The sequence below is a fragment of the Zootoca vivipara genome, chromosome 2 (assembly GCF_965207765.1).
Source record: "Zootoca vivipara chromosome 2, rZooViv2.hap1.1, whole genome shotgun sequence".
NCBI lineage: Eukaryota > Metazoa > Chordata > Lepidosauria > Squamata > Lacertidae > Zootoca > Zootoca vivipara.
In genome coordinates this window covers 45,865,050-46,934,856 of record NC_142584.1, presented here as the reverse complement: position 1 = coordinate 46,934,856, position 1,069,807 = coordinate 45,865,050, and the positions used below count along the sequence as shown (strand labels likewise).

The window sequence follows — 1,069,807 nt, the reverse complement described above, 5'->3', positions numbered from 1 at the left end:
CAGCCACTCTGGGCGGCTTCCAACAGAAATATTAAAATACACTAATTTCTTAAAGATTAAAAGCTTCCCTAAACAGGGCTGCCTTCAGATGTCCTCTAAAAGTCTGGTAGTTATTTTTCTTTTTGACATCTGGTGGGAGGGCATTCCACAGGGTGGGTGCCACTACCGAGAAGGCCCTCTGCCTGGTTCCCTGTAACCTGGCTTCTCGCAGCAAGGGAACCGCCAGAAGGCCCTTGGCACTGGACCTCAGTGTCTGGGCAGAACGATGGGGGTGGAGACACTCCTTCAGGTATACTGGACTGAGGCCGTTTAGGGCTTTAAAGGTCAGCACCAACACTTTGAATTATACTCGGAAACGTACTGGGAGCCAATTCAGGTCTTTCAAGACCAGTGTTATGTGGTCTCGGCGGCTGCTCCCAGTCACCAGTCTAGCTGCCGCATTCTGGATTAATTGTAGTTTCCGGGTCACCTTCAAAGGTAGCCCCACGTAGAGCGCATTGCAATAGTGCAAGCGAGAGATAACTAGAGCATGCACCACTCTGGCGAGACAGTCCGCGGGCAGGTAGGGTCTCAGCCTGCGTACCAGATGGAGCTGATAAACAGCTGCCCTGGATACAGAATTAACCTGCGCCTCCATGGACAGCTGTGAGTCCAAAATGACTCCCCGGCTGCCCACCTGGTCCTTCAGGGGCACAGTTACCACATTCAGGACCAGGGAGTCCACCACACCTGCCCGCCTCCTGTCCCCCACAAACAGTACTTCTGTCTTGTCAGGATTCAACCTCAATCTGTTAGCCGCCATCCAACCTCCAACCGCCTCCAGACACTCACACAAGACCTTCACCGCCTTCACTGGTTCTGATTTGAAAGAGAGGTAGAGCTGGGTATCATCCGCATACTGATGAACACCCAGCCCAAACCCCCTGGTGATCTCTCCCAGCGGCTGCATATAGATGTTAAAAAGCATGGGGGAGTGGACAGAACCCTGAGGCACCCCACAAGTGAGAGCCCAGGGGTCTGAGCACTCCTCCCCCCCCCACCACTTTCTGATCACGGCCCAGGAGGAAGGAGCGGAACCACTGTATGACAGTGCCCCCTGCTCCCAACCCCGGTCCAGAAGGATGTTACGGCCGATGGTGTCAAAAGCCGCTGAGAGATCCAGCAGAACTAGGAAACAGCTCTCACCTTTGTCCCTAGCCCGCCGGAGATCATTGACCAGTGCGACCAAAGCAGTTTCAGTCCCATGATAAGGCCTGAATCCTGACTGGAAGGGATCCAAATGGTCCGCTTCTTCCAGGCGTGGTTGTTCAGCAACCACTCGCTCAATCACCTTGCCCAAGAATGGAAGGTTTGAGACTGGGCGATAGTTGGCCTTATTGGCCGCATCTAAAGATGGTTTTTTAAGAAGCGGTTTAATAACCGCCTCTTTCAGCAGGTGTGGGAAGGCTCCCTCACAGAGAGAAGCATTCACCACCTCGTGAAACCCATCGTCCAGCCCTTCCCAGCTAGCTTTTATAAGCCAGGATGGGCAAGGATCAAGGAGACAGGTGGTTGGTTTCACTCGTCCAAACAGCCTGTCCACATCCTCGGAGGTAACAGATTGAAATTGATCCCACACAATTTGACTGGACAGGACTCTAGACTAGACAGGAATGCCTGTCCATTGGCCAATAGCTGGCAGCTGGGCGATCCAGCCTGCTATTTGTTGAATCACTTGTAGTTCCGGGGCCTGGGCACAACACCACCCACCAATGACACTCAAGGTTATGTACATTATCCTCTCTCCCCTCCCTCCCTCCCTCCCTCCCTCCCTCCCTCCCTCCCTCCCTCCCTCCCTCCCATCTTATCTTTGTAATTGTGGTGCAGGCTAAGCTAAGTTAATATATCTACAAAAGCAGCAGCTCATCAATAGATTACAGGAGTGTGTGTGCAAGGACCCCAATCCCCCCACAGTGTACTGAGCCCAGGAAATATTGTTGCTACCCCTTATATTTCAGAAAGCTCTACTGGATATCTCATTTTCTACCTTTCCATACCGTACATTGATTAATACAAATGTAGCTAAAGGTAAATGCCGTGGAGGGATGTGGGTGGCGCTGTGGTCTAAACCACTGAGCCTCTTGGGCTTGCTGATCAGAAGGTTGGCGGTTCCAATCCCAACGATGGGGCAAGCTCCCATTGCTCTGCCCCAGCTCTTGCCAACGTAGCAGTTCAAAAGCATGCCAGTGCAAGTAGATAAATAGGTACCCCTGTGGCAGGAAGGTAAATGGCAATACAAATGTACTCACCTTTTGGCCTTACAGAATAGACATAAATTGATATATGTCACACCATTACTGCCACAGATAGGGTTTTCTATCATTGTGCAATCATCGTATGGAAAGTCACTGCACACATCCTATGAAACAAAGTATATAATATTTCCAAATACGATCCCTTCGTTTCCATGGAGAAATCAGTGATGAAATACGTAAGTTTGCAAGTACTGTACTAGAGGCAGCTGCCCTGGCTTGCTTCTCTTGGGTGTGGCTGAGACCGCAGAGTTCTTGAGATGAGAAGAGGAGACCTAACTCTTGGACAGACAGGAGGAGAGAGAGAATAGCTACCACCTCTGTGTTGGCCACCCCAGGGTCGTGGATCTCTCACCATTGGTAATGGGTTTTCCCCATTCCTTTTAAAGATATCTCTTACTGAGTTTTAATTTACTGTACCAACATAAAAAGACAAACTATATATATATAAAATACCAGCTATCCAGAGAATTAACCTGTGGTAACAGGAGCAGTTGGCACAGAAGTTTTAACATAAGCATAATAGTCAAGAGAAGATTTGACGTCATAACAAGATTTACCTTTGGTTTACATTTACCCTCATGAACAATAGTTAGGTCACCTCCACTTTTCCTGTAAAAAGAAATGCAATAAAGTTGCAATGCAATAAAGAGGAAGTGTTTTCCTCAATAGGCATGCAAAAGGCAGCATTGTACAGAACATGGACACACAAATAAGACAATACAGACAGAAGATGTATTAAGGAACCGTCTTGATTCCATTGGTTTAAACTGTGCATATGTACGGCCTATATCCATGTCCTACCCCTACCACACTTATGACATGGCAGAAAATGAACATATATTCTTTTGTTTGTTTTTGGTTGTTTGTTGAACTTCTTATTTGCCCTTTACAATCAGATACCTGGTATAAAATGTGGTATAAAAATGGGTTAAACAGCTTAGAATTAGAAAAGTAGGATGAGTCCTTAAAAAAATACCTCAGGAATAAGAAGCTAGAGCCAGGAGGTGTACCTTCAATATTCAGCAAAAACTGTGCATCTGGCACCTCTGTGGGGGAAAAGTTTCACAGCTAAGAGAAGGACCCCACAGCATTTAAGTGTAGAGCCGTGGTTCCCAACATGGGGCACATGCCCCACGGGGGGGGGATTTGATTTTTAAGGGGGGCAATTTCGAACCTTGTTTAGACCAAGTTAGTGGTCTTTTAGGCTTCCTCCACATGAATAGGAGTTCACTTTTTTGAATAATAAGAATTTCATGTCACAGGAGGGGGGCACCTGGATTTTATAGATGCTTAGGGGGGGCATGGCCAAAAAAAAAATTGGGGAACCACTGGTGTAGAGTCAGCTTGAACTAGATGGATGATATAGCCTCACATCAGATACTTTCCATTCTTGTGGCTGTTGCATTGAACTAAACCCACTAACCTCCATGCTACACAGAAGAGGCATTTGTTAGTATATGTCACTCCTGTGTTGCAGCAGACAGGACTGTCCTCATCATCACACTTCACTGTTTCTGGGTATCTACTGCAGACATGTGGCTAAAAGAAAAGCATTGGGGAAAATATTAACCTAACTATTATTTGAAATAGAATGTAAATGTGCTTTATAAGTGCCTTTTTATTAGTACAGTGGTACCTCCAGTTACAAACTTAATTCATTCTGGAGGTTTGCTGTTAACCTGAAACAGTTCTTAACTTGAGGCACGCTTTTGCTAATAATAATAATAATAATAATAATAATAATAATAATAATAAATTATTTATACCCTGCCCATCTGGCTGGGTTTCTCCAGCCACTCTGGGTGGCTTCCAACAAAATATTAAAATACAATGGTCTGTTAAACATTAAAAGTTTCCCTAAACATGGCCCCATAAGGGGGCCTCCCGCTGCCACCACGCTGCCACCGCACAACTTCTGCTCGCATCCCAGGGCAAAGTTTGCTACCAGGAGACCTACTTCTGGGTTAGCAGAGCTCATTACCCAAAGCATTTGTAAGGAGGATGGTACGTAACCCGAGGTTACTTTTTAATTGATAAATAAAATTACAGCAGGGTATCTGCTCCTTCTCCTCCTTTTATTTCATGAGTTGTCCCTTGTTAAATCCTTACGTTGATTGGAATGATATAAAGCACCATTCTGGTACTGGGCAGGATTTCCGTAGAATAGTGACCAGCTCCATCTTTTCTTAAGCTCTGACTTGTTTCCTTCCTCTGTTGTTAACAACCTGTTTTCAGGTATGGGACAATGCTCAGTGTTCAAGCAGGCTGCCTCTCCCAAGGGAGGGATGAGGGATTCCTACACAACTGGGTGGTGAGATGAAGTTGACCAACTTTGGATCCAGCTAGTTTTAATCACAGCATTTGTATATTACTCCAGAAAATCAGAGAAATGGTATAGTCTTCACTCCACTGAATAGGGAGAGGATGAGTCAATGGACCAATGAGCTAGATAGACTCCCAAATATTGTTTACTTGGTTCTGATAAATTGCCTATAAAATGGGGATTACCTTTCAGATCCCATGGCCTTTTTCTTTCTTTCTTTCTTTCTCTTTCTTTCTTATAAACTTTGTGAAAATTCTGGAATATCAGGATTTATATATATGTATACATACCAATATGAAAATAACTTTTAAAAAAACAAAGAGAATCACAACAAATGTTCCATGTAATCAAAATTGCCTTGCCTGTTTTTGGCATTCTCCGAGATATTTTATCTCCAGAGGACATCCACATTTCCTATAAACAAATCAAAACATGCTAATAAATAATACTGTGCCATTCCTTCTCAGAATAAAACAACATCTCCATAAAAAGGAAAAACCCATGGTGTCCCATTCAGGAGGATCTACGATTTTGGTATCTTGAGATTTAAAAAAAATTAAAAATGACCAAAGTCATTGATTTCCTGGCATCACAGAATATATATGTTTTTGTGTATATTTCTCAAGCAGCACCTAAGGCAGGACTCAACTTCGTGCTGCAGAACTGCCCTCCCAGGTACCCCGGGGATCACTTTTATTTACACAAGGACTTTTATGTTAACAACTCACTTTTTGGCAACACAAAAAGAGCACTTGTTTGGGTACGTCACAGCATCACTGCCACAGACAGACCCATGAACTGCTGTGCACTTGGGAGGGTGGCCCTTTGTTGGTTCTAGAAACCCGCTGCATTCATCCTGTGAAACCAAGCAGAGAATGTTTCCTAATGCATCTTGTTCATTAGCAGGACATTTTGCTGCAATTATACATGTAAGTTGTATGCATATAAAGCATTAAATTATTAAATAATAATAATTTATTATTTATACCCCCGCCCATCTGGCTGGGTTTCCCCAGCCACGCTGGGCTGCTCCAGCAGAATAATAATAATAATAACAACAACAACAAAACAATATAACATCAAACATTAAAAACTTTCCTAAACAGGGCTGCCTTCAGATGTCTTCTACAAGTCAAGAGACTTGCAAAGAGATAGCAGATAGCAGAAATCAAACAATTGATCAATCCATTAATTAAACTGTGGATCAAATCTGCATTATCAGGGCTACACGCATGTATAGATCTGAGGTGCAATGTATTTAAAATAAGAATGTATTTGCACCCTGCATTCAGCTGTTATTGGAATAAAGTGTCACATGTAAGAGTACGACTAGAAATATTAGGTTCACTTTCAAATAAATGATTTGGTTTCAAGTGAATGAACAATGATATTTACACATTTTCCTTCATGTGCCAGATCTACAAGTTTTCCACACCTAGAAAGAGAGAGCTTGGAATTAGTAGATAGTTTTAATATACAGTGGATATTTAAGATCATACCTCCCCCCCCCATTGATTCATTGGTTCTCTTTCATTGATGGGGTAACATAAAGATGATGAATGGAGGTACATAATTTCACATTTTGGAAGTCTGCCACTACAACACATGCTAACATTATTGTGACATAATGATGGATTGCAATCACTATTTTTAGCTGAAGTGGAAGAGCAGCATCCTGAAAACTAACCAGAAGCACTGAGGACATAATGGAATAATGGGGCAGTGGCAGGCAGAGTCTATTCCCCTGCCCCCGAAAAGAAATTCACCTGTTACTATTACAAACCACTCTCCCAGTTTATGTGGGGGACAGATTACGTGGATATTCACCTGATAATGGCACACAGCATACATTCGCTGCCATAAGTAAGACCATCAGTTCCACAAACCGGTGCATACTTTGTATCACAGCTTATCTGGGCGTGTTTACCTCTTAGGTATTTTCTGCAGTCGAGCTGAAAAACAAAGGTAAAATAAGTTTGCAAAGGGAAATGGACAGGAAGCTTTTCTCCAGCTGTGACTTCTCTAACTGGACGCAGTGTTGTAAGAGGTGGTAGAGGATTTGGGTTATTACTCACTTTTAGAGTCTATTTACTCAGAAAAGTCTGCATAGCCTTCAAGTCTGCCCTCTTCACATGGCTGAATGGGTATTCCGTTCAGATCCATTCTTGTCCCAGTTCCATTTGTTACACAAAATATGTATATACACAATTTTAATCAGTTGCTAAGTCACCTAATGTGTCAAAATCTATAATGTTGAATTCACAAGCAGGAAATGAATGGGTGTAATGCCAACTTTTCATTCCAGCTGCACATGTAGTTAAAAGGAGGCAGAACTGTACTGTATTCTAAAGAGCAGCTATATTCTCTGGGTGCAATCTGTTTCCATTATTCGTTTCTGAGACAAATTTCTTTCATTACAGAATGATATGCAGAATGAGAGCACAATGTGATTCCAAAACAAAAACAAATATGACATTCACAAACATGTTAGCTGACCTTTTCTGCAGTTCCAGTACCTGTAAAATGATTTGAGAATGTATTAAGAACAACCGATCATCACCTATGCACAGGCAATCGTCTCCTGTATTTTATTACATTCTTGAGTTTTCAACAAGAAAGGCTAATTTCCAGAAGTTGAAAATTAGCTGTGGCATTTAACATTTCTGACCCTTTTTAAAAATGCTGAATACTCTATGGTCTTATATGGTCAGTTGCTCTAAAAGATTGACTTGTATTTGGCTGCATCAGAGGCTGCATACACACTATAAATTTAAAGCAACTACTCCAAATCCTGGGAACTGTAATTTACCCCCTCATAGAACTACAGTTCCCAGCACCCTTACCAAACTACAGTTCCCAGGATTCTTTGGTGGGGCGCTTTAAATGTATGGTATGTACACAATCAAAGGCCCTTGAAACCAGATGCTCTTAGGCTCCTGCTAACCCAACTGCCTCCATCAGCAGCCACCTCAGAGGTGAGCTGGTGAGACCTTCCTCTCATCCCAGAATGTTCCCTGTTCTGGCCATTATGTAACTTTATTACATAATGCTATAAAAGAGATGACACTTGAATTTCTTCCCCCTACTCTCCCATGCTTTGCCTTTTACACAAACACGATATTCAAATGTGGTAAATGCATGATTAAATCATATTTCACAGAATTTAAAAATGATATCTCTGGCAAAGAAAATGTTCTGCTGATGAATTTGAAGTGAAAATTTAGACTTTAAGCTCCTTGTGACAGGGAATTGTTGTTGTTTTTTGCTATGTCACTCTGTAAAGTGACATGTGATTTGATGCTGTGGGGGGTAATATTGCTGCTGCTACTACTACTACTACAGCTACAACTACACATTTGTTTTTTAAAAAAAGTAGGCCCGATAATATTTGTACAATATTGGATTCAAAGTTCATTGATAAGGATCTTGGAGCAATTAACTGCAATCTGAACTTGTATTTGCTCCAGCGAATTCCCACAATGGGGATGACATCACAGCACAATACATAGTGGGAACTGCAATACAAGACTACAATACAATTTTGTAAGGTGACACATGCATGCAATGGGTTTCTCCCTTTATCTAATATAGCATTTTTAAATGCATCAATTGTTCCTTTGGGTCCAGTTTGTATATTACTTTTTTCCTTTACCCACCTCCCCCAAATCTGAAGATTAGTGTACATATTTCTCCACCCCCCATTTTCCTAATAATGGATCCAGGCACCAGGCAGAGAGAATGTATCAGCTACCAAATCCATCCCCAACCTGGTGCTGCCCAGACTCTTTGGACTACATCCCATCAGCCCCAGCCAGCACAGCTATGAGTGGTATGGTTGAGCAAAGTCCAAACATCTGGAGAAATCCAGGTTGTTGAAGGCTTTGCCCAAAGTGGCAAAAGGAGATATTTTTAAATCCATTGCAAAACACCCATTTTCCTGTACTGTGGCTTTCTTTGCCTCATCTAGATAAAAAGAAATGTTTAAAGTGGTCCTTGATTACAGAGAGTTGGAGAGTATACTTACCCAAAAGGAAGCAACAGTTTGCTAGGGAAAGAATCACAGATATTTTTATCTTCATGGTAAATGAAGACAGTCCTTTTCTCTCAAGATTCAGCTAGCCGTTTGCTCAGCCCAAGAACCTATTGACAGCAATCATGGGCACACTTATAGTGCTTGATATCTAGAGAAGCAATCACATTCCTTTACCTAAATCAAAAGATGGTTTATCTCAATGCTCTATAACAATGAACATTCTTACGTTATTTCACCTGTGGCAGACGTAAGGCAGCAAGAAGACTACTGCTTTTCAAAGACAATAGCTTTATATAATGGGATTTTGAACATCCCCCCCCCTCCCCACACAGACACATCAAAGCTCTGGTGTCTTGTCAACAGTCATGGTATATCAGTTTTGAGACAACCGTGTTAATGCCACAAAAGATTGCTATGTTTATATATAAGAACTGGAAGTTATAATAAAGAATTTGCAGTAATTCTCATTACAACAGTGAGAAACAAAAGGACCACTTTGTGTAGTGAGGGTACATATGCCTCTTTCCAGCACACAATAAGGTATCCCATGTGTAGGTTATACACAAATTGGACCTTTTTGTGATTCTTCTCCCACCCACCCCACAAACCCTCACCCCCTAAAAGGCGTAGACAGGGGAGTGTGACTGGTTTCATCACACTAACTGCGGAGCCTGTCGCAGGAGTGTCACAACTATGATGTAGAATGGAAGGTGAGAGGCGGCGGTAACCAAATTTTGGCTTTGCACAGGGCACCTCTGAAATTTGAGACCCCAAGGTCTGTCACTGGTATAGAAAAGGCAGGGGATTGCATGAATCACACCTATGTAAGTATGGACCTAAGCATGGAATGGAGGGAATGTGTTCCTGCCTTTCCTTCCTGTTCCAGAAAGGATACTTAGTCGGGTAAGTAAGATGGTCCCAATTCACTGAATGGTAAGATAATGCACTTGATTGATTAGTGGCTTATAGGTGGTACTGGAAGACAAGAAATTATGCTAGGAGAGCTGCCTTGGAATATTAACCTTCAGAGTTGCCAACATTCTCTCTTGGAAAGTGGTACCCTTTCGTGTCTCATTACCCACTCAATAAAGCTGGAAGTGATTTACTATGGGTTTTTTTTTCCCCTCTTGCACTTTTGCAGTACAGAATTTGTGACAAAAAGTTCAAATTTCAAAGAAGGATGTCTCTTCCCCCCCCCTGTTTTTGTTTAAATAAACAGCTACAAGGAAATTTGTAGGGTTGCATTGTTAACCTCTTAACAGAACTGTTTCAGGTCATGAAATCATGAAAATTCTCTGGGTCAATTAAAATAACAAAAAAGAAAAAGTGGGAAAGAAGAAACTTTTCGCCATCAGGCAGAAGTGGCAGAAGGAGGGGCATAGCAACAGGAACATGAGACCTCTAGAGAGGCCTTTTCAATTGACATCCTCCTAATGGTTCTGTTAGTACAGTGCATGTGAGTTATCAAAGAGCTTTAAGGACCAGCAGCCCCAAGTCCTTCCTTTTGGACTTTGATTTTTTTTTCCAGTGAAGGGTTATTTCACCCAAACGTATCAGGGATGGGAGATTAGTGCTGGCAGATAGTGTGTTTGGAAATTGGATGAAGGCCAACCCTTTATGGTTGTTTGACCCTTCCTGCCAATCAGAGTGGGATTCACAGAGGATAGGATGCATCCATTCTGAAATTCCTCCCTTTTTTTTAGTTGTGACCTCATGGTGAGAGCATGGTGAAATGGTAGGTACAATTCTATGAGTTCTTTTGCCTTCCCCTTCCAAGAGTTAAGTGGCTGTATTATTTTTACATTGAGTGAGTGGCAGTTCTTTGTTGCTCTCGGCTGAAGGAGTCTCAACTTGCTCTAGCTACTGTTGCCATTAATTGTTTGTTTAGCTGTAACTTGTATTTTGGGAATTGATGGCACTCTAGTGCTGCTCTGAACAGGATAATATTGATATTGTTAGATATATATTGTTAAGTTAATGAGACTTTAAAATCATTTTGAAGGAGTCTTTGAACAGTGCCCAATGTGTCTCTTGGTTGACTCTTATTCTAATAGACATATCATGTTGTTCCCATTCTAATAGACATATTGAAGGGGTACTCTTGTAAGTATGTATTTGATTCTGATTTCAAGTCAATGGATAATGCTAATGGAAGACAGGTGCTGCTGTTTTGCTATATTTTATACTATTTTTTTTTTAAGTTAGAACCAAGAATTTTTGAACAAAACTTGTAAATGGTGAATGCGTAAAAATGACAACTTCATGGAATGATTCATTCTCAGGGTAGTGTTGATAACAAAACAAAGACAGAGAATTCAGTTGCTTTGTGTTTATTCTATTAGCAGATCAGGAAAAAACTTTTCTTTAAACTGAAAAGATATTTGCACAGAGTGTCTTTCTTCAGTTTAAGAGTAATTCTTGCTGCTTTCCACTAAGTCTTCTTTCATTTGCCCTGGGAAAATAAAATAAAATAAAATGTTAGCATTATTATATCAGAGAGGTCAGGCCAGACATAAACCCATCCAATCCTCCAGTTCTAAGTTAAGAGATTTCAGATACATAGGAGTGTAGTTGGGAAAACGGAGATTGAGCCTTCAGCTCATTTATTTCCTCTTCCTTTCACCCTCCCTTTCTTCTCTCACACTCTGAGGGCTCCTTCACACTTCTTTTTTTGGTCTGAGATTTCCTCAGTTTGTCCCATGACTTCTCGACATGGGACTGAGCAGGGTGATATTTATTCCAATTCAGTGTTAAACCACAGGTTTCCCCAGAGAAAACAGCAGGACCAAAATAACAACAACCCCTGCTCAGACCCGTGCCTAGAAGTCATGGGACAAACAGAGGAAATCGAAGACCAAAAGAAGTGCAGATGTGTCCTGGCTTTTCAGCTGTAGTTAGCTATTTTATAATGAACAATAATATTAGTTTGGAGTGTTTGTGGGACCATGTAATGACTAGGCTTGCTCCTCCCCTCAAAAAAGAAAAAGGAGGGAAAATATGCTTCATGACCACAGCCCTCATCGCCTGGATGTTTAACCACCATGAGGCAGATTCTATATGCAATTGCTTACCAAAGTGCATGTGTTATGTTGGTAGAAAAACTGGAGAAACTGGAGGATTCCTCCAAGGGAGAAATCTGCAAATGTGTAAGTGTTTTGTAAGTGGCAACACCTGTGTGAGCTTTTGACACAGCGAAAAGAGCTGTGTTTTCATTTCAGTCCTAAGGATTCAGATAACAAAATATCTTTTTCTTAAAAAAAAGGAATAGAATGTGACATAACCCTTGAGGCTTATCTATATATATATAAAAATGTAGGCATTGCGCATGCAGAGGTCACAGCCTTTCTCCGTAACTGCTGAACCGTAATGTAACAAATTTGGCCACAGCGTTCCATGCCCATCAGGGAGGGATCTGGCATAATTTTTCCCCCAGAAAACCACACCTTTCACACCTAAAATAATGATTAAACACAAAAAAGTGGTGCCCAAATTACACGTCACCACCGGAAGCTCTAAGGACTCCAGCAGCATCCAGTAGAGAGGCAGATCGCATGCTGCTGCCTCCAAAGCTGCGCCGCCAGATGACATCACAAAATTCCACAGCAACCAACTGAAAACAGTCCTTTTGAAGCTACAAGGCCCAGCTTTTTCAATAGGCCGCAGCATTGCCAAGCAGAGAAAAACAAACATAATAGGGGGGCACAGGGATGAGGCACAACAAAGGGAGGGGGAAAACACATAGCCATGGGGAGTAGGGAGGACCCTGAGTCAGCCAAAGCAGTGGGGGGTGGGTTGGGACAGGGAAAACTGAGTAGGCCACAGGCAAAAACAAACAGAATATGGGGCTTTCACAATGGGGGGAGGTGTCACAGGGGTGAGGCACAACAAAGGGGGGACACATAGCCATTGGGGGGGAGAACCCTGAGCCAGCCAAAGCAGTGGGGGGTGGGTTGGGACAGGGAAAACTGAGTAGCCCACAACATTGCCCAGAAAGCCACAGGCAATAACAAACAGAATATGGGCCTTTCACAGGGTGGGGGAATCACAAGGGTGAGGCAAAACAACTGGAGAGGGGACTCACAGGGATGAGGCACAACAAAGGGAGGGGGAAACACATAGCCATGGAGGGGAGGTAGGACCCTGAGTCAGCCAAAGCAGTGGAGGGTGAGGACATTTTCAGGAACACGCGTGGGTGGGGGAGTCTTATTTTTGAAACTTACAGTAGGGGAGTCAGGGTTGGGACAGGGCAGGTGAGGGGACTCTAAAGGGAGACTCTGAAGGTCCATTTAACAGGAAAAGGTCCATTTAACACAAAACCCGCAGCAACACATGACTGGGCCAGCTAGTTATTCAAAATAAGTGAATGTTTTGAGACCCTCTTTGGAGGGGAAGTTTTTATTTCTTGAATGCCTAGGAGGTTACATTTGGAAGGGGACTGAGGACCATAGCTGCCAAGTTATCCCTTTTTTTAAGGGGTTTTCCATTATGCTGAATAGGCTTCCTCGCGAGAAAAGGGAAAACTTGGCAGCTATGCTGAGGACATTATCCCACATCAGGAAATTATGTTACCAAGTGGATTCACCTTTTGCTCCTGTTGCTCACAGGGCCCTTCATGCTTTATTGTTAGTTTGCCGCCACTTTTCCTGAAAAAGAAAGCGATAATTTTATGGCATGGAGACTACACAGTCCTGTTAGTAATGCTGACAAGAGATTTTTGCAGTGTATTGTTTCCATATGTACCAAGGACTTGTATTCCAACAGTTTCCCTTTTGATGCTTCTCTAGGAAATGTCTAAAAAATTAAGAGGAAAAATAGGCCCTATTTACTGAAAGACTGTCCCCCCTCCTTTCCCAAGGGCCTTTACACTACATGCTTATTTTCACTAGAGCAGGGGTCCCCAAACTTACCCAGCTTTGGGCCGGTTCCCCCGGTGCCAATCACACGGCACGCTGGAGGGCGGGGGAACGCGCTTCCATACGCACGCGAACTCGCTTTTTCTGGCGTGGGGCAGCATTGGAAATGGTTTCTGCGCATGCGCAGACGTCATTTCCAGTGCACTTCCGGGGTGGCGCGGCACCGAAAATATTTCTGGCGCCACGCCGACCTGGAGATGGGCAACCGCACCGCACCGGTAAGAGCGGGCAGCATCAGGGGTCGTCGGGGGCCGCACAATTGGCTCACGTGGGCTGCATCCGGCCCACGGGCCTTAGTTAGGGGACCCTGCACTAGAGCATCCTTAGATCCACCAAGGACTTCCCCCTAAGTAATTTCCAGTGATTTAGCTTGCATTAATCTGAGTCTTTCTTTTTTTCTCCAGGAAAAACAGCATATTCATGTACTGAATTCATAGCAAGGCATTTTGAAATGTATAAATTATATGCTTTCTTTCCAACAACAGCTTTATTATTCTCCTGTTGTTGTTTTTATTATTGTTGTTTGTTAGATGGTGGGTTTTTTTTTTACCAAAGTGACCTACATTAAAATATTTTCATACACTGTGACTTACTTTAAAATATTTTCATACACTGGTTAACAGAAATATACCCACCTTTTGGCATCACAAAATAAACACTTGTTTGGATATGTCACACCATTACTGCCACAGACTGGCTTTAATTCTTTTGTGCATAAAGCAGGCTTGCCCTTGGGCGGGACTGGGAATTTACTGCACTCGTCCTATGGAACCAAATATAGAATATTTCTTCAAACATCTGTTATTACCACGAAAAGGTTCATGATGTGCAACACAAGATTTGTGAATTCTACATTTTAATATAAAACCCTTGTGAGGAAGCAAGTAAGTTCCATGAGGAAGCAAAAAGACTTGTCTTTTCAAAGCCATGACAGAGCATCTTAAAGACATCCATCCCTTCACAACAAAACGTTTCCATATCATAAACCTGATACACTGAATTGCATTGGCCAAAGATGAAGATAAAGAAGATTTACTCATCTAGATGGCCAGCATTGTATTTGGAAATGATAGGAAATTCTTTTGCTAAAATGCGAATAGATTAATGAGATACTTATTTACTTTATCTACAGAGCCACACTTGCAAAATCATGCACATCTGTGTGATCTCTCACTACTATTTTCGTTTTGGAAAAGGTTGTACTTCCATTGAATTCTCCTGTACTAATTCAGACTCTTGCATACAGTGTTTAGTAAGAAAAGCATAAGTTGCCACAGAGAATTATAAAGTCAGTTGATTTACCTTTTCCTTACATGGACCCTTGTGGCTTATTATGATACCTTTGGGCGGCATTCAACACTGCACTATTATGAATGTTCTGTCTGTGCAAGTCTGCCAAATGGAATCACCCCCCTTTGTTTCTCCCACATGCTATTCTTGGGGTTCTCCCAACCCTCTGTGGAGCCAATTTAAGGGGGCACAAGGGGAGGGGGGAGGAAATACTGTTGCACAAGCTGACAAGGTTCATTAAGTGATTCCTGCCCAATGATATGTAAATCCAGAACATACCTTTACCTTACATTCTCCTTCATGCTTTATGTCAAGAGGGACGTCACTGTCCCTAAAACAAACAAACAAACAAACAAACAAACAAAAACACAAATAAACAAATGCTTAGAGTCACCAGCCCATAATAAAAACCCTCGTAATGTTCATGCATGGAAGCAGCTTGCAGCACTGTATGCCTAGCGCACAATGAGAGATCTGCCATGAGAGCTCCATTGATTGAAAAATTTACTGGCCTCATCGCTGCACAGAAAACCCACTTGTTTGGACAGGTAACTCCACAGATAGGATGGTAATTACCTCATGTGCTCAGAATATTTGTGCATGGAATGAGGCTGTGGCATTATGCCTATAATACATGCTCCACATTGGAGGATCTGTCAAAAAGTTGGGAAAGTCACTGACCTCTTTGCTGCACAGAAGAGACAAAAGTTATGATAAGTTTTGCCATCGGTACCACAGACAGGCTCGTAAATCCTGGGGCACACTGCTGGTTTGCCCTTCTCTTGTTGTGGGTACTTACTGCAGACATCCGGCTAAGGAAATTGGGGGGTGGGGGGAGAGAAGAAACAGTAACAAAGCACTTAGTGATTGAATGCAATCTTTACAAATAACAAATCTTTGTTCCTCAGCCAAAGGCCATTGTCAATCATCCAGTAGTACAATAACAAAGCAGCATGCCATTCAAAATACTATTAACAAACCCAAATATTAATTCAGTATACAAATATCAACAGTACATGTAAAAAAAGAAAATTGTACACGCACTACTGATATTAGTACGGTATATTGCTTCGAAGGAAGAACAACATATGCACTGACTGCTATTATGCATAGCTGCCAAGTCTCCCGTATTCCCCGGGAAACCCCCGTTTTTCCTGCCGTTTCCTGCTGGCAGCCCAGATTTTAAAAAACCCTGTAAATCCCCTGGATTCTTACCGGCCCAGGGAGGCTCCTTCTGTGCATGTCTGGAGTCTCTGGACATGCGCAGAAGCAATTTCTGGCGCTGCACCCATTTTGGAAATGGGCAGAGCATGTGTAGAAGCAACTTCCGGTGCTGCTCTGCCCAGTTCCAAAATGGCCGCAGCGTGACTTCTGGTGCCGATCCCTGATTTTTCAGTCTGGGAGTTGGCACCTATGCTATTATGGAAAGTGCCAGATACTTTCCTCATCCTTTTCTTTATCTCATATTTAGTTGGTTGGAACTTGAAAAACCCTTGGACTCCCCCCCCCCAATTACTGCTATTTAAATGAAGCTCATGATGGTGTTCCATAAGAAAAACAGAAAATATTCTGAAAAGATCCATTCATTGCCAGAAGTTTCTACTGTGGTGCGCTATACAAGTTATATCAATACAAGAGGACATACCTATTTTTGGAAGCAAAGCAGCACATGGAATTAAGTCATAAAATCCTGGAATCATAGATCTGAAAGTGAGCTCTAAGGTTATATAGTTCAAGTTGCTGCTGATACAAGAAATCTACTATGAAAGTGGTAGGTAGCAACAGAAAACCTATACTTCTAGTACAGGGGTACAGAAGACCTGAAGAACCCCCAATCTTTTACGGGGGTGGGGTGCACCCACATGCAACTCCAGTTGTCCCCTTCATCCAATCAGATTTATCCACCCACAGTTACCTCCAATTTAACTGGAGTAAGCCTCAACTTCTTTTCCTTTCTCCATCCCAAAGCAGCCTGCTGACACCTGCTCAGGATTTCTGCAGACTCGCTAGGACTCAGTGGAGGAAATGTTGTGTGTTGGCATGTAGGCTAGGAGGTATGTCTTAGACTGTCTTGGCATCAAAAATAAGGGTACCTATCTTGGCTCATAAGAACACTGCCAAAGCACAAGTTAAGGCAACACCAAAATGCCACCAAAAAAATGTGCAAGCTTTCAAGTTGTCCAGAACTTTTCACTGGGCTGGATGGTAAACAGAGCCAGGGAAGGGCGTAGGGGGGAAAGTTGGATACTGGAGTAGCTATGCAGTCTGCATCTGGTTACAGTCCCAAGATGGCGAGGAGGCAGCCCACCCCAACCCCAAGCTTCCAAGAACATTTCCCAAGGTTCTGTCATTCGAAAGCGGGCTGTGTTTCAGGTTCCTTTAACAAGCACTTCTTGGTGCAGAAATGGCCATTTTCTAAGCTGTGTGCATCCTCCCTACTTCTGAATTTGCAAGATGTGACGGAAACCGGAACAACAATCTGCTACTTTTCCTTATCACACACAAATATCTGGAACTAACAGTACAGACTATGATGAAGCTCGGTCCTTGCCAAAGTAATTTACGCAACCATCAAAGGAATTAAACACAATACGTATTCCTCTTTCAGTTATTCTGTCGCTTAACTTGGAACATTTAATTTGTTGCTGCAGAATGAATGCAGTGAGTTTCCCAAGCCCATTAAATTCTGCACAGTTCAGCACGATCCTGTCTTTGGCATCAAAGGTGTGAGGTATGGAATATCTCTTTCTCAAACGTATAGCTGAAATGATGCACGTACATGGAACACAATGAAGATGCAGCTATTATTTGGAAGCTGTGAAGGGAGAAGCACCATATTGTGTCCTTCACCTCCATGGAAACAGTAAGGAACAGGAGAAAAGGGGGTTCAGAAAGAAAAGGCACCCAATGGCTGGAATATAGAGCAGAGGGGAGCATTTGCCTAAAAATTGCTGACCATGTGGGAACAGATAAAATGTGATGGAAGGGTGGGATATTTTTTTTTAAAAAAAGCACATGACTAATATGGGATTCCAGTTCTCCACAGATTGCAGAGTTTTGCACACAAGTTGGAGAAATATACAGTCCTGTGTTCTTTATTGCAACAGTATCACTGCTGTTAAAAAGTAACCTATTAGTAGTGATTACCTTTCCTTTACATTCTCCATCATGTTTTATATGAACGTGAACTCCCGCTGCCCTAAAAATAAATTGACACTGTTATATAATTTTTTTAAAAAATGAATGAATCAAATGACATGTTTCACCAAGGAAATGGTAGAAACAGCTGTGTGAATATTTACTCACTGTTCTGCACAGAGTGCGCATTTGTTAGAGTAGGTCACACCATTAGTGCCACAGACAGGTCTATAATCAGCTGTGCAGGGAGCCTGGCCACCTTTCTCTGGTTTGGGAAACTCGCTGCATTCATCCTGCCCAAGGCATTGTAAGTATTATTTCACATTGATAAAAAATGTTCAATCAATCTATATTTCAGTATTTCTATGCCTCCACTGTGAAAACCTTCCCGCAAACCGGCACAGCCTGTTGTTGTACACATCTGCACATTCCTCTTTAAAATATTGCGCAACCTCTCCTTTTTGAGCATGGAAAGATGGTTCATCGCTGTCAAAAAAGTAAGCATAAAAGAGCAAGCAATAGTGAGAGTGCAAACGAGCAAGGCCCCCTGGAGTGTTTCAGAAGTGGTCTAAAGTTGCTGACCCTGATGCGGACCCCAATTTATTTAGGGTAAATCATCTACTGAGCCAGGAATGAGGAAAAATGGAGACAAATAGGCAGAGAACAGACAGATAGACATAGCAAAGAACAGCTCAGAGAGGCAGAGCAAAGCAAAGCAAATGGCTGAAAGTACAAAGAGGTTAAAGAAACAGCCACAGAATGGTAAGCAGAGCTGGTGTCTAGCCTATCAGTAACCTCTTCTGCTCCCTGAGGAAAAGAAAGAAGTGGAGCACAAAATGCTCAGGTGAGCTGTCATCCAGGACACTGTGCAGAAGTATTACTGCCAGTAACTCAGACCAAATAATTGGCCTAAGCCTTCAGAGGGGTTTTTTTTGGGGGGGGGGAGGTGCCAGAATGAATCTAGCTTTCCTGTTCCTTTCTTTTACTTTTCCAAAATAATTTTTAATCATTGGTGTCATCACCAACAGTCTGATTAGGACTAGAATATGCAAAGCAGCCCATTGTTAGATGGGATCAGGATCTGTGTGCATATGAAAGAACAGAAGAGGAGGGGTCAGAGTCTCCAAGGGCTTCCTAAATGAGCTTTATGAATATGAACCTTAATAAAAAAAATGGTTGGCACTAACCTTCTGTCCGTGATCACCAGAAATCCCTAGAATGGAAATACAGTTCATGTAACATATCTCTATATAAAATGGAGTTATAGGCATTATCTCAAGAAACTGAATACATAGATTCAAAGGTACATTTGCTGCAGTACAAAGGGGCTGTGTGGGATTCATTTTTGTGTTCTCTCTCTCTCTCTCCTTATTTTATAGCCCCTGCTGTCAACAAACATGTTATGTAAGGGAATCTCACACATTTTATTCATTCAGTGATTGACAATGGGGAAGTGCAAACTGAGCTTGTGCTCATTGCTGCTTGCTGCTAGTCCCATTGTGTATGGTGGGAAATGATACACAGAATGTAAGTTAAAACTGCAGAGAGGCTTTGTAGGACCCAGCCTTGTCCCATTTCCCTACCATTCATCTGGGGTTACCCCTACAGCTTCCCTATGGTTTGGAGATAACAAATTGTGTGGCATTTCCCACTAGACATCATGGGATTTGTAGTCCCCCCAAAGGAGAACTGGCATATACCACTTGTTATCGCCTTTCTCGATGAGAGGCTTTTCCTTCTTCTTGCGGAACCTAGCAAGGAAGACAGCCCTGTATGTGAAGGGCTGCCATAGCCCTGTGTTAGAAACAACCTTTTATTGAAAGTGTTGTCTGGTTCAGGACTGATTTGATGATAAAGAAGGGAGAGTAAGGGCCTTGGCTTTGCCCATCAATGCTTAACAGCTGGGGAGCGAACTGAGCAGGCACACATATCACCTGGTCACACAGCCTTCCCTGAAATGACAAGGTGCATTGTATTCCCACTGAAATAAGCACATTAAGTTCTTATTGCTAAGTGTGCATCTATATAAACCAGCAAATGCAAATCAACATCCTATTCCTGTCCATTTCATTCCCTCTTGGGGGTGGAGGGGGCGGGCAGGCGAATGATAGAAATTAATGGGCTCAGAGAAGGTGGAATGGAAGGGAGCTTCTTCAAACGGAACCTGCAAAATGTCTAAATAACTTTTCTTGAACACCTGCCCACATGTCACAGTACCTGAGCTCAGAGGAACTCCTTTAATTGCCCCTCTCCTCCCACAGATTGTTCAAAGTGTCAGGAGCACCCATCCATTAACAAACCACATTTGTAGCTGCAGGTGCTCTTGGCCTCTCAAGGGCCATGCCCCCAAACCTGCAACTTGTGCCCAGAGTTCTAAAAGCCTTGAGGGTCCTGGTGGGTCACCTCTTGGTCTAAAGCTACACAGAAACGTATCTAATGGAATCCATGGCCCTGAGCTAATAAAAAGAGGCCAGAAGGTACTAGAATTAAAGGCTACTCACCTGAGAAGAAGAAGCAAAATGCAAGGAAGCTGAAGAGGGTGAAGGTGTATGTCATCTTCACGGTGGTATGTACACTGTCGGTTAGTACTAAACCCAGACAATGGACACATGGAACTCTGCAAAGTTCTGGCATATATATACTCTTCTGGGCACATCCTTCATCATGATAAGAGTATGATTTCCAAAGACCACATTTCATGTCAGATACTAAGAATGGATAAGGGAAAATCCCTCCCAGTGAGAACGGAAATGCTAATTACATTTTTTGAATAACATTTAGTCTTTTTTTAAACAAACAAGCCTTTTCACATCAATCACACTGGCAGCTGGATAATCACTTCTGACTCTCATCACTTTAATAGGTTTCTGACAATGATTTTTTTTTATCATGGTTTAATAATAGCAATCTGTAATGCTTCTATTCTCAGGAGCTGGGCACTCACAGATTTTCTCACATCGGGGCTGAGATCTGGCTGCAAAGGTTTATAGAAATCCACTATATTTTTCAGATTGGGGCACCTGTTTTCACCTAATCTATTCCAAACTGACTTTTTTTGTGTGAGGAATCTCCTTTATGATACATGCACCCCCACCCCCTACAAATGTAGCTAAGGCTTAAATCCTATGAGACACACTGAATTCAACCAGTCTGAACTTCTGAATAGCCATGAATAGGGTTGTACTGTAACTTCCGAAAAAACTTAGAAGGGTTTTTATTTTGCTTGCAAGTTAGCATCTTAGTGCTCTTAAAAGTTACTGGGCATGAGCCAACCAATAAACTTTTAATCCCTGTTTATTTCAGGGGACAGATTGAGCATGTACAGTTGAAGAATTAAGGAAGCTGAGTGGAAGGTTGGGGAAGCCTGTGCCAGAGGCAGATTTAGGGGAGATTTGCACCAACCTCAGGGGTTCTGGTGTGCGTATCGTGACAACTATGATGGAGAATGGAAGGCGGGGGGTGTGCCACTAAAATTTGAGACCCGAAGGTCCACCACTGCCTGTGCTAGAGAGTTATGCAATAAAAATATATAATGAAAGCAAGCATGTCTTCCTGCTTGCAGAAGAGGTTGTGACTCATGAACTGCAATAGCTTTTATAGCTCTGGGCAAACTTTTGTGCAAATGAGCTTGCAGAACAGGAGTAGTGGCTATTTCCCTTCATCTCACAGCCCTTTCAATTCAACGGCAGGAATATGTAGTTATCATCAATTGCCCCCATTTGATTGATATTGCATCCAGTGTAGTACTGTTGTGCCTAAATCTGGCTTTAAACTCAAATTTTAGACTATATTCTCAACTTATGCTTAAGAGCTCTCAGAGGGCAGCTGTCTCAAGATCAAGAATGATCAGGAACAGGGGTCAGCAAACTTTTTCAGCAGGGGGCTGGTCCACTGTCCCTCAGACCATGTGGGGGGCAGGACTATATTTTTTGGGGGAAATAATGAACAAATTCCTAAGCCCCACAGATAACCCAGAGATGTATTTTAAATAAAAGCACACCTTCTACTCATGTAAAAACACTAGGCAGGCCCCACAAATAACCCAGATGCATTTTAAATAAAAGGGCACATTCTACGCATGTAAAACCACGCTGATTCCTGGATCGTCCGCGGGCTGGATTTAGAAGGCGATTGGGCCGGATCCAGCCCCCGGGCCTTAGTTTGCCTACCCATGATCAGGAAGCTGGAACAAGTTCCCTATGAGGAAAGATTACAACATTTGGGGCTTTTTAGTTTTGAGAAAAGGCAAGCAAGAGGCAAAGAAGGTGTGTATAAAATTATTCATTCTGTAGAGAAAGCTGACAGAGAAAGTTTTTCTTTCTTATAAAACTGGAATGTTGGAAGATAGAGGACAGACGAAAGGCACTATGGCTTCACACCATGCATAGTTCAGCTAAATTCACTTCCCCAAGAGGTAGTGGTGGCCAACAATATGGGTGACTTTAAGAGGATGAAACAAATTCATGGAGGATAAGGTTATCAATGGTTATTAGCTATGATGGTTAAGTTCTACCTCCACTATAAAGGCAGCATGCCCCTGAAAACGGGTTGCCAAGAACCACAAGTGGGGAGAATTCTGTTGCATGTAGGTCCTGCTTGCATAGGCATCTGGTTGGCCACTTTGGGAATAGAATGCTGGGCTAGATGGGCACATGGCCTGATCCAGTAGAATCTTCTGATGTTCTTCTGTTGGCTTCCTTTCATCCTCTACAAAGTGACTGAAGGTTCACCTCCTTTGATAGTCCCCTGATGCAGCTTCTCCCCCTGTCCCCAAACCTCAAGAGATATTAACCATACGGTATATCTCTAATGCTGCTTGTTTTGTACTGGAATGCTGAATTAGAATGTGCCTGGCATCTTTCTTTCCACCACCCCATCCCCACCAAATAGCTGTGCTTTCAGTAAGCGCCATGGATCCAGTGCACGTAACAATACAAAGGTCAGATTCTCAGCATTTTGAAACCACCTTCCCATGCTTCACTGACATTATAAACCAGAAATGGTATGCTCGGGTTTACTTCTTTCCCAACCAGGTTACAAGGTTACTTCTTTCCCAACCAGCTCCACTAAAAAACAGGGCAAGTTGGCGTCATAGGCCATATTTTGTATGTTATAGGGATTTACAACAGTTGCAGTTCAGTCTTGGCAATGCAGTGTTCTTTTTATTGTGCTGGCCCTGAAGAGATGGAATGATTGGACAATTGTTATCAAGATCAGTGATGATCAAGTGATGGCCTTCAGGCTTATTTTAAGAATAAAGTCCCAGAAAATACAGAAATTAACCTGATCTAAACATTAGTAAATATTAGCAGCTTATCAGCTCATTTCAGAAGAGATTTCCTTTGAAATATGCAGCAGTATAATTAATTAATTAATTAATTAATTAGCTAGCATTGTTAATATATTGGGGCTGTGGGGGGTGGGGCTATGCTGACTAGCCCAGACATCTCTGCATTGGTGTGAATATCTGCAAAGGTGAAGTGTTGGTGTGTATAGCTGCACAAATTGGCAGCTTTTCTAGTGGAAAGGTGAGACAGTAACTTTTATAAGTAAACATACCATTAAGAAACTAATGTGTCCAGAGGCTTCTGTTTGATTGGGAACTCTGAGAACTAGCAGTTCCTGATGGCATGGAAGACTTTGTGCATACATAGAAGCAACAATTTCCTCTTGAGCAAATGTCTGTGAGGGGCTGGGCAAATGGGGCACTTACCCCACTGTAGGGCTAGCTGATGCACATACATATTCATTCATCTTCCCATTCACCCATTCACTCAACTCACGAGTCCCAACTAGTGAAAAAGACCAGTGCCTTTCTTCATAATTGCTAAGGCTGAGATGAATTTCAAATGTACCCAAACCAGCAATTCAACAGCCTATGTATCTCCTCCACACATTACGCTGTCACATCTTGCAGAGAACACATCTGACACCTACCCAAGGGAAGCACTAACCATTATGTATCAGGCCTTAGAGAAATCCAGGAGGTGCAGTGTTAGTATATATGTTTGCAACATGTTTTTTGAGCTAGAGCCCAGGATTGAATCCTTGCTAGAGACAGAGACAGTGACAGAGACTTGAATGATGGCAGCTGAATAGAAGAGGCAATACAGCTTTGATCAAGTCTTCAAATGTTGCTTCTACTGGAAATCAGAGGACCCTTCTTTCTAATTCAAAACCCTATTTCCTTTTATGTATTGCTCTGCTCTACAAACTGGATTTTCTGGATCACCCAGTTCCTTCAACATTTCTCCCCAGTTTACATTCAAAGAGGGGGTCAGGTTATTTTCTTTATTAAGCTATGGAGCAATAGCCAGCTTTATGAGAGATTCTTCATTTGAGCCCTGTGGTCATGATCTTCTCCTTTGGCAATCACTCGTAGCCGAGTAAGATTGTCTTCCACAAACACAGTCTTAATAGTGTACTGTATCCATAGCTGCCAAGTTATCCCTTTTTTAAAGGGATTTTCCCTTATGCTGAATAGGCTTCCTCGCAAGAAAAGGGAAAACTTGGCAGCTATGACTGTATCTGTATGTGACTGTGGAGGCCAATTCTGGATCCACACGTCCTTCCACAGTGGGATCATAGGCGTCTGGGTGGAAGTTGATCACAGTGAGGGTTTACTAAACCTGTCTTCCTCTTAGCTCATTTCTCCTTTTCGCCCTTCTTCAAAGTCCATTGCACCTTTGGTAATGCTGTTTTCGAGCCCTGCTGTCTAGTCATGATAGGATGGTATCAATACTGCACTTGGATTGTATTGATCTTCTTCATGCAGGATAAAAAGAAGTTTTCAACATGTTTTTCTCCCAGGGTTTTTTCTGTATGTTCTCAGTTTGGGATCCTATGTAGTACACTAGGACAAAACTTAATGGCTTACTTCTTTTAAACCCTTGCTGCTCTCTGTGTCAGTTTGGTTTTGTTAGAGACATTACACTGTATATTTAACCAAACATTTGTCCATCCATTGCCTGTACAAATCCAAGTCAGCAATCACCTGCATTTGTTCTAACTTCATTTCTTCTAACATCTCCAAATGTTGCTGAACTACATCATCTCTGACCATTGATGGGAGTTAGAGTCCAACATCTGGAGGGACACAACTTCTCTATCTGTGTTCCATTTGTCATATGTTTTGCTTCTGACCTGTTCATAACAATTTGAGTGAGGTTCATTCTTTCCCCTAAAACAAAGGTAGCTCCAGGGGCAGCTAGCTGAGAGAACCCCTCTCTTCAGGCCTATGTCCTTCTCTCCAGGAGTTGGTCTTCAGAAACTCTTGCCGATGTTATTGTGGTAGCAATGGCTCAGTAGCTTGACCCTTGTGGAGAACTTTTGGAGAACATCAGAGGGCAACACAGAATCTTCAATCATGGCCTAACTATTTAAGACAGAGTTGGTGAATCTGCTGCACCCATCTGTCACTGACCATTGACCATGCTGGTTTGAGCTGATGGACTTTGTAGTCTGGTGTGGGAAACAGGTTCTATTGTTTCAATAGAACAATATTTGCTATCCAGGCCATTTTTCTTTCCATTAGTGGCCAGATGGCCTGTGAGGTAGACCTCTTAAGTTTTGCTCCTTCTATCTAGTTGTGTTCCCTTTCCATCTGTTCTCCCATTGTTACCCACAGGTGGTATCAGCTAATAGTAAGGAGCTCATAGTTATTCCTTACCTCTACCTTGTATTCCTTACCCCTACCTTGGGCTTAGAGTGAGGAGGGTAGGTTTCCCCTCCACATCTTAATTTGCTACTTCCTTCCTGACAATGCCCTACAAACCTTCTTTGTCCAAATCTAGTTTTAGATTATTCAGCCTCCTTCTCCTGTCCTTTTCTGAAATGTCACTTTGCTAACAAAACTTCTGTTTTCCAGGATTTTGTAGGACCATACAAATGTTCTGTGCTTGTTCTAACTCAAGGGCTCTTAAACCCAGGGCCCACTTGGGGAGGCTAAAAAATGGAGCTCTCCAGTCACAAAATGGCAGTGCAGGTGGCTGAAGGCAGAATTTAACATAATTGGCTGGCAATTAGTGACAATTTTCAGTTTTCTCTCTTTGGAAATTGCTGGATTCTTTGCCACAGTTATTTCTTTGCAGCAAGGAACCCCAAAGTTCAGCTTTCTTCAAGCTAAGTAGAGACATTGGCTTTGGGATAATGTGACAACCTCATATTTTAGGGAAACAATTGCTGATCCGTCCCTTGGCATGTGTCGATGTGAACACCTGAACAGGACTGAAGTAAAATCTGAATGCTGCGGCAAGTAACCGCTCACCAGAAAGGAACTTCCTAAATCCCTTTGCAGGAAAATGTATAACTGAAATATTAATGTACAACTGGCCTACATATTTATTTGTACATATGTTTGGTTATTTCCCTAAAATCTGGACAGATGTGATCTATAGACACCACATTCTTTCCCTGTTTCTGATATGCAATGAGAATCAATAGCTCCTGGGTAGTACAATCCAGACACAGTTATGATTGTCAATATTCCATTGAAATCAATGGCACTGGAAAGTGTGGGATAATACTTGCTTTGATGCAACACCATCAAACCTTGATGCAAGCAAAGCAGAATGAACGCTCAATTTCTTACAAATTCTGAACAAGTATTATGTGGCACCTGTAAAAGTGCCAGTTCCACTGATCAAAGCAGTCTAGGGGTCATATATTTGGTAGGGCGATCTTGTAGGTAAACTAGTCCCAAGCTATTAAAGACTTTATATACTAACCGTAACACCGTGAACTTAGCCCAGTAGCAAGTTGGCAAGCAGTGGTTGTCTCACTCCTGTCAGCAATCATGCTGCAGAATTCTGTACTAACCACAGCTTCTGGATAAAGATCAAAGGAAGCCCCACATACACTGACATTCGGCGAGGGTTAGAACCTTGATGTACTGCCCACAATTTCATTGTGTGAATAAATATGAAAGCCCACAATATTAACAACTTCAAATATTGTGTCCAAAAATGTCACATCAGTAAATTATAGAATGGGGATTTGATTTCACAAGTCTAGTTTTTCTAAAGCAAGATGAAACATTAATTTAACGCATTTCTTATATTTTATCTTCTTTTCTTTTGAGGATTATTATTATTTTCTAATTCTAGGTTCCACTGCTAAAGAGATAAGAGTGAGTTCATTTTACTCTTTGTCTTATTTGAGGAGAAACTGTTGAAATCCCATTTAGTTAGGAGCAAATTGCCTAATCTCTCATGCTCCAAACTTTACTGGACCAACATTGCATTCTTCACTTGCTAATTTTCACATGGACTTTTAAAGAACAATCCTAAGCGTGTTTATGCAGCAGCAAATACCACTGAGTTCAACGGAATTTACCGCCTAGTAATTCTGTTCAGGATTGAAGCATTAAAATGCACCCTCCAAAAACCACACACATTAAAATTTCATTTTTTTGGTCAGTTCTTGCATATGATCCACATTTTTACTGAGTGAAATATTGCAATCCAAAATGTATTTCAAACATTTGGTTTGGCTGTTCATCAGTTTAAAGTACAAGGTGAATATTTCTTATGACAGCACCCCATCATGTGGCAAGAGGTGGTACTTACGATACCAGCCGTTAAAGTACTTTGTGGTTTTTCCTCTCTTCCTGGTGTGGTAAATTCCAGAAATCACCAGCTGAGGGCATGTTCGTTTTTTTAAAAAAATATTTTAAATCTATATCCCCACCTCCTGATGGATTTTTCATTTATTTGTAATATTTGTGCCATCCTCTTTTTAGGAGTTCAGAGTGCCACTATAGCTGTGTTGGTACAATGAGGTGAAGTTAAGTTAGGCTAAGGAAGGAGCAGATAACTCTTTCAGCCCAAAGGCCTTGGAAACCTTCCAAGGACTACATGCCTGTGGTGCTGGGAGCAATAATACATATTTTACAGGCTAGTTTCTACAACACTGAAACATACCTCTATGGAGGCGTCTCCATCTCCATCGTTCTGCCCGGACACTGAGGTCCAGCACCGAGGGCCTTCTGGCGGTTCCCTCATTGCGAGAAGCCAAGTTGCAGGGAACTAGACAGAGGGCCTTCTTGGTAGTGGCGCCCGCCCTGTGGAACGCCCTCCCAACAGATGTCAAAAAGGAAAACAACTACCAGACTTTTAGAAGACATCTGAAGGCAGCCCTGTTCAGGGAGGCTTTTAATGTTTAATAGATTATTGTGTTTTATTTTTCTGTTGGAAGCCACCCAGAGTGGCTGGGAAAACCCAGCCAGATGGGCGGGGTATAAATTATTATTATTATTATTATTATTATTATTATTATTATTATTCCAAAGCTAAATATTTTTATGAACACTGAAAACACATGGCCCTTCTGTTTCAAGAGAATGGTGTGCAAGTTCTGTTATGCACAATAGAATATCGCAGAAAACACAGCTGAAGTCACTCTGAAAGAAGATATTGGAGGCACTCCAAATCATTTGCCCATGGACCTGCACAGAAAATGGCAGATCTAGCTGAAAGGGAACACACGGAGATCTGCATCAAGCATTGCCATGAATCCCTAATTATTATTATTGTGTGATTGTAATGTTCTTGTATAATCTTAGTAGGTTGCATAATCTTAGAAGTTGTGTGGCTCTGAGGGGGGCATGGCTGTGACAAGTGCTTTTTTCCAGCTGGAACTCAACTTTCCAGCACCTCTCAGCTGGGCCCTGGAAGTGGGGGCAGAGACCTGACCAGCCCCTCTGTGCCTTCAGCTCATGAGGAGACCCTCCCCAGAGAGGCTCTCTTCACGAGCTGAAGGCACAGAGGGGCTTTGCTGAGTCTCTTCGACCTTCCAGCTGTTGCACCTCAGCTGAGCAACCACAAGTCGAAGCGGCACAGGGGAGGGAGCTTGGTAAACTGCTTACCTGAGATGTGGAAGCCTCTCTGTGCCTCAGCTAAGCAAGCCCCCCACACCACTGATCTGGCTCACACAAGCTGGAGAGGTGCAGTGGGGGCTCATTAAACTCCTCAACTGAGGCATGGAAGGCTCCCCTCCCCTCATCTGAGCACCCTCAACAGATCTTCTTTGGGCTCTGAGGTGTGTGGCTATCATGAAGATACCTTGAACTTCTGAATTTGTCACTATACAGTGGTACCTCCGTTTAAGTACAGAGTTGGTTCCGGAAGTCTGTACTTAACCTGAAGCGTACCTGAAGCCCTGTCCCTACCCCATATCACTCACCACCAATGAAAACTGATAAATGAATAGAAAGAGAGCCTACCCACATGATGCTGACACAAAAACCTCACACATACACTATGTAAAATAATGAAAGTTTACCACCACCCCTTCTCTCCCTGCCCCACTGTCTCACATTGAATAGAACTTATCTGTAGGAAGCAGAGATGCTGTATGTACTTATGTAACCCAAGAAAATCTTTAATAAAAACAATGTAAAAACATAAATGATAATAATAATAATAATAATTTTATTAATAATAAATAAATTAATAATAAAAATTATATTAATAATATTAATTGGATTCCACAACCAATAATAAATAGTACTTCATTAAACACATTTCTTCTGCCAATTTCTGCTTCAGTTCTTCTTACACTCACATTGCCTAATTTTAACTCCATCTTCATTGTGTATGTCCTGCTTGCCAGATTGCTTTCTGAAAAGTAAAATGAAACATTAAAGACAAATACCAATGTAAAAGCAGCATTCCTGCTACATGCAAATTTGATCATTCTGTGTTTTCTCTGCTCATCTTATGTTCTTTCTCTTCCCTGGCTTTTAATCTGATACCTTGCAGAGGTCGTGAGAATGTTATGACAGAACTTTCTTAACTGTGCAATCATATATACATTTGCTTATAAGCAGTGTAAGTCATGGGGAGCATGAATAACCTCCCTACTATAAAAAGAGAAAGCACATCCAGGTTGGAAAGACACGTATATGTTGGAAAGATATTATGACACATTCATTTCTTTCAGAAGCACCCCAATAACTTGCAGAACCAGTTTGACCAACAGATGCATTAGTGGGATTGAGTACACACAGTCATTGTGCAATGATGGCTGAATTATACCACCTTCAATGTTCAGAGCAGAAGTGGAGGTCGAGAGAAACTGAAAGTTGAACCATATCCAAAACTCAGAGAATCTGCATTGGGATAAGGCTCTCCCAGTACTTCCTTTCCAGAAACAGAAAGATGGCTGCCACCTCCTACTCTGCCTTCCCCTAATTTGAAGGGAGAAGACCACAAACAAAGGAAGGGTATTCTCTGCCAATGCTCCAAAAAAGGGGGAACTTCAGGTTCAGGGGCTGAATGAAGTCTTCCAAATCTCTCTTTCTGGCTGTTCTCTGCAACTTAACAGAAGTGATTTTGCCTAATTGGAATGTGTCCTTGAATTGTGAAAATGGCTCATGCTTCCTGCCTGAACGATGGAGGCATATGTGTGTATAGAAACCTCTGGCTTTTGTGTGATGCAGCCTACTCTCCAAAGGTAGGAATCACATCCATTGCTCGTCCCACTTTTCCTTATGGCCAAGCCCACCACTTGCATGTGGCCCCAGGAAGGGTCTGTAAAAGTTCCTTACTTCTGGTCTAGGATAATAGGGCACTTAGGGAAACTTTAGCCATTTAGAAAGCTTTGAAACAGGAGGTCATGGGATAATGATAATGCAGGTATGGATGCCTAAACCAATATCCGTCTAACACAAACACCCATACATATCAAAAATAGCAAGCCCAAACATGGCCTCAGTGTGACTCTGTATGTGTTCCCATCATAAATCAGGAGGAACTATCTGCCTTGTTGAAAGCGGCAACATTAAGAGACATTAAGTGTGGCTTCCATGGACCAGACAAGGTTTTGTTACAAGGTTAACTGGACTAAACTTTTGTACACAGCTTAGCTTCTCCATGCCTCATATAAGTTCAGATTTCCTTATCAATAAAAAGTATATACCACAAGCTTTGAATTAAGTGCAGATAGAGCACCAAAAATACATCCTTATAACCACCAAAACAACTTCAGTCACTGAAATCAATTGTGCATTTAACCAGATACCTGCAAGGCTCAGACCAGTCACTCCAAGCTGATTTTTTGTTATAGTGATCCCTGGAACGGATATAAATTGTTCCACGACGATACAATCTGCAGCTTATGGAGTTTCCACCTTGAAGCAGCATAGCATTGTCAACCTCACAAATCTGAGAATAAAAACACAGCACACTTTAGTGAACTAGAAAGGATCCCCAAAGGAGCAGGCAAGCATGCGTGCATATAGTTTGCAGGCAGGAACTGAACATGGATAGTCAGTGATACAATGTACCACCATATTCCTATCCTCCTCCATGCAAACACATATTTTGTCTACCTGTTGATGGACTACAGATTTTGATGGACTACAACTTCCATCATCTGTGAATATTGACCATGCTGATATGACTGATGGGAGGACCACAGATTCTCCATCCCTGCTATAAACTGAGAATGAGGATAGGTGGTGAGGTTCAGCAGTGTAGCATCCCCAATCGCTGCCGGGGAAGGGCTGACAAGCGCTGGGGGTGCACACCCATGTGGGGGGGATGTGGGATGTGTGCCAGGGGGAGCACACACCGGGGGGGGGTGCATTCACCTACTGGAGTCCGCCGCTTCTGCATTGCAGCGGGCTCGCAGTGTTGGACCACCGTTGCCAGGTCCCAGTGTTGGAGAAATCAGCAATAAGGGAGGGTGAAATATCTTTAGACTGTGCGCTGTGCTGTGATACAATGTTATCCACAGCTGTGGATAAACAAAAAAGAAGGAAGATTAACTTCCTTGTTTGTGAGCATCCTAATTGCATTTGGATGAACAGTGCTGGAAGGCAAATAAAAAGTAAGACGAAATGGATCTGGGTGCCTAATACAGCAAGAATGTAAATATGTCTGCTATAGCTTATAAGACCACCAAGTTCATTTATATCCTCATTCTCTCAGTCCCTCAGTTTATAGCTTCAGTTGTTTCGTTCCATGATAGAATGTGGGTTGAACATTAAAGTTTGATGGGGGGGGTATTGGGTTGTTTTTATTTCGAATATAAATTTTGTGTTTTTATATTTTGATTTTGTTCTGTGAACTGCCCTAAGACCTCCAGGTATAGGGCAGTATATAAATTTCAAAAATAATAATAATAAAAGGAAAAACACCAATTACCCGGTCTCTCAGTTGATGCTGAACAATCTTGATTTGGTATGTCAGCCTATAGTAACTAGCTGGAGTGCTCCAGGTTTTGGGTGGTGTCCAAGTCAATAGGCTGTTCTCCATGTGGCACTCAACAGCATCAGGCTTTACTGAAAGAGGTAATGAGATCAGCATAATTTTTAACTTTATAATACTGCTAAAATGATGGCTTTATGCACCTACCAGTATCTTTATCATTTGTTATTTGGATGAGTTCTGAGGCTCCCGATATGTTAAGGCTGGAGTGTGTGTGCGTGTGCGTGTACTGTATATGTGTTATCTGTTTGCTACCCTGGCCACCAAAGAAGAAGCAACTGAGAAACTCTCAAAATCTGTAAGTGCAAGTATAACCCCTAACAATGCTGTAAAATGGGCAAATGAAATGAAGTCTTGCCCATTAAAGCCTAGAAATGTATTGCTTTGCAGAAGGGCCTGCTATCCAGGGAAAGCTATCTGACTACACCTTGTCCCTTCATTTAAGGTAGCAGTATCATTGATTGGCCACCATGCCATCATCCAAAAGCTTCCTTTGCTTTTAAGGACTGCAAGACAAGTGGGGAAATCTATTTATTTATTTGTCACATTGATATTGTAATAGATCTATGGTGCTAAATGACCATGCTGTGAGATCTGGACTCCCTCCATGCAGACTGAGTGTGCAAATACAGTATGTGAATAAATCACATTTCTTAAAGGTACAAAAGTATCTGCCACGTCTTCAGTTCTCCAAAGGAATGCAAACCCTGGATGAATGCCTGGAAGCCCCTGGAATCTTGCTACCACTCGGAGAGTGGGGGTGACACCCAACTTTTTTTTGTCTCAGGTGACCACTGGTGACTAATGGCAGTGGCTAATAGCAGTCTAGCCTTCCTCATATAGATATTAAATTTGATTTTGACAGTACTGTGAAGTCAAGTGAAAACACATGGGGAATGTGTTCATCTACATCCGTCAATGTTCATTCAGGTGCCAGACTTTTTCCAGCTATGGAATAGGACTATGCAGTAGTGACTGTTTTTAGTTGGCATAGGTGGAAGACAAGGCTTTTGAGCTGAGGTCTAGATTTAGTGCATAAATACAAATGTTTCAAAAGGTAATTATAGGAATCAGAAAAACACACCACTATTTTGTTTTTCTAACTGCAGTGATTAAAGACTGTAGCTGGAGAAATGGCCCCTAACTGCTTTAATGAGGAAGACTAACCTACTGGTTTTTTTCTTCTCCTTTCTTATGCTAGGCACTATCATAGGAAGAGAAGTATAGAAATGGAAATAGGGGACCATTATGAGATCACATTCTCATTGAAAAACTAGTCTAGTGAATGGACCTAAATTCATTCCAATACTCTATCACTACTCAATAATCTCTACTGAAATTGTTTCAGGATACTTTAGTTGAAATTTTTAAAGTCAAATTTCAAAGTACTTAATTTTACTTAATGATGGCTTCTGAGTCTTTTATCAGTTTTATGTGTTTAATACGTCTGGATTACCAATGTTTTATGGATGTTTTCTTTTCCTTTAAAAAAATGTTTTTTATTGTCTAAATTATGCCAATAAAGGCTGAATGAATGAATGTTGGATGCAAACTATATGCATATGCTTGAGGAATTCTCTAACCACACTGTGCACCACTAACTGTCTTACAATTAGCTTACAACAATGTAACTATTAGAACAGTATACTAATTAGCAGTAATAATACGGAAGCTATGAATAGCCTACATGACAGGTTGGCAAACCTGTCTTTAGTGATTCATCTATTCCTTTCAGAAGCTCAAGCGGCAGTGCAGATTAAAAACTACAAATAGGTTACTGAGGTCAAGGATTATTTGGTTTTGCATTTCCTTGTTTCTTTTATTGGATTTGGGTGTGCCTTACTCCGTGGCATCTAACAGAGGTGGGGTTTGGCCTCATTAGAAAAGATCAGAATCGCCACACCAAATGACTTAAGGACGTTGTAGAGCAAGTGATGTGCCTGACATTTTATACCCTTTTAACAACTATTACTGTATGAGCAAAAGTGATGGTGAAAGTTTTATAAGGAATCAATTAATGGATTCAGTATGTGAATAAAGGTATGTTAGTAAGCCCTTCTGGATGTAGAAACGATTGCTCAAACGAGGTTGTTTAGCACTCTTTATGTGGAATCACTAAATATGGATATCTAATTATTTATTCCCATGTCATTATTTATGGTGGATATTTTCTTATTTCAAAATACCACTAAACCCCCGACCTTGTTTTTTTAATTGATTTGGAGATGAGAGTCCTTTTATCAGGATGCAATTCAATGATGGTTCATGGAAGAACCCATGCTGCCTTCTAGCGCCAAAACACCATGTGCTACACATAAAGGATTATATATTACTGTGGGCTGGTTGCAGAGTAATTTAATTGAACTTAGGTCCCATTGAAATCAATACAGCAAGTTAATCATGACAGTGAAGTTCTAATAATTTCAGTGGGACCTAAGTTCAAATAAGTTGCTCTGGATCCAGCCCAATTTCTTTGATGGTGATTTATTCATTGCCCGCCCCACCCCCCATTACAAACCTTTTTGCAAAACTTACAAATGTCTTTGATGAAGAAGTTGTGAGTATGTTCTTCATATTCAAATCCATGGAAAACCTCTAGAGCAATCCCAGTTTCTTCGAACTCCTCAGTGGATGGGCAGTGAATTCCTTTTCTACAGGAAGCAGTGTACATTCCTGCCTCTGGTCTAATGGGTTCATCACAGACTGCATTCTCTGATGTGACTCTGAATTCAAAACAGAGATAGAATTGAATGGGTAGTTTTCCCCAAATTTAGAAAAATGACTTTGTAACTCCATTTTTCAACCTTAGCAATAGCATGTTAAATGCAGGGCAGGTATTCAGAAAATACTTCCAAAGACAGATAGCCAATTTAGTATACGTCAAGAAAGAGTATTTTGGCATTTTAAAAACGAATAGGTCAGATTTATTGCGTCATCAGTTTTCATGGACTATTTGTATAAAGTATGTCATCATTTAGAAGGAACTACACTGTGCCAGAAACCAAGATGCTGACTCTGTCCTCATATGATTTCAAGGAACACAACTGACAACATCAGCCATATCACCATTAGTTCATTTACCTTCTCATCCTTTAAAAGGAGATATACTGGCAAGAGGAAGTTATTTGTGGGTGGTCACATCTATCATCTACCATCTGCTAACAATTTCAATCTTCAATTCAGTGTATCTACACCACAAATGGGAAGCCTTTGGCCCTCTAAACATTGCTAAACTCCCATTGGTTCTGACAAGCATGACCATCAGCTCTGACAAGCATGAACAGTCTGGGGATGATGCGAGTCGTAGCTCAGTGACATCTGGAGGACCAAAGGTACCCCACCTCTACGCCCTAAAGCAACATCTGGAGATCTAGAAGTTTCCCGTTCTTGCTGTAAAGAATACATAACTGCATATTTGACATCAGAAATGGCAACAGAAGCCGGCAAGGAAACACTTCAATTTCCCAGTACACTCTGAGAGTCTCACTGCTATTCAGCAACAGAAGAGCGATGGCATAGAAATTCATGATATCTGGTTTGCCATGTCAATTTCTTTGACTCAAAATGTACTAATAATCTATTTTAGGGTGAGCTCCCTTGCTGGTGAAAATGGTCTTCCGTTTGCAGTTTAAATCAAAGTTATTATGAGCTCATTTTGCACCTGTGTCCTCTGCATTCCTTTGACCATAAAGGCGGCTGCTGTGAACATGAACATGAATTCATAACATGAATGAATTGGGAGAAGAATACTCTCACCTACATCAGAACAGGAATGGGTAAACTATATAAATGGCACCTGTATAAAAGTAAATCATGCTTAGTGTATTTGGTGGAATTTTAGTGTCTTGGAATTGCTTGCTCACATTTTCAGCAGGTTTGATTCTATTAAGTTGGGACTTAATTGGAACCGGGGATTTATCTCTGATTACAGTTGTTAACACAACAAAGCTAGGAAGATACTAGGTTCTGAATAGCAACTGTACATAGTTGAGCTTTGAACTGATATCCCATAGAGATGGTACACCTTGTGTTTTGTAGTCTTTTCATCCCACTAGTCACAATTCCCCATATCCCAGTTAGTATACTTACTAAGGCTAGGACATTGTGTATATGATAGCAGCCTCTAACTCACAAATGTAAATGCTTATTACACAATAAACTTTAAGGTTAGTCTTTAAGGTGCCACAAGGAACACTGTTTCAGAAAATCCTTGCTATTGCAAAATGATTTTAGCTTATTATCTTCCAATCAAATTTAGCCCCCCCCCAAAAAAAATACTTCCTCTAAAGCAATTAGCCATTTGCGATCATTAACAGGATTTCTCACTGTCATTGAAATATCTAGGAGAAGAGATTTGGAAATAAAAAGAAGCCCTGTGAGGTTCTAAGCACAACTTCCTAACTCAGATGTTATTGTAAAATAATATCCCAAGAAGCACCAATAGCCAGACACTGAAAATGGTATTTTCTCCAACCTATAGATCTATGGTATTTAATTAATGGGTGAGTAATTTCACTGCTTTGTCACTCTCTGCCACAAAAGCTTCATCCTAACCCTCAATAGAACAATAATTTCTTGGGCCTATTCTCTATGAAATGTTGCTTGAAACAATATTGGGGCGGGGGGACACAGTATCTTACTTAATTCCAAATTTCAAATTTGAATTCTGCTCGAGTGGTTTCCAAAAGCACTTGAAGTTCCCAGAGTAATTGTTTGCTGTACATTTGAAGTAGGGTCTGTTGCTTTCTTCTAGAATGAAACAAAGAATTAACACATCTAAGAGCAGCCCTGTGTAGTCTGTAGCAGCAAAAAAACACATTTTAGAGCAGGCATCCCCAAACTCGGCCCTCCAGCTGTTTTGGGACTACAACTCCCATCATCCCTAGCTAACAGGACCAGTGGTCAGGGATGGTGGGAATTGTAGTCCCAAAACAGCTGGCGGGCTGAGTTTGGGGGTGCCTGTTTTAGAGCATGCCATACATACAAGTTTCAAAAGCAGCATTCATTTTAGCATTCATTTAAGTGAGACGGGGATGGAGATGATGGAAAAACAGGTCCTGGTACTCATGGCTACTAAATTCATAACCAGTTTTTACTGATAAACTGACAGAACCAAAATAAATTTTAAAAGGTACTTTACACAAAAAACCTGAGCCTATCTATCTGTAATTTAGCAAGTTTTTTTATCTATTGGTATTTCTTTCATATGTGTTCTTTTAATACAAATTGGCCATGAGACAAACAGGAAGATTAAATGATTGTTTAGCTCCCTCAAAACTGTAGATTATCCACCTGAATTTTTGCAGGCTTCAGCCCCTAAAAAGGGATTACCACAGCTGTCAATTTAATTTAATTCTGCCCCCGATTTTTTTAAAAGTTATATAAATTTCCTTAAAATTAAATGTATATGTCAAAATCCAAAGGTGCCCAGCACACACACACACACACACACACACAGAGAGAGAGAGAGAGAGAGAGAGAGAGAGAGAGAGAGAGAATCTATTTGCGTGTAATCTAGGGTTGCCATATTTCAGAAAGTGAAAAATCTATACTTCCAACAAGGGCGTCCCAAGTGCTCTGAATCAAAGCATGTTGCCTTTTGAAGCACCAAATCAGGATCCAAACGATCTTGTGGTTGGCAGGCATACCTAGTATCATGCTGCTGAGCTGCCTGTTTAATGATATACGATTGTCAACAATGACAGAATCATTTTTCTTCTTCTTTTTGCACCTTGCTTCTTATGCAGCAGTACTGGTGGGCATTCTGTGTATAACTAAAATAGATTGCACACAGGCTTACCTTTAAAAGGACTGAGAATTGACTCAGCTACTTCGCCTTTGTCATTTGTCTTCTTAATATACACGGTACTGTAACTTAAAATAGCATCTGTGGTGTTGCTCCTACAAACGTATTCACCAGCATCTGGGTATCCCCGGATGGTTTTTTCCAAACTCTTGCCATTTCCTTCCAATTTCATATTTTTCACCCAATAAACCAATGCACTTTGCTCCTTAGATGTATTGCAGGTGAGCATTATTTTCTGAGGTAGTGCTGTGGCGTCAACAAAGTGCACTGAACATTGCAAAAAGGAAAAGTGGAAAGGAAAGAATGGTGAGCCCAACAGAAAGGTACCGTCCTCCTAGAAAATACTAATAAATCAACTTCATTTTTAGATTTACTGATATAATTGAAAGACTTAAATGGAAACTTAGACCAAAAGAAGCACATACATATGAAAAGGTGGTTTTCCTTTAAGCCAGTGATGGCCAAACTTGGCCCGCCAGCTGTTTTGGGACTACAATCCCCATCATCCCTGACCACTGATCCTTTTAGCTAGGGATGATGGGGGTTGTACTCCAAAAAAAGATGGAGGGCCAAGTTTGGCCATCACTGCTTTAAGCGGTCCATCTGAATCAGTGGATGGAAGGAAGCTGCTTCAGAGGAATTTCATGAGGTTGTGCTGATGGGTGTCTAGTTGGATTAGCATATTTCTGGTCAAAGAGAATACTTTGCATGGATGTCAACCACCATTTTTAGCCCACATTGCTTTTAGGATTTTTTTAAAAAAAAACATTTGGCAAGGTGTTACGGACAACCAGCTTACTAAGTACTGAGGTGCAAAATGTGTTAAATTACAACTTGGAAAATACCCATCTGTATACCCACCCCCTTTGTGGCATACAATTAAAATTCCATGGTTTCTTTGCACATGTTGTCTTTACAAAACACAAGTACTGTAAACTACTTTCACAGACACTTTAGCTGTAGAATCCTCCACTGCAATGGTGTTCATTCCGTGTGAGGAAACTACTGCTGTATGTCTGGAGAATAAAACAGGATGTGTTTCCACTCTTCCTTGCCACTATACACCTCCTGGGAAAAGGCAGCCAGGGTACCTTGATGCTGTGTACATTCCCAAGTTGCAACCCAGAAATTCCCTCTTGCCTATTCAAATTTGTCTCCCAGTCTGGAGAGGAGACAGCCACTACTTTTCTTCGTTTATTTCATCAATCCTCTTCCTGCTGTAGCGAGCAAGAAGTCAAGGTGCACTTCACAGGCAGACCACAGTTTCCCCCCCCCCCATCCATTCTGCTACACCGTATTGCTACAGATTGCAAGCTGATGTGTGGTAAAAATCGTCTTACAGTGGAACCTCAGTTTATGAACACCTTGGTTTACGAATTTTCGGTTTACAAATGCCGCGGACCCATCTGGAACGGATTAATTCACTTTCCATTACTTTCAATGGGAAAGTTCGCTTCAGTTTATGAACGCTTCAGTTTATGAACAGACTTCCGGAACCAATTACACCCATGCTTCGGGTTAAGTACGCTTCAGGTTGAGTACTCCGCGGACCCGTCTGGAACAGATTAATCCACTTTCCATTACTTTCTTTTTTTTAAAACATACTTTTTATTAATTTTACAGAATACAAAAAAAAAAAAACAAAAAAAAACGGTACATACATAAACACCTTTTCCACCTCCTTCCTACCCACCCACATGGGTCCTCCCCTGCCACAGAAGTATCCCATGTATGTGAACAGTCAGAGATGGTCCATTTTATGCTTGGATTTCTGTCCTCCTCCCCCTCCCCTGACCCCAAAGCCCCCCCCCTGCCACCAGGGAGCTCCAGCAAACCAGGGCAGTACGCAGGAGGCCATCCATCCAACCATCTATTGTCATACCAAAAAAAGAGAAAAATAGAAATAGGAAAAAAGAAAAAAAAGAAGGGGCAAAAAAAAGAGGAAAAAAAAATACAAAACAGAAAAAAATTTCTTACATTCATGATTGTAAAACCATATTTTGTGGGCTTCCCCTCCCCCCCCTTCCCCGGTTTTCATCCCTTTTTTATCATCTGCAACAGTTTCTTACTTTATAAAAATACACCTTTATATCTTATACAACTTATAAACCAATTGTTAACATTTTCATCTAATATTCAAATCACTGAAAAATCAAACTCCCATTTTATCTTCCCGTGCCTAATTTTTTCTCCCTCTATAAGCCTCCATATTTTCACATTTTCCAAAATCCATTCCCTTTTAAAACTATAACTATTCTCAATTTAACCTTACATCCCCGATTTCCGGCTCCACCCCCCCAATCCAGCAAATTCCATAATCAGCAGACCAGTTATAAACCTGTTAATCCATCCATATAATCACAACATCACTTTCCCTTCACCCCACCCCCTGTTTACAGTCTTTTGCCATCCAGGCCACCATACAGGACCCCTGAATTTCTTCTCTTCTCTGCATATTTTTTCCTTCTTCCCTGTGGGCGTTCTGGAGTTCCAATAATACCAATCGTGCCCCCCTCAAAAGCAGGGCACTCCATCCAACTTTTTGTAGAGTAAAGTCATCATTTTTTTCGTGGTGTGCTTCATTTTGTGTTGAATCATCACAGTCCTCATCTTCATCTTTTCCTTCCAAATCACAGTCATCATCATTGTCATTCTCACATTCATCTTTTTCAGTGTCAAAAGCTTCATCTCCTAAAAAATCATATTCTGCCATCACCATCTGAAATTTTTGCTGTAACTCTTGCCGTCGTGTCTCCTCTTGACATAGCTCTATTCTTGTTTCCCACATTAAGGTCAAAACAGACCGCTGGAACTCAGGGGAACACTTTTTTGTTGACATAATTCAATCCTGCCAAGGTCAAAACTTGTCACATGGGGTGGAATATGATCACAGTTTATTTTCTCGACTCCATTTTAACAAGCTGGCTGCATTCTTCAAGTCTTATAATAATAATAATAATAATAATTTTTTATTTGTACCCCGCCCATCTGGCTGAGTCTCCCCAGCCACTCTGGGCGGCTTCCAGTCGAATATCAAAACAATACAGCAATAGCACAATTACAAAAGTCACAAACAATACATAAACCACATCAAAAAATACACAACCGAATAGAAAACAATTTCAACATAAATCAATATCTAAAACTAAGAATACATCCTTAATACAGTTTAAATAACATAGGTAAAAAATAACAGGAATTTAAACAAACAAAACAAAACAAAACAAAATGGAGCCCTCTCTGCTCAGCAGCAGCGGCGGCAACAGTCCTTTATAAAGCCCATCAGGCCCTGCCCTGGGCCAGGTGGTGAGTGGCAGGACTGGGGCCTTCAGGTGCTGAGCAGGGGAGTCCTCCTGGCTGGCAGCAGCAGCAGCAGCAGTTCTTATAGGCCTCAGGCCCCGCCCAGGCCAGGTGGTGAGTGGCAGGACTGGGGCCTTCAGGTGCTGAGCAGGGGAGTCCTCCTGGCTGGCAGCAGCAGCAGCAGCAGTTCTTATAGGCCTCAGGCCCCGCCCAGGCCAGGTGGTGAGTGGCAGGACTGGGGCCTTCAGGTGCTGAGCAGGGGAGTCCTCCTGGCTGGCAGCAGCAGCAGCAGCAGTTCTTATAGGCCTCAGGCCCCGCCCAGGCCAGGTGGTGAGTGGCAGGACTGGGGCCTTCAGGCGCTGAGCAGGGGAGTCCTCCTGGCTGGCAGCAGCAGCAGCAGCAGTTCTTATAAGGCCTCTATAGGTCTTATTAACAATAAAGTTCGAACTCACATTTCACAAACATTTAAACCAAAAAAAAAATTCCACCAAGTCCAGAAATACAAAGTGAAATAAAAATTGACTCATAAATCCTGATCAACTCACTGGGTTGTCTGGGCTGCCGGCTCCCGAGGAAAAGAAAGATTTTTCTCAGTCTTTACCTCTTGCTGCAGGGCAGTCATAAACCACAGTCTCTCTCCCCTTCTCACCCTGCATCAAAGGGGAGATTCTCTTTGATGCCTTTGAGGGATCCTTTTGAATTGCAAATCTTCTGTTTATGGCTTCGGGTTTCTATTTACTGTCTCTTTTGTTGCCGTGGGGGGGGGGGGTGGCTTCCTCTTTTCTCCCCTCTCTCCCAGATCCAAATTGTTTTATAATCCAAATCGTGAGGTTACTTACAGTCTTTTCCAATCGTTTTATTTTCGGAAGAATCCAGCGCTCTCCGCCTTCGGCTTGAAGCTTCTCCCTGCTAGGATAACGTTGCCGCTCAAAATGGCCCCCGCGACTTCTACCCTCCTCACTCCGGAGCTCTTATTAGAGCTAACCGAAGAGTTGGGGAGTCCGGATTGGGGCTGTGCCGAGCAAATTGCCCCCGGGACGCCCTTCCCGAGGTTCTAAGGGGCGCAGCGTCGCTCTCGCTGCCCTCCCCACTCCTAGCAGGGACGGGCCGTCTCGGAGACGAGACGAAACCCCGCCGATCGGCGCTGGCGCTGAACCCGGAAGCCTCCACTTTCCATTACTTTCAATGGGAAAGTTCACTTCAGTTTATGAACGCTTCAGTTTATGAACAGACTTCCGGAACCAATTGTGTTCATAAACCGAGGTACGGTACCACTGTACTACTTGGTGCAGATCAGAACTATATGTTACTTGAGCAAATATGGGTTCTCAACACTGATCCTGCCTAATTGTGGGAATTCATACAGTATTACCTTAGAAGATGAGTATCAGGAAATATAGACATTACAGTGAATGGCATTTTAGGTTTCATTTCTCTGGGAAACAATATGGGATGGGTGATTCAAACATGCTGCATTGCAATGCACAAGACTTTTTACGATTATGATAAACGCTTAAAATTATTCTGCTCTTCACTGGCAAACTTTTCAAAAGCTTCTCGAAACTACTTCTTCTTCTTCTTCTTCTTCTTCTTCTTCTTCTTCTTCTTCTGCGATCACTTGTAGCCGAGTAAGATTATCTTCCATAAACACAGTTTTAAAAATGAGTCCGTAAGTGACTGTGGAGGCCAATTCTGGATCCACACGTCTTTCCACAGTGGGGACATTGGTTTCCGGGCGGAAGTTGATCACGGTACTGGCCTTTCAAAACTGGCCTTTCATTTGTATACTGCCCTGAGTTCTACAGGTATAGGGCACATAGCTGCCAAGTCTCCCGTTTTCCCTGGGAAAACCCCATTTTTAAAGCCGTTTCCCGCTGTCATCCCAAATGGTGAAATATCCCATAATTCCCCCCTGATTTCTTCCAGTGCCACTCTGCCCATGTCTGGACACCGGAAATCAGGCAGCACCAGCACCGGAAGTTGCTTCTATGCATGTTGACTTCTACGCTTCCAAGCTGAGCCTGTATTTTTCTAACCAGGACTTGGCAGCTATGATAGGGCAGTATACAAATTTAATAAATGATAAAAATAATGAATAATACTTCTAGAAGCCAATTTGTCTATTTTTCAGGATGAATAAGCATGAACAAATGTTTATTATGCCCTTGATATCTTGTTCAGGTTTCCCCCTCCTTTCATTTTGTGTGTGAACTGGCTACTCAGACTCTCTGAGGTTTGCTGCTTGTATAGATTCTAGTATGAGCCTTTCTGTTCTCTGATTGAAATGGACTGACACTTCTGGTTTCACAGAGAACTGTGAATAGAGAATTGAGTAGTTTTGATGTCAGCTCTTGCATGATGCTTGCATAAATTTCCAGGGCTGTCTCAAATAGTTTTGTAGAAGATCAGCAACTGTACTCTTAGTATTTAGGTAATAAGTACTTATGGTTAGGGTTAGTATATGTATGGAGAGAAGGGTCAGTCTATTTCATTTCCATGTCATAGACCAGTTTTGCTCCACTTTTATGCGGACTAAAAAATGCATGTAAATTGTATGCGTTCTGTACAAATTTTACATAGATTCTCCCCCTAAAACATTTTCTCCTGTGCTTTTCAGTGTAGTTCTCCATGAAATATGCTTTCTGAACACATTTCCCCCATATTTTTTGCACATATTTTTGAACTAAAATGGCATGATAAAATCTGGAGAAGTGAGTTATCAGATGGACAGCTGTTTTGTGGTCTGGGGCTGATGAATCAGCTTGTTTTACACTTCCCAAGGGCAATCTCTGAAGCCTCTTTCCAGAGGTCTTCCTTTAATCTTTAATCACTGGCTGCTACTGCTCCTGATAAACCACTGTGTATATGCAGAACATGCCACAGTACCTTGGATTCTGGTTATACAGTTTGAAAATGCTACTTCAGCTTGCTGATATAGATTACTCACTATTGTTTATTTCTTCTGTTTTTCCTTCTGAATGAATTATCAGGCCCAGGACAGAAATTAGAATGAACAAAATGCATGCCATCTGTGAATGAAAGGAACATAAAAAGTTATATAAGGAAAGGATTAAAGAATGACTGGTTATTGCACTTGTACAGGACGCGACCTAAGTGGCCTAGATATTTGTAAACTATGGCTTGTGGAAATTCACGGCTTTATTTATTTGAGGCATTCCCTCAACTTCATTGGCTGACTCAACTGAGCAGAATACCGTTTTTGAATATAATGCCGAAAGACTGAAGAGCCTACTTACATTGAAACACAAGTGTAAATGAATTTATGCACAAAAATGCACTAGACGCAGGTTAAAATTCAGTCTAAAACAAGTGTCTGGGTGATCTGCATAGTGTAAATGAATTTACGCACAAAAATGCACAAGATGTAGAATTAGGATAAAATGCATTCTAAAACGGGATGATCTGCATAAAATACACTGATGTGCTAAATAATATTTTATCCAATTTTTCATTATAAATTACTTCTTCTTCGGTTCTGCAGTACTTTGAATAAGTGTTTTAAAATAAAGCTTTTAAAAAGTTGCATTGTAAGCAGCATCTGAAAATAAAAAAAATTATTGATTAATGAAGATGTGTTTTAAAAGACTATTTAGGGAATTTCCAAGACAATGGATAAACCAATTCCATTTAGGATGCTGCTGGATTAGGGTGCCCATCATTCAAGGGTTTATAGACTGCACATAGAGACTTCTCTATTAGCCAGACACATAGCATGAAATTCACAATCACACTAATATGATCATTTCATCAGTGTAAGCATTTATACTTATTACCAGATGGAACAATCTCCCCTCTCCTCTCCCTGCACACTTTGCTCTTTTTATATAACAAAGTTTAATAATACATAAAACAAACCATTATATTTTTTACTAGTTACTTAGCCGGGAGAGTGTATGTAGCATAAGTGAAAGCATCTCTAATGAAATCATAGAATCATAGAGTTGGAAGAGACCACAAGGGCCATCCAGCCCAACCCCCTGCCAAGCAGGAAACACCATCAAAGCATTCCTGACAGATGGCTGTCAAGCCTCCGCTTAAAGACCTCCAAAGAAGGAGACTCCACCACACTCCTTGTTAGCAAATTCCACTGCCGAACAGCTCTTACTGTCAGGAAGTTCTTCCTAATGTTTAGGTGGAATCTTCTTTCTTGTAGTTTGAATCCATTGCTCCGTGTCCGCTTCTCTGGAGCAGCAGAAAACAACCTTTCTCCCTCCTCTATATGGCATCCTTTTATATATTTGGACATGGCTATCATATCACCCCTTAACCTTCTCTTCTCCAGGCTAAACATACCCAGCTCCCTAAGCCGTTCCTCATAAGGCATCGTTTCCAGGCCTTTGACCATTTTGGTTGCCCTCTTCTGGACATGTTCCAGCTTGTCAGTATCCTTCTTGAACTGTGGTGCCCAGAACTGGACACATAATAATATTATGTAATATTAAGCTTTTATCTGTTTTGTCAGCCACTTATTTACATAGATAAATAGCCTGTCAGATTACTTGAGAGTGCCTCCTTGAAATGACAAAATGTTAAGGAACGTGAGCCACAAACAGCTTCTCTAATGTGCTTCACTGTAACAGTGCAACAGACCTGAAGTGATTCTGGATCACTTCTATACTTCCCTGATGTATTTAAATCATAAGACTATCACTGACAGTTTTATTAGATACACAGAGAAAAATGTATTAGTTTTAAACATTTTGGATACCTCCTGGACCAATCTCCTTAGGGTTGTCCTATTACTTTTGCAATATTTTATACTACCAGCATCACCTTGGATGTACCTGTTAATACAGAGTCATAAAGTGCAAGAAAAACGAAATGCATCTTACCTTTCAACTGTAACCAGCTGTCACAAAGTGGTGTGTGGCTACTGTGAATCCAAATCTATGAATGAAGCCAAGAATTGCTTGCCTTTTATATGTTTAAATCCTGAAACCAGATACCTTGCTTAACCACAGTGTCACATAAAAACAAACACGTGGACTCACTTCCCATTTTACAAGCAATACAATTTAATTGCTGAAGAAACCACAGAGTAAAAGTTCTGACTCACAAGTAATCACTGAAGAGGAAATTGGATTATTTGATGGACATTTATGCTGTGCACAGGAAATTCCTTTCCTACTTCATTCTCTTGCAGACTTCAAAAACACAATCAGAAGAAACATTAGCGTGACCTCACTGGAAATCCAGAATATATTATGAATAAGAGAAATAGTGAATATACTACTATGCAATAGATAAGGAATTTTCTGGCTCAGGATAAAAGCAAGAGGAAATAAAACTCAAATATAGAATGCATGATGTCATTTGCAAAGATTTTTTTCCCCTTTTGCAATCAGAAATTATCTATTGGATCCAGGCTAATGTGAAAACATATTTAAAGTGTGTAACATGTTAATTTCTGAAGAACAATGCAAATGACTAAATGTTGATGTGGCACTATATTTAGCACTGATAATTTGAATACAACTTGTATAAGCACAGAAGGCAAAGCCTTTTCGTGGGGAAAGCATAGCTTGAACTTTCTTGGCCGTATCTGACTTACAGGGATAGGAGTCTTTCCCAGCCTTACCTGCAAATGCCAGGGATTGAAAACACCACCCACCTCCCTACATATTGGCATTGCCCTTGAGGTAAGTGGGCAGTGCATATGGAAGACCTTGCTGTGAAGATAACTGCTCACCATATTTGGGGCCAGAAGGGAATCTGCTTGCAAACAGTTAGGGCATGTTGCCTTCCTCATAACAAGTGTAAAAACTTTTCTGGGTTGAATCCTTAGTGTATTCTTAGGGGGCAGCAGAGTGGGGAAATGGGACATCACACCCCTTGATCAGGTACAATACGGGTGTCCTACCACTTACGTGGGGGTTATGTTCAGGGGCCCCGTGTACATAAATGAAATTGTGTAAAGTGGGGAGCACCCTTGAAAAAGCCTCCAAACACCCATTTTTTCCTGCTCTCCAGCTCTCTTCACACAACTCTGCCTTCAACTAGGGTTGAAGCTCTGCAACTGGCTAGAGGCAGGAGGACATGTGGAAATGCGGCTGCGGCTGCTAAACTACTCATGTGTCAGCTGTTTGGCGGGGAGGCTGAGCAGTCTAAACAAAGCCCTGCAGTGCCTCCAGTCTCTTTAGGGCTTTCTCTGCCCTCACTGACGTCCTCTTCAAGCTCCGAGGAGGGCCTTCTCATGAGCCATGAGGACTCTCCAGCTCTCTCCTGCCATTTACTTACTTACTTACTTACTTACTTACTTACTTACTTACTTACTTACTTACCGGTACTTCCTGGCACCGCACATACGGTATATGCTATCACATGAAAGTAGAATGTGCATAACTGCAGGGATGCTTGTATCTCAGGGTACCCTGGTAAAGGGATCTGGATGGAAGATTCTGCCCAGAAGCCCAGATGAGGTGCAGATGGGCCATAGAACTTCCAAATGGCAGCCTGTGGGAATCAACTTGGTTGACCTGTAACTTGAGGTAACCCTTAACCCAGGCACGACCCTGTTCAACACCAGCCTTCAGGCAGGAGGCTGATTTGGGATCCAACTCAATGCCTAAGCAAAGCCTGCTGGCATCTGTAATCAATAAAGTTGTAGCCATTTTCAATTCCAGAACGTTGTTGTGTCTGTTTATTTTCCTTTATCACAACTCCTTTCCCAGCTTCCCAAGGCACACTGCCCATGGACTCAAATTATAGCTCAGACAATCCCAATAACCCCAGCAATAGCCATAATTAATTTATATGGCCCAATTAGGAAGTAAGGAATTAATAGCACATTTATTAACAGTGGCTGGAATGGTAATAGCCAGAACTTACAAAAACCTTTCACTTAATGAATATTGATCAGTGGCATAATATAGTGTGCCAAACAGTCATAAGGGAAAAGCTGTCACAAAAACTGAAGCTGGCAAGGGGAGAGGAGAAACAATTTGCCTCAGGTGGCAAGCAGACCTGACCCCCACCCCATCACCACAGTTGTGCTGCATCCCAACCTCAGCTTCATTTGCACCACCAATGCTGCCACCCCAGCGCCCTTGCCCTCACTGCTGCGTCCACATCCCTAAACATATTTTTTAGAAAAAAAGCACTGGCCACAACTTTATTAACTACAGGTGTAGATCGGATTTTGCATAGGCATTGGGCATCTATCCAGTCAACCTGGTTGCTGGCTGATATCTCCATCAGGGTCGATCCTGGTGAGAGTATGCCCCCATTGATGCAGATCTGATGGGGAAATCCCATCAGGACACCATTCAGGGATGTTCCATGGCCTGGCAGCCCCTGTCTTTGTGTGGAAGGGAAAATGAATGGATGTTTGGGTCTGAAGATTGGGAAAATACTGCTTAGCACACGGGTGTCAAACACAAGGCCCGGGGGCCAAATCCGGCCTGCCAGACCTCGCCATGTGGCCCGCCAAGCGCCCCAGCCAGCGGGACCTAGCAGCGGGACCTTGCTGCTCAAGCGCCGCGCCGACAAAGCGCCGACAAACAGCTGGGGCCGGGGGGGTAGAAAGGCGGCCGGAGCAGCGCCGCACGGAGAGTCCCGAGCCTCTGGGACGCAGCAGTGCTCTGTAGCACTTTGAATCCTCCTCCTCCTGCCACGGCTCGGCGCCTGGAAATGGCTGCTGCTGCTGAAGCACAGACAAAGCACCCAGCAATGCCCCGTGGAGGAGGAGGAGGATTCAAAGTGCTACAGAGCACTGCTGCGTCCCAGAGGCTCGGTACTCTCCGCACGGCGCTGCCGGGCACCGACCTGGCAAGCCGCCTCCTCCTCCTCCTCTTGCCTCACCTCCTCCTCCTCCTGCCACGGCTCAGCCTCATGAACGTGAGCTCAGCAGCGGCTCAGCCTCACGAATGTGCAACTCTGAGGCTTTACGCACTTCTCCTAAAATGGACACTCACTGCCTCACGCTGCACGGGAAATGCTTTTTGCCCCTGGGTCCCTTCGTGCTCTTTTCTGGCGCTGAATCAAGGCGGTGACCCCCCCTTCCCTTTCTTTCTTCCTCTCTCTCGTTCTTATTCTTTCTTTCCCTCTCCTTCCTTCCATCTTTATCTCTGTCTTCTCTCCCTCTTTCTTTTTCTTTCCTTCTTTATTCCTTCTTTCCTACTCTTCTTTCTCTCACCTCTTTCCTTCCTCTCTCCCTCCTGCTCCCTCTTTTCTTTCTTTCTTTCTTCCTTACTACCTTCCTTTCTTCCTTCTGTCCTTCCCATCTTTCTTCCTCTCCCTCATTCTTATTCTTTCTTTCCCTCTACTTCCTTCCTTCTTTCTCCCTTTCCGTCTTCTCTCCCTCTTTCTTTTTCTTTCCTTCTTTATTCCCTTCCTTATTTCCTACTCTTCTTTCTCTCCCCTCTTTCCTTCCTTCCTCTCTCCCTCCCACTCCCTCTTTCCTTCCTTCCTTCTTTCCTTCCTTCCTTCCTCCCTCCCTCCCCTCCCCCTCCCTCTCCTCAGAAACATAGGATGCTGCTTTATACTTCTGGCCCTTAAACCCTGGAACCAGGAGAGCAGCTCCAGCGAGTCAACCTCAGCCAGTCCCTTTGGTGAAGGGTGGTGGCTCACTGGCAGAACATCTGTCCTGCATGCAGAAGGACCCCAGCATCTCCAGGTACTAGTAGCTCTGCAAAGCTCCTGCATGAAACCCTAGCGAGCCTCCACCACCCAGTGCAGTTAATAAAAATCATTTTTCAATAAATTGTACAATAATTGTACATTTGAATATCTACTTGCCATTATTCTGACTATGTTTCTGCTTTCAGAGCTAGTTATTACTTACATTATTACAAAAAGCAGTAATAATTGAATGCAGTGACAATAATTTATGATAATAAAGAGTGGACACATAGTCCTACAGATACAACCGGCCCTTTGAGGGTGACCAAACTGCTGATGCGGCCCCCGATGAATTTGAGTTTGGCACCCCTGGCTTAGCAGAAGGAGGAACAGTTGGATGTCATCCTGGAATGAATACTTTGAATATATATTTTTTGTATGCAGCTGACTGACAGAGAATTGGAAGGCCTTTTATTTCTCTCTCTTCTTTTTCGTTTTTCTTCTCTCATGCATTCATTATTTTCATCCTCCTCTTTCTTCTTCTTTCTTTTCTTTTCTTTTCGTCATTTTTAGTGTCCTCTACTCTAAGTCCCCGCGATGGGGTGAGCTCCCATTGCTCAGTCCCAGCTCCTGCCAACCTAGCAGTTCGAAAGCACGTCAAAGTGCAAGTAGATAAATACAGCAGGAAGGTAAACGGTGTTTCCGTGTGCTGCTCTGGTTCGCCAGAAGCGGCTTTGTCATGCTGGCCACATGACCTGGAAGCTGTATACCGGCTCCCTCAGCCAATAACACGAGATGAGCGCCGCAACCCCAGAGTCAGTCACGACTGGACCTAATGGTCAGGGGTCCCTTTACCTTTTTACTCTAAGTCACTATTGGTATTATACACATGTGAAGGTAATGGTTGGTTGGTGGAGGACCCTAAGTGAGAGGCAGGGAAGAGCAGATCTCCCGGGGTGGTAGGCTGGGAGAATAAAAGAAAACTCCCAGGTGAGAGTTGGGAGGGTCCCCGCTTTCTGTGTGAGACAAGAGTTAAGAGCTACTTTTGAGAGGGGACTTGGCATTTTCATTTTCATTTTTCTCTTTCTATTTCCATTTAGATTGGTTTGCTTTTTATTGTAATGTATTATGAAAAAGCTCCAATAAAAAAAATAAGACTGAGGGGAAGCTTACGCAATTTGTGGATTATGACCTCATATATACATATATAGGCTTTGTTCTGGTTGTTATTACAGCACATAACAATGCATTTCCTACTTATAGATGAATTCTCAGAGTCAGCCTCATATATCCTTTGGCTTCTTTGTGAGAGTAGAACTTCCTGCATTCTTAGAAAGTTTGTTGTGATCCATAGGGTGGATTTTCCACCCATATATGAAAGCATAGGTCTTATTAACATCTCCATGTGAGAGGCTAGTTTTCCACTGTGACATCACAAATTTTTACAGGGAAATTTTGAGGAGAGCAAATGAAACCTCAATTTTATCCTGCTTCCTTATGACATTGGCAAACCTAGTCAAAGCGTAACTGGCTTTGCATTTCAATAGCATTAAGAACTGTTTTATAAACCATGCAAGCTTTGTTACATCAGCCTCCCACAATCAGAAAAAATTGTCAGCTGTCCCCTTTTTGACGCTCATTGGGAAATTATATTAGCTCTCCTGGAGTTCTGAACTGTGTTAATAATAGTAATATTGGATAAAGAGATAGAAAGAGAAGTTTCTGGCTGAAGGAGGAAATGGAACTATTTCATAGTTAAGCAAAGTTAATAATAATAATCCAACATTATTAGCTGCGACAACTACTGTATATGGAACAAGAGAAGCATACTTATGTTTTTATATTGTAATTTTATCTTGTGAACCGCCCTGAGACCTGCGGGTATAGGGCGCTGTATAAATAAAAAAAAGAGTCTCTGTTTAGCAGTTTTACAAGGATGTTATTATATATACATGGTGAAAGCACCTTCACAACATGGATCAAGACCTAAGTGTGAGGCAGGAGTATATTGGGGGGAGGGGTGTTGATTCAGAAGCTTCCCATATTCACAGGAGTACATGAAACTGAAGAAACTGTTTACAGTGGTACCTCTAGTTACGAACTTAATTCGTTCCGGAGGTCCGTTCTTAACCTGAAACTGTTCTTAGCTAGAGACGTGCTTTCACTAATGGGGCCTCTTGCTGCCACTGCACCACCGGCAAACAATTTCCATTCTCATCCTGGGGCAAAGTTCTCAACTCGAGGTAACTCTTCCAGGTTAGCAGAGTTTGTAACCTGAAGCGTTTGTAACCTGAGCTGTTTATAACTCAAGGTACCACTGTATAGGATATCCTGCCCACTCTTTACCACAAAGTCCCTGAATGGGTTACCACAATATCATATAAAACAAGAAAAAACCACTATAAAACCACTATAAAACAAGCAAAACTGGTCCAAATGGAACAGGACAGTGTCTGACTTTTAGGAAACCTCTGAAGGCATCCCTGTATAGGGAAGTTTTTAATGTTTGATGTTTTACTGTGGTTTTATAAATTGTTGGCAGCTGGCCAGAGTGGCTGGAGCAACCTATTAAGATGGGTGACATATAAATAATAAATGATGATGCTGCAAGTTTTTGAGTGTCAATGACAACAACTGGATGTCTGATTTTAACTAATATCTGATTTTAACCAAGGTGGGGGAAAGAAGTATGGCATGTATATGTGTGTGTATGTAATAAATTCTACCACTAACAGGAAGCATTTTTAGTAATCCACCATACAATAAAGTTTCTCCAGAAAATGGTCTGACTGTAACTTGGGATTCTCTATCTACGCAACCTGAATTCTACTACACTGTTAGCATCTTTGAAAACAGCTGGAGGAGTGATGATAAAAGGACCCTCTCTATAATAAATAATATAGTTTCAGAGGAAATTAGAATTGAAAAGGGTACCAGGCAAGGGTGCCCACTTTCCCCTCTACTTTTTATAACAGTCCTGGAAGTTTTACTGAATATGATCAGGGAAAATGAGGAAGTGAAAGGAATTGTAGTAGGTACAAAGCAATATAAATTAAAAGCCTTTGCTGATGATCTAGTATTGACTTTGCAAGATCCAGAGACAAGTATAATTAGAGCCTTGGAAGTGATTCAGGAGTTCGGACAGTTGGCAGGATTTAAATTAAATAAAATAAAGACTAAAGTCTTAGGTAAAAATTTATCAATAGAGGAAATTAATAGATTACAGAATATTACAGGGTTGACATTTGTGAAGAAGGTGAAGTACCTGGGGGTGAATATGACTGTAAAGAATATCAATCTGTTTAAAAACAATTATGAAAAATTATGGAAAGAGATAAAATATGACTTAGAAGGATGGTCAAATTTGAAGTTATCTATTATGGGCCGCATTTCTGTTATAAAAATGAATGTATTGCCAAAGATGTTATTTTTATTTCAAGCATTACCTATTGTTGATAACGTTGGATGTTTTAAAGAATGGCAAAAGGTATTATCAAAATTTATCTGGCAAGGGAAAAAACCAAGAATTAAGTACAAACTTTTAACAGATGTTAAGGAAAGAGGAGGCTTTTCCCTGCCAGATCTGAAGTTGTATTTTGAAGCAGCAGCCTTTTGCTGGTTAAGAGAATGGTTTGTACTAGATAATGATGATGTACTTGACTTGGAAGGACACGATAATGCGTTTGGTTGGCATGCATATTTATGGTATGATAAAGGTAAGGTCCATAAAGGCTTTAAAAGTCATATTATTAGAAAATCCTTGTATAACATATGGAATAGGTATAAAGATTTGCTAGAACCCAAAACACCCAGGTGGATTTCACCGGCAGAAGCTAAGACGCAGAAAAGATTGAATATGTCAACAAAATGGTTGAAATACAGTGATATTCTAATGGAGGAAGGTGATCAAATGAAGTCAAAACCTTATGAGGTGTTGAAGAGTAGAGTAAATGATTGGTTACAACATCATCAAATTAATGAAATGGATAAAATGGATAAAAAGTTGGTTTTCAAATGAAAAAGTCTAAATTGGAAACAGAATTGTTAGATTCAAAAAGTAAGAATTTATCAAAAATGTATAATTTATTATTAGAATGGCATACAAAAGATGAGCAAACAAAATGTGTGATTATTAAATGGGCAAATGACGTAGGACATAACATCATGGTGGAAGATTGGGAAAGGCTTTGGAAGCATAATATGAGATTTACCGTGTGCACAGTATTAAAAGAAAATTTGATGAAAATGATGTATAGATGGTACCTGACTCCAGTAAAGTTAGCAAAGATTTATCATAAACAAGATAATAAATGTTCGAAATGCAAGAAGCAGAAGGAACCTTCTTCCACATGTGGTGGACGTGTCCCCAAATGAGAGACTTCTGGGAAAAGATTTATAATGAACTGAAAAAAGTGTTGAAAAACACCTTTCCTAAAAAACCAGAGGACTTCTTACTGGGGATAACGGGGGATGAAATACCTAGGAAGGATGTTACTTTCTTTCTGTATGCCACAACAGTCGCAAGAATTCTACTTGCAAAGAATTGGAAGAATGAAGAATTACCAACAGTGGATGAATGGCAGAAGAAGCTGATAGAATTCATGGAACTGTCTGAGTTGACCGGGAGACTCTGGGATCGGAGTGAAGCAGCAGTGGAAGAAGATTGGAAGCAATTTAAAATTTATTTAAAGAGTAAGCATATAATTGATTAGAATTTGTTAGAAGTGAGGGAGATAAAATAGAGGTTGTAGTTAATACAATGGTGTGAAATAGGTATTATTAGAAGTTAATGATAATTTAATTAAGAAGTAAGATATAGATAGAATATAAAAGGATAAGATGTAAAAGATAGAGAAATAAGGTAATATTAAGTTAATAATTAGAAATTATATAAGATTTAGAGTTTACTACAGATGATATGTAAAGAATCGCAGAAGGAGGAGGAATGAGGAAGCCAATAGATTAGAAATAAGGGTTATAAGTTAGAATTTTTGTTTTGATATTTTTTGTATTTTGCATTTTTTGTGTTTTGTATTTTCTTTTTGTGTTTTGTATTTTTGTATGTTTTTGTTGTTTGAAAATCTTTAATAAATACATTTTTTTAAAAAAAGATAAAAGGACCCTCTCATCTTTGGGGGGGACGAACGTTCTTGCCCCTCACCAGGTGATTTTTCCTCTCAGGGAACAGGGTAGCAAATGGTGGAGGATGGAAGTGTGATCAGCATTGAATCAAGCACAGCTGCACATAGTAGGCTTGCTTTCCACCTTGCTGAGAAGGAGTATTTGCTTGGCTCAGATTCTGGTGACACCTCTAGTTTCTTGCCCTGCAGAGGGGATTGGTGTGTGGCAGGCTTCCACTCCCTCATCAAAAGCAAACCTCCAGCTTATCCTGCCCATTCTTGACCCGAAATCTGTACACCAAGAGTGAGGAAAGTGGTTGTGGTGTCTCAACAATCTGCTGTTGTTCACCCACAGATTCAACATGCAGAAGTATTCATGTTAAAGACCTTAGGCATTCCAAACCTTCCATTCCATTCCCTTCCCCTCCACAAACGGGGTTTAATGGAGCAGCATTGCCTCCAGGTCATTGTGCTAGTAAGTCCACTTTGCTGTGACACGATGGCAGTGAGATCATAGCTGCCAAGTTATCCCTTTTTTAAAGGGAAATTCCATTATGCTGAATAGGCTTCCTCGGGAGAAAAGGGAAAACTTGGCAGCTATGAGTGAGATTGGTTTGGGATCCAACAGATCCTGGACTGGCTCACTCCCTCTGTACCGGTACCTACATAATGCCCCATTTCAGGGCCTTCTGCTGGCTACCACTGGCAGACATCCCACCGGAAGCATTCCTGCACTTCCTAAATCATTGGGTTTGGCATCTCATGCTCTTACTTTGTCTCTCACCTCTGATCTACTCTAAAGAAGGCCAAAATATTGTCATAAAGAGTATCTTACCAGCTGTTTTGTTTTACCAGGAATTTGATATATTACGAAAGATACTCAGGGTTTCTTATTGTCCCAGAATTTTCATAGGAACTGAAAATGGTATGTTCTGCAAGAATATTCATAGTTGCCTCTCTCCATTACATAAGTTTCTTAGTAATGGCCTAGTGTTCTTCCTAGATGAACAATTTGGAGCTTTTGAGAGAGTGAAAAAGATGGCTTCATGGAACAGCTCTGGCAGAAGGCAGTGAGTCCCCTCTCAGATAATTGCCTGTGGGTTTGGCCCCTCTTTTGCCTCCTAGTAACTTTTAAGGTCTGAGCTCTACAGAGAACTTACTCTGATCCTTTCCTGCTTGGAAAACTTTTTCTCTAATCCAAGTTGAGATCTGGATTATTTAGTGTTCTAATGAAGGTTGTCCTCACATGTTCTCTTAACTACTCTTTGTTATTTAGTTCACCGTGCTAACTAAATAGTTCAAAAGTACCTTTATGATTAGGGTTGCCAGACTCAATAGAGTCTGGAAACCTTACAGAGAAACCAGCAGACCCTTTGTTTAATTTCCAAGCAAAGGGTCTGCTGGTTTCTCTTTAAAGTTTCTAGACTCAAAAGAGAGCGGGGCAATTAAAGGCACAGAAGTCCTGTCCACTATTGAGTCTGGCAACCCTATTTATGATTGTTAAATTAGTTTACTTGAAATGCTGATTCATTTCAAAATAGGGTAGAGATTCTTATGAAATCTTCCTTTGCCTACTGTTTTTCTGTCTTCTGATTTTTCATTTCTCCAAAAATGTATTACCATTGCTTATAATGTTGAAATCTTTGATACATTCACATCTGTATTTCTGAATGCATGTTTGGATTAAAGATTAAAACAAATAAATAACATTTGTTCATTGCATTGGTGCCAAAGTTCATACTTCCAAAGTCACACAAATGGGACACATTTTCTTGCCCTCAAACTATAGGCCCTTATGCAATTTAGCATATTTGCAAATAAAAACTTAAAAAGCACCAGACCACCACCAACTTATGCAGTGCTTTTTTCTTAAAAAAAATAATGTTTAGGGGTACTCTCATTTTGACTCAAGAAAATCACTGGGAAAAGAAATGAAGTTGCCATTGGAGGTAGTAACAACGAAACTGACCAATTACCGTGCTAGATTCCAACTCCTACTTCACACATTAAATGCTTGCTTCCGTCTGAGACTCAGGAAACACCGTGACAGGAAATGAGGCCGCCATCGGGACTAGCAATGGAACTGACAATTCACCATGCTACAAAAAATTGTTTCCTCTCCTGTTAGATTCACAAACTGTTTAGGGGTACCTCTGCATACTCCCCAGAAAAAAGCACTGAACTTATGTATTTATTTCATTACATTTATATACCACTTGATTGTGTGAAACTTTGAAGTGTTTTGCAAAAAGATAAAACAAGAAAATCATGAAAAAATCACAACCATACTTTGAACCATACAAAAGTTAAAATGCTGAAACAGATTAAAATATCCTCCTTGGTTGTCTAAACCAAGATGTTTTTATCAGGCACCAAAAAGTGTACTGTGAAGGATCCTGCTTGATCTCAATAGATGGCAGCAGTGGTATTGGTGCAAGTTCAGAAAACTTACACTCCCTGACAGGGCTGTCTTAAGCATATGCGGCGCCGGGGTGCAAAGATCCACCCGGTGCCGCCGCCCCCCCCCCCCAGGTTGCCCAGTCCCAGGCACGCAGAAGTGCAGAGCCAGCCGACCACCTCAGCGTCTTGCTGGCTCGGTCACCCCCGAACTTGCGGCGTACAGCCGCCTTGGTGGTTTCAGTTGCTTGGTTGATGATGTCATTATTTGGTTTGTGGGTGTGGTGTAGATTTCACAGGAAGGGAGGGGGTGTACTGTGGGAGGAATTCCACTTGAGGGCGCTGTTTTACTTTGTGGAAAAGCAGGTTTCTACCTGCCCAGGTGTGAAACTTGAGGGATTTTCTTTCCTAACAACGCTCGGGGAGTGGCCTGGATCATTGTGTCAAAATTTCAGGACGATTGGTCAAGCGGTTACGGAGAAAAGTAGAACACGCACTTTCACAATTTTTACATATATATATATATATATATATATATATATATATATATATATAATTTGATTTCCACCTCTGGCATGCTGAGGCTAGGGTGCTATTGTCTCAAGAATAGCTTTAGGATCCTTGTTACGGTCAATGAGAGACGCAGTTGAGGGCAAAATTGTTGTTTCATGTTGTTAGGCTACAATCCTAACCCCACTGACTAGAAAATAAGCCTTGTTTGGTTCAGTAGGACCTACCTCTGAGCAAAGAAACAAAGGAAACTGCCTTGCACTGAGTCAGACCAAAGGCAAGAACAACAGTCAGAGCAACACTGCAAGTCTGTGTGTTTGTGGTACAGTTCACTTCTCCTTTTCATTTCATGCAGACATTTACTTCTGTCCCTCCTTGAAAGTGAACTTTACCTCTCATCTGAAACATAACACAGATTTGATGTTTAGGGAGCCCTGTTGTTATTTGCAGAGCATGTAAAGACCATGGGCTGAGAGTCCCGACTGCAAATTCCCCATTCTTCCTTATGACTCAGCCTGCCCTGAAGTCGAGACAGCACAAATGGATGACAGAGACATTAAGTCTCATTACCCTTTGGGGCCTTGACTTATACTGAGACTACCCAGTAACAGGAGTGTGGTCACTTGTTTCCCATTGGATGCTCGCTTAGAAGTGTTAGGTGGCTGGTTCATTTCTCGCTAGGCTTTGTCCATGAAGTTTACAACCTGGTTTTTTAAAACTTTTTAAAGGACCTGATATTCTTCTGAGGTTTGTCACTTTCTCAATACCAGGGCTGGGGAATTTGCCCTCCAGATGTTGCTGGACTACAGCTCCCAGCATTTGAGTATTGAGGATGATGGGAGTTCAACCACATGAAGGGCTGTAGGTTCCCCACCCCTGGCATGGTCCCAGTGTTAGGTGTGCTGCTTTGGCCCAGAGAGCACCAGTGTACCACTGGTTTTATTTCCATCTTCTGAAATGCCAAGGACCATCAAGGTTTAGTACCTTGAGAACAGTGTTGGGAAACCTCTGGCCCTTCTGATGTTCTTGGATTTCAACTCTTGCCCCCATCAGCATTACCAGTCAGCAGAATTGATAGTTCAAGAACATCTGGAGGGCAGTAGGTTCCCAATCCCTGCTCTAGGGGGGCTTGGTTCCATTTTGCCTGTTGTGAAGCATGGGAAGGAATTCAATTTAGTTCTATAGTAAGTGTTCTGTCAGTGCAGGTTTTTCAGTTTGTCAGATGCTATGATTCCCCCCTCTTTTCTACCTGTGCACTGTTCTGCGCAGAGGCGTAGCAAGCCCAGGTGGTACCCGGTGCATATTTTATTTTATTTTTTGTCACACCCACACCCACGCCACTTTGCAGGAGTGCTGTGCCCTCTTGGGAGCCATGACTCCCATCCGTTTGTTTGTTGTAAAGCGGCAAAGTGGGAGCCACTTACAGCAAGTCAGGTTGGGAGGGAAGCCAGGAGGGGTCCCCCGGCTCAACGTAAGCGGCTCCCACTTTGCTGCTTTACAACAAACCGGGGAGGGAGGGAGGGGGAGCCGTGGCTCCCGTTCGTCCCTCCCTGGCTTGCTGTAAAGTGGCAAAGCAGGAGCCACTTACGGCGAGTCAGGGAGGGAGGGAGGCGGCGGGATACTCTGCTTGCAGCTGCAGCCACAAACGGAGGATCCTCTACAAGCGGCCGCGGCAACCCAATGGCTGCTCGCGCCGCCGTGGCGGGGTGCCGCCTTGTCACCCCGGGAGATGTGCCACTGGGAGTGCACCGCCCCCACCGCCCCCACTGTTGTGACGCCACTGGTTCTGGGGAGTTCTCCCAACCCCCAAGAGCCAATTTAAGGGAGAAAGCCCCATTGCGCCGGCAGAAGTCTTTGCATGGGCTTATGCTAGTGGGACTAGTTAGTGGAATCCCATGCATGATAATTAATACTGGGAAAGTTGCCCAGACAAACAAAACACACCTACTGATGTGGATGGCATGAAGAAGAGTAGCAACCAATATCCATGACTGAAAAAACAGGAAGGTGTGAGAGATACAGTGCCAAAAACTCACAGGAAAAGAAATCAGATATTTATGACCTATTTGCCACGTAAGGTCCCCATCTAGAGCCACCTTCCATAACAGAGTCATATTTTCGTATGCTCTTTTGCCTTACTTATCATTTTAGTTTCTTCTCTCATCCTTCATTCTGACTTAAAACAGCTATTACTAGTCAGCAAAACTTTTCAATTAGCGCAGACAATAAATAATGAAAACAAAAAGTTACATATGTTATAATCTGAAGGACTTCTTTAAAGATTTCTCAGATAAACACTGTCCGCATATTTCAGTGAAATTTCAAAAAGATGATAGCCATCACTTATCAAGTTAAGATCAGTGAGTTGTATACAGCGATTCCAGACCCTCCAAGTATCCCTATTTTCCTTTAAATATGTATAATTTTTATTAAACTTTACTTCAGATTAAACATCTTTTATTATATGAAACATTCATTGACTCCCCTCCCTCCCCTTCCAAGGTTTGTTTGACTTGCTGCATATTTTAATATATCCATCTAATTTAATTTACCTTTCTTACACTTCAAAATATGTTATACTGTTGAATTACTTTAATACTGCTAGCGTTTATCTGTGCACAGTTATTTTCAATACAGTATCCCGGGGCATCCCTGATTCTGATTCTATCCCGGAATGTCCCGCTTTTCCTTAGGACAACCCCATTTTCATCAGAGGACCGTTGGAGGGTATGGTAGGATGTCCCTATTTTCATGGGAGAAATGTTGGGGGGTCTGGAGTTATCTGACCCTGGAGCCATCTGAAGGCAATCCTGTAAAGGGAAGGTTTTATTTAACGTTTAATGTTATATGTTGAAAGCTGCCCAAAGTGGCTGGGGCAACCCAGTAAGATGTGTAGGGTATAAATACTAAAATTATCATTATGGAATGGGATGTCCATATTTTCATCAGGGAAATGTTGGAGGTTATGCAATTTAAGGAAGACCCACTAAAATAAATGGACATAACTTAGAACCATTACTTTCAATAGGTCTCCCCTGAGCATAACTTAGTTCAGGCATCCCCAAACTCAGCCCTCCAGATGTTTTGAGACTACAACCTCCCATCATCCCTAGCTAACAGGACCAGTGGTCAGGGATGATGGGAATTGTAGTCCCAAAACATCTGGAGGGCCGAGTTTGGGGATGCCTGAGTTAGATACAACACAGTGTTATAGATGATAGGCATAGAACCCCTAGCACAACTTGTTTTTGTGCAACACTGAGCAGGCAGGTTTGTGCTTTGTGATTCTGTGGTCAGAGTATTGAAACTTGTAAATGCCTCCAGAGGAAGTATTACAATGTGTATGAGATTTTGTGTCTTGTTCTATGGTGTTCCTGTTTTGTTCTGTATAAGGAGAGCTTCCTTTTTTGCTACTTGCATTTCCCCCCACTAATTATGCAAATTTAACAATGGAGGTGTTTTTGACGGAAGGAACCGTTCTAGATAACCAGATGTCCCGTCTCAAGCAGTGAAACTTGGTCTTGACTGGAAGTTCCACAATATTACTTTTCCTACGATCATTTTAAGGCAATTATGGACAGAGAGAAGCCAAAAACCCAATTAGGGCTCCTCATCTATATGTGACTGTTATGTACTGAGCTGAATCCTAGAACAATAGGATTCAGAATCAGCGGGAGCTACCCAATCCAACTCCAGGTGGAAGTGAATCCGCAACCTGATTGGCCTGCTGGAGCAGCCAATCAGGCGGCTGGCAGAAGTGAATCTGCTACCTGATTGGCCTGTAGGAGCAGCCAATCAGGCTGCAGGCAGAAGTCAATCCACAATATAATTGGCCCACAGGTGTAGCCCTGAAGTAGCCAATCACGCAAGGCCCATTGTGTAAATAATGTATATAAGCAGATGGTTTTGGGAAAAGAGCCATTCGTCTTCTCTTCTTCTCCTTGATGAATATGAGCTGAATAAAGAGCATGAAATTCACCCTCGACTCCGAGTATATTTCACTGGCGACGAGGATGGGATCCTGCTGAGCTGACCGCCACCACGCACTGCACCGCAGCACCGCCACCTGCTGCACCGCTGCATCGCACCGTGCATCCAGGCTTCAGCTCCAGGACCCAAGGAACCCAGAATGGCAACCGACAGCAGCTTCTTGCCATTCAAACCAGCATCAGGAGACTGGGAAGGGTACGCCGCCCGTTTCAACTTCCTCCTGCAAGCGAAAGAAGTCACCAACGATGCCATGAAGAGGGCGACATTCTTCAGCGTCTGTGGAGAGGAGACGTTTGAAATCGCCCGGGCTCTCCTTGCACCTAGAGATGTCGCTACCGTCTCTTACAAAACAATAATGGAACGGCTGAAGGAGCACTTTTCACCACAGCCCTCGGTGGTAGCTTGCCGAAATGCCTTCTACGCAAAGCGGCAAGCCCCAGGGGAAACCATAACTGGGTTTGTGACCTCCCTCCGCCAAGCCGCCCGGTTATGCAACTTCTCAGAGTTGGAGAACATGCTTCGTGACCGCCTCGTCGGTGGCCTGAGGGACGAGATGTTGCAACGACGCCTCTACGCCAAAAAAGACCTCACGTTCCAGATTGCTCTGGAGGAAGCCCTGGCAACCGAAGCCGCCGAGAGGTCAACGCAAGAGGCACGACCGGCCCCGCCATCCCAACCAAGGGTCTACCACGAAGACCTCACCGACGAATCCGAATCTGACAGGGAGGAAGTACACCGAGTACAGCGGCGCACTCAAGCAGCACACACACCACAGCAGCCTCGACGAGAAGGAGGGAACTGTGCAAGCTGCGGGGAGAACCACGAGAGGAGGACCTGTCGTTTCCGCAACGCAGAGTGCAGGCAGTGCAGAAAATTGGGACACATCGCCCGGGTGTGTCGGGCTCGACTCACCCGTCGACAAGCATCAGATGACCGACCCAGGAGCCCCAGGTCACACGGCACCATGCACCAAGGCAACTCGACGGAGATCACGGACTACCAGGTATTCCAGTTGCCCCATCCCAGCACAGAGAAAATTTATATAGAGGTACAGATAGAGGGAGCCCCATGCCGCATGGAGCTGGACACGGGTTCAACTCTATCCATAATCTCGGCCCGAACATTAAGGGAACTGTGCCCTAATGGGGGTCCCAAACTAAGGCCGGCCCCATTCACCCTCCGGGACTTCCAGAAACGTAAGGTCCCTACAATGGGGGTGGGGACCTTCAGGGTGCAATATCGAGGGCGAAAGCAACAATTGGACTTGCTGGTAGTTAAGGGCCCCTACGTTAGCTTACTGGGACTGGCATGGTTTGGACCTCTGGGGCTAGCCGTTACCGGGGTGAACCGCACTAGCTTACAAGTGGACGTGGACGCCATATGCAAAGAGTTTCCAGGGGTTTTCGATGGGGCATTGGGACGATATACAGGACCCCCCATTGCCCTACAGCTAGACCCCGCTGTACGACCCATCAGGCACAAGGCCCGCCGGGTCCCGTTCGCCCTGAAACCCCGCATAGACGAGGAATTGGACCGGCTCGTGGAGCAAGGAGTGCTGGAGCCGGTGCCCAACGCCCCCTGGGAAACTCCAATTGTCACACCCGTCAAGCCTAACGGTTCGGTCCGCATCTGTGCAGACTACAAATGCACCATAAACAAGGCTCTCACGGCCCATGCATACCCAGTGCCAGTGGTCAGCCATGTCCTCGCCACCCTGGCTGGGTCAAAAATCTTTGGCAAACTGGACTTGGCCCAAGCGTATCAACAGTTGCCTGTGGACGAAGCCACAGCAGAGGCTCAGACGATTGTGACGCACAGAGGGGCATTCAGAGTAAAGCGGCTGCAATTTGGCGTTAGCGTGGCACCAGGCATATTCCAGAATCTAATGGACTCTCTCCTTAAAGGGATTCCTGGCGTCACCCCCTTCTTCGATGATGTACTGATCGCCGGGCCCACACCAGAGGAATTTGAGGACCGCCTCCGCTCCGTCCTGCACCGTTTCCAGACGGCGGGCCTCAAGGTGAAGCGGGAAAAGTGTTTACTGGGAGTGCCACAGGTGGACTTTCTGGGATTTAAGGTGGACGCAGAAGGGGTCCATCCAACCGGTGACAAGGTACGGGCCATTTGTGAGGCCCCAGCGCCCAAGAGCAAGCCCGAACTTCAGTCATTCTTGGGACTATTGAACTTTTACCATGCCTTCCTTCCCCATAAGGCAGCGGTAGCGGAGCCCCTACACAGACTCCTAGATAAAAGGGCCCCTTGGGTGTGGGGCCAGCGACAAAGGGCCGCATTCCAGGCAGTCAAGGACTTGCTCGTCTCGAACTCGGTCTTGGCACACTTCGACGAGAGGCTGCCAGTGGTGCTGGCATGCGACGCCTCTCCCTATGGCATCGGCGCTGTCCTGGGACACCAACTCCCGGATGGAAGAGAGGTGCCGGTGGCATACTTCTCCCAGACGCTTGCTGCAGCCGAACGAAACTACTCACAGATTGACAAGGAGGGTCTGGCAATCGTGAAGGGCGTAAAAAAATTCCATGATTTCTTGTACGGGCGGCCCTTTACCATAGTGACTGACCACAAGCCGTTGCTTGGCCTGTTTGCCCCCGAGAAGCAGACCCCCCAAGTGTTGTCTCCACGTGTCCTCAGGTGGTCAATTTTCCTTGCCGGCTACCAGTATGCACTAATCCACCGCCCTGGGAAGGCGATGGGCCACGCAGACGCACTCAGCAGGCTACCACTACCAGAAACAGGCCCCGACCCAGCGCCTGCGCAAGAGGTTATGACCCTGGAGCTGCTTCCCGACCGACCCATTCAGGCACAAGAAGTTGCGCACCATTCCACAAAAGATAGGGTCATCTCCCGGGTCCTGGACTGGGTGTGGCGAGGATGGCCCAGCAGCAGCCCCGGGCCAGAATTCGCTGGCTACACAAACCGCAAACATGAACTGTCGGCCCACAAGGGGTGCCTGTTATGGGGAAGCAGGGTTGTTGTTCCCCAGCCCCTCCGCAAAAGGGTCCTCACAGCTCTACACGAGACACACCCAGGGGTAGTGAGGATGAAGGCCCTTGCCAGGAGTTATGTGTGGTGGCCGGGGATTGACAGAGAGATAGAGGCCTGGGTCCAACACTGCCAGACCTGCCAAGAATCCCGCCCGGATCCCCCAAGGGCCCCAGTCCAGCCCTGGGAGTCCGCCCGACATCCATGGTCACGCTTGCACGTGGACTTCGCTGGCCCCTTCCAGGGAAAAACATTCTTCATAGTGGTGGATTCCTACACCAAATGGCTGGAGGTCGCACTGGTACCGTCCACTTCTACGGCGGCAGCCATCCGGGTACTACGTAAGCTGTTTGTGACCCACGGGCTCCCTGACACCCTCGTCTCGGACAATGGAACCGCATTCACGTCAGAGGAGTTCCAGACCTTCACAGCGCAGAACGCCATCCGCCACATCCGCTCAGCACCATTCCACCCTGCCACCAATGGCCAAGCGGAGCGCATGGTGCGGACCACCAAGGACAGCCTCCGCCGCATAACACAAGGGGACTGGGAATACCGCCTTGCCGCATTTCTTCTAGCACAGCACAGCACCCCAAGCACAACGACGGGCCGGAGCCCAGCTGAACTACTCATGGGCCGGCGCCTTGCAACTAGACTGGACCGACTTCACCCCGACAGAGCTCAGGATGAGGTAGTGGTGGGGAAAGGCAGGAACCCCCGGACATTTGTGGCCCAGGACCCAGTGTATGCAAAGAATTTTGGGGCAGGCCCAGCATGGGTACCCGCCACAGTCACCAAGGTGACCGGTCCCGTGTCGTACGAGGTACTAACGGAAGGGGGGCAATGTTGGCGCCGCCACTGCGACCAGCTACGGCGACGATTCCCAGGAGGAACCCGGGAGGAGAGCGGGACAGAGGGGTCCCAAGGGGACAGCAGGGCAGTGAGGCCTGTAGAGCGAGAGGGGTGGGCAGGGGAAGCAGAAGCAGTAGGCACAGAGGGGCGCCCCGAGGCTGGAAGGACACCGGAACCAGAGTCACAACCTAGTGGTTCAGTGGCGCCAGACCAGACAGCCCCGGCACAGCCAGCAGCCTCGGAACACGAGCCAGAACCAGAACCCCTGACCAAGGAACACCCCAGGCCACAACGCACACGGAGGCGGCCAGCAGACCTTGGGGACTACGAATGCAACTTCCCGGGCAGGACTGGAACTTAGAGGGGAGGGGTGTTATGTACTGAGCTGAATCCTAGAACAATAGGATTCAGAATCAGCGGGAGCTACCCAATCCAACTCCAGGTGGAAGTGAATCCGCAACCTGATTGGCCTGCTGGAGCAGCCAATCAGGCGGCTGGCAGAAGTGAATCTGCTACCTGATTGGCCTGTAGGAGCAGCCAATCAGGCTGCAGGCAGAAGTCAATCCACAATATAATTGGCCCACAGGTGTAGCCCTGAAGTAGCCAATCACGCAAGGCCCATTGTGTAAATAATGTATATAAGCAGATGGTTTTGGGAAAAGAGCCATTCGTCTTCTCTTCTTCTCCTTGATGAATATGAGCTGAATAAAGAGCATGAAATTCACCCTCGACTCCGAGTATATTTCAGTGACAATAGTTGCTTGTCAACCAGCTTTAAGAATATTACCTCAGATTAATTCATCCATATCATGACAGTCACTTTAAAACTGGCTGTACAAACCTGAAACATATATTCTTGCATAAAATACACATTTCTGCCACACTCTGCAGGGCCATTGAATTAAATCAGCAAGTACGTATTTAATAAAATAAAATAAAAGCTATGTCAGCTTCTTTATTAAAGAAATCAGTCCAGCTGTACAATGGACTTCTGCCCATGAAATGGGAATTCCCTTTCTTCTCCTCCCCTTTGCGGTCACCTGCACACACACCCAAATTTCTTCTAAAGCGTTGGGGGCCTCATGTAAGGAAATATAAATCTGATAATTTATGGGATTGTCATCATTCTACCATCACAAGCTCCCACCAGCTCTTTCTTATTGGGCTGTGGGAGGTGGGGTTCACAGGAGAAAACAACCAATATGGTATGTGGATGGTACAGTGGCTAAAGAAACTCACGGTCAAATCTCTGTACAAACATGAAGTTCACTCTTTCACCCTAACCTTCCTCACAGGCATGCTATAACCTGTACTGACTGCATTGAGCATGCTGGAAAACACATCAATACAAATATATTGTTTGTTGTTTAGTCATTTAGTCGTGTCTGACTCTTCGTGACCCCATGGACCGCAGCACGCCAGGCACTCCTGTCTTCCACTGCCTCCTGCAGTTAATTTAACTTTAATTTAATTTAACTTTACTTCATTTTACTTTACTTTAATATTTAGCATTCAGTTGCAAGGGATACTTAATTAGTAAAGTAAGGTAGAAAGCAAGGGATACTTAATTAGTAAAGTAAGGTAGAAGATTTCTGTTACCTTCCAAAGATTTTATGCCTTTAACACTTTTGCCATGCAAAGGCAATTTCTGCTCCCTTGCATACTAACACTTCTCCAAGCAGGGATGTCATACCCTCCAACATTTCTCCATTGAAAATAGGGATTTCTCATTCCATAATGATCATTTTACTATTTATACCCCACATATCTTACTGGGTTGCCCCAGCCACTGTGGGCAGCTTCCAATATATATAAAAATCATAATAAAACTTCAAACATTAAAAAAACTTCCTTTCATTGCCTTCAGACGGCTCGGGGGTCGGATACCTCTGGAACCCTCCAACTTTTCTCCAATGAAAATCGGGACATCCTATAGAAAAGTTGGACATTCCAGGATCAAATCAGAAACTGGGATGGCTTCTCTAAATCAGGGACATCCCTGGAAAATAGGGACACTTGGGGGGTCTGGGATGTTCAACTGGACACGTGTGGCAAGGGTGGTGGTAGTAGGCCCAAACCTTCAACCTATATGCATTCATTCTAAAAGTAGGTAGATAAATGCAATTCTTCATGCTATAATGCACATTTATTTAACCATCTCTATAGGGGCTCCTGCTGCTTGAACATGTGGACCAGCCATATGTAGGGCTGCCAGGTAAGGAGCATCCCAGACCCCAAGATTTCAGGGCCCAAGCCTGAGACCTAGGGACAGCCCCTGTGATGTCATGGGGGCAGGTCTCAGTGAGGTCATTAAGCCCAGCACATTAAACATTAATCACAGTCAAATACAAAGCACAAAGTCTAAAAAAAATGAATGAATATATCACTGGTTGGAAATTAAAATAGAAGCCTTAGCTAAAATGGGTGTTCTCAAGTCTAGCTGGAGTGAGGGGATCATTCCTTCTCAACAGCTTAGGGACATTTGGTAGGGAAGATGCTCTTGTCTACCTGGAGCAGGCATCCCCAAACTTTGGCCTTCCAGATGTTTTGGACTATAATTCCCATCTTCCCTGACCACTGGTCCTGTTAGCTAGGGATCATGGGAGTTGAAGGCCAAAACATCTGGAGGGCCGCAGTTTGGGGATGCCTGACCTGGAGAGTCAAACCCTCTTTGTGCCTTGTGGGGGACAGACAAACCTGGAGAATTTAGGTTGGCCCTGGGGGTCTGGCCTACCTAGCCATCAGGGCTGGCCTGCCCATGAGGCAGATTGAAGCAGCTGCCTTAGCAATCCCACTAGCTGTGTGGCGGCAGCTTCCAACCATACCTAGTGGAACTTAATTTCTGGGGTCCTTTTCTTATGTAAGAGTTTCGGAGGTTTGCTGCTTTATCTTCCTTACCTTAGAAATCCATATTATTTGGGAAGTTGCCCTCCTTTCCTCATTGCATTGGAAAAATGTGCATGGAGCAGTTAATTTGAGTTAGATGAGCATCTTCCTTTCTAAACCAGAGGGGGAATACATGCCTGAGTTTGATGTTATGTGTTGGTATGTCGAGAGCTTTTTACTAGCTATACTCATGTTTGGGGACATATCATGTGTTGTCACTGCTGATGTAAGGATCTCGTTTTTCTAATGTGAAGGAAACTGTGAAGCTGAAAAAACTCCAATCTGACCTCATCAGGGCAATACACTATAAAAATTTGGATTTAGTATGGCATGGAAATACGGCATATGAGAGTTTTAAGAAGCTAAATAAGAAGTCTGTATTTTACAGTTCCCTGAACCAGCAAACTAAACACTTTCAGATTCCATTTTCTGCCACTAAAATGTCAGCACAGGGTTACCAAATTTTCCTTTTTTACCAGACTGTGCAACAGTGTGATTTACAGATGTTCATGGATGTCTGTGCTATGAAAAGCTTCACTTGATGATTTCTGCTTATCAAACTGTTTTCCATAGCAGCAGTTAATTTACTTACACAGAATCCTATTGCTTTAGTAGTCATCCAAAAAATTTGAATTAGGCTTCAGAGGCAGCAACTTTTAAATGCCAGGTGGTTAAGGATATGAAAAATGAAATGGAATTCAGTAACAGAAAGTTATCTATTAATTTGTAATTAAGTTGAAAGTTTTGAAATGCTGTAAATCCAGGGAAACAATGAAGTAAGTAATCATAATGATTACAGGCTGGGAATATACCCTTTAGCTCTGCCACGAGGTATGCAAAATTCCTACTAATATATCAAACGAATGAAAAATGTTCACCCCAGTACTAAACACATTATATGGATTCATTGATTTGAATGTGGCAAGCCAAATAAACGCTGACCATATTTAGAACTGAGTTCTGGTGATTTCAAGGAGATTCAAATATGGTTAAAGAGCAGTCTATATGTATTGATCTCTAAATGTACTATTGTCTAAAGTGGTGTTAAGACTTGCAGATACAAGAGAAACATTGTGCATATTTCAAGGCACAGCCCTTTTTTCTAAACATAGCATAGGGTGGCTTCTTCCAAGATTGTGCAACTTTTTTCAGAAAACTGTGAGGTAAGGCTTGCTCTCTGGCTTGCCTCACTGCACCTGTGCTAAGAGGGTTGGCATGGCAACCAGAGCAGCTGCAGTCTATGTGGCTTGAGGCCTCTTCACAGTCCCACTCAAGGTTAATGCAAGGCTGCTGCTACTGCACTTAACTCACATCTTCTCCTGCTTGTTTCCTTGGGACTGCTGCACTGAACTGGATTTACTTTATGCCCCTGAATAGACAATTTGGACTGGCTAAGTTTAGGGAATTTGACCTCTGGCCTGTCTCCTGTCTCATTCATAATCGGTTATGGGACTCATTCCTGAAGAGTGTAGGATCCAGCTTTCTTCTTGGCAATATGTGGTGGTGCAGTAAGGACTGGAAGAACTCTGAATGTGAAGAAGGCATGTTGCTTCCAGCTGGGCAGTTAAATCTAATACATTATCAGTCATTCTAAATATCATCCCTGGAAATGTTTAAAAATAGGAATGCCATGCTGGCAGCGGTGAGGCCCATTTCACAGATGAGTCCTTCCTATAAGTTGCTAGTTTCTTCATAACTCAAAGAACACCACTGTAGCCTGCATGCAAAAATACAGCAGAGGTGTGTGGCTGAGCTGGAATTCGCCACTTCAAGAGGAAGCTTGAAAGAACTGGCCTGCGGTGACAAGGTTACAACAGGTAAGAGATTTGATTGTTATCGCCAGCAGTTTAGGGTACCATTTTTGGCACAGGGAGAAAGGGGTACCAAGAGATTCCAGAAACATGGAGTGAGGAGCTGACAGACATGGCAGGTTAAAAAAAGAAAACAAAAAACCTCAGAATATTTTGGAAACATTTACTGTGGTTAGCTTTTAGTACCTCGTGATAACTAGGGATGCAGGTCCTGCCAAGGAATAAACACGTATGGTTTAAACAGACAGACAATGATACTTTCTCTCCTCTCCACCATAATGTTCTTAAGAGACAGGGCTGCTCGTGACATCTTACTGAGGTAAAGGACAAGGTGGGACCTCCTCATATTCCGTGTAGTACAGTGGTACCTCGGTTTACAAACACAATTGGTTCCGGAAGTCTCTACTTAACCTGAAGCGTACTTAATCTGAAGCGAACTTTCCCACTGAAAGTAATGGGAAGTGGATTAATCCGTTCCAGACAAGTCCGTGGAGTACTTAAACTGAAAATACTCAAACCGAGGCGGACTTAAACTGAGGTATGACTGTAAAGCTTACTGGACCAGCAGTTGACTCTTACTTCAATCTAACATGTAGCATTTTTAAAACATGTTTCATGGCATGTTTATAAATTGCCTTGAGACGTATGTAAAATGTGAGTGAATGATTAATTAATTGATTGATAATACCCCTCTGCCCTCTAACAGAGGGCGATAGTGGGGGGCTCTTGAGCAATATCTGGGGGGCTGCCACTGCTAATGGAGGTAGGGCAGGCCTGTGCTTTGGTCAGAATGAGATCTGTGTACAATGGTACCTCGTGTTACAGACGCTTCAGGTTACAAACTTCGTTAACCAGGAAGTGGTTGCTCCAGGTTAAGAACTTTGCCCCAGGATAAGAACGGAAATCGCGTGCCAGCGGCAGCAGGAGGCCCCATTAGCGAAAGCACACCTTAGGTTAAGAACCGTTTCAGGTTAAGAACAAACCTCTGGAATGAATTAAGTTCTTAACCCAAGATACCGCTATATAGTAGCAGGCAAAGTAAGTCATTTCCAAGGGCGTACCCACCATTCGGCAAGTTAGGGCAGCTGCCCTACTCTAGAAGCAGGGCTGGTGGGCAGAGGCGGAGCACAGCCCGGCGGAGCGCGAGTTCGCCATTCCCGCCGCACCGCGCCGCACCCTCCCTCCAGCTCCCCGGCGCGCCCTCAGGCAAGGCCAAGCGCGGCGGGGAACCAGGGAGCGCGGCGCGGCGGGCGGGAACGCTGAACTCGCGCTCAGCTGGGCTGGGCTCCGCCTCCGCCCACCAGCCCTGCTTCTAGGGAGGGGCACAGCCCGGCGGAGCGCGAGTTCGCTGTTCCCGCCCACTTTGTGGCCCCTCCCCTTCCGTGCCTTGGCCCCTCCCCTTGCCCCCCCCTAGTTTTGATCCTGGGTACGCCCATGGTCATTTCATCAACAGTCTAAAGGTCAGTCTTTTGAACCCTTGTCAACATGCAGGGGCTGATTTTTGCCAGCTTTGTCAAAGGATTGTGTGAAATGGATCTTGATGGTGGCTGGTAGGTGTGTGCTGAACTCAGGATGGATTGGTTTTTTGGGACTGATTACAGCTGCTCCTATGAGCTGCAATCACCCTTGCTTGCAAATAATAGACCCTCTTGGCTAAGGTCAGGTTGTGTGTGCCTTCCAGCAGTGGTAGTCGCACTGCTTCATCTCTGCTGTAACATAACTCACTGCATTCATTCACTCTGCAACTGTTTTCTCTGAAGCAGTAGCCACATTTGGATGCTCTGCTTGTGTGTGAAACCTACAGATGAACTCTTCCACAAGAGGTCTGGAGGATGGCAACTTGAGAACAGGCCTTTTCTGTGTTTGTTTCCCCATTTGTGAAATGCTGGTGCCATCATTATACACCAGGCATCCCCAAACTGCGGCCCTCCAGATGTTTTGGCCTACAACTCCCATGATCCCTAGCTAACAGGACCAGTGGTCGGGGAAGATGGGAATTGTAGTCCAAAACATCTGGAGGGACGAAGTTTGGGGGTGCCTGTTATACACCTTTAGCTACTAGGCAAAAACGTTCCTCTTCAACTGGGTCTGTGGCTGATTATAATCTAATAGCCTTTTAAATGTGTTATGGGGGGTATTGGTTCATTTTTGTTCTTGTTTTTAATATGCATTTTGTTTTTATTTTGAGAATCACCCTGAGCTGCTTGGATGAAGGGTAGTATACAAATTTAATAATAAAATAAAATAATTGAACATACAGGTAGTGGAGCAGCTGAAGGCACATCTGGATTGTCTGCAGTAGTAGAGTTCTGACCTCAGAAATGTTCACTTGGTACCACTTTTGTGAACTCAATCCTGCCCTGTTCACTTACACTTTTTAATGGCACATCCTACTCTTTTGTTTATGTTTTACTGCATTTGATGTTCGATTTTTTTTTTTTTTGCAACACTGTGTTTCACTGTTCTGCTACTTTAGCTGTGCTGTTGCCTGTGGCTTTATTTTATTAAGTGATATTTTTGTTGATGTTGTTGTTTAGTTGTTTAGTCGTGTCCGACTCTTCGTGACCCCATGGACCATAGCACGCTGGGCATGCCAAGTGATGTTTTAGGTTAAATGAATCTGTAAATAGCCGTAAGGGCTCTTCGAGTGCAAACATGTAAATAAACATATTGGTTCTTAGCTGAGCTCATTTCAGTTGAGTTTCTGACTTAGCTGTGGGATTCGGATGTCTCTAACAAGGAATGAAGAGCCTTTGTAGTTCTGTTACTGAACTCCAAGTTGCATTAGCCCCAGACAAGCATGGTCATAGGTCAGGAATGATGAATGTTGTAATCAAGCAACCTCTGGAGGACCACAGGTTCTCCATTCACACTGTAGCAGTTTTATAATGCAATCCTGTACATGTCTACTCAGAAGTAAGTCCCACTGAGGTCAATGAGGGTTATACTTGGGTATGCAGGCTTAAGATTTCAGATTTAGTTTCTTGCCCCTCGATGGGCCTTTCTTCTAGCAACTCAGATCACATGTCCTCCTGAAAATAAGGAATTATATTTGTTGAGGGTAGAATCCAGATTTTCCTCTTGCTCCCCACCAATAATGTCTCAAAGCTGCCCTCTGTAGGTTTTATTCTAGTTCTACCTTGCACATTCACAAATATACCAGGGGCTCTCACTGGGAGGTTGAAGTGAATCCTTACTTCCCCTCTTTTCTTTATCCAGAATGTGAAAAAAATAGCTATTCCTAATCTATTCTATTACATAAAATGTGCTTAGACAGACCTGGGCATTGTTGTCAACATGCCATAAGCAAAAAGGATTGTCATTGAAGGAAGTTTAATAAAGATCAATGGAATTAAGCATCATTCAAGGAGATTGCATGTAGTTCCAGTAGTGCAAAAATGTTCCTGCAGTGGAGATGACAGGTTCCATTTCCTGTGGCAGGAAAGTGGAAACATTTGAACACATAACTTGGGGTTGGCCAAGAAAACTCCCCATTGATCCATTACAACATCCTGCATATTGCAATAAGTGAAATCACATTCTCCATATAAATCTGTTATGTCATGCAGAGAGAAGAGGGCCCAAGGCTTTCCCACATGACCCATTACAATAATTACCCTCATTTGTTTGATTGGATTGGAGTCAGATGTTTTCCTGCAAGGAAGCACTTTTATTTCAGGGAAATTTAATCCACTGTGCCCAATTCACAATATATATGGTTGCACAGAAATGCCCCTCCAAAACCTAATGACATTCTTCACAGGATGTGAAACTGAGGTGGTGGAATGAAGCTCATCAGCGGTGGGGCAATTGTTTTCCTTTTCTTTAAGTGCAAGATGCCAGCATGGAGGCAGGAAGTATTTCTTATTCCTGTCCTCAAATTTAATTGACTTTGTGGTGTCAATCATTAAGCTAAATCAGAGTGAGGGCAATACTTCCTGCCATCACTTTGGCATCTTGTGAGTGAAATAAAAATGTACCTAGCAGCAGTAGGGAGTGTAATCTCTCCAGTGACAGGTAAATGAAGAGGATGGGGAAGTGAAAGATGTGAAGAAGATTAGCGAGTTCATGAAACCACCTATCCCCAATTTCTCCTTTGAGCTAAAAAAAATTGGGGGAAAATTGGAGGAGGCATTCCTTCAGATATCATTGTGGTCCCTGGTCATAGAATCATAGAATCATAGAGTTGGAAGAGACCACAAGGGTCATCCAGCCCAACCCCCTGCCAAGCAGGAAACACCATCAAAGCATTCCTGACAGATGCCTGTCAAGCCTCTGCTTAAAGACCTCCAAAGAAGGAGACTCCACCACACTCCTTGTTAGCAAATCCCACTGCCGAACAGCTCTTACTGTCAGGAAGTTCTTCCTAATGTTTAGGTGGAATCTTCTTTCTTGTAGTTTGAATCCATTGCTCCGTGTCCGCTTCTCTGGAGCAGCAGAAAACAACCTTTCTCCCTCCTCTATATGGCATCCTTTTATATATTTGGACATGGCTATCATATCACCCCTTAACCTTCTCTTCTCCAGGCTAAACATACCCAGCTCCCTAAGCCGTTCCTCATAAGGCATTATTTCCAGGCCTTTGACCATTTTGGTTGCCCTCCTCTGGACACGTTCCAGTTTGTCAGTATCCTTCTTGAACTGTGGTGCCCAGAACTGGACACAGTACTCCAGGTGAGGTCTGACCAGAGCAGAATATAGTGGTACTATTACTTCCCTTGATCTAGATGCTATACTCCTATTGATGCAGCCCATAATTGCATTGGCTTTTTTAGCTGCTGCATCACACTGCTGACTCATGTCAAGTTTGTGGTCTACCAAGACTCCTAGATCCTTTTCACATGTACTGCTCTCAAGCCAGGTGTCACCCATCCTGTATTTGTGCCTTTCATTTTTTCTGCCCAAGTGTAGTACCTTACATTTCTCCTTGTTAAAATTCATCTTGTTTGCTTTGGCCCAGTTGTCTAATCTGTTAAGGTCATTTTGAAGTGTGATCCTGTCCTCTGGGGTATTAGCCACCGCTCCCAATTTGGTGTCGTCTGCAAACTTGCTCAGGATGCCCTCAAGCCCATCACCCAAGTCATTGATAAAGATGTTGAATAAGACTGGGCCCAAGACAGAACCCTGTGGCACCCCACTAGTCACTACTCTCCAGGATGAGGAGGAGCCATTGATGAGCACCCTTTGGGTTCGGTCAGTAAGCCAGTTACAAATCCACTGAATGGTAGCATTGTCTAGCCCGCATTTTACCAGCTTCTTTACAAGAATATCATGGGGCACCTTGTCAAAGGCCTTGCTGAAATCAAGATAGGCTACATCCACAGCGTTCCCTTCATCTACCAGGCTTGTAATTCTGTCAAAAAATGAGATCAGATTAGTCTGAACATGACCTATTTTTCATAAACCCATGCTGACTTTTAGTGATCACAGAGTTTCTTTCTAGGTGCTCACAGACTGTTTGCTTAATGATCTGCTCTAGAATCTTTCCAGGTATTGATGTCAGGCTGACTGGGCGGTAATTGTTTGGGTCCTCTCTTTTCCTCTTTTTGAAAATAGGGACAACATTTGCCCTCCTCCAGTCTGCTGGAACTTCGCCTGTTCTCCAGGAATTTTCAAATATTATTGCCAGTGGTTCTGAAATCACCTCTGCCAGTTCTTTTAATACTCTTGGATGTAGTTCATCTGGCCCTGGAGACTTGAATACATCTAAACTAGCCAAGTATTCTTGTACTACCTCCTTACTTATTCTGGGCTGTGTGTTCCCCTGCTGAATCATCTGCTCCATATTCTTCAGGTCGGGCATTGTTTTCTTTTTTGGAGAAGACTGAGGCAAAGAAGGCATTGAGGAGTTCTGCCCTTTCTCTGTCCCCTGTTTGCATTTCACCATCTTCTCCTCTAAGTGACCCCACTGTTTCCTTGTTCTTCCTTTTGCTACGGACATACCCATAAAAGCCATTTTTGTTGCTTTTAACCTCTCTGGCGAGCCTGAGTTCATTCTGTGCTTTAGCTTTTCTGACTTTGTCTCTACATGTGCTGGCTATATGTTTGAATTCCTCTCTGGTGATTTCCCCCCTTTTCCATTTTTTGTACATGTCCCTTTTAAATCTTAACTCAGTTAAAAGTTCTTTAGATAGCCACCCTGGCTTCTTTAGTTTAGGCACCTTCCATGTTTCCGCCTCATTGGTATTGCCTGAAGTTGTGCTTTTAATATCTCCCTTTTAACAAACTCCCAACCATCATGAACTCCCTTCCCTTTTAGTATTTCTGTCCATGGGATCTCACCCAGCGTTTCCCTAAGTTTTCTGAAGTCGGCTTTCTTAAAGTCTAGGATTTGAATCTTAGTATGCTTGGTTGCTCCTTTCCGCTGAACAATAAACTCCAGAAGAGCATGATCACTCCCACCTAATGATCCTGCCACTTCTACCCCACTAACCAGGTCATCACTATTGGTTAGGACCAGATCTAAAATGGCTGATCCTCTTGTTGCTTCTCCCACTTTCTGGACAATGAAATTGTCTGCAAGGCCAGTGAGGAATCTGTTCGACCAGTTAGGTCAAGATCACCACCACTCTGAACTGGCTCTTGAAGCAAACTGGAAGGTGAAATTTGCAAAATACAGATGATATATGTTCCTTGCAGTTCCACTTAAAACTCTCAGCATGGTGTTTTGTACAATTTGAAGCTCCTGAATACTTCTTAAAGCAGCCCCCATGAAGAATGCTTTACAGCAATCTAACCTGGATGTTCTAAAGACATGGATGACAGTGATCAGATCAGCTCTTGTAAAAAAGAAAAGAAGAAGAAGAAAGGACTCAAGTGGTTAACTACCCAAGCTGATAAAGGGCACTCTTGACCACCTCTGTGACCTGAGCCTCCAGAAGTACCGTAGCTCAAAACTGTGAGCCTGTGCTTTTGGGGGAAATGCAGCCTCTTTAAAGGCAAGTTAAACCCCTAAGCCTGGATCAATTCCAGCCAGCAGTACTTGTCTGGGGTGTGTGTTTCTGTTTTACATGAATAGATGTGGCACCCAGCTATAGAAAATGCTTTCTCTTGGCAAGAGGCAAGCACTAATGTTGACTCATTTCTGGCACAGCTAAAAACCTTCACCTTCCAGGTCTTTGGGGATATAGAGGATGAAATGTGTAGCATCTGAAGCTACCTTGTTTGTCTTGGGAAGGGACAGATGAAGTGAATTGTATATTGTTGTACTGGTTTTAAGGTTGACCTGCCCAAGGATTGCTTGCCAATAAAGGTTGGGATAGCCATTTTAGAAAGAAAAATAAATAAATGGCTGTATTATATTCAGTTATACCATTGGTGTAGTGGTTACAGGTAGGTAGCGGTGTTGGTCTGACGTAATCAAAACAAAATAAAACAAAAAATTCCTTCCAGTAGCACCTTAGAGACCAACTAAGTTTGTCATAGGTATGAGCTTTCGTGTGCATGCACACTTCTTCGGATACACTGAAACAGAAGTCACCAGACCCTTATGTATAGTCAGAGGGTGGGGAGGGGTATTACTCAGAAGGGTGGTGGGAATGGGTGATTGGCTGATAGGAGTGATAAACCTGTTGACGACTGTTAATGACTGCAATTGGTCTTGCAGGAAAAAGCAAGGGGTGAGATGGCTAAAGAAAGCTTTAGCATGTGTAATGAGATAAGAATCCAATGTCCTTATTCAGACCAGGCCTCTCCATGGTTTTAAGCTTGGTTGTTGTTGTTTAGTCGTTTAGTCGTGTTCGACTCTTCGTGACCCCATGGACCATAGCACGCCAGGCACTCCTGTCTTGCACTGCCTCCTGTAGTTTGGTCAAACTCATGTTCGTAGCTTCGAGAACACTGTCCAACCATCTTGTCCTCTGACGTCCCCTTCTCCTAGTGCCCTCAATCTTTCCCAACATCAGGGTCTTTTCCAAGGATTCTTCTCTTCTCATGAGGTGGCCAAAGTATTGGAGCCTCAGCTTCACGATCTGTCCTTCCAGGGAGCACTCAGGGCTGATTTCCTTAAGAATGGATAGGTTTGATCTTGGTACTGGATAGGTTTAAGCTTGGATAGGTTTAAGCTTGGTAATGAGTTGCAATTCAGCAACTTCTCTTTCCAATCTGTTTCTGAAATTTTTCTGTAATAAGACAGCTACTTTAAGATCTTGTATAGAATGTCCTGGGGTATTGAAGTGTTCTCCTACTGGTTTCTCTGTCTTGTGATTCCTGGTGTCAGATTTATGTCCATTTATCCTTTGGCGTAGGGTTTGGCCTGTTTGTCCAATATAGAGCGCTTAAGGGCACTGTTTGCATTTGAAGGCATACACAGTGTTAGAAGATGAGCAACTAAATAGTCCTGAGATGATATGTTTGATGTTGTTGGGGCCAGTAATGGTGTTGTCCGGGTGTATGTGGCAGCAAAGTTGGCATCTGGGTTTATTGCAGGCTCTGGTGCTAGTGTCCATGTTAAGTCTGGTGGTGGTATTATTGTGGGTGAGGAGTTGTTTAAGATTGGGTGGCTGTCTGTAAGCAATGAAAGGTCTTCCTCCCAGAGCTTGAGAAATAGAACTGTCATTGTCTAGGAGAGGTTGTAGATCTCTGATGATGTGCTGTACTGTTTTAACTTGGGAGCTGTATGTGATTACTTTTTATTTTCTTTTTGGGGTCTGTCTTGCAGCAAGTTCTCTCTGGGTATCAGTCTGGCTCTGTTGATCTGTTGTTTAACTTCATCGGGTGGATATTTTAGTTCTAAAAAGGTTTGCTGTAGATCTCTTAGGTGAGAGTCTCTGTCTGTAGAGTTGGAACAGATGCGGCTGTAACGTAGGGCCTGGATGTATACAAAGGACTGTTTGGTATGTTTGGGATGGTAGCTAGAAGCACATAGATATGTTTGTCGGTCAGTTGGTTTTCGGTATAGGGTGGTGTCTATACGCCCATCCTGTATTTTTATAGTAGTGTCCAAAAATGTATTTCTTGCATAGATTGGTTCATTGTTAGGTTGATGGTGGCGTGAAATTCATTGAATGTCTGGTGGAAGGTGTCCAGGGTCTGTTGGCCATGTGTCCAGATAATAAAAATATTGTCAATGTATCGGAGGTACAAGAGAGGTTTGACTGGGTAGGAGTTTAGGAAACGTTGTTCTAAATCTGCCATGAAGATATTGGCATACTGCGGGCCATGCAGGTGCCCATTGCTGTGCCACTGATCTGGAGGAACAGGTCATCACCAAATTTGAAGTGGTTGTGGGTAAGGACAAAATGGCAGAGTTTGGTAGCAAAGTCCGCTGTGATTTTATCTGAAATGGTGTTCCTTTTGGCTTGTAAACCATCGTTGTGTGGGATGTTGGTAGACAGAGATTCCACATCCATTGGTGTAGTGGTTAGGGTCTTGGACTAGGACATGGGAGACCTGGGTTCAAACCCCCAGTGGGAAATCTTGGGTGAGTCATTGTATCTCAGCCTAATCCTCACCAGAATGTTGTGAAGATACGGTGGGGAGGAGGAGAACCATGTAAATCACTTTGAGCTCCTTGGAGGAAAGGTGAGCTAGGAATGCAGTACCAAATAAAATCTGGACTCAGGGCCGTCTTAAGCACCTTTGGTGCCGTGGTGCGACGGATCCCTCCGCCGCCCTCTGCCGCCCCCCGCCACCCCCGTTTTCCAGCGTGACGGGTGTGTGGGCGGCTGGGCTCAGCGCGCAGCGCGGTCGCCGAGGGCGCTGCTGCGCGGCGGGCGGGCGCATGGGCTTGCGGAGCGGCGGAGCGGCCGACGGGCGGGCAGGCGCGGCTGTGTGGCGCCCCCCCTGGCGGGCCGGCGCCATGGTGCCCTGCGCCACCCAGCCTGGCCGTAGAGCCGGCACTGTCTGGACTAGTTTTGTTCACTCAGAGTGGTAGTAGTTTTCCATTATTTCAGAGGAGATGCCAGCATTTGAATCTGAGACCTTCTGCAAGTAGGTTGTGATGCAGTGAGCTATGCTTGCACACCCCAAAAACTTGGGGTTATTGCCTAATAACCCCAAGTTTTTGGGGTGTTCAAGCATAGTTCACTGCAAAGGAGAGAGCCTCTTCAGCAGTGGCCCAGCATTTATGAAAGTCCAAATAAATAAAAGCTTCAAACGATAGTCCACATCCTGTCTTCCTCTGCTCACAGCCATTGGTTTGGGACTACTTCTGGCACCAGGAGTGCTCACTTGGCCCCATGACTGTGGGTTCCTGGGGCTGGGGGTGCCATGCAGTGTGCAGGGCTCTGGCCCAGAAATTTGTGGGTGACCAGCCCCTTCGTGGGGAATTTTGTGGGTGCTTTGGCACCCAGGGTCCCAATATCTGCACCTATATCTGCCACCCAGGAATCACCTACCCAAGAGCAGAAGATTTGAGACTGGTTGATGGTTACTCAGGTTTCTGAGGTCCAAGGATAAGTTATTCAATAGTAAATCTGAAATAATAACACTATTAAGGCTGTAGGGAATCATTCCTCTCTAAGGGAGGCAACTCTTGTCAAACACTGGTCCAGTTCCCCACGACCTTACCTAATGAAGATGTTCATGGATCCAAGGAGCAAGTCTGAGCCCCCCTCCAAATATTTTGTCCTTATTGTCAGGCTGAACAAACTGAAAAGTATCCATGCAAATCTGATGAGTAGATGTAAGTGATGTTGTTAAGGTGCTTTCATACCTGCTCCTTTCTTGCAGACTAGGTATACTAGTTCCTCTCTCATCTACTCTTGGAGGATGGCCTGATGTACATTCCAGGTATTCTGACAAGGAGAATCCTAGTTTCCCATCAGAGCTCATTATCAATGGCTCTGATGTATCTGGAATGTAGTTGTTTGAGTGTTGCAAAACTAATGAGACACAATGCCAAGCAACTGTTCCATTATGTGGCTAACAAAATGGGGAATCACTCATTTACCTGGACTTTAGAATGACTGCTTACTTCTGGTTTGTGTGTGTAACTGACAATGGGTTAGCCTTTTTTAAAAAACAAAAAGAAGGGTGAAGCAGCAGCATCACAACTACCCTCCTTGTGCAGCAATTCTATTCCTTTAGCAGGAAGGCTTCAAGTTTTTTAGCACCCAGTGATGAACTGAAAACATGTCATTTCCTTCAAACTATAATTTGCTGGAATATTCAAAATGCAATTGGAGCACACTTTGTTTGGTACACTCTTTACTCTCTGCATGGTAATGCCTTGAAATATATCAAAAACAATATGTGCAGTGCTCCGCATTTCTTTTAAGACTGTATAGCTGCTGCGAGCACTATTAACAGCAGAAGCAAAACTCTGAACCAGTAAGTGATTCATGCACAACCATCATTTTGAAAATGTAAAAAGTGTAACATCTTCATATGGCAAAACTGAACTGATAGCAGGCAACACTGACTGATATAGAGTGATCTGGTGTTGAATTCCCCCCCCCTCAAATAACCAAGGTGATAGTTTTGGATTTTATTTTTGTTTCTGCAGTGTATATAGTGCGGAAATGTGACGATGATAAGATGTGCTTGGGAACACATTATGAACCTTCCCTTAGATAAATTTCTTTCTAGTGCAACATAGCAAGTAGAAACCACCATCGCCTCCCAACCAGCAATTGTATGCATGCCTAGACAGTATCAGGGAGGTGGGAGGGGTGTTGAAAAATAAGGAGGTAGGAACAAGAAGATACATGATGGCTCTCAATGACAAAATGAGGTCAGTGAGGTCACACAGGCAATGAGGACACGCAGGAACTGATTCAAGCTGTTCTGCAACATCCAATATGCAGATGTGTTCAGGTGCAGTACAGGTCCACGTCCGAAAAAGGAAACTATGCATTTGCATGAGATAGGAGAATGAGGATGAGCTCAGTGTCTGGTGACTGAATTCCCAATTTCCCATTGAACTCCAAAGGCAAACACCTGGCTTTTCTACTATCATTTGTTTGGGGAGGGGACAGCTATGCTGAAGTCCCATATTTCTCCATTGTTTTATATAGACAGCTCTCGATTCCAGTATGGCAGTGATGGATTTAGGGTGGTGCTGGCAGGTTCTCCACACTGGGCACCAAGTTGAAGGGGCACCCTGAAACCTACCTACGGATGAGGCATTACTGTGGTCATAGCTGGTGCAGCTCCAGTCATTATTTCGTCCCCTTCCCCTTCTCTTGGGGTTGCTGCTGCATGCAGGACACTCACTTTCCCAGACCAGACGCAAGTAGTGCTCAGGAAGGACCAAAGGAAGTTGAAGGAATTGGAGTTGTGACTTACTACCTCTATAAATCCTATAGACATTGCTTGCTCTGGCTCTATCAGCTTGATGCGGGGATTGGGGTTGAGAGAACCTTCTCTCCTTGCTACAAAGTACCTCCCAATAAATCAAGGCTTGAACAGTGAGAAAACAATACTATTTTAGGCTAGTGTAAGTAAAAAAAGTGAGGGTGCCTGCTGACTCTGGTGGAAGTGTGTTCCACAGCATGATACCAATGACACTAAGTGCCTAACTTCTGGTTGACATGTGGGACAACTAACAGCACTCCTCCCCGTGATCTCAGAGATTGAGCTGGGATATAAGGACTCAACAGCAGAACCCTGAATTTGGTCCAGTAGCCTATGGGCGGCCAGTGCATATATTTTAGCAGAGGTGTTGCATGCTGTTGGCACTCTGCGCTCACCAGCTGGAGCTTCTGGGCCAGCCGCAAAGGCAGCTTATATAACAGTAATTCCAAAACAGGATTCAGACTTAATGCAGGTAAAAAAATTACAGACCTATTTCCCTATTAAACAATGATTATAAACTATTTGCAAACATTTTAGCAAATAGATTGAAGAAAAATTTAGGAGAGTATATACATCAAGAGCAAGCAGGATATAAATTTGTATAAAGATAATTATGAAAAAGTGTGGTTGGAGATAAAAAGGAATTTGGAAAGGTGGAGCAGAATGAACCTTTCCCTACTAGGAAGAATAGCGGTGATAAAAATGAATGAGCTACCAAAAATGCTCTTTCTCTTTCAGTCAGTCCCAGTAATGATTAAAGATGACGGTCTCAAAAGATGGCAAAGAGAGATTTCCAAGTTTGTCTGGGAGAGCAAAAGACCAAGGATTAAACATAAAATACTTACAGATATAAAAGAAAGAGGAGGCTTTGCTCCCCTGGATCTAACATTGTACTACGATGCTACATGTTTGGTATGGATTAGGGACTGGATAAAACTGGAAAAGGAAGAAGCTTTAGATTTGGATGGTCACGATAACAGATATGGGTGGCATGCATATCTTTGGTACAGGAAAGGGAAAGTGCATAAAGGAGTTTATAATCATATAATTAGGAGATCATTAATGAGAGTTTGGGAAAGGTATAGAGATCTTATAGAGCAAAAAAACACCCTGGTTATCACCAATTGATGCTTCATTGCTCAAACCGCTTGGCAAAAAGGAAAAATGGCCTACATATAGAGCGTTATTGAGAGAACAAGAAGGTAAATGGAAATTGAAGGAATATGATGAAATAAAAAGCTATGTTCAGAGTTGGTTACATTATAGACAATTGAATGAGATGTATAAGGAAGACAACAAAAAGGATTTAGCTATACAATCTCCAGATTTCAAAAAAGAGGTTATAGAAGAAGATGGCAAGCTGTTGAAGAAGGCATATAGTATTCTCTTAGAGTGGGAAACAAAAGATGAAGAGGTTAAATCAGTTATGATTAAATGGGCACAAGATTTTGGACATAATATACAATTTGAAGATTGGGAAAAGTTATGGAAAGTAAATCTGAAATTTACAGACTGTTCCTCGCTGAAAGAAAATCATATGAAAATGATGTACAGATGGTATATTACACCAGTTAAAATGGTAAAAATGTTTAAAACTGGGTCAAATATATGTTGGAAATGCAAAGAAAAAGAAGGGACCTTTTATCATATGTGGTGGGAATGTAGAGAAGTTAAAAAATATTGGGAAGTGATTTATAATGAATTGGGGGGAAAAACATTTAAAAAGACATTTGTTAAAAAACCAGAATCATTTTTATTAGGAATTTTAGGGCAAGACATACTGAAAAAAATGAAGAATTTATTTATGTATGCCACCACTGCGGCAAGAGTATTGTTAGCACAAGGATGGAAGAAGGAAGCAATACTAACGAAAGAACAATGGCAAGAAAAGTTGATGAATTATACAGAACTTGCAAAATTAACTTATAAATTACGTGAAAAGGACAATCGCGAATCCAAGGAAGAATGGGAATTATTTACAAATTATTTGAAAAACAACAGAGTGATTTACATTCATTGTCAGGATTTGAATAAACATGCACAATTATCTATTAGAACAATGGGAATAATCAGGGAAGGAATATGTACAATTTTATAACATGCAGAAACAATATCCTATATAATAAAGTCCAAGTGTCTCTGCGTCCAGTCCCTGTGTCCCTGGGTTTGCGCTACTGTGCATGTGCCACACGGGGAGTCGTTGGGACTTGGAACGCAGAGACACTTGGAGCGCACGAGAGCAAGAGAGAGACAGACAAGATGGTGGCGGCAGCCAAATGAAGTGTCAGGCGGCGGCAGCCGGATCCGCTCGAGCTTCTCCCTCCCTTCCCAGCCCTCAGGGCTACCTTTCCTGAGAGGGCAGAGAGAGCGCTGACAGCCACGGAAGCGTGTGGAGGGGGACGTCCGCTTCCTACAAAGGGGCCTGGTTGCAAACGGAGCCTCGGGGACCGGAGTCCTCCCTCCCTCCCCCCATCCTCCATACTTCCCCCGTCCTCTTCTTCTTCCTCCTCCCACCGACAGACCCCTCGAAATCCTGGCTGTTTCGTAGCGGGAGCTCCATCTTGGTCCGCCGCCGCCTTCTGCGCCTCCTCCTCACAACCCTCCCTGGCCCGTGAGAGGAGCGGCGGGGCCGCGGTGTTCCCTCCCTCTCTGCGCTCGGCTGCGGGGCACGACAGGAGAGCAAGTTTGTTTACTTGCGTTTCCAGCACGCCCCGCGGCCGAGCGCAGAGAGGGAGGGAAGGCCGCGGCCTCGCTGCTCCTCTCACATATGTTCTAGCGCCCATTTATTTAACGGGCTCAATGACACTAGTGAAAAAATAAATTAGATAAAGGAGCTGAGGGAAGTCCGGAGCAAAGGGGGAGGGAGGGAAAGGGGGGAGGGAAAAATGTAGATGATTGTAGTATTGATGAATTGTATTGGTTTCATATTGTTAACAACAACACAACAACAACATTGATGATACCAATGCATGGACTACTATAACCAAGTTATCCTGATGCAGTTATTGCAGTAGCTGGCATAGCAAAAGAAACTGGCAAAAGACACTCCTAGCAACAGAGGCCTCTAATGACAAAGGTACATCCAGGAGCTTGGGAGGAGGAAGCTTAGAACAAGCTCTGCTTTGATCCCAGTCTACCCAAAGGAAGAGGGCAAGATGAACAGAGGTTTCTGCTCATTCCCCTGTAGCTGCTCACTTGCTTAGAGGGGATCAGGAGCCTCTAGGGGTTGGAAGGCCACCCCCCCCTTTGCTGGGGCAAGTGCTAAATACAGTATAGCTAACCCCTGATGGTGGATGTACTTAAATATCCCTCCTCCCCAGCACAACTTTCCTGGTTTTTTTAGAGCAGCCCCCTGGGCATATTAGGTGATTAAACAAAAGCTTCACATTTAGGTTGCCCCCTTCCAGGGCTGTGTACAAAATTGCATCATATTAGGGAACATTGGTGGCAAAAATGGTTACACACCTCAAAATGCCTCCCCGTCTCTTTTCCTCAGTGCCAAACAGAATAACATAGCTACAACTACAAACGGCTCATTCATTTTGTGGGGTCAAGAAAGAAAAAGACCATTTGAAAACCATAAGCAGACAGTGTCTTGTCCTCCCCCTTCCTTCCTGGCTGTTGTAAGGGTTTTCAAGCTTCTTAAAAATCATTCAAATACCTTCAAAGACCAAAGCCAGTCCTTTCGGCAGCTGATTGAGTGCAGCCTGTTATCATGTGCCGTTTCAGGGGCACCTCATAATTAACGCCAATATTGAGGAATGAATGAGGAACTGATCAGAAATCATGCCAGAGACGGAGGTTCGTCCATGGCAGGGACACACTTTCTGCACCCATTCTGCCTTTCAAGGTGGCAGATACGGGCAGGCACCTGGAGTTATTTGGCAGAGCGAGACTTCTGTTATCCATTACTGTAGGCACAGAAGGCTTAATGGAAAAAGCAAGTTACTGTAGTAAACCCAGAGATGACGATGGGAAAACAAGGAATGCTGAAGTTCAGTAGCTTTTATTCATCTTTTCCTCCCACCGTTCTCTCCTCTCTGGGCTCTTTAAAGTACTTTTGTGTAGCAGTTCTGGAAGCCAGCTGTTCTGTGCAGAGTCAAACTTCAGAAAGTGTTTTCCATCATTGTGGGATGCCTTCATAGAGCAGAGTCAAGGGAAGCAAGTTTGGACTACTTCCTTTTGGCATGCTGTCCAGCACCATTTTTCTTTCCCCTCCTGGCTGGAGTTGTGAAACATTGTTTATTGTCATTTGTCTCCCAGTCCTTATCTGGGAGGATGATTTAAACTTTGTGGACCGCAGAACCCTTGCTCATAGTGCCTCTGCCCCTGGTGATCCTAATTCTAGCTGTGTGATTGCTTTCATGTGGTAGCACAGCAGCTGTTGGCGAGGGTGTGTGTGTGTTAGCACTTTTTGTTGGTGCAGGAAGGAAAAAACTTGGATTTTCCACAGCTCATCGTAAGTGTAAAGCTTTTGATTTGTTTTTGAGTTGGAGCTTCAAGTGGCATTTAAATCAAGGTCTTAATCTAATGAATTAAGTAGAAGGAGTAGAAGCAAGACGAATATGTCTTCCTTCCTTTAATACCTTTGTTGAGCCACAAACAAAATTATATCTGCCAATGGAGAATGCTGCTGCAGCAAGCACGCCACATGAGAAAGGGACTCCTGAAAAACCAGTGAAAAACCGGTTCTTCTGTCTTTAGAAAGAACCTGAACAAAGTCCACAAGATTAACATTGGCCCTCTTCCCATACCCAAAATGCACTTACTTGAAAGATCCCTTGCAACAGAGGATTCGTCACAACTTATAATTCAGACACTACTGCTTAAATTATAGATTTAACCGTTGATACGTAAGAATGAAAGCTTTAATCTCCTAGCTTCCAGTTACCCACAACTGCACCGCAAACCACATACCTGAGAGCACAGCAATTCCAGTGGTGTTGGCAGAGAAGGAGAAAAGGGGACTGAAGCTATGGCGCTGGTGAAAAATGTGGAATGTGTACTCTGGCTGAGCAATTTCTCCCTCTTTTGTATCTGAAAGGCCTTTTCCATCATAGGTGGTGATTCATTCACTCTTTCCCGCCCATATCCGGAGGAAGAGGTTGGGTCTGCTTTTGGCTGGCATTCAGGGAATGTTGCTCCAGCCATTGATGAACATTTTTTTAATTCATATGATATATTGAGAATTTTCTTTATGGGTGCACTGGCAAAGAATCTGGTGACCAATTCTGATCACGTATATGTTTTGTCATTTGTATTTATGTAAATCTCCAAAATATACTTTGTATAGTTAACTATTTAGCTCTGTCCCCAGTATATTTTATCTTACTGCTATGGCTAGTGGCTAATGCAAATGTAGTTTCCACCTATCTGTCTATGTACTGATTAGATTTACTCTTGGGTGCAAGAAAGACAGTCCAAAACACTCTCAATCAGGACACTACCCCATATTGCAGATAGTGCCCCCAAGGCCTCTTGGCTCATAATTGGCAATGCAAAATTTGGAGAAGTGTAACTTTCAAAGCATGGATTTGTTTCAGTTCATGTATTGTTTTGGAAGGTGCAGATTAGGTAGGTTCTAAATGCAAATCAGAATACAGTACTTACCTATCCCTACTCATAATAACAAGCTATGCTGACATAAATGGAAGGCATAAATGGAAGAAGTGATGCTTGGAAGTTGTTCTCTCTAGTTTTGGGTAACACTGGATCAAGGAGGCTGCCCTTCCAAACTGAATATTGTCATCAGGAGGCTGGTAGTAAGGAATATATTCTGTGAGAAAATATACCAGAACAGAGCTTCATTTTTTTTAATAGCAGAAATGCCAGAAGTAGCCACACTGTGGTGCCCAAAGCAAAGCAAATCCTGGGATCTTCGTAAATCCAGAAGTGAAAACCTGAAACTCTCTAAGACTTGGATACAGAATAGAGCTGCGTCCTGGCCAGTTTAAAACTGTATTGACATTTCCCCTGCTAGGTGGCCTTTTGGGTAGGTGCTCAGTTCCAGTGCTAAGAAGTGGGCTGTGTTGAATGTACATGTGCACATTACAAATTTCTGGTGTGTGTCCCCCACTGCAACCCTGGACTAGATGACCCTTAGGGTCCCTTCCAGCTCTACAATTCTATGATTCATTAAGACAAAGCATGGTATCCTTCTAAGCTGCCTTGCAGGGATCAGGATGCTGGGTACTATACATAAGTGGACTCGGTTGTGCTTCAAGGGCAGGTCCCAGAAGATACTGCAGGAGGCTTGTTGTGCTTCTCTACACTCTCTAGTTTATGATGTGTGGTGCCACAGGGTCTCAACCCATACTTTTTAACATCTATTTGAAACCTCTAGCTGAATTGGATTGGATGCAAATGAGGTGCCGCGGAGCATTGTGGGGCAGTGCTGTCTGTGCTCGCTGTGACTTGAAGGAGTGTGGGCGGGCATGCACATGAGGTGCCACGGAGCATTGTGGGGTAGCGCTGTCTGTGCTCGCTGTGACCTGAAGGAGTGTGGGCAGGCGCTGCCCCACAATGCATCAGACACTGAAGAAGTGTGCATGCACACGAAAGCTCATACCTATGACAAACTTAGTTGGTCTCTAAGGTGCTACTGGAAGGAATTTTTTATTTTTTTATTTTTTTATTTTTTTATTTTTATTTTTTGTTTTGATCCCGACAGACCAACACGGCTACCTACCTGTAACTAACTACTTCTGTCGGGGTGGCAGCTAGGGCTCCCTGGACTGCAGCGCCGCTCTGTCGCTTTGGCCGAGCAGGCGAAGGTGGAGGCGGAGGCCATCTGGCAGCGTCCCTGCCTGTCGTGCCATGCCCTCCGGCTGCCCGCTGTGCCTGGCCCTGCCCAGCAGAGCACGAGGGGCGCCGGAGGGATCGTCGCGCCACGGCACCCGATACACTTAAGACGGCCCTGGGTGGAGCTGTGTGTGCTAATCCCTCCTTCCCCTATTTGCATATAGGTTTTATTATTGGGAATGCTGGCATAGAGCTAGTAAGGCAGAAGACACCCTGAACTGTTATCATAAGTGGTGAGGGACAGAATGCAGGTAGGGAAGACAACAACTAATTCAGCTAAGACTGAAGTAATGAGTTTTTTGGAGGGATAACAAAGGATTAAGCATACAGCCTGGATTGGGTAGGGCTGCACTCCCTCTTTAGATGCAGGATGTGCAATTTTGGGTGCTTCATCTGTCATTACCTGCACTTGCTTAGGTGGCAGATGTGGCTAAAGCTGTGTCCACACTCCCATTTACTGTGCACTCATTGAATTTCCAGTGTTGGGTATAATCCATGTTTATATGAGGTAATCCAAAGTGCATAGGAATCCCATATTTTTTTTATAAAATAGTACTGTTCAATGCATTGTTTCTTAAAATAACTTCACATCAACCAGAGTCCTTGTCATTTCTAATTCACACCTCCCCTGCCCCCCATAGCTGTTCACATCAGCAGGGGTTCATTAGTGTCAGATTTGTTTTGGTTTGTGTACACACCGAGGGGGCACTGATGGGGTGGGGATGTCTTTACCATATGCAAAGGCGTTCTCACGTTGGATAGAGATAAATTAGAAATATCTGGTGTCCTTCCATCTCATTGGCAATAAAGGTGAGCCCACTTCCAATAGAAGAAAATCAGTATACTATTGATCATTTTCTCTGCTGTATGTGGAAGACTCTGGAAGACGCTGGAAGATGAGCCCCTCAGGTCGGAAGATGTCCAACATGCTACTGAGAAAGAGTGGAGGACAAGTACAAGTAGATTCAGAGCTGATGAAGCAGCTGGGCCAAAGCCGAAAGGACGCTCAGTTGCGGATATGCCTGGAAGCAAAAGGAAAGTCCAATGCTGTAAAGAAAAAATATTGCATAGGAACCTGGAATGTAAGAACCATGGACCTTGGTAAGCTGGATGTGGTCAAAAATGAGATGGCAAGAATAAATATTGACATCCTGGGCATCAGTGAACTAAAATGGACGGGAATGGGCGGATTCAGTTCGGATGACCATCATATCTACTATTGTGGGCAAGAATCCCATAAAAGAAATGGAGTGGCCCTCATAGTCAACAAAAGAGTGGCAAAAGCTGTACTAGGATGCAATCTCAAAAATGATAGAATGATCTCGATACAAATCCAAGGCAGACCTTTTAACATCACAGTAATCCAAGTTTATGCACCAACTACTGGTGCTGAAGAAAGTGAAATTGACCAATTCTACGAAGACTTACAACACCTTCTAGAAATGACACCAAAGAAGGATATTCTTCTCATTATAGGGGATTGGAATGCTAAAGTAGGGAATCAAGAGATAAAAGGAATAACTAGCAAGTTTGGCCCTGGAGTTCAAAACGATGCGGGGCAAGGGCTAATAGAGTTCTGTCAAGAGAACAAGCTGGTCATCACAAACACTCTTTTCCAAAAACTCAAGAGACAACTCTACACATGGACATCACCAGATGGGCAACATCGAAATCAGATTGATTATATTCTCTGCAGCCAAAGATGGAGAAGCTAAAACAAGACCTGGAGCTGACTGTGGCTCAAATCATCAGCTTCTTATAGCAAAATTCCAGCTTAAACTGAAGAAAGTAGGAAAAACCACTGGGCCAGTAAGATACAATCTAAATCAAATCCCTTATGAATACACAGTGGAAGTGAGGAACAGGTTTAAGGATTTAGATTTGGTGGACAGAGTGGCTGAAGAACTATGGATGGAGGCTCGTAACATTATACAGGATGCAGCAACAAAAACCATCCCAATGAAAAGAAAATGCAAGAAAGCAAAGTGGCTGTCCAATGAGGCCTTACAAATAGCGGGGGAGAGAAGGCAGGCAAAATGTGAGGGAGATAGTGAAAGATACAGGAAATTGAATGCAGATTTACAAAAAATAGCAAGGAGAGACAAGAAGGCCTTCTTAAATGAGCAATGCAAAGAAATAGAGGAAAACAACAGAATGGGAAAAACCAGAGATCTGTTCAAGAAAATTGGAGATATGAAAGGAACATTTTGTACAAAGATTACCATAATAAAGGACAAAAGTGGAAAGGACCTAACAGAAGTAGAAGACATCAAGAAGAGGTGGCAAGAATACATAGAGGAATTATACCAGAAAGATATGGAGGTCTCGTACACCCCAGGTAGTGTGGTTGCTGACCTTGAGCCAGACATCCTGGAGAGTGAAGTCAAATGGGCCTTAGAAACCACTGCTAATAACAAGGCCAGCAGAAGTGATGATGTTCCAGCTGAACTATTAAATTTTTTAAAGATGATGCTGTTAAGGTGCTACACTCAATATGCCAGCAAGTTTGGAAAACTCAGCAGTGGCCAGAGGATTGGAGAAGATCAGTCTACATCCCAATCCCAAAGAAGGGCAGTGCCAAAGAATGCTCCAACTACTGCACAATTGCGCTCATTTCACATGCTAGCAAGGTTATGCTTAAAATTCTACAAGGCAGGCTTAAGCAGTATGTGGACCGAGAACTCCCAGAAGTGCAAGCTGGATTTCGAGGGGCAGAGAAACCAGAGACCAAATTGCAAACATGTGCTGGATTATGGAGAAAGCTAGAGAGTTCCAGAAAAACATCTACTTCTGCTTCATTGACTACACAAAAGCTTTTGACTGTGTCGACCACAGCAAACTATGGCAAGTTCTTAAAGAAATGGGAGTGCCTGATCATCTCATCTGTCTCCTTAGAAATCTGTATGTGGGACAAGAAGCTACAGTTAGAACTGGATATGGAACAACTGATTGGTTCAAAATTGGGAAAGGAATACAACATGGTTGTATATTGTCTCCCTGCTTATTTAACTTATATGCAGAATTCATCATGTTAAAGGCTGGACTGGATGAATCCCAAGCCGGAATTAAGATTGCCGGAAGAAATATCAACAACCTCAGATATGCTGATGACACAACCTTGATGGCAGAAAGTGAAGAGGAATTAAAGAACCTTTTAATAAGGGTGAAAGAGGAGAGCGCAAAATATGGTCTGAAGCTCAACATCAAAAAAAACTAAGATCATGGCCACTGGTCCCATCACCTCCTGGCAAATAGAAAGGGAAGAAATGGAGGCAGTGAGAGATTTTACTTTCCTGGGTTCCATGATCACTGCAGATGGTGACAGCAGTCATGAAATTAAAAGACGCCTGCTTCTTGGGAGAAAAGCAATGACAAACCTAGACAGCATCTTAAAAAGCAGAGACATTACCTTGCTGACAAAGGTCCGTATAGTTAAAGCTATGGTTTTCCCAGTAGTGATGTATGGAAGTGAGAGCTGGACCATAAAGAATGCTGATCGCAAAAGAATGGATGCTTTTGAATTATGGTGCTGGAGGAGACTCTTGAGACTGCAAGAAGATCAAACCTATCCATTCTTAAGGAAATCAGCCCTGAGTGCTCACTGGAAGGACAGATCGTGAAGCTGAGGCTCCAATACTTTGGCCACCTCATGAGAAGAGAAGACTCCCTGGAAAAGACCCTGATGTTGGGAAAGATTGAGGGCACAAGGAGAAGGGGACGACAGAGGATGAGATGGTTGGACAGTGTTCTCGAAGCCACCAACATGAGTCTGACCAGACTGTGGGAGGCAGTGGAAGACAGGAGTGCCTGGCATGCTCTGGTCCATGGGGTCACAAAGAGTCGGACACAACTAAACAACAAACAACAACAAATGTGGAAGACTCTTGCTTTTATACAGCCGCCTAAAGAGTGAAGCTTTGGGAGTCAAGATACTAAAGAGTATTATTCAGGATAACAAAAGAGGCTGGGTGCTTCAGTAACAGCAACACCACAAAAGGTGGAATGAAATTTCTCAGAGATGTAGTGAGCACATAGGTTCCTGAAGAGGATAATAAGACAGCAATTCAAAAGTAAGGATGGGACCGAGCAGCAGGTACCCCACCAAATCTGTAGCCCCATCAGCTGCTCTTGGCCAGGGCAGAAGGTTTGTAGGCAGTTAATTCTTATTATTTGCTGTACCAGCTCTCAACTAGCATAGCAGAGGGGTCTGGAATGGGCCCCTCCCCAGGAAATGAACTGGTGTTAGATCTGGCAGATCCATTGCTGATCCTACTCCAGCCTTGCGCTTGCTGGCTGCCACTGGCGGGAATGCTGCCATGGTAGTGTGTACCCTGTTGCACTTTCAGTAGGTGTAGTGGAAGGCTCCATGGTGCTGGATTCCCCCTTCTTCCCACCACGACCAGCAGATAAGATTCCTCTGCCTGGAAGCAGTCATGAGCACATTTAACCATGAAATAATTCCTGCTGAACACTTTGACACTTGCTTTGGAGTAAACATGCATAGGGTTGAGCCAAAAGAGGACTACCTGTCAGGGTTGAGACAGATGAGGGGGAAGAGTGGTGGCACAGCCCCCCTGACGAAGTGGCACCCACAGAGGAATGTGAGGAATTCATGCCGGGGGAAGACTGGTGGAGGCACTCCTCAGAAGAGGGAGAAGTTGAGTCAGAAGCAGGCCCCAGTCAGGGAGGGGACCAGCCAGCCCCCTCACCCCCCCATTCACAGCTCTACAACGCCAGCGGAAAAACAAAAGATGCAATTAGAAACAGCTGCAGCTCGGGTGGGAGTGAGTCAGATACTTAAGAGAAGGCAAGATAAGAGTCAATCAGTGTCTGCAACTGCTGCGTTTGAAGGCATAAGTTGAAACACTCACAGTGTGTGTATTCCTGTATTCTGACTCCTGACTAACCCTGTTCATGGCTTCCTGATTTCGGCATTTTGACTCCTGGCTCCCCTGACCTCGGCTTCCTGACTGACCTGGACTGTGTACTTCAGCTTTATCTGAACCTGACTGCGGGCTTTGACCTGGACTGTGTACTTTGGCTTTATCTGACCCTGACTACTGGCTTTGACCTGGATTGCGTACCTCGGCTGCATCTGGCCCTGACTGCTGCTCTTCAGCGCACTGACTTGTCGGCGTCCTAACACTACCCATGTCTAGATTTCTAGTAGTACTACTCCTCTCTCATGGAATCATGTAGTCAGACACCAGCCTACTTGGCCTCACAGGCTTTCCACTGCATTAAATTCTGTGGTTCATCCCTGCAGTGTCATCCTTGCCCAGTGAGCATCTGAGTAGCTCCAGTTTCCCAGAAGAGATTGCTATGGTCTTGCCCCCATTTTTCAAGTGAAGTCAGGCCTGATTATCCACAAAAATAGACATGTGCATCACCTTATGTACATATTATATTTTTATTATTAAAACCAAAATCTTTGAAAATGTTCAACAAAATATTATACAAATTGCTGTTTGATCATAATATTTGTGAAAGTGAAGCTATGCATTGCTGCTTCAACAGAATGGCTTTACTTACCATGAAATTTTGTTAATTTTCTGATGTGCTTAAAAGCTATGGAAGGAAAAAGCTGTAACACCACTGCACTCTTATGAATCACATTTCTTATGTCAACAAGTTAGAGATGGTTTTTGTTTGTTTGTTTATAGCATGACAAACTTTCAGGGATGCCATTAATCTGTTATTCCAATGGAACATTTAGTAAATTACCTGTGAAATCTTACAATCAGCATTATTCAGGGTTACTCATAGGATTGCCATGAGTAACAGGAAAACTAACATCAACAGATACATTGATTTATTTTATTTTTTGCATCATCATCATCATCATCATCATTGTCCTTTCTGGTTTTTTTTAATGAACTGCTGCCTTAAATGCATATAAACAACATTTGGAAAATTGACACAATTGTAATAACTCTTAACTATTGGTCAGACAAACATTTTGGACATTGCTGAAACAACTACAGTTATGAGTAGATTTGTACAGTGGAGAACATTGACATTTTAAAACTTAGAAACCCAGCCCAATAACTACATTCGACAGAATGCTGGTAAAATTCAGGATGATGCAAAACCAATTTATCACAGTATTTTCTCTTATTATCAAGTCTTTGCCATGAATATTGCAATTATGAAAAATGATCAGGCTATTGAGCTCCAGAATGTTTGCAAAGATAGGGATGATCCAGACCAAGTTAAGCTTTTTTAAAGCACTTTTGAACATGGAGTTCAGTAATAGTTTTAAGCCGATGCCTGGCTTTTTCCTCCTCTGATGTACTGCATACTTTTGGCTGAATTGCACTCATTCCCATGAGCCTATTTCCTGATAATAAATGGCATTACCATGAATGATACTTTTTTCTGTTTTCTTTACTTAATAGTCAGGCTGCATGCTCTATTCACAGGTTCAGTCCATGGGTGAGACCTTCTTCAACACAATAAAAGGGTTCAGATGAAAAACAAGCTAACAAACAAGACTGGGTTATTAAGGACCCTGGCATCATCACAGTTAAGCAATAGTAACAAGGGAGAGAATGGCTTCAGTCTCTTTTTACAGTATACCTTTAAAAAAAGAAAAAATGCAACATGGTAAGTTCCTGCTACCATGGCCACTAGTAACCTTAATTGCAGATGTAGTGTAAATTGCATTTACTCCATTTGAACCATCAATTTTGTCCCACAAAGGTCTACTGGAGTCACTGAGTTTTTACCACTGATGTCAAGAGGAGAAGGAGCAGAACCACTGTGCTATTGGGTGGCTATGCCTCATGTAACCTCTATCCATGGCAGCTCCCTTTGACTTGCAAGAGCTTCCTTGTGGCATAACATGTTGAACAGGCTAACAAAACTGAACAAATTAACTTAATTGGCAAAATACTGTATTTGGGGTTGGATTGGGTTAATTTTTAGCCAGGAGAAACACTGTGGTAGTGCTAATAGACTGATTACAGCAGGGAAGGGAAAGGAAAGGACACCACAGCCTCATTCCTAGTGCTTCTGTCAAAGTTCAACATTGTCCTCATTTTTGCTGGATACACACATTAACTTGCATTTTATAGCATTAGTTCCAGTGCATGAAAAAGCATATGCGCTAACGACTGCAATCCTGTGCACACTCATCCCAGAGAATGTCCCACTGAACACAATGGGACTTAATTCTGAGAAGGGCCTGCTTACCCATAGGTGCTAAGGGTGTGGGGCACCCGGGTGCCGGGCTCTCAGGGGCGCCAGGCCGAGAGTCCATGGCTGAGATTTGGAGTCTGGGATTGAAGAGCCAGGCCAGCTGACAGCCGAGCAGAGCAGAGCCCATCGGGGTGCTGCAGGCTTTTCTGCTGTGCGCACTGAGACCTACTGCCTGCCTGGGATTGGTGGGCCGTTGATAGGCCCACCCAGCATGCGCACACTGCTCACACAAGGTGCGCAGCTTCCCTCCCAAGCCTCTGTGGGGATTGCTCTCCTCCCGCAGCGGCATGGGAGAGAGTTGTGTGCCTCCTCAAAAGCTCAACAACTTTAGCCTGTCTCCCCCCCCCCGTTTTTTTCACCCCGGCACCACATATGCTAAAGACAGCTCTGATTCTGAGGAAACATGCATAGCATTGTGCTTCAAGTAGCCTAATAATGTCTTGAGCTTCCACAAACCTTAGTCTACTTTATCAAATGCTTAAAGTGAACTCAGAAGGTGGCAAGCACAAATAACACAAGGTTTAATTTATATTGTGTGTGTGTGTGTGTGTGTGTGTGTGTGTGTGTGTGTGTGGTGGGTGTAGACTTAGCTGAACTACTATTGTTTACAGATTTAGACTTTATCATTCAATCAGTATAATTTTCAAATTTGGGGGATTGCAGTAGCCCTAATTTGGGTGGCAAGTGAGGATCCATGGAGGGAGGTGCTGAAGTAGGTAGAATCAGTCTCCCAGAAGCAGTTTTAAGAGGAAAACTAAGATGCCCGCTTAGTTCTTTTAAAAATGTCACAGTTGAATTAGTGCCTCAATCCTCAGACTTTTACACACACAAAGAGAGAGAGCTGTGCAAGCTGGTGCTGTGCATTTATCGGCTTGTGAAATGGCTGCCAGCTTAGCTGGGATGCTTCATAGGTACAGTAAGTTTTGAAGTTGGTCTTGGGGCAAAAGTGGATTTGACATCTTCTGCATTTTTGCATGTAACACACAAGTTTATTGAAATGCAAATAGCACCAGCTGGGAGAAGCAGAGAACTATTGAGGTTGTAGCAGGTAATGGGGGGGGGGGAGTTAAACTCTTTCCTCCTCTACCATGGTCCTAAGGAAAGCCCTTTTTCTGAAGCTGAAATTGTCTTTGCGAGAAAATTCCCCATTCAAAACATCTGAGGAAAACCTGCTATAAAAAGATGTTATATGATATTTTGGTCATTCGTACACCCCATTTTAGAATAGGGAACTAGGGAACTGGACTAGAGAAGGGATGGAAACACGTGGTTCTCCAGATACTGTTGGATTCCAGCTTCTATCAGTCCTGGCCAGGATGGCTAATGGTCAGGAATTATGGGAGCTGCAGTCCAACAACATCTGGGATGACCACATGGTATCCATCCTGGGAAAAGAGGATCAGGAGATTTACTTTATCCTGCAACAATAATAAATAATAATTAAAGCGGAAGTTCAGAAGATGTAACTTGAGTTTTCCCCATATTCCAAAACCTACATTCTCTTCCACAACACTATGTGGAAAACACTATGAGTTACTCCCATCTAGTGGAGAGTGGGCAAATCAGTCAGTGTTTCATGCATAGATCCTTTTTAAAAATGATTGGGGGGGGGGGAGTTTGGTTGACAAGGAAGATAAAGCAAGGGGACTGGTTGCCAGGATTTTAGCTTGTAAAAAAGGCCCTGGCTTTTTTGAGGGGAACCAGCACCACATTGCACACAAAGCTCCCCATCAAACTAGGGATGCACATTTACAGGGATCAGGATTTAGAATACAAACCACTGGATCTTTTAAGGAATGGAGAGCAAGGACTTAAAAGCAACAGAGGCTTTAGAAGGAACAATCAGGTAATGAAGAGTCAGTGGAGGCTGGGTTTTCCATAAAGGACAGTATCTTATTGTGAACAAACCTGTACATCACAAATCCAGTTACACTAGCTATATTGATTTCTATATAAGTTTCGGCGTTACGGTTAATGTGTTTTATAAAATATAAAACTATGGGTGTCATATTTAAAATATATTCCATTGCCAACAACATGTAATCTGTTTCTAAAATATATCTGTAACACTTTCCTGGAAATCTGATGGTCAGAGTGTGCAGTGTAACCCAATACATTCCTGCCCTTCCTTATTTCTTCTGTCCACAGCCAGTCATTTGTCTAGGCTATGAACTTTTCTAGGCAAATCAGAACATGTGGCACTTGCAGACAGCCAAACAAGGTCCTGGCACTAATCTCTAAATTTACTAATTTAGTAATTAGTTAAAACATGCATCTTATTTTTCTAAAATGGGGACTTAAATTAAGAACTAGCTCTTGTGTAACTACGGAGATTAATTTTCTGTTATTTCTTTCAGTACTGATTACCCAGCTAGGGTTATACATGATACCAAACAGTTGGATCCTATCCCAAGCAAAATATCCTCATGTTCTGGAGTGTATTCCTCTTGTACTAAATGTACTGGCAGGAGCTCTTTGGGCTTGTAGAAGGCACAGGCAGTGACTGCAACTTCCTACCAAACCAAATGTTTACAGTTGTGTGGAGAAACTGTTCTTACCCCAGTCCAGGTAAAGTTAGCCATGACTAAGTGATACTGAAGGCAGTGGGGCTTAAATCTTAACCAGGTTTACTTGGGAGTAAGGTCCAATGGTCTCAGCATAATTTATTTCCAAGCAAGTTGTTCAGGATTGTCACCTTAGGCTGCAATCCTAAACACGTTATATCAGACTCAACTCCACTGGAACTTAATGGGCTTACTCCCATGAAAAAATACATATGATTGTGCCTTACATCACACAGATAACTTTAGCTGGATTTGGGACATATAATATGAATGGTGTGTATAATTGGAAATACTGTAAAATCTTGAAATAGTCACCATAAAATTTTACTTTACAACTATTGTCGTTTTCTTCCAATAGATATTTCAGATTCCACCCCCCCCCAAAAAACTCCCCACCCCCACTAAAAATGTATGCTTTGACCCAAACCATTAAAGTGGTTTAAAATACTTCAAAATCCTCCTGCTCTTTATCTTGCTCTTAAACAACCTCATTGTTTTGCAAGCTGGTGCTCCCAGCCTCAGTGAAATCAATGTGTGCTTCATATTGGCTCAGGACTCCAGCCTTGTGGTTTTCAATTATTTTATACTGGAAAATAATTTACTTCAAAGCTGCTTTAAATGATCAAATGGTGTATGTTTTAGTGCATACAGAGCATCGTGCTTGCTTTTGTGCTTGAAAACTCTAGGCACAACACACAGGGAAATGGTGCATTTTCTCAGTTCATTTCAGTGGGGCTTTGCCTGAGTGGTGGGTAGGGACTACTTGGTAGGCTGCTAGCACTCCATATTAAATCAATACAGTACAAAACAATATCCAGCACTGTCTGTTCATCCCACATTTCACTGCAGTATGCACTAGGGAGAATGAATGGGAAAAAACTTATGACTTTTAATATTCCAGCCCTTTGAAACGCCATTGAAGCTTTGGCCTTGGACTGTGCACCTTTCAAACTGATGAAAGCAAGGGGAAAATTTATCAAAGCTTAGACTATTTTGTAGATTATGCTTCAGATTTTGCCTGCAAAAGTAAACTCTGCTTTTATCTGATTCTCTCGACTCAAATGAACTATGAGGAATTTCATTCACTTGTATGCACAATGAGAAACTTCACTGGAGTCAGTCAAAGCGACAGCAGGGGACTCAAGTATGAGTTTTTAAGAACAGAAGGGAAGTAAGTTATGTGTTGGGCATGTCAAGACAATCAGCTGCAAGCACACCCCAACTGCATTCTTGGCATAGTGAAATAATCCTTCAAATCTCAGTCCAGAGGCAGTAGAGCACAAAACAATCCATATATATTACAGTAATGGGAGTGGGCAGTTGTAGAAGTGGCATTGCTGGTACTGTTCCCATGCTGGATAATTTGTGTCCTATTGCGTGGAAGAGAGAACACAGCCTGAAGGAGGAGGGGGCTCACATAACAACTGGCAGTTCCAAGGCAAATACGTGTCCATGCACACGCCCTTGCCTTTTGCCTTCTTCCCACATCAGCAAGTTCATCCGAAGCAGCTTTCCCTAACCTGGTGCCCACCAGATATTTTAGACTACAACACTCATCAGCCTCCTCCAGCATAGCTGATTTGGAGTCCTACCTTGTGGCAAAGTGGGAAGACTTGCTATGGAGGTGTTGGTGGTAAAACCTGACAAGAGGCTTCCCCAAGCTTTGTCTTAGGAAGTTTCAGTTCCAGCTCTCAGCGAGTCCCCTCTTTGCAGGCAGAGCATTGGTGTTAGAGTTGCAGTATCAAATGGCTATGTGGTGAGGATGGAGTTGCATCACTTGTTATTATTATTAATACCATGGACACTAGGAAACAGCCAACTGCTGAAAGCCCTCCAGCTTACAACAGTTTTGCCAGTGGGGGAAATAAATCATTTCCCTAGCAGCAATCTGTTGCCTTTTTAAGTTCTGGGGAAATGCAGTATGTGTCTCTGAACAGGAAACATTTCCTTTGCTTCTGTTGACCACAAACTGATCATCTAGACAGGACCTAAATTAATCTTGCTGGCCATTTACCATGTTAGATTTGTGCCCATTTGTAAAACTAGCATCAGTTTTTCTAGCGCATATCTCACTGTCAAAGCAAAATATAAGCACAACTGTTTGTCCTGTGATGATACAAAAAGAGTTTCTGCTTACAACAGATGTTTAGCAAGCTATTGATGCTGTGGTACCATATGCAATCCAGCTTGCTAGAGCAAAAGCAGCAGAACTTTTGTGATTAGCTAACAGAAACTTGAATATTGTTTTAATCATTTAGACTTCAATAATTCATTAAACTTTAAGCAGCAGGTCTCTCTGGTCAGGTTTTATTAGCATGCTTCCAAATGAAATAAATTCTAATCAGTGTCTCTTGAGGGAGGCGAGATGGAGTTTGTTGCATTCAGAGACACAGCTCAGTTTGCGATGGCATATAAAATCCTTGCACGCTGAGTATGTCCAAGTAGTAAAAAGCTTTCATCAAAAAAGGTGGCAGGGAGAAAAATCTTGACTCATTTTCTTCAGGGTCTCATTACATATAAAGTCTCAGATTCCTATGCTGTTCTTCAGCTGCTGTTACATGACATTTTCAAAAAGCTGTAAGGATCTCATGATATTGTCATCCTGGAAGCAATGAGAAAATAAACCATGTATATTTATATTGCACACACAAACAGTTCTGCCAGGCCTGGAGGACTGGTAGAGATGGATTTTTTTTTCAAGATCCACAAATAAACCTTAAGTTGACTGGACGAGTCCATGTTGTGGCCTGCAAGCAGCAATGGAACAAGGCAGTAAGCCTTGAGGTTGCACAACTATCCCAAATTTGCATAGAATCTAAAGTGTCAACTGGATCCTAGTCATGTAAATCATCATTTGCAATTAATCAAGTTCATTTCATCAAACTATAAGCTAAATGCCATTTCCCATTTCATATACACACCACTGCATTTCTTTGGCTTGGATGGAATGTTCCTTTGAACTGTAATAAAGCCCCTTGCTTGCCTGGGTGGAGAGAAATGGGACTGTGGAATACCATTCTGGTAACTTGGGAATGCCTCCCCACCCCAAGGATTCAACTGAAGTTTAGGTCAGAGAGAGGGGAGAGAGAGAGAGAGAGAGAGAGAGAGAGAGAGAGAGAGAGAGAGAGAGAGAGAGAGGTAACAAAAATGGAAATGGCCTTGTACTGTAAATGCATTGTTAAGTCCCTGGAAAATAATAAAAACATGTTTAAATGTACCAATGTCTATGGCCAAACCAATTACAATATGAAATAGCTCTGAATGCTATGCATTTTCTCCTATTTTATACATGTTTCTATGTAAACTTGCATATTGTCCAGTGCTATATACTGCCAGCCATCTGTTTTATTAATTCAAGGACCTGCTTCTGGACTGTGATAGACTGTAAACAACTTGGGCTGCAATGCAGATGCAAATGCCAGCAAGAGAACTTTGCTTTGACCTGTGAGAGACTTCATTAGTACACAAGGCATCAATTAAGATTGACTGCTCTCATTCCCTTTCCAAGATGAGGTACCTTCTCTCCTACGGAAGACTTCTTAATTAATAAGCATATTATTATGCTGTATTATTCCAAATGATATTAACCTACTGTGACCATAATTTTGATTATGGTGATCCAAATATGCATATCCAATCAATATAGTAATATAAAATAGAATCCACAAGGAAACTAAGTGCAGAGTATGGAGTTGGTCTCAGTGGCTCTCTAGAGTTTTAGGCAGCAGACATTCCCTGGTCTACCTGGAAATGCCGTGGATTGAACCAGGGACCGTTTGCATGCAAAGCAGATGCTCTGCCACTGAGATATGGCCCCCCTATAGTTTACCTTCCCTGTGGCGCTTCCCATTACATCTATGTGTAATGTTGATTTAAAGAACAGGGGAGCAGGGGAGCAATCAATATTCCACCAAAGTCAATTAGTTTCAGTGGAGCTGGATGATATTCCAGATGTCTAATTTTAATCCTCTTTCTTAAAGCTATGTGTTCATTTATTTCACGTTTATCTTGAGCTTACAAAAATACTTATATTTTTAAAATTTCAGAGACATAAGAACCACATAAGCTACTTTTTCTAGTTCATCCCCCAGTTTGCACAAATACAATCTTCAATACAGAAGATATCTAGGCAGCTGCCACTACTTTCAACTTATATCCATTTTAAAACCATTTTGGGGTCAAATACTGGGGTTCCAATTGATTTGCTGTACTTTGCATGAGTAGCTTCCGTACAGAACTGTTCAAAATCCATAGCAACATCTTTACTAGCACTAATCAAAATGTCACAAAGTGTGTGAACAAGCCTTCAGGTTCTCCAGAATTCTTCACTGAGCAAAAAATTCAGTGAAGTGCAGGGTGGGTAAAGCCTGGTCTCAAAAGCCATAAATGCCTGAGATAGATTGTTGAAAGGAAACAGTTGCAGACTCAGTTAGATTAGGATCTCATGAGTGTTGTGCAGGTTTCAGGAGTTTACACTTAGGGTTTTCTAGGTGTGGGACAAGCTAATTGTGGATGAGCCCTTAGGAATGCTGAGGCAATTCCACTCACATCATTTCCATCTTTGAGAATATAAGGTATCATGCACTGTTTTGCATTGGAACCTTCCACCAACTTTTAGTTTTGCCATGGCTGCAGTCACTTCTTCATATAGAAGCTAAAATGCAGCAGCTACTGGAAATTGTGATTTCAGATGAGAAGAGATGGAAATTGGGGTAGCTGTTTCTAGGTTAGTAAAGATATAGCTATAGCTATCTCAGTCACTACCTGTATTTCATCATAACACATAGAGAATCTGTGCAATAAGTCTACAGAATGAGTAAGAGAGCCTTGCTACTCTTAGTGTGAAATAATACACCCACAAGGGAATAAATGACTAGACCTTTTTCTTAGTATGCATAAGATTGTGCTCTCAGTTGCACAGACAGTTCAGAACATGACTAGGCCATGTCCGGATAATACAGATATATGGTGTTCTCTGTGCACATGTACACAATCCCTTTACCTCCAAACTGCAACTGTATGTGCAGCCCCATTGTATGCAATATGTGCACTGTGCCTTCCCTGTTCTTTCTACCAGTGGTGAAGTGCAGCAAAGAATCCTGAACTTTATAAGGAAGTTCAGCCATAGTGGCCCAATCGAAACCCGATGTCCTGGAGCTCTCAGCTTTTGGGTAAAGTGAAATCTCAGCTTTCTAGCATGAGACAATCTCTTGGCTAGCTTTACTGTGGAAGGAAGACTTACCTCCTGACATGACTCAATAAACTCATCCAGAGTAACGACACCATCCTTATTTTTATCCATTTTCTGCAATACAGAAAAATACAAACTCTTTGAGTTCATAGCACTACTGCATTTACAAAGTGCAGCATAATATAACACTGATAGGATTCATATACATCTAAGTGGTTTTGCAGATTTAAACATATTCCACTGCCCAGACACAAAATGACTGAAAATTACCTAGGTATGAGTTCAGACATAAGGGAGATATATGTGCACTAACAAATAGAAATTTACCTGGAAAAAAACTTCTACGTGCTGCCTTGGAGCATCGTCTTTCAGCACTGGGTAGGTGTATTTGCCCATCATATCATAAATTGCCTTTACTATATCCATCATTTCCTGGAATTGTGACAATCAAAGCACAAGGGAGACATCAAACAGGGCTCTGGCAATGAGTTCTCACTAACATTTCTAGTATTAACCTTCAACAAAGAGAATACAGCTAGTTTGTGGGCCAACACCCTTATTCTGTGTTTTTTTTAAAGCCCACACACAAAGGAATAGTGTTGCTGTGCTTTAGATCTAAATACCTATGAATATAACATATGCTGAAATCTAAAATACACATTTTCCACATTTACTCCTTAATCACCCTCAAGGAAAAAATTATGCTTGGTAGCTATGCATTCTATGGATTATTATTATTATTAACCTGGGAGCAAATTTGCTCTGCAAATGCCGTCTGGTTCTACATCAAGGTAGACCTGGTGAATACATCTGAGAGTTTCAATAGCTTTAAAAAAGTAGTTTCTATTTGTGGACCTTTGTATAAAGTGAAATTAGGCTAAGGAACACCCCCTCCCTGACTGCTTATCTATCTATCTATCTATCTATCTATCTATCTATCTATCTATCTATCTATATCTATCATCTATCTATCTCTATCATCTATCTATCATCATCTGTCATCTCTGCAGTTTCTTGAATACACACATTACTTTTTATTGACTGTAAAGTGTGCTTCTCTACCAGTCTTTGCTAATGTAATACTAAAGACAAGCTGGTTTAATTTACCAAATTATCTTCACACATTTTACCGTTGGCTACTGTGGTGGCCATGACGGTGCACCTACTTGAATCTGATTGTAATTGAAATAAAAAAATAAAAACTTGTCCAGTAGCACCTTATAGACCAACTATAAGGTGATACTGGACAATTTTTTATTTTTTATTTATTTTTTATTTTGACTACATCAGACCAACACGGCTACCTACCTGAATCTGATTGTAATTGTTTGTTTCTATTGTTTAAATAGAGATAATCTCTTGAATAGTTCAATTTGCATGCAATATATTACATGTATAATGCAAGAATCTACATTAGCATTTGAGTAGAGGGGTCTGGCTTTGACTGATTTTGTAAAGGAAACAATTTTCTAGGCTGCTCTTGCAGATTGCTGATATCTCATTCACCACCATGATCAAATTCAACTAAGGTATCTGGCTTCTTTGATGTATGTAGCAAGCCTTATGAACCTTAGACTGTTCCATTTCAAAGAAACACAAACATTTCCTGGTGCAGCTTGTGGCTCAAAAGAGATAATTAGTTCATGTAATTTGTTGAACATATTGAGGGAGGTTGTTGCCATGAAATTGGCGAAGTCGTTAAGGACTAAAATGGCCAAGTTGGCATATGGTGTTCCATGTGCTGTTAATTTATCTGTGAGACTCATTATTACTGTGGCCACAAATGTGTTGTGAACTTGTTCCCTGCTTTCATCTTCTTCCAAGGAAACTGGTTGGCGAGATCTAAGTCAGACATTTTGTTCTCTCAAAGTCTTGTCTCTGGCACGGTATGTCCAACAATTGCATTACTTCCTGTTTTCTTATTCCTCCTGTTAGTTTGCTAATGTCATATAGATGGGTCCTCTTTGAGACCCAACCAAAATTAAAGTGCTTCAGTTTTAACTAAAGAGTTATATATTATAATTATAATTTGTTGTAACTCCTGGGGTCTAGGGTGAGGATCCAGGTAGATTTTTTTAAAAAAAATAAAACCATAATAAATACCTATTATTTAACATGTATCAAAAGCCAACTTTAATAATAATAATAATAATAATAATAATAATTTATTACAGTCAGAGAACAGCTTGTGAAACAAAAATGGGACTCATAATTATTTTTTCCTTTAAATAAGATGTATTAGTGTGAGTTGGCTTTGGCTCAGAGCCAGCAATAGTTGAATAGGCAGTGCATGCTGACCTGGGCTGGGGTATTTTCAGTCTGTCGTGCCAAGGTTGAATTAAGTTTTAAGATGAGCAGCTGGACAGCATTTTCCAACCCTCCATTTTCATTTCCTTTAAAAAGCTGAATTGGTGCCACTGACTCACCTCTTTGTTTATATAGCCATCTTTATTTATGTCATACAGATTAAATGTCCATCGTAGCTTTTCGTGAACTGTTCCTCTCAACAGAATGGATAGTGCCGTCACAAAATCCTTTTGACAGAAGAATACAAATATATTTTTATTGGGACAGAAAGTTTTCTCCAAGTCTCTGTAGAGAAGTGTGTGCCTTATAATATGTTGCTTTATTATAACATTCCCTTCTCTGCAATAACATTCATTTACACCATTAACCATCCCTTCATTAATCCTAAGGATACACCAATGTGACTTGATGATTCTGCCTACCAGCCAAGTCTCAGTGCCTAGTTCCATACCTCCCTCACATACATTTTAATCATTTTTCTTCATCTTCATGTTCCAAAGTGGACTCTTCTCAGCTCCTGTCTGCTTTCCCCCCACAATCTGTTTTAAAGCTGTCCTGCTACCTTTTTATTTTAAGCACCGACAGTCTGGTTTCATTCTGGTTCAAGTGGAGCCTGTCCTTTTTGCATAGGCCCAGTTTATCACAGATTTTCCCCAGTGTCTAACAAATCCAGAACCTGCTCCCTGACACTGTCTCATCAACACATCAAAACTACAAATTTGTGTCAGAGAAAGCTACCTTCTAGGTCCTGGCTTTCAACATGACACCTAGCAAACTAAGTTTTCCTTACAGGATCTTTTAACCATATTACCCCATATCTTTGGTGCCAACCTTTTCATTTCCATGGGGCTTGCATGGGAATGGGCTGTATCAAGAATGAGAAGACAACATGTATTGGATCAATTTCTGTTGGTTACATTAAGTACAAGCTGCCAGGCCTACAACACTTTTCGTCAGAGACATGGAAAGGAAAAGGTTTAGAAACTATGATGTTCAGTAAGATGATATACATACAATAATAATCAGAACAAACGATTATTCCGTTACCTCAAATTTCACAGATCCAGTCTGTGCTGTATCAAATGCATTAAAGAGATAATGGGCATACATACTAGCATCTGAAATAAAACACAGTAAGATGATGTATTGTTAAAGAAATTTAAATAAGCATTTGTACAGCTGAGCTGAATGTCCTGGTTAATTTTTCAAATTGAAAGTAGTGATTCGAGAGGGGACACACCCAACCTCTTAAATTCTTAAAGTTCACAGCCTTTTCTCCCTTTGCTGCTGCTTCTGTTACCTTTCCCCACACGCTATTCCATGCTTTCCCAAGTACCGTATGTTCCGGTGTATTCCGGTGTATAAGGCGACTGGGCGTATAAGACGACCCCCTACTTTTCCAGTCAAATTATAGAGTTTGGGATATACTCACCTTAATGAGTATATCCCAAAATTCCAACACACACCAATTAAAAATTTTCTGTATCTCTTCCTCTCTCCGCTTTTTAAACACCAGTAAATGAAGCCAAAAGAGAGACATCAGTGCTTAAATGCACAGGTGTTTAAATGCACTTACTTGCAGGCATGCTAAGAACTACTTGAACTACCGTAGATTTCATTCGGAGGGAGGGGAGGAGAGGTGGGGAGAGGGAGAAGGAGAGGGAGCCTGCTCCACTGGCACTGTGTTGTTCCAGGCACCGAGGTGAGGGGGGGGGAGAGAAAGAAAGAGGCTGCCGTGCACGCTTTCTTTCTGTGCTTTTCTTTCCCCTCTTCCTGCAGGAAAAGAAAGCGGCAGTTGCTTACACACGCGTAATTGGGTGACGCTTTCTTTCCCTGCAGGGAGGAGGGAGGAGGGAGGAAAGCTTTGTGCGTCCCCTCTGCTGCACGGGAAAAAAGCGGCGGCTGCTTACATGCGAGTAAGCGGCTGCTGCTTTCTTTTCCTGCAGGGAGGAAAGCCCCACGCATCCCCTCTTCCTGCACGGAAAGAAAGCGGCAGCCGCTTACACGGTCACTGCATATGGCGGGGATGCGCTTGCGGGCCGTTTTTTAGCTCCCCCCACCGTATGCGTATAAGACGATCCTCCAACTTCTGAAAAGATTTTCCTGGGTTCAAAAGTTGTCTTATATGCCAGAATATACGGTAATCCCAGACAGTTAGAGATCAGATATCTGGCCAGATTTGGCTCTTTATGTTGCAGTCACGAAACAGAATATGAAGCCAATTTTGAGAGAGAGGACAATGTTTCCAATGCATATGGCTGACCATAGCCAACCAAGGCTCATAAAACTATTCACAAACCCTTTACAACTATCCTCTCCAAAAATCATTGAGATAGACACTTCTAATTCTAATTAAATTATTTTTATGAGCATATGCAAACTTCAGTCATACATGCAATGCTCACAATTATTCTGATATTATCCAAAATGATATTCAGAATTATACAACAACCATATCATGAGCATTTTTAAATCACATGTGGAGTCAATTTTGGTTTCATACTTTAATGTACTGGAGGTGCCCGCCAGCCCTGCATTCCAACCCCTCTATAGGGAGATCAGTTTTCTTAAAATGATGTGTGTCATTTTTGTGTGACTCATGACTTCTGAAATTTGAGCTATACTTCATATATGGAATGCTCTCCACTCACCCCCATGTGGGAAAAACTGTGCATAAATCTGTTTGAACGTCTCTTCATTAACAGCTCCACTAGGACATTCCTGTTGGAGAAAAAAATGAGTAAAAAACACTTGAGATTTCCTTTGCAATACTGCCTGTTCCCAGACACAGCATTCCTGTCCTTATACCTCTGTCCTCTGAGCACGTTCTGTACAGGATGTATGCTAGCACCCAAGGCAATCTCTTGTGGTACTTTCAATCAGTCCCATCCCCAGCCTTCTATCAATAAGCAATGACTTTTGTGGTTACCAGACAGTAAAAAATTAAGTGGAAGGGGGTTCATTGCATATTTCACTATATTGCCCCTATGTGGAGAAGATGAAAAAATCTGGAGATTTTCATCTGAAGAAGATGAAAAAAATTAATTTGTCCATGAAACACAAGATTGCAAAGACTGCTGTGCGTTTGACCCCACCGCCACCACCACCTCAGGCAACAAACTTCCATTTGATTCCCATTAAATGAAAACTACAAGAATCAAGGCAAGTTGGGCTGTCTGACTATACCAGGGGTAGCCAACACAGTTCTCTCCAGCTATTGTCAGACAACTCTGAGAACAGGACTCTGGACTAGATTAGTTTTTTTACATTCTTATGTTAACTCCCGTCAACTCATTTCAGCACGGCAAATGGTCAAGGATGATGGGAGTTGCAGTTCAACAACATCTGGAGGGCATTACATTGGCTACTAATGGAGACACTTTGATGTCTCCCAAATTACCTCCATGCCTCTGTTAACAGGATTCTGGGTACAGTCAACAGGTGATTACTGTTACCTTCATGCTCTTCTACTGGCTGCTAGAACAAAAATGCTGAATTAGGTGGGACTTTGTCTGATTTAGCAAAGAGACTTGCTTTTTCTTCTCTTATTGACATGCCAGTATTACATAGCTGCCAAGTTATCCCTTTTTTACAGGGATTTCCCCTTATGCTGAATAGGCTTCCTCGCGAGAAAAGCGAAAACTTGGCAGCTATGCAGTATTAACTACGGCCCAGTTTATTCAGTTCTCTAGCTGGAATGCTAGGGAGAATGCTGTATGGCTGGGTTTTCAGTGCAACAATGCACCACATATATGTGCCAGAATTGACCACTGATTCAATTTTATTGTTAGGTCATTTTAGATGTGGATTTAATGGTCTTACAAGGATCCACCACATTAGATGGTAATGCATAGTACAGTACTGCACTTTAAACTGAGGTAAGCCAGCCCTGCTTGCACTTCTGCTTGTTCCGCTGAGTGGGCCTGGGCTTCTGCCCCAAAGTCCTGCCCTAACAAACAGTACCACCAATGAAACCAGAATATTTCCATTTACCATTTCTCTTTGCATTTCTTTTGTTGTTTAGTCGTGTCCGACTCTTCGTGACCCCATGGACCAGAGCACGCCAGGCACTCCTGTCTTGCACTGCCTCCCGCAGTTTGGTCAAACTCATGTTCGTAGCTTCGAGAACACTGTCCAACCATCTTGTCCTCTGTCGTCCCCTTCTCCTAGTGCCCTCAATCTTTCCCAACATCAGGGTCTTTTCCAAGGATTCTTCTCTTCTCATGAGGTGGCCAAAGTATTGGAGCCTCAGCTTCACGATCTGTCCTTCCAGGGAGCACTCAGGGCTGATTTCCTTAAGAATGGATAGGTTTGATCTTCTTGCAGTCCATGGGACTCTCAAGAGTCTCCTCCAGCACCATAATTCAAAAGCATCAATTCTTCGGCGATCAGCCTTCTTTATGGTCCAACTCTCACTTCCATACATCACTACTGGGAAAACCATAGCTTTAACTATACGGACCTTTGTCGGCAAGGTGATGTCTCTGCTTTTTAAGATGCTGTCTAGGTTTGTCATTGCTTTTCTCCCAAGAAGCAGGCGTCTTTTAATTTCGTGACTGCTGTCACCATCTGCAGTGATCAAGGAGCCCAAGAAAGTAAAATCTCTCACTGCCTCCATTTCTTCCCCTTCTATTTGCCAGGAGGTGATGGGACCAGTGGCCATGATCTTGGTTTTTTTGATGTTGAGCTTCAGACCATATTTTGCGCTCTCCTCTTTCACCCTCATTAAAAGGTTCTTTAATTCCTCCTCGCTTTCTGCCATCAAGGTTGTGTCATCTGCATATCTGAGGTTGTTGATATTTCTTCCAGCAATCTTAATTCCGGCTTGGGATTCATCTAGTCCAGCCTTTCGCATGATGAATTCTGCATATAAGTTAAATAAGCAGGGAGACAATATACAACCTTGTCGTACTCCTTTCCCAATTTTGAACCAATCAGTTGTTCCATATCCAGTTCTAACTGTAGCTTCTTGTCCCACATAGAGATTTCTCAGGAGACAGATGAGGTGATCAGGCACTCCCATTTCTTTAAGAACTTGCCATAGTTTGCTGTGGTCGACACAGTCAAAGGCTTTTGCATAGTCAATGAAGCAGAAGTAGACGTTTTTCTGGAACTCTCTAGCTTTCTCCATAATCCAGCGCATGTTTGCTATTTGGTCTCTGGTTCCTCTGCCCTTTCGAAATCCAGCTTGCACTTCTGGGAGTTCTCGGTCCACATACTGCCTAAGCCTGCCTTGTAGAATTTTAAGCATAACCTTGCTAGCGTGTGAAATGAGCGCAATTGTGCGGTAGTTGCAGCATTCTTTGGCACTGCCCTTCTTTGGAATTGGGATGTAGACTGATCTTCTCCAATCCTCTGGCCATTGCTGAGTTTTCCAAACTTGCTGGCATATTGGGTGTAGCACCTTAACAGCATCATCTTTTAAAATTTTAAACAGTTCAGCTGGAATATCATCACTTCCACTGGCCTTGTTATTAGCAATGCTTTCTAAGGCCCATTTGACTTCACTCTCCAAGATGTCTGGCTCAAGGTCAGCAACCACACTACCTGAGGTGTACGAGACCTCCATATCTTTCTGGTATAATTCCTCTGTGTATTCTTGCCACCTCTTCTTGATGTCTTCTGCTTCTGTTAGGTCCTTACCACTTTTGTCCTTGATTATGGTAATCTTTGTACGAAATGTTCCTTTCATATCTCCAATTTTCTTGAACAGATCTCTGGTTTTCCCCATTCTATTGTTTTCCTCTATTTCTTTGCATTGCTCATTTAAGAAGACCCTCTTGTCTCTCCTTGCTGTTTTTTGGAAATCTGCATTCAGTTTCCTGTATCTTTCCCTATCTCCCTTGCATTTTGCTTGCCTCCTCTCCTCCGCTATTTGTAAGGCCTCGTTGGACAGCCATTTTGCTTTCTTGCATTTCCTTTTCCTTGGGATGGTTTTCATTGCTGCCTCCTGTATAATGTTACGAGCCTCCATCCATAGTTCTTCAGGCACTCTGTCCACCAAATCTAAATCCTTAAACCTGTTCCTCACTTCCACTGTGTATTCATAAGGGATTTGATTCAGATTGTATCTTACTGGCCCAGTGGTTTTTCCTACTTTCTTCAGTTTAAGCTGGAATTTTGCTATAAGAAGCTGATGATCTGAGTTACAGTCAGCTCCAGGTCTTGTTTTTGCTGACTGTATAGAGCTTCTCCATCTTTGGCTGCAGAGAATATAATCAATCTGATTTCGATGCTGTCCATTTGGTGATATCCATGTGTAGAGTCGTCTCTTGTGTTGTTGGAATAGAGTGTTTGTGATGACCAGCTTGTTCTCTTGACAGAACTCTATTAGCCTTTGCCCTGCTTCATTTTGAACTCCAAGGCCAAACTTGCCAGTTGTTCCTTTTATCTCTTGATTCCCTACTTTAGCATTCCAGTCCCCTGTAATGAGAAGAACATCCTTCTTTGGTGTCATTTCTAGAAGGTGTTGTAGGTCTTCATAGAATTGGTCAATTTCACTTTCTTCAGCACCGGTAGTTGGTGCATAAACTTGGATTACTGTGATGTTAAAAGGTCTGCCTTGGATTCGTATCGAGATCATTCTGTCATTTTTGAGATTGCATCCCATTACAGCTTTTGCCACTCTTTTGTTGACTATGAGGGCCACTCCATTTCTGCTACAGGATTCTTGCCCACAGTAGTAGATATGATAGTCATCCGAACTGAATTCGCCCATTCCCTTCCATTTTAGTTCACTGATGCCCAGGATGTCGATATTTATTCTTGTCATCTCATTTTTGACCACATCCAGCTTACCTCCACTCATGGTTCTTACATTCCAGGTTCCTATGCAATATTTTTCTTTACAGCATCGGACTTTCCTTTCGCTTCCAGGCATATCCGCAACTGAGCGTCCTTTCGGCTTTGGCCCAGCCGCTTCATCAGCTCTGAATCTACTTGTACTTGTCCTCCGCTCTTCCTCAGTAGCATGTTGGATGCCTTCCGACCTGAGGGGCTCATCTTCCAGCGTCATAACTTTTATATGCCTGTTGTCTTTGTCCATGGAGTTTTCTTGGCAGGGATACTGGAGTGGCTTGCCAGTTCCTTCTCCAGGTGGATCACGTTTAGTCAAAACTCTCCACTATGACCTGTCCATCTTGGGTGGCCCTGCATGGCATAGCTCATAGCTTCTCTGAGTTATTCAAGCCCCTTCGCCACGACAAGGCATTGATCCATGAAGGGGCATTTCTTTTACGCTATCCTTATTCCACTGCTACTACATCCAGGTGGATGAGCTCTAATTCAATCAAAGAAAACTTTTATTATTATTATAAGCCTGAATGTCTAGGGAACATTTGAAAGCCTGAATGTCTAAGGGAGCAGCATTCAAAAGCAGCATTTTATCTTTCAGATATTTAAATATCTTTAGGGCAAAAGATGCTTAAATAGAAGGGAATGAAAAGAATGAATGAGAATTAAAGTTAATCCCTCACTTGCAGGCACCACAAGTGCTGACAATAACAATAGTAAAAACTGAAGGGCTGAGGAGTGAAAGAGAGGCTTTTGAACAAGCAGACAATGAGCCCAATCCCACTAAAGCTAAGCACCATTAAGTCCCATTGGTTTTCCTGGGAGACTTAAGGACACACTTAACCAGAATAAATCAACAAATACTTTTCAGAACAGAAACAGGAGCGAATATTTATTTTGTGACATCACTGGTTCATCATCTGCTGAAAAGGCTTCCTATGGTTTTTCGGCCAATATCCTCCATATCAAGAAAGACTGAACCAACATATAAAAATAAAGGAACTTAGCCATTCAGAATCTGGGGTGAAATTAAAACCCGATATTAGTCATATAGATCCACCCATATATGCAGAGTTGGAGGGAGAGGTTTGACAGACAGACAACACAGGGGCCGATCCTGATCTAGCATGATGGAGAGGGAGACAATATTTGCCTCAATTGCAGGCTTGATAAGAATCGGGTCACTTACACCTCCCCCACCCACAAGGATAGAGGCTTCCACACTGGCAACCCCCCCCCAAAAAAACCTTTCAGTTAATTATGGAACTCGGTTCCATGTGTATTGCATAGCTGCCAAGTCTCCCGCTGAAAAATGCGGGATCAGCAGCGGCCCGGCACCGGAAGTCACTTCTACACATTAAAATCCGGAGGTTTCCCGCGAAAAACGGGAGACTTGGCAGCTATGGTGTATTGATAGCAAAATCAGAAGTAATTCAGTCAGACTCAGCCCTAGATAAGTGAGTATAGGACTGCAGATTAAGTGACTCACTCAACTTTCCTTTGTATTGATAGCCCAGAAACCATGCGTGTATGTGCCATTATGGAACAAAGATACTGTAGATGCTGATCTGTTACCTTGTCACAGTTTGCAGTTTGAAGTTGTTCTACCAAGTTCTAATTGATATTCTCACTTGTTATGAGAATATTACGTAATTAGATTCGGTTAATTGATTAATTAAATTAATGAGATCTGACTCCTCCCAGATTTTGCTGGTTCAGCAGACTTTATAGGAATATTTGCCACTAGAGGCCAACTGCAGGGGTAGCCAATGTGGCACCCTCCACACGTTTTGGACTTGAACTCCCATCATCCCCAGGCCACCTGGACAATGACTAGGGATGTTGGAAATGTAGGACAGGTTTCAACTAACTAACTTCACAAGCAGAAGTCCATGAACTTCTGCTAGTGCAACATGGCTTTCTTCTATCTGCTCCCAGCAGCAGCCACCACCACTGAAATTGACTTGGGGTGTGTGTGATGGTGTCAGGAGATTCCCCAGTAAGAGGAGAGGTGGTATTGTTCCATATGGCAAGCTAAAAATTGCCATAGCACTACGTTGAATTTATCCCATAGTCCAGAACATTCCTGATATGATAGTATCACTGTCATGCATGCACAACTAAAACGTTTGATGTTCTCCCTGCATCATTTTAAAAATCATTTTTTATAGTTCACTATGATCTCTGGCAATATTTTGAACAAAACCTTCTGGAACAGTATAAAAAGGCAATCTGGCCATTGATCATCTAGTTTCAGCTTTCTGTGACTGGACTGCTTTCAGATGCATCTGCTAGTTCCAATTCATTTGTACCTAAAATGATCACAATTTTGTTTCATAAGACCCAATAATGCTCAAGAGACCTCATTAGTAAGGCAGAATATATGGCTGACTTGCCAGGCTTATTTCGTGTGAAACGAAGCTGGTATGCCCCTTAGTTTGATTTATACTGGAGGCTGCATAGCTATTTAAGACTTGCTTATGAAGACTTTGATGAATCTTCTGTCTGGTTAACACACAATGCATTAATATAACTTTTTTTAAAAGTGTATGCACAAAAAATAATTAGGGTGTTCCAGTACTCTTCCATCATTCCATAGTTTAAGCATTCACAGAATTGGGATTTCAAAGCTTATAATGAAAACATGCCTCTCTTTATTTTGCCTTTTATTGTGAAATAACTAATGGCCACTGGATACTTCCCATTTATTTCAATGGACTCAACAACTTGAAGCCAGTTCCTCTTACCAATTCACTCTACCTATGCCTGCTTCAAATGCAGTAGTATTTACTTGGAAATTGCCATTACTGTATTTGTTGTTCATGCACTTTGTACAAGGGATCGACATGAGAAGTGGCCTGGTTTGCACACAATGCAAAATTATGGTTTATTAAACTAAGGTTTATTAAACCATAGATTAGCACTATGTGTGAGCCCTGTCTAGAACGTAACTATGGTTTATTTCCTACCAACCATGACCAAAACCTATGGTTTGTTATTTGCTCACAAGCCTTAGTTTTTTTTAAAAACTATGTATTGGCATTTTTTGAAAACCCAGACCAAGGGTTTGTTTTGTCTTAGTCACAATTTGTTTGACACCCTGTCCCAGACGCTAATAAGCCTGTGTGTAACCCTTTGTCAAGAAATTATAGAATCAGCAGCATGGGCTCTAGGGGTGACTAGTACTGGAGAAATGATTTTACTTTGGGCATATGCTTCACATAAAATTAGCCTTGCTTGGTGCTGTTAGACCTACAGTAAGAGTGACCAACATACCTTGTGTGTAGCGCCACAGTTGTGTGTACCCTCACAAAAATCTGTTTAGCTCAAATTCTGGCATCTGGCCTTTGCAAGAGAATAAAAAAGAGAGACTTGCATACTCTTCTCTTAACTTGCTTATTCTCTCTTTTACCAGTTTTGATTTTTGGAGCCGTGTGTTCTCTGGCCTCAACAATCCTTGAATGAACAGTTTTTGACTATGTGGCCCTTGGCTGGTCCCACATAGACCATGAATTTTAAAACAAAGCAAAACACAATTACACTTCATGGCTTTCTTGGCTAGTCTGCAGATCTCCATTAAAGTGCACACCAATTTTTTTTAGCAGCGTTCTGCTACATGATAAGAAGTCAAACTAGGTACCGTGGTACCTCTACTTACGAATGACTCGACTTACGAATGTTTCTACTTACGAATGGAGCTCCATCCGCCATCTTGGATGCTGTTTAGATAGGATTTTTTCTACTTACGAATTTTTAGATAGGGTTGCTTCGACTTACGTTTTTTTCTCCCAATGCATTCCTATGGGATTCGACTTAGAGTTTTTTTCAACTTACAAATGTGCGTTTGGAACGCATTAAATTCGTAAGTAGAGGTACCACTGTATAGTCATACCTCGGTTTAAGTATGCTTCGGTTTGAGTCAGTTTAAGTACTCCGTGGACCCGTCTGGAACGGATTAATCCACTTTCCATTACTTTCAATGGGAAAGTTCGCTTCAGGTTAAGTACGCTTCCGGTTAAGTACAGACTTCCGGAACCAATTGTGTTCTTAAACCGAGGTACCACTGTATATACGGTATCTACCCCTTCACATCTTATTACAATTTTCTCTCTCTTTCCTTTCCTGCCAAAGCTAAGACCATGAGCTACTTGAAGCACCACCTACACATGTCTTGATTTGCTTATTTTACTTTGCCATATATATATCCCACCTTATTCCCAATGAGCTCAAGGGGGCATACATGATGCCTCATCACCTTCTCGTTTTTTATTCACAACAGTAGTTTGTGAGACAAGAGGTCAGTCACTAAGCTTTATGGCTAGGAGGGGTATTGAGTGCTGAATAAATGGCAGATACTGTGAAATTTTTGTGATCTTTCTTTTTAATTAAAGGAAGTATAGGTTTTAGTTTTTCTTTGCTTGTATGCTTTGTGTCCCTCCAGCCCCATGTCAGATGACTTAGTTTATCCAAAGTTAGAGGCATTGCACAGTGCATGTATCATTTAAGTCCCATAACCTTGAATTCAATTTAGCAATTCTATAGTGGAAAGGCACACAATAGGGCATTTTAAAGAGACTTCCATCTCTCAAAGAGATATCTATTAATGTACTCTGATCTTTCCATACATGAATGCTGTTGACCTATTAAAGATAACAGGCCCAGTAATAATTCCTGCAGTACATTCACCCTTTCAATCAGCTTGTTAATTTTGCAGCAAGATGCAAAGAGAAAAGGCACTGTATGCGACTTAAAAACTAGAGAGAAATGCATTCTCAAAAAATATCAATTTTATCGGTGCCCATTTTTGTCCCAGTAATCAAATCAATTTGGTAACAAATTTGAGGAGGGTATAAAAGCAATCCTCTATTTGCACAGGGGTTGCATTCCAGAATTCCGTGCCTGTCTATGTGGGCCCGCAGAAAGTGTTCTGTCTTGTATCTGTTCTGCCCTTTTAGTGACATAAAAAACAACAACTTCTAGATTTGGTGCTGTGCCCGCATGGGAGATTTTATGTAAATCAGTCGTTCTGGGGGGTGGGTGCTCATGGTCCCACTGTTGCTGCAATTGCTCTGTAGGGCCCAGACCTGTGGACAGCTGCCTAGAGGCTAGAAGCATGTGTGTATCCAGAGCACCGTGAGAGTTGCTGTAAGTGCTTATTTTGTCAATAGTTAACTATCAGACGTGTGCCTTCCTTGGATGGGGCAAGCCAGGACAAGTCATACTCAGAATAGATCCAGTGAAAATAATGGGCTTAATTACCTTAAGTCCATGTTTTCATTTATTTCCTCTGAGAATGTCTTCGGGCTCATTCACACTTCACTTGTTTGTCCCCTGCCTAGAAAGCATGGGTCCAAGAGGCTTTCCTTTTGCCCTGCCACTTTCCCCTGGGGGAAACCTGATTGATGTTTGCTGAGATTCAGTGGTAAAGAGCAGGTTTTCCCAGAAGATATTGGTGGGACCAAGTGGAAATGTGGACAAGCAGTTTGTTGGATGATATCCCTTTTCACGCAGATTTTTTTAATTTACATTTTACATTGACAAATGCAGCAGATTTTGAAATGAGACCAAAATTTGAAGCTTTACATTCCAATCCGATACACGGTTACTAAGAAGTATGTCTCATTGTGGTCATTGGAGGCTAGCCCCCTAGAAGGTATATTTAGGACTGTTGCCTAAATGAGGTTTTATTTGTACTTACGAAGTTACAAAGAGTGCTACTAAATCAGGCCAAATGCTCAACTGATCCAATACACTGTTCTCAGAAGGAGGACATGAGGCCAATGGCACCTTCCCCACTTGTGATTCTAAGCAACTAGTATTTGCAGGCATTCTGCCTCTGACAGAGGAGGTAGCACAGTCTTTATAATTCTTTATAAGTACAAATAAAGGGTTTAAAAAGTAAACTCTTTAGTTTCCACAAACCTCTTCTAGAAACTTGAATCCACTGCCATTTTGAAAATATTAAAAGAGTACAAGTTTTCTCTCTGCATGCATTTTTAAAGTTTGGTCTTAGGTGATTCTATGATTCTATTATGTCAAGAATGCTTTGATGGTGTTTCCTGCTCGGCAGGGGGTTGGACTGGATGGCCCTTGTGGTCTCTTCCAACTCTACGATTCTATGATTCTATTAATGATGTTAGCTGCATGAAAGTAACTGATATGCACTTTAAAATGATAAGCAATCACTGTGTGGGGAACAGGATTTGGGCAGCAGTATTGCGGGATAGAGGTTTAATCCTTTTCTTCTCTGGTCCCAGTGAAAATTGCCTCTACCCCCAAACTGCTATTACTCCTGCACCCAATACAAATAGCAGCTTGGAAGAGGTGGTTCTTTGGCTGGTTGTTGTAAACCCACAACCCATCTAGCAAAACTCTCAGTGCTTTTAAAGGTTGGGCATAGACCTAAACAATCTGTATAGAATACTGTATGCAGCTCCTACTTCTTCAGTCACCAGGGGGGGGGAGGGAATTACCTAGATGTCAAATCCATTGACAAAGATTTTAATTAGTCACAATTAACTGTGAGAACATTAAGAAATAAAAGAAGTTTGGAACTATAAATAGTTCTGAGCCATTAGGAAAGTGAAGCCACAGACAAAATTTGCTAAGTAATTTGTGAGTAATTATGTATTTTGTGTTTTTTATACTGTAAACTGCGCTGTGATTCTTGGATAAAGGGTGGTATAATGATAATGATAATAATAATAATAATAATAATAATAATAATAATAATAATAATAATAATACGGTAATAATAATAATGTCATGAAAAACATTAGAAAATTATTCCTCCTGCTCTAAAGCACATTAATGTATGCAGTATTCATGTAACCAAGACAAAAAAAAAATCTCAAGTGCTGATCATTTCACTATCAGTGCTTTTGCATTCTTACATTTTTGAATCCTCTGTAAAGCACTTGAAGCTCCTTCTTTGTGAAATTGGTTTGTGCCTCAAGTTGTTCTAGTCCTTCTGGCCGATAACATACTGTGGTCATTTCCAATTCATCTTCAACTTTATCTAAAACAAAGACAGAAAGCTTTATTTCAGGCACTACTCTTGGATTTCAATAAGTGATGGAAGGAGTTAAATGCAATACTAATTAATCTTGAAAAGAATCTTAAACACTAATAATAAAATATAGCATTGTATTCATCCAGTTTCATCAGAAATGAAATCAAAACTAACAGAAGCCATACCTCACATTTCTTTTTAAGTTCACCTGTATTTTTACAACTTATTACTGTACTGTACTCAAAAGTTAAAAACCTTAAGTCGTTACAATCCAATACATTTAAGATATTTCTAAATACCTTAAGATGCTTCCAATTTGTCGACAAAATAGTTTCCCTCAATTAATAAACACTGAGTTGAAAATATTCCACAGCATGCAGTAATATTTTAGAACAATCGTGATATCACAGAGTGCAATAGGTGTAACATGAAACCAGACATGCTTAAACATAGTAGACAAAAGCTGTGATCCCAAGCATACCTTCATGGCAGTATATACCACTGAAACTGATGAAACTTGCTTCTAAGTAATATGTTTAGGATCAGGGTGAACAATGCCTACACCGAGCAAGAATGGAAATTACTGTTTTTCTTTTGTTGTGCAACAAAAGAATTTAAAGGGTTGAAGACACAGCCAACATGATGCCATTGGAAGATCAGTGGAGATTCACCCGAGTTCCTGTCTAAAGTACATACCGTACACATTTTTCAGTTTACAGAAGCAGCAAGGAAGTAATGGAGTGGGGAAGTGTACGCTGTGCAAAATATATTTTCACTGTATGATGGGTACATGAAACACAAGAACACTGCTAAACCGAAAAGTCTGCCTTCCAAGCACTATTTGCCAACTTTTTATTATTATAATGACCAGTGGTCATTGTACTTGGGTTTATTACTAAATATTTGTGTATGTGTGTGTGTAGTTTTGAATGGTGATTCTGACCTTGCACCCTCTGCCGGCTCAGTGACATACAAATTGTTTGTTTCTATCAATTCCAGCCAGTTAATAACCTGGCTTGGGTTGATAATCAATAATCATGGATGATGTAATCCAGCAACATCTGAGGGGGGCACAGGTTCTTGACTCTTGCTTTGACCATGCACATTTAATTCTCCAAGCCTATTTTCATTGTAAAACCCCAGATCTCCCTCTCTCCCACGAGCACACACACACCCTGAATTACTTCACCCTGCTTGTCTTGCCACCTACAGTAGTTCTTGCAGCCAAGATAAATTGGTGTGTAGGTATTCCTCAGAGCTTGAACAGTTGTTTTTAATCATTCAATTTGCTCTCCTTCTAGCGTTTTCATATTTAATAGTGTCCCACTAGAAATATTGGCTATGAAGAAGAGGAAGGAAAGGAATAACACAGGGAAAAATTGCATGTGCACCCCTGGGGGTTTTGACATAGCCTGCTGTGCCATTAGAAGAAAGTGAGCCAAACAAATTTAGAGGATTCCTTTCTGTTCTTGGTGAAAATGGAGGGAGATAAATGCAACAGGCAAAAAGCAAGCTGTTCTTTAAAACTGACAAATCATTGCTGAAAAATGACCATTTGTCCCAAGTCACCATTAAGTCCCTATCAAATTCCCAGCCCATTTCCCTTTGTCCTGTCCCGAAACAAAATCATATCATGTTGGCTGGGGGCAGAAGAGGTTCCCTCCCTACGATTCTTTAGCGAAAAAGAAACAGCACATATCAAAAACCCATTGCCTTTATTTAACTGTGTCTGGATGCAGGAAATTCCAGAAGGGGAAAGACACAAGTGCGGGGTTTACAGGCTTAAGGAGTGGTTCAGCAGTTAGCAAAAATGTTCCACAGGTGAAATGTCCCTCGTGGCTCCAACTCAAAGTTAGGAACATCGTCACCTCTTGCCTAGCAGTATGGAAGTTCAGTTGTCAAGGGTGCAGGAACCTGCCTGGAAAAGTAGCTTACGACCCCAAAGAGGAACAGCAGCAAACATCCTGGTTACTGCTACCAGTCATGAGGTTGGATTTACCTCATGTGGATAAGTAACCTGTGGAGACCGAGGCAGTTGGAGCTCATAAAGAATAATGAACAATTGTCACCAGTGGGAACAGTTTTCCTGAACCTATATACACAACAGCGGGTTGTGAGAGGGAGGAAAGGAAGATAGAGTAGGCCTACTAGAGTGCTGTGCTAGTGCTTATGCCTTGGTTCCTGCCCTCCACTGCCTAAGCAGAATGTAGCAGAATGTTCCCCTTTGAAACTGTAACAAAACACAGTGAGTGCAGTGGCTGTTTGTTCTGCTCCATATATTGGAGCTGTGCTCATGAGCGTTTTACCAGCACTGGCAATGGTTAGAATGCATAAATGTGTTGGGGAGACACTGCTCCTGCAGTTGGGGTGGGTGTGTTACAGTAACATAATTCTAACAAGACACAGCGTAACTTTCCAACTAAGTCACAGCGTAACTTTCCCTCCCTCTCCTCCCCTTGTAACCCCCCCCCCAATCCGTTCTATGTTCTGGGGGGTTATCCAAACCCTTCGGAGCAGATTTGTGGGTAGTGTAAGGGACATTCTGTTGCTGGTGCGGAAGTTGTTCCACCCATAAATGTGGACAAGCCCTTAGTTGGAGTCCACCCACAAGCTACCTGACAGTTTGCCAGCTACCAAATGTTAACAAGCTTACTTTTCCAGTAGAGAAAGTAGCAAAACTAATGAAATAAAACAAACACAAAGGTTTGATGGCTTTGTTTTCCCTGTTGATTTCATTGGAATTAGATCTTGGCTGAAATTCTGCAGAAGGGAACTGTGCATAGGTCAATTCTGATTTCCTATGAAGCATGGAGCCAGAGGTCCAAGAGGAGTGAGAAAGAGGGTGCAATGTTCATCTGCTACCATATTCAGAACACATTTTCCATTATACTCAGCCCTTTAATTCACAGGAGTCACACAAGTAGTGCACAAGAGATGATAATGCTGGTGACTTAGGCTACAGGATATATAACACCATGTAGGTGGCATAACACACAGCAGCAGTTGTTGGTACCTAGCTGCTATGTTGTTCCAGCTCATTCTAGGTGTGGCTGTATAGATGCTACATGGCCCATAAATTCATAGTCCTTTATCAGCACAGGCATTGCAGCTTTAGGCCTGAGCACAATGCAGTGGACATTTGTGAAGCCTGAGTCACTGTCATTCATTATAAACTGCACTCTCAGCGACTTGCCTGTAGAGTCAGTGCTGCTTTCTCTACAGAGGGTTTGCCGAGCACCCTTGGCCCTGCATCCTTGGTGGGGGCCAACCCTACCACTCCCTAGTTGCCCCCCTGCTTGCACAGAGACATGTGAGACATTATATGGTTACCTTATCTTTTGGTGACGATAATGCACCCCTACTTTTATGTTTAGGCTGGGATTACATTATAGTTATAAGGTAGAACTATGGCAGGGGCTATTACTGAAAATACATTAGGAGATATCCACCCTTTATTTGCTGATTTATTCACACTTATAGCATGTCCACACCTTCCGTAACTCATCAGCAAAACCATCAAAGCTTTTGTCTCCTTCTAATTGCACTTAGATCTTTTACAAGTATGTAGTTCAGATATTTCACACTCTCAAGTGTCTCTCATTTAATACTTGCTTGCTCTCTCCTGAGAAGCCGTTAAAGCCTTTCTTGTTCCCTTTAGTGGCTTTCATTAACACTAGCTTCCCTGCCCTTTAATCCCTCCTGCACCCAATCAAGTCTTAATTGACTCTACATAATTTTATCTGGTTACTTCCAGCTATTCTAATTCGCAATAAAATATCTTCTGTGGGCATCCAGGCCTTCTCTTGAAACAGTTATCAGATGACACCATAGCCATTCAGTCAATGCCTCTCTCCTTTTAAATTACACAATAGAATAAGAAAACATTCTGGCTTGGATCCAAAGAAACACCAGCATAAGGGGAGGGTGGAAGGTGACTCTCCCATACTCTCTCCTCCCCTGGGTAACCCTCTAAACCAGGCATCCCCAAACTCGGCCCTCCAGATGTTTTGGGACTACAACTCCCATCATCCCTAGCTAACAGGACCAGTGGTCAGGGATGATGGGAATTGTAGTCCCAAAATATCTGGAGGGCAGAGTTTGGGGGTGCCTGCTCTAAACCCTCTGAAAAAAACAACTCCTGAGGGTTGGGCGATCCTGATGAATGTGGTAATTGCCAAAAATTTCCCTCAGCCCTTTGTGTCCACCTCATTTAGAGCAATTCTGCAAACCTTGGAAGAGTGGGGGTTGCTGGAGAAGGGTGTGTGGGAAAGCCACCTACTGGCAACCCCCTTCTTCCAGCAGTTCTCCAGATCCAAGCCACAATCAATAGCCTTCATATTACGGGGTAGTGGGGTGGAGGGAAACAGGTAAACAGAATGTTGAAAATTGTTATTCAGGACTGCAACAAACCAAATGCATTTCTCCATTCAAGTATCAGTACAGTGGTACCTCTGGTTACGAACTTAATTCGTTCCAAAGGTCTGTTCTTAAGCTGAAACCATTCTTATCCTGAGGCGCGCTTTTGCTAATGGGGCCTCCTGCTGTGCATGTGCTTCTGGCGCACAATTTCTGCTCATATCCCGGGGCCAAATTCGCAACTAGGAGAAGCTACTTCTGGGTTAGCTCGTAATCTGAAGCGTCCATAACCAGAAGCATTCGTAACCAGAGGTACCACTGTATCTGCATCATTATAATTCCTTAAATGGAATATGGTGATTTTGACATAACAATAATGTGCCTCAATTAGAAATACCAATGAAAGGGGAAAGTATCAGTCTTTTTCTAACTACTCGAACTACAAATCTTTGCTGCTGTAAAGAAGTTACTTACCACTTCCAGATCAGTCTTCAAAACTAGTTCCTAATAAAAGAAATTCATTTCACTGATGTGGTCTGGCACAGGCATATTGGAATACAGACAAGAGAGGAGAGCAAAAGTCATCTAGTTCTCCTGTGTTCAGCCAACCTGTAGTTTGGATATTGCCAGCTTCAACTGCTGTGATGATGGGTGAAAAGGCGGTTTCTCATTCCTACCCTACACTGATCCTCAGCTGGTCCTCTAGTGAGAGTTGCAGTTTTCCTTAGGGATGCAATGCAATCTTGGCTTTGGAGAGAAGGGGCTAGTAATGGTTATGTGTTATCTCATAATAGAAATTGTGGAAAGTTGGCTTCTCTTTGAAGGTCCTCTTTGTAACCTAAGTAGATTTGGCAGTAGTTGCATCTGAGGTGGTGGGAAGAGAGAGAGAGAGACCTATGTTGATAAAGGGGGTTAGTTAGCTACTGGTCTAGCAAGGAGAACAGGGTGAAAACAATTAAAGATTATCTCCTGACCCAGGCCCTCTCTAGTCAAAGTAACGTGGGGTGTGTTTCATCAACTACCTATCATCTTGTAAAAGTGTTACTGTTAATGCTTATTTTTTGTTTTTATTGATTCGATACTTAATATTGAATTAAAATCCACAAAACCACTCTATAATGGTTTGTGGTAACCTGGTTCAATGTTGCAATGTCGCATGATACTCTCTTTCAATTATCAAGATATAGCCAGACGAGGTTGATTGGATGTGACCTTGTCCCAGTTATGTCTGACCAGTTTCCTGGCACAGCATTATTGGAAAAAACTGATGGGCAACAGGGTGAATGGAGTCACTTGGCTACCCCGGTTTCCCATCCACCAAATCACATTGTTTGCTGGATTCTAGGTTAGGGGATTTTGCTTTCATAGTGCCCTCCTTGTTTCCTGGTAGAATATCACTGGCCTGTAGGTGGTCTCTGATCCAGTATTGAGATTATCCAAAACCCTGGTCTCAGATAACTTCAAAATCCATACTGAGGCCACTCTTGCCACTGATGCTCAGGTTTTTGGAACTGCCCAACTCCCAGCACATTGCTGAACTGTCATGTGCTGCACACTCTCATCTGCAAATATATTTGAATTTTGATATAATTTGCCTAGGAGCAGAGGAGATTAATGCAACTGCTGTGTCATGAACTGATGGTGACTTGGTTCACCAGCAATGGCATCATTGGTAATAATTCCTGTAAAAATCTTGTAAATGAGGATGTAAATGAAATTTCAACAGCTTCCAGTCCATAGTAGAAGAAGTATTTGAAATGTTTGTCCCCAGTGGCTGATGAGTCCACTTGGTTTTGGGATTTTTGTTCATGTTGTTGAAGTCTAGGTTTAGGTGGCAAGTAGTAGCTTGACTGGGTGATATAACTCTGAGATGCCCTCTCCAACTGAGAATAGACGACACTGCTCCATGGTATAAAAGGTAGCGCCAGGCAATAAACCAGCAGAAGTACAATATTTATAACATAAGTAGTGGAAAGTTTTGGACAAATCCAAATAAGCATCAGTCTGTGCTTATTTTAGAGACTGATGCATGGTGGCTATAGTGGTCATACTGCTGTGGTCATTTTGAGCAGAATAATCAATGGTCCATTGTAACATGTTTGCAGAACACTTTGTGAATAAAATCACTCTGATTTTCATTGACTTAGATACCAGGTTGTCTTCAGGGCTGTGCTATGAGACCTTGTATTGCAGTTGTTTGGATGCTTTTCACTTATTGTAGCCTGAAGATGTGGGCAAGGTTCTTGAACCTATCTGCATCATGGCCTTGTCCAAACTGACAGGATATTGTGACAATACAGAAATATACAAAACTGTTAAACTCGAGGATGGCAGGGGGTTGGACTAGGTGACCCTTGGGTCCCTTCCAACTCTAAGATTCTATGAGGATGCAGAATAACCAAGGAATCAAGCAATTCAAACCACTGTGAAAACCACATACTGTACTAGGAATTTACCCATTACTCCTATAACGATTGCCCCACTGACTCCATCTAGCCAAAAATAAATAAATTAAAATTTATGTCTATAATTTTGTTCTTTTAATCTGATGTAATTAATTTCCATAAGCAAAAATGTGTTTTTCTACTTTAGGTAATGATAGAAAAAGATTCCCTAATGATTAATACAGTATCAGTGTAAAGTTTAATTTTTCCTTCTTCTTTGTTAATTCTTATGTCATGAATATCCTTACAATGTCTTATTACAATTGCTAGGGGTTCTGTTGCCAGATAGGTGCCAGATAATGAAGCAGATAGTTGGCAATCCTGTTTTTGATAAAATCTCATTTTTAGATGCCATACCATTTATACATTGGCTTGCCCTATGATTCAAATGAATTGCTTCTACCCATGTCTGAAATTCACTAGTATACCTGTGAAGATATTGTAATCTATGTTCAAAAGAGATACAGGTTGATAGGCTGAAACTAAAAGAGGGTTCTACGAATCAGGTACTGCTTTCCTCTAAATTATTTCATTTATTGCAGTTGTCAGAGTTTTCACTAAGTTGGACAAAAATATGGTAAACTGCCTTGTGATCTTTGGATGAAGGGCAGTATAGAAATTGAATGAATGAATGAATGACGTATATACAGTATAGTGGAAAATCCACTTGGGTTTGGAGGTTTACAAAGTTTTTATTTGCATCAGTGCTTTGTTTTTTAAAGGTGTGTTGTTCTAAACTTGCTTATTATCTCTGATAATCTACAATATTTTTTAATATTGCAGACTAATTTAGCTACCATCAACTCTTGTGGTTTATTTGTTGATATCTTTGAATAAAAAATCATGAATTCCTGTAAAATCTCCTCTTCAGAGGACAAAGTAAGTTATGCCACTGACTTTATCTGGAAAAGGAACAAAATCCCTCTGTTTCTTTTTCAATTGGTAAACAATAATTTTCCCAGTTTTGTTACCCCATTCAAAGGTTTTGTTCTGTAAAATTAATCTTTTGATAAGTTCTAATTTCCAACATGCATTGAGCCTATTGGGTTTTATTATGTCCCTATGACAACACACCAGCAACCCTGGGTCTCATGCCATAATGAAGAAGGATATCCAGCCTAACAGAATGTCCCTTTGTGATTCACCCACTCATCCCCATTTAAGAACTTGCTGCCACCTGCTAAAAGGGAAATTTTAGGTTGTCCTTTTACCAATCACCCCAAAACTTTCCTTGTGGCTTCCCAAAAACACCTCAAAGTAGCATGGGCTTTGGATGAAGACATGGGCGAATTAGAAATGAAGTCAACACAGTTTAAAGGAATCAAGACAGAAAACATTTACTGAAAGACAAAAATAAAGATTCTTAGCATATATGAATAACAATGAGAGGTTGCTAGCATGTAAGTAGCTTCTAATTGGAGCAAATGTATAATGGAAATCCTTTATAACTTCTGGGGTAAAACCTTCCCTGCTTACCCATGGCTATTCTCTGCACAATCCCAGTATGGCTTTCTTGCCACCTCTCTCTCTACTGTACAAACTCTTGTTTGCCCCTGAGATCATGCTATGATCTGATCTCTGAACACCAGCTACACTCAGAAATAGCTTCTGGATACATGACCACTAAAATATACCAAAGAAACCACCCAAGAAGATAGAGGCTTTCTATCCTCAATGTAATCTATCATCACCCATTTTGTTTTCTGGTGAGAGATTAACAAATTAACAATTAACCCCATTAACAAATTAACCCCAAACCAACAGATAATATTTGTATTTCCATATAATATAAAAGAGTCTATAAAAGCAGAGTCCATACAAACAGTCTACAGTTCATTTGCTTCGCAGTTCTGTTTCCAAATTATCAATCTGCTTCAGTAAATCTTTCCTATTCTGTTCACACACACTGTTCACACACACACACACACACACACACACACACACACACACACACACTCATATACACAGACACAAACAAACAAACACACACACAACAAATACACACACACACACACATATATATCCTCTAATGAATGTTTTACTATTATCCCAATCAGTAACTATAGAAATACCTTCTGATTGATGAGTTCTTCCTGGCACATCTAATTATTACAGCAGATATGTAATAATATTTTCCTTACCTATATTTATCACTAGCATTTATAATCTGCATGGATACTTGTCCTACTGTTGTGTTACATATCTTTGTAATTATGAGTGATCAGAATCATATCTCCACTTGAATAAGTTGTGTGGGAAATAGAATAAAAAGTATAATCTCTTGGATATGTAAGTATTGATATAGTATCTCCATGACTCAGTTAGCATAAAAGCCCTCATGTTTGCTCATACATTAGCTGGTAATTTACTAGCCTGTTTCATTTACCGGTAGTTGCACAGCCATGGCTTCTATAAAACATTTCCTTTTTTTCTCTTCCCCACCCCTACCCAATTTTCTTCTATTCCCTCTTTTTGAATAAACTAATGAACTGGTATAATTGTAATCTAATGATAGAAATAATAATATTGGTTGGGATCCTTCTATATAAATTTGCTGTTCTTGGGATATCTGACCAAAACAGTAATGATTATTTGAGAGATATAAGTACTAAGAAATATTGTTTTTTATTTTCTTTAAAGAAATTATTGCTGATTATAGTAATGAAAATATTTGAATGGACTTTTAAAATGAATTAAAATACTTGTTGATTAGATTAAGAATTTCCTTAAGAGAGGATGGTATAGAAAGAGCTAAAGAAGTGGAAAGAATAGGATGGAAAGAAGGGAATCAAAGGAAAAATCTGTGATTTTTTATGATGGGGAAGAAAAACAAGAAAGTCAGATAGAGGAAAAGATGAAATCATGTAGGTAACAGCAGAAGAAAAGGGAATTTTCCAATGAATTATACAAATATGAAGAAAGGGCGGGAAAGGAATTACAAGATCAGAAAGTAGAACAATTAATACAGTGGTACCTTGGTTTGTGGACCCAATCCATTCCGGGGTGCCGTTCGCACCCCGAAAAGTCTGTAATCCAAGAGGCGCTTTTGCGCATGCGCGAAAGCACGATAGAAGCACATGCGCGCGAAAGCACGATAGAACGCTTCTGGCGCATGCGCGCGGGGCAAAACCCGGAAGTAAACACTTCCGGGTCTGCCACCTTTGTAACCTGGAAAAACGCAAGCTGCAGCGGACACAACATGAGGTATGACTGTATAGGAAAACTAGAGCAAGAAAAGGATAACTTAAAGCAATTGCTTCAAGAGAGAGATAAAAAAATTTATGGGACAGATTAATGAATTGTCAGGAATGGTTTTTATGATTAAAAAATTCAAGATATGCATAGCCAAGTGCGGATGCAAGAGCAAATGGGTAAGAAAATAAAGGAAGCAAATGTGTTATAGAAAGAAGAGAAATTACTACTGAACACAGTTTATACAAACAAGAGGTCAATAAATTTCCAATAAAGGTTGAACAATTAGTTTCAGAATTGAGACAATTAAAGCTGAGATGTCTTCCAGAATAAATTGAAGGTGACAATATGGCTGGCTATTATTTAAAGTTTTCTTAGAATTAGATCAAATGTGTGAAACGATCATTGAGTAGGCATACAGAATTATTTCATGTTATGCATAATGGAATAAACTTGGTTGTGACACTTTTGTAAAATATGTTAGCTTCTGAGTTAAATATGCTATTTTAAAGAAAATGAGGCCAAGAAAAGAATGAAAAATTGATAAACATAATATTGAGGTTTTGACAGATGTGAGTTTGGACATATTGTAAAAGAAAAGATACTTAAAATGATTGACCATATATTTGAGAGAAAGAGACATCCAATATGGTACCCTTTTAGTCTTAATGTTCAAATGGACAAATAATGGGTGGTTGTCTGGAATGTGGAAGAGGCGACTCCGGTAATAGAAATTATAGAAGAAACAAATCCCAAGAAAAGAATCTTATGATAATTTATAAAATATAGGAAACAGTTGAATGCAATAAGGCTTCCAAGTTGGGTTGCCAGTCAACTTTCTTTTTGTTACTATTTACTGGACATTTTTTCATGGTAGATAAAATAAATATTTTTCCTATTAATGCTTGGGAGATTAATGATGTTATAAAATGGAAAAAGTCTTTTCGAAATTAAAAAAGACAAAACTGATGTTTGTTTCCAAGAAACACATATATAGAAAGGTTATGAAAGCTTACTTAAAAACAGATTCCTTGGGATAGTATATGCTGCATGTGGAGAGAGAGAAAAACAAAAGGAGCAGTAATATATATAAAGAATCAGGATTGGCAGTTAAAAAGATCAGTATTCGGACCCAGATGATAGGCTTAATTTACTGAATTTAAGTGGACCACTGGGTAAGTATATTTACCTAATGTGGGTTTTTTAAAATATATTTTTTTCAAATCTGAATGGACTTTGCTGGAAACAAAATTATATTAGTAGGAGACATGAATAGTTGATTTGATAACGTCTGTAGCTAATGCTTCCTAAAGGAGGGCATGGTGAGATCTGTTTTAAAAATAAACCCTCATTGGCCCATGTGTTCCAGGAATTCTAGGCTAATTTTGAATATTTCACTTACAGACAAGGTAATTGGGTAGATTATGGTAGATCAGCTAGAAGTTCTTAATGGACTGCCCCTCAACTTTTAATAATGCATACATTCATTATATATTTGTATGCTGCCTTTCCACAGTTCATACCAGGTTCAAGGCAGTTTACAACATGGAAAAAATACATACTGTAGCTACAACATAACAAAAGTAGTCATAAAAATAAATAGAACATTTAAAAGGACACAAACAAACTGAACAATTTCCACATAAATAACAAGATCTAAAAGAAAGATACAAACAACAGCAACAACCACCCTGAGATCTTCGGATGAAGGGCAGTATATAAATTTAATAAATATATATTAAAAATATATATTTTAAATATAAAATACTCTTGACCCCAGCCCAAGAGTCTGATCAGCACCCTCAGCTTTTTGTAACTGTGCCAATCAGGGCCCCACCTTCCCAGTCCAGGTGGAAAAGGCCTTTAAGGCAGGATGTAGGTCTTCCAGGACTGACAGCCAAGATGGTCTCTGGCGGGCCTCACCCTCCCATGCCAAGAGGGCAGGGGAGCAGATCTTCCAGGACTCACAACAATGATGTGCCATGTAAATAGTCTTCATGATACATCATCTCAGATAATGCTGGCTCCTGCCAGTAGCATCAATATACTCTGTTTCAATGCAAGCATTACTTACATGCCATTATTGGGAACCTCATTTGTGCCCACTTAATTAAGACTGGGTGAACTAATCCCTCTCTAGATTTACCGCAATCATTAGAAGCCATTTTCCTCAAATTATTTAGGGGAAATTCAGGTCTATCAAAAACAAGTATTTTTTTCATGGGGCACATTTAGATTCCTTGCTCAATTGCATTATCAATAATATTTTTCAGCTCATCCCTAGATTGTACAGGAATGCAGGGTCCTTACCAATTGTGAGGATAAATGAATTTTACATTGCCTGTATGATAAATTTCTTTTCATCATGTAAAAGCAATTATGCAAAGAATGTTCTTGAAATGACCACCATTAGTTGTAAAACTGCCATGAACTGTATGGATTGCAGATTTATCACAAGAGGAGAAAGGTCTAATATAATAGGTAAAATTCATTAGAAAGCAGCTTTCTTATTAGCTACAGGTTCCTTCCCACTTGCCTGCAACTTTTATTCAGAGGGTTTTTTAAAAGTCTCAAGTAAACCGCCAGTGCTGTCTGCATTTCTCCAAAGCATGCTATAGCTTTGCTGAATTGTAACAAAGTCTCTAATTTATTCTAGTATTTAATCAACTGCAACCACAGAAATGGCTCTCCCTGGCTTGCTTCAGATTTATATTTCTTTTACAAAGTCACGTACCTCATTCATGACAGTACGGATGAATTTAGTAGTGAGAACCAGCCCCAAACATAATGATCTCAACAGGATCTGTTTGACTTGCATTGTAAAATCTTGATTTTCCAGAGTTCCTCATCACAGAGGGAGCCTACACAAGTTGAAGCAGGGTTCCGTCTTCATACGGTCACCTTTCAATTCACAGAGGGTTATGGGATGAAGGGCTGAGCTTCAATACATTAGTATTGTAGACAGCTGCTGGAACATCTGAAGAGGGCAATAATCTCTCTTGGATGGTCACATACACATTTTGAATATTTACTATACAGCTTGTTTAGTGGTTGCACATGTTCTCTTAAGAGTTGCTTCCTAATGATATGCTAAGAAATCTCACAAATTGTGACTAAGATTTAATAATGGGGTAGAGGAAAATGGTGGGAGATCTGAATTGATTTACCCCACAACTCTAGCTGCTTGTCTTTGTTCCAGCATTTTGAAACAGTTTACCACAGGTAGAATCACACAATATATTCTGTGGCAACTAACACATCAAAAGAGTTCATTCTGTATTAAATTCTGAGCATGGTAGAATGCCAGAGGTCAGCAGCTGTCACCTCAAAGTACTGGCCTACTTTTCCCAGGTTTAAACAAAACCTTAGAGGTAGGAAAGCAGCAATAACAATTTATATCATTGTTAAATTCATAATGGGGGAAACTTCTTCTTTTGAAAGTTAGTCAAATTGATTTAAATTTTACCTCTCTGAGACAGGTAATACCACCGGGTGAAGTCTAGGAAAAAGTAAGAAAACAATTTAACAAAAAAAGACTACATACACTTTTTTCTTTTCGTTTCAATGTAAAGCTGGATGGGATCTATTCTTGATGTGAAGAGGACCCTATTTTCTATATGATATGTTTGATTCTTGCTCATTGGATGTGTGACATTTCTCATTGCATGGCCCTGCCGTCTTCCCCAGATGGTAGTATCAAATGCAAGGCATCCCTCTCCCTCATATGAAACCCTATGACGATGAATGACAGTACATAAACAGGAACGCATCATGCTTTTAGTCATGCAACCATGCAATCAGCAGGAAAGGCTCACAAAGAAAGAGGACAGAGCAGAAGAGTTTTGAGGAACGGTGATCCCAGACACTGTGCTAATAAAAATCTTTCGGAGACATAAGATACGTGTTGTGCAATTTGAAACATCTGTTAAAGAAACTGGAAAGGTTCCCCTTTTCAAGAATAGAAAGCGTTAATCTTCTGTTTTCTGGTCAGCACTTTTAAGCAGCTATAGGAAGGAAGAGTGATTTATCCAAAGAAAGCAACCCCAGGTAGATTTCAGCTTTACTAACCAAAGTCATCAGAATAATTACATTTTTATAGCAATAGCTCAGTGCAATTCAGATGTTTTTTTTTTGGGGAGGGTAAAACTATTAGTAATTAAATAGAAAAGATAAGACCATTTCCCCCCCATTGGAGGTAATTCACACCCATCATTCCATGTCTCAGTTCAAAATCCTGTAAATTAGATTGGAGTCAACTCCCATGGGAAAAGTACAATGAATTAGCAGTAACTTTCACAATATACTAAGAGCCCACTCCTTTTCATTCTTGCATTCATGGAACAGAGGTCCACTTCTGTGGAGATCCAGCTTCATTGCCATTGCTTTGCTCCCTTTCACTTTATGTTAGGTGAGACCCTTAACATATGAAGTACCTTCTCAGTTCCTACTTTCATCACATTCTCCAGACCACAACAACCAGTTTCCCGCCATCCCTTGAAAGCCACTAAATAAGTCTCCCGTGGATTGCTTATATACATCATTTGTCCAAGTGCAACCTGTGGTGTCACATGAATGTGTTGCAATTTACAGCCCCCTTGGAATTGGACAAAAATTCTATTAACACTCTCAGTAGGGGCATACACAATTTAATCAACCACAAAGAACAAACTCTGTCTTAACCTAGGGTGGAAGAAACTCCAGGCATAGTCAAAAGTTAGGGGATGTGTGAAGAAAGCTTGTATTCTTAACTGTCTGCTGTGCTATTTCCAAGGTCACTTTGTATCAGCACTGCAGTTTGCAAAATCCTAGATATATTGTTCATGTGAATTCCATTTTAAGAATGCGAGAAGCATGAATTGGGTGATGGTACTGCAGTATTATTTCTGTTTCCTCCAGCACACACACACACACACACACACACGAACACACACATGTAACAAAGAGAAAATCAGATTAATTCTAGCTTAATTGAGCTATAACTACATTCATGCTGCAGCCCATTTCTTATGCTTTTTGACAAATAGGTAAATAAAAATGTGATCTGCTGTATTAACACCCTGTATAAAACATATTACATTCTGAATTCCCACTGATAATGCACACAGTGAGTGACATTCTACTTAACATGTGCATTTCCTGGTTTGTTCTTGTTTTTGCAGCCGCTGTTTTTGCAGATTATAAGGACAAAGACTAAAACAAAAAGAGAGAGAAATACTACAGTAAGCTGAAGGTAAAAAGCCCACATGACATTTGGAGTTTTGGGAAGCAGAATAGATACACAGAATTCTGATGTTGTCAGTCAAGTTACTTTGCCTTTAATAGGAAAAGTTAGCTAGGAGTATGAATAAAAAACACCGCAATGAAGGTTCCAAAGGGGAAATACAGAAATCCTATTAGTGTGGGTTTTTACAGAAATAGGTTTGTGACTATTATAAACTTCTTCACAAATCTCTGCCTCCCTCATCTCATTTTGGTACCAATACCAAGTAGGGATTTTTCTCTAGCTCCCTGTAGGCTAGAAACAGTCAGGAAATATTTTGAAAAACAATTCAGTGAGAGGTACAATATATTGGAAATGGTTAGGGATATGCTTTTAAAAATGTTTGTTTCTTTGTTTTCAGGTTATTCGTAAGAATAGGTACTGATTGTTAGAGGGAATTCAGAACCCCCTAGCATGGTTCAGTGTTCAGTTCAGAGATTAATTTGAGTTAGGTCTTATTGCTAGAGTTCACGTAAAACATTAGAACTAAGATCTGCTAAGGAATCCCTGCTGGAAACTAGATACTTTATCATAGTCTCAATTATCTCTGTGGAAGCTACAAGGTGTGGATTGGCCTACTGTAATGTGTTCTGCTTGAATATAATTCAGAAACGAGACTGGTGAAGAATGTATCTGCCCAATGTGTGAGAATTAGCCTAGTCATTTTACACCTGTGCTATAAAGTTGCATAGGTTACCAGTTTTACTTAGCCCAAGGCAATACGGTGCCTTGAACCTATAAAACTCAACATGGATTATTTCAGGGAAAGACCCAATACATATGGATTTCCCCAAAGTTTAAGATCAGACAATGAAGCCCCAGGTTTCAATGTATTTGGAAGCAAGACTGGAAATTGGCAATTTGACACCACTCTTCATCAAAACTGACACCAGGAGGTTTCAGAAGGTTAAAAATACCTTACAAATTATGAAAACCACATATACTAATGCATAAAACCTAAATTGTGATCCCTCATTTACTGGATTCATTCAATGAAGGGGAAAGAACACCCAATGGAAGAAGTGTAATAATGTCTGAAAATGAGGGACAAAGGTTAATCTGGATGGGATGACAGGCCTCTTCCTTTTTCAGAAAAGTTTGCTGAAAGAAGAGGCTTTTGCTTTGGGAGTGCTGGTCCAATTGATCCTTGATGGCTTCATGTTACAGGCCTGTTCAGACATGATTCCCTAAATCAGAAATGGTAATATTTTCATCTTGTGAAGATTTACATAATAAAAAAAAATCAAAATATTAATAAACAAGATGTACATAATAGGTTAACAGTAAGTACTCAGGATTCTTCAATTCAATTTCACATGCACTATCTATATCTATATATCTATAAATACTTGGCAAAGTTGGCAATTAGTTGAAGTCCACAGTTCCTATATTGGAAGACCTATTGGTTCATTGAGCTCAAACAGTGGCAACAAATAGAAATTCAGCTCACTGCTTCTCCTACTTCCCAGCCTTGTCCTTGGGCTTGCCCACACTTCTGCTCATCCTCTGCCTAGAAAGTACAGGTCTGAGGGGTTTTGTGTTTGCCCCACAGCTTCCCCTGGAAAACTCGCTTTTTACCACTGAATCAGAACAAATAACAATGGTCCGATTCAGCAATAAACTGTGGGTTTTTCTGGAGGAAAGCAGGGAGGCAAACGGATGTGTGGATGAGCCCATTAATCACCCATGTACATAGGCATTCCAATTTGCATTAGACATTGTTTCTTTAACATTCAGCTCACATGTATGTTTGTGTGTGTCTATATGTGGACTAGAAGTGTCTTGACCTCATCTGCATTTGCCCTAATTTTCATGTATTTAGTTGGTCTGGTTCTTTTACATGAACCTTCCTTTGAAGGAAGCAAATAGAGAAATTGGTTTGCTGGTAATTTAGTATTCTGACACACTCCCTTGTATTTTATAAGAGATATTTTTCTCTTCTATTCTTCATGGCCACTTTTTGTAAGATGCACATTTTCATTCTGCCAAATAGTTTCTGCCATCCAATCCCGCAAAATGAGCATCTGTGGCCTCTGCTCTCTTGCAGGAGAAAGGTGGCTGTGCATGAAAGAGCTGTTTCAAATCCTTCTGTTCTATATTTTTTTTTTTATCTTGAATGAATTAAAATCTCAATTACTCTGCTTTCCCCCTCCATTTAAATATGCTTGAATTTTCCTGGTGGAGTCACAACAGTATAATTTGTGGCACTAATAAACCCTCATTTTTAGGGGCTGCCAGTGATAATATGAACAATATGTTCACTTGGCTATGCCTCTGAATCTAAGGAAGTAACTCTTTACATTTCACATACTGAAAGAAAATGACAAAGTGGCAAGTTGGGGATGTTGTTGTTTAGTCGTTTAGTCGTGTCCGACTCTTTGTGACCCCATGGACCAGAGCACGGCCCAGGGACTCCTGTCTTCAGTTGGGCATCTACCAATCACTAAAGCAAAAATGAAATGAAAAGCATGTTTTGCATGTATTATTGGCCTCCAGAACCACACCCCTCCCTCTTCCCCTTCAGCTCTACAGGACATCCCCTCTTCAAGTACTTCCCCTTCACCCAGGAACTATGCACATAGGAGGGGAAATGGTTAAGCAGTCCTGTGCTATAATTGGCAGCCTCCTGTGACTATTTTTCAATTTAATAATAATAATATTTTATACAGTACTACCTACATATTGTCAAAGTAGCTTAAAACAAAAATCAAAATATCAGAGGATTGGAGATGTGCCTCATACATATCTAGTTTGGTCCCCGTATTGCAAGTCAAAAGCTTGGAACCTAGGAGAAACTACCCTATCTATTCTGTATCTATTCTGTATCTATTCTGTATCTATTCTATTCTATTCTATTCTATTCTATTCTATTGAACAGGTTACACTGTTTATGTTGCTGTGAATGAGATCAGAAATCATCATTCAGTATACAATGCTAAACTAGCTTTGGCTCTTAAAAGTGTACATATAGACTGAACTCTCAGAGGTTAACAACACTCTCTTATTACTCAGACAGCCCAACAAAGAGACTGAATAAATCCAGTAATTCAGTGGCCCTGTTAGCTAATACATTTCTTTTATGGCCTGGGTGGGTGATATGATCCTTTTTAAAAGGCGGGATTGCAATGCAGAACACACAGTGACTAAAGCAAATATAAATGAAGAGATATAAGTCGTGCATGAGGGATTTTCTGTTCTATTGAAATTGCTTTTCCTACTTAACCCCAGAAACATGAAAATTATCCACCTATATAAAAGCAAGGGATTGTTATAATGTGTAATGCTTGCCTCTCTCACTGAATATAACTTCTCTAATTTTGCACTGCCTGAAGAATAACCCCCTACCACCTCTGACCAGTTTGGTAATGCAGAGCAATTTGTTTGCACAGCTTAAAGGTAAAGGTAAATGGACCCCTGACCATTAGGTCCAGTCGTGGACGACTCTGGGGTTGTGGTGCTCATCTCGCTTTATTGGCCGAGGGAGCCGGCGTACAACTTCCGGGTCATGTGGCCAGCATGACTAAGCTGCTTCTGGCGAGCCAGAGCAGTGCATGGAAATGCCGTTTATCTTCCCGCCAGAGCGGTACCTATTTATCTACTTGCACTTGGACGTGCTTTTGAACTACTAGGTTGGCAAGAGCAGGGACTAAGGAACGGGAGCTCACCCTGTCGTGGGGATTCGAACTGCCGACCTTCTGATCAGCAAGCCCCTAGGCCCTGTGGTTTAGACCACAGCCCCACCCGGTGTTAAACCCATAGTGCAATCCTGTGGGAACTGCCAAGAATACAAAATGCATTAGCAAGCATTTACTCCCTGTGCTACTCCCTGAACGGTAGCTGCACAATATGATTAGAATACTCTTCTCTTTCCAAAATACATTTGTTAATGACTCCACAGGAAAAACCCACAAGCAAACCAGTTTCTCCCAGTCACAGAATCCCCACATTTTTCAAGCTCTCAGTATCAAGCTCTCAATATATCAAGTAGAGTATAATTTCAAAACATTATTATTATTATTATTATTATTATTATTAATACTACTACTACTACTAAAAGAACCTTTTAATGAGGGCGAAAGAGAAGAGCACAAAATATGGTCTGAAGCTCAACATCAAAAAAGCCAAGATCATGGCCACTGGTCCCATCACTTCCTGGTATATAGAAGGGGAAGAAATGGAGGCAGTGAGAGATTTTACTTGCTTGGGTTCCATGATCACTGCAGATGGTGACAGCAGTCATCAAATTAAAAGACGCCTGCTTCTTGGAAGAAAAGCAATGGCAAACCTAGACAGCATCTTAAGAAGCAGAGACATCACCTTGCCGACAAAGGTCTGTATAGTTAAAGCTATGATTTTCCCAGTATGATATATGGAAGCGAGAGCTGGACCATAAAGAAGGCTGATCGCCAAAGAATTGATGCTTTTGAATTATAGTGCTGGAGGAGACTCTTGAGAGTCCCATGGAATGCAAGAAGATCAAAAGACCCTGATGTTGGGAAAGATGGAGGGCACAAGGAGGAGGGGACGACAGAAGATGAGATTGTTGGACAGTGTTCTCGAAGCTACGAGCATGAGTTTGACCAAACTGCGGGAGGCAGTGGAAGACAGGAGTGCCTGGTGTGCTGTGGTCCATGGGGTCACGAAGAGTCGGACACGACTAAACGACTAAACAACAACAACTACTACTACTACATTCTTATTTGGTTTGTATACTATCGCAGAAACATGGCAGAAGGGTGGTTTAAAAATACTTAAACAAATATGCAAACATAGACAAACCATGGAGGAATATCATATTCATCTTCTGTGTACTACATCAATGCTCCTCACTTTTCCAATACATTTTGGTTTGGCCTTTGATCTGTGGATTTACTTTCAATACACTTCATTTCCAATAAAGGGAACTTCAGTTTCATTATTTGATTGCTACAAATGACCTGTTGAAATATACGAGAATGAATATTTTTCAAATTACTCCCTATTGGCTCATTAATTGAATTAGCTAAGTAAGTGAATAATAAATTATCATCAAAATAAGACGATAGCAAGTGACCCTGCTGCTCTTTCTCATATTTACTCAGCAGGACTCATTGATCTCTGCACTTCATTAGTAAAGAATAAAATATACTTGATCACAAAAAAATGTGAAATTTCATCATGATAGGACAAACAAATGCAGAGTGCAATAAAATTTGATAGCGTCATGGGTACTTCCTCTCACAGTATCAGCCTTGGTAGGCCAAGGAAAGTCATCCTGCACAACTGTCCCATTTTAAGTGGGACATCCCAGATTGACAGAAGCTGCCCCGACTTCTGATCCCAATCCCTGATGTCCCGTTATGGCTTCATGTTCTGGCCATGCCAAAGCACAGAACCAAAAGGGTAGGGTTTTTTGTGTCCCGCCCTATGGCGTGGGTCAGTCGGCTCACACCATAATGTGGGACCAAAAAACAGAAGGACAACTTACAGTACCTTGGTCTCAAAGGTCACCACTCTTTGGCACACCTTTGGCTGAGGCTGCGGAGGATGACGAAGGTGTAGGGGGGCACATAATGGAGATTTATTTATTCATAGTTTGATGGGCTTCAAATTATTCCAACGTGCCCGGTGGATGATTGCTCTTGACATTCCTCTGAATGTAAGACATTCAGTAGTCTCTCAGCAGCAGTATTGCTGCTGCATACCAGAAGAGGGAGGGGTGCAGTGGTAGCCAGTCAGGACTTTACAGACACACCAAGAGGAACACCAAATTGGCTGGGAGGCAATTGCTGCCACTCTCCACTCTATTTTACTTGGTGAGCCACTCACATCTAAATTATACGAGTCCCACCACCCAACATTTTGTGCCCACAATTTCTTGCAGGTCGCCCTAATACATAGCCCAGCATTCATAGTGTGCCTTTAAGTCTTCAAAACATTTCAAATGCACAATCTCAGTAACTTTTCTAACAAAAAATATTTTATTTGCATTTTTAAACCACCTTATAACATGAGTTTCTAGGCAGCATACACAATTAGAGGGAGCGGGTGGTGCTGTGGTCAAAACCATTGAGCCTCTTGGGCTTGCTGATTGGAAGGTCAGCAGTTTGAATCTGTGCAATGGGGTAAGCTCCCATTGCTCTGTCACAGCTTCTGCCAACCTAGCTGTTTGAAAGCATACCAGTGCAAGTAGATAAATAGGTATTGCTGCGGTGGGAAGGTAAATGGTGTTTCTGTGCGCTCTGGCTTCCGTCACGGTGTTCTGGTGCGCCAGAAATGATTTAGTCATGCTGGCCACCTGACCCGGAAAGTTGTCTGTGGACAAATGCTAGCCCCCTTGGCCTGAAAAGCGAGATGGGTGCCACACCCAATAGTTGCCTTTGACTGAACTTAACTGTCCAGGAATCTTTTACCTTTACCTTACCTTACACAATTAGGTTTAAACAGAATGGTGGGGGAAGAAGTACTACCAAAAAGGATCTCTCAGTTGTAGCCACCCTCCATCCCTCATTCAGGGGGACTCAGAGGTTGGTTATTATTCTCAAGGACAGGAATGCCTGCTTGGCCCCGCAACTGTGGGTGCCCGGGGCCATGGGTGCGATACAACATGCATTGCCCTGGCACCAAAATTGTAAGTGCCTGGCCCCTTCATGGGGAATTTTGTGGGTGCTCGGGCACCCAAGGCTCCAGGGAGTGGGCACCTATGGTCAAGGACAACCTACAGGTCCCTTTGGGCACTTCTGCCTGTTGGCTAGAGATTCCTTAAGTATTAATGATGCTGTTAATTCATCTTACCAAAGCACAGACACTTGCATTTCTTATTGAAACAATGTGCTATTTACATCTACCCATTTGTCACACTGTGACTAGATATTCTCTACATGCAGATGACTCACTCACATGGTGGTTCCAAGGGATACCCCTTGGAACATAATTTCAGCTTTATGCGCCATCTGTGGAACGTAACCCTTGTGTAAGATGTGAGTTCAGCGGCATTGGTGAAACAAGACACTATCATAACTCAAAATTATCTCAAAGTACAGAGTGAAATATTAAAACGCTTGGAAGGGGACCTGTATTATTCATTGTCCAGAGGTGTATTGCTGATGGTACATAATCTCTGAAGGATAATCACTGCTTATGGAAATCAGGCCTAGCAGTTTGAGAAGTCTGTCTTCTGAATCTACCATAGGAGAGCCTCAATTCAGAAGCGAGCTGTTCTTTAACAGCCACTGAGCGCCCCACAGATGACTCATTTGCTAACACTGGAATTGCTTTCCACAGGAGTGCTATCCCAAGGTAATGATTATATGGGTACAAGGGTTATACAGAGCTCCTTTGAGATGTTTGGAAATTGCTGAGCTCATTTTTCAAATCTGCTGTGGGATCACACAGTCACTGAAGCACACTTCAGCAATTCATGAGCCACTAACAAAAGGCACTGCACACCTAATAACTAATATAATGTAATAAAGGCCAAAGGCTTTTTAAAGGGACAATTTAGACCTACCAGTGCCACAGTATGCAATCAGAATTTGTGTGCAAAGTGTGCACCATTAATGCACACCTGTGCGTTTTCCTTGTGTTCATGCTTCCTTGCTTAGATTCACATATTAAAGAAGCTTATATAGATTGGGAGAAAATCCTCAGAACTAATGCAGACTAGTGTTATAGTGAAGCCACACAGGTCAGGCATCATAAAAGCTTTGTTTGGAGTGAAGGATATAAAAAAAGAACACAAGACAGAATACCGGACAAGAGATGGTACAAGTATACTTCAAAGGAGTCTGAAGTGTTATCTAAATGGAAGCATCAAGAGTCTACGAAGAGATATACACACCAAAACAATAAGTTTTAGTCCTTATAATGGAGGCTGTTTGTAATTCCATGTGCATTAAATGTTAATATAAAATTCGTAGAGTTTTTGTTGAATGGGATGTTGTTTCGTAAAGGAAAAATGAGTTTGGATTTTTAAAGGTTTAAAAAAAATAAAGGAGAAATCATTGGAGGTGAAGTCTTGGACATAGCTGACAAAAGTCTGGTAAGAAGAGGTTGCTTTCATCTGTAACAGAGGAATCTTGGAGGAGCTGAGAACCCATATTTCTTAAGTTCCTCTTCCAGGTTAATATGTGGCTTACTCCCATTACAGTGAAAAATCCTGATGTAAGATCTTTCTTTCTAAAATATTTTTATTGGGTTTTATAAACAAGAATAATGTTATGCAAATAAGTATACCAAGTTTTCTCATGTCATTTGTATATCACAAACGTAGCATAATAAATGTGGAAAAATATCTACAACATATGTTTCATTATTAGTGGTCAGTGTATTCGTTCTTGGTTCATGAATTGGTTCAAACAATTAGGAAGAAGAGAAGGAAAAAACCGGGAAAGCTTTGCCCCAATAAGGTACCTGTTAAGAATGTAATATTGGATATTTCTGTGTTGCCACTCTTATAACGACACTAACAACTTCATGTGACATGTCAGGAGAAAGGGTCTGCATGTTTTGGAATTATTTCCTTCATATTAGAAACATTAGTTGATACTCTGTGGAGAGTAGCAATTGAGTCTGTGGGGAGAGTCTTTGGTAGTAGTAGAAGAAATGGATATGCTCAATCTGTGTCCAGGGTTCTAGGGGAGCCTGGACTACTTAATTTATTTTTCACTCTGGTATTAGTGTTTGTTTAAAAATCACCTTTGGCATGCCTTTTCTGTTTTGTGTGCAGCCACAAGTAGTATTTTACTACTTGTACTTTACTATGGCTGCATTCCTAAACACCAGGGATGGGGAACTTGGTGCCCTCCAGATGTTGTTGGACTACCATCATCCCTGAGATGAGGCTGATGGGAGTTGGAGTCCAACAACCTTGGGAAGGCACCAGGTTCCCCACCACTGCTATACAGTTACCTGGGAGAGGGTCCCATTGCACTCTTTGGAACTTACTCATGAGTAGACAGATAGAACTGCACTGCATATCCCATTAATGTTACCACTATATTGGCTGATGGTGAGGGCAGTCACGAAATTAAAAGACGCCTGCTTCCTGGGAGAAAAGCAATGACAAACCTAGACAGCATCTTAAAAAGCAGAGACATCACCTTGCCGACAAAGGTCCGTATAGTTAAAGCTATGGTTTTCCCAGTAGTGATGTATGGAAGTGAGAGCTGGACCATAAAGAAGGCTGATCGCACAAGAATTGATGCTTTTGAATTATGGTGCTGGAGGAGACTCTTGAGAGTCCCATGGACTGCAAGAAGATCAAACCTATCCATTCTTAAGGAAATCAGCCCTGAGTGCTCCCTGGAAGGACAGATCGTGAAGCTGAGGCTCCAATACTTTGGCCACCTCATGAGAAGAGAAGACTCCATGGAAAAGACCCTGATGCTGGGAAAGATTGAGGGCACTAGGAGAAGGGGACAACAGAGGATGAGATGGTTGGACAGTGTTCTCGAAGCTACGAACATGAGTTTGACCAAACTGCGAGAGGCAGTGGAAGACAGGAGTGCCTGGCGTGCTATGGTCCATGGGGTCATGAAGAGTCGGACACGACTAAACGACTAAACAACAACAACATATTGGCTGGTAAGTTAGTAAAAACAAGAACAGCATTATTATTATTATTATTATTATTATTATTATTATTATTATTATTATTATTGATATATTCCTAGCATTATCCTACCAGATTGGCTGATATGATCTGAGCACAGAATCATAGAATTGTAGAGATTGAAAGAACCCCAAGGGTCACCTAATCCAAAACCCTAATTGATCTTCACGTTTCTATTGATATACATGAATGATAAAATACATTTATTTAAGTAATTTCCTCTTAGTGGCTGGCTCATTCCACCATTTGAAGAAGCACTGGAAGGAAGAGATGAGGAACAGCTAATAGAGATACTAAACTCTGCCCCTGAGCAGAAAGATCTTCAGAGACAGAGAACCAGCTAATGAAAATGTTCACCTCTCCTCAGTACTAACTACTGAAGAAAATAAAGCTGCTGGGCCCATAAAATCCATTATGTAGCTCTGACAGGTTTTTGGAGACATTATTTTTGTTAGGTATTGCACTTTAACACTGAAGCTAGGCCGTGTACAAGAAACAGCAAAATAAAAAAATTCCTTCAGTAGCACCTTAAAGACCAACTAAGTTTATATTTTGGTATGAGCTTTCGTGTGCATGCACACTTCTTCAGATACACTAGAAACAGAAGTGTCAGACCCTATATATATATACAGAGGGTGGTGGGGGTGGGTGGGAATGGGAGATGGGCTGATAGGAGTGGTAAACCTGTAGATGGGTGTTAATGGCTGCTGATGGCTCAGCCCAGGACTAATTGCAGCCATCAGCAGCCATTAACACCCATCTACAGGTTTACCACTCCCATCAGCCCATCTCCCATTCCCACCCACCCCCACCACCCTCTGTATATATATATAGGGTCTGACACTTCTGTTTCTAGTGTATCTGAAGAAGTGTGCATGCACACGAAAGCTCATACCAAAATATAAACTTAGTTGGTCTTTAAGGTGCTACTGAAGGAATTTTTTTATTTTGCTTCGACTCAGACCAACACGGCTACCTACCTGTAACAAGAAACAGCAAGTAATTGATTCAAAACAATTACTAACTAAAGGTTATACTATCAAAAATTTGCTACCACCTAAATGTACAGACTTGGGTTGAGGGTTATACTCATTCTGTACTGAGATATATACATTCTGTATATTTAAGAATATAGATATTTCCTAAATCAGACCAGAGATCCATCTAGCTCAGCCTTTGGTAACCTGGTGCCCTCCCAAAGCTGTCTTGCTCCAACTCCCATCATCTCTGACCATGTTTCTTGCTGGTTAGAGATGATGGTAGCTGTAGTTTAAAACATCAGCTTGGGGAAGGCTGGTCTAGCATGGTTCCAGATATTCTCTGGAAGCCCACTGCCAAGCTGCAATGTTGTCTCTAGCATACTGTCCCTGAACATGGATGTTTTATTCTTAGTATTTATGTTTAACGGTTATTGATTGAAAAAGTAATTCAATAAATTCTAAGGCTACTGTCCATGTCAATATTCAGTTTCCTTACACATAATTGAACAATGTGGAACCTGGACACTGGAAATAGTAACCCACCAACACCTCTGTTTGTTTGCTTGATTTGATGGTGGGGAACATATAACCTGCCAGGGGATGTTACACTCCATAGTTACCGTAGTACTCCCATCTGTCCCAGCCATGATGGCCAATGGTCTAGACAGATGGGAACTGAAGTCCAACATCATCTGAAGGGCCACAACTTTCCCATCTGTGGTTTAGATTAGGATTAGGTCCCATCTCCTTCTGGAACAGATGCATTAATTTGGGGGAATCCAGATTACAGTGTTGTAGTCCTGTATGAATGGAGTTGGGAACTAGCTATCAGGTGCTACACAGTTTCTGTTTTAGTAGAGACCTCAGGGCACCTCTTCTTACTTCAGGCTGTGCTAGAGCTGTAGGAGTAGAAATTGAAAAGCGCTTGGAAGCCTGAAAAGAGTATGCAGTAGCATCAGCCAAGGGCTGGTCACAGGTCTCAAACTGTGATCCATTTTTATAAGTAGATCTGAGAGACTCTCCACAATGTCCTTAATAAATGAAGCCCTCACCCAAGCACTCTGAATTATGAATGAAGTAATTCAGCTTTAATTGTTTTTCACTTTCTTGGAAAGGTTAGGGTGAACTACCTATGACGAGCCCAGATAATGCATTGCAAACGAATGGCTTATTCCCTGCAGAACTCTTGTAGTTAATAAGGGTTTGACCTCATTGAAAAGCACCTTAGACATGTAGAGTTTCTTGATTTATTAATGCCTTGGATTTCTTTGCGTCAGCATGTTTTAAGCATCTGGGCAGAAAAATGAAGGAAGCATCCGGGTGATGGCAAATGGTAAATATATTGAACTGAGGCATCAGAAGTGATTGCCTAAATGAAAAGCAGGCAAGCTTTGTGATAACAGAGCTCTTGTGAATGAAGCAATTTTGGGGACGGGGACAGAATGATGAACACCTTTCTACTTGCATTTCAAAGACAAAGTCAATTTCTGACCCAGGATCAGGCATCTGTATTTTATCTCACTGTGCGACAAATGGAACAAAGATGGATGTAATGACAACTTGCCTGCTATGGATGAAGCTCCCAGTGGTGCATTTCAATTCAGCACATGTGGATTAAGGTCTAACTCACTCAAATGAGGGTATTTTGTTCTCCAGCAGCAGCTCTGCATTTTCTTCACACTGATGTAAATTAACTGCAGAACATTCAAGACAATGCAACAATGATAAAAGACAAGAAAACTAAGAATTGGAAGATGGACTTTTCAGTCAGGAGGGTCTCCTACCGTGTTTCTCCTAAAATAAGACACCGTCTTATATTTATTTTTCCTCCAAAAACCACACCACGGCTTATTTTCAGGGGATGTCTTATTTTTTAATTAAGTATGCTACCCGCTGCAGCTCTTGCTGGGTCCGGCTGGGTCGTGGCGCGGCGCGCGCTGCGCTGCTGCCCTTGCCGGCTCCCGCTCAGTTGGGGCTCCGTGCAGCGTGCGCTGCGGCTCTCACCGGGTCCCGCTGCAGCTTTTGCCGGCTCCTTACGGAAGCGCCATCCAGACCTGCTCCCACCACTACCCCGGTACGGCTTATTTTTGGGGGTATGTCTTATATTTTGTTGCCTCAAGAAAATCATGCCATGGGTTATTTTATAGGCACGTCTTATTTTATGAGAAACACATGGAGAAAGGAGAAACATGAGGGTGAAAGCAGCAGCAAAGGACCTACCTAGATATGGTCTGAACCTAGGCCCTAGGGGGTATCTACATCAATACTGGAACTGGTTATGATGTTTTCCATTGTTTTAGCACTTGTTATTTGTTGCCCTGTTGACAGAGCAGGATATAAATTTACTAAATTAAATACTGTAAAACTGTTTCTCAACCGCTGTTCCGCGGCACAGTAGTGTGCCGCGAGACACCGGCTGGTGTGCCGCGGCGTGCCAGGCTGCCAGGGGCGCCGAGCTGCTGCGCCCGCGGCAGTCGCCCGGGGCCCGCGGCAGTTGCGCCCGACTCCCGAGCCGTGCGGCGCCTGAGGCGCCCGTCATCACAGCCGCGCTGTGGGGGAGGGGGCAGGGGCTGATGCTGACGCTCCCGACGTTCGGGAGTCCTTTGCGCATGCGCAAAGCGCAGCTGTGGACTCCAGCGGTTTCTCCCGAACGTCGGGAGTTGTCCGGTGCTCTCCAGACGGCCGCGAGGCGCCCGCCGGAGTCCGCACTGTGTGGGAGGGGGCAGGGCTGACGCTCTCATGGTCTCCCGACTCTGCCAGCCAGGTCTCCTTCTCCCGACGTTGGCAGCCCGGCGCAGCTCACGGGGCGCCCAGGGGCCGTCAAGGCAGGTGCTCGGCTCCCGCCGGCGGCCCTTCTCCCGCCATGGCTGCCGCCGTGCACCCGGCTGGGATCCAAGCAGGCGGCCGCGGGGCGGGTGTGTCGCTGGGTCCGCTCCTCCTCCTCCTCCCTCGGCGGGGATATGAACTCCGTGTAGGTGTGTTTAAACTTTTATTGATGAAAAGTAAACTCTTCAGCATAAGTCTGTCATGATATTAACACGTATTTTCATTTTAGGCAGGCTAAATCATTTCGATTAATGACACAGCACTTCCTGTCAAGAATCCCAGCAAAACAATTTTGCATAGGTGTACGCCACACATTTCATTAAAGTGCGCATCCAGGGAATCCCCCCCAAAAAACCCCCCATTTATTGAGTACATAATCATAAAAGGACATCATTTTTATTCATCAAACTAATGAAACAAAAGTTTCGCTATTTCTTTTAAATTAACAACCAAACTTTAAAAATACAATCTTAAGTGAGACACAAATTACTATCTTTTTGGCAAGTGTTTCTTACAGTCATAATTATATAGTCAATATAGGGCGGCACAGAGTTAAATTTTTTAACTTTTTTAATGGTGGTGTGCCTCGAGATTTTTTTCATGGAACAAGTGTGCCTTGGCCCAAAAAAGGTTGAGAAACACTGCTGTAAAATACTACTGCATCTACTCTGGTCTTTCCAACACAACTGACACTGTGTGTTTCCTTATCATTAAAGAATTCATAATAAAAAATTGAATTAGCTAAGTTTACTTAATTTAACATTTGAACATAAAGCATGGATGGAAGTAAATGTCACACTATTGTAAATGTTCAGCCTATGCAAGCATTTCAGCTTGACAGATGGAACAATTCTCCAGTGGGGGCGGCACACGGGGAGGAGAGAGGGGAAAGCCCTGTTGCACAAGTGGAAACTCCTGTACGCTGATGAGGTTTGTTAGGTGAATACTGCCTAATAAGAAGTCATCTTTGGGAGAACAGAATGAAAAAAGAAGGTGCAACATGGAAACTGGTCTCAAGCTTATTTGTGTCTGTGCAAAAATGTCAGCTAGCTTGATGTAGGGGAGATGAGACCTGTGCTTTGGAAGTGCATTTAAGAAATGAAGATTATTTTGTGAGCAGTATAAAACAAGATTGGAGAATACAGAAACTAAATGTGATGTAGAAAAGTTACTGAGTTTGATGACTTGATATGCCAGTGTACTGATTACTTGTTGCTGAAAGATGGTGTAGCACAGAATAATGGCTAAAAGTGGGAGCTGTGAGCTGGGAAGACCCTGACTCATTTCAACCACAAGTGTATTACAGCAGCCTAAACAACCCACTGGGGTTTTTCAGCCTTAAACACCCTCCTTCCAATTCAGATATGATATCAGTAGCCAGCTCAATAGGAAAGAGTAGCAAGATAATGTACGGTATGTGAAATCCTTTGAACACTTTTAGCCTACGTGAGTGCTAAGTAGCATCATAGTCATTATTATCCTTGGAATAATATGATCATAAAAGAAAGGTAGCCTTTGCTGGTGAAAGACAAAATAAGCTTAAAGAGCAGTTTGGTAGAACTCGGGAAAATATGTGGTGGGGTGGGGTGGGGAGCTGCAGCTGCAAGGAAGGAAATAAGTTCATTCCAATAAAATACAGGAAGAATTAACAGAAGGACTCAGGAACTAAAGCATGTGGGGGAGAGACTGGATGACAAAAAGGGTTTATCTGTAGCATAAAAAGCAGATGGGAAGGGACCCAACATTTGCATCAAGAACAAGTGATTGCAGGCATTACCCAGGAACTTCTCAGAGGGAATGTTATCTGCTCACTGATACGACCAACTGACTGTACACCAATCCTGTCACAGCAATGCCTCTCTAAAATATCCAACTTCTCTAGTCCTCCATCTTGTCAGGGTGGGGAGACTCAACCAAGTCTGACACACAAACTGAGCAAATCCTGCTGTCTAGCAGAGAAACGGAAGAACTCAACTACCGTGTTTCCCCTTTTTTAATACGTAGTCAAAAAGTAAGCCATGGCAGGGTTTTTAATCATTTGAGAAATGTAAGACATACCCCGAAAATAAGCCATACTTCCGCGATGTGCGGAGCAAGACCACTGAGCGCCCCAACCAGCTAGCGGGACCCAGCACGCTGGCTGTAAGAGGAGGAGGAAGCCTGCCGGGTCGGGTCGGTGCCCGGAAGCGGCGGCGGCCCGGAAGCGGCGGCAGCAATGCCGATAAAGCGTGCAGCAGTGCCGCACGGAGCACCGAGGGCACAAGCTAGCAGAACCCAGCTCCTGCAATGCCGGCCGCGGCAGGAGGAAGAAGCCTGCCAGGTCGGGTCAGCGTCCGGAAGCGGCGGCGGCTGCAGCGCTGACAAAGCGCGAAGCAGCGCCGCACGGAGCACCAAGGGCACGAGCGTCAGGAGGAAAGAGAGAGGGGCTCGTTGCTTGCGGAGAGAAAAGTGTGGGCTCGTTGCAGGTTTACCTCACAGCTGAGGGGGCAGCAGGGGCCAAGCACCTTCCCACCCCTCCCCAGAGCCCAGCCCGCAGGCTGCTCCCCTCAGGAAATGCGGCTCTTCCCGTCCCCGAGGAGAGCCGCCGGCCCTGGAGCGCCTCTCTGCCGCCCAAGTGAGGCTCTCGAAAGGCCGTCTCAGAAGCGGGCAGCTCCCTTACGCCATCTCCGTATCCCGCCGGCGGGGTTACTCAACCCGTTCGGCAGGACTGCCCCCGCCCCCGCCTCTTTGCAGAGTTTGTGCAGCTTGTGCGGCTCTGCCTAACTTCTTGCGCGGCAGGCAGGCGGGCGTCCTCCCATCGGCGCGGCGAGCTTTGCAGAATCAGGTGCTGCAACTCGGAAGCCGGCCAGGCGAAGCTTAGCTGCCAATCAAAAGGACAGGGGTGTATGCAAGACGTTCTCCTTAGTTGCTTGGACCAGTTTGGTGATGGTGATGATTATGCCCTTTGTTGAGTCGGTAGAATTGTAGAGTTAGAAGGGACCCTCGGGGGTCATCTAGTCCAACCCCCTACAATGCAAAAATCTCAGCTAGGTCATACATGGCAGGTGGCCATCCAGCCTCTGCTTAAAAGCCTCCAAGGAAGGAGAGCCCTTGACTCAGGATGGGTAGGAGGGGAAAGGGAGAGAATGCATAAGGATCCCAGGTTTAACCGCCAGGTACCCCCAAGTTTGAAATCCTGGAGAGCTGCTGCCAGCCTGGTTGACAGCAATAATGGTAGAGGACACACGTAGCATGACAAAAGAATATTTTTTTTTAAAAAAAAATCCCAGTTTCAATTGCTGCCATTGCTTGCTGTGTATTATGTATTGTATTTAAATAATCACCTTATTTTCTTGTTTCATTTAATGGATGTTATGTACATCATGTTGTGCATTATGTTACAGGATTATGTTGTAAAACCTGGATAGCTCAGTTGGCTAGAGTGTGGTGCTGATAATGCACATGGAAGAGAGCGCCGAGCATCCTGAGCCAGTGGGACCCAGTTGTACCGGCACTTTAAAAAAAAGAAAGAAAAAAAGACACCCCTGAAAATAAGCCACCGTGTGGTTTTTTGAGGGGAAAAAGTTATAAGACGGTGTCTTAAAAAAGGGGAAACACGGTAGTAGTTAGCACTGTGACAGGTTAACAAAAGCTGTTAAACTAATTTCCCTAGGTAGGTGCAACTCTTTTGATTGACTGTACCCAAGGACCTGGAAACAGAACGTCATAAATATCAATATGGTCCCTGTATTCCAGAGGTGCAGAAACTTTCCCCATTCAAATGCCATATTCCCTGTAGGTAACTTTCAAAGGGCTGTATCCCAGTGGCAAAGGCAAAAGTGGGCAGAACAACCAATGCAAATCTTACCTTTCTACAGTTAGCTACATTCCAGACCTGTATCAAAGGTTTCTACATATGCATACACAGCACAAAGAAAGTGAGGAAAGCAAGCTGCCTTGCTTCCTGGAGAGGAAAGGGTGTGAGGTGGCTCTTCCTTCATCTCTGTAACTACAGGTGAAACTCAGAAAATTAGAATATCGTCGAAAAGTGCATTCATTTCAGTAACGCAACTTAAAAGGTGAAACCAATATATGAGATAGATGCATGACATGCAAAGCAAGATATGTCAAGCCTTTATTTGTTGTAATTGTAATTATTTGCCGTTAGGCGAGTCAATTATAAATGGTATGTAATTAATGAAGTGTAATAGCAATGTTCATTTTTGTATTATTGTAACTATTTGTTTTATTACTGTAGAATTTCCAAAAGAAAGCATTTGTAAAAATTAAAAGAAAAAATACAGTAAAAAATAATAAGTTGCATTACTGAAATAAATGCACTTTACGATGATATTCTAATTTTCCGAGTTTCACCTGTAAAATAACTCCTAGTCTTGGGGGAGGGGGGGACACACCTACTCCTGAGGTGTGAGGGATGAACAGGATAGGGGCAGTAGTAGCTGGTGGTCAGAGCCAGGAAAGGATACTTCTTTGTCATCTGTGAAAGGGATTTTGCTCAGGAACCCATATTTCTATTGGTCAGGCAAAATAACTGATGAAAGGCATGGTACTAGAGAGCAAAGCAGGTACCAGAGATGTCAGCAGCAGAAAGTAGAAAGAGAGAGACCCAATGGCTCTAGTGAGAGACTAAAGACTCACCCACACTTCCACTTGCCCGCTGCCTAGAACACATGGGTCCAAGCGGTTTTGCCCTTTGTCCCACTGCTTTTCCCTGAAGAAAACCCATCTACCACCAATGCAGGTTTCCCTGGGGGAATTTGGCATGGCAAACAGAGGAGCCCTAACAACAATATATGGGCTTGTGGTTAATTGAACTAATAGGAAGTATTGGTCCAGGATGTTAATACAGAATGGAGCTGGAATTTCTTTAATAGCACAACTTTGGAATTTCCTCACAGGTAAGCAGGCACAGAGGGAAAGTGGGATAGTAGAACCAAAGTGACCATGCAGGTTCTGAAAAATAATGTTTGGGGGAAATTCAGCCAAAGTTAACCACTTTTAAGTCTGATTGAGTTCAGTGGGGGAGTTAAGCTTGTGCTTGAATCTCCCCAGCAAAAATCAATGTAAAAGTACTTGACTTTGGCTGGATTGTGCCCATTGACATTTGTAGCATTTCTCTTTGTTTCTGCTACATTGGTCTCACTTTACAATGAAAAGAAGAAAGATTAGTCAGATTAAACAAATCTTTAAGGTAACAGGGACCCTTGCTGTCAGTTCAGGGCTCAAATGTTTAGTTTTAAAGCCCTTGCAAGGTATGTAATGATGTTTGATTTAAATTGACCACATAATTGTTGTGAGCCTAGTCAAATTTCCTCAACAAAACTGGATTTATCTGTTTGCCATGCAGTTCCTGCAGCCAGAGGGCAAGACTGTTGATGGAATTGAAACAATTAATGGATACATTTATTTGGCACTAAACTGCACAGGAGTAGGGCTAAGCCAAAAGTAGACATTTGGTCACACACATCTCTGCAGTACCTAGAACACAAACAGCTTGGCCTGAGCATTTATAATGAGAGTATAAAACACAACTATGGGATTGCACAATTTACCTACTAACAGCACTGAAAGTAGTGGAAATTACTCACTTGTAGGAGAGGAAAGAGGAAAAAAGATGTTGAAAGCTATGTTAGTCCATGTTGACCAAATGCTACACTATGTCTCTTGTGGCACCTTGAAAACTGACACATTTATTATGGTACTGGAGTATATTATGGACTGGAGTATATTTCATCAGATGCAAAAAGTGTTATACTCAGTTGGCAGGTGGCATGTATAGACCCAGGGAATGTAAGTAGTGAGGTCAAAGGGAAATGAAAATTTAAAAGTAGAGTTAGCTATTGGAGGATGGTGTTGGAAATAATTAATGGAACATTTCAACTTAAAATAGAACCACTGGTATGCCTCTTAAATTTAGTTCAAGACTGTGCATCATTAGAAAAGGAAACAGCAGCCTTAAACATACTGGGTTGTAACCAAGAAAGTTCTGCTTAAGAGTAATTGTTACAGGTAGGTAGCCGTGTTGGTCTGACGTAGTCGAAACAAACAAACAAACAAACAAAAATATCCTTCCAGTAGCACCTTAGAGACCAACTAAGTTTGTCATAGGTATGACCTTTTGTGTGCATGCACACTTCTTCAGATACACTGAAACACTCCTCCCCACCCTCTGACTATACATAAGGGTCTGGTGACTTCTGTTTCAGTGTATCATAAGAAGTGTGCATGCACACGAAAGCTCATACCTATGAAAAACTTAGTTGGTCTCTAAGGTGCTACTGGAAGGAATTTTTTTTATTTTTTGTTTCGACTGCTCAGAGTAAAACCACTGCAATCAATAGAACCTAAGTAACTTAGTCATCTCTAGTAATTTCAATGGGGCTATTTTGAGGATGACTAAAACTGGATACAGCCCACTTACAATAGCAGGAATAGCGCTTGCAAAAGCATCAAAAAGTAAACAATGCCTCAACAAGATGGAATTATTGTGAAATACAGGCCATCGAATTGAGATAATTTCGTCAGCTTTTAAAATAAACTTTATGAATTACAGAGGTCCATTTCTCCAGCCTCCATGACTACCTAGTCATAACAAGGCAGTGACAGCAAATTCCTGAGTCAGAAGAAGTTTGTGCATGTAAGTTTAAATTTGGGGATAAATCACACAAATCATAAACATACCACCAAAACCAACAACTCTTAGAAGGCTCAAAGGCCAGCTGAGTTCAGTAAGTTTAATTCCAAATAATCTGTCTAGGGTCGTAGTTTCACAATACGACACACTGACTCTTGGTGCTTTCCCTTCCCTCCAATCCCATTCTCTTAAGCACCCTGTAATCTTGGCAGTGCCAACCCTCTGTCCCAACATTCAGTGCTATATCAACACAAAAACAAAAGATTGTAATCATACATTTTTGCAGTGGTTGTTCCAATCCTGTGGAGGCTTCTCAGAATATACCCCTAGCTTGATGAGGAACTGCATGCACAAATAGGGGCTGTGCCTGAGTATCCTCTCCTGCTCCACACATATACCTCACTCCCACCCTGGTAATGAAGCTAATTTGGGCTGTGCTCACTCCTCCCCTGCCCCAAGCAGGTCTTTGACACTATTGCAGACAATCTGATGGGGGGGTATAACAATTGCAACTCTGGCTACTGCATGCTGGATCTGTGTGTGCATCTGTGTGTGTGTGTGTGTGTGTGTGTGTGCGTGTGTGTGTGTGCGCGCATTCATGAATACAAAAGTATCCACTGATTGTTCTGAGTATGCATTACCCTGGGAAAATAAAAGCAGCATGTATAAATTTGCCTTTTACAACCACTTCCAAGAGGATTCCTGAACATTACTTCCATTTAAATTAAACCTGCGCACCCATTGCTGGTTTGGGAAGAAGCGTGCAGACATTAGTCACAATCCATATGTATCCTGTTGTTTCTGATGAAATACTGTGTTTTAATGGATTTTCCCCCAAACCAATTCAACGTGAATTGAGAAAAAGAGTGACCTTGCTGTGCTTAAGTAGTGTGTTAAAGATACTGTAGTAATTTGGCAGCTTTGATTCCCAAGCCAGAAATCATAGTTCCACTGGTATGGCCCATTCTCCCCCAAAACCACCTTCTGTTCAATCCAATTTAGTTTAGTTTCCTTTGGGGGGGGGGAGGAGTAAGGGGATTGGATGCACAAACCTTTGTGCAAGGTATCTGGCTGTTAAAAAATGGGAATTCACATCTATCTTATTGAATACAAAAGGCAACATCTAATTTGAATGCTTATCCAATTTAACTGCACAGTTCCTAAAAGCAAGTTTATCCAATACATTCCATGGAATTCCTACAGATACCCAAGATTGTATGGCAGAAAAGTAGAAAGCTCCAGAGAAATAAAGGAACACATTTCATGCATCTCTAGCTGTTAGCAAGATGTTTGTTTTGTCATTATGGTGCATCTAGAGTACATCCCACAACCCCCATAGTATATCTCCATTTTTCATATAAGTTAGTCTTAACAAAAATGTTTATTGCACTGAAATTCATAAAGAAGAAGAGAAAAACCAGTTTAGCATTTTGCAATTACTGTGTAACGCAAAATTCATCAGGCCAGAATTTAAGCTGTTTGGTCTCAAATATCTTACAGACTGCAGACTGCACATAACTAGGTCTTCCACTGTATCTAAGAAGAGCCTGTTAGTCTTCGTTTGCATTTAGAATTTATTTTGTTCATGCCTTTCATTTTTCATCTGTATAAATTTTGATTAAATGTATCAGTCAAGTAGAGCTGCACAGAATATTCAGTCTCCCAAGGGAACAAAAAGGTAAAAGCCAGAGAGGGGAAATGTGCTGTTTTGCCTTAATGCCAGAAAATTACACAAGCTGCAAAACTATTTGGAAAAAAAATGTCTTGGTTTATTGCAGGGTATTTATTTTTTAATCATTATAATCATGTGTGCATTTGGTTTTACCCTTGGGGTGCATAATTCTTGCTTCTCATTCTACTCCAACCCTCAAGACTTCTGATGCAAACCTGGGCTAAAACAGATGTACAGGTGGCTCCCCACTTGTGTGCAATCAACATGTGCACCATTTTTGGTGCTGAAATGGGGTGGGGACAGAACTGGGCAGGGGTGGAACAGGGGAATCCCTACTTGCACGTGTCCTGGTACAGAATCTCCATGAAAGTGGGGATTCCCCTGTAATCAATAGCCCAAGCAGCTTGGTTTACTTACAGTTCTGTAGTATACTTGCTTGAAATAGTGGTTTTATTGCAAAGAGGGCATGATCAGAAAGTTTAAACAAATCATTCAATCGTACCTTATAACTGACTTTGTAGCATTCTTGAATTTGAAACACAGTAGCCTCTGTTTATAGTTTTTGGCAAAATCTATGCAGTACTGCACAATAAAGTGCATTATAAAGTCTCCTCTAGTATTATGGTTTGATCAATGGCTTGTTAAGTGTTTGCTCCAAACCAGCTGTGCTTTTGGGCACTTCTCATCCTGGTTCATCAAGTTCCAGACACGTCCCCTTATTCTATTTACAAAACATGCTGTTCCTCCTGTTGGCAAAGACTGAAAGGGATGGTGCCATGGGTAGTCATTAAATCAGTTAGCAAAGCTGATCAGTGCTCAGAGTGGTTACTCTTGACATGACTGTTCCTAAGAAAAAAAGACACTGCCAGTTGGATTGTTAATTGTAACTGCATAAAAGTCCATATATTTCCCCTGAATTAAGTTATGCAAACTCATTCGCTGGAGTAATACAACTCTAAATGGATAAAGGCTTGGGGGAGGACTACAGTTGTACAGAATAAGCTAGCATTTCACAAAACTTGAGGTTTATGGATTAAGCTAGTAAAAAATGCAGACTACTTAATTGTTTTACAACCTCCTGGCCTAACCGTACATATCAAAGTAATCCCCAAGAAAGCAGTAAACTGCACTCTCACTCTTTGACACTAATTTGTCAAAGCATTCGAATTTCGAAAAGTGGTTCATGGTTTCACCACCTCAGTCAGTACTTCAGCTCTTTGTTAAATACACTCAAAGTAAATGCCTTCATATTCCTGCCCAGCACCTATGAAAACCTATATACTGTAGCATGCCACCTCAATCTCTGAGCAGCGCAAGATTCCAGGGGTTCCAGGCACTTACTCAGGATTCATGTTTCCTTTTGGAAAAAGGCACAGCGGAGTCTGTGGTGTCTTTAGGACATATGACTTATACATATGTCCTAAACCCCTCCTAAACCCCTATGACTTATACATATGTCCAACCCCTCCTATGATGGAGGGGTTCACAGCATTAACACCCCAAACGGGCATTGTTTCTCTCATGGCAGCAGCCTTGGGTTCAAAAGACCTCTATGATTGCTCTCTGACCAGCTTGCTGCTTCCTTAATTCTACACATCATTACAAACTCTCAGCTCAGGCTTTGTCCTTCTCACTAACCTTGAGTTGACAGAGGGCCCTCACCCATCTGTCACCTTGCACAGAACACATTTTGCAGCCCCCTTTCCTTTGTTCTCTTAATGGCTCATCACCCAGGCAATCACCTTAACACAGGAAGCTAGCTTGGCTTATATCTTATCCCTTGCTTGATCCAGAGGTGAGAAAGATCTCAAATACTCCCCCCCCAACTTATAACAATACTGTTAAAAGTGGAATTGATAGAGCTTTGTGTAAGCACGATTAGAGGTCTCATGATACTAATATTTCTTTTAAAAAAATATTTCCAATTAAAGATTTTTTTCCATAGGTACTTAGAATCTGTGCAAACTATTCATGTAAGACCAACTGTGGCTTCAGTCAAGAAATAATTGTGGAGTTTCATGTCCCATGGTATTTTTGCTGAAGGTGGTGGGAGGAAGGGCTTGAGGAAATGCAGAACGATTGGTCATGGCCTTGAGTTTGGAAGGAAAATCCTTCAATCACAAGAATGATTGCAGTGTCTCCCTCACCCCAAGGAATTTATTGCTAAAGAGAACTCAATGTTTCAGCCCAATAAATATCCCTGTGGAGACATTGGTGCCAAACTGCTGGGTTCCCCCCCACCGCTGTGCCTATTTTTCATACTATATTTCCTCTGGTGCTAAGGTACCAACTAGGGTGCAAATGAGCCCACCACTCAAGGCCTAAAAAGAGTTCCTGTAAGGTCAACATATGCATGACAAAGGAAGGGATTTGTGAGGGTCAAATTACATGTTACACACTTAATGCACAGCATGCAGCTACATCTCTCTCTCTCTCTTAAATGAATTACACCTGTGGAGAGACTGCTTTCAGGATTGCGGGGGGGGGGGGGGAGGTTTATCCCACCCTCCACAACCACTGCCCCTATGCAGCTACAAGGTTACTATTGATGGAGGAGGTTTCTTTCTTTTCTTTTCTTTTTGCGGGGGTCATAGCATGGGGAGGTAGCCTTTCCCTTCCTACATGTTGCACAGCTGTAATTAATTTAAGAAAAACATGAGGTGTATCTGCATGTGAAGCATTAAGCATAAAATGTAGCCAGACCCACAGTTACTGATTCTCTTACGACGTTGCCACAGGGTATAGAGAACGTTGCACCCATTCTACACCTTCCACACAAACTGCTCTTAAGAAATACAGTGGTACCTCTGGTTGCGAACAGGGCCGGTGCTAGGGTTTTTTGTGCCCTAGGCGAGATCACCTTCTGGCGCCCCCCCCCCCCCGGCCAATCATATTTCAAACACAGATGTATTATAGGAAGAAAGAAAAGCACAGAATTTGAAATTGTTAATTTATTTTTTTAAAATTGTGAAAACAAGTCATAAAACAACTTCTGATTTATTTTCTCAAACAGAACACAGTTTTAGCACAAAAATCACTTTGGAAAATGTTAAATGTGATGCTGAAATTTAAGTCTCTTTAATGTTTCAATTTCAAGCAAATCAACATCTTATTTTACGTGTCTTTTTCTTTGCAAATTTTGTTAACAGTTCCTTCAGGTCAAGTGCTGATGCTTCAGCAAGTTTGATTGATATAGTTGCCAAACCAACTAGTCTCTTTTGGAGCATAGTTGAGCGTAAGTGTGTCTTTATAAGTCTGAGTTTTGAAAAACTGCATTCACCACTTGCCACTGGAAGTGTAAGAAGGATCCTAAGAGAAACAAAAACGTTGTTGTTGTTTAGTCGTTTAGTCGTGTCCGACTCTTCGTGACCCCATGGACGCCAGGCACTCCTATCTTCCATTGCCTCCCGCAGCTTGGTCAAACGCATGTTCGTAGCTTCGAGAACACTGTCCAACCATCTCGTCCTCTGTCGTCCCCTTCTCCTAGTGCCCTCAATCTTTCCCAACATCAGGGTCTTTTCCAGGGAGTCTTCTCTTCTCATGAGGTGGCCAAAGTATTGGAGCCTCAGCTTCAGGATCTGTCCTTCCAGTGAGCACTCAGGGCTGGTTTCCTTCAGAATGGATAGGTTTGATCATCTTGCAGTCCATGGGACTCTCAAGAGTCTTCTCCAGAACCATAATTCAAAAGCATTCATTCTTTGGCGATCAGCCTTCTTTATGGTCCAGCTCTCACTTTCATACATCACTACTGGGAAAACCATAGCTTTAAATATACGGACCTTTGTCGGCAAGGTGATGTCTCTGCTTTTTAAGATGTTGTCTAGGTTTGTCATTGCTTTTCTCCCAAGAAGCAGGCGTCTTTTAATTTTGTGATTGCTGTCACCATCTGCAGTGATCAAGGAGCCCAGGAAAGTAAAATCTCTCACTGCCTCCATTTCTTCCCCTTCTATTTGCCAGGAGGTGATGGGACCAGTGAGCATAGCCAGAATTATGCCAGACCAGCGAGCATAACCAGTGAGCATAACCAGCATGAGCATAGCCAGAATTTATTGGGGGGGGGGCAGGATGGATGTAGCCAGGATTTATTATTTGGAGGGGCAGCATGGATGGGCCAGGAGTTATTGGTGGTAGCATGGGTGTAGCCAGGATTTATTTTGGGGGGCAGCATGGGCGTAGCCAGGACTTTAATGGGGGGGCAGAACTTCAGGTTTGTATTGATTTTGTTTGGTTTGGGGGGCCCATGGGGAGTGGGGAGGGACACAGAACCGAGTTATCTGGGGCAGAATTGGCCAATTAGTTAATGATTTATTTCTGTATTAAATGAAAGAAAGGGCTGCTTGCAGCAGGACAGATCCCAGGATCCGTTCTCTTTCTCGTCCGAGTCCCGGCAGTAAATCACGCTGCTCTGCGAGACGTGGATGCTGGGAGCGCAGCCCATCCCTCCGCTGCTGCCTCGCCGCCCCTTGCGCCAAGCAAGCCGGCGGGGCCCGCGAAGCTCCCCAGGAGGAGCTGCCGAGGCAGCCGAGAGAGGCCCCCTCAGAGCTTCCAGCACTGCTCAGCCCAGTCTAGGGAGCCGCCGGCGGCGGCCTGGTGCTGCTGAACATCGCTTTACTTCTCACTCAGCACAAGCCAGGGCGCCAAGGTGTGTTTGCTTCGTGGTCTCTCTACGGTGCCCCATCGGCTCCCTGCGCCAACGCTGCTGCCTGCTTGGCGAAGCAGGAGCCCCCGGGTAGCCACCTTCTGCCGCCGGCCACAGAGGGGCAGCTGGAGCCCACCGCTGCGCTCCATCAGGGCATCCTTTCATACCCCACTCCGGGAAGCGGGAGAGGAACCCGGAAGGCTGCCCTCCAGAGAGAACTTTGCGCGCTGCTGCCCGGAGCAGAGTCTGCCTACAGCTGCGCCGTCGCCTCGCTCACCTTTTGCGGCTGCTGCAATCCCTTCCAAGCGCAGGAGGAGGAGTGGGGTGTGGACGGGCGGGCAGCGGATTGGGGGGCTCCGAGCAAGGGGCGCTGCCGCCGCAGGGACAAAGGGGAGCAGCAGCAGCCGAGGCTCACTTGGAACTGCACGGCCGAAGAAGTGCTGCCTCCTTCGGCGTCCCTCGCTCCCCTTCCACGATCCATTGGAGCCCTCCCCGGGCGGCGGCGGGCGGGGGGCAGGCTGGCCAGCGCCCCCTCCATTTCAGTGCTCTAGGCAATGGCCTAGCTTGCCTAAATGGAGGCGCTGCCCCTGGTTGCGAACGGGTTCCGTTCCAGAGGCCCGCTCGCAACGTGGAAAGCCTGCAACTTGATGTGCCGTATCTGCGCAGGTGCACGGCGTGATTGTGCATGCGCGAGCGGCAAAACCCAGAAGTAACCCTTTCTGGTACTTCTGGGTCGCCATGGGACGCAACCTGAAAAATGTAACATGAAGCAAACGTAACATGAGGTATGACTGTACATAAGAGCTCTTTAGATCAGGAATTGGTAATCATTAATACGTTAACAAAATAAACTCTAAATTGCCTTCATGCTGTTCTACACTAAAGTAATAGTCCCTCAATGAGTACAAAAATAGTCCACAATACATACTTATTGCTTGACTCCTCATCATTTGATATATTTTTCCCTTCTGCATATTCTATTTTTGTTTGATGTCATTCAATTGAGGATTGCCTATATACGAAGCAGCCCTGAGTGTGCAAGGCATGATGAATCACTACTCCAAACATGATAATTGGAGATCATATCTGTCTGGCTAGGATGCTATAGCTTCATGGGTACCAGTTACATGGTTGATCAAGAGAGCTGGGAAGATCACATGAAAGTACGGTGGAAGTTCATTGATGTCCTATTAGACAGCAAGAGGTTGCTGCATGTGGAAATGAATGGATACCCTCATGCTGCAATACTATTGGGTTAAGTTCCATTAAACACAGCAGGGCTTATTTCTGAGTAGATATTTGCAAGATCACACTGTCAACATAGGGCAACAACTGTCAGGTTCAATGTGATTTAGCTTAGAGAGGAATTGCTTGTCTATGATACGAGACTTTCATCTCACTATCTGTCACATTCACACTGCCAGACAGAGAAGACAGCATTAAGGTTTATGGGAATGTAGAGGCAAAGGCAGAAAAGCAAGTGACCTGACCTCTTCTCCAGACTCTCAACTCAGTGGGTTTTGTTCAGCTAATATTTTCCTGCTCTCGAGACTAGCTGGGCTGCAGTATTTAGAAAATCCCACTGCAATATTGATAGCGATATTGGGATTCATTCCCCATTGTTCAAGAGCTCCTGAACAGAGTGATGTGCAGGGAGCAGTAATTGGCACGCTGTGGCCAGGGGTTTGTGAAATTTCTTTGCCTGCAGGTGGTAAGAGTAATGGTTCCAAATACATATAAACGAAACAAGAGACTGGCTTTTAGGTTCCACAAGTTAAATTTTGATTTCAGTTGACAAATATACAGTAGTGTGCTCTCATATCATCCAAAAGGGCAACAGAATGACTGGCTAACCTCCCTATTCCCCCTCTTTCTCAGTCCCTGGGACAATTTCTCTCTCTCTCTCTCTCTCTCTCTCTCTCTCTCTCTCTCATAAAACATCAGCCTGAAACCAGTGCTCGAAAGTATAAGCACCCCCAAAATATTAGCAGTTGAGGAATAGATTCCTAACTACAACACCTTTGCTAGATGCCACTTGATGAAACCTGGCCTTACATGTCACTTGCAATTTTGCCTACGGTACAATCAGCCCCCTGATACACTTCTCCTGTAGAGAGGATTGTAGTTCAGTGGCAGAGCCCCTGCTTTGCATGCAGAAGGTCCTGTATAGGACTTGGGTCTGAAACCCTGGGAGAGCTGCTGAGCTAGATGGTCTGACTTGGTACATATCAGCTCTTGTGTTCCTGTGATGCACATGAAAATTTAGAGGACATGGGATTTTAAAGCAGCAGCAGTGCTTGACCTCAGCAATGAGAGAGCATGAGCAACACTGACTTATTACTTCCTTTGGCAGTAAGGTTGGTGATCTCTATGAAGTGGTATCAGAGCTCCTCCTTGGCTGCTTTCTTTCCATATGAACTGAAGAAAAGCCCTTCTGGATCACAGGACCATCCAGTCCAGCATTCTGCTCTCACAGTGGCCAAACAGATGCCTATGGGAATCCCAGGAGGACACCAGCAAGCTCCTCACTTGTGAATTCCAGCAACTGGTATTTAAAGGCATATCACATCCAACAGTGGAGGTAGAGGTAGCCATTGTTACTTTTTGCCATTGATAGTCTTATCCTCTACAAATTTATCTAATCCTCTTTTAAAGCCGTGTAAATTGGTGGTTATCACATCATCTTGTGGGAGAAAAATTCAGTAATTATCAACATTTCATTTATCTTTTAGCCTACACGCACTGAGGATATGTCAGAAACTCACTTCAATTTGAGGGTAGAGCCTAGAAGCAGTATCTGTTGCCTACAGTGGTGAGTTGCAGCAAATCCTCTAGCTTTGCCAGTTCCTACCCTGGAGGGTAATAGAGACTGCATTCACATGGCAGTTTATTCTGTTTTCCTGACATTTCCCTAACTTCTGATTTTTGCATTATATCTGAACTTTCACTCAATGTGAAGGCCATTTCCAGAAATCTAGCAGAATATAGTGCAGGTTTAGTGATCATTTCTGTGTTATTTGCTTGCAGAAATTAAAAAAAACTCTGTGTAAATGCACTCACAGTGTCAGCTATTGGTTGTGCATCGGCCAGGTGTGAGAGGTGATAAGCTCTGGTTGTGTGGTTTGTCCCTCACATGGGTACATCAGTTCAAAGTAGGTTTCCCTTGTTGCCAATTATCAATCTCTATAGCTATATCTGCAACGCACATAGACATACACACAAGCACACAAAATCCTTGGCAGGAGAATATATCCACAGCTGGGGATTATAAAGTGAATGCAAAACCAACCACCAGGCAGGGGCACTTGATCTGCAAAGCAATGTGTATATTTTAAAAGTTTAATACAGGCAGGAAATTATTATAGTTATACCATGCAGCAATGAAGTAATTCTAACTACTAATACCTTGAGTGTAATGGTAAGAAAGTGCTTATCCCTCAGAGATTAAGAGATCAAGAATATGGCCTTCATATATGTGCCGTGGAAATCAATAGGCTATTAAAGCCTGCGGCTATTGGAATGTGAAATAAAGCCAGCCTGAGAAGTTAAAACAGCATGAGATATCAGATTACTGTCTCCGTATACTAGTTTGCACAGTTCTGGCCAAGGGGAAGAATCTGGTGTAGTGGAGTCACAATCCTCCAACTGTTCATTCCAAACTAACCTCTCACTGGCCTCAGTGGGAGGTCTTTGAAGCAAATGACTTGAGGACTGTAGCAACAGTGGGAAAATCAGAACCGCAATGGAAGATATAATACAAACGAGAACGTGTTTATTTACTTTGAAGATTCCATTTTGCAGCCCCAGTAAGCCCTCAAAGCAGCTTATAAGAGTGTCTCCAAACAAAACCACACTCAAAACTAGTACAGGAACCAACTGCATTCATATTGAACCAGGATTATCCATATAGCATTCCCTCACCCTTATCGTCTGCTGACCCAGGAGCAGTTCCCAGGGAAAATAATCCGCCATGGATGGGAGCCATAGCTGCCAAGTTTTCCCTTTTCTCGCGAGGAAGCCTATTCAGCATAAGGGAATTTCCCTTAAAAAAAAGGGAGAACTTGGCAGCTATGATGGGAGCCCATGGCCCACCAAATGTTGCTGAGCTCCCATCAGCTTGCCCTGAAGCTGACCACAAGTCGGCAGGATCTCCATCCCTGCTCTAAAGCAAGAGAGTGACACTGAACACTTAGATAAGGGGGACCTGTGGATCTTCAGACATTGTAGGACTTCAACTTCTATCAGCCTCAGTTAACAGGCCAACAGACAGGGATAATAGGAGTTGCAGTCCAAGAACTCGGGGGGGGGGGAGGTTCTCATCCCTTAATGAAAGCAGTCTTCACGTGCTGGTAGCTGTCAGGCATCAGCTCTGACTGAGATTCTTGAAACAAGGGCGGGGAGATAGGCCAAGTGAATTCCAACTGTTCAATCTCATTCCTATTCAAAATGAAGCCATGAGATTTTTACAGGAAGTGAAGTTTTTCCTAGTAGAAGTTCAGATGTATATATTCTTGACAGAGAGAATAGGTAAAGAGCAAGAGTGGTGTGTGTATGTGTATACACACACACACACACACACACACACACACACACAATCTATAGAGACTCATATTCCATTTCAGCAGGCCCAAAGCTAATCAATGAGAGCACATAGCTGGATAGCCCCTTATGATGACAGGCATTCATTGTTAAGAGAGCTATGGGATCATGATATCCTTGGAGGACAGGAAAGAGCATAAAAGCAGCTTTGGATTTACAAGCCTGAATAAATTATTACCAGAAGCAGCTCTTTTTTATTTAATGAGAAACCAATTAGACTACTTCAACTAATTGGCTTGCGGGAACTGGATTAAAGAACTTGTAATGAAATATTGTGTCAAAAATTGTTTGACATATCACAAAAAAGGAGAAAAGAAAAAGATGGGTGGGAAAAAGAATCTTAGGCCAGAAACACTGGCATGAGATGAAAAGTTTTTAGAAGCATAAGGGGAGAAATGATTTCCCAGCATGAGTTGGCCTACATGGTTTTTTTATTCACTTAGCTCTCCCTCCAGCTCAGGTGCATGTTGGGGCCAGTCAGGAGTTTGAAAGCAGTTCCAGGGAAGAGGTTTATTAAAACCCCTAGGGAGATTGCAACACTTGTGGGGGCTTTATTTAGCCGGCTGGGTCACATCCCTAACCACTGCCTTCCGTCCCAGATGGTTGAGAATTAGGGTACACCACAGGTTCCCCATACATGGCCTAGGCATGCTTCAGTGAATTGGGCACAAGGAAGTAGCCTTTGTGTTGGACCTGGCTGTTAGCAATGCTGCTCTAGTGTGTCGTCCATGCCCTTGCATAGCAGACTTGGAACATGCAAACTTGCTTACTTTACCCTGTTGTGCAGCACATGTCTAAAGCCATGGTGTCCTAGAAGGAGGTTCTGAGGGAGCTGCAGTGGTAAGTGGCTTCATGAGGATTTGTGGCTCTACTACAAGAAGGACGCCACTGGAAATGCAGCAGTAACACATGTGCTAGGCTCCCTTAATCTCAGGTCCATTTGTATAGATTCTGCACAAATTGGTGCTGCCAGAGAAGCCCATTGCTGCATTAGGGGGACCCCAGCTCGGTGGGACTCACTGTCTGCATCAATTAGCAGATTGGCACTGTCAGCAAGACCCATTTACAGAGGAACAATTGGGACCTCACTTTAAGCTCCCAGATGTTCCTTTGTAGCTATGTCCTTACTTGACCCACACCTGATATCACATGTGTCAGTTGTGCGCAGGTGGCTGTGGTTTAGGGGAAATGGCCTTACACAACTATTTGGGATCCGTACTGGGCTATCACTGGAGGTTCTCCTTCCTTGGTAGAGATCACTCTGGGACCTCATGGGGAAGAAATTTAATAAATTGTCATCATTATCATGCTACCACACCAAAACCAAGACTGAAAGTAGACAGGAACCATACCACCTCAATGTTCTCTAATATACTAGGACTAGCAGTGATGCAATATTTTTTCCTCTCCCTTAAGAAAATGCTAGTTACTTAACTGACCACGACTGTCTCAAATATATATTGAAACAGACAACACAGCAAGGTAAGTAACTGGTAGAAACTGCAGGGGTATATCTTTTGCATTTTGTCTGCCGTTAACATAGCATTTCTTAATAGCCACTTTAACAGCAGTGTGCTTTGGAACCACATAAAAGCATAACACAAAGCTACCATTTTCTGTGCAGCATGTTCATAACTAGACGTTAATGACTCCAAAGCCAGCTGTTAAGACTTTCAATAAACTGAACACCAGAGGACAGCATTTCAGAAGTGGACATAAACAGACCAAGATAATACCAATATGGAATATGTGAATAATACCAATGTGCAATAAGTGCCCCTCAAAAGGTTTCTTTAAATTAACCGAAAAATAAATACTAGAAATGACCAAATCACATCCCAGGGCGGCTTGGGATTCTGCAACTAATCCACACCATCATCCGGTAGCTCACCTTATTATAGCTAATGCAGAAAGGAAAGCCTGTCTATGCCATCAGGAGCTGCCAGCAGCTAATCTGAATTGATGGTTTGAGCACCAGGGGAAGTGAATAGGCTAGGAAAATCAAAAAGAGCATGCAAAATGCAAAACTACTGAATGGGAAGCAGCAAATCCCCAAGTGTGTGCAGAAGCCTGCCAGTTTTTCACAGGCACTTACTGAACACTGTCTGTTCACATTTGTTTACTAGACTTATTCCCTGCTTTTCCCACAAGGAGCTCAGAGCAGCTTTTACAGGCAATTGCTCATACAGTCAGTTTACATGGCCAAATGTGCTTGGTTAAATCAGTAGAAATGTGCCAGGGGCCTTTAGACTATTCTCTGTTAATCTGTGTTCGAAATCTGAAAGATATAATCAGTAAGAAAAACCTCTGGATAATTAAAAAATGAGAGGATGATTGAAAACAAACATATTGCAAGGCTGGCCCTACCATGAGGCAGAGTGAGGCAGCTGCCTCAGGCAGAAATGGTAGCAAAATGTTAGTTATTTAATTTATCATTGTTGTATATAGATGTTTTTAGGATGTTCTGCCTCAGAGGTCAAAATTAATTGGACAACCTTGAACAACATGCACCTTCCCTTTTTGCGGGGTGGGGAGGGAAGGGGAGATGGCATTTGCTGTTCTGCCTCAGGCAGCAAAATGTCTTGAGCCAGCCCTGTTTCTGGGCAAAGAAGTGTCTTGGCAATGAACAAAAGCAGGGAATCCTGGCTGCTGATCAATAACCATCTCCACAAATGAATCAGCAAACTTGACTCCTGGAAGGGGGAAAAGTTCAGTGATCTACTGTTCAATAGCCCAGAGTTTAAACTAAGTTACAACTTACTTGCACTATATTATAACTAAAGTATTAAGTTTCATTAATATTGGAGAAATATCTAGTTTAATTTAAAATGTTTGCATTGAAAATGAAATCCTAAAAATAAGAATTCTGAAAATGAATTTAACCTGGACAAACTATAACATCTGTTGTAAACTGTCAGTACATTTGTGAGATTCATTCAAACACAATAAAATTGTTGTTTGCTTCTATCCTTAATGTCTAAATGAGCTGTGTTGAGATATACAATTAAACTAAAGCCCCATCCAGAATCCCTTTCTCATAAAGCCAGCTGTGGGTGGACAACTTGTGGTGACTTGACACAAATACATATTAAATTTTCTCTACATATAGTTCTATTCTATATGCAGTATATATTCATAACTTGAATCTAAAGGTTCCTGTGCAAAAGCTTAGTGGTGTGTGCCTGTGTCAGTGATTTCCCCCTGGAACACACCTACCACATTCTTCTCTGGAGAGTCACTCCAAATGTCCAGGAGAAAGTTGGCAGGGAAGGTTCAACAGAGTTGCAGAAGGAACTGGAACCTGAAAAGCTCTGGTGCACCCACAGATGGACTCTGTTTGCACACAGGGATCTTGGGATCGTAGACAATGTGTACATGTAGTTTCAAATTAATGTGCCCCATCAGTGCAAGGATTTCCACTCATACGGTGGGACTAGCCATTCAAATGATCTCGGACTCAAATTGATTGGGGGAAGACTACAACTCAGTGGTAGAGCATATAATTTGCATGCAAGAGATCCCAGGTCCGATCCTTGGCATCTTCAGATAGAGCTGGAAAAGAACCCCTTTGTCTGAAAGGACAGAGAGCTGCTGCCAGTATATGGAGACAACACTGAGCTAGATGCACCAAGGGGTTTGAGTCAGTGAAATGCAGACTCCCATGTAGACATGGATGGGTCAGCATCAGCTTATTTCCAATCCATGTCAGTTCTGCATGCATTTAATCATGTTGGCTCAATTTCCTTTTTATTTATTTATTTAAAAATCTCTAGTATGTACACTGTCCCCTAAAATAGCCATTTCCCCTTCAAAAATTCACGTTTAGGAGACTTCTACACATTTCCCCTAAAATGTGTCTTTCATCATGGAATACACATTTTGTACACTTTTGTACACATTAACCAAGACTATATCACACAAACAAAGCAACACAAAATCAGAGAAAAATGCAACCCAATGGTGTTCCATGAACTGTGGATTAGGCTGATTCGCTTTAAAAAGCCAACTGAATAAAATTCTCCTCTATTCCCATTCCTATGTACCTAAGCCTCCTAAGCTCGCTTTCTTTCTTTCTCTCTCTCTCTCGCTCTCTCTCTCTCTCTCTCTCTCTCTCTCTTAACATGGAAAATCCAGACCTCCTAAAAAATATCTAGTGATCTCTGTATTATTGTTTCTTTTTTCTGGAGAACAGGTCCTTTACCTTGGAGATAAAAAGTGAATGTTTGAATCTCTTACTTTTCAAAAAGTAAAACTAGAAGACATCCATATAAGAATATGAGACCTTTGTTGTTGTGGCATTATTTAATCAATGCTGACAACTATCCAAGAATGCACATCATATTTGAACCAGATCACTCTATATTTAGGAGAAATGAAATGCATCAGCACTGTAAAGCTATCCCAGTGATTGATGGGGGCTCTAGTAAGAAAGCAGAACAAGAGCCAAGCTCATAAAGCAGATCTAGCAGATCATAAAGCAGATCTAGCAGATCCTTGATAGATGAAAGGGGCTCATGCACCTTTCCCCAGGTACAGAGCTCTGAATGATTCACTCAACATTTTCCTAGATGCCAGTTTAAGAAGAGAGAGCCCCTATAAGAGGATCTTTGCTCTCACAAAGGCTGAAATCCTAAAGTGGGGAGAAGAACCAAAAGCAATTCATCAACCGCCAGAGCCAAAGCCCTGCTGAGCTTGAGTAATGGGTACTGTGTTGCTCCATCTGCTTTTGTAGTTTGGTTTTTTTTGTGTAAAAAAAAGTTTTCAATGAAAGGAAGCAATTTGGACACGCTGAGAAGCATGTTGAGAAGTGTAAATTCCTCCTCCCCAGCTTGGGGATTTGTCAAGGTACCAGGATGGCTCTGGATCCTTCAGTTCCAAGCTGTTTTCTGGTTCATGAACTTCACCTGACACACATCTTTTTTGGCCCTACTGGTGTTGGGCCAGGGCATCAGAGCCCTTGATGGTGGCAGGGTAGGAAAATCTGACATTGAATCCCCCTCTCCAACATCCGAGCTTTGTCTGAGATTTGAAAGAGATATCCAATCTGTCCTGTGACTCCTGGAATGCCCTCTTGGGAGCTAAATAATTGTACACTAAGAGGTTCATGAACCTCCTTCATTCATTTTGACTGAAATGGGGCAGGGATTGTAGATGTGGTTGTCAGAAATGTAAGAAGATGATGTCTTTGATGGAAAAACCATTATGCTAGAGAAGTGCAAATACATACACAGGTGTGGATAAAACTACAGCTCGGCAGAGACCATTTTGGAATTTAATCCTCATTTTCTGCAGAAATCTCATGGCTTAAAAGTGCGGTCTATTTTATCTTGTCTGCTGACAAAAATATTTTATGGCTTCATATGAACCAACAAGAAAAAAATTATATCCCACTTATGAAAGAGGGGAAGATTATGGAAGAAGAGATGCAATAGATTTTAAGAGACTTGAATGCTCACCTTTTTTCAATCCTTTGTTTTCATGTTCCTTGATCTGATCTTGGTTTGGTACTATTTTTTCATTACAATTATTAGGTCTTCTTTTCCTGGGAACAGTCACATAAACAATCCCATCCAATAAGAGATCCCATAGTGAAGACAATTATGTCTTTATGCTACTTAACCAATCAAATTTGGCTTTCTTTGGTGTTCACCTAATACTTCTACCATGCTATTATCACCTTTGGTCAAACAGACTTTAAAAGTGTTTGAGTTTCTGGGTTATCTTCTACTACAAATGGTTTCAAAGGGCAGATATTCAGAAGAGGGAGTCTCTGTTCATGTATGTTAGATCTTCAAATCCAGGAAGTTCATAGACTTCTTCAGTGGGGACTGGGTAGGACAGACAGGGATAGAATGAAAAAGTAAATTATTCTTGATTCTATAAGTCTTCACCATTACATTAATGGTCACCGCTATTCCATTTTAGCTCAATAGGGTGGTATATAGAATGCTATAAAATGTTATATTTGATTAGAGATCATTTATATTTCTTTAGAATTGCAGGCTTTTCAATCTCAACAGGAGGGCCTTCATCAGGCAGAACTGTTCAGAGGAACAATAAAATAAAATGGATTGTCTAATTATGCATTTTTTGGTCTGAATGTCTCTGTCTGTCAGTTTGCTATTTTTAACCACTAGCAGCCCAATCTACAATTCAGTAAAACTGAATTTCTTGTGTCAGCAGGACAGAGGCACAATTCTCATATTGATTTTGAAGCCCCCACAAGGTGACTTCTCCTTACCTTTTCATTTTGCATAATCAACATTTCTTCTGAACACACTCCCACATGCACTTACCACACCCAGAAAGTCCTTTGAAATATCACATCAAAAGGGAACATGTTCAGAAATAAAGTTCATTAGATCAATCATTAATTAAGATTGGGGAAGAGAAGCTCTCCGTGTGATGCCTTTTAGCAGAAAAAGCACACTCATTTTGTTCAGGGATCCAGTCATCTTTACTCAACTCAAGCTAGAACTTGTATTGCTGATATATTTCAGCTTCTCAGCAAAGTGCAGTATTCTTTTCCTCAGTAATATGTATGTTGTGATTGTGAGTACTGTGTGATTGTGAATGTGAGTGCTATGGATCTTATTGCACAGGGTCTGTGACCACACAAGCAGAGTATAAAGGTGAAGATCATTCCTTGTTTATCTTCAGCATCTTGCAAATCTCTTGTTTTCCGCCTTTGAAAGATGGGAGTTCATTTAGTTATCATTCTCTGTAAGAGCAAACTCTGGTGGTTTAGTGCCTAGCATTCTGGAATGAAATGGTACCACACCAAAAATAAGCTAGTTGCTTCTGTATACTCAGGAAATGCCCTATATATGCAAAATATGTAAGTTGGAGAATTAAAAGAAACGTGGGAACATAGGAGCCTGCTTTATACCAAGTCAAACCATTGGTCCATCTAGCTCAGTATTGCCTACACTGATTGGCTGTGATTGTCCAGGGTTTTAGACAATGAGTCTCTCCTATCCCTACCTTGAGATGCCAGGCATTGAAGCTTATGCAAGCAATGCAGATTCTTTACCACTGAGCTACGGCTGTTCAGAAAACCTACATAAAAACTGAAAAGCTACCTCACAGGAAACAGTGAGTTTACAGAATGTTGATGGCAGTTGAAATTCCAGTGAGCCAGGGGAGCAAAGAATCTAGAAGTCAGGTGGACTGTGTGCTTCTGTCAATCAAGTCTATGACTGAGAGCAATTGGAGACACTGGATGTTTGGAATCTACCTGTGCCAATTTAAAACGGAAAAAAAAACAAGAAAAAAAAGGAGGGCAGAGGAGGAGGGGGATTTAAGTTGCTTCTAGTAAGTATCTTGGTGGGGGTGGGGAAAATTAGGGGTGGGGTTTTATTTCCATTCCAGAAAATCACCTTGCAAGAGGCCTGAACAGCACTGTAAAGCTCCTGTTTCAGGTTTTCTGAAGATAGAAGCACTTACCCTAGCGGGTGAAGATACACAGCAACACTTCATTGCAGATCCTGCTTGTCATTACTAACAACTATTGCAATTTGCAAGATATTATTATTATTATTATTAATCACCTTCTCTGTGATTGCCTCCAGGTGATGTACATTATAAGCAGCAAAATGCAGCAAAAAAACACCAAAACCAGAAGATTCATTTAAAACAAAACAAAAATTTATAACAGAAAGTCAACTAAGCCAATATGTAAAAGAATGAAAGTTTACTATCCCCCCTTCTATTTTCCCTGCTCTCTCTCACCACCTCTTTTCTCCCCCAACCTTATACTGTCTATAACAGTGTCTCACATCAAACGTAACTGATCTGTAGAAAGGATCCAAGAATTGAAAGCAGAAATGCTGCATGTACTTTTGTAACCCAATAAAATGTTTAATAAAAACAATAGAAAACTAAGCCAATACGCCTAAGGAATTTCTTTAAAGGTTGGCAAGACAGTGTAGAAGCCACACGTATCCTTTCTCAGGTTGGTTTTTCTATAGCAGGGATGGGGAACCTAGTGTCTTCCAGATATTGTTGAAATGCAACTCCCATTATCCACATAACGTATATCTAAAATTGCTTTACAATGATACCCTTTCTAATACAAGGTTGATTTTAGCATTATCAGTCTTAGTTTTTAAATGTTGTACAAACGGTCTGGTGAATCTAGAACACTTGATGTGTACTATTTTCCTGCTAGTCTCAGCTTATTGCTACATTACAAGGAACATTATGCATATTATTGGATTATTTGGATTTTGTAGGGCCACACTTACTCTACAGGGAGCTGGCTTCAGGCACCAGACCCATTAGCAGAAGAACTTTGCCTTGCAATGATTTCTTTGAATGTGACATGAAGGCTGGCAACATCAACCCCGCCATATGGGAATCCCTTGCAGATGACCACAGTGCCTGGAGACAGTCAGGTCTTCCATAACAGTGAGTAGAAACACAAAGTGCATCTGCAGTAGCACAACCAGACTCCTTCATCTGTCCCAGCTGCAATAAAACACGTATCTTCCATATTGGTCTCTACAGCCACAGCAGGCGCTGTAACCTTCCAAAAGTTCGACTTTAGCCCCAAAGGTGCCTTCCTCCATTGTCTCCTGAGACAGACAGATGCCAACAACTATCCAACACCACTAAGTTGCACACAAGTCACACAAACAGGAATTGCATGAGTGGGTTTTAAAGTGTAAGTAGCAACTGCATCCCACCTCCCCAATCTAGATTGAGGTTGTGGGTGGGAAGGAGAGGGGCTTTAATGCTTTACGGTTCCAATCCAGAACCTGGGGAGCCTGCATCTGCTATTAGTACTGGAAGGGAAGCTTCCATCAGTTTAACTTACAACTTTCTTTTTCAGTGAAAATAGCAGAGGTGTGGGTCTTATCCTGGAGCAGTAAAGCCCCTCCGTCCTCCACCAAGGTGCCAATTGGGTCGCTCATTGACACTAGATTTACTGCTGTTTACACTTGCAAAATATTTTATGCCACTGCTGATTTTATGTATGGTGTTGCTTTTAACTTGGTCCTTCAGAATTAGTCATATCCACAAGGAAAACATATGAGATTGGCATTCCTCTTTATGATTAAGCCCACAGTAACCAAACAGAACCAACATTATTTTTTGTACAGTTTGCCACCTGTTCCCCATCATAATCACCCCACCCCCAGGAGGTCAAAGAAAGAGCTGGTGGTCATACCTAGAAGACTCTCAAAGCCTAGAGGGTTAATTCCCTTTCTCATGTGACATCATAGCAAGCAAGGTTATTTCAGGAGATGGTAAGTGCTGTTTTGAGTAATTGACATGGATCTGAGTTCCTTCAGTTGGGATTTTTGATGGGCCCAAGAGAAAATAAATTCAGAACTTTTAAGCTTTTTAGCAGCATTTTACACAACAGGCTGCCATGTCCTAGGAGGGTAGTTTTACAGCCCAAAAGGCACCAGCAATTAACAACCAAAGAGATGCAGTCCATTAGCACAGAGAGAAGCTGGATTAGTGTGCACTGCTTACTGCAAAGATTTAATACAGATAACACTGCAGTGCTTGAATGAAGTTGAATGGTGCCACTGCATGATAGGTTAGCTAAAACAAAACAAAACAAAAACTTGTGCCAAATGTTCATCTCATCCAGGATTTTATAACGGCAGCAGCCCAATAAATGGTTTTAAAACACTATTATACTCTTGAGCACACTTTATAAAGGTCTGATATTGTACTATGCTAGAGCTTCCACTATAAACTGATTATAGCAATTTGATTTTTCTAGGACCGTGGTGCTCATACAAAACAGGTGATTTATCTTCTTGAAAACAGCAGAAGTTCAGTCGGAATTACAGCGAAGAGCAAGCAGAACAGAATTCTTGCACTCACATGGATGGCACTGCAAATGCAAGCTGCTGCAGAATTTCATACTGCTTTCCTTTCCTTCATAGTATACTGAGGTGAGTCCCTTTCTTGATACCATCTACCTTGATGGTTACTCGATGGTGCAGGGGTGCTTTTTTGGGGAAGACATCTCATTGGATTTCATCTCATATCAGGGTAAATTGATCTATTATCATGCTTAAAATGGGAAGACTCGGATGATATGTAATCAGCAATATAGCTATGTAATAACTGTAAAGAAAATATCTATAGAACATTGGTTGACATTTTAATTTCTTGTCACCAATGGCAACTTTTTACCTGCAAGGAGTCCAATATCAGAATAGATTTAATATAGGTGCTACTGTCAGTGTTCTTCTAGAGGGACAAAAGGGACAAAACTTGAAACAGTGCATGAATACTCAGAAGTGAGTCCCAGGCAGTTCACTGGGGTTACTCCCAAGTAAGCATGTGTAGGATTGCAGCCTCAGCCAATATGTTTGTGTATATGTCAAACATTCATTTCCTATTTGATTCTTGCTTTATACATTATTAGTAAACCTCACAGTGATGAAAGCACTGCCTTTAGTGCAGACTTCATTTCAAACAGGTTCTGGCTAAGATAAAATGACCATATTTATTCATCAATATGTCAAAAAGGACTTTGTAAACTCTGGAAGGGATAGCTTACTCACTTTTACATTTTACACGTCAAGCAATTAATTCAAGAAATTATCAGCTTTTTAATGAATTTTATGACAACGTCCTGAAATTCAAAGTCTTGGCTGCTAAACTTCCTTTAAATATGTAGAATAGAACTATTTTCCTATTGCCAGATAATATCAAACCAAACTCTAATCCTTTTCAAACAAAAGGAAAGAAATATTAGTTTATGGAGTATAGTTTCTATTTTTCCATTTATCACTTGCTTTTTAAAGCTTCTAAAATTCAGTTTGTATCTAAATACACTAATAAGGATTTCACTTGTGCACTTTAATAGGACACTGTTGCACTGACTGGGGCTTACTTACGAGTAAATGTGGTTAGGCTCAAGCAGTTACGCAGGAACTACTTCCGTCCAGCAAGCATTGTGTATATCCAACAGTTTTAAGAATGAGGCTATTTCCAGTTATCCCAAGAGAGGCATATTCTACCAAACAGGAACTACATTTATGGCAAAACAATATTTACAGGAGGAGACTAGCTTTGTAATTAAAGAACAAAATGTAAAAATACCCCTCAACTGGAATTCCGGAAGCTAGCAGCAAAACAAAGCAAAATTTCCACACTGCTGAATTAAGCAGGGGGGAAAAAGCAGTACGTAGTTACAAAGGAGAAAAAGTGCTTTAAATTATTATTTCTTTCAGATTGCTACCATAGTTGTTTTTTAAAAAATATACATAAAAGTATACAAGCTGGTAGAACTTTGCAGGGTCTCTTACCATCTGACAAGTCAATTAGTCCAAGGTAGTGCAAAAGTTTCAGAGAGGAGCAAATCACCACCACAATTCCTAAAGTCTGGAGCCCTTCAGACTCGCCTTTGCTCCACATCCTTTAAGATAACACACAGATAGTAGCCTCCGGCGTGCTAGCAAAACAGCAGGCAGGGATTGAAAGCAGGGGGAAATTCAGCTGTTTGAAGCTTTTCTTCCTGCTGCTGGGTAAGTGCATGGCTCATTTTCTCTCTTTCGTTCTCTCCGTCTCTCCTTGTGCGTGAGTGTGATTCTCACTCTTTTCCTTTTCCTGTGTTTCCTGCTCCTCCGCCTTTCCCCACCCCACACTCTTGCAGTCCTGCTCTTTTCTACATTTTAACAGTAATGTATGATTTATTTTCTCCACCTCCCCCCCCACCTCTCTCTCTCTCTCTCTCTCTCTCTCTCTCTCTCTCTCTCTCTCTCTCTCTCGGGCAATTGTCTCTACAGTTTATCCCTCTCATTTACAACTTAACACCATGTTGCTAACCTCAGCAGCAGCATCTGTGGGTCACTTATCTTGCACTTGGAATCATTTGATCAACTCCAGCCAAATGATGCTTCTTCCTGTTGCTTTTGTTGGTTTGTACAATGGTGGTGGTGGGGGGAGAGATACTGAAGGAAATGATAGAGGATCTTAATTTCGCTCTTTCCCCACATTAAGATCTTTTTTTCTAATCATTTAGGCTTCCTCCAAGAATTGCTCAGCATGTCCAATCTGTAAGTGGGCCTAAATGTCCTCTTACCTAATGTATTCAAAAGGAAACACTCTATTTACTTTTTGTGGTTAGTCTTCTGGTTGTCTTCTGTATAAGAGAATGGGCTAGCAGCCCTACAGTAAATGACTGATTTAGACTATGTGTATCCATGAAATTTCAAGGCCAGGAAGAGCTAAAGTTCCATATACTGTGGTACCTCGGGTTACAAACGCTTCGGGTTACAAACTCCGCTAACCCGGAAGTAGTTGCTCTGAGTTGCAAACTTTGCCCCAGGATGAGAACGGAAATCGCACGGCGGCAGCGGGAGGCCCCATTAGCGAAAGTGCGCCTCATGTTAAGAATGGTTTCGGGTTAAAAACGGACCTCCAGAACGAATTAAGTTCGTAACCCAAGATACCACTGTAGCCACCACTGCATACAGTGATAACATCTTGTACTTAAGATGCGAGACCCAAATTCAAATGTTCAGTCCTGAAACCTAGGTTCAAACTAGATGCAACACACACTCCTGTTTCTCTTTCTCCTGACTTCTTAAAAGTGGCCTTAAGGGGCTAACAGTTTGAGAGGAAGAAAGTTTGGTTTTCTCTAGCTGTTTTTCTGCTCAAAATTGCTGCCAGGCTGCATTTCTCCTGATACAGGGGAAATCTGGTTATTGCTTTCTTGCCCTGCCCCAGCATGCTTAGATATGAAAGTAGCTAGCAGGCCCGTCTTTGCCACTGGGTTTACTGGTGCAATGCGACAGGGCGCTGGGCGCTCAAGCATGTGGGGGAGCTGCGTGGCAGTCTCCCCTTTCCCTCCTGCACGCCTGCCAGTTGCGTTGCTCAGGGGAGAGCAGGGAGGTAAGCGAGGCAGAGCAGGGGCACTAGGACCCTGTTCCGCTCTGCAGTGCCTGGGTCATCCCTCATCCCGGTGCTGCATTTCATTGGTAGAGGCAGGACTTCTGGCAAGGCAAGATGGCGATGGGAACGCTGCCGTGGAGCTCTTGAGAGCAGCCGGCGTGCTCACGCTGCCTGAGCGGCTCCAGAGAGCCGAGACCGCTGCTGCCATGGCGCGGGTGCCGGGGAACCCGGTGGACCGGCCGGGGAGCTGCTCCCCCCCCCCAGTGATCGCACCAGGCGATCGACCGGGCGGAGCTCTGAGGCCTGGGGGGGCCTAGGCAGGCCTGGGGCCTGGGTGGGGCCTGGATGGGGAGATGGGGAGAGGGACCCTTTGAGGCGAGGAGCCTCAGTCTTGCCGCCCCTGCCGCCGCCCCTATCGCCACCTTTTTATCATTGTTGTTGTTACTTTTATTTTTACTTTCATTTATTTTTTAAAAATAAATGTTTATTTAAAATAAATAAATAAATGCCCGCCGCCCACCCTTCCTCGTTGCGGCCAGGGTACAGCAGGTGATCCTTCCCGGAGGTGAGTTCAGGCTGGGGGGAAACGGGGGGGGGGGGCAGAGGGATTTTTACACCACGGTGCTGGATACCATTAAGACATCCCTGGTAGCTAGAGCTGTATAAGCAGGTGGAGGGAAATGGGTTAAGCTGGTGATCTTCCATCTCACTGCTTTACTTAAACTTGCATTGTCCTCTAGGGATGCTTCAGGTTTGTTTGTTTGTTTTTTTTAAAAAAAATGCAACCATTTGTCAGATGTACTTTGGTCCTTAGGTCCATTTCATAGTTTACCAGGCAGACAGTCTTTTTTTAACTTTAATTTTTAAAAGATGCTCCCTGAATATCATATGGAAGAGACTAGTAATTTCTGAAGGGAATATGTACTTCTGTAAACATACAGGACACACTATAGAGCCACAACTGGTGGTGACATTCTTCCCCCACCCCTCTTTTAGGGGCATGCTCACTTTAACCAGCCTTCACCAACCTGGTTCCCTCCAGATGTCTTGGACTAGAACCATAGCTGTCAAGTTTTCCCTTTTCTCGCACGGACGCCTATTCAGCATAAAGGAGGTAAAGGGACTCCTGACCATTAGGTCCAGTCGTGACCGACTCTGGGGTTGCAGCGCTCATCTCACGTTATTGGCCAAGGGAGCCGCCGTACAGCTTCCGGGTCATGTGGCCAGCATGACTAAGCCGCTTCTGGCGAACCAGAGCAGCACATGGAAACGCTGTTTACCTTCCCGCTGTAGCGGTTCCTATTTATCTACTTGCACTTTGACGTGCTTTCGAACTGCTAGGTTGGCAGGAGCTGGGACCGAGCAACAGGAGCTCACCCCATTGCGGGGATTCGAACCACTGACCTTCTGATTGGCAAGCCCTAGGCTCTGTGGTTTAACCCACAGTGCCACCCGCGTCCCTTAAAAGTTCCCTTAAAAAAAGGGAGAACTTGACAGCTATGACTAGAACTACCATCAACCCTGGTCAGCATGACCAACAGCAAGGGATTATGAAAGCTGCCATCCAAAACTTCTGGAAGGCATCAGGTTGGTGAAGGCTGCTTTACTCAAACTATGTCCATGTGCAGAAAACTAGTAACTACTTCACAGTGTTACTGCAGTGATAAATGAGGTATGAATTACAAATGACCTTGTACACTGAAAAAAGACTTTTGGTGGTGAATAATAAACAGTACTGTGAAGAGAAAATTATTTCTAAGATGATAAAGTGACACCATTTCACACAACTAAGCTCTCATGTAATGTGGCTTTCTGTAACTTGGTGCTCTCCTGAAATTTTGAGTTACAACTCCCATCATTCCTGAACTCTGGCAATGCTGACTAGGGCTGATGGGTATTAGAATGAAAAATAGCTGGAGGGCATCAGGTCTCTTTACACATGTAAGAGATGGCCATGTGGAATTCTGAAATCACGTGTGTCACGCACACACACACACACACAATTGCATAACTTTTTTATTGAATATATACACAACTTTTTCCTATTGTATTTTTATTTTTATTATTTATTAAATTTGGTGGTTCACAGCACTTGGCACATTTGTTAGATTCCTCATCCCAAAACATCAGCCACCACAGGCACAGTCCAACAACACCTGGAGGACACAGGTTTCTATCCTTGAACATGAGGGTGGTAATGGGAATTTTAATTTCAGAGTAAGCTTTCTCCTGCTTTCACAGTATTGCTGTTGTCTGTTGAATCCCTAAATTTCACATGGGAGGGTTCAGTGCTTCTTTTTTTTGGGGGGGTACTCAAGGGTCTAAAAGGGACGTGGGTGGAGCTGTGGGTTAAAACCACAGAGCCTAGGGCTTGCCGATCAGAAGGTCGGGGGTTCAAATCCCCGCGACAGGGTGAGCTCCCATTGCTCAGTCCCAGCTCCTGCCAACCTAGCAGTTTGAAAGCACGTCAAAGTGCAAGTAGATAAAGAGGTACCACTACAGCAGGAAGGTAAACAGCATTTCCGTGCGCTGCTCTGGTTTGCCAGAAGCGGCTTTTTCATGCTGGCCACATGACCTGGAAGCTGTACGCCGGCTCCCTCGGCTAGTAAAGCAAGATGAGCGCCGCAACCCCAGAGTCGTCCCTTTACCTTTACTCAAGGGTATACAATAACGGCACTCCCCCTCCCCCAAGTGTGGCACTTACTGAAACAACTTCATGGTGAGTACTGGCACCTTTTTTTCTATAAAAAAGCACTGTGAGGATTCATATTCTATGAAAACAAATATAGAAGATAGCTGTGTAACAAAATTCATATTGTATAGCAGGGTGGGGTTTCACTGCCACTGAATATCATTCTGAAGCAACCTCTTGGGCTTCCTAAAAAAGGGGGGGGGCTTTATCCCAGATGGAGGCAGCAAGATTGCTAGAACACCAAGTGCCACCTAATGCAGTAACATACTCAAGCCACAATGAACCTGGTTGCTCAAGAGCAGCCCTAAAGCAGATCCATTGATTTCAGTAAGATTTTTGAGTATGTTGGCTTGCAACTTCAGTCACTCAGATGCCTCACATAAGAAATAAATAGGCACAGTCATTTTCATTGCATTGGCATAAAGATATATCTGGCACTGTGTAGCATACAGATTTTTAAAAGCTTAGTTCCTTCCAGACAGAGGAAGGGAGTAAGAAATGAATCAGATTTGTCAGCTGTGTGGTAGATTTTGCATTCTGTTTTCTACCATTATTACTCCCACCTAGTAACTTGTATACAGTTGTAAAGATAGGCCCTTTCCCCAGCATATGTCTGGAGACAGACATGGGTTTTTTAGAACCTGGGAGGTGGCATGGTAGACCCATCATTGCTCGTATTAGCCCACTGGGATTAGAAGGATCTGTCAATTTCGTTTCTTTCAGGTTTTTGGTTTTCCAATCTTAAATTCAGTTATTCACATTTCTGCAGCAATTTTAAAAGGTTCTTACAAAAATTCTTCAGCATTTTAGTGATAATTTAATGAACACATTTTTATCTGCAGTTTTGAATGTACACATTTTTGTAAGCAATTCTTCTATTTCTGTATTCCCCCCCCCCAATATGTTTGTTTTTATACAGAGTTTCCCTTAACATATGCATTTCTGTAAACACTGTTTGGCTGGAGAACTGCATTGCAATATTCAGATAAAGTGTGGGTTTCAAAGGATGGCCATGTTCCGGTTGTATTGTTTCAGAAAGTGTGAATTTGGTAGATTAGGCTTTAATTGTCATCTGACTTGAAATTCTTTCCCATACCTAATAGCCACTCGGTTTTTCTTAACCACCACTGAAGGGAAGGTGTTGTGCCTTCCAGATGTTGGACTCCAACTTCCAGTATCCCTGCTGGTGAGGGCTGATGGGAGCTGGAGTCCAATAACCCACAGGGCCACACATTTATTTCCTTTGCACTACTATCTCTAGTTAAAAAGGTTTCTGCAACGTTTCAAAAACCTGACCAGCGACTGTCATGGGACAAAAGAAATTAGCATGTTCATCATGGAAGCAATGCAGACCACCTTCCAATTTCTTGAAATGTGTCTGCCCACAGTTTATATTTTCTATGGGGAATCAAGCTCTGTTTTTTGAAAAAAGGAATAAAATCGCCCTGCTGGTTTTCTAATAGGATTATTTAGCTTCCTCCTAGTAGAAGTAACAACTGAGGAGTTACAGAAATGAGTAATTTATTTGATATTTCAACTTCAGTAATCAAATCCTCTGTGGCTGCTGCCCGTGTTTCCTCCAGCAGTGTTGGTTCATGTTTCCAAGAGTCACTCTAGTTATACAGTGCTCTGATTTGATCGCTCTTGGTAGGAGCAATCAATATGGATGGACTTCCTGCACTGGTTGATGTTCTTAAGCTTTTAACTACCAACAAATATACTTCTTTATCTATACTCAAAACTATATATTATTAAATTTGATTTCTGTTTTGACATGTTAGGAAGCTGTCTAAACAAACAAACAAAGAAGCAAATAGTAGCAATTTGCATGTTAGTGCAGATTCTAGTGTGCATTGTTTCACATTCACTTGAAAACACAGAGATATGCTAATTTTATATAACACATCTGTTCCCATATATAAATGAAAATAAATATTTGCAAATCTACTTAAAATACACACACTATATTAATATCTGAATGTTTTTGAAGGGGAAGAAAAAAGTATCTTAACTAGGAATGTCGGTCTGGCTTTCTAGTTTTCACTGGCTTCCTCAGTCAAAGCTCTCTTCAACTTGAGTCATATATTCACTACACTGCTCAGAAAGACATATAGTGTTGCTGAACAGGGAACAATATGCCCAGTAGTGATGTTAATCTACAATATATATTTTTAAAAGGACATGCTTAACTTTTCATATCTGCCCCAGTCTATCTGCTGAGACCTAGCACTGGGAGCCTGGGTTGAAATAATAAAGAGTGTTTCTGAACATGTGCAGAGTTAAATTCTCATCTTTAGGAATAAGTATGGAGAAGGTGTTTCAGCCTGAGTCCCAGCAGTTATCTTCAAAAATGAGACAAGGAAACTGCTTAATGTTCAGAAGGAGAAAAATATGTTTGGCCGTTCTACACATATCCACCTCATAGATAAAGTTTTGAGGTATTCAGATGAATGGGAAACAATGTACACTAGGATCTTCATGACTATTCTGTCCCAGGAACATGGAAAGAGCAGCTGAGTCCAATGAAGCTTTTACTGTTGCTGTTCAAAAAAGAAAAAGAGGCAATGCAAGAAATGTTGCCAACCCCCAACCCCCATTAACCCAATCATCAGGGGCATTTGCACCCCACACCAAGAAATTATCAAAATTCCTTATAATTTTACAAATACTTCAGGCAAGCGCTAATTGTTTCATCAGACTTTAGTTTACATCTTGGCTATATATTCAGACATGATGCTTAGCCAGTGTTCCCCCCCCCCCGAAAAATAGGTGCTGGTACTCACAATGAAATTGTTACAGTAAGTGTCACACTTTTTAACAACAAAAAGGTGCCAGTACTGCGTACCTTTGAGTACCACCTAGAGGGGAAAGCACTGTGCTTAACTATGATTAAGACAAACAAAGCAGTCATGTGCATGTCTACTCAGATGTAAGCACTACTGCCTTCAACGGAACTTACTGTCGAGTAAGTGTGCATGGGATTGTACCCCATGCTAGAATGTTGTGTTCAGCCAGTATGGCATGTGCTGCAACTTAAGCAGCCTGAAGTCTCATCATACTCCCTTAACTTCCTCTTGTTGGATTAAGTGCTTATTGAAATGGAATACCTTTGTCTGGATCAGGCCCAATATTTTCACATCCTCAATGATTCAGAATGAAATGCAGCCGTATGAGCTGCCAGCCAAGAATTATTCATAAACAATATGCAGTGACTATTTTTGAATAACTACCAACCTCTTCATAGCGAAAAGCAGAGTTTCACTGCATAAATTATTCTGAATAACACTGTTTTCTATTCAGTTTCCCGGTCTTGGGGCCATCATCGCTTTCCTTCTTGTTCTCCTATGTATGCATCTGTTCAGAAAATTGACCAAAAATGGGATGGGGAAAAATTTGATGGGATCCCACAATGGTTTTCTCTGAAGAGTTCTTTACTTCACAGGTATCTCCAATAGATTGGTCTGATAATAAAAGGTAAAAGGCACCCCCTGTTGTTGTGTCATCCTTCTTCCCCTTTGTCTCCTTCCAGGTATTTGATCCCCTGCTAAGTTTGCCCGTTTGCCCTCTGACAAAGAAATGACCAGTCCATAATTTTAATGGTAGGTTTATTATAGCTGTGAGACAAAATAACAACAGGAAAACCTCCAGAAACCCAGAAGACAAAAGTCAGAGATTGATGTGCATTATAATGAGTGAAATAAGTATTTGATCCCTTTGCAAAAGATGACTTAGTACTTGGTGGCAAAACCCTTGTTGGCAATTACAGAGGTCAGACATTTCTTGTAGGTGGCCACCAGGTTTGCACACATCTCAGGAGGTATTTTGTCCCACTCCTCTTCGCAGATCCTCTCCAAGTCAGTAAGATTTCGAGGCTGATGTGTAGCTACTCGAACCTTCAGCTCCCTCCACAGATTTTCAATGGGATTGAGGTCTGGAGACTGGCTAGGCCACTCCAGGACCTTAATGTGCTTTTTCCTGAGCCACTCATTTGTTGTCTTGGCCGTGTGTTTTGGGTCATTGTCATGCTGGAATATCCACCCTCGACCCATTTTCAATGCCCTGGCTGAGGGAAGGAGGTGCTCACCCAAGTTTTGATGATACATGGTCCCGTCCATCGTCCCTTCGATGTGGTGAAGGTGTCCTGTCCCCTTAGCAGAAAAACACCCCCAAAGCATAATATGCCCCCCCTCCATGTTTTACGGTGGGGATGGTGTTCTTGGGGTCGTAGGCAGCATTCCTCCTCCTCCAAACACGGTGAGTTGAGTTGATGCCAAAGAGCTTGATTTGGGTCTCATCTGACAACAACACTTTCACCCAGTTCTCCTCTGGTTCATTCAGATGTGCATTGGCAAACTGCAGACGGGCCTGCACATGTGCTGTCTTGAGCAAGGGGACCTTGCGGGCTCTGCAAGATCTCAGTCCTTCACGGCGTAGTGTGTGTTCCCAACTGTTTTCATGGTGACTATGGTCTCAGCTGCCCTGAGATCATTGACAAGTTTTCCCCATGTAGTTCTGGGCTGCTTTATCATCGTTCTCCTGATCATTGCAACTCCACGAGATGAGATCTTGCATGGAGCCTCAGACCAAGGGAGGTTGACAGTTATTTTCTGTTTCTTCCATTTGCGAATTATTGCACCAACTGTTGTCACCTTCTCACCAAGCTGCTTGGCAATAGTCTTGTAGCCCAGTCCAGCCTTGTGCAGGTCTACAATCTTGTCCCTGACATCCTTGGACAGCTCTTTGGTCTTGGCCATGGTGGCTAGTTTGGAATCTGCTGGATTGATTGCTTCTGTTGATAGTTGTCTTTTGTACAGGTACTGTAATGAGCTGGGATTACAGGTAAGACCTCTCCCTTACAGCAGGTGTTTCTAATCTCAGCTCATTACATACAGTTAAGATACTAGGTAACCTGACATCTGGCTGGTTGATAGGGGATCAAATACTTATTTCACTCATTATAATGCACATCAATCTCTGACTTTTGTATTCTGGGTTTCTGGGGGTTTTCCTGTTGTTATTCTGTCTCTCCCAGCTGCAATAAACCTACCATTAAAATTATGGACTAGTCATTTCTTCGTCAGAGGGCAAATGGGCAAATTTAGCAGGGGATCAAATACTTTTCCCCCTCACTGTAGCATCTTTCTAAAGCACACTAGGGAATTTTAAATGGTGACTTGCTCATGCCTGAAAATGACTGGCACCAGGGGTGCCAGCCTGAATAAAATATCGCTTGGGGGGGCGGGCGGCTCAGATAAGCCCCACCCCACTTAATCAATCACATGATGCAATGCACGCACACTATTTGAATGACAATGCCCATCAACTTTTGGGTGGCCCAGCCCACTCAAATATTTTTTTGGGGGGGGGGGCAAAGCGCCCTTGTCTCCTATGACTGGCACTCTATAAACAGGGCCGTTGCCTTTGCTTTTCTAAGGTGGAGCATTCAGCCCAACATTTCAATGTAGACTTTTTTCTGGGACTGCTAACATTAGACACAGGGAAAGTTGCCTTATACCACATCAATAATCACATAATTGTGAACTAGCCCAGTATTATTCACTCTGCCTGGCAAATGCTAAGGTCTTAGGCAGATGCTGTTGAAATCATTCATTATCTGTTCTGGACATGCCAGAGATTGCACCTGGGGCCTTCTGCATACAAATAACACACTCTTCCATTGAGCTACGGTCCCCTTCCCCATGAATGCAAACATTCATCAAATTTTGGACATCCATTGTAACCAGGGTTGGGCAAATCTGTCAATTTGAGTTTCTTCTTAGTTTCTCATTTTTAAAGTCTTAAATTCTCCACAATTCTGCATCTGTTTGTGATTTAAAATAAAATGTTCTCAGGAAAATTCATCAGCACTTGGATGCAATTTTGTTTGCATTCACACAGCCCCCTAATAGAATGCATTTTTGTATGTTCTTTTCATTAATATATACACTTTTAAGTGTAAAGGTAAAGGGACCCCTGGCCATTAGGTCCAGTTGTGACCGACTCTGGGATTGCGGTGCTCATCTCGCATTATTGGCCAAGGGAGCTGGCGTACAGCTTCCAGGACATGTGGCCAGCATGACTAAGCTGTTTCTGACGAATCAGAGCAGCGCACGGAAACGCCGTTTATCTTCCCGCCGGAGCGGTACCTATTTATCTACTTGCACTTTGACATGTTTTCGAACTGCTAGGTTGGCAGGAGCTGGGACTGAGCAACAGCAGCTCACCCCGTCACAGGGATTTGAACCGCCAACCTTCTGATCGGCAAGCCCTAGGCTCTACCCACAGCGCCACCCATGTCCCTACATTTAAGTGTGCGTTCCTCTAATTTACACCGTTTTTGGGACACTGGTTATTTGGAGAACAGCATTGTGAAATTGGAAGGGTAAGCATTTTGAATTATAGCTGTGTTTCAGTTTGCATATTGTTTCAGAAATTGCACAACTAGAGAGCTTTGCATTAAAATGTGAACTGAATTGAATTTTCTCCCCCCACCCGCCGCCCCCATCCCTAAGTGTAACAAAGCATTGCCCTATTGAATTGCTTCATTGGTAGATGGGTCTTATGTGAAAGACACTGATATACAAACTACAACTACTATTTCTGAGCAGCAATGGTTAAATTATTAGCAATAGTTGAGAGCTAACTCAGAAGCAGAGTTCTTTATTCATGTAACGTTTGCACAAAGTCTCAAGTGAGAATTCTGTTTGCAGCTATTCTGCTTCCTTGTGGTCTCATGTTCCCTTGCACTGAATATGGAGGATGCTGTCTTTGAAAAAGTTGCTGTACCCAACTGCATATGCCTTAAAAGGTCAGAAGTAGTTAGTTTACTCCACAGCCATCCATACTGCTTCTTTCAAACAGCATTAAACCGTGACTGGATTTTCCAGAAATGATTTAAGACCTGACTATTACTAGTTGCATTTTCATCAGTGGCTCCAGCAGTAAACTGCTGTTTATCATGCATTCCAAATGCCACCAGTACAAAAGGAACAGCTCTGGCGTCTTTCTTTCTCTGTTGCTTTATGTATATGCTTACAGAGTTGTACAATGTAACTAGTATAATGCATAATAGCAATTATAAGTAATAAGTGATATTCAAGGGGGAAATACTCAAAACTGATACTAATAGTGAGAACTCTTTCTTGCTGGACTGCTGCCTAATTAACCACTTCCACTATCATCTCTATTCCATCATTGTCTTCATCAACCACAATGAAAGCCGTTTTGAATTATAGTGCTGTTTTTTGAGACAGGTACAAAACCTGACTTTCAAGCTCAATGAAAGGCAAGCAGCAGTGAGGACAGACAAGCATCACTTTAAAGCATATGCCACAATTTATGTGCTACAATTGAAAAGGGATTCATCTGGTGCTAGAAGTGACATGGTGCAAGCCTCAAGTTTTTATCTGAGTGCATGGCCGTTCATATATCCAGGCCATTTAGGACAATGGTAGACATTTCTCCCCCATGTTGAGGGCTTATTTCCCTCAGGGGCAAACTTCCAGGAACTGCACGCCAGCAGTGGGCAGAGCCAGGCCTGAAAATGAAGGGAACCAGAGATAAACGTCTTCTAGGCTAACTAACTTGGAATAAAGACTGCCCTGCCTCACTTTCACTATGGCTACCTCAGATTTGAACTCCTAGTATAGTATAGTATAGTATTGTATAGTATACATTTATTACAACAAATCAATATAGCTACTACTCAGGAAAGCAAGAGGAAGCAATTCCCTTTTTTTTTTACTTTAATGTGATACAAACCCAACAAAGCCAAGAAAAATAAGGAGGGAATGAACAAGAAGGAAGGAATTATGATAGGAGGTAAGAATCGGGTGGCTTTAGGGGGGGGCACATAAAATAAGATTGCAGGTTCTGCAGTTATGGATTAGGGGTTTCAATGCTTACCATCAGCACTTCAAAACCAGTCAAGAAATGAATTATTTATTTTTTTATGCCACTTAACATAATAAAAAAATCTCGAAGCAATTAATGTCAATGGAACAGCATGGGGATTATATCTTCCCCGTGCGGCATACCAGTTATTACTCAATTTTGAATCGTTTCCAGACCCTTTTTGAAAGCAGTCCCATATAGAGAACATTACAATCATCTAATCTGGAAGCTACAGAAACAGGGCTGACCACAGGCCAGTTTTCTCCAGGAAAGGAGTCAGCTGGTACACCAGCTGAACTTGATGAAAATTGCTCCTGGCTACTAATACCATCTGGGCACTCAAGTAGTGACAGATCCAGGAGCACTACTGTGAATTGCACTTGTAAGGAGAAATGCAGCCCCCATGCAAAATAGGCTGTGTACTTAACAAAAGAAATCCCAGCCAATAGTCTTGTTGTCTTGTCTTGTCTTGATTAAGCTCCGCTTTGTTCAACCACATCATGTCCATCACTGAATTCATGCACTGATTCATTATTCAATACTACTAAATATATCATTTTTGTAGAATTATCTTTCCCTTTTACATTATTGTTTCCTAAAGTTTGTGGCTTTGGAATATGCTGTAAGCACAGATTTTCCACTGAGTTTTCCATGGCAATACCAACAGCATTTTGTTGATTAGCAACATAGCAACATGCAGGAATCATTTAAATGATCCCATACAAAACACTTCATCTTCTATTTGTCAGCACTTGAATTTCATTAGCCATCAAGCTGCCAATTTATCAAATGTTGCTAGCTCCCTTTGGATCTTCTTCATTCAATGTAGCCTTGACATTCTGAAAGAAAATTATGCCACATGCACAGCATAGCTGTCAAGTTCTCCCTTTTTAAAAGGGAAATTCCCTTATGCTGAATAGGCTTCTTCGCGAGAAAAGGGAAAACTTGACAGCTATGATGCACAGTCTGTGGATAAAATGCACCTCATGGGCAGCAAGTATATTACTGTAAAATATAATATAAATATGCTTGTAGAAATTGTACAAATGTTCATTTTGCTAGAATATTTATTTCAGGTAACCTCTCCCAACATGGTGCCCCCAGATGTTTTAGAACAACAATTTCCATTATCCCTGGCCATTGAACATGCTAACCAGGACTGGTGGGAGTTATAAGAAACATCTGGAGGCACCAGGTTGGGGAAGGATGATAGCTGGAAAATATCCAATATTTGTGACAAAATGTCACCTCTGCTAATGCAGCAAAGGTATACATTATAGAAATAAACAACAAAGATTAGTCTGGCAGACCTAAGGTTAGGTGCCTGAAGCGTTAACAGGTAGCACGAATCACTATGTGTGCTTCAAAGTTTGCAGCAGCCTTTGCTCTCCAGGTATTTTGGACCACAACTCTTAAGAGTGAGCCAAAATACCTGGAGGGCATCAGGCTGGGGAAGGCTGTTCTACAGAACAGGGCTCTAGCCCAACAAAAACCTCTGTTATGCTATGTTAATTCCAAACTTATCTGTACCTTAGACAACACAATATAAGTCTTGAGGGTACAAGGATGTAGGCCTCATGAATGCAATGCAGAATAACCTGCATTGAGCTTCACAGAAGGAAGAAAGGAGAACATGCAATTTGGGGAAGAAATAACTTCTAATAAAGATATTCTGGTGCAAATGAACAGCAGACAAAATGTGTGCACAACACTTTGGATCCCAGCTGAAATATTCTCCCTGAGTGATTTTGAAAGACCAGGCTTGTAGGCAATGCTAGCCCTACTGAGAGTAGTCCCATTGGGTATGATTCAACTAAGTACTACTCAGAGCAGACATACTGAGATTAATGAACCTAAGTAAGTTATGGCCATTAACGTCAATGGGTCTCCTCTCAGTAGGATTAGCATTGAATACAACCCACTGAAGCTAACACACATGGCCAACTTAGGCACGTTATTTTCAATGGGTTTACTGTAAGTAGAACTTAGTTGGATACAACCCACTGCATTCACACTCACTCTTTTCCCACATTAAATGAACATGGGGCAGGAGAAGTGGGATCACAACCCCTGACAAACACACCTCACCAAGGAGGGCATTCCACAAACTGCCACCCTGTACAGTAGGTTACATTTCAGCCATGAAAAAAACAACCAAGAGTTTTCTTTCCACACAAACATCTCCATGTTCCCTCCAGGCAAGCAAGAGGCATTATCACAGTTCAAGAACACATTCTAGTCTGGCAAAAACACTCAAGGAAAGCATGGAACAGGGTTGCCAAGGGGTGTTGCCTCAGAAAGGGAGAATACCAAGGGCCAGACAGCCCCAGAGCCTGAGGTTCTCCACTCCAACTACAATGTGTGGCCATGTATATATGATGCACATGCCTGTCAATCCACCACAGGGGTACACATGCACACAAATGTATTTCAGAAACATAAATCTTTACATAAGAAGACTGAAGTCAAGAAAGTAGGAAGCGCAATAAAGTATGAAGGTGGTAAGCTGAATTTGCCAGCAAAAATAAGTAATTTCATTGACTGCTCAGTGAAAAGGGAAAAATATAATTTGTCTACATAATCCTGTTTACTGTAGTAGTAAATTTTTCAGTAGGCAACTCTTCCCCATTGGCCATGAAATGATAACCGCATCATGTGTAGATAAGATAATGATTTAAACTGGCAGACATTCCTCATCCTTGATCAGAATGTGCTGCATAGCTCCATATGTAAAGGGAGTTTCAAAATTACGATCTGCAAAACCAATAACGAAGAAGAGATTTGTGAAATCCCCTGGCGCAATTCCTTATTGGCATCCAAACATTAGTATTGCTGATTACTACCTCTAATCCATCTATGCACTGAATTTTAGGTTTTCTAACTTGAAATACCAAACTTCTCATATTTACAATGCCCACGGCACTTTTGCACATTCTCATTGCATCATTGCATGGCATCATGAGTTCCTTACTGTTACTAAATAACGTGTATGCTACTTTAACAGTATAAAAACACATGATGCCGTGTGATGACAGATTCATAAGGGGACATGAGAACTATTCTGTTGAAACAGTAGTAACTGTTTGCCTGGTAACTGTGGAATTTGACAGTAGACCTATAGACTGCAATTTGCGGAAGCAATAAGTAAAGAAAAATGGTGTGTGGAGAAGAAGTAGAATTTCCTGGTTCAGAAAAAGGATTCTAATTTAGCATTAGAATGAAAGCATTAAGCATTTGAATAATTTCAAAGCTATCAGTTGCTGATATATTCACCTCTCTCTCTCTCTCTCTCTCTCACCACACACACAATGTGTACAGTTTTTCAATATCTGATTATCATTGCCAGTTTGAATGCCAGAGTACCTGGGAAATCATATTTCAAAGTCATTAACTTATCTTTATTCTGTAATAGGAAAAAGGAGAGGAAAAAGAAAATCACCAATGCTTTTCTAGCCACCAACAGTACATGCAGCCTCCCAAACACTTTGAAATATTTCCCTCCCTCCCAGAGCTAAAATGAGGGGAAAGGATTTCTTAACAGTCCTCACACATATACACACATTCAAAAGTTGAAAACAACCTCCAAAGGGGACAGTCTTTTTCATTTCTACTCTGTTACTTTACTTCTAGAACTCAGATAAGGGTAACATCCCACCCAATCATTATGTTGTCCTACGCCATTCATATGTGGTGAAGCAGGAGCAGGACTGTGCTGGTGGTCCCACTCCTGATGCCCCATCTTGGGCTAGCCCTGACCCCAACATTCACACACTGAGCAAAAACATCTGCACCCAGGACACAGAGTTGCCCAGGCATCCCTATTGCTTGAGCAGCAGCTCACAGGTAGGAGTTCCTTTGCAGATGTTTGCAATTTGGGACTAGCCAGGTCAGAGCCCTATGCATCAATAATGTGTGAACAGGACTCTAGAAGACACATTATCTGACCACCAAAATTATAATGACCACCAAAATTAGCTACCAACAAGGAAGCAAAATGAGGCACACCTGCAGGCCACTTTGGATGCCACTTGTTCCTATGCAGCTTTTGAAGTCCCATGTGTCACACTTCTGTCTGGCAAAACATTAAAAAGAAAACACTCCTAAGCAAGTTCTCCCAGAATTAAATATGTTTGGGACTGTACCCAAAAAGGTGTTGGGTTTGGAATTCTTTCTTTTCCTCTTCTAGCAATTTTTAAACGCATGAGTAAAATAATCTCTGAAAACTACTTTAGATAAAGGCCCAAAAAGTTTACATATGCCCTAAGTGACTAATCATATTCAACACATTATGGATTGATCCATCTATGAATCTATGGGAGTTATTTTTTCATGCAAGGGCGTAGCCAGGATCAAAACTAGGGGGGGGGCAAGCCATGATCATTCAGGGGCGGGGCCACAAAGTGGGAACGTGGGCGGGGCTACAGGGCCAGCTGGCCTGGCGACATCGTGGTGGCGGCAGCGGCGGCAGCGGCCACCTTGTGCTTCTGGGGCTGGCAACGGCGGCAGCTACCCTGCTTGGCTGGAGAGGACGGGAGGGTCGGGCAGGCAAGAGGGGGTGACAGGGTGGGCGAGGGCAAGGCACGGCCGCAGTCACGACGGCTCCGAGGCGTTGCTGCATATCAGCATAATATTTCAACCATGTTGTGGGTTCAAGCCCCACCTTAGGAAAAAATTCCTGCATTGCAGGGGGTTGGACTAGATGACCCTTGTGGTCCCTTCCGACTACAATTCTATGATTCTATTGATATATTGCCATAGCATATGCATCATTCTGCTTTCTTGAATTGTCCTACTCCTAGGCATAGCAGCCAACTCCTAGAGGCCTAGGTGCCTCCCCCCCCAATTACTAGTAAATACCGTATGTGAAAGAGTCATCCCCCCCATGTTGATGGGCTTTCTATGTGGGGCTTATCTGCCCCCCCCCCATATTTTATTAAGAATGGAAGAGGGAGGGAAGGAAGGAAGAAATAGAGAGAGGGATAACTCATATTTGTGGGTGCCTCTGGGTGACGCTGTGATGCTGGAACTCTGCAGCAAGAGGACGGGAGGGTCGGGCAGGCAAGAGGGGGTGGCAGGGCGGGTGAGGGCGAGGGAAGGCACGGCCGCAGTCACGACAGCTCCGAGGCGTTGCTGCATATCAGCATATTTCAACCATGTTGTGGGTTCAAGCCCCACCTTGGGGGGAAAATCCTGCATTGCAGGGGGTTGGACTAGATGACCCTTGTGGTCCCTTCCGACTACAATTCTATGATTCCATTGATATATTACCATAGCATATGCATCATTCTGCTTTCTTGAATTGTCCTACTCCTAGGCATAGCAGCCAAATCCTAGAGGCCTAGGTGCCTCACCCCCCCCCCCAATTACTGGTAAATACCGTATTTGAAAGAGTCACACACCCCCCATTTTGATGGGCTTTCTATGTGGGGCTTATCTGCCCCCCCCAGTATTTTATTAAGGATGGAAGAGGGAGGGAAGGAAGGAATAATAGAGAGAGGGATACCTCATATTTGTGGGTGCCTCTGGGTGATGCTGTGAAGCTGGAACTCTGCAGCAAGAGGATGGGAGGGTCGGGCAGGGGAGAGGGGGTGGCAGGGCAGGCGAGGGCGAGGCAAGACAGGGCCGCAGTCTCGATGGCTCCGAGGCGTTGCTGCATATCAGCATAATATTTCAACCATGTTGTGGGTTCAAGCCCCACATTGGGGAAAAATTCCTGCATTGCAGGGGGTTGGACTAGATGACCCTTGTGGTCCCTTCCGACTACAATTCCATGATTCTATTGATATATTACCATAGCATATGCATGATTCTGCTTTCTTGAATTGTCCTAGGCATAGCAGCCAACTCCTAGAGGCCTAGGTGCCTCCCCCCCAAAAAGAAATTACTGGTAAATACTGTATTTTAAAGAGTCCTCCCCCCCCATGTTGATGGGCTTTCTATGTGGGGCTTATCTGCCCCCCCCCCCAGTATTTTATTGAGGATGGAAGAGGGAGGGAAGGAAGGAAGGAATAGAGAGAGGGATAACTCACATTTGTGGGTGCCTCTGGGTGACGCTGTGATGCTAGAACTCTGCAGCAAGAGGAAGATACCGGTACACCTGTACAGGAGCCTTGTAAGCAGCTTTCTCTCTGCTTGATTTACAGCAGGCACGTCCAACAGGTAGATTGTGATCTACCAGTAGATCACTGGATGTCTGTGGTAGATCACTGCTAGATCACTGGCACCCCTAAAAAAAGCTCACCCAAATTTTTCCTCCTCCCTAAAAAAAGCTGAACTATGACCTGAAGCCCTAAACAAAAATGGGCCTCCCTCCCTCCTAAAAGAAGCTCAACAAGTTTGACCTAAACCCCCCAAAACAGGGCTTCCCTTCCTTAAAAAACTCAACAGCTTTGACCTGAACCCCCCAAAAGGGGGTAGATCACTCCCAGTTTTTAACTCTGTGAGTAGATCAGAGTCTCTTGGGAGGTGGCCACCCCTGATTTACAGTATACAGATGCAGGAGGAGGGGCAGACTGGAACACCAATGCTTTTTATAAACATCACTGTGTCTATCAAAGCTACAGCCCCCCCCCTTCTTATTAACTTCCTTTTAGCCTTGCAGGGCCACCTTAGTCGAATTGAATCCTCTGCACCCTCATTAAATCGCCAATAGAACTGTTAATGCGATCCCTGAATGCCCATTAACAACTCCCACTGAATAACAATAGGGTGAATAGGGTGAACCTTGCCTGAAGGGATATTCTGCTCCATTGTCTTAACTGCTTAAGTACTGGTAGCCACTTTGCTTTATTTATTTGATGTGTTTTTGTTACAGCTGTGTTCCCGCCCCCAGCAAGTGGAGAGCTGCTCTTGCTAAAGCAAAGCCCTTTCCACTTCAGTTTTTGGAGGGGCAAAGTATTGGTTATGGTCTGTAAAATACAATAATTTTTTGCTTCTAGGGGGGGGGGCAGCTGCCCCCTCCTGCCCCCCCTGTCTACACCCATGTTTTCATGTAATATGTTTAAACTGAATCAAATAATATGTGGTTCTTTCATTACATATAAGCCCATGCATACTGGGTTGTATCCAACTAAGTTTTACTCCAAGCAGAAATTAGAAATTAATATACTCAAGTTACTCATGCCCATTAATTTAATGGGTCTACTCTGAGTAGGACTAACATTTGATATAGCCCACTATGACAATTTAACATTTCTTAAGTCAAACACTGGTGAGCACATAACATTTATTTTTCCTCTCTGTTGTCAATGATTCAGTAGATTTCTTGTAACACCAGGTGATTTAAGCAATGACTAAAATTATATTTAAAGCTGCCAGGAGGTCTAGGGAAATGTCATCTATTTAAAGAAAGAGCCATGTTAAGAAATATTTTGCTTTTACTTAGTTGATCAAAGAGCAGCCATTAATTGAAAAGGTACAGTCCTTCTAGAAAGGAAGGCAATGTCATTATCACCCAAATAAAAGTTTCACTGCTATGAAGACATCACAGAGCTGGCCTTAGGGAGTATGTTTTGATGTACAAGAAGGATAGTTGAGTGGGTGATGTTGGTATAATTGTGAGTGCTACAAGGCAAAGACAAAGAAAAATAAAATATAGAAATCTCAGTTCTGGTGCTGCCCACATAAACCCAGAGGTATCAGAAATGTTTATTTATTTCATATAAAATACTCCACAGCCTACTGAAAAGTTCTTCCTGAGGACAACCCTAATCCTTTAGAATCTCACATTCACATTGAGGAGCTTATTTATTAGTCATTAATAAATGCTACATTTGACACAATCCACTGCTCTATATCTCCCTGCACCAGTCAGGATTGCTCTCTCACTGGAGTCAACAGGGTTTTGCTAGAAAGTCATTTCACAATTGTAAACCTTGTGCTACACACGTGGTGCCTTTTTTTGCCCTTGAACTGGCAAAAATGTGTCCCCAATTTAAGGCTTCATATTCTGAAAAAAAGACGAGGAACAACATAGGACTATCATCTAGTTTTTGATGGTTCATCAATATCTTACTGGATATTTTGCTCTAGTAGCAAGTCGAATTTTTTAATAAGCACCTTATATTCACTGAACCTATCTGCAGTAAAACCCCAGGTTTCAATTATTGTGAGAAAGCACCAGTGAATCCCAACCAGTCTTTTAACCCCCTAAAAATAGTATACTAAAGAGCGTTCTGGAAAAGAATGTTGGAAAAGTATGTAGGTTACAGCCCTATTTGGCTGCAAATACTTATTTCAAGTAACAAGGAACAGATAGGAAAATCTATCCTTTTTGCATATGGACAAACTGAGAAAGAGTCTACAAAGAGAATTACATAATACTTTGTATGAAATTCACTACCAAAAATAAGGTGTTTTTAACTGACATCCATGGCTCTCCAAACAGCTATCCGGGAGATTATATCTGTAAAATCACGAAGGTCTAACTCACTTTGTAGACCCACTCATAGTGACTACCACATCAGGGAGTGAAAGCCTAGACAAGCATAGGTGTAACAAACTGGACAATACAACATTCTAGGATTAAAAATTGGCCAAAACGTTATCAATTACAGATGTAGGTAGGCTTTGGCTCAGGCACTGGGAATATACCCATTATCAGCCTCCAGATGGAGGGCTGATGCTAGAGCAGGGTCTGTGTGGCTTTATGGGACCTTTATGGGACCTCCTCAAAGTGAAGTGGTCCTCCCAGGCTGCAGCCGGAAGCTCTATGGCCATCTGCCCCATTCCAACCCAATATTAGACTAAAAGGATTCTACACAATGCCTTAGGCTTATCCGGCAAAAGTTGTGACTATTGCAATGAGGAAGGCAAAACCACCAAACAGGCCCAATCTGTTTGTAGGCAAATTCCTCCCAGGCTCTGAAAATGGCAACCATTACTAAAACATAGCAAGAGATTTCCCTCCTTTCAATTGATCTGTATGCAAAATCAGGCTCACAACCAGTGAGAGAGCTACTATTGTTTCTCTGCTGATTGATTCAAACATACACTAGTCTAATTCTAGAGAATGACATAACTGAAGTGGGTAATTTTCCTATTTGAAAGAACCAACCCACTTTCTCCCAATCTGCTGTGCACCTGGTTTTTCAGCAGCATCCTGAAATGCATCCCGAAATGCAACTGCAGCTGGTGTGCACAACTGAACTCAGCATGGATTGGCTTTTAGGATGCTGCTGCAACTGGTCCTAATTGAGCAAGTGCAGCAGTGTGCTAAAAGTCAATCTCAGATTCTGCCTATTACTATTGCTAGCTTGAAGATCTGAAGGCTGGAGGAATTGGAAGGTGGCTTTGTTGATGGATCTTAACCATAACTCTTGCTACCAGCTGCCAAGTCAGTGAATTCGAGAACGACGACCAGGAACAAAACTTGCTGACTAGTAACTTGATTTTTGATTAGTTTTATTATATTCAGCAGAATAAAGCACAGCTTTGTACAAGTTACTATATACACAGACAAGATTCAAACTCCTATTCCAAACTCTACACTCTAACACCAAATTGTGGTGTCATACTGCTTATAAGGAAGAACTTAGCCAATCACCACCTGTTGCTATGCTTCCCTGTCTCCAAGCAGACTTTCTCACGTACTCTGTTTAACTTGGCTTGTTGCCAACTCACTAATTGTCTACTCCAAAAGCTGCACGTACTCACATGTCTCAACAGGCTTCTCCCTGCTACTGCCACCCCAGCTTTTCCGGCAAAGCTCCGCTGCAGGTCTGAGGTAGTCTGCTACTGAATGTCCCACTGACACCTGAAGAGGCAAACTCCTACACACTTCTTTCTGGGCTAAGCACCAAAGAAGAGATGAATGGCCTGCCATCTCGCCATTCAGTTGGCAGTACACAATTTCCTACTTTCGACACAAAGTGGTGTCTGGGGGGGACTAAGTGGCTTTGTGCCAACAGGTGCTGCATGGTGAGCTGGTCACAATAGTAATACATTGCTTATCTCAAATCCTATCTTAATTTCAAGTAATACTTTGACTTCGGCTAATACTACAAACTAAGCCTGTCTGGATGTCTAGCTGTAGAGAATGAGTTTGGAGTAGGAAGGAACAAAACATCCAGCGGGCTCCATTCCACCTGTCATCCAAATTTGGAGGGCGTTTCACTAGTATATTCACATATGGCAGTATCCAATGCTGCTGTTATGCAAGCAGAACAGACTTCCATTTCACAACAGGACTTTTCCTACCTCTCCTCCCTGCTTGCAGGCCTCCATTCACCCTCTAAGTATGCGCTCCAGGGGGGAGGCAAGGAAGTGTTATTAATTATAGGCATTTGAAAACTACACATCAGCAATGTTCCCAGGATAGTTTACGTGAAAAAATACAACAAAGCAATTAAAATATAAATACAAACAAGCAAAATAAACTATAGAGGTTGAAAAATAAACTTAAGACCATTCCACAGGATCCAAGTATTTGCCATATTCTTGTCGAACACAAAGCTGATTCTTTCAAGCCAGATACAACATGATAGACTTTCCCACTGCAGAGCTTCTTGAACAATCTAAAATTAAATCTATAATTTGTTTGCAGTTATTGTGTTAGTGGAAACCTTTCACAATCAGTCCTCCTATTCCCTATGCTTTAGCTGGAAAGAAAGAAGCCCCCCCACCCCCCATTTTAAGTCTAATTCTTGATCTGAAATTTAGATGAGCCCAGGTTTTGTGTCTGCTGTCTGAACGCATTAAGAATAATCATTTAATTCTCCCTGTATTATTGGTCCTAAGCTTCAGGATATGGTAGATAAATCATTTGCAGTCCTTGCCATTTTTCCCTGTGCATATTTGCAAACTAAACCTTTGCCTGATATAAATTGCTAAGTATGTGTAAAATATGCTAATTCAGTAACTTCTCTCTTTTCCAGTTTCTACACTGACTAAGAAACATGGCCTTCTACATACTGTAAATTATGGAAATCAATCTACAAGTGCTGCAATGCAACACTAGTCTGACATCCAGGCAGCACTTTGTGAGCCTCTGGGCTGTATGTTTATGGCTTGAAGCGGGTGGCATGCAGGCATGATAATGGCTACAGAAGCAATCAAGGAGAACCTTGAAAATACATAGGAAGTGATGGAATAATCTACGACTGTAACACCAGCATTTATATGAGGTTCTCTTCAGTAGCATCAATCAGCTGCCCTAGCAGAAAATCCTTACTATTATCACCATCAACTGCTTGGTTTTCCAAGTGACAACAACAAAATCAGCCTAGACTTCTTGAAATCAGCAGGTGGAACTTTTCACAACTTGGGAGGTAAACATTAGCTCTATTCATGTGATACTGCATTGCAGGGAGAATGGGATCACACCTGCCTCCCACCCCAAAGTTCATGTTTCATCAGAAGCTCTGAACAGAACCAACATGTGTGCAAGTAGTACAAGTCTGGAGGACCAGGCTGCATTTTGTGTCCCCCCCCTTCCATATCTTCAACAGAATAGGTTTCTGTTAAAGGCATAGGAGCGGTGACTGATAAATGACATGGCATTCCTATGGGCTGTCTTTCATTAAATGCTTTTGAGAAAGCACAGGTGGTTAAACTAACATATTGGAGGCATGTTTGCCACACTGCATAAACCCACCTGCTCTGATCTGAAATTAACAAATGGCATTTTATGAGGGTCCTAAGTGGTACCTATCCAGTACGTCCCATCTAACCTCATGCTCGTGCTTTTGAATGCATCATTTTCCTCCCTTCCTAACTTTATTTCATCACTTTTTGCTTGTAAATTAATAACTTAGATATCCAGATTAGCCTCTGCTTATTAAGCAATGCAAACATTCAATAGAGGCATTCAAAACAATTATGATTTTGCCCAAGTCAAAAGATTATTTCTTAAGAAGTGATGCTGACACAAAGCTCCTCATTCTGTAGCTCTAGTGAACTGAAAAATAGAATACAAAGAATGCTGGCCTTTTCTAATGCTAAAGCTGGGGCACACCTCCTTTCTGCAATACAATAGAATATAATTTATATCCTAACTAGGTTTCTGAGGGTGGGATTGTTCTTTAAGCAGAGTTCCTGCCAGTGGAAGTGAGATGACTGACATACACTTTCTGCCTCTTCCCACAAGGAAGCCTTGTGCCTCCCTGGAAAAAAAAAATGCATTGGTGGGGCCCTCTAGGAGCATGAAAGGCAGCACTCAGCATTGCAGTGGGAAGGGGGATATCTGTGAACATTGTTCCCCTCTATTGTTTGGGATCCTCCACTGGATCTGGGTTCATCTTGAAATGGAAGAAGCCTTTCAGTTCATAGATGCCTAGTTAGGATTCAAGCCTGTGTTTTCAGCAAAAGAGTATGATGGAAAATAGCAAAAAGTCAAGAAAAGGGTAAGTCAAATAATGAACTAATAGAAAAGACAAGGGGAACCCCTACAATAAATTGCAGACGATCTGATATATTACAAGTACACACTTCCATACAAAATTGAAAATAGATAAATAGACTTTCATAAAACTTTATGAATGAATGGCTTTATTGACTAGCTAACATTGCGATTGTGATAAACAGCAGCAAGCATGGGCTTTGCACACCACACTTATACTCTTTGTTAATTAAAACTGCACAATAAAAAAGGAATCAAACAAGGCGATCCTATGCACAATCAATAAAATTTGGGTTTATGTTGCTTCTTCTTTGCAGCTTAGAAACATGTCTTGTAATTTTTTTTGTTTGTCTTTTTAGAAAAATGCTAATCAAAATGCCAATAGGTTTATCAATAGTCAGCTGAAAATTTAACAAAGCTTCACTGTGAACTTCATATAATTCACAAACAGTAAATAATGGAGCAAAAATATTCCACTTCTTCTGCTTTAGAAATACATCAAAAAATTCCTTATTATTATTTATTATTTATACCCCGCCCATCTGGCTGTGTTTCCCCCGCCACTCTGGGCGGCTTCCAGCAAATACCAAAATACATTAAAATATCACAGATTAAAAACTTCCCTAAACAGGGCTGCCTTTAGGTGTTTTCTAAATGTCAGGTAGTTGTTTATCTCCTTGACCTCCGATGGGAGGGCATTCCACAGGGCGGGCGCCACTACCGAAAAGGCCCTCTGCCTGGTTCCCTGTAGCTTTGCTTCTCACAGTGAGGGAACATTATCTAATGTTATTTAGCTAATATAAAACACCCAAATAGTTGTGGGCTGTAAAATCATATTTCAGCCTATGATCACAGAGTGATATGAAATAATAAGGCCTATGCCTCCTCCACTCATGGAGTTTTGCAAATGTGAAGTTGTTTACTGTGTCGTTATCCTCTTATCAAGCAGTAGTTAATGAGGTAGTTTTCAAAAAAGGTTATCAGACTCAGCTGGACATTTGTTCAAGGCTGCTAATAAGCTGCACTCCCTCATGTAACTGTTATCAAGATGCTAGTTAAGCTTGTATCAAGCATTTTATTTAGCAAAACAATGGTCTAAATGGCTTTGAAGCCATAAAGGAAACATATCTAGAAAACAGCCAGAGGATCTGAGGGGGTGGGGAGATGAGCATTTGAGGTATTTCAAAGTTTTGTGTATTTGCCAGGTTAAATCAGCACTCTTAAACTAAATCTGAAATTAGTGGACCTTACTTCTAAGTGGGGTGTGGGTGGCTCTGTGGTCTCTAAACCACGGAGCCTAGGGCTTGCGAATTGGTGGTTCAAATCCCTGCGACGGGGTGAGCTCCCATTTCTCGGTCCCTGCAAGTGTAAGTAGAAAAATAGGTATTGCTCCGGCGGGAAGGTAAACGGCATTTCTGTGCGCTGCTCTGGTTTGCCAGAAGCGGCTTAGTCATGCTGGCCACATGGCTATACGCCAGCCCCCTTGGCCAGTAAAGCGAGATGAGTTCCATAACCCCAGAGTCATCCACGACTGGAGCTAACAGTCAGGGGTCCCTTTACCTTTACTTCTAAGTGGACATACAAAGGAACCACTGCATGTTTGACTTTAGGGCTGTTACTCTAATGTGAGGGGCATATCTGTACACCATATTGATGTGGAGTGTTATTTTAGACTACCTGTGCATTCTACAGCAACCTTTCTCAACCTGGTGTTGTGGACTGCAACATTCTATCAACCCCAGCAGGGCCCTGTCCTAGGCTATTTAAGGGTGACTCTGACACATGCCAACCTAGCAGTTAGAAAGCACATCAAAGTGCAAGTAGATAAATAGGTACCGCTACAGCAGGAAGGTAAATGGCGTTTCCGTGTGCTGCTCTGGTTCGCCAGAAGCGGCTTTGTCATGCTGGCCACATGACCTAGAAGCTGTACACCGGCTCCCTCGGCCAATAATGCGAGATGAACGCTGCAACTACAGTCGGTCACGACTGGACCTAATGGTCAGGGGTCCCTTTACCTGACACTTGCATATCTACAGAGTGCACATTTTAAAAATATGCATAAAGGTTTCATGCATTGTGGAATATATACAGTACACAGATGTATATTCTCAAATTTCCACAACATTTGAAGCACATTTTAGAATTCAACTTTAATGCAGGTTACCTACAGCCAAGACCTCAGGCACAATTATCCCCAGTGCCATTGTCTGTGCCTGGAAAATGAGGGTATATTTGCAAGTGTACTTGACCAATAGTTTCGCCATGCAATGTAGGAAGAATTACTGTGTAAGAGTAAAGACAAAACAAACATTTTAACATGGCAGAGGTAGACTGATAGTACCTTCACTTTTCTGTAAATAAATCATCATATTTCCCCCCCCATCTTGGATGAGCTGCTCTTCTTTCTTTCTTTTTAAAGAACATTTATGCCACTTTGAGAGTGGATCACCAGAGTGTGCAAAACCAGCCTTGGACTATTAAGATGAAAGGCGGATACTAATGCTGACTAAGGAGTACACCTATTAGCTGCTTCCTGTGATTTCACAGAACTCTTACCTCTAATCTACATATCAGTTTTGCAACTGTCTTTTATAAGTTTGTCAATTTTAGTTTTGAAAAGTTGAATACATGGATATACAGTGGTACCTCGGTTCTCGAACATAATCCATTCCAGAAGACCGTTCGACTTCCGAAACTTTTGGAAACTGAGGCACAAAGGGCTGGCTGCAAGTTCAATTGGAAAAATTTAAAAACACACAGCAAAAGCCGTTCAACCTCTGAGGGCCGTTTGAAAACGGAAGCAATTACTTCTGGGTTTTCGGCATTCGAAAACGAAACGTTCGGCTTCCGAGATGCTTGAAAACCAAGGTACGACTGTACAAATAAAGATACAGTGTGTCATTAAGAGAGAGGCAGCTCACCTGATGCACAATAAGAGGAGCAACTCAGAAGCTAGTCTAGTGTTCATTTTACTGGTATGCCATCTGTCACGCAAATTGTGATGCTGGGCTGACACGATGGCTTTTTGTGACTGTACTAGGTCTGTCTTTAGCCAACTTATCCTAAGGCAGCCTTAGAGACATCCCTCAAACCTACAGAACCTTCTTTAGGTCCCACTCCTTTGCATTTTCTCATCGTGTCCAGGGCTATGATTCCAGATATGGAATCATTGCCCACAATTTTTAGCAGTTGCATGCTCAACAGGTTGTCTGTCCACAAAACCTCCAGCCGGCACCAAGGAGTTGATGGTAACACTCTAATCTGATTTCTCAATCTCAGTTTGTGTGATTTTTGGGTTCACTCATCCTCAAATAAATGAGACACCTTAGATCTTAAATTAACTCTGGCTTTACTAGTACCTTTCTTCCTCTTTGAACAGGACCTTGCAAACCCTAAGGATAGCCCTGTTTCCACAGTTTATTTTGATAAATGCATATTTTCCTTCAGCCAGGAAAAAACATAGTTGTATTTAAATGTCACTGGAAAAGGCCCAATACTGTGTAAAATTGGCTGCTTAACCCCTCTTCAGACAGCTGCTCAAATATTAAAGCATTATCTAAAGCACTTTTACAAAGCTCTTATCTACATAGAACCACATTCTGATCTCATTTGCCCTGGTTTAAATCCCGAGTAACTGCATTAAGCTGGAAGTGCTAATTCTGCTGACATAATGACCATTTATATTGATATTGAAATCAGATTCTCACTCTAGTGGCATAAAACTAACCCTCCATGTATCCATGTCAATCCGATTTCCAGTTCTTAAGAGTAAAGATCCTCTGTTGGGTTTGGACTCTACTTTAACCACAAACTAGTAGTTGGTTGAAACTTACGGACTGATCCAGACAAATAGTGCAAACAATGTAAAAATAATAATCTGACACTGAAGATTACTCAGGAATAATAGCATAAAGTAATGGCAAAAAAGAGAGGTTCTTCCTTCAGTTTTAAGATTCACTTTGTTTAGCTAAAAAAACATTGTACAAATATCACTGAAAACAATGAAAGGCAGTTGAATTGTGCAAGCAGCCAGCAAGCACCCCAGTTTTTCTGAAAGGTTCTCCCATACTTTCTTTTTAACAGTGGGGAAAATATGAGATAACCAACAAAATTTGCATGCAGTTGTAAAGGCAATTCAGTGCCAAGTGAATATTGGAAAGAATGTGCCAACTGGAAAGCAAATGAATTTCACATTAGGGCTCATATCTGCAGTCAGGCAAACACTGCTGCACCATTAAACTGCCTGCAGAAGCAGCTCTGCTTGGGGCTGTAGCAGTGCCACCAATTGCTACTTTGGGAGCATTTTTGGTACAGTCAATGACCATTTCACAAGGGGGTTCTATTTCTGGCACCCGTACGCATCAGTGGAGCACATATAAGCGCACCCTGCCCCATTATACCCTTTTAGCGATGTGTTCTTTGACATTTTCAGCCACTTCTGGGTTCGGCACTGTGTGCAATTGCGTATCTTTCAGATGTGTGTTAATCGGTCATTGCCTATACTGCCGGAAGCTGGCATAAACACTGGTTACAGCACTGCAACCTTGCAAGCCAGCAGGTCCCTGCTTCAAATCTCACCACAGCCACAAACCAAGTGGCTATGTCAGGCAAGCCACTCTTCTTCCCAGCCTTGGTTCCACATCTACAAAATGGAAATCCAAATTATCAGGCTACTGCAGATATAATCATATCATATGTGTGAAGTACTTTTTAAATGATCTGTGTGAAGGCCAGCTACACATTACAACATTATAGCTAAAATGTCCCATGTCCTGATTTCTTTTTCTTTACCTGTATTAGGGCTGTGGTGTGGACGAAGGGTTTTGTTTTTTGTTTGTTTGCTTTTTAATTCTTTAATTCAGGGGTTCCCAACAAAATTTTCTCGAGGACCCCTCATCGAGCCACTATTGTGACAAGGACCCCCATTAATTCCTAATCCTAAAATTAAAAAGTGAGAGCCAAATTAAGAGTCTTTTTATATTTTATATTTATACGTTTTTTACAGTTACAACAGAGTACTCCATCAGTATACAGTGGTACCTCGGTTTATGAACACAATTGGTTCCGGAAGTCTGTTCATAAACTGAAGCGTTCATAAACTGAAGCGAACTTTCCCATTGAAAGTAATGGAAAGTGGATTAATCCGTTCCAGACAGTCCGCGGAGTACTTAAACTGAAGCGTTCATAAACTGAAGCGAACTTTCCCATTGAAAGTAATGGAAAGTGGATTAATCCGTTCCAGACGGGTCCGCGGAGTACTTAAACTGAAGCGTTCATAAACTGAAGCATGGGTGTAATTGGTTCCGGAAGTCTGTTCATAAACTGAAGCGTTCATAAACTGAAGTGAACTTTCCCATTGAAAGTAATGGAAAATGAATTAATCCGTTCCAGATGGGTCTGCGGCGTTCATAAACCGAAAATTCATAAACCGAGGTGTTCACAAACCGAGGTTCCACTGTAGTTAGTTTTAATTTTCAGTTCTTAATGAGATGAGTTAAATCTGTCCTTTGAGTCCATTATTTCTGAAATATTAGGTTCCAAACTTGAAACTTTCACTCTGAAATCCGACCGCATGTCGAGCCGATTCCTATACTGTATTTGTTTTTCATGAAACACATGGAAGAAAATGCTTGCTCACACCGATATGTGGTTGCAAATGGAAGGATCTTTTTCATTGCCTTATCTCCAAGTTTCTTGTAGTCCTTGCGGCATACAGCAGAACTACTGCCTCTATCTAATTCTAGTTTTGCGCTAGACTCTGCTCATGCAGGAAGCGACCAAAACAAAAAATATGTTATCATATGAAATATATTTAATATATTTTTTATTCTAATAGGATCTTGAGGACCCCTCTGGCATAGCTCACGGACCCCTGGGGGTCCCCGGACCACCTGTTGGGAACCACTGCTTTAATTCTTTCCCACAGTGCCAATCCACCTCCTACCCTGTCCTGAAGCTGATGTTATCCATGGAGGGGGGGGAAACAAAAAGCTGCAATACAAGAACCACTTTATTTTCACTTCTGCAGTTTGGCAATTTGTCTCTGGAAATTATGCAGTCCTGCTGTCCCTGTATATTGACTATACACTGACATAATCTGTGCATAGTTCTTTAAAAAATATACATTTTACAAAAGCAACACTTTTTCTTACGCTTCAAAATATCAGCCTTTTACAAATTGCCTCATAAACCTGCCCTTTTTCTTCCTTTTTAAAAAATTGTGGTAGTGAAGTTTATAGACTCTAAAAACTCTCCTCTATAAAAACAGATTAACAAAATCTATAGATAAGCAAATCTCTCCAGAAGTGAATATCTTGGCAGCATGGCGTCAGCCAAAAGCTGTTCTTTTCATTGGTGAAGCTCGGAAAATTAGAATATCGTCGAAAAGTGCATTTATTTCAGTAATGCAACTTAAAAGGTGAAACCAATATATGAGATAGATGCATGACATGCAAAGCAAGATATGTCAAGCCTTTATTTGTTGTAATTGTAATTATTTGTCATTAGGTGGGTCAATTATAAATGGAATGTAAATATGTAATTAATGAAATGTCATGGCGATGTTTATTTTTGTATTATTGTAACTATTTGTTCTATTACTGTGGAATTTCAAAAAGAAAGCATTTGTAAAAATTAAAATTAAAATAAAAAATAATAAGTTGCAATATTGAAATAAATGCACTTTTCGACAATATTCTAATTTTCTGAGTTTCACCTGTACATTGTTCCAGATTTTCTTGTCCCCAGGCTGATTGATGCAATCTGGAACTGATCCATTGCCTTCACTCAAACTGTATGCTTTAACTGCAAAATCACAACAACATATTCAAAAAATAGTAAGAAATGGTATTCAGTACACAGACACTCAGCCAAAGCTCCTTCATTTCCCCCCTCACAAAATTTGAACACAAAATTCCTTTTTCCTAATACTCTCTGCCCCAGGAATTCCTAACCATTATGCCAGAAATACTGCCAACACAATCTGTCTTCTAATACTACAATCCTCTTTATATAACTTCTGTGTTGAATTCAGTCTGCATTACTCCACCATTAGCTACTTTCCAGGAAACCTCTGCTCAGAACAGTGCACTAGGATGCTTCTTTCATTCCATTTTAGATTCCAATGTCATATTGTGGTACATTCCAATTGTTGTGTAACTGTCTGTTGTTCATAGCATCTAAAATGTATATGCATCTATGAAACACAGAACTGACCCCCAGTCTTTTTGTAGTGCTTCCATGCCACTGGAAGGAAAAGCAAGGCTTCTTCTCAGGCTCAAATCATGACATATTATGGATAAAGCCATTTCTATAATCAAGCCTGCAATTTATTTACTGTTACCAGTTTTCTATATTTTAGTACACCTTCTTTTTCTCCATCATGGAACTGAAAATGACAAATGTAGGACTTCCAGGCAGACTCACATTCAGGGCCAGGCTGCACATTACACTCACCATGTTGAAAATAGTCATGTGTGAGACTAATGCTCTGGCTATTCAGAAACTCCTTCAGAAGCCCAGAGCAAACAAGCATCACTACCTGCCTCCTCTAATGTTTATCTCTGATTATTAGTAGATAAGCTTAACTGAGAGAGGGAGGAACAGGGGCAATGAGCCACTACAGGGGAGAAAAGGCTGTTATTAAAAACAACCCCAAAGCCTTCATTAAATCATTCATTCAGGGATTTTGAAATCGCCTAAGGGACCTATTTGCCATGTATTAATCTGAAAATTAAGCATAAGAGTAATTTATAGTTGGCTGAAATCTATTAGTCACACTCATTATTAGAGCTCTAATCATAAATACCTGCATTTGTGTTTCTGCCCATAATGTCCCTGCAGAGGCTAGTGCAAGTGAAACCCCCCTGTATGTTACTGAAAATTTCTCAGGGTGGGCAGTAACTACATATGTAGGTGCTTTGTGATCTGACTGACTCAGATCATTGGTCCGCCTAGCTCAGAACTGCCTAACTAGCAGTGAGTCCAGGATTTCAGACAGGGTTCTCTCATAGCGCTACCTGAGGATGCTGGGGATCATTATTATTGTTATTAAAATAAGTTTCACAAGCTGCTTTCCATGGGCAACCATTGGATACAACCAATGAAAATAACTGAATAGTATTTCTTGGATTATTTTTTGACACTAAACTCTCAGTACAACAGGTTTGGTTTTAAGCAGTGCATTCAGAAGAAAAGTTCATCTTGGGAAATAGCAGGGAAATATCCATCTTTATCCTTTATGTATAATAATATGCAAACTGCATGTGAGCCTCGGAAAAATAAACACACATTACCAGATTTTGTTTCTAAGATGCCTTGTAGCAAATGAACAGAAGGAAGCACAACTGAGTAGATAAAGGACTGACTCACAGAACAAGCATCTGTGGCTTTTGTCTCTCAGTAAGTGCGACTCTCAAAGCACAAACTATGACATGTGAGAATGTTTCTCAGTAAAAATGTCCTGTAGAATTGGCTTGCAAGATAAAGCAAACGGTTATTGATCAATATATTTCCTGTTAGACATAGAAACCTGGTTCTTGTTTTCTGGGTATTGCTGTTTTCGTCTAAGTGAAACCAACCAACCACATGCAACATGGTGCAAAGCGGGCTTGGCTTGCTCTCCTGGTCAATTCACAGTTGAGGAGAGACTTGAAGAGGGGGTCAGAATGGGGTTTGTGTTGTTCTTCTTCCTAATTTTGAACTTCATTTTATCCTCTCTCTCTCTCTCTCTCTCTCTCTCTCTCCCCCCCCACTTTTAAAACAATTGATGGCAAGGATAAACATGGTTCTGAACACTGAGTATAACAAACCCAACAGTCCTGCTTTTCGCAAGTGGAATTTCTGTGATAACACAGACAAATGAGATGAATAGCAACGTAATGTTGCTTACATATGGAAACATCTCTGTACTGTACTGGTATGAAAAATAATATCATGCCCTATGCATTACCGGAGCCTCTTGCATGTTTCTGTATGTATGTATGTATGTATCTATGTATGTATGTATGTATGTATGTATGTATTTCATAAAATTTGTATACTACTTGGTTGCAAAACACCTCAAAGTGATTTACAAAAAAGTTATATGCTAGGCTTGCCATGTTGCAAAAAGTGAAAGTCCAGACAGAAAAGCTGTTGAGCTATTTTTTGCTCTGAGTTGTTGGGGTTCTTTTGCAAAATCGCAAAAAAATGGACATTTTTGGAGCTATTTCTGAGGGAAATTTGCAAAAACCACACTGCTGCCATGGGCTGCCATACGTCCGGATTTTCCCAGACATTTCGCCAATTTTCAGCCCAGACACTGCTTGCAGCTACAGCATTCCAGCTATGTCCTGGAAATTCCGGATGTATGGCGACCCTATTTATGCAGACCAGAGGAGCCACTTGTTCTGGCATCACACTCTAGCATGGGTGTACCAATACTGTGTTGCTTTTCCTCATAAAAAGTAATCAATCTATTTCTGACGAAAGACCTCTCTTAGACTGTTGCCTAAAAATACATTCCTTTTGACTTAGATCATACTTTAAAGTAGTAATTAGATAACTATTAGGAATTAATAGGTATAGAAGCAAACATGCTGAACACCAAAATACCAGTTTTCCATCTTTTAAAATAATGGCACTGTTTATCCCCTCTCCCTGTTCACAGGGCAGGCGAATTAGTTCTTCTGAGAATACTGCCAGAAAGGGGAATAATAAGTGACAAAAGCATACAATGAGAAATGTGCAACATGTCTGTTTTTTGTTAATTAGAAACTAGAGATCTCTTATAACTAATAACGCTTGAGGTTTCTGTTCTTTGAAGAGGCAATTTTCTAATCAGCTGTAATTACTGAGGGGGGAAAAGGGTTCTATCCATTAAGAGTCTTCAAAAAAAATATTTCCTCATGTCTTAGCCCATAGACAGTAAAAAAGACAAGGAAAAAAGTGGCAAGATGCCAATGATTACCTGAATAGGAGACATTTAATAGTTTTATAATGTGCTTGAGTGGAAGTTATTAAATTTGCTATACAGTATTGGTCTTTCCAACTCATTGCTATTTCAGAAAATAAAAATAAAAACCCAATTCCAAATTGTTTGACTGGGAAATAATTGCTTGACAAATACTTTGCTAATTAACTATGAATTTATCACAATGTTGGACATCAATTATAAAACAATCTTACAGAACTTTTGCCCTTGTTCTGATCTATGAATTAGAAAATGAGAGTCAGACTAAGCATAATGTTAGGACGCAAAAGTTGTTGAGCTTTTTTTGAAAAATCACATAGAAATTAAACATTTTTGACCTATTACTGTTAAGTGCTTTTTTGCATTTAATGTGCACATTTTTTTAAAAAAGTCAATTTGCAGCTGCTGAGTGTGGCAGCTGCTAACTACCATTATAAGAGCAGATGGGAGGAGGGCAAACCTTTCCTCCCTTAACTGCCATCCTAACCAAAAAGCATTCCTCTGAAACTGCTAATTGGATTAGGAGGAAATCCCCCCATTAGCACCTGCTGCCATCCCAATAATTATCAGTCCACACCCCAGTGACTGCTATTTGCATTTTTAACATTGATGCTTTGTTGTTGTTTGTTGTTGTTGTTGTTTAGTCGTGTCCGACTCTTCGTGACCCCATGGACCATAGCACGCCAGGCACTCCTGTCTTGCACTGCCTCCCGTAGTTTGGTCAAACTCATGTTCGTAGCTTCGAGAACACTGTCCAACCATCTTGTCCTCTGTCGTCCCCTTCTCCTAGTGCCCTCAATCTTTCCCAACATCAGGGTCTTTTCCAAGGATTCTTCTCTTCTCATGAGGTGGCCAAAGTATTGGAGCCTCAGCTTCACGATCTGTCCTTCCAGGGAGCACTCAGGGCTGATTTCCTTAAGAATTGATAGGTTTGATCTTCTAGCAGTCCATTGGACTCTCAAGAGTCTCCTCCAGCACCATAATTCAAAAGCATCAATTCTTCGGCGATCAGCCTTCTTTATGGTCCAGCTCTCACTTCCATACATCACTACTGGGAAAACCATAGCTTTAACTATACGGACCTTTGTCGGCAAGGTGATGTCTCTGCTTTTTAAGATGCTGTCTAGGTTTGTCATTGCTTTTCTCCCAAGAAGCAGGCGTCTTTTAATTTCGTGACTGCTGTCACCATCTGCAGTGATCAAGGAGCCCAAGAAAGTAAAATCTCTCACTGCCTCCATTTCTTCCCCTTCTATTTGCCAGGAGGTAATGGGACCAGTGGCCATGATCTTGGTTTTTTTGATGTTGAGCTTCAGACCATATTTTGCGCTCTCCTCTTTCACCCTCATTAAAAGGTTCTTTAATTCCTCCTCGCTTTCTGCCATCAAGGTTGTGTCATCTGCATATCTGAGGTTGTTGATATTTCTTCCGGCAATCTTAATTCCTGCTTGGGATTCATCTAGTCCAGCCTTTCGCATGATGAATTCTGCATATAAGTTAAATAAGCAGGGAGACAATATACAACCTTGTCGTACTCCTTTCCCAATTTTGAACCAATCAGTTGTTCCATATCCAGTTCTAACTGTAGCTTCTTGTCCCACATAGAGATTTCTCAGGAGACAGATGAGGTGATCAGGCACTCCCATTTCTTTAAGAACTTGCCATAGTTTGCTGTGGTCGACACAGTCAAAGGCTTTTGCATAGTCAATGAAGCAGAAGTAGACGTTTTTCTGGAACTCTCTAGCTTTCTCCATAATCCAGCGCATGTTTGCTATTTGGTCTCTGGTTCCTCTGCCCTTTTGAAATCCAGCTTGCACTTCTGGGAGTTCTCGGTCCACATACTGCCTAAGCCTGCCTTGTAGAATTTTAAGCATAACCTTGCTAGCGTGTGAAATGAGCGCAATTGTGCGGTAGTTGGAGCATTCTTTGGCACTGCCCTTCTTTGGAATTGGGATGTAGACTGATCTTCTCCAATCCTCTGGCCATTGCTGAGTTTTCCAAACTTGCTGGCATATTGGGTGTAGCACCTTAACAGCATCATCTTTTAAAATTTTAAATAGTTCAGCTGGAATATCATCACTTCCACTGGCTTTGTTATTAGCAGTGCTTTCTAAGGCCCATTTGACTTCACTCTCCAAGATGTCTGGCTCAAGGTCAGCAACCACACTACCTGGGGTGTACGAGACCTCCATATCTTTCTGGTATAATTCCTCTGTGTATTCTTGCCACCTCTTCTTGATGTCTTCTGCTTCTGTTAGGTCCTTACCACTTTTGTCCTTGATTATGGTAATCTTTGTACGAAATGTTCCTTTCATATCTCCAATTTTCTTGAACAGATCTCTGGTTTTCCCCATTCTATTGTTTTCCTCTATTTCTTTGCATTGCTCATTTAAGAAGACCCTCTTATCTCTCCTTGCTGTTTTTTGGAAATCTGCATTCAGTTTCCTGTATCTTTCCCTATCTCCCTTGCATTTTGCTTGCCTCCTCTCCTCCGCTATTCGTAAGGCCTCGTTGGACAGCCATTTTGCCTTCTTGCATTTCCTTTTCCTTGGGATGGTTTTCGTTGCTGCCTCCTGTATAATGTTACGAGCCTCCATCCATAGTTCTTCAGGCACTCTGTCCACCAAATCTAAATCCTTAAACCTGTTCCTTACTTCCACTGTGTATTCATAAGGGATTTGATTCAGATTGTATCTTACTGGCCCAGTGGTTTTTCCTACTTTCTTCAGTTTAAGCTGGAATTTTGCTATAAGAAGCTGATGATCTGAGTTACAGTCAGCTCCAGGTCTTGTTTTTGCTGACTGTATAGAGCTTCTCCATCTTTGGCTGCAGAGAATATAATCAATCTGATTTCGATGCTGCCCATTTGGTGATATCCATGTATAGAGTCGTCTCTTGTGTTGTTGGAAAAGAGTGTTTGTGATGACCAGCTTGTTCTCTTGACAGAACTCTATTAGCCTTTGCCCTGCTTCGTTTTGAACTCCAAGGCCAAACTTGCCAGTTGTTCCTTTTATCTCTTGATTCCCTACTTTAGCATTCCAATCCCCTGTAATGAGAAGAACATCCTTCTTTGGTGTCATTTCTAGAAGGTGTTGTAGGTCTTCATAGAATTGGTCAATTTCACTTTCTTCAGCACCGGTAGTTGGTGCATAAACTTGGATTACTGTGATGTTAAAAGGTCTGCCTTGGATTCGTATCGAGATCATTCTGTCATTTTTGAGATTGCATCCCATTACAGCTTTTGCCACTCTTTTGTTGACTATGAGGGCCACTCCATTTCTTCTACAGGATTCTTGCCCACAGTAGTAGATATGATAGTCACCCGAACTGAATTCACCCATTCCCTTCCATTTTAGTTCACTGATGCCCAGGATGTCGATATTTATTCTTGTCATCTCATTTTTGACCACATCCAGCTTACCTCTATTCATGGTTCTTACATTCCAGGTTCCTATGCAATATTTTTCTTTACAGCATCGGACTTTCCTTTCGCTTCCAGGCATATCCGCAACTGAGCGTCCTTTTGGCTTTGGCCCAGCCGCTTCATCAGCTCTGAATCTACTTGTACTTGTCCTCCGCTCTTCCTCAGTAGCATGTTGGACGCCTTCCGACCTGAGGGGCTCATCTTCCAGCGTCATAACTTTTATATGCCTGTTGTCTTTGTCCATGGAGTTTTCTTGGCAGGGATACTGGAGTGGCTTGCCAGTTCCTTCTCCAGGTGGATCACGTTTAGTCAAAACTCTCCACTATGACCTGTCCATCTTGGGTGGCCCTGCATGGCATAGCTCATAGCTTCTCTGAGTTATTCAAGCCCCTTCGCCACGACTGTGGTTAATTTAAAATGGAAGTTTTCAGTCTCCTTCTCACTAGAGGAAGGGGGGGAGGGCACTCCTGAGACTCACTGCCAGCTTGTAAAATTAAACCAAGGTTTATCATTCTGTGTGAGCAGGGCCGTCTTAAGCATATCAGGAGCCCTGGCGCCGTGGTGCGACGATTCCCCCCCCCCCGTTTCTCAGTGTGGCGGGCGGGCGGGCGCAGCAGTGCGGCGCCCCCCTGGCGGCCCAATGGCCTGGCGCATTGCGCCACCCAGCCTTGCCTTAGGGCCAGCCCTGTGTGTGAGTTATTTCTATCCACCAGTTCTTAGGCTTTTGACCTTCCAAGACCTCACCATTCTTCAACAGTTAAAGGCTAATGTTAATTCCAGGCATACCTAATAATGTGCAAACAATCAAGCTTCATGACCCATGATTTTATGTGCCTTCAGAACATCCATTTCATATATTTCACTTAGTAACCTGTAATGGATGGGATGCAGGTGGCGCTGTGGGTTGAACCACAGAGCCTAGGGCTTGCCAATCAGAAGGTCGGAAGTTCAAATCCCTTCAACAGGGTGAGCTCCTGTTGCTTGGTCCCAGCTCCTGCCAACCTAGCAGTTCGAAAGCACGTCAAACTGCAAATAGATAAATAGGGACCGCTCCGGCGGGAAGGTAAACAGCGTTTCCGTGTGCTGCTCTGGTTCACCAGAAGCAGCTTTGTCATGCTGGCCACATGACCTGGAAGCTGTACGCCGGCTCCCTCAGCCAATAATGTGAGTTTAGCGCCGCAACCCCAGAGTCGGTCACGACTGGACCTAATGGTCAGGGGTCCCTTTACCTTTACCTAAACTGTAATTGAGGGGGGAGGGGGACTCAAAATGCATATTACTACAGCAATATTCATTTTCATGCACTGCTTTTTCCATTTTACATAAGCTGAAATATTAAATGTTTAAATAAAGTATTATTCCAACTGTTCAATAATAAAATATTTACTTATAAGTTACTTGCTAAGGGGATTCAAGTACATCTTTAATGCAAGCATGCCTTGTTTCTATCCTGCTAAAGAACAGCAAATGTTACAAACAATGATTAAGCTGTCAAACATAAGAACAACCATGAAAAGAAGTTACAATAGACTTCTGATAAAAAGTTTTGTTATTAGAACTTGTTGCAGGGAAATAAAGGGTTTTGTTGATAAACCACAGTTATGCAAGGAACAACTGACTTTTCTGTGATGCTGGTTCAAGATCTATTTAATGATTTGCCCCAAGGCATGCTTTTTTATCTGCTAAATAAACATGATTTTCATTTTTCATTTAGGCAACTCAGTATGTCTGTCCAACATGTGAAATTTGGGGGGGGGGAGCTTGAGAACTATGGTGTTCTGCCTGGCTTGCTTTCTTCTCTTGTTCATATATCAAAAAATGATCAAATACAATGCCTGGTAACAGAGATGAATCTACCATCCCTAGACTATTGCATCCTCGCATCATCAGGAACATTGGATTTGGAAAACAGTTGGTAATTTGACAAAATATCTGAACAGGAAAATTTTCTCAAAGCGGACACTTACTCTGATTATTATGAGCAACCCACCTTACACAAACCCATTTTCTAGTGTGGAAAGACAAGTGATCCTATTGCAGAACGCCAGCCCAATAAGTTAACTATACAGTGAATTATTTAGCTTCTGCACAGCACTAGACGTGCCTAAGCCTCTTAAACAAGGTTTTCACATTTTGCATTTGCCATGGGGGTGTGGTTCTTTAAAATCTACCTTCACTTACTGTGTAGGACTATTTGCAGAAAATAACTTCCAGGGAGTATCTGATCTCAGATGAATCCACCACAGAAAAAGATAAATCCTTGTTGCTAGGGGGGGGGGGGGAAGCAAGGGCACATTATGGTTCCAAGGACAAAATTATAAGGCAGAAGTAGGAAACATACTAAAAGGGGGGAAGGGCAACTGTTCAGGACTCCAGGTTTCCTATTGCCCAGTGTCCAAACAACTGTCTCATCAGTCACAGCTCTGACTTCCATTGGCTAAAAACAATTAAAAGCAGAAGCAGCCAGTCTGGCTCACCTCACAAAAAGAAGGGAACCTGTACATATTGATTAATAGCTTTAATTCTAATAGGCTACAGAGTCCAGAGTTTGGGGGCCCTGCTAGTTGTGGGCCTGATATACCCATCTCTGGGAGGACCTAGAGTTGGAGGAATAACATTTGTCCCCAGAAATCTTTTCTACTCATGTAGACTTCCATGCTAATTTCCCAGGTTCTCCAGATGCTGTTCTACATGAGTAGAACAGGCTAATTGCATCAGATGTTGTCCCTCCAAATCATGATGGAGGAGGCGGACAGTAAGAAGGGGCAGAGTTTGGCTTACTAATACATATTTGCTCTCTCTGGTTGAATGAGGGATTTGGAATGTCTGAATATGGCTTGTGTCTGCCTTAATTCCCTGCTCCACTATTACATTGGCTAACACCCATTAGTAAGCAAATATTGTAAAATACCTAAATAAAATAGCTACTTAAGAGTGTGTTGACACATCAATTAACACTTCATAACCAATCTCTTCTGATTAAGATAGCAGACTTAATGCTCACAAGATGGAGTTAGGAACTAACTGAAACATACAGAATCTTTCAGCAAACTCAGTTACTGCAGTTTATTAAATCATTCTGTTCAAATGAAGAAAAAACCACCAGAGAATATAAGAGTCTGCTTGCCTTTAACAGCACTGATTGCTACTTTGATGCATTTTTCTCCATGTAAACATTTACAATAAATGTACCCAGACCATAAACCATTTTCTTTTAATGATGTTTCTCAGCATGTTCCATTTAATTACTTCATGACCAGTCAAAGTTTTTTTTGGTTTTTTAAGTACCCTTGTCAAAATATAATTAAAAGTCTACATGACAACAATGCTCTGGGATTTGTACTTTTTAATAGGACTAATCTTTATTAGAACTGATGAGAAATCTAAAACTTAGCTTGAATGTACATGTCAGTGGTGAGCATGACCCACCCAGTACAAAGAGGCCACATTGGAGAATATCACAAATATACGGGGTTCGCTTAATCGGTCACAGAAAGCTCACATGCCAAGAGAGGAAAGAGCGTCAGTGGGACCTATCACCATGCTACGGTATCTAACGCTGCTATATAAAGCCCACAGCCTATTCGCCAGAGTCTCACAGATCCAGAGTCACACCCTGACAGGAAACAGGACAGGAAACGGTGATCACGTAATGAAGACAATGCCCTAGAGACGATGGGAGCGTGAATGACTCAGTAAGCCACACACTCAACCTCGCTGGTGTTGCTATGGTAACTCAATGCACCTGGCACCATTATATCAGAACATCCAGACGTGGGGCGGTGTGTGTGTGTGTGTGCGCGCGCTCTACTCAAGACATGAGACCAAGCATTGTGTAATTTAACCCTCTGTTCACATTATACCAACAGGGGGCCCACCCATTTGCTGTCTGGCACAGAGCCACTTCCTTTGATATCTTAACAGCTCATACTTAGAGGGCCATTACCAAGAAATGTGGCAGGCCATTCCAGCAATTTGAATCCTTGCTGGATCCAGGAAACCGAAAGGACTCAGGAATATTCCTGTATTGCAAGGGATTGGACTAGATGATCCTCAGGTTACCTTCCACCTCTACAACTCTATTATTTTATATAGCCTATCACTCCGCCCCCCAACTCACAACAAGACTGTGAATAAATGCTGCGGACATACAGTCACTTTTTGGCAAAGCAGAAGCATGGATGGAAAGAACAGCTACAGTTTTTTAAACAGCCTCATTTGGATGGAAAACTGCCTTCCTTTTCTTTCCATTGAATTATATGGTGCCTGCTACGTGTGTATTTATTTATTAGTTTTGCAAGGTTTGTATTCCCTTTTCCAGCCCAGTGCTCTTCATCCTCTCCTTTGCTCTGATGTGCTTTTCATCTTGTTTTTCAGAAGGAGGGGGATACTTTTTCCAATTAAATCACCATTTCACTTAAAGAAACTTCAAGGATGATTCAACCCTTCATCACTCCTTCTTAGCCTTTCCAGCTCTTTCCTTTTTATTATTTATACTGCAGTTCTTTCAGTCCGTGAAGAAAGTGGTTTCCTTTAAAAGGCTGTTTCCCTATGCAGTGCCGATAAGAACAGGCAAAGGGAAAGGAAAACATGATATATATTTGTTTTCTAAATTTATTTTAGATGCACTATCAGCCTGCCTCACCCCAAGAGTGGGTTTGAACAAAGTGGTAACAGTTTGAAGGACAACATTCAGGAAAACCACTAAATAAATAGCCTATCAACATGCTGAAATTTGAATTAGCCCTGATCAATTCTGCACTAAAGACCAGTCATTACTGGATGGTTATCCACTTTAGAAATGATCCGGAACACCAAGATGAAAGAATTGAATCAAAACTAATCCAGGAAATTGCGAAATGGATGGGGCTACAGGAGGATGACCTGATAATGGATATCAACAAGATTTTCCGCATAAATACAGACACTACGAAATCTTTCAAGGGGCCAGGTAACTGGTCTTTTTAAACTCTAGGCTCTTAAAAGATAAATTTATTATTATTATTATTATTATTATTATTATTATTATTATTATTATTAACCATCAGATGGCATACAAGCTTTATTCACACATCAGGTTAATTTCCTTACATAGACAGGGGTTCACTATCAGCAGGACAATCACTCGGAGTCAGCCGTCTGGTACATCCAGCGACACACATCTGATGGACCTGTGTGCACGCTATAGCAGAGCTAGCGAGAAGCCAGACTGTCCAGATATGTGGCATCAGAATAGTTTATTATTCACAGCAAATAAAGTAAAAAAACCCGCTAAACATACATTCTGGAAATCAATGGAGCCAAGGCGCATGTTACAGCAATGACTCATTGTCTGTTTTTCAGATGGGAAGTAAGGGACAAACGAGATGTGATATCCATGTCTATAATCCTTTATTATTTATTCATTTATTTATTCATTTATATTTGAATTGCTGGTGTTTGTAGGATGGGGGGGGGGTTTGTCAGATCCATGCTATATATGGTATATATATGAGCATGGAAGGTTCCATCCTTTCTGCCCCTCCATGGCTGTCCCAACCCAAATCAGGGCCCTCTGCACTACCTGCAAGATTAAAACACAGTATTCAACACAGTTTAAAACAACTTAGGCTGGATCTAGACACATCAAAGAAGCATTTCAGTTAACCATGTCTTAAACTTCATATGAGAAATTGGGTTAGCAAAAATGAAACTCCACAGCGCCATCTGTTGTCATAGTGTTAGAATGCATAAACAACACATTGCTTTTTCTTTGCCAATGTAGCTGAGTCCTTAAGAGTCACAGAATATGGTGGATCCAAAAATTGTGCTGTTAAGTAACAAGCCTGTACAATGCATACACCATTATGATACATGGGAATAGCAGGGAAGCTTGGTAAATTCCCTTCACAACAATCCAGAGCTCAAAATTACTGAAGTGCCCAAGTCAGCAACATTTTCCATGCATCCCCAAGGGCTAAACAGTGAATATCACTGACCTGTGTGATGAGTGAATAATAATTAAATGCCAATTTCTCTTCTTAACTTGAATTGGGGATTCATGGCTAATTTTTACTCTAAGATAACATCTAGCCTGGAATACTCTACAACATTATTAGAAATAACTAAGCAGATGGCACTGGCAGTTTCTCAGAATGATTGTACAGCATTAAAAACAAAAAACAAATTCTGGATAATACTAGCAGTAGTAGATATAAACACTGTGGCTAATGCAAGGGTAACAAGCCCTAAGCACAGGAAAGTAGATCCAAGTGATGGCCAGACATTGCCCCATGGGCCACATCAACAGACAAAATGCAGGATATAGAAGAACTAAACATGAGAAAGAGAACCATTTTGTTTGCAAATGAATTGTAATCTATGGAATACTGCAAAACATGGCAAACACATTTTCAAGTCACTCTTTCTAGATTAACCCTTTTGGGCTGCTCAAGTTTAGCATGTGTGTAGAATAATAAAAAGAAAAACCCATGAAAACCAGGCTTGGACTAATTTCCTCTGCTCACTAACATCCTGCTAATGTCTTTAAACCAGTGCAAAGAACATGGCTTGCTTGCTCCGTTTCAAGCCGTAGGCAAGCAATCCCTACCACTACCTTGGTTTTAACTGGATTGTTAAAAATGAACATTTCTTTTACAGGGCAAGGCATAATGAGACCGTCAAGTATGCCCAAATATTTTGAAAATACTATTTGCATAAACCAGTTAAGTTAATTGCAATGCAACTAGAGCTGCCATTTGTACTGACCTTGCTAGTATTTGAGCTAATTGGAGCAATTAAGGCCTGTCTAACAACGATTAAACCCAATAAAACGTTGGTAAGCAAAGTTGCACTTTAAAAACAACAGCTATCTTCTTCACATGAAGAGTAGCTGTTGTCTGAGGTATGCCTAACAAGTATATAGACAGCATTTTATACTACGGTAATAAAATTCTTGTGCACTGGAGTCAGTTGTATGTCTGATGCCAGACTTTTTGTAAAAAGCTTCAGGGTTTTTTCTACAATAAAGCAGTATATACATTTTATGAAATAAATAAAACTTATATCCTACAGACTGCCCCACTTTGAAACTGGTGATGCACTTAGGGCAGCACTTTGGGCCAGAAATCCAAGCCCCTGCTTAGCAGAATGAGCAGCCCCCCCCCTGCCACACACAACACAATATAGCTGGCTCAACACATTTTAAAGTAGGTGAAAAAATGAACATTATCATCTAAAGGGGGGGAATAAGACCATTTGAGATAGTTAAATAATACATATTACCACCTAAAGGGGGAGCTCCAAGATCATTTAAGCCCAGAGTTTAAATGTTTCTAAATACACCATTGCTTGGAACAGGTAGGTAGCCGTGTTGGTCTGACGTAGTCGAAACAATTTTTTTTAAAAAAATTCCTTCCAGTAGCACCTTAGAAACCAACTAAGTTTGTCATTGGTGTGAGCTTTCATGTGCATGCACACTGTATCTGAAGAAGTGTGCATGCACACGAAAGCTCATACCAATGACAAACTTAGTTGGTCTCTAAGGTGCTACTGGAAGGAATTTTCATTACTTGGAAAGCAGGCTAAGAATGTAAGATGAGCCTGCTGGATCAAGCCAATGGCCCATCTAGCCCAGCATCCTGTTCTCACACTGGCCAACCAGATACCCATGGGAAGCCTGAAAGCAGGGTCTGAATACAACACCACTCTCTCCTCCTGCAGTTCCCTGCAACTGTTATCCAGAGGCATACTGCCTTTGATAATGGAGGTAGCATTCGAGACTAGGAGTTACTGATAGCTTCATCCTCCATGAATCTGTCTAATCCTCTTATAAAAGCATCCGTGTTGGCGGCCATCACCGCCTCCTTTAACATTACACTGTGTAAACAGGTACAGAACTTCCTTTTGTTTGTCTTGAATCTTCCAGCATTCAGTCCCCGAGTTCTAGTGTTATGGGAGAAGGAAGGGGTGAATTCTCTATCCGGTTCCCTCGCTACGAGAAGCCAAGTTACAGGGAACCAGGCAGAGGGCCTTCTCAGTAGTGGCACCCACCCTGTGGAATGCCCTCCCACCAGAGGTCAAAGAGAATTACAATTACCAGACCTTTAGAAGGCATCTTAAGGCAGCCCTGTTTAGGGACGCTTTTAATGTTTGATGGATTTCTGTATTTTAATATTTTGTTGGAAGCAGCCCAGAGTGGCTGGGGGAACCCGGCCAGATGGGTGGGGTATAAATAATAAATTATTATTATTATTATTATTATTATTATTATTATTATCATCATTAACCTCCCATGGGTAATAGAGGGCTGCCCACAGGAAGCAATGGAGAAGCCCAGGAAGGAGTTCAACATCATGCTGTTACAAACATTCAGGAAGTACAAGTATTTCTGTTTGCTTGATGGAAGAATCCCCCCCAATGCACTGTTCTGGGGATTCTCCTGACACTCCCTCCCTGTCGTCAATTTTGTGGGGACACAGGGGGGGGGAGCCCCATTGTACTAGCAAAAGTCCTTGTGTAGGCTTCTGCTAGTCGGACCAGTTACTAGGAACAGGACATTAGCACAGTTGTGACTGGGCAGCAGCATACACACCAAAAAGTGAAAGCTGATTTCTCATTTGAAAGTGCAAAATGAAACTGGCAAGTCAACTCAAAAGTTAGGCTCTGATTGCTTGACATTGCTTAGTGGCTTTTTGCTGCATATAACTTGTCAAAGGCAACAGAAAAACATGGGGGTAATTTTGTTTTATTATTACCGCACTGTTAACACTAATGAAAATTACCCTGTGCAGAAAAAGTACAATCACTTCACTTAATCAAGCTCTCAAGTCCCAGATAAATCTTAAGCTTCTCTCTTTCTCTATGCCACATTCTCCCCCCAGTAAAGTTGTAAATTATGTTGTTGACCTTAGATAATAGCTGGCAGAGAAACAGTTCCAGAGGAGAAGCATTTTGTCTTGGAAAGGGATTATTTATCAAAAGCTTCCAAGTGCTCAAGTACTGTATTTCGCTATCTGGAAGATGCTTTCAAAATTCAACTGGCTACATTTCTTAGTCAATTGCAGGTGGAGAGCCCAGATCAGGAGTTCATAACCTGCATATAACTTAGAGGCAGCATACTTCTGAAAATTGCATGTTGAAGACAAACAAGAGAAGATCTGTTGTCCTCGTGCCCTCTTTTTAAGCATTAAAAAAAATGCTGAACTTGCCCCAAAGCACAAAACTGAGTGCAAGGCAAGCATTGCCTGAACCCCAACACCAAACCACTCCTTTGATCCAAACTTTGATCATGTTGACAAGTAACTTGGCCACACGAGAATGAAACCACTCCTTTGATCCCACATTTTGCTGCTGAACAATGACAGCCAATTTACAGAAGACAAAGTAATGAAAGACAAAAATAAACTAAGCTTAGTACATAAACTAAGTGCAAGTAAGAGGTAGAGTGCAGGCCCCAAATACAAAACACTTACCCAATAATTTCCCTTTCAGTTAAATCATCCTCAAACTTCCCAGACTCCACCCCACATTGCCACCAAGATCCCTCTCAAAATCAATTAGCCCTCAAATAAATGCATCCCAATCACCTTGCTGACAAAGCTCCGTATAGTTAAAGCTCTGGTTTTCCCAGTAGTGATGTATGGAAGTGAGAGCTGGACCATAAAGAAGGCTGATAGCCAAAGAATTGATGCTTTTGAATTATGGTGCTGGAGGAGACTCTTGAGTAGGCACCCCCAAACTGCAGCCCTCCAGATGTTTTGGCCTACAACTCCCATGATCCCTAGCTAACAGGACCAGTGGTCAGGGAAGATGGGAATTGTAGTCCAAAACATCTGGAGGGCTGAAGTTTGGGGATGCCTGCTCTCAAGAGTCCCATGAACTGCAATAAGATCAAACCTATCCATTCTGAAGGAAATCAGCCCTGAGTGCTCACTGGAAGGACAGATCCTAAAGCTGAGGCTCCATTACTTTGGCCACCTCGTGAGAAGAGAAGACTCCCTGGGAAAGACCCTGATGCTGAGAAAGATTGAGAGCACAAGGAGAAGGGGACAACAGAGGGCGAGATGGTTGAACAGTGTTCTCGAAGTCACCAACATAAGTTTGAACAAACTGTGGGAGGCAGTGGAAGACAGAAGTGCCTGGAGTGCTATGGTCCATAGGGTCACAAAGAGTTGGGCACGACTAAACAACTAAACAACAACAAAATATTAAAATCCCACTCAGACCCCAGGATCTTGATTTTTCCCTCTTGTGTCTGGGGTATCACTGCTTTCAATCCAAGAGCCACAGTGAGGGTTGGCTACCCCACTAAGGGCCACAAAGCTGTGGTGAGTGTGACCAATGCACAAGCATGTACACACACACACACACACACACACACACCCTACACATGTGGCACAAGCACACATACTACATCCAGATAGGCAGATAAAAACACATTCACACATTTAAGTGAGCAAGCGGCAGGCAGACACATACACAGTCAGCACAGGGTGGTGACAGACTGGCAGAGAGACAAATGGAAAAGACTGTTCCAGGTTTGTTTGGTTTTAAAAAATTAAAACACACATGAAATGCAAACTTTGTGAACACCTTCACTCTGTAGGAATTTGTCTCTTCCCCTATCCCATTAATTTATCACTAAAAGCAGCATTACACTATCATGGCGTCAAGCCTTGATTTATTTGGGAATCACATTCTCTTCCCTGAGGAGCACCATACATTTCAGGGTGAGCACTTACATTAACGCTGAAATAGCATTTCTTAGATATGGCCACTGGCAGGTTTTTGTGCTGTCACAGCAGACAGACCCTTGACAGCCCATGTTAAGCATTATTAAGCTTTTCTTTTTTGTAATATAAAGCATGATAATGATCTGGCAGCTGTCATCTTATACAGGTTGCAAAATATAAAGCTTCTTACTTTGCAATCAATGCATAACCCATTGACATCTTAAAACATCTTCAGTGAGTCTGACTTTAATATGTCTTACCTATTGTCAGAGAAGTAAATCGCTCTGGTTCACCACCTGTTGTTGCTTTTATCGTTTGCGTTTAAACTAAGCTTCAAACATCCACCTCCCCAGCAAATCAAACATCTTTGGTTTTCAATATACATGGCGCTGTACACCACATATTAAAAGTCCCTTTCTAAATCACCAGGTTTTGGTAATGGGCTTAAATGTAACTGGAACTACTGTACTGTATTGCATATTCTTTCTTTTTATTAAACCCGCCTCCTTTTCCCACCTTCTGTTCTGTTGTTTCCCCTGTGTTGAATGTTACACTGTAAGCTCCTCAGGACAATGACCTGCCTTCTTCCTGTTGTCTGGAAACATTTCTCAGTGCTACCCTAATTACATCCTCCACCGCCAGTTATAGGAAGGAATTTGACTGCTCCATAGCTTGCTGAGTCCTTTCCTCACTAAATGGATTAATGGATGATACTCTGAGTCAAAAGATGAATTCCAAGACTGAGAAAACTGAGGTGCAGCATGTGGCTGAGATAGAAAAACCCCTTTAAAGTGTACCTAGGTCACTGCCCTTCCCAATGGTTTCCTGACTAAATTCAGAAAATGGGATGTATGGAACTACAGAAACTATAACCAGAGTGATTCATTCCTGAACTGTACACTGTGAGATCATTAAGTTAATACCCGTTAGTAAGGGTGTACATTCATTACGATGTGAATGAAAAATTGAACACAAGTCAATTTGGTTCAATTTTCATTTGTTCCTATACTAATGTGTAATATCTAACAGTTTTATTTTGTTCTTCATTTCTTAAGAGACGCCATTTGTTACCAACCAAATCACAGTAGTCAATATGATAAAATACTGGACAGCAGTCTTTAGACAGCAGTCTGCTCATGGAATGACTTGCTTGGATTCAAGCCATGCTTTCCTGGTTATGGCTATGTCACTTCCTGAAAATTCCAAAGTAATTTTGGCTCAACCGGTGTTACTCTTAAAATTCTAACACCCACGCAAGCGCCTTTGCTGTACTCTTTTCCGTGTGTGCTTAAAACATGTTTGCTTAGGCTGGCCTATCCAGACACATATATGTTGACAAGTTTTAATCTTTTATTGCTACTTTTAATTATCTTCTGAATGTTTTTATTACTTGTTTTTACATGTTTTTAATAGTAAGTTTATTGCAATCCATAAGTATATAAGTTTTGTTAAATAAATAACATAAAACTCAAAACAAAGTATTAGAATCAGCTATGTGAGAAACACAAAAGACAAACAATTGAAAATAAGGGCTGTGAACAGAGCACGTAAATCAGCTAGTCCGACAGCCCATCCAGATGTATGAAAGCTTTTTCCCAGTTCTCTTAGCAATTAATTATAAAATGTAATTAGAGACATTGGGTTGAAATGGATTCTTTAAAAAAAATCAATTCAATAGTTTTTGAGTTGTAATGAAGTGACTGCAAATAAATAAAAAGTCATGAAGAATCTGGTTTTCTGATTGGCAACTCATTCTTAAACATATTATGTGGAAATCTGTTCCATTGATCCCATTTGTAAAAGCTCTAGGGTGGGAAACAGGCAGGGAATAATTGAATAGGTCCACAATATTTCTCACTTGATCAAATTAAAATATTCTCATACTCAACAGATAATGACAATGGGGTCGTCCCAGACAAACATTTTTAGAGGAATAAAAATGCAGTCACAATTCATTTCTAACAGACACTTGACACTTACTGCTTCAAGGCAATGTTTCTCATGTGGGCATCACACATTCTCCTCAGGGTCAGACCAGAATATTTTGCAAGTTAATTTTCCTCCCTCCATCTATTGACAATGTGACGGCTGCATGAAATATAGTTATAAAAGTACCATGTGTGGCATTCATCTAAGATTTACTCAGAGTAGACCCACTGAAGTCAATGAACATGAAGTTAGGTCCATTAATTTCAATAGGTTGACTCTGATACAAATTAGTTGAATACTATCCCATTATTGTAAGGGACGTGGGTGGCGCTGTGGTCTAAACCACTGAGCCTAGGGCTTGCCGATCGAAAGGTCGGCGGTTCGAATCACCATGACGGGGTGAGCTCCTGTTGCTCGGTCCCAGCCCCTGCCCACCTAGCAGTTCGAAAGCACGTCAAAATGCAAGTCGATAAATAGGTACCGCTCTGGCGGGAAGGTAAGCGGCGTTTGTGTGTGCTGCTGTGGTTCGCCAGAAGTGGCTTAGTCATGCTGGCCACATGGCCCAGAAGATTTCTGCAGACAAACGCCGGCTCCTCGGCCTATAGAGCGAGATGAGTGTGCAACCCCAGAATCGTCCGCGACTGGACCTTACGGTCATCCCATTATTACCTCCTGGATATCACTATGGTATCAAAAGTGATAAGTATAATAACGTCCCCACTAGTTATTTTTGTAATTTTATTCCTCACCCCCCCCATTTATACTTGGGAAGCAGAATACTTTACTGCTGTACTAATAAAGCATAGCAGCACATATATATCCCCTTTCATTTTAACTGCAGACAACACCAACACTTCTGCTGCAGTAGTGTTTCAGTCTCAGCATGGCCAATAGGCAGGGATCATGGAGCCATAGCACAGGAACATCTGGAGGGCCTCGGGTTCCTCATCCCTGAATTATGATCTATTATAGGACTTCTTAAATTATCAGCCCCAACATGTTCCTGGTGGGTTTCACGATGAGATTTTCTCTCCCTCCCTCCAGGGTTATCCATTTTTCTGCCACTGGGCAGGCAGCATACAATTAATGTTTGTGGTTTCCCTCTTTTCCTCCCTCTGTGCCAGGGATAAAGAATCGTGACCGTCCAGATGTTGATGGACTCTAACTCCTATCATTTCCTAACTATTAGTACTGCTGGATGAGGCCGATGGGAGTTGGAGTCTGTGTATCAGACTGTGTATCATTGCTACTGTGTATCATCTTAAAATTCTACTTAGATATATACTGCCTAGAAACACTTACATTAGCATTAAATATGAAATATAAAATATAAACTGGTTCTGCATTAAGTAGTGGTATTTAAGAATTCTCAGTTGCGGAGGGAGAAAGTACAGCTTGGAAGTTTTACAAGTATGTCCTGCATGACTGAGGAAGCTTACTGGTGGGTTGCACTTTGAAACAATTGAGAAGGGCTATTTTATACTAAAAATCTAAAACATAATGAAGGAAGGGAAGGAGTAGGTTTTCTTTTCTTTTCCCTCTGTCACTTAGTGTAAACATTCATTTTTTTAAAAAAGCACCAAACCTTTTCAGAAAAAAGCAGCTGGAGTGGCAAAACAACCTAAGGAAAACACATTTTAAAATATTGGCCATTCATCATTTCTCACGGAATGTAATTTATATACAGGAAATGCAATGCAAGTGCCTTGTGTACTTTTTATGTACCAAAATGCTAGAGCAAAATGGAGATTTAGATCGCACTAATCATCAAAAAGGGTTTTGAAAGGGCACATGAAGCAGAGCGGGGTGTGTTAAAAGGTAGACCTGATCTCATCCCAGAGACAAGAATATAAAAGAGGGCTGTAAATGTGAAGCCAGGTGTGTTAAAAGGTAGACCTGATCTCATCCCAGAGACAAGAATATAAAAGAGGGCTGTAAATGTGAAGCCAGGAGCTGCAACTTCAAACACTTAGCCAAGGTTTGGGTGGCTCACATTTTCATTTCTTCTACTTATTTCATGTGTAGTCGGCCTTTTCTTCCAGTGGTTCAGCGTACATTGCCCCCACCCCATTTTATCCTCATAACAACTCTACAAGGTAAATTAGGCTGAAACGCAGTGACTGGCCCAAGGCTACCCTGTGGCTGAGTGGGGGCTGGGTCACAACAGTCCTAGTCTGACACTTCACAACTACACCACACTGGCTCATAATGCACTTGTATCTAAATTAAGCTGAAGGAATAAGATGGTGGAATTGTCTTAAGCAGCAGCATTTGCCACAGATAAAATTACTAATAACTCTTAATTTCTCCCCTGTTCTCACTCACACACCTTCGCTTGCTCTCTGGTGAAACAGGAAGCATTCAAGTGCGAGAAACTCTGCTCGGAGTGACAGCAACTGCATTTTCTAAGGTGTCCTGTCCAAATAATTGGCTGTACTGTGAATTCTCAGAAAAGGCATTTACAAATTGTTATTATTCAGTCTGGATCTAATAAGCAGCACCTGTGCTTTCCGAATTACAAACACTCACACTATATTGCCTAAACTATTTCTCAGAAGTGAAGAACACATACTGGAAATCAATCAGATCTTGTTGTTTTTCAAAGATACCCTAGCTTTGCCTGCTTTGTCAATATTTTCAAAAGTGTTACAAATAGCACTTAGCCTTTCTCATGGCTAAATTGGATGCAAGTCCTACTGTGTTCAGTGAGGTTTACTACCTAGTAAGTACATTTAAGAGTGCAGCCTCAGTGTCTTTGAAAATGGCCATGACCTGATAAATATTAGCCTCATATACACTGTGATCTTTTCACACAGCCAGAGCAAGGAATGGAGCAGAAATTCACAATACCTGAAACAACATGTGACCCAAAACCCAGTGTGAACTTTGCACTTTTCCAACCCACCTACCGGTACCCCCCAAAATAAGCTCAAAAGATGCATATATTAGAGAAGCGTACAGAAAAATGCATTTATAAGTGGAAATAGCAATAAAAACACATTATATTACAAGAAATGTCTTGCAAAACTTGCCACATCATCCCTGCCTGACATGGAAAAAAAGACCTGTAACTTTATTCTAGCCTCCATGAATTTGCCTAATCTTCTGTCACAGCCATACAGGTTGGTGGCAATCACTTCATCTGGTGGGATTGAATTCCATAGTTCAACTATGTGCTGCATGAAATATTTTCTTTTCCCTGTCTAGAATATTCCAACCTTCAAAATACCAACTAGCCATGTAAGAACATGAGCAAGGAAGCAAGGTATCAAGTTATACAGAAGCCAAGAGAGATTGTGATATCTTCATTTGACACAACAAAAAAGCATCTCCGTAACATTGCTCAAGCTATTCCTTCTATTTATTTTCCAGCCACCAAATTAGAGGGTTGTCTGTAGTCTGGTCTGCTTGCTTTCATATAAACTGCACACAACTAACATTTGTGCACTTTTCTAAGTCTTTGCCACACGACAGAAACATAAGCAGTGAAAGTCTCAGACCAAAAGAGACCAAAATTTACAATAGTAGGCTGCATCACATTAACCTTTTAAAATGTTGGCTTTTAATGAGCTGGCTATATGCACTCACTTGTAAGATGGGGGGAGGGAAAAATGCCAGCCAATCAAATCAAATAACATTAAAAAGGTTAACGCTGCTACAGCTTGTAAAAAAGCTGGAGAGACAATGGGGAATGGCACCGGCTAGAACTATTTTGCTGATACATAATGGAGCAAAATGATCAGATGATTAGAACATAAACTCTGAACTCTGAATAGGGGTCCCCACGTTCCTTTCCTCTTGCTTCACCCTGCTGCTGAGAAAAGATGCCACCAGGCTACTTTGAGGTGCGCAGACCAAAATCAACCAATATATTATTTCAACATTGGACATTCCATCTGGACCCTCACAGCATATGGGGCTTAGAGCACATTACCCCTCATATGAGTATATGCATGCGTATATTCACGCGCAAACGCTCAGCTTCATTCTCTTAGTTGCACAGTAAAATTGAGAATCATTTCAGGTAGTGATAAGGCTCAGATCCACTCACTTGTTTGTCCCCATTTCAGAAGACTATAGAAATGTGGTCAAAGAAATGCAGAGCCCTCCTCAGTGTATACAAGGCTCTCCCCACTGTCCCTGAATCTCAGGTATTCTTGAAATACTGTTTGGTACAGAAAGACCTGGAACATTGCAATATAAAGGGGCAGTCAGGGAGTTTGGGGGATCAGGGAATCTATTTACTTCTTCCCATGATGCCCAACCAGCCAATATCGAAGGCCTGCCTATCTCCAGTGCTCTTCCCAGCAGGACATTATTGGGACTGTGATAGGGCATAAAGCCTCACCAATGCGGAATCAGTTTTAATAATAGACACCCAGTGGTTGGCCTCCAAGTTAATCCATTTTAATGGATTAATTTCAAATAGGCAATCATTAGTTTCACAACAAACTCAACAAATTAACATTGGGAGGGAAATCAACTTATCTACATTCTCTAGCACCCTCTGAACTACCAGAGTAAGGGGCAGGAAGAGTGAGTTTTAGTCAGCATGCTTTGACTTCTGCAGATACTTCACAAGTGCATACCAGCAAACATAGGACCATGCTTTCTGGTACACAAACTCTCAACATTGAGTTGTATTTCTTTATACAAACATCATGCTCTGCATGATCTTGAGTCCCTTCCCTTCTCACAGAAATCACACTTCTGGCTGTGACTGCTTTGTCTGTGTTGCTTGTCTGCTCTCTAAATGGAATTTTGATATTTCTCCTGTTTCGTAATGTAAAGTGAGGAGCCAAGGTGTCCTAAAGGCCTTGTGAGTGAATCTAAACTCAGATATGTCATTATAGGGTTTTCCATCACATGCTATCACATTATCCATTTGCTCTTTAGGATCAATACTTTTCTTTTTTACTTTTGGATACGAAGAATTGCATCCTAACTTCTAGATTTAGACTTCTTGAGCTGCTTGTCATCATGATCAGAAGGACCTTAAAAGAAAAGTGCAGTAGGGGAGCTAAAAGTTCTAAAGCTTAAATGGTAACATGGAAAGGAATTGGGTTACCCATAAGTTTTAGAAAACCTATGTGTGCATGTGCACACTTAACTCTAGCATATGCATTTCTGTACATATAACTTGGCTGGTGAACTGCACTGCAAAATTCAGAGAAGTGCAAATTTCAAACAATGGCTGTGTTTGGGTTTGTGACTTGCTTTGGAAAGTGCGGCTTTTCAAAACTTTAAGTGCAAACTTAATCAAATTTCTCCCCCATCCTTAAATGAAACACACACAGTTTCTACTCACTGGAGGTCACAAACAGACATAACTAAGCACTCCCAGTACTGACCAAGCAGTGCCTTTGGTTCTATCACATGCATTTCAGCAGAACACAAAAGCAGCCTGAAACATTTTCAAATATTATGATGTGTTATGGATGAAAGCATAATGTGGATCTTTATCTCCCTCTGGTGATTGATCTACAAACTTCTTTAAACCTGCTACAGATTGCACAATATACTCCTTTAGGGCACACCACCGTTAGTATTTAATTGAATCCAGGGAATTTAGCATGCTTAGCACACATGTTAGTCATTTTTAGGTATAGTAAGGAGCAGAAATCCTAATAGCAGATCACTACACATAAGAGGAAGGGAGGTACAATTAGAGGGGCAGACACACAATCTGATAGTAATTAGAAAAATAACATGAATGTGTACAATATCACATCTCAATAGCTGCCAAGTGAAATTAGTCTTAATGTAAAGAAATAGTTTGCTACAACACACTACTGAAGTATCTATAATGTCCAGGGTTTTTCAACTTTTTTGTCTGTACTTCACTTCCAATATCTTTAGTGGCTTAGTACACATATGAGTAAGCAGCAAGCCCTTTGCATAATTTCCCAAGAATTCGGTTTTATTGATACTTGCATGAGAAAATGGATATGGGATTGAGTTGCAAGATAATAAAATTAGTAGCAATGGTAAACTACAGAAGCACTATCCCCCCATTGCCTTCCCAGTTGTAAAGTCCAGAGGTTGTGGTACATCTGTGGCTACTGGCTGTGCATATGGAACAATTCCCTTACCACTAGTGGTATATGAGAACCTTTGGTAAGGAAAACATTCTCCCATTCATTACAGAAATCATCAACTCCAATAAAGGCTGCTCTCCTAATTGTGCTTGGCACAACCTGAAAATGACGTAGACCACCATAATATTTTCTTGTGAGTTAGCAGTTTATAAATACTCTATTAAATATATAAAATAAAAAAATCTATTTTGCACCTAGCAGGCTAATCTAATTCAGTGTGCCTTACATTTCCTGTATTCATGGCTGCTACAAGCAGCAAACTTTGGGGTTCCAACATCAGGCCATCTCCCTGGTGATGCTTAACAGCTCTGGAAACTCACTACTGTCTGACATTTTGCTTTGTTCAAATAAAATTCTTACCATACCATACCGTTTTGGATTTTTTTCTAATGGATCAGTAACAAATATAAAATGAACATTAAATGAACAGAAAAATAACAAAGTGAATGAATGAACTTAAGTCTCAAGATGAGAAATATGTGACATTGCATCAACTTGGAAGTTCATGTGAAAAGCCAAATATTAATCAGCATGTATTTTATTATATCCAAGCATCAAGCACATCAGAAAATGCACCACCACCACAACAACAACATAATAAGCAACTAGCTGGGAGGTATGCCATTTCTCTCTGCAACAATAGCGACAGCTAAGCCTTATCCAAATATATTTCAGATTTTTTAAAAAAGCATATCATTGTTGTTAAAGATATAAATAATAACAAAAAAAATATTCTCGGAAATAACGTTGAACTTCCACATGCAAAGGGGTGGTAGGCAGTGGTAGTCTCTCTTGCTGCTCTGGAAGACACCCCAAACTGAGAGTGCTTTTAGGGGATAAGAAGGAACTGACATGCAGGAGCCAAATGCCACATGTGGTGGTCCAGATCCTAACCAGAGACTAAAAAGTAATATAAGACCCCAATAAGACATGGGATGCAAAACCCATAGTTGCATAAAAAAAGGCAAGATGAGAGAGAGCACAGATGAACTGTATGCAGTACCCCAAATGTGGTCACACCACTGACTTGTACAATTGGCAATATCATACTGCCAGTTTTATTTTCAATGAACCCTAGCATGGCATTCACCTGTTTCACAGCTGCCACACACGCTGTGTTGGACATCTTCATTGAGCTATCTACTATGATCCCAAGGTATTGTTCCTGGTCAGTCAATCCCAGAGCTCAGGTACGGTGTTCATTGTGATGTGTGAATCAGATCATAGACATATTTGTAAGCTCACCACTGACAATTGCTCAAGATGCTGCTTATATCTCCTTTCATCTCATTTTTAAAAGCCAAAACAAGGGTACCAGTGATATAATGTTATAACAATGAACAGTACAAGAAACACAACAAAACCCACAGAAATCACTAACCTTATCCCAGGGGAATGGCAAGGACATTTCTGAAGCTGGAAGTTAGAAAGATTTCTATGAGCATAATCTTCCTTTGTATGAAATGTAGTGATATTATGCTTATAGAAATGTTTCTAATTTGACAGTGGGTGCCTCAACTGTTGCAAAAGAGAGAGGAGTGTCATATGTGTATGTGTGTGTGTGCTGATTTTTGAGACTATAGCTGAAAAAGATAATAAGGTGTACAATTGATTCAAAAGAAAATAGAAAACCTTAACTGTAACCTTAACTGTGATTGTCTTTTCTATACTGTACTCTATAATAGGTATGTATAGGGAGCTGATGGCTTTCCAGGTATTGTTGCACTACAGTTCCCATCTTCACTGACCATTGGTTATGCTAGCCTGCAGGCCAGAAGTCCCCCAGTCCTGCAATATATATATACTTTGAGTTCAACACACTACCTTTTGTCCTTCAGTATCAGACCTTGAAGTGAATTTCCTTTGACTCTGATAAATTTTCGTAGAGTCTCTTCATCTTCATAAGGCTTACCAGAATGTTACATTAATTAATTAATGGAATCAATTATAACGATGGAAGGGTAGTAAACACTGAAATTATTTGTCTCACTAATCATTATGGTGTCTGCAATTCAATGTCAAACAATTCAGATTGATAACTGGATAGTTTGAAACTGAATAATTGTTTTTAGCCTGGCAAGATACTCCACTCTAAGAAGCACCATTAAACTTCTATTTTCCTTTTCTTACTTACGGTATTTAAAAACAGAAGGGGAAAGGCATAAGACACACACACACACACACACACACACACACACACACACGTGATCAGTCACACAGAGAAGCATCTGCTCTGACATGGTGCTTCTAAGCAGACCTGGACTTAGAAAGCATGGGGCAAAAGGTACGGTATGAATCCTCTATTGATACTCATAAGAAAAGCTCTCAAGAGACAAAACCCTTTAGCAGGTTCTGAGCATGGGTTTTACGCCATGCAAAAGAATTTCTCTTCCATAAATATTCAGTAATCATTCATAAGCTTTATTGGTGCCTTTGGGCAACCTAGTATCTGGTGAGTGAAATGACGGATTGGCTGTAGCAAGACCTCAAGCTTGAAAATAGTGTGTTCTTCTGTGATTAGAAAAGAACAAGGTAATTACAGTTTGATATAGCTGGGAAAACAAATTATCCCTAGGGCAGAAGGCCTATTTTCAGGATGCAATGTAAACAAAACGACAACAGCATAAGAATGATGGCAGAAAACCACAAAGATCTAAATCATAGGAGGTGCTGTTCTTGCTTATATGAGCTTTTTAAGGCACAATATTAAATAACCAAGCCCTGTCAACTGATACATATCTCTCATACTCTTTCTCCAACAGACCTTGGAAGTAGTAGTAGTAGTAATAATAATAATAATAATAACAACAATAATAATTTCTAGTCTGCTCTTTATCAAATTAATGGTGATGAATATAAGGAGGTTGTGTTACACTACGGTATAAGCAGAGCAGCAATAAGGTAATACAGCACATTAAAGAAAAAAAATGAATCCACAGTTTAAAAAACACAGCTAATTGTCAAAGCAGGTAGACAGGGATTCAGCTACATTTTACTCAGAGTAGAACTATTGAAATTAATGGCCCTTAGTCATGTTCATTATTTTCAATAGGTCTACTCTGAGTAATACTTGGGTTGCATGTACACCATGCATTGAAGCACCTTATTTCCTCCAAAGTACCCTGGAAACTGTAGTTTCTCTCTCACAGAGCGACAATCCCCAGCATTCTAACAAGCTACCTTCCCTAGGATTCTGTAGGGGCAATAATGTGGTTTCAAATTGCTTTAAATGTATCGTGCCTGTGTAGCCTTAGTTGAACCTGCCCAGTGAACCTATTTGTAACTGGTCTTGCTTACATCTATCTGCCAAAAAGACTTGAGTAAAGAAGTGTGTCTTCAACTAGCCCAAACTTCCAAAAAGTAAACAGTTGCTAGCTGGAATTAACAGAGGAGGGCATTATTATGATTATTGCTATTATTAGTAGATCCCGATATAATACCAACAAATTAATGAATTAAAAGTAAATTGGGAAAGCCTGATAAATTGGGAGCTAGCAATGTGGTATCTCAGCAAGGATAATTCATTATGCAATGTTAATAGAACACTGTGTCTGTCGTGATCTTTGAGTCCAGAAGTAATTAACATACAGTGGTGCCTCACTTAACGAATGCCCTGCTTAACGAAATTTCCGTTTAACGAAAGGATTTTTCGAGCGGAGGTTACCTCGCTAGACAAATGTGTTTTACGAAAAATTCGTCTAGTGAATCACGGTTTCCCATAGGAATGCATTGAAATTCGATTAATGCGTTCCTATGGGCAAAAAAAAAATCCAAAAAAATTCAATGCGTTCCTATGGGATTCGCTAGACGAATTTTTCGCTATTAAGAAAAGACCCGTGGAACGAATTTATTTCGTCTAGCGAGGCACCACTGTACTGAGTCAGAGACTACAAATTCAATAGCTAAGGAGTCAAACTCTAAGTCTGACTCTGGTGATTAGGGATCCACTAAATATGAGTCTGATAGGCAGGAGCCCCCTAGATCATATCCCACATCACCAGGGCCCATAGAGCCAAAGGGGAACCCTTCGCACACCTACTTTAGAGCCTGAGGAACTTAGTGCTTTCCATTGTACCTCACTAGTGCAGGAGCCCAGGAACTGCAGAGGCCAGAGAGTTAACTCTTTGAGTACTGCAGGGTTCCGCCCCCCCACACACACACCAAGGGGTTAGAGCCTAGGAAGGGTGGACTTAAGGCAAATGCTCAAAAGGACTCGAGTACACCTCTAGCCTTCATTGGAGCAAGCTGGTCACTCAGCAGTCTTTGTTTTGCTCTGTCTGGACAAGGGCACATCCATCATTAGTATTTTATTCTTATGGGTACAGTGGTGCCTCGCTTAACGAATGCCCCGCTTAATTCGAGCAGAGGTTACCTCGCTAGACGAATGCGTTTTACAAAAAAATCGTCTAGCGAATCGCGGTTTCCCATAGGAATGCATTGAAATTCAATTAATGCGTTCCTATGGGATTCGTTAGATGAATTTTTCGCTATAAGAAAAGACCTGTGGAACGAATTAATTTCGTCTAGCGAGGCACCACTGTATAGTATCACCAATGGACTTTATTTTAAGTCCATATACAGTCAATATTTAACATATACAGTGTATTTTATGTTAGTATTACAGCAAAATGGCAAATATAATTGAATTATGACTCATTTCTCTCTTTCATGCATTTTCATCGTCCGCATTTACGGTATTGAGTTAGCCAGTTGACAGATTTGTTCACTTTCTACCAGGACTGCCTTGCAGTCTGTGCACACAGAGAGTGTGTGTATCTGGGTAGTACCACACTGTGAGGTTCAAAGAAAATGTTGTGCTTTCAAAGATGGTAGGTTTGGCATATAAATTGTCCTCCCTCTGATATGCAAAGGGACTGTGTTGTTGACTGAACCCTATTCCTTTTAAAGCTTCAACTATTTTTGAAGTGGTGTATAATTTAATACATTGATGTCAGGTATTCTTGTACCACTTTCTTTATTGTTCACTGAAACATTTTATTTTCCTCAGTAATTGGCTTTGTTGCATCTGTGTTTACTTTTGTGATATGCACTAAACACAACATTTTGCAGTTTGGACTGCCAGGCAATATGGTCAGCTCCTCTGCAAACAATACCTGGTTTTGTCACCGTGAACTTTAAAGAACTGGGCTACAATTATGCATTGAGATGAAAACAGCAACTGCAATTAGATGGTCTTGAATACATGGACAGATTTCAAACACTCCAGTGAATGTTATTTAACCCTTGGCCAAAGGTAACAACATATTCTTTGAGACACGGCCCAGTTTATAAGTATTGTGACTAAGAAAAGCAAGTATTACGTAAATCTCCATTGAATGTGGGCCTACATGAAGATGACTGAGGAAAAGAGAGCAGGCATATCAGGACAAATGAAGGAAGGAGTTCAACTCTGCCTTCCCACAAGACTGCCAGAGCCATCAAGGTCAACATGTACCACTTTTGCCTCTTGGGACTGGAAATGAAAGGGTGTGGGAAGTTGGCATCTATCAAAGGGCCAGATATAGGCCTGGGGCCTCTAGTTGCTGATTTCTACTCCTAGAAATATTCCAAAGAATCCTGTGGAACTGCAGGTTTAAAAACAACAGCAGCAACAACAAAAACCCTGAAATTGAAAAGGGGCCCCTACGTGGGAATTAAATAAAATAGGATTATGTGGAGGCAGATGTGGAGGAACCAAAAGCATGATGGATTTATGTTTCATTCTAAGAATGCTACTGATGTGTCCCTCTGTTATATTTGTTTTATTTGTATTATAGTTTGATTCTGTGCTTTTTTCAGGGGGTACTCAAGGGTAAGCAGTACTAGCACCTCTTTTGTTGCTGTTAAAAAGTGTGGCACTTTCTGTAACAACTTCATGGTGAGTACCTTCACCTATTTTTCTAGAAAAAAGCACTGATTTGATTACTTTTAAACTATTATCTATTAGCTTTCTAGCTTTTTGTATTTTATCTGTATTGTTTTAGCTTGTGTAAGCCTCCTTGAGTCCCAGTCTAGGAGAAGGGTGGTATATAAATAAAGATAGTTGTAGTAGTAGCAGCAGCAATACGGTAGATCATAACTCCTTCCTGAGTTCATTTCTTTACAATGTTAGGATTTTGCTTTGCTTTCTTTTGTACATAAACATTGGGCAGTTGGTAGCTCTTGTTCAGCAGGCACTTTCAGCCTTTTAATTTCGTGTTTTAAAGGCCCAGTTGGGAGTTCTAAACAGCTGATCCCCGAATGAAGCTTTTTTAAAACATTAAAATAAAAAGTACAAGAGCAAGCAGCTGCATGCAGCCCCTCCTGAAACGGCAGGAGGAAATATATAAAATAAATCGTTTCAGCTGAAGCTGCTCTCTTCCCACACTATTTTCTCAGGGAAGATTGCAAGTCTGTCATCAGCAGTGCCCTTTCTAATCCAAAGTTCAGGCCACCAAAGAAACTACTTCAGTTCAACTACTTTAGAAGCTGTCTTTTCTTTCCCCACTGTTGCCCCTTTTCCTGCTGCGTATTCTTCTAATCATGTCAAGGCAAGGGGCTGTGAAGCCACAATCACCTCCTTTGTACTGAGAGCTGGAAAAGAGCATGGTCATCATTAAACAGCCTCTGTGCTCCTGTCAAAAAATTAGAGCATCATAACCACCACCACCCCTTTTAAAAGCTCCTATACACAAAGGTGACTAGCACACTATGTGGCAAACAAACTCTACATTTCTATGCCAGATTTCACAAAAAGTAGCCACATTCTTCCAGATCCTCTAGCTCAGAAGTGGGGGGGACCTCCTTCATCCCAAGGGATGCATTCGGTCTTGGGCAACCTGGGGTGGGGAGGGCACATGCCAGTGGTGGGTGGGGCTAGAGGCAAAAGTGGGCCAAGCAATGAGAGTGATTCTTTACCTTTGTACAGTATGCTAGTTTCTGCACATACTCTCAAGGCATTATCAAAGGTACACATTCCAACCGGACACAAAACAGTCAAGAATGCTATGAATTAAAGTTGGTGAGATGTGGGGCAAGACTTAATTGTGTGGTCTGGGGAAGAACCCAAGGGCCAGGCAGTCATGCTTGGAGGGCCACATTTGGTAAGGCTGCAAGTGCAGATATAGCCCCTTGGATTGGTCACAACCTTCAATCTGTGATAGCAGAAGAAAGAGGCCCAATTGTGTGCTGTGATTTCTAGATAGGGCTTCCATCTCCTGGTGTCTGTGAAGTTGCAAGTCATAAAGAAGGTTGCAAAGGAAGGCAAGACTTAGGTGTGTGGCCTGGGGAAGAACCCAAGGGCCAGGCAGTCATGCTTGGAGGGCCACATTTGGTAAGGCTGCAAGTGCAGATATAGCCCCTTGGATTGGTCACAACCTTCAATCTGTGATAGCAGAAGAAAGAGGCCCAATTGTGTGCTGTGATTTCTAGATAGGGCTTCCATCTCCTGGTGTCTGTGAAGTTGCAAGTCATAAAGAAGGTTGCAAAGGAAGGCAAGATTAGGAGGTTCTTAACCACAATGTCTTCTAGGTGACCATTCTCATAAACAAACACCATCTCATATCAGTTTTATAAGTTTATGGGGGTAGTGTATAGGCGTAATATGACTGCTAATCCTAAGGGTTTAGGGATGCAGGTGGCGCTGTGGGTTAAACCACAGAGCCTAGGGCTTGCCGATCGGAAGGTCGGCGGTTCGAATCCCCGTGACGGGGTGAGCTCCCGTTGCTCGGTCCCAGCTCCTGCCAACCTAGCAGTTTGAAAGCACCTCAAAGTGCAAGTAGATAAATAGGTACCACTACAGCGGGAAGGTAAACGGCATTTCCATGCGCTGCTCTGGTTCGCCAGAAGCAGCTTTATCATGCTGGCCACATGACCTGGAAGCTGTACGCTGGCTTCCTCGGCCAATAACGTGAGATGAGCGCCACAACCCCAGACTCGGTCACGACTGGACCTCATGGTCAGGAATCCCTTTACCTTTAATCCTAATGGGAAGGTGCAAAGTTACCCATTTTTGCTTTGAAATGTCTGGCACATCAGGCTGAGCTTGTGCAGAGTCTCTTTATTCCAAATAGAACAAAATTTAAATGGAACAAAGGAAAAACATCACCCTTGATTATGCATAGATTACCTTTCCTTAGCAAAGAAAACAATGGCTCATCTGTAGAAACTCTCTGGACATGCAGTGAAATTTTGCCTTCCAAGCCTGCCTAGGTTGGCTATTGCTGGCTGAGAGGTACACACTGGGATGAAAATAGCAAATAAGCATTTGTCTGAGGGTAAGAGTATTAGGCGGTCCAGTACTCTGAGTAGACTACGTTTACAGTAGTGGCTGTCAGGACAATATATGCACATGAAGTCTGGCACTGCCTCTCTATCTTATTTACCTCATTTGGTTCTTATGCAGATAAAATGGACGGTAGGAACCTATTTACTATGCTTGGAGCTCCTGAGAGGCAAGGTGTGATATAAATGTAAGAAATAAACCAACACATGCCATCTTATTTCATGAACCTTGCAAAATGTTGCCAGCTATTCCAATACACCTCTAATGGTATTGGAGGTGTATTAAGTCGTATACACATGCAGGCATTTGCATAGCATATAGAAATAGTACACTATACTCCTGTGCGATGCTTGTGTATTATAGTAGATCTCATGAATTTGCACTAAATTTAAAAAAAATTAAAAGCCTGGCTGAGTTTTCTTTTTCTTGCCTGTTGGATCCTCAAATTCTGGCAGCTAGCCAGAAGGGTAAAATTCTAGCTAGGCCCTTAAAATGCTGTTGCAGGTTGGCATGTTTATGTTGGTGAGAGAGTAGCCCCAGTAGGTCATGTGTGAATCAACACATCTCTACAGGGCTGGCTTTGCTATCCATAGTGGGGAAAACAATGTATTATCATGAAAAGGAGTACAGCGGTACCTCGGTTTTTGAACGTAATCTGTTCTGGAAAACTTCAATTACCGAAACGTTTGAAAACAGAGGCGCAAAGGGCGGTCTGAAAATTCAATAGAGAAAATGAAAAAAAAAAGCTCAGTAGAAAGGAAAAAATACACTAGATGTCACTAAATTCAGCAATGGTCTGGTTTGGAAGCTGAATTTTTTGTACTTGTAAGGTGAGCTGGACCATTCCCAGAAGATGTGAGAGAGGATGGATCAGTGGAGGAGGGGGGGAGAGAGAAATGGAATGGAAAGAATCCTCCCTCCCTCCTTCTGAGCTGCTAATGCCACCACAGCAGCCAAGCAGGAGTATGGAGGCTTACTGGGGAGAGAAAGGCAGACCCAACCTACTTCCGAGGCTGACATCAGAAATTAATAGAGATCTGAACTGGTAATAGCTAATTTCATTTTAAAAAGAGAATTGCTTTATTTTCCAAGCCCAGTTCAAATTGAAACGTTGGGGTATAAACATTACCAGCTTAAAACACAGCTAGGTCATTCTTTATCTCAATTCATATTGAAGCTAGTTTGGAGGAAAATGCACCAGCATACAGTTCTTCACAAGAAATTACAGAGAAGGTACAGGATAGATGTGGATTGTGGCTAATGCCATGTGCCAAACCAACAATGGGAGACCTCTAGATGGAAGTGTATACACAGCCTCTGTATGCGTGTGTGAGTTCACCATGGCCATCTTCTGCTCTGACTCTGAATTTACTGATCTCCATGATACCACCTATGTTTCTTCTACATATGCCACACAGATAAGCAGCATCAAACAGTTTACAGCCAAGTATTGAACTGGCTTCCAGCTATATCTCTTCATTATATAGTCAATCACTTTTGTTACACAGGGTCATTTTGCCCAGTGATCTTCTCCACATAGGTTACCCCTGTGATGAACCATATGCCTTTGCAGAATGGATGAATAAATAAACAACTACAGCAGATTCATCTTTTAAATACATCAGGCTTTCCAATTGTGCCCCCCCTTTAAATACCTTCATATAGAATTAGAATTAAATAGCTGAAAAATATATACTGTTCCATATGTATAATAACCCACTTAGGAAGATCCTATTTAAGGATAGTCATAGTTTTGATACATTCTAATTTCTTTCTGCAGTTCTTATTTTAAAAGCTACCTTGGTGAAAAGGCAGTGATGTGTCCAATCACAGCTTGATTAAGGAGGGAAAGATATGGAGGCCTTGGATGAAATCTAAAAACCCCACCCCCCTCAACTCTCTCTAATGTTAGTCAAATCATGGTCCGCTTCCTAAAAGTTGCTTTTGATTCCTGTAAGTTGGTTTTAATTGTTGTGGTACACAGGCACTAGATACAAGGGTCAGCTAACTTTTTCAGCAGGGGGCCGGTCCACTGTCCCTCAGACACTGGACTATATTGGGGAGGGGGAGAAAAATTCAACCCAGAGATGCATTTTAAATAAAAGCACACATTCTACTCTTGTAAAAACACCAGGCAGGCCCCACAAATAACCCAGAGATGCATTTTAAATAAAAGGACACATTCTACTCATATAAAAGCACGCTGATTCCCAGACCTTCTGCAGGCCGGATTTAGAAGGCGATTGGGCTGGATCCGGCCCCCAGGCCTTAGTTTGCCTCCCCATGCATTAGAACAAGGCATAATGACATCAGGGCCTTGCAAATTCAAGTAGTATTGTCAAGGCTAAACATATTAACAGTCAACCTCATATCTACTACAGTATTCTGACTAGGGTTGCCGGACTCAATAGTGGATAGGACTTCTGTGCCTTTAATTGTCCTGCTCTCTTTTGAGTCTGGAAACGATGTTTAATTTCCAAGCAAAGGGTCTGCTGGTTTCTCTTTAAGGCTTCCACACTCAAAAGAGAGCAGGGCAATTAAAGGCACAGAGGTCCTGTCCACTATTGAGTCTGGCAACCCTAATTCTGACTCTAGCCCTTGATCCACTGTTGTTTCCTTACATGTGTTTTAATCTGCACTGAGAGACGTCCTTGTAATTTGGGGAAGGTCACATACAATGAAGACATAAATATCTTGGGCAAGTAGGTACTGCAAAGTCTTGCTTCAGACTTGCCGCTATCTACAATAACTCAAGTTTAACTTTAAACCCATTTCCCAGGAGTATAGAGATTTGGTAGGTAAAGGTAAAGGGACCCCTGACCATTAGGTCCAGTCGCAGACGACTCTGGGGTTGTGGTGCTCATCTCGCTTTACTGGCTGAGGGAGCTGGCATACAGCTACCGGGTCATGTGGCCAGCATGACTAAGCCGCTTCTGGCGAACCAGAGCAGCACACGGAAACGCCGTTTACCTTCCCACCAGAGCGGTACCTATTTATCTACTTGCACTTTGAAGTATGTAAATGAGCAGTATAATGCGTTTACTATCATTACAAATAGGCACAAATCCATGAGTTGACTGAATATGATTGTGCAGCCAGGAAATTAGTTGCAGCAATTGTGGCTGCCTCTGCCTGCCCCCTCCTCATTAAGGGTAACCCATTAAAGGGATCCAGGGGTGTGGCTCCTGTCCGAAGCCTGGGCATGGGCTAGGGCCATGCCACAACCCCACCAGTGATCCTGAGGGTGCTCTTAATTTATGTATATCATAGGGCTCCCCCTATCAGCAGTTGACCCTTTAGAGACTTCCTGCAGATGGGCAGGAGTCAGGATATAGTCAGCTTCACCCAAATGCCTAAGCCAAACCGCTCACATCCTGTAACCAATAAAGTTGTGGCCTAATCTATCCCATTAACCCAACATATTCTTGTCTGTGTGTTTATTTCTGAGGGGAACTGCGCCACACAATAGCAATTGTGGTGGTGCTACATCAGAAACAACTACTTCTTTGTTAGTGCCACTTATATGCTAAACACTGCAGTGAATGTCAAAGTGATTCAGTCCTGCCCTGAGGGCTCCCAATCAGTTTTCGACTGGCGGAAAAAGGGAATGACAAATGTTTAACAAAGACTCAGGAAAAGTCAGGTAGACATAGGAGGTTGAACTGAACATTCTCAGTTTTCTCAACTTTGGCTCCAAAAGGGTGGTGGTATATTTTAGGACTCTGAAAAAAAAAGTGTTGATTGATTTCAGAATGGGAGGGGGGAAAACTGCAAAGCATCCTCAACCACACAAGTAAAATAGTCTGAACGGTAACAAATCTCTCTCACAGATACATCCTGCATTTGAGGCTAAAAATTTAGTATGTTCTTTATAGTCTTGTTAAGCATTCTGAGTGTTAGGAAATGCATATGATTTTATAAAATTTCCATTCATGAACTATCCAATGATTGTTTCATAAGAGGTTATGAATCTAACTACAGTGGTACCTTAACCTGAAACTGTTCTTAACCTAAGGTACCACTTTAGCTAATGGGGCCTCCCACTGCCACCGCACCGCCACCGCGCAATTTCTGTTCTCATCCTCATTGTATTTCATTATACAATTTAACCCCCCAAAATTGTACAAAAATGTATTAGGAGATTGTGCATAGCAGTGCATTTACCAATGAAAATAGCATGCAAAATGCAACGTATTAGGGCAAATTTCTTGCAAAAAATGTATATATAAGGCAAATTTGCTGCAAAAATGTGTGTATCAGAAGAAATGCACATTAAAATGCTGATCAATTTTCATGAGGACTTTTAAAATGCCCACAAACTGATGCAGAGATGCTAAGAACTTAAGATTGGAAAATGTAAAGAAACAGAATCGACAGGCTTTTCCATCTCCACCCATGCCTTCAGCCTTACTTTTCTTCTTTCCCTTTTCCATCTCTCTCTCTCCCCCCCCCTCTCTCCAATGATTTGTGGCTTTAGCACTCAGTCATACCAATGAAACAGCATAAAACCAGAGTAAAAGTTATACAAAAAAACACTTCAGGTGCAAAAATGTTCTTTCTCCATATTGGGAGATGTGTGAGTTCCTATTCACATTGCAAAGCTAGAAAGCGAGTCACAGTTCCTCTGTAATGTGTGAAAGTGCGCTCTCACTGCCTCTCAGACATCACATGCAGACAAGACCCATACCTCTCACTTTACTATTTAGGAAACATTACATGTTTCTAATTCTGTCCTCATTTCAATATATTTTGGAACTGGGAGGTTTGGTTTTAATACAGGTAAAATAAAACACCCAGTTTCAAGGAAAACGAAATAGCTGAATCATTGCTAATTTGGTAAAACCCCTCTAGTGCCAGCCTTAGAGGTTTTCATACCAGAACAAGAAGTATGACTTTTATTATATCTTTACTTTTGTTTTCTGTTAGTTAGTACGGCTGACCCCTAAAGCAGCAATACACTGAATAGAATGCTTGAAATAAAACTGGAGAGGGCACCGTTTTCCGGATTTCTCTCTCACAGAGAGGAGCAGGAGGCAGCAACGTGTTTCTTCATGTGACAAAGACAACCTTGTGGACATGCTCTGGTTGAGTCAGTGAGCTAGATGGGGTCAGGTCCCTCAATGGACCCCACTGCAGACTTATTCCCACACACAAGACTGCCAAACTTTGAAGGGAATCAGAAAGCAAGGTCAAACCAAGCAGAGGTATTAGAGATAGAATCTGAGCCCAAACATAATGCAAAGGCAGACTCAATAAAGGAAGGTCTGAGGTCTGCAGCTGAAGGGGTCAAGAAAAAGGCATGGCAGAGGAGTGCCAACTTGGCCCCATGACTGTGGGTACCCACGGCTGTGGGTGTCATGCAGCATGCATGGCCCTGGCACCAAAATTTGTGGTTGCCAGGTCCCTTCATGGGAAATTTGTGGGAGCTTGGGTACCCAGGGCCCCAGGGAGTTGGCACCTATGGTACAGCATCAGGTTCAGCATAAGAAACTGAATGACATGCATTGTTTTCAGCAACTAACAGAGTCCCAAGTGAAGCATGATATACCCTGACCCCAACATCAGCTGTCAGTGTGTGAGTTCTTGAGGAATGGCCTCATTCACAAGGAACCCTTTACTCAGGAGACATGTAGTGACACTGGCTTCTCTGTCATGTAGTTCATCCATGGCCAGCTGCTGGGGCTTGGACCTTCTGGTGCTGACACTGTCAAGAGCTAGGGGATGACTGTGACAGGGCCAAGGATTCCTCTGCAAGAGGTGAGTTTGGAACCCAACCCAAGCATCCTTCAAAGGCATCCCTTTGGAGGAGCCTTGGGAGGTCCCACCTGGTATACCAGGGAACTCAGTGCTGGGGTCAGGGGGCTAGGCCTGCTCACCTGAACTGTAAGTCATCAGGAGCTCTAGGTTCTCATCATCTGAGGTTACCAGGGCCTGGCATAATACCTACTCGTTTTTTATGTGAGAAAGGCAGCACGTTGAACATTCCCAATGTGATCATTGCTGTCCATGTGAAAACCAAGAGACTAGCTTAGTGGGTGAATATTCTGTCAAAGCTCTCAGAGTTCAGCATTCAAGAGAGATAAAGACAAACACTATGTTCATCACAATCCCATATCCGTTTTTTTTTTTTTGTGTGCAATGTTTTAGTCAACAAAAAATTACAAAAGTTATTGTTTGTGTGCCACAGCATTTGCCTGTCAGATACCACAGCTGAAAGTGTTTTGGTTTAACTGTCTGGATGTCTTTTCAAAAGAGCACTGGGATTTCTCTGACTATTTTACATAGTACATTTTCTCCTGCCAGCCAAACATGGTTCTTACCTACAGATCTGCCCAGCGAGATCCCAAAGCACTTCAGCCCTATTTATATTGTACTGCTTTTGTGTGCCAGGAACTGTCACTCTCTGCATGGAAAGTGTCCAGCCTCTGCATGTGAAGCCAGGCCTTTATCTCCAGCTTGAAATGCAAGGAATCAATCATGTTCCTATCAGTTTATCTGATTCTCCTGCTCTCCTTTCTAATGTCCTGGACCTACAGAGCTTATGCTTATATTGGCTGTTATTTTTGTTTAATAGGCAGCCTGCCAGAAGGACGAGTGCCCTTCTGCTTCATCTGAAGAAAGAATAAAATGATCCGGCACAGCCTGGAAGCCAAATCAATTCTATTCAGACCTTGAAAAATGGGAATATTGAAAACAGCATCAGAGAAGAGGAGGGATCTGAATACAGATGCCTTTATCGTTTCTTTCATGTACTTGGATTTATGTCACACTGAGTGACTAGAGTGATGGTCTAAAATAAGAACAAAAACAACTTCCTTGTCTGCACCAGCATCTGCAAAAGCTGTCACCTCAGAAATACCAGCAAAGTACATCAATAAGCATCATTTCACTACACAAGGTTAGACTACTATAGGAAGCCCAAATAAACAATGCCTGGCTCTCAAGTGTACAGCACTTGAAGTCCTGGAAAAGGATGCAAGACAAATTCCAGGTCACATGAAGAAATATATTATTGCATATGTTATTTAGTCTGGTTTTTAATAGGTTATCAGCTACCCAGAGCTCAATGAATGAATGAATGAATTTGCAAAGTGAGACAATTCTTAAAATAGAAAAGACAGAAGTCGCTGAATGATTTCCTAAACAAAAGCAGTGTTATTTTGTATCCTCGAGATAATCTTAGGTGGACTGGAGAGAGGAAAGTTTCAGAAAGTCACCTTCTCTCTAACCAATTCTGACAGTGCTTTTCTGGATCCAAGCCATCACATTTAAATAAATGGCTTGAAAATGGCTGCTCTAAAGATCTACAATGACCATTATATCCAAGGGTAGACCAAGGAGACCCAGGTTCAAATCCTTCTACAGCTGTGCAGTTTACTGGATGAAGTATATCTCAGACTAACCTACTTGATTTCATTGTTAGAAGTGAACACAAAATGGAGGAAAACCACAAAGCTCTTTGGAGAAAGGTCCGCTTATAAATGTGCAAAACAAACAAACAAACAAACATATATGCAATGATTTCATTAGAAATTATAGACCTTCCTTTCCTCCTCTGCAAGCTATAGTATGGTTCACCTGTGATGGCTTGATAATGTTCAGAGTAACTTTTGGAGGGCCCACCCTTTAGCCACTCTTGCCAAATATGCTTCTGTTGCATGTTTTGCTGGCTGCCATGCTGGCAGCGTGGTGTTTAAATTGTCAGAACTTTTGTTACAACGGGACAATACATTCCAGTTCCTCTTAAACGGACTCCTAGGGAGGTCGATGCTACATTGCTACACGGCAGGTAAAATGTGGCCCTCCCCACAACCAAAAGGAAAACCAGTTAGGGGAATACTGAAAGCCAAGGAAAAAATGCCTTGGAGGTGTTAGGAGGCACACAGAAAGAGGAGAGCGGGGAACCCCACTGAGCTAGTGGGAGTCTTTGCACTGGCTTCTACTGGCAGAACAGGGTAGTTGAATTAGGTGCCAGGACTTCCCTGAAGGCCACTAAATGCTTGCAGTGCTGAATAATCATTTGTATTGCTTGCTGTGCATCATTTCTGAAAGTGCAGCAATGAGAATTAGCAAGCTGTAAGAAATGCTTAAATCAAATATATATTAAATTATATTAACATAAAATAAAGTTATATAATTAGGAAGTCTCATTCCTGAAATCACAAATAAAACCAAGTACTGTACAAATTAAATTTCATGTATTTAAGTTTTTCCAGTAAGAGCAATTATATTTTATAATCTGTTTGAAAGCTCGGGAGGGGAAGGAATCTAGAGAGAGAGATGGACATTAAGGAATTCCGTGGTTCTTTTTTTTTTTGAAATGCTTCTTCATTAAAATATTTTAATTTCTTATTTGAAATAGAGCAGAATGCTGTATTTTGTATGTTGGGATTATTCAGAAATATCTGCACAGGATGAGAGGTATCTCATCTCTGCAGGATAACTTTGACTTGAAGGCCAAAGCAACAGGGCTGGCGAATTGAGGGAACACTCATTAATGGTTCTGCTCTCTTGACTAAAACTGTAAATTGTTGCACTAATGGAATGAGGTCATTGGATACTCTCTTATGTCTGTCTGCTTCACCTAGGCAGATATTCATGCTTAATGTGTAGACTTCAGTGGGTAGGGTTGAGGACCTGTGTGATCTTGCAGGTAGGACTGGCCACAGAGACCTACCATTGCCTCTTTGGACACAAGAGGTAACTTCACATTATTAACACATGAAACGGGCTCTAGTGTGCTGACCATTTGTTACGCCAAGGTCCTTAAAACCTCAGGATCTGAGCTTAAAACCTAACACTAGTACTTTTTAACTATTAATTTATTTACCCAGACAGATACAATCTGCATTTTTTTAAAAAAACAAACAAACCTACAGTGTCAAAAATAATTTTAAAATAGCCCAAAGTAAAATGTGTGCTCAGTCTCTTATATTAGAGAAAGTGAGAGGAAGGTAGAAAAGCATTTCACATATCTACATATACCAGGCATTGGCAATGTTTTCCGGCCGTGGGACGGAGCATTCCCACGGACTATCGTCCGTGGGCCGGACCTGCGCAGAAGCGATTTCTGGCGCCACGCTTCCCATGTCCAGGGGGCCGGAAATGGCTTCTGTGCATGTCCACAGCGTCGGAAATCACTTTTGCGGCTACACAGACGCGATTTCCAGCATCTGCTCAGGCACCATTTCAGGTGCCGCTCAGCGAGTCCCCGCACCGCGCCAGTTTAGCACAGCGCACGGGGGACATGCCGAGCGGGTGGCTCGGTGACCGGGTGGCTCATGGGCCGCATCAACAGCCTCCGTGGGCCGTATCCAGCCCATGGGCCAGAGGTTGCCGATGTATGACATATACTCACAAAGGATACATTCCTGGAAGGAAGGAAGAAAACCTGGAAGGAAGGAAGTGAGGCTTGGTTGAAAGGGTCAGCCTCTTTTCTTTGGCCTGCTGTCCATTGTCTATCCTGGCAGGTCAAAGGCCAACCCAAGCAGGTGGGAGGCACCCGTCCAGGTGAGCCCCCACTCGGTGCCGCAAACCCTGCCCACCTGTAGGGAAGGGAGGGCGGAAAATATGGTGCTAGCATGTATCCCCCCTGAAATCCCTATCTTGCTCTCATTCCTTCAGTTACTTGAAGGGATGCTAAAATACCTTTGTAATTTTATTCACAAAGCATCCATTTTTGTCAAAACAAAAGCAAAAAAGTTTTTTTTTTTAGCAAAACAATTTATCCTACCTCTGATGGGAGCTGCAACTGGAATTTGCTGTTCTCACAGTACATTTACAACCTCCTGTGATAAGTATGTGTGTGCTAACATTCTTTTGGAAATGGATGGAAGTCAAATTAAAGTATTTCTCTTATTACAGTTAAAGCTTGTTTTCAGACTTGATTTCATTTGATCTGAATTGTAATCTGAACACAGATAAACTGTGTTTATAAATTCTAACAAGGGCAAATAAAGCAGCATTATAATGTATGTTAATTATATGGCTTCAAAACCCCTTCTTCTCCTTTTTTAAGCTTTCAAATCATCTAATAGGGTAAGAGTAAGTCAAAAGCAAGATACATATGTTTACTCATTAATACAGTAATTAAAGTATGCCAAAACTCTGTCAAACTTTGTAAGTTATATTGTTTTTAAAGTATTTGAAACCGGATTTACACTGTTAAATTAATTCAGCTACATCTCTTGTAATTTATGGAATGTACTATGAAGCAAAAAGAAAGTTGTTTTGATGTGTGTACAGTCTAGCTGGGAACCAACATTCCCCTTAACAACTGTTAAAATAATCACACGTCATTTCCCTTGTATATTCTACATAGACTTGGCCTCACCAGCTTTCTATTATACATTCACTTTTATGTCATCTATTTCTCTTTTCCTGTCTGTGCAAATCATACAAACCTCTTGCAAATACAGCAAAGGCAACAACAGCCTGAGTTTCTTTATCAGCAAAACCTTACATATATTCCAACACCAGATATTTATGTTTTAGCCAGTACAATAATGTGCTATCAAATGAAAGGTTAGGAAAGGCTGTTGATTATAGATGTACCAAATAAAAAAGTGAAGATGTAGAAAAGCAAAGTATTTGAGGGACAAAATCCACTTATAAAACCTAAATATCATTGGAGCAGGAAAATGCATGGATTTTGTAACGAATACTTACAGCAATTATATTTGAAATTGCTTGTTGTAATAAAGTTGTGAGACTGGATCAAGATATAGTGTTCACAGTTCATGCACAAAATGCAGTTCTGCAATGAAGTTATTGAAAAACATCTAATTATACTAAAGGCTCTCTGTAAATTCTTTCTTAAAAAGCTGATCCACATTTTGCAGAAAAAAAATTAAACTATACATATTTCAAGATTTATGTCTGTTTCAGGAATTTTTTTCATCGTGACTTCTGCAGTTCGGTTCTGTGTCACCCCCCCCCCCCCTTCACTGCATGTACAAATACTGAAAGTGAACATTCTTAGCAACAAAACCTTTCCCAAAACCCAAAGTGCTTAAAGATCCTACCTTCATCAGTGTCTTCCAGCAGTCCCATATGCTCAAGAGCTTTCACAAATGCCACAATTATCACCAGAACAACAATCATTTCAAGTCCCTCCAAGTTCATCTTGAAAAAAAATTATTTGTGTGACAGCATCTTTTCGTAGGAGAGCATCCTGACTAAGGACTTAAGACCTTTTTAATTAAGCTCTCCCAGACCATGAGATGCTACTCAACCAGATACAATACAATGCAAAAGAAGTTCAGCATATTGCCACCATAAAACATTACTATTGACAGCAAGATGAAGAGAGGAACGCAAGGAAGTCATATCTTACCATGTCTGCATCACTTTGCCTGCACGGATACAGATGTTTCTCGGTCTCTAAGGCAACAGAATATACAGGAGCTACTTTGTTTAGCGTTCCCTACAGTAGCTGTTTCAGACAAAGTTTACAAAATATTGGCTTAGCTGAATCTGATGGTATTTCCCAACATTAAACTGAAAACAAGGCTTTACTTCTGAATTCTTTGATTTCAGTCTAAACCAAGTGCCTTTAAAGCAACTGTATTAAGTTATTCATTTGTTTGTGTGTGATGCAAACACACACATGCATGCCTGCAGATGTACACACACACTGCATTTCTGCTACTTTACAACGTAAGTGGGTGAAGGATTAAGTAAGAGATTGTGGAAGGGGATGCTTAATTTCCCCTCTGCTGTTCTATTTTGGAATATACCTATTTGGAAAACATTAACAGCGGGAATAAATGACTAGTAGAATATTTGAGTTGTGCAAGTGACACAAGTGCTGCATGATGGAGACTGGGTAGGCACATAGTAAGATAAAAGCCTTTGGATCTACTTCTTATGTTGTACCCATTTCATAATGGCAAGGGAGGAGTAGCACTGGTGGCTCGCCCCATTTCAGGAGCTTGGCCTGGCTTATTGCTGACTTGGGAGGATCTGTTTGTTTTATTTGGAACAAAATGCTACATTTGAGACATAAAACATTTTCAGGGGCAACTTTCAATTACAAATGAACCAAATGTTCACCTTCACTGTGGCATTTGACAAATCGTTCACATATGATACAGTCTACTACAAGCCTCCCACATCATGAAAAGTTCTGATGTGGAAACTGAAGAAAGTAAAGAAAATGAAGCAAAACAAACAAGAAACTACTGTAGTTAGAATCTTAGAATCTTAAAATTGTAGCGTTGGAAGGCATCCCAAGGGTCATCTAGTCCAACCCCCTGCAATTCAGGAATCTCAAATAAAGCATCCATGACAGATGGCCATCCAACCTCTGCTTTAATTTTTGCTTATAATATTTGATTTTGTGAGACTTCATTTTCCCCCCTGTTTAGCTCTTTATTAAAATAATTTAATTTTTATTCCAGTTTTTAATTCCTCTCCATTTAGTTTCATCTGTGAATGTCATGTTTACTGCATTCTGCCAACCCAGTTATTAATGAACATACTGAGCAGCAACAGGCATGGCACAGATCCTTTCAGGACACCTGGATACATCCACTAATTGCCTGTCACCTGTTTTGCAGTTGCTTTTACTACTTCTCCTGTTCTCCTGTAATGGGATTACATGAATCTAGTTTTTTGTTTCTTTCTTCTTCTTTTAAATTCCTCTCATCATTTATTAAGTTAAAAAACACCAACTTATTAAGTTAAAAAACACCAAACGCAGCTAGGCTGTGAAGGAAGTGGTATTTGTTGGCCGTCTCGTAGAGCTCTTTTAAGTACATCTCAGTCATCTCAGTCACTCCAACGGAAACCATGAGCCCCGTAGGTGGCCGCCCCAACTGCTGCAACCACGCTCAGCGCTCTGAGCCGTCGGAAAAACACCCCGGCGCCCGCGACCATTCTTATCCCCAGGGCCGTCACATCCATTAAGACAAACTAGGCAGCTGCCTGGGGCCGCCTCCACTGCGCCTGTCAGCTGTTGAGTGGCTTCAGGCTGCTATCCCGAGGCGCGCCTCTCTGCTGTTCAGCGGAGGCAGCCCCAGGCTCCCGCTCCCCACGCGAAGCTCCAGAGGCGCGTGGGGAGCATGAGCCTGGGGCTGCCTCCTCCGTGCCTGTCACTGTTGAGCGGCTTCAGGCCGCTATCTTGAGGCACGCGCGTGCTCTGGAGGCGCATGGGGACCACGAGCCTGGGGCCACCTCACCGCGCCTCTCAGCTGTTTTTTATTTTATTTTTATTTTTTATTTTTTCTATTTTCTATTTTTTTCTATTTTTTTCTATTTTCTATTTTTCTATTTATTTTCTATTTTTATTCATTTTTTATTTCATTTTTTATTCCACTTTTATTTTTTCTTAAAAAGGTCAACAACTCTGGGAAATGGCGGTTGGGGGGGGCGCCAGAAGGTGATCTCGCCTAGGGCGCAAAAAACCCTAGCATCGGCCCTGATCCCTGACATGAAAATGTATCAACCCGCTTCCGACTCCCAGTGTGTCCTATCCAATCAGCGCCCTTGACAGCTCGTTAGTATGCAGCCCCCGCCCTCGCAGAATGCCGCATCTTAGCCAATCGGTGTTTCCCCGCCGCCGCAGGCCTCCCTTCCTTTCACATCAGCCCAGTTTGGAAAGCTAGGTTTTTGTTTCTTACATGGGTTAAGAAACCTTTTTCAGCCTGAGGGAAACCTTCTAAAGGCTCCAGGAGTTCATGGGAGCAGAGTCAAAAGTGGGTGGAGCAATTAATGCAAATTTTATATGTGCTTTAATTTTTGTGAACCACTTTGTGTCCCAGCTCTGTGAAGAAGCCAGGATATAAATAAATAAATTTTACCATAATAAATAAATAAATGTTACCTTTCTACAAGCATACACTCACACCACTCTCCATCCTTCATCCAGGAAAGCAAGGGGTATTATCTGTGCTAAAGGATGTATTCCAGTGAGGCAAGCACACGCAAGGAGGGTACTTAGCAGGGCCAGCAGGTGGTGTGGCAGGGGTGTGGCCTGGGGATACTCCCAAGGGCCAGACAGACAAGTTTTGAGACCCACATTTGGCCCCCAGACATGAAGTTCCCTATCTGTAATATAAAATGCAAATGTTGGCTTGTTATGCATTTGCTCTAAAAAGCTATTTATAAATAAATGAATGAATGCCTGAACCCGCTCTTAGTGGCTGCTCCACGTGTGTCAACATTCACTGTACCATCACGTCCCTATTCGTGGCAAGCCATTGAAAAGAGATGGGCCATGGAAAAATCTATAGACGGAAAAACAAAGCAAACAAAAAACCCTTTCATCTGCATTTAGATGAGTATTGTATTGTCCTCCTGTGATGATTGGAATTGGAATCGTTATGTTGAGGCTTTAATTGCAACCCAACAGACTCTCTGTTTGCAGCTGTCATGGATGTTTAATGTCAATAAAAACTCCCAGGATGCCACCATTACCATTATCACAGGCCAAGGGTTTTCAAGGGAGCCTGAGAGTTTAGGGAAGATCTTCTTGTGGAGGTAAATAAGGGATGAATTATGATAAGGGATGCTCAAGGTTCCCGCCACTGAAGGCAATTCATATTTTGCCATTGACAGAAGGGAGTGTCATAACCAAGGCCAAGGCCCCTCAGTGGCTGCTCTTCATCTGATTTAGCTTGCAAGGTATGCATGCCGGGAGGGAGACACCAGCTCTTTGGCCATTCAGATTTTAATGGACTGTTCATACAGTTACCCTGATATACTAAATCATGTTATGTTTTGAAAGCACTGCTGTGCTTATCAAAGAAGCTCCTATCATCTTTCTGCATCAGGCCTCAGTGGGGGGGGGGGGGTAACCTTCCCTATTAATGTTCACACTCATCATTTAAGCACTAAGTTCCAGCTGAGCCCCCAGGAGCCTCTCTAAGAGTGATATGTAATTATACCTTTCAATAGGGAAGGACCATATATCAGTGGCAGAGCACAAGACTTGCATGCAGAGAACATTATTCAGGGAAGAAGCAATGGAAAGATGCTTCAGATCTATGTATAAGTCACATCTCATTCCCAGGGCGCTCTCCGACCACTAACTCTGGTGGTATTTTTCCTTTATATATGATATGATTTTAAATGTGTTTCTTTATGTTGTGAATCAGTTCAGTGGAAGAGAATTATTTCCACATAAAGACATAAATAGACTAAAACCCCTTGCATCTCCAGTTAAAACCTTATACAGGAAGGCTGTAATGGGTGAGGACTGAGGTTCCCTGGAAAGGTATTCTGTCTGTTTAGACCAGGCATGTCAAACCTGCGGCCCTCCAGATGTTTTGGACTACAATTCCCATCTTCCCCAACCACTGGTCCTGCTAGCTAGGGATCATGGGAGTTGTAGGCCAAAACATCTGGAGGGCCGCAGGTTTCACATGCCTGGTTTAGACAGAAGAGGGCTAAATGGAACCAGTCTGGGGCTCAATGTATAGCAGCTACACATATTGTGTCTGCATGGGATTCTATACCATACTTTGAAAAGTGACTAGCAGAACTGCATAGTCAGTTTGCCATGTTATTTTACAGGTAAAGGTAAAGTTAGAGGGACCCCTGACCATTAGGTCCAGTCATGACAGACTCTGGGGTTGTGGCGCTCATCTCGCATTATTGGCCAAGGGAGCCGGCATACAGCTTCCAGGTCATGCGGCCAGCATGACAAAGCCGCTTCTGGCGAACCAGAGCAGCACACGAAAACTTTGAGCTGCTATCGAACTGCTAGGTTGGCAGGAGCTGGGCCCGAGCAATGGGAACTCACCCTGTCACGGGGATTCGAACCGCCAACCTTCTGATCAGCAAGCCCTAGGCACTGTGGTTTAACCCACAGTGCCACCTGTAAGGGTAGCCAAAACCCAGAAGGGGGCCAGAGCTCGGTGGGAGAGCAGAAGGATCTAGGCTGAATCTCTGGTATCTCCAGGTAGGGCTATTGCCAAAGGGCTGCTGCTGGTCAGTATAGATGGAGGGATCTGCCTTTCTCAGTTATCTTAGTTTCTCATTTTTCCAATCTTAAATCCCATTGTCCTCATTTCTGTAGCAATATGTGGCATGTGCGTGTTTTTAAATCCTCATGAAAATTCAACATTTTAGTGTGAATTTCTCCTTATCAACACATTTTTGTGTGCTGTTTTGGCTAACATACATATTTTTGCAATGAACTCCCCCTAATTCATGCATTAGGTGAGAACTGAATTGCAAAACTTAGCTACGGTATGTACAAATTCTTAAGGCTAGCTGTGTTTTGGTTTGTGTATTGTTTCGGGAAGTGTAAATCTGGTAGGTTCCCTTTTAAATACAAACTGAACTGAATTTCTTCCCCTTCCCTATCGGTCAGTATTGTGCTAGATGGATTACTGACCCAGCTTAGTATGAGGCAGCTTCCTATATTCTTAATTTTATGAATTCGGAAATTTCAGTGGAATTTCCAGAAGCCTATCCAATTCTCCTCAAGTCAGAGTGTTCCACAACACTTGGAAGCCTCCTTAGACTTTTGCAGGAGAACTCTAAACACAGCATGCACAGAACAGAAAAGCTTCTTCAAATACCTCAATCTGCTTGGTCCAGAAGAAGAAGAAGAGTTTGGATTTGATATCCCGCTTTATCACTACCCGAAGGAGTCTCAAAGCGGCTAACAATCTCCTTTCCCCTCCTCCCCCACAACAGACACCCTGTGAGGTGGGTGGGGCTGAGAGACTTCAAAGAAGTGTGACTAGCCCAAGGTCACCCAGCAGCTGCATGTGGAGGAGCGGAGATGCGAACCCGGTTCCCCAGATTACATGTCTACTGCTCTTAACCACTACACCACACTGGCTCTCAGGTAAAGGAATAGGTCCTGGGATGTACCAACATTATACTCTTGCATTGCTTTGTCTCTTATATCACATTCACACCATGCATTTAACACCCATTGCTTCCTGCAAAGAATCCCAGGAATTGCTTGTAACCGAGCTACAATCCAAGCACCCTTGACAAACTACATTTCCCAATACTATTTGTGAGACGCCACAGCTGTTAAAGTGATACAAAGTGTTTTAATTATACAGTGTGGGTGTGATCTTAATGTACCATATTTGTTCAAATTTGTTTCTGTACCATTTATTTATTTATTTATTTATTTATTTATTTATTTATTGGGAGGGGGGCACAAGCAGAAACATAAGCAAAAGAATAAACAGGAATGTTTATTCATTTGGTGATGGATACTCTTAAAGAAAGTGCTCCAGCCTGCTTCTTTGCATGTTCACAGGAAGACTTGAGGAGTTCTGACCTTCCAAATTATATCCTATTTCTTCCTTGAGGGTTCCACTCACGCCCTACCTACACGACTCCTCCCAAAAGATGTGCCCCCTATCTTATTACAATATCCGCATTTCATTCTGCATTAACTGCATTTTGTCTTCTCCTCATGTGTATATATTGAAAAGCAAGCAAATAAATAAAACATGACATTGTTGAAGTTACTTAGGAAGAAATGTGCCAATTTCAGTGCTTCAACGTTTCCTCTAATGCCATTCATATTTACTGAGATGCTAATACGGTAAGTATTACATTCAAGGAGAATTTCTCTGGTGCACAAAATCGACACCCAATGATTATCTCCTGCTTATGCCTTACAGTGGCACATTCTGATGCACTGAGAATGTAATGCAAATGCAAATTAAGCCTGAGAAAACATGAATTGCTGCCTTTTCCAATTGTTATGCAGTGCCAAACGAAGGTTCAGAAGAATAATGGCTAAGAGTCCAGGACCATTATTAGTTTTCTATGCTTTATAATAAATAGGAGGAAGCCGCATTACATTCTACTGTAGATTTCAAATCCCCATTTATTTATTATAACACATCAATGGAGATCAGATCAGCAGCGACTGATGTACTTTTTCAAAGTTTTCTAACTCAAGAACAAAGGAGTAAATAAACAGGCTGTGTACAAATAAGGGATGTAACTGTGCAGCAGCACCTGTCACATTAAAGGGAGCTTATTTTTATCTTCACTTCTGTTTATGTAACTCAAGCAGTTTATTATTGTGAGGGAAAATACCAACACTTTCATATTATGGAACTTGAGAAACACTGGGTTAAATCTTCAAATTACATTTTGAAAGCATTTGCTCATATTCTGTATCTAGGAATCTAAAATGCCGCTGGGGTTTTATTTATTGTTCATAACGGACCACTGAATTCCATTCAAATCAGTGGGTCTTTTGCAGTTGCCTTTGGAAAGCTGTGGACTGCAGTCTTAAATACTTTCTGAAGCAAACTAAAATATTCTGATTTTTGTTTTAAGTTTTAAGTTTTTGTTTCCACCCTTACCTTTCCACCTTTACTTTTTAAAGAAGGGCTTCTGGTTGAGTCTCTAAAACGTTTGATATCACATAATCGCAATAGGTAACCTGTGAGACTGGTCAATAAATCTATACAGTTTTTGAAAAACACTAAAAGTAGACAATGGGGGGCTTGGGGGCACAAAAACAATTAACACCACAGCGGGGTGCCTATGGCAGTTGTTGTTTAGTCGTTTTCGTGACCCCATGGATCAGAGCATGCCATGTACAGTCAGTTTAAAAAAAGCAAAATGAATTTTAATTTGTTGGAGGGCAGCAAAATAATTTTAAACATTTTGAAAATGGAAAAATGGGAAGGGGGGGATTTGAGAAACAAATTTATATTCTGTAGGGCGCAGTGCCATGAGAAGAATTTCACCAGATGATCAAAGTCACTGGTCCTAAGACCCACTAGTGGATTGCTGCCTGACCCAAGGTTACAACAGGAGCACTACCACCATGGGTTCCCAAATCCATACTTGGGTTAAAAATGGGACCTGGGTCTGAAAAGGTAGAATTTACCCGATTGAAGTGATCTTACAGTTCTACACAATGGCAAGTGGTCTTACAGTTGCAGCCCAATAAATTTTGGGGGTCACAGATGCCTCATCTCTGCATTAAGTATATATCACTGCAATCCTATATGTGTCTACTTAGAAGGTAGTTACATTGACTTCAGCATGACTTTACTCTCAGATAAGTGTGTATAGGATTGCATTTACTTCTATTTTAAAGATTGGTGCTTTTTGATTTTAAAGTGTGTCAACAACTCTCTAATAACTAGCAGTAAGTCTTAGGATCCTTCAGAATTATCAGATATTCAGGATGTTTGTTTATAATAGAAAGCTCAGCCATGGTAGAAAGCAGATATTAACTTCATTTCTGTTCTCATCCAATGATGCAGCAGCTCTCTAGCTTGAAAGAGAAAATGTGACCAAGTATATTTAGAGTCATGTTCCTTTTAACCAAGCTCGAAAAAAGACATAGTGCTGAACAAATAAATGAAGATGCAGCCGGGCTGACAAGCCAAAGATGACAGGAGGTTAATAGTCTGTCTGGTGGGCCTAAAAGCTCATTTTTCTAGTACCAGTCTACACCGAACCTAACCAAAGGCATACCTTTTCAAGGTTATGAAGTGGGAATTTTCTTTTTTGGGTGTTTGTGAGGCGTTGCTTTGGAAAATTAAAGCAAGCAGCAAATCCAAGCCCCAGATGTCATATGTAATGTATGCCTCTCTCTGTCAAACTAGGTGACAATCCAAGCTCATAACCTGCTGAACTAAACCACCAACACTGCACAGACAACTCTAACTATTAAAGGACAGAAGTCAGCTGAGCTGCTGTCTGACTTGGTACCTGCAGTCACAACATAATCATGCCTGGAAGGTTGAGAGAAATGATTGACAAAAAAAGAAATTAAAAAGTCGTGCCTATTTATAAGGTCAGTGAATATGAAGATGTGATAGGCATCTACCCACTTCTGAAGTGGGGAAGATCAAGATAGTAAAGGAAACATGGTGTGTGGCTTAAAGAGTTATGGGATTAAACCACAGCCAAAAGAGCCACCCGGGCCACTCCTTTGGCTTGCCAAAAGCAAGCTCCTTCAAAGTCATTGCCTGTCACTTGAGGCAAGCTTCTTCAACATTTGCATAAGGCTGTGCATGCTGAGCCAATCTCTACCCAGCAATTTAGGAACAAGTATCCAAAGCGTTGAAGTTGCTCAAAAACAATACATGGCTTGTATAAACTGTTATCTAATGAACCAAAGTTAGTTAACAACTGCAGGAAATTTTGCAGGTTTTCAATATATATTGATGCTTCTAGGATTCTTGGGACTTAAAAGCTAAATGTGGTGCATCCTTGCCAAATGAAATCCATTTTAAATGTTTTCAAAAGAAACTGAACTTTTTTTTTTAAAGCACCCTGTTCTTGATGGAGATCAACCTGTTAGAAACCTTGTTTTCCTCAATGATAAAAGTAGGGAGTACGTATTTTGACTAGCACAGTAGTTACTAACTGATGGTTGGGGAACACTGTCATGTGAAAGACAAGGAAATGGTGACCAATCCTTCAGTAAGAAGAATGGATGCAAATACTATGAGGAACAAAGCAAAGAACCTAGAAATATACCTCTTATGCTGAGATCAGATTAATGCAAGATCCAGACACTGGGTTCCCCCTTCTCCAAATAGGTGCAGGGGATTTGCTGGGACATTTTGTTCCATAGAGGCAAAGGAAAACATCTTTGTTTGAGACTGCTGGGACATCACATCATGCTGTCCCTCTCGACATTTTGACCTGGCATTTTGAGATACATGCATATTAACTCCCTCCATGGCCCCCACCATTCCAGCATGGCCGGAATGGAAAGGAACCAGCATCGCTCTCAGAAATGGTGGCAAGGCAGAGGGTCCTTGATACTCCCTGCAGAACCAGCACCCTTGTTACGAGACCCCCTTGCCGCATCAGAAAACTTCTCTCATTTTTAAAAAAAGAAAAAATGGCCAGATGCCAAATGAACAATTCAGTAGCATAAAGTCTCCTCTCTCAAGAAGCAACCAGTTGGTGATCCTAACAGCTTGACTGGCATGCATAAATGTACATTTCTTCTCAACATCGTCTGTCTCACACAAGCAACACTGTAACTGAAATGTAAATCAGATGAGTGGGATCGCAACCCAATTTCCCAATGCCACTGATAAATATCTGCTGTTATGTGAGGTTTTTAGCCATTACGTTGGCACAGAAGCGATATGTACACAAAAACAACTTGTCACTCCACACTAAATATTTTTTCCCCTTCCCATGTCACTGATAATTCCATCCAATTTTCAGGATGAAAAGATGAATGCACCAGCCACAGTTCTGAAATGAATTCATAACCCTGTATTAAGATAAACAGAACTGGCATTACTTAAAGCTCAAAATGCTTCCTTGACAGCTGTATTAGATATCGGTGAATTTTATCTAGTGCTAGAATGACCCTTCGTACTGTTGTTTTCTACCAAAATGGAATAAAAATTGCTATTTGCAGTCTCAGTACAGGATTTTTTTAAAATGGCATTTTGTTGAACAACAAATGCAGATTGTTGTGAAGTGAGATGGAGTATTTCACACACACCTTAAGGCTCTCCTTCTGAATGGTCCAGCCAGCTCTACAAGCATTCAGTAGGATGGGAGAGGGTTGCTTGTCACCAATATTCCTTCCCCCAATTCCAGGCTTCCTCTGGCTCTGAGACTACCTTCCCAGAATCCTTCCTCCACAGCATCTCTCATCTCTTATAGGTGGCTCTTCAAACTGCACCCATTTATTGGTCCCCCAACTTCATTTCCTGCAAATTAAACTCTTGCTCACAAACAGACCATGGTCTTGGCTTCTAACTGGATGAGTATTTTGGACCATAGCACCCCTTTCTCAACACACACATCCTTTTCTATCCCCCATCCATGTGAGTAAGAGGCATGATTGACTGAATCAAAAGCAGCCTTAAGATCTAAAAAGGCCACATAAAGGCCTTCTTTATGGTACCGTGTGTACTTGGCAGCTGGATGGGATAACACTATACAGTTAAGTAAGGTGGATTTCCCTGGCCTAAACCCTGCCTGCTCTGGACCTATGATGTTATTCACGTCAAGCCACATGGTTAATTTGGATAATAGATGTTTTGCATACAATTTCCTAATATTTGATAATAGACTTATTGGTTGATAGTTAGACGGCAGCTTTTTGTCCCCCTTTTTGAAGCTTAGAATAATTATGGATTTCTGCCATGAGTTAGGCATAATTCCAGTATTATCCACCACAGCGAATAGTTCCACTAGAATCAGGGCCCACCAGTCTGGCTTGGCTTTGATTACTTCAGACGGGATGGCATCGGGGCGTGCGACTTTGCCTATTTTCATCTGAGAAATTATTTTTTTTACTTCAGTAATGGAGACAGGGGGCCACTCAACCAGGGCTGAAGAGGGGGAAACATCTTGGCTGTCTGGTGGAACACAATCATTGTAGAAGATCACCTTAAAATGTTCTACCCATAACATAGATGGAATCAATGTCAGTCGATGACCTTGGGTCTGTGGGGAGTCTGCAATAACTTCCCAAAATTTCTTATGATCATTGGTAAGGATGGCTGAAAGCAACAAATCCCAGCAAGCCTGGCTGTATCTTATCTGGCTAAGCTGGATAGTTTCCCTAAGTTGCCTGATTCTAGCAAAATATATATTAGGCAATCGGGAGCTGCCTGCCTCTCTAAACTATCTGTAGATTCTCCTAACCTCCACTTTAATGCCTTTGATTTCATTATCAGTCCACTAACCAGACCCTGGTTTCTTGTGTGGCCTGTGTGGATGTGAATGGGGCAATTCAGTTTTAAGGTGTCCATGAGTTCCTCAAACCAAGTGACTCTGGTTACTGGGGAGAGTTCACCACTCCCTACCGAGATCAAATGAGTCACATGATCAGAATACACCAAGGTTTGAAAAAACGATAGTGTATGCTTGTTAATTTGGATCCTTGTGTACTGAGGACGCAGTTCCTGGGGTGGCAGCTTGATTATATATTCTTGCACTCTCGATGGGAACACAAGTTTACATTGAAGGGGGAGATGGTCACTTAGCATAGGATCACCTATGTGGAACTCAGCCACGTGGGGCAGCAATTTAGTGGGGACCAGAATATAGTCCACCACACCATTTCCTTGTGGGGAGAGAAAGGTAAAGTTCCCAGAGCCTTCCCAATCTACGCACACCAAAAGCCCTGGTGGTAGTTAGCTTGGTGAGCCTTAAGCCCTCCAGGTTGATTTCTAAGTCCTGTGATTCTCATTCCCATGAGCAGAAGTCCAAACAGTAGAGTCCAAAATCTCCCAAGCTTTTGTATATACTTCCCGCCCTTGGCCTAGGTGGGCATTAAAATCCCCTGTCAAGACGATGGGTAAATCGGGCCAGATAGTGTCCAGATTCTTGAGCACATGTGCGAGGAGATCCCATCGATGGTTCTTGGCTGTGACAGTGGAGGTGGGAGGAATATACACACTGACCAGTAACATGTTCTGGCTCTCCAGCTCTATCTTTGTCACATGATAGAGGTCTATAAAAGTATGTATGGTGTGAAGAAATCAAACAGAGAAAAGTTTTTCTTCTACTACCATAACACTACGACTCAGGGACATTCAATGAAACTGAATGCTGGAAGATTCAGGACAGACAGAAGAAAGTACTGGTTACAGGTAGGTAGCCGTGTTGGTCTGGATCGAAGTAAAATAAAAAAAATTCCTTCAGTAGCACCTTAAAGACCAACTAAGTTTTTATTTTGGTATGAGCTTTCGTGTGCATGCACACTTCTTCAGATACAGTGAAATGGAAGTTTCCAGGCACTTATGTAGAGAAGGGGTGGGGAGGGGTGGGGATGGGGAGGGGGGATCACTCAGAAGGGTGGTGGAAATGGGTGATTGACTGACTGATAGCTGTTGATGACCGCAAACGACTGCAAATGGTTTTGCATGAAAAAGCAAGGGTTGAGATGGCTGAAGATCGCTTATCATGTATAATGAGATAAGAATCCGATATCTCTGTTCAAAGTACTTGTGGGAGAAAGTACTTCTCCCACAAGCAGGCAGTATGGTGAACTTGGATGGCTTTAAAAGAGGGTTAGGCAAATGCATGGAAGATAAGGCTATTAACAGCTGCTAACCATGATAACTGTTTGTTCACCCTCCACCATTAGAGGCAGTATGCCTTTGGATACCAGTAGCTGGGAATTCCAGCTGGGCAGAGTGCTGTTGCACTCAGGTTTCCTGTTTGATTGGCCATAGTAAGCAGGACCGTCTTAAGCACCCCTGGCGCCGTGGAGCGACGGATCCCTCCGGTGCCCCCCCGCCCCGTTTCCCAGCGTGGTGGGAGGGCGGGCGGGCACAGTGCGGCTGCCACAGGCGCTGCTGTGCGGTGGGCAGACAGGCACAGCGCGGTTGCTGTGGGCGCAGCCGTAGGGCTGGCCCTGACAGTAATAACAGAGTGCTGGATTAGATGGGCCTTTAGCCAGATCTAGCAGGCTCTTCTTACGTTCTAGATCCAGCCAATAGCTGAAACCTGCCTTATATCCAAAAAGATCTCGGTTACCCTCTAGAGTTACCATGTTCTAAAAAAAAAATTCCACATATCCCGTGAATGGTCTGGGAAGATATGATTCAGTTCCTTGAATGTGAAACTGTGGAGAGGGCCCTGTAATGGAAGCATCAGTATAACAAATCATTTTCAAAACATAAAGAAGATCCCAGAAAGCCTTTTGCCAGGGTAATGCCTTGCAACTAGCTACAGACAGTTCTCATTTTTCATTCTTATCTGGGTATCTGGAAAGCTTACAAACATTTCAATAAATGTGCATAAACCAGAGCTGTTACTTTACCAAAGAAGTTTAAAAGATGATAAAGAAATCACCCAAATAGTTAGGCACAGCTAATTGGAGATGATAACATTTAACATGACTGGTCACAAACTGCACAATTCCAGCATGACATGTCTATTGTTTCTTCTCATGCTCAGCTGTATGCCCTTTGCCTTCTCCTCTTTAATTACTCAGAGGTACAACATATTCACCCAAGCTATCTCTCTGAGTTAGACATTGCTACATGGCAAGTCTTGCTTCAGTGCTACCTATTCCCTGCAGTATGTCAGACACATTATTCTTGATCTTGGGTGACAATAAACTCCATCAAACACTCTCCAGGGAAAGGCCGATTTTCTGCCTTTGTATGGAGATGACTTCACAATCACAAGCCAGTGATCATGATGTTCTACACTTCGAGATGAAGATGCTGTTCATATTTGTTGTTCATATAAAAAGTCTGAATGACCACTGAACCTCTCTTATGCTATTTATCAAAAAGTTTGAGGAAGAAAAATATGAAGGGAAGCATTTGTGACCTGAATGAGTATTCAAGCTAATGCAGGTTATAGATTTGTACATTGTCTGAAGAAAGGATTGATTTAAGCTTCATGCGTGAAAACAAATTTGACTGGTCCAGGGGTTCTTTACTTTTTACCTTTACCTACATTGTTTATGGGCTGTGTTTTACTGATCCAAAACCTCACCGCCACCTCAAATCCCACCTTGTTATCATCAGATGGACTATTTTAGTGGCCAACCAACAATGCACATAAGGATTTAACCAATAAATCTGCAGATTATTAATAAGTCAAGATATAAGTGGAGCACCCAGCTGATTTAACAGGGACAGTAGCAGAATCAAGAGCCAAATCCTATGTAGCAGAAGGATCTCAGAAGATGTGCACATCACTTGCTCCTAGCAGCATTGAGGAGGAGGAAGGGATACGGTGAATGGAATAAAAGTTAAGAGACGTTCAGGATCTGGAAGCTCATGGCTGTTTTTATAAGATCTTAGAAAAAGAAGAGTGTTAAAGAGATCAGAGTCCCTCAGATTGTAGAGAATATTTAGGAAGACCTTTGGAATCTTGGGTAAGGTAAGATGGTTAAGGACAGATGAATCTGTCAGTTTCAGCTTGTCTGTGCTCCTCATGCTTCCAGTTTTAAGTTTAGTTCACTACATTTCTTCATCAGCAGTATTTTAATAAGTGGCTTGCAAATTTGTATACCATTTTGTGCATGTTCCTCCTCATGCATTGCATACCCTCTAACATTTCTCTGATGAAAATACAGACGTCCTATTTAATAATAATAATAATAATAATAATAATAATAATAGTACTCCAGCCATTAAACATTAAAAAAACATCCCTATACAGGGCTACCTTCAGATGTATTCTAAAGGTTGTATAGTTACTTATTCCTTGGCTCGGGGTCATATAACTCCCTACCCTCCAATATTTCTCCAGTGAAAAGAAGTACATCCTAAGGAAAAGCGGGACATTCTGGCATCAAATAAAAAACTGGGACAGCTTCTGTAAATCCGGGACTGTCCCTGGAAAATAGGGACACTTGGAGGGTCTGGCATTGCTTTGGTGTACAACTTAACACAATATAATGCTTTTTACAAGAAATGTTCCATAATACAATGTATTTTTGTACATCACTTTCACGAGCTTGTCTGGTTTTGTGTGCAGTTTCCCGTAATATAACATTCTTGTTAGCATTTTTCTGCTTGGTGAACTGCAAAGGCCCCAGGTTCAATTCCAGCATCTCCAGATAGGGCCTTGGCCTCTAGCTTAAATACTGAGAGGAGGAGGATGCGTCTGAGACTAGGAGCTGTTATACCAAAGGCTCAGAAATCATACTGAATTCCTAATATAGACTCTAAGGCTACTGGCCATAAGCCCAAAGAAACTAAGCCAGGTTCTTCATTGATGCTTTCCCCCAAGCCCAGTTCACCCGAAAAATCAGCTATCTCCTACTCTGCTGCATCTGCCCAAAGAAGAGAGACCAAAGAACAGAAGAAAAACAGGCCAGGATGTTGGCTATTTAGAGCCACACTGCACAGGGGTGTGTGTGTGTGTGTTTGTGGGTGTGTGGAGAGGGGGCAACGGAGCTTAGGAGGGATAGACTAGATGGAAATATTTCAAGTCTCCATCTACCTATAGCCTTTGTCAGAGTGAATTTTGCACCCAGAGCTTTCCACTGTGCTGCGACCACTGGCCTGCTTTGTTGTTGGTTCAGCAGACCTTAGGGAAAATAAATGTCAGTAAGCAGCATAGTCCAACTTGGAGCTCGCGTTTGTCAAGCAGAGCTCTTTAGAATTCTTCAGCCTTAGGAAAACCTGAGATCTACATTGTGCTTTCATAACATCTTCCTTGCCCCAGGAATAACATGTGGGGCTCATAAATCGATGCTTGAGACTAATGATTGCAGTGCTAAAGAAAGAGAACTACCTGCAAAGACACCAATGAGTCATCTTTTATTGCCAATATAAAGTTATATGAATTCTTATTTTATTTTATTTGTTGTAGCTGAGGCTTTTTATCTGACACCAGAGAAGCCTTGTTGGTAGAAGCAGAAAAATAAAATATGGATGTAGTTTAAAACTTGCAAGCTTGGTTTTTTTCTCCCCTTATTGGGTTCTTGAATAAAAAAATGAAGTAAAGCAGATGCTTTTCAGGCAAAATGTTACTATTGGTTCTTTAAACCTGAGGGCGGCCTGACCTTTTTGCTAAATTAACAGATGTTTTGGATATGGGTTTCCAGGAAGTTACTAGAAGCTGGTGAGCCAAATATTGATATGGAATTCTACTTCTACTGGGATATGTGGTCTCATATAGGTTTAGGATAGGTTTCCCATGGTTGTGCCCACAATGACTCTAAGAAGAGTCTGCTGGATCAGGCCAATGGTTTATCTAGTCTTCTCTGTGGGGCCAACCAGATGCCTGTGGGAAAACCAGCAAACAAGGGAGCACTCTCTCCTCCTATGGTTTCCAGCAATTGGTATTCAGCAGCATTAATAATATGGGAGGAGGGAGAGAGGGCCACAGCTCAGTGCTCTGCATGCAAAAGGTCCCACATTCAATCTCTGGTATATCCAAGGCGGGGGGGGGGGGAATCCCTGCCTGAAATTCCTGGACAGCTGCTGCCAGTCAGTGTTAAGAACACTGAGCTAGATGGAACCAATGGTCTGACTCAGCATAAGGCAGCTTCCTATGTTTCATGCCGAATTATCAGTAATTAAGGCAAGAAAGTAACTACCAGAATGTCTATGAGAACAGCAGCTGAGCATCAAACAAAATGCAACGCGAGGATTTGAGGTGGGGATGGGAATAATATCTGCACTGATAGATCGTAAAAATGCAAACAGGGAGAGAATTAAACAAGAGAGACTAGAAACAATGATTTCCACTGTTTGCCACGAAGATTTTAAATGCAAAGCTTTTAGTTCTTTATTTTCATTTATCCATTCATTCATTCAATAAATATCCCGCCCTTCATCCAAAGATCACAGGATGGCTTACAGTATTAAAAGCTACACTGTAGACTCACAATACAGCAATGCTGTTTTCTATAACATTTTAATTAGTTTCTTGAATAAGTTGGATGTACTGTAGATTCCTTTTACCCCCCCCCCCCCCCCCCGGTACTACCATCATATCCCGAGTACAAAATAATTCCAGCTAAAACCTTTTATTCATTTTTCATATGGTCTAGTGCTCATCTGAAGACTGCAAAAACAAGCTGTGTTTCCCCTGCCTGTCCCCTTAATATTCTTCTGTGGGCCCCTTCTCCAGTTTTCAGAGAATGACTGGAAGTGGGGAGGCAGAAAAAGATCCTCCTTTCCTTCCACTCTGCAGACAAGTTCTAGATTTTCCCTACATACCCTTTCCTTCATACTACATACTGTATATCATTTCTGGCACCACCTTAACTGCAGAGAATGCAAACAGCAGCAGCCCACACAGCAGTCAGGCAGTAGCAGATCTGGGCCACATCCACAGCATACATTTAAAGCACTATTATGTCACTTTAAGCAGTCACGGCTTCCCATCCCAGCATACTTAACAAACTACAGCTCCCAGAATTCTTTTATCCTTGGAGCAGTAGTTTAAGTGTGGTGAGAGCTAATAATGTCACAGAGTGACAATTCTCAAGAGTGATTTAATAGTCAATCCCTCTTCTCAGGGAATTGTAGCTGTGCGAGGGGGTTCCTAACAATTCCCAGCACCCATAACAAATTACAGTTCCCAGAAGCCATGCCTGCTTAAAGTGGCATCATGGCACTTTAAAATGTAATGCAGGCATCCCCAAACTGCAGCCCTCCAGATGTTTTGGCCTACAACTCCCATGATCCCTAGCTAACAGGACCAGTGGTCAGGGAAGATGGGAATTGTAGTCCAAAACATCTGGGTGGCTGAAGTTTGGGGGTTCCTGATGTATTGTGTTGATGTGGCCTTGCTTTGGGGTTTGATTTTCTTCTTGGATTTTCCCAGGATTGGGAAATGGAGCGATTGAGATTGCTCAAAAAAGGGAGGTGGTTGGGATGGGTTCTAGTTGAGGGTAATGTCATATGAACAATGCCCAGAAATCTTGATTCAGCTTCAGACTCACAGTCAAACCCAGTATGGACCAGCTTTCTGTTCTACACATACCAAGTGCCATACCTGAGAAAGCCCTTTAAAATAACTTCCGCTGACGTAGTAAGTTTTCATTTTTGCTAGATAAGTGCCATTTAACCACAAATGGTTCCCCATTTTTGAGCTAGCACAGTCCCTAGGTGAGGACTATTCCACAAAAATGGATCACATCACAATATTCTTTTTGCCCTTTGTGGGCTCCCCCTGAGGAACAAGTCTAGGGACAAATACTGGAAGCAACAGCAAAATGCAAAATCACATTTTTCTATAAAGGCGGAAGCAGAAGGATGTGGGGATTCTTGAGGACAATGCATCAGATGAAAGATATTGATGATGCAACTGAACATTCAGCCAAAATGGAAAGTTTGAATATTTCCCTCATACACCCCCACCCCCAAATCATTTTTTGTGATTTTTCAGGGGGAATAGAAATGGAACAAATGTGTCCATCTATTGGTGCAGGGCAGGTATCAGAGAGAAGAGGGAGCAAGTCTATATTGTCATGATAAGAGGGATGTATTCCCCCTCACTCCAGCCAGAGGAAGGGGAATGACAGTTGTTTGTCCTCACCGGCATCGCCACAGAGCCAATCAAGTTTTGAAACATCACACTGTCACCAAGGTCAACCCTATCGTTACCCTGACTTTGAAGAGGGGAGATATGAGACTGTTGTTTAGTGAACCAGGCAAACACTCTGTTTTGCACTGCTGTCTATCAGACCACCTGCCAACAGAAGACAGGAGGTGTCAGTCCAGTTGTCTTTGCAGTGGAGAAATGTTCCATTGCCAGTGTGATGTTTCAAAACTTGATTGGCTCTGTGGCGATGCAGAGATTTTGCTGGGTGAAGGAGAGACCAAACAGATTTCTCCCTGCCCATGTGGTGCTACCCTATGGCCAATGCTTTAAGAAGACTTTCTGCATGATTCAGAAATCAAATCCTTGCCTTCATCAATCACTCCCCATTGTGCTACCTGAAGCAGGTCACTTGGCTCATGATGGGGTCACATTGTGAAGAAACCTTTTTATAAATGCATCCAAGGAGGGAGGGGAAACACAATGCCTCTGAACAACCACAAATAAACATGAAATGAACCCGTTTTTCACCCTGAAAAAGTTCACTTGCAAAATCTGGCACAATTTGAGTACTACCATAGTAAGGGCAACAAGTCTAATTAAAAATATCATAATGCAAGTCAATGACAGACTTTCCTCCTGCCTTATCATATTTGCAAGGATATGCAATTTTAAAAGAATAATGATACAGTAATTAATAATGATAATAATCATGCACTTACCAGTCTTGAGCAGAGTAGGGCTGTCTTCCTGGAGGCAGATGAGCAACAGTAGGAGCAGAAGTGGCTTCCTTCTGTCTGGGTCTAACCAGTGTTCACACACTAGAGAATGCTTTTCTTCAAAACTTCCAACTATCTATTATTATTATTATTATTATTATTATTATTATTATTATTATTCAGTGGTAATGATTGCTCTGCTTTACCTGTGAGGTTTTTACATGACTGTGCTGGTCCAAGAGCATACTGAATGAAACAGGGAGATGGTGGCAGGTGAACTATGCCTATACAGGAGACTGGGCACATTTAAGTCAAGTCAAGAGTAGCACTGTGGAATTCAAACTGGCAGCACCCATTAGTCAAGGACCTCTGTCTGTATCAGGACTGCTGGCTGGAAGAGAGAACTGCATACAGTTCAAGCTACATGCACACAACAGCACATAATCCTTATGGCTCAGGAAATCGGGTGACACCACAGGGCCTATCTCACCCCATTGTCCCATATAAAGTTCCCAAAGACCTTTAGTCTGGATTCACTTGTCTGCCATTAAGCCTCAGTGCCACTGGTGGCAATGATCTTGTAAAGAATCTCAAAGTATCTTGTAAAGAGTCTCAAAGTATCTATTGTGTAAGTCAAGGAATGACTTTAGACGTTTGCTGCTTTTTGGTAACCATCAAGTCTAAATGGACTCCCAGGGACTTAAGTGTAATGACATTTACAGAGGGTTGCAATTTAGAAACCCTACAGTGAGGCTATGTTGGATAGTTGAAATTGTGGGATTCCTATGGCGTGTTGCTTTTTTCATCCCATTGTGTTGAATGCTAAGAACCCTGGGAAAGTTAGACTTAGGATGTTTCTCAGAGATACAGACATTAGAAATTGTCCTCATATCTTTAAACAGGAGAATGGGCCTGGCTTGTCTGCATTATTATTATATTTGTGGGGTACATTTTTTCATCAATCTGCATGTGACCACACCAAACCAGAGATTTCACACAGTATACACTGAAAAAGGAGATGCAAAGTAGTCATACTCAAGTAGTCATACTCAGTTTGCAATACACAAGATAAATTTCTACAACTGGAAATCTCAGGATGCAATACTTTGTGTGCATATTGGGCAATAAGACCCACTGAAATCAGTAGGGATTGATCCCAAATACCCACGCATAGGATTGCGCTGCCATTGTTTTTAAAAAAGCACACCAAACCTGAAATAAAGTAGTAACATCTCCCTTGTGCAAATTGCAAACAACCCATTCAATATGACCTTGATGTATAAAAGCAATCCACACCCAGATGCAGGGAAGAACAAGCCAGACCAAACCATGTCAAGACCATCTCCCTTTAGGGAGAAATGTTCCCTTAAACTGGACAAAAGTGCTAACTGATTCCTGGATACAAAATGTTTTGTCATTAAGTAGAAACAAAGAACAGTCACATTTTGAGGGTGGGGGAACCAGAGGAGATGCTTCCTGTAGGAACCCTGGGCAGTTCCTGCTGCCCCCTGCAGAAGAGATCCAGTTTTCTATACTGTGTTAAATGTGAATTCTTTCCACCATCCCTGACCATGCTAGAGAGAGAGGAGCAAAAAGGAGATGAACCCTGAAACAAAAGAAGTTTAAAATTCATGGTGGTAGAAAGGTATGACAGCTGGCTCAATGAACTGATTTCGATGCCAAGATGAATGACAAGCTGCTCATTGCTAGCAGGTGTTCAGAGCAGCGAGGTTCATGTAGGAAGCAAGGCATGCCTATTCCACAGCAGTCATATATAATGGTTGACAGGAGCAACAATGTTCTTGGCATAATGGTTAGTGGAAGGCAACCACTTCTTTAACCGGTTCACAAAGTAAGCTTTTCCGTGTATGACCTGTTAACTTGCCACTCACTAAAGCAAAGGGCCATAAGGAACTCTTAGAAAGAACTGATCTTAGAGGGATGGGTCTTACAGGAAAGCCGGAAACAGAGCCACCAGGATTATATAGACATATGATGTATAGATGTGCACTATAGCTGCACACTAGAAAAGTAACTTGGAATTAGGGTCTCTGTGCCACATGGCATTTGATCCTGACTTTCCAGATAAACACCTAAAGAATATGGAAAACAAGCACTATTCAAATGAATAATAGAAAAGCCGCCACTGAACTCAGCGTGGCTTAGATTGTGTTGATACAGTCTTTACTCTGAATTTGATGATAGCATCATTGGCATTTCAGTGGCATAGGGAGCCCGGGGCAGTGCAAACTTTGAAGATGACAGTCTAACCTTGTTAACAGGCTGCGACAGCTTGAAGAAGGCTTACTTTGGTTCCTTATATCCCCAAATTGCACATTTCACCAAATAGACCAATCCTGACTTACCTGCAAAAAGAGAAAAAGAAAACACCAAGTTGTTTGATTGGATTATAGCTCACATGCTTCAGCAGAAATGTGTGTTGGCAAGGACTAAAAAATAAATAATGATTCTTGAGAAAAACAAAATCACAGCAGCATGAGCTAAGACAACTTCAATGTGTCTGATGATTTATTTATTTAGAGGGGTTTCCCCCTCCCTCTCTCTCCATTTGAATAACTGCAATAACCTTTTCATCCTGGTAATTTCATTTTAAAAGGATGTGCTGTTAAAGGGTAATCTATAATGCGTGTCTACTTTTCCCCTCCAGATTTTCTCTCTGCCAATATGTTCTGGTGGTCTGTTTTGAAACAGTCCATTTAATTTCTTTCTCTACTGAGTCAATGTGGTTTGCAAAATGTTCATTGAAAAATGACTCTGTAGGGATAAACATCTCTAACAGCATGTGGCTGTCCCCTTTGTCCAATTTTAATTTCTTTTTTTGAGGGGCAGACAAGACAATCTGTCTGCCACCATGAAGCTGATATCCTTAAACAGGAAATGAATTCTTGATCATGTTCCACAAACATAACAAGAGGAGTAAGTTTGGCTTTAATATTACATCTCTATAAAATCAATCTCAAAAGTGTTGACATTCGACCATAAAAGTGGAGTAGAGGGACAGAGAGAGAGAGAGAGAGAGAGAGAATATTAAAGAGATGCATCTCTTGTGCTCTAACCAAATCGAAGTATATTTATTACAACCAATTTAATAAAACAAGCACTGGGTGTTATCACAGCATGTATGAACCCAAAAATCATGGTCCTCCATGTTTCCATGTTGCCACTTGTAACTAAACACACTGGACGAGACAATGCAGAGTGTCTGTTTTGCCTGAAAAGGTGCCAGCTTGAATCCCAAATGATATTTCCCAGTAGGGCTGGGAGAGACTACAGGCAACTCCCCATTTACATGTACGTTATGTTCCAAGGCACTGCACGTATCAGTGAAATCACGTATATTTGAAACACCACTAGAAAAGCCTGCGCGCCACCCCACCCCCTTTCTGTGACATTTCTGTGATGTTTTTTGGTCACTTCCGGGTTTGGATTGATGTGTGTGTGCACAGTCACACTCATTTGAATGTGTGTAAATGGGGGAGGGGGTTGCCTGTACTTGCCAAAATCCTGGAGAGACACTGTCAGTCACTGTTGCCAGTACTGAGCTAGGTGGACCAATAGTCTGACTCCATATATGGCAGCATCCCACTGTCCCAACAGATTGCATTTTCAAAATCATTCTGGGGAATCGACTACCAGTATGTAGAGCAGAAAAGGGGGACAACTTAAATTAGAAAAGTGCAGCTTTTTAAATAAAGTGGAAATCATTTCATATATGGGTAAATGAAAGATGAACAACCCTTATTTGCAAATATTGCAACCAAATTAAGCAACAATGCAGACTCAACACTGATCATTAGTGAAAACTCAGATTGCCCTTTTTAAAAAGGCCTGGTGATAACCAGATAGATTTTACAAGGACTATCCACCAACTGGCAATCCTGGTGCTCCAAGGATATCACTGAGAAAGCAACGCCTCTGGCAATGGTAAGTGTGGGACAGAATAATGATCCACCACTAGTTCTGTTTGGAGGCTTGTGGTTTGTTTATTCTGCTTAAGAACAACTAAGAATCACAGCTGGAGAAAAGAGGAGAAGATGCTAGACATTATTACTTGTTTTGATTGCTACCTGTTGGCACTAAGTGCCAAATTTCCTTTGGTCACTTTGAAAAGCTCAGTCACAGCTAGGAGTTAAGCACTCACACAGCCATTGAGCGGCCCCAAATATACACCACCTGAACACACCTTTTCTATGAAACCTTTGGCAATTCCTAGTATAAGTAGGTGTGACTGAAAGGTGTCAGAGCACATTTTCCACATATACAGAAAAAGCAATATACAGTTGTTACGTATTGGATCAATTTTTAAAATAGTGAATGAAACTTTTAACTAAAACAGGAAAATCTTAGACCTGGATGGTTTTAGCTGTCCATTTAAGAATGTGAATCACATTCCTCCAGAGGTTCATCTCCTGCAATGGATGATCTTCCTCCTTCCTTAGGGCTCCCCCCATGTTGCTGTTCCAGGGCAGCCCACTCTGCCCTAGTAAGAAATTCCTCATCTTAACTCCTAGCTGTGACTGAGCTTTTCAAAGTGACCAAAGGAATAATAATAATAATAATAATAATAATAATAATAATAATAATAATAATAATATATTTATACCCCGCCCATCTGGCCGGGTTCCCCCAGCCACTCTGGGCGGCTTCCAAAAAAACAGAAATTCTAAAATACAAAAATCCATCAAACATTAAAAACTTCCCTAAACAGGGCTGCCTTGAGATGCCTTCTAAAGGTCTGGTAATTGTTCTCTTTGACCTCTAGTGGGAGGGCATTCCACAGGGTGGGTGCCACTACCGAGAAGGCCCTCTGCCTGGTTCCCTGTAACTTGGCTTCTCGTAATGAGGGAACCGCCAGAAGGCCCTCGGAGCTGGACCTCAGTGTCCGGGCAGAACGATGGGGGTGGAGACGCTCCTTCAGGTATACCGGACCGAGGCCATTTAGGGCTTTAAAGGTCAACACCAACACTTTGAATTGTGCTCGGAAACGTACTGGGAGCCAATGTAGGTCTTTTAGGACCGGTGTTATGTGATCTCGGCGGCCGCTCCCAGTCACCAGTCTAGCTGCCGCATTCTGGATTAGTTGTAGTTTCCGGGTCGCCTTCAAACATTTCATAGTGTGGATAGATGGGCCTCAAGTTGCTATACCTTCTCTTCCAGCAAGGCTTCCAGTTTGCAATTGCTGCAGATATAGTTTTGCACATTCTCAGGCAGGAAGATAAACATGGCACAAGTGTTGCAGGTCACTGCAGCAGGACCCTTGTCATCCAAGTCCCTTGGTCCTATGTACATTGTGGGACAGCATGTCGGGCCTCCCCTTCAAACTCCCCCACTAAATGCCACCACAAACACTCCTGTTTACAAGTCCTGATCATGACCTCACAGAAGCTGCAATCAGCTAAGTATGACTGCTGCTGGCCGCTAATTCCTCCCTCAACTCACTTCCTCGCTTAGTCTGGCTGCCTCTCAGCAGCAGACCCTCCACTTAACACCCATGCATAGAACACCTCTCTTTACATAGGTGGGCATGCGTTTGTGCCAACTGCCACACATGACTTCCAGAGTGAGACAAGTGGCACAACCCCACTCACCTTTGTTCAATTAAACCCTTATACTGATAAAACACATCATTACAGCTCCTATGTCTAGATCAGGCATCCCCAAACTACGGCCCTCCAAATGTTTTGGCCTACAACTCCCATGATCCCTAGCTAAGTGGACCAGTGGTCAGGGATGATGGGAATTGTAGTCCAAAACATCTGGAGGGCCGAAGTTTGGGGATGTCTGGTCTAAATGGATGCCCTCGCATCAGCACCACCTAAGTTTCCATGGATAACTGACTCTTACTCTTCTCTCCCATCTTTTTTCTTCCATCTCAGAACTGTCCAGAATTTCAGAACTGTACTCGCATTGGTGCTGATGCCCTGTTATACTGATTAGAGTGGTGTTTCACTATAATAAAAGAAAATGAATTAATGAGAAGCCAGTAATTAAAGCCCATTCCATGGGGAACAGGAACTAACTAATTAAGGCTCATTTAAAGGACAATTCATCAGCAATGACCCCTGCTGAAATGGAAGCAATTAAAAGCAGAACCTACAAGGAGGGAGCTTCTAATTAAAGTTGTAAAAGGCTCTTTGCTGAATATGACTTGCTTCTGAATCACCTTAAAGAAGGATATTGGTCATTGGGTCATACTCCAGTCTCGGTAGTGCTACACAATGTACCACATGGAACTATAGTTTTAGTCGTCTTTCAGCTGACTATCCAAAAGCAATGCTAGAGGCTCATGATGTAAAAGCCATCTTAGGCTCAGTGTGACAGTCACTTGAATGTATTTTCAATGTGACAACCACTAGAAATACAACTGTCTGACAAAGACATGTCTAAATGGCATACTGTCTGGGTAAGCAGGTCTCAAAATGGTTTTGTCGAGGTTCGGCATGCTAACACAAACCAGGGTGAAAAAAGGTCGCATTCTTGTTTTGAAAACCGTAAGAGATGTTGTGGGTGAGACACTCCAAGCAATTCACTTGCCATACATTTCCAAGTGGCTACCATATCCCAGCACACACGTGTGTGAATTGCGCTGTTCCCCCTCTTTGAAATATTCAACATGCATTCCAGAGTAATAAGGTTTTACCACTCCAGAGTAATAAAATTCTGCAGCAGAAACTTATTACAGCATGAATATTTTATTAACAGTCAAACTTATTTATAAGTTTCACTAACTTAATAGCTCAAACAGGTGCAGGAGATATAAACCACATTCAATCCAGCCGCATAGTCCTTTTGACATGAGATGGTAAGCGTAATGCTGCCCTCTGCTGTCTATTCTGTTTCAATAAATGATCAAATAGTTTAACATTCCTCTATAAACTTTCCTGCTGCATATATCACATATATATGCTTGGATAGAATTGCTAATCCTGTCTCATTGGTAGATTATTTCATACTGTTGTTTTTATGACATTATAATTTTAAGGCTATAAGCTGCCCTGAGTGTTGCATATAAATGCTTTAATAAATACCAAAAATATTCCTGACTTTCGATATGACCCTGCACCATTCCTTTAATGCTTTATGTGGGCTAGCATTGATTCAGCACAAGCAAGGAAACACTCTGCCCCCTTCTAATTGAAGGTTCACAGCCTTCCTCTGGGTAGGACCATCTTGTTCTTAGCCTGTGTGAAATGAGGGAGAAACAGAAAGGAGGCAGCCAGACTCCTGGTTGTTGTTGTTGCTGCTGCTGCTGTTACCATATGTTTTTTTAAAAAATCATGCTCCAGCCTTAGAAAGGACGAGTAGACAGCCTTGAAAGAACTAAATACATAAAATTAAAATATGCACTAAATTGGAGGTTCTCTTCTTCTTCTTCTTCTTCTTCTTCTTCTTCTTCTTCTTCTTCTTCTTCTTCTTCTTCTTCTTCTTCTTCTTCTTCTTCTTCTTCATGGACCACTTGATAATTGCTGGGGATCTGGGTGGGCCACTAATGCTTTTTCTGTTCTACAAATCACAGGGTGGGTTCAACACACAAACCCTACTTCTGCTTGTGCAATGGGGCTTTCCCTCCTCCTCTCCCTGCCCCTGGGATTTGGAACTCCCCCAGAACAGTGGGGTGGGTGGGTGGGTGGGTGAGTGAGTGAGTGAGAAAGGGTGATTGTTGCATCCAGCAAACTGAAATGCTTGTGCATTTGTAACAACGGTGTTGAATTCCACCCGAAGTACATAACTTGCACATTCATTATCACAGTCTTGCCTTTCTAATGCAATGGATAAATATAAATAAAAATAACAACCTCCTTCTCCAAACCAGTGCTGGGGTATGAGAAACACAGGTCTTGGGTTGAGAAAGAGCCCTTTAACCAGTACAATTTTAAGGAATAATTAGTAGACTGCACCAGTGCAGTGAGATTTTAAGGAATCTCAGGTCCTAGGCCAGGGCTTTGTTACCCTGTTTGAAAACCCGGTCCTATCCAAAATGGCCTCAATCTCCCTTGTCAGACAAAAATAAATCAAGCACAGGGCCATGTAGATAATTGTTTGATGCTTCTACAACCTTTCCACTGACCATGTGAATACAGCCCGTAGACCACTATTGGCGTGCATAGTCTTCCCTCCAGCCTTCCTCACAGAATATGTAATGTCCTTATACCCCAACAACTTTTCGTACAGTATGTTTAAAACTTGTGCTGGACTCAACACTTCTTTATGGCATATCCATAACAATATATAATGATTCATATGAAACTTCCAAAGGCTGCCTAATGGCATCTGAGAAAGAGCGTTGAGTAGAGCTTTGCTCTGCAGACTTTTAAATACTCTGGTGTTTTAGGTGCTGTAAGTAAATGCTGCTTCTCTAAGCTGGGAGTAGCAGCACTGTGAAAACTCTTATATATCCATCTTGTTCCAAAGGGTCCCTCCAAACCTTTAGGCTTTTTCTGAGGGGTAGTGGCTGCAGAGAGGGAGGAGGGGAAGAATAATATCCATTGCAATGTGTTGCCTTTTGCTCACATAACCATTAAATGCAACCTATGAAAATGTTTTCTTACCATTTAAAAGCATTCTCTTTTTCTTTATAAGTGTATCTCCAGAAGACCTGCTCACTGAGCATATATACTGATTTGTTTGCACAAAACTCATGCAGAGGTTAGACCAGGCATCCTCAAACTGCGGCCCTCCAGATGTTTTGGCCTACAACCCCCATGATCCCTAGCTAACAGGACCAGTGGTCGGGGAAGATGGGAATGGTAGTCCAAAACTGGAGGGCCGAAGGTTTGGGGATGCCTGGGTCCAGTCTTCACAGAGCATTCATTTTGATTTTATTTGCAATTGTTCATACATCATCCGGTCAACCTTTTGTTTGCCTCACACTTTTCAGCACATTTCCCCATCACTTCCCTAACTGCAAAAGCCCTTTTTGAAGAGGATTTGTTGTGATAGGTCAACATAACACTTTAATTGCACCAACCTGCATTTCTAGTGTGCACTTGAATCCCTTCACCCAAAAAGTGACTGTCTGGAGGCACCCAAATGAAACTGCAATGTTACAATGCCATTAAAATTGGATAGGGCCACTAGGGTGCCACATAAAGCTCTTCTACTAGGGAGTCACATAAAACTCCACCTAGTTGCCTTCATTTTGCAGGCTGCTAGGTTGTCAGTCTTGCAATAAAGGATGCACTTGCTTAATGACTGTCATTGTCTGGAGTTTTCACAACTGTTTCCTAATTAGGGAAAACATCAGTCGTTTCCTTGCTGTGCCCAGAGCCCTCATATTTACCCTGACAGTTATGCCAATTACATCCCACTTTGTTAAGGCCTAATGTAAACAGATGCACTTACTGGCATCTGTTGTCTCATCAACCAAACCTCCACATTCCCTTTTTATTTTTATTTTAACCACGATTGGTGTTTAGATTTTGCCATTGCAGTTTTCTTTTCATTTGTGAAATGGCAAACTGTCACTGAAGAGGCACACACAATTTTTCTCTCTCGACGGCTTCTAACCTGACAAACTTGTCTGAATCACGTCTGAACACTAGGTGGCAGCCAAAACTTACAAACTTCCTTTAAACGTCTCCTGGCAAAATAGCTGGTGAAGCTACTTGATGTGAAATGTTGCTTGTATGGGTTAAATCTAGAAATAAAATATCTCCTGGATGAACGCACGATAAATGATCTCACAACAGCTAGAATACATCGGTCAACAGAAATAAGGAGATATGGTCAGAGTAGCTGTTAATGACAGAACCCCCCTGGAATCCAAAATCTGGTGGGTTTGAAATAAAGTGGGGTGAGTGAAACTGTTGGCTCTAATCTAGGAACATATTGTAAGCACTGCCCAAGAGCAAAACCTATGCTATATACAGCCGCGGGGGGTGGGGAGTTCCAGGCAACTGGGAGTGGGCAATTTAATTCTGCTGAAATGACAAGTTGCTCAGCTAAGGAGTCAGAGGCAGAGTTTGTTAAACCAGGTAGAACTCTATTGGACTCTTGGGTCACATGATCCATGCAGAATTGGAAACTTCAGTATTCTGCAGTGGTAGCTCTGCAGTGCAGTAAAGAGCAGGCTAAGAGCTCTTCCTTATTCCGCTATGCTGTCATGGTGGCCCAACGAGTAAAAGCATCTGAATTTACAGCTAGATTCTCCATTTTTATTTATTTTACTATTTATTTGCCAGATTTGTATGGATGCCTCTCCCCATATGCTCTCTGGGAAGCTTATAGGACAAATAATGCAGTGTTAAGGTGCAATGCAATGATTAAACAGCTGGAATAACAACAGCCTTAGAATTTTCTAGCAGCGGGGGCAGGGGGCACTAATCAGCAGCCAAGATTATAAACCAAAACATAACTTGGACCATGAAAGCTTTCTTTAAAGAAAAATAATATGTTCAAAAGGCCAAGGTGAATGTTAGCAAAGGTCTTCACTTGGCCCTGAAATGGCTATAAAGATGACATCAGAAAAAGTTGCACTGCCAGACTATTGCATAGCCAGGGTGCCACCACCTAGAAGGTCCTCACCACCTGCTTCTCTTCATTTGGTGGAATTAGGACCTCTGGAAAGGAGCTTAAAGACTGTGAAAGATGCATGGAAGAAGGCAGTCTTCCAGCTAGTGAGAGAGTGGACATTCAATTCAGTCTGCATTTAAATACTAACCTACCTAATCTGCATTTTCCAAAACAGTATGCAAAATGAAACACAGCCATCCTTCAAAATTTGCACTTTTCTGAATTTTCCAGTACGGTTCTCTAGCCACATAAGGAGTTCAAAAATGCATATATTAATGAAACTAACGTACAAAAATGCATTAAATTTGGGGGGGAATTGGTTTGCAAAATATTTGGCAAATTTGCATACAAAAATGTGTCCACAGAATAAATTTACTTTTAAATGTTGATGAATTTTCACGAGAAGTTTATATGTAAATGTGGAGAAGTGAACTTAGAGGGGGGAAATGAGAAATGGAGAAAAACCAAAATTGACAGATTTGTCCATATCTACTTCCAGGTAAGGGACCTGTGTGGCACTGTGGTCTAAACTACTGAGCCCAGGGCTTGCCGATCGGAAGGTCAGCAGTTCGAATCCCTGCGACGGGATGAGCTCCTGTTGCTCAGTCCCAGCTCCTGCCCACCTAGCAGTTCGAAAGCACATCAACGTGCAAGTAGATAAATAGGTACCGCTCCAGCGGGAAGGTAAACGGCATTTTCGTGCGCTGCTCTGATTTCGGTAGAAGCGGCTTAGTCATGCTGGCTACATTTCCCGGAAAAACTGTCTGCGGACAAATGTTGGCTCCCTCGGTAAAGCGAGATGAGCGCCACAACCCCAGAGTTATTTGCGACTGGACTTAACTGTCAAGGGTCCTTTACCTTTTTTTACTTCCAGGAAGGCCAGTAACAAGCCAGTTTCAAATCAGTCCATTTGAGATCTCTTTTCTCCCTCTCTCAAAATTCTAGGACTTTGGGCCATCCCATGAAACTGAATGTTTGGAAGATTCAGGACAGATTGAAAAATACTTCTCCACAGACCACACAGTTAAACTCTGGAATTTGTTCCCACAGGATATAGGAGCTTAGAAAGCTTTAAGAGGACATCACTAGACAAATTCATCACTAGACTGCAACTGGCGACAGTGGCGAAGTTCTACTTCCACTGTCAAAGCCAGGATCCCCCTGAATACCAATTGCTAGGAATCACAAGTGGAGAGACTGCTACCTTCTGCTGTGGGCTTCCCCCTAGGTTAGCTATTGTGAGAACAGGATGCTGGAATAGATGGGCCTATTTCTTGATCCAGCTGGGCTCTTATTGTGTTCTTATGTACAGTACCTTACAAAGCAGAGTTAAGTGGAAGTGGATGGCAGTATCTCCTTACTCAAGAGTTCAGTCTGTATTCCGAATAAAGTATTTGTACAGATCTGCTCAACTGTGTACAGAAAAGCTTGTGCAAGTGCAATATATGAGAAGATTAAAGGACATAAGCTGAAGTAAACAGGAAAGAAAATTCTAAAGGTGGATTTTTGCTCCAAAATTGCACATTTTACTCCTTAGTTACTACACTGCTTATTATACTACTGCAATAGTAATAAACAGTGTACTGAAAATTGTGTAATTCAGCACTGTCCAGGCTACATTCTAGGCCCCAAAAAGTGGGATACAGAATATATCTAATATGTGCTGTTCAGACCACTATAATTTATGCATATGTAACTAAGTACTAGAATATAGTCACAGATTGCAATCCAGCTAGATACGAAACTATTCATGCAGAGGGACTTTGTTTTTTCTTCTTTTCCTTAACACAGGGGTCCCAAAATTTACCCGGCTTTGGGCCGGTGCACACAGCAGTGATCCGGAGGGCGGGGGAGCATGCGGGAGCGCACACCCGTGCTCATGCGCACATGCTATTTCCGGCTCACTTCCCGGTCGGAAAAGCAACGGAAATAGCTTGTGTGCATGCACACGGGCCTCCTCCGACCTGGAAGTGCACTGGAAATAGCTTGTGCACATCCGGAACTGGGCAGCCATGCCACGCCAGTAAGAGCAGGCGGCAGTAGGGGTTGTCACGGGCCGCATAAATGAGCCTTAGTTTGAGGAAGCCTGCCTCAACAGCTACCCTATTGTCATATTGTGAGCAGCTCTTGAACCTTCCCTCCTCACCTTCACCAGAGTAGCCTGAAATGTTGTGTCTGTGCCGTGTGGGTGGGTGGGGGGTCTGCATTTCTGAAAAAGCTCTACTTTGTGCCTTCAAGACTGTGCCCATAAATAAATAAAAATGAAGAACAGCTCATGAGTCCCATTGTTCCCACTTTGGAGACCAGCAAACCCCCATAAATATATATTGCTTTCCTTGCTTGCTCTACAATTCATGCCCTGTTCAAACGACACTCCCCAGGCTCTTAATGTGTATGTAATACATGTCTATAACTACAGTAAAAAAAAAAGGCAACATCTATTAAATTCCAGAGAGTACAGAATAGCAGTGACAGAAAGATAAATGTCTCCTGTGACACTTAGTAATGAAGGAGAGGAAGAATCATGGTACTGTACTTCTAAACCTCCCTCTTTATATCACCATGGGCTGAGTCTTCCCTCTATACAGTATATCAGTAATTCAAGTTAAATGCAGTGAATTACAAGCAGCGCCTAAATTATGCTGCAGGGCTCAATGTGGATAATACTTTCCCCATTTATATGTAATTTAAAAACAAACCAGACAACCGGGCTAACAGATGACAACTTCCCATGTCTTCAGCTTCCAGCCAACAGTGTGGCTTAATTACAATCCTTAATTGCAAACATAAAATAACCACATGGTTTTCATCTTGAGGAGGGAATAGACACCTCCAACAGCAAACCATGAGAGTGCATGGACCATGGTAATCACTCATTGCATATGCACCAGATTTTCATGAGCTTCTTCAGATTCAGTTGCAACCTCAAAGTTCTCCCGCTACAGAAGGGGGAAATCAACTCTTGCACATTGCTAAGGCAAGTCTAGTGGAAAAGCTCAATGTACTTCTGGCATAGCTAAAAACAATGAAGCAGAGTGCTTGGCACAAAGCATATTGGTAGTTCTCATTGGAGAATCTCAGGGTTACTGTAAACAGACTCGGGGGGGGGGGAGATGTGGACAATTCTAGTGGGAAAATGAAAATGACCTCTGATATTAATGGCTGATCATGGGGTGGTATGTCTTATCAACAAGGATGAGCCATAATGGTTTAAATGGAATCTCCATATTAAGAGTTTATATATACCTATAAATACAAGTGCTGGGAACAATAAAAAAGGAAAGTCTTTTGCCTTCATGCCCTCCTTACCATAAGCATCTTGAAAAGGATACCGTTGGAAATTCCTACCCATTACATAACTGAGGAGCACTAGGCACAATCCATACAATCCATTTATTGCAGTGGAAAGAAGAGTCACTCAAATTTACGCATTTTCTTTACTTGCACAGGATGCCATGATGAGTATAGATTTTGTTGTATATATCTGGAGAGCCTTTTGATTTTAAACTTCAGCATCAATAGTCTGGCCTTATACATCCTGCAACTGACTTCTTAGTGCATAATTTCCCAAGCGTATATGCTAGTGAACTACCAGCTGCTTTCCATAAAAAAGAACATTTTAACAACTGCATCTGCCAGTCTACCTGTGGAGAGTAAGCATACTGACTACTTCTAAACTTTGCTACAGCCCCGAGGAATTTTATTTATTATGCTGTAATTCGAGAATTCTCTGGGTTATATTCTTTTAATCTGAATGCATTTCTCCCTTATGTCTTACTTCGTGCTGTCAGAGATCTGGAGTTTGGTACAGAAACTTTCCCATCTGGAACTAGTAACCTTTTTCTCAACAGTGACTGATATTTTATAGAAACTAGTATAGCATGTATTTTCTGCTCCATCCAAACTCCATCCAAATATAATTGCAACACTCAAGTATTGCTATTGCTATTGTTCAGTTAGTTGGTACATATTTATTATTATTATTCAGGAGCATATATCTTCTGCAGCGGGAAAGGGGGAAAGGGGAAAGGGGGGGGCATGCTGTTTCCTTGCACAGTTATTGTATTTTTAGAGTCTTAAAAGACTCTAAAGGTTCCATCATCTGAGTTTGAATTTAGAAACCCAAAAGATGGAAACAAAGGCAGGCAACCAGGCTGCCCTTTGTTCCTCTACTCTTGTATCAAGCATAGCCAGGTGAAAAAGAGGACAGGGTTCCCAGAGCTTTCAAATGGGAAGTCTAGGTTCTAAGAACAATGAAGCAGCAATTGCTCACACAGTTCTTAACATGCACATTAGATGCAAGTGTGGGCCACCTGGACGATGCTCATGAACCACTGGTGATCTGAGGACCACACTTAGAGAATTCCTGTTCCAGATTGGAAAAGCTCATACCAATGACAAACTTAGTTGGTCTCTAAGGTGCTACTGGAAGGAATTTTTTTTATTTTGTTTTGATCATCATCAAGCAACACTTTCATTTCCTAAAAGTCTTCTCTGTGCACACCTTTGCAAATAAATACTAGATCTCAGCAACTGGGATCCAGTCTGATATTGGATAACATGAAGAAATGTACCATGAACCAGCACGATGTAAGCACACTTTGAAGCAATTTCAATATTACAATGGCTTCCTACAGTCCTGGAAATGGCTTCACAGAGTAACTGTACACCACCAATTCAACTGAAATTCCCCAGCATGACTGCAGGCATTTTCATGCCCAAGAACAACCACAAAAATGACTGTGTGAAGTAACCATCTACAAGATTTCACAATATATTATGTGTTTGGTATATTTGCACTGCCTCCAGTAACTCTTCAGCTCCTAATGCTCCAGAATACACAATCCATTATGTGAGCCAATGCGTTATTCAGACCATGAGTTTTGTGCCCCAGTGGATTCTCTCAGTATGGTGAAATTATTGACATTTTTCTACTGGACAGGAAATCATAATTCTGTTAATAGCTAAGTGGCCTGCAATTCCTGAATTATAGTCCCTGCTCTCTCTTTAATAAGAAAACTATTGATTCTCACTCTTTGCGTGGAAAAGCTTGCCAATAAACACAGCCCAAGTCTCTTTGCTTGCTATATAGCATATCAATTACACGTATATGGAACACAGAGTGTTTGTATTCATGCTACATTGCTCAAAGTAAATGTGGTCAAAGTATGTTTCTTAATTATATATGTGTGTGTGTAGACACAAACACACACGGTTGTAAAACAGTTATTTTTTTAAAGGACACATTGCTCAACACAAAGCTCAACAACTTTCCTTTAAAAAGCTCAACAACTTTTTGTGTCCGTCCGGATTTTTACTTCTTGAAATATGACAACCCTATATATATCCCATGCTTCATCCTTGAACGCCAGGGCAGGCTAAAAGTCAGACAGTCAACAAAATTGACTCTTAAAAAAGAATCCATGTAGTCTATACCAAACTTACTCTATGTTCCTACTCTATATTCCTTCTAACACATCTATAGTCCTACAATCCTAAACTCTAAATAGAGACCAGTGTGGGAATGCACCATATTTTTCCATCTATAAGACGCCCCCATGTATAAGACGCCCCTTATTTTGGGGGACTCGGATTTAAGAAAATGGCCTCGGCACTATTCGTGTGTAAAATGCTCCCTAATTTATTAGGGGGAAAACCTAGTCTTATACACAGAAAAATGTGGTATATAGGATTGCCCTACCTAATGGGAAGTAAATGCCTTTGAATTCAAACTGCATTTAATCCTTGGCAATCTTTCTTTAAATTGCACTGTTAATCATCTTTCCCTACACCTCAGTTTTTTATGCATGCAACTTTAGAGCCACCACCTTCCAATGATACATTTCAAGTAGTCCGATATGATTAGGATTACTGTCATCTTAGTACTTTAGTTTATATCAACTGGCAGTATGATTATCTGGCGATGTCTGCACCAGAAGAACACACCTCAACTACCTCCCCCCCCCCGACTTGGTTGACAAAAGGACATTAATCTTTATGAAAAGAGAGGCTCTTAAAAACTAGGCTACGCTACCTTTGCATATAGACACTTTTGATATAAAAAGAAAAGAAGCTTTGCTCTTAATAAAAAGAAAGCAGCTCCTACACGTAAATGTGTGTTTTTCCATCCTGTCCTACTTGTTAATTCCTTATGCTGTAGTCAGGGCACTCATCAAGTAATTTATCAGATCACAAATCATTTTGGGAAAACACACTGCTCAACTACTAGGTTTTCATAAACCACACCACACAACCCTTAACACATAAAATTTGCAGAACAATTTTAAGCAAATGTCACATTGGAGATGATTGTCCTTCCAAACAGCAACTACATCAATACAAGATTATAATGTCAAGAGGTCTGATCAGCTGGTCGATGCAAGACCTGAGCGCTATGCTAAAATTCTGACCAATATTGGCCATGTCTGATAAGTGATGAGTGTCTGGGGATGTTATGCTTCTGACTACTAATGCTGTGCCCTGACAAAGGTATGGTATTTGTGAGTTGGTTCAAGGTCCTCAAGTGGCAGATAGATTGGCACTATCAGACTTGCCAATAATAGATTATTCAAATGAAAAACAAATGTGTTCAGATTTGTGACTTTTTCTTCTACATAAACCAGAAGCCTCCAGGATCTGGCCCATGCCCCAAACCAAGCTAATTTGTTTCCCAGGAATTCATGAAATGTGTGAGTAGATTGAGACTGATAATTAGCTTGACTCCATTTAGAAACAGATTCCTTTACACAAAGACAATGAAAGACCCAAACTAACAAAACAGGGAGCTAAAATGGCATTTCTACAGATTTATATGCCAAATGATGTTTGAGTGTGACTGATTTTTCAATCAGAAATGACTGAGTAGTTCACATGATGACCCTGAGCTACTGCGAGGCTTTCCAAAATGCAAAAGGCAATACAAAATTGTCTAAAGCAAAGGGCACAATGCAAAGACCAGAAATGTTAACAAATGTGTTTCAGTCTTAGGTATCTACTTTGAAAACCACAGCCTTGTATTTAACTCTCTCCTCCTACTCTGCCATGTCTAGCAGTGCTTATCCACATCATAAATGCACAGTATATTTCCCAAGCAATACCCCACAATATTGGCTGATGACAATGAAGGCTGCTGTGTCATCAGAACACAAGTAAGAACAGAGTAGGAATGGTGAGCTAGATCAGTAACTGCTGTTATTGGCAGTAAACCTATCTTATTTGGGCCTCAGTAAAGTTGAATTTAAAAATATAAAAATTGCTTAGTTTGATCAGATCCTGTCCTCCTAAAATGCCCTATCATTTTAGTTTCATTTCTGTACTCTTTAAAGTTCTTTGGTATCCTGTTCAGGGGCATAGGAAGGGGGGTGCAGGGAGTGCAGCCCGCCCCGGTTGTCATCCTTGAGGGGGGTGATAAAATGGCACACTGCGGGGGGTGGCAATTACCGCAGGGCCTGGCCTGCAGCGTACCCGAGCCATGCATCTCTCCTGGGAGTGATGTGGTGGCTTGGGCCCCAGGCTGCCCTGTGTCCACCAGGCGGACTCTGTGAGTGGATCGCTGTGGCACCGGAGCAGCTAGGTACGCCCCTGATCCTGTTGCTTTTTGAGAATGGATGCCTAGAACTGTACACTGCATTCAAAACATGTCTTTACCACATATTAATCTAATGATATTCTATGTTATTTGTTACAGTGGTACCTCGAGTTACAAATGCCTCAGGTTACAAACTCAGCCAAGTGAATTTGGAGGGTTTTGCGGCAGGGCGGTGGGGGGAAATCAGAGGAAATCTGACAGAAGCAAAATGCATTTCTATAAGGCTAGCAAAATCTCTCAGAGGAGTTCTACACTTCCAGTGCACACCCATCTAGATTACATCCAGTAGTTATTATCTTTTAAATCACTTTTACTACAGGCAGTATCTTCTATGTGGGTTTTTTCTAGGTCAATTTCATTCAAACTGAGATACAAAGCACATATATTTAAATAATAAAAAAAAGCACTGAGGAAATAGATCAGCCCCAATTCCACAGAAATATTCCCCTAAGCTCCACTGATGTCACATTTGCTGTATTCTAATATTCTCCACTGAACTCCAAAGGAATAAACTGCCAAGCAAAACTTGATACCCTGGGAACACTCACTTGCCTATGTTGCAAAAAGAAGCATACATAAAATCTGGCCATTTCAGGCCTTGAATAATTTACAGAGTAATCCTACCTTCCTGGGTGGGCAGAGCCAATTGCTGCATCCGTGGAAGGTGAGTGAAGACTTTTCCTGGGGATTTTCCATCCTTTCCTTTCCTTTTAAGAGTCTATCTCATTGATCACAATGGGAAGGAATTAACCCCACCATCTTCAGGGCCTCTAGGGGGCAGGAAATGAGGACGGTTTGGGGCTTATAGATCCACAGCCTTTCCCCCACATACTCCCAGCATGCCCCTGGAATGCCCTGTTTCTGGCTCTGCAACACACGGGGAAGTGCTAGCATGTCAGCGAGAGTTACGGCTCCATTCTGCTGCCACACTGGGGAGGCTGCTCTCTTCAAAGAGAGAGATCTACAGTATCCTTTGAGTGTAGGCTTGTTCCCTTAACCACAGATATGAATCTGGGGTCTATTTAGCTAAGTACCTTATACCTTTCTGTTATCAATCGGTTCCTAACAAAATGTGTGGAGAAGGAATGTTTAGCAGACCACTGGAGAGCAACTCTCTAGGGTTCATCACTCTGATGTTTTTCTTCTAGACATTCCCCAAAGCCCAAATCATCAATTTTTGGGGTTTACAGTTGCTGACTTTGAGCTACAAACATGAGTACTTTAATGTAAGAGATTAAGTGGCTGGATGTTTAGTAACCACTTAATGTATAATTCTTTGTATAAGGCAAACATATACTATTAGTTTTATAAAAGATATGGATACCAGCCAGGAGCTGGTGTGAGGAATTCTGCTACAAAAGCCATTGAACAGCTGTCATGTAATCACATTCCATCAGTCTGTACTTCGTTTTGCCAGATTTAACTCGCAGTGTACCAAACTCCTAGAAATTATCTTTCCAAACAGTAAACAGATTGGTACTGTGTTTGGTTACTGCAGAGCAGCAGTCTGCTCAAAAACCTCTCTTCTAGCTGAAATCAAAACAGTAGGAGTTTGGAACAGAACACTGCAATGATTTGAAAGGCCACAACATGTGAATGTTTGAAAGCCCATTTTGTGTGGCTCGTCTGTTGTGATATTAACAAGTCAATGCTGCAACTCGTGTTCATGGTGGGTGGTATTCTAGGGAATATCGATTGTACATGCTATTCAAGGTAACACAAGGATTTCACGCTTTTCTCCCGTCAAATTATACAATGTGTGAAACACAATATGTGTAGTAGCAACAAAAATAAATAAATAAATAAATACACTTTAAAAATCCTAATCTGCATCAGTTTATCCTGTGCTTGCTACCAAGAAAGCGTACATTTGGAGATCAGAAATGTGTAAATTAAGTATTCCTGCTGTGCAAAATTGATTCTGCTTCCCTTAAGGTGGACTATAACTCAGGTCCCAAGTTCAACCACCAGTAGCTTCAATTTAAAGGTTGTAGGTAATAAGGGGAGGACCTCTCTTTAAGACACTGGAGACCCACTGCCAGTCAGAATTAAAAATGCTGGACTAGATAATTTTCAGTTTGTCACAACATCAAGTGCTACTGCATCCAACACTACAATAAATACAAATTGCCATTAGTTCCTGGCACATAGCTGCAGGGAGAAAAAGTTTTAAATTGTGCTACCTTCTTTGAGCTAAGCAAGGTTTCAGAGGCCAAAGATGTGCAGCTCAATAAGTTGCATTCCAGTTTGTTTCCTGAGGTTGCCTCTACTACCCACCTTCTGACCACTGAGTCACTTCTTACTAGGAAAGAGAGGGGGAGTGGCCAGGTGGTGGGGAAGTTAGTATAGTAGTACAATGGCGTCAGCAGGAGTGCCAGATTAGCTCGCTCAGTACTTTTGCACCAACCCACCTCCCTGCTGCCTCGCCATTCCTCTCCTTCCCAGTATACAGCAATAACTCAGCTGTCAGGAGGTCATTTGAGTGTCATTTCTACCATGCCATCCACTATTGCAAATCACAAGCAAAACACTAAATTTAAAATAAACTAAGGAGTTAATGAAAAACTCACAACACAGAAACCTAGGAAGACCACAGCCATTTCAAGTTTCTGTGGATAAAGTCACCACAGCTTTTAATGAGCTGAGTATGTAGTCTATTTAATCCAAAGCCACCATGCCCATGAGCTCCAGGGCAGACAACTGTTTCTAGGGGAAAGGGTTCATATTTACCTATCTATTTTTTTATTCCCATGGTAAGTGGGTAAAGATTATAACTGAGAGCAGGTGTGGTTTTTCCTGAAGATGTGAAAGAAAAATAGAAGCAATGTGCAGTGTGGTGCTACAGAAATGACAGAAAGTCTTCTGTCTGCCCTTGAAATTCTCTGAAGGTGCTCAAGCAGCTGTAAGCAGAAACAGAGGAAGAACTGGCCCCCCAAAAGAAAATCCTTAAGCTGGGAGATAGGGATAGTTATTATACCAATGTATTAATCACCCTCTGTTTTTAATTTTCTAAACAGGACCCAGGGGCAGCTCTGCTCTTCCCCTCTGGAGAGAGTTATCTGCTGTAAATTTGCATATTATAACCATTGTTAAATATGGATAATCTATAAAACAAGGCAATGTTGCAAAATGCAAAAGGCCTGCTAGGGAGGAAAATAAGTCATATTAGTATTCATTACAGATCCCATAATCACCATTTGGAGATGAATTAATCGCTAATAGCTCCATAGGCATATTTGAGGCTGTTGATAGCAAAGAAAAGTTTAAGAAGAAAGGGCTGCTGCCAGAGACGGAATCAGTTTATGGGATCCAACTGATCAGCATTCTATGCAAGGAAGAGGAAAACATAAAAGACTGCAGTTGGGTGTTCTAGTAGTGGAGGAGTGATTAGTACATCAGCCCCAACATTGGGTGGCCGGTCTCTACAGACAGTGGCTCTATGGGAGATATTGTGCCCCTAACTGCAGTAGAGGCAACCCTGTACTTTTCAAATACATCTCAGAATGAGTGCCATTCATGCCAATGAGAAAAAGTAGAATGCTACACCTGGAGATACTGTTGGAGTGAGAGCAAACATTTGTCTCTTGACAAACACTGATTGTCTACCTGGCCTCCAAGGACAGTGGTGTGACAGGGATCCAAGTGTCCCTGCTGCCACAGTTGGTGGAAAGGGGGGAAAGGGGGGGCAGGAGGAGTGGCCAGCCACAGGTGCCACAGAGCTGCATAGTGAGGGGGGAGCTGTTGGGCTGCACTGCTTCCTTCCCCCCCCTCCATCGCCTTCCTTCTATCGGTGGGAGAGCATGTGCCCGTGCCACCGCCCCTTGAACCCACTCAGGCATCGCCCTTACAGGAGGCAGAGGCAGGTGACAGACGAGAGCGAGCAGCCTCACCGGCTCTTGGGAGCTGCGCAAAGCAGCTTCTCTCTTGGATGCAGTGCACTCAGTAGCCCTTAACCACCTATACACCAGGTAAGTATGCCCAGAATTGCACATAACAATTCCTTATGTGTTCAAGTCAAGCGTGCACAAAAGTTGATATTCTTTGCTCTGTGAATCTGTGACTGAAATATATCAGATATTAGTCCCAGATAGTGAATCCTCCATAAAACCTATTATAGTGGGATATTCAGGAAGCAAAGCAGCTGCTGTTGATCATAGGCATCAGGGAAAAGAAGCTGGGGGAACTGGTGTTCATCAAAATGATTCAGAACAATTAATGGGATTTGTAGAGGTGGGAGGAAGGATGGTGCCTGGTTCTGGGCATGTGCTGGGTGGAGAATGTGGCCCTTCAGGTCATGTGAGGAGAGTTGTTTTCAAACAGACTTCTGGCTTAGTATTTCACTTGAGACAGAAGTAACAATTGAATGAGTTCAGATAGCTCCCACACATTGAGGCTCCTATAGGGCAATACTTTCAGAAAGTTGAAAATGGGAACAGCAGCATACGTTGTACATTTCAGGCAGAGGGCAAGGAGAAAAGGTGACCTTCAATGCACAGATTATGGAAATAAATAAGTAAAAGCCAGAGGTTTTTTCCTGAGCTGCATGCCAGCTAAGATCCCTCCTCATCACTTTAGCAATTCCCTTCAAGCGCTCCCTCCACAGAGATGCTCTAGCAATCCCCCTCGCTGCTCCAAGGCAACATGCACACCAAGAGGCTTTGTTTAAAATTGCCACCAGAGGTGGCTGTTAGGGTTGGTTGCGGTGCTGCAGGATTTGGACGGAGCGTCATGCAAGCCCTCCTCTCCTCCTCCTTCTCCCCACCCCATCCCCGCAGAACAGCTGATCGCAGGGAGGCAGAGCCGCAGGCTTGACAGAGCAGTGGGAGCCTTCCTCTACTCCTTGCCCCCTCCGGCTGAAGGGGCCAGGAGCTGCTGGGGTGATGGCACATGCCGTCACCGAGAGGGCTCTGAGTGCCCTCTCTGGCACGTGTGCCATAGGTTCGCCACCACTGAGCTAGAGAAACAAAAGAACATGAGGAGGCATTAAGTAAAGCAAAGAAGAGGTGGAGTCTAAGATGACAGCAACTGAATTCCTTCCCACCCCTTGGGAAGTGGGGGAGGGAGAGAGAAGGGAAGGACAGTCGGAGCAGAGGGTAGGACCATAGCAAGTTGGCAAGACTCCCAGATGAGAAACAGCGAGAGGGGCGGCAAACTCAGTTACCTCCCTGGGTGGTAAAAGCCCTAGCTATGCCACTGCCTGCTGCACAAAATTCACAGACACATAAACACACAGCGACATACACAGATTTCCAGCAGTCTACATCAAGTTATCCTTATTCACCCCAAGCCCACTTGTCATAATGATTGGCATTTCATAAGTATAATTATAAATTGTATGACAGCTTAGCCTTCAACTCTTCTTCAGTGGCTATAATAATTCACATTTTTATCGAATGTCACAGCAAGTGTCAGAATTCCAGATATCTGCAAATCATTTTCAAGGTTTTCTAAAAGGCTTTGGCAGGGTTTTACTTGCTAGAGCACTGGCAGGATACGAATATGTCCAAGATGCACACATGGGTGTTTTTGCCTTTATTACTAACTATACTGTGTTGCCAAGGCCACCTCACATAATAATATTGTTTTTGCACCGGCTAGCCTGTGGTCTGAATGTATTTTGATTAATTTAGCATCTACCCATGAATCCTCTGGTATCTTTCAAATGAAAGCCGGATGAGTAAGAGATCCCATACAGAAAAGAACTCCACACTCTCACAAGGAATGGCGGTAATGAGGCTCTTCATAAAGAGATTTTATACAACTGCCCTCAAAATTGGCAGAATTAAGTGGGAAACTGTTTCCCTCCCTAATTCAAATTCCTAATTTTCCCCATCCAACTGAATACAAAACTATGTCATGCTGTTGAACAGAGAAGATTGCCTTAAAAATCTCATAGAAAGGTTATTGCTGCCTCTTAAATTCTATAGGATTTTAAAGGTTAAGATTTGAATATCTAAGCTCTCCAACTCTCACTCAGCAGCCTCAATCTTCACTGTGCAGTTTGAAGCAGCATTAATCAGCCTGAAATAACAAGACTCTTGCAGGCAAAATGATTTCTTTATTTCACTTTAATTATAACATACAAGCTTAATGCTGAGAATTTGACAAATGGGCAAGCAGGAGGAATGATTGCTTTAAGGGCAATTATGGCCAGATAGAGCGATATATTATACCTCAATGAAACACAAGCCCTTCTTGATCAGCTATAACAGAAGATGTGTGCTGTCATTAACCAGATTTCATGTTGTTTGAAAAGAAATATGCAGGTGTTTGAATGAACCATGCATTGACCATATTCTGGAAGCGGAGTTTGCTTTGTAGCACCACTGTTCACAAGTACCACAATACATACATAGCATAGCCTTTTTTCTTCACCTTCACCCTTAGTATTCCAGATGAAATAAAAATGTCTGTCTTTTCAAGATGCTATTCATAGGGCAGAACTACACACTGTGCAGAAAATAGGCTACTGCCCAAAATGGACCCCTGGGTTGAGTTTTCCACCTCTGCCTCTAACATCACAAAGCCTGTGTCCATATACGTATTACTGTGGCAAGGGCTGCTGCTCAGTAGTAGAGCTAAAGCTTTGCAGGCAGAAGGTATCTGGTTCAACCCCTGGCATCTCCAGGCAGGGCTGGAGAAGACTTCTGTCCCAAACCCTTTAGAGCCACTGCCCATCAGTATAATAATAATTTATTATTTATACCCTGCCCATCTGGCTGGGTTTCCCCAGCCATTCTGGACGGCTTCCAACAAAATATTAAAATACAATAGTCCTTCAGATATTAAAAAAAACCAGTTGGAGAACACTTCAATCTCCCAGGATATTCTATACAAGATCTCAAAGTAGCTGTCTTATTACAAAAGAATTTCAGAAATAGACTGGAAAGAGAAGTTGCTGAACTGCAACTTATTACCAAGCTTAAAACCACAGAGAGACCTGGATTGAATAAAGACACTGGATTCTTATCTCATTATACATGTTAAAGCTGGAAGGAACTCTCACCCCTTGCTTTCTCCTCTAGACCATTTGCAGTCGTTAACAGTCATCAACAGCTATCAGTCTGTCAATCACCCACTCCCTCCACCCTTCTGAGTAATACCTGCCCCCCCACCATCTGACTATATATAAGCGTCTGGGGACTTCTGCTTCAGTGTATCTGAAGAAGTGTGCATGCACACGAAAGCTCATACCTAAGACAAACTTAGTTGGTCTCTAAGGTGCTGCTGGAATTTTTTTTTTTTTGTTTCGACTACGTCAGACCAACACGGCTACCTACCTGTAACAAGTAAATAGGGACAGACATTAACTGGCCAGTAATGACTGATGTGTAAGTTTTCAAAACCATGGTGCTTACTCATTCCTAGCTTTGCACAAGCAATTCATTATTTTTGAAACAGCAGATAGCTCCAGTCAATCTATGTATATGAGAGGTTAGTTTTTGTTATGACTGAAACAGATGCAATGCAAAAGATATATGATCCAATATTTGAGGGCTCCAAATTTGACCAGAGCATCGGCTAGGAGTTTAACCCTTTCTCCCTTGCCATTTTACTGATATTAATCCACTCCAAACCTGCTGTTAGTCCCTGGGGGGAAATACAAGCATGAAGCAAGTCCACCCACCCACCTGGGCTAGCAACAGATGTGGAGGGGAAAAGTAAATTAGGCAAGCAGGTCGGACAGATAAACTATCCCCATCACTGCTACTCTGATAAAAATTGGAGCCTCCTGTATCTAAGGTTTTTTTATTTAAAAAATTGTTTTTTAAAATGTTAAGAGGCCCAGTCACAGATGTCTCACATAAGGGACTAAATTCTGTCACTGAGAGTGGCATAAAAACAATACTTATGGAGCATATTTCAGAATTTGAGGTGAAGGAGACAGTAAACACCATGAGGGTACATCTGATAACTGGATTCTAAAATGCTTCTTGCTAAGGCATTAACCCATTACATGAGTAAATGTGGCAGTGTGCATGCATGTGCATTGATTGGAATGAATATGCATTTACCATTCATTGTTGCTGAAATACTGTCCTCCCATAGGAACACCTGCGTAATTGTTAAGCAACACCCCCCAAGTGGTTATGGCCTTTCATGCAACTTGCAAATGAAGGGAACAGAGCTCATATGGGAAGACATCACTGGTAAATGTTTGAAAGCAGGAGGAGGCATATCATTCCTTCCATTGTGCTCATGGTGGTGATTGATGTTTCTATTGTTTCTCCAATAAGTCAAATTGGCTTGTTACTGCCTGGCAAGGACATTTATTTAAAAGATGCTTAACACAAAATGTTCTACCTCAATGAATTATTATCTTCAGGAGATAAATGAGGAGGGTTTTTTCCCCTCCTGTAATAGAAATTAAACTGGCTTCTTCTGGCTTCTATAATCTATGCAGTTCCTTGTATTTTTGTCTGTATAGCAGAATGTTTAAACAGCCCTTTTTAAGAATGGGTTGTAGGGAAATGATTTTATTCAGCAAGCATTTGCTATATGTTCAAAATTAAATGGTCTTAATTATGAGTTCAATAAGAGGGTAGGTGCCACTGCATTCCTGACAATGTCATTAGGAGCACAAAGTGAGCCGCCATGCTGTCTACAAGACTTCCTCTCTTTCCTTGTTCACTAGCTGTACAGTGGTACCTCAGGTTGAGTACACAATTCGTTCCGGGGTGCGGTGCCGTTCGCACCCCGAAAAATACTCAACCCGAGCGGCGCTTTAGTGCATGCGCGAAATGTCGATAGAGCACTTCTGCGCATGCGCGCACAGTGAAACCTGGAAGTAAACACTTCCGGGTCCGCCAAGTACTTAACCTGAAAATACACAACCCGCAGCGAACACAACCAGAGGTATGACTGTACTGGCTAAACAAAGGGCACCAGAGTATATTAACAAAATCCCAAATGATCAGATGTTTTAGAAATCAGTACAAATATGTATGAGGTAACTGAATGTAAGTTACCTCAAAGTTCATTTTGGTTATACTGCAATGATGTCAAACAGAAGATGCTCATTGAATGGAGTCACAATGACTAATTTCTGTAAAATAAAAAAAATCCTTCAGTAGCACCTTAAAGACCAACTAAGTTTTTATTTTGGTATGAGCTTTCGTGTGCATGCACACTTTTATTTTACTTCGACCCAGACCAACACGGCTACCTACCTGTAACCAGAACTAATTTCTGTAATTTATCTTTAGACCTTTTATACTGTCACTGACTGAATGAATGGGTAATTGAACCCAAGTTCCCTGGATATGCATCCAACTCCTTATATAACTATTTCCATTGCATATAAATGAATTAGACATACAGAATATGACTTGTCTTAAAGATTCACATTTGTTATTCTCACTTCCCCCTTTTTGTACTGTATTTGTGTAAAGTGAAATCCTGTACATGAGGGATCCCCAATCTCTTTGGGCCCAAGAGCACATCTGGAAATCTAAGGAACTACCATGGACACCACAAAGTAGGTACCCATTTCACAAAACAAAAGGCAAAAACCTACCCACACACCCAAAATAAAGCATAAACAACAAAACTATTCCTTCCTAAATAAAAAGGCCCCCAACAACCAAAAATGTTAACAACCCCCATTTCATTTAACTATTTAAAAAATAGGAGTGGCAGGGTGCCTTAGTAGGCAACAAGGGGGATGTCTGAGGGTGATGCTGTGCCAATGGGCAGCATGTTGGGAACCCCAGCTGTGCATGTTTATTCAGAAATAAGTCCCATCACGAGACTTATTTCCAGGTGATCTCCCATCCAGGCTCCAGACAGAGTCAAGTCATGCTTAGCTTAGCTTTGCAAAGGTTTGCATCACCATGTGACTTCCAAGACAATGCCAGGAACCATGCCATTATTGGGGGATAAAGATATCAAATTAATACCTTCCAACAGGAATTTAATGTATGGAGGATATCATTCTCTTCTTTAACAATTCATCAAAGTTACAACTTGTGAGGCAATTTCTCCCCTAATCAGATTCAAAGATGGTTTCTGCTCACTTGGCTATGTACTGTATCATAGGCAGAGATGAATAAAGGACAAGCAATTCCTTTCAGTATCAGAAGGAAGAAAAAAAGTTGATCTATTTACTCCATGGCAGCCTGGGCAATACATCACTTTGATCTAAATCAAATTCATATTGATGTTTTACTCAAACCATATTAAAATGAATCTCAGTTGCTAGAGATACATGAAATATTTAGAGAACACAAAGGATATTTCCTTCCCAGTAAATATGCTTCACTTTGCAGAACAGTAGAAATTGGCTCTTTTAAAAAAAAAGGGGAAATGAAAGCTGGATTGAATATGCTTTTAATTCCATGTTTGGACCACTCTGAGTTGGTGGATTCTACCATATGAGACAGGAGTGCCTGGCATGCTCTGGTCACGAAGAGTCAGACACGACTAAACGACTAAACAACAACAACCATATAAGTGTTTACACCAATAAGCAGGGTTAACGTTAATCAAGCTGCACACACAAGTACAGAGAAGGCTGCCAGTTACTGTATGCAGCTGTTTCACACACTGTGATTTGTCAATGTGGCATGCAAAAGTAGCCAATAACTGGCATTAAAAGTAACCAATAACCACGGCCGTCTTAAGTGTACCAGGTGCTGTGGCGCGATGATCCCTCCGGCGCCCCTCGTGCTCCGCCAGGCAGCACCAGGCACAGCGGGCAGCCGGAGGGCACAGAGCTGCCCCGCGCCTCCACCTCGCCCGCTCCGCTCCTTTCCTGGGAGCGGTGGCTGAAGCGAGGCGGCAGCTGCCTCCGTCGAGGGAAACCTGGACCTGGACCTGGGCTACCTTCCGCCCACACTCCTTCAAGTCACAGCAAGCACAGACAGCGCCGCCCCACAATGCTCCGGGGACGGCACCCCATCCCTACATACAGCTGTCATTAACACCATTGGAAAATGCACAGGGTCAGATCAAGAGACATCTTGTGCATACAGAAGGATCTTGTGCAATTTCCCTATCCAGTTCTAGATGCCCTATAAGGAGTGGCTTTTCAAGGTGCAAATGTCTGTAATGAGGGAGGAGCCAGGAAAGCCCTGTTGCATTCACAGAGTTTTGCTCATCTGCCTATGGATCCATTCCATGGATTTGGGGAATAGGAATATGTATGTTAGATTAGTGTTGCTTCAGAAACACTGGGAGTGACAGCTTGCTTCTCTTAAAGCCTTACTCAAGTTCATGAATTTTCAGCTTGAATTTTATGTTTCAATAACTTTCCTGCATGCTTTTAGAAAGCTCCAGGTTCCCCACCTGCTGTTCATCCTTTTAACAAGCCTTCAGGTAGTGCTGTTTCATTACAAAATGACTTGGGACACATCACAGCATGGCTTGTCTTAGAAATTGTAACCTTAGCTGTCACTGAAAAGTGTGATGAAACAAACTTTTTTCTTTGAAAAATGTTGATGTTAAACCTGGCACTTCAGCATTCTTATCCACTGTATTACTGCCTCTCTCAATTACATCCAATGTGATTTTCTAATTGTTTAAGCTTCAAAGGCCATAACAGCTTAAGAAAAACAAAATGCACCCATATCAGTTCACATTATTAGTCTGCTACTAGATATAAAAATATACAGCAATATGTGCTATTTGGCCAAGTTGCCTCTTTATAACATATAACATAAGTGGGCAGAATCGTGGCAGCATCCAAAGCCACAAGCCAGGACTCCTTACACTGCAGCATTTCCTGAGAGTCCCCCCAATGCTTTGTCTTCACCATCTTTACCAGAATGAAACATGCCATTGTGGAAATATCCTAAAAAGTGCAAAAAAATATGGTCTCAGTGATTAGACACACATATCCGCCCTCCACCTCAGGCATGCAGCCCACTGCTTCAGTCTTCAGGCATGTAGCATAAAGCCCAATACTGCCTCAGGTATTATACCAGTAAGTCTGGAAAAGGAGTTGTTGTGGGAAGGTTTCTCTGGAAACTCTCCCTCAATTCTGTAAGTTTAGGAAGGTAGGGCAGCTCTAGAGTAACCTGGTTAGTTGAAACATCCTTTTTTATTTAATGGTTCTCCAATGGGAATCTGGATCTGATCCAAGAGGAAAGCAGTCATCGACTTCATTCCAGCTCCATCCTTATTTTCAGATTCTGCTCCACCATTAAAAGTGTATCCAGGAAATACTTTGACTGTTGTGCAATCAAGAATCCCAATGCAAAAGTGGATTATTCATGAAATTCATCTATACCATTTCATCACTCCCATTTACGCTGTACTCTTTATCACTCTTAGGATGCAATACTCATTCAAAGCCACCTAGAATCATAGAATCATAGAGTTGGAAGAGACCACAAGGGCCATCCAGTCCAACCCCCTGCCAAGCAGGAAACACCATCAAAACATTCTTGACATATGCCTGTCAAGCCTCTGCTTAAAGACCTCCAAAGAAGGAGACTCCACCAGAGTCCTTGGTAGCAAATTCCACAGTTCTTACTGTCAGGAAGTTCTTCCTAATGTTTAGGTGGAATCTTCTTTCTAGTAGTTTGAATCCATTGCTCCGTGTCCGCTTCTCTGGAGCAGCAGAAAACAACCTTTCTCCCTCCTCTATATGACATCCTTTTATATATTTGAACATGGCTATCATATCACCCCTTAACCTTTTCTTCTCCAGGCTAAACATACCCAGCTCCCTAAGCCGTTCCTCATAAGGCAAAGCCTTGTGTTCAAAGCCTTTAAACATTTAAAATTTCAAAGCACGTTGTCTATGCAGATTTCTCCAGTGAATGGTACCTGTACTGCAGCATATTTGGAAGGTCAAAATTCATGTTCAAAATCCTAACTAAAACTAATGTTCCATGTCCTCTAGCATAGTTTTAAGCATTTTGCCAGTCTGCAGGATAATATTTCTTTCCTACAGGAGGGAGGGACTTTATTCATACAACATGGGAAGGGGAGACAGCATATGTCTGAAAGGATATTATGATCAAATGTGGAATGCCAAATTGCTGCTAGCACTGGAAATGAAAATCCAGCTTTTGAATATTAATTGGGTACGTTAATAGCCTACAGGATAGAATCACAGAATTGTAGAGTTGGAAGGGACCACAAGGGTCATTTAGTTCAACCCTCTGCAATGCAGGAATCTTTTGTCCAATGTGGAGCTTGAATCCACAACCCTGAGATTAAAAGTTTCATGCTCTACTGACTGAGGATTTTCATTTCATTTCACTTCACTTCACTTTTACCGGTAATTTGTATACCACTTTTCAATATTACTAAACATCAGTCGGTTTACAAAGAATACCTTACAATAATCTGATCCAATACAAAAAGTCATAATAAAACCTAACTTTAAAATGAAACAACTTGTATCAAATAAAACTAATATTCAATGATCTATTAGAATAGTACACAATAAAATTAACTCAGAACATCAGTAAATAATAATTAAACAGAAATTCACAATATATAATTACTAAACTATGATAAAGAAAAATAACTGCAACTCACAATTTATAAAATACCACAAAACATACAAAACTATGTAAGAGGATCAAATTGAGAAACAAACACAAAACTCACAAAATAATCATTTAAATCCCAGAACTCCTCTTCTCCCTTCTCAGCTGCTTCCTGCTGTTCTTAAATTCAGTGCTAGTTTTCTAGAAAAAGAGGGGCTGGAACATACCATGAACACCTCCCTTGTTTTGTTATAATGGCGCCCACCTGATGGGTGCTGGAACTGAGTTCTAGTGAGTTCCAGCTGAAAAAAGCCCTCCTCGAAGTCATGGCCTGGTAGAGGCTAATTGCTCAGCTGGACTTGATTGAGGGTGGGGGAGGGGAGGCTCTTTCCCTTCTTTGCACTTCCTCACTGGGGAAGCTGACTTCTGCTGAATTATTTTAGAGTCTTTATCCAGTTCTCCCGCAAATGGGACTGTGACATCCATTGAGTAGAAAGTTAAAACTACTGATCCTCAAGAGTTGGATTGCCATAGATTAATAAAGAAATCCATGATAATTCAGGTATTCTGGAAGTTCATACAGAATAACACATTTAATAAGAATAGTATGTTGAGTTCTGCAGAAGCCACTCTGAAAGTTTAGGTGGACAGTTGTGTTCCCATTAATAGGCCCTTTTGCACAAGGTTACATTCCAAGTAGTTTGATGTAAAATTGCCTGGAGAAGTTGAAAAGACTGCCTGCTGGAACTATTTGCTCTCTTCAGAGACTGCCTGGCTCAATCTGCTGAGAAGAAAAGCATTTTGGAGTCTGTGCAACTAATTCTTCATGACTCAGGGAGCGAGCACCTAATTTGTGCAGGAAGCAAACTAGATCATTGGATGCAGCAAGACCCAGCCACCCTGACCATTTGGAATGTATTTACTTCACATCTATTCTTTCAGCTGCTGCTTCCCCAGTATTACTCATTATCCACACTGCAAATCACTGGTTTGCAAATACTGTACAAATATATGAAATTCAAAAACCATGATTGTTTTGTTTATGATCCAAATTTTATACATTGTTGTTATCATACTAACAGGGCAATCCTCTATATATGTCTTCTCAGAAATAAGCACTGTTTTCAACTGCAAGCACAAGCAACTCAGCTGTTGGGAGTTGCTGGTAAGTGTCAGGTAGCTGCTGCTGTTGCACCAGAGTCAGAAAAACAATATATTTAAGTTCTGCAGATGCACAGTGATTTTTGCTGCTATCCCACACCTCCCACTTAAAAAATGGCAATGGGGCAAGCTCTGCATGTTGACCTGCAAGAGTTCACCAGGAATGTTATATGCTACAACCAGTTGTTGTGGGAGAACTAAAGCTCCTTCAATACAATCCTTTGCATGTCTACTCAGAACTGGACTCATTTAAGTTCAGTGAGACTTATTCCTAGGTAAGTGACTATAGGACTGCAGCCTCCTGTAGATTAGTCCTATTAAACCCAGATTTTGAGAAATCCCTTGATCTGTATGAGTGGAAATCATAAAGTTTGGATGTTGTTAACCACTGGAAATCAGGGCCTGGAGCTATAAAGTCGAGTTTAAAACAGCCAAAAATTGAGGAGAAAATCAGGTGAAGTGTATGCCAATTACCAATTCACCTCAGGCCTTGAAATGACAGTCTATGTTTATTACCTGGGATCCACAGGAAGCAGCCTTGTACCAAGTCACAGACAATTGGTCCATGTAGCTCAGTATGTCTGCATTAATGGCAGTGGCTTTGCAAGACTTCCGACAGGAATCTTTCTCCAGCCTCCCTCGAGATGTCAGGGATTGAATCTGGGACTCTGCATGCTAAGCATGGGCTCTACAGCTAAGCTACCGGTACATTCCGTTGCAATGCACACACTGTGTATACAGTCTGAGCAGCAGGTGGGGGTTCAGTTGGCTGGTATTCATCCAGTCCATTAGTCTGTGAACCACAACAAATACTAAAAGCATCACTTTCCAGGAAAGCAATAATGGCTCCTTCTGTAATGCAGCTTTTCAAGCTCACTTCAACTATATCCCTGATCCTTGCCATTTCCCATAAGGATGGCTGTCACTATCTCCACAGGTCAGAAGCCATGAAAAAAGAAACAAGAATCACTTTGCTGTGAGTAAAAGGTAAAGGTAAAGGGACCCCTGACCATTAAGGTCCAGTGGCGAACGACTCTGGGATTGCGGTGCTCATCTTGCTTTATTGGCCGAGGGAGCCGGTATACAGTCATGTGGCCAGCATGACCAGAGCAGCGCACGGAAATGCCGTTTACCTTCCCGCCAGAGCGGTATCTATTTATCTACTTGCACTTTGACGTGCTAACGAACTGCTAGGTTGGCAGGAGCAGGGACCGAACAACCAGAGCTCACCTCATCTCAGGGATTCGAACCCCCGACCTTCTGAACGGCAAGCCCTAGGCTCTGGTTTAACCCACAGCACCACCCATGTCGCCCTTGCTGTGAGTACGTGCCGCAAATGTCTCTGGACTTGCATTCAGTTTTTTTAGACCAAGCTACCATAATGTTTGGTAGATGTCTGAATTGTGAATTGCCGTATTTTCCGGCGTATAAGACGACCCCCAACTTTTCCAGTTAAAATATAGAGTTTGGGATATACTCGCCGTATAAGACTACCCCTCTTCCTACGATCATCCATGGGCCGGACATGCCCACATTGCCCATATCCAAAATGTCTGCAGCGCCAGAAATCGCTTCTGCACATGTCCGGAAGCTGAAAATCACGTCTGGACATGCACAGAAGCGATTTCCGGCGCTGCACTGCCCATTTCCAAAATGTCTGCAGCACCAGAAATCACACCTGCAGCTACGTATAAGACGACGCGGCATATAAGACGACCCCCGACTTTTGAGAAGATTTTCCTGGGTTAAAAAGTAGTGTTATACGCAGGAAAAACAGTACTTATATTGCCAACCCATCAATCATCTTAATGACAAAATAATCAAAACAATGCATGGTCAGAAGGCATTGTTGAGTTAAGCTGGTCTGGGTCTCAGTGCCTGGACTGCCTTTAGTTTCATGACATAGATTACAATATCTAAAACAGGGGTCAGCAACCTAAGGCCCATGAGCTGGAAGCGGCCCATGAAGGTCATTTGACCAGCCCCCAAGCTTCCCCCAAACCGAGTTGCCCACTTGCACGCTGTGCTAAACTGGCACAGCGCAGCGTGGGGACTCGCTTCTGTGGCGCCGGAAATTGTATCTGCACATGCACAGACGCCAAAAATCACATCTGCACATGCACAGATGTAAAAAATCACGGGTGCACGCGCTCCAGCCCATAGGGGGGTCTCCACGGAACCGATCCAGTCCAGGCAAGATAAACCTTGCTGACCTCTGATCTAAAATAAAGATATAAAAAACCAACAGCAGCAACACCCCCCAACAACAACACCAGAGTCTGTTCAGCAGCCTTAGCTGGAGTCTGTCAAAACCCTGCCCTCCTTCCAGAGGGAGAGAGCAATATGAGCAGAGGCTCCTTGCTCCTGCATAGCTGATTGGTTAGAGCAAACCAGTGAACAGGCAATTATAGCAAGGAGGGAAGAAGGCAGGGTTGGGCTCCAGCAGTGGGCCCCTTATTGTGAACCTTGGCAGGTACTCCAGGGTGCAGCTCCTCATGTTTGCTCTGGCTGGCAGATGCACAGATGACACTCCTCTATTATTGCTTGGATGGAAAAGGACACAATAGTATTGTAGATGCTCCCTTTGCATACTCCTTTAGCTTAAGAGGTGAGTCAAAGCAGTTTGCAGACAACAAGGAGGGTTTCTCCTTCCATGCCACAGCACAAGAATGCTCCTTGCTTTACCTTAAGCTGTTTGGTAAAGAAGGGGTGAAAGGAAAGGAAAGGAAAGAGGAAAGGAAAGAGGAAAGGAAAGGAAAGGAAAGTGGGGGGTAGACTTGTTAGCTGTTCTTTTTTGTGGGAGGGAAGCTATCCACATTTGAATAAGTTTTCTGGTCTAAATTAGCTGCCAAATACATCTAAATGCCCGAGATAGGGATAGAAGGCTTGTGTTAAGAAGGCAGAGTTTTGTTGTGTTTGTGGGTAAGGATAGGCAGATTTGTAATTTTCAGTTTCTCATTTTTCCCCCGAAGAGAAGAAGAGCCTCTGAAATGTGCAGGTCAAACCTTCAAATCCATCTGTGGTATTCCACCAGGCTGTGAGACTTGGCAGTCACCTTGCAGCAGAGCACTTATTCCACTGCCTTGGAACCTAAAGCTAAACTTCCAAGGATCCCTCCAGATGGTGCAGGGACATCAGTTGTTACAAAGGACATAGAAAAAAACAGCTTTTGGCAGCAGAATGAAAATCTTGCCCAGCCCAAAGAAAGAATTAAGAGAAGGCAGGCAGCATCCAGACTAGCAATTCCACACAGTAAGGAGCTGTTTTAAGAGGCAGTTTTAAAGAACTTAACTCAGCGGGCAACAGGATGTGTTAGGCACAGATACCCTTTACAAAGCATGCATTAGTGTTTCAGAAGCTGTACTACAGGACAAGGGCGTACCCACCATGCGGCAAGTTAGGGCAGCTGCCCTACTCTAGAAGCAGGGCTGGTGGGCAGAGGCGGAGCACAGCCCGGCGGAGCGCGAGTTCGCCATTCCCACCGCACCGCGCCGCACCCTCCCTCCAGCTCCCCGGCGCGCCCTCTGGCAAGGCCAAGCGCGGCGGGGAACCAGAGAGCGCGGCGCGGCGGGCAGGAACGCTGAACTCGTGCTCCGCCTCCGCCCACCAGCCCTGCTGCTAGGGAGGGGCACAGCCCGGCGGAGCGCGAGTTCGCCGTTCCCGCCCGCCGCGCTGCGCCCTCCCTCCAGCTCCCCGTCGCGCCCTCTGGCAAGGCCAAGCGCGGCGGGGAACCAGAGAGCGCGGCGCGGCGGGCAGGAACGCTGAACTCGCGCTCCGCTGGGCTGGGCTCCGCCTCCGCCCACCAGCCCTGCTTCTAGGGAGGGGCACAGCCCGGCGGAGCGCGAGTTCGCTGTTCCCGCCCACTTTGTGGTCCCTCCCCTTCCGTGCCTTGGCCCCTCCCCTTGCCCCCCCCTAGTTTTGATCCTGGGTACGCCCATGCTACAGGAGGTTCCCAAAACAATTCTGATAAGTCTCCACAGTCACCTGTTTGGCTCAACTTTCAAGGAAGGTCATGCACTGTTTAGTCATAAAGTATCAGCACTCCATAATATCCACTTGCCCCCTCCCTTGGGCAGGCGGGGTTTGCGACACCGCGCAGGTTCCTGGGACAGGTGAGCCACCCACCTTTGTTCCAGGGAGGCCAGCACCCTGCCCCCATCTTGGCAAGCCTATGGGCAGTCGGCTGGGAGTGGGGCGGGGGTCAGCTTGTGTGCTGGTTTCCGTGGGGGAAAAGAGACACTGCTGGTCTGTGGGTTCCTTTTCAACCCCCCTTGGACTGTGGCCATTTTTTCTCTGCTACCTTATCCTTTTACTCTGCTACCTTATCCTTTACTTTTACTGGCTAGTTCTAACCGGGTAGCTCTGGGTGTCTGTGTTGGGGCAGCAATTAGTGAGGTTAGAGAGGCTGGTTTCCTCCCTCGTAACCTTCTTAAAATGCTTCTCCGGTGGCCAATCGTTTGCCTGATTGTGCTTGTGCACAATGTGTGGTTGGTTTTGATTGTGGGTGTGTTTGTTATGCTGGTGCTTGTTTGTTTGTTTGTTGCTGTGCTGTTGCTGGGTTTGGGAGGGAATCCCTGCCTGTATCCTCCATTTGGGAAAGGAGCACGTGTTCGGTGGTGACGTCCATCTTAAGTTTAACCACGTGGCCCCGTCACCAGGGACATTAGCGTCCGAGGCAACTGAATCCTTTACTCGGCTAGGACAGTCGCTGTTGCTGCTTTCAGTCTCAGCAGTCACAGCACATGTTGTGAGGGAATAATTTAGAGCATATCAATATAACATTTATAACAGGGTGTGTGTGGGTGTGTGGATACTGAATATTACCTGTGACACTGTGAAGGCGTAGATATTATCAGTGCATTTTGTAAAAAAGAATTGCACCCCCACCCCCACCCCTCGGTGTTGATGGTTCCTGCCTGGTTCATTTACTGTTAATTTTCCTCCATTGTGTGTGTTATTGGTTCTCATGGGCTGCCTGGAGGGTTTTTCCGCAGTCTGGGGTGGTTAGTCTTTTGGTTCATTGTTTAAGGCCTGCAGATACTCATAAGTATTGGTATTGGTTTAAATTAATTCATTTGCTTTAGCTTTTCATTTTGGTTTGTTTTCATTAAAGTTGCATCTGCATGAATTTATTATAGAGGTACTCTTGGCAATCATTAAATGATAAATAGTGGTGATGGCCTTGTGGATTCATTTTAATTAAGTTTATACCCCTTGTTCCTCCCTGGCTGCTTTGTGCAGTTGGGGGTTTAAGCATTGGGGGGGGGGTTCTTGCATTTCATTCGGTTTTTCAATTGGTTTAATTTTATACAGGACCGCTAGATAGCTCAGTTGGTTAGTGTAGTGCTGATAATATCAAGTCACATGTCCAGTCCTCACTTGGGACAGTGGCGTGTTCCTGCATTACAGGGGGTTGGAGTAGATGATCCTCAAGGTCCCTTCGAACTCCATAATTGTGTGTTTCAAATATGGCTGCTGTTACTCGCTTTCCAATTTAATTAAAGTTATTGCCAGCAGCTTGAAAGCAGTCAATTACTAGCGGCCGCCTGTTTTCAGCCCTCCTCAGGGTGTGTTGTGCAGGTGCATCCTGGTTCAAGCGTGATGTGCCTGGATGTAATCTAACATATTATTTTGCTTGCGAGTTTGCTTTTGGCTTTGGGGGTACAATTCTTGTGGGTAACATATTGCATGGGTTGCCTCATGGTAGCTTACAGTTTTGGTTACCAGCACACGCCTTGCGTGATGCAGTTCCGGCCTCAAGGGCACGATTGCGGGAATCTAATGTATTATTTTGCTTGCCTTTCAGTATTTCCTTTAGCGGTGCGTGTGCAGTAAGGTTGCTGGTGCTGTCTGTTAGACCTTAGTTTAGCAATCCAACTGTTAGATTTCAGCTTCCTCCCACAGTGTTACATCGTCAAGCACCTGGTTATTCCTTGTTTGTTCTTCAGTTCTGACTTGGCTCTTTGGCTCTGCTGTGCTCATCAGTTCTGATAACCTGTGTCATAGCTCTTGACTCACTTCAGACTGCTGTTCATGACCTGCATACTCCTGCCACTTCAGGTGGAGGAACTCTATAGGCATATGTTGGTAGGTGCTAGAGCCCCTTCTAGGACAACATGGCCGGGCGATGTACAATATGTAGCCAGAAGGAGTGAGCCACTTCCTGCTCAATGTATGACTATCTATGGAGCCACAGATAAAATAATATGCAGATGGTTCTGCCACCAAAACTAAGTGTACTGTTTCTGCTACAGCTAGGATCAAAATTTGGCAAACTTGACAAACCACCAACCTCAATGGAATTCCTGCATATCATTTCAAATATTCCTAAAGAAGACAGGAACAGGGAGTGGTAACCAGTGTGGTTCAGTTGCTGAGTCCTGGTCAAAGTAGACCAGGCTCACTATTGCACATTATCTATCACGCTGGAATCGCCACCACACAACCATGACTCCCAACCTAAAAACATGAGGGGAATAGTGTATATTTGTCCTTAAAATTGCTTTTTTATTTTGACCACTGTAGACTAGTCCAAAGTTTGGTCCTGAGCAGGGCTTCTATTTCCTATAGTATACTGAAAATGTTCTTTTAGCAGGTCTCCTCAGAAAATTTGAGACTGATGCTTGTCAAAAAATATATGTCAGAGATGGGGAAGAGGGAGAACTACATTTAATTTCAAAATGGAAATGTTGTTTTCCAAAAACAAGTTTGCAGAAATTCTCCCTGCAGTCATGAATTTTCTACAGAGCTTTCAGTGTTTCATTATGCATTACCAGTGTTATTTAGTGACAGCACTGGAATGTCCAAAATGTCAAAATCTTTTTTCTTTCTTTTTTTACTTACCTTTTCCAGTAAGTGCCACAGAAAATTAAATTAAGAGTTTGTAAGGGGGACTCCCTACAGGGAGCCAGCCCCCATCATCCTAACATCCACCTCATCAAGTACAGAGAGCACCAGTGGTTCTGAAGCAGCCAGAGCGGGAGGAAGAGACTCGGAGGGGGAGAGAAATCAGAGTGAGGAACAATGGGAAAGCTCGGAGGCAGAGGGATGCAGGCAGACGCTTGGGGATACTGCTGAGGGAGGAAACTGAAAGGGCATCGCTCCTTCCGGCGCCAGAAATGAGGAGAGCACTGCAACGCAGGTCAAGGCGGCAGCGTTTTGGGGTGCCCAGACTACTTTGCTGGCATAGGAACAGACGTACGCCATTGCCGGATTCTGATTCGGGATGAGAGGTCATGTTTTAAGCTGTCTCTACACTGTAAATAGATAGCACAATAAACTTCTTTGAAGACAAACTGGACTCAGGCGGAGTTACTCTAGAGTAGCCACGACGACCCTCTGACAGAGTTCCTTCTTGGAATCTCAATTTTTACATCATTGCCAGTTTTGTTCATGAGCTACTTGCCTAAGTTTCCCTCCCTTCTACTTGGTTGGCGTTGGTTTATCACCACATCAGTCAAATGATATGCAGAAACCACCAACATTCTCAAGGACTAGAATGGGAAATTGGTTTGTGTAAATAAATAACAGCAGGCGGACATACATTTTGCTCTCCTTAGATCTAGAGCAATGGTTTCCAAATGTATTGTGAGGGACAGGGGATATCGCGAAGTCCCTCCCCTCCTGAGTTCAAGCCCGTCCCCGAGCAAAGGGGAAAGCAGGGAGAGTTCCGATTCCAGTGGGGAAGCAGGAAGTCGTGTCCGAGGCTCAGGCAAGGTAGAGGAGCCAGGGTCCCAGGTGGGACAGGAAGGGGCAAGTAAGGGGGGAAGACCCATCCCCCCAACTCCAGAATTACGCAGGAAGAGGAGGGGCAAGAGGATGGGTCTGCCAAAGCTTTTGTGTTGGAGAAAGACGCGCCAAAAGCCATTAGGAGGTTCTGAAACCGACTGACAACATCGCTCCGTGTAAATAGCAATGACTTGAGCACTGTAAATACGCAGCACCAATAAAAGAATAAAATGCAGAGCTGCGTAGCGTCGTTACTCTGAAGTAGTCCACTCCGGCCACTGTGACAGCAACCTCCTAATCATTTTTGGGCTACTTTGGAGTTGCCGGGATGAGCGTGTCAGAGGCGGAGAAGTGGCGGCAGATCGCTGAGCAAGCCCAGCTAGAACTGCAACAGCTGTCGCTGCAGGCGCAGGGAGAATTGAAGGCAGCTAAAGAGGAGACTAAGAAGGTCCAGGACGACCGGCTACAACTTGCGGAACAGGTGAGAGAGCTCCAGGAAAAAGAGCAGCATTTAAGGGCGGTGGCGGTAGACCTCCAAAACAAGCTGGATGCAGAGAAAAACAAGGCGGGAGGGGCACCCCAAGTCCAAGTGCTGCCAGGAAGGAGAGCCGGGACCCTAGTAAGCAAGTTCAATGGAGACCCGAAGGAGTTTCAGGGCTTTGAGACTGAGATTGTGTATGCTCTTGAGCTGCACCACGATGAGTTCCCTGATGATGAGCACAGAGTAGCGTTTATTGTGGAGCACCTTACAGGGGCGGCCAGGGAGTGGCTAAGACCGTTAATTGCAACAAGGAATCCTTGCATGAAGAATGTTAAACTATTTCTAGAAGGTTTAAAAACGATGTATTTGTCCGATAGTCATATGGACCAGACTAAGGAGGAACTTCATAATTTACGCCAAGGAAATATGACAGTGCGCGCGTATTGGGCGAAATTCACCATGCTGGTGCACAGATTGGGGTGGGATCTGCAGTCTGCCCCAATGCAAGCGGCGTTTTACTTGGGGTTGCATGAGGAGGTGAAGGATGAGCTCTCGAGAGGTCCAAAGCCCAGTAATATGGATCAACTGAGCAAAGCGGCTCTAGCGGTGGGGGTGAGGCAGGAATCCAGATGGAGCGACAAGCAAGCAACGCGCGCAAAGCGGGCTTGGTTCCCACGGTCGCAGGAGAAGCCACTCCCTCAACAACCCTTTCAAGCCACGCCTGGGGCCAGTCAGGACCAGGAACCCATGCAGATTGATAGCGCGCGCGCGCGGGCTTTTCAAACCCCAGCGGCGCCAAGACGCAAGGAGGGAAGGGGTGGGAATTGCTTTCTCTGCAACTCCCCCCAGCATCTCGTCAGAGACTGCCCACATCGCAGGGAGTGGCAAGGAAAGGCGGGAACGGTTGTGCCCTCCCCCACTGACGCAGCACCACAGCAGGGAAACGGGAAAGCCTGGCTGCAGGAGACAAGGGGCGGCAGCCAGGCACAGTCAGCAGACAACAGCCCCAGCCCACCCACCCGCACAGAGAGGAGCAGAGCCAGCCCACCCCTCCCAGAGCAGGAGTGGTTCTAGAAGTGACGCTCACGCTCCCTAATGGCTATCCCCTGACAGTCCTCGCCTTAATTGACAGTGGGGCGTCGGCGAACTTCTTCTCGAGGAACTTTGCAGAAGAGCACCAGATCCAGCTTCTGCAGCTGGATTTTCCTCTGCACGTGGCAACCATTGACGGCAGAGAGCTGCTGGGAGGGGCCATCACTCATCAAACTCCCCCCATGAGAATGACGGTTGGAAGGCACTCAGAGACACTGGCATTCAACGTCACCACCATCTCAGACCCCCCAATCGTTTTGGGCATGAGCTGGCTGGCGCGCCACGACCCCTCCATAAGTTGGCATCAGAGATGCATCACTTTTGGATCGGACTTTTGCCTGGAACATTGCATGCAGCACCAACCAGGGGAGGGGCCTCCGATAGCCACGGTGGCCACCATGCACGTCAAAGGGGGTGAGGCGATACCCAAACCATACTGGGACCTGCAGGAGGTCTTCAGTGAAGCGGAGTCCGACCACCTGCCCCCACACAGGCCTTTTGACTGCCAGATCAACCTGGTGCCTGGGGCAACTATACCCCCAGCCAAGCTGTACGCCATGTCAGACCAGGAACTGGAGGATCTGCGCGCTTTTATCGACAAGAACCTCAAGCGGGGGTTCATCAGAGAAAGCAAGGCAGCAGGGGGCAGCCCGGTCTTCTGGGTGGACAAGAAAGACACGCAACAGCGCCGTCTTGTGGTGGATTTTAGACGGCTGAATTCGGTGACAGAGCCAGTGGCTTTCCCCATGCCCAGAGTGGATGATCTCCTGACAGCGGCACGCAGGGGCAAGATTTTCACCAAGCTAGACCTGAGGGGGGCGTACAACTTGATCAGGATCCGGGAAGGCGATGAGTGGAAAACCACGATGTTCACGCCTCTGGGCTCTTTTGAATATCTGGTGATGCCCTTCGGGTTGCAAGGGGGCTCAGCATGCTTCCAGGCCTTCATGCACCACGTCCTGGGGTCCCTACTCTTCAGGAAATGCTTGGTCTTTCTGGATGACATCCTTATTTACTCCAACGACCCAGTGCAGCACGTGAAGGACGTCAGGGAGGTGTTACAGCGCCTGAAGGAGAACCACCTGTATGTGAAGCTGGAGAAGTGCAAGTTTCACACCAAGGAGGTGGACTTCCTGGGCTACAAGCTGTCAGACAAGGGGCTGGCAATGGACAAGGACAAGGTGCAGACCATCCTGGACTGGCACAGCCCCAGGACGCGCAAAGATGCCCAACGCCTACTAGGCTTTGCCAACTTCTACAGGAAGTTCATCAAGAACTTCTCTCGAGTTACGGCTCCCATCACTGACTGCCTGAGAGGCAAGCAGAAGTTCAGGTGGACACCAGAGGCGCAAGCAGCGTTCGAAAGCCTCAAGAGGGTGTTCGCCTCAGACCAGAACCTGTTCCACGTGGTTCAGGACGCGCCCCTACGCATTGAAACAGATGCTTCTGATAAGGCTGTGGGCGCCATTTTGTTGCAACTGGACGCCAACAGAGAATGGAGACCCTGTGCCTTCTTCTCCAGGAAGTTGACCCAGCCCGAGCGAAACTACACAGTTTTTGATCGGGAACTTCTTGCGATCCACGCGGCGTTCCAGCACTGGAGACACTTCCTGGTGGGCGCCAAGCACCCCATCCAGGTGTGCACAGACCACAAGAACCTGGAGTTCTGGAGAACTGCCAGGGTGCTCAACCAGCGGCAGATACGGTGGGCGGAGTTCTTCTCGAACTTCAACTTCTCCATACACTACATCCCAGGAGAGCAGAATGTCAGGGCGGATGCCCTCTCCCGCAAGCCAGAGTACATGGAGGAGGAGGCGCCACCAGCCCCAAGGCACATTTTCCCCCCGTCGGCATGGTCCTGCGGAGCAGCAGTGGTGAGCGAGGCAGAACTCACAGCACTGACGGCAGCGGATGAATTTGCCAACCGCATCTTCAGAGAACTGAGAGGGGGGAGGGAGCAGGCAAAAGACTTTGCAGAACGCAGAGGGCTGCTTTTCTACAAGGGGGCGCTGTACCTACCCACCACCCAGCTTCGACGTACGGTCCTCAAGCAGATGCACGACAACCCTACAGCGGGGCATTTTGGAAGGGACAAGACCACTCACCTAGTCATGAGACACTTCTGGTGGCCAGGGGTGAGGGAAGATGTTCGAGACTATGTAAGGGGCTGTACCACCTGCCAGCGGGCGAAGGTGGTCAGAGCAGCGCCACCAGGGTTGCTGGAGCCCTTAGCCACACCACACAGGCCGTGGGAAGTGGTGTCCATGGACTTCATCACAGATCTGCCTTCGTCCAGGGGTAAGACTGCAGTGTTGGTGGTGGTGGACCTCATGTCCAAAATGTGTCACTTTATACCGTGTGCCAGGGCAGTCTCGGCAGAAGAGACAGCCAAACTGTTTGTTGATCACGTTTTCAGACTGCATGGATTACCTTTAAGGGTTATTTCGGATCGTGGCCGCCAATTTGTTTCCAGGTTCTGGCGGCGGCTCATGAACCTCCTGCAGGTGGAGGTCAGCTTGTCGACGGCTAGACACCCGCAGACCAACGGACAAGCGGAGAGGGTCAACGCCATTCTGCAGCAGTACCTGAGATGCTACGTCAGCCAGCGGCAAACGGACTGGGTGGATCGCTTGCCACTAGCAGAATTTGCCTACAACAATGCAGTGCACGTCTCCACAGGGGTGTCGCCCTTTAAGGCCAATTACGGGCGCGACCTCAGATCTTTCCCAGAGAGGGAGAGGGAGGAGGAAGAGGAGGGCCCACAGGCTGAGGATTGGGCAGAGGAACTGGAGACGGTGCACCAGCAGCTCAGAGAACACTTGGAGAGAGCCAAGGAAGCGTACAAGAAGGGGGCAGATCGCCACAGGCGACAAGGGGAGGTCATCAGGGTGGGGGACAAGGTTTGGTTGTCCTCGGAGGGCCTTCCCACCAGAGGGAGGTGCAAAAAGCTGGCACCCAAATGGCTGGGCCCCTTCACGGTCACGCAGCAGGTCAACCCGGTGGCATACAGGCTGGCACTGCCAGAGGACATGAGGGTGCATCCAGTGTTTCATAGATCGCTGCTGTCGCCGTACAGGGAAAGCAGCAGGCTCCGAGACAGCGAACAAACCCCCGAGGGAGGGGGGGAGAGGGAAAGCAGGGAGCAACTCAATGAGGCCACGGCCATCCTGGATTCAAGGTGGGGGGTGGGGGGCCTGGAGTACCTCATGGCATGGGAGGATGCTCCACCGTCCCAGAATGAATGGGTTCCCGCCACTCAGATACAGGAGGAATTCTTGGTGGAAGAATTTCACGCCCTCTTTCCCCACAGACCCAAGCCCTGGCACATGGAAAGGGAGGGGGAGGAGGAGGAGGCACGGGAGAACAGCTCACCATGGCGCTGGGAAGCGGAGTTTGAGGAACCAGAGGATGAGGTATGGGTGTCGCCAAGATCCACCCAGTCAGAGGAAGGAGCAGATTGGCAAAACATTTTTACCCCCACCAGCTCTGACGCCACGGACTTTTTGGGATTCCCGTCCTCCCAGGCGGAAGGGGGGGGCTCGCAGGACTGGGGGGAGGTGTTCACACCAACGGGCTCGGAGAGCACCGAGTTTTTAGGCTTCCAGTCGTCACCGACACATGGGGGGGGCCTGGGGAGGGGTGAAGGAGAGCTTGGGAGGGGGGTGGATGTGAGGGACAGGGGATATCGCGAAGTCCCTCCCCTCCTGAGTTCAAGCCCGTCCCCGAGCAAAGGGGAAAGCAGGGAGAGTTCCGATTCCAGTGGGGAAGCAGGAAGTCGTGTCCGAGGCTCAGGCAAGGTAGAGGAGCCAGGGTCCCAGGTGGGACAGGAAGGGGCAAGTAAGGGGGGAAGACCCATCCCCCCAACTCCAGAATTACGCAGGAAGAGGAGGGGCAAGAGGATGGGTCTGCCAAAGCTTTTGTGTTGGAGAAAGACGCGCCAAAAGCCATTAGGAGGTTCTGAAACCGACTGACAACATCGCTCCGTGTAAATAGCAATGACTTGAGCACTGTAAATACGCAGCACCAATAAAAGAATAAAATGCAGAGCTGCGTAGCGTCGTTACTCTGAAGTAGTCCACTCCGGCCACTGTGACATGTATTTTCACCACAGAACACTTGAAAATTGTTGAGGGTCTTTGTGGACCACTTCATGATTTTTTTGCCTATTGTACCAATAGTAATTTGCTGTGCTAGATGCTGTATGGTTGTTAAATCTATTTTTACATGCATGTTGTGGATCATCTGAATGAAGCTCATTAATCACCAGTGGTCTGCAGACCAGATTGGGAACCCCTGGTGTAGAGCACTCTCTTACCTAGTTACTCTTAGTATTAGGCTTGGATATGTTTAGATATTTGTTGGCTTGCTTGCTGATACCCTACTTTATCTCTTGCTAGTACTTCTGAAACTAATGGAAACTGCTGCTGAAGGACATGGCATCATCATACAACTGCAGCTTATCTAAGTTACTGTAAATGAAATGGCATCTATCACAAACTGATATATTCATCCACCAACATTAAAAACATAATCACCCATTTTCAATCTCATATTCTCTTTTCAGAGTCAGCAGAGATCAAATTCACAAAGTATAGCATAACAATGTATTAAAAATATCATCTGTCTAGAGAAAATTTAGTAGGGCATTTGTGCATCCCATTTTCTGAGTCTACATATACAAGAAACAGAAAACATTTCACCAATAAATCATCCTGCATAGCAGCTGTAATTTGCCCAGATATAGCTTGTTCCTTATAAGCAATCCCCATACTTTGTCAAGCTAACCCATAACGGGGGCATTTCCACATAAGAAATGTATGTAGAAGAAATGTACCGTATATTCCGGCGTATAAGACGACTTTTTAACCCTGGAAAATGGTCTCAAAAATTGGGGGTTGTCTTATACACCGGGTACTGCCTGCTCGGCAAGTCCCCCCAGCGCTGCGCTAAACCAGGGACTTGCCGAGCAGTGCGGGGACTCACCGAGCAGCGCCAGAAATCGCTTCTGAGCATGTCCGCACATGCTCAGAAGTGATTTCTGGCACTGCAGACATTTTGGATATGGGCAGCGTGGCAGGAGAAATCGCTGCAGACATTTTTGAGTTAAAATATAGAGTATATCTCAAATTCTATATTTTAACTTGAAAATATGGGGGTCTTATACGCCCAGTAAATATGAGTTACTGCTACTTCCCAGAAAATCATCTTTGTGGGTAGAAAAGAAAAGCCAAATGCAAATGACCCAGTTGCAACGGGTGGCTGCGAAAACTATAAACACCTGCTTTGCATTTGTTTTTAATAGCACTTTTTTAAATTCTCCAAGAAAACTCACAGTAAAATTCCCATGTGAGTGTGTATAGGAGTGTATTACAGAAGATGTCCCATTGAAGGGGGGGGGACTTATACCTAAGTAGATAGGGCTGCACTGCACAACTATTGCAAAATTGAAGAGGCAGCAACATCTACTCACATTATACATTTGAATCCAAATACTAGTCTGGAATAAATCAGCATGTTTGCTAGATAGATTTGTGTATTAAAACACTTTAATAATTAATGTACAATAGCTTACAAGCCAGCAACACTGACATATTTAATAAAGTGAAGATTACATAAATATTAAGGTAAAATAATGAAAAGCTTTGTTTTGGAAAAGGGGTAAAATTAAATTTCCTAGAATTAATGGATAATAATTTTCTACTTATATGCTGTCATGGGTGCATGGAGAAGAGTATCTGTAGTGACAAAGAGTTTCATTCATGTCACAACAGCAGTTTAATGCTCACTGCAGCATGGAGTTACAGTATCTCTAACAGATTTTTAAGAATGCCACCCCTCTTGTGCTGAACAAAAATCTCTCTTTTATCTGTTTGGGAATGACATTCAAGTTAACTTGATCCTGATGAAGAAACATTTGATTCCCCATGCAGTGGCTTATACACACTTAATAGTCCATCTACACTGTATTGCACATAGGGATCACTGGGGCTAAATATCTGGCTGCTAGGAAGGGATGTGGTGAGATCATGGCAAAATCCTTCTCCCCTTCTCAACACATTCCAAAAATCAGAGCACCCTGAAAATCAGACATAATCAAGAATAGCCACCAACCAATGTTTTGTACAGAATTATCTCACTAGTAATGCAACTCTACATTATAAAGTACTGGAAATAAACATTGATCCATTTGCAAATATTTAACCTAATTGTAAGACCACATGGCAACCTGGAGGTTCCCCCCCCCTCTTGGGACAGACAGTAGGGTTCATTGAGGCAGGGAGTGTCTACCAGGAAAACTCATTCCCTGCATGCTATTGTCATAGTCCAAATTTGTTTATTAAAATTTGCATTCCATATGCTTATTTGTGAGCCTTTATTTTTGTAATTGCTATTGGAGAACAGGGCACAATCATTGAGAATATTCAGGTGGCATTTGGGAATTATCTTGCTTATATTAATATCTCAAAACCACCCTGTTTTGTCATTTGCCTTTCTTCCATGTTTGATAGCTTAGGACAACAGGAGGGACAAAGAAAAAAGAAGAACGGCTTAGCTAGTTGAATTTAGATACTGTAGAATGCAGATAAAAAATACTGTTTGTTAGAAAACATTGTGTAATCTGTGGTTGTGTAAACAAAAAGGTCTATTAAGTGTGACACTAATACATACCAACAAAAATACAGAGCCCAAATGTTTATATATGTATTGAAAACAAGGGCAAGTTAAACAAGATAACCCAAATACAGTCTTGGGCATATTTATTTATTCATTCAGTGTGTTTGACAGGTGAAAGGTCCCCCAAAGACGATAAGAAGTACTATTACATAATGAAAACTAAAAATTCACCAAAAGCACAATCCAACAAAAAGGGTAGATAAAGTGTCAGCACTGAAACAGATAAATGAATAAATCTGAAAGGCTAAGGTGAATCAAAGGGGTAATAAAAAGAGATCAGACTCAGTGGCAGAAGGAGTGTCTCCCTGGAGGGGGAATTCCATTGTCAGGGCACCACAATCAAACGACCTGTCTTTAGGCAGTACTTGCCTCACCTATACAAGTGAGAGACCCCAGAGAATGACATCAGAGGAGGAACTTAATTTGGGGAAAAACTCATGTGGGAGAAGCTGGTCCTTCTAGATACCCAACCATTTGAGGCATTAGAGATTACACAAGCATGAGTTAGAAACCAGTGTAGCTCATTTGAAATTAGTGAGATATGTCCTCTTCACCCAACCCCAGTGAACAAGCTTGCCACAAGTGTTTGCTTGTTTTAACCAAATGCCATTTCCAGTCTTCAAATGCAGCCTCACATATAATGCACTGCAGTAGCCCAAATGAAATGTATGGGCGGATAACCGGCCAGGCTATTTTGAGGCAGAAAGGGACTATCAGTAGTGAAAGCCTTTTTGTAATATACTTGGGCCACCGCCTATAGGACCAGATCCAATAGCACCCAATTCCTACCTAGAACAGATTGGCCACCCACTTAACAGTACCTAGGCCTTATCTGCATTGAACAACAATTTATCAGTCTTCACCCACTCATTTGCCAATCTCAGGCAGCAGTTCAACACTTCATAACATCACCTGAATGTGATAAAAAAATGTGAATAAAAACAGAAGAGGGGTGAGGAGTGTGGTATCATAAGCATATTGAGGATGCTTCACTATAATTCCACAGAAAATTTCACTCAGTAGTTTCATGTTGATTAGGGGTGGAGAACAGGATTTGGCCATTGAACCAGATCAATATCTCCTCCACCTCCTTCAGGCTAAATTTGACATACTGTACTGTAATCTGTAGTCTCCTAGGACCTTCTGGAAATGGCTATTCCAATAGAAACAGTGTAGCAGAACAACAGGAGCACAATGTGCCCATCTCCAGGCTGTAATAATATAATGAATGGTAGCCCTGAAAGCTGCTGAGATGTCCAAGAGAATTAACCACGTAATATTCCCTTTGTCTTTCATCCACCAGAATGACCAAAGCTATCTTAGTGCCGAACCTCAGCCTGAAAGCAGGTTGAAATTAATCCAGATAACTGACGTTATCCAAGAGCATGGGATACCCAACATGCTATACCCAACAGAATAGCTAATGTTGTGGGGTGATGGGAGTTGTTGGACTACAACTCCCATCACCCCACAACATTAGCTATTATGTCTGAAGAGTATGGGAGTTATAGTCTAACAATCTTTGGAGGGCACCACAGTGGTTACCCCTGTCCAAAAGCATTAAGAGTTGTTGGGCCACCACAGTCATGAACACATCTGCCCCAAGTATAGAAACACACATGAGTTTGGAAGCAGTCAGACAGCTGTGAGAAGTTCCCCTCCGCCTCTGCCTGACACAGAATGGAATGCAGATAAGGTGTCAGGAGAGAGTGGGAAGGAGAGAAGTCACCCCGCTCAAAGAACACAGGCAGCTTCAGAAAGCAGGAGGGGCAGTTTTTCCTCAACGGAAGAGGAAGCAATAAATCCCCATAGCCCAAGGAATAGAGGTACTCTATGGGAAAGGTATTAAACAGGAAACATAACAAGAAACACAAGGTCATAGGTTCAGGATATTCTGCAGAACCAGGAAGCACTCCTTAGAAGGGTCAACTGACTCATAAGGCACGGGCGCTCAGTTAGACATCCAAGGCTAATTGTTTGCATTTCAATAAATCTTCAAACTAATTACAACTTGTGTGCTGTGTTATCAAGACGGCAGCCTGGGTTCCTGACAACCACCTTCTTAAGTCTCTTCCCAAGAAGGATATATTTTAAACGAGCTATTAATTACAACAGTCCCCAGGACAGAAAGGAGGGTCCCCCCCTCCCAGTCAACTTGAGATGAAATCCATGTAGAACCCTATATTGTGCAAAGGGGTGATATGTATTCAGTTTGCAACAAAACAAGTGCATGAGCCAGACAAGCAGTGGAACCATTCCAAGCATTCCAAGTCAATCTTCTGTGTCATGCTGTATTATGGTTCCAGCTAAGGAATACTGTTTTGGAGCTGACATTGGAATTAGCTCACATTTCCTCCCTTATAGAAAGAAATATTGTGTTGTACACATAAGCAGAATCCTTGGCCAAGAGAAAATGTGAAACTCAAGGAGAATAAGCATGCAGTACTTTATTGATTTCCCCCAGCTCTTAATACATATAAGCAAGTGCTGCCTCTGAAGAGGAGCTGAATTCTTTTTAATTACACTGAGAAAATACTCCAGCATTTCAGCCCAGATGCAGAAGTTCAGCTTGTGTGGTAATTAAATGGGCTCTATGCCAATTCAGCTAACACCTACACAGAGAATGCTGCAGGAGGGAATTGCTGATAATCTAGCCAGGTTCTGTGCATCATACAAGCTTTTTTAAAAAAAAACACACAAAACTAAGCACATTAAAATAGGCTTGTATAGATTGTTTATCAATCTGATCATCAGTGGCAGCAAACTAGTTCTATCATGGGGGTCATCTGAACATTTGCTCTTACTTTAGTACTGGTTTAGAAGGAAGAACTGAAAGGAATTCCCCTCAGCTATTGTTTTAAGCAAATGGTATGTTTCCATGTAGCCAAAGATAGAAATGGCAGCTTACTTCTGTGTTTTTTGCTCAGTGAATCACTCCACTGCCAGCACAAATGTGAAAAGTTTTGTGCAGCTTATAATGTACTTACCATGTTTCTCCGAAAATAAGACACCGTCTTATATTTATTTTTCCTCAAAAAACACACTATGGCTTATTTTCAGGGGATGTCTTGTTTTCTTCCTCCTCCTCCTCCTGCTGTGGCCGGCATTGCTGCTGCGCCTTTCACTATGTCTTATTTTCGGGATATGGCTTATATTCCTTGAATGCTTAAAAATCCTGCTATGGCTTATTTTATGGCTATGTCTTATTTTTGGAGAAACAGGGTACCTGACTCCCCAACAGACCTGGATATCTAAATTCCATTTACAAATGTTGCTATGGCAAGTCTCACAGGGAACAGAGTGTTTTACTTATTTCTAATTAACACAATGTTTTGTCACTTAAAAACAAACAAACAAACAAACAAACCAGAAACACATAAACTGTGGATAATTTCTTCCAACTTGCTATGTCTAACATGCTTTCCATAGCTCAAGCACAATGGGTGGAATTCAATGTGGCACTAAGGATATTGTTCCATTGTCCGACAGAGTAATGTCCCCTCTCCTTCTCCACCCCAGTGTATACTGTTCTGGCACTTCTCCGGACTCTCCCGACCAGATTTCGGGAGTGGGAGTTTTTGTGCTGGCTTCCATTAGTGGAAAGGGGTAGTTGAATCTAACCCATGGTGTGAGATGTTTCTGGGCTGCTTCTTTCCAACTGATTAATGAATTGATTTGAGAGAAAACATTCCCTAGGCTGTGTATTATTATTTTTCAAAGAGGCTTTGAACTGGTCAAGTTACTGCGGTATAGTACAAAGTGTTAGATTTTAGCTGGTAAGAAATGAGTTCAAATTCCTGCTCAAGGATGAAGGTTAAGGAATCAAGTTTGCTGTAGTGACATAATAGGATACGTCCTGAGTGACAATTGAAAGAGGATGAGATGTACTTGTGCAAATAAATAAAGGCCAGTCACATTGTAACTTCAGGCTGCACTTTTCTAATATTTGTTACCATGAGGAGGGTAGTAATACCACTACTACTAACACATTAACATGACTAAGCACTGTACAAAAATGATTAACTAGGGGCACCCCTTGCTCGCTCCACTCACCAACTCCATCTTCCCTGCATCAGTTTCCTTCCCCAAAGCATTCCTCTCCACAACATCTCCCCTCTCATGTCTGTTTTCTTCCCAGAGACCACAATGTGTTTTTCTTCTTCAGCTTCCCTGAATGAGAATATTCAAGAAGGCTGGATGTAATAACCTTGTGATATGCAAATACTAATTGTTTTAGGCATTCTATGGTGCTCTAATGCCCCTTGGAGCAAGCTCTTAGTAAATCCATTGACTTTGTCTCCATGAAATAACAGGTACTCCCTTTTGAAGGAAATACATTCATACATACTTCTTCATCTTGTATTTAAACATTAGAAAACTAGTTGCTTTTCTTAAAAGTAAGCAGTGTGCAATGATTGCAAATTTAATGTTATGTGATTTTGTGAATGGATATTTGCAAGTATAAATGAATTGTATATTCTGCATCAATCCTAAATTAGATCAAATTTATGTTTATGAATATTCTAGTCATGTTTTGTTATTATGGTCACATTTCCCTACTGATAACTAAATCAGTGTATCTCATTTCATCATGAACAACTAAATGTCTGGGGATAGTTGGCAGCCATGAGTAGTTCTAATTCGCTGGTCCAGTAATTAGATCCTAATGTTGTGTTCAGGAACCCATAGGCTTTTTGATATGCCCTTAACTCAAGAGCTATTTTCTACACTTGGTCTATGCTCTAAATGTCAGGAATTTTAATATTTAAATGACAGGAAGATTGGAACAAACTGTCCTCTGAATTACTCCAATAAATCCTTTCAGCTGTGCCTTACTTGTCTATTTCAGTAGAATGTTTCCCAAGGGACCTTCGACATGGACGAAGAACAATTAAATGTTGAACAATTAAATGCAGACTTGATATTGAATTTTCCCAGCCCTTCAACTATAATGTGATTAAACTAGGGTGTGTCATGTACCACACACACACACACACACACACCGTTGGTAGGTCATACACAGAGGACTCTGATGAGGATACAGTTGAGGCTGCTTTCTCAGGGTTGAGGAGTGAGGAGCACCAACAATATGTTATATGGGGCCTTGCAGACAGAAGACACAGCTCTGTCACCATCCTCTCTGACTTAGAGGGCAAGTCCCCAAAGTACTTTGTCTCCCCAATCTCATAGAAGTCAATGGCTACAACATAATGCAAGAGCCCTTAAACAGCCAGCCAGCTCCTCCAAGGAAATAGAGTGTACCACACTCTTGTAGACTTATATAAAGCTTCAGATGGCACTATCTGTCCTAGCAGGGCCCTTGGAGCTATCCAAGGTCCTATCCCTGTCTCCTTTGACTGGGCACTGTTGGCCTCCTCTGTGGCCCTCAAGTTCCCATGGAACTGGATATAGGCCTCTGGAATATGAGTCTGCATGTGTCATGGACATCTGCTGAACATAGTATCCTTACAATTTGCCAGTGATAAGTGGCACAATTCCCTTCCCATCTGCATGTCCTAAATATGATCATCAATACTTATTCTTAAAGGAGTGGAGACTGATCAGTGACTAGCTACCACTTTGTCACCATATGATTATATTGCCATTTTAAGTACCTTTTCAGTTAATAGCACTGGTTCCTAGTTTCTCACCTGAATTTCTCCCCAGCCTCACAGAAGTCAAAGACTACAACATAATGCAAGGGTGCTTTAATCAACTAGCCAGCACTGAATACTCTTGTCAAGTCATGAAAACCTCAAGAGATTTTTGCAGCATTTGCTAGGAATGCTCAAAAGCATTGGGCAAAACATTCCCCTTCCATATATGGATTGAAAAAGCTTTACACTGAGAAGAGTTTAATAGGTTTCCTTACCTATGAGAAATGGTATTGCACAAACTCTCCTAAGCTGAAATGGCACCCAGAGCATGTACCACCAAGGCCTCTCCTGAGTGGAAGTGAGCCCGTGCTCCCTGCCTGTTCCTTGGATCCCTCTTCCCTTTTAACGTGTAAGGCTCTCCCTGCCCCCATTTTTCTGCTTTAGACTCATGGATAATTTGCATGATGAGATGGATACTTGCAGAGGTTGGTTGTGGATCTTATTTCCAGTCATATTCAGCCCAAAGTGGGGTGGACTTAACATAAAATGGAGCCAGATATTTTGAGCAGTGGCACTTTGCATTTCCAAATCCTCCCCATTCTATTGGATGACTTTGTTTCCCACAGTTCCTTTGGGCTTTCCCCATCCTCCTTTTTCCAGTGCGCAAATATCACCACCATATAGTGAACTGAAAACATAACTCATGAAAATGCTATCTGTTTAGTTAATTCTATCAAATCTTCTTTGAGAGGCACATCTATCCTGCAATTATTCACTCTACAGCAAAGCACTTTCATCCCCATTTCCTTTGCACAACTGTTTAACCTTGCCTTTTGGATTAATAGATTTCATGCTTTTGCAGCATGCAACTTCTAAACTGCTCCTATGTGCTTTCCAATAAGCAATTTTTCCAAGTGGCTGAATACAACATCAATGAACATCCAAAGCCAAGCATTATTTCAGTAATCTAGCTGATGTAGCTCATGGGCATGATGGTCTATAGGAAACATTCCATATATACTTGTCCATAAATAGATTTCAGCTGAGATTGTTAACTGTGCACACTGGTCAGTGGTGTGTGGTCAGTGGACTAGGGGGACTAGGCTAGTCCCCTAAATGTCCCCTTGTGCTTTCTTCCCAAAGCCTAGGAAGCTTCTGCCTGGCTTAGGGAGGGAGGTGTGCTGCTCCAGTGAGTCCAAGGGCCAGCCTATCACCTTTCCAAAACCCACCTGGCTTTGGGAAGGAGGCAGGAGGGCTCCAGCATCCTGTCCGAGTCCTGGTGCCTCCTCCCCAAAGCCTGGGAAGCCTCTGCTCAGCTTAGGGAAAGGTGGAATGATCACACACACAAAATTGCCCTCATAAGCTGGTGTTCCTGGCCCTAACTGTTACCCTACAAAAAATTCACCCAATGCCACTGACATTGATGATTCCACTGGAAAAACTGGCATGCCTGAGCTGTTGCATAAATGTGCTATTAATTCCAAGACTCATATATAGCTGTGTAAGCTAGGCTATTAAAGATCAGTATAGAATATTATAATGCATGCCCAGTCAAGGACCTTGTGAATGAAGCAGCAGTTGGATTCTGTATGTAGAATCAGAGGCTTTTGAGCATGTCTTTTGTACGCAGAGTGACAGCTTACTAAAGCAGAGTTGGATGTGACTTTATTAAACCCCATGTAAGGCCCCAAATGCTTTGACCCTCAGAAACTTGAGAATAATACTGGAATCACTGGAAAGTGGTATAAATCACTGCTGAATAGACTGCAGATCGCCTAAAAGCTGTGATTTGTTAGGCAGTAAGACTCCCATCAGTTAAGTATGCACTACAGCAGCTCCTTAGTGAAAGACTTTGCCGTTCTAAATTTTAGTAAATTTCCCAGGGCCAGTAACTGCAAGAAAGAAAGATACTGGAGATACAATGTATCCTGCTATCTTTGTGTTTCCAAATACAGGTACGCTGTTGGAAATTGCAATTCCTCCCAGACAGTGATTTTTTCAATTATGCCTCCTGAGTCAATTTGGGGGGAAAACAAATTGAAGACTCTGTCCTGCAGATGTGAGTAAAAAGTATTCCCCCCCATTTGTGTTCTATCTGTCCACCACTTTGCTGAATGCCTTAAAAGTCACCTTTATTGGGCAGGCTTTGCAAGGTGGCTGCTCAGCTTCCTCAGCCCCATCGTTATTATTCATAGGCTTATAAAATTCCATTAAGAGTCTGGCTGCAATTTGAATTTTATGTGCAAGCATCTTTAGAAATGCACCTAGTTGCATATGCAGCCTCAAAATGAAGAGGATAAAAATGCTGGAGAAGTATCAAGATGGGATTTCTAGAAATACATTCCCTGTCTCCACATTTGAAATCAGTGTCTTCTCTTTCAAACCTTGCCAATATTGATTGCCTCGTCAACATTAATGAAATGAGAAAGAAACATCAACAACTTCATGACTTAACAAGCAAGCTAGGTAAAAAGGTGAAACATGCCCAAGGCAGCAGGTTTGATAATCATCACGAAATCGTGATTACTAAGTTTATAGTTGTGAGTTTAATGGTTTATTAAATCTATTAGAAAGACTTCAAGCTGGGAGACTAGCTTTATGGATGTCTTATATTAAGAAACAGAACAAGCTGAGGCTGGAATTCTAGCATAGGAGAAAGTCTCATTGAGGCTTACTTCTGAGTAGACAGAAGTCTTAAATATAAACTTACTAGAAAATCTATATCCCATTGATAAAAGTAAAGATAAACTATATCTCTGATAAAGGTATAGAGAAAATTGAGCAGGATTTTGCCTCCCTGATTTCTCTGCTAGCTTCTTTCACATCTCATCTCATATGTTATTTGATCTCAAATTAATACAGGAGTATTGGAGTGTGGGTAGGTGTAAAGCATAGGAATGCAAAGTTATTTGAGTGCCATGGCCATGTTGGATTACAATGAAATAGAAGTACGAATGAGATGCGAAGAAACTTGATTACTAAGACTTAAACACGATCACTAGGGCAAGATACAGCAACTAATTAAACAAATAATAAATTCTTATTAAATAATAGTAATATTGTTTTAAATATCACCATCTTTATATTTTACATGAGTTTGAGGTATATAAATACATATACAGTGGTACCTCTGGTTACAAACTTAATTCATTCTGGAGGTCCATTGTTAAGCTGAAACCGTTCTTATCATATCTGCCAAGTCTCCCATTGAAAAATGCAGGATCATCATTTTTCAGTTGTGTAGAAGCAACTTCCGGGGCCGCTCTGCCCTATTTCCGGTGCCCACACACGGGCAGAGCAGCACCAGAAGTCACTTCTATGCGTGGCCATCTTGGTGGTGGCTGCATGGCGGTGGCCATCTTGGTGACAGCCGCCGTCATGCGGCCACCACCAAGATGGACACCGGGCATGCGTAGAAGCGACTTCCAGTGCCGCTCTGCCCTATTTCCAGTGCCCACACATGGGCAGAGCAGCACCCAAAATGGAGGCTCCCTGGCAGCTAGGAAATCCAGGGGATTTCCGGGATTTTTCTCTATTCGGGAGAACAGTGGGAAACGGATTAAAATCCGGGGGTTTCCCCATGAAAAACGGGATACTTGGCAGCCAAGGTTCTTATCCTGAGGCGCGCTTTCACTAATGGGGCCTCCCGCTGTGCGTGCGCCTCTGGTGTGCGACTTCCATTCGCATCCTGGGGCAAAGTTCGCAACCAGGAGCAGCTACTTCTGGGTTAGCGGAGCTCGTAACCTGAAGCGTTCGTAACCAGAGGTACCACTGTATAAACAAATTTCAGTTATGGGGAAACAGACCACAAGCATTATTTACCTTAACATTTTATATGCTATGCAGAGTCTAGAGAAGAAGGATGGATAAATTCCTTGCTGGATTGGAGACCTTCAGTCATGGATCTACTTTGGCTGAAGGTATCTGATCCTGTGAGCAGGGCAGTCTCAAGCAGGTCGCGCGCCCTGGTGCTGAGGGGCAGAGATCGCTCCGGCGCCCTCGCAGGGCGCAGCATGGCTTCTGCACGGCTTTACCGCGCAGCGCCCTGCCTACCACCCTGGCGCCCCGCACCACCGGGACTCTACCTAGAGCCGGCCCTGCCTGTGAGGGGAAGGCATTTGCTATGGTCAAGAGCCACTTGACAGTAAGGTCTCATTCTCTCAGCAATCTCAGATCATTTGAGAGGAGAGTGTTTCATCTCCTGCCTCCCAACATCAGAGACTTTCAGTACCTGCAGTGAGCTGCAGAAGCCATTCTGCCTTCCAAGGCCCACACCAAAGCTGTATCAGAGCAAAAAGATATTCTATACTGTAGTAAAAATTCACAGTGAAAATTAACCATTTTTACTTAACCCATGTGGTTACATCTTATCAAAATAAACAGGACTACACTGCATATTCATGCACTTGCATATTGTTAATAATTTTGATTTGCAGGATTAATCTTTTGAAGATATTGTACAGGTTTTCATTAGGGCAAGGATCAAGATGTCAAAGAGGGGAGTGAAGTTAAGGAGAAAATACAGGCACTTAAATGCTTCTAAGACATTGAACACAGCATGACTATGTCAAAATGCAGAATTGCTTAAAATTGCACTCTTTTCTGTTGTAGTCTAATTCATACCTAAAAATCCTTAAGATAAAAGATCTGCAGGTGTGAAAGTATGATGTTAATTTTCCTTGCTTGCTGCTTACAGTAAACCAACTGCATTTATCTGGACCTTACAATTACCTCTCTATTATATGAGCCTGGCTTACACAGTAGGGATTCTGTAGGCCAGCCTGCATGAAGATAATGGCAATAATTTAGCGCTTCCTTCTGACATCAAGAACACAGATTTTGAGAGAGTATTCTCAGCCCACAACCATGGACTTTGTACTATCTTGACACAGTAATTCAGTGGGGCACATTAAGCTTGAACTAATCTTGGTTAAAAACATATATTCAGTTCAGAAGATGTAGATCCCTAAGTTAGCATTTCATAGACCTCTTTTGTTTATGCCACCAGGGATGTCCCCCCCCCCACTACTTGTACTGGAAACCAAAGACAGAAATGGAAAGAAATATAATATAATGACACTAATGGACCAGACAAAAGGCCCATCTAGCCTAGCATCCTGTTTCCCACAATGGCCAGCCAGAAGCTTCTCACAACACATTCTTAGTTTGATCGTTAGTTTAATAGCTCAATAATGACTTATCTTTGAAGTAATTAAGAAATCTGTGGAACAGGGTAAGATTACATACATTTGAATAGTCTTGCATAGTCTGCTTTTTGAGGCTCCCATGTAATAAACATATTACTTTTATACTGATTTAAATGGGCTGCAGTGTTTGCCTGAGGGCTAAACCACACTAGTGGAGCAGGGGAGCTTTAAAAAGTTTCACATCTGGCAAGCAATGTGCCCCTTTGATTTCAGATAGTACATGGGTAAAGGTAAAGGGACCCCTGACCATTAGGTCCAGTCGTGACCGACTCTGGGGTTGCGGCGCTCATCTCACTTTATTGGCCAAGGGAGCCGGCATACAGTTTCCAGGTCATGTGGCCAGCCTGACTAAGCCGCTTCTGGCAAACCAGAGCAGTGCACGGAAATGCCGTTTACCTTCCCACTGAAGCGGTACCTATTTATCTACTTGCACTTTGATGTGTTTTCAAACTGCTAGGTTGGCAGGAGCAGGGATCGAACAAAAGGAGCTCACCCCATCATGGGGATTTGAACCGCCGACCTTCTGATTGGCAAGTTCTACACTCTGTGGTTTAACCCACAGCACCACCCACGTCCCATGGTAGGTACATGGGTAGGCAAGTCTAAAAAGCCTGAGACACAAATTTTCATACCCCACTAGCAGCTAGGGTGGCTCATTTACCAGAAGTAAATGAGCAAAATATACATCAGGAGGCTTAGTTTGGTCAGAATGAAGTACAGTGATACCTCTGGTTATGAACTCAATTTGTTCTGGACGTCCATTCTTAAGCTGAAACCGTTCTTTTCCTGAGGTGCGCTTTCGCTAATGGGGTCCCCTACTGCGCGCGAGCCTCTGGCGCGTGATTTCCATTTGCATTCTGGGGCAAAGTTCGCAAGCAGGAGCAGCTACTTCTGGGTTAGCAGAGCTCGTAACCTGAAGCATTCATAACCAGAAGCGTTTGTAACCAGAGGTACCCCTGTATATACTTCCGGAGTTAACAGTAAATACTTCTGATAAATGAGCCACCATAGCCACTAGAGGGCTGAGAAAATTTGTGTCCCAGACTTTTTAAGCATGTACTATCTGAAACCAAAGGGGCATATTGCTTGAGATGTGAAATATATTGGCATTTTTCAGCTCTCCTATCCTGCTACACACTTTTTTTATCTAGCTGGCACAGCTCCAAAACTAGTTCAGCACAATGCCTTAACTGATTAATATTGCTTTACAAGTCAGGAGATGTTGGAACTGACCAGAGCATGGGCAATGTTAGGAAGAGGAGGGGAAAGGGGGGGCGTGCCTTAATACTAGGTCATAGCCAATCATCTCATTTCATCCACCCTAGATCTTCATCTCACTTCATCTACCCTGGATCTAAGACCAGTTATAAACATTAGCTCTGATCAAGATAATCAAATTTCATAGATGTCTTTTTAAATTTCCGCTTTGACTTTTTTATTTCTTTGCTCAGCTTCATGTTTAAAGCATGAGTCTGAGCTTGATTAAACTTTTTGCATGTCATTCAGCTGGAACACCTAAACCATGTCTCCCCTGGTCCACCTGAATAATTTTATCTGACTGTAAAGAGTGTGTCCAGTCTTCTGCATTCACCAAATGCCTCAATTCACCCTGCAGCTCAGAACACAGTGTCTGCTCACTCCTTCCTTGATGTGGGAGCAACAGCTATGTTACTGACCATAGATGGACTTACAAAACACAGTCCAGTCAAGATGAGCATTTTCTTTATGGAAGTTGATGAAATATAGGTTATGTGAGTGTGTGTAAGAATACGCTTGGGGTCATCAGTCTCCTGCTGTAGAATCCACCTTACCTGCCCCTTTAAGGGAGCCATGTGCTGCTGCTACTCAGCTGGGAACCAGGTTGGGAGGCAGACAGAAGTCTGCCCACCCCACCAAAAGAGCCTCAGGAAAGGCAGAGCTTAGCAGCATTGGGGGTGAGGCAGGAACCACCTGCAGTCACTGAGACACAATGAAGGGCTCCTGGAGCCCAGAGGCCTAAATAAACTTTAACAGAAATGAAACAAAGGAGAACAAAGGAGTGGTAGAAGAAGTTAAAATGGAAGCCTGGGGAAAGTTTGTCCTACCCAGCCTCTCAAGAAGCTGCTTCTCGGATAGGTATTCAAATGGATAACCTAAAACCCATGCTATGGTCCATGGGGTCACGAAGAGTCAGATACGACTAAACGACTAAACAACAACACAAAGCCCATCCTAGGAGTCAGGAGGCTTGATCCACCTCCAGCACCTTACAGGCCAGGGCTTTGCTAGCCCCAAACCAAGATTAAGACCCTTGGTCTTTTACAGTTGAAGATTAGTCCATACTCTCAAATTTAACTTTACCATGTTTCCTGAGGATTCAAATTTTTCTCAGCAAAATATCAAGTTTGCTGTTACAAAGCTACTCTATGGGTTGTCCTCCTGCCCCTGTAATATTTACTTTGACTGTCTTGGCCAGGCATCCCCAAACTTCGGCCCCCCAGATGTTTTGGACTACAATTCCCATCATCCCTGACCACTGGTCCTGTTAGCTAGGGATCATGGGAGTTGTAGGCCAAAACATCTGCAGGGCCACAGTTTGGGGGTGCCTGGTCTTGACCCTACCCCGGAAGAATAATAGAATAGTAGAGTTGGAAGGGACCCTGAGGGACATCTAGTCCAACTTCCTGCAATGCAGGAATCTCAAGTATCGTATCCATGGCAGATGGCCATCCAACCTTTGCTTAAAAACCTCCAAGGAAGAAACATTCCACTGTCAAATCATACCATCAGAAAGTTCTTCCTGTAGTTTTGTCGGAATCTTCTTTCTTGAAACTTGAAGCCATTGGTTCGACAAGCTTACTCCATCTTCCATGTGCCAGCCCTTAAGATATTTGAAGATAGCTATCACATCTCCTCTCAGTCTCCTCTCTTCTAGGCTAAACATACCCAACTCCCTTAACTATTCCTCATAAGGCTTCATTTCCAGACCTTTGATCATTTTGGTGGCCCTCTGCACACATTCCAGCTTGTCAATATCCTTCTTACCGGTAGATTGTGGCACCCAGAACTAGACACAGTACTCCAGGCGTAGTCTGGCCATGGCAGAATAGAGTGGTACTATTACTTCCCTTGATTAGAATTGGACAAAATCTATAGAGAGAGGGTGGGGGGGCTTGAAGTAGCTGAAAATTACATGGTCTGTTACTGAATTTGACAGGCATTATAGACTTTACTCCTGCAATCCGCTGAAAAAGAATCCTAAAGACCAGGGTGGAGAGTGCTCAGGGAATAAAACTGAAGTCTGTTTTTAACACTATAGAGCCCATGCTGCATTATTATTAACATTATTATCATTATTATTCTTATTTATATCCCTCCTTATCCCTAGTTCAGATCTCCAGGTGGCTTAAACAGATAAAATAGATCAAGCTAAAATATAGAAAATACAATAATTAAAATGTCATTAAACACTAATAGAAATAATATAATCTATTAAAAACACAGAAAATAACAATAAAATCATCACAGTACCAGCCCCTTTTCTCAAAAACAGTTGCCCATTGTCCAATATAGCTGCCAACCACTCCTCTAGGGCCATCCAAGTCATTTTGGTTGTGTACATGTCAGTTTTCAGATTTTCCTACACCTGGGTGTTTGAACATACACTCATAATTCATGGGCTCATATATACTTCAACCTGAGTGGAAAAATAACAGTTTACATCAATATTATTTAAATATATCCTCCCAAAGACTGGTTGTTAAGTAACAGCTTCCCAGACTATATAAGACATCTCAGTGTTTACAGAATAACATTTTGACTGGGCATAACCCAAACCCCAGAACTATATACTTTAGTTACCTTGCTGCAATTACAACCTTGTCACATTTTGCTGGCTATAAAGGATTTACACATATCCCATATTAAAAAGTAAAATCAAAAAGCTTCCTATTACTTCTATCTCAAGGTTCTTCCTTATATGTCATATTGCTGTTCTGAGGGTTGAAATTGAGTGTTAGCATTACATTTTCTCTTCCCAGATGATTTCCCAGATGAGTAGCTTTGAAGTGATATCCTTCCTTTTTTTAAAAAAAAGATTTTTTAATTTATTTTTGCATAAAAGACAATAACAGTGAAGGCATCAAGAGCTTTAATTCATCTGGGCTTTCTTCGTGCTTTGATATGCTTTACTTTTTCAACAGATTCCCAACAGAGTATGAGGAAGACTACAGTGATACATTTATTAAATGGAACTTTAGCTTGTCTGCTGTAAAGGGGGGAGGGTGCACTATGTCACTCTATAGACTTTTTGGCAACAGGATTTATTTATTTTATTAGATTTTCTACCTGTACTTCATTTTCAGGTCTCAGGGCAGGTTACAACAGTATAAAATGCAACAGTATAAAATAATCAAACCAGATAAAACAATTTAGGATTAGGTCTGCGCTAGTTATTCACCTGAGCACAAAAATAAAACTGAACTCTCCATCAACCTGTGCTAGCCATCATTCAACTAGAAGGCTTGTCAGGTGGCTGAGGGTTTTCCACCATAATACCAAACTATCAGTTCTAGCTCTGCACATCATTTCAGAAACACCAGAAAGGAAGCAATAAAATAATCTCAATAGCAAGCTGGTGTTTGCTTCACACATGCAAATAAATGCCTGAGTAAATGAGGCAGTGTCTGCTACCGCTCTCTGCAGCATATATAAACAGAAAACTCCTGCAGTGCTGAAGTCTCTGCCTTCTCCTTGTTAAGCACCCTGTGTGACATTCCTGCTATAGCATTGCCAAACAATAAATAATTATGATAATCATAGCTCCAGGTGTAAGCACTCCAAATGAGTTTGTTTTCTGATTCATATTCCATTGTGCAAATAGTTTTTTATGAGCTACATCAAGTCTTAACATATTCTTATAGTCTGTAATGAGAGGAAGGCGGGGGAAATTGCAATTTATTGTATATCCTATGCAGTGGCCAGCAACTGGCAGGCCCTGTGCCAAATCTGACCCAGGGAATGTAAATTTTATGTAAGAAGAATATACTTACATGCTGATATGCTACCTAAGAAGGGTACAAAAGTATAAAAGAATGATAAGCCAGACATATGCTCTAAGGGTGGTATTCAATCAGTGATAGACTTTGAGCTTTAAAATTTAAGCAGCACCCTGTGTGATGCCAAAATTTGTGCTCCCTTGCCTCTCACCATCCATTGTTTGTAATTGTTCAGTCGCCCACTGCAGCACCCTATCAATTCAGCACCCAGTGCAGGCAAATTGGTCGTGCTTCCCTAAATCCTCCTCTACTGAAGTTAATGGACACAGCTAACTTAGTTATTTTCAAGGCGTCTACTCTGGGTAGGACTAGCATTTAATATCAACCTTAACTAGCAGCCTCATACCAGACATTGCTCAGGAATTCTAAGAAACAAAAAATTCAGTGCAGTTTTGACCAGTTCAGTCTGCCATTCTGATTCAAATTTGTATCCAACTGTATCCAAACAGATATGAAAACCAGCTCAACAAAATTTAGCTATGGTAGCATAAGAAGTGTCCAAATACCTAGCTCAGTTGGTAGAGACACTTAATAACAAGGTCGCGGGTTTGAGCCCCATGTTGGGCAAAAGATTCCTGCATTGCATGGGGTTGGACTAGATGACCCTCGTGGCCCCTTCCAACTCTACAATTCAATGATTCTATGAACTTTCCAAAATATATAGTAGAGACACTGTGCTGCAACTTGCACAGGTCTTACCAGCAATGTAACTTCACACCAAAGCATACTTCACACACTTTTCCTTGAAACTAAGTCTAATTCAGTTCAATATACAATTACTGATACATTGAAGCACAGGGACTGAAGAACAAACTTCTGCTAATTTTAAATGTGGCAACAAACTTCCCTCTGTGTTCTGTTTTCATTCAGCAACATGGCTCAACTTTGATCTGCTCATATTCTCATGTATATTGGAAAAATACCTTTAGGAATTTTATTTTTAGAGTCACTGGATAGTGGTTGTCAAGCTCCTGTGCAGCAAAACTCAGCAATACTCCAGTTTATCTGTCATGCAATAAATAAATAATATAAGTTTATGAACTTTTTGCCTTTTTAAAATTCTACTTTATTCTATTTACTATAGAATTATAAAGCAGATTATATCTCTGTCACACTGCATGAGGAGCTACCCTTGGTAGAATATATTATTATTATTATTATTATTATTATTATTATTATTATTATTATTATATTTATACCCCCATCTTAATAGAATTAAAACTATCTATTTGTCTGTCTGCCTATCTATGATCTATTAAAAACATACAGACAACACCCCTTCCCCCTCCCCCCAAAAACCCAGCACAGCACCAGCCCCTTCATTAAAAGCAGTCAGTTCCCAAGAGCCTGTTGGAACAAGAAGGACTTCACTTGGTGGCAGAATAGCTCATTGTAGTCAATTGCTAGCTTTATAACTGGATCATTAAAAATATGACTCTGTCAATATAGTACAGTCATACCTCGGGTTGCGAACGCTGTGGGTTACATGTTTTCGGGTTGCACTCCGCGCCAAACCCAGAAGTACCAGAATGGGTTACTTCCAGGTTACTTCTAGGTTTTGGTGCAAACACAAAATGGCATCATGCACATGCGCAGAAGTGCCGAAACGTGTCACACATGTGCGCAGACATGGCGCTGCGGGTTGTGAACACGCCCTCCGCACGGATCACATTCACAACCCAAGGTATGACTGTATCCCCGTGAGTTTGGAGAAGGAAGGAAGGTTAAAACTAGTATCTACTACAGAGTGATCCTAAAACATAACTATATCCTGTTGACTAATTGTGTTTTATTTCCCAATACACAGTCTTAGAATTGTAGCCTTAGTATATTTTGTGGAGTCTTAATTAAAACTTCATAATTATCTATAAAGTCTGGTTGAGTACTGAATTGCACAGGGGCTTCAACTGAAACAGTGTTTCTCACTGTATAGATAAGCACTAAACGAAAAGTCAGAATACATGTGAAATAATATGCAGCCTGATACCAAAACTCTCTCCACCTAACTGCTATGGTGAACTAAGAACATAAGAAAGGCTTGGATCACGTCAAAAGGCCCATGTAGCCCAGCATCCTGTTCTCACAGTGGCTAATCAGATGCCTGTGCAAAGCATGAAAGCAGGACCTGAGTATAACACCACTTTCTCCACCTGCAGTTCCTAGCAGTTGGTATTGAAAAGCATATTGCCTCTGACAGTGGAAGTAGAACACAGACCATTTCAGAGCATAGGTCTACTAGTCATGATGGCTGAGTCTTTTAAAACCATCCAAGTTAATGGCCATCACTATATCTTGTAACAGAAGCATTTTGTCAACTACTCTTGTTGCTGCTGTTGTTTACCCCTGACAGGACTCAAGATTGCTTACAGATAAAAACAAAAAGTGCTAAAAACAGGGCCGGCTCTAGGTAGACCCCCGGTGGTGTGGTGCGCCGGGCCACACAGAAACCATGCTGCACCCTGCAAGGGCAGGGGCGCCGGAGCGATCTCCGCCCCTCAGCACCAGGGCGTGCGACCTGCTCAAGACTGCCCTGGCTAAAAACAAAGAAATATGGGCTAGGATGTCTGGCAGTAAACATATTTATCTAATTTCTCTATTATTAATCCATTTCCTAGCAACCAGACCAAATATTGATGTAGCTGCATCACAGCATTAAAAAAAGATAAATCCCATCTCTTTCTTATAAATAACTAAATAGACACAGGCTGTGATCATTCCTGTCCCTTCACTGTCATGTAATACATTATGAAGGTTTTTATAAAGTCATCCTTTAATGTTTTTGTTATCCTACATTCTGTAAGCACTAATAAACTAATGTAGGAGCCTTGAGCTGTTGTGTCTTCATAAACTACCTCAATATCTAAGATATTTATTCTGTCCAGATAACCTCACAGTATGACATCTCAAACTCAGATAAAAGGGATATCAGCCTCTGATGATGCCACACAGCAACAGCTTTGTTACTTGTTTGGCTGTTCCAAGAAACCAAGCTCTGCATGCAAACTCATGCTTCAAACATGGTCTGAGGGAGAGAGTAGGATGAGAAAATGAACCCAAACTCTGCCAGTTTTATGGCAGAGGTTTATCCCTACTGCTCAATGGCAGTCTGTTTTTCTTGTGATCTCCATAAAGTCATTTTTAGTTTACTCTCTGAAAGGAAAAAGTCAGTTCCATTGGGAAATTAGCAAGCAACAGGCCACCTAAGGTGGAGTCTGCCAAGTAGGTACAGAGAGCTATATTAGTGGGGAAACCATCCATACAACTGCCTCTTCCAGACCCACTCTAAACTTTGTCTATACCAGGGTGAGCGAATGTTATGCCTTCCAGATGTTGTATGCCCTCCAGACTTCAACTCTTATCAGCCCCAGACAGCATTGCCAATAGTTGGGGATGATGGCAACTCTAGTCCAGACCATGTTGGCCAACAAGGACACCATGTTAGCTATCCCAGTCTACAGCTTTTCAACTCCCCCCCCCATGCCATATTAACCCACTCTAAATATAGATTGCAAGAGCTGAAAACTGCTGGAAAATATTTATAAATGTGTGTGAGCACAGGATAACAATAAAGTCAGTTAGCCATTGTGGCAGTAAGGTTATTTGCTGGTGGAGTGATACTGTGATCCCAGTTAGTTCAGGGCGATTATGTAAATTAAAAATTAAGAAAAGACACTTTTCTATTGATGTAGCCATTTTTATCCCACCCTTTTACAATGTTTTTATTTACTGATTTGGGTATGACTACATGATATCTTGCCCATCTTTTTAGACTTTATTTTGAGCCAATAATTCAGGATGGAGAAACTTCTTTCTGATGCTCACTCAACATGAATGGGTCCCCAACATGGTCAGCTAAATATTTTATCTAGCATATCATGGGAAACAAAAAAATATTCAGGGAACTAATATGGACTAAGATATCTGGCTTTAAATCTCTCTCCCTGTATTTTGTCTGGTCAAGAAAATGCCCAGCAACTTGACAATATACTGATGCAACAGAGCATATCTATCTATCTATCTATCTATCTATCTATCTATCTATCTATCTATCTATCATCTCTACAAGGATGTGTTTCAAGGGGGAAGTATAAAAGACATTGGTCTATCACCAATGTCGAGTCTCTTTTACCTATAGGTCTGCAACTCGTAGTACAACTTATTTCATGTCATGACATTATCATTATCATCTGTATGTCCCTCTTCCCACTGCATAACATTGGCTGATGCTGGTGGAGATAGTGAAGTGCTTGCCAGAATGGTGTCAGAACAGTAAAAGTTGTAATATTTGCTATTAATTAATTTTTGTATGTTTTAATTAGCTGTGTTTACTGGTAATTTAATTATTTTATTCTTTTTGTAAATGGCTTTGAGTTTGTTTGTTTGTTTACAATGAAACAGTATATGACATTTATAAAATAAAGGAATAAATAATCGCATGGCTATGCATATTCTCCATTTCTCCAAACAACACAAGGATCTGGGGAAAATTATTTTCTTTTGGATTAGATTCGTGATGTGTTTATAATATCTGTTTATTTGCAATATATAAAAGCAGAGCAAAGTAGAATCAAATAGACCTACACAGCAAAAAAACAAAACCCATCATTATTTCTCTTCCTGATTCTAAGCAGAGTGATGCCTGCAGCTGCCTGACAGATTTCTCAAAGCCTGGGTTGGTGAACCTGTGGTCCTTCTGATATTGTTGGACTCCAGTTCCCATCAGCTCCAGGCAACATAGCCAATTGTCAGAAAATTTGGCAGTTGTAGTCCAACAACATATGGAGAGTCACACTCTACCCTACAGGTTCATTTCCCAGCATCTTCAGATAGGGCTGGGAGAGACCCCTGCCTGAAACCATGGAGAATCACTGCCAATCAGCATGAACAACACTAAGATAGATTGATAGATTGGTCAGTATAAGGCACTTTCCCATGCTCCCATGTGTTTCTAAACTGTTTCTCTACCTTTCCTACATGCCATTGTGCATCACTTTACCAAGGCATGGTAGAGAGAGATAAATCCAGCCATCAAGGAATATGGATGTTCTTTAGTTTTATTCATGACAGGGCTGGCCCTTGGTATTTTGCTGCCAGAAGCAGAGCAGGAAATGGCTTTCCCCAGTCAAGGTGCATTAGGCAGTATATTGGACCCAGAGAAAGAAAATATCACATGCACCTCTCCCTAGTAGTATAAATACAATACTGTACATTAAGTAACTAATGATGTCCTTTTCTCCAATGACACCCAAAATAATCTGCACTGGGTAGCTGCCTTACTCCTTGCCAAGCAAAGCCACAGCCACAGCTCAATTTATTTTAATAATGAGATGTTATTCAAATTCATTACATTGTCTTTTTATGTAACAGACATGATTGTACTAAAGGGAAGAAACATTCCCTCCAAATGTTTAGTGACATTATATGGGTGTATCAGGCCAGTCAAATTGAAATTGTTTCCTGCTAACCAAAATCATGGGGGACATGATTAAGGGATACATATTTCTGCAGGGCACTGTACACTTTTATAAGTGCCTATAGTGATGCCCACTAGCTATCATGCATGCAGCCACATTTGACTTCCAAAGATCCAGGTATCAAATTATTCATAACTAAAATGGCTACCATCTAATATGACCTGGGTTGAAACTTTGGGGATATAGGCAAAACATTTCCTTAGTGAGTACAATACTTTGTTAGATCATAGAGGCAGCCACCGGAAATATTCATCAGATGCTTTCATTCCAAATTTGCTAGAGAATTTAAAAGTTAGGAAAAGTGAGGTTACTCAATAGGTGTTTCAACTCTACAGAAGAATCTAAGAGGGTACAGAATCCTGTATACTAAGCATATTATTGAACAACCTTCACAGTTAGGAGCCCTTTGATTTAACTTCATGCCCTCAAAATGAGATATCTGAAGAAGCCTGTCATCTTAAACATCAGTTGAGATTTTGTCCTTAAAGGACAAAGCTGGAATGAAGACAAACAAGCTAAGAAGAGCTCTGACATTTGCCGTCAGCATACAAATAAATGGATTTTCCCCATCCAATCCAACTTTTGACTCAATGTATCCAGGCAACAGAAGCCTTTTAATTCAATAACAGATGTTCAGACCTTACCCTATCCACAGACGCAAACACAACATTCCGTCAGCCACAGCAAGCATTGTTGGCTTTATATTATTATTGGGGTAGGGTGTTGTTCTTTCATACTATTACTGAAAGGTTCATTGATTCATTTGGCATTCTGCTGAGCTCGGTATATTTAAGTTCATTTAGCATGAAAAATCTGTTCCATATTTACAACTTTCTGCACAGCATATGATCTTAAATTGCAATAATAGACTGAGGCACTTGTCAAAATAACAGAGAATGATGATTATGCCTGTCCTGTTAGCTTCCTGGGAGGCAGATGGTGCAAGTTCAAGCTAGACATAACAGCTATTGATTGCAACTGCCTGCAGCCCTTGGTGAAATTTTGTAACTTCAGAGGACTCTAAACAAATAGTGGTTCACCCTAGCCAGCTGTAAAGCAAAAGCACATGCCCTACCTTAGATATCAGAACCTGGCCTAGGTTGCATGCAATATATTTGAGGAACTGACATTTCTGGTAAAAATAATACTGGTATATGTCATACCCTAGTTTGCTTGGCTACCATGGATGCATCCCTTCTTCAAGCTAGTTTATAATGTCCAATGGTACACATAGTAGCTACTTGTTGTGACTTGTTAATTCATAACTATGTGCATAGCCTTAGTGTAGTTTTAAAATAATAATAAGCAACACTTAGAGAAAAGTATTTTCTGCCAGAAAACATGGTACCAATTCTTTAGGTGTGTTCGCTATGACAGATTAGACGCTGTATAGAAGAACATGGTTTTGTTATTAATGCTACAGACACATTGCTTGTTTTCAAAAAATGAAAAAAAAAATGAATGAGCAGTATATGCTGTGCCAAGCGTGTTCTTCAAGAGTGAAGCTACTGTTGTTTTACAGTATTAAAGCATGTCTCCTCTTACCTTGTCATGGAGGAAGAAATTGGAATATCACTGGTGCAAATCAATACATGTGCTTTGATGAATTGATTACAGATGCAGAATGGAAATGTCAGAAAATAGGGAAGAAGCAACATAAGCAGAGCCTGAGATAAAATTTAAAAAGCACTTTGGGGGCTAGAAAGCAATATTTTTACAAGATAATATGAATTATTTCAGTTTCCCCAAATACAGCTTCTTTCAATTTTCTTTTCCCCCCAGGATCAGTAGCATCAGTACTGTAGTTTTTATTAGCATTGCCTCCAGTCTGATGAAATGATATAATTAGTAACCTACAGGAGTGATGACTCCAACAACAACAAAACAACAGCAGCAGCAACAACTAGTTTTAGTACCAATTTCACTTCCTGAAACTCCCTTGATAATGTGTTACTTAGGGCAAATTCTGAAGGCAATGCTCATAAAAACTACAGTACTGATGGTGATTCTATCATATGAATGTTGACTTTCACCATTTTTTGTGTGTATTTACTATAGCAAACTTATTTTAACTATTTTCCCTGGTGATGATTTGTTACCCTCTTCCGGGTGTGATCCATAATTGAAGCTCTTTTCTTCTCTGTCACCAAGGCTAGATAATGGTGGTTAGGGGCCCTGGTGCAATTCTAAAAATAACACACACACACACACACACACACACACACACACACACACACACACCGGAATAATGAAGTCAGATACCACAAAATAAGTCATGAGGTATCTTAAAGACTAAACATTTTATTACAACATAATCTTTTATTGACTACAAAAATTGTCCAGTGCCTGTAGAGCAGGCATCCCCAAACTTCAGCCCTCCAGATGTTTTGAACTACAATTCCCATCATCCCTGACCACTGATCTTGTTAGCTAGCGATCATGGGAGTTGTAGGCCAAAACATCCGGAGGGCCGCAGTTTGGGGATGCCTGTTGTAGAGTTTCACAACTTGCAACAAAGCACAAACAAAATACAATTTGCCAACCTTAACAAACAAAAATGAAAATACTCCCAAGTATGCGTGGTTTCACATTTAAACTGACTTTCACCTAGCTAATCCTTGTTTTTATTCACTTTCTCCCTTTGGGCCAGTCAACAACTCTCAGCTTAGTCTACTTCACATAGCTGTTGTGAAGGTATTTAAGGAAGGTATTCTAGCCTTCTCTTGCCAACCTAGCAGTTCGAAAGCACCTCAAAGTACAAGTAGATGTGAATAATTTATTGCGGTCAGAGACCAGCTTTTAGAACCCATTTGAGGGAACGCTCCCAAAGGACAGAACATACATATAAAACTTTATACAATGATTTAAAAAAATGTTTTAAAATACAGTGAACGTAAAGGTACTAAAACTTTAAAATAAGCTGCCACAGAGAACTAGCCCTGGGTCACTTGGGGAGCCGGGTTTAAGGACTTTCAAACGAACTAGTTTGGCTCAGGAGAAGGTCTATGTCTGCAGATCTGAACACAGAACGTGGCAACCGTCCGGGTTGCATTCTGATCTTTGCCTAACAGGAGCAGGATGTATATTTGCTTCTCGGTGAGGTCAGCTAGCCGAACCAGCGTGGAATCAAGGATCTCCCTACAGGCCTCTTCAAAAAAGGGACATCTAAAAAATAGATGCTATGGGCTTCCTATTTCCCCCAATGAACAGGCACAGAGTCTTTGGGTGTATGGAACTTTTTTGTAGGATCCTTCCAGGACCGGTGAGGGCAGGGCAGAGCTTCTGGTGAGTGTACAAGTAGATAAATAAGTACCACTACAGCGGGAAGGTAAACGGCGTTTCTGTGCGCTGCTCTGGTTTGCCAGAAGCAGCTTGGTCATGCTGGCCACATGACCTGGAAGCTGTACACTGGCTCCCTCGGCCAATAATGCGAGATGAGCGCCGCAACCCCAGAGTCAGTCATGACTGGGCCTAATGGTCAGGGGTCCCTTTACCTTTACCTTTATTCTAGTTTTCATCCAGCTTTTATATGAATAATCCATACATTTGTGGCTTAATAGAGGCCACTGAACAAAAATACTTCTTAGTCTAGATGAGCTTTAAGATGTTGTTAACTACAGGTCTCATCACCCCTCATCATTGACCATACTGGCTGGGGCTGGTGGGAATGGGAGACCAGCAACATCTAGAAAGTGACAGGTTAGTGTCTGCTATCTTAGGGACAGTATTTTAATAAAGGGAATTTCCACCAAACTGAAACATTAAGAGAACTATTCCACTTTGAAAAGCCTTCCATTTTCATCTGCTCCTTTTTTCTAGAAGCTCTTGCCACAACTCAGCTCAGTAAAAGTAACTTTCTCTTCCGTCTACTTCTAGTAACTATGCTGATTGGCTGCGCTGAAGCTCTGAAAAATGTTCAGCCGCAATCAACTCAACAGGGAGCCTGCTTGCAGCATACATTTTAGTAAATTAGTGCTATAACTTATCAATTTTAGTATAATTATAAGCGTCCAATCTACTTATGCAGGTGCCAATGGGGGAGGAGGAAGAGGAGGAGGAGGAGGAGGAGGAGGAGGAGGAGGAGGAGGAGGAGGAGGAGGAGAGTTTAGCTTTGATATCCCTCTTTATCACTACCCTAAGGAGTTTCAAAGCAGCTCACAAGCTCCTTTCCCTTCCTCCCCCACAACAAACACTCTGTGATGTGAGTGAGGCTGAGAGACTTCAGAGAAGTGTAACTAGCCCAAGGCCACCCAACAGCTGCATGTGGAGGAGCAGGGAAGCGAACCTGGTTCACCAGATTACAAGTCCACTGCTCTTAACCACCACATCACACTGGCTCTCGAAAGAGGAGGAGGAAGAGCTGAGTGCAGATCCCAAAGAAAGAGAGAGCAATGGTGCATCATTGTGGAACTCTGTCCTACATTTGTATGCCTTGTGACCCACTGAGTGTATCTGCGAGAATGTGAGTGGGGTCACAAGTCTAAGACCTCTCTTGCCACCACTTGAGGAAGGCTAAATCCTTGTTAAACACAAACTGGCATGTATCTTGGCAAGAAGATGCAATGTGTCGCAGCATCTCTAGGTAGAAGGCACACGGTCTCTACAGATAATGCTACACTAGGATAAGGATCTTCATAATTTGAACCGCACAAATGATTGGTTTTCAGAGTCCAGCTTGTAAGTTAAGAATAGCAAAGAGCTTTGGGAACCTGTCATAAATAATGGACAGGTTTGAACAAGAACTACTTGTGCTATCCTATTTTACATTCTGCAAACAATTGACAGCAACTTATAGCCACTTCACAGAGCACAGACACACCAAAAGTGACATGATGTACTAGCATCTTCACCTGGAAGATGCAGAGATGGATGGCATTCTCTCTCTCTAGGTTATGGAAAATGATAGCAAAAAAACCTCTTTTAAAATGTGCCTTTCTCAAACAAGTTTCAGACACTCAGTCAGTGTACCTGTAATCCTCTTGGTTAAGCAATTCTGCTTCCATACCATTCAAAGCCTTCTTTTCATTCCACTTAAAAAAATAAAAATAGTAGCAGGCAGCATCACTGTTGGTAAATGTTAAATGATTTCCTTGAGATGCCAACCATTGTACAAACAGCAATTTATGACCCTGAGCACTAACTCATTTTAATCATCTTGATTTGATGATGAGTCTTCCAGATCTCTGTAAGCCAAAAGAAGTATGTGTCATGCAATTTGCAAAGGCTGTGAGTTTTGATTAGGGAGAACTGGTGTTTGTTTAAGCTTCTTTTTGCAGAAACCCTTCACTGATGTGCATTTTTGAACTTCAGTGCCACCATCTGCTGCTGAATTCAGTCCCTTGGGCATGGACTTGAATTTTCCTCTCATTTCCACTACTAAGAAGAAAGCCATCGGGCTTTTGTTAGCTTCAGAATTTGCCCAGCTCTGGAAAGTCATTTCCTTCCAGCAATTATATCATGCCTTTATACTTACAAAAATAATCAAGCCAGCTTACAGCCACTAAACAAAGAACAAAATAAACATTTAATAATCCAGAGACTGATTTAAACTGAGTTATAGATATTATATAAGCAGCAGCTAGGCCTTATGAAAGTATCTGTGAAAAAGCAACTGGAAGAAATAAAATGATCTCTCATGCTTTTTGAAAAGTATACAGAGGTGTAGCTAGATTTGTGCACCACATCTCTATCTGGTACCCATGCAATATCCCTCCAACCACAAGGGGAACTAGAGAAAGGACTTGGTAGTGGAGGAAATGCATGCTGGAATTTGAGGATTAGTTTATATAGCCTCTTAACAGAAAGAATGAAGTTTTATACATGCATTCTTCTACTCCAAAATTGCTCAAGGGCTTCATACACTGAAAGTGTAGATGCACCTCCTCCTGGGGGAAATTACAGCAAACTGAAAAGCCAATTCTGTAAAGAGAAATTCCTGATACCGCATCAGATACAATTTGCTTAATGAGTAATATTTTGAAATCGCAGTTTATTCATCTTAAACATCATTGCCTTTTGCCTAAAGAAATCTCACTTGGCGTTGTATGACATGTTGTTTATTCTTCCAGGAAGAAAATCCCTCAGCCTCACTTCACACAGTCTGGGTGACAAGTTTCTTTTAAAGTTTTTCTGCAGGTGTTATAGGCTACATATAGCCTCCAAAGAGCTATGCCTGCTGCAGCAGACTAACTTGGGTACTTTTCTAGAATTTATGCCTGGCAAAATTACTGAAGTGGTACACTAAGTGAGGGAATTCAGAACAGAGAAATCTTTGAGAGTTAATAGACCCCATTTTTTATTTAAACAAATAATAAAAAGAAGATAGGTATTAATGTGCATAAGCTTTTTTGCTGCTACAATAGATAACATTATGCCTTTATGGCATGGAAATTATTATGAATCTTTTCCTTCATAAAAACAGACACACAAAGAAGATTGTTATTGGATAGAATTATTATCAATGCTTTGTAGAGGGATGTATTTTCATATTTCCTATACTTTAACCAGTTTGTAAGTTTCTAATTTTTTTAAAACAAAAAACAAAATGCCCTTTCATTCATGACCCTCTCATCCACTGAATTCAAAAACGTCTTTGTGTACATTCAGTTACTTTAGTTCACACAGGGATCCATCTAATGAGAATCCGAAATCCAAGGTACAGATAAGGCAATCCTCAATATTATGCAATGCACCATTATAAGAATGCATCTATATGTGCTTTACATATAATGGTTACAGCTAGTATTGTAATATGGTACTGGTTACAATCTTGTTTTCTACATTCTGTTCACAAATCTAATGCTTTGAATCAAAGAGTGCAAAAACCTGCAGCAGTAAGAAAATGTAACGGAGATAAAGCTTTTTCAAATGCCTGTTAGGGATCCACAGCCAGTCTGACATACTTTACTGCCTGAGGCAAAGGAGAAGAGGTACAAAAGCTGACCAGCCTAGCAATTGAATCTTACTTCTGCACTGGCAATTGAATAATGTCTCCACCCCACCTTAGAACAACAGACTAGGTCAGGGAGTGGAGGGCAGACCATGTGGCACACACAATACTGCCCACTTCTCACGACCACCTGAGATGCCTTCCTCATTCTGCCTCATGGCAGGGTTGGCTCTTTAGCTGTCATTGAGGTTTAAGAAAAGTTATTCCAAGAATGCACTCCTCACACAACTAACATGCTGATACCATTTCATATAACTTTCTGCTAAAGTTAAGTCTAATAACAAACACATTCAGCTTTATTGTTAGGTCAACACACGGAGAATGAGTCAACAACTTAAATAACTATGCACTTACTTAGAGCCACTCAAAAGCTAAATGGCTGTCATGAAGTTTAACTCAAGAATATGACTTACATTATGAATTCTACAGCAATCTCTTCTACAGACATTTTGGAAGTCCCAAGACCAGGTCCTATCTGAGCTAAATAATAAGAGTATTGCCATTTTCATGATAATTTGATTTTAAAATATAGACATGAAATGGAAGACTGCAACCAGCAAATGTTCTAAAGTTTGAGAAGGTTTTGTCTGAAGGTACATCAGGCCACCACCTTTGCTGTTAAATGCAAACTTTGTCACTGTTCTTCTGCATCCCTAAACTGCTCCCAGGTATCTGCAGCATAAACAGCATAAATATGATTAAAGCCAGAAGCACAAGCCATATGCCACATGGAAAACACACATGTTCGGAAATCTAGTTTGAACCTGAAGTTCCTCCACTCTTCTTTTTAAAAAAAGTTGGGTTCATTTTAGCTTCTAAAAATAGTAGACATGTAAGAGCATATTTATTAGAAAAACTATATCCCTATATAGTTGTATAGATGACCCTCTGAGAAAATAAACACTTCCCACAATAATCAAGAGATTAAAGAAAAATTCACTCCTACCAAAAGCCTTCCAGTGGTCTAGTGGGAATGACTGGTGCATAATCCCAGATTGTGACTAATTTGCTATCTAACCTTGCATATCAAAAAATAATTAACAATGTGTCACCAACTCTGCAAAAGCTAAAAATAAACAAACATGTAAGCCTGATTGCATATGTATGCTACTGTAAAAATGGATAATGTAGTTTTAATTATAAAACTCAGTGGATTTTGTATTATAAACTTTTGAGACATCTACCATATGACTTGTAGTTTTTAAAAGGTGGCTTTCCATTTAAGAATTTCTCAAGCCTGATTACAATGTTGTTGTTGTTTAGTCGTTTAGTTGTGTCCAACTCTTCGTGACCCCATGGACCATAGCACGCCAGGCACTCCTGTCTTGCACCGCCTCCCGCAGTTTGGTCAGACTCAGTACAGAAAATAATCTCTTGTTATTTGTTTTAAATGTAAAGGCCAGCAAATATACCCAAGTCAGTCCATCCATCCATTAGCAATAATTATTATGAACTGTAAAGAGAATACTGTAGGTCTCTCAATGTGAAAATAAGTGATTTCCAGAAAATACATCCTCATGTATAGCAATAGTTTGTCCATGCTGCCTTGCACAATAACCTCCCTATTTGGAGAGGAAAGGATTATTGACACTGGCAAATGTATTATATTATGGGGTTTACGGCACAACTACCCCCCCAATGGTGTACACAATTCATAAAAATACAATAGTATCCAAAACCATCATATTTAAAAACACTTTGCCACCCTCTTAAGATTGAACACTATTGATTTGATTATAGTAATTAATGAAAAGCAATTTGAAATTAAAATGCTTTGAGACTTTTCCTAAAACTTAGCAAATTAGAATATATACTCATTGGAGGAGTGAATTCCACAGCCATAGGCCCAAAGAGGCCCTGTTCCTAGTACCCATCAACCTAACACCTCTTAGCAACAGGATAAAGAGCCAGCTTCAGTGGTTGATTGTAAAACCTGGGCATGCAATTGTAAGAGGTCCTGATGTCTGGTCCTATTGAGTTATCCATGACCATTGGCCCTGCTGACTGGGGCTGAGAGGAGTTGAAGGGCACCACATTGACTAGCCATGGTTTAGAGCTTTATTTTTTAAAAATATATATATATTTATTGGATTTTCAAAAAAAAAAACACGCCAAAATGGCAAAAGATTAAAAAAGAGAAAAAAAAGAAAAAAGAGAAAAATTACAAAAACAGGTACAGCAAGACAATAAAAAAGAGACAAAAAAAGAACAATCATTATATAACCTCATTTCATAACATAATTTCGACTTCCCCGTCCCTCCCTTCCGAGCCTTTATAATATCCCAATTTGCGCAGCTTTCAAATTATAATCATATTACATAATCATTGTCTAATTACACATAATCATTGTCCCATTACAATTCATTACAATTCCTTTGTATTACTCACTTATTAAAACCCTATTCTTAATATTTCATTATTCCATTTCATAATTCTCTACTAACTTCCTTTAGCCTATTTTTTTTCTTTAAAATACTCTAATCAATCAATTTCAATCAACAACTTATTTCTAACCTATTTCAATTCCCGCTACCCCCCTCTATCCCCTGGTTAGCAATTCTCTGGTTAACAGTCCTTCATACAGTCTGAATTCAAATCCATATATTCCATCCCAATCGGTATGCCACTTCCCTTTCAACCCACACCTTCCCTAAACCACTTCAGCCCACCCTCCTCTCCCCATCCCTTCTTCTGTTGTTGCAGTTTCTTAGCTCCCTTCCACCTCCATCTTTCCCTTTTCTTGTCCACCCAAGTATCTGAACTGTTGTCTGGAGTCCGCCTCCCTCCTCTCACTAGGGGGGCTCGATCCCAGGACAAGTCTTTGTGTTGTGCCACTGCTTGGTTGGTTTTACCAGGAGCCCGATCCCTCTCTCTCACTGGGGGGTCGGCATCCTGGATTTCTTCTTCTTTTTGAGCCTCCTGTTTGTAATCCAGATATTGTGCAGCTTCTCTCACAAGCTGCACTATTTTCACTTGTTGTTGCTCTTCTTGTACATCCTCTATTAAGTCTTTAGTATCTTTAAATTCCAGAATTTTAGCATGTGGCTCCTGATTGTCCTTGGGGGTAACTTGTTGTAATTTTCCGATGAGAGTCGCTGTGTTGCTTCTGTATATTTTCACTTTTTCCAGCACTTCTTGGGTTTGTTCCCAGATATGTTGTAGCCAGTTATTTTCCATCTTGTGACTTATTGTTTTGACTGGCCAGTTCCTTTATCTCCTCATATTTCAATATGGAGTCTGGGCTGCTGTGCAGGTCAATGCTTTGTTCTTTTTATCCACCAATCCAATTTTAAAAGTTCCAATTTCAAACTTTATTTCCAATTTAAAGAAGAGTTGCAAAATTATAAAGAACCAAGTTCAAAAGATCATTTAGAAAGTTTCTCCAAGTTCAATAAATCGTTGGTGAGAAATTCCTCAGCTTGTGGCATCCCAATGGCAAATGGTCATTTTCCAGATAACTAGCAGTTTCCAGATTCCTGCCCCCCAGGGTCTCAGAGGGGTCGTTAAAGAAAGACAAATCTAGATGCTTTGCGGATACTCAGTAAAACATAAATTCTCCTTCCCTTGGCTCTGCTACCTCAGGGAAGGGGTTCAGCTTGGCTTTTAAAGAAAGACAGAGTCCTTTCCAGCTCTATGGCTGCAGGCTCGGGATCAGCACTTCCGGTTTACCGCCATTGCCGATCGGCGGGGGATTTTTCGGGCTCTGAAGTCCCCAGCGCCACAGAGGGGGGGGAAGGCTGTTGGAGCGCCGCAGCCACCCTGAGAACCCCCGGATTGGGCTTTCCGGGGACGTGGGATACCCAGCCGAGCTCCCCAAAGTCCCGGCTCGTGGCCCGGCGGCTCTCTTTGTGGAGCGCCGTGAGCGCAAGAGCGGGACGGAGCCTTGGGTCCATTTGCTACCCCTGAGGCACACAGCTCCGTGCCAGCAGCAGATGAGCGGTGGATACCTCCAAGATATAAAAACGGACTTGTGAGTAACCAATTTTTTGAATTCGGACTTTGTAAAGATTTGGCCCTGGGAGGGAATTAAAAGAGGAAACGGAGGTCGTTCCCCCCCCCACTCCGAGGAAACAGCCATGGTTTAGAGCTTTAAAGGCCAAAATCAGCACTTTAAATTGGGTCCAGAAACCCACTGTTGGCTAGTGGAAACAGCATAAAAGCAATGTAGTATGTTCCCAATGCCCTTGGGCTTTTGCATTCTGCACCAACTGGTGCTTGTAAACATTACAGTAATACAGCCTAGATGTAACCAGTGCATGTGTCATTGAAGCAAGATGCCTATTGCAAAGAACAGCCGTCTTATTCGTGTTCTCTGCCAATCAGGATTTCTGCAATGAAATTTTACAAAAACCTGCAGTTTGCTACTGAGTTTCTTTGGGAGGAAAGATATGTCAAATGTTATCAGAATCAACAACAGTCCAGTGGATCATCACCCCCCCCCCAAAAAAATGTATTTCCTGGTTGCCCTAGTAAGAATTATGCTACCAGATATTACCATATCCATCTTTAATTAGGGCTGCTATGCACTATAATCGGAGCTAGAGTAATCATGTGCCATTCAAACAGGAGTAAGCAAACCCTTAACATCATTAGTGCTAAGCATCAGCTCTGTGACATGATTGTGACTAGATTATCACATAACAAATGGAAATACAGATGCACTTGATAGCCATAAAAGCAGTATGATAGTCATAAAAGCAGTTAAGTGTTGTCACCTCTAACAAATGGTTTTAAATGATAAAGCACTTGAATGTCAATACAGTGTTCAGTTATAGCCATTTCACTTATTAGCCTAAGAGACACATAAACACATCAAAAAGATATTTAATAACCGGGACTTCCAGTACACTGCAGAGGCAATGGCGACCAAAGCCACATGCCGTCACTGTAAGCAGCGGATTTTCCAATTAGAGGTAAAGACCAAATAAAGCTTTAAAGAAAAAACTAGACTTAAATTAATTGATTTGGAAAAACGGAAGGCTCTGCAAGGGGACTTTTTGTGAATGGGAGCAGAGCACAGTAGTAGCAGCTAATGGAGACTATTTAGCATTTTTGGAATACAAGAGATTTGCCTTCTTTTGGATACATATTGGATGCAATTATGTCTGGTTGCTCTTCAATACAGCAACTTTGAGATACAAGCTGACAGCTGGGTAGAGATACAATTTGACAGACTGAGTGATATCTGGCAGAGCAGCAAAAACTCCTGTTTAAAGAGAGGCTTAGAACGTGGAGGCACAAACTGAAGCTAGCAGGACAATTCTCTACCTATTTTGGGGGAGGAATCTCCCAGGAAGGGAAGAGAACCTGGAACAGCTGGAGTTGGGTTGGATTAAAAGTGCTTACTGAAGACCAGGGATTTTATTGCAGTATTATCTGCCAGTAAGTAACTCTTCAACATTCTCTGACGCCTTTGGAAGCATATCTCTTGAAATTTCCAATTTGGAACTTCAGACTATCTCTCATTCGCAGCCATTGTCTGAGAAAAGAAAGGAACTGCTGATGAGAAGTATACTTTTATATGATGTATTTGGGTGGATTTTGCCCATCTTTTGATCTTATTTAATTGGTGAATTGTTTTGTGTAATATATGGTCTAAGGGACGCGGGTGGCGCTGTGGTCTAAACCACAGAGCCTAGGGCTTGCCAATCAGAAGATTGGCGGTTCAAATCCCCACGACAGGGTGAGCTCCCGTTGTTCGGTCCCAGTTCCTGCCACCCTAGCAGTTCGAAAACACGTCAAAGTGCAAGTAGATACAAAGGTACCACTCTGGCGGGAAGGTAAACAGCATTTCCGTGTGCTGCTCTGTTTTCGCCAGAAGCGGCTTAGTCATGCTGGCTACATGACCCAGAAAAACTGTTTGCAAAAGCGGACACACGCCAGCTCCCTTGGCCTTTAAAGTGAGATGAGCACCGCAACCCCAGAGTCGTTCACGACTGGACTTAATTGTCAGGGGTCCCTTTACCTTTAACTTTTACAATTCCAATTGCATGTGCTGCAATGTTCAAGCAGGCAGCACTGACCCATTCTCTCACCCCGGATTCTTCATTCAGACAATAAATATGGTACTATTACATAGGGCAGGAGTGCCCAAATGGTGGTCCATAGACCATCAGTGATCTGTGAGCTTCATTCAGGTGGTTCACAATATGTCTATGAGGAACACATCATTTGAATTCTATAGAATCTTTGGAATTCAAAATGTAATACAAATACGATGTAAGAAATGAAAGAAGTGATTAAATTATAGTAAGCCCACTACTTATACGGAGGTTACCTTCTGGAGATTGTGCCTAAAGCCAAAATTCCCTATACTCAAAACACATTGGATGCAATGGCAGGTGGGAATGCCAAAGGCAGCCCGGGGGGGGGGGGACATATTGATGTCCACACCCTTGCTGCCTCCTTTTTTTTAAAGTGCCAAGCGCATAAAGCTGAATGTGCACGAGTTAAATGTGCTTAAGTTGTGGGCTTACTATATTATTAAAAATCATACAGCATCTAGCACAGAGTATTACAATTGCTACAACAGGCAGAAAAAATCATGAAGACGTCTGCCAAGGCCCTCAGCAATTTTCAACCACTGATAAAGAGTCAAGGCAGCAGATATGGAGACATATTCATTGGCTATCGTGGCTAAAAACATCTATTTTAAAGCTGAATGTTTTGTTGCATGGAACAGGTTTGCCTTATAGTCAAAGGACTCCTTAACTACTTTGTACAGTATTTATAGGTTGTCAGTCAGGGAGCACATGCACTTGTTTTTGTTATCGACTTTCATTTAGCGAAAGATGATAGCAAAAGTCATATAGGCACTATTAATTAATCAAAATACTAATGCTAGCCTACTATAACTTCCTGCTACTAAGACAGCCATTTCTTCCAGTTTATCCCACCTCTATGTACCTCCATTTCTGCTGTTGTTTGGCTTGTGCCAAATCTTAGATGGTAAGCCACTCTGAGCAGGGGCCTCTCTTCTTATAAGGAATGTTCTACGCAGATTGAAGGCACTAACTTCAGGCATGAATAATTCACGAAGGAAATAGAATTACCAGAAAATTACAGCAGGAGCCCCAGAGTCGGTCATGACTGGATCTAATGGTCAGGGGTCCCTTTACCTTTACCTTTACAACATCAATAGCATATAATCAATATGATGTTGTAGCATCATAGCAGCACAGGGAACAAGGCATAGCTCAGTGGTGCAGCATCTGCTTTACATGCAGAAGGTCCCAGGTTCAATCCCTGACATCTCCATGTAGGGTGTAAACAACACGGCGCTTGATGGATCAAGGGATTGGCTTAATTTAAAGCACCTTCCGATGTTCCTACATCTGTGGCAGCTTACTGAGTTAACTGTCAGAGTGTGCATTCCATATTGCTTCCTCTACTGAATTTCAAAATCATTTAAATATAATTTTGCATTGTTAAGGTATACATAAAATACAAAATCAAAGCACCTCCAACTATTGCAGCTAACCAAGCCACATGCTTTCCTCATCCTCTGGCACTAAGCAACACAATTCCAAAACAAAATATACTAGATTCATACTTCAAAACATTTATGCCATTATTTCTGCTCCTAAGAGTGCTGAACCTCAGGGAAAAACAACAACATCCCTCTGTACACTTCACTGGCCTCCTGCATTAAAGTAATTGAAAGCACTGTGTGAAATGAGCAGAAAGATTTTACTCTGAGTCTTGAGAGCTTGACCTTTTCCTGTGTTAACTGGCTTGCTGGTCAAGGAAGGAACGATACAGTTGCTGCCTGTTAACTTTTTCTCTGAATATTATTCATCATTTTTTTTTCCCATAGCAGCTACCCTGTGTTCTACACCACTGCACGCACACACACCCTGAAACAATGCTAGGTCTATGGCATTGTGGAAGATGCAAAATGGTAGCCAGGTGGCCAGACTCCCGGATTCGGGTGGCATGTGATATAATTTAAAAAAACCAAAAAACCCTGCTCCTTTTCCCTTATGGGGTACCCCAGAGCCCATATAAAGTCCTTGTAGGTTCTCTATCAGTAGGAGAAAATAACAGAGACCAACCAGAGAATATTGAGAAGCAAAGCAGATAGTAAGCCTGATGTTTATTAACTGTTGCAACAGGGTGCTCCCCCACACGCAGGAGAGAGGAGGAGGACCCAGAGCCATGTGTGCAAGCCCTTATATAGACATTTTAAATTGCCCGCCCTGGAGTCCAAGACCATCCCCAGAAACATCATACATGTATCACAGAAGGGGTGTAGCCCAAGACACACACCCCCAGATACATCATACCTACATCACAAAAAGGCGGTCTACAACAGAAATCTGAGTGTGTTGTTTATCTCCTGTCTGGCAAGTTACCTGATTGCATTATCTGGGTTTTGGCCACTCTTTTGTTATTATAGGGAATGCAAGTGGCGCTGTGGGTTAAACCACAGAGCCTAGGGCTTGCTGATCAGAAGGTTGGCGGTTCGAATCCCTATGATGGGGTGAGCTCCCATTGCTCGGTCCCAACTCCTGTCAACCTAGCAGTTCGAAAGCATGTCAAAGTGCAAGTAGATAAATAGGTACCACTCCAGCGGGAAGGTAAACGGCATTTCCATGTGCTGCTCTGGTTCGCCAGAAGCGGCTTAGTCATGCTGGCCACATGACCTGGAAGCTGTATGCCGGCTCCCTCGGCCAATAACGCAAGATGAGCGCCGCAACCCCAGAGTTGGTCACGACTGGACCGAATGGTCAGGGGTCCCTTTACCTTATTATTATAACTACTTAATTCCTGAATCTAGGTCACAGGCTCACACCCTATTCATATCTTGAATGTGCCCTTAAGACAGGATTTGTGAGGAAAGAGACAATGGTTTCCCACTTTGACCTTGCAGAGAAAAATTTGAGGTCAATTTGTTCAGGACCTAATCTGTAGGGTTTCAAACATGTGGTTTATATATACAGTTATGTACATTTAATTTTTTATATATATGACCTTAAAATTCTTATAACACATGCAATAATATTCCTGTTGTATTCCTGTTAACCATGGCTTATGCAGCATAAGGAAAGGCAACAGCAGAGTTGGGATGGGCAAATTTGTCAATTTTGGTTCCTCTCAATTTCTTATTTTTCCAAACTTAACTTTTCAACATAACCTTGTCATTTAAAAAAGTCCTCATGAAAATTCAGTAGCATTTTAATGAGAATTTCTCCTAACATGTTTGTATGCAACTTTACCAACTGTATACATTTTTGCAAAAAACAAACAAACACTAAAATAATGCATCTTTGTATGTTGGTCTCACTAATCGTTGCATTTTATGCACACTGAGACATATACATTTTGTGCCTGAATAGCTGCACTGAACAATTTGGAAAAGTGAATATTTCAATTTTGAATTAGGTAGCTTTGCTTATTCCTGAGAGGTCCCCTGTTGCTGGGCCAGAGCTGTGGGCAAATGTCTTGTTCTCACATAGAGGAGACTGTTCCAGTCTGCTTCCATGGTAACCCAAGCCAGGAATTCTTATGCCAACACAGCTCCTATTTAACACCCCAGAAGCTTTCTACCTCCCCTGAGGGCAAGTTCAAAACTATAACTATGCACTTCTTTCATGGAATCTGCTTTTGGCTAACCCAAGCCTAAAAGGGAATAAGGAAAGTCATTCTATTTTATGTTAAACGTTTGTTATGCAGACTTAACTCTCGCTCCTATCCTGATCGGATGTGAGACAACACAAAAGAAACATTGCTGTCTCTTGCACATGCACAAAGCAAGTATTTCCAAAATAGATAAAAATACAGAACAACTTCCAGAAATACACACCTTCCTAAGAATTCCTATTGGGAAGAGTGAGGAGGATGCATACATTCCTTGTCAAATTTACTAGGCTAGCGTGAAGGCAGAAGGCGGGTGCTGATAGAAAACTTGATTGATTTCTTAGTTTTATACAGTAATTATTAAGCAACAAGCTCTTATGTACACAAAGTACAATGATGGCACTCTAATAAGCTGTAACAATTTTTTAATAAGCTCTTCAGCCCAAGCCACCCACATGTATGGCACAACTGTCTGCCAAAATCTGCTACGCATTTATTCTGCCTGAGGAATGACTCTTACTAACCTCTCCCAGCAACATTTTTCAAACTGAATAGCTCCGATCAACACTGGGGAAGTATGTGCTTTCTGGATGAGGACTCCAACTTGATTTTTGAAGTGGCCCTAATCAAGCCAAGTGCTCTATTTATTGCAGAGCAAATGGTTTTGAACCAAGTGTCCTCTGCAGTGCTACAGCATGAGAGGAGCCATGCAGCCCCTGCACAGCTACCTCCCATAAAAGCAAAAATGTTCAAATAAAACTTTTTTCAAATTATTCCGCCCTGCGCCCCCCCCAACTCTTTCCTAGACCTGCCATCTGACGCTGGATATGTCACTCTGTGCCGAAATGTCCCTTCTCAGCCTTTGCCTATTACATTTCTAGGCAAAGCCCTGCCATTCATCACCAGCAAAACAACGACTGACTGACATGGCTGACAACTGAAGTAATAAATCTCTGGAGTGTCTAAACCTCCTCTTCCCTTCTGCAACCTCTTTGAGAACTTAATTCTGAAATCAATTATCTCTCCCCCCCCCCCAAGGTGGCATTTACTTTTCTTCATCCCAAGGCAGCTCTCAGGGACTCAGACTGATATAATGCTTTCATCCACAGCAGTACTTTCAGCACAATTCCCACAGAAAGAAGGTGGGGGAATAGGTAGGAAATATTGTGTCAGAAGTGACAATCTATGTTCTTTCCTCTTTCTTGAAATATATCTGAATCTCACTAGCTGCTCCCCAAGTAACTTTTCTAATACATCTGTACTGTTACTAAGGTTGGATGCCCCCCCCCACTCTCTGCCAAGTGGTAGCAAGATTCTAGGGGGTTCCAGGCACTCACTTTGGGTTCATGTTTCTGTTGAGAATCTAGACACAGCAGAGGCTGTTGTAGCTTTAAGAAATATGATCTATTCACAAATTTTCATCTGAAGTTAAACGGAGAGATCTTACAGTGTGGTCATCTCAAGAGAGGCTTGTTCCCCACAGCAGTGCAACACTGGAGTCTGAGGCATCTCTCCCAGCCTGCCCTCAACCAGCCTGCTAAAAATGGTTCTTAGTTCTCCTCCTTCCCAGCATACCTCTTGCCCAAGCAACTCCTCCCCAACCTTCCCCTATCCCAAGTCTAGCTTTTTAGACGCAGTCCCCCCCCCTGAATACAGCCTGCTCCCTATCACCTTGGCAACCTCTGTCTTTCACAAACCTGAGACCCTTTCTTTGATGTGCTAATGACCTGCAATCAGCACCTTTATCTGTTAATGGTTTTGCTCTTAACTAGCCAGCCAGGCTGCTTTGCATAAGCCAGCCCAGGGATTTCTTTTCTGCCACAGTTTTGAAGCTTGCATTTTTTCATTCATATTCCAAATATTAGCTAGATTCTGACATTCATAAATTTCTTGGGTTTGAGGGGTTCCTCCCAATTTATAACATGGTATTTTTCCACATAGAAATGTCCAAAATTGCCAAGAATGCCCCCCCCTAAAATGCATTTACCTTTTTCAGAATTACCAGTTCTCACAGAACCTCTAGCTTCTATCTTCTCCCCTTTGTGCTGCTGTCTCTTCCTATCTTTATCATACCTCACCCTGGATATTCTCATACTTACTTATTGCACTCATCGTAGTCGTTCTGCACCATGGCTTATGTGGTGCACTTTCAGCAGTAGATCTCACAATCCAGAATGATAGTACATGTATGAGAACATCAGGGTTCTGACTACCACCTGAACTGATGGTTTACTGTGGTTTTGATAGAATGTAGTTGCAATCCTATTATTCAGTTCTGATGAAATACTTCCCAATGAATTACTCAACCAAACCATTCCACAAACAGTTCATAGAGGAAAACATTTGTATAAGCCAGATGAGTTAATAGACACCTTATTCCTCCACTTTATGGGGGAAAGCTGTGTGTATGTGTTTACCTAATGTCATATTTGCTTATGAAATATAATTGGGAAGAACATCAGTCATCCATGACAACATCAGAGTTCCAGTACAAACGATGCATCCTAAGGAACACTCTCCCTTTTCTTTACAATTATCGGTAGGTTACAGTGGTCTTTGGGTTTTCGTTATCTTCTGCAAAATAAGTCTCACTGAAACAGCAGCAATAAGCTTTTTTTAAAATTTTGCCCTCAGTCAAAAAAAATATCTCTGCATCAAAGAAGAGAGCACCTCAGAGCATGAAGATTCCTCTGTGTCTTCTGTGTGGATTTCCTTTGCTCTAAACGAGCTGCAGCCTCTTTCAATCCTTTTGCAAAAATGAAGTGTGCTGTGTGTTTGATCAGCTGCAGCTAAACTTCTCTTACCAAGACAATGAAACACAGGAGACTAAAGTACTATGGGGATTCCTAATTACCATAAGTTGTTGTTGTTGTTTTGCAATAACTTGGGCCTTTGAGTTACTTTGGCTAGATGGGATTCCATATGTTGGAATTTAGTAAGTTACAATCAAATGATGGTACTAGAACAGAGGACTATGTTAAGCCTTTCCTACTTGAAATAAGGGACACGGGTGGCACTGTGGTCTAAACCACTGGGCCTCTTGGGCTTGCCGATCAGAAGATTGGCAGTCTGAATCCCCGCGACGGGGTGAGCTCCCATTGTTCGGTCCCAGCTCCTGCCCACCTAGCAGTTCGAAAGCACGTCAAAGTGCAAGTAGATAAATAGGTACTGTTCCAGCGGGAAGGTAAAGTGTTTCTGTGTGCTGCTGAGGTTTCAGTGTTCCATTGCGCCAGAAGCGGCTTAGTCATGCTGGTCACATGACCCGGAAAAACTGTCTGCGGAGCGGACAAACGTCGGCTCCCTCGGCCTGTAAAGCGAGATTAGCGCTGCAACCCCAGAGTCGTTCACAACTGGACTTAACTGTCAGGGGTCCTTTACCTTTTTTAAAAAAAAACTTGAAATAAGGCCGAGGCACAGTAGACTTTTAGAGGCCTCCGACAATTCAGGAGTCCTTCCCCAGACCATGCAAATCTGCTGCAAGACCTCCTAAGCAATGAGTGAGTGGCAGCATTCCCATCCTCAGTGAACTGCTATAACAGGCTGACCTTTCTGCTCCCAACATATTCATGAAACAGGCACTTAATAGCCCAGAAAACAATAACAAATCCTCAATTCTGTTTGCTTGAATCTTTAGATGGCTTGGGACTTTTAAAAATAAAAATAAAAACCACAGTACTATTGGTTGCCAAATCCTCATTTCTCCACTTTGCCCCTCAAATACTGTTAAATAACTGAGAACAGCAGGGATTATAACGGCCTCTCTTCAATCAAATTAATATTAAAGATAAAGCTAATTCTGTGGCAGGCAGTGAGCATAGGAGGCTGCTTCCTTATCTAATTTGCTGTTGCAGAAGTCATCTCTGCTATTAATATTACTGAGCAGAACATGCCAAAAAAAATTAAATTCATAGCTTCACAGTGGACATTCTAAAAAGGCATACTTGAGGGAATTAGTATATCCTTTCTTTTCAAGTGTCTCTACTGAATACAGAAGCCTTGACTGAAGCACAGTCGACAGGATTGGATGGCAGACCCTCCCAAACACACATACACATCGTGTGGTATGTCTGCTGCCAACACTGTATACCTTTCAATATCACTAAAAGACCTACTTCTTTGCCCAGGTCTATGGTGGGTGTTGAATTATTGTGTTAGTGTCATTGATTTTATCATCAGCTGTTTGTTTATTGCAGAGGTCAGCAAACCTTTTCAGCAGGGGGGCGGTCCACTGTCCCTCAGACCTTGTGGGGGACCAGACTATATTTTGAAAAAAATAATGAATGAATTCCTATGCCCCACAAATAACCCAGAGATGCATTTTAAATAAAAGCACACATTCTACTCATGTAAAAACATGCTGATTCCTGGACCGTCCGCGGGCCGGATTTAGAAGGCGATTGGGCCACATCTGGCCCCCGGGCCTTAGTTTGGGGACCCTGGTTTGTTGTTTTATGCAGAACTTGATGGCAATACTTTTCAGCCAATGACTTTATTTATAATTCAGGGTGGGTGGAAGCTTCATAACTACACAAGTGATTTTCACCAAACCACTTGATATGATTGCATATTTGATACAATGGTCCTGCTCACATGTAACTATGACTTAGCATTAAAAGCAAACATGCAGGCTCCTGGAGAAGATATTGTGGCTGCTTTGCTCCTGGCTCCTGTCAATCTGCTGATGCATGGCACTGAGCTAAGCTATAGTCAGGACAAACTTTGGTTACAGCTCATGGTTTCTCTGGAGACAACTAAATTGTTGGCCTAGATTAGGATAACACATTAAACCAAACCACTGCTTGGTTCAGTGCAGTGCAGCAGCAGAATGACCAGAGAAAGAGCAAGTGTCTGTAACCTCTTCTCTCGGAGCTTCCCCATTTGCTTGCTCATGTTAAACCATGGTCTGGCCTAACATTACATGCAAACCAAATTATTGTAAGTCAGAGAACAAAACCTTTAAATAAATATAATGCAGCCATTCATAATCAGAATTCTATGATAGATGCCCAAATTATACCATTTAGGGAAACTTTGTTTTGTTGTATGACAAACAGAAAGGGGTGTTGTAATATTCTATTAAGACAAAGAGACTTCTCAAATAGACTAAACCTTAAGGTGACCAAGTTTTAGGGCAAATGCGGTACTAAAAAATATAGTTCTGATATTTTTGAATTATGCTATCCACCAGAATTTATGATGCTTTGCAAAGGCTCATCTGACACAATTAACTTTACATGCATGAAGAACTGAATTCATTTCAAAATGCTATGAATATGTAGATGTCATAAATTCTGGGTTGTGAGAAAAGCTGATGAAGACACTATTCAAATTATTTATTGCTTCTGACAAATCTCCCAGAAAAAATATGGTCATATTTACTGAACTGTCTGTGCAAGAAACTGTATAAATATTGGTCCTTCGTACTATTTGCACCTAAACCATAGAGAGCCAAGTGTCTTCATTTCAAATTCATTCCCCCCACTCTGCACTTTATCTAATCAGTGCACAATAGGAGCCTCCAGGGTAATCCTGATAGTGATCTTTTATTCCACAACAGAGCAAATGTCATGTCACGCACAATGGCGTGACAGGATATTGCCATGAGTTAAATGAAACTTGGGTGGGGGGGAAGCATTTCAAAGGCAAAGAATATGACTGTTTCAGAACTATCTCTCAAGTGCAAATGCAGATAAAAAGCTAATTGAAGAGAGTATCTCTCAGACACCCCAAAGCGTAAACAGAAATGTTTCAACAGATACCTTTTCCAAGGGTGCTTCCAGATGACCTGCTTATTGAGCATTCACCCTGATTTGATTGCAGGAAGATCAGATGATATGAGACAATTTGATGAACCTTCACTCTGATTTGTTTGCAAGGAGCCTAGAGAATGCAGTGTCAAAGCAAAAGTTATCCCATACTTTCCACTGCATTGTCATTTTGCTTTCCTCATCTAAAATATGTCCAGACTTTTGGGAAAGTGGGTTTGCTGCTCAAGCTCTCCCAATCATCTACAATTGCGCAACCTGAACTTTCTGCAACGTGGTTGAATCCCACCTGAAGATAGTGACAGTCTGGATATACTCTTGAGTATAAATGTATTTTACCAATTTAGGGTACGTTCCTTATCCCTTATATTGTACCAATGTGGTATTAATTGGTAGTAAGGGGGTGGCAAAAGTGTGAGATAAAAACATTAAGAAGGCATTGTTCATTCATTTATGAGCTTGTAAATAGGCCTGTCATTTCTCCAAACAGACAAGAGAAAACAACTTGTAGAGTGGTCATTGCTATGATCCCAAGATTGCAGGGGACAGACTTGTTACTGTTAAAAGTGAGCTGTACCATCTGCTCTGTCCCACCTCCTTAGTTGGAAGACCTTATAAGAAGCCTTGGGCTTCATTTTTGTTGCTGGCTTTCCACTTGCTTCCCTGTTATCATTTTGGGCATTTGGAATTTGTTAGCTCAGAAAATCTGGAAAGGCTCATTATCTGTCAATGAATTTGTACAAGCTGCCCAACTCACTTGTTACCCCAATGCTTTGTCCCTGGACTGATTCATATGGGCAATATTTTATTTCTTCTTGCATAGATGTGGGTGGGTGGGGTGGGGTAGTCAGAATACTTGTTACAGTTAATTGCAAACTCAGCAATAAATGGCATCCCAAAACTGCCTTTGAACCTGCTAATACTTTATGGCTGTTAGCCATAGTCCGTGATCTAGTGTGTGGTACATTATAGCTTCTGTGGATATGATATGAGACAATTTGATGAACCTAAAACACCACAGTTATGTGTCAGTGAAATCACCTGGATCCACTGCATGGAAGTGAGGAAGCCAGGATTGCCCCTAGCCTCCACATGTTCATCCAACCCTATACATGGAGTTATAGAAATCTATCTTTTGAGACAATTTAATATCTATGGAAATAAGAGGTGTCTGTGCAACTGTCCATGATATATAACAATTGGAGCCTGACCTCTGGAGATTTCATCAGACTGCCAATGTTTCCACCAATATCTTGCTCATTACTAAATTCTTTGGTGACTTTTACTCCTGTTCTTTTGAATAAAAAAAGGCTGTTGAGCTAACTGAATTCAAATCCTGGTATTCATGTCAATGATAACTAGCAAGATGCTGATTCTCAGGAATATCTCAGGAATATCAGGAATGGACAGTGGAGTGGGGTAGTACTGCACTGCTGCCTTCTGAAAGTATCTGCCACTTACTGGGGCAGGGCAGAGTGGCAGTGAGGTCAGAGTTGTGAGATTGCACTGGTAGAGCCAGGCCAGTATCCCCAATGGTGTACCTACACAGTCCTTACCTCATCACTGCCCTGTCCTGGTCAGCAGCAGAGCTGCAGCTGTCAAGAGGCAGGGGCGCAGTCCAGATCCACCACACTGGCCGCTGCTGTACAGTGCACCAATAGTGATTAAGATAAACAGTGAAACCCTTAATGGCAGGCAGCAGAGAAAATAATGCACATACACCTTCTCTCTGTGCTCCAAGCAAACCTGCATACTTGTCTCCCTGCACTGCTCATTGCATGCTACACAAACACATTTATGCAGCCACATGCCACATACTGTATGTGCAGGCTGACCTAGAACCATAAGAGCAACCTCAACCAGCAAGTGAAGAGAACTTCAGAAAATGGATTTGAAGGCACATGAGATATTTCGGTTACTGATGCCACCACTGAAGTTAAATAGGTATAGATCTTCCTGCTTGGGAGGGTGCCTGGGAAACAAATGTAAGACTCTCTGAGCTTCTTGGAGGAACAGTGAAAAAGAAAGGCCTCTCTAGGGGAGTGGCAGTTGCAGCATGGCCACAAGAGCCAGTGAGGGTGGCACCTTTGTCCTTTGGGGCCAGTGAACTATTTTCAGCCTCAGTTGGCTGCAAGGGGGGACAATGGGATAGTCTGCCAAATTCAAACTGGCCAATCATGGCTTGGGGGGGGGGGCTTCAGTGGCAGACAGAGACCACTCCAGTCCCTGCTGCTGCATTTAAGCCAGCTGTAATTTGAGCCAGGCCACAGTAGGCAATAAATCAGGCATCCCAAAACTTCGGCCCTCCAGATGTTTTGGACTACAATTCCCATCTTCCCTGACCACTGGTCCTGTTAGCTAGGGATCATGGGAGTTGTAGGCCAAAACATCTGGAGGGCCGCAGTTTGGGGATGCCTGCAATAAATTGTCCCACCTATCCTCCCTCCCTGTAAATTTGGCTCTGCATGTGTATGGACCAACTGTGGAGTTCAATCAGTGGCCATATTCAGGACCCAACAGGAAACTGCCTGCAGACATAGTAGGCCCATTTGGGGGGGATTGCCTTCCTCATAGCAAGTGTCACAACTTTGGCAGAAAAAAGGCACTAGGTTGGATCCTTAGCCTAACCCAACCAGTGAGTGAACCTCTCCCCTTGGGCATGTAAAAATCTCAGGGTACCCCGGTAAAGGGGTCTGGGTTGAAAATTCTGTCTGAAGATCCAGATGGGGGCGGATAGGCCATAGCAGCCTAGAGAGGGTCACTTTTGTTGAGCTGCATCTTGACCCTTAACCCAGGACCAAATCTTCTGAACAATCATCATCCAGCAGTTGGGTTGAATTATTCAGGATAATACCCAATGCCTATGCCAAAGCCTACTGGCATGTGTAATCAATAAAGTTGTGGTCAATTTAATTCCAAGAGTTTGCCATGTTGTTTTGTTGCTCCTAAATTACTACTACCTACTTCTTGGCTCCCAGGGTATACTGCACACAGGCCCGCAAAGATTATTTTAAAACTGGGGAGACGAAGGGGAAGAACTGTAGTGGAATGAAGTATGCTGGAATTTAGTTACTCTATAAAAGGAAGGAGTGGTGTTTCTTGTAGAAATGAGGCAAACTTAATGGGAAGGGCTGAAAGGCATTGCTTTAGTTTCCAGAATCATGTCATATTATGCTCTGTCATGCACGTTGTTCTAGTTTTATAATTGCACATGAATACTGTATTCAGCCATAGTCAGTCAGCTTTGTATTGTTTGTAACCAATAACCATTACAATATAAATCCCTAAATCCCAAACATAGACAGCCATTTAAACAACACTGTATGTTTCTACTATGGCATCCAACCATCAGTTCTTCATCCAATAAGGCAATCCCATTTTTCAAACTCACACCAAAATCCTACCCTGGCATGCGCTAGATTATATGGGACAGTGTGCAATGTATTTCCCACCAGCTATGACACTGATTCATTTCTACAATTGAATTCATTTATTGTAATAAATTATGCCTTCCCTAAAGGCCCAGAGTTTCTCTCACACATACACTGATCAATGGCTTTGTTTTGTTTTTGTTGGTTTTCTTATTCTTCCAACAATTAACTTACTGTGAAGAAAAGCAACTAATATTTCAAATCTCCTCTGCTCAATATCTAGGGAAACAATTAGAATTCTTGAAATGATCTTCATTCATCCAGAACAAAGCCTATGCAGAAAATGCAACTCTGGTTGCTAAAACAACTTGTCTAAAAAAAGGACAGCTGCACTCAGTCAGTCATTGCTGAGTTATCTGGTTAAAGCCTCCTTCATATTAAATGATTGCCAAACAGCTTTTAAATCTGCTAAACCTTTGCTTATGTGAATCTAGAGTGCTGGCTCACACATGACCACAGTATAGTAAAGGTAAAGGTAAAGGGCCCCTGGACGGTTAAGTCCAGTTAAACTTGACTATGGGGTGCAGCGCTCATTTCGCTTCAGGCCAAGGGAGCTGGTGTTTGTCCACAAACAGCTTTCTGGCTCATGTGGCCAGCAGGACTCAGAGGCATGGCTAGAGGGAGGGCAGGGGGCACTGCTGCATGCCCGAGCCACGCTTCTCTTCTGGGAGTGACCCAGTGGCTCTGGCACCTGCAAGCTCCGCGCTGCTCGAAATGCTTGAAATAGAGCGGCTGAAGGGGAGGCAGTGGGCCACAGGCAGACTGCATGCAAGCTTTTTTGAGCATCTGTCCACCGCCTCCCCCTCAGCTGTAGACTGGCAGGGCTCTGTGGCGTGGAAGAGGTAGTGAGGGCAGGACTTGATCTAGAGGAAGGAGGTAGCATTTTATGGGGTGTTGTGCCTCCTGGAAGGCAGGAGCCAGAGCTGGAGGATGGGGTGGGGTCTGAGCAGTTGGATATGGGAAAGGAAGGACAGGATGTGCTAGGAGTGGAGGGAGAGACAGTGCCTGAAGGGAGGGGGTGACAGAATTCCCTCCATCCCCTTCCCCACTGCCCCCCAGGGCTAGGAAGCTTGCAGCATAAGCCTGGAGAGGGGCACCAGAATTTCATGTGTGTGTGTTTAGTGCACCTCCAGAGCTGCTGTAAACTACCAGCCGTTTGTTCTCCTTGGGTTGGGTGCAAACAGGATAGTAACATCTACTTCATGCTGAAAGTTCAACACATGGTGTGGGAGGACATGTGAGAATAAGGCTCACTTCTGTAGATACCATGTGCAAATTCTATACTCTGATGTATCTGTGAAAAGTACCAATTTCCCCCCAACACCATTTCCCATCTGTTATTCTAAGTTAAAGGACAAATGGTTAAATGAACCCCTCATCAAGAGGATGCACACACAGTACCCACAAATGCTTAAGTTTTTCTGAGACACTCCCTGACAAGAGTTGCCCTCAAATAGCCAACTCCTTCAGTTCTTTTTCTAACAATCTTTTTGTAGCTATGGTATGAAAGTCCTTTTTTGTTTTATTTAGCACATTTATATCTTATTTCTCGTTCCATCAGAAAACTCAGTCTCACAATTTTCAATTCAAGAGCACTGAGGTCAAGTTTCCAGGGGAGCATAAGAACCCATTCACAGTCACGAGGCTTGATCTCTTCTTCCACACTTACAGGGAAGCATTATGGAATTTTCAGACAAAGAGGCCAAGTCAAAATTTGTGATTAGGCTCTTGCTAATCATAAATTTCTGACCAGAAGCTTATCATGATGTTACATGCTTCCAACTTCATGATTGTTACATTTTGTTTATTTAAGTGATGTTGTTTTCAACTGTTATTTTATGAAATCTTTATTAATTATCCAGTTTTTGATTATGGATGGCAGTCAACTAAGTCACACTGAAAGCAGACACATTGAAATTAATGGAAAGTTTTAAATGTCATTTATTTCAGTGGGTCTATGCCCATATGCTGACTATGATTAATGTTATATAAAATATGAGAATGTAGGACATTGGGCAACTACTTAATTAATAAGAAATGTCTGGCTATACCTGAAATAGCTAAACTGCTTTGGGGATCTCCTTCCTGTATTGGTGAATAGAATAGAATAGGATAGCAATCCAAGAAGTAGCCCTCAGCACACAGAATCAGTTAAAGACTTGTATGGATTTTTAAAATCATATACCAGTCACCCAATTTTAGCCAGGTTTGTGTTTTTTGGGTGGGGCATGGGTGCGAGATTATTATGATGCTTGAAGGTTCTCACAATTTTCTCATAATTGAATAGCATAATGCTGATGCCACTATGTGCTTATCCTAACAATTTCCTGTCTGTCCACCCATGGAATGCTCTTTACCCCAGCAGAGGTTCCCATGAATGGAAAGGGAGGGGGAGAAATGTGATTTTAGCATATTCCCCCTTTCTCTTGCAGCCTTATGAGCTACTACCCATGTTGCTTCCATAGGTTTTTTGGGGGTGGAGCGGTTCAGAGAGCATCTGAAGAGATGGGGAATTAAAAGAAAACCCACCCCCACTTCCATTCAGTATCCTGGAATGAAGAGCCTTCCATGAGCAGAAGGACGCAGTTGGATACAATCTTTTGTGCATATTGTTTATGGAGTTGCATATATACTTCTTGTAAATTCTGTTCTTCTCCAAACACAAAATCCATATAATGCACTAATTTGACAACCTCCTATTTGTTATTTATTTAAAAGCTATCTGAAAATGAATATTGCCAAATCTGACTCCATTGTGTAAGGAAGCTGTTTAAAAACTTTTAACATGATAATTATGTCTTCTTTTCCACACTGATTGCAGGTTAGGAAATAGCAGCTTGTGTCTAGCTACTTTTTTCAAATGTGATTAACTTCTGAAAACACAAGGTTTATCAAGGAGTAAAAAGAGAAAACAACTGTGCCTAGTACAAGGTTACTGTGCAACTCTTCCAAATTTCTCTCAAATATTTGCATATTAAATAACTGATGTCATTTAATGACTCCAATACATTTGAGATCTGTTATGGTAATTGCATAATACATTTTTGGAGCAGCAGTTGTAGTAATGAAGAATGAAAGGTCCTAATATTAATACTGATGTCTTTAGGAAACCAAAAGGTTCTCATTTATTAGTTTGTTTATTTATTTTGCTTATGACAGCTTTAATCCAAGACACATATAGAAAAAAATTGCCATATTCTCAAAAGATAGAACTTTGGAGAGATTACAATAATGTGTCTGATTTTTGCAAAAATTATTGATGAGATGATTTCAGGTTCCTATTCAGTACTATTCACATTTGGTTCAGTACCTGATAAGGGCTTATTTAATAAAACCGCAGATGGTTTTCCTCCCACCTATTGCACCATATGTATTAACTGTTGAATTAAAGGAATTTGATAATTCTGTAGTAGATAAAGGAAGTATTACATGGCTTTTAAACTCATCCATCGAAATGGCTTTTAAAAAAGGACTAGATAAATTCATGGAGAAGGCTTTCAATGGCTGCTAGCATAATGGTTGTCCTCTACCTCTACAGTAGGAGGCAGTAATGCATCTGAATATCAGTTGCTGGAAACCGCAAGGAAGGGAGAGTGCTTAGGTGCTGCTTGTGAGTTTCCCACCAGGATCTAGTTGGCCACTGAGAGAACAGGATGCTAGTCTAGATGGCCCATTAGCCCACTAGAGTTGCTTCCAGACAACAGTTTATTGTTTCTTACTTTTTCTCCTCTCTCTCTTTTAAGCTTTCGGACAATGTAATAGCCAGTCCCAGAATTTGAGTGCAAATTTTTACTACCATTTCTGTGCTTTCTGCTGTGTGTGTGTGTGTTTTCAGCTTCAGGAAGTGCAACTTTTGCGTGAGTTTTCTGATGAAGTAAGCCAAGGTGTCAAACATTCCTCTGTTCTCTCATCTCTTAAAACATGCACTTTTTTGTATATAAAAGTGGGTGCAGAGAGACTTTTCTGAGGGGATGGGAAAGGCTACAGCTCAAATCTTGTACATGTTCTGGCTCTCACACACAGTTTGAACAAAAATAAGTGGAAATCGTTCAGACAGTGTAAAAGGATAATTAAAAACCCGATAGCAATAAAAGCAGGAAAATCTGAGCACTAAGCATCTCACCTAGAAGCACCCTAGAAGAAAAGTAAAAATAAGAACATGTGAACATAAAGGCAGGTACAGTAAGACTGCAAGTACGGCTGTGGGAAACAGGGTGTCTATTTTCAGTTGAAACATTTCTGTGAATTCATCACATCTCATTCCATTTTATTTAGAGAATTCCTTCCTGTTTTGCTAGTTCTACTGGGGTGTGGGGAGACTACCTGAAAAGTGCTTCCCTGAGGAGATTAGCTAATAAGCTAAGGAGGTATGTGAGAGTTAGCACCTTGCTTTGTCTGACAACATAGGATGAGTTACAGGTAGGTAGCCGTGTTGGTCTGATATAGTCAAAACAAAATAAAAAAATCCTTCTAGTAGCACCTTAGAGACCAACTAAGTTTGTCATTGGTATGAGCTTTCGTGTGCATGCTAAGGTGTTACTGGAAGGATTTTTTAAAATTTTGTTTCAACATAGGATGAGTTTGCTTTCTTTGATCTACATTCACTACAACTGCTTCAGTCTGCAAACTACAGTAGAGAAAAAGTGCTGAAAACGTCTGTATCAGCAAGCCTATCCAGACACGTTTTTTGATTATAATTTGTTCCTAAATTTGCTTCAGTTGTTTTACTGCTTTTAGGGTTTCTTAAAAGTTTTTAAATATTTTTGATTGTATTTTCATTACTAAAGTATTTGCCACACTTGGCTTCCTTAGGAAGAAAGTTGGGATATCAATATATATAACCCGCCCAGAGTGGCTGGGGAAAGAAACCCAGCCAGATGAGTAGGTATAAATAAAATTGTTGTTCTTGTTAATTAATTAATTGTCACTTAAGTTTGTCCACACCTAGAGGTTAAAAAGCACAAGTGACTTCAGGTAGATGTTATGGTAATTTTAATTAATGGTTATCAAAAACTGTCAGCATATATAGCACAGTTGTTTATAATGGAGATTTGGAGTAATCATTTTGCCTTCCTCCTCTAAAGTAAACGCCGGGTTTGCCACAATTCGCACATTCACGGAAGCAGCTTCTGCCACCTCTATGTATGCGCAGAAGTGCGCTGCCGCCGAATGCGCACACACACAACGGCGCCTCTACTAGCGTCAGGTTTCACCCAGCGGACAGACCTCTGGAACAGATTATGATCGTACGTAGAGGTTGTACTGTACAGAATTTGGCTTATTAAGAATTTATTACTGGGGTGTTTGCATATATAATAATTATACTGGATTTTAAATATATATTTTTTAAGAATTTTTTTATGTGCACATGTGTTAAGGATAATTTGAATATTAAGAATGACAATTACTGGTTAAGAAATTAAGAGGTGGCAATCTCCTCATTCCATTTCCATGTGGGCATGCAATATGCCTGGTTTTGGCTGAAGTAATCAACAGGAAACATGTAACAACAAAGTAATAATTTTCTTCTATGACCTTTATTTTTAAAAAATATTACTGTGTCTGATATTTAGAAATGAAACAAATCAGTAAGTAGCATGCTTCCCCCCCCCCCTCCTGCTTGATTTGATTCGAGAATGCATTCTCTCGGCCTGCAATGATTGTCTTGACATTTACTTTTGTATTCAATTCAGCACTGACGTTTTGAAGTGTTATTTCATGTTGAAATAGCATTCTCAACTAATCTAAGTCAGAATGTTCTATTTGAGGATTAATTAATACTTGTGGCATGTTGTTAAAATAAATAAAACTGCTTTGTGGCTGCACTGGTTACTTTTGGGGAAATAATCATAGCCCCAGAGCTTGGGTAGACCATTAGAAACTGACATTTTTAGCTTGGTAAGTTAAAACAGTGTGCTGGCCAGGTGACTCTATTCCTCAAAAATGCTGGCTTTTATTGTATGGAGTAGAGGTGCAAATGCCCTGCCATATCTGCAACCAAATGCAGTAATTCCATCACCACTGGTCTTGCATGTTCAAGTTGAAATATGTTGAAATATGACCTACTTATGTTGGGATCCAATGCTCCCGTGCCAAATTGCACAATCAATCCTCTTTCCTTTGGGCTGCTCTCAGCTGCAGGAACACTGTCTGTGGTCCTGAATCTATTGCTGTTGAATTCCAGCCCAGCACCCTTGTCCCTGTTCAGGGTCCTTACTGCACTGAAGCACAAAAGCAACTGAGGCACTCCTGGACCTGCCTCCCAGCATCTCACTCAGACTCTTGCTTTTTCTTAGTGATTGAGGTAACTATGGACCAGGACAGTAAGCTACTTACTACTCTTCTGCTTCCTTACATATAAGCTCAGATGTGGGAAGATTCCCTTTTCCACTGGGTAAGACAGTATAAAATTTCCATTGGCCACATACAGAACATGGTTAGCTTCCACTTGACAAACAGTAACCTAACCTGTGTTTACCATGGATGTGTTAAGGCATGATACATTGGTGTGTTTGCTTCTTTTCAATATTTCAAACCCACCCTTCACCAGCTGGTCCCAAAGCAGGAGTACAAGAATAAAACAACAGAAAATAACCAGATATAAATAACTAAAACATTATAAAACACCCTCATATTATGCCACTTTTTAAAAGCCTTACTAATTATATGCAATATATTTCTTATATGCAAAATCCATATAAAATAGTTAACCCCATGCTGTACTGTATTTTTGCAACATTATATTAATGTATACATATTTTTATACAATTGTTCATTGTTGTATGTATTTGTTTATGTGCTGGTTACCTCAGGAAACCTGGAGTGAATGTCATGTATCATTGTATGCATAACAATGCAAATAGTGTTGTGAATTAGGAAAGAATAAATCCATGTGGAGAAACTCAACATTGAGATTTTCAGAAAATTCCATCCATAGCTGTGCTGAACGACTTAGATACTGCTCACAGCCCTTTAACAATACCCTAGAGAAAGCTGAGAAACAGCTCTCTCACTGAGGTCCATTCATGGTTTAACAAATAAAGAACAATTGTTTGAGATTTCTAAAGCCAACAGGAGAAATGGATGCCTAATTCATTTAAGATTAAGAGCAGCCAGATTTTCAAGATTTCATTGAGGTAGATGAATATCTCTATTTCAGTGCCCAATAATCACTTTGTTAATATTCTTTCATGGCTGTCAAATATCACATTCTGTTGCCTGCCACTTTGCACTGCAGTCTCTCTGGAAGGCTGACATGCCTTTTCAAATGGGATGATTGCATTCTGCTTTGTAATGAACCTTCCTTCACACAGCGCCTTGGAATGAATATGGAGGTATCGTCATTGCCTCAATAGAAATGGATTGCATGGTTCCTTCAATCAAAATGGGAGGTTATTCCAAAATATCTGATACGAACGATTCACCAGGTGCTGGTAATTAGACTATTAGTGAATTTTACACAATAGAATGCCTTCTGGCTTCAATACCCCCAAACGACTTTCAGACACAATTTGAAGCTTTCTATTGTGGCATATCTAATGATCTGGTGCAATAAATGTGCCTATGTTAAATTCATTTCTTCAGTGAAGTCTAATTCTGAACATTTTTCATGTATCCTACTTGTTGCTACGAAGATATTAATCGCGTTTGGGAATCCAGTTTTCTTGCCAAGTAAGTAAGTAATAAAATCTGATGATTTCACTTGCATCTATTATGAAGTAGTAGCTCAATACATGTATTCACATTATTAACTGGCAGAGAGTTGTCTTCATGATGAGCTAACTGAAAACTCATAAGACAATCAATTTTCCTAGGGTAAAAGTCTGCTTCAAGTTACAAGAATAACCCTTTGATTCACCAAGTTACTGCCAGGTTGGGAAACAAGTTCTTGAGAACAAATAAGGCTGGCTGGAGTGAAGCAAGAGCAAGGCAGGGGAAAAGCAAGGCAGATCAAGGATAGTGGATGCAGCTACTTCCAGTTCATTGCTGTGAACATGAACCTTTTTGCATTAACATGTTGGTGTCTTGCAGCCACTTGAGTCTGCTGTTGAATCAAATGGCATCTAAAGATGACCTGGCCTGAACATAGCTGCCAAGTTTTCCCTTTTCTCGCGAGGAAGCCTATTCAGCATAAGGGAATATCCCTGAAAAAAAGGGATAACTTGGCAGCTATGGGCCTGAATTTACAAAAATCTAAGCAATCTTGAAACACAATCCATTATTTGTAGAGTAATCAGAAGATGCAGAACAGTTTGAAATTATGTCAAGGCTTTGAATTCTGCTTTGTAGAAGTAAGAGGCAAAGCATATTTGAACAAGGCTGAAGGCCCCAAAAGACACAAGGGATAGGAAGAGGGAGAAAGAAAACAACCACCTCAAGCAACAAGAGCTGCAACAGAAACTGGATCAGTTTTCTGGGAGGGGATGGGGTTATTATTTTGTTATTGTTTTTATTATGTATTTTGTGTTTTTGGTTGGTTTTTTATGGTGTGAACCGCCCTGAGATCTATTTGTATGGTCTTGTGCTGTATTTTAATATTCCTAATGTACACAAACCAGAGATCTTTGGTTATGGGACAGCATGGAAATATCACAAGCGAAACAGCATGACAGAGGTTGTGACAAGGCCACCCATGCATTGGGCAGGATGAAGTTCACCTTAGGTGACAGACTGCGAAGTACTGGGAAATGGAAAACAACTGTAAATTTATTCATTTATTAATTTTACCACTTTGAGTTTTCCATCTCTGACATCAGACAGCCTTGGGGCTTCATTGGAATGAAATAATAGTGAGGCAGGTTGTTGACAAATTCTTGCTCAGACATTAGATCACAGAGATAACATGACACTGATATTTTTAAAGTGGTGGAGCCTTATAGTGTCATTTGCTTCTTCTAGCTGATTATCCTACAAGTTCCTGTTAGCAATTTCACTCCTCTGATGCTGCAGATGAGATTGTTGTAAATCACATGCCTGTCTGAGAAGAGTGTGGGAAACGGAAGACAGTCTTATTTCCTTCGCTGTAATGTACTTTCACTTTTGCTTGTGCCTCTTTGTTCCCTCGGAGCTGGAGAGAATGGACGCCATTATGCTTTTGTCTGTACATAGTGTGTAAATAAATAGTAGATTAGATCTACGATGTCTCACTCTTCTTGCTGTGTTAAGACAGATTAGTGTGCATATATCATTATGATATATGTCGCTATGAAGCGCACCGGAAGAGAAGGGCAGCCTTTTCCAGAGCTGCGCATACTGGAGGACACTCGGCTTGCAGGCACCCCCAGGACATTTTCCCAACAGTTCCTGCATTGGCCAGAGCTTCATTGTGCTGAATTCTCACATATCATCCTACAAACAGATTTTACAAACAGATCCTACAAAAATAACATCCTACAAACAGATTACACACACACACACACACACACACACACACACACACACACACACACACATACAGACTGTCCAATATGAGTGTTTGCTCCAACTGTTCATGGCTCTTCCAAATAAAATGCAAGAGACTTGTGATTTCTGTGTTTCAATTATTATTATTATTATTTAAAAATAAATTTTTTTATTCATTTTATAAACACAAAAGAGAAGAGAGAATTATGTTTCAATTATTAAGGCAACTTTATTTTGTCAAATGTCCTTGAATTATTATTTAAATGAATCAGCTATGCACATTTGCATTTATCTAAAAGGAACATATAACATATTCAGAAGTTCAGTTAAATATATGCTCTCTACAGAGAGTGATGTTATTTTCAAAGCTTTTTAACAGCATGTGATTATGGAAGATTTGCAATGAATCGGAATAACATATCATTATGGCCTGAATAAAGGGGGTTGTATCATTTTGAATATGGTGGAACAACTGCACATAAGAGGAGGGAATCTAGGCTGCAGAAAGAATTATGTCTAAAAGCATACAAAGGACATTTAAGAAATAACTCCCCCCCTCCTTAAATTTCTAGTTGTGAGCCATAACAATGGAAAACAGATTTGGTTTTTTAATTGCAATGGATGTGTGTGGGTTGCTGGCATTGGTGCCACTCCATTCCTGTGTCATATGAGCCTCATCAGCACTTGCACATCGGCACAATGATTGATAGCTCAGTTTTTAGGTCAATTTTGTGTGCTGAGTTTTGCCATCTTCTTTATGATATGACCCTAAATATGTACACAGCTTGCAAAATCACTTGTGATAATGTGTTTATCCACTGTTTGCATAATTTCGTTATACAGCCATCAATCTGACTGCCCCCCGCCACAAGATGTTCAATGTGCAATGCCTATTAGAGGACATTAAAGCATTAAAAACAGGGACTTGTGGCTCTCATAACCCAGCCATTATAATACAGTACTACTTTTTAAATGTATTGCTTTACTACATCATTTTTTGCCACCCTGAGCTTCTTTGTAGCCCAGCTGACATTTTGATGAAATAGATTATTTTTAAACAAAGATTGATAACCCCTCCACCACATTTGTTACATTTATTTTCTCCTATCATGTTTGCCTATTGCAACCCTGACAAAAATCACTGGAAAATATTTAGCTCTGTGTTTTTGCTCTGTGTTAAAAAGAGGAAGACTAATCTACAATCATGCCAGATTTGTTTGGCTGTCAAACACCTATATGTGCTTAGCACACCTTCATCATTTTATGGTAATTTACTGAAAGAATAAAAATACAAAGTAACCCATTTCCCCCTGTTGACATAACAATCTAACTGCATAAACTCTTTAATAGACCATGACCTCATTCTCACTGCAGCTTGCTAACAGGAAAAAGAAAGATACTATCAAGGAAGATGCTGCTTAATGGCAAATCAAGGTAGAGTTGAACATTATTATTACCAACTATTGTAGATAGGAGATAAATGAGATCAAGCAAGGAAATGATAAAAACATCATATATAACAGGCCAACAGTATTCAGCAAATTTCCCTATTACTATATTTTGAATGTCAAATCTACCTAATAATTCAAAATATTGGTACTTTAAACAATTTTAATTCTATGGAATCTGTTAGTCTGTCGTATGACAAATGCAAAATACTATTCCACATCAGCTATCAAATCCTGCAAAATGGTAAATATTGCTACATGTCAGTTATCAAATATTCTGAAATATCAACAGTTGCATGTCAAACACTAAAACAAAACATCATTGGATGACAAATATTGGTATAAAATATTTGATGAACATTTGACAGAACATTCGCTATAAAAATGCAGTGGAGATTTATGAGGAAAAGGACTAGGAGAAAGATAGGAATAGAGGGACCTGCCATATGCTGAATGAGACCATTGATCCATCTAGCTCAGTATTGTCTACACCAGGCATAGGCAACCTTGGCTCTCCAGATGTTTTGGAACTACAACTCCCATGATCCCTAGCTAACAGGGCCAGTGGTCAGGGATCATGGAAGTTGTAGTTCCAAAACATCTGGAGAGCCAGGGTTGCCTATGCCTGGTCTACACAGACTGGAAGTTGCTCTCCTGGATTTCAAATAGGGCTGTCTTCCATAACATGGCTAATAGATGCAAACCCACTCCTCACTTGCATGCTCACTCACCACCATAAGGTCCCAAAGCAGGTTGCAAAACAAAAACATTACAGCTTACAACAAAAGTAAATCAACCAGCCACACATAATAATTATCACCCACCATGAAGTCATTTTAAAAGTGGCCATCATAGTTAAGTGTCCATGTGGTTCCAAACATGGAGAATGGATGAAAGCAATTATTTAGTCTCTACGGGACTTGAGCAGAAATCATGAATCTACTCTGTGTATTGGAGACTTTGTAATGCAGGTTTACATGTCCCATTCTACCACAACTTTGGACACAAGCCAAATTATCTGTACATATTAGAGGTACTGAGGGTGTCTCATTACTTGAGATTGCTGTAAAGCTGTAATGGCTGTTAAACTGATTTTACCCAATCTAGCTAGAATGCACTGATTGCTTTTAGAAGTGATATGAAATTTTCCTTAGAGCCAGGAAAAGCCCTGATGTTAAAGTATATCATATTCTAGTTACAGGTAGGTAGCCGTGTTGGTCTGAGTCGAAGCAACATAAAAAAATTCCTTCAGTAGCACCTTAAAGACCAACTAAGTTTATATTTTGGTATGAGCTTTCGTGTGCATGCACACTTCTTCAGATATCTGAGGAATCTTATATCATATTCTGTATTATTAAGATCAGGAAAATTAGTATTATTTAAATAATATGATTGGCTGTTCTATTTGAATATCTTGTTAGCTTGTTTCAGATATGATGCATACTCTGTCCACCTTAATATGGTGGGCAATCTTTGAACAGCAACCCAAATCCTAACTGTCTCAAAGTGGTGCACTGAAAAGGAATGGTTGACTAAGGATTGACTTGAAACTGAGGGAGGGAACACAGAAAAAATGTAAAAAAAATTTTTTTGAAGCTATTTGAAATATTGCCTCTTCCTGCATATGCCTTTTCATAATGAAATTGGGTATGTATGCTTCCTTTTGCAAGGAGTACATACTGTCCACATTTCAAAGAAATTATGTAAAAGCCAATGTATACAAGATTAAACTGACCACTGCCCTATGTGGTGAACATCATAACTGTAGTCTCTCAGGGAAGAAACTTCCTGGCCATTAGCTCCTCCTGGGCACAAAGGGGTAAAAAGGACTTAATTTTCTAGTTGACACTTACTCAGGCAACAAGGTGTACCTAAGCTCCAGCGTGTCTTGCAATTGTTGTTGTTGTTGTTGTTGTTGTTGTTGTTGTTGTTGTTGTTGTTGCTGCTGCTGCTGTTGTTGTTATTTATCTGTAGTAGTAGTAGTAGTAGTAGTAGTAGTAGTAGTAGTATGCTGCTCATCTGACTGGGTTGCCCCAGCCACTCTGGGTGGCTCCTGGCTTGTCCTGACCCTGCCTTTTGGTCGGCACTCTGCTTGCTCTTCAGTCCTGGATCCTGGCTTGTCTGGTTTGCCCTGCTACCCAGGTTCCCCTTCAATACTGGCTCTGTTTCCAGTTTTTGACATTCTCCAGAAACCCATTTTAAAGCCAGCTCTTCATGAAAGTCCCAGCAATAGTTCTAAGCAAATAAATGTAAAAGGCAGCATGCTCCGACCCTCTTGTAAAAAATTAAGGGGGGGGGGGTTAAGGGATTTTTTTTCTTAGAAGATTTCACCTTCATGCAGAAGCAGAATAAAAAAGAATGGGGTAGCAGGGGTGGGGTGAACACATCAGGATGGAAAACAGAGTGGTACCACAGTGATTCTCCGTTCTAAATACCAGTATAATACAATTCTGTGATTGCCTATTCTAGCACTTTGTTTTAAATAAGCCACTTAAGGGTTGCAACAAGTGATTGGACAACTTTGTGATACTTAATATGGTTTTCAATTGTCAGAGTGAAGGAAGGTTTTATGTGCAGAGCCAGGTTTCCAGCAGTGACACGAAGGACAAAAATAAATAAATTGGCAAGTGGGCCTTCAACAAAGTCAAACTTTCCTTGGCAATCTACCATAATAATTCATTTTCAAGTTACTTTGTGATTATGGTGAGTTACGCTTGTCTTCTGCCTAATTGCCGTTCACACATCACAGCAGATTTTAAAATCAAACTCAAGTCTTGGACTGAGTTGAATAGTTACTTGAAGGTAGAGCTATATACAGTCAATACTCTTAATTCCCTGAGCGTTGTGTGGGAGGTGATGTCCTCTGCATGCCCCCTGTTAGGTCTCACACATCCATAACTTATGTTCACCAGCAGCAGTACATGAGATTAGGCTGTATTATTTATTTTGCCACAAGACACAGTAAAAAAGTTTTTTAAAAAATTATGCATAGCTTGTTCCTTGGTATTCATAGTTCCTTGATTCTTTACTGATTTTCTTCCCAAGCTTCAGGATTTATTTATTTAAGTTTCTGCTAGAGTTAGTAGAAGCTGTTTATGCCATCTACGATGGAGTGTGAGGCTTGGAGGCAGCAAGATGTGAATTTTGAACCTCTCTGTTCTTGTGCATTCATGGCGGATGCAAAAGGACTGGGCAGGAAAAAATCTTGAAAGCCCGAAGAGGTGAATAAAGTAGGATTGCTCCTACTATTCATGCTCCTGACCTGCACACATTCAGTTTCATGTCTGTTGCTAGGACTCTATCCATGTGACTGAGAACTCTGACAAATAGCTCTACAAATAAACAGTTGCATCTACTTCAGCTTTATGCATACAGGAAACTGACTGCATGAAGACCAATATGTATGATCCTAGTCATACACATCTTGGTCTCTTATATCTACCCTCATATGAAGGTCCCTTATATTGAGTTAGACCATTGGTGATCATGCCCTGGAGTGCCTATGCCTGGCAACAGCTCTCTAACATTTCGGACAACACTACCTGAAAATGCCGGGCTTTGAACCTGAGTCCTTCCTGCATGTAAAGCATGTGTTCTACTATTAAGCTGCAACCATGCCCCACTTCCACTAACTGTAAACTCTGAAGACACCTTCAGATATCCAAAGTCTGCTGGAAGACATTTCAATTGTATCCTTATAGTTGTAGTCCCTCCCCACTTTGTTTTTCAGATGTTTGTCCCTAAAAGAGGACCTCTGTAGAGTGGTAAAACAAAAATAAATTAGTTTTTAAAAAGCTACACATCACTATCCCCTCCATAGAGAGTTGCTCAAAGTGGCTTACAAAAAGCAGATATAAAACTAGTTTATCCAACTACTAAAATACAAATGGACAGATTAATAGTAGCAGTAAAAGCATAGAGGAGGGATTCCAAATGTAGACCTCGAAGCAGAAGGAAAATAATCTATTAAACTGTACAATTTCACTATTATTAAATAAATATTATACAAAAAGTGATCCAATGTAGTAAGTTTAGACTAAAGCACGACAACAGGAAGGCTCAAAAATACTCCACCCACTTCCAACCAAAGAGCAGAAACTAATGAAAAAATGCTGTCTGCCATCTTCAAACTCAGAACCTTCCTTGAAATCCTTAATTACCATTTCTGAACATGGGACATCTGTATTTGCTTCTTCCTGGAGTGACATGTCATTTTCATACAATAATTTTTGGGAAAGGTGGAAATTGGAAAGTGTGAAGTTCTCCTGCCAGCTGAATCCTCCAACTAAATCAAAAGCCTCAGTACTGCTAGCTGACAGCATTCAAACACCGGGAGTCTGACCTCCCAAAATTGAGATTGGTTTCCAGTTGTTGCACTGTGAATCCAGGATTTCTTTTTTCTTTTTTAAGAAGGCACCTACTCAGAGCTGCTTTCCTTGTAGCATATATACCCTTGAAAACCACGATCACACATGACAATCTACATACAGTAAAACAAATACTCATTTCATTTATTATTAAAATGTTTATATACTGTGTTTCCCTTATAGAGTGTGAAACTACATAAATACACAATAAAACACTCACGAGATTGTACACATGATAATCCAAGTCAACACTTTCCCCTTCCTGGCAGAATGAAGGAGGTACTTTCTTACATGGCTATGCTCCCTTTCCTATGAAATGATGGAGGCATTTTTAAAAAATGACTTAGGGTTTACCTCTTTTTCTCCATCTGCAACTATTTTCAATAACAAGGAGGAGAGCAAGTACTCTAGGTACTCAAACTATAATACTATGGTTGAAGGCAGGGGTACGGAATATTTTTTCAGCCTAAGCGACAGATTTCTAGCCATCCAGGCGTCATATGCCAGCAGTACCGGTAGGTGTTCTGAGAGGGGAAAACAGACATTTTTCTTAGCATGAATTTCAGTTTAGAGATTGGGGGAGGGACACATGACATTATTGATAGGGATGACTCTCCCTACTGGAGACAGGCAGGATCTTCAACTTGCAACATCCTCTCCAGAGGGGAGAAGTCACCCCACCTCTCCAGACTGAGTAGCAGAGCAGCATAACACCTCAAGCAGGTGCAATCTTAGTCCATTTTGGTGTCAAGGCAGGGCCATCCAGAAAGGATTCCTGGGCTTCTGGGTGTGAGGGGGGAAAAGGGAGAGTATCCAGCTTTATCTGAGGAATAGCCCCTCTTTCCCCTATGCCTGCATGTGGATCGTTTGTGCTTGTGTTTACTCTTATGGTGATGAAGCTGGTCCGGGTGCAACCCCCCCCCCCAGGGAATCATTAATCTCTGAACAGATAAACCCCTTCATCCAAGAAAGCAATTTTGGGAAATTTTCTGAACTAAGGAGGGTCTCAAAACCAGAGGGGGGGGGTGTTTCCTCATACTCACCCCCGCCTGTTCTGGTGAAGAACCTGGAGACTCACCAAAGGCTGCTTGCCTGGGATCTCCAAATGTACAGGCCTCCTCCACTGTGCCAACATCTCGAGGAGAGAGGCTGCCCTGCTGAGGCAAATTCATCCTGCATGCAGATGCAGTGAAAGGGCAGGAATGCGACTGAGGACACTGCAGCCACTGCTCAAATCTCCCAATTAGTGCTGGGACCCAAAGGCGCAGTGATAATTCAGCCACTCAGAGCCAGGAGAGAGCACAGAGAACGTGAAAGCCACTAGAACAACAGGTGCAGCGATCATGTCTCTAGGAGCTGTTGGGGCCTCCTGAAGAAATGCCGAGTTGTGGAAACCAAATTGTGTTCCCGCCTTTTTCAGAAAAGGGTGGGAAACACAAGCTCCTAGCCCTGTCGCCTCATGGGCTCCTTCTGTGGCTGCCTGGCCATCAGGTCAGATTTCAGCTGCCCCCTATACTCTTCCCTTCCCCAGACAACAGGGGAGAGAACATGAAGAGAATGAAGGAGAAATGAAAAAGCGGGGGGGGGGGCAGTCAGCAGGAAAATCCAGTGAAAAAACTCACTCAGAAAGATGATCTAGCAAACAGGATGAAGGAGAGGACTAGACAAAGGGAAACCCCACAGAAAACAAGCACTCAAGCATGTGTTTCTCTCTCACACAGAGAGACACAAAGACCAAACCTTCCCCTGCTGCAGGCAGGGTTGGTCTGGACTGGAGAGACAGGATGACTCCTCCTCTCTGGAGAGGATGTTGCAGGTTGAAGACCCTGCCTGTCTCTAGTAGGGGGATGCCATCTATCAGGAATGCCACCGCCCTCCATCTAGTAAAACTGGGCAGAGCAATGGTTGTACCAAGCTAGAGGCATTGTCGTGGTTCAAAGACACATTCCATCCAGGCAAAATACTTGGGATGTGAAGAAGGGTTTGTGAGACATATGGTGTGGGGAGAATTCCAAGGGTCAGATAGAAATAGCTCAGGGGCCACATCTGTCCCATGGGCTTGAGATTCCCCACTCCTCATTTTAGTGGCCTTTATGAAAGCAATGTGCAAAACACATTTGGGGAGCCCACCTGACAATTTTGGTTACAGTTCATTGAAATTGTTCCCTTCCATGAATCTGTTACTGTCAAAGCTTTCAAACTTCTGATTCAAAACAAAATGTATTCACAGTAGGCTACAGGAAAAGAAATATCAATTTCACCATTGTGCTAATAAAACTAATCTGATGGGAAATTCCAGCATTGAAATTACTAAAATAAAATTATAGAAGATGTAGCATAAATCCTTTTCTTTTAGTTTAGAGAGATTATGCTGCAAAGGTTATATTGAATGTGTGAATGAATTCAACTGATTTCAAAGGTGGAAGCTTACTAGTCATGGCCTAGTAGTGTGATTATAGTGAGAATGAATTTTATTTTGAGAAGTTGAAAGTCCCAAATTTATATGGGAATCCCTCAACTGAAACAGCTAGCTGCTCACCTCAGTTACAAGATAAAATATTTTGACTGTGCTTGAAGGATGAACAGAGAAAGGTATTTTTAAACAACAATTCAGCAGAAAAAAGAGCATTATAAACACAGAAGTAAAGCATATATTTGTACACAAATGATCGTACATGCAAGCAAATGGATTCCTTTGAACTCAGAAATTTCAGACAGACAGCACTTATACACCTGGCTTCCTCCTTCTCCCTCCCCATCTCTGAGACACACACCTAGCAGACTTAACTAGCAAATTCTAAAAACAGAGTCTGTATTCTTCTGACATCCCATTCCACTCTGCTGGCATCATCATCAGTCATAGCTGTCATCCCCTTACAGACTCATTATAAATCAAGCAACTGGCAACATACCAACTGCATTCATTTTCTCTCAATGCTGCTATACAATTAACAGCACAATCCTATACATGTTTTAGGTATCGGCATGATCACTGTACATAGGACTGCAGCCTTAGCTCAACATGTTGTTGTGGACTAACTTGGCACAAACTAACAACTTTCACACTAATGTGTGCAAAAGGAATAAAGAGATTGGTCAATATTCAATTGTACTGAATATCACCTCTTTATTTTGCAAGTCCGAGACAGCAATGGCACAATGCCACATTAGCCAAGTAGTCCAAATGATGCTTGCTACTGGTATTTCTTAATGAAATGAAAGGCAGAATGTAAATTATTTTAAAAATAATTTAATAAAAGTAAGTACTGTATTATTCTGTACAGGAGTATGCTGCCTACTGAGATGCTTTTCAACAGCATTAGTTTGCCACGTTGTGGATCCTTGGAAACTTATCACACTATTATTATCATTACTGCTGTTAATATACTGCTTTTTGGTGCAAATGCCCCTTAAGCGGTGAACAGCACAATGAAACCCTCAAATTGAGAGTGCCATCTCACCCTCAGGATTATGGGTGCCTGCCACCATAAAAAAGATGTTCGACATCACACACACATGCCTTCATGTAGTGCATGTGACATCACACACACTAAGTGCAGGGGTGTGCTTGTGACGGCGCATGTCTGCAATGTGGTGGCTGGTGGTGGCAGAAGTTCCTCTTTCCCCTCCTCTCCGCAGCCAGCGAGGCACCCTTTTCTGTGGAAAGGGACTCTGCCTCCATGTCCAAGCCAAGCCCTTCCCCCCAGAAATGGGTGTCACACCTGTTGGGTGCAGCGGGTGGAGCTGCCTCTCAGGGGCAGCACCACACACAGACTGGCTGCCTGCCTCTCTCTCAGAGGAAGCGCTGCTGCCGCCTGCTGGTTTTGCTCATTGACTTTGTGGGGGCCTGGCCCGCACCCATGGCCCCCTGGAGTTGGCTTCTATGCCTCAAATATATAGTAGAGCACAATAAAATGCCGTAAATCAATCAAAACAATATGGAACAGCAAAATCACAACAAAGGAGCACCAGAAGAAAGCATTTGCAAGCTAGAGGACTGAATAATACTCTTTGGTAAGAAACATAGACAATGTGATGTGGAAAGGGTTCACTAAAGGCAGAACTTCCACTAAATCACAGAGATCCACCATTGTATATATATACAAACAAAGACCCTGGATAGCATGGACTTACACATTCACTTCATTTGCGATAGTAGCTGTGAACTCACACTATGTCTTCATACGCACAATTCCAACTCTTGCTGCAAACAGGGAAAGTCTAGAGAAGATGTTCATTCTGAATATGCATTAGAGCTCCAGTGCAGCCAAAGAATTTTCAACAGCCAGCCATTCTGGAAACATCAGTGATCATTCAGTATACTCTGTTCCCTACTGTTCGCTCCCAATTTCTTATAGTTCATGGTTTTGGTAAGTATATTAAAATGCATCTTAACAAATTAGTAGTCATTATTATTTCAACTGGTAAAGGCTAGTCTTACATTTTCAATCCAGTTATAATAGCTGTTGTCAAATCCAAATGCTGCCCCCCTTTAATAAAATTATACCTAACTTGAATTTAGGGACTTCCGGTCTGCTGCGCTGGCGTGAGGGCGCAGAAGCCTCGAGCTCCGAGGCTTCTGGCTTTCGAGGAGGGGGGATTCCCGCGGGGGGGCGCGGACCCCCACAAACCCCGGGTTGTGCTTCCCGGGGGCTTTTTGGCCCGGCGGAGCTCCGAAACGCAACTCCTCCGCTGCCCGAGAAGCCGCAGAGCTCTCAAGAGTCAGCGGGGTGGTAGTTGCGGGAGCCATCTTGGGCACCTTCATCACCTCCAGAAACGAAGCCCTGATCCTTCAGCCAGTAAGCAGTGGATGCCTTCTGTAATTTAAAGAATTGGAAAAAGAATTCCACATGAGTAAAAACCTTGAGCGGCAAAATTTTGATTAAAGATGGACATGTTGGGAGATTTTAAAAAATGGAAGTCGGTCTCCCACATTGAGTACTTTAAGATACAGTAATTCGATCCCTGACGGGGGAAGGGAGAGGACCAACCAATTCATCAAAAATAAGACTTTTAAACCCTCCAGAAGGTTGGACCTTGGTCCCTGGAGAGACCAGTGAATGGACATAAAATTTTGTTAATAATATGACGGGTTGATGTGTTTTATTTGGATTAATGGAATAGCCAGGACTGGACTTAAAATGGATTCCACTATGTAATTTGATTCCTGCCACATCCGGCTTCACTATCTGCTGTTTTCCCACGGGACTTAAGAGTAATGACAATGGAAGTTCCAACACCAATACAGGATTTCTATTACCAAAAGATCTACCTAGAACTTTTGTGCATGAAAGATGAGCTGGGCAAGAATAATACCCAATTGAGACAAATTAATAAAAGACTTGAGGAACCAAGGGACAACATGGAAAAAGATAAGGAAAGAGAACAGACCAGCTCTGAGACAATAGAGGAAGAACTACAAAAGATAGACAACAACGACACTCGTGAAGAATTTCAAAGATACAAAGAAGAGGAGGAAAAAGGATGAGAGATGCGGGTCAGACTTGGGACTTGATTAAAGAACCCCTCAACTGTGAACCAGAAAGGATCCTTGCACTCCCAGTGAGAGAGGGAGTGCTGGGAAACCACTGGGAAACTGGGATGGGAGGAGGGTGCTGGGAAGCAGCAAGAAAAATGGGGAAACAACAGGCTGGGTTCACAATATATTGTGGGAAGTTTGTGGAAAGGGTGGGGGTGGGTTAAAAAGTTTATTTACGTGATTTAAGGCTGGATTGATTGGAAAGTCTGACACTGGTATGAATTATGGAGTTTACTGGCTTTTCTGGGGTACTGGGGTCCGGGGGAAGGAGGGAAGAATGAAGTGTTAAAAGGGAATTCTTTTTTGATGAAAACTTTAAGTTGGGGAATTTTTTAATTGGAAATGTATGTATATAAAAAATGAGTTAATAGATAAAATTGAAAGGAGATAATTATAGAGGAAATTGTAATTAATTGGAAAATAATTGGTAGTATGTGAAAACTGTTTTATAAAGATTTCGAAATGGGGAATCAATGGGAGGGGAACCGGGGAAGTCTAAATGATTTGATGTTAATATAAGATCATTAGATAATTTTGTCTTTTTTCCTTTTTGCTTTTTTCACTGTGTGCTTGTTTTGTTTTGTTTTTTTCCTCTTTTTTCTTACTTTTTGTATTTTTGTATGGTTTTTTCTTTATGTGAAAATGAATAAAGATGATTTAAAAAACAAAAACAAATGCTGCACCCCTTTAATAAAATTATACCTAACTTGATTTACAGTGATATTGCTTCTGGTTCCACAGTTTGGTAATATAATGTTGAGCCAGTAAAAGTTAGCTAATTTAGCAGTCATTGTCAAAGGTAATGAATCAAGGCTGAACATTTGTATATTAGGGGGTCCTTGAATTAACCAGTGCCAGCTTCATCTTGTTTTATGACTTTAGAATAATTTTACATTGTGATTGCTAATTTAATATGTATCATTTAAGCTGCAATACAATTTTAGTGATATCAGCACTCATCATCTTTGCAGCTGCTAACACTGTACATAATGTCTAAATCCAGGAAAAGTAAGGCCTGCTAAAGGGCATTCAGTTCAATGGGATCTGAGTCTTCTTTCAATTATGTTGATATGGGTGCATCAGTACCATTACCTGTAACCATGGCTCATCTAAGATTCAGATTCATACATTAGGAAAGAGATTTATCTCTCTTTCCCATGAGCTGCCATGCAGAAAAACTGGAAACTGATTTTGACTAGGTGGCTCAAACACCAGCAACTGCACATTTACTTCAACACAATACACAAAAGAAAGGAGCATTAGAATAATAAGGGGAAACTCCTTTCACCCCAGGCCAGGGGCTGATAGGTTTCCCACAAGTGAGGAACACAAACAATCCAGGTGGTACCTCAGCATCTTCTTAACTTCCAAGAAATATAACAGGAAGTGTGGAACATGCTTGAGAGTGAAGCCCAGCTTCCAGACTGGGACTTTAAAATCACTGCAGGCTCAGGATTTCAGTGGGTTGTTTTTTTGTTTTGTTTTTTTGTTTGGTCATTTGGCAAAGAGACAGTTCTACTTTAGTCTCATCTCCCCACCCCACCCCACACCCCACACCCTGGTAGTTTACTTGGAAGACTGACTGAATGCAATGCTTAGGAACACTATCTAAAAATGGATGCTCAACGACTCCAAATTATAATAGGTTGCCTCTGCACTAGTATATTATCCATTCATTTTGCTAGCAAATGAGAACCCAAAGTTGCACAACCAGATGAAATTTTGGTTTTCCATTTCTGCAAAGTAAGAAATCGAAACAACTGGATGTAAACCAAGCCTATTGGTCTTAGAGAAAAGGGCTTAAAAGCATATCCATCTTTGGGGGAGGAGGGGAAAAATATGTAACTCCTACTTATTTCTTCCCTAAAATAGAAAAGCCTCATAGGCAGAGTATGTGGTTTGCATGCAAAATGTCCCCAGTCAATTTCCAGATAGGAGGTGGTGAGGAAGATTTCTGCCTGAAACCACTGGTGGAGGAAAGGGGGGAGTGGGAGTGACAGGCATTTGGTTAAAGGGCTAGAGGTGGGGAAGGGGGGTGTCATGTTGGCTGGCAGGAAAGGAGGTGGGGAGGGAGAGCGAGGAGGTGGAAAGGCTCTCCCAAAGGAACTCGTGCATGAGCAGCCAGAGACCTTTTGTGCTTCGGGGTCTGCTGCTCAGTTCATTACTTACCTAGACTCATGAAAGTTTAAGATGGCAGCCCTTATCTGACCATACCATCCATAGGCACCAACTCCCTATGGCTGAGGGGACATCAGCTCCCCCCACCAAAATGAGATGAGGCTGAGCCCCTCCCCCAGAGGGACCAGGCCTCACTGCAGCAAGAGAGTGGGAAAGAAGCGAAGGATAGTCAGAGGGGAGGAGAGGAAAATGGCAAACTAGCGGGGCTCCCAGAATAAAGCAGTTTCCTTTTCTCTCTTTCTAATAATGAGCCTCTATACTAAATTTCCTTGATAGTACCCATCTCACCAATGGTATCCAACATATTTGCAGTATTTTGTGTGTGACAATTATGAAGTTCAATAAGAATAAAATACTCTTTGAAAATTTACAATGAAGCTGGAGTATATGGTAGAAGAGATGTTAACCAGAGGAGATTTTCATTGATTAGGACAGACAATGATATATCACTCTCTGCTACGAGACAATTTCATGGCCATGTTCTAAATCAACAAAATGTTATTTGTTTAAGCAACTGAACTTTACAAATAAGGGCAAGAAATCCACAACCGAAAGGATCTGGGGAGCAACAGAAACAGTTTTCAGATTGATTTTTTTAAAAAAATTACAAAATAGATTCTGACAAAAGAAAATCATCAAGTTAATATTTCAAATTAAAGAAAGCAACCAATCGTTCCAAATAACTCATTGAACAATTGAAGATACTGTTGTCCCGTGCTGTCCAGTCTGTACGGCAAGATCAAACCACAGTAAAGCATGCTGCTTTCCTACTATGTTCCTACAAAGGATCTAACCTATCAATTTTCGCACTTCCTAGGAAGAGTTCCATACGATAACAATTAGCATGGTTTATATTATTGATTTAGAACATCTAAACTGAGTACAAGGGCACACTGTTCAAGATTATTTTTCAAGTTCTCTCTGTCTAAAGGACCTGAACAAGATCAGTCATAGGCCAACTGGAAGTGTGATAGGATTTTCCTTTCCATGCAGCTTTATCTTCACTCTGTTTTTCCTATCACTACTAGTATCCACCAGCAATTCAGATATTACTCTATAAGTATGTTTAATATATCCTCCATTGCATGGAGAGCCATTAGTTGCCATCTGACCTCTTTGCCTGCCCAGTGTACCTGTACTGTCCTCACTGCCTTTACTGGGATGGAACTTCAAGTATATCCTGTGAACATAAAAGCTAATGCACATGGCCAAAAGTATGCAGTCCATTACCAGATTTTTTTTTCCTGGGGGGTTGAACATGTGATTATTTTTGCTTACATACACCCTGGAGTTTACATAAAAGGGCCACACATAGTGCATAGATATGGAATTCATTCCCACAAGAGGTAGGGGCCGCTATAAACCTGGGTGGGTTTAAAAGAGGATTAGATAAATTGATGGAAGTAAAGGCTATCACTTAGAGCAGGCATCCCCAGATTCAGCCCTCCAGATGTTTTGAGACTACAACTCCCATCATCCCTAGGTAACAGGACCAGTGGTCAGGGATGATGGGAATTGTAGTCCCAAAACATCTGGAGGGCTGAATCTGGGGATGCCTGACTTAGAGGAAAAGTAAGTAGTGACCTTCAGAGAATATTTAAGACTTTTGGGGACTACATTACAATGCTATTTTGCATTATCTGTTAGTCTCCCTGTGCCTCACTTTGCCATTAAGAGAATGATATCCAAGTATGCAATTGAATATCTTCAGCACTACTATGGTATTCTTTCAGACTGCAACTGATTTCCAGTGCTTTATTCTGCAGAAAAGGGGAATGAGGGCTATGTCACCTGTTGGGTTGCTATTCTAAGTTGGCAAATCACATAGTGTGCTGTGCCTTGAATTTTCCAGTTGTAAAATATATGTAAGCACTGTTTCAGCTGAATTATGTGTAGATATAAACATGGTGATGCTCTTCAGAACAGCCATTGAAAATAATGAATGAATGTTAAACATATACCACAATGGTGTTCTATGGCTCTATTTTCACTTTTAAGAAAGGTGGCTGTAGATATATAAAAAATGGTGTTCCTTATACCCAATTTAATAACTGAATTTGGTACTCTAAAATGAGGCAATGCATGGTGGTTGAACTCAACTTGGTAAACAAATAACAACAAAATCCTAACCACTGAATTTCCATCTTGCCCTACAACTGTTGAATTCTGAGATATTGGCGGAGGGGGGGGGGAGAAAACAAAAATATATCTTCCATTCTTCATCCGCTAGTCAGTGGCCATTTCAGTAGTGTGAGAATATTTCCTGATTCAAAATGCCTACTAGTTTCCAGGGAAGGCAAATAAAAGATGCTTATTATGATCTTCATTTTTAATTGTCCATATTTCTCAGTGTTATATTATAATGAATCTTTCTTTCTTTTTAATTCCTATGCTCGTTAGTTTTCCACTTTCCATTGCTCTAGAAGAAATTATAATTACAATGGAATACCCAAGGCTATAAAATAACCAAATTAGCATGAGCACTGTTTGGTAGCTGTAACAGATACAAACTCCCATGTTCACTTCAGCAGTACGCTCTAAAGTGGAAAATGCAGCATTTTGTAATGTGAGGTCCATTTGTACAATATACATTTCCCAAGTCAAGCTCATTTGATAAAATTACATAATGATGATTTTACTAAGTCCAAAAGAAACATATTGAACAAAATTTTTAGAATTTTTGTCTTCTGACAAGTAAGAAAGATCTATGGCAAGACCACCCATCCCAATATTCAGATTACTACTAGAACAGTGTAACTCTGAAAATGAATTACAGTCATACCTGTAGACTGGAAATGTTGCTAACAGGGTGTTGTTTTTTTAAGCAGTAAAGACTGAATGCAAATCTGATACTTATGTGATTTGTTTTGCCTGAAGTTCAATTATAACTGAGTTCCTATTAATGTTACTCTTCCACTTCATTTGAAAGGCTTTTTGCATTATAATGAGATGCTAAAATATCCCAACACTGAATGGAAGGTGGAAGATTGTTATCACCCTCATTGTACTGCTGCCAATGTTGACAATTCAAATGCTGTTCATGGAACAACCAGATCTCCCATTTGCACTCTGGCAGGTGGGGAAAATTTAAACAAGTTTAAATTACAATAACGAATCTGAATTATAGCAGGAGTGAGCAATATTAATTGAGGCAATGTAGTGACAAACAGTACCTATCTCTCAAAAATCAGAGGAAACAAAAGAGCTTGAAAACTATAAAAAAATCAGTGCTGCCAAAATAAAACATATAAATAAGCATATATATTTTTTAAAAAAGCTTGTACCTTTCACAAAAAAAATTCCCAGCAAAATAGTTCTAGTGTGATCATCCTGTCCTCAAAGAAACTTTCAAAAGTAAAAATGTCAAGAAAGCCATAAGAGGACAGGAAGCCCATCTGCTGATAGAATTCTCTGATAAAAAGAATGGGTCAAGTTTAAAATGCACCTGAAAACTTGGGGAGTAGGGGTATTCAATTTATCAGTCACCATATCGGAGTTACCAAGTGACTTAACAAAATTTTAAGATGGTACAGCGTAGCATAAAATCAGAAAAAATATCAATGCATTGCAATAAAGGTTATGCCAACAATAGACAGCAAAATCATCATAAATGCCTGATCACTTTGATGCCCGATAGCAGAAATAAGTTTTTACCCAGCACTGAAAGAATGCTAATTATGGCACCAGGCAGCATAGCTGCCAAGTTTTCCCTTTTCTTGCGAGGAAGCCTATTCAGCATAAGGGAAAATCCCTTTAAAAAAAGGGATAACTTGGCAGCTATGCCAGGCAGGTGTCACTGGGCAGAATGGGCTGGCACAACTGAAAAGGCCTTCTCCCTTGGTACCACCCTCCCTCAAAGCGGACACCTGCAAGAAAACCTCAGATGAAGATCTAAGGTTCCAGTTAGTTTCATATCAGGAAAGGCACTCTGAAAGACACTGAGATCATCAGCCAAATAGGCTTTTAATTAAAGGCATTTATATTGATCTTCCTCTTAATCTTATGCAGTAGAGGTGAGCACGTTTTCTCCTCCTGTAAAAATAGGGTTTTGCTATCTAAAGTAGAAAAACATATTAACTCTCTTTGTCAGGTTAGGTGTGGTGGAGCATGGTCATTCTTAAACCTGATTAGAAGGGAACAAGCTGAAGCTGGAACAGCTCGTCTTCTCTGGATGATCAGCCATCTGGAAAGGGTAGCATTTTCCTGTGAGCCATATATTTCTTGAGTGAATGTTTGTGTGAATTTGGGGTAGGGAGTACTAATGGTGATGTTAAGTGCTAGGTTTTCCTAATTAAGAGAGAGGAGAGGAGAGAGATCCAGCTTTGTGTTTCCTGAGCTAAGAGCCAGTTGGAAAGGACTTTGCCCTGAGACTATTACCAAGTAAAATAGAACAATTAGTCTGTATCCATCTCAGTCCTTAAAACATTAAAAGTGGTTTGCTGGTGGCAATGGCAAGAATTTTCCCATTTCAGTTTGTAAGATTTTATGATACAAGGATCAATTGGTAATTAATTGACAAGGACATATCAACATATCTGGATCATGATTTATTCCAGTTCATCTGGCCTTCCATTTTATGATTTCGCATGAACAAAGCTTCCACTTGCGAAGCATACAAGTCTATTTAAACCCTATTCCAGTGTTCAGGTTCCTCCTGTGAAAAAAAAATCTTAGGAATATAGAAGGCTACCTTATATGAAGCCAGACCAATGGTCCATCTAACTCGGTAATGTGTAGACTGGCTGGCAGCAGATCTCCAGGGTTTCAGATGAGGGGATCTCCCAGGTCTCCTGGAGATACTAGGGACTGAACTGGCAGTCTTCTGCATGCAAAGCTGATGCTCTGCCACTGTGCTACAGCCTTTCTTCTGTTCTATTATGTGCAAACAAGGTCTCTTGTGCACACAAATACGTGAGAATAAGCAGGATTGCACTGCCAAGCCCTTCCCTTCCAGTGTACCATTGTGCACAGTTTAGAACCCCCAGTCTCAAAACCATGAGTGTGTATTAATACACTTCTAGCTTGCAAACGGACAGCATCGGAATCTGTCCTTGCTCTATTTGAGGTGAGTGAAACCAAGGCTGTGGCCAAGTTGGTCTATCGCAATGGTTCTCAATTGGTGATCCAGGGGGTCTTTGCAACCCACCCAGGATGTCTGTGGCACCATTCACATAACAAAAGCTTCCATAGAGATATAAAAAACTTAGGTCCAGTTGTGACCGACTCTGGGGTTGCAACGCTCATCTCACGTTATTGGCCGAGGGAGCCGGTGTACAGCTTCCAGGCCAGCATGACAAAACTGCTTCTGGCGAACCAGAGCAGCACACAGAAATGCCGTTTACCTTCCCACTTGGAGCGGTACCTATTTATCTACTTGCACTTTGAGGTGCTTTCGAACTGCTAGGTTGGCAGGAGCTGGGACCAAGCAGCGGGAGCTCACCCCGTTGCAGGGATCCGAACCGCCAACCTTCTGATCAGCAAGCCCTAGGCTCTGTGGTTTAACTCGCAGCACGACCTGCACAGGGTGTCTGTAGTACTTAGCTAATTGGGAACCACTGGTCTATCACATGGTGCAGTTGCTGGAGCCATGTTGCATGAATAAGGGGCAAGGATTCTTGAGACAACAGCTAATAACTATGGCTTATTACTATTAATAGGCTAGTTTTTCTGTAGTTTTCTCCTCTGGGCAGAGTTTGGTGTTTTGACTATAGGCTGAATCCACAAGTCCAAAGAGTGACAAGATTCTTCTACCTTTAGCAGTCACTTCAAAGGAAAAGTCTTAGAAGAAAACCTTCAGCTACTGCAATCCCAAATTCTACATAGCTATTGGATACACAAGCCCTGTTTGAATCTGAGGCAAGCTGCAGGCTTAAGTCCTTAAAAGGCAAGTCAGTATTTTATCAGTCAAAGGTTTCTGCGGAGGAAGAGGAGGAGGAAGAGACCATGTTATTTTAAGACAAAAGGCCTATCCAATCCAGCATTCTTTTCCCCATGGTGGCCAACCAAATGCCTCTCGGAAGCCCAGAAGCAAGCCATGAATGCAGTTGCACTCTCTTGACTGTTGTTCCTCAGCACTTGATCTTCAGAGGCACACTGGCTCTGATTCTGAAAGCCATCACAACAGGCGGTCATTTGTTTTAGGTCTTTACAGAACAAGTAACAAACTATTGCTCCAAGTTGATTTCATCTGAATACCACATAAATCAACCGTCTTCCAAGATCTGACAAACACGGAAAACATCACAACAAAATAATTCCCATTTTTATTTATTAATTTTTTTACTGTATTTATAAAAAGAAGAGAAAGGTGAAAAGAGGATTCTGTGACGAAAAACTCAGTTTTCAATGTAGTTCTATTTTCATATGTTTAGCAGTAGGCACATGGAGTTTATTATCTCCTAAGCAGGATGAAAAGTTAAAGAAATGTCCACTTACAGTTAAGGGGTGAGAATGTGAAATATTCAGATATGATATCAGTTTTTACTATTGCAGACTCATCTATATACATACAGAAATTTTCGTTTTTCCATTACTGCAATAGTACTACAGGAACACTGTTGGAAAGTGGTTACATTGGCAGTTGCTGGGTTAATCTGAGGATGCTTTCAGCAGCATTCTTTCAAGAAGCAATTGCAGAAATGTCATGTCAAGATGACATGGCAGAGCTCTTTAGCAGACAATCTGCTGTTCTCTAGGAGGCCGTAGGATTCGGATCCATTCACAAGCAACTACAGTTGGAAGCATAAAAGCCTCAAATGTGCACAAGGCATTTGCCTGAACATGGGACTCTGTATTTGTAATGGCAGCCTCTCATGCTATGCTAGAAATGGTCTTTTCCAAGCTTTTAAAAGCAGCATGTCTGTGAGATTGCTGGGTGGGAGTAATGACCACAAAGCTCAATGCATGTGCAGAGTTTCCTGTGCGGAGTTTTATGGTGTTAGATTGGTATAGTGTAGTCTTCCCCTCTGTGATGCCCTCCAAACACTTTAGGTTACAGTCACCATCAACCTTCGTTAGCATGGTCAATATTTGGGGATAATGGAAGTTGTACAGTGATATCTCAGGTTACAGATGCTTCGGGTTTCATGTTTTCAGGTTGCATACCACAGGAAACCCAGAAGTACTGGAAAGGGTTACTTCCAGGTTTTGCCACTTGCACATGCACAGAAGCGATAAATTGTGTCACGTGTGTGCACAGGTGTGGCGCTGCAGGATACGAATCCGTCACGGATTACGTCCGCAACCCAAGGTTCCACTGTAGTCCAGTTTGGAGGGCAGCACACTGAGCAAGGCTTGTACAGTGGCTACAGTCTTGGGGTTGCTTTGACCATTGTTTAGATCCTTAATTATCCATGAGACTCATTGACTGACCATGAGTCTCTCTCACTTGCAGGCGTGCTGGGTTCCACCCAACACTGGGGTGGGGGGTGCGATGCTTGCATGTGATAAGGCCTGACAGGGCCCAGTGCACCCTTCAAAAGGCCCGAGTATGCTTACTCAGAAGTAAATTCAGCTGTGTTCAATGGCTCTTGCTCTCTTGAGTATGTGTGCACAGGACTGCAGCTGCAAATTAGTATTTTAAAAGACAATTCTGAGATATTACATGTTCCACAAATACACTTGCAGCTTTTAACATGTACATGTACATGTAAACATTTAACATGCAACATGTACTTTGGTCCTTCCTTCCTTTCTTTAATCACTCTTGGCCAGGATTTAAATTCTGAAAGAGATCATCTGCTTAGGTGTTCTTAAAAAGTAACTGGTTGTTTCATCTATTTTCTAACAATTTTGTCACATCATGCCCTCTAGCATACAACATTGAAATTCGAAAGATTAAATCATGAATGTAATTATAAAAGATTCGGAAGAGCTGAATGAATCATAAGGGTCAGCCTATGATCTCCACCACTTAACAAGCTTTGACTACATTGATTTTTTTCTGAGTAACTTGTTAATATGATGCTTGGGAAAGAACATAGCATTTTTATCCAAATAAAATAACTGCATCTAATGCTCTAACAATAGGCATTATGAAGTTTAATTTTCAACTCTATTATATAACAAAAGTGTATCACTCCTACTTGACTGTGAATACATACATTAGAATTAGCTAGAGTGTTCCCAGTGCTGTTTTTATTCATTGGTTGCTCGCTCATATATTTGAATCCCTACACTAGAGCTTTCCAAACTTTTCTTGTTGGTGACATACTTTTTAGACATGCACCATTTCATGACACAGTAATTCAGTTTTACTAGCAAACTGGAGGTTAAACTAACCCCTTTCCAGCCCCAGGAGGAGTGTGGCGAGCATTCTTGTTTGGAAAGCTCTGCCCTACACTCGTATATGTGCAATCTGAGGGAATAGAAAAATATACTGAAAAGGACATCTGAGATCCCTGCTGCTGTGAACAGAGAGCAAGTCTGGTTTAGGAACTTGGGCTTTATGCGCAACTGTCAACCAAACCTGCTGAGCAGCCTGCTGGGTGTCAAGTAAAGCCTGATCTACACATGCAAGAGAATGCAGCAGTAGAATGAACAGAATCACTTCATATTGTAGGTGGGGAAGACATGCTTTAATGCTCCATGCAAGCGGGGGGTGGGGCAATTAGGAGAAGCATTTTGTACACTCCATTTGTTGCTAACCTAGTTTTCTAGGTAACATTAAAATAGCCTTTCCTATGCATCAGAACAAGTACAGTCTGTTTTACAAACTCATTCTAGTGTGACTGAAGACCAGACTTCAGTGGTTGGGGTAGGGGACACCTGTGAGAACCAAGATTCATCCATAGCTGCCAAGTTTTCCCTTTTCTCGCGAGGAAGCCTATTCAGCATAAGGGAAAATCCCTTAAAAAAAGGGATAACTTGGCAGCTATGTTCATCCTTTCTATGTTTTATAACAAGTAACTAAATGTATACACCTGATGCAGGTATAAAGTGCTTAACAGGCCTTGGAACTGAGCATCTACGGTAGTAATTTCTCAGTGAAGATAAAGAACCTCAGTAATAACCTATGGCAGTCAAAATGGAAATATAAATTGAATTACGAATAAATAATGAAGGATTGACTCTGACCTGCTATTATCACTGCTGCTCTATCAGATGCACTCTATCAATGTTGCAAAGAAACATGATGAGAACATTTTTGTGTGTGGAATCAATATAACTATCATTATGCCAACAATGAACGCTCCAGTTCCCTATTTGCAACCTATTGTTCAGAGCTATGTCTTATAGCCAATGTCCAACTAACTCTTATTTCCATTTACTTTCTACAGCTGTGAGACTATGGTTCAAATCCCTCTGCAATGGTGAAAGTCACTGGGTAATTTTGAACTAGTCACTATCTCTCAGCCTAGCCCACCTCACAGGGATGTTGTGAGGATAAAATGAGTAAATGGAGAATCACCTATGCCACTTTGAGTTCCTTGGAGGAAAGGTGGACTATAAATGTAATAATAATAATAATAATAATAATAATAATAATAATAATAATAAATTTCAATATTTATATTTTCACTTTTTCTATATTATTTGTTTGGTTTTTATTGAGATTTTTCAAGGAAACAAAAATTACATAATAATATGTAGAGAAGAGACATCTGGGAACCACCCTGAGATCTACAGGTATACAGCAGAATAACAAATAAACAAACAAACCTTGAAATACATGCTCAGCAGTAGCACAGAATAAGTGTGCAGTGCATGGTAACTGATGTTTGAGGTTATTATTGGAAGAACCCAGAACTTGATTTGTAACTATGTTTTGCAGCAATCTCCTATGCTAGCAGGGAGAGACCTATCCTGATAACCACTCCTTTTGTTTGGGGGAAAGCCTTTTGAAGTGTCACCTCATTAGTCCCATGCAGACATCATCCATTCTAAATTTTAAGGATAGGTGGGTGCAGAGAACACACACAACCTCTTGTGCCTGCTACTTTAGAATTCCTCTAATTAGCTCCTACATTCAAGTTGCCCATGCCAGAAACCTTCCATGGGAATTCAATTTTTTTTACCTCTCTTTCTTAGGAGAGGTAGGCTTAACTGTCACTCTTGACCCACCAGATCTGAGAGCATTTATAACATGGGAATATTTCCCCCTGTTAGTTGTCACTTCCTTTGACCAAGGATAATGTACACTGACTCTAAATGGGTAGCCTCTACATGTGCATGATGTGGATAATCTTCCAAGTGTCTTAGTGTAGGATAGCAAGATTTTTAATATTTAAAAAAATCCTTCTAATAGTACCTTAGAGACCAATTATATCTGAAGAAGTGTGCATGCACATGAAAGCTCATACCAATGACCAATGACAAACTTAGTTGGTCTCTAAGATGCTACTGGAAGGAATTTTTTAATTTTGTTTCGACTACGGTAGACCAACACGGCTACCTACCTGTAACTTTTAATATTTTGTTTTCTTAAAAGTCTCTGTCTGCTTTCCCTTCGACCCTTATTGCTTAGTAAATATTCCCCGCCCCCATAAAAACAGCAACAGCAAAGCTACTTGAAGTTACACTCCTTATTTTTCCCTAAAAGAAGGTAAGAGGAACACAGGCTGCCCTTGCTCCCAGTGATGGGAGGGTTCTAGATTTTTGCTACCACTTCTGGATGGCTCAGAGCTCTGGACTCCCTCGAAGTGGTAGAAGAAAAAAAACCTAAAAGAAGTATGTACAGCTGGTCTACCTCACAAGGCAGCTGTAAGCATGGCTTACATTGGGCTAAAGCTATGCATAATAAAACTAAATATGGAAGCATCTGTATGCATGTGTTTATTTGTTTTCAGAATGAATAAAGGTATTTTGTTCTGCACAACAACCTCATATAGGTATTGGGAGGAATCAGCTGCACAAAACATATTGGAAAGAGGGAACTGATAATTCTTTTTTAAGTCATCAAAATACAAAAGTCCTGTCCTCCACATGTGCAAAATGTGCCTCACATGTTTTTCAAGGATAAATCTAGACAGGATGATTTTGTGCACTTGAATTACAATGTGATGCCCCAAATTCAAAGTGTGAAACTGCCATTTCATATTCTTTTCTTTTAGGAAATCAACTGTGTCCTTTGATGAAGAGCATGCATAACTTTGTAAAAGAAGTAAGTTTTAATAAGAACACAGAGCATAGGTATAACATTCCTATGAGAAAAGGCTCCTGCAGGTGAGAACCAATCAAAGAAAAGATGGTGGTAGAAGAGAGCTTCAGGTATCAGGTGCAGTGAAAAAGCACCAAAGAAACATGCATGTTGGAAAGAATTCAATGACAAGCAAAAGACCACAGTAATAATATAGCAAGCAGCAACAAAAGGTAGAAACCACATTTAAGCATTTGAAAGTCACACTGAATTTGGAAATTGCTTTCCATGTTCCATGCTTCAGTGAAAAACAGGAGAAATAGTTGCTGCAACTTAGTAACACTTTATAGATAGACGGTTGCTTGAGTTGTGAAGCAAATGAGATAAATCAAAGTTTAGGGTAGTGATGGCAAGAGGGTTTTTTCTGCTCTTTGTGGCTTTAGCCATTATATAATAATTAGAGATCCCAGGTGTATATTTTTATTATTTTAAAAGTTTCAATGTTTCACTTTAATTGCATTTAACCTTTCAGAATGTATCAGGCTTGATTTTTGTGTGTTCTGCATTTGTGAGTCTCCCCCTCTTACGCTGCATTCCATCTCTCCTTATCTACCTCTGAAAGTGGTACAAATGGCAGGATGTTTTAGCACCAGAGTGTAAATAAGCTATCCTTGAAGCTACCCAAGACCCAGGAAAAGGGTTTTATGATGCTCTTCCCTCATTGAAGGCTCGGTTGCCAGGGTAACACCAGACATCCGAAAATGGCCAAATGGTCTTGGTGCATCGGGGCCACTCCAAGGTGATTGCGGGGGTGAAGATACCAGTATGGAGCCATGCATGTTTTACTTCTCGTGACCTGTAGCCTTTCCTGAAGTATGTGAAGATGTTTTATGATTCTTTGTTTGCTGTGTTTGAACTACTATATAAGCTTTTGTTCTGAAGTGCCTCAGGGCAGACCTTCTCAACGGGCACGTTGAGTTGAGTGAGCTCTGTCCTACTGCAATAGCTATAATAAACACTGGGTCCCTAAATCTGGATACTGGACTTGAAAAAAGTTTCATTGGTTCTGTGGTTTATTCAAAAGGCCGTTGTTCCTCACCTGGGTAACGAACAAGTTAGTGTAGAGGTGAATTCTTACCACAGCCACTCATCAACATTTGTAAAAAGAAGCATGAAGTGGTTTGTGACAAGCTGCTCAAAGGTTCCATTTAGAGTGCCTTGGAAAGCACCTTAAGAAAAAACACTGCACCTGCTTCTTTGTGCTTCTATTTGCTTTACTTTGTCTCTAACTCAGCCCTGAATCCTTGCCTCACCTAGCTATATATTTCCTGTCTGACTGCCTTTAGCTTTCCTGGGCCTGCAGATACCTAAACCTTCCACCCCAGGATGCTTCCTACCATAATGCCTTCATTTTTGTTTACCACACTGGAAGGCTGCAGGGAAGATAGCAGGGTACAAATAACTAAGTAACCGACCAATCAACCTGGCTTGACCCTCTATGGGCAGCTGATGTAGTAGTTCTAGTATTGTTTTATCAAACCAAAGTTGAGCAGGTGAACTCTGATGACCAGTTTCCTATCAGATTTAAGCAGAAGGGGGAAAGGCGGAGTACAGTGGTACCTCGGTTTGCGACCGCAATCCGTTCCGCAGAGGCGGTTGCTCCCCGAAGCGGTCACTCTCCGAAGGCATGCTTCTGCGCATGCGTGAAGCACTGATACTGGTAGAGCGCTTCAGCGCATGCACACTGCATGCGCAAGCTGCACAGATCGCGTCTGTGCATCCGACGCCACGGAACCCGGATGTAAACACTTCCAGCTCTGTGGTGGTCGCTCACCGAAGTGGTCGCAAACAGAGGTAGACGTAAACTGAGGTTTGACTGTATAAATAAATAAATAAATAAATAAATATAATAATAATAAATGATACTGTAAAAGTAGGTAACAATAAGAATTGATTGTGGCTGGTGGGCGTGATGCATATGAAGGAGTAGAGGGATCAGCTGAAAGGACATACCTGTGCAACAATTGGAATAAGAACTGTTGAAAGCAATTGTTCTAAATCAAATATTCAAAGCAAACACCAAGTCATCAAATATGCTATCTTCAAATGTTTGGATTTAAATAATATTTGAAAGTGCACATCTGCTAATTCTATACTCAGCAGTTTATTTGTTCTTTTCAATATTCATGCTCCTCATTTCTTATAGCTCTCTTTGAAATTCTGGAAGTTGGCAGCACATGCCATGTGATCAGGGCAAAAGGAGACAATTATTCTGATGAAGGAAAGGGCACTAGAAAAGCTAACTGAAGATGCGACTGATGTGGTGGGGTAGAAGCACCCTCGCAGTAGTCTAGCTTACTTAGATGGGAGAAAGGTCAGGCAGGGTGGTGACATGGTCAGGGCTGTGCAGAAGCACTGACAGGAGTAGCAGATTGGCTGGACTGATGCATCTGCACAGTCCCAACCTTGTTACTGCCCTGGTAAGCTGTAGTGATACCATTGTCCATCGCTCCACCTCATCACACTGGCCACTACTCCAGCATTGTTTATGGTTTTCTGCTTCTGAAGAATACAGACACAACACAGAGACCTGTTGTGAATGCCTCAAATTAGGAAGGAAGTAAAAAATTAGGAATGGGTAAGAAGTTGGCCGGCAAGTAAGCCAATTATCAATAATAATAAACATATAGGATGTGCAACAATTACTCATACAGTATCTGCAATATACTGAAAAGAGATGGGGGAAGGGAACACTGTGATTTTGAATGGACAACATAGAATCATAGAACTGTAGAGCTGAAAGGGACCACGAAGGTCATCTTTAGCCCAGTGGAGGGCTCAGACCCACAGCCCTGAGAAAAATAGTCTCATACTCTTATCAACTGAGCATGGTGTGCAATTAGGGACATTATGGATAATAAAAGTCATGGAATGCAAAACAATTTCATGGCTGTGTGTTTTGAATACCGTCTTTGCTTTTGAAGGTATGTAAGTATTCTGAACTTCTGAAAGCAAAAGTATTCAGGGAATCACTAAACTTCAGAGCTGGAAAAGATGATGGAAATTATCTAATCCCCCTGCTCCAGTGCAGGAATCTGCAGCTACCTCAGCCCTGAGAGATGGCCCATCTATCCTCTGCTTAAAGAGAAAAAGCTTTCTACCTCCCCAGGCAGCCTGTTACATAGCCAAACAGCTCTTCCCATTAGAAAGCTTATCCTAATTGTTATCCAAAATCTGCTTCCTTGCCATTTCCACCCATTAGTGGAACAACAGAAAGCAAATCTTCTTCATCTTCCTACATGACAGTCATTCAGATATTTGGTGGCCACTATCATGTCTCCCATTCAGCTTTTCTCTTGGCCAAATAAAGGAACAGGTTTTACATAATTCTAAGGAAAAATAAAACCACAAAAGCTAACAATAACAAACAAAAGTACCCCGAAATAATGAAGAAGCCAAACTGCCAAGGAACAAATTTTCCTGGAAGCAAATATGAGAAGTAATGAATTCAGCTCAACGTTTACATGAACTGAAATACAGGTTATTCACTGATGCAGAGAAAATACCCAATTTCATTTCATGAATATCAAGAGGCAAATTCATTTTGGCTGCAGTGAAAGTACAAAGCAAAAGACATAGGATGGTAGAAAAAAAATCAGAAAGAGGGCTAAAGTGTAAAACCAATTAATATACTGAGCCATCTGATTGGGATTTGGGATTTTGTCACAGGACAGCATTCTGGTGCAGGAGAAAATCCTTTCGAAGCATCTGGTTAGAGATACATCAAAAAAGTAGCTGGAGCTGACTCCCAAGGGACCTGCCCCTGACTAATCATTAATGCTTTGACATGCCTCAAGTGGATTAGCCTGTTATACTAAACTGTCTCACCTACCCTTTGTGAATTGGAGCCCTGGGCATTTGTTAACAGGAAAAGGTCAACTTGTTCAAAGCAGTCACTTCAGTCCCACAGCAACACCCCCGCTATTCCTATCTTGGGGAAGCTCCTCCAGGCAGTGGCATGACTCTCCCCCCACCCCCACACAATTTACATGGGGAGAAAAAACTATCACCCCGGGTTATTTTAGAGTCATAAAAGAAGCATGTTGGCTTTTAAATATTCAAACATTTGCCAAGTTTGATAAATAATGGGGAGGCTTTGCTGGGCTGGTGTAGGAGAAAGGGAGCAGAGATGCAGCAAGGGAGCCTTTGCTGTCAGCCACACAGATATGACACAAGGCAACTGGCCAGTTTTCACAAAAGATGACAAGACAGGAGCATACACAAGTAGGTTGTGAGATCAAGCTGATCAATGGATAATCAGAGCAATAAGGAATAGCAAATATATACACATACTGCTCTTTCTAACTACAACTCTGTGCTGGGTCCTGCAGGAGGATGCTGAAATGATGTGATTGACCCTGCTATACATAATTGAAATGCTAGTTTTACATGGGGATGGGGTAGTTGAAATGCAAGTGAGAAGAAAATACAGTACTTTGTCTTAGAACAGAGTCCACCTGCATTTCTCACAGAGCTATCTCTGAACTACAATTAAAGAATCTTATTAAATAATCTTACACCTAGAATACTATACCCAATTCTGGACACTACGATTTAAGAAGCATGTTGACAAGCTGGAATGTGTGCAGAGGAGGGCAACCAAGATGATTACGGGTCTGGAAACTAAGCCTTACAAGGAGCGCTTGAAGGAGCTGGGTATGTTTAGCCCTGAAAAAAAGAGACTGAGAGGAAATATGATAGCCATCTTCAAATATCTTAAGGGCTGTCACATGGAAGAGGGAGCATGCTTGTTTTCACTTGCTCTGGAGGGCAGGACTCAAACCAATGGCTTCAAGTTACAAGAAAGGAAATTCTGACTAAACATTCAGGGAAAAAAATTCTGACAGTAAGAGCTATTCAAGAGATGGTGGACTCTCCTTCCTTGGAGGTTTTTTAGCAGAGGTTGGATCGCCACCTGTCATGGATGCTTTAGCTGAGATTCCTGCATGGCAGGGGGTTGGACTAGATGACCCTTGCATTCCTTCCAACTCTAGCATTCTATGGTTTTGGTCTTTTGGGTATTGCATCAAGCTGAACCAAAAGCAATCTCCAAATTTCTCAGCCCTATCAAAAAGCTGAGAAGAAAAACTGCTGGTGGTATCTGGGTTCCTCCTCACTTCCCCAGCACCCAGGCAGGCTGATTGGTTCATAGGCTGTGCTATAAACACAGATTTTTACACAGGGAGGGACACACACACCACTCTTCCTACCTCCACCTCTGTGCTGGGTCATGCAGGAGCACACTGATAGGACTGTGTATGAACACAGATTTTACACAGGCTGGTTGAAAGGATACCATGCAGTGCACTTGAGAAACAGATGAGAAAGAGAAAAGACTCTTTCTAACAGGTTCCACCTGTAATCCACATCAAGTATTAAGGTAACACTGAGGCTAGGCATTCTCCAAATATTCCGAGATTCACTCTGTTCATAAGTTGACATAAGGGTTAAATACAGGGGGGGGGGCTATCTGGGATCTGTCACACATGTCTCAAATAATTTATGGAAGGTGTGGAAAACCTTCAGCCTGGGCCCATGCCTAATTTTATATGACCCTCAGCCTAATTACAGCAGAGTTGTAAGGAGTGAAAAAAGCAGAAGGAGAGGTAGAGAGAACAAGGTGGCCTGCTCACTTTTTACTCTGGTACCATACACCTTTGATTCTGGTCCTGCGGCTGCCTACCATTTGCTTCTGACCCACCCCACATTGCCATGCGATCCTCAACAGATTACCCCTCAACAGGTTCTCCACCTAGGTTTGGAGTTTTATATAGAAGCAGCACCTTGGAAATGAACCAGTAGTTAGTGAAGCTGTTGCAACATAGAGCTCACAGGTTTCCTACAATTGGTCCCAGTCATCAGTCTGGCTGCAGCATTCTGAACCAGCAGCAGTTTCTGAACCCTATTCAGAAGCACCACCATGTTTTGCATGTTATAATAGTCTCAACTAGATGTAACTAAGGCTTGTGTCACCGGGACGAGACCTGACATCTCCAGGAATGAGCAGATTTAGGGCACCAGTTTTCAGCTGTGCAAAGGTGTTCCTGGTCGCTGCTAAAACTTGAGCTTCAGACTCATACCCACATCCAGGAAAACACTGAGTTGCAAGAAAGGTTGAAAACCTTATTCCTTTTCTGCCATTTTACTCAGGAGGAGCACCATTGTCATGTTTACTTTAAGCGTCAGTTTGTTTATCCTCACTCTGCCTAATATCAGTGCCAGATACCACATATCCTTTCCAAAAAACCTCACTGCCCCCCTTTTTTAACACTTGAGTCAAATCTGCACAGATGTTACAGACCATCTGCTCAAAACATTATCATCAAATGATCACATGTTTCTGCTATACATATGCCCAGTATTTAATTCCATTTCCAAGCCTTCACCAGTTTAACAGATATATTGTAATGTATCCAGGAATAAACACTTGTACAATTCTGAAATCAAATCTACTGCTTTGTGTGGGTGTTAATAGAATCTCTGAACTTGAGTAATTCCCAAGGCCTTCGAGACTCTTTGATGAATTCTCTTTGCATACCCTGGTCCAGTAATCTTGAACTTCACTCACGTTTTAACACGTAAGAGCTGCAATATGTAAACCATACCAAAGAGTTTCTTGCTTCACCCCTCAAATATAATAAAGTCCCATTAGTCTTGTTTATATATTGTCATTAAAACAAATTAGCATCACATGATATCTTGCCTCCCCACCCACCCACCCACCCAAGGCATGGAACTTTACAATATAAACAACCAGGCCCATCATTAGGCAGAGTGAGGCAACTGGTTTTCGGTGTTGTGAAAGGGCACATGGGCGTACCCACCATGGGGCAGGGGTAGGCAGCTGCCCCCCCTAGAAGCAGGGCAGCTGGAGAGGGCAGGCAGGGACGCTGCCTGCTGTGCTCTGCCTCAGCCTGCTTCGCTGAAACAAAACAGCAGCAATGGCAGCAAAGCTGGATCCAATCTCTATAGCAATGTTATCTGGCCCCTGTCAGGTAATGGTGATTTAAAAAATATGCACTCACAAGAAAAGGAAAAACTATGAAACAGAGTTATACTACACTTCAGTGTTCTTTCTCATTGGGTAGCAATATCTCATACCCAAGCTAGTTATTGCTTGTTTGCCCTATAACTAAAAATATGCCAGCTTTATAAACCCCAATCCCCTCATGAAGAGTTTGGTTGGTGTCTCAAGGAAAGACACTGCTATCTGAGATGACAAATAGCGGCCCTCCACGATATAGAGGGTTATTTTCTGCCATGAAAATGAGGCTTAAGAAATGAAAGGTAGGGTAGCTGTGGCAGCATAATCATTTTAAAGCCTTCTAGAAAGGTGATGTGAGCTTTAGAGTTTAAATGATTTTTTGATACCAAACACCTTCAAATATCTAAAGGGCTGCAGCATGGAAGACAGAGCAAGCTTGTTTTCCCCTGTTCCGAATGGTAGAACTTAAACCAATGGCTTCAAGGAAAAGAAAGGAAATTCTGACTAAACACCAGGAAGAACTTTCTGACAGTAAGAGATGCTTGAGCTTGCTGCTCGGTCAGTAGTTCAAATCTGTGTGACGGGGTGAGCTCCTGTTGCTTTGTCCCAACTGTCGCCAACTTTGCAGTTCAAAAGCATACCAGAGCAAGTAGAGAAATAGATACCACTGTGGCGGGGAGGTAAACAGCGTTTCCATGTGCTCTGGCTTCCATCTTGGTGTTCTGTTGCGGCAGAAGTGGTTTAGTCATGCTGGCTACATGACCCGAAAAGCTGTCTGTAGACAAATGCCAGCTCCCTCAGCCTGAAGTGAGATGAGCACCGCACCCCATAGTCACATTCAACCGGACCTAACCGTCCAGGGGTCCTTTATCTTTACTTTTATTAAGCTAACAAAGAGTGGCTCTGTGCCAGATGACAAATGGGTGGGTCTCCCTCCCTCAACTCACTGGTAGTTTGAGGTATGTGAGCTAGAAACTAGAAGCTGGCAGACTGGGCAGGTGGGAGACAGAACAATGCTTGATTTCTGTTGTACTCGAAGGCTGTGGCTATGGGAGAAACAAGAACCTTTTTTTTTTTAATGATAAATTTTTATTGATTTTCCAACAAACAAACATACAAGAAAAAAACATTATATACATCAAGATTGACAGCGCGACTTCCTTCCTTCCAGTAGATGGTAAGTTATTTCAATCTCATATCGTATTATTTAATTCATTATATATGTATCATTGTGGGAGTTATGTTATTACCACTAACGTTTTCATACCTTTATAATTAATTTTTGCATATTCAACAAATTTACTCCATTGCAATTTGAGTTTTCCTTCATCCTGTTCCCGGATTCTGTTGGTGAGTACGGCCATTTCCATATATTCCAGAAGTTTCGACTGCCACTCATTAATTGATGGCATTTCGTTAATTTTCCATTTCTGGGCTATTAGAATTCTCGCCGCCGTAGTGGCGTACAAAAAGAAATTTTTGTCAGTTTTTGCTATTTCTTTGTCTAAAAGTCCCAACAAAAAAATCTCCGGCTTTTTGGGAAAGGTGTATCTCAGAATTTTCTTTAATTCATTGTAAACCAAATCCCAAAACTTTTTAACCTTTTTGCACTCCCACCACATGTGGTAGAATTCTCCCACCGATGTTTCGCATTTCCAACACCATTTATTTTGATTTCTATACATTTTGGATAATTTTACTGGTGTTAGGTACCAACGGTGTGCTAACTTCATTATATTTTCTTTAAGAGTAGTACATGCCGTAAAGTTTAGATGTTCTCTCCATAATTTGGTCCAGCTATCGGTGGGTATATTGTGCCCGAAATCTCTCGCCCATTTGATCATACAATCCTTTGTCAACTCATCCAACGTGTACCAATCCAGTAGTAAATTGTACATTTTTGATAATAATTTTTGACTATTTTCCAATAATTCGATTTGAAATTTTGACTTTTTTGCTTCAAAACCAATTTCTCTCCTGTCCTTATTAAATAAATCATTAACTTGATAATATTGTAGCCAACCGGCGAATTTATCCTTAATCTGGTCATAAATTTTTAATTTAAAATCATCTTTCGTTTTTACAACAATATCCTCATACATAATTCCTTTCCTATCCATGTTCACTTTTCGTATAGCTAAGACATTTAAGGGAGCAACCCACCATGGTGTTTTCCTTTCTAATAGAGCTTTATTACGGTTCCATACTTCCAAAATTGGACCCCTAAATACATGACTTTTAAAGCCAGTATGGATTTTGTTATAGCACAGATAGGCATGCCAGCCGAATCTATTTGTATATCCCTCAAGGTCTAACAAATCCGTATTTTGTAACGTAATCCAATCCTTGATCCATACGAGGCAAGAAACAAGAACCTTTTGGGGTGTTGATCACTGTGAGCCCTTCCTTCGCAGGCTCAGGTCGCATAAATGTGTAAATAAACCATATATCTTAAAGACACCACAGTCACTGGTGCATCTCATTCCAAAGGAAAAACGAACCCTGGGTAAGCACCTGGAACCCCTGGAATCTTGCACCACTCGGAGAAAGGTGTGGCATGCAACAACATGAAGATCATAAATTAAAAGTAAAATAAATGTTGGAGGGAAAGAACAAATGGCCCAGCAAGGTCATGTACTCCACTCCCCGCCTTTTCTGCAATTATTCATGTTCAGGTGTATGAGTGTTAGATCTCCTGGGTTCTCAAACACAACTTTCCATCCCAGATTTTCTGGTTTGGGATTGAGACAATTATAACTGAGAGATTATAGAGCCTAGACACGCTGACCTTCACTGCTGCTGATTATGACTGAAAAAAGAATTGCAATACTAATAACAGAACAAGGCTAGAAAACAAAGCAGTCAACCATTCATACGAGTTTTAACCATGTAGGTACTGTGGGTTTGTTGCATTCATCATCACGGAAGATAACAAGACTTGAAGAGGCAGGATTGGCTAATGAAAAGATGCAAATGAAGCAAAGTCAAGTATTGTTGCCTCAGGAATCGCCTGGATACTGTTCCTTTCAGAAAAATGCCCTATGCTTGCCAGCATTTTAGCTTGGAGGGCTAGGGTAAGCCATATGCATGCATTGATCCATGTTGAAGATGATTAGAAATGATAGCACAACCGCTCAGATATAATTTCTGCAGTCATCTCACACAGAAAGCTCAAAACTACCAGTATTTAACCCTTCTTGAGAAACAGCTTCTCAAATGCTGTACTGTAGTAGTATCCTTTGAAGAAATGAACATCCGTTGAAAGAAATAGTGTTTCTGTTTAAGCTCATGATGAACTAATGACATTGCTAAGCAGAGTGACTGATTTCCCCCCAAGGCACACTTGTTTTTTCAAACATGGCACACAAAGAGTCGTTCACCAACAATATATTAGTTGATACGTATCTGGTCAGCAAATTCCATTTGCATGCACATATAACTGCCTGCACACTCTGACTAGACATGTTTTTACTTTTCAGACACTTCAATAATAGTGGCCATAGCTGCAAACTGGAAAGGTTGCTCTGCAATATACAGCATGCATCAATCAAATTTGAAACTCTTTTAAAATCAACCAAGCAACCAAACACACACACAAAAGTGTAGGACCTCATTTTGATGTACTCAAGTCACTTTTACAGTTTTCTGTGTAGCCACAGTGACTACCACATAGATTTACACTTATGGCATTGATGAACATAGAAGAGTGTTGACTGAAAAGCTCCAACTTTCAATGGCACCAAATAACAATTGTTATTGTTATTACCCTACCCTGGCTAGTTTTCCCCAGCCACTCTTAGCGAACATATTTAGGATGCTTACTTACTTAATTTTGCGATGTGGTAGTTGTAGATCTACTGTTGTGGAAGTGAGATTCCACCAATAGAGACACAATTCTTAAATCAAAATTTCAACACTATTTTTTGTCATTATTTTAAAGCTCAAATGAATGTATGAAATGGCCCTCAAGTCAGGGTCAACATTGGATAACCTGCTTCCCTAAGGCTACTAATACCAGCTGTCAGTATTATCCAAAGGTCAGATGGCTGATAAGGAAAAGAGTACATAAAAAGCAAAGGTAGAGATGATTGGCCATATGCAAAAGCTCAAAATCCACAGTTGGGTAATATGTGGTTTGCACATAACTTGCTTGTGCCTTGAAGCCTTGAAGAAGCGTAAGTGTGTCTGGCTGTTAACCAGAAGGTTGGTAGTCATGCTTAGACCTAGGGGAGGGTTAAAAGGAAAACAGATGGAACTCACCCAGTTAACTGGTGAGATAGCAGGCTGTTGACCCCTGACAGATTGAAAATTGAGCCATAACTCTTGGGAATTCCTCTTGCTCAACAGTTAGGTTGAACTGAGAGGTGGTGGCAGCAGGATGGTCTTGGCTTCAATGCAGCTTGGACAATCTCCAAAGCACCCACCCTTGAAGGTGCATATAGAAGACAAAGGACTACTGTTTCAAACAAAAAAGAGAAGTCCTGCTAAGCATATATGGACACTTTGGTGAAGTTTAAAAAAGGAATGTGGTCATAGAAATTAAAAGGAGCATTATTAACTTTCAGTCTTTTCCTACTCATTCTACACATCTGCCTGCACATTTACCCAGATGAGTGATAACATCAGACATCTAGGATGTACAGTTGACACACCACAACATTCATTGATACACTAACTTCAACTACGGCAACATAAACGGAATTGGCATATACACAAGAAGCCTGGTTACTCTGACAGTTCATTACATTAGGCAGCATGTGATGACACTCATGAAGACATAATTGTATTGCTTTTTTAAATAAAAAATATAATTTAATTTCAATTCTTTTTAGCACGCCACTTAACACAATGGTTCTAATCAACATGTGCAAAACTATAAAATCAATATTTTCTAGATCAGTCCATTGTAGAAAAATGAAACATTTAACAAAAATATTATGTAAATCTAAACCTGTGCCATCTGTTGAGGTTGGGATTTATCCATTTTCCAACAGTATTTGTTCATGTGGAGATTAACACAGTAGGACCTGCCTCACCATTATGAGGTTGTCATTATCTACCATAGAAGGTAGAATAACTTCCTCTCTAGAAAGCAGAGCGGTGCTGTCATTCTAGAAGCTTTGAGGGAGGGGAAAATAGCAATACTGGTAGCAGTTTTATACAGTTAAAAGCAATAATAATAAAGCTGCTTTTTTAATACAGTAAAAGAGGGGGTACAAGAGGGAACTACACATAACAAGCATCTCTTCTTTACTACTACTACTACTACTACTACTCTCAGAATATTACTACTCCACCATGAATATGAGTGGCAAACAGAGGCCATTTCAATCCTGCACAGTTTGCATAGAGTTGTCAAATTGCCCCCCTCCCAGAGCTGGCCGTAAAGACTCCTTGATCCCCATTCCACTCCATGCATTCAGAATACATGCAAAAGGGAAGTGTGGAAGAGACTACAGTGGCTACACTACAATCTGGAGCAATCCTTCCCATAGCTCAAGGAGTGTATCATCAACCTATCAGGACATACAAGCATGAGAACATATGACATTAATATTTCTTGCCCAATAATTTAGAACTCATGTGTAAACTATTCAAACATGGTTGACAATAATAGCTCATAATAAAGTATCAGTTCTGAAGACTACATTTTAACAACAAACATACCGGTATCTGCCAACAGACACCCAAATTGTATTAGATTATGTTAATGCTCAAAGTTTTATTTATGAGGTTCATAAATGTTGATGGTCAGAGAGGTTGCAGAAATTACATTTCTTGCACTTTTCAGGCATTATAAGTGTTAAGTTACCGACCAAAAGTGGTCAATGGAGATAAGTGCACTAGCACTCACTCCCCACAACTCCCTCCACCAACTCATGAAAGGTAAACTTCTCAGGAACAAAGCCTACTGGACTTGCAGAGGCTCACCACCTGTTTTGGAACCCTAGAAAGTCAGGGTTCTAAAATGCAGGGGAAGCTTCCAAAGTACAGAAGACATTGTGCTTCATGAGTTGGAAGGTGATGACAACTGTGATAGGGATAGGCATAACTAGTGCACTCGTCATGTGGTAACAACACTAGGTGAAATATTGGACAGGTTTGGGAAGCATTTTGAAGGTGCTTCCTTGAAGAAGATCTCCTGTAGGATTATGAATTAACGGTGTGTCATATTAGTGCAAAGGGACACGGGTGGCTCTGTGGTCTAAACCACTGAGCCTCTTGGACTTGCTGATTGGAAGGTTGGCAATTTGAATCCATGCAGTGGGGTGAGCTCCCATTGCCCTGTCCCAGCTTCTGCAAGCCTAGCAGTTCAAAAGCATACCAGAGAGAGTAGAGAAATAGGTACTGCTGTGTCAGGAAGGTAAACTGTGTTTCCATGTGCTCTGGCTTCCATCACAGTGTCCCATTGTGCCAGAAGCAGTTTAGTCATGCTGGCCACATGACCTGGAAAGCTGTCCATGGACAAACACCAGCTTCAAGTGAGATGAGCACTGCACCCCATAGTCGCCTTTGACTGGACTTAACCATCCAGGGGTCCTTTGCCTTTACCTACCTTACCATATTACTTCAAATCAAACACATGTGCAAAAGAGGTAAAGGGGTTGTGCTGGAAAGATTGTGAGGAGAGAGGTTAGTTTAAGCATACATGATGATCTTATGTCAGTATATTGACTAATCAGGAAAGAGATGTTCATAGCTCAATGAAACTGTTGACAGTGTATGGCACCTGTGAAATAGGTGAATTCCATGCTAAAGATCATTAGGAAAGGAATTGAATATAAAAATGTCTATATGGCAGTCTATATACAAATCTATATATAGTTCAACCACACTTCAAATATTGTGTATCAAAAAAGCTACTGAAGCGCTCAAAGGGGCACAACAAAACTCCAGACTTATCCGGAAGAGTGGTGCAACTTCTCTGTGGTGAAAGTTTACAGCGTTTGCAGTTATTTAGTTTAAGGGGTGTGGGACATGTTATATAAAATTATGGATGGCATGAAGAAAGTGGATAGAGAGAATATTTTCCTCCTCTCTTTTAGGATCAGCACTCAGAGTTATCCAAATGAAGCTGAGTAGGGGAGCATTTGCTCCCTCAACTTAGCCGGCCACAAACTTTAAAGGAGATTTACCTAAAACCTTTATAGAAAGGGAATTACACAAATTCATGGAGTCACAACTAACCACAATGGCTATATACTACCTGCAGCATAAGAGGCAGCATACCTCTGAATATCAGTTGCTGAAGAACACAAGTAGGATGAGTGTGCTGTGCTCATTTCCTACTTGTGGCCTTTACATAGCCATCCATTAACCAGTGTGGGAAATAGAATGGCAACAAGGCTCTTCTTATGTTTTGGAACCTTGAGAGAACATAATATTCTACTTAATACCTGATTGATCTTGTTAAAAGGAGAATGGGATAATGTGCTTTATTAGCTGCCAAGAGATAATTAATCTGTGAATGGCAAAACTGTGTGTTGTTGAATCCTGGAGATCCTAGTTAAAGGGAACCCTGACCGTAAGGTCCAGTCACGGATGACTCTGGGGTTGTGGCGCTCATCTCACTTTACTGGCCGAGGGAGCTGGTGTTTGTCTACAGACAGCTTCCGGGCCATGTGGCCATCATGACTAAGCTGCTTCTGGTGAACCAGAGTGCACGGAAACACCATTTACCTTCCCGCCGGAGTGGTACCTATTTATCTACTTGCATTTGACGTGCTTTCGAACTGCTAGGTTGGCAGGAGCTGGGACCGAGCAACGGGAGCTCACTCCATCGCGGGGATTCAAACCGCCGACCTTCTGATAGGCAAGCCTATCAGACCATAGCGCCACCCGTGTCCCCAATGGATAGTTAGTTAGACACCTTCTATTTCTCAGTGGAGGTAAAAATGAAGGGACAATACAGAAAACTGATTGAGTACACATTGCATGTGGATTTTATCAGAAGGGTGACAAAATTATTGGAAAACTAGAATCCTTTTTTCTGTTTATGGGCTGTGTACACACCGTGTGCACACAGATTCAATGCATCCCATGTGTGCATGGTTTTTTGCATCATCCACATGACATTGTTCCCATCCAAGTGACAGTCTGCACTTTCCCCCCATTTAATTTAAATATTCCCAATCCATGGATAAAGTCATAGGGAGGGGGTGGAATCCAACAGAAAATTGCATGTTACCTGACTGTGGACACACTGAAGTGCATCATGGGTGGAAATTTTTTTATGTGTGTGGTGAGGTTTTGCTGTGTCATCCATCACCATACCCCCTGCTTCCACTGGGAAGGTACTCCTTGGTGAACTGCTGGTGGAACTGGGTAGGACACAGATTTTTAACATTATTTTTAACCCATCATTTTGTGAAAATCTGGCATATCAGAAAACTTGTATCTTAGAAGAAACATGGCAGTGACAAATATCTGCATGCATGCCCACCATGGACCTCAGTTTTCTGGAATTCATGTGTGTGTGTGTGTGTGTGTGTGTGTGTGTGTGTAAGTACTAACTGAGGGGAGGGGACAACAACACAAAGTGGGAAGGGTGACAACTCAGTGGAAGAGCATCTGCTTTGCATACAAGAGGTCCCAAGTTTAATTCCTTGCATTTACAGGTAGGAGACACGCCAGCCAGAAACTTTGGACAGCTGCTGCCAGTCAGTGTAGATAATACTGAACTAGATGGATCAATGGCCTGACTTGGTATAAGGCAGCTTCCCATGTTCAAATGCATCCCATCAAACACTACCAACTATTGTGGACTTGAAACAGTGAGATACAGAGCAATTAAAAGTGCTCATGTGTAGACAAAAACGCAGACAGAAAAAATGGATCTGTGTAACCCATTAATTCCCTGGTGTGTACACAGACACTGATAGCCATCAATTAGAGTGGATCAGATTGACACATAAATACAATCAAATCATAACATTAGCGGCAAGTTACAGGGTTTGTATGAATGTGAAAGGACTTAAATGTCATGCTTGGGAGTAGGGGTGTTTGTTGAAATTTGTATCCATGTAGCTTTTTGTAAATCCAAAATAAACAAATCCAAATAAACTGAATGTTACCCAAAAGAAAGGCTACGTAAGTAATAAAAGAATATGTTTTTCAGTTGGCCAGAAGCATAGTAATCTGTATTCATAAATGGTTCAACACTCTGTGTGCTGCCCAGAACTTGGCTATTTTTATAGATATAAGGATTGCCAAGAAAACAAAAAATGGGGGGGGGAACATTGACAGGGGATAAGCATTTAAACTTGGATGAGCAATAATAATAATTTTGGTCTTTAAAATGAAAGCAAAAACTGAAAGTGGCAGAGAGAATCAACATATTCAAGAAGTACCTATGTAATCTTCAGTTAAATGTTTGATGGAGATACTGTACCTAAATCCACTCTAGAATTAGTATGGGCTGAACCAACTGATTCCACCCCACTAGAGCTTTCTGTTCCAGCACTCTTACTCTTCAGCACTCATAAACCCCTTTCATGTATGCCTTCCAGGAATGAACACACGTCTGCAAAAAAGCCATCCTGGCTGCAGGCTCTGCCCCCAGTCTATACATGTTTATTAGAATTTCTAAAGAGTCCCCATTCAAGCAGCTGTACACATGAGAGACTCTCCAGATGTTCTAATCAATATGCATGGTTCAGGAGTGGAATCTGCTGTGCTTTTCCCTCATATGAATTTAATTTATTAGCCTCAGAATCTGCTCCTAAAAATAGTGTGACTTTCCAGTCTTTGAGGCAGGAGTGGGGAACCTGTGGTCTTCCAGATGGTGCTGGACTACAGTTCCCATCATCCCTGATCATTAGCTATGGTGGCTGGGGTTGATGGCCACTCAAGTCCCACAACATCTATAATGCCATGGGTTTCCCATCCTTGATCTGTTCTAGACCATTATTTGATCACAATGTGCTATCAAAGAATAGGAAGCTTAGAGTTGTATTTTTCCTTGTGCAGTGGAACAACCTCCCCCTCTCCTTCCCCCATGTGGCTGCTGAATCTGTTCTGGAAGTTCCCCCAACCTCCTAAGTTTTGCACTAGCACAAAAGTGCCATTGAATACCACACACAGGATTATAGAATAGTGGAAAAGAGCAATGCTTAGTCATTTCAACCAGACTCTTGCCTTGAGGTGATGATAAGTTCAAGAGTAGTACTGTCAGTGTCCTCTTTTCTGGTTCAGTTTCTCAATGCTGATCCAGTTTTGATGGCTGCTCCCAGAACCTGTCCTTGCTTTTTAATAGTAATATTAGGGTTTTATTATCACTGCTGTGAGTGATAATAGGTGGGTGTGATCTGCTTTTTAATATTATATGGTGTTTCCTGCCTTGTGTCTGCCATTCCTTTTTAAACAATAGAGGGATTCAAATGTTAAGAAATAAATAGTTTCAGGCACTAAAATATTGACCCATTTCTTCAGTTCAATAATGCAGTTCAATGATGCATGTATTAGAACAGACTATTATTAAATTTACTAGACTAGTTCAAGCCCAAGTTACAATCCTGAAAAGGGGAAGACAAGTAGCACTGCTACCTTTGATAACAATTCAGATATAAGTAAATGAGTGCACCAATATTTCTTTTACAAGGGACATGCACTTTGTGTAGACACCTTACTGGCTAGCTAGATCGACCCAGATTGCTAGTCTAACGATATGAACAGATATTAACAAAATAGAATTGCAACAAGTCAGAAAACCTGCTAAAGAGCTGCTAAAAATACAGAAATATTTGCAGCACCCAAAGAAAAGGTAACAGTAATGATGCCAAAAGAACATGAAGCAATGACTCCATTTCTCAGAGTATAATGAGGAAGAGCAGAAGTCCCTATTGTTGCTATAGAAAATACAGTGGTACCTCGGTTTATGAACACAGTTGGTTCCGGAAGTCTGTTCATAAACTGAAGCGTTCATAAACTGAAGCGAACTTTCCCATTGAAAGTAATGGAAAGTGGATTAATCCGTTCCAGACGGTCCGCAGAGTAACTGTTCATAAACTGAAGCGAACTTTCCCATTGAAAGTAATGGAAAGTGGATTAATCCGTTCCGGACGGGTCCGCGGACTACTCAACCTGAAGCGTTCATAAACTGAAACATGGGTGTAATTGGTTCCGGAAGTCTGTTCATAAACTGAAGCGTTCATAAACTGAAGCGAACTTTCCCATTAAAAGTAATGGAAAGTGAATTAATCCGTTCCAGATGGGTCTGCGGAGTTCATAAACCGAAAATTCATAAACCGAGGTGTTCATAAACCGAGGTTCCACTGTAACCAATACCTGGTCCAAACAACTACTTGAGGTTGGCTACATCTAGAGGAGTTTTTGACTCCATGCTTTTGAACACTTGATCTCTACTAGGCAACATTGTGAACTGCTATTGAACCTCCCCCACAGTGTCAAAAGAGCTTTACTATGTAGCATGGTGGAGCTGCTATTGAGAAAAAGCAAAGGCCAAATCTCCCTTGAGCATTCTGTTCTTTGGACCCAGGCCTTGGTGTATGACTTTCTCCACAAATATACTTGCAATGGTTGTACACCAAATAAATGTATTGTGTTATTTGGCCACAAATCTAAACTGATACTCCTGCATAGACCAGTGGGTATGATCTGAATCAGCAGCAGCCACACAGCTAAGTGTGACTGATATTGGTTCATCATCATCATCACCACCATCATCTTATTTGTATCCCGCCTTTCTACTAAAACCATGCTCAAAGCAGCTTACAACATGAAAATTACAATTTACAATTACAAACATAACAAAAGTAGTCATAAACAAGATATACAACACATCAAAAAGTACACAACCATGTACTGAACAATCTCCATATAAATCAAAATTTCTAAAAAATAAGGATACAAAAAAATTAACATCAACAACAGCAAGGAAAAACCCCATACAATACCCCATCCCAAGACTGTTCAGCAGGTTCACCTTTCATAGCTGGAGTCAGTCAGCCAGCCAGCCAGCCAGCCAGCCAGTGCCTTGCCCACCCAGGCCAAGTGGGAAAAGGTCCAGAAGGCAAGGAACATGTCTTCCAGGACTCACAGTCAAGAAGGTATCTGGACTTTTCAACGGCCTCCTCTTTTGTATCTGGAGTCAGTTAGGGCGCTGCCCTCTCAGGCCAGGTAGAAAGAGGCTAGCAATTCAGGGAGCAGGTCTTCTAGGACTCACAGCCAAAATGGTTACAGTCATACCTCGTGTTGCATTCCGCTCTTGTTACGGACTTTCAGCTTCTGAACGCAGCAAACCCGGAAGTGTTTACTTCTGGGTTCGCCGCCCGCACATGCAAAGCGATCTGTGCGCTTCACACACACACAGAAGTGCTCAATCACACTGCGCACATGCGCAGAAGAGGCACTCTAGTTGTTGACTTTTCGGGGTGCGAACGGCACCCTGAAACGGATTAAGTCTGTAACTAGAGGTACCACTTATTACTATTACTAATTAAACAAGTGATTACTATATTGGTTATGTCTTTTTTATGACAGAATTATATTAGTAGTTTGCCAAGTAGTTTATGTGAGAAGCATCAATCATTCATACTTAACCAGAGTGTGAGTGGCTACAGTTTGTAGGCAATAAGATGAGACTACAGTACTTACTTGGACAGCTTACAGAAACTGGTTTCATTTATTGGGTTATAAATTCTACTAATTGACATTATCAAAAGATAATGTGTTCCTCTATTCACAGGAGGGACTAACCAATTCTTTCCAGTCCTAGCTGTAAATATATATATATATATATATCAGAGAAGCTCAAATATGCTTCCAACCTGCTTTAGAATCAATTGCATCATGATCAGTAGAACAAAGTGACCACCTCCATTAGCACTGTTCAAGCACTGCTCTTGGAAAACTATTTTTGACACTTGCAGTTGAAAGATCACCACCCACAGACATCCACAGGACACTTAACTACCACAAGTCACTTTAAAAAATAATAGTTAGTGACCACAAGCAATGTCAAATTGCTTCCCGAAGTACAGCAAACTGATGGACCAAACTAAGTTGCAAACTAAGGGGGAATATATTGTAAATAATAGCTAGAGCCTGGAACTTGAAGTCAATCTGAATATTACAGAGGATGATTTCAGAGCAAATCAGAACTGCATTCTAGCAGGTTTTTAACTAGGCTTTTTGGAAAGCCTCATAGTCATACAACAAGCACAATTATTTCAATAAACCTTCAGAGTGCTCCCCTATGCAATGGATTGCTTCTACTTTCACCAAAGACTGAATATGTGGTTTGGTGTGTCTAACCCATAACTATAGCCCTCAAATAAATAACTTTCATGGAGGGGAGATAGTCATTCTGCACACAGATAAGCCGCTGAAATCCCATTGACAGCTACAGGATTTAGGTAACCTGAGAACAATATTGCAGTCACAATCTACAAAAAGACTTTTGTGGGAAGATGTTTGGGCTGGATACAGCCATTGCATTTGACCGATGAAAGGACTTGGATAATTGAATGGTATCCAAGTATCATATCAGTATATACATACATAAATTGCCTTATAAATCATCCAATTGTTTGCATTTAGGATCTGATTTCCCCACTTCTCCTTTATTGATATTTGAAAGGCAGAATGAGTTGGCTTGCAGAGAAAACAAGGAAAAAAAGTTATTTTTAAAAAAAAATCTGCCAAAAACTATTGGAAGGAGATCCTGTTCAAAGGCTGTGATCCAGTACGTGTAGTTTTTACATTATAAATGCTGGTTCTGGTTCCAGAAAGGAAGAAAACCCTAGAGTTTTAACACAGAGAGGCGCGCGCACACGCACAAACACCGACTCATCCTCTCCAACTCCACGTACAAGCGCTGTACTTCAGCCCCACCCCCCTAGTGTGCCTCCAACTTTCGGCTTTCCTTCCTGTGATGCTGAGTTAACCCTACTGAGAAAACAGAGCAAACAAACCACCCACTTTCGACGCTGGAGACTTCCTGGAATATTAGCATGCTAGATGGCAAGTCTTGCCGACTTAAGGATTGAAGACGAAGATGAAAGATCTTTGAAATTCTGCTTGCTAGCTTCCCTCTCTTCTCTCACTTCCGCTCTTTAGGGAAATATATACGTATATCCCCCTCTCGTCTTCCTTTCCAAATGATGAACATTAGACATGCACTGGCTGCATGGCTTACACACGATTAAGGGAATTAACGTGCGTACGTCTCTCTCTCTCTCTCTCTTTCAGCAACCCCAAAAGGCAGCTGGAAAATATTTTGCCACCTTGCTAGCCCCCCCCCCCCGGCAAACGAATAAATTAAGAACACAGCATGGGACCGAGAGTAAACAGGTTTTCCTCCGCGAGTGTACTGCACACAGCAGGTTGCCGAGTTCTCCTCCTCACACACGTCTGCGTGAAAGGTTTACAACATTTCAAAAAGCAGCTTCCAACACAACCCCTGAAGCCACCCACTTTCCCCTCTTCTACAACCGCTAACACACAACGACGAGCTCACACACATGCACACCCTTCGCTGTCATTTCCCCCCTTAGCGCGAATTTGCCTCTAACCATCAGTGTGTAGCTCTGTTAGTTGCAAGTGGCACATGCTTCGCTTTGCTTTTTTAAAAATGCCCAGTGCAAAAATCCAGTCTTTGCAAACACACATGAGAAAGGGGGGAAAGGGGAAAGATTATCCTTACCTCTCGAGGGTCTTCTTTGTTTGGTTTGCAGAGAAGAGAACGTGCCCATTACAGCACCCATCGTAACTGCTACTTGGGTGAGGGGTTACAGAAAATATGCTTCCCCTCCCTCCTCCCAGTGAAACACCACCACCCCAAAAAAATCTGTTTGGAATATCTACTCGGAGAAAAAGGAGGAGGGAAAAGCAAAGCACTGCAGCTGAGCGTTCAGCAAGCGTTAAGCTTTGAGATTTTTTTCTCCCCCTTTCAGTCAACACACACATGCACTGACTCACAGCCGGCTGCACTCTTATTATTCAAAACAGCTCCCCATCAAAATTTAAATGCTAGGTAGATTCCCTCAGACCAGAGCTGGCAGCAGATGCATCAAAATATTTACTGGAGCACAGCCACACAAACACACAGGCTAATTTTTTCTCTCGTTTCCTTATGGCTCCAACCAGAAGCCTGTAGGTCTACAGGGAAAACATCAATGCATCTCTTCCATTGTATACTAAACTACCATTCTGCAGGCATGGCGAAGGTCTCAAGGGATGCCAAGGGACTCGGGCTGAGTACCAATCATGAATGAATGAATGAGAACTTGCTGAATGGAAAATAATAGTGAACCAGCTGTCAAAGTTGTGGTTCTGCAGAAAGCTAATTCCTGCTGATTAATGGTCTTGCTAAAAAGGCAGGAAAGAGCAGTCACTTAAAACTCTTCCCAGCCAGAGGACTGGGGAAAGCAATTGCTTTCCTCACAAAAAATAAACAAATAATAACCAACAGCTAGTAAACTACACCATGTCCATTGTCCCTATGCTTCTCTTACATGTCATGTACAGAAATGGCATGTGTATTTTAAAAATGTGAATCACAGCTATGTTAACTTGTGCAAAATACTAGCTGACAGCAGTGCACCACTCTCTTTCCCCTAGAAAATATACTATGTGACAGGCATCATCATTATCTGAATTCCGATCAATTCCCTTTACTATTCACATTCACATTCCTGCTCCAACCATATAACACTATCTAAATGTCACTCTTCAACTGAGGCCTTTGTACTTCTAAGATTTCAGGGAAATCCAGATTACACTATGTGTTGGTATTGACCATTTTGGTCAGAATATGATGTAGATTGTCTATTTCACACTAAGAATGAAAAATGTACAAAGGGTAGAGGGAAGTCAGCCTAATTAAGCAAGCAAGTCAGAGCACAGGAGTCAGTTTGCTGATCACACATCCTTTTAAGAGAGCAGCATTTGTGATAATATTTCAATGTATTGTGGAAATACCCTGTTCTACAGCAGAAAAATGTATTCTATCTTAGTTCTATAAGTCATTTTTATATTATAAGTATTATTAAAACAAACATTAACCAAATTTGATACACCAAACAACTTTGATGGACATTAAAAACTATAGATTTCAGATCAATAATAGGGTGAAAATGATTCCCAAATAAAATTTAGAGTGGGTTGTGTGTTTTTTCTGGAATAAGGAACACTTTGCATATATTGTTAGAAATATATATATATCATTTTACTGCCTCAAGACCTCCCTCCCAAAGGATGTAAGGCTAAGTTGTGCCCCCAAATATATTTGGATTTTATATGATTTAAACTGATGCTTTGTACTGTGGAGGTTTTTTCTTCTTCTTATGGACTATCACACCCACCCTTGCTTTTCATCTGAAATTACGGCACGGGACTTAAAATAATGCAAATCCATGCAAACTACACCTCACATAGCCTTATTGAATATACCTTCTTACATATCAAAATACCAAAGTCACAGTAATACCTTTATTAGACTCAACCAAAAAATCACAAACGATGCAATATTTAGTCTGAGCAGGGCATGAATGACAGAAGCTACTCTACCAGCTTGATTACAGCTAGAGATGGTTGAAATCTCCCTAAGAAATAACATCTTTCGTCTTCCCTTGAAATTCCTGCACATGTTTCTCCTGGTGCTTCACCTGAACTGCTGTGACAATTAAAGATGTGGCCAACATTCTTAAATATCTCTTGCAGTAATATTTGAACCCAATATTGGAACAACATTGCTTTACCATCTCTCAAAATTCCTAAAGTGGCTTTGCCTAAGCAAAACCTTCCAAATTCCCCTCAACTATCTATTTATTCAAAACTCAGTGGGTACTGACAATGATACAAAGGATGAAATTCACAACCTCGGTATTGCACAGAGCACCTAATTCGGCCTCCTTTCAGTCTCACTGCCATTCAATGAGAGATCCTTTGTGTGACATTGCATCCTGTTACTCACATTTTGCATGCATCTTTCAAGCGAAATTTGTATTTTTGTGTACACTTTTTGCATACATACACACACACACACACACACACACACACACAAACATTCAGAAGTACAGAGAAATCCCACACACGATCCCACACAACTTTCCACATCATGACTCACGCATTTTGGGTGACAGCACTGCAATGCTAAAACATGAACATGTGAAATGAATTGCCATACGTAGTTAATTACACAGAAGAAATGCCACAGGGAAAAACAAGTGGAAATTAACTCCTTTCATAATGCTTTTTGGCATTTGTTGGACTGCACCCAAAAATAAAAGCATTTGATTGGCATAGGCCAATTCAGCCGACCACCTACGTGGAGAATGGTGGGAAATACACTGCCAGCTTTTGTGAGGAAATCATGAAGGGTACTAGCAGAGTGGAGCTGAACCCGTTTCCAAGATGTCTGTCATTCTTGTAGCTTCAGTGCTAGAGTCTGAGTATGGCAGCTGCTGTTCTCACAGAGCACCATGCTTTTCTGGGTGGATGAGAGCCTTAACAGTTGGTTTTAATTTTTCTTGTATTTTTCATTAAAATCTGGCTTTAGCATAATTTTACCATAGAAAGGTAGTTTTGTATTGCCCAAAGAAAAAATAAAAATAAACTGGGAGTACATCTGCCACTGACAACCTGACCCCACTTGCATCCCCAGTGCCTGCTCACCAATGTACATAGCAGCCTCATTTACAACCTACCAACTCTTATCTCCATGTTCCATCCAAACCTCCCCCTCCTCTGCCTCTCAAGCAGACCCATGAGAGCTTTTTCTGAGCCCAGGGCAGGAGTCTTGTTAAAACAAAATTACTGAACTCAAACAAAAAAGCAGCCAGTCCCTAGTGGGGCCACACAGCAGGCTTAGCCCTCCAAGGCCAGGGACAGAGGCAGATTTAGGGGACTGCAATTGGTTCAGTTGCACTGGGTTCAGAGCCTCGGGGAAGCAGCAACTATGTTGTAGACAGGAAGAGGCAAGGAGGCATTGAATTTGGGTACCTCAAGGTCCACCACTGCCCAGGCCAAGTATACCCAGCTACCTCCTCCTCTGAACGGGGCCTGCTCTCAAGCTTGGTGCAATCTGCTCTGACCCAATCTATTGCTCTTGAGGTTGCTTGTGGATCAGAACACAACACTTAATTGGATTGCACATTGGATTATGGGTTGCAGTCTATTTTATATTAAAATATATGTACAGAATGTGTATTTTATGGATGAATGCACTGAAAAACATTTGAAAATGTGGCTGCTTTGTTTAAAAAATGCTTATCCTACATTGAAAGTATAAACAAAAAGCCTACAATTCAAATGTAGACTTATTGTGTGTCATTTCAAGAAATCCACAGAAAATGGGATGGAATGGACCAGTGATGGAGTGTTGGAACAACTGAAACATGATGGAATTGGTTGCTCATCCCTAACCTCAGTTCTCTGCTTGGGTCAAATAAGAGAGTTATTTTTTTAAAAAAGTTTCTCAATATGAAATGCCGGGGGGGGGGGGGGACTAAAATCACCATCACCCATGAAAACTAAAATCACCATCACCCATTCTAAGGCAAAGCAACACTGCACATGCTTGAGATCATGTAGAGTAAAAAATGAAGGACGAAGGAGTGACCTCACATATACCCACAGCAAGGCAGGGTTGTCACTGCATAGCCATATACCGTTTCCCCAAAAATAAGACATACCCATAAAATAAGCCGTATCAGGATTTCTAAGCATTTGCGCAATATAAGCCATACCCCAAAAATAAGACATAGTGATAGGCACAGTTCTGGAGGGCGCCAAGGAAGAGGCGAGGCTGGACACATAATTAAAAATAAGACATCCCCTGAAAATAAGCCATAGTGTGTCTTCTTGAGGAAAAATAAATATAATACAGTGTCTTATTTTCGGGGAAACACAGTATATGGCTGTGGCGGCAACAGCATTTTAAAAAGCAAAGGAATGAAGCCCCAAAGCCAACCCACCCATGTGGCTAGGTGAGGCAACTGCCTCAGGCGAAATGATCCACAGGGGCAGTAGATCCAGTGTCCAAGGAATGCATCACCCATTGCTGCTGCTGCTGCAACAGCTGCAGTGTGTTTCTTGGAGGCCAGATCTATCGCCTCCTCAACAGCCCCCCCACGCCACCTGTACAGTGGACTCTTGGTGAATATGAGGCTCCTATCCATGTCCCTGATATAGCTCTTCACTCACCCATTCTTCCCTCTCAGGGGGAACATATTGTGGTTCCTGAGGCACCAAAAGGACTTGGGCTGGCCCTGCCTAAAGCCTTACAGGGCCAAAACATGACACAGGAATGAGGGAGGTAGAATGGAAGCTGATGAGTGAGGAGATATCAAGCAACATACACACACAAATTGGAGATGCAGGGCACAAATACACACACAAAACAGTAGTGGGATAGTGAATTTATGGCTCAAAACAAAGGGGGAGGGTGTCAGCAGTGGCAGCCACAGTGAGTGCAATCGACAGGTGTCACCAGGGAGAGTTTTCAAAAGAGTGTGTTGGCAATCTAGCCTCCTGGTAAGCATGTGAGCAGATACTTTATCAGCAAGGGAATAACCTGGTGTTTTCTTCAGGTTGGGGCTAAATGTAGATCTCAACACTAAGGTGTTAAGAATTGCTAGTAGCCAGTTCCTGCACAGGTCTACTTGATTCATGTTTCTTCCTCCCAGGTAAATGTGTTCTGAAGTGAAATTCTGTGAATTTCCTCTCTAACTTTTACTTAACAATTTCATGTAGTGTTTAACTTGAATGACTCCTTTAATACTTCCAGATTTACCTCCCAACACAACACTCACTCTGCCCTCCATCACCACAATCAAATGAGCACAATAATGAGCAGAATAAAACACACACCCTCAGTGATCATTGTCATCAACATCATCCTGCACCCAAAGAATGGGGTAACACCAACCCACCCCTGCAGTGGGGATATGCTGCAATGTGTTTCTTGCTGGTCCCTCTTGTCCCTCTATAACTACATTTAATTTCAAGTCCCAACCCTATTGGTATCAGTAACAGAAAAAAATAATTTTGGAGTTGCACAAGGGATGTGTACTGTGCTCAGGTCCTGTTTGGGTTTCCCATAGGCATGCGGTTTGCCACTGTGAGAATAGAATGCTGGACAGACAGGGCTCTTTTTATGCTCATATGTGTGCAAAAATGATTTTGAGATGTATAGGAGCTACCAGGGGATGAGGAAATAATACAGGTGTAGGATGGGAGTACTGAGCGTGTGAAGAAAGCACAGGGGATTTAGGAGCTAATCATATATAATTAGATTCCTAGGATACAGGTATTTGGAAGACTTTTGAAGTTTAGACTTCAAAAAAATGTAGAGGGTTCTAAGCATTTGAATAAATATGGGATTTAAACAGAGTCTTGGGGAAAGTAATATATAAACAGCAGTTTTGGAAACTGATACAAATTTTCCATTGGAAACATCATAGACAGCCATTTTGTCATTCTTTTCCTCTGAGTACCCTTCATTGAGCGGCATAATAAATTCTTTTTTCATAATTTTCTCAGAGCAAAATTTCCTACTTCCTTTCTACAAGCATTTTAAATGGCTGTTGAACCCCCCCCCCACCTTACTTACATCTCCTAGCTAGCTGCATAGCAAAGATGATCATCTTAAGCAAGAGACAAATAACAGTAACAGTAAACTTCTGTCTGGAGCAGAGCCCATCCATCATTGGAACATCAGGGCATAGCACAAATTTATCTGGCAGCACAAAATGTACTGACAGGATACAGCTGGCAAATCTGTCCACTGCAAGGATGCAAGTTATTGCTGGACACACATCAACAGTTAGATAATTAGATTAGTTTACTAGGCATAACTAGGTGGTTTCCTGTTATCACTATTTATTTTGACAAATGACAGCTTTCATTTGCCCCAACTCCTGGCTAACAAATAATGTCCACTAAGCAATGTGCATTGCACTATCCAGTACAGACACTTAGTGATGCACCCACATAGTTCCTCAATCTGTCATTTCAGAATCTTCAGGCAACCTTCTCTCACTTAGGAAAGCAGCAAAACAATGCCTGTGTGGTGTAGTGGTTAGTAGCGGTAGACTCCTAATCTGGGGAACCGGGTTTGCGTCTCCGCTCCTCCACATGCAGTTGCTGGGTGACCTTGGGCTAGTCACACTTCTCTGAATTCTCTCAGCCCCACCTACCTCACAGGGTGTCTGTTGTGGGGGAGGAAGGGAAAGGAGAATGTTAGCCGCTTTGAGACTCCTTCGGGTAGTGATAAAGTGGGATATCAAATCCAAACTCTTCTTCTGCTGCTGCTGTAGCTCAGATCTGTGGTTTTTTTATATCATCACATAAAGATTCTTAATCCCATAGATCACATTATATGGATTATTAAGCAGTATTTTATAGAGGTATTATGTTGCATGGTTAGCCCATAATGATCCCCACAAACATGAAAACCACGTATGCATCTCATGGTGTAGCTGTCCTCCCCCTGGTAATCGCCTATGAGATTGAACTAATTGTTTAAACAAAACAAGTGGGATGAAGAACATGAAGCTTCATCACTTAGTTGTAGACTGTTCAATGCACTTCTTTGCCCTGACCTTTGATTTTGTATCTTACTTACCCATTAAATAAAGTTGTTGTTGCTGTTGTTGTTTTATTTGTGCCCCAGTTACAAACTTATTCTAAACATGTCCTGGGACATTATGGTGAAGGGTGGGGGTAAGAAAAGTAATAAGTAACAGCAGGGGCGTACCCAGGATCAAAACTAGGGGGGGCAAGGGGCGGGGCCAAGGCACGGGGGGCACAAAGTGGGAACGTGGGCGGGGCTACAGAATCCAGGTGAATCTGACTCCGGTCTCACCTAGGCGCTGCGAAGCTTTTTGCAGTCGGAGGCTCCGGGGCTCCGCTGACAGCATGCAGCCAGGGCGCTCGCTCTGGCCCGCCGGGCTGCCCCCAGTGCACTATGGCCAGGACCCCAGCGGAGTGCGCAGCCGTGGGCAAGAGTGGCACCACCGGCAGGGCTGGTGGGCGGACACGGAGCACAGCGGAGCATGAGTTTTGCATGCCCGCCCGCCCCGCCGTGCCCTCCAGCTTCCCGTCGCACTCTCTGGTTCCCCGCCGCCCTTGGCCTTGCCGGAGGGCGCAATGGGGAGCTGGAGGGAGGGTGTGGCGCGGTGGGCAGGAACGCCTTTGCCTCTGCCCACCAGCTCCGCCGGCAGCGCCACTCTCGCCCACGGCTGCGCCGGCCCTGCTTCTAAGGGGGACAGCTGCCCCCTCTGCCCCATGCTGGGTACACCCATAAGTAACAGCAGCATCAAAGAATAGGTGCTTTGCTGGTCTTCCCCTCTCAATCTAGATCTATGGCACCACATATAAGTACGGTAGGTGTGTGTGTTTGAGGGGTGGGGCTGGAGGGTTAAATTAAACTCTATATTAAAAAGGGACCAAAATATATATTTCATAGATATTATACAATGGACTAAAGTCATTGTAAGTTAACTATCTAGCGCATGGCTTCTGTGCACAATTTCTCTTTCATCTCACCATTCATTAGCTCTCAGCTGCTTCCTCCATTACCAAGACATAGAAACACTATGCAATTCTAGTGCAAGTAGCTCCTTATATTGCACCTATGAGCTGGGAGATGTTAGGCAAAAAGGTGCAACTATTAACCAGTGCTTTAAGGAGATTTAAGAGTGGGATTAATTTAACCAGCCATGTCAACAAAAGCCCTACACAAAGACTTCCACTTGTGCAATGGGGCTTTCCCCCTCTCCACTCCCTGAAATTGGCTCTGAAGGTGTTGAAAGAACCTTCAGAACAGGAAGGAAAGAATAGAGGGGGATTGTTCCCTCTGGTTTGTACAGACAGAATGAGTGGAAGAGTGTTACACTGAATTTCACCCAATCTGTTCATATAAACTTCAAACCGCAGAGATGATATCATCCAGAATGTTTTTTTCTCTCCACAAAAACAATTATGACAATAAAATTGAATTTTTTAAAAAAAAAAACAAAAAAAACCAAATTGATTATTTAGAAGTCTGATCCTGCCACACTTACGTACTCACGTAGAGCAGCAGTATCATAGAAAATAATAGGCAAGACAGTTTGGGAAGATCTATTGAAAAGGTAATAAAACACTTTATTAGTATAGCTGTACAGGCCCAAAAGGGACGCGGGTGGTGCTGTGGTCTAAACCACAGAGCCTAGGCTTGCCGATCGGAAGGTCGGCAGTTCAAATCCCCATTATGGGGTAAGCTCCCGTTGTTCGGTCCCAGCTCCTGCCCATCTAGCACTTCAAAAGCACATCATGTGCAAGTAGATAAATAGGTACCGCTCTGGTGGGAAAATAAACAGCGTTTCCGTGCACTGCTCTGGTTCACCAGAGCTTAGTCATGCTTACTCATGCTGGCCACATGACCTGGAAGCTGTCTGCAGACAAACACCAGCTCCCTCGGCCTATAGAGCTAGATGAGCACATAACCCCAGAGTCGTCTGCGACTGGACCTAATGGTCAGGGGTACCTTTACCTTTACAGGCCCAAAGCAACAACTCTCTCTGGATCTTGAAAGCTGCCCCAAATAATCTTCGACATTTCTTTCATGATTTTGAAAGTGGAAATAAAAATGCTGAAGAGTGCACGAAAAAATGAGCCCAGTAGCAATGGGGTCATTTGAAGCTGAATATAAAAAATGGGTAATATGACCAGGAATGTGGAAGCTCCTTTGCTTTGTCTATACATAATAAATATTCTGGGAACTAACATAAAACCACATCATTTACATTTAATAGCTGAATAGGACAAAGCATTTTGAATGTTCAGCAAAAGGAAGAACAATGCATCATACGCAAGTAAGAATTGATGAGGTTTTTTTCCTTGGCAAAAAAATGAAAAAAAAATGATAAACAACTCTTAAATCCAGGCATTTCAGTATCACTAGCCAGTTCTCAAGTCTGGCATGTGTGCCCAGTAATGAGTGCAGTCATGGGATAGGTTTACACCACCAGTTCACATATAATGATAAATGCAATAAGCTTACAAGCAGGAGAGTCCTCTTCAGTGATGGAACAAAGCAGGGATGTCCAAATACATTTTGCAGCCTGAAGTGAAATACAAGGTGGCACCACTCTCATTCCATACACAGAAGCTGACCCAGACTTGTATTTTGGCACCGGTGATGGCCCAACAATTCCCCCCCCCCCACTCAAGGGCAGTAAGTTAGCACGAGTGAGTGCATGAATAAGGGCTCAAGGCAAGCTACACTGCACCCACAGCTCTATCATCCAATATCTGGTCCTCACACCTTGCCCCACACTCCAGCGTCTGCCATCTGAAATGATGTTTCATTCTACCTAATGAAATCTATATAGGGTTGAACAGACAGATCTTTCCCATGATCCAGTTTCATATGACCTTCTTCACATTGTAAATGAAAGCAAGCAAAGAAACAAAAATCACCAAGTGAAGAAGATAGTCATGCTTTTTAAAACTTTCTTTTGAGTTATAATGGCTAGCAGGCACTAAAATAAGACATCAGACTGAGGCTAAAGGCCCAGTGTTTGCTCATTCATAAGCATGGAGCAAGCCAGAAGAGCAGTGGCATAGTCACTTGTTAATTTCTGAATATATTCTCATTTCTTGGTCCGTAGTGGAGTATTTCCATTTTACAAAAGAAATACCGAAACAGCAGATATTACATTTACTTGTTCAAGGTGGAATGACATTTGTAGCACAATAAAGTAGGGGATATGTTAAATTAATTCAGAATCCTCTGTTTGTACATATGCACCCTGACTCCCACAAAATAGTCTTCAGCTCAACACTGTTTGAACTTTCATATAAATCTGTAAATGACTGACAGGTGAAAATCCTTTGGGTTTTTATTCTCAGCAGTCAGCCAAAGATACTGTACTGTGAAGTTCTTAAGAGGAAAGTGCTACATCAAAACTACATATGGAATATTTGGGGAGCGGGGAAACCACCCACAAATGTCAGTCAAATGTTACTTCCTGCTTCAGTTCAAGGCCAAAAGGCCAAGCTAGAATGGTAAGAAAAAAAATTCTGCTATCAGGGATGACAAGACAGGGATAAAAGAAGAAATTTAAAAAGAACATTTTTTTTTAAAAAAAAGCTTATTTGGCTGCATCTCCTAGCATCTATTTGTGCTTTAAAAGCACTCAGATGAGAAGTGCCAAATCACCAACTGGTAATTCAGGTCACTGAGCAGATCTGCACCGATTTGTTGACACAGTGGTCATCCGGCAGACTATTTTTGCTTCCTAGCAGTATTCTACCTTTTGCCACAGAACTGTGGTCAGGAACATAATGGCTGTTACAAAGCCTAAGGTATGTACCTTCTCCTCCTGTCAGGTTAAATTACATCAGGCAAAGAAAGAAAGCAGAACAAAAAATGATTTTGTTTATGCAGATCTTAACTTGTTTTGTTTTTTTTTAATATCAAAATGGATCTGAAAAAATAATACCTGCACTGGTTACCAGTAGTGGTTTATAAAGCATATATGCCTCATTGTGTGTAATGCTTATTTAACTTGGCTTTAAATTATAGCAAATGCATTAAGTAGAAGTACCATACTATAAGAGAGCTGAAACTAGGAGGGGAATACACAGATACAGATACACTCACAGAGTGACAAGGATCTGTCTCCTTTGAAATCTCAGTCTGGTACAGAATGCACAAAGGAGAGATGGTTGAAGAGGATGCTTTCTTCAGGGCTAAATTGCAGCTTAATGTTTTGCCACTGTTACAAATCTGGCCAACATATTAGACACTTGTACTCATCTTAGATTTAAAAACAAACAAAGAAAGAAAAGCAGCACATGTTGATGGCACTACAGAAACAGCAGCTTGAAGCAAACATTCAAGATTTCGTACTACCAGCATTCTAAACTCTGGCAGAAATCCCACACACAGGCAGGCTGCTTAAAAATATCATAGGTTTCAATACAATTTTACTCTGTGCAAGATTGCAGTCTAAATCTCTAACAAGGGCATCCACCCAAACAGCTTTAAGCTCCGATGGCAATAATGGTTCAGTATGTGTCACTGTCTATCCCTCCCCTGGGTGCAGAGTATATATTGGGGATGCACTTCACTGATTACATAAAGCAAAAGAACCAGGAAGTTTCTTCTGTCCATGCCTGTCTGTCTAGCACGTGCCTCACACTCTGAATAGAAATGTGTCATACTTTAATCAGGCTCCATTTCCAAAGATGTGGAAATTGCAGTGGGTTAGAAAGGGTCATTAAGCAGCTGAACTGGCCAGATGAGGCTGCAATCCTTTCTTTCAAGAGGATGAGTGGACTGCAAAGAAAGACAGGGCTCCTTTACCTTTCAAGTGCTGTGTGGAAGAAGGCAGTTTCAGGTGGGTTTTTCTTGCCCCAACATAACAAGCCATAACTGCTTCTACATGACTAGTCAAGGAACAGGGGCTTTGCCTTCATTTAAAACTTACTGTAGAAATTGGAGTTCTTGGTGAAGTCCAGAAATAAACAGTAAATTTGCAAGAACTCGGGCCAGAACTTGGCATCCTACACAATGAACCCATCACGTGAATCAGTCCTCACAGGGATAGGAAATGTTCCTCTGATGTTGTGAGCCTCTGAATACATGATTATCCACCAATTATCAAGGCTAATTGCTAGTGCATCAGTGCTGCTTGCTCTCAAGGGCACATTCCACCTGACCCTAATTGATCTTCAATTATGTTATTCAATATTATATTTTTACACCCATTGTGTTGCTTTCTCCCCCTCCACCCGCACCCTGTCCTTGATCATCTTAAATTTGCTAAGCCTTCACTTGTAATTTGCATTTATTCTGAAGATTGCATCAAGCAAGCATGCTCTCCACCCACACTCCCCATATCCTGCTACTTGGATTTGTCTGCTGGCTATAGGAATTATTTTTAGCAATAATTCAAACGGATTATTTTTAATTTCATTGGAGTGAACCCTGGTTTGTTTTATACTCTTAAGTAATCTTAACAGCTCTCTGAGAACAGGAAAGAGACATAGTTGCCAGCGCCAGCTGAGGAACAAAAACAATGAGCCCAATTTGCATAAATAGATGGATCCAAATTAGAGAGATGCTGAAAACCCTGCATTGCAGGTCTCCCTTATTGGTGAAGATACACAACTGCTGGGGTACATCCCTTGCTGCTACCCATTTCCGTGGAGACCTAAGAACTCAAAAGAGAGAATGAAAGGAAGATTCTACACCCTTGTTATGAGTGCTAACTGCTTATTCATATTTATGCAAACACACTGCTGCTGCTTCTCCCAGTGAGAAGGAGGAACTCTTTAATGCATTCCTCATTTTTGAGCCCTATTTATACCCACATTTATTATGATAAACATAACTTTCTCTATGTGGGATTCTGGTAATTCTAAGAGGTTATCCAGATGGTTTCCTTTGGAGACAGAGAAAGATATAATTGAAACCATTACTCCCTTGAGGCATTTGTTCTTCATAGTCAAGAAATGCATGGAATACAGCTGTGCTGATCTCACCCCAAGCATTGCTGTTACTCCTCACTGCCTCTGCCTTCCCAACTTCCACATACTGGAGAGGACTTCTGAAGGGGGAGTCTGTGCACATATTCAGCTAACAAACATAGGCTCCCCCAAGCCCATGTGATCATGGCTCCTGATCATATGGAGGACCCTACACTGTAGAGCTGAGAGTGTAGGCTACCCATTCAGGTCTTATCTTTAATGTGCTGAGGTCAGTAGGGCAGACACAAGTGGGTCAGCAATGATGGAGGCAGAGCTGGTACATGCAGCCCTGATTCCCCTCTAGGCATTACTGGGTAGCAAATATTTCAGGGGGCTAACATTAAAATAGAAGCCAAGAGAAACAAAACACAAAAAGAGAAGGCTGTCAACAATTGTACCAAAATCTAACCAAAGGACCAGAAATACTGCAAAGAGACTGTTTGATTTTGCAGCAAGCAAGTAAGTAACAAATAAGCAAGTCAGGCCTAAATCCATGTACAGTGGTACCTCGGGTTACAGGCGCTTCAGGTTACAGATTGCATTAACCCAGAAATAGTACCTCGTTAAGAACTTTGCTTCAGGATGAGAACAGAAATCCTGCAGTGGCACAGTAGCAGCAGCGGGAGGCCCCATTACTAGCTAAAGTGGTACCTCAGGTTAAGAACAGTTTCAGGTTAAGAACGGACCTCCAGAACGAATCAAGTTCTTAACCCGTGGTACCACTGTGGTGTGGGAAAGCTGTAATTAAATATTCTTATTAAAAAACAAAACAGAAACTTTAAAGCAGTGTGCACATGCACACTTTAGCCTCCTTTGGATCTCTGCAGGGGTGTGCAGTAATTTGCTGTTTTGCAGAACCATGCGGGTCCCCCCCCCCCCCCGGTGAATATGGTTGTGGGCTGTGTGGGGAGTAAGATATAAATCTGCTTGGATAAATGAAACAAACCATTTTCCTCCTTGCCTGTAGGCTGCCCTAGTATGGTGGTGTTCTCTCCATCCAGTACATTTCTGACATACCCAATTTACTATCATAAGCTGTGGTATGCAATAGGGAAAATAAGATGAGCACTGAGAGAACAAGTCAAAGGCTACACACACGGCCTCCTTAGTCATGAAGTGGTGAGGGTGGCTGCATAATACATACAGCTGAAGAAGGAAGTTGGAATAGTGATACTCTTACTCTTTATCACTTCTTCTTTCTGCACCAGATTAAGTTTGTTTGATGTGACTTTACCCAGAACCCATGTGGGCACATGCACTGGCGGAGCTTCATTCTCCGGCACCAGAGGCGGAGAGCGGGCGGGGGTGGGGCTTGCACGCGTTCTGGGGGCATGGCGCTCCGCCCGTAGGGGCATGCCGTACATTCTGGGGGCGTTGTGCGCTGCCCGTAGGGGCAGGGTGCACGTTCTGGGGGCGGGGCGTCCAGCGTGGGTGGGGGGAGCTTCCGCCATGGCGCCCTCGGGATTGCACTGTATGGGGCGGAGCGCCCCATCGCCCCTCCCTTCCTACGCTCCTGGGCACATGCTCTCTAATTTTCCTGTCTCTCGGCAAGGGGCCAAACCAGGATTGAACAGTGATTAGAGGAGTAGTGCCCATAGCACTTGACTAAAAATACAAATGCACACATAGGTCTAAAAAAGATTGACCACCAATGTATATATATGGCAGCATTTTGCTGAATTAGTTATGCAGCTCTCCTAGAGCCATTTATCTGCTATCCTGCAATACCAGCCCAAATAGGAACTCCATAACTAGGATAGACTCTAGTGTGCCACATACAATTTTCAATGCAGTGTGAAGTTCTGCACAGATCAAACCAACTTCAGTCTAGCATTCTTCTCAAATTAACATTCAGCTAGACCAGACTATTTTAAATTGCTTTTCCTATGCTTTGGTCCTGATTATGCCCTGTTAAGTGTTTCTGATTATTCATATAAGAGAGTTTTTCAGTGAAGTATTAAGCTACATAATGTATATTGTCTGCCTTACTATGATATCCTTTTGGGGGTCCTATTCAATTAGTCGCACCACCCTAATACCATATCAACATGCATGAGTGAGATCTCATGCCCTTCATTCTTAAGTACTGATATGGAACATTGGTGGTACCAATGGTCACGAAGAGTCGGATACAACTAAACGACTAAACAACAACAACAACAAATATATATATATATATATATATATATATATATATATATATATATATATATAGCAAAACTCATTAATGTAACCCGGATATGTCCTGGCTTCATTTTGTCACCACAAAGTTTTTTTTAAAAAATCAGCAAGGTTAAATCAAATTTGGCTGCACAGATTTAAAAAACAAATGACAAATGAGCCAGTAATATCAGAAAGACTACAAAATGTTCTATAGCATAAATTTTCAGTGGGCCAAAGTCCATTTCATCAGATGCAGTCTCTGAGATCACAAAGAAGTAACGTCTCTTGTCAGAACAGATTAACATGATTATGTTTCTGGAATTACTTTATTCAGGATACTTTTAAACAATCCTGGAATATCAAGCCATTTTAGCATGGATATTGCCTGACACTGTTGCTTTCTCCATTTGAAATGGCATATAGATTGTGGCTTTGGCCTTAAAGTGATCATTTTTCACTATCCTACGGTGATTTAGCAGCATAGGTTGGGGTGGAGATAGCATACTGAGCAACATTCCCAATGCTTCCTTTTTCAAAAAATTGCTAGTAAATCTGAAAAGCCTCCCTGCTGGAAATGTGAAATACACGCTGTCTTGAGAAGTGACATATTGCAAGAGTAAAATTCAGTTAGTGCTCATGTTTTGTTTGTTATGATGCTATTCAAAAGCAATTTCCCCCCCATCTTGAGCATTGATCACGAACATTTGTCAGATTCATTTCCTCTGAGGGGGGGGAGGGGGAAGAGGGAGGGAGGGAGGGTGAGGAGCTCTCTCAATAAGCATTACAGTAATTCAAGAATCTGGCATATGATCCATGTTTACTTTCATGAGAATTAATAAGGCTTCTGTTTGCATAAGTAGTCATACATGCATAAACAGATCGGCACCATCCAACACATGCATCTGTAATCATCCTCACAGTTCAGTCTGTCCAACATAAGTGATGATGATTAGGAAATTGATTTGAGAAGCAGGAAGTGGTGAAGCCCACAAATTCAACACAGCTGACAGAAGACCGTAGCGCTGTGTGGGAAAACAACCATTTCATCTTGTTACTAGATGTTTATGCAATAATTCATATTGCATCTAAATGTGTGGCAAGAAGATACAGATTCCTTTAGCAACACCAAAGCTGGCATACAGAGATAAATGTGAATAGCTTCTTTTCATTCTAGGAAGCATCTCCAGCATTACACAATAATAAACACATTTGTAGATCCACTTTATAGAGAGAGCATTGTTAGATTATTGGAGATCTAGAAATAGTTTTGAACTGCGCAGCTTGTATAACATTAGCTCCATATTTAACTATTTCCATATTTCCATATTTGCTTTCCTATGGTGGCAAAGAAGTCCACAGAAGCCATGATGTGTTTCAAACAAACTTCTTCCACAAATTTAGCCAGCTATGGTGCAGCCCCGACCAAGAGTAACTGGGCATTTAGTGTGGTATCCAAATAAGGGCACCTGCACAGATACAGATGCATGTGCACAGACTCTCCATGCAGGGCATCAATTGGGTAGCATGAAGCTGGATATACAGTTGCATACACAATAGTCTACCCATTCAGGTGTCACTGAACATGCAGATGTTGTAGGAGGGGGCTAGGAGCTGCATGGGCAGTGAGGGCAGCTGAGCCTGGGGTTGCTGCTCCCTATACACATTTAATGTTAGAAGTCTGTGACAAGAAGGTTTATTTGAACACTCCTACTGCTATGCAAGACAGGATGAATTACAGGGTTTTCGGGTGACTGGGAATTCTGTTTTTTTCAGATAAACATCCCTTGAAACTATTAAAAAGAATCAGTGTGACACAAATCACTGAGTCATGCTTTATATGCAGACCTTGGCTGCAGCGACAACAACATGCAACATGTGTTTGGGATTGTCCAAGTTTCTGACTAATGCATTAGTCATGAATATAGCTTGGTTTAAATAAGAAGGCTGTTCTGTGTTATGGAGTCATAACATTGTAGAATTGGAAGGAACCCTGTGGGTCATCTAGTCCAATGCCTTGCAATGCAGGGATAGACCATACATGGCAGAAGGTCATCCAAGCACTGCTTAAAAACCTCTATATTATGTTATCATGAGAGAATAAAATGTGAAATATATGATGAGGAATGAGTACAGATGGTTAAGGTGTGCGAAATTCATGAGCTTTCAGGCTTTCCCAAAATACATTGCTTGCAATGTCTTCAAGGGTCAGTCTGACTTGACAGGGAGTTTATGAGGATTATGGGCCTCATTTCTTTCATAGCTGCCATTGGTGCATTATCTTTCAGTCTGCCTACTATCTGTTTACAAAATTCTTAGTAAGGAGATAGGTTAAGAGTGCATCATTAAAACCTCAATAAAATGCTGCTGGTGAAATCTTTGACCTTTTTTTTTTTACACTAACATAAAAATTACCAGTGGTTTTTCTTCAACTTGCATGCCATGGTTTTTTCCATACTTCCACACAAGACTTGCTTAGCTTTTTGGCTTTCCAGGGACTTCTAGGGGAGGAAGTGGAACATGGAGGACTGACCATCTTCTGACTGTAGGCAGCTTTCCAAGATAATTAAGTGGTGACTGACAATAGCCAGGCATAAATCTCGGCTATCAAAATCACTCTAGAGATAAGAGTGAGCAGGAGATGCTCTGAAAAAGCCACTTCCTATGTCGGGAGATTGAGAAGCTGTTGGCTCCTGGAAACCCAGTGGAGGTGATCAACTTAAGAGCAGAGGAATCAACATCTTGCCTAAAAGGCACGTCAGAGCCCTAATGGGCATAGGGTCCCTTTCTATAACTATCTCTGAGGTTTTTGTAATTCATGACTGAGAGAGGTTTCTCTGTCTGCCAGTGGAAATTTACATCTGATGTATGAGTTACTCTCTGTCTTTAAGAAGAGTCAATCATTAAAGGGCTGAAGGCAGAACAAAAAATGATCTAATTAATTGAACCAATAAAGTTTTAAACAATCAAGGGAGTTCTGAGTGCTAATAATTTTTAATTTTATTATTTTTAATTCTTTGTTTTCACAGCAGAAGTGTTACCTTGAAATCAAAAGTAATTTTGTCACCCCAAGCCTCCTATGTGGGAAAGGAAGGTGTTTTGATAAGCGATAATGCTGTGAAGATCCTGTGGAGACAGGAATTGTAATGAGACTGAGTTGTTAATAAGATCAAGAGCATTCAGTGTGGCAAATATATAACTGGACATTCCAGGGACTGTTGGCATCCTTCAGTAAATGTTTGATGAGCAAACAGAAGTGATTAGAGCCGCGTTTGATGAAATGATGAATGAAAGCAGACTAGAAGATGAAATGGAAAGTGGAATCAAAGAGGACACAGAAGGTGAAATGGTAGAGTTGGAGGCAACAGTGGTACTGGAATGAGGAATGAGACAATCAAATGGTGGAGTTGCGATGTTGGAGGAGTGGGAAGAAGTCATGGATGGAGAAATGAAAAGATGTCTTGAGCTGGCAGAGATAGAGTTGAGAAAGAAAGGACTCTGTGTACAACTTGGAGTGAATTTAGAGGGGAAAGCTATCAAACTCCTGACACTTTAAAAAAAAGTATGGAAGAAGCATAAATGGAAATGATAATTTTTAAAAATCACAATGGAAAACTGTGGCAAATACAACAGGAAATGAGAATGGAAGATATGATCAACAGGCACACTTTAGGCATGAGGCTAAATTTGCACCTCTTTTAGTGACTTAATTTTTGCATAGGGGGGTTAGTGTTTGCAAGCTTGCAAAATAACTGAATGGAAACCATTGAAAAGTGAACTGGTCATATGTGCCTGGCTTCATACCAACCTCTGCAGATCTATGGTTCCTTTTTGAGATATGATATAAAAGAACACTATGGAACTCTGGGAACTAGCTTTTATTTTGACTGCACAGCAGGTGGTATATTGATAGGTACTATAATACCTTCCAACACCCTGTCCTATCCAAATTAAGCCTTTCTTAAGTATAATTAACTTTAGTTAATTCCCCAAAGTCTCCAAGAGTCAATGCATGCAGTAACCAAATTCAACTGACTGTAGGCCAAATGGTGATAATCCAAAGTCTCTCCTAATGAAAAACTGAAAACAAACTCATAATGGCCAATTAGCATAGCTAAATGCTACCACCAACATGCCTCTGAATACCAGTAACTGTGAAACAACAGTAAAAAGACTACTGCCCTCATCATTTCCTGATTGTGGGATTCCCATGGAGCTGTGACGATGAAAACAGACTTCTGGTCTGGATAGGCCTTTGCTCTGATCTAGAAGGCCTGTTATGATCTTGCTCTTGTGGAGCAACACTTTGCTTAGGAAATTGCAATGGTAAAGAAGTTTTGTGTTCTCACAACACCGTCTTCATATGTTTGGAGGTAACAAATTCTTATTACAGACAGCATATGTGGAATTCCTACAAATCAGGAAGAGACTATGTATTAGTGATAGGTTAATTGTCACCCCTCTTCTCATTGAGAATGCAATGAGGTTTGTTGGTGTTATCATATTCTTGAGCTAAAGCAGCTGTCAAAGCAACAAGACATGAGATGCATGTTAGCAAGTAGATGTCAGACATTTCCTGATTAAGGCAACAGAACAAGAGAAGGCAAATAGCAATGTGTAAATGAAACTGCTTAAAACTTGTGGACAAAATGCCGAGAGTCAGGCAGAAAGATGACAAGAGTAGGTATGTGAAGATGCAGTGGGAACAGGAAGGGAAAATCTAACTGAAATTAAATCAAGCAAGTAAAGGAAGCTCAAAGGACGTACTACAAAGGACAAGGTGTTGAACAAGGAGTGAACAAATGCATGTTTGCTGGAGGAATTAGAAATAGATTCAAATAATGAAATTAATTCAGCATAAAATCCTTGGCTATCAAGGGTTGGGGGAGAGATCCATTAAATCCATGGATTTAGAATGGTGAAGAAAACTTGCTGTTAATGGAGAAGAAACAATGAAATATCTAGTGGTAATGGACTAAAATTTGCAAGGACCTGGGTTCATGAAGGATACAAGAAGATGCTATTAAATATCTAGAAACACTGATAAATATCTTTCTGAAGATTGGGCCAAAAACAAAGAACTGAAAACTGGCAGGGTTCCATGGGCAAAATTTCACTGATGGATGTTTACCAAGCCTCATTTGAAAATGTTCCAGACAAAGGGATGTCAAATTTCTCTCGGCAGCTTGCCCAGATTTTAGGTCAGGTCTCAAATGGATGGGGCCATTACACTCACACCAATAAGAAATCCCCCCCTTTTTAAATAGCTCACCAGATGCAATTGCTTCTAGCTATAAACTGCCTTACATTTAATATGTAGCCTGCTGCCACATTTGTACCTTTCCCTTACTCAAAAGTAAGCATTAGGCCCTGATCCAGATCTGGACTGCAGCCCATAGAGAGGTGCAAATGAATACTTCCCATCCCAGCGATGCCTCCTCCCACTTGCCAGGCATGCAACAACCAGGACCAACTAAATTCCTTCCAATAGGATTCAGTCCAGGAGAGTAGAAGGAGCAGTAATTGATGTCATCCTGTGGGTCAAGCATTGATTCTCTATTTCCTATGCCACTGGGATTGCTGATTGAAGGAAAGAAAAAGTTGGGATTCCAACACCACAAACCAGAATCCCCCTGGTGTCAGGAATCAGGGGGTCATTGGTACCGAATACTGTGCCAGTGCTCTCGATAAAGTTGTACTGCACTACCTGAGTCTGGGCACTTTGTCACTGAGAGAGGACACTAGACTACAGTATTTTAGGCTATTGTCTGCATTGGGCTGCTTGCTCTGTTACAGCTTTGTGACAGTTATCCAGTGATGATAACTCACTTATCGGTTATTCAAGTTCCTGGTGGGAGAATTTAACCTTACCTTCACTCACTGGGTGCCTTACAAGGAGGAACAACACAGATTCCCATAAGCACCATTACATCACACACTAAGAACATTTCATCCTGCTGATCTTTCTGTTGTGGTGCACACCACTTGTATCCATCTTTATTCATTATAGTATGCCCCATTAAGTGGAAGAATTAGGCTGTGACCATGCGCATGTGGTTTATCATTATGCCCTGCTGCAGCAACATACGCAGAATGCTGACTGCTGACACATACGCAGAATGCTACTGCTGCGAGGAGGTATTAGGTACCTTGTTAAGGAGCTACCCTTGACTTTAAACTCTATGTTTATTCCTAGAGGACTTATTAGAAAATTAAAGAACTTGAAAACAAAAATACACAATTTAATTAAGGCACCAATGAAAAATGGCCACCCAACTTGCAATAAATCACCCAAATACCAGAACAGGAATCAAACTATGCATTGTAATTAGGACCCTCATAATCAAAGCAGATGTTCATCACATACATTAGCAAAACAAAATCACACAACTCAATGTACATTTATATGTGGGGCAATGATTTCATACTTCAAAATACAAAAAAGTCCATAATACAAAAAAGTCCATAATAGACGAGTTCATACATGAAGTCAAGAATAAATATGATGATAAGATGGATGCTATCCACTTCCTAGCATGCCATCACACAATACCCCTAAATTGCTGGGGTGAGTGTGGTGGAATGAAGCTGCTTGCAATATGATGGCTGTCCACAATGAGGCAAGAGCTACTTGATCAGGGGTCAGCAAACTTTTTCAGCAGGTCCACTTTCCCTCAGACCTTGTGGCGGGCCAGACTATATTTTTTTGGGGGGGGGAGGATGAACAAATTCCTATGCCCCACAAATAACCCAGAGATGTATTTTAATTAAAAGCACACATTCTACTCATGTAAAAACACGCTGATTCCCGCACCTTCCGTGGGCCGGATTTAGAAGGTGATTGGGCCGGCTCAGCCCCCCAGGCCTTAGTATGCCTACCCATATACTATATATTACAGTGGGAGGGGCGAGGGATGTAAAGGACTCTCTATAGGGAAGTTGTGGGTTAAAATATTTTAAAATAAGGTATTTTAATGCAGTTTATTACAATTTTGAGGCAAGAAGTGTACAATAAAATTCAGGCAAGTGTGAAATGAGAACGGTCATTATGTTCTGATACAGGCTAGGGGTGTAAATTAGACTAGTTCACTTTAAAATTTAGACTGAACAAAATTCTCATTCCTGTCTGAGAATAAGTCTAATAGCACATACTTCATACCTCAGACAGTAGAGAATGAGACTCTTAAACTCAGGGTTGTGAGTTTGTGCCCCACATTGGGCGAAAGATTCTTGCATTGCAGGAGGTCGGACCAGATGACCCTCTATGGTCCTATGACCTCTGAATAGACATAAACATTTGAAAAGGCCTGATGGAACTGGCCAAAAGACCATCTACTCCAGCATCCTGTTCTCACAGTGGCCAACCAGATACCTACAGGATGCTTCACGCAGGGCCTGAGAGCAACAACTCTCACTCCATTTGTGATTCACAGCAATGAGCATTCTGCCTCTGACACTGGAAGGTATTACATAGCCATCGTGGCATAAAAACATATGAAAGCTTATGCTGCAAAATGTAACATACCTGGAGGTATGGAGAAAGAATACCTTACAGGGACTCTTTATATTATATTAGAAATAACAATTAAAGCAAATGTTCACCAGCTTGGAAAGCAGAGGTACATAAATACAAATAAATCAAGTTCATTTTATAGGCTATCTGCAGCTGTAGTACCAAAATATATCATTTCTATTGCAACCACAGGAAATCAATGAAGGAGAAAGGCTTATGAAATGTCATATCTGTGCACATCCCAGACTTAACACCTGTCAAGGCCAAGACATACTGAAGCTTCTTATATAATTGCAGACCTCTTAAAATATGTCTTCTGTCTTAAGTAATGCTTGCAGATTGAAATATTTTTGAAACCCAATTAATATATTTTATTGGAGATTTCTTGTTTACAAAAAAGAAAAAGAAATAAGGCAGTACAGTGGTACCTTGGGTTACAGACACTTCAGGTTACAGACCCAGAAATAGTACCTCGGGTTAAGAACTTTTCTTCAGGATGAGAACAGAAATCGTGTGGCGGCGGCACAGCAGCAGCGGGAGGCCCCATTAGCTAAAGTGGTACCTCAGGTTAAGAACGGTTTCAGGTTAGGAACGGACCTCCAGAACGAATTAAGTTCTTAACCTGAGGTACCATTGTATCTCACATTTCTGAAGAATTTTATTGGTGTTCTCCAAGATGCATTAGACAAACCTGAATGCTTTATTAGGCATATGTCTTCCTTTCCGCATTTACAACAGCATTCCTAACAATTCAGCAAGGATTAATATTTCGGCTAAAATAGAGGTGGATCTGGTTTCAGAGGCACCACTAACCACACATTAACATTTAATGCATTTTTCATTGTTTGATAAAACAATGGAAACAAAGGAAACAAAAACAAATTATACATTGGCCAAATCAGATTCACAAACAAAATCTGGAACTGGAAGACTAGGGAGCCATTAAGCATTTTCCCCTTCATCAACCACTTTATATATTTAGAGAAACAATCTAATACCCATCATAGCTTTTCATCCATAACACAGTTAATTGCAGCCCCAGCGTTCCGTCCATTCCAGTGATTCAAGAAATGCTACCACTTATCACATGTGATAGTTGAACAGGGATGCATTCTGTCAAGCTAAAGAAAAGCAAGCTAGCAGTTTAGTCAATACATATTTCCACAGCAGAGGGGGGGCAGCTATACTATAAAAAGAGCTGCTTTTATAGTGACTTCTGCATCTGATCTCACGCTTCCAACACCATTAAGCAGACTAAGGACTTTTAACCTAATCCCTCATGATGGACGTATCTCTTTTCTCACCATTCACTTAGCAGACATGATTAATGCAGTATCCTCATTTCATGAGCATAAGGATTTATGTTTATATAACATAACTTTTTATCCTATCCTTCCCTCACTAATGCTCCATGCCCTCCCCAGATCTACTCTTGAGGGTTGGGGAAAACCCCAGAACAGATTTAGGTAGTGCTGCCATATCTTGAACAGCAAAAAAGGGGTCAGCCCGAGTCACTGCCAGCCCGAGCTGGGGAAAGAGGTGAGCGTGCATGCCAAAAAGTGTGCATGCGTAAATAAATAAATAAATAAATAAATAAATAAATACCTCCCAAACCCTGACATTTCCTTTAAAATGTAAAAAATTCCCCTGGATGTGCATGTTGGGCCCCCAAAAGAGGACATATCTGGGATTTGCCAGAGTACAGCAACTCTAATTTAGGGGGTATTCAGAGAAAGGATAGGGGAAAGTTCCATTGCCAAAATGCAAAGCCTTTTGTGAATGGAAGGAATGAGTTACCTGGTTACTAGGGTTGCCAGACTCCATAAAGGACAGGACTTCTGTGCCTTTAATTGCCCTGCTCTCTGTTGAGTCTGGAAACCTTAGAGAGAAACCAGCAGACCCTTTGCTTGGAAATTAAACAAAGGGCCTGCTGGTTTCTCTTTAAGGTTTCCAGACTCAAAAGAGAGCAGGGCAATGAAAGGCACAGAAGTCCTGTCCTCTATTGAGTCTGGCAACCCTACTGGTTACAACTCTTCCAGTACAACTGAAACCATGTCTACTCAGAAGCAAGTTTCTTTGTATTCAATGGGGCTTACTCCCCAGTAAATGGGGTTAGGATTGCAGCCTGAATCTTTCTGGGTCCAAGGTACAAAGGGAGTTTGTTAATTCCCAGTATTATTAGCAACATACACTCCCCGTTCTCTTAACTCTCTCACAAAGATTAAATATGTTAATATAAGTGAACTGTACAATCATAAACACATTAGTGTTAACCTGTGGCTCAACACCTGTTATTCTACATGCTGCTTAGAACAAATCTTTCACATAATGGGAAAACTGATGTAACTCTCAATGTAATTACAAAGCTCCAGGCATCACAATGTTACACCTACCTATTATGTATAGGTCAACCTTTTCATTTTTTAAAATATTGTTACTTTTAAATGCTCCTTAATACACATTCTGATTTGGATTTTTGCAAATGCATTTATTTTGTTGGAGAGCATTATTTCTGGATGAAAGATAAAGCTATCATCACAGTATAGAGACATCTGCACATTCCTTCTTGCACTAAACAATTTAAGATGTGAACTGTCAGCAGCGTAGCCTACTTTTTAATATATAACTGACATATGTTTACTTAACATCTGACTAATGCTTTCTTGTGGCTCAAGAAAACAAGACTATTTAAAATGAAATATTAAATCACTTTTGACTGGACCAAGCTGACCTAATAATTACAAACTCCATTTCAATTAACACTCGGAAGTTTTCCTGACGTATCCTGCCTTGGGGTTCTTAATAGAAAATGGAAAATTAGTATGTAAAAGGAAATATTGGCTTTAAATTGTTGCTGCTCTAGTGCAAAAACGATGCTATTAGCTGAGTTGTCATGCTGTGTAAGTCAGATGAATGTCAACCATCAGCTTGGGCTATGAAAGTTCAAAGGTTCACTAGAATGAAGAATGAAGGTGAGTACAGAAGTGTATCTTGACACAATTAGCAGTCTACCATGCATGCACTCCTAACAGTCTCCATGTAGTGCATCATGTTTGTAGAAATCACTACTAGGAAGATGCAGAAGTGTCCAAAATTGCAGGAAATGAACTGGTCATGAGAGAAAGTGGCATCAAGGTAGGGTAGGTAGGGTAGGGTAAATAGAGAAAGTAAGAGCAGCAGATTATTCCTAACCAACCAACAAGTGCTAATATAGATTCCTCACCAATCTTTCAAATCTCTCACAAAGCTCATACAGGGATAAGTAAGGGATAAGTAAAGAACCCTGTTTGCAGAAGACATATGCAACAGCTTCTGCTTGTGCAACAGGGCTATCCCACTCTCCTCCCACTTGTGCCCCCCAAAATTGGCTCAGGTGGGGTGGGAGAGTCTCCAGAACAGTGGAGAGTGGTGTGGAAGATAATATGCTTATGCAGTCAGAGTATTCAACATAATGTGATGCTGAAGTCCACCTTTAGTCATTTCTAATCATTGGTAACTTTATGTAGAAATCTACTTCCCCGCTTCCCGTTCTTGGTTATTGCTTCTATCTACCTTAGCTAAACAACGCTAATCTGTTGGTGAAGCTCCTATCAACTTGTCTTGACTCTTGGCTTTCATTTGGTGTTTTTTTTTTTTTTTTACATTGACAGAAGAGGAACTAACTGGTGATTTGTAAAAGCTTTCCTTCTGAACAACTCAACGGGTAGTCATGAATGGAAGTTGGGATCCTGTTGTACTCCTCTGTTTAGATTGGTAGATTATCTGTGTATCCTGTTTATAGGAGCAAGGAAGACTTTCAAAAGGAACTACAACTTCTGAACAGACACAATTCTTATTCTGCACATTGCAGCACGACACATGTTCTGAATGTTTGCTCCTCTTTAACATCATGCCTGTATTTGCTAGTGAAGCACTGGCATTTTATATTCTGCTGCAGAAGCTTTATTACAGGATAATCTGACTTTTGAATTTGTCAAAATGTACTGAAAAATATGTGATGTCTTCCTTGTCTGGGTGTATTAAAGAAGCAACATTCCAGTATTTTCTAACAGCTGACCCACCAAGAGATACAGAAAAGGACTTCAACAATTGTATTGTTGACCATAATGCTAAGAACCTAGTGCTTTTGCTCTATTACACCCACTAGGAATTCTGCTGCTTGTTTTATTAGGAGTAGCATCAGCCTCTAAGTGGAGAGTTTGATGCATTGACATTGCAAGCTCTCTTGGAGCACAGTCAAATAACAGATTAAAAGTTGTCTTGATAAGTAAATGCTTTTGAGCTAGCAACTATGTGGTCTAGTGCTTACAGGTATAAATCAGGAATTACATATTGTTGGCTCACATTCATTCTTGTCACTGAGTTAGCCCTTATAGACTTTACACACAGAGATTGTAATTAACGTAAAAGACAGTTGGGAGAACAAGCCTCCAAAATCCTTTCCAGAACCATGAAATGTCTTAAATGAGTAATGCTTTTTATTTTGTGGGTAGCATTCCCAAGTATCTAAGGAGGGCAGCTGTCTGTCAGTAAACATGGCAGTCATTCTAATAATAATTGCTTCTCTCTATTCTAGACAGTGAAACAGAAAATTCAAGCACAGGCTTCTGACATATTCAACTTTTCTTCTCCAATTACTGATGAAGAAAAATGAGAGAAAAGAAATTTAGTTTATTGGAGAAGTGGAGGTAAAAAGAAAAAGCAAAATAGATTTTTCTGTAAGGGCAACAACATTTCAACTAGTGGACATGAATACTAAAAAGCATAGCGGCCAGAAAGTCTTCCTAGAATTCAGGATGGATATACTAATTGTTTGTAATTTCTATTTTCTTAAGTTTGCTGTTGACATTGCCTAGTGTACATAATACAGAAGCACATAAGCATGAGCAAGAAAAGCCCAGGGATATGACAATTCCACTGCAAAGGGGCATGCAACTATTCAGGTCAGGGGCAAAGATCTGCCTGAAAATATGTAAGGTTTTCTCCCACTTCCCATTTCTATCACTGCTGCCATAGACAAGGGGTATATTGAGGAGCATAATCTAAGAAAATACTGTTGAATTTCAAGCATCTGACCAAGCTACCAAGTGTTTCTTAGCCCTAGAATATAAACCAGACTGGATGGGGTCAAAAAAGTATCAGCCAGCAGTGATATTGGGATGTGTCACCTTCTCTTTCATCTTGCCCAGAATGGCAGATGGAATGCTGACCTGCATGAATGGAAGGATCATGTTCTCTGAATAAGTGACAGAGAGGGAAAGAGAGGGGGGAGGGACCAGAAATACAGAGAGGGGAGAGAGAGAGAGAGAGCTGGATAGGCTCCACTTATAGTAAAGAAAACACATCACCTCCCTAGAATGATACATTATAATTTCAATTAGTTGTGACCTCAGTTACTCTTTGCTAGCTTTCGACAATGAGTTAAGACAGGAAATGAAAGTGCACACACCACTCTGTAAGCAACAATATCTTGATTCACTGCAGGGTTTTTAAATATATATATATATATATGCAAAACTTACTGTTTTAATAATAATTTCAAACATTTGATAGATTGAAACAGATAAGTTATTACTTTCTAAAGCTTTGAAATGAAATCATATTTCAGTTACATACAAGAAATATTTTAAAAAGCATTTAGAAAGTCTCTTGCAGGTTTGCATTAGCTGAAGAAATTGTTGGATATACTAACCTAGAATGAGAGTTAGCACTTGAGGGAGTCCAAAGATCATTGCTGAACTAATGATTCATTATAATTCAAACTGACAGAGTTTTGTGCAGCCTTAGGTGGAATTTAAAGTTAACCTCAGGTAGTATCCACTGTGAAGGGCAAGCAATGGTATCGCTTGAAAGCATCTCCCTTTGGGGATTAAGTGCTCAAACTGCTGCAAAGGTGAGCATTTTTTATCTCTCTGTCAGAGTGTCTAAGGACTGACCTAGTGACCTTTTTATCCCTTGGTTTGCAGCTTTGCTGACTAATTTGACATAGATGGTGATATGCTGCAGCAACCACCTCCCAGGATAACCAGGCCACTTAAGGCTTAAGCAAAGAGAAAGCATAGCACCTGTAGAAGGCAAGAAGGTATTTATCAACGCTATTGCACTCTGGTCCCCTCTGCAAGAATCTACTGTTGCCTGAACTGAGGCCTCCATTTCTCCCCCTGTCCAATGTAAGAGTAAATTGGATAGCAAATTGGTAAATTGGGATTAAATTGGGATGTAGAGCATGGGGAGAGTCCTGTTCAACTCATCTAGCCAACTACTGTAGTACTATTGTTCCCGTGACAATTTTGTATCAAGAGCCACAAGTCAATCTGAACAGTGTATTATTAACTGACAGGCTGTCCTCATTACTGCAGATAAATCTGAAAGCAGAGCAACAGATATGAAAAACCTAAAGGTCATTCCATGTTCAGGGAACATACAGTTCAGTCTTCAAACATTTAAAATAAATCCTTGACTACTACTCCCTCATAGTGGTTAAGTGAGAGATCATTGGCGAAGGAAAAACAAGAATGATTGAGGGTAATTATCCTTACAAGTTCACTTGCAGTTCATCCCGGTACCTGGTTCTCACTCCAGCATAGAATGGGGGGGGGAGAGGAGGCGCTGAGTGCAAAAGCACATCACCTGCTGAAAACCCTCCTACACCATTAGGAAGCAGAGGTTCTCCCCATGTTCATTTTCATTTCTTGAAAGCTTGAACCAGGCACTTTCTCTATTTTTTTTAGGAGCCAGAAGAACAATATCAGGCAGAGTCAATCCCCACTGCAAGTCTTTAGGAAACCATTTGGAGATGGATCATCTTAATAGATCCCCCATTCTTACAAGGAGTGTAGCTAGACTTTGAAATAATGGTTGGCAGGTCTTCAAAAATATCAGTGCACAATATATAAGTGGGATGGAAAAGAAAGGAAAGGAAAAATAAAACTTGTTAAGTCTGAGAGTACTGAAAACATTAAATACGGTTACATCAAGTACAGTAGACAATTTCCTCTTTTTGTTATTTCTTTTAAAAAAGAGCCTATTCCAACCATGCTGAAGGCAGGTCTAGACATGAAAAGCAGAGTGGTAGAGGAAAGTTGTCTATTTGAAAGTAAGCTTCATCCTGAATTCAAGGAAATGTTACATCTAATAAGGAAAAAACCTCGACATGTTTGTTTCTTATGTTTTCCAACTCTTTTCATTATTTTTTCTTTTGCCTATTTCATAATCACCACACACACCCTACATGTAACTTCAAAACAATCCTGAAATCTTATTTTCCTGTTGCAGTCATGCCATCTTAAACCCTGTAGCTAAAAGAAGTTTCAAATTTCTTCAAATGTTTACTAACAAACATTCAGGGACTGGCTCCAAATATTCACCTGCTTATACACTCTGTACACCAGTCCCATTTTCTGCAACATCAGATATGATTTTTATTTCCATTTCCATTCCCAGCTACCAAATATTTGTTTCTCCAGTTCCACACAAATGCTTATACAAAAGAGGGACACACACACACATTGTAAAAGAAAACAAAAAGCTGCAAACTTTCCTGAGAGATACCAACATAATTTGATACAATATGATACATACATATTTTAAGATGTGACAAACTTCCGAATGAATGTATTTAGAAGATAAAAATATATCTCATTATTTAAACACATACACACACACACACACACCTTGCAAGATCCTTCAAAACAAACCTATATTGGTGACAATTTCCTGTTTGGCTCTTGACTATACCGTATTTGAAACAGTAAACAAGGCTCACCTATAGACTATGAACTTGTTTCTCCCATAAAAGATGATGAATGTATCCTCAGGTTGGATAATTCAGTGACTGCAGGGAATAACCAATGGAAAGCTCCTGAGGCATGAATGGCAAGAGATTTTCTCTAAGAATGCATCTCTTCCCAAAGCTACACAGTAGCCTAAGAGAATGGGAAAAGTCATAATGAAACACAAAATCATCTTCTCTGGAGGATAAAGAAATACACACATCTCTACTTCATAAAGATGAGTACTGTATCCAGAAACAGGGGGTCTAAGACGCAAATATGCAGTTAATCACCAAGCTACAAAGCACAGAGAGGATAAAAAAAAACCTAGTGCTGAACTCATCTCCAGATGGATGCTGCCCATTTAATGCAGTTCTCAGTGTACAATTCATCAAGACTGTGGCTGCATCTGACCTCAATTACTATGTTCCCTTCACAAGTTATTTTTGAAACAGACTATTCTACACTTCAGATGAAGCCATGCACAAAAGGCTCATAATAATGGCTAGGATTTATATAATCCAGAAAGTATCTAAAGTGACTTTTCAAAGTCGGGAAAATCTTTTCCCAACTCTGAATGTACAAATGAAGATACTCTGAAGATTTGAATCCACTAATTTATTTGGCATAAATACCTGTTACAAGATTTACCTGTTTCCAAGATTTACCTGGAAATGCCACATACAAATTACTTGTGTGCATCAAATATGCAGAGTCCTCTGACATATTCTCAGTCATTTTCACATTATGAACAACATCCCTCCCAGCATATGCAGTTTCACGTACTATCCAAGATTTGGAACTGATCTTCATATAACAACATAGTCATTGCTGCTGTCTTTGTAACTTTATAATCTTGATTATGAGAAAGGGCAACACCACTGAAAGCCCTAAACAACCATCTTGTTCTGACAAAGTTTGGAGGTGAACTGAGTCCCTCTGTTTAGTCTCTCATCCTAAGCTTCTCTTGAAAGGGCCAACCAACTGGCCTGGAGGTAAATACTTCTCCTTTCTGTGGCAGTCTGCTCTCTTGCGCTGTTGATTAAGTGCAGTGGAGGTACTTGCTTGTGCAGGTAGAGTGGACTTGGGGGAGGCATTCATGAGGGCCCTGGCTTAGATTGTGCAAGCTCTTGAACATTAACCTCAGGATCAATGTCAGGATCTTGGTCCAATTCCTCAACTGGTGGTACACAGAAGCCCTGGACTCGGCAAACTCATCCTCCTCCTACTTTGAGCTTAAGGCTGAGACCATGACAATTATCAATTCAGTTCATGAAACAGGAAGTGGATAGTCACCAGACTTACAAGCTTCCAGATAGCTTCAGTATGGCAGAAGACTTGAATTACCCAGGGGAAAAAATGGGAAACTCAGCCCTGGACCTGGCAGTGAAACGTCCTTTCACTGCCAAATCAGTCTGATCCCAACTGAATATAAAGCTATATTCTGATCAACTAAATGGTCAAACTCATCGGGATGTCAGTTTCTGGAGAAACCTACCATTAAATCCTTTATATTAATTACATGCATCATTCTCAGCAGCATGACCTATATAAAATTCTTTCAATTTGAATGTGCACTTCAGCATCAAAAAGAGGTACCAAGGAAGTGTCTTACCAGTATCCAGTCCTTTTATCTAGAATAGGTGCCAGTATTCGCCATGAAGTTGTTACAGTGTCATACTTTTTAACAACAAAAAAGAGTATGCAGTCCTGCATACCCCTGAGTACTCCCTGAAAAAAGACTGCCAGTACCTAAGAACCCTCCCTCTGACTGGATCAGTTCAGAGGTCCAGCTCACTATTCCCAGCAGCAGGGATCTCAGATGTCCTTTTCAGTACTGTATATTTTTCTATTCCCTCAGATTGCACATATAATAGTGTAGGGCATATAAAAGTGTCATAAACTGCAAATCCCATTATCCCTAGCAATTGTCAACGATGGATGACACCATGTTGGCTACATGTGGACTAGTCAAATCAACCATCCTCTTCACTAGTTATACATTAACAAAATGCCCTACCCTTCAGGAAAACACAGAAATGTAGAAATGAACCCATCTCCATTCAACTTTCCACCTCTCTCTAAAAAACAAAACAAAAAACATGGCAGGCAAGAGTTGTCACATGCATGCTTCTTTCTGTTGGCAGGGAACACCTTGGTTGCAATCCTTGAGCTACAATACGAGGGGAGAATTGTGTTGTTAGGAGGAAATGAGTTGAATCGTAACTTTGGAGAAGAGGAATTCTGGTGCTTTCTCCTTCTCTGAAGCAACCTCAGTGGGAGGAGAAATTTGCTCAGACACATGATTTCCTTTGGCAGGGCTGCTACTGAGTTCAAAACATTTTCCAACAACCATTTGTGGAGCAAGGATAATAAGCTACCTCTTCCCATCTGAAGCAATTGGGAATCCAAAAAATTAGTCTTAGTGGCAGTTCAGTCTTTGATATACATCCCCTGCAATGGCTGTCTGCAGGGTGAAGGAAGGCTCAACCTTCTCTTCCCCTCCAGAGCACTCACAAGGGCAAAAAAAATATCCCTCACAAATGCTACGATGTAGATACATTTGTCCTGATAGAATGCCCCCTCGTGCTGATTTTGAAATAGGAATGCACACTGATATATAAAATTAAAGGCAGACAGCAACCGAACTCATTCTGCAGCAACTGGAGTAAGCGGCAGGCATGGTATTCTTGTTGCTAAGCATTTAGGCTCTTTTCTGGCATCCAGTATTCCTTGATTTACTTGGTTTCTTTTGCAACAAGGGCTTTATTTCAAGTACACTTCCTGCTCTCATAAATAAATTGCTAGCTGCCCGAATGTAATGAAGAGCTGGAAGAAAGCATTTTGTGCCATTAAAAAAGAAAAGAAAAAAAGAAATAAGGCTGGTATTTTCATCCATCCAAAAGGACAGCCTGGCTCATTGGAACATCTGCCTGCACTATTTCCGTTCAGACACAGTCTATTCTTTATCCAATAAAGTGCACTGTCAGTGGCCAGTACCATCACATCTTAATTTTGTGGTTTGCTCTCTGATTCTTCCTCATGCTGTTAGCTGACACCCTATTACCTTTATGCTTACCAGCATGGCAATTTACAATAGACTTTGGCAAGATCTTTCAGGCCTCCTCTACACCCTGGCCCCACTCTATACTAGTTATCCAAAGGACACCAACGCAGAGAAACTGAGAAGAGACTTTTTTTGCAGGAGTCCCCATGGCAATGCTATCGATTGAAGAAGTGTGATTTTTCTCCCCTCTATGAAATATAACAATGTCTCAACAGCACAGCTCAGAGAAATCACCCATTATAGGCAGCTGCACAAGAAAAAGCTGAGTAGGTCAGGTAATGAAGGATAATGATAGGTAGTAAGTTCAGTGTCTAGACAAGCGAGTAGCCCAAGTAATGTTGTTCTTAAAGATTTCTTTTTTAAAAAGGCAATAGCTATACACCAAGAAAATTGACTAGGCAGCAGAATACACAAAAGAGGGGAAAACTTTATTGTATTATTATTTTCACTCTGCATCCTAAAAAGTACTGTATGTCACAGAACCTTACAATGTACCAAGTACTCAAACAAGACTTACTAAATCATGTACAAATGCAATGCATGACCATCCTGATAGATTGACATTTCCCCTGAACAGTTAAATGGGAGTGTTTTTATGTTCAGTTAGTTATTAGGGGCATTGAAAATGAACTTCCCCTCCCTCTCACACAGGATCATGCTCAACCCTCTTCCCTTTTGTGATGTTTCCCTCCCCACCCACATACTTTTATTTTTTTAAAGGCGTGCAGGGGTGATTTGAGCAAAAATGGGGGGAGTCACGATGATAAGAAATGGATACTGAAACTGTGGGTGATATCCCAACATCAGCTGACATAAATCCAGCCCCAAAACAGATAGAAGTTCAGTGCTTATGATTAATTTCTTCAATTTGCATCATACTGCAGAATATGCTACGGCTTTTTAAATGAGTCAGGTGTGGGACTACTCAAACAAAGCTTGTCTTAGAGGTAGAAAAGAGTCGTGCTTTCACCTTTTCTCCTTAGAAATAATTTTTATGCAAGTATAATTTATAAATGAATTTAAAAAGAGATATAAGCATGTAACAGCTCCAGGAATGCTGAAACATGGTGCAATCATAACCTAAGCTTGATAAATAAACCATGTTCGGCGGCGGGGGGGGGGGGATGTTACCAATGAGCAGCACGGTTGCTAGTTTACCTAAATTGCGTTTTTGCTTTGGTGTGCGAGTTATTTATTAGCAAATCCTCCTTTCTTCATGCCCTAGCCTGTTATTTAAAATGTACTAGTTACAGGTAGGTAGCCATGTTGGTCTGACGTAGTCAAAACAAGAATAAAAAAAATCCTTCCAGTAGCACCTTAGAGACCAACTTTAAAATGTAGATTTTATTTAAGAGCTGGGAAATCCTGTAAGTTCAGAATGACACTGCATGTATAGAAGTTCACTGGTGAGGATAAATTACATGACAATTTCAAGAAGAAATCTCTCAGGCACTTGGGAATTGGCTGTTGCTGTCTAACCAATGTAACAAAAAATGTGTCAGTTCTCTGAAATGAGAAAAATTAATACCTTTTTCTAGCTTATGTTTTCAGTGAAATTTTCCATTTAGTCTCATTAAAGAGGCAGCACAATATAAGTCGTCCAGTTTTATACAACATGAGGCTGAACATGAGCAGTTTCCTACCATACAGACGTTGCCCATTTTGTTCATGGCATGGAGCACACACAGGGGGAGTTATGTTGTGTAAGCAGATGTTCTGCTCACACAGCTGAATGCCACCCTCGTTCGCTAGACTGCAGTCATAAGCATACTGATGTGGCAAGAAGTCTCTGTGAAATTAGTGGGAGTTTCTTCAGTTCTCCTGAGCAAACACGGAAAGAAACAGCCTGTCACTGCAGTAAAATAGTGATAGCAACCTCAAGGGTCTTAATCAAAATTAACAATTACATTGTCTGTATTCAGGGCTGTTTAAGAACACATACTACTTACTGCCATCTACTGCAAGGACTGCTTTTCATGTTCTCCTAATGTTTGAGCTCCACTTCTAGGCTCACTTCATAACATGTCGCGGAAGGAGTTAAAAGTCATTTTCACAGATACACTTCCTCACAAGCTTCTGTGGATAACTTCCAATTTGAAAAAAAAACCAAAAACCTTTTACTGGATACTGCAAGGCAAGAGGATATCAGCAAACCCAAGCTACAAGGCAAAAGGATATCTATCAGCTTAGCTAGAAGATATCAGCAAACCTCTATTCCCCTTCAAGTTTGACATTATTCAGTGGAGGCCCTAGCTGAGACAAATCTTTATGTGAAGGATTCAGCCTTTCTAACATCAGGCAATCACATTTGGGGATTAAAATGCCCCCAGGGTTTCTCTATTTCCATCTAAGTCAGCAGTTGAGCAGAGATCTGCACATTTTAGTCCCCTATATATAACCTATTACTACACATTTATTACATCAAGGATGTGCCAGGTGTTGTACCAAACAAGAATATTCCATGGTGCCTCCCACAGGGCTTATAATCTACACACATTTAAAGGTCAAGAAGGTGATTTGAGTCTACGAAAGCCAATTCAGAAAACCAATAGCCTCTACTGCAGCCATAGGCTGAAGAAAGAGTTATATAAAAACATCAGGTTTGCTAGGATTGCCTGGGCGCTCTCTCTCTCTCTCTCTCTCTCTATATATATATATATAAGAAAAGCCCCAAAATGATTTTTTTTTGCAATTTTGGGAATATGGCATCCATAGATCCAATTCACTGCAGGTGCAGCACCACATTATATTATACTATAGTGTATAATAGAATCACATTTCCTTCCTGAACCACACACATATTAGCATATTTGCAGGTAGTGCACATGGTCATTAAAAGAAATGGGGGGGGGTGTCTGTAAAAACCTCTCACATCCTCCTTTAGTGCTATTCCACAGCTTAATCAAGGACTCATATTCCTTTACCAACTGGAAGAGGTGGACCGATCCCCCAGTCCCTTTAGTGATCTTATGCACTATCTGCATGAATGTGTATGTATGTGATCTAGATCAAACTCATTATATCAACTGAATTTAGCAATTGGGTCAATGGTAGAGGAAAGATCTAGTGTAGGGGTAGCCGATGTGGTCCCTCCAGACTCTATTGGACTGCCACTCCCATCAGCCCAGGCCAGCATCGCCAACTGTCAGAGATGATGGGAGTTTCAGTACAACAGCATCTGAAGGGGGCTACATTGGTTTCCCTTGTCTTCTTACTTTCCTACCTTCCTTTTTAAAATTTGATTTTTTAAAATTCATTTTCAATTACAGTCCAATAGCCTCATTATAACAATATCAATTTATAATACAGTTATGAATGCCAATCATTCAAATGCTGAATTATATAATTTAGTTAAAATGGGGGCTGCCTCCATTAAGGCAGAGCAGAACCAGAAGCCTACTTTCCTACCTCCCTAATGCCCCAAGAAGTCCCCATAAAGTTTCTTTACTACAGTGGCTCCACATTCATTTGACTACCAGATAGTCAAAATCATCTAAAATGTTTTAATTGCCCACAGATCTATAGTTAAGATTTTTAGTGCCAACACAGTGATAGGATTTTATATCATTATTTCCAGAGTCAGCATTTCATAGGAGCTGGGGAATTGTGAATCATGAAGAAAAGCTCTTACATTTGTATTTTGCCTATTCACACTTTACCTCAACACAGATGTCTATTGCAAGCTGTGAAATGCCCTCTTTTCAAATAGCAGCCCACATAACACTTAAGGTCTCCTGCTGGATCTGCAGGTGACCAGATCTAGAATTTTAGAAAAGTCAAAATTTTAGGGTCATGGGGAGTTCTAAGTGAGCAACTTGCTGTCATAGACAGAGCCATTCAAATATGTCAGTCTCTCAAACATTTACCGTTTGCAGTCAATGGTGTCATTCAAATATAAAGAGAAGATTTTCATTTCATTTCAGCATATGCACCCATCAACATAATTAGCTCTCTTCAGTTGTTCTGACCCTCATGCAATAGGGGAGGGCAGGAACAAATGTTCTAGCTCTGATGTTCCATTTAGCCTTTACGAGTTGGAGGGATAGCTTCTGTAGCAGAGATCCTTTTATACTTACAGTACGGTATTTAGGATCCACACATGATTTAGGGAACCCAGAACTTCCAAGCTTCTAAATCACACAGCAAACCTACACATGTAGAACAGACTCTGTCCTACAGAATTCCAGCCTCCAGCACATGGAAGACTGTGGGAGCAGTAATAGTGATGTAAGCAGAGGAAAGGGGCTAGTCAAGTGATAATAACTGCAAGTGGGAGAATGCCTGAAAAGTGTCATTGTCTGAATATGCAGGTGAGCTTCTGGAATTGTGGTTATTCATAAGACAGGTCCTGTATTGTTGGATAATGAACATGTTTAAAAGAAGCTATCCTTTAGAGATTGAGGTAATTTGGCATTCCAAATGAATCAAAACAAATACCTCAATGCATATTGCATTATAACTAACATTCAGGTTACCTTAAGCAATTCCTTCACAAACCTTGTTAGTGAGCTTTTACTGATAGCTTAAGCAGACTTAGCTTATATATATATATATATATATATATTAAAAATCTACATAATGGCTATGTAGTCATCAAGAAACTGACTTCCAGCACATGTGTTAAATGTTTAAAAACTCCAGATGTTAAATTAATGGTGCAAATATAATTTAACTAGCAATATTCCTTTTGTTTATGAAGTCTAATTTGTATTCTTGCCTTTCCTATTTCCGCCTCCATTTTTGGAAATATATAGCTAACTGACTCAGTCTAGAAGGTATCCAGTGAGGAAGCTATTCCCATAATGATGTACAAAGAATGAATCATCATTCTTTAGTCACTTCTTCCCTTTATTTGAAACCTCATTTGAATTCATGGTTATTTTTTATTTATTTAAATAATTATATTTGCGAGTTCATCACAAAGTCACGCAGTTAAATAACCGACAGTATAATGGCCCTTCTATCCCAACAGACAAAGCATACTAAAATTAAGAAATGAAATTTTCTCCACAGTGTATTTTGCCCTAAGGCTTCCCAATGTCGTCTCCACAGGAAAAGTATGCCTGGACCAAACTGTGGATTTTTTTACTTTAGTTTAACTCTAGCTTGTTTTTACATCTTAGCCAAACCAGGCTTAACAAACTATCTCTGGGTCCAACAAACCAACATCTGAAACCATGAGTATTATGTTCCTGATGTTATCCCACCAGAACATAAAATAGCCACTCTAAAAATGGGCTGCATCCAAGCAGTGTATCCAAGTCTCAGTGACTGGCAGGGAGATGGGAGGTGATGAGCAGAAGTTAGAAGTCTGTGCTGTCGGAATTGACAAGGAGCAAGGCAAACTTTGCTTTCTGAGGACTGGGCAGGGGGAACATTACAGTACTAGGAGTCAGATTTCTTGAGCTGGTAAATGGACATATTGAAAGGGATTGAAAAGATGCTGAGTAGGAAAAGGATTTTTTCACACATGGATGCAAGTTGTGGATCTCAGCTTCTGCATACTGTAGTTTGTTATTATGTCCAAACTTGATGTCATGGCTTAATTCTAAATTGTTGCATCACTCTATCCCTGCTCCCCCACCTAGCTACAAAAATGTATGGAAAGCCCATTCCTCCCCCACAAAAAAAAAAGAAAACGACTCACAATGCTAGGGCTCTCCTGGTCATCTCTTGCCCCACTTACTCTGCCTGGCAATAGGCTCCTTTCATAGTCCACTGAGAAGTTATCCCTTTCCAGGTAAGCTGCCTGGGGGAAATATTTTTAAAGGACCATGGGTGCTTCTACCCATATCTAATAAGGGATGTATGTTCAATGTAAGCATTTTAACAATTTAACCTAATTGTCTCCCTCTCAATAACCACTTACTTTCCACTAAAATATTTCTGCATCACTCAATTCTCCCCCTTTTTCCTTTATCAATTACAGTTTATTGAAAGTTCTAGTTACAGGTAGGTAGCCATGTTGGTCTGGCGAAGAACACTTGAAGAACACTTCAGTCTCCCAGGACATTCTATACAAGATCTCAAAGTAGCTGTCTTATTACAAAAGAATTTCAGAAATAGACTGCAAAGAGAAGTTGCTGAACTGCAACTCATTACCAAACTTAAAACCATGGAGAGACCTGTTCTGAATAAAGACATTGGATTCTTATCTCATTATACATGATAAAGCTATCTTTAGCCATCTCACCCCTTGCTTTTTCCTGCAAGACCAATTGCAGTCGTTAACAGTCATCGAGTTTCCACACCTATCAGTCAAACACCCATTCCCACCACCCTTCTGAGTAATACCCCTCCCCATCCCCTCACTATATATAAGGGTCTAGAGACTTCTGTTTCAGTGTATTTGAAGAAGTGTGCATGCACACGAAAGCTCATACCAATGACGAAGTTAGTTGGTCTCTAAGGTGCTATTGGAAGGAATTTTTTTAGTTTATTGAAAAGTAATCATAATTTCATACAAGAGAAACTTGCACAAAAATATAAAATTATGTATTAGCTCTTCAAACAAGCTATACAAAAGAGAAAAGGGGGGTAAATCCACTTATTTACAAGAATAGTGATATAATGTGAGATACACACACACACATCTTATTAACATTCATGTCTTAAATATATTCTGCTATAGTACCACATAATCACCCCCCCCACCAGTTAACTCTTTTTACTGAATTGCACCACTGGTCCTCATTTATGTAGAGCTCATTTATATACTCCTTGCTTTCTTAACATTATGGTTAGCTTGATAACCTTTAGCTGTTACCACAATTTCCTAATTAATTCTATTTTATTCGGCATGCTATCCACCTTTCAACATTTGACGTGCTTGCTAGAGCAAGTTTATAGAAAAAATGTTCTTGAGTTGCTGTCCAGTCAGATGTGCTGAAATGTGTATTCCAGTGAACTTTGCTTTATTGATGTGATGTTGGCAGCCATTAACAATCATTGTTATGTACTAGTACTAGCACTAGGTGTGGCAGGCAACACTGCTGAGTTTCAGAAACCTTTTAGAAACATTGTTTCTGTGAGAGGATGTCTTTGGGGGAAAACTCTTTAAGCTCTGGCACAGACGTGACTTTAACTGAACTGACCTCAGAGGCCTCAGAAATAGTACAAGTTTCCATCATCTCAGGAGGGAGGGGGTGTGGCAGTCAAAAGAAAAGCCCAAACACCTTCCTGATTCCACTGAGCTGCTTGCTCAGAATCAGTTTACACTAAAATGACTTGGAAATTAACACTCGGCCTTCCATCTTCAGGCTCTCCTAACTGAAACTCAACCCCTCTGGGCAGTGTTTTATTCCCCCTTACCTCACCTTCACCCTTTGGGGCATTCCCATGCACACTCACTTCTCCTCTCACTCTGGCTTTCAGTCTGCTCTATTAGTACTCACCACCAATATTACAATATGTCATTCGGACACCAGCAGCAACACCCTCCATCATCTCCCATGGGGAACAGGGATAAGAAGGGAAGAAACAACATAAAAAAATTCCTTCCAGTAGCACCTTAGAGACCAACTAAGTTTGTCATTGGTATGAGCTTTCGTGTGCATGCACACTTCTTCAGATACACTTCTTCTATCTAATGTGTGCATGCACACAAAAGCTCATACCAATGACAAACTTAGTTAGTCTCTAAGGTGCTGCTGGAAGGAATTTTTTTATTTACTACTTATCAAACCTTTATTAGGCATTTTACAAATAAAACCATAAAATAGAAAATCACATATAAGAGCCTATATATATATATATATATATATATATATATATATATATATATATATATAGACAGCAGTTGGCTACATAGACTGATATATATATATATATATATATATATATATATATATATATATATATATATATATATATATAAAATCTGGGGTTTTCCCTGTTAACCTGCTCCTTGGAGGACTGCTACCAAAAACTCAGCTACCCTCGCCCTAACCCTTTGTCAGATAGGCATAATCCCACACTTTCACCTTGCTGGGGATCCAGACCACCCAAAAGAGGGGACAACACACATTGACGGAGCGTACTGTACAATGGACAATGAAAGAAAAACATTCAGATGGGCCAACATAAAAGCCCTATGTTGGGCTGGGATTATTTTTTAAAAAAAAATTAAGTTTCAACTACGTCAGACCAACCTGTAACAAGAAGGGAAGATTTAGGGAGGGGTTGGCTAACTGGTAGGCATCTCAATGTTGTGGTACTCGAGGTCTCTTCAGCCCCAGCTAGCATGGCCAATGGTCAGGGATGACAGGAGATGTTGTAGACCAGCAATGTATGGAGGACCACAGGTTCCCCACCCCTTCCTTCAGACTTTTTGTTGTTGCTGCATGCTGAGAATGGTTGAAGATTTGAAGAGGAATGTTCATGTTCCCCATCCCATTTTTGCATTAGTAGTGTGGTGGTGTTTTGCCAGTGCTTTGGCACTGCAAAGGACTTTGGTATTGCCGTAAGTTATTCACCCAGGAGTTTCAGAGAACAACAAACCACCATTAGATAATAAATAACTGTGGTTTATTTGAATATCTGTGGGCCAGTTCCTGGCATGTTTAACAAACTATGGTGAAAACAAAGCTTGGTATGGCCAAGTGAAGCCAAGTGCATTGATTTGCCTTTGCAATGCAAATTTAATATTTTTAGTAGATAGGGGGCCAAAAATAGAGGTAGAATGATAATGTAGAACGTGGAAATCTAGGTAAGAAAGATGATCTTGTGAAAATAAGGTTGCTTTTGGGGGCGGGCTGAAGAAACAGATGGTATTGAAAGCATAGTAAGATAAACAGAAAAAAATGACATTCTGCAACCATTCAGCTTTTGTAGATGAACTCCATTACAGTGGTAACTTGGGTTAAGAACTTAATTCATTCCGGAGGTCCATTCTTAACCTGAAACTGTTCTTAACCTGAGGTACCACTTTAGCTAATGGGGCCTTCCGCTGCTGCTGCACGATTTCTGTTCTCATCCTGAAGCAGAGTTCTCAACCCAAGGTACTATTTCTGGGTTAGCGGAGTCTATAACCTGAAGTGTCTGTAACCTGAGGTACCACTGTAAACTGAGATGCTTCAGTGGTTTTGTTCCTTTGGCAAGCCTTCCTGACAGTTAGAAAAGACCCAAAGTCTCTTGCCAGCCATCTAACAGGTGTGGAGAGCTTGAAAATACAAGATCTTGCCTCACTTGCACCGAGGCCTGGATAAAAGCAGAAGAATCCTGCTGTCTCTTTCTAATCTCCTGTTGTGTGAGGAGTAGACAGTCATAGGGCGCTACAGTTTCTCTTCAGGAGGCAAGAGGCCCTCACACCTGGCAAGCTAATGGCTGCCTGGAGATACCTTTCTTTGCATCATTTTTTTATTATTATTCCTGAAGTTGGGGGTACTGTACTTCCATTCCCAGTGTCTTCTATCAAATTTATTTACTTCTTTAAAATCATTCCACTCCATATAGTAACTTCAAGTGTTCAAGGAATGTCACACACATTATTGCAGTAATCTTTACAGAAACATTATGGCACAATTCTATCATACAGTCACCGCTCCACATCAAACCCCTATCACTCAAAACTGAAGTGTCTCTATGACAACACCTCCTGTCAGAGAAGCTTTAAACTTTTCTGGTAGCTAGAAAGGGCAGCCCTTGCCCTCAGAGAAATTGTTCCCTGAAGATGAAGGCTAAAGGTATTTGGAGATACCATGTGAATGCTTTAAATAGATGCCTGGATCATCCACTGGCTTATGGACTTCATCCTTTCAGAATTTTCTGCAGCCGTGCTCTAAAACAACATAGCTTATAGTATAGTGACATGATCAGTAACTCCTGGCCTAAGCAACAAGCCCTCTGGGAAAACTGAAATGGCACAAATGATATAGGCAAAAGAAATAATAGAAAGGGTAAGGGTAGATAAGAATAAACTGTACAGTTGGAAGGAACCCCAAGGGTCATCCAGTCCAACCCCCTGTGATGCAGAAATCACAACTATGGGGATCTCTTCAAAAAATGAATCTGGAAATACCCCAAAATAAATATATTTGAGCTATTTTTGAGTGAATGGGAGTGTACTGAGGGAGTGGAATCCCTACTTTATGGATTTTGGTGTTTTTGCACATTGCTCTGATTCGCCAGAAGCAGTTTAGTCATGCTGGCCACATGACCCAGAAGCTGTCTGTGGACAAACACCAGCTCCCTCGGCCTATAGAGCGAGATGAGTGCCGCAACCCCAGAGTCATCCGCGACTGGACCTAATGGTCAGGCGTACCTTTGCCGTTACCTAGTGTATTATTTAACTTTGCTGTCAAATTTCCTTTGCAAACCACTGTGGTGGGAAAAATAACATAAAAATAGTAAAGCTCCCTTGGCTGCTCCTGGTAATCCTTGCCAGTGGCCTCTCTATGCATGTCAGGAGTAGATTCTGCAATATGTTCTCCAATTCACTTGAGTATGGAAAGAGCTGAATGGATCCATTCGTTACTGTTCATCTTAATCTCTGTCAGAGGCAACAGTACTATTCCCTGTCCCTGTGGATATTGTGCCCTCAATGTCAGTATACTCACAGAAAGACAACATGATTTCCTGGCAGGTAGCCAATGGTCAACGTCACCACTTCGGATGAATGGGTGATATTCAACTAAGACATGCTTAGAATTAATTCAATGAAATCAAGCTACTTAAGTTATTTGAATAGTACTACTCTGAGTTAGACTAACTTTGGCTATCACCTAATACAGAGATAGGGAGCCTATGGCCCTCCAGATGGGACTCCAATCCTCATCAGCCCAAGTCACCAGGGCCAATGGCCAGCAATGATGGCAGCAACATCTGGAGGACCACAGTTCTCAGCTCTTTGCCCTAATATTAATGTTTACTGCCAGTTCTCACAATAAGGAAACCATAATTATCTGACACTACATTATTCATTCAGTGCTTATTTGGCAAGCATAGTTTTCTGAATATATCAGTGTATACATCAGTGTTCTCCTGTTATTACTTCAACAAATCATTTATTGTGTGGCACATGACATTTAACTAAAGGGTCAAGGTAAAATTATGAAAAAAACTAATCACAGAAGAATCCCTGTGACCCAGAACTGTGTGATATTTGGTTGGGCTCATTAAAAAGTTGCGCAAAAAAAGCCCTTCAACAGCTGAAATGATTGCAAGAGGATTCTGTAGTTCAAACTGCATTGGTTAATATTGTAAAGGAGATTTTCAAATAATAAAAACCAACTATTCTGCCGGCTCAGACCAACACACGATTCTCTTAGCAAAGGGTGGCTAGATCTGAATGCTTCTGGAAGTTTGCATTTTGTGATACTTAATATATTTGCAGTCAATCATCTGAAAGAGACAAACTAATTTGTTTGCCAGCAGGAAAGCTCACATTACAGTTTATCAGAGAGTGATGGGGAATCAAAGAGAACAACAGGAATATGCCAGTGATAGATCACATCAGATAAAGCTCTTCCCAGGAATAAAGTGCCCTAGTCAGAGGGAAAATATATGTATATTTCACACAGAGAGTACCTGCCATGTGGCAACAATACATTTCTCCTTCTAGTGTTGTCATTTATGTCTCTGGGTCTGAAAAACAATTTAAACACATGTATTTTTATATTTATTGGAAGCCGCCCAGAGTGGCCGGGGAAACCCAGCCAGATGGGCGGGGTATAAATAAATAATAAAAATAATAATAATAATATTTGGCAGACATCATTTACATTGCAATTGAGCAGCTTCACACTTTATGTGGCACAGATGACTGCTATGTGTACACAGCAAAATTTACACCAAGCACATAAAATGAAGACGACTGTCGCGGTCACTCTGACCTGCACATCACCCCCGGACGTTTGACGGTCTATTGGTGATGTGCCAACGACAAAATAAATACCTCCTCAAAACTCCACAGACCAGGATAAGGTGAAATAAAACGAAGTTGCTTTATTGAGTGTTCACAAGCTTAATGGTTGCAGTACAAATCTTAGGTTGTTCCAAATTTCAGATGGTTCCTATACCGGCCCATTACCTCTAATTATAAATTACCGGCCTATTACCGCTAAAGTCAACTAAGTAAATATTTTTAAATAATCTCTCAACTCTGTATCCTGTCTGACTAAAATCACCACCTATTCTCCACCTCAATATATTAAACCAGCTCTCTCTCTACAAAATCCACCAACTCCTCTCATCTTACTCTCATCTCATCTCTCTCCCTCCTGCCTGCCTGCTTCTCCCTATATACACCCTGCTTCTGGCTGGAGAGCTCCCATTGGCTGTTTCCCTCCCTGGCAACTTAACCCCTTCTAGGCCCTCTAGAGGTGAAACGCCACAACGACATACACATATCTTGAAAAAACTGTACACCCATCTGGATGCCCTAAGGCCTAGGCCAACCAGCACCCTGGCTGGGGACAGCATAATTTTTTGGGCAGCTATACCATAACTCAAAGTAATTTCCGTGTCAAGGTTTCTTTGAACTGGAGAATATATATATATATATATATATATATATATATATATATATATATATATATATGCACTAAATTATTACTACAGGGTGTGGTGACATCCACTAGTTGGCTCTTTCAAAATCTTCAACAATTAAACCATATATAACCAGAATAAATAGAAACGGGGTGGAACATTTGAATGTGATCATTCCTCTTCTGTGAAAGCATTGGGATGTAGCTGCTTATCTGAACCATGCATGTCATTTAAATTATTTCTAGCCTGCAATCACAAACCATTTTCTCTGGAGCCCTGAATAATACAAGCTCAAACACTTGTTTTAAAAGAATGCATATTTCATATGTTAATCCAGCTATAAGTAAAACTGTATTTGCACAAATAATGAAGTATATCCATTTCACGATCATTCAGTCAGGAAGCACAATTTCCTCTAACTGTGTATGTATTTAACATTTGATAGCAAGACCATGCAGACTTCACATGCCAATCAGACAACAAAGTCTTCTAATACAGGCAAATATTCGAAGGAAAAGCCCTGAAGTATAAATTTTAAAGAAAAAAACAACTTAGCAAAAAGTTAATAATAATAATAATTAATAATAATAATTTATTATTTCTACCTAACCCATATGGGCTGCTTTCAACAGAACATTAAAAACAGAATAAAATTTCAAACATTAAAAACTTCCCTAAACAGGCCTGCCTTCAGATGTCTTCTAAAAGTCGGATAGTTGTTTATTTCCTTGACATCTGATGGGATGGCATTCCACAGGGCAGGCAGCACTACCAAAAAGGCCCTCTGCCTGGTTCCCTGTAACCTCACTTCTTGCAGTGAGGGAACCACCAGAAGGCACTCAGTGCTGGACCTCAGTGTCTGGGCTGAATGATGGGGGTGGAGACGCTCCTTCAGGTATACTGGTCTGAGGCCATTTAGGGCTTTAAAGGTCAGCATCAACACTTTGAAATGTGCTCGGAAACTACTGGGAGCCAATGTAGGTCTTTCAGGACCGGTGTTAAATGGTCTTGGTGGCCACTCTCAGTCACTAGTTTAGCTGCCACATTCTGGATTAGTTGTAGTTTCCGGGTCACCTTCAAAGGTAGCCCCACGTAGAGCGCATTGCAGTAGTCCAAGCAGGAGATAACCAGAGCATGTACCACTCTAGTGAGACAGTCTGCAGGCAGGAAGGGTCTCAGCCTGCGTACCAGATGGAGCTGTTAGACAGCTGCCCTGGACACAGAATTGACCTGTGCCTCCATGGACATCTGTGAGTCCAAAATTACTCACAGGCTGCACACCTGTTCCTTCAGGGGCACAGTTGCCCCATTCAAGACTAAGGAGTCCCCCACACCCACCTGCCCCCTGTCCCCCAAGAACATACTTCTGTCTTGTCGGGATTCAACCGCAATCTGTTAGCTGCCATCCATCCTCCAACCATATCCAGGCATCATGTAAACAGAATATAAATATGGTACCACAGAAATCTAAAGTACCAGGAGTGGTTAACTGGCTTTATTTCCCAGCACAGCAAATTAAAAATCTCTCTCAAAGAAAAGCAAGGCAGTTTTATGCAAACTTTTATTGAGAGCAGACTGCCTATTAAAATGTGCTCAAAGCTGGTGCAGCAAGGTCATTCATTTCTGTGGGTTTCCACACTACCTCTACCTGCAGGCTCTTCTTGCTTCTCTTTTTATCTTTAAAGCTCATATCCATCCAGTGATTTGACGTCCCCAAGGACATAGTTATAGAGATTGTTACATGTTCTAAGAAACCTGGAGTGAAGCTGTTAAATGAGCTTTGTGTAAGTTAGCATATCAAAAAAGGGGGAAAATATGAAGTACCAGTATTCATGCACACCATCTAAGAATTAAGACTGGAGCCACCTCCTACTTAGGGTCAACAAATCACTCCTTTCGGGGAATAAGAATCATATAACTGACAATTTAATACATTTTATCCTTAAAATAGGCAGCAATTACTGGATAAAATGTATTATGTAGGTGGAAAGGGTAAAGTAAGATAGTGAAGACTTGTGAGGAAGGACTACAGGGGCAAAATAGCACATGTGCTGATTACAAAACAAGCCTCATATTACAAGATGTTTATTCTACTTGATTGGTTACCTATGCATTTTGCTGTGCAGCTGTTAATTAGGCTTCTGAGAATGCTTACAAGTCAACCATATCTGCTGGTTTTCAGTAACGCTTTCCTCTGTGAAGCCTCAAGTTAAGGGCATAAATTGAAATGTGTCTGAAAAGACTTTCTTCTTTACTGTGACTATTAAATAAGTAAGCAAACTGAGAAGCTGAAAAAGAAAAATATTAATTTAGAAGTGGAATGGAAGATATGATTCATGTACATGCGTAGTATCTTCCTTGCAACCCCTTCATTAATTTCAACAGAAGAAGAAATATGAGTGATGAAAAATGCCAACATATGAGGTGGCCATGCACAGCATTCAAATTGAAAGTATATCAGATCATCTCTTCCTACCAAAAGACACCATCCATAGTAAAACTATGGAAACTATGATCCCTGTTCACACGAGCAACTGGGTGTCCTAAATGGAGGTGGGTGTGCACAGACTTTGTCCACTGAGCCATGATTCAGATTTTTTCAAGGTTCCTATGTACATGGATGAGGCAATGACTGCACTGAGGTTAGGGTTGGAGCCCACCATCATGATCCTGCCTCCCTTCTCCTTCTATAGTGTCATAGATTGAGGGTTCCAGAGTCTGGTAGAAATTAATAAACACAAGTATTTAGAAAATATTTTGGATATGAGGGGAAAATACAAGCTACAGAACTGTGCCAGACAAGAAATTCTGGGGTTGGCTTATGCAAGCCAGCTAGATGTTGTTTAGTCGCTTAGTCGTGTCCAACTCTTCGTGACCCCATGGACCAGAGCACGCCAGGCACTCCTGTCTTCCACTGCCTCCCGCAGTTTGGTCAAACTCATGTTGGTAGCTTCAAGAACACAGTCCAACCATCTTATCCTCTGTCGTCCCCTTCTCCTTGTGCCTTCAATCTTTCCCAACATCAGGGTGTTTTCCAGGGAGTCTTCTCTTCTTATGAGGTGGCCAAAGTATTGGAGCCTCAGCTTCAGGATCTGCCCTTCCAGTGAGCACTCAGGGCTGGTTTCTTTAAGAATGGATAGGTTTGGTCTTCTTGCAGTCTATGGGACTCTCAAGAGTCACCTCCAGCACCAGAGTTCAAAAGCATCAATCCTTCAGCAATCAGCCTTCTTTATGGTCCAGCTCTCACTCCCATACATCACTACTGGGAAAACCATAGCTTTAACTATGCAGACCTTTGTTGGCAAGGTGATGTCTGCTTTTTAAGATGCTGTCTAGGTTTGTCATTGCTTTTCTCCCAAGAAGCAGGAAAAGTTGTCCTTTTTGAACTCTAAAGGTGTTCTGGGAACAAGAAAGAGGAAGAAGGGAGAACTTGCACTTTGACATGCTTTCGAACTGCTAGGTTGGCAGGAGCTGGGACCAAGCAACGGGAGCTCACCCCATCACAGGGATTCGAACCGCCAACCTTCTGATCAGCAAGCCCTAGGCTCAGTGGTTTAGCCCACAGCGCCACCTGGGTCCTATGATCTGTTGTAGAACAACCCAATTGAAGAAGATAACAGTGGCTACCTAAAGCTTGTTAGGGCCCCAAAAATGTACGGAGGGTCCACCACTAGCCACATATCACATGTATACTGCAGTTCCCTGAGAAATACTGCTGTTTTCCCGCAAACAAGCTTCCATATTATTTGAAAACATAAGCTGTAGTTGAGCTAAGATGTGGACATTTGAGACAGCTGTTGCACATGCAGATGACAGCTTCACTGAATAGGAGTTTGACACGGGGAAATACTGTCCCCCTTTAGAGATCATTTGGAGCCTCTTTCTCTCTTTCTAATGGCCTCACACTCAGTTTCACCCTGTCCAAAGTTTCCAACTCCTGCCTCGCAGATGTGACCCATATCTAGCACACATAAGATAGGGGGGGGGGTTTGCTGGAAAAAATGTGTAGCCATGAGTCTGTGTGTATGTATGTGTGCCTGTGTGCTCTCACACACACAATTGCCAGAAGTTAGGTATTTTGAGGATCAGTTGTCTCCACAATATTTTGGGCAAGTCTTTGGGTTCTAGATTGCCCTGCCCAACCTCTGAAATAGCAATCTCACCCATTCAAATGTGATCACCTAATAATAGACAGATTCTGATATTGCATTGCTTATACTTTTTTGAGTAGCCAATTCTTCTTTTCCTCATTCTTTTGGTCATCTTGGTGTGCTTATTCTTGGATTCATAAGAGCTGCCAACAATTTTTATCTAGTGGAAATGATCCATGTCTTTGGTATGTGTTCACAGATCAACTAACCTCATTCACTGTACTTCTTCAAAAAGAAAAAGGGAAATATATTTAATTATGCAGAAATCAGACCAGCTCAAGAAAGCAATTCAGCATGTTTACTGGTCATTATTATGCCCTAACAGCAATCAAATGTTTTTTAAAAAAAAAACCAATACTGTATAAAATCAGGGTTTAAAATGTATCCTGGCTCTTGTTTAACTCTGTTAATGTTAAGGCTGCTTAAAATACATCTTCTGCTTACAGCAATATTTAGCGTTTTCTTTGAAGAGTTTCATTTGTACTGCAGGGAAAGGAAACCTAAATCCAGATTGTGTATTCAGAGGCATATGAGGCTTCCTAACAGAAATAAATAAAAGGCAAACATTAAAACTGCCAGAGACTGAGAGGAACACCCAGAGTTTCAAAGCCAAATGGAACCTTAGTCACACAATAGACTTTTAAATAGGCATTAAACAGTAAAACCACAAGGAATCATTCAAGCGCAAAACTTCTATTAACTATTTCCCCAGATCTTGCCTGTCCAAAAAGTCTTATTTCCTATAAAAGATACTGGGTTTCCAGTTCTCCTCTCATAAAAGCTATTGATATTTGCTTCAGGCCATATAAACTCATCTTCCTTTTGGTTTAAATAGAAATTAAATTAGTGGGGAACCGAATCATATGCAGGAGGAATTTAGGTGGAAAAAGAAAGTGAAAGAATGTCCTTGAAAAGATATTTTCAAATAATCACCATGTTCCTGGATTCAACTAGACTGTTCCAACTATTTCAGCTGACACTGCATACATGGATCAATTGCTGGGCTATTTCAATTATTCATTGAATATTGGTTGAATGTATTTGTTATAGGGTTGGCAGGGGAGATGAGTCTGGTTGATACCTGTTGATCCCTTCTAAACCTGTGATCCTGCACACGTGAGGCTAGACTCTATGAGGAAACTTGCTAAACATGTCAAACCAGCCCCTTTGTCAAGACAATTGGATAAGCTAAGTTCCCATCATCTGCATCTTAAAGAGTGAGCTCTGTTGCCATAGGGACAAATGGATGCCACATCATCCTAGGATAGGGAAAAATAGATCAAGCAGAGGGCAAGGTAAGTTTGGCTGATGCTGGAAGCTGTCTTTTTCTGTGCTAGGCCCTTGTAAACGGTAATGAATAAGCTTTACTCTTTTTTACACACATATATGCTATAAATCAATTTATTATATATTTGGAATGATTAACCTGCCCTATCTTAAGGGAACATTAAAATAAACTTTAAAAAATATATAGGCATCCAATATTAACAGTATGCCCTACCTGGTCCCAAAATCATTAACATTCCCCAACACCATTTTAATCCTGACCATGAAAATCAAAGTACACACATTAAAGGAAAGAATAGCACTGCTAAAATCCTGTGTGCCTTGCTAATTACAAAGATATAACATGAAGGTCAAAATGTTAATCTATTGCTATAATTTATGCAACTTAATTCTACAAGGAAGAGGAGTGTGAACAGAGCTTTGCCTTATTATTATTTTTAATGGCTTTTCTTTCTTATATGGTAAGCAACCTTTCTTGGAGGTTCATTACTTTCTCCTAACCACTTGGTCACTTCTCCACTTTCTCTGGTCCAAGTATCCCTCTCCTTATGTTGGTCTGTAGTGGGAGGAGACAGTGTTGGAAAAGAGAAGTGGTGAAGAGCTGCTATGCACGGCAATGTAAGAAGCACTATGTGAAAATAAAGTGCTCCCTCAGAGTCATCTGTGTCATTATAGTAGATCAGAGTGTACACATTCATTTTCTGTGGGGAGAAGCACACCAGACACCTGCAAACTGTTTCCAACTCAGCCAACTGCCCCACACAAGGGAAACCCCAGTGTGATGACACGAAGCAGACTTTGGGCTATATTTCCACTGTGCACACAATGTCTTCCAAGGAGCTGGATTGCATCCCTTGGAGGTCCAAGACATAACAAGCCCTCTAACTTTTGCAATTTCAACTACACTTTTGGCAGTTCTTTTAAATGGCTCTAACAGTGGTATTTTACTTTGAAGCAAATCTATCGGATTCCACTCTCCCTGTTCACTACTTGTTCTGTCTACAATATGGGGGTAGGGCGGAATATTTGTTCCAGCCTTCACTTGATAGATTCAATGCCGTTTCACCAATCATATCAAAGGCTTTTCAGATTTCCAGTGTTTTTGTCTTCTGGGAAATCAAGCTGATATTCTGTCTTCTTCCTCTGAATTGTTACCTCTAGCACAGCCTTTCTGTTTCAAGAAATCTTCTCTCCCCCTGAGCAATACTCTGTTCCCTCAGGCATGGGATCAGAAACAGCCAGCAAGTGGTTGCACAAAATACTGATGAGCCTTTGAAGGAATCTTGGCTTTATCCTTCAGGAAAACTACATTTCATGAAACCAACCCTAATCATTAAGATTTTTCTCTGAGAAAGCCGTAAATGGGAGATGCATAAAGGTATGATCAGGAATATATATATATCAAAACAAAACAGTATAAAATACAATAACATATAACATTAATACAACAGCGAGACAAGCAAGTTTTCTGGAGCATCTGACAACTGATTGGGGAAGTAGGCTCTCTTATGTTATCTTGCATGAAGACTCTTCAGTGATTTCCCTGTTATATTTGGCTTGCTACTTAATAAAATCACTGAACTTCTCTCTACCAGTGTGGTTATCTGTCTATGCATCCAAAACAACCCCTGACTTTGGCAAGACAACAATATATAAAAATTAAAGAGCAACCATTAAAATCAAGAGCAGGCATAGTCAAACTCGGCCCTCCAGGTGTTTTGGGACTACAACTCCCATCATCCCTAGCTAACAGGACCAGTGGTCAGGGATGATGGGAGTTGTAGTCCCAAAACACCTGCAGGGCTGAGTTTGTCTATGCCCAATGAAGAGGATACATTAAAATACTAAATGCCAACAAAATATATCAATCAAAGTAAAGGAACTACCCAACAATCTCTGCTGTGACCAAAACAATTCTCAGAACAGAAAAAGTGCTGATCCATCTTTCTGAAGACTTGACAGATAAAGCTATAAATCATTTCACTTTCCTATTTGTTTTACAATCTGAACAGGAGGTTGCTTTGGTGCATATCTAATATAAATGTTGTATTGCTTATCCTGTTCAGGTGTATCTGCCAAGCTTTGCTATTCAAAATGCCATTACCCATTTATTAATATTTACTGAAAAGTAACTCCATATCCCTGCACACAGCTTTATCTTAAGTGGTGTGAGGCTGATGTTTTTTACTGTCTGTTTAACAGATACACAAGATTGATCTCTTCCCACTAGCTCACCAAAAGTATAAATTAATACTCCCTTTCAACACTCCCATTAAGGCCTGCTTTTCATTAATTGGAAATTCCATATTGGCAAATGATTTTCTTGATGTAGCTGCTGTTGTTGGCAGTATCCTGTTTCCCTCCCTTCATGCGCCCACTTTCATGCACCCGGTGAAATCCTAAAATATTTATAGTTGTACCCAACATATACAATTTATATCATGTCCCCTTCTGACTATCTCTATTTCAACAGAGCACACAAACGTGCATATATATTTCAGTTCTGAAATACAATTACTATATGACTAGAAAGCCAATACATTTCACCATAGCAGGGAAGATTGTGCAAAACAACCTTTCGCTTTCTCCATCTGTTTCAGGTGCTCAGTGTGGATGCCAAAAAGGAAAATCTTGCAGCAAGAAAACCCAATGACTCCACACTCTCTTCTTAAGGATCCCTACATTTAAACTGGACTTGGATCAGATAGCCAAGTAAATAGAGGACAACTTCAAACAGATGGCAGCTTTTTACAGCTGTCTTCTGCAAAGTAGGACACAGTCTTTGACAATGTTCCCATCGTACTGTATTAAGGTCAGCAGAAGAACATTTAACTCAACTCAAGAAGCACTGAGAACAACTCAATACCAGTAATTGATTTTGGACAAATCATTTTTCACAAACCAGCTAGTTGCAAGGTCTGGTACTGAAAGGCAACCAAAGGGCCTTTTCAAATTCTAATTCCTAAAGTAACTAATTCTGAGGTCTCTTCACCACACCACACCACACCACACCACATGCTTTTTAAAATAAAAAATCTTAGGAACACCTTAGATTAACATACTGCAGGCACATTCAGGTGTTTCCACATATTTCCCAATGTCTTCACTTCAAAAGAAAATTAAAAACCATCTGACTAGAGATATCTCTGAGAAATGAAGTCATTAATATCAGGAAAAATTCAAAGGCCTAGTATTCCACCAAGTATAGTCACATTTTATGTTAATTGTAGCATTTAATTTTACAGCGATCCCAGCCAACGGGCGAGACAGCTAAACTCACTAGCAAACTCAAGCAAAAGAAATACAGCGGTACCTCGGGTAACAGACACTTCAGGTTACAGATGCTTCAGGTTACAGACTCCGCTAACCCAGAAATAGTACCTCAGGTTAAGAACTTTGCTTCAGGATGAGAACAGAAGTCGTGTGGCAGCGCAGCAGCAGCAGGAGGCCCCATTAGCTAAAGTAGTACCACAGGTTAAGAACAGTTTCAGGTTAAGAACAGACCTCCAGAATGAATTAAGTTCTTAACCTGAGGTACCACTGTATATTTTGCACCACCTCCAATTGGGTTGCCTTTCCTTCAAATTTTCATTCTGTACCATTTTGAGACAAAAATTAAAACTCAAAGGATATGAAAATTCAAATTGCTAGCATGCCATTTCATTTATTTCAAATTTATTAATATTCCATAAACCTTCAAATCCCCCCCCCAAAAAAATACAGTCCAATGAAGGGAAAATAATATCCACTGGAAACATTGGTCTATCTAGCTCAGAAATGGCTAAACTGATTGGTAACATTCAGAATTATTTTTCACTCCTACCTGGAGAAACCAGGGATTGAAAATTGAGTCTTATGCATGTTTCCAAATAAAAACCTTACAGGTAAATTACACCTTATGTGAGGTAACGTTCCTGGCTATCGTGTGTATAAGCAAAATTGTGCAAAGGCAGAGCAGGCCCTGGAATGGCACCACACAACCATCCCTACCTGTCTGAAGCCGACACTGAGTAGGCATTGCTCCCTGCACCAAGGCAGAGAGCTTTTTAAGCCACCTGTCTTATTTACGGGCTTTGGGAAGATCATGCAAGACCTCTGCAAGATTCCATGACCTTCCCAGAGCATGGAAAGCAAGGCAGGGGCCTAAAATATCTTTCTAATACTGCTTTCCCACTGCAGAAAGAGCTTTTTAAGCCCTCACCTTGCTTTCCACATCCTGAGGAGGTCACACAAGGGCTCCTGCAAGATCTCAGACAGCCATTCTAGAGTTTATTCCTGCTCTCCCACCTCTTTTCTACAATCACATATTGAAATCAATCTGTACTTCTTAAATGTTCAGTAGAAGTTGTTTACAGATCTTTACAGCTTTGAATACCTATTTTGCAACTGATTTAGTTCCATGGGATTGTGTATATGTGAGATTGTGTATCCATGACCAGGATAGCTGTACAGTATACTAATTTAAAGACCTTCCTGGGAAGGAAAAAGTCAAGGGACAAAGAACTCTGGTAATTTCACGGGTAAAACAGTTTCTAACACTTCACTATCACATGGGCATACACAGTTTTTATAGGAATGTCACTACATTTTATTTCCAAAAGAGTAAAAGGAAAGCAAATTAGTGTGAATGCTTTCCTATATCTGGGACAAATAAAAACCTCCAGTACTTAGAATAGACTTCTCCTGGATCCACAGCAGCCTCAAATGTAATGGAGAATAACTCTGTAAGGTAGCTCCATCCAGTTCAGCATTGGTGGACTGGTGGACTTTCTCCTAGGTTTCAAAAGTGGAGATAAATGTTTTAAATAAATAAAAATTCCCAGCCCTACTTGGAGAAGTCAGGGATTGAACCTGGTTCATTTAGCAAAGCATGCCTAAAGCAACTGAACTACTGCCCCCCACTAGTCCCCCCACCTGCAAATCTGCAAATAGGATGACAGATTTCTAAACTACAGGTCATAAAATCTAGTTATTTTTCAGCCCTTCAGTTTCCATTTAAGAAATTAAGTACAGATGACTGGTGAAGCAGCATCTTCCCTCCCCTGAAGCAGTTAATTTGGCATTTTACTGCAGTGGTCTTTCAACACTGTGAAACAAAGAAACAAATGCTAGTTTTGAATTTTTAATAGTTTGGGCTGTAATGCTGCATGCAAGTAAAATGCAGACTGAGAACATTAATATCGTTTATCTAAAAGCAATTGCAGCATTTTGCTCTATTTGCTTTTAGTACATTCTTTCCAGAAATTCTGCAGGTGATTTAACTACTGTGCTGCAAATTCTAGGAAAGGACCATGAAAGCATCATGTTCTACATATAGACTGTACTGCACTCTGCTGTATGCTGGTGGTATTGGTCAGCTCAGATATACAAAGCAATTTACCAGAAATTGTGAACTACATACTACCGGTGGCATAGCTCTCTTTCTTTCTTTTTTAGTAAGCATGCTCTTTTTATAGACTCGTCTTTTGTTTAGGGTTCTAAAAAAAAAAGCTATGAGTAAAAGGCCTTTGAAGAAAAAAATATGCAAAGGCCAAATATTCTAGGGAGCCTTGACATTAGAAGATGCTTCCCTGCATTTGACTGATCTATGCAGAACTTTCCCCAGTGGAAAATGAAACACCAATCAATGGAGTGGACCTGAAACCATCTCCCACTATACAGTGGTACTTTGGTTCTCAAACTTAATCCATTCCAGAAGTCCATTCCAAAACCAAGGTGCGCATTCCCATAGAAAGTAATGTAAAATGGATTAACCCCTAAAACAGCAATTAACATGAATTTTACTATCTAACAAGACTATCAATCCATAAAATGAGAGCACTATACAATGTACTGCAGTTACACAATCAATCAGTAGCTGAACTGGGTTCTACATAGTCACAAAAACAAAACAAAACAAAAGAGCCACAAAAACACAAAATAAGTAGCATAAACAGACCGCAGCGTAACACTCAAAACAGAAGCGTGGCACTCAAAATGGAGCATGTTCGCAGTGGCGGAGGAACCCTCTTCAGCACCCGGGGTGGGAGGCATGCGTGACATCCGAAGTGCGCATGCGCAGCAGCCCGTACAGTCGCCGTGCAAGAGGCAGCCCATACGGACGCCCGTATGGACGGCGCGCAAGAGCAGCAGCCCATACCAACGTGGCGCGAGTGGCACCCATACTGACTGCGCGTGCCCTTGGCCGCTCTACAGCTGGGGGGAGCAGGGGCCATCTTGTCACACACACCCAGAGTGGCACCCAGGGTGGACCATCCCTCCACCCCTCACTTTGTACACCCCTGCATGTTCGGCTTCCGAAGAAACTTCACAAACTGGAACACTTACTTCCTGGTTTGCAGTGTTTGGGTTCCAAGTTGTTTGAGTACCAAGGTGTTTGAGAACCAAGGTACCACTGTATCAGGTTTGGCTTCTATTTTATGCTGGATTTTGGACAACAGTTATTTCGTAATGCAAACAAGCCCCACCGGTCCAGCAGCTGTGCATAAATCCAAAAGGAATGTGACCCAGAGGCACTTAACCTGCCATGCAGTCCCAAAACAGCTAAGAAACGTGGCTGAACTGCAGTCCCAAAGCTAGAACAATATGACACCACCACCACCCCAAAAAGCCCCCAAACTGGGCTCCTGCCCTTTCTTCACCAAGCCTCCCTGCAGACAGCATAAGCATTTCCTTTGTCCGAACAAAAATTACCTCTAGACAAATGTTAAAGGGAAATAATATGTTTTTTGGCACCAAGGCCCAAAATAAACACACGAAAATAAATAATCACACTTCACTAACCAAGCAGATCTGCTCCTCCTCCTGGTATGTTTCTTGATCTGCTGTGTATGACTGTTGGACCTTCCAAAAGCAAGCAATCAGGCATTCAACACTGAAAATCCCCTAAGGGTCCTGCACAAATGGATGAGAGCCTAATGAAAGCCCAAACCCTATCCCAGTGATGGCGAACCTATGGCACGTGTGTCAGACGTGACACACAGAGCCCTCACTGCTGGCACACGCCCCATCAACCCATTAAAGACATGGGAGCCAGTGCAGGTCTGTATATACTCTGTGCCTTTGGAAGGTTGGGCAGAGAAAAGCCACATTCCTGTGGCTATAATGGCAGACTATAAGGCAGGGCCTAATAAAGGGTTTGCACCTATAGCTCTAAAAGGGTCCTCACCCTGATATATTGTGAGTATTAAGCATACATGAGTGCCTGGCGTGCTCTGGTCCATGGGGTCAGGAAGAGTCGGACACGACTAAACAACTAAACAACAACAATTAAGCATATATTTCTGATAGTATTTATATTTGTGTTTTTGTAGTTTAATGTGGAACTTATTTTTTGCACTGCATTCAACTTCTAACTCAAACCAGACATTTATAGGAATAAACAGTCATAAAGCTTTTCAAGGAATGCAGAAAAAAAATTGTTTCCAAATTTAATTACTTTTGCTGCAGTGAAATTCAGTCCTCAGTCCCTAAAATACACTGTACAGTACTGTACATACATTAAAAAAAAAATAATTAAAGATTTTCTTGGGTTACAAAGAATACAGTATGTGCAATGTCTCTTGTAACATCTTTACAAATCAGTTTCATTTGTTGAGACATTGGGAAGAAAAAGGGGAAAAGAGGTAGATGGGGGAGGGTGGGTGGGGTTGGGTGACAATGTTTCTATTTTGCTTAGTGTGTGGGGGCTTTTTGTTTCATCAGCGTCGCTTGTGTAGGTTCTCTGCTGTTCTCTTGCGTTCCTTTGGTGGTACAGTACATACATTTTAAGAGCACATGCATCAAATAGGTCCCCCCCCCCAAATGCACACTATTTTCATAACTGAGCAAATTAAAGTTTATTCCTATTCATGTGCAATGATTTCCTTTTAATTCTGCCCTTGGAATATTGGTTGCTTACTTCAGTGCAATATGTGGACAGCAGAGAGCAGTGTTATCTGGTTATTTCAACAGGGACTTTCAAAACTGCTGTTTGAGCTGTCCAAAATAAGGAAGAAATTCCCATTTATCACAGAATGGGATTCCCATTCATCACAGAATGGGATTTCAAACAAAGTACTTCCATTCCCTGCACTTAAGTCCTAACTAGTTCCTACCTGTGTTTCATATCCTGTCCAATTTAGAATGGCTATTAAAGTCAGAACAAAAAAAAGCAATATGTAGAAAAATACACAAATTGCAAATTGCAAAAATACACAAATTGCAAAGTCAGTACTGTTGAGCTCCACTCAGATCTTTATCATCTGTTAATAAAATGCATGTTTTAGTGCTTAGTGTAGTAGAGGAGAGATAATGGAATTAATTATGAATTTAATAGAAAATAAATATTTTCTCTGAGTGGAGTGCATGCAAATTTCTCTATTATCTGATTCTGATAAAGTTTGGTGTTGCTGAGTTTAGGGAGGAGGAGACAGTAGAAAATTGGTTGCATATGAGGTCTACTTGTGGTTAGAAGAGTTGAGAAGCCACCTTTTCACATTTTAGTTATTGGGGGGGGGGAACTGCCTTAAATCAGGTAAGATTAGTCTCCCCCATTATTGTCTACTCTACTCCATTATTATTATTGTTTAGAAGAAATCTGAAGGCAGTCCTGTATCAAAGAGTTTTAAATATTTGATGTTTTATTATGTTTTTAAATGTGTTGGAAGCCGCCCAGAGTGGGTGGGGTATTATTATTATTATTATTATTATTATTATTATTATTATTAGATCGATTATTATTATTACTTCAGCCTTTCTGTTGGCTAGAACTAATAGCAACATCTGGAAGGCACCAAGTTGGGAAAAGTTAATTTGTTATGACAAGCTGCAGCTCTCAAGATCTCTTTCCCCTTTCCTGCTACCTGACTCTTTTAATTGGAAATGTCAGGCATTGAATCAGGCACCTTCTGTATGCAAGACATATGACACACATCAGCATAGGTACTGTTTATTATTATTATTATTATTATTATTATTATTATTATTATTACTATTATTATTATTTAAATATACCAGCCTTTGTTAGAAGGAAAGGTACATGCTACATTGGTAACATCAAGTTTCTGTTGATTATCTCTAGGAAGCAGCTATGTTTGCAGAATAATGTTCATTTGTTATTGTTGTTTAGTCGTTTAGTCGTGTCCGACTGTAATTTATTCAGAAGAATGCTGCATGAATTTGTTTTGGACTGAGCTGTTAATAACCAGGCATCAAGTTCACTGCATCCCATAGGTTAGCTTATTGGCAAGTGACAATTGTGGAACCCCCCCCCCCTTTTGCTTGCATCTATTAGTTCAAAAGAAGCCAAAGTGGCGTCAGTGTGTCCAATGATCAGGGCTGATGGGATTTATAGTACAGCAACATCTAGAGGACACCAGGTTGGCTATGCCTTTATTAGATTGTAATTCTGTGGGCAGTCTAGTTCTGTCTAGACCTTTTGGCTTGTGGCTGTCTTAAATCACCTATGATTTTCTCTCAATTCTTAAACCAGGCACACTGTAAATTAGGTTAGTAGACAAAGAGAAGGAAGTTCTCATAACCATGCAGTACTTGTCCATTTAAAGTAAAAAAAAAAGGCATCTGAACTTGCACAAAATAGTATAGCATCAACAATGCAATTCCATATGCACAGCTTGACCTCCCCCCTCCTCCAAAAAATGTGTCGGCAAAGTTTTCTACAGCTTTTAGATAATCAGCACAATTACTTTTTCCCACCACATTTTACTGAAAACAAAATCCAGATTTGTTATGAAGGAGTCTGCTAATGAGCTCTATGATGGGCTTCCCAGAAGCAGCATCATGAATGCCAGTGCTTGGTGCTCTGGTCTTTTATGAAGGCTAATAACAGGGGTCAGCAAACTTTTTCAGCAGGGGGCCAGTCCACTGTCCCTCAGACCTTGGGGGGGGCAGACTATATTTTTTGGGGGGGAAATGAACGAATTCCTATGCCCCACAAATAACTCAGAGATGCATTTTAAATAAAAGGACACATTCTACTCATGTAAAAACATGCTGATTCCTGGACCGTCCGCGGACCGGATTGAGAAGGCGTTTGGGCCGCATCCGGTCCCCGGGCCTTCGTTTGGTGACCCCTGGCTAATAACATCCTTCAAATATTGTTATTCCTTATTTCCTCTTAAAATTCATTAATCTTTTATTTGGGAGCTTTTTTAGGGAAAATGATAAAGCAAGACCAATGAAGATGAATTTACAGCTATACTAACTGCTCAGCTTCCTAAGGTAAAATAAAAGAAACAAAAAAGACCACAATTATCTGGGTCTCCTAGAAGGAATAAAACAGTGATTGCTTTAAAATGCATTGGAGGGAATATATATTGGGAAGGATAGCAACAGGAATCAGCTACCAAAGCTTGGCTTTAGTGAATACTGAAAAATATCACAGATTAAGCATAGGGATTAGATGGCAACGAAGCAAGCAAAGCCTACACTTGAGTGCATGATTAAGTGCATAAGTGCATAGAGATGAAATATCAAAAGCTTAGAAATTCTAAGTAGGGGTACACTAAGTAGAAGTACACTAGGGGGCATATTATTGCCATTTAGAGGCTATCTACAGGCTTATTAGAAGCCTAATACTCTTTAACAAGGAAAATACTGTGTTAGGAGGGAACAAGTGAGCAGAGAAGCAGTAGGAAGAAGGTGCTTAAGCTCTTTCCCACCCATCATTTCCCCACTTTAATTTCCCCCCAGCAGCTTTTCTCTCCTCTTTCAATCACCCTCTCTTGAATCTTCTCTATATTGGAAAATAAGCACCAGACATTAATAAGTTTGTTTGCCTCTTAGGCGCAATTAGCCCTTTATTGCAATCATAATTGGGAGAGAGGTTGTTTCATTTTTGCATTGCAAGTGTCCTGAAGCACAAACACTCCTCCATTAGTTATTATTACTCTTCATATCCCATCTTCTTTGCTACTGTGCCAAGAAGCAACAGCAATACAACTAAACACAATGCCAATGTTCTTCCTCCATGGTCAGAGGCAGTAATTCTGAAACAGGAGGAGGGGCTGCTGCTATCATTCTCAGGTCCTGCTTGCCAGTTTTCCACAGCATCTGGATGGCCACTGTCAGAGCAAGACGTGGGACTAGATGTGCCCTTGGTCTGATCCAGCAGAGTTATTAATAATGCAAAATTGTGCAATAGAAACTTACCCAGTCCCATTGCACCCTTAACTCCCCCAATATGACGTTACATTTACCAGCTCTCTCCTAATGCCATCTCTCTGTGGATGGAATTAGACATCAACATTTTGTTGGGAAATTAACCAAGTGCCCATTTGCCCAGTCTTAACTGCACTTCCTCTCATTTCCCCTCGAAACAAGTGCTTATTGACTAACAAACAAGGTAAAATAAGAATGGGAAAGGAAAAAATTCAATGCAATTCACTCTTGGAAACTGCTTAGTGACTAACAATCCCAACACAGAGAAAAATACTCCTGTCCAATTATGATAGTTCTGTTATCTTGTGTAAGCAGCTTTATATAAATACTTGGGGGAAGGAATCATAGGATGGTGCAGCATTTCTTGAATAAACGGCATTTCAAAAATACTATTAGACAGTCTGCTAACAATTAACAGGCTGGTGCTGCAATCAGCATATCAAATTATTACCCTACTTTAGGACAATAGTGAAATGATTGCAGTTTGAAAAGTGAGGCGTATCTAGTTCATGGAAAGTTATTGCCACCATGTCTCCTGGGATGGAATATACCCACAACAGTAGTCTTTTTTCCCCAAATGAGAATAACAATACAGTGGTACCTCGAGTTACAAACACCTCAGGTTACAAATGCTTCAGGTTACAAACTCCGCTAACCTGGAAGAGTTACCTCGAGTTGAGAACTTTGCCCCAGGATGAGAACAGAAATCGTGTGCCAGCCGTGCAGCGGCAGCAAGAGGCCCCATTAGCGAAAGCACGTCTCTAGTTAAGAACAGTTTCAGGTTAAGAACCGACCTCCGGAATGAATTAAGTTCATAACTAGAGGTACCACTGTAGTAGTTATTTATAGTATTTAGACAGCATTTCCCACTATCTGTTCAAAATTAAGGAGTGCCTAGAATCGTCTCAAAAGAAAATGGAACCTTCTAAATGACAATATTCTTCACATATCCTACACTGCAGTGCACATCAGCCTACAAGTACTTTGTGATGTGTTCACTACCAAGTTTTTTATTTTATGCTCCGGGGGATTAAGATACCCATTGCCTAAAAATAATCCCTACGTATAAAATTATGTCATCAGAGGAAAAGCTAGGCCTTAACCCTCTCTTGGCATGGAGTGTGTGTGTGTATCATATAGGCATGCAATAACATTCTCTCAGAAAGCGGTGTACCCTCATTCATTGGAGTATTTTAAACAGAGGTTGGGTGGTCAGCTGTCAGGGATTCTTTAGCTGTGATTTCTGCATTGCAGACAGTTGGGATCTCGTCCAACTCTTACACTTATATGATGCCAACATTTCATATCCCACATGATGTCTGAAATGGTGCAGCCTCAGCAACAGATACATCCAGTGGGATTTCTGGTTGTTGTTGTTAAAATTTATATACTGTCCTTCACCTGAAGATCCCAGAAAAATACAAAATGATAATACAAAATACAAAACAAAACAAAAACAAACCAATAACGCGCCCCCTGACAAACACATTTAAAAAGGCATAGAATGTTAATCAGTCAATGTTAATCAGCCAAATGTCTTTTTGAAGAGCAACGTTTTTGCCTGCTGCCTAAAGATATATAATGAAGGCCCAAGTGAGCCTCTCTGGAGTGAACATTCCACAAACAGGGAACCACCACAGAAAACAACCACCTCTGAGACCTGTTCCATCAGATCAGGCAGGGAGACTGCTGGGTAGCAAGGCTGGTGATAAACCAGCAAAATCATTAATTTGTCTCAATTGCACAGTGCCAGGAACACACACTTGAGATCCCCTGCTCAACTGGACAGAGAGCCTAGAGAAGAGGTGGAATCCCTATAGACTACAGCAGGCATCCCCAAACTGCGGCCCTCCAGATGTTTTGGCCTACAACTCCCATGACCCCTAGCTAGCAGGACCAGTGGTCAGGGAAGATGGGAATTGTAGTCCAAAACATCTGGAGGGCCAAAGTTTGGGGATGCCTGGATTACAGCAACTTCTCCTCCCCAACCCTCAAGTCTGTCCTGATACTGCACTGAGTATCCAGGTGGGCACAGCTGGGTGAGACCAAACCCACCCAGGTCTCAATGATGCAGACCAGACTGGCCTCCTCATCCATAATCAAATCTTACTCAGAATCAAATTCAGGCATTCAACAACAGCAGCTGCAGACCTGAGGGTTGGCTCATAGGACCACTGCAACCCTGCAGATTGGAGAAAGGGCAGGCACACAGCACAGACACTAGCTGTCTGTGCTATGTGCCCCTACCCTACCTGCCCCAGCATATCTTCCTCTACCCTGAACCACTGTGATTGCTCCCCTCTGCTCTCCCTGGGGTCCTCTCTTCCCAGGCAACTCCCACATATTTACATTAAAAACAACTATACTGAACACAATGTGCAACAGTCTGTTCAAATTTCTTCATTAAGAAAAACAACAACCCAGAATCAACCAAATCAGCTGAACCCTGGAATGCCTATGAGTTTCCGCATCCCACACATCTGGAGCTCTTTAAAGACATTGGTTTTGGTGGAGCAGCAGTCGTCTCTCTTTAAAATACAGCAGGGAAATGCAGGAATAAATGTTTTGTCTTGGTGGCCCCAAATGCCATAAATTCTTTATTATCTGTGCCACGTTTACATAAGCAGCTGTTCCATTTTCAAAGCATCAAGCGGGCAACATAAAACATTTAGCTAAATGGCTGCATACCACACAGACTGTGTGTTAATCAGCCTCATTTGAATCAAGACTAGCAGATGAGGAGGCAGAACCTTTCTAACCATTAAAGCACATTGGGAGGATTATAAAAAGTATTTTCCCTGTTCTGAATGTGTACAGCATGGGCCAACATGTGGTATTTATTGGTTTGTGCAAAGGCAAAGAAAGGTTTCACACCACAGAGTAAAAGCAGGTAGCCTCACAACAGATTATAATTCCACCCAGTCAATGAAATGGCTAAAGGAAGAGTGATGTACTCTTTGCAAGAATGCAACTATTACTCTCCAGCTGCCAATCAATGTAGGATTAATGTGCGTGTTTGCATGTGCACTAGGTGGTATTAGACAGATGGGAAAAGCAGCAATTACAGAGGCAAATGGTGCAATAAAGCATTTCTGTTTAGCTGTTGTTATTATTTTGTAAATAAGTAACCATCACTTTTGGACAGCCTTCTTTCTTGTTGAGCAGACAGATTGTAACACCAACAGTGTGCCCTTATAAAATGTTGCCCTGCATGCACCTATTGAAAATCCATTACTTTATTTCTATGGAGTTCTCCAGTATGCTCTTGGATACCAGTAGAAAGGCTTTGGAATGTGTCAGACATCCTTATTTTACTTTTCAAATGATATATGTGCATGTGGGATTCTTTGATCCCTGAAAAAGATGATGCTCAAACTTACAGACATCACAGAATCATAGAACTGTACAGTTAGAAGGGACTCTGGGGATCATCTACTCCAACCCTCTGCAATGCAGAAATATGCACCAAGGATCAAACTTGTAACCTTGGCATTATCAGCACCATGCTCTAACCTGCTGAGCTATGCCCCAACAAAGAGTAGTGGACTTCTGCATTTGTATTGACATTTGACGCAGGCAAATGCATGAGATATACTGCTCATAGCACCACAATTCCAACACTATTTTGCTGCCTTGCAAAACATTTATAATTTGTGATGGGGAGGAGAACCTAGATGGATTTGCAGGAACATGCAATGTAGATCATTCTAACTACAAAAAATATTTTGCTTATGTAGCACCCTGACCAAGGTTTTGCTGCAGTTGTTGAGGATGAGTATGTGAAGAGACTGAAATAAATTGTTTAATTAAGTTGTTTTGCAGATAAACTGCTAGATGTAAAGAAAATAGGCCATATTTCACATGGTTGAAATGGAGTGAGCAAACTATGTTACCATGGCACCCCTAACTCTTGAACACAAGGCAGATTAGTAGGCAATCCTATCCACATTTACCAGGGAGTAAGTCCCATTGAATTCACTGGAATTTACTTCAGAATCAGCCAAGTTACTTAAAGCATCATCTGTGCTCATATGAACCAGCCAGAGCATTGTTCCCACCATGAAGGGAGGTTAGACTGGTGGGCACAATATATGGGAACTTTTCAGTGGTAGCCTCACAACTGTTAAACTCCCTCCTTCAGGAATTTTATTGCCCCCCACCATTTAGGTGGGTCTATAAAAAGTTTTTCCCCTTTCATATTGCTATTAATGGAGGTGGTATGCTAGGCGTTATTTTTGATTTAAAAATGAAGCTACCTAATTCACTTTCTGAGACAATATATGTACCCCAAACAGTGCTATGCCTCTGAATTTGCACTTCTCTGAATTTTGCAATGCAATTCTCCAACCAAGTAATGTGAACAAAAAGGTACACACTATGGTAAAGTGTGAATTCAAATGCATATAATGAAAGTAACATACAAAAATCATAGAACTGTAGAGGTGGAAGGTACCCCATGGGTCATCTAGTTCAAATTCCAGCAATGCAGGAATCTCAACTAAAAAATCCATGACAAATTACCATCCAGTCATGAATTGCCAGATTCCCACTTTCTTATAAGTCTGCATGTGAAACAGTCTAAGGGCTGTCTCACGTCTTTAAAAAGTACTTTCACTAGAGCATGAGACTCCTGCCCCCACTCATGATGAAATCAAAGGAGCAGGTTCCACTTGTAGTGATGGGTCTTATGAACATGCTGCCACTCTCAGGGCATCTCTCAGGGCTCTCTATGTATTTTGTGCACATTGTATGTTCAGGGGAAATTGAACGTAAGATGTGTAAAATATAGCTAAAATTCCAAAACTAAGAAAAAATGTGCAAAACTTTCTATTAGAGTGATAACACATTATCAAGACCCATTGCTTCCAGCAGGACATGCTCAATACAACACCATTCAGCCATGGAAACAATAGTTGTGACAACATAGCAAATAATCCAGGAACAAAGGAAGAGAAATTTGGCCTCTTCTTGCTCATTTGGCAATATCTTAGTTAATTAAAACAGAAAGCAGTGACAGTGCAGGAAGAGCCTATTTACTTTTATTGTAGTCCTTCTCTTTACAAGTCTCTGGTGTTTCCCCCATTTTTTTTATCCAAGAGAATAGATGGAGTAAGCTCATGCTGACTTAAGCACTTTTAAAAACTACCATTCCAAAACACAGAGTCAAGGGCAAGGCTGAATACTGCTAAAAATTGACTCAGCTCAGTTGAAATCACTAGGGTTATGCTAATCAAGATCAGATTATGATCATGTTGAGACAGCCAAACTTTTAGGAGGCTGACAATACAGAACATTATTTGGAGGTCAGCAAAAGGCAGCTATACAGGACAAGTTTTGAAAACTCTAATTGCCTAAATTTATCCCCTCAGCTCTTATAGCCTTTAGTTTTAATTTAGGAAAATATGTGAACACAGTCTGGAGACTTCATCCGGCAGGTAACTAAGCATGGATTGGGAAAATGCTGAATAACCAATATCCTCTGGATAATTAGGTGTCTAAACACAATTCTGAGCTTGAGTGTCTTGATCACTTGGTCTATTCTGGTGTGGTTTTGCCAAAAGTGTTGGATGATTTTGGGTAAGATCAGGTATTTAAAACCATGGATAATGTTCACTGATAAGGTGCAACCTTGTGGGGCCCAGAGAGCAGTCAGATTTGCATATACTGTAAAAGAGAATAAAATTGTATTTTAATTGTGTTCTGGTTCTTTTTATTTCTTAATTTTACAATACATTTTAATACTGACTGTTTAGTTTTGTCCATATGCAGTTAACAAAAAATAAAAATAAAAGGAAACCATGGTTCCCACTATGAGAATGAGATGCAGTAAGCCTCAGGCTTGTGCCTTCTCCCTTCTCATCATGCATACCAGAAGAGGCTGTCTTTAAGGTACCTGAACTTGGAGAACTGTGGTTTGGTTAAACTGTGGTTTGAGAACCAGTCAGAATTTGAACCAAGATCTGATCTTGACTTGTTCTTAAAAACTATACTTTAAACACCTCACACTTGCCTGAGTTACTAACCACCGGCTTGGTCAAAATAAAGAATCCTAATATTAACATATGATTAATTTTAAATTAGATATTATAATTAGATATTATAATGCTTAGGATTTAAGCAGCACAGTCCTCCACATTATCAGAAGTAAGCCTTATGATGTTCAACAGAGCTTATACTCTGTGAGTTTACTCAGGAGAAAGGACTGTTTACTAAGCAGTGAGTCCAATTCTATCCAATGAAGCTTACTCTAAAGTAGGGATGTAAAAAGGCCATAATCTCAACTCCAACCTGTCTCCATCATAATCAGTGCTGTTTCCAGTCTGCTGCAGGTCATTTTCTACCAAATGCTATGTTATCTTGCTCTCTGCTATTTAACGTAATTATTTATGTAATTTACATCATTATGAATTTAATATAATTAATGACACAATTATCTCAGGACACAAGGGAGAAATGTGCTAAGAGGAAAGCACGCTTGGCAAATCCACACCGTGATCAACTCCCGCCTGAAAACCAATGTCCCCACTGTGGAAGGACGTGTGGATCCAGAATTGGCCTCCACAGTCACTTAAGGACCCATTGTAAAACCGTGTTTATGGAAGACAATCTTACCCAGCTACGAGTGATTGCCAAAGAATAATTTCCACACCATAAATTTCAAAGTAAAGGAAATGTCAGAACAGTGCAAAAATTTAGTTAGATGTGGGCTTTAAAAAACTTGTGATCGTATTCAACCAATCATATTGGCTGGATTGATTTCTGTTCCAGGCCTGGGATGGAAATGCAAACAGTGGCAATTTCCATTTCCAGTGGAGTTCTCTGATGTCCCTACTCCCAGGTAAGTTCTCTGATGTCCCTACTCCCAGGTAAGGTTGCCGTTTTATGTCCTAAGTTCTCTACAAAGGGCGGGGAACAGAGACACAGTTTCCTCCATAAGCTTCAATCATAAAAGAATGGACACAAGGAAGGGGAGGGAGCACAGTTTGAATTATGGCAGAGTTCAGAGAACCAGAGAATTAACCAATACTTCAATGCACAGCGAAGAGAAACCTAAAGGCAAATGGGTTCCCACTCAGTAAATGAAAGCTGCAGTGTTAAGCTGCAATGTTGGGTTTAAGCAGAACACCAAAGCAAGAGCTTGAAGAGAAAACGGGGAGAGAAAACAGAAGGATGTGTGCATTAGGAAGTCAGTAAACATTTAAAGAGAATGCAAGAAAAGAGAAACAAGTGTAAAGGATGAAAAAACGTATTACAGTCATAAGAAGTGGGATAGATTACAATCACAATTCTGTGAACTGCTCACAGTTCATTATTGCTACATTTTAAGGCTGAGAACACTGAAGCTGTGATAACAGAATCACCAGCCAGTGAATCCCTGAGTGTGTCGGAATATGAGATTATGGGATTTGATGATGATGAAATGGGTAACATCCAGGAGTAAGAAGCCCAGAGGTGAGCATACATTTTCATAAGCAAGCCAGCCTTTGATGGCTCCTCTGCTGTCGCTGTTATTTGTTTTCCCCAGAGCCTTAAAGTGTGCACAAAATTAAGCCATCATCATCTTATCCCCCCTCCCCCTCTGCTTCTTTTTAGTGCTTTGTGCATATAGGCTGTACATAATGCAAGCACAGCTGAAAGAACTCCAGCCCTGGCCCCAGGGAGCATGCAATTTGTTTCCAAGATAAAAGTTAGCAAGCTATTTGCTGTCAATGATGCTGTCGCTGACTTAATGAGAGTGCCTTCTTATCTTTATGTCCTCGTTTGCAATAGCAGTCTAGATGCTGTGCAATAAAACACTGCAGCTCAAATGCTATCTTGCAGTACACGTCAGGAAAGGGAGGGAATGGAAATATTTGTTTTGTGATAAAAACTCTTCCATTATCTTAACAGTATTCTGGATGAAACATACTTCCATGCATCCAAATGCTGTTTTTAATCATCTTACCACTGGTAGAGCTTCTCGGACCATAGTATAACCTGACCTGGACAAGAGGAAATGAGGCCTGACAATGCCAGCCATCACAGACCAATGATATCCTCATGAATGCAGAGAGCTAGAAGCCTTCAGGTGGTGTGAGCTTCCCACAAAGTGAGAGTGAGGGCCCTGCTCCAGGCAGAGCAGCCAATTTAATTCACCTGCTTGGTTATTTATACCTAGAGGATGTTTTACAGAAGAATGAAAAGGGATTATAGTAAAACTGCATAATAATATCAAAGTCAAATCAGTGAACAGTATGACTCTTGTAATATTATAAACAAAAAAAGAGTGTTTTTTTTCAAATGTGTTCCTTAACATCTAGATTCATTCAGGGGGCTGTGTGTGTGTGTGTGTGTGTGTGTGTGTGTGTGTGTGTGTGTAGTACCACTTACAAGTTACTGTGTGATATTATTCCAAGGGGTGGGAATTGTAGGGGGGGGGAAGGGTCCACTACTGAGCTGCCAATTGCACACTTGTACCTGTGGGGCAAATTATGTTTAAGAAAGAAAGGGGGAAAGCAGCCATCACTTTTCCAACTATGTGCCATCGTCAAATGAATACATTTCTTCCTCTTGAAAATTATGGGATTATTCTTCTCACTCTTTCAGCCACTCTCAGCTAAGGATGAGGGGAGAGATTCAATTCAGTTCACATTTAATGGCAAAGTTAGCTACCGGTAATCTGCACTTTCCAAAACAAGACATGAACCAAAACATAGCCATCCTTTGAAATCTGCACTTCTATGAATTTTGCAATGTAGTTCTCCAGGCAGTGTGTACAAAAACACACAGGTTAGGGTAAATGTGTTATATTATTGAATGCATTATATTAGGAGAAATTGCTTTGCAAACAATGTTCACAATGGCAGAATTGCATTCAAAGATCTGCATATTAGGAAAAATTCACATTAAAATGCTGGCAAACTTTCATGAAGATTTTTTATATTAAAAAATGCAAACTGATGCGGAAATATAGAGAATCAAAGATAAGAATGGAAAAAGGATAAATTGAGAGAAACTCAGAATGCCTATCCCTACTCTCAACCCAATTTTCTTTGCTGAGAAAATTGCTGAGAAAACTCAAGGCTATCCAGAGCCCTAATTATTCAACTATTTGAGACAAAGACATAGCAGCAGTCCCAGACAACAAATCCAAAACTGCATTGTCTGTATAGAGGATGCAATGCAGACAAAATTTGTGCTGCCTCAGCACTTTCCCCCTTGTTTTCCAGAGCCAATATTTAAGCTCCCTTATGAAATCTCCAGAGAGCAAGTGCAGTTCATAAAAAATATTTCCTTTTCCCCCTGATGTATTATTCACATTATTGTAGTATTTGGAAAATACCAAGAAAAAAGAAGAAGCATCAAAGCTGCTCCAGAGTTTAAAATCCATTTTTCCCAACAGTTGGCTCTTATTGGCTTAAGAGAGTATGATGATGTGGTATTCTTTAGAACACAAAATGCTCCCCCTTCTCTTTTTCCATGATTGCTTTGAGTTTTGTTAAAGTCCATCCTGAGACATTCTTTCAAGCCTTCTCAAATCCCCATGGAGGCCATTTTCATCCTTTACAAAGTTAGCTCTTAATGAAAACATACCACTTAGTTACTAGGTGATTGAGCGAGTGGTTGCGGAACAACTCCAGGCACGCCTGGAAGAAGCGGACCATTTGGATCCCTTCCAGTCAGGATTCAGGCCTCATCATGGGACTGAAACTGCCTTGGTCGCACTGGTCGATGATCTCCGGCGGGCTAGGGACAAAGGTAAGAGCTGTTTCCTTGTTCTGCTGGATCTCTCAGCGGCTTTTGACACCATCGACCATAACATCCTTCTGGACCGTCTAGAGGGCTTGGGAGCTGGGGGCACTGTCATGCAGTGGTTCCGCTCCTTCCTCCTGGGCCGTGTTCAGAAAGTGGTGGTGGGGGATGAGTGTTCAGACCCCTGGGCGCTCACTTGTGGGGTGCCTCAGGGTTCTGTCCTCTCCCCCATGCTTTTTAACATCTATATGCAGCCACTGGGAGAGATCATCAGGGGGTTTGGGCTGGGTGTCCATCAGTATGCTGATGATACCCAGCTCTACCTCTCTTTTAAATCAGAACCAGTGAAGGCGGTGAAGGTCCTGTGTGAGTGCTTGGAGGCGGTTGGAGGATGGATGGCGGCTAACAGATTGAGATTGAATCCTGACAAGACAGAAGTACTGTTTGTGGGGGACAGGAGGCGGGCGGGTGTGGAGGACTCCCTGGTCCTGAATGGGGTAACTGTGCCCTTGAAAGACCAGGTGCGCAGCCTGGGAGTCATTTTAGACTCACAGCTGTCCATGGAGGCACAGGTCAACTCCGTGTCCAGGGCAGCTGTTTATCAGCTCCATCTGGTACGCAGGCTGAGTCCCTACCTGCCCACTGACTGTCTCTCCAGAGTGGTGCATGCTCTAGTTATCTCTCGCTTGGACGTGGGGCTACCTTTGAAGGTGACCCGGAAACTACAACTAATCCAGAATGCGGCAGCTAGACTGGTGACTGGGAGCGGCCGCCGAGATCACATAACACCGGTCCTAAAAGACCTACATTGGCTCCCAGTACGTTTCCGAGCACAATTCAAAGTGTTGGTGTTGACCTTTAAAGCCCTAAACGGCCTCGGTCCGGTATACCTGAAGGAGCGTCTCCACCCCCATCGTTCTGCCCGGACACTGAGGTCCAGCTCCGAGGGCCTTCTGGCGGTTCCCTCATTACGAGAAGCCAAGTTACAGGGAACCAGGCAGAGGGCCTTCTCGGTAGTGGCACCCACCCTGTGGAATGCCCTCCCACTAGAGGTCAAAGAGAACAATTACCAGACCTTTAGAAGGCATCTCAAGGCAGCCCTGTTTAGGGAAGCTTTTAATGTTTGATGGATTTCTGTATTTTAGAATTTCTGTTTTTTTGGAAGCCGCCCAGAGTGGCTGGGGGAACCCGGCCAGATGGGCGGGGTATAAATAATAAATTATTATTATTATTATTATTATTATTAGCTGATGGGGAAGACTCCTGGGGTTTGTAGAGTAGCTACTGTAAGCACTGAAAGGAATGATTTCCATAATCTTGCTCCACATGTGTTCTTTAAATGGATGAAGGACTTTCCCCCATTCTTCAGCAAAATGTACAGGGAAGTCCTCTCTCAGCTTCATAGGCAATCAACACCAAAGCTCAAAGGCCCATATCTACGGTTATGGAATGGGTATGCTATTAACACTAGTGATTTTGTGATTAGGGCTTCTACAATTTACTTCTAAATTAGTACATTCACCCTGTACAGCTAGACAAAAAACACCCTCCCCCAATTGCCCATCACACCAAATGTTGTTTTGAGCCCATATGCTTCTCAGCATCAGTTTTCTCCCCTGCCCCCCTTTTCTTCACAACTTCCACCCTTCAATTTAGGAAATATTTGTATATCCACACTCCACAAATGTGTGATGGTTGCTGCTGCTGCTCTCCCTCTTGCTGCCTTGAGTGGCTCAATCACAGCATACAAAGCACTGGAATTTGAGAAATAGGATTGCTTAAATGTACCCCGTTTCTCTGAAAATAAGACATAGCCATAATATAAGCCGTAGCAGCATTTTTAAGCATTCAAGGAATATAAGCCATATCCCGAAAATAAGACATGGTGATAGGTACAGCAGCAATGCCGGCCATGGCAGGAGGAGGGGGAAAAAAGACATCCCCTGAAAATAAGCCATAGTGTGTTTTTTGAGGAAAAATAAATATAAGACGGTGTCTTATTTTCGGAGAAACACGGTATTGGCTGGGGGCAAGCTTAGCCAAGGGCTTGTGATCATTGAAAAGCTCCATTGTGATTAGCTTATCAGTCACTATGAAAGGGGATTAATTAAGGATTTTGAGTCCTAATGAAAACAGCCCCCCCTTTCAGTGACAAGATGGGCATGGGGCAGGCACATCATCATGATTTGACAGAAGAATATGGAAGTTGGGTGTGCAGCTCTTAACTGTCTGTAGAATGGTAGTGCTGTGAAGCTAGTAAGCGACTATAAGTGTTGTGTGTAGGATGGGACAGAGTTTGGGCTCTGCCATTCTCTCCATCAATAACTATCCTTCCTTGAATAGTAGTCACATTAAAAACTCAGCTTGAGAGTGAGGCTAGGATAGAAACCCACACAGATATGGGATTTACTGTGTTTGCCTCCAAATAATATTTCCCGTAAAGACATAAAAATACACTGCAATGGGTCAATCACATTGACCCCCCCCCCGGAAAGTTTTACTATCAGAAGGGATTGCAATAGCCTGATCATGAATACCTCCTGAAAATTCAATGTAAATGACATTTTAAAAAACCTGTGTAATATAATAATCATTCCCAAAGCCCCACGTCTCACATAGGCAATCATTCACTGGGAACTAGCAGGTAGAAACACAGTTTTCTTCCTCCATGCCTAATATGAAGTCTTCTGGGATTAAAACAAAAAAAATCTTGTTGTGAACAAGTGGAATCAATTACATTATGTCTGAATAAACGAATTAGCTACTCAGTACACAGGAGGGAATTCTAGCAGCCAGTGTCATCTACGGCAAAGTAAGTCACATCCTCCAAAGGGCATGCTGCCTGACACATGATCAGGTTTAAATGCTGTTTGCAATCCAAATACCAACCCACACAGAATGTAATATTGGGAACATTTAAAAGGCAAAATCATTCATTTCTGATCAGTCACTGAGGTCTTTCAGTCCAAGTCTACTTAGCCAAATACTTGGAGAGGGGCGGGGGGAAGCCAAGCAGGCAGGCAATGGGTTGCTCTGCAGCTGTGGAATTGTTTCCCATGAACTGTTTTCCCCTTCAATATAACCTTATAGTGTTTCCAAATAAGCAAACAATGTCCCAAAGAATTTTGTTTATATACACACACATGCAGTTTACTAAGGATTACAACAATAAACTACAGTCGTACCTCGGGTTACGAACACCTCGGTTTGCGAACAGTTCGGGTTACGAACTGCGCAACCCCGGAAGTGTTTTCGTCGTGTGTGTGTGCGCAGAAGCGGCGCACGCGGTCTGCGCATGCATGAAAATTGCGAAGATCACGCTTTGCGCATGCGCAAAATGGCGCTTTGCGCAGCGTTCGGCTTACGAACTTTTCGGGTTATGAACTGCGATCCGGAACGGATCACGTTCGTAACCCGAGGTATTACTGTATGTAAAAGAGCAGAGTTCATATTCCTATAAAAGAGCATCACAAGAATAAGCACGGCACAATTTCAAAGACTTGAGAGTTGCATTTCTCAATGCCTTAATTTCAAGAAGTTAAGTAAGGCTTTTCTGAATGGAGGCACTAGTAGGAGGTGGGACTCATGGGAAATAAATTTCCCTGGTGTCCTGAAGCTTACTGTAACTCGATAAAAGCAAAGGGGAAGCAAGAACATGACTATTACCGAGGAGGGTTGCAAGAAACATGCAACTTTGTTACATGATACTCGGTCCTTCTACATATTGATCCTGGCTTGACAGTGTCTACACTAGTTTAATAACCTGCAGTGTCAATTCACACTACCTATCTGCCCACCCCCTGATCGTCTCCAAGCATTTGACTTGGTAGATATGTAACTTTGATCATACATCTAATCCTGCTTATTTCAGTTCAATTTACTATGCTCAGTAAATCTTTGATAGTAAAATCCATTGCTGTTAATTATTTGGGAAAGTTTGATATACAGTATACATATCACAGATCAACCAACATTGGTTAAAAGGGAAGTTAGCAATCATATGGCATGATTTCAATTTAAAAAATAATAATTACTGAGGAACTTACTTGTAAGTTGTTGTTGTTGTTTAGTCGTTTAGTCGTGTCCGACTCTTCGTGACCCCATGGACCAGAGCACGCCAGGCACTCCTGTCTTGCACTGCCTCCCGCAGTTTCGTCAAACTCATGTTCGTAGCTTCGAGAACACTGTCCAACCATCTTGTCCTCTGACGTCCCCTTCTCCTAGTGCCCTCAATCCTTCCCAACATCAGGGTCTTTTCCAAGGATTCTTCTCTTCTCATGAGGTGGCCAAAGTATTGGAGCCTCAGCTTCACGATCTGTCCTTCCAGGGAGCACTCAGGGCTGATTTCCTTAAGAATGGATAGGTTTGATCTTCTTGCAGTCCATGGGACTCTCAAGAGTCTCCTCCAGCACCATAATTCAAAAGCATCAATTCTTCGGCGATCAGCCTTCTTTATGGTCCAGCTCTCACTTCCATACATCACTACTGGGAAAACCATAGCTTTAACTATACGGACCTTTGTCGGCAAGATGATGTCTCTGCTTTTTAAGATGCTGTCTAGGTTTGTCATTGCTTTTTTCCCAAGAAGCAGGCGTCTTTTAATTTCGTGACTGCTGTCACCATCTGCAGTGATCAAGGAGCCCAAGAAGGTAAAATCTCTCACTGCCTCCATTTCTTCCCCTTCTATTTGCCAGGAGGTGATGGGACCAGTGGCCATGATCTTGGTTTTTTTGATGTTGAGCTTCAGACCATATTTTGCGCTCTCCTCTTTCACCCTCATTAAAAGGTTCTTTAATTCCTCCTCGCTTTCTGCCATCAAGGTTGTGTCATCTGCATATCTGAGGTTGTTGATATTTCTTCCGGCAATCTTAATTCCGGCTTGGGATTCATCTAGTCCAGCCTTTCGCATGATGAATTCTGCATATAAGTTAAATAAGCAGGGAGACAATATACAACCTTGTCGTACTCCTTTCCCAATTTTGAACCACTCAGTTGTTCCATATCCAGTTCTAACTGTAGCTTCTTGTCCCACATAGAGATTTCTCAGGAGACAGATGAGGTGATCAGGCACTCCCATTTCTTTAAGAACTTGCCATAGTTTGCTGTGGTCGACACAGTCAAAGGCTTTTGCATAGTCAATGAAGCAGAAGTAGACGTTTTTCTGGAACTCTCTAGCTTTCTCCATAATCCAGCGCATGTTTGCTATTTGGTCTCTGGTTCCTCTGCCCTTTCGAAATCCAGCTTGCACTTCTGGGAGTTCTCGGTCCACATACTGCCTAAGCCTGCCTTGTAGAATTTTAAGCATAACCTTGCTAGCGTGTGAAATGAGCGCAATTGTGCGGTAGTTGGAGCATTCTTTGGCACTGCCCTTCTTTGGAATTGGGATGTAGACTGATCTTCTCCAATCCTCTGGCCATTGCTGAGTTTTCCAAACTTGCTGGCATATTGGGTGTAGCACCTTAACAGCATCATCTTTTAAAATTTTAAATAGTTCAGCTGGAATATCATCACTTCCACTGGCCTTGTTATTAGCAGTGCTTTCTAAGGCCCATTTGACTTCACTCTCCAAGATGTCTGGCTCAAGGTCAGCAACCACACTACCTGGGGTGTACGAAACCTCCATGTCTTTCTGGTATAATTCCTCTGTGTATTCTTGCCACCTCTTCTTGATGTCTTCTGCTTCTGTTAGGTCCTTACCACTTTTGTCCTTGATTATGGTAATCTTTGTACGAAATGTTCCTTTCATATCTCCAATTTTCTTGAACAGATCTCTGGTTTTCCCCATTCTATTGTTTTCCTCTATTTCTTTGCATTGCTCATTTAAGAAGACCCTCTTGTCTCTCCTTGCTGTTTTTTGGAAATCTGCATTCAGTTTCCTGTATCTTTCCCTATCTCCCTTGCATTTTGCTTGCCTCCTCTCCTCCGCTATTTGTAAGGCCTCGTTGGACAGCCATTTTGCTTTCTTGCATTTCCTTTTCCTTGGGATGGTTTTTGTTGCTGCCTCCTGTATAATGTTACGAGCCTCCATCCATAGTTCTTCAGGCACTCTGTCCACCAAATCTAAATCCTTAAACCTGTTCCTCACTTCCACTGTGTATTCATAAGGTATTTGATTCAGATTGTATCTTACTGGCCCAGTGGTTTTTCCTACTTTCTTCAGTTTAAGCTGGAATTTTGCTATAAGAAGCTGATGATCTGAGTTACAGTCAGCTCCAGGTCTTGTTTTTGCTGATTGTATAGAGCTTCTCCATCTTTGGCTGCAGAGAATATAATCAATCTGATTTCGATGCTGCCCATTTGGTGATATCCATGTGTAGAGTCGTCTCTTGTGTTGTTGGAAGAGAGTGTTTGTGATGACCAGCTTGTTCTCTTGACAGAACTCTATTAGCCTTTGCCCTGCTTCATTTTGAACTCCAAGGCCAAACTTGCCAGTTGTTCCTTTTATCTCTTGATTCCCTACTTTAGCATTCCAATCCCCTGTAATGAGAAGAACATCCTTCTTTGGTGTCATTTCTAGAAGGTGTTGTAGGTCTTCATAGAATTGGTCAATTTCACTTTCTTCAGCTCCGGTAGTTGGTGCATAAACTTGGATTACTGTGATGTTAAAAGGTCTGCCTTGGATTCGTATTGAGATCATTCTGTCATTTTTGAGATTGCATCCCATTACAGCTTTTGCCACTCTTTTGTTGACTATGAGGGCCACTCCATTTCTACTACGGGATTCTTGCCCACAGTAGTAGATATGATAGTCATCCAAACTGAATTCGCCCATTCCCTTCCATTTTAGTTCACTGATGCCCAGGATGTCGATATTTATTCTTGTCATCTCATTTTTGACCATATCCAGCTTACCTCCATTCATGGTTCTTACATTCCAGGTTCCTATGCAATATTTTTCTTTACAGCATCGGACTTTCCTTTCGCTTCCAGGCATATCCGCAACTGAGCGTCCTTTCGGCTTTGGCCCAGCCGCTTCATCAGCTCTGAATCTACTTGTACTTGTCCTCCGCTCTTCCTCAGTAGCATGTTGGACGCCTTCCGACCTGAGGGGCTCATCTTCCAGCGTCATAACTTTTATATGCCTGTTGTCTTTGTTCATGGAGTTTTCTTGGCAGGGATACTGGAGTGGCTTGCCAGTTCCTTCTCCAGGTGGATCACGTTTAGTCAAAACTCTCCACTATGACCTGTCCATCTTGGGTGGCCCTGCATGGCATAGCTCATAGCTTCTCTGAGTTATTCAAGCCCCTTCGCCACGACAAGGCATTGATCCATGAAGGGGTACTTGTAAGTAAGGCATGCTTAAGAAGTGTGCAACACTTAATTGCATTTGGGTTTAGCGCATACATACTAATGAATGCATACTAAAGAGAAATCTGTTTTATATAAAAAGATATAACAATGCCCCTTTTTCTTGAATAGTCTGACAAAGTAAGCAGTGGGTAGCAGACATAGGAGATGCTATGGAGAAAGGTATGGAAAACCCATGACAACTTCTAAGGAAGAGCATTAGTGCATGAAATTAAGTGAGAAAACTACATTTAGAGTTGGTTCCACTTGAAGTATTTTGCATATGAACTATTTCTTTTCCTATCAGTGTAGAAAATTTGAATGCCCTGAGGTTACAAAGATATTGGTCATGGACAAACAGCCTCCAATTATTTTATCAGTTTCTTGCATCAATTTACACAAAACCTCATTGAATTCTTGTATCAATGAATAGCACTTAATTCTGATGTGCTGAGAAATGACAATAGCAATGTAAGTTAAAAGCCTATTTATGTACTGTGATGAAAATTATGGGATCAGGTTGTACAAATCAGCCGGATTCTATCCTTGCTAATCAAATGAAGGTAGTTTATACCACAAGGGGGAGATGTAACTTCTTTCCATTAAGGTGTAGAATGCTTTAACAAAAAAACAATGCCTTTAAATAAAACATTTGCAGACAGAAAAGGTCTACATCGTTGTTTACAGTGTCAATATGCAGATCACTTAGCACCTGATGTATGTTGCCTGCACTGAAAATGTCTGCAAATTGCAGTGTTGTACCTTGTCCAAGAGTAACAGATTCCCCAGTTTAAGAACAAAAAATCCACAAAATCAGCTGTGCAGCCATTACCTGTGGAATAAAGCTAACATTACAATTTCCCCTGTTTCATGTGCTTTTCTTTCTTTGTCTTTTGTCTTTTGTGAGAATCAAGAGCTTAAGTTGAGGCTGCTTAAGTTGAGATACCTCCATTGCAGGGGGTTGGCCTAGATGCCCGTTAGAGGTCCTTTCCAAATCTGTGATTCTGTGATCATCCCACAGTCGTATTCTCAAACTCTGCTTCCAACTCCCCCCCCCCAGGTTTCTCTCCTCCTCTGGACTTCTCAAGACAGCAAAACAGCTGATGTATAGATGTAATTAGGGATAATAAAGGAGAGAGAGAGAGAGAGAGAGAGAGAGAGAGAGAGAGAGAGAGAGAGAGAGAGAGAGTTTCCAGATTCATGGGGGGGGGGAATCTGGTAACCACAGGCTAATGCCTATCTCTGCACATTATTTCCACACTGGCAGTACAAATGTGTGCTTTCGTTTGGTCATTAATTAGCCTCACAAGAAGAAAAGCACCTTTTCCAGTAAGCAGCATCCCTGCAGGTATATTGAAAGCTGTTTACATTTCTTAAGGTAAGGATCTCCCCTACAGAACTCTCTTTACACCCTTGACTATTTCACTCAGCTCCCAAGGCCATGAACACTCTAGATGTAAGAATCTTATTGGATTTTGCACACAACACTTGTGTTTGCTCCACAAGGAACCCACCCCTGGTTGTTCTGTGGTGGAAATGTTATCAGTAAACTACCTCCAGTCAATTAAAGTTATCAGCCTTTTGTCCACTCTGTAGCATGCTTGCAATGTTGGCTTTGGGGAAAATTTGTTACTATGTTATGCCACAGACAAAAGTTTTCTAAAAATTGTATAGGTAAATGAATACCTGTTCACACAATGGACCTCAGGTCTCCAGAACTTCCAGAAGATAGGCGAGTACTAACTGATTGACATGAACAATGACAGTGGTGGTTGGTGCTCACTGGGACTGGAAGGGTACAAGGCAGGGACATCAACAGTAGGTGGCGGCAAAGCTAACTAAATCTAGTTTTGTCCTCCTCTTCCCTGCTGAGTTCCACAAGGGATCACTAAAACTGAGGAAGAGGAAGCTGACAGGCAGTGCCACTCCCTGGACTTGTATGCAGGAAATCAGGCAAATGAGGGCTGGATGAGGTTGGTGGCCCAGTCTCCACTAGACAACACAACATAGTGTAAATACATCCCATCAAGCACTGTGCACTACTGTGTATGGGTTACATTAAGAGAGATTTAGATTGAAAGTGCTCGTGTGTAGATAGAAGTGCACAAAAACACATACACAGCCTATGGACTTGAAATAACATGCTTCCATGGCAACATGTGTACCATGTGATCAGGCATACATGTAGACTAATAGCATACATTTTTGTGAAGTAAACCAACAGCTCTTGTTCATGATCTAAAAATAATGAGTTTATGTTCCCCAGAAAGCACACCAGAAAGAGATAAATACTGTTGCTCCCCCCTATATATAATCCTCCACATGGACCATTTATTCATTCTATTTAAAAGTATCAAAAGTGTTGCAGCCATAATCAGCATGGATATTTCAGCTATTACTGTATATTTATCTCCTGGATTTAGCACTTTTCAGCCCACAAAACCGTATAATACATACAGCTTGCCTCTTTTAATTACTACTTCTGCTTGAACATATTTCACCATAGGAGGGGCAGACTAACTCTCATAATTCACAAAAATTGAAGTGCCCATTTATTTCCTCCTAATCTGCCTCCTGTGGCTCAAGTTTATTTGAGTGCAAAATCACCTTGCCTTGGCTCGCTGGGAAGATAAAAACATAGCAAATGGCTCTTCAAGTAATCTGAAGTGGAAAGTGAAGATGTCAACTCCTCAGAATGGAACATGTCATCTCTCTGGGGAGACAAATTCAATTTATACAGGACAAATATCTTTTCTGTGTATGTGTGGTGGGGACACAAGGCTTCAAGCACTATGAACATTGTATGCATTCTGTACTATATTGTTGCATGCCACCCCAATCTCTGAGTGGTGTGAGACTCCAGGGGTTCCAGTCACTTACCCAAGGTTTGTGTTTCCTTTGAGGTACAGCAGACACTGTAAACAAATAAACTATACGTCTTTATGACATATGTCTTATTTACATATACATACAACCTGAGCCTATGAGGGAGGGGTTCACAACATTAGCACGCCAAGAGGGTCTTGCTTCTCCAGTAGCCAGAAATCCATCAAATTCCATCAGAAATCAAGCATAGTTCTCTTTGCCAGCTTCCAGCTTCTAGCTTGCACACACAACTTCCAATTCTTTGTCTTTCTAACTGACAGACAGTTGACAGGACCCACACATTTGTTCTCTGGCACAGAGCCACTTCCTTTGTTATCTGAATGACCCGTCCTGGCTATTCCAGGAATTGAATTCATGCTGGATCCAGGAATTAGAAGGGGGCTCTGGCATAAAGCCTACCCCCCCCCAATTCATTACACTACAATAATAATAAAAATTGTTATTTATACACCATCCATCTGGCTAGGTTGCCCCAGTCACTCTGGGCAGCTTTTTCCAGGATGAAGATATGCAAGCTAGCCTTCCTTGTTACCCTTCCTTCCCAGAAAATACCAGTCACTTTCACACATTACTCACATTAAGGAGCAAAGGGCTGCACCTTTGACCCCACTCATGACAACACTCAGCTCTCTATCCCTGCTTTTCACATGTTTGCATATATGTCTGGAGAAGCCTTGAGGCACTTAGACATCAACAGGCTTTTTCACATGAGTAACACATGAAGGGAGTTCCTGTTACCACTCTTTGCGGGTTCAGGGTTTGTATCTGCAAAAAGTAGTAGTAGAATCCTCAAGGTGATGCACTGCTACCTGATGAGCTCCAAGGTCTTTCTCAGGAAGTATTCTATTTTAAGTGGCAGAAGGGAGTGGACTTTGTTGAAATGGAGCTCTCTGCCAGAAGATTTTCAAATTCATTGTGAGAGCCATATATTCAGACAATACACAGAACATTACAGGTAAAGGTTGTTGGGGGTTTTTTTTGGGGGGGGGGGAGTATAGGGAATCTGGTGTCTTTATTGCTTTCCTTCTTTCTTTTTTACAGAAAACAAAAAACAGCCACAATTGATTAACTGATTTGATAACAACCAATGCAACCAAAGATCTGATGTTAAATGGAACCAGCTGCTCTCAATAGACACCCCAGGAAACAAGTTGAAGTAATTATTCCAGTAGTTATATACACCAGGGAGTTGGGAATGTGTGATGCTCCAGATCAGGCATCCCCAAACTGCGGCCCTCCAGATGTTTTGGCCTACAGCTCCCATGATCCCTAGCTAACAGGACCAGTGGTCGGGGGAGATGGGAACTGTAGTCCAAAACATCTGGAGGGCCGAAGTTTGGGGATGCCTGCTCTAGATGCTGTTGGACTCCAACTCCCATCAGCCTCGGCCAACATAGATTCATAGAATCACAGAGTTGGAAGGTATCTTGAGGATTATCTAGTACAGTGTTTCCCAAACTTGGGTCTCCAGCTGTTTTTAGACTACAAGCTAGATAGCTGGACCAGTGGTCAGGAATGATGGAGACCAAAGTTTGGGAAACAGTGATCTAGTCCAACTGGAATATGCAGCTGTCCCATACAGGGATCAAACCTGGAACCTTGGCATTATTAGCACCACACTCTAACCAACTGAGCTATCCAGGCTGAGCATGGTCAAGGGGTGATGGAGCTATAGTCCAACAACATCTGGAGGGCCATAGGTTCCTACTTCTAGTTTATATAGGCAAGGAAGTAGTTTATCCACAGATGTGCCCCCCCATTTACTCATTGCTAAAGGGGGAACTATAGGCAGGCCAAAAGATAGCCCTCTTATTTTACCTACAGAAAGTGAAGAGATATTAAGACCAGTAATGGATGGAGAGATAGGAGTACACAAATGAAAACAAGATGAAGTCTGTTGGGACCTGCACTAAATTAATGTCTACAAATTTTAAAAGAAAAAGCAAAGCTGGATGAAGAATTACCAGCCACAACCTGAAAAACAATGGTTTGTTCGTCTCAAATACTTTGACAGTACAAGCATATCTAATTAAAAAGAAGCAGAAACACCGTCATATAAACAAAAAGAACATCAGCTTGCTCGTATACTGCTCTACATTTCTAAGAGCTGCTGAACAAGAATTATACCAAACTGTAAATTCTGACAGATTTACATTCCTTTAAACCCTTTACTGACTTGGATCATAGCCCTGAAGCCAAAGCATGCATGTAAAATTGATGAAGAGAAGAGAGATGAAAAGCATTACACAGTAGGTTGAATCCCAGAAAAAGGCTAAAAGGCTGGGAAAGCCACCAAAAAAGCATTTTAAATGTTTATATACCACAATAGTCTTGACACAGAACAGGGATTTCCCAATAGTAGTTTAATAATAATAATAATAGGTAAACATACTTTGGCACAGAAATGAATGCCGTTTACTTCCAAGAAAATAGGTTTAGGACCAGGCTGGAAGATGACTAACATGCACTATGGAAGAACTGGGAAATAATATTGGAAAAGTGGACACAAGGGAGATATTGTCCCTTGGACATTTTATGTTTACAATAAAATGTAGTCAATACAGAGACTAATAGCATATCAGGATATTCCAACAGATGCGCTAATATATCCTTAGAATGTTAGCATTTGATTCAGCACATCACATTCCAAAATCAATAGAAACATCCTTTTTGCATTGGGCTGTGCTTTGCTGTTTTTGGTTAAGAGAACACAATGCTCTTGGCCCTACAGCAATACAAATCCAATCTTGGATATAAAATACTCTTTAATTTTCTATTGATTGTTCTTAAGATTTTTGTCTCCAAAACCTAGTTCAGAGAACATATGCCTTAGTAAAATCTTTGCAAGAATATTGATCTAGAGACAGGACACAAAAATCATGATGTCTCAAGTAAATATGTGCTACAATTATAAAGACTTCGTCTGTTCTATGTTGTACTCTCAAAATGGCACTTGATTTTGATACTGTTTGCCAGCTTTCCCCAACATGGAGCTCTCCAGATTTTTTTGGACTACAATTCCCATCAGCCCCAGCCAGCTTGGCCAATGGAAAAGGATGATAGGAGTTGTAGTCCAAAACATCAGAGGGCAGCACAGCAGTGTGGAGTCCATTACCTTGATTCACCATCTTCTAACCAGCAGCACAAAGGCTGTTACAATAGGGCAATAATAATGGTTGAGTAATATGAAATCTAGCACAACTGTTGTGCAGCAGAAGCTGGCTTTGCAACAGGAAGTATCAGGGTTACAGCAATCTGTTGCACAACCAACCAAGAGATCCATGCTACCTTCCTGCACAAGCCATTCTGTTAGCACAAGTAGTACACTACTAAGGGATTTCAACTCAGCACTACAACTAATTCATCCTCATGAAGTCCAATACCCTGTTTCCTGCAGTGGCCAACCAGAAGCTTCCAGGAAATCTCTAAGTAGGGCTTGAAGACAATGTCCTTTCCACTGTTGCTTCTCAGTGGTATCAGTAGCATTCCACATAGCTGTCATGCCTAATGAGGATCAAGAGAGCACGTGGCTGGATGCATCTCTGCAAGCACCCCGTCCAAATCATTAGGCTGCATCAGCTAAAATTGGTTAAATGTGGCATTGGACCGCTAAACAGAGGCCAATGACTGGCAGCAAGGTCCTCCCAGATTTGAGTAACTTTGCTCTCAAAGCGAAGTTTGGTCATAGAGCAAAGCAAAATGGTAATAGAGGAGCTCAATGGGCACTAGAGGTCCATCTACTACAGCAGGTGAGATTTATCTCTGGGCCACTTGGAAAGATTCTGCTAGGAAATTCCCCAGAACATTGAGAAATCCCTTGGATTTAAAAAGAGGTGGTCTGACCATGAGAAAGGAGTACTGTGGACTGCTCCTACTTTCAGACAGCCCCTCTCATCACTTGGAGCAAAACTAATGGGTGTGCTTTGCTCTGTGTGTTAGGCCAGCTATCTCTGGTGACAGCCATATCATAGCCATGGAGGCCAGGAAATCTTGAGCTGAACTGACTGCAGTTTCAGCTGAACTGAGATCACCCTGAGCAATTGTCCTGTTGATCCCCCGACACCCAATGACAATCTTCCCTTGACCTTCTGGCCCAGCTCAGAACCATTTCTAGTACACAGGGGGGCAAAGGTGAATCAGGTCTGGACCACCCAGCTTGCCCATCCAAGTCTCTGAGTAACGTGTGACAAGTCAGCTCCCTGATTCATGATTAAATCATGAAAGAGTGTTTCATTATTACAGTTGGCTTTTAATTTATAACATGGCATTTAACACCTTGGCCCACATCATGACCCAAACAAATAAGTGATCCTTCAGGGCAGCATTGTTTTGTAGCTCTATGGGACAGAGGTAGCAAATTGGTCACAAGTGTCCAGGTGCTGCTCATTAAACTAACCCTCATTAAAGTAACAAAAAAAAAATCATATATTCTTAATACTGCACTATGTTAGTGCCTAGCTCCCTTCATACATTCTGTATCAACATTAAGCCAGAGAGACTGACTGTGGGAAGGGCATGTATGCTCCCAGCCCCCTACAACCCTTATGCCCTTGTATATTCAGGCTGAACACTTGAAAAGGGCTCCTTTATCCACTGACCACTTTAGCATTCATTTGCATGACTTTCATACTGGCACTGAGCCTACCCACCAGATCATTAGGTACCAGCCAACATGGTTATAAAAATTAACACACAATAAAATAAATGGAGATAAAATGTGTAATGGCTAACACAGCATGTCCTCAGCTCAAGCACATCAGTCAATGATGCATTTTGCAATTAAAGCCTTACAAGAAAGAATTAAAGAGATATTAATTATTTATTGCTGTTTGGTTTTTGCAATTACTCTCCACTGAATTTCCCCTTCATTGCATCACAAATAAACTTCATTTGTAAGGCACTTCAACCTCTGTTTCTCCAGCAAAATCTTGCTGTTTTGTCTCAGAATACATTTAAGTATAATTGATATAGAAGAGCTGTACTTCAGCAATAAAAAGTATGTGCATATATGGTACCTATAATGTACCTTTTCCAACATGCCTATGAACTCACAAAACCAGATGCAAATCATTATAATGCTGGGACACAATTATTATCAACCTATTCCCTTCAAAAGAAGGAACATTGCTGGTATAAAAGGTCTTGAAAAGGGGGGGACCAGCTGTAAATGGAAGTGATCCTAAAGAAAACAGTTTCACTGGGAGGCCAATCAAGCAGTCCAGGTTTGAAAAGTATCTGGTTTTTCACAAATACATGTTGATTGCCCTCCAGTATGAGAAGCTAGGACTTCAGCTCCTGAGTGAGACCTGACCAAAAGAATAGCATCCTTACCTCGACCAGCCTTACATCAAGCTGATGTACCAAAGGAGGCAGCACAAGTGGCAAAAGATAGCAGAGAAGCAGCAGAATCCCAGACAGTAAGGCAGAGGCTGCCCATTTAAGGATCTTCATAATCAAGTAAGAGGGTGGGGGCCTGGAAGGGGTAGCCAGTTTCCAGGATATATAAATATTCAGTTAGCATGCAGCACTCATTGAAATATGCCATTCCTTCCATCCTTTGGGCCTGTCTAGGCTTCTGAGGCAGCCTGTTTCTGACCATTCTTGATTTCACCTTCTACTACATAATTTTCAAGATGTTATTAACTTATCATCACCCTGCTCTGGTTAGCTGGTTCAGGGCACCGTGTGACTGGCTTCCTCCCAACTGCTGTTGAAGCTTCCTGGCCTGGATACCTATAGAACAAATGGAAAAATTGAGCAATCTGCTCCATATAATTAAATTAAGGCATAACTGAGTAAATATACAGGTGGCATTGGCCATCAACTGGTTACATCAGAAGAATGAAACCAGTTAATGAGATTTTTTTTTCTCATTGAAAACAGTAAAGATGCATTACAACAGGAAGAAAAAGTGCACTCTTTTTTCTTGAATTTTGCAAATCAACATTTCACCATAAGGTGTGCGTTTAAATATAACTGAACTGTCTCCTACTGCGGTTTCATAAATTAACATGTCAGCATTCACATTTGTGAAATCAGTTTATTAACTTGGCATTTGGCATCTCTGTACACCAATAAAGATCAAAGAGTACATAAGAGAAGACAAAATGTAAACTGCTATAAGAAATGGATCAAGTGACCACCATAAATCCAGGGTGCATGTAAGCTGTGGGTTGATCCTGTTGCAGCAATGCCATCTCTCCCTGAGAGACACATGCTCATTAACCCCAGACTGAAAGGGGCTTATGCCACAGCTATGTATATGTAAATAATGACCCACATCTGACAGTATTCCATAGTTTTTCAATAGAGGCAATCTAATGTACTTTCAAATGTGAAAGGGTGTGGGGGGGGGAAGATATGTATGCGAATTACAAATGTGAAGGGGAAAGCAGTCTCAACTTTCAGGTGTGCCATTGTAAACAATGGCTGAGTCTTAGTCAGCCTACCCTCATATGCATATGAATTTCACTACTCCGCAGAATTAATATTGTGCAGTCTGTTTTGTTCCTGGTAAAGTTCACAATCAGCTGGAAGTCCAGCCCAACAGGGGTTCTAGCATGGAATCTAGTTCAAGTCAAGAGTTTTCAGGTTGTGCTTTGTACCCTGGAGAGTCACAAGAACATAATCAAATATAGCTTTGGCAGTAGACAACCATAGATTGGCTCTTACACAGGGCTGTAGCTCATTCTAGGTGGTTTGTTCAACGTCTGATGGGAGAAGCCTCTTGTAACTAATGAGCCTTGCCTGAGAGCAAACATAAGCTCTTAACAAGTGTTTGGGGTGTGTGAGGACTATGGCTCCACCAAGGTTTCCACGCTGGAATCCTTAGAATACAATATGATAGCACAACATCAGCTAGGATGTCAGCTAGGACTTTTAAGGAAGCAGGGTCACATGGGGTTGCTGCTACCTCCTTGCTTACCTCCTCTATTTCATCACTTCCTTAAGAGTCCATGATCCAATCCATCACACACAGGGATTCTAACCTTAGCACCATGGCATAGAAGGGTTGCACAAAGAACATGACCCATTTAACTTCATATTGTCAGAGGGAAGGAACACAGAGACTGAAATCCGAAGCATATCGGTACTTCAATGAGACATCAAATGCAATCCCATTACATTATTAAGAAGTAAATCCCACTGGGTTCAGTTTACTCCCTAGTAAGCACACTTCAGATTGCAATATTACTTTCCAGTAGCTCAGTGGATCTTATGCCTAATACACAAACCTGTATATAACATTGGACCATATGTTTCAAACTGATAGTTGCATATTGACATTGTAATGTGCATTCCAGGCATCCCCAAATTGCGGCCCTCCAGGTGTTTTGGCCTACAACTCTCCTGATCCCTAGCTAACAGGACCAGTGGTCGGGGAAGATGGGAATTGTAGTCGAAAACATCTGGAGGGCTGAAGTTTGGGGGTGCCTGGTGTATTCAAAACCAAGAAAGATAATGGATAAAAAGTAACAGTTTGGAGCTACAATTTGTAGTGCATTGAAACTGGCAGATATTTTGTATTAATGCCATGAACTTCTCATTGCAAAGGGAGTGCAAAAAGGACTATCATCTCTTTCCATATGGTTAACAGTAGGAGGGAGGCAGTCTCTCGTTTGTTCACTGTGCACTTGATACTGTCAGGCTGTTCAAGAATTGTGTGTCTGCAGTTTTTGCATCACTGGCAAAATGTTACGCTAGCAAGGTGATTTTTAAAAGGGGGGCATATACTCTTGCAGAACTAGACAAAATATATGTAGTGTGAATTCTAATTTCCCCATTATACAGTAATTTTTGTTACAGTTAGCAAAATCCAGCATGCTGTGGTAGTCAAAGGGCTAATGAGACTCAGTTCAAATTCACACTCTGCCATGAAGTTCACTAAACTGGGGCAATAGGAATCTCACAGCTTAACATACCTTACAGGGTTGTGGTGAAGATAACAAACCTCACCCACAGTACAACGAGGGCTATGAACCTTGGGGTAAGGTGGAAACAGGAGTTAGGAAAAAGAGGTCCAGAGGATTCTGAGGAGAATGGCAGCTCAGCCTCCACTCACCATTTGGCAGAAATCAGGATGTACAGAGGAGAAGTGAGATTGCACTTAAGTTCCTGGCAGGATATTGAGCTTTGCTTCTTGTTTGCTTACTGAGCCTGCACTGCTGAGAAACTGCATGTAAAAGCCATGGTAAAGCATATACACCTTGGAGCTGTTTCCTCCATACTTCCCAGGTTTATTTAAATCTCTTTCTCTCTCCTTAGTCAGTTAACAAAAACAAACACTGAAGAGGGAGGTTTGAGCTTTCTATTTAAAAGAGAGAGAGAGTTCTGAAGTACAGGAGGCTATTCATCTTTTCCTTTGAAACTGCCTGGTTAAGTACAAACAGTTCCAGTAATAAAGAAATGGTTCTAATTCAGCTACAAGGAAAATCTGTCTCCCTCTCAAGCACCCCTGTGGCTAAGGAATTAATTAGGAAATGCTTTTCAATTAGATTAATTGTTTCACTGCTTACTCCTCAGGTCAAAAGAGTGCATAAAAATTACAGACTGAGGCAGTCATGTTAGATGCAGCTAAAGGTAAAGGTAAAGGGACCCCTGACCATTAGGTCCAGTCGTGACCGACTCTGGGGTTGTGTCGCTCATCTCGCGTTATTGGTTGAGGGAGCCAGCGTACAGCTTCCAGGTCTGGCAAACCAGAGCAGCACATGGAAACACCATTTACCTTCCCGCTGTAGCGGTACCTATTTATCTACTTGCACTTTGACATGCTTTCAAACTGCTAGGTTGGCAGGAGCTGAGACCAAGCAATCAGAGCTCACCCCATTGTGGGGATTCGAACCACCGACCTTCTGATTAGCAAGCCCTAGGCTCTGTGGTTTAACCCACAATGCCTCCCATGTCCCTTAGGTGCAGCTGGGGGTGTACAAAACCAGTGTATTTCCTATCCATGCCACTTTCAGATGTATTTCCCCTAAGTATGTTCTGTCCCAATGAAAACTTTAAGCTGCATTTTCTCACTGCAAGGAATTTGCAAATATGTATTTCTAAACATTTTCTCTTTTTAAAATACGCCCATGCTTAAAAATGTATTTTGATAGGTTTGAGCTGAGGACTACACTAGAACATTCAGACAATGAGAAAACAAGTAGATAACTGAGTTCCAATCTGCATGTTGGAAGGTGTCAATCAGGTAAGTGCTCCCTGAAACTTGCAGAAACTGAATTCTAGAAGCATCGCTAGATGCTATTCTCAACAGTTGGCATGTCTCCATATGAGGCACACAGCATGACTGCCCTCCCAGTGGAACAAAATATTCCACTGAAGTGTGTGGACCAGCACAATTTGTACAGTTGAACTGAGGAAAAGAGAAATTCTTACAGGCTCTCCAGGGTAGCGGCACTGAGTATGCTATTTTTCACTCCCCAGGGAATCTGGAGGGCAGCAGCAGTTAATAGAGACAAAGGTCACCAAGCAATGAAAAAGAGCACAGTGGATGCAGTAGTGCCTGTGGGGAACAGAGAACACAGCTGTATCTCTAGCTGCACATATAAACCTTTAATGAACTGCCAGCTTTAAGCGCTTCAGTTTCATCCTGTGCCATCCTCATGCATCATCATCATCATCATCATGCTTCTATTAAAAGGGGGGGGGGAGTAATAAGCAGGTAGATGTGGAAGAAGCACCTCAGCTTAGCTTGAACAACCAACAGATGAAAAGAAGATTAGCCTAATGGAAAGAGTCATATTAAGTTACTTAAGGCCTGCCATAACAGTCAATTTACCTTGTGCTCCAGGTGGGTTCTGGAATACAAAGCTTAGTGACATGGAGGACACTGTCACATAGCTCCTTGTTTGAAGAATATAGGAGAAACCCACACTGTGGAATCTTCCCAAGCTCCAGTTCCCACATTCCTAAAGGAAGGGGCTTCAAACTGTGGGGATAAGCCTTGGAAAGTCTGAGGAATTTTGTCCTAGATCATACCTGATGCAAATCAAGGAAACCATTCCACTATAAGTCCTATCTGAAATTTGGGGCTCAGATAGCCTGCACAAATGAAATTCTCTAGATTCATTTGTATTGCATCCAGCATGTCAGGACTGATATGAGTGCTGAACGAAATAAACAAAATCAGTGTATAACCTTGCCCTAAAATATGATCCAAATTGCTTAACAGAAAAACAAAAAGCAACATAGATTTCCTTTATTATATCTAGTCAGCACAATATGTTTTGCACAACTATTCACTATGGGCATACCAAGACCAGATCTCATGAGGGCATAAGATTAAAGGGTTGTATTCAACATAGTGCTAAATAGCTTCATCACTGTAAGGATATCTGCTTGTGCAATGGAATTTCCTCTGCCTCTTCTCCCAACCATGCCCTGCCACACAAATATTTTCTAAGAGTTTTCCCCAGACATGCCAACTCTAGGGGGCAGAGGTGTTGTCAGCCACCTCAATATTCCTTAGCAAATGGCTCAGCCACCCTGAATATTGAGGGGTCGTGAGGCCAAACTTCCGAGCCGAGCATGGTGCAGCATCAAAGGCAGGCTTCTCCTGAACGCGAGAGAGGAGGAGCTGCAATAATTGAAGCTGCGTGGTGCTGGGCAAGGCCTCCTCCCAACGACGAACCTCCTCCCAACGATGCATGTGCATCACGTGTCACACATTACATGTCATGCATATGATGTCACAGATGCCCGTCAGGTATGTAATGCGTCGCTGTCCACCCCCCACCCCCAATCTTTGGCTCAAGGTGGCACCTTTGGTTTCTCCAATCCTCCAGAGCAGGAAATTTGGGTCCAGTTTGGAACACACTTGGGATTATTACACACAAGCCAGAAATCTCAGGAATCCAAGATCCCTAGATCCAAAGAAAAAATCAGCCTGAGGTGAATACCAGGCCTTACAGACATATTACAGAACCCAAGAGGGACCATCCAGACATTTTATCTTGGTCATCCTTTTGCCCATTACAGTGCAACACTAAATAAATTTCAGATTTCAAAAATTCTAATACCTGGGTGAGGCCAGGAGCAACTATAGCACAGCTAAAGAAGGTGCAAGAGTAATTCCCACAACTGGCACATTGTTCTGCCTCCACCCACAGCATACTCTTTTATGGAGGAACCACATGAGCACACAAATGCATATCCTGAAGTGCATGTCACAAGCTATAGTACAGGATCTCAGCTAAACAATCTTAGACCTTAATAGGCATGCCTTAGCTACATTGTTTAAATATGTAGATTAAGCTAAACCTACTGAAAGCTAGATGAAAATTATGCTGTTGATTTTTAGAAAGAATACCTGTGAAAAAGCAACATACATCCACATCTGATCTAACTCTAGCTTCACTCACAGCAATCAAAGGACAACAAAGGGATCAAACACCTCTCAGTTTGGATTCTGACATTAGAATTTTCATCTAAGAGCCTGGCACCTTAATTTAAGGGCCTAAACTTGACATCAATGTTTAAAATCCAGGCATTTTGATTGTATGAATTCTCTTCCTTTTCAATAAAGTTGACTGAGTTTTGCTGAAAAAAGTCATAACAGATCCTGCTAAATATTGATAACTGGGGGAAAAGTTGGGATGTTACATGCTGGTGCTGAATATCAAATATTTCTAGGTTTAAAGTTTCACAAAGCAGAATTGTGAAGGGATGTTGGGTTTTTGTGCATGTTCATTTCAATGGTGTATCAAACTAGCATAAGTGAGACCATGTTGAGAAAAATAGACAGAAAGGTTGGCTTTGAAAAAAGCCTAATGCTTGTGTTAGCTTGAGATATCTCAATAAATAATTCAGATATGAACTGTCCTAGGGGTACACACATTTCAGCATCATTTTTAAAGAAAATGAAACAGCAGCTCTTCATCTGATGAGCAAATGTTACAACAAAATAAGCTCTTTGCTTTAATAGCTTACTGAAAATATTTGGTTTTTGCTTAATTTTGGTTGTGTACCAAATATCCATTTGAATGTCCTCTTGGTCTAGCCGAGCAGCATCTAGCTTAATTATAGTTCTGATGCATGAGATTTACAAATAGTTTAAAGATATCAAATTTATAGTAGATTCCAGTTTTCTGTCCCTTGTACTTTATTTATTACAGGAGTGTAAGCAGTGCAATAAAAAAAGGAAGGAAAAGCCACTTTTTGCTGCAATGCAGGTGTGGACATAGAGTTTATGCTGTACAAAATGAACTGCAGCAAAGTTTCCTGGAAATGTAATTTAACACTCCAGAGTCATTTCCCGTTCTCTCTGATATAATGTTTAATGCCATATCTTTCAAGTTTCTGAACCAGACCAACTACATTAATCATCTTACTGCTGCTGTTGTTTTTCTTTTCTTTCTTTTTTTGGAGGGGGTGGGGGAGAAAGGCTACTCAAACTGTGTTTGTAATTGTGTCTGTTTCATTTAGAATACTTTAGCAACCCAGCTCCAGATCAGTTCCGTATCAAAAAGGAAAGCACAAACATGATATATGTGCTTATAAAAAAATGGGACATCTTCTTAAAAAGGAGCTGTGGGGACACTTTCTCAAAGTTCATTCTGTATGTATTCAGTATGTATTCAGTATGTATATTCAGTATGTATTTTTAAAGGAAACAAATGCATTGACAAATGCATTCACCCCCTCAGCCTGTATTATATAGTTTGCCATAACATTAGTTATAATGGCCTGTTTTTGTTAACTGGATTCAGGGACCCCTTTTGGGGGGCTGACGAGGGCATATTAAATCATATAAATACTTTCAGTTAACAAAAATCCACTTGCTGCAACTTTCCTTGTGGGATTGAGACACCTTTCGGTTAACACCTTTCAGTTGAACTAACACCATCAGATTTGCTCTCCTAAACCTGAACATGTGGGTGTCCAGAATCACAGTATTTTAAAGGGGGAAAAACCATGCCTAACCTAGGTCTACTCTCCTCCAATAACCAAGTACTGTTTTGGGCAGGACAGGCAGATGAGACAGTGAACAAATAACCAACTCCAGATTCTTTCAATCACCTCCAGGTTTGTACTTCAAGAGAATGCATTAAAGGAATCAAGATAAAGGAGCTAGAGATATCAGAAACATCATAAAAAGAAAATAAATGTTTTATTTTCACTCCATTCATTCAGTGACTAGCATGAAGCACCACCATCCTCATGTAAGGAGATTCCTAGGACCCATAGAGACTGCATGAGCCAGCAGAAGTCCTTTGAGCAGTGGCCACAAGCACTTGCTCAAGCTATCTACTCTGTGCTTCAGAGCGCTTAGTGCAGAAGGATTATGATTTCATGAGGAGAAAACCAGTACCAAATCAAACAGGACCTGGGTCTTACCAGTTCCAACATGTAGCTGGATGAAAATATTTAGCATCGTCCTTAGTTTATGCTTTAGAACAGGCATCCCCAAACTTCGGCCCTCCAGATGTTTTGGACTACAATTCCCATCTTCCCCGACCACTGGTCCTGCTAGCTAGGGATCATGGGAGTTGTAGGCCAAAACATCTGGAGGGCCACAGTTTGGGGATGCCTGCTTTAGAAGGTGTAAATTGGGAAGTCTTTTCCTTTGATTCTTGTCAGACAGGTTAAACACAGAGTAAAAACATCCTTGGCTGTATTGAAGCAAAGGAAAGTGTATATTTCCTTGTTTGCCCTCATGAAAGGAAAGCTTTTAGTAGATAAATTATTCTTTAAAAGACAGAAGGTTGGACCTCTGGGTTTTTGTCACATCAGGGCATGTGTAGCAGTTAACAACTATTCTCTTCAGAAAAGGCTTACTATTGTCTGAAGATTTCTCTACCCCTTGGCCAGACCTACTTTAAATTATTGCTAATATGCTAAGGACAGTAGAAATACTCATCTAGAATCATTAGACATGTCCAATAGGACATGTACCATCCCTAAATGTCTGAAAGAGATTGCACGTCAGTCCAAGTGTTTCCACTTGATCATTTGCAATACGTGTGATTCCTAGACAAGGAACTGGTCCCAAAGTTCTAATTTCATCTAATCAAGCTCCTACCCCACTCAAGGTCAATGCCATTTTCTGAACCATAATTCCAGCTTTTTCTTTTAAGGTACACAGTTACTGTGCATGCACACATACCCCCAAATTTGCTAAGTAAAATACCTGATGATGAAGCAAAATTGGTGCCGCCCTAAAAGAATGGAAGGGTAGCATCTATTTTGCTTCATTTCTCATTTTTACAATTACATAAATCATCATCATCATATATTTTAATATTTTATTATGATAACTTATGTACATTTTGCAATGCATTCAAAATTTGAGACCAACAGAATGTCCTTTTGAAGATGAGGAAATAAATCAATACTCCAGAAAGCGGTCAGTTGGATACAAATGTACAACTGGATTGCCAATTGTAGAAAACCCTTGACTGAGCAGAATCTTGATTCTTTTCCTTAGTAAGGATTGTAATATTATCCATTTTATAATACTCTTTGGGGGGGGGTTGATACCATCTTTGCCCCACATTGCATTTACTATTCTTGCTGCACACAGTGATCATGTAACTTTGTCCGCATGTTCTTTTTAATGGTTTGGATCACTTTACACGACCCTCTCAAATGGGACCTACATTAAACATTAGATCTAAGTTCTAATCAGAATAGATAATTACAATTAATCATCCTAAATTAGTTATGTGCATTAACATCAATGGATTTACTCTGAGTTGGACTACAACTCACAATTGGCTGCAACTCACACTCTAAATTCACAAAAATATATGATGTAACTGATTAAATAGTCTACACAGGCTCAAGATAGAACCCAGGAATTTAGGAACAGCGACCACCAGAAGCAGGAAGACACCCTGCATGTACATTTGGCACAGGGTTTGGTTTTGCTCTCTGCATTTTTCTTGAAGCTGTGGGAAAATAATATTCACTGTCCCCCTAGAAGGTCAAAAACCATTTTGGGATTCAGGAAGGGTATCTGGAGATAGCTAGACCAACCCCTGTATATGTCGTTTATTGGCCTAAGGCCTTCAACACTGTAAACCGTACTGCCCTGTGAACTGTCCTTCTGAAAATTGGCTACCCAGATAAATTTATGAACATCTGGCTCCTCCACGATAATATGATGGCAACAATTACAGATAACATTGGCTCTCAAAGTGAACCATTCACAGTGGGATCAGGCGTTAAACAGGGATGTGTTATCACCCGAACTCTATTAATTTTTTTCATCATCACCATGATCCTACACAACGTCAAAGGGAAACTTCCCACCGGGATAGAAATCATATATTGAACAGATGGAAAGTTCTTCAATTTGAGTAGGCTGAAAGCAAAAAATAAGGTTACCATAACTTCCATCATAGAGCTTCAATATGCTGATGACAATGTAGTGTGTGCACACTCAGAGGATGACCTCCAAACCATCCTAAATATCTTTGCAGTAGCTTAGGGAAACCTTGACCTATTGCTCAATATATATTAAAAAAAACCCAAAGTGCTGCACCAACAAGCACAAAACAACCTCTCTGTAATGCCACAAATCCAACTTAACATTGGAAAATGTTTATCATTTTTCCTACTTAGGCAGTTATCTTTCCACCAGGGCCGACACTGATGCCGAAATCCAGCATCACCTGAACTGTGCAAATGCAGCTTTCTCCCAATTGAAGCATATAGAGTGTTTGAGGATCAGGACATTCACAGAGAAACCAAAATGTTTATTTGCAAAGCTATTGTACTACCAACTTTACTGTACGCTTGTGAAACATGGACCACGCCATCTCCAACTCCTCTAAAGATTCCATAAATGGTGTCTCTGAAAATTTTTACATATCACTTGGAAAAATATGCAAATTAATGTCAGTGTACTGGAAAAAGCAAAGATCACTGGTGTCAAAGCAATGATTCCTCAACATCAACTTTGTTGGCTGGTCATGTTGTCCAGATGCCTGATTATCATCTTCCAAAGCAACTACTCTATTTCCAACTTAAGAATGGTAAGTGTAATGCCAGTGGACAACAAAAGAGGTTTAAAGTCACTCTCAAGGCAAATCTTTAAAAATGTAGTATAATTTTTTTAGTATAAACGACAACTGGGAAACACTGAGCTACGAGTGCTCCAATTGGACAACAGCCTTCACCAAAGGTGCCATGGACTTTGAAGACGCACAAACTTAGGCCAAAAGGAGAAACGAGCTAAGAGGAAGGCACATTTGGCAAACGTTCACCATGATCAACTCCCACCCGAAACCTATGTCTCCACTGTGGAAGGATATGCAGATCCAGAATTGGCCTCCATAGTCATTTATAGACACACTAGACACACTGTTAAGACATTCATGGAAGACAGTCTTACTCAGCTACCGTGTTTCTCATATTATAAGACACGTCTTATATTTATTTTTTCCTCAAAAAAAACCCACTATAGCTTATTTTCAAGGGATGTCTTATTTTTTTCCTCCTCCAGCCGCGGCCGGCATTGCTGCTGCGCCTATCACTATGTCTTATTTTCGGGGTATGGCTTATATTCCTTGAATGCTTAAAAATCCTGCTATGGCTTATTTTATGGGTATGTCTTAAAATATGAGAAACAGGGTATGAGTGATCACCAAAGAAGAAGACATTTAGCACAACTCCTGGCAGATGTAACTTTGCAGAGTAAACTTTGTGTTGAAATCAAGTATTCTGAAGAGCACTTTTAACAGGAAACACATGACATCTTTATTAATGAGACAAAACCAATGTGGGTAGCGATGGTGCCAGATCCAACAAACATAGATCACAGTCCTGACCTTTGAAAACCACAGTCTGATTTTCAGTTATTTCAGGTGCAGCATTATTCTGTGTCCAAAACAAGTTTTATAAGGATCATAATTATGCCTTTTGCAGGACTGCTGAGACATCCTGCTTAGAAAGTGCATGGAATGCAGGCAGCTAGTTCCCTACTTTTAAACACAGACAATAGCTGTGGTACAAATAGCATTTCCATGCGCTGCTGTGGTTCACCAGAAGCGGCCTAGTCATGCTGGCCACATGCCCCGGAAGCTGTCTGCGGACAAATGCTGGCTCCCTTGGCCAGTAAAGCGAGATGAGCGCCGCAACCCCACAGTTGTCCGTGACTGGACCTAACAGTCAGGGGTCCCTTTACCTGGAGAAGTCTACCTGACTTATGCACTGAAGCTTTGATATCTTTCTGTTGATTTGGTGATATGATTTACATCACTGATAAGGCAATTAAATTTATTTTATGCATTAGCAGATGGTGAAGTAAGAACTTTCTTTTGTTCTCTCTGTGAAGTTATTTGTATTTACTACCTGTATCAGCCTGCCCAGGTCCTTAGATCAGAATGGGCACCCAACCTCTTGCCATTTCACCACCATGTGAAGTTAACTGGGTGGCAATACAGGAAATGATTTTCTCTGTGGTGCTGCCCCAATTATGGAATGGCCTGGAAAAGCAACTGGCACTAACATTCTGACATTTCAGTGCCAGGTTTAACACCTGCCTGTTTGCCCAGGCAATCATGGGATGCAAGTCTGCTGCTGCAATTGGTATGCTGGCTTTTTAAATTTTATATTTAGTTTTATATTTAGACCTTGTCTTCTTTTGTGTGGATTGTTGTAACCCACCCTGGAATCAATTTATGAAGAGCAGGTAATAAATAAATGCAATAAACACAATTATGTTTGTATCATAATTGTATTGGTTTGTGACCATACAGATTAATTCATTCATCCAAATGGGTATAAAATCTGATTTCAGAAGATAGCTCAGTTGGTTAGAGCATGGTGCTGATAATGCCAAGGTTGCAGGTTTGATTTCCATATGGGGCAGCTGCATATTTCTGCATTGCAAGGGAGTTGGAGTAGATGATCCTCAACGTTCCTTCCATCTCTACAGTTATATGATTCTATAGTCCACACTATGAATCATTAACACACTTAAGAGTAGAGGCTATACATTACAGCCATCAATTCCCATGTATAATTTTCAATCTCAGCCCCAATTGTTGTTGGGGCGAAAACACAGTGAATTCCCCAGTCCATTCTGATAGCCATGAATGATACAGAATATGGGGCATGGGTACATGCACTATGCAAATGCCCCCAATGTACATAATGATTGGTGCTGTTATTGTCAAGAAGTTTATGAATGGAAAATTCATTATTCTAGCCTCATTTGGGTGACTGCAATGTAAAGCAATCTGAATTGGGAGAAACTTAACAATGAATATACTACATCGCCTTACAGGATTCCTTTGATTTGGCTATATTTATCAGACCCAAATACTGTTCATTTTGCTATCATTGCATTTGCAAATGAACAGTCATCACATTTATTTCTGACTCACAAACACAGTGTTTCCAGCAATACTGCTACAAGCGACGCATAAGGGGATGTGTTAGCATAATGCCAGCTATATCTGACAATCTGTTCAAGCAGCTGGAGCTCTTGTTTTCAATACTGTGGCATAACCAGATCATGGTGCCATTCCACATTATCCCAGCTCTGCACATTGCTGACTAAAGTGCAGAGATGACACTGCAAACTTTATAACATGACAGAAAATAACAATTACACACAGAGAGACACCCTTACTTTTGTGTGCTGTGAAAAGTTCATATATTCACATCCAAACTAACTCTCTCCAGTATTATTATCATCTATATAGCAGGAAGGATGCCCTAAACCACTGCACGCTTAATAAACTCTATCACTGTACATCAATGTCCATAAGGACTACCATTCTGGCATTTGAAAAACAACTGCAAGACAAAACCATTTTCAGCATCAATCTCTGTAGTGAAGAGACTACAGAGACTATATTTAAAGGATTTTGATAAGCTAATCTCTATTTTATGACCAATATTCACATAGTTAATTTCAAGTGCTTACTTTAGAAACCTGGAGCAAAAGGATGCTTGGGGAATTGCCCAAGTATTTAGTACTTGGGCAATTCCACAACAATTTAGTATACATTTTTCTCACATCTGATCTAATGAGGTAGGCATGCAGGAAGACACCTTTGCTATGTGTCATCTAATTCCTGAGTCTCTGTAGGACAGGAAACCCAAAGGAAGTGGTGGCCATCTCCCTCTTCTGGCCTGGTGTGGCAGGATTCCCTGGGAGCCTCTGTGGTAACACAAGACCTCCAGGGAAGGCAGGGCTTCTTGGATATAAAAGGGAGCCCCAAACATGAGATGAGGCTTGTTCACATCAAGGTTTTTCCACTCACCACCCCTCCTTCAGCCTCTCACTGGGAGCATTGCTGGTCATTAGTTGACAGGGCCAGAATGTTATTTTGCTCATACATGATTGGCCATCAGAAGGGCTGAACAAGTGGTAATGACTTTGGAAAGTATACATGCATTACTGGGGTGGTTTGTCCATCTTTGGTCCCCCCACAGAACTCAGCTCCTAGAAACTGTTGATATGTGACTGGCTGGCTAAACTAGGTGAGGGTAGCCAGTGGGACTCAAACCCTCAATGGGGTAGCCGATGAAACTTAAACCCTGCATGCAAAGACAGGTTCTAGCAGATTGAGCAAATGAGACCAATAGTGGGTCCAATGGTCAAGAAAGCAGTTTCTGCATGTGCTATAGAGGGAAGTGAGGGGCAGATGGGAGGTAGCTCATCTAGGGGAAGGAAAACTCTGGTGCTATACCTCTGCTGGCTTATGGGATATCTCCGAGAGAATAAAAGGCAAAGGAGGTAGCCCTAAACAAATCTGGAGTGCAGTCCCTAAGACAGTTGGATAGCAACTTGTACGCCTTCTTATGGCAACTCCTGCAACCAAGCTGGTGCCCAATGTATTGCTCTGCTGTTCTTTGGACCACATCAGCAAGGCCAAGAGTGGGGTCTTGTCCCAGGACCTGCATAAACACTACCGAGGCTTGCACTGCAGGGAGGTCACTGTGGTGGTGCTAACATAGTGGTTTTACTTCACCCCCAGAAGTGCACTCTATTGTATCTCGAGACAGATAGATACCAACAACAACCTGTGTTCCATCCAGGGGCTCTTTACTTTAGGTTGCAGCCTAAAACACAGTTGGGGGATCTGTCAACAACAACAACTGAAAATAACATACAGAAATGCATCTTAATCAGGAAAATGCTTTGCAAAAAAAAGTATTTTAGGCAAAATAGCATTTAAATTTGTAAATTAGGATAAATCCATACTAAAATGGTGATGAATTTTCAAGATGATTACACACACTCACACTGATATGTAAATGTGGAGAACTGGACTTAAAAGTGAAAAAAATGAGAAACAGAGAGAAACAGAAATTAAGACAGATTCACCCATCCCTAGCAACATAACAAGAGCATAGTTAACATTCCTGACAATGTTAGCATTGTAGTGGATTAAAATCCCCTGCGGTAAAGGCAGGGCTTGCAATAATCCTGTTAACTATGTGAGGCGTGTGCAATGAAGCAAATAAAAAGTCTATATAATGGGGTCTTGTATTGAAGGCAAATTTATAGCTCCAGGGAAAGCAATATAAATCTTATTATATAAGGATGACAATCATAAATGCTCATTAGCTTGGGTGACAAAAGAAATGTTAGTGGTGGGGGGAGGATTTCCTTTTAATTTCTTACTCCAGGGAGAAACATGCTGATAGATAAAGGATCAAAATGTTCTGATTTTCAAGTGGGAGAAGAAGGCATCCTTCATTTGCTTCTGGAAGGTTATTGGACCAGATTTCATAAAATGCTGGCATTGAAATAAATGAGAAAGCCATGGATTACACATTACTTGTGGGGAACTGGTTGTTTTCTGTTTTGTGAAAGAGATAAGGACACAGCTATTAACTCTGAAAACAAATGAAACATGTTGGTACACAATCAAGATTTCAGCTGGAGAAACACAGAAGGTTGTAATCGGAGTCCTGGACCAAGTTAAAACATCCCTTTTCTCAGACATCACCTTTTTTCTCTTGTTGACATTCTTTCTGGTGCCTGTTTGCACTAACCACTTTTTGTAGGGAACAGCATGATTTGGCAGCAAGACAATAGTCCTCTTCAACTGTTCATATCCCATATAATGTAAAAAGGCAAGGGGGGACCTGGCTGTGATGAGTGCGCAAGTTCTGCCATCTGCCACCATTCCACTTGCCTTTCACAAGCTGGAGGGCAACTGTCTGAAACAGACAGCCAACTATATTCATGGAGGCTCCCCACACATTTTAGAACCTTGTAAAATCAGGTGAAACTGGCCACACGGTTGGTTGTGCAAAGAGAAGCAGTTTTGGAACCAGCAGAATGCCCTCACCTTATGAAATCTCATCCGATGACTGCATTGACCATCATAAAGAAACAACATCCAGCCTACCCCTTATATTGGCAAAAATGTCAAAAGCAACCTAGGTAGCTATCACCTCTTTGGGTAATGGAAAATGAGCCCCATAAGGTACCGTAGTTATTCTCCAGGTGGTCCAAGAATGAGTGGAGGAGAGAGGCAGCAATGTCTGCTGGCCCCACCTTCAAAATCCTAATGCTTATAGGCTCTCCCCACAGATCTCCATGTGTTGGGTAGTAGGTCTCAAGAGAAAGGTTGAGGCTAGCATGTATGGCCCTGTTCTCCATGCCATGCCACACATTCTTGGAACACATGGAGAATAGCTTCTGCATACAGCTAAAGTTCGAATACAAATGATCATGAAGGAACAGCTTTTCTCCTCCACAGGCTCACTCTTTCCTCCAGTGTGGATTCCAGTCTCCAAAATTTAGAGGCCTAGTTTGTTACATCCAAGGAAGGTATAGTGAGCATTTTATAGCATGCTGGGGAAAGTCCTGCTCCCTTAACAAAAGGTTATACTCTTCAAGAGGCTACTAAAGTAGGCATTGTTAATACAAACACAATTTTGTTAACTGACCCTTTGAGAAACTCACCACTGCTGTTATTATACAGAAGTACATATTATACTAGACTTGTTATGTTATGCTGAATTCCCAAAGAACTAACATTCATCATGGGGTGATTGCTCACTAATGCACAGTAAAGTTTTATAACTAAAACAATAATGATCCAACACCTTAAATCTATATCTGCTCCTCTGTGAAAAGAGTGTCATACACGTTTTAATGTTCTGCCCTGCATTCTATCCACTAGGGAGTATGCTAAAGGCATTTTTATCCTTGCCAGGCAATTATGTGCAGAAAGTCTGAATTCTCTTTGGTCAGCTTCCATAGATTTTTCCCTTTACCAGCATTAAAATGACAATTTAGTTTGCTATTAATATACTTCAATTAGAAGCAGAGAGGCTAATAACCTCGTTGGGTTTTACCAGGATCAGAAATATTCTCATTTCACAGCCCACTGGTTCTTTAGAGGCAGCTGAGGATTCCCCACAAGTGAAGCTAAAACACTTATTGAGCTAGCTTTGCATACTAGACGCCACAATCTCCTGCACTTGAATACAACAGCTATGCTGCTTACACTAAATTTATGGATCAGCCAATACACAGAGGCTCAAACTGCACATGACATTAATCAAGTGGTGTTTCCCTTCTGACAGTTTTCTAAAAAATATGTATTAATATACCTTGGGCCTTTGACAATTAAGGTACGTATGTACAGTACCTATTTAGTTTTGTGGACCCACTTCTTACTTAATTTACGGTATATCGTTTTGTTCTGTTTGGAATAGATTTATGGCATCCTGGGACCTTATAGTGAAGACAGGGTAAGAAATATTATAAATAAATAGTGAAACAGCTACCTAGGCTGCTATCTGTAACAGGAGACTGGCATGGAGGAGAGCAGGAGAGTATTTCCTCCTCCTTCTTTTCCCTCTCCAGTCCTGCCCCCCCTTGCAGCTGTTTTTAGCAACTTGCAAGAAAACATGGATGAACAGCTATTCATTTTCCCACATACAACTAAAAACAGTTCAGTTATGCCAACCTTTCCTTCCCCAGGTCAGCCATTGGAGATTTAGATTTTTTATTTTTATTTTAGGGAGGGCTGTTGTCAGGGAGCAACATTCCACCAGTTTTTTTTTTTAATTTATTCCTTAGCACCCTGGTTCCAAAATGTAGCAGTTTATCTAGAAAGATAAACTCAGCTTATGTCAGGAGTATGGGCAGGGGTCAGGCTCTGGGGCCTGTAGTGCTCTGCAGGACTGGGGCCTGCCTCAGCTTGTGCTGGAGAAGCAAGGCGTGGCCACACAGGTGAAGAACTCAGCTTGTGCTGGAGAGGCAAGGAGTGGTCACTCAGGTGAGGCCACTTGATACCTCACTGCACCTGGTGGCAAGAGTTGGGAGGGATAAAAGCCCAGCCTTGCCCTTCAGCTCTTTGCCACAGCAACGCTATCCCTGCCTTGTTGCAGCTGGCCTCCTGCTCCTTGATCCTTCGCCTTGCCCCTTGGACCTTCGCCTTGCCGATGCCTTGCTCCTCGACCCTTGGACCTTCGCCTTGCTTCTGCCTTGCTCCTCGACCCTTGGACCTTCGCCTTGCCTCCGCCTTGCTCCTTGACTCCCTGACCTTCGCCTCCGCCTTGCTCCTTGACCCTGTGACTGCCTGCTGCTGGACCCTCAGCCCTGCACCTGTTCTTGCCTCTGGTCCTGACGTCCTCAGCCAGGGCTTCAACCGCCCGCCGACCGGACCGTGAAAGCTTAGAACCGGCTGTGCAGGATAAACTAAGTTGCAGTTTCCCAAATTCTCCTTTGATACAGAGAAGCCAGTGGCTTCCACCCACTATTGCTATTCATAGGGTGACCAGTTATGCATTGCCAAAAAGAGGTCAAAATAGGAACCCCAATTTGCATGAAATTTGCATATGGCAATTTGGATGTATAGGTGCAAATTTAGAAATGACTGCTACAATTTATATGGAAATAGAATACAGTGGTACCTTGGGGTAAGAACTGAATTCGTTCTGGAGGTTCATTCTTAACCTGAAACTGTTCTTAACTTGAGGTACCACTTTAGCTAATGGGGCCTCCTGCTGCCGCCACGCCACCACCATGCGATTTCTGTTCTCATCCTGAAGGGAAGTTCTTAACGCGAGTACTATTTCTGGGTTAGCGGAGTCTGTAACCTGAAGCGTTTGTAACCTGAAGCGTCTGTAACCCGAGGTACCACTGTACATCTTGCCATAGTGGGGAAGACACCAGGTGACTGGTGACCAACTGCTGCTAACTGTTGATGGGCAAGTTCAAGGCTTCTGTTACCCCTTTTGCTCCATTTACCCCTGCCACTGCTTCCCTGATCCCCCCCCCAATGTCATATTTTATATTGCAAGACTTACTGGGGTAGGAACCATTGGTGAAGTGTCATGCTGGTGCAGCATAAATATAAACAATTCAAGACAAACATATTTCACTCAGCAGAGGCTACTGAACAATTATAATTCTTTATAATTATTTACAGCTATTACCGATTCAGAAGCCAGGCAAGAAAAGAGTCATATTCTCACTTGACAACCATAACAGAATTGGTAACATTCTGTGACCTGAACCCCTGTGTGGAGCTCAGCAGCACCTATTGGGAGTCTCTGTGGCCAACAAAATTGTGGCAGGATTGCACCAATACTCATCTATGCAACCACATTTGCAATACTATTTGGATTTCAACAAGCAATGCACGTGTTATAGCAAACAGCTAGGAACATATGGAGTACTTAGTATAGCTTTAATCAATAAACTACAGCGTTTTTAAAAAACCAACAATGGCGGTCACCAGTGGTCCCACTTTCTTTTCTTTTTTAAAAATTTTTTAAAATTAAAATAATCTTTAATTCATTAAAATACAATACAAAGAAAATAAGTCACTTATGTAGATCTTAATATACAACTAATTCATATACCATTAAAAAAATAACTTCCCAATCACCACACATCACTTAACTTTCAATTTCTTTTTAACTTGCGTTACTTTCATTTACAAATACAACTCTAATTAACAATTCTTAATTTTCCCCTCTTTTCTTCAATTTCCCTCATGACAGCCTTATTTAAACAGATCATCAGCTCAGTTTTTATATCCTTTTTCTTAAAATACTCTTCCACAAACCCCCATTCCATTTTGGACTTTTGTTTAGAGGTATTTCTAATTGCCGCCGTCATTCTCTCCAAGTTGATAAATTCTATTAACTTTATTTGCCAATCTTGAATTGTGGGCAATTCCTTTTTTCTCCACTTCTGGGCGATCAACAGTCTTGCTGCTGCACACGCATACAGAAAGATGTTTTTCCTATTATCTGGCATATTATCTGGCATTATGCTTAGTAAGAAATATTCCGGGTTTTTTTTTCCAAAGGTGACCCTCAGCATCTTTTTCATTTCTTCATATATTTCTCCCCAAAATTTATAAATTTTCCTACAACCCCACCAACAATGGAAATAATTGCCCCCTTTTTCATCACACTTCCAACAATTATCTGGCTCTTTTTATATATATTTTCGCTAATTTATCAGGAGTCAAATGCCATCTATAAACAAGTTTCAAAATATTCTCTTTTATTCCCATGCTGGCCGTAAATCTCATTGATACTTTCCACAAATTTTCCCATTGTGTCATATAAATTGGCCTTCCTAAATCTTGGGCCCATTTTGTCATCACCCCTTTTATCTCTTCATCTTTTAATTCCCACTCTAGTAGGAACTTATGTAATTTTGATAATGGTTTCACATTCATAGCTGCCAAGTTATCCCTTTTTTAAAGGGATTTTCCCTTATGCTGAATAGGCTTCCTCGCGAGAAAAGGGAAAACTTGGCAGCTATGGATTCACATTATTTTCAATTAATATTTCTTGTAATTTTGACTTCCCATTTACAAATCCTATTTTTTAAATGATATTTAAAAAGACTTTGTACCTGCAGATATTGCAGCCAACTGTTACAATATGGTTTAATTTCTTCATATGTTTTTAACCTCCATTGTCCATTTTCTCTATCTTTGGAAAGCTAACGGTTTAAAGGTACAAAGCCAATTACTTTTAAGGTGTGAGTGTCTCCCCATAGTTGAAGAGGTTTTTATCACCTCTTGCCGGACATCTGGATCTGTTTTCTCATTAGAAAGATTTTGCAATAACTAGATATTTCCCCTAACTGGAAAATAGTACCGGTATATAAGAGCTAATACTGAATTTGGGCAAACATTTGACCCAGCCTTGAAGGAACATCTTAATTATCCAAATCTCTTTCTAAAGTTCCTCTTTTTGCCATTTGCTTAATTTTTAGTCTCTCCCCCTGTTCAGGGTGTGGAGCAGAAAGTAATTCCGGACACAGCAATGAAAGTAAAACTTTCTCTGGATCTAACAATTTCATCTTCTGATCTTTATTCTATCTTTATTACTCAGATTAATAGCAATGCATAATTAAACACAATTCTCATTACAATGATGCAAAATTATAACGTGGCTGTGTTTCTGCAGAGATATTTATTTTATACAAACACCACACAAGATCTAGCTTAAAATTCATGTTTGAAACTATATTTTCATTTAATGGAGAAAACCAATATATAATAATTTGACACAGGTACTCCCAAACAGGCATCTTTTCTAGATCTACTGCATTTGGTACAAATGAAAATAGGGCCTTAAGTTGGAGTTGTTCATAACATTGTGGGTCAGCTTAGAGTCTGTAGCAATTAATCTTTAAAAGACTGCACACTTCCATACCTTACCATTTATGGTAACAGAAATCTCATAATAAGTGAGCTAAGCTAAAAGTCCAGTCACAGCAATCAGGGCAAGGAAGTTTTGTGCAATGTATTTTTTTCAGCTGTGGATTTGCTGCTCCTTGATTGCTAATATGGAACAGACTCAGGATATGTCAAAAACATTATGAACACAAGACCTTCTGGGCAAAGACTACCAATTCCCAGCAATTGTAAGTAATATTTCAGAGAAGTTTGTTTACCTATTTGCAATCCTTTGCAGTAGTGTGGGTGTGTGGGTGTTTTAACAGAAAAATTCTAAATTTCCTGAAGCATCTCCCACCCCATCTAGATAGCAAACACATTTCAGAAATATTGCAAAATATTCAAAAATATCAATTTTTGAGTAATGGACAAAAAAAAGTCACAGGCGGAAATGTTTCATTGAATCCTTTGCTTATATAAATCATACAGGGACCAGAAAAAATAAAGTGAATAATATATGCTAAGATCTTGTGAACAGCACAGTGTGAAAGCATCATTGTAAGGGTCAATGCTCTAGATTCCTCTAAATGAATATATTTTGCTTCAGCAACGAATTTTTCTAAAGGAACACAGTGAATTTGATATTCCCATTCCTAGTTTATTTTTTCTGTGGATTTGTAGTTATTAATTTTTGGTTAAGAATACTAAATGTAAAAAGCCCTTTCGTGGCTGGGAATGAACCAAGAGCCACTTTAGAAGTCTGTTTGGGTTGTTTTGCTTTTCATTAAAAGGCACATTTTTATTAAATGTATCTTAGAGCTTTTGTGATAGAATGGTTTAAGAGATTAAATAAAGAAACCCAAAATGTCACATGTGAATAATCCTGATAACATTTATTGCAGAAAATTATATCAAATTATAAAACAAAACAAAATAAAGCACTCAGTGGGAAAAGTATGCAATACCAACCCAAAACAAACACAAAGAAAAGCCAAACCAGGATTTATGAATCTTCTTATTAAACAAAGTTTAAAAAAGCAGAACTGAAGTTTGCTGTCCTACTTCAAAGTGTCTGAAAATTACAAACACAACTTCATGGCACCATGCTATTTTGTCTACAAAAGTAGTTGTGTCTGTTACAGAGGCCCTGTGTTATTCTTCCCATCTTGTGTCACTTAAGATTTATTTCTAGGACAGCATCACCAGACAGCACCTACAAGGTAACAATTCACATAACAAATTTATTGAGGAGAACTCAAGGGAGCCTGTACTGAGCTTTGATTCAAATAGGTTACAGAAATAAATTCCCCTTTATCCCTCACGTTATGACTGTAGGTCATGTATAAGTTTGCTGACTTGGAGATTGATATGGCTTGTGATGGCCCCACACCCCCAACAATCCACACCCCTATGAGGCTGACTTGCAGAAATTCAAGTAGTTCTTGCCCTACACAGGAAATGGGTTTCCTCTGGAAAAAAACAGAACACTGCATCTAAAAATTAAAATCCACCATAGAAGCTGAACACCCAGGTCAAGCGTAATATGAAAATTATCACGAGTAGCAGCAGAGTTCCATGATTACATACAACATGCACAAACAATAATTCCCGAACCCAACAACATTCAGCAAGGCCACAAAAAGTTTAGGATTCAAAGTCTCTAGATGTAGCTTTGGAGATTGCTTCTTTTAACATTGCTTCATCTGATTTACTATCATACAGGCTTGTCTCTAAGTCAGAACTGAAATTACCCCAATGTACATTTAGGGTTTTCATCACAGACATTATTCCACATTGTATTTATGTGCACAAGCAAAAAAAGCTTGGGAATGAGGTTCTATTTAAACTCTCTGTTGACATTTTAAATTCAATCAATTTATATAATTTCAAGAACAAAAAGGACCCCCCCAACAGCTGAGCAGGAAGTTAATTTGTAGGATTGCTAAACCATTTGTGTACGTGCACTAAACTTAGACACAGGAATGAGCAGACCATGAATTGTTTTGTCAGTATAAACTAGCAAAGTTAACAGAATGTATGCATACAAGGAAGAGCATGCAAACATGCTGTTTGGGTCTGGCTGCATGTTGCACGCATTACAAAACCAGTCTTTCATTTTGTTTTGTTTTGTTCACGAGCAGCTGTATTTGGAGGGGTGTTTGAAAGAGAACAGCAGTGTATCTTGGCGGGGAGGGGAAAGTGCTCCATAAGCACCCCAAGCCACTTTTCTGTCTGCAGGGTCCTAAGGCTTGATGGGAGCATCAGGGGCGTAGGAAGAGGGGGGCGATGAGAGCGTGCCGCCCCCAGCAGCGCTATCCCGGTAGGGTGCCATCGTGGCTGTCCCCGCCCCCTTTGATTCACATCCAATGCCCTTTTGAAATGGGGGTTATTGGTTTGTTTCTGTTTTGTGGTTTTATATTGTGATTTTATCCTGAAACCACCCTGAGACCTGTGGGTATAGGGCGGTATCCAAATTCAAGAAATGATGAGGAGGAGGAGGAGGAGGATGAAGAATGTAGCACCATAGGTATTATTCCCACACACTATGTGGACATCCTGATATGGTGATCCCAAAGTCAGGCTTGTGTGGCTGTGGCTTCCAGGTTCCGGTGAGATCACACAGAAGCATCCCTTGGTTTCTGCCAACTGATGTGGCTGCCTCATTCTGCCTCCTGGACAGGATGGCCCTGTCCATAACTATGCATATTAACGCCACATGACCCCATGCACCCTCTAAACCTGTTGGGGGGGTCCCCAAACTTTCTGAGTAGATTGAGGGGGCACCAGGGGGCACAGGAAGAAGAAATGAATATAGAATCTATGATTTCCTCTTCTTATTTCATCTCCTCTTTATTCCCCTCCTCACAGGCCCAACAGAGAACATCTGCCTTACAATGTCATTCTAAAGGACTTGCATCTACATGGTTATAGGAATGTCCATCACTGCTCAAAACCTTAGTAATCAGGTATGGCAGCTCAAGGTGTTTTTTTCAAGATGATGACTGGTTCTTGAAAATACTGAGGGACTGTGTCTGAATTGCAATGAATTCCTTCCCTTCAAACTTGCTCTTCTGCTAGGTCAACTTTGTAAAACTCAACAATTCACAGTTATTGAGGCTGCTGAATGCTGCGTTTAAAAATATTTTGCTTCTAGATAAAACTAACCCAATCCCTAGAAAGATGGAAAGTTTTGCTACCCTGAGAACAGTCAACATTATCTCAACATTTCTAGCTTTTTCTGCTAACCTAGAAGTACAATGCATCAGAAAAAGAAAGTGTTACTACGTATCTCTTCGAGTAACAAAACTCATGTGAGCTTTAGAGAGATTTTAACAATCTTGTTAAGGCATTGTATACTAATTTCTAAACAATATTGAAATGATGGAATAATACCACATGAGACAAAAATATATCACTGAACCATTTCAAAGATCTATGATATTTAAACCCAAATGCATGGGATCTTCCTAGGACTGCTTTCATAACTCCCCCCCCTCTCTCCCTCTCTCCCTCCCTCCCTCTCTCTCTCTCTCTCTCACACACACACACACAAAATCTAAAACTTGAGAACAATAAAAAGCATATTGTGGCAGATACAGCAATGGTAGCAATAAGGAAATACCCAATTTTAACAACTAAAAGCATAGTAAAGCATTTTAAAGGCCTTGGCCTGGTACCAGCAGTGTTACGTCATTTGCCCGCACATGTGTGCCGGGCGGGGGGTGGTGGAGGTATGAACAGAACCCACTGCCCCAGCCCAGCCCTCACGGCTGATGCCACCAGGTGGGCGCGCATAGGGTGCAGGGGGGTTCATGGAGCCTGTGTGCCAGCCCAGCCCTCACCACTCGAGCCATGCAGGACCATGGTGTACCTCCTGCCCGCTCATGCAGGGAGGAGCCTGGCCTGCTCATGCGGCTCTTAGCAGGCAAATCTGCAAGGGGGTTGGGGATGTGGCAATGAGACCAGGCTGGGCTCTGGAGCCCAGAGATCATTGACAGCAGGCAGGGTGAGATGGGGATCCCTGCGTGGGGGCACCTGGGTCATGCCCCCTTAAAATGGTGCACCCAGGGCCACAGACCCCCCCACACCCATGCTACACCCCTGCCTGGCACCAAAAATATATCAGTGTTCATGTTAGGTGAGCCTCACAGGGAAAAGAAATCCATAAATAAGTCACCAGCACAGAGTGACTGACGATAATCTCTGTATATGAGCAGGTTTCCCTTCCAGGACTTTTGTTCCTATGTATACTAGAGTTTTAAGAAGGTAGCACCACCAACACTTTGAGAGAAGCTCAGAAACAGTCTGGTCACCAATGTGGTGGTGGTGGTGGTTAATATTTCAGGCATAGGCAAAGTCTGGCCCTCCAGACGTTTGGGACTACAATTCCCATCATCCCTGACCACTGGTCCTGTTAGCTAGGGATGATGGGAACTGTAGTCCCAAACAGCTGGAGGGCCAGAGTTTGCCTATGCCTGCCTTAATCCCTGTAAAAAAAACAAAAACCCTGAAGCTGCATTTTGAACTAGCTGAAGTTTTCGAAAGAATGTTCAAAGGCAGCCCCATTTGCAGAAAAGCACTAAAGGCTGCTCCATGCAGCAACAGGCTGGAGTTGAAAGCTTCCCCCCATTTCCTCAAATCAACTCATTTGACAGAGAGAGCAGCTGCACAAGACACAAGTGGCTGTCCTCCCTCATAAAACAATAGGGGAGAGAGGCCACATCTCTCTCTCCTTATCCCTTACTGCTTTAGAGGAAAGACCATAACTTTCCTTTTATGCCACCTCCTTCCTTTGCCAAAGTGGAGGAGGCGATGACTACAGAGACACCGGGAATCATTTCAGGTAGAAGTATTAATGCAGAACTTACTTTCCCCACATCCAAATCCAAAAGTAGAGCACTGAGTTACTGTGCCTGGAACTGGCACAAGCAAGATATAACCCAAAGAGAGGTGCCAGTATGTATTATTCCTATGGCTGCAATGGAAATTATACAACTGCTTCTGTTGGCTGGATGTATTTTGTCTAACTCTGTTCACAGCAGGTTTAAATGACACGGTAGTTAATGCATTAGAGGCTGCTGACAGATTCTCTGCACAAGTACGGTATACCAATCATAGCTATACATAGCTTTAGTATTTAGATGACACTGAGACACTGAAAAGGCTTAGTTCAAGTGAAAAAATCAAGCCTTAGGTGAATCACATTGAACCATGTCACCCCAATCAACACCACATGTATCAAGTAAATAAGAATAGATATCCCTTTATTCATAGGGACAGCCTAGAAAACAAATGTGTGAATACAGTTAACATACCTGGGTTTTTTGTGGGGCGGTGGTGGTTATGTTAGGAGACGCTTGAGGAGCTGCATGACAATGGGAGTGGAAAGCAAATAAGTTGACTCTTTTACACCGTGCTGAAGTCCCAACAAAAATCACAGAAGCTGCAACTTGCATTTCAAGGGAGGGTTGTTTAGATATATTTATTGGCACTGATGGGAACTTCCCTTGAAATGCTTTAAAAAGCAATTAATATCACATCCATTTTGGCCCACTGGTGCAGGTGAACACTGAAAATGAGTCATATTCACCTGCACTTTCTAATTCTAGCAGTGCTGAATCAAGCACGCTAAAGTGTAAAAGTATACAAGCCCCATGAAGCAGCCAGTTAATGAGATGTGAACCACTGACCACTACAACAAATAAAAAGACAGCATGCATCTGTCCCTGATATGCCTGCTGCATTCACAAATGAAGCATTCCAGACCAGCTTTGTATGTGTATGTGCAGCAAAACTCCAAATAACCAGAGTATGTGACAGGCAATTAAGTCACACACAAACATACCGTAGATATATATTAGTCTGAGTATCTGAAATTTAGTTTTTAATCTTATCCCTGAATAAGCAATTCATTGAATTCCACATGCTACTGGGTTTATTTTGGAGTTTTGCTTCTCAGAAAAATAAGTATGCATAGATTTTTTAAAAAACCCCAGAAATGATCTAAGTTTTGAAAGATGAGGATGAGTTCTTGAGTATGTTGAACCACCACAATGGTAAAACTGATTGCTTCTGTTATTTATTTTATTTTTACACAGAGATAAAGGCCACAGAATCCATCACCATAAATCATGTTGGGGAAAAAGCTGGTGACAGCACAGAAACGAGGGGAGACCAGAGCATTCTGCCTGGGCTTGGGAATGGTAGCATGCTCAGTGATAATGTATTTCTTTATCGGAATCACCATTGTACCCTTATACAATAAAAGGTAACTGGGCTTGTTGAGCAGGCATGCATGTGGTTTTCTCCTTCAGCATTCGGGACTATCCCAACATGCAGAATGCATTCTGGGTCTCAGTGCCATAGCCTCGTCCAGTCCATTTGGAATCTTAAATTCTGTGATCTAGGCCTGATTTCAACATTGACAGTGATAAAATTTGCAATCTTGAAGATTGAGCCAATGCTTCTCGCCATGTGAAACAATGTATGTTGTGTGTGCCACACAAAGACTAGCACTCTGCAAATTTCATTATTCTTTCCTCTCAAATTGAGGAAGAGAAACCACACAAAAATGTTTCCAAATGTCCATATCACACACTTCTTATTTTGGAAGTGAACAATGTGTTCCCCACAACTGCATGGCTGGCTGAATTAAGTATATCAGCCTAACCATAGATAATTCTGGACATTAATGTGTTCTAAGAACTGAAATTCTATTTCACTTAGGAAGCACTTAAGGCAGGATGTTCATTAACTATCCATTCATAACAGATCTTCATTGCTAAATATGCCTAATCAAATTTCTGTCTACAGAGAAGTTAACTTGGAATTGCTTAAATGGAAGGCGCTTTAGCTTCTGGAGCAAGGAAATGTGCTTATCCTTGCTGTCATGGTTCAGATCAGAACCGTCATGGTGTTCCCCATTGTGGCAGTGAAAACGTTTCAAGCTGACCAGTTAACTAATAAATATTGGGCACAGCCAGTGAACTGAACTGTGCATATTTTGAGAAAGGAATTAGCTTATCTGAAATTTATCCTGGCACTGTCATTTCATATACCATGCACACCCACCCTCTTTTTCAAACAGTAAAGCTATTTGTGCAAATTCCACCAGAACTTAGGAAATTCCATCAGAACTTAGAGTAGCATCTGTTTTTGGGTGGTAAGGGAATACTGCTATAATAAAAAACAAGAGCCAGATTTAATAACGAACCAGATTTCAGGAGGGGAGGGGAGACTAATACCAGAAACCAAACAATCAGGGATGAATGTATGTATATTAGATTTTTCCAACTCTGCTAGTAACATATGGTTATAAAAAGGCAAGTTGGGATGCGAGTGATGCTGTGGTCTAAACTGAGCCTCTTGGGCTTGCCGATCGGAAGGTTGGCAGTTTGAATCCACGTGATTGAGTGAGCTCCCATTGCTCGGTCCTAGCTTCTGCCAACCTAGCAGTTCAAAAGCACACCAGTGCAAGTAGATAAATAGGTACCGCTGTAACAGGAAGGTAAATGGTGTTTCTGTGCACTCTGGCAATCATCACGGTGTCCAGAAGCTGTTTAGTTATGCTGACCACATGACCTGGAAACTGTGGCCCAGAGAAAAAAAGCTTGAGAACCACTGAGAAAAATGTTTAAATTACATACTTTGCCATAGAATTAATCAACATAATTCATTAAACTTCAGTTTCTTAACAATACTGCTTCTTGCTGCATAATTTGCAAAAAGTGACATTTTAAAATATTTGCTAGAGTTCAGCCTGAAATGCTATGGAAATGAATGAAGTAGCTGAATATTTAAGTAGTACTGGGCTGAAGTACATGGCTATAACTCTGGAAAGCAGTAATATGTGGTACTGCATTTAAAAGCAGGAAGGGGGGGGTCTTATTTGTTTTTGCAGTGTCTGGACCAATAAAGGTGTATGCGAACTGGAAAATGCCAGCATCAAGGAACAGCAGCAGTGTGACAGCTCCAGTGATGAAAATAAGTTTCAATATCCTTGTCTGGACATCATGGTCAATTTGACACCTGTTGGGCAGGTGGTAAAGCTTTATCACCAGGAGGAGACTGTGTTCAGAAACCCCAAGGTTTGAGTTATATTCATAAGAAATCTTGATACTAAATCTACATACCAATGTCAAAACCCAGATATTCTTCAATGTACATATAGATAACATAAGCATAATGCCACTGCTCCTGGTCACACACAAGTACTGTAAAACAGTGTTTCTCAACCTTTTTTGGGCCACGGCACACTTGTTCCGTGAAAAAAATCACGAGGCACACCACCATTAAAAAAGTTAAAAAAATTAACTCTGTGCCGCCCTATATTGACTATAATTATGACTGTAAGAAACACTTGCCAATTGCTGTGTTGGTTGCAATCTCCTGTAATAAGGCTTCACAAGCCGTCCGGCGGGTTAGTGTCGTGTATTGGCGGCCGCCAGGCTCATTTGCACTGAGCTTTGGGAAAGAGGAGGAGAAATATTGCTTTCCGGCGGGTCAGTGCTGATTATTGGCGGCCGCCAGGCACGTGACAATGCAAATCGCCCTTCTCGTCGCCGCACGTCGCGGCACACCAGCCAGCAAATGGACACAAGTACAAAGATTCACAAAATGTTTATGGGTATGTGTACCCTTGCTTCCTCTCCAGAAAAAAGCACTGTATGTGGCCAATACATGGGCCCAGAGGCTTTTAAACATTGCACTGGCTGCATGGATTGCCTGCATGCTTCTGACCATAGCACTATTATAGGGATAATAGTGCAGTTCACATTCGATGCAGTTCACATTTAATTTGCACTTTAAGAAATATAAGATAATCCAAAAAACAGCCAACTTTAAAAATTTGTACTTTTCCAGAATTCACAGTGCATTTCTCCAGCCAAGTACTGTACACAAAATACTGGCTTGTAGTGACCATAAAATGCATATATTATTGAAAGTAACTTACAAAAAATGCATTATTATAGGGGAAATTGCATACAATTTTTTTAATTGTACTGTAAATTCTTTGAGATATCTCATAGCACACAATTCATAAAATAGTGCAAACGTATATCTTAACAAAAATTCTCATTAAAGGACTGCTAAATTGTCATGAGGACTTAAATTGCAAACTGATGCTGAGAAGCATAGAAATGATCTTAAGACTGCAAAGATGAGAAACAGATAAATGGAAATTGATAGATTTGCTCATTCTGACCCCTGGGTCAGATTTGTCTCCAGCTTTGGAAGTTTCACATTCCTGAATACTTTCACTTGGAATGGAAATCAAATATCAGAATCAATCTGCGGTTCTTGCAGAGGTATTGGCCTAAAATTCAACAAGACATTCAAAAAATACTAAACAACAACCACCATTTAAAAACATTTTGGCTTTTTGTAATTCCTGCTCAGCCCATCTGCAGCCCATCTGCAAGGTTCTCACAGTGTCAGAATAGCAAAGCAAAACTGAAAATGATTGCTCATTCCTACAATATATCCAAACAACTTCAGTTTTAGTGATATAAGAGAAATCAAAAAACCTTTTCCAAATAGGGAATTACTATTTTAAACAGAATTATTTTGCACTTTCACTTGTTTGTTTTTAGCTGCATTTGTTATTATTTTCAGTGTCTTACAGTAATTCATCGTCTAGCAGGAAATAATCCTATTTACATTGCATATCGAAAATTCCCTAGACAAATTAACAATACGGGAAATTTCCCTAATGGAAAGCTCAACTTGTGCTTCAAGGCCATCAATAGTTGTTCATGTATTCTGTCTCAGGCACACAAGGACATTTAGAAAGAAATATGATTGCACAGGAATACTTGCTCATATTAGAATTACATCTTTGAAATAGTGATTTATAGTTCTCCATTACATACATTGTTGTATTACATACATACATTACATACATTACATACATTTACTTTTCAGTAAAACATACAGGAGAGAGCTCTCTCTTTTTACATACAGAAAATAAAATGCTACAGTGAGCAGCTCATTGATCTTAAATTGTGGGGCAAAAGTGTTATATATTTCTCAATTTCTAATATATAATCAAGTAAAATTAGATAAATTGTAAATTTCTTACTATAATAAAATTTCTGATTGTCTTACGCAAGGAAACAGGTTTGCTCCAATTGTCAAAAGTTTCATATATATAATTCTGGACATCCTTTCTCCCCTTCTATGTGACTGAGCTCTGTTAGTAGGGGTGGGTAACATAGAAGGGTGGTGCCACAGAGCTACTGCCCCAACAGCAGGGCAATGGTGAGGTTAGGGCTATGGGAGCACTGAATTAGCTCTGCTGGTACACCTGGACAACACCAAGCTCTCCTTCCCTCTGCCCTATGCTGTACTATCCAGGTAAGCAGCAGTGATGCCACTCTCAGTAGCGTAACCTATGCCAGCACCCACCCATACTGGTTACTCTTGCCTAATAGTCATTTATTTTGTATCCCCCCCAAGTCCTCAAAACATTTCACAAGCATTTAATAATCCTTACAATAACCCTGAAATGTAGGCCATTGTTATGACTCCCAGCAGATCATTCTGTTCTCAGATACTCTGTACTAGACATCAATAAAGGGGTAGATCTATGTGCATTGAACTATGGTGAAATACTGACAGTGCAATCCAGGGGGTACTTGATACACTTTTGCACTACAAAATGTGGTGGTTATGATTCTCAATGACACCTTCTTTCACACACCTATCCAAAAGGCAGCACTTGCTGCCTTTGCTGCCAAGCAGAGTTAAGTTTTTGTTGCTACCTTATAAGGCACTGAACAGTTTAGGGCCAGAGCAGCTCCTTCCACAGAATCCAGCCCATTGCCTGAGATCAGGGGACACCAACCCTACTGTACTGTGCCTGGTAGTGATTTGTCTGGTGGTGACTCAGGGGAAGGTCTTCTCCACACTAGCACCTTCCTATAGTAGGTGCTCTGCTGGCTGGGTAAAACATACCTATTGGCAAATTCCATCCCCACAGCTATTCCTGCCTGCCCAATTGCCATAGAAACCAATAATCCAGTTGGGAGTGACTCCTGAAATTAGTCCTCAGATTGCTTGAGTTCTTCCACTTCGTTTCAAAAGAACTTATGTAAAATTCTGAGGGAAGCTTTTGGAAGTTCACCTCTCTCTATACAAAAGTAATGATAATATGTATATTAATGATCTAGTGCACAGCTGGCACTTAATGCCAGAAAGCAATATGGTAAGCTTTTCCTGTTACTGAGTAATTATGATTAACTGGTTTCCTGGGGTTTGTTTGTTTCTGCAGTGCTCCTACATTCCCCCGACTCTGAAGAATTATACTGCAGTGCAAGAGAATGTAGAAAAAGTAAGACAAAATTTCACAGAAGCCCAGCTGTTTTATTGTTATTATGACCCATCAAGACAAGAAGCCACTGTCCTTTTAAACAGAGAATATCTTCCAGAGCGTCTTTTCTTCACTTTTGTCTGGCCAAGTCTGATGTTGATTGGTGGAGTCCTGATTATTGTCCTGGTGAAAATAAGTCAGTATTTTTCTATATTCTTAGCTCCACAGACCAGAACAGGTATATAGAATGTCCCAATGTTTGCCTGTATCTTACATTCACATCTGTATCCAAGACAAGCTGTGAACAATTTCTGAAGTTTAATCACTGTGAAGTAACAAGGTAGGAAGCATAAAGGAGACATGGATAAGATTAAGAGCTGGAGGCCATCCAAATGAGACACATTATTACTGTACTGCTTTTGATCAGATAAGAGTTGCAGAGTCAGCTTTTGTTCATAATTCAAGTTCTGAATTGTTCCATGATCAGAAACCTGGGCAAGGAAATTGGCTATATTCTCACATACACTACTGTTGAAACTGTGGGTACTCAGAACATTTTACAGATTGAAAACACCAGTTATTTTGGGCCACTCAGCACAGGCTTCCATGTAAGCATAGGCATGGGTCCTTCATTGTACACTATGAGGGCTAGATTTTAAAATTAATTAATATGACAAAAAGAAAGAAATACCCTGTAAGCTATTCAACATAATGTGGAAAATGGAAGAACATTCATGTCCTGCCATCTGCCCCTCCTACCCAAAGAAATCCAAATGAATGTTATATTGTTAGGATGCGACATTTGCAACTGAAATTATTCAACACCTATTGCAAATCAGGTTTATTATCAAAATTTACAGATTTTCAGCAAAACAATTCAGCAATGAAGATTTTTGCAATGATCAAATCAAACAAGTCATTGAAATAGCGCAACACAATGGATGCTTTCTGCAAATTCAACTGAAATTGCAACTTAACCAGCTTTGAAAGCAAGCACTACAAGCAACTCAATGTACTGGTAAATTACTACAATGCACTGTTGCAGCTGTTGTCATTACCTGTGCATTAAGCTAATGTTTAAAGCTTCATTGCTCACTGAAGAACAGTTGTGTGTTCATGTGCTACCTAAATCCCTAACAAGCATATACATGGAGCCCTCTTAATAGCAGAGTCTGAGTACCAGGCCAAAGGCAACCTTGGCAAAGACATAATAATGGAGAGCAAGGCTATCAATGGCTATTAGTGGGGGACTCTTCTAGCATTACTGGGAAATCCTTATTTTTCCATGGTTTCAGATCATACAGTCATGGATGGTTGATTGGTTGACAGGCATCCATCTGTCTCAGAAGACAGTGGAAGAGAGCACCTTTGGAGGTGAAGTCAAATTTTTGGAGACTTACAGCACCTGCTATGACTGTACAGACTGAAATGGAAGATACCCATTTTGTGCAGCTGGGGAAGATGAAGGCCTCTGGTTTGCCGCTGCAGATGCACCATGGTGTTTCTTCTTTCTGTGCTTCTTCCAGCAGTCATTCCTCCTCTGGTCACTGCTGTGGATACATGACTTGACTGTCTCCTGGCACTGCAGCCATATGCAAGGGATTCCCACACAGGAGGGTTAATGTTGCAAGCCTTCATGTCATATTTGTAGACAACTTTGTAGCACAGAGAGCTGGTCTGCCAAAGGTCCAGGTGCCTGAAACCAGTTCTCCATAGTACACGCCCTTGAAGATCTTCCATTCTGTGAACATGACCAAGCGCGCGCAGATGTTGCTGATACAGGAGTACAAACATGCTGGGAATGTGGGCTTGGAAAAGCACATCTTTGTTTGAGATTCTGTCCTGCCATGTAATGCCCCAAATCTTCCTGACACAGTGCACATGGAAGGCATTGAGGTGTTATTCCTGGTGGGTGTAAGTTATCCACGTCTCGGTTCCGTAAAGCATTGTGTTCAACACACAGGTCTTGTAGCCCTTTATCTTGGTATGGGTTGTTAGCATTGCATTCTCCCATAAGCTTTTGAGGAGGCTGATTCATATACACAAATATTCAACACAGCCAGAGAGCCATTTAATTCAATGTTCATAGATTGGGGACAGGACCTGCAACCACACTGTGCAGGAGTGGAGTGAAGAATTTTTTTAAATTGTAAATGTAAAAATGTGGAGAGCTGGACTTAATATAGGAAGAATGAAAAACCGAGAGAAACAAAAACATTTACCCATCCTTCACCGTGCCACAGTGATAGAGCACATGAGGTGGTTGGTGGTTAGAGTCATTCAGATCTCATTTTTAATTCTATAAGAAGGGTTTTGTAAAGCAGCAAATACAGTACAAAACCCACACATGGATCCCCCATTACAAAAGGATTTCAAGTTTTCTAGCTCCAACATATTATAATTAAGTGAATAAAATTAAAGAACAAAATCACAATACACAAGGTGTGTCAAATACTTCTAGATTCACAGTTGCTGAATCAACCAGCTGTTCTTTAAGCAGTTGTGGGGGTTCTTCATAACCCTGGGCTCAGGTATTTGATCTTCTTTTTGCTTGGCCCCACGCGGTGCCAAGAAAATTGCCTGGCCTCTGCAGATGGAATTCTCTCTCTGTTTATTACTGCCTATTGAGCAATGCAAATCAAAACAGCACACCATTCATGTTTAGTTACACTCATAATGCTTATGCAATTAGCATTTGGAAAGAAAGCTATAGCCTCAAAGGAGTTGCTGTTTTCCCCAAATATGATCAGAGCAACACCATCACCTCCCTGTTCCTCTAAGCAACTTACACTTCTGTGGTTTTATTTTGGTGTTTCACAGTTGAGTGCAAAAGGTGTCAAGGTGTCAAGAAGTTGAAGAAATTATTTCACAGCTCCCATAAGTGGGGGAAAAAATCTGTATATTTAATGGTTAAAACCAAACAAGGGGTCTGCTTCAAAAAGTGTCAAATTTCACACCATTTCCTGAATGCAAGAGCTTCTCATGTAGAGAAAATACATGCATAGATTTATTGTATGCAACCACCATATATTATTTTAGTAATGTATGCAGTCAACTAAATAAACCCGTGTGATCATTACATATAGCAAGGCACACACAGGTTCCACACCAATTCCTACATTTGTATGTATTTAATTTTTTAAAATGTCACTCATCCAAATAGATACGGACGGAAATACAGCTAGGTATTGAGACAGAAGTCTAAAATTGCTCCCCTATCTCTTCACTCCAATCTCCTCTGGGCGGTCAGTGAAACCAAGGGACGAAGTGCCAAGGTGGCATATGATTTTATTTTAAATTATGAATGAAATTTATACCTTAAAAACAACCATGAAAACAGATTGAACATCAATAGATACATTGCAAATCACTAAATATATCTGCCTAATATAGAACTAGCATACCTCCCACCATTTATTAGATGGAAATTGGGACATGCTCACAGTGTCATACCAAGGTTCACAGCCCAAGCTGCCCTTCTACAATTGCATATTGGTCAAGACTAAGCTCTGTCCACTGTATTCATCAATCCTGCAAGAACTTGTTCTGTACTCTTTTCCAAACCAGTGTGTTTTTCTGTTTTATTAAATATAACCATTTTTAAAATATAGCTGTCCTATAATCTGCTTTAAACAGTTGGAAATGAACTTCATCAGAATGTGAAGTGGCAAGCAGTGAACTAGGTATATGGGCAGGCTGTTTGGACCAGTGAAACCAACTATGTGTCTCCTTGATCCTTGCCCATCCTGGCCCCTAAAAGCGAGCTGGGAAGGGTTGGGCGATGAGCTCCGCGGGGTGGTGAATGCCTCCCTCTGTGAGGGAGTCTTTCTAGACCGGCTTAAAAAAGTGGTTATTAATCTGCTTCTTTAAAAAAATGTATTCATTCCCATCATTCCCAAAGCATATTCATTCCCATCATTCAGTCCAGACAATGCGATCCTCCTCAGAGGGACTTCTGCTGATTCTTTCATTGAAAGAAACGAGGTTACATGGATTCAGGCAGAGGGCCTTCCTGGTAGTGGCGCCCTCCCTGTGGAACACCTTCTCTTCAGATGTCAAGGAAATAAACAACTATCTGACTTTTAGTTAACATCTGAAGGCAGCCCTGTATTGGGATGGTTTTAATGTTTGATTTTTAGTAGAATCATAGAATCAAAGAGTTGGAGGAGACCACAAGGGCCATCTAGTCCAACCCCCTGCCGAGCAGGAAACACCAACAAAGCATTCTTGACATATGGCTGTCAAGCCTCTGCTTAAAGACCTCCAAAGAAGGAGACTCCACCACACTCCTTGGTAGCAAATTCCACTGCCGAACAGCTCTTACTGTCAGGAAGTTCTTCCTAATGTTTAGGTGGAATCTTCTTTCTTGTAGTTTGAATCCATTGCTCCGTGTCCGCTTCTCTGGAGCAGCAGAAAACAACATTTCTCCCTCCTCTATATGACATCCTTTTATATATTTGAACATGGCTATCATATCACCCCTTAACCTTCTCTTCTCCAGGCTAAACATACCCAGCTCCCTAAGCCATTCCTCATAAGGCATCGTTTCCAGGCCTTTGACCATTTTGGTTGCCCTCTTCTGGACACATTCCAGCTTGTCAGTATCCTTCTTGAACTGTGGTGCCCAGAACTGGGCACAGTACTCCATGTGAGGTGTGACCAGAGCAGAATACAGTGGTACTATTACTTCCCTTGATCTAGATGCTATACTTCTATTGATGCAGCCCGGAATTGCATTGGCTTTTTTATCTGCTGCATCACACTGTTGACTCATGTCAAGTTTGTGGTCTACCAAGACTCCTAGATCCTTTTCACATGTACTGCTCTCAAGCCAGGTGTCACCCATCATGTATTTGTGCCTTTCATTTTTTTTGCCCAAGTGTAGTACTTTACATTTCTCCTTGTTAAAATTCATCTTGTTTGCTTTGGCCCAGTTGTCTAATCTGTTAAGGTCATTTTGAAGTGTGATCCTGTCCTCTGGTGTATTAGCCACACCTCCCAATTTGGTGTCATCTGCAGACTTGCTCAGGATGCCCTCAAGTATGTTCTGATATATGCTGTGAGCCCCTCAAAGTGGCTGGTGAAACCCAGCCAGATGGGTGGGGTATAAATAATAAAAGTATTAATTGTTGTTGCGTTAATCTCCCTACAGCAACACTGAATATAAGATGCATCCTCATTATTGGAGACTGTGGGTTGGAAGCTGAATCCTGAATAATGATAAACCTAGCAACTCATATTAATAACATTTTAATCATTACAATCTCCACAAGGGCACACCTTTATTAGGGCAACCAAAATGTCACAAAACAGTAAACAAGCTTGGCATGAACGCCATAAAGTAAGGGAGTGGGAATGATTGATGGCACCTGAGACCATGCACCAAGTTTTTTCTGCCCCTCGCTTCATCCTTGCCAGAGGCTGGAGTAGAGAGGATGGCATTGGCAAGAGATAGGCAAGGTAATAGATTCGGATCTCCTAGATGCTATGCAGGTTTCAGATGACACTTGGGGATTCTGGGTTGAAGAAATACAGGGAATTTACAGGGAACAAGACAGAGGGCTTTATCAATAGTGGCACCCTTTCTGTGGAGATGCAGGTAAGCATGTATGTTGCTCTAGGCTCCTTATAAAGGAAAGGCAGCATATAAAATGTAACTCATAGCTATAATAAAACTTGCTTCAAAATCCACCCTTCACCATGATGGTCTTAGGCAGGTCACTCACTTTCAGCCCAATAATCATGTATAAAATAACCATAAGAAGCCAGGTCTTTAGTATCACAGACAGTATCTAAAGTTTAACATCCATCGGGCTGGGCCTAGAGCTAGGAAATGTTTACCCATAGTCTGAAAAGAGAAAAACCATAAACAAATTAAAAAAATATGCTCACTCCTATTGCAATGAAGCAGATTATTTTCAAATTAAATTAAATTGCAAACAAAATGCATGTCTTTGGCTGTATTCAAAGTACAAAAAGTAATAAAGTAATGGAGGCCCCAAACCAAAAATGTTCAAAGGCATGAAAGAAAAATTCAATTAAAAATAGTAGATAGAACCTCCAGGAAGCAGATGAGAAGAAAATGAGTTTTTATAATGCCGCTTTCCTCTCCTTCCCACTCCCTCAATCCTACAAAAGGTAGGAGGGCTATAGGATTTACACACACACACACACACACTTCTGAGTTGCGTTGTTCACTGTGCAAAGTGTCATTTATTTACTGCTTTCTGTCCTACCCTCTCTTCAAGGAGATCAGAATAATGTACATGGTTCATCTCTCTTCCTAGGCTGCCTGTTTTATTTTTGTTGTTGTTGTTTAGTCGTTTAGTCGTGTTTGACTCTTTGTGACCCCATGGACCAGAGCACGCCAAGCACTCCTGTCTTCCACTGCCTCCCGCAGCTTGGTCAGTCCTGTCTTCCACTGCCTCCAGCAGTTTGGTCAGACTCATGATGGTAGCTTCAAGAACACGGTCCAACATTCTCGTCCTCTGTCGCCCCCTTCTCCTTGTGCCCTCAATCTTTCCCAACATCAGGGTTTTTCCAGGGAGTCTTCTCTTCTCATGAGGTGGCCAAAGTATTGGAGCCTCAGCTTCACGATCTGTCCTTCCAGTGAGCACTCAGGGCCGATTTCCCTCAGAATGGATAGGTTTGATCTTCTTGCAGTCCATGGGACTCTCAAGAGTCTCCTCCAGCACCATAATTCAAAAGCATCAATTCTTCGGCGATCAGCCTTCTTTATGGTCCAGCTCTCACTTCCATACATCACTACTGGGAAAACCATAGCTTTAACTATACAGACCTTTTTCAGCAAGGTGATGTCTGCTTTTTAAGATGCTGTCTAGGTTTGTCATTGCTTTTCTCCCAAGAAGCAGGCGCCTTTTAATTTCATGACTACTATCACCATCTGCAGTGATCATGGAACCCCAAGAAAGTAAAATCTCTCACTGCCTCCATTTCTTCCCCTTCTATTTGCCAGGAGGTGACGGGACCAGTGACCATGATCTTGGTTTTTTGATGTTGAGCTTCAGACCATATTTTGCACTCTCCTCTTTCACCCTCATTAAAAGGTTCTTTAATTCCTCCTCACTTTCTGCCATCAAGGTTGTGTAATCAGCATATCTGAGGTTGTTGATATTTCTTTCGGCAATCTTAATTCCAGTTTGGGATTTGTCCAGTCCAGCCTTTCGCATGATGAATTCTGCATATAAGTTTTTACACCCATTTTTATTTTTACACCCATTTAATTATTTTATTCTTTCAACTAGGGTGGGGATAGGGAATCTGTGGACTTCAGCTGCCATCAGCTCCAGCCAACATTGACAGACATCAAGGGATGATGGGAACTGGAGTCTGACAACATCTGGAGGCCCATGAATTCTCCTTCTTGAAACAGAATTGGACTGAAATATAGTTCTAGGTCATTTGAGGCCAGCCTTAACATATACTATATCGCAATGCAAAGTCGTCCAGTTGTTGGACCTCTATTTCTGATTTGCAACAAAATCTGTGGAGATGAACTACCTACTCCAAATTAAGTGGGAATGGAGAAGATGCACATGTTTAGCTTGGCTTTCAGTTCTGCTGCTTGCCCCAAAGTGCCCCCATCCTACCAGTGCAGCATGACACAACTACGTAAGTGAGAATGTTTTACTGCCAGACACTGTCAGATCCTCTTGAGGCCCCTGAAGATCCCATGATAACTTGACAGCTGGCAAGATGCAGGAGAGTGCTGCTGTCTCAGGTGTTCTTTTGTGGCTCTTCACAGCCACATTGCATGAAAGGATGGAATTGGAAATGCCTCTTCCATCTTTTTTACTGCTTGCCTTAAATCAATGGATAAAAGCTGAAGTGAATTTTAGAGGGAAATGAAGGTCTTCATTAAGTAATTAAGGCCATAAACAAAATGATTCAAGTGGATGCATGCCCACTTTGAATTTATGTGCTACTGATTATCACTTTAAATGCATTACTTCTAAATCCTCACAAGCAACAGGCTATGGAAGGCGGCCATATTTTGCAGTCATTGTTTAAAGCAACTCTAGTAAGTTAAACAGAAGACCTGTTTGCAACACACTGTTTCGTTAATAAAAGTGCTTCTAGGAATATTCCAGAGGTGACTACAAGCCTTTAAAATCAGCCAAACATACAGTTATTTCTACATAATTTTTCAAGAGAAGCTAATCCAACAAAGTTGTAAAAACTTTAAACAAGGCCTCTGCATGTTTCCTGTGTAACTTTACCTTTCATATGTTAGTCCTGTGCCATCAGGCAAACCTAGAACAAAGTTAGTGTGACTATGCCTCCTACAGTAGAGAGGACAGCCCTTCAGGAACAATCCACCCATGGGGCAAGGTAAAGCGACTGCCTTGGGTGGCAGAATTCACAGAGGCAGCAGATCCGGCCTCAAAGGAATGCATCTCCCAACACTGCTGTCACTGCCACAGTTGCAGCCTGCCGGATCTGCCTCCTCCTTGGCAGCCCCTCCCCCAGTGCCACCTCTGCAGTGGCCTCTTGGTGAATAGGAGATGCTGCTGGTCTCCTGCCAGCTTTGATCCCAATGTAGATCTTTACTCTCCCCACCTTTTTCCTAGTGGGGGGGCACCATTTTGTGGTTCACCTCAGGTGTCAAATGGTCTTGTGCAAACCCTGCAACCCTCAGGTGAAGGGCTGTTTAGCCCAAATCTAGTTTAAAGAACTATAAGAAGAGAGAGGAGGAGGCTTGAAATTTGTTGTTGTTGTTGTTGTTGTTGTTGTTGTTGTTATTTTCAACAATTCATATACTACTTGATTACAGTTATGATTAAGTGGTGCAAAGGAGACTCAATATAATGAAAGTAAGTTAAAACTATTAATCAGAATTTAATTAGAAGCCTGCAGGAATAATAATAAAAAGTAGGTACTAGAGGTTCGACAGGTCTGATCTCAGCTGGAAGGGAGTTCCATAAAATTGGGCCCACAATACTGAACAACAGCTCCAATGGATAAGAGCCAGGAATCCAAGCCATGCGGACCACTAGCACTGACTCCTCCCAGGAATCAAGTGCTCCCTATAGAATCTTGGACCTGATTTTGCAAATTAATACAAAAACCTTGAATCTGGTCCGGTAGTGTATGGGCAGCCAGTGCAAGCTTTTGAGCACTAGAGCTGTGTCCTGGCATACAATATGTAACTGGTAAAAGACACTCATAGCCAATGAGGCTAGCTGAGCCTCCAGTTACAAAGATGGACCCAGGAGTACCACCAAAGTACAAATCTATTCTTTAATATGGAATGCAATCACTTCTAGAACAGGCAACTGGCCAATCTTATGGGCCATGGGAACAACCAACTCACAGTACTTCTGTCTTCCTAGGGCTCAAGCTCAATTTACTAGTCTTCATCCACTTTATCACTGAGACCGGATAATGTTCGAGATCATGCACAGCCTCTCCTGACTCAGAAGTTATGAGGAAGTAGAGCTGCATGTCACATCAGTGTACTGATGACACTTTGCCCCCAAACTCTGTATGGCCCTACCCAGTATAGCTGCTAAACAACATTGGGAACAAGATTGTACCCTATGATACACCATAGTACAAAGCTAATGGAGCCAAAACACATTCTCCCTATGCTGCACTATGGACACGATCCTGTAGGTAGGAACAGAACCACATTAGAACAGTGTCCCCAATACCCATTCAACAGAACTGGTTAATGAGGTTACCAAACACATAAAAGACTAAGCAGGACACAGGTCACTCACTCCACTATGGTTAAATATATTAGATTGTAAAAACATTTCTCAGCGGACCAAGTCTGGGAAACATGTAAGTTTTTATCTAGTGTTGAAAAAGATGTCAGTGAAGGTGCCAGATTGACCTCATGTGGGAAAGCATTCCACTAATGGGGGGCCACAACTTAAAAGACCCTTGTCACAATCCTCTGAGCCTCTCTCAAAGAAGGGACCCAGAGGAAGCCTCGGATTCAGATCCAAGGGGCTGGATAAGTTCATATCAAAGTTAGCCATCTCTCTGTAGTGGCAAGGTTTGGCATGAGGGTGCTTTCAAACAAAAGATCACATTCATGAGAAAAGTATATCACCTTTTGAATTTTTTTTACCCTGAATTAATTCTAAAGTCAGCTGTCTTCAAAAGACTTCAGCAATATCTTTGAATCCTAAACTAAAAGTAATGTATTATTATTTTTCTTTTCAGCAGCCACTCTAAGTAATCCAATGTTGTCTGTATTACTGAATTACTGCACATTCCAAAATATATTAGCAGGTTTCCATACCTAGTACCTATTTTATCATATGATTTCTAAAATATAGATTTCTACTCACATTTGGAACTTGTCATTTCAGTCTCAAAACACAATGCAGCAAAAAGGAGAAAAGATTGAATCTGCTGCTCATTACTGAATAGAACTTGAAATGTACTCGGAGTCGAGAGTGAATTTCATGCTCTTTATTCAGCTCATAGTCATCAAGGAGAAGAGGAGAAGAAGAATGGCTCTTTTCCCAAAACCATCTGCTTATATACATTATTTACACAATGGGCCTTGCGTGATTGGCTACTTCAGGGCTACACCTGTGGGCCAATTATATTGTGGATTGACTTCTGCCTGCAGCCTGATTGGCTGCTCCTACAGGCCAATCAGGTAGCAGATTCACTTCTGCCAGCCGCCTGATTGGCTGCTCCAGCAGGCCAATCAGGTTGCGGATTCACTTCCACCTGGAGTTGGATTGGGTAGCTCCCGCTGATTCTGAATCCTATTGTTCTAGGATTCAGCTCAGTACATAACACCCCTCCCCTCTAAGTTCCAGTCCTGCCCGGGAAGTTGCATTCGTAGTCCCCAAGGTCTGCTGGCCGCCTCCGTGTGCGTTGTGGCCTGGGGTGTTCCTTGGTCAGGGGTTCTGGTTCTGGCTCGTGTTCCGAGGCTGCTGGCTGTGCCGGGGCTGTCTGGTCTGGCGCCACTGAACCACTAGGTTGTGGCTCTGGTTCCGGTGTCCTTCCAGCCTCGGGGCGCCCCTCTGTGCCTACTGCTTCTGCTTCCCCTGTCCACCCCTCTCGCTCTACAGGCCTCACTGCCCTGCTGTCCCCTTGGGACCCCTCTGTCCCGCTCTCCTCCCGGGTTCCTCCTGGGAATCGTCGCCGTAGCTGGTCGCAGTGGCGGCGCCAACATTGCCCCCCTTCCGTTAGTACCTCGTACGACACGGGACCGGTCACCTTGGTGACTGTGGCGGGTACCCATGCTGGGCCTGCCCCAAAATTCTTTGCGTACACTGCGTCCTGGGCCACAAATGTCCGGGGGTTCCTGCCTTTCCCCACCACTACCTCATCCTGAGCTCTGTCGGGGTGAAGTCGGTCCAGTCTAGTTGCAAGGCGCCGGCCCATTAGTAGTTCAGCTGGGCTCCGGCCCGTCGTTGTGCTTGGGGTGCTGTGCTGTGCTAGAAGAAATGCGGCAAGGCGGTATTCCCAGTCCCCTTGTGTCATGCGGCGGAGGCTGTCCTTGGTGGTCCGCACCATGCGCTCCGCTTGGCCATTGGTGGCAGGGTGGAATGGTGCTGAGCGGATGTGGCGGATGGCGTTCTGCGCTGTGAAGGTCTGGAACTCCTCTGACGTGAATGCGGTTCCATTGTCCGAGACGAGGGTGTCAGGGAGCCCGTGGGTTGCAAAAAGCTTGCGTAGTACCCGGATGGCTGCCGCCGTAGAAGTGGACGGTACCAGTGCGACCTCCAGCCATTTGGTGTAGGAATCCACCACTATGAAGAATGTTTTTCCCTGGAAGGGGCCAGCGAAGTCCACGTGCAAGCGTGACCATGGATGTCGGGCGGACTCCCAGGGCTGGACTGGGGCCCTTGGGGGATCCGGGCGGGATTCTTGGCAGGTCTGGCAGTGTTGGACCCAGGCCTCTATCTCTCTGTCAATCCCCGGCCACCACACATAACTCCTGGCAAGGGCCTTCATCCTCACTACCCCTGGGTGTGTCTCGTGTAGGGCTGTGAGGACCCTTTTGCGGAGGGGCTGGGGAACAACAACCCTGCTTCCCCATAACAGGCACCCCTTGTGGGCCGACAGTTCATGTTTGCGGTTTGTGTAGCCAGCGAATTCTGGCCCGGGGCTGCTGCTGGGCCATCCTCGCCACACCCAGTCCAGGACCCGGGAGATGACCCTATCTTTTGTGGAATGGTGCGCAACTTCTTGTGCCTGAATGGGTCGGTCGGGAAGCAGCTCCAGGGTCATAACCTCTTGCGCAGGCGCTGGGTCGGGGCCTGTTTCTGGTAGTGGTAGCCTGCTGAGGGCGTCTGCATGGCCCATCGCCTTCCCAGGGCGGTGGATTAGTGCATACTGGTAGCCGGCAAGGAAAATTGACCACCTGAGGACACGTGGAGACAACACTTGGGGGGTCTGCTTCTCGGGGGCAAACAGGCCAAGCAACGGCTTGTGGTCAGTCACTATGGTAAAGGGCCGCCCGTACAAGAAATCATGGAATTTTTTTACGCCCTTCACGATTGCCAGACCCTCCTTGTCAATCTGTGAGTAGTTTCGTTCGGCTGCAGCAAGCGTCTGGGAGAAGTATGCCACCGGCACCTCTCTTCCATCCGGGAGTTGGTGTCCCAGGACAGCGCCGATGCCATAGGGAGAGGCGTCGCATGCCAGCACCACTGGCAGCCTCTCGTCGAAGTGTGCCAAGACCGAGTTCGAGACGAGCAAGTCCTTGACTGCCTGGAATGCGGCCCTTTGTCGCTGGCCCCACACCCAAGGGGCCCTTTTATCTAGGAGTCTGTGTAGGGGCTCCGCTACCGCTGCCTTATGGGGAAGGAAGGCATGGTAAAAGTTCAATAGTCCCAAGAATGACTGAAGTTCGGGCTTGCTCTTGGGCGCTGGGGCCTCACAAATGGCCCGTACCTTGTCACCGGTTGGATGGACCCCTTCTGCGTCCACCTTAAATCCCAGAAAGTCCACCTGCGGCACTCCCAGTAAACACTTTTCCCGCTTCACCTTGAGGCCCGCCGTCTGGAAACGGTGCAGGACGGAGCGGAGGCGGTCCTCAAATTCCTCTGGTGTGGGCCCGGCGATCAGTACATCATCGAAGAAGGGGGTGACGCCAGGAATCCCTTTAAGGAGAGAGTCCATTAGATTCTGGAATATGCCTGGTGCCACGCTAACGCCAAATTGCAGCCGCTTTACTCTGAATGCCCCTCTGTGCGTCACAATCATCTGAGCCTCTGCTGTGGCTTCGTCCACAGACAACTGTTGATACGCTTGGGCCAAGTCCAGTTTGCCAAAGATTTTTGACCCAGCCAGGGTGGCGAGGACATGGCTGACCACTGGCACTGGGTATGCATGGGCCGTGAGAGCCTTGTTTATGGTGCATTTGTAGTCTGCACAGATGCGGACCGAACCGTTAGGCTTGACGGGTGTGACAATTGGAGTTTCCCAGGGGGCGTTGGGCACCGGCTCCAGCACTCCTTGCTCCACAAGCCGGTCCAATTCCTCGTCTATGCGGGGTTTCAGGGCGAACGGGACCCGGCGGGCCTTGTGCCTGATGGGTCGTACAGCGGGGTCTAGCTGTAGGGCAATGGGGGGTCCTGTATATCGTCCCAATGCCCCATCGAAAACCCCTGGAAACTCTTTGCATATGGCGTCCACGTCCACTTGTAAGCTAGTGCGGTTCACCCCGGTAACGGCTAGCCCCAGAGGTCCAAACCATGCCAGTCCCAGTAAGCTAACGTAGGGGCCCTTAACTACCAGCAAGTCCAATTGTTGCTTTCGCCCTCGATATTGCACCCTGAAGGTCCCCACCCCCATTGTAGGGACCTTACGTTTCTGGAAGTCCCGGAGGGTGAATGGGGCCGGCCTTAGTTTGGGACCCCCATTAGGGCACAGTTCCCTTAATGTTCGGGCCGAGATTATGGATAGAGTTGAACCCGTGTCCAGCTCCATGCGGCATGGGGCTCCCTCTATCTGTACCTCTATATAAATTTTCTCTGTGCTGGGATGGGGCAACTGGAATACCTGGTAGTCCGTGATCTCCGTCGAGTTGCCTTGGTGCATGGTGCCGTGTGACCTGGGGCTCCTGGGTCGGTCATCTGATGCTTGTCGACGGGTGAGTCGAGCCCGACACACCCGGGCGATGTGTCCCAATTTTCGGCACTGCCTGCACTCTGCGTTGCGGAATCGACAGGTCCTCCTCTCGTGGTTCTCCCCGCAGCTTGCACAGTTCCCTCCTTCTCGTCGAGGCTGCTGTGGTGTGTGTGCTGCTTGAGTGCGCCGCTGTACTCGGTGTACTTCCTCCCTGTCAGATTCGGATTCGTCGGTGAGGTCTTCGTGGTAGACCCTCGGTTGGGATGGCGGGGCCGGTCGTGCCTCTTGCGTTGACCTCTCGGCGGCTTCGGTTGCCAGGGCTTCCTCCAGAGCAATCTGGAACGTGAGGTCTTTTTTTGCGTAGAGGCGTCGTTGCAACATCTCGTCCCTCAGGCCACCGACGAGGCGGTCACGAAGCATGTTCTCCAACTCTGAGAAGTTGCATAGCCGGGCGGCTTGGCGGAGGGAGGTCACAAACCCAGTTATGGTTTCCCCCGGGGCTTGCCGCTTTGCGTAGAAGGCATTTCGGCAAGCTACCACCGAGGGCTGTGGTGAGAAGTGCTCCTTCAGCCGTTCCATTATTGTTTTGTAAGAGACGGTAGCGACATCTCTAGGTGCAAGGAGAGCCCGGGCGATTTCAAACGTCTCCTCTCCACAGACGCTGAAGAATGTCGCCCTCTTCATGGCATCGTTGGTGACTTCTTTCGCTTGCAGGAGGAAGTTGAAACGGGCGGCGTACCCTTCCCAGTCTCCTGATGCTGGTTTGAATGGCGAGAAGCTGCTGTCGGTTGCCATTCTGGGTTCCTTGGGTCCTGGAGCTGAAGCCTGGATGCACGGTGCGATGCAGCGGTGCAGCAGGTGGTGGTGCTGCGGTGCAGTGCGTGGTGGCGGTCAGCTCAGCAGGATCCCATCCTCGTCGCCAGTGAAATGTACTCGGAGTCGAGAGTGAATTTCATGCTCTTTATTCAGCTCATAGTCATCAAGGAGAAGAGGAGAAGAAGAATGGCTCTTTTCCCAAAACCATCTGCTTATATACATTATTTACACAATGGGCCTTGCGTGATTGGCTACTTCAGGGCTACACCTGTGGGCCAATTATATTGTGGATTGACTTCTGCCTGCAGCCTGATTGGCTGCTCCTACAGGCCAATCAGGTAGCAGATTCACTTCTGCCAGCCGCCTGATTGGCTGCTCCAGCAGGCCAATCAGGTTGCGGATTCACTTCCACCTGGAGTTGGATTGGGTAGCTCCCGCTGATTCTGAATCCTATTGTTCTAGGATTCAGCTCAGTACATAACAGAACTGAAAGGCTTTTAAATATGCTTTCAAGACACATATGGGAGAGATGTATTCCTTTACATTCTAGTAGGCAATTAGTTTTAGATTAGCTGAAATGGGCTACCTTCCCCTCTCAGTGAGCTTTTGAAATGCTAAACATCATCTTACTAACATCCCAATTTGCAGCTATAATCTCTGAACAGGAACATTTAAGAAACTTATTGGCTAGGTAAAAATGACAGAAACCTTACAAAGTTTTGTTTTCATAGAAAAAGATCAATCACAAAACAACAATTTTGTGCTTTATATGCCATTTAATAGCCAATGTAAGGCCATGGACACAGTTTAGAAGTGGAACATACAAAGGAGCATATCACATTGTTCAGAGACAATTCTACAATCTTTTTCCTCCTCAGCACAGACCCATCCCCAAGATGGCTTGTACACCATTGGCAAGTATGGGGAAGTTGAGGAGAAAAACTGTGGCTTTGCAATGTTGTGTAGCTTTTGCAGGGTACCCTGTAGGAAACAGGAATTGGATAACTAGTTAAAGGTTGCTGATCCACCTTCCTGGGCTGTTTTCAGCTTGCTGGCATCTACCCAACCTACGCAGTTGTGGAGTTGCTGGTGACTTACCAAAACCAGAATAGGGTCCTCCACACACACAAAAAACCCCTCAAAGTGGCCAGGAGAATGAGTGCTTCTTTTCAGCTGTTCTACACTGCATTGTTGGGGGCAGGGGAGCTGTACTGGGTTATGCTTTAATTTGGTTACATGTAGATGGATAAGCCAATATATCAGGTTTGTGCCATGTTTGCATGCCGCTTTTGCAAGTCTTTTCCATCACATTTCCAGAATACACACAGTTTATTTTTTAATTCATGTAGGAAATGCAGATTTTTGAATGTTGTTTCCCTATTAATACACAGCTGTAAACATATTTTATCTCAAAGAGACATTACTAGTGTTTTGTCATCCAACAACTGTGTGGCACAAGTGCAACTCAACAAGGGGCCATTGTAGTCACTGTGGGCTTCCCTTCTATTGCAAATAGCACCTGCAGAAGGTTCCACTCCAGATCTGGAATGCAGGGGACAAATAGTTAAGAGCCCATTACACATACAATCCTGACTGAGAGGTCCTGCAACAGTTTTTTAAAATAATAATAATAATAATAATAATTTTAAAACATTCGTGCACTACCAGTTCTATGAATGTCATGTTTTTGTCCTTAAATGAACTCTTACTACAACAGTGCAAACATATATAGGAGCAAAATTGTGATTCTTAGTAAAATTCCCAGGCTTATCTATATGAATCCTACATTAAAATCATGTCTGTTTTTATGAAGGGTGCACAATGAAGGGGGGAGGGGGACACATCACAATATTTAAGAACAATAGTCATTATATATATGCAGAGCTCAGAAGTCTGCACAAGGCATTTGAGTGATGTTTTCCGATACTGTTGCAATAATGAGTGATTAAGTTAAAAAAACCCAACCATCCACATTCCTACTGTCAGAGGGTCATCGTGGCTACTCTAGAGTAACTCCGCTTGAGTCCAGTTTGTCTTCAAAGACGTTTATTGTGCTAATTATTTACAGTGTAGAGACAGCTTAAAACATGACCTCTCATCCCGAATCAGAATCCGGCAATGGTGTATGTCTGTTCCTACACCAGCAAAGTAGTCGGGGCACCCCAAAACGCCTCCCCCTTGACCTGCGTCACGGCGCTATCCTTACTTCTTGTGCCGGAAGGAGCGATGCCCTTTCAGTTTCCTCCCTGAGCTCTCCAACTGTGACATGGCTCTCCAACATCCCTGAGCCCCTGTCTGCATCTCTCCGCCCGCCCCCGCCCCCGAGCTTTCCCATTGTTCCTCACTCTGATTTCTCCCCCCCCCTCCAAGTCTCTTCCTCCCCCTCTGGCTGCTTCAGAACCACTGGTGCTCTCTGTACTTGACGAGGTGGACATCAGGATGATGAGGGCTGGCACCCTGTAGGGAGTCACCCTTACACCTACCAATAGAACAAATGTTCAAATTGGACCTTCTGTTTTAAGCAAAGTCAAAACATACACTTCCCTGTTTCACTCACATTTGTGATGAGGTGGCAGAAGAGAACTTGTTCCAGTGGTCTATTTAAGCAGACAGGCAAGCATTCCATTAATCTGATGTGCTATGCTTCCCGCTCAACAGAAACCACCTGGTGATACTTTTTTTTATCACCACCAAGTATTGCTGTAGCAACTACCTTATGGAGTTTCCTCCCTTTCTGTCAGGGACAGTCAAGAATCTGAAGGGTGGGCAGAGTGGGCATGGGGCATGGGGAAGGGAGGATGATCCAGGGAAAGGGGCCAGTGATTTGTGGGGTTCTGTGCCACCTGTGAGGCAGAGGGAAGACAAAGAAGCTGGCCAGTCATAGACAGAAGTGGTGGAGGTGGAGGAAGTGTTGTGGGAAAGCACAGAAGTAGAAGAGAGAGTTGGGTTGTTAGAATCTCCTTCGTCGGCTTCCGATTCGTCGCACTGGTGAAGTTGGACGCAGGGACTTTGTGCTCCGAAGTCCCTGGCTTCGTGGAGGGGGGGGAAGTCCGCAGAGCGAGCGGACTCCCCGAAAAAACACCGGGTAGAGAGTCCCGGTGACATAGTGCCCAGCTGTTTGCTCCGGACGCGAATCCTCTGCTGCCCGAGAGCTCAGTAGAGCAATCGAGAGCCAGCGGAGTGGAGTCGCGGGAGCCATTTTTGGGTTTCATCTTACCTCCTTGAAGTGAAGCTCCGAGTCCTCAGCCTGCAAGCGGCGGATTCTTCCAAGGAAATAAAAGACTTCTTCAAAGTAAGTCAAATCTCCATTCGGATCTTAAAAATTTTAAATTTGAAGATAGGAAGAGATTCTAAAGTAACGGAAGCTGATCTCTTCCAAATGGACAATCGGGAGGCGCATTAAATATTCCCAAGCCGAAAAGGGAAAACTTCTTTCAAGATTGCGGACCCGAGAGAAAGAAAGACTTTTCCAAACCTCCCCAGCCCCCGGTGTCGTTGCCCCTTGAGGTTCAGCAGCAACAAGGGGGAGGACGCTTTGACAGCTGTCAAAAGCTGTCAAATTGTTAAAGGACTAAGAAAGACGATTTTATTCCTGTGAATTGGAAAAATTGATTCAAAAGGTTTTAAAAGGATTTAAGTGGACTGTAAATTTGAAATCTGATGAGGTTAAAGACAAAGGATAAGAACAGCCAAGATGGAGCCGACAACGTGGTAGAGAGGAATTTTCCAGTACCCTTCTGCCCTTATCTCTGGTCTGCCTGTGGTCAAGTGAACTATGAAAACAAAATTCTCTCGAGCTTTCCAGGAGGCTGTGCTGGGCTATCTACAAACATGGGAAGATATCTACAAGGAAAGGCAATGCTTCAATCCAACAGAAAAGGAGAATGAGGTGCAAGAGCAAGATTTAGAGGACAATTTTGATTATGAGATTGTGTGTGAGGAGCAACAATTTGAGGACAATTTGGAGACTGATTCAGACCATAAAAAATATGTGTTGGATGATGAAAAACAAAGATCAGAACAAAGAGATGAGGCCGACAAGGAGAAGCAAAGTGAAGAGAAGATTGATGGAAGTGAAAATCCTGGAGAGACTGAAAGGTTGAATGGTGTTAGTGAAGGGAGGGAAAGGCAGAAAGAGGGAGGAGCAGAGGTCTGGAAGTGGATGTAGGAAAGAATTGGTGTGGGGTAAAAATTTTAGTTTAAGGTACTTTTTTTGGTTTATGAACAACGGTGTCGGAATCTTGGCCTGTTAAAGGATATGCTGATCCAATTGGGAGGAGGGACATTGGGGGGGGGAAGGAGAGATTTTTATAGTTTAAGGTTAAGAGCTTTCTGGAGGGAGTAAAAAGAATGGCTGAGGAAATATGCTTAGAGTTTGTTTTTGAATAATTTTGGTGATCAGGAGGTGTTTGGGTGGAAAACTGCCTGTCTCCCCCTTCTTACTCTTGGTACCCAGTGGCAGGGGGTGCCTTGAGGGGAGAGGGAAGGGTGGAGGGAAACCCAGACACAAAAATGGAACCTTTTGACTGCTGGACTCCTCGGGCTACCCCAGTGGCAGGGGCGGGCTCAGAGGGGGACAGCATGAAGAAGGAGGAGGATTGTGTTAATATTATAAGAATAAGATTCTGAATTGGATTAGAAAACCCGCCATAACTATGTAAAGAGGTTGGGAAATCCAGGAGGAGGAGAGTCGTGGAAGCCATTAATATTTTTCCTTTTTCCTTTTTTTTCCTTTCCTTTTTTCCCCCTTTTTATATTTTTGCCTTTTTTCCCCTTTTTTCCTTGTTTTTCTTTTTTCCAGTACAGTGAAGAAATAGCTGGGGGATAAGCCAATCCCCAGAGATCCTCCGCCTTTGTCCTCTCAGTGGCAGGGGGGGGGATGAGGGGGGAGGAAGGAGGGGGGAGGTCAAACCCAGCTTAAAATGGACCCCTTTGTTCCCCAATACCTATGGGTCTCACTGGTGGCAGAGGTGGGCTTGTGGGTGGAGGGAAAATGAAGGGACAGAGTTTATGTTGTATACTTTGTATGTGTTTTCTTTTTCTAAAAATTAATAAAAATTATTTTTTTAAAAAAAAATAGAATCTCCTTCGTCCCCTAGTTCCAAGGATGAGGAGGGACTTAAAGTGACTGGAGAAGCTGGAGCTCCTATGCAGGAGAAATCACTGTTGCTTGCACATACCACTTCAGAAGAGGGAATTTAAACCTGCTGCCGGAGGCATGTTCATGCTGTTGCTCCAACTATCCAGGTTGAAGCACAGGTCTGAAGAAGAAGATGCCTAGCTGGCTATTTAACAGCAGTGGTATATTTGATTCTTGCACCTTAGGAGCTGCTATAATTGAGAGCTTTGCCAAAAAGTAACTAAACTTTCAATTGCGTGTCCTCATTGGGGGGTTGGGTGTTGTTGGACACTTTTAGTATTGCAGGCACCTACTGAAGACCACCATCCTCTGTCAACAAACCTTTGTTGTGATCTTTCCCGGTCTGCATCAGTATGGAAATTGTTTTTTTAAGATGACTTAAACATTTTTTTTTAATTTTATTACTTAATGTTTGCCACCCTAGGCTCCATTGGGAGGAAGGGTGGGATTTACATTAAATTTTATAAGAAAAAGCCGCTGGCCATCAGAGTAGGTGACACTGAGCTAAGTGTCCTAATGGTCTCATTCAGTACAATATCAGTTTGTATTTTCAATACTTTATACTAGGGTTGCAATTAATTTAGTTTCACTTATAGGTTTCCATTATATTTTGACAGCCAACATATGAAAAATCATGTGATCAATTAAGTCTGTTGAAAGTTTCCTCTTTAAAAGTGGGGGGGGGCAGGTGGTGTTATTTGTTAGCAAACTGCAGGATAATAGCGAAGATCAAAAAAGTCTGAGACATTTCGAAATCACACATGACTGGTACACATAAAAAAAGAAAAGCTGTCTGATGCTGAATTCATCCTGATCCAGCCATGACTGCAGTGCTACAGCAATATAACAGACTGCTAGCACACAACCTCCTCTGCAAATTTGTAACCCATGTCAATTCCTTCCTGGTGATTCTACCTTAACTTTCCTTTTATAGTGAATTGCCATCTGTTTAAACTGCTTCAGCTGGAACTTCCAACTCAGCCTTCTCTCTGCTTAAAATTGATTAGGATAAATTTCTAGGCTGCTTCACGCATGAAAACAAATGCTGGTTGATCAAAGAACATCCGGAAACCATAGCAAAAAAGATGCACCTTATCATCTCATACCACACCTAGAACCCCAAAAGGGAACAAATTAGTTTTCTCTCAAAATATGGGAAGAAAATAAGCAGAGAAATCAGTTAATAAATGCATATCCCGTTTGCCAATAATGAAAGGAAGCTATGGAGCTAATTGGCTCCACATTATATATAACAGAATGAAGAGCTTTCTGCTTCTCTTATGTGAGAAGAAAAGTAAATTTAGAATAACTTGGCTTTTTAGATCAAGAATTAGTAATCTGTGGCCCTACATATGTTGTTGGACTACAGTTTCCATTCTCCTGACCATTGAAAGGCCACAGGTTCTCCCTGCCTGCATTAGACAAATGGTGTCATGATAATGAGAAGTCTGTCATTTCCTCATCAAACACCAAATTGCAGCAATCTTGATGTTTAAAACAGTCACTAGGACACAACACAAGAAAATAAACGATAAATCCAACCTACAAAGTTAAACTAAAAAAAGTAAGTTGGATAAGAATAAAAGATGTAGAATACTTCAAAATAAATTGATTTGTCTATTCAGGTTAAAGCTTGATCAAAAAGAAAAATGGTGGGCAGCTGACAATTGGATACCCAAGCTTTGGAATATGTCCAAAAAGTGTAGTTCACGGCACACAATTATTGGAAAATAAAACCTACTACACTTAACTCATATACCATTGCGATTGGTACCACCAACAATTCCATGGTTATGAGTGTATGGGGTGTTAGAGGAGGGGTAGTACTTCTGGTGGAGGACATGTCAGGCTCCTTCTGGTTGTCCACTTTTGGTCCCCACTCTGCACTGAGCTCTCACCTGTGGCTCCTAGAAGCTGTCAGCATGTGACAGCGACCACACCCCAGGAATAGTTTCAACTGGCTGGCTAAACCAGGTAAAGGTAGCCAATGGGTCTCAAATCCTCAGTGAGTTAGGGACTTCAACTGTATATGAAGACATGTTCTGGTGGATTGAGTAGACGAGACCAAAAGTGGATCCAATGGTCAAGAAGGCAGTTTCTGCATGCACTGTAGAGGAAATTGAGGGACAGATGGGACTCATCAACCTGGGAAAGTAGCACATCTAGGAAAAGGAAAACTTTTGTAGTGTCTCTATTCTCAACAAAGGATCACTTCCTGAGATGACCTGCTCTAAGTGAACATTCCAGATTGCTCAAAACTTTTAGCTGACTGCTGTATGTGGCAGGTATTTATTTTGCAGCAGCCTACCCTACTACTGTACATAGATTTTAAAAGCAAAGCTAGCATTTTTTTCTTCCAGTTGAAAGCATTCTTGACAATTTGTCCTATAATGTGTTACCAATGTTCAAAATGAAACCCATTACAGTGGTACCTCTACTTACGAATAACTCTACTTACGAATGTTTCTACTTACGAATGGAGCTCCATCCGCCATCTTGGATGCAGTTTAGATAGGATTTTTTCTACTTACGAATTTTTAGATAGGGTTGCTTCGACTTACGAATTTTTTCTCCCAATGCATTCCTATGGTATTCGACTTTCAAATTTTTTCTACTTACAAATGTGCGTTCGGAACGCATTAAATTCGTAAGTAGAGGTACCACTGTAATTGTAAGGTGCAAAATCGCTGGTTGGGCCCACTGGAGGCTGCATACACACCATACATTTAAAGCATATTATTTTCCCAAAGAAACCTGGGAACTGTAGTTTGTTAAGGGTGCTGAGAATTATAGCTCTGTAAGGGTTCCTGGGATTCTTTGCCTTAAATGCATGGTGTGTACAAAACGTTGTTTATGCACATGCATAGGCATGCATGCACATTCAGAAAATTACATATCACTTAGAGATTTATCTTAGATCAGGCATCCCCAAACTTCGGCCCTCCAGATGTTTTGGACTACAGTTCCCATCTTCCCTGGCCACTGGTCCTGTTAGCTAGGGATCATGGGAGTTGTAGGCCAAAACATCTGGAGGGCCACAGTTTGGGGATGCCTGTCTTAGATCATCTTGGTAGTTGGTTCAAAGCTGAAAAATGGGATCTATAACAACCCAAGCTAAAAAAAAACCCAACAATATAAAACAATTCCACAAATCCTCCCCCCACCCCGCCATGCAAGAAAAGGATGAAATAGGAAAAGCTTTCAAACAAGAACCATCTCTGCTTTGCATAACCAGATTATGCAAAACACTTGCAAGTCAGGCTCCATTTCTCCCATGCTAGCATTTGTCACGGTCTTTAAGGTCATTTCTTGGGGCGGAGATGGGAGAGATAAAATCACAGCCAGCTATCCCCAGTTGTATCCCATAAGGTTCTCCACATCAGAAGCACCTACCACATTTTATTAGATGCCTCATCTAGGTCAAACTAAACTGCTCATTAAAATAGCAACTGGTGAGAAGAGGTATTCATGGTTTAAAACTTAATTCACAGCAATGCTGCAGATACATCCTGCAACTGATATTAATGTATAACACCCTTTCTTCCAGCTTTTCTCCACTGGATTTTGTTTTAGAAGCACTCATACCCTCAATACAAAAAAAGAAACACACACACACCATTTTCAGCAATGGCTGTTCTACATATTTTGATTTCTGTAGGGAATATCTGTGTTCACCGATGCTTCAGCCACAAACACATGAATGTGGTCATACATTTATATATTACATCCATATTTTATCTTTGCTGTGGGAAACACTAGTGCTTTCCTGAAATAAAGCTGGTCAAATCTTGGGAAGGTGTTGCAGTGTTGCTGGTTTGCCTGCTATGTGAAATACCCATCCCCCTTCCCCTGCAGTGCCCTGTGAGCATGATTTTTAATCAGAATGTTATAGGCTAGTAGTAGCAGTGTTGCTTAGGCAGTCAAGGATGGGAGCAGCAGAGTTCAGAGTTGGACATCAGATTTGGACACTTGCTGATTATACGATTATACGAAGCTTCATAGCTTGTTCTTCGCTGGGTAAAGTCTGGCACCGTGATTCATTTAAGGACTTTCAGAGCCTTTCAGAGACTTCAGTTTTTAGTTTTGATGTTTGGAAGCATTCCATAAAGTTTTTCACATTGTAATTGTTTCTGGCCCATCGTGTTGCTTTTGATATTGCTCCCTTTCTAAAATGAACAGATACACAAAGCTCTGGCATTCTTGAGTAGTTAAGCTGTATCATTTTGGGTCATCTTTGAAATGAATAACAGAAAGTCTAGCACTCATAGCATATGTGTTTATGACATTCCAACGGTCTTTGTAAGCCCTAAATTGAGTTATGGATTCAATAGGAGGTGACAAACAAAGCAATTGTATTATTGTGAGATAAGAACTTGCAACATATTTCATGATATGTGGGGGGGGGCAACAAATCCTTTATTTTTATTTCATCAATCAGAAAAGGTAAAGATAAGAAGTGCTCGGCTTAAATGCTCTGACATAGCTATTCAAAAAGAAAAGACTGAATACAAAACTTGAAATGTTGCTTCTTTTCTGTCAAATACCTATCTTGAACCTTCACATGATCAGGTCTAAATTGACATTAATACATACAAACAAGGCAGCAATTGAAATAAATATCACACACACAACACACACACACACACACACACGTTGCAACAAAGACCCCACTGAGGTGGTATTCTGCATCTATACCATAGGAACACACACACATATATAGGAACCAAGCCAGGCTCTAACTCCAACTAGCTAAGTATTGTCCTCACCAACCAGCAGTGACTTTCCTGAATATCAGACAGGCATCTTTCTCATCCTTATCGGCAGATGACAGGGATTGAATCAGGGACCTTCTACATGCAAAGCAAACATTCTGCTGCTGACCCAAGACTTTATCACTCCAGAAAAGGGATCAAATAATTGAATGGTCCTCCATATTACATAATCACTATATCCTGAGATCCTAAAAAGAATCCAAACAGGGTGCAAAATAAACAAAATGTTCTCTGCAGACTGACAAGCTCAATCAACAGGTGAATGAGGAGAGAAAAAGTAAATAATGGTGAGTATAAAAGAGTAGGGAGGAAGAGAAACACAAAACTAAAACCTCTAAGCAAACTGGAGAAGATCATGGAAAATAGAAGTGTATCAAGATATTTCTTTAAAAAGAGAAATGGGAAGTTGGCCAACCAAGTCTGTGATAACTAATTTTCTACATGCAGAGTTTATTTTTATGTGGAGGAACAGTCAGTGATGCAAGTTGTACCTGTACCTGAAGCGATATTGCCCAGAAACAAGCATAAGAGAACTAAGCCATCATCAGGCATCTTAAAAGACTCTCACTTTCTAGATCACTGATCAGGAACCTGTTGCCTTTCAGAAGTTGAGGGCCTCCAAATTCCATCAGCCCCAGACAGCATTCCCAATAGTCAGGGATGATGAGTACTGTAATCCAGAAACATATTGATTGCCACAGGTTCCCCATCCTGGTTTCAGACCAAAAATGTGCCGTCACATTTCACACAGAACTAGAAAAAAGCTAAATATAATCATTGTATTTTTAACATATACCACTAAGAGGGCATGGAAAAAATAGCTTAGTCTTAAAATAAGAATCAGCCTTATTTACCCTTCAACATGCCCTCCCAGATGGATTCAAAGTCATTATATCCATGACCAGAGCTTAAGAGTACTGGGGCATGCAACTGCTCGATTTTCAGTCTGAAATTGGCTCTGACACACTTCTGATTATGTTGTACAGACTTGGTTCCTTAGGCAATTTTCGAAACCATTTATTTTTATTTATTCAGCTGCACTATGCAATACAATAGACTAGAAAATCAAGTAAAATGTAGGGCAGGATGATGGGGTTGGAGAGTGGAATTGCTGAGAATTTTCTAAAGATCTTCCCCCTCCACAAAGGCAGACAAGGTGGCAAGCAGGTTTGTCAAAAGGCAAGAACTAATAATTTATTTGACATTTTTTGGCAGGATACAGATTGGTTAGAAATTTCTTCAAAGCCTTTATTCCACTTTACTGTGCAGTACTGGGCCTGTGCGTAGACGTGTGAATATATTAAAGTTAAATTAAGAGATAATCTTGCTGTTATTTTCACTGCTGACAATGTGGCAAATGTCCCAGCCCTAGCCCAATCATTACATAGTGTGATCCAGGCCCATCAGGTGATGAATTTTCCCACTGGTGTGCATTGGGAAGTTCCAATGTATCACTCCCAATTTATGCAGCAAGTTCTCCCATTTAAGAGGGTTGGGGATAGGCATAGCCCTCATGCATAGTTTTTATGTATATTCTGTTCCAAAGGTCTGATGAGTGCATGAACTGTGGGCAGAGTATACCCAAACCTTTATATTCATTGATTGTGCACACCATGAGCTTCTGAAAAAATCATGATGAGAGGGAAATCAACAGAGACTTTGGTGGCAACTTGAACAAATCTATAGCATTAGCTTTCTTGGGCTAGTCCCATTGCAAAGGCATTATTGACCTAGGAGCACAGTCGTATAATAAGTTCCTAGGTATAGTTACTCAGTGCAATGGGACTTACTCATTGAAAAGTGAGTTCAGGACTGCAGCTTTCTCTTCTGGTCACCGATATAACTGAAATATGAATCAAACAAGTCTTCAAAATACAGGTACAGAATCAGCTATGCTATTTTAAACCAGTCTTGGAAAACAAGCTCATGGAATCTTCAATGTCATCTCAAAGCCTAGCCCTGAAATCCTTTCATGATGTGATCAAAGTCCAAGCAAGGGAAGAACTGTTGGCTTCCTAATTTTACATTTCCCCCCCTACTGAACATAATGGAGCCACATTTCATTTGCCCCTTACCACCTTCTACCTACTGCCCATACATACTAACAGAGCATTGAGAGGCCCTCTTTCTTCTTAACAATCAAAACCTTATTAACAGCAAGTCTGCAACTTGAGTGCATTTGTACTTAATTACTTTTTAGAAAGTGGCCAGGAGATCCATTGCAAGACATATAACAGCAACACAAAAATGGCTGAGCAAGTAATGCATGAAATTTAAAAGAAAAAGAAAATGCAAATGCAAAAGAAAATGCCAGAATTGCAATGGATCTTGTCTAGATGTTCTCATAAGCAAATAAATGAGAATACTGGAGAAAATGGTTATTGTGGAAGCAGCCTGGCATTACATGCCCAACAGGGTGACCAAAAAATGGACTCAGATTTGCAGGTGCTAATTTATATATAGGTTTAGAAATAATTACTATAATTTAACAGGGCTAGGGAACCTGTGGCCCTCCAGATGTTGTTGGACTCCAATTTCCATCAGCCCCATTAGCACTGTCAATGGTCATGGATGATGGGAATAGCAGTACAACAACATCTGAAGGACTACAGATTTCCCATCCCTGAAATAGAAATACAATCCATCTCACCATAGGAAGGAAGACTGTGGCCAGATGTATTTATAGTCTGCTGTCCAAGTGCAAAATGTTAGTGGGAACTTCAAGTAAGATGCATAACGAACTTACTGCAGCATTATACCATGACCAGGGACTCCAGGCTATCACTATCATATGTCAGGCAAACAGACTCACCTATACAGATTTCATTCTAAAATCACAAGGTAAAATACCAAAGTTATTGTGAGCAAGAGTCCATTAAGGTCACAATCATATGCATGTTTAGTGGAATTTGAGTCAATGTGCATACAACTGAGCAACGTGAGTTTTTAGCAGTGCTGAAAACAGATTGGACAATGAGCATTAGTAAGCTAGTGAATACAATCCATTTAGGCAACAAATGCAAGGTACAAACAAGAAATATGTGCATATTTGGATTGCTTCAGTTCATAAGCTTATTATTGTAGACAATGGTCATGACAAACTTGTAGCAATAGTATTAATAAAGTAATACAAAACATAAATCCATAATATAACCCAATATCCCTGATGTAAGTGAGAGAAGTTACCAGAGTCATCAACAATCCCAATTCATCTTGATTACAGATTAAACCTCTGAATCACTACAGCATTTTATAGTGATTTTATCTAACTCCTTTACCCTGAATTTTTTGTATCAATTCCAAAACCCTTTTCTGAAACTGTGATCTTACAACAAGAAGCTCCAAAATTGAATAAAGCTAGGTGAGAACAAATTTTTAAAAAGATAAAAACTGATGAATTTGAGGAAAGGAAACATGAAAATAGGTTGATAGAAGACAGCAGTGCAAGTTTAAAAAGTGGGGAAATGCATTTCAACCCCAAGGATGGAAGAATATTTGCAAAGTTAAATTATTGTAATTCTTGTTTTAAGATAGGTGTGTGTGTGAAAACCTGGATAGACTGAGACACTAAATTTGCATTAAAATAGAGCTAGGATGGAGAAATAAATTGAAGGACCTAACAGGACCATTCTTCTGTTAAATCAGTTTTGTCCCTCATTAAAACACAGATTGGAGCATTAAAAATTGTTGACCCCCCCCCAATTCCCTGAAATTAAATTCCCTGCTCAGCAATGACAGCACCCTAAGGAGCTCTGTCACAATAGCAATAAACTAACACATAAATATAGGTATATATTTAAGTTTCAAATGCTGTATGAACCAATGCATTCTCAGGGTACTAATTCAATAGTGATCAGTTACAGACAATTGTATCCATGTGGTCTAAACCACTGAGCCTAGGGCTTTCCAATTGGAGGGTCAGCAGTTCAAATCCCCGTGACGGGGTGAGCTCCCATTGTTCGGTCCCAGCTCCTGCCCCACTAGCAGTCTGAAAGCACGTCAAGTGCAAGTAGATAAATAGGTACCGCTCCAGCGGGAAGGTAAATGGCGTTTCCATGTGCTGCTCTGGTTCGTCCAAAGCAGCTTAGTCATGCTGGCCACATGACCCGGAAGCTGTCTGCAGACAAACGCCGGCTCCCTCAGCCAGTAAAGCAAGATGAGTGCTGCAACCCCAGAGCCGTCCGCAACTGGACCTAACAGTCCAGAACTAAGTCCAGAACTAAGGTGTAGACAAACACATTTGCAGAAGATCAAGATAAAGGCCAAAGACGGATCAGTGAACTTAAGGGACACCTTCTTGCTGTAATTGATTGCAACAGCCAGGCAGCTTCCATCATGTCTAGAGAAAACCTCCTCCATCAAAGTTGTTGTTGTTTAGTCGTGTCCGACTCTTCGTGACCCCATGGACCATAGCACGCCAGGCACTCCTGTCTTGCACCGCCTCCCGCAGTTTGGTCAAACTCATGTTCGTAGCTTCGAGAACACTGTCCAACCATCTCGTCCTCTGTCGTCCCCTTCTCCTAGTGCCCTCAATCTTTCCCAACATCAGGGTCTTTTCCAAGGATTCTTCTCTTCTCATGAGGTGGCCAAAGTTTTGGAGCCTCAGCTTCACGATCTGAAGTTAAATGTCAACTAACATCAAAGTTAGTTGTCATCAAAGTTAGATGTCAACTAACAAAGAACAAGGCATCCAATTTGTGCTATCTTTCCATCAAGTATCTCCTATCTCCCAGCCACCAGAAAAAGCTACCTACTGTTAGCAAACTCTGAATAGCTTGCTAATACTATCAACAAGACCCCTGTTAAGATATTTTCCAGCCTCCAAATCTACACAAACTGCTAGTAAGAGCTCTACATAATCTACCTATCAGCAATCCTGAATCTCATCTTTGTAATTCCAAATGCTTCATTATTTGTTTCTCATGTGGACAGCTACCTTCAAAAGCAGCAGGTTGGGTAGAACATTCTACATCAAACTGGTCATCACCACCTGCAGGTCCTGCAATATGATTTATATCATCAAATGCAAAAGGAGGGATATAATATCCAACACATACATAAAACAACAACCAACCTATGTGTACATTTTAGAAACCATATATTTTGACCAAAAAATGTGTGAAGCACTTTACACTTTAACTCTGAGAACCACGGGCTGTCTGACTTACCAATAATTGCTAAAAAAAAATGCCAACAGAGTCAGCACCGTTAGCAAAAAGAGAAAACTTAGCAATGTACATTCTGGTCACATTAACACTACATGGCTTCAGCCTAGAGGACAGTGCCAGCATCACTTAAAGGTAAAGGGGCCCCTGACCATCAGGTCCAGTCGTGTCTGACTCTGGGGTTGCGGCGCTCAGGTCTTCTGAGAGTTCCATCCTCAAAGAATCATTTTGATCAGAACAACTAATGAATGCAGAAGTTGAAATGTTTTCCTACAGGAATCTAACATTTATTTTTTGTTAGTCAATGTAATAAATATTACATTAGCTACATCACACCAGGATCTAGAACAAACTTGCGTTGTTTGATGCTTGTACAGTGGTACCTCAGTTTAAGAACAGTCCTGTTTACAAATGATTTGATTTATGAACTCCGCAAAACTGGAAGTAGTGTCCCGGTTTGAGAACTTTACCTCTGTCTAAGAATGGAATCTGAATGGTGGAAGGGCACTGGCAGTGGGAGGCCTCATTAGGGAAAACGCACCTCAGTTTAAGAACGGTTTTGGTTTAAGAACGGACTTCTGGAAAGGATTAAGTTCATAAACTGAGGTACCACTGTATTACTATCTGTCTTAAATTAAGGGTAGAATATTAATTCTTTAAATATATAATAATAATTTAGTACCTTTATGTAACTTGCTCTTTCTGTTGCTCACAACATTTGTTCCCAAGTAAAGAAAGGTATTGTTTTTATTTTATTTTTAATGGAAAGACAAATCTCATTTGTGCAAACTCCAGCAGAATACACTCACCACATATCAGCATAATACTGCATAAGCAATTCATTTAATGTGTGTTTTAAAAACAAAACTGAATCATTTTAGATTCCCATTGTCTTAGTTGGGGCTTAGATGCAAAATAAACAGAACACCTCTCAGCAGCAAAAATGCTAAGATGAAGCAGCAGAACTAAATCCAGGACTAGAAGCAGGCAAGCACACAAGGATGGAGTAGAGTGCATGATGATCAATGGAACTCAGTGCTGCCAATAGTTCAAACAAATTCAGGCTGGCACAAATGTGAGGCCAATTAAGGAAGCCAGAAGAGTGTTTGCATCATTGAAAAGAAGCAAGGCTCTTTTCAAGGAGAGAGAAAAATTCAAGAACAGCATGAAAAGAAAGTGTTGGACCTCACAGCTCCATGGAGCCTATTTGCAGCTCCGTTTCAAAGTGGTCAGTCATCTGAAATAAGGCCTGTGGGGGGACAGGAGAAATTAAAGCTGAGCATATGCCAATATAGTTTGAATTGTCTGCATCAAATTGTTTGGTGAATAACTGCATTTGCCATTTCTTCAGTCATTCATTCAAAACAAGGGGGAAAGCAGCCTAAAAAGCTACAGTATGTTTTAACAGTGATACATAGACACTGTTCATCACTGTAATACAAATGTAACAACAGCAGCAAAGACCAACAGCGGGAAAAGCCCAATCTTCTTTCAATTGTTCTGCTAACATGGCAGCCTTCCTATAAGGATCCTAGTGTTTGTCATATGTGTTTATCCCTTTTCATAATAAGGATACCAGACAGTATAAGAGTGCACACTATAAATTTCAGCGCCTTGAAATTTAGCTACTCCCAGTTCAAGCAGAAACTATAATTTGTGATCTGAGCAATCAAGAACAGCAGAATACAACTCCTTAACCAGGACAAGATAAAGAACTACCCTCCTAAACTGCAACCACAATCACCTAGTTTTATTTTCCAGCATGCAGCAAACATCTGAGAATGGTGGGAGCTGATCACATCAAAAACCAGCACAATGTAGTGCTCAGGTTTCAGGAGACTTGAGTTTCATTCCCTACCTGTCAGAGTTGTTGTGATTATAAAGAGGAGATATAACCATGAGCAGTGCCATGAGCTTCTTACAGTGTGAATGTAATGTTGTGTCACTTAGTCCAGAGGAAACATCTTACTCAGAATAATAATTATTCAGAGGCAACATCTTATTCAGAATAATCCAAGTGCAAAGCTACTTTAATGACAAACGCTGATTATAAAGTATCAACTTTTGAAATGCAATTGTATAACATGGCACTATTTGCAGTATTTCAGCTATTTTGGGCAATATGTATTAGCACCTCGGCAATGCTTGGCTGCATCAGTCTTTTCACCACACTTCTGAAAAGCTACTGTACCGTGCCTCTCATTTAGAGAGTTTCCATTAATCATTCTTACTTTAAATCTTATAACTACTTAAGTTATCAGCAGTCGATGTAGTCCATCCTCTTTCCTTGGAAAGGAAAATATTAGAAAACTGGTAACGCAACAAAATTAGAAGCTCACTGGAAAATGAGAGGAAGTGTGAATTTAAACATCCCAAGTGGAAACACTCAATGAATATTCATTTCAAGGAGAACATGGACTTACAATCCTGATGCGTTTTCTGCCTGCATTTAAAAAATCTGGAACTGCGCTAACAGCTGTATACCGACATTTAATGTGACTGTATCAACCAAACCTGGCCCTTCCACAGTAGAATATCTAATATAAACCAGCCCATTCAGGAAACAGCCATACCGTACTACCATTGCCATTCTCCATGACATAAGAGAGTTGAAAAAAGATAAACACAGGATGAATATCGATAAGGTAAGAGAAGAGGATGGAGTTGTATCACATTCTTTACACCAGGGATAAGAAACAAACAGGCCTCCAGATGTTCTAGGCCGGGCACCTCCAACTCCCTAGAGACCGTGATCTACTCTCAGTATAAAGCAACTGGCAGTGATCTACCCATTGTCATTGGGGGGGGGGAGGCCAAGGTTATTTAGCTTTTTTGGTAAGGGAGGCTTCAGTTGTGGAGCTTTTCTTACGGGAGGCAAAAATTTCAGAGCTTCTTAGCGGAGGGACAATAAACGCTCAATAGCAATGGCACTATTAACAAGCGGACGCAGCAAAATACACGAAAGCTTAGTACCGTAGTGCTAACAACTGCCCAATTCACATAGCAGACGGACAGAGCGAGGGCGGCAGGGGGAGGAGACTTTCAACACAATGCTATCTGCTACCAGAGATCGGAAGGGAGCCCGCGATTGACCACGATCACTCAGGGATCGACCAGTCGATCATGATCGACCTGTTGGAAATCACTGCTCCAGGCCTACAATTTCCACCATTCCTGTACATTGGTCCTGCCAGCTGGGGCTGCTGGTAGTTGCGAGTCCAACATAACCCAGAGGGTTGTTCTCTTTCCATGGACAAATATCCTCTTTATTTAAAAGGTTATATTCATAGCATCTCCACTTCAAGCAAATCAGGTGGCAAACTTATAAAAGATTTTTGCCCAAGAGACCGACTATCATCAGAATTAACACAGCATAAGGCAGCTCATAAACCATGCTGAAAGCCATCTAGTCTGTGGGAAGAACTGCATCAGGATCTTTTTTGTCCTCATGGCATGGGCATTGCCACCAGCTCTGCACTTGGATGTTGACGAGGGGATTGAGGTGTGAGAGAGAAAAGAGTGCTTCCATAGATTAACTGCTGTTTATGTCAAGGACAATGTTGTATTTTGACAACTGTAACTTGAATACCATATGCTTGAACTTGCTTTCTCCTCATGTGTGATGATTTAATTTTTTGAGATTTCAAGCCAGAGGTCAGGGACCATCTTCTTGCTGATTTTGGGGGATTCTTTTTGGCTAAAGGGGGGATATTAATTCAATAAATAAATAAATACACTTCATCACAATAGCAATACAGGAATGTTAAAAGCTCCCTGAATGCAGTTGATCATACCCACCTGTTTGTCAAACAGTATTGCCTTTCATAGAAGGAGGAGTCTCAGATTGTGCCAATAAAGTTCCAAATTCTATATTGGATCACTGTCCTGACTGAGAAAAAGCAAAAATATCTTTCCACTATCACTGATGTTCTCATCACATCTGTAGTTACTTCCTTTGGCTGACTAGGAACAGCAGTTACATACTTGCACAGACTGGATATTTTATAGGAATACATTGGCCATACAGATTACATATAACAGTTCCTCTGTTATAATTAGTAGAGATCAATTGTATTTGTTACACAAGCCCAAATAACATCCCTGATCACCACAAACATGAAGGCAGCAAACATTATAAAATTAATCCAAACATTATATGATGTTAATTATAGTATTACGTTTGTAAATATTACACAGTCCGTCTGTTCACCGGTTAGGGGGGGGAGCAGATGAAAAGACTGGGAAGGCTTTATTTCACTGAAGCAGATAATTAGGCAATTAAAATGAAAAGTAGGCAAAAATTACCAGCTGCCAGAAACTTAGAATGCTTAATAGAAACTAAACATACACACAAAAAATCCCATGCATTGATCCTGGCGTGGTAGCTTTAAAAAGGACTTTCAGGAGCAAAGAAAGAGTGCAGGTCACTTAAGGTACAGCAATTTCTCCAACTTTGAGAAAGAAGATCCCAGATGAGTCACCAACTAAATAGTTCTCTGCTCTTATTACATTATACAAACAATCTCTTTTGAATTATCAACCTTGGCTACTTTTATGGACCTTTTCTAACAATAATAAATAAATACTGTAATAGCCAGAATATCCTAAACCTTGGCCCATGTACTGGTACATGTTTCAATTATTGGTTATGCATTTATGGGAAGTGGGCTCTACACACATCTTCTGAGGACTTCCAAGAGGTGGTGGCTCATGCACAGGCCTGTTGCATTTGCATACAGGGCCCTGACGAGTTACAAATTCCAGAAACCCTTCCTAGTGCAAAGAATGCACACTTCTCCCCCACTTTTATGAGCCACAATGCAGGAGTCAGAAACAGGACTGCCTGTTTTCTGTAGCAGTATTGGTTCAAGGGAGAGATCCTTGGAAGGATTATTCACTTCTAGATTGATGGGTGTCCTCCACTTGCAACCCAAAACCCTGAGCAAACCCCCCCCTCCTTATCACTGCTGTTAATGCTGCTGCTTGTTCACTTGTCCTGAAGCAAGTTTCCCCCCACTCTCTTCACTTGAACATGACAGTGAACAGACAGCTGGGAGGAGAGGCAGAGCAGCCAAGCAGCTTTTGGAGTTCCCTTCAGCGCATACCTAAAAATACTGATCCCTGATGGTAGATGACATTTGCCTTCCAGCTGTAGCGCTTTGTTGTTGTTGTTGTTTAGTTGTTTAGTCGTGTCCGACTCTTCGTGACCCCATGGACCATAGCACGCCAGGCACTCCTGTCTTCCACTGCCTCCCGCAGTTTGGTCAAACTCATGTTCGTAGCTTCGAGAACACTGTTCAACCATCTTGTCCTCTGTCGTCCCCTTCTCCTTGTGCCCTCCATCTTTCCCAACATCAGGGTCTTTTCCAGGGAGTCTTCTCTTCTCATGAGGTGGCCAAAGTATTGGAGCCTCAGCTTCACGATCTGTCCTTCCAGTGAGCACTCAGGGCCGATTTCCCTCAGAATGGATAGGTTTGATCTTCTTGCAGTCCATGGGACTCTCAAGAGTCTCCTCCAGCACCATAATTCAAAAGCATCAATTCTTCGGCGATCAGCCTTCTTTATGGTCCAGCTCTCACTTCCATACATCACTACTGGGAAAACCATAGCTTTAACTATACGGACCTTTGTCGGCAAGGTGATGTCTCTGCTTTTTAAGATGCTGTCTAGGTTTGTCATTGCTTTTCTCCCAAGAAGCAGGCGCCTTTTAATTTCGTGACTGCTGTCACCATCTGCAGTGATCAAGGAGCCCAAGAAAGTAAAATCTCTCACTGCCTCCATTTCTTCCCCTTCAATTTGCCAGGAGGTGATGGTACCAGTGGCCATGATCTTGGTTTTTTTGATGTTGAGCTTCAGACCATATTTTGCGCTCTCCTCTTTTACCCTCATTAAAAGGTTCTTTAATTCCTCCTCGCTTTCTGCCATCAAGGTTGTGTCATCTGCATATCTGAGGTTGTTGATATTTCTTCCGGCAATCTTAATTCCCGCTTGGGATTCATCTAGTCCAGCCTTTCGCATGATGAATTCTGCATATAAGTTAAATAAGCAGGGAGACAATATACAACCTTGTCGTACTCCTTTCCCAATTTTGAACCAATCAGTTGTTCCATATCCAGTTCTAACTGTAGCTTCTTGTCCCACATAGAGATTTCTCAGGAGACAGATGAGGTGACCAGGCACTCCCATTTCTTTAAGAACTCGTCATAGTTTGCTGTGGTCGACACAGTCAAAGGCTTTTGCATAGTCAATGAAGCAGAAGTAGACGTTTTTCTGGAACTCTCTAGCTTTCTCCATAATCCAGCATATGTTTGCTATTTGGTCTCTGGTTCCTCTGCCCTTTCGAAATCCAGCTTGCACTTCTGGGAGTTCTCGGTCCACATACTGCCTAAGCCTGCCTTGTAGAATTTTAAGCATAACCTTGCTAGCGTGTGAAATGAGCGCAATTGTGCGGTAGTTGGAGCATTCTTTGGCACTCCCCTTCTTTGGAATTGGGATGTAGACTGATCTTCTCCAATCCTCTGGCCATTGCTGAGTCTTCCAAACTTGCTGGCATATTGGGTGTAGCACCTTAACAGCATCATCTTTTAAAATTTTAAATAGTTCAGCTGGAATATCATCACTTCCACTGGCCTTGTTATTAGCAGTGCTTTCTAAGGCCCATTTGACTTCACTCTCCAAGATGTCTGGCTCAAGGTCAGCAACCACACTACCTGGGGTGTACAAGACCTCCGTATCTTTCTGGTATAATTCCTCTGTGTATTCTTGCCACCTCTTCTTGATGTCTTCTGCTTCTGTTAGGTCCTTACCACTTTTGTCCTTTATTATGGTAATCTTTGTACGAAATGTTCCTTTCATATCTCCAATTTTCTTGAACAGATCTCTGGTTTTCCCCATTCTACGGTATTGTTTTCCTCTATTTCTTTGCATTGCTCATTTAAGAAGACCCTCTTGTCTCTCCTTGCTGTTTTTTGGAAATCTGCATTCAGTTTCCTGTATCTTTCCCTATCTCCCTTGCATTTTGCTTGCCTCCTCTCCTCCGCTATTTGTAAGGCCTCGTTGGACAGCCATTTTGCTTTCTTGCATTTCCTTTTCGTTGGGATGGTTTCCGTTGCTGCCTCCTGTATAATGTTACGAGCCTCCATCCATAGTTCTTCAGGCACTCTGTCCACCAAATCTAAATCCTTAAACCTGTTCCTCACTTCCACTGTGTATTCATAAGGTATTTGATTCAGATTGTATCTTACTGGCCCAGTGGTTTTTCCTACTTTCTTCAGTTTAAGCTGGAATTTTGCTATAAGAAGCGCTTTATATTGCATCAAATGCCACTTCCCAAAGAGACTGCAGTAGGAATCGGGGCTCCAATGAGCATTGGCGTACAGCATGCACACCAACTAGGATTGCCAGATGCAATAGAGGACAGGACTTCTGTGCCTTTAATTACCCTGCTCTCTGTTGAGTCTGGAAACCTTAAAGAGAAACCAGCAGACCCTTTGTTTAAATTCCAAGCAAAGGGTCTGCTGGTTTCTCTTTAAGGTTTCCAGACTCAACAGAGAGCAGGGCAATTAAAGGCACAGAAGTCCTGTCCTCTATGGAGTCTGGCAACCCTAACACCAACACATGCAGTCATGGACTGCAAGTAATCTGTATAAGAACAGCAGTCCATTTACTTGGGCTCTAGGATTTGCAGCTCTTAACCTCAACTTTTACAAGCCATAGCATGTAAACCAGCATTGATCTCATAGAATGTTGACTGAAAGTATGGTATATCATACTGTGATTTGAGCGATTTTTATTATTTTTGTACAATTTGTGCTTGAAAGAGGCAAGGTGGAAAACATGTCTGTACCACTGGGCTGAAGGGGATGGTACAGATATCTCTGGATCTGCATTATATCCAGGAGCAATCAATTTAGTGTAAATAAACAGAATATCCTAAGTGTCTGAAGAAGAAACATTTTCTGGAACATACAGGTAATCACAATTAGTTAATTGTAATGCCATTGTTTACCCAGGACTGCTTTTGTCTTCAAGATGTTTAATCCATTAAATGTTTGTTTGACTTTTTAGTTTCCTAACTTATTGTATGAGAATGTTCAATTTTAATTACATCAGATACTTGACAGACATTTTAAAATCAACTTGTTCCTGCTGTTTATGCCTTCTTAAGTCTGCATCTTCCAGTCAGAAAGTCATGCTGCAGAAGAAAAGACATGATTAAAGTTTCAAAAGTTTGATTCCTTGGAGACCACAAACATCTAATGTTTGCAGCTTTGAAGTTGGATGTCGCCAGAAAAAAGAAGTGACTAAGTCGGAGCACACATCATCATTTCAAACAAGAGATGAGCAATAGGACCATGATTCCAGTGTTATAAAGCAACATACATTTTCTAGTCATTTGTACTGGTTAGAGGGTCTCACACTCATGCATGTCCAATGTGAAGCATAATATATAAATTCATTACAAGAACTCACGTGCAGAAGCCCAGCAGGTTTGGAGCTTCAACAGGGGTGTTTAATTCAGAAGCAAGACCATTCTTATACCCTTTATTTGTGCTAGTCTAATAGTCATTTCCTCTTCCCAGATCAGATATCTGTGGGAACTGTGGTTCTCTGTGTCAGTGTGTGTACAGGCATCCATCTATCTCCCTCTGTCTGTCTCTCTCTCTGTATACACACTTAATTATCTCTCTCACACACACAACCAGGGCTGGTCCCAAACATTCTGACACCTGAGGCAATTGACAAAATGATACTCTCACTCCCCATCAGGGAAGAAGGGGTGAGTGAAGATCTATTATCAGAAACAAGGAGGGAATAAAGGACTACATTGGGATTAGCTGCTCCTATGGATCCTGCCACCTAAGGCAGTTGCTTTACCTTGCCTCATTTGGGGGTGGGAGATAGGGCTGCGCACACACACACACATACACACGCTACCAATATTGTTTTCAGGGGAACCATAATCATTAGATGGCACAAACCCCATTGTAGTCTCAATACACCAATATCCCAAAATCAATCTGAATTAGTTCTGCATCCTCCACATCCCTTTACACGCTTCTAAGATACATTGTAGTTATCAGTACATTTACTAGGCAGCACACATCATTTAACTCATGGGAACTTCTCAGTAAACATCTTAGGCTCAGGCCACACACACACACACACACACACACGTACTCTGTCTGCTTGAGTTTATTGCATAATCCACATACTGTATAATAAATTGACCTTTGCACTCCATTGCCACCTATGCTTCTCCTTCACCTTTTTTCCTCAGGGATATTAAATTTATCTTAATTTTCTTAGTGTTGAATGACAAATTTCCTCATTTTTTTGAAGATATCAAAGGTGAGCATGGAGGTTTCTGGTCTAATGAGGGATCAATCTGCTAAAATGGTGTAAAATCAATTGTTTGGAACCATAATGCAGTGAGGATTCTTGGGTGTTCTTGCCCAAGGCATCATCTGGCACTTTAAAAGATCCATATCTCTGCAAGGAGTTCACTGAGAATTCCTGAACCTTGTGGTTATGCCTACCCTCTCTAAGCACCCCAACAGTGATGTATGTAAGAAGATGAAGCAGCATCCTGCCTGTGCCTTCTGTTCTCCCTCAGGGCAGTTGTGCTTAGAGGGGAGGACTATCATGCAGTTTGAGGGGGGCCTCAAGGAAAAGGGGGGCCAATGAGAGCGTCTTGTCCAAGTGCCTCCCAAAACCTTTCCCCTAGGTAGCTGGCACACCTGACATTCAGAAAGAGACCAGCTTCACTGAAGGACAAAAAAGGGGGGGGGGATCACCAAGTTCAAAGTTTTAAGAACACACACAACTTCTTTCCACCATAGAAGTAGGAATTAGTACACTGGTGTGCTGGAAGCCTGAATCCAGGGGGGAAGAATGCCACCACTTCTTTCTCAGCACTGACATGCAATTGTCCAACATGGTATTTCTCCTGCAAACTTTTTACCAGTGCTTCTGCATGAAAAGGCATATTGGTGATAATAAAGAACTGCCACCGCCTGATAGTTATAATAACAGGTTTTTAACTGCTGGCCTTATGCTCAACAGTCTTCATACAAAGGAAGGAAGGAAACAGCAAGAGAATAAGTAGAGAAACAAAATTATAGCAACTGCATGAAAATCATAATGTTTTGTATAAACTGACTTGGAAATCAGCAGAGGAACCTGCCATTATTGGATTTTTGAATCTGTTCATTACAAATACAAAGGAATCAAATGAATCAATTCCCCAATCTGTACTAGAAGAGGATGTGCTAATACATTATATCTTAGTATTTGTCACCAGCTGTTAACACACATCCCCAGGTACACATTAAGTTCTTTCTGTCGGAAAATAATATCCAAAACAAACACACATTTTCCCCACAACCACTAACACCAAAATAGCATATATGAGGTTTCAAACTTCTCAAACATTCCTTCATTTTTCTGATAATGTACCTAATGTGTTTTTAAATCTTTATGTTCTTTTATTGAAATAAACTCAGCAGGTAACCATAATGAGACTCAACAGCTGCATTAAACACACATGTGATCCTGTTTTTTAAAATGGGCTCAAGCCAATAAACTTCTCTAAAGACTTCTATAAAGTCTCAACTAGATATTTTAAGCAGTTAAGGTCTGAATGCACAGGACACTTCAGAAAATTAAAGCACTTTCCCTGTTCCTAAAGTTCAGACAAACAACAGCCAATGAAAATTTCACTCTTTAAAATGATTTTTTTTAAAAGGCATCAATTTCAATACATTTAGGGACCACCCCCAAACAGGAAAGAGAAGGCTTTGACCCATCTAAAAATAAACAGATTGAGTGAACTGATTCACACTTCACTCTAGATACTGCAAGCGTGCAAGAAGAAGAATAGCTTTTGAAGCAATGCCTGTAATAACTAATGTCCCAGATTTAGAACTAAAGGTTTTTAGAGACACACACTACCACTTGCAACGAGATGAATTCTCTATCAAGTACACTATTAAGATACTAATCTGACACTAGAGCAGAACACTTTGCCAAACCTTTTCATTTTGTGTACACTAGCAAGCAGTGACTTCCTACAACTGCACAAAAACCTGCTTGTAGAACCAACACCCCCCCAAAAAAAAACATGAATGAAAACACTGCAGCCTGAATGTCTCAGAGCCCACAACTACCTCTCTGAAGTTACAAACAGTTATGTAAGGCTAACCAGCATCACTTCCATCCTTCACTGCACATGACTTCACTCTAGGCAACAACGTCCCTAAAGGGACCTGGCTAATTTCAGCCGTAATAAAAACCCCAATTGGCAACAGCAGTTCCCCATTCCCCAGTTTACAGAAGACAGAATTCCTTGCATTACCTTTGTTGAGTGTCCCTGTGATGAGTTTAAAGATGGTTTGGGCAAATTTAACAATTCCATGTTTACATCTCTTCGAACAGTCACTCATGGTTGACCGAAGAGGAGGGAAGCTCTTCTCTCCCCCTCCCTCTCTCTCCTCCAGTCCAGAGACAGGAAAGTCCCTTTCCAACTTAGATGGTACAGAAGTCTGATCTGAGGTTTCAGTGGCAGCAGCAGCAGTAGCAGCACCACCTCTGTGCTGAAATGGATTTCGCTAAAGCTTTCACGGAAAGGTTGCAGTAGAGGCTTGTTTGTATAGTCTGTGTTAAAGGTACAGCTCACCCCAGCAAGATTTTAACCATGCAGCCTACATTTATGCCGTAAGATGCCCTGTGGCTTTACCAATCCGGGTGGTACTTGGTGCACAGGGAGCCTCTGTAGAAAGCAGCAGGGAGGAGGAGTTTGCTCATATACCAAGCTTTGCTGACTATCTTACAGGACAGTGGTAATGCAGCAATTAATACCAAAGTCAGAAGGGGGGCAGCTACTGCACTGAAATGCTGCTGTTTAAAGTGCATCTTTCCTCTTCACATCACATCTCTTCCCTGTAACTCTCATTCATGATTTCTGACTTAGTTCTCAGAGACGGGGAAAGTGATTTATCATGAATGAAAAAGGTATTTAAAAAAACAAACATGCAGAAGAATTTGTGCCCAGCACAGAGTGACAAGCAGTAAAAGCAAGTGAAATTTATCTCACTGAGATTACCGTGTATACAAACAATAGTAGGGTTGGCTGCCTCTGGCAGCAGGAGTTAACTAACTACCCAAGACTAAGAAGTCAGAGACTGTATCTCAGAAAAATATTGCCTACTTTTGAGTTCCATTTCCACACCAAACATTCAAGTTGCCACTTACTGTCCTTCTCAGTAGCCCAACTCAATTGTGGCACATGTGTGCCCAACCACAGAGTCTCTGTCCGCTGGGGAGCCTGACTAACTAGGGTATATGAATAAATGGACATCACAACTGTCTGCAATTATAAAGGCTACAACTTTATAGATTTCAGAGGTAGGCAAATCTTTGGCATAGGCATTGGGTATGTATCCCTCTCAGCCCCCTAGTGGGGTGTCTGGGGCACAACAGGATCTGCTTGGGGAAGAGAAGGGGCCATCGCAAAATGCAGGTTTACATGGATGGCCTGACCCGAAGTGCTGAAGAAGCTCCATGGCCCAGTCCCCACCCACTTCAGGCTCTATGGTCTTCCTTCAAGACCCCTCTAATGTGCTATCCTGTAATCTCTGCCACTGGAATGGGGGTGAGTCACCACTTCACCCCCCCCCCCCCGAGGTTAGGAGATAGCCTAAGAATTCTGCCCGAGGTCTAAACCACCAAAGTTGTTAGTAATGCTATGGGGAAGGCAAAACCTGCAGTGCCGGGGAAATTCCTTCCCAGCTCCAAATATGGCAACCATCCAAAGACCATAGCAAACCCCGCTAAGATGGAAAGAAAAGGGGCTTAAAAGAAACAACAGAAATGTCTAAAGGGAGGGTTGTGCAGGTGACACTCCTGGACTACTGCGCTACAGCCTTGGCTTGCTTTTATGCCTGGGAAGTGGACCTGAGGGAAGACTGTGTCCCTCAGGTCTACTCCCCAAACCCTCCAGGCCGCCATGGATAGGCCAATTTGAATACTGGGCTTGGTGGGTTGCCATGTGGGTCTGCAGCAGCCAGGGGGGGAGCAGCAACGGCCACTGTAAAAACAGCGAGGTGAGGTTCCATGGGGAGAGGAGGCACTGAGGCGGGCCGCAACCGCCATCGTGGAGAGAGGTAAGTGGCCATTTCTATCTCATGTTTCCTCTGGAAGAAGCTCATAAATTAAGCAGGTTAAGTTGCTCTTATAATTTCAAGAAAAGCTTCACCTGCTTTTTCTGATTACTGTCAAAGACAAACGGGCAGGAAAAAGAAACTTTACAATCTAGTCGGGTTTTGGCAAAATGCATTACAAAGTAGTTTTGGCTTGGCATGTCACAGAAGAAGGCTTCTCACATCCCAACAACTATGATATTTCCCTAGTTGTTTTGTTAGATACATAACATAACACACCCCCACACCCCAAAAATCATACAGGTTTCCTGGAAAAACTGTCTGTGGGCAGCATAATATCTCCAGCTCAATAATAGGTCTAACTTTTTGGATTCAATAAAGGTTGCAACTTAAATTGCTATTTAGAAGTTTGGTGCTTTTAACAAATGTGTGCCAGATATTTCAGAAGTGATATTCTCATGCATCTGCTGTAGAAACCACAACTGTTGGATTTCTACTTGCCATTTAGTTATTAAACAAGGTAATAACTCTCTTTATGCGAGTATTAGAAAAAGTAGCTTTATGAGATCCTGAATGACCATTAAAAAATTCCTTCAGTAGCACCTTAAAGACCAACTAAGTTTTTATTTTGGTATGAGCTTTCGTGTACATGCACATACACTGAAATTAACCAGACCCTTATGTATATTCAGGGGGGGGGGTGTTGATGGGAATGGGTGATGGGCTGATAGGAGTGGTAACCTGCTGATGACTGTTAATGACTGTTAATGACTGCAATTGGTCTTGCAGGAAAAAGCAAGGGCTGAGGTGCTAAAGAAAGCTTGATCATGTATAATGAGATAAGAATCCTATGTCTCTGTTCATACCAGGTGTCTCCATGGTTTTAAGCTTGGTAATGAGTTGCAATTCAGCAACTTCTCTTTCCAGTCTGTTTCTGAAATTTTTCTGTAATAAAACAGCTGCTTTGAGATCTTGTATAGAATGTCCTGGGAGATTGATAGGGCTAGAAAGATGACTGTATGTACAGGGCTGGTCATACCCATAGGCAGGCTTCCTCTACTTTGGCCCTCCAGATGTTTTGAGACTACAATTCCCATCATCCCTGACCACTGGTCCTGCTAGCTAGGGATCATGGGAGTTGTAGGCCAAAAACATCTGCAGGGCCGAGGCTGAGCCTGCCCTTAGGCAAGTGATCTGGGATGTCACGAAACTGCAGCGGATGATTTAATGTGTTGTTATTTTGCTATGTTTATTACTGTCAGGGAGGAGTTGCACAAATCTCTGCTTGTGGTATTTTATTTTATTTTATTTTATGCCCCAGGTGGGCAAACTTGGCTGGTCTAAACTAAACTTGGCTCCCTGAGCTAAAGTAGAAAATTGAAACAAATTAGGATAGAGTTAAAGACTCCTTTGTGTTGCATTCATTGTACCGTGTTGTGCCACCCCTTCCCTTGCCAAAAATTGGGGTGAGGGGCAAGAGAGGCTAACACTTCCCCCTATTTCAAATCTTAATTCCTCTTGTGTAGAACAAATCTTTATAACTTAGCTGCTCTCATCTAGCAGCTCCCTGCAGCACACTCTAAGCTGTTGCATTAGATTACCCCCTACAGAAAGCAAAGACTATCTGCTTTATTATGTACATGCACAAAAGCTGCTTGCTTTTCGTTTTTAGTTTGCTGTCATAGAATCTGAGGGCATAAAGTGACTTGGATAGTGCTAGAGAGATTTTTGTTTTAATTGCCTTGTAAGTTTGCAAATGCTTTCCAGCTTTTGAAAGGAAATATAAAGTGTTATTGTGTTTAATTTGGTCACCAGTGTGTTCTTAAAAGAGCACATGTTTGGGTAATGTATGTGTGTGTTCTGTAGCCTGATACTAAGAATGTTTACTTAGACGTCACAGGACTGGGCTCCAAATAAAGATGCAGCTTCACCATCTCTCACCTTTGCTTGGTAGCTTCTCTTCTATATCCAGTTTTTGTCCTAAGGAGCCTATCTGTTGACTTAATAATAGTTAATAATCCAGTTATTTAAATGAAAGTTTCATATGACGCAAAGATACTCTAATGTGAATTTACAGATATACTTACCACTTGGATTACCAACTGACCTGGTAAAATGGTCTGGCTTGTCCCTGTGCCTGGAATATAGGTCTGATATACAGAAATAAGCAGGTGAAACTTTCATTGGTTTGAAACTAAATATTGCCACCTTCTAATTGAAGAAAGGCAAACTATTTTTAAAGAGGCAGCTAGTTCAAAAGCTGTCAAACTTTACTGATGCTTCATACAATGTTTACTAGTTTGATAAAATTGCTAATGAGTAGAGAGAAAACGTCATAGAAACAGGATATGAATGTGGACAGTAGGGCTGGCTTTCATAACACAGATGGACACATTAACCCCTTTTCCCCACACAGTGGTTGCAATGCCAATCACCCCTTTGGGGCTATGGAAAGGGGAGCAGCTCACTTGGCTAGAGTATGTTAGAAGTCTGGAAGCAGAAGATATTCCCAGTTGAAAGCAGAAAAGCTGTGATTTGGTGGTGGGCTGTATGTGTGAGAGAGTGAGTGGGTGAACCTCTGTCTGTGAGGCCATTTACCCCTATCTATAGCTGCCTCACCCCTGACATCAGATGTAGGACAAGTAGAGATAGGCACAACACACAACTGGGACTCTTAAAGTGTTCTGTCAATTGTGCATTGGCACGAGTGGCTTGCTGTCACTGATAATCAGTTGACTGACAATAAGAGGTACCACACAGCTGATCCCAACCCAAAACAAGGCATGGGGAACTCCAGCAGGCATGAAGGCACTACCTATTAGCTAATAGATGGTGACTCCAATCCCGCTAGACCAGCTGCACAACTAAGCTCACTAGAGGTTGCTCAGCTGACAGGCTTGAGGTCACTGCATATCAGCTGATAGGTGTTTTCAAGCCTCAGCTGATCAGTGCCCTTTCAGAGCACTTCACAGAGTTTTTTGCAATCCCTGCATTGGTGCCTTGAATGCCCAATGATCACCACGAGATGTCATTATGTCAGATAATTACTTTTATTTTTTTTCTTTTGGGGGGTGCCTCCAGATTGTCACTATTTTGCAGAGGGTAATTAAAGCGCAAGCTGGAAATGTACATTTGTGCAACTGAAGTGGATTAAAGCATTTAAGCTTTCTGTAAGCTAATCAAGAAGAGTGCTGAATAGACAGGTTGTCTGAAGGAAACATCACATCTCTGCTAGAATTTTGGGAACATGCAAAAAGTGAATAGTCTTGATCACGGGATACCCCTGAAGCTGTATAAGTGCTCTTTGCTTGGCAGACTTTGAGTGCTCATTTAACCTACAACATTCCAAAACTTCCCTACAGAAAGATTAATGGATTCCACATGGCCACAGGATTCCTACACATTCCCCCCTGTATGAATCTGTAGATTACTGGATTCCTCAAGATACCACAGGATTCCTACACATTCCCCCCTGTATGAATCTGTAGATTACTGGATTCCTCAAGAGATTTACAGCTGAAAGTCAAAAGATTTCAGGGCAATTGAGGTCATTCTTTCTCTTGAAGGTAATTTCAATAGAAAGGAGTATAGGTTGGCAATGGGCTATACTGCTTTCAATTTAAGAAAAATGCATAGCTCAACACTTTTTAAAATTTTTGATAGTGATGGTGTGAGCTCATGAGATCATTATGATTATACAGAAGTGACACAAAATACTGTTTGTTTGAATTTCTGTAGTGAAACAATTTCAGAGAATAGTCTATGCCTCACCTTCCTTCTGTAAGAATTCAGATGAGGCTTTTAAGTTGCTGTAAAAATCAAGGTTATATTCTTGCTGGGCCCTGTTATCAATGACTTGCATATTTGTTTTTATTGTCTGGTTTTATAATTATGTATTTCAATGTGACCTTCCTTGGTGATGTTTAATATTTTGATTTGTTAGCCACCCAAAGGAACCTTCAGTGCTCATTGAATAAATAAATGAGCATACTCCGAAATAGGATTTAAATGCTTCTGCACATATTTAAGGGCTTGACATATTTTTTCTACTTTTAGAGTTTCCAGACTGTTGCTGTTTCAAGTGGCATTTGATGACATACCAGCAGATGCTGGCTGTGTAATTACAATTGGTCAGGAGGTCCTCCACACCAAACTCTCTTCCCCCAAAGTTCTTTTTATTTTCTTTTTTCTTTTTGTATAAGGAAAGTGACAGGGAAAATGAACTGGAAACTGTAGGATAATATTTATTATTTACTTGTTTATTTACTGAATTTCTACCCCACTTTTCATTCAAGGAGCTCAAGGTTCTCCTCCACCCCATTTTATCCTCACAAAAAACCCTGTGAGGTAGGTTGGGCTGAGAGCCAGTGACTGAACCAAGGTCACCCAGTGAGCTTCATGGCTGAATGGACTTCGAACCCAGATCTCCCAGGTCCTAGTCATAGTCCAACACCATAACCACTACTTGCTTGACTATTTAACCAATTGTTAAATAGTTCAGCTGGTTAGCATGAGCCTCTTAATCTCAGGGTCATAGGTTTGAGCCCCATGTTAGGCAAAAGATGCCTGCATAGCAGGAGGTTGGATTAATTAACCTCGTGGTCCCTTCCAACTCTACAATTCTATAATTCTATGATGCAACATCATCTAACCTGCCTGCAAAACAAATTCGGGTGAACGCTCAATGGACAGGTCACCTGGAAGCATCCATAATCAGAATATGCTTCCAAATTTCCTAAAGTTTGGAACCAACATACTAGTCAGTGGAAAGAGGTGGGACTTGATCTGCTTTTAAAAGTGGAGGACTCAAATATTTTGGCCCATGCACATAGAACCCTTTAACTAATTATGCTGTTTTAAATGTGCATTTTATATTTGACTTCCTTTAGTAGCATTTTCTTCTGAAATGTTTAAGATATTGTTTGTTTTGTTAACTTTGCTTCATTAAAAGTGCATTCTGTAGTTGACCTCCTTTGTAATGTTTTATTCTGAAATCTTTAAGGCAATCTTTCAATTTCCTGTTAATTATGTTGCTTTGAATATATACTTTATATATGACTTTCTTCAGTAATGTTTTATTCTGGATTGTTTTATTTGATGTTTCAAGGTTGGCTGTAAATCATTTGAGATTTTTTTCTTAAAAATAAAAATCAGTACAGTATAGAAATGAAGTGAATACTAATAACGTCTGGCCCAACATTGCAGTCCAGTAGACACTTACCTGCAAGAAAGCCCTACTTAGCTCAGTGGGACTTGCTTCCAAGTAATCAAAAGAAGGACTGAGTGGCACAATGTATACAACAGAAAGTATGTGTGAAATAAATCTTGTAATAGTTACATTTTTCAAGTTGGGCTTAACCATAGGGACTGATGAACCTTCTGACATTTTAGAGTCTTCATTATTTTTATGGCACCTGGATAGCCTTTGTGAAACTCGTCGTCTAGCCTGCTTCAGAATTCTCTGCTAAAGCAACCCCGATTTACTTCATGCTTGGGATTTGTGCCAGGGGAGTGCTTAAGTATTGAGCTGTTTGGGTATTAAGTAGCATGCAGGTGAATAAATGTCTTGTTGGCAATTGAGGACTCCATGTACTGCACTGCCAAGTAGCCTAACAGTCCTGCCATTACACTTAATCAACAGAATTGACACCTGCAAAATCATTTCTTTTATAACACTTCTTTCCAGAATAAGTACCTTGAAAAGGAAGGCTTAACATAAACTAATGGTGGTTGAGAGAAATAGACTACTAACTCCCTGAAGGTAATAACAATGCTGACACTTAAACAGAGATGAGTAATCCCAAAGGGCTTTGCATACTTTGAAAGCTCTTACCCTGAAGCTTGCTAGTTAGGATTATTTTATCCTTTGGCATATGTAAGATTGTTTGCTTGGGGATATATTGGCTCTATTCCAGCCTCAATAATTAGTTTCATCATTTTCAAGTTTTACTGAAGGTTCAGTTAGAGATTTCTCTCCCCCCCCCCAATTTCCCTTCTGGGCTGGCTGTGGCTGTTCTGTTCTGTCCGTGTGCATGAGAAAGAGAATATGTGCACAGTATCTTTACCATTAGCAAAAGGTAATCATAGACAGTCAAAAAAATTATTCTTGGAGGAAAAATGAATACGGTAAAATGAATAAAAGTGCTACAGAAATTTATCAGAAGCAGAATCCGAGTCATATTGCGGATCTGGAAATATATATTGTAGATGGATAGTTCAGTTGGTTAGAGTGTTGTGCTGATAAAACCAAGGTTGCAGGTTCAGTCCCCGTAAGGGACAGATGCATATTCCTGCTTTGTTGGGGGTTGGACTAGATCAGGCATCCCCAAACTTCGGCCCTCCAGATGTTTTGGAATACAATTCCCATCTTCCCCGACCACTGGTCCTGTTAGCTAGGGATCATGGGAGTTGTAGGCCAAAACATCTGGAGGGCCGCAGTTTGGGGATGCCTGGACTAGGTGATTCACAGGATCCCTCCCAACTCTATGATTCCATTATTAAAAAGGTTCTGGGTATCTAGGTATCTAGCTAGACTCTACCTTGGTTCCTTCAGATCTATGGCACATTCATCAATAAATCAATAGATCAATTATAGATCATGTCAATTAAGGGGGGGTTCAGATCTGGGGTACAAGTTCTACCTTGTGGTTAGGAAGACAGTACTTTATACTGTTCTCTAATAACTTAGATATGAGAAGCAGACATTTTCAGGGCAGGATCCCCCCCCCCAATGCAAGAGAGAGAGAGAGAGAGAGAGAGAGAGAGAGAGAGAGAGAGAAACATACAGCCAACAGCTCTCCATTTATGCAAGAATATCCATAAGGATCTCTTAATGAAGTTGGACTTCACACATATTTTATGTGCTTAACTCAATAGTCATGGAATATATCCTTACTGGTAGCAATAGTTTAATAATTCAAATTTGAAATAGAGAAACTTTCACAGACAAAGGTAGTTATTTGATTATGATGGATTTATTTATTTATTTTGAACAATAACTTCGTCTTTATCTGTATTGTATTTCTTTGAATTTTCATCCCTGTAAGTTGCTATGAGCTTCTCTTTTGTAAAAATAGCAAATAAATAACTAATACAGCAAGGGTTTTATTTTATTTTTCAATAGCATTGAGGCAATAGCCTGCATTGCAACAGAGAAAATAAATCCTTAACCACTTTTGCATTGATTTTTTTTTTAAATGAGCTTAGTACTAATGCAGGAGAATAGACATGCTTCACAGTTTGTCTGGGTGTAACTGTTTAGCGCACCATCATTGCTACAGCGTACTTTTCTGGAAATAATATCCAGGAGCCAGGTCCCCTGTATGTCCTGTCAATAAACAAGGCATGACACACACACACACACCCAAGCTATTTAAGAATCCTCTTTTCGTTATTCCTCAGTTTTCCATAACAGAGCTCTGTGGATACTGCCTTCTCCCTGTAAAAATATCAGATAGGACTCCAGTAACAGCTGATAAGAGATGCATTCACCACCACCCCTTTTTAATCCTGCAATTTTTCATATGTATCAATGTGTATCTCATGTGTCAAATAGATTACTTTTGCCGGTATCTCTTATAGATGGTACATAGTGGTGTACTTTATATTATTCTCCAGTTCCCAACACTCAAGATTTTCAGTCAGAACTGTCTACATACTGGGAAGAAACCTATTGCTGAAAGAATATCCGGTGATGACAATGAAATTGCATGTGGAATGTGTAAATGGCTGATTTTTGGCATTGTCTGCAGGTAACACTGTGGTGTTATTCTGTTCAGCATGAAAAGCATGAATCTTTATTCTGAGAGGCCAACATAGTTTGTAACTGATGGTACAATGGGAAAATAAAGGACACATGCCAATAGGCCAATGAATGTAATCAAATCTGAGTATTCTTCTAGGGTAGGGGTAGCCAACCTGGTGCCCTCTAGAAGTTGTGGACTACAAATTCCATCATATTTCAATACTAATTAGCCATACTGTCTGGTGCTAATGGGAGTTGTACTCAAAGACCTCTGGAAGGCACCAGGCTAGCTACCCCAACTCTGGTGATGGTGGTGGGGATTGGGGCCAGATTCAATTAACTGCTCTTGCTAGCAAAAGCCAGTGCCAGGACTTCAGTTAATGCAATGTGGCTTCCTCACTCTTCTCCCTCTACACATGCCCTGCACCCCTACAAATTGGCTGGGTTGGGGTTTGGGAGAACTTGCAAAACAGCTCACAGGGGAAGGAGAGGGGAGCAATCTCCTTAGCTCTGTGTTGAATTTTGCTCCATATTTGTGTTATAAAAAAACTTTTGTTTTTAATTCTACCTCGCTAAAAAGAAAACTCTCAAATTGGCTAGCTACCAATAAGAAACTGCATAAATATGTATTAATTCTATATTTTGGGTCAAGGTGAAACAGGGAATTCAATAAGGACATAGCACATTAATATATTCTTAAGCGGATGAGGAATCAGAACCCGTCTTAATGCCAGCAGTCCATGCCCCATTCCTAAAATACCATGCTTTCTAGTATAAGTGCATGTCACTTCAATGTTCAGAGCTGTCCCGTGTTGATCCATATCTTCCTTCACTGAAGTAATCAAGTAGCAAGGGCCCCCACTCATAATCCAGGTCATAGCTGCCAAGTTTTCGCTTTTCTCGCGAGGAAGCCTATTCAGCATGAGGGAAAATCCCTGTAAAAAAGGGATAACTTGGCAGTTATGATCCAGGTACAGAGCAATTATTGGATATTTGCACCAAATTCAGCTAACTAAATACAGTCTGTTTTCTTTGCAAGCTTCTTGCCTGCATGCTTTGGCTGGTGTCTATCCATAAAATACCCAGAAGGGGGGAAAGCCCCACTCCCAGCTAACCCAAACTGTAGGCAACAATTTTGTGATTCAGTTCAGGAGGATATCACCACATTCATGCATATTTTTGACCTCAAAACATAATTATATATAATGTAGTTCTGAAGGAGATAGCCTAGTCTGCTGCCCTCCTAGCCCAAAAATGGGAAAAATCATGTCTCAAAGAATGAAAACCTACACACAGACACCAGCCTGAGTTTTACAGCTCTTGTCTGTAGGAGCCTGAGTAATGCCCGAGTGGTGTGCCTTGACTCCCATTATGTCGATCCTAATCACACACACATTTGTCAGTGGGAGATTAAAAGCAGCAGCAGAAGCTGAGCAGCATGTAAGCTCTCAAGAAAGAGTCAGGAGGGAAACAAAATATATTCAGAAGGTAGCAGAACTCTACAATCTGCCCGTTAAATTCAGCCCTAACTAAAATGCTTGCGGTGATGAATCACTGCCAATATTTTAACAACATCTCAGAGTAGCTTTTCTCCTTAGCTCCCTGATAAACTCTGTATCCTCAGGCTGTGCATGCTTCTGATAGAATGGAGACTATGCCTTTTAATTTCCACACACCCACACACCCTCTCTGCATACACTTCAGCCAAAGATATACTGTATTAGTACCTCCACAAGTGCAGGGCTGGAGAGAGACAAAATTGGATTGCAAACAGCACAACTAATTCTGTCATGTTTCAGACTCACTTGCACTCAATCATAAGTCATCAGAACCAATCTGTGCTGATTGGTTCAAAGAACATGCAAATGTCTACATCAAAATGTTCTATATTGTGTGTATGTTTTCATAAAATACACAGGAATGCATCCAACAAAGTTGCCCTGTTAGCACAGGGACATCCACCTTCTCCTCTCCCTCTCCCCTTCTTGCACTTTGCACACAGGGCTGGTGCTAGGGTTTTTTGCGCCCTAGGCGAAATCACCTTCTGGCGACCCCCCCCCCCCCGGGCCAATCATATTTCAAACACAGATGTATTTCACATCCAACCTGTTCCTTGTAACCATGATCTCTGCTACATGTTCCAAAACAATGAAAATTTAGTCTATAATTGAACTAATTTATTATAAAATATACATATAAGTTAGCCTAACAGGTTAAAATGGGTATTTTTGTAGTATCTTGGAACAAGAAGATCAGTGATAATGTCCAAAGTTATGGTGCTTTCAACCAGCTATAACAGTATTTCTTTATGTTCTTTATCTTTCATTTATTTTGTTTATTAATACAATAAAATGTATTTAAAAGAAAAATGGGGGCGGGGAGAACATGGGAAGCACCCTTCTGAAACAGGCCAATGGCCCATCTTGTCCACCATCCTGTTCTCATAGTGGCCAGCCAGATTCCTATGGGAAGCCTGCAAGCAGGACACATGGACCACAGACACAGAAATATCCCACTCACAATCCCTCAACAGCTGGTATTCAAAGGCACACCACCTCTGATATTCGCCTTCCATAAATTTGTCTAATCCCCTTTTGAAGTTGTCCAGTTTGGTGGTTACTGCTACATCTGGGTAACTGTTTGAAGAAGTCCTTAATTCTGTCAGTCGTGATTCTCTCACCATTCTTTGGGGTTTATACAATGTGCATTGTGCATTTTATATCCCTCTGTCTCACCCTTGACTGATCTAAAAAAAACCTCAAACATTGCCACCTTATACTGGTAATTATTGAGTCCTCACAACCACAGGGCAAAACCAAGACATTCTCACCTTAATCTATTCAGAACAATTTCATCAATTAAGAAGGTGCCTCCAGTCATACAGGCAGCAGGTTGGTTTTTTATATATATACTCAATGTATTGATGTTTGTAGTACGAGTACTTGTCAAATCATTGTAGAGGAGGATTCTTCTCTCAGATAATTTTTATGTTGCTAGTTGTGATGCCCACATGTACTTTAGAAATCATGCTTCCCTCCCCTATCAGAACTGTAGGAGTTTTTTTTTCCATATACAGTTTAATTCATATTAAACCAAGTCATTAGGTTTTTTTAAAAAAATCTCACACACAATTCATTAAATACATGTGTTCTGTGAAAGTGGGTCATTCCCCTGTTTTGCTTAACCTCTTCTCCCCCATCTTGTCTTTCTTCACTGTAGAAATTAAAATTGTAAACTCCCTGGGGCAGGGACCTGCCTGTTTGGGGTGAGGTTGTTTATGATACTTTGCAAAGTGCTTTGTTTACTGTTTGCGCAAGCAGTGCATTAAATGTGCCAGCCAGCCAAGGATGTTCTCTTGGGCAAATCCAAATGATGCCTGCTTTATTACTCCCTTGCAGAAAGAAACCCCTTGATTGAACCTCATCCCTGTTGTGCAACAGGGAGGGAAATGCACTCTGCACATGTTTTGGGAGCATGGATCTATTCTCATTAAATGCATGGGGCCGTTGTCAGTCTGCACTGAACATGCCTCACATTGGCTGGGCATCAACAATGAATTTATTCCCACTAGATGCGTCGGAGGGTGGAGAACCCGGCACACCCTGCACTGGTTCCAGAACCATTCACATGATCGATTCTTACATTTAAGGAGTCGAAGGGCTGACAGAGCCAGCACCCGGGGGTCATTTTAGATCCTGTAATCTTATGGGGAAAGGGAGTGGGGCTCTTCTCTTCCTCCGGCACTTGAGGGCCTCCTCTCTCAATCTACTTTCATGAAGCTCTGGCCGTCTTCTGCCCCCAAACCCTGCTGGCCCCACTGCACTCTGCACATGCTCGGCATTCGGTGCTCTCCTTTTGCAAGTCTGAAAAAACCCGATCAGTGACGAGCAGCGAACATGCGCGGGGATCGAGTGCCCCCGGAGGATTCTAATTGCATTCAGCTGGACACAGAATCTCCCTGCAGACCTCTGTGCTCAATGCACAAAGTGTCAGGAGAGGGCAGGAACACTGCACATGGGGACACTGGGGGTGGTGCTCCCCTACAGGCATTATTCTGAATGCCTGAAGAGGACTTTGGTGCCTCTGGGTGGGAAGGGAATTCCAGTATTGAGGAACAGACACTTAGAATATCTCCCTCGCCTTCCTTGCTGCCCTGACTTCATTAGGCTGAAAAGAGGCAATTAGATAAACAGAGCGTGTAAAGGCCATTGCTGAACCTCTGTACCTCACACAGAGAAGGGAACTTTTTTGGATTAGCAAATATATCAGAAGTCCCAACAATACCCAAGCAAGATAAAGTGTCCTTTGGGTTAGCATTTTAGCAACAAGCAAGCAGAAGATGAGAAACAGAGAGTGAGCTGTTCTTGGTCCTGAATCCTGGCTTCTATGCATTCTCATAAAGTAATACTGTCCAACCCTACCTCCCACCAAATCAAGATAGTCACCTCTGTCAAGTATATCCTATGATTCTATTTCACTATAACTATTCTGAAGCTAGAGAGAGGCATCAGAGGCCACCACAACTTAGGTTCTCTTACAACCCAATGATTTCAAATGCATTTGTGTACATATTTATGCAGAGGATTATGGTCAGGAAGAGGGGAAGAAAATAATAGGAATGAATGCCTACAGTATTGAAAAGTTCCTGAAATGGTATCTAAAATCCTAAGGAAGCAATAAGCAGAAATTATTGCAAATCACAATATTCAGACGGTGAAGTTACTTACTCTCCTTAATCTGCACAATAAAAGGTGGAGGTGCTAATAGCTTCTATATTCTGATCTACCACCTCCATGGGGCATTACTGGTGAGAGGAAACCCTCTCTGGGCTTCAGGCCAGGATTGGTGCACGTGACCTTTCAGCATTGTTATCTTCTTAGATTAGTAAGAGTCATTTCAAATATTTTAATAATAATGTAATATGAAGGGAGCTTCTACCATTTTTGTTCTTAGTGTACCATGTCCAGTGAAAAATTAACCTTGGGGACATTCATAGATTTGGCTTCCTATGTTACATGAGGGTTTATCACCTGTCTTTTTGAAACATTTTTTACCTAAGCAGAATTTCTACACTGAGTTGGAAAGTTATAGACTTCAAATATTGCACATTGCAGATCCTGTTAATGATACAGATAACCCTGTTTCACGTCTCCTATCTTATTGAGTCCAGCAGCAAGCACTTCACTGAATTTCAGATAAGCTAGATCTACTTCAGTCTTCCTTGTTCAGAAATTCAATTATTCCCCCCCCCCAAAAAAAAGGATATCAGATTTGTCTGATATGAGTGAAGCCATGCTAACTTTATATCCTGGTTGATGTTTTATTTCTACTTGATCCAGCTGATCAAACTAATCATATTCAAGATTATGCTCTTTACTTTTTTAAAAAGAAGATTAGCAATATGTTATCTATCAGAGAAAGCCACAGACAATAAGAATGAGAGAGACTTAAAGAGCTATAAACAATTGCGCTGACAATTCCTAGTGTTTGTCTCAGCACTGCAAAAATACTGCATAGTGCTGCTATTAGACTTTCACTTGCAAATCTACATAGTCAATTACTTTAATGGCTTTACAGATACAGTGTTTAGATACATGCAGATAATAATGATAATTCTACTTAACAGGAATGGGAAGAAAACTATAGACCAAAGTTACATCCCAATGCACCCAAAGCAGCCATTAGTTAAGAGATAAAATGCACCTTCTTGTATCTCAAAATTCTGTTAATGGGATCTTTGAGTCTATCCATACAATAATAGAGAAAGACATAATAATAATAATAATAATAATAATAATAATAATAATAATAATAATTTATTTATACCCCGCCCATCTGGCATAATGAATGCCTTTTTCTTTTGATTGATCCTTTCAGCTAAATATACTTGGCAGCCACAGTTGTTAACTACCCAATACTTCTCCTCCTTAGCCTACAGGTGTCAGGAGTGTGCGCAGGAGCCAGGCCCTGTGACTGGTAGGGCCTCGCAGGACTGGGGCCTTCCTGAGTTTGCCCTGGAAGAGCAAGGCACGGCTGCACAGGTGAGGCTTGACAGAAGACTCGGAGCACCTGGTGGCAAGGGCTAGGAGGTGTATATAAGACCAGTATTTTCCTCTGGCTCTTTGCCACAGCAACATGCTACCCACCTAGCTGTGCTTCAGCTTCCTGACTCCTAGTATCCTGACTCTTGGCTTCCTGACTCCTGGTTTCCTGACCCTCGGACTCTTAGCTTCCTGATTCCTGGTTTCCTGATTCGGGGACTCTTGGCTTCCTGACCCCTGGACTGCTGACCCTGGACTGCTGATTCCTGCTTCCCGACCTCTATCCCGGTCCCAACATACCAAGCCGGGACTCTGACTGCCCGTAACCCGGACCGTGGCAACAGGTCTCTATCAAATGCAAAATGTGTTAGTCTTTCTGTACTTGTACAAGCCAAAATTAATGATGGGGGAAAGTATATTGAGGCAACTCATGAATGCATACACACACTCATCCAGAGAATGAGAGAAACATTATTACTGCTTTACTGGTCCTGAGAACAAAAATGGACCTTGGACACAATTTGGAGATTTCACCAGTGTAAAGACTAGGGGCAGAATCTAGCCAAAGTTATATTCATTTTAATCCCATTGTTTTTATCAAAAAAGATGAAGCACATTCCTATTTAAATCAATGGAATTTAATGGTGCTTAACATTTGCAGGATTGTAATCCAAGAATTCCATGGCTTCTCAGTAATGTGCAATGCCTCTTCCGTTGAATAAGTGTGCACAGACTCAAGCTGTATAGGACTCAAGCAAGCAAACAAGATTATGCACTACAGTAGAAGATATTCTCACTTAAACCCAAGAATAATGATTTTACTTTTCAGGAAATGTTTCCCCCATATGACAGTCAATCAGATAATATAGCCAACCCACTGAATCTTTTATGAAGAGGTGAAATGGGCATAGGGTTTTTCAGCATCTCATTGTGCTCATCACTGATGCCCAGAAGGACAAAAAACACTGCTTGGATAGATGCCCATTTTTGTTTTGGTTTTTTCTTAGATCAGAAACTCCTGTTGAGACCCTTCATTTTATAACAGCTGTGAAAGAATAATTTATTTCCTTCATTTGGGTTTCTAATGATACCAAACAAGTACCAAATGAGTCTATTTTCGGTTCCAGCTTTTGCATTGTATTTAAAATCGTTTCTAAAGATGTATCCACAGCTGGCCCCAAGGACCTTTTTCCTCGCTGCTACTGCAAGTTACTCTTGGGATATTATCTAGTTTGCAATCTCAGCAACAAACTAAAATTAACCAAAAAATCTCTCTTCCAGCTGCTTCCTTTTTCATAGAATCAGAAAAGAACAGTGGTAGCCAGTTGGACATCCTCTGCTCTTGTTGTCTGTGTGCCAGAGCCTTCTGGTTCATCTGGTTTAACCATGTGTCTCTTTGTCTCTGCATCTTTGTGGTAGGACATGTTGTTGTTGTTGTTGTTTAGTCATTTAGTCATGTCCGACCCTTCGTGACCCCATGGACCAGAGCACGCCAGGCACTCCTCTCTTCCATTGCCTCCCGCAGTTTGGTCAAACTCATGTTAGTAGCGGTAGGACATACATCTGTTTAATAATTTTAAAACATGGGAGAAATGAAAGAATATCTCCTTTCTTCCTTCATGCATTCAACAGAAACAGGATAATCTGTTCCCAGTGTTGTGCTGCTTTAGCAGCAAGAATAAGAAAACTAGTTTTTCATTCTTTCTAGAAAGGTTATTCTACAAGGTCTCCTTCCTGTAGGTTCATGCAAATTTCCTCTTTACTCAGAAATAAAAGCACATCAGTGCCAAGCAAAAAGCACAGAAAGGAGTCTCGAGAAAAAGAGCAATGATTTGGCTTGAAAGATTTATAGTTCCTGCTGGCCGATGAAGAAACACAAATTTAAATGTGCCCATAGAGGATATGTTTATCAGTATCTCCAAATGTCTTTGCTTGTTATCCAATCAAACAGTATGGAAAGCATAACTGAGTATCAGTTGTTTGGTGGTAAAATAAAATTGAGAATCTGATTACCAGATTCCCTGAGGGGTTACTACTCACAGCTGGAGGTGAAACAAGAACCCCCAACCATTTCTGAGCAAAGAATGTAGCAAATTACTCTTGATGTGTAAAAAATAATCATTCATGAGAAGAGATTTGAACGTCTTTAGCACCTTAGATAATCTATTTTTAAACAGGGTATCTGCTTTTACTCCTGGCTAGGGTCCAAAGCCTTTAACAGGATGGCCATCTGTCAAGTTTGCTTTAGTTGAGATCCCTGCATTTTTATTAAAGTTTAATAAAAAAACCAAAACAGCTCCAAAAAGCACAAAAAATAAGCAAAATAGAGTCCTCTCTTAAAGGTAGTTCTTAACCCTTACCACCCACAGAAGATAGTAGGATCTTTCCTTTCCCCTCCAACCCTTTCACCCTGGGTGGGAGACCAACATTTGCCTGCATCGTACTCAGGGTCCTTCATTAACCACCTCCAACCCCTTGAGTATACAATCGCGGCGTGGGACTAGGCATTTGCTTTGCAACTGATGGTTGGCTGGGGATTAGCTGTGTGTTATGGGTGTGGTTGGTGGAAGTACAGCATGATTTGAATGTGATTTTATATATGTGTGTGTGTGTGTGTAATTTAAAGCAGCTTCACATTGCAAAGTATAGTGGTACGGCAGCCAATATCCTTCCTTCTGAATGTAAGTGGGTGATGACATTCAGTGGCCTTACTTTGTTCTTGTGTCTAACTGTGATGCAATATAGTGGTCTGCACTGTCTTTGGGAGAGCTTTAAAATAATTACGTTTTCTTCTCTAATATAATTTGACCTTTCTGCTCCCTTAATCAATTTACTAATCATCTTTGCTTTCTGAACATTTGTCAGATTTTGATTCATTTATAGAAGGCATCTGGTAGATAAAAGGTTGGTTCCACCAAATACATGTTTCATGAGATCTATTTCATCCTGCTCTGGCTAATCTGCTTAGCTTGTGCTGTGATCAATAAAGACTTTTAAATTGTATCAGTAAAAATTATTATGGGTGAATAAATGCTATAAAACAAAACTCTCTCTCTAAATATCAAGGAAATAATTATTTTTCTGCCTAAGTGTCAAAAAAATTTTTTTTCTCTTGTAGAATTCTGAATGCAAAGAAGAAGCAAAAAGACACCAGATTAATTTCCCAGTGTTGAAAGGATAATAAGGTATTTGGGTGGTTTTGGTATCATAGGGAGAATCTCAAAAGGATATCCTTCCATAAAATGAACCAATATGAATAATCAAAGTTGCAAGAGATACTTGCTCTTCATTCCCTGAGTTTTAACATTCTTACTTTACTGGAGCGGCACACCCAATTCAAATCAACCCTTCTGAAATCTAGTCCTGCTGCCCAATACTCTCTTCAGGTTATCTGTGTATGAGTAAAGAGGATTTTTACAAGATGGTCCAATTTGGTATTTGTAACACCTAGCCTTTGGTTTATTTAAGGAAACACTCACACTGTGGGGCAAATGTATGGCAACATTTGGGCTTTCTTTTACAACCATGATTGCTGCATTCAGTGGGGAGTTGCGATTCTTTGTCCCAATATTCCATAAACCACTGTTTGTAGCTGGACTGCATACCAAGAAGGGACAATACCATACTACCTGTTAATAAAATGTTACAGAATTTCAGGCAGGTACTTGATTTATTCTGTACAGAGTATGAAACTGATAAAGCACACCAGAGTTTTAAAAGTAATTTCATTCCAAATATTGAAAGCATCCATGATGAGGATAATATGCTTGATTTGAACTGGATTTAGGCCCACTTCTGACCAGCTGAGTCTCAACTATTGATTCTTTAATAATGATACAGCAAGCTCACATATATTACTATTATGCTTCAGAACTGTTTATATGCCTCTGTGAAATGCCAGGAAGCAACAGAGAGAATATTTTAGTATACAAGACAGCCACCTAAATCAACAGGTATACTTGTTAGAAAGGCAGTTTATTAAATTTTTAATAACTTTCCTGATTATATGACATAAGGACATAAAGCAAATTTTATAGCCATTACTAATCATGTTGCTTAACTGAACAATACTGGGATCAGTTTGAGGCCAGAGCTTTAGCAGTGCTTACACAAATTTCAAAATATTAAATTTGCCAACAAACGTACCATCCATAAAACACCCCAGTACAAACACTCAGCCTAGTGAAAGATTTCCAACACATACTCCTAGGGGGGAAATTTTACAAGGCTAAGGCCTCAGAAGAGAATGAGCACTAGCTGACATACATGAATTGTTAAGAGTAAAGAAAAAGAGGCTCTTAAAACAGTGATTGTTTACACTGGTTCTTCAAGTAGTCAGCTTTGCAGACATGCATGGCTTCTGCCCCTGCACTGGGCCTCATATTGAACTTTCTAGAGATACACAAGCACTTTGGCAGGTAGCATGCTCCCACTCTTAGTACACACACTGAAGAGCCAAAGCTCCCATGTAGTTACTGTTACTTTTGATCAGCACCACGGCATTATCAGTAGGGAGTTTCACTCATCTTCTGAGCTCAAGCTACATTGTGTAAAAATGGGGTTCAATCCAATGGTGTCACTCAGCTGGTGGTAAGGCTTCCTTCAGTATAATGGGGAGGGAAGCAATTGTCATTATTCCAGCTGTCTGAAGCAGAGTTCAAGAGGTGGGTGCTGCAGGGAGGATGAAGAATCACTTAAAATCGCAGTGCATTATGTACGTGTCAAGCTTTCGTCTGAAAAATGTATGGGCTCAAAAGCAGCCATTACATTTGTAATAAAAAAACCTACCGGGGTATATCATGTAGCTTACATGGACATGAAAGCAGAATCATGTTTATCCAACCATTGCGTCTTGTGATTTTTTTGGAAATGCAGAGTAGAAATATTTAAGTAAATAATGAAGGTGGTGCATAATGAATGAAAAACATGGCCCCAATATGTTTTGGGTTCATGAAATTTGTGGCACTAGGAAGCCTGTGTGTATGTTCTGGGTGCTAAATGCATGTTCAGTGGTGTTAAGGAGCAAGAGGTGCACAAAACGGATGGATTTCATTTTGCATTGTGGGTTTTGCAGTCATTCTTGTGCATGAATATTTCACCAACTCAAAAATGAACTTTGCCCATTCTATACCCACCAAAAATAATTTTCTGCCCAAGTCCACACACACACACACACACACACACACACACACACCACAAACAACAATTTTGTAAGAGATAGTTGGTTGTATAAACCATATAAGCATTTTAGAAATTCAACATTGTGTGTGTGTCAAAATCTGAATGTTGAATTATGGAAATTTTATTTTCCAAGCATTTAATTCAGGTGTTTCTCATCACTGGACAATTTCATTATAATGACTTCCGAAAGATAAGCCAGATAACATTTATCATTTTATACTTTTATTATTTTATTTTGAGAGGAATGTGGGATAGCAAAGTCATCAGCAGCTTTGTGGATACTACCTGCTGTGCCTAACTTTTTACTCTCTTGCTGGGATTGTAATTAGAGTTTAGGAAATTTGACCATAAAACTCATTAGTATTGGCACACTTGAATTTTGTGCGTGTTTAGCTAACTTCATTTTGTGGCCTGCAATTGCTTATTCTTTATTTTCCTTCCCAAAAAGGATGCCAGAGGGGCTGGAGCAGATGCTACTGCCACACAGATTATCACTTTTTCCTTCAAGCTCCTGCTGTGAAGAATCCTTGGCATCAGTGCCCAAACCCTATCAATTTGTACAAAATATTGGACTGAATCCTCTGCTACACATCCAATCTATAAAAGCAGAGGCTTTAAATAGCCAACAGCAATCAGTGACCATGCACACATAAATAAACACAGTGTTCAATCCCATATAATTGTAATAATAATAAATAGATAAAATAGGAAATTAAGGCAATGCAAAATATGATCGGGGAGCACGAACAATATAATAGCTTTAAAGGCTAATATACAGTGATGTCTGAGAAGCAATCCCTCAAAGAGGAATGTAATGCGACATGGTTGAATTGGCATCTGAAACAGATCACTGGAGTGGGGCAAATGAATAAGAAGTCCTACACTGATTGCTCAGCATAAATATTGTTTACAAACACCCATTAATAATTAATTAATGGCAGTCTAATTAAAACACCACATTTTTAAATTCTGTAATCACTTTAGTTAATTAAGAGTGGCTTTTGTCCCTCCCAATGTGAATATTGCCTGCTGTCATTTACCAAAATTCTCCTACTTAGCAGAGCCATCTTCCAAGAACTCAGAATAGAACTATGCTTCTCACTGGAAAGCACCTTAGGAGCTGAGCTGAGAATGTATTATTTATGCCTTCTGAGGTTACGTCACAGAGTCAAACTGTGTTGCAAGCAGGAATGAGACAAATGAAGAGCAGTAGAGAATCAGCAATGAAAACTGAAGCAGCACTTTCAAGTAATTTGTTTAATAATGTGTCCCGGGGAGAAAGACAAGGGCAGAGGCAAAAGCATGACTGGCATCAGAACTGCACGTTCAGGTCACAATAGTTGATTTATAGGAATGCAGTTGTGATTCTGAAACAGAAAGGAACTGATTCAGCATGAACACTGTACAGTTGGGTTCTCACTGCTTTCGGTGAACAAGAGAAGATTGCTGATAAGTGCCATGAGTAGCAGTGACGGTGATATGAATTAAGGGCCCTGTATGACGTAATATAATGGTTTTCTAATAGTAAAAAACTGAACAGAGAAATGCTTCAGGAAGGAACAAGAAAGTATTTCAATGAATTTTTTTTTCTAATTTTGGGTTTTTTTTAAATACTTTTTCCTCTGGCCAAAACTTCTACTATAAGTGAAGAACTGTGATGAGTGGATTCTACCTGCTGTGCCTAATTTGTTAACTCTCTTGCTGGGATTGTAATTAACTGGCTAAGAAACTGGCTAAGAAAAATTATTGAAGGGGGCATTAAGAAACCTCAGTTGTCATTCTGATTTGGTAGCTTGACTTTTATGTCATGCAAGGAAAGTAAGTTCATTAGGAACATAGGATGCTGTCTTATATGGAGGCAGGTTAGTCAACCTGGCTCAGTATTGTCATCAATACTAGCAGCTCTCTTGAATTTCAGACTACACCCAGGCCAACAATGCCTAGCCCATATCTATACATCAGAAAGAATATCTGCACAGTACTTCAAATAGAATTCTCAGTATACCAGAAAAAGGCAATGCATAAAATAGCCCTAAGTATGTGCTGTGCTTAAGAACCCAGTCACGGCTTTTGCTTCAAATACCGGTACATTTTTCTTTCTTTCTATGACTGGACCACCAGCTGAAAAACAGTCTCCTAAAGGTTGCCAATTACATCCAGGAATTTTCCAAAATGTGCTGATTTTGGAAGTCCTGAGCAGCAGTAACTTCCATATACTTCAGAATGCAATGAGAATTGTCCTGCAGCAATAACCTGGCTAACAGCACAGTCTTTGCATGTCTACTCAGATATATATAAACAAGAAATCTATTTTCTTAAATTGAAAAAGTGCAGGCAGCCTGAGGGTGAAGAAAAAAATCAGTGTGCTTCCTACGGTGCACATGGATCTCTAGTTTGGTGTTTTTATTTTATTTTTTGAACAGTAGATGATCTTTGTTTGCATTAAACAATCAAGCCACTGACACTTGATCAAATGGTAAGCAAATGTCAACAACAAATCTTTGAAATACAGTGGTTTTCCCCCAAAGTCTCAACAAATGAAACTGATTTGTAAAAATGTTACGAGAGACATTGCATATATTTCTGTAAATCAAGAAAATATTTAATAAAAAAATACAGTGGTACCACAGGTTACAGACGCTCCAGGTTACAGACTCTGCTAACCCAGAAATAGTACCTCGGGTTAAGAACTTTGCTTCAGGATGAGAACAGAAATTGTGCTCTGGCGGCGCGACGGCAGCAGGAGGCCCCATTAGCTAAAGTGGTACCTCAGGTTAAGGACAGTTTCAGGTTAAGAACAGACCTCCAGAACAAATTACCGTAAGTTCTTAACCCAAGGTACCACTGTACTGGGTTTTTCTGAAACAGTGTTGCTTTGGGGCATAACTTTATCTTTAAGGAGAGAACTGAAATGAATCACCCTGTCTGAGAAAATGCTGCTTTACTGCTTACTACCTGTATATTCAAGGGGCATCAAGACACCTCAGTTCTCAGGCAGTAACTTCTAAAATATTCAAATTCATCTATTTCCAAAATTACATGGAATTGATTGATGCAAAAAAAATTATTTATGAACATTAATAACTATTTCAAGATCTATTTAAAACATAATTATACGAAACTGTAAAAGATGCTAACTTTTATTGATCTACAGTTCTTTATAGCTTTCTTTAATATGCTTTACCGCTACCAGCAGCATATCTTTATAAGTTTATATAAACAGAAACTTCTATCACAATCCTATGCATGTTTACTTGGAAGTAAGTCCTATTGTGACCAATGTAACTTTCTCCCTAGTAAGCTCATGTAGTACTGCAGCCTTAGTATAGCACATAAACAATGGCAACACATATGCAAAACAATAAGTGCATTCATGAACCTATCCATACCAAACTACAGGGCAAAGCAAGTCTGGGTATGTGACTGAGGCCTCTGCTGCTGCCTGTACCAGTTTCTGGAAGAAGCAACCTTGCTGCCTTCTTTTGGAAACCAATAGAGACAATGGGAGGTTTGGTTATAAATCTTACTCATTAAGACAATGATGTGTGAACTAGACTAATGTCCCTCTCTTACCTAGTTAGCGAATCTAAATAGGCTTAACCTTTCCCTAAAAGAAAGTACATTATTATTGATGTTTCCAAAGTCGCCATGTTTTATACTAGTAAGAATAGTATGCCAACAGCAGAGAAGAAACTTCTTCCCTTGAGAGTTTGCCATTAAGGTTTAATATTTGCACTATGCTTTCCTTGAAATACCTATCATCTGCTCACATCACATAACATCGCCTCACAAAATCATTTGGGCATTTATTCTTCTTTAATGTCAAGGTCTTGTTAACATCACACTATGCTCCTCATTATCAGGACTTGGAGTATATTAGACTACTGTTGCATGTTTAGACCTTTAAACCTCCCCCTATAAATAAAAGGTCCAGTTTCCCCAGTTAAAGCTATGGTTTTCCCAGTAGTGATGTATGAAAGTGAGAGCTGGACCATAAAAAAGGCTGATCGCCAAAGAATTGATGCTTTTGAATTATGGTGCTGGAGGAGACTCTTGAGAGTCCTATGGACTGCAAGAAGATCAAACCTATCCATTCTGAAGGAAATCAGCCCTGAGTGCTCACTGGAAGGACAGATCGTGAAGTTGAGGCTCCAATACTTTGGCCACCTCATGAGAAGAGAAGACTCCCTGGAAAAGACCCTGATGTTGAGAAAGACTGAGGGCACAAGGAGAAGAGGACGACAGAGGAAGAGATGGCTGGACAGTGTTCTTGAAGCCACCAACATGAGTCTGACCAAACGGTGGGAGGCAGTGGAAGACAGGAGTGCCTGGTGTGCTCTGGTCATGAAGAGTCGGATATGACTATAACGACTAAACAACATAAATAAATAAATAAATTCAGACAAGACTCAAATTTTGGTTGGTTTGTTTTTGGCAGAATTTAGGCCACAACTTTATTGCTTATATCAGGTGAGTGGTTGCATAGGCTCTGGTTCGACTAGCTCCCTGCACTGTTGCAGGTAGCGCTGACCCAGGGCACCAGCATAGGTCAAACTAGGGTGAACACCTGGAATGGCGGAAAGCTGGAGACATGCTATGTCCACCACCCAGATGTCCCCCTGGACTCACACAAGGGCACAACCCCTCTCAGGGTTGGCCAAACCATTGAGTCCCTGGATTCCTTTAAAGGAATAACCTTCACATAGGGATGGCGAGAGCGTCATGTCTACTCTGAAGTACATCTCACTCCCAGGTAAGTGTGCAGCCTAGGCATGCTTCCAATATATTGTTAAACATTCCTCCTTTCCCCAACACAATGAGAAATCCAAGGGCAACACTACTGCCTTTTGTTTGCTTTGATGACTGAGGCTTAGGGACTCTTTATAATATTGTTTTATAATGTTGTGAAGCCCCACCCCCAGCCCCTCTCGTTTCAGCTAAATCCAACAAAAAAAAACCTCTGAGCTCCTAATTCAAAATACAAGTTGTTGTTTTTCTGATGCTACATACTTCTGCAAAAATCTCAGACCCCAGCTTCTACAGGTAGAGTGGACTGCACCACAAAAGTCTATACAAGTAGAAAACTGGAACAGAGGCAAGTGGCTTATGACAGATCCTCCCCTGAACAACAGACATTCTCGTGTTTAAAAGAAGACCTGATATACTACTGCTTCGGTTACTAAAATATAAAGGCCATTGGCAGAAGACACAGCAGTTTCAGTCAGAAAGCAAAGCCATTACTGCCTAATGATGCATTTAAGCCTTGAGTGAGGCCACTGCAATTATGTTACAAACTGGATGCAAATAAAAACAAGCAGTCACTGGTCTGTTGGTCTCTCTCCCTCTCTCTCCCTCTCTCTGGACTCAGCTATACAGCTGCAAATAAAAAGTTTTGAATGTGTTGTAAAGTGCAATATACAATTGTGACACTAGATGGCAACTGTGTGCTATAGCAAATTCAATGCCTTTTTCAAAACCATTTTAAAAACATTTTCACAATGTTTTTATCATGCATATAGATTCCAACTGTGTGTGTGTGTCACATATGAAAATAAAAAGCTAGAATTTTAATGGTTTAGTTGTTGGCATGAAAGCTGCTTGCAACTGCAGGTAGGTGATAGTCCCACCAAAAAGCAGGCTGCCCTTTTAATATTTTTTAACACTGAAATGAAGTGATCCTTTCAGCATCTAAAAAAAGGGAAAGGTGAATGTTGATGATGTTTTATTTAATACATTTATACATTGCTTAATATTTAAAATAGCCTCATAGAGGCTTACAAAAATGAGTGTGTTTGTGGTTTGTGTGTGTGTGTGTATGGAAATAAAACCAACAATGAAACTGAAAAACTACAATATAATGCAATGCAATATTATGTAAAACTATAATACAATGCAATCAAACAACAACCACTCCCCAATTGATGTACTGCAGATCTCTTTAACAAAGTGGCAGCTCTAAATCTGCAGCACAATAACATCCTTCCCCCGCTCATGTTTAAGCACTTTGCCAACTTAGGAGGGATGTGGGCCACCTCCTTTAAAGCACCATACAGATGCCTTCAGGCATTGCATTTCGTGTACCGACCATCTGAGCCATGTTAACACAAGCATCTTTTCAAGTGACATGGTCTTCCATGAATAATTCCATAAAATTGGATGTTATAGTGGAGAGTAGGGGCTGTTTAAGTTTGACTTTTCTGCTCTATATGACTAAGAGAGTGGCAAACATAATCAAACTTTAAAAAAAAAATCAAGGTAATTAATTATTCATTAAACAATCTGCAGACAACTAAAAGGTGCATTTATGTTAATGCTATTAAAAATGTATAGTTGGTAATGAATGGAGAGTGCCCAGACACCTTCTCTTGGAGTTTGGGTGATCGTGTGTTATCGACCCCAGCTAACGGATAATGCTAATGGGTAATAGAATTTCTTGTTCTTAAAGGGAAAATCCTTTGGTAACCAGGTATGAAAAACCCTCCTGCCATTTTATCACTGAAGAGAATGCAAGATGGGGATGGTATGTTAGAATGCTTCCACATGGTTTTTATTTGGCCTTAAAAATATACAAATATACAGTAAAAAAAACCTGCATGTAAAAATAACTTTCATGTCAGGGAGAATGCTAGGCTAGAATCAGACACATGCTAGATTTCTAAGGGCAGGCAATGTGTTTCCAACTGAGAATACTGAAACAAGCAGTACCCCCTCCCCCTGCTGCATTCTGAAGTACCACAGTCTCATTGGATTGTACCACATGCTTTTTCTGAGCATTTAGTTCTGCACACATTCTTTTTTAAAATGAACCCAACCCATTTTCTGTACTGCTGTTTTAATATTCCAATCATACCTACATTTGTTAAATTAAAGGACTGTCAAAACAAATCAATTATATACTGTACGTATCAGACATGTTCTTTAAGTTTGAGGCTTGTTATCTCTCTACACACACACACTTTTATCAATTGGGAAATCATACTTTCTTGCCAAGTGTACCCAGATTGTTAGACTTTGATAAGACCCCTATCCAACATCCCATCAACCATAGCTTTTTCTTTTCTCTACTCAACTTCAGCTGAGCTTTAATGGGAGCTGCTTCTGTCAGTTCTAATATTCAAGGAAACACATAAGGAGATGTGGTTTATGTGGGCTGGTGGGAAAGATGTTGGATGCAGAGCTGAGTTAAAATTCTTACTCAGACGTCAACTACTCTATTAAATTGGGGAAGTCTCTGGCCCTCTTCAGGAATGCTCTAAATGGGTTTAAACAGGCTTGTAGAGGTTTTTCATGTGTTTTAGAACCATGGAAAGTCTAGGCTTTAAAATGGGTGGGAGCTTCCACATGAACAGGAGCCCCAACTTCAATCAGTCACCTTCTTGCATGACTTCCAATATGACAGGGATTGAAAACACACTTGTCCCCATGGCCCACCTGTCTCATGTGTTCACAGAACTTGGTTAGAGAATGTTTAAAGAGGGTTGCTAGTTCTCAGCTTCAGTTACCCCATTGTAAACTGAATTATAAAACTGAACGAAATCATTGTTCACGACAGTAAAGTCTGGCATCACATATTGTAATGTCACAAAAAATATTCACAGAATGATACTGACCCTTTAAAACAAAAACAAAATCATGTTTTTACACACCCACATATATACATACATACATACATACATACATACATACATACATACATACATACATACATACACACGTAATTTTTAAAGACAGTGATACCTATAAAATAAATAAATAATAATTCCCTTACAGCAGATGCTTTGAAAGTGCAGTATGAAGGAAGGAAATCCTTCTGGTCACTTGGTTCTTGCTGCCTCTTTTAGCTTTGTCAGAATATGAACTGAATTACAGCCATTTAAACTTTATTGGAAGATTATTGGAACCTCTTGCTGTTTGCTTCTAATGTCTTGAATTGCTATTTTCATATTATAAAGGATCTGCCTCAGCAGAAAAGCAATCATTTACTGAGTCTTTGGCAAAAGACAATATGCTAGGTCCTAAATTCAGCACCTAAGTGCAACCTAAGTCAACCTCTCCTCTGTAGATCAAGATAGAAGATATTTGCAGTTACCATTTCACTCTTCTGAGTCTGGCAGGTAAAAGTCCAAGGGCGGTCAATTTGCAGTTTATTCATAATTTGTCATGTTAACCAATTAAATGCAAATACAATTGAATACTATCAAAACTCCAGTATAAATACTTTTCTGAAATGTTGAAAGACATGTGAAATGGCTTGCACAGGTTTTTTAATCACTTTTGATCAGAAGAAATGTCCATATTTTATACCTTTTATTCAATGTTAATTGAAGTAACACAATATAACTAAAATAGCTGCCAAAATAAGCAAGTGGGTCCATAGTTCCAGCCCCCTAATTAAACTTTACCCACACCAATTAATCAACTAAAATGTCAATTTGATTAATATACCTATTAAAATGAAAAGTTTGCAGCCCAAAACAAATTCATGTGTAACTACGAAGCTGTGCCTTGATGTGCGAAAGGCCAGTATCGTCCTTCGTTTTGACTGTCTGGCTGAAAGAGCATCCATCTGCCCAAAGTGCTCTTGCATGTATGTGTTTTCTGCTTCACTGAGCAAATAAAATACTTGCTGATGTTAGTTCAGTTGTAGAACCTCTCAGCATGCAACATCATCACCCCATAATATTTATGGAGAAAAGGTGTCAGCATGCATGACACTTTCCCAAAGTTATAGATATTTTTTTCAATCTCATCTATGCCTCTTTTATAGAATTTAACACCAGAGAATGCCATTGCTGCAGCCATACAGCACAGAATCTAATCCAGTGCGCACTGTGCCCATGCTGCATGTTTCATAAGTCTTTAGGTTATTGCCTTGCCAGAAAATGGCTTGCATTGGCACAGCTGCAGCAGCAGCATATGCTGAGTAAAGCAAGCATGGCAAGACCTCCAGCTATGCTGTGAGTCAAGTTCATTGCTAATGTAACAGCTTACCTCTCTGTGTCAGGCAGCTGGTAATACTAAATAATTTTGTAGACCACCTTTCACCAATATAGAAAAAATAAAGCAATCATAAAACAATTAAAAATGATTCAAATGAAGTCAAGAAAAAGCAGGAAAAATTAACACCACAAACCAACAGCAACAATGTAAGCTAACAGCTGAAAATGGGTTGAAAGAAAAGTGCTACTTGCACACACAGGCACAGTTAAGCCCCTTGCCAAGAAGCCGGTGGCAGGGGGATGCAGAAGCAGAATAATCATAGTACAACGTTCTTGGATCAAAACAGGCCACAACTTTTATTTATTACAAATGTAAGTAGGCTTTGGCTAAGGCATTGGGTATTCTGAATGATCCAGCCTGCTTGCTGGATGATGACCACTGGGGGTTGATCATGAGATAGGGTTGCCCTATGACATATAGAATAGAAGCAACCCATCAGGACCGCCACCTTGGGTGTAGGGACAGAAGCACCTCCTCGAGGATCCTATTAATGAGACACCCTGTTTCCTTGGAGGGGGAAGGCAGAGAAACTCCCCCTCCCTCCACCACTGATGAAGGATCCAACCCATTGCCCATTGCCCAATTTGTCTGGAGGAGAAATTCCTCCCTGGTCCTAAATCCAGTGACCTAAACTTTCATAGGAAAGTCATACAGTAAGCCGTGCTAAAAAGGTGAGTGCGGAGAGAGACTAACTGGCAACAGAATGTGGAGGTGGGCCTGAATATATCCCCAGGGGGGAACAGAGTCCCGGTCAGTTCTGCCCCCTGAAGTGTCGCCTCTGGGCCTGCTTGTGATTGATCAGTGGGTGGGAAATTCAAATCCCAATTGCCGGTGGGAGAAGACATGACATTCCCTGCCAGCTGTTGAGATAGGAAGGAAGATTGCATGGCGATGAGGGGTGGGGGGTAGTGTGGAGCCACAATTGCTGCTTCATATTGCATGCTGAGCGGAACATGCCCACAGCACACTAGAACAGCAGGTGCTAAACTCACAGCCTATGGAAACACAAGCTCTGTGGCAGTGACTGAGAAGGGTTTGTTTCTTATGAAGACAAATCTAATCACACACTCCAGGGAGGTTCGTTTGGGGCACTCACTACAATTCCTGGATTGTTTTAGGGATCAATAGATCAAAGTCAGTACCTAAAGAAAGGTTGGAAAATGCAATAGGTACAGAAAATGCAATAGGTGCAGTCATAATGCTTTAGTCCTTAAACAGCTACACTGGTTACTAGAATATTCTGAGGTCCATTTGAGTACTAAAGCAATATGACTGGAGTTCTATACCTATTGTATTTTCTAACTTTTCTTCATGGGTAGTCCCTGATAGAGCACATTGCAACAGTCAAATCTCAAGATTATTAAAGCATGGGTGACAATGGTCATGCCTCTGTCTTCCAGCAGAGGGTGCTGTTATAATACTGTCAAATACCGTAATGGTTAAAAGCACCCTGAGGCTATTTAATTATTCAAGAAAAGGTCTGTATACAGAAGTACTCTCTTCTAGAAAGGCACTTTCCCCTTCCAAGCAGTCCACTAAGTCCCTCACTACTATCACATCCACTTTCTCTGGAGTGGACTGATCTTAAGTTTGTCTAGCTCAGGGGTGGTGAAGCCAAAGCTTACCCCACCAAACCACTATAACAGCCCTTAGCCAGGTGCCTCTTCAGCACTGTGATTTCTTAATTCTGACCTTGGCTCAACCCACCACTGTGCTGGGACTATCTGAATCTGGATAGTGTTCTTCAGAGTTTACTTCCAAAGTCTTTCTCACAAATTAGTATAGCTGCAAGGCAGCAGAGGTTTAAGGTAAGTTTTCCTTCTCCTAGATGGGCTACCTTCCTAGCTTAATGAGCCCCAGCTGCCCCTCATTTCCCAGTACAACACATGCAGAAATAACAACAACAACAACAACAACAACAATTTATTATTTATACCCCGCCCATCTGGCTGGGTTTCCCTAGCCACTCTGGGCGGCTTCCAACAGAAAAATAAAATAAAATAAAATAATCAATTAAACATTAAAAGCATCCCTAAACCATAGCTGCCAAGTTCTCCCTTTTTTAAAGGGAAATTCCCTTATGCTGAATAGGCTTCCTCGCGAGAAAAGGGAAAACTTGGCAGGGCTGCCTTCAGATGTCTTCTATTTATTGACTGTTTGACTCACTATCAATCTGCCAGAGCCTGTCTTCACATGCAGGGGGTAAACAAGTCCATAACTCATTGAGGGGTTAAGACCCATTGGCTACCCTCATCTGGCTAAGCCAGACAGTAAAAGCTGTTTCCCAGGATGTGGCTGCTGTCAGATGCTGACAGCTTCTAGGAGCTGCATGTGAGAATTGAGTGCTGAATGCCATTATGCTTTGGTCATCTTTGAGACATTTTTGGAAAAAGAAACAACTAAGGAGTAAATCCCACACACATCCAGACTGCAGTCCCTAAGACAGTTGGACAGTGCCTTGTATGCCTTCTGCCAATTCCTGCCAAATATATTGCTCTCCTTTCCTTTGGACCACATCAGCAAGGCCAAGAGGGGGTCTTGTCGTATGAGCAGCTCAGGACCTCCATACACACTGCCCAGGCTTGTGACCCAAGGAGGTCACTTCATTTTTACTTCATCCCTGGAGGCACATTCCATTTTCCCTCAAGAGAAATGGATGGCAGCAACTTGGCTAGAGTACTGCATTGCAAAATTGGAGAAGTGCAAATTTCAAAGGCTGGCTGGGTTTTGGTTCATGTATTGTTTCAGAAAGCATAAATTTAGCCTTTAAATGTAAACTGAATTGAATTTCTCCACCATCCCAACCTTCCAGAAAGTGTGGATGGAATCGCTAGCCTAGTGTGCTAAATGCTATGGCTATCATTGTTCACTGGCTTGACCAGCAAATGATTTCCCACCGAAATTATGGTCTGAGGCACAAGCTATATGTAACTCTTCAAATGTGAGTTATTCTGTTCCCAATCACAAGCAGGGGTAGAGCTACGGTACCTGCCCCGGCACCCAGAGCAGCGCAGGTGTCCCTAGTCACCTGCTGCCTGCACAGTGAGCGTGGGGAGCGCCTCAAACCACTCGCGCGGCGAGCGTCCCTAGCTGCCTGCTGCCCGCATGGGAAGCGCCACTAACCACTTGCGTGGCGAGCGTCCCTAGTGGCCTGCCACCCATGCAGCGAGCGGGGGTGGTGGTGCAGCAATGTCACCTGCCCTGATGGCTAACACCCAGTGCACACTGCCCCCGCCCCTGCCTTCCTCCTCCAGTGATCATAAGGAGTGAGATTGCTGTAATTGTATGCATTCTTACATAGAACTAAGCCCCAGTGTGTCTCCCTCGCATGTGTTTTTCAGACTGCAATGTTTAAAAAGCCTAAGGGGTGCATGGGTTAGGAATTCTGAACTACTATCCTCATACTCTAATTTCCCCTCACTCCGCACTTTGGCTCTAACACCAGGAATAAGGCCTTTTAACATCAAACATATCTATCCTACTCATAGTTCAAGTTATGAACAAATTCCATATGTGCATGCAAATAATTGAACTTTGCTGCCTTCTTGTGGTAATACAGAGAATTTGCTGTCATTTCTTTCTTTATAGAACTGAATAAGCCTTACCTTCATCATTTCGGAGATAATGACATAGCTGAGGCGTGGTCTAAAGAAAAAGCAGAATGAGATGATAGAATCTTGATTTGGTAGAGTGGGCTGTACCATTTCAGTCTGCATGGATGCATCTCACATAATGTTCCCCCATATTAATATCCCCCCACATGAAAACTCTCTGCAGAAAATAAAAACGAAAAATATGGCCGGGGGGGGGGGGGAGATTTGGGTTAGTGTTCTCTCTACTGTGTTATTTTCTCTTTGCTGTGACTATGTTTCTAAGTAGAGCATTCAAAAATATAATCCCTGCTTGTCATGTGGTGGGTATTACCACTACCAGCTCAGAACTTTGCCATCTCATTCTTTTTAATGTGTAGACCCAGACATCAGTGACCACTAGCTTTGGTTCACATTGGACAGGGAAAAAAGTTTCCTGGGTAATATCATTTCTTCCTTGTCACTGTAAACCCTTCTTTTGCAATGGTAGGATTAAGCCCCATGGTTCCTTGTTTACGTATTTAGATTCAGAAAAAGGAAGTGGTGGAGTTGACTAACTAGCTGACGGGTTTTCTGAGAAAGAAAAGAAACCGTTTGGTTCACACCGGAAGCTGCTGCTCTGAGCAGTTTATTTGTAGCACAGTTTTGAAGAAAGCCAAAAACTTGGGAATTTACCAGTCACTGTGTGGGATGAGTCCTGCTCTTGGATCACTCGCAAGATAACAGGCTTGTAACTGGCTAGGCAAGAAGAAGAGAAATGGATTCACGAAACACTCCCTATCGCTCAGAAGTGGCCCGCTGGTCCCCAGATGAGTTAGCAAACTACTTCAAGAGGGTAAGTTTGATTTCAGTTCTGCTGCTCTAACTTTATGCTACAAAAATGATTTTTCTTACATGTATGAGATGATCACTTTATATGAATCCTTGAGGAGCCATTTCTGATAGACCTTATGCCTCCTTCTGATTGTGATGGAACTTGTTAGAAACTTCCTAATTCACTTTTATGAAATGAAAGGCTCCTGTCTCAACCCTTCCCCATCCTTTCTCTTCACTGAACTGGGATCCTAACATCTGTTCTGTGATTAAAACAGAGTTCCATTTATAGAATGGGCCTCCCCTCCCCTTGCAACCCAAAAGTCCACTTCTGATGGTTGGAGGACCCTTCAAAACAGCATGAGATGTAGCACAAGGAGGGGAGGAATCACAGAAAACCAGGAGATCCCCCTTGTGTGAGCAAAAGTGTTGTCTGCACATGTAACCATACCTTTTGAGCCAGGCTATTGTCAATCCCTAACTTGTCACACCTTCTCTGCTTTGTGTATCCAATATGGATTTGCAAGCTTCCTGATAAAGCACTGTGGCCCTTCAGAACTCTGTATAAAACCTAGCATGTAGTTGGAGAGAAATGAATGTTGTTTAAATAATTAGGAACACTAGTGATTCATTGGGCACTCTGGTCCAATATATGAGCACATCAGTCGCAGGTTGTCCACCCATTCCAGTGGCAAGATACTACCAATGAAACAACACAAAGGCCTGTCTTGCATCATTTGTCAAAGAAGGTTTCACCCTGATTTTACTTTAAGTGAGAGAGAAGCTGCACATCAGGGCATGAGGAGCCCAGAGGGCAAGTGAGCTGTCTCCATGATGTTTGCTGTCTGGGGGTGAGGCTAAAATGCTGGGGAACCTTTGCTGTGAAGGTGTATTTCCAAAGAACCTAGAAAATACATTTTTATTTACCTCATAAATCCTCATATTTATTTTCATACAACTTAGCTCCAAAGTTCAGAGAATTTCAAAACTCTGAATGTATTTGTAAATGGCTACAATCCGTTATTTTCACTCCAGTTGGCTATGAAGTTCTGTGTATTTCCATAGGCAAATTGCATACTTCTCAGCCAAGCTTAAATCACAGGGTGCTGCAACAATAAATAAACCCAAATGCATGCCATGGGGGAAATGGGATAAAATATTAAATTTACATAAGCAATCTAGGAACTTGTAACTTTCTTTGCAAAGTATAAGGTTTGTTTTCCTTTGAATCCTTTCACTGTAGTTCACATTTTGGCAGTGTTTAAATTGCAGGGGGAGAAGTCTATGGCTTAATTATTGCTTTAGAAAGCTGTAGGGAGTTCTGCCTTGCTTTGCTTACTCAGGCTGCCGAATATCCAGCAGGGTCTACCTACCTACCTGTTGGCACGGTCCCCCCACCCCCAATACATTTGTTTTGATCAGACACTCCCTCCAGTCAATCCACCCCACTGCTACCTTCCAGGCCCCCATCTGCCTTGAAGTCTATGTATACTGCCTGGAAGAAGTTTCCAGCTAAGTAGAACAGCCTTTTTAATTTTCCTTAAACTTAGGTCCTTTCCACAACAGTCACTGCTATTTTGCAATTAACCGAGAATGAAATTAAAATAGTGGTTCTATATGGCACTTAACACTATGCTATAATCACATTAGCACCCAGCAATACCCATTCCCAAGAGTGAGGCTTACATGACCCAGGAGTTTTCCAAAAGGAATCTTGTAGAATCCACTCCATGTATCAGATATTTGTCTCACACTCCATTAACATTGATGCTGGGCAAAACTTAGTATTTGTCCCACAATAAATGGTTTCCTTTCTCCAAGTTTTAGCCATTCATGAGCAACACACCCTACTCTGCCAAGTATGAAAAGTGATCATCTGGCTCCAGAGACAATTCTATTTTGCCTTGAAATCTCCTCTGAGCTCCAGTTTTGATACAGGAGTTGCCAAAAAAGGAGTTAGAGCAAGGATTCCTACTGTTTCCCTGCACTGGCCCTAGAATCACCTTCCTGCCTTGCATCTCTCCCTCTCCCCTTTGCCTTTCACTGCTTCTTCTCCCTATTGGACTCCACAAAATAATAATAATAATAATAATAATAATAATAATAATAATAATAATAATAAATAGCCCGCCCTGGCTAAAATCGAAACAAGTTTATTTATCCGATAGCCCGGCAAAATATCCTGGAATACTATTGAATGGAAGGGAGTCAAACTAAAACGAGGCATCAGGAATCTCTTAGTATCATGTCTGTGTGGGTGCATGAATTATGTCTCTTTGAGCTGCTGCAGATTCTGTTGGCGAAGGGCAGAACATCTGCCACAAAATAAATGCTTAGTGTTTGCTGGCCCTTTTGCAATTTGACTACCCAGAATGGAGGGCATGAAAACAAAGAACAAATTCTTGAAAATCCCTTTCTGGAATTAAAAAAGAGTCAGAAATACAGGTTCCAGCCTTGGTGTACTCACGTAAATTATCTTAATCACAGTGTGTAGAGACAGACTATAGCAGTGTTTTTGCTGTTCAAAAGGGAATTGGGTTGATTAGTGAAGAAAGTCATCCACTGTTAATCGTTGCTGTTCTGTACCATCCAAACTGTATTCCATGCATTTGCTTTGGCTTGGGGAGTTTCTATTGGATGAGGCCAGAATTTCCTTTTTGAGACTCAATCTCACAAGCACAAACAATAAGACAGTTGCTTACTGCTGCCAAGGTTACTGAAGTGGGAAATTATTTAATACCAAATTCTATGTGAAAGTAATGATATGATTAGCAACCAAATAATGTTTAAAAGAACAAATACCAGGCATGGGGGTGGGGGGTGGGGTAATCAATATTAAAGCACATAGGGAGAGCTAGTTTTAAGCCTTCCCCTTACCAGTGGCAATCTCTGGATTTTATGGGGAGGAATAACATTTCGATTGGCACCAGTGAAGATATTGTTATACTTTCTCCCCTTCCTCCATCTTTTCTGCTCTTAATTGCCCCTGCTGGGAGCCATTTTCTCAAATATGATGTCAGGCTATCATTACTTTGGGTGCAAAATATAAGATGTTCTTAAGATTCTCTAGTATGTTCTTAGGCCCAAATTGCTAATTTGCACAGGATTACAGTCTATATGAAGTGTCCAGTAGTTTATGAACAGGGTAAACTAATTTATTTTTCTGAGTTAAAACAGATTCTGAAATCAAAGCTTAAGCTTCAAAAGTCACTAGTTCTTCAGCTAATAATAAAAGTGAAAGACAAGATAAACTTCCCAAACCATTCTCACAAATGATCCTGTAAACTGATTGTCTTACACCAGTCTCTCAAATACAACATTGCACTCTCTACACAAAATGGCTGCCTGCCTCTCTAACTCTGTTGAAATTATAGAAAATGAGAAAAGTCTAAAAAAACTGTGGCTGCTGCCTTATCCATAACCGTAAGTGAACTGTGACAAATTCTAAAATGAATTCTAAAACTACATTCATTTTGAGAAGGAACTGAGTAGATTCTTTGCTCTGTTGTATCTTTCGGACAAACCTATTGTCTTAGGAAGGAAATGCAATTTACTAGATTTCGTTTGTGAATTACTACCGCATGGCAACAGTGCACTGGTATGCAGGCTGAGACTCTACCTGCCCGCAGACTGTCTCGCCAGAGTGGTGCATGCTCTAGTTATCTCTCGCTTGGACTACTGCAATGGACTCTATGTGGGGCTACCTTTGAAGGTGACCCAGAAACTACAACTAATCCAGAATGCGACAGCTAGACTGGTGACTGGGAGCGGCCGCCGAGACCACATAACACTGGTCTTGAAAGACCTACATTAGCGCCCAGTACATTTCCGAGCACAATTCAAAGTGTTGGTGCTGACCTTTAAAGCCCTAAACGGTCTCGGTCCAATATACCTGAAGGAGCATCTCCACCCCCATCGTTCTGCCCGGACACTGAGGTCCAGTGGCGAGGGCCTTCTGGCGGGTCTCTCGCTGTGAGAAGCCAAGTTACAGGGAACCAGGCAGAGAGCCTTCTTGATAGTGGCAGCCGCCCTGTGGAACGCCCTCCCACCAGATGTCAAAGACAAAAACAACTACCAGACTTTTAGAAGACATCTGAAGGCAGCCCTGTTTAGGGAAGCTTTTTTCATACACCACTGTTATTGTGAATTGTTTTACTTGAACCCTTAAAATGATAGGAAAAGCTCTCTTTAATTTAAATCACTCATAGCTGCTGAATATGTTAATAGAAGATAAGTAAACACTGTCCTCTAAAGTTTCAGGAAGATAGGATTAGATGGGAGGGATTTTTGTTGATTTGTAATTTGTGGTGATTTTTATATCAGTGTACATGTCAATCTGCATTTTATTGAATTAACCTATTACACAAGGGACAGAACTCGGGGGAAATATTTTTGTTAATATACTTTTATCTCTGTGCCTTTTATGATCTCAACACCTCTAGTAACATTATTTCTGTTGAAATTAAATTTTTTTCCATTCTAATTTTAGCAGGCTGGGTCAGAACTGAAAAGCTCTGACAAATTGGGCCCTTATAAACCATATCCTAGCTCTGCTAAAGTAAGTCCAGCTGAAATAAATGAGTTTACTGATTAAGTTGTCTAAAGATGGAATCCTATGCACACTTTAGAGGAAGTAATTCCATGCATAATAGTCAGCTATGGTTATTCAGAGACCTATTGGATATAAATGTATTCTTTATTAAAATGATCAAGTTTTTCTGAATGTGTGTCTTTTAATCAGCAGTTAAACTTCAAGGACTGTGAGAAAGTTGCAAGGAAATACAACATAACTGGACAAAGATTTCTGGTAAGTTTTTCTATAAAATTACACTTTCAAAATGGTCATTCCTTTGGATTAAAAGGAGAAGATTACTAGCAAAGTGGAAACGGTGTGGTTGCATAGGAAGAGAGATATGGATGAATGATTAAGAAAAGTGGTTAAAAGGTGTGGAAATGTTGGTCACTCTGTGGTGCATTGTATCTGTCACATTTAAGCAGATTGTCAAGTTTTAAATACCTCTTCTGTGTAACTACAGCACTTTTAGTTTTATTTTATAATAAAACTAGTGACCAAAACGTGTTGTACAGGCACCATGATAACATACTGCATGTGTTTCTGTTTCAGAATATGTCTGAAAATGATATTCAGAAGTTTCCAAAGCTAAGAATGCCGTAAGTAAATCAGATGATATACCATCAAATTCTAAGGTTGATGTGGAAAATGGGTACAAAGTTACTGTATGATGGAGAAGACAGATAAAATCTGTTCACCTCGGCTTTCATCAAATGCATTTTCTTGGGGCCAATCCTGTTTATGCAACAGGGTGAAACAACTAAAGGGTGGTGGGTTTGGATGAACTGGTGTCTGAAGCAGGGCAGTAAGGTTTTTAAAAGTGTCCTCCCTAGTGTGAGTGCCTCATTTTGACTGCTTCAGGCAGCAAAATATATTGAACTAGTACTGCCTTTTCTAAAAGAAATATTAAAGACACTGGTCTGGATCCAGACTTAGTTGCAGTTAGCTCCCACTGAGACCAAAGTTTGTGAGGTCTGTGCAAATGATGCCAGAAGTGCCACATAGATGCTGCAAACAAATTGCATTCATTTTTTTAAAAAAACAATCTTTATTTCCATTTCTTAAAATGATACATCAAAACAAAACAGCCACAACAAAAAATAAATAAACCAAACTAATTATATCGAACTGATCAAACAAAAAAGCATAAACCGTACAAATCATAGTATAATACAAATCATAATATAATACAAATAATGCATTTTAAGCACAAAGAAGAAAGAAAAAAAGAGAGGAAAAGGGAACAAAAGAGAAAACAGAAAAACAAAAACAAAGTGAAAAACAAAAAACAAAAATAATGATAATATTAATAATTGCTTCCTATTGCTTGTGCACCACTTTCCTTTACTAAATTTCTTTCTCTTTGCTTACCTAATATCCTATCTACACATATTTCCTATATTCCCCTTCATATCTTTCAATCTAAGCAGATCACCAAATCAATATTCATTCCTTCTTTTTTCAAATAATCCTCAACATATTTCCATTCCTTTTTACAACTCTGTTTGGGCTTATTTCTAATTGCTGCTGTCATTTTGGAGAGATTCATGAATTCTACTAATTTCTTCTGCCATTCCAATACTGTCGGGACTTTTTCCCCTTTCCAATTCTGGGCTATCAGGAGTCTGGCTGCCGCGCCCGCATAGAGGAGGATATTTTCTCTATCTTTGGGAAGTTTTCAGGTATCATACTAGTAAAAATATCTCTGTTTTTTTTCAAATGTTGTTTTTAACATTTTCTTTAACTTTTCATATATCAGATTCCAAAATTCTTTAATTTTACTACCCTGCCACCAACAATGATAATAATTTCCAATCTCTTCTTGGCATTTCCAGCATTTGTTTGAATTTCTATTGTAAATTATTGCAATTTTTCTGGGGTAATATGCCACCTGTACATTAACTTTAACATATTTTCTTTTATTCCCATACATGCCGTGAAATTCATCCCTTCTTTCCACAATCTTTCCCACTGGCTACTATAGATGGGTCTCCCAATGTCTTGTGCCCACTTTATCATAGTTGTCTTTACCAATTCATATTTCAATTCCCATTACAAGAGATAATTATATATTTTGGCTAATGATTTTTCTTTATCTACTATCAGAAACTCCTCCAATTTCGAATTCCCTTCTTGAAACCCAATCTCTTTATGTTTCTGGAATAGGCTTTGCACCTGACAATATTGTAACCAGCTTGTGCAATGTTCTTTTAGTTGTTGGTATGGTTTTAATTTTAATTGTTCATTCTCCTTTATTAGGAGCTCCTGATACGTTATCCATTTCCCTTCTTTGTTTTTGCTAAATAAAGATGTCATCTCAAGGGGGGAGGCCCTCTTAGGTGTTTTTGGTTCTAAAATTTCTTTATGTTCCTTCCAGATCTTTAATAAGGATTTTTTTAATGACGTGGTCCGTAAACTCCTTGTATCCCCCCTTTTTCTCCTCCAGCAAATAAGCGTGCCATCCCTGATTGTTCCTAAAACCTTCCACATTTAGCAATTCTTTATTATCCAATTCAATCCATTCACTAATCCAACACATTCCCGCTGCCGCATGATATAATTTAAGATCCGGCATTCCCCAGCCTCCTCTCTCTTTTGTGTCAGTTAGTAATTTAAATTGTATCCTTGCATTTTTTCCTGCCCATATAAATTTGCTCAAATCTTTCTTCCACAAACCTGTTGGAGGGGATGTACATTTTGGGGTAGGGGAATCACATCCGCACGTGTGATAGACCAGTACAAAGGTGAACACGTTTTGGTGTTCAGAGAAATCAAAGCAATAAAAGGATAGGCTGTTATTAAACAATCCAAGCTGGCATTATTCAACCTTAATTCAAGAGATAATATGGACCTGCATTATAAACACACTGGACAGTTATTGCTTGCAGCAATACTAACGATAGCCAGTTATTGGAAACTTTTGGAGGGTGCCATGCTGACTTCATGACAAGAAAATCTGGCAACTAGTGTTAACAGAGTAGCTAACCAATAAAACAAAAATACCAAAGGGAATAAAAACAAGACATACCTTTTCAGGTACCCATTTCATACATACACAGCTGCAGGAAAGAGGGCAGGACACACACATACCCTCACACTATAGAATTTTGGGGCTGATATGATTGTATACTGTAACCAATGTTACCACACAACTGGAAGCATGAGGCTGTGAGATTCGAGTCTCTAGGGGTGAGATCCTATTTTTCGTATTTTTATATGGTTTGGTAATTGTAAAATTTAAAGAATTGTATGCATAAGGAGCACACATGACATCCTACAATAAACAACCATCTGGAAACACCCTTACATACTTTATGGAAGTAGTCTGCAGAATACATATTTGCTGTATTTCAAGAAATTTGCTTTCAGAACAGAGAATGTGTCATCAAATCCCTTTCATCATTTAGAAGTGTCTTGATACCTCAATACATCAGACGTTCTCAAACACAGCAGTCCTAAATCTATCAGTCGTTTATTACATATGTGCTGAATCTGTCCATCCTTTAAGATCAGCTGTTATGGCCCTCTTGTGTAAGCTATTCTGAGGCAAGGCTGGTGGTAAGTTTCCTGGTGGAATTCCCTGACCCAAGAAGCTAGGTTATCTTCCTCTTTATTTCAGTTTCAACAGAAGCTGAAAATGTTAATTTTTAAACATGCATTTGATTCAGTTGGTTAACGTATTGGTTGTAAGAGCTGCTCGTTGTGTTCATGTATTTTGCTGCTGTTTTTAGGTTGATCATTTGTATTTTAATCATTTGATCACTGGTTTTTATATTTGTAAGCCACGAGCAACTCCTTTGTGGAAAGGAAAATGAGATATACATGTTTTAAATGCATAATAAATGATATAAATGTATCAGAACTACTATGTAAAATGAAGACATATCCTCCCCACCCAACCCAGCCTTTCATCCAATGTGATTCTGTGTTGCTTCCTCACACGTAGATTTAGGGTTTGCATCTGTGTATGTTTTCATTTAGTTTGCATAGTCTACATAACATTATCCCCAAGCCACACCAAACTCAATATTCCCCCCCCCCTGTAAATTTAGATTTTCCTGGTGCAGGGATAATCTGATAAATTGGGGAAAATCAGGCTCTAAACCCTTCCACTCATGGTTACAGACCATCTGTTTTTGAGTTTTAGGGTGGGTAGGTGAATTGTCACTTGCTGCTTTATGTGGTCACTACTTCCTTGATGTTTTCATTTATTTTCTGGTTGCCTTACTTACTTTATGCTTTTGCCTATTGACTACCCTGGTCTTTTTCAATGTGGGGTGAGGGGAGTAGATTAACAGTTAAAAATGCTTAAATGTGGACAAGCCCTTACTCTCAGGAAAGCTATCTGATCTGCTGCAGTTGGATTAGCTTGGAAGATTTTTCATGAGCAGATCCAGTTGTAAGAAAGGAATCCAAAACCCTAAAATGTCTCCAGCCTGAAAGTTGTGTTGTATCTGGTACCTTCTTCAGTGCAAGCTGTACTTCTGTTTTCAGTGAAACTGAGAATACTCAGTTTGTTCTACAAATGTGGCCTGATGTCTGGCAAATGTTGCCAGTAGGCACTGGGAAACAAGTACTGTACTTAAGAACATAATCAGGGTAATGACCCATCTAGTCCAGCATCCTGTTTTCACAGTGGCCAACCAGAGAGGAGGAGAATTAGAGAGTGGTGGGAAGGACCTTCAGTCCTTGAGACAGTTTCATTCAGTCCTTGAGACAGTTTCATTTGAGCAAGACCTACTGGGCCTGCACTGCTTTGGTTTCTTTGAATTTAACTTCATCGACACCATGTTTTTTTATTGCTGACCTACGCTTGACTCTGGCTACTACCAAACAGAAATCACACAACATTTGTCATTATAAAGCATATCAGGTTTTAAAATAAAGTTAATAGCAGCTGCTTAAATTTATATGGTTGCACATATTTGATAAGGGGGCTGGCTTGTTGACATTGCCAAACACAATCCAGTCCAACCAGCATTCCCCACAGCTTTAAGAGTCTTCTCATGTAAATTTACCATTTACCATTATTCCTTACTTCCCCGAGGGCTAGTAAGATAGTGGAAGCAGCTCGAGAGACAGTGGGGTTCTTGGTTCACTTGGAGGTATTTGAGCAGAGGCTGGGTGGTCCTTTTGTCAGGGTTGCTGTAGTTGCATCCTGTAGATTCTGCACTGAGCAGGAATTGATTTTCAAGATCCCTTCCAACTCTGTAATTCTGTTACCCAGACTCTCTAAGACTCTTGGTTCCCACTGAGCTCTGCCCTTTTAATATCACTGAAGCCCAGAGAGTGACTTCTGGCTGGGAGCTAATGGGCAAAGGAGCATGAGTTTCATGTATTTTTGGTGTAAATGCCAAAACACATTGGTTAATTATTTATTCATACTGGCCAGTGCTTGTTTGGTATATGGTTGATATCTGGCTTTCTGTCAAGCAAGAGCTGATACTGGCCAGATTTCCACCCTTGTGGAAGCAGGATGGAGTGGGTGCTTAGATTTTTCCCCTTTCCTATTTGTGGTTTCTGGGGTTTGGTGGGAGTGGTGTTAGCAACTTAGCCTTTAAAGTTCATCCATCCTCTGGCTTGTTCTTTCTCATGCTAGTAGGTGTCTGTTTTGTTTGCAATGGATCTATTGTGCCATGGAGGGGGAAATATAACACGTGATGTCTAGGACTTTTTCCATTGTCACCTTCAATGTAACGAACATCCATCTCTACTAGCTCTCAGAAAGCATTGCAAAGCTCACTTATCTCAGGCACCGTTGCTGTTGATGTTGCCATTTATGTCTGAGGTTGTTCTCTTTTTTTCATTTTAGTTAAAACAAAATAAAAAAATCCTTCCAGTAGCACCTTAGAGACCAACTAAGTTCATTTTAGTTGTTTCATTTTAGTTGTTTCATTTTAGTTTCATTTTAGTTGTTTTAGATAGCAATTTAATCTGTACTTTCCACATCCCAAATAAAGTTGTGTGTGTGTGTGTGTGTGTGTGTGTGTGTGTGTGTGTATCCCACCATCATACACTAATGCTAATGCCTGATCATTACCCATGCTGGCTGGAGCTGATGTGATATGTTCACTTATGCATCCCATGTCTAGAACAGAAATCAATCCAGTGAACATGATTGGTGTTTGCTGTTGCTGTTGCTGTTGCTGCTGCTGCTGCTGCTGCTGCTGCTATTTTCAGTCCTTAAACAATACACAGCTGATATTTTGATCCATTTGCATTGTGTTTCCTTTGCATTAAAATGAATGGTCTTTGTGCTGAGATGAATGGTGTGGAACAACGTAGTCATAATGCAGTCAGTTACATAATTAATTAAATAACATTCCACCACAGTGGGCAGTGTGATGAATAACACAATTTGTTAGAAGCCAAACTACAGTTTAATGGGAACAGCGCTGCCTGAAACAAACATAGCTTGGAATGGAAGCCAATGCCTTCTTCCATCCCCGTACCAGACAGATTTGACCCTATTGATTTCCCCATTCAACTTCCTTTTATCTACTCATTCTTGAGAAGTTTCCTCTTTTGAAATCAAGAAGACAGGAGTGCCTGGTCCATGGGGTCATGAAGAGTCAGACATAACTAAACAACAACGGGGAATGATTTAGAGGGTCATTCCATGAAATTTCAAATTGGGCAACAAATGCAGGGAAAGGGAATTTGATCTTGCTGGCCGGCCAGATCACTACCTTCCCCACATCTCATGAGCCAACTCTGACAGGTGTCAGTCACCCAAAGTTACGATGGTGTCACAATAATATAAAGCGACCCATTTCCCTTTGCCTACATCAGTCATCCCCAGACTTCGGCCCTCCAGATGTTTTGGACTACAATTCCCATCTTCCCCGACCACTGGTCCTGTTAGTTAGGGATCATGGGAGTTGTAGGCCAAAACATCTGGAGGGCCGCAATTTGGGGATGCCTGGCCTACATGGTTAAAAATAAAGCTACATGGGTAAAGGTACAGAGCTTTGCAAGCACCATTGATTGGCAACCCTTACAAAACCACAACTTTGTCTTTGTAAGCACTGCTGATTGACTGAGTGTTTGTGCTTGGAAAGCTTGTTTCAAAGCTATGTTGGTGCTTACAAAAGCACTGGCACAAGGACGTGGCTTAGTCAAAACACCCTCATAGGCCTAATGGGGAGGCCTGGCAAGTCTAATTAGGTTGGCAGACCAGAGGTTTCCCACTGCTGCTGGAGATACAAGCTTTGTTTTTGTCTTCAACCTTTAGAGAAATTAAGCTAGCCACTTCCTACTATTTGGAATTATGAATGAGAGAAAATTTAAAATGTTCCAAAAACTTTGACCTGTCCATGTGGGAGGGAGACAGGAGACAAGAGACAGGAGTATGAGTAATATTTTCTGCAAGTCTGCTGTCTGCTCTTATCCTTAATCAAATGCAACCCCCACTCCCTTATAACTAAGTAGTGTGGTTTTTATACTTCCTTCCTTAGCTGCAGATTCACAGGCCTCGTGCTTGAAATAGTCAAGAAAGAAATGATGCAGAGGCACTGCCATTCCTTGTAACATTTCATAAAGGAATGCATTAAAACTCTTTACTTGAGCTACAGGTGCACATTGGATAGATTGTGCACATGTAGCGCTGATCAAATAACTGCTGCAGCATTACCAGCTGTTTAGGGATAGGGGAGGAAGGGGCAAAGGGACACAATTCAACACAGGACCTGTAAAAGCTTGATGTGTGGTGTGTTCACAGCAGGCCCTTTACATGTAGCAAGGACATGTTCTTTGCATGCAAAAGACCCTAGGTTCAGTCACAGGCCTCTCCAGATAAAACTGAGTGGGGGTGCTGTCTGAAAACCCAGAGATGTGTAACCAGGCACTGTAGACAATATTGAGCTAGACAGACTCTGTAGAAGGCACCTGCCTATGTTAAAATTTCATTCAAAAAACAACTTTTGTTCAGTCATGAAAAATAATGATAAATAGAAGATATCTGTAGTATAGGCTGCAGATGGTTAAAAGTATTATTTTAATAACATAAGAAGGGTCCTGCTGGATCAGGCACAAGGGCCATTTGGTCCATCAACCTGTTCTCATAGTGGCCAACCAGGTGCCTTGTGGAAACCTACAAACAGGACCCAAGCACAACAATACTCTCCACTTGTGATTCCCAGCAGCTGGAAATCTGAGACATATTGTCTCCAACACTGGAAGTAGAACAAATATATCATGATTTGTAGCCATTGATAGGTTAATCCTCTATTAAAGCTAACCACGTTGGTGGCTACTAGAACTTATGGGAGCAAATTCCTTAGTTTACCTATGCACTCTGTAAAAAAACTGCCTCTTTTGCTTACATTGAATTGTATTTGCCATTTTACTGCACATTTGCCCAGCTTGGAGCTCCTAACAATCTGGTTGTGTTTTAACTACAGTAGTACCTCAGGTTACCAATGCTTCAGGTTACAGACTCCGCTAACCCAGAAATAGTACCTAGGGTTAAGAACGTTTCTTCAGGATGAGAACAGAAATTGTGCTCTGGTTGTGTGGCAGCAGCAGGAGGCCCCATTAGCTAAAGTGGTGCCTCAGGTTAAGAACAGTTTCAGGTTAAGAACAGACCTCCGGAACAAATTAAGTTATTAACCTGAGGTACCACTGTACTTTGAACAATTTGGTATCAGCAAACTCAGCTACATTACTGCACACCTCTAACTCTAGATCATTAATGCACAAGCTAAAGTCGCAGATTCCAATATCAATCTTTGGTGGGCTTCACTTTCTGGTGCACAACCTGGTGATAACAGAATAAACGAAGTAAGGAGGGAGCTATAGCCCAAGATAGGAAAAGAGGTGTTAAGGGAACACCTAGCTGCTTCAAATGAATTCAAACTTGCAAGGCCTGATAAGCTGCACCCAAGGGTACTAAGGGAGCTTGCAGATGTAGTCTCAGAGCCTCTTATATATAATCTTTGAGAATTCTTAGAGGAGTTGAGTACATTTTGCATGGATAAGAGGAGATAGAGAGGAGATATGATAGATATCTTCAAATATCTAAAGGGCTGTTACATGGAAGATGGACCAAGCTTGTTTTCTCCAGCTCTGGAGTATAGGAGTGTAGTTACAAGAAAGGAGATTCCAACTAAACATCAGAAAGAACTTTCCACCTGCAAGGACTGTTCAGCAGTGGAATGGACTTCCTCAGAAGGATTCCCCCTGGGAGGTTTTTTAAGCAGAGGTTAGATGGCCATCTGTCATAGATGCTTTAGTTGAGATTCCTGCATTGCAGGGGGTTGGACTAGATGACCCTCAGAATCCTTTCCAACTCTACAATCTATTATTCTACATATCAATAACAATTACATTCAGATTGTGCCCAAATTTGAACCAGTATCTATTGAATGTGTTTTTAACAGTGTTAACATATTTGCTATATGTTGCTACTGCAACAGTTTGGTTACAGTATTCTGAATCAGCTAAAGTTTACAAATACTTTTCAAATGCAAACCCACAGAAAACATGTTACAGTAATCTGAACAAGGTGTTACCATGGCTAGATTTGACATCTCTAAGAACAAACATCACTGGCACACCAGACTCAGGTACCAAAGGTATTTTTTGTTACCAATGACATATTGATATATAGAATCAAGGATTAATCCAAGAGAACACTCAATTGTACATCTGAGTCTTCAATGGGAGTGTAAACCAATCTGAAATACGTAGGTTAACTTTTGTTCCTTGATCCATTTGAGGTAGGTTAGGTTAGGGTGACAGATGGGGTCTTTCAATGGTGGGCGATTGAGAACATAAAAAAGGAAGAATTACTGCACACAGCACAATAAACAATGGAATTTGCTTCCACAAGATGTAGTGACCAACACCAACTTAAAAGGTTTTAAAAGGGGAACAGACAAATTAATGACAATAAGGTCATTAGCATATTCTAATTACAATGGCTTTATTTTACCTGCAGTAGCAGAGTAAGTCTCTGAATACCAGTTGCTGGAGTGCAGAAGAAAGAGAGTCAATAGTGTATCACCCCTCCTTGTTGGCCTCGTATGCAAGTACAGGCTCTTCTTATGTTTTATTATTGTTACTTATAACATGATCTTTATTTTTCATAATTCTAGTCCTTAAATAACAAAAAATAACATGTTTTCAAATCCTGATGTTTATAACAATGATACACACACACACACACACACTGATGTAATTGCAAGTTCAAAACAATTAAAATAACATTTAACAATATAATTACTTGTTAGTGTAATAATCAGTAAAAAGATTTGATAGTAATCAGTAAAAAAAATCTAGTTCACTTCAAAACTACTCCACTCCTGTTTTTTTCCCTTGCTTCTTATGCAATGAGTTAATGTCCATATAGGCCAACACCCACATTTTGTCCAGCCACTCTTTTAATGAAGATAAATTTGAGACTTCCAACATGAATTAACCTTGCATTTATATGACTTACTAATTCTTTACCTGTCTAGTCTCACCCCCCCCCCAAAAAAAATTTAGCCGGTGTGCATTCCTTGCATGAATCATAATATGCATAGAAGGGTAAATGTAATTAAATAAATATAAAGATTTTAAGTTGGGTTTCAGGTAATATTATAATTGCACAACACTACTAAAATGATGTTATTGCATTCATGAGCTTGCAGAAATTATTCTAACATGGAAACAAAGCCATCAACGGTTTCAGTAAAAGGAGGTAGCATGTTTTGACACTACTTCAAGATCAGAATCATTAAATGCTTCAAGCATTCAAGGGATTTCCCTCAGACTGCCTGTTTACAGCAGCAAGTGTATGTCTACATCACTTCTCATGACTCACTTCATAGCAGCTCTGTTTAAAGCCTCATTCCCAGTTATGAAGGAACACAAAGATCAGGAATTAATGGGGTTTTACGCAAACAGCTCTCAGTTGTCTTTCTATGATTTCTAGCTGTTTCTTGGAGTAGGAATTGGTGAATGAGAACATGTGCACAAATCCAACTGTGGGGGTTGATAGGACATGGAGGCAAATCAAAATGGTTAGGATGAGGAACGCTATGAAATGTTCCTATAAGAGAACATGAGGGACATCACTATAAGGCTAGTAGCATCTGATGTATGAGATACATAGTTCTAAGAAGGGAAAGAAGTGCAGGATAAACTGTGGACAGCATAGCAGGGCTTACAGGTGGTTACCTATGATGAGGAATTCACCGGGGGGGGTGGGGAGAGAAATAACCAAACATTAAGTGAAGGCAAGCAACTTTCCATTTGCACAAGCTGCCTGCACATGGTTACTGGCAATTCCCACTGCAGATCCCACACCTCAGGCCTTTATGGGGGTCCTCAAACCCTCACATGAGACTTTGAGGGAAGCCACAGGGATCTGCAGTGAGGAGGAAGGATGTGAAAAAAAACCTTGCACAGGACTGAGTACAAGTGTGTGTGTGTGTGTGTGTGTGTGTGTGTGTGTGTGTGTGTGTGTGTGTCCAGCATGACTAAACTGTTTCTGGTGCATGGAACACTGTGACGAGTGCCAGAGCGCATGGAAACACCATTTACCTTCCTGCCACAGCAGTACAGTACCTATTTATCTACTTGCACTGGTATGCTTTCGAACTGCTAGGTTGGCAGGAGCTGAGACAAAGCATGGGAGCTCACCCTGTTGCACGGATTCAAACTGCCAACCTTATGATCAGCAATACCAAGAGGCTCAGTGGTTTAGACCGCAGCACCACCTGTGTCCCATTTGCACACCACACAATGTGTGTCCTGCAAAGGCAGGAATAAGCTGCAACAAGCCTGCAACTTGCACATTACACACTCCCCCCTCCTTCCACATGGCTGAAGAGAGAACTTCAGAAGCTTCTATATTTAGTTAAGCACAGTTTCACCCTTATACACAATTGTGGTTAATACCTAGCTTGGTAAGTTTTAACAAGCCACCTTAAGAAACCAGTTTGAAGCTGTGTTTTTGAAATAAACTACAGATCTAATCTTAGTTTTTTATTCCAAATTATACAACAAACCATGGTTAAATGATCCCAGCTGTGCAAGAGGAAGAGATGGGGTGAAAGCATGACTGAGACTCTCTATGGCTCATTCCTGCTCATGCATGTTACACCAATCCATGGTTTAGCATAACTTGAGAAAGAAGACAATGTGTTGTTTGTCTATGACAGGGATGGCCAAACTTGGCCCTCAAGCTGTTTTGGGACTACAACTCCCATCATCCTAGCTAACAGGACCAGTGGTCAGGGGTGATGGGAATACAACATATATTTAATGCATGGGGTTTATACCTCATTATTTGTTTTATTTCCTCTTTTAGTAGCAATGTGTCAAAGCTGCCATGCTATGCACTGAGTACACTAATTGCTTCATGTTAAAATTATTCTTATCTTATGTCATAGCTCCACTTAACAGCAGATTTATCTGTTTGCATGAAGTTGAGAAAAACATATATTTTGTTGTCTCTGTCTTTCATTCCTCTGCTAAAAATGAAATCATTCTTATATTCAACAGTTTGAATTTACCACTTTAAAACAAATAAGAAAAGCTAGGACAAAATGCAGCAAGTGAGAACTTTTTATTCTCATTATTTTTAACCATGGACCTGAGCATGTGCTTAACTTTTTCCCATTGACATTAATAAAAATGCTTAACTTTGGCTGAATTATATACAATACAACTGAGATTCTCCTTCCAACACATTGACTTGCTCTAATAACACATTTTTTTACCTTAGAATTCTAAGCAAGTTAAGTCAGGAAATAAACCGACATGAAGAAAGAAAAAGTTTTTTCCCAAAAAGGTACGGAAATTGTTCAGTTTTTCTTTTCTTGTTACAACAGTAAATGAGTTCTCTTTTGAATTTCTTGGAGTAGAAATTGGTGAATGAGAACATAATCAAATTTAACCATGGGATAGAGGGAAAAAAGGCCACTATATTTAAATGAGATGTGAAGAAGGAGCAAACAGGTGACCATGTACACCTTTGAAAATGAATTGTATAACTTAATTTGAATACATTAAATATGGTTTTCATACTCCGTGAATGAATAGAAAAAACAAGTCCAAAATTTCAGAGGACCCGATCTAACCTGAGCATGAACCCAGATTCTAGAATCCCAAATGAGTGTGATTGAGATGCTTTCTGTTTAAATGGTTTGTAGCGCATTAGTGCATGGAATGCCTTTTACCTGCTGTGCCATTCTTGGACAGGGATAGTCTAAGCATGACGGGCCATGCACTGGAAACCTCAGGAATTGATTATTGGAATGAACTCTACGTGGGGCTACCCTTGGACCTGATCCAGGGGCTCCAGATGATGCAAAAAGCTGTGTCTAGACTGCTGCCAAACTGTTGCCAGCACATAACTCAGGTGCTCAGAAATTTGCATTAGCTGCCCATACACCACCAAGCCAGGTTCAAGGTCCTTGTTTTAAATTACAAGGGCCTTAACAATTTGGGTTGAAAACTGCCTAATCCTGATCACTGACAACTTTAGAGGAGTCACTGTTCTTATGCACCAGGAGCTGTGTGTTTAGCATTGTAGGCTGAATTTTCTGGAACTCCCTTCTAGTTGAAGTCAGACCCTTCATACTGAACTTCCATTGTCTATGGAAGACATTATTATTATTATTATTATTATTATTATTATTATTATTATTTGCTTTTTAACTGAAGCAGGCTTTTTAACTGATTTTGTTGTTTTAAATATATATTTCCTTTCTGTATTGTATCCTTGTAAACCACTTCAGAGGTTATTGTGGTTTCTATATATCCCAGAGGAGCACATTGGGCTACTTAAACTGAGACTGGTTTGCTGGGGCAGTCAGTAGCTCTTGCTTTAAAATGCTACTTCTGAAGTTTAACCTTTTTAAAAAGATAAACTTATTTCCCCCTCAATGTTCATAGGAGGAGCACTGGCCTCAACCAGCTTGTTGTTCAAAACTGCAAAACAAGTTACTCATTTGTGAATATTTGCTCAAAGGAAGTATCTGATGCAGCAACAAGAAGCTGTAGGATACCTCTGATTGTTGCTAAAAACATCAGTTCTCTATTTATTTATTTATTTATTTATTTATTTATTTATTTATTTATTTATTCCTTGCTTTCCTCCCTGGCAACAAAGTAATGCCAAACACATCATGTCAGTGTGCTGCAAAGTTTTTTTGCCTCAGAAAACTACAGGCAGCAAAGAGGAGCAGAGTTGGGCAATCTTACAGGACAGTGGCAAAATGGCATCTGTTTAACCACACAACCTTATTCTTCCAGGTGTTATGTTATAGATCTTCTGCACTTTGCCAGAATTTTACATTTTATCATTTTAGGCACTGTCTTTTGGCACATTTTGCCTAAATGATGTTGGTTAAAATGCACATTTATTTGGATACATGATGGCTAGGTATTATAATGCTCAACTCAAATATATTCAATTTATAATTGAAATATGAAATATTAACTTTCACATTTTCCTCCCCAACCTGCTACAGGTCACAAACACAGAAGGTACCTGAAAATCTAGGTAAATACATTGCCAATTTATATCTGTGTCCACTTTCCAGATATTTAGAAGCCACCCTCTTCAAATTCAGTTTTGTTCTGTAGTGCTCTGTCTATGGATTTGATCCAGACTAACAGCAATCCAAACTATAGGAAGACATTGTAATTTACACCATGGTAGACTGTGCTGCTGCATACTTTTTTAAGGAGAAGTCCAAAACTAGCGGAGGAGAAACTAAATTTTTAAAATTGAGTTTGACTTTCACCACCCTTTTTGCCACTTAATTTCCACTTGGTTGCTAGGTCACATGACCTGAGAGGGGTTTGGAATAAGAGTCTGAACATGCACTGTGTTGGTTTTCCATTCAGCAGAAGCAGCTGAGCCAGAATGGAAGACTCACACAGTGTATGTCCAGTTGAGCCAGGATGCATAGCTGCCAAGTTATCCCTTTTTTAAAGGGATTTTCCCTTATGCTGAATAGGCTTCCTCGCGAGAAAAGGGAAAACTTGGCAGCTATGCCAGGATGGCAGACTTTAGCCGGCATACATAGCCCCAGCTGAGCCCAGGCTCAGCCAGAAATCCACCTTTTCCAAACCCTCTCTTCCCAACAAATCTTTGGTTTTGATTGTTTCCTAATTGCATTTAGTTCCTATTAAAATCAATGGCACTTAAGTAATGTCTAAATTTTCCCATTTATTTCAGTGGAGCCTAAATGCAAGTTTTAAATGGATCAAACCTTTTCTTTTTCAGTGATTTTTTTAAACAGTGGAAGCTAAAGTGGGGAAATATATAACATGGCAGTGTTTATAAACAAAATGTAGCACAAGAAAAACTGAACCATAGTAATGTAGCTTCGTAGAATTTCTAATTCTCCTTATGCTAATTCTGATATATTTTCAAAGAAGCAATTGTACACTCATGTAAAGGAACAAGGATCATGCATACCACAGCTTTATAAGCCAAGGTATGTACCTCAGATCTGGGCCTGGGCCATACAGTGAAAGTGCTTCTTTTGAAATCTCATATAGCCAAACAATCCTTTTACAGAGCACATGGTCAGATTTTAATGTGATTTTATGACACTAGAATTTACTGTTAAGGTTTTATCTTAACATATATGCCAATTGATGATTGGTGCCAGAGCTGCAGAATTGAATGCTTTATTAAATTCCATAGTGGAAATTGGATCATGTGCGCACAATAGTAATTCTTGACCTAATAAATCATGTTTTATTTGATAGAGATCATTATAGATTAATCACACATATGTTGATTATCTAAAATTCACTGAGTTGTGCATCTGGAACTGTCCTTTTTCCTATTCATATGGCTATATGTGTGAAATGAACATCATATCACTTTATACAATGTTTCTCAATTGAGGCCATACATCAGAGACCTATTGACTGGTGACTCACCAGGTAATATGTATGCATGTGTGAATCAGCCTTGGCTGTTTCATTAATGTCTGCCAGAACTATTCTTGTAGTTCTTTAATTGTTAATTGTGAGATTTATAGCTGCTGTGTGATTTTTGTTCCCTTTCCATAGAATATAGACAAGATGAAGGTGATGGTTGGTCTTCCTTTGTAAGTATTTTTTATCAACACTACAAATGTATTCAGCTTAAAAGAATGACATGGCAAGTATCACTGCACTCATATGTCCCTCTTTACAGGCATCTAATGTAGGTTGTTTGGGGGCTGGAAGCTGCTATTGAAACTTGACAAAATAAAAAATTGACAAAATAAAATAAAAGATTTCTTCAACTTTTTAAGATATATGGAGTAAACATCCTTGATTATAAAATAAAAAATTTCCTTCAGTAGCACCTTAAAGACCAACTAAGTTTTTATTTTGGTATGAGCTTTCGTGTGCATGCACACTTCTTCAGATACACTTGTATCTGAAGTGTGCATGCACACGAAAGCTCATACCAAAATAAAAACTTAGTTGGTCTTTAAGGTGCTACTGAAGGAAAGTTTTTATTTTGCTTCGACTCAGACCAACACGGCTACCTACCTGATCCTTGATTATCTCATTCTCTGGGCCAACTGCTTGCCTCTTCTACAGGTTCAAGGAAATAGAGGCATGTTTGGAGGGAGCACATATAAAAATACTGTAATATATTTCCAATTGACAGGTTGGCCAATGTTTCACTGGAGGGCCAGTCTGAGAAATCTTATTCGATTGGCTCAATTAAATGCTTGAGGCAGATATAACTGAATCCTAGAGCTCAAAAGACAAGTGCCATAGGAGTTCACCTATGAGGGTTTTTTTTCTCTTCTCTTCTTCTCTGATACCCTGATGTTGCATCTGAGTATATGAAGGCACAAGAGCGCATGTTCGTGTGAACACTCTTGTTCATACACAAGCCCCACCCACTACCCCAGTGTCCCTGTGTGCATTGCTCTGTGTGCTCAGTCCATGACAGGGAAGATCTGCAGGGGCATTTAGTCACATTTCCTTGAATGTGAATAGAGTGTCTAACAAAGAATTCAGAGGGGTCAAAGTCAAGAAGCGTTCATGTTTCAAGGCAGCATCCATTAAAAAAAAGTAGGAGCTAGGCAAAGGATATTATTCAACAAAGTGTTGCTCAGAGTAGACCCACTGAAATTAATGAACATAATATATTAATTATAATAGGTCTCTTTACAGTATGACATAGTTGAATACCGCCCAAAGTTTCCATACCAGAAACAAGTTGCTCAGGTTGATCAAACTTTTGGGCCTTAACTTTATACAGCCTGGTCTTCTGAGATTGGATACTCAGACTGACTGGATGTGCAGGCTGACTGGATGCTCAGGCAGGCTAGCATTGTTGCCTAAATAGCACTATTAATCCCCAAGCTAAGTGTACCAGATTCACATAGGAACAAGAGCATTGGTGTGGCTGCTGGGAGCTCTGGGTTGAGACCCGTTCCCTAGCTCTCTGCAGACATTTGCACTACAACTCAAACTTATTCTAATATACAGGCTAAAATGATACCCAATAGCCAATCTGCTAGTACCTGGTATATAAAGCTCCCAGATAGCTACAGTCCTGCAGTATCGGATGCAGTATTGTTGCTGATGGAAGTGATTAGGTATTCCTTCTGCACAAACAGCTGGCCTTCAGCCTGTCTGCTGTGTATCCAAGTGATATGCCCACCCTCCAGCTTAAGCCTTCTTGCCAGCCTCATAGGCAGTAGACCACGTTTCTTGATTCAGTAGAATGCTAGAATACTAAATTGAACAAAATGTATTTTCCCTCCTCTGCAACACTAACACTGTTCTAATGTAATGTTATACAGCAGTTGTAGCCAACATGGTGCCATCTAGATGTTTTGGAGTGCAATTCCCATAAGCACCAGCCAGTGTAGCCAGTGGTCAGAGATGATGGGAGTTGTAGTCCACATCTGAAGGGCCCTAGGTTGGCTATCCCTGCTGTACACAGGAGTAGGATGTCTCCAAGAAGACACTACTCTTCTCTGCTGTAGCACCATCATAACATAATCACTTGTAAACAATTCCCATTTATTCAAACCTGTGAATTTTTAATGTATCATTCTCCCCCAATTTAAATGAATAAGGCTTTATTGCAATTTCTCATGAACTCTAGAATTCACTTTCATTCAGCAATGGAAAGCACAGGGATGTAACAATACAATCTTGCTACATTAAGATATTTTTGACAGTGTGATACTTCTGTTTTGACAGGATGAAAGTGATGATGATTATGAAAGCCCAGATGACCAGGAGCATGAAGATGGTGTGGACTATGAAACACCCAATGATCAAGATGGTGCTGAAGATGAAGCCGATTATGAACCTCCTCCATCAAATGATGATGACACACACCGAAACACCTTGTTTCCTCCCACTTTAATACCAGCTACCTCAGAATACATAGGTAGCCATGTTAAATGTTCTTTCATACTTTTCATTTATGAAATGGATTAGAGAGAAATGTCTAGTTTTGGGAAAGAGACACAGAAAACATTTTTTGTTTTCTAAATACCAACTCTTATTGGCAATTTTAAAATAATTCATTTTAAAACTTCAGTTTACTTAAACTTTCATAACTTTTTTGTGCCCCCTTCTGGGTAAACCAACTAAAAGCTTAAAAATGTGCTTTATTTCCTGAATGGATTAATTTAGTTCTCTCAAATGACATCTCAAAGTGTATAAAGATGTGTCTTTTTAATGAGATCAAGCAAGAAGGATTCCCTCTCCCCCCCCCATATATTCTGTTATTTTGTTACTGTTATTCCTTTCTTCAGATCGACATCCGGCAGAAAGATCTAAAATATCTACTCAGCCTCCCATTCCACCAAAAAGGCCTGAATCTTCCCCTGTACCACCAAGTGGAGGCAGAAGTCCTGGGGTAGGTTCCATTGGTGCAAAAAGAATGTACTGTTTAGTTTTGCATTTATTTTTTCCTGGGGATTAAGTGCATAGCAAACCACAGTCAATTAGTGAGGAACTGCTACACAACAGTGTATCAGCTTTGGAAAAGCCTTTTTGATACCTTACCAGAATAATTCACTAGCCCTACGGTACTTCTGAAAATGTCACCAGTTGTTTGCATATACAGTATGGCCAGATTACACTGCACATGTCAATCAGCGCTGGACTAGTAAAACAAAAACAAAAAATTCAGCATGTTTCAAAATTCACAACCCTAGTTTAACTGGAAAAAGATCCAGACATGGGGGGTGGAGGAAGAAAAACAGGAAAGCAACAGGTCTGTGATACAGATCTGTGATACTTGGTTATTTTGAACACTGGTTGGCAGCTATGAAATAACTTCAAATAATCTCAATGGATTAAAATCAAGTCTGTAATTACCATTCTGCTAGTCACAGTATTTACTAAATCTATTACTTTAGCAGCCACATTTCCTTTCTCCTTCAAGCAATAATGAGAGTATCAGAGAAAAAAGCATCAAACCCTTTACACGTAAGTGCTTTTATTTAACCTTTTAAAAACTGCATCCTTTAGTGTATTTACATTGCTTTAAACATAAAGCATTAAACATAAAGGATTATTTTTACATCTGTCCTCCCAGCTTTTCCCACAAGCCTGAACTAATTGTTGAACAATTTTTTTATTTTAACTCTAAAATTATTACCGGTACTTTATAAAAATTACTGAAATACTGTGCTGAAATTCATATCCAGACAGTTGTCAGGAATTCACTTAGCTTAGAAATGAAGCAAGCTCCAACATTCTTATGTTTTCAGTGCTGAAAGCTTTAATTTCCGCCCCCCCCCCAAAATTGTCCCAAATTAGTCAACTTTATTTCTGCCATATTTTTGTTTCACCTGTCACCAGCTCCTTCTATAGATCGAAGCAAAAAGCCCCCACTGGAAAAATCTGGGCCTCCATTTGACAGAGACATCCTACGATCAGGTAGGCAATGGTTTATAGCCATAAACTGCCTGACATTGTACAAAGCACTAAAATAAGCTGACCATTAATGGGGAGGCTGTGAACAAATATGTGCTGCAAGGTACTACAAAACTTAGAACTGTGACCTGAAAAGTCAAACTGTGGGCCAACTTAGCAAGATGTCCTTCTGAAAAACTTGATATATCTTGTGGGTGGTTAGAAAGGAAAAGTTAATTCATTGTAGTAGCATTTTAAGTTAAACTTCAATCTAAAATATCAGTTAAACTAACAGAAGTAGCAACTATTGATAAGGTGTAGTGGTGAATAGACTTGAACAATAGGACAGACTCAAGAGTCACAATCTTTTAGCATTTCAAAAACTGCCAACTTTCCAATCCTTAGTAAGTTGCATGCTTATAAATTAATTCAGTTTAGCTTCAGTAATACAGTACAAGTATGAAATGTTTTACCTTATTGCCTCTCTAGAGGTTATCACAACATTTAAAAGCTGGTAAAAGGAAATAGATAGAGTTTGGCACTGTATATTCCTATCCTCAGACATGCCAAATTAAAGAGATGTTTACAACTCAGTTGTCAGTGACATACTTGCTTTGTGAAAAGGAAATAATCACGTGAACACATTCATTTTCAGAGATACCATATAAGATGTCTTAGATTTATGAGAGAGAGAAGAGAAAATACCACCTATTTTTGTATTTTATGCAGTAGGTTAACAAACAGCCTCAGAGTCAAATTGTGACAGTCCTAAATTCACACAATTAAACTTGATCGTGACAGTGGTCATCATAGCTAGCTACTTTAATTAACTTTTTTTTCTTTTAATTTCTTTTCAGGCAAAATGGTAAGGAATGTCTTCACTTCTACTGCATTACATTTTAATCCATTTTAAATATATATTTTATGCTTTCTTTGAATTTGACCTTCCTTTATTCCTTCCTTATAGCCTTTGACCCCTCAGCTGAGGTAAATATTTTATTTTCTGTGACACAAATTATCCAATTAACTGCTTAGCATGACAGACCAAAAGTAATCAACCCAATTCTTCTCTGCTGTTTTTCTCTTTTATTTTAGAAAAGAGTTAGAAAAGATACAAAAGCCTCCAGTACCATCAGCTGATAGCTATGACAGAAACAGTGCTGCCTCTAGAAGGATGCCACCACCTATAAAGTAAACCTACATTTACATTTTAAAAAATAACTTAGTGTAAGCATACAAAACATGTAATATAGTGATTTGTTATTTCCTGATACTGGTTGTATAGCTCTAATATCTAGCATGCCTTTGGTCCAGTTGTCAGAAGATGAATACTCAGGCTTTTTTTCCTGCCATATAATAACATATTTTGCAGTGCTAGGTGTGTGGGTTCATTTTGTAATTGGAATGAAATACATTTTTAACTGAATGTTCAAGCAAAGAGTAGTGATTTAAAAAAGTTAAACTGGAGGAAGACAGCTTTAAAAAAGTTAAACTGGAGGAAGATGTGCAAAATTAACGTGTTACATAGGATAGGATGACAGCCCTCTTATGGACCAGGAATTGGTTAAGAAACAAGAAATGAGTAGGAATTCATAGGCAGTTCTCCCAATGGAAAGATGTAGGAAGTAGATGTCCTCCAAAGTTCAGTATCGGGTCCTGGGCTTTTTAACTTGTTCATTAATAGTTTAGAGTTAGGGGGTAAGTAGTAAGGTAGTCAGATTAGCTGATCAAATTGGTCAGAATGGTTAAAATAAAAAGGGATTATGACATAGCTGTCAACTTTTCCCTTTTTTAAAGGGAACTTCCCTTATTCCAAATAGGATTCCTCACGAGAAAAGGGGAAAGTTGACAGCTATGGATTATGAGGAGCTCTAAAAGGGACTTTCCAGACCAAGTGTATGGGCATTAAAATGAGATGCAGAATTCAAGTGTAAACTGATACACATTTGGGCATAAAATTGTAATGTCATATATACACTAATAGGGGTGGAACCAGCAGCAAATTACCTAGAACAAGACCTTGGGGTTGTAGTGGATAGCTTGAAGAAGATGTCGTCACACGGTGCAATATCTTTGAAAAAGGCAAATTCTATACTAGGGATTATTAGGCAAGGAATGGTGAATAAAAATGCCAAGATCATAATGTCATTATACCAATCTGTGGTGCAACCCCACTTGGAATATTGTGTATAGTTCTGGTCATCTCAACTCATTAAGGACATTGTCGAGCTGGAAAAGCTTCAGAAAAGAGTGGCCAAAGTTATTAAGGAGCTGGAACAACTCCCCTATGAAGAAAGGTTGCAATATATGGGGGGTTTCGGTTTAGGGGGAGAAGGTAAGTAACAGGAGACATGATAAAGTTGTACCTTATACATGGTACAGACAAAGTGGATAGAGAGCTTTTCCCCCTTTCTCGTAATACTAGAATTTAAGGCCATTCAATGAGGCTAAATGTTGGGAAATTCAGGGCAGATGAAAGTACCTCTTCACTCAGCACACAGCTACACTCTGGAATTTTCTCCCACAAGATGTAGTGATGGCCACCAATCTGGATGACTTTAAAAGCATCGGATAAATTAATGGAGGGCTAAACTATTACTGCTAGGGGCAGTATGCCTCTGAATACGAGCTGCTGGAATCACAAGTGGAGAGTTGCACTTGAGTCCTGTTTGCAAGTTTCCCATAGGCACCTGGCCACTGTGAGAACAGGATGCTAGCCTAGATGGGACTTCTGATGCAAGGCTCTTTTATGCTCAGTGCCCAAGGTGGGTGTTCCCTGCTAATAACAAATGCATTTCCACCTAGAAACTAACATTTTAAATTCTAGCCTCCTTGATGGAGGTTGACTAGCAAAATAACTAGGCAGCAAATTGCAAGCAATGTTTTTTCTTAAATATTCAGTGTACCAGCTATTCTCATGATACATACCATTATTTTTTATCTTTCTTTCCTATAGAAACAATCAGATAGCTGAAAGGAAGACAGAAGTAAGTATGCATTTTTGAGAAAGTGTAGAAACTATATTTAATTTGCTACAATTGAATCTCATTTTGGGGGGAGCCAAATGTTTAAATCTCACTGTTCTTTGATCATTCTGAAAACATTTCCTGCTCCAGGAACAGATTAGGCTCACACCTGCCTAACTTTAAGAACTACATCATATACCTTCTAATAAAACAGTTTTTCCTGAATGAAGGCTAGAGAAAATGAAACTAGAGAAAATAACTATCCTAAGATGATATCTGCTGTGCCACATGTGTTCATATGACATATGCTGATTTATTAGGGCCATATTCAACTAAATTGTTGCACTATCAGAAACCAACACAATGATTCCCACTAGCAAAATAGGACTTCCCCTCATTCTCCCCCACCCTCTCCACATCTGCTGTGGGTGGTGGTCAAGAGAACCCCCATAAGAGCACACAAGGGGAGGAGAGGGGAGATTTTTCCATCAGGCAAACAGAAATGCTTGCACTGATAGAACAATCTCCTTAGTACAGTGGTACCTCTGGTTGCGGACACGATCCATTCCGGGGTGCCATTCACACCCTGAAAAGTCCACAACCAGAGCAGCGCTTCTGCGCACGAGCAAAGCACAATAGAGCACTTCTGCGCACGCACGCATGGCGAAACCCGGAAGTAAACACTTCCGGGTTTGCCATGTTCGCAAGCTGAAAAGACACAACCTGAAGTGGACGCAACATGAGGTATGACTGTACTGCTTTGAATACAACCCATGATAATCAGCTAATATATCTTTAATTAAGTGGCAAGCCTAATGCTAACTTTTCTTCTTCTTCTTTCAGATGGAAGATGGCAGTATGTAATGTATTTCTTATTTATTCCTATTACTATCATTATTGTTGATATTTATTTGAACATGCAGTTCAGCTTGCTTAGGCTTTCTTTCATGTAGGGATGACCACTAAGGAGCTAAGTAAAAGGCTTCCCAAAAAGGTGGCAAAATTCTAAGGAAATCTGAAAGAAGAAAAAGGTGATACTAAATTCCACTTTACTTCACTGGAACTAAAATTAAACTGCTTTCAGGGTTGCCACATTGGAATACTACTGGACCATCTCCATGCATGGAATCCTAAAATGTAATGGTAGCCAAGATTCTTTTCTTTCAGCAACTGTACTCCAGAAAAATTATGTAAAACTAATCCTTAATTTATCAGATTCAGCCTTTACTGTTATACATGTCTTTAACTTCAAGAGTAGCCTACCTAGGTTTGCCTTTAAAAGCTGCTTGGAAATTTCAGTTAATACAATATATAGTTGTCTGCCTCCTAGTGGGTTTTTCTTCCCATGTACTTATTTTGATCTATAAAGCCCTGAATGCTGGATACCTTGCATGCTGATACGCCTATCAATATTGACCACAATTATCTGCTCCAGTCTGCTAAAATATTGAATGAGGAACATGGGGAGCTTCTCTCTTAGAACTGTGAAATCTGATCACCATCAGGACTGGATGAACCAAGCAAGGACATGTAGGAATTTTGGGCATTTTTAAGTGGCTACCAGCCACTAGCATTTAAGTGTACTACCAAATTTCACCAAATAAGGAATTTGACAGCAAATCTCCACTTTTACCAGTGTTAGTAATATACCAGGATGGATATGGAATTTAACAAAAATTGGCAGATTTTATCATCAATTCAGAAATCTTCCTGGATGCTGTGGTTCTCACTGTATATTCACAGAGGTTTCTTGGGCAGAAACTTATTATACTAAATTCGTGCAAACACTTTAATGTAGCATTAATTCTATCAGGGTTTAGGTTTAATAGTTTTCAATGATTAATTTTTTAGCAGTTATTATTTTTATCTGTAAGCTGCCTTGAGTCCCTGTCAGGGAAAAAGGTGGGCTATTAAAAACTAAAACTAATAATAATAATAATAAATGTAATGTGTTATTTTGTTCATGCAAGGTGAAGCCTACTGTGTCAGTGAAACCTGAAGATCAGCTAGAACCTCAACTCTCATAGATTCTGTGCTGGAACTACAGCATTTTGAATCTGAAATGAATTCCAGAATATGAGTCAGAAGTGCCTAAGCTTTTCCAAAACAAACTAAGTAGTTCCACAAATATCTTATTCACTGTCCCAATCTGAGTCAGTTAACTGTGTTTTTGCTTTTGGTGTGTGTGTTTTGCAGATATTCACCACAGGTCAGTTCCCCAGCCATTTTTGCAATGTAACACATTTCCAATCAGATCTCCTAAGCCACATTCTAAACAGAACCTTTTACCATCCAAGACGATACCTGGTGCAGAAAGGTTTGTTGAATTGAACTGACCATTAGTTGTGTGCTATTATACATTATGTGGAACTTGTTCATTGCTATTCTGAATTCTATAAGAAAAGAGAATTTAATTCTATGGTAATCAAATTCAGTAAGGGCAATTCATCCTGCTCACATGATTGAGACTAACTCCAGTAACTGTTTTCCACTCCCTCCCCAGCTATACCAGTTTAAAACTGGCTTCTGTGGGCATAGTTCTGGAATGACTATGTTCCCATATTATATATAAGAGTACACACACACACACACACACACACACACACACACACACACACTGTCCCGGATAGTTCCTTTATTAATCCTGTGGATTCCCACAAACAATTTGAAACAAGAGAAGAGTTGCAACCTGCAACCAATTCTGCTATACCAGCAAGCATTTTCTGGCCTCATTTCTAATATATAAAACTAGTCACTTATAAAATCTTAGATCTCATTTGTACATGCTAATCATTGTTTATTTTTACAGCACTCTTTCATCAAGTGGATCACTACCACCACATTTTCAGCCAAGTATGTACTGTATAAATACCTCATAAATATTCAGGCTTACATTTTCAAAACATATGATTGCTGCCAGTAGAAATGAACAGCTTTTCCATTAAATATTTTGCAACAATGCAAGTTTATGAAGCACTGGTTGTCTGAACACAAGTTCTGTTTTGTTTCTTGAATTACAATGTTTCAGAGCAATATAGTAATGAAGTAACCTAAATCAGAAATGGGGAATCTGTGGTGCACCAGATATTTTTAGATTCAAATTCCCATGATCCCCATCCAGCATGAACAATGGCCACGGATAATGGACGTTATTGTCCAGCAGCAAATAGGCGGAACCAGGTTCTCTAACACTGATATAAATCAGATAATTATTGTGTGTGTGCTAGAACAATATTAGCGCTGCAAAACCCTGGTCCTGAGCAGGGCTGGCTCTAGGGGAAGGCTGGGTGGCGCGGGGCGCCCACCAGCCGCGGCAAAAAACGGGGTGGGGCAGGGGCGCCGGAGTGATCTCCGCACCACGACGCCAGGGCGCCCGACATGCTTAAGACGGCCCTGGTCCTGAGCTACCTTCACTCTTATTCAGCCTTCTTTCTTCTATTTCTCCTTTCTTAGGTGGCCTCCTTCCTAATATATTTCATGTAGCAGGAATAACTGACTCCCATTCCAGCATTCTTCATAATTATGCATTTAGGAATGTCTGTCATAATGCTTCACATGTTTGACGCTTTGCATTTCTGTGAGATTTTATTAGTTTCGCTCCCTATTTTTCTATCAGGCTTGTCCACTCTTTCCCTTCAGTTTGCCAGTTACTGCTTAAAGCATTTAAGTTGTAATGAAACGTAATTCTCACCTGAAGTCAATTTTACTTTGTCAAGACCCTGTTAAGTTTGTGTGGTTCGTTAGAATCATGTTCCAGTGTCCATTAAGTCATCTGGATTTAATTTTAAATATGTTCATTTTTTCTGAAGGTAATATTGGCAGAACTGCTTCAAAAGGCCCTGCTGATGGCAGACCACCATTACCAATTCCTAACAGACCATTCACACATTCTCTCAGTGCTGAAAATGAAGTGATGGATCAGTACCACAAGGTACAATGATAGCATCAAAAATGTTTAATATATTGTGAATTCCAAGCGAACGATTTATGTGATAGAATGCCAGACCCAGCTCCTTCTAAGGCATACATATGAGGCTGTATTCTTGCCCATCTATTTAATCTATTTTTGAATGATACGAAACAACATCTACTCATTGTGAATGGCCAACCTCCTAGGTTAGGACCTAAGGCAGTTCCCATACTTTTATATGCAGATGACACTGTCCTCCTCTCCTGCACCAGAGTTGGGCTCCAAAGGTATCTAAAAGCATTCTTTCATTACTGCCAAGGAAATCACCTAGCGATTAATTATTCAAAATCCAAGATCTTAGTATTTTCAAAATGGCATCCATCTAATTAGTGTATTGGTGATCAAGAAATGGAACAAGTTAAATCGAACAAGTTAAAAGCTTTAAATACAGTGGTACCTTGACTTACGAAGGCGATCTGTTCTGCGGCGCTCTTCGTAAGTCGAAATGTTCGGATGTCGAAGTGTCCATTTTGCGCATGCGCGAAGTGTGGTTTTGCACTTTGCACGGACCACGCGCGCCGCTTCTGCACAGGCACAGAATACGTGCGCAGATAAAATACTTCTGGGTTAGCAGACTTTGTAGGTCGAAACCTTCGTAAGTCGAGGCATTCATAAGTCGAGGTACCACTGTACTTAGGGATCACATTTTATTACAATCTAAAATGGGTGACCCATTGTAACAGGACAACCAACTTAGCTAAGTGCACTGCAGCATGAATTAAACGATTCTAATAATTTTGACGGTAACCAGAATGGGCCTACAGCAGTTAGGTTCTATAGTGCAAAAAGTGTTTTTCAACTCCTTTATGGGATTCCCTTATGGATAACTGACTTTAACAACAAAGTCAAGAATGTACAAGCATCCTTCCGACAAATTCTAGGAGCTCCAAAATGAGTCTCCTAATGTGGTGTCTCTGGTTATGAACTGAATCCGTTCTGGAGGTCCATTTGTAACCGTAAACCATTATTAACCTGAAGCGCACTTTTGCTAATGGCACCTCCTGCACACGCACCTCCAGCGTGCAATTTCCGCTCGCATCCTGGGGCAAAGTTTGCAACCCGGAGCGCCTACTCCTGATTAGTGGAGCTCATAACCCGCAGCATGCATAACCAGGAGCATTCATAACCAGAGGTATCACTGTATTTAGCTATGTGTGCAGAGTTAGGCCAGCATTTCTTAGAATCTAGGGGCTGGATTATGACTTTCAAATTCTGGTTAAAAATTCACATTAAGAAAGAAAGTTTCCTAACTTCTTTATTGAGAGATACACATAATTTTACATGGTTTTCTGTTATAACTCAGGCAAACAGTGATTGTAATAGATTCCCTTCTTCTATCGGATGAGTCACAAATCTTCTCTCTCATCAAGCAGAGACTGCTAGACCATGAAAGCCAAAAACTCCACCCCTCCCAGCCATTTGTATGTTCATCTGTTTTCTTAGGATTGCAGCCCCACCATGGAGTAATGCCTAATAACTTTTATAATTTAGATACTCCATTGCATCACAGAGCTTTTATGCTACCTTGTCTAAATGAATTTCCCTAATCTGTTTTGTTTGGAAGATTTTTTTTAAAAAATCCCCTTCTAGAACAGATTCTGCTCCTTTAATAAGGAAACACCAGATACAATGCATCACATAATTTTGAATTGCCCTCTTCTTGACACCCTTCACAGAGATCTCCTAGTGACTCCCTTACAGCTTAAAATATCAATTTACAAAGAGTCTATAATCCAATATTTGTTGAGGGATGATACTCCCAAAACTACCAAGATTGTTTTGGGGTATTTAGCTGAGATTTTTAAAGCTAAATCGAAAGTTGTCTGATTTACTCAATGGTGGCTATCTAGTCTTTTATATGTTGTATGTGTTTTGATTACTAATGTATTTGGATGGCTTTGTATGATTTTATTTTTTAAACTTATGTCAATAAGGACCAATAACAGAATACATATGAGCAAAGCATGGGAAAGCTGGGTGAGACAAGGTGAATAAAAACAGTCCATATGTATCAAGGAACAACAGCTTGTACAACAGTTCTGCAAGGATTTATTTATTTATTTATCCCTTGTAGGTACTGAAATTAAAGTCTTATACTGTATAAACATCTTGTGAAAATATATTCTCTAAACTGGGTGCACTGTTGCAATCAACTTGCAGCAATCAATGCACATAGGTGTGTTTCTTTTGGTATTTGGAGCCATTAGAAATAAAATGGCTAGGTTGTGCTCAGGTGAGGAGCAAATGCAAGCATAGTATATCCACACTTCCGCTTGTCCTGCGCCTAAAAATCAAGGGTCTGAGTGATTTCCCACTTGGCCCGCTCCTTTCCCATGAAAAACTATCTTTTTAGAGCAAGTATCAATCCAGAGGAAGTATCAATCCAGAGAAAATTGCCAATTACTACAATTAAGCAGTTTTTCCAAGAAGAAAAAAGCAGTTTTTCCCAGGAGAAAACAGCAGGACAAGAGGAAGTGTGGATGATAAGTGTGGTTATAGAGACTTCCCACCAAATCCATCACTACATTCATGGCAAAATGCCTATTAACAACAACACACTTAGGAGTTTCCACACAGATATACTACAGATATGCAAAAGGTTATTTTTACTTACATGGTTTTCATAATAAGGAGAAAGCTAAACTAAATGTCAGAAAATAAAATTTAAAATGGACTGGCTTTTTGCTACTGCATATTAACACTGGGAGTTTGGGACTTGTGGGCAAGAGCTGCAGCAATTCCACATCAAACTTCCATAAGGAACCCCCCAAAGAAACAATGGCTTTAGTTATAAACATAAAGAGGAGAAAAGAATGATTGGGTACCTTACCAGCAACATATTCAGTTAATAAATACCATACCTGCCTTTCAAAGCTCTATACTCCTTTGCCCTACATTGGTAATACCATATTCTCACTAATAAACAGCTTTTTGTCTCTCTTTCATGTGGCTCAAGTTTAACCAGCTCCCGCTAAATCAGGAATGGTATGCTGCTGATATAACCCGGACAGATGCAGAAGCTGCTCTTAGGACCACAAACCAGGTGAAGAGTTAAATTATAACACCAATATAGTAATATGAGAAAAATATTGAAATTGAACACACACTCCAAGACTAATCCTGAACACATTTGCTTCAAAATGCAATCAGTCCTGTTCACAGTTGTGATTACATTTGTCTTAAAAATATTTTAATGTGTTGCTTTTCTAGGATGGCACTTTCTTAGTAAGAGACAGCTCAACGAAGGCTGCTGATCAACCCTTTGTCTTGATGGTGCTTTACAGTGCTAAAGTATATAATATTCCAATACGTTTCCGACAGGAAGATAAAGTGTATTTCTTAGGCACTAGCTCAAAAGGCAATGAGGTATGATGTAATGTTACTTTATTTATTTATTTATTTATTTATTTTTGTTAATATTTATTATTTATTAAATATAATACTTTCTACATGACAACTCTTCTTACTACTTCTCCTTCAAGGTTTCTCAAATGAGAGTGCAGTAACTAAGCAGAATCAAATCTAGAATAACAGCAAAAGCTAGAATCAAAGATAGTTTATTTACTGTCCCTAAAGAACAATTTGTATGAAACAAAGAGCCAAAATTATGTTGCTTTAACTTTCTCTATAGTCAGAATCATTGACTGATTGACATTCTGTAAACCACACAGGATTTTGCTTCGGTGGTTGATATAATTGATTACTTCAGAAGAATGCCTCTTCGACTGATAGACGGAAAGGATCGGTGTTCAAGAAAGCAGTGCTTGCTGACATACACGGCTGGATCTCTTTAAAAGATAACAGAAAATTTCCTGAAGGACCACCTATTTATCTTTGAAAGAGAAAGCCAGAAGAGTAACTGATTTATATTTGGTGAACGTCTCTTGTTTTCATGTTAAAATGCAAGGTCATTTCTTGCCTTAAGTTCTCAAACTGAAAACATCAGTGTATTACTTCTCACTAAGCATATGCTTCATGAAACAGTTTCATGTGTGTGATATCCACTGTCTGAAATGCAACATTACACAAACTGAAAATAGCTGTGTGGTCTTACAATTTGTGAACATATTTCTTTACATGCAAATGCTTTATGTGGAGTAGTGTTGTATAAAATACAATAGAGACATTCGCCTGAGAATAACTTGGTGTATTCAAGTTGTTTGATGCTCTCAAACACAGTGTCCATGCTAATGTATAATGTATAATGTTTGTGGGAACTATATTTGTGTACTATATTTCACATATGATAACACCAATTAGTTTAAGATGCTGCATTTTCAGATGCAGCTATAATCAATAAAATATCTATCTGTTTTTATATTCCTTTTTCCACTGCAAACATTTATTACTACCCATTTCTCTCACACAAATAAACTTCCATTCGCTGTGTGTATCTTTCAAGTTAGCCACTGTACATGATGGACTCCCATAATACAAATGACAACCCTTTAAGTATTGCTTTACCGATAGTCCTCATATAATTACTAGGAGCTGCTGCCCCCGTTCTTTCCGCTCACCAACTCCACCTACACGCCAGCCTCTTTGCCAACCATTCAGCGGCACCTGGCCAACCCCTCCTCCCTTTTTACTTCACCTTGCCTATCACCACAGCTCACCCCAAAGCCCACCACTTTTTAAAGGAAGAGAAGGTGCTTCAAAGAGTGACTTCTGAAGTGCCTCCCCCTCTGTAAATCTTGTTGCAGCCACATTTAATGGAGGGGGCAGGCATTGCACACAGTGGTTTGCAGTACCTGCTTGCTCATCTGGAACTGGCATGGCCACCTGTTGGCAGCTATGTAAACTGCAGCATGACAGCTGTACATTTTTATGTACTATATATTCCTGCATATAAGACTACTTTTTAACCCAGGAAAATCTTCTCAAAAGTTGGGGGCCGTCTTATACACCGGGCCGTATTTCTTATACGGCGAGTATATCCCAAACTCTATTTTAACTGGAAAAGTTGGGGGTCGTCTTATACGCCCAGTCATCTTATACGCCGGAATATACATACAGTCATACCTCGGTTTAAGTACACCTCAGTTTGAGTATTTTCAGTTTAAGTACTCCGCGGACCTGTCTGGAACGGATTAATCCACTTTCCATTAAATTGAGGATTTGGGTGATATATTTTTGTATCCATTTATTCGTTAGCTTGCATTACACGCCTACTATGGGCAGTAAATAAAAGAATAGCACCAGCTAACTTAACATACCAACACCAACTACACAAAAACAGTAATGTAATTAGTAATCAAATATAGCGTGCAATTCAAAAACTCAATACTTGACATACTTTGTAAAGTGTCTCAAAGGAACAATATGCTCCAGGGGCATAAAAAGTTAGGAAAGATAAAATTTCTTTTATCTTTCAACTTGCCCTTTTAAATGTAGCTACATGCCAACTACTGACAAAGTGTTAATGAAGAGGGACAATAAATGGAACTCACAGAGTTGTGGACTCCTCAGGTTTCTTTTCATCAGCTTCTGTTGAAACATCTGTTAGAGCTGGATGGCTGAAGTTCAGAATAAGATCACAAAGCAGCAGTTGGGTTTTTACTGTAGAACAACAATATTTCTGTATTTATTCATTTAGTCTGTTTGTTAAATTTATAACAATGTGAAAGGGAGCATGTCATTTCAACACACACACACCTTTCACTATTGATAAATCTACTTCATTCCTCCACTCCAAACCCTCTATTCACTTTTGGGAAATAAAAAAATGGCTACAATGTTTTCATCTGAGGAAGAAATGTAACCCTTCTGAGGGCATGAAACCTGCCAAATGTCAGAAGGATAGCTGCAATAGTTGTCCCACAAGGAAAGCCATTACAGCAAAAGTAGGGAACATTTTTGTCCCATTGGCCACATCTTTTTCTCTCCCCATCTTAGCAGGGTTTCACAGGAGGTTGGGACCATCTACTGGTAAATCATCTGTTGTCATAATGATACCAGGTGATTGACAACTGTCAAGGTTTGTGCTTTGCACAGAGCTTCGCAAGCACCCAACAGTTAGCTGGTTGTCAGGCACTTGGAAAATATTCCAAGAGGGGCTTTGCAAGCCCCATGCTTGGGAACTGCTGAGCACAGGGCTTGCAATGCTTTGCTTAGCACTTCCAATGTGTCCAACAATTAGCTGGTTTTTGATCCCTTGGGAAGCACTGTGCAAGGGACTTTGCAGGCATTGCCAATTGGTAGGGCCCACAAAGCCCCTTTCAACCAAGTCTTGCCATTACCTGATATCTGGTGTCATGTATAGGGCAGTTGTTCATGGCTTGGTCAAAACAGCCTGGTGGGCCAAATGGGGAGGCCTAGAATGCCAAATTTGGTCCACAGGCCAAAGATTCCCCACCCATGAATTATAGTTTGAGGTATTCTCACCCCCTCCTACATTCACTAAATAGGAGCACTCCCCCCCTTTGAAAGAAGTAAATAAAATTTGCAGACACATAGCAATGACATTTAACATTAGCAGAAATAATGAGTTCCTGAAAAATTGTGACTTCAACACGAGATCCACAGGTTATAAACCTCATGCATTAGAGGAAGTGGAATAATACTTTATTTTCTTATGCAATTAGGTAAGTTTGTATATATTGATTCATATACAATATATCATTTCCTAGAACTCTTCAGGCAGTAATCATCACAGTAGGAAAATAAATTATTAATTTATCTTCATTCTGACAATAGTAGCATTAATAATTACCCATAAGTTTATTCAGTTCAGATGACATGTTATCCATATTTTTAATTGCATTGTCAACAGTAAACTGCTGATCATCATCATTCTTTGACATCTAAAAAAACCCCAAGAAATCAGAATGAGAATCAGTAACTTTATTTGGGTTAATTATATGAGAAATGGTTTTATATGCTTAAATTTTACTTTCATGTGTTAAAACATCCTTACAAGGATCACTTGTTCAAAGGGCTTAAAAACTGTATACGGTAATCTGAATTGGAAAATAGCTGTGATGAGAAAACCAGCTCCTTCTCCAAACAGAGAGCAGATTCTTCTGACACCACTAAAAAAAAGCCAGTGGTAAGATAATTTTAGTCTATGTTCACACAATACAAGCACACAGCTGTAACTATTTTGTAATGTACAAGTATAGTTGGGACAAGCTAAAAATTTAGATCTCACTGGAATAAGGAATTTTGCATCTGGCAAGCCACAAGCATGTTAGGTACTGGTAGAGGCATCATTTTAAAAAGCTTGTCCGACTAGAGAAGTATCAGATATTCATTGTGTGTGGATGTAATCCTTCTAAACTAGGGAAAGTGAGTAATCTCAAGGAGAGGTTTTATGACATCTCCAAGTCTGTGACTGCAGCTACTTATCTAAAGGGCATTGTATGGTTTCCCTAGAAAGCATATACCATTAAAATAAAAAGAGTAAAAGCCATTTATATATATATATAAAATCCTTAACCACAAGAGGGTGCCATCATATTGCAGTACTGTAATAATATTGCCATCTTTGGAAGTTAATCCTAGGTTCATTCTTGATATTTTATTACATTTCTCACTGCACACTTTGGGACTAATCAGGTATGTCTATGGAATCAAATGTAAAGTCATTTCCTGCCTTAAATCATTGGAAAAATATAAAACACTTTTTGTGGATTATAAATATAGTGGCTTTTCTTTCCAGACTTGTATAAAATATTACTTCCAGGAAAGCTCACAGAATTTAGAACAATGTATCCAAAGGTAAAATGGCTAGTTGAGCCCCATGGAGTTTTTTTTTGTTTTTGTTTTAAAGAAATTGCTGGGTTGTTGTTTGTTTGTTTGTTTGTTTTAGTATGTACATATAGATATGACATATAGATATAGATATGACATAATTTGGAGAAAGGGGATGAATGTTGAGGTAAATGAACGTAATGGAAACAAAGTTGAGCAGATTAAAATTCCTGAGTGGCTGATGGGAAACCAGAAATGAGAGTGCTGGAGGGATAAGTGAACACCGTTTATAATTATGAGATAATTTATTATTGGGAAATACTCTAAATGGCGGAGTCTAACTGCCGCACTTCGAATCCCCACCACCGCTCGAAAACTGGGCAGAGAGAAGTTTCGACTCCTGTGTCGGCGCCTCCACAGAGAGGTTTCTCTTCACCACAGATCGACCGATCTGACGCGACGCCGCAAGAGGCCGCTAACCGACAAGCCTCACAAAAGGAACCATTTTAAACTTGCAAATGCTCGCGCTCGCGCTCGACGCCACTGCTACTCACGGTAGCACGAGGCAGGAAAAGGGAGCCTCTGAACTGTGGGGACGTGACCTTGGAAGAGCCCTCGAGATATTAGCACACAGCCATAAAATGTCCCTCCTGCGGGGCGGGGAATGGGGTAAAAATAGTCTGTCTCTCTCTCTCTCCCAGCGCTTCTGAGGAGAACTACAGGCGCGCCCACATCTTTTCAACCCAAAACCTGACTAGGTTTTTTTGAGTGCTGAGTAAAGTGGAGTGAAAAAACCATCACATCCAAATTTCAAGTCCCAGAAGACACACATTCCTTAGCCATTATCAGTTAAAATAAATAAATAAATGCATAGCTTTTCAGTGCTCCCTACCCCCATAATGAGTTGCTGGAACTCACCACAAACAAACACCTCCCTTGTTAGAAAGGGCAATGGCACCCACCTGAGGTGCCGGAACTGAGTTCCCACCATTCTTATGGCCATTACCTTGCAATCTGATGTCTTGCTGAAGAATTTTGAAATACAATTTTCCACATGCTTCATTGTAATAGTGAAATAGTCCCAACCAGAGAGAATGGGGTGATTTATACACACCTGGTGGACTGGAGGGGAACCAGCAAGACCAAGGGGAGGACATGCATGTTGTCATGAAATCCCAGCAACCTGAAAGCAGATCACTGAGGTGCAAACCCTTCAGCCTTAGCTTCAGGTGGCTGCTTAGCTGAAGCTGAGGTAAAGGGAGATAGATACATACATGCATACATACATACATAATTTTATTTCTATGCCACCTTTGCGCAGTACAACATGGGGGGGGGACATAGCTACAACAAAACAACAGTAATAAACAAAAAATAAAACACAATACACAGCCAAACGGAACAATTTCCACATAAATCTAAAGATCTAAAATAAAGATGCAAAAAGAAAGAAAGAAACAGCAACAACCCCACCCCCCAAAAAACAAAAAACTAAACACCACCTTAGCCCAAGAGTCTTATGTCCTACCATGCACAGATCTTTTTACACTCCTTCCAGTTCAGGGTTAAAAAAAAATATTGCCAAAGACACTGACTCCTTCACAGCTTAAAGACTCCTGGATATGGAGTCAGAGAGAAAACCACTTTATCCTGTCCCAATTAAATACCCAAACAAGTGGGAGAAACAAACCACAACCCAGGCTTAGTGTTATGTCCCAACTGAGAATTGTGTTAAGAGACCCCTGTTCCCCTTAAAAGAGCTGTTGTTTTCAGAGTGTTGTGACTGTTGTGACGTGGGGTTTGTGATTTCAGCTCTCTTCACATAACATGCTGGAGACAGTTCTCTAGTAACAGCTCTTTATTAAAGTGAACAAGACTGAAGACTGAGGAGAGGAAAGCTACATTTATAGGGACAGGGAACTAGCTAGGAAGGGATACATTTTGGAGGGAACAATATCAGGCAATCACAGTGCTGCCTTTTGGAGGGAACCAGTAAGACAGAGGATCCAAATACAGCAGCTTAAATGAACCAATAGTAGCTGTACCCTCTGGAACCAAAAGGCAGTTACTTTATCCTAATGCAAATACAGACAATAATAATACAGATATAAAATCCTTTGACTCAATACACAACACCCCTCCCCCCCTAGTGAGCACAGCAGACGTAATCCCTCAGGTACTGTGGGGTCCTACAACTTCTACCTGATCTCCTGACAACAGGTGTTGCAGGTTCTGGATTGGGTGTTACCTGTGGTGGAGGGGCTGCTATAGGGGTTTCATCAGGAACAGATGGAGTCCCAGACATCTCAGGGTCCCCGACCTGTACCTCGTCATCCTGAGGACTAGCAGACCCTGGTTCATTTGCTGAAGCCCCTGGTGACTGCACCTCTGGGCCATCTTCACTCTGGTCTCGCAGCTGTGCGTCATTAGCCAGGGATGAATTATCTGGCTCCTCCCTGCTGAGCGCCCGGCGCCTCAGCTGATCTATATGTCTCTTCCAAACTTGCCCATTTTCCAAGGTCACATAATAGGACACAGGTCCACTAGCCCGGGTGATCACACCGGCCACCCACCGCGGACCTCGTGAATAGTTCCTCACCCAGACCAGATCTTCAGGGGCGAGATACCTTGTTGTGTCAGTCTCAGCCTGGGGGGTTGCTCTTGAATTACGGTTTGGCATTTTATCTGGGTGGACATAATCCAGCACCGTTACCAGTCTTCTACCTAAGAGCAGCTCGGCTGGCGACTTGCCCGTCGCAGTACACGGCGTCGCATGCTGCAAAAATAACATTCGCGCAATGCGAGCCGACCAGTTACCCTCCATTAAGCGCGCAATGGATTCTTTGGCTGTTCTTACCATGCGCTCAGCCTGCCCATTGGAGGATGGGTGAAAGGGCGCGGATGTGACCCCTCTTATAAAGTTATCAGCCAAGAATGCCCTGAATTCTTGGGATACAAAAGCTGCCCCATTATCTGATACAATGGTCTCAGGTAACCCGTGGGTAGCAAACAGCTGCCTCAACACCTTGATTACGGCAGCTGATGCCATGCTAGGGACCATCGCCACTTCTAACCATTTGGAATATGCATCAACGATAACCAAAAAGACCTTCCCTTGGAATGGCCCAGCAAAATCTATGTGCAGCCGGCTCCAGGGAGTCCTGGACTGCTCCCACCAGTGGACTGGTGCTCTGGCCACTTCTGGCCGCACCTCTTGGCATGCCTTGCATGTTCGTACCCATTGTTCTATGTTCTGGTCCATTCCAGGCCACCACACATAACATCGGGCTAGCGACTTCATTCTGACCATTCCCGGGTGTCCCATGTGAAGCGTCTCAAGAACCCTGTTTCTCAGTGGTGCTGGGATGATCACCCTATCTCCCCATAGGAGACAACCCTTATGCATGGACAATTCGTGCTGCCTTGTCGCATAAGGCCTGAATTTTTCTTCATGCGGACCACCTGGCCACCCCCTCCCCACCCAAGTGAGCACACGGGAGAGAACAGCATCTTTCCTAGTTTTCTCAGCTATATCCGTAGCTGTTACAGGAGCCCCCGGAAGTGTTTCTAGCATCATAATGTGCTCCGCCGGAGCAGGATCCTCATTGCTCCCGCCAGGAAGGGGCAATCGACTCAGCGCATCAGCATGGCACAACTGTTTCCCTGGCACATGGGTCAAGGCGTACTGGAACCCATTCAGGAATATTGACCAACGCAACATTCTGGGGGAGAGAATTTGTGGCGTTTGTTTGTTTGGGTTGAACAACCCTAACAGTGGTTTGTGGTCCGTTTCAATGGAGAAATGGCGACCGTACAAATAATCATAGAACCTTTTGATTCCGGACACAATAGCCAGTGCCTCTTTATCAATTTGAGCATAGTTGCGCTCTGTGGGCGACAACGTACGGGAATAGAAAGAGATGGGCTTTTCCGACCCATCCGGTTCCCTATGACTCAGCACAGCCCCCAGGCCGTATTGAGAGGCATCACATGCCAGGACCAGCGGCTTCGACTCATCATAATGAGCAAGGACGCTCCTGCTACTCAGCATTCCTCACAAGGAGTCAAAAGCCTTCTGCTGCTCCCGCCCCCATCGCCACACATTCTTTTTCTGCAATAGTCTATGTAATGGTTCAGCTACCGAAGCTTTCTGGGGTAAGAACGAATGATAAAAGTTAATAAGTCCCAGGAATGACTGCAACTCCGTCTTGTTCTGTGGTCGTGGTGCCTCGATGATGGCCTTAATCTTAGCATCTGTGGGGTGGATGCCTGATGCATCAATTTTAAACCCCAAGAAATCCACAGTTGGCACCCCAAAACTGCATTTTTCTTTTTTCAGTTGCAACCCCACCTCCTTGAACTTGAGCAACACTGCACGGACACGCGCAACCAGTTCCTGTGGGTCTTTTCCAGCAATCAAAACGTCATCAAAAAATGGCAAGACCCCCGGCAGACCTCTTAACAGGCGTTCCATGAGCCCTTGAAAAATCCCTGGGGCCACACAAACTCCGAACTGTAATCTGTTAACTCTGAACGCCCCTTTATGTGTGACAATAGTCTGTGCTTCCGCTGATTGTGGGGTTACTGGCAGCTGTTGGTAAGCTTGTGCCAGGTCAATTTTGGCGAACACCTTGCCCCCAGCCAGTTTAGCCAACAGATGTGATACAACTGGAATGGGGTATGAGTTTCCCCTGAGTGCCTTATTGATAGTACATTTGTAATCTGCACATATCCTGACTTCCCCATTTGCTTTAAGGGGCGTGACGATTGGAGTCTCCCACTTAGCAGAGTCCACGGGTGAGAGAACTCCCTGCTTGACCAATTTATCCAGCTCTGCCTCGATCTTGGGTTGCAGTGCAAATGGCACTCGCCTTGGTTTGAGTCGGATTGGGGCCACCCCGGGGTCCAACTCGAAGTCAACTGGGGGCCCTTTGTAACAACCCAGTTTTCCATTAAAGAGACCAGCAAATTCCTTGCATAATGCCTCGCTCATCTCAGGGCAGGTTTGGATTGAATTAAGCCCTGAGATACTCAGTCCCAGGGCGGGGAACCAGTCAGTGCCCAGGAGACTGGGGCGACTGCCCTTCGCAATCACCAGTTTGAGTACAGCCTGTTTGTACCGGAACTGTACTCTCACGGCACACATTCCCATAACATGGATGCGGCCTGCTGAGTACGACTGCAAGGTTGCCGGGAAGGGCTCCAGAGGGGGCAACTTACCCCTGAGGAAGAATGTCTTCGCGGTCTGGTCCGACACGATGGTGAATGCAGATCCGGAGTCCACCTCCATGTCGCACTGCTGACCCTCAATCTTCACCTTGACGTGTGCCTTGCCTTGCGCTGGAAACTGCACGGCCCTCCCGTTGATCTCCGTTACGTAGTGGCAGTCCTTTAGAAAACGAGTTGCTGTGGGCGGTCTGCGATGCTCCAGTCTAGGTGCTCCTGTTGCTCCCGCCGCCGCCGATCTACAGACCCTGGCGATGTGACCCGTCTTTCCGCACGTCCGGCACATAGCATCCCTGAAACGACAACTCTTCCGCTCATGGTTTCCGCCACAACCTGGGCAACTGCCTCGGCGATCTTTGTGCACTGTGCAGGCCTGACGCACCAACTCGACCCCACGGACTGGGCTCTGGCTCGGAGTAGCCTCTAGCTCGTCCATGGCATGCGCAACTTCTATCTGTGGCTTAGTGGCCTTGCGACTGGCATCAAGCTCCTCTCTTTCATAATTCTCCGTGGCGGTGGCCTCCTTCAAGGCTGAAGCAAGGGTAACCTCTTCTTTAGCCACGATGCGTCTTCTGGCTTTCTTGCTGCTCAGACCACCAATAAACCGATCCAGGAGAGTCTCTTCCAGATTTTGGAAGCCGCAATGCTGAGCGAGCTTCCGGAGCTCAGCCAGAAATGTGGATACAGACTCCCCAGCACGCTGCTGCCTCTTATGGAACTCCATCCGCCGGGCCATCTTGGTCTCAGTAGGCGCCAAGTGGCTTGTTAGGCAGGCAAGAATATCTTTGAGAGATGTCTCACTCAGCTTCGCTGGAGCAAGTAATGCCTTGGCCAGCTTGAAGGTCTCGGGCCCACAGTAGCTCAGGAATGTGGCCCTTCTTTTGCTGGCATCGGTGATCCCTTGAGCCACTGCAAAGAACTCGAAGCGTTCGACGTAGTCTTCCCATGTGTGGGGCTCTGATGGCTGGAAGGGCTCCAATACCCTTGGACTCTCCATTGTCCTAGCGGGCAGGGTCGTCTTCTCAGCTGGCCAGTGAGTCTTGTTCTCAGCTGCAATCCGGACTCTGAGGCAGGGCTGTGTTTAACCGCTCCTCAGCATTCCGGATCCCACCTTCGTCGCCAGTTGTTGTGACGTGGGGTTTGTGATTTCAGCTCTCTTCACATAACATGCTGGAGACAGTTCTCTAGTAACAGCTCTTTATTAAAGTGAACAAGACTGAAGACTGAGGAGAGGAAAGCTACATTTATAGGGACAGGGAACTAGCTAGGAAGGGATACATTGTGGAGGGAACAATATCAGGCAATCACAGTGCTGCCTTTTGGAGGGAACCAGTAAGACAGAGGATCCAAATACAGCAGCTTAAATGAACCAATAGTAGCTGTACCCTCTGGAACCAAAAGGCAGTTACTTTATCCTAATGCAAATACAGACAATAATAATACAGATATAAAATCCTTTGACTCAATACACAACAGTGACAGTCAATTCCCCTTCCCAGGAGGATTGTAGCTCGCTGAAGGGAATACGGGTCTCCTAACAGCTCTGACTACCCTTGACAAACTATAGTTCCCAGGATTCTTTGGGGAGAGGGAGCCATGACTGTTTAAAGTGTCATGATACTGCTTTAAATGTACAGTATTTGTGTGTGTGCATGTACACACACGTACTTGGTTATTGGTGCTGGCTTTCAGTGACTGATGTACCTACCCAAGTTTTAAGTGGTATATATACATTTGCTTTAGAACTCTGCTTATTGACATTGGGCAGGTGCCCTTAATGTATTGTTTTAGACACCTGCTGAAAACTTTATTTCATCAGACCTAACCAGACATATAATTTAGTCACCTATATTTGTTTTTAAAGCATAACTGACTTTATCTGTGTTTTACTGAGAATTATTTTATGTATATTCATTTAATAGTTTTGTGGATCTTAACTGTGTTTTATCTACATTTTATTTGTACTCCACTTCTAAATAAACAAAAAATATTAAAAAATATATTAAAAATAGTCAGGAGATACATCATTAAACACGATTAACAACCTCCATTCTTAAATGTGTTGAGTTGTTCAGTTTGTACAGCATAAATGCCATTTTGCTTAAATTCAATTTATGTCATGTAGTTTAATGGATAGAATCAATGTATTATATCTCAGTACCCCCCAATCAACACTTCCAGCTGTTAACTCATATTCAAATGCTGATCTATACACAGACCAGAATATTTATCACATCCACAAATCTATAAGGAAATGACTCCATCTACTTAATATTTCAAGCACAAATATACTGGCGCTATTTTAAAATTAAAACCAATTTTGTTTGTTCTGACAATATGCCAAAAAACATCACTTATACCAAGTGATGAATTATCCTGTAGGAGACATAGTGAGATATTGTTGGAGGAATTCTCCCTTTTATGGCACTTTCCTGTAATTACATTTTAGGCTTGGATATTTCATATGCTGGATGTATTAAATGAGGTATGAACAGAATTTTAAAATTTGATGTGATGTGATGTGATGTGATACTCACTGCCATGCTAAAATAAATGTGTGTTGTGAACTCCTAGAAATGCATTCAAAATTAAAAGCTTTTATTTACACAATGGCATAAGAGGCAGGTGTATGGATGGTATTTATTGTGTTAGGGTTGCTTTAAAATTTACTGAATTCAGCTTTCAAACTGAAACAGGTTTAAAATGCCACTATGATTTCAATGGAGTGAAGGAACGGAGACGAGCAACACTCAGCCTATCAAAGGTTTCAGCAGCAGCTCTGACTGCAGCCATCCTCCCAACCACTCATTAGAGCTGACAGAGGGATGCAGGTGGCACTGTGGTCTAAACCACTGAGCCTCTTGGGTTTGCAGATCATAAGGTCGGCAGTTTGAGTCCTCGCGACGGAGTGAGCTCCTGTTGCTCTGCCCCAGCTCCTGCCAACCTAGCAGTTTGAAAGCATACCAGTGTAGATAAATAGATACCGTTGCGGCAGAAAGGTAAACAGCGTTTCCATGTGCTCTGGCCCTCGTCATGGTGTCCCATTGCGCCAGAAGCAGTTTAGTCATGCTGCTCATATGACTTAGAAAGCTGTCTGCAGACAAACGCTCCCTCAGCCTGAAGCGAGATGAGTGCCACACCCTATTCAGGGGTCCTTTACCTTTACCTTAGAGCTGATAATCACCAAGTTCTCCCTGATCAGCTGCCTATAGGCAATTATCGGAAGTATTGATCCCACCCCTCATAATGTAGTGGACATCTGAAAAAAAAAGTGTATTTAATTTCATCTGATAAAACTTCTGCAATGTATAGCCTTTCTACCCAACAAAGGCCATTATATTTACATTATAATATTAAATTAAAACTTTGTCTTTTAAAAAAGAAGTAACTGTAAAACCAATCAGATAGTATATACTAAAATAAAGTCTAGCTAAACAGCATGGGCAAACCTTTTATTTATCCAGAATATCTTGACCTGCCATTGAAAGGCCAAGGGGAGTTCAGCTGTCAAACCAGGCTAGGCAAGATGTTCCAAAAGAATATCACTGTCAAAAGGTTCCTCTCCATTGTAACTATTGGTCTAACTACAGAGACCTAAAATATTCCGAGCAGGGAACACTCTGAAGATCTCAGCATGCAAAAAACAAAAAAACAAAAAAAACTCATACATAAGGAAGCAAACCTTTATTTACATAAGCAGTACCCTTCAAGGCGCAAGTAACAACCAGGCAGCTATGGTCTAATTCAGCAGAAGTTTCTTAACAGTTTTCAAAGGCACCCCACGTAATTCATATTATAGTAATCTAATTGAAAGGTATGATAGCGTAAAGAAGGTTATGATTGTGAACCCCATACTTCTTTGTATCAATTAACACTGACCTGAGCATTACTATGTCCTTGATAATAAATCTCCAATTCAGATATGAGGGCAAGTTAACCAAATGAAATCAAAGTTGCTAAATTTTCATGATTTATTCTGGGGTATAACTCTTTTACATAGAGGCACACTCTTTTGTTTTCTGTTTCATAAACAAGAAGATTCCAGATCCAAGCATATTTTACAAAAAACATGTATTCATCTTGGTTAATAGATGTTTAATTTTAAGATGAATGAGTTTGCCTTCTGGTAGCACCTAATTCAACTTGATAGTATATGTGAGAAAAAATGTTTAAACATGGCATGACTTCAGAAGCATTAAGCCCTCTTCATATTCACTTATTACTTAGTCAGAGCATGACAGAAACAAATACAAAGCAGGATTATTTTTTATGTCTCATATTGTTTATTATCTCTTGACACTGCTGGAACATGCAAATCAATCTTCTCTTCCTCCTAAACTTAAATGAGATACATTTTTAAACTAAAGCAAACAGCAGCAGTAAGAACATTTTAAAGTTAATTGCCAATTGGTGGGTAATATAGCAGCTTTTTCATGCTGATAACTGTAAGAGCTAAATCTATATAAACAAAGTGACCTCTGAAATTCAAATGCACTTTACATGTGCAATGTTTGTGTTCCTAGTTTATCTTAAGTATTTTATTCAGATTTCTCTACTTGTGGCTCTGCTTCAGAGGTGGATTACTGCGTTTCGTTTCAGTTAGTTTTGCATGAAGATATTGAGTTTCTTTTTCTCTGGATTTATTCCTTTGTACTGTAAGAATGTATATAAAGATAAACTGCTTAAGGGATCAATATTACTTAGTGTTTAGTCAATGCCTTCTTTATTCCTTTTTGCATTAGCTTATGAAGAAGATTAAACATATTTTTAACATATCTAATGACATTCTCAGTTTTGTTTTTTCAATATCTTCCCCTGATCCTAACAATACAGTTTTTATTACTCTTTTAAAAATTGGGAACAGCCTAGGTTTCTGGACTCAGTGCCCTCTTTGATGTGGGCCATCTCCAGTATGCCATTCTCTGTCCTTTCTATAGAGTTTATATCCAAAGATAACTGTGTCCCACTAGTTCTCACCACTCTGCCAGGTTGTCATTATGTCCACTGTATCCATGCTGCCCTCTGTGACCAAGCACTCCAGTTCACCCATCTTGGCTCAGAGGCTTCTAGAATTAGTGTATAAACAACCCTGAGCAGGGATGTTAAAAGGCATCATTTTTTATTCTACTTTGTATTTGTTGCATGCGGAACTGTCTCCATTTTGCTGCAGTTCATCTTCTGCCAAAACCAACATTATTCAACTCACTGTCTGCAATAGTGAAATTATGTCGTTTACATAATTAATTACATAAATTATGTTATTACATTATTCCACTCCATTTCAAGGCAAAAGGATGGCAATTTTATGGATTATATAACATTTGCTGACTGAAAACATCAACCACAGTGAATACCATTCAGACTCACTGCCTTGATATCCATTCTGGACATGGGACAAATAAGTGAACAACAGTGATTTCCACTCCTGTTATCATTGGAACAACATAATATTCATCCCTAACTCTGAGTAAGACCTAGTTGGATACAAACTAGTGTTTTGAATTATATTTATTGTTGTACTTTGATACAATACATGAACCAACCTGGGAATAATTTCACTGTTGAAAAGCAGGATAAATAAAATAAAATAAATAAATAAAGATTAATATAATTTCAGTCCAGATTTCCACACATTTTTTTACTATGCTAGAAGCAAGCTCATGGACATTGTTTATGAGCACAGCATTTGATTGCCGAACTCACCTTGCAGTGAATTAAGCAGCTGTAGAATTGTCAAGGCTTCCAGTGAATTTTTATTTTTTCTGCTTTATATTCATCATGAGCCTTGGCTCCTTCTCAAGTAAATACACTGACATTTAGAAGTAAGTAAAATGATGGATGAAAGTTTTTTGTAAACACAGGCCTTATTCTTGGAACTCATCACAATTTTGCTGCACATTGATTCAGAGTAAAATCATTTTTAAATGATTGAGAGATAATATTCTTCCAAGTTTTTTTCCTGAAGTGGCACTGAATAATACAATTGAAAACTTCTCAATTCAATAAAAATATGTTTCAAAAGAGTTGTCCCTGACAACAGAGAGATGATCAAGTTACTCGCAAGAACATGGATCTATCAGTGGTGCTTCTGTTTGGTTTGCTAACCCCAGCTGTTGTTTTAAACAAGAGATACTTTCTATTTGATGCATTTGAAGGAGGAAGCTTGGGATCAGGAATCAGATAAATGCATTTATCATAAGATAAGACAAATCACCATGCTTCCTCCTTCAAAGTGCCATTGACAGCAATAAGGTTCTTAAGGGGAGCAATACAACAAAACTTGTTTTCCAACACATCATATACTTGTTATTCAGCACACTAAAGGCAATTGTGCAACTCCCCAGTGACTGTGATAAAGTCTCCAACCATCCTACACAAGCTATTGCGTGTTCAGACCTTTTAACCTCCCCCTTAAATAAATTCAGACAAGACTCAAATTTTGGTTTGGTTTTTGGCAGAATTTAGGCCACAACGTTATTGATTACAGCAAATGAGTGGTTGCATAGGCTCTGGTTTGACTAGCTCCCTGCACGGTTGCAGGTAGTGCTAACCCAGGGCACCACCATAGGTCAGCCTAGGGTGAACACCTAGATAGGCGGAAAGCCAGGGACTTGCTATGTCCACCGCACAGATGTCCCCCCTGGGCCCAACTCCCTCACAGGGTTGACCAAATCATTGAGTCCCTGGATTCCTTTAACAGAATACCCTTCACATAGGGATGGTAAGAGCACTCTCCCATCCCTATCACCTAAACCAGAGCCTATCCGCAATCTTAAAAGTTGTGACGATTTGCTACGCAGCAGGCAAAACCCAAATGGCATCAGCCAAGTGGGGAAAATTCCTACCGTGCCCCTGTCCCAACGACAGACGACACACGACAGCATAGCAAGGTCAAGCGCAAAAAAGCCCTAAAAGTAGGGAGAGGTGGGCGGGTGTTCCGATGCACTATGCCAAAAGAGGAAGCTCTGGGTCACGTGCATAGGTATTTATAGGTCCCTTGATCCATTTAGGCTGCGTCCCATTGGCCTGATTACACCCTGCATCAAGGGACCTACCAATTGGGTGTTGTGGCTGACAATCATACCCACCCACAACACAGGGTTTGGTTGCCAGGTCTCACCGCAAGATGTGCCCTCTTTGAGGAAGGACCCGATTTACTTTGTAATGTTGCAATATCAAGTTGTTTTTGCTATATTGTCCTTGTAAAAAGAGTTTCTGGGGGCTGTCTGAAATGCTTCAAATACTATTCCTGCATTGCTTTTATCGCACATTGCAGAAGTGTTCGATCATTAACCTTTATATGCTATGTGATATGGGGGTGGTGGGTTAGTTAGGGGAAAGCATGAGAAATATAAACAAACTTTCTCAGGCATTACTGCAACTTCAATAAGTAGATCAGAGAGTGTGTATTTTCTGTGGTTCTGAATTTACCCTGGAGCAGTGTAATGATTTATCAGCTATGACCCCAAACCAGAGAGATGTAAGTGCTGCAGAAGGCTGGCTTCCATAGCTGCATTTGAACATAGCCTCTATTCCCCCACATTGAGTTTTTTGTACTTCTGCAAAGCTTGGAGTTCCCCCAAGCCTGCTAACCTCTCTCTGTTAAGTATGGATACTGAGATAGACAGACCAATGATCTGACTCAGTATAATGCATTTTCCTGACTACCTTGGTTTCATAAAGGTTGGCACTCAGAGAAATGAGTTCAGTATCAATATATAATATGCTAAAAAGTTGGGATTTGACTTATAGAATATGATGTATCTCAGCAACACATGATCATTACAACAGCAAGTAATCATTTTATTTTTTTCTGATTGTTGAAAGTTATGCCATATATTTATTCTTGCTGTTTAATTATATATGCAGTATTTTAATTTTTTATGTAATCAGCTGTGTGATTCCTATCACAATGAAGAACATGTAATAAATATTTCAGATAAATCAGCTCTGGCATGCACATGGAGAGTTTTAATACCCTGGAGCTTCTCAGTAAACATCTAAATGCAAACATCACTTTGCATAAGCTGAATCTGACATCTTCATAGACGTGAATGAGGAAGCCCTCTTGTTTTTGTTTTTTATTAAGGTTTTCTTGATTTGCAAAAGTATGTGCAATGTCTCTCTCTCGTATTTTTTCCATGCATCATTTTTACAAATCAGTTTCATTTGTTGAGACATTGGGAAGAAAAAGGGGGAAAGAGGTGGACAGGGAGGGAAGGTGGGTGGGGGTCAGGTGATGATGCTTCTATTTTACTTAATATATGTAGGGTTTGTTGTCAGTGTTGCTTGTGCAGGTTCTCTGTTGTTCGCTTGTGTTCCTTTGGTGGTGAGAGAGGTTGGGGTTGGCCTAGGGTGTGATTGTTCATTTGTGGTTGGCTGTGATTGTCTTTGTTTTCATGTGTGAGTGGGGTGGGTGGGTGTTTTGGGTCAGGTTAGCCATATTAATTTGTATGCTGTTGGTGGATTTTTGTCAGTATCTTGTTGGGCTGTGTATGTGATAAAGGGGATCCATACAGGGGTGAAGGCGTCTTCTCCTATTTGTCCCCGTGTCAGTTTTATTAGTTAATTTTTCTAGTAAGGCTGTTGCCCATACTATTTGGTACCTTTGGTCCATGCTTCCTCCTGATAGGTCTCTCCAGTATCTGGTTATGATGTTTCTGGCTGCTGAAAGTAGGTGGGTTATGAGTTCTTTGTGGTGTAAGTGGGCATTATTGTCTTGGAAGATGTTTAGTAGGGCCAATTCTGGGGAGGAAGCCCTCTTGTGTAGATGTTGTGTGTGTGCGCGCACACACACACACACGTTAGAACGGTAGTATTGTGGATTCAAGGTGTTGTATTTTAATAAAAACACTGACCATTGTTAATTATGGAGCAAATGTGACAAAGATTAGGGCAAAACAAATTAAAAACAACACAGACTCTTGCGGCACCTTAAAAACTAATAACTCTATTCTAGCAAAAGCTTTTGTATCCTACAGTATACTTCATTGGAGGAATTAAATGTTATCCTGTGTTATAGGTTGGGTAAGTTAACTTGCGACTCAGGATAACACTTTGTGCATCGGATGAAATGGACCATAGTCCACAAATGCTAATATATCTGTTAATATTTATGGTGCTACAAGGCTCTTCATAGTCCTTACTGCAATAGACTAACATGGCTGTTTCTCAGAAAATGCAGTAAAATAATGTACCAATGAAAGTTTCACCTTCACATCTCATAATGATTCACCTGTTATTCCTCTTTGGTTGGGGTGCAAAATTAACATCGCCCAATGTAAACTCAGCAGGCACTCTTCTAGTCAATGACCTTTCTCCTCTACAGACTTGTTTGCAAGAGTACACAGACACAAATGGGCACAAACAGATTGAGCTTCAGCACCCAGCAAAGGCTTATTTTGCAAAGAAACACCAAGTGTTAGTTGTTGAAACTAATTTGTGCATTCCCACAAACAAATGACACTATTTAGAATATTTCCTTTCTGACCAGTAGATAAAGTCTTTCATGTTGACAATGCTAATATTATATGCAAAAATATATTTTGTCTTTGTATTTTGCAGATTTTATTGCTTTATATAAATTGCCCAGCAGGGACTCATTTTGAGAAAGAAGATAATTTCTCAGGACTGCACTGGACAGGGTCAGGATATTAGATTGCTTAAGGAAGGAATATGAAAAGAAAATGATCTTCTGTGAGCCTCATGCATACATAAGTGAAGTAGGTCCCAACGATTTTTGAAAGTTACTTCTTGAATTGCTTCGTAGAAGGTGTCTTCCTAAATGAATATTATACAATGCTTTTACTGCTTGTACTTTTTTTAAATAAAAAAAAACTGCTTTAGCTTTCACAAGATACTATGGCATGACAATGAAGAACTTGTCAGTGTGGGGAACACACTGTTTTATAGCTAGAAACTATACTCTTGTGACCACTTCTTTTTTTATTAAAGGAAAACCACAATTCTGAATAAATAAGGAGCAAAGGGTATGTGAAAAAAGTAATATTTTCAAAAGAAATTACAGAGCAGGTTGTAAGGAATCATTTCTTCTTGAGTGTTACTGAGACTACACATTTACACAATTGGTCTCTGGAGGATGGGTGTCTAGAATTTGCCTGCCTGAACATGAATGAACATTATTAATTACTGCATTTAAGAGAATTCAGATAAGTAAAGCCTTTCTAGTAAATGTTTCATGAGGTTGATATTGTTCCTGTAAATATCTCTTTCCACTTAATGGTTCAAACAGCAGTGTTAATTTTATTTCTTTCAGCTAATATAACCATGCTGTCTTCTGCCTTGCTTGAAAAGAATTTTCTCCAGGAGGTATCCTTTAAAAAGAATAAACTACAAATAAAAACATTCAATTTAATATTATGATGTAATGCAAAAGCTTCATTTTGAGAGACAGCTTATGAATTGCTTGTGAATGTTTATTTTGCTATCAAAGAAATTTGTGTGTTGGGAAAGGAAATTATTTCATAGTTCACATTGGTCAACATAGCAAACAGATATTATCTGAAGCACAGATATGTGTTCTTAATTTTAGGAATAAATTTCAGATCCAGATTCTGATGCCATCAGAGCCCCATCAAACTGGTTGGATGCACCTTTTCATTCAAATCAGAACACCCATCCAAAGGCAAAACCCACCGTGTGTGACTGCAGCTGGATCTACTACAACAAAATGACAACAGGGTTCTTGTGTGTGTGTGTGTGTGTGTGTGTGTGTGTGTGTGTGTGTGTGTGTGTAGTTTAAGTAAGTCTAATTTTCATATGGCAGCAATCCAGGACTTTAATTGGGGAGGGATCAAATTGTCTAATATGTGTTTTTGAATATAGTGTGGTAACTTTACATCGAAACATCTTCATATTGTCTTGCAGTTTTTTTAAAAAAACACCTTTATATATTAACAGCTATGGCTAAATTACCACATCCCAGTGTTTCTTCTATTAAGATAGATTAATATATGTGCTCCTAATTATGGGTTGTAATAGGGAAAACATGCTTCTCTATTGTCTGTTGTCTCAATTTTAGATATATTAAGAAATTAACTACATGGTGTTCCAGAGCTGCATGTGCTGGGAAGACTGTTTAGGAGCCTACTGGGACATGCACAAGGTCTTGTAGAAAGTGAGTAACCTGCTATGGCTGTACTCGCATTGCTCCTAGAAATATTTGTATGAGGTGCAGATATTAGTAGTGGAATTCTCTGACAGTCAACTCTGACAGTCAACCTCTTTCCTCATCACTTCTTATTCCCTTTTGCACATCACTATACAAAAATAATATACTATCAGCCTTCCGTGTTCCTTTCTCCCACACCTATTTTTCATGCCTTCCACCATATTCTTCCCATGACTAGAGCAGTGTCACCATCTCTATCAACCAAGCCCTGTTGTCTCCTTTAAATCCCCTTTCAAAGCTCATTTGTTTACCATTATTTCCCAGATCTCAGTAGATTTTTTTCTGATTCTGTGCACTCTCTGTTTCCAGTTAGCCTTCTATTCCTATTCCATTTTTGCTACCCCTTTGCCAAATTCTGTTTGTTTGTTTTTTACTTCTTTTTACTTCGCCACTGTTTTGTCCATGTTATCATATCGGAGTAATGGCTTGATGGAATTGCCGTGTCACTTACTATTGATATTTGTAAGGAGCTTTGGATGGATGGGACTGTTGAAAGAGCAGGAAGACAAATTTGCTTTAGTTAATCCTCCTATATATTTTGGGATGAGTATTTCTCAAAGGATTTGTGGCCATCTGCTCTTTTGAGTTCCAGACCTTTGAGAAGAAGCTCTTACTTGAATCTGGGGCACTACATAAATCTTAAGATGTTTATTGCCTTATTAGTACTTTGATTTTTTTTAAAGCAAGCAAACTGCATAAAAGAACTGATTACAGTATTACAATGGACCAGAGTAACCCATGTGTTGTGGCTAAATATATATATGTGTGAAGACATTATACAGTAAATATATAGTTTTCAGGCTGGGAAGAAGTTGTGGTTAGCCAGGCTAATTTTTCAGCAGTTAGTCTTATAAGTGTTTCCCTATATATTGCTCCATTTATAATCACTTTTTAAAAAGTTTTTTAAAGTAATCATGTATTCAAAATTAAATTAAAATTATAAATTAAAATATGAAGGTAATTTTTAAAAGACAATAAATGCTTGAATTGTTTAACTGGTACAGAATTCTGTTTGGAGAAGAAAATGACATTGTTTGCCGACTGGATTCTGTTTTCAATTATCAATTGAAGTCTGACTTGTAGGGGTGTTGGTTATTCCACACCTTGATTTTGTAGAGTTATAGTAACTCCAGACCTTGGAATTCACACTGTTCACAATTTAGGACTGCAAGATCATTGAGCAAGGTCCTGAATATTTTTATTAATTTATTTGCTTGATTATTTAACAAGGTTTATAGACTGCTTAATCAAAAAGAAAAGAAAAGGGCTCTAAGCTGTCTGATGAGACTCTTATTAAAATATTGTTTGCACTGATGAAGCTGTATAGGTTAATAAAAATAATAAAGGTGTGAGAACAGTCAACTCTGGAAATCAAATGCCCCTTCTGGGCCTCATCTAATTCAAGCACTGACTCGTAATTTGGGCATGCATCCACTGTTGTTTTTGTTCTGATCAGTACAGTGAAAGCTTAGCTGTTCATGAGGCTGTCTACTTACAGGCGAGTCTTCCTTTCCCATGTCTACATTTACAGGACCATTTAAAATATTATCTTCAGGATTCAGTGGTGTGAATCATCACTTGGTATTAATAAAGGAAAAGTTCACACACTTTTAACCATTAGATGGTATCTTATGTCCTATTTTGTCTTGAATGAAAAAGAAGATACTTTATATTAGAGTTTTCGGGGGCATTGGCCAGAAATGGAACAGCGAAATGTTCTACAATCTACACCATGAAAACACATTGGAATCACCTCATCCTATGCTATCTTTGAAATGTGTGATCAAATGTTTTATTTGACATATTTTTAGCATCCAAATGTTTTTGCTAGATTCTGCAGTAGGAACACATTTTATATTTTGGAAACCCCCTTAGATGTTTTCTTACAGTGAAGCAGTACTGTATATAAATTGTATGAACAAAAATAAAATAAAATAAACGTGCTTATCAGAAAAAACCATCTAGTCATCTATGAAAGCTGCACAAGTAAAATAAAATGGTTAAAATATGAACACTTATGTGGAACCTAAAAGTCTAATGCACAATCCAGCCAAATAGATGGTGTTTAAGTCCCAATGATTTCATTATCATCCATTTGTTTGTCTGCCTCTTTTACACAATATTGTACCCAGTGGCTATTGGTAGTGGTCTATGATTATAGTAAACTGATTGATTGATTGATTGATTGATTGATTGATAAGGGTAGTGGTAGTAGTAGTACTTATTTGGTGCATTTTTATGACAGTGAACTAAAAGTGCCTTACAATATTAAACAAAGAATAAAACCATTAAAAATCTAAAACAACATAACAATTGAAAACAATCAGATACATAAAAAGCTGCCTAACACTGAAAGATGCCACAGTATCTAAAACTCTTCAAGTTGAAGGCCAAAAGCCTAGCTGAAAAGAAGAATTCTGCCTGACGCTTAAAAGTAACTAGTGATTATGCCAGGCAAGCCTCCTTGGCACAATGAACTCAATGAATTTAGACATGCTTAACTGCAACTAGACTTCAGAAAGAGTAAAAAGGGTACATTTTGGCTGGATCATGCCCCATTGATTGTTTTAATTTTCTGTTTTATATAGATGTGTGGGGGGGGGAGAGAGAGGCTTACAATGAGAAACCCACTTATAGTGCAATCCTATACATATCTACACAGACATAGGCCCCACCGAGTTCATGGAACTTGCTTCCAGGTAAGTCTTTAAGTGTCAAAAGTCTATAAGGCTTGTCTAAAGCAATAACCTGTTCCTCATGTCACTTTGATTTTTTTATATTTTTATATTCCCTTTGAAATAGTGTTTCCATGTAATGTTCTTAGAACAAGAAAATAGTACAGCATTCTTTTTTAGCCTAAGGATTGGACACCTCTGTTAAAATAATAGGGGAGTGGTACCTTTCAAGAGGTTGTGCCACGTCTTTGGAAAGGCTTTGGAAAGCCTCTATGTTGTTCAGCCACAAACAGTGATTATTAGTCCTCAGGTCTGCTTAAGAGTTGAATTGTCAACATTTTTGACTAAGACCATTTTTGAATTTAATTTTGGGGTGAAATATTTGGGTGCCTCACCTCAGGAATTTTTGTGGAAATCCCAACGTTTTGACAAAAATAGCAAATTTCTCAGGGGCTCTTGGTAGGTTCCTAGGTTGTCCCCAGATTTTACCTGAAATGAAACTAAAGGAAATTTGGATGTAAAACATCTGTGCCAATTATCCATTTGTGAGATCAAAGTGATCTGCTTGCAGTACTGAGCACTGCTGTCTGTAAGAACCCTTGGTTTTTGGATCCCAACTACGGCCTCTTAAGTTGGGCCCAGGGATTTTCCATTATCTGCATTTTCCGACACCCTTTTGTCCTTCAAACCAGAGAAGGCTTGTGCTTATTTACACAAAATACTGATGGCCTCATTTCATCGTTTCACTATGTGCAACCACTATAATGTACTACTCCATTTTCCAGTCCTAGCAGGAAATAAATCTACTACTGGTCACAAATACATGACTTGTGGGCTCAGTTCATTCTGAAAGCTTTAGCAAACATGTTGTCTCTAACAACACATCTGAGGTAATGTTTATAAAAGTCCGGACTGTTCTGTTTCCTAGTTATTGGTGATATGAGTGTTATCAAAACACGCCATTACAGCTTTTCGTGCCCTTGACTTTCAGAAGATCAGATGAAGGTGATGTTGGAAAGTAAAAGTTAACTCAGTGTTTGAATACTAAGTCAACATTTATTTCATGAAGCTGAAAAGCTGTTTCTGGCTTTTATGGTTGATTGTATTAAAGTTTTGCACTGAAGAAAAAGGATGCTTTCACTCCCTTTCTAGTTTAGAACATAAAGAAGGAATCAGATACCAAAACCCATTAAAAACAGAGATGAACCGCAAAAGATGCTGTGAAACCTTTTATCAGAGAAGCATTCCAAAAAGTTTAGTATGCTTCAAGTGAATACTCTGTAGATCTTTAAAATGGTGTAATTTTTAAAACACATTTCCCTACAGAATCCATATGTTAGTCTCATATCACACTGCATCCCTATGCTTTTATTAAGGTGCCAATTGTTTGTGTCTAAGACAGAGGTTTTCAGACTTTTTGAGTCCATGGCTTCCTTGACCAACTACATTCTTTCTGAGGCTCCTCAGTGGGGAAATGCACTCCAAGCCTCAGAAGCCCAGTTATGTCCCCACTTGCCTGCAGAGCCAGCAACCCCTCAAACCTTGTGTAGTGTTTCCTTGGGAATCCTCTGGAGAGCAGCTGTCCCCCCTCCTCCAAGGAAGGTGCCACAGGGGCTGGGGAAGAGGATAATACCAGCCTTAGTGGCCCAACAGAGACTGGCCAAAGGGTGAATGTGAGGCCAGCACCTTACTCACCATGGAAGGCAGCAGTTGCCACCACGCCTGCACATCCTGAGAAAGCTCCCCTTCAGTCCTGGGCACTCAGCTCCCAGGCAGGCATTGCACACAGCAAGCACAAGAAAGGCCAGTGTCTGCCCACCCAGTCTCCCAATTGTTGGTCCATTCCCAACAGCAAGGGCTGGTGGACTGGCTGGCCGGGCTCCCTCACCCACTTGCTTGCCTACTCTAAGGCTGCCTCAGTTCCTGGCAACCAGCACCCCCTGGCCAACCCCAGAGGCACCATTCACCTGCGGAGCTTGTAGCCAGGGCTGCTGCAACAAACAGCTGTGCAAGCCTTTGGGAGAGAGACATGAAAGGGCATCAGAGGAGGAAGGGAAGGAAAGAGAGATAGATGCCAATGTTGTCTGTGGCACCCCTGATCATCATTCAAGACACCTCAGGGTGCCATGGCACACTGGTCGAAAACCTCTGGTCTAAGATTTTAAATGCTATGCTATATTGAGCAATTTCTGTCTATTGAAATGTTTTGTTTTTGAATCACATCCAATCATATAGAAAACATTTTCCAGGATGCTTCTTTTATAAATGTTTCCATAGCACCTTCAGAGATACTTCTAGATTTTCTGGTTTTTATGGGTACATAATGATGAAATAAATTAATAGGGAACAAACTTTTAACAGTGAAAAATTATATAATCAAAGTAGTTTACTGTTAAAATTTAAAAACAATTATTGAAAATGCAATATGAAGAAAAACACAGTTCTTTCATCCTTCCATGTTTATATATTATATAAACTTTAACACTAACACGTATATTCACATACTTATACTTAATGTCTCCCCTCCCCCCCCCCCCCACACAAACACACAAAAGCACCGGCCATTTAAGGTGGAGCCTATCTCATTGAATACACACACACAAACCATTTGGCTTCGGGAAATGCTGTCCCAAATGAAAGTCCTCTATGTAAATAATGGATGCAGTCCTGTATTGTTGTTGTTGAGTTGTTTAGTTGTGTCCGACTCTTTGTGACCCCATGGACCAGAGCACGCCAGGCACTCCTGTCTTGCACTCCCTCCCGCAGTTTGGTCAAACCCATGTTCGTAGCTTCGAGAACACTGTCCAACCATCTCATCCTCTGTCGTCCCCTTCTCCTTGTGCCCTCAATCTTTCCCAACATCAGGCACTTTTCCAGGGAGTCTTCTCTTCTCATGAGGAGAGTTATAGTTATGTATGCTTAAACTCAGTAGCCTCAATAAGCCTAAATTCATCTAACTCAGGAGTCCAATACTGCAGTGGGAAGCAAAATCATTGCCTGCTGCTCAGAGAGCACTCTCTGAAGACCAGAAAAGCCATTTCCTTCCCCATCACAGCACTAGACCTGGCGCAGATGTTTAAACCTCTCCACCAGGTACAGCACAATGGAGGAGCAGTTTTAAACTTCTACAGCAAGTCCAATGCTGCAATATGGTTCAGTATGGTGTTTCTGTGTGTAAGAGAGTAAATAAGTTGTATATGCCTGCATGTGTGGGAGGGTATTGCATTTGTGGAAAGTGCAGTGTACACATGTGAAAATGAGTGCTCAGTGGCATGTTTGGTCATGACCACCACTGGCACGTGACTCTCTCAAAGTCACTTTATCTAAACTGAAAAGCACCACAAGTTGTAACCTTTCCTCATAGGGGAGTTGCTCCATCCCCTTCATAATTTTCTTTCTTTTTTTTTTTAATTTTAAAAGTCATCTTTATTTCAATCCTTTAAAATACAATACATCAAAAAAACAACACAACAAAAAATAATAATAATAATAATCCTAAATAATAATAATAATATCAAACTTCACAATTTACATCTACTAATAAAGCATAAGAAAAAGAAAAGAAAGAACAAAAAAGAAAACTGAATAAAAATTACTTCCAGATCACAACACATCGCTTAACTTTCCCTTTCCCTTCACTTGCGATTCCTTACTTCAAAGTAATATATGCCTCTATATTAGAAACTTTATTATAATTACTCTTCTTATTCTCTATGTTATTTCCCAAGGCTATCTAATTTAAACAGACCATCAGTTCCGTTTTTATATCTCTTTTTTTAAAATATTCTTCCACCCTCTCCCATTCCCCTTTAGATTTTTGTTTTGAAATATTTCTGATCGCTGCTGTCATCTTCTCCATATTCATAAATTCTATTAATTTTAACTGCCACTCCTGAATTGTGGGTACATCTTTTTTTCTCCATTTCTGAGCTACCAATAATCTAGCTGCCGCACACGCATATAAGAAAATATTTTTCCTGTCATTTGGCATATTATCTGGTAATATGCTTAATAAAAAATATTCTGGCTTCTTCCCAAAAGTGATTTTCAACATTTTTTTTAATTCTTCATATATATTTCCCCAGAATTTAAATATTTCTTTGCATCCCCACCAGCAATGAAAATAGTTCCCTCCTTTGGCATCACATTTCCAACAATTATCATTTTCATTCTTATATATTATTGCTAATTTTTGTGGGGTCAGATGCCTTCATAATTTTCATTGCCTTTTTCTTAAACTTTTCAAATTTTCTTGTATCCTTTTGATGTGCAACATTCAGAACTGGACACAGTGGTTGCAAGTGTGGTTGCATCCTAGATTTATATTATAGCATTGTGATAGCGGCCATTTTGTTTTCAGTACCTTTCAATGATCCCTAGTATTAGCATAGGCGTCATCTATTTTACACACTGAGGCGTCTAACGTTTGGTTATGCACATAAATCTTTTAAAGGACCCATTTTTTAAAAAAAATGAAGGCAAGTGAGAAAGACAGCCTGAACAGATTTGTAGATAAAGAAGGAACTTTCATGTGCTGTTGTTATGTTGTTCAATAAGGAAAACAGTCATTGGCACATAGACTACATGCAAATTCAGTATGCAGGAAAGTATAAATGGGATCCAGTTTTATAAACAATCTTTTGTTTGGAAACAGCCTTGATTTTAAAGTCCACTAATCTTTAATGTAAGTTAAGCTCTTCTTCTTTCTCTTCATGGTTGACATCTCAGTCATGCATTTCCCTAAGATAAATACATTACTTTAATCAGTATAGATTTTTATAGCCAACTTTACAGCCACTTCAGGGCATACGAAACACACATAATTGCAAACTTTTACTTTTTAAATAACAATTGTCATATTTGTAGCTAGACATTGCATTCATGCAAAAAGGGATAGAAGTGTGTGGTTTTTTTACAGCAGATATTCACCCAATTAATTTGAGTTTAACAAAAACATATTATGGTTGCAACCCTAAATACACTTATTGAGGAGTAAGTCTTACTGAGGAGCAAGTCTCCAGATAGTGGGACTTGCTTTGAAGTAGAAATTAAGAGGCATTTTTTAATCCTGTGGGGTTTATAATATAAGGACCTCTCTGGACTCTTCCCTACTCTGTCCTGCAGAGGTCAATCTTGTTCCTCTTTCTGTTTCTTCATGCTCATGATGCCACTGAGAAAATAGTTTGAAGAGAACCAAACTGTATCTCTCTTTTTATAAACTCAAGGGTGACATGGAAATTTACATAAAACACTCTAGTCTCTAATTTAAGTAGATTTAAGTAGTGATGATTGGAAGGTCCTGTTGGGGCCCTTTACTGCCTTCATCCCTCAGGGTCATAGCCTTGGAGTGGTGGGTTCCAGCCTTGGAAAGTCTTGTCAGTTCACCTACTCTGCATCAGAGAGTGTTTACAGAAGCGCGCACACACTGAAGCTGGTGACCACCATTCAAGCTTTATCACCTATGAAACTAGACTAATGGAATGCTTGCACAGTGAAGCTCCTCTAGAATATTTTTTTGAAATCTTCAGCAGGTACAGAACCTAGCAGCTTGCCATCTACTGAGGGTGGTTGCTCAGAGTATTTTGCATTAGTAACAGCTGCACTGTTTTTCTATGACCATACATCTAAATCCTTATTATTACTTACAGGGTCCAAAATGTCCAACATAATGGACTAGCTTTGGTGGGAGCATAGAATTAAGTTGACGGGGGTAAGAGGGTTCTTTAAAAAAAAAACACACACACAACTTTTAATTGTGGTCTGTTCTTGTCTTGTGAGATTTTATCAGAGGTATGGGGCAAGCTGTAAATCTGATTAAAACAATAAATATCCCCAACATTGCTTCATAGGACTTTGTCCTTCTTCAGAGAAACACAGACCCTATTTAGAGAGCATTCATGGGGAGGATGTCAAAGCATCAAAGATGGAGTCAAACCTAATGAGCCTGCCCCACTCTCCCACTCCAGTGATCATGCAGACAGGAGGCAGTAGGACAATTCTGCTCCCCCATACATATATTGATATTGCCACACACATTGACTGAAAGGGGCCATGTGTGGGGCTGAATGGGGATGCAGCATTTTCTACGTTTGTTCTAAAGAAGGTGTGAACAGTACAGAAGTAAAGCAAAAAGCACGGGGTTGTGTGTACCCTTATGTACCAATTGTGCACATAGAAAAATCAGGTCTGAACAACCCATTTGAGAGATAACAACCCCATCTGGGCCAGAGGCGATTTTAGGGAAGTGTGACTGGTTCAGCCTCACTGGGTGCTGTGCTGCAGGGAGTGCCACTATAATGCCATATAACAGAGTGAGAGAGGTAGGTGGGTGACTTTGCGCAGGGCGCCGCTGAAATCTGAGAGCCCAAAGTCCACCAGTGTTTGGGCACAGTCATACTGCAGCATGTAAGATTCAAGTAGCATTTCTTGGTTTGGAAAGTGTGTTCCTACAAGAGATGACAATGAACAGCCAACAATGGCTTTCAACATTTGTGTTGCTTCCGATTCAAATTCAGTTGCCAACTTCACAGTTTTGAAGAAGTATTTTCCTTTTAACCAACTGCAAAGGAGCTGTGAAGCACATGTCATCTTTGCTTCTAGTCATGGTTGATGAGAGCATTGATAATTTTCAGGGACAAACACCATATCAAATCAGAAATGAACAGAACAGGCACCTGTTTTGACCCAAATATGCCTGCCTTTTTTCAGAGCTTGGGTGAAGAGATTGTACAGCCCTAATGAGAACCTCTAACTGCACTTTGTTCATGTCACACCTTTGGGAAGCTGGCTTTTGAATGTCTTTTTCTCAGTGTAGCATTTCAAAAATCAGATACTTAAAAAAATGCAAAACACTATAGACTTTGGTTCATTTATTTATTTATTTATGAGATTTATAAATCCCCTTTAACCCCAGGGTAAAGGGAGCACAGGGTGATATACAACAACCATGTAAACATCATAATACAAACCTTATTTTTACTAAATGTAATTCTTCAGTGGCCTCATAAAACACGTGAATATGATTCCTCTAGCGACATTCCCAGTCCTTTTCCAGAAATGCATTTACTGTTTAAGAATCCAAATGAAGGGCTTTGAAACCTTCCCTTGTTTAACATAAGCCTATATTTTCAGGAGCACCTTAAATAACCTGCCCTCCTTTGCATTTATTGCCTTCCCAGGCTTGCAGTCAAACCCCTATTTCATCCCACTTTGCTCATCATTCAGCCAAAGTAATCTTTAATCCACGTAGCACATCTCCATAATTCCTCTGAGAATTCCTGGAATATATATATCACTGCTAGAATGAGTCAATCAATGGGCACCCTCACTCCATATCTTACAGGTAGGTAGCCGTGTTGGTCTGGGTCGAAGTAAAATAAAAAAATTCCTTCAGTAGCACCTTAAAGACCAACTAAGTTTTTATTTTGGTATGAGCTTTCGTGTGCATGCACACTTCAAGAAGTGTGCATGCACACGAAAGCTCATACCAAAATAAAAACTTAGTTGGTCTTTAAGGTGCTACTGAAGGAATTTTTTTATTTTACTTCGACCCAGACCAACACGGCTACCTACCTGTAACCAGAACTATGGAAGGCACCACATTGAGCCGCATGAAATGGAAGTCCATCAACCTCACTTCTGAAGAAGTGTGCATGCACACGAAAGCTCATACCAAAATAAAAACTTAGTTGGTCTTTAAGGTGCTACTGAAGGAATTTTTTTATTTTCCATATCTTACAATTGGTCATTATGGGGCTGGATACTTATTGTGCTGTCAGGCTCATCAGATGCTGTTACAGAATTTGTTCACCAACCTCTAGAGGTCAGTGTAGCGTTTTAGGAATAGGATACTTAAAAAAATAAATAATAAAATATAGACATCTGCATTGATCCATTACGGAAAGAAAATTTCAAAAACAGGAACTTTAATCCTTTGATTAAGAGCAACTAAAAACTATGAAGTAGCAAGCTGGATTTGATGGATGGGACAGGGAAGTGTCTTGTACTTGGGATCAATTCAAGATTCTCAGCAAGATGCAAAATTGAGTTTGCTAACGATGAATCTGGATGTTTGAGCTAGCTGTTCTTCAGATGAAATTTCTTCAGATGAAATTTTAACCAGAGGTGGCAGGAGTGGGGGTAGGTATCAACTCTTACCTTGTTACAAGAAACGGGAAAAGTCTATATATAAGTTTACAAGCAAAGGCAAAGTTCTCCAACCCTCTCTTCAAGTTCTACTGTTTCCTCTTCACTATCTTTTTTTTAAAATTCAGAGCAGCTGCTTGCAGCACCCAGACAGTATTTTATATCACAATTATATGTATTGAACCTAGTGAACTTACCAAGACCAATGACAATGCTTTCACTGACTTCAGGACTGGGAGCCACTTTACTAAATTACTTGACAGGAATAATTGCAAAAACGGTAAAATTATTTGCATTATGCCAAGAGAAAAACTCATACCTTATATTCTCTGGTCCCCCCCCCCCTATGGACAATCACTTAATTCTGCAGCATGTATACAATTTGAATTGTATAGAATTCTATGAAATTCAAATTTGTTTGTGAGGATGTTATACATCTTAATAGTGTGTTCTTCTCACACTTTCTGCTCATTTCTGTATCATCTTCCTAACTGCAAAAAGTCTGGTGTGGGTGTGGGTGTGGGTGGGTGTTTGTGTTTTTTAATTGATTTGTTGCACCAGAATGGCAGAGCATTAATCCACCTTAATGGTGCAAATCTAAATGTTCAGAATGTGCTTGAATCCCTCCTGCAAAAGCTGCCCGTCTGGAGTTAATCACAGTTCATTTTTCATTCTAACCCTGACAAGTGAAACTAAGCTGTCTAGTTGTGTGCTCCAGCCAAGGAAATTACACACTTTCCATCCAGTACCCTACCTTCAGAAAACCTGTGCACAAGACTTTATACAAGACCTCTGAGTTATTCAGAACTGGAGTTAGATAGGTTATTCTGAACAGTTTCAATTACCCCAAAAGCTCACATACTCCCATACCAACAGAGATAAATTCAATAAGAAAGTTAGTTTTCATACTTATTTTCTCCGCTTCTTGCCTGCAGCATATTCGTTTTATCAGTACAGTACCTGTGTTCCATTTTATAGTTTATTGAGATAGCACGGTTTTTTGTGTTCCTGGAAAAGTGGTGCGTTCTTTATGGCTCTTGAAAGGTACAAATAATGTTTTTTGTGAAAGTTTGTTTCCGAAACACAAAGTATGTCTCTGAATCCTCACACTATTCTCCTTGATAAAAACTATTATACACTGTAAAAACAGCAATATCTTGCATCAGTAATTTGGAGGGACAGTGGGTTGAGGGACCACACTTGGAACAGTCATGTCTTAAAAAACTAATAATAAGCAACAGAAGCAGTGCGACAGAACAAGTGAAAACCCTCCCACACACATTGCCAAGGTGCTACCAACAGAAATTATTTCCTGTGCTAAATCTGGCAATAACCTAAGCATTTGGAAGGCAACAGGAATCATCCTGCTCAACCTTAATCTCTAATCCTAATGTCACAGAGTTCACAGTGGAAGAACAATAGACCTGATTCAACCATTTAGAAGAAGAATTATGCTGGTATTTAAATGGCTCCTCCAGGCATCAAATACAAACACACAGTCTTCGGTCTTGTACTTTTTCAGAACAAAGTTTTCCGTTTCTCCACCTGGACTCTTTATACTCAGTTGTTGAAAAACAAATCCATATAAAAATCTATCTCTACCTTTCCATTGATGACAATAGGGAATGTGCTGCTGGTCCTTCAGATAACAGTAATACCTCTGTTTATGGAGGGGTAATTTTTAATAGACCCCTCTGCCACTACTTATTGCCAACCTTTTCACTCTTTCACAACTGTATATCAGGTAATAGAGAGCCAGCATGGTCCAATGCACTGGTCTTCAACTGGTGGGTCAGAACCCACTACTGAGTCACAGCCTGGTTCAAGGTGGGTTGCAATAGGAGCACTAGTAAAGGTAAAGGGACCCCTGACTGTTAGGTCCAGTCACGAACGACTCTGGGGTTGCAGCGCTCATCTCGCTTTACTGGCCGAGGGAGCCAGCGTTTGTCCGCAGACAGCTTCCAGGGTTAAAAGTGAGTGCTGGGTCTGAAAAGGTTGGAGATATCTGGTCCAGTGGGTGGATTCAAATTCCTATTTAACTCCATCACATTGACTGTTCCTTCAGCATTAAGTCATATCCATAAACATCTGCTCAGCATCTGTTCTTCATATGCAGTATGGGAATAATACTGACCTACCTCACTAGGTTGCTGTGGGAAGAAATAAGGGACAAAAATGGGACAGAGGAATTGCATAGAAGCTAAATAAATTCTTTTTATCACTCTTCACTGCAGAAAAGAATTGGAAGTACATCTTGGAGGGATACCATGAGTTATCAATTGGCAATTGTTTGAAGAAAGGCAAAATCAGTTATTCTTCTAACAGTGCATCATTAAATAATATACTGCATGACTACATGGTGCAATAGTGATTCTTTAAAAAGTCTAGACAATATATGGACAATAGATTTATCAATCAAATAGCATTAATAGCTGAAAAGCAAGCTTCCCTGGAGATAGCTATCACAACTGTGCTCTATATGTGAGTTGCCTAGGAATATGGATCTGGCGGCTACTGTTGAAGATGGAGCCTGAGACTAGTTGGACCTTGTCTGATCAAGCAAAAACACTTCTTACATTCATGTTGTGAAGAAGTACTTTGTTTTTTGTTGTTGTTTTAAACAACCTTTAAATGCACTCTTACGAATGTTACATTTTATTGCCAGCCTTGCAAGGTGGAATTATCCCCTCTCCCCACCCCTTCATGGTGTTATGGGTTCCCTCCCCAGTCACATTTCAAGGGACACATGGGGGCAGAGAGGAAGAGACCCCTTTGTGCAAACAGAAATCCTACCGCAGGACTTTTGCTTATGGAGAACATTAGGCGAATCCTGTCCTTTATTTCCACATTTCTGCTTACTTGTGAAGCAGTTGTGTATCCATTCAGTGTGTGTCTGCATAAGCTGCAGCAAAACTCCAGCAGAAATGAATAGTGTAAGAATAATGATAAGAAAACATATGCTTGCCTCTAAAAAACCATGCCTATTTCACATTTCACATTTTATCAGACTCAGCCAAGAGGTTCAACACAGCTTTATCTGAGTGGTATGAACCCAGCATAACATCCGGTTGAAAATGATAGAATGTGGACTTAGAAAGGGGGCAGCAAAGGGGGCAGATGCTTACTGTTTCAACTCAACTGGGAGTTGGACTTCACAGTTCTCGGAGTTGAGAATATTTCAGCAGTGATGGAAGTGATGGAATTGGGAGATTAGCAATACCAATTGGTACTTTAACTGTAATAAGTTCCAAAAGAAGGGTCACAAAGCATAACGATAGAGAGACTGCAATGAGGTAGAAGTGCCTTTACTCATGGAATGTAAAGATTTCTATCATTTTTCAAGTTAATAATTGAATGAACTCTTGTAAGAGTGAGATAACAAGTGCTATGTGGCTCAGCTGCCCATTTGAGTGTTGATGCCAATATCTCAGAGACAGTGTGTGTCCACTGTCATATATCTCCAGAAGTTGTTGGATGTTACATAGACTTGTAGCTGTGAGTTGGAAGCACTAACTGAACAAAACAAAGGAATTTAGAAGACAATGTCTTCAGTGATCTGAAGGCACAGGATTAGACACTTGTCTAAGGAGCTGCCTAAGCTACGTCACATAACTCAATTTATGAACCAGAACATTCCTGTTTCCAAGAACTGACGCTTGGGCCTAGGTCTGTAGTATTTTTTGTAAACAGGTTATAGGGGTGGAGTGGCGCGGAACAGAGATATTGACCATGTACTTCTAAATGCATTAACAAAATCATTTTCGTGTTTGGAAGAAAAATATATGTGAAGTGTTAAGGCTGGCTATTTTGGATATGAAGGGAAGGGGCTATAGCTCAGTGGTAGAGCACATGCTTTGCATGTAGAAGGCCCCAGGTTCGACCTCTGCCACCTCCAAGTTGGGTTTGGAAAAACTCCTGCCTCAAGAGCCATTGCCAATTAGAAAGACAGGCCAGAACAGAGGGCAGGGAGCAGGTGGGCCAAATGACAGTGGGCCTACGATTTTGAGGAGGCCTACTTTGAGTTCCCCTGGTAGAGGCAAAGATGGACCCTTTGGTAAAGATGATTGAAATGAGGCCTACATTTCCCATCAGGCCTGGGTCTATTTCCAGCTTTGCACAGCTCTGTAGATGAACCAATTGTTTCACTTAGAAGGTAACTTCTTCTTATGACAGGGCTGGATTAATCACCAGGCCAAGTAAACTATAGAGTATGGCAACACCCAGTAGTGATGTTTGTGGGGAGGTGGAACTACTGGATGGGACTGGGGCAGTAAGGAAGCAGGAGTGAGGTCAGAGCTGTATGGAAGCACCCAATCTGCCTTTCCTCCAATGTACCCATGCAGCTCCAGACTCGCCATCACCCAGTGTAGCCCACAACCAAATAGTGGCCTTTAAAAGAAATATTTTTCTGAGACATGTGATTAGCTTGCTTAATACTTCTGATTACTTTGAAATTCCTAGCTGTTCAAATATCATCACATATCAAGGGTGGTGGTGGTAGTAGTCATCTGGTTGCTAGAAGAATGACTGCTATGTGCCATAAGTTGCTTAGAGAACTTTGGGGGGAAACCAACTGACAAGTCAAATAAATACTAATACTAACATGCCCAGTATGAGGAGAGGATTGTCTCTCTCAATCTCTACATACATGTAAATGGAACATAGGAACAGATGAAGCTGCCTGATACTGAATCAGACCATTGGCCTATTTAGCTTAGTATTGACTACTCTGGCTGACAGCACCTTCCCAGGGTTATCTAACAGGGCTCTCTGCTAGCCCTAGCTCGAAATTCCAGGGACTTCTGATAACTTCTGTGTTCAAAGTTGATACTCTGTTGGAAGAAAAGATAATCTGCTTTTTCAGATGTGTGAAAGTCAAGAATATGATTCAACAAAACTGTGTAAGGTACCATGTAAATTAAATTGACTCTGATGAAGTAATATTTGATGATCCATATACTAGTTTATGCCCAAATACTTGTATTCTAATATTAAGCTATGGATCTTGCAATGTACTTGTTCCATCTTTGTTTTTAAAATGTAATAAAATAATGTCTCCCCACAACCACCACCAAAGAACCAACAACTCAGGGGCTGCCCAGGCTCATGGAGAAAGGAGACAGAAGCCTCTGAGGAAGGGGAAATGTGGTGGTTGAGGCCTGGGCAGGCCGCAGCCCTGGGCAGGCCACAGATCTTCCTGTTATATACCTGCTGGGATTGACAAGGCATCTGACACTCACTTGAATCTCATAGCTCTCCTGATGAGTGCTTTCTTGTTTGTTAATTTGATCAAGTAAACTACTGCTCTCACTTCATTACAAACAGTATTTCTACCTGCAACACACTTGAGCAAACATGCTCCTCTTCCTTTCACAGATATTTTGTTGCCATTTGCAACTGTAGCTGCCTCTGATTAGTTATCATTTAACTCTTGGGGGAAATAATTAGCATCTCACATCATGTGCATGGAAGTTGCTGAACCAATTAACCAACTAGAAGGATTACGGTAAATAGCACCAGTTTTCCTATAACTTGATATTGCAGGATAGTTTTGATGAACTGCAAAAGCATTTTTAGTTTGCTTTCTGTTGCCACCCTGGAACTTTATTAGTGCCTCTTTGTTTTGTACGATTCCTGGCAAATGAAGGAAAACAACTTTTTTTCTTGTATATGTTGATAATATAATTTTGTTTACTGAGGACAAACAAGATTGTACAAAAGCAAGATTGGATGCAGGCCTGGCCAGGACATAGGCATCCTGATTGTGACAAAGGTGATCTGTGTGCTTGCTTGCTTGCTTGCTTGCTTGCTTGCTTGCTTAACAACTGTTGGGAACTTCAAGGTCCCTGCTCTCCCTTCTTATGGTCTTTGTACTGGACCTGGAGACTCCAATAGAGAGCATTCCATGTCAAGAAGGAGGGCAAGTGGGCACCCTATCAAATGACAGGGCAGGAGCTACACGGAGCAGGGCCTTTTCACTGGTGGTGCCCATTGTATGCCTCGCTCGTCCCAGACCTGCTCTCTTTTGGCCTGTATTTTGGAGCTTTATAATTTAGGAAGACTTTGGAAGAACTGGTTGACAAGTCTTATCAGTCGCTGACGTATGAGCGGATTTTATTTGCTGCTATTCTGTATCTGCCAGAAGGGATACAATACAAGCTTTCTCCATTATCTGCACAGCACGGGGTGTTCAGTCAACAGTGCAAAGGCTGAGCTGAAGCATTCACTGCTGGTTACCTGCTTTCAGCAATAGGGGTTTCTGTTTGGTAGTACCCAATTGGTTAGCTGTCAGATTAGGTAATTCACAAAATACAGAGTCCATTTATAAAATACAGAGTCCATTTATAGAGTCCATTTATAAAGCAGTAACATAAATCTCCATTGCTACATATTGGGTGTATATTTCAGTGGTTGAATATACAGGTTTATGGCCATGCTGTAGTGTAGTGCTTATGCAACTGTGAATAAAAGGTGGCTGGGCTTGTTGTCTTGGGGTTTCGGGGTGGGGAGAGGTGACAAAATTGATTTCCAATAAGTGCCCCCCCCCATTTCCAGAACAAGTCCTTGAGTATTTACACAAGGGATCTAGAAGGTGCAGGGCTTGTCAGTCCAACCCCTGCACAGTCTCATCAGGGCTGACCTTAAGGCAATTGGAGCAATTTGGCCAAATTGGGCCCTGCGTGCCGCTCCTAAGGGGCCCCCTGCAACAGGGCAATCTAGATGGATTTTATTTTTATCTATAAGATTTTGCAGACTTGGGCTGTGAACTGGGACCCTACAAAAAAAAATCAAGTTTTGCCCCGCTGCTTAAAATTGTGCCCCACTGGCTAGCTCTGAGTCTCATAGTTGCTGCCCTTGCATGAAGTCTTGAGTTTACAATTTTGGGAGAGGGGAGACTGTGGTACTGGGGAGAGGGCAGGCTGGTGAGGCTCCGTACACTTAGAGGCCCGGGTTGCCCTGCCCTCGCATGAAGTCTTGGGTTTGCAATTTTGCGAGAGGGGACACTGTCTGCTGGGGAGCGGGAGGACTGGCAAGGCACCCTAGATTTAGAGGCCCTAGGCTTCAGCCTACTTAGCCTATACATAAATCCGGCACTGGGTCAATGTGGTGGCCACCCCTCTGCCACTGCCATCGCTGCAGCATCAACATCCCAAACGTGTACTGTAGTATTCATTCATTCATTCATTTAGCCACGTACCCGTGCTGAGGGGAGAGCTCGTGATGAGCCCGCAAAAAGGAAATGGCTTTGGTGGGCAGGTACTATGGGGCCTCAAGAGATTGCTTTTTCAAAATTGCCTGGGGGCCATTTGAAACCAGCCTGGGGGCCGCAAGTGGCCCCCAGGCCAGACTTTGTACATGCCTGGTTTAGATAGTTAAAATCTTATAGGGTTTTTTTTACAGCCTGTTAAAAAAACGATGTTGGTAATGGCTCTGATTTGGTTTAAGTGAAAGAAGAAAAGAAAAGAAGTAGTACATTTAATATATACCTTTAAACTGAGATGCTCTAAAGAAGATTTACCTTCAGGTTAGGCTCTTGCAGCTGGAAAGCAAGGAAATGGTCCAACCATTACATTGTTCCAAATATACCTGGCATCTTGTCTACTTTGATGACTTAAATGCTGTTTACCCTATAACCCTCACGCAGGTAGATTGCAGTATAGCTCTCCAGAGGAAGGGAGCTGTGGAATTTTTGCATTCTGCACAATGTTATGGGTTGGCAGCCACTCCTTTGTGCTACACTGATAGACTCCATCCCTTGTGTTTATCCTATAAACAAGAAAGTGCTCCACACTGTTATCCTCGAAAAAAAATACTGAAACCTGAAGCAGACCAGTCCTGTTTAAACCATCCCAAGACATGCTGCCTACCACGCGTGTTTGTTTTTCATCGTAATTGTTAGTACAAGCTGGCAGCAGATGCTATATCTTCATGGATATCATTCAGCATGAAAGAAAAAGAAGACATTCCATTAATTCACACCCGAATGTTCTTCTTTTTGCTGTTCCCCCATCATATATAACTCTCAAACCAATGAATTTCAAAAAGTAATAAAATAATGACAACACTTCTTCCAGCATTAAAAATGTAAGTGGAGCTCCAAGTGCTTGGGCAATATGGAGATTTGTAATCGAGTTTAAGACTATCTCACGAAATCCTTAGGGGCTCCTTATATCCTAAGAAATTAAAGGTATGGAATATTTTGCCATATTGAAGAAAGATTTGTCATTTGTCCTCTATTTAAATAGGAGAATGTCAAGCAATTGGTTGGTTTTTAATTGATTAAATTTAAATATGTTTCCATATCTCCCAAACCTCTTTTTGAGGTCTTGAAGGGAATGTAAGAGAAATTATACAAAAGTAATTGTTAGATTGAAAGACCATCTGGGGAGGGAAGTAATCTATTTCATTTTCTAATAGAGTAAAACAGCAGAACCTGACCTCAGGGAAAACAACAACAACTGAGGGCCTTCTCAGTAGTGGCACCTGCCCTGTGGAATGCCCTCCCATCAGATGTCAGGGAAACAAGCAACTATCCTACTTTTTAAAAGACATCTGAAGGCAGCCCTGTTTAGGGAAGTTTTTAATCTTTAATTCTGTATTGTGTTTTTAATATTTGATTGGGAGCTGCCCAGAGTGGCTGGGGAAACCCAGCCGGATTGATGGGGTATAAATAAATTATTATTATTATTATTATTATTATTATTATTATTATTATTATTTGGTTCCACCACCAGAAAAGTAGCATTAACAACAGAGTAAATGTGACCCGCTGAACGCGGGTGGCGCTGTAGGGCTTGCCGATCAGAAGGTCGGCTGTTCAAATCCCCGTGACAGGGTGAGCTCCCGTTGCTCAGTCCCAGCTCCTGGCAACCTAGCAGTTCAAAGCATGTCAAAGTGCAAGTAGATAAATAGGTACCACTACACCAGGAAGGTAAACGGCGTTTCCGTGTGCTGCTCTGGTTCACCAGAAGCAGCTTTCTCATGCTGGCCACATGACCTGGAAGCTGTACACCGGCTCCTTCGGCCAATAACGCGAGATGAGCACCGCAACCCCAGAGTCGGTCAAAAATGGACCTAATGGTCAGGGGTCCCTTTACCTTTACCTTTAAATGTGATCCTCAGCTATGGAATGCAGCCTAGGTTTTTCTAGATTCAGTGACTTAAAGCCATACAGTATTTGGATCAGGGCAGCCCACCACTGATTTAGAGCTATCAGAAGAAGAAGGTGGCCCAAATGCAGTGTCCAAGCACACCAGACTCATGATAGATGGAGCTGCTAAATGAAAAGACTGAGCAACTAAAGCAGCTGCCCTAAGAACTAGCAACAGAATGCCCCATGGCAATCGAACCATTGCAAAATTTCCAATGTAACCATGAACTTGACAGATATCACTGAAACAGCCAACAGAATTCTGGACCTCATTATTAAGCTGAACAAGAAACAGCAAACCCTCTATAAAACTTCACTGAGAAGCAACTTGAACAGAAGTACCTAGAAAACCATCCAACTTAGCCAATTCTTGAATTTTAGGGCATTCTGGAGTTGGTAAAAAGAAACAACATGGTCACATTTTTTGCTCAGTGCCGTGCAAAAAGCTTACTTGATTTATCAGCTACATATTTTTGACAGTGTGCTCAAGGCCCTGTCACTTAAACCTCTTGAGTGCTGCCATACCTCATATGGAAGGTATGTGTTTTTCCCAGTCTCCAGCAAAAAAGGCCACCTGGAAAGGACTATGATAGTTTCCCTCAGTTTCATGTGAAGGGGAGTCTGTCATGATTCTTCCGGACCTGTGTCCAGAGATGATGCAATTAAGGTATAACATACAGAGATATTATTATTCTTTCCAGCTAAGGCAGCTGCTCTCCTTGATGCAAAATGAAGTTTTCAAAGAGTTTTAACAGATCCTCTGTATGAGAAAATGTCATTTACCCCAGCTGCACTGAGCTATCTTAAGTTAGTATTTCCTTCCTCTGAGTCAATCCAAAAATGCTGCCTCCAAAACCTTTTGTTTCCATACTTGAAATTATTAGAATAAAGAATTTTAAGTGTGATTGCTGCATGCCTTTCTCTCCTTCTTTTCCATGAGCTGAAATGTGTTTCAGCTGCTCCCTACTTTAAATCAACCATGATCATTTTTTCCAAACTTCTTAATCTAATGGGGTTTCTATTGGATCAGGGCTGGGCTGATATTGGAAAGTGTGGAGGGCCCACCTGCTTCTTTGCCTCTCATGCTCCCCCCTCTCTGTTGCTTATTGACTTCAATTGCACAAAACAGGTTTTCTCCAGCGAGCAAGGATTTGGCTCTGGCTGCTGTTAACACGACATTGCATGCATTATAATATATTATGTGTGATCGTCAGTTTGTCTTTCTGCTTCCTGTAACTGTGTATGCTTATTGTGTACCGAGTAAAAAAGTTTTTAACAGCTGCACCTGTTAGAACATTGGCATCTTTCCACGCAGTTTGCTCTTTCTCCATGATCATTTTGTAGGCCCCAAACAAATTATCCATGGTTCACGTTCCAGCAGTGGATGAAATATAAGGCTTTCAAAATTAATTTCTTTCATAATCTTTTGGACCTAAGAAAATTTTATTTTGTAAAGCAACCATTTGCCAAGTGTGAAATTATCATAGCTTCATTTTTCACTTATATCAAATTGTCTTTCGCTTAGTGGCTGACCCTTGTAAAGACATTTCTTTGTAGCACAAAATGCTGCTCAGTGCTATGCTATTTGTTACAAATGAAACAGCTTCAAGTTGAGATCTACAATATCTTAACACAGCGTTTCTCAACCACTGTTCCGTGGCACACTAGTGTGCCGCGAGACGCTGGCTGGTGTGCTGCGACGTGCGGCGACGAGAAGGGTAATTTGCATTGTCACGTGCCTGGCGGCCGCCAATAATCAGCACTAACCCGCCGGAAAGCAATATTTCTCCTCCTCTTTCCCAAAGCTCAGTGCAAACGAGCCTGGCGGCCGCCAATACACACCACTAACCCGCCGGAAAGCAATATTTGGCAAGTGTTTCTTACAGTCATAATTATAATATAGGGCGGCAGAGTTAAATTTTTTTAACTTTTTTATTGGTGGTGTGCCTCGTGATTTTTTCCATGGAACAAGTGTGCCGTGGCCCCCAAAAGGTTGAGAAACACTGTCTTACCACCCCGATAACCCCGGATACATGAAAACACTGGATCTAGGATATTTTTGAAATTTTGGTGTGGTTGCTTGGAACATTATTTACCTCTGGGGATTAACCTTCTGCCAGTATTTTTTCTTTTCTCTTTTCTCTTCTTTTTTTTTCTTTTCTTTTTCTTTTGCTTTCCAGAAGCAATACCAGGGTGTGGCTACACTGATGAACCTGGTCTGGCTGTCCATGTACACCATTGTCACTCTAAGCATTTCTGTGCTGTTCCAGCAGGCCTTTCCATGACACTATACAGTGGTACCTCTACTTACTAATCTAATGCGTTCCGAACGCACATTCGTAAGTAAAAAAAAAAAAATTGTAAGTCGAATCCCATAGGAATGCATTGGGAGAAAAAATTCGTAAGTCCTATCTAAACCGCATCCAAGATGGCAATAGGAGCTCCGTTCGTAAGTAGAAACATTCGTAAGTAGAGTTATTCATAAGTAGAGGTACCACTGTAAATGGACCAAAGCTGTCTGCTTGTATAACTTCACTGCTGCTATTAAATAATCAAATCAGGTATATAATTTCTCATATTTGCAGACACTATAGCACTGAACACAAACCCTCTTGGAACATTCCTATGCAAGCTCCAGTGAGGCAAATGACAGCTGAATGTATGCACCTTCATCTGTTGCAAAGCTTCTCTCTATATGGCTTATCACAGGAGAAATTTCCAACAGGCTACGCTTCTTGACTTTGTGCATGACAACAATCTTCCAGACAACACCTGTAGCATAGTGGCCACAAGAAAGAGGTGGTAAACCCATGTCTGGGCTACACCACTTCAGAATTCAATTGCAGGCATGTTCCGATGATTCAATTGTCCTCTTATCACATAAATATTTCTTTACCATAGAAGACCACTCCTATCCCTGGCATCCAGTTTATGTGCAGATTTTTATTATTCTGGTTATTTTTTGCATGAGAGAGCAAGTGGGCAAGTTAATAATCTCAAGTGGTATAGCCCAGACACAGGTTTACCATCTCATTGAGAACAGTTAGAGAACTGTGATGTATAGGAAGTCCCCAGATCATGCATTTGCCATAGTAACTTTCTTGATCACAGCTTAGGCAAAACTCAGCCTCTCAGCCTCAGTGCTATTCCCATAACACCCTTATCTGCAATATAAGAATTATATGGAACTAGTTACAAAATTTCAGTAGAGAAAACATAAATGAAGTTCTTTGAATACCATAAATCACTATATAAATGCTCAGGAATGTTATTTATTAAATATCCAGATGAGATGTATGAGTTTTTGTGGTGTTTAAAGCATAACATAGATTATTAGTTATGATAGGATGTCATACATTCAATAACAATATTTCCTTATTATATAAAGCTTTATTAAATGAGCCTGAAGGATTATAATGTCTATGAATATGAACCCCAGAATCATTGCCAATTATTTCCTATGAGTTTCTAATCATTCGTTTAGAAGACAGGCTATTCTTTTAAATAAACTGTGTGGCAAGACACAAATCGAGACATGCTTTCCTAACAGATCATCTTCTTCACTAAATGCTAGTTCTGAGAAAATATTTATGATTCAATTATCTGAAATGAGGTTGCAATGGGAAGTTGTATTTATATAGGTTTAGGGACAAAGGTAGCTGTCTCATACTTTTCTTTTTTTCTTTTTATTGGGTTTTATAAACAAGAATAATGTTGTCTCATACTGAGTGAGTCTATGGCTCCATCTAGCTTAGTATTGTCTACAGTCATTCTCTGGGGTTTCAAAAAAGAGAAATCCCCAGCCTTACTGGTCTGTTCAATGCGGAATGCCTTTACCTGTTTTATCATTGTTAACATGTTTATAATTGTATATTTTCTTGCTGTAACCTGCCTTAGGACCATGTGGTGAAGCCCATGTAAGATCTCTTATAAATAAATAAAAGCATGGAGATATTGATTATTGAACCTGGAGCCTTTAAAATGCAAATCATGTGGTGTATCCCTGAATTATAGCCCCTTTCCACTGAGATGATATATGCTGTCAACTCTGAGAGGCTCAAGTACCCTTTTGAGCTTGTGGTAGAAGAGATCTGAAAAATATAGATTAACAGGAAAACAATTGTCAACCTGTAAATGTACGGGAACAGATCCACCTTTTCAATAGTCTCTGAAGTATTCCTGTTTCAACAAAGAATAGAACCTATTGTACTTAAATGCCCAAACCATACATTACAGTGGTGCCTCGCTAGATGAATTTAATTTGTTCCGTGAGTCGCTTCGTATAGCGAAAAATTCACTTTGCGAAGCGGCTCCCATAGGAACGCGTTGAAGTACGGTTTCCCATAGGGTGCCTCACAAGATGGGGGGGATTCGTCTTGCAAGGCACCCTATGGGACGAAAAAAATTCGTCTTGTGAAGCGTGCCATAGGAAACTTCGTCTTGTGAGTCTCCATTGAAATCGCAAAACACTTTTGTTTCACGAGTTTTTCGTCTTGTGAGGCATTCGTCTAGCGAGGTACCACTGTATATTGAAAGGCATCTGTCATGGAAGTACAGCAACAAATAGCTTACTCTTCAACTAATGCAGTCTTGAGGAGACAAGCAATGAGGTTTTGGTCTGTCATTTAGTGTTAACTGCAGATAAGAAACAACCTCTATATTTTAAGAAACGTTTGTGCACTCAATATTTAGAGATTCACCTGAAATACTTACGGTACTTAAGTTTCATAGTCTCATGAAAGTGTATCATTTTTATGGATCACTAAGGGACCCAGGTGGCGCTGTGGGTTAAACCACAGAGTCTAGGGCTTGCTGATCAGAAGGTCGGCGGTTCGAATCCCTGCAACAGGGTGAGCTCCTGTTGCTCGGTCCCAGCTCCTGCCAACCTAGCAGTTCGAAAGCACATCAAAGTGCAAGTAGATAAACGGCGTTTCCGTGCGCTGGTCTGGTTCGCCAGAAGCAGCTTTGTCATGCTGGCCACATGACCTGGAAGCTGTCTGCAGACAAACGCCGGCTCCCTCGGCCTATAGAGCGAGATGAGCGTCGCACCCCCAGAGTCGGACACGACTGGACCTAATGGTCAGGGGCCCCTTTACCTTTTTAACTAGTTAAAGAACAGGAAGCAGAAGGAATAAATAAATTGGGAGTCTCATAATGGAGGGAGGTAAGAAATAGGATCCCCACAAGGGTCTACACTGAGACTAGTGCTTCTTAACTTGTTCATAAATTATCTGGAGTTAAGGTTGAGCAGTGAAATGATCAAGTTTGCTGATGCCACCAAATTATTCAAGTGGTAAAAACAAAAAGAGTTCATGAAAAGCTCCAAAAGGATCTCTCAAAAATGAGTGAATGGGCTCTGAAATGGCAAACAGTTCAATATAGGTAATGTGATATGCTTTGGGACAGGCATGTCAAACCTGCGGCCCTCCATATGTTTTGGCCTACAACTCCCATGATCCCTAGCTAGCAGGACCAGTGGTTGGGGAAGATGGGAATTGTAGTCCAAAACATCTGGCGGGCCGCAGGTTTGACATGCCTGCTTTGGGACAAAGAGAGAGAGAGAGAGCTAACTTCATATATACACTGATGGCCTGAAGTCTGAACCAGCAGTGACTTAGTGTGAAAGGTATCTAGGGTCATTCAATGAAAATGTCAAATCAGTGTGCAATAGCTGTGAAAAATGTGACTACCATTCTAGGGGTCATCTGGAAAGGAAATAAGAGGTCAAGCAACAGGACTGAGAGAAACTCAAAATTTCTAATTTGTATACCTGAGGACCCCGTTAAATGTTGCCCTATGTGTGTAATGCTTAAATAACCCATCTATAAGATCTATAATAACCCTAACTGGGCCTACAACCACAGTAAGGGCCTATGAATCAGCAACCCTGACTGTGTGTGGCTTATGCAACACTTAGTCACTCAACATTCATCATTCTTGAATTAGGATGGGTCACAGCTCAATGGAAGAGCACAGGTTTTGCATGCAGCTGGCCCCAGGTTCAATTCCCAGCATCTCCAGCTGAAAGGATCAGGTAACCAGGCCATAGGAAATGACTGCCTGAAACAGAGAAAACTGTTGCCAGTCAGAGTATACAGTAATGAGCTAGGAGGACTTGTTCTTTGTTGCCCCAGAGAGTGGGATGAGATCAGGTGTGGGGAACCTTTGGTTCTCCAGATGTTGCTGAACCACAACTCCCACCAGCCCTGCAAGCATGCATGATGGCTAGGGATGATGGGATTCAGCAGCATCTTCAGGGCCACACCAGGGTTAGATATAATTTGTTAAAATTGCAGGAAGGTAGATTTCGGTGGAGCTTCTTAGTGGTAAGAACAAAATCTGAGCAATGGAATCAGTTACCCTGGTGTATTTTCCCTCGTATGAGGTCTTCAAGCATAGGCTGAAGAGCCATCTTCTGGAGCTCTGGATTTCCTGCCTCAAGGTTTGGACTAGATGGTCTACAAGGGCCCCTCCAACTCTTTGATTTTGTGACTTTGTAGATGAACCTTCACCGAAATGTTCCTCTGCTAAGCACATGCAACTATTGCATATTTGTGTACTTAAGGCTTTAATGTGCTGAGTCAATCAATCTGCCTTTTATAATAAAATGAACAACCTGTAAAACACCTTGACAGTTTTTTACTGTATAGTGACATGGCTAAACAAACAGCAGACAAAGATCTTACAATTTCATTAAAATAATTTACATCTCCCTCGACCAGAATGCTAAGGTGTGAATTGTCCTTTGCGGGTTATTCATTCACAGTCATGTCATTAATCATAAAGGATGCAGATCTCATGACTACCTCTATTATGTAAGGCTCTATCTCTTATCAATCACCCCCCCCCCATTCCAGTTACTTTGCTCCACCTGTCTTTCCCTTTGTGTCTTTCTGATGCTAAACTTTTTTTGGCAATAGAAGCCGAAGCTGTGTTTGAGGAAGGAAGGAGTAGCAGAGGCTGCAGCTAGTTTAATCCAGTGTTTCCATTTTCTTAAAAAAAATAAAATCCCCCATGCAGCACAAACAGTTGCATTGTTTAAAATTGGGGTGGAGAATCTCTGGCTCCCGAACCCCCATTAGCCCCAGTTAGCATGATCAGTGGCCAGAGATGTCAGCAGCTGTAGTCCAGCAACACCTGGATTTCCATAGGCTCTCCAACCCTGGTTTAAAGAATGTTAAGGAATTCATTTTGAAATGTAGAGTCAGCTTCTTTTATCCTTGTTGAACATAAAAGCATTTAAAGTCACAGCTATGAAACCTTGAAAACTTGGGACGCGGGTGGCGCTGTGGGTTAAACCACAGAGCCTAGGGCTTGCAGATCAGAAGGTCGGTGGTTCGAATCCCCGTGACAGAGTGAGCTCCCGTTGCTCAGTCCCAGCTCCTGCCAACCTAGCAGTTCGAAAGCACATCAAAGTGCAAGTAGATAAATAGGTACTGCTACAGCGGGAAGGTAAACAGCGTTTCCATGTGCTGCTCTGGTTCACCAGAAGCAGCTTTGTCATGCTGGCCACATGACCTGGAAGCTGTACGCCGGCTCCCTTGGCCAATAACGCGAGATGAGTGCCGCAACCCCAGAGTTGGTCATGACTGGACCTAATGGTCAGGGGTCCCTTTACCTTTTTATAAAACCTGGGCGACCATTCAAAAAGAATTGCAGAAAATGATTCTACTGTTAGGTTTCTATTCCTCCCTCTGTGCAGATCACATGCCTGTGTTATGCATTCCAGCAAAGATTCTTGGAATCACAGGAGTGGATGTTTGCTGTATTGTGTCTCCATTTGTTTTCTTTCTTCAGACTTCTCTCAGCGAGAGGAGACATGTTTTCTTTTGTTCTGCCTTACGCTTAATAAAGTAGCTTTTAGTACACAACCTCAGCCTGGCTCCGTCTGCGTTTTATCTCTGCTGGACTCTGAATATGTACTCAGTATCTCCAAGACATGAGTCATGATAAATCGTTGGGAAAGGGCTGTTGGAACTCTCTAGAACTGCACGCTGAACGCTGATGGGAGACACGGGCTGGATTTGTTCCTTCATTATGTCTGTGGATCGTTCCTGCCCCCAGCTGACACGACATCTACATCATCATTATATTTGAATTAGGTTTTCACTATTGTCATCCAAATAAAAAGATACCAGCTCACTACATGACATTCTGAGTTCAGCTACTGCTGAGCCAGAATGGAACGGCCTCTTTCATGAAATCTTTGCTTCTATGGAAAAGGGCCCAACATTCTTTTGATTAGTCACATGAACAGAGCAAAAATGTTCTTCACAGTGATCAGTCGACTGATGCACAGTGTGAGTCCTACTCTCCTCTTCACAAAAGAGGAGGAGGAATTCCATTGGTCATCATATGGCATATGCACCACTTTTTAAAAATGAGGTGATCCATAACATTCTCTGTGGTGAAATCTCAGTGCAGCCCAGGGAAGAGAGATCTCAATGCAGCCCATGCTGTGGACCTTCTTCAACGCAGCAGTTACCACATTGAAGGAGGTGATGCTCCTCACATTGCAGAGAGGCCCTGAAATCACACCCTTGGTCCTGCTCTAGATTGTGCTCTGCACTGCCTCCTTAAAAACTGCATGCATCAATCACTTTAAAGGAGATGATCTGCAGGACTGCACACACTGTGGCATTGAAGGTACCTAAAATATGAAAGAGCACATTCCTGCTAAGCTTCCCTTTTAAGAGTCATTTTATAATTGGCATGATACAATGGGCATCATATGAAAAGGGAAACATCATTTAGTCTAGAATTGTGCCCAAAACTAGAGGCGAGTGCCATCACCTCTGTACGAATGGGGGTTATTCTGGGGAGTCTTTCATGTTCCAGAGCCAGATTGTGCTATTAACCAAGCAACAAAACCACACTAAGGCTGCGAACGGCAGTATGTCTCTGAATACCAGCTCATGTCTTATTTGTGGGCTTCCCATATTCATCTGGTCAGTTACTGTAGAACAGAATGCTGGATTAATGGCACTTTAGTCTGGGCCAACAGGGCTCTTGTGATATTGTGCTGCTGCACGTGGCAGAAGCAACAAAATGGCCTTTTTTCCTGAGGGCTTGGCAGACTGATATGAAAAATATCAGAAATTTACTCAGAAAAATGTCATCTGAGAAATTTCAGTTCAGTGTTAGTTTAGACCACGTACAGTGGCAATTTATTATGGTCAGGAGGTTCTTTAAATGCTTTTATTTCAGACAGAAAAGAAAAATGCTAGTCCAAGAGCAAAATGAATCAATCTTACTGTTCTGCTAATAACCATGTAGGTTAAAGAAATCTTTGACATAAAGAAACTATGCATTAAGTGCTTGTCTTCAAAAACAGAAGTTGTAATGCATGTGATTCCCCCCCCCAACCTCAAAACAGGAGGGGGAAAGAAGATTTCTAATATGCCAGAGCCTAGGGCAAACTGAATCATCTCCCCAGTGCTTTATGGCAATTCAATCTTTATGAAACACTCATCATCCAATTTCATGGCTTCTTCATTCCCAACAAAACGTCTCCTCTGAAACCAAAGGCTCAGCAGCCACCAAGTGCCGGGAAATCTATGATGAGCTCACTAAACTGACTGTAACATTCACTCTATCTAATTAGGTTCTGCTGGCAATGCCCAATGTTCTTTTCTTTAAAAAGAGACATAGAAATAGATGAAGACAAGACTATGAAAAAACTTGCATTTGGTGGAACAGCCCAGGACTCCCACAGTGGCAATTATTAATGGGAAAAGTTTCGCCTTTGAAGAGAAGATTTGCTGAATGGCTCTGTGAAGAGCACTATCATTAAGGACAGACAAAAGGCCTTTAAATGACAGTCCCTGTCTACCACAATCAACCTTCCCTAATGACAACAGCATGTGAAATGGAGGACCCTTCCCAAGTCAGGCTAACCTGCTTCCCCATTTCCTCTCCTTCCATCATTACAGTGCTGCTGTTTTGTTGTTCGGCTTGTGATTAAGTATTGGAGCAGGGAGGCAGAAAGAGAGAACATTTTGCTATGAATTTAGCATTTTTACCAAAGCTCGAAAGAAGATTTTAAATAGGTGGCTTTAAAAAAAACACCACACCTTTTGACAGTAGTTCAGATAGAAGCATTTTGTCTAGAGAACATCAATATGCTAGTGTGACTTCAATGGACTGTGCTGCTGAATAGTAGTGGAAGGGGAGAGCAATACTGTACTGGATTTTCTCATAGCAGGAGCAAGATCACATTCAAGAGCAGGAGGGAAAATTGATGGCCCTTGCTTGCTCTGCCAAGTGAAGGAGATGATAATGAGACTTTCAGGCTTGCTTGCAACAGATTAGCATGGAGGAAGGGTAGGAAACCTCAGGTCTGGCAGAGGAGGGGGGTGAAGTGTAGCCCTCCAGGACTCTCTTTCCAGCTATCAGGACTCTCTCTCCAAGCAGCCCCCCCCCACCAGTCCTGCTCTGCACATTCCTCACATGTTTATACCTGATGAGTGTGTCCTTCAATTACAATACAGTAATGCCTTTTGCTTGCTTTGATGGGAGATAGAGGGGCGTGCATATACAAACCTGTGACTGGATGCAGCCCACTGTACATTTATTGTTGCACCCACTTTTACCTTTGACCCCACCCATCACTGTCATGTGAGTCCCCTCCTTCCAAAGAAGGTTTCTTATGGCGGAGTGTGGACCTCGGACCCCGGCACAGAGGAAGATAAACGATGAGGAAAACCAACTGTGTCTGGATGCTTCTTTCACTTTCTGTAATGGGGTTCCTACTTTGTGCTAGCAGCTTAAATTATAAGAGTTCATTGCAATATTGTTTGCATCCCTATTTAAAAGTTAAGGTTGCATTTCAGCTGGCTGGAGGTCTTTTGTAAAAGCACACCATGCTTTACAAATTGAAACACCATGCTTTACAAATTGAAAGGACCACTGCAGTCAATGGACTTTACTCCCAAGTAACGGGACCCAGGTGGCGCTGTGGTTAAACCACTGAGCCTAGGGCTTGCCGATCAGAAGGTCGGCGGTTCGAATCCCTGTGACGGGGTGAGCTCCCGTTGCTTGGTCCCAGCTCCTGCCAACCTAGCAGTTCGAAAGCACGTCAAAATGCAAGTAGGAACCGCTACAGCGGGAAGGTAAACGGCGTTTCCGTGTGCTGCTCTGGTTTGCCAGAAGTGGCTTTGTCATGCTGGCCACATGACCTGGAAGCTATACGCCGGCTCCCTCGGCCAATAATGCGAGATGAGCGCGCAACCCCAGAGTCGGTCACGACTGGACCTAATGGTCAGGGGTCCCTTTACCTTTAACTATGCATCATTGCAGTCATGCTGACCATAATAAATTAGATGTGCCATACACTGCTGGTCTTTGTGTTCTGTGTGTATGTGTATTATTACTATTTATTATTTATTTGATTTATACCCCCCCTTCTCCTGAAAATCAATAATGTGGGAGACAGACACACCTCACTAGGGAGGGCATCCCACAAATGGGCAACAGCCACTGAAAAGGCCCTGTCATGGGTCACTACCAGCTGGGCATCCCCCAGTGCCAGCACTGTCAACAAGGCCTCACCTGCCAATCACAGGGCCAAAGATGTTGATAGGGGAAGTCATTGTCTTAGGTACTTGGGTCCCAAGTCATTTAGGGCTTTATATGCTACTAGTAACACTTTGAGGTATCTGAAGAAGTGTGCATGCACATGAAAGCTCATACCTATGACAAACTTAGTTGGTCTCTAAGGTGCTACTGGAAGGAATTTTTAATTTTTTTGTTTCGACTATGTCAGACCAACATGGCTACCTACCTTTAACTAGTACCTTGAGCCCAGTAGCTCACCCTTAAGATGTTAAATTAAGCAAGGATAAAAAAATACTGTTGTCACCTAGGAATCAACAAAGCTGTCAGTTTTGGTTTCTCATTTTTTTCAATCTTAAATTCAGTTCGCCACACTTTCACCTGTTTGTGATTATTTTTATGCATATATGCATTGTTATCCACACTTTATCTAGAGTACCCATTTTTGTTTTTGGTTGGAGAACTGTGCCACAAAATCTGGATAGGTGTAGATCCCAACAGATAGGTGGGGGAAAATAGGTCTTTTCCCACCCAGAAGTGTGAATTAAGTAGGCTCACAATAAAATGTGAACCAAGTCAAATTCCTCCTCAGCCCTATTATTACTTTGTTCTTGGCTTATAAATTTCTTGGTAGTCTTTCAGATGCCACAGAATTCCTTGCTGCGAAACACTGTAGCTTGTCAGTGGGCCCAGTAGCTGCCGGCATCAAGATCAGTCTTTGATATGCAACTGCAAAGACTCCTAGCCTCCTTCAGACTAACAAGAATTTGCCTTTAGAATCCTCTGAAGATCAAAGCCTATGCAGGAGGAGCGGCTTATGCCAGTGTTTTGATAGACTACATTATTATCAGTGCATTTGTTCATTAGCATCCTAATCACTGGGCTGAGCAAGTTTAGCATAGTAATCACTGGAGCATACATCTTCTCTCTGGTTGTCTGCCCTGCACCAGCTGTTGTTGATTTCAAATCTGCCTTGAAGATTACCTGGGTGCATAGTGAAGTCGCTCAAGCATGCAATCACACATGATCTTGCCCCTCCCTATGTAAATACCACATTATGTGTAAATCAGATGTCAGCTAATTCCGTTACAAACTCTATCCAAGGGCATAATGGCATCCATTTTGTGAGTAACTTAACTTTAAATCTCCATAATGCCTTAGGCAATATCATTACCACCCCCACCCCCACACACCCAACCTTTGAAGAAAACATGTTAAGACTTGATATTTGAAATTTAAATTAGAGAGCTGTCGTGATCATACAATATCACATCTTTTTAGCCAAGTACTTGAACTTGCTAAGTTTTATTCACTTCAGTAATAGTGATCCTAAGGGGGATTCTGATGAAATTTCACAATGACAAAAACATTATAAAGCACTATGCCTGATATTTGCTGTACATGCAGTTAAGAAGAATTCATGCACATGGCATGTAATTGTATAAAAGGTTTAGGGTTGATTTAGTTGTAATGCAAAACTATGGTTTGGTTCTAAGTGGATGAGCTCTCTGCTCAAATGCTCCATCTTCCACTTTCCCTCAGTCCTGACCTTGCATGTTCCAATTTCCTTCCTCAGTTCCAGTTTAGCAGGGAACCCTAATTTAACCACAGTCCAGGACTGCAAACTATGGCTGATTTGCTGCCACTACACTACTTCCTCTGTCTTCTGGGAAGAACTGGAGATGCATGTAGTGGGAAGATCCAGAGTGTCAGAAAAAGGATTGGGGAAGGAAAGAGTTTAAAGCAAAGAGGAAGATAAGCTCAGGATCTTGGAGGTTAGAGGGGAGAGCAAAGCGGGAAATAGGTATAAAAAAAAGGTATAATAAAGCCACATTCTCTGTTTCCATTCTGGCCATAGTGAGCTGGCAGGGCATGGGAGGTGGTGGTTGCTCTGCCCTGGATTCTCCCCACTGCTTGCCTCCAGTAAGATGGGTCTGTTAACCACAGACTTGAACCAAAACTCCATATAATTCAACCACAGGAGAATCCCACTTGATCGATCATTCCTCTACTGATAACCAAACACAATACAGACACTAGCAAGCTACACACAGAGAACCGTTGCTTTGCAGAAAGGTACCTGCAGAACTAGATGAGTAACAGGACTAATGATTTAAGCACCAAGCTGTCCCCCCACCCAGATAATGACCTTAAACATGTTCCCACAATAAATGCCAATCTTTTCTTCAGCTAATAAATCCTCTTACATTTTCATGGGTAAAACGGTTGATTTAGCTCATGGGTGTAACTCTCATCGTGCGTGTTTTAAACTCATTAAATGAAAACTGCTGATTCAGAAGGTGAGGAAGCCCAAATTCAGGAAATTTGTTTCACATTGTTTTGATCAAATTAGAGGGTAAGAATTGTTTTTTGGAGATCCCGAGCCATAAGGTGGCTAGATTGACCTCAACTAGGGCCAGGGCCTTTTCAGTATTGGCCCTGACCTGGGTAGATAAAGCAGTGGAGGTTTAAGATCAGAGTTTTCCTTCTCCTAGATGGGCTACCTTCCCAGGTTGATAAGTCTCACCTGCCCCTCACTTCCGTCTACAGCATGTGCAGAAACTACCTTCTTGACTGTTGGACCCGCTACTGGTCTCACTGCTCACTGATGGTTTGACACCTATCAGTTATCTTTGCGTGGTTTAGCTGGCCAGTTGAAGCCATTCCCAGTGTGTGGCTGCTGCATAGCTGCCAAGTTATCCCTTTTTTAAAGGGATTTTCCCTTATGCTGAATAGGCTTCCTCGCGAGAAAAGGGAAAACTTGGCAGCTATGGGCTGCTGTCACATGCTGACAGCTTCCACGAGCCACAGGTGAGAGCTGAGTGCAGGGTGGGGAACAAAGGTGGATAAACTACCCCAGAAGGAGCATGGTGTGTCCCCCACCAGAGGTACTACCCTCCCTTAACACCCTATACACTCCATACTATGTATACATTCTTAAATGCAGTCACTTTTTAAAGGGGGGGGGATAAATTCTCAACTTATCTCGTAGATGCAATAAAAGATTTAGAATGCTGCCAAGATTATCATCTGTAATTTTAGCAAAAGGGTATTGAATAATGGAAGAGGCAACCAGGTACCACTGCCTAATCTACGGTATTCAGACTTACGGTAGAAGTCTTTAAAGTGTCCATTCAAAACTGGTTACTGCTCTTTTAGAGAAGCATGCCTTATGAAACCTGCTGCCAGGAACAAATTAACATGGAAAGTTTGTCTGCTAGCCTGTACAGTATGTCAGGCAAGCTGTTTTGCCTGCCAAAAGATATACACAATGGGATTTATTCGGGAGGGGTGGGATAAGAACTTGAAATCCAGCCCAAGCGTAAGCCCATGAAAAGAATTGTTTGTAGTCATTTATGTTTGACCGTTAAACTGGTTATACCTGTCTGCTGATACCATTCCTAAACTGGCACCAAAGCTTGTGGGTTTGGAAATACGGCATTTCTAGCTGAATCTATCTTTTGGTGTGTGCTTTTTCTTTTCTTTTAATGATGCTGAGTTATTGCCATATTTAATTTATTGCCCCATGTTACGTCTCTTCACAAAGACTTGTAAAAGACTTAATTCTTAAGAACAGGATGTTGCAATCCATGCCTTACAGGGAACTGCATACCCCTGCAGGAAAATAAGCAGGGTACATTGCCACAATTTTCCAAGGTCCCATTCAAATAGATTTGACATGCACAGCAAGGTCAAATTGTGGTATTCCTGATCTAGGGCTCTCAGATCCTAGAAGGAAAATGGATGCAGTATTTTTAAATAGACAATACTACTATTTAAAATACTAGAAGCAAATTATGGGATAAACCTGGTTTTCAAACTTATGACTGAAAATATAAAAATTTCAAGGCTCACCTTTTAAAATATTAAGATCACTTATTAGATTAAGATCACTTATTAGATCACTTTTGTCCCGATCACTTACTAGATTTTTATCCCAGTCTTCTTCAGAGTCAACATACTTAGGATGAGCCTCACAGAATTCTGTGAGAGACAGTAACTGGATGTCATTCATCTGACAATGTGGGCTCCGGCACATAAAAGCTAATGTCACAAGAAACATTTTTGCCTTCAAGGTGACACCAGACTCTCTGTTATTTTTTGTCACAACAGAGTTACATGGATACCATCTGAGTGCTGTGATGCTCACGTCCTGCTTGTGGGTTTCTCATAAGCATCTGGTTGGCAACTGTGGGAACAGCATGCTGCACTATGTGGGCCATTGGCCTGTTCCAGCAGGTTCTTGTGTTCTTATTCTAGAATATATTAATTATTATAGAATATATTAATTAACATTTCCCTTATTTAATCACCATCAGACAAGACTATGATCCTGGTCACTTTGTGAGCCACCCTAGCAGGCCATAAAGTAAAAGCCATTAAATCATTTCTACCATTATTCCTTTGTTTCATGTGCTCCAACTTTCGTTAAGATGTAGCCAAGGGCAATTATGAATGAGCAAGCAATGGCCACAACTTTACCAACTGTCAATTTAAACCACCAAATATAACCTGGCCATTGACCCTCCAACTTTTACCAACTTCCTCCCTTATTTGCAGGTTTTTGTGTGGGTTTTTTTGGCCACTGTTTTATCATATTCCTGAGACTAAAAATTCCTAACCCAGTGGTGTTAATTCATTAAGTCATAAACCCAGAAGTGGATAAATGGGAGAGATTAAGAATAGCCTGCCGATTTAACAGTATGAAGGTTGGCTGTGCTGTAAAAGGAAAGTTTCCTCAGCTTCCAATTCAAGGTGTTATCACCTCCATAGAACAGTAGGAAAGCCTAGGCACTAATTACAATGTTGTTGTTGTTGTTTAGTCATTTAGTCGTGTCCGACCCTTTGTGACCCCATGGACCACAGCACGCCAGGCACTCCTGTCTTGCACTCCCTCCCGCAGTTTGGTCAAACTCATGTTCGTAGCTTTGAGAACAGTGTCCAACCATCTCGTCCTCTGTCGTCCCCTTCTCCTAGTGCCCTCAATCTTTCCCAACGTCAGGGTCTTTTCCAAGGATTCTTCTCTTCTCATGAGATGGCCAAAGTATTGGAGCCTCAGCTTCACGATCTGTCCTTCCAGCGAGCCCTTCATGGATCAATGCCTTGTCGTGGCGAAGGGGCTTGAATAACTCAGAGAAGCTATGAGCTATGCCATGCAGGGCCACCCAAGATGGACAGGTCATAGTGGAGAGTTTTGACTAAACGTGATCCACCTGGAGAAGGAACTGGCAAGCCACTCCAGTATCCCTGCCAAGAAAATTCCATGGACAAAGACAATTACAATGTTACACCTTCTCTACATGCTGAAGTCAGGAGAAGCCAAGAGAGTTTTACTGGCCTAAAGTGCTACAGAAAAAGGAGATACTGTAGTATGACCACAATAAGCTCTACGGACACCACACCTTCCACTTGCTGATCTCCTCTCAATCCCAGACTGACAGAAAAACCAGACACCCATAGTCTTTGCATGAGTTCTGGGTGAAAGTCAGATCCAGTGGAATGAAAATGTATTTTCCTAAATTTGTGTGATTTTACACAGGTTTTTTTTTTTAAAAAAATTGTCAAATTAAAACGTACACTTGTAGGCTGTATAGTAGAAGTTCCAGATCCAGTGCTTGCCAGCTTTACAATTATTCTTTTACATATATTTGGTGCCTAGTACATTTCTTTTGCAATTATTTTAAAGTTTGAACTTATTCTTACTGGACTATTAGGTCTCCTCTGACTCAAGGAAATAATGGATCTAAACTAGCTGACTCTATGTGAACTGTTCATACTCTTTGTGGCACTGGGGGATTTAATAAAAACTGGCTGTTTCTTCCTCCCAGGCCTCTGAGCCCCACACTTCAGAGACATATACTCTTTGGCAGATGAATCAAATAACTTATTAGAGGGCACAAATTGCCACTTCTGTAGCAAAAAGGAAGAAGCTGTGACTGTCTACCATGACTATTTTGTTTGCTGCATGGTAGGGGATGGAAGAACAGTAGATGCAGGAGCCAGGCACACTGCCAGTGTTTGCAGTAAACACTGGGCAGACGGTGGTCCTGCCCCAGGGAGTGGACTACAAGCAGCAACAGCAGCAGGACAGGCAACAGGTGCTGCTTGCAATCAGAGCAGTAGGCAAGCCAGGGTCAAATGAGGAAGCAGGCAAGATACAGAGTTTCCTAGAGCAGGCATGCCCAACCTCCAAGAGATTGCGATCTACTCCCACTATAAAAAAAACTGGGAGTGATCTACCCATTGTCATTGCCAAGAGTTGTTGAGATTTTTAAGGGGGGAGTGCATAGAGTTATTGAACTTTTGGGGGGGGAGGATTGGCCAAAGTTGTTGAGTATTTTGGGGGGAGAGTGTCCTAGAGTTGTTTGGCTTTTTTTGAGGATCGATCAGTAGCACCCAGGAGATCACTTAAATAGATCCCGCGATCTACCTGGAACACCCCCCGCGATCTCCTGGTAGATCACAATCTACCTGTTGGACATGCCTGTCCTAGAGTATACCGAACCCACCTAGCTGCAATGAGTGGTAGCTGGCTGAACATGCACTCAACCCAGCGGTCTCACATTGCAATGACTAGACACCTCAGCTTTCAAGAACTGAAGGCTGCAATCCTAATCTTATACCATACACACTTAGGAGCACAGGGAGCTTCCTTGTGTCTTATAGTAAGTCAAGACATAATTAAGTGGTAGGTAAATACCTGAAAAAAACAATAGAATAAAATATCCAGCACTGACTGTCAGCCACTTTCAAGGGTTTTAAAGGGACCTCTGACTGTTAGGTCCAGTCGCAGACAACTCTGGGGAAACGGTGCTCATCTTGCTTTACTGGCCAAGGGAGCCAGTGTACAGCTTCCGGGTCATGTGGCCAGCATGACTAAGCCGCTTCTGGCGAACCAGAGCAGCGCACGGAAACTCCGTTTACCTCCCCACTGGAGCGGCACCTATTTATCTACTTGCAGTTGGACGTGCTTTCGAACTGCTAGGTTGGCAGGAGCTGGGACCGAGCAGCGGGAGCTCACTCCGTCACGGAGATTCGAACCACCGACCTTCTGATCGGCAGGCCCTAGGCTCTGTGGTTTAGACCACAGCGCCACCCGTATCCCTTCCAGGGTTTTAGGCAGGGGATATTTCCAGTCCTACCTGGGGATCCACGAATTGAAGCTTCACCTTTTCCGAGTGGAAAATTTATTCTCCACCACTGAGCCATGACCCTTCTCCACTGGATAAACATAGAATGTATTTCTTTTTTTCAGGTGTGTAAAATAGAATCAGACTGTTATTCCGCATATGATATCATGTAAATTAATTTGATCCTGTTGAAGGGGTACTTGGTGACCCAGGCACTGATTTACATATGCTTAGGAACATAGGTAGCTGCCTCAGGCCCTTGATCCATCTTGTCAAGCACTACCTGCACTGACTGGCAGCAGCGCTCCAGGTTTTCAGACATGGAACCTTCCCAGCCAGGTATTGAGATGCCGGGAACTGAACCTGCCATTTCACACAAAACAAATGCTCTGTTACTGAGCTACAGTATGTTCCTAACCTATAGAATATAATGACCTCCTTCTGTGTAGAAATGTATAGCATTACGCAATAAATACTAGGTGGGTTTTTTTAAGGGCTAGTTCAGGGGTCTGCAAGGTTTACCTCGCCTGGGCCGGTTCACTCCAGAGGAGATCCTTCTGTGGGCCAGATCGCACACACGCGTGAGCGCACACGATTTCCGGCACCTGCATCTGTGCAGACGTGATTTTTGGTGTCTGCGTCTATACAGATGCGATTTTCAGCGTCTGCACATGTGCAGATGTGATTTCCGTCACCGCAGAAGTGAGTCCCCACGCCACGCTGTGCCAGTTTAGTGCAGCACGCGGGGACTCGCCGAGTGGGTGGCTCAGTTCGGGGGTGGCTCATGGGCCGGTTAAATTACCTCCGTGGGCTAGATGGAATATATAAGAAAGGGTCATGGGGGATAGAGTTGTGTGTGCAAGAAGAAAAAGTTAAGAGCAACTTAAAGCCATTTTTGTGAGTCCACATCTAGGATCCCAAAACAATCCCTGGTTTCATTTCTGACACCAAGGTAAACCCACTGTGTTATATTTAATTGTTTGATGAACAACAAAAATATATTCTCATACCTTTATTAGGCTAAGACAACATAGTGAACCTTTATGGTCAGAGGCAATTAATCTACATCTAAATCCAAAATGTTAGGAAAGAGATTCATGCCCTGCTTGTGAGCTTCCCATCTGGATGGCCAGATCTAGAAACGGCATGGAAATTACATGGACTCTCATTTGGATGCAAAATGGTTTTTCTTATATTCTTACCTTAGAAGCATAGAATTCTAGAGTTGGAAGGGACCCTGAGGATTATCTAGTCCAACCCCCTGTATGTAAGTGTGTTCCTCATTACATGGTCATTTCAGAGATTCCAAATCCTTCCCTTTAAAAGACCTGGTACTATATCTCACCTGGGGTTGAGAAGGAGAAATAAGACTCATATGCTGATGTTGAGAACTTCATGTTCAGCAATCACATTGTGCCTGGATAATGTTGCAGAGATCTAGATATTCAGAGCTCCGTTTAGTTCAGTGACACATTTATGTACTTGTCCTTCTGAACAATGGTGCAATCATCCTTTAACACTGGAGATGGTTAGAAATGATTGCTTGTTTTACGGTCATTTTATTCTGTGGCATTTCCCCTACGTTTTCCTTACTGAATACATTACCAAATCTCATGGAGGATGTATGTATGCAACTGTGGCATTTGCCCTTTCAGAATCTTAAAAGAGTTGATAAATCAAATTGAGGCTGAAATAGCTGCTTTAACCTACTGCCCTATAGCTTGCACACCAGGTGACCTCTGAAATGGAGTGGGATTTAAAACACAGTTTGTTATGAAATGTGGGAGCAGCTCTAAGATCAGCTTTATTGGCATCAATAGGACTGAAACAAGTTCTGGGTGAGGCCATTTTATTCAGATCCACATCAGGGTCCTGTCCCTGCCTTCTATTGAAAAAAAATGCAGTGATATTTTAAGTAGCATACCGGTATATAGTTTAGCCCAGGGTCTCACCTTCAATTAATCTTACGCAAGTGCGACATATGACCCCTGATGTTTGACATCCGAAAGCTATAGGCTCTCTAGTAAATGCCTTGGTGCTCTGAATTTGAGTATAACAGTCAGAATAGGCTATTACAGTAGTGTACATATATTTTACTTGCAGAAAATGCTCAAGAATGAGTCAGTTTGTCCAGGGGGAATTTAATTAAAGATGAACTCTCAAGAAACTGCTGCCAGTCCTTAAGCAATAATTGCTTTGTCAGATGATGACAGGAGTGAGACCTTAAGGTCAGTTTTCACTCTCCCAAAGTAGTCATTACATATGTTAACAGCTGCTGTTATGTTAAAGGCATCGTGGCCACACTGCACAAGGTGGTTATTAATGGTCTAATAAAGGCAGTGCTTACTTACAGAATGAATCTGTGTTCTAATGGGAGGAAAGCAGGTTTTTCTGATACAGTAGCCATTATATCCGTCTGCCTGTTCTGCATAGCTCAGACACACTGGCATTATTTTAACTTGTGCAAGCAAGGAGCACATTATGCCATCTATTGGGGCTGAAATAACAATTGAAAAAACCACCCAGTGCTATTGGACAAATGCGGTTGTTTACTTATAAACTATCAAGCCCTTTGTCACAGACTTTAGAGAGGTGTTCAAACAACCCACATGTGCACACTTTTATTTAATGTATGAGAGGGGAATGGCATGCCAGTACTTGCGCCAGCCATGCCCTTCACCAGCGTGTCTTTGACAGTAGCGTGAAGGGCTCTAAATCTGTACAGATGCACTTAGGCCTCCTCCATCGGCATGGGGGCCCTGATTGGCTCTCCTCATGTGGAGAAGCCCTACATGGACACACCTGTACATGTGAAAGACACCCCCCTCACCCACTTCTACTTCATTCCTGGCAGGAAGCATGGTTGGTAGGCATTTGCAGTCATGGTGAATGAACAAAATCCCAATATCCCAGTGTGATCCTGGGGAGTATCTTGCAGTTTATCCTTTGAATACTGACATCTCATTGCAGTGATTATGCAGTTGACAAAGGCATGGCTCTAAACCTGAAAATAAATTCTGTATGATAGTTTGCAAAGTTTAGCTTTGCAAAGATTAAATATGCAATGAATCAATACTTTACCACACTTAACCTCAGGTGGTGAAAAATGTTACATTTGTTCGGAGAGTACAGACATGGGGATGCTGTAATATATGAGGAGAGTATTTGCAGATTAATTCTATCAGGTGTGTATGTGGGCCTCAGATGGTGGTGAAATCATACATTTTACACACACACACACACACACACACACACACAGAGAGAGAGAGAGAGAGAGAGAGAGAGAGAGAGAGAGAGATTCACTCTGCAAATACCCCCATAGTCATAACTTGTGAAGGACAGTCTAAAAGTCTGCTTTGAATCTTGCTGTATTAATTTTGAAACTACTAATTGAGTGAATACATGACCATAGCAGAAAATATTTTCTCATCTCAACATTTAAACCAAAGTCATAACTCTTAAGATAGGCAAGAACAGATGAACTGGATTCCTAAGCTCTCATATCCATTAGATGACTGAATATGCTAGACAAACTCAATCTGTATATCTGATTCTATATATATATATATATGGCACGGGTACGATGACACTTACACTCCACAACCTTTAAATTCTCATGCCCGCCTGAAGGGAAATGCCTTGGATGTATGCCCACTTTTAATTGCTAGTGAAAATGAATTGTTAAGCAATCATTAAATGATCAGCAGTTATCCAGATGCAGTCTAAGGACATGTACACGTGACCTCATCCAGTAGTGGCTCTGAAAGATTTCAGAGAGCAGGTCACAAGGCTCTGGGGAAGTAAATTTATCAGTGTAGAAATCTGGACTGAACCAGACCTAGCCAGGACAAGCCATATTGTATGAAATTCCAGCTCTCCACTTTTATAGTAGCTCTAGCTGCCAGATGTTGTTGTTCTTCTTACTGTAGTACTGTAAAGATGACCACTAATATCCCCAGCTAAAAATAGAGGGGGCAGTTTATTCTCTAGCCCCCTCAGTTAGTGGCTGACTGAAAGAGCAACAAGGCCTTGATTTTATTTTATCTTATTTATTGTAGATTATTAGCTCTATAAAATAAGATTATCTTTTCTTTGTGGGCAGACAGGCATCCTATATATTAGTCATTCAATTTTATACTAGACCAAAGCTATTTATAATTCTCATGCCTTACACTAGACAAAAAAGATTTCACAGTAACAATTATGGTAGGAGAATGCATTACTGCTTTGCTTAAAGGAGGATGCAATGATCTAATAGACACATCATTAGAAGTACATTGTGTCACAGGTCTTATATATTATGAATGAGTGATTTTTTGGGGGGTGGGAGAATGATTTTTGGTTTGTTTGGTACAGAAAAACATTATTTAACATACCCCCTACCTCTAGTCAGAAGTGGTACAGGAACAGGTTTACCATTTCAGTGACAGCTCAGCAATAGTTTCAGTACAAGTCAGGTCTGACTTGCTAAATGGGCAACCTGTACATTCTCTGTTGCAGCAGGATAACCTCACCCCCTTTGGGGGGGATTTGTCTTCCACTACAAATGAAGTAGATACAGAGTGTACAGGGAAGGGAGTGAGTTTTGCTTGACAGAATGATAAATAATGCAATCTCCTTGCAAGTCACCACAACCCAGAACTTCCACACCCTCAATGGTTCTTTCTCTTCTTTCTTCAACTCTTAGGAGACTCAGCTAGAAAAGCAATCCTAATCATACTTACTTGGAAGTAAATTCCACTGAAACAAATGAGACTTATATCACATGAAAACGTTTAAAGTCAGGGTGAAAGTCATAAATGCACAGTTACCAATAAAATATACAATGTTCTTACGCTCCATTAAAAGTTGAAAGCACATTGTTAAAAGCCTTCTTGCTAACCGGTATCGCAACACCATGAAGTGTATGCATAGATCTGGAGGGCTGCTCTCAGGATTTACAGTGGTAATATAAATTTAAATATATGTTTCACAATGATTGCTCATACCTGGCAGTAAAGCCATCGTTGTCAGATTACCGCCACAGATTTTTTTTACAAGCATATCTGATAATACCACTATATTTAAAGGAAAAACTGAATTAAATTGAACCCCCTCCCTTCTACTACTGGTTATGGAATATTACTAGTTTCCATTATTTATTTTAAAGACTGCACACTGAACAGAACAAATTCCAGAACAACCACAATAATAGACCCCACACTATTTCTAAGGTGACCAGAAATGAATATTTAAAGGACAGATGCTTGTGATTTTCCAAAGTGGGATTTAAGCTATCAGAATTCAATTGTCATTCTAGGGTATGACAATCAGACATGTTTCTAGAGATACAGCTTTACTTCATGTTTTAAATGTGTAATCTGTTTCAGAGTAATGATCTCCTTCAAAGTTCTCTGAAAATTATGGTTTTTTACGGTGCTGAGAATACCATGTCACTGTCATAGGACAGCATATTTAATGGTTCCTTCTTACTTAAAATTGTTTGAAATATGCAGGGTAAATTAATGCCCTGGGGGGGGGGGGAGTGCCTCTTCCTTTCTGTATTTCTTGTTATCCCAAAGGTGGGCAGAATGGTTTATAACCATCCTTCTACTCTCACACCAGTAAGAACCACATGTAAAAAGCTTTGCTGGAAAGATAAAAGGAGATCTTATGAAAATTAGAGCCTGAAGAAAGGACATCATGAGGCAGGTAAAATCAGCAGAAATATCGAGAAAGCAGCTATTTAAGTTATTGTATATCATAGTGTGTGGAGAAGATTTATGGAAAGGACAATGATGTGATGACTTCACTGCAAGTTTGTTAGGTACAAAACAAACTATTCTGCCTGTACATCAATTTGTGTGCAGAGTTGCAATAAACACTTGCGCTATGCCAGGGTGGGAATCCTCAGGCCCAGGGGACCAATCGTGGCCTTCCAACCCACTCTGCCCTTCCCACAAACTCTCTCAAGGATCCATCCTTTCAAGCCACATCCTCTCTGCCCAGCATAGCATCCTCACCAACCCTGCTATGTGACCTCTTCAAGTGCTTTTGACCAGCTGGAATGTGTCCTTGATCTGTGAGAATGCCTCTTGCTTGCCTGGGTGGAAGTTTGTTTGTGTGTGTGTGTGTGTGTGTGTGTGTGTGTGTGTGTGTGTGTGTGTGTGTGTGTAAACATAGCTGGAATGTATACTCTACAAAGGGAAGAGTTGTGTCTATTGCTTTGCCCACTTTTGCCTTTGCAGGAGACAAACTTTTCCAAATCACCAAATTAGTATTTGACCACATGAACTGCCCATGCAATTGCTCATAAAACACAAGCCAATTGGGGTTTTTTAATTGCTTGTATCGCTATTCTGCTTAGCAAAGCCCTGTGGGAACATCATTTGACAAACACACAAAATTAAGGAGGATAATCTCTAGACAACTCAAATCTGATAAAACAGACAAATATGGAGTTATTAATTAACCTCAAATGACCACTCCAACTAAAGGCCCCAAGGGCTCCCCTTTTCAGAATAGACAAGACTGGGATAGGTAAACAAATTGTATAAGTTAATATAAGTTAGTTTTCTTGTATCATGTGTCTCTGTTATGTTTAGATCCCAAGCCCTATTCCCCATTACTTCTCTGAATCCTGTCCAGTTTGTCAACATCTTCATTCAAACTGGTTCGTGCAAGACTGTACAGAGCTCTTTGACCAAGCTTTGAGATACTTAGGGGCATACTATATGTTGTTAATGAACTCACTCTATATGTTGTTCATGAACTGTAGGCAATAATTCTCTGCAAACACATTGTCTCTGACTCTATTCTCCCCTACTTGATTTATCCTATTCTTGTATAAACAAGAAAAACAACAGCTAGGATTACTTCACTTATAGCAATAGCACTTGCTCGGCAACAGCTGTTCAAACATTTGTTAAATCACTTCACAGCAAATAACATCACAGTGCCGCATGGCTGTTCCTCTCTTAATCTTAACCATAACACTATTATCATAACCCAGGGAACACATATGCTGCACACAAGCTGCAGGGAAGAATGTCTCGCCTTTCCTGTGACACCATTATGTAGCTCCTCAAGGTGACTGGTATGCCTGAACCTCTTAAGTGAGCCCCATTTTCAGCCAGCTCCAGACCAAGGGGGACTGGGGGAATATGAAATTTGGCTGGTCTTCAAAACCAAGGAAGCCGTATCTATGAAGCAATCACAAAGCAATTACAAAGCAAACTGTTTTCCTTCACTCATGAGAATTGTTGCTACTTCATTCACTGGAAGTAGATTTGTCCTTGTGAGTGTACATCTGGAGACAATTGGGATGGCTTTGCATGGAAAACAGTGATGTGTTAACTGTGATTCCATACTAAAGTAATTTCTGACTTCCATACTGGCATGGCAAACCATTGTCTGTTCCTCAGTTAATGTAGGTTTTACTTGTTTGTGAAATTAACAGAAGGATGTTATCTAAACCGCACCATTGTAAACCAATTTTCATCAATAATAATAATAATAATAATAATAATAATTTATTTGTACCCCGCACATCTGGCTGGGTTTCTCCAGCCACTCTGGGCGGCTTCCAACAAAGATTAAAATACATTAAAATATCACACATTAAAAACTTCCCTAAACAGGGCTGCCTGTTTTCTAAATGTCAGGTAGTTGTTTATTTCTTTGACATCTGATGACAAGGAATCACATTGTGTGAATGTTATTTCTTTACCATTGTGGCAATAGAACTATAAAATAATGTTATGAGCATAAAATATCACTTCATGCTAAGGCTCATTTGTTTTCTAGTTCATCCTTTCAAGCGTGGTAACTGAAACGGCCATAGCACCTTTTACAAGGCAGTTATCAGTGAGACTAATATCTGGTAACTTGCATAGCTAATTTATGGAGGCTGAGACAAAGAAATTGAGCACTCATTGCAGATGCTTACATCTTTCTAGGTCTGATTTGGTTGCCTGTAGCCAGATGGGTGGGATAAAAATAATAGAAATAGAAATAATAGAAATCATCACCATCATCTCCATCCCATCAGTTCCAGAATTGAAGGCTAGAGGATCCTAACTATTGCATTAATCAACCAAAGTATTTGCTTCCAGGGCTGGCAAGGATGATCTAAATCAGACCTCCTACTGCATGGTAGGACCCTATGCAGCACAGATAAACCTATTCTACAGATTAAATGTACAGTGGTACCTGGGGTTACAGACACTTCAGGTTACAGATGCTTCAGGGTACAGACTCCGCTAACCCAGAAATAGTACCTCGGGTTAATAATAATAATAATAATTTATTATTTATACCCCGCCCATCTGGCCGGGTTCCCCCAGCCACTCTGGGCGGCTTCCAACAAAACAGAAATTCTAAAATACAGAAATCCATCAAACATTAAAATACAGAAATCCATCAAACATTAAAAGCTTCCCTAAACAGGGTTGCCTTGAGATGCCTTCTAAAGGTCTGGTAATTGTTGTTCTCTTTGACCTCTAGTGGGAGGGCATTCCACAGGGTGGGTGCCACTACCGAGAAGGCCCTCTGCCTGGTTCCGTGTAACTTGGCTTCTGGTAGTGAGGGAACCGCCAGAAGGCCCTCGGAGCTGGACCTCAGTGTCCGGGAAGAACGATGGGGGTGGAGACGCTCCTTCAGGTATACCGGACCGAGGCCGTTTAGGGCTTTAAAGGTCAACACCAACACTTTGAATTGTGCTCGGAAACGTACTGGGAGCCAATGTAGGTCTTTCAGGACCGGTGTTATGTGGTCTCGGCGGCCGCTCCCAGTCACCAGTCTAGCTGCCGCATTCTGGATTAGTTGTAGTTTCCGGGTCACCTTCAAAGGTAGCCCCACATAGAGCGCATTGCAGTAGTCCAAGCGAGAGATAACTAGAGCATGCACCACTCTGGAGAGACAGTCAGTGGGCAGGTAGGGACTCAGCCTGCATACCAGATGGAGCTGATAAACAGCTGCCTTGGACACAGAGTTGACCTGTGCCTCCATGGACAGCTGTGAGTCTAAAATGACTCCCAGGCTGCGCACCTGGTCTTTCAGGGGCACAGTTACCCCATTCAGGACCAGGGAGTCCTTCACACCCGCCCGCCTCCTGTCCCCCACAAGCAGTACTTCTGTCTTGTCAGGATTCAATCTCAATCTGTTAGCCGCCATCCATCCTCCAACCGCCTCCAAGCACTCACACAGGACCTTCACTGCCTTCACTGGTTCTGATTTAAAAGAGAGGTAGAGCTGGGTATCATCAGCATACTGATGGATACCCAGCCCAAACCCCCTGATGATCTCTCCCAGCGGCTGCATATAGATGTTAAAAAGCATGGGGGAGAGGACAGAACCCTGAGCCACCCCACATGTGAGAGCCCAGGGGTCTGAACACTCATCCCCCACCACCACTTTCTGAACACGGCCCAGGAGGAAGGAGCGGAACCACTGCATGACAGTGCCCCCAGCTCCCAAGCCCTCTAGACGGTCCAGAAGGATGTTATGGTCGATGGTGTCAAAAGCCGCTGAGAGATCCAGCAGAACAAGGAAACAGCTCTTACCTTTGTCCCTAGCCCGCCGGAGATCATCGACCAGTGCGACCAAGGCAGTTTCAGTCCCATGATGAGGCCTGAATCCTGACTGGAAGGGATCCAAATGGTCCGCTTCTTCCAGGCGTGCCTGGAGTTGTTCAGCAACCAGTCGCTCAATCACCTTGCCCAAGAATGGAAGATTTGAGACTGGGCGATAGTTGGCCATTTTGGCCGGATCTAAAGATGGTTTTTTAAGAAGCGGTTTAATAACCGCCTCTTTCAGCGGGTCTGGGAAGGCTCCCTCATGGAGAGAAGCATTTACCAACCCGCGAAGCCCATCGCCCAGCCCTTCCCGGCTAGCTTTTATAAGCCAGGATGGGCAAGGATCAAGGAGACAGGTGGTTGGTTTCACTCGTCCAAGCAGCCTGTCCACATCCTCGGAGGTAACAGATTGAAATTGATCCCACAAAACTTGACTAGACAGGACTCTAGCACTCCCCCGCCCCGGCCCTGCTCCCACGGTGGAGTCTACCTCTTCCCGAATCTGAGCGACTTTATCTGCAAAAAACTTTGCAAAATCATTGCAGGAGATCATGTGGCCCATACTGGGCCCGGATGGAGCAGGTGGTTCCGCTAAATTGCGAACCACCTGGAAGAGTCTCCTGCTGCTGTTTTCTGCAGATGCGATGGAGACGGTGAAGAAGGTCCTCTTCGCCGTCACCATTGCCACTTGGTAGGCTCGAAGTTGAGCTCTAGCCCGTGTCCGGTCTGATTCAAAATGACTTTGCTTCAGGATGAGAACAGAAATCGTGCGGTGGCGGCCTGGCAGCAACGGGAGGCCCCATTAGCTAAAGTGGTGCTTCAGGTTAAGAACAGTTTTAGGTTAAGAACGGACCTTCAGAACGAATTAGGTTCTCAACTTGAGGTCCCACTGTATAGGTAACACCTTTGGCAGCAGCAATTAGTTCAGGAGCATGGCTTAGTGTCAAGCATGTGAAACTTCTATAAGTTCCCAAATTCAGTTCTTGGCATAGACTTCTTACCATTTCAGCTGGTGGCAGCAGTTGCGGCCTGCCATAGTCATGGGAGAGCCAAGAGAGGAGCCAACAAAATTCCAGCGTTACTGGCTGGCATTGTCATTGGCCTCAGCCAGACAAGGGAAGTATCAAGACTTTTCTGTCAATCAAATTTGAACTGGCCAGTTGTGGCCAAGTTAAGTGAGGTAGACCTGACTAAAGCCTGGCTTCACTCAGGTCCATCTCCAATGCTTTTAAACCATCTGCAGTTGCTTCCATCAGTGCAGTCAGCACAGACGTCGCAACCCCACACACTTCACGTTTTGGCCCTGCCCAATGGTAAGTGGATGTGTTAATTCCTTGCTGTGGAATTACTTGGTCACTGTATTTGAAGCCAGGGAAGAATTTGCCTGCAGGCAAATTGGGCTGGTTTGGAGGTTTTGCAAAAGTACTCTTTGTATACCACATTATATGCAGCAGAAGATCCCATGAAAAGTGAGATTCTAGAAGTACACCTGCATTCACAGGTCTCCTCTCCAAGCATACTGTCATCCTTATACCTCACCAACGTGTATGTTCATGTCAGACAGCAAACTGCAATACTACATCAATGTCTTTAAAATGCAGCATGGCAGGCAACTCCAGGTGACATCTATGTCGACTCAGGAAAGGTTCCTTTTCCTTTTCCTTTACAGGCTAGCAGTCCTGAACAACTTCGGGCACATTCAAACATAGAATACGGTTATTTTGTTATTTATTAGTTTTAGCCTTCATCCAAGCAGACCCCAGGTGGTTTACACAACCCATAAAATACAACTCCTCATAAAGTACAACAATAAATTCTAAAACCAACATTAGAACATTATACACAGCAGACGGCTTCATCAACTCCACAGCATTCTAGTGTCCAAACATAGCTCCCATTATCAGCTCTGTCCCAAAGCTTGGATGAATAAAAATGCTTGAAGCTGGCATCAAAAGATCTTCAATGAATGGAAGGCTCAAATTGCTGAAGGGAGGGATAGGGTGCCATTGCAGAGAAAGGCCCCTTCTGCACTATCAAAGAACATGCCTCACCTAGATAGAGGCAGCACTGAGTTCCGTTACTGCAGTAGCTGGTGAAGATGCAGCTACAATCATGAAAATCACTGCTATCTCTAACATATTAGCTTTGTACATACATGTGTGGGTATAATTGTTTCTTCTTGACTTTTGCCTCTGCACCCACAGACTGTTGGTATGTGGCCCCCCAGACACTGGAGAACGGAGCCGCTTGGCCACCCAGGGCGGCAAACCCGAAGGCACCCCTGAGGGCGGGGGTGTCCGTAGCGCGCATGTGTCATGTGTCGTGCGTCATGACGCACAATGCATGCATGCTACAGAGTGCTACGACGCAGCAAACCCCGCGAGCAAGCTGCAGAGTGAGGGTTTGTTGTGGCGCCGCTTCGTAGCATGCATGTGCAGCGTCCCAATGCACAACACATGCATGCTATAGAGCAAGGCTAACGCCCCTCCCTGGCCCGCCCCTTGGCTCTGCTCCAGCCAGAAAAAGGAAAGCGTGCACCAAGCAGGTTTATGAGCAAGCCGTCGGCACACGTTTTTTACCGGGCACCGCGGCTCGGCTTGGGCGTCACAGCGGGAGGGGGCACCGAGTGTCACCCCCCGCAGAATGGAAACCGGGGTGCCCCACCCCCTATGCCCCCCTTGGTATGCCCCTGCCCCCAGAAGGGAATGTAATTCTAAAAAAGGTTCCATATGATAGCTCAGTTGGCAGAGCCTGAGACTCTTAATCTCAAGGTCATGGGTTCAAGCACCATGTTGGGCAAAAGATTCTTGCATTGCAAGGCACTGGACTAGATGATCCTCATTCAAATTTATAAAAACCCTGCTATAAAAACCCTGTTTACCTCACAATTACTTATTATCAGAAATATATAGGAATGTGAGTTTAAAGCATTGAGGGAAACTGTGTAGTTTGAGAACATTACAAATCAAATCAAATCCACTATTGGAAGAAATAAACCCTAGGAAATACACTTAAGAAACATGCAAATTCATTTTCTTTGTCAGCCCAAAGGAGACACAAGACTCTCTGATTGCTGTATTTATTAGTTTTTATCTTGTATTTTAAGATGCCTATCTGAAAAGGAACATTCTCTTTGGGCTTCTAGTTTGCATGGCTCTGGCAATCGTCATTCAAAACATATGCAAATATGAAATAGGTTACTGTTAGGGTTTTTGAAGAAACATCATCTGAATACATTTACTCAAATGAATCTGTTAACAGTGAGTTTGAATTATATCTATATTTGAATTAGGGAAAAGAGAAAGAAGAGAAAGGACACTCCTTGTTCTTTACCTTCAGGGCTAGGGTTCTTCAAGGATGATTTATGTATAATTGCAGCCTACATTTGAATCTTTCTCCCAAGCTTAATTCACAGTCAAAAACAGGATAACGAAGTGCCAACACTTCTCCACCCAAAGAATCTCAAAGTTGTTTCAACAAGAATCGCACAAAGAAAAAACAATTAAACTTAATGTAAAGCTACCCATCGACCTGATTCCAAATCTAAGCCATAGTTTAGCTGCGTTATGTCCACAAGTCAGGTGTCTCCTTTTTCTCTTGAGTGAGTGCAGAAGAAGCATGATTTCATAAAACTTCAAAAGCATCTCTTATATTTTTCAAACCCCTCGCATCTGTGAAAGTCCACTGTTAATTAATACTACTGTAATATCAAAGACAGAGGCGGTTCCCGGTTGGTATAGTTTCCCTGTTTAGAGATAACAGGTACGTATGGTTAAATGCAACTTCCGATCCGCCATGGAAGAACAGAAGGAACCGCATACGGGTGCATGAAGTCCAAATATTATCATCAGAATGTGGCCATATTTTATCATGTCAGTACAAATATCAACGTCATGAACCTATTCTATCAGTAAGACCAAAATGTTTGATTTATATAAATATGAGTTATGCTTTTTAAATTAAGTGCTGAGTTGCCTCTTTTTGCAAAGGTCAGCCTGGCAAATAGTCCTGTACAAACCTCTCCCTTTGAGGGCAAGTATTCAAGTCATGGGGTCACGAAGAGTCGGACACGACTAAACGACTAAACAACAACAACAACAACATTCCAGTCTTTATAGACTGGCTACTTTGGCTAAAAAGGTCTCCCTAATGTAGGGTTGCCATATTTTGAAGAGCAAAAAAGAGGGGACATTTGCAGACTTCTACTTTTAACTATGGATCGCAATGACGACTCTACCCATGAAAAAGAGGACACATGGCAACCCTAAAAATGCAGCACTTTGTTTGTGACCCTGGATGATGTGATGCTCCATTGATGAGCGTTTGCATTTTTTTTACAAGCATAAACTATCTTTATATAGCTGATTGAAAACAAAATTACACAACTAACCCTTGAAACATTCAATTTGGGGAAGTGAACAAAGTCTTTCCACAAAGTATATTGGTTCAGCAGAGGTTCATTTAAAAAAAAAAACTTTAATCAACTTCTTTTTAATAATGTCTTTTGTATTCCAAAGTCTTTAAGAAATGTCAAGAATGCTATTCACCAGGGTGCCCATCCCAGTAATTAAAAGAGGAGCCCAACTCTGAGAGGATTTCAAAGCACTTTAGAGGAAATGACCAAAGTTTGCTTTCAAAAAAAATCTCAAGCATTTGTCCCTCATCCTTTCATTGTCTGATTTAAGAGTAGCTGACCTGTTATTTATTTAAATACTGAGGTTGTTTTCTTAGTGATATTTTCTTTCATAACCTATATACTCCAATTCTGGGTTTCAAAGAGATGATTACAGAGACTTATAAAATCTGTATGCTGCCCCCTCATCTTCTTTCATAAAGTTGGCAGATCTATGATATATATATATATATATATATATATATATATATATATATATATATATATATATATATTATTTATTCTGCAAGGCTCATGAATATAGATGTTGCATTGTTGTTGTTGTTGTTGTTGTTGTTGTTGTTGACTCCACATTTCTGTAAAAATACAAAAGATATCCACAAAAAAATTGACACAGACACAATTGACACGTTGCTTAAGAACTAATGCTAAATTTTACCAAAACAAGATTCAGTGTGAATTTAGAGGTGCTTACTCAGCCCAAAGATCTGGGGAATATTGAGGCAAACCAAAAGAATCTTGAAAACTAGTGGCATTACATGGGAGAGAGGTGCAGAACTGCAGTGCAGCCTATAACGTCCTTTCCACTGCTTTTCATTCAGTCCCAAAGCCTGATTTTATAAGGTTAAAATTCCTTCTGCCAGAATCAAGTGCTTACCGGTAACTGAGGGTTTATTCACACTTACTGTTGCTCTTTCCAGGCACTCTTTCCAGGCACAGTCCGCGATTTAAAGCTTCAGGTCTGAGTGCCCCCCCCCTTTCCCCATGGAAATCCTCTCTTTAAAGCTCAATCAGAGCAAATGTCAATCCAAAACCTGTGCCTAGAAAGAGTGGAGCAAAAAGGTAGTGTGGATAAACCTTCCATCTTATTGCTTCCAATGAGACTTATTCATGGCTATTGGGATTGAGACTTTAAAAAGGACTTTTAAAATGAGCATTAAAGTCCAAGTCATTCAAATGGATTACATTCTATCTTAGCCTTTATTAATATCTACCGGATACTGTACTATTTTCAATAATATTCATGGACCTATACTGACTTTGCTCTGTCTCACACTAGGAGGGAAATGAAAAATAGTACAGATAAAGGTGATTTACATTTATCTTTAAAGCCCTAGTCTGTATGTCTTCTGTGAGCACAGTGCCCACATGCAAAGGGATCTCCCCAAACTGCACCTGGGGCAATGCCCTACAGCACACACACCCCCATGCCTCTGGATCCTCATACAGCCTAACCATATGTGCATTGCATCATAGCAGTGCATCTTCCCACATCCCCTACCTGCTTCTTGACCAAGCTGAGTGACATGACTGGAAGGAAATATGAGAACTACAGCCATCATGCAGAGGATCCATGTACCCAAGTGCTGCAGGGAAGAAAGCTCTGTTATGCCACATGGGGATTGCTCTATTCATGACCTCTGCTCCCACATTGGACTGGATTAAGCCTTTTGTAGTTAAAAATAGAGGCGGCTGCGCAAGAGCAATGTCAAATGGATTTGGACTGGAATCTAGCTATTTGCTTCATATTTTTCTCCCCTTTGTTATTTTTGGAAGGACAAGCACTTTCAGCTGCCCAAACTGGAAGCTTTTATGCAACAGATGGACAGGTTGCCTGGGAAAAAGGCTTCCTTCGTTGGTAAACACTCACCCTCCACAAATGTCACAGGGAGACAGCAGCAGCTTCAGGACATTGCATAACAATCATGCCAGTGTTTGTACCTTTGGCTGTGGAGCCCTCGGAGACTGATGGAACCGGATGTGTTCCTGAATGCTCTGGGGGATTTTCCAATTGAGAAAGCTGGCGATCCTGTAGAAGCCCCGGACTCGCTATAGAATGGTGAAATGAAATGGGCGGTTGGCACGATAGCTTCCGAGCACCCTGTCCGGCACTTTGGAGCCCAGGTTGCTCCTTGGCTCTCCGAGGAGCTCTGGACTATGAAACAAACCTGACAATGACTGGAGCACAAGTGGCACAAGTCTGTCTCGCTCTGAGAACACATAATTGTGCTTACCATGTGGCAGTGGAGACTGTGAAAAAGGCTCATTTTACAGCTCGCTTTGCATCCTCTAGTAGCTGGCCAGCGGAGTTATCTTGGACAGTCTGGAGGTTACTGACCCCCCCCCCCAGTTTGGGGAAGAGACCTCTGAAGCCTTCAAAGACCTGCTGTGACCAACTGGCTACACATTTTGAGGATAAAGTCGCTTGACTTCAGAGTGATCTTAGCTCTCCGCATGTTGCAGCTCTGGTTGAAGTACCAAGGATGTTTTCTGGGATCAATGTCACCTTATGCAATCAGCTGATGCAAAGAGGATGCTGGAGGCAAGCCATCTTGTGCCCCCTCTATGTGAGGCTTCCCTCATGCTTTATCCATAAGCTGCAGTTTGTGCAGAATGTTGCAACACGTTTGATGACAGGAGTGAGGCCTTGTCAGCATACCACACTTTTGCTCAGAGATATGCACTGGTTGCCGATTTGCTGCCGCCAGTCCAAGTTCGAGGCGTTACGATTAGCATATAAAGCCTTTAACAACTTGGGACCATTTTACCTACAAGATTGCCTTGCCCCACATATGCCCACTCAATCGCTTCAGTCAGCAGAATTGGCACCACTACAGGTGCCACATACCCACTCCACATTTTAAAGAACTTGATTGTTTCACATGGCAGCACCTGCACATTGGAACTCCCTGCCTATTGAGATCAAGCAGACTCTTTCACTGTACTATTTTTTGCTCCTGCTGAAAACATTATTGTTTGGAAAAGCCTAGCCACATGCCTAAAAACCTGAGGCAATTTTAATCTGTTTTTTTTAATAAAAAAATAAGTTTTGTATGTCTTATGGTTCTGATTTTTTCTTGATTTTATTCTTTCATCTTTTTGTAATCGGCATTGAGGATTCCCCCCCCCCTTGCAAACAAGCAGTGTATGAATTTTATGAAATAAATAGATACATTTAGAGGGGGGGCAGTACATCTCTCTCCAGCTTTGGCCAAATACACTTTCAAACCTTAATTGTTTTTGAGTTCTGAACTGTATGTAAATGAATGAGAGTGTGGACTCAGTAGAAATCTTGTTTCGCCATGGTAAATTTTAAAAGCCGGAAGAGAAACCACTGTGGTTGTATAACAATGATGGTACCAGGTTCAATCCCTGGTATCTTCAGGCAAGGCTGGAAAAGACTCCTCTCTGAAACCCTGGAGAGAAATTGCCTGTCAACGTCAGCAACGGTACTGAGCTAGACAGACCAACCATCTGACTTGGTATCAGGCAGTTCCTATGTTCCTATGTAAGTAATTAATTACACATGCCAACATTTGAAAAGCTGGGGAAGTCTTCACAGCTAAATTCCCAGAATGTTGTCTGGTAGAAAAACAGCACCACCTCCCCCACTTGCCTACTCCAGATCACCACTGAGCTCCTAGGTGGATAAATCCTTCTGACAGTCACAATGATGCATTACAAAAATTAGTATTGTGATATGTAAAAAAAACAAAGGCAGCTATGTTGGTCCATAAGAAATAAACAAACTCTGAAATCCAGTTGTGCAATAGTTTTATGAGGACTACTGAACATAATGTTCTGGTTTCCAACTTCTCCTGAACACTTTGCCAGCTAAGATTATGCACCAAGTAGGATGTGAGTGGGTGGGTGGGGGGATGTGACATTGGTTGGTCCTAATAAAAGTACGGTATTAGCAGGGGGCACAGTCTTTCTGGACCTAAATGCCTATCTTTGCTTTTTGTCTCCATTGTTCATTCATACATTGTTGTATACATTTTTATTGTTGATCTTATAATTCTTAATCACTTCAAGGAAGGTGATAAATAAATGGAATTAAATTATACAATAAATAAATAAATATGCCTTGGAGAATACTGCATCAGCCATTCACAGTAGAATCTTCAACCAAAGGAAAATGATTTTTATACTGCCTGAAGAGAAAGACCTTGTATTCTGAGGCTTACATGCCCCTTGACCAGTACACAATTTGCCTTCAATTGACTCTTTCACCAAGTGCACCATTGAGAATTTATCTTCAACTTTTTTTAGTATAAAGGCAGGCATACCTCTCTTTGCAAGACTTTGTATTTGCCAAGTGATAAAGATTTTGTCATATTAAAGAGTTTAAAATGTTCACAAAGATTATATTCGGATGTTACAAGATCAGACCATGATTAATATGTTCTTTTTGATCAGCTGATTAAATAGGCAAACCATATAATCTACTCATTTTTGGTTCCTTATTTAGTTTTCCTTTGTCACCTTTTTATTACTTTTATTATGACTAGGGGTCTGAAAAGCTAGAAGTGGGCGGCCTGGGCCTCTCTGGACCCCCGATTCATTCCTTGAATCTCCATCTTAAGACAGGGACTAAATGCAAGCTTTGATGCTGCAAAATCCTCCCTGTTTCTGCTGTTTTGTTTGGGTTTCCCCCTCTCCAACTCCTGCTTGGTGTAACATTTCATATGGTGAGAGTTCAGGAGAATTCAAAACTGTGTGCAGTTTGGTTGGTCAACAGTTTGGTTGGTCCAAATAAAGGTATTGCCCAACTGTGGATTTTGAATATTTAGTTTTAATCTTAAGATTGGTACTATGATAGATTCCTGTATACCTGCAAAAAGATAGGGAACCTGTGGCCCTCCAGGTGCCGTTAGGCTCCAGTTCCCAGCCTCTGCATTGCAGGGGGTTGGAAAAGATGACCTTTGGGGGGTCCCTTCCAACAATTCTATGATTGTATGGTCAGCGGTAAGGGAAGATAGAAACTGAAACCCAGGAACTTCTGGAAAGGCACATCCCTGACCTGAACCTATGCAGAGTTTTATATGTTTTTATTTTAAAAAATAAGTTGTCTTAGCTAATGACACAGTACCATTGCCAAATGAGCATGTACATTAAATGCCTTCTCTGTTTCCAAGTGTGCTGTGAGTGAACTACATCTATGTTAGAGAGAGAGAAAGAGAACCACAATGAAATTTCCCAGAGATTGCCCACCACTTGTATATTTTACATTAATTTAGGTTGTACCACATTTGAGGGCAGAGCTCATTGTCATTTCTCATGTCCATGAAGAGCCCAAGGGAGATGCAGATGAGGTGAGATATGTAAGGAACATATGCAGATGAGATGCTGCAAACAGTATCCTGATGATGATGAAATGGTAGCTCCCTGGAATGACCAAGGACCCAAGAATAGGATGAATAAGATTTATACTTTCTGCTAGGGAAAGGCTTTGTGCAAGATAAATGGAAAGAGCTGGAAGCCAGCAGAAGTTTAATTGTCTTGGCAGCAGGTGAAAGGTGCCAATATATGGCACACATTAGCATGAGATATAAACCAGACATAGTAATGTACTGATAAAGTGTCATTCTGAATGGAGAATGATGGCCCAGTTGAACTCACCAATGGCAGTAGTTATGATGATGAAGAATGCTGATGTTAAAGAGATTGCAGGCATTCAATATTTGCAAACAAACAAACATACATACATAGAAGACAAAAGTCTGAAATGACTACATTCTAATATAATAAAAGTCCTTGAGGTCATATAAATATATGAAGTAGCCTTATGGTGAGTGAAATCATTGGCTCATCTAGGCCAGAGCTGACTGCTCTGACCAGCAATGACTCCTCAAGGTCACAAGCAAAGGCCTTTCCCAGTCTTGCTACAGGAGAAGTGTTTAACCGAGTCTTTGGGACTGAAGCTGAGACCTTCAGTGTGGATGCAGTGCACCTGTTCTGCTACTGAGTTACACATTTGACACCAGGTATAGAACAGGACTGGGGAACATCAAGCCTGGGGGCTAAATGTGGCAAGAAACAGTGGTAAAGGACACCTCCCAATTTCCTTGTGTTGTGCCAAAGGAGCAGAAGGGCTTGTGAAGTGCAATGCTCAACTATGATCGAGCATTACTGGCAAGCAGACTATTAAACATACAATTAAGCCTTGCTTCATTAAGCTCTTTCTTATCAAACAGCAGTTGTGGCACAGATAAATACTGTGGTGCAGGAAAAGTGGGATTTAATGCACATCTTGCATCATTTTCACTCTGAAAATTGCCCACAAAGATGCTGTTTCTAGTACCTACCACCTTTGGAAGCGCATCAGTTTTTGTGTGCGGGGAGGGGGGTAGGGGTGGTAATTTTTATTGGGAAAATTGTACCTGAAGGAAGGTTAACTCCCTGTTCCCTCTGCTGCTGTCCTGTTCCAGCTCCCACTCCCTGCAGCCTTCTTAAAAATGAGATTATGGCAAATTGTAATCGTTTCTTCAAATAGTATGCTTAAAGTAACATGTAGTTTCACCATAAAATTTCTGCTTAGGTAGCTGTCATGGCATAATTACCAACCACAAACGTGGTACCTGGACACTGTTGACACACCATTTTACATACATATATATATATACACTATATTTAGCATTTCAGTGCTCAACAGTAATCAGATTGTCCTTAAAAGCAACAATGGATTCCACACACACACCCCTTAGCATGAATCCACTTTTGTATCAATGTTCTTAAGTAGCAGCCTTAGTCTAAGTAACATCAAGAGTTTGTTATGTCTGCATATAGTGGCTACGTGAAATAGTTAGCAGACTGGGAAAATTTCTGTGTTTAATAAACACAGAGCAGCATTGCTGAAGTCGGTAACTTTCAAAGCATCTCACTCAACCATCTACGCATAACACACATTTTCTACAAACACAGTTGTTTTACCAGTTGAACTACTTACTTGCCGAGTCTAAATGCTAGCCTGGTCACATGGGGATGAAAAGGAAGTAATCCAAATTCACTGACAGAAATCTAAATAATACAAGCTTCCTAACAATGTAGTAGCCAGAGAGCTCCCTAGTAAGCCACCCAGGCACTATTAACATGAACTCACAGAGCAATTATAAGCGGGATTGAGGAGGAGTGAGTTGGTGGCTCGACCACTGCATTCCAAGCCCTGCTGTTGGGGCAATACCATAATCGGGCCATATACAAGAGCAGGCTAATACTTTGGGGGCAGGGTTTGGTATTCTTCTTATTTGTTATACAAGCTCCAGTCTGGCATAGCTTAGGGACTCTAAGATGGGGTTTTTGATCTAGTAGATGTCATTGTGGGGGCTTTCTGCCTCAGGGCCGTCTCGAGCAGGTCGGGTGCCCTGGGGTTTTTGATCTAGTAGATGTCATTGTGGGGGCTTTCTGCCTCAGGGCCGTCTCGAGCAGGTCGGGCGCCCTGGCGGTGAGGCGCGGAGATCGCTCCGGCGCCTCCACCCTCGCAGCGCGCCGCACGGCTTTGCCACACAGTGCCCTCCCTGCCGGCCTGGCGGCCCGGCGGCCCACGCCACCGGGACTACACCTAGAGCCGGGCCTGTTCTGCCTCCCTGAGCACACTTAGAACCTCCACTGCAAAGGCCAGCAGAGAAGCATCAACACACAATTCTAATCCCCCACCATCAACCTTGCAGGGAGGAATTTTTCTCTCATACCTCTGGTTTTGCCCCATGCAGGACTGTACCAGAACCATATTCTTCCACTCTTGTGAGAACAGGAAAGCAACAAACCAAATGCAGTTCACAATCTTTTGAATGCCTATGTATAGAAAACCTTGATTGAACACATCTTTTATTCTCTACCAGCATACAGCCATTGAATAACAAAGCCCCTAATCAATTGGTATGACAAGTTTTTATCATGTGCCCAAACTGCATTACCATTGACACCTGCCTTATTTCTGTAATGAGGCTATTCCAAAAAGTGGTGTCGGGGACTGGGCAGAGGAGGAGGACATTGGAGAGGAAGGTTATGTCAGGAGCTGGACAGAGGAGGAGAAGTGGTGGAGTCCGCCTCCCTATCCTGACCCTTCCAGGCAGAAGGAAAAGGAAGACAGTATCGATTTACAACAGTGGTTTGTGGGAGATCACAGCTCAGAGGCAGATGAGGGGGAAAGTTGGGAAATAATGGGAGAGGAGGAGCAGGCAGAGCCGGAGCAGAAGCTGGCTGACACGTTGTCACTAGAAAGCATTCTAGACCCACCATCTTCCAGAACTCGGCATGCCTGAAAAGTAGGAGAGCAAAGAGCTTGAAGACAGAGGGCACTTAGTGGCACCTGTAGAAGAGATGATGGTGATGACAAATGAGGAAGTGGGAAAGAAGGGGGGGGTAGAGATTCACTCAGGAAAAACGCCATTATCCAAGAGGCTGGGTTCTATAGCTAGTCTCTGTAAAATTTGAAATAAAAAAGGACTGTAAGAAATTTTTCCTTGTCTTTATACTTTCCTAGGCAACCAGCTGAGAGCCGCTGACAGCACCCTGACAGGTGGACACCGCAGCAGAAAAGCCTTTCCCCCCCTGATCACCGTAAGATGAGCTTTAGCAGAACCAGGAAGGCTTCAATAGATGACTTCAATGACTGAGCAGGTCTGAACAGGATAAGGTGTTCCCTCATATAACCTAGTCTCACATTGTTTAGGACATTGTATGTCAAATCAAATCCTTAAACTTGGCCCTGTAGCAAATTGGCAGTCCGTGCAGTTCTTTTAATAGTGATGTTATATGCTGTGCCAGGAGCTCCACTCAGCTGCTACTAACCTAGGACTGTATTCTGCACTTCCTGCTTTCTGGACCAACCTTCTGGGCATAAAGTCCATTATAGTAAATGAGTAATGACTGTGGCAAGGTTATCATTGTCCAGGAAGGGACATTGCTAGCATACCAGCTAAGAGGGTCAAATACATTTCTAGGTGTTGTGGCCACTTAGACCCCCAGTAACAAAAGTGGACCAAAAAGTGGTTTTGAAAATGATTCACCACAGTTGATCTGAACTAGCGTTCATCCCCTTTATTGAGTTCTACATTAATAAAAATGATGCTAATTCCAATCAAATGGGAACATTTTAAGACTTAAGACTCAGCTATACAGCTGCAAATAAAATGTTTTAAGTGTGTTTTAAGTGCAATATACAGTGTGACACTAGATGGTGATAGTGAGCCTTATGGAAAATTTGATGTATTTTTAAAAATGCTTTAATAAAAGCATTTTCAAAACCTTTTTAAATATGTGTGTAGACTCCACCTTTGTGTGTTAGCATTTAGTAATCACATTGTTAAGTATTTGTTCAGTATGTTAGCCTTGTGATGATGAAATAAATAAATTAGATAAAATGGATAGACATAGATAAAAGACGTTGATCCTGCATTTGAAAAAATAATGTCCTTTATATTGAAAGTCACGAAGTCATGGGGTCACGAAGAGTCGGACACGACTAAACGACTAAACAACAACAACAATTGAAAGTTATGAACAAAAAATGAATTGAGCATTCATTCAAACACACTGATCTAAAAGTAAACGCATTTTGTTTAATGAAGAGATATGGTATTTTAAATGAGTGAACTGTAATTTTAAGAGGCTGGATGAGTGTTGCAAAGGACTCTGCTGTAGGGACCCATTGGGTTGAATGTGTGAAGCTTTCATGCACTTCTATTAGCAATTACAAAAAAAATTATTTTCTCCAATGTGGATAAATGTTCTTGTTCAAGATAACATGACCCTATACTTTAGTGCAGGCATAGGCAACCTTGGCTCTCCAGATGTTTTGGAACTACAACTCCCATGATCCCTAGCTAACAGGGCCAGTGGTCAGGGATCATGGGAGTTGTAGTTCCAAAACATCTGGAGAGCCAAGGTTGCCTATGCCTGATTTAGTGGGTTCCCAGGTGTTGTTGGACTACAACTCCCACAATCCCTAGCCAGCAGGGAGTTGCATTCCAACAGCATCTGGGGACATAAGGTTGGGTAAGGCTGCTCTCAAAATCAGTGGGAGCCAATGGCCTGGAAGAACAGGATTCGATTTTTACTTGGCCATGAAACTTACTGGGTTACCTTGGGCCAGTCTCAGCCTAACCTACCTCACAGGGTTGTTGTGTGGATTAAATGAGGAGCAGGGGAACTACCTTGAACTCCATGGAGAAAAAGGTGGGATATAAATGCAACATAAATAAATAAATAAATAAATAAATAAATAAATAATCCATAGCACACAGGGAGGACACCAAAAACCAGTTCTTCAATATTCAAAGGACAGGGCAAAGAGGTGCATTTTTAAGCAACCAATTAGGGTTGCCAGACTCAATAGAGGACAGGACTTCTGTGCCTTTAATGGAAGCTATAAAGAGATGGTGCTAGATATTCTCTGCATGCAGAGAGTTCCACATTCTTGAGGCCATCACTCAGAAGGCCATTTCACAAGCCACCACTACCCCAGAACACCTGAGAATGGTGCAGGACCTCCTTTGCTGATCTTAATCCCCAGACTGGCCTATAGGAAAAACAGGTGTTCTTTCACACAATCAATCATAACCAGAAAATGCTTAGACTTTTCACCTCATGCTATGAAAAATGCCGGTCATGCATACGAATGTAGAATGTTTGCTATTCTCAAAATAATTCAATTACTATTAACATAGTCCTTGCTTTTAGTTAGTTTGTTTATGTGTGGTTTTGACACCAGTAGGTGCAACAAGGAAGCAATAATAACAGGAAAACACTACAAAATGTTGCAGGAAATTTTTCACCTCAGACACATGAGACTGTACGGCAGACCCAAATCCAAAGTTGACCAAACCCTCTTGCATCTTCCACCCCTCACTGTAGGATGTTCCCTTTTAAGATCGTTATCAGAGCATACCAGTATTTGTATATTTTGGTCAGGGAGAGGCTCCTCTTTGACCTTTTCAGGTTTTCTTTCATTTGTCTTGCATAACCCTCAAAGGCAGCCTTGGGGAGGTTTCCTTTGGACTTGGCTCTTTCTTAAACACGAGTTTCAGTTAAATCCAACCCTCCCTTTTCTACAGCACAATTACTCACATATAAAGCTATCAAAATGGCAGTGAACCTTTTGACCAGTGCCTAATTGTAACATTGAGAGCTGAACAGGCTCTTGAGTGCCAAAAATCCAACGCTCAGACCTGGAAGATGTTAGCTTCTGGCCTCATTCCTCAAAAACGTGTGTGGGATAATTTTAGTTACTGTATTAAGTAAAAAAGAGCTGCTCTGAACACGATTAGTTACTTTCTGCTTCATATGCCCTAGAGTAAGTTATGCTATTGAAAATACATTCTGGCACTGATTCGTGGCTCAAATAAGCCAGTGACTGGAAAACCTTTTTTCAGCATGAAGACCACAATCTCCTGAAGACAAGGGCCAAATACGCGCTGGGTATTGCCACTCTTGATCGGCAGGAGCTATGAATTGAACACAAAACTTTCTGCATGCAATACTGTACATATGCTTTACCACTGATCCATCTATGGCCCTTCCCCATTGATAGGGATGTTTCTAAGTGTTTCCAGTTGAACTCACTCTTTTGGTGAAATTTGGTGCATTTGCAAATGCACATTTCACACTGAGGTCTTTGCCTTTATGGGCAATGTTTGACCTTAGGTGCAAGTTTTCTCCCATCTTTTGCCTTTCTACAGTTTCGTTTAAGGTCCAGGTCAAATCTATGGAATAAATTTTTTATTCTGTTTGTTTGTTTAAATATTCATAAACTGCACTTTCATCAAACACAACAAAAAAGATAATATTGCAGTACCATCAATAAATACTGTTGTTGTTGTTGTCATCATTATTTCAAAAAGTATCATGTTCCAAAGGCCTATTTTCAAAAGCTGTCTAAAAGAAGGGGTGACTCCTGCTGGACCTCTACTGGGGAAGGGTTTCATAGGACAGGGCCTGCCATGCTAATAGCTTGGCTTCTGGTAAAGGCTGACTGAAGCGAAGGAATGTGGGCTACCACCAGAAGTTCCCTGTCAGAAGATGTAAGTGATTGAGGTGAAGCATAAGGAATCCCGAAAGTACTTTGGGCCCGTTGCTTAGGGCATTGAGAATTAACACAAGAAACTTGAATCTGGAAAATCAGTAACCAGTCTCTGCTCTCTCAGCTGTGGAAGTGCCAGATTAAACCCTGTGGAGGCCCCATGGCAGTCAAAATCTCGGGGCCACCCTTGCAAATAATCTCCTAAAATGTTTTTGTAATTTTCTTCCTCAATCAAATCAATATTGTTTCGATCTGTTGTTTTGTGGAGCCCATAGGTCGGCCAGTGCCTACTCTGCCTATGTGGTAACCTGGCACTGAGTCATATAATAACATGTTGCCAGTAGCCAGTTCCAGGATGTTTTAACAGGAATCAAGTCTTGAGGTTACCAATGCATGGACTGCTGTGATCAAACTATCCTGGTCCAGGAATCCAGGAATCATGACAGTTGGCATACCAGTTGAAACTGAAGGCACTCCTAAGTCACAGTTGTTACCTGCGCCTGAAGTAACAAAGATGGATCAAGGAGTACCCTGAAGCTGCAAACTTTCTGTTTCACAAGGGAGTGCAGCCCCATCCAGAACATGCTGGCTTCAAGCTCAGCTTATCGACCCTCATCCAGTACACCATGGTATTCAGGTACCAAGCCAGGGCTTGCACTGCCTCTCCTGACTCAGATGTAGCATCTGCCTAGAACATGGCACTTTGGTATTGGTATATAGGTAACTTAGTTTTAATGGTGTGGTATTAAGTGTGTATTATGTGAAACTAGTTTCGTTTGAGCACCACAGTATTTGAAATAAATTGTTCCTTTCCTTCTACCCTTTCCTTCAGTCTATTAATTATATAAAACCAAGTCAGGTCACATACTAAAAGCACAGTTTGTGTGTGTGAGAGAGGGGGGGGGGGAGAGAGAGAGAGAGAGAGAGAGAGAGAGAGAGAGAGACTGTCTGTCTGTCTGTCTGTCTGTCTGATGTTTAGAAGTCCAGGCCGTGTTTTCTTGGCAGTTCTAGTAGGCCTACACTTGAATCTGAAGCCGTTCCAGCCCAGGTTTTATTTAAGATTCAACTTCTCCCAGCCAAACTCTTGGCCCACAAAAGCTAGAAGTGGTGGTAGGCCTTGGTTTTATAGTAGGCCACTACTATTGTAATAAAACCATCTTTTGCAGTGCTCTGCATTTTCCTGCGTCCCTGAAGAAGATCACTGTCTTTTCCTGGATTGGAAAACAGGACTGCATTTTGCTCTTAAAAGGTAAGGATGCAGCATAAGGACAGAGGGCAGTGCTTCTGAAATTGAGAGTATATCTAAGGGAAACACCTGGATTTAACTCTCCTAGTTTCAACCTCAAGACATGGTGACTCACTCAGCACCATGTTACCATAACACAAAGGTCTGCTCAACCTGCAGCTTAGGCAAGCTCATATTTTCTGCTTCCATTGTTCAGCCACCCATGTGTCTGTGCCAAGGCAACACCTTAGTCTCCTCAGTATCCTGCACCTTGGCCGGTTCTGCCTAGGCCTTCTTGAGCCTGCAGATGGCCAGGACAAATTACCTTTTGCCTGAGGTGACTGGTTTCTTCCTCTCCCTTCCTCCCTTTATGGCAATTGCCCGAAGGCTGGATTAGGCCACTTGTTTATATGTAAACAGATGGCACGCTCCACCTGTATGAGTGTTTGTTTTCAGTTTAGCTCACAGATAACAAGGCTGTAAATTTTATGGCTAAGGATTGCATGCACAGCAGCACACCACGTTTCACCTGATAGCTAGAGCCCAGTTCAGACCTAATCTGAAATGCGTATCACTATTCAGTGTTTAAAATGGTGTCACCCACCCTAGCTCCTTGGCATATGGTGGCATGAAGGTCTGCAGGCAATGTGTTGGTTGAACACACACCCTCCGGAGAACAGAGTATAGTTCTGGGTTCTGTCACTGAGGCATTCTGCCTATTTCTCCCCTCTTTCCTCTTGGTAGCCTGCACCATGGTTCACAGGTTATATACAATCAGACACCAGCACTATACAAAGGTATGGTTCATACATAACAATAAGCTGTGGTTTAGCCCTGTGTGTCATGTCCCTGCTCTCCCCCACCTTCTCATAAGAATATAAGAGCCCCCTTGGTTCAGACCAAAGGTCTATGTAGTCCAATGTTCTATGTTTACAGTGGTCTAATCTTTTATTGGATCCTAAGTTGGTGGTCATCACTACATCTTGTTATGGAGGTTTCAAAGGTCAAACTAATTAATGAGAACTTGTGATGAGCCAGGATTCATTGTCTGGTTACAACAGCAGGCTGGCATTTGTGAAAGTTAAGCTAATAAAAGTCCTCTTCCTGGCTGGGTGGGAGAAGGAGAGAGTGAGTCCACAGCTTTGCTCGCTTGCTTAAGTTCATGCAAGCAGCACTAAACCATGGGTTAGTGTTTGCATGAATGTTCGTGGTGTGGTGGTGAGAATGTTTCGGTGTCTCCGAAAATAAGACACCGTCTTATATTTATTTTTCCTCAAAAAACACACACTATGGCTTATTTTCAGGGGATGTCTTATTTTTTCCTCCACCTCCTGCCACGGCTGGCATTGCTGCTGCGCCTATCACTATGTCTTATTTTCAGGGTATGGCTTATATTCCTTGAATACTTAAAATTCTGCTACGACTTATTTTATGGCTACGGCTTATTTTGGGAGAAACAGGGTAAGACCCAGTTTCAAATCCCCTTTTAGGCATAAAGTTTGCTTGCTTTCATAAAGCTTTCAGCCTAAGCTACTTGAGAGAGTTGCTATGAGAATAAATTGGGCGGGGGGGAGACTGTGTATACCTTGCTAAACACCTTGAAAGAAGAGTGGTACTGTATAAAAATGAGATAGAGTAATGAAGGAACGAATGATAAGGCAACATACACTGCAAGGGCAAATAACAATTCTACAGTAACACAATCCGTAAAAGAGTCTGTTTGTACCATTTTCCTAAGTCGTTTTAAGGAATGGTAATGATGAGATAAAAACTGTGATAACTTCAGGCTGTAAATTCACAATAAATTGGTTACAGTTGTGGCAGGTAGTTTTAAGAGAGGCAAGCCCGTTTACCATTGATATATCGACTAGTCAAGTTCCGCTCCAGTAGTTGAAACAGAGCAGAGAAAAACACCTTCATTCCTGTGATACAACATATTCAGGTTACCCATCTTCTCACCGATTCCAACTCCATGCTCTTCCTCATTAGCTTCTCACAGTTCAACAAGCCTCTAAAAAGAAAATGAAAGCAAGAGGCAGAATTACAACATACGACTGCCATTCTGCCAATGGAAATCTGAGAAATTGCTCTTGCTTCATAGATATTTGCAAAGTTTAATTACAATGTATGACCTTTCAATATAGAGAAACTCAAATATACAAATATGTCATTCCTAATGCCAGTTCTCCATAAATGGAGTGCTCTGGTTTATAACATCAGACCTTCAAAAAAGTAGTTTTTGTAAACTTGCTCGAAGAAACCTGAATAAAAAAAACACCCTTTATTTCATTGAAGCTCCCGTTCTCCACACAGTAAAGACTGTCAAAATGCTACACTTACATGGTATCAAACTACTGTAAGTGGCTTAAATGCCAAATCCATCTTTAATACACTCTCTAATAATATAAAGCATCCTATAAGGAAATCTTTTAAAACCTTTTATAAACACAAACTTTTATAAGCTTAGTCACGACAATGCCAAGTAATCCTGCTTTGTCATTTTTTAAAAATGCTGCTCTCAAAAGTAAAAATCATAACGACTACACACCCTTTAGGTCTGCATGTTCAAAGTATACGTCTATAGTGGTGCCGACAGACAGGAGTGCATGATCCCATTTCCCCTTCTGTGCTCATTCATTGTATGTCTAAGTAACATGTACAGTGGTGCCTTGACTTATGAATTTAATCCGTTCCGAAGGCACCTTCGTAGGTCGAAAAATTCGTAAGTCGAAAAACGCCATTGGAAACGTGATTTCCCATAGGAACGCATTGGAAACGGAAAAATTCATGAGTCGAAGCAACCCCATCTAAAAGTTCGTAAGTCGAAAAATCCCTATCTAAAACTACCGTGGTTTTCTTTCGGATGTCGAGACATTCGTAAGTCGAGGTACCACTATATAAGTCCTAATGGTGAATAAGAACATAGGAAGCTTCCTTATACTGAATCAGGCTTCTGGTCCATCTAGCTCAGCTTTTTCTAACATGACTGAGAGAAGTTGTTGAGGATTTCAGACAGGAGGCTTTTCCTGCCCTATCTGGATGTCAGGGATTGAATCTAAGAAACTTTGTGTTAAAAGCACTAGCTATAGCATTGAGCTAAAGCCTCCCACCACCCTGTCTCTCAAATACTGTGGTGATGTTTGTGATAGAATGAGGCCCTGTAAATTGTGGAGATTTTGCAGAGAAACACATAGATATTCTCTGCTTTAGACCTGGTCTGACCTATGAAATGAAGTGGGTTTAAAAACTGCATGCTGGTGGATTTTATTAGAATATATTACTGAAGTCCTATCAATGACGGCTGATCATGCTCAGGCCTGTTATGCAATCTATCTCACTTAAGGAGAATAAATTTCACCCGTGGGAAGGCAGAGAACAGGGATCTCTCAGCTTTGACTTCTGTCAGGATTTTAATCAAATCTTATTCTCTCCTGCCTCCTCACTCCCCGCCCCCATCCTACATAATGCATGTGGTATATTTCTGGAATGCACAGTACAATATAATTATACTATAATAAACATATCTAGGTTAAACATAAAGCATCAAAAAAAGTTAAATAAGCTCATTACAAACTCCTGGCAGCAAAAGACTACATAATAATCTAATTAGAGCAATTACTACTAGCCACACACACAATCCTCTTGCATCCACAAAAAAGTGCTAATGAGCTTGCAAGGTTACTACTGCACAGTGAAGAAGCAGATCCTAGTTCTAAAACCTAGACAGTTTACCCAGTGAACTAGCCCTGAGCCTTTTGAGTAGCTAATTGATTGCTTGTGGGTGTTTAAGTAGGGAGAATTCAGCAGATAAAGAGTGTCATTCTATGGTTTGTGGAAACTACAGAAACCTTTGAGGCTGCATTTCATCCAATATGCGAAATGCTCTTGAAATTATGCATCAGATCATATGACATAGCAGTTTCCTATTTATAGGATTTTCCTATGAGCAAAGAAAATAAGTCACTTTGAAAGTGCAGCAACAACCAAAGTTTGTCCATGATAAAACTAGGGAATTGGCCAACTTTTGACGAAACTACCAGCACGACACTGAGCGGGTGGCGCTGTGGATTAAACCACAGAGCCTAGGGCTTGCCGATCAGAAGGTTGGCGGTTCGAATCCCCGCGACGGGGTGAGCTCCCGTTGCTTGGTCCCTGCTCCTGCCAACCTTGCAGTTAGAAAGCACATCAAAGTGCAAGTAGATAAATAGGTACCGCTACAGCGGGAAGGTAAATGGCATTTCCGTGCGCTGCTCTGGTTCGCCAGAAGCAGTTTTGTCATGCTGGCCACATGACCTGGGAGCTGTACGCCGGCTCCCTTGGCCAATAACGTGAGTTGAGCACCACAACCCCGGAGTCGGTCACAACTGGACCTAATGGTCAGGGGTCCCTTTACTTTTACATTTACCAGCACAACACTGAGCAGGCTGCAACATGATGGAGAACATGTGGTACTCCTTTAACATTCCTAACATTCCTACCATAAGCCTTACAGTATAGATAGAAAACAAGCCAGTGTATGTTCCCTTTACTTCCTGTTAGAGGCAAATGGAGTGAATTTGTCCTGAATTTGCATGGCATTTTGCATATTGAGAGCTTGGAATGTGGCAGCAAATGATAAGCTGTTTTAAGTTCAAAGAAAGGCATCAAACACCCTTGTTGGTATGTAAGATACTGTGCATCCAAATTACCCTGCAGTACCCCAGGAGGAGGCTTAATCCCATTGCTCTTATTTGTGACTATCCCAATGCATGACATTCTGTTAGGGAGAAGTCTCTCTCAAGTGCTTTGAAGAGAAACAGGCAGACACTGTGTTGCTTCCTGTTGGGTCTGGGATTTATTGTTAAGTATAGGGCTGCTGCTTCTGCATCAATACAGCAGAAATATTTATCCACTGAAACTAAGAAGCAGGCAGTTCCAAAGGATATACTGTATGTCCCTCAAGTACATAAGAAGAGACCAAAAGTCCATCTAGGGCAGGGGTAGGCAACCTAAGGCCCATGGACCGGATGCGGCCCAATCGCCTTCTCAATCCGGCCCGCGGACAGTCTGGGAATCAGTGTGTTTTTACATGAGTAGAATGTGTCCTTTTATTAAAAATGCATCTCTGGGTTATTTGTGGGGCCTGCCTGGTGCTTTTATATGAGTAGAATGTGTCCTTTTATTAAAAATGCATCTCTGGGTTATTTGTGGGGCATAGGAATTCGTTCATTTCCCCCCCAAAAATATAGTCCGGCCCACCACATGGTCTGAGGGATGGTGGACCGGCCCACGGCTGAAAAAGGTTGCTGACCCCTGATCTAGGGCAGCATCCTGTTTTCCCACAGCAACTAACCAGGTACCTCAAGAAAGGCTGCAATGAGAGCCCAAGGGCACTAGCCTTCTCACTATAGTAACTGTACAGGAGTTTAGTGCCCTGCTACATCTGAACTATTTAGCCACCATCTCTAATGTCCAATGATAGATCTACCCTCCGTGTATTTGTCTAATCCCCTTGCAGACCATCTAAGCAAGTGGCTTATCACCACATCTTGTAGCAGCAAGTTCCATAGTTTGTGAGGAATGGACCTCCTGAGAAGATGGTACCTGCAGGGGGTCCTCATCTACAGAGCATAGTGATTTGACTGGGAATATAAGGGGTGAGGTGATCTTTCGGGTATCCTAGTCCCAAGCTGTATAGAGCTTTATACACCAAAACTAGCCCCTTGAGCTAACGGGCAGTCAGTGTCATTCTTTAAACAGTTGGGTAAACAGTTACCCCAGTGCAGTCAAGCATCTTGCAGCAGTTGCAGCTTCCAGACCAAGATCAAGGTTATTAAATGTTTAATGTTTGCCTCTGTGAACAGGAGAGAGCACTGGAGCCCTTACAAGTCCCAATATTCTCAGCAGATAAATGAGCATGTATTCTAGTAAATCCTTTGGAACAAGCATAATTTTAAAACAAACACAAGCTTGAGAGCTAGCAATATACAGCCTATGCCATAATAATTATGGTTAAAATGAAAAAGTTCCAGATTTGTTTAGAAGCATATTAGCAGGCTACCAAGAAGTGCAGACATGAGCTGTAATAGCACACACCTAGGCTTCCGGTCCAGCGCTAGCGCCGATCGGCGGGGTTTTGTCTCGCGTCCGAGACGGCCCGCCTTCGCTGGGGGGGGGGAGGGCAGAGAGAGCGACTCTGCGCCCCTTTGAACCCAGGGTCGAGCGTCCCTGGGGCGAATTTACTCAGCGGTGCCCCAAATTCGGACTCCCCAACTCTCCAGTAAGCTCTAGTAAGAGCCCCGGGGCGAGGAGGGTGGAAGTCGCGGGGGCCATTTTGAGTGTCAGCGTTACCCTGGCGGAGGGAAGCTCCGAGCCGGAGGCGGAGAGCGCTGGATTCTTCCAAAGAAGAAATTTAAAATAAAGACTGTAAGTAAGAATTCGAAAATATATTATTTGATTTTATTTCGGCACCGGGAGGAAGGAAAAAAAGAAACGGAAGCCACCTCCTCCCACCGGTATCTACATGACCCAGTTAAAAAGGGACCCAAGCCTTGATTTGAAGATTTATTTATAAAGACTCCTTCAAAGACTTTAAGAGAAAGGAGAGTTCTCCCCTGAAAGCAGGGCAAAAGGGGAGAAACAGTGTGCGGATTAAAACTCCCTGCAAAATGTGGAAATAAAGCTGAGAAAACCTATCCCTTCCTCGGAGCCAGCAGCCTGACAGATCAGCAAGTATATTAAGTATTTAGAGGAAAAGAAAGAAAGAAAGAAAAGAATTTATTATGAACTTTTTGGAACTTATATTTAAAACATCTGTTTGATTTTGAGAACTTATATTGCAGCCAGTTTGTTAAAATGGGGTTGGAAAAATAAACAGCGACCATTTCCCGCTCCCCCAAAACGGACACTGACCTTGGAAGGATTGAAAAAATGTCAACAAAAGAGTACTCAGCTGGGTTCCAACAAAATGTTTTGAGAATCTTGTGGGAAATGACTACTGGAAGGTACTATGAAGAAGCACAATCGCAGGAGACAATGCAACAACCGCAGATGGTGGATAGAAATAGCGACTTTTCTGTCGGAGACAATACGGAAATTGAACTGAAGGACAATGATAGCGACTGTGACAGGGACAGCACAAATGAAAAGGAAGTACAACACGAAGGAAAAGACAATTTGGTATTGGAAGACGGTTGGAGGAATATCCCTCCTTTGTGGGGGGAAAGACAGGATATGGTGGATTTACAGAATAAACACAAGGAAAAGAACAGTCAAAGAAGAGGAAAAACCCAGGGGGGGTACAAGGATGATTGGACTGTAAAACATTGGAAAAAGGGGGTGGGTTGAAGGAAAATTGGACATTTGATTAATAGGATTGATTAACAGGATTGAAAACTGGTCTGAAGACTACGAAGCTTGCTGTGATGGAGGGGGGTAGCTGGGAAAAGAGGAGGGGAAGGCGTATTGAGGATAGTTAATTATGGAATTGAAACTTAGTAGGAAAATTGGTCTAAAATTTATGGAGGTTTTTGGAGGGAAAAATTAGGCTAGGGAGGAAATTAGATTTGGAATAGGTAAAATCAAGACGGTATGAAATGATTAGTAAGGATGGAAGTTTTGAGAGGAATAAAAAAAAAAAGATTAATATAGTAAAATATTAGAAAACTGGTAAAGGAGAATTAATATGAAGACCGGGGTAGGGGGGAGGTAGGGGAAGCCAGAAAAACAATGATTATGGATAAAGATTTAATAAGGTATTTTTTCTTTTTCCTTTTTTCTTCTTTCTTTTTCTCTTTTTTCTATTTTTCATTTTTTTTTCCTACAGGACAGGCACGGAAAATAGTTGGGAGGATACCCTCCCTTACCCTCCCCAGGCTCTTGGGGCTCTCTGGTGGCAGGGGAGGGCTCTGAGGGGTGGGGAGGGGGGTGGGGATAAACCCAACTATAAAATGGATTGTCTCCGTCGATTCGCCGCGCATGGGTGGCTCTAGTGGCAGAAGAGGGCCCGTGGGGGGTGGTGGAGGGAGGGAATTAATTTGTTATATATGTTGTCCTTGTGTGTAAAATCAATAAAATATAATTTAAAAAAAAAAATAGCACACACCTGGGATGGGAAACCTGTGGCCCTCCAGTTGTTGCTGGACTCCAGCTCCCATCAGCCACAGCTAGCATGGCCAATGAGATGTTGGGACTTGAGAGTCCAACAGGGAGATTCACAGCCCTGATTTAAGTCTTCAGGTGTTGTATATCAACCTAAGCATTTCAAAACAATACACCAAACCCAAATGAAAGCTGTCCAAGTCCTAAACTGTTGGCACAGAAATCACTAGTTCTGAATATTCCATGAGAGCTCATTTGAACAAGTACCTTCTGTACATTTGCTTGACGTGACAGGTTCTTTCAGGGAGGAGGATAGTGTGCCAATTAGTTTGTGCACAGATTCAAGTGGAAAAGATTTCTTTGCCTGACAACCTTCCTTGACATAATGCTTCCTGGTGATCTTTCCTACTTGCTTAGAGACTTCCTCCTCCTCAGACTAAAAAAGAGAGGTGAAAGGGTACATAGACCTTGACTGCTCAACACCTGCCAATACCCAACACCTGTGTGTGTTGGATTAGTTGAAGCTGGAAGGTCATGACGTAAAAGTCAAACAAAAGCTAGGGATTAGCACTGGTCTGGGTCAGTAACGAAGTAATTCTGCATATGCTTTATAACCCTCTAAGTAAGAATTTGTTGACTAAGCACTATCTGAGGCTGCATTCACACAGCACTTTATTCCATTTCCCTGATGTTTCCCTAAATGTTAATTTCCGCATTATATTTCAGGCTTCACATGACGTAAAAGCCAGTTCTCTCTAAGGGCTCACTTCCATGTTATTCGATTCCCTTAACCCAGAAAATCGTGGCAGTAAAATGACAAAATTTGCGGCCATGTACAGTTCTTTCCTACTGCTTTCAGAAGGAAACACACGTGTACAGAAAGGGTGGCGAAGTAGCAACATCATCCAACAACATTTGTTGTACCACACCATACCCACCGTTGTGAATGAAATTTAGCACAACTTCCTGGTATAGCAATCAAATAGCCACAGTTCCATAATGTCGCAGGTACTCAGTGGAAAACGAACATTAGCAAACAAGAGAGAAGCACTAATATTCTAATCAGGGAAACTAACACAACATTCCGTGTGTCAGAGTGCACCCTGAATCTTTGGCCACACTGCATGAAGGACTGGCATGTTTGTTATGAAGCTTTGGACAAAGAGCTTGCCTTTCTAAAACTTGTAACACTTGAGAAAAGAGATAAGTTTTGCAGTAGATCAAAAGTTGGATTTGCATTTGGAGACATGAATTCAAATTCCAGATCTGCTTTGACAAGTTAGCACTGAGAGTAGAATGGAAATAACTGTGTCTTAGTTCATAAGGTGGCTTGATGAGTCAGTGCATCTTGCTATTAACCAGAAGGTTGGTGGCTTGAGCCCACTTAGGGGTGACTGTGGACTGGATTCCTACATTGCAAGGGGTTGGACTAGATGACCCCCAGGATCCCTCCCAGCTGTACAATTGTAAGGCCGAGCAGAACTTGTTTTAAAAATGTAAATTAGAAGTGCTATGTAGAAAGTAAATCTAGAGATTTATACCTTATTCCATTAGCTACAATGCACCTTCACCCTACCCACCTTGGGTTACCCTTTAACCATCTGTGAATACATATATCGGAACTCACTCATGCACAATTTGAGCATGTTATTATGATGGTATGTAAAAAAATGTTCAGGAATACTTGACTGAGGCAATATGAACTATTAGAGCATCTTTCTCAGAGGTGCTCCTGTGATTCATTACCAAAAGCTGCCCCTGAGGGAAGCAGAACTGATGCCACTATACAGTGGTACCTTGGGTTACAGATGCTTCAGGTTACAGACTCCACTAACCCAGAAATAGTACCTCAGTTTAAGAACTTTGCTTCAGGATGAGAACAGAAATTGCGCGGCGGCAGCGGGAGGCCCCATTAGCTAAAGTGGTACCTCAGGTTAAGAACAGTTTCAGGTTAAGAATGGACCTCCAGAACGAATTAAGTTTGTAACCCGATGTACCACTGTATTCCTCTCCCTCCCAGAATCATAGAATTGTAAAGTTGGAAGGGATTCAGAGGGTCATCTAGTCCAAACCCCTGCAATGCAGGAATCTTAACTAAAGCACCCATGACAGATGGCTATTGAACCTCCGCTTAAAATTCTCCAATGAAGGGGAGCCCACAGCCTACTGAGGGAGACCATTCCACTGCTGAAATGCTCTTTTTGTCAGAAAGTTCTTCCCGATGTTTAGAGCAGTAGTGATGGTTGATTTCATGGACCATTCGGGCACACTTTATTTACCATGCCCCTCATGGTAGGATTCATGGCAATACTTTTCACATTGCCTAGAAGGGCAGCAGGAAAAGGGCACTGCAGGTGGGTGAGCTCTCCAGAGCACTTGTTCATCTTCTACGTTGTTCTCCTTTTTATGCTCCATCCCACTACTCACATCCTTGCACAAGCAGATTGGCAGAGAAAGCAAACTACTGCAGAAGACCATGGAACTCCGTGTAGGCCCATTTCACTGCTCCCTGCCCTGGCTTTGGTAGGCCTGGACCACTGGTTGCTTTCCCACTAGGCTCTGAGCTGAGCATGTGCATGAGCATGAACAAGGCCAGCTCCAGCACATGGCTGGGTCAGTCATCCACCAGACCCCCCCCCCAAAAAAAACCCAGCAAAGGCTTGCTGCCAATCTTAATTTCCACAAAGCACACAGGAAAATCTGAGGCAACATGAGAGCGTTCTCAGCTGGCATTTCCTGTACACACCCTACGTTAAAAGCACATCCCCCTGCCTACAGTTGCCAGCCTCCTTAACAAACTGCAGTTCCCAGGATTCTTTGAGGGGGGAGAATGTGCTTTAAAGCCAGTGTGGTGTAGTGGGTAGGAGCGGTAGACTTGTAATCTGGTGAACTGGGTTCGCGTCTCCGCTCTTCCACATGCAGCTGCTGGGTGACCTTGGACTAGTCACACTTCTCTGAAGTCTCTCAGCCCCACCCACCTCACAGAGTGTTTGTTGTGGCAGAGGAAGGGAAAGGAGAATGTTAGCTGTTTTGAGACTCCTTCGGTAGTGATAAAGCAGGATATCAAATCCAAACTCTTCTTCTTCTTTAAATGTAGGTTGCATATGCGGCATTAAGAGGGACCATTGGAGCCAATACTGCAGGATATCAGTGTACCAGGGACATGAGGGTAAAGTAATGCAGGATAGCCATTATGTCCCCAGATTACTCCAAACCCAAACACAGATGTCCCATAAGTACTTTGCTTTGACAGATGGAAAATCTCAGATTTCAAGTGGGAAAATCTTAAGCAGTATGGCAGGGTTTTGGTTTTTTTAACTGCTTCTATTGCATAAAACATTCACATTTCCTTTCTGCATGCTTTCATTTTTCAGACATGTGGATTAATGCACGTTCACACTTTACGCTATATGTAAATAGTTGACTAAAGTTATTGTTCCCCACCCACCCACGCACCCTCAGGCAGGACTGTAATAAACCCCCAGCTTCTCACAGTGTTCAAGGCAACTTACAGTAGACCAACTCATTCACATAATGGACGGGATTCAGACTTTGCTCCCAGTGGCTGAGGGAGTGGAGGCTGTCTTTTGATAATTCCCCTTCCCTCTGTAGCCTCAAGCAACACTCTTCCATTGTTCCAGAGGGCTGGGGAACCTTCTGGACCAGGGGTGGGAGCTTGTGCTGGGGGCTGCAGGGGGAAGGAGATTGCCAGTAGTCTTGTCAGCCTCTCCTTTCTCCTCCAGTGGGATCCCTCTGTTTGATAAAAAAGCTCTCTGTGGCTAAGAGGGAGTCTTTATGTCTGCAGCAAGTTAAGTCAGTATTCTGCCGGACAGGCAGTACTCAGCTAAATAAGGGAGCAAGCAGAATGGCAGCAGAATGGCTTCTGTGTGTGCAGCGGGCAGGGAGGAAGTCCCATTGCACAAGTAGAAGTTCTGCTTGTGCAAATCGCTCCCAGATGTCTGGAAGAAGACCTCTGAAGGCAGCCCTGTTTAGGGAAGTTTTTAATGTTTGATGGACTACTGTAGTTTAGTATTTTGTTGGAAGCCGCCCAGAGTGGCTGGGGAAACCCACCCAGATGGGCAGGGTATAAATAATAAATAATAATAATAATAATAATAATAATAATAATAATTATTTATTACTACTATATTGCATAAAACACATTATATTTACTCATAAACAGACATTGCCACAAGTTCGCCCAGAGACAGATTTTGAGCTTGGTGCAGCCAAATCGTACTCCACTGGAAGGCCATGCTGTTGACTCTGTTCCATTGTAATCAGGACTATTTTAATTTAGCTGGATCATCATTACGTATTTCCCTCTTTCACTAGTTAGGCAATTTGTGTCACTTTTTTGTATGCAACTTAATACTGGCCTTTCAGTTTGGGAAGTGGTATGTGATAACTATAGCTGACCCATTTGACATTTGTGTCATGCTTTGTAGGTGTTACTTTGTGATCAGGGCATGTAGCTCACTGATATTAAAGAGCAGGCAAGCAAATGTTGCCATGTTCGCCCCTTTGAGTAAGAATTTGTTGTGCTAGTTCCCCACCCCCACCAGCCTGCAGAAAGTTAAATCTCCAGATCTTGAGCTGTTGTCAGAAGAACATCACAATAATCCATTTTGTTCTTATTTGTTTTGGCAGTTACTGTCAAACAATACACACAGTTTTTACAAACAAATATTTTATTAAAAAATACTTCCCTGCATGTGCCCTTAATGAAACTGTAACCAAAATATGCAGAATAAAAATATCAAGCGACAGTGTTTTCTTTGTCGTCATAATACATAAAGGTCCCCTTGGCAACCTTGCCAGAGAGCATTTGTTAGGGTTGCAATCCTTTACCCACTTATCTCAGAGTAAAGCCCATTGAACTTAATGCGACTTACCTATGAGTAAACATGTACAGGATTGCACTGCAAAACTGCCCCAAGTTTATGCTTTACAGTATTGTATAAGAAAGGTGTACATAAATTAACCTTCAGGTTAAAAAAAAAAGAATGCCCTCTTTGTGTTAATACCGTGGACAGAGATTGTTTAAGAACTGTAAAATAAAAAGACTTCTTTTTCCCCCTTGGAAAATGCACTAGCAACCAACATGAAAGATTCTTAGGTTGTCATAAAATAGCAGTGTTGAAACTTGGCGAGTACATAGAAATTTTACCTTTCCACACAAACACCATGCTAGGATTTAGATACATTGTCTTGTTTTAACAGCATTGTGCAGCAATCATATTTTGTCCTTAAGCTCACACATTTGCAACCTACACAACAAAATAATCAGTGACAACTTCTATGTCAGGTTGGCTACCTGGACTAACCATGGCTGCAAACTGAGTTTTAGATTTATTTATTAAATACCAGTAGTGGTAATGGGTTTTGAAACAGACCCAAACTATCAATTCCTGTTCTGAAATCTTTTTACCCTCACATCTGTAAACATAAAAGATTAAAGGCCAGGCTTTTAAATACACATTTTATTAAGAAGGAATAGAAGTTTCTAGTACTTCCTACCCTTTGTTACACTTTCCCCCATTAAGTGTTGTTATATCATGTTTCACAGAACCATCAGAATGCATGTACATATTCTGAAGAAAGTAGCAGATCTCATGGACATGATTCGGTCAATGTTAAGTGCTTTTAAATCCCATTGGTTTCAGCTGAGGAGAATCATCAGCTCTCCAATGGAAAATAAATGAGATTTAAAAATATTTGCCAATGACCGGATCATGCCTTATGTTTTCAGTTAAGCAAGAAAGCAGAATCAAGACCATTTCATGAAGCTTTAGTCATTTCCCCCCCTTTGTATGGTGACCAAGCAACAGAAGGGTAGCTTTTCCAAGGCAGTCTTAGGTGTAAAGTGATGATTCCATTCTGTTTTAATGGCAGAAAGTATTGAAGCAGTGATTACTATGGAGTTAAAAATGAAATGCTGTCCTGTACAGATCCTAAGACAAGCGGAAGTCTGCTGTTAATCATGGCTGTACAGTGCAGCTTGAAGCCTCTGTGGTCTATGAATACCACTACCTGAAAACATTGGCCGTGACAGAGATACCCTTTTGGTGTATCTTAACATAAATCGAAAGAAGTGAGGGGTCTAATGTGAAGCACCTTTCCCGACAAAATTTTCTCTCCCTGTATCCTTACACTTTCCCCTCTTTTCACAAGACCTTCCTCTGTTTACACCTCAGTTCCCTCTCTGGAATATAGAGTATTATTTGCAGCAAGACTGTTGTAAAAGCTGCTGTTGAACTGGTTGAGAACTGAGCTGCCATAGCCAAGATGACCAGAGGACATGGAATTGGACCATGGCTCTCCACTGCCATGGCTGGAGATGTTGGCAAGAGGGGTGTATGAGTTGAAGCCTACCACGTTCTGTCCCATTTTGTCACCAGCATCGGTGCCAAGTCCTAGGGCCACTGAGCGGCTGACTGAATTGGACCCATTCACATAAGCTGTCATGCTGGACAGGAAGTTGTTGAGGCAGGGAGTGGTGGACGATGGTGGTGGAGAAGATCTCTTGTCAGGGGAGTTCTCTGTTCCAGAAGATGAGTTCTCCAGCATGTCTTGGTGCTCTGCCGCCGCCTTGGGGCTGCCAGTTAAGGCGCTGTCCTCCGATTTGTCAGAAGCAAGAGACGCTGTGCTGGCGCTGCAGTCAGACTTCTTCTTCCTCTTCCGCCGAAAGTTTCCATTGTCAAACATCTTCTCACAGTTCGGATCCAGAGTCCAGTAATTGCCCTTCCCTGTTAGAACAAGAGCAGCAGAATGTAAATATAAATCACAGCCAACAAAGAGATGGTTCTCAGGGCTTATTCTGGCTTGGATTCAGAAAAAGCAACACATTGAGAAACACCCTTTAAGAAAGACAGAGATTCTCTGCTTGTGTTCAAATCTGTCCAGATCCTTATAACCACCCCCTGCCCAGGCTTTCTTTAGGTAAACTTAAGCTGAACTTTTACTTCAATGCAACTTCGTATTTCAGTCCTAATAGCCCACTCCACTCCCCCTCCCCCCAAAAAACACTTTACAAACCCTTCATTAACATCAGCAGATTTTACTGAGACAAGGCACTATTTCCCTCAGGCAAGACAGCAAGCAGGCAGAGTGATTGTGTCCCCCAGTAACACCCAACAGGAAATCAGCCCTGAAAGTGAGTTCCTTAAAAAAACAGCTCGTATTTTTATAATCAAGGCAAAGGAACTAATGAATTCTATGCCACCTATGGACCAGACACCCCCGCCCCCCAAAAACCAGCCCTGGTTGCTTGTGTGATCTTTAATCAGCAAGGAAAGAATTTCACAGCACGGAAAAGATTATCAATTGCCAATGTCTGTTAAAGTCATAGGATCAAGGGTCAATGAAGAAGTTGACAAACCTACTAAGGGTATTCAATTGCTGCTATGAATGGCAATTTGGAAGGGAGGGAGCCTATAGAAAATAGGGAATGTAGAATCTTACAAAAAAATTATTTTAGACACATCACCAAATTCAAAAAGCAAACAATTTTTTCTCCCACACCCTGGCACCCCAATAACTTTATTTCCTTGGTGGTAACCAAACAAACAGGTATTGGGGAGTATTTTAGGATTATCAAGTGGTGAAGGAGAGGACAAATAGCATAGCTACCATTCAAGGTTTCATAGGACTCTGCCTCTGCTTTGCTGGAAACTGGATCAGAATCACATTTAGCCTACTAGATACCTTGGGGAACCTATGGGCGATTGTCCTCTTAAGGGAGCCTGAGGGGTGAAATTATTATTTAAAAGTCTTCTTACCTGGGTCATCTTCATCCCGGGGCACCTTCTTGAAGCAGTCATTGAGAGACAAGTTGTGCCGTATGGAATTCTGCCAACCAGCTTTGCTTTTGTTGTAGAATGGGAAGTTGTCAGCAACATACTGATAGATTTGACTGAGGGTCAGTCTCTTGTCCGGGGCTCCGTGGATGGCCATGGCAATGAGCGCAGAATAGGAATAAGGTGGCCTGACCAGCTTCATCAGCTCTTCTTGAGAAGGCATTGGGAGCCAGCCCATTTCATTCCCTGGCAAGCCGTGCATGTTAGGCAAGAACTGCCTTTGCATCCCATAGGCTGGTGGGATGTATGGGCTGCCATTGGTTCCCGGTAGGTAAGGTGGACTGTTAATGGAAGGTCCATTTAACCACAAGTAAGGGTTGGGTGTAGCATTGTAGTCCCCTGTTTCAAAGTTTGTAGGCCTCTGTGGACTAGGAATATTCTGTGGATGAAATAAATTTTCATAGTAGATATTCATTTCAGGAGGCTCCTGCCCAATGTTAGGAAATTGCGGGCTGCAGCGGTGTGGTGAGTGTATCTGTGGATCAAATGAGCTCATAATCTAGCTCTGGCAGTTGACCAAGTTTCAACACACCTGTGTTACTCCTTTCCCTGAGACAGGTGCATCATCTGTGCTGGCTAGCTCTGGTACTTATACACCTGTAATGTTTAGGTTTCCCTTCCAAGGCTCAGCCTAGTGCATCCTGATAGGCTGGAGATCAGGGTGATATCCCTTTTTTGGAATGCTGACAGCCCAAGCCAGTAATAGATGTCACATTAACCAAATTTGAAAGTTACAACTGTTTATCTTTTTAAATGAATGGAGGAATTTTCCACTAGTATGATTGACATGAAGAAACCTGAAAATCACTTGCACGTAAGTTGATGCAATGAGAGAGATAGTCTTCCTCAAATGCAAGTACAACATAATGAATGCAGAGACAAGCAAATGTGTATATTCTGTTGTTAATGCTCTTAAACTACCAAAGAGATCTGCAGTTTAGGAATATTTATGATTTCCCTGTTTAGGAATGTCCATATTTTAAACTATAGGGGCTGCTGCCCTGCACACAAACTATGGAGTACGTAAGCAAATGTTCTTAGAATCACGCTGTAAGCCTTTCACATTTCTTCTGGAAACCATGTATTTGGTAAGGAAAATATATCTTGCTAACAACACAATCCTGTGTTGCTCAACTCAGAAGTGATTCCCACTGGGTTCAGTGGGGCTTACACCAAGGTAAGCCAGAGGTTAACAGAGACAGAAAATATTTTACCAGCATGCTGCCTTTAGGCAGAAGGAAATCAGGGATTTAAAAAAAAAAATCCATTGCTAAATATCTTTTGAACCTACCGTAAGAATAGGCTTGCTATAGTTTTATCTCTCAGAAAGGATTCTTGTACCTTTAAAAAACTCTGTTAAACAGAAATTCAAGGGGTGAAGTTTTTCTTTTTATTTTGTCTACTTCTGGGTTAGGCATAAGGGATTTGAGGATAGATTTCTGAATAATTTACAGTAGATAAGCAATCTGTCTACTGTGTATCACACTACTTTAATGAAGAAATTTTTGGATAGCCAGTACTGGATTTTGTGTGTTGAAGGACTGTGGACTCTGTTCATTTCTGGTAGTCAAGACAAACAATTGGGCTTGGAATTCTTGAATCTTAAGAATATATCTTTTGTACCCAACTCCTCGCAGATCTGAAGGTTATAGTAGAAAACAAAGTGGACTTTGAAAGCCTGAAGTCTGCCTACTGCCCTGGTCTTTACATGTTAGGAAAAGCACTACCAGTTGAATTTCTGCTTGACAAAAAAGGATTACTTCACTCCCAAACAGAAGTAACAACCCTTTCACTTTAAAATTTAATTAAATATGTTTGTAAGGAATTTTAGAGGCTTGAGGCAAACAAATGGGGTACCAGGGAGTTTGGAGTATAACTTGACTAATTATGGAAAGAAATTGTACATTGTTCTTTGTTATATTAAAAACCAACCAGAACATTGCTGTGTGTGTGTATGCACACACACACACACCACACACACATACTTATTTCCGCCTGTAAAATTTCATGCCCCTTTTTTGTGATTGTGGTAGAAATTGTTGCCTCAATGTTAAAACTGCATCATTATATCGCAAATAATTTACCACAATGCAAATCATTTATTTAGTATCCTGAAGCCCGTTAAATTAACAGGTGCTAGAACAGTGACAGGATCGGGCTGCGCTCACAGGCAAAACCGCCTTTTTTGGGGGGGGGGGCTCATTCATTCATTCATTAAAATATGTGGGTCCTTTTTTGTAGGGGCAGAGGCGACGCACCTGCCGGAATACGCTTTAGGGAGCAGCTGGAGGAAATGGGAAAGCGCTCCAGCAACAGGTGCCGGGTGAGATTGAGCCGAGGGAGGAAGGGAGTTGCTTGCATCGGCTCGCTCCTTCCCCGAGGGAGCCCAGAAACAGAGGCTGCTACCCGTTGCCAAAGAGGGCGGGGACAGCGCAGCGCTTCTCGTCAGGCAAACCGGGGGGGGGGAATCAGTTCAGCCCCTCGCCCGCCTCCCTCGGCCAGCCTGAGGCGGACTCGAACTGTAGGCCCAGCCCCCCTGCGGGTGAACCCAGGCAGCATTTCTCCTCGGGCGGGGGGGAGGTTTCGAAGGGGAGAGAGATAGGAAGGGAGAGAGCGGGAGGGAAAACACTTGTGGCGGCCTCGCTAGCCAGGAATGTGGCTGGCCCACCACCAACACTAGCCCGCCAACCGCCCTCATTAGTTTTTAATTGCTGCTGGGAAGCGTAGTCTGAAAGGCGGCCGGGGGATGCTGCTGATGCCGCCACTGAGGCCGAGCGGTTCTTTCTGCCTCCATCTTTTGACCGAATTTGTGGCCGTCTCCCGCTCCTCCTCCCCCCGCACGTTGCTCCACTTGGGCGCCGGTGCTCCGAAAGAGGAGCTGAGGAGGTGGCCGCACATTTGTCGCCTGTGGCTGGAGTGAAGAGGCTGGAAAGGAGCCCAAGCCTGGAGCTGGTAAGGGGAGGGAGCCGAATGCCTCGTGTCTCTGCGTCCAATCCCTGTGTCCGTGGGGCACATGCGCAGTAGCGCGGACATAGGGACACAGGGACTGGACGCAGAGACATTTGCATATTATTATATAGGATAACCAAGTCTCTTCTTTCCTCATCTGAATCCTGGGGAATTTACAGTCATTGGAACATTGGTTTAAGATACTTCAATAAAGTATCATCAGCAACGCCAAAGGTCACCTGCAGCTTCTTCCATGTTTCTCTAGTAAAGTTTGTATGCAGGAACTACATGGGTGGGGCTATGATGCAGTTCCTTCCGACTTGAGGGTTGCCAGGCTTTGAGAAGGTGGGCAAAGTTTCCATCCCAATGCAGAAAATATATAAACTGTCCTAGAAATGCAACAATACAAGACAAACCAGAGGTATGAAATGCCCATGATAGAAGGAACAAGATAAGAACAACAAAACTCTTTCCACTTAATTCTTTCATTACCCATACACATTTTCTTAAAAGCCATCTCATAATTCAATCCAGGAAATAATTCAAGTATCTCAAATGTTATATGCCATAGCAGAGCACAAAACAGCACAGGGTCCCCCACAAAGAAGACAATCGTTTCACAGAAGAGCATACCTGCTGGACTGGAAAATATTGGTTGTACCCTGAATTCAGTAGGTGCTTCCTGATTATGTGTGTAGCTACACTTCCTGAGCTTCTCAAAGCTACTCAGCTGCTAAAAGTGCAGGAACCTCTGTTAGGAAGGGAGGTGGCAACCTTGAGTGCAGATATTAATAAATTGGTCAGTGGGTGTTTTTCTAAATAGTCATTTTGGAAATGCCACATAAATATGAACTATGTTCTTCCCAGCTATCATACTGAAAAGCTCTTGCTCTGCAACTCTCTGCCATAGCAATATACAGATCCTGAGGAATCACTTAGCACAGCTCTCTTGGCACTGCATGTGTTTGGAATGCATGTGGCGAGTGCATGATTGAAATCTTCCTCATGGTCAAAGCCAGCATGAGGGAGAAGGCTGCATGAAAAGGAAGAGCTATTTCTTCATGTACATATTGAAGGGGAAACATTCAGCCATGCAGCTCCTCACCTCTGTTCAAAAGTGGTCCAGTCTAGTGAATCTTCTGATTAGGCAGATCAGCTAGTTGCTGAGGATTCTAGCACCTTTCAAAAAGTACTGAGCAAACCTCCAGTTAATCTGGCCATTTGCTTTATTTGCATTTACCATCAGGAATAATATGAATGCAATCCTTTCTGGGCTCAGTGTTTGCATAAAAACTGTTCAGGAGAATCAGATTCACAAGTTACTAATCTTTTCGGTCTATAACAAGAGAAGCAACTATAGCTGGAAGGAAGGAACTTTGCTGATTTGAAAATGCAGCTAGAAAATACCAGGAGAAGGTTGCTAGTTCATTAATAGTGCACTTGAAATACAGACAGGTGAAAGCCTTTTAAAGGCTCTTTTTCATGTAAGTGAAAGTTCAGCCACAAGTAGGCTTTGATGATTAGCTTCTAAATGGGTTGCTCCCTGGGGCAGTGTGTCCTTATTTATACCTAAAATATACTGACATGGGCGTTTTCCATATGCAGGCTTTCTAAAGAATCCACAGCTGGGGCAAAGGAAGAAAAGAATTGAACCCACCTCCAAGGTGTTATAAAACATACTATTCTAAAGTTTCAGATATCAAAGCAGAGTCCAAGTGGTCTGTTCTGTTGGCAGTTTGTTCAATAATTTAAGGCTACACTGTCCAAAGGCAAGCAGCATGCGCTACACCAAGGAGAACTTGGGTAGCAATCCTAGATACATTTATCTGGGAGCAAATCACATTGAAGTTAATGGGGCTTACATTCAAGGAGACATATATAGGATTGTGATGTTGCAGAAGGATGCTAGGCCTCCTCTACTTCCGAAACGTAGAGGCAAGTCTGCATAGCAGATTTGTATTAAGCAAGTAGTAAAGAAGTTGAGCTCATCATGGGCAGCTCAGTATGTGAGCTGTTCATGCTGTTTCAGCCAGACAAGGAGAAAATAAAGCCTTGCAGAGCATGCAGAAGCCTGCCTACACAAGCATTTCATTGTGTGTTGTAACTTGCAAATTTCATTGGACTTTATGAGAATTGGATGTATCAGTTTGGCTTCCGCACATTGATAATGCATCTTGATACAATAGGCCTATCAATTTTATTTTTATTTTTTTACAAAGCCTTTGCTTTGCTTTGACAAATGAATGGAACGCCTGGATGGAAATCACTGCCCTCTTTCCAAAGACAGTACCTTAAACTCAGCAGCAACAGCAACAACAAATACCATCAGTTAATTTTGCTATCACTTTAATTCTCTCTCTCTCTCTCTCTCTCTCTCTCTCTCTCTCTCTCTGTTTCCTGGTTTAACATTTTCAGTCACCAGTAATAGCAATCCATTTATTTGTCTGATTGCATGTTGGCAATTGTAGGCATAGTTCTAGGCCAAATGCTGTCTCCAAACGTATCCAAGGCTGCAACCCTATACTCCAGGGGCGGGGGACCCTTTTCAGCCTGAGGGCCACATTCCCTCACAAGCAAGCTTTGTGGGGCCCACGTGCTAAAAGTGGGCAAAGCCAAAGGCGAAAAGTGGGTAGAGCAACCGGTGTGATTCTTTCCTTTGTACAGCAGGCTGCATTCCAGCAATGTAGCAATTAAAGATTTCTACACATACACACACCCTCCATTCAAGCAAGCAAGAGGCATTATCACAGTTCAAAGACACATTCCAGCCAGGCAAAAGCACCTGAGGTGGTTGCAGAGCAGGGCCAGTGAAAGGCGTTGCCTGAGGAGAAAGAGTGTCAGCTGGGGAGAGTCCTAAGGGCTGGGTAGAGAGGCGTGGAAGGCTGCATTTGCCCCCTCAGTGTGGAGGCGCCTCACAGCCCTTCTACACCTGGAAGGAATCCCCATTGAACTTTTGAGTTGTGCAGACAGCTGGCTGGGCCCCTTCCAACTGCTGATTCAGTGGGACCTTCTTCTTAGGAATGCCCTATGCTTCAGTTCTTAGGAATGCCCTATGCATAGGAATGCCCTATGCTTCACAGGAATGCCCTATGCTTCAGTTTTCCTGCTTCTTAAGAGCTGTGTAGAAATATTACACCCAAGTCAAATTTTCTAAGCTCTCCTACGGCATAAGGCTTTAACTGTCTATTCAGAATTAGGTCTCTCTGAGTTCAGTTGGGCTTACACCTACAAGTAAGTGGGTGTAGGATAGCAGCCCTCATCTTTCTTGCAGCTTGACATTTAATTAAAATTTAGCTGTTTGCATTTAAGAAACAGTAAAATATTCTCCAGAGAAGTAACCATCTTAAATTCTCTTGCAAGAAAGTGTATTTTTACATGTTAAACACTTCACAAATTTATTGTGCCACATACAGTACAACCTTTGTTGCAGGTGTATGGTCAGTAGAGGGACTGTAAACAGAAATGAGAGGGAAATAAAATGCAGAAAGTACAGAGAAAGTGACAATTATGTAGGTAACTGGTAATTCACAAAGGTAAAAGGTAAAGGACCCCTGGATGGTTAAGTCCAGTCGAATTCAACTGTGGGATGCGGTGCTCATCTCTGCTTTCAGGCCAAGGGAGCTAGTGTTTGTCCACAGACAGTTTTCCTGGGTCATGTGGCCAGCATGACTAAACTGCTTCTGGTGCACGGAACATCATGATGAGTGCCAGAGCGCATGGAAATGCCGTTTAACTTCCCGCTGCAGCGATGCCTATTTATCTTCTCGTGCTGGTATGCTTTTGTTGAACTGCAAGGTTGGCAGGAGCTGGAACAAAGCAACGGAAGCTCACCCTGCTGCACAGATTGGAATTACCGACCTTATGATTGGCAAGCCCAAGAGGCTCGGTGGTTTAAACCACAGTGCCACCCGACAAAAACAAAATTATGTTGATAACACAGGCATTGATAAACCAGTTAACACACATAGGCTGCAATCCTAGCCAAACTTACCTGAGAGCATTCAGAGTTCTACTTCTGAGTAAACATGGTTAAGATTGTGGCTGAAGGGTGACTGATAATAATGATCAGTACCCATACTTTTCTACATTGTTTTTCCTTCTGCTTACCCACACTCCAGCAACATGTATATGTTCCTGCATTTCAGGATACTTTATGCATCTGATGAAGTGGACTGTAGCCCACAAAAAGCTTAAGCTTTAATAAATTTGTTAGTGTTTAATGTGCTATAAAGCTCTTTGTTGATTTTACTCAAATGTTGACTTCTAATGAAGCTATAAAATGATTTAAAACAAGGGTTAAAAACAAGGTACAGTACTGGTTTTATGTTTTGCCATAGTTTTCAAGTATTTATTTATTCAACTGATTCAGTGTGTTTTGACTACTGTAGGTGAATAGCTCCCTCTTGTGAAAGCTGTTAGAAGCACACTGGAAAAAATATGGTTGGTCTATTCAGAGCTGCAAAACCTTGTCAGGTAAGTACACAAGCCAAACGGCTGCTTCTCCTATTATATGTTTTAGAGTGTGGGAAGGCTCCCACCATGTTCCCACACATTTGCACAAGTACACTAATATCTGTTACTATTCTACAACTTCAAATGCTTTCTTAAGTGATGCTGAAACAAAGCACATCTCAGTACTAACGTTCAATGCAAATGGAGTTAGAAACCATTATGTATATTCCAGCCAATGCAGGTTTTATTTTTAAATTACAGTTATGGGGAATGTGAGAAGCAATTTCAGGATCACTTGTGAAAAGTCTACAGAATTGCTCCTAAAGCATTGCTGTTGATGATGAGTCCATTAGGAAGTAGAAACATGTACTATTCATCCAGACAATTCCCTTGCAAGTAAAAAAATGAAATATATGTAAGGTTGCTACATAATGTATGAAAATTGTAACAGCTTCTAAGGCTGAACCTGAAATTACGTTTTGAAGAAAAGAACATACAGTGGTACCTCTGGTTAAGAACTTAATTCGTTCCGGAGGTCCGTTCTTAACCTGAAACTGTTCTTAACCTGAGGTACCACTTTAGCTAATGGGGCCTCCTGCTGCCGCTGCGCCGCTGGAGCACAACTTCTGTTCTCATCCTGCAGCAAAGTTCTTAACCTGAGGTACTATTTCTGGGTTAGCGGAGTCTGTAACCGGAAGCATTTGTAACCTGAGGTACCACTGTACAAACCCCTGTCTAAGGCTGTACGAAAACATAATGTCGGAAAAGTATCCTCTACTATATTTCATTTGTTCTTTTTTCAAAGCTCTTTAGCCAGAACAACTCTCAGAGTGGCTTATAAATCAATATTTTAAAAACAGCCCCTGCCCTTAGGCTTACAACTTAAGGAAAGGAAAATCTGATGTGGAGGGGAAAGGGGAACAAGTGAACATGTTGCAGGGTTCTTATTATGACCAGCTTGGATGGAAATGGGCTGCTCACAGTTCATAAAAAAAGGCCTTGGTGACCCCTAAGTAATAGCCTAGTGACTCAGACTTCCTTGGAACAAAGACCACTTCAAAACAACAAACATACAAATTTGATGATAAACTGTGTCTTGAGATTCCTGCATTGCAGGGGGTTGGATTAGATGACCTGTGGGAGCCCTTCCAACTCCATAGTTCTATGATTCTGTGATTCAGTAGCAGCTCATTTACTGGGGCTTCATATGAGGGGAATGCTTGTGAATTTTAATCTCTCAGAATATTTGGAAACACAAAAGTCCCCCCCTAAAAATAGGGGGTTTTGTGTTACAAAACAAAAAACTAAACAGGGAAGGGTACATGTATTGTCTCCACTTTCAATTCATAGTCTTTTTCACAGTTTGATTATGTTTGGTGAGAGACATTTTTGTCATAGACACCTTGCAGTTGGGGGAAAGGGGAGAGAGGTCCTTTTGTTTGTGTATTTATTTATTTTTATTGATATTGTGAGACGTTAGGGGTTCCTGAGCTTGGTTGGTTATGTTTAGTTGATAGTGGTGTGGCTTATTTGTGTGAGGGAAGCAGGCTAAGTTGTTGGGTCAGGTTAGCCATATTGATTTGTATGCTGTTGGGGCGGATAGGTCATTGTCCTGTTGTACTGAGTATGTAATAAAGGGGAACCACACTGGGGTGAAGGCATCCTCCGTAGCTTTTCCCCATGCTAGTTTGAGTTTGTTGGTTAGCTTTTCTAGTGTTGCGGTTTCCCATACGTTTTGATATCAGTGGTCTATGTTAACTCCTGATAGGTCCTTCCAGTGTCTAGTTATAATATTTCTAGCCGCATGAGAGTAGGTGACTTATGAATTCCTTGTACAGTAGTGTGCGTGTGTGTTGTTGTCCTGGAAGATGTTTAATAGGGTGAGTTCTGGAGTTGCTTCTATTACCTGTTTTGTTATATTGTAAATTTCCTGCAGCACTGATATCCAGAAGGATTGGACTTTGGGGCATTGCCACCACATGTGGAGGTAGGTGCCTATTGTGGTGTAGCCTCTCCAGCATTTAGATGAAGTTCCTGGGTGTGTCTGTGCTAGTGTCTGTATATATGTTTTAGGGTGACTTCTCGTCTTTTGGCTGAGATGGACTTGAATGGTGGTTTAGACCAGGGGTCCCCAGACTTACCAAGCTTCGGGCCGGAGGGCAGGGCAGTGCGCGCGCAGCGGGCCGGGGGCGGGGGAGTGCGCACCCGTGCGCATGCGCACACGCACGTGGTCGTAAAAAAATCGTCGAAAATCGCTTGTGCGCATACGTATGGGCCTCCCCCGACCCGGAAGTGCACCGGAAATGACCTCTTCTGGGTCGGGAGAGGCCCATACGCATGCGCACAAAGGATTTTCGGCGATTTTGAAGATCGCCGCCACGCGCCGTAAGAGCGGGCGGCGGCAGCGGGCGTCGTCGCGGGCCGGATTGGGAGGCCAATTGGGCCGCATCCGGCCCGGGGGGCGTAGTCTGGGGACCCCTGGTTTAGACCATAGGAGTTTCTCAAAGCTAGTCAGTGGCCAAGTGGCTGCTGTTTTTGTTGCTGGGTTGTTTAGTAAGGCTTGTAGTTGGTGGTGGGTTAGCCACCATTGGAGTGTCCCCTAGTTTATATTGTGTTTCCTGTATTGTTATGGGCTTGTCATTTCTGTAAAAGTTGTGTGTGTGTGTGTGTGTGTGTGTGAGAGAGAGAGAGAGAGAGAGAGAGAGAGTCATGTGGGTTGGACCCAGAGTATCCTTTCTGTGCAAGGAAGGGCTCAATAACTAGAGGACACTCACAATATTACAGTGGAACCTCGGTTTATGAACACCTCGGTTTATGAATTTTCGGTTTCCGAACACCATGGACCCATCTGGAACGGATTAATTCACTTTCCATTACTTTCAATGGGAAAGTTCGCTTCAGTTTATGAACGCTTCAGTTTATGAACAGACTTCCGGAACCAATTACACCCATGCTTCGGGTAAAGTACGCTTCAGGTTGAGTACTCCGCAGACCCGTCTGGAACGGATTAATCCACTTTCCATTACTTTCAATGGGAAAGTTCGCTTCAGTTTATGAACGCTTCAGTTTGTGTTCATAAACCAAGGTACCACTGTAGTCTATTTCTCCTGCATCTCCAACACCATTGCAAAGTGTCACCAATCCTACAGAACAGCTTTTGAAGGAGCTGCAGCGGGGAAGAGGAATTGGCAAAACTTGCTTCCCCCCTCTTCTTCCAGCAGAACTCCACTCATGGGAATTCTGGATGCAAGCCTCTGCCTTTAATCTGATTGTTTAAAACCACCACTCCATGGGTTCATTATTCTTCAACATAATAAATATAGCTCCCCAATCATGCAGGTCATTCTCTGAAAGGAAAATCTATTACTTTGCCTGGGCTAACAGATCTACATTACAGCTGCATTTAGACAGCAGTTTATTCTATCTTGCCAACATTTTCTTACTTGTTGGTATTCACATTTATGTGATTTTTCACACAATGTAAAAAATCACTTCTGGAAATCAAGAGAGAAGCACTAATAAGTAAAAGTGACACAATAAATGCAGCCTTAGATGCAATCACATGACAATCACAACTTTCCCCTGTAAGTTCCATATTATATTAAAACTTTATCCAATGTAAGAGCCACTTCTAGAACTATAGTGGAATTTTGTGCAAATATAGTACTCTTTTCCATTTTATGGAATGGAGAAGAAAAGAAAAATCCAGAAAAAAATCTCTTTGCAATTCATTGTGCTATATTCCACTATAGTTGCAAAAGTGGCTTTTATGCTGTGTGAAAGCTCAGATATACTGTGGAAATTAACAGATAGGGAAATGGAACAAACTGCAATGTAAATGTAGCCTAAGTGATACAGTGCATGCAGTGGACATATTTTCCTTTCAGTCTTGCTGAGGGCAAAGCCATACCTTTTGTGTCACCTTAGAATTGACTTTAGAAAGTGAGGCCTTTTTTGTAACATCCTAGCCTACAAGGAAGGCTAGCAGGCCAGTAAGATGAAGAAAGGTTGCAATTCAGCTGCATGGAGAGACTTTGGGTAATATTCAACAGGTTGCTGCTGGAGGTTTCTCCGAGTCCATCTCTGTTCCCCCAGGCCTCAAAGGCATCCCTGTTTGTGTCTTCTCCATTCCCTGGAGAAGAATGCTGTAGGACCTTTATAAGCAAGTTCCTTGCCCTTTGCTGATACACTATTGCTTGTTTGGTGTATCAACTTGTATTCTGCTCCTTCAAAACAAAAACCTACGGTTTTTTGATCTTCAAAAGACACCTTGGAAAACAGGTTAACTTACCATGCAGGGATGATGGGCAGGGACAAGTACACATGGTCATCTCACCTCCCCACTTTTACGGCTCTCCAAAAGTCAGGATGATTTAAGGGGTGCTTACATGTTACATCCGACGTGTATATATTTTTTGTTTCTGTGTGAGCTGACCTGTGTACATGCAGTTATTCACATGTAGCATTAAATGAGTTTGTTGTTTGTAACTGTGTAGGCAATACATGAGCTGTACGAAGAAGTGCACACACACTTCCACAAGCACTTGTATAGTTTTTGCAGAGAGGCCACTTGTACCTGTGTTTGGCGGAAGGTGTGAACCACCTTTTTCAGAATTGGAGAGCCTACTCTATGGGCCTGTATATCCCCCAGCTCTTTGTAACACCTCTGGCACAACCCATGTTACAACTCTTTAAGAAGTTGTCAGCTGGATCACAGAAATGGAATTTATCAAGTTTTGATTAGGATGGAAGGGCAATTTGATGCCTTAAGCTTATCAAAGTTTTAAGAGGAGACTGGCGATAAAGCAGAGTTTATTGAAATATCAATTTCATTTTTTGGAATCCTGGATTTGCCTACCACCAGGAGTCTTTTACTTCGCAACTTTAGTGATTCTAACAAATTGGTCAATAATTGCTGGCTTGGTATTAGGTTTCATATCTCATTTGTTATTTTCATATATTGTGGCTGCATGGGCAAAGTTTACACTCTAATTAAGTACTGTAAACATAAAAATGTTTCAACTGGAAAACAGATTACATTTTATCACTTGTAACACAACAACCCTACAAAAAGTAGTCCCTGTAAACATTTAATTCAGCACTGAGTTCTACTGATTCCAGTGGCATTTAGCTGCATCTAACTGAAACTTTTGCTAGCTATCTCTTGTGAATTTGCACTGGCAGTGCTACTTTACTGTGTCATTTTCACCTATAGGAAGTGTGATCCCAAGATTTAAAAAGCAATACATTCACTGAACAAAGTCCAAACATTTGACAAAACTTCAAAGGATTTCTCAGGTGGTCTCTGTAATTGAGCATTTTCCATGCATTAATCCATTGCTGTTTGGTGATAAAACGTCTATTAAATGTCATGGATACATAATTTAGGATGGGTGTTTGAAAGAAAAAATCATCCAGGCTGACTGTTGTGCCAAACCTAGCTAGGAAACTGGTGCTCACAGGGTTCAAGGCACCATGATCAGTAGAAAATTCTGGAGGAGAGACTTTTGTTCATCTTTTCCTCAACACGGGGCTGGCTGATAGAACAACCAAAATTCCCCAGGTTGAAGGAGGGCTGGCACACCACACAGTTACTAACTACACTATTAGCCAAAATTGTGGAAACCTTTCGGAGAAAGTGTATTTGTATAGTGTCTTTGTATAGTGGCATAGAACATATCTGCTGCTGCTGCTGCTGCCAATCCTACTAATGGTGGTTCATGGCAGGCAGCTGTAGAAATTCAGGCTCAGTGACCTGGGTCTGCCCTAAGAGACAACCAAGACAGTCTATAACATATTATAGCTTGTTCAGACACTTGAAAAGCTTGTATATTAAACAATTAAGCAGTGAATAGGGCTTACCAGATTTGATTGATGGAAAAGAATTAACTTATTCATTCTCTACTTCATAGTGTTAGAATGATTCACCCTTGGTGTCAAAACTGTCTGTGTGTTATTTTCTGTAACAAACGGTGAGCATGAGATCATAATTCACATGCAAATGAGAAATGTGATGTTAGCAGCAAAGGCTGTAGAACTGTTTTTCTGTATTGATACTTAATGGACACAAATACTTTAATATATTCCAGGATCATTGATTCCTAGTAAGTGTATAGATGTTGTATAAAAATAAGCATCATCATCATTATTATTAACAATATAAGTTTTTATATTGTTGTTTTTAAGACCAGCATTAGATGAGTTAGGTATGTCTGCACAAATAATTTTGATTTGCTTAGTTCCTCTGGCTCATATATAGCAGCACACACATATATTTAAGAATAGTCACCAGCAGATCAGCCAAGGAATTATTGTTTTTTTAATTGTTTTTATTAAAGTTTTTGGAGGGGTTTTTGTTTTTACAAAAGTACATAAATCACCTCTGTTTTCAGATCATAAAGTCCTTTCTACAGATTGGTTATATTAGATGTGAGACATTAACGTGGTAGTCAGTATAAGGTTGGGGGAGAAGAGAGGTGGGGAGCGAGAGCTTGGGGAAGAGAGGGGGTGGAAAACTTTCATTCTCTTACATACCGTAGTGTCTGTGTAAGGTTTTTGTATCGGTGTTGTGTAGATAGGTTCTATTTCTATTCATTTATTAGTTTTCATTGGCAGTGAGAGGAATTGGAGGCCAAGGACATAGTTGGTTGCCTTAAACTGACTCCAGTGAGTTTTGTTTGCATGTGTGGAGAGGACCCACCGACAGCATACAAATCAATAGGGCTACCTTGGCAAACCGGAAGTCCAAGGTAGCCCTATTGATTTGTATGCTGTCAGTGGGTTCTTGATAGGCTGTGTGTGTGATAAAGGGGAGCCACACCAGGGTGAAGGTGTCCTCTTTTATGTGTCCCAGTGCTAGTTTCAGTTTGTGGGTTAGATTTTCTATCTAGTAGGGCTGCTTCCCATACAATTTGGTACCAATAGTGCATATTCACTCCTGACGGGTCCCTTCAGTGTCTATATGATGCTCCTGGCTGCTGAAAGGAGGTGGCTTATGAGCTCTTCCTAGTGTGAGTGTGTATTATTGTCTTGGAAAATATTCAATACGGCTAGTTCTGGGGTGGCTTCTAATACCTGTTTAGTTATTTTGCATATTTCAGGTAGGGCTGATGTCCAAAAGGGTTGGATCTTGGGGCAATCCCACTACATGTGGAGGTATGTGCCTGTAGAGATGCAACCTCTCCAGCATTTTGGTGAGGTTACTGGGTGTATCATTGCCAGCTTCCGTGGTGTTAGGTACCATTTATAGATAAGTTTCGAGTTTCCTTCTTTTGGCTGTGATGAATTTAAAGGGAGGTTTAGACCACAGTTTAGTCCATTGGGTAGGGTATATTTCATAACCTATGTCGTGCTCCCATTGTTTTTTGATTGAGATGAGGTGGGTTGTGGGATTCTAGAGTAATATTTTGCATATTGTGGATAACCTTCCCTTGCAATGTCCCTCTGCTGTCAGGAGGTTTTCGAAGATGGTAAAAGGGCTAGTGGCTGCTGCTTTTACTGCTGGGTTGTTTAAGAAGGTGTGCAGCTGGTAGCATGTTAGGCAGGGTATTTGGGTGTCCCCTAGTTTGTCTTGCATTGTGTTGGTGTGGGTTTGTTATTTTTGTAGATGTTAGTTAGGCGGTGTAAGCCTTTGGCTTGCCAAGTTTTTATTTAGATGTTTTGGGCTGTGTGATGCCAGGGAGGCTAATAGGGATGGGGTTGGGGACACTTTTCCTACTTTTTTGTTCCATGCTATAAGCATGGACTGTGTGAACCTGTTTAGTGTTGTGGGGATTTTCCTTTGTTTTGAAGTGATCTATCTCTGTGTGTACTCATTGTTTCGTTTCGTCTTGTATAGGATTATGTGGTGCACTTGGCTGGCAATGTAGTATAGTTCTATATTGGGGATTCCCCTTCCTGAGGAGGGGAGGTGCAGGTATTTGGGGCTTATTCTTGGCTTTTTGTGTGAGAAAATAAACAAGTGTAGTTTTTTCTGACATTTATAGAGTTTGGTTGGGGGAATCCAAATTGGAGGGTAGGTTAATTGTTTGGTGTGTGTGTGTGTGTGTGTGTGTGTGTGTGTGTGTGTGTGAGAGAGAGAGAGAGAGAGAGAGAGAGAGAGAGAGAGAGAGAGAGAGAGATCTTTTTGATCATGGCTATTTTGTCTGAGAGGGTGAAGTTGGTGTTGTTCCATTTCCTTAGGTCTTTGTTATTTTCTCGTCACATGGTGGTGTAGTTGTGGAGGTATAGTTTGTTGAGATTTCTGGTCATTTGTACCCCATAGTATCTGAATTTGCTGCTGCTAAGTTTCATTTTTGTGATTCTTTTTGGATATGGGGGGTGTTGAAATACATTTACTCAGATTTTGCAAAGTTCAGCTGGAAGCCTGACAGCATTACAAATGTGTTGAATTCTTTGGTTAGGGTGATTGCTGTGTTTGTGGGGTCTGGTGTTGTGATCATCAGGTCAACTGTGATCAGCCAAGGGATTAGTGACAAATGTGTAGTCCAAATGGCAACTTGGAGTTCCTTTGCTCCAGTGAATTTACTCAAAGGAAGGCCACCAAGCATCTACTTAAAATTAATCCATGGACAGCATACTGGTTTGCCTTTTCTAGTAGTTGGCTTGTTACTTGCAATACCAGTCAAAACAATATGAAGATCAATGCACAGAATTAGTACTTCATCAATAAAATACAAACTTTTTTGGGGGGGGGGAATGCTCATCAACAGTGCCACTTGGGATGAGTACACTGTATCAGCTGTTTGGGATATGTCCCATAATATCTCCTTTGAAATCAATCTTTTTGATAAGATTTCAGAAACTTGGGAACAAATCTGACTTTCCTAGAAATGACCTAATTAGCTGATAGCATTCTGCCAGAGGCATATGGCTCAGTTGTTTTAGAAAGCTCTGTAGTTTCTTCCAAATTTCCCTCCCATTATATAATCATGGCATTATTATAGTTGCTGTAGGCTCTAAGCAGGAGCCCTTTATCACTGACTGCTGCTGCTTCTGGTGCCGGTCAAATGCTCCAGGGAACAGTGATCGATCCTGAACTCTCCCCATCTCAGTTCCATTTGCAGAATATAAATTACCAGGAGGAAGTGAGCTTTTAGACATTCATATTTCCAGAACACACAAACCAAAGTTTACATTTTCATGTTATAACAAACAATTTAAAACTTTACCTTGGAACTTTGAAGCCCCAAAACAGGGCAGAGTTTATTAAATCAGTGCAGTTTTACACAGTAGCCAGGAGATACATAGGCAAATGAATATGTCGAAATGTCTGAGTAATCCCAAATCAAGATGATACATTTATTGACTTTAAAATAAATGGGTAGGTTATGCAATAATAGTACTAAAACCATGTAACTGTACTTTTGTCTCGGAGCAATGAAACAAGCAAAAATGTATAGCATAAGCATGTCGGAAAGGCGAGAAAATCAATTATATTGGCACAGTAGCAATACAGGAAATGTAGAGTTCTCTTGTCAGTAAGACAAGGTGAATTATGCAATATACTGAGGAATTTGGATAAATTCCATGAAGGATGATTCAGAGCAAATGAGAGACCACATATAACATTTGATTAGTAAATTGCAGTAAGTATATAGTCTATAGAAAGGGTGTAAGAGGTTCTTTCATACAGAAACTTTTTCTTACATGTTTGCGGAGTGGGTGTGAAATTAAAACACAAAAGAGCTATCATTCTTGGGGGTGCAGTGGTAATATATGACAAGACAATTTACGACCTTGGACTGTTGTCATGGAATTAAGTGGGGCCTGTGCTTTAATAAAAACAGAATTTCAGTCAACCTATAAACTTCATTGGGAATTTAAAATAGGACTTACCAGTTCAATGAGCTAACTAACACCCGATTTACAAGATCAGTCTTTTAGGTATCTCATAAGTGCAGTGGAATACAGAAGCCAGCACATACACTTAATAAAAAGTGCAAATAAAATGCAAAAGGACTGCATAAATCAGGTTAAGTGCATATTATCTGTCACATTATGTTTTGTGCACAGTGGCAGGTGGATGCTTGTTCTAGTGAGCCACCATGTTCCTAGAATGCCGAGTCTGGGAACTGGCCTAAAGATTACTAAAAATGCCTTGACTTTATAACCTTGTTAGAAATAGAAAAGCAAATATTTTAATTACTATTGTGCATTGATTAAAACAGCAGATGTATAGATTGTGCATTACATGTTATTAAAGTTCTTTTATGCCAGCCTTCCTCTCCGGTTTGGAATCTTGCTTTTTCCCACTTGGCTGGGAAATAACTTCTCTTTCAAACAAGGTAATTTATTCACTGGTCTGGGAAGAAATCAGATTGTCGCTCACTGGTATGCCTCCCATCTTCAAGTTGCTTGGTCCTGTACTGGGTACATAAAAAGAAGGTTGGCTGTCAACGTTTTTCTTCCTCCAGTGATCTTGCTGTAAGCCGGGTGTGGCCAACGTGGCGCTCTCCAGATGGGTTCCAACTCCCATCAGGCCCAGCTAGCATGGTCAATGGTCAAGAATGGTGCGAGTCATAACTGAGCAACTTCTGGATGGCACCACATTGGCTGTAAGCACACCAAATAAGGCGCTGTCCAACAGCTAATCCAGCAGTTTCTCTTATCACCTGGGTTCTCTGTCAGAATGTTCCAGTGCTTTCCTCCCACTTACGTAAATCAGCCTCTAGTGCTTATATGAATGCATGTCATGAAGGAATGCCAAGCCACTCCAACTCCAAGCAGTGATGTTTATTTTTATGTTAAATATTTAACTTGCCTTTCTGTATAAAACCCCAAAACTTAGGTGGCATGGGATTCCTTAAAGAACTAGCTACTAAATCTTGCTGGGTCCCACTGCAACACCCTCTTCTCTGCTACAACACCAGAGCTAGGATGTGTGGTCACAGCCAAGATGATGGTGCTCCTACGTCCTTGGATGTATATACAGTGGTACCTCTACTTATGAACATGATCCATTTTGGGGTGCTGTTTGCACCTTGAAAACTCCGTAAGTAGAGCGTCGTTTCTGCTCATGCATGAAGCGCGCAGATTGCTTCTGTGCGTGCGGCGAACCCAGAAGTAAACACTTCCGGGTTTGCCACGTTCCTAACCTGAAAAGCTGCAACGTGAAACAAACGTAACACAGGGTATGACTGTATTCGATATGACAGCTGCAAGGCAGGTCTTTATTCAGTTTTTTTGCTTTTCATAGACAGATTCCCTTTCAGGGAAAGCATCTAAGCTCTTAGGAGTATCCTTTCTATATTCTCTGTCCTGTATTACTGCAAGTGCAAACATGATACTTAAAATCAGACTTTAAAGTTCAGGGAGATTTCAGAAAACAAGCAGTGAATCAAAGCTGAAGGGTGTTCCTAAGGTTGCTGTCCCTTTGAACGGGAAAACTTCCTTATTCTAAGGAACTCTAATGAAGTCAAAATATAGGTTGACTGACAGATGAATTAAAGCCTAGCTTTTGCTTGGATCTTATTAGTGAAAGAAGTGACTTTTAAAAATATGTTCCTTCTTGTTCCACAAGCTGTTCACTTTTGATGTGATTTGATTTACTACTTCAAGGCTGCAATATTGTGCACACTTAGTTGGAACTATTCCTATTTGCTCAAAAGCAAATCACATTGAGTTTTAAACATGTACATGATCAAAATGCAAGTCAGATAGTCCTGAACTCTACACTTGTGAGGTCAACATAAAAGCTAGATTCTCTGTAAGAGCTTTTTTTGTAAAGTGTTTTTTTTTAAAAAAAAAAACAGGAGTTAAAGAAAACCTTAGTGGCAGATACTAGGTGTGAGCTGATGCTGGGACCACAAAAAATAAAAATAAAACCAGTGGCTGCTGCTGCTGCATTGGGGAACCTATAGCTCTCCAGGTACTGTTGGACTCCCTTCATCCCTCACCATCAGTCATGCTGGCTGAGGCTGATGGGAGCTGGAGGGTCACAGGTTCCCAAACCCTGGGCTCTTGTTTCATACTCATCATCTACTACTGGGCTAACAATACTGATTTACCTTACAGTATTGTAGCAAGAATTACTGAAATATTCTATGTGGCATCCTTTGAACACGTTAATGTTAGTGATCATAATCAGCTAAAACAAAACACGATTCTTGTCTTTTATAACAAAATATGAAAGGGAAATACCAGTCAGAAATCTTCCAGCATTTCAGTGAGACAGTACATATATGGCAGAACTTGCTATCTTTTCATGCACCACAAGAAATACTAGCACCCTCTGCATTTCTAGGTTGCATATTTTGTTTTGCCATTGGAGTTTAGAAAATAATAACATCTCCAGTCATGCTTTTGAAAAAACCCTGATACTTATCAACTTTAAATAGATGTCGGCTGTAAGCCATCACTTGCCTAAACTGTATGTTGCTTTGCAAGCAAAATGTGATTTCATTGAAAGAAGAGAGTTTTGCCTAGAGTACATGAAATGCAGCATTGTTAACACCTTCTATACAAATGTGTATGGAAGCACCACAGTGTAATGTGTGTACCAAGTATGCTGCCTACTATGATCTAAACAGAAATGTGCTCTGTAGTGCTGCTACTGTGTGGTTGAGTTGTTCACCTCACATGGCTTTTGTTTTTGCTTTTTTTGAATCTTAACGAAGCATTAAATTTTTGCTTGGTTGGCAAATAAATCAGGCCAGGAGTACAAGTGAAGGTCAAATGAGACTTCTTGTGTTAACCTAATATTAAAATTGCTGTGCTGGAGCATGGTGTGCATACAGAATAGGCAAATATGAAAAATAATGCAATGAGCAGATAGATTTCCTCAGTAGGTCTTTTTGGGTTCTGCATCTTCAGTCCTTCACCTTTTCAGTGCAAGTTACAAGATCTGCTTTGAAAACACAGGGAAAAGTTGGAGCACATCAGCAGCTAGAAGCTACTCAGACACCACTCTTCAGTTGAGCCCCAACATGAAAATTTTCACTTACTATTGTTTTGAACAGCTGGTTCACTTTCTTCTTTTTTAGAGTTTTCCTGTCTACCTCCAAGATGGGAGGAGGGATGCTTGCCTGGCTCATCCTCTGTGGTGCATTTGGTTCCTCAGGTGGTGGGCAGCACACGGACATAGTTACTCCTTAAAAACAAGCAAACACTGGTACATAATGAAGTAACAAGAGAGAGCCCAAATTAATTAATTCTCAAAAGAAAAGAAAATATCAGCATGCAAATTTGGCATGCAAAAAATGTAACTCCCTGTCCTCCCATGGTTGGACAATGGCAGCAATTAAACAGCTTGACACAAACTGTGAAAGCAAAAAAGACTTTATGCCTCTTAGGGCTTCCATTCAAAGTGCGTGTACAAGGATCAAGATGGCTGATAAGTGTTGCTACCCAATGATTTCTGCAGAAACACCTGTTCCAGAATAAATGACTAGTCTTGTAGGATTTGCCCTACTCCAGATCCAGTGCAATGGAAGGGTTTGGCCTTCTCCCCATCTGTCAGGTAGCTCCCAAGCTTCAAGCAAGATTTCACTCCTCCTCTAATACGCTTGTTTGGATGCTGTGCATCTGGGAGTTCACTGGTAATTGTCCAATGTCCACAAGAGCTTTAGTTAATCAAGTGAAGAGTAAGAACTGCTCATCGAGAAAAGAGCAAGGTGGAGGAGTGGGATACCTGCCTCCATTATTGCATTTATCAGGAGTGGGTTTTGTCTTGCTAAATATACGTCCCAAACACCCTTCCTTCTTTTCTGTGCTACACAAAATACCTGTTCCACCACTTCACAAGTTCTTAACTGCAACAGCAATAGAATATTTATGTTCCTTTGATTTTGCTGTTACTCTTTATTACTCTGATGCTGGCACAAAAGTGTCTATACTTGTGAGTTTCTAAATGGCTCTTATGCCTGTGAGGCTATCTGATCACATTGCTTGTGTTTGCGTCTGTGCACTCTATACACACAGTGATAGTAATCTTAAATGATTGTAACTGTTATGATGATTAGACAACATTGAATAAAATATTAGTTGATGCTTGGCCTGTATCAAATGTCTGCTTTAGGCACTAAAGCATTAATATAATACTTAATATCCAACACATTTTGAATTTGAAAAGATTGAAGTTCTTTTTTAAAACAACAGTGAACAGAAGTAGCCTATTTTATTTTATTTTAATTACAAGCAGACCCAAAGTGCAGAGTTCTCATTCTCTTATCCTAATTGCCTTACCTGGAATGGTTGGCATAGAACGGCTGGCAAAGCTCATTTGCTTGAGAACAGATGTTTTGTGAGGTACCCCCAGATGTTCAGAAAGATTCGTGTCACTCATAAATGCATGTTTTCTTGACAGCTGTGCAGTAACACACAAATCATACAGTACTCAGGAGGGGGAATTAACTGATTTTAACAGTTGCACATAGGGTAAAATTATTAGTGTGAATTTTACCTGTGTTGGCAAACATATTTTTTTCCCAATTATTTGAAGAGATTACTGCTTCCTCACAAGTGAAGCTGCCCCTGGCTAAGCCAGGAAGAATGCAAAATGCTTCATTTAATAACTAAAGATCAGTAAAGCCAAGCAGTCATTTTATTGACTCAGGTATGATGCCTAGGACCATTAAAATCAATGGGAGTTTTTTCCTCTGTAATTCAGTAGAATATGAACTGCGCTCTAAAAATACAGTCCACTGGGAGGTTTTGTACAAGTTATCTTGAAGCTAATGAGAGTTGCCCAAGGGCACAAAAAAGGTTATAGCATCCTTGAAATCTTACTTAGTCAAGCAAGGGGAGGCACTTCAATTTCTTTACTTATAGCTACTGAATGCAGAGGAAAGATCACCCAAACACACTATTTTCTTACAATGGTCTCATTTGCATGTCGCAGTAAACATGCTTACTCTATATGAGCAAAACATACCCACTTCACTCTTTTCCACTGTTGCAAGGAGTGGGGAGGGAATCCACAAATCTTAATATAGCATTAGGTCTTAATCAGGGACTGTAGTTTGTTTCACTCCCAACACACAGTTCCCACAGAAGCCAAATAGACTGGATCTTTCTGCAACACTGGTGAAGTATTGACCACCACACCTGGAGCAGTAGGCCAGGTTGGGGTGGATGGGGGGAGGAAGAGGTCATTTGGCAACAGAGGGGAATGGTTGGGGGCTCAGGGGGAACAGCCAGCAGCTGTTTCGGCTGTCTCTGAGCTTCTGCCTAACTCTACCTAATGGTTTTTACCCTGTCACAAAACTGAAATGAGGCAGAAGCTTTGTTCTATAGGATATCACCAACAGAAAGCTAGCAAAATCCCACTGGGTCATAGTAATTAGAGATACATGCTCAAGGACACATGCTAAATTTCTGAAGGTTAAATAACTGGTGTCATATTCACTTCTCTACCCCATCTTTCTTTATTTGGTGAAGGTGTGGCCAACGCTCTAAATCTGTTCAACATCTGCTTGGCAGGCACAAATTAAGTTTTAGTCATTTATGTCATGATAGTCTTTAAAAACTGAATTTTATACTGATCTCAGCAAGCATATGAAACATATTTAGAATTATTGAATTCTAAAAGTATGCTTACATTTTATGTGATCACAAGTTTACTCCTGGGATGAACAGTAAATGAAGCTGCTGACCATTTAATAGGGTCTTAACAGATTGTATTGGGATAGAACTTTGTCTTTTGTAACAATTCTTTCAAAGGATTTATGATCCAAAGTGATTTCTAGTTAGCTTGCTTCTGGATAGTAAACTAAATTAGATGAGGCTTCTTTACTAAACTGTTTTTGATTTTTGTTTTAATGATGTTGCTTTTTTAATACTCAAAAACATTTGGTTCTTAGGGTTGATGTTATAAAATTGTGCAATGCAAGTTATATAACTCAGGCTGATGATATATTAGTGTGATCAAAGTGCTCAAATGATAGATTGCACACAAAAATGTGCCAATGGTGTAGTCTTCAGCTTGGCACTGTTTATAGAGCACAGTTTGCAAACTTGCAATGCCCTAACAATATTTAATTTCCTTAAGAAGACTCATAATGACCACCTATCCCTCTTGAAAGTATCCAACAGCAATCAGGACCACAAAAGTGCAGCCAGCTTCTTCCTTCTGGATCACTGGTACAACCTCCCACCAAACAAGCCATCTGACTGTGACCAACAGTAATCATAATAATAATCTGGTTCAGGTCAGGATATATTCCTAGCCTCCTTGATTGTTAGGCGTACTGTAACTATACAGGTTCACTTATACCAAATGTGGGGAACCTTTAGATGTTGCTGAACTACAACTCCCAACATCCTTGGCCATGCTTGCTAGGGCTGATGCTAGGGGTTAGCATTCAGCAACACCTGACATGTTCCATTAAGCAAATGTATCTTCCACCACTTACCAAGGTGAGTGTCACATCTTGCAAGAAAACAACATCTTTTTGTTTAATGGATATTGATACTTTAAGGGACACATACGGTACTCTCCAGAAAACATACATCTAATATGAAATTGACAGTTTGTATTCCAGAATTATAATGAGGCTACTCATCTATAACAACGTACGCTTTTCATATCAAGAAGTTCAGGTGATGCTTTTTCATCTGCAAAGACCACACTGCTTCTCTTTGCTCTCTTCCTGCACTTTCTCAGCTTAACTTCAGGCAGGGTGCTTGTCAGGCGTACATTCTCATCTGACACTGACTTGGTAGCCTTTGGAGACAGGACTTCCAGTTCAAAGCTGCAGACAGAAATTGAGGCAAAGCACTTTTAATTATTATGCCCATAGCACTGCTCCTATATTGAAAGATGATTCTATGCAGCATTGCAGGCCCATTGTGCAAGACAGCTCGAGATTTCCTCAGGTGGGTACAGTATACGCATGAAGCTGATGGAGGAGAATAGAAAATGAGGGTCAGAGCAGGTTTATTGGGGAAAGTACCTTTATGTAGTCTTTTTTTTTTTTTTTTGCAGTGGCACAAATGCAGCTGAAAGGAAATGGATGGAACAAGAAGTGACAACAAAGCAAAATAAAAGCAGGTGACCTCAGAAGATTCTCACAGAGGTAAGGTACTGGAAATTGTGGTGAAGAGTTCAAGGCATGGCTAAAATAAGTTTGAATCTCATGCTAGTGAGAGAGGGGAGCTTGGAACCAGAAACAAAACAAAACACTTGAAACATCTGCTCTAAATATTTCTGGGGGTAAGAAAAACAAACTGCATATAAATAGGTAACAATGGTACAACAATTCTTTGTTATGATTTGCAATTTATTTATATACTGATTGTATGTCCAAATGGCTTCTAAGCAGTTTACAACTGTAAAACCAATAAAATGCATGCAAAATTAAAATATCCGTAGTTAACATATTCAAGAAAACAATAAGAATAAGAGTTAAAAGAATATTTGAAATACGGTTAAAACAATAAAATTACTAGTTTTTTTAAATATAATTCTAGGCTGTCTATTGGTGATGTAGCAACTCCAGGATAGTTCATTAGCTGAATGTATTAATTAACAGAACATCTTTGGCATCATCATAATTAGGGGGAATTCCTATGTTACGTTGGAGGACAATGGTGCCAAATTAGAAGTGACCACATTATCTAAAAATATGTGGACAGATAATCCAGGAAGGCAACACTCATGTTTTAAAAACAGTGTGTTTTCAAGCTCTAGTGTTTTCTCTGTGAATAAAGCACACATATTTTCATTTGCCTAATGCATATTTTTGTGGCTATGACTCCTGAAATCACTGTAAGTAGCAAGTAGTGCTGGAATGAGAATTAGTAAGTCTTCAAAGGTTCACCAGCAATCTATGTAGTCAGATTGCCATTGCAAATTTCAAAAGTAGCTTTTAGTATTGAAATGGTTTTCTCTAAGAAATATAAAAGATTAAAAAACCATTCTCAGCTGAGTCATCACATGCTGTATTTTCTCAGGATTCTTACTGTCTCGGCTAAGCCATTGCATGCTAGTTCAGAATTCAGTGGGCAGAATCTTAACAGGGACCAGGCAGTCTGAAAACATAAAAGCAACTCTGGTCTGGCTGCACTGGTTTCCAATGTGTTTCTGGGCCCAGTTCAAAGTACTGGTTTTGATCTATAATAATGATTTTGTTATTTGTACCCTGCCCATTTGACTGGGTGCCCCCAGCCACTTTGGGCATCTTCCAGCATATGCAAAAACATAATAAAATACAAAAACATAATATGCAGCTTGGGAACTGCAGTGCCTTTCAGAAAATTGCTTCCGATATGAACCTGCCCAGATTCTTAGGTCATTATCGAAGTGTGGAAGGGGACTCCAAAAGATAGGGTCTTTTCAGCATTGCTCCTGGGCTCCTGAGGTAGGCAGGGATCAAGATTAAATAAAGAAATAAAGACTCCCTGACTATGGCATGCTCTTTCCCAGGAAGCCTGTCTGGTGTTGGCATGAATATATTTCCATTCTCTCTTTACTCCTAAGCACTTGTTTGTTAATTTTGTCTCCTGCTACTTGATTTTTGTTGTTTGCTAGCTTGTTGTTTTAGATCATCATCATTATGCTGATGTACTTGGGGAATGGTTGGGAGCTAGTGTACGATCGCTATTATGCTCTGGTGTAATTTTTAAAAATTCTCTGTAGTATTATTAAGTTGCTTTGAGAACTTTGTTGTATAATGTAACATTGTAATAGGAAGATGAAGGAGAAAGAAGGAAGAGAAGGAGAAAACTCCTGCCATATCTATATGGAGCGGTCAGTATAAAACTCACCTTTCTGCAGTAGTCTTGTTTGGTGTACCACACTCTGAATTCATAGAGGACAGGGAAATAATAGACATCTGACGATATGATCGCAGCATAGATGTTGGCCGACCAACTCTCCTATCATCAAAATCCGGCTGAATAGGAAATATAAGGTAGTTAATCTTCCCTGGTGGAAAGGGAGATCGGTACTTACCATGAGGTAGAACAGATAAAACTCAAATACCTCAGCAAGGCATTTAACCCTTGATTTTGTTTTCCTTTGATTTAATCCCATTTGTAAAGGTTGCAAATTAAGTGGAAAATAAACAGTGTGTTGTTGGAAGATAATAGTGGAAAGCATGTGTTGAAGACATAAAGGTAGCTCAACTTGGAGCTCAGCAAGCTTCAGTGATGGCATACTAACATAACACACCCTTTCCCCTGCATCTTCTTCTTTTTTCTAACCTTGGTGTTCCAACTGTAACTGGTTTAGAGAGTTAATGTTTAGCCTTCAGTTGTTCAGGGAGAAACTCTGTATACTGGCACTACACCCTATTTTTGAAAAATGAATCAGAAGGCGTGCAAGAGTCTCGATTTTTCTTTCTAACCAACCTTGAAAATGTAAAGGAGGCGGCTACAGTAAACTCGCAAGTTGCACTTGTTTCACTTACGCAATCAAAACCTTATACAGGTGGTGATGGAGATAAACAAATTAAGAAATGGAGAGCAGAGAAAACCCACAATTCCCTGCTCTCCATATATTTATTTTCCCTCCCACCTGCACACCCAGTGGGGTTTCCTCACTTACCAGGCTTTGGGAAGGCAGCACAAGGGCTCTGACAGCATCCCAGAGTCCTACTCCACTTTCCCAAAGCCCAGTAAGCATGACTGTGCCTTCCTTACTGGCTTCCATGAAGGAAGTGCAAGGGCTCTGGGAGCATCCCAGAGGCAGGCAAGGAAGATGCAGTCATGCTCACTGGGGCCTGGGAAGCTGCCGGGGCCCTTCCACGACCTTCCCAGACCCCAACAAGCAGCCTTAAAGGGAGGGGGCAGTTCCAGGGGTTCCTGACTGCATTACTTTGCCTTTGTACTTAAAATAATTCCTGCTGGCTGAGGACTCTCTTCATTCACCCACAGATCAGCCTGAGAAAGGCTGCCTGCAGCAGCTCAGTGTTTCCAGGAAAGATCAAGTCTCCAGGGTTAAGTCACATACAGGCCATACATGATACATTACTTCCTTAGCTAGTGCAATCCATGACTAACTGAGCTGTATTAGATCACCCTCTTTATTTTCAGCTCACATTATCGAAAAAGCCGAAATTTCCTCAGTTACCTAGCATTAAGGTAGAGAAGCTATTCTCAATATGTATAGAGTGTAAAAAACCTGCCACCTCCCTGAGTTTAATACTTGAAAGTCGGGGCCTTTAAAAAAAAGGCAGATTTCAGAGATATTATGAAGCCTCTATGGAAATTGGTATGTAATCTTATACTTCAGGCTCCATTCTGATGCTGTCTCATTTCACTCAGAGAGCCACCTCCGGCAAGAGACGGGAAGCCATTTAGAGCTCCCAAGTTTATTTTCAAATACATTTTACATTTTATATGCAGTGGGAATTGCTTCTCATCTGGTGGACCCCAGGTTCAGAGAGAAGACACAATCACACAGCTGCATTTCACAGGTAACGAGAACACACCAGCCAGCCAAAGAGATGAAAAAACCAGAAGGGGTCTACTCTTCGAATTCATTGGCTTTTATATGTATTGGAATATATATTAAATATTACCATCCCCCAAGCATATTAATTTATGTGGAACATATTCAGAAGTGATGAAATACTTCATTTTGCAACATATACTTGAAGGAAATTACTTTTCATCTGTGCATTGATATGCATGCGAAATTTTCAGCTCAAGTTGGAACCCAGAATAGGCTGGGAGATGTTCAAATCTAAAGGGAGTGAAGAAACCACACTAGTAGTTTGCTTTACATTTAAAACTCTAGAGCCAGGCCGCTATCTTATCCATGTGCTTTATGTCAGCTTGTGCATGTCAGACTCTGGGAACTTCCCCATGGTTTGCTAAAGACCAGGTTAAATTAACTGATCTTGCAGTGAGACACAAATCAGCAACCTGGATCTATTTATACCAAGCCTCCCGTGAGAACAGCTTAGTGTAGCCAGGAGAACCTGGATGCATTTTAGCTGACCTGAAAGTGACATGGACTGTTCAACCAAGCTGACACTGGCTCTTGTCATTCATAATGCAAAAATATGCTTTAGTGCTGCCATGTGGACAATACTGAAAAAGCCTGAGCAACATGTCAGGTTTGTGCACCCCCTTCTTCTCCCCATTTATGGTTGGGAGGAAGACTTTAGCAGATTGTAATTTTGCTATTATTGAATCCCATCTTATTCTGGCTTTCAAGCAAGGGTCCAAAGTTTGTTTAAATGCAACTATGGATACTGAAGCTAGTTTATTAAGTTAATACAAGGGAAGTTAATAAACTTCCATTCATGCACACAAAGTAGACAAATAGCCATAATTTGCATTATTTGGGACTCAGGCCATGTAATTTCCCCCAAGGAATAAGCTTAAAAATTCACCACCTAGAAAGCCTTTCTTCAGTAAAACCAAATCAGACCATTACAACCTGCAAGGGCAGTGTGTTCTCTTCCATATACAACAACCCTCTCATTCCTAATGCTATCAAACATTTCATCTAATTATTCGGCTATTTAGTTGGCTGTGCTCCAAGAGCTGTCAGAAATACATAGTGGCTAATTCTATTGCACAGCCTCCTTATATAACCATTTTAGCCTCAGCTAATGCATTTATGTTTTATTATAGAGCTTGCTTCAGAAGCAGATTCAGCAAACAGCTGGAATCTTCCAAGAACCAGGACCCCTGGATATTCAGTCTGGATCAAAGCTCTAAGCTATTAAAAATTACAGACAGAGGAGAGGAAAGAAAGCAGGGGCTCTAGGTCTTGGCCAGCAAACTTTCATAAGGTTTTTAATTTACCTCCCTAACTACATGGAATAGCTTTCACATAAACAGAAGGATTTTGGCTCTCCGCTAGGGGAAGCCTAGTGCCCCAGAAGTGGATCTGGCTGCTGGATGAAAGCTGATCACAGGCTGCACCTTACAGTCCGATGGTCATTGATTCCTTCCCCATCCCTCTTCAAGCAGCTAAAATAAAAGTTAAAATAGAGAAGTAAAAGCAGGGGATCTTACCAGTTCTCTGACACCATATTGTTTCTCCACTTTGACCTTTAAGTGCCTGAAACACTCCTCCATACGCTCATGGAAAGGACGAAGGTTATCTGAAACTCTCCTCTCATGGATCTTAATTCCAGCTCCAAGAAATGGAATCTGGGAAGAAACAGCAGGAAGAAGTTTAGCCACGTTATCTCCCTGATCTACAGAATGTGTAAAAAATATCCTGCCACAATATAGCCAAGAATTGTAATATATTTGCCAACTGACTTTTCTCTACCTCCTTAGAAACATTTGACAGCAGTTTGGCATCTTACTGTAAACTGAAGACAATTCTAAATAATAAGAGGTAGGTGGTGCAGCAATACAACAGTGAACACATTTACAAAACTAAGTAGGGTCCAGTACGGTTTCAAATTGGATGGGAGACCATGTGTTGAGATTTTTGTATTGCAGGAGGTTGGACTAGATGACCCTTGGGGTCCTTTCCAACTCTGCAGTTCTATGATTCTGTGTGTTTCCTGAGGAAGATCACAGACAATAAGAGGTTTAGATAGATGGAGGCTTTATTACATTTAATGTAGTTTCAATACACATAATGAGAGCAAGGACTCAAAAGCGTTAAGGGCTCTGAACATAATGTGCCAGGGCGCGCTTAATCAGTCCAGATTAGTAACTGGAAAAATATGCTGCAGCAGACCACCATTTCACTTTATCCTGTGCTGCCTTCTTCTGGTGTACTGAGTTAGTTGAATCCAGCCCTATGCAAACAATATTTAGACATCTAAATGAAGGAAAGACGCCATTCCTTATGCCTGAGATTAAATATTTTCTTGCATACACTTACAGCACCCACAGAATAAACACTCTGGGTAACTATCACAGCAAACGGCATTTTTCTTGCTGATTCACAAAGGAAGGAAGAAACTGACAATTATTGGTGCTTACGCGGGAACAGACTGGAAGCAATAAACATTTAGCTCATGAAAAGGAAGCTTTGCCATCACGCTGCATCTCTCATGTAGTTTTGTTGCAACATTAAATGTTTGACAAGAACATAAAAATGAAAGTGATATTTCCAGGAGATCCAATTGCTCTCAGTTTTCCCATCCCTTCATGCTATAGCTGCTAATAACAATGGAACCAATGAGGGCTATTTCTTTCCAAAGTCTGAGCAAAAGCTATGCTCTTTCTATGACATTGCCTAGTATCCCTCTCTAAACTCCTGCAAGGTAAGTTTTAAATTCAATATTTCTCTCTTTCAAAAATAATAATAAAGCATTTCGAGAGAGAGGAGAAATATCAGATATTTAACTTTATGCATGGAGGGCCCTTTGATACATGCACATAATAACTGCTTGCATAGTCCTCTTCCTCTATAATCCCATAAGCCTAGTTGGATACTGAAATCATGCATATAGGGCTTTCCCTAGAGTCCCATGTGCACTGGAAGTTTCTGAATTAGTTAATCTTTTTTATGATACAAACCTTCTTTTCTGTGTTTGCCATTAGCAGCTGGCCTCTTCCCTTTATCTTTTATTTCAACAATATAGGCAAAAGTGTAACATCAGCCGTATTAGAATCTACTTTGCCACCTTGCTGAATCAGAGCTATGCTATTGAAAAGTGAAGGATCACTTCAGAGGTCATTTTTAAAATCCTGCTAACTGACTCATTGGAGGTTTGGGATGATTTTAGCTTTTTACCTGCTCTTCTCTGCAATCTACTCGATTGTTTTTGACAAGGGTCAGTGCACCATTCCACATCCCATAAACAATTTTTAAGCTACTCCTCAAAATAAAAATTAGTCTATTTTGTATGTAGGACACAAAATGGGACTCTGCTTCTACAAAAGGAAAAATACAAATGTAAAAGACAGTTGTCAATCAGCCCAGGACAGATTTCTGTTGGAAATCAGAATACAATGGTACCTTGGTTTTAGAACAGCTTAGTTTATGGACAACTTGGATTAAGAATGCTGCAAACCTAGAAGTAGGTGTTTTGGTTTCTGAAAACTACCTTGGAATAAGAACCGGTTGAGTGTGTTCCATTTGTAAATTGAGTCCCCCGCTGCTGTGGGAAAGCACACCTTGGTTTAAGAATGCTTTGGTTTAAGAACGGACTTCTGGAACGGATTAAGTTCATAAACCAAAGTACCACTGTAATTTTTAATGGTTCCCACTGAATACTTGCTATGTAAATAGTACAACAATTTACTGTTGCTGGTTCCTCAGCTATAGTCCATTTTCCTACCCTTGCAGGGTCAGTATGGGATATATATTTCCTATCTTCTTGTAGGACGTTAACACTCCATTGAGTTTTCACAAAAGCGTATAATACGTTAAACAGGCAGTAGAATCTTCCATCAGAAGCTTAATAAGATTGGCTTCAACAAAGGTTTACAGCAGGGATCCCCAAACTGCAGCCCTCCAGATGTTTTGGCGTATAACTTCCATGATCCCTAGCTAACAGGACCAGTGGTCAGGGATGGTGGGAATTGCAGTCCAAAACATCTGGAGGGCCCAAAGTTTGGGGTGCCTGGTTTACAGAATTGCTGCCAAGGCAGGCCATCATACTATGCAGCTATGTGCGTAGGTCATAGAAGCACAACCACACAACTGGAGGTATTTTGGAAATTTGAACTGCGCCTGACCACTTGGCTAAACTGACATATTGATATTAAATGGAAAGAGCATCTTATTTGTTCCATTATTTGTATATAGTTGTAGCAAAAACTTCTGAAAGATCTCAAGCTTGGTGCACTTTGATCTCCTACCCACAGCTATACCTGCCTAAGATTACAGCCTAGCACTTGATCTGTACACATATATTTTAAAACAATAGGATAGTTTCCTTTCCTATATGTTATAAGGTAGGGGCAAGTTAATGGAACTTTATGGATCCTGAATCTAGATGTTTAACTCCTAAAATGCTTTGAAATTGGCCAGTAAAAGCCAATCAGTCTTTGGATGAAAGTGATCAGCTTTTACTATTTCCATTTCCCCTTATTTTGTGAGATATTTCACAGCAATAACAAAAGGGAAAGTTTAAGTTCTATTGAAATCAATGGAACAAGTTAGCAATGACAAATGTAATTTCCATTGATTTCAATGAGATGTAAATGAGAGTAAGGTCCTTTGAATTGGGTCCACTTGTTTTTCCACACAATCCCATGAGGTTAGATCAGGGGTTAGCATATTTTGGGCAAAGAAAGTCCAGAATATGTCAACTCAACTTCATGATGAGGCTGCTCTTTAATCCCAACTAACACATTTAAAGAATTTTATTATTATTATTAAAAGCCTTTCTGAAAAGCTCCTCGGTAATATTAGTTACATACTGCAGAGCCAGTCAATTTTATTCTCTATTTGGTTACAAAAATATATTAGGAGTAAACATGTGCATATTATACAAGTAAAATCACATTATGCTGCTCTACTAGAAACAAGATCAATAAATGAAGAGGCAGGGAGGAAAGAAGAAAAGGCTTCAGAGAATTGTGCCCAGCATTGTATTACCTGCCAAGCAATCAAATCTTTAAGTCTATTTAGTTTCTCTTGATCCTCAGGGTGGTCCCTGATGTACTCATCAGTGAAGAAAGCCTGCAAGCAGAAAACAGATCATTCCGTCTTTCTTCCTCACATTAGAACAAGCAGTGATATCTCCAAGGTTGTGTTGTTGATATAATAAATCAAAGCAATATTTTAATTTTAAAAGCAACTATTAAAAAACCTTACCTTCTCATATTTAGCAAACCCTCCCATGACGGCAGGATCAACAATTCCATTCAGAAGCATGGACAGAGGGTTAATTGGAAGGTTCTCATCACTTTGGTATTGGTTAACCATGGCCAGAATCTTCTCATTGGTCATAGACATTGTTTCAATAGCATTTTCCAGGGGGCTAATGGTAGTCTGTGGGGAAATAAATCAAGAATATAATTTGTGTAATCTGAAATTGTACTACCTTTCAATTAAATAAATAGATGTTCTGCAAAAAAAAATCTTGAGTGAATTCTGCATTCAAAATGCAGGGTCGACTCCAAAACATATTTTAAAATACATCAGAATTGCCAATATCAAGGAGGAGGGAGGGAACCCAACCCTTGTTAAGTACTACAATGAATTCACTGATAACATCATGTGTTGTTGTTGCTTTGTTATTTATTAGATTTATATAACGCCCTTCATCACAAGATCTCAGAGTGGTTCACAGGATAAAAATACAAGGTAAAAACACAAGAAAATAGTTAAAACAAAAACAACAAAGCAATAAACCCCCTCCCATAAACACATTTAAAAGGCTTTAGAATATTAATCAGCTATATAAAGCAAAAATAAAAATAAAAAATTAACATATAGCACTTAGAGCAACTACCCCCCCGCAAAAAAAACAACAACACCCACCCAAGTTAAAATCCCATCCCCATTAAAACCATATTTTTAGCACAAGGGGCTGGCCATGCCCTCGTGCTGGCACCCCCAAAGTGCCATCCCCAAAGGGACAACACCCTTTGGTGTCTCCCCTTCGGCCTTCCATTGAAATAGTGCTGAGTGTATTTAATGTGTGTTTTTGTGAGTTAAACTGTGTGTTAATTCAAATACACACCTGTGACATAGCGATAACTTCAAACCAACGCAGGATTCCAGGGAGCTTGTAAGCAGTAACAAAGGATGTTCTCTCAATCCACATAGACTATTAAAAGACACACAGAGGGAATAGGGAGTAGTGAAACCCTAATGTTAGGATGTTAAGGCTACTGGAACAAAAATGTAAATTATAGCAGGAAGCTGTTCCCCTCCTTGCCCCACACCAGCATTCTAACAGCAATAAAAATTCAAACATAGACATAGCTGCCAAGTTTTCCCTTTTCTCACGAGGAAGCCTATTCAGCATAAGGGAATTTCCCTTAAAAAAAGGGATAACTTGGCAGCTATGTCATAGAAGAGGCATCTTTCTTAATCCAATTTTAAACTAGGCCACTGTTATGCAAGCTTTAAACATAAAGGGAGAGTCAAGCACAGAAAAATAAACAGGGTAGTGGAGTAAATAACATATTGGATTCTGAACCAAGATTATCTGGAGCAAAAGATTCATGGTATGTCATGACCCACAAATCATTTATTACTTTATCTGCCCTGGATATTACCAGTATACCCATCAGGAATAGTGGAAATATGTTCTCTTTGGCAGCAGCATTCTATGTAGTCAGGAGGGAATGCCCGTTTGTTTCCTTCTCTGGCCCAATTGTGATTAAATTTATCTCCCCAAGTAGAAGGTGAGACTAGGCCCAAGGAACCGACCGTTTTAGAAGACCAGATTCACTTGGCTCTAAATCTATTGAGGCACCCTACTCTTGTCCCATTTGTATGCTGATTCCAATTTTTCTGCTAGTAACACAGCCTGCAATTCAGCCGGGGCCTTTGCCACACATCACCTCTGCACAACTAATGTATGCAATCTTGGTCATTCTGAAAACATAACTGGGGGGGGGAATACTTACAGCAAATTCGTTTTCGGGGTCAACAGACCCTTTCCTGACTGGTCTTGAGTAGTGGAATCTTTGCACATGGTTACACTTGTAAAAGCTGAAAAAAAGAAATATTACAAAACTCTTCAATTGCATGTTTGCTTTACCTTCCATTGAATGTGCAAGTAAAATAATTAAATGCATTTTGTTTGTTTTTTAGTTACAGTACAGTGAACTCATTACAGGCAGCTCTGGTCCATATTGCAAAGGTAACATTGGAGTGAAGACTCAGAGGCTAGCAGTTTTGGGGTGCAGGGAGGAGAGAAGACAGAAAAATGGGGTGGGAAGGGGACTTGCATTAACTAACAGAGTGATTTGGCACATAGGGGAAAGTGAAATGATGACACTTGTTAAAAGTATTATACGAAAACAAAAACAAAAAACGCCAACATTTTCTAAGGTCAAAAAACAAGTCTATCCAATGATTCTGAATAGCAATTTGCTGAAATCTCACTCTGCAGATGCTGCTGTTTCCTGTTGCCAATCTATCAATCCTCTCTCCTACGCCTTTTTTTATGGACAGACATAAAGCACTATGTTTTATGGTGAGCTGTAAATGACCTGGTGAAGCAGATGATATTTTCCTTGTTGATACATGTGATATTTCAACCACTTTGCAGACATAACAAGATCACCTCTTGTGACAATTCCACTTACAGTGCGGAAATCTAGACACTCAAAACCATGAAGCCATAAAACAATTCTGGTTTGCAAAGGGTAGGCAAGCCTTGAAGGAAAAAATCTTACTGAAAGTGATGCAAGAGCACCAGAATCCATGTTTTTTAATGGTGCTCCATGCCCTACATTCACAATTAAATTCAACTGATTTTCATAGCTACATGAAAATGAACAAAATTGTTCTCTTGTTTCTTTAAAATATTTTCTTGCCAAAATTAACTTTTTATTTTCTGTTCATTTCTGTTCTAAAAATCTCATCTGTAATAATTGGTTTCTGAAAACCTCCCTCTAAGAGACAGCAAATGTATTAGGGTAGGGATGTTCCTATTCCCCCCCCCAATAGTTATTTTTAATTTTTAATATTTTTAATATTGTCCAAATGTTTCTCTCTCTTTTTTTTTGTGTGTGTGTGTATTGTGCCTATTATGATTTTAGAATACCATAGTGACTGTAAAATACATGCAAGTTAATGTAATAGGTGCTGTTTCCTACCATTGGACATGCAGCTGTTTTCTATTTCTACTGGATATTTTAGCTATTATTCAGGGTGGATAAAAATCAATGATTTAAATCAGATTTTTTGATTTAAATCGATTTTTTTATTTAAATCAGATTTTTTAAAAATAAAATGCTTTTTGAGGAAAATATATTACCATCCAAAGGTTATTCCATCATGAAATAAAGATTAGTTTTTTAATTATGTAGAATAAGGTTGTATATGTTTAATTTTGGGGGTAAATGAATGCCATTAATCCATTCACAATGTCATGCTCTTCCAGAGGTTTTTGTAAGATTATTGGGCAGTTTCTCTGCCTACAAGATATTATCACAGATGCTTGGTTTACTTTTGCAGTTCTCAAAACTGAATTTGACTCAACAGAGATCACATGCCTCTTCTTCACAGCAAAAATGTTATAACATGAACAGAGTTGAGAAAAAGGCCTTAATCCTATTGTTCTACAAACCTATGAATACAGAAACAACCCCTTCAGTGCTAAGTTTCAAGAAGTTCAGTGAATAGAATAGAAACAATATTTTTCTGATTGTTTGGAGTGGACAGTATTTAAGTTTTTCATGTGTAGGCTGGGCTGACAGTCTAAGTTTCTTAAAATATATATATTTGTTTTTGTTTAGCCAAATTAGTTAACAAACATGGATGTTTGTTTAAGCAAATAACATATGCTGTAATGTTATTCAGTTGAATAAATCTATTTAAATTGTTATTGTTAAGGTAATGGTTATTTTTCTCCTTCCTAAGTACAACAGTAAAGTTGTCCAAATATGAATGATTAACCTATTAAACTGGGGATAAAAAACTAATATGAAAAGTTGTTATTCTAAAAATCTTCATCTACTTGCATATTAAAGTTATACCAGCAAGAATTAGTCGTTATGTAGAAAACTATGATTTAAATCAAGCCTTACTGACTAGTGATTTAAATCGTGATTTAAATAGTTTGATTTAAATCAAATCCACCCTGCTATTATTTGACTCTTTGTTGTGTACAGTGGTACCTCGGTTTGCAAACGCAATCCGTTCCGCGGAGCACTTTTGCGGATGCAGATCGCATCTGCGCATCCGACGCCACGAAACCCGGATGTAAACACTTCCAGGGCCGCGACATTCATAAACGGAGGTTTTCTTAAAAGGAGGCAGTCGTAAACAGAGGTTCCACTGTACCCACGTTTCCATTCAACCCTGTCATCAGTAAAACAAAGAGCAGGGGAGAAATGTAGGCTATGATATCTTTTCTACTTTGATTTTCCACAAAGGTTTTCAGAATTAAACATGGATAACTATTAATAAGAAGTGTATGCTTCTTATTAATTTGTTGCCATTCAGTCAGTCAGCCACATAGAAGGCAAAAGTGGGGAAGGCGGACACAGTTAAGCACACATGAACCAAACTGAGAAGATAATTGATGCCCCCCGGCCTAGTACTATCTACTTTGACTGTCTTCATGGCAAATATATCTCCAGGGCTCTTTCTCAACCCCAATACCTGAGATCGTGTTGAACTAGAGAGGCTAAAATTTGAACCTGAGAACTCATGCTATTTCACTGAGTGAGGAGCTCTGGACTGTAAAGTGGCAAACTAGTCCGCCCAGAAGATGGAAGATGTTGGATTGCATATATCATTTTTTATTATAATAATAATAATAATAATAATAATAATAATAATAATAATAATGGTGATGATGATGATGATGATGACTCTCTTAATCATGGTGACTGGAAAACTCACCTTTTTAAGTGTGTTTCTGAAGTCAAGATAGTGATATCTGTTTCAGATCCAGCTGTCTTAGTTTAATTATAAAAGTCTATGTCTAGAAAATAATGCAATCCTATATATGTCTGCTCAGAAGTAAGCCCCACCAAAATCAATGGTAAAAACAACCAACAAGTCATGTGGCACCTTAAAGATTAACCAATTTATTACGGTATAATCTTTTTGTGGTCTGTGTTTCACCTCATCAGCTACATGAAGTGTTTCCTTGAGTTCCAGTGGAAAACTCACAGGCCAGTTTCCCAGAACAGCACTATCCATGTATAAGAGGAAAGCTTGGGGGAACTCCAGGGCTCGCAAAAGTACAAATATAAGGCAGGAGATAGGCTCCAAACTGCTCAAGGAGGACCAAGCAGGATCAGTGGGCATGGAATACAAACTGACTTGGAGGAAATGAAAAACTGGGGGCAAAGGCATGGCTGGGTGGCATCCTAAACAAGAATACTCTACTGTGCAACGTTTTGTTGCAGGTCCTGAATGTATAACTCCAAACAGTATGAGGTGCTGAATATATAATACTGAATTGCAAGAGTCTTTGGATAGAAGTGCACAGTGATACAGTCATTGTTTATGAGCTAAGACAGGAAAAGGTAATGGGGCAGCAAGAGGAGGGAAAGACATTTAACTGGCAGCAGGAAGTGCACAAAATCCATGCAGACCTAGTAGCAGAGGGGCTTGAAGAACGGGTAGCCAGATGGACCATGTCTGTTCAAGACACCACCACCACCACCACCTATTAATTATTTGTACCCCGCCCATCTGGCTGGGTTTCCCCAGCCACTCTGTGCGGCTTCCAACAGAGATTAAAGGTGAAGGGACCCCTGACCATTAGGTCCAGTCGCGGATGACTCTGGGGTTGCAGTGCTCATCTTGCTTTACTGGCCGAGGGAGCCGGCGTACAGCTTTCAGGTCATGTGGCCAGCATGACTAAGCCGCATCTGGCTAACCAGAGCAGGGCACGGAAACGCCAACAGATATTAAAAATACATTAAAACATCAGTCCGTAAAAACTTCCCTAAACAGGGCTGCCTTCAGATGTCTTCTAAACGTCAGGTAGTTGTTTATTTCTTTGACATCTGATGGGAGGGCATTCCACCCACAGGGCGAGCGCCAGGCCCTCTGCCTGGTTCCCTGTAGCTTTGCTTCTCGCAGTGAGGGAACCCCCAGAAGGCCCTTGGTGCTGGATCTCAGTGTCCGGGTAGAACGCGATGGGGGGTAGAGACACACCTTCAGGTATACTGGGCCGAGAATAGGAAGTCAAAGGGACAGACAACTGAAGTTTCTGAGCCCAGAGTGTGCAAAAGGGGAGAAAGAAGACAGAGGCACCTGTGTAAGTTTAGGTGACTCAAATGGGAGCAGTTATGGAGAAGGAAGATAATGGAAGGGAAAGAAGGCATCATTGTACAGATGTTGTTGCCCATGAGGTGCATGCTCATTTGGGTGACCTGCTATGATCATAAACAGCAAACTGCACATGGGCGTAGGCAGGGGGGCAGGAGGGGGCAGCTGCCCCCCCCCTAGAAGCAAAAAATAATAATGTATTTTACAGACCATAACCAGCACTTTTCCCCTCCAAAAACTGAAGTGGAAAGGGCTTTGCTTTAGCAAGAGCAGCTAAGTCTCCGCTTGCTGGGGGGGGGGGACACAGCAGTAACAAAAACACATCAAATAAATAAAGCAAAGTGGCTACCAGTAGTTAAGCAGTTAAGACAATGGAGCAGATATCCCCAGGCAAGATTCGATAGCTGACCATTTCACCCTATTGTTCTTAAATGGGAGTTGTTAATGAGCATTCAGGAGCATTAAGAGTTCTATTGGCGATTTAATGAGGGTGCAGACTCAGAGGATTCAATTTGACTAAGGTGGCTCTGCAAGGCTAAAAAGAAGTGAATAAGAAAGGGGGGAGGCTGTAGCTTTGACAGACACAGTGATGTTTATAAAAAGCATTGGTGTTCCAGTCTGCCCCTCCTCCTGCATCTGTATACTGTAAATCAGGGGTGGCCACCTCCCAAGAGACTCTGATCTACTCAGAGTTTAAAACTGGGGGTGATCTACCCCCTTTTGGGGGGTTCAGGTCAAAGCTGCTGAGTTTTTTTTAAAGGAAGGGAAGCCCTGTTTTTTGGGGTTTAGGTCAAACTTGTTGAGCTTCTTTTAGGAGGGAGGGAGGCCCATTTTTGTTTAGGGCTTCAGGTCATAGTTCAACTTTTTTGAGGGAGGAGGAAAATTTTGGGTGAGCTTTTTTTAGGGGTGCCAGTGACCTACCAGTGATCTACCACAGACATCCAGTGATCTACTGGTAGATCACAATCTACCTGTTGGACGTGCCTGCTGTAAATCAAGCAGAGAGAAAGCTGCTTACAAGGCTCCTGTACATGCAGAGTTCCAGCATCACAGCGTCACCCAGAGGCACCCACAAATATGAGTTATCCCTCTCTCTATTTCTTCCTTCCTTCCCTCTCTCTTCCATCCTTAATAAAATACGGGGGGGGCAGATAAGCCCCACATAGAAAGCCCATCAACATGGGGGGATGACTCTTTCAAATACGGTATTTACCAGTAATTGGGGGGGGGGAGAGGCACCTGGGCCTCTAGGAGTTGGCTGCTATGCCTAGGAGTAGGACAATTCAAGAAAGCAGAACGATGCATTTGGTATGGTAATATATCAATAGAATCGTAGAATTGTAGTCGGAAGGGACCACAAGGGTCATCTAGTCCAACCCGCTGCAATGCAGGATTTTTTTCCTAAGGTGGGGCTTGAACCATGGTTGAAATATTATGCTGATATGCAGCAACACCTCAGAGCCGTCGTGGCTGCGGCCATGCCTTGCCCCGCCCTCGCCCGCCCTTCCACCCCCTCTCGCCTGCCCGACCCTCCTGTCCTCTTGCTGCAGAGTTATCCCTCTCTCTATTTCTTCCTTCCTTCCCTCCCTCTTCCATCCTTAATAAAATACGGGGGGGGCAGATAAGCCCCACATAGAAAGCCCATCAACATGGGGGGATGACTCTTTCAAATACGGTATTTACCAGTAATGGGGGGGGGGGCACCTAGGCCTCTAGGAGCTGGATGCTATGCCTAGGAGTAGGACAATTCAAGAAAGCAGAATGATGCATATGCTATGGTAATATATCAATAGAATCATAGAATTGTAGTCGGAAGGGACCACAAGGGTCATCTAGTCCAACCCCCTGCAATGCAGGATTTTTTTCCTAAGGTGGGGCTTGAACCATGGTTGAAATATTATGCTGATATGCAGCAACACCTCGGAGCCGTCGTGGCTGCGGCCGTGTCTTGCCTCGCCCTCGCCCGCCCTGCCACCCCCTCTCGCCTGCCCGACCCTCCTGTCCTCTCCAGCCAAGCAGGGTAGCCGCCAACGCTACCAGCCCCAGAAGCACAAGGTGGCCGCTGCTGCCGCTGCCACGATGTCATCAGGCCCGCTGGCCCTTTAGCCCCGCCCACTTCGTGGCCCCTCCCCTTCCGTGCCTTGGCACCGCCCCTGAACGACCATGGCTTGCCCCCCCCTAGTTTTGATCCTGGCTACGCCCCTGAAACTGCACCTTCTGCTCCCTCCATTCAAGCTGCTTATGACCTGGTCTGGTAAAGATGACACTGTAAATGCGTACACACATACAAGTACACACACAAACACTTCTATAATTACTTTTGTGTGGTTACCAGTCTACTGGCCCAGAGCTAATGCAACATTAGCAGCAAGAGGGAAGGCTTGTTTCCCCACTAGTTATTTCTACCCAGGTCTATTTCCTCACTACAGTGGTACCTGGGTTCCCGAACAGCTTGGCTCCTGAACAAATCAGCTCCTGAATGTCACAAACCCGTAAGTAAGTGTTCTGGTTTGCAAATGTTTTTGGAAAGCTGAATGTCCGTTTTGGCTGTCGGCATTGTCTCTGGGGCCAATCGGAAGCTGCACCTTGGTTTGCAAACGTTTTGGAAGTCTAATGGACTTCCAGAATGAATTGAGTTTGGGAACCAAGGTACCACTGTAACTATTTCTACCCAGCAAACAATAGGAAGGAGATCACAAAGTCTTTAGGTAGAGAGAAATGAATCTTAGACACTGATGATGAAACAACAGAAAGATTTGACCATAACCTCAATTACAAAATATAGTAATGAGGGGGTCAAGAGCCCTATTAGGTGCTCTTGTTGAATATATGTTGAATAGCCACACCCACTAGCCCTGTGATGAAGAACCTTTTCCAGACAGCAGGTCAGATTCTGGCTTGCCCCACCTATCTGCCAGTCAACTAGCCTTTGTACGTGACCATCTATAGCAGTGGAGACTTCACATATACAGCTATACAGCTTTATACAGGTAAAGAATCCCAAACTACTGAGGTTCTGGGTCATGAGGAAGCTGTACAGACAAAGGATCTATTTCTACAGACTATTCTTTGAGCAAAGAAACTGGCATGCAAAGGCTTGGTGCATCCCTGCTACTCACTCCCATGTTGACCAGTAGGGACAAAGAAAATCTGAATAAGGCTAAACATTCAAAATGACATGTCAAGTAAAAAAGGAGAAAGGAGTATTAGTAGGGAGAAGTGTGGCTTGAAAGATCAGGAGTTGCAGCTCCCCCAAAGCAGCCAAGAAATCATCCCAGGATGCTAGGAGAATGCATTAGAGTGGGCAGAGATGGGAAAGTGGGCAGGGATCCTACACCTTTAATAATTGTGTAGAAGAGGACTTTTTAGCAGGTACATTTTGCCTTTTGCATCTGGCCACTCTTGAGCACATTCACTGATGTTGGCTTTATTGTTAGCTAATTTTCCTCCCAAGTTAGCACCGTGATATACTTGCCATCCTCCCATTACAGCACAAATGACTAGAGGAAACAAAAGCTCAAAAGGTTCCATCTAATAGACGATGGCTATTGCATTACATTTGAATTATCATTCTCTTCCATCAGCTGCTTTTGGCAGCATTAGCTAGATTGGTGGTTCAGTGTCAGGTTCCCCGCTTAATGACTAGGGTGGGGGTGGGGAAATAAACTTAGCAGTGGCAACATGACAGATGAAAGGACAGATACAAAGACTTATGCAGTGCATCATTTCAAGGTGTCCCTTATTAGGATAGCAATTTGTGTGCCTCGTGGTAGAAGAGTCTTTAAATTAGCTCACAGATACAACTGGGAAGTGCCTTATGGTACCCATTTTAAAAGTTACTTATATAAGGAGGATCTCTTTGGAGTTAAGATTTGAGGTACACACTTGATGAACTAAACATGTTATTTATTGACTGGTATTTAAGTCTGTATGTGAAGCAAAAAAAGTTGGTTCTCTATATGTTGTTGGGCACCATGGCTGTGACAGGGTAGGGTTCAAACATTTGACCCAAGGGGGGGGGGCTGGTCCAGTAGTCCACATTGTAAGCAGAGAGCACTTGCTTACACACATCCTGTTCTGAGTTGAGTCCACAGTATTTGCCTTTTAATCCTTTTAACCCTTCATGCAAGGGCTATAAAAAATTGGAACAAAGTGCATTTTGTAGGTCCTATTGATACTATCTGCTGAAATGGAAAAGAGAGTGCCTCAGACTTCTATATCCTGACCTGGGTCTGACTCTCAATCTGTTATGAGGCTGAGGGTTTTACACAGCAGTGTTAGCTAGTGTGGTGGTTGTGGATCTGTACATAAGTATCTTTACTTCAAAGATCAAAAGAACTGCATATAGTAGATACCGGTAGTAGTGTTAAGATTTGTCGTGTGTCTGGAGACAGTAAACACTTTGTTACTGTGAACTGTGTGGGAGAGGAATCTGGAACAGGCTGTTCCATTGGGAGCAGGAAATCTCTGAAGACTCTGCTAGGGCTCTGCATACTCTGCTGATACATCACCTTAGTTGAGGTGTGGTGGACTACCAAATGACACTCACAAGTCACCAACACAGTTGTGTGCTGATAACAGGTCCTACCAGCCTCCTTATGCTGCTCACCATCGTCTAGTTCTGCTTAATAGGTTTCCTTTGCACTCCTTTTTCTGTAGTCCTCTCCCTTGACAGCACCCTCTGAACCTCTGTTGCCAAGGACACCCAGAGAAGTCTGAATAGGTTCACATAGGAAGAGGCATTCCAACAAATACTGGCATCCTGAATGGTATTAAGATTAAGGCTCCTCGTTTCCATCTGAAGTTTGGCTTGGCTTTTAGATTTCTAGCTGGTAGGGAAGCCAGACAGAAGATAACCCATTGGCTGTGCCACTCTCAAGCATTTTTATACAATCAGTTTCAACAAATACATAAACTCACGTGATAATCTGATCGGGAACTGGCTTATTTTTGAACTGAGGGTGTTCTTCCAAAACTGGTTGAACTGTGAAGCATTGTACATCTAAGATCACACTGGTTAAGGACAAAAAACATTACAGCATATTCTGCTAAGCTTTGTAAGTGGATATGAGTAGCTTGGAAACAAAAAACAGGGAGTATTGGGGAGTTGGCAATAGTTGCCAAAGTAGACATTAATTAAAATTTAGGTTCAAAAATATTACATGGCTTTCAAGGTGTCCAAAATATATTGAGCCAACATGTCCTGCTTAAAGCGATTTAACCAACACTTTCAACTTAGCTTGGTAGCGAATTGACAGCCAGTGAGTTTCTTTCAGCAGTAGCATAACATGGTGGTGGTAGCCTGCCCTAGTGAGCAGTTCAGCCTCTGCATTTTGCACTAAATTCAGCTTGTGGGCCAACCTCAAGGAACAGTGGCCAGGCTGTCCTGTCTGTAGATGCCTTACTAGTTCAAACTATTATTTGGGGTCAGGGCACTGGGGTCTCTGGTGACAAAAATAGAATCAGAAGTCTTTCAAAGGGCATATGACCCCAACCCAAGCAGTTTAATTACCCAACAATTAATTACCCAGACTAGGTCCTCTGTTTTGCCAGGGTCAGACTCAATTTATTGGTCCTCATTCTTGTCCACCACTAAGTACAGGCACTGGTACAGGTCTTGCATGGTCTCCCCTGAATCAGATGTTACAGAGAAAAAGAGGTGGCATCTCACCCAGATCTCATAATGACTACTCTCAATGGCTTCATATAGCTGTTAAACAGCACTGAGAACAAGATGGCACCCTGTGGTATTGCACAGCAAAAGTAACAAGGGCCCCCAAATAATCACCCAGTACTATTTGAAACTGAACTTGGAGATACAATCAAAAGCATTTTAAAACAGTGCTGTCAAAACGTCTCTCACTGACTCAGTTCACGAAGATGATGATGATGATGACGACGACAACGATTTTATTTGTACCCTGCCCATCTGACTGGGTTGCCCCAGCCACTGAGCAGCTCAGTACTGTAATATCAAAAACCAGAGACACCAAATAAAAATATATAGGTCACACTCTGCTTAACTATCTCCTTATCTTAAATGTATCTATCAGGGAGACCAAGGTTCATAGCAGGATCTGAACCAGGACTGAAATGAGTCAAGATAATCAGTTTCATCCAAGACTGCTTGCAAGTGTCCCACCATTCAGTCACTTTATAAATGACTAAAAAGGAAGCTTCATACATGCCTACATCTTACATCTTTGAGTGGAAAGCACTGCAGCATAATCTAGAAATCAAATCAGGAACATTTGTTTGGTTACTAAAATTGTGCTTCAAAATTGCACCCTACAGGTAGGAAATGTCTCTCTTTAAAAGGTGATTGTGTGTGTGTGACAGCTTCCTTTCCCAGAATAGGAAGCCAAAAGAAAGAAAAGGTGAAGGGTGAATGGAAAACAAAAGAGCTTGGTTCTTAAGTGCTTTTAGCTTGAGTGTTGGACCTGAGAAATGGAGACACATGATATTTTGACAAGCTGTTATAAAACATTCCTATAAAAGACGGGCTTAAGGCTTTTAAAGCTTTCTAAACCCTACTTACAGCATGAACATGGTCTTGACAAATCATGATCCAAAAATACCACCCTATTGAATAAACAGTGTCATGCTTAGAAATAAAATCACCACAACCTTTCACTTCAAAAGAACAAATACAAATAATGCAATCAATGTTGCAATGTGCTGAGAAAATAGCTAAAGCGAGTGTATTGTGTTTTAGTTTGTTGGAAGCCGCCCAGAGTGGCTGGGGGAACCCAGTCAGATGGGTGGCATATAAATAGATTTATTATTATTATTATTATTATTATTATTATTATTTAGCATTAAGAAAGCTCTGAACCAGGGGTGGGGAACTTGTGGCCCTCCAGATGTTGGCCAAAGGTTAGGGATGATGGGATTTATAGTTCAACAACCTGTAGAGGGTGCTAGGTTACCCATCCCTGCTCTAAATGACTGTTTTTCCTTCAATGGGAGGGTGGTGCTTTGCTCTACCTCTTGTTGTTCAGGGCATTCAGATAGGCATTTCTATGAGGCCATTCAGATACTTCCTGATGTGTCCCAATAACGCTTTTGATTTTCCTCCCCGAGTGACCGACTCGATGGCAGCTGCTTTATGGCACTTTTTGTTTTAAATGTTTTATATCTTATTTTACCAACCCTTGTTGGAGTTAAGAGTGCCATTGTGGCAGAAGTTTAAAAATAAACAAAAAGGAATTACTGTGGTGCTAAAACTTGCATTGTCAGTGTACAGCTTTGTACCTGAGGGTGATGGTGGTCGAATAAAGAAACAAACCACACTCTGACTTTGTGAAGGATCCTTAAACACTCTATGGACTTAGGTGTGCCACTGTGGTCAAAAATTGTATTATTTCCGTGACATATTCATAGAGCGGGATATACTGCTAACAAGAACTATGTGCAAAAATATTTTAAGTAGTTTCGTTGATACATTTTGCAGTAGTGGACACAGTATTGACATGACGTACACCATTCTCTGTGTAAAGCCTGCCTGCACAAAGCACAAATGTGATGACAGCTGTTCCATGTATGCCTTCAAACCATAACTGTTTATCATCCTGTCAACATTCCTTCCCTCTTTGGCTGGAGATGGACAGTAATTTTTCAGCGTATTAAAGTTGTATGTGAAAGACATCAGTGTTTGTGGCATCTATGTATGCACCTCTGGTAATTATGTTCAAATGAAGGTTCATAGTTCAGTAGCAGAGGTTCCCAGCATCTCCGGTTAAAGCAGGGATTGAGCACATTCAATTCTCTAGATCAGTGTTTCTCAACCTTGGGTCTACAGCTGTTTGGGGACTACAAACTCCCTCCATCCTTAGCTAGCAGGACCAGTGGCCGGGGATGATGGGAGTTGTAGTACAAAAAGAGCTGTGGGCCCAGGGTTGAGAAACACTGCTCTAGATGCTATTGGGCTCCAACTCCCATCAGCCCCAGCCAGCATGGCTAATGATGAGGGATGATGGGAGTTAGAGTCCAACAACTCGAGGGCCAGAAGTTACCCCTCCTGGAGTTTAAAGATCAGGAATACCTTTGCCAATCACAGTCGACAATGTTGAGTTAGATAAACCAACTGTCTAAGTCACCATAAGGCAACTTCATTTTGCAGGGTTCTGTAGTAGATTTTAAAAGTGTATGCACTGAGGAAAGTAAAAGTGTTATTATAGCACTTTCAACTCTTAAACGTAATTTTTTGTCTTCAGCATTGAACTATGCATTCCGGTATAATATAAAGAAGTGAGAAATGAATGCATCCCACATTGTGTTTCATTAAGGATTCTGATATGCACTTAGCACTTAGCACAAATGGCAGATTTATCTTTAGGGAGAAAGACCCTATTTCAATTTTAGAATGTGCAATTTGCTTCCTCCTCTCTCCTATCCTCTCATGCAAATATATTTTCTCCTGCCTCCCTTCCCATAGTTTGCTCTGCTATGAATTATAACTATAGATAAACACAAGTATCTGGAACTGTCTCTCAAGTGATGTTGCTTAACTCAAACATTTTCTAAAAAATAAATACATAATTAAAAAGAAAGGTGAAGATCACTGTGGCCAACTGGAAAAGAGCTGCTGAACCCAATAGATGCGTACTTACAAAAGCAAGGATACTCATGTATGCTTTTTTACTGGCAGGTCATAACCTACAAGAGAGTACATTAAATGCTTCAGAAAACCTAAAATAAATATAGCATTACACATTAAGTAGAGTAGTAAACTGTGCCAGTTACTGAGTGCTCATAGAGCCACAACCAAGCATAGTGTCTTGGAAAGTGTGAATGTATATCTGTATATTCCATATATTTCCAATGTATATGTAAAACACTTTATGAGTTTATCTTCAAAAAGCATACCTAAAACACTGAAAATTTCAGTATTGCTCTCTTTAGACCTCCATCTAACATTAGGCATCTCTTTCCCCTTTATTAATAATTATAGATTAAGGATACATTGGCCTGTGGAGTTTTTGATGTTCTCTCCAGGGGGTGCAGTAGTAGTCATTTTTTCAGCATTTGGAAAGTGGCTGATCAGCTGCGCTTGAAAATCTTCCCTCCGCTCATATTCTTTGCCACGATAGATGAACACTTTGTTCTGCAAGAAAAGCTTAGATGACTTTTGAGTCTACAAACCTGCAGATAATATTGCCATGCATTAGAACATTACTTACTCTCTTAGCACTAGTGAATGCAGGCTGCATATGCAACACTGTCTTCTTAACACCAGCAATATTTCAAGGCCATCATTTGCAACACATTATATGTGAGGGCCAATTTAAGAAGGTGAATAGAGCCTTGCCATTCTTTAAAGAAGCAAAAAGTCCATTTATTATGGACCACTGCTCCTTACTCACACAATTCTCCTGTAGGTTGATAGGCTGGGACATCTAGTATTCTTCAGTGTATCTCAGGCTATGGCTGCATTGCTTAATCAGTTTTTGAAGGGTGAGGAAACGGAAATTGTCTTTGTGGATTAGCAGCATTTGAAAGTTTAAGCTATTAACAGCAACAGGAATCATAAAAACTGTAGTAAAGGCACAACTGTTTTATGAGATTTCACCTATACAAATTACAAATATAAATGGAAGCACACTAGATGTAATAGTCATTAGATTTCCTGTTTCATTCTCTGGGCTATTTGTATTGCTGTTATTATTGTTCATTAGGAAGTGTTCCAGCTATAAACCATTCCTTAATTATGATTGTCTTGTAAAAATCCAGAACATTCCCTTATCACCACTATAAGCCTCTTCTAACCTTGAAAGCAGCAGGAAAAAGAACAGAACACAATAAATCACATTTCTTTCTGAAAATGTGACACTCACTATTGTTACAAATGACACTTCAGATGGCTGCAAGAGAAATCCTGTGCATTGCAGAGTCAAATGAAGATAAATCTCTCCTGCAGTAAATAACTCCATTTTCACTGGCAGAATATTGGTGTTCCTTAGGGCTATGTACAAACAGTTATTAAAGATAAAGTACACAAAGCAGATGCATTTACCCTTAGAAAGGTGGGGAACCCTTGGCCGTAATATCCAACAGCAAAGTAGTCTGGTTTAGGTCTCAGAATTTTCATAATATTTTCATAGAACTTTGCTTGCTGCTTCTGAAAGTAAAGACACGTATAGGTTCCTTTAGCATTAGAGTAAAAATAAACTGGTTAACATCACTTTAATTAAATATGCCACTATGCTTTACATAGCCTCCTTGAACATTTGTATATTAGTACTGTACATTTGTGTATTACTGTGAAAAGAAAAACAACTATTCACCCCACCCAGCGAATGCTAGGAGAGAGAAGAAACTGATGCCTGAAGTGAATAAAATCTGAAGACGTAGAGGACACTTGACCAGAAAGAATCTCATGTGCCTTCCAGCTTGATGAAGATTTCCTGGCTATATCATAGCTACCCTGCTACAACTTACAGAATGTCATAACAGGCCCACCCCTCTCTCCAACCAACTTAAATAAGAAAAGAAAGCAAAGATCATTTTTATAAGTGTTCTGGATTTACTTTTATTAAGCAGTTTAATACATATTGGCAAACACCACCTAAGTACCGTAAGTTTACACATGCACTTTCATCACTCAGCAAATGCAAAACACACTTCAGGATTTGCATATATGGAACAGCAAGGAGGAATCAAATACCACAGACAGCATGTTTAGTTCACTTGACATCACATATTAAACTGCAAGTCTTTGAACATTGAGTAATTCAGCAGTGTACATGCATGTATGAATCAACCCGATTAATCCTGGCCATCGGATCTACATAAAGGTTTTAAAAAGAAATACGAAATTACAAGTAACTGGATAGTTTTGGAGAGTGGCAATCCTACCAGGTTCTGGCTGAGAAGTTCATAATCAAAAATTTCCATTTCATATTGTTCTGCCAGCTCTTTGCACAAGGATATTGCTTCTTCCCACATCTGCAACACAACAGGACATTCAGAAGCATCATCACAATATCACAAAAATAAATATTGCTTTCAATCATCACTAAGTATGGCGATCTTAGTGATGCTTCCAGAGAGTAATACTGGGTGACTGTGCTGTTTGTCCACAATGCTGTTTGTGGGACAATAACATTTTGTTTTCATCCAATCCCTACAAAATTCTATTGAATATTGAACTGCTTAGAGATTTTTATTACATTAAGTGGAATACATTTTTATAAACAAAATAATATATATATATATATCTAAAATGCTACTAATTAAGGATATGTGTAAGATGAAGTTTTAGAGGCAAATGTATCTGAAACACAAAAGACTAATGTGTAAAAATAAAAGTGTAAAATTATTAAAAGAAAGGCGCATGATCCATTAAAAGAAGAGGACAAGTAGGGCAGCTTTTATCTTTGAATACCAGAAGAATGTCGCTTCTGCTACCAGAGGCATTTGCTTTGAGCCAATATTTTTAAAGGCTTGTGTGTTACCTTTCCAAATGTATTATATTTAAGTGCCATAAAGGGCACCTAAATCAATCTAGCCTACTTTATACCCATCTCTATTTTAAGTTATACATACCTACTTGCTAAGATGCACAAAAATATAAAGCTAGAAATTCAACACACAGCTCATTTATTTCTGAGAGAAGATGTATGATTTTGGGGGCACCGTCAGGAGTATCAAACAACTACACCTTCTGATGAAAACAGGCCAATGTTAATCTTAACATGACATTTCATACATGCAAATCTAAAAAAACCTTTTCCTCCACTGTATAATTGTAACCTGTTTATGTACATGCACTGGCCTTCTCCACATCTGTGCCACATTTCATGTTGCCATGACAAAAAGTAAATGTCCTGGAGAACAAACTTTCACAGTGCTATCACCAAATTCCAAGACCTTTTGAACTACTGCCACAGCTAAATGGAAGATGTCAGTTGCACAGAGTAGAATTTACTACAGCCTAGTGCCTTCCTAGGAGATAAATACACCTTCTGAAAGAAAGCCTTTAAGTTCTCCAGTGATTTCAATGCAAACATCTGCTCCTTTCAGATAAAAACTGCTTTACTATTGACCTCAAAATATGATAGATCAAAGCTTAGATGGCTTTAGTAGTGTAATGTAGACCTTAACGTGTTGGCTTGATCTCAATACATAATCTATGTGTTGCCTCAATCACAGGAACAGTCACCTTGCTAATGGAAACTTGCATACACTTGTAAAAAAATGAATCTATGCACAAACACTATATTTGTACCACCATTAAGACTAAAAGCAATATACCGGTACTTCATGATGTATGCAGAATGGAAAAAATGTTTACAAGTGGCTATGTATATTAGTCCATCAGACTATTTAAAAAACAACTGGTGAGCTTAAAAGCCATTGTCTAAAGCTCCTAAGCAGGAAATAATAATAATAATAATAATAATAATAATAATAATAATAATAATAATAATAATACCAATACCTTTCCCTTGTCAAAGTATTCTATTATCATCTCATACAAGTGTTCTTTCAGGTGGCGATGAGTTTGTGAACTCTGAAATTCTGTTTGCATGACTTGGGGAGTACACTGTTCATCAGACCACTGAGGAGGAGGAGGAGGAGAAGAAGAAGAAAGAAATACATAATTGCCATCTGTCTACAATTTAGGAGCTGGAGTGATACAAACAAAGCAGTCCTGTTCTGACAAACCAGGTACACTACTGTAGATGAGTACAAAATACATGCACTGAACATGGGATTATTATTACTTGTCTCTTTAAAATGCACATAGGTAGGGGCCCAGTCCTTGTCCAATCACTCACTGTATGCATTTCAGTGTAAAACAACAGTGATATGCATGTTGATTCTTGATGGGCAAATTTGCACATGTACGTTTATATCTCAGTAGAAAAAGTGTTGTACCACCTTTGGATAACTTTTTTAAAACATAATTTTTATTAAAGATTTTCTTCAGTTACAAAAGCATGTGCATTGTCTCTAATTTTGGTCGTAGAGTCTTTTCTACAAATCAGTTACGTTCAGTGTGAGACATTAATGCTGTATACCGGGGTCACCAAACTTTTTCAGCAGGGGGCCGGTCCACTGTCCCTCAGACCTTGGGGGAGGGGGACGGACTATATTTTGAAGAAAAGAAATGAACGAATTCCTACGCCCCACAAATAACCCAGAGGTGCATTTTAAATAAAAGGACACATTCTATTCATGTAAAAACAAGCTGATTCCCGGACCGTTCATGGGCCAGATTGAGAAGGCAATTGGGCCGGATCCAGCCCCCGGGTCTTAGTTTGCCTACCCATGCTGTATACAGAAAAGACTGGGGGAAGGTGGAGGAGCGTGGGATTTAAATGGGCTTCAGTGCTCTCCCATTTCAAACTTTGTTAGGGGTGCTAACGGAAAAGGTGTTCGGGTTTTGCTAAATTAGTAGCATGAGAAAGGGCCAATGGTTTACAGTTGTTTTGATAGTCTCCTATTTGTAGGCCCCATGAAATGTATCAAATGTTAGTCCCAGCCACAGTAGACCAACTGAAATTCATAACATACTAACTTACTTTCAGAAGCGAAGCATGCAGCAGAAGAGTATAGGCTGCCTCAGTGTAGTTCTCGCAGTCTAAATGAAGATCCCGAAGTTTATACAAGTACCTGTTAGTGGATGAAGTGAGTGAGTGAGATAGAACAAAAAAAAAAAACATTACTGAATTGGCAAGATGACCAGGACTGCGAACATTCAAATCTGGGACTTATAATAATGCATTAATGTATTAAAACTGAGTTCAGACTAATAGAAATTTTAAAATGCTTAATTTCTGGCTGGATCAAATGTGATCTGACTGCCATCATTATGTAGCAAAGCTTGGTCATGTGAAGGCACAAAAGCCAACATACAAATGAGAACATAATGAAAGCTTTGAAGACCACTCCCACTGACTTTTGCTGTATTACAAAAACGAGGGAGCCTCACATCCTTAATTTTCCTCCTTTCACCACTTTGCTTCTATCTATACTGAAAACAGGCCTAAAACCTGAGTTGGTGCTGATGCTTGCTTGTACTCCACGAAAGGAGCTACATATATCTTCTGTCAGTCGCAGCTGACATTATCCAAATTCACAGAGACATAAAAGGCTTGCTAAATATCCATATTCTTATATTCGTATAAGGGAAGAAGCAACATGCCCTCATAAGAAGATAGGCAAGTTTCATTAAGAAACTGATGTAACATGTTGAATTCAAAATTTTAAGAGGAGTGCATACTCAAAAGAAGAGTTATTTTTTGTGGGGTGGGGGTGGGGAAACAGTTCTTGCATTGTATTTTTATCGTTCCAAGAGAAAGAAAATGAATCAGAACTGAAGGCACAGGTAAACTGCATGCACTGCACATCTCCAAGTTCACATTGCAGGTACGATCCATCTTGACAAACTGCCTGTCCCAATATACTAGTTTGAAAGATGCTTGTTGGCCTGCTTTATCAAATCCTAAGTTTGCCTAAGAGTTGAAAATAGGGAGCGGGGAAGGGAGAAACAACTTGCATGTTTCTAGCAGGGTTTAAAATGCTGGCTGTTGCCTATGGATTTACAGATGCAATTTAATGGCTTTACAAATCTAATGTGCCTATTTATCGTCATCACACACACATTCACAATATACATCGTATTAAAAAAGCTGTTTCTGCAAAGACACTACAGCAGCGGCACACCTCACAGAGCAGGTCTTTATTTACAGTTTTTTGTCTAATGCAAAGCAATCAGGATTGATTCCATCTGCCAACTTGGAATGTGTCATCTACTTTGCTTCAAATTTCAGCTCCCATTACATAACTGTTAGAGAGAGAAAGCCAGGCACCTGATTGTTTCACTCAAATGAAATACCAGGGTGAGGTGTGGAATTACAGTTATATGTATGGCATGGCTTAGTTGTAGAGGGCTCAAGCAAAATTTATACAGGACTGAATGAGCCTGAGACATTGCAAAGTCAAGGGGAATGGAGTGCTATCAGTTATGTACCACAATTCCATAGAACTTCCTGTAGATTATGTGAGGAAAAGCAATAGTGTTATCTCCAATAACAACAAAAGCAGATGAACGATCACCATACCTTATATACATCTCTTCACGGTTAATCTCCTTGTAGAAATTCTAGGGAAGGAAAATGAATGAAATCTGATCACCTTTGCACACAGAAATCATGGTTAGTTTCATTCAGGGAATCACTTTGCCTTTATGTCACATTTCATCACTAAAAGTTCAAGGCTTTAATTAGTACTAACATGAATATGCATTACTTATGCACTGCCCCTGAAACCAGAGTTCATACAGTTAATAATCAGTAATGTACTGTCCCAATGTAGGGTCATAACATATTTTCTCACAGCTGATTCTCAATAAAATGATATTTTGAAATCATTAGGGTGAAAATCTTTTGAATTCATGACAGCAATTGTTGATGAAAAGTTTTTGCCTGAGAAAAGTAAGAATCAGGCCTTCTTTTTGCCCAGATGATATAACATGAATTCGAATGTATATGTTCTTGCTGGCACTGACTGTTTTTCATAGGTAGCCAATGGGACTATTTTCAATCAGATACACAAACTGTGACATACATTCGATGACAGAAAACAGGGTGGATAGGTTATGCAGCTCAGAATGGCAGGTAGGGCAGGTAGGGCAAATGTTGCCTTTCTCTGTAAGTTGTGGCTTAGTTACAGTGCTAAGCATTATGATTGCTCAGTTGGTTAGATTGTGGTGCTGAGCTGATAATGCCAAAGTTGCAAGTTCGATCCCTGTATGGGGCAGCTTCATATTCCTGCATTGCAGGGGGCTGTACTAGATTATCCTCAGGGTCCCTTCCAACTCTACAATTATATGATTTCTATGATCTAGAACCATACGTTGTTTCCTATGATGTATTACAGCAGTAACAGACAGTAGTAGTGTAGATAAGCTGTGAATCAGAAAGTATCTTGTTCATTCAAGTTTTACCTCAAGCATGAGTACACTAGGTATGATTCTACCCTCTAAGCCTCAGTGTCCCATCAACAGAACAAGGGGAATTGTATCGACCTACCTTACTGGGTCCTGCCAACCTAGCAGTTTGAAAGCACATCAAAGTGCAAGTAGATAAATAGGTACCGCTCCGGCGGGAAGGTAAACGGCATTTCTGTGTGCTGCTCTGGTTCGCCAGAAGTGGCTTTGTCATGCTGGCCACATGACCTGGAAGTTGTACGCCGGCTCCCTCGGCCAGTAAAGCAAAATGAGCGTCGCAACCCCAGAGTCATCCACGACTGGACCTAAAGGTCAGGGGCCCCTTTACCTTTATCTTACTGGGCTACTGTAAGAATTACTGATCTAATATAATACCCCAAAAGTACTATACAGTGGTACCTCGGTTTAAGTACACAATTGGTTCTGGAAGTCTGTACTTAACCTGAAGCGAACTTTCCTATTGAAAGCAATGGAAAGTGGATTAATCTGTTCCAGACGGGTCCGCGGAGTACTTAAACTGAAAGTACTCAAACCGAAGCATACTTAAACCGAGGTATGACTGTATAAATGTTGTTGTTGTTGTTGAGCATATTGGCTTGCTGCTCCCTTAGTTAGCAGCCCAATTTTATTTTTTGGGAATGCAAGGAGTGTTTTTGGATAGAAGTTTCTACCTAACATAAAATTTAGACTTGATAACTTTTTTTTTCCTTCCAGGTCTATGATACCGTAATATGAGGATACAGTATAGTTTCTATTTCCTTTCTATGTTTACTCCCTTCAGTCATTACTATGAGCCACCTTCAAAACAGATCAAGCATTTGCAGATTTTGTAGATTGCTCACAACTTCAAAACATTTCCCACCATGCTAGTGTATGGATTTCTTGATTTACTATCTGAATAACGTCTTCAAGCAACCCTTCAAAACACTACATACCAACAAATTCACAGTGCAGCTCATGCGGTTGTTCTTGCTTTCATCATTCATCACAGCACGGTAATCCAACAGCTTTTCCAAAAGGCCTTTGACTAGGCTTACAAACGTTTCAACTGCCTTGGCAATCTTGGTATACCTTGAGGAACACTCGGTGAGACTGAAAATAAAGAAGATGGTATGAGAACCAGCATGTTGGAGAAGACACACTGGTGGATGTTCGTCTTGGCAATAAGAAGGGAGTGGAGATGGGGAGAGAGGGGAGCAATGAATAAAATCATTTGACTGCAAGTCTGGGATTATACCTCTATAAAAATGATACTCTAGGCACTGTTGCCCAGAACCCCACTATTCTACACACACGTGTACATTGCTACCAGAATGGGTTTTGCAGGTCTGCCATGTTTTTCCAAAGTAAAGCTTCTGGCTGGTTTAAGCCCAGAAATAAAAGAAATTGAGCAGTTTTTAGGTTTACCCATCTGGGAAATGTGTGCTCACACCACCTCCATAGCCCAACCTGATGGTTATTTCCCTACTTCTGGCATTTGGTTATATGCCCCCTTGCTACCCAATAAGCAAACCTTATTGATCATTCTTTCTGATTTACTTGCACAAAGCTTAAACAGAGGTTAGATTACATATGGTCTTTATTGATCATTCATTCTGATTTGTTTGAATGCCCTGCAACCATCTGGATTTGCTTGCGGGTGTTTATACATCTTCCCATTAGTGACTTGTTCATTCCACACTTTCTTTATGCATTTCCCTGTCACTTTCCAAACTGCAAAAAGGCCATTTCTTTTTTAAAATGGATTTGTTGCACTAGCATGACAGAACCACTTCAACTGCACAAACCCAACATTCCAATATGCACTTAAATCCCTCCAGCAAAATAGTGACAGACTGTTTCTCGGGCATGGTATTGCTGGTCAAGTACTGCCATGTAACCCAACTTATGCACACCTGTGATTATGTGATATTGTGTGAACCAGACGTACATGCATAAACTGCTGCATATGGGATTGCAGTGAACCCATGGTGGCAGCAGTCAGTTATGCCATGGTCATACAAATTGTTGTAATCCTCTGTGCTTCCAGTTCACAAAAGTACTTGCTGTCCTTGATCAGGTGTGCAGAAGGTCTGCGGCAGTTACAAACGAATTTAATAAGATCATTTGGAGGAAATCTCATGGGGGTGTTTTGCCCATCCTGCCAGTCCTATCCTGCCTTTTTACTACCATTTCAGTGAGAAAATGCACTGGAAAGATAGGATAGCTGCTTCTGTACAGCAAGGTAATTTTCAGTCTTGAGTCATTGAATGTGTGACACTACAGTGCTGCCTGAATGTATTTTCTTCATGTCTTCTGGCTTTGCTTTAATGTGAGACAGGGGATTCATGGGCTCTGACAAAGTGAGAGGCTGGTGATGTTTCTTTTTGCACCATTATAGTCACATCCTGTTAAAGTATCCTGTCTTCCTACATTCTGATCTAGCTGTTTAAGTGACTGCAGCAGCAACTAACCAAGTCCATTAAGGATTTTAAATCTGATAAATTATGGAAATTATGAGGGACACTGCACTGGAAAATAATGACAAGAAGTTAGCAAATGCTCAGTTTCATTCTCCACTGTCTTAAAATGCAATTATCCTGCATGTCTTGAATTGTTGCTTTGCTGCTGTATGCACAGTTCTTGATTTCCCTGGGCTTCATTAGCAATGTTCATTTAAATGCAAAGTTGTGTTGTAATGCATTAGTATATTTTACATATGCAAATATATTTTGTAATTCATTGGCTGGCATTCTTTAGAAAATGCAACCTCGCATTTTCATTAGATAGCATGACATGTTTTAATAGGTATTTAATGATACCTCCAAAGAATAATCTAACTTTCATCCTAATATATGGGCTTTCCATTAGGAATGCGAGGAGTTACTCTGTACACTGGGAATTTATTTATGCTTCCTTTCTTAGTTCACTTGCACCTTGCTCTTCCATCAAAGGCAAAGGTGGGAAACTTGTGGTCTTTCAAATGTTGTTGGCCTATAGTTCCCAACATCCCTCACCAGCGGCCATGCTGTCGGAGGCTTTAGAATTCCAAGACCACTCTAATGACAAAGCTGCAGATTCAAACTTGCTCCATGGTGACAGTGAAAAACAACTGTGGTCAAATCCTAATTACCCTTTTGGCTCAATTTAAATTGATTTCTCCCTCCTAAGCATATGGAGTTTTCTTCTCCTTGAGAAAAGTTCCAGAGAGGTGTAAACAGATTTTTCCTTGCTCTCAGCAATCTAGCACACCAGGGACAGTGGACTATAGCAGCATCTTTTCTCTAAAACACTACATGCATTTGCATTCCTATACAAAGGGCATATTTGATCATGGAGGAACATTCCTCATACTATCCTCAGCCTGTGTTCTGAAGTGACCCACTGCCACATTCTTTGTCCCCTAAGGTTATTTGATTGCAGTATTATTGTGTAGTGCAATCTATTATATTTAAAACAGCATTTGACTTAATTTCTATTGTTTCCATCTTCACTGGTATCTCAGTTGAATAATTTCTGACCTCCAGGACACAATTCATGGTATGGCATATTCTTCCCATATTGGTCCAAATAGGTTTTTCAGGAGGGAGTTTTTGACATGAAAGTATTTTCAGAAATGCAATTCTCCACATTTTAACTTTGAGAGTTATGAGGAGGGATGTGTTCTGTATACATCAGAATATGTGAAACCATTATTTTAGGACAGAGTAGCTCTATTCCTGTCTAACATGTTACCTGTCCTGCCTTCTGGAAAATGGGAAAAATACAAGCATCAAGCAGCAGAATATGAGCCAAAGCAAATTAAATAAATAAATAGAGGTTCCATCTCATTGATTTTACAAACAAACAAACAAACAAACAAACAACTTATCCACAGCATGTGAAGCCTTGACTTCAGGTGGCACAATGTTTCTGGGATACTCCAGAACAAAATAGGGGTCATGTCCCCAATTATTCACTCTGGCTATTCCCAATCTGGCAGAAATAATATAGATGGGAATCTATAACAAGGTGAATTTCATTAGATTCTGTCATCTCATGTAACAATTCAATTGAGCAGCACTGAGAAGTGTCAGGGTGAAATACTGCAATGCTTTCTGTGGCATTCTCCAGGAATCTCTATAATTTTGGAAGTGCAGATCATCATCATTTTATACTTTCCAAGCTGATATATTTCCACAGACGCATTTAACCTCTTTCTTGAAATTTCTGCCTCCAAAAAGGACCACTGTCAGGGATGTTTGTCTTCTCATTCTTGAGGTATTTTGCTTAAACTTATTTTTCCCTTAAAAGACTTAATTTACTTGAAAGTTTGTATGTAGTTTGTAATAAATCAAATGTAAGAGTAGGAGAATGTTTCTTCCCTTCAGGAAAGAAGAGATTTGCACATTTCAACATGATTGTCCACACTTCTTCTGTGACCTCTGTGCACAGACTTCCAGTTGCATATGTATTAATTCTTTTCTGATTCTTAGGCTGCTCTTTGAATCATTTGATTCACAGTTCAACTGTCAAAGAGCATGTTCAGAGTTAAGCATGAAAATTAAGTATTATTTTGTAAGGCAGAAAGTTGTAGGCCACAGCAACAAAGAAGGCAAAGTCAAGAGATGATGCAGTTCAAAATATGTTTTTTCTGTGCTAAATGTGCCTTTGAAATCAACAGCTCCCTTAGATAATAAGAATATATCTTTACCTTGGAAAAAAGAGAAGTAATTATCCATTTCCTAGTATGGCCAGAATTATGGTGGGTGACAAGTTGAGGTAACAAAGCCACTACTATACTTTTGCTCTTACGCTTGTTCAGTTCCATTCTAGAAACAGAACCCATCCACACATATTAAGAAAAGGAGGGAAGGATTGCATTCATTAAACAGGATACTGTCCAATGACCAATTCAATTTAATGTCTGTAATGCCTCAAAAAGTGTAAAAATGTTAGCCAATGTTCCCCTACATATCACTATTTAAACTTACGTAAAGGGGAATCAATCAGCATCTGGATGCAAAGTACCTTTGCAAAAACAAATTGTTTATATATTATGGACACTTCCTTACAGCTCATTCGCATGCCTGTATGTCAGCCACAGAAGTATGTGGGGTAAAGCTATGGATCCATTACTACTGCTTGCCTGGCTGGTGTGCGGCAGAGTGGTGGTAAGGTCAGGGCCATGTAGGAGTCGCAGTGAGACCAATTGGGTACTCCCACGGGTGCACCCACATGCCCTGAGCTTGCTGTTGCACTGCCACAGTCTTGTCCAGGTAAGCAGCAATGACACTGGAGTCAGGAAGGCTGTTCCACCCCAACATACATGCTGCTAGAAGTCAGCCATCTGCAAGGCAAGCATCGACTGTGCTCACCTCTATGGTGCTAGATTGAACATACTAGTTCTAACAACAAACCCAGTGGCTTAGCTCCAATACTACATCCTAACATGTTCCAATTTTATGATGTACTTTCTGTTTTGCTTCCGAGTCACATCTACCATCTCTGGAGAAGTTTGTGTTTTGAAGCACACTAAATTTGAATGGGAATGTTTTATGCCTGAAGCATTTTTCACTCCCGGCCTGTATATATATATTTGCATGACAGAGCACAGGGTGTCCTGGGGGCACAATTGAGTTACAGACCTATGTTTATTTAACACACACACACACCACCTTAAAAAAGGTCAATTTAAAGAGATTTTTCAAGGAATACCATGTGTGACTGCATAACTGAAGCTAAGCAGAGGTGGATCTGGTAGCCATATTCTAGGAGACCACTGGAAGCCCCATGTAAGAGCAGGGGAGAAGTACAATAAATAAGTTACTATATGGATCACACTTAAAACAAATGTTCAACTTTAAAATATAACAACCTTAAAAATTGTGGCATTCAACATCATGCTAAAGTGATTGTTCTGTCAGAGCAAGCATTTCAACTTACTGGATGGAACAGTCTCCATTCTCCTCCCACTGTGTGCTGGGAGTTCTCACAACATTCCCCCTGAACCAATTTTGGGATGTGTGTGGAAAGAAGAGTGGAAAGCCCATTTGTACAAATGAAAGTCCTTGCACAGGGCTTCCACTGATGGAGCTCATTAACTGAATCCTACCCAAAAACTAAGGATTTGCCCCTTCTTCGTACTTACATTGATTCAAACAAATGTAGATATTGCTCATCTCCACGGCCTCCTTCCACTTCGTGGTCCAATTTTAAAATGATTTCATTTTCAAACTGTTCAGGGAAGGGAAGTAAAACCTTTAACCACTGTGCACATAAAGGAAAAGATGTTCCCCACACCAACCATTTAAATATTTAAGAACATCGACTGTTACGAACAGCTTGGTGATTATAGAAATTAAGACAACATTACAGGCTGAAAACATAGCATTTTTTTCTATAAAGATGACTGTCCCTATTAAAGTTTTATTGAGAAGTCAGGTTTTTATATTATTGCTGGGAGTAAAGCAACAACACAAGCAATAAGCTTCCTGAATTTGGGGGGAGGGAGGCATAGACAGAAAGGCAACCTATCTGTGCCACTCCCTGATTCCTTCTCTTTCAAGTAACTACTTGTTGGTAGAATATATCACTTCCTCTCAGGCTTTCCTTTCTTCCTGCTTCATCTCCAAGTTAGTCCAAGCATGAGCTAGCATGTACTAGTGTTAAGTGCTGGCTCCATCTGGGCCACATATAAAACCTAAACTTAGAATGGCTTGGTTTGCCATGAAAAACCTTAGGTTTATCTTTTCAAGTAGCAGCCTTACCAGACTATTTTCCTCTGCACCACTGTGATATATTTACTAAACTCCAACAATTATAAAACCTACCTGTTTAATGGGGGGGGGGGTGTGTGTGTGAAAAATACAGCCATTTACTGTGAAGAAAAGAACGTGGCTAATTCTGAGTTACGTACTCTGAAAATAAAGAACTGAGACAAATTTTGAAGGCAGTAAGACTGAATAATGTGTGGAGAAAAAGGTTTTGCCTTAGACTGCTGAATCTCTAAAACTTAATAGCCAGGTAAGTCTTATCTGAGAAAATTTGACTTTGGTGATGAGCCATTGCTTTTATAGTTTGGGTTCTTAAGGCCTGTAACTTTATTTTTAGGTCACTGATTCAATGCTGGGTAATGGCTGTTATACATATGCATTGAAGAATCCTATCTGAACAGAAATAAAACTGCTTCTGGGGTTTTTATGGTGATAGTGTGTGCACATGCGTGTGTACATGCATGTGCACCCACCCACTTTCCTTAAAAGGTGGTTTATATCCTTCAGCCTTGATTCCTCAGAGACCTTAGTTTTGCAGTAGGCTAAGCTTGATGGAGGTAGAAATATATTTAAAAAATGAAAAAATGTCCAGTGGCACCTTAGAGACCAACTAAATTTGTTCTTGGTATGAGCTTTCGTGTGCATGCACACTTCTTCAGATACCATCTGCATGCACACGAAAGTTCATACCAAGAACAAACTTAGTTGGTCTCTAGGGTAACACTGGGCAATTTTTTTTAAAAAATGTATTTCTTCTGCGTCAGACCAACACGGCTACCTACCTTGCTGGAGGTGACAGAGTTGGAGACCAACAACCATCAGGGGACTCATGGTTGAAAAACTCTGATTTACATGTCTAGTTTATCAATGTACAAACAGTTACCTTGCATTCTTGGTTACCTTTGAAACAAATTGTTAAAAAGGAAATGGAATGAACTTTTCTGCTGGAGATTTGCCCTTTCTTGCCAGTGCCATTTGATGTGACAATGAACCCATACAAGCTGGTTGTGAAGCTATTTTGGGGTTTACCCCCCCCCCCCAGCCGCATGTAAAATCTCACCACAAGGACGTCAGCTAGTACAATGGAGTTTTTGCCTCTCCTCCCCCCATGCTCCCCTCAAATTGGCTCAGGGTGGTGGAAGAAACCATAGAACTGTGTGTGGAGAAGAGGGGATATCATTCTGTCAGACAAGCAGAAATGTTCACACTGATGAAATTTTTGTGGCAGCTTGATGTTGAATTCCTACAAAATGATAAAGGGGCTGGAGTAACTCCTCTATAAGGAAAGCTTAAAACACTGGGAACTTTATAGTTCAAGAAAAAAAAGGGATTGGGGGGGGCAGGGCAAGATAGGGGTGCAGGTGATAGTGGATAGAGAGAACACCAGGATGAAATTGAATATTGGGAGGTTCAGGACAGATATAATGGAATACTTCTTTAAGAAGCAAATAGTTAAACTGTGGGATTCAATGTTGAAGGATGTACATGGCCACCAAATTGACTTTAAAGGAAGTTTAGAAAAATTCATTGAGGATAAAGGTACCAATGGCTACGAGTCGTGATGGTTGTGTACTACCTAAAGTATCAGTAGTGGTATGTCTCTGAATAAAAGTTGCTGCGGAGCCCAAGTGTGGAGCATGCTGTTGCACCCAAATTCTCCTATTGTGAGAAGAGGATGCTGGATTGGGGCCATCATCTGTTCTTATGGCAGAGATGGGGGCAGCATAATTAGAATCATAGAATAGAATCATAGAGTTGGAAGAGACCACAAGGGCCATCCAGTCCAACCCCCTGCCAAGCTGGAAACACCATCAAAGCATTCTTGACATATGCCTGTCAAGCCTCTGCTTAAAGACCTCCTAAGAAGATGATTAAAGATGATGAAGCTGTTGTATTTGCGGCTGCCATCCACATGCCCAGTCAGTACCTGTTCTCTCTCTCTCTCTCTCTCTCTCTCTCTCTCTCTCTCTCTCTCTCTCTCTCGCACACACACACCCACACACACACCCACACCCACACCCACACCCCTGCCAGCTGCCCCTCTGGACAGGTAAGCAGGCTGCTGGCTACAGAGGTCAGTGACTGTGTAGGAACAGCAGGCTGTCCCGTGATGCTAAGCCTGACTGTAGCACCAGTGAACTCTGCCTGTTCTGAGATATACCATGTTCTGATGTGGGCCCTGGTTCTATTAACACAGTACAATTAGTATTTATTGCTGAATGGCATCATTGTTTCCTTGGTAACTTTGGAGAAACACAGTCTAGGGACTGAAAAAAAACCCATTTAAGTAACAGTCGACAGCAACATAAATAAAGGCATTCTTCATGCAGATCTCTTCCCAGTACAACTATAGAATATAGTACTTCACTGTACTTCAGTACAGTGGTACCTCAGGTTAAGAACTTAACTCGTTCTGGAGGTCCATTCGTAACTTGAAACTGTTCTTAACCTGGGGTACCACTTTAGCTAATGGGGCCTCCCGCTGCCGCCGCGCCGCGAGAACACAATTTATGTTCTCATCCTGAAACAAAGTTCTTAACCCAAGGTACTATTTCTGGGTTAGTGGAGTCTATAACCTGAACTGTCTGTAACCTGAAGCGTCTGTAACCCAAGGTACCACTGTACTCCAAATAACTAAATACATTGCCCATTTTTGGAACAGAAATCACTTGCAAGGTTATTTAACAAGGTTATTTTTATAACCACATACTCAAGAAAAGTCTCTGAGGAACGAGTAGCAAAAAGGTTGTAACTCGAAAATATATTTGAAAAGCCCCCCTAGAAATATTTTCACAAAACTGGAGAGCAATACTTTATAGAATCAAGGCTTTAGTCATGTAATCAGCACAAATGTCTTCTAAAGTTTTATGCTGACCAGCAGGCTCTTTTTGGCAGGAATCTTCTTTTGCAGCTTGGCTTGAGTTCAAGCCAGGCTGCAAAACAAGAAAAGAAGGAATCGGCTGTGAGCTTCCTGTTGTTTCCTTTGAAGTTGGATCAGCTAGTGTCATGGGTGCCAGGTGACTGGCGGGTGGGCAGCACTGCCTGCCTGTCAAAGTGGCCCATGGGAGTGGGAGGAACTGAGGACCCCGCTTATAGGCTGGACCCTGTTCTCCATCCCCGTTTTATGTTAATTTGGCAGCCAAAATGGTCAAAGACCTGGAAACTATGCCTTATGAGGAACGGCTTAGGGAGCTGGGTATTTTTAGCCTGTAGAAGAGAAGGTTAAGGGGTGATATGATAGCCATGTTCAAATATATAAAAGGATGTCATATAGAGGAGGGAGAAAGGTTGTTTTCTGCTGCCCCAGAGAAGCGGACACGGAGCAATGGATTCAAACTACAAGAAAGAAGATTCCACCTAAACATTAGGAAGAACTTCCTGACAGTAAGAACTGTTCGGCAGTGGAATTTGCTGCCAAGGAGTGTGGTGGAGTTTCCTTCTTTGGAGGTCTTTAAGCGGAGGCTTGGCAGCCATCTGTCAGGAATGCTTTGATGGTGTTTCCTGCTTGGCAGAGGGTTGGACTCAATGGCCCTTGTGGTCTCTTCCAACTCTATGATTCTATGATAACAAAAATGTTGAAGATGAGAGTTTGGCCTGTGATATACAACCTGCTGAAAAGGGCAAAACTACAATGGCCAAAGACTGTAAGGCAAAACCATGCGTGCTTCTTTAGTTGTTAAAGGAAATAAATGCACCACCTTATCCCTTGCCACTCATTGTTACTCTTATAGCTGCCTTTGGCACACCTGGTATAGTATGGCTTGTTACCACACCAATACGTATGTTAGCAAAAGCATTTTCATTTTCTGCTATTTCAGGAGTCCATATCTGTCCCAACACTTGGTACCTGAATTAGATTTTAACTCATGTTATGTTTGTGCTCACAAAGAGTCAGACACGACTAAACAACAACAACATGTTTGTGCTGTTGTTTTAAACTGTTTTTCTATAAATAATTGGGGTGCTTTTCCCCTAAATGCTTTTAAATGCTAGCGTTTAAACTCTTTTTTATATTTGCAAGTATTTTATATGCATTTTTATTATACAGTGGTACCTCTACTTACAAATTTAATGCGTTCCGAACGCACATCCGTAAGTCGAAAAAAATTGTAAGTCAAAGCCATAGGAATGCATTGGGAGAAAAAATTCGTAAGTCGAAGCAACCCTATCTAAAAATTCGTAAGTAGAAAATATCCTATCTAAACCGCATCCAAGATGGCAGACGGAGCTCCATTCGTAAGTAGAGTCATTCGTAAGTAGAGGTACCACTGTACTGTGATTTGCTGCCATGTGGGGAGAAATGTATAAAAACAACAACAACAACGCTGCAAATTGATATTATGGCAAAGATGTCATTAATCCCAACATCAGTGCACCTCTGTCTCTCCATATTTGTAGTTTGATTGGATTTTAATATCTATTACATACCAGCAGACACCCTACCCCACAGAGCTGTGTTTTACCCTTTTCTGCTTTAGAGACTTTGTTCCTGGTTACAGCTGATTTGGCTCTTGGTCACATTCCACTTAGTCTTAATGCTTGCACTAGCGGTATCTTTCCTTCATTTCCCACAATTCTCTTTGTCTTTCATTTTTGTATGCACAATTCTTCCATCAGCCTCCTATGTTTCTTGTGACAGCAACCTTGGCCATACAGGACATCAGCAACACTCACACCTACACCGGCCCGTTTCCACAAAGTTATATTTGGACCACTGTAAAGCACAAGTCAAACATTTAATACTTCTGACTATTGCTTAAAGCTGCTTTACAAGTACATGCAAATTTCTGGTATTCCTCTGTCCCTTTGTCCTCTCCCTTCATCTTTGTCCTATGCTACCTGGATTGTGCTGTAACTCGACAGGAAACATGTCACTTCTATGCTCCGCTCTGCTCTTCAGATATGCTCAGTGTGATTAATTATCCCACTGAGTCTTTCATCAACACTGTCTACACTAGAAAACACATCTTTTTCTTTGACCTTCCTTTCTATGTGAGGCTAGCTGGATTTGATTACTGATGACTGAGCCTTCAAAATGCTGCTGCTTAAATGTCTCTGAAAACTAAAATTCAATTCAGACATATCTTGCACAACAATGGTAGAGCGCAATGTCCTAACTTAACCATAGAGAGGGTGCTTGCTTTGCCATTTTCACTTCACAGGACACAAAAACAACCATTTCCAAATCTCCTGCTCCAACTGTGGCCATATATCTATGCATCTCTTTCTCATCTTCTTTGTAATTTTCCCTCTCATCTTTTTTGTTAGGTGTAGAAAGACACAGTGCTCAGTGGCAGGACCTACATGTCATAGTAAACCATAGTTAATAGTTTACTGTGAATAAGTGGGTGCCTCCTGATCCACTTCTCCCCTACTGCAAGTAATAAAACATCATCCCTGGATTAGCATTACATCCAAGCCAAGGGTAGTGTTTTGTTTTGCTGAACCAAACCACAATTGGTAAACAAAAAACAAACCTGATGCACACTGGATCTAAGTGTGATGGAAGACATTTGGTGTATTCTGAGACATTTGTCATCACATTTAAAATGCCCATTAGGTCTAGACGACCCATCCCTTTTATCACCCCCTCAAAACACTTAATGTTTATGGTGCCCATAATATTCTAGGTGGCTTCTTATGTAGTTTCTCCCTGGTGCTACAAGCTTCTATATGATCTATAAGGTCTCACGTCCAAATACAAATCTAACCTCTACTTTTGGATGAAAATCCAAAATAGGCCAGGAGGAACTAAAAGTTGAAGGAAGGGGGGAGGAAAGAAAATAGGTACTAAAAAAAGAGCAAGCCCTCATTCATCTCTTATATGTAACAGATAATAGATATCCTTTCTCTCTCATTCACATGGGTATTAATTCTAACTTTGATCAGCACCAGCCACCCACTCTCTTTGGCGATAACCATTTCATAGACACAGCTTTCCACCCAGTTGATTTGGTTTGTGTCCTCCTTCCCCCACCCCTATTTCTGCAGTTTCTTCTTTTATTTTATTTATTTTATTAAATTATATGCCACCCTTCATTTGAAGATCACAGAGCAGTTTACAACATAAAAACACAAATACATAACTTAATAGCAAAGAAAAGAACAGCTATACACCCCATTTCCTCTCTTTTCTTGACTCTGAGGCCCTTGTCAGACAGTTCCCATGACATCTAAATAGCATTTTGATTATCTTGGCCTGTTGTTCTTTTTCTGGAGTGGCAGCTAAAGAGGAAGCAGCTAAAGGAAAACGCTTATCTATGCTCTCATCCACTGCCAGAGGGTACCAGCACATTGCCAGGCATTCATGAAATAAAGGCCAAAGAAGATCTGTTCCTATAGACACAGTCCAGCCTGTGTCACCAAATCTTGGCAGCAGTCTGTCTGCCATTTGCAACGCATTCTGCTCATTTCCCCAGGCCCTGTACTTCTTCTATGTAGGTGACTATAGAAACAGTGCATGTGGATGATGGCTGTTAACTATGTTGTTCCACTACAAATTCCCTGCACATTTGCCTTTAAGAGGAGGCAGGGGGGTCTCCAGTTCATCCAAGAGTGGTTACCATATCTCTTCCTCATTGGCTTCTCTGTGTATTTTACAAACACTATCTCTTCCATGGCTGAAGCTTGCCTTCTCTTATTGTTTGCTCTCATCCATATTTGGAGGTTAATGCAGGCACAAAAAACAATAAATTTAAATTGATGCGCTTCTGTTGCAACAGTGGGAAAACTGTAAGAACTAGGCGCACCAACTCATCGGAAAAATATGATTCCTTTCTCCCACAGAGACTATTGCATGGAATGAAAGAAAATGAAATTAAACTGAGCACCCCCACAATACGAGGCTGTGAAGAGCATTGTACTACAGAAAGGCATCCAAGACAGCAAGATGAAGATATCCACCTCCTACACACAGGGAGGAAAGTGGAAGAGAGAGCTTAAGCCTCTCTCTAGGTTATCAGTGAAAGCATACAGTACATCAAATGAACCACAGTAAAAGGTGGAAGTAATGTAGGAACATAGGAAGCTGCCTTTTACATAATCAGATTAAGGTTTCGGTAGTGTTGATGCTGCCTGGCAGTAGCTGTCCAGGGTTATAGGCAGGGGATATTCCCAGCCCTATCTGGATTGAACCACTGAGCTACCACTGAGCTGTGGTTTGTCCCCTGAGCAACATAGAACTATCTCAACAGTACTGAGTTCTTAAAGGGGAGGGGACATACACTGAAAACATCGGTTAAGAACATAAGAATCCTGTTGGATGAATCAATCAAATCAATCAATCAATCAATCTTTGTGGTCAAAGACCAGACAGATCCTGTTGGATCAGGCCAAAGTTCTGTCTAGCCCAGCCTCTTGTTCTCACAGTAGCCAAACAGAGGCCTATGGGAAGATCATAAACAGAACCTGAATGCAGAAGTGCTCTCCGTATTGATACAAGAATGTAAGAACGTAAGAAGTGGCTGCTAGATGAGGACAAAGGCCCATTTTGCTCAGCATCCTGTTCTCACAGTAGCCACTCAAATGCTCAGGGGAAGCCGGAAAGTACTCTCCCCATTTGTGATTCCAAGCAACTGGTATTTAGTCTCCAACAGTGGAGGGAAAACATATCCATCGCAGCTAGGAGCCATTCATAGCTTTAATATCCAGAAATTTATCTAACCTTGTTTCAAAGCCATCTAATAGAGGGCATCACTACATCTTGTGAGAATGAATTCCACAGTTAACTATGTGCAGTGTGAAGAAGTGCTTTTGTCTTTCCTGTACTACCTTTCATATAATATCATATAAAATGATTCTGGAGTTAAATCACTATTCTCATTATTACTGTTGTTCAGCCTGTGATATTAGGCAGCCAAAACGGCATCATCCATGCACAAGAGGGAGGCATTAGCAGGAACACCAAGGTTTGCAAGGTGGGGACTGAAAAAGAGGAATGGCCATGGAGCGCTGACTCTTTTGGGGGGATGGGGGGGCGGGAACCAGGTGGAAGGGAAGGCTGAAAGAATAATTGCATTTGGTAAGCGAAAGTGTTGCTCATCTGTAATAGACTGTTAAAGGTAAAGGGACCCCTGACCATTAGGTCCAGTCGTGACCGACTCTGGGGTTGCGCGCTCATCTCGCATTATTGGCCGAGGGAGCTGGCGTACAGCTTCCAGGTCATGTGGCCAGCATGACAAAGCCACTTCTGGCGAACCAGAGCAGCACATGGAAACGCCGTTTACCTTCCCGCTGTAGCGGTTCCTATTTATCTACTTGCATTTTGACGTGCTTTCGAACTGCTAGGTTGGCAGGAGCTGGGACCAAGCAATGGGCGCTCACCCTGTCACAGGGATTCGAACCACCGACCTTCTGATCAGCAAGCCCTAGGCTCAGTGGTTTAACCACAGCGCCACCTGTTAAAGTGTTATTAATTGTTCTCTGTCATTCAACATATATGTTGTTATGGTGTTTAGAAGCTGGTTTATTTTAATGTTTGGCAACTGAAAGTGTTGTTTGGCTGCAGTAGGTGTTAAATTGTATTCTCACCTCTATGCTATTATTATCTTTAGATTGTTTTCTTTCAATGCTACATTTGCATTTATTTTTAGTGAAATGCACAGGGTGTTGTTGTTGGGGTTTTTTTTTACCAGGCTTGTCATACTGTCTGGTATGCTGGAGGAGGGCACTGAACAGAAACTGTCAATGCTGCAACATTTGTTTGATGCGATTTTGTATCTGTCCTAAGACTGTCCTTCTCATCCCCATAACCCAAGGCACCATGACAGATCAAAGCAGAGGGAACACACACTGTCAGCAGTAGAATGATCATAATGAGTGGATCCTTTGCCCACCTGGCAGAGATGACTGTGTCACATTGCCATATAATCTTGCCAATTGGTTAAGATTTGCCTCTGGGGTCCTCTGTGAGTGCTCAACATTAAGATCAGTTATGTTGGCAAGCAGCAGAAACAGGGCCCCCAAAATATGGAACTCCCTAGCTATTGACTTCCATCTTGTCTTATTTGTACAGCTGTTTGGGTGAAAACTGAAGACTTTCCTCTTCAATACTGTACTGTGTTTAGCATAATGAATTCAGCCGTTACCGAGTAGCTTCTTAATGGGTATTGTAGGCTTCCTAATATGGCTATTATATCTTTAGATCTTGCCTTGCTTCTGTTTGTGTGTCACCTTGTGGGAGCACAGCACAGCCCTCAGAAGCAACTAAAAGGAAGACTTTAAATAAATCATATCCTCCTTCCACCTGAGCCTGATCCATCAGGGTAGCAATGCTGGGGGCAATTCTGATGCACTCCTTGCCTTGCAGGATTGACTTTCCCTCTAACTTCCACAAGGTTCAGCAGAAACAGGATCAGTTTATGTGCTTGTACTGCCTCAAGGCTGACAGAAGTGATGGGAGCCAGGGGATTAAAGCTAAAGAGCGTAAGCTACTGGGGGAAGATGTGAACATTTTTCTTTCCTTGAGCCAAAAGTATCTATAAAAGGCTTTGAAAAACACAAGGGTAAGGCAAGTGCCTCTTACTGAACACCTTCTGGTTGCTTACTGTCTAAGAACATGCACCTTCCTTTTCAAGCAGACACTGTATTATGCCTTCCAACATTATATTACAACCTTGAGAGGTGGATTTTCAAGAGACCACCTGTGTCTTTGAAAAGAACACGGGAATTAGAACTCACAGTGAATCCACATCCTATCAATGAATGCTCAAAGTCAGTACTATTTTTGCTGCTGTCTAATAATTGCCAGGCAAGAAAAGTAATTTAAAAACCTGCTCACAGCTGGTTAAAATATGTGATGGAAATGTTGAGTGAAGGATTTAAACAGGGATCTGCAACATGAATACATGTTGCTTACCAGGATCAAAATAGTATTATGCTAGGGAATTAATCTTTGCTAAGCCAAAGACAAATCTTCTTTTTTAACAATAATCTTAACCCGATGTTTATTTCAATGATGTTTTATCTATGCTGCATATTATCATTTCATCCCTACAAATAGTTTCAAATACAAACCATTTTATTGGGGGGGGGGCAGATGTTTCATCAGCTCAGCACATAAAACCATTGGCTGCTCATTCAGAAAACTATTCTTCCAAATGGAATATTAGGACAAAATTCCATTTAACTCTGTGTGTGGACCTTTGAGCTAGTAACTACAACTGTCTACACCTTTGGATTTAATGGAAGGAATCTTAGAGTAGTATTTAACTATGCTTTACTCAGAGTGGACCCATTGAAATGAATGAACATGACTGAGTTAGGCATATTAATTTACTCTGGTCTACTCTGACATGGGTGGCGCTGTGGGTTAAACCACAGAGCCTAGGGCTTGCCGATCAGAAGGTCGACAGTTCAAATCCCCACAACAGGGTGAGCTCCCATTGCTCGGTCCCTGCTCCTGCCAACCTTGCAGTTCGAAAGCACAAAGTGCAAGTAGATAAATAGGTACCGCTCCGGCGGGAAGATGAATGGCATTTCCGTGCGCTGCTCTGTGCTGGCCATATGACTAAGCTGTCTGCGGACAAACGCTGGCTCCCTCGGCCAGTAAAGTGAGATGAGCACCACAACCCCAGATTCATCTGTGACTGGAACTAATGGTCAGGGGTCCCTTTACCTTTACTCTGAGTAAAACAGTTGAATGCCACCCAGAATTACTTATGTGTGTGTTATTAATTTCTCTCAATATCTATTAAAATTGTATGTGAGCAAGAAAGAGAGAAATCACAAAAGGACTATTTTTTTCTTAAAGGATTGAATGGATAGGATTTTTCATTTTCAAAAAACATAACGAGACATAAAATATTGAACATCTCTAAAAGCATGATTTCCCTCAAAAATGCCCTCTAAAGGTTGCTTACTGGTACTTTATATAAACTTGGTGTGTGTGTGTGTATTAAGGGGCATAGTTTGGAAATGGAATAATAAAATTGTATAGTTATAGAGTTTGAAGATCCTCCGAGGATCCTTGCAGTGGCAGGATCTGGCCCATATGACTCAAACCTGCAACCTTAGCATTATAGGCACCACACTCTAACCAACTGAGCTGTAAGTTAACAATAAGGTTCCGGATTTCTTTCTTGAAAGAAACATTATCTACAAATGTCTTTGGGTATTGCAGCAGACTGAAGCACTGTCATGCAGTAAAACATTATCCAGCCTGCTGTGTCAAATGGCAGGCTACACAGTGCACCTTACAAACTGATCTCCTTACAAGAGAGCACACCCAGTTTCCCATTGCAAACAATGAAAGAAAGCCCTTCCGTGTGTGGGAGTCTACCAACAAGGGCATGCTCCAACCTGACACTTCCCCCATTTCCCTTTTCTTTGTTCCTTTCGATTCTTGCACACAGGCTGGCAATGCTCATACTGCAAACAATGAAAGAGCAGCACGGAAAGAACCAGACAAGTGAAAGAAAAGAAATTAAATTGATTAATTATATAAGGCAGCGATGGGAACCCGTGACTCTCCAGATGTTTCTGGCCTACAACTGCCATTGTCCCTGACAGTTGCTTGCACTGGTCAGGGCTGATGCGAGTCACACAAAATTGTAAACTGGAAGGGACCAGAGGGTCATCTAGTCTAACCCCCTGCAATGCAGGAATCCTGCCCTGGGTGGGCTTGACTCACCAGCCTTCCAGTTAACAGCCAGACACGCTGACCCATTGCGCCACTTGAGAGTCCCGAGTCCAACAAACTATAGAGGGCCACAGGTTCCCCTTCCTAGTTAGACCATTGGTCTATTTCATCTAGTACTGTGTCCTTGGATGGTTTCAAAAGAGATTAGACAAATCCGTGGAGGATAAGGCTATCAGATTACTAACCCTGATGGCTATGTTCTACTTCCACTGTCAGAGGCGGTATACTTCTGAATACCAGTTTCTGGGAATCACAAGTGGAGAGAGTGCTGATGTGCTCAGGTCCTTGTTGTGGGCAGGCTTCCCACAGGCATCTGGTTAGTCGCTGTGAGAAGAGGATGCTGGACTAGGTGGGCCAGTAGGCTGTTATGTTCTCCAGCAGCAACTCACCTTGAGCTCAAGCAGTTGTCTTTTCAAACCTTGATACACAATTTATTTATTTTTTATTTTTAAAAATGGAGGCACCAGGGGTTGAGTCCTCAACCACCCTATAAATGTCCAGTGTTGGTTTTTGTGCATTTTAGTCTTAGGCTTAATTGTCTGATGATAATGGGATTTTATTATTGTATTTTACTGATGCTTTTTAGTGATTGTTCTGAAAGGTGGTTAATACACATTTTAAGCAAATAAATAAGTACCACTGGGGCACATCTTTAACCATCCTTTTGTGCAGCTTTAACCATCGTATGCGATTTATGTCCTTATTCTGTAACACCTAACTATGCACCTGAACCTTAGAAATCTATTTAGCAACTAAATTGTGTGTCCACATTGCAACTGTAATTTCCTAGACTCTTTAGATGGTATCCTTGTTAAGCTTATATTACCGTACCTTTTTTAGTCTGAGATACACATTTCAGGAGCATTATTATTATTATTATTATTATTATTATTATTATTATTATTATTATTATTATTTTGGTCCTACTACCTGCTTGTCTGCATTGATCCCCAAGAGAAACAGTTACAAGCCAAAAATAAGAAGCAGTAATTAAAAACGGAAATAGAGGGCTATTAAGTCAAGGGAAGAGCAGATGCAGAGAAGCAAAATGGTTTTCAGTCCTGGACTCAGGCCAAAAGCTTTGTGCTGTGCTACCAACAACAATAATCCCACCTGCCAGATTGTTCCAGGCTCAACTGATATAATCATGATGCCTTAAATGCAGTGCACACATGTGCCCCCATCTTCAAACCATGTTGAACTCTTCTTTCTTCTGGGAGAGTAAATACTGAGCACTTAATAACAACCTTTCCAAATGAAATCTAGCAATAGATAGAACCATCATTATTAATTTACCACAGCCTGCGTCGTGACTGCTCTTTGAACCCTGAACTGTGATTCACTGCACTAACCACAAGGCAAAAACTGTTGAATGTCTTAAAAGCTAATGCATAAATAACAAATTTGGTTCATTTGTAACCTAAGCTGCCATGATCTTCTTCTAATAGTTCACCAAATACAGACTTATCTATCTATCTATCATCTAAAGGTCAGGAGGAGAAATTAAAGTGTGGATTAATTAAATGACCCCTCCAGTGATCCATAGACAGATACTGGGGAGAGAGACAGTGTTAAGGGGCCAGAAGACCATTAAAGAACTGTTGTACCTAAATACAGGTAGCCCAATATGTATCCATTTATTTAGCTGTATTACTCTTCGTGAGCAATTTTCTATGCTTTGTTATAACAATCCCAAGTGAATATGCTAGAGACTTGTTTTTAAAACAGAAGCTGAAAACTCACAGAAGGTACATTCCCACACCACACACACACACACACACACACACACACACACCTCGTCATTGACCACAGTACTTTCCCCCTTGAAGTGTTCTAGTTCTAGATTAATTCATTCAACCACATACTTTGCTTCTCACTTTGATTTAGATATTTCATACCACATATATATATACTTGGCATATTTGTGAGTCTAATTCTGTAAGGATGACTTCTTAGCTTACATGTTTCAGATGAAGGATATGTTTATGACAGGAAAATGCCACATTAAATCACTGATAAACTCAGTCTTCCATATCTTTGCCCACAGTGCTGCAGCTCTTTCTCTTCCATCTATAGCACTCACCTTTCTATAGAAAAGTGTCAAGAATCACAAGCACCTTTCTGAAGTATTCTTATAATATTGCTGTTATTTAAGCATAGTGGCAGTACTGACAAACACTATGGAAAGCTAAAAATACCTTTCTGAATTCTCCAGTGTTTCTATATTCACACAACATCATATCAAAAAAGATTGGGATGGTGGCTTTCCGTAACTCAGCTTCAGGAATAAGGGTCATCTCTAAGATGGGTCCAACCATTCCAGGAATAAAGCGGATTTTATTCTGCCCTGGGTCAAAGTGTAAAAGAGAGTATTAAAAATGGGACACAATGCATGCAGACATTCTATGTAGATATTCTATTATAAAAAATTGTTAACCAGCATACGTGAAATCTGTTCAAGAGAGAGATGTACAAAAGTGTGTATAAAAAGCGATTCACACACAACTTGCAATTTAAAACCAGCAAATGACAAAAGGACAAGGGAAACACAAATTAAAACCTTAAAAAACGTTATAAATAAAAACCAATTAGAAGTATAATATATCTTAATGCTTCAGTTTTAAATAATGGTTTTGCATAGATATATCATACACATTTAAGAGGTTGTTGGTTCAATTAGGAAAGAATCCTTCCAATGGACTAAGAAATGTCCCATCACATAAGTTCAACGGGTCTTCTACATCTTGCCCCAGTATAGTGGAATGGACAAGACTATTCCTTCTATGCTAAAAGTCCAGATTAAATACTTTTACGACTATACAGACTAGTATCTAATGCCCCCCCATCATAGTTTGATGAGTTCTGAAGATCTTGTGCCTCAAGCTTTCCGTAAGCTTCCCATTTCCTTTTCCAATTATTAAGAACCGATGTTGTGTAGTGGGAGAACATGGAATATGACCTGTAGTTCAGCTCAGCCATAAATTCACTTGCAAGCCACAACCCACTATGCTTAACCACCCCACTAAAGATGTATAATATTATTAGACTTCTTTGCACAAGTAGGCATTCATGAAATTCTTTGAGCACCCCATTAAAAGAATAACACCAAACTATTGCGATGAATAGTATAATGAAGAGCATTATAGAAACAATGCTATCATCATTATTGAGAGCAGAATTATTGATCATCATTATTGGTAGTCGTGGAATTGGCACCACTACAGGTGCCATATAATACCCATTCTGCATTTGGAAGAACTCAACTGTTTAGTGTGGCAGCATGTACACTTGGGAACTCCCTGCCTACTGAGATTAAGCAGGCACCTTTACTGTACTCTTTTTTGGTTCCTGCCCAGATTCACAGAAGATTGAGCTAATTTTAATCTGTTTTAGTATTTTAACTTTTGTATGTTTTAAAGCATGTTTGTAAATGTTTCTGGCTCGATCTTTTAGTAAAACACTTTGAGGGATTTTATTTTGTTTACCGAACCAAGTAGTGTATACATTTTATGAAATAAATAAAATACATTATTGCGGCAGTCTTACATACAGCTTAACTTTACAAGACCATAAACTTGCACTGATGCTATAGCAGATTTGCAATTCGAGATGGAATGCCGACTCTAGAAGCACCTCACAATATCCTAGGTAGTGGCCAACTGAATGTACTTGCCCATGGAGTCAGTTTCAAACATTTCATTGCTGAGTGTACTTGGAAAGGAAAATAATTGGAAACAATAGATTTCTTCACCCCTTCCGATCAAAACCCATCTATCAGACATTTTACAGGAGCCATTTGACATGTCCTCTTCTCTCCATCACAATGGACAAAACTTATCTGCCTTCATTCCTGGATGACTAATGTCAGCCATTAGAAAGCTCAGAATAGAAATAGTGTCCTGCTAACTCTATTATAGATGCGCTGTACCAATGGCTTAAAAGCCATATGAAATTGAGAGTCATCAGAGTCTGCCTTAGGAGACATTTGCAATTATGACAGACAATAAAAAAATGAAGAAAGGAGGCTGCAAATGTCATCTCTAACAGGAAAAACAGCTTTTTAATATTCCTAAAATATGGCTTTTTGCAGGAAAAAAATCAAATGCAAAGAGACTCAAACCATTTGTTTGTTAACTTTAATGCTCTTTTCCTAGAAATGCTTAATGATGCCTAATACTTCAGGGAAGGTAGATTAAAAAAACCCAAACACGAACAGTTGTGGTGCGATTTTGGATTGATTTGTAGCAGTACCGCCTGACACAAGGCACCTTGTAAAACCACAAAAGAGCAGCAATCCATTCCCACATTGGATCTCATTCTTCAAGGTCTCATTTCACAACCAGAACTGCACACACTTGTATAATAGGGACTAATGCAATTGCTTGGATATATTAGACCTGCCCCGTATCCTTTATTAAATCTTGGGGCATTTTTTTCCTCCCCCCCCCTTTTACAATGTTCATACCACCCAGTAACAAATGTTCTCCTGGCAGTTTACAGTACTAGTATGTATTTCTTCTGCAGAGCAAATAGCAATATTTAAGGGAGGCAACTTTGGTTGGGACAATAATACAAGGAAATGAAGATATGGCACAGGGTTTTTGTTTTTTAAAATAAAAATAAACCCTCCCACACCATAGTGATCCTGAACCCCCTTCTCTCCTCCAGCTGCTTTTAACCTTAAAAAAAACTGGTGAAAGAAACATATTTTAAGTGAATACATTTTTTCCTAGAGATAAGCATGCACATCATGTATTGAATATGGCCTTTCCCCTCAATAATAATAAAGTTGTTTTCAAGATGTGCTTTAGTGGCTTTAAAAACATGTGTGGAACAACAATCCTGTTCTTTTTCATTTCAACTGGATATTAAGCAGCTGTTTTTACAGTTTCTGTTGTTGTTTTTAATCTCAGCAGAAATAGTAATCTGTACCTAAAGCATCTTTTGTTTTAGTACCCTATTAAAAATCAGCTGAAATAAGAGAAGAGACCCATCTGGATGGAAAAATAGTAATAACTATGAGAAACAATAAAAATCCAAAATAATTTTCATTCTCTACATTACATTTTCAAACACACATCTATACCAAAGGAAGAACATTCGATTTCAGTAAGGCTTTTAACAAAGTCCCCCATGATATTATCGAGAGGAAGCTGGTAAAATGTGGGTTGAATGAGGTAACTGTTAGGTGGATTTATAGCTGGTTGACCGACCAAACCCAAAGAGTACTCATTAATGGTTCCTCGTCATCCTGGAAAAAAGTGAAAAGTGGGGTGCCGCAGGGTTCTGAACTGGGCCCCTTGTTGTTCAACGTCTATATAAATGACTTGGATGAAGGAATTGAGGGGAAGCTCATCAAATTTGCAGATGACACAAAACTGGGAATGGTTGCTAATGCTGCAGAATACAGAATCAGAATTTAAAATGACCTTAACAGATTGGAGAATTGGTACAAGCTTACAAAATGAATATAGGATGGGGGACACCTGGCTTACTAGCAGTACATGTGAAAAGGATCTAGGGGTCTTAGTGGACAACAAGCTTAACATGAGTCAACAGTGTGATGCAGCAGCAAAAAAAGCTAATGCTATTCTAGGCTGCATCAACAGAAGCATAGTGTCCAGATCAAGGGAAGCAATAGTATCACTCTATTCTGCCTTAGTCAGACTACACTTGGGATACTGTGTCCAATTCTGAGCACCACAATTTAAGAAGCGTGTTGACAAGCTGGAATAAAAAAATAAAAAAGACAAGCTGGAATATGTACAGAGGAGGGCAACCAAGATGATCAGTTTTCTGTTTAATTGATGATAAATGAGAAGCTGCAGAGCCAGCACTAGGTATTTGCAATCAAAACATATGCCACTCTCCTTGGACAGGAGTTCTTTTCTTTAATGACAACCAGACATTGGAGTCAGAAATACAGTGTCCGCTCCTGCAACTGACCCCCCCCCAAGTGGACGAGTTCAGTTTGACCTGCCTGAAGGTCAGCTTTCTGAAGCTGACAAAGATACAAGACCTTCCAGGGTCTCCCAATGTGTTTCACTGCAAATGGAATTTCTTCTGTTACCCATCTTTGCAATACTTTCCCCCTTCTCATTTCCTCTGCATATTCCATTCCCATGACACTTGGTACCTTCACACAGTTATTTTATGCCATACCAACCAACCAACCAACCAACCAACAAACAAACAAACATACATATAAATTACAGGGTGGAGTCGCTTTAAAACACAAAAATAAACCAAATAACAACTCATCTGATCTTATTTATTTGAGGAACAACTGTGTTCCTGACTGCACTTACTTACCAAGTTTGTACCACATGTCACGAATAGCAAACCCAATCAAGCGTCTCATGTCTCCATATCTGTAAGAGAAAATAGAATGCACTTAGTCATCATCAAAGCTTTGTTGTGAAAATGAGAAGAAAATATAGCTTTCAAGAAGACTTACTTGCACACAATCTTTATGCACTTTGCATGGGAGAATTGTTCCAGCTGCAAAGAATCCTGGGTGATAAAAGCCACAGCAAGATGGAAATAGTTGTTCCACAGCTGTAAATTAAGCAGAAGACAGACCTCTGAATAGTTGTAATGGGTTTCACCTAAAATGAGAGGTGATTTTAAGCTGTGTGAAACCTAAATAATTTATGAAGGCAACCAGCCGAAGCAGTGCGAGGTTGGAATATTATGCAAAGTTGGAAGCTCTTATTACCTTGCAATTAGAATAAAGGCAAGAGTGTGATTTTTATACCCGTTGGCCTGCATTCCCTCAGTAGCATCAGGAGATTCATATGGGGAACATTAGCTAATAACAATAAACCACAAGTTACAGCAGTGCCTATGAAATGCTGCATATCCCAAGTTAATCACAACCCCCCCAGATCCAAACAACCAATGTAATTATAGTGTGTTATGGGGCCATATGTTAACCATAGTTTTGTGAAAACTCCCAGTGAACTAAATTTTATCAGAAGAAAAGTAAAATATGACCAAGGATCATTTCTATTCCTGTCAAATTTCTATTCATTCACATGCAGTGAAATCTTTCAAAAAGCTCAGAATTCTGAGGTATAAAAATGGGAGATGAAGAGATGGGAACTTTCGCCCACTATCTTTCATGAATGAAAAGCAAAAGGATATGTTTTCAAGGAGGTGGTGGAAAAGAATTGTATGTAGAAGGGCTCCTAGTTTATTGTGTCAGTACAGAAATGCCAGTATACGTTGAGTCTTGCCGCAGTGGAAAAGCATTTATTCTCTCCCACAATTGTGGTGATTTTCCCATCCCACTGCAGCCACACACACCCCAATGCCTCATCTCAGGATGTTCCAAAGGGAGTGACTTGGGGCTGCAGTGAGGAGGAAGAGCCAGGGAAACTGAGCCAACTTCGGGGAAAAGCAGCAAGACAAAAGGTTGAAAACTCTTCATAAACTGTATGACGCATTACGCATAAACCAGAACTCTACTGAATCTATTAATTCATAGCTATGACATCGTCTTTCACTATGGCATTGAGCAACTACCCTAAGTTCACTTTCAACCTGGTCTGCTGGCAACACCCATATGCCAGCACACCTTTTTCACACATAATGCTGCAGTAATTACTGGAGGGGAAGGGATCATACTGTTTTTGTACTTTTCCAATCTCTAAAATTAGAATATTTACCTCTCTTGCAATAAATCTCATTTATATTCACATCACAGTTCAATCAGACCCTCAAACAGTATAATCTTTGCAAGTGTCACTCTTCCACCACGATTTATCAAACAAACTTAGAAAAGGAACAAAACATAAACCGAATGGTACTATCAAAAAGTAGGGTCGCAGTAGGGTCGCATAATTTACTACTATAATTTGATAGGAGGCAAACTGATGAAAAACTAATCAGGGTCAGCAACCGAAATATTTATTGAAGAGCGAAGTAGAACTGTTCTTTTTTCATGCACTGAAAAATTGTTTCACATACACCTACCAATCTACCAATTTTATTTTCATTGCTGCAGAGCCCAACTGATGCCTAAATTCATTTTTTTTTGCTATTTCAATTCTAGCAATTGCAGCCAGAAGGGGGTCAAAACACTTTTTTTGGGGGGTGGGGTAGGGGATATTTTGCTGCAACAGACAAACATGACTACAGCTTCTGATACAGCTAGAGTTAACTGTGAGGCAACAAGGAGTGAGAGTGGCATCAGTGTTATCCTAATTGCTCCCTTTGTGTCAGAAACTGAACAGGCACAGAAAAGGAATTACAGTACCTTCTGTCTGCTCACAGAAACCCTGTCGCTGAGTCAGCAGATGGGCGCACTGAAGAAACAAAGTAAAACAAAACCCCTTGCCCCTTTTCAGATCCCTGTTCTGCCCCTGCCATGTGACTAAGGCAGCAAAATGCCCAGCTTCAGAAGTGTCACTTTGCTTTGACATTACCACAAGCATTAGATTCACTTGAAAATAAACACTTAACAGATACACTTAAAATGTTCATAAACTAAGAAGGAACAAAGAAAACATATTGTCATAGTCTCACTAAACACAGTATAGTGGAATTCAGTGTTCCTCTTGTAGGCAAGGAAAAGAAGTATGGCTGATGAAATGGAATGGAATGAAAATACAAATAAATTCTGTCATACTTAAGAGATTGCATTTCTTCTGTAAGCACTGCTGGTGCAGTTTGGGCTATCGCTTTTCAAAAACCAATCACTAAGAGGGGCAAGAGGGGCAAGAAACCTACAACCCAGTCCCTTCTCTGTTTCTTACATTTATATTCAGTACATCACTTCACATTTAGTGACACTCAGGACTCATTTCTGCCCATTGACTGGGCTGGTCAACTATCTCTGTTCAGCACAGTCAATCACAATCATTCCAATGGTTCCACCCCAGTCTCAAGATAAAATGGGTTTTAAATAATAAATTCTAAAAGGAAGGACTTAGAAGGGGCAGAGGACCAATATGAATCTCCATTTTGATTTGATTTTCCACTTTCCCCAATGGAGTAAATACCAGCCAATCAGCAGTCCCTTAGTAAAAGTGATTCTCAAATTCCCAAAGCTTCTCTTCCAATTTCCTGTAAAATTTGGATTTATTATTATTTGGGGCATACACTCCTATCACAATGATCTTTTCTTGATTTATTTGTATTTCTACTCCTGCTATTCTACCTTCTTCATCTTGAAATATTAGTTGTGGGATTAAAGCTGGTTTTACATAAACTACCACCCCGCTTTTCTTGTCTGCTCCTGTGGCTATAAACTCCAGACCCAAGTTCTTATTTTTTAACACCCGTATACAGTGGAACCTCGGTTTATGAACACCTCGGTTTACGAATTTTCGGTTTACGAACACCGCGGACGCATCTGGAACGGATTAATTCACTTTCCATTACTTTCAATGGGAAAGTTCGCTTCAGTTTATGACCGCATCAGTTTATGAACAGACTGTGATCACACAAATAGAATATTGATAGAGAATATTTGCTACTGAAATAACTTGTTGTTGTTTAGTCGTTTAGTCGTGTCCGACTCTTCGTGACCCCATGGACCATAGCACGCCAGGCACTCCTGTCTCGCACTGCCTCCCGCAGTCTGGTCAAACTCATGTTCGTAGCTTCGAGAACACTGTCCAACCATCTTGTCCTCTGTCGTCCCCTTCTCCTAGTGCCCTCAATCTTTCCCAACATCAGGGTCTTTTCCAAGGATTCTTCTCTTCTCATGAGGTGGCCAAAGTATTGGAGCCTCAGCTTCACGATCTGTCCTTCCAGGGAGCACTCAGGGCTGATTTCCTTAAGAATGGATAGGTTTGATCTTCTTGCAGTCCATGGGACTCTCAAGAGTCTCCTCCAGCACCATAATTCAAAAGCATCAATTCTTCGGCGATCAGCCTTCTTTATGGTCCAACTCTCACTTCCATACATCACTACTGGGAAAACCATAGCTTTAACTATACGGACCTTTGTCGGCAAGGTGATGTCTCTGCTTTTTAAGATGCTGTCTAGGTTTGTCATTGCTTTTCTCCCAAGAAGCAGGCGTCTTTTAATTTCGTGACTGCTGTCACCATCTGCAGTGATCAAGGAGCCCAAGAAAGTAAAATCTCTCACTGCCTCCATTTCTTCCCCTTCTATTTGCCAGGAGGTGATGGGACCAGTGGCCATGATCTTGGTTTTTTTGATGTTGAGCTTCAGACCATATTTTGCGCTCTCCTCTTTCACCCTCATTAAAAGGTTCTTTAATTCCTCCTCGCTTTCTGCCATCAAGGTTGTGTCATCTGCATATCTGAGGTTGTTGATATTTCTTCCAGCAATCTTAATTCCGGCTTGGGATTCATCTAGTCCAGCCTTTCGCATGATGAATTCTGCATATAAGTTAAATAAGCAGGGAGACAATATACAACCTTGTCGTACTCCTTTCCCAATTTTGAACCAATCAGTTGTTCCATATCCAGTTCTAACTGTAGCTTCTTGTCCCACATAGAGATTTCTCAGGAGACAGATGAGGTGATCAGGCACTCCCATTTCTTTAAGAACTTGCCATAGTTTGCTGTGGTCGACACAGTCAAAGGCTTTTGCATAGTCAATGAAGCAGAAGTAGACGTTTTTCTGGAACTCTCTAGCTTTCTCCATAATCCAGCGCATGTTTGCTATTTGGTCTCTGGTTCCTCTGCCCCTTCGAAATCCAGCTTGCACTTCTGGGAGTTCTCGGTCCACATACTGCCTAAGCCTGCCTTGTAGAATTTTAAGCATAACCTTGCTAGCGTGTGAAATGAGCGCAATTGTGCGGTAGTTGGAGCATTCTTTGGCACTGCCCTTCTTTGGAATCGGGATGTAGACTGATCTTCTCCAATCCTCTGGCCATTGCTGAGTTTTCCAAACTTGCTGGCATATTGGGTGTAGCACCTTAACAGCATCATCTTTTAAAATTTTAAACAGTTCAGCTGGAATATCATCACTTCCACTGGCCTTGTTATTAGCAATGCTTTCTAAGGCCCATTTGACTTCACTCTCCAAGATGTCTGGCTCAAGGCCAGCAACCACACTACCTGAGGTGTACGAGACCTCCATATCTTTCTGGTATAATTCCTCTGTGTATTCTTGCCACCTCTTCTTGATGTCTTCTGCTTCTGTTAGGTCCTTACCACTTTTGTCCTTGATTATGGTAATCTTTGTACGAAATGTTCCTTTCATATCTCCAATTTTCTTGAACAGATCTCTGGTTTTCCCCATTCTATTGTTTTCCTCTATTTCTTTGCATTGCTCATTTAAGAAGACCCTCTTGTCTCTCCTTGCTGTTTTTTGGAAATCTGCATTCAGTTTCCTGTATCTTTCCCTATCTCCCTTGCATTTTGCTTGCCTCCTCTCCTCCGCTATTTGTAAGGCCTCGTTGGACAGCCATTTTGCTTTCTTGCATTTCCTTTTCCTTGGGATGGTTTTCATTGCTGCCTCCTGTATAATGTTACGAGCCTCCATCCATAGTTCTTCAGGCACTCTGTCCACCAAATCTAAATCCTTAAACCTGTTCCTCACTTCCACTGTGTATTCATAAGGGATTTGATTCAGATTGTATCTTACTGGCCCAGTGGTTTTTCCTACTTTCTTCAGTTTAAGCTGGAATTTTGCTATAAGAAGCTGATGATCTGAGTTACAGTCAGCTCCAGGTCTTGTTTTTGCTGACTGTATAGAGCTTCTCCATCTTTGGCTGCAGAGAATATAATCAATCTGAAATAACTAAGTAATGTAAAAACAGATGTTCAGTTCTTGTTAAAGGATAATATAAAAGAAATAAGACAGGTACTTACTTGTTCTTCAAAATTCATGTTTTCCAAAAACTTCTGGTTCATAGTCTCAGAAAATTTGTTGATAGCTCTCAGAAACACCCTAAAGAAATAATTTAGTCAAAATTTACAATGGAATTTTATCATCTTAGCTAGTATTAAAGCACAACTAAAGTATGAATGATATACCCATAAAATACAAATTGCTTGCAGCAGCATATAATTAATAGTATATTATACACATGGAAAGCATTTCTTTGAATTTCTGGTATGTAATATGTTCTAATTAGTACTTGCCACAGAAGAAAAGACCCTGTCTTTTTGGTCTGCTGCACAATTACAGTTTGTTCTTGTGAATATAGCATAGTAAATTTTTCACATTCAAGTTGCTTCTTCAGACTTAGCTGTACACAATTAAAAGAGGGGAAGGGTTTCTAACTGATCAGCCAGGCACAGGGGCGTAGCCAGGATCAAAACTAGGGGGGGGCAAGCCATGGTCGTTCAGGGGCGGGGCCAAGGCACGGGAGGGGAGGGGCCACGAAGTGGGAATGTGGGCGGGGCTACAGGCCAGCGGGCCTGATGACATCGTGGCAGTGGCGGAGGCAGCGGCCATCTTGTGCTTCTGTGGCTGGCAGCGTTGGCGGCTACCCTGCTTGGCTGGAGAGGACGGGAGGGTCGGGCAGGCGAGAGGGGGTGGCAGGGCGAGGACGAGGCAAGGCATGGCCGCAGCCACGACGGCTCCGAGGCGTTGCTGCATATCAGCATAATATTTCAACCATGGTTCAAGCCCCACCTTAGGAAAAAATTCCTGCATTGCAGGGGGTTGGACTAGATGACCCTTGTGGTCCCTTCCGACTACAATTCTATGATTCTATTGATATATTACCATAGCATATGCATCATTCTGCTTTCTTGAATTGTCCTACTCCTAGGCATAGCAGCCAACTCCTAGAGGCCTAGGTGCCTCCCCCCCCCAAATTACTGGTAAATACCATATTTGAAAGAGTCATCCCCCCATGTTGATGGGCTTTCTATGTGGGGCTTATCTGCCCCCCCCGTATTTTATTAAGGATGGAAGAGGGAGGGAAGGAAGGAAGGAAGAAATAGAGAGAGGGATAACTCATATTTGTGGGTGTCTCTGGATGACGCTGTGATGCTGGAACTCTGCAGCAAGAGGACGGGAGGGTCGGGCAGGCGAGAGGGGGTGGCAGGGCGGGCGAGGGCGAGGCAAGGCATGGCCGCAGCCATGACGGCTCCGAGGCGTTGCTGCATATCAGCATAATATTTCAACCATGGTTCAAGCCCCACCTTAGGAAAAAATTCCTGCATTGCAGGGGGTTGGACTAGATGACCCTTGTGGTCCCTTCCGACTACAATTCTATGATTCTATTGATATATTACCATAGCATATGCATCATTCTGCTTTCTTGAATTGTCCTACTCCTAGGCATAGCAGCCAACTCCTAGAGGCCTAGGTGCCTCTCCCCCCCCCCCAATTACTGGTAAATACCGTATTTGAAAGAGTCATCCCCCCATGTTGATGGGCTTTCTATGTGGGGCTTATCTGCCCCCCCTATTTTATTAAGGATGGAAGAGGGAGGGAAGGAAGGAAGAAATAGAGAGAGGGATAACTCATATTTGTGGGTGCTTCTGGGTGACGCTGTGATGCTGGAACTCTGCATGTACAGGAGCCTTGTAAGCTGCTTTCTCTCTGCTTGATTTACAGCAGGCACGTCCAACAGGTAGATTGTGATCTACCAGTAGATCACTGGATGTCTGTGGTAGATCACTGGTAGGTCACTGGCACCCCTAAAAAAAGCTCACCCAAAATTTTCCTCCTCCCTAAAAAAAGTTGAACTATGACCTGAAGCCCTAAACAAAAATGGGCCTCCCTCCCTCCTAAAAGAAGCTCAACAAGTTTGACCTAAACCCCCCAAAACAGGGCTTCCCTTCCTTAAAAAAACTCAACAGCTTCGACCTGAACCCCCCCAAAAGGGGGTAGATCACTCCTAGTTTTAAACTCTGTGAGTAGATCAGAGTCTCTTGGGAGGTGGCCACCCCTGATTTACAGTATACAGATGCAGGAGGAGGGGCAGACTAGAACACCACTGCTTTTTATAAACATCACTGTGTCTGTCAAAGCTACAGCCCCCCCTTTCTTATTCACTTCCTTTTAGCCTTGCAGAGCCACCTTAGTCAAATTGAATCCTCTGAGTCTGCACCCTCATTAAATCGCCAATAGAACTCTTAATGCTCCTGAATGCTCATTAACAACTCCCACTTAAGAACAATAGGGTGAAATGGTCAGCTATCGAATCTTGCCTGGGGATATATGCTCCATTGTCTTAACTGCTTAACTACTGGTAGCCACTTTGCTTTATTTATTTGATGTGTTTTTGTTACAGCTGTGTCCCCCCCCTCCCCCAGCAAGCAGAGACTTAGCTGCTCTTGCTAAAGCAAAGCCCTTTCCACTTCAGTTTTTGGAGGGGAAAAGTGCTGGTTATGGTCTGTAAAATACATTAATTTTTTGCTTCTAGGGGGGGGGGCAGCTGCCCCCTCCTGCCCCCCCTTGCCTACGCCCATGGCCAGGCAGAAATATTAACTTCTTTAATTATTTAGATTGACTCTTAGCTTATTAGAAATAGCCTCCTCCCAGCAATACAACATATGAAATTACCTATTTATTTACCACTTTCTGACTGGCTATACATGATGCCATTTAAATCAACACAACCATTTTTTGGTGCAAGAAATTCATGTAACTACTGCTTTTAGTAATTAAACAGAAAGACAGGATAATATGTATTTCCTGAAAATACATGATGGCTTATTAATACAAATATTTCAACACCCATTCCCTCTTATTAATAGAGAGACTATAGCTTCTGACACCTCCCCATTTCTGAAAACAGGACATACCCACCCACTTAACACTGCTTAATATGTTACTCCCGGAACTTGGGGGAGGAGAATTGGAAGGGCTAGAATTTGTAGAAAGAAAACACTTGGAGGGCTTGTTGCGTGCACAAAAGTGTTATTTGGATCTCAGCAACACTTTAAGTAAAGAGAACACAATTTAATTCATTAACATCTGCAGACATTAGTCACTAAATTATCTTCCCTCTGGTAGCTTCTGTAAAATGTATACACACGCACACAGAGATAGCAACTGGTACATTTATTAGCACTCCATGACAGGCATTCCTTGCAATGCATGCTTTTTATTTTGATAAAACTGATCAAATGACTGCACAATATTGTTTTGTGTTAATGCATGAGTATTGCCTTGATAATTCTGCTGTGCTATACAAAGTTGTACCAAACCATTTAACAGTTGATAAGGTTGGCTTTGGGACACGGGTGGCACTGTGGGTTAAACCACAGAGCCTAGGGCTTGCCGATCAGAACTGTTGGTGGTTCGAATCCCCACGACGGAGTGAGCTCCCGTTGCTCAGTCCCAGCTCCTGCCAACCTAGCAGTTCGAAAGCATGTCAAAGTGCAAGTAGATAAATAGGTACCACTACAGCGGGAAGGTAAATGGCATTTCCGTGTGCTGCTCTGGTTCGCCAGAAGCGGCTTCGTCATGCCACATGACCTGGAAGCTGTACACTGGCTCCCTCGGGCCAATAGAGCGAGATGAGCGCTGCAACCCCAGAGTCGGTCACGACTGGACCTAATGGTCAGGGGTCCCTTTACCTTTAAGGTTGGCTTTACATGAATTAATTCTGGGTTTCTGACTGAGCGGTACAACAGAAGCATCCTATGCTCATGCTTTTACTCATGGTTAAACAAACCAAAATATTAATTGCCGAAGGAACAACATAATGCCAAAAATGTGGAAAAGTGGGAGATCATCAAATATCTGGCTACAAGTGTGCAGCGTGTGACTGTGCCTTGGCAATACTATCTGACTTAAATTTAAGGAGATATAGTAGGGGAAACAAACTTTTGGTGCTTGCAGGTACGCCTACAACCTTTCCAAAGTAAAAAGAGAGTTTTTGCAAGTTTCCACACACACCTCTTATCTGAGCTAGTTAAGGTCCCGTCACCTTAATGTATGAGCAAGGCCTGTTTTACTTCTGGATATATCAGTGTTCTCTGCTGTTTATAACATTTCCTTGTGCAATTGCAGTCATACATATGGCTAGTTAGATATTGCAGCTTCCCATGTAAACCACATTTCTTAGCCAGCTGAATCTCTTTTAAAAGTGGGGAACAATTAAACTTGAAAATGTACATGTATAACCTAGAAAAATTATCAGTTTGTTTAATGAACTTGTATTTTCAGTGGTTTTCTACCACTCCAGCATCAGTCCAATCAAAATAGCAATTGTTGTTGTTGTTTAGTCGTTTAGTCGTGTCCGACTCTTCATGATGGTTGACCCAAATATTCACCCACCAAATGTTCTATTAAAATATCTCTGCACCTCAGTAGAAGGGAAGATATCCAAGATCTATAGGGGGGGGTTGTATAAAAAATATTGCCCTACCCGAATACGTGTGTTTTTTGAGGACATGGGGACACCCCAGTTAGATCTGGCCTAACTGAAATCCACCCTAATCATCACATATAGAACCTAAAATGGCAGCCACAAAGTGCCAACAGTTTGGATCCAGAGCATACAAGACCTACTGCTGCAGATCTTGTAAGTAACCAGTATGACAGGAAAAGGGTTGGTGTGGACATTTTCTTGTTCCTCTGTATGCAAAGTGCAGTGAAGATGAGATACCTTTAAAAGCACAGAGATAATTGCAAGAATGGGGAAATGTCAAATTTGCTATGTGAACGACAGACGCAGTTTGACAATAAGTGTGACAATCTACCAATTCACAAAGAGAACATGTTGCAAGATGGAATTGAACACAAGATATGACAACCCATTACGAATGTGAAAATTTTCAGAGGCACAGATGTTTGATGTATGAACTTTGGCAAGACTTGTCATGTAGCCATCAGAGTGATGAAGTGATTTAATTTGAATGGACTGTTTTCTGGTAGGGCAAAATGCTTCCTTGCAAAATTCCTAATGTATCTTCTTTGGCAAAGTGAATAGGCTCTCACTTCAATATTTCTTTTGAAAGAACTGCAGCAGGTTTTTTTACTACATATTCTATTCTAACTGCACTCTAAATACATTCAATCCTGTCTCTCCAATAATTTGCTTCTTCCCATCTCATCTTCTAATGTTTTAAGGCTGCTGTTGGTCTAATTTTAAATTTGCCCTTCTATGAACCAGTAATTGTATTTGAATTTAGAGTATTCCTCGAGTGCCTAGTATTTTTTAAATTCATCTGCAGGAAAACCTAATGCAGATGTAATCCAAATAAACACACAGGTATCTAATCCTCCCCCCACCCAAGAAGTTCCTTTTCAGGATTGAGGCACCAACGTTTCCAAAGCCCTCTGTAATTTATTCCAAGTTTATTCCAAGTTTTTCTTTTAAAGCAACTTGGGATTTGGGCAAAATATCTATTCAAAAAAGTAAAGCTCAAAACTTAATGAAAATCATACTATATATTTTTTGCGAGTATATAAGATTCTCATAGATAGGAAGATTTTGACACAGGTACTTCAAGACAAATGATCCTCCACCTGAATCCCAAGAAGGAACAGTTTCTTGAGGATACTGTGTACAAGATGCTCTCTCGCGAATGCTTAAATTTGCATTCAGACTAGAGTTACAGTCTTTAGTCATACAATTAGAACTTTAAACCACCTGTCAAAACTTTTGCTGAGTACAGTAAATTTAATATATTTACTTTTGCCACAAAGGAAATGGTCCAATGAGAGAGGCAAGTGCTAAGATAAGGCAGGAGAGAAAGGAAGAATTAGGCTGATCCCTGCAATTCCTATGTCAAGCCACATTCATACGTTTACATGAGGACATGGCATTGTGATGTATCATGATCAGTTTTGGTTTTGAGCTATTAGCTAGTTAACTGGTTAATTCAACCCATACTCAGGCCCACGTTGAAGGAAACTGAAACTATTCACAATCGTAGCATATGTTTGTTGCCTAGCAGTCTGGATATCAGCTGAATTATTCATATGAGCAATACATTTATTTATTTATTTATTTATTTAACCAAAGTTGATTAAAGCTAAAGGTAAAGGACCCCTGGATGGTTAAGTCCAGTCAAAGGCGAATATGGGGTTGTGGTGCTCGTCTCACTTTCAGGCTGAGGGAACCAGCGTTTGTCTACAGACAGCTTTCCAGGTCATGTGGCCAGCATGACTAAACCGCTTCTGGCACAATGGAACACCGTGACAGAAACCAGAGCGCACAAAAACGGCGTTTACCTTTCCGCCGCAGCGGTACCTATTTATCTACTTGCACTGGCATGCTTTCGAGCTGCTAGGTTGGCTGGAGCTGGGACAGAGCAATAGGAAGTATACAAAGGTTGAAAAACAAACTGAAAAATTGTTGTGCACTTGTGTTCAGTTTCTGGATAAAAGCACACAGTCCAAGAGTGCTATAGGGTCTGCACTAGCTCTCTTCAGCAATGGTCTTGTTGAAAAGGGAGGCATATTTTAGAGCCCAAAAGCAAGATATAAATATATTCAGTGCAGTAGATTTTTTAACCTCTTTCTTTGAACTGTTCACCCCCATGGCATATCACAAAACTGATTTGAAACTCCCCTCAATATCAAAAGCCATTTACCATGCTACATGGAGGAGCATGCTGTTTCAAGAAATATAAGCCATACCTCCCCTGGACTTGCAGAAATTCTTTCATGATTCTTTGGATCCTGGCCCAGATTTTCAGCATGTAACAAATCAAAGAACTCCCTATAGTACTCCTGGGCTTTACATGCTACTTTATAAAAGGAGAACATAACTGATTATATATAAAGAGCAGATGACAAATGCTTTCTGTGAATTGTACTATTTGTCCTCCATTCCTCTCCTGAAATATGAAAGTGTATTACATATTTGTTTTCCTTCGGGCAAAGCATCCACTCTGATAAGAGCATAAAGGATTACAAGCCAATACAAATGTGTTTCACTTTCATTTTCCCTGAGCTTTGTTGAGATACAGCAAATGCAAGAGGATGCTGCCTTTACACTTGACTCTACTATTAAAAAAATATTGAAGGAGATAAAGAAAGTGCTGTGCTTGCAGTGCTAACTTTAATTTTTCACCTTGAGGGAGAGAGAGAGAGAGAGAGAGAGAGAGAGAGAGAGAGAGAGAGAGAGAGAGAGAGAGAGAGAGAGAGAGAGAGAGAGACTGGCCGCATGAGAGTGCATTGTGCATAGGGAGGCAATAAGCTTACTACTGTACCTCAAAGCAACTATTAGAATAGTACGAAACAGGTTTATAGTGAATCAGCAATTTCTCCCTCAAAGTCAGATGCATAATAGCTTTAACTATTGTCTTCCTGATGCTGCGTTCTTTGAAAATGAAGGTCTCATTCAGAGAGAGAGAGAGAGAACAGTATTTGGGGTTTACAGATTACTTCTAAATATTCTAAGGATTGGGTGTGCAGTTCATGTACACAACTGCATTGTGCAGATGGAATAAGAAACTTCAGTCACACATTTATATATCGCTTGAGTTAAAAGGGTTGCTTCATACTTCTCATTTTATTAGTTAGTAGTCATCTACATGCAGAAAGTATGATGTAAAAGTCATGTGTAAAATGCAGTGCAAGGCCTCTTTGGAATAACTGTACTGAATGAGCTGGAAAAGTGTTTATTGAGTAGAAGCTCAAAATAGGTCAAAAACTAAAGTTCCTCACTAATCTCATACTTGTTGAGCAGTTTATAGATGAAGTGAGCATACTCTCTGGTGATAGTCTTGGTGATTCAGCTGGTCAGCTGTGACATTCATATTTCCCCTGAGATGTTCTGCTTGCTGTCTGTGATCATGCATGGCTTTCTATCCAGCTAAGGAGAGGTTCTGATTCTGCAGCGGATTATAAACAAGTCTCTCCTTGGCAAGTGATATAAACTTCCATTGTGATACTATGCACTCTGACAAACACAATAGTTTTTCTCAGCTTGCGATGGAGAAGAATTTAGTGCCATGTTGCCTGCCCAGAGTCCAAGATGCTTGATGTCTTGGATAATTGTCAATTATTATTATTTTTATTATTTATAAAATGTGTATACCTGTAAATCTCAGGGTGGTTCACAGCATAGAAGCTATCTGCCAAACCTTACTTCTCCATGGTATTAAGAACCAGGAAGACACATGTTTACAGTAACTTGTATCCTGATGATTTCATATGAAACATTAGTCAAGTTGTATAATGGTATCTGTTATGACCCCATACCCTCGGACTTCATTGTACATGGTAGAATATTCTGATAAATATTAAGCTCAGGTCACTTCTATGAGGGAGTTCTATCTGTATTGTATTTGGAGTCTCCCAGCCAGGGAACATAGGCCTGCTACAACCCTTGGATTCAGAGTATGTCCCCTGTAGTGGCATACTGAACAAGCTTGCATGTTATTTACTTGCATGCACAACCTGGGACTCTGTAAATATTGAACAGCAGGTACATCATTTTTTTGGGGGGGGGGCATTCTACAGATCACTAAATGATAGCATGCTCTAAGTGAGCAACTACAAATATGCAGAGATATAATAACTCTTTGCCCCTGAAGGAAGCAGCACATCATATAACGGTAATAATGATTTTGATACAGTATCTGTATCATGAATTTATACAACACATTTTCATGATGAAATAAATCCAACTAACAAGTTTTTTAAGGTATGCATTTTGTTTGACACACACACACACACACACACACACACACACACACACACTTAACTGCAGTAGTACGTCGGGTTACAGACGCTTTAGGTTACAGACATTTCAGGTTACAGACTCCGCTAACCCAGAAATAATACCTCGGGTTAAGAACTTTGCTTCAGGATGAGAACAGAAATCACGTGGTGGCGGCGCAGCGGCAGCGGGAGGCCCCATTAGCTAAAGTGGTACTTCAGGTTAAGAACATTTTCAGGTCAAGAACGGACCCTCAGAACGAATTAAATTCTTAACCCGAGGTACCACTGTATTGTCAACAAAATTAGCCTTCTTGATAAATCAGTTTTATATTATGCTAAACATCCTCCTTTCTCCAAAACAAATTTACCATCCTCATCATGGAAATGCTGTTCTACTATCAATTTTTATTTAACTTTTATGCCTACTTCTCTGCACAGTTTCAAGTATTTTATGAGTGATAAAATTCCAACAAGATCTGCATTCTATGTGCCTGTTTTTTAAAAAAAGCAACAGAAGTTCTGTGAATGCACAACTAGGTCTAAAGCCTGCTGCAGCTAATAAGAGGGTAAAATTAACTGGAGACTAAATGTAGCATGGTAGACCAAAATATAATGTAGTACAAACATTGCTACAGCCATCAATTCTACAGAAAAGCATTGTCATTTATTAACTGCAAAAGTACTTTATCACATAACAGCTTTAAAGGTGGGTCCCAAAGATCCAACTAAAAGGAGCAGCCTATATGTAGGAGGTAAAACATTGGACCCTTCGGAACAGATATTAATACCCTTGAATCTGCCAACTTCTGATTAGTGTTGCCACTGCCTCCAGGCTTAATTAGACAATAGCAGGAAAGACTTTGTAGATTTTGTTGCCTGAGGATTCATAAACTGCTTGGCCCTATGAAATAAGTACACATATGTTCCTGCACAAAGATTCTCCCCCTCCACCGCTAATCAGTTGTCATGATCATCTCCCATGCTGTGAGTACATGGTATTTTCTGATGTTACATTTGGACCTTATCAGGCAAATCTGTTTTAGCTCCTTTGCTTTCATTTCGCTTAGGATTGCTGCCTCTTGGGGTTTTGTTTTTGCTTGCAATATGGGTCTGACTGCTAAAGATACAGAAATGGCTTATTAAGGGAGAAGACTGATGAGTAAAGTGTTTTCCTCTCCCCTTGGAGCCCTCTTCTGCCATCTCACCCCAGGCTTGTATTTGCCTGGGTAAGGGACAGAGGGAGCAAATAGGGGGAAAGACTGAGGAAAGTGGCAGATTCCCCCTGCCCCAGTTCCCTTCTACAGTGGTGCCTCGACCTACGAATTTAATCCGTTCCAAAGGCACCTTCGCAAGTCGAAAAATTCGTAAGTCGAAAAACGCCATTGGAAACACGATTTCCCATAGGAATGCATTGAAAACGGAAAAATTCGTAAGTCGAAGCAACCCTATCTAAAAATTTGTAAGTCGAAAAATCTCTTTCTAAAACCGCCGCAGTTTTTTCCAGATGTCGAGACATCTGTAAGCACGCAGCCATTATCCCCATTTGTAAGTCAAAAAATTTGGTTGTTGAGTCGTTCGTAAGTCGAGGTACCACTGTACTTGCCTCTTGCCCCATTCATGACTTGTGTGTTCACTGTTCTCTTCTTGTAAGAAAATCAGTCAGCCCAATCTTTGGATGAGCTGAGTGACAGCAGAGGAGCAAGAAGTGATTGGGGAAAGAAAACGCTGCCCAAACAAATCCATTTCCTTTCCCATCCATGCCTTTCTTTCTTCATTCAGGGCAGACACAGCTTAAGAGCCTTGCTGAAAAAGACCACAGAGTCCAGAATTCTGTTTGTAACAGTGGTCAATCAGATGCTTCTGGGAACCTTATTGGTTAAGCCTAATGTCTGGTATATGGAGGTGTTTAACTATCAGTTGACAGCCCTATTGTCTATACAGTACGTTTATCTAACCCAGGGGTACACAACCTAAGGCCCGGGGGCCGGATGCGGCCCAATCGCCTTCTAAATCTGGTCCGCAGACGGTCCGGGAATCAGCATGTTTTTACATGAATAGAATGTGTCCTTTTATTTAAAATGCATCTCTGGGTTATTTGTGGGGCATAGGAATTCATTCATTCCCCCCCCCCAAAAAAATAGTCTGCCCCACCATATGGTCTAAGGGACGGTGGACTGGCCCACGGCTGAAAAATGTTGCTGACCCCTGATCTAACCAATGGGTTGGTGTCATGGTGCCTGTGGATACCCACATGACCAAAAAGACCTTCTGCTGGTGTCCACAGGGGTCCCATCCTGCCTGATGAAATTAGGCTTGAAAGCATTATTCAGCAAATAAAATGTTTTTTAAGCTTGATTTCATACCCTCTAACACTTTGAAGCCCCAAACCAGGATGCCATTGTCCCATTTTTATTTTATTTTTTGCAAGAACACAGCAGCCAATTTGATTGCTCTGATCTCATGCCATGGTCCCCCTCCCGAAAAGTGTTTTTTTTCCTGGCGGGAAATCACCCTGTGAAATCATGAGATCATGGCAACCAAAATGGCCACCATGTTCTCATGATAAGAAACGGGATGTCCCAGTTTTTCCAGGGCACTTGCGGGGTATGTAATCGCAGTGGGAGCAATTTCAGTGGGGCTGCTGCCTGGGAGGACAGAAGGGTGCCATGAACATTTTTCTGGTTTGCAAACATGCCCACAGACCCAAAAAGGTTGACAACCTGTGATTTATCCATTTGGAACACAAGGATAACCTTGCTGGATTGGGTGAATTGACCATCTAGTCCATCATCCTGTCCTGTGAGAATCATGCAAGGTTATTTTTGTAACTATTGTTTCAATGTTTTGTTTCATGTTACTTTATGGCTGAAAAGAACAAGCCCAAAATATTTAAAATAAATGATTTTTATTTTATTTCATGCTGGTTCAGGTTTTCAAGATATCAAACCATGGTTTGATTTTACATCTCAGCTGGGCCAAAGTGTGTTTAAACCTCTCCTCTTGGGGGCGGGGAGCATGGAGGGAGGTAGTGGTGGATTTTATCAAACACTGACTGCCAACACTGCGCCATCTTGAAACACATAATGCTGCTCTTAGTTACTGGCACTATCAGGGTGTAAATTCAAACTGTTTCCCATTCCCTACTCAATAACCTTCCTCTCTTTTTTTAGATTTGTGTGCGCTGCAGGAAACTCGTAACATAAACTGCTTACTATTGTCCATACAGCACAAAAATAAAAGCACAAAAACCACAGGGGACATATGGTGAAGCCATTATGCTTTTGCAAACAACCACCGCTACCCACTGCATTAAAGGTTGTTATATATATTGGCATATAGTTTAGAAATGGAGTCTTTCAATTAAAGAAATGAAAAAGGAAACATTCTTGTTAGAATGATGCATCCTACAAAACATCTGCTACTTTTTGGGATCCATATGTGCTGAGTTATTATCCTTCAGGAAATATGTTAGAATGCAGCCTACACATACACACGCCCTAGGTAACTTTGTTAGTCTATTAGAAAATAATAATAATCTAGGACTCAGTAAAAAAAAAATTCTAAAAAGAATTGCCCAACACATTGTTGAAAATGTTCTTTTAAAAAAAAAAAAGCTACTCTGGAACAGTTGGGTTTCTGTCCTCCCCTGGAGATTAGTCTCCCCAACTTTGCCATCCATGAATTCTGGGCACCACTGTGGAACATGTTTTAATACTGTTAGTCATATTGTAATTTTTTTGAAGGAAGCAGTAGACTTGGCTCCTGGTCCTTCCAGCTCTCCTTTCTTAGGTCATTGCACGTTTCATCAATTAATATGTAGTAACAATAGATTTTCATTCAACTGAAATTTCTTGGAACTTTCTGAGGAGTGTTGGAGAATTCAACTTCGCCCCCTGACCCCTGAGCAAGATCTGCCTGCACCATCCATAAATAATATGGTGAATAATGGGAGGCCATTTTTACTCATAATGTCTCCCCTCCCCACCCCCCTGCACAAAGCCATTAAGGCTAGTACTTATTAGGACCAACAAAACAATCACAAATAGTAAGCAAGTTATGAAGTCTACAGAATTCTTCAGGATGGAGTTATATATATTTAAAAAAAAATGGGGGTGGGGGCAGGAAGGAAAAGAATAAACACTGGGCAAGTTGTTGAAGCCTCAAAGAGTTGTATCTAATGCAGCTGTTCTGCTAGCACAGATTTCTGCTTATTTATTTATATTTCTGCTTCTGCAATGGAACTTTCTCCATAGGCCTGGAAGACCCTTCAGAGCAGATTTTGAGGATGTGCAGGAAGAAGAAAGGAAGGGGAAGCCCAACAGAACCATGAAGGCACAGTGTTGGATACAACCCATAGTGTATAGTTTGCAAAAGTTTTAAGATATAATGTGAAAGGTAGCAGAAAGACTAACAGTACAGTCATATACATGTTCACTCGGAATTCCATTTCATTGACTTTCCAATGAGCATAACCACACACTCAACTATCTTGAACCTGGTGGGACTCATTTTTTAATATACATGTATAAGATTACACCATTAACTAGATTAGACAAATTTCGGGTTCTGCTTAGGGCTGCAAGGGCAAGAAACAATAACAACTATTCCACCATTTTTGAAAATATAATACCTAACACTTACTCAGAGTTAATCTTCTTCCTTCCCCAGTAAGTACAAAACAAAATGCCATTTGATGTGGGGTAGTGTCACCTTTTGAGTGTGAGAAGCTAAACTTGGGCCTCCATCATAGATATTTAAATGCACAGGGTGGATTACAGCTGCTGTCCTTGGGCTCACAGAGGGCCTTTTGATTCAACAAAAGCAGAGGAGGAGAGGATTTTTTGTCGATTCACCCTCCTTCTGCAATTCCCAGTCCCCCATCCCCAAATCAGCTCCAGAGAGTCAGAAAGGGACCCTCCACAACAGTGCAGAAGGTAGCTTTGGGGGATTGCAGGAAAAAAGGGGAAAAATAAAAAAATGGCCTCCCCTCCCCTCCTGCTATAGCAGAGATCTCCGGATCAAAAGTTCTTCTACATGCATAACTGTACCAATTGGATTCTACCCATAAGGACAGCAAAGATTCTGGTGTTATAATGCAGATTTTTCTGCAGTGTTTTTAGTGCCAACCATACAGTGTTCACTGGTCAAGCCTAGAGAACAACAAAAAGATATAAACAGTAACAAATACAGAATGACTAGATAAAGATCTCTGTACTATTTAATTTTCCCTCTGAATCATCACTCAGGTTTTTTTGTTTTGCTGCAAACTTTTAGCAATAAAGGACCTTAGGCTTGCCTGCATCATATTGCAATAGGGTGGCAATGCCAACAGAAAGTGTAATCTCACACATGAATTGCTAATGTCAGGAACTGATGCAATGTAAATATAAGGCAATCCCATAGGGGAATGATGCAAGCTGAAATCGATGTGTTGTCATTGCTCTGTAGAATTAAAAATACCGTTGTACTCATGAATAATTCAGATGCTGACATGTTCTTGCTGTGCAGAACAATTTAGATGTGAGAAGTCTTCAGATACAAAGGACTGTGAAAGTTGTGAAAGTATTAAAAAGCCATTATTTAGATTAACAACCTGTACAGTCAAGTGGTCCAAATGGTGACAAGCATCAAAGTGCAGGAGAAATTTCTACTCAAAACTCCTCTTGTTACAGCCAAAAACTCTTCTTCTTTTTTTTTGCAGAATGAGACAAGTGGGTAATACTTGCTGCCTACAGAATTTCTCACGCAAAACTAATTGGGGATTGATTTGTAAACAGGAACATAGCCAATATGCATATAGTCCTGCTTGAATCCCTGATGATTAGACCAGCAGCCTTTTTGTACTTCAGAAGGGATGAATCAGGGATGAGGAATGTTTTCAGCCCAACTAGCAAGATGCCTAACTGTCCCCACCCCTACAGGCCAATGTTGACAGGTGTGTTTATCTGCTAAAAATGGGCCATAAGTGGATCAATTTGAGAATTTCCTTTTGGGGGAGCTACATTCCCCTACTAGCTATTGTTTATGTGTGGGGAAATGGAGTTTGTAGTCTATTTCTAAAGATCCTAGATTAGCTGTCAGTGTCAAGGTACGCAGGGCAGAAAAAATAATCAATTGTGCAGACAGGGGGAGTAATTAATGACATATGAGTAAACATCCTCCCCAAGCTGGCACATGATTACTCCACAGCCAAGAACTAGCTAAAGTGAGCCTTCGGTAAATTATCCCTCAGTTTATGTACCTGGGCCCTGCTGTCCAGAATTTTCCATGATATGCAGGCCAGTCCCCAAGGAAACCCCAGGCCTCCAGCTCAGAGATGGGTCGCAGAGGCAGACCACCTTGAGTCTTTTTCCCCCTAGGAGGGGTAGAGAAAACCTGCCCCCTTCAAAGACAGAAACAGGATTTTCTGGTACTTGCCCCCAGTAAAGCAATGTCTATTAGGTACATCTCTAACTGGTGGGCATATGCATCTTGAATCTCTCTAATGAACAAAGCCAGCTACAAGCTACAAACAACCACAGATACAAGTGAGCCATACAGCACTACAAGCAACGAATAATTTCTGGTGGGGGAGATGCTTACTTGCTTTACTTACAGAGCAATTTGCTACTGTGCTACCAGTGGGTTGCCTCATTTTCAAGGATCCGCTGACAATTCAGCAAGGAAAGGTGCTGTCAGATCACCTGCAATTGTGCCCATGACTGTAGCAACATGTGCTTGTGTTAAAATAGCAATCCTTCAGATATGTGTGGGGCCAGAGGCCACCTTGTTATGAGATGGTGACAATAGTTTCCCAGTAAAATAAAAAAGCCTGGTCTATTCTCAAATTAAGCAAGAACCAGTTTAAACTCCACTCACTGCCTAAAAAATGCAGAACACTTCCTCTAAGAGGATACACACAGAAAGAGAGAGATTTAAAATATGAGCCTGTACTCTTGGGAAAACCATGTTTGAGACTGATGACAGCAGTCACTCAGAATGAACTGCAAATGAAAAAGGGAAAGAATTCTAAGTTTTGCACTGAGACATGCATCTGGGGGAGATTCAGCCTGCAAGTAGATTTGAAACTCCAGGAAACTTGGGTGAGGACGGATTGACTCAGGGTGAGTCTGCTAGGTCTGATTAGTAGATGCTGGTTGCTAATTAAAAAAGCACAGCCAATGACCAATCTGTCAAGTTAGTCTCTAATCTGCTATAGCAAACTTACATAATTCCAACAGCGTGCTAAGCTAATTTCCTCCCATGTGTTATGATTACAAGCACTTTTATATTTACATGCTTAATTAGTTATCTAAATGGTCAATTGTTTGTTTATTTGAAACTCCCTAACCACTTGACAACGCTGTCATAAAGATGGGTGCACAAATCATCACATCAGTGTTTTATACCTAAGTATTAGGTACTGTGTGGATATTTTTGTACAAATGTCTTTCACAAGTACATAACAGTGGTGTTTCTGTTTCAAATACTGGGGATGATTCAGAGTACTAAAATAAGAATCCATAACATTAACTTCCATCCCCCCACCGCACCTGACAATAGCTCCACAACCCAGATCCTTCTGAGCTGAATGTTAAGATCAAGGCTTGGTGCCCTGATATTTTAGGTGGGTTTGGATCACATTGCTAGCAAAATCTTAGCCTTGTGTTATCTATTCATGCCTTGCTTTGTTTAAAACTTTCAAGATTATGTATGTCTAACATCACCGAGCAGCATGGAAATTCCAGGGCTCGGTTTTCTTTGGAAGGAGGGATCACTTAAAGTGTTTTGTGCTATTTGACTTCATTTACAAATAGACAAGATGAACATAGGTTGAGGGACAGCTGGACTCCTACAAACAGCAAATTTCATTGCATCACATCAGATCTCTAGAGTAGACACATACCAACCCAGATTTACTGTTTTCAGTGTTTACTAAAAACATTTTTGTTTAGGCAAGCCTACTCAGATATGTAAAGTGGACATGTATTTTAATATGTAGTTTTATTTTATGATGTATATTTTAAACTGATGGTTTTATTTATCGGTATATTTTGAATTTTTTTTAAGGTCAACTTATTTTTAACTTCTGAATTTTCTCAATGATTTTAATGTACATTTCATATTTAAAATAAAGAGACTTAGTGCTGCGTCAAACCCCAGTGCCCACTTTAGCCAAAGTCTTTGCACCCTGTGAAAGATGCATCATTTATTCTGTCACTTTTGCAGATATGAGTAAAACTTCCATGAACATTTGGGGCAGAGGTGTGAACAATGTGCCAGCACAGGATGAATTTCGTTTTTTTAAGGTGTTAGTAGAAGAAGAGTTTGGATTTGATATCCCGCTTTATCACTACCCGAAGGAGTCTGAAAGCAGTTAACAATCTCCTTTCCCCTCCTCCCCCACAACAAACACCCTGTGAGGTGAGTGGGGCTGAGAGACTTCAGAGAAGTGTGACTAGCCCAAGGTGACCCAGGAACTGCATGTGGAGGAGCGGAGACGCGAACCCGGTTCCCCAGATTACGAGTCTACCGCTCTTAACCATTACACCACACTGAGAGTACTCAGCCACCTTCCACTTTTAGTTTTCCAATCACCCTGCAATGTTTGCTAAAATTATTTCACTCTCACCTCAGCCTCTTTGAAGGCCACTTTAATCTGCTCACCCTCACATAGCTGCCAAGTTTTCCCTTTTCTCACGAGGAAGCCTATTCAGCATAAGGGGAAATCCCTTAAAAAAGGGATAACTTGGCAGCTATGCACCTTCACCCTCCTAAACTTGTGACCACCAAACAAAAAAGAACCTGTAATGTGGCCTGGTAGATGACTGGCACCCCCCCCCGCCCCGCCCATATCTTCCCCAGCCAGGGGTTCATTAAGCTCTGGTGGGCTGCCAGAGATTTCTGGCTGGCTACATTTGGCTTAGTATACTGCAAGTCTATGGCTTTTGATTACCTGTTCTGCACCATGCTCATGGCCATCCAGTCCAAGGGATAGACATTTTTTCCAATGAGATCTTTGAACATTATGAAGGTTTCCATCAAAAAGTCCTAGGAGGGGGGGAAATGTCACTGTGGATTATACCGTTTACACTAAAACAATATCAAACTTCTGAAAAACAGACAGTGATATCTTGCTCCCACATGCTCCAGTTATCATCAGTTGTCCCAAAGGCTCTAAAATGAGGTACCTGTCTAGCAATAAAATGCAGCAATGAACAGAAGTCATAAAACAAAATCAGTGCTAGTATTCTGCTCTTAAGAGAAAATTTCCATGACACTAGTGTAAAAGTATAAATACAAATGATTAAAACAGAATCACAGTTGAACATATTCCTCTCAATTTACACCAAGTTCATAAGCAACCAGTTGAAAATATGTAAGCCTACGTCACCTCACAGTTGTCCATCCACATCATTTCCTATACCTCACCTAAAACATACAGACTGAGACATTGAAGACATTGCTTTTGTGTAAACTAATATATACTTCATAGCCATTACTGTTGTAAGTTTTTTTAAAAAAAGCCTGGACATCAATACATTTCTGATCTCTCACCCAAAGATTTAAAATACAGCAGAACCCAGCTGATATTTTAAAGATGAATCTAATTGGGATATAGATTCAAAGATATATGTCTGGCTATCTCTCTCTGGTACTAGCATTCAGAGGCTATGGTCAAGGGAATGAGCAAGAACATGGCAAACCTGAGTCAAGACAAGATGGCAGTAAAACTGGAAAGAAATGGCACTGGAAGGGGTAACTGCCAATGATTGATAAAGTCTTTGTAATCCTATCTGATTAGAAAGTACTTTGCAACAACATCATGGGACTTTTTAAGATACAGAATTGTTACAAGTGCTATCTTCAGACTCTGGCTAATATGAATGCCCTTCCCTGTCCTTAGACAAGTCAGACTTCAATATATTTAACCATGCTTCTATAACTGGATTACTGGAAAACTCTCTACATGATGCTGCCCTTGAAGCTAACTTGGAAGCGTTGACTGATACAGAGAATGCTGCTCTACAATTGCTAACACGTACTGGGACGCTATTCTCTCAGTCAGGTGGTGTGAAGTGGTAATAGATTCAGATGCTGAATCTATAAGAAGGGCTTGCTGGATCAGGCCAGTGGCCCACCTAGTCCAGCATCCTAACCTCACAGTGGCCAACCAGATGCCGATGGGAAATCTGCAAGCAGGACCTGAACACCAGAACATTCTCCCCTCCTGCCGTTTCCAGCATTCAGAAGCTTTACTGCATCTGACCACTGATAGCTCTATCCTTCATGAATTCATCTAATCCTTTTTCAAAGCCATCCAAGTTGGTGGCCATCACTGCCTCTTGTGGGAGCGAATTCCATAGTTTAATTACCCACTGTGTGAAGAAGTACTTCCAAGAAAGACTGGAAAACAGTGCCCATCCCAGTTTGGCTGTCCAGAAGGCTACAATGGTATGAGAGGTCCAGCAGGAAATATTTATTGATTAGTTAGGTATTCTTATCTTTATAACCCACATTTCCTTTGTTGTGGAACCCAAGGCAGTATACATGCGGTTCCTAGCAGTCACTAATCCAGAAGGCCAAGACTTGCTTCAGCAAAGTGCGCCTTCTGTGCCTATTTGTCCCAGCACCAATCATCCACTAAGGTGACCAAGTCCCAAACAAAACCTGCAGTTGCATCTATGCTACGTGTTCAAGCAGTTTGCCCAATAATAACAATTGGAGGCTAGCCAGAAACTATCCAGTAAGATTGGGTATCATGACAGCTTTTCAATAAAGACCTTACGGAACCCTTAATTTATGTTCCAATGCAGTATGAATTCCCACTTCCTTTAAAATAAAATGAATTCCCCTTTAATTGCAAGTTGGTGTCTTGATTCTCCCCTTGATCTACTCAGTCATGTGATTTTATACTTCTAAAAAGATTGTTTTGGTTTTCCTTTCATAAGGAAACGAAGACTTTTCTGTCAGTAAGTGTGGTGACAGCTATTACTATTCTTTATTTCTTTTTACAAAAAAGTTTTGGACCTTTGATAGGAAACTGGTTGAGGTACAAGGTTAAATGGTGCAAAGGGGGAAAACTCACTTGCACTCCTACGCACGATTACTTACCACTAGCTCTGAGCTTGTTTGAAAAGTTTCAATATATGAGGCATAATGTTGGTCATCCATTTGGTTCAAGATTGCTGTCATGCAGGCCACAAAATGACTCTACAAGTGAAAGAGAAAGAGATTAGCACTACTGATATGCACATTTAGGTTGAGCCGCATGAAGAAGCAGAAGAATACATTTACATTATGTGGCGCCAAAATGTACTTAAAATGTTTAGGAAGTTAGACATATAAAATCATAGTTGATCATAAATCTGATGGCAGCCAAGGGAAGAAGTGCTTCTGATTATGCTGCGTAAGTGGCAATGTACAAAGATCTCTGCCACTTGGAATGAGTTGTCTTCTGGCAGTGTTTGACTACAGACACATATCTATCAGCCAAAACTGATAAATTTACCATTGTCTTAAAATCCCTTAAATAGATTAAAATTATTGAGAATTTTGTAGAGCAATAATTATAGGAAGGGAAGACTATTTCCCCAGAGAAATAGTATTTATGTAATTCCTTTATATGCATTTTCTTTTTGAATTGTCGATTGAGTAACACGGATGCTGAGTTGGCAGGCAAAAAAACCCAGGCAACACACAAAAAAGGAGGAAGTAATTTTAAGTTTTGCTGCGCAGAAAACCCGGTGGGAAACCATTGATAGCGGTTTCAGAAAATTAAGTCAGAAGTGGTGGGGGTGTGGGACTCTGATAGATTCTATGAATTTTATGTATGTCAACTATTATGGAGGTATTCTCCAAATTCCCAAAGTATATGGCTTGTATTCCTGATACATCCTGTGTGACATGCTTATTACACCAATTATGCCTCGTGTGCATTTTGGCTTTTTAAAGGAGTCCTTTGAACTACTGTACAGTCCTAAGCACATTTAACTTTCAGGTTAGCTGAACTGAAATCAAGGCTTCTTACTTCTCTAATTAATGGGTTTAGAACTGTCCAAAGGCATTATTAAAAACTCCAGGTTTCTTCCGGCTACATGTGGCTATAGGGATGGAGGGGAAAATCAAATCAGTATGCATTAAAGGCCGAATTTATCTAATTTGCTCTTTCTGAAACTATATGTGAACCAAAATACAGTTATCATTCAAAATTCACAATTATCTCAATTTTTAAATTCAGTTATCCAACCAATTTTCAGAAAAGTGCATATATCATTACCATTATATTGGGCGTAAGTGTGCAGAAGAATGAAGATATTCATGAAAATAGCATACAAAAATGCACCATATTAGGGTAACTTGCCTGCAAAAGAAGATGCCTGTTACTCAAAATGACATATAAAAATGTATTTCTCAGGAGAAATTCGCACTAAAATGCTGGTGGATTTTAATGAGGATTTAAAAACAAATAAATCACAAATTGCTGCAAAATGTTTGGAACTGAAATTAAGATTGGGAAAATGAGAAACTTGGAGAACAGAAACTGACGGCGCCTTTCATCCCTATATGGATACAAAATGCTATGAAAGTTTCTTGCTGCCATATTTTTTTAAAAACAACAACAGTTTGTTAATAATTCTGAATTGTTGCTAAGAAGCAATGCTTCATGTGCGCACACACACACACCCGAAAGTTGGATATGTCCATCAATCAGATTGGATTCATATCAAAACTTATTAGATCAGTTTGTTGGTGCTTCCAATGATTTTTCAAGCTTCTCGGTCAGAAGTTCATTTCACATATACAGCTGCCCTGAGTTTATCTGATTTCACCCTGTGATTTGTTTATGATGACAAATTCAGCAAGGTCACACACATCACTATAAACTATCTGCAGTTTGACATACTCAACCATTTTGTCTACCACTTAAAGCAAGGAAAGAAGCCTCTTTAACTTCAGGTTACAGCCACTAGAGGTCTTTTTTTACTTTCATATGGTAGCTTCTGTTCAGTTGGTGCTGCTATTTTTTTTATTTATTCCTACGTGAGCAGACCCAGTACACTTCTGGCATATAAACAGTGAAAATTACAACATAAACGATTACTTATTCCTGCTTTTGGAGTAACGTTTTGCTACTCAGAGTTTTGGCTATCTGTTGGAGTCTAAAAGGAGATATTTCCAGCAGGTAATCACAGATCTTTCAGGTAAGGATTCGTGTGGCTTTTGTTACTGATCCTATTCCTAATAGTAAATGCTTGTCTTTTGTTTTCTTTCTTCATGCTATGGTAGTTTACTTTTACGGGAGCAAATGTTCTGGAGTGCATGTGTATATGAAAAATGTCAGCTCCCTGCCCAGAACATCGTGCTAAAATTATAATTGCATTGAGACAAGCTTTGCTATCCAAATGTCCTGATTTTGATTTTGGGGGTGGAGGGTGGGGGATCAGAGCTAGTATAAACCTGAAAGTATTCTATATGCAAGGATGCTGTGCAGTTTTGATCTCTTTAATAATATGTGAAATATGTTCTGAATGTCTCTCTTCATTCCCAAATGGTTTTCAGTAACCTCTTGTGGCGTAAGCAGCATCACTAATAGCCTTTAGGCAGAGGTACATTGCAACTGAATCAAAATGATTTTAGAAATGTTAATCTAACTTTTAAAAATGCAGCTAGCTGTGGATTGTAGCATTATATGTTCACTGTAGCCCTGCATGTGTGCATAGACTTAACTGTGTGCATCAACTGCAAATGGGAACAGTGTGAACTAACAGATGACATGCTTTGTTTCATGAAAACATTTCTGCTACCAGTGGGCTAAATTTATGGTTCTGCTACTTGAATCAGTCATCAATGGGTACTACAGATGGGACAGATTCTAGTAAGTTTGCTGCTGAAAAGTCTTACTTCATCATGCCATGCCTGTACAGTAACTTTATAATCAACCGACCCTCAATTTGTTTCCCTATTTGAGAGATTCTTAATATTACAATTAAGTGTCTCCCATTTAGTTCTGAAATCTACCCCTAATCATCTGAACAGCATCCAATCAAGGAACTGCATGAGCCCAGATTTCCAGGTAGAAAGGCGTGTTTCCAAGTTACCCAGAATCTCTGAAATATATTTTCCAAAACATCAAAACTTGAGCATACTTCAGGACTGCACAATTCAAACAGCGAAACTAGGAAATAGATGTAAGCAAATCTACCTTGTGCAAGAACAACAGACTCAATATTGGGCACACTGGATGCTTTTGTACACTACATATCGTAAACCTCCCCCTCCCTTACCAGAGCACCCGTTTCTTTTTGTCATCAGTGCTTATAACTGAAGATAAAGGTACTTTGTGCAAACACAGCCAATAACCAATTGTGATGTGCACCGTGTTGTGTTTTTAGACAGAGAAATTAGACTGTTGATACCAATAAGCATAATGAATAAATAACTAGGAGCCAAGGCAATGAAGTTGTTCAAGCGGAATCCTGACATGTCATTTCAGCTACATTTAGCCTTGTTAAAATTTGTCTAATGATGAATCACTGTGCTGATATGCATGATTGAAACTAGGTCAAACATGTGTAAAAATAAGTGTAATCACAGCAAACACTTGACTGACGAGGGAGCACTTAACAGAATGTTAAGAGGAATAAGTCTGTTTGGAAGACGCAATGCTATTTCCAATAGAAGCAATCAATAATGTGCATAAATTTCATGGCTGTGTGGACAGCAATGTCTCACCATCTGACTGTGACCATAAACTCTAAGCAAAACAATGTCCATTAAGGAAATTGGCTGACAATATTTGAAAAAATGAAATACAGACACTTTTTAGGCTGCTGAGGAAATAATGACAAGGTGGGTGTTACTAAATTTATATCTATTAGCACAATAAAAAAAAAGATGAAACTAAATGTCAAAGGAAAATGAGATACTCTTCTAGTAAATGTTCAAAGTCCTCTGACAGCAAAGAAATTATGATAAAATGATTCATTAGACTGAAAAAATGTAATAAAGAACTGAGTGGCCTTAATGCATAATACTGTGAAGTGTCGGCTACAGAAATATAATATTGTACTGTGTAGAATTTAAAATAAAATAAATAGAAGTGACAACTTATCCTTATCAGAATGAGGAACATACCATGGTTAACTATACAAATAGATAGCTAAATTAATATATCATGATCCCTAAGAGTTTGGTATGAAATTTTGATAGATTGGCAGGGGGGCAGGGAGGGAAAATACCACAGGGCTCCACAAAAAGAGATGGCAAACTTCAGCACCTAGCAACCAAAATCTCATCATACTTTACAACACCAGATGGTGACAGGTTGCCGTAGTAACTTCAAACAACACAGGAAAGCCACATAAATAAAAGAAAAGCTCTAAAAGAAGCAGGAGGAGTCAGGACACTGTGACTAATAGAGCTATTTGTCAACACTGCTCTACCATGGTTAACCTTTGGTGCCCTTACCAGACATTTGTGATCTTAGTAGTGTGTGGATGGCTTCCCAAACACCCTTAACACATGATGCCCTATTAGGAAAAGGGAGGCATGAGTGTCCTACTTTGCCAACAGTGGAGTAGCTATGGCGGGGAGGGGCTGAATAAGCAAAGCAGTAGCTTCAGTGATCAGTGAACCGCAAGTAGAACTGCCTGTGCTGACATAGGAAGTTTCATGTCTGGGATCCCCCCAATCCACTGGGCATGTGTGTAGGAGACTGACCTGTGCAAAATAAGCAGAATGTGCATGCTAGAACACATCACATATATAATATGAACCAGTAATCGTAAAAGCTTCATTGTTGAGACAGCAGGAGGCCCAAAGTCAGCAACTTTTGGTATATAGCTTTTGCCGTTGTGCTTGATGAAAACTTTTGTGCAGCCATTAATGTTATTCCCATAGCAAAATCAGCATACACAGTGCTTTATAGAGTAACAATCAAAAGACAGATCCCTGATTCTATAATTTAGAATTTATCATGTATAGAATCATAGAATCATAGAGTTGGAAGAGACCACAAGGGCCATCCAGTCCAACCCCCTAATGTATGGTCACTGCAGAACTATAAAAAGGCCACTAAGAATGTCAGAGGGTGGCGCTGTGGTTAAACCACAGAGCCTAGGGCTTGCCAATCAGAAGGTTGGCAGTTCAAATCCCCGTGATGGGGTGAGCTCTCGTTGCTCAGTCCCAGCTCCTGCCCACCCAGCAATTTGAAAGCACGTTAAAGTGCAAGTAGATAAATAGGTACCGCTCCGGCGGGAAGGTAAACGGCGTTTCCGTGTGCTGCTCTGGTTTGCCAGAAGCGGCTTAGTCATGCTGGCCACATGACCCAGAAGCTATACGCCAGCTCCCTTGGCCAGTAAAGCGAGATGAGCGCCGCAACCCCAGAGTCATCTGTGACTTGACCTAATGGTCAGGGGTCCCTTTACCTTTCAAGAATGTCAGAGGTTTGGAGTAAAAAATGAAGAAGAGGAGGCAAGTACACTTTTCCCAACTGATCATATACTTATGCATAAAAGCTGATCTTTGTGTCTGCAGGAAAAATGTGAAATGAATCTGGAATAGCAGCTTCATTAATTAGACAGCATAGTTTTGAAGTAAAAATAATAGGCTTCTTCCAAAACTGCAGTGCAATCCTATACACGTATATGAAGAAGTAGCCACCACTGAATTCAGTGAGATTTACTCCCAGATAAGTGGGTATAGGACTGAAGACTAAGTTAGTTGTACTTAATCAATACAATTAAGTTAATCAGTTATTTTGACGGAAACTAAGTACAGCTTACGGAATCTGGCTCCAATCCATTGAAAACAATATGATCTCTTCCTTCATGCTAAAGAAGCCAAGAATATTCGTGTAATATAAATATTGGCAAACCGCTATTGTACACCAATTTTGATTGTGTTCACTAAATATAACTAAAATGTAGAAACTCAGCCATGTTTGTCACAGCTTACTGGCATACATTCCACAATAATCAACTCCATCACCTTCAAGATCTATTCTTTCATGCGTGTATGCTTCATGTCTTATAGTTCACTAGAGCTGTCTTCTTGTCTTTCATAGGTGACTGGAGTGTAGGCCATGCTGCCCCATCTGCACATCTTACTGACAGCTTCATGTTTTAGATTGAAAAAATGAGGTCTGCTGTCTTGGCCCACTATTTGCTTTACATTCTAAGGACATTAGGCTTAGCAGAATTTAAGAGGATAGAAATCTACCTGCTGGACTTATTTATGGGGAAACCTAAGATATATAATTTTGAATGAACATGAGAAGGGAGTCGTAGCAGCTGGTGTTCTCCAGTTTAAAAAGGCTGCTATGGGTTATAAAATTAGGGTGCTTTTCTTCCATGCTGTATCACCCTAGTAACCAAAACATTAATGCAAGCAATTCCCCTAATGTTGTTACACTAATCTGAGCCCAAATCACTGATAGGGGCATTTTTCCAGTTTTTTTAAAAATAATAAACTGTATTCCTCATGATCTTTGCATGTTTACTTCTGTCCCCATGTGCTTTCTCAGATGAAAATTTTTCAGTAAAGAAATATGAGTGTAGCTATTCATTCAGCCACGTTCTTAGTTGTACTGTGCTACATGAAGTTGAATACATAATTCACCTGTTACATGCTATAGTGTAGCTTGATTTTCATGCATTGTGCAGACAACTGCACACTCACAACTTGCAAGCATTCAGAGGAGTCACTGATGTTACAAAATACAGTGGTACCTTGGTTCTCAAACGTAATCCGCTCTGGAAGTCCGTTCCAAAACCAAAGCATTCCAAAACCAAGGCGCGGTTTCCCATAGAAAGTAATGCAAAATGGATTAATCTGTTCCAGACTTTTAAAAACAACCCTTTAAACAGCACTTTAACATGAATTTTACTATTTAACAAGACCATTGATCCATAAAATGAAAGCAATAAACAATGTACTGCAGTCACACAATCAATCAATCAATCAGTAGCTGGGTTCCACACAGTCACAAAAAACAAAACAAAAAGAGCCGCAAAAACAAAAACACAAAATAAATAGCAAAAACAGACAGACTTCAGCGTAGCACTCAAATCGGAAGCATAACACTCAAAGCATGTCCGGCTTCCCAAAAAAGTTCGCAAATCGGAACATTTACTTCCGGCTTTGCAGTATTTGGGTTCCAAGTTGTTTGAGTACCAAGGTGTTTGAGAACCAAGGTACCACTGTAGTGAAGTTTAAGAGGTGTTTCCACATGGAGCCAGACAACTAGACTTGGATACGGTGATGTGTTGCTCTTAGTTAGAATATATATCTATGGCATTAGTAGACATGCAAAGAAACTTTTTTTTAACATTATGATTTGATGGAGTTGCAAAGGTACAGCTGCTGTTAAAAATGGGAAGCAGCAATTAGATCAGAGAAGGGGAACATGTGGCCCTCCAGATGTTATTGGACTCTTAATTCCCTTCAACCCCAGCAAGCATGGCCAATGGTCAGGGATGATGGAAGCTGTAGTCCAAGAAATCTAGAGTGCTGCAGATTCTCCTTCCTTGTATTAGATCCTCTGGTTGGTCCTATCCAACAGAAGATTGTCACCCGCAATACCGAATTTATTGCTGTGAGCTGCAAGAATCAAGAGCAGGCACCCCCCAAACTGCGGCCCTCCAGATGTTTTGGCCTACAACTCCCATGATCCCTAGCTAACAGGACCAGTGGTTGGGGAAGATGGGAATTGTAGTCCAAAACATCTGGAGGGCCGAAGTTTGGGAATGCCTGATCAAGAGGATCGAGGCAGGAAACTACTTTTGATTGGATAGATTGAAGGAGGGTGGGCAATTTCTTGGCTTCAGCATTACCTGCACCCTATTTACACGATGACTATTTTAACTTGTGACACATTGCTTCAAGATAGCTAAGACTGACATAAATTCAACATTCAAGTTGTTACTGCAGGGTTTTTTGTGGTTGTTGACTGCCACCCTGCCCAGGAGGTGAGGTGAAGCAGCTGGCACTGGTGGAGAAATGGTACTGGCACCAGCACCCCTTTGAACTCGTTTTCATTGCCAATTTGTGCCGCTGCTCCAAAACCTATGTAAGGGGTGTGATGGCAAGGCAGGGCAGTACTTCTCATTTCACCTCAAGCAGCGAAATGAGACATGCTGCCCCTGGACCATCCTGAGTTCAGCAAGGGATGTCTGATAATTTTAATCTTTGTAAATTCCTGTACAAAACCTGACTGGCACTTCTAGGGGCAGGTCAGAAATTGCTTTACATATCTGTGACACAGGATAGCATTGTGACAGACTTGTATGCAACTAACATGACTGCATCAATGAATCTACCCAAGAATGACTTAAAAAGGCAAAGGTAAAGGGACCCCTGACCACTAAGTCAGATATAATGCTTATTTTGAGAGACAATCATCATCTAAATGCATATTAGAACACATATTTATATATTTTTATCACAAAATCAGTGCATTTTGAATTTAAGGTACAATGAAACCATGCTATTAAAAATTACTATTCACATAGTAATTCACATACTATTCAGTTTATAGAACTACTGGTACAAAGATTCACTGTTTCCCAGAAGTTAAATCAGTACAGTGGTACCTCGGGTTACAGACGCTTCAGGTTACAGACTCCCCTAACCCAGAAAGAGTACCTCAGGTTAAGAACTTTGCTTCAGGATGAGAATAGAAATCGTGCGGCGGCAGCGGGAGGCCCCATTAGCTAAAGTGATACCTCAGGTTAAGAATAGTTTCAGGTTAAGAATGGACCTTCAGAACGAATTAATAGTACCACTGTACTATTAAGTCATATGCTACCCAATTCTATCCATATTTATTCAAAAGCAAGTTCAGGGTTGCCCCCGCCCCATGAGGTGAGCCCAGGCAGTCGCCCCAGGTGGTGAAAGCTCATGAGACAGCACCCCTGCCCATCCTGCCCCCAGTAGATAAGTGGTGCTGGACGTGGTGGTGGTTTCTGGTGAGATCTTACTGAAATCTCATGTGATCTGCAAGGTCTTGCTGCTGCTGCTTCGCACACACCGCCACACAACCCAGGTAAGGGAGGGTGGGGGTGACATGGCGGTGGCAGCAACACTTTACAATTTTGCCTCAGGGAGCGAAATGGAAAACACTGTGCCTGAGCAAGTCACATCGATTTCAATGGATTTTACTCCCTACCACTTTTGCACAAAAGGATAGCCTACCAGCACAATCTTAATCATGTCTACTTAGAAATAAGTCCTATTGAATTGAGTGGGGTTGCTTCTTAAACATTCTAAAATATATATTTTTCTTGCTAGATGCTTGTTGTGTTTATAGTAATTAATCCCATCACTCATTTATTTGAAGTTTGGCTTATGAGTGGCTCTTTCCCTGCTGCAAATCTTCCTGTTTTTATTATAAAGTGTCATGAGAGATGAGAATCTGCTAAGAGTCCTAGGAGAAGTGACTGTTAATAATAGGAAATATAACTTGTGTTTCTAATTCTTGTGGTAAGTGTGAAATAACTTACTTCTTGGCATACTACAAATCTCTACCCCAAACTAGATAAACTTTGCTAAAATTTAGTAACAAAATGAAACACAACATGAGCCTTTTATCAGGATCAAAGGTTACAAGAAATCCATAAACTTAAACTTCAATTTCCTGTGTTGTATCCACTCAAACTGGAAGTCATAACCTGTGGAAATGTAAAATCCAACTTGCCTTTTTATACACTTATCTTTGTGTTCACTTGCTATATTATCACTGTGAGTGTCAACAGGTGTAGTTCATTTAACAATGAGGATGAGGGGGAAATGGGGGGGGGAGGTCATGGAAAGCAGAATGGCAAACAAAAGCAGCATTTATCCAAATGTAGTTACTTTCTCCATTAAAGGATTCCTTGTCATTCACAGAAATGTTCAGCCATGTGGTGTGTTTTTCTGCAACATTGCCTGCATAGAAAACTGCTTAAGGTTGCAATCCTATAATCACTTACCTGAGAGAAAGCCCTGTTGAATTCAGTGGGACTTACTTCTGAATAGGGATGTACTATAAAGCTACAATACTATTCTCACTTACTTGGGAGTAAACTTTATTTACTTTAGTAGGAATTACTTTAGAGAAAGCAGGCATTTCTTATGATTGACCACCTTCCATTTCAGATGTCAGTAGTAGAAGTAAAGGTACCCCTGACCATCAGGTCCAGTCGCGGACGACTCTGAGGTTGTGGTGCTCATCTTGCTCTATAGGCCGAGGGAGCCAGCGTTTGTTCGCAGACAGCTTCCGGGTCATGTGGCCAGCATGACTAAGCTGCTTCTGGTGAACCACAGCAGTGCACGGAAACACCATTTACCTTCCCGCCGGAGTGGTACCTATTTATCTACTTGCACTTGACGTGCTTTCGAACTCCTAAGTAGTAGTAGTAGTAGTAGTAGTAATAATAATAATAATAATAATAATAGTTTATTACCGTGTTTCTCATATTATAAGACATGTCTTATATTTATTTTTTCCTCAAAAAAACACACTATGGCTTATTTTCAGGGGATGTCTTATATTTTTCCTCCTCCTCCTCCTGCCATGGCCGGTATTGCTGCTGTGCCTATCACTATGTCTTATTTTCGGGGTATGGCTTATATTCCTTGAATGCTTAAAAATCCTGCTATGGCTTATTTTATGGGGATGTCTTAAAATATGAGAAACAGGGTATTTATACCCTGCCCATCTGGCTGGGTTTCCCCAGCCAGTCTGGGCGGTTCCCAACTGAATGTTAAAAACAATACAGCATTAAACATTAAAAACTTTAACTTATACTATAATATTATATTATAGGATAGGCTTATTCAAACTGGTATATTGTGCTACTTTATGCTACTTTGGGTGTTTTCTGGCCAAATACCTTTTGCTTAATAGTCATGGCTGCACAATGAGTCTATTCTGCTTATTGTTTATGGCTGAACAAATGCTGAACTGAATGATGCCTGGGAATGGAAACAGAGTGGATGAGGTCCAATAAAATAAATATCAGTACTGATAAGATGGAGATACTTTTGGTGGTCCTTGAATCAACACTTCCAGAACACTCATACATGAACTTTGTGAATGCTTCTCTGATTCTGTGGAAAAGGCACAACTGAACTGTTCTAGAGACACCATTGAAGTGAGGTAGAATGACATAAAAGAGGGAACCTACAACACAGCTGTGTGCTCTTTTGACAAAAGAGAGGCTGGTATCAAGGACATGGAGCTTGTTAGCACTGCAAAGCGCAAGGTTCTTGTGAACTACAAGTGCCCACCCTCCGAGAAAATACTTGCTGCACTAAGAAAGGCAAGGAGCAATGCCTAGAGGATTGCCAGACAATATGCCAATGGCTACTACCTTAAGCTGTGTCAAAGCATTCAACTCGCTGCTGATAGTGGCAATGCTCACAAAAAGTATGGATGCATGAAGAAAGCCTTTGGACCAACAGTCCGAAAAACCGTACTGCTGAAAACCTTGTTTGTAGAGACCATCACTGATTGCAGTAAGTAGATTAAGCAATGGTCAATGCACTACCAAGAACTGTACTCATGGGAAAACATGGTCTTGACAGCATTCAGACTCTACCTGTCTTGGAAGAACTGGATGTTCCTCTCTCCCTCAACAAGCTAAAGAATGCCAGCAACTTTTAGGCATGTGGTAAACCCAAACATAGGACAGAATCCCTACTAAAAAAAGCCAGCCTAAACTCCTTCCTCATGATGTATCTCCATGGCCTTCTCTTGCAGTGCCGGGAAACAGGATCCGTGCCACAAGACATGTGCGACTCCAGCATTGTGACCCTTTACAAGAACTGCTGAGTACTGTGGAGAAAGCCTTCACCCATGTAGTTCTCAACACACTGTGACTCAGGATAAACCATGTCAGCAAGTTAGACTTCCTGCTGACAGTGGCAATATTCGCAATATGTATGAAGGCATGAAGACTTCAGACTTACTAAATCTTGCAAAGGGGGTTTGGCTAGTTGAGTTCAGAGCATAGATCATTGCACATGTGTGTGAGGAGATGCATGCTGCCAGGCTGTTTAGAACCATTCCAATTCAGACCCAATATAGGACTGAGCCAACCTTGGTCACTCTGGATGAACTTTACAGAGTATAGGACAAGGGGAGTATGACATTGCTCCTGCTTCTTGTTATCTCTCTGGCTTTTGATATCACTGACCATGGTATCCTCCTGCACAAGCTTCATGGAATAGTAATTGAGAGAGCTGTATTACAGTGGTTCCTGTCCTACCTATGGGACTGAACCCAGACAGCAGCACTGGCAGTTATGCAATGAGGTGCCAAATGGCATCACCCCCCCCCCAAAAAAAAATGCTATTTAATATCTATATGAAGTCTCTGGGAACAGTGATTAGGAGTTTGGGTGCAAGGTGCCATTGGTATACTAGTGATATTCAGCTCTATTTCTCCATATCATCTGAATCTAGAGAGGCCATGTGAATCCTGAACTGCTGCTTCGATGCAGTGGTGGAATGAATGAGGGAGCTTGAATCCTGGCAGGATGAAGACGCTGTGGGTGAATGGTTCCAATTTTGTGAATTGCCTGCCTTCCCCTGAAGGTATGCAATTTGGGGGTGCTCCTGGATCCAGCTTTGTTGCTGGAGGTCCAGGTAGCCACAGTGACTAGAAGCACCTTTTAATAAGTGGAATTGGTGCAATCTTAGGAACTGGCACTGTTACAATATTTGTTCCATACTTGTAAGAAATCATTTTTTTGTGTGTCGGCGCACTTACACTTTGGAACCCCCTCCCTATTGTCATCAGGCATGCTGCTTTGTTGTACTCTTTTCGGCACCTGCCTAATGCATGTTGGTTTAGATAGCCTATCCAAACACACAGATCTTGATGCATTTTAATCTTTTTAAAGTTACTGTTGATTTTAACAATCTTTTGAATTTTCTCAATACCTCCCTTTAGCCTTTTTATTTACATTTTTAATGTTTTATTTTATACCACACAAAGATTCATTTATGCTTGTTAAATAATAAAGAAATATAAACCAGTTTCAATTATAGCAACTAAAGATCCAAAGTAGTGAGTTCCTCTATGGAAGCCAGGAACTGTGCTCATAGGTAATGCCAGTGATGGAAGAATTATGGGAGGGGAATAAAGACAGAACAAACTAATTTAGTATGCAAGGTTGCAGCTATTTCAAGATGCTTCTGACAAACTAGCATCAACACTTACACAATCATATGAGGGATCTATGACCGAGTTTGACCTTCAAGCCTTAAAATAGTTTTTGTGTGTGTGTGTGCTGCAGACAGACATGGAAGGCGCCAGAGGCTGGGGAGCTTTGAATCAAACCAGACAAACAACAGCAGGAGATTCAAGGGTGTACCTGGCTAGAAGGAAAGGGTCTAGCCTCATCATTAATGACTTCTTTTTCCTGACATACAAACAGTCCCTACAGATTTGTGCAATAGCTCCTAGATACCAGGACAAGGCAGAAGTTAGCAAGTGAAGGCATATATCACTTAGGCAATTTGTGCTAAGAAAACGTACACCTCTGGCCAAGGAGAAAAAAATACACAATACTCTTAATGCATAGACTGGGTAACTATGGCACACAAGCTGCAATACAAATGTCATTCCATTGACTTTGAAAATTGTAGTTCACAATTAGATCTCATTAGTCAACCAAGTAATTTGCGCAATGTGAGTGCTCATCAGTATATTTCTGTTCACATCAGGGGCAATTCAAATATTGTATTATGCTTAAAGAAGAGTAATTTCCCTTAAAATATGAGGCATCTAATGATGCCAAGCAGCTAATGGTATGATTTTTTATTTTAATTTTTTTTTAATTTCAGGGATTTCTAAACTGGTACATAATACTCAGTAACACATTTTTTGCTCATGTTCTGTAGAACAATGTTTATTGAATTGCTCTTTATATATTAAGATGTGAACTGGGATGTAAAGTGGTTTTTATATCATTTCACTTCAATAAAATACACACAACAGTATGGCTTCTAGCTCTGCCAGTTCCAGTTGCCAGAGGGCAATTACGAATTGCCACTGGTGGCCAGGAGATTAGCTAATTACAAGCCTATGATATCTTCCTGCATGCATAAATATCTAAGTATATGGTAACAACCATATTATTGTTTATAAAACTTTAGCAGTGTTATTATCACTGAGACCAAACAGATTATTGCTTCTAGGGTACTTCAGTTGACATATAGTGAAATAGAAGAATCATATAATTTGACTGAAGAAAATAAATATTAGGCAAGCAAAGAAGAAACAATAATCTTTAAAGACAATAACGTATATTCTGGCATACAGTATGCATTACACAAATGAAATTGGCAGGGCAACCCTCTGCTTTTAATCTTTTGAAAAGAGCCTGGGCTTTGCAATAGCATTATGCAAGAATTTGAATTAAATTTATTGAGCAGAGTTTCTTTACAACTCTACTGTGATTTAGCAGGATGCCCTTCTCAAAAAGATTATCTTGCAGAATGTTTGACAGAAGGTACAATCAGCTTTTATCACTATCGGAAAGCTTTTCATTTCCCATATTACACTGCACAATGGGCACTCACTTTAGGAATTCTTAATATGGAGTGTCAATGAACTCTATTGCTTCCATCATTCCTGGAGCCAGCTCATGACAATTTGTACCCCAGAATCTGTTTCAATGCCATGGAGAATGCTGCAGCCCACCCAGAATTTCTGCTACAGCTGCCAAAGCTAACATCCACTGCAACATTGCAGAGGATGTTGGGAAGCATTGCTCACACCACACAGCATATTGGGTTTCCTTGACAACCTTACTCAGCACTATTTATTTATTTATTTATTTATTTAGTCAGTCAGTCACTTTATCTTGCCCAGGGCAACCCCAAGTGACTTACAACCAGACAATAAACCCCACACAGATACTGTACATTAAAACCAAGAAGAAAAAGAAATACACTAAAAACATTCCACCATTTTCTAAAAAGCCACAGATAGTTAAAGCCAAAGTCCTGGTTATAGAGGAAAGTTTTTGCCTGGCGCCTAAAGAAATGTAACAAAGGCACAAGGTGAGTCCCCCCTGAGGAGAGCATTCCGCAAAGGGGGAGCCACTGCAGAAAAGGCCCGTTCTTTTGTTGCGACCCTCCAGACCTCTTGTGGAGGGGCACATGAAGAAGGGCTTCAAATGATGAGTGCAGGCTACAGGTCAGTTCATATGGGGAGAGGCAGTCCTTGAGGTACTGCGGTCCTGAACCATTTAAGGCTTTATAGGTAAAAACAACCACTCTGAATTGGGCCCAGAAACTAATTGGTTGCTAGTGCAGTCAGGCCAGGATTCGTGTTATATGCTCAAACTGTTTCACCTGGCCATTGAATTCTGCACCAGCTAAAGATTCTGAACCATCTTGAGAGGCATCCTCATGTATAACACGTTGCAGTAATATAACCAAGAGGTTACCAGAGCATAGACGACATAAATTAGTTTGCTGTGGCTCACTCCAGGATAGCCCAATCTGGGCCAGTGTGCTGCTCCTAAAAATACGTCATCCATATATTCAACAGGAGATTTGTAATCTGCAAGTTTGCGTAAATCCATGTAGAAACTCATCTCAAAGAGCTTTGCCTGGAGTGCATTTTGTAGCAATTGAAGACCAATTCAAACAAGATGCAGAGTTCCAAATAGTCTGTTGTTGCATTTAAAGAGTTATTAACAAATGCATATCTTATATATTAGTGATCCATGGTCCAGAGCAGGCATCCCCAAACTTCAGCCCTCCAGATGTTTTGGACTACGATTCCCATCATCCCTGAACACCGGTCCTGTTAGCTAGGGATCATGGGAGTTGTAGGCCAAAACATCTGAAGGGCCGCAGTTTGGGGATGCCTGGTCCAGAGGGAAACCATGCTGGCAAACAAATGCTGCATGCGAAGGAGCTACCCCACATGTTAAGTCTTCTGTAAAATTACAACCAGTCCATGTGAAATCTAGCATATGCAACTGGTTTATGCAAGTTAAGATAGATCAAAATATCACAGTACAAATACTTAAAACTAACATAAATGTTAGGTTGTTCTAACTACATGATTCAGTTTACAGTTGGGTCTTTGGGTTTCAATGCCAGGCAGGTTTACTAGTGGGATAAGTCTGCTTCTTCCACTGGATAAATGATACACTATTAATTGTCTATGCAGGGGCCAAGCCCTTGATGTGATCATGGATTTTAATTTCATTTTTAATGAACATTTCACTTGAGTGGTGTCCTTATCATCCTGGGTACAGCACAAGGTTATAGTATCACCTTTCCCAAGAGGATGACAGAATGCTTATCTTTGCTTTTTGTGATCTCTTTACTAGATTATTTCAACTCCTCTTCTGGATGGTATCCAGGGGAGGCAACACATAGACTTCCATTTGATTCCTGAGTGCATCCTCTCCAGCCTTTACACACAAAGTAAACTATAGACTCATACAGGCATCCCCAAACTGCGGCCCTCCAGATGTTTTGGCCTACAACTCCCATGATCCCTAGCTAACAGGACCAGTGGTCGGGGGAGATGGGAATTGTAGTCCAAAACATCTGGAGGGACGAAGTTTGGGGATGCCTGGACTCATACTTCACTAATTTTATATTGGCTTCCATTTAGTTATCTTATTGATTTTATAATCTTGTTGTATATACTTAAGGTACTGTAAAGGAATTGGGACCCCTTATTTTATTAAAACTCTTAATCTTGTAATCAGAGGGCTAGCTTTAAAAAAAAGGCTATAAGTAGTCACTGATTTTGGAATTCAGGCTCATCACACCACTTTTCATTACATACAGTGGCGGAGGAAGCCGCTCAGGCACCTTTAGCAGCAAACATGACATGCACCCGGGGGCAGGGTGTCGCTACATAGTGCGTATGTGTGGCCTCACTATGTCTGATGCATGCGCTGTACATAGTGACACCGCTCAAGCACGCTATGTAGCGGTTTGCCAGCAGCGCGGTGCCGGGGTCCTCTGCTCGCAGCTGCAGCCGCGAACGGAGAATCCTCCACATGCGGCTGCGGTGGCGTGGTGGCTGCTCACGCTGCCACAGTGGGGCACTGCCTTGTCACCCCCAGAGACGTGGCACCGGGAGCGCACCCCCCCCCCGTTGCGACGCCACTGATTACATATTAAAAATTAACCTAAGCAGATGCCCAAGATACCTGACCATTAAAATACTGGAACCATCCATTTATTTGCACAAAGATTCCCGGAAGCAGCATGTCTAGTTATTCTCCAGGCAACTATAAAGACACCATTTTCAAGGCAGGAAAATATAAATCAGATGCTAGATCTGCCCTCCCCCCAAATTTCCACAACCTTTATCTAACTCACCAGAACAGATAAGAGTTCATTTTTTGTTCCTTTAGTGAAAGGGAAATGTAAAGAAACAGTGCACATCATGACCAAATAGTTTTAACATTTGGCAGTGCAATATAGGGTGACATTTCATAACCACGGTTTGCTGTTAGCAAGATCAGAGCTACTGAATGGATGCAGCAGATATCCAAAAGGAACTTGGAAAACATAAAGGGGCTTGGGTCAGATAGCCCACTGCAGCTCACCTAACTGCTATTTCCTTACAGCCAAAGCCAATACAATTACAGAATTTTAGAGTTGGAAGGGAATCCAAAGGTCATCTAGTCCAACATCCTACAATGCAGGAATCTCAACTAAAGTATCCATGACAGGTGCTTAAAGACATCCAAGGAAGGAGAGCCCACAACCTCCCAAGGTAGTCTGTCTGCTGTGAAACAGCTCTTACTTTCAGAAACTTTTCCCTGATATTTAGGTGGAATCTCCTTTCTTGTAACTTGAAGCCATTGGTTTGGGACCAATCCTTTGGAGCATGAGTAAACAAGCTTGTTATGTACTACTGGCAAGGCAGGTGTCCCCCATCTTATATTTGTGCAGCCATTTATTCCTGCCTAAGTGTAGAACCTTACATTTATCCCTACTGAAACTGAAATAATGCTAGAACTGGATAGCTTAATATCCATTCTAGGACAGTAGCCACGTTTATGGCATCTATCAATTTTAAGAATGGGAGGAAAACTTACATTTAAATGTAAGAATAAGCAAGACCCAGGGCTGTACCGATTCTCAAGCTCTTGCTCTGCAATCAGAACCAAGACCTTCCCCCTCATCTGCTTATCCAAAATCATTTTATACATATTTGCTATACGAAGCAATTAGCTTATTATAATTCCTCCATAACTTATTTTAAGTCATTTTATTGTAATGCAGTGCTCCAGTTACCATAATTCAGTTCCTTAGCAAAAAAAAAAATTCCCTTTCAGAGTCAGGATGGATATGAAAGCTGGGTATAATCACCATAGCAATGGAAAGCCCAGCATTCACGCAAAAGTAATTCCCTAAGGAAGAACAAATCATCAGGCGTTAGGCTGAATGGGCACATGAGACAGAATCTTGGATCTAGGCTCTTAAAACACCGTCTTCAAGGACAGAATGTCTGACAGAGATTTTCTTTCAGGCTTTTTGCTGGCCTAAGCCTCCTTCTTTCATCAAATGTAAGCCAAACTTTCGTTATTATAGTCATGAAAAGAGATGCTTGGTCAACAAAGTGCACCATATTGTTGTAGCTGATGACATTACTTTGCTATCCACCACTCCATCAGAAGCGGGGCAATAAAAGATCATCAGCATGAATTCAAGGTACATAACAGCAGACAACTATCTTGCCACTATACTTCTGTCCCTTAAACCAAGGCATAAAAATTATTTATTAATGTGTGAACCACTTAATACCAACCTAGGCTTCTAAGAGGTTTGCAAGTAAAAAAAAAACAAATTATCCAAGTGTTAATTCATGGTTTTTTGACACAAAGTAGCACTTAGTCATCTTCTCCACCACCAACACTGTGAAGGGATTGGGTGTTTTTTTTTAGCAGATGGTTCACTCTTGTTTGGCATGTGCTATCGTGTAGGGCCTATAAAGAACCCTCCTCAACTGGAACAATCCCAGGCCTGCTCTCACACAGTCTTCAGATCCCCATGGATGGAGGAGTTCAGGGACCAATCCTGATCAGCTTCAGTTAAAGGCAAACAGAGATGTAGACATGAAAGCCATTTTAAAGGAATTGTGTGAAAGAGGATGGATAGACAAAAAGGTCAGTCTCTAATATGGGATGATATCTGAGGTTCACTCAGTCTAGCACACATGCAGGAATTTTGTTTATTTGTTTTGACTTAGAACTTCTGTTCATCATAACAAAGTTCTTTGGGAAGCTTACAATAAGTAAGTAAAAAAAAAGAGAATTAAAATCCAAGGCAAGATATAAAACCATTTTTAAAAACCATAAAACCTATAAAAATACAGCAAAACAGAATTTGCCACACCCTAAAAACACAGAGACCCCAGTAACCTAAGTTATTTAAAAGGATTGGGTTAACAGAAAGGAGCCCCTGGGAAGGCTAGCTATTCCACAACTAGGGTACCACTACTGAAAAGGCCTTCACCCAAAAAGTATTAAGGAACCAGTACCTAGCATCCAGCTAAGCTAAATACCGGTAAAAGGTAAAGGTAAAGGGACCCCTGACCATTAGGTCCAGTCGTGACCAACTCTGGGGTTGCAGAGCTCATCTCACGTTGTTGGCCGAGGGAGCCGGTGTAGAGCTTCCAGGTCATGTGGTCAGCATGACTAAGCCGCTTCTGGCGAACCAGAGCAGCGCACGGAAACGCCATTTACATTCCCGCCGGAACCGTACCTATTTATCTACTTGCACTTTAATGTGCTTTCGAATTGCTGGGTGGGCAGGAGCAGGAACCGAGCAACGGGAGCTCACCCCATCGCGGGGCTTCGAATGCCGACCTTCTGATCGGCAAGCCCTATGCTCTGTGGTTTAGAACACAGCACCACCTGTAATTAGGTGTAAAGTTGAAAAAGATTTATCTCTTTCTATCTATCAGGCATTTCATTCACTGGGCAACAAACCTGGTGCCCTTGTGTTGGCTTGATTTGGATATTATGGAAAACAGGAACCTTCCTCTCCTTGCTAGATAAAAGGAAACACAGCAGACAATGGAGTTTTAAGGGGAAGAGAGGTTTGGGTTTGTTAAAAACCAAGTGAATGCAATCTACATAGTTTGAGCTAAAGGATGCATCTGCGCAAGCCATACATTTTTCAGTTTTGAAAGCCCCAAGCTAAACAAAGATGCCATCTTTCCTTAAGTATCAAGTTAACCTAATACATTTTGAATTCAGATAGCCTACAACATGATACCGTTAATTTACAGCTATGCTCTTCCCACAAAATAATCACTTAGGAAGATGAGCAAAATACTTCATATTGCTATCTAATCTATCTATCTATCTATCTATCTATATCTACCGGTATATTTCCTTTTTACAAGTTGAGTCAGTACATGTTATGTATGTTTTCATACCGGGAAGTGAAGCATTCATGCAGAGCAACTGCGAAGATGCCAAAAAGTTATCTCTGCTGAATTTGATGTGCCTTTTCATTCTGCTTTTCTCAAATTTAAGCTCCAAATTTTGAAAGCGTTTTGTAGTTGGTACCTTCCTTAGCACATCAACTCAAAATGAATATATAATGTTCATTGTTTCAATAGCCTTTGCTATGTGAAAAAATAATAATCACACATAGGTTCTTAAGAAATTGAGAATTGAATTATTATAATACCTGCATATAGAGGCAAATATATTTCTGTGGCCAGGTATATTTCAGTGGCTCTGTGAGGGAGCAAATGCTACTGAGTTGGGAAGATTTAGTTTACTGATAATTAACCTTTGTTCACCTGTCTACCCGCAAATTTTATTGGATCATATTCGAGCCAAATGCTACCTTACATCTTTTTAAAAAATTGTAAGCTCTGTCTACTTCATTACTACTGTACATCACATACTAACTTTAAAAGCTTCCAAAAGTGAATATGATAATGGCAATGTATGAATGTCCTCACAAGGCATGCCATTCATGGGGCAGGATTATCATCATGTTACATAAACTCTAGACTGAGGTTATCAGGGAGTGCATCATTATGAAGCACATCCCCATTCAAAATGCCTAAGAGCCCTGAGCTGCAGGTGATTTCAAAGACCATATATGAAAATTTAGAACACCAGCAGCTTGGCTAGCAAGAGCCACAGATGCCTTTAGGGTGAGGACAATTAAGAGGAGCAATGGGCACTGTGCTCATGCAGGTGAACCAGCTGCTTCTATGTTGTTTGTGCATCTGATACAAGATCCACAAATTATAGGTCTGCCGAGTGCCTTGTGTTCTTCAAACCTGGTTTAGACTCTTATCTTCTCAAGGTTTATGTATTCTGAGGTTCTGAATCTTATAACTTCTTCCTAACAAGCAGCATCTATACCCCAGAGCTATCTACACCAGACAACTGTCCACAGCACAGTAACTGGGAACTCTTTTGAAGAACACAACTACTGTTCTTTCTTAGCTCTCACATGGAGGATAAGTTTAGATTTCAAATGGTAGGCTTCATTTTATGATGAATATCCTTTCCTCTCCATCATCTTTCATGTTGCAGCACTGCAAAACAATTAAAAAGTGCCCAAAATACACAGAGACTTGTCATAGCTACTCGTTAAGTGGCATCCAAAGATTCTCCCATCAAATAGCACTGAGAGCTGCAGACCTTTGTGACAGACAACTGAAGAATTGTGAGTTTTTCCACAGAATAATTATACTCAGCACAGCCACAATACTGCATCTATCAATATCTGCAATGGAAATGGGGCCAATGCTTATTAAAAACCTTTCTAAAACCCAGTGTCACTTTTCAAAATATTAAACACTGGAGAATAAATTTAGCATTCCTCTAACAAGCAGACAGTTTCCAAGCACAGATGGGAAGGCAGACTTCAGAGTCCAAAGACAGGTGATTCTGCAATTCAGTTTTCAGTGAAGATTTTTAACGTTCAGTTAGCACATGAGCAGAAGTAAGAACAAAATGATTTTTGGCACCATGTATTAATACATTTTATAAAACAAATACAGGCACTGAAACAGCTGCATATTTTAAAACCCTCTACCTTGATACTGAAATTAATTAGTGTACATTAATCTTGCAGAGCTTATTAAATACATTAAGATACTTCAACATACACAGGAAGCTATGCTTTTGGCAACCCCCTGCAACATTGCCTGCTAGATCTGAAGCAAGCAAACAGAGAAATGCTGAGCTTTTAAAACTGTGCAAATGCATATCTGCAATTTAAAGTTTTCTCAACTTACCACTGTTCATCACACTCAGTGCTGCCGTTTATACAAGCTCACAGTTAGCAGTGACCAATAGGGAACACAGTGTCCTAAAATTCTAATATTATGCACCTATCCTATAATCATAAATGACTTTGATTATATGAGAAGTAACAGAATTTTCAGATCTTGTGAAATTAAAATGTGTGGAAGCTTTTGTGACAGCAGAATACATGAAGGCTTAGCACCCTGCAAAAAGAATTACTATAGAAGTGCCTTTTTTCAACTGTAGGCATTTGCTCAATAAATTTAATTTGGTTGACATCAGAAGTTCCATAAAATAAGAAAAAAGACTGATTTCTCTCTCACTTGCTTGCATACATAAAAGGAACTTATGTGAAACAATGGAAACCTACTGTATTATTTACATCGGGTAGGCAACCTAAGGCCTGTGGGCCGGATGCAACCCAATTGCCTTCTCAATCCAGCCTGTGGACGGTCCGGGAATATGAGTAGAATGTGTCCTTTTATTTAAAATGCATCTCTGGGTTATTTGTGGAGCCTGCCTGGTGTTTTTAAATGAGTAGAATATGTGCTTTTATTTAAAATGCATTTCTGGGTAATTTGTGGGGCATAGGAATTCGTTCCTATATTTTTTGCTTCAAAATATAGTCCGGCCCACCACATGGTCTTAGGGATGGTGGACCGGCCCACAGCTGAAAAAGGTTGCTGACCCCTGATTTACATTCAGATCCTGTGTATCAATTAGCTGTTGCTGTAACGTAAGATTTGTGGAAACGCCAAGATTTGTAGTGGTGCAGGGGAAAAAACTTTAGAAAGCCCCTAAGGGACCCATAAAACCTATAACAACAATAATATATCTGAAGAAGTGTGCATGCACACGTGTATCTGAAGAAGTGTGCATGCACACGAAAGCTCATACCAAAATATAAACTTAGTTGGTCTTTAAGGTGCTACTGAAGGAATTTTTTTATTTTGCTTCGACTCAGACCAACACAGCTACCTACCTGTAATAATAACAGTCCAGTAAGGACTGAGCATGCTCATTGGCTATCGAATGCTGACTATCTAATAAGAGGGGGAAATTGAATGGGAGGGAGAGTGAGAGTGAATGGAATGGATAAACCTTAATAGGAGGGGAGTACACACACACACACACACACACACACACACACACACACACACACACACACGATGGGGCATGACAGTCCAATGGAATAGAACAGAGCTTTCCAAACTGTGTGTTGCAACACATTAGTGTGTTGACTGCAGTGTGTAGGTATGTCGTGTGAGCACTCCCCGTGCTCTTCCCATATTTTTACCATGGCTAATCATGGCTAATCGTGCTACACCCAATATGCAAGCAAGTTTGGAAAACTCAGCAATGGCCAGAGGATTGGAGAAGATCAGTCTACATCCCAATTCCAAAGAAGGGCAGTGCCAAAGAATGCTCCAACTACCGCACAATTGCGCTCATTTCACACGCTAGCAAGGTTATGCTTAAAATTCTACAAGGCAGGCTTAGGCAGTATGTGGACCGAGAACTCCCAGAAGTGCAAGCTGGATTTCGAAAGGGCAGAGGAACCAGAGACCAAATAGCAAACATGCGCTGGATTATGGAGAAAGCTAGAGAGTTCCAGAAAAACGTCTACTTCTGCTTCATTGACTATGCAAAAGCCTTTGACTGTGTCGACCACAGCAAACTATGGCAAGTTCTTAAAGAAATGGGAGTGCCTGATCACCTCATCTGTCTCCTGAGAAATCTCTATGTGGGACAAGAAGCTACAGTTAGAACTGGATATGGAACAACTGAGTGGTTCAAAATTGGGAAAGGAGTACGACAAGGTTGTATATTGTCTCCTTGCTTATTTAACTTATATGCAGAATTCATCATGCGAAAGGCTGGACTAGATGAATCCCAAGCAGGAATTAAGATTGCCGGAAGAAATATCAACAACCTCAGATATGCAGATGACACAACCTTGATGGCAGAAAGCGAGGAGGAATTAAAGAACCTTTTAATGAGGGTGAAAGAGGAGAGCGCAAAATATGGTCTGAAGCTCAACATCAAAAAAACCAAGATCATGGCCACTGGTCCCATCACCTCCTGGCAAATAGAAGGGGAAGAAATGGAGGCAGTGAGAGATTTTACCTTCTTGGGCTCCTTGATCACTGCAGATGGTGACAGCAGTCACAAAATTAAAAGACGCCTGCTTCTTGGGAGAAAAGCAATGACAAACCTAGACAGCACCTTAAAAAGCAGAGACATCACCTTGCCGACAAAGGTCTGTATAGTTAAAGCTATGGTTTTCCCAGTAGTGATGTATGGAAGTGAGAGCTGGACCATAAAGAAGGCTGATCGCTGAAGAATTGATGCTTTTGAATTATGGTGCTGGAGGAGACTCTTGAGAGTCCCATGGACTGCTAGAAGATCAAACCTATCCATTCTTAAGGAAATCAGCCCTGAGTGCTCCCTGGAAGGACAGATCGTGAAGCTGAGGCTCCAATACTTTGGCGACCTCATGAGAAGAGAAGAATCCTTGGAAAAGACCCTGATGTTGGGAAAGATTGAGGGCACTAGGAGAAGGGGACGTCAGAGGACAAGATGTAAAATAAAAAAATTCCTTCAGTAGCACCTTAAAGACCAACTAAGTTTTTATTTTGGTATGAGCTTTCGTGTGCATGCACACTTCTTCAGATACAGTGAAATGGAAGTTTCCAGGCACTTATGTAGAGAAGGGGTGGGGAGGGGTGGGGATGGGGAGGGGGGATCACTCAGAAGGGTGGTGGAAATGGGTGATTGACTGACTGATAGCTGTTGATGACCGCAAACGACTGCAAATGGTTTTGCATGAAAAAGCAAGGGTTGAGATGGCTTATCATGTATAATGAGATAAGAACCCGATATCTCTGTTCAAACCAGGTCCCTCCATGGTTTTGAGCTTGGTGATAAGTTGCAATTCAGCAACTTCTCTTTCCAGTCTATTTCTGAAATTCTTTTGTAGTAAGACAGCTACTTTGAGATCTTGTATAGAATGTCCTGGGAGATTGAAGTGTTCTCCTACTGGTTTTTCTGTCTTCTGGTTCCTGATGTCAGATTTATGTCCATTTATCCTTTGGCGTAGGGTTTGGCCTGTTTGTCCAATATAGAGAGGACAAGATGGTTGGACAGTGTTCTCGAAGCTACGAACATGAGTTTGATCAAACTGCGGGAGGCAGTGCAAGACAGGAGTGCCTGGCGTGCTATGGTCCATGGGGTCACGAAGAGTCGGACACGACTAAACGACTAAACAACAACAACAATCATTAACTACAAAAGCTAAAACTGGAAACTGATACAATGGAAATTAAAATCTAGCTAAATAAGTAGGACTGGACTTCAGAGCTAGACTTTACTTATGCCATTTGTTGAGTTGACTGATGCATTTTAATTAAGTGGGGTTTTATTTATTTATGTTTAATTGTGTTTTGTTTCATGCCATATCTGTTTTACAGTATTATGCTCATCATGTCTGCTTTATTTTGTGATGGCCTATGTTGTTGTTGTTGTTGTTGTTGTTGTTTAGTCGTTTAGTCGTGTCCGACTCTTCGTGACCCCATGGACCAGAGCACGCCAGGCACTCCTGTCTTCCACTGCCTCCCGCAGTTTGGTCAAACTCATGTTCGTACCTTCGAGAACACAGTCCAACCATCTCGTCCTCTGTCATCCCCTTCTCCTAGTGCCCTCAATCTTTCCCAACATCAGGGTCTTTTCCAGGGACTCTGCAGCCAGAATGAGTGGGTCTTTCTCCCTCACATATTTTTTTTTATCAAGAACTGCTTCCCTCACAGTATAAGTGCATTTTAAATACTTATCAACTGGGACAATATGCAACTAATACTGAACAATACAAGGAACATTCGAAAGTGGTTCTATGGATGAATGAATTGTCCCTTAAATGCCTCTCCTTTCCTCATATCTAACAAAGACTCTGCTTCTACTCTTTCTGACAGCCCCAGTCGTTGGGATTTTCTTTCATAGTTGGTTGTTCTAATAAAAATAATAAAATGTCACCTCACAAGGCCCATTCTAAATCCATTAACCATTCAAACATGCCTGATCTTGTAAAGCTTTCAATTTCACAGGAATAGAGCAACATTTTCCCTCTATTCTCTGCCAATTGTATGACAAGTAGTTTAAGACATGGTTTTATGGAAATAGTTTGGTGTTTGTTTTTTTTTTTTAAAAAACCAACCTACTATTTATTGAAATGTCTTAAAGCAAATTCCTGCAGAAAATTGGTGTTATTACAGTATGCAGCAAGCCATGCCTGTCTTTTGACCATTTATTAGTTCTGTTTGGAATAACAGACAGGAACTTATAAAAGAAGACGGCAAACAATCTTCAGCTTTTTAGTTTTGCTGAGCAAATGCCATTCCTAATTGCTGTTTATCTGGAGTACATTTGAATTTAAATAAAAGCTGTGTGGAAATAACTGCCTTTTGATATTTTTAGAAAACTTGTGGTTTTTTGCCTTTAAAAAATCAGTACTATTTTCAGCATGATTTGACAGGCTTTCCAACCAAATTCATTAACTAGAAGAGATAGGTAAAGCAAACATAAAATGTAAAAGCATTTTACTAGTAGCTTGAATTCTAGGTATGATTTCTGCTTTGGGAGACTTAGGGTTGTATCCAATGCTGTGTCAGTGAGGTTCCTGCAGGCACAAGAGGATTCTGTGGACTTTTGGAATAGGTTATATGGAAATGAAAGATTGGAAAGGCATTTGCTTATCTGGACAGTGTAATTGCCGGGTTTTGGGGGTTTTGATATTTTCTTCCCTACCTCTGTATATAGTATTATAAGTTTTTGTTTGTTTGTTTGTTTGTTTTTAAGGAAGGGCTTCCATTTCCTTTCCTCTCTCCACATGCCACAGATTCTGTTCTGGAGGGTTCCCCAACTTTCTGGAGCTGATCTTGAGGGCACATGGGGGCTGGAAGGGAAAATTCCACTGTGCTCATAGAATTCCCTCATGCCAGCAGAGCAGCAGCACTGGATATGTCCCTTACACTTTGCAGAATGGCTGGAGGTACATACCAGTAATCAGTGTGAGTGTCACTGTTTGATTAATACATTTTGTTTGTATCACAGCCCCAAGCGATCCCTGAGGTCGTAATCATACTATAATTATTGAATGCAGTGATCATCCCTCCTTTGCCATTTAATGTGATTCATACCTAATTAATATCAAGGTAAAACAGTGCACAAAAAGTATAAACTAATTATCTCAAGTAGATGCTATAACCACTTTTTTTTACTGCTTTCCATTTATCCCATTCCTCGACATAAAATGCTTTCTTCTTCTGCCTGTGTAATGTGCAACTGAAGAATATATTCATTAACAGCCATCAACAGGTTTACCACTCCTATCAGCCCATCACCCATTCCCACCCACCCCCACCACCCTCTGAATATACATAAGGGTTTCTGTTTCAGTGTACTGTATCTGAAGAAGTGTGCATGCACACGAAAGCTCATACCAAAATAAAAACTTAGTTGGTCTTTAAGGTGCTACTGAAGGATTTTTTTTTATTTTGCTTCAACTCAGACCAACACGGCTGCCTACCTGTAACTTGAAGAATATATTATCAGTGTTCATTGTGATCCATATCCACACACTGTATCTGTGACTGCACATCAGTGAAACCGTCTTTGAAACAGTGGCAATTGTCAAAGCCCAAATAATGCCGAAAAGTAGCTACAACCCTATAATTAGCAACCTGATCCTCAAGAGGCAAAGAGACTAAGAAGTAGGATTAAAGATTAGACAGCAAGAAATGTTGATATCCTGGAACATTAACACTTAGAGAGTTTGTGGCTCCATGCTTTATGCAAAATGCATAATTGCTTCCTGTGTACACTCATGTTCCCTGCAACAAATACTTAAAAGTGTGGATGATGCATGTGCAACTTTGAAACTTTGTATGCATGCATTTGGGGATCTTGGTTGGACTAAGGTTCTGAGATATGTTTAGATGGCTGTCTAAAGGCTCTCATATGTTATCCATACTTTGTGCTTTTGCTTCAGAAAACACTGGGTTGCAAGCAGCAGTCATCAGTGCTATGTAAAGCATGGAACTGCACTTTGATCTACTGACATAAACAAAGCATAGTAAGCACACTTATATGCAGTCTTAGCATCATTTGTGCTTATGCTTTTTTATGGCTCTTGAATCTCACCTGCAGGTAAGGTCTATGAACTATGAGGTCCCCCTTCTGATGTTGCAGCATCCGGGGAACAGAAGACAAACAATTTCTGTGTAAAGTGCGAATTTGCCCTTTGGCAGAGACAAAGTACATTGATTGAATTTCTAGGCAGCCCAACAGTAGAAAGTCTTGGGGCAGCAAATCATCCTCTGTCTTTTATAGCAGCATGTGCTTTTAGAGAGGTTCAAATACATCAGAATGGCATTACCATTTCTGTCTTCTCTGTAACCATGGAGATTTATGCTTAATTAAGATGCATGCTGCCCAAAGTTAGCCTTAAAGCAAATATTTATGTAAACTTGCAACCAAGATGAAGCTGTACTAAAAAAAAACCAACACATTAGAAAAACTCACTGATGTCATAAAGCATTGCATTGACATCTCTCCCCATGATAGGTTGAATTTCCCAGTTAAATTCCCCTAGAACTCAATCTCAGTTTAGAATAATTTATTCTTCCAAAAAGCAAAGTAAGTAGTGAACTGCAGAAGGAAAGTCCTCCTGGTTCAGGTCAAATGTCTCTTTACTTCAGTTTCCCACAGTAGACAACCAGATGCCTATGGGAAGCCTGCAAACAGGACATGAGTGCAATAATTGTTTCCCACTTATTATCTGTATGTCTCTGACACTGCAAACAGAATCCACTGATAGCGTTGTCATCCGTGTATTTGCCTAATCCCCTTTCAGCTAATTCCATAGTTTGACCATGTGCTATGTGAAGAAGTGACGCGGGAAAATGTAGTGAGGAGATCCTGGAAAAGAAGTATGGGTTGCTAGCTGGATGTTGAGAGCCTTTCAAGGAACAAGCCAGGCCTGAACAAAAGAAAAGGACTCCACTTGAACCAGGATGGAGCCAGACTATTGGCACTCAAAACCAAAAAGTCTGCAGAGCAGCTTTTAAACTGTTGGGGAGTGGGAGCTGAAGGATTTGAAAAGGGTCTGGGTCACAACAAATCTTCTCCTCAGGATGAAGGTGGAAAAATACAATATTTCAAATGGGGTAGAACTAGGTGCCGAGTAGCAAATCAAAGAGGAAAAAAACCCTGTAAACTAAAATGCCAAAAATATGTGGAGAGAGATGTTCTATATATGAATGCTAGAAGCCTCTGAGCCAAAATGGGCAAGCTAGATGTTTGGTCTTAGATGACAGCATAGATATAGTGAGCATAACAGAAATCTGATGAAAGGGAGACATCTCCCCAAGGACAAAGAACAATAAATGTGCATTTTCTTTAGGGATACTTTATGTAAAGTTCTGTATGTGTATACAAAGAAAAAGGATCATTAACCTTTCTGTGACTGTTAATGTTTAGTACAATCTGAATATGTGAATGTTGCTATTGGTTCAATGCACTCTCAAAATGAATGTGCATTTTGATCAGTATGGTTCCCCCCTCCCCAGTTGAACTGCAAATGCAGCAAATAAAAAAAAAGACATTTGTGATATAAGGCAAAGTTACTGAGCTATAATTTACAGGCCAGAGTTCTCTCTGTTTTGGAATACAGGAGCTCTGTTAGAAATTATGCTAAAAATGGCATCTTAATTCCTTCAATTACTTAACTGTGCACCACTGATAAGTTTTTTTTAAATCTTGAAGGCATAATCCTGCAGATTTGCTTAGGACCCAAAAATCAGTTATTTGTTCTGGTCATACTTCCTTCATCAGTAATATTTCTTTTTATAAAAAATGCAGCTAAAAAGAGAGAGAGGTTTTTATTCCTGCTGTGCTTTCCCTTATCACGCTTGGTTCAGTTTAGATAAAAGAGTATCAGGTTGAAAATCTGGCATGCTCCACTAGAAGAAATGAGGTTAAAAAATTTACTGAAGGGGCATAGCTACTAAATAATGGTGCTTTTGTGACAATTCTCTCATTAAGACAAACACACTGTTTAATTTCCAGGATCTAATTAAATTGGACAGCAACTAGCACTTTAATTCTTCACTGTATGAAAGTATGCTAATGTATGCTAGTCACAAAGTTATAAATGTGCAAGCTCAGAATGGGAGCTCAATTATGCACAATGGAGATGAATTTCGAAAGCCCCAGTGCAGAAAATTCCCATGGTTTTAATAGCAATTTGAAATTGTATATCACCTAAACTGCTGAATATGTAAAGGTGCTGAGAATATGCACATCAGTGCAGAACAGACCTTTGCATTCACTGCACATAGGAAAACTTATTGTTCTTGGGTAGCTTAAGGTTACTTAAGGCTGGGTGGCTGAAGGCTAACTACCTTGAGGATGGCTTAATACTGGGAGGAGGCAAGAACAAGGCACAAGTCATACTAGAGTAGGAGTCACCAGTGTGGTAGCCTTGTGTGCACTAACAGAGGCCTTCCATGGTGAATACAGGGTCCTTTCCATCTAGCAACTTTCCTTCCCCACCCCCCAGCAGAAATTAAACTTGAAAGCAACATTACATTATAGCCCATAGAGAAGGCTATGGGGTGTGCTTGGTCCACCTAGGTCAGTATTGTCTACATGACTGGAAGTGGCTGTCCTGGATTTCAGACTGGGGTCTCTCCTAGATCTACCTGTGTCCAGTTCTGGGCACCACAATTTAAGAAGGATATTGACAAGCTGGGGTGTGTGCAGAGGAAGGGGACCAAGATGTTCAAGGGTCTGGTAACCAAGCCATATGAGGAATGGTTGAAGGAGCTGGGTATGTTTAGCCTGGAAAGGAGTAGACTGAGAGGAGATATGATTGCCATAGCTATAGTGCTGTCACATGGAAGATGGAACAAGCTTTTTCTCTCTCCTGCTCTTGAGGGTAGGATCCAAACCAATGGATTCAAGTTACAAGAAGGAAGATTCTTACTAAATTTCAAGAAGAACTTTATGATAGTAAGTTGTAGACGCTCCTTCATTGGAAGTTTTTAAGCAGAGGTTGGATGGCCATCTCCCATAGATGCTTTTGCTGAGATTCTTGTATTGTAGGGGATTGGACTAGATGACCATTTGGACCCCTTTAAACTCTACAATTCTATGGTTCTACCTGGGGATGCCAGAAATTGAATCAAGAACCTACTACTGAGCTATGTCCCTTTCCATATGACACAGAATCATTTTGTTGTGAGAAATACCATAAAAAACCACATGTGTATCTTCTCATGCAACAGTCTCACATATGAGTACATGCAAACAATCTCTGCTTTCCAGCTTATGTGACTGTAATTTGACTCTAGTGGAACCTCCTCATATAAATGTTAAACCCCATCCCATGCACTGTTATATTTCAAAGATACTTTCTTGGGAGAAACCCATTATCACAATTACATAAGATGCCCTTCTTGGTGGTGGCATCCCATTCATGGAACTCTCTGTCCAATGAGGTTTGATTTGGCACTTTCCTACTAAATTTCAGGGAGCAGGTGGCAATCTGTTTTTTCTCAGAGAGCTTTTAAACTGAGCCAGTTTTTGAATTGGAAGGGTGGATTTTTTTGTTTTGTTTTCTGTTCGTCTTTCAATCATTGTTGTATTTTATTCCACTTATCATGCTCTCTTGATGTTATTGGTTGCTTCATTTCCCCCCCCCCTCCCCTCTGTTTTATTGTAAGCCACCCAGAGAGGCTTGCTCTGGACTGATAAAATAGTACTTCTAAGAGCAGGAATTGTAGTCAGATTGTCACATGCTCTGAGCTGCTTGTGTGATTCATGTAACTGACTGCATGAAGTCAGTTGCATGTTGGGATGTTGTCAACCCATGCAATAGTGGTGATGAACCACTGTGATTTAAGCCATGGTTTGGCTTTGTGTGTCATTCAAACCTGGGCTCAAAGTTTTGTCTCCCTTTAGACAAACCATGAGCTGTAATGTTAACCTAAACAATGGCTTGTCTCACAGCACTATAGCAGCAGAACGGGAAAAGGAGCCCAAAACTAAGAGCCTGAACTTGTGCGTGTTTGCAGTAAGCCATAATTCATCTTGGGCAGGGCCGTCTTAAGTATATTTGGCACCCTGGCGCCGTGGTGCGATGGATCCCTCTGGCGCCCCTGCCCCGCCCCGGTTCCCAGCGCGGCGGGTGGGTGGGCGGAGCTGCGCGGCGCCCCCCTGGTGCCCTGAGCCACCCAGCCTGGCCATAGGGCCAGCCCTGATCTTGGGGTTGGCTACCTTTAAACCAGCTTTGTGTTTTGACAAAGTAAATAGAAGAAAAACTTTTTCAAATTGCAGGCTGGTATGAGGAATTTAATATTAAGGAACTCCTTGGCACAGAGGCTTCTATGGAAGGGCATGTCTTTACATGTGCAATATTAACTGCACACAGAGTATTCCTGCCCACACCACTGAAACCCCCAAGGATAACTAAATCAAGGCAATGTTTATAGTGCCAGTTGTATTTTCACAGAAAAGATAAATCTTGTTTGTAAAATATTGCAACACCAGCAGCACCTGTTCAGCCATCAAAAATGGCACCAGCATCTGTTCTTTCGTTTTAAAAACATATATTTATGGATTCTTTTAGTACAAGTATCACAGGTATGCAAAAATGTAGTAATAGTCATAACATGCCAGGAGCAAAGAAGACAAGAAAAGAAAAGCCCAAAATAAGGAACAACTCTTGCCTTTCCCCACTCCCTCCCCCAGACCACTTGGGGTACGTAGTTTGAGAAAATATAACATGTAACCACAACTCACACTTTCTTAACTGTAAATGAATTTCTGTAAACTTGGAAGAGGGGTGGAAGAGAGTAATATACATGTTTTTGAGTTAGAAATTATAAATATTCCTCATGAATTATGCCATTTTCCTGACTTTTATGGAGCTACTTTTTTTTAAAAAAGAATTGCACTGATACGCAGAGATATTTGATCAGAATAAAGAATAGTATAGATTGAAGAATCAATGGATACTGAAGACCTCCCTGAGAGCCATCCAGCACAGTGTGGAATGATTAATGGTAGATTGTGGGAGAGAGAACAGAATAAGCAACTATATATGGGGTTAAATATGCATTTCTATACATAGACTCTCTAGAAATGCAAGGATGTTGGGAATGGAACTTGAGCAGTGAAAATTAGCTCTCCAGTCAGGCCCCTGTAAACTGGAGCCAAGGAAATAAGGAGGATCAGGGTTCTGCTTGCCCAGCAATTTGCACTTGCCAGTGCTTGCAAACTTTTGCAGACATATTTCCAAATCTGGCAGTAGTTCTCATGACTGTGATTACTGGAATAAGTGATGTCAGGGATGAGAAATGTTGCAAGTCACAGAGTTAGGCTCAGTTCAGACATCCTGTCAAACCATGGTTTGGCTAAACATGGTCTGGAATGTAAAACGAGGCTTGAGCTTCCAAACTTGCCTCGTTTTAGGCAACCTAAAATTGCTTGCCTAAACATGAAGCATTTCATGAAGCATCTCACTTGTCAACAATAATACAGTGGATTAAATTCTAAGATAAGCTAAATCAAGGAAATTCACTGGAGATTTCTCATCCCCTCTTCCTTCTCCCTGTTGCTCCCTGCACCCCCCAAAAGCTCCTCTAAATGGTTATGGAGCTCTCCTGAACAATGTGGGACGGGACATGGGGTTGGTGGGGAACTGGTGAATCGCCCCAAACTGGGCTTGGATCCCGAGACAAACATTCACAAATTGCGAGATCACAATATAATCTATCACACTGCCTCCATGCTTTGTAAAGTGGGTATATTCCCTGGGCAGATCTCCCTCTATCATACAGTTTATTATTAGCAAGTCCCCTCTGCCTTACAACTTGGGCTAAACAAAGCCCTGCATAATTACATCTGTGTTCTTTTGACGAACGGGAGGTACCTCTGACTAAGTAAATATCTGATTCCAGAATCTGATTGTAATGGGTGTACAAATTTACATTGTTGGCTTCCATACATGTATTAAAATCTCCTGCAATGATAAACACTGTATAGGATATGCGGATTCCAGGGATTCTATATAATTATCTAGTTCTGTCCAGATAGTATTTATAGTAGTGGTGTTTTTTTTGGGGGGGGGACAAGGCGGTGTGTAGATGTTAATCAGCATTAGATATACTTGACAAACTACCGGTATAACCAAGACAGCAGTTGCAAACGGGTTACATTGAATCATGGCAGTTGTAGTTGTATTGAACTTTGTGGAGATGAAACATGCTAGACCCCCACTGGCCCTACTACCTTTCATTGAGAGAGTAGCTGTCAGTGAGTGAAATTTGTATCTGTTAAGCATTATAGAAGCCATTGTGCCATGTTTCTTGTAGCAGAATAATATCAAATTGCTCAAAATAGATCATCAGGTGTTTAATATTTTGCTTTGAACACCAACCTGCTATGTTCCATGACATCAGTTTTAGCCCCAATTCCTTTGTCCACTTTCTACACAATTTCGTCTAAAAAAAGTTTCCATTCCTCTTATCAGTGGGAACCCATTCAACGGTGTTAGTAGGCTGACTTCCAGTAAGGCAGGGGTCCCCTATTTGGAAATATCTGTATAACAACCTCACATGGTCTCAGTACCAGGTTGATTGAATGAGGATGCCTTCCTATTTCTTTAATTTTTGACAGGTTGTTCATAGGCATGAGTTTGGGCTTACTATGCTTCTCCCTAGGTGTTGGTAAGGAGGGAGAGGTGGAAGTACATTGCAACTTGTAATGTAAATTGTCAAGCTTCTTAGAGATGTTTTTCAATTGTTCAAAAATATTTTGAACTGTCTGACCGGTTAGCAGGCAACACTCCACTAGCAGTTCCACCTTTCTATCAATCAGCCTTTGTGCCACAATTAGGGGAGTATTAGCTTTATCCTTCTCGTTAAATCCAGGAGAGCAGGAGAGTGTCTCCTCTGCCATTTCTGTGTGCAAATAGGATTTGCTTGGATCCTGAGATGTGGTAGCTCAATTAAGTTCATGGAAGGAGCATTTCCTGTCCTCTTCCTGATCAGCCTGCCTGTGCCCCATTTCACATTATTCAAAAATGCCCTTTTGACCACCCAGAGAAGCTTTTGGGGGAATCACAGAGGAAAGGAGGAAATGGGAATCTTTCCTTCTGTGAACTTTTAAAAGTTAACTTCTTAGGACCAAACCCAATATAATTTTAAATTATTTTCAGGTATTTAAGTAGCTCATAAAAAGAGTAGGAAAACAAACTATAGATGAAAAAAATGATAGGGGGGAAATGGTGTAAATTCTTCATTGTCCTGGTCTCTACAAAGGCCAAGGCTCAAACATACAGGTATGCACACGTAGAACTGGTTCAGTGATTTCTTTCACGCTTATCTCACCCACTCCCCGTTTTGTCCAATTCTGTCAGTTGAAAGACACTTTTTTTGGGGGGGATCCCCTCAAATGCACCATATACATTCCTAAATACTGTAAATTAAATAATTAGGGGGATCAAGTAAGCCACCGCAACAGCCACATAAAAATAATACTCAAAATTACTTCCCGAAAAAGATTACAGTAGATTATTTTGATCAAAACTGCCCTTACCCCATTTTTTTTAACCATAGCTTCTGGGGGAAGGTTGGCTTCTTAAAATACAGAGAGAATTACTATGGGCAAAAATGCAAAGATTGTCCCAGAGGCTGAGAATAGCCATTCGTATGGAGTTTGCTTCTGGCAGCTTCAACGCTGACTCCCTGAAAATGCCTTGCTGATTAAATCACTGTTTGTTTCAGTTTAATATTTTACTTTAAGGTGGCTGGAGGGGGGGGATGCAACTCATTTTTCTAGTTCAAACGTTAATGCTAAAATTGTTTAGGCTTATTTTAAAAGAAAAATACAGTGTTTGAACAAAGCTAATAATTTATAGCAGACACATGCTGGACAAGAATGACACTTTGGGGATAGTTTCAGTGTTTAATAGTAAAAAGTACTGCCTTGCATGTGACATCTGATAAATTGCAAACGAGGCCAGGGCTCATGAAATTGATTTGAAAAAAAATTGCAAATGTTTTAAAGATAAAAGGAAGCATGCAAACCAAATCTAGAGCTATCATGGCTGGGGAGAGACACCCATTATGAAATATTACTAAAATCACAAATATAAACTGAAAAATGAATATGAACTGTGTTCTGCACAAATGAGAGACCACTGTTATTCAAAGAAATGTGTTGTGCTTGTGCATCAAGATGGAGGTTAGTAAAGCCAAAGAGCAAAAACAAGGCAGAACATCAATTCATAAGGCTGCCAGACAAAATGTCACACACTTCAAGGCAGATTCATTTCCATCCATGGAATCTTAACTCTGCCACTTATAAGTTGCGTATAATTAAAATGCCAAAATGTACAACAGTTGATAGTTTATTGTGCAGTGTGTGTGGATTCAATATTCTGCCGGGATGGCTCAGGGTTAAAGCAAAAGCTGAATTCATCGGAAATGAAATTGAACTGCATTTAAATATGAGGAAGCAGAAGAGGAGAAATGTGTAGCTGGGCTTTAGAAAGACTGCAAAACAACTACTGGATTTCTATTACATCTTTCAGGGCTCTCAAGGGATCACGGTAATGTAGCACATACATTCCAGGCTCTGTAGTATTTCTGGTGCATAAATTACATACCATAGTTCACTTTTTAAAATCAAACAATACAGAGCTTGGAGTAACTTAAAAACAACAGCAACAACTACGATAGCTCAACTAGCTGCCAGAGACTGTTTCATTTGTTTTTTCCTCTGTATTAGGAAAAGTTCACACAGCCATCAAGATATTTATGAAATAAACTCAGTGTGTGAGGGCTTGAGGGTGCTTATTTTTTTGTCAAGGTTGAACTCAGTGAAACAACTTCAGAGAGCAATAACTATTGGGAATCCAAGTTTAGTAATGTCAGTAAGTAAATAAATAATTTTCTTAGTCATTTTATAACATCCATTCAATAACAATGTTTTGATATCAATTCCACTTTAGCTAATAATATGTTTGTTGTTTACAATTTATTTGTATATCAGATCTCTAAGCTACCTCCTCTCCTCCATTTATGCAATAATTTGCATTTGTGAATACTTAATTCTCCCAGGTTCCATTGCAAACACATGTAAGAGGAAATGTGGAAAACCAAGAATATTTCAAGTATACTTTGGTAGTCATGGAACACTGACTGTATGAATTGAAACCAGACACTGATACAGGGGGGGAATGGTTTGTTTGTTTGTTTTTTAAAAAAGTTCTAGTCTGAATATTGAGCTTTGTATGATTTGACCATTAAGCAGAATATTCTTTTGAATAGGACCCAACTCTGCACAACTTCCTTAGTCTGGGTCTATGTCTGCCCTGTTCTCTGATCCTTTGTACCGCCCTCATGGACTGGACAGCTAGAATCTTCTACCTGAAGTACAACAGGATTAATGACAGCCCCACTAACCTTCCACTTGGAACTATACCAACACTAATGACAGTATCACATTGAATTCAATAGGACTTATTTCTGAATAGACATAGTTAGTTTAGGATAGCACCTGGCAATCCCACTGACACTAAAAGAATAGGGCTAGACAACCCTTAGAAGTTTGTTTGTATTTTTGGATGTTTTGAGGGTAATGCAAGCAACTCTTTTACTTGCCTTGCTTATTAGAGCTAAAGCTTAACTTGATTAATCAAATGCTCTTTAAATCTCAGGAAATGAAAACAGCTAGTACAACCAATGATTTGTCTTGTGGTGAGCAATTATGTACAAACTGTTTATCTACTGGAGTTTAAATCTGCAGAAAGAATGCAATCCTAAATTGTTCTGGTTGGGATTATTATTATTTTAATGGAAAAGGAGATTTATTTTATTGAAGCATGGAATGAAATGTAGGTATCAAACAGAGGTTAAATAAATTTATTTGTGTGCAGGGATCTTGTGGTTGGCCAGGGCCCAGCGAAAGGTGATGAATAAAGAGAGGGGGCAATGTCTTGGGTTCAAATAGGCCACAACTATTTGATTACAGATGCAAGTAGGCTTTGGCATAGGCACTGGGTATGTATCATATCAGCCAACCAAAATGCAGGTTAATTAATGATTGGCTCAGCCCTCGCTTTAGGGTTGCCCTATAATGCTCATCAATTCTGGGAGATCACACCAGGACCACCATTTGGAGGGAAGCTATGGCCCATCAGCCCCCATCTGAGCTTCTGGATAGTACCAAGCCCTCCCACACCCCCATTTATTGTTACAGAAGAGGGCAGGCTCCCAACCTCTGCCAAGACTAAGGATGAAACCCAGTGCCTTATCCAACAAGTTGTGACCATTGCTATGAGGTAAAAATTTCAGATGACCCCCAACTTGCCTGAAGGAAAATATCTGCCTGGCCCTGAAGTACAGCAAGGTCCATAGCAAGGCCTCACACAAGGCTCGCCTTTAGGCAGTAGTACAGACTATTGCATAGGGTGGGAAATCCAACTCTGACTGAGCTGGCTGGGAGTGGGCATAGGGTCACAGCCTGCCTAAATACCTGGCAAGCGGACCTGAAGGCTCAGATCCTCACCCAAGTCCGCTGCATAGGCTACACTTCCTTGCCCATCTCTGATTGGCTCATTCAAACAGGCAGCCGCCCAGCAGTTCGTGCAACTGGTGCAGGAGAGGGGTGTCCTCCAATGGTTGCACAGGGCAGGAGGAGGGACCCAGGCTGGTCCAAGGCTGAGCTGAGTGGCAGCTGCCTCCTGTCACCATTCAACAGTAAACAGTCCTTCCTTAAGAACTATGCAGAGAGACCAACAGAAACAGCTTCAGTGGTATTCAAGACACATATATAACTAGTGCTCAGCTCTTTCTTCTACTTCTAAAAGAAGTAATTAATAAACCATCTGTTTGTAGTAATTGTGACACTACAGTTTATACAGAGAGAGGGAGATAGCTAACTCTGTGTATCCTTTCAAATTCTGAGTACTGTAGTTATCTGCAGGCCCAAGACAGCACACCCACTAGAATACATTTGATTCTAAAGTCCAAACCCATGCTTTATTACAATGAGTGTAGGGAACAAGCCAAATTATTCCCTCTAACATCTTTTTCATATTGAAATATGAAGTACGTGGATTTCACATCTGAGCACGAGACTTCTGACTTTTCAAAGATGCATAACAATTTGCTGGTGGCTTGCTCATACTTTGAAACCACAAGTTCTTAAAATGTATTATTAGAAAGAATCATAACGTCAGGTAAAGCACAGTGTAGGAAATAAGCAAGGTGGAGGTGGTCCTGCTGAAGTAATTCTTTCTAAAAACAAAAATCAATTCTGTCTTAAGAGTTGATGAGTGTGCACTTAAAAGAAGAACACAAAAGTGCTTATTGGAACGCTGCTACTTTGTTTTAATTAGGATTCCAAGCAGTGCCATCAAATGTTATGCCTTAGAATTGCTTCCAAAGAAGTGCAGTTTAATTCCATCACTCTTTATCGCAGGCCTACATATGCAGGAATATTTAAAAAAGAACCAGAAAGGAGTCAGTCAACCCTCTCTGGTACATTTTTGCCTTGGTCCTCCCCTTCCCCATATTAACGTAATATTTCGTTTCCGCCTTCCCCCAGGAAGACAATATCTAGATGTTTTCCTTTTGCTTACATTTCCTTAAATCAGTTTTCCCCAACCTGGCATGCTTCAGATGTTCAGGTTCTGCCGCCCCCATTGGCCCAACATGCCCATTGGCCAGGGCTGATGGGAGCTGTAGTCCAAAACATATGGAGGGTGCCTGCTTGGGGAAGGCTGCCTTAGTTGTAAGAATATTTAATATCTCCTAATATTTTTTCCCGTGTAATTCCTAAAGATTTGTAATGTGCTCACCTTTACAATGATATCTGTTGAGTCACTTTTATAGTTTCCTTCTAAATTATCCTTGCTGTGGTTGTTATGCAGTGAGGATAATGCTTACAGTCATTTCCCATAAGGTTGCTATGACTTTACTGAGGATGGCTGCTATCTTTAAAAGGGCAAGGCAGCAAGATGGAGTATGTACCCTTCTTCCCTACCTGGGATAGCAACAAAGATTCTAGTTTTGCTCTTCAGCAAATGGAAGAGGACGCTGGTCAAGGGCAGTGGTGCAATATAGTGCCTTAGAACAGAGGTGGGGATCCTCTGGCTCCAACTTACGACTCTCATCAGCCCATGACAGCATGGTCAGGGATGATGGGAACTGCAGTCCAGGAACAACTGGAAGATCACAAAGCAAAAAGCTAATGCTATTCTAGGTTGCATCAACAGAAGTACAATGTCCAGTAATAGTACCACTCTATTCTGCCTTGGTCAGACCACATTTGGTGTACTGTGTTTAGTTTGGGCACCACAACTTAAGAAGGATGTTGAGAAGCTGGAAAGTGTGCAGAATATGGCAACCAAGATGATAAAGGGTCTGGAAACCAAGCCTTATGAAGAACAGTTGAAGGAGTTGGGTTTGTTTAGCCTGGAAAGAGGAGACTGGGGGAGATATAATAGCCATCTTCAAATATCTTAAGGGTGGTCACACAGAAGATGCAGCAAGCTTGTTTTCTCCTGCTCTGGAGGGTAGGACTCGAATCAATGGCTTAAGTTACAAGAAAGGAGATTCCAAAAAGCTGTTCAACAGTGGAACAGACTCCCTTGGTATGTGGTGGACTCTCCTTCATCGGAGGTTTTTAAGCAGAGGTTGGATGGTCAACTGTCATGGATGTTTTAGCTGAAAATTCCTACATTGTAGGGGGTTGAACTAGATGACCCTTGGAGTCCCTTCCAACTCTACAATTCTATGATTCTATGTACCATCTCTAAATGAAAATCTGGGTCTTATGTCCCCTGGACAGCATTATGAAAACAAACTGAAAATAAATAAATAAAAATGAATGCTTCGTTGCCTGATATTGTGTTCAACTGTTACATCTGAAAGGAGAAATTCAAACTTTATATGCGACCGATTCACCCCTAAATGCGTAATGCATAATGGTAGTCAGTTAATGTTCTCATTGTCATTATTCTGAATAACCTAATGATCCAAGGAACAGAAGCAGGAGCAGTCATTCTTCCCTACAATGTATGTACGTGGGGAAGGATTTCATGTTAACCTGCTTCCTTGCTTCTTGATGGTGTCATGGAGGCCACTGATGCTTTACACAGAGCTGCTCTTTCAATCACTGAGCGTTTTAAAAAGTCAAACATGCCCCACTTGGGCCTATCACTCTTATACTTGACCTGCCTGGCTCCACAACTCAAGACACAATAGTACTGCAGAGAAACCTCATTTCACAGTTAAGTCGGAGAAGTAGTTAATCTCTGGCTATATTGACACAGTGACTTCACTTAAGTGACCCCTACGAAAGAAAATAAACTATAATAGGAGAGAATTAGGCTACAATCCATAGAAGCTTACAACTCTAATGGAAATTTTATCTCCACCCCCACCCCACCCGGCCATAATCAGGCCTTTCATGTATAACAAAAACCTGTTGTTGTTTTTAAGATTGGGGAGCTTTAGAATTAAACGCAAGGCTAAGGGCCTACTTTTATCAAGAAAAATGTTGACAGTTCCATGGACTTTTCAAACCCGTTCACACACCCTTTCAAATTGTTTGATAGATTGCAGTCTCTCTCTCTCTCTCTCTCTCTCTCTCTCTCTCTCTCTCTCTCTCTCTCTCTCTCTCTCACACACACACACACACACACACACACACACACACACACTGCCAATAATAGCTGCAGGGTAACAATATGCACTCACAGCTGCAGTCTGACTTAATTTAACACTAGCAAGCCACATGGAATTGCCAAAGCTTTCTCCAAGTCATCTAGGCTTTGAAAGTTATCACACTATAACATGCTTCTAACCTGAAGCCCTTATTAACATTTAAGGATTGGAAGGATTAATGTTTCTGAAAAAATGTTTCAAAACACAAGAGTGAAAGAACAGTAAATATATCATTTCAGCAGAAACAAAGAAATTGGCATCCCAGAAATGAAAACTTGTTTTGATCGTGGATACAAATCAGCAGATGTCATGCTGGCATAGCGAATGTATGTTTAGATGCAATTGGAACAAGCACAATGACTGATAAACAATCACGCAATTGTTTTGACAATAACACAACAACACTACAGTAGCTCCTTTTTAAATTGTTCCAATGAGTCATGCAAAAATGCATCTCAAATAATTCATATTCAAGTCCATTCATTTATACCAGTGTCCTTACTAAGTAAGATACAGTAGTACCTTGACATCCGAACGACTTGACTTCTGAAGGTTTCGACTTCTGAAGTCGACAACCCTGGAAGTCTTTTCGCCGTGCGCGGTCGGCGCATGCGCAGAAGCGCGAAATTGCGCTTCACGCATGCGCAGAACAGGCGCTTCGACAACCAAAGACTTCGACTTACAAAGATGGCCGCGGAACAGATCGTTTTCGTAAGTCGAGGTACCACTGTATTACTACTTCATGTTGGACGGCGTAGGACCAAGTATATTCTGATACTTCTGGTTATGGAAGTTCTAGGCGTAATTACTGATCCTTTAAGTAACTTCTTTGCCATATAAACCAAGAGCTGGCACCAGCACAGGCCAAATAAGGTGGGCTATTGGGTGTCAATGAACAGTGTAAACTTCATTTGTTCGGGCTATATTATTCTGTTGTGCAAAGGAAATACATAGCTTTCTTTTTTTAGGTGTTGTCAGTTTTGAGTGACCTATAGCCTATTGCAGAAGGTACCTGAATTGCATAAACTTGAAAGATGGACACCGAATGAATCAGTTTCTGCACATTAAAATTAAGCAGAGAAAAATAAAACACCTGGCACTTTGGAGGTGAATGCCAGAGATTACTAAGTGGGTGCCTGATGTTTTTTTACATGCATTTATTTAATGATTTATAAACAGCTTTCCAATAAATGCTTCCAAAGTGGTGTAACAACAAAATAACATATATAGTAAAAATAAATAAATGTATACATAGTAATCTAAAAGTTTTACAGGACATTCTAGTGCTGGATTGATGCTGTTTTGGATGTATGATCTGAATGTATGCCTACTTGCTTTCACATGTTCTACTTCTATATTTGTAAACAAAGAATAGTCTACAGTAGGGGTTGCCAGAAGTTCTACCTGCAGGGCCTACTTGAGATATGTGAAAATAACTAAGGCCCACTAAACAGCGGTGCAGGGACAGAGCCAGCCACAATATGAAGGCAGGTAGAGGCAAAGCTTGGCATAATCAGCTGGGGATCACCAACATCACTTTCTACCAATATCTAGTCCATATCTGGAAATTTCTAAATTCTTTGCCACAGTGTTTTCCTTATAGCAAATAGCTCAGTTTTCCATATCCCGAGAACAGACAATTTGCTCCTGAAGTATTTTGACAGCCTCACCATTTTAGGCAGAATTGGCTGATCCAAATACTCTAAGTGGAAGCGGCTATATCTCTATTTCACCTTTCGCATCACTACATGCCTCTCAAAGTATTTTTACCTGTCTCTTATCATATCTTCTTCCATTCTCCTTTCACACTCAACTAGCATCTTATTTCCACCTCCATCCCCCAAACTGCCAGATTCTTTTATTCTTCTTCTCTAGTCTTTTTACACTTACTTCTTCCTCTCATAAGAGCTTTACTCTCTTATTCTCTTCATTTCTATTCCCAGTCTGTTTGTTTAGTACAATTATTGTTAACAAAAACCTTTTACTTCACTTTCTAATTTCAATCAACAACTTCTCTAGATGTTTCCCCGCAGAGAAGGGAGACCTTCCTTCCTTCCCCATCCACTTCCATGCAATCATCTTTCTCCTGGTCTCCTCTACTCAGTGTGCAAGAGGTGCTGACATTGATCTAACCGAAAGACTATGGCAAGGGTTGTGGGCAGGGAAAGCAAGTGACTGGGCACGGTACTCTTTGTTGCACTGAGGCCCACCTGAAAATGGTCCAAATCCCACAGATGGGTCTTGGCCCACTGTCTGAGAAACACTGGCCTATAGCACTTGTGATTAGTGAAGAAACTATAAGTATCACAATGTATAAGAAATCCGTATTATCAGAGGAAAATCATAGTATGAGATAAAAAATACATTTAGAATGTATATTTTAATGCGTGTTGAATGTACATTATTCTGCTGATCTTTTTAAATTGCAGATTAATGCAGAATCAGAACAGAACAGATTTATGGGTGAATACATATGGAAATATGGGGGGCGGGGGTGGTGCTGTGGTCTAAACTACTGAGCCTAGGGCTTGCCGATTGGAAGGTTGGAGGTTCGAATCCCCGCGATGGGGTGAGCTCCCGTTGTTCGGTCCCAGCTCCTGCCAACCTAGCAGTTCGAAAGCACATCAAAGTGCAAGTAGATAAATAGGTACCGCTCCTGCGGGAAGGTAAACAGCATTTCTGTGCGCTGCTCTGGTTCAACAGAAGTGGCTTAGTCATGCTGACCCAGAAGCTGTACGCTGGCTCCCTTGGTCAGTAAAGCAAGATGAGCGCCGCAACCCCATAGTTGGTCACGACTGGACCTAATGGTCAGGGGTCCCTTTACCTTTACATATGGAAATGACACAGAAAGGAAATAAACTTGGATAGACTGGGACAGTGTAGCAAATATTAGTGTGTGTCTGTATAACTTTGTTAAAAACTTGCTTCAAGTTCTGTTTGTCATGTGTCAAACAAGGTTAATTTCTGTTAAAAACATGATGGTTACTGAAGAGGGGTCTCCGAAAAGAGGTAAGGAGGAGACTGGTTATGTCAAGGGCTATGTGACAGTTGCTATGATACAAAGAGTGTTCTTCTGCCAACACCCGAGAAAGCACTAGCAAGCTAGCATGTCACAGCAGAGACTGCCCCAGGCTCCCTCATCATAAGGAGACCTCCTTCTCTGAAATACCACATTAAATTCCTTTGCATGTTGATATTCAAACAAGAGGGAGGAATTGAAATCACTATTCTGGTGCAAAAATGGTTTGATATAGGGAAGAGAACTGTGGATGAGAATATGAACAAGATAAGATTTGGGTCATCACCATAAGGAACTTATTTCTCAATTAAAAATTCAGCACATCTCTTCAGATGCCAGTCATCACCTCCTTGTGCAGCACTAGGGACTACCCTTGACATTTTTCATATGAACCACTGGCTCTCTCATGAAGCAACACTTAAAACAAAGCTCAAATACCTTTCATACCAGTGTAAGCCACACTTTAGTCACTTAAGAGCTGATTACTGCCAAGAACTGATGGGTTGTATCCAACTGGTACCCCTCTGCTGATGGAAGGCTCTCTGATCCAGTGGTACCTTCTTCTAGTGGAACATGGATAGAGAGAATATTCTGCAGTTCCCCTTCCTCCTGAAGCCCATCATCCCAACCCTGGGTTTGAGGATCACCTTCACCATTGCCAAAGATTGCCTCAGTCTCCTGGAACAAAGATTCTGCTGGAACAAAGAGTTCTGGGCTGGAGAAACATCAATTGGATACAAGTCTGTAAGTATTCTTCTGGCGAGGAGCCAAATGATAACACTATGGATGCTGTGGGCAGGTGTTAACAGTTCTGCTTTGGGCAGCTCTTTAAGAACAGAAAGCAGCTCATACAGCAATATTAGAATGAAGTTTAATATTACTTCCAGAGGCCCACAGATATTGGCCTGGCCTACTGCTATCCAGCTGTTACCTGCTTGCAGTCCTGATCATCATAAGGACAGAGGCACACCCCAGCCAGCAGGTACATGGCTGCTTCATATCAAGGTTTCCACTTCCTTCTCCAATAACGTAGTAAAAATCATACTGTGTCCTGACATCGCATTGTGCATTTCCTACCTGGACTATGCAATGTTGCAACACCAGGTGAGGAAGGCAAGGGATATACATATGATGCTATCAGGGCACAAGCTATGGAGAAGGAAGAGGAAAATGTGACATGGGGCTGTTATTTTCTGTGGCGGCCTCCTCTTTTTCATCACATGTTTTGAGTTTGGTTGCAACTTTCAAGGACAAGTGGGGCATGCCTGGGTCTTCCTTACCATTGGATTAAAGCTATTGATGCATTAGAAAAGTTTGAGATGAACAGTATACACAGCGTTTGTCAAATGAAAAGTGCCAGGTGCCTCACTTCCTCACAGGATCCAGCCTCCTCTACACCACTCATAGGATTCCTCCCATCCCCACAACTGTTCTAGTTTGGAAAAGCAGCAAAAAGGGTATTATAGAACTGGAAGTACGTCTAGAGTTTCTCTATATGGTTCCCAGGGGTCAATGTTACTGATTCATCACTTACAAGAATTATATAACAAGTTTCAGAAAATATAATTCTGCAGTAAGTGGCAGAGCAATGACTGTCCCCCACCTCAGTGAACAATATTCAAGCTTGAAAACTTTAACAAGTTATGAGGGGGTGGGCATAAGAAGATATAATGAAAAATGCTACAACATATATATCTTATTCCTTTTTAACTTCTACGAAGGAGTTCCTCGGATATAAAGAAATTATAACTCAGCATCAACATTGGCCCTTTAAGGCAAGCAAAACTAAAGGCAGCATTAATATACTATTAAGCTTCAGTTCTCAAGGCACAGTTGGCACTACTAAAGCCCAAGCAAAATCAAAGGCGGCATGAAGGCACAGATCTCTGAGCACAACACTTGAAACATTTTTAATATAGAAATGGAGAAACTTGGATGTCTCCACTCTGTGGGTCACTGTCAAGTGAGGAAATTGCAAAGTGAAAAGTCACCTTAGATGTCCATGAAACAAAGTATGCTTTAATAACACAATGAATCAATGTCCTTCACCTTTCACTCATGTGCAAACATATACTAGCTCACATAAAAGCTTCAAAAGTCGCAGGGGGGAATTTAGCCACTGTATGGTATTTGAAAATATGCCTGAAAATATTTGTTGGGTCTGTTCTACATAGGGAATCTCATACTTCTCAAATAGTATTGATGGTAGCCAAGATTGACAACATCTAGTCCAGCCTTCGCTGTAAAAAAGCATTCACAACTGGCTTTGAACCTGAGACCCAAAAAGATTTCAAGCAGGGAGTCAGCCTGAGTACCACTACTCTGTTCTGTCCAAATTAACTAATTAGCAAGGAATCTTCTTAACAAGCCCAAAATGAGATTACCTAACCTGTTCAAAACTTTGATGCCATACTTGCCACTGATCTAAACAACAGTCAGTCTCTGCTGATGTATTCTTCCAGTAGACCACATTGACCCTGTTTTACTTACACACATCCCTCATCTTGCCCCCCTTCCAATTTAACTAAAGTTTAGGCTGATACTCCCATGGTGCCCAAAAGCTGACCAACCATACATCTTTAAGACCCTAGACCCAGCATAGGCAACCTTGGCTCAGGGATGCCAGTGGTCAGGGATCATGGGAGTTGTAGTTCCAAAACATCTGGAGAGCCAAGGTTGCCTATGCCTGCCCTAGACTATATCCTAAGTGGTGTCCACAACCTGATGTTGAGATGTGTTGTTGAAATGACCACCGTTCTGTCAAATTCAACACATATGTAAGTTGGAAGTTACCAATGAAGTCCATCACAAATCACATTTGATATCAAAAAAGAAACTTCTCAAAGATGAGGGGACTAGTTAAAAGAAAGTTTTGAAAGGGAGAGGATCAAATATCTCCAAAAACCTTGGAGGTTATTTTAAACCATAAAAGCTAAAACAATACAATGAAAGCATCCCATTTATGCAATAACTTCCACCTGCACAACAAACCACCCTTCCAAATCTGAGAGTGACGAGAGGGAATTGAAGTCCCATTGCAAGGGCATTTGTTAGATACAACCCATAGCTAGAATTTAGCTATGTTCTTGTTCTAGAATTTAGAACAAGTCCAAGAGGATGTCAGAATGGTTAATAAGCAGAATTGAGCTAGAAAAGCTGCAAAAGGCAAGGGAGATTCCTTCAAAAAATGGGGAGAGGATATTTATTTAACATATTTTAGATCACAACCTTTCTGCTAAAAGAAGATTTTGTAAACCTCTGTAATATCTGTATGATACAGCGGCAAATCGAGTCCTCCTCACAGAGATCATCAGGACTGACCTCACTGTGGGTGGGTGGGAGCAATTGGTTAGCCACAACAACCCGATTGGTGGTCCCTCGGTTGCTGGGCAGATCTGGCCAATGGGGAATTTTGTGTATTAACCAAGGGACCTTTATATACCACTGCACATTGCATAGAGCTTTCTCTTTCGCTTCATGCACCAGATCACCTGCCCACCCTCTTGCTATGACCTTGCTATGCCATCATGGGTCATCTGCTGTTGGGGCAGGGACCTGGTAGGAATGTTCCCATTTGGCGGATTGGCTGTTGCCACTTGGGTTTCTCCTGCCACATAGCAAATCGTCACAACTTTGTAAGGTTTGGCGGTTAGGCATTGGTTCAAGGTGGTCTGGGGGGGGTGGAGCACCTGTCCCTTCCAATGTGCAAAGGTATTCCGTTAAAGGAATCCAGGGATTCACCATTCTTTTGCCGATCCACGCAAGGGAGCATATGGTGAGCTTGAGTCTGATCCTGGACCATTGCTACCCCACAATGTTTACCTGTACTGACGATATGGTGGTCATATCGTGGTCATATGGTGGGCAGCAGTCGTCAGTGCTGCCCTGTTGAGGTCAGGTGCAGCTAGTCGGGAACCAATGCTTAAACAAACCACTCACTATCTGTAATCTATAAAGTTGTGGCCAAAATAATGCCAATAACCTAAAACTAAATTCCGTGTCAATTGTGTCTTTATTTATTGGGAGGCTCATGGGGATTTTAACACGCAATGATATTTTTCTAGAAAAAGAGGTGCTGGGATGCACTATGAACACCTCCCTTGTTCTCTTATAATGGCAATGGTGCCCACCTGAGAGGTGCCAGAACTGAATTCTGGCAGCTTCCAGCTGAAAAGAAAGCCTTGTACAGCGATATACAAATATTTTAATGAATAACTTTTTTATTAAAAAAACTACCCCACCCCCAAATACAAAATGCTTAAAAGAAATAAATAGATAGTGAGACATAACATCTGGAGTTCATATTTTAAAACCTATTAAAGTTGCTAGAAAACTTGTCTAAACAAAACTGCCTTGGCCAGAAGGCAGAAAGTCAAAAGGAAGGGAATCTATCACAGAATAAAATTCTCTAACTGGGGTGCAGCCACTTAAAATACACTTCCACATATTCCAGACAGCAGACCCTTAAGTCTGTACTGGGATACAGAAAGGGGCCTTGAACATCTTACCCAAAAGAATGTGTCGAACGTGGCAATATTAAGGCAATCTATCAGCATTCCACCTCTCAATTCAAAACCAGTTTAATTTACATTCCCCTGCCCTCAGTCTCCAATCTCTGACCCAGGTACAAGCCCCTCCACAAACAATTGCCCAAGTGGAATGTCATAACCTTCATCTCACCTCAACAGACTGGACCAAAGTGCTAAGAATTATTGGCAAAGTTCAGCATTTACCCACTGTTTAACCTTTACCATATTCAAGAGATATGGACAACTTGTGGCACATGGAGAAATGGTGTCAAACCTTTCTGTTTACAAGTGCTGTATATACAAAGGCATTGACATTACACGGAATCCAGCTACACCTAACTGTTTATCAACTTTAAATTGCTGGAAAGGATAAATATCTGTTAAGCAATTTCAAACCTGTAGGAGTGGGGGGAATAATGTGTTTTATTCATTATATTCATAATAATGCTTTAAAGCTCTTGCAGCGAGCCGAGGAACAGCATGCTCTAAAACAGAGGATCTCATTTAAATACTTGACATAAGCAATTGTCTGGATGGTATACACATTTTTATGAGCAGCACTTTTTATAATGCTAGTGGCTGTAAATAATGGAAAGCCAATTAAAACGAATATCTTATCAAGGACAAATGCCATTAAACTACAAATAAAACATTTATGCCAAGTCGTGAAAAATCTATCCTATTTAGTTAATGAATTGAGCATGGGATAATTTAGATTGCCACACTACAATTTCAGAAAGCTGATGGGGATGTAAACCTGTGGAGAACTGCACTTCTGTGTTAGTGTATTGATTTGACTAGCATTTATTATGTTAGCAGCCTCTTGAATTTTATTATGAAGAGGAATGGAAAAGTTCCTCTTTTTCTGCTTGTCTCCTTAAACTGACTTGTTTTATTTAATGTATGCTTCACATACCATTTAAGATTAGATTAACAACACAATCCTATGCACATTTACTGAGAAGTAAGTTCCACTGAGTTGAATGGGACTTACTCCCTGGTAAGCATTTATAGGCTTGCAAACTAAGTCTGCACTCTACAGGCAAAGGGTTGAATAACTTCAGTGCCAAGGAATTATGGGCTTCCCCACACTACATATTTATTCGTTTACTTTCCAAACCACACAAAGTACAATCCTTTTTTCAAAAAATGGATTTGTTGCCATTGGGGTAGTATATAACTAATTTTTACAGTGGGGTTTCCCATAGGCATCTAGTTGGCCACTGTGAGAACAAAATGCTAGACTAGGCAGACCATTGGTGGACCTGATCCAGCACGCTATTTTATGTTATGTTCTTACTCTAACTTTATTTTGATTGGTCAACTCTGAGTAAAATTTAGTTGAGTATCACTCATACTATCTAAATTTAATTGCCAAACTTAAAATTCTGGTTCCAAAATTAATCCCTTCCGTGAAATACCAACAATCTGGAGGCATCCCATGTCCTTCTTCTGCTGGATAAGTGTTTTAAGGAATAAAGTTGAGACAACTGTCCCCTTTTCCTGCCAAACATATTTTTTAAACAAAAACAAAAGTTTCACCTATAACTAACTCACAAGTTACATTTGGTTTCAAAGGTGACCAAACTTTTCCCATCACCTGAAGGAATTCTAACATTATCCAGGTGCAATAAAATGTGGTTTTAATGCCACTAGAGAGTTGCTTGAGTATTATCACAGACACAGAACTGGCTGAAGAATCAAGAAGTGGATGAAGAGACTAGCTTCTGGATTAACAACTTTGTTATTTAACAGGATCCATGGTAGGTTGCTAGCCTCAATGCAGGCACTCTCATATAGGGATGACTGTCTCTGGGTGAATTGCTGCTGCCTTCAGCCCTGAGTGCCCAGGTGTCCCAACTGTGCATAGGCACACTGTGTACATGCAAGTGCTCCCGCATATAGGTTTCTCTGCAGCCATTTTCGCTCAGTGAAGCAGGGATGCATTCTTGGTGGAGGAACTGGCAGAGTGACTCTGCTCCTGTTTCACCATACAAATGTACTTGGAAACTGGTAAGGAAATCTATCACAAAGTGTGCAATGAGCAAATGATTAACATTAAATGAATACGTATAAATGGCCAACAAGCAAATCAGAATGAATACAAAAGGAATGCTTAATGTTGTATAACTGCCCTGCAAACAAATTGGAACAAATGCTCAATAAAGACTGGACATCATTTAATTTGTGCAAGCAAATCAGAATGAATGTTCAATAAGTACCGGTAGGTCATGTGAGGGAGTCCATAATTTGGCGTTGAACTCTCTGAAGTTATTTAACTCCTTGCCTATAGAGTGAAGTTGAAGCCCATAATCCTATAAATCCTTACCGGGAAGTAAGTCCCATTCAACTCAGTAAATATGCATAGGATTGTGCTCTTAATCTAATCATCTTAAAGGATGTGTGAAGTTTATGTTAAACAGAGCAAGTTCCAAGGAGACAATGTTATGCAAACAGCAAATGGAAACCTTTTTATCCCTCCTCATAAAAAGGAAAGAGGCTAAAATAATAACTGCTACTCAAATCAACACACTAACACAGAAGTGCAGTTCTCACAGGTTTACATTCCCAACAGCTTTCTCAAAATGTAGCCTGGCTATCTAAATTATCTCATGCTCAATTCATTAACTAAATAGGATGGGTTTTTCAAAACTTGTCTGCTTTATTAGTAATTTTGTGGCATTTGCTCTTGAGACAATCATTTTGATTGACTCTCCATTATTTGCAGACACTGAATGTATTTATCAGATTTGTTTCCCCAATTTCTGATCTTAAGCAGCTCACATTATTCAGTAAATACAGCAAAATTAAATCCAAATAGATCCCTGAAGAGAGGGGAGAGCAGCAGCAACAACAAAAACAAACACACAGAGAGACACACAAGAATCTTTTCCCACACAGATAAAATTCAATTTCTATAACAAAGGCCAAAGGAACAGAAGCAGAAGCAGCTCTGTTCTGACTTGGGACACACATGTGATGGTGTTTGCCTTCCCTTTCCTTCCTTGCTTGTCCCAAACAGGGCAGCTGTCATAGATGCTGTGTGGAGGGATCCAGGCATGGCCAAACTTGGCCCTCTACACTGGTCCTGTTAACTAGGGATGATGAGTGTTGTAGTCTCAAAACAGCTGGAGGGCCAAGTTTGGCCATGCCTGGATCAGTCCCACCAGTAAATAAAGTCAAGGCATCAGATCAGGCATCCCCAAACTTCGGCCCTCCAGATGTTTTGGACTACAATTCCCATCATCCCTGACCACTGGTCCTGTTAGCTAGGGATCATGGGAGTTGTAGGCCAAAACATCTGGAGGGCCGCAGTTTGGGGATGCCTGCATCAGATGGTCTTCACCTGCCTCCCTAATATGATTTCCTTAACACAAGATAGCTGGTCTTCCAAGACCACTGTGTTTGTAGTGGTGGAACTCCTACTGAGATGCGGCAACTGTGTGTCAATGGCTTGCACATAATTTGTGGTAATTATATGCAACATGAAAATAACTACACATCATTCTAAAAATTATGTTCTGCAGCCTATACCAACTATGCATAGACTACACCAGTGTTTCCCAACCTTGTGCCTCCAGCTGTTTTCGGACTACAATTCCCATCATTCCTGACCACTGGTCTTACTAGCTAGGGATGATGGGAATTGTAGTCTCAAAACATCTGGAGGCACAAGGTTGGGAAACACTGGACTAACACAACCAACTCTAACCAAGCAATCCAGGTCCCTAACCCGATGTGGTGGTGAAGGTTTAGATGAGATGGAGGCTTCCCTCTGCTGGTCCCTGCCAACAAAGGAGTCCTGCCTCTTGGGAACACCCAGTGTGCCTGGCCAAATGGCAAGTGAGCAGAAGCTTCCACCAGTGCTATCTCCACTGGCAGTATCCTGTAGAACAGCTCCTGAAACAGAGCGTTCAGATCTGACCTGGGCTGGAGCAGGATCTGCTGGATCCAGAACCAGATCTGTTGCCATCGTGCGATAGCAATAGGCTGGATCCAGGCCTCTTCACTGCCCAAGCCCAGCAACTAGAGTAGCAAAGAGGCTTTTATTTTTCCTGGCCCCCACCTTCCAACCGTGGGTGCAGCAGTGGCGACACTGCTTCATTAATACCTGCCACTGCCAGCATGGGGTTTAGATTCTGCTCTAAGTGTATGTACTTGAGTTTTATGATTTCAGCAAAGACAATTACTTGGCCAAGAGAAAAATAGAGCAGAAAATATGTCATAAATGTTTTGTGAGGCAGCACTGTGAACAAGCATGTCTCTGTGCTGCACGATCAATCTGCTGATTCTTTTAAAAAGTTACAAGAGCTGGCCATAAATCAGAGGTACAATTTATTTGCAGCTTTATAGAGACATCCCGAGTCACAGATTCTTAAATGACTTTGTCTTGACCTTGTGTGCATTTTTGTTTTAAGAAAGAATAAGAGTGTTACATTCCCAATTTTATATTAAACAGTAAAAAAGAATATTCCTTTTTCTTTCTGTTGTTATTACTTGGTTGCTTTCCTGAAAACCCAAGGATATTTGGTTAATTTTGTTAAATGTCAGAAAAATAAGAAAGTAAGAAAAATAAGAAAATAAGAAAGCCAAATGAAAAATGTATCTGTCTGTCTATCTATCTATCTATCTATCTATCTATCTATCTATCTATCTATCTAATATTCCACACACAGAAAGCTTGGTGTATATACATGGGCATAGCCAGGATTTATTTGGGGGTGAGAGACTTTATGTTGCAGGTGCAGAACTGAGTTATCTGCAATGCAGTTGGTTCAGTTAGTTATGTATTTTAATTTATTTGCTTGATTGGGGAGACAGTTGCCCCTCCCTGCACCCACCTGGTTACGCCCATAGTATATAATCTCAACACAAACTTCAAACAAAAGACAAAAATACAGGGCCAAATCCATTATGATTACTCCACCCCCATCTGTCCCAATTTTTTTCTCTTTTTCTTACATAGTAGAAGAACAATTGGTGTAAAAGTACAGCTGCTGACAGGGCACGTACCTGATAAATATTGCTTGTCTACCTTCAATGAATCAATAAGGTCAAGATGTGCCCAGCCAAGCAGAGATTTTGCTAGTGGCATGACTTTGCTTTACTTAAAAAAGAGGAAAAAAGCCTTACTATAAAAAATAGTAATACATGAAATGAGTGATTGTGACTTACTCCTTCCCCATTTTTTTACAGAGTCATCTATATTCTCTCTATCTCTTACTGAACTACAATTTAATATATTATTGGTATTTTGTATTAAAAATATTCAATACCTTATCATAGTCTTATCCTTGTACTGACTGTACCTTGTACCTTGGAGGATTTGGACCAGAAAGGTGGCTTATAAATATTTAAATAAATAATTTAATATAATGGTCCTAAGTCCGAAAAGAGGTTAAAATAATCTTCTCCATAGTTCTTGGGTGTTTTGAGTTAATTGTGAGAGAAAAGGTGTACTAAAAAAAGAAAAATAGGGAGGACTTGGAAACAGAACAATAAGCTCATTTTCCTACTTAGAATGGTTGAATATATTGTATTGCACTTGTGGTTAGGAAGGCTCCCCATGAATGGTGTCATGTACGTATGTCAACCTGGGGGTGTGGTGGAGGGGGAGGCAGGGAGAGAAAGTTTTGGTTCCACAAGTGAGAAATACACAGAAATTACTAGCTAGAAAGATGTTTACCTACTGACAAATGAGTAGTAGAGGCCTATGACAGACAAGAGACATGACAGAAGAGAATGAGTTTGGCGCTATTGAGAACATGCATCAGGAGATGTTAGAAATCTGCATAGTTGTGGGGTAGGTGGATTCTAAGTTCAACAATTCACTGATTTGATAGTGGGGGCTGAGAACTGTATGTACCAGAATTTACCAGCTAAGGTAATAGCTACAGATCTCTAATATGTATTATATTTCCTTATGCAATATTGAAGGACTATTACATAGGGCAGGACCTATGGATTCTTAAAGAAAGCCAAAAATCCTCAAATAACCGACCCACTGAAAACAGGGCTAGATCTAGACACATCAAAGAAGCGTTTCAATTAAATGAGTTGTAAATTTAAACAGGGAAAATGGGTAGAGAAAAACAAGAATCCACAGTGCCATCTGGTGACACAATGTTATTTTGCATATACAACACATATAAATCGCTTTTTCTTTACCAATCTAGCTGAGTCCCAGGTGTGCTATAAAAAAAGATTTACTTAAATTAAAGGTGATGATATTAACATTTGTTCCTGTATCCCATCAAACTGCAATGAGTTCTTTCTGGCATTCCTGAACTTGAAGTTTAGCACAAAATAGGGCTGTAAACTCTGCTGCGGTTTCTTATGTTATGCAAGTTAATGCTGGCCATTAAAATCTGTCCTAGGATGACTTGCCTTAATAGTTTTGCTGTGGATTTCCTTCAAGAGTACTGTAAGAAAAATGTTTCATACATTGCTCCCTTGTACTTGTCACAAGGTATCTTGAAATTTGCTCAGGCATTTTTATGATGCTATGTGACCACAAAATTGTTAAGTACATTTATATTGGGGGCAGGGGAGAGTTAAGCTTTGCTCAAACAGCAACTTTTTATTATTATTTCACCTCTAAAATGCATTTTATCTCCTGGGAAAACTTTGACACTCTGTGCTGTGTTAGCATTTTGCTGGCATAAATGTTTCAGTATTTACATCCCATAAAGGGGAAAAAATAGAAAGAAAAGGCACATTGATCAGAGGTGGCCCTTTCTTCTCTCTCTTTTTCGTAATAGGCAGTCTCTAGCAAAATTCAAACCAGTTTTTTTTTTAAAAAAAAAATTATCAATCACCTAAACGTTATTAGGAAGGCATGTACTGGGAGAACAAAGCAAATGGGAGAGAAATTGATATAGTTTCAATGTTATGCAGAGTTGTCCCTTTTTTAGATGATACAATTAAATGAATTCCATATTTATGACTGCACTTGGGTAGATTTAATAACTTATCTGATATAACGCATCACAAATTGTGCTATAAAAGAGCCAAGTGAGTAAATACTGCTAGAAAGACTCACAGTATTTACTCAAAAAAATGTCCCACTGTGTTCAATGAGGGTTCTTTCCAGGTAAGTGTCAGTTTGCAGCCTAAAGCTAATCATGAAGGAATTTCCAGAGGGAAGACGTTTCTTTCCCCCCTTGTTATCATAGGATTTTTAAAGTTTGAGGATCCTATGATTTTGTGAATGAACATGCTAAAAATAGATCTATTTGTTCTTCGCAGGACATTTGTCCAGTTCCGATTTTAAGGATTGAATTCAGAATTGAATTTGTCACCACACATAGATGAAACCAAATCAAAATCAGGAATACAATTAATTTCTCTCTGGGAAAGTTGTCTTAAATAAAAAGATACTTCTGATTCATGTGCAAAGCCTTGAGTGGAAATAACATATGCAGGAAAATAATGGTGCGAGTAGGGGTGTGTTTTAAAAATGGAACTTCTACCCTATGCATAAATCAGGTAATGATAAAGTAAAATAGCATTTGGCTTATAAATGAAATTCAAGTCTTAGGCACACATTTGATTCAATGCTTCAAAGGTGATCAGAACCAGGCCAGGTTGTTCCACTGGTTTCTGATAACAGATGGAAACAGGTCTGCTTTAGATGGTCAGCAGTCCGCAGGGCATATGTAGAGCCCAGCACTGTAATTTGATATCTTTCTGGTGTCAAGTGAATTCCTTTTTATTCATCCAGGTCTTTCAGATGTTTTAATTTTTGTAGATATGGATTCAAAGTCCTGGTTATGACCTTACAGTTTAGGCCTAAGTTACCCGAAGGTCTATCTGCACACATATCCACCTACCTGTAGCCTGAGATCAACACCAGAAAGCTTGCTCAGATCCCCATCTGTTAAGACTATTAGGTTGGTCACCACCTGTACTAGAGCCTTCTAAGTGGTGGCCCTGCAGTTGTGGAACTCTGTCTCTTTGGGAATATGACAGGTGTCACCCCTAGCAATGCTTTGAAGACCCATCTCTTATCAGTGACTTTTGGTGAGTAATATATATTGGAGATTTTATGCTGTGGGCCCTTGAATTTTAATATTAGTTTGCTGATTTATTCATTAGATTAGTTAATTGATCCTTTTTTCTTATATTACTTTTTGTACTGCAATAGCTGCAAAAAAAATTCCAATACACTGGAAGTCACTTTGTGGAGAAGATTTCTCAAAATCTTACTAAATATGAATAAATATTTATTAAATAAATGTCCATAATTGATTAGGCATTATTTTACAATCCGTTTCTGTTATTTCTGTTATTTGATCACATCAAAAAATTAGAGGATAAGATAGCAGAATAGTTTAAGAAAGCTACTTTTACTATTAATTGACAACTCTTTTTCTTTTTCCAGAAAAAAAATACTTCTATGTTTTTCTGCAAAGAGAGGCTTTCGGAGACCAAAAATATTTCTGGATCTCATCTTTATCACTCAGTTCGCCAGACGTCCTTAACCCCACAGTTCTGTGAACAAGATCAAGGAATATACTTAAATAATTTGCTTCCAGTTAATCCTGTTGGATGCGTTACTTTCATTTGGACACAACTCTCTGGCTTCTGTTCAGCTACTTAAGATTAGTTTCAAGAGTAACAGTGAGAAGATGGGACAACAAGAAGAAAAACCCCTAAAGGAAAAGTCTCAGTTTATTATTAAAGGATATGTTCTTCCAGCAAAACTATGCATCAAGGAGGCAAATGCCCCAAACTGCTATTATGCTTGTTATTTATATTCTATGCAAAGACAAAATATCTGGGATCAGATATTTAAGTTGTAAGTTTACTATTTAAGTCATAAAATAATATTTTAATAGAGTAAAAGAGTAATAAGGAAAAACCCTAACACCAGGAATTGCTAACAAAAATATACATGGCAAGTCCACGTAAAATGAAAAGTGAGGTTTTCACCTAATAACAATAGAATCTGTGGCCTCAAGCCAAATGTTGCTCAAATGACCAAATGAAATGGGTCGCAAAGAAACACATTATCTGCCTACACTAAATTGCGACTCAATGGCTCAGCAAGGCATCAAAGTGCGCCCTGTGCTGCTGAAGCGGAACAGTCTGGATTCAGTGGATTTTAGGAGGCAGCCCCACCATCGCAGGAGCAAATCTCAACAAGTCCGCTTCAAAGACGATGGAACAGACAACCCACCTGTGGCAGAATCGGAACTGGAGACAGGAGCTGCTCAAGACCCATGTGAACTGGGTAAAACACAAATGTCCCTAGCCAGTGGTTCCCCCTGTTTCCCTCCCTCTCACAAAGGATTACAAAACATTGCCATACAGACTTCTCCCAGCCTCAGGAAGCACTTTCCAGTATTTAAAAAGAAAAAAATCACAACAAGCAAGTCCTTAACAGAAATGCCGGATGAATCTGAATATTCAATTCAAGTCAATGGCAATCTTTCTGAGCAGGACATAATCTCTTCCAGTCTCTCTTACCTAAGCATCACTCAGCATTTAGATGATGGACCAAGAGCAGCCAGTCGGCTGTTTCAGAGGGTGCCTAAAGCACAAAGCAATGGGCCTGTCCATTTGGTTTCGGATAAAATTACAATACTGGAAAAGGCAACTGTTTCTACCCAGGCCCCTGAATACACACACCTGGGTTCTGCACAAGACAATTTTTCCATTTATGGCCCGCACACACAAATGGACATCAGCAGCCCAGTTCATTCTTCTACAGCTGTCAGACAATCCAATGAGAACTGTTCAGTGCACATGGGCTCCGAGAAATCTCTCCCCTGCATAAGTAGTAACTGTAATGAAGGCAGTGCGGATCATAGTTCCTATGAAGAAAAAGACTATACTGAGCTATTCGCATTTAAGGATGACACTAGCACTAAGGAAACCATTCTGTCATCGCCTCAGCTACACCACAGTTCATTATACTGCTCCCTCCAAGAACATCAGCAGCCAATACAGCAGAAAACAGACTCTGACCATCATAAGACATTGACTAATGATAAAGAAACAACATCATTCACTAACAGCAATGCATCACCTTCTGTTCCCTCATGCCAAACTGCAACAGAGAACGTTTCTACCAATACCGAAGTGCCACAGTATGACAACTGCTTAGAAGGCTTTCACATAAATGCCTATCTTCCAGGGGCTGAAATAAAACCACACAACAAAGAGATTAAAGAAATTAATCAAATTCACTTGGCGCACAGCGAGCTGTGTGCCCTGCAAGACAGACTCCAATCCGTTGAGGAATCTTTGCAATCGAACCAGGAGAAGATTAAAGTCCTTTTGAATGTAATTCAAGATATGGAAAAGGCCAGAGCCCTCAATGAAGGGTACGGTGTGTTTTGGTATTTAACACTACTTTGTCTATTAACACTAACTATACATTTTTCAAAAAACAACAACAACCTGTCCTCTGTTTCTCTCTGCTAACAACACTATCCCCTAAACCAAATCTTCCTCTTATTCATTCAGGGTTATATCATAAGGAAACTTGGGGAGGCCCAGTCCCCCTCCTGGATTTTCAGCTTGAATTTTAAAACCATTCCTAGTCCAGGCTTCCCAATCCATCAGATGTTGTTGGACTTCACCTCCCAACATCTGTAACTACTGGCCATGCTGGCTGGGGCTGGTGGGAGTTGGAACCCAAAACATCTGAAGGGCACCAGGTTGGGGAAAGCTGCTCTAACTCTTTTGCTTGTGGTATTTTTTAAAGCTGCTTAACTGTTTAAGCTGTAAGAAGCAAAACTGCATCTGTTTTCCAGTGTTCTAGCAAATGAGCAGAAAGGCATTGCGATGACTTACAAGCACAAGTAACTTATTCTTAATTTTTTATTTAAAAAATCAAAAATATATTAGCGTGCAATACAAATAAAACAACCTTAATTAAACCACTGGAATATACCTTCTGGCTGTTCTGTATTGATCTTCTCCTTACAGTGTATTTCAGGCACCCTCAGCTCAAAATGCCTAGCTACAGGCCTATTTCTATAATGCGCAGCAGTGAAAAAGCAGTGCCTAAAGCTAGTTCTACAGGGACCCAGGTGGCGCTGTGGGTTAAATCACAGAGTCTAGGGCTTGCTGATCAGAAGGTCGGCGGTTCGAATCCCTGCAACGGGGTGAGCTCCCGTTGCTTGGTCCCAGCTCCTGCCCACCTAGCAGTTCGAAAGCACATCAAAGTGCAAGTAGATAAATAGGGACCGCTCCGGCGGGAAGGTAAACAGCGTTTCCGTGCGCTGCTCTGGTTCGCCAGAAGCAGCTTTGTCATGCTGGCCACAAGACCCAGAAGCTGTCTGCGGACAAACGCCGGCTCCCTCGGCCTATAGAGCGAGATGAGCGCCGCAACCCCAGAGTCGGACACGACTGGACCTGATGGTCAGGGGCCCCTTTACCTTTAAAGCTAGTTCTAGTACTGAGTTTGCCGTTTCCCATGTTATCATCCAAGACAATCCTTTTTTTATGAGTGGGGAACCAGTAGCCCTCAAGCCACTGCTGAACTACAACTCCAGTTGTCCCTATGATCACGATTGTCGCTTATGGTGGCTGAAGACATGGTGGTCGGCTATAGGCTCTCAAATTTCAGCAGTGCCCTGTGTTGTGCTAAAATTTGGTGCACCCCCTGCCTTTCGTGCTCCATTCTACAGCATAGTTTTGGTGTCCCCTGCAGGGCAGTGTCAAGTGTGGCTGCACCAGTTGCACTACCCTAAAACCACCTCTACTAAAGCATCAAACATCTGGAGGGCCACAGGTACCCCATCCATAGCTTAATTCCACAGAAGTGCCTGAAATATCAACATAGTTCTCAACTCTTTAACAAATCAAGCTTTAGGATTCTAGTGGTTCTTCTGAACTCGTTTTATCACTGTGACATTAAATTTGTAATGTTTGCAGTTTTCAAAGTACTTTTATGGTGGCACAACTATCATTCAGTGCTGAAAAGAAGAGTAAAATGGATCCTATGAGAGAATTCATGGGTTCGTTTTGGGCTGAACACGCCCACACCCATAACTCAGTGCAAGCTGTCAATGAGTAATGGGGTGGTTTTGACCCATGGGAATGAAAATCCCACTAAAATGTTACATCCAGGCCATTTCACAGCAAATAGGCTTACGTTATTGCACTCGTCTCTAAATCATTCCTGATAGATGACTGCCGAGCCCATCCTTGAAGGAAATTTCCAGGAATGGCAGCTTGGATATTTGCTCAAGCAGGTAGCAACTGAAGGAACAAATGCTGCAAATCATGTTATTTAAAATTAAAACATTCTGTAATAACATGGCGTTGTGGAAGACTTTAAAATAATTCTTATCTCTGTTAAAAACAAAACAGGGGCAGTAAACCATGTGTGTGAAATAGAAAGATGGATAAGTGCGGAAACAGAAGGGGCCTTTCAGGAACACTAACTTTTAATTAATGTGCCCTTATAATACCGGTAGTAGTTTCTGCTCTTGTCATATCTCTTCTGTTTTCCATAACATTTCCCACTCATGTATTTCCATCATTCAGTCTGATACTACTAATTATGGCTGCATGCAACTGCATGCAAACAGGCATAGCCTCACTCATATGCTCATGATCACAAGGATAAATTTAAGTGTGAACCAGGCAAAACACAAGCATCTCATTTGCCACTGATATATACTCTAAGGAACAGTAGACAATCCAAGTTGTCTGATGAGTGTACCTGTATGTTGTTGTTGTTTAGTCGTTTAGTCGTGTCCGACTCTTCGTGACCCCACGGACCATAGCACGCCAGGCACTCCTGTCTTGCACTGCCTCCCGCAGTTTGGTCAAACTCATGTTCGTAGCTTCGAGAACACTGTCCAACCATCTTGTCCTCTGTCGTCCCCTTCTCCTAGTGCCCTCAATCTTTCCCAACATCAGGGTCTTTTCCAAGGATTCTTCTCTTCTCATGAGGTGGCCAAAGTATTGGAGCCTCAGCTTCACGATCCGTCCTTCCAGGGAGCACTCAGGGCTGATTTCCTTAAGAATGGGTAAGTTTGATCTTCTAGCAGTCCATGGGACTCTCAAGAGTCTCCTCCAGCACCATAATTCAAAAGCATCAATTCTTCGGCGATCAGCCTTCTTTATGGTCCAGCTCTCACTTCCATACATCACTACTGGGAAAACCATAGCTTTAACTATACGGACCTTTGTAGGCAAGGTGATGTCTCTGCTTTTTAAGATGCTGTCTAGGTTTGTCATTGCTCTTCTCCCAAGAAGCAGGCGTCTTTTAATTTCGTGACTGCTGTCACCATCTGCAGTGATCAAGGAGCCCAAGAAAGTAAAATCTCTCACTGCCTCCATTTCTTCCCCTTCTATTTGCCAGGAGGTGATGGGACCAGTGGCCATGATCTTGGTTTTTTTGATGTTGAGCTTCAGACCATATTTTGCGCTCTCCTCTTTCACCCTCATTAAAAGGTTCTTTAATTCCTCCTCACTTTCTGCCATCAAGGTTGTGTCATCTGCATATCTGAGGTTGTTGATATTTCTTCCGGCAATCTTAATTCCGGCTTGGGATTCATCTAGTCCAGCCTTTCGCATGATGAATTCTGCATATAAGTTAAATAAGCAGGGAGACAATATACAACCTTGTCGTACTCCTTTCCCAATTTTGAACCAATCAGTTGTTCCATATCCAGTTCTAACTGTAGCTTCTTGTCCCACATAGAGATTTCTCAGGAGACAGGTGAGGTGATCAGGCACTCCCATTTCTTTAAGAACTTGCCATAGTTTGCTGTGGTCGACACAGTCAAAGGCTTTTGCATAGTCAATGAAGCAGAAGTAGACGTTTTTCTGGAACTCTCTAGCTTTCTCCATAATCCAGCGCATGTTTGCTATTTGGTCTCTGGTTCCTCTGCCCTTTCGAAATCCAGCTTGCACTTCTGGGAGTTCTCGGTCCACATACTGCCTAAGCCTGCCTTGTAGAATTTTAAGCATAACCTTGCTAGCGTGTGAAATGAGGGCAATTGTGCGGTAGTTGGAGCAGTCTTTGGCACTGCCCATCTTTGGAATTGGGATGTAGACTGATCTTCTCCAATCCTCTGGCCATTTCTGAGTCTTCCAAACTTGCTGGCATATTGGGTGTAGCACCTTAACAGCATCATCTTTTAAAATTTTAAATAGTTCAGCTGGAATATCATCACTTCCACTGGCCTTGTTATTAGCAGTGCTTTCTAAGGCCCATTTGACTTCACTCTCCAAGATGTCTGGCTCAAGGTCAGCAACCACACTACCTGGGGTGTTTGAGACCTCCGTATCTTTCTGGTATAATTCCTCTGTGTATTCTTGCCACCTCTTCTTGATGTCTTCTGCTTCTGTTAGGTCCTTACCACTTTTGTCCTTGATTATGGTAATCTTTGTATGAAATGTTCCTTTCATATCTCCAATTTTCTTGAACAGATCTCTGGTTTTCCCCATTCTATTGTTTTCCTCTATTTCTTTGCATTGCTCATTTAAGAAGACCCTCTTGTCTCTCCTTGCTGTTTTTTGGAAATCTGCATTCAGTTTCCTGTATCTTTCCCTATCTCCCTTGCATTTTGCTTGACTCCTCTCCTCCGCTATTTGTAAGGCCTCGTTGGACAGCCATTTTGCTTTCTTGCATTTCCTTTTCCTTGGGATGGTTTTCGTTGCTGCCTCCTGTATAATGTTACGAGCCTCTATCCATAGTTCTTCAGGCACTCTGTCCACCAAATCTAAATCCTTAAACCTGTTCCTCACTTCCACTGTGTATTCATAAGGGATTTGATTCAGATTGTATCTTACTGGCCCAGTGGTTTTTCCTACTTTCTTCAGTTTAAGCTGGAATTTTGCTATAAGAAGCTGATGATCTGAGTTACAGTCAGCTCCAGGTCTTGTTTTTGCTGACTATATAGAGCTTCTCCATCTTTGGCTGCAGAGAATATAATCAATCTGATTTCGATGCTGCCCATTTGGTGATATCCATGTGTAGAGTCGTCTCTTGTGTTGTTGGAAGAGAGTGTTCGTGATGACCAGCTTGTTCTCTTGACAGAACTCTATTAGCCTTTGCCCTGCTTCATTTTGAACTCCAAGGCCAAACTTGCCAGTTGTTCCTTTTATCTCTTGATTCCCTACTTTAGCATTCCAATCCCCTGTAATGAGAAGAACATCCTTCTTTGGTGTCATTTCTAGAAGGTGTTGTAGGTCTTCATAGAATTGGTCAATTTCACTTTCTTCAGCACCGGTAGTTGGTGCATAAACTTGGATTACTGTGATGTTAAAAGGTCTGCCTTGGATTCGTATCGAGATCATTCTGTCATTTTTGAGATTGCATCCCATTACAGCTTTTGCCACTCTTTTGTTGACTATGAGGGCCACTCCATTTCTTCTACAGGATTCTTGCCCACAGTAGTAGATATGATAGTCACCCGAACTGAATTCGCCCATTCCCTTCCATTTTAGTTCACTGATGCCCAGGATGTCAATATTTATTCTTGTCATCTCATTTATTCTTGTCATCTAGTTTTTGACCTACCTGTATGAAGCATACCTTAATAGGTGGTTACAATTCATACTTTACATTCTTACTTGAAACATCCCCTTTAAAAATGCAGTATATTAAGTGGCCCACAGATACAATACACAGTAATTTTAACAGCTCTTTTCTTCCAACCATTGCAATCCAAAGCCTTACCACCATGGATTTTGGAATCCTTGTACCACTGGTTCACACCTACATTTTCCCCAATGAGATACACCTGGAATTTTGTGTAGTCTGCTTCCATGTAAGTAAGAGAAAGAGATGATTAATAATAATAATAATAATTTATTATTTATACCTCGCCCATCTGGCTGGGTTTCCCCAGCCACTCTAATTTGAGCTATTTTAAGGATTTACAGTGCGCTCAGAAGAATTTACTCAGAATTAAATTCTACTGTAGTCAATGGGGCCAACTTCCCAATAATCTGGGAGTAAGGCACATTCGATTCAATGAGACTCTCTTCTGAGTATAGACCTGTATGGGATTGTGCTGTAAGAAAGTGTTGTAGGATTCCAGTTTAATTGAATCAAGGTAAAACCAAATTCCTAATAATATTCCTTAATATTTAAAGCGTTACACATGGAAGTGCCTGCAGAATAAGTGTTGTGACTGAGGAGTTAGAAGTAGAATTTCTAGTTTTCTAAATAAATCATGGTACCTATTGTTTATTGCAGGCGGAACTTCTACCGCACTGGCCAAGATCTCAACAACTGCAGCACTTGCCAGAACACGGCTTGTATCATTTACAGGTAGGTAAAGGACGCCTAAACAGTTAAATCCAATCAAAGGTGACAATGGGGTGCAGCGCCCATCTTGCTTTTCAGGTTGAGGGAGCCAGCATTTGTTTGCAGACAGCTTTCTGGGTCATTTGGGAATATGTTTCTGATTCAAAGAGATGCAGAACACGTTGTTTAAAAATTAGCATGTGTTTGTAAAGTACAACTGGTATAGCCAAATATTTATTTCATCTATTCGTCTAGGCCGCTCGGGTGTCTGGTGCGGGGGCTAGCCGCTCGGGTGTCTGGTGCGGGGGCGTGCCCATAGGAGTGGGGCAGGGTGAGCCATTCCAGCGCTTGGAGCCTCTCCACCGCCTCCCCCTCAGCTGTAGGGCGGCTGAGAAAGAGGCAGCAGGCAGACGCAAGTCCCACGCTGCCCTTTTAAAAAACAACAACTCATTTGTCACCCTCCCCAGTAATGACACCCAGGACGAACCGCACACACCCCACACCCCTTCTTTCACCACTGTGTCTAGGAATGTTCAGAAATTACACTGAACACAGGCACAGGCTGTACAAGCCAGTGTGAAAGAGTGTTCACTTGTTGATTTCTACAGCTCATTTACTGTGTACACAGTCTGTACAGTTGTTGAATATTATATGTGAATAAATCTTTGAGCGTCCAGCCCAAGTAATGTACATGTGGGTATAGACTGTACATTTGTTGAATGTAACATGTGAACACGTTACAGATACAATCCTTCAGTCTTGCAAGTGTTCCATTGGCCTCTTCTTCTTAAGACTCCGATAATGATTTAATATTCCATTCAGCAGATGACAAGATGCTACTATTTCGTTGTCCTCAGTGTCAGGAAATGCACATGTGAAGGCTGCATGCCCAGAAGATTTCCAAAGAGAAGTGGCTAGTTTTCAAGCCTTCTCTCTAACATGAGTTTTTCATGTGAAATCCATTAATCTATAAATATAGGACTTTGCTACCTCAATTAAACATGTCTGAGGCCCACTTGTACATTGTGCCCTCATGTCAGTTCTTTGAGAAATCAAATGAGAAATTGCTGAAATATGTAATGTATTGTTAAAACAAGTTTCCATGCCAGAACACTGGAAGCTGGCCAACATAATGCCAATATTAAACAAAGCATCCAGGGGAGATCCAGGAAACTGCTTTATAATGCTTGTCTTGGTTAAATTAGTGGAAAGCATTCCTGAGGCTAGAATAATTCAACATGATGAGGTTTTAAAGCCTAGCGGTGGGAATTGTATTTTTTTATTGTAAAGTGCTTACTACTATAGAAATAAGAAATGGCATGAGGCGATCTATATGGCTTCAGAAAACAGAAGCCTTGCTTCCCCTTAATTGCAGTTGTCAACACAAGCATTTAAACAGATGTTATCTACTAGGTGCTATATACTTGGATTTTATTTTTATTTTTTTAAAAAAACTGCACAAAGAAATTTAGCAACCATGGGATGAAGGACATCCTCTCCTAGATCATTACAGGTTAAAACTTAAAAGAGAAGAAGCAAATATGCAAATACATTGACAGTTCAGTTGGAAGGAGTGCTGGACTATGCGAATTTTGGCGCAAATTTTGGCAAAAGTGCAGCTACACTATTGGTTTAATTTTATGTTTTCTGCTTTGCTTTGGTAATTATCCCCTGCTTCATTTTCAATATCTCCATATTCTAATTTGCATACATCTGTTTTGAATTTTATGAATAAAAAATAAATTAGGAAAGCATGCTTGTAAAGTCCCATACAACACTAGCACCCAGCAGAGACAGGCAAGTGCACAGACGGCTCACCAAGTATGATTCCAGGCACCAATATCCTCTTCTTAAAAAAAATAAATTACAATTTTACTAGAACAATTTTACAACAGCTTATTTCTAGATCAGCTTTCCTGACATACACACTTATGCATGAAAATCAAGAGCCATCACTTCAACTGCAGAACTGAGTCACTCATTCACCTAGTATCTGACGATGGAACTGCTTTGAGGTTTTTCCTACAATATATATAAATTTTATGAAATTAAATATAAACTTTCCCTTTAGCAAAATGACTGATATTATAGCTCCACAAAGCAGTTCTTGTGGTTGGCCTATACACTAAGGTGAAACATGTCAAAAACTGCTGTGGTGCCAGCATGGTGGTTGTACTGCAAAGTGAAGCAGAAGCCAAGGTAGAGGCCCCTTGTAATATAAGTTTCTCCAGAAGCCTCTAAGCCCCTGCTTATAGAAAAAAGCTACTTTATTGTAGATTTTACATAGTTAAATTTATCTTAATCATCTGATACTTAAATTACTTGCAGAAACAAGCTACCTGGACAAATAAATCACTGAAATCCAAAGAAGACCAAATATATAAGCTTGTCCATTTTTGAGAGAAAATGTTCTGCATTAGGAAACAGGATAGATCAATAATCTTGCATTAATTCTGAAGCCTCACATTATTTAATATACTCAATAAAGTCAACTGCTTGTCTGCCAGTTTATGGTAGAAGCGTAAGCACCGAAGTACTTTTGTGACATCTACCAAGAAAGCTTTATTTCCTATCTCTTAATATAATATAAATATCTAGTTTAACTTAGAACAACTCATCCAGTTTATTAGTTTAGACATTCAGTGATTGTCAGCTTCAAAATTATAGGACCAGGTATCCTATACCCAAAGGAACTGTGTTGATTCTCTGAACTTTACCACATACAGGGCATCAAAATAATGCTAGATACATGCACAGGTTGAGAGGCAGCATGCTTCTAAATACCGGTACAAATTGCTGGGGAGAACTAATTACTTCATGTCCTGCTTGTGGGCTTCCCGAAGGTATCTAGGACACAGAATCATAAGGTTGGAAGGGACCATGATGGTCATCTGCTTGGCTGCTCTAAAAAACAGTGGTCTAGTTAAATGCTTCTTTTTCATTTTGTATTATTGCAGGATTGTTCAAACTTTCTAGGCAACAAGCGCCACCAACTACAACTACAACTCTCTTGAGTTTTGTTGCTTGCTTCAGATTCTAGGAGTTAAGGCTTAAGGTCCATCTCTTTTGACCAGCTCATGTGACTGCCAACTATCTGCCCCATTGTGCAAATTCTGCCCAAATTCAATAACCTTGATAACCCACACTTTTTCTGCCCTAGCCCTCATTTCCCTGCAGCCATTCCTCATCTGCTTAAATCTCCCCTTGCCTGCAATTTCTATGATAGATAGTGCCGTATCTTTGTTGTTTTTATTTCTAACTTATGTATTTATTTCTACCATGTATATGCCACTGTTAAAAATAAATGCCTGCAACATTCATGTAACAACATTCTATACGGAACTCACTATCACAATGGATAAGTGATTATTTCACAAGAGATGAAATATTGCTATCTGAGTACTTGGAAAAGGCAGAGAATTGTGCCACTCATTACTGTAAAATGTACTGGTCATATCCCTGCCATACATCATGTGAAACATCTACTTCTATCTGCAGTACGAGGGAGATCTGCTCCCCTTTGTAACAAGGTGGGATGTCTGGCTACAAACTGAACTCGTGGACCTTTTCAGTCCCACTCAACTCTGCCTAACATCCATTTACTCCTTTCAACTGTGTTAGAATGGTGGTTGGGAAAGAGGGAGGGATCTGGGTTGTATTTTATTTTAAATTTAAGCTGCATATTGTGCAGTGAGATCTCCAATTATTCTTAATTTTATATATTTTTATTACTTAAAGTAAGCCCAACATTTTCTTGGTTAATTTTATCTTCTAGTACCATACAAAAACATTCTAGGGCATAAACCAACTTTAATCAAAGTAGTTCCTTCACATCTGAGACTCCCTGTGATTTTAATTATCTTCTCCACCTACCCATCCTGTATATACTTAGAATTGCTGCTTCTTCTCATTAGGCTACAGGTCACCAAGACAGCTTGAGACCATTTAGGTCACTTTTAAATCATACATTGCCATTGAGGGAGGTTTACATGCTACCAAATAACTGTTATCACAATTTCATGTAACTAATCTTAACAGATGAAACTGCTAGTCTCAGTCTACAAACAGTAAGCAAAACATGGATCATTGCCTCTCTATGCTTTGGAAGCAAAAATTCCAAAATCAGGGTCAAGCTGGGAGGCTCTTGAAGGCAATGGTCCATAGTGGATGCTGACTAACTGAATGTGTGACTTTACCCTTAATCAATTTGCTTATTAAGTATACAATGAATAAACATATCTAATAGGAAATTTGAATAAGTACACTGCAAGTTTGATAAGTCACCTACAAACTAGCTAAAGGAAATTATATACTGAGATTATTTATTTATGAAAGGTGATGAACATGCTGTGAGGTTCCTTCTCCAACCTTATACTAGGTAGGCACAAAAACCCATCCAGTACAAGCAACAAAACTAGCTAGAGATGTGATATGGAATCCTTACATTTCGAGAGAAATCAGGGCATTTGTTCAAATCAGGTACTGAACTACATAGAGAAGGCTTCCTGCTTCAGACCTTCACTGTCTGTGACTTGGAGGTTGATAGTGACAGCCATGGAGTGAGGGTGTGGGGAGTTTAACATGCTCATCCCCTGCTCTTCCCACTCTCATGGATGTTTTACAGGCAAAACACCTGACTGGAGTGTCAGTGATCATTCCAGGCTCAATCCCAGGTAGTTCCATTTCAATAAGTTCTCAGTAGCAAGGATGGAAGAGTTACAGGTAGGTAGCCGTGTTGGTCTGACGTAGTCAAAACAAAAAATAAATAAATAAAATCCTTCCAGTAGCACCTTAGAGACCAACTAAGTTTGTCATAGGTATGAGCTTTCATATGCATGCACACTTCTTCAGAGTTGGTCTCTAAGGTGCTACTGGAAGGAATTTTTTAAAAAAAAAATTCCAAGGATGGAAGAGATGCCCTGCCTGAGATTCTGAAAGGCCACTGCAAGTCTGAGTAGACAGCACCGAACTAGGTGAGCCAATGATCATATGTCTTTTTAAAGGAATTAAACAACCTTCGTTTAAGACTTAAGAACAGTCAAGTGCCATGCTTCATCTTCACAACTTTTCTTTATAAAATCAATGAAAAATAATTTTTAAAAGAGCTGGGCTTCAATACATATATTGTAGACTGTAGTGCTATGCACACTTCACTGAGAGTAAGCAAAACAGAATGAGAATTAGTCTTGAGTAAACATGCACAGGAGTGCACTGAAGGTTAAAAAAAACAAGAAGCAAAACATTACAAAAATCTTATTACATATTCCTGCATTATTTAACTCCGATTGATACTAACATGCTTCATCCAGCTAAATTCTCTGTGTACCACTTTGAAATTACAAGGGTCAACGTTTCCATAGAAACAAAAATGGAGTATAGTTTTCTCTTGAATCACATTAATGAGAGAGGAAAGAATATACCCTTAAGACTTGCAATTATGCTTACTATAAACATAAGGGAGAATTTGCCATCTAATTATCTCAGCTTCAGAGGGGTAGCAAGTATGAATTGTTAAGGATACTAAATGTAAGATCTGAAGGAAGCTAAAAAAATTGGCTTGGGCATATTTTTAATTAAGAAATTTTAATTTTTGTGTATTTTACAGTCAGCTGGGTTCAAACCACATTAACTGAATAAACAGACTGATGGAAGAGGTCACTATTTAAGATGAAAGAAAATGCAAACAGAAAAACAGATAGTGTGGTTCCACCCCCCTAGAGATTAAGAGTAAAATTTTAATTACCTCAAGGTAAAAACTAGGGCAGTGTTTTCCAAATTTCTGAGAGCTAAGGCACATTTTTGTTCTGAAATGAATTGTGGGCTCACTTTTCTGTTGCATCACAAAAGTGAAATAGTGAAAATAGTGAAATAGTAAAAACTATTCACCTTCAACATAAGAACATAAAGACAGTCATGCTGGACCAGACCAAAGGTCAATTCAGCATCCTATTTCTCACTGTGGCCAACGAAAATGTCTATGAGAAACCCACAAGCAGGACATGAGGTTCAATAGGCCTCTGCCACTTTTGTTTCCCCAACAACTGGCATTCACGGTGCCAGTAGCTTGCCTCAGACAGAATGTCAACCTTCTCCATTCAAAGTGAAAGAAAAAGGTCCTGTAAACCAAACTTATCAATTTATTTTGTATCTGAAGTGCCTACATCCGGTAGAATCATCAAGATTGCTTCTTCCACTATAGTTTTAGCAGTTCCAGGTTACAAATTTATTATACAGTTGACAATTTGTACTCATTACATCCTTCTATCACATGAGAAGGTGCTGTGGTGAGCTGCAGCTGGCCCTGATTTCCTGCAGGATTTATTTTATTTTTGAGGGGGTGGGATATTTGTGTTAAAATAAATGCATGTGTTTACTGCAGTGAATGCCATGGGTTCCTTCTAAAATAGAGGCAAATCTTAAATAGGAATCCCGTATTATGATGTTACTCTTCACAACTGCACTGCAGTGTTTAGTTATCTTGCACAGCCCTGCAAAGTGCAACTTAGGCTGCAATTCTAACTCCACTTATCTGGGAGTAAGCCCCACTGAATTCAATAGGACTTACTTTCGAGTTGACATGGTAGATTGTCATGAATCTGTTCATGCCACATAATGAAGTTGCTTCTATTGATTGGTGCTGAGGGGGTAAAAATGATACAGGTGGAACAGGTGAACTGTAACTGCTTATAGGCTGTTGCCCACATACAACCTGTGGCCAAATAGCAACTTGAGATCATAGTTCTGGTCTAGTGACTTCAACAAAAGATTCCTGCATTGCAGGGGGTTGGACTAGATGACCCTTGTGGTCCCTTCCAACTCTACTATTCTATAATTATAAGCCGTTAAGAAAGCAGAAAATGCAAAACAATGTATTTTAACACTGTAAGAAACATTGCTTTGAATCATCTGCTAAGTGGTCTGAAAGAGATCTGGGGCACTTAAATATCCCCCGTCTAATGCTGTGATATAAACCAGTTAGAAATGTTTTGTATGAAAGACAGGAAAGCTGCTTCAACAACAGCAACAACACATGCCAGTCAGAAAGCAGGAAAAGATATTTTGCTTATGTGTATGCATATTTCCCAAAAGATAAGTGGATGGATCATAATGTGTTTTGAATATGTTGCCCTTTTAGGAGGGGTGCATTTTGTAAAACTTTTTCCTAAGATGATACTGACAGATGGTGTATGTAGCTTGTTCCCATCTGAAGAGCAAGCAACAGTGGAGACCTTTGTAATCTAAATAATCCTTATAAAATCCCTTTTATCATGTTATTACTACATTTAGAATTGAACTACTGGAATCAGAATTAAAAGTTTGTTCCTGAACCAAGTATGCTGGTGATCCCACACAACTTATCTCTTTCTGAAGATTACTCATACTCTTAGCAAGTGATAAATACTTATTATTGATAGCCATCTGGCCAAACATTGATGATCTACTGGGCAATCTAGCACAAAGTTTCTGAAATTCAAATGCAAAGCAAGTATGGCATTTAATCGCTTTAACTTTTATCTGTGATCTCTTTTGAGCTGGATGAGGGAACTGTTTGTGACACACTCTCACAGAGAGAAGATAGTAAAAATTCATTATTCCAAAAGGCTGTTATAAACTATCAACTATTAATATCAATATTACATGGTCAAGAAAGCTACCATTAATGCGTGAACATGTATCATATATTTATTATTCCATAGCAAAAAAAAAAACACCTTGTCAGCGAAAATGCTCATTAAACCTTTCCCACTATTTACCCCATTCTCTCCAATTCATCAGTAGTTCACTTTCAGGGGTGTCTAACTCACACCCAGGGTGCACCTATAATTTCCCACTAAAAATAATCTGATGGTGAAGGAGGCCTTTTTTAAGAAGTGTTTCGGCCTGTACTAGAAATACCAAAATACCTCCAGACCCATTCTGCTCTAGATGGTATTGCCTCATTAATACCCTGATCCACAGCAATCTCCATCATTTGGGTGACATGCTAGCAAAATGGTGAAAGCAGGCTCAAACCAGCTTCTTGATAGAGCAATTTCAAGACCCTGGACAGCACCAAAGGTTCTTTATACTGTACTCAACACTAAAGTCTCATTAACAAATGTAACTGATCTGTAGAAAAAAATGTACAAGATAGGCTAGGTCAGGCATCTCCAAACTTCGACCCTCCAGATGTTTTGGACTACAATTCCCATCTTCCCCAACCACTGGTCCTGTTAGCTAGGGATCATGGTAGTTGTAGGCCAAAACATCTGGAGGGCCGCAGTTTGGGGGTGCCTGATCCAGACCCTATTAATCAAAGAGCCAATGTCCTTTGCTGCTGCCATTGGGTGCTGCCCAACAGGGTCTTTATCCTCAGAAGAGACAGTGATCTAATCGTCAAGGATCAAATGCTAAGGGATTTTGTGTTTACTCAGGATGAGATGGTTAATGGGTCCATATCAGCTCAGGAACACTAAGTCTGAGGGCTCCAGGGCCATAGCAGATAGAATACCCCCCCCCCCAAAAAAAACTGCTCAATTTTTATGATGTAAGAATAATTAGAAAGACTCGGACTGTTCTACATCTAGCCAGATAGAATATAACTGAACCATGACTCTCATCAGAACCCTTTTCTAGGAGGGCTGTCAAACAATTAAAGATCATATGTTATTCAACTGATTGCATCTAAATATATTTGCATGTAAACAAAGGCTAACCAGAAGTGCCTTTTGAGATACTGAAGGAAATTCAAGATAACTTAATGAACAACCACTGCCACATTATTAAAAGGAAGGTCATTTCTTATTTTCTGTTTCATTGCCTATTATAGCAAGACACCACAGTCAAATAGTCTTTAAAAAATAAACAAATGGGTCTTTAAATCACAGCTCCACTGATTAAATTTGGCCTGACCAATTAAAATTGGCCCTTTTCAATAAATCAGCTAACACTTTAATTGATTAATCTTCCAATTAAAATTTGCACCTCACATTTCTAGGTCTGCAGGTCATTTAAACTTAGTGCCTTGTAAGCAACACAAAGCAGTCACTGGGTGCAGGAAAAATGAACTGCGGGAAGAAGAGCTAGAGACAAACAGAGTCAAATTAGTGTTAGGATGTACAGGTGCTTTAATAATAGCAACTCTTTTAAATTAGCAGAAATTGCATACCACCTTTTTATTCATGTGGATGGCATACTAAGCTCTATTCTCATAGGAATATAGCAGCAGCCGTGCTGGATCTGATCAAATTCTCAACTAGTCCAGTCCCTGTTCTACACAGGGCCGACCAAATGCCTCTGGGAAGCCCACAAGTAGGACCCAGCAACTGATACTTTTTGAAACCTGGAAACCGCACAGTAATTGTAGTAGCCATCATAGATTTATCCTCAATGATATTTCAAGTCATATGTGAAATCCCTAATCGAGAAATCTGTTGTATTTCTCTTCCTTAATATTACCGTGCAGAACTTTAGCATGCTATGGTTAAAACAGAAAAACCCCTACCACTCCACTCAGGGATTTCTGATTTTCACCCATTTCTCCCCTCACCCCCACTGTAACTGCATCCCACTGCACCACATCTCCATGATGTGAGAGAGTCATCCAACGCCAAGGGATGACTTCTTGGTAGGCGGGAAAGCCCAATGCAGAAGTGAAATTCTGACAATGGTTCTCTGGATACACTCCATAATGTGGTGGAAATACTAAGCATTTTCCTTTCTTTGCTGAATGTTTCTATAAGCTAAACATTAGGCCTAAATCCAGAGTTCAACCACCTACAAGTTTACAAATTAAAATGGGTAGAAGATTATGGCAACACACTGGAAAAGGTAATTGGATAACAAGCAGAAAGTCACTCTGTGGCATACTTATCAGCTGTAAGTCAGACCACTCTTCACAGCCTGAGCCCTGCATATCTCAGATCTACCCATTAGTTGGGCTTCAGTGAAGCTTTTTTCCAGTTATATGAGTATAGGACTGATGCCTTAAACAATTAATTAGGCAGCAGGCTTTTATTTTATTTTTAAAGCATTTTCAGTATGTTTTCATTTGTTTGGAATATTGATAAATGGCTAAACATCCCAACATACCATAGAAGTATATAACAACAAAAATGCAAGAAGTTGAAATGGATAAAGCAATTCTCAAAAGGGAAATCAAAGGTCAATTCTTCCTTCTGGGAAAGCCTGTACTGTATTTTATTTTAGCATCCAGATCACTGTCTACAATGTTGCAGCCTGTCTAACTTCAAAGGGCTGTGTGTTCCACAAAGTGCATGCTAGGAAGGACCTAGTCTGAGCCACCACATATGTGACAACACAAGGAAAGGCTCACACAGATGACCAAGGTGAATGTGCAGGAATATAGGGGGAGCCTTCAGAAAGTTATTTTACTAACAGTAAAAACTTAAAATTTAACCCAGTAAGCCTATTGGCTGTTTTAGTACTTGGTACTTATAAAAACCGCAGACAGCAAGTCCCATTTTAAGAAAATAAATAAATCCCACCCCCACCCCTTTTGTCATATAGAAGGCGAAATCTTTTCTTAGGGTTAGGCCTGCTACAACACAAATACCCCCTTGCTTCTTGCTTCAGGATTATTAAAGCTTGATAGATCAACTTAAAATTTGCATGATTAACAAATGATCAGAAAGGGGCTGTAGCTTGATGACAAAGAATCTCTTCTGAATGTAGAAAGCCCCATGTTCATTCCCTGACATTTCAGGTAGAGTTGGAAGAGACTGTTGTGGCTCAGTTTAAGGCAGCTTCCTATGTTCGTATGACTAAATTTTAAATTAAATTGCTTTTATTGGTTTGTTTATTATTACTATTAATCTGAAATTATTATTGCTATTAATCTGAAATCAAGCAACTGGAGGCCTTTTTAAAAAAAGAAAAAGAAAAGAAAGAGACCTAATTTTAAAAACAACAACAAAGTGGTTAAATTTTGACATCCTGTTTGATTACAGTCTGAGCTATCTGGAAACATGTAAAGCGTTTAAATAATGTACTGCTATCTTAAATACATTTAATTGATTTGTATTTTACCACAACACTCTGACTGCACCCTTTCCAATTCAAAAAAAATATTTTTATTAGATTTTTTAATACCATTTAATAAGAATGAATAAAGTATGTAGAAGAGAAATGGCAAGAATTTTATTTTTCATCCTTCTCATAAGTTTTACTGCTGCATAATTATTTCCCTACTTGAAACTGACAGCTTTGGCCATCTGTCAGATTAACTAAAGCAGTTTTAAGCACACAGGAAAGCAATCAGAAAAGCAAAATCTTTGCCTCAACTGCTATTGGAAGGAAACATTTTAAAAGAAAATGACCCCCAACTGCAATAATTTGAACTGGAACTCTTTTTAAGGTAATCTCTTCACATACAAATCAGATTTTACACAAACATGCATAGATCCAGAACCTTCGTTACAAATATGGGAAGAAATTTCTTTTTCAAATCTAACATGCCTGGTCAATTAGCTCAATAATTCAATGGCACCCAGTACGTTTCCGAGCACAATTCAAAGTGTTGGTACTGACCTTTAAAGCCCTAAACAGCCTCGGTCCTGTATACCTGAAGGAGCGTCTCCATCCCCATCGTTCAGCCCGGACAGTGAGGTCCAGCGCCAAGGGCTTTCTGGCGGTTCCCTCGTTGCGAGAAGCCAAGTTACAGGGAACCAGGCAGAGGGCCTTCTCGGTAGTGGCGCCTGCCCTGTGGAATGCCCTCCCAGCAGATGTCAAAGCAATAAGCAACTATTTTATTTCTAAAAGACAACTGAAGGTGGCCCTCTTTAGCGAAGTTTTTTATGTTTGATGCCATATTGTTTTTAATATTCGGTTGGAAGCCGCCCAGAGTGGCTGGGGAAACCCAGCCAGATGGGCGGGGTATAAATAATAATTATTATTATTATTATTATTATTATTATTATTATTATTATTATTATTATTATTATTTCTAGACTGACCAACCATATGAATTGCAGCGTTTGAAAGCAAAGTGTCAAACGTAATTGTTTCTTGAAATGCATACTTGAAAACTCCCTAACATATTTCTCTCCCTGTTTTCATTATGTAGTGTAGAATATGACTTCAGACAACAGGAAGGCAGGTTTCACCAGGTTCTGAAAACACTAGATCAAGTAGAAGAATGCCCTCCTGTAGTGGCTCTACAAAGGCAACCATCTGATCATCCAGTCACTGAGAAACAGGAAACAAGAAGGAAGTCAAAGAAAAAGAAATGCTTCTGGTGGATTTGAAAGCCTTAAGAACTGGGTATGGGTATGGTCTGGTCCAGCTGTATGGACTTCAAATATGATTTGAAGGGGGAAATGGTGCTTGTAAGTCAGGGGTGTGCCTACTTTAATATACATAAAAAGCTCAGTCTCAAAAAAGGGTGGAACAAGATAGTTGGAGATCCAGCTAAACTTGGTATTTCATATTAAAATTCTGAAATGAATGGAACATTGGTTTTCCTTCTGAATATGACACTCAGCAATTCCGTCACATGAATATAACTTGGGCATGATGGAATCATTTGGGTCCCCCGTTCCTTGTTTTTGTTAGCTTGAATCAGAATTTCTGGAGCTGCCAGATTTTGGGTTTCAGAATTTATAGCTTATTTTCCCTGACAAACTCCTTTATAGCAACTCTGCATTAATCGTACCAAAGTGCACATTGTAGAAAGGTGTTACTTCTAAATAAAGCTGGCACTCAGCATAAATGCTGATGTAGGGAAATGTTGAGAACCAGATTTTTCAAGATCTTTCATACAATAAAATATTTAACTATAATTCTGGAAAACACCCTGTGACTGTTATATTCCATTTTAATCACAGCACACAAATAATATTTTTTTTTTAAGTTCTGCACTACTCAAAGTAACTTTGAACAAGGGGGAAATTACTTCTTCTGAAACAACAAAGAATGGCTTGGATCCTAAAAAAAATAAGTTAAGGAAGTTCAGAGAAGGAAAATTTGCTGTCTCCTCCTCTTTCCTGCACAGTTTCTCTGGGTGTCTGGGGAACCCTCCTGAGCAATGGAGGATAGGCACAGGGGGCTGCTCAGGGAAAGAAGAAATGTCCAGAATTGGACATGCTCCCTTCCCCTGGGAAACCCTGAGCCCCATCCATAGTGGATCTGGAACCCCCTCTATCTGGGAAGGCTTTTCAGGTGGTACGGGCATCTGCAGTGGGGGAGGCAGGAGTGAAGAACTTTTTGACTGATCGATTTTGACTGACTGATCGATCAAAGGATCTAGGCCAAAGCACTTCCTGTCCAGGGGACTTGTAGTTTAAACAAAAAGATAAGACTTATCTTTGATAAGTCATGAAGACACAAAAGGTTAACTTAGGCAGAAGGATTTATAACCTAGCCCAGGCATCCCCAAACTTCGGCCCTCCAGATGTTTTGGCCTACAACTCCCATGATCCCTAGCTAACAGGACTAGTGGTCAGGGATGATGGGAATTGTAGTCCAAAACATCTGGAGGGCCAAAGTTTGGGGATGCCTGACCTAGCCTATCTTAATGGGTTTAGGCACCCATAACATTGCACAGTGTTGGGTTGTAAATCAGTCCCCGAAAACATAGCTGTGTGGAACACTGATAGAAGAAAAGAAAAACACTAAGGCATGTCCTCCCTTTTCTCCCTGTGTGGTTGCTCCTAGGTGCACATTCCTGGAGGCTGCTGGCACTGGCATGGAGAGTCTCTCCATGTGCTTGGTCCAATCCATGTGGTAAGTGCCAATGTTATAGCTCCTGTCACCAGAGGGAAACCTTTTTCAGTGGCTTCTAAAAAGAGCAGGAGTCCCTTGAATGCTGGGAGTCAGGAAAGGAACAGATCACTGGATACCTCTCTGTGAACTGCAGGATAGCTTCACGTTGTTGATAACAGATAACGTTGCACATGACCAGCTAAGAGCTGGCAGAGGAGGATTTTTCATTTTTTTTCCGTGGCTACAGAAGTAAGTTTCTGTGATGCTAAGAGAGACAAATAAAACCCAAATCAAGTTTTCTAAGATGTGTTTCTTGGATCACACCAAGATTTTAAAACTAAAATGTTACTTTCCACCATTTGGAATAAATAATTCTGGAAGAATATTGCACCATCATTTAGCATGCCTGTCAGATATAAACTGAGAGCTACATTTTAAAATGATAATGGACTTATATGAATTACAAGCACCAAAATATTTCAGTTATCTGCAGCCATGAGATCCATGTTACTGATGTGCCTTTAGTTTACCCACCCTTGTATTGCAGCATCCTTTAAAGATGGACCGCAGATGCCAAGTTCAGATGGTAACCTGAGCACGTTTTTCAACCTTACCACCACATCTCCCTTTATGGAAACACTGGAATGTGTTCTTCCATCCATCTATCCCACAGCACCCATTACAGCAACATTCTGATATATGGACAACTAGTTGCAGGAACTTCCAGGATCTGCAGCAACCTATGTTCAAGGTCACAGACTGAACACCCACAGCTGACCAGTTCACATGTTATTAATGTGAACACAGGTGTCCTGATCCAGCAGAGATAAGCAACATGCAATAGAAATTTCTACATCTGCATTCAATCCCAGGGCTGGTCTTATCATTTGTCAGACTGAGACAGATGAGTTTGAGTGTCATGAAATAGCAGGAAATGGTTTGTTTATTCACAATTAATCTATTATTGGTATATTTTTACTTCCAAGTACAGTGGCCGGTTCTTGGGGGGTTTTATGGCTCAGTGCCAAAATAACATTACTGGCTTTAGGCACTATGCACCTTGGGGAGGGGAGGGGGTGCCACTTATACCAGCTCAAACCCAGCACCTACAGCTACCCATGGGATGGTACATGCTGAATGAAGTCAATGTACACTGCCTGTTGCAAATGTTTGATGTCATGGGCTCTGAAATTGCCACCTTTTTCTGGAAGGGAGAGGATCAGAATTCAGGTTTTACCTTTCCTCTGATATATATGCTGTGTGAGCAGGTATTTCAACCATCTGTTAACAGTACAGACAGCATCTTCATACCTTGCTTATGAGTTTCCAAAAGCACCTTGCTGGTCAAGCTGAAAGCAGAAAAGATTGCTTTGGTCTGATCCACAAAGGCCCTTCTTGGCTCTTGCTTTGAACATGTGTTATTTGGCTTTAGGAGGAAATCTGCACCAGGAAAAGGATGGTGCTCACAAACACATACCCCACTTGTTATTTAGATTTTTGATGCAACATTACAAATAAGTAAAATTTATTGACAGTTCACACTATGCTCATATTTCAACATTGAGAATTAGATTACATATATTTAAAAGTCTTTAGTTAAAAACTATGTTAGGGTAAAGTATTGTGTATGACGACAGTCTGGAATGCCTTCCAGAAGGTTTTGCTTTGTATGTACCTGCAAGCTGGGGATAGCTTTCAGTAACACTAATTGTATACAGAAAATACATGATGTGCTGCCATTTTTTTAAAAAAATGTGAAATGAGGTACTTAAGTGAGAATGTTTGTAAAATACTGTATAGCACATATTACATATTCTTAAACTACTGTACTTGAAATTACTCTGCTTTACAGAGGAAAGTGAAGTTTTGGAAGAAAAATTTAAGAATACCACAATCAATCTTCTATGAACAGTATCTTAATTAAAGGTTTATGTACCCCTACAGTATAATAAATACCTATTCCTCCTACCCACAGTGACAACTCTTGGAAAATAAGCAGGCTCCAATACAGATTACTTTCCTGATAAAATGTATTAATCAAATATACTATTTTGTATATTTCTAGATTCTTTTATTGGCATAATATCTTTTACAATAAATGGACATATTTTTTCTGTCTCCAGATTCTAACTTGATAGCAGTGTTTATGGTGACTGAAGGTAAGGCACTTACTCAACACCAACAAAACTGGGTTTTTTTCCAAATGGTCTTCCCCCCACTTATTTATCAATTTTCCAAGGTCAGTTTTACAAAATCTGGTCAGGATTCAGCTCCATGTTGAACATGACACACCTTTTTTTTTTTAAGGTGTGCACGGATGGGCTTTCATACATTTTCAAATGCAGTAAGCATCACTACATCACTGCCATTTGGCCACCTGTCTACAGATAGATCTCATGTTTCATGCTTTTCTTTCACGATCAGTTAAACAGCCATCTGGATGGAGCTGTTTTGATGGCAGATTGCTTTAATCATGTTTCCTACGAGTTTCTTGACTTTGTGAAGTAAAGCAAATAGACCTACCAGACTGTCTACTTTCTATGAAAAGAACTCTTTCACAACAAAGGAAAACATGGGAAAAGAAAACACCAAGAGATTCAGTTGCCACATAATATGCACTTGAATGAATTCAACAGAATATTTTAAATAGAGCTACAAAATATATTCCTAGTCTCACAGCTGATGTTATTAGCCAGTGTTAGAAACTGAACTTTACCTTTCCCCCCCAAAAAAATATTTTTTAAAAAAAACAAAGCACTTTACAACCTCCTCCGTCCCCGCCTACTGAACCTGTAAGGTATAACATACAGGGCCACAGCATGAGTAATGGTGCTGTGTCCAGGGATGGGGGCGCCTCTGATCCCCCAAATGTTATTGGACTACAACTTCCATGATTCATGTCCTCCAGCTAGAACAAATGGTAGCTGATGCCCCACCACATCTGGAGGCCCACAGGTTTCCCATCCCTGGTTTAGTCACTGCCCAACAGCAACCTCTTTCCAGCATTCACTCAACAGCTACCCAGTTCGTTAACATTGGCCTTGCTTTATAAAATCGTGCATTCTCATTTCTTAAAATCAGATTAATCATTTTCTCAAAAACACCAAAGCAACCTACCAAAGTTAATAACCAGTAAATATAAAGTAAATATAAAATATATGAGTAAATATAAAGTAAGATAGACAGACAGACACAATATCAAACATGTCAACAGTTCTGTCTCTCAATGGCTTTCAATCATGCGGTTAAAGGGATGTGTGAGTCAAAAATCTGAGTCATCTTTTTTGTAATAAAATAAAAAGCTAAGCCACAAGAAGCAAGAAAAGAGACAAACTCACAAGAAAGTATCCTATAGCTGACTCCTCATTTTAAGATATGCTTAAAATGTCTGTTCCTGCAATTAATTTGTCTCTTACTCTACCAACTTCAAGTCTCAGAGAGTTATATTAGCAGATTTTTAACTTTGGTTACTTTATAAAATCTGATAAGCAGCAGGGGTATACTTTTCCCCCTAGATACTTTGCAAATTGCTGGGTATCTCATGGCATCTCAATGCATAAAATAAGAAGAATCCTACTGCTCAGCAGAGCTTATCTGTCAGCATTTAAAGCACAATTACCATTAGAATAAAGCAACTAAAATTAACACAATAGGGTTCCTTATTAATTTCCTTGCTTATCAAATCCTGTGAGCTTCATTATAATTGTCTCCATATCAAAACAACTTATTTTTGAAAGAGTCGCACCACTTGCAGATTTCTTTTCTGAGGTTTTGCCCTTCCTAGTCAGCCCTACTCACTGCCTAGGGTACCCCATTCTGGATATGCCTGTCATCAGAAGGCTATCCGCTTCCCTTTCTCAGGCAGATGCACATCAGCAGTAACTGTTTAACAAAAAGCATATGCGAGAGAAATTATGAGCAGTTCAAACCAAACCAACCCGCCCCATTCAGACAGGAGTTCAGACAGGCTAGTGCTGCCCCACTCCTACCCCATATGTGTCCACCCTCTGGTGCGCTTGAGAAGGAATACCACACACATTCCAACATAAGCACGTAAAGCTCCTATGCACACAAGGAGGTACTGATTGGCACATGATCCTCCCTCAGGTAGAGCTTTATGTGCCTATGTTGGCACATGCATAGAACTCTTATCATGTGCATCAAACACACAGATGACAGCAGAAGACATGGTCAGTCTGCATGGCCCTGTAACTCCCCCGCCACATGTGATTTGAATGGGGGAGGAAGTTTGCCTAACCCCCACCCACACCCTGGGAACCAGATCCATGAACACACATTTTTCATCCTATGCAACAATAATAAATTTAGGCATGAAATGAGCTACAGATAGATAAACAAAGTTATTCAGAAACTGAGCAAATGGAGAAGGCATCAAAAATGCTCCTTGCCTGGGGCACCACTTGCTCTAGGATGGGCCCCGCTCCTGGCTTCCCGTATATCATATGGGAATGACTAAACATAATTGAGTTTGCTAGATTTAGTTGAAAAGCTTTCTGTGGCAGTGAATTAATGGATGCAGTTTTAACAATTATGAGGACTGAATTGTCGTTCAGCAGTCACCCAAAAATGACCATAAAACACTCACCAAGCCAAAGTTTCATTGCTGGTGAACGGCCTAACACTGAAAGAGATGAAATGTACATATGTGTACTTGTACAAGGATGATAAGCATAAGAAATCTAGGAGTGTTGCTGAAAAGGTTGCCCAGTGCCACTTTGATTGTGTATGGCACCCTTCCTGGCACCAAGGAAGTGCCAAGTAACTTAAGAATGCAAATGAGAGGCAACAGGCCTAAGCCAGGAATATCTGACCTAGAAAAGCAGGCTGCCTGTGTGACACAGCCACTGCAGGAAGCAACCACACCACTGAACGCTATATATAAGCAGTAGATATGAAGGCTGAAACACTTCCAGCCAGAAGCAGGTGAGTCCTGTAAGTGATCTATAAACAAGCACCTGTAGTCCTTAGTCATGGAGATGTAATAGCTGCTTTGAATGGACTGCAGCAAACCAACATCATAGTCCTCCTGAGTCTTTCCTCTCCCCACCTCTCCACGCCAGAGGCAATATCATCTACTTGTCTTAATTCCAGCTGTAGCAATACCAGTTAAAATATGCTATTGTGGAACTGGAAAAACAGCTCTTTATTATTTATTACAAACATTTTAGTAAGTTGTAGTCCACTTTTTATATAAACATAACCTCACAGCTGCTTACATCATAAAGATAATAATGCAAATCTATCCAATGTGAAATTATAAAGCCCTTCAGACAGGCATTTCTTTTTCCAACAACAAAAAAAAGGCATCAGTTTGTGAGGGTGCAGGCACCAAATAAGCGAGGAAACTCATTTGCATGCAATTCCAACAACCATGGGATTGTTTCAGTTGATGTAGCATAGCAGCTAAGAGATGGAACTGAGAATTGGCAAGTCCCCAGAGTTTCCTATTCTCTGCATGAGCTCACTATGTGGTCTTAGGCAAGCCATTCCCTCAAACTCTCATCTGCAAAATTAGCATAAAAATACTCACTTATCTTCCACTGTTGCTTTGGAGTATTTGAAAGTGCTATAGAAGTATGATTATTAATATATAACAACCTTCTAAAGAAGTCCACAAAGAAGACCTGGCAAGCATTTTTGCTTGCCAGGTCTCATAAAAGGCCTCTACACCAGAGAAGAAGCCAAACTATATCCCACTTAAACAAAGCTGGACCGCTGCCTATTCACCAGGAGAGTATTATTATTCTCCACAAATGACTAAGCAAGTGGCAGCTTACATGCCTACTTTAGGACATGGTAGCCATTTGGTTCATTTTTCAGTGGTGTCTATAAGTACTCCTTCCACATACCAGTCTAGATAAAACATCACTCTTTGACAGTATGGTTTTTTTATACAGGGAGCTTTGCTTTTTTTCACTTCTCAGCTGAGACAGCTTTCAGAATTAGTGGCTAAAATTTATGAGGGCAGCATTATACATTATTCTCTGAAGCAAGTTAGAATTTTTTATGGGAAGAAGAACGACATGTTAAAAGCACCTTTGGTGTTGTACCACATTGATTTGACCACCTTATACATAGAAGCTTAAAAATAGAATATATATATATATTAAATTAATATACCAATATATGAAAACAAAGCTGAGTTTTGACAATCTCACTGAAGGAGCCTTTTCACACACAAAAACATTCACAGATGATGTTAATAATATATGTTTTCTACTGCTTGAAATCTAACACACAATGAAAAGCAGGCATTAACTCAGTTGGAATCAAGCTGACATCATTATGATGCCACAAAACAAAAGCGATAGTCTGGTAGCCATGGACACAATAGATAACACAAAATAAACACATGGGGTCTGTAAGTGGCATTGTATTATGAACAAATCTGAACACAAGCAGCTTTTAAATGTGAAGAATAATGCACAGGAATCAACACTGTTTGTAGCACAGCTGTTTTGGAGTATTTACATTTGCAAACAAACTGGCAGCCAGATACTGAACTGTCATTTAAATTGCAAGGCCAATCATTTTTTGACAGCCAACTATATCAAACGATGCTGCACAAGGGAAAAAACTAACACAGTTATTTTGATTTTCTTGGTATATTTTTCTTGCAAAGTATCTTAAGCTCTGTTGAAAAGTACCCTGTCTTCAACAGTGTGGTTACTTCCTGTCTTTATAAAATGCTTAGCTATCAACATTTTATTCAACTACCTTCTGATCTGCCAAATACATAATACTGTCAGGGTTGATTTCTTCTTTGCTACAGCTAAACTGTTAGCTGTAAAGGAACCAATAACAGATGAGGGTCAGGCAAGTCAGTGCACCTTCCCAAGAGCCTCCTTATGAGGATAAAGAACACTCAACACTGGTTCTAAACCTCTCAATTATCTCTTACCTTCTGAAGTAGACAAGGTCACTCAAAAATTGGGAAAGCACTTATTGGTGGCAAAATATGCTCCTAGGGATTTTTGTTGTGGTTGTTCATTTGTCCAGGGGCAATTATTTGCCACACAATGTTTAGTGTTCTTTTTATCCTGCCTTTCTTTTTCAAAAGAAACACCTTAGGCAGTTAGCATTAAAAACTTCAACAGCATAAGCAACAAATGAACTCAGGAAACCAGAGAAAGGGCATCACCATCCCCTTCTCGACTTTTGCCAGCTGCACCAATGCTGGCCTTAGAGGGGAGAAGCCAAGTGGCAGGTGGCCTGAGCAGGCCAATGGAAGGGACTGGCTAGTTCCCTCTGCCTGCAGCAGGATGGCTGTGTACTGATGGGCTTTGCTCTGGGAGCTGCAGCCTCCAAACATGCCAGGGTGGCTACTGCCTGCTAGCTCTACATCTTCCACTAATGGTGCTTGTGCGCCCAGAGCTCTAGCAGTGAAATGTACTTACAAAACTGATTACTCACAATTAAGGTGTCATCTCTTCCCATTCTAATGACAGCCCTGTTAATGGTGCGCAGCAGGTGGACCATGATTTCTTGTATGTGCTGATGAGTTGACTTCTGTAAAGCAAATGCAATTATTTTCACAATAATGAAGAATAATCTACACAGAAAATGCAAAGGCACACTTCATCCTTAGGTCTATGAGCAGAGTACCTTTCAGAGCGCTAATCACCTGATAACTGCCACCTCAATTGGTAATGCAAATCAGCAGTGTAGCTGAACAGAATCCCTCCACCATAGCAAACCACCAGATTTACCATTGTCCTAAGTATAATGGCTGCCTAGAATTAATTAAGCCATTTGGGGCTGTATACAACTGCTAAATGTATTTATTTGGGACTCTGGTTTCAATTCCATCCTTTATCAGTTCACAATCCCAGGGCTGGCTACAACAATAAAATCCACATAAAAACCATTCGAAACATAAAAAAAAAGTACAATATTAAAACATGGCATTGCAGCAGCCAGGGCAACTGACCACTTTTCAGCTGGACACCCCAAGTGTCTTTTAAGTACATACTATAAAAATGCAATTCCTTCTTCTTATGTAGCAATATTATTTCAGCATTAAGTGATAAATCACTGGTTTATCCCCACCATCTGATAGCGATATCTGTAGAATGACTAAAAGTGGACTAACTTTTCATTTTCCTCGGATATACTGCTGGGCTGAAAGTTTTCCTGTGCATTGCCTCAATTTTTTTCCTAATGTCACCTTGGGTTTCAGTTACTGGCTGAACATGTGCCTTGCAGTGAATTGATTTTTTTTATATAAAAAAAAGGTTACAGTTTTTGTCTTTCTCTAAGGGCAACAAAGTAGTTCAAAAACCACTGCATTTCTCATCACTGGATTCTTAAAGGTAACTTAAAGAGTGATCTTATGGCCATAAGCCAATGCTGTACCAGTGTAATGTTGCTGCAATCCTACATACTCCAAGCAGGAAAGTAGATAACAGCATAATTGCAGCAGAAACCAGAAGCAACATAGTGATACTGATAGATACTCCACATAGACCTCAGCAACTCCAGTGTCACCCACTCATCATCACAAAGCTCACTAAGAAATCTCCGTATCATCCACAGACACAAGGGTTACTTATGTACTCTGCTTGTATTGGTTAGCAATTGCTATTTATGTGTTTAAAATTCTTCCTTTGTGTCCTTCCAATATGCCCTTTTGCCAAAATTCCCCTTTTATGTGTCCATGGTTCTATAACCATTGGGGCGGATTCATTTAGCCTCATGATCCATATTTTGATATATCAGCAGTGTTCCCTTTCCTGTGCTTTCTCGGGGATCTGTGCTGGTTTCTGGTCAGAATCCTATCCTCCAGTATATGTGGAAGGGGAGCAGATTGTATGTGGTTCTCCACTAACTCTAAAGGGAACTAATTTTTCATATGCCACCTCTTTTGCTAGTATAATGTTGCAATGACATTGGGAGTTAGAGCAACTTGGGCATGAGCATAGGATTCCAGTTATGCTGTGCTCCAAATTCCACTAATTTTCCCCATGATTTTGGCAGTGTCCCCAAGGGGTAAGGTTTATGCTGGTGCAGTATACTGCCAATGCAATCCCATCACTATGCTGGCATAGATCCACCATGCTAGCATAACATTTTGTTCTGTTAGTCAATGAGGATATAGTCTATCCTATCTCAGAATATGATTACAGAGCTAGTGTTTTATATATTCCCAGTTGTGTAACTATACATATGCGTATTTTGTTCAGATTGTGCCTCATGATCAATATTTTGAACATAATTTTAACATTTGCTTAACAGCTTAAGTACATCACCAGAAAAAAGGGGGGGATCTGGCCTATAGAAGTTCCCATAGGGGAAGACAACAGCTTCCAGAGATAACACTTGTTTATATTACTGTGCAAATGCAAAATAGTTTCTCCCAATTTATTAGCATTTAAAAATTCTGCAGGTTCCCCAGTCCTACATTCCTCAGGTTACAACATGCATGTATGCTTGACAATATGAGGAGCGATTCACTTGTTCCCAGATGTGGGACTGGTAGAAATGCCCATTGCTCAAATTTCCAAATATTTTCTTCTGATATCATGCCCAAATTGGGACTCACAGATCTCACTGGTAGTAAGATGTTAGCCTTCACATTGGGCATTAAATCAGAGTACAAGTAATTTTCAGCTTCAGGAGTTGACTTCAAGTCTAGCGGAAGTGCACCTCTATATTCAGGGACATTCCATCTATATCAAAGTCAAATAATATGTATAGTTTTTACATTTTCCCAACCTTTACAAAAGTTACAATATGACAAATGTAAAACATTCTAGAGTGCAGGAAGAAGAACTAAAGGATGCAGAACTGGGGGGAAATATTAGTGACTGCATTATTGAACGTCTGATTCTCTTGCATGCATTGTATTCCTGTTTCGTCTTCCTATTGAATTCATACAGCCTGTGCTGGCTGTATCCAGTTACCTTTCATTCTCATCTGGCTTGGAATTGCTTCAAATGTTCTAAATAAGAAGCTAGCAGGGAAAGCAAAGATTATTTGTGTATTACCTCTTATTGCACTTTTGAGGCAGCATTTGGAAAGAAATTCACATACAAATATTGCATGTTTATTCTTTTTAGAGTTTTCACTTATTGTAGAAGAGGAGGAGTTTGGATTTGATATCCCGCTTTATCACTACCCGAAGGAGTCTCAAAGCGGCTAACAATCTCCTTTCCCCTCCTCCCCCACAACAGACACCCTGTGAAGTGGGTGGGGCTGAAAGACTTCAGAGAAGTGTGACTAGCCCAAGGTCACCCAGCAGCTGCATGTGGAGGAGCGGAGACGCAAACCCGGTTCCCCAGATTCCAAGTCTACTGCTCTTAACCACTACACCACACTGGCTCTCACACTGTACTCCTTTCTTACTGCTTACTCTGGCATGTTATACTCGGGGCCAGTTTCAATAGGTGGTACCCTACCAACTCAATCCATCAGTACAAGAATCTTTGCTTGTGCAATGGAACTTTCTCCCCTTTCCTCCCCCCACCCCCCAAACCTGTTCTAGAAGTTCCTCCAACCCACCAGAGCAACATCTGGGGAAACTGTAGGGTGCATGCAGAGAGGAAAGGGAGGAGTTCCATTACGCAAGCAGAAATCAATGCATGGATTGAGCAAGTTAGTTGGGTACCACCCAGCTAGAGATCGACAGTGGACCAACAAATGAGGGTCTTTTAAGATTCAAATAAGCATAGGCTCTCCCCAACTGGAAGCATTCACTTTTTGCTGCAGGGAGGTATGCTCCCAATATTTTGGGGGAAACATCAAAACTTGGCTTCATTTGACTTACTCTCCAATTTATTTCAAACCTATTTATGTATTTATCCCTGGCAAAGCCAATGAGGTGCCCTCTAGAGCATGGAGGCCATTTATCCAGCCCACGCCCACTCAGCAAGTCCCCCACAAGCTGTGGTAAACCGGCACAGCGCAGCGCGGGGACTTGCCAAGCGACACTGGAAGTCGCGTCTACGCAGCCACAGTAGCGATTTCTGTCGCTGCTGACATTTTGGAAATGGGCAGCCAGCACTGGAAATGGCTTCTGCGCAGCCGCAGACAGCGCAGAAGCCATTTCTGGTGCTGCGCTGCCCATTTCCAAAATGTCTGCAGCACCAGAAATGGCTTCTGCGCAGCCGTGGATATGCGCAGAAGCCATTTCCGGTGTTTGGGACATGGGCAGCTTCTGCACCTGTGCGGCCCATGTCCGGCCCATGGACGACAGTCCATGGGAATCCTCCAGCCCATGGGCAGAAAACGTTGCCGACGCCTGCTCTAGAGGTTAGTCTTACAACTCCCATCAATCTCAAGCAGCAAGGCCAATGGTCAGGGATGCTGGGAATTGTGGCCCAAAAAGCTTCTGAAGGGCATCAGGGCAGGCTACCCATGATTTATACTGCCCTTCTCTGCTTCACTGATATCTGATAAAATGAACGCCCATGATGGTTTATGAAAAGACTGGTTAATTGCTAACTGCTGTAACAGCTTCTAACTCAATTTGCAGCAATACACCTACAGACACATCCATTAAACTTTCAGTATTCATAAATCTTCCATGCTGTCTTTAAGCATAGCCTTCACCAAATCAAAATATAGACTATTCCTTAAGCGTGACTCAGCAGCTTAAAATATTGAACAAATGCTTTGCCTGGTCTAATTAAGAATCAACATGGGATGCTACTGGCATTCCCACTTTCTTAAAGTTGTTAAAACTTAACAGATAACAGCCTTACTCTTGCACCTACTTTTATTTCCCTAGCCAGCCTACTAACCCTCATCCTCTTTCTTTGATCAGCAATTACTGTGCCAGATGCCACAGTGGGGTAGGGTTCTTTCCAAAAGCAGCATCTGGTTGTTTGGCAGATTTCCCAGTTCCTTCTGGCAGGTTTGGCATTTTCAGAGGGCCTGTCATACACTGCTGCTGTGATCTGACAGAGTTTTCCTAAGAGGCTATCTCATTCCTCTCTCCCCCTTCACTCCCTCTGCTTTGATAAATGTTACAAGTAACTATAGGTCCAAGTTCTCCTAAGAGTTCTCTAATTAGATACTTTACTCTCCCAAAAGAACACCTCATCATAGATGTTGAATAATTAGCTTGAGGCTTACGTTTTGTTTGTTAAAAGGGGCCCAGATTGAAGATACTTATAACCCTGCTTTTTAAACAATTATAATTATAATAATAATACATAAATCAGGACACTGGTACCAGAGCCTGCAATAAACCCAGATGCCATAATCCACAGCATGCTGGTTAGGACAGATGTAAGCTGGAGTCAGGGAACATCTGGAGAGCAAGAGTTTACTCACCCCATTTTAACGTATGATTAAATGGTATTCAAGTTCAGAAGATTCACCTACTACGAGTGATATACTGTATTAGCTGTACTACATATTCAGAGCTCCCATGAGTAAGGGGTGTCCCATTAAGAAAGAGAAAAATTCATGGGCAATTTTGATGACATATGAACAAAACTTCCACTAACATTCAAGAAAATGTTGCAGTCCATAATTAATCAGATCTCTGTTTGCAAAGTAAACCCCAATAGAACCTTGTGTTAAGGTAACCGGGTAACTTTGCACTTTAGAAGATCTGTCAAATATTAATTGCCTTGCCTGGGGCCAATTGCCACTTGATTCCCTTTCCCAGAACTCTCTCTCTGTGTGTTCACCCATTTCAACACCCATTGTACCTGGTTTTCTCCGAGGAAGAGTTTAAATATCAAAGCATCTTCTGTTGTAGGGCTGGGGAACCCTTGGCCCTCCAGATGTTGCTGAACTACAACTCCCATCAGCCCCAGCAAGCATGGCCAATGGCCAAGGATAGTGAGAGCTGTAGGTTCAACAACATTTGGGGGGGTGCACAAAGGTTCCCTACAGCTGTTCTGTTGGCTCAGTTCTGAGCAATAAGTGTTTGTCATGAGTGATTCCATATGGCTGCTATCAAAGGGAGAAGCAAGACATTGAGGTCCCTTCCACTGTCCTAGCTGGGTGGGACCAATGGCCATTTGGCCCCTCCCTCCCACAACTACCACAAGGATGGGGAATCTTGCTCAGTCTGTGCACTTCATGGAAAACCTTCAGGGGTCACATGGCTATAGAGGGCGGCACCAGAACCAAATGTTGACACAGTAAAAGTGAGCAGAGTTAGAGCCCACTCTCTCTTTCTTCCTCACACACACCTCACTTGTTGGCCCCTTTCCTGGGTTTTTTTAAAGCTTCCATTGGTGCCAACAGAAGCTTTTCTGGGTTTTTTCCTAATGTCAGTGATTTTGGGAGTGGGGGGGGAGAGAGAAGAATAAGATGTTTTTCATTTTTCTGCTTTAATGTGGCCTTTTCACATTGAAAGCACAACTTTGTCAAACAGTACTAGTCAACTTGGCACAAACTAGTATTGTCAAGCATGGAAAAGAGAAAATGTATCATCGGCTCCTAAGTCCTGAGTGGTAAAAGCTATATAATAGCTATAATAGATAAGAGACAAAACATGAAAGTTCATTATAATATCTATACTATGTTTACTCTATAATTATCTTAAACCACTATACTTTAAATGTCAAGGGGGCATTGCAACCTGACACTTCACATACAGAGTTATCATCTTGCTCCTATTGTAACAGTTTCATTTACAAACCTCAGTAATGAACCCTGTCGCAAAAATTGCTGGAGGGTGGAGGGAATGTAAGAGGCTCGTGTAAAGTTAAACATTTGTATTGTTGTTCCCAAGGTGGAGCATCAATTGGCTTCAGTGCAATGCCCTAAAGTGAAAGTTTTAGGCTATAATTCCATGCTCATTTACTTGGGAGTTAATGTCTTGGAACTCAGTGGGGCATATGAGTAAACATCCATAGGATGAGGTTATTAACAGATTTCTCTCTGCTTAGTAGTGGCAGTGAGTATCTACAGAGTGCCTCATCCATCATGTTCCTAAGTTGGATTTTAAACATTTGCCATATGCTTCCAATTTAGTCTAACTGCACTAACCTTAAGGTATGTTAAAACATGGGAAAAGGAAGACACTGCATTATGCTAACATTTAATTTTTAAAGTACATTTGAAACTAAATGTTTGGGAAAGTGAATGTTAAATTGCTAAAACTTCTTAGTCTTATAGAAGGTCCCATTTCATTCCATTCAGCACATTCTCCTTCTGTACCTGCTAATTATGTCTTCCACTGCCTTCAGGTACAGGATCAGGAAGTACAAGGATATGCCTCCTAAGTCAACTAAATAGGGCCCTTATGACCTTATGTGCTTCACTAAGATATTTATTTGTTTAAACTACTCATATGCTAAATTTAAGGGTTAAGCCCACCCTAGGGGGCTTCCAGCAAAATATATGAAAGCCAAAATATTAACACTACAATAATCTACCATAATAATACTACAATAATCACCAACAGAACTAGCCATGAAACTTAAAAATAAAACATCCAGCAAAATACTAAACACCAGTAAATAATTACAGCAAAAAACAATTCAATTCGATTCTTTGTCTCTTAACTTAAAGCACTTCTGCAAGAGTTAGCATAGCACATATGCAAATCTTTATACCTGCCCCCTCCAATTTAGAGTAAATTGGGTCCCCAGGCCTCTTGAAATTAATTGGCAGAGAGGGAGTGTGGAATGCAGGAGGGAGGACAGCACAGGGGAAATCCCATTACTGGTATGTAAGCAGGACCCCATAAGTACAAGCCTCTTTTGAGCCAGTTGCTTCCGGAAGCCTGTGATGAACATCTACCTCAGGTATGTATGCTGTCCAAACCTAAAGATTTCCTTCTAGTGGGTACACAGTGCACAGAGAGGACATCTCAGTGTCCTGCTGAGAGATGCATTAACTTTACAACAATTCATCCAATGATCTTTCCATTTTTCAAAAGAAAGAATTTCACTGCCAAGGAAAGTGAATGGTGGACTGTTGAAGTGCATCCTAAGGAACAAATGATACCAATTTTCTAAGCCTGGCCATCTCTACAAACTACTTGTGAAATGGAAGGAATACTTTAAAATCACAGAACTGAGAAAGAAAAAAGAACCTTCCACTAAGGCTATGGCTATCATTCTTGAGCCCTGTATGATCTCAGCCAAACGAGGTCATCTAAGCCAAAGCTTTTTCTCCTTGAAAATTCAGGTCAAATAAAGTACATTTCTAATATAATAATAACTATTCTATTAAACTCCTTGCATATTAGCGTTGTCACAATGAAAACTGAAGAGGCTAGTACTTCTACAGTATCTCAGGCTCTCCCTAGCAACCAATACTGCCTAACTAAAATGGATAAAATAAAAGAAATTCAGCTATGCAGCCACCCTCCACATATTTCAAACAGCACAACTTAAGTGACTATTCAGTGTCATTTCAAGAACCAGCGATACAAATTATACTGAGGCCCCTGAGGTGGCCCAAAATCCATCCAGTTTCCACTTTAAGACATTCTAATTGGGAAGAAATGGAAAGAAACTGGGATAATTTGGCAAATATATTTGTACCTAAAAACACAAATTAAGTGTATATTAGAAATGCAGTAGTGGCAGGCAGATCGGCTTTTCTGATGACTGCCAATAACAGAGGGGAGGGTGCCAAGGTAGCATCAGCAGTGTATGGTACTGGAAAACCTAATCAGCTTGTCAGGAAAACATGCCATATTCACAAGTGAAATTTCAGAGTTCAACACCCAGAATAGATTAATATGATTTTCATTACTAATATGATTTTTTTTAAATGCAGATTGGTGAAGGTGCAATTATTAAATGATAACTAAGACAGACATTGAGAAATAGAATATAACTCAACTCCTTAAGACATATGCAGATTTCTTCTTGTGACCCTGCACAAACATGACACACTTTTAAACATACCTTTTAGAAATCTCCCATTGTAGAAATGTGTTGTATACATGCACATGGATCACATATGCAAAATGTGGAAAGCAAGCTTGTACAGAAGCTAATATTAAATAAGCACATGTGATGATGGCAATATGGCTTATGAAACAAGGACCTGGCCATTGCCTTTCAATGCATACCAATATTACTCACCCTTAAAAAGTAACTGTTCCTTTAGTGTTGCAGAACAGTTCTGAATATTTATTAGAAGCAGAAAAGGCATAAAAATGACTTGTTCATTTATTCACTTGGATTTTTCCCTACAGCACCATCAGTGGTTCAGTGCAGACATAGCTATGGTACGGATATCAGAAACGTCCTGTGGAGTTTCCTACTTCCTTATTTTCTATTTAACGATGTTAAATAAATATATCCACACTGGCACTTACTAGGGCACCAAGATTCCTCAAACACATGACTTAAAGTGGATTTGAAACCACAGTAGGCAACTGTGTTCTTTTAGGTACCTGTAAACACTTTTTTAAAAATTCCATAAGCCCATTTAGGGGTATTTTGTTATGTATACTTGTTTTTAATTCAGTTTTATGAATAATAAAAATTGTTATTGGTGTTTTTTTAAATGCTGGTTTTAATCTTTGCATTATTGACACTTATTTTAATTTGTTTTATGTACAACACACACGTGAGGTTTATGCATTTTTTATAAACAATGAAATAAATGGTTTGGGGCAACTTAGATGGCCTTTAACACAGTATCAAGGAAAGAGTGAGCCAGCAACATATTCCCAAACTCCGTGGTTCATGTGTCTAGTGTCAATGATACAATGTGTACAAAACGGCATGACTCCTTTGGCTTTAATAAAATAAAGCTGATTCAGGATTGATGATGTGTCAAGGCAAATGATCCTGAAAACCAAGAGGGGGAAATTATACCTATGTTACCAGTGTCGTACAGAAAACTAAGAGAACTCTTTCAATCTGTCAGGGCCCTGTTATATTTAGAATTTAAATGAGAGTCATCAGCATCAATATTTTACATCTTAATCAGCACCATCTTACAACCTCCTGGAATCAGCTACATAATCATTCTAATCATCAATACTCACTGGATCTTGACAGCTGAGAACCTCCAGGATGCTGTTGAGTAATTCAACACAATACTTCTTCTCTTGGTTTTGTGTCTCTTCCCTTGGTTCCAGTAATTCCTTCAGTTCCTTGGTAATGACAGGAAGCAGGATATCTCTACATTCTGAAAGTAATAATTTGCTACTTAAGATTATCACAGAAATTTTCATGGTTGTCTTCCCAGAAAGCATACAATGTAGCTCCCCCTCCCACAACTATGCTTAATTCCAATCACTTCCAATGTAGAGCCTTCTGGCTTCTATCCCCTTTCATCTTACCAATGTAAACATGAAGAAAGCAAATTAGGATCTACAGAATGAATGCCTAAGTAACTAAAGGCAGTTCAGCAAAGAGTAATACCATATCTACACTTCACTAAGATCTGGCTGGTGAATGAATGAATCATTCTGAATAGAGTACATGTGTATAGAGTACATGTGTGGGTAATAAATGTTTTCCTGCAATGCCAACTTCCTATTATTATTATTAAACTTTTCTTGTTGCATTAATAAAAGAGAGAGAAAGTGAAAATCTGACCAAGAGCTAGAAAGGCAGCAAAATATACATTGAAAATGTGAGGCTTGCATATGTTTGACAGCAAATCAGAGCAAATCCATCCAAATGGCATGGGAAACTATGCAGAAGACCAATTTCTTTTGGGGGGGGGGAATCATTATGTATGAGGCTGAGCTAAGTTCTGCCCACAACATTTACATTCAAGATTGTTCCTAGAACACCCTTGTTAAAGCAAGAGTGCCTCTTACTCAAGAATTGTGCATATGCACACTAAGGTAAAGGGTAAAGGGGTCCCTGACCATCAGGTCCAGTCGTGTCCGCGCTTATCTCGCTCTATAGGCCAAGGGAGCCGGCGTTTGTCCGCAGACAGCTTCCGGGTCATTTGGCCAGCATGACAAAGCTGCTTCTGGCAAACCAGAGCAGTGCACGGAAACGCCGTTTACCTTCCCGCCAGAGCGGTCCCTATTTATCTACTTGCACTTTGATGTGCTTTCGAACTGCTAGGTGGGCAGGAGCTGGGACCAAGCAACGGGAGCTCACCCTAGGCAAACCCTAGGCTCTGTGGTTTAACCCACAGCGCCACACACTACTTCAGATATTTGGGGGAAAGGAGAGAAACAATGTAACAGATACTCAACAACTAAGCCAGAGATACAACTGTTCATGAAACATAAACATGGATCATCAAAACTCAATAATGGCCATCTGTAACCCTACTCTTCCTACCAAAAATTCACTCCCAACATCCCCTCAAAATGCCACCTTCAGCACCAGAAAGAAAATACTCATCTTCCCCAATAGCTTATTTTATGGTGAAGAAGAAATATGACATATGGAGAATATAAAATGATGTGGAAAAGTTGGATGATGGTGGTAGAAGAAGAAAAAAGTTTTTTTCTCCAAAACCTTTTAACTGCTTAATAAAATTTCCAAAGGTTTTTAGCATTCATGGCTTGCTTGGGGTCTTCTCACAGTAGCAAATTCCCCCAATTAAAAGTGGTTTTATGTTAGAATATTAATTGACCAATTCTGACACAATCCCTAGTTATACCTGACATAGTATTGTTTAGTAGGGTTGTGAACAAGTCCCCACAGTGGTGAGATGCCTTATAAGTATTGGGGGTGATTGTCACAGGTGAAAGGAGATCTTTATGAGGTATCACAAGTCAAAGGAGGGACTCCTGAAGCATTGACAATAATGTAGACAAGCATTGGATGAAAGGGGAAAAAATGATTTTACCCGCATTTTCCAATCCCAGTGCTTTGGTGAAAGAAGCAGCTTTGCAAGAATTAAACTTATGCCTCTGAGATCAAAGAAGGTGCAAAGGTGAGGAGTGGAAACAGGTCAATATCTCCATTGCAACTGGCAGATCAACTTTGTATCAGAGGAAAAGATTTTTACTTGGAAAGTGAATCATTTAGTTCTTTCCACCCCAAAGCCAACTTAAAAGGTACCTGGCACAACCCCACTGAACCTATTTGTTTGTGATTTAACAGGTTTCTTACCCAGTGGCACCTCTTTTATGTTTGCAATTTTCAGAGCAATTGTCCACAAAACACTAAGGGAGATTAAGTGATTCCCACCCAAAACTGCCACAGCTGCTCTTGTATCACAGCAGCTTTGCTACAGACATTTTGAAGGATTCATGCCCATGAATAGGGTTACTTTCCCAGCAATTTCATCAAATTCAGCTTCAGAATAAAAATCTGATTTTATCGATATCTAGCACAAAATCCCCTATACTGTACTTATTTGTTTATAAATTTGAAAATCTTTATCCAGCCTAAGATTATATTCACTTCTGCCAGAAAGAATAAAGTGAGAGCCATTTCTTGAAAATTCTCAATAGGGAAGGAAGAGGAATGGAGCAGATCCCAAAACTAATGGCTGCCTTTGCAGGAAAACCTGCAAATACTCTTCTGAAATTTGGGAGAAATGATGCACTCAGAAGGACCAACACTGCCTTCAAATTAATCAAATTTTGCCTCAAATTAACAAGTACTTTGTGTGGGAGATACCATATTTAGAGGTATACAGAAGGCTTTACTTATTCTGGAAGGATTGTGGTGCCTGCAAATTTCATCCATTTCTATAAAAAGCATGGGGTTATAACTTTATCTACAGTGATTGGGGCAGAAGAATTAGACTGCCTATGTCTGACCAAATCAGGTTGTTATGAAGCACCAAAATGAAGTCCAAAGTGAATCTTGTGGCTGATGCACACTCATTTACACAAAGCCATGCTCTTTCCCCCTTACTGAAATTGCTTTGGCTGTATTAGCAGTAATAACATCCAGTTTTCCCCAGCATGCATTACTGAGGGAGGGAGAAGTCAGACTGAATGTCTGCAATCCCTCCCACCCCGCTTGCAGCCCCTCATAATCTGTTTTTGGGGGTTAAGGGGTACTTCCAAAATGGAATATTGGGGCAGTGGCGCATGGAGGTACAACAGGAGGGGATTTGGCAGAATTTGGGAGGAGGGATCTTGCCATTTATTTGGATCAAATGTGGAAGAGCTGATAAAGTTTGGGTAATGGTAATCCCTGGCCCAGATGGAGTGGTGGCTGTTTTTAAGCTTCTTAAAAGCAATCCTTTCTATTCGTTGTAAATCCCAGCCACTGTCATTAATAATTGAGGTATACTTAGCAAGCACAATTTAGTACATAACCTGAAACCTTACTTTTTGCGCAAATTTTAATTTTAAATATACTTTAGCTTGACATCCCTAGTGTATAGCTTTAGCTTGTTTGGGTGAATTGATATATCTATAGAAATACACACACACACCTTTTCAGAATTTATTACGAAGTTACACTCTTGTGGCTGCAAAATATATGAAAATAACATTTACAGTGCTTAGTCAGAACATCTCTGGGGAAGAATATATTTATGGCAGGGGTAAGGTGCATTTGTTCTGTGACCCAATAAATAGAAGGTTTTTGGCAGCTGCCCAAGTCCTCGGCTCTTATCTTTTAAAGCTTGTAACTCTTTATTCCAGGGAGGTAAGATAAGATGAATTGGGTGCAATTACACAAACAGGGTATTAAAAGCTTGCATTATTATTGAACTTAAAAAGCTGAGTGAAGGCAAGGACTGAAACAGGAGGTACAAATTAATGCATACAGGGTATTTATAATACCTACACTCCAAGATGATGGGAAACTGCATAGACAATAGAATGAGTCAGGAAGACCTGGCAATTAGGTCCTCTTGAAATGTACCCACAGCTGGGAGCTATTTTTCCATGCATGGATCCCAAATTGCTTCATTCACATGGTCTGAATGGGGCAACCATTTAGGTGGGGCAATCACATGAGTCTTTCACATGGTATATACTGTCCTGAAGCAGAAAACCATGAGGGCATTCTGATACTTCTGTTACATTTGACTCCAATCAATTCTACCAAGACAGCAATTTTTCTCACTCTTACTGAGTGGAAAACAATAGCAAGAACTGTAATAGTTGAACTGCTCCCCCCCCAACACATTCCATGCACAAATAGTTTCAAGCATCCATTTTCATACTAGCATTAAAAGTTTCCTTTAACACTAAAACAAAGCAGTACCCACACATATAATAGAAAAAATTAATTTGTACTTGTCACTGTTTTTAATATATACTAATAACTTTGTTCTGCCTAAGAGAAAATTGGGCTATGTGGTAAATGTCATAAAGTAGGAGAAAATATGCCTGTTATTTATGCAGCACTGTAGACCCAATTAATACACATTTTCCATTAATAATGTTCATGAATTAACTAATAGCCAACTTACCATGTTAATCTTTATTATTAAAATAATGTAATCATTATCGTTCTAGCCTTTAATTTAGCTATGCAGGCATTTTATTAGAGATAATAGAAATTTATATAGCTATTTATATTCATTCCACTTCAGATTTCTTTAACAATAGCAGACATAATTGAATCTTAATTCATCCCCTCCCCTACACACACACACACACACACACACACACACACACACACACGTGATAACTAGTATTGTTTTCACCTATACTGGTGGTTAACTGTTTTGAATATTTTATATGATTGCTTGCATAATAAGATATATCAAAATTCTCATCTATGCTATATATTGTAGCCTCAATATCAGCCATTTAGGTTTTTTCCCTTTCAGATTTAAGTTAGGAAGCATGTTTCTATGAAGAGCAGTCACAGTACCGAAGGACCTCCCAAAGTAAATCAACCCCAGGTAATTGCTGTGCCCCTGAAACTGCTGGTGGCGAGGATAAAAATAGGTATACAAGGAGAATTTGTTGGATGCCACGATCCAGGTTTGGGGCAGGTACTTTTTGATGAGAGAACCCCAGCAGAGATTTTAGATCAGAAAATATGTGTAGAAAAATAGGCTGTTAGACCTTTAAAATATGCCCTTGTGGGTTCCAAAATAGTCCCTTCCTCCCATAGCATAGAAAAAGACCACATGTTTTAGTAAGTAAAAATGGTTTACTACTTACAAGCTCTCCAAAGGCAGATTCATGTGCTTTTCCATACAGCATTTAGAAAGAGATGCACAGACAGTAAAACATGGCTAAGTTACAGTTGTGAAAGTTCCTAAAATTTTGGTGTGGATTGCGACAGCCATACAGCCTGAGCTTGGAGTAACCAGCTGAGACCCCTTTGCATGCTGAGTTTCTCAGGTAGACTGGGTGGCAGAGCTGTTGGGGGGGGGGTGTTGACAGACCCTCACAAGGTGAGATGAGCCTGGCAGGACAGCTTTATAGTCTTAAGCACTTCATGCATTAATTAGAGTTAATCATGTTGGTTACATGAGGCTCGTTATCTGACAAACTCCTCACCAGTTGAAACAGCAGGGACCGCATAATATATTTTCTCCAGAATTGAATTGCCAGGGATAGATTGAAAGCAAGCTTTTAAGTTTGCAACATGCCACTGCCATCCCCCTGAAGCCACTTTGAAATGAAATTTAAAACATGGAGAGCGGTCAGCTCAAAAATCTCCCTCATAGCATCTGTTTTGACCCTAAGAAACAAGCAGTGGCAACTACTACTTAGTTGCAGCTTGAGTTGGGAACATTTTTCTAGGCCAAAACAAAATTATGCAGCCCAAGAGGTTTCTTGAAGGGTGTAATTTTGATAAGCAAACAACATGCAAGGCTATTGCGCTGTATACATCCCCAGTTGCCATGTGCCGCTAATGAAGAATTCATTGTCATTTCCTCTTTTTAAAAGTATAAATATTTGTACAATTCTGTAAAATTAATTTTAAGATGAAGAAATTTATAGACTTGCCTATTATAAGAGGTACTGCTTTCACAACAAATCTTTTGTACATCTGTATTCTTGCTGTACCTCGAGTGGCAGATTTTAAAACAGAAAAGCTTGAAGCTTCCTCCATAGTACAGAAATGTTTACTGGCAGAGGTTTGTAAGTTCTTGTAGTTTATTTATGATTGACTTAATTGTCACATCTGTAAACTTTAATTATGGAAAATACCAATAAGTAACACGCTTTAACATAATTATTCACTGAACAATTGAACTCTTGTTTGAAATTATCTTTAAAGGCACCAAAAATACTTGCCCTTAACTGCATATTTTATATTCTGATTTAAAAACTGATGTACTTGGATTAAACACACAGGAGCCCTAGGCTAGATGTTATACAACCAAATGATTCAGCTCTTTGCTTACATCATATTTTCCTATACTACAAAAACTGGAAATCAAACTTATCATGAAGGCAGCAAATGCATGTATTGAAATTGGGCTGCCACCCAATCACTGTAAAGCACTGTAATATAAAACAGAGAAGGGGGGGTGGGAAGAGGGGGTTAAATCCTTACCCTTGTTCATGTTTGCCAACGCCCAATGAAAAGTTCCCTTACTAACTGTTTCTTTCTTGGTGAGTACGGTAACCCTCACCTAGATAAAAACAGAAGACCTTCCACTGATGACCTTGAACACTGACCCCAGGCTCCCTTACTTGGATAATTTGAATATCTGAAGCTCCCATTTTCACTTAAATATATTTATATCCAGAATTTTAACCTATAATTGGCTAAGCCAAGGAAGGACTTTGGGTACTGATCTGGTTGACATTCTATTTGAAAGTTGCATATCAGCATCAGTAATGTGATTCCTCTGTTGAGCATAGCTATGCTGCTATTTAGTATAACTCAACATGTTAAGAATATATGTTGAATATATGTTCAACCCCCAGGCCTATTTTCAAAGTACTGTAGAAGAAATCACAGAACAATGTGCTGAGTTATAGTGAGATAACTTTCCATGAATGCTGTGAGTTCCTGGAATGAGGGTCAGGATACAAATGTAATAGGCTACAAGGCTAGAAGAAAACATTCAAACATGGGAATTCTTTCATATTAGTCCTTGGGCAGAAAATCCACCTAAGAACGTAAGAATCCTGCTGGACCAAGCAATTCGCACATCTAGTCCAGCATCCTGTTCTCACAGTGGGAAGCCTGAGTCTGAGTGTGACAGTACTTTCCTTACTTGATATTCAACAACACAGTGCCTACAACAGCAGAGGTAGTTTTACAGCAGAGGTCAAGTTGCTAAAATTTATTGTCTCCAGGTGTCCAGTATCAGCTTGCTATCTTCTGCTTCAGCTTTTCTACTTGAAATACTATCATTAAAAAACTCACATATTTATAAGAAGTTCAGTAAACATTCAAACTGCAAGAATATTTGCCCCTTTGGTATAAGATTTCATACCCCTGCTTAGTACAGCAGATTTCAGCCATAAAAAATGCAATTTCACAAGAGCTTCCCTTAGTATGTGTGAGTAGTGCTGACTAACAACACTCTTGCATTTGCATTTGCATATATTTTTAAAAGGAAGCTATGATTTCATGACTCTCATTTTGACAATTTATGTGACATCATAGGTCCATTTTAAAAAATGTTATCTTCAATCGCTGGTGTGCAAGGTAAATGTTTGTTCCAAATCTTTATTGTTTTTAAAAGGAAGTGTTTTAAGGTATTAAAAGGAAAATGGAGGGACTTATCAAAGAACTGTTTCTATAACACTGTGATGTTAAACACAACTTTGAATTTAATTCACAGGTTTTACAAAATTGAGGTGGCATCATTGGAGGAGGTGATAGTGATCAGGGTTCTAGTAAAGCAGAGAAAGTGAAGCTCTTTCATTTGCAGATGTAAAGGTAAAGGGACCCCTGACCATTAGGTCCAGTCGTGACTGACTCTGGGGTTGCGGCGCTCATCTCGTGTTATTGGCCGAGGGAGCCGGCGTACAGCTTCCAGGTCATGTGGTCAGCATGACAAAGCCGCTACTGGCGAACCAGAGCAGCGCACGGAAACGCCGTTTACCTTCCTGCTGTAGCAGTACCTAGACAGAGGACAAGATGGTTGGACAGTGTTCTCGAAGCTACGAACATGAGTTTGACCAAACTGTGGGAGGCAGTGCAAGACAGGAGTGCCTGGCGTGCTATGGTCCATGGGGTCACAAAGAGTCGGACACGACTAAACGACTAAACAACAACAACTTGCACTTTGAGGTGCTTTCGAATTGCTAGGTTGGCAGGAGCTGGGACCGAGTAACGGGAGCTCACCCGTTCGAACCGCCGACCTTCTGATAGACAAGCTCAAGGCTCTGTGTTTTAACTAGTCCTGAGGAAAATCCCTTTTCTGCAACTAGAATTTGCATTGATAGGAAATTCCCCATTTGTGCCAATGGGGGATTTTCTCCCAATGTGATTACCAGCTTCAGAGGAGGGATTTTCCTCAACTACTCTCAGCAACTCGGAGCATCATAACTAGATCCTGGAGGGACCTGACTCAGGAGTGAACATGGACCTCTGGTACCAAATTATATGGGAAACAGCCATACTAGAAAAGCTACCGTAACCAACAAACTGAAAGTAGAATGGGGACAAACAAAAGAGGATTCCTTCACACTGGTGTAGCTTCCCTTTATTACATATACAGCCCAACAAGACAAAAACATAATCCCCCCCCCGCACCGCCAACAAAAACAAATGAATACATAAAGAAGCTATCCACATGACGCTGACACAGAACACCATCCCCTTCTCTCCCCACTAATCTCACAACGCCTATGATAGTAGTATCTCAAGCCCAATGTAACTGATCTGTAGAAAGGACTCTATGAACTGAAAACAAAGACACTATAAGTACCTTGGTTATCCATGAAAATATTTCAATAAAAAGCACTTTCAGATAGAAGGGGTTAATCTCCACCTTCCTGCTTGCTTAGATCCGGATAATTATCAGCCCTCACCCTCAGTCAATGCTATTTATATTTAAAATGTCAAGACAGCAAATCTAGTGGCCCTAAATGAAAGCAGTAAAGGTAAAGGTAAAGGGGCCCCTGACCATCAGGTCCAGTCGTGTCCGACTCTGGGGTTACGGCGCTCATCTTGCTCTATAGGCCGAGGGAGCCGGCGTTTGTCCGCAGACAGCTTCCGGGTCATGTGGCCAGCATGACAAAGCTGCTTCTGGCGAACCAGAGCAGCGCACGGAAACGCCGTTTACCTTCCCGCCGGAGCAGTCCCTATTTATCTACTTGCACTTTGATGTGCTTTCGAACTGCTAGGTGGGCAGGAGCTGGGACTGAGCAACGGGAGCTCACCCCGTTGCAGGGATTCGAACCGCCGACCTTCTGATCAGCAAGCCCTAGACTCTGTGGTTTAACTCACAGCGCCACCTGGGTCCCTGAAAGCAGTACAGAAGGCAATCTATATAGTTTTGTCAATGGAAGTGATGCTTAGCCTTACTGAAGCTTTAAAATGCGGTGAGATTTAAATGAAGAAAGCAGAATGGAAGGCGAAATGTGAGGAAAAGGCTACACATCCTTCACCCTAAGCTTATCAAAACTCACATTTATCCAGACCTGTGTTATTCTACAACACATCTGATTATTCTACAATACGTCAGTGAAGGGCTAGCATTTTATAGAAATAAAACGTAATTGCTGAATGCAGCTGGAATCTTTGGTGTCTTCTTTTTTGCACCCACGAGGTCATCTTCCTTTTGAGGCCACTTTTGAGGCAATGTGTGCTGGTTCTGGTATTGCTTGGTCTCATGACTTGAATTATAAATGTTAAAATTAACAACACTTGCTTATTTTTAATAGTTCCACAACTACAATTTTAAGATGCGGAAATGATGAGCTTCATAAAATATTTGGCATATGGGAGAGCCCCGTGGTCTTCTATAACAAGGTTCACTTGGCAAATCTCTCAAGGAGTTGTGCTGTCATTTGGAACAAACTAACCATTAAGATAAAGAAGGCTATCCTGCAGAATTTGGGATTTGACTTCCAAAAGATCAAAATACATTAATTTTAGTTATTTTATTCAGCAGTTCTTAAGTGTGAAGCATTATTATCCAAATGAAAAACCTCCCAATGCTCTTCCTAAAAGACTTCACTGTGGGCACCTGTGCTTTGAAATTTTGTTGATTTTTAGCTATGAACACCAAATACAGGGGAGAGAAAAAGGCACCTTTCCTCATCTTAATCATAGTTAGACAAAATCAAAATTAACCTCAAACTGCAATGTTATTCTCACCTAACATTTCTGTGAAGTGATTAGCTTTCTCTTACATACAAAGGCAGCAAAATGTTGTTTTAACCTATTTATTTTGACTTCGGTGGATGTGTTGTTTGAAGAGGGAAACAGAGTCTGACAATCTGAAAGGAGTTTGTTCATTTATTTACTCTCATTAAATTTTGTAAAAGCTCTTGAGCCCATTGTGAAAGCCTCTAGGTACAATTAAAAATGGATTGCCTTTCTTACAAACAATGAAGAAAGGGACCTGGCGGTTTTGTAAATAACTTCTCAACCAGAGTTAGAAACACTCTGAATAACACTTCTCTATTGCCACTAGACAAGGGATTTCCTTTTGTCTTCTGCCTTCCAAATATCTAAGATTCAAGGGGAAAGCTACCAAGATTTTCTTCCTCTAAAATTTATTTAGAGAGAGATTCAAAGGAGAGCTAGAAAATTGCAGGTCACTTGGTTTAACAACTGTTCTGTGTTATTTCAAAGAATCATATAATTGTTGGGACAATGAGGGTCTAGTCCAGCCCCCTGCAAAAAATGAATCTTTTGCCCAGCGTGGGGCTTAAACCCACAACCCTGCCGACTGAGCTATTGCAGCAGGATGTGGAAAACACAATTAAAGCTAGATTTGTTATGCATGTAGAAGATTAAGCCTTTGTGATAAAGCATAAACATAGCTTCTGCAAAGGGAATTCTGCCTCACCCTGAAGAAAAAATACCCTATGTGGATTGGGGTTAGTTTTGTTAACATCATATACTTGGACCTCCAAAAAGCTTTTGCCAGTTTCTCACCAACAGTTCCCAAATAAATTTGGGATAAAAGAATGGATTCATATGGATGAGTTACCAACTGGCAACCTCATATTTAGCTATTAGTGAAGTTAAGTCTCCAAGGAAAGTCAAATGAGTTTTCACAGTGTCCATTTGTGAAGAGCTGAACCTCTGTGGAATGTTTATAGAGACTTCTAGGCATCAGCATAACTGAGGAAGCAGGAGATGATAAACTGCTTTTGAGGCATACTCTGCAGCAATTTTTTGCAAACACCCAAGAGGCACAGAAACATCTGCAATTCAAAAAGTCTCTCAGACACCCATTGCAAACTGTTAGCCACCAAATGCCAAAGCATATCACTAGCATTTCTCGAATGCTTTCAAGGATACAACAATTAAAGAATCAGTAAGCCCTTTGTTTTTAAATAGCAGAGCATATTGAAATGGCTCAGTGGACAATTCAATCATTAGGTTTGTGATGGATATGCAGCCTGAATGGTGATCTGCCTGTCTACTGCAGGCTGCAGATGTCATGCATCGCGTCTGGATATCCACTAGTAGAAGGGAAGGAACCAGTGGTCTTATTACATGTGGTACCACTGATGTGGTGGAATGCAGTCATGCAGTCCTGGAAGCAAAATTAAGGTTGCTAGGTAGGAGGTTGAAAACCAAGACCTTCAATGTAGATTTCTCTGAAATGCTACCTGAGCAAAGGCAGGCCCAGCTAGACAAGCACAGCTGGAGAGTCTTAATGGGCAGATGAGACAGCTGTGTCAGGAGGAGAAGTTTGGGCCCTCTGCACTTTCGTTCGGACATTTTCACCCTCATCCCTTATGTATGATTTACCATATGTTTACCATATGTTCCATAATGTTGCCCTAACACAGGGGTCCCCAACTAAGGCCCGGGGGGCGGATGCGGCCCAACTGCCTTCTAAATCCAGCCTGCGGACGGTCCGGGAACCAGCATGTTTTTACATGAGTAGAATGTGTCCTTTTATTTAAAATGCATCTCTGGGTTATTTGTGGGGTATAGGAATTCGTTCATTTTTTTTTTTCAAAATATAGTCTGGCGCCCCACAAGGTCTGAGGGACAGTGGACCGGCCCCCTGCTGAAAAAGTTTGTTGACCCCTGCCCTAACATATTCAAAGCAGTGCAGAAGGAAGAGAATGTGCCAAAGATGTTTGGAGAGAGACCTAAACCGACATGGGATAGCAGGGTTGTTGTTGTTTTTTTAATCATTATTCCCAAATCATTCTGAATTTACCTTGTTTTTTAAAGAGATTGCTGCATACTATATTCCTCATGGAGCGCACTTTATGATTCTGTAGAGATTTTGGTGGAATGCAAGTATAAAATTCATATAAGAGCTGGCTGCAAAAGATAGAAAAATGAAATAAGATTAGATTAATATGGTATATTTTTTTAAAAGAATCTGATGAAAATATGGAGGTCTTCTAAACAGTTAAACTTGCTAGTGTTTACCATAGATCTTTCAATTGTCACAATAGGGTGATTGTTATTTTCCTGCTTATTCTATATCTGGTAATGAAAAGCCTATACTTTTTAGACACATTGCTTATACCAATGTAGGCTGTGTCTTAAATCAGATAGGTCTTCAGTTCCAGAATAACAGTTTGCAGCAGCAATGCATCAAATGTTTATGAAGTGTGAATTTACTTAACTGAACCAATACCAGTATAGTCCTGCCAAAGGTATAGTGTCACACTGAATTCTGAATATTAGCTCACCTAAGTAACCGGACATCAAACACTGTTTCTACATCTTGGAGAACAGAAGGAATATACTTCAAGGCAGCCACCTGAAAGAAATAAATATAAAATACTTGATCATTTTGTTGCATACTTCATAAGCACCTGTAAACTAAAGGCCATCATACCTGGGAAAACCCATGTTTTACCACTAAATGAGAGCAAATGGCAATCCTTGGAAAACCTAACTGCTGCTTGCTTTGAAAACACTGGTATTCCTGAGGAGAGTGCCAGGAACCACACACCCCCCCAAAAAGCCCACTGCTCAGACATGCAGTTTTAAAGCACGAACCTGTGCCTAGAATTGCAACACAAGTCTGGATGAGCCTCAAGTACAGGCATAGGCAAACTTGGCCCTCCAGCTGTTTTGGGACTACAACTCCCATCATCCCTAGCTAACAGGACCAGTGGTCAGGGATGATGGGAGTTGTAGTCCCAAAACATCTGGAGGGCTGAGTTTGCCTATGCCTGTTCCAGTATCACCACAGCTTAAGGAAACAGTGGAGGTAGCTTAATAAATGGGAGCCTCAGCTCCTGGTAAGAAGCATTTAGACAAGGCATCCCCAAACTTTGGCCCTCCAGATGTTTTAGACTACAATTCCCATCATCCCTGACCAATGGTCCTCTTAGCTAGGGATCATGGGAGTTGTAGGCCAAAACATCTGGAGGGTTGCAGTTTGGGGATGCCTGATTTAGACTGATAAAGAAAAACAAATGGAAATAAAATAATAAACTTGCTTTCTCCTGATTCTCCACTATGAAAGAATTACACACATTACACAACCATACACTCCCACAGAACCAACCTGAAGTAAACCAACTGCATTTGCTTTCGCTCAGTAATACCTAGGCTTATGTTTTAGACTGGAAAAGGCATTATGGTAGGTTAGGCTTCTGGACACATTACCCATGCATGTGGATGCTGCATATTTATGAGATGAGATACACACACACTATTCCCACCGCAGTATTAATATTTTAGCTGATTCCATCACAACAAATTTGTGAATGTGAAAGATACATGATTATAATTATGGCAGATACATTCCGGTTTGTTAATAAGAAAGCAAGTCCCTGCGTTATCCTTACTCTCAGGGGAGCAGTAGACACATCGAGGATCAAAAAGATGGCCCCAAAGAAATGGCAATAAAAGCTCAGTTCAATTTTTATTCAAGTCTTTATTACACAAAACTTCAAACAGAGAGACATGTGCAAAGTGCTGCTTGTTGTATCCACATGCTACCACACACAAACACACACGCAAATAGTACATCACATGTCCTAAAGAACAGCACACTTCTATGTTTCTCAAGGGCAAACCCATTAAGTATAGCACACTCTGGAAAAGATAATGTTGCTGCTTACAATGCCTGGTACAAAGTTTGCCATTCAGGTTCACCATACTCCAACAAATAGAGATAACAAAAGCATCACTTTTCATTTATTTCACTGTTATTTCAACTGTCTTTTAAAAGCAACGTGCCAACTCATTCCATTCCTTTTGGGCAACAGTCACCACAAATGCTACTTGCATTCTATAGCTTTGCATATACTGTACTATTGTGTACTGTTTTTGAGGGGTGGGGGTGGAAGGGAACAGATTTATTAATTTTACAGTATTACATTTTTATCTCATCCTTCTTTCAAGTAACTTAGGGCTGTGTGCATGGTGTATCCCAACCACCACTTTGTCTTTGTGACAATTCTAGGTCTGTACAGGCAATAATTCTGAGGGCAGACTGGAGCAAAGCCTACTCCACTCTTCTCCACTCCCAAGTCCCACCCCCATGAACTTGCCTGATTGGCCAGAACTCAGAATTGAGACTGGTGGGAAAGCCTACCCTCTTCCATGGCCAGCATAGGGATTTTCCAACTTCCAGACACCCTGTCCAGCATTGTTAGAGATTCATGCCCGTGCTTAGGGCCTCAAGGGAACAGGAGCACCACATAAATTTTCCATTGCCAGATATTTAACATTAATGGTCACAAATTGCTCCACTGAGTGTTCATTTTCTCTGTTCCAACAGAACAATTATGCAACAAGGAGGGCTGGTTGCCTTATCTCTACTAAGTCTAGAAGTAGATGTGTTACGTAAGATTAGTTTTGAGGATGTGATCAAAGACTTTGCAATTAGAAAAAGTAAGAGAATTTTTTAAAAAATATAAATAAAGTGGAAGTATAAAAAAATAAACATTATTTTCCATGTTACTGTAGGTTTTGCAAAATAAAAATTTTTTTATGGTATATTATTATGTGTGTGTATGTGTGTGTGTATCATTATGACCTCCACAGGTGTTAATGTGACCCTGCATGTTCCTTCCTCCATGTGGTAATTATCATCAGAACTGTCTTTCACATTAGGTTCATGTGACATAGGTGAGAAAATTCAGCCAAGGATACCCAGGGAATCTTATGAATGAGAAGGAATTTGAATTTGGCTGACCAACACTCTAGCCATTACGCTGTACTGGTTCTACTAAAAGGCCAAAACATTTCTATCTATCTATTCTATTCCATAAAATTTATATACTGCTTGATTGTAAAAACAAAAAACAAACCTGAAACCAGTTTACAGACAATAAAAAACAGCTATTTAAAATATCTCAAAAACAAATCAGCAATAAACTAAAAACAAATCCAAATCAACATTCCACACATCTGAGTAGGCTTGTCTGAACAAACATGTTTTTGGCAGTCACCAAAAAGTACAGTGAAGGATCAAGAAGCAAGGAGTTCCAAAGTGTAGGTGCTGCCACATTTAAATATAGATTTCTTATTAATAGCAAAGTAAATCTAAACAGCCAGAAAATGCCCACAAAAAAGTGACATATCTGAAGTTAACAGACATGTACCTGGACATTGTCATCATGTGGTCCTAAGTATTAGCTTGCTTAAAAGGAACGAAATGTTCACAGGAATTCACTGGGATTATTTAAACAAAAAAACCACTGGATAATTTGTCTCTAGAAGTGAATAGCCCCTTAAATTGCAAGCAGGGAGGCTTAAGAAACTTAAAAAGCAGGCCACCTAAATATGACTGTTCCTTCAGTAAAATCCCTTCCCACTCTCCTCAAACAAAAATTAATTTGAAAGGCATTTCTTGTAGCCTTACTTGATTCTCCAAGATTGATTGTTTTTAAAGTGCCTATTTGTAAGGCAGTTTCTTCAGAGCAAGATAATACAGAGATTTGGAGGTGGGGAAGAATAGTAAGAGGGTTTTTTTAAAAAAAAATCATTACATTTTCTGTTTTTTATAAGAAAAGTATGCCAAGCAAAGGTGGGTGGGGGGATACTTGGGAAGTTTGAGGGGGAGACTTCCCCACCCAAATTCTAGTGATGCAACTAAAAATATTCCTGCAGTTTCGCTCAGGATCGTAAGCTTAGTTTTATGATCAAAGTGCTCAGCTGCTCTCATTTATACTCAGTCCATGTACACACTGCTGTGGCATTTCCATTTTAGTGCCTATCTTTTCCAACATACTTGGCACCTTATCTTCCCCTGCTGCTGAAGTCTGACTTAAAACATGGCATTTCCTTGTGGTTTCAACTTCTCCCATGTTGTTACTGAAATATTCATTTGCTGACCATAATTTATGATATTTGGACATGTTTAGGGCACTTTTGCCTCCTGGACAGCTACGTGTTTAAATCATCTGTGTTGTGGTTTTTTTTTTAAAGAAAAACAACAACTGTAAAATGCCATGCTTAAATTACTTTTAGCAGCCTAAAGTCCAGGGAATGTAAGCCTTTTCATCCATATTTTGGTCTCACTTTCCCGGTTTATCACCACCTATTCCAACCTGCAGATCTTTAGCATTAGAGCTAAATAGAGGGATTCAAAGTGTAATTGATTTTTTTTCTCTAATACTGAGCTGTGCTACTTTGCAGGAAGATTGATCATCCAGACCTTAGTAGTGGGATTTACATTAGCTATAAGATTTCACAGTGCCATCACAAACCTAAATAACACCCCAGCCTCAAAATAATAAATACATTTGAATATATCTCCAAGAAAGGCTTCTGCAAATACCCAAATGGAATTCAGATCTTGTGCTAGCCTACTTGGCACCTCAATATTTATTAGTGCTATGCACCAATTCAGATCAGCTGGGACACAAGACTCTTAATCTCAGGGTTATGGGTTCGAGCCCCACATTGGGCAAAAGATTCCTGCATTGCAGGGGGTTGGACTAGATGACCTTCATGGTTCCTACCAACTCTATGATTCCTTTTTGGTGCCTCAGAAAACAGCCTACCTAAATCTAAGGAATGTCATACGCTGTCTGATTAAGCTCAGGTTTCCTCTGAGTTTTCTTTATCCCTCCCCACCCCATTCGCTACAACACCAAGTTGTCAAAGGAAGCTATACAGCTACATTCACTTTCAAAAAGAACTGGGGGGGGGCACAGGTAGTCATGTTGTTGCTCCATTGGGGGGATGGGAGAATAATAAAGAACTCTCTGACAGTAAGAGCTGTTTGACAGTGGAGCAGACCCCCATGAGAGGTGATAGACTCTTCTTGGATGGTCAACTGGCGCATGTGATCTAGTTGAGATTCCTGCATTGCAGGGGGTTGGACTAGATCACCCTCAGGATTTCTTCCAACTCTACAATTCTACTATTCAAATATTGGCTCAATATTCAATATTTCAGTATTTTTTTTTATTTTTTAAAAAAATCTATTTCCCAGCCTCTTTAGTGTGGGCAAAGCTAGTTACATAGGCACAAATTCTGTCAGAAAACCCTAAACATTTGGCATGATTTCATATGGTTGCAGTAGTCACACACAGTGCTACCCACGTTGTTACTGTAATACTGAAAGGGCACTCTGGGCAGACCAATAACAATTGTATTCTACTTCTAAGCAGCCGCTTAGAATAGATTATTTGTTCCTAAAGAACTTTGAGGATTAAAATAAGCATGCAAACAACACACACACATACACACACAAGTTTCTGAGAGCTCTTGAGAAATCCTATACCTCCATTAAAGGGAGGGAGGGAAGGGAAAGAGAGACTGAGCTCCCCAAAGTTGCCTATCTACATTTGTACTGTACTTCCATGTGCTCTAATCCAGGACAAGGCAGGTAAAGTAGGCAAACCTGTGGTAAAAGGGCTGTTTTTTCTTGACTTCTCATCAGGTTGTTGATTGATTCAAAAAGCCTCCTCATTGCTTCTTCAAATTCTGTGACTTCTTTGCCTTCATACAGCCTGAGAGAAAACATATTCTCATTAAGAAGTGTAACTCCCTCACAAAACAAAAAAAATTGAAATCACTGGATTGTTATTATCAGATAGCTACATAGGTATGTACCTAAAACGACTAGCTGAATGTTATTGTTCCAATTCATGGCCACAGCACATAAAAAAGCACTTATTTATTTCCCTACTCCAACCCCAGTTAATAGCCTTTACTGAAAAGGTACTTGAGGCTGTCTTTGGAAGACAACTCGGAAATTCCATGTAGTATGCATTGCAACAATCCAGTCCGGAGGTTGCTAGAGCAGTGTTTCTCAACCACTGTTCCGCGGCACACTAGTGTGCCGCGAGACGCTGGCTGGTGTGCCGCGATGTGCGGCGACGAGAAGGGCGATTTGCATTGTCACGTGCCTGGCGGCCGCCAATATACAACACTTACCCGCCGGAAAGCAATATTTCTCCTCCTCTTTCCCAAAGATCAGTGCAAACGAGCCTGGCGGCCGCCAATACACAATGCTCACCCGCCGGAAAGCAATATTTGGCAAGTGTTTCTTACAGTCATAATTATAATATAGGGCGGCACAGAGTTAAATTTTTTAACCTTTTTAATGGTGGTGTGCCTCATGATTTTTTTCACGGAACAAGTGTGCCATGGCCAAAAAAAGGTTGAGAAACACTGTGCTAGAGCATGGAGTAACATGGTTGAGTCATCATTATCCAAAATGGCCCGTAGCTAGTGAACCAGTCATAGCTGGAAACTGGTACTCCTAGTTGGGCCTCAAATTACAATGTTGGATCCAGGAGTGCCCCCCATGCTATGGAGCTGTTCCTTCCAGGGAGTGCAATCCAGTTGAAAACAGGCTGTCTCCCCATGTCCTGCACTTGAGAACTTGGAAAACATATACTGTACAGACATCATCGAGACCCACGCAACTACTAAGAACTAAGACATAGTAAAAATCTACTATTAGCACTATTACGTGGGGATGCCCTTGAAGCTGACCCAGGAACTCCAGCGGGTGTAGAATGCCGCAGCGACGCTTCTTACGGGGTCCCGGCCGCGGGATCACATTCATCCAGTGCTTTACCAGCTGCACTGGCTCCCAGTGGAATACAGGATCAGAATTAAGGTGCTGGTTTTGACCTTTAAAGCCCTTTGTGGCTTGGGACCGTCGTACCTACGGGACCGCTTCTCCTGGTATGCTACGCAGAGGACCTTAAGGTCCACAAATAACAATATTTTGGAGATCCCGAGCCATAAGGTGGCTAGATTGGTCTCGACTAGGGCCAGGGCCTTTTCAGTAATGGCCCCGTCTTGGTGGAACGCTCTCTCACAGGAGACCAGGGCCCTATGGGATTTGACATCTTTCCACAGGGCCTGCAAGACAGAGCTGTTCCGCCTGGCCTTTGGGTTTTGATTTGGGCCATTTTAAAACGAGGCTGCATTTTAAAACAATTTTTAAATCTAAATTGTATTTTAATCTGAACTTTAATCAATTGTTTTTCTTTCTTTTACGTTTTATTGTAATTTTATTGATGTCAGCCACCCTGAGCCCGGCTCTCACTGGGGAGGGTGGGGTGTAAATACAAATTTATTATTAATTATTATTATTAGCAGGAGCAATCTAGGTTAATTCAGGACTATAGTTTTAGGAAATCCCAGACAATGGCAGCCCTATATTTTAAAAACACAAACACATCACCGCTACTTAGATTACTAAACTTCTAACGATCCCAGCATTTGGATGCCTTTGCCACTAATTCTGTTCAGATGAATAAAGCTGTAGCCTGTACTATACAAGTCTGTAGCACGAAACCCTCAAATTCCTTCTAATCAGTTTCTTGTAGCACAATTAAAGCATACAATGCTATTCATAATTGTTTCCTGAGTAACTCCATCACTATCCAATTCTGTCAGATCGAGATATTAAGAAAACCAGACAGCAAATGTGAATTAGATTACCAGCCAGCATGAACTAATATCATATCCCAGCAGTATTTATAAAAGGCAAAAGCAGGATTTAGCCATTCATCATCTGGTTGTGTTATACCTTTATTAAATCAAATATCAGTTAATACATATTGCCTTTTTCTGAAAAAGGTAAAGCTCAAAGCTTGCTAATTAACAACAAAATTAAGGACTTTTCCTAATTCACATTAGTTAATAATGGTACTGCAGCCTTCATTCTATCAAGTTCATCAGTGGTCGTTAAATGATTTAATCTTCTTTATTAGCAAATTAATCTAACCCAATACATGAGGTTGAAACAAGAATGGAAATGCATGTTTTATTATGACAAGGGAAGGCTAATACTCGCCTGAAGCTTATATACAAAAGCTAACAGCAATCCAATCTGCAAGTTACAGTTGCTTCCTCTGGCACCATTTACTTCCAACTAAAAGTCAAAGCTTACCCTTGCATGAAGATGCAATGTAGTCAAGCACATTGTACGTGTAAGACTCTCTCATACATTATAGCAGCACAACATGGAAACAGGATTTGTAAACATCACTTTTTACAACGTCTTTTCTCAGCTGGGAAAAGCCATTTTATGATTGTTTCTACTCACATTTTTTGCCAGTTATTTCAATTATATTCTGATACACTATGCAATTTGGTTACGACTATCATCTATGTTGGTGAAACATTGCTTGCCCTTATTAAACATCACTGCTTTGATGTATATAGCATCACTTTATCTTAATATACCAGTTTCAGAAACCCCTCAAGAGTAGCATATTATTCCTTCGTCACACAATTGCTGCTGATGCATTTATTTAATAATGAGCATAAGTGCTGGGTTGCTGTTGGTTTCCCACCCCCAACCCCCATAACTGCTACACAGCATCTCAGTTTCCTGATTTGACAATGTTTATGTTTAGTTTATATTGCAGTACTAGTGATCCAGAGATCCGTTGGTACCACCCAAAACAATTAAATGGAACTAATTTCAAGTCAGTATTGCTCCTTCAGAACTCATAGCTCTAAAAGTTTAAAAGAAAACAAGCATACCTGGAGAAGGGGTAACCTGGGATTTGTAAAACAAATAATAGCCTAAAATATATTTATAGAAATTTGACTTCCAATACAGTATTCATTTTTAAAGAAATGCTCAACTATTGCCATGGAGATGCAAGACCCCTGCAAACCTTTAGCATACTTTTGTTAAGCACACTAAGAAGGTGAAGTGTGACTATGCTGCTGAACCCACCTCCAATCTCACATGCACTGCTGGCCCTGTCCATTTAGGTACCTACAAAGCACTGCCTGTTTGTGCATAGGCACTCCTTTGCAGGATTTTTAATGTGGGCAAAATTTACACACAAAGGGATCAGGGCCAGTGCTGCAGTCTCCCTCTCCCTCTCACATTTTGCATACATGTGGGGAAGAGCTGAAGTGGGCAACTGAAGAAGAGTTTGAAGAGTTTGGATTTGATATCCCGCTTTATCACTACCTGAAGGAGTCTCAAAGCAGCTAACAATCCCCTTTCCCCTCCTCCCCCACAACAGACACCCTGTGAGGTGGGTGGGGCTGAGAGACTTCAGAGAAGTGTGAGTAGCCCAAGGTCACCCAGCAGCTGCATGTGGAGGAGCGGAGACGCGAACCCGGTTCCCCAGATTACAAGTCTACTGCTCTTAACCACTACACCACACTGGCTCTTCACCCTGCAACTTTCAAAGATACAAGTTGTGCTGAAAGTGCAATAACATATAGCCTCTCCATCAACATCAGGTGTGTAAATCATGATGAATCCTCAATAAAAATAATGCCTGGAGGGGTCCTGATATATAACTATAGACCAGCTTTGAATGAAGTTTGCTGGGAAGTGATTTTCCTGTGTTTGCAAGAGGGTAGGAAAATAATTTCTAGAATGTGTTGGTGAATGAATATTTCAAAAGACTGAAATGTTGAGTGAAGGTCAAAAGTGATTGTCTTTTGACAGATGGCAAACTTGCAGTAATGAAAAAATGCTTAAAGCTTTTGTCAACAACACTTGAAAAAAAATAAAGCAATCATCTAAAAAGATACTATTATTATGGCTGATGGTTGCTGCAAGGTTGCAGCTTTTAGTTAATCTAATGGATACATGAAAACCTAGAGAAGTAGAGGTAACTTCAGCTAATGGGACATATCTTTGGTTTCATTTTAGACCAGTGGTTCTACAAATAAATCAGACTATCAACATATGTATAAACCATAGGTTTACTCTGCTATCCCTCTCCAGGGTTTCATTTGGATGTGTACTGACAATATGCAATATAATGTGAACTGCTGCAGAAGTAAAAATAATTCTTGGAGTATAGAAATCAACAGGTGGTTTGTTTTTTTTAGCTTTAGGTCTTGAAGGAACCCATCAAAAATGCAGTTGTTACAAACATGTAGTTAGCACCTTCCTTTGGTGTGCTTTGTAATCTGAAGCTAACTTTGTTTTAAAGTTAATTTTATTTTTAACATTTAAAATGTATGAAATACTTCCAGTGAAGCTCTGATAGACCCCTAACAAAGAAATCCTCCCTTTCCCATAATCAAAGTCACAGCAAGCCAGGCTATGATTTGCTGCTTTAATGTAGCAAGGAAAGCTAGGGATCCTCCAATATTCCACAGGCTGAGTAGAAGAAACTGCTGGATATGTAATACAAATGTATTTATTTCTTCTTCTTTTAAACATACAAGATACTTTTGATAAGATAGGGAACTCATTTTTTGAGAGTTTATGCTAAGCATTCCGCAAAGTATTAAATTATAGACCAGGTTTGATGACTCGCTGGGATCATTACTGTTTCTTTCTTCAAGTTCTTAAATGTTACTCTGATTGTGGCATTTTGCACTGAAAACAATCCCTCTTGTCCAATTACCAGTTTTGTTTCTGTGCTATTCCTCCTAATACATGGAAGGTAACAATTTGGTTAAAGAGTTGTTTCTATTTTGTGGTTCTGAATTAAAAACGTAAGGGCAGTTTCCTTGCACAATGTAGCTTTATACTCCTTATGGGGAGAATATTCCCTACTGTGCTCTCAGATCTATCAAATAAAGAGTGGGGATGGGGGGGGGACTGTTTTCATATATAGTAAAAGTCAACTGAATTATTTACAGAAGAGAGCAAAGTCCTTGCTTAAATGGCAAGCCTGTGCTTCTTTTGGAGCAAATGGAGAACTTTTGCTCTTAAAAATCGTAGATCTTAAGGAAAACACTATTCCAAATTCAAGAATACTTCTTGAAATTAAATGTACAAGCTTATTACACACTTATTGGTTTCTTAGACTCCCTTCTCCTCTCTGGGCCTATTTGGCAACTGTAATGTGTTGATCCTGAAGAATACAATTAAAGCTACTAGAGACTGCTATGCAAGTTTACACTGTTGTGCTGATTTTGTATCCTGCAACACAAGATGCTCTTTTACAGGTGCTATTACTACCTCTAAGGACAGCACAAACAAGGTTGATAACCTCTGCCAATACTGTAAATTGTGCCACGGCATCAGGTGCCACGTTTAATATCTGTGTGCAATATTTGCTTTCATTGACCTTGCAAACAAAATTTCATCTGTAATCTTCTCCGGCCCAGAGCATTTCCAGTTCTATTTCTATTATGGCAAAATGTGAGCTCACTGTCACAGTAACTGCAACACCCACCCAATCAATCTATTTGAATAATAGGCAGGTGAATACATGTCTGATCTATCAAGAATATACATTTTTAAAAAAAGATTTCCAAAATTATTTAAGTCCCAAGAGCCTGATGAAATTAAGCAGGAGCCGCGTCTGGTGGTCGGGCCAGAAGCCCCTCACCCTTACCTCAGTCCTATTTCAAAAGTAATCAGACTCTAATACTTACTGTGAAAACAAAGTCCTTGACCGAACTATGAACTTGAACACATATTCCAGAGATTTCAGAGTTCTTAGTATAGGTTCACACTGCTCCCCTCTGCAGGAAATGTCCAAGTAAGTCTTCAAAACTGTCATTAGTTTCCTGAAATTGGAAAATGTGTTACAAAGGGGGGATGGGCCTAAACTTTATCACATTTCCTTTGTAAAGTGGCAAATATCTATATAGTGCATGATGTAACATGGCAGACTTGGTTTTATTACTTAGTAATTCAAATAAAAATATTATACAATTCAATGAGGGGAAAGCACAGTAGCATGACCTTTTATTTCCCATTATTATTTCTATCTATCACACAGGATGGCTTTGGACAGTGGCCACGGTCATTGCACTGAATAATATTCCTCATACAGTGTAGGGCTGGGAATTCTTGGCGCCAATCTGCAGCAAAGCAGTACTTTGGGTTGCGGTATTTAAACATTTTTGCAGCATGCAAAGTATTTTGGCAAGGACTGGAATGCTGATGAAGATGAGAAAGGACTGTACCTGAAAGTCATTGATTCATAGCTAGGAGTGGAAAATATCTTGATGGAAATATACATATTGTAAATTAGACAATATATTCTGCATGCTCCATTGTCTAATATGCTCTTAGAAGAAAGTGCATGTGCATGCACACACACGAAACACCTCCCTTTTAAAAAATGGATTGTATCTAGACTAGGTGAGCTCCCCTTTTGTAAACTATGAGACTTAAATCATGACTGGTTTCAATAGCAGACTGATCCTCCCCTCCCCATGTGCTGTTCTGGGGGTTCTTCCGACTTCCCTGCCTCAGAGCCAATTTCAGGGAGCACCAGGGTGCACAGCCTCATTGTACAAGTGAATTAGGTGAATCCTGCTCTTAGTATGAATCAAAACTATTTTATATGATGACTAGAAACAAATCTAAGGACACATTCTGAACCATATTACATACCATACACACATGGATGGTAAATATCTCTATGTATCAGTGATCTTAAGGGGACTGTAGAATGGTACCAGCAATCCCTTGAACATTTGAGCAGGTGCCATCATTCCAACTCACAGCTTATGAAACTTTAGCGCAAACCAGATTTTGACTCTTCCACAGCCTCCCTAGAAGGGCCTTCTTTTGATAGAAATCACACCTCAAGCACCATGGCAGACTCCTTAGACATTTTTGTGCCCACGGCAAAGGACAAGATCCCACCCTCCATGGACAGAAGTTGACTGCACTGGCCATTGAACTTAAGTTCAACATTGGCAATAGAGTAATATATTCCACAGCACCTGAGGGCAGCAGGGGGTCCACTGTCTCCATGAGAGGGGAATGGACAGGGGCTTAGGAGGAATAGCTGGGGGGCTGCTACCACTGTCCCACAGCATGTGCTACCTAAAGAGATTGATTAAATCATTCTACCTAATGGGAAAGCCTTAAACCAGGCATCCCCAAAGTGCGGTCCTCCAGATGTTTTGGCCTACAACTCCCATGATCCCTAGCTAACAGGACCAGTGGTCGGGGAAGATGGGAATTGTAGTCCAAAACATCTGGAGGGCTGTAGTTTTGGGATGCCTGCCTTAGACAGTGCCCATTTTTTAAAGAGATTCAAAGCTCCAGAATCCACTGAGGGTAACCATTAGAACACAGGGAGAAGCTGTGCACAAAAGACTGCACCCAGCTTGATGCCCCAACACGTGCAGTTTAGAGGAAATTCCAACCATAAGATCTAACACATTCACATCTCAAGGGACTAAGTTCTCATTTACACATGGAACAACATAACTAATTTTCCAGCTTGTGGATCTGTAGTGTAGTTCACCATATGCCTTGTCCACACAGTGCAGAATCTCCATACCATCATCACCACCAGACAAGATCTTCCATCAGTGGCATGGAGTTCTGCTACACATAATGCAGGAAATCTATTTGGCAAGTTAAACTTTGCATAGACAAGCCATGTATACAAAGCATGTAGACGAGCACTCAGAGATTGATGGGGAATTATTTTCTTGAAAATACAATGAACAAAAACCAACATAGTAATAGATGGAGTTTAGTGCCAACAAACTCATTGGTACTTTCTTTTATTCCCTTTTTCCATCCTGAGTGTATGGTAGATCTGAAGAGGAGGAGGAGGAGGAGGAGGAGGAGGAGTTTGGATTTGATATCCCACTTTATCACTACCCGAAGGAGTCTCAAAGCGGCTAACATTCTCCTTTCCCTTCCTCCCCCACAACAAACACTCTGTGAGGTGAGTGGGGCTGAGAGACTTCAGAGAAGTGTGACTACCCCAAAGTCACCCAGCAGCTGCATGTGGAGGAGCGGAGACACGAACCCGGTTCCCCAGGTTACAAGTCTACCGCTCTTAACCACTACACCACACTGGCTCCCATAGTGTCCCAAAGTGCCCAACAAACTAATAAATAGGGGGCAGGGTTAGGGGTTGCTTTGGTGCACTTGGCTTTGATGTGTAATCAACAAAAAGAATGCCAAATTGCTGTGAGTGAGCCTGATTTTTTGTGACCTTTAGTGAGTCTCATGTTGTGGGCAAGTTTTTCCAACAAGGCAAAATGACACAGATTGTCGTACCATCTGTCTATGGAAAATTTGTGCACCTCTTTTCAGAAATATGACATTTCCCAAGATGAGTATCTGTTGGTGTTTGTATGTTAATTTGATGACAATGTTTATTTAATTTTCCATATTGATCTGGGGAAGGGAGCATTAACTTTCCTGAAGAATGACAGAAGCTCCCCTAAAGTCCAGGGAATATGTCACTTCCAACTGTGCCACCCACGAGTTTTACATGGAGATACCAGGGATGCTATAGATGGTGTGAATGCAAATTATATGTTCTATACATCAACCCTTCTCTACAATGATTGAAACATCATCAACTTACTTGTAGGCTAAAGTTGCGCTGAAGTGCTGCTGTATATAAGCCTCCAGTACAGTATTGAAATGCTGGAATTTCCTGTCTGCAATGAGTCCTATTATATAGATCTGTAACAGGTTAATAGCATTAGTGTTTTTTTGTTTTTATTTTGCACACCAAAAGTCATTTGAAAAGTTACAGTTTGCAATGAGCTCCTTAAAAAAATTAAAAATTCAATTAGGTATTGTCAGGGGTGTTGCTGGCTACCCTTGAGCAATGACACTCCAAACCATCTTGTCTTTAAGACTTTTATTGTGGATATTATTTACAGTGCAAGAGCTTCATGAAAACATGTCTACTCAATATCATCAGATTCTCGCAATGGCGCTTTTCGGCTCCTCCCCCAGCAGAGTAGTTTGGGGACCCCAAATCTCCGCCTCCTGCGTTTGTGAGCCACTGATTGCCTCAGTTCCAGGGGGAATTTGAAAGGACGCCCCTCTGATGTTTCCCCACTAGAAACCTCTGCTGGCCCCTCCTCCTTTGCTGGTATTACGGGCTGTAGGTAGTGCTCCTGGATGCTGCCTGAGCCCTACACCACTCTGCTCATTTCCTCCTTCCTGTCTCCTGCCCCCCCACTGTTGTCAGAGCCGTTCGCAGAACTGGAGTTGATGAGGGGTGGATGTTCCCTGTAAGCCCACCCCCTTACAGTGTATTAGCTAAATTTAGTAATTTATCTATTAGCTAAAGCCAAACGTTTATTATCGAGGGATGCAACACATCTGTGTTGGTGATCCTGAAGCCATTTCAGTTACAATCAGTGCCTTGCTCCTATAGTAAACTGTTTCAAAAAATGGAGCCCATAGTTTGAACTTGAACAGCAGAGGGCAATCCTTACCAGCGCATCAAAGACGAGAATGTCATATTCATCACTATGAGAATGTTCCATCATGATATTAAACAAGGCATCTAAAGTATCTTGGAGGAACTAAAGAAAGAAAAAGAAAGAAAGAAAGATGAACAAATATTTTACAAGCTTTGATACCATGACAGGATAAAGATTCTTTGAGAAACATTTTCATGTCTTTAAAAGAAAAAATCCACCTAACCCCAGGGAAAGCATTTCATGCCTCAAAGGATCCATCTTCCTAGCCTTGTCACCTGGAGCATCACATCTTTGAAGACTTGTTTTCTTATCACAGCACACATTTGACTCAAACAAGCAAAGCAGTCATTTCTCCTCCCAATGTAATGCTAAGGCTGGCCTACAGTTTATACTGGAATGAACAGAGCATTTCCTATTCCCCACAAGTGGAAAGTTGATTGCTTTATCTGTGAATGTTCACAGGTGAATTCAAGAGGTTTGTAAGTTGCACAATCCCTTAAAATGTGGTGAGTAATTGTTTTCAACAGTGTGTCACTGTGAATTTAGCTGCAGCTGGTGTTAAGTAATATCCCTAAGCCTAAAATGGCTTGATAGTATGCCCAGACCATCAAGATATTTAAAGCACAAATGCAAGGGAAGGGGATAAAGCTAGTATCTCTCCTCCCATTAGCATGCCTGGTCTCAAGTCTTCGGTATCACCCAAATCATTGCCAAGTGGGAATGAAAACATGGTGCATGCCAACTGGAAGAGGATTCCTCCTTCCATTCATACCAGCTCAGGTCTCTCCCGCCCTTTGTGCTTTGTCAGAAAGCTCAGATGAGAAGAAGGAAAGGAGGGTGAAGAGGATTGCAGCAGGTCAGGATCAGCCATTGTGCTGCCAATTGCCAACCACAATTCCAGCCTCAGAAACTTGGTGCCCATGAACCCCTGCTGGAATATTCTACAGAATTTTATTTGGCTTTTCTACCACATGTTGCCAATGATATAGACATCAGAAGAAGAACATTAAAGTTCCAATATGCTAAATACATGACAATGATCAGGAGATGAACTGATCTTTTACAAAAAGAAGCTACAAGCTAACCCAGGGACAACTCTGAACTTGGTCCACATTTCCAAAAAATCAGTTCTTATAGCAGAAAAAGAAACATCAGTTCAATGCAAGGAAAGATTAATGAACTGCTTATTTACACAGTGCAGAAGGCGGCTTTTCAAGTTTAGAAACACTCTGAATAGATCTTCTAGAATAGCCTGTGTCAACTGAATTCCTTTTCTAAACCCCATTGAAGAGCAGTTTGCACCAAATGAATGAAAGTTTATAATCTCGCCTCTTCATCAGTGCTTCTAGTGTGACTGCTGTGTGTAACATCTTGTCTGATGGAAAACATGAAAGTTTGTGACATTTTGGTTGGCCCTAATAATGATGTTACCCAGCTGTAACATCAATAAGATTTTATATGTAGGTAAGTAATCCTTGCTACCAAATTGCGGGAGGCAGTGCAAGACAGGAGTGCCTGGCGTGCTATGGTCCATGGGGTCACGAAGAGTCGGACACGACTAAACGACTAAACAACAACAACAATCCTTGCTACATATTTCCATAGTCATAGTCTGAAGTATAGTTCTTCACAGCAAAAGGAACAAACCATTACATGTTCACATTTCATCAATAAACAAATATTTTCCAAATAAGAGAAACACTCACCTTGTAATCAGAGATCAATTTACTTTATATATATATTATTACTTTATATATATATATATTAATAGGAAAGGAAAAAATAATGGGTAGCTTTTCTTAGTCTCACAACCCTATAAGCTTATATTTCATTTCATTTGTACAGGCAAAGACACACTGCTTTTTAGATTTTCCTTGATATTGTGCTTACTATGAGTTAATCATGTGTAAAGAGTAAAGTCTTGAATCAAAGGATCTACGGTTGTTACAAAACTGCCATGCCCAGAATTTTGATAAGTTTGGGGAGTGCTAAAGCAGCAGCTCGCTGGTTCTACTTTAATCAGTGTGAGTGTCCCCAAAGAATATTTGTGTGAAGCTTCAAGTCAAGGGAAAATGAATTATACCTGCTGTATTTAGCACACATGCAGCCTTAACTTACTTTCGGTATTGAAGCTAATATGGGAGAAAAGTGCTCAGCACAATGCAACAGAAGGCAGGTGTGACCCTCCACCCAGGTGCTCCTTTTAATGTAAAAATCAAACCTCATCCTCTATTTGATAAATGAACAAAGCAGACATATGAACAACAAGCAGGACTGCCCCCATCACATACAATCAATCAGGAGTTTGCAAATAACCTGCTACCACCGAATCAGAGGTCACTTGGGCAGAGGGCCTATTTTGGGAGGAAAACTCTAATACCGAGTCTTTGAAAAGCATGCTTTCTTTTGTTTGAAAATTTTCTGAACACAATTGTTTCATCATTGGCTTTTAAAAAATCATGTTTGCTGTTAAAAAACAAAAAAGCTAACAAAGGGAAGCATATTCCAGGGCAGCATTTAGCAGAGCTTGGTTAATAAAATAGGAAAACATTAAACTAAAATAGAAAATCTGCCATGTAAGGTATGCATAAATAGATGTAAGATAACTTCTGAAATCCAGTTCAATTGTTCAGCTGCCATCTGTTTTCTGTGCAAATAGGACTGGTGTTATCCTCAACTGATGTCACTTTGGGGCAGTTATTTCCAAAAAGAAGTGGCTCTCCAGGGTTTCAGGTAGGGGAAATTGCCAGCTGCATCTGAAAATGCTAGGAGTTGAACCTGTGACCCTCTGCATGCAAATAATATGCTCTACCACTGACCCATGACCTTTCCCCCAATGAAGCCAGCAAGACTGAACTGATGCCTTGTAAAAAGAAAACACAACTGTATTATTTGAGGACTAAGATCTCAGCCTATGATGGCTGATATGAGTGAAGACAATTTCCTGAGCCATTCTCAAGGGATTAGTTTGCATCAATGAGCACAAAAGATGTGTTACCACTTGAGATAGAAAAACATGTTGTTGAAATGGCTAAGATTTCCTATGTGGATTTTGGAAATATGTTGAGCCATAGCACCAGGATTCCTAATTTGTCTCTCTAGGACAGTGGTTCCCAACAAGTGGTCCGCGGACCCCCAGGGGTCCGCGAGCTATGCCAGAGGGGTCCGCAAGATCACCTCCCCAAGATGCGTGTATAGAGCGGCGCGCGCGCAGCGGGAGCGCCACGCACTGCTGCCGCGGCGTGGCGCCCCTAGCAATCCGCTCCGCCGACTCGGGAGTCTCCTTGGGTCTCCTCAGAGGAGGAGGCGCCACGCCGAAAGCCCCAGAGCTCACTTGCCTCCTTCCCGCCCTCTCCCTGCCTGTGGCCAGCAGCTCCAGACGCTGTTCTGTGGAGTTTTTGGCGTGGCTCCGCCTCCTCCGAGGAGACCCAATGAGACTCCCGAGTCGGCGGAGGGCGGCGGACTCGCTGCTGGGCGCCCCTGCTCCCTCAATTCAGGACCCGGTGGGAGGCTTTGAAGCGGGCGCGAGGTCGCCTTTTCACCTCGGCAGCTGCGCCTTCCCCTCCCCCACCCCATTCCACTGCCCACCCCCACCCCCAGAGAGAGAGAGGGGGCCACTGTTTTTTGGGGTGGTGGTCTTACCCCCTCTGTCAGTGAGGGAGCAGTGCGGGCGCCTTACAAATCAGCCCCCTTTGCACAGAGGGGTGACTGGGTGGGAGAAGCCCATGGAATGCAGGCGCTCTAGCCCCGAAGAGGCTGTCACCTTGCTTGCAAAAGCAACAGCCTCTCCCAGGCTGAGCCGCCTGCCTTCCCTGCCTGCCTTCCGTTGGAACGCAGGCACGGAAGGCAGGAGGAGCACTTTTGGGATGCCCCATTCCCCCCTGCTGCCAGTTACCAAGCCTGCTCCGCTTGCTTTGCTGCGAGCTGGGAGGGGTGGTGGTGGACGGGAGCTCCTGTCAGTCCGTCCCTTCTCCCAGCTCGCTGTACCAGCAAGAAAAGCAAGAGCCGCTTGGGCGCTGTGCGCGGCTCTCCCTCCCTCCCTCTCTGCCTCTCTTTCTTTCTCTGACTCCTTCCTCCCTCCCTCCCTCCCTCTCTCTTTCACCCCTTCTTTCCTTAGCATTTGCTAATTTCCACCCGCTGCTTCTTGTCAGCTTCTTCTCTTGGGAACCTTTCCTAAAAATGGTCAACAACTTTGGGGGTCCCCCGCGGCTAAAAAGGTTGTCAATTCTTGGGAATTTTTTGGGGGGGGCGCCGGAGGGATCTTCGCACCACGGCGCTGGATATGTTTCACTCAGCCAAAATTGTTTAATAAAAAGGTGCTAATGGAGCCAAAAGTTATTTTCTGCTGACTAGTAGGCAGGTAGAAATTTGCAGTCAGATTTCAGAGTGAAAGTTTCAAGTTTGGAACCTAATATTTCAGAAATAATGAACTCAAAGGACAGATTTAACTCATCTCATTAAGAACTGAAAATTAAAACTAACTGTATACTGATGGAGTACTCTGTTGTAACTGTAAAAAACGTATTAAAAAGACTCTTAATTTGGCTCTCACTTTTTAATTTTAGGATTAGGAATTAATGGGGGTCCTTGTCACAATAGCGGCTCGATGAGGGGTCCTCGAGAAAATTTTGTTGGGAACCCCTGCTCTAGGAAATATTTATCCATTGAGGAACCAAGGACAGCACACTGCATCATTACCAGGGAAAGGGGAATGATTACCTCCCCTATAGTATCTGGCTTTTCAGAAAGTTCCTGACCTAAAATTACACTACTGTCAACATTTTCAAAATATACCTTCACAATTTCTTCCCCATCCACAATCTTCAGTTTTTCTAAGTTCTCCTTCAAGAGCTCTGGCTTCATACGCCACTTCAAAAGGCCCAGTAAACCAACTGCAGAGAAGAGCAGAAATATATTCACAGAGAAAGGGGGTCTAGCTTTCAAGTGCAACTTAAAAAGCCTTGTCAGGAGCTTATATTCTTACCATTTTGAGTTAGCTTGGTTGAACAAACGAGCGTTGAAATGGTAAAGGTGTCTCTTGAGCTTACTGAGAGCCCTCCAACACTGCTTGAACTCCGACTTAAGGTTGAGCCTTTAGAGTCTACGTTATGACGTGAGGAGGGGAGACTCAGGTAAGCACTGGCATCCTCCATTTTCTTACTATCACCCTTGAAAGCAAGGCATGAAAACAAGGTGAGATTCAGTGGAATGAGCTAAATTCACATATAACTAGGATAACTTTGCTGCACTCTTCCACACCAGTAGCCTTTTAGGAATAAATCTTGTTTTAAAAATATTGGATTGAGAGACTTAACCCAGTGAAGACTACAAAAATATGTGCAATTTCTCTGCAAAAACAAAACTCCTCAACTCACAATCTACTTTTGAAACTGAGGATACGTGGGCAAAGAATTTTCTGCTGCTTTATAAAGAGCAACATGCACGTAAGTCCTTGGACACACTGAAGCCATTAAAAAAAATCTTCTCAGTGAACAATGGAAAAGGAAATAAATTAGTTGTATTTAATTCATGTTTACCTTGCTCTTCAGTCAAAAGGGTCCCCTGAGCAGCTTACAAATAAATCAAAACTATGGTCCTTAGACCAGTGTTTCTCAACCAGTGTGCCTCCAGATGTTTTGGGACTACAACTCCCATCATTCCTGACCACTGGTCTTGCTAGCTAGGGATGATGGGAGTTGTAGTCCCAAAACATCTGGAGGCACACTGGTTGAGAAACACTGCCTTAGACCACTGGTGGGTAATCTGTGACTCTGCAGATTTGATTGCACTCTATCTCATCAATCCCAGCCAGCATAGCCAAGGCTCAAGGATGAGGGGGGTTGTTCTCTAACAACATCTGCACAGTCTCCCCATCTCTGCCACAGTTTCCCCATTGCAGCAAGCAGGGCAGGAATTAAAAAGCAAACTCAAGCACCGGGTTTTAAAGCAACAGTTCTCATAGCAACCAGATGGGATTAAATTGTGGGATGCGTCAAGGTGAAAAGTAAAGCTTCAAAAAGTAGCAGCTTTGTGTTGAATTGTCCTTCAACTGACACCAGAGAGCGCTCTCCATGTGATGTTGGATTCTGTTCCCCATCAGCCCAGGCTAGCATTGTCATTGCCAGATCTGATGGCAGCTGAAGTCCAGGAACATCAGGATTGCACCACATTGGCTACCCCAGTACAGGCAGACTTACTTATGCTGCTGTGTAATCATTTTGGGTATTATCCTGTTCCCACACCACACCACTGGCTGGGTATGGAAAGATCACAGTATTAAGTCTGTCTAAATATTATTATGCTTTTGGCAGGGATCAGCTGTATGCGAGAGTTCCCTGCAGGGAATTAGCATCTACAGGGAAACCAAGGAGAATTGACCCCCACCTCCTATCAGCTGATATCACCTGCCCATCAGGGTGATGTAACTTGATTTACATGCAGGAGTGGTTTCACAAAAATGGCCTTGCAACTAGGGCAAGATAAGCCTACAGGCCATATTCTCTAGCCCTGGACTAAACATGACAGGAACAGCTGGGAGAACTTGAACATGGACTGCCATTTTCAGCAGCAGTCCTATAACTCATTGCTACTTGTGCCCTAAAACTCCAGAAGTGAGAGTCTTTTTCATTTTAGCAACACTCAGGGCACTGGACATGTCCCACAGGGCTTCTAACTTAATTACTAAGAGTAGGTTCCTAAATTGTATTGCAGACTGTTTTTCAAACTTGGGGAGCCACACAACTCTGGTGCTAGGGACACCTGCTTCATACAACTGATTTTCCTTATTTATCTTCAAGGAAACATTGTGGATGTTTAGTAATAAACTGCTTTTAAAAATGGAAATCAAAGGGCTAAGTCCAGGTATTTAGGCAGCCATTCCCAGTTTAGCATTTAAAACTGACTAAAGGTTTTATCACCAGACTGCAGTCTTTTGTCTGACAGATCTCCAGCATCCTATAAGGACATATTTGGAAAAGCTCCAAACAACCTGAAATATAGTCAGCTCAGTCTTTTCGTCCCTTTCTTTTTGTTTCCCACTAGGCCATTTGCAAGGATTTTGTGTAAAAGCCAGAAACTTGGGCTGGTTGCCATATGTGTTCAGCACACCTGAATTTTTTTTAGTAAAAGCCAGCTATTTTCACTTGCTGTATGTGCTAGAATAGTCAATGTGCTGGCCTCTAAAGGGCAACTCCCACCATCCCTAGCTATTGGGTATGCTGGCTGAGACTGATGGGAATTGTAGTCCACAACAACTGGAAGGTACCACGTTAGCTATTCCTGGCATAACTCACACTACACAAAGAAACAACTGAGTTCAGTTCTAGCACTGATGGATGTTCCTATATGAATAGGACCCCTCTTTTAAAGTTTAGGCATATGGATATGGGCTGGGGAGGAGGAGGTTTTTCCCCAGTATTTGCATGCTAGTTATAGAATGCCCTCCCCCTAGTCCTTTCAGGCTAGGAGTTGTTGGCATCTGTCTGCCTCAAGAGACAATGGATTGTGCCTCTGGTGGGAAAGTAAAATCACAGTGTTAGCAGCACCAAAGTGAGCCCCCTGGGGCTCAATCTGCTCCCGACTGTCTTCACATGCAGGGTAAGTCCCTAACTCACCAAGGGTTGGAGACCCATTGACTACCTTCACGTGGTTTAGCCATTCAGTTGAAGTTGTTCCTGGGGTGTGGCCACTGTCACATGCAGACAGCTTCTAGGAACCTCAGGTGAGAACTGAGCGGAGGGTGGGCACCAAAGGTGGACATACTCTCCTAACACCCTACACACCCCAGGCTTGGAGCATAACATTTTAAGTAAACCAACAGGAGATTGTTAGTGGATTGTGCAAAGCATGTGTGGAAGTCTATGCAGCAAAACCAACAATACCTTTAAAACGGCCAGATCGTGAAAGCCATCCAGCAGAGTTGTCCCATCCTCCTTCATTAACTTCACATAGGCCATTGCAAAGTTCTTTTCTCCTTTGTCTTTAGCTGTGCAATAAATAATTTGGTATGATTCTTTTCCCCCACCTATAACATGCACCTCTTATCTAATGTTGCATATTGAAAGCAAGTAATCAAGCAGGTTACTTACACTCTTGAGATGACCGATGTCTAAACATAAAGCGCAAGTGAATTCTTTGCATGTCCTCAATGGGCAATGCTACCTATTTAAATACATAAACAGCTATTAAAGTAAAAATGATATCATGAATACATGGAGGGAAGCTCTACCAGCAGTTCTGAATTAAAAGGTAAAGGGACCCCTGACCATTAGGTCCAGTCGTGACCGACTCTGGGGTTGCGCGCTCATCTCGCATTATCGGCCGAGGGAGCCGGCGTATAGCTTCCAGGTCATGTGGCCAGCATGACAAAGTCGCTTCTGGCAAACCAGAGCAGCACATGGAAACGCCGTTTACCTTCCCGCTATAGCGGTTCCTATTTATCTACTTGCATTTTGATGTGCTTTCGAACTGCTAGGTTGGCAGGAGCTGGGACCGAGCAACGGGAGCTCACCCCGTCACAGGGATTCGAACCGCCGACCTTCTGATCAGCAAGCCCTAGGCTCAGTGGTTTAACCACAGCGCCACCTGGGTCCCTAGTTCTGAATTAGTGCTGCCCAAATATCCATCAATGGCTAAAGACCCACAAATAGTGGCAGCTATTTGTGCATAATGGCCGAATGTTATGCTCTGCTTCACTTTTTCAGGACTTGTATTACATTATTTGCCAATTGAAGCTATACCACCACCAAATGCCAGGTTTTATGCCTTTGAAGTAAACTTTACATTTCAATGCAAATTCATATCATGACTAATGCTATTGTTGAATGAACTTTATTGCTGAATAAGATAGTATTGCTTAGTCATAGATATATTAAAGGTCTTGCTTTGAAGTCCCTACACTGCAAAAAGTAGATTCTAATGTGCCTCCTCTGTTATTTGATCTTTAAATTGTGTGTTGGAACAGTTGAAACAGTGGTGGAAAGTTGTATAATAGAAGTATCCACCAATGTAGAAATGGGGCCAATTCAGATGTAAATTCATCCACAAACAGGAGACTAGCTATTCTAAGAGATAACACCTGATCTGGTGCAACTGCCACTATTTGGGGAGTATGACATCATGTCTCATGCAAATCCTGGAGTGCCAGTATTTGGGAAAGTAACAAGTCAGATGTTTCATCCTCAGTCTGGAACCTATGGTCTGAACCCATCTTTATACTACACCTGGTATCTTAAGCTTGTATACGCCTTTCTAATATCTGCCAATTCCCCTTTCCCACCACAGCTCCCTGTGCTACATCTCATGCTGTTTCAGTTCTGAGCAGCTTTTTAGGGGACACAAAAAGTGGGGAGGAGAGACCATGAACATTCACTTTTTTCTAGATCCAACCCATTGTTCTAATTCATTATAGCAGCATCACCTCATGTATGTTTGGACACTACTGATTAAAATCAGAATTAACTTGGAATTAGAAGACTCCAAAGGCTAGTTTTAAAAAAGCTCCAAATATTTCATTATAAGCTTAACTTGGGTTTCCATTAGTGCACCATTTTCAAGAGAGACACTGCTTGACACATAAATATTTGAAAGTACGTGGAAATAAATACATTTTTGTACCCAATAATACCTTTTATTATGCCATTTTTTTCTCCCTGCTGCCCTCTGTCTCTTCTTGCCAAAGCACCTTAATAGAATTAAACTCATTATCTACCTAAGAGCCACATTATGACAGCAATTTTCTATAGTGCTCTCTCTTTAAAAGGAGCAGATTTACAATAAGCTTTTCTAGTAGCCTACAGCCATTTTGTAATTATTTCCATCACAACCTTCCAAGAATTTGCTTATTACAAGTTACATGCAAACCATAGAGATGTCAATTAATTCTTCTCTAACAAGGATATAAATTGTAAAAGGTCTTTTTTCATGAGGTGACGCAAGTTCCTGTATTTTCTAAATTTTCTCAGCCTACTGGACCATACATTTCTACACTTGCTCTAAGATATTTTTTTAATGCATTATTGTGATACTAGAAGAAAATGGAATGGGACAAAATTTCTATCAAATTCACCTTGGAGATTATTGGCAACTAATTTAACTGTATACTTTTACAAATGGAAAAACCACGCTTCTTGCTTCTAGGCAGCAAAATAATGCAAGCAATTCTTTGGTGGCTTGCATTCTTTCAACTTCCAGTTTAGCATAAGCAGCAGCATCCTGGTTCCTCTTAAGCAAAGATTTAAAATGGGGAGGTGAGGCATCTGCTCCTTTGTCATACCTTTAATGTCTCCGCCCAGCGGGGCTGTTTAACTTGGTAGTAGACCACTGATTTATATTCACTTGTAGGCTTGTCTCCAGCTCCTAAACAAATTGCATTCTTACACAAAACAGGGGAGAAGAGGAAAGAGGTGCAGCTTCTTAGTTCTTACGTGCATATTTTCAATTCTTAACTATTTAAGTACTATAGTTTTAATATTGCCATCCATACAGTCTATGCTAACCTCTAGGACTCTTTTGTCTTGACTCTCCAGAGAGGGTAAGTGTACAGTCCCAAAGTGGGGCAGAAACCAAAGGAAAACAACGGAAAATATGTTTATGGGCCACTGGCAACTTTGATGCACTTTGGAAGGGGCCACCATGTTACCTTGGCCTAATTGTATTTGTGAACTGACTGTGTCCCTCAATACCCAAGGCTTTGTGGGAAATATAAAATGGTGGCCAGCCTGCAGCCACCTGTTACCACCAGTGCTCTCCACCCCCATTGGTGAGCCCCCAGAGGATTGGGTGCCCACTAGGCTACACTTTGCTGAGGATTCCAATGGACCCAGATCTGGCATGATATTAATAGACATACTTGCAAAGGCAATGATTACAGTTAAGCAGAAATTTAGCTTAACAACTCAAATGCTGGTGCACAGAAATTCTCACAGAAGCACTTTCAAGGACCACATTATCTGGGAATGTGGCCATGTCTGTACGTGTCCCTTCTTTCTGAACAAGAAATGCTGTACTTTTCCCACCTGTAAAGGGTAGTATCATCTATCCTACCAACTGTAACTCATTAGCAAACTTAACTGTGTTTCCACTACTGTACCTAGATCCTAAAATTATTCAGCTACTTCATAAATTTTCCAATATTGGAAATAATGTTCTCAGCATCCAACAAAGCTATACGGTGCGTGGGAGAGGAGATTAGTCATTGCAGGTTTTCTGGCTACTTCTCTCAACAGTTTTCCAGAATTTATATTTACTGGTAAGTACCAGTAACTGTTTTTTGCTACTTATTTGCATGTTTAGTCTTTCATGCAAATGCCCTGCCAGTTTTTTCTTCCTTTCCAACCAATATCCAACCAATACTCTGATCCTTAAGTAATTCCCAGGAAATTTAACAGTGCAATTATTTTCTCAGCCAATGATAGCTTGCTGTTCCCATAAATTCCTCCTCCTTTTCACTCTATTATCATTTATTTTTAAAGCTAAGACGTTGAACAGGTTGGTCACATCTACTTAACCACACCTACACGGCAGACAAAAATGTATATAGAGCTTTTATCTGAATTATTAGTCAGAAGGAGCATGAGGATAGATAGATAGATAGATAGATAGATAGATAGATAGATTTGTTTTTTGTTTTTTTACAAGTAATTTCAGCCTTAGATCAGACCAGGAGGAAGACTTGAAACTCTGTGCCACAGACTATCAATAATCTTTCCGCAGACCTCAGATTTTCCACATTATTTTGAGACCTCCAGAAAAGCCTCACCGACGCAAACACTAATGAAGGGAAATTCTTTGTTGTTGTTGAAGGCAGCTGGCATTTCAATTTGCTCAATTTGCATTGTTGTGAGTACACATGGAACGTGCAGGAACAAGCAATCTTGCATGACTTTTGCATGTTGGAGTATGGAGCAGAAGCTATGAACTATACCAGCGAATGGGCTTGGGCCCAAAATGGATTACTTTAAAGCGGCATCTATGATTCTATCATTTGTGGACTCTAAAAAAGCTACTGGAATCTATACTTCTTTTTCCACCCCCTCATATATCAAGTGCAAACAGATCTCTCAAAATATGTCATGACTGGGATAAGATGGCTTGCCAATATACATCTATGAAGAATTGATGTGTGCAGAGTTTCTGAACTAAGCGCTCTTCATCAGCATATAGATGCTAACAGAGCAAAACCAACAGATATGAACTGCAGCACAAGCTTTAGGAAATGAGGTTACAGCAAAGTTGTGCTTGTTCATCTTCAGTATGCACACAACAGAGCAACACTTACTGGTATCACTTTTCCATCTTCATCACAGACACACATGTTGACTTCTATGTTTCTCTGTGAAGTTTTATTAGACTTATCCAGGTCTCCATTTAGCAAGGTAATGTAGATGTCATTTCTTATATCGCCTATGAAAGAAATGCAAAAGGGGTAGATACCAGGACAGAAAGGACTGAAAGCAGCTAAGGTGAGAGAATGCATAAGATCCATGCCTTGCCCTACTCAGTTATATACTGAAGTGTGAATGTTCAAGGGAGAAAATGAAATTCAGCTTTGATGTTTATTATCAAACTTTTATAGTCTTGTCAGGAAAGAGCTTGATGTTGCTTATACAGCGATATGTAATTCTCATCCTACAATGACACCTCCTGGTGAAGAACAGCAAAGGCACACCAGCTAGAGGGAAGAGTGTCATGCAGATTTGAAAGAACTATGCAATTAGTAACATGTTGCTGTAAATTTAATGTGTGAATCACTTTTTGTGTAAGTTTCAAGGTGGTCTATAACAGGCATTCCCAAACTCGGCCCTCCAGATGTTTTGGCACTACAACTCCCATCATCCCTGACCACTGGTCCTGTTAGAAATGTTTGATTTCTGTATTTTAATGTTTTGTTGGAAGCTGCCCAGAGTGGCTGGGGGAACCCGGCCAGATGGGCGGGGTATGAATAATATATTATTAATTATTATTATTATTATTATTATTATTATTATTATTATTATTATACAGTGGCTGCAGTGATTGGGAGGCACCATTTCCCTCTCTCCCCTTCCCCATTACCAGCTGGATCCAGAATGAGGGGACAGAAAGCTTTGCCTTCACTCTGATGTCACTGTGTCATCATGAAGCCAATCAGAATGAAGGTCTTTTGATCTCACTCGGGGTATCAGAACCACCAGCCAGTGAGACTCTTACGGTAGAAACATGACGGTGCAAGTCGCAACTTCACAGCACACTTTATCCCCTTTTGATGCCACCCCCCACCCCAAATTGCAGAACCACCCCAGGCAATGTCCCAGCAAGAAAAATATGGGTGGTGAAGCTGGCCTCAAAGTATTGCAACAGAAGAGGAAGTCAGGGCATGAATTTCCATAAAGTCCCATTAGGCGTTACCACTAATTTATAGGAAAACTGAGAAATAAAAGTCCCAGTAAAATCATTACTCTTGCTTTCCACCTCAGAACAGACTTTCTTTAGGTGGTTTCCTTTGTAAAAATAAAATAGCCAGCTTCTAAGCAGAAGCAAACAACCTCATACCTGGCATGATTATTTCCGGAAAACCAAGCTTCCTAGCAACCACTGTTGTTCTGTCAACAAGATGAGGGTAGTCCTTCCTAATCTGAGTAGTATCTCCAACAAGCATTTTCATAGTTACCCATAGCCCTGTAGAAGAAAAGAAGACAATATTTATAGTCCGAAGCAGACTATCATTTTCAGAAAAGCCTGCTGAGGTACCTTGTGCCATGGGCCAGGAGTCAGCCTAACCTGCTAAACAGAAGGCAGAGTGACTCCACCTGCAGCTCATCAGCCTTCAAGGACACAGAGGAGAAGGCACTGATGAGAATCAGCTGGCTTCAGCCTTCTTAAGCAGAGCTTCCAGCAGCATTCAGATGCTGGTAGCAATGCTTGTAGTTTCTGGCCCTACCTTGCTGATTCCTTGACCCTTCACCCCATGATCATCGGATTCCCTGACCCCAGGACCATGTGACCATGTGGATTGCTGTTCATCTGCCCCTAGGATTGGACCTGACTTTGGGTGCTGCCTCTGCCTCCAGGCATGTCAGAGATTCTTCTACTTGGCTGATCTCCCACTCCAGTGAGCTCTGCACATTGTTCCTCAGCAAGAAGACCACGATACCTTGGTTCACACGCCACAAATCTATGGGCATAGTTACATTAACCACATCTTTCCAGCAAAGAACTCACAGGGCCTGTAGACCTCCCCATTTGACTAATGATGGCATTTTGGCTAAGCCATGTCTATCTGCCCCACACAATATGTTAGGTGTAGAACAGGTAAATATGTGGCTTGGTGGTAGTGGGGTTACAGATACCAATCAGCTGATCATCAAAGCTTGCACGGCACTGTGGACAGAAATCTAGACATCAGGGCTTCCTTAACGCTGTGCAAAAGAAAGGCTAACCTGCTGTCATTGTGCCATCAGGTGACTGACAGATGAGTGATCTTGCCCACCTGTGAAACTTGGTCCACTGGGAAGGGGCGCCCACTGGCCATCGAGTTCCCCACCCCTTACATCAGGTGACAGCACATCTGTCTTAGAAGCTTGCTGCTATTTGCAAGAACCAGCACTTCTATGTGAGCTGCTGTAGTTAAGCAAATCATGATCTAAGTACATATACCTGCCCACATAAGAGTACCTGTTATAGAATTCTTGCCTGCTCCTAAGGCATTCAACTTGGCACCACATGAAATGCAAACTGGTCCTAAGGTCTGTCAATAAGACCACCATATTTAGGTTAAAGTGAGTGGGGGTTAAGAGCAGACACCAATATGCTTTACCTTGTCCATCACCTTTGAGTGTTGTGACCTTGCTTAAGAGGTTATGCAAAAACTCATTCTCTGACACTCTAGGGGGAAAAGAAGAAGGAATATATACATATACAAATACTGTAAACCATTAATACAAGCATACAGTAAGCTGAACAGGAAGCACAACTGGAGGATGTATGCACAAATGCTTGTTCCATTTCCCCCACCCAATGCTTGAATTTGTAACAATGGGAGGAATTCAAAATTGTGCTATGCCCAAAGAAGCGATCCCTGGTCTCTTCCCTCCCTCTGCACTGTTCTGGGAATTCTCTCTCTAGCCAATTTGGGGCTGAGGGGTTAGGGGGCATGCTCAAGGAAGGCTTTGCACAGGGCTTCTGTGGTGGGACTCCAGCCCAATACACCTGTAGAACCTAACCTAACCTCCCTCACAATGTTGTAGTGCAGCTAAAAATGTAGAGGAAGAAGCATGCATTCCACCTTGAGCGCCTTGGAAGAAAGGTGGAATATACATGTAATAAAAAAATAAAAATAATTAATTAATAAAAAATTCTTACGGGTGAAAAGGAATGAAATGTTGCTTTTCTTCATCACTTTCTGCTTTTCCTTTTACGATGTCTGTAATATCCATAACTGGGGGTGGGGAAGAAATAATCCGTCCAAATGTGCATGAAAGAAATGGACAAACAACTAATTCCTCTTCTTGTTAGGATCAAATAACTCATCAATGTCATAGAGTTGGTCTGTAGACAAGTATTATACTGCAGATTATACTCTCAAGCTTATTATGCAAATTCATTCCAAATAGCTTCAAATGTAATTACTTTTCCACATATATTTTTTTTAAAAAAATGCAAGTTTCATTTTCTAGTGTAGTCCAAGTCTAATCATTCTAACAATATCAAACTCTGCAATGTTGTCCAAATCTAACAAAACACATAGTCTTCAGTATGGCCAGTTTGCTGCCAAGGAAGTTCCTGCTACTGTGATGCTGATCTATAACCAGGGAAAACATTTTGTGTGTTCTCAATTATTCAGAACTTACAAAAATAATTAAATTATTTGCCTCCGATTCCTGCCTCATCAATTAATTTAATCATGTAGCAATGAAGAACAGCCAATAAATACCAGAGCCCTAGGTAGATGGTAATTAACTTGACTTCGAGGAAGCTGAGACAGCTAATTCGTTGTGCATGCTTAAATAATACATTAGCATTCAGCTTTTGCTTATGTGCATTACATCCCAACAATTTCTTTTTGTTACCCTATAAAACTCCAATGTGGATCCTATGCTGAGGTATTCCCCCAAAAAAATGTTTAAAGCATTTCATCTTGTACACCTTCTCCACCACCTAGGAGATCTCACGCCATGTCACATCTCCAACAAAAGGCCGTGTATAAATTTCCATTTCTCTGCCACAATCCTGCCCACACTACTGCAGTCTCGTGGACTTTTTTGAACTGAATGTTCGCTGAAGAGCTTCAAAAAAACACCTTCACCTAACAACAGCACCCTGACCAAATTTAGGTAGCCACTTTCTTAGTTTCCCTTATGATCGTTCCACGAACAGAGCAGTTATAACTCCATGTTTAATGTCCAGTATTAACTTCAGTATTGCTTCCGTTCTAGACTCTCTCATAGAATCATAGAGTTGGAAGTGGCCCAAGGGTCATCTAGTCCAACCCCCTGCAATGCAGGAATCTCAGCTAGAGCATCCATGACAGATGACCATCCAACCTCTGTTTAAAAACCTCCAAGGAAGGAGATGCAAAACCTCCAAAGGGAGTCTGTTCTACTGTCAAAGGGCTCTTACTGTCAGAAAGTTCCTCCTAATGTTCAGTTGGAATCTCCTTTCTTGTAACTTGAAGCCATTGGTTCAAGTCCCTCCAGAGCAAAAGAAAACAAGCATGTTCCCCCCTCCATGTGACAGCCCTTCAGATATTTGAAGATGGCTATCATATCTCCTCTCATTCTTCTCTTTTCCAGGCTAAACATACCCAGCTCCTTCAAGCACTCCTTATAAGGCTTAGTTTCTAGACCGCCTGATCATCTTGGTTCCCCTCCTCTGCACAAGTTCCAACTTTTTAAATTGTGGTGCCCAGAATTGGACACAGTATTCCAGCTGTGGTCTCACCAAGGCAGAATAGAGTGGTACTATTACTTCCCTTGATCTGGAGACTAGACTTCTGTTGATGCAGTCTAGAACAGTGTTAGGTTTTTTTTGCTGCTGCATCACACTGACTCATGTTGACCTACTGTTATGTACTGAGCTGAATCCTAGAACAATAGGATTCAGAATCAGCGGGAGCTACCCAATCCAACTCCAGGTGGAAGTGAATCCGCAACCTGATTGGCCTGCTGGAGCAGCCAATCAGGTGGCTGGCAGAAGTGAATCTGCTACCTGATTGGCCTGTAGGAGCAGCCAATCAGGCTGCAGGCAGAAGTCAATCCACAATATAATTGGCCCACAGGTGTAGCCCTGAAGTAGCCAATCACGCAAGGCCCATTGTGTAAATAATGTATATAAGCAGATGGTTTTGGGAAAAGAGCCATTCGTCTTCTCTTCTCCTCCTTGATGACTATGAGCTGAATAAAGAGCATGAAATTCACTCTCGACTCCGAGTATATTTCACCTACCATCATTAAGGGAGGGGGGCAGAATCATGAGCCAAAGACACCTTACACCAGTGGCTGTAGGCTTATGACAAACTTAGAGTAGACCCACTGAAACATTTTCAGTCATTTCAATGGGTGTATGTTTAGTATGACAGCCAATTACAGTCCTACGTATCTTCCCACATACAGGGTGGGGAGGAACGATGTTGCCAATTTTCACATCCATTGGCAGCCCTTTATGCATAATACAATGCCCCTTTAGAGGATCCACAACTTTCAGAGGCAGCTTTTTAAGGGTCAGGGCTTTAAAAGACAAAAAGTAGTTTAAAAGCCGCAGTGTACTTGAAGAAGACCATACAACCCTCTATGGATCCTGTCCAATTATTTTCTTACCTGCCACTCCAAAAGGTCGTCTTATGCCCTGTGTATATTTTCTTGTATTACTGTCTCTAAGATCCATTCTTCCAACCCGTACAATCTGACAAATCAAATAAATTTTTTCTCTTCCGAGATCCTTGTTTCCAAGATCCTGATATTTGTGAAAGCATAGGCCAATTACAAGAGTCACAATGAAATTCCATACCAAGTAGAGATTCATAATGTATAGGTACTAAAAGTGGTGCAAGAATGTGTCCATAATGGAAAGGACATGTTTTCATTTAAAGGAAAACATCAGTTCAGAAAACTGGATTTGACTGACATGAAATCTGGATTCAAAGTATGCATCAACTTCAAAGCAAGAAGCTAAGTGAAGTCTCAGTGAAGCACCTTGAGAAATAAGTCGCTGCATGATCAATCAATCAGCAGACTCTCATCCAATTTGATCCAACACTTTCAAAGTACTTTCAAGTTCACTGAAGCAAATGACGAGCTACATCAGAATCAGTTTGCCCTTTCTAACAGGGGCATGTGGGGTGTGTGAGAGAGAAGGAACCGAATGTATTGATCTCTCAGAATTCTGAAAATGAAGTTGTGTTTTCAGAAGTCTTTATATACAATTCATTCACACACTATTTTGTAAGCATATTAGGGTCGTAACCTAAAAGACTGAAGATGCAATCCTCATACTCAGCTTTTCATTTAATCTGAGCGAGAAGTTTTACATGCCACCCTCAAACGCCCCCCCCCCCCCAAAAAACCCAATTTTAAAACTCATCCAAAGTTAAAATGTACAGTAGTTGAGGATTTGTTTCAAGAGTTTCAGATAAGGAGATAAATAGAAATGTCCCTTTCACAAATTCACAAGCCCAATCTCCCAGCTGCTTTTTAAACTGGACAGGGTGGAGTGGGGAATTCAAGAAGTAGTCTTGAAACCTTGCAGAGTATCTGGTTCTAAGAGAGAAGCTTCCTGGAACAAAAGTGTTCACAGGTTTTGCTGACTGGCCTTGAGTTTTCTATGCATTCTGCTTTTTCTAAAATTAAACATGATTAAACTGAACAGCCACAAGTTCATTAAGTTTATATTGGAGGGGGGGAAATATTATTGGTCCCTTAGTGACAAATAAGGTTTTTTTTCTTCCCTGGGTGATATACATAAGCAATAATTTACTGATGTCCTTGAGTAATCAGAATAGGAATTGTATGTCTCAGTGATTTCAATCACCTCTTCTGTTTAGTGTAACATCTGTCTACAAGATTAATAGAGGTATTTCCCCTGTACTACAGTATTAGCTTCTGCCAAATATAGCTACGAACAAGCTAATATCATACGGGTCAATTACTGCTGAGTCCTGACCGGCATCTATTCTACTAGGTCATGTATCTAATGTAAGCAAAATACACTGGCATATTATTCATCCTGAAAGAGATGAGGAGTGCAAATGGAGCTGAAAGCAAAGTTGAATTCAAAGCAGTTTAATACAGCATAGACCCCCAAGGATTTAGACTTGGAACTAATGTTCCTGATGCGTGGAAATGGTTCCTCTATGTATCCTGGCTAAGAAATGTTGCTCTTTATTATTTTAGCATTAGCTTTCTGATAATACGCTGAACACTTTTTCAGAAACATAATCATGTGTCTAGCATTCTGGATGAGCATCCTGACAGTATGATCCTATACATTTCTTTTCATTTTCTTCCAGGTAAATTTGTATAGGGCTGCAGTCTAAGACATCTCTCAACCTGGGCCACATACAGTTCTGCATGTATTAGGTATATTAAGTCAGACCACCTATCAGGACTAAACTAGACACTCTATCCTGTCTCCTGAAAATCTAACATTTTTTTGAAATATAGAACAGAACATCCTGGAGATGTGACAAAATTTGAAAAATGCTTGATTCAATAAGCTTTCCAGAAAAATGACACTGGCAGTTAAGTACTATAGTAAAGATACAAGCTACTCACAGTGAAAACCACCTTCAGATTGTTGAAATTGTCTATTTCTTTCACAAAACCTTTGCTCCCCCATCTCACCAAGTAATTTTCACTGTTTAAAAAGAACACATCATGTTATACTCTGTACGGCTGGGTCATCTAATAGCTTCACAAAGCATAATTGGTGAATAACATTATATAATACACATTGCTCTGCACAAATCTGAACACCTGACAATGCCACTTCTACAAATTGACTCTTATTCCGATATAGACCCTATTCTTTGCTTTTGACAAGCACATTCTAAAGACAAAATAATGGCATGCCATGAAGGCTGGTGTCTAGGCAAGAAATAAGCAAGAAATAGGGTTGGAAAATATATTGTATCTGCACTTTTAAAAATGCTATAATGGATAAGCAGCTAAGGCCCCATTAATGGTTTCAGTGTTTGAGACATAAAAGTACCTTCCTTCTAGTCTTATAGTACACATGGTTGCTGAGACATAAATCCCATTAATTTCAGTGCAGTCTATTTCTAGCTAAGTATTCACAGGATTTTAGACTAAGAAGGGGTTCAAAGGCTACTTTCCTGCAAATACTTCCAAAGTAGTAAGGATGCAAAAATGAGATCAAATTCAAAGAAGAATGCACAAGGCAGCTCAGACTGGGGGGGGGGGGAGCACTCAAATGTGTTTAGTTCTACAACAGCATAAAAGCAAATACTGTATATATTTAAGAGTATGGCTATCTTCAGTATTGTTGTGAAATTTTATAATTGGATCCTGTGGATGGGTTCAGAGGAAACAATCCTGGTCAGTTCCTGGATTCATAGCCTGGTTTCCCCCAAGCACAGCTCCACTCAGGAGATGTTCTAGTCAGCAGGAGCAAAGTCTGGATCTAAGCAATAAAGAATGGTGGTTTCCAAGAGATCATACTGTCTTATTGGCTCTATATGTTACGATTTTAGCTTGGTATACTACTTATACTAAACCTTCCAAATCTTCTGTCAAAGAATTCACTAGCATGGATAAGTTCAAATGCTGCAAGCCACCAGAGTCACTTGAAGCTTCTCAGTGTACTCTAAATTCACCTAAGCTCCATTGTTCAGTTTATTTTTGCACATTTAAAGATATGTAATAAATAACTAGGCCCAATATTACCTTGTTCCTTAATATTTTGGAACATGCTTATCATCCAATTGAATTCCATACTAATATAATTTATTCATTGCTTATTTTATATTGTTCTTCCTCCCAGAGCTACTTAAAATGGTTAATTGTAGACATTTTTGTTTTTTTTCCTTTTCTGTTCTATCTTTTTCCCTTCTCTTTTATAGTATAAATATTCATTCTGTCTTCGATTCTTTGACTGTTCTCTCTCTTAGGGTTCCAAGACACCTAATGAACACTGAAATTACAATTGCAAAGATTCTCATTGATAGTGTGAAAGTCTATTTAAAGTACCTGACAATTTGCAATCTCTTTAAGTTGTGAAATGTTTATGTGCTTTCATTTTCAAAGGATCATTCTTAGACATCACACATTTATCCTAAAAACACGTATCAGCTTGGCAAAGAAGATTGCCACCTCACACCAGCAAAACAGCAGCATACCTTATAACTGTCTGCTTCTGGGGATCATAGAGTGACATGAAAAGTTCTGCATCTTCTCCTATTCTGCAGACAAAATTCCTCACGAAGACATAAAGACTGTGAGTGGGGGATGAAGAGCTTCTGGAGTAGGTCCCATAATCAGATTCATCCTTTGACTGTGTATGAACAAATTGTAAGAAGATAACATTATCCAAACTACACCTAGAACCTGCCTCCTCCTCAGTGTTAGGTTTCACAGTCATGTATCATTTTGGCCACAGTACACAACTTGAACCACTACATTTATTAGGTGCAGATTTTACCTTTGCTTTCAAATTCAATAATTGATGCACTGATTTTGTGAATATTTTGAGAATCCAGTGGGTGGCACCCAATGGGTGTTCCTCCTCCAGTGCAAAACATCTATTAGTGGAACAAGGAGGGCGGCAATTCCCTGCTCCAGAAGGTCCCATCAATCCTCCATAATAGATTTGGAGGGGTTGGCGGGGGGGGCGTGATGAAATAGCTGGAGATGGTCTCCCTTTCCGTTCCTCTGACAGAGGTCTTCATCAGTGGAAGCAGGTCACCCAGCACCATATCATTTCCAAGTCCAAGATACTTACAGATATAACCAGCAGTGCATTTCCAATTTAACAGATATTTTGTATTGTATGTGCTGGTTATACAATAATTTATGACACACTATCAGTTTATCAATGTGGCATTTATTGTGCACTTGATTTTTAAAATGATGCTCAGTCTTTGCTACTTATTAATGACATTAAATAACTATCTGGGGGTATTAAGGGTATTTCCACACAAGTTAAGCACTAATTCAAAGGGTGGGCTCAAGCCTTACAGTAGATAATGACTTCTATCCACCCAGCTACAGATAAGCTCACCAAGTTTGTCTTCTCAAGGAGTGTGAGATGCACTGGCAACTTAATCCTGAGTTATAAAGAACAGTAGTAGCACAGCATGTCACTGTGGAACTAGGCTGCAGGAATAGACCTGACATTGTCATTGTTTATTTTATTTCTGCTATTTATATACCACTTACTGATCCAAGTGTCAAAGTTTAGATGGTACATTTGCTGCTTCTGTAATAATGAGCCTGGAAAGCTATTGCTTCAAGAGGAATGAAGCTTTTTAACACACCAACATATGACCAAGTAAGTTCCAAATGTAAAATAAGGCTATTTGGCTGCCTCCCTAGGGGAGCAGAAAGTCAGAGATGAGCACCTAACTTCCTGAAATCCTATTTGTCACCATATCAGACTTTAAATTATCTTTTGTCTCTATAGCAGTGATCTGCACTAATTGAGGTAGCCCACCCATCTGGCTGGGTTTCCCCAGCCACTTTGAGTGGCTTCCAACAAAATATTAAAATACAATAGTCTATTAAACATTAATCGCTTCCCTAAACAGGGCTGCCTTCAGATGTCTTCTAAAAGTCTGGTAGTTGTTTATCTCTCTGACCTCTGATGGGAGGGCGTTCCACAGGGCGGGTGCCACTACCAAGAAGGCCATCTGCCTGGTTCCCTGTAACTTGGCTTCTCACAGCAAGGGAACCGCCAGAAGGCCCTCGGCACTGGACTTCAGTGTCCGGGCAGAACAATGTAGGTCTTTCAAGACCGGTGTTATGTGTTCTCGGCAGCCGCTTCCAGTCACCAGTCTAGCCGCCGCATTCTGGATTAGTTGTAGTTTCAGGGTCACCTTCAAAGGTAGCCCCACATAGAGCACATTGCAGTAGTCCAAGCGAGAGATAACTAGAGCATGCACCACTCTGGCGAGACAGTCTGCAGGCAGGTAGGGTCTCAGCCTGCATACCAGATGCAGCTGGTAAACAGCTGCCCTGGACAAAGAATTGACCTGCACCTCCATGGACAGCTGTGAGTCCAAAATGACTCCCAGGCTGCGCACCTGGTCCTTCAGGGGCACAGTTACCCCATTCAGGGCCAGGGAGTCCTCCACACCTGCCCACCTCCTGTCCCCCCAAAACAGTACTTCTGTCTTGTCAGGATTCAACCTCTGTTAACCACCATCCATCCTCCAACCGCCTCCAGGCACTCACACAGGACATTCACCGCCTTCACTGGTTCTGATTTGAAAGAAAGGTAGAGCTGGGTACCATCCGCATACTGATGAACACCCAGCCCAAATCCCCTGATGATCTCTCCCAGCGGCTGCATGTAGATGTTGAAAAGCATGGGGGAAAGGACAGAACTCTGAGGAATGCCACAAGTGAGAGCCCAGGTGTCTGAACACTCATCCCCCACTTTCTGAACAAGGCCCAGGAGGAAGGAACGGAACCACTGTATAACAGTGCCCCAGCTCCCAGCTCCTCTAGACAGTCCAGAAGGATGTTATGGTCGATGGTGTCAAAAGCCGCTGAGAGGTCCAGCAGAACTAGGAAACAGCTCTCACCTTTGCCCCTAGCCCACCGGAGATCATTGACCAGTGCGACCAAGGCAGTTGATGAGGCCTGAATCCCAACTGGAAGGGATCCAAATGTTTCGTTTCTTCCAGGCATGCCTGGAGTTGTTCAGCAACCACTCGCTCAATCACCTTGCCCAAGAATGGAAGATTTGCGACTGGGCAATAGTTGGCCATATTGACCGCATCTAAAGATGGTTTTTTAAGAAGCGGTTTGATAACCGCCTCTTTCAGTGGGTCTGGGAAGGCTCCCTCATGGAGAGAAGCATTTACCAACCCGCGAAGCCCATCGCCCAGCCCTTCCCAGCTAGCTTTTATAAGCCAGGGTGGGCAAGGATCAAGGAGACAGGTGGTTGGTTTCACTCGTCCAAGCAGCCTGTCCACATCCTCAGAGGTAATAGATTGGAATTGATCCCACACAACTTGACTAGACAGGACTCTATCACTCCCCCGCCCTGGCCCTGCTCCCACGGTGGAGTCTACCTCATCCTGAATCTGAGCAACTTTATCTGCAAAAAACTTTGCAAAATCATTGCAGGTGATCATGTGGCCTGTACTGGGCCCCAATGGAGCAGGTGGTTCCGCTAAATTGTAAACCACCTGAAAGAGTCTCCTGCTGCTTTTTTCTGCAGATGCAATAGAGGCGGTGAAGAAAGTCTTCTTCACTGTCGCTATCACAACTTGGTAGGCTCGACATTGAGCTCTAACTCATGTCCAATCAGCTTCAGAATGAGTTATCTGCCACCGGCGCTCTAGCCATCTCAGCGATTGTTTCATTGCCCTCAGATCCGTGGAAAACCACGGGGCTGTCCAGGCTCCATGCAATTGGAGAGGGCGCTTCGGAGTCAAACCGTCAATAGCCCTGGTTAACTCCACATTCCAGCGGGCCCCAAGGGAATCGGCTGAAAGGCCATCAGCATGGGATAAAACATCCCCTACCACTCTCTGGAAACCAATTGGATCCATTATGTGGCAAGGGTGGACCATCCGAATCGGTCTCACCTCCCTGCAGAGGGGAAGGGTCAATGAGAAGTCCAGTTGCACCAGGAAGTGATCTGACCATGGCACTTCTTTAGTTTCGCTTTTACTTAGTGTCAGATCACCAACATCCATAGAGGTAAACACCAGGTCTAAGGCATGTCCGCGGCTATGAGTTGGGACCAGACTTATTCAGGGACAGCCCCATGGAGGCCATGCTTTCCAAATCCTGAGCAGCCCCTTGTAAGGTCGTGTCAGGATGGATGTTAAAATCCCCTAGGACAACGAACCTAGGTGTCTCCAAGAGAACATCCACCACGGCCTGAAGCAGCTCAGGCAGGGAATCCTTTGTGCAGCGGGGAGGTCGGTACACCAAAAGGAATCCTGTACTGTCCCTATTGCCCAACTTCCAGAACATGCACTCAGAGAACTGGGTCTTCCCAATAGGACGCCTGGTGCAAACTAATGACTTCCTAAAAATCACTGCAACCCCCCCCCTCCCTGCCCAGATGGCCTGGGTTGCTGTGCATAAGAGAAACCTGGTGGACAAGTAGCAGCAAGGACAGGCCCATCTGCTTCATCCAACCAAGTCTCTGTTACACATGCTAGGTCAAGTCCTCCATCCACGATCAAGTCATGGGTGGCCATGGTCTTATGAATCATTGACCTGGCATTGCACAGCAGCACCTTCAAGTCGTGTGGTTATCCCTTGCTGATTCCAGTATCTGTCCAGTCAGGACCAGACCTGGAGGCAGGGATAGTCCTCAAACAATGACAATAAACAATAAAAGATTAACAGTACAGTACATAGTAAAGACACTTTATACAAAACATATTTTCAATGTACACAATCTGGTGATGAAAAAGCTTTCACTGGCTAAAATCAGAAAACGATAAGATTCTCATGTAATAACCTTCCTACTATGAGAACGGAAACTTCTATTTGAAAGCACAGAAATGGGTGTGTAAACTTCATACCATCTCCTCTTTAATCCGTTCTGTGATTTTGTTAGTAGCTTCAGCATGAGCATGAAAGAGGCTGATGACACTGGTCTTCTCTGGATCCAAGATATTCCCATCTTCATCTCTAACTATCAGATCTAGCTCTAGTATCCTGTAAGCATAAAGAGGAAATGACATGTCTAAGTAACATGGTTTCTTAGACCTCATATCAACCACCTTATAGAAGCATACCTTTCCAAGTCACTTAGCATTTAAATAATCTGAAGCTCATGCTTGTCTTTAGATATTTAAATATGTTATCCTTTAATATGTATTTAGGAATCACTTTTAAAATGTCTACATCCCCATGAAACAATACAGCACATACGGTGTCTAAATATATATATATTGGTTGACGGGCCTTGTGAAAAATTTTAAGAATGAAAACACTTAAAAATTAAACACAAACACATCTAAATAAAAAATGCCTGCCTAGGACAATATGACATCCCTATGATTTTATGAGATCATTTTTGAAAGGAATAGTAAACCCAACTCAATCATTGTTAACATTTCTGAAATATCCCAGCTTGCAGCATACACTGACTTGAACTGTATTAGTAGCCGTAAGCCAGAATTAGAGAACTTACTTGTTTCCATAGTCAATTTTGGAAGTGACTTTTTGCTTCAGTTCTTTGAGCTCATCTTTGGGCAGTGTCCCTGAGAGAAGCTGAGACCTCCACTCCATTAACTCGCACATCATAGATTGTACTTGCCGAAACCGGTCCTTCTTGTTTGCCTGAAACATGTAACACATTTCAGACGTCAACTTACCCGAAATTTCAAATACTATTTGCTTTTATTCCAGGGATTAAGCAATTATTGGATTGCAGAAAAATAAGGATCTTCTCTCTGGTATTAAAGCAAAACTATCCTACTTTCGAAAGCTACAAACAAATCAGTGCATGTAAAACCAATGTTATCATATTTACAAAGGCTTGGTGCATATTATTCATGCTACAGGGTGACAGAGAAATGGGATACAACAGTGAAAATTGGAGGTAACAAGGGCAGACCTGTTTCCCCAGGATTGTGGGTGTAGCCCACAGGGAAGGGTCATAGCTCAGTGGTAGAGCATCTGCTTTGCATACACAGGTCTCCAGCTGAATCCCTGGCTTCCCCAACTGGGGTTCGGAAGGACTCCATGCCTGAAGCCCTGAATGGTCACTACAAGTCAGTGCTGACAATGTTAAGCGAGATGGGCTCTTGGCCTGACTCACTGTAAGGCCACTTCCTATGTTCCTATTTCTACCCTTACTCTCAGCACAGCTTAAACCCCACCATGCCAAGCTTGCCTGTCAGAAAAAAGGTGGGCTAGGTCACACCTCACCACATGAAGGGAAGAAATATTATTGCATGGCGTAAGAGGAACCTGGGCTCCCCTGCAATGATTCTTTTTTTTCTAATTTGGTTTTTTGTGTGTGCTGGATCTTTTATTTGGTGAAATTCAGCTAGAAGAGAAAAGAAGCTTTTAGGTTTCTTATTTGTGCCTTTGTCAGAGGGCTCTAGCCACTGAGTCACACTGCTTTCACCAAATGTACTGATTGTGGCAACTAAAACACACAGTTTAGAGAGGCTATTTATAATAATGGCACTTCCAGTTAAGGTTTAAATACACCGTGCAGTAGTGCTGTCCTTTTGGCACACAAAATTCCCTTTCTTTGAATTAGGCAGGCTGTCGGAACACATTAAAAATAGACAAGTTGTTTAGAAATATATAATAGCTGCTTTTCCCTATAAGCAAAAAGTAGTAGGTTCTGAATTACAGGTGCCTTCAACCTCCTACTGTGAGCACATTCCAGCATTGCGTATTAAAGGTCAGTCAGAGACTGAAAGAGCATAAAACTCAAAGTGGAATTATACTGGCAGGCTTTTAACAAAAGAGCAAACTCTTCAATGAAGGGATTGATTCTTTATAGTCTCTTTCAAAGGAGTGTTCTGTTCATGAAATGAAAGACAAAACACTGTCTTAAACACTTGGCATATCCATAATTAAGCCTACAAAATATGGCTAACATAGCACCTAAACCTGTTAACGTCTTCTTTGCCTGCAATCAATAATTTTATTCACCTGATGTACTTTTTGTTTAAAATACTTGAAGTAATAGACCTATGGGAGGGATGGCTTACCACATAGAGCTGTTTCCAGATGTTGCCCCATTCCCAAAGTGTGCAGGTAACCTCTTGCACCAAAGGAATCTCAGCAGGTGTTACATTTTCTGCATTTCTGAACAAAAGGATAAACAGTGGTTTAATGACATGATTCCCACCCTGATCGACAGCCTAGAATCCAGCCCAGAGGAGGAACGGTCAGCCAGATCAGAAGGATCAATGGTAAAATACACATTGGGGTGCTAGATGGACCCAGATGGACCCAGGCCTAACACCAAAGCTGAGCCAATCAGCTTGGAGCCTCTTAAACCTCACATTCCTGAACTAGAAGCTTCCGAAAACAGCCACACAGATACTCTGGCCAGGCTGATTTCCTCTGTGAGAAAGCCCCTCTACATCAAGGACCTCACACTTGCCAGCACAGCACACCAGTGGGAACTGACAGGAAGCAGGTGGAGTATTAGGCTCCAAACCAAAAGACTACCCCTTTAAGGCTCTCCATTCTTCAGAAAGGAGGCAGAAGCAAAGGGGGTTAGTCTGGCTAAGAGGGACACAAGTCTCGGAGACATTTTCTTGTATTTTTATGCTGTGAACCACCCTGAGATCTACAAATGAAAGGTGATCTATACATTTAATAAATAATAATAATAATTTTGGCACCTGAAATGAACAACCAAATGGCGCCCCCAACCTTTCAAAGAAGAAGGGGGAAATGGGGGGAGGGGTAAAGTTCCACATTGGGATCAAGGGGCTAGTGCAGTGGCAGCAACAGCGGGCATTTCTTGGAGGTTGGATCTGCTGCCCCTTTGGATCCTGCCACTTGAGGCGGTTACTTCACCTTACCTCATAGGTGGGCCAGCCCTGGTTGCAGATAACACTGAATGAAGTTGCTAACTTGGAACTGCCCAGGGTCCTACTATGCCAGACTGTTACCTGACTGACAACACCACCCACAAGCGCCTCTCACCCTCCTTGTAGTTAGGAAAGGGCACCTTACAAATCTTTTGCCTATCAGCTACTGGGTGTGCACATTCTAGCTTTTCCCATCAGATGATAAGGATCACTCTTAGTGAATGACCCTTTCAAGCATTAGTTACAGAAATTATTTCACCAAGCTGTTCAGCATCAATCACATGGGAGAGTTTAGCTATAATACCCCCATCCGCTGACATATACCTCAAAAGAATTATCTCAATGAAATACCTTTTTTTCTCAACAGAAAGTTCTTTGATGTGGATAAAAGATTTTGGAAATATTCCCTAATGGAAGAAGAAGGGAGAAAGCACATTTGTTATATTGTACTGAACATTTCTTCTATGACAAATTAAAAGGACCAAAAGTAGATTGATATATAGAGGTTCTGAAATAAAACTCTGGTGAGTTTTATTCTCATGTAGCTGCAACTACTATGCATGAGTTAAATTATTAACCATGTGCCACTTTTCCCAACCTGGTGCCTTCGAAATGTTTTAGACTACAACTCCCAGCAGCTCTAGCCAGCCAAAACATCTGAAGGACATCAGATCAAGTTCACACATTACCAGAGTTGCTCATAGAGTCCTGTCCACTGAACCTGTACACTACAAACTAACGTCCACCTATTTTCTTCATCCTCAATTATTTCTTGACGCCTGACTCAAGTGTTGGTTGCATATACCAGCTTTTTCTTTGGCTGAGTGGTAGAGCACAAGCTTTACAAGCAGAAGCTCCCAGATTCAGCCAGTGGCATCTCTTGCTAAATGTTTCAAAAAGCCAGTTATTTGAAAGAGCTCTGCCTGAGGCCTCAAAGCCACTGCTAGCTGGAAGAGATAATACTGGAGAAAATGGAGAAGTAGTCTCCATATAAAGGAACCATTGACTTCACCCAAGTACAAACATCCAAGGTAGCATCTCCATTCCTATAATATTTTACAATACCTAAGAGGCTCAAGAGGAGTTTATGTATTAAAGTATCTTTGTCATGGTTCTAATTTTCCAGTGCTCTGTCTACAAGCTGTGGGTCTGGTGGCCCAACAACACAGGAGGATTAGCAGTCACACTCTAGGGTCTTAAAAATTAAATACCAGCCCAGTGCAGAAGACCACAATTCTGATAAGCACCACAGCCGGAGAGAATAGGTAGCTGAAGCCTTGGTGCCACTGAGCATTTTTTCCTAATGCTTATTACCATGTAGTGGGGTGGTTTTGCTGAGATTGCAGCTGGAGAGAGAAGCCTTAAACCTTCTCTCCCAGAGTGTTGCAGTGACCATCATACCCCACTCCACTGCAATAATAAAGGGATGGTGGTAGGCAATAGGGTAAAGCTGAACTAGAAGATACACAGCTACAGAGCTGCAAAATAGCTCTGCAAGAGGCACTGCTAGATCAGAGTCCCTTATGAAAACAGGAGACCTTCCATTTGCAGAAGGGCATGACTTGATCCAATCCAAGGTACTGGTTCTAATGTACTCCATTTTATGCAGGCATTTTCTTCCTTAGAAGCTGTGGTGTTCTATCTGTGCAGTAAGACATCTTAGCATATTGCTGTTGCTCTTCTACGTTTTTATTGTCATGGTTGTATTTTTTCTTTTGTGATTTATACTCCGGTGTTGTGAGATGCCTCATGGGTGCTTAAATGAAAGTGTGGTTAAAAAACCTGGTGCAAATGAATGAATGAATTGACTCAAAGTTTTCAGGTATGTCCCTAGACTTCAGCCAACCTATTAAGATCTTCAACTTTTATTTTGTACCATATCATAATCTGCTTTTAACAACTATATCAGTTTCAATTAGCTAAAGGGCACTGCAATTTGTGATACACATGATCCTTTCAGTGTACAGGTATATGACTAGTTGGACCCCGGTCAATCCATTATTTGTTATTTAATCTACTTTTCCCATAGTACAAAAACATTCATTTCTTTATTGAAATATTGGCCACTGACATAGATTCAGTGACTCTTCTCAGGATTAAACTCCACACACTTAAAAAGAAAGAATAAAAGAATAGTCTATTACAAAAAATTAATCAAATAGACAATCAACATAAAAAATAAGAATAAAGTCAATAAAAATAATCTTACCTCTACCCCTTTATGTCTTACAATGTATCCTTTGTACCAACCTAAAAGTCAAAGCAAAACCATAGTTACTTATTAATATGCTTTTCAATGTCCAAATTGAGCCAACTCATTCAGTCTCTGCAAAACTAGGGTAGCAATCCTATGCATGCTTACTTGAGAGTAAGTACCACTGGACATAGTGCAGTTTACCTCCTAGTAAGCATAGATTAGATTGTGTTGAAAGAGGATCACTGGTATGTATGTATGTATGTATGTGTTTGTTTCTTGTTCATAATAAAGTATTTATAAATGCCTTTCAGGGCAATTGCCCAAACAAGGAGACACACAAAATTTACACAACAAGCATAGCAATATAAAAAGAATAAAGTTAAAATCCACATTACACCCTTTGATGAGCAGTAAATCTTCAGGACACAACTTAATGAAGACACAACAAATAACAAAAAGGAAGTGGGTGCAAATTTAAAACAATCGAAAGAGTTCTTCTAAAAATCACCAGTGATGGGTTCATACCATAAATCCCTTTTATGAAACAAATCTGCCTTTTTAAAGATTTTAAAAGAGCGTTGGAGTTTGATCTTGCCCCTGGAAGTAATATTTAGCCATCCAGACTCATAGCCATGAATAACCTTATCCTCTATGAATTTGTTTAATCCCCTCAAAAAGCTGTTGGTGCCCATCACTACATCTTATGGAAGGAAAACCACTGTTTAACTATGTGTCCTGTGTGAAGTATTTCTGCACTGAATCTCTCAATACTCAGTTTCATTGGGCAGGGTTCAGTATGATGACAGGGAGAAATAAATCTCTCTGTCCACCTTCTCCACTCACAGTGTGCATACACCTCTTTCATGCTCCCCGCTTACCATTTTTCTTAACTAAAATTTTCCCTAATTATCTCTCCTTTATGTGTAAAGCTCATTAACCCATAAAGATTAATGAGGGTTGCGAACGGACCTCTAGGAAATGAGTGTGTGTGTGTGTTGGGGGGCGGGCTTAAGCCCACTGGGAGCGGCTGATTGGAGGGCGGCGAGTTGCTGGGGTAAATAGGATGTATCCATTCTTTGATTGACAGGGGAAGGCTTTAAATACTCAGCGTGTTGGGACGATCGCCATTCTTGCTATTGATTTAATCTCCCACCCACCCACCCTCTTTTTCTTGCAGGTTTAGAGTGACCTTGCTATGGTGCCGCCTGTATTCGGGGGCCGGTAGGAATTTTTTCCATTTGGCTGATTGGCTGTTGCCATCTGGTTTTTCGCCTACTGCTTAGCAATAGTCACAACTTGTTAGGGTTGGCGGGTTAGGCTTTGGTTGATGAGTTTGGGAGGGGCATGGCATGGAGGTGCATGCCCCTCAGTGCTGCTCTATAGAAGTATTCCGTTAAAGGAATCCTGGGGCTCCGGGGCTCTAGTCCTTACACCCCCGCAATGGGGCGGGGCTGGGGCCGGTACAGAGCACGAGCCTTGGGGAGCATTTCTGGTGGGGGAGATTGCCTGGTCGCAGCTATCTCCTCTACCAAGGTAGTGTTTACTTGACTTTCCTATTGTAGGAAGTCAGAGCTGGTCCTGTCCCATCGTGGGGCAGAAGATTAACCAAAGCCTAAGGCCAACACTCAAAATTAATTTGTAATTTTAAATAAAGTTGTGGCCAAAATTATGCCAAAAACAAAACCTAAAATGATGTGTCTGTCTGAGTTTTTTTGGAGGGGAATTTCTGGGAGGTCTTGGATCGCAACCACACTGTATATATAGTGAAGGGAGAGGGCAGCATGCCAAAATAATCTGGGTTGGGGGGCGAGCAGCAATGTTACTTCTCTCCTAGCTGATCCCCCCTCTGTTCTGATTATAGCTTTCATGTCTTGCTCAGTCCTCCAGTCAGGAGGCACAACAGCATCCTTTTCAGAGGTTGCTTTGCCTTGCAGGCCTGTCGGACTAGACTATAATCTACCAGTGGGAGCCAGAATTGCTTTGACAGTCATTTCCTAGAGGGAAAAGCCACCTGAGCCTAAGCTCAGCATAGCATCCAGGACACGGCAGAAGCTCTGCTGTACAGCCATGTTGCAGCATAGCCAGCTCAAGCATTTCCCTTAGCAACCAGTATTAATTAATGTTTGTCAGCCTCAAAGCCAGACATTTAACACTACAGTATAGGGCAGGCATCCCCAAACTTCGTCCCTCTAGATGTTTTGGACTACAATTCCCATCATCCCTGACCACTGGTCCTGTTAGCTAGGGATCATGGGAGTTGTAGGCCAAAACATCTGGAGGGCCGCAGTTTGGGGGTGCCTGGTATAGGGTTAGGCCAGGCATCCCCAAACTGTGGCCTTCCAGATGTTTTGGCCTACAACTCCCATGATCCCTAGCTATAAGAGGACCAGTGGTCGGGGAAGATGGGAATTGTAGTCCAAAACATCTGGAGGGCCGAAGTCTGGGGATGCCTGGGTTAGGCCATTAAAAGTGCTAATCACTTAGATTGTTAGAATCAGGCCTGTGCAGAGTGGGGGCAGCCAGATATACTTGCCCCCCAAACCTCAGAGGGATATAAGCAAGCCAGGGAGGCCTCATCCATCGGCCGATGGACTTACACTGTCATATCAAGAACAAGACTCCCACCCCATGCTTCCTATTCCTACTGATATTGATAGTGAAAATAATAATAATAATAATAATAATAATAATTTTTTATTATTTATACCCCGCCCATCTGTCTGGGTTTCCCCAGCCACTCTGGGCAGCTTCTAACAGAATATTAAAATAAACAGGGCTGCCTTCATATGTCTTCTAAAAGTCTGGTAATTGTTTTTCTCTTTGACATCTGATGAGAGGGCGTTCCACAGGGCGGGTGCCATTACCGAGAAGGCCCTCTGCCTGGTTCCCTGTAACTTGGCTTCTTGCAGCGAGGGAACCACCAGAAGGCCCTCGGCACTGGACCTCAGTGTCCGGACAGAATGATGGGGTGGGAACTCTTACTGTTGTGAGACAGTTCAGCATGATCAGAAGTGCCTCACTTTCCCCTTTTGGCATCCTAGCTTGCCCCTCTTTGAACCTGGAAGCTCACTGGCAAGTGGTCAAAAAAACAAAATAAGGAACCCAGACACTCATCCACCTTTGGTAACTGTCAAAAGTGGAAGCTGAGGCAATTCTGGACAATAGGGAAGGGCAATACACAAGGGGGAAATATTTGAAGTACACCCTGTGGGATTTCCAAAGCTGCCTTATCACATTTTGAAGCAAGCCAAGTAATACACATTACCATCTAAAAATGGTCCCTCCGTAAGAAAATTAAATCTAGAGTCGAAAATTACCTAAGTGCACCACTGAGTAAATCCTACACAGGAAGAAGCAGTCAAGGTATGCTGTTTGAATCACAGGACCCAGGAGAAAAAGACAAGACAAGACAAGACAAGACAAGACAAGACAAGACAAGACAAGACAAGACCCATAATGCTGCCTATGGGGTGTCACTTAACTCTCCCTGGAATAACTATCTTTTGAAGAAAATGCTTTTTAAGGATCTCGGGTCAATGTTTGTAGCTCAAGAGAGACCTCTTCTGGTAAGAAATATGCTAAACACATTGAGTAACTTTTTCATATCTGTGCTAATCTCATCTGTGACATAAACCTACAGTACGTCTGGGGCTGCTGTCTGCCTTTGTTCAAATTAACTCTGCCATCTCATTTTTTTTTCCCCAGTACTGGCTTTCAATCCAGCAGTTTTGTGGTTCATTTCTGAGCACACAACCTTCACATGTTAATGATGCATTTATGAAATCCAAAAGTTGCATTTTCTCAAGCTTTATAACCCCTGAAAGAATGCCATCCCTTGAGAATGAATAAGAAAAAAATCTTTGAATTAAAAAGGAACTGAGCAAAATCACTTTTTTTTTTGTTTTGTTTCAAGATAATAAGGGAAACCTACTTTTGCTGCTGCATGGAACTACAACCACAGGTGCTACTTGGTTGAAGAGGGAAGGATAAGGAAGGAGGTCACTCTCCTGCTTCTCACCTGCCTTTCAAACAGATGGAGAACATGGCCTCTTCCATGGAGGTTGTTTGTTTGTTTGTTTGTTTGTTTGTTTGTTTGTCACTATTATACTACTGAACCCAGAGTGGGTTACAACACAAAACTTTTTAATTAAAAAAACCCCTAGATGGTTAAAATTATACAAGGCTACTATAGGAAAAGCTAAGAGCAAATTAAATATTGGGTTGGTTCAGACATATAACTAAGCCATGGTTTGTTTAGCTAAATATAGTTTGTCCGAACCTAGCCTAGCAGATTAACCATTGTTTCTTTTCTGGGAACAATGATGAGAAGCCATGGTTTCTTGCCAGCATACCAGCCATAGCTTGCTTTGGTGTAATTCCTGAACCCAACAACCTTGCTTAACCATGTTTTGTTTGGCAACCCTATCCTAGACTTTTGCTAAGCTACAGAGGCATCGGACAATATCATTTGGAAAGCAAACCAAGCTTTGGAAAAACAGACAGTGTGAGAAGACTCATTAACGTAACAAACATGTGTAGTTGCAGTCAAACTAGAGAATCAACTGCAGCTTCTCAGCCTCTTAGTCACATTGAATATTTCATGCTGCATGGGCACATGAGCACCAGAAGGCCTCTCTCTGTTTCATAGTTTATATATCGTATTTTTAAAAATCATGTTCATTTGAGTTCACATGTTGGTATCTCTTTCCACAAGCATAGTTGTTTGTATACTGCCACATTACAAAAAAAAAACCTACAAAGCCTGTTTTATGGCTACAACTTCGGATAAAACATTTCTGGTTATCATTTAACCAAAACCACTAGCAGAATTAAGGCTGTTTTTATTTATTAAGAAGTGTTGTTCTGCTTATGTTAGTTCTGATGGCTTTACCACAAAACCTGCACAAAAAACCCACAAGCAGGTGAAAAGAGGCAAGTTAAACAAGTTTCACCTAATAATTCATATCACTGTATTCATAATACAGACATCACAGTTTCAGTGTAAGGAGGGAAGTCACATCTGGGTAACAGTAAAATCTCATTAATTCACCAAAAATGCACTCAGGGAACAAATATGCTTCTAAATAAGCAAGCGTGATGGCTGCATGTTTCAAGACAACAGTAATAAAAGCATTGTCTCAGGAATTTTTTCCTTTCCAATGAGCTCATAACTCAATGTGATGATGCAAGATACAAACCAAAAATTATTTCTCACCTTCACAGTCTTCCAGTATATGGACTACATCACCAATATGCAGAGATAGATGTGGCACTCTTGCCGCTCTGAAATTGGATATTGCTGTGAAAATACAATCAATCAATAAATCAAACTTTATTACGGTTAAAGACTAGACAAGAGAAATAGTATCAACAACATGTACTACATCAGCACCAAGGGGCGGACGCAGTAGACAAAATTAAAAATTCCCTATATACTTATTTACACTAAAAAATAACACTCATTCAGCTAAAACTGTGAAAATACAGAATAAGCTGTTATGGATTCAATCAAATTAACATTTTAAACACAACAGCTGTGTTTTAGACAAGATGCTAAACCACAATTTGGTGCTATGGGAGCAAGCCTTGGATTTGCTTGCTTGCTACCCACTCCCATTTCATCCTTTGGTGCAGTGACAAGAAATTTGGAAGCTTGCTTCATCCGAACAAAGAACTGTGGTTAGTGTAAAGTACGCTTTAAAAAGACAAAGCAGGATCACCAACTCCAGTTTGAAATTGCCTTGCTTTCCTAAACCATAGTTAAGACTAGGTACAGTGTGTCTGACTTTGGACATACGGTAATAAAGTAATGACTGTTGAAAGCGAAAGCCAAATCTTCTGATTTCTTCAAAACAGCCACATCAGAAAGGAAGGCCCAACCTTTGAGGCTCATGCATGTAACACCAAACTATAGCTTAGGGTTGACGTATTTCAAAAAGTAAGACCCAAGACAACCCAAAAGTTGTTGTTTTTTTAGTAAAAGCTACAAGAATGTCCTGGAAAATCAGGACGTATGACAGCCCTGCTAAATCTTAGCACTGCATATGAGCCAACTCAATATGGGAACCTTTATAAAGGTTATGTCAACATGATTATTTTAACTAGAAACACAGCAATAAATATTAAATAAACTGAATATGAAGGTTCAGTTCTCTGCCTCACTTGCAAAAGACATCTCCATAAAATGTGCTCACACTTTTGCATCATGTGCAACCTGTATCCTCTTTTGTGAGTGGGTGCAGGGCCAAAAAGTATCACTGAAAGAAGGGAGCAGGCTCATATGCCATAAAAACAACGGCTTCAAATGGTGCCTGAACATTTTGCTTCAAAACTTTCCTTCTAAAGGAGCTTTCATATTTGTTAAAAGATGGAGTCATAGAATCTGGGCCTGCTTCTGTCTGTGGGCCTGGTACAGTAGTATCCCTTGTAAACCCCTCTCAGATGCCCTGTTTGAGACCAATAAACTAAAACCTGCACAAAGAGATTTGATATGATTTGGTTGTGTATTAATTGGAAATTCACACCTGAAATATCAATCATAAGAAATACAGTATATGCAGATAGCAAGCAGAAGTGATACGTCTCCAAAATAAAGCAACTAAAGGGTGTGGCAACCTTTATAGACTGTTTTTTTTAACCACACACTAAAAGAGACCTGCACCCGAGGAGGAGGGATCAAAGAGCTACCATTTTAATTTGTTTAGTGTTTTATTTCTCAAAACTGCTTTTATTTCTCAAAACATTTTATTTTGAAAACTCCAGAGTCGTAAACAAAGGGTAATGAAATACTTCATAAACAATTATAAAACAATTATAGGGATAAAACCATATAAACTCCAAATAATACAGCATCCATAGTTATTTGCAGCCTGCCTCAAAGACAGTATTAACCTTGCACTGGTGAGCTGATGTGGTTTCTGCTTGTAAAACAGCACTTCTGGATACAAGCCGGTGTACTGTCAAGTATGCTTGTCTAAGCCAAAGCATAATACCATTTGTAAAGCAAATCTGCAATTTTTATTAAATCAACTTGGAAGGTAGGAGTGAGAATTAGACTTGTTCCAAAGTGAAAATTGGACTTTCAATCTTAAAGAAATTGGCTTGGGCTGAATAGCCTTAAAGCATCAATTTACTGAAGTCCTGAACACACACTTAACAGCTTCAAATTGTTCTGAGTTCTCCTCTTGTCCCCCTAATTCACTGCCATTCAGAAATCAATCTTGGCATTCTTTCCAGTGCTTTTGGCCAAAATACAGAAAAAGCCACAGAAGGCTGTTTCACGTTATAGCAGCAACAAAACAAAACAAAAACTATATCTCAGCAACAATTAAAAACAAAACTTGAGTGCATTTTGTTCTCACATTTTTCCGCCCCTTTAAGCACTCTAAACATACCCTGTGACCCAGATTCAGATATCCAGAGTATTTGATGTAATTTAGTTCTAATCACGGTACCAGCTCAATGCAGTTTCTATAACCATGGTTTGTTAAGCTGTTCTTGTGATACATTGTATTCCATTCTTAAGTTAAAACAGTGACCCTTCCACAAAATGGTCAGTTTCACGGATAAAAACCTAAAAGTGTTTAATATTTAAGTACTTTAGCTTTTACATCACTTCGCCTTCCATTTTTGTTCCGTTCTCCCTCACCATTCCATCTCCAACTTGGAGCTGGCTCCAGCTTTGGCAAGGTTTTCTTTCTCCCTCTCTTTCAAAAACACTTTAAAACTACTTCTGACTTCAGGGTATAACCTTTTGACCACCTATAAAAGTATACAGGTACTTGCACACTGCTAGTCCATACCCTCCAACATGTTGCCACGGAAAACCAGGATGCGCCCCTTTTAGGGCCATGTTTCCATGTGAAAGCAGAGCCCCCAAAACCCGATCTCCAATTTAATCGGGACAGTTGAGGGGTATGCTAGACTATGCAGACAATGTATTTCCATGATCCAATATTTGGGTAGCAATCTTGTCACACTGTACTTTTTTATTTAAAAAAAAGCTATACCTTTCTTGTTAGCTGTCCTGGAATTGAATGAGAGGGTATAAGAAACAAAACAACAACAATAATAAATACCAACAACTAAACTATTTCCTATGGATTTTGGCATTTAAAAGAATCTTTCAAAAACCAGATTTTTTGGGGGGGGGGCAGAGTGCATATTCGGTACTTTAAGCCATCATTACTCGTCGTGCTCATTTAAAGAAACTAAAACTCAAAGTTCAGAGCATTGTTGTGTTAACATTATATTGCATTGCTTGCCGCTGGTACCTTTTTCTTTTCTTTTTTACAAAGGGTTAGTATGGTGACATCAACCAACTGACAAAGGAAGTGGTTTTGCAAGCTTGATGTTTTCTGAGTAAGTGGAAACTTACAGTTTAATGTCTTCTGAAAGTATAAAGGTCCTGTTTCTTTTCTTTTCCTTTTTAAAAAGGGAAAGGGGGAATAAAGCAGGAACATGCATGTTTTGTCGGAGCCAAGATATACAGGGCACTATAAACAAATTCCTCAATCCCAAAGATTGGTCCCATTAAAACTCAAATTGGTTAACAATTCCCAGCTGGATGTCTATTGTACTGAAAAGCAACAGGTCCTGTGGCACCTGAAGGTCAAATAAATCCATTGTGGTGTAAGCTTCTGCAGACCAGTGCCACTTGTCAAATACTTAGAAGTGTCATCCTGAATTTTCAGAGGTGTGTGTGTGTATGTCTGCCAGCTGAAACCAACTCTTTTCCGGGCCATGAAAGCTCATGGTACGCTGCATTTGCTGATCTTTAAGATGCCACAGCCGATTTTACTCTTGGTTAGCACGACATGTTGTGGCTATGTGTGGCCCACTTCCCTGAGCAGTGAGAACGGCTTGGGTTTGATTTTATTTGGAAGGAGGGATCACTGGATGCGGTGGTTGTAATAGAGTTTACTTACAAATTCGTAGAATTCAAAGAAAGGTAGGTTGAGCAGAGGTGGTCATGGACAGCTTAAACAGCAACCCTACTGCCCTACATCAGATCTGTAGCAAGGAACACCTGCCCACTCACCCAGTGCTGCTAGCCTGCCTTAGTCTCCTACTCACAACTGCAATTTCTGTTGTTTTCACAGAGAAACCTAGTTTATGGGAGCTATGGGAGAAGGTATGCCCATGGCCCTTTCTCTGACCATTTTAGAGTAGTCCTGCACCACAAAGCAATCTCCCAACCATTAGCCCCTATTGAGGGCTGTTAAAACTACCTTTGTCAAGTTCAACATTTTGGAAAGTCTTGTTCACAGAAATCTGATAGTAAGCCCATAACATTATCTTCCTGCTCCTTATGCAAAGGTCCCTACCTAGATGTTGGGACTTTGCTGTGCTAGGGTACATTTCTAAACCTTACCACATGGTTTTGTACAAGTTAAGTAAGGTTTAAGAAGTATTTCTATTGCAGCTTGTGGAGATAGCCTATCAAAACTCTATTTGTAGACAAAATAATGAGGGTGGGGTCCTCCAAATTTCTCCAGGGGTGGTGAGATATTATCCAAGTTTCTCTTGCAGATAATAGGGTTCAACACTGTCACATTGAGTATAGCACTTTTTCTTTTTCTGCCTCTCCAAGTGACAACAGCCACAACTGTATTAGCAACTTGATCACTATTTTTCATGTGTCCGACGCGGCTTCCACGGCTTCCGGTTGGCTGCAGGAGCTTCCTGCAGCCAATCAGAAGCCACGCCTTGGTTTCCAAACGTTTTGGAAGTCAAACAGATTTCCGGAATGGATCCTGTTCAACTTCCAAGGTACCACTGTAGTGTGAGAAGAAACGTGCTGCACACTTCCTATTTATTTTTAATTCATTTATAAAATAATATCTATACCAACATTTTATGAAAGCAGGGTGGTGTACAAAAAAAAACCGCCAGTAAAAACAATATAGATAATAATTAAAGTGACTGGCTAGTAAAAATAAATAAAAAAGAAACAGCTAGAAAGGTCTTTGGGCGATGCTTGAAAGTCAAAAGTGAGGGTGCCTGCCAAATCTCTTTTGGAAGAATGCTCCATTAACATATGTGGTGAAAATGTGAAAAAAGTTAGGTTAAAAAAAAAAGATTTAAAAAACCCAAATCATTGCCATTATAAGCAGAACCATCAATATTCCTTACAGCTAAATGCTGAAGTGTATATTTTAAAATGCAATTCAGCCTGACCATTTAGATCCTGTATGGACTGTAACAGCAGCAAGAATTATAATTGGTGCTTGTTGACATTTACCCCTATTCACTACAGAAATTGTGTGGTTTAGCAAATCTTGGCATCTGGTCTTAATGGTGAAACTAGCACTATTTGTGGGTCTACTCTAGGTCTAAAGGAAGACCAAGGGGAAAAACATATGCTATGCAAGTGGAATTCCAGGTCTTCAGGGGGCTCAGTGGGGAGAAGAGTGAGGTGAAGTCCCCATTGTGTAGGTAAGACTCAGACATAACTGGATTTTCCATGAAAAAAATAAAATTTATTGTGACTGTTGGCTCTATTCATTTCTCTTGAGCACTATCAATTAAATTATGTGCATTAACACATTAAAGGCTCCCCTTTGTTTTGCTGCAATTGTAAAACCTTAAGATGACTAGGATTCCTCTTCCATAGTTAGTGCAGGATTGCATGTGCATTATATGCTCTTTAGAGGTATGAATTATGTACTAGCAGAATTATAAAATATATTCAGTACATATACAGACAAGGGTAGAGGCTATGTATTTTGTATGTGGTAGTATTTTGCCAGAGTAATTCAAGCACTGGGCCCAATAATCTTTTCAGAAGGCAGCAAGAGACTTCTGACCATTCACAAGAGAGAAGTCAGTATCTTGGTTCTTTAGTTTTGCAAAAGGAGCTAACTACCAAGCCTAGTATGAGTTTTGAATAATTTTGCAATGTTACTATATCATTGCACTGAAATTCAATCGTATTTCGCTTCTGGCATTTCTTCCAGAAATCCAAATACTTTCATACAACATCAAGCAAATCAGAATGTGTAGATTGCTCTGTCATCATCACAGCTGACTTAGACAAGTCAGACAATCAACCCAGCTAGGTTTGTATTGTCTACAGATTGGCAGTGGCTCTCCAGGGATTCAAACAGGAATCTTCTCCAGCCTACCCAGAAGATTGAACCTGGGACCTTTTGCATGACACTGAGCTACGGCCTTTCCTGAGTTTCAAAATGGGGTTGAATGTTTAAGCTTTGTCCGTGTTCACTCATTTAATGATTTCTCTCAAGAAAGTCTCCTAACCCAGCACAGTTCATGGTAATTAGTTGGTAGTTTGCTGTGGGTTATAATTACTTTACCACTGGAAAATGAATGAACAATCTCAACAAACAAGATTTTAAAAGCAGTGGACTAAACAATCTACACAACACATAAGTACAAGTTTAGTTATTTAGCACATTTATTTCCTGCCTTTTGTTCATCACATATGATGGGATTTTCAAGCACTGACAAGGGATTTTCAAGCACTGACAAGACCCAGCTAGGTGACTGCATGATGCGCCCAAAGATCACACCTGGAACCAGTAAAACAAAAGTCTCAGGACCACAGTACACAGTTTGTTTCTGGAAATGTGCTTGCTCCCTTTCCATTTCCTGTTTATAACAGAGACAATAAGAGGACAACTTGCATAACTGAGTCAATGCCTCAGAAGAACACGAATGTCTAAGATTCCAGTTTGGTTATCACAAGACAAAGGGTTTTGGTTTTTTTTTCAAATTTAGTTAGTTCCACAGAACTTTCCATGAGAATCGGGAAATAGTACTAAGCAAAGATTCCTTGGAAGCAAGTATCAATGAAACCTTATGATGTGTGTGTTCAGCATAGACCCATCAGACAAGGCACAAAACAGCTATTTTGTTGTTTAAATGTTTGGGGTTTTTTGCTGACCAAATTGATTTATCTTTGTGCATTGCGACACTTCTCCCCACATCCTGCAGAGGAGGAAAACCCCAGAGAGGAGCTTGCATGATACATACCCACTCCAATCTTCTTATCGGTTTTTTGCCAAGGAGCCATAGCCAACAAGTCCGGCAGGCTAGGGTAGCTGTGATTCAGGAGAACAGCTGTTTGGTACCGGATAAAATACCAGCAATGTTCAAGGATGGAGTCAAGTGAATCGCAATGCAAGTTTGTCTACTGCTGCAGTTGCAGCAGGGAGCTTTGCTCTTCTCACAGCCCCTCAGCTTCCTTCCTCTTTTTCTGTGCACTGTCCTCAACGAGGCTCTTACGCTAAATGAAAGTGATGCTTCTACGTGGAGGAGGGGCAACAGCGGGCGCCTTGCTGACAGGGCAATGGCAGCAACACAAGCAAATAGGAACGTAAGGGGACTATGGTTACTACCACCACTACATGCTAAGCAAATCACACAGCTTCTAGACACCACATGTTCCTCCCAAGGTGGCAAGATCAGTTCATGAGGTGCTGCTTCATGTTCCATCCTTTTTAATGGTGACATGTATTACAGCACCTTTTAAGGAGCAACACCCTACCTACCCCCGTCACCCCCAGCTGAAAAACGGGTACATATTTCATATATTGTTGGCCTGCTTTTAAACAAGATTCTGTTTAGTTGTCCTTCTGTTTTTAAACAGCTTGTGAGCTTTGTACTAGCTTTATTTTGCATATCACATGGTTAACTCTACAGTACAAGACATGAAAATTTTAAGGGAAAGGTTATATGTACAAGCGATTCCTTACTTCTCCCGTTGTGATGCTTTCCCAAATGTTCATTCTTCAGCCATAAAAGACAAAAGTATGCTTTCCCCCATGCCTGGCAGGATTTGTATTTTTCTGTTTTATACTGAGGAACATGGAGAACCTGAGAAAAGCCTCTTCCAAGGGAAAGGGTATTGTTAGGGAAAGGCCGTGCAGCAGTTTTGCTGTGTTATTCCATTAGCCTGATCAGGTCGGAAATGTGGAGGCAGAACAATGGAGGAACATTGAGACGCCACTGAGAAAAGGATAAAATGGGGGCTGCAGCCATGGTAAAACCAGGTTCCTATCAAAGGGAGTGGGAACTACAGGATCTGAACAACAGAATGCTTTAGCTGTATTCAGTATTAAAGATACAGCATCCCCAACAAACAGTAATATCTGTGCTTAAGAGCCTGGTGTTGTTACACAGCAGTCCATTTCACCCATGCTGCAGGACAGACTACTTCTCTTCAGTTCAAGCTGTGCTGCCAGTCTTCCTTCTACCCTGCCCACAATGAGCCATTCTGTGCTCACCGAGCAAACTTTTATCTGATTTGACCATTTTGGTCACCACCCCTCTCTTATTTTGGAGGTTTTCATGGTGTGGATACACTTGCTGTCTTAAATTATTTCAACACTGGAGTAGATGGGCAGCTGCCTTCTGTTTGTCAGGACACCTTAAAGTACGGTAACGTTTTGGTGTGAACCAGAAAGTGACTTGTTGAAACAATGAGAATGTTCTGTTTCTTCTAGTCATTCTGTCACCCTCCCACACAGTTGCCGAATTTCTTCTTTTTGTCATTCTCTGAACATTCTGGGCAACTAAGCTACTGCACAGCTGTTTTCTCCTCCTGCCCTTTAGAGTTTTCCCCTAAATATTCTTTGGTTTTTTGGTAACTCCCTTCTTCATGTGTTGCCTGGTATGGCTACATAGATCCTAGGAGTGAAATTCAATATAGCCTTGGGTCTCTTCTTCCATCACCACAAGGATTTCTCCTTGCACAGTAAAGGTCTCCACCTCCTGCCACAACAAGCAGAAATCTTTTTGCTTACAGGATACAGTAGCGGTATATTCAAATTAGTATTACTTAGTATTAATTAGGAAGACCGAAATTTGTATCAGTGTATATAGCTCACTCTGAAAAGTGCATCCACAGTAAGACTATGAATCAAGCATGCGGTTCAATCTGAGATATACAATACAGTATTTTAAAAACTGAGCTTTGGCTGGAGCTTGGTTTTAGTATGACAGAACCATTGACTGACAGAAGAATCAGAAGGATGGGTTGCAATTCACCTTTCCTTAAAAACAAAACAAAAAACCACACACCGAAAGGTATAGAATTTATTAATAAAGAATCAAAATTACAAATTGAATACAATAACTCAAAAACTTTATTTAAGTCAAACATGGTCATCTTTCACAACATTAGTACATCTGAAAAGATCAGAAATGTAGTTAAGGAGGCAAAGGAACCACTAATCTACATTGTGCCTCATAAGAATAAACTTGCCAGCCCAGTGTGCAATTAATGTCTCATTTTAACAGGTACCTGAAACTATTACACATTTCTGCTTTGTTAACCAACCAGTTGATGTGCTTATTTTTCTTCTTTTTGAGGTATATTGCAGAGCTCCTGTAATAGAATCTGAAGAATTTAGTTTCAGTTTTACATATCAACTCAGCTAAGGCAACATGATAAAGGTTGCCTATATGAAGTCTGAGCTTTTAATAAAAGGCACTGAAGAAGATAACCAAATGTTCTAGTATATTGTTGTACACTTAAATACCTCAGTAACAGAAAAGGCTATTCGATTTATTGTTGAGTACACTGAGTTTCAGGATCTTGTTTGGGAGCCATAAACATTATGGGGTAGGTTTTCTTGTGCCTTTTCTTCTCATGTTTTCTTGTCTGTTCAGCTGCAACAGTGTAGTTTTCTTCTGTCTTTATTCCAGGGTCAGATGTTAACCTATAGGTAAAGCAACCACTCTCGTTTCACTCTAAATTTTAATAATGAACACTGAAGTTGACAAACTACTAAAACATGTTAAATACCATAAAATTAAGCTATCATTTCCTTTTACATCAAGCCATGCCAAACATGTAAAAAGCAGACATACAAGCCATGGAGACAACACAAGTTTACTAAAAAGAACAAAATTACATTATGTGTTAGGTACAATCAGAAGTTTAGTGTTAATCTCCTCACTAGGTTTACCAGCTGCTGGAGTAAGCATATTAAGCAGTACTGTTTGTACATTTGGTACACAAGCAAGAAATCTTTTTCTAACTTGACTAGTGCAAAAATTGGGAAATAAACTGTTTCAAGTCAGAATACCACAAGGACTTCAGCAGCATAAAGGTTAAAACAGCCATTCATATTTGAGATACAAGAATTGCTTCTAGGTGAATAGACAAGAAAGCTGTCATAAAGTGGAAGGAAAATAGTGGTCTCGTTTTAGGCTTAAAAAAACATTCATAATAGACAGACAGAATACAACACTGTAGAGGGTTTGCACATCTTGGCAAAATAGAATACATGTACAATAGCCTCAATTTAGATTGCCAGCTGTCAACAGCATGCCCCAAACACCACCTGCAAATGGAACATACCAAGAGTCCTAATTCTAGCACTTTGGAGGCTTTGTATCCCTCGCTTGTCCGTGACAGGAAAAAGAATGAAGAAAGAAAAATTCAGTGGCTTACCCCCTCCCCCCAAATCAGAGTGGTAGGATGAAGTGAGGATCTTGAAATCATCCTGTCAAAAGTAGTGCTTGGCAATACAAGAATACTTGTCCTCAGATCCCCTTGACATATACAGTCAGCATTGTGGGGACCTCATCCATATGGTGCGATATGCTGCACATTTAGGGTATGACTGATTTGCATACATCTGGGGTCCCCAGGATGCCAGACGTGGGTGCAGGGCACCAACAACACCCCCCCCAATAAAAACTGGCATTTGCCAATGCCCATTGTCCCTACAGATTTTATTTTACTCTTTAATTGAAGACTTAGAGATATTCTTTTAGCCTTGGTGGGTACTGGACTGGCTGGAAAGTGAAGAGTGGGAATCCCACCGCCCAGCCCTCTTTCTTACAATAATTTAAACGTATTGAACTTTTGTTAAGCCAATCTACTAATTTTTCACTTAGCAAAATTTATCTATTCATGCTACTGAAGGAACTTTGTCTTTTTTTAAAAAAAACTGTTGGTTAACTGTCTTCTTCTTGTTTCCAGTTCTCCCAGTATGATCAACTTTCATATTCTTAACTATTTGTATCTTTCGTGCAGACGTCCATCTCCACAATGCACAAACAGCCAAAGAAAAAGCAGTGCAGTGTTGAATCCTTAAATTGCCAATTCAAAAAACAGAGCAGAATAAAACAAAGCTGTACCTGCATACAACTAAATGAAGTTTTTTGGCCCCACATTTTCAAAAGTTCTACCCCAACCTGACATACAAGCCTTCCATCTCTCAGAAACAACTACATGCCTTTCAACACCTTCTCTTTAAAGTTAAATCCCTCCTTTGTAATCTCATTAATTATTCTCTCCTCCAACCAAATATCCCTTCTATTTAATGAGCCAAACCTTCAACACCCAACTACCTTCTTCACATGACTAATATCCATCAGATTCAACGTCTTAAGCATATCATAACATCTTAACCCCAACCCTGTGTCTACATGCTTCATCTTTTTAGCTGATCATTTTGAATATAGAACTCACATAAAATTATTTTTATTAAATTATTTATTATTATTATTATTATTATTATTATTATTATTATTATTATTATTATTATTATACCACCACCCTAGGTTTTTTTTGGGGGGGGGGAAGGTAGAAATCTGAACAAAAATGCCAACACTAAGGATTATTTTTCTAGTACTACCTGCCCACGTCAATCAGCTATTTGCACATGTAATTTAAGTCATGGAATTCTTGCTTCTGACTGTACTTCCCAGTGCAATAATGCCCCATGCAATGGGACCAATTGTGCATTAACCTCAGCACTGCAATTCTTTATTCCATTCCAAGCCTGGCTATATGTCTAACATTTTTTGCCTTACCTGGATTTTTTGCCTTACCCCTGGAAAAGAATTCTAAAGTAGTGTATGTAGTCTCCAAGAGAGCATAATAATTCACAAGTGCACAAGATCAAATAACACATACCATGTCAAATACACAAGACAAAAAGCCTCACCAGTGTTCCCCCCTACACCGCCACTTACATAGTAAATGTAACCACCTAGAGAGCACCAATGCCCTAATATTCTTCTATTAATCCTATTAGACAGTCTCATTTCTAGCTTCCACCTAACCACCTCACTTTCTACAAATACACACACACACACACTTCTATCAAGTCACTAATATTAAACTGTTTCTTTCCCTTTTTCTAAATTACTATGCTGGATAATATAAGCATGTAACAACTTGGTTTTACAGGATTGTTTGTGTAAGATTTGTGCAATACTATTCACACTTACTTGGGAATAAGTCCCACTGAAGTCAGTATGACTTACTTCTGAGTAGAAATGCATGGATCATACTGTTAAGTCAATTAAAAAACAACAGCAACAACAACCGCCGATTACTACAACCACTGATCACAGCTATCCAAGCAAATGTTACCTAGCAATTTAAAAAATCCTGAACCTGTCTATGCCAGGGATGGCAAAGCTATAGCCTGCAGGCCAGTCCTAGAATGCGAAACCATTTTTATTGGCCTGCCACTATCCTCCAAAATCCGGAGCCATCTTTTGCCTTTGAAAAATGTCTCTTCTTCTTCTGGCATGGTGCCTGAAGTGATGTGCAGTAAAGTGGGAAGAGAGCTCCTTCCTGGTTTCCCGGGCTCCTAGGACCTTCTTACAATGGCACCAAACCAGAAGGAGAAACGCCACTTTTCAAAAATGAAAAAAGATGCTCAATTCTGGGCTTCCACCCCCATTGGAGCACTGGGGTAGAAAGGCGCACTGGGGTGGTGAGTGTGTGCATGCTGTATGCACACAAGTGTAAATATACACTGGCCATACCTATCGTTGGATGACATACAACCCTTGTAGGCTTGGCCAATCCTCAATGCAGCTCTCTGGCTATAAAAGTCACCCCTGGTCTAAGCAGTCTTGTACAGTGGTACCTTGGTTGTTGAACTTAATCTGTTCCGGGAGTCCGTTCGACTCCTGGAACAGTTCGAAAACCAAGGTGTGGCTTCCAATTGGCTGCAGGAACTTCCTGCACTCAATTGGAAGCTGTGTCAGATGTTCAGCTTCCCAAAAAAGTTTGCAAACCGGAACACTTACTTCCGGGTTTGCGGCGTTCGGAAGCCGATTTGTTCGGGAGCCAAGCTGTTCAACAACCAAGGTACTTGAATGTCTGAGACAAGTTACGTAGTGTATCTGGACAAGTCAAAACCTTCACTGCTAATCCTCCCAAGAGCAAAAAAAACAAAAATATATACCAATTAGAAAATACAACTTTGGGGGCGGGGGGGGGGGGTGAAGAAACACCAGAGCAAAATATAATCTGTAATTACATTAACACAAAAATTAAAAAAACTCCTAGGAGTTTAATATCCATATAATGGCCTTCCATATAAGAAAAATCTACTTTCCCCACCCATTTCAACACTAAATTTCTATATCCGCTTATTAAAAACATTGGGGCTTTAAGTTTAAAGTTTATTCTGAAAGATAACAATGGTTTCTCGGGCATTTTCATCATGAAGTTAATTCTGCAATTTTTTGCAGAGATCGTATGCAAATTGAAAAATAAGCTGGGAAGTACAATAGTGTGAATTACACAACTGCCAATGCAGAGGGAAAATATAGTGCAAGCACGAGATTATTGCAGTGATTTTTCAAAGTGAAAGAACATTTCAGCTTTAAATCAGTCCATGATTTAAGAGTCCTTTTGATTCTCTGTAATTTTGATCTTTTTAAACAGTTTTGAAAATTTCAAACTAGGTAGCTGGAACTGAGGAACGACACTGCATGCAACACTGAGAAAGTAAATGAAGAAATGGATAGCATAGTTCATGCAGCGGAAAAAAAGTGATGCAGGTCTGTGCTGATTGCCTTGCTCATACATATTAGAAGACACTGACCTGGTAGAGGGGGAGGGTCCAATTTCATTCTTATCTTTCATATTTATAGCTGTCCTGTCCAGTTCTTCCTCTTTTATTTTAACCTTCTTCTTTTCAGGTTGATCACTTCTCTGTTCCATTGCGGAAAGGGGATCTTTGTTCACTAATACAGCCTGAAGTGTGGTTTTCGTAGCATCCTCACTTAGTTTTGTCTCTTCCTTTTTCTGAGATAGCATACAAGAGGTTTCACACTCAGAAGACCCTCTGCTACTTAAGTTGTATGAAATCACATCGCCTGGAGCCTTCTTGCGATTGAGCGAATCTCTCATTAACTCTAGCGTTAGAAAAGGAAAGAAAAGGAAACAAAACACACAATTGTTTTGGTCAAATAGGTTTGATTGACCTCCACCCCTTATCTATATTCATTCCTTTTTCATTAAAAGAAAATGCATTTTGAATCACCATGGCAAAATCTTAAGATTTCACAGTTTAACTGCATTTTTGTTCCACTTACTCAGAGCAACTGCAAGAAATATTTCAACATCCAGATCAAAAAAACTTGTAACTTTTATATATCTACGATCCTTAAGTCAATGTTCTGCTTGCAAAAGAACAGAAAGCAGTTGTGTAAAACATTACCCCAAGGAAACTGGCACCGATTCTGGAGTAATGACATAGGCCTTGTTTTCATTGGTTAATTTTGCCGTGACCAAGGATACAAACATTTTGAGAGAAAGTGTTCTCTGAATGTTGCAAGATAGCAAAGCAATGTATTCATAGCAGGCCACAGGAAGCCCTCTTGTCTACAGCTGAGAATCAAATTAAGAACTTACCACACAATGTGGTAACATTTCTTATAGTGGCTGCATGGCAACTAGCAAGGTAAAAGGAACATTTACTTTTTTAAATGGTACAAATGTATCAAACTTAAGCGGAATTAAGAGTCAAGAGACAGAATAAATTGGAAGATTATTTCAATGTACATTAGTACAGTGGTGCCTCGACTTACAAATTTAATCCGTTCCAAAGGCACCTTCATAGATCAAAAAATCTGTAAGTCGAAAAGCACCATTGGAAACACAATTTCCCATAGGAATGCATTGGAAATGGAAAAAATTTGCAAGTCGAAGCAACCCCATCTAAAAATTTGTAAGTTGAAAAACCCTATCTAAAACCACCGCAGTTTCCATTCAGATGTCGAGAAATTCGTAAGCGTGTGGCCATTTGCCCCATTCGTAAGTCGAAAAATTCGGCTGTCGAGTCGTTTGTAAGTCGAGGTACCACTGTATAACATTTTAGTTATTAATAAACTAGTATTATTCCTCCCCATGCTTGTGGATGGATCCAATTTATAGATGGGGCTGCTAGGTTATATCATAAAGGTTGATAATTGAGTCAAAGGGCTAATATTTCTTGAAGCCATACAAGTACAGTGGTACCTCGGTTTAAGTATACAATTGGTTCTGGAAGTCTGTACTTAACCTGAAGCATACTTAACCTGAAGCGAACTTTCCCATTGAAAGTAATGGAAAGTGGATTAATCCGTTCCAGACAGGTCCGCGGAGTACTTAAACTGAAAGTACTCAAACCGAAGCGTACTTAAACCAAGGTATGACTGTATTGAACAGATGTAGTGCATTTGTTATTTTATTAGTAAAATACATATTCAACTAAGTTTTATTCTGAGTAGACCCATTGGAAATAATGAACATAAAACTGTTGAATACCACCCAGTACTTCTAAAATACTATTTAACACTGGGGTTGACCACGAAAGTATCCAATGGTTTCCCAAACTTTGAGCTTTCATCTTTTTAAAAAAGTGTCTCATCTTTCTAGAAAGTTATGGAGCAAAATGTGCAGGTAGCATTTAAGCAATTTCTGTGAAATGAGAGTGGTGTGGCTACAATGTATACTCCTCCTGGTGCTGAGGAATGCTTCATGTTATTAAATAGCAATACCATCAGTTTGTCTAATGTCCATAATAAAGAATCAGCAGCACATAGCTGACATCTCATTGTAAGCATAAGGTTATTGGGGTGGTTGTCTCTCTAATTTTGTATTATGCCAGTCCCAGGGACAGCCATTTTTTATTATGCCATGTCCACTCCACAGCTACCATTTTGTGCTCACTAGTCCAACAAACTTGACAACTGCTGACATCATGTAATAACAAAAAAACACCCTGATGTATCACGTTACACAAAATAAACTTATTTTCAAAAAAAAGGCAAATGCTTTAATCTTTGCAATTTGGTTAAGTTCTTATTTTTTACATACATTAGAACAGAATAAAAGTCAGACATGTAATTAATTGATGCAGGTCATTAAAAAACTGTTGGACAAACACATACAACAGACCTCCTCATGGGCAGCTGACCTTTACTGCATTAATAACACTGCTTTATAACCACTACACAGCTGATTCACAGCAAGGAAAGAGGATCAGGATGAAGAGAAACCCTTGAACAGAAGGTAACTGAGCATATGTCAAGGCCAACAAACACTATGCTATCTAACCTCTCGCTTTCTTACCAGCATTGATCAGCTTTATTGGATGGAGGCAAAAATACATAACTGCCACTGGTCACATTATGCCATGTCACACCGAGGATGGGGGCAGGGAAGCTACCCAACACATAATAAACATATTCCAGGATACCTACAAAGCACAAATTAAATAATATGGCACTCCCCATTCACATACAGTGGTACCTCGGGTTACGAACTTTACCTCAGGATGAGAACAGAAATCGCATGCCGGCAGCCCGGCAGCAACAGGAGGCCCCATTAGCTAAAGTGGTACCTCAGGTTAAGAACAGTTTCAGGTTAAGAACAGACCTCCAGAACGAATTAAGTTCATAACCAGAGGTACATACAAAATAAGGGAATAGAAATTGTTACCTTCAGGTTGATACTTTATTCTCATTTCATCCAGCAGCACGCGCAAATTTATGCTCTCACTTTGAGAAGCCTCAAGTTGTCTTTCCTTTGCAAAGAGCTTCCGTTCCATTTCCAAGACACGTTGACTCTCAAACAGAGCCTTCATCCGCTGTAGCGACAATTCACTTTTCAAATTTTCTATCTCTTTTCTGCAAAATAAATTATCTGTATGAATACTGAAATACATACAGTTGTGTTAGGATTAAGTTCCTGGTGTTCTTGCCATTCTAGCCTTGAGCTTACCACCTTTCAGTACCAGGGGGAAAATCCTCCTATCCCATTTATTCCAATAATGTGTGCATGTTATTAAGATAAACTACAGATTGACTAGTAGCAAATGTTTGTAAAATAGATTACTAGTGGGCCAGAATACAATAGAATTATCAGATTCATTTAGGAGATACCTATGGTAAGATGAACAGATATTTGATTTGTGTCTTCCTTGCATGGATGTGGGGACATCAGTGTGTGACTTAATATGACGTATAATATGATGGTTGTGGCAGAGTTGGAAAGATCACTGTGGAACAGGCTGTCAGTGTTAGAGGTAAGGCCGACAGACTGACTGACCCAAGATCACCCAGTGAGTTTCATTGGACCCTAGTCTCCTACTTCCTACTCCACACTCAAACCACTACACCAGACTCAGAATCAGGTTGTCAGTTTCTATAACTAGCTGTGAGGTTTTAATACCACATTTCTAATTCACAAGACTTACTCTGAATTCTCAAGTTTCATCTGAAGCAAATCGGTGTAATATCCATCTTCAGATTCTGCATATTCTGAAGTGCTTGAAAGTTTCAGAGCTTTTGAATTTTCAGGCTTCTGGGAAGATATTTATTATTATTATTTTAAAAAATATTGAGCTATTTTCCTTTTGCCATTTCAGTCATCTGCATTTGAATATTAATGGCAAAGAGGAAACTGTTTCACATAGACAACACTGACAGAAGTGTATCTCATTCAAATGTAATAATAAATTACGCTGTATATCAGCAGAAGAAGTTGCTATACCAAGTTCTCATCCCAACTTGGTCTATTTCTGGGCCAAGCCAGACTGGCTTTGTATTGCCTGCTGGAAAGCTGAAGCACGCCTTTCTGTTCAGTACTTTCTGGAAGCACTACTGAAGGTGTTATCTACCAAGGGCAAAACTAAAGTAATAAATGGCAATCATTCAGCAATTCCTCAGCATGTTCCAAAATATATTTCGGGTGTTAAATAATACTATACATGTTAAAATTTACAATGGACAGTTTGATCAATCTCTTCTTCCTTATACAAATAAGGTTGACTTCTGTTCTCCAGTCAGGAATATGTGACATTGAGCATAACACCAAGCATACAAGAGTACAGTTTTACTCCAGGCAACTGTACTTCATTTAAACCAGGACTCAGCCCTTGTACTTCTTCAGAAAGTGTTCAGCCCCGGAGCACAAATAAAAGAGGATGCCAGAGAATATTATATACATCTTTAAACTAGAACCTATTGAAATATATCTGAAATGAGAAGGGCTCAGAACTTGGACATGGAAGATGTATCTTGCTAGGAAGGTATGAATATGCACACACAAGTGGGGTCTCTTTCTACCATCACTTGTGACTGCGGGCTCCCGAGTGTGCATGGTAAATAGTTTTGAGGCTCCAAATACTCCAAGGAGCTGGATCAACTCAACTATTTCAGTTATATTTAGATAATTCTGTAAATGTAGTCGTTCCCCCCCCCCCATATACTTCCTGGCATAAATACTTGTCATTCAATTAGTAACATTCTGTTTCAATCAGATGCACATCAGATGCACAATGCATGCTCATTGTCAAGTCAGCGATCCAGATTACCTGGTTCTGTGCTTACTGTGCAACGTTTTCCAACACAGTTGTATCTGCTTCCTGACCCAATTACTAATACTTTTTAAAAAAACAAACCAGAATTTTATTCTCCATGCATATACCATGGGCTTTTCCAGTTGCTTCACTTTCATTAGAAGTTCTTCTATTTCACCATTCTTTTGTTGAAGCATGCTTTGCAAACGTTCCAGCTGATCATGCTCCCCTTGTGAACCTTTCATCCGTAGAAGAGTAGCCATCTGTAGCTACAAGACAAACCAGATATTGGGTTGGCACTTTTACAAATATTCTGTTACAGTACATTAATGCAACTCAAGTCCCTGAACAGAATGACCAAGATTCAGAACACCAAGACACTACAGTAGTTTTCTTAACTCAAAGAAGTTTTGAACTTGGTTTTCCCTCTGTACTCCATACCACATGCCAAATTGCTTTTGAAGCTTATTGTTGGCTGAAAAGCTCTGTGTACTCAATCATTGGTCTCAGCTGTTTAAAGTTATTAAAAATTCATTCGAGCATTTTTACCAGCCTCCATCATCTATTCAACAATAGCCATGCTATGAGCTGCTTGCTAGTAGCTGCTAGCTAATTTACCAGGACACAATGTTATCACTTTAAATCTTCCTCCACTGTCCCTCCATTCCGTAGGCTTATTTCACCAAAGTTTATCCCAGAGAGGCATATCAAACTAATACTGACCTGATTGTGGCATTTGGAAGAGCCCTATAAGCAGGAGTCTTCTAGTGTACAAACATTGCGATTTGTTAAGTTTATACTGTAGTAATTTTAAGTAAAGTGCGATTTGATGCCTTGTTGTCGGCCACTGAGCAAATTTGTAGAAAAGCAGTATGGGAACAACAACTCAAAAGAACCCTTGTTTACGATCTCAAATTACACAACAACTACTAAAGGTCTTTATTGCTCAGCTTCTTAAACAATGCTCATTTCTCCAAGCTGAGTTTTTAGAACATTCCTCACATCTTAAATCACTTTTTAAAAAACCCAATTCTATCGTTTACGTTTATGAAAAATAAATGTCTCAGAGAGTACAGAACTCTAGCACACATACTTTTAATTCCTATCTTATAGTCTTTCAGTTTCTAACAAAGGAAATGTTGACTTAATCCTACCTTCAGTCTTTGCTGCTGTTCTCTAGTGAAAGAATACTGATTTTGTAGCAACTGATATTTTACTTTCATACTGATCAACTGACGCTCCATTTCTGCTCTACGGTCCTCTACCTACATTAAGGAAAAAAGACTGTAAAGTTGGTTCCGGTATCGCTTCAGATTTTATACTTTAGAAACTAATAGTAATGAAACCATAGTAATTTGTCTTTCACACTATCTTATATGTTAGTGTCATTAGATATATTTGCTTTATTAACCACCATGTCAACAGAAACATCTGTACCATTTGCATGAAGTACTTGCCAGATTACTAGCAAAAGAATTAGTTGCCATGAAACCTGGCAGAAACATTTCTACAACAAGCATTTGAAGGAATACTTTCTATTTAATATATGTCAAGTCATTTAGTAGTTATATATTACCACCACCACAAAGATTTCATGCACTCAGGCATAAAAGTTCAACCCCTCAATTAAGCACCAATATTTATTAGGGCAATACACACTGACTCAGCCTACAATAATAATAAAAAAAGCATCTATCCATGATGTTCTAATTCTTTCTTTCAGATCCTGCAGATCCAGCTCTGGGAGTTGCACAGGACGCAACTTAAAGAAGAGGTATTTCCTTACTAGGTGTTCTGAATTACTGTTGTTGTGCTACCTATACTTATGGCCCTAGACTGTTCAGACTAACAGGAATCAGCATGCCCAATCTGCAGGCACTTGGCACACCAATTCAACATGTGGAAACACTTCAACAGAAATACTTCAACCAATCCAGAGGATTTTAGCAATGACATGGTCTTCTTGAGGTATTTCTACTATGAAACAACATTAAACTCAATAACTGTTAAGTATAATGACCTAAAATATTTGTTCCAAGTATTACTCTGACTTTAAATTGAACAAATGATTCAAATACATTGGTCAGTTTTTGAAGTGAGCAAATGCAAGAGGCCTGTATAACTAGAAACATATTTTCTAAAAATCTTTGACGCTTATACTTTCCTGTCTTTTTAAAAACATACAGTAATCTTATTAGGTTTTCAAGAGTAAGTAAATATATAATCAGGGAAAGTTATTACTGTATTGAATAAAGTATGAGGATACAATTGCATTACACTATTGTATTTCCCTCACCCTGCAAACTAACATACACAGAACCACTATAAGAAATAAACTAACTGAAATAAAACTAAATATCCCCTCCCTCATCCCCCACAGCCAACAGACCCTTTGGTCCAAGTGTCCTAAGAATGGCCAACACATATACTTTCGGTTAACAAAAATAAGATGAGTACCTCAGCGAATAAGGAATTGCCTTTACTGGAAGGATCCAGGGCTTCTTGCCGTGCATGGTCAAGCTGAAGCTGAAGGTCTCTATTTACTTCATGAGCTTTCTAAAATTGAGTCAAGGAAAATTGTTAGATCTCTGTTACATTTTCACAACTAAATTTGTGTTGCAGTGTAACACATGCTGTTATTGATTTGTGAAGTTCACTTTCAGATTCACTGTTCCAACTAGTGTTGTTTAATAGTTAATGCAATAAATCTGTCACCACCACTGCAAAGGCACACCCAAAGAGCCTGCTATTAAGTCACATCTAAGGAAGAATGAAAGAAGAACTGATGAGACTTCCCCACCTTCATGAGTGCAAAGCCACAAGAGGCTTCTCACCACTGCAAACAGCATTTGAATGTTACTGCACCCATACAATGTCAAATATTCAACCTGGTGTCAGGCAATATTTCTGCTAAAACTATCCAAATTGCCTTGGTTAGAAAACAAGCTCACTGTTTCAGCATTGAATGTGTAGTGTTATTTTCACCATCACTATCAGTAGGAAGCATGATACGTCACCTCTAACGCATTACAGTATGAAACAATATCTTTTTCTCTGTCTTCTCTCTCCTCTTCGAGACGTGCCAGTCGATTAGTCAGATTGCTGTTTCCAAGTTCTAGTTGCTCCTTGCTGTACTGAAGCTCATGTAATCTGTCCTCAAGGTCTGCCTATCACAAAATTTAGATACCACATGAGTAATTTACTTGCTAATTGTATATTCTGGAATACTATTTTGTCTTTTCAATTATTTGTACAAGACAAGGACTGCAATCTGAAGCAGAGATGAATATTAGTACTAGTGTTTTCAAGGATATTAGACCGTGATCAAATTTCTATAGCAGGGTGATTTTATCTGTAATTTTATTATTATTACTATTATTATTATTATTATTATATACTTTATTCACACTAATTTGTTGCATACCTTTGCCTGTTCAAATGCCACCACCTCAAGTTGAAGATTGAGCACTTCTGAAGACATGGTTTCATGCACACGCTCTGACATCATGCGCAGTTCTTCTGTTTTAGAAGCAAGGACCTCCTTCAGATGGTCCACTTTGTGTTTCAACTGTTTCTCGCTAAGAAGGGTTTCATCTAGCTCAGATTTCAGTTTTTCCATCTTCAAAACAGCACCCAGAGAAAACACCTTTTGAGTTCAGAATCCTTTAAGCATGTCCCTCTTCCCATTTATGAGCTGATTTTTTCCAAATAGCTTAATAAATTCATTATTTATTACATTTATATCCACTCTCTTCCATCATGGAACTGAAGGCAGCATGCATACGGTTCCCAGGAGGTCTCCCATTCCCATCAATATATGATAAGGAAGCCATCCCTTCCTCAGTATTTGCCCAACTCAAGCACATCTGAACTACATATGATTTTAAGATTGTGATATATGCTGTCATTAGAAAAACATTGTTCAGAATCCTAAACAAAAATACCATAATTCTATCATACACTATGCAATCATACACTTATAAGTGGCTAATTACCACTCTTAGTTATTATTATTGGTAATTATTAATGCTCTTTATCACTCATCTATTCAAAACAGCTTTGTCAGCAACAGAATTATGTTTATAACACTTTCAAGATAGGCATTAATAATTGCTTTAAGGTATCACCTGCTGCAAGAAATATATATTCTATCACCAACCTTATTCTTAAGTTCATTTGTTTCTTGTCCATGCATTCTTACTAGTTGTTCACGTTGTGTTTCTAATTGTACATTTTGGTGTTGCTTAAGTGTTTCACATTCAAGGTTCATACTTTCTAGCATTCTGTTCTTTAGTTCTACTTCTCTCAGGAGAGTATATTTTTCTTGTTCAAAATTCTGGAAAATAAATTTCACATTTACAATGCAGGATAGAAAACTGTTTTTAGAGGACCTTCCATTAGGTCCATTTTAGAGGACCAGTGTGTGGTCAAAAGTATAGGCCATAGCAAAGATGGAAAGGTCCCCGTACACACTTGGGTTTCCCAAGCCTTCTTTTCTATTTCCCCCACCAAGAGAGATCACCTAAGGTCCAAGAGTATGCACAAAGCACCACAAACACAGTGCACCCAGATGCAGGCAGATGAGGTACAGTATAGTTTTCATCATGTGGCCGGAATTGCTTTTTTAAAAAATCAGCCTTATTTTATGTGAGACAAGTTATGAAGGGTTTCATAGGCCCCTATGATGGCCTATGAGACACACGAACGTGGAAGACTGGTCTTCCTTCTTGTCCACCCACCCATGCACACACAGCTACCCCAACCAAACATCAGGAACTAGGCTTATGGGAAGCTTGTGCTCCTTTCTCCCAACAGCAGATAACAAAAGAGGGACTTCAAAAACTAAACTTTGTTGCTGTACACATCTTATGCTGCCTACCACTTCACAAGCATGCCTTGCCACAGGCAGTATGTGCTGCCTTTAGCTTTAGCAGGCAGAAAATTGTCAGAGCATGTATCATAGCTACTGTGTCATTAACAGATTTGCTTAATCCTATACATGACAATGAGGTAGTGAGTAAAATCCAGGTGAGTAGGAGAGATATTTCCATTACTTGGCTTCCATCTTTCCCCCACCCCAGCAACACGTTTCCTATGCATTTTTACCCAGAAGCGAGTCCCAAAGTGCATCGACCTGCAGCCAAACACTTTTAAAAGCAAGAATCTTTTGTAGCAGTTGATAATTTGTACAGTATCTGATTTCATAAACTTCCATGTTTTGTTTAGTACACATAGTGCTGTATCCTGTGAATCCTCTTAAACAGATTTATGCAGAGCCAGATGACCCTGTGAATTACCCTGTACATATCATTGGGGGTCCAAAGCAGCTCTCAATAGTACCAGGCTGCTAATGCTTCTCACCTAGTACCATATTTTGTCCACTTCAGGCTAAATAGCAGGTTAGGGTACAGCTTGTTTTTTTTTAAAAAAAACAACAACACCTGAAGTCACGTTTGTTGTTGAGGTACTACTAAAAGGCTTTGGCAAACCTGGAGGTTTTTGCAATAGGCATTCTGTACATATTGATCCAGAAATAGGTCTGAGAAGTCTCGGTTTAACGAGGCTTCCACTCTAGTAACATGCTGGCTCTTTCAATTATCTTATAGGTACAGTAGCACTATGAGAGGATTAGATTTTATGGTTCGCTATCAAGCTCAGGCACAGTTTGCTAGCTACTCTTCTTACATGTTAAATATTTTAAATTTAATGACTAATAGCTTTGGCATTCATGCTTCAGTCAGTAGATAGAGTGGAATCAATCTAGGGAGAGAAACTTTCTGTTGATTGTTTAAAAGCTCACCTCCGTTATGGTGGCTATTTCACTCTGCAATTTATCTAGCTGATTCTGTAACAAGCTTTCGCTCTCCACCAGATCTAAACCATATTGTGCTGCCTTTCTTCTTTCCTCCTCGGCTTCTTTCAGCTGACGTCGGAGACGTGAAATTGTTTCTTTATCCGGTTCCATTTTCATTAAAACTCACACTGTACTGTATGTAAATGAAGGAAACAATTAACAATATTAAGAGCTGTGATAAACTTGTGGTTTTAAACTAAACAGACTTCATCAGTCATGCATGCTCAGCATTAAAGGGAAAAAGTCTCTAGATTTAGGGACGCATGTCTTTCATACAGAGCCAGAAGTCTTTTAATGATTGGGGGCAGCGGAGAAACAGCCATGTGTTTGGCACTCATAGCTTGACACCAGATCAGATACTGACTGGCCCTTTAACAAAGTGAGAAAATGGGAAGGACATTTATCTACAGTAGTTAAAACATCAATGGACCTTTAATCCCAAAGAGCAGGGGCAAGGCCGTGGAATGACAGGATGAGCACAAATGCACGATTACCAGGTAGGTGGGCAACTGCCCAAGTATTTTTCCAGCAAAACTGCACCTAACTGCATATAAAACAAGACAATATAATGGGGAAAATCTTTGTCCAAGCTAGAAGCACAATACTGTAGCACTAACTAATTTGCACATTTTACCGCTTTTCATGTGACACTGTAACTTTAAAGCAGAAGGTTCCTATCAGAGATGAGTACAACAAAAACTGCAAGGCTGTTTCCAGACTCAGGGCCCAACTAGCTGTTACTTTTACTGCATTGTTAGCAACAACAGCTGTCCGTTGCCCCCTCCGCTCACATCTTCCCCATCCCTAGTATTTAGTTTTTAAAATCAACCAAATATAGCTGCTAACCACAAGAGTATCTTTAATAATGGGGCACAGAAAGAAGGAAAGCTCTTTTTCCAAACTATACTGTCTAAGTAATGTGGTGGTTGGGGGTGGTTCCTGGGCAAACTGGCCTGATCAGGGGCAGAGGGGGTGGGCACTGTGCACGGCCCTTATACATGGCTCTCATTACTAACAAATGGTGATACACACGTAAAGTGCGTCCAGCCTGCAATTTCAGTTTCCGTGAATTGTAAAAGATGTTTTCTAACATTAGCTGTTACTTACACAGTCACAGTGACAATAAGCGTCTTTATCCACTTCAACCTGATTAGGCTAGGTAGCTTCCGTCTGCATTGTAATCTCCATGATAATCTCCATTTTGGGCTTTCAGCAACTCCTGTGCATTTTCAAAGTAGAAACTGAGTAATATTTTTGCTTGATAATCATGAAGTGTCACCAAAGAAGAAATCTAGTATCAATACAATACAAAACCAAGAGCTTTGTGGTGGATTTTTAAAACTCAATTAACAGCATGAATTGCATGTATTTATTTACCGTATTTTGTTTTTTTGGGGGGGGGGCTGGAGCAGGAACACAAAATCCCACTTTTAGACATCCACTATACATTAACAACAAACTTAAGAATACAGCCCTGAAAACAAAAAAAGAAAAAGAAATGTTTTCAATGTTATTCTATCTTGTAGATAAAAGACTAGTAACTCACCTTTAAGTGTATTCCATCTTAAGATATTGTAAACTAAAACTCAGTGACTTTTAATTACCAAATAATCTACTTCTTTCTGCTCCGAAAAATCTTCCGGTTTTTCTATCACACTCACTGTTGCCTCCCAGAATAGGTAAAAATCACATGGTGAGATAATTGAAATGCAAATCCTTTTCAATCTACTTGGAGCAGCTGTTCACTATTTCCATGGCTGCCAAAGCCTACAAGCCTGTCAAAGAACAGTGGCTCTCTGTAACCAAGGCCAACATAGTTCTTGTCTCTCTTTGCTTTCCAATACAAGCCAAGCCACAATAATAATTAAGCAAGGGTTTTTCTCCCCATCATTGTTTACTAAGCTTTAATGAACTTTGGAGCTCAGCATACCGTATTAGATTCTTGGAAAGTTTACACCCAATTCCATTATGTAAAATTAACATTAAAAAAAATTCTATGCTAACTATGTATAGTATACAATCAGGGCATTTCAACTGGTATCATACTGTACACACTCTTCTACAGCTGATGACTTGGGAACAAAGCACTCCTGCTATTTTACACTCCGAAGTGGAAACAGGAATAGAGAAAGGCATACGAGATAGATGCTTTTGCTTGTTTGTACAGTGGTACCTCTAATTGCGGAGTTAATCCGTTTCGGGATGCCATACGCACCCCAAAAAGTCCACAACTAGAGTCCCTCTTCTGCGCATGTGCACTGCGCAATTGAGGGCTTCTGCGCTTGCAGCGAACCTGGAAGTAAACACTTCCGGGTTTGTTGCGTACGTAAGCTGAAAGTTTGTAACAAGAGCAGTACGCAACACGAGGTATGACTGTAGATGCCTACTCAAAATAAAAGGGTAAAATTAATAGCAATCAAGTTTCATTGGGCTGTAGGTTATGACTTCCCTTATTAAGGGGGAAATAAACCGCTCTGGGTAGAACACTATAAATACTCTAATAACATTTATCTGAAGAAGTGTGCATGCACATGAAAGCTCATACCAAAATAAAAACTTAGTTGGTCTTTAAGGTGCTACTGAAGGAATTTTTTTTATTTAACATTTACACAGCAATCCTAATCATGTTTACAGAGAAGTAAGCCCTGTTAAGCTCAATTTGCTTTACCCACTGTTTAGGATTGAGGACTTAGTATAATACAGTCTATCACAATAAAACATTCAAGTCTCACCTGAACTCACCTGAACCTGTGGCTACTATCACAACAAGAATGGAAAGAATGGAAAGAATGGAAAGGAACTTGGGAACTTGGGAAACCTAGGCTGTGACTCATTTTTATTGTAGCATTTCAGATTACCAGTAATGATTTCAGGGCCAGAAGGGAAACATAGCACAACTGTGCAGGGTTTTTTCCTTCATCTCAGATATGTTTCAAGGAGAAGTTTTATATGAAGAGCAAGTAAACTTTTTGCTCTCTCTACAACCATGCATGGTTTATTATTTCAGTAACAAAGCAGAGATACAATCTATCCAGGTGCGCCTTAATCGTCACAATGTAATTTGGCCAACAAAGGTGAGCATTAGATTTGAGTAAATACGGTATTACAGCTGATCACTTGCTGCTGGGTAGATCCCTTTCCTTCCAACCCAGAACCTCTTATCTACGATTTATTTGGAAGAGAAGAGGATGCCACCCTATGATTATATATAGTTTTTATGGTTCCTTATATAAAACTAGGAGGCAAAATATAATCTAAGTTGCAATTACTCTACAAGTAATAATTAGGACCACATATAAAAACATGGGATAGCTGCCCAGAAAAGCCAATGGTGCAACAATTTGGAATAAATTCTGATTTGAGCCATATGCATTATATCCATCCTATTTCCTCGAAGATAGCACAAAGGGCCACCTTAGAATCTGCTAGCAAGCACAAATTCAAGAGGTAAGACATAACACTTACGGTAGTAGTTCACAAATTCTGGCAGCTTTCCTAGTAGCCAAGTATTGGTGGTTGCCAGGAGCCTGCCCCTCATCCAAAGCCTTATTCCTATTCATGTGCTAAACCTCTGAAATACATGTTCTCAAGTATTATTCCCTGCTCTGTTGTTTGGGGTGGGAGTTACAACATTAACTAAATTAAAAATAAAGTAATTTGCATTACACATAGCCACAGCCCTCTTTTTCAGTTTGGAGGTTGAGAGGAGGCTGGGAGTCATTCTCAGGTATGATGGATCAGTGTTTGGATGCCCAATGTAATTTGCAGGGATGGCTCCTTCCCATCTTCAGCTAGAGCTAACCATGCTTGCTGAAAGAGGTTGTCTCTTCAGTGGCACTACATTTCAGAAGCTTTCCTTTTCTGACCACTTCCATCAGGAGACCAAGGAGAGCAAATATTCCTTGTCAATGCCTGCAAGCACTTAGGAGCTACTACACAGGCTCTCCAACCCACTCTTTGTGGCAAAGGCTAAAGGAGAGGGGATGGGAGGTAGAAAGCTAGCCTGACAGCTAAGCAATGGAGCCAAAGGCCTCCATCAGGCTATTTGGGCTTCAGGATTTCAACAAGCTATCTGTACCTACCTTCAGCACAGTAAAAATAAAAGCAGAGCGAGAGATCAAAAAAAGGCTGCCACAATGAAGCGCAGCCTCATCATTTCCCAACTTCATCGAAAGGCAAGTGGCTCAAGACTGCACAGACTTTACTAGCCCAATACTGGAAAGAAGAAGGTGTTCCTTCTAAATAAGTTTGGCAAGTTAAACTAATGGAATACTGTATGTTGAAATGGCAAAACTGACAATGAAATAAAGAGGAAGAGACGATAATGAATTTAAGGAAGAATGGAAGGTGTTTATTGCATATATACAGAAGCAATGTACACAGGTTAAAATGTTAGCAGGGTTTTAAGATTACTTGTAATGTTATTATGAATGGATAATACATTATTTAAATATGTTATAAACTTAACAATGGACATGCAGTATCCTGATAAATTATTGAACTAAGGAAGGGATTAGAGGGAAGTCAATTTGTTTTGTTATTGTATTTTTTGTTATTTTTGGAAAATTAATAAAATATTAGAAAGAAAGGCTCAGGCGCCACTCAAGAAAGCAAGTTGAGGACAACCGAGTGGAGGAAAGGATAAGCGAGCAGAGACATGAAAAAGACAAGACGGAAGGGAGGAAGAGCTGTGTTTCATTTGCCTTGAAACAGCCTACGGGAGGCATAGCTGCCAAGTTATCCCTTTTTTTAAGGGATTTTCCCTTATGCTGAATAGGCTTCCTCGCGAGAAAAGGGAAAACTTGGCAGCTATGACGGGAGGAGCAGTGAAGAAAGCCTCTTATCAATAAATTCAGCAGGTGGATCTCCCCGCTCCCCAAAACAGAGATACAATTGAGTCGGGTTGTTTCACCTCCTTAACTCGCGCCACTGAAAACTCAAGAGCAGGGCCATTTTAAAAAGCAGTTGGCGACCATCGCAAAAGGGTTTACTAGAGAAAGGCAGAGAGGAGGAGGAGGAGGAGCAGGAGCGGGGGTGGTGGGAGACTCCTTCCTCTGCGCACACAGCAGCCCCTGCACTCCCTATAACCCCACACCCGCCAAGCATTTCTCTCAGCAAACAGAGAAACAGGAAAGGCAAACGGAAAGAAAGAGAAAATAAACTCCTCTCACCCCCTTTTAATTGTCACTCACCTGCGTCTCCCTGCAAACGTCCCCAGTTCCGGCTGCTGGGGAAGCAACAGGAAACTCCGCCAGGTCTCCAGTTTAAATTTCGCCCCCCCTCCTCTGTCCCCGCGCGAGACGGTCCAAATCTCACGATACTTTATTGCTTTCCCTTTTGTGGGTTGGTCGGTGCAGGAGGCGGGGAGTCTAGCCCCAGATGCGCGCGCAGATGCGGAAACCTCTCTGCCTTGCGCATCTAGCGAGAGCTCGCGTGAGGCGCGAGGGCTCCGCAGGAGCAAAAAAAAAACACGACGCGACGAAGGGGCTTCCTTCCTTACTACCCAGCTAAGAGCAGGAAAATGTCCCGTTGAGCATGCTCGGTAAGCAGCCGCCCGTGGCAGCTACCGGCTCGTATTTGCAAATGGGTTCCCTGCTGCTGCCTACTTGCCGCAGTTCAGAATGCAGCCGATTCCCGGCAAAAGGCGCCTGACATGTCCCTGCTTTGCCTATACAATACATTACCTAAAAGGCATCTCTCCGTAAAAAAGCGTGCAAGCGGAGGAGATCAATAGGCAGAGCGCAAAAGTAGGTGAAATGTCTGGAAGGGTTACAAATGCTAATTTTACGAGCCGTGTATTAAGGAGTCGTTTTCTCCGGCGTCCTTTTCTTGTGGCAGGTTGAATGCTTCTGCCGTGATAAATAGGCACCGGCGGCAGCTCGCATCAGACGGAGCTCTCCGTACGAAAGAACAGGCGCTTCCAGCGAGTCCTGCAAATGCATAGCTAGCTGGCTGGGCGGAGTCGCCATTTTCAAAGTTCTTCCTTTTACGACACCCGTTTCCCTGCTTTCCTTACTTCCCGTCATCCCTTTTTCCTTCGCAAAGACTTTGGAGGGAGTAAGCAGCTGGCGATAGAGTGCTGCTGCATTCTCCTGTAGGCCGACGACTCCTGCCCTGTCTTGTTTTGTTACTAAGTATGTCGCAAGTTTAGAATCATAAAGGCACATCAGATTGGCTCTGTACTATTTTTTCTTTCTTTCAAGCAGCTCAGTCCCCAAGCCCCAACACTTCTTTCTCCACAAAAGTTTACTTTCTAACATTCTGCGTGCTTCACATCTATGAAGTAAGTAGACCTGAAGTGGAGAAACTCATGCTAAGAAAACAAAATACACTTGCTAGCGTACAACATAATGATACATTAAACACTCTTGCCATCAATTACTTTTTATGTTTCCTAAGCTAGAGATAGAGATAGATACCTTTTGCAAGCTTCAGCTACTTCACCACCAGCTGTGCCTGTTCTCCGGGAACCAGCTGTAATACATTCTTCCTGGGACTGCCTTGGAAGACTCTTCAGACATTTCAGCCAGTGCAGAATAATGCAGCTAAAGGCTCCAGATGTAACCACCTCTGTCCAAAAACTTCCTAAGAGCCAATGCAGATTTTTGAGTATGGGTGTTATGTGTTGTCTCTAACACTTCCGTCCTCTTCCAACAGAACAACGCCCCAAATTTTCTGTCATTGGAGCCCTATTCCATGTGATTGACAACCATATGGGAGGGAGAGTAGGGACATGCCCACTTGCCCTACTCTCAAGTTGTGATAAATGATATGAGGCAGGCAAAACCCCAGATGAGCCTAATTTGTCTGAAGGTAAATTCCATAGTGACTGAAGGCTTCCATAGCAAGATCTTATGCAGCAGCGCCTGCCTGCTCACCCTTGGGCAGTCCTACACATAAAGCGTGGGGTGGTGTGTGTGTGTGTGTGAAGAATCCAGGGCTGACTGGGTGAGGCTGAAGCCTGGGTACAACTGGCTTTTATAGCCAGGGAGCGGGCCAGAGGGAAGAAGCTTTCCTTCTGGTCCCCTCCCTAAACAGCACCCCAGGCTCACCCACGATTGACTGCAACTGCAGGCAAGCCCCAGAACCCAGTACAGCTGGTAAATGAGGAAATGATGTCCTTCCCTGGCTGCATCAAAGATGGAAGATCACCCCAATGCCACAACTGTACTGGACCACAACTGCTGCTCCCCTCCCCCACTCAAGCTGGCAATAAGCTCCCATTCCTAACCTGCTTTCTGTTAAATTCATTCTCAACATAAGAGTAGGGAATAATAATACTGGTATGGAATTCACATGTTTCATTTGGCTACATAATGGAAAAGTAGCTACAGTATGTCACATTTTATTCAGTAGTTAAGGAAGGCTGGGACACCTAGCATTATCTTTTCTCAAAATAAAATCAGGAGTTGAAAAAGGGCAGCAGCAGAAGGATCCAAGTGCTATTTAGGCAGCGATCCAACTTTCTTAACAAACAGTCCATTTTTCTAGCAAAGAGTTTGCAGTTTAATAACATGCAGCTGCATTATGATTTAACTACACAAACCCTTAAGTACTGCTCTAGTGCCCATCCTTATTGCTTCAATCAAAAACTAAACAAACACTGTACATGTATTAAGAGCCAAATTCTTCAGTCATTCTGTACTTCAGAATAAAATCAGCCTCTTTATAATGTACCATTGTATTTTTTTTAAAAAAAAATTGTACCAAGAGCTCATTCAAAATAATTTGAACTTTGCCAATGGAACTGAAAGTTCATGTTTACTTTCATTTTAATGAATGAACCATTATTAATCACTTTTAGTTCTACGAGTTTCCTTAAGTAGTTTCACGAACTTCAAAAAGGATTCTGTGTTTCCTGTTCCTGAGCATACACTTTACTTTGTCTCTTTTTTATATTCTGGGAAACCCAGCCAGATGGGCGGGGTATAAATAATAATAATAATAATAATAATAATAATAATAATAATAATAATAATAATATTCTGCCTTTTTTATTTTTATATTCTGCCTTTCTACCATGATACACTGAAGGTGGTGTAAGTACATTTACCATCCCAAACCTGCTCTACTTCAGCAAAGTTGCTGCATTATGTGTTTTTAAACCATCATCCCTTAAGAAACCAAAGCAATCTTACCTGGCCTCCTGGCTAGGTGGTGTAGCAAAAATACAGTAAAAAGTGTGGTCAGATTTTCCCTCCTAAGGAAATGGAAGAATATTTTCAGCTTGTAAAAGAAGCCATATTTTGACTGTGTATATATTACCACTTATATGCTCCATCATGCTTCCGCTGTTGGTGTTTGACACTGAATATACATGGCATTAGCTGCAATCCATATCTGTCCTGTAGCTTCTTGAGAAATACTGCTTTTGATGTATTTTCCCCAAAACCAGCTTCCAACTGATTAGAAAATGGAAACCACAGTTAACCTGAGGTGTGTACATTAGAGACAGCCATTGAACATGTGCAAATGACAGCTTCAGTGATACAAAGTTCAGCACAGGGTGATGTGCATCGACTGAAGAGATCCCCACTCTGTGGTCTGTACAGCAACATGATGCTACTTGAAATGATGCAGTGCAGTGAGGGGGTGGGGAGCGGGAAGACAACATCAAACTCTTTTCAGCCCCTACTGTGTCCATAGCCTTTAGTGCTACATCTTTCCTTGTAGGCCTTGAGGCCTATTATTGTACCATTTCATGGCAACATGCTGTGTTTTTCCTTTTACATTTTAGTTTACATTTTGTTTTGTTTTAATTTCTTCCATCACAGATCTCCAACTGCAACTGCATGCTTAGGGGAATTTTTCTCATTTCTATACATGTCAGAATTGTGAGAACAATCAGTACTGGGTAGCCTAGAGGCATGAAAGGGCTGTCTTCCTTGTTGAGATTTCACATGCTTGCAACTACAGTGGAATGCCTTCAGCATATTATCTGGCAGTACTCTTCAAAACAATATATATTTATATTCCTCAGAACCCGCCTTGTTTGCAAGTAGGCCTGGACTGACATCATGCTCTGGCTTAGAAGACAGAGCTTCAACTTGTCTCATTTTCCAAAGCCTTCATCACTGGCTATGATAGGAATCTTAATGTTTGTATATTATTATTATTTGCCAGAATTGCAGAATTTGAAGGCATCCCCTTCTGAAATGAATCTTGCTAAATATGAGGCTAATTGATACAGACATCTATTGTACTTGGCAATTTAAAAGTTTAAGGCACTTTAAAATGGGGAAATGAAGAAATGCATACAGTATTGTGTTTATTTTATCTGCAGACTATTATATGTTTAAATAATTACATCATATATTTAGGAGCAGCTGGAGATATGGCGGGACAGAGCCCTCCCACCCCCCACATACTTCCCTCTATTCATCCTATCCTTACACATCTCTAGCAAGTAATAAGAAACAATTTACAAAAACAAAATGGCAAATAGTGTTTTTTATTTCAAATAATGTTTTATTATTATTTCAAACTGACCCAACAGGTCAGTATTTCTCAAGAATCTAAAACAGCTTCCTGACTGTATGATTACTTACTCTCTTCTTATATTCATTTTCTGTAAAAACTCACCCTTAAAATAATTTCTATTTTTTGTTATTAATTCAAATAGTAATAAACTCTTATTTATAAGCAGCGGGGGCAGAGAAAAGGAGAAGTGTGTTACAGTACACTGACTTGCACATCTACAAAATCCAGTCCGAAAGTCCATGGAGTTCTTCTGCACAAATCTGGCTTGAATGCTACGTATCCATTCAATTATTATGCATTAGCACCCTCTTGTGGCAGTTCTACACATTTCTGCATTATACTGTACTGAATTTTGTGCATAAAATACTGGAGAGCAAGATTTGAGATTTGCTGTTCTGTGAGTTTAGGGTTGCTTTCCCCATTTCTCTTTAATTTGTTTCATCTATTTCTTAATGTATTTATTGTGAAGGAAATGTAGGGCTGCCATGTGGCCTGAATTTCCCAGACATAGGTGGAATTTGTCCATCTGAAATGGTGTCCGGGCAGATTTTATTTTATTTTAGGAGTTTTAGCAAAGGGAAGCTCAACAACTTTATCCAAAAGAAAGCAAAAAAAATCTTAACAAATTTTGTGTCTGCATTTTCACTTTTTGAAATAAGGCAAAATAGTAGTAGTAGTAGTAGTAGTAGTAGTAGTACCTAGTAATAGTAGTAATTATTATAATAATTTTATTATTTATACCCCACTCATCTGGCTGGGTTTCCCCAGCCACTCTGGGCGGCTAATATATGGTAATGAGTTTCAAAAAGTAAAAATTGATGGAATTATTAGTAAACTTCATTCTTGTATCAGTTGCAATGAAATCAAAGGAATGGCAGCAACATGCAAGTACAGTGGTACTTCGGTTTAAGAACAGTCCAGTTTAAGAATGATTTGGTTTACAAACTCCACGAAACTGGAAATAGTGTTTTGGTTTGAGAACTTTACCTTGGTCTAAGAACAGAATCCAAACGGTGGAAGGGCACTGGCGGCGGAAGGCCTCATTAGGGAAAGGGCACCTTGGTTTAAGAACGGTTTCGGTTTAAAAACGGACTTCCAGAACCAATTACAGTAAGTTCGTAAACGTAAACCGAGGGGCCACTGTAAAGGGAAATTCTGGGGCATCTTGCTTTAGCTGTTGTTTGGGCTGGTTTAGAGGGATTATGGGCTTGTTCAAGGCACACAGAAACCAAGTGGGAACCTCCAAAGCACTTAGTGGCTGCGCTTTGGGTTGACGGTGGACACCAAACAATATTTATTTTAAATTTGCCTACAGGCGTGTGGGACAGTGCTGGAGCTGTGACAAACACAAGGCTCACATTCCTAGAACTAGCCAAGTCTGTAAAAGAATGGAAGCTGGAAAGTCCATCAAGACATGAAAGCAATAGGTTACTAAAATGTGAATAGTAACAATGAGCAACTTTCCTATTATTTACAGTGGAAGTAGATCACAGACCAGACGGTGATGAAATGTAAGATTTGTTTATTTTTAATAGATTTTTCCAAGTGTGAAATTTCCTGGTTTTAGATGTATGGTTTGTTTTTTATTCTTAAATTGTATTTGGAGCCGTGATTCATGGAAATGGGACTGTATACGATTTATTTAAGATTTATTGTAATGGCTAGTGACAAATGGCTTGATACGTTTTCTAATAATAATAAAAAAGAAAACAGTGTTTTCAGAAAATTATTAATTCCCATAAGGAAAAGAGTCGTATGACACTTTAAAGACCAAGTAATTTATTGCAGTATGAGCTTTCATAAAATGAAGATTACTTTCTCAGACAGTGAAGGTGTTGGAAATATATAATATACGCACAGAGGAAAACTCTATTGCAAGGTGAGATTAAAAGGTAAAGGAAGACATTGTGAAAGCTTATATATGCGATGGAATTCAACATCACATTTTGATGATCATTCTGTCTGCTCAAGCGTTTCAGCCTGCTAGACTTGAGTGGTCACTCCCCCCCCCCCCGCTCTCCCCATCAGCTTGCTGTTCAACACACACACCTGAGCCAATTTTGGGGGTGCACAGGAGTAGGGGAGAAGTCCTGTTATGCAAACGCAACTCATTGTGCAGGACTTCTGATACGGCTCTTTAGGTGAATCATGCCAATAATATTTGGACTCGTGTGGGTGGCATTCAGCATTCATCCTGATTTGCTTGCACAAAGTTAACACACTGATTGGACTATGTCTGGTCTTTATTGAGCATTTCTCCTAATTTTTTAATGGGGTGCTTATATGAGCATTGATCCAGCATTCACCCTGACTTGCTTACAAGGTGTTTATACATCTTCCTGTTAATTATTCGAACATTCCACTTACATTGCTTACATAGCCAATAGAGCAACAGCAATGGGCAAGAGCGAGGTATCAGGATATTTTGGTGAATTGCACAACATGTAGAAGTATGGGTGGAAAAAACACCTAGAGGAAAAGTAAATGTAAGGGGAGAGGAGCACCCTCCCCCCAAAAATATACCAGCAGGGATTGAGGATGCAACTGTTGAGTGTTGGAGGGAGAGACTGAAACACGGAGTGGGAAGAGTGGCTGCAGAAGGATGGCAGAGGAACAAAAGCATAGGCACCCACCCACCCACTCACTTTCCCACCAGCCTGCACCCACCCTGGACTGGAACACTGGACAGCAGCACTGCACACTGCAATGTGTTGCTGCAGATCCCACTTGTCCTGCCTAAAGTTCATTCACCTGCACATCTTCCATTCTGCCTCCAAGGGTGATAAGGAATGGAGGATATAACAGCCCCGTTCACTTGTTTTCTTCACATATGCTGCATTGCACATGGGGCAGGACCATGGCAGCTGGCCACACCCACAACATCTGTGTGCTCAGCTAGCCAAAGGAAAGGGACATGTATTCACAGATGGTTTGTAACAATTACAACCCTTATTAATTCATTAGCATGGATTTACTCAGGGATGCCATCGGCAGTCGGAGTGGTTCCGACCCACTCTCTGCATGCCACTGAATGTCTCAGAGGAAGAGCTAATATATGCTAACACTACATTAGGATTGAGTACCACTCAACAGCTCCAACAGGAAAGACTGCTGCTCCCACTGAAGATTTTAGTGCCAACAGAAGGTAGATAATTACCACCTTGATAAGAAACTTCCATCTTAACAGTGTTTAGTCTAATACATCATTTACTTGTATTACTAAGACAGCAGTAGTTATTGCTAACATGATAATTTAAGGTTGGAATCACTTAGTTCACAGACTGTGAAAAATTACTCTTTGAAGAAATTCTATTCATACATTCCACCCATGAGAAGCCCCACTCTCCATATTTGAAAGACTATGCCATCTTTAAGCCATCGTGAAATTATTAGCAATAGCAGAGCTAGCTATGTGAAAGCACAGTAGTTTATATAAATAGCTAAGGGTGGCCAATGTAGCTTTATTTTGGTTTTTGCAGGAGTCCACAAGCTCAAACTACCACTCCATATGGCCTCCACATACAGAGCGCAATTTTACTACCCATTAACCTAGTTTGGAGAGGCCCTTTTGGAGCTCTTTCCAATCCTTTTTGTTTTAATGACGCTCACTTCTCATCCCCAACTCAATATTGTTCATGAACAAATAAAAAACACAGCTACCAATACCAATCCTTGGGGGAAACTACTTTCTGCATGGGAGAACTGTCCTTCCTGTTATGTAGCCGGTTCCTGATCCATAAGAGGACCTCTCCACTTACCTTGGGAGTATGTCAAACTGAAATGAAAATGGCTTTACTTCTGAATTCATTTGTCCTGTTAGAAGAGAAAAGTCACAATCATTTTCAAGTGTGTGCCAGCATTTGACAGCTGTAGTCTTCAGGGTGTTGGATAGATTCATCAATATAGATTCATCAGCTTTTTTCTTGAATTCTTTTAGCACCAAGTTGCGCTTCAATGGTAAGGCTGAACATTATGACCATTAATTATGCTTGGTATTTTGTGGCTTGCAACCAAGCTATTCAGAATCAATGGCTAAACTGATAATGTACTCATTCCGTTCAGTGTGTGGTGTAGGCCTTCACAACTCTAAGCCACAAGAGAGCATTGCAGCTATTTGCATCTTTCCCAGATCATCTTCACTTCCCCTTTTTTTAAACTTGGGTATCTTTTCCGTAAATCACTTTCTGATCAAAAGCACAGGATCTTGGAAGACATCCATGCAAGTTATTGGAACAGGATGCTGCAGCACATTCTTGTCACTGTGGGTTGCTTCATTGTGTTTTTGAGCCAAAAGCCTGATCCAATTTTTTCACACTTTTATGCAATGCTATGTGAAGCTCTGCCAGCGCAACTTGTATTCTTCTGCAAGCCAGGATTCCTGAACCCTCTCATCTACTTCCCTGATGCTAAGCAGGCTCATGCATGCACGAGCTAATGGAGCAGACTTCACAGAATTTTAATCTTTAAGCTCATAAGTTCTTTTGACAACTCTATTCACTTTCACCTAGTAAATTTTCACATAGCACTTCCATCACTGACCAATTGAGAGGATTATAAGTGAGTTCTGTTCACTGCTTCAAAAATGGATGAACAGAGTATGGTTAGAGGGCTGCTTTGGGACAAATGGTGGGATTAAATTTAATATGTCGATAAATAAAAATAAGTAATTCTCTTTTCTTCCCAGTTCAGGATTAACAACAAATTTATAAACACTGCAACTTTTGATTGGCATCCCACTTGCAAACAGCCCCATCCAAATCTTGGCATTGTTGATTCTCTATATCTGTATTTAGCAAGTGTTTTCCATTAAGACTTATATCAAAGGAGTTTCTAGTGCAAAGAGCAAGGTACCTGTTCCAAACAAGCTATCCTGCATTTACAGGCAAAAAGATTTCCCCAGCTCAGTTACCTGTACAAGGTTTTGCAGATCATTTCTACATGCTTAAGGAAACTGTTGAATATCCCTTTAGTGTGGAGCACACTGAACTGAGATTTCAACAAACCTATTAGCAAGCAGGGTTTGCATTCATTAAAACAAATAAATCCACAATGGGATAGCACTAAAAAGGGCCTTTCTTGACTCGCACGTGGCTTCCAATTCCCCTTTGCCTTAATGGAGGCAGCCCCAACAACAGCGGGAGATCGTTGGCAAAGGAAAAACAAGGATGATTAAGGGTAATCATTCTTGCAAATTCCTCTCAGGGATAGAGGGAACGGGCTTCACTCGCAGTTCATATCAGTACCTGGCGCTTGCTCCAGCACGGAATGTGGGGGCAGGGAGGCAAAAGCACTTTGCCTGGTGAAAACCCTCCAACGCCACCATTAAGAAGCAGAAGTTCTCCTGTTAATTAGAGCTTAATTGGAGTAAAGTACAGGCATGGGATAGAAGAGATGAAATCACAAAACTGCAGAACAAACCAACTTCAAGGACTTTAAGGTTTGAACTTAAGATAAGACTTCATTCGGTGCAAAAGATGATGGGGAGGAGGGAAGCCTACGGTTTCTTTATTTAAAGTTTTATTCACTACATTTATGATTCAGCAACCCTTATCTGAATGTTAGTTCAAATTATATTTGTACAAGCGAGGATAGAAGAAAGTAGATTATAAATATGGAATATTTATAATGTAACTGTTTGTGTAACAAAAAGTAAAAAGGGAGGGAAGCTGTATTTTGCAAAAGGTGTATGATGGAAACTTAGAGCTGACTCTTCCCCATCCTTTATTATTTACAAAGTGAACTTAATGATGCTAAGAGGACTTGGAATTTAATTTAATTGAAAGTATAATTGCTCATATATTTTCAGTTGGAAGGAAGGATGAAAGGAGTCTATGAGCTGCCAAGGAACTGATAAGGTTCTTTACTGAGTCATCTGCCGGTCGACAGACTGCTTTCCTTCCCAGGCTAAAAAGAAAAATGGTGACAACAAACAGTTTATTTACTGGGACAGAGCGACTATTGCATCTGTTGTTAAAGTTCTCTGTCCAAAAATATGACTATAACTGGCCAGAAGGAGCCTGAGTTTCACTTTCTCTTTCTATCTCTTTTCCTTCTGGTGTGCTGTTCTGTACATAGTATGCTTAGTGTTAAGATTTAGACTTATTATAAGGTATTGTAAGTTTAAGTTAAGTCTGCTGCAACTGGATTTCTTATGGACAGTGCCAATCCTGGGTGTATTGGATTTGTGACCATTATGCTCATATGCCTTCAGTATTATTAAATACAATTGCCTCTGGTCTATTTTGGGAATCCTGCAACGTGTTTTAAGTTTTTTACTCTACTACCTATACGTTGGAGTTCTGCTCTGGATCAATATTGAGTAGAATTTCATGACAGTGCAGGAGGTTGCAAAGGGGAGGGGAGGAGGGGGAAGTTTTGTTGCTCAAGTGGAAGCCTGTTTTGCAACAGTGCTGCATACAGCCCAGTGGTAGAATGAGCCCAGTGGTAAATACACAGTTAGATGGATGTCATCTCTACTGTGATCAAAGCTGCCAAGGAAAGTGTAGCTGTCGTCATGAAAATCCCTGTTGCTCTCTGGTATGCTTCAAATCACGCTAATCTTGCTATTCAAGACAACGTACTCACATATATGCTTGTGTGGAGGAATTTGGCAATGTGTGAACCAACCTACAGAAAATGCCAAAGCCACAGCCAAACAATACACAGGATCTGCCTGCACCCATTAGCCAGCCAGGCTTTGCAAGTCACAGGGTGTCGCTGTGTCCACACTATCTGGCAGCAGCTCTCCAGGATTTCAGACAGTATTCTCTCCCAGCCCTACCTGGAGATGCCGCAAATTGAACCTGGGACCTTCTGCATGGAAAGCAAATGGTCTCTACCACCGAGCTACAGCCCTGTCCTCTCTATAAATGTAAATGCAGTCTGCTTTACGCGTTAGCTGAATTTATACCTCTGCAAAAGACTTCAGTATCTCATGGAAAGAAGTGGTTTCAACTGATGAACATTAGCAACAGGCACAATGGAAGCAAGAGGGTGCAGTAATAAGTGGCTGGATCCCTGCATGTGGACAGACATCATTGGGAATTCACATGTTTCTTTTTCTTGCACCACTCAAATTTCTCCTTGATCCATGAATCATTGTAATTTCTAAGTAAAGCATAATTAGAAGGAATGTAGACCTCCATGTCATATAATTGAAAAATATGTTTATGGAATAAATCAATAACAGCCTGTTTTGCAAAAGTGGCTTTGAACTGGCTAATTGGATTAGCAGCAGATGGTGGCTTTTCAATTGTCTTGGCTTAGAGCAACTGACTGCTTTTAAAAAATAATAATCACAAAAGGCTTTTTTATTTAAGACAGCTATTCCATAATCTGGGAATATCTATCTTTTCTCATCTGCCTGTGGCCTATTGTGTAATTTCAGTAATTCATAACTTTAGCGCTCATTTTATTTCACTTGTTTAAAAACAGCACTGTGTTGACAGACACATTTTCCCTTTTAGGACAATGTGTTCCCTTGCAACATTGTTCCTATAAATTAAGCATGTTACTTTGCTAGGAGATGACACAACCTTGATGGCAGAAAGCGAGGAGGAATTAAAGAACCTTTTAATGAGGGTGAAAAAGGAGAGCGCAAAATATGGTCTGAAGCTCAACATCAAAAAAACCAAGATCATGGCCACTGGTCCCATCACCTCCTGGCAAATAGAAGGGGAAGAAATGGAGGCAGTGAGAGATTTTACTTTCTTGGGCTCCTTGATCACTGCAGATGGTGACAGCAGTCACGAAATTAAAAGACGCCTGCTTCTTGGGAGAAAAGCAATGACAAACCTAGACAGCATCTTAAAAAGCAGAGACATCACCTTGCCTACAAAGGTCCGTATAGTTAAAGCTATGGTTTTCCCAGTAGTGATGTATGGAAGTGAGAGCTGGACCATAAAGAAGGCTGATCGCCGAAGAATTGATGCTTTTGAATTATGGTGCTGGAGGAGACTCTTGAGAGTCCCATGGACTGCAAGAAGATCAAACCTATCCATTCTGAAGGAAATCAGCCCTGAGTGCTCCCTGGAAGGACAGATCGTGAAGCTGAGGCTCCAATACTTTGGCCACCTCATGAGAAGAGAAGAATCCTTGGAAAAGACCCTGATGTTGGGAAAGATTGAGGGCACTAGGAGAAGGGGACGACAGAGGATGAGATGGTTGGACAGTGTTCTCGAAGCTACGAACATGAGTTTGACCAAACTGCGGGAGGCAGTGCAAGACAGGAGTGCCTGGCGTGCTATGGTCCATGGGGTCACAAAGAGTCGGACACGACTAAACGACTAAACAACAACAACAACAACACTTTGCTAGGAATTTTAACAGGATCTTCCTATTGTACCAGAATCTTTGGTTTCTGTCTCTTTTTTGCTTCGTTCACATCCATTAATGACAGCATTGGGGTGAAGAGCCAAGCTCTAATTTGAATTTTATAATTTCCTAACTTAAGCATTTTTTCATGCAGTTCACTTGCTGCAATAAACCTCTGATTTGCCTTATTTATTCATTTTTAATAGAATTGTATCAGTGTTTTAATGCACTCTGAAAGCTTGGTTTAGGGCCCAATAAACATTTTCTATTTCCATTGCTGTCTTTTGAAGTTAAAAGCAGTAAAACTCTATATGGGGTTTCCTTTGATACTTCAGAAGCTCCAGCTGGTGTGCAGCAGACAACCTGTCACGTTGTCCTCTCATCCTCATAGGGTAACATCTCACAGCAAAACTTCTCAGTAACCAGAGATTATAAGCCAGGCTTCTCTATAGAAAACCAGGATAAAATGATGCCCAGAGACAGTTACAACACAGGGGGCAATACACTAACGAAGGAGGGGGAAAGACAAATAGATGCTCTAGTGTAGAATATCATCATTAAAAAGGTGAGGGGAGCAAGTCAGTCTTGTAGCCTATTAAAAAGAATTGAAGAAAGGGGTCTCGAAATGGCAGAATATTGATACTCAAGTGGTAGCCTTGCCATATCCTTTTGAAATGCAACTATTCTGCATATATGGACAATGTGTTCATTATTTATCAAACATTCACACCCTTTGAAACCCCAGGTGTCATGAAGTATTATAATGGGGAAAAGTACAACAAAGGCCTCCTGCACTGGTAGGTCCAGTTCTTTTGATCACCCTTCGTGATGAAACTGTTGTAAAGCTGCTGTACAGAACAGGCCTTTTAAAATAAGAAGGGCAGGTGTTTTGTTTTTGTTTTGTTTTTTTAAAAAAGATAGCCAGGTGGCAAGTCTCGATCCGCTTGGTCACCTGCTTTTATCAGCTTTGCATAAGTGCCTGGCACCAATTCATGTCCTTTTCTAAATTGGAAAGTTTCCAGTTTCACAGTTTATGTTTCCTGCAGTAACTGCAAGCAGGGACAATGATCTTTTCATTGCATTTTGTTTATGTCATCTGTACTGCGAAGTATCATTCTGATCCATGCCTATATATGCTATCATACTCTTAATCATTTTTTATTTTATCACTATAATTTATATCCTACACAAAAACACACCCACACTATAATAGAACAATAGCAAACTTGTTCTTGCGTTATTTGACAGCTGACTGTATTCATTATTTGACAATAATTAGCAAAGGGGCTGTTAGGAGTTCCGTATTGTTTTTATTACCTTAGGCTTCAACGTGTCTGTCTTAAATTCAATTCAATGACACCAGATCTTTAGGGTTATCCTTTTAAGGTTAAATGCTAAAGTTATTTTTTGTTTAAGAAAATATATTAGCATTGAGTCTATTGCAACATTTCAGTTTCTAAGTTTTGGACACAGAGATCCAAAGCTTGATCATTGGCATCTCTAGTTCAAAAGGCCAGGTAGTAAGTCAGGCATAGGCAAACTCGGCCCTCCAGATGTTTTGGGACTACAATTCCCATCATCCCTGACCACTGGTCCTGTTAGCTAGGGATCATGGAGTTGTAGTCCCAAAACATCTGGAGGGCCAAGTTTGCCTATGCCCGTGGTAAGTGTTTTAAAACGCTGCAAAGAGCTCAGTCCGCCACAGTAGACAACATTGGGCTAAATTGGGGGGGGGGGGTAATCTGATCTTCTATAAGACAACTTCCTAAGTTTGTACCTATTTATCAATTGCTATTTTGTATGGAGCAGGTAGAATTCGTCAAGGGGTACTGTTAAGATTTTCAAATAAGCATGCATGAGACTAGGTGTTGCTTAACTTAAAAAACAGAGAACAGTACATTCTGTTCTGTAAAAAAAAAAAGGGGGGGAGATATATACTACCACCAATATCATTTCTGATACAGCAGGAAAAAATTGGGATTAGTTTTGTAAACCTGCATTACTTTAGTTGGGCCACATGCACTATTTTTCATGCACACTCCCAATCTTCTGTATATTCGTTTTCTACTTGCCGAGATTAAAGCATCTTTACAGTCCGTCCTCTTTTTCATAACTTTTCTTGCCATACATGAGTTTTGCAATATGAAAGGGCACTTCTTCAAAGCGGACTGTTCACTCACAGCTGTAACAGTATCAATCTATGCGGGCTTGAACGGGTACAGAAATAGCTATGGGAGCTTATTCTCAGCTTGAGAGCAGGAAATGGTTTACCAATTGCTGAAGAAAAATGTTAAGAAACTTTTCATTTATAAAAAAACCTATTTTACCCTCCAGTAAACAAAGTGGTTTTGTTTATTTCTTTAAAGTAAACTTATCTAGTCCCCTGCATTGCCAAGTACAGCTGTTCATGCCAATGTGAGCTGCTAGTTTTTGCCTGCAGCTTCCATGCAGCTTCCCCAGCACTGGGTTTCTTGAAACCAGATCACAATTAAACCTCTTTCTAACCGTCCAAATTCCATGACACGTAGAAAACATGCTTTGTAAATTACCTATTGCAGCAACTCCTGGGAAGGGCCTGTGAAATAGTTGATTGTTTGATAGATTTTTAATGCAACCATAGAAAGAAACAGGAAGAATATTAAAGTCAAGAAGGATGGGCAAACAGGTTTATCAGAAACACACTTCAGTCTAAGGCTGAGGTTCTGCATGCACTGCCAATGGTCTCTCAGCAATCTTCCCTTCAGCTTCTCAAGAACATAAGGATAGCACTACTGGACCAGCCCAGGCTCCTGTCCTCACAGTGACCAACCAAATGGCCTTGAGAATCTTGTGACCAGTTTAAAAGCTGCTCTGCCACCTTTTTGAGTTTAAGTACCAGCAGTTTGTTTCCATCGTGGTTCAAATGGAGGAGCCCATTCCTCTTGTAAAGGCCTGGCTTGTCCCAGAATGTTCCCCAGTGCCTAACAAATTCAAAACCCTCTTCCTAATACCATAGTGTCATCCACACATCAAGACTGCAAAACTGTGCCTGTCTAGCTGGCCCCATGTGTGAAACTGGTAGCATTTCAGATAAAGCTACCTTGTTTTTCAACATCCTACCTAACAGCCTAAAAGATCACCAATAAGATGTGAAAAACTGTTATTACGCCTCCCCTCTGCCTGTGCCATTTCTCATTGGGAGATCCCTGTCTGAGGTAGTTTGTCCACTTATAATTGCAGTGTATTAATTTCAAAAGCCTGCCTATGATGATCATAGTCTCCTATTCAAAACTGTAATTTGCATTTGTTCAGCTGTTATTTCCATCATTGTTCCAGCATTGGATAAACAGACAGTGTCAGCTTTTGGAATATTATATATTCACGTTCTATATTCTGCAAGTTATGTGAGATGTTCTCAGTGGTGGTCACGAGGGCCCTATATTTTAGTATATATTGAAACCACATTGTTGCATACCATGAGTCTTATTTCATGTTCCTTGCTTCACTGCAGCCACTCACATCCTGCTAAAACCTACTATGCTATTTGACATCTATCTTTTATAAACAAGTCCCTTTAATGCATTTTCAGAGAGGGTTACTTACCAGATAAAGCTGTTTTAGCCTGAACATTTTAAACTATTAAACCTAGGCTCTCCGCATTAGCCAAAGCACATATTTTTACCCCTGTGACTGTTTCATGCTTAACCCCATAAAGCTAAGACAGAAAAGACGACTAATGTAAAGAGAACTTGCCTTGCTGATGCTGATTATTCTCTTAACAATAAGTTTTACAGTTCCCAATAAGAAATAAATATTAGTTGATTAGTGAATATTGTTGGTCACTGATGGTCTCTACATGAACATACACCTCCGTTTTTAAATGTGATATACTGTATAAGAGATACGTTCCATTTACTTCATTTTTGCCCGTCTTACATATGAGGAAACATTTCTCCTTAAAAGGCCAGAAGGGTCACCACTTGAAAGAAAACTCTAGTCAACAGGATGATCATAAAAAGAAGGTTGTATCCAACTAGGTTCTACCCAAATGAGACCCAATGAAATTAATGGACCTCATTTAGCCATGTCCATTAATTTTGACTCTGAATATTACTAGCACTGGATACAACCCATACATTTCTTTTTGTAACTAGCTACCAAACGTTTAAGTTTTTTGTTGTGTTCAGCTAAGAAATTAAGATACAGTCATACCTCGGTTTGCGACTGCCTCCATTTGTGACCGCTTCGGTTTCCGACCACCACGGACCCAGAAGTGTTTACATCCGGGTTCCATGGCACTTGGATGCGCAGAAGCGATCTGCGCAGCATGCATGTGCGCAGAAGCGCTCTATCGGCGCTTTGTGCAGTGCAGAAGCATGCATCGGGGAGCGGCTGATTCGGGGAGCGGCCGGCTCCACGGAATGGATTGCGGTTGCAAACCGAGGTTTAATAGAACCAAGGATGGCCAGCCCTTGAGCCAGAAGCTGTAACTGTTGCTGTTTGTGACCACAGCATTTGCTACCAGAAGAAGGAAAGCAGGACAAGAGAATGGACTGCCACACAGCTGAGAAAGGTATCACCTTTCTGACCGAAAGTTAATGTGCTGGAGCTGTTAAACAAGAGGAAAGTGTCTCCTGATCAGGACCCTAAGTGTGTTGATTACAGTCATGTCAAGGATTTAGCATGAAAAGCAGTTGTGTGCTACTGACTGTGTTCTAGTTTTGGACTATTTTAGAGAGTTCCAACTGTTTCTAGTTAAACTAAAATTTGTCTGAAACAACAGTTTGGCTTTTTAATTTTTAATTTTTGCACTGGCAGCATGCAAAAACATGCTTCAGCTCAGCCAATTCTCTTTTAGACAGATCTTCCAATGTAAAGTTTTTTTCAATGCTCTTGAGCAGGT

The 1,069,807-nt window shown here is 41.3% G+C and overlaps 9 protein-coding genes and 4 long non-coding RNA genes across 57 annotated transcripts in view; 7 read left to right on the top strand and 6 right to left on the bottom strand.

Annotated features, from left to right (window-relative positions):
• Positions 1 to 20,586, bottom strand: part of LOC118076520 (ovoinhibitor-like) — a 31,539-nt gene extending 10,953 nt beyond the window's left edge. The window contains exons 1-16 of the mRNA XM_088661182.1: positions 20,493 to 20,586; positions 19,179 to 19,204; positions 18,160 to 18,284; positions 18,001 to 18,052; positions 15,535 to 15,665; positions 15,133 to 15,184; positions 14,199 to 14,326; positions 13,220 to 13,293; positions 7,114 to 7,133; positions 6,445 to 6,569; positions 6,013 to 6,052; positions 5,346 to 5,473; positions 4,980 to 5,031; positions 3,718 to 3,833; positions 2,852 to 2,903; positions 2,289 to 2,398 (exon numbers count right to left, since the gene is read on the bottom strand). Coding sequence (XP_088517308.1) covers positions 2,289 to 2,398; positions 2,852 to 2,903; positions 3,718 to 3,833; positions 4,980 to 5,031; positions 5,346 to 5,473; positions 6,013 to 6,052; positions 6,445 to 6,569; positions 7,114 to 7,133; positions 13,220 to 13,293; positions 14,199 to 14,326; positions 15,133 to 15,184; positions 15,535 to 15,665; positions 18,001 to 18,052; positions 18,160 to 18,284; positions 19,179 to 19,204; positions 20,493 to 20,547 — 1,286 coding nt within the window. The 5' untranslated portion in view covers positions 20,548 to 20,586. The remainder of the gene's footprint in view (positions 1 to 2,288; positions 2,399 to 2,851; positions 2,904 to 3,717; positions 3,834 to 4,979; positions 5,032 to 5,345; positions 5,474 to 6,012; positions 6,053 to 6,444; positions 6,570 to 7,113; positions 7,134 to 13,219; positions 13,294 to 14,198; positions 14,327 to 15,132; positions 15,185 to 15,534; positions 15,666 to 18,000; positions 18,053 to 18,159; positions 18,285 to 19,178; positions 19,205 to 20,492) is intronic.
• An 8,816-nt stretch (positions 20,587 to 29,402) lies between these two features.
• On the bottom strand, positions 29,403 to 87,734 carry LOC118076513 (interleukin-12 subunit beta). Its single transcript, XM_088661791.1, has 8 exons — positions 87,605 to 87,734; positions 44,255 to 44,336; positions 38,002 to 38,274; positions 36,842 to 36,950; positions 34,737 to 34,924; positions 32,139 to 32,275; positions 31,012 to 31,154; positions 29,403 to 29,609 (listed from the first exon to the last, which is right to left on the bottom strand). Exons 2-8 carry the CDS (start codon positions 44,334 to 44,336, stop codon positions 29,534 to 29,536), a joined length of 1,008 nt encoding a protein of 335 aa, XP_088517917.1. The 5' UTR covers positions 87,605 to 87,734; the 3' UTR covers positions 29,403 to 29,533.
• Positions 87,735 to 94,879: 7,145 nt separating this feature from the next.
• On the bottom strand, positions 94,880 to 661,294 carry KCNIP1 (potassium voltage-gated channel interacting protein 1). Of its 10 annotated transcripts, XM_088661795.1 has the most exons (10): positions 661,274 to 661,294; positions 658,766 to 658,856; positions 657,504 to 657,612; positions 120,436 to 120,560; positions 109,402 to 109,471; positions 107,798 to 107,868; positions 106,870 to 106,977; positions 104,771 to 104,875; positions 104,495 to 104,557; positions 94,880 to 101,854 (listed from the first exon to the last, which is right to left on the bottom strand). In XM_088661795.1, exons 3-10 carry the CDS (start codon positions 657,550 to 657,552, stop codon positions 101,807 to 101,809), a joined length of 639 nt encoding a protein of 212 aa, XP_088517921.1. In that variant the 5' UTR covers positions 657,553 to 657,612; positions 658,766 to 658,856; positions 661,274 to 661,294; the 3' UTR covers positions 94,880 to 101,806. The 10 variants fall into 10 exon arrangements, with proteins under 10 accessions (XP_088517921.1, XP_088517922.1, XP_060127712.1 ...); XM_088661796.1 differs by lacking the exon at positions 661,274 to 661,294 and having other exon boundaries at positions 657,504 to 657,569; positions 658,766 to 658,834; XM_060271729.2 differs by lacking the exons at positions 657,504 to 657,612; positions 658,766 to 658,856; positions 661,274 to 661,294 and adding exons at positions 275,807 to 275,901; positions 512,649 to 512,666.
• Positions 534,007 to 887,080, top strand: KCNMB1 (potassium calcium-activated channel subfamily M regulatory beta subunit 1). Of its 6 annotated transcripts, none has more exons than XM_088661802.1 (6): positions 534,007 to 534,144; positions 536,765 to 536,862; positions 539,995 to 540,164; positions 541,797 to 541,983; positions 545,169 to 545,228; positions 887,039 to 887,080. In XM_088661802.1, the coding sequence occupies exons 3-6, from the start codon at positions 540,028 to 540,030 to the stop codon at positions 887,063 to 887,065; spliced, it is 411 nt and encodes a 136-aa protein (XP_088517928.1). In that variant the 5' UTR covers positions 534,007 to 534,144; positions 536,765 to 536,862; positions 539,995 to 540,027; the 3' UTR covers positions 887,066 to 887,080. The 6 variants fall into 6 exon arrangements, with proteins under 6 accessions (XP_088517928.1, XP_088517926.1, XP_088517925.1 ...); XM_088661800.1 differs by lacking the exon at positions 887,039 to 887,080 and adding an exon at positions 565,174 to 569,357; XM_088661799.1 differs by lacking the exon at positions 887,039 to 887,080 and adding an exon at positions 552,473 to 553,340.
• On the top strand, positions 620,453 to 656,373 carry LCP2 (lymphocyte cytosolic protein 2). Its single transcript, XM_088664361.1, has 20 exons — positions 620,453 to 620,721; positions 625,444 to 625,506; positions 625,825 to 625,871; positions 637,988 to 638,053; positions 639,738 to 639,769; positions 641,299 to 641,336; positions 643,447 to 643,639; positions 644,010 to 644,113; positions 644,619 to 644,688; positions 645,064 to 645,141; positions 646,085 to 646,104; positions 646,213 to 646,243; positions 647,102 to 647,199; positions 647,311 to 647,452; positions 650,247 to 650,400; positions 650,893 to 650,936; positions 651,893 to 652,014; positions 655,010 to 655,096; positions 655,264 to 655,419; positions 655,725 to 656,373. The coding sequence occupies exons 1-20, from the start codon at positions 620,644 to 620,646 to the stop codon at positions 655,845 to 655,847; spliced, it is 1,746 nt and encodes a 581-aa protein (XP_088520487.1). The 5' UTR covers positions 620,453 to 620,643; the 3' UTR covers positions 655,848 to 656,373.
• LOC148686834 (uncharacterized) lies at positions 674,312 to 678,119 on the top strand. Its single transcript, XR_015948084.1, has 2 exons — positions 674,312 to 674,693; positions 675,248 to 678,119. It is a non-coding gene; the product is annotated as an uncharacterized LOC148686834 (long non-coding RNA).
• On the top strand, positions 686,570 to 738,221 carry LOC148686833 (uncharacterized). The gene is made up of 2 exons (XR_015948087.1): positions 686,570 to 686,976; positions 737,270 to 738,221. It is a non-coding gene; the product is annotated as an uncharacterized LOC148686833 (long non-coding RNA).
• FOXI1 (forkhead box I1) lies at positions 754,784 to 758,540 on the bottom strand. The gene is made up of 2 exons (XM_035107996.3): positions 757,892 to 758,540; positions 754,784 to 756,859 (listed from the first exon to the last, which is right to left on the bottom strand). Exons 1-2 carry the CDS (start codon positions 758,463 to 758,465, stop codon positions 756,297 to 756,299), a joined length of 1,137 nt encoding a protein of 378 aa, XP_034963887.1. The 5' UTR covers positions 758,466 to 758,540; the 3' UTR covers positions 754,784 to 756,296.
• Positions 758,568 to 787,021, top strand: LOC148686832 (uncharacterized). 2 transcript variants are annotated; one of them, XR_015948089.1, is made up of 4 exons: positions 758,568 to 758,783; positions 765,307 to 765,391; positions 782,295 to 782,385; positions 786,896 to 787,009. It is a non-coding gene; the product is annotated as an uncharacterized LOC148686832 (long non-coding RNA). The 2 variants fall into 2 exon arrangements; XR_015948088.1 differs by lacking the exon at positions 758,568 to 758,783 and adding an exon at positions 760,247 to 760,511 and having other exon boundaries at positions 786,896 to 787,021.
• On the bottom strand, positions 774,536 to 1,029,932 carry DOCK2 (dedicator of cytokinesis 2). Of its 3 annotated transcripts, XM_060271721.2 has the most exons (52): positions 1,029,703 to 1,029,932; positions 1,022,924 to 1,023,007; positions 1,017,721 to 1,017,761; positions 1,015,863 to 1,015,918; positions 1,014,678 to 1,014,774; positions 1,013,138 to 1,013,286; positions 1,012,524 to 1,012,659; positions 1,008,153 to 1,008,307; positions 1,006,570 to 1,006,651; positions 1,004,617 to 1,004,752; positions 1,002,164 to 1,002,239; positions 1,001,619 to 1,001,686; positions 1,000,355 to 1,000,480; positions 999,102 to 999,226; positions 997,098 to 997,196; positions 994,912 to 994,984; positions 994,705 to 994,808; positions 991,809 to 991,992; positions 991,619 to 991,716; positions 986,837 to 986,926; positions 985,969 to 986,069; positions 983,051 to 983,185; positions 977,118 to 977,226; positions 971,995 to 972,065; positions 971,511 to 971,617; positions 959,389 to 959,531; positions 949,884 to 949,979; positions 863,032 to 863,130; positions 860,873 to 860,967; positions 843,222 to 843,300; positions 837,887 to 837,987; positions 837,742 to 837,800; positions 833,628 to 833,776; positions 819,167 to 819,252; positions 813,993 to 814,149; positions 812,171 to 812,211; positions 810,629 to 810,719; positions 809,542 to 809,661; positions 807,957 to 808,046; positions 807,115 to 807,219; positions 806,064 to 806,205; positions 802,020 to 802,101; positions 792,767 to 792,851; positions 791,872 to 791,958; positions 791,001 to 791,177; positions 790,782 to 790,865; positions 787,283 to 787,420; positions 784,076 to 784,203; positions 781,887 to 782,061; positions 779,555 to 779,675; positions 778,315 to 778,460; positions 774,536 to 775,737 (listed from the first exon to the last, which is right to left on the bottom strand). In XM_060271721.2, the coding sequence occupies exons 1-52, from the start codon at positions 1,029,740 to 1,029,742 to the stop codon at positions 775,666 to 775,668; spliced, it is 5,490 nt and encodes a 1,829-aa protein (XP_060127704.1). In that variant the 5' UTR covers positions 1,029,743 to 1,029,932; the 3' UTR covers positions 774,536 to 775,665. The 3 variants fall into 3 exon arrangements, with proteins under 3 accessions (XP_060127704.1, XP_088517893.1, XP_060127707.1); XM_088661767.1 differs by lacking the exon at positions 1,004,617 to 1,004,752; XM_060271724.2 differs by lacking the exons at positions 1,006,570 to 1,006,651; positions 1,008,153 to 1,008,307; positions 1,012,524 to 1,012,659; ... (4 more) ...; positions 1,022,924 to 1,023,007; positions 1,029,703 to 1,029,932 and having other exon boundaries at positions 1,002,164 to 1,002,349; positions 1,004,617 to 1,004,740.
• Positions 864,927 to 944,567, top strand: INSYN2B (inhibitory synaptic factor family member 2B). Its single transcript, XM_035105215.3, has 4 exons — positions 864,927 to 865,121; positions 920,907 to 922,854; positions 928,698 to 928,772; positions 940,813 to 944,567. The coding sequence occupies exons 2-4, from the start codon at positions 921,515 to 921,517 to the stop codon at positions 940,991 to 940,993; spliced, it is 1,596 nt and encodes a 531-aa protein (XP_034961106.1). The 5' UTR covers positions 864,927 to 865,121; positions 920,907 to 921,514; the 3' UTR covers positions 940,994 to 944,567.
• Positions 1,029,933 to 1,031,753: 1,821 nt separating the features above from the next.
• Positions 1,031,754 to 1,053,975, bottom strand: SPDL1 (spindle apparatus coiled-coil protein 1). Of its 27 annotated transcripts, none has more exons than XM_088661783.1 (14): positions 1,052,325 to 1,052,422; positions 1,050,598 to 1,050,703; positions 1,048,240 to 1,048,351; positions 1,047,079 to 1,047,265; positions 1,045,438 to 1,045,614; positions 1,044,703 to 1,044,897; positions 1,044,296 to 1,044,445; positions 1,043,736 to 1,043,834; positions 1,042,433 to 1,042,543; positions 1,041,407 to 1,041,547; positions 1,040,175 to 1,040,281; positions 1,039,418 to 1,039,605; positions 1,036,536 to 1,036,848; positions 1,031,754 to 1,032,392 (listed from the first exon to the last, which is right to left on the bottom strand). In XM_088661783.1, the coding sequence occupies exons 4-14, from the start codon at positions 1,047,247 to 1,047,249 to the stop codon at positions 1,032,239 to 1,032,241; spliced, it is 1,806 nt and encodes a 601-aa protein (XP_088517909.1). In that variant the 5' UTR covers positions 1,047,250 to 1,047,265; positions 1,048,240 to 1,048,351; positions 1,050,598 to 1,050,703; positions 1,052,325 to 1,052,422; the 3' UTR covers positions 1,031,754 to 1,032,238. The 27 variants fall into 27 exon arrangements, with proteins under 27 accessions (XP_088517909.1, XP_088517914.1, XP_088517916.1 ...); XM_088661788.1 differs by having other exon boundaries at positions 1,040,175 to 1,040,278; XM_088661790.1 differs by lacking the exons at positions 1,050,598 to 1,050,703; positions 1,052,325 to 1,052,422 and adding an exon at positions 1,053,552 to 1,053,947 and having other exon boundaries at positions 1,040,175 to 1,040,278.
• Positions 1,052,467 to 1,058,327, top strand: LOC148686831 (uncharacterized). 2 transcript variants are annotated; one of them, XR_015948086.1, is made up of 2 exons: positions 1,052,467 to 1,052,879; positions 1,056,113 to 1,058,327. It is a non-coding gene; the product is annotated as an uncharacterized LOC148686831 (long non-coding RNA). The 2 variants fall into 2 exon arrangements; XR_015948085.1 differs by lacking the exon at positions 1,056,113 to 1,058,327 and adding an exon at positions 1,052,971 to 1,053,314.
• The last annotated feature ends 11,480 nt before the right edge of the window (positions 1,058,328 to 1,069,807 follow it).

What these genes read in the sequence shown, in the direction of transcription:
- FOXI1 (XM_035107996.3), bottom strand. Translation starts at nt 758,465, where the DNA reads ATGAGCTCATTTGATCCACAGATACACTCACCACACCGCTGCAGCCCG. An exon ending in CCGGGATGAAGATGACCCAG is followed by an intron (nt 756,860 to 757,891) that starts GTAAGAAGACTT and finishes TTGTTCTAACAG; the next exon opens with GGAAGGGCAATTACTGGACT.
- LOC118076513 (XM_088661791.1), bottom strand. Translation starts at nt 44,336, where the DNA reads ATGGCATGCATTTTGTTCATTCTAATTTCTGTCCTGGGCCTGATAATT. An exon ending in AATTCTCAGTCCTTTTAAAG is followed by an intron (nt 36,951 to 38,001) that starts GTAAGCCTGTGT and finishes GTTTCATTCTAG; the next exon opens with AAGAAAGCAACAGACCCTAC. An exon ending in AGCATCAACTGAGAGACCGG is followed by an intron (nt 31,155 to 32,138) that starts GTAATTGGTGTT and finishes TTTTATTCTCAG; the next exon opens with ATTTGTGAGGTTGACAATGC.
- DOCK2 (XM_060271721.2), bottom strand. Translation starts at nt 1,029,742, where the DNA reads ATGGCTCCTTGGCAAAAAACCGATAAGAAGATTGGAGTGG. An exon ending in TAAGACATAAAGGGGTAGAG is followed by an intron (nt 1,015,919 to 1,017,720) that starts GTAAGATTATTT and finishes TTCTTCCATTAG; the next exon opens with GGAATATTTCCAAAATCTTT. An exon ending in TGCATGCTTCGCTTCTGAAA is followed by an intron (nt 809,662 to 810,628) that starts GTAAGTTAGTAT and finishes CCTCCTCCTCAG; the next exon opens with TGGTCTGATGAACAGTGTAC.
- SPDL1 (XM_035105214.3), bottom strand. Translation starts at nt 1,047,249, where the DNA reads ATGAAAATGGAACCGGATAAAGAAACAATTTCACGTCTCCGACGTCAG. An exon ending in ATGAAACTTGAGAATTCAGA is followed by an intron (nt 1,039,606 to 1,040,174) that starts GTAAGTCTTGTG and finishes TTTATTTTGCAG; the next exon opens with AAAAGAGATAGAAAATTTGA. An exon ending in AATAAAGTATCAACCTGAAG is followed by an intron (nt 1,036,849 to 1,039,417) that starts GTAACAATTTCT and finishes TTCTAACGCTAG; the next exon opens with AGTTAATGAGAGATTCGCTC.
- LCP2 (XM_088664361.1), top strand. Translation starts at nt 620,644, where the DNA reads ATGGATTCACGAAACACTCCCTATCGCTCAGAAGTGGCCCGCTGGTCC. An exon ending in AAGCATCAAACCCTTTACAC is followed by an intron (nt 644,689 to 645,063) that starts GTAAGTGCTTTT and finishes ACCTGTCACCAG; the next exon opens with CTCCTTCTATAGATCGAAGC. An exon ending in GTGCAATATCTTTGAAAAAG is followed by an intron (nt 647,200 to 647,310) that starts GCAAATTCTATA and finishes TATTGTGTATAG; the next exon opens with TTCTGGTCATCTCAACTCAT.
- KCNMB1 (XM_035105219.3), top strand. Translation starts at nt 540,028, where the DNA reads ATGTTGGGGAAAAAGCTGGTGACAGCACAGAAACGAGGGGAGACCAGA. An exon ending in GTACCCTTATACAATAAAAG is followed by an intron (nt 540,165 to 541,796) that starts GTAACTGGGCTT and finishes TTGTTTTTGCAG; the next exon opens with TGTCTGGACCAATAAAGGTG. An exon ending in CTGTGTTCAGAAACCCCAAG is followed by an intron (nt 541,984 to 545,168) that starts GTTTGAGTTATA and finishes TTGTTTCTGCAG; the next exon opens with TGCTCCTACATTCCCCCGAC.
- KCNIP1 (XM_035105222.3), bottom strand. Translation starts at nt 178,136, where the DNA reads ATGTGGAGCAAAGGCGAGTCTGAAGGGCTCCAGACTTTAGGAATTGTG. An exon ending in CTGGATCTGTGAAATTTGAG is followed by an intron (nt 106,978 to 107,797) that starts GTAACGGAATAA and finishes TTCTGTCAAAAG; the next exon opens with GATTTTGTGACGGCACTATC. An exon ending in TTATTGAGTCATGTCAGGAG is followed by an intron (nt 101,855 to 104,494) that starts GTAAGTCTTCCT and finishes CATTGCTTCCAG; the next exon opens with GATGACAATATCATGAGATC.
- INSYN2B (XM_035105215.3), top strand. Translation starts at nt 921,515, where the DNA reads ATGGGTCGCAAAGAAACACATTATCTGCCTACACTAAATTGCGACTCA. An exon ending in GCCAGAGCCCTCAATGAAGG is followed by an intron (nt 922,855 to 928,697) that starts GTACGGTGTGTT and finishes TGTTTATTGCAG; the next exon opens with GCGGAACTTCTACCGCACTG. An exon ending in ACGGCTTGTATCATTTACAG is followed by an intron (nt 928,773 to 940,812) that starts GTAGGTAAAGGA and finishes TTCATTATGTAG; the next exon opens with TGTAGAATATGACTTCAGAC.